Here is an 808786-nt window from a genome sequence, read left to right as displayed (position 1 = left end):
CATATTACGGCGGTACAACATCCAGTCATCGCGGCAGATTTACGAGGGCAAACATCAGGAGGAACGAGTGGACCGCAAATGCAAACGCCTCCTCATAATCGATTACACCGCTCGGCCGTCATCTCGCTGGTGTAACGTGATCGGTGATAAATTCATATTTCCGATCAGTCCGCGTCACGATCAACAAATCGTAAAGCGAAGGACAGTCCTCCGTTCAGCTCCTGGTCGGCCGTGTGCGCGGGACAATGTCTGCCAATTATCGGACGATTGTCGGTAGCCGCCAACTGTCGGTGGTGGCCGGTCAAGTTGCCAATCGATCGGGGGAGTGACTGACCACTGCTTTGGCCGACACGTCGTTAACTTTTGTCCAGCAAAAATCAGCCCATCCGGCCTATCTCGTTTCCGCGAGACGCAAGTTGCGGAAAAGTTCACTCACGTTAAGCATGTATTCTTTAAATCCTTTGGAGTGAGATTCGCTCTTTTGGAGATGATCTGATCTCTTCTGATATCAGATATACATGTTAGAAAAATAAATTTTTTTTAATTAAAAAATAATTAAGTTTTGAGTATGAATTACTTATTAAAATGCCTTTAAATTGAATTTAAAAAATTTTCACAAAAAATACTAAGAAATAAATCTTCTATTAATCAATACATATTTTAGAAGATGTATTTAAAAAATACGTTGCAAAATAATTGCAAGTTTTTATAGAAATCAGTAGAGTCAATTGCGGATTCTCCTGCGTCATTCTTTCTCCACAAATAATTGCAAGGGGAAAATACAAAAATGAAAGAGAGAGAGAGAGAGAGAGAGAGAGAGAGAGAGAGAGAGAGAGAAAGAGAAAGAACTTCGGGCGTTGTTGCGGAAATTCTAATATTGTTGCAATCGCGATCGACCGCGGCCGGGCAAATATTCGCGGCGGTCCATCCCATATCAATCGTGCCTCATGTTTTTCTAAGAATACACCCGCTCGCCCGCCGACTGGTACGGGAGAGTTACAAATACGTAATTTTATGCGTGTTTGCTTTACGCATGGGGACACCGCTCGTGTGCGTGCGTTTGGTATGACGTTGGGACGGAGGTGTCCTTCTTCCCTTCCGCGCGCGGCGTTGTTTGTCCAGAAGATGGACTGACCAGCGGCTAAATCCACTCAACATCAACGCGCGTATATATGCATGATTGAAACGAAATTATGAATAAATATTTGCCGATAGAAAGTACTGGGCTTTCGCCGGTCGAAGCCCACCAGACACCGATGTGGCGATCGCTTCAAAATCGCAAAGCACAAGAATTAATCACATATCATATGAATTTTATTTTTAATTTAATATGTGTAAATAACGTATATAAATCTGACGTTTTTTTTATGAATATTCACGAGTCCAGTGGACTTTTTTCAATTATGCTGTGAAAAATTCTTTATAACAAATGTTTTTCCCAACATTACATAAGTCACATAATTTTATTTCTCAGATTTTAATCTTTAAAATACAAAATTGTCCAATCATGTTAACTTTAGCGAAGGTATATTAAAGTTTACTTAAATAAAGTTCGAATAACATTGTAAGCTATATTACATTTAATGAAGCAATAATTATAATTGTAATAATAATTATTATTGTTACATTGGCCCCGAAAATATCAATTAAGGAAATTTCAGGTCAAATATCAATTAGGATTTTATTTATTTTATAACAATTAGGATTCCTTCTATCCGCGAAAAAAATCCCAAATATTTGTTCTCCCGTGTATGTTCTGCTCAAATCTGCGATCAGATAATTTTGCGTCCTATCTCGGCTAATGGCGTTATATTTCGTACGACACAAATAGCGATCTTATGCAACAAAAAAAAATACGGATACCGAAGAGTGTCGACAAGGCATGTCCGTTCCATCAAAGAGCAACGCGGGCACACGCATGTGCATTTCTTGGCACGTATGTGTGTACGTAAACACCTCGATTTACGCCACGTGCCTTCACGTGCATAAGTCGCGTGCGGACCGGAAGTATGAGGATACTTTGGCCTTATACTCACGGCCTGTAATACGGAACGATGTAAGTCATTGATATCGTAACCTGTGCGGTGCTTAATGGTGCCCGATGACTCACACACAGCGTCGGTTTTTTTTTTCAAGTCAGGCCTTTTTTAAATAGAGACGAACGCCTTAATGCTTCACATAGTATCGATTGGCCGCGATTTTTTATCAAACGTAACCAATTTGCCTAAGGCAATGCAGAAAACACCCACTGTACGAGTATGTCCTGTTTATAAAGTCAAATTGCATGAGATTTCGTGGAAGTGATATTAGATAGACGATAGATTCTTTAAATCGACTCTTGTGCTTGAGAATTCAAATATAATTCAAATTGCAAAAGTATACAAATCGCATCGATGAATGAAGCAATCGCAATTCGATATTTAACAAGCCACAGTTTCGAAGCATAGATAACTCTGATATATCCTAATATGTACGTCGGATCCATGAAAACTCAATTTGTCAAATATAATTTACTATTTTTAAGATAAATAACTATACCAATAAAAACTTTATATTGTTTATTACTAAAAAAAATATTAAGAATTCGAAATATATTTAATTTTATATTAGAAAAAACCTTTTTCAAACTTTTACATTTTTTTTTATATATATCCATAAGGATGAAAAAAACCTACGATTATTCTTAAGGGCGACTTATGAAAAATTTACAAATAATGTTTAGAAGTAAAACGTACAATGACACAACTTAATTTATAAAATGTGTTCACAAAATTTCATAAAGGGATAAGAATGGTTTAAAGAAATAGAAATATTATTTATTATTTCGTATTTAAAGGATTATCTGCGTAGGATCATATGCCTCTCTTAATTCATAGGCATCACAGTATTGCTCCAATTCCTGAAAATTATACGACACATAAATAAATAAGTATACAAACATATATTTTTTACAGTTAATGAATTTTAGTATCAAAAATGATCACGGGCGTATTCAGGATTTCTCTCGAGAGAGATCTAATTGATAAAAATGATTTAACAAATCCGTTATCTCATAAAGAGTATTGTTTTGCATTAATATTTGCTTTTTTTAATATTTTAAAGCTTAGAATGTCTCCTTCTTGTTTCCAATTCGAATACAAAAAATATTTGATTTTGGAAATTTCACACACACACACACACACACACACACACACACACAATTTTTTTCCTACAGAAAGTGTAAGCAAGATACAGTTCTTAAAAACAAAATGTATATAATATAGATTTAAGAGGATTACTTTGGAGTCAGCGCGATAAGAGGTGCGCAATCTACACTTATATAATCATTAATAGTATAAAAGATGTATTAAAAGATGTTAGTTTGAATGTTTCAGCTATCTTCAGTAATTATTATATAATAATTAATACATTAACAAAGAATATTTTTTATTCAGTCGGAAAGTGAGAAAAGCACAAAGTAGTATATACAAAGAAGTCTATCTTCTCGGTTAACAAGTGATTGCGTTATAATAAAATTATTAAGAGTCAGAATTATGTAATGTTAACATTGAAATTGTACAAAAAGTGCTTACCTCAATCTCATATAACACTGCAGTTAAATATATTATTGAGTAAATAAAAAAGATTTATATGAAACATGTTGTGAGGACACTTAAAAATCGTCAAGATGTATCGAATGTTCTTAACTGTTTCACGTCTAAGAATGTAATAAACAAGATGTTTTTAAGATAGATACTGAAAGGACATAGAACGATGTTGTTATTATGTAAGTTGAATCTAAATTTATTTATATTTATTATGAAAGTCGTTATATGTTCATTGTACGATGTTTGTGCTTTTCTTACTTTCCGACTGGATAGAAGATATTCTTTGTAATGTATGAATATATATATATATATATATATATATATATTCTTTATTCTAAACTGTATATAGTTATGAATAAAATATTCATTAATATTTTATATTAATATTCTGTTTCTTGTTCAAAAAAATCTCGCGAAAATTTTGTTTTTATCTAACCTTCTTCGTCAAAACTTATCGGAAGTTTCAAAAATTATTTACATAATTGTAAAGGTGGGAAAAAATTATTTTTTATAATTACAAAAAAATTTACTATAAGAGATTGAATAAAAAATAAAGTTTTGATTGTATATAATTAAAAATAAAAAATGAATAAAAAATTTTGGAGGAGTTTAAACTCTCGAGCCCTCCCTCGGAAGTGCCCATGCAACTGATTAGATATAGTAGAGCAGTGGCATAAGTTCAGATTCTATTAGTGGTCCTATCACTTCATACACAATATGATCACATTTTCTTAAGAAATTTCAATAAAAAGATACATTCTACTATGTAACAAAACAGGAATAAAAAAGGTATAGAAGAAACATAAATATAAAGAATTAAAATTCAATTGGATCAACATATCAAGTTCATCATAAATTATAATCTCTATCTTGAAAAAAAAATAATAGAAAAAAAAATAATATACAGCTACCGCTTTGTTATATTTTATCGCCATTTCCTTGATGTAGGACACGGTTGATGGTTTCATATGGATTTTTAAATACTTAATACATTCTTTCTCAAGATTTGTGACGCAGAATTTATCAGCTAATATCAAGAGCTCTGTATAATAAAAAATTCATTTTAATTACGAATTAACCCTTCGAGATCATACTTATTAAAAGTTCAGTAATGATCATACAAAATCAAAATGACTTCCAAGTGCATTTAAATGACTGCTGTATTCAGTTTTCGTTTCATAAAACAAAAAAAAATATTGGTGCACTCTAGAGTCATTTTGACCCCAGTATGACACTATGAAAGATTAAAGACAGTATCAATGTGTATTTAACACTCACCTATCATCTGGTTTATATAATCAGAGTAGACCCAGCCTGTGTAAAAAAACTTAAAAAACTTTCTATAGGTACTATATGGATAATCATCATATTCGATAACCCTGTTCCAAAAAAGATGTTAAAGTACAACACACGAATCAAACATAAAAAATTTTAATAAAAATTCTGTATAGTGTTTTCATAAATGATACCTTTTTCTGTTTTCTACCTCATTAAACGCGAACATGTTTTTGAAATATAAAGAACGCATTTTCAGAATGCTTTTATGAACGTAAATAAATTCCCCGTTGACTTCTATTGTAAGATCGCTCATGAACTCTGAAGAAAACTAAGAATTGTTAAAGATAAATATAGGTAACATTTTATAAAAAGAGAAAGTTTATTAGATACGTAAAAGAAAGGTTAAAGATTTATAAAGAGTATCAAAAGGAGAATTGAAATAAATACTGCTGATATGTGACGTTAGTACATCTTCAACAAACGATGTTCTTATGACTTCTAGCATGTTTCAAATCAACTGGAAATCCATTATAGTAGAAGTACGAATAGAACAGAAAATGAGACTTACATAACACGTATAGAACGCATTACTTAAATCATCCAATATATTCTTATCTTCCTCTGTATATATACGATTCTTTTCTACCGAATGGAACGATGAGTTGTATCTATCAAATATATTTGTATATTCACAGATAGCCAAACGTTTAATTTTTAGATTATGTAAACAACCCTGTATGTAGATACGTCCATCATAGCTAGATTTGAAAGCGCTTATATATTTCATGGCGGCGATATCTGATACATTATTTACATTAGGTATAAATATCTGTTAATCACAAGATTTTTTTTCTTTATTATACATTTTTCAGTTTTCATCATGAAAATTATAAATAACAAGAAACTCACTTTAGAGGGAGACTTTATCTGTGTTGTCTCTGGTAGGTTTTCTCTATTAAAATTCAGTTGTCCATGCGTGTTTACACCCCAGCCATAAACCTTTCCTTCAGTCGTGAGTACAAGAATATGATCAAATCCTGTGGCTACCTTAACTGAAGTATCACAAAATTGGACAAATATTATTATTTCAATTATAATATTATATCTTCGATATATAAATCCTCGATCCATCTATACATCTTTATTTCTTATAAATAAGTTAAGAAGAGAAATAAATTACCTGTTATTTTTGGTGAGAAAGGAATTAGATTCAATGTTATTGAGTACAGTTCACAAAAGTTGACACTACGATCAGTACCTTCGATCATTAAGCTATTATTAATAAATATAAAAGAAAATCTGCCGCAAGCACCGATTTTTATTTCGGGGAATAGATCTATAGTATCAATTCCTCTCGTTATGAGGTCAATGTGCAAGTCATGGCAATATAAGCCAAAGTGATATACCTAAAATTTTTAAATAATCGTGTTATATTTATATATGATTCATGAATATAAATTATTATTTTATACTTGTTAAACTTGATATGATATTTTATACATACATATATATATATATATATATATATATATATATATATATATATATATATATATATACATATATGTGTATATATATATGTGTATATATATATATATTATATAAACTAGCAACTTTACCATTCCAGTGTCAGTTAAAACAAGAATATTGTCATCGTTAACTGAGGATTGTACAATGCGGGTACTGGTCCAGTCAATCTTATCAGGCCATTGACTTATCTTGGTAAAACATCTTTTTCCATTCTTTGGGCTAGCCCAAAGATATTTCTTTTACATAAAGATAGTGTTATCACATATTTTCCATTATATTATAGATATGTATACAACTTAATATACTTAATTTATTTAGCTTAATTTACTTAATTTAAATTATAAAATATCAGAGAATAAAGTAATACAGCTAAATAAAAGCAAGCTAAAGATTAATAATTATTGAATTATTTGCACTGCTACATATTGTCCAATTTATTGAAGAAAATGTACACAAAACTTCTTTTAATTCTATAAATTTATTGAACTTATTGATAAAAAATTTAAATATACCAGATGTAAATGTTGTATATTTGTATTATGATATATTACGAAATGTAAAAAGATTACAACATGACGTCGTAAAAATATAAATGATGTATTATGTATGTTAATTCATTTCTTATATATTAATTAATGCAACTATAGAGAATATAAAAATGTCTTTGATATCAGCAATATTTTTCAATTTTTAAAGTTAAAAAACAAAATTTATCTTATTTCTTAAAGGATTTATATTTTCATTTCTTCATATTGTATATATTATGAGATAAAAATACTTTTTATACTCTCTGTTTAGGTCGATTTCTAAATGTAAGAAAATATTTAAAATGTATACAATAACCATTTATATTATTAAAGTTCATACAAATGTCAAATATATTTTTATAAATTTTTAATGTACCTCTCCATTTTCAAAAACCAAAAACGAAGAACCAAGATGATCTTTTTCAGTATCAAAACCATAGGTGTTAATAAAAAGTTTGATCTTTTTCCTGAACAGCGGATTTTTTTGATGCCTAGAAAAACAGTCAATAACATAATAGAACTATTCATGATTGTTTTGCACGGAAAGCAACAAATTAATATTATCCGAATATCTCTTTATCTGAAAAGTTAATAAATCTATTTAATATTATCACTTAAAAAATTATAACTTTTTATTCTTGGTCTAATTTCGTTTGTTCAAAATTTTCTTTATTTGAAATTTAGCAAACATCTGTATTACTGGAAACTATCTTACAGATTTCACTATGCAAACGATTGACAATTTTGTAAAATTATTTGTATGATTGTTTCAAATTTAAATGATTATCTTATAATACAATATTAATCTTAATAATAATTTTATAATTTATTATTATCCTGATGTTTTGTAGACATATATACTGGTTGTTCGATAAAGTTTGACAAAGCGCGCGTGTGTAAATAGAGCGGAGTAAACTACGTCGAATAATCCTGTACCATTTTACAATTTTCGCAATTAACAATTATTAATTACTAAAAATGGCCGTATATTTCTCTTCAATATTTTTTTATTAAAATATTACTACGGAAAGTAACTCAACTTACGGAAAGTAAACAAAAATTGTTTACTTTCCTCTTATAGAATTCTTTAAGATTTTTTTCAAAATTTTTATTAATTTTTCTGTACCGCATTTTCTTGTACATATGTATATATTGGCAGCTATTTTTACCGACATACGGAAATATGATATTAAAAAGATCTGAAAAAAATTCTCAGAAGTTCATGAGAAGAAAATAAACATTTGTCTCCTGCTGTTTTTTTGTAAATTTGGTAGTATTTGAATAAAAAATTATTGAAAACTAATATTTAGTAATTTTTAATAATTAATATCTTGTGATAACTATTACGAAAATTGCAAAATGATAAAAAACTTTTCGACTTAGTTTAGTCCGTTTTATCTATCTTACATACGAGCGATTTGTCAAAATTTATCGGACGTCCTATATAAATTTAGAACTAGGATATTTTTATTTAAAATTGCAATTTTACTGTTATTATTTAGGTTCATTTATCGATCAAAAATGTAAAATATATTAAGTATAAAAAGAAGAGCATAAGAAACCATAGCACAAGTTATAGTTTGTGATATTTAATTATTGTTACATTAATTAAAACATTAAACTTTTCAGCCACAGTCTGGCCATCTTCAGTAAATTCATAATATTCTTAAGACACAGATTTACATCTAGTTGACATTAAATTCAATCATCGTATGTTGTAATTATATAAACGTGTTCATTTCTATGAGAAGTTGCTTCGTACAATAATGTTACAACGCCAAAAGTCATATCACGAAAAGTGTAGAACGAGAATTTTGGCGTTGTAACATTATTGTACGAAGCATCTTCTCATATAAATGAACACGTTTATATAATTACAACATACGACGGTTGAATTTAATCTCAACTAGATGCAAATCTGCGTCTTAAGAATATTATGAATTTACTGAAGATGAATTTACTGGCCAGATTGTGGCCGAAACGTTTAATTAATGTAATAATAATTAAATATCACAAACTATAACTTGTGCTGTGGTTTCTTATGCTCTTCTTTTTATACTTTTTAAATTTATAACCACGTTTATTTTTACGATGTATTTTAAAAAAATATATAATTTTGCAGAAATATGATATTGCGTTTCAAATATGTATTTTTATTTCTAAAATATCTGTATAATAAAATTAATAAATCATGAACTTAAAACTATAAACAATAAACAAATTATGCTGGATTGATCCATCTTTTGATAAACTTCAGCTTACTCTTTGTTATTCTCTTAAGCTCTTTTATTATTTTGTTTATCCAGTAGATAAATTATTACATAGAAATAATTTATCCGAAGATGAAATAACCTTATTATTCGGATTATTTATGGTGACTGAAAAGAACCTTGCGCGTTCTGAACTTCTCGCGTCTGGTTATTGACGGAGCCCCTCTTTTCTTGAAGTCTCCTTATTAAAAATATTTTATAATGAAATGTTACATATATTTTTAATATTTCTAAAATGTTTAATCACAATTTTGATATTCCAAAAATATTTTTAAATTTAAGAAACTCCCACAGATTCTTATTGCTCTATTGTTAATAACGAGTTATGCAGCGTTATAGAAGTCATTGCGAGTCTATATAAAATATTGCTGTGTCTGCCGATAAGTATCTTTTCTGTTGGACAAAGTTTTTGATATTTGAAAGTTTACAACATAAAAACATAAATTTTGAAACATAAAGACATAGAAATTGTTGAAGAAACAGCGTTGAATAAACAGCGTTTACTAGAAATAGGAAGTGTAAATTATATAATTTATTATAAATGTTTATAATTTATTGTAAATATCTATATGTTATTTTTTGCTGACACAATTTTGAATAAAATATTTTATGAGTTAATAAAATATTTACGTAGTACTTTTTCAGTTTAATGTTAATGATAATTCAAACAGTCTATTTTTTTGATTGATCGTAAAAAAAATTTCGCTTGGAGCGCGCAAATTTAATAATAAGTAGTAAGCGTTGATCATTCTCCTGTTAAATAAATTGTACGCCAGAATAACAATTGCACGCCGAATCCAACAACTTTTTTCTTTCGATTAACCTTGCATCGAAATTCCAAAGACTAGAATTTGTGTATATTATCTTTATCTGTGTCTTAGATAAAAAAAGTATTATATTTTCTCAAATTATCTAGATAATTAATTCTTCATATTAAATAATTTATATAAGTCATTTATCTAATACACAGATAATTTGAGAAAAGATAACACTTTTTTAAAATATCGATAAAGATAACATATATTCTAGTAAAAAGAAGCTGACACCATTTCATCTAGAATAATCTAGATGCAGCAAACACTGTTCAATAATCTCCGCTTCAAAGAAATTACGCCCCAATTATTTGTTAGTTTTTTTAAACGGTCGGTAGTTAGTAATTCTAAACCAAAGCTGAGATATTTGTGACTCTATTGTATTTGTAATATATGTAGATATATATCCAAGTAGAATGCAATGAATTCTAGCTTTGATCGTCTTTAGCTTTATATAAAAAGTAAACGGGAGCAATTCGATTCTGAATTATTAATTTGCATTATTATTGTACAATTACTCAATAGCAATGTATAATATATTTCTTCAAAAATTACAACAAAAAGAAAAAAAGAATTTTTAACTTACCTACTTTCTTCTTCTTGTTTACTCGAACAGACATTCACAGACATTTTATTATGTAGGTGTATCTAAAAACTCGTATCGTAAATATTCAACGTCTGCAGAAAATGTGATGATGAATAATCAAAATCTATCAACATTAAACAGTACCGTGTATTATATAGGAACGCAATGCAGCACGTGCCTCGAAGCGGAAGAAAGAAATACAAAATGATTTTTTTTCTTTAAGGTGCCCTTTCATACTGACGTTAAAACAGGTTACATGAACAGGTTGCAAAATTAACGCTTGATATTCGTCAATTTTTATCACGTGACCTGTTTTGACGTTGAAAATGAGTGTCAATATGGAAAGGCACCTTTATAGCAAATGTTCCAAATTTAATACGCTGAAAATCTATAGTTTACGTTAGCTGCACTACAGAGTTTCAATATTAAAGGATTATTGGATACATTCAAGTCGACAAAACTAGCCTGCTCGCTGAGCAAAAGAATACGATTGGTTGTTGCTTATATTGTAGATCCAGTCAATCACATTCTATTATTCGGCAAACATGCTAGTAACTTTGTCCGAATTGGACACGTCCATTTATAAAAAAAGGCCGTTAATATATGCCATAATCCATAAGAATTGATTAATCATAGTCGATTACTTCTCTCCCATTTGACTGTGATTTGTCAATTTTTACAGATTACGGGTTGTATAAATAGAAACGAACGGTTTAATGCTTCATATAGTATCGATTAGTCGCGTTCTATCGAGCGTAACCAATTTGCCAATACAGAAAACACCCACCATACGAGTATGTCCTGTTTATAAAGTTAATGATAAATTGCATGAGATTTTGCGGAAGTGATATTAGATAGACGATAGATTCTTTAAATCGACTCTTGTACTTGAGAATTCAAATATAATTCAAATTGCAAAAGTATACAAATCGCATCGATGAATGGAGCAATCGCAATTCGACGATATTTAACAAGCCACAGTATCGAAGCATAAATAACTCTGATATATCCTAATATGTACGTCGGATCCATGAAAACTTAATTTGTCAAATATAATTTACTATTTTTAAGGTAAATAACTATACCAAAAACTTTATATTGTTTATTACTAAAAAAAATATTGAGAATTCGAAATATACTCATTTTTTATATTAGAAAAAATCTTTTTCAAACTTTTACATTTTTTTTATATATATCCATAAGGATGAAAAAAACCTACGATTATTCTTAAAGGCGACTTATGAAAAATTTATAAATAATGTTTAGAAGTAAAACGTACAATGACACAACTTAATTTATAAAATGTGTTCACAAAATTTCATAAAGGGATAAGAATGGTTTAAAGAAATAGAAATATTATTTATTATTTCGTATTTAAAGGATTATCTGCGTAGGATCATATGCCTCTCTTAATTCATAGGCATCACAGTATTGTTCCAATTCCTGAAAATTATACAACACATAAATAAATAAGTATACAGACATATTTTTTACAGTTAATGAATTTTAGTATCAAAAATGATCACGGGCGTATACAGGATTTCTCTCTCGAGAGATCTAATTGATAAAAATGATTTTACAAATCCGTTATCTCATAAAGAGCATTGTTTTGCGTTAATAATTGCTTTCTTTAATATTTTAAGGCTTAGAATGTCTCCTTCTTGTTTCCGATTCGAATACAAAAAATATTTGATTTTGGAAATTTCACACACACACACACACAATTTTTTTCCTAAAAAAAGTGTAAGCAAGATACAGTTCTTAAAAACAAAATGTATATAATATAGATTTAAGAGGGTTACTTTGGAGTCAGCGCGGTAAGAGGTGCGCAATCTACACTTACATTATATAATCATTAATAGTATAATGTGTATTGAAAGATGTTAGTTTGAATGTTTCAACTATCAGTTTTAGCTATCTTCAGTAATTATTATATAATAATTAATACATTAACAAAGAATATTTTTTATCCAGTCGAACAATGAAAAAAACACAAAATAGTACATCATACAAAGAAGTTATCTATCTTCTCGATTAACAAGTGATTGCGTTATAATAAAATTATTAAGAGTCAAAATTATGTAATGTTAACATTGAAATTGTACAAAAAAAGTTTTTATCTCAATCTCATATAACACTGCAGTTAAGTATATTATTGAGTAAATAAAAAAGATTTATGAAACATGTTGTGAGGACACTTAAAAATCGTCAAGATGTATCGAATGTTCTTAACTGTTTCACGTCTATGAATGTAATAAACAAGATGTTCTTAAGATAGTACTGAAAGGACATAGAACGATGTTGTTATTATGTAAGTTGAATCTAAATTTATTTATATTTATTATGAAAGTCATTATATGTTCATTGTACGATGTTTGTGCTTTTCTTACTTTCCGACTGAATAGAAGATATTCTTTGTAATGTATGAATAAATATATATATATATATATATATATTCTTTATTCTAAAATGTATACAGTATATTATGATGTATATTATGAATGAAATATTCATTAATATTTTATATTAATATTCTGTTTCTTGTTCAAAAAAATCTCGCGAAAATTTTGTTTTTATCTAACCTTCTTTGTCAAAACTTATCGGAAGTTTCAAAAATTATTTACATAATTGTAAAGGTGGGAAAAAATTATTTTTTATAATTACAAAAAAATTTACTATAAGAGATTGAATAAAAAATAAAGTTTTGATTGTATATAATTAAAAATAAAAAATGAATAAAAAATTTTGGAGGAGTTTAAACTCTCGAGCCCTCCCTCTGAAAGTGCCCATGAAACTGATTAGATATAGTAGAGCAGTTGGCATAAGTTGAGATTCTATTAGTGGTCCTATCACTTCATACACAATATGATTACATTTTCTTAAGAAATTTCAATAAAAAGATACATTCTACTATGTAACAAAACAGGAATAAAAAAGGTATAGAAGAAACATAAATATAAAGAATTAAAATTCAATTGGATCAATATATCAAGCTCATCATAAATTATAATCTTTATCCTGAAAAAGAAATAATAGAAAAAAAAGTAATATACAGCTACCGCTTTGTTATATTTTATCGCCAAATCCTTGATGCAGTCCACGATTGATGGTCTCATATCGATTTTTAAATACTTAATACATTCTTTCTTAAGATTTGTGACGCCGAATTTATCAGCTAATATCAAGAGCTCTGTATAATAAAAAATTCATTTTAATTACGAATTAACCCTTCGAGATTATACTTATTAAAAGTTCAGTAATGATCATACAAAATCAAAATGACTTCCAAGTGCATTTAAATGACTGCTGTATTCAGTTTTCGTTTCATAAAACAAAAAAAATATTGGTGCACTCTAGAGTCATTTTGACCCCAGCATGACACTATGAAAGATTAAAGACAGTATCAATGTGTATTTAACTAACACTCACCTACCAGCCCGCTTAAACATTCACAGGAGACAAAGCCTATGTACAAAAATGTAAAAAACTCTGTATAAGTATGATATGAATAATCATCATATTTGATAACCCTGTTCCAAAAAAGATGTTAAAGTACAACACACGAATCAAACATAAAAAATTTTTAATAAAAATTCTGCATAGTGTTTTCATAAATGATACCTTTTTCTGTTTTCTACCTCATTAAACTCGAATATGTATTTGAAATATAAACAACGCATTTTCAGAATGCTTTTATGAACGTAAATAAATTCCCCGTCGACTTCTATTGTAAGATCGCTCATGAACTCTGGAGAAAACTAAGAATTGTTAAAGATAAATATAGGTAACAATTTATAAAAAGAGAAAGATTATTAGATACGTAAAAGAAAGGTTAAAGATTTATAAAGAGTATCAAAAGGAGAATTGAAGTAAATACTGCTGACATGTGACGTTAGTACATCTTCAACAAACGATGTTCTTATGACTTCTAGCATGTTTCAAATCAACTGGAAATCCATTATAGTAGAAGTACGAATAGAACAGAAAATGAGACTTACATAACACGTATAAAACGCATTACTTAAATCTTCCAATATATTCTCATCTTCCTCTGTACAGATACGATTCTTTTCTACCGAATGGAACGATGAGTTGTATCTATCAAATATATTTGTATATTCACAGATAGCCAAACGTTTAATTTTTAGATTATGTAAACAACCCTGTATGTAGATACGTCCATCATAGCTAGATTTGAAAGCGCTTATATATTTCATGGCGGCGATATCTGATACATTATTTACATTAGGTATAAATATCTGTTAATCACAAGATTTTTTTTCTTTATTATACATTTTTCAGTTTTCATCATGAAAATTATAAATAACAAGAAACTCACTTTAGAGGGAGACTTTATCTGTGTTGTCTTTGGTAGGTTTTCTCTATTAAAATTCAGTTGTCCATGCGTGTTTAGACCCCAGCCATAAACCTCTCCTTCAGTTGTGAGTACAAGAATATGATCAAATCCTGTGGCTACCTTAACTGAAGTATCACAAAATTGGACAAATATTATTATTTCAATTATTATATATTCGATATATAAATCGTCGATCCACCTATACATCTTTATTTCTTATAAATAAGTTAAGAAGAAAAATAAATTACCTGTTATTTTTGGTGAGAAAGGAAATAGTTTCAATTTTATTGAGGGCAGTTTACAAAAGTTGACACTACGATCAGTACCCTCGATCATTATGCTATTATTAATAAATATAAAAGAAAATCTGCCGCAAGCACCGATTTTTATTTCGGAGAATTCATCTACATTAATTTCTCTCGTTATGAGGTCAATGTGCAAGTCATGGCAATATAAGCGAAAGTGATATACCTAAAATTTTTAAATAATTGTGTTATATTTATATATGATTCATGAATATAAATTATTATTTTATACTTGTAAACTTGATATGATATTTTATACATACATATATATATATATATACATATATGTGTGTGTGTGTGTATATATATATATATATATATATATATATATATATATATATAAACTAGCAACTTTACCATTCCAATATCAGTTAAAACAAGAATATTGTCATCGTTAACTGAGGATTGTACAATGCGGGTACTGGTCCAGTCAATATTATCAGGCCATTGACTTATCTTGGTAAAACATCTTTTTCCATTCTTTGGGCTAGCCCAAAGATATTTCTTTTACATAAAGATAGTGTTATCACATATTTTCCATTATATTATAGATATGTATACAACTTAATATACTTAATTTATTTAGCTTAATTTACTTAATTTAAATTATAAAATATCATAGAATAAAGTAATGCAGCTAAATAAAAGCAAGCTAAAGATTAATAATTATTGAATTATTTGCACTGCTACATATTGTCCAATTTATTGAAGAAAATGTACACAAAACTTCTTTTAATTCTATAAATTTATTGAACTTATTGATAAAAAATTTAAATATACCAGATGTAAATGTTGTATATTTGTATTATGATATATTACGAAATGTAAAAAGATTACAACATGACGTCGTAAAAATATAAATGATGTATTATGTATGTTAATTCATTTCTTATATATTAATTAATGCAACTATAGAGAATATAAAAATGTCTTTGATATCAGCAATATTTTTTCAATTTTTAAAGTTAAAAAACAAAATTTATCTTATTTCTTAAAGGATTTATATTTTCATTTCTTCATATTCTATATATTATGAGATAAAAATACAATTTTTTTATACTCTCTGTTTATGTCGATTTCTAAACACGTAAGAAATTATTTAAAATGTATTGAATAAACATTTATATTATTAAAGTTCATACAAATGTCAAATATTTTTTTATAAATTTTTAATGTACCTCTCCATTTTCAAAAACCAAAAACGAAGAACCAAGATGATCTTTTTCAGTATCAAAACCATAGGTGTTAATAAAAAGTTTGATCTTTTTCCTGAACAGCGGATTTTTTTGATGCCTAGAAAAACAGTCAATAACATAATAGAACTATTCATGATTGTTTTGCACGGAAAGCAACAAATTAATATTATCCGAATATCTCTTTATCTGAAAAGTTAATAAATCTATTTAATATTATCACTTAAAAAATTATAACTTTTTATTCTTGGTCTAATTTCGTTTGTTCAAAATTTTCTTTATTTGAAATTTGGCAAACATCTCACAAAGTATTACTGGAAACCTACTATCTTACAGATTTCACTATGCAAACGATTGACAATTTTGTAAAATTATTTGTATGATTGTTTCAAATTTAAATGATTATCTTATAATACAATATTAATCTTAATAATAATTTTATAATTTATTATTATCCTGATGTTTTGTAGACATATATACTGGTTGTTCGATAAAGTTTGACAAAGCGCGCGTGTGTAAATAGAGCGGAGTAAACTACGTCGAATAATCCTGTACCATTTTACAATTTTCGCAATTAACAATTATTAATTACTAAAAATGGCCGTATATTTCTCTTCAATATTTTTTTATTAAAATATTACTACGGAAAGTAACTCAACTTACGGAAAGTAAACAAAAATTGTTTACTTTCCTCTTATAGAATTCTTTAAGATTTTTTTCAAAATTTTTATTAATTTTTCTGTACCGCATTTTCTTGTACATATGTATATATTGGCAGCTATTTTTACCGACATACGGAAATATGATATTAAAAAGATCTGAAAAAAATTCTCAGAAGTTCATGAGAAGAAAATAAACATTTGTCTCCTGCTGTTTTTTTGTAAATTTGATAGTATTTGAATAAAAAATTATTGAAAACTAATATTTAGTAATTTTTAATAATTAATATCTTGTGTTAACTATTACGAAAATTGCAAAATGATAAAAAACTTTTCGACTTAGTTTAGTCCGTTTTATCTATCTTACATACGAGCGAAAAAGTCATATGACGAAAAGTGTAGAACGAGAATTTTGGCGTTGTAACATTATTGTACGAAGCATCTTCTCATATAAATGAACACGTTTATATAATTACAACATACGACGGTTGAATTTAATCTCAACTAGATGTAAATCTGCGTCTGAAGAATATTATGAATTTACTGAAGATGAATTTACTGGCCAGATTGTGGCCGAAACGTTTAATTAATGTAATAATAATTAAATATCACAAACTATAACTTGTGCTGTGGTTTCTTATGCTCTTCTTTTTATACTTTTTAAATTTATAACCACGTTTATTTTTACGATGTATTTTAAAAAAATATATAATTTTGCAGAAATATGATATTGCGTTTCAAATATGTATTTTTATTTCTAAAATACCTGTATAATAAAATTAATAAATCATGAACTTAAAACTATAAACAATAAACAAATTATGCTGGATTGATCCATCTTTTGATAAACTTCAGCTTACTCTTTGTTATTCTCTTAAGCTCTTTTATTATTTTGTTTATCCAGTAGATAAATTATTACATAGAAATAATTTATCCGAAGATGAAATAACCTTATTATTCGGATTATTTATGGTGACTGAAAAGAACCTTGCGCGTTCTGAACTTCTCGCGTCTGGTTATTGACGGAGCCCCTCATTTCTTGAAGTCTCCTTATTAAAAATATTTTATAATGAAATGTTACATATATTTTTAATATTTCTAAAATGTTTAATCACAATTTTGATATTCCAAAAATATTTTTAAATTTAAGAAATTCCCACAGATTCTTATTGCTCTATTGTTAATAACGAGTTATGCAGCGTTATAGAAGTCATTGCGAGTCTATATAAAATATTGCTGTGTCTGCCGATAAGTATCGTTTCTGTTGGACAAAGTTTTTGATATTTGAAAGTTTACAACATAAAAACATAAATTTTGAAACATAAAGACATAGAAATTGTTGAAGAAACAGCGTTGAATAAACAGCGTTTACTAGAAATAGGAAGTGTAAATTATATAATTTATTATAAATGTTTATAATTTATTGTAAATATCTATATGTTATTTTTTGCTGACACAATTTTGAATAAAATATTTTATGAGTTAATAAAATATTTACGTAGTACTTTTTCAGTTTAATGTTAATGATAATTCAAACAGTCTATTTTTTTGATTGATCGTAAAAAAAATTTCGCTTGGAGCGCGCAAATTTAATAATAAGTAGTAAGCGTTGATCACTCTCCTGTAAATAAATTGCACGCCAGAATAACAATTGCACACCGAATCCAACAACTTTTTTCTTTCGATTAACCTTGCATCGAAATTCCAAAGACTAGAATTTGTGTATATTATCTTTATCTGTGTCTTAGATAAAAAAAGTATTATATTTTCTCAAATTATCTAGATAATTAATTCTTCATATTAAATAATTTATATAAGTCATTTATCTAATACACAGATAATTTGAGAAAAGATAACACTTTTTTATTTAAAATATCGATAAAGATAACATATATTCTAGTAAAAAGAAGCTGACACCATTTCATCTAGAATAATCTAGATGCAGCAAACACTGTTCAATAATCTCCGCTTCAAAGAAATTACGCCCCAATTATTTGTTAGTTTTTTTAAACGGTCGGTAGTTAGTAATTCTAAACCAAAGCTGAGATATTTGTGACTCTATTGTATTTGTAATATATGTAGATATATATCCAAGTAGAATGCAATGAATTCTAGCTTTGATCGTCTTTAGCTTTATATAAAAAGTAAACGGGAGCAATTCGATTCTGAATTATTAATTTGCATTATTATTGTACAATTACTCAATAGCAATGTATAATATATTTCTTCAAAAATTACAACAAAAAGAAAAAAAGAATTTTTAACTTACCTACTTTCTTCTTCTTGTTTACTCGAACAGACATTCACAGACATTTTATTATGTAGGTGTATCTAAAAACTCGTATCGTAAATATTCAACGTCTGCAGAAAATGTGATGATGAATAATCAAAATCTATCAACATTAAACAGTACCGTGTATTATACAGGAACGCAATGCAGCACGTGCCTCGAAGCGGAAGAAAGAAATACAAAATGATTTTTTTTCTTTAAGGTGCCCTTTCATACTGACGTTAAAACAGGTTACATGAATAGGTTGCAAAATTAACGCTTGATATTCGTCAATTTTTATCACGTGATCCGTTTTGACGTTGAAAATGAATGTCAATATGGAAAGGCACCTTTATAGCAAATGTTCCAAATTTAATACGCTGAAAATCTATAGTTTACATTAGCTGCACTACAGAGTTTCAATATTAAAGGATCGTTGGATGCATTCAAGTCGACAAAACTAGCCTGCTCGTTGAGCAAAAGAATACGATTGGTTGTTGCTTATATTGTAGATCCAGTCAATCACATTCTATTATTCGGCAAACAGGCTAGCAACTTTGTCCGACTTGGAAACGTCCATTTATAAAAAAATGGCGTTAATTTATGCCATAATCCATAAGAATTGATTAATCATAGTCGATTACTCTCCCATTCGACTGTGATTAGTCAATTTTTACAGATTACGGCTTGTATAAATAATCCCTAAAGCGTTAAACATAATGAAATGTACAGGCAACAGAAAAAAGGGATAATAGATTTTAACTTATCGAAAATTGTGTATTGTGGTATACACGGTGTGTATTTATTCTTTGTTTCTATTGTTTATGCTTTTCCTCGTTCTTAAAGTCATTTGACAACGAATTCCAGAATATAGTCTGTTAGGGACTCCTCACAATAAAAGGTACAGAGAATAAGAATAGAGAATAAGAATTTCAACTTATTAGAAATTGTATTCCACAATACATGATTCCTGATAGGTTGAAATTCTTATTATCTGTTCTCTGTTGCCTGTTCCTTTTATTGTGCGGAACCCCTTAGGACTCTGCACGATCAAAGGAATAGGGAACAGGGAATAAAGAATGAGGGTGCATCCACAATAGAAGGAATAAGGAATAGGAATAAAAAATAAAGATTTCAACCTATCGCTTATAAAAACCGTATATTATGGTGTATCCGATATTTGATAGGTTGGAAAATTCCTTATTCCTAATGCCTTATTCCTTCTATTGTGGTTACACCTCAAAAATTTTAGTCTATCAGAAATCATGTACTGTGGAATACATATTTTCTAATAGTTTGTGTCTGTTCTCTATTTCTTTGATTGTGCATAGCCCCTAATCGACAGGAAAGTTTATGCAGAGACTTCCGTCAGACACGAATTTTTGTTCAATATATATTAGGTGTTGGAATTAATTCGTAGCGTTTTACAAGTGATGGGAAGTACTTTCATTAATGTATTTTTTAATGCTCATGTGAAATAAATAACATTCTTTCATTAAAAAACGCTACGAATTAATTCCAACACCTAATATTAAATTTCAATCAAATTTAATTTATTGATTTTTGAGTTACATTTTCTTGTTTAACTCTATTATTTTAGTTAAATTATGATATATTAAGCAATGGAATCAGTAACAATCTATCGAAATAATTAAAAATAACTCAAATTGAATATAATTTAACATTATGAATTTAACAATGTAAGCGTGTTATATAATTATTTTGATGATCCAACAAAATTACTTTCAAATCTGTATTTAATTAAATTTGAGATACTTCAATAAAATCATTATTTTCTTTTTTAATTAGAAATAAAGAAAGTAGTCTGAAAAAAATCTGCAAAAATTGATCTCTCGACAGAGTCGAGTTGCGGTTTGGATTTACATCATCCCTTTGTAAAATTTCTAACTAGGGAATTTCTAGCTGCGCGATCACGCGATACTCACGGGAACCCAGTGTTCTCTTGTATTTCTGTTCAGGAGGCACTAAAAAGCACGATGGGTCTGCGCAAGAAGATATTACATAATGCGAAATAAGGACTATCCGTAGGGTAGACTCACTGTCGTGAGTTCGGGGGTGACGAAGAATAGTCGATCGGTTGTGCGAGGTGCAAAAAAAAACAGGCACGCGATCCACTTTGTATTTCTCCCTTTCTCTCGCTCTCTGTTTCTTTCTCTTTCTTTCTTTTTACCTCTCTTACACCCTTGATCGCGTGATGACGTGTGCTGGACGTGTGCACGCGACACGGTGCACGTCTCGCGATACCCGCTGCGATCATCGTCGCATCGTTTTCATCACTCGGCATACAATCTCCAGGGAAGTAAATCGACCTTCTCGTGCAAACGTAGCACGATATTAATCTGCAACCAATCTCTGTTTACGATGTTCTGCAGTTTCTCGCGAAACTGATTCGCGTGTAACCAAAGAAATTATAGGTAGAAATTTACGGAACTTAAATTTTTTGCATCATATATAATTACAAGAATGAGAATGTTGCTACATGCAACATGCATTATGTGTATATCAATTGTAATATTTAAAATAGATTTACGATACATTATCTATTATAATTTAATTTAAAAAATATTCTGATGTAAACATTTTATACTTTTCCACGATTTTGAGACGTTTTTTCGATCATATTTATTTAAGTTTCTTCTTGTATATAAAAAAAAATGAGTATTTACAACATCAGCTAATAGTAGTCTAATTAAAAATAGTTATATTATTATAATTTAATTTAGTATTAATGAAACAAATTTTATTAAAACAAGAGCATGGCGTATTTGTTTCATTAATACTGTCATCAAGTGTCATTGAATTAATAAGAATGTTTTCGATTAGATTGTTGTTAATGCTGTTGAAACATATTTTTTTATTAATTTCTGTAGTTTAAGAAATATACTTATATTTTTTTTATCGATCGATATTTCTTAAATTCTTTAAGCATTTTTTAAATTGAAAGGAAGTCACTATATAACTGTCGGAAAGAGAGAGAGAGAGAGAGAGAGAGAGAGAGAGAGAGACTATATAAAATATTCTTAAATTTTTTAAAATTTCTTAGATATTTGTTAAATTAAAAAGAAACTACTAATTATTAGAGAAAGACTAAAATATTTCTTAAAAGGAAAATAAATTACTAATTATAAGTGACTAATATTGTGCGAATTCTGTTTCCTTTTCTAGCCCTTTTACAATACTGTGTCCGTGTCACGCACATCTCGGACCAACTTTTCCCAGAGTGGACTTTCAATTTACTTTCTGCATTTCACGTCGCGTAATCGGCCCGGTCGATCCCCGCTGAAAAGTTAACGATACGATTAGTCAGCTCCGTTCCCAGGCGCCGATAATCATGCGAGCGCGTGCCGCGTACGATTCCTGTGTGAACTTTATCGTGATCGCAGCCCCCTTCCTCCATCCCTCCACCCCCCCCCCCTCTCGCTTTCTCTCTCTCGCGAATGTTCCCCTCCGCACTCCCGACACGCGTGAACGTCTCCGCGACGTACGCACAAGCGTGCGAACGCAAACGGGGGTTGATCCACGCGAGGGTGGCACCGGAGTGATTTCATGGTATCGCGAGCCTATCTTTTTGAGAAATTGAAAGAAGGCTGATTGTCTTATGATTTTATTACTCGTTCTCTCTTTCTCTCTCTCGCATGCGAATAAAAACACAGTTCTCATCTCCATTTGTAGAGGTATTAGAAGAATGACGAAGTATTTCGATGTGAATGAAGTCATAGGATCGAAATTTCAATGAATAATCTTTTAATATTGAAAAGTGACTAATAACATTAAAGAAAGTTGTACTGAATCTTAATACACATTTCTTTAAATACTAAATAAACATTTACTTACATTAAATAAATATTATATTAAATATTATATAAAAATGATAGTTAAAGCAAATTAATAGTTTTTGTACCAAATATATATGTTTACATTTGTAAATATATATTCAAACAAATATTTAAAATTTAGTATTCTTTTTTCAGTGTATTTATTTTGAGTATTAAGAAATGCTGTTGTTCAGTGCTTTTAGTACTCAAAATAAGTTAATCATTATTTGTCAATATATATAATTCAATTGGATTTCTATAAAGGTGGATACTTGGAAATTTACAGTTTAACAAACTCATTTAAAAATGATCTGACATAATAAAGACTAACAGAATAACATTACATGAAGTTTCTCATTAACGATAAGAACGTCAAATTAAAGATATCGCGCAGCTTTCTAGAAGACATAAATGATAGGTCCTTAAGGTAAGAAAATTACAGCATCGGGAAACAATAATCCTCAAACGCGACAATTCCGACGGAAACGATGGGAATTCACACCAGCCTGGAAAAGGATCGTTTCCGGTCTCTTTCTTCTCTCACATCCGCTGACGGCCGGAGTGGAGAGAAGATCGCTTCCTCCTCGATCTCCTTGACCGAGTGCAGCGCAGGATCCAGCCGGTAGTCGCACAATCAAGGGTCCAACTCTCGCACACACGCACGCACTTTCGTGCGCGAGTCGCCGTGGACGTTCCCACGAAAATCGCCCCTCCCGATTTGCGTTCCCCCTTCGATGGCAACCCTCTCTCGCTCTCTCTCGTACGCCGTATACAGGGTGCTTTTCACCTCGCAGGGCCTCTCCGATGCCCCACTCTCTCCATCCCGAGGGTGCACACCTCCGATCATCCCCACCAGGATCGCCGATACACCACGCGGTCGTGTGTCGTCCCTGCGTCCTCCCGCACACGACATACGTCGGCCGCCACGCGACCAGTGCACACGCACATCCTGCAGCAGCAGTAGCAGCCTGCAGCAGCAGCGGTAGCAACGGCACCGGCCGAGAGTGCGTCCGATCGCCAGTCGCGCTTCTTCCTCCACGAGCACGCACGCGACCGCGAACGACGTCGCGGGTAGCCGCGGCACGTGGGCGCTGATAAACTCCCGCCACCCGCGTGAGACAAGTGCGCCGAAGGACCTGAGTGCTCCTTTCGCTGTCCGGAAACCGCATCCCACCGCGTGACCCTGACCTTCCACAAGATTCCGTCCGCGCGAGTGTCACCGGAGGAACTTGGAAGTCGCGCGATTCAATTCGACCTTCAATTACCCGTGAAGAAATTATCTCAACTACAGACTTCCGGATTTTTTTTTTTCGGGGATTTGAAAATCCTACCACGCGAGTTTTGCTATTCTTTTTTTTATGATTCGTGGTGCTATTATCGCACAATCTGCAACAAGAGGTATCGAGGATTTTGTGGGTCCTGCAAAGATCTCGAGCTTTGATTTTTAATTGTCTCTGACAAGTTCTACTGATCTAGATCTGAGTGATAGACAAGCATCAAGCGAATAGATGAGGATGTCTTCTCTCGAGAAAATTGTACGTCCATAAAAAGAAACACAAAGTGCTACATCAACAACGATAAAGATATCGGAAATTTTGTCAAGGATTTCGCGAGCCCTGCAAGATCGTGATCTTCATTTTTTAATCATAATTACTTGATGGAACCTGTAGATTAATCATAGATACTTGGTGAAGATAGAATGATTTTTAATCACTGAAGAAACTCTACAGATTTTTTATAAGGACAGTGATCAGACTTTAGACAGATACCAATTAAATAGATGAGGCTACTTCTCCCGAGAAAAACGTTCATGAAAAGAAACAAGAAGGACTATATATCATTTGATAACCGCAGTGTCGTCCGTGCGTTTCAGTTATTAGTTGATTGCTCGATCGCGATTTCCTTCGCCAGCTAAAAGCCGATTAGAGCACGGCCGATGCTTATCGAGGTCTGCTGACAATTGTTCTCCATCGACTGCATTGCGGCTACAATGACACCTCATTCGTGCATCGTTATGGCATCGACACATCGCATTAGACGGTAGCGCACGATCGAGCGAAGTCAATCGACTAAGCACACCTTCGTGTCCTTACACGAGGCTGTTCATCGATCACATCGATCCTCCTGTCTGACCTTCTCTCTAACTTTCTCTACCTCTCTCGGGCGCAACATGTGGCGGGTGGTGGTCGCGCGTTCCGACGACAACAGCACCCTGCTGTCCTCCGAGATCACTTCCAGCGCGGTCGCGCCAGGTCACCTGTCGACGCTGCCGACGCCACCGTCGGGTCACCATTGGGGTTACCCGCCACCGCCGCATCATCCCCCGTATCAGCCGACGCCGCAGCATCCAGACATGCGTCACCATCATGACATGCGTCCTCCCGCCACCCACGGCGATCTGCGACACACTATCGCGACTGGTCCAGGTGACCTCAGGAGTCAGGAATTGCGACACGAGATGCAGCGGCCGGACCTGCGACATTCGACGGAGATGCAGAGGCACCAGGAGCTGTCCAGGCACCAGGAGTTGTCCAGGCATCAGGACGTCCGGCATCAGGACATATCAAGCATGAGACCAGAGATGCCGGAGTTGCGCTCTAATCACGAGTTCTTAGAACTGAAGATTGATACGGAATTGAGAAGTCAAGATAACAGTCAGCAACAGCAACAACAGCAGCAGCAACAGCAGCAACAACAGCAGTCGCAGCAAAGTCAGGGACACCAGCAGAGGAATCTGAAAAGGACCATGAGCGATTCAGACTGCGACGACGTATTCTCGGAGGAGAGCGGCAAAGAGCCGTACGTATATCTATTTTTTTATCTCTCCTTTCTCCAAACAAATCGTATACGCAAGAATTAAAGCAGTCCAGTTTAATTCATATTATAATACAGTCTCTAAAGTTTAGATCCTCTTTCTCGAAAGAAGAAATATCTTGGCAGAATTGAATAGACATTTCTAGTTTCTCCCAAAATTGAATATACATTGAAAATATTCTTAATTAAAATAATTAAAACATTCTTTAATGTACTCGTTGAAATAATCGGATAGTCGGTCGCTCGCCGACGCGACATATTGCGCCTCTTTGTTTCGCAGTAAAATCGCAATCAGAACGGTATTGTTTTAGCATGGCTGAAATTAATGAGCGAGTTGTCGAGCGTTCCGCGAGGTAGATCAACAATATACAATTAAAACAACGTCCTCTCGCCCTCCCAGTCGCAAAAGTCCAGAACAAAAGAAGACCACAGACAGACAGACAGAACGTCTTGACGCTGTTTCTCAACCCTTCCCTCGAAATTCCCTTTGCAGATGCAACTCGCCCGGTGGAGACTCATGCCAGCACGCGTCGCGGAAACGCAGGAGGGGGATGATCGAGAAGAAGCGGCGCGACAGGATTAACGCGTCCCTCGGTGAGCTGAGGAGATTGGTCCCGGCAGCGGCGAGGGATCCTCACAGCGGAAAGCTGGAGAAGGCTGAGATTCTGCAGCTTACCGTCGAGCATCTGCGCACACTTCGCAGCAAGGGTAAGATCGTGCATCTTTTTCAACCCTCTCGTCTCCGTGCAACTCGAGTTTGTCGTTTAAATTAAGTTGTCGTTCCACCGCGAAGACTGCAAATCTCGTTCGTCTAATATTACTCTTGGCATCGCCAGGTGTTATTTTTATTTCTCACCCCGTTTCCATCATTGGAGGTTAACTTTCATTTCGGTTCAACTTATCTCTCTTCATCTTTTTTTAATTCTTACGTAGAAAGCACAATATTTTGCTGAAGTAATTAAAAATTTAGATAGATACAGGTTCGAATAATTTTGTTGGACTATCAAAGTAATTATGTAGAAAACTCAAATGTAATGAGTAATAACATCTTACCCTATTTTATCTTAACACAATTTTTTGATTTTATTTTACACATTTTATTTTAATTTGGTTTCATTTTATTTTACTTGAGCTTTGAATGTGTTTAATTAATTTGAAAAAATGATTGATTAAAGTTAATCTAATGGAAACGAACATTAATCTTTTAGAATGAAGGTTCTATAATTAAGGACAAAAAAGCTTTAGTAATTAGGAACAATTTAATTTGATGAACTTTATATCCATTCCTGTTAATGTAGAGTAATCGATCGGCTTAATATATTTTTTATCCTTTTCTAGAGATTTTCTAAGAATTAGAAAAAAATAAAAATTAATTAGACCGATATTCGTCGAACAATGGGAGAAAATCATTTTTGATTTAACACTAATCCATGTTAACGACGCTGAGCATTTGAAAAATCATTCAAGGTTTATCGCTTTCCGCAGGAAATTACGTAACGAAAGTGCATATCGAAAGATGTAACGGTGTCGAGTAATAAGATCCCCGAATCCGGAAGAAACGCTCTCTTTCCCGTTGCAACGCATAGCGGAACTCGAAGATGATCCTCCTGGATCAATAAGACACCTCTTTTCTCCGCTTGAGATTCCTCAAGCCTATCATTAGTGATCTCACGATTTCGACTGCTCACACACTCGCATCAATTTGATTCTTCCGCCATTATTACGTCTTTCTGTTAGTCGGCGTTTTCGGCCCTTTATTTTCCACCGGAAGACACCTGTTGGCTGTAAGAGCGAACAGCGCTAACTGTAACTGCGTAACCGAATGCCCATCTGTCGTCTCTGCATTTCCTTATTAAGTAGATTGATCAGGAGAGGGATTACCAGCGTAGATTCGTAAACGAGATTTCCAAGATCAGTATTTCGCAAGGTTTCTATAATTATATTTATTATAGTTATCCTTCTGTAATTTTTCAATACTTCTTTACGAGTGATATAAATCTACGTATCTCATTTTATCACCATAATGATTTTTTGTGAATTAAATATTAGTACTGTAATTATTTTTTATTACAAAAATAGCAGGGAAAAATAGATAATTTAATCAACTTGAAAATTAATTAAAAAATATTCTCAGGAAAATATTTATTACAAACTTTATGTACACTGTTTTAGTTATATTTAGCATTATTATTACCTATATTTATTTTCACTATAATATCAATTTGTTTTTATTTACAAATCTCTTTCTCTCTCTTCATTTTTTTCTTTCTTTTCGTTATTGAATGATAAATTCATGATAAATCTTTTTAAAAAATACGACGTCGTGGAGAAAATCGCAAGAAAACCGTAGTGGCATATGGTTTCCCGTGAAGGCCGCAAAAGAGCTCGAGCGTAAACGGGATCCACGCGAGCAGGTGCTGGACCGGGCGCGTAGATCCTGTGGGAAGCACAGGAAGTCAACGACTCTCTGGAAGTGGTGTTCCCACGATTGGTGGCGGCGGGCCCGGGGATGAGGTGTCCCGCGCGGCACCCCTCGCGAGGGAGGCGCTCGACGGATCGGGTCTGGGACAGATGTCGAACCCTGTGGGAAACCAGCTAGCTACACATAAGCGTGCACGGACACGCACCGCACCACTACGCGTGCGTTTGCATGCGTGCGAGTGTGTGTGAGCGAGCGCTCGCTTCGTTCGCTCGCGGTGGCCTCCTTATTTGTAAATGCGTGCGAGGGGCGCGACCCGTCCCCAAAAGTGAGCGATATTAAATTTAATATCGCCAAATAAAACCATCGCAGCATTCTGATTGGTGAGAACGATAGGAACACTTATATATACATTCGGGAATTACGTTTCGATAACGATAGTTCCGGTGTTTTACGTATAACCTTGTCAATTGCAGATTAAGTAATATCTTATCAAATAATGCAATTTTCTTTATCTGTTTTTAATATAGATTAACTTTAATTTTGGTTTATTTTATTCTATTAATCTATTTTATTCTTTCTTAACCCTCTATTTGCTATCATTTTTATTTCTTTTATTTTTCTGGATTTTTCGTTCGATTAAATTTTATTATTATTCTAGGCTTTTAAAAAATATGAAAAAATTCTTTTCAATATTTCTTTATATCACATTATCGAATAGAGTAACTGTCTCAATTACTGTGCCTGTCTTTATTAATGTGCTTTTGTATTTCGATAAGTTATAAAGAGAACTAGCACAAATAAATAAGAAAAAATTTTTTTTTTGTTAAATTAAATTATTAATGCATACGATACCGAAGATAATATTTTATTTTTTGAATATTAAAGTATTTTAAATATTTTTTGAAAGATATGAGGAATTTATGTGAATTCAATAATACGTATCGCAAGGTTTTAAACTTGTCCCTATTAATGTGCCCTGTATTGGAGCTGAGAACGTTGTGTTATGAGTGTACTTTGAAATTGAAACAATGATTTATATTAATATTATGATAATATTAACATAAACAATTAGCTTAAATTGAAAAACCGATATTGATTGCAAGCAGATAAAATTAAAACTACAATATTTAATAATTAATTCAGTAATAAGCAAATTGATTAAAAGGCATATTAATAGGGACAGTTACCTAATTTCCTAACTAAAATATAAAAACCTTTATTTATTAAAAATTGAAATTTGAATAAAAATAAGGAAATTTTATAGCGAAATTTTGCTTGTGCTAAAAAATCTCACACTGTAGACGAAAATTTAAGGATTGAAAAAAGAGAAAGAGTAAATTAAACCTAGGAGATTAAAGTACTACATTGATAGGAATGGGCATGATATTTTCCTATAGTAATAAAAATTTTATTTGATTTGACAAAATTTTATCCGGTTTAAAAAAGTTTGATCTGATTTGAAAAAGTTTTATCGAGTTTAATATTCCGAGTTTGACATTCTTTCACCATTATTTCTTCTTTAATATAAAGCAAGCTCCGAACATGTCCCGTTTATAGACATTTCCGAAATTTCGAGACCACTTGCTTATCCGAGGCTTTAGCAAAAATCGATCGCGCAATGATTTGACGAACGAGAGCTTCTTGTACGATACGCAGTAGCCTCTCTTTCGTATAAGTGATGTTTGCACAGGGCGGTCTGAGAACTTGCATAACAACGTAGGATACTCCACTTCATTCGTAGTATGCGTGCGTATCTCGCATGTGGTCCGCGAGGCCGACCTATGGGGGTCTAAACGATTCCCACGCTACCTGTCCCATTCCACATTATACACAATGAGCCGCCTGCTACTAAAGCCAAGGCGCCCATCTCGCCTCGGTGCACGTACGCCCCGGACTATTGTTGCGCCGCGAAAACCAAAAGTGCACAAAGGATCTCTCACCGTCCGCAGATGCACTTCCACGTTGTCAATCTGCGAGCCGGCCGGAGCATGATTCGAGGAAAGCGCCGGAAAAACCGGCGATATCATCTTTTGACACCTGCTTTCTTTCGGAACACGGCATCTTCGTCGGGGAATAACATTCCCAGGAAATGAACTGCAACATTGGCGTCTTAAATAATTGTATAGCGAAACAATGTGGAGAAATTCAAGTTTTCAATGCATTTCCGTATCTACGTTACATTATTAAAAATATCGTATAAAAATTCTTTAATTTCTATTTTGTCTTCATATTTACGCATCTCCGAAGTACTCGATAACGAGCTAAAATCTAATTTAACTTTAAGTCAACTTCCGTCTCGTTCAGAGTTTCTTCTAATTAATAGTTATCAGCATCGCTTCTCCTTATAAATAAATATAGAGATCATCATAAATTCGAGAAGACTTTCTTTCGTGCATTTTAAAATCTTCGAATATATGTATGAAATTAAGGACTACGATTTTATTTAATATCGTATTATACGATCTTAATCATAAGTATAAAGCACTTTCAAAAATTGACGCAAGCATTCTATATCTTATAACAAGAAATGCATAAAAAATTAAAAATATAGTTTCGTATTGAAAATAATACTTCTATAATAAAAAAAAAGCTTTAATATTTTATTAATTTTTCTTTGACTTTTATTATCGCCTTTTCCAAGAAAAGGCAATAAATGGAGGATACTCTATATTTATAGCTAAGGGGCTGTATTATTATTGGTTTATTAATATATTAACATTATATTATTATTATCATAATACTATTATATTATTAATTTATCGTGCTTAACGATAATCGAGATCGTCGTCATAATCACGATGCAAATTGCAATTACAGGACCAGAGGGCTACGATAGCACGAAGCTGGCTATGGATTACCACGCAGTAGGCTGGGGCGAATGCGCCGCCGAGGTCGGTCGCTATCTGGTGACTATGGAGGGCCTGGACGAGAGAGATCCCCTTCGACTGCGTCTGCTGTCGCACCTGCAGAGCTTCCATCGAGAGCATCCGCCGTCGGCCGTATCCTCGGCGGTGCCTTCCGCTCCCACGACATTGACGTCCACCTCCACTGCCAGCAGCTACGAACCACCGCCGAGCACGGTCTCCGCCGGAATGCCGCCTGGTCCGGGTGCCATGCCGCCGCTTTTGGGCGGCGGCACCCTCGGCTGGGGCCAGTATCCCGGACAATATCCCCAGCAGCAGCACGGAAAGCCTTACCGACCCTGGGGCGCGGAATTGGCGTACTGACCGTGAACCTTTGATTCGCAATCAATAAAGGTTTGGCGCAAGAGCGGTGTAATTCGAAAAAAATATCGTTTTAATGTGATTTCGCCATTTCGCTACTTTTCTTTTTCTCTTATAAAGTTTTATATATAAAATGCGATACGTAAGTGGTTTCCCAAGCAGGTAATATATTACGATAATATCAAAATGATATTAGAATGAATCGTGACTCATCGAAAAGTGACTTTTAATAATCATTTTGAAATCATTTGAATGCCATCATGACTTGTTTTGATATCATCATGACTTGTTGTCCTGCTTAGATCTGACAGGGTGGTTTTTAAATATTCTAAAAGATTTTCAGATCACGTGACCAAAGTGACTTGGTTTCAAAGATACACTTATTCTTGGATCCACCTCTGATTTGAATACAAATATAATATTAGTTACAAAAGATGAACTTCTATACATTCTTAATATACACAAAGTTTTATAACATTTTAATAATGCGAATGATTTTCGAATTTTTTTTTTAAAACGAGATTTTTCCTTCAATTTTAATACTGTGTATCTTTAAAAATAAGCCATTTTTCAGATATATAGTTTTCGTCTTAAATTAACGTAAGAAATTGCCTCTTAAAATTTTTTAGAATATTTAAGAACCACCCTATCGAGCACTACAGAGGAAGATGTAAATTATACCGCTCTTTTGTGTCAATTATTCATTTATAAGACTTAATTACAGGCGATGTATTCACGCTCATGTTAATAAGTCAATTGTTTATTTTTTCAAGGATTTATTAATAGTAAAGTACGATTTGCAATGTTTACAATTAGCGAATATTATGGCAGCATGAAACAAGACTAACGTGAGCGGCGAATTTTGCCGTTCTTTTTGTACATATAATATACATTTTGTACAATGTTTTCAAACATATCTCAGGAACTTCCACAACGATCAAATCTATATATCAATATATTTTCAATGAGTGAGATAATGATAGTCATGCGAGTACCTAACTGAAAAAAAGATATTTATTGATAAAGAAAAAATTGTATATATAAATTGTACATACGTTTTTGTAAATAATAAGAATTTGTAATTTTATCAGATATCTCGTAACCGGCTGCACCGGTTTATTTTTATGGTATCGCCGTTTGTCTCGTTCGCGCTCGTCATAAAGCGATAAATGATTGCGCGAACGTTTAAAGTTCAGCATCAGCAAAAAAGAAGAAAAAAGAAAAAGGAACGGTCGTCATACGCATTCGCAACGTGCCATTACGCATTTCAGTATATACGTGTGGGAGAAATCCAAGTATTTTTGCAATACAATTTTGTAATAAAGTGATAACACGAGGAATACAAATAGAATCTTGTCGCATGTAATTTCCCCCTTTGCACTTTCCTCCAACAGAGTCCAATCAATAATGCATTTCTGAGAACCGTTAATCAAAATATACGCGAATCGTAGGAAACTATGTGACCTCGAATCTAATGTTCTTGTTAGATAACCGAAATTGGGGTAGTTCCTGGAGAAGCAGAGTAAATTGAATCCGGCAGCTACGTCCTCATCAATCATCCGTAAAATCTGGTAAAACTCGATACCGTCCAAACATCGAAGATGTTTATACGTTCTATTACAAAATCTGTTTACGATTATTTCGATCTGAAATAATCATGGGTATCCAAATTGACTAAACTTAAAATGTGACGAAACGATCAGTAGCGGTCATCTTAAAAAAAACATCTGATTGCGATTATTTTATTTTATCAGAGAAATTTTCTCTCTTTTTTGTCACAGAAATTCTTTTAATAAATTATTATATAAACTTCTAGATTTTTTTTTCTATATGAACTTGTAAATTTTTTTCTCACAGAACTTCTATATAATTTTATAAAATTTCTAACTTTAGAAAATTTCTCAGATTTTTTTGTATGAGTTAAAACAGTTTTTAGAAATATATTATATGTTAAGAAAATCTACATTTTTCTCAAATTTTTCGTATACGTGAATTATGAAATATTTTAAGATATTTTAATTGAAAGTATGAAATATTCATATCAATACTTTTTATGGCTGCAGTGAAGATTTAATTATTCGTGTACACACACACACACACACACACACACATATATATATATATGTATATATATAAAACTATCATACAAACAGCAAGTAGAGTGACTAGGCCATGAGTACTAGGCCATATTCGGTGCAATTACTTCATTTTGCATCACCTTGTCATACGTGACAAACGAGCGGACTTTTGTGTATTCTACACAGCCGTGCCTCACGAAAACAGACAGAAAATTGTGAGCTAGAATTTACGCGTTCGGGGAAGAGGAAAAGAAAACGCCGCTCTACTCTTCTTTTCTCATGCAAAACTCTCTTTTACAGACGCAGGACATTCTCGGATAGAACAATATGGGGCTTACGACCCTTCCCGTTCGCATTATATTCGCAAACCAGTTTTGCGAGTCATTAGCTTCGCGTGCGCGCCCGCGCATCTTTTTTTTCTTCTTTTTTGCCATTTTTTTTAATAAACCGGCCTGATAATTAGCCACGGCTACTTTTTTGTTCTCGCGCGCTCTTCGCTCGAGACAGCGTGGACAAAACCTAATTTTCGGGAATTACTGATATTGCGCGGCCACGTGCGATCCATTGTGCGGAGCGTGCTCGTTACGCGCGATCCTCCTTCAGTCGCACGCGCGCATAATTGCGCGAAACGCGCCCACGTGGTCTCCTGTCAAAACTTGACGCCGCTCATCAGAATAACGTAGAACAGAAAGGTTGTTTACCGATTCAGTGATGCGAGCTGTTCGACCTACATTGAAATTACAGATACTGCGATTGATACTAGGAAAAAGCACGAAAAAAAAAGTGAGATAAATAATACTAGTAAAATATCTGAGCCGAATGAGGCTCAGCATTGAAAAAGGCCTACTAATAAAAGTTTTATTTTCATTGTTAGTGTATTTCAATATTTCTCCGTAAAAAGAATTTTTTTTAATAAAATAAATTAGATGTGCTTATTTGATTCAGGTATCTTTGTGTAGTTGATATGTAAAAGCTACATTCGAAATTATTAAAAAAATTAAATATTGGAATTCTTGCATTCCTTAATCCTTTGTTTACGAATTAAACGTTTTAAAAATGTGATGAAATATTTAGAAACCCTATAAAATCTAGAGAGAAAAGTGGATCTAATTACAAAAGAAATTAAATTCTCAAATCCCTATACTGTTGCGAATACAGTTAAAAGTCTATCAGTCATATTTAATAAAAATGGCAGATAATTTGTGCCAAAATCAACTAAGATCCTTTTTCCTGCAAATGTATTCTATTTTAATAAACAAATTATATTTCTCTTGTCATATTATACACATTTCGTTATCTAAAACAATGATTTCTTTCTTAATTTTTCACAAAAAGCTTTTATTGATAGCTTAAATGAAAAGCATATACAAGTTTTTTTCGCTGTCACCAAAAAACATTTCAAGTAGAAATGACAACTTTTGTCAATTGGCTACTTATATAAAGTAGTATATTTAGGAAAACCATATTGCGTCAAGTTCCTCTTGAGACTCGTCATATAATTGATTTTTAAATGAGTCTCTAGAAATCTTCTTAGAAAAATCTCAAGAGGATCTCTTTAAGAGGATCTTCTAAGATAGCTTTTCACTTTAAACGAAAGCTTACAATTTGAAAAGTTACGGAATATAAGGAAGGCTTCGTATTGCAGCCGTATTAAAGTAATCGATCGCAACCGATATCAAAAGAAAACTGTGTCTCTGAAAGCGATGCATAAATAGATATCGCAAAAATCGTTATCAAGCTCCATGCTATAAATATAGATTATATTGTTGTACTGCCATACAGCGCAGGTTGTTGCAGCAACATTGCAACGTTCCAATAATATTGCAAACGTTGCAGTAATGTTGCTACACGCTGTATAAGAAGGTTTACAAAAACGGAAAATTATAGAGGCAAAATTATAATTGGCTGCTCGCGAGGGACTATAACTCTTATTACATATTTCTCTAGAATCGTTACGCCGCGCCGTAGTGAGAAATCGCGTGATCGATATCATTACCAATTCAAACGAAGGACTCCTGTATACTTTGCAATACGTTTTGTAGCGCATGGCCGCATATGTATATCTCTTAAACACGTCGCCCGATCAATGAAACTCATATGATGAGAGGGGGTCATGGGAATACGTCCGGGTTCGTCAATAAAACCATTTTATTTACGACACTCACATCCTCTTTACAAAGTCACAGCCTTATCGAGACGATAAAGTATATCAACACGCATCATCCATATTATACATCCATATTTATATAATTCCTCTTTTATATATATATAAATTCTGCATCTATACATAGATATAAGTCATTAAAGCTCTTCTTCTTTTTCTTCTTCTTCTTCTTTTTTTTTGTCTTCTTACAATAAATCAACACCCGTAGGAAGAATAAAAATGTATCTTGCTACTTTTTAGTGAAGATTGATTTTACGCGCTTTGAGCAAAGGTGCCGGAAACAATCGGAAATAGAAAAACTCGGTTCGAGTGAGTCAGGCCGGTGCGACTTATTGTATATAAATACCCTCGAACTTGGCGAAAGGTGAATTCAAAATGAGTCTTACGAAGGAACCATTGTTTTACATAAATTGGTTTGCGAAATACAAAAATAACTTGAGATATGGTCCTCTTTTAGAACAAGAGCATACGATAGACAAAAAGCCTATTCTTTTTCCATACCTCAAGACTGAATTTACATAGTTCTTACTTTTGTCTTTTCACATTGGAAAGAAAAAGACAAAAGATGAACTGTGCAAGAAGTTCAGCCTTGGAGTATGGATAAAAACAGGCTTGAAGTTTTTTCTTCCTAAATTAAAATTGTTTAAAACATTTGGAAGAAATTAAAAATTGTAATGTAGTGATATATTTTGTCTTAATAAGCACTATCATTATACCTGGCTAACTGTCCTTTTTTTGTTACTTGTTTAATATTTAATTCTCCAAACCATTTAGAGCATTAATTAAAATTGTGTTATATGCATGTAATGTCCAGCTAACATGCAATGTCTAAGAGTTGTCTTTACGATGTTTTTTAGATATCTTTTAGAAATGTATGTTTTAAAAGATATCTTTATCTTTTACACATGCACATTGCATGGGCATTGTATGGCACATTGAGTGGTAATGTTACATACATTACCATGGACTTTTCATAAATGACACAACAGTCGGCCGATACTTCATCTATTATGTGCTCTTGTCCTGGGAATTAAAATCTAATTTGCCTGTACCGAATGTATCTAACTAATGAATGCACCTTGACCGCGCGAAATATTGAATACCTAGGACGATTATACAGCGTAAAAGTGACGACGACATCGAGTTTAGAAATTCGGAGAACTGCCCCTTAGAAATCTTTATATCCCTGATAAATAACGGGAGTACAATCAGAGCATTCTGACCAAGATTGATCGATAAATGTCTTACATTTTGATTCGTCGATACGTATAATACAACCGCGGGTGCCGCAGAAAGATATGCGTCAGTGTATAGTTTAAGTGAAGAAGTAAATAGTTTTAATTTTTCTCGTTATCCTAAATCTCATGTTACTCTAATCGCTATAGTCTAACATCCCCTGAAGTTTCTCTCCTTTGGGGTTTACAATTACTTAGAGAATTACAGATCATTTCTAAACAGAATCATGAGGCTCATAACATATTCTCGTAATAGACTTTCTATAATAAGCCATCAAGCCTAAGCTTCAAATCTTAAGAAATTAAGTATTCACACAGTTCGAACGTGCGAAAAATAATCAACTACGATTGATTAATTCTTTAAGACTTAAAACTTAAAGCTTAGATTTAATGGCTTATTGCAGAAAGTTTTTAAGATTTGTAGGCAAGAACTTACTTAAGTGCTTATAACTTTATGCAATATTACAGCAATATTACAGCTTCCTACTAATCATAAGATTTATGAGAAATCGTAAATATTTATGAATGATCGATTTTAGGATACATATGCATAAAATGACATCAATTATAAGTTTTTACGAGAACAAGTTTTGAATTTCACGATTCCATTTAGAATTGACCTATTAAATTACCTGGACAGTAAGGTCCCGTGGATTTATGTGTCTAGGACGCGTAGAGGACTCGCGAGAGAACCGCGAGAATAAATAATTAATTAATTGTCTAAAAAACAGTTCGTGACATCGAATATAGTATATTGCAAAATAGTGATCCACGAGTTAGACCCGATATGATAAAATCCGCGCGGATGGAAAAGTCCTAATTGTATCTCTATTTCGGACGTCATTCCCGCGCGCGAACGGTTGTCGATAACACGCTAGGCGATATATATTTTTTTGTACTACGTCATATATTGCTATTCTCTATGTCGAAAGAGACGATGACGCGCGGAGCGTCGCGCTGCTCCTTTCCTCACTTGCGCGATAGAAGTACTTATAAGATAAACATAGTGATGGCAACTATAAAGATGACAACTGTACAAATTTTACATGTGGAATTAACGTACATAATTAACACACGTAATTGAATAAATTATTTCATAGCGATAATTATGCGTGGATAGTTTGATAAGTCAATGACTTTTTAAAAGGAGACTACGTTAAAAATAATAAAAATAATTATTTTTGTACAAGGAATTACCATTCAGTTATATTATAGGTTTGTCTTCACCTTATATAAAACTTGTATAGTTGCCATCTTTATACTATCATCACTATTTTTTTCTGAGTGTGAGAAACGACAAAAGAAAAACGAAAAAAGATTCATCGTTGATGCCAGAATTGGATCAAGTGGACCAACTTAATTGTCAATGTATGACTGCGCTCGTAATCACGGCTATTTTATCAAGTAAATTTGTGGTAATAAATAAATATATAAGACACGTCTGTTTTATAAAATTATGGCGTTAAATGAGATCGTTGAAAAATACAAGTCGGCGCTAGAAAATAGATCTAGAACTGGAAGACTAATCGGAAATAAAACGTTGTCTCTCCATCGTGTTCCTATCTCTCGATGATACGCCGAGGGAATCGAGATATACAGCTATAATATAATCCGAGGTCCAGCCACAGAGCATTTTTCATCTTTTCGACGTGCGACATGTATCTATCGAAAAATAAAGGAGCGCGTAAAAGCGCCCGTATGTCTGTGTTTGCGTGTATATGCACTTGCACATGAACGAGTTTGCTAAAATATCTAAAAATTTAGGCAGATCTAAAAATAAATCTAAAAATTGAAAAATAATTTAGTTGGACCATTAAAATAATTATGGAAATTTTCATTAAAATAATTATGGAACTTCTCCATACAGAACGATGCTTTACTCAAACAGCATAGATCCCTAGGGAACGTCCTGAGGACGTTCGTATGTCCTTTAAACATTCTGAGAACATCCCCAGAATGTATCCCGGATAAAGTGTACTATTAGGAATGTTATAATATTACTGCAATATTGCTGGAAGGTGATGTTACTGAAATATTGCTGGTACGTTGCAAATGATGCAATATTGCTGAATAAATTTATGGGCAAGCATGATAATCAATGCTGCAAAAAGTTTTGACAATCTAGCAATCAGCCTGAGTGTTTTACGTAATTATTTTGATAGACCAACAAAATTATTTTCAGATTCGTGTGCAGTCTAGTTAAATTTTTACATACTTCAACAAAACCGTTCTTTTTATATGTGTGTATATGTATGTGGTACGGATTACGGAGGGATCGTGATTAATCCTTAACCAGTTTTGATGCCCTAACTTGAATATTTTACATAATTATTTTAATAAACCAACAAAATTATTTTCAGATTCGTGTCTAGCTAAATTTTTATATACTTCAACAAAATCGTTCTTTCTGTATGCTCGTGTATGGTGTGTATGTTGTGAGTGGCACGGATTACGGAGGGATCGTGATTAACCCTTAACCAGTTACAGGTTTTCGATAAATATTCTCTTTGGTGTAACTATTGCATTAACCATCACGAGGCTCTTTGAAAAAAAAAAGAAAAAAAAGTGCCGGACGAATGCTCGTACTCACCAGTTAAGGGTTAAATATTCGTATCGAGTGGCGCGAGTGCGATTCATTCCCACCCTCTCGGGGATGATCGCCGGCGAATTCGATCGCGAGGCAAACGAGCTGAGGGGGGGAGGGGATGGAAGCAGGGCGCCGGTTCGTGTTGCCTAGCGGCACGGACGTTAGATTATCATCTCGTTCTCCCTGTTCTCGTTCCTCTGGTTCTCTTCGTACTCGTCGCAGCAGCAACAGTTCGACGTGCAGTCCTCCTGGTTCTCGGCCACGTACGTCATGTACGTGTCGATACTTTTGGCGTCCAGGGACGGCAGGGACCACGAGAGCGAGGTCGTTTCGAGGTCCGGGATGGCCGTATGCCAGGAGCTGGGATTATGCGACCTTTTGGCTTTGCGGCTTTTGGTGGACAGCTTCTTGATTGCCTATAAAAGAGGAAGCGTAGACCGCTCTGATGAATAACGAACGAAAAGAAAAAGAAAGGGGAAAAAACGAGACAGAGAGAGAAAGAGAGAGAGAGAGAGAGAGAGAGAGAATGAGAAAAAGAAAGTGCACCCCGTCGCGAAAAAGGTCGTCATGAGTTACATGATTAATAAAGCTAATTTCACGATAGAGTTATCCATCAACACGTCACGACACTTAAGAACATCGATCCATAATAATTGACCGTCACGCGGGGAAATTTCACGCCTAGGCGGAATGACGTAAACAGCAACGTGTGATTTAATCTTTCACAACGTGTGTACCGTTAAAATCTCACATGGAACAACACGAGGGTAAATTAAATAAGACTCAGCGTTGAAGCTACTTGAAGCAAAGCAAACCGGAAGTGATTCCGGTCGAGCGAAGACCGGGACGATTTGGATTTGGATTTCACAATTGCCGCACTTACAAAAATTAGGTCGAGCAAAATAATAAAATACCGAAAAAATCAGTCGTCCGTCGAACGTCTCGTTAAAAAAACGGAGGACCATCACTTACCCGCAGAATCCTGCGGCCGGACTTGCCGAGGAATTTCTTCAGCATCGCGGCCGATCGTCGTCACCCTCGCCTCGTAAGGAAACAATCCTCTTCGCCGATCGTTCTTCGGCGCCGCGGGCGCGAGAACCTGACACGCGCCGGGATTGATTTTCGGCTCGTGTGCGCGCCTCTCTTATCCGCGCCCTTACGGTTTGCCTACGTTCGCGCCGTCGTTACGGATCGATGCGAACGCAACGGCGTCACGCGACGAAATACCGCTCCGGAACGCCGCGCCTCCCCATTTATGACCCCGACCGATGTCCCGTGCTCCGATCCCGCACGATCATCCCCGAGCCACCCGAGACTGCGGCATCTCTCACGCCGCAACCCCCTCGTCGTGATCACGAGGAAGATTTCCGGAGTGGCGTGCTCCAGGCACTTAACCCTCGCGGAGATGGATGAAGATGGACTAATGAGCAACCGGTAATTACGCCCAGCTTGACGCAACAGTAATTTCCATTCCGCGGTGGCATCACCCTTCCGATTTAGATTGATTTTAATTGACGGTCTTGAATGCGACGGATAAACTTCTGCTTATTTGACATTTCGTAAATTGTGTCTGATTCTATGTACTACATGAACTGCTTATTAACATGATAGAGAATTTCTCGCTTAGGAAAGAGAGATTAATTCTCATTTTGCATGCACTTTATCTTTATTTCCAAATCCTTTTTCATCGTAATTTTTTTTTCGTTTTTTTTTCACAGGAAATGTTAGAGTTCAGGTTTAAACTCATTTCTCCTAAAGCGACAGTATTACTCGTACATCCGTTATGGCATAAATTATAATAAATAAAGTTTGCCATAAATGTAAACGCGGATTTATCGTAGAAATGTAGGCCACTCGTAATAATATGATAATGTGATATACATTCACAAATTATAACGCAGTTTTTATCATTTTCTGATTAAACTAATATTTCTCTTGTTCTTTCAAACATTGGCTTGATTTCTTTCCTTCATCCCCTATTAACTAATTATATTAATATAAAACTAATCAATCAATCAAAAATTGAATATAATTTATAATATTACATTTCTCTAATATTTCTCATAACGTAACAAAAATATGTATAATAAACGATAAAATATGAATATTTATATTTTATAAATTATGATGGAGAAAGTATCGTATTTGCCGGTATTATATTCAAGAATATATTACACGTAGTTTTTAACAAAATTAAAAAATTACAGCTCTTTCTATATTGTATTTAAAAATAATACAAAAAAGATAGGCGCCGATTTAGAATTTAAATAAAAAGTTATTTTAATAATTAGACACGCTTTAAAAAAAAAATAAAGATAAAATGAGATATTTTTTATTTAAGCTATGAAATGATTTAACATTGACTTTATTGTTTCATATGTACTGTTTCATATGTATAATATTTAATATTCATTTTTATACAGAAAATTAAAATTTTTAATTCCAGTAATGGAGGAGAGATTACACCCTTGATACATCCTTAAAATATAAGTACATGTAACAAATAAGAAAACCAAAACGGTTCCATCTGTCTGTAACCAGAGAATGCGAGGTACCGATTAATCAATGCACAATTCGATAAGGAATACGCGTGCGTGCGAGTCCTCGCTGCAATGCACTGTGCGATGGAATAGAACGAGTGCTTAATGGCCCGTAGGGAATAGAGGCGAGAATAAGAACGAACTAGATTAATACACGAGTGATTGAATGAGAAAATCTATCGCGAGAGGCAATCGCTGATTGACGAAACGCTGATATAAGTGATATAAGTGATAATTTTATCAGACTGCGATTCTGATCGATTAATTCATCCTTAATTCGAGTAGATCATTATAGATGATGGTATCTCAATGGCTATATTGTATTATAATTTTTCTTACATGAGCACATGTATCACGTTCGTAGAAAAGTAACACAAATAAGAAATTAGTACTGAATGTAGCGTTTGAATTTTTAAGATTGACATGACAACAATAGTTTTAAAAAATACATTTTAAAACATTATTTGACAAAAAATCATTTTTTCGTCAAAATATCATGGTACATTTCCAGAAAATCTTTTTCGTGAAAAATATGATACCGTTGATAGAATTTTTTGCATAGCATGTCAGGAAAATGTCATTTTTAGTCAATTTTACCTCAATTTATTCAAAATCCTGATGTGCTATGCAAAAAATTCTGCTAAACGCCTGTTTAGCGCGAAAAAAATCTTCGAGACATGACTATTATATATGACATTTCGAAAAAAATGGGTTGAATAATGTAATTGAGTACATATAATTGAAAATATTATAACATGAAAAGTAAGCAAAGTTATACATATTCATCATTAAGGTTTCTATTCACTCATCATTACTATCTTAGAGTATGACGTCAGACGCGAGAAATGCACAACAAAAATTCTTGCAAATTATATTTGAATACAAATATTTTTCAATAAAGCAACATTTGCAGTCGATGAATAGACATAAAATATACCGAAAATTATTTTCTCGTTTCGGGGAGAATTAATGTTATATGTTAATTTCTATGTTAACTTGATAGTTTATCATAATCATAAACAAATTCACGTTCATGCATATTTATTTATTAATATTGAATTCGTTTCTTTGGAGCAAATTTAACACTTGAATGAGAGTTGCTCTTATTTGTGTATTCTTTTAGATCTAAGATCTGATAATTGGATGATCCAAAAAGATACATTAATAACAGAGAGAGCTTACTCAACTATTATAGGAGCGAAATAAAAAAAGAATTTTCGATATAATTTATAAAACAATAATATCAATTGTAAGTAGATATATTGTGTTAAACATATTTTTAAATTAACATATTTTGCAAGAATTTATTTACTATATTTTTTGCTTCTGACATCACACTCTGGATAGTAATATTATAATTCGACAAGAATCTTAATTAAATCGTTGTTTAAACTCAGAATTAAAAAAATACTTTGCTGAAAGTAATTAATTTTGAGTAAATTTTGAAATTTTCTGTCAACACAGCGATGTCGAAAAAAACATTTGCAAATTCAGTACGCCCGCGAAAAAAATGTTTTATATAAAATTATATACTACATATAATTATATATAACTGTATATAAATGGACATATTTTACATATATTATTATATATAATTTTATATAATTTGGTATATAATTTTAGATAATATATAAAACATTTTTTTCCCGGGCGATTACGTAAGATTAAATCTGAGAAAATGTGATTTGACGACATCAGAAATCTAAAGGTTCAAAGTTCAATATTATTCCAATTAAGCGCACAGAGTTCATTAATTTTCGTTTATCCGTAGATATTATTTATCATTGTTTATGAATTATCCAATATTTCCGATTTACGCACCTGTGCTGCGTAAACGCATGTATTGTAGTATGCGTAAAGAACAAAGCACGTATAAGGACAAAGCACGAGTCGGCATGCGCGCGTGCGTACGCATGCACGTGTACGCACGTGCACTACCACACGTACCCATGCAAATATGAAGAATGTTTCGCAAGATATCATCAGACGTAAAACGGGAGAAGCGGGGAGAAAAATTAAAAATGAAATATTAAAGGACGGCGATAAATTTCATTTTGCGGTCGGCATTTTATCATAACAATTTCGCGCTGTCGTTAAAAATTCAAGCATGAAACGCGAATCATATATGTATGCGATATAAAATATGTAGCGCGTACCGATTTATTTATTTACCAGACCTTACCTTTTGTTCAATTTTTAGTTAAATCGATATATCGCATTTATTATTTCAACGAATTGCTATGGATTTATTTTTCATGTATCTCTACATTTTTGACAATAATTTTATGCAGCTATTATTCTATTAATTAAAAAGAGTTAAAGAGTTTTATAATATAATTCTCATTTCTGTTTGTCCATTTTTCAGTATTTTTTTTTAATTTCGAAATGTCAAAAGGTTTACTCATTAACAATTCCTGCATCGAGAGAGGTTAAATAATTTAACATTTCGCCGAGACCTTTAAATGCAATCATTAATTCTTTCATGTTCATTCGCAACAATAGATGTGCTGTACAATACAATACATTCGAAAAATTGACATTAAAATAATTTCTTTATTACAAAATAATATCTTTCCTTCTTGTTTCATTAAAATGTAATCAATATTGTTGATATATTTAAACGTACTGTTTGCACGCCTTTTAGAATTAAATATTATATTATGTGAAATATCGTAACAATTGCAAAATCATTTTTTAACAAAAACGCCTCCATTTAAATAGTAAATTATTCTTTGACCACAATGATAACGTAAATGGCCGAGCGAGCGCATGTGAATGAAATTTAATCGATGCTTCACCGAGAAGTCGAGTACGAGAGCGCGAGTAAATCCCGGGAGCCCACGCGCTTTACTCATTCTCTCTTTCTCTCTCTCTCTCTCTCTCTCTCTCAACTGCGTGCACACACGTGCGCGTATGACGCGTGTGAGCGCGGCCGTTCTCACGCGGCGGCACGCGCCGTGCGTGTCTCTCCCTTTGCTTCGCCGATATGCACGTCGTCGGGCCACGTGCCACCCCCGAGTGGCCCTACGGAAAACTCATAATTGTCATAACATACGAGAGTACGTTGCCGCGAGCCGACCGTGAAAGGATCCTCCACCATCTCGATCCCTCCATCAAGGAATTGGAATCGCGAATGTACTCCGGTTAGTTAATCATTCAGAGGTTCCGATAAATCTCTCCCGAGATTGCGATATCTCGAGCTAACGATTATGTCTTATTGAACAGGCGTTTTTTTTATCATAAATAGACAGAACTTGACAGTTATTCGTGACATTGGTCAAACAATACAAAGTCCACAAAAATTAGGACATGAGTCTTATAAGATGTCTAAAAGATGTCTTAACCCGGGTGTAGTCATCTAATTTTTTTATGTAAATAATTACCTGACATGTTTTTACATCCGATTAAAGTTATTATTTTTAATAATATTGTATATTATTGATTATGTTCGAATATTTATTAATATTTGTGAACATTGTAAATATGAATTTAATCACATTTTTTTAAAAGTAAGTAGAAACAAATATTAAACGAAATAAGCTCGTTAAATAGCTTATATATTATGACAATATTTTTTAAAGAATAAAGATTTTAATTAATGTAACGCTTTTTATTAACGCGGGTTTTCAAATTTACGGAATTACGTATTTAAAAGTTCATAAAGAATAGAATTAAAAATAAAAAAGAAAGAAAATATGTTAAACAATGTTCTTACAAAGCAATATTTTATAATTCATATTTTAAAATAAAATAAAATAAAGTAGTAACTATATAATGGTTCTAAAACTGAATCAAACACAAATAAAATGCTTACGCGAATCTGTGGATATTAGTGCGTAAATTAAATATTTATAACATGATAATATACATATAATATACATACTTGGACTGAAAATGTTGTAATATAGCAATTTTTGAAAAAGAATCAATAGCAATATAAAGATATGAACCACTTAAATTTTATTTTTTCAAATCTAGAAAAATTCAGAATTACTTTTCAATATGTCATTTAACTCAAACGTTAAAATCTTTATTTAATAAAAATTAAAATTTGTGCTAAGAAATTTGAAAATAAAATATGGGTTAAAAAAGGCTCAGTGTGCCTATAATACGAAAAGTTAATATTGATCAATTTAGTACTAAAAGACAATAATTCATTATATATTATAAATATCAAGAGATTATACTCTTTCTATAATACTCTTTAATAAATCAGTTTAGTGGTAGATAAATTAGTTTGGTTTTCCTTTATAAAAGAAATTGTTTTCAAGTGAAGTAATACGTCGACCCAAGTCTTAGACACGTCTTGTGATCCGATTTTAAACTTTGTCTGAATAAAATTTACAATTGTGAAGAAAATGAATCGGACTTTCCAAGTCCCCAAGCGAAAATATGTGCGCGTACTTCGTCTCTTGTTTTTCATCAAATGAATTACGTAATAATTGTATCGCATCATGAATGCTGACGCAAAATGATTGAGCGAGATTCTGCGGAGGTAAATCCCTCATCTTCACTCGTGATTCACTTACTGCGTTGCAATTATTGCAACGCGTTCAGCTCGGTGACGCGGACTTAGAGCAATCATTTTTTCGCGCGGTTGAGGGGAAACAATCGTCATCGCCGATGGGGTATAACGAGCGGCGCGTGGCAGTGACGCGTGGCTACAAATGCGCGCTCAAACATCGTGGCTCGGCGAAAATAAGTCCTGCCTAATTGAGGCGGCCGTTCCATTATAGAGATTAGACTGGATTAAACTTCAAACGAGGTTTGCATTGTATATATATGCATATGTGTGTGCGTGTGTGTATGTGTGTGTGTGTTTCGCAATTAATTACCTTAAGAAATATTATCTTTTAAAATATAAACGTATAAAATAAGTTTTAGGGGAAGATTTAGAGAATAACAATATTTAGCTGCGGATTTTAGTTAATTATATACTAATAGAAGGACAGATAATGGATAGATATAATGTGAATTAAAAGAAATTAAATTAAAGTAAACCAAATCTCTTCTTAATATGTAAATTGAATTAAGTATTGAATTAGAACAAAAGTAACGTTACTTCAAAATTCAAGCAGTAGTAACTTCGTTAAAAATAAACATAATTTAAATTATAAAAAAGAGCTTTTAGAATAAAGAAGAGAATAGAATAACAAAGTTATACTATGTTATTTAGTTCCTAATTTGATAATTTTTAAATTTAGAAAATTATGAGTTGAACAAAATGGAAAATTTTCTTCTCATTTTGTGGATTTATCACGTATCCAAAAAAATTTACGAAAATTTTTGACTTTCTAATGTAAAAGCTTAAAATTTTCTCTAGAAAAAAAAACTCATTTTTTAAATATTCCCAAAATTTTTTGTTACTAAATTATTGCAAATTAAATAAAAGAAGCATTTTATTCGATTGCTTAAAATTTCATTGTTAAAAATCATCGTGTAGTGTATCACAATTTAAAAAACAAATTCTGAGACTTTATTCTATTGAATAGTATAATTGTTAAAAAAGTATTTCTTAAAAATCTGTAGAGATGGTATAAGTGAAGTAACACTACAAACTTTTGTTCCGACTTGATAATAAAATTTGTTTTCTATTATTAAAAAAAAAAATTAAAAATAAATATTAAAATGGAAATACGCGCTCAGATATTGCGGCTCAGTAAAAATAAATTTAATCGAGGTGATCAGTACGAAGATTCTATTATAGAGATTAAACTTCAAAACAAACAAACTTTGCATTTGTGTGTAAATATGTGTGTCTCGCAATTAATTAACTTTTTTAAAAAATTAATCTTTTATGTAAAAAATATTACCTTTTGGAAAAAAAATTTTTAATGGATATTAAAATGAAAATTTGAAATTTATTTAATAATTAGAAATGAAACATAATTCTGGTACTTGTTTTACTATCGAATTTCATTATCAAACGCGTCACGGATTGCATAAGCACCGTTACGTCAACGCGACGTTCGATTTGTCGCAAATATTTGCAAAAGTCGACGCGTCATGATCATTCGGCACGCAACGAATGTTGACACATTTGTTGTATAATTAGAATACTAGGACTGATGATTGCTAGTACTTAGTGCTAGCTCAACACTAGAACTATCGATTAATTGACGATTAACATATGTCAATTATTTTTATTTAAACAGATAAATAAAAAATTGATTCATTTGTTTTGAAAAAGAATTTTATTAAAATTATAAAGATAGTGAATTCTAAATATGTTAAAAACACCAAAGACATTTCTTTCTACAACGTGGAACATGAACTTTTTATTCCAATTCGTCACAATATTTTTGAAAAGCTACAATAATATAACTATAATCATTATTCTGTTAACATGTAATCTTTTCACAGAGTTTTTTTGCAATAAAGTAAATTAAATAAAATAATTCAAATTGTTCGAAAAATTTTTCTCTTAGCTCTAATTCAATTAAATTTATTAGAAAGAATTTGTAAATCTTAATTTATTAAATTAAATTACCCCTAAGAGAAAGACTTTAATAATCTTTGTAATTTTACACATTACAGATATTCGATCTTTGACAATATGTCTAATGTTATCCTATCCGCGTCATAAAGCAGCATAATTTTTGAACGTCATGGAAAAAAAGGTGTTTACGGGCAAAAAGATTATCGTACAGAGTAAATGAGATTAGGGGGATATTTATAATCGCAGAGATATCACAATAGGTCTATATGTAACACGGCTATATAAACAAACGTGCGTACGTAAACTGGAATAAGTAAATAAACATGCAATACTGATCACTTAAAGTGCAAATATCAAAGTATCAAGTATCAAAGGTGTGGGAATGATTTATGTTTCGAATATGCCAAACGAAGTATCAACAGAAAGATGATAGTGTAAATATCGACAAAGAAAAAATTATAACATAATGAAATCATGTAAATATTGTTTTAAAATTTCGAAGATATCTCATAAAATTATCAGAAAAGATTCGTATGACGTCTTTAAGATATTTAGTCTTCTGATTTATGACGTCTTTGAGATTTTATTTTGTCTTTAATGTTTTAGCTAGAATCGTTTTTTTAGGTATTATATTTCGATAATACCATTTAGATATGTAGTAACATATACGTATAAATGGAAAAAGAGTTAAGAATAGTTCAATAAATCGATATATCAATAATTTAACGTCCATATATTTTAATTATAACAATTTAATATCCATTAGTTGAAAATTTTATATAGTTGATCAGAACTACATAAAATTTTCAACTAATAAATATTAAATTGTCATTACAATTTATGCACGTTAAATTATTGACATATTAATTTAGCAAATAATTTTTAGCTCTTCTTTCTGTTTGTATATACATATTACTATATATTTAAATTATGCATACACGTATACATTATATACAATAAGAAATAAAATTGAATCAGTTGATGAGGTGATGCCTTTTAGAACCAAACACAGGATATTGTGAAAGAAAATTTATTTTTCACACCAATATCTATGTTCATATAGATTCATCTCTAATAGCCTTGATTCAACATTATTTAATTTATATTAATAAAATTGAAGTTTTTAAAAATGGCATAAAGTGTTACTCATCAAAAGAATTAATAGAAAGAAAAGAAGAAAGAAATAATATAACTTCATGCTATTTTTAAAAACGTTAATTCTATTTTTTTTTAATTTCATTTACAAAGGTAAGAGATTATAATTAAATTTAAGTTTAATTAGGATCAAGTTAAATTAACTAATGCAGTTGATTTTATTTTTTACAAATTCGCCAAAATAACAAAATATCAAAAACAACAAAGTATCAAAGAGAATATAGGCTGCAAAAATTTTTTTATTGAATAATATCAAAATATTGTTTAATGAAATCGTATATTCTAATTTACATGTCTTCTTAAAATATTATTCAATAAAATCGTATATTCTAATTTACATGAACTTTTTAGATTATATATAACATCAATACCTTTTATTTTTATTTACTTGTATTCATCAAAAATATATTATCAATTATATATATGTTAATTAACAAAACAATATTAATTTTTATCGAATACATGTATGTACATTCAAAGAATGAAATCGCCCACGCCATACACGCATAGCTTAAATAAACATAATTAATATATTCTATCGTATTGTAATTACATTTTCAACGATTATTCATTCGGTATCAAGTAAAGGAGTGTGCACATTTTTTGGATCGAAGGGAATATTACTTTCATTGCCGGGTAATGACATAGGTATGACTTTAGCACGAAACTCATATGGCAAAAAATCCTGACAGAAATGATAAAAGTCCATACGAGTATTGATGAGTTTCAAACGAGCCATTTCCTTCATCAAAGCCTTTAATTCGATCTTATAATTTTCGTAATTCTTACGACGCTCAATAATAGTTACTACCGTAGCTAATTCCTGCACGAATTTCTCGGACTTCACTCTTGTGGCCAGTTTGTACTTTGGCTCCAAGCGTTTCCACAAAAATTTGTAAAGCCGATCTGTAGCCCAATGTTTCGGACGAGGAAGTCTTGGTGGTCTATATACCTTTCCATGTACTAGAAATGCCTTATTCACTACTTTCGTAGAATTCATAAGCGGCTTCTTCTTCTTTGTATCTTGTTTAGGTATAACAAATTTTACTGTTTCCTTTTTTACTGCAGATGCTTTCTTATCGGCCGAGTTTCTTTTCATCGCGGCCATCTCGCGACTCTTTAGCTTCTCCAATTCCATTTTAATCTTCTTCATTTTCTCACTGTCGAAGACTTGCGACTTTTGCGCGCGTTCACTTAGTTGTTTCGTCGAAGTTTCTTTTATTTTGATGAAAAAACTATCTATTTTTTTCAATGTCTTAGATGAACTTTGCTTATTGGAAGAAATATCTTTACTTGACGATTTAATCGGCGTATTGCGATAGTTTTGAGACTTGCTCAAACTTTTTTGTCTATGTGTAATTTCTCTGTCCTTAATGCTGGTTCTATTTGAACTCTGCACGCTTTGCCGATTTACTGTTTTACTTGTTCCAGGTTTCATCAAAGAATTTCGTTGAATTGTTTGTGTCGCAGGTTCTGCATTTTCATCATCAATTATTTCTTTTTCAGTTGATAAAATAGTGCTTTTCTGTATTCTTATGTTTGTGTTATCTTTAGATTGTATATCTGTTCTGGATATACTATTATCACTTGTTTCTGAGTCTGCATTTATATTATTGTCTTCTTCAATATCGGCAATCAAGTTTGTAGATCGCTTAGAAATTTCCATATTTTTACTCGTAAGTTTCGGTATTTTAGATTGATTTATTATTTTACTGCTTGTTCCAGACTTTGTCAATGAAGAATTTCGTTGAATTGTTTGCGTCGCAGGCTCTGCATCTTCGTCATCAGTTATTTCTTTTTCAGTTGATAGACTAGTGCTTTTCTGTGTTCTTATATTTGTGTTATCTTCAGGATGTATATCTGCTCTCGTTATTAGATAGACTGTACTATCTGTACTTGTTTCTGAGTCAACATTTATATTATTGTCTTTATCATCATTGGAAATAAAGTTCATAAACTGCTTAGAGACTTCCGTATTTTTACTCACAGGTTTCAGTATTTTAGATTGATTTCTTGAACTGTTACGCGTCAAACGATCTTCCTTACTAGAATTTGATTTGGACAATTGTTTAAGCATATTTGAATCGTGTTCGCTATTTGCATCATTGCGCGAATTATTAATATCTTCATGTATATCTATATTTGCAGGTTTTGATGTTTCAGATCGATTTCTTAAACTATTACGCGTCAAACGAGCTTCCTTACTAGGGGTTAATTTAGACGATCGTTTGAGCGTACTTGAATCATGTTCTCTATTTGCATCATTGTGTAAATTATCATTAGCTTCATGTACTTCTATATTCACAGGTGTTTCGGACCGAATTCTTAAACTATTACGCGTCACACGAGCTTCCTTACTAGGAGTTAATTTAAACGATCGTTTGAGCGTACTTGAATCATGTTCTCTATTTGCATCATTGTGTAAATTATCATTAGCTTCATGTACTTCTATATTCACAGGTGTTTCAGATCGAATTCTTAAACTGTTTCGCGTCAAACCAACTTCTTTATCAGAACTTGATTCGGATGTACTTACATCGTGTTCTACATATATGTTAGTATGTGAATCGTCACTTGCATCTTGTATTACTATCTCATTAGTACTTAATCTATCGACGGGCGACATTGCATTTGTATGTGCGGATTCTTTCAAAGTTTTTTCCCTAATGGACTTGCGATTGGAAATCTTTTGTTCTGACGATTTAGCTATTACACTCTTTCGAGAAACTGATTTTGATGCATTATCGAGATCGTTATTTTCTAATAGTTTATTCTTGTCTTCCGATAATATATTAGATTCCTTAGATCGACTTTTCTCGACGTTTGGTGACATCTCAAGAGATATTTCATAAGAACCTTCTTCATTCGTAGTATTCTTTTCTGATTGTGGATTTTTCTGTGTTGCTAAAGATTCACGTTCCTGATTAATCCTTGTTGTAGTTTCTCGCTCAGAAGAAGCATAATTATCTTCAATTGAAACATTACTTCTTCTATCACTGATATTATCTTGCTTCAAAATTTCTTCGAACGGATTAGATGAGCGCTTACGGAAACGTTTTAGAATTCTTGATTTTGGCTTCAAAAATACGGATCTTTTCATTCCACGAGATTCATCGTTATCCAGGGATGAGCTGCTTAAACTTGATTCAATATTATCTTTATCTTGCACCGATATATCTGATTGCTGCTTTTTAGATATATTTAAAGATAATCTTGGACTTTTACGAATTGGTGAACTTTCAGGCATAATATTGCTGGCATTAGATTTTTTTAAAGATGATCGTGACATTAAAGAATGAATATTGTTTTCCTTATTTAGATTGGATGTAGACGAATTTGTGTTACTATCAACTACAGCATCTGCAAAGGCATTTTTTCCTATGCTTTTCCGTGCTTGCCGTATAAAGCGAGACTTAAATTTTAAATGTTGACGAAGTATAATGGTACTTTCATCGCTACTTTCAATCTCAGCATTATTCTCAGACACTGCATTCTCCACATTTGGAATTAAGGAATCAGTTTCAATATCCTCTAGCGCTCTTATTGATTTTCTTTGATCGTCAATATGATCTTTACTCGTATTAATATTTCGGTGCATCGAATGCTGCGAGGATTCCTTTTCAAACGCGACTGATTTTTCTGCAGTGCTGCCATTTAAAACATCATCTTCCACCAGTACATCCTGAAAGGCGGTCTGATCTTTCATACCTCCACTTCTTCTTGTTCTCAAAATACTTGGCATTGTTTGAGGCGATCTTATTGATTTCCTTTGATCGTCAATATGATCTTTACTCGTATTAATATTTCGGTGCATCGAACGCTGCGAGGATTCCTTTTCAAGCGCGACTGATGTTTTCGCAGTGCTGGCATTTAAAACATTATTTTCCGTTAGTACATCCTGAAAGGCATTCTCATCTTTCATATCTCCTCCACCTCTTCTTGTTCTAAAAATATTTGACTTTGATTTCAAAATCTTCGAAGTTGGGCTCGAATTACTATCCTCTTCATTTTCCTGTGACCTTCCTTGCAAAGATTCACTGTCTGAATCGATATGTACTTCAGAGTGGGCTTGTTTCATTCGCGATTTTAATGGCGTAGTTGCCTCGGTATCATTCAAAGCATTTGCGAAAGCATTGTTAATACTCTTCCTATTACTTGCTTTTAAACGAACCTTCCTTTTTCTTAAATTGAGCTCTTTCTCTGATAGATCAGATGTCTCAGTCGAAGTTTGTAATATACGACTTTTAACTATTGCTAAAATAATAATATATCTTATAAGTACTACAATATTTATAATGCAAAATATTTATAATGCAAAACTCCATCTGCAATTATATAATATGTTTACTTCCTCCATCCAGCCAAAATTCTGTTCTAGTTTTTCAAAAAATGTGAAAAAGTTCAAGATTATTTTTCAACATCTTTATTACATTACCAAACAGATTTTTAACAAGATATTTAAGAGGAAGTGCAGAACTCTATCCTGCTTTAATTTGGAGAAATCTGAGTAAAATTTCACTTGCATCAAAAAAGATTCAGATTGCAGACATAGAGTTGAAAGATTTATTCTTTTAGCTGGACTTTTTACACAGTTCACCTTTTCTTTTTTACTCTTCAACTTGAAAAGGAAAAAAGAAAAGCTAAATCATGAAAGAAGTTCAAGAAAACTAAAAAGAATAAATTAAATATTCTGCCTATTTATACCTGCACTACGCCTAGATCTTGATCTCGAAGCAATGGGTTCGGTATCAGAATCCAAATTTTCCCACCATCCCATAGGATCAGAACTCTGGCTAGAATCAATCCTCGAATCAGCATTCAGCATCTCAAGCGTTTCATTTTCACTGTGAATCATGGAATGCGGAGGGAATGTATTCTCTTCCAAGTTATTCCACCAAAATGTTCGTTCTGTAGAAAGAAAAATATATTAAAATTACATTAAAATCTCTTTTAATTTGTCTGTAACAAAGATAATGCCCTAAAACGAAGTTGTTTATTTGCTACAATAAATTAAGAAACAAAATTTTCAGAAAATCAGTTTCAATATTTTAAATTAAAATGTTAAAATACTAAATTTGAAATATAATTTAAATGTAACAATTTACAATAATAATATATAATAAACATAACAATTATAATAATTGTAGTGAAATAAAAGTGTGTTCTTTTAAAATATGTTGTTTATTTTCTTTATGTTTCTGTTGATCTTCTGCAAGCAATGAAAAAATGACAATTTTTTAGTTATGTCGTAGCAAATGAGCGAAATGATAAAGGAAAGATATTCCTACCTTCATCCACGACGAATGTATCAGGATCGAGATGTCCAGAACCGAAGGAGTCGACGGATTTACGTTTGGAGTATCGTCGGGATACACGATTTAAGGATTTTCTCTTGGCCATGTTTATGAAGAAACGTATTTTACACGATGAAAAATAACTAGGTTATCTTTACGTGGTTGTATATATACAACTCAAAACCACTCGAGAATACTTGGTTTTACAGCTCAAATAACTATTTTATCGTCACATTGTGAAAATCCGCGCAAATTCTATCACCAGCCATTCGAATGGCGTCGCATATTTTAAATCCGACTTCCACTTTTTAACGTTGAATGTTAAATAGTGATTAGACTATATATACATGAGGTTAGGTTCATGCCGGATCACGTGATCGTAGGCTGCCTTCAGAAAGTACAATAATTCAAAGAACGCAACAGTTGTCTGTGAGTGCGTGATATATCGTTCTAAATTTATCAATTATTTATTTGCTCAAAACTAATTTGTAGTTTACATCCACTTCGTCAGAAGGCAGTAGTGCGCGGCAGCATTTTGCGATTACAGGTTTTGGGACGTCATGTCCTCTCTCATGCCTAGTTCACACTGGACGCGATGGTCGATGAACGACGGCGATATCCAATAAGAGCTGTGCTTTTTCTCACGTGACCACACAAAGCAAAGCTTTTATTGGATATCGCTCGTCGTTCATCACTCATCGCGTCTAGTGTGAACTAGGCATGAGAGAGGACATGACGTCCCAAAACCTGTAATCGCAAAATGTTACTGCGCACTACTGTAGTTTACATCCACTTCGTCAGAAAGCAGTAGTGCGCGGCAGCATTTTGCGATTACAGGTTTTGGGACGTCATGTCCTCTCTCATGCTTAGTTCACACTGGACGCGATGGTCGATGAACGACGGCGATATCCAATAAGAGCTGTGCTTTTTCTCACGTGACCACACAAAGCAAAGCTTTTATTGGATATCGCTCGTCGTTCATCACTCATCGCGTCTAGTGTGAACTAGGCATGAGAGAGGACATGACGTCCCAAAACCTGTAATCGCAAAATGCTACTGCGCACTACTGTAGTCCCACTCAGAGGGCAGCAGTGCGCGGCAGCATTTTGCGATTACAGATTTTGGGACGTCATGTCCTCTCTTGGTTTTTTTTCTCTCTGGTTATATATATTTTTTTTTTTTTTAATTAATTATATATTATATAATTATATTCTTTATTTAAAAAGAAAAGATACATATAGCTAATAGTTTCCAAAAATTGAACAATTTTATGAATAGCTTTATTCAAATTTAATAATAGATTGTTATATTAGGTGGACCGGAAAGTAATGTTTTTTTTTAAATTATTTTGGCATGACTTTGAAGTAAACAATGAGCTGATAAATGACAAACGAATATCGTTATGCACAGAAACGACATTACTTTCCGGTCTACCTAATATGTATTATTTATTATAATAGATAATAATAGATATTTTTTTATAAATGAAATGTATACGCAATTATAGGAAATTAAATTTATTGAGGAAAGTAAATACAAATAAAATGCCGGATGTGCAATATAATTATATAATATATTCATAACAAAATTACATTTTTCTTCCTAATTTACTATATACATTGTACATAGATACATATATAATTACACATATATAATTACACATATATAATTACAATTATGCTAATATACAAGATACATATACGTCTAAGTTTTTTTAAGATTAGAAAAGTCTATGTTTTTTGTTTCTTATTACTCGGTCCGCTGTCTTGATGATCGTCGCTTTGAAAAATCGTTGTTGGCTGTGTCCTCTTGTAAGCAGGTGCAATCCAGTATGGTTCTTCCTCAGCTATTTTTGCATACTTCAGAATAGCTTCCCTGGGATCCTGATCGTCCTCTATCCGTTTGCTCAATCCAAGATTGCGTATGACATAAGAACTAAGAGTTCCTCCGGAAGATGCTACTCTACCACCCTGCCCGGAAGTGATAGGCAGATCTGGACGCCTCGATTTCACTGGATCGAGCCTGTCCTTCTCCATCTGCTTACGAACTGACTTAGGCCTATCCTGGCGAAACAGAGGAAGCGCATGAGGCGTTATGATTTGCTGAGTGGACATTATCTCGATGTGCTTCTGTTTCATGTGCGTCTTGACGACGCACAGCTTGGCGCCCCTTAAACTCTTCTTGGAATCGTAATACGCCTTGACTATGCCATTGCCGCAGCCGACAAATACCTGATTCAATTTCGGATGCCATAGAGTTTTTATTACGTGTGAATTTGTCACAGGGATTTCTCTGACTAGATCAAACGTCTTACTGTCGTAAAACAGCACTCTGCCGGTCGTCTTTCCTTTATTTAGAGATTCTCCCGTGACGATCATCGAGTCATCCGGACTGAACATGCAATCCGTGGTATCATAACGCGAGTATAGTTCCTTAGCTTCGAATACTGGTACTTTGAACGCTCTTAAATCCCACAATTTCAGAGTGTCGTCGCAAGCTCTGCTTGCCAGCATTTGTCCGAGGTACGCGAAACTCAAGCTCGATATCTCGCTGGATTGTACGTGCGCGCCTCGCAACACGAGGGACGGATTCACAAAATTCTTCCTGTGATCCCACATCTGAATTGAGCCATCTATGCAGCCGCACGCAACAGCCGCGCCTTCCCGACTGTAGGCGCACGTCGTGGGAATAGTCTTCACGCCATTTTGGGCTCTACACTTTATCAAGTTTTTGTGCGAGCGTGGCCTATATAAATTCCATATTCGGCAGGTGCTGTCCTGAGAACAGGTCAGATATTCTTCTTTGATGAACGGATGCCAACAGCCACTATTCAAACTAGCGGTGTGGCCTTTTGTACGCGCCATGTCCGTAATGTACTGATCACCCTTGACGGTCTCGCATTTCTCAAAGCCATCCCGATCCAAAACCTTCGCCTGCGCCGCTCCTGAGATCACCAATATCACGTCCCCGGTCATGGAATACTGCAAACACTTGATGGGATGATTCTCGCAGGGCTGCAAGGTCCTGAAACTCTTCATGGATGTGTCCATACCAGCGAAATCCCAGAAAGAGACGTCGTAGTCGACGGATCCAGATGCTAATCGAGCTCCGGACGGATCCGCAGCAATAGCAATTATCGCTTTAGTGCCATGAGTCATTGAGACTTCATGCGAACAAGGAATCTTATCTCTTAATGTTACTTCTTCTTCCTCTTCAGAGTCCGATGATTCTTTATCATCATCATCGTCGTCATCGTTGTCGTTTTCATTTTCCTAAGATAAACAAATTTCTTATGTTAGCTTATATTTTTAATATTCATTGTATTTTATGAAGATTTTTTTTAAATAACAAACTTTTTCAGATTTTTATAAGTTGTCTTCAGAAATTATACAATGAAAAATCTTAGAAATCATAAAATGTTTGAAAATTCACACATACAAAAAATTCTAAAAAAGATATAGATTCTTCTTTCTTAGCAAATCTAACAAGAGATATCTATCACAACTGTCTGGAACTGATTTAATCCTCCTTGAAATATATTGTTAAAACAATGTAGTACAAAAGAAAGGCAAAGAGCCAGTAATGTATAAAAGAACTTTAATTTAAATTAATTATTAAGAAAAAAATCCATATAAACAATTACAATTAACAACAAACGTTTCGACTCCGATCAAGTCATTTTCAATGTAGTCTTAATATATCAATATCGTTCTAAACCAAAAATATGTACATGGTATTACAATACTATTATAATTTTTAATATTGTGTTTTTCATTGTGTAGTAGGGAAGAGCGGGGACAAAAGTAACATCGTCAATATTTCTTAAACTATAACAGATATATGTATGTGGCCGCGTGGTAAAATTCTATAAACAGATAAGCATTGAATCATTCGTTACATGCTGATTTTCGCGGAACGTGCTCGAGTGCAGAAGCACAAATTACTTTTTTCATGCATCAAGTAACTTTTATTGGATAAAATTCAAAATATTTTTTTTTTCTTTATAACAAAGGTATAATATATTATCTTAATATGTTTTAATGATTATCTGTGTTGATGTTTTTCATATTTTTGTTGATTTTTATCTAGGCTTTTATTTTAAAAATTTACTATGAATTATAAAATACCATTAGGGGACAATAGTAACATCGATGCCTGGGGTCAGTTGTAACGTTACAATTATTAATTGTCAATTCTGCCTGTGATAATTGGATGAGAAGTAATCCGGGAAAAATAATGACCATATATAATATTCCAAAAATTGTAAAAACAGCTTTGCCTCTAGCGCTTACCCAAAGTAATATTCGTAGGATTTAATTGTACTGGGATTTTTCCATTTAATAGAAATATATTTAGTGAGTTAGATTTTGCGCCATCATATGTTACTGATAGAATGTCTGAATCAAATATTCTACATTCTTCTGTAAGTTCACAATCTACAAATAATGATACTGAACCTCAAATCATCATTCATCGGAAATGAAACTTCTCTTGAATATCAGATATCCATAAACACTGATAATGAAAGCCAAAGAGTGCCGATCACATCTAATTTTGTTGTTTCGCCTATTCTTGAAACAACCAAGACCAATACAGAATTCCAACAAGGATCAGACAACATTACTGTATTTTCTCCAGAAAATATATATAGACCATTTCCTAAAGCTCCTCCTAGAAAATCAACATGATAAAGGAAAAAAAGAAAATCAGATCATCTACACAGATACGCCAGAAAAAGAAAATATACGGATTGAGTATGACGAAAAACAAAAGAAGAGTAAAAAAATTTACAAAGTAAACCAAAGAAGTTTAATACTATTGAAAAACAAAAAAAATAAATTTTTATACATTGTTCCTTTATATTTTAATTTTATACTTGTTAAAAGGAATGTATTTTTTCATTTTGTCCTTTTCATAAATTTTATTATCATTAAGTATAATGCAATATCTACATATAGTAAATAGGTACATATGATAACAATAATATATAATAAATGTTCATAATTATATATACAAAGAGTTTTATTAATAAAATAACCATTATTTTATTTATAAATAGTGTGGTACAATTGTCCCTCTACTGTTACAATCGTCCCAGAGGGACGGTTGTAACAAAATTCCTCATAGTCTTTAAACAAACATAACTTTTTTTTATATTAAAAAATTGAATCAAAGAAAATTTTGTAACTAAATAAATTCTACATCTAATTCTACGATATATACTTTTTTAAATGTAAATATTATATTTTAACTGTTATAACACTTCAAAGTCAAAATGTTATTAGGTGTTGGAATTAATTCGTAGCGTTTTTAATGAAAGAATGTTATTTATTTCACATGAGCATTAAAAAATACATTAATGAAAGTACTTCCCATCACTTGTAAAACGCTACGAATTAATTCCAACACCTAATACTTTTGTCCCTGGTCTCCCTTATGCTGCAAGTCAGTTTTATCAAGAATCAAAGTAGTCATAAGAAAATTCTTGTCAGTGATATCAGTAAATGTGTAACAGATAACGAAAAAATTTTTTTTTGTTACCTGAGAAAGTTAGTTATGTTCGTTACTTTTGCAAATTTGCTTAAAATAATTTATATAATAAAAAAACTAATATATTGTATCACGAAATGAACTACCATCTACCTGCGGTTTTTTTTTTTATTAATGCACTCTAACTACACGGAATGAAAAATATGATATTAAAAATTATGATAGTATTGTAATACCATGTACATATTTTTGGTTTAGAATGATGTTAGTATATTAAGACTACATTGAAAATGACTCGATTGGAATCGAAACATTTGTTGTTAATTGTAATTGTTTATATGAATTTTTAATGCTAATTTAAATTAAAGTTCTTTTATATATTACTGACTCTTTGCCTTCTTTTTGTATTACATTGTTTTATACATACAGAACCTTATTAATATTTATTAATATTGTTAAAATATATTTTTCTTAGATTTTCATGTTCAACAATATACAGGGTTGGGCATATTCGACGGAAAGATGTTTTTTTTTCAATCATGGGAAACGTCGTTACTCGATCTAACATCTCTGTCAAAAGTTACAGTGTTGCCAGATCTTTCCGTCGAATATGGCCAACCCTGTATTTCAAAGAGAATTGAATTGGTTTCTTATAAGAAGTTCCAACTTATATTTAAAAAATCCAAATATTTTCTAAAAATTTATAAAATTATACAGAAATTCTGAAAAAGTCTAAAAAATTTATATAAAAATTCTGTGAAAAATAAAGATATTAAAAAAAAATCTTACTTTCTTTGCATCTTTGATTGCATCTGAAGTAACAGGTAACAAAGGTATTGGAGGTCCAATAAAATCGTCGTCATCATCGTTCATCTCATCCTTTTTGGATTCCGCAACTTCGTCGAATTTTTCTTGTTCGACCATGCTTGCTTTATTGCTGTTGATAGTCTTGGTGATATTCTCCATCATCTCCTGCACGTCGAAAGACTTGGCTTTCTTTCCGAAGCCCGTGATGCCCATCAACTTCTGCATACTTCGAGTTTCCTCTTCGTCCTCCGGTCTGATCTCGTCCATCTTCTTCACATAATTTTCTTCGCATTTCTTACCGAAAATGCCGAATCCGGAGTTAGAAGTTTCGATGAATGCCTCGGGTGTTAGTTTATCTAAATTGGCGCTTATCTTGCCGAAGGTTATGGTTTTCTTCGAATTCATATTGTTGAACGACAGCGACTGGATAATAAAATTAAATCCACGGTTTCTATTTGTATGACGTATAATGAAACTTGTATTCAACAAAAGATTTCGTCTCAATCAATAATCGTACTGAATCGTACACTCTCAATTTATCACAGTATAAATATATACGACTATACACGAGCTTGAGCTAGACGCGTCTAGAAAATTCGCTCAGACGCTATACGATTGTGACTCGCCGACGACGCCGACTAGCGTCGAATTGTAGAAATACTCAAGTGAACACCGTCATATTCAGAATTAATGCGCGCTAAATTCAAAAACGTCAATTCAGTATCCATGTAAAAATCTGTGTTATATGTACCTGTTATTAATTCGCAATCATCGATAATAGTGATACGACCGTATGATTTTTTATCAATATTAGGTTGATTAAATAAAAAAGTTGAACAAATGTGTGAATAATTTTTTTGAAAAGCAACAAGTATTTTTTTACATCAATTTTTACGTCATTTTATTATTGAGTGCCTAAAATATTTTGCTTGTATTTTAAGAAAATATATATAACAACTAATATATTATCTTGCAGATATTAAGAAGGACTTGGACTATATTGTGCAAAATATACACACTGTATCTATTCTGAAATTATGGGACAATACAGAGAAATGATCAAGTGAGTCAGTGGAGATTGGAAAGAAAATAAAATTCAAATATACTACAAGAATAATTTTTTTATCTGCAACACTTTGAGATGTGCAAGTAAATTATCAGAAAGCATAATTGATATTTGATAACGTGGACAATGTAATTGAAAGTGCGAGAATAACGTTATGAAGAATTGACATTAATAGAATATTAGAAGATAATAGTATTTCTGAGAAAGAGAAAAAAAAACATCGAAAGAAATACAAGTTTCGTGAAAGCAATTCGAATCTGTAAAATCGAAAATGAATCAGAGTCAAATGTAGGGAATGATACTTTTAGAACTATTAAATGCGAAAAAAAACAGCAATACCAACATACGTACCCAGCAAACGAGAATGGATTGAAATGAATTGAAATGGATTCACATTTTCAGAAATATTCACGAATGTTAAAATGAATGCTTTTTCCTGAATGCATTTTTATTCATTTATAGGAATTGTATGGAGCATATCTCTATGTCTTTCAATCTAAAAATAATATTAGTTTTTTTTTGTGCATACAACAAACATTATGAATACTCAATTCAAAATTTTGAATAGGAAATGCAGTTTTTCAATCCAATTGCATCCAATTGAATCTAATTGAATCCAATTGGATCCAATTAAATCCAAAAAAAGTATTCGTTATTTAAAATACGCATTACTGATGATTCTTTGAATAATTCGGAAGTCAATAATGTAGAAAACATAAAAAAGCAAGAAAATATCCAAATCGCTACTTAATAATGATATTATATAATTTTAGAATATACAGATTATGTAAAGCTGTGAAGAGAGAAAATTCCATTCTATTAGTATTATTAAAATAAAGTTAATAGAGACGAAAAAGAAGAAGAAACATGCGAAGAAATTTTTGAAAATCTATATTATTAAAAACAGAAGAAGGGAAGAGTTAATACAATACAGGAAATACCATTCTCTATATTAAATGTGAAGAAAAGCAATATACATATAAGAAGCATATTATCAAATGTCAATATTTCTTCAAATAATTTAGAAGAATAGCGTATCCAAAAATTATTTATAGATTGCAGTATTTGCAGTTATGAGGAATTTTCTTTATTAAACATCTAACAACGATTTTGTACTTAGGAGATATTAATATCTAGACGATTTTTTCTGAATATCGATAAATCGCATATCGGAATGCGATGTATCATACTTGATAATTTTCTCATACATTGATGTAAATAATAATAATAATCTCTTTCACGTTTTTGTATATAAAAAAATTTCTCGCCTGAGAGCTCATACACTAGCAATTAATGTAGAAAACATAAAATATTAAATTTTAAAATATACACTCTCTCAGAATTAATTTGAACTTAGCTCCTGAAATACGAATTTGTTATCATGTTTCAGTCTGTTTTATTTCGAATTATATTTCCCTTCGGAGATTTTTTAAATAGAAATTTTTTTTAATTGATGACTTAAAGTATTTTAACTTCAACGAATCTTTAAGAATACAACAGACTTCCTTCATTTCAAAATATCGTGTATTTTGAGACTGTATTAGAAAAGAAGTTCTCGCAGCAATTAGCTCAAATTCATACACAAGAGATTTATCATCATTTATTTATACCAAATGTAAAATATCTTGTGAATATTTGTTATTTTTTTTTTAATATCGAACAATAAATTACAGCAGTATGTCATGTTATTTACATTAGTTCTTACCTTACCACATTCTACTCATGTCTCTCTTCTTAAGAAATATTACTATGATATTTTTGCATAGATTTGAAATGGCGAAATGAAATATATATAGGAATGCAAGCGATCCGCTAAATTGCAACGGATCGTATAATTCAGTTACTGATATTCTAATAAATAATGCATTTGGAAATTTATATTTGCATACATAACGAATAAACTTTGCTTGTCCCGTATATTCATCGAGTTAAAAGATTTATTTTCTTTGCATATATATATATATATATATATATATATATATATATATATATATACAGATATTCTTACGATTTTATTTAATTAGGTACATTTAAATGGCATATCGCGCATGCAATGCAACGCATACCTACGTATTTACACGTATAACGTCAATTTAACATTACGTAGTTATTGAGACGACGAATAATTATATGCACTCGTTGCGTAATCGGTGGATTTCAGCTCTCGCCCTATGTATACCTCTTTAAGAGGCTGGTTTTTTGAGATTCATTTTCTGAAAGTCTTCATCCTTGAAGCCGTATTGAAGGAATGATGCCCTTAAAAAAAAAAAGAAAAAATTCACACGTTATTGTCCACACTATTGTCACACCACTGTAATCTCTGAGGGCGTTCATCAATCTTCACTTATTTCTCGCTGATGTAAACGCAAATTATTTCATCACACGAAAGTGCTTTTTTGAAAAATCAACGACAAGAGATAGAGGAAGTCCAGCTTCTTCTTAAAAATATTAACTAACAGTAACACATAACGTTATAATTATATTGTACTCAACAATGTAACTGTTATGTATAACAGTGTTATAATACATTTATATTGTTGACTATAAAATTATGACATTAATGTTACATTACTGTCAGTTGATATTTATTGGTAGAGATAGCATATAAACATATATATATATATATATACATAGGACTACGAATCCACGATATCAATGAAGAACGATAGTTAATTGATTGCGATGTAGAAGTTTTGTTTGGAAGCTATAGTTCGCTTAACTTAATGAAATCCTATCTTAAGAGCACCATTTCAGCACCAAGTCTCATTCATTCGTTCCAAGCGCGTTTTGTTCAACCAGGAGACATTTCTCCGCATTCTAAAATTGCAGACTAAAGTGCACATGCATTATGGCAACGGCCATGGCAATCCGGAAAAATCCACTGGACCGCCCAGACCTGCATCCGCTTCCAGCAGGCTCATGATGACAGCCATTGCTGCCTCGTCGTTGCCATCGGACGGGATCGGATTTGGTGATTCATTAATCGTGGTGCCGCCAATCATGTCCATCATGTCGTCATCTGGTGACGCTCCTGAAAGTAGGTGGATGTTACATTGTGCGTGATATCGCTAATATTGACACGCGATTAAACTATATCGGCAAACAGAATCAACGCTATACTCTGCATAGTATCAATTCGCCTTCAATAATCTCTCTCGCACGAAGGGAAATCTTATATAAGTCAAATTGTTCTCACACGCGCGCTAACGAAACTCTTTTCCTCGTGAGAGAGAGAGAGGTTTGCTCTCTACTTCTTTTTCTCTCTGAATAATTTTGGCGAACACACTACACACCAAGAAATGACTCCTTAGAGACAGTAATAGCTATGACCTTGGTCATTCGCGATGCTGTTGAGCTGCACGTTGTTCGCTACGTGGTTGAACGTCGACGTGGGATTACTGCTGCTATTGTCGCTGCCGATGCCACTTGGCTGGGAAATGTCAGGTATTCTCTCTGGCGATGCCGTCGTCGTGACCATTTGCGACTTTAATCAAAGACAAATAATTAAAAACCAATTAGTTAGTCCAAGTCAAATTCAGACAATTAGTAATCAGTTTTAAATTCATTATATTAGGTGTTGGAATTAATTCGTAGCGTTTTACAAGTGATGGGAAGTACTTTCATTAATGTATTTTTTAATGCTCATGTGAAATAAATAACATTCTTTCATTAAAAACGCTACGAATTAATTCCAACACCTAATACTTTAAACGAAGGAAGACCATATAAATGTGTGTGAGAGAGAGAGAGAGAGAGAGAGAGAGAGAGAGAGAGGGAGAGAGAGAGAGAGAGAGAGAGGGAGAGAGAGAGAGAGAGGGAGAGAGAGAGAGCAAAGGGAAAAGATAATTTATCAATATAAAACAGGTTTATATTAATAAATTACTCGTTTGCTTGTTTTTTTCCTTCGTTTTCTCGTTATCGAATTCAAATATATTTACCTCGGTGTTCAATAAACCAGTTTCTGTCGCTGGGCCAGGACTACTACCCGAGGAGGAGTCTTCTCCACGTCTTTGTAGATCCAGTACCTCTTCCGCTATTTGCCGGCCGATCTTACTTACTTCCACGTGACTCGAGATCAATCTTTCTAATCCACCGTTACCTGCTTACCACAAATTAAGCACGATCCTTAATTAATCGCTTTCACAAATCGCGATTGTCGTATAAACGCGCGCTTCAAATCGTACTTACTTTGTGTGAAATAATCATAGTTGCCTTGCACGCTCGAGTCCTCAGATCTGTTATTTCCACCTGGACGTGTATCGCAGCTGAAAAAAAAGATACACAATTCTTTCTATGGTAACATCGCGAACGACGCGTAGAATGTCGATCGTTGCTTACAAGATAGCGGAATTCTTAGCGATTAGATACTCGATGTCTTTAGTCCATGGATTCCTGAAGGATTTCCACTCGGACTGCAACCGTACAAAGTTCGCGTCCTTGCTTCTGAACCTGTAGATCTGTGAAAGCGATAACATATGAGATCAAAACGCGAAATCGTTATCGCGAGCAATAAAGATCTCTCTTTGCGTTAATCGCCAATCAAATCGATTTACGTTCTCGACAATGAGGGATTTTGCATATCGTACGGGTATTAACAATTCTAATACTTTACAATTTATTTTAATCCAATTATCACGAAGAACAATTGCGAAGTGATAACAGTGAACAACAGTTAATTACCTGCGTGGTAACGTGTTCGGAAGTTTGCAACACAGCTTTGTGAGATTCTGCCAGATGAGGAATGTCGTCGTGGTGATAGTATTCGTACATACTGGTGCCTAGCAGTTCCTGAGGTAGAAAGCCCAATACTGGAGTAGCTCTATATGAGGAAAAAGATAATTCTCTAATATATACAAGACGTCCATATATTATTTGTCGATATTCCAAAATTTATGCGTATCTTTTTTTATAAGGCATATTTTTTAATTATAAATTTTTTAATTTTAAATAAGGCTGAATAATAAATAATTAATAAATTGATCGCTTTTAATTATAATTTTAGCAACTATCTGCTTTTAGAGATAATAATATAAGCAAAAATAAATAACAATATATGTAAATAAATAAAAATGTGAAACATGTTTGTTACTGTATATTTTGAAGAAGAGAGCCAAGAATAGCAAATTTTCTCTTTTCAATTTATTATATTTAGATTACATATAATATATTTCTATTATAATATATATCGCAATTACTACAAATATTTCGCTAACGTCTTCTATCTATCTTTTGATAATGCTAATCGTTTTTAACGATCCAATAACAATCTCGATATACCTTTGGTCCACGAACAGAAATTTGCCATCCATTGCGTGTCGCGAGACGAATTGTATGGGTCTCGAATGGGGCTTCCTCGACGGCAACGCGGCCGTCGATATCGCCGTTTGGATTCGACCGACCGCTACCAAGCAAGATAAATTGCACGCTTCGCCGTCGGTCTCGCCTTCCTGTTCCTCGAGACCGATTTTTGCGGGAGCCCAGGACTTCAGATAGCCCGTGCACTGAATCACGCAATACTTCCAATCTAAAAAAGACGCGTCTCTGTGCAGACTCGCCGATTGAGATTGAATTCGCAAACTTTATAAATGATACAAATTACACCACCGTTTATACAAATTCAGGAACACTTGTGATTTTCTCGCATCACAAAAAGTTAAAAAAAGTTCTAAGATTAAAAAAAATTAATTTACAGCTATATATCTTCTTTTTAAAATATATTTTTGAAAATTTCTCTACAATTTTTTTTCACTGAAATACTTACATAATCTTTCGAAATGCGAGAAAAATGCAAGCAATCTCGAATTTATAAATCATGTATATGATTACATTTTATAGGTATATTGTTATATTTTACACGTATAGAAAATGAAGAGACGATGGAACGAATAAGACGAAATTGTAGAGAACGAATAAGGGGAAAGTATCGGGATCTTTACGATTGCCGGTGAGATATTTGATGAGGATATATCAGCGATCCTTTCACCGGCGTTTTGCTGCGATACTGTATACAGTTTCTACTTTTCACCTTTGACGAGCCATGCGACAAATTTTCGTGCCATGTCTCCGATCGTGCGTGTGACTCTCCAAAAGACGCGTTTGCATCCCCGATATAAACACCCTGAATCGTCACGGTCATATTTTTTCGCACTGCAAGGAGCTTTGCTTCTTGAAAGAAAATTGAATCCGTCATTGGACAAAAGGACACGACTTAGAATTATTTTTTTTTTTTAGAAAAAAGTATTGTATTCATTTTAAAAAAATACGTGATGATGACGATATTCGGATACATTTGTGTTATTATTTTTGTGAAAAGAAATAAAATGATTTTATTGAAAGATTTAAAATTTTGTTAGATACAGATCAGAAAAATAATTTTTATTGAATCATAAAATAATTATTAAGAGAAACAATTCTATTTTCGAGGTCAAAGCAGATCTTATAAAATTAATTCTTACTAATACTAACATACAAATTTTGGTAAATATATTTTCTCAGTTTTATAAACTGTGCAAAATAATTGTATTAACAAAATAATTATAATGCAAATTAAAAAACGATAAGTAATACAAAACATTTTAATTTTATTCTTACAACTAGTTTGAATTTCCATAAAATTATTTTGATGTGGTAACAAATTTACTTTCAGATCTGCATTCAATAAAATTTTAGATCTATTATAATAGTAAAATTGTTTTTTCTGTATATTCAATAATCAACAAGCTCTTCCTCTAGTTAAGAAAAAAACATTTGTGATGCCTCAATAAATTTATTTATACGTGCTCTTTTCACGTATGATGATCAATTCGAGTTACCGATTTTTCCGCATTGCCGAATGAATTATGATTTTTGGGTAATTAACCGCACTCACCTACGTTTTGTTGCTTCTTTCTCCTATGGCAGCCAGCGGTGGCATCGGCTTCCTCCTTCACTTGCATCTCACCACAACGGACCCCGTCGACTTTACGCTTCATCCGACAGAAGAAGGATCTCCGGGCTCCGGGGCAAAGTCGTGACACACCCTGGGGCACGTCGGTTTTCACCGGTAGCATGGCTGAAAAATTACGAAAATTAGCAACGGTCCATCAACGGACGATTAATAATTCTATTCATACCAGAAAGAATGGTTTTACTAAAGTATCTGAAAATTTAGCTAGATACAGACCCGAAAATAATTTTGTTAGATCATCAAAAATGTAGAATGCTTAAAAATTGATAATGCAGTCAAAAGTTTTACCTTTTAAACACAAAAGGTGTAGTAAGCTTTAAGACATTGATCAATCATAGTTGAATGTGAGAAGAATGATCGATTATGATTGGTCAATTTCTTAAGGTTTACTACTTCTATTGTGTTTGTGGGATTAATATTTTAGCAATCAATGAATGTTCTATATATAATTATTTTGATGGTCCAAACAAAATTATTTTCAAATCTATATCTACTAAACTTTTAAATAATTTAATAAAACTATTCTTTTCGTCTATATCCTTGCATTCTATCTCTTTCTTTCTTCCCTTTTTTATTTCTACCTGATTTCTCTCTTTTATATTTTTATTTCTCACGTCTCTCTCATATCTCTATCGCGAAAAGCATTCATTATATGATATTAATGTCACATTTACTAGCATCTTAAATATGTACTTTGACGATCCAAACGATTTACATGCAGATCGCATCGCGATGCAACATTCGAGGAATCCTGGCATTAGACTCGTTCGGCAACTCTTCATCTCCTTTCTTCATTCGGCGTGAATCTTTCGCAATATTCTTATCTGATAGGTACGCTAATTCTAAGATGTTTATCGACAAAGCTTACGCGAGCAAATGCTGCCGAGCGACTGACATTTATCGGGTAAAGGTGGTGGAAGAGATGCGCACGGCAACTAATTTGCGTTCGCAATGATCGACGCGTCGAACGTGAGGCAACGTCGAAAGGTGCTATAATTAATAGCTTTGAAGGCGGAAAGCCTTTTCTCATGACCGGAGAAATTAATGCCCCGCACGCGGCTGGGTCGATGCTCGCCAAGTCGAAATCTAGAGTGCATTTCGTTTCGTATAAATATAAATAATATAATGCGCATGATGTATCATTTTATCCTTCTTGTTCATATTAAAGAAGAATAAAATGATACATCATGTGCATCATACGTGAAACGGAACGCACTCTGGAAATGCAGCAGTACTGTGGAAAAGCAATACTTGCGTTTAATACTAGCATCAGCATAGCTCATAATACAGCAACAGCTGATACTTACTTTTTGCATCGATCAGTCGTTCCCTCGGACTGAGATCGGAAGATGAGAGCTGTTCCTTTACCTTCGCAACATCCTTAGGATGTAGGATATCGAACCAGCTTTGACCCAACAAGTCACCCTGTGATGACATTAAAATCCTTAAAGTTTGTAATTCAGTAAAAATTCAAAACGATACAAGTTGACTATAATTATAATGTGTATAGATAGTAATCATATATTATTAGCGGATTTATAAAACTGGGATATCCTAAACACTGAGAAGATAATGAAGAATTAGTAACATTAGAACTTTAAACGCTTGCTTTATGTTGTTTAATATCTATTTTTAATTCATAATATACTGATTTCTGAAGGGAGTGCTCTTTTTTGAGACAATTAAACGTCTCATTTTAAATGCTTGCATGGTTTCTATGGCCATTGTATTATTTCGAGACAGAATCTAATAGCAAATTCGGTTAGGACACATTAATGCATGCTGATATATATTAAAGTATCGTAAAAATCGATCGTAAAAAACGTCTGTTTAATATAAATATATAATAATAATAACTTTATTGAAGTTCAATTTAAATAAAAAGAAAATATAAGAAATATATAACGTATAATTTTAATATGCACCAGTAATGCATCAAATCAAATTCGCTATATAAGAAAAGTCTTCAAAATATTGCATCAAACTATATCTTATTAATATAAACTATCTTACATGAGCTTGTTGTTCATAATAGCATTATATTAATAAGCATCAGTGCGTATTAGTGCATCTAGTTGAATTGAATAATTTGTTAAATTATTATATCTAAATCGTGGCAGAAATGCTAAAATGACGAAAAATTGATAAATTCACAAATTATCAATCTTGACATGGTAATAATAGCGATAATAATGATCACTGCCAATCAAACATAAACTGCATAAATACGCATTTCAAAATATAATTTATAGCCAATGAGATGAATACGCAGCAGACGTTACTTAGACAGAGGCTAATGGTAGCACGGACATTACGATTAATTAGCCATTGAACGGAGATTCTTATGCGTGATGCTGTACACTCGCTTTCGCGATATTTCTCGTACTGATAGATCTCGGATTTGTATAATGCAAATTTGGAGAGTAGATATAGCGACATAGTTCGATACCTGAGAATAATTAAGAGTCTGCGAGACGGACTCGGATACGTAGAGAATTCTCCCGCGATCGCAGCCCACCACAAAGACGAAGCCCTCTGCAGCCTGGAACAAGGCAAGTTGCTTTTCATTACGTTGTGGAGAACAAATCGTTAATTACAATCAAAGAAGTCACACTTCTTTGAATCTTGATTTTTAAAGAATAAAGGGATAAGGAAGGAAAATAAATGGGGAATAGGAAAGGATAGAGACCCATCTATTATATAACAGGCTCTGATCACAAATAATTTTTATAAAACAAGAGTGAGAAAGAAGAATATATAGGTATACTGTCTCTTTTTATATATATGTTATTCTCATTCTTATTGTTAGTAAAGTTACAATAATTCTTAGTTAAGTTAGTCAAGTTAACCTGTTGTTAGAGTAATTAACAGTGTTATTGTGAATTAAAATTCTTTTCAATTAAAATAATGCTGTTGATATAACATCATTTTTTTAGTGCACATAAATGCTGTCAAATAATAAATTATAGAATCAGTAATACAATCAATAATATATGTATATATAATTAATAATAATAATTTTCAATAAAATATTAAACTCACTCTAAACAATTGTTTATAAAAAAATTGTCTATATACTAACTGAAGAAATTATTTCCGGATGAAGAAGCGCAGCAGCCTCGCTCGTTAAGCGAATGTAACGTCGACAAGAACGCATTTTGCATTAAAAATCTGGAGACATAGTAGTGTCTTAGCACTAAGACATGGCGTGAGACATTAAAGATTACATTACACGCAATCATTTTTTGCAAGCTATGATATTTGAGCGATTTACCGATCATATGGGAAATTTCGATGGAGTAAGCTGGATCAACTTCCCGTTTTTCGCACGTGTATTTAGTCACACGAAATCGCCCATGACATTTCACTCGCAATTTCGCTGAGTCGCAAACAATCGCTACAATATTCGCACGAGCGTATCATTTATCGTTGCACTAGTTAGACGCTAACGTCCGCGTTACGTAATTGTTTGCGAGGTTCGACGTATCGTCGATCGCATGTAACGTTCATTAATTAATCATGTCAATGCGATTCAACGCAATTCGCTCGACCCAACAAAGGCATGCCCGAGTTCCTTGTGCTTTGTTACCTACGTTTCTCTCGTAAAGTTCGGATAAGTCAAGATAGAAATATCGAAATTCCGAACGGCTTTTATCGTGCATGACGCGAAAATATGTACATATACACAAAGAATAGTTTTGAAGTATTTAAAAATTTAGCTAGATACAAATTGGAAATAATTTTATTAAACCATCAAAATAATTACGTAGAAAGCTTAAACAATGTTGCAAAAAGTTTTGACATTCTAACAATCAGTTTGAGTATCGTACACTAAATTCATGTCAAATTATTACCCAATTTGAATTAGTTCTAATCATTTCTATATTTAGTTTTTAACTAAAACAATAGAGTTAAATAATTTAACTCAAAGAAATGTATTAAATTTGTTTGAAATTTAATTTGTTATTTACTAAGTGCGTAAGTAAAAAGTAAAAACAAAGGAACAGTGTCTATATTAATGGACATTGTTTATTTTGAAACTAACTATAGAAATGGATGAATTTATATTTTGATATATATGAAAATTAAAAATCGGATTGTATTCTTTTGATATCTAATACAGTGTATAACATAATTACTTTCAAGATTCAAACAAAATTATCAAAATTTCAAATCTGTACCTAAAATTTTAAATACTTCAGCAAAATATTATAATTTTTCCCGTCGAATACTTTCGGTGTGAAACGGACGCTATAAACGTGTACATACATATGTTTTATCGCTGTATATGGCAAGTTTTACGCGGATTAAGTGCGCGCCGCGACATTTGTATCGATTTTTGCCTCGTTTAATCGGCAGGTGATTTAACGTTATTCCCAACTGTAACACGCTCAGCCGGATCTCGATGATAATAAACGTACCGATTCGCAATGGGGAGCTCTTTACGTTGCGATTAGAGCACGTTTAGAGCCGATCTGACTCGGTATGTGTCGGGCGTGGTCATTCACTCTCAGATATTTTCCTATACGGCGAACGAGCGTGAACGAGTGAGAAAGAAAAGAACTCCCCTCGATAGAAGATAAACGTGTATACGTACACATGACAATGAGAAATATCTGGATCAGGCACCAGCTCTGGGCTCCGCGCGTTTAAACGGAATCTAGGGTGAATAGGAGTTATCGGTCGTTGAAGTATTCCTTTTCCTTGTTTTCCGCGGACGTGGCAAAGTGTACGCTTCATAACCGATACGTTTCTATCGTCGAATAATTATACGCCGCTTTTCATGCACCTGAATAACCGTCACTACATTGGCACGCGGTGAATTTTAATCCTCAGAAAAATTGTTTTTGTAATAATAACATGTGTAACGTTTGCTATGTAGAATTAGAGCATTATAGATATGTACTATTATCGCAAAAGATTTTTTTTTTTAACGCGAGGAGAGATTCAGGGAAGTAATAATCCAATAATAATATGTATATGATGTTTGCTACAACGTAGGATTAGACCAGATATTATGTGGAAGGAACGATTTTGCTGAGATATCTAAAAGTTTAAGCAGATACAGTAATAGTAGATCTGAAAATAATTTTGTTGGATCATCAAAATAATTATGTAGAAAAACTTGAGCATAATAAGCAATGCTGCAAAAAGTTTCACATTCTAGTAACCAACCAGTTTAAGTTACATTATTATTTCGATAGCTCAACAAAATTTATTTTCAGATCTGTATCTAGATAAATTTTCAAATACTTCAGCACCATTCTATTCGTGTATTTAAATATGCGTTATCATAACAAGTTTTTTTTTAATGCAAAGAAAGATTCGGGCAAGTATAACAATACGTTTACACATCAAGTAAAGCCAAATAAACATAAATAAATGCGTACAAGCTGTAGAAGCGTTTACGAATTACAGAAGAAAATCTTTCTATTCTCTGCACTTAAATTAAATTCATAATATCAAATTAAACTCTTTAAAATTTTTAAAGTAAATTTTACTCTGAAGAGTGAAATCTCATTCTTAAAGACTGAAAATTGGACCACTCTTTTTTAAGACTGGTTCAATTTTCTTTAAAATAAGATACCACTCCAAAGAATTTAGAAAGAATCAAAGAAATGGATTGATTTACATTTTGTCATACATGAAAATTAAAAAAGGCAAAATATTAATTAATTCAAGAGATTGCATTACCATTACTCCTTTGATATCTAACAGTATTCTACCTGGAACCTCATTCCCACTAATTGGTCCGGAATTAAAGGCGTAGGTGATTTGAGAGCGCTTCGACCTAAGGTACTATTAGCGTGATACTATAAATCTACATGCTTTACTTTTCCTTTCGCCCCGCCGTGCCGCGCTGCGGCACGAGACCAAGCCGGATAAAAGTCTGTAGCATGCGGGAGAAAGGGAGTTATCCGCTGATTTCGCTTCGCTCGATCTCGTGCAAAAAGATTACAAAAGATACCAGCTCGGTCTCTTACAAGCCGCGGCAAAAATACGTATCATAAATGAATTTCACGTTAACGATACCAAGCATTGTGGTTTCAGTGAATTATTCGATCCCACGATCGTGTTTAACACGCGTAACCGTGGCGTTTATTCAGAAGTATCACTTCTAAAACTAAGCGAAACGCGAATGACGATGCAATGAAACAAGCAAACAATATATTAATTTGTTATAAAAAAAAAAAAACAAAATTCTTTTTATAGGATAATGCAAATAAAGTAAAAGTATCTGTAACCTTTCGTAATTATTCGTAGTACAGAATAGGAGAAAGATAAGGCTTGATTATTATCCGTAACCGAGAAATTAAATTTAGAATATAATCTTTTACAATCATTTGTATGTACACTGTTAAAATTATAATGTCAAATTATATCCAATTTGAGTTATTTTTAATAATTTCTACAGGTCGCTATTGCTCCTACTCAGTATGTCATTAAGTTTTAATCCAAAACAGTAAAATTAAATACTTTAACTCCAGTAAATGTATTAAATTTTATTCAAAAGTTTAGTTCATTATTTAATAAGTGCATACTTTAATATGGATTATTTTGGAACTAATTCCAGAAATGAATTGATTTACATTTTGACACACATGGAGGTTTAACAAAATGTTATTTAACTCAAGGGATTGGGTACTATTGCTCCTTTAATATCTAATGGTGTAGATATTACGCAACTACCGTTTGAGTTCGACTTACTTGAAGTATGAGCGTCTTGAGTTCCTGATCGCTGAGAAATGCAGGCTTATAATGACCTTCCGTGTATGAGGTAACCGCGCCGAAGATAGTCTTGAGGTGCTGCACTGCCATTCGCAGCACGGTCAGCTTGTCCAGCTTCCGTGACATCGCATGACACATCGGTACCATCGCCGATAGCTCAGTGATATATGTATTCATCTTGTCCCTTCTGCGCTTCTCGATTTCACTATGATTCTGCCTGAAAGTATAGAAACATTGATCCTGTCAGTTCGCCAAATTTTAATAACAAAGATAAAAATGTGATATTTTTACATTGAATAAAAACAAAAGGTCTTGCTGTATTAATTGAAATCCTAGTAGATTCAACTGAAAAAGTACAAATTAAGCACTTATAATGAAATTTATTCTAGTCGAGATAATAACAGAATTCTGATTGATATTATCGGAATCTTCTGGTTTGTTTATTTTCAACTAAAAATTTTTCTCAGTACAGTGTATTATATATATATATTATAGTTAGTGTATTATATATGTATATTATATATGTATTATTTGATACCAACAGGTATCCAAATAAAGACAACTTGTAAAATTAAAGTTCCGGAGATTTCATAAAATTACGATATAATATTTATGATCTAGTTCACATCTCTAGTTATGGTTGTGTATAAGAAACATGTAGCTGATATTGTATCTATATTTTATCGCAAATCAACGACCAGTGTTGAAATTAAAAATGATCTTAAAATAAATCGTCTATAACCATATGGTCCAACCTAACAATTTTAATTGCATAAAATAGAGAATTCAAATCAGACATTTCATTAATGCATTTTTCGATAACATAAACACAAATTATACAGGCTGTTATAAAAATTTTACATTTTTACATTTTTCTGAAAGACAGATCGAGTAACATATCCTGACATCTCAAATTATTATTTTTTCTCATATTTCACACATATTTTTTTTCTTTTTTAAGTAAGGAATTAAATGTCCACGTGGATGCTTGTTGCGTTAATCGCGTGAACGGAATCCCATTCCACCGTCCGTTTCATGTAAACAAGAAACGGAAACAAAGATTGGAATGTGCAGAGTTACAGAACGATGTAGTATGGCTGTTGTAAGGTACTCTACTGACCACAGCAGTTTTTCTACGAAGGTTTCATCCACGTGGACCGGGGCCACGCGCGTTGGTCTTTAACCTTCTGGAATTGACGGTGGATTTATTTAATTCACTCAATTATGATATATTCTTCAATTATATTCTTTCAATTATATTAGGTGTTGGAATTAATTCGTAGCGTTTTACAAGTGATAGGAAGTACTTTCATTAATGTATTTTTTAATGCTCATATGAAATAAATAACATTCTTTCATTAAAAAACGCTACGAATTAATTCCAACACCTAATATATTTTCAATTATATTCTTTATGTTACATTTGTAAATTTAAATTATTGTTATTAAAATAAACTTAGTATTTATTCTTATTTACATAAGTTGCGTCATTTTGGTTCCTTGATAACGATTAGTGCCTTTTAATCAACATAAATTACGTGGATCTCAATGGAGATCAGTAATTGTGTTGCAGATTTTAATGTCAACTCCGGAGAGTTAAAGCTGACTTCTCCAGAAAGCTCAACATATTCGTGCAGTCGCGTGAATTATCAACGAGATCGGCGACCGATGAGGCCGCGTGTCAATTACGCGATATAAGAGAAAAAGGGCGATTCGACTCATAAAACGATGTCTTTTCAGAATGCATGCTGATTTGTCTCTCAAGAATTTGCATTCATATCACGCTCGGGGGGAGATAAATTGCACGGCGGAAATCGTTGCGGCGGAGAAAACTGGTCTCGACTCTATGCCGGACTCGGACTATTATATCGCATAATTATGTCTCGATTCAAGTGGACATATCGTAATAGTTATCGTAATATCCGTTAGACTTTTATATCTGGCCTCAGTGAGTTTATAGAATGCATGTTAAACAAGTACCTTCATGAAAAAAACAATTTTATGAAGTAGCTACAACAATTTCTCTAGATACAGATCTGTGTGAAAATAATTTTATTAAATCATTAAAATAACATATTCTGAAAAAAAAGGTTCTGATGTACAAACAAGAATTACAGACAAAATGAATTCTGATCGCGTGAATCAAAATTCTGAATTATATCGTAATTGAATGTCTGGTAATCTCGACTAGACTATTTGATAGATTTAATTATAATTGTACTCTCTCTGATTGATCTACCTGAATTCCAATTAACAAGAGTTAAAATTTTTTAATAGGAATCAGTAGAATCAGTATAGGAATCTCAAATATGATGAACAATGCTATAAAAAGTTTTGACATTATAGCAATCATTTAAGCGTCTTGCCTAATTATTTTGATGATTCAACGAAATTATTTTCAGATTTATATTTAGATCTAAATTTTTAATATTTCAGCAAAACAGTTTTTTCCGTGTTGGAGTTTTCATCAGATGTCAATCTATATGTTATACATATACATATATATATATACTCATTTGCTATAACAACACAATTCAAAAGACCAAAGTCTTCCAAAAAATATATTTGAATGTTAAATTTTGAATTATTAGTATTTTGTAATATTAATTTTATTTCATAATAGTTTTATATCATAATATGTATATATATATATATATATATATATATATATATATTTGTATAATAAATATTACATTATTATGTTGCTTATTTGTTATAACAATAACGTAACTAAAATTGTCATTTTTTAATTGTTTGTAAAAAAAATACAAAGAAAAAAGAAAAAATTCTTTAAAAAAAACATGCTTTTATTTTTCTACCAAAATTAACCAGTTATTATTAAAATTATATTATAAAAGTGTGTTTTTTTAAAGAATGTTTTTTTTTCCTTTTTTTCTTTGTATTCTTTTTTACAAACAACTAAAGAATGACAATTTTTCAGTTACGTTATTGTTGTAACAAATAAACGATATAATGCAATACTTATTTTATATATATATATAAAATGATATAACTTGTATTATATAAATCATATGAACATTTTATTTCTAAAGATGAGAGACGTTTAGACAAGATATTCGAAGGTTCAGAGTATCCCTTAGGGCATTATGAGATTTTTTGGAATATTAATATTCTTTTGAATGTTTGCAAATTCTTCGATTTAGAAATTATTCAATTGTTAATGCGTATTAGACGAGCAATAAAAGCGTGACGCTTCGCGGTCGAACGACAGCTTCGCATCGGACAGTGGCTGATAATACATGATCGGATTTAGTGACGTCGCTGATGAAGCCGGAGTAAAGAATCAAGGTAGGTCAAGGTAGTACTCACCTTGGCAACATCTGACATAATACTACATAATCACCGTAATCGACGATTGCGTTACAAGTTCAAATGCATCACGTGCTCGGAAATCCCGATCTTTCCAAACAATACATTTTTTTTCTTATACTTTATAATGTACTTACTTCTTACTGTCGTCGTTTGTGCGAACTGATTTGGCGTCGTCTCCCAAGTCGTCCAAGAGATCGCTTCCAATGCTGAAATAGACAATAGTGGAGCATTTCTTCAAAGAGATGGTTAGCAAGTTTAGAGATGTTAAGCATGATAATAAAAAAATCAATACATAAATAGGTAATTAAATTAATATTACAAAAAAATTATTTTTTAATATTATTATTTTTTATATTAATCTTTCATTATTTACATGAGGGGCGAATCCAGGATTCCTCAGCCTTGTAAATTCGCTAAATATATGAATGATGTATTTATACACATTATTGTATTTAGCACAAATTTCCAGCAAAATAAGCTGACGTTATTTGTCGTCATGTTGACAACAAATAACGTCAGCTTGTTTACTGGATTGTTTCACAATAAAAAAAATTTTTTTCGCATTGATCTTTATTTAAAGGATGTCTAAAATATTATCAATCTTTATTTAATTAAAAATCAAAGAGACTAATAAAAATTGAAATACAATACAATATTAAAAGTGTCAGATACCTCATGCGAGTAATGATCGATTAACTGAAGAATTTTTAATGAAACCGTTCTCTCTTCTAAGATACAATTTTGCGCCGATTAAACGCGCAATGTGGTAATCTAAGTACGTAATTGATGAAGTCCTTTCGTGGCGACTAAATTCGGTCGAAACATCACAGGAAACAATTTCTTCAGCATATTACGACCTTCGTAAAGGGTGTTACCCCTTTGACGGTAAATTTCACCAAGTTTCGCCCGCGTAGAGCTTCCTCTCCCCCCGTCCTTTGTGTCTCGAGCTCGAAAAGTCGCACGTGGGTTTCCCTCGCGAGGAAATATTTATCGATACGATTCCTTCGTCGTGAAAGACTCACCTCGGAAACGAGACGAGCGTAAATATTTACCACAATAAAAATGCGCGTATGCATTTCAATTTTACTTAAGACCATCAACGATCAGGTTCTCAGATATGAGTATTATCATTGTATAATAATTCCATATATTCATAGATTTATATTGCAGAAATTGTTAACGTTACGAATCACATGTGTTACGTCAGGCTTAATTCCAAATGAGGCAAAAAATTAGTTCAGCGGATCTTGACACAAAGGAGATGCAAATTCATAATGTCAAATTCAAAATTAAGAAAGTTACTAAATAAGAAAGTAAATGACGACTCAAATTAGGTTAAATTTGACACTACAGATTTAACAATGCAAACGTATGCAATGTCCAATTTCTTATTTAAGGATATCCAGCATCAGCTGCGTGTATCTTTCGCAAACATCCCTTGCGAAGTAAGCGATAAAGGTAATTGTCGAGGGCAATTTCGGGATCTCTAGAGAGAGGTAGGCAAATCTTCCGTTTCGTCGATGATTAAGTTAACCCTTTGACCGCGTATCCGACACCTTGATTGGGTAATTACTTGGAACCGGGCGCGAAATATCTCGAAATATCGGCATCGATGAGTATCGAGAACTCGGATGAGGGGAATGGCGACAGGACCGGGGAAGTGAGTCGCTAGTTATCGCGAGTTGTTTGCCGCAGCTCGCGAGACTCCAGACTCTTGGCAGGGCACATTTGGCGGGCTTCGTTTCGCGCTTCATGCTAATGTGTAATATTCCGTGATACGACTTCCACCTACATGCCACACGAAGCTTTGTGCTCCGAGACGGTTGCTACCATGGCCGATTCTTAAGTGCCGTATTCGACTGCGAGCACTCGGCGACAGACAAAAGAACGTTGCTCCACGTAGTATGAGATCTCGTACAAAAATTTCCGAGAAGAGAATCTCATTTCTAGCGCTTCTCCTTATTCGTTCATTTAAGATGCGCTAAAACATTCACAGTCGATTTTTGCTTTCTTTCTAGTTCTATCTTCATGAACGTTAAATTGATGATACCTTCTAAGAGTTCTGGAGATACATATTTAAGTTAAATAAGTTATAAAAGAAAAATCTTTTTCTTTCACAAGCCAAGAAAGGGACTTGGTACACACTTTTTTCATAATTCATCTGTCCTGCTGGCTATTTTTAAATCTAATTCCTAACGTATCAATATCGATGTACATATAATATTTTCTCGGTACTTTCCTACCTAATCTCTCTCTATGTACAATAAATCTATACATTTTATACCTCTCCTTTTTTATTTTCACTCTACTTATTCCATTCTTATCCTTTAGTTACTTCCTTCCTGTTGTCGTTACTTGATTAAACTCTGACCTACTTCCTCCCCATTTCTTTTAGATTTTTTTTCCTAAGAAATCCGAATCCTCTTCCTTTTACTTCTATCAATTTCTAATTTTACATCTATACCTCACGAATAAAATTTTATAAGTAAAAATTAATAGAAGTTAATAGAAATAGAGGAAAGAGAATTCGGATTTCAAAAGAAAGAAAATATAAAAAAAATAGGGAGAAAATAATAAAGTTTAGCGAAATCGAGTTGACGACAATATAGAAGAAGCGTATACATATATAATTAGGTAGGGTAAGAATAGAATGTAGTACTTTTTAATGTAAATGCTGTATTGTTAATTTATATCAATAATATATCACATTGTTGGTTATCAGCGAACCTTGGTGGAGTGGTATTTAACGAATCATCGCAAGTTCAGTTAGCATTATCTGGTTTGAGAGGAACTGGTGAAATCAACCGTTAATCCCTTAGAGACATGAACCCTCGAGGTTCTTAGGCAAATTACGGGTTAAACTTACTGGCAAGAAAGCTTCCGTTTTCTGGAAACCGGTGCGAACTCGTCCGAGGTGTCGGTCGCCGGTCCATGGCTAGGCGTGATGGATGACGTACTACGATGATGTCGATGATGATGATGATGATGATGGTGATGGTGGTGATATTGATGGCCGGAGGCGGGTGCCTGCTGGTCGGGGACCATCGTCGGGGGTGTCTCCATGTGCCGGGGCGGTTCAGCCCCCGTTGCAATCTGCGGGATGGTGGCGGTACTGCTGGTAGAGGTGGTGGTGGTAATAGTTGTAGTGGTCGTGCTTGGGCTGCTGGGGGTGGTGGTGGTGGTACTGGCAGTGCTGCCGCTGCTGCTGCTGGCGGGGGTTGGAGTCGGGGCGAGACCTTCGCCACCACCCCCCGCCGAGGCGGTGGTTAGCTCTCCCACCCCGGTACCCGTGCCTATCTCGCCAAAATAAACCGTGGAGCACGAACTTCTGCAAGTGAATTTTAATTAAGCACCGAAGTCAAACGGCATTCTAATAATAAAAAAATAATCTTAGAAATCATGATTGCAAAAAATAGATTGTAATACACTTAAAAAATATAGCAATTGTAAAAAAGTGACTATCAAATTTTATATTATGATATTATATGAATTCACACATATATATTTTATATATAAATAGTTAAATAAATTATTTTATCATTATAGCAACTATGAAATAAGTATGAAATTTATGCACATATAAATACCTATTAATTCTATATATAAAACTTGTATAGTTATCATCTTTATAGTTGCTATGTTTTTCTCTGAGTAGGTGTAGTATGATTGTAGTATGATTAAATAAATCAAAATGAAGTTGCTACATGCATTAAATCATGTAATACATGACATTAATACGTAACACGTCGTGAAGTTTCTCCGCTGTTTCAAAAAGTCGTATATAAAGAAAATCGTAAATAAGGAAAGTTCTTTATATAAAAATATATATAAAAGTATTTAAAAATTATGCAGAATATATACGCAATTATTGTCAAAGGAATTATGCAGGGAAAAACATTAATTACTTCTACATCACTATTAAAAGTATCTAATCATTATCTTCGCAATAACAAGCCATTTAGGTATCAAGATTTATATATTTTCAAGACCCGAGGGAATAGGGAAAGTTGTGATCACATGAAAGTGCATAACATTTTTGTATGTAAGTACGCTAATCATATGCGGGGCGTGTAATAATGTATAGTTAGTTGGTTAGACACCAACGTCACATCCGGGAGCATTGAACTATCGTCATCGACCTTATGATCTATAAGTTCTTACGAGCAATATCGATCCAATCTTTCGATTTGTCTTACCTGTTTGAACGCATATAAAATTTTTTGCCTATCAATTAAATCTCGATCACGTTATCGGCGTTGTCAATCGCATTTATGCATATAAGGATATAACAATTCCAATGTATAATCACGCAATTAATCGCATAATATTTTGAACAAACAAGTATAATTTAAATTATTTTCAAAATTAATCTTCTAGAAAAAGTTGAGGATTATTTTTCATTTTTATAATACTAAAATAGCAAAAATGAAACAAAAAGGTATTTTAATATTTTATCTTTAAAATTCTCCCAGTATTCTTTAGAATCTTAATCCTTAAATATAATTAGGAAATAAAAAGAAACGAGTTGAGATGGGGTTAATAAAATTGTTCAAGATGAACATTTGTTTTTTGCGGAGGACCAAGATCTGCCGACTATCTCGTCATCGACAATGGCAAATAGTTCCGTGTACTATGATGTAATGCAAGTGATTAGTGTAATTCTATTTATTCGTAGATAGATACGACGACGTCGACGGCGACGTCGTGTCGCGTATGATGCGACAGGTGGGAGTTCGCGTGTAACTGACATATCTATTGCTGACTGCCACGAATCTGAGTTAATTCTTTTGTGCTTCAATTTCTAAAGTCTAAGGCTAATATTCATAGTCAGTTCTTATATTCAAGTCCGTCTTAATTTTTGTTTTGAGGTGTCACGCATCAACCAATCAGAAGGCCACATTAGTGTCTAAAAACATTATTTAAGATGGTCTTGAAATAAGAACTGGTTATGAATACATGCTTAAAACATAAAGTACAGCCGCGCGACTTTATTTACGAGATGATAATTTTAAATCTGTTTTTTATAGTTAAACTACTCTCTGAAACTTTTAGAGTGAAGTGTCACTCTGAAGAATGAAATCAAAGATTGAAAATTAAGCTACTCTTATTCAAAACTAGTTCAATTTTCACATTTTAGAGTGAGATTCTACTCCAAAAAATTTAGAGAGTAGCATGTACTGTTTATGGTTAAAATGAAATAGATTCATAGATAAAATGATTTTGTTGAAATATTTAAAAATTTAATTAAATATAAATTTGAAAATAATTTTGTCGAAACATCAAAATAATTACGTAAGAATTTCAAGCATGAGCAATGTTGCAAAAAATTTTAGCAAAGTACATCCTAATTATTTTGATAGTCCAATAAAATTATTTTCGGATAATTAAATTTGTAAATATTTCAATAAAGTTATTCTTTCCATGTTTGACCAAAGAGAGAAAGAAAATTCTAGTCCAGTTAAGTGCAGCAAAACAGATCTTTTTTTTTATTTCATTTTGATCTACTTTTCATTGGATGAATTTTCGAGGCAAATCAGATTATAATCATGATAATTATTAGCTAAGATTATCGAGATAAATCATGAGTTGCACATGGCGTTCGGACCGATAAAAAATTAATTTTAAAGGCGTGGAAGGCGAAAGAGAGAGCAAGAATGCGTCTGATCGAGTAGTCAACATAATGCATGGAAATCACATTCGTTGCGGTACTGCGAGACAATGATAAAGAGATGCATTACGCAATGCATCTCGCGACTCGTATAAAATATTGAGCGGGGTATGGGAACAGAAAATGGTGAAAAAAAAGTGATAGAATAGAAAGCGCGAAGCTTTCCATTGGTCGCACTAGACTATTGAAACATCGAAATGAAAATCGGGAGCAATACGAAGAGAAAAGGGAAAGATTATCAACCGATTATTATTATTTATTATAGTCCTTTTTTATCAATATAGATTAATTTCGGTTTAATTTATTTTTTATATTTTTCTAAAAATTCGACATTTCTTAGAATTAGGAAAAAATAAAAAATAAATTAAACCGCAAGGAAAGGACGGTTTTCCTGAAGTATCTAAAAATTTAGCCAAAAATAGATCTGAAAATAATTTGATTAGATCATCAAAATAATTATGTAAGACACTGGTTATTCGTGTACCCAGTATCTAAATGATATCTGGACTCGGATAAATTAATTAGCAAAAAGAAAAAAACACGGTTCATATTCATGTAATTATTCTAATAATAATAGGCAATACTAAATGGCATATCGCGTAATCGAATTGCGATGAAATTTGTTTTTTATATATAAATCTACAAACGTGTATGTAAAACAAAAGGCGAAGCGAAGGACAAAGCTCAGACTGAAAATTTGCTAGAAAATTTGCTTATGAAAATTTGTTGTGAAAACATTGCTCATCTTGTTTCTACATATTTATTTTTATAGTTCAACAAAATTATTTTCAAATCTGTATTTAATTAAATTTTTAGGTACTAAAAAAGGGAAAATTGTTCTTTTTGTACGAAATTGAAATTAATCCACATTGGTAAAAATAAACATCTGTAAACGACGATCGGTACGTTTTGCTCGCATTGTCGTTAATGGATCATTATAGATGTACGCTATTTAGATCCATTAGAGCGTGAATACTGAACTAGCGATGACTGACATTATCCTTTTGTTTTACACACACATTTGTAGATTTATACAAAAAACAATAAAAAACAAATTTCATCGCAGATTCGATTACGCGACATGCCATTTAGTATTGCTTATTATTATTAGAATAATTACATGAATGTAAATCGTGTTTTTTTTCTTTTTACTAATTAATTTATTTAGTTTACGGGTCCAGATATCATTTAGATACTGGGTACACGAATAACCAGTTTCCGTGAGTGATTTCCGAGGTATTACTGACTCGATAACTCGGTATTGACAATACCGGTCATAATTCCAAAGCCGATTCCACCAGATTATGTCGAGAGACTTATTGATTGTTGTTGCACACAATGTGATATAAATAACGTTGTATCGCAACAACGTAGCAGCGTAGTTCTGTTTTTAAGAATAAATAATAATATAATTCAATCATCTGAATGTTTATTTAATCCAACATCGCAGAGGCAACATCGCATGGAACAAGGTTTTTCAATTAATAAGTCATCCTCATTCGAAAATATAATACTAATCACATGCATAAAAAAATAAGTAATAAGAAAAGTAATAAATGAAAAAAATAAATTAAATCTCATAGAAACGAAAATCTAGACATCACTTCTTTTGGATTGATTCTTCAGGAAAGTCATTTTTTTTTATCTATTATACTTAATTTCATTAATAATATTTGTTATGCTTAACACCTAATGTAGTTTCTTGTTTAAATAAATAAGAAGTAGTAGTCTTCTTATTTATTTATTTCTACCTTATTTATTTCAACGTCTTATTTCTACAGTTAATTTATTATTTTGTCTTATTTTTCTTATTACTTATTTTTTTTGACGCGGTATTAATATCATATTTACGGCTGAGGATGACTTACAAGAGACTTGTCATTGTTCGATTCGATTCTCCTTGAATATTGTCGAACACAAAATCTAAAAGACATGTATTTTTTTTATATCGGCCCATTCTCAGATTTAAGGAGTGAAACAGCTTCTCAAAATTAATGGATATGGCATATTTTCAAATATTAAATTTTGAAACATCTAAATACAAAGTCAAAAAGTATATAAAAAAAATCCTTTGGAAGAATGCTCTTCTTGCAATATTATTTGATTTGTCAACAATGTTCTGTTAAGTTGAAAGTTTTTTTTCCCTTTTCAGAAAAATTTAATTTTTAATACAATATAATTTAAAAAATTTTCGCGTTCTTAATTCACACTTCATTCACTCTTTTATTTATTTCTAAATTTGTCTCTTCTTTTTACCTTCTTTAAAATTTTCGCAGTACATTTGGAGACACACCATTTGCGACACACAGGTTGATATAAAAACATATTTCATCGATATTGCATTAATTACGATCCTCTATCTTAATCATTTCGTGACGAAAAACACACAACTAGCGGGACAACCAAACTTACTCCTGCACGGATGAGAGATTATAATAATCTCGTTGGTGTTGCTGTTGCTGTCCACCGGTTCGCTGCTGCTGTTGATGCTGATGATGCTGATGATAGAGTTGCGGGGCGGACGTAGCCAGTTGCGTGCAGGTGTTGTGCACGGTGCGGTGATGCTCTTGGTGGTGAATACGCGGCTGTAGCTCCTGCAGCGAGATGTATTCCTGCGTCTCCTGTGCCGGCATCGCCGTCGCCGAATGCAGGAGCTGGGTGTAGCCCTGTGCCATTTCCTGCGCCACCATCTCCTCCTGTCCCTGTCCGGTCGTAGTTCCGCGGAATCGCAGAAGATCATCCAGTTCGGACTCCGCCGACGGGTGCTGCTGCTGTTGCTGCAGTTGATGATGATGACGTTGTTGCTGCTGCTGATGGGAATGTTGCTGATGCTGATGTTGATGATAGTGCAGCATGCGATCATTCACGCAGGCGCCATCGCCTGTAGCGACCACCGCGTCATCATTCTCGACGACGCCGTCGCTGCTGGTGTCCGGCAGTAAACCACCCTCGTCTGGAGAACGACAGAGCGATTCGCCACTGGAGGATTCCCATCAAAGGATGCGCGCGAGAACGCTCGTGACATGCGAAAGCTTCCTTTATTATCACAAAACTAATTCCGGAACTATTCTCGAATTGAGAGATGAGTTTCGCGATCAAAATAAATTTTTAGCAAGAGAATTTATTAATAAACTTTTGGGCGTTATTCTTCTTGCAAATCTTCAGCGCGCTTCAAGCAGAACAATAAATTAAGATGATGTTAAATAACATCAAAGTGACGTCAATGACGTCAAATGTCAAATGACATCATCGGAGAATAACGTTAGAATAAACCGTAACTGATTAAAAAGTAATTTTGAGTAATTATTTTGAAGTCATTTTGACACTATTTTGGTATCATGATAACTTAACTGTGTTCTGCTTAAGCCTGGAAAATTACGTTTGCGTGTATAAGTATGTTGACTCAACGTGTGATAATTTGCGATGACTTTGTGTAATGTAAAATACGGTAAGGCACTATTGACGAGCAATTATTCGGAAGCTAAGGCATAATTATCTACTTGTGTGAACTCACATAAAGTGTAACTTTTCACGCCGATAGTCCCTCATTTTAACGGCCGATTAATTTCTATTGGCTACGATTTGCACGCGAAAAGAACAATTTTGCTGCAATACTTAAATATTTAGCTACATACTGATCTCAAAATAATTTTGAACCATCTAAATAATTATGCAAGATAAACAACGCTACAAAAAAATGTGATATTCTAGCAATCAGCTTGAGTCCTACATAATTACAATATTTTGATTCAAGAAAATTATTTTCAGATTTGTATCTAGCTGAATTTTTAGATATTTCGGTAAAATCGTTCTTTCATGTGCAATTCCCTCAAAGACGAAGGGCATCGCAAAAAGCGTTGGGAACTAAAAATGCGGAGATCATTCAGACTGAGATTTTCTTTCCCTCACTAATGACACGCGATGATGATCAATTTTATAATTTAATTTCGTGAACTCGCAAAGAGCAACGTGCCGTGTCGTAATGTCGCATAGGGAAGTAGACGGAACAAATATGTCGCGTGTGCGTAACGCAATCTTCAACCTTGAGTGATGACAGCACGTCAATGTCACGACGCGATTGTGAGTGCGATTAAACACGTATCATTGGGCGTCGCGCGACTTTGGAATGCGCGTTAACTACCGCCGACGTAGAGTATTATATTAATAATTACACAATAACGAGGAAAAAAGAAAGAGAAAGGTATGTACCCTTTTCTAGAAGAGCAATTTGCGGGAAGAGCAATTTGCAATCTTCAAAAATTGCGGATTTTTAACGTCAAAAATCTAAGCTTAAATTAAATCAATATAACAAAATAAGAATGTTGGTATCTCTGGAATTACTATATATGGTGTTTCAAAATTCGTGTCCGCGAAGTACAAGACGTGATATTTTATGCTAAAACAACTTATTCCTTTTGCAAAATTGCGTCTGACAAGTAGTTTTTGCAGAAAAGCAGGTTGGAATTGTACGAGTAAACGCAAAAATTATTTATCGAATGTAATTTTATTACAGGAAAAAGTTGTTCGTTTTAGCACAAAAAACAACTTTTTCTTTTAGCGTCTGATAAGTAATTTTTGCAGGAGAACAGGTTGAAGTCAACAAATAAACGCAAAAATTATTTATCGGACGCAATTTCGTTAAAAGAAAAAGTTGTTTGTTTTAGCATAAAGTATCACGTCTTGTACTTCGCGAATTTTGAAATTCTCTGTGGAAAAAACGATTTTGTTGAAATATTTAATTCCACTAGTCTTAAAATTTACTATATGTTTCGGTCAACATGATTAAAAAGCTTTTAAAAATAAAAAATTTTCAGAGAAAAAGATCTGATGAAGTCAATTACCAAAAAAGTTCTTAAATAAAATATTAGTAAGAGAGAGAGAGAAAATAAATTACATTTTTTATTAAACCCAAACAGAGAGAGATCATCGGGATAAAAAATTTAGCTCTGAAAAATACAGATCTAAAAATAATTTTATATTAAAATAATTACATATAAGATGTTCAAGAAGTTGTTAGAATGTTAAAATATTTTTCATCGTTTATCATGCTTGAGTGTTTTGCGAAATTATTTTAACGGTCCAACAAAATTATTTTTAAATCTGTAGCTAAATTAGATTTATTCTGTCAAAATTGTTTTTCTCATTCAATATTGTTCGTCACGTTTTTTTTCCTACATAATTCTTTTGATGATTCATCAAAATTATTTTCAGATCTGTATTTGGATAAATTATTAAATACAGGGTCCGGCAAAATGATCTCCCACATTTTAATCTTTAATAAAAACGCCATATGGGAGATCATTTTGCCGGACTCTGTACTTCAGAAAAATCGTTCTTTGTATATTTTCTCCGTTCAAGAAATTTTGCACGTGTTAGTCTATACATCGCCCATCCAGCATTGCAGAAGATTCACAAAGGATGATTTACGCAAGATCGACTCTAGATCGGCGGCATATAAGAATATATGGGCGGACGACGAAATCAGCAATCAATCAAACACAAACCCATAGCGAATCATTCGCCTTCAACGCGCATTAATTGCTACCTCGTGCCGCTGCCTGCCAGGCAATTCTGCATTTTTATGACATTTCGCTTCACAGTGTAACACACGTTCGCGATATAGACAGCGACGACTTGCAAACAGAAGGAATGTTCTCCGGAGAAGGCCTCGTCTTGGACGTTTAAGTTTCAGAAACCAATTCTGGAGGGTCGAATGCATGAGCTATCCGTGGTAGAAAAAGATACTTTTCTATGGGATAATATTTCAAACAATATTTCAAACGTCCATATTTCTCTGTTCAGACAGTATCTCCGCGGTATTACTAAATGCAAATCCTTTCACGTAACTTTCCTATGTTGTTTTTATAAATACCGGCAAAATTGTGGTAATAAAATCATAATAACTGCGCGTATTTATTTTAAATATAATCATAGATAAACATGCATGTGACTTCTTCATCAAGTCTCGATAGACGTGCAATGTATTATCTTTCGTAATTTAATAATAATTTTCGCAGATAAGTGAACTCTTATGAATATCTTTTCCATAATTAAAATATTCTCGTCTTATGAAAATGTCAGTTGGAATTTTTTATTCTGTCACAAATGAGATACCTACGATAGTTGAATTACGGTAATGGAATTTCGTCTAAAGATTAAAGGTTATCCAAGAGATTTATCAATGAAATTTATGAATGAATTTCCTGTTAACCTTTAATTCTTAGTTAGGTAACCATATATTGTGAAATATATTGTGAAAATTGATCTAAGTGATAGTGTTACATAAAATTACGGAAAAGATGATTTTGCTAAAGTATCTAAAAATTTAATTAGATACAGATTGGAAAATAATTTTGTTAGACTATCAAAATAATTCTGTAAGACGGTTAAGTTTGTTGAATATCAAAACTTTTTGTAGTATTATCCTTGAGTTTCTTATAATTGTTTTGATAGTTCAACAAAATATTTTCAGATCTGTATCTATTCAAGTAGAACCACAAATCACGATAAGTTAAAATGATGTTAAAATGAATCGTTATTGATCCAAAAGTGACTTTTAATAACCATTTTCAAGCTATTTTGATGTCATGATAACTTGACTCTAGTTGGGTAATTAAATTTTTAGATACTTCCGCAAAAAATTATTCTTTCCGTATACGATAAAGATCTATACGTTTTATCACCGTGTAAACAACGAATGCTCTCCGGAGGAGATCTCGGTGCGTTCGATGACGTGTAAAAAAATTATTCAGAATCGCGTGACGCTGACGATTGAGATAATAGTGACAATGACATTACCTAGGAGCTGCAACAATGTCGCGCGCGCGCGACCTTCGATAACTATGCTTCGAGCCTTTATCAATGGAAATAGCAATAATGATGTCACTGGCATAATGATCGATATAATAATGAACATGACGATGACACCTGTTGCGATTTTCGATGTTGGAAAATATAATACTTTACCATCAGTAAAACAGTGTCATTATATCAAAGTTATCTGAATGGATAAGGAATCCATTATACCGATTAATTAAAGATTAGAAACAGAAGACAGAGCTTCAGAGAAAAATATCCTTTGTGATCCAAATAAAGGAATCGACACGATAAGACTACTATGAATACGAATTTCATTTCAATGTGACAATGGAAAAGAAAACAGTACCTGAACTGAGGAGAATATCCCAGTGATCGTTATTGAAATAATTGACGGAAAACATATCTGATGAACAGCACAATATGTCACTAACACAAGTTCTCAAAAACTAAACTAAAATAGTAAGAAAACACTTTTTCAATTAAAAAAAATCAATAAGAAAACACTTTAACCGACTCTATTTAAAAATCACTCTATTTAAATCCACAGTTTGTAATTTATTATTTTTGTAGATAAATTATAGCTTATTAAATTACCTACTGACTTTTGTAGATAAATTATAGCTTATTAAATTACCTACTGACAGTGATTTAAAAATACGAAAAGCAATACGTATACTGTCTAAAAAGACGTTGACGAAGAAGTTATGTTTGATTAATGTCCATTTATATCAATAAAGATTAATTTTAATATCGGTTTAATTTATTTTTTATTTTTCTATAATTCTAAAAATTAAAAAAAAATTAATTAAACCAATATTAAAGTTAATCCACATTGATAGAAATGGACATAAATCTCACATGTATAATTTAATATTATGAAACAAAATATAAAGTAATTATAAAAATTGCACGACGATATTCTGTATTAGATTGATTTCTTCTTTTGCAAAAATCACGGAGGTGAATAATCCTAAAAATATGCTGAGAAAAAATATATAACTATCAAATGTTGAGTGAAATAGTTCCAATCAAAAGTTGTTGATTAACGTACCATTTACTAAATATTTAGAAAATAAAAAAATTATGGTTTATATTAACCGAACATTTGATTGGAATTATTTCATTCAACATTTGACAGTTATTATCAACCTTTTAGTGTATATACTAAATCACGCGCAGATCAAAATAATTTTTCCGACGTCTCGATGAAAAGGATTGCGAAGCTATTTCGCACATCACGAGCATTCGTACGTCATCACGAGAATCCCCTTACCGAGAAGCGCGTACATCCACGTCGTCGCCGACGACGAGGAGGCGGCGACATCCTCGCGAAGAGGCCAGAAGGCCTGTCGCCTTCCCTCTTGGCGGGCGATGCCCTCGTGCTTCGAGGGTCGGGCCTCCTCGACGGCGACGACGAGGTCGTGCCGACCGTTCAGTACCACCGTCTACACGAGTCGCGTGTCGCGAACTCCCGCGAGACGGTGGCCGGCACGTGATGCCAAGCGGACTGCTAACTGACGAAGGAAGGAAAAAAAAAAGAGAAACTGTCGTCGTCCTAGCTTCCTCCGTTAGTCGGCATCGAGAGATCACGAGGATCACGATGATCTCAGGACGCGCGATGTCGATCGGTAGCGAGACTGTGATCACAGGAGAAGGTCTCTCCTCTCTCGAACTCGCGTGGTAGACAACGCACTCGTCGACAGACGCGTCGTCCGCTTGACACTGAGAACGCGGGTGGGTGATGATGACGGTGGTGCTGGCGACGGTGACGATGGTGGCGGTGGTAGTGGCGGTGGTGGTAGTGGAGGAGGCACCTCCGCGGACGACGGTGGTGACGGTGGTAGAGAGGACGTATACTCGTCGTCGATATAGCGATGCTGTTGAGTGCACTGGGGTGCCGTGGTGAATACCACGTGGTCCGTCACAGGTGGGAGTGACTAAAACCGCCCTGCGCTGCGGAATCGTCTCCGCGACGTCAAGTCGTATATCCGAGCCACCCCCACATCGCGACGAGGAGGATGCGTTCAGTCACGATTCCTTTCTTAATTGCTGGATGAATCGCGAAGTAAAAAAGTATCTAATTGAATGTTTAGACACTGCTTGTAAGAGAAAAGTGTTTGATGTTTGTGACTATAATTGTACGGTAAAGTAATTATAATTAGGAACTCCATTTTTATAATTATTACTACATTATTATTTAGTAATTAGTTAGTGATAATTATATTTATACACTAAAAGAAAAATATATTTTAATAATTGCTATTTTATTTTATTTCAACAAAAAATATACAATTTAGGCATCGAAAATGATTATTAATTTTTATATATATAAGAACTATATAAATATTAGGTGTTGGAATTAATTCGTAGCGTTTTTAATGAAAGAATGTTATTTATTTCACATGAGCATTAAAAAATACATTAATGAAAGTACTTCCCATCACTTGTAAAACGCTACGAATTAATTCCAACACCTAATATAATTATTACTAATATATTATTACTAATATAGCAGTAATAACTATAAAAAGTTATTTCAGCTCTTGACTATAATTATTTTACCATATAATTATAGTAAAAAGTACAAGTATAAACACTTTCTTTCTTTTCTTTCAGTGAAATAAAGTAAATTCATACGATGGAAATGTGTATGAAAACGATCTCTATTCGCGAAATTAAAGTTTCAGTTTGACTCTCAAAGTGAGCTTCACGCTCGGCTTTTGTTTTCTGAAGCTGACGTACGATAAATTGTCGCTAACGAACTTTAGATGATTATTTATAATATGCAAGAAGATTTATATGATTATTTATAATACGCAAACAAGATTCTTGGATTCGACATAAAGACGTGACGTCAAAAAGAAAAAGATCGATTGAGCCTTGCAAGGAAATCTATTAAAAGCATGTAACGATATTTGTCATTGTCAACGTAATAAATATAAATTAGATAGTCAACTTATGAAAAATTTAATTAACAGACTTATTAAAGTAATTAAATAATAAAAAAAGTAATAATCGATGATAGAAGAAACATATCATTACAGCCACTCGCTGCAAATTTACGCGTGCAAGTCTGAAAACTATATCTTGTAATCCTGCTATCTGTTTATGCCTGTGTTAAGAAATCATGGGTTTGATGGCTCAATCAACTGCTGCGCGACGTGACTTTCAACACGTAATTTAAAAATACATATGTTTTCCATTAAAAAAAATTTGTTTTTTAATTTTGAGTTTACTTTGCATTTCCATGAATTTGTAGTGTCTCAGAAAGACTCAAAGAAAAATCTCTTTTAAATAAAACGCAAATATATAATATAAATTTTATGTATAATAAAGGACATCTAAAAAATTTATCAGTTATTTAATTTTGCTCGATGAATCATTTGCTTCGTGCCATCGTAGAATTAATTAACGTACGTTTCATCGTATAATACGTAACATACAATATATACGCGCATTTAAAGCCAACTAATTAACGCTATCTTCATGCCTTACATAACTTTGTTAATATATAACGTAATCACATGGCGCCAGCATTTTAATATTACATTCTGGAAGAGACACAAAGCGAACGGCTGGTGAATTTCTTCTCGCTCGATTATTCTTTATAACGCATTTTCATGTTAATTCCTTACTTTATATAGATACTTGAACTGTTAGCCTTCGATTAACCGGTTTACCTTTGCGCGCAATTCGCTTAATATCACAATAATAATAGCTGTCACTGTACGGTGCAGGTGGCTGTAAGAAATTTTTAATATCGCATTCATTTTGTGAGCTATTAATTGTTTACGCTACGCGGCCGTCGATGATTACAGTTCTATCAATCGCAGTCGTCATTTTTTAATTGATGTTTTTTCTTTAAATTTAAAAAAAAGGATTTATATCACACACAATCAAGGGTATTTAATATCAGGAAATATAATAGGAAATATAAGAATAATTTTGCTGAAATGTCTAAAAATTTAGCTAGATAGATACCTAAAAATAATTTTGTTGATACCATCAAAATAATTATATAGAATGTTTAAGCGTTGATGACAATGTTGTAAAAAGTTTTGACATTCCGACGACCAACTTGAGCATCCTACGTGATGGAAAACAAAATTATTTTCAAATTTGTATCTAAATTTTTATATAATTATATAATTTCAACAAAATCGTTCTTTCTGTATATGATTAGTTCTTGTCCTTAATTTTTCATACTGGATCTAAATATAAAAATCATATTAAAGAATCTTACAATAATTGCAGAATTGCTTTTCCTCTAGAATGCGACTAAGTTGTAGAATTACGCGATTATTTATTCGTAACTCTTCAGACCATGATAACTATCGAACGATCGCGGGAAGATTGCCGAATTGATTTGATAGTCTGTGTGCGTTTTGCGAGTAGAGAAGTCAGTCGCGTTCAGTCAGTTTCAGATTGGCGATCAATGAAAAACGCAGACACGCACATTCGTGGACCCCAATGTGTTCTACTTAATCGCATTTTTCGTCCCTTAAATCCGTGTCGCCGAGATTCCGCGGCCGAGCCGATTGCACTGTATTAATTAGCGCTAATTACACGAGCTAAGCCTACCTCGACCGCGCGCATCTGTACATCCGAGGCCGTTTGTAACGGAGCGTTAATTATTATCGTCAATACGCTTTTGTGTGATACAGGCTCGGTTTACGATCGGCATTGACGTTTGAAGTGACCACAGCTCGCTCTCGGTCCTCCCTCTGCCAAATCTCCCTCGTCCACTCATTAGCGTGATTTTTCAGTACCTGAGGATCCGGATCCCCGTCGATTAATTTACAGTGATTTCATAGCACTCCTTCTCCGCGTTTATCCAATTATTCGCGTTTTTAATAACGATCTTTGATCTTTGTTAACGCTTGCCGCATGTTAACGGCGCCATCGACGGAATTTTTGGAAATAAAACACGCAATATTCTTCTTTTACCTTGCATGACGCATTTCGACATATGCGTCGTTCGATGAAACACCGATATAGATTGTAAATACGTCTGAAAATATGACATTCATATCAGTTATACATGCTGTATACAAAACTTTGAGTTGTTTTTTTAAACATTAACTACAATACATCTCAATATGTTTTCTTTTTCAAGGAAAAGAAATGAATCTCACGCAGAAAGAATTAACGGTTTTGCGGAAATATCTAAAAATACAGATTTGGAAATAATTGTAATAGATTATCAAAATGTATATAGGAATCTCAAGCATGAGCATTAAAAAATTTTGACATTTTAACAATCAACTTGAGTAATCAAAGAAGAAATCATAATCCCTTAAATTAAATAACATGTCGTTATTTTTAATTTTCATGTATTTAAAATGTAAATCATTCCATTTCTATAATTTCAAAATAAACAGCGTTCATATTAATATGAACATTATTTATTTTAAAACGGTATTTAATAAATAATAAGCTAATTTTAGTTAAATCAATATCATGTTGAACAGTGATATTAATAATAATGATTTATAAAAATAAATTGATATAATTCAACATTATGAATTTAACAGTGCATATCTAGCTAAATATTAAATACTTCAGCAAAATCATTCTTTCCGTGCACAATTTCTAGAATCGTGTTTATTATTAAACACATAATTGCTTCATTACATATTCATTAAACTATCGATGTCTCGAATAAAATTAACACGATTACAATAATATCCATATCGCAACTGAATCATCTTATTATATACTTCGCAACTATTAACCAAGCGACGATTAAGAAATCGTGGGGATGGGCGTAATTGATCGAACGTAACGTTATTAACATTTACCAGACACAACTGGGATCGGACTCAGGCATGTCTTCGCACTCCTCTCGAGTATATCGGGTATCAATTTACTCGTTGGTTATCGCCGCGGAGAATGTCGGTTATATCCTCAAATTCCGAACTGACCGCCGATTCTGGAATTCGTTTTTCAACATTGATTGGTAAGCTGACACTGATCCTCCTCCCGTAACATAATACTTTCGCAGAAACAACTATAATTATTGTGTCATCTTGCCGCTGTAACATCCAGCCGGCAGCGACGTCATCTTACTCTTATTATCTTTCCCTCGACAATCATTCTTCACCGCGCTGTCGATCAGCAAAAAGCATGTCAGTTTCCAAATAAGTCAATAACGCCAAAATGACGTTAAAATAAATTGAAAAGTGATTTTTAGTAATCATTTTGGAGCGATTTTAACGTCATTTTGATGTCATGATGACCTGTATTCTGCTTGGATTTGTTTGAAAATTAAGTCGTTAAAAACAATCAATGGAATGGCGATGATAACTTACCTTTAGATTCGTATCGAGCCCTTCCACGCGTCCATTCATTTGGCTGGAACGTACCAGTGCCTGGAAGCAAATCATCGTCAGAGAGCGTCGAATTATTACATCTTAATTGATTCGCCCGTCGCGCAAATTTTTATAATTGGACGCTTGTCTTCCGCGACGTTTGTGCATCAAGACGCGAAATGAGCAAGGTAAATCAACTTTACGCTCAAACGGACAGGATAGCGAATTAAGAAGTAAATTAATATTCAATAATAATAAAAAGAGGCGCTGGCGATATTTTATAAGATACACAGAAAGAATGATTTTGTTGAAATATCTAAAAATTTAGCTAAATAGAATTGTGTCGGACCATCTAAATAATTATGTAGGAAACTCAAGCATAATAAGCGATGCTATAAAAAGTTTTGACATTCTAGCAATCAGTTTGAGTATCCTACATCATTATTTTCATACACTGGAAAAAGAATATAATTGCATTAATTGCGATTCTTTTTGAAAATAGAATAAGAATTTTCTGATTGAATCTGTTATAATTCTAGTTGAAAAAAATCAGAATTTTTATTGAGCAGTATCTTCTAGTCATTTTCAACCAGAAACTTTTCTTAATACTATATATTGCAACAAAATTATTTTCAGATCTAGCTATAAATTTGTAAATACTTCGGATATTTTTAGATATTTCGAACGAAATCGTTTTTTCTGTGTAAAAAAAAAAAGAAAAGTACCGGTGGAACATTCGATTGTCCGTCGCGACGCATAATTTGCGCACAGATGACTTTGATAATCGAATCGAAAAAAATCGAATCAATTCAATCGACGTCTATAAGTATGCATAATTAAGTGGACAGCATTTATTCATGGATCTAGCATTATTTGCCCGTCGCGATATGGAAATTACGCCTTAAGAAATAAATATTGCGCTTCCTGGAATAATATCAACCCGCTGCACAATACCAGCGCAATAACGAGGTATAAGAGGTATAAGAGTTATGTCAGGTGCTCTAAGCGCTTGTTAGAATGTTATCCTCCATTGTCGCATCGTAACGAGCATCTGCGCCCTTGAGCACAAAATCGACGTTCCACTTATAATCATAAGAGAATTTCTCCAACTTTTTATGTATAAAATAGAAAATAATATACAATATATGCCTGACCATTAACTTTTAACCGATTGATTCAACGAAAAAATATTCTTTTTGTTTTTATATTTTTTATAATATATCTTTTTTATAAGACGTCAATTTATTAAAATAAAGTGAAGATTGAAAATATCAAGCATGATGGTCGTACCTTCGAATCTGCTTCGGGATGTCTCACGCATCCATTCGTGCGACCTCATAGTACCGGTATCTGCAAAAAAGAGAATAAACCCACATATTTCGATAAGTCAATTATAAAATTCTTGTGAAAAGATTAATGCGGTTTTGATCAACACGGAGCTTCTCTTAAGTTCCGGAAAACATAAAGCTTCCCTTTAAACGCGATGCGCGATGAACACTTTATAGTGGTAACACATTTGCCCGTTTCTTTGCCGTGAGAATACGATTGAATTCCAGTTACGTAATCATACGGACAACGCAGTGTGCAACAATTTAACCACGTGATTATATAAACATCATCAGCGCCTGTGCTTGACAGATTATACCTTGCCGATGACATCCCCTATCGTCGTCGCATCGACGAATCACAAAAACAACCCCGTCGTCCACCTGTGTGCTCATCCCGGGGATGATGGGGTTTTAAAGTATTATTAACGCCGGAAAAGACCATCGCAGAGAAATTAAACAAAAACATTTTCTTTTGAAAATATTATTATTTCGATTGCGAGCAATAATTATTATTTCGAATAATCTGAGGCTACAATTGTATAAAATCATGTTGCATATAGTAATCTAATATAATTGTTACATTATAGGTACGATCAACGCGATGCTGCAAATGCTTTAAGGCAATTTTTAATTGGTCAATTTGTAAAATTCTTTTTTCTAATTTTTTCTAAATTCTTTTTTTAAAATTCAACCAAGTACTTCAAAACATTTGTAGTGAGACTTTGACCGCAGCCTATATCACATTACAGTATGAGATATAGACTAGAGTCTATAGACTAGACTCTAGATAAATATGATAGAGCTGCGAAGAGAAAAGATTTAATATTGAACAACATATCGTTAATATCTTTCTCATAGAAAACATGAGATACACCTGTTTCAGGAGTCAATCGAATGAGATTTATGCTTCTCTGAATTTAAAAAGAAGAGAGAAATCACGGAAGGAGATTTTGATATATTCTACATTTTTTAAAATATGGGTGTGGATTTAACACTGTAAATGTTAAATATAATTCTCGCCGTGTTGATGTTGATATAAATACTCATGATGTTTAAAATCCATGATGTTAAATCCACATGTTTATATCAACACCAACGCAGTGAGAATTATATTTAACATTCACACTGAAAAAAGAGTTTGATAATAGCTATCAAATGTTGAGTAAAATAATTTTACATAATAGTGTTAAATCCACACTCATTTTTTAATGTATGTAGTGAAAAATATTTCAAATAAATACAAAGTTTAGATATAGATTAATAGTAATGTAAACAAAAGATGGATCTGTGAAGTAGTAAATTTATAAACTAAATCTCCTTCTTCGTTTATATATATTGAAATAAATAAATTCTATTCTATCTTTTCGCGTTAACATTCATCAATTAGAGCAACGTTGAAAGCGGAAAGTTATTGCATAAAAATTAACTAAAAATGCAAAGTTAAAAATGATAATTAATGCCGGGAAAAATGTTGTGGCTAACAACATTCGTTTGAGATAAACTGTCTGTTGAATTAAACGCATTTGCTAGCATGGGGGAGGGGATGGAGACAAAAACTGTCGGATCGCGCTTGCAAGTCGGCAATGTCAAGGCGACTTGCTTATTTTCTTATCAATGCGCAGTTATGTAATCCGGCCCCGAAGTGCGGTGCACCGATATCCGGAATCGCTGCCTTCGATGTTCACTATGCGTTTGACCTGTGACGCAAAACGTGCAAGCATGCATACACACACATACACGCAATCAAGGCCGTAACGTAACATTCGCAATGATTCCGTTATGTAAATTTAAATCGCGCGCTTTCTAGATTAACGCTACTGTCGTTAACCGGTCCGACGCGTTTCGTGTCTCGTTTGTAAAGATAGGAGAATGGAAAGAAAGGAAAGTTTGCGGGATTCGTGTATAAGATGACGCAGTTCCGTAAAAGATACTTGTCGACATTGATTGCGTTCAGCAGAAGATGCAATTTTGCAACTGTTGTAAAATTTTTTAATTGTAAAATCTTTTAACTCTCTGCGGGAGCTTTCTAACAAAGAAACTTAAAGATTTTATTTTTTTTTTTTAAGGGTTTTTAGGATCGCTGAATTCGGTTCTGGTCTCAGAGTTCTAAAATTCAAATTTAAAAAATGTGACTATCGTAAAACTCAGTCTTAGTAGTTTCTTGATGGCACAATGAGTTTAAATGTAGCTTGAAAATGTCGAATTTTTTAAAAAGTAGCAACCTTAAAAGAAAGCTGTAATGTCACATAATCTAAGATTGGAATTTAGTTTGAAAATCAATACTGTTTACTTTGCATTATATCACTGATGAACTTCAAATAAAGCGAAATGATGTTAAGGTATAAACTTATGAACACGACATTTGACGCACGCGTCATTTGGAAAATAACTAGATTATAGTGACTTTTAGCATTGTGTTTTGACGCGTTTACAGTTGAATTTATCCATCTGCAAAGGCGTCATCGCATTTGTTGCAAGTATTCAAAAATGTGCAAGTGACTGGGCATGTATGTACTTATATCCAACACTTACACGAATTTATGATTATTAATTTGAAATATTTTTTTTTATTATAACATTATAATTTAATTCTTCATTATAATTTAATTCTTCATTATAATTTAAAGATTATAATTAAATTATAATATTATATTATAAAAAAAGCATTTGAAAGATTAATAATAATATAAACAAGTATAGAGTTTTGTACGTGTGATCCGATTATTACTGGACATTTACCTTAATTGAAATGGAAAAAGAAGATAAGATTCAAGTAAAAAGATAATATAAAGTAAAATAAAAAATGTGATATATAGATATATATTGTAAAATAAAGTATGTACAAATAGTAATGCATGACTAAAGAAGTAGAAGTTATTTGTATTTTCAAGATCTTGAATATTTAACGCACTGCATATTTTAAGAATATTATTGTTATCACTTGAAATTTTTTGTAGGAAGTAAACTTATGTAAACAAACAGTGGACAGCTTGGAGATAGTTCATAACATTCCTATTTAGAACGATACTTGCTAATATTTTGCGACAAGAATCGATATTTTTATTCTCAATGCGTTATAAGTGATAACAATAATGTGATATATGAGAGCAAATTTGAATATAATATTGATCTTGCTCTTAATCTGCATCCTCACTTAAATCTAAAAATACACACATATATATATCAATCACATTAAAGAATCTTGCAACATTTGCAAAGCTTTTTTCCTATGCTAAACGCTGTTCATTAAATATATAAAGAATGTAATATTTCTTTGGCTATAAGCATAAAACATCCTCCATTTATTGTATTTTTTTGGAAAAGGCAATAATATAAAAGCCAAAGAATGCATAACAAATATTGTTATAAAAATTGTTATAAAAATAAATATTATTTTTCTGACAAACTCTTGTTTTATTTATCTTTCATTAGATTAGAACGTTGACGTCAATTATTTGATGAGAGTGCTTTATACTTATAACCAAGGTTGTATATTGCAGCGAATAAATAATTTCGGATCGTTCTTTCGTAATCAACTTGGAAAAGCGAATGAAACAAACGTGTGTTATGCTGACGTCGATAATTGCAACGTGCGGCTATCCGCGCGTCACCGCGGAAACCAAAATTGCATTTCACGTTCCATGCGCGTTTCTCGTCGCCACGTGAAAATAATTGTTACATTCGAGAGAACGTCAACGGACTTACCGGCCGGCCGGCCGGCTGGCTGGCTGCAAGAATCGCGTCCTGCATTTACTAGCCAGTATCCTTACAGGCCTAATGTGATTTGCATTTGAAATACTTTGACCTTTTCAGAGCTATGTGTAATTCGTGATTGGAGCTAGTACCCTTTCCCTACATTTTACCGGACATTTAAGCCGGTACTTAAAGTCAGATCTTATATTTATATAATAACCTTTATATTTAATTTTCTCTCTTAAGTACAGTTAGGATGTCATGAACCAATCAGATAACCATATTAACATTTTTCAAACGTTAATAAATAATGTAATAAAAATATATGTATATATTATACAGGGTGTTCTAAAACTGACGGTAAGCATTTTAAAGACAGATTCTTTATAACATGTTAAGATGAGAAGTCTAATACAAAAATACTAAGGCTATGATAGTTCTCAAATAAAGAAAGCTTAAAAATTACGAATGACAGAGTTAAAATTTCGTGCATTCAAGGATGACAAGATGATCAGTGTGAAGGTTAAATTTATTATCAGCATAACGTTTTGAGGATGATCTTCACAATGATCATTTCCAAAAAATGTAATTTATGTGTAAAATGTTTCAAAGAATTTGTTTAAAATATCATCAGTTTTTTGATACTCTGTGTATATATATAATTACATAAGTCTACGAATAAGTCTATGAATTTTAAATAAATTCTCATACTGAGAAAAAAAATGCACAGAAAGAATGATTTTGCTGAAATATTAAAAAATTTAACTAAATATAGATATAAAATTAATTTTATTAAAATATTTATTTTATTGAGCAAAACAGTTACGTAGGAACTTCAAGCATGAAGAGCAATGCTGCAAAAAGTTTTGACATTTTAGCAACTAATTTAAACGTATAATTATTTTAATGACCCAACGAAGTTATTTTCAGATATTTATCTGTAACTAAATTCTTAGGTATATTTCTCTCTCAAGAAAACCGTTCTTTTCAAATATTTGATATTTGATTATAATTGTATGGTAAAATACTTGTGATTAGGAATTCCATTTTTTATAATTCTTACTGACATAATATTAATAATAATTGTTATGTTTATAGTTTAATGTATCAAATAAATATACAGTAGTCACCGGAATTATAATTATAGTTTTTTTTTCAATTCTAACCAAGATTCTAATTATGATATATTTACATACATTTTAATAACTATAAAAATGGACTTCCTCAGACTATAATTATTTTACAATGTAATTATACGTAAGTCACAAATGTCAAACTTTTCTTTAGCATAGTTTTTCTAAAAACTGTGAATATTTGAATTCTTAATTTAAAGGGAGCACACTGCGAACGTTTCAAAAGACGATGCTGATCCAGCGTTTACAGTAATTGAGCGTCTTCGCGCCTCAATTTGCACCGCTGATGCAGAATCGCTGATTTATGTTGGTATTTTCTTTCAATCGCGAATCCTTGTCATATCATATTAAATCATGTCAAGTAGCGATCAAGCTAATTGCCTCTGTAAACTTCGTCACCGATCGGAATTCACTGTTACGGTCGTTTGGAAATCAGTGATCGAGCCGGTTGTTTCTTCATGACGGAAACCGCAGCTACGATCAGCTACGATCGCTCGTTAATAAATATACCAACGAGCCGCCGGTCGCTGCCACGTATACACACGTTTAAACATTACGTAATGCTTCTTGCGTGTTTTGCGGCGCGCATTACTTCATATCAAAGCAATTCTCGAGCACGGCGCGCCGGTCATTTTCCCACCGAAGCAGCCCCTCCTGCGACTCGTATGTGCGCTCGCTTGAGTAAAGTAACCCCGATCGCTCGCGGATTTAAGAACGATCGCATTCTGGCCCGACGATCGCGCGGTGCCGATCGATTTCCGCCGAAATCTGCTTCCGCGTTCGCGATCGATATGCAAAAGTCGACGCGAAATTCTCTAAATGGAAAGAACAATTTTGCCGAAATATCTAAATATTTAGTTAGGTACAAGTCTGAAAATAATTTTATAAAGAGCAGAATAAAGGGAATTGAGAACAGAGAATAAGAATTTCAACTTATCAGAAATCGTATACTGATGGAAACTAGCATTAGACCATCAGAATAATTATTTAATTCTTCGTCTGTAATCTGGGTCTTTTTTGTTCCGTCCACATTTTTTACTTCTAGTTCTAAGTTTTCAAAAAAATTCAGATTTACTTTTCATCATCTCTATTATATTAATAAATAGTTTTTTAACTTAAATGTTAAAATCTTTATTCAATAAAAATTAAAATTTGAATAAAAATGAGGGTGTTAAACAATAAAATTTTGTTTGTGCTAAAAAGACCTAGATTATAGTCGGAGGCTTAAGCTGATTGTTAAAACGTTCAAACCTTTTGCGGCATTGCTCATCATGCATGAGTTTTTTTACACTGGGAAAAATTTCTGGTTGAAAATGAACGAACCAGAAGAATCTTCGTTCATTTTGACAATTAAACTTCTGATTTTCTCAACTAGAATTATTAGGTGTTGGAATTAATTCGTAGCGTTTTTAATGAAAGAATGTTATTTATTTCACATGAGCATTAAAAAATACATTAATGAAAGTACTTCCCATCACTTGTAAAACGCTACGAATTAATTCCAACACCTAATATAATAAATTCAACCAAAAAGTTTTGAATTATTCATTTTCAACCAGAATTCCAAATTAATACAATCAGATTTTTTTTCCAGTGTACATAATTATTTTACATAATGCAACAAAATTATTTTCAAATCTATATCCGGCCATTATAAATTCTTAGATACTTCAGCAAAAGTTTCTTTCCCTGCAACAATGCGCCTCAAATGCATTTCTTTATTTCGTGAATTTACGGTCGTACGAAGCGCTGCGAGATCTGCACGATCACATTTTGTACGAGTGTCGGCAGATTAGGTTTATCATATTTCGCGTGAGCACTCGCGGCATATAATAACCGCGTCTTTGATAATACGATTTCTCTGTCAATCGGTCACGATTGAAGTGATCACCGTCCGCTCAGGTCGCGACTCGTAAATCTTTACGTAATGCTATCGGCTGAGAGAACGCGCGGAATCGCGCGAGCGAGCGGCAAGACGATCGGGAAAAACTGAATCATCGATTACACTTGCGAGGCTTTGCCAACGTGGGCGATGGCTTCCTCGACCAACCTTGAATAAGTAATCTGCTTCTCCAGGTAATGCGCCGGTCGCCCGGAAAAAAAAATCATCCGGATCCCTGTGCACGCGGATATACATCGGGACTATTGAGAAAGCTATCGGTCTTTCATGGTGAAAGTACAATTCGCGTTTTGCACACTGATAGTGTAAAGTATGCTTCGCCGTTGCGAAACCTGCGCGTAAACCTTCACACGCGGTCGTCATTAAGTTTGGAATAAACTTCATCCTTTCGGAAAGACAGAGAAAATGTCAGTAATTCCCGAATTGTACAAGATATTTAAAATTTATAAAAGGATTGTAAAAAAAAAGTGTAAATACTTAAATAAGAGGGCAAATTAAAGGATGAATAATATAAGAATGTAACGATCTTATAATTAATACGTAAAAATATTCTTTGAAAAATATATTTACTATCAGAGAATCGTATGTTTCGGCTTTTTTCGAATCATCATTAGCCTCGTCTTTAACGATATTATAATAATTTTTTCGCATTTATATATTCCTGGCAAATTAGATATTCTTTTAATATACGTAAAATATCTGTTTTATTTTTCTTTAAGAAGATAAAGATTCAGATATATGTATAATAATATGAATGGATTTTTCTCTGCCTCTCTCTATCTTATGTTTTGTTTAATTTACGTAAGCTTTTTGCTTATGTAAATTTTACTTTCATAATTTGATAACTTAAAACATATTTAAAAAAATTTTTTTATTAAAAATAATCTATTGTAATAAAAATATTTAATTAAAATTTGCGATGTTTAATAATCTATTAACAGAACGCTTAAGTGATGCAAAAAATTTTAACATTTTAGTTATATTTAAATTAACTATATTTAAGGATCCTATATAATTATTTTGATAATTCAACAAAATTATTTCCAATTCTATTTAGCTAAATTTTTAGATACTTCAACAAAGCCATTCTTTACATGTAGGCCAATCACGCGAGGTTTTGATTAAAGTTACATAATAGAGATAGATTAATTACGCGGAATTCGCTAAGGTTTGTCATTTAGCAGGATTACAGAAGATGAATGATGAGTGTGTAAAAGAATACAGAAATTTACCGGCGGTCAAGCACCCATATCATCGCTGTAATGAAAAGAATTCTCCAACCGTTCCTTGAATTATCCGTTATGTAATCGGTCGATGTAACAGATGCAGAATATAACGCTAATTATCTTTTTAAGAGACCGAGTCAAGTTAGTAAACAAACGGGAGATTGAGATGCGTCGCGCCAAAGAAAGAGTATCGATCAGTCCTTTGAAAAAAAAGATAAAGACAACATCATCAGGGAAAGTTCACCGAGGTTCCTCCAAGATAGGTATATTACTTGAATGCGATAGATCCACGAGATAACAACTTATTAAAAATAAAAACACCGCCCACGCGACAACTATAAAAGTTTCCGCACGTGAAAATTACATTTTCGCGAGCTCTCGACAACTGGTTTGTCTTCTTACATAATCGTATCGCCGCTCTCAGCTCTCTATATCTCATCGTTTTTAACCATTATGCAACGACCGACTGATACAGCATAATTTCCCACTTACTATATTCCTCGATGCCGGCTGAACACATCGGAATTAAACGATTTGATGTGGCCGATCGCGCATCTCGAGTTTATGATATACATCCCCGAAAATACATACAATAAAAACGATTCTAAAAATTTATCTGAAAACAATTTTGTTTAGCTATCAAATTATACAGAATGTTCGAACTGGTTGCTAAATTGTCAAAACTTTTTGCAGCACTGCTTATCACTTTGACGTAATCAAAAATTATTTTGATGATCCAGCGAGATTATTTTCAGATCTGTGTACCTAATTAATTTTTTTTAATATTTCAATAAAACTACCCTTTCTGTGTATATGTATAGATATTAGCTACACTGTTAGATATCAAAGAAGCAATGACAACCCAGTCTCTTGAGTTAAATATTTATTATTTTTAACTTCTATGCATTGAGAAAAACGATTTCGTTATAGAGATTGCAAAATTTAAGGCATCATCAAATTTGCTTGCTATCCGTAGTAAACAAATTTGCGTATTTGATAAATGTTCTGCATTCGTTGCAAACAATTTTTTGTAATGAGTATAGAAAAGATTAAATATTTTTGTTACACCTGCAAATAATTTGCGATATGGCATAGGATTAGCGTTCATAACAAATCTTTTCTCTTCATGTGTCAAAATGATTAGTTTTAAAGTAAATGTCCATAATAACGTATGCATTTATAAGTAAATAATAAACTAGTAAATTTAACAGTGGAGTGCCCAATTTAATTTTTTGGAAGAAAAAAATAAAATTTCGTTACAAGTTTGGTACGAAAAACAAAAGCAATTAAGCATATAAATCAAAATAATTAACATGATAAGATATGATATCGGATATAAAATTGTTTACAATAATACAATAATAGTATTATAAGCGGTATTCATAGTCCATTCTTATTTTAGGATCTTAAGTAATATTTTAAGATATTAATATGACTCTCTTATTGGTTCATGACATCTTAAGACGATACCTAAGACGGACTTAAATATAATAAGATCTGACTATGAATATCGGCCTAAGATCCATTTATTCCCCATAAACGAAAAATCCAGAGAAGAATCGCAGGAAATGCACGTTTTGTTTGGGAAAGACGCGGTGAAACGCGATTATAGATGCACGCGTAATCACACTAACCATGCGCTCGTGCCATGCGACTTGTGCGTGTGCGTTTGTATTACAAACGTTACGACGAGCTCTCTCGGGTGCATGCGTCGCGTGCACATGCATGCGTTAATGTACGCGCGGCGGTGATAAGAGCCGCGTCGCGACGCGGCGCGTTGTATCACTGTCTACTGTATGCGCGACGTGATATTGTGATACGTCGCCTCCGGTTCCTTCAGCCATTGAACCGTTCGCTCACTCGCTCGCTCGTTCGCCTCAATTACGCGGACTATCAACAGTACCAACAAGTTGGAACGAGCACCCATAGAGCTCTTGCGAGCAAATAGATTCGTGGAATTCGCTCGAATTTGAGAGCGAAATGAGGATCGTCTCGCGCGTCAAGTTCACCGAATCCTCTCGTGCGATCGTATATCGTCTCTCTCACGTCGCGGACACGCGCGCGATAACGTCGTGACGTGTAATCATCGTGAAAATCTCCCGCACTTAAAAAAATTCTCCAGTCTTTTCACATAATGTAAGAATTTATTAAAATAATGTAAGAATATCAAATCAAATGTTGAGAATAAATTTGTAATTAATGTGTAAGCATTTCTTTTATTTGAACTGCGCGCTAAATTTAAAATACAAGAATTTTGAAGAATTATATGGATATAAAAGAATAGAGTTTGAAGAACATTTTGGAGTTAAAAAAAATTAAGTTTCACCGTATGAATTTCATGTAAGAATACCTATGAAATGTTTATAAATTCTGTTTAAATATAACGTTACACTAGTGAAAACAGTCGCAACGTCGTTTTTATCAGAATTATGTAATTATCAGAATTATTAATTTAAATAATTATTATAAATTATCATTAAATTTAAATAATCATAATTTTTAATATTTTCCACATAAATATTTATTTTTATTAAATAGAAAATATTATTTAATGGCAAATTATAGTTTTGCTGCTTTTTTATTCATTATTTTTTAGAAGATGGTATTTTGCATTTTTCGTGCTCTTATGTTAAAATAAGAAAAGTCACATGACTCCCGTCCACTTTTTTAAGTTTAGAGAATCTCCTTAAGTCTATATCAGGCTGATAGATATTTCATGTATACAGCAAGTTTTTTAAGAATGTTTATATTGTAAGATGGAGAGATTCGAGAACTCTCCATTCTATAGTTAATACACTAAAAAAATTGGTTGTACGATAAATGAAATATTAGCTTCAGATTATGCTCCTAGCAATTCATTGGCGATGTATTGATTAAACGTATTAAGTAGATATTGAGCCAATATTGTGCCAATAATTGTGCATCGAAGATTGCGAATTGAGCATTAGAATTCGACTAATCAGATAATTTTTATTTTAATCTGTTAAAATATCCAAAAATTTAGCTAAATAGAAATAATTTTGTTGAACCATCAAAATAATTATGTAGGAAACTTAAGCATAATAAACAATGTTGCAAAAGGTTTGACGTCCTATATAATCATTTTGATATTCGAACAAAATTATTTCCAAATCTGTATTTAGGTAAATTTTTAATAAAAATATACTTTCTATGCAGTATATATAAAATAATACTTGTATAATACTGTAAAATAATTATGATTGTCTATTATATATGTGTTCAGAGATTCAGGCGATATCTGATAATAGTATTAATTAATTTGAAACTGTTAATTAATTATTATTAAACCATTCTTTCCGTGCAATTCTCAATTTTCAATGTGTAATCAGATGCTGCAAACTTTACTCGAGCTGTACATTCGTAGACATTTTAAGTAAATATATCCCATCCGAAATCAGTCTGTTCTGCAAAGATTACTGAAAACTGCGAATAAATTGCAAAAAGCTGTGCGTGAAGGAAAATGCAGACGTTGGACAGAGGAGACAAGAAAATGCAGTTCGAAGGATTGAAATGTTCCCTCTCTAATGATCGTGTAATACCTCGCAAAAATTTTTATTGTACGATAATTCAAGTAGAACACACAGAAATCATGGAAATATAATAAGAATATTATCATGACTTTATTTGTCATTTATAAGTTCACTTTTAAGTAACAAATGACGTCATGCTGTCCTACGATATTATTATGATTTAGTCTCTTATTTCATAACATATTCTACAATAAGCCATTAGTAATAAATCAGAAGTCAAAAGCTAGAAATTGACCAATCATAGTCAATTATTCTTGTTACATTAGACTGTGATTGACTGTGATTTTTAGCTTCTGACTTCTGATTTATTATTGATGTCTTATTGTGGAATGATCATAACTCTCAACACAGTAATGATATCATTACATTAGGGAGTTTTTGCAATAACGTGACTTCAGATACGGTGAACGCTAAAGTCACATTGTCCTTTTCTTAATTAGTTGTTAAGAAGAAGATAACCTGACCTAACGTTCACTGTATCTGGGTAAACGGTATTGCAAAAAGTCTGCTGTCGTTGCGCAAATTCCATAGTAAAAAAACTGCACAACGACAATGTAACGATATCAACACTGTCATTAATGGGATTTCTACAATAAGTTATTAGAGAGTTTTTGCAATAACGGTGGATGCAAATACGGTGAACGCTAAAGTTACGTTACCCTTTTCTTAATTAGTTATTAAAAAGAAGATAACCTGATCTTAGCGTTCACCGCATCCGAATAAACGGTATTGCAAAAACTCCCTATTATTTAAGCTTTTTAAGGTTAAACATAAGGAACTGATCAATTATAGTCAAATGTTAAGAGAATAATCGACTATGGGCATTTTCCAACAGAGACAGCGTAACCCAATGAATCATTACATCTTGCTTGCCAATATTGAACAAAGACGAAATGATTCATTGTGTTACAGTGTCCTTGCGGGAAAGCATCGTTTGTGTTCTACCTAGGACAGGTCTGATAATATCATACGCAAGGGATTAAATTAGAAAACGTGGCGCGCTCGCGAGATTTCTCGGATTCCTCCCGACCGTCTCGCACGCGACAAACCTGCAATCGATGCATTTACATGTCCTACTTAAGTTATTTATCGTCGGCCTCGCAAGTGTCATAATTGTCGGTACGAACCAACGTTCGAATCCCCGCAAGAAACCCTCCGCGCGCCGTCGCGTTCCAAAATTACCGATTCACACCGAACTTCACGCGACTTGAGTCGCGGACAAGGAAAGAAAGCAAAGACAAGAAAAGTAAAAAAAAAAGAGAAACAAATGCGGAGATATTTTCGCAGATATAACTGGAGGCGCATAGATTTGTCGCCATTCCGCGGAATTGCGAAAGTTTAAGCGCACTCACCTCCCTGTCGTCGTCGTCGTTGTCGTCGTCGTCGTCGTTCGGCGTTTCGATAAGTTCGGTACACGCGCGATCTCCCGCGCTGCGTGAATCCGCGCGACACTCCAGTAGCGGATCTCTGTTCCGTCAGACGACGAAAAACGCGTAGACACGCACGCATACACGCACGCACGAAAGTAGGAAGAAGACAGGCACGCGCACGGAACCCGAAATGCGCTCCGTCTTTCGAACGCGCGCGCGGACTCGACGAGCGCGACAGCGAAGCGCCGTCCCGCAGATTGCCGCTTACCCGGCGGAGCGCGCGTTCTTTGCAACCTCCCCTCGAGAGACCGTGACACTCAAGATGGCGCCACCGTCCCCGTCTCGCCAGTCCTCACTCCTCAGGACGATACACTGTAAAGCCCGATCACCCGATGTTCACGATGTTAGAAGGTGGTCCGAGATCTCGGACAGAGAGAATTTAACAAATCACATTTGCACAATTTGATCACGTGACCATTGCGATTGGTCAATTCTTTCTTCAGATTTTGGACCGATTTCTAGCATCGTGGACACAAGGTTTTAGAAATGCTTCCTGTAAAGGAAACTCGTAGTTATGAACGAAATTAAAAGTAATGAATGATTTAACTGAAAATTAAGTTACAGTAGTTACTTAAATGTAATAAACGTATACATTAAATATCATGTACACAAATATATATACTTTTCAATTATAAATACATTAAATTTAATGTACTGTGAAATTAAATTTTAATTGTGTACTTAAAAGTATAATTAAATTTCATGAAATTTTGAACAGTGTAGAACGTACAGAAGCAACTAGATCTTGTTGTGACTTTATTAAATAAAATTGAATGAGATTCGATTTCATCAATGTAAGATTAATTTTAATCTTGGTTCAATTTTCTCTTTCATCTTTTTTTAATTCAAAAAAATTTTGTAATTCATAAAAATTATAAATAGTAATTTCAGTGAAATTAAAGTTAATCTTACATTGATGGAATTAGACCTTAGTATTCACGATATTAGAAATCGCTCTGAGATCTCAGGCAGAGAAGAAATTAATAAATTGCGTTTGAACAATTGGGCCAATTTAATCAATGGGAGTTATATAATCATATAATCATATACATTACATATAACCAAATATTAGGTGTAGTAAAAAGAAATCCATTATTTTTCGCGTATGAGACACAGATTACTAAAGCCATCTATTGAAAAATAATGGATTTCTTTTTACTACACCTAATATATATTTACTAATTATATATTTACTAACCTAATACAAATTTACTAACCTAATACAAATATTTAAAGGACAGTGACAAGATAATTTAACGTAATTTAAGAATAAAAATAAAGCTATCTTTATGTACATGTTTGATATATTATAAATGAAGAATAATGAAAGATAAAATTCATCTTGCAATTAAAAAAAAAAAGATTTTAAGTTGAAGATATGCTTTTATTATATTTATACTGCTTTCTTTTTATTCTTTAAATTTTTTCGGTGCGCAAATCCCGAAATTTAATTCAGAATCTCTTTGTCCCTGAATATATTTTTATTCTTTTACAAACAAAATTTTGGTTTTTTACATATAAACGGATTTATAAACTAAATTTCTTTGTAAGCGGGTAAAATCATACACATACATATCAATGTTTTTAGCATTTATTTTTTTGGAACGTCAATATAGCGGTAAGGAAGTATACATAGAAAATATTATGTAAATGATAATATTTATATATCTTAATTAAATCTACAGTGAAATACAACAAAATATTTACAGCACTTGTATTTTCTTAATGAAATTAAAAACATTTATATACAATGGAGAAATACTCTTCACGCTTGTAACACCGGCCTTTCGTGTCTGCCTTCCAATGAATCATTAACAAATGCATAACCAGTGCCACCCTGTAAAATAATAAAATGGGTGTTACTTTTTGTATATGATAGTTACAAACAGTATTTTTCTAATATTGTTTGTAACTACCCTTTGTATACCCTTGTACTATCCGTTGTACTTACCCTTTGTAGGGGGATTATATCAGATGGTGTTAATTTGGAATTATCTAAAGGATTAATCCAGTCCTTTTTTATCAATTTTTCCACACATTCCATTGTAACTACGTCGCCGCTATAAATACAAAACAAATGTTTAAACACGACAAAATTGTTATTTGCGATTCATGCAAGTTAGAAGATTATTCAAGTAACTTACGTTGTTTTTATCACGGCGCAAGGAACACTGTTACCCAATATATCGTGCGTGATAGGACACATGTATCGCGCCTGTTTAACGATAAGCGATCTCTTATCATCTGGATCCTGGACCACTGTGAATTTTATCGGAATCAAATCCTTTACTTTCAATTGCTTTCCACTGATAGGACAATAAATGGTCTTGTCAGGTTTCTGTAAGGAGATTTCCTTTACTCCTGGTGTCTTCGAGGGTATCCAGAAACTCGGTAGCATCTTATCCTTGCCGTTCTTCATATTAGAAACCGAATTTCCATCCAATGTACTGAGACTGCTTGACACGATGGTTTTCTCACCTTTTAGAAAATTTTGCAACTTTTTCAGTTCCTCGTTGGCTGTCTGTTCTTGCGATTGTTCCTGTAATAAATACAGCGTAAATACATCAATTATTCAAACTGTCTGATAATTTCGATAACGTTTAATAAAAAATAATAAAAGAAATGTATCACACACTGTAGATATATTAGGTGTTGGAATTAATTCGTAGCGTTTTACAAGTGATGGGAAGTACTTTCATTAATGTATTTTTTAATGCTCATGTGAAATAAATAACATTCTTTCATTTAAAAACGCTACGAATTAATTCCAACACCTAATAATATATGGCTTTTGATAGGTTGAAATTTATCATTCATTATATAAAAAAAAAGGGATGTTTTCTATTTAATGATACAAGTTGATATGAACATTCTATCTTTCTTGCAGAGTTAGTAAAAAATATATATTTTAAAAAGTTTAAAACATGCTTAATTGATATTTTTTATAATACTCTTTAAAATATATTTAAGAAAAAATATATTTTATCTTTTTGTCTTAAAAAAGAATTAATCTTTGTCAAACCTGCTTTCTTGGCATTCAATGAGCAATAGAAACAGAACATTTGTGTCGATTTGTGTCACTAAATGAAAAGCACCCATGGAATACGCTACAATACTGGAAGAACGCTCCTGGAATGCAATCTGTGTATTAGACTTAAAGCTCATCTGTAAACTAACCTCTTCCTTTTGCTTCTGCTTCTCATATTCCTTTAGTTTCCTCGTGTATTCTTTTTTTTTAGTCAAGATATATTCCAATATCGCTTCTTTATCAAATAAATAGCCATCCTTCCTGTAACAATAGATTATTGATAGTGAACAAAATATGTAAATGTACAGATATGAGTCACATGTTCATTTTTACCAATGTAGATTAACTTTAATGTTTATAACTAGAAAAAAATAAGAAGTATGTTAAGATATTAGAGATTAAAATTAATAGATTAATTTTTTTATTATGATTTGTTCATGTCATAATAAAGACCTTATAGATCAATAATACTGTCAATCCCAACAAATACTGACTATATTACTCTACATAAAAAAATTTCAAAAATTTTCCTGAATCTCAATAATAAAATTTTATAGAATTCCTAATTTTTAGAGATAAAAAAAGGATCCCTGAAAATTCCAGGTTTTTCAAGTTTTTACAAATAATAAACACCCTGTGCAAGATTTGTGATATAAGATACTTACGTTATTACTGGATTTCTACAGGGTTGTAAAGTCAGGCAACAACAGTCAAAATCTTTGACGGAATCCTTTCCTACCCGTTGAGTATTGGTGCCATAACCTGACGCCGCAGCGTCTTTCTTCTTTTCATGATAAGTATACACTGCACCAGCAGTGCAATTCCTCGCATGCCGCGTCATCGCGATCAAAAGTGATACTTCTCTTTAGAGAAAATATTACTCGTTCTCTTCAATCTTCGAGTTAAGAGCTTCTTGGAGATTTCAAGATTTCCCTTTGCTGATGGAATTTACGTCTTCTCTCCTTGAGGTTATATGATGCCTACCTACAAGAGCTCGTGTTATAGATTCTTATAACGAATATAAAAGATGAATATAGATTTTCACAATATCTAGAAAAATCTATGGCTCGTACTATTTTTTTAGGTTAAGATTGTATCAAGATCATAAAACGCAAATCTGTTTAGTTCTCTATCGCTAATATCAAGTAGAAGCATTATTAAAATGAAAATGCAGAAACACACGAAAAAAAACGAGACTTTTTGACAAAAGGCAAAGAACAAAATTATGCTTACTTGCTTAAAACGAAGAACAGCAAACTCTTACTCATGAATAAAAGCCGTTACGTTCATCTACGATCGAAACGACACCAAGTGAAACTAACTTCAACTAATCTCTTGAGAAAAAAGAAAGAAAGATGAACTGGTGCAAAAGTTTAGCCAAAAAGAACAGACCTATTGTTGGACTTATCGATACTTACAAGTTTTCTTTTTCTCTTCAACGCCCGAATATATATTTATCTCCTTTTAAATGCATACAATTTTAGAGATTTCAACCAACGCGAACAGATCTAACGATTTTAATGAAATAGATTAGAAAACTATGTGGGCACCCCCACCTATACTTCCCATGCTTTTAGAAAGTTGCAAGTATTGTTTCCTTCTAGAATTTTCTAGAATTCCATAGAATGTGATGAAAAAACTGAGAAAAAAATCTGTAGATTGCATCATATCTATCGCAGCTGCTATTATATTATTTCTTGTTTCGAAATCATTATTTTCGAACAGATTAAAAATTATTTAATGCAGTATCGCTCCGATTTTAATATTTTTTATAAAAAATATTTTCTTTAGATTATTCATAAATCTGTGAAGTGTGACGGAAAATAATAGACAAACACCTTTATATTACAGATGCAATTGTGCTATTTCTTTATAAAGATGTGTGAACTGTTATTTTTAGCGTTACTTTTTATAATAATGCTTTAATGATGTTGCAATTTTGTATGACGGTAACGATAAGATTATTACTTATTAAGAATATTACTTTTGAAAAATAACTTGTAACCTTTATGTTTATATAACATTATGTAGAAAATTGATAATGTAGTCATTCCACTTTTAAAAATTTGCGTTTTCGATTCCAAAATTCTATAGAATATAATGAAAAATGTCAAGAGTCTTCTTGCATCATCTATTTTCTTGATATAATTCATTCTAATACTGTCATTTTTAAATAAGTATTATATGCTTTCTACAATAATAAGATATTACTTGAACTTCAAGTCTTAAACTATAAAAAATTTATTAATCATAACTAATCTTTTCATATTCGACTATAATTGCTTCATTTCTATCAAGATTATCAAGATGTTTCTTTCTCAAGATTAAGCTTAAGTAATGACTTATTGTAGAAAGTCCATTAAGAACTATCTTAATATGCATTATTTGCATATTTTTACTGCTTCTAAAAATATGCAAATAACGCTTCTTTTAAACAGCTATTTAAGGCTCCATGAAATGTGATGGAAAAAAACTGAATAAGCATTTTAATTTATATCATAAAAATAATTTTACAGATTATACTGTTTCTCGTTTTAATCCAGATTTTAGAAAATCATTTTAATACCATCATTTTCAAAAGAAACTGTTTATATTAGGTGTTGGAATTAATTCGTAGCGTTTTTTAATGAAAGAATGTTATTTATTTCACATGAGCATTAAAAAATACATTAATGAAAGTACTTCCCATCACTTGTAAAACGCTACGAATTAATTCCAACACCTAATAATATATTGACATCTTGTTCTTAGAAATTTATAAATAAAAAAACAACTACTATATTCTATAAAACGTGATAGAAAAAGACTAAACAAGCATCCTCAATTTACATTTATTGTGTCACAAATGAAATTAGATAAAATAAGATAAAATTAAGTAATACAGTAAAAAAAAAAACATGTGCAATTCCTTGTAAAACTTTAGCAGTTTTGTAAACTGCAATTCTTTATTACAAATGTCACTCTGTACAAATAGAAAAAAATACATGCTCCTATTTACAGTTCAAGTCAATTCAAGTCAACAGACAGTAAGGTGGCGATTCCTTCATGAACGAGAAAAACGAACGCGAATGTAACACGATTACAAAACGCCACCGTCACGCATTGTTCAATATTCAATGAATAGAAGGAACTGGAAACGGGAAATGAACGAATCGGGAATTTTCATGAACAATTCATTTTTTCCCCCTGTCACCTTTTGCCTCGCTTCCATCAGACGAATCGTCATCATCGTGCCGCTTGTGCTTCTTGCGTTTCTTGCTTTTGGAGCTCTTCTTCTTCCTCTTCTTTCCCTTCTTGTGCTTCTTGTCCTCTTCGCTGGACGACGACGACGAGGATGAGGACGATGACGACGAGGACTCGCTGTCGTTGCTCTCCGAGCTCTCGCGTTTCCTCTTACGCTTCTTCCTAGCCTTCTTTTCCCGCCGTTTTTTCCTCGCCACCCGCAGCTTCTTCCGCAATTCGCGCTCCCGCAGCTCCGTCAACGGGGTGACATAATTCTCGTCGCTGTCCGAGCTCGTGCTGCTCACGTCCAGCACGATCTCCTTGTTGGGATCGATCTTGATAAAGTTGCGACACTGATAGGTTAAGTGTCCGGCGTAGCCGCATTTCTTGCAGGCTGGTCTCACCTGCTCTTTACTCTGCGGAATTAGCCGCGAAAGGACGCCGGGATCCATAATTCCCAGAAGAAGATGAGCACAGATGAGTCACAGACAGATGATTTCGCGACGAATCTTAATCAGTCGGTCTTAACCTTAACCTTCTCTTCGATTGCGAGCATATCGAGAAAGTGACACCAACCACGTTGGAGTTGTATTATTGTGACGATTACTCTGAGTAATAAAAAGGAAATCTCTTCACCTGAAAAGGAAATTTCTAGAAACGAAATCGCGAAAGTGACGAATAACGATTCATTTCGAAAATATTCTTATTATTTTGGATGTTAATTATCGCTAAACGTTGCAATGTTGATGCAAGCAGCAAGTTGCTAGAATGATTTGTGCTTGAAGTTAACAGTCTTTTAATATCCGTGTTATCTACCAATGTAGATTAACTTATTTTTTTTTAATTCTGAGAACCGAGAAAGGATGAGTTATTGAAAATTTATAGATAAATATATCAGTGAGAATTATAAATTATAAAAATTATTTATATTAAACGATAAAAGTTATATTCTAGAAATTTCATTTTATGAAGTGCTTTTACGTTTAGCGTATAAAAAAATAATTATATCCTTCATTTTGCCCACGAATCATCTTTTTTTAATAAGTGTACGTATGTACTTTTTTCTTTTTATATCTTGTCTTTTTATCGCCCGAAATAAAAATTGACGAATTTCGAAAGAAACACATACAAAAAATACATACAGAAAAATGATGTATAAATAAATCAAGTAATTCCTAATAACCATATCTCATTGCTATAACAATCGAATTCGTAATGAATAAAAAGGCGTCATTCTGACATCAGACAATAATAATTAAATAACGTCAGTTTGCAGGAAAGAGATAAAAAGCAAGAATTCAAGAAATAGGAAGCAAAGAGCCTCACATTCATGAGCATCATTTGCCTTTGTTTAAACGTTTGACAAACGAGGACAAAACGATTTTCGAACATTGTAGATGTGAATCAGACCTCCATCAAGGCCACTTTAATCATCCACATTTAGGGAAAAAACAGTCCCAAGAAATCAGAGAAAACTTCGGCCGACGAACAAGCCAAAGACATTCCCTCACATTTTATGTGTAAACGCACCTAAAATCATCCTCGGCACATCGAGAATAAGGGCTGGACGCTCCAAAAAATGTGGTCGATAACGTGGCGTTATACATAAACGTTATACACCATATACATGTATATGTGTATACACACATATGCATGCACATGAATGCAGACGACGCGCGTCCGCCCCACCTCTTCGAAGAGCGCGGGAGCTATCGCGATGGTTCTAGATCTTTGGAAAATGCCGTCACTTCCGGCGAACCACGCGAGTTACGCGAGCGAGACGACCAGCCAAACCCAAGCGGACGTTTCTCGCTTGGAAAATCGTTCGCGTCTCGACGGGTCAATTTCTTCGATAATTTTTCCGACCCACGTAACTCGTGGTGGTAGACGAGATTTCCACTCGATCCCGCTCGCGGAACGCTCGCTTGATAGAAGGTTCTAGAAGCCGGGCGAACTTCCGTCGTCGGCGCCTTCTAGAATATTCGTATTCGACGTGCTCGTTTAAAAGCGACGTCGCGCGCTGCGAGCGAGTCATTCGTCACAGAGCTCTTGTGTTAGACGGGTGATAGCTATCGGTGATTTATTTTTTGCGCATTGTGTGCCCTAATTTCGGACTACGATCTCTAACGACTGCTTGCAATACTTACATTCGGCGTTTTCCCAGTTGAATTTGATTTTGTGGAAAAATGCCTGAAGATGTAAGCATGACGGACGCCGGCGAGGTGGAAACCTTCGCCTTCCAGGCCGAGATCGCTCAGTTGATGAGCTTGATCATCAACACCTTTTACTCGAACAAGGAGATTTTCATCCGAGAATTGATCTCGAACTCGTCCGATGTAAGTATCTTAGGTTATCGTTAATTAACCTCGTTAATTTTCGTATAGCCATGTTCGGAAGTTTCAAGCGTTCAAGCAAAAGAATAATTAAAAATTTATTTTTTTTTTTTTTACGTGGATATAAAATAATTAAAAATTGGAAAAACGGAATTTGAGCAACGATTTTCTTTTTCGGGATATATATTTTATATACGAAAATACACAAAGGTACAAAAATACAAGAAAATTAGAGGCGTTACACGAAATATTTACTTTATTTTATCCTTGAATTTGTTGCTTTTAACTAAATTTGTGTTTGACGATTTGTCTTTTTTATTTTTTTCCTTCAATATGGAGGAAAAATGGGAAGATGATCTGTGCTGAGAGAGAGAGAGAGAGAGAGAGAGATCAAATAAAAAAATCAAGCCTAAATAATAAAATGAAGAATATTTCGTATAATTCTTCTAATTTTTCTATATTTTAATATCAAAAAAATTTTTGTACATATTTGTTTTTGTCTAAAAGATACATAGAATATTATCAATTTTTATTTAATTGTAAATTATTAAAGAAAAAGAACAATGGAAATTGAGATATGTTAAAGTTAGGAATACTCTGTAATTACATTTAACAAATTCATGTGAGTAATGGAGGTTAAAAAAATTTAGATGTTTACTGCAAATTGTGTCGATCTCATTTGAGACCTCTAAATATTTATTAATTTTTTAAATATTTTTTCAGATTTAAAATTTTTTTAATATCATTTCTATGTGATATATATAACGTTTTCTAATTTTTCTTTTTGTTACGTTTGCAAATTTATAGAAATGAAATTAATAATTGCATGAATTTGGAAATAAATTAGAAATAATTGAGTCTTGTTGATGGTGCGATATTAAATCTTTTATGAATTTTTAGGCGTTGGACAAAATTCGATATGAATCTCTCACAGATCCATCCAAGCTGGACACTTGCAAGGAATTGTTTATTAAGATTGTACCGAACAAGAACGACCGTACCCTGACGATCCTTGATTCGTAAGTATTGATTTTTTATAGAAATAGGCTTGTTTCCAATTAAAACTTATGCCATTCATCTTTTTCTCTCTACATTAGAAAGAAAACAAGAAAAAAATGAATGATGCAAGAAATGCATTAATTTAATTTTTGTTTCTATCAATGTTAAATTTTCATCTCGGTTCAACTTACTCTTTATCTTTTTCTAATTCTTAGAAGTAGAGAAAGATGAAGAGTGAGTTAAACTGAGATTAAAGTTAATTTACATTGGTGAAAAGGGACAGATCTAATATATACATGTGATATATATATATACTATATAATAGTTGTCTTTAAATTGAATTTTCTTTACAGTGGTATTGGCATGACTAAAGCCGATCTTGTAAATAACCTGGGTACCATTGCCAAATCCGGTACAAAGGCATTCATGGAAGCTCTGCAAGCAGGTGCTGATATCTCCATGATTGGACAGTTTGGTGTAGGTTTCTATTCGGCGTATCTCGTGGCCGACAAAGTCATCGTGATCTCCAAACACAATGACGACGAACAATATCTGTGGGAATCTTCCGCTGGTGGTTCATTCACGGTTCGTCCCGACAATGGTGAACCGATCGGACGGGGCACCAAGATCATCCTTCATATTAAGGAGGATCAAACAGAATATCTGGAAGAGTCTAAGATCAAAGAAATCGTCAAAAAGCATTCGCAGTTCATCGGCTATCCTATCAAGCTCGTTGTCGAGAAGGAACGTGACAAGGAACTGAGCGAGGACGAGGAGGAAGAGGAAGAGAAAAAGGAAGAAGAAAAGACAGAGGATGATAAACCCAAGATCGAAGATGTCGGCGAGGATGAAGAGGAGGATAAGCCTAAGGAAGAGAAGAAAAAGAAAAAGAAGACCATCAAGGAAAAGTACACTGAAGATGAGGAGTTGAACAAGACAAAACCGATTTGGACGAGAAATCCGGACGACATCACGCAAGAAGAGTATGGCGAATTCTACAAGAGCTTGACTAACGATTGGGAAGACCACTTGGCTGTGAAACACTTCTCCGTGGAAGGACAGTTGGAATTCAGAGCGCTGCTATTCATTCCACGTCGTGCGCCCTTCGATCTGTTTGAGAATAAGAAGAGAAAGAACAATATTAAATTATATGTTCGTCGTGTTTTTATCATGGACAACTGCGAAGACCTGATTCCGGAATATCTAAACTTTATCAAGGGCGTCGTAGACAGCGAGGATCTGCCTCTTAACATTTCTCGTGAGATGCTGCAACAGAATAAGATTCTGAAGGTTATTAGGAAGAATCTTGTCAAGAAGTGCTTAGAGCTCTTCGAGGAATTGTCGGAAGACAAGGAAAATTACAAGAAGTGCTACGAGCAATTCAGCAAGAATCTGAAATTAGGTATTCATGAGGACAGTCAGAACAGAAAGAAACTCTCAGAGTTGCTCCGCTATCATACTTCTGCGTCCGGCGATGAGATGTGCTCACTTAAAGATTACGTTGGTAGAATGAAGGAGAACCAGAAGCACGTCTACTACATCACTGGCGAGAGCAGGGAACAGGTGGCCAACAGCTCGTTCGTAGAACGCGTGAAGAAGCGTGGCTTCGAGGTCGTGTACATGACTGAGCCCATTGACGAGTACGTTGTCCAACAACTGAAAGAATTCGACGGAAAGCAGCTAGTGTCCGTTACAAAGGAGGGCTTGGAACTTCCGGAAGATGAGGATGAGAAGAAGAAGCGTGAGGAAGACAAGGCCAAGTTCGAGAGCCTCTGTAAAGTTATGAAAGACATTTTAGATAAGAAGGTGGAGAAAGTTGTAGTATCCAATAGGTTGGTTGACTCTCCTTGCTGTATCGTCACATCGCAGTATGGTTGGACGGCGAACATGGAGAGAATCATGAAGGCGCAAGCACTTCGAGACACATCCACCATGGGATATATGGCCGCGAAAAAGCACCTCGAAATTAATCCCGATCATCCTATCATGGAGAACTTGAGACAAAAGGCTGAGGCGGACAAACACGATAAGTCGGTGAAAGATCTAGTCATGCTGCTCTTCGAGACTGCACTCTTGTCGTCCGGTTTTGCCCTCGAAGACCCGCAGGTGCATGCTTCCAGAATATATAGAATGATCAAGCTAGGTCTGGGTTTTGACGACGAGGACACGTCGAACGCAGAGGACGAGAAGATGGACATGGAAGTGCCCACGTTGGAGGGTGACTCAGAGGAAGCGTCGAGAATGGAAGAAGTAGATTAAACTGCGAATTAAATTTTCGATAAGATATAATAATTGTTGAGAAAAAAAAAACAGAATTAAAGGATTTCTGTAAAATCGATACAGCGAACACAACATCTAATTCTGTCGGCACTGAAATGAGAAAACCTTATAAGAGCTGCTCGAATATTAAAAAAAAAAAAAGAAAATAGTCTCTCGCTTTTTACGGATCTAAGAAAGTCTTTGGATTCGATATTATATTCACAACAAGTGAATATATTATTTTACTATGCATAATGTTTTTACTTTTATTCTACAATTAATTTAAGGTATCCAATGGAATGATGTAAGTGAAAAATGCAAAATATAAAAAAAATGTTAATACGAGATGAATGACAAAGCACGGTACGTAAAATGTAAAAGAATGAATATTTCGATGAAATTAAACGGTTTGTATGAGACACAACAAGTGAATATAATGTCGAAATCCAAATATCGAATCCAAAGACTTTCTTAGATCCATGAAAACGGAGATTGTTTTCTTTTTTCTTTTTTTTTTTAATATTCGTGCAACTTGTAAGGTTTTCTCATTTCAGTGCTAACAGAATTAATGTTGTGTTCACTGTACTGATCGCTGTATCGATTTTACAGAAATCCTTTAATTCTATTTTCTTTTTTTTTTAAGGTTTTCTCAACAAATGTTTAATTTAGCATACGTATCTCATACACAATTCTATCGACAAGCTTACCGTTTGATTTCATCGAAACGTTCATTCTTTTACATTTTATATATCATGTTTTCATCTTGCATTAACATTTTTTTTATACTTTGCGTTTTTTACTTACATCATTCCATCGGATACCTTAAATTAATTGTAGAATAAAGGTAAAAACATTATGCGCAGTAAAATAAAAGAAATCGCATTTAATCGAGCTCAAAGTATTTTCACCCATATGTTCCTATTAATCCTTGATCTCAAGAAATTATAATTTACTATTCTGTAATAATCTCGGAAAGAATAAACAATGTTTGATAAAAATAATTAAATTTGTAATCACTAATTCATTTTTGTAAAGTCATTCATCTAAGCTTTTCATACTAATACAATTTTAAAAAAGTATATATGCAAGTATTAGTCATTTTCTTCAATGTTATTTGTTGCATGGATTATTCTCGAAGGAAATATTAAATTTCGATACATAAATTTAATAAATTTAAGCCCAGTTGCACCAACGTTACTTTGACTTTAAACAGGGCTTAAAACTGTCTCTCTTTCGCTTTAAAACGAGACAGAGAGAGTTTAAGCCTCGCTTAAAGTCAAAGTAACGTTGGTGTAATCGGACCTTAGCGACGAATTTAGAATCTCTCCATTTTTTCAGCGAAAATATTAATCTTGTAATTTAAACGATTACTATTATCCTATAACTAAATTACTAATGTTAATTGAATTTAAGATAAAAATTAATGATAAAAAGAATACTTTAAATAATTGGTAAAAGCAAATATAAATTATATCTTTAGTTTATTTTTTTAAAACAGTTGATTAAACTAATACACACACACACACACAAATTAATGATATATAACATACATAGAAGAACACTTTAAATAATATTTGATAAAATTAAATAATTGAATTATGTTTTCAATTTATTTTTTAAAACTAAATTTTTTTATATTAATAGAATATTAAAAAATCGCAAATATCCAAATATTAATCATTTGTTAATATTGTTTAAATTCACATATATGAGATATTTCTGAATAAACATATTAAATTTTAATAAATCCATAGCAATAAATTAGAATCGATCATATTTTCTCAATGAAAACATCACACTGATTCAGCTATTCACATTAATTAAGTCTAAGTTAGAAATTCATGATATTAATTACATTAACATCCGAATGCTAACAAATATATCTGCTGTACTCACTTTGTAGATGAGTTGTGTGCGTAACGAATCTAAATTCTAAGAAATAAAGCAAAAACCGTGCAATAAAGTCTATTTCATCGGAGGATATTAAAAATTTAACAAATAAATTATTTTATCTATTTCATAGTATGTGTTAATATTTAGACGTGGTTGACGCGCGGCTTTGGAATTTTTAATGCCGAAAGGTGAGCGGGTGGCACGTCACAATTATTCATAGTCATCCCATAGTCATTCCATTCTCGAAGCTCGTACAGGCAGATATCCATGTCGCTCTTCTTCACATTTTTTTTTTAAACATCCCAGACACAAAATACTAAAAGATAACAAAGAGATTTTTTTTTAATTTGTCTTTTCGACAAAGCGAAAAGATGTTTAAAAGATGACGAAAAGACATCATTTTCAGATCGTCTTTTCAGTAAGACGAAAAGATGTCTATAGATGTCTATTGTTTGTTTTATCTTTCGAAAGCTGCTCGGGGTCGCTCTGAATGAACCCAGTGTACCTGAAATGTAGGATTTATACTATGTATGACATTCGTCATTCATCGTAATTAGGCCTTTTCTACAATAGAGTCGTAAACGGTAAGAAATTAACTAATCCTATCGATTATTCTTCTCACACTTAACTGTGATTGGCCAATTTTTTATGGCTTACGACCTGCGACTCTATTGTAGAATAGGTAGTAACAATTAATGTAAGATGTCGTATGACGGATGTCGTAGTGTAAATCTTATATTTCAAGTATAGTATATTTCGTCTATAGTACACATGTGATAGTGATAGTGAATTTTAGGACACAGTTGGTATATATTGGGTCATCTAAAAAGTATCCGCGGTTTTTTATCACTAGATGTGTTGACCATCAACACACATCTAGTGACAAAAAACCGTGGATACTTTTTAGATGACCCAATATTACATACAATACATTACATCATATGTATGTACATATTGATCCTTCGTCAAAGATATCTTCTTTCTCAATTTTTTAAGGAAATACATATACATCATTACTTCTGTGATTCTGCTATAAATTCCGAATACGATATATTGGGTCATCTAAAAAGTATCCGCGGTTTTTTATCACTAGATGTGTTGACCATCAACACCATCTAGTGACAAAAAACCGCGGATACTTTTTAGATGACCCAATATTTCAATTCTAATTTTCCTCCCGTTCGCGCTGAATGAGCAAAGTTCCGCATTGGTGCCGCCATTGTGAGGGTATAGTGTACCAATCACGCGGAATCCTCCAGTGTCCAGACTCTCTTCTTCTAAGGACTCTAGAATAGTACAAAATACGAAAGACGGAAATCGGGATATCAAGAGGTCTATTTTTTATTACTGCACTCGGAACCAATGCAATAAGTTAAAGTGAAACAAACGTATACTTGTTTCAACTTATTGCACTGTGTGTACCAGTTCAGAAAGTGCAGCAATAAAAAACAGACTTATGGTATCAATCATAAAACTTTTTTCCTAGGATGAAAAGTGAAAAATTTCTCCATTAACTTCAATGGTTAAAATTTTCACTTTTCCTAGGGATAAAGTTTCACGATTGGTACCCTGGTGTCATGGTGCCGATTGCCAAGTGGACCGCACCCCAAGACGGACCAAGAAACCACTCTCATGCGCGCCAATTCGAAGGCGGAGCATAGAGTGCGACACTGTGTCGCGCGGCGTGTTGTCGCGTGTTGCCACATCACCATCGCGCCTAAGCGCATTTCGTAGCGTGCCTCCTTCGGTGTGTAGATCGCGCTCGCGCCGATCGCAGGTCACTTCGTAAAGTCGTAATAGCCGCGATTATACGTGGAAAGGAAACGTGAGAGAGCCCTGGGTTGCTTGTCTCTGCCCCGCGTACGCCAGCCAACATGACAACTCGTCATTTCTGAGTTCGCAGTCCTCACTCAAGAGAGAGAAAGAGAGAGAGAGAGAGAGAGTGAAAAAGACTATTCTTTCTTTTTTTCCTCCCAAACGCACCACGAGGAACGATAAATTGCGGAGTCACGAATACAGCTGCTATCGAACCTGCGACCTAAGAGAGTGCACGTGCTGATCACTGGAACGAGCGCACCGATCTTCTCGTTCGAGGACCATCGCGCGGCATCATGAGTGCACCTCAGGCACCAGTAAAACTGCGCAACGGGGTGGTTAAGCAGGTGAGGAATCGGACGCCACCGGATCTTTCTCGTGGCTCTCGCTATTTGTGCCGTGCCGACTCAACTGTTGAGTGTTGATCCTCTGATCGCTCATCCAGTTGGCAAGAACGGCACCGTAGAACATATGGTTGCAATCTGGAGTATTATTGCAGCAGCCTGCCATGTGATGCTTCCTAAAATTTTTTAGATATGCATCACGTTATTGAGAACGTTTTCACTGCCCTCTTTCTTTTTATTTTATTCATTGTTGAACGACGAGAGTTTGTTGCTGGAAAGTTCTATGAAAGATATTAGCAATTGCGTAACTGGTACTCCAAAATATGATGCTGGATATTTTAGGATACTTAAAGTTTTCTCACGCTGCAAAATTTTATTCTAAGAATAACATTAAATATTTGTTGCATTTATGTTTTCACTTTGCATTTATATTTTTACTATCCCCTTACTTTTCAATTTATTTCTTGTTGAGTATTATGATTTAGGACGTTTTTGAAAAGATATTAACAACTGCGTAATTTTAATCTAAGATATAATATGGTGTTGGATATTGTGGGATATTTTAAGATTTTTCATACTGTAAAATTTTTATTCTAAAGATAATCGTCAGATATTCGTCATGTTAATGAAAATATTTTCATTCTCTTGCTTTTTGATTTATTTCTCTATTAAGAGTAAGATTGTGAATCTTATCAGGAAGTTCTATGAAAGATTAGCAGTTGAGCAATTAGTGTTTTAATTAATCTGAGATATATAGTGCTGGATATTTTAGGATTTTGCTTTCTCATGTTGCAACATGTTAATTCTAAAGGTGACAAATTCTTCATATTAATGAGAATGTCTTTACCGTCCTTGCTTTTTAATTTATTTCTCATTGAGAGTGTTAAGATTTAAAAAGTTCTATGAAAAGTATTAATAATTATTGTATTTGATATTCTAATCTGAAATATAATGTTGTACTGGATATTTTGGGATACTTTGAACTTTCTCTACAAAATTTTAAAGGTACAAATTCTAAAAGTAATAGATATTTTTTATGTTAATGAGAATATTTTTACTGTTTTTTTGCTTTTTAATTTTATTCCTTGTTGACAGGAGTTTGTTCAATTTAGAAAAGATATTAATATTTTTATGAAAATTACATAAGAAATTAGCAATTCTATGAAAGCTATTAGCAATTTTGTAATTTGTCAAGTATTTTGTGTAAAATCTAAGATATAATGTGATACTCTGAATATTTAGGAATACTTTAAGCTTTCTCACACTGCAAAATTTTAATTCTATAGGTGACATCGGGAGATACCGTTGTTATCCGCGGACAACCTATGGGTGGTCCTCCACCTGAAATGACAATTACTCTGTGCAACATTACAGCTCCAAAATTAGAACGTTGGAAAGGAAATGACAGGTACGTAAAATGCATATTCATATACTATACAAAATTATTACTTGTAAAGATTTTTCTTGATTATTTTTTAGTTTTTGGACTAAGCAGAGATTTATATAAGTTTATTGATAATAATTTAATTATATAAAATTAAAACAATTTACGTATTTATAGCACGGATGAAACCAAAGATGAGCCGTACGCTTGGGAAGCAAGAGAATTCCTACGTCGAAAGTTGATTGGCCAAGATGTTACTTTTGCAACTGAAAAGTCGATCAACACTGCCAGAACATATGGAACTGTCTGGTTAGGGAAAGGTATTTATTTGTGATACACCATACATTTACTAAAACTTGGAAAATCGGCTGCGTTCAACAGAAAAAGCAGATTTACAACTGTCATAAACTTTTGTATAATTATAGTATGAATAGTTTATACATTTAGATCCTGTGAAGAATTAAGAGCAAGATTCTTACAATAGTGCTTTTTCTGCCAAATGCAGCCAATGGCCGCGAAGTTTTCTTTGCTGAGATAGAATTGTTCCTCTAAATTTAAAAATATAATCCAGTCAGCAAAGAAAATTTTCAACAGTTACAAAATAAATACTTTCTGCTGAACATGGCAATGATTAAATTTTTGCATCTAATTACAATTGTTATGCAGACAGGAATGGTGAGAACGTAATTGATACTTTGGTGTCTGAGGGTTTGGTGACCGTTAAGAAGGACAACCGCAATCCTACGGCTGAACAACAACGATTGATCGAACTGGAGAATATAGCAAAAATTGCAAAGAAAGGAAAGTGGTCGGATTCGCCAACTTCCGAGCATATACGGGACATCAAGTGGACTGTTGACGATCCTCGAAAATTGGTCGAGAAATTCGCCAAAAAACCAATCAAGGCAGTAATTGAGTTCGTCTTTGACGGCTCTACTGTGAAGGCTTTTCTCTTGCCTGATTTTTACAATATAACGCTGATGATCTCGGGTGTTCGTTGTCCTGGCTGGCCGAATGGTCGTCGCGAAAATTCCGTGGGCGATCCTTATGCAGACGAAGCTAGATACTTTGTGGAATCGCGGCTCTTGCATAGAGACGTCGAAATAGTACTGGAGTCGGTCAACAATAACAACTTCATTGGCAGCGTCATTCATCCTAAGGGTAAAGTTTATTAAAATCTGACATTTTATCATTATAAATACCAAGAAGTCATTATTGACTGTTTCTATTTTTTAGATAAATAATATATTTTTATGTAAAAGATAAGATTCTGAAATTTTTTTACTTTTAATAAATATTATGTCCTTTATGCCGATGAAATATTAATTAATTTTTATATTTTTTTAAATTTTATGATTTATTTGTTTTATCTCTTTTTAATGAGTAAGAAGTTGATATTTCTAATGTCAAACATATCTAGCAGCGAGCGTATGTTAAATTATGTATAATAAATATTCCAAATAATTGAATTTAATTATAATCATTGATTTTTTTTATTTGTATTAGGAAACATCGCTGAAATTCTACTAAGCGAGGGTTTCGCGAAATGCCAAGATTGGTCGATCAGTAACAGTAGATCCGGCGCGGAAAAGTTGTATCTCGCTGAGAAAGCTGCAAAGGAGGCACGTTTGCGATTGTGGAAAGATTACAAACCATCCGGGCCACAGATCGAGTTTACTGGCACTGTTGTGGAAATTGTTAATGCAGATGCACTTATTGTCCGAACTCAGAACGGGGAAAACAAGAAAGTATTTTTGGGTAGTATTCGACCACCTACCCGTGAAAAGAAAAATGAGGACAGCAATAATACTACTCGATCGAAAGATTTCAGACCTCTTTATGATATACCGTGGATGTTGGAAGCGCGAGAATTTTTACGCGAAAAATTCATCAGGAAAAATGTAAAAGTGGTAGTTGATTATACGCATTATTATCCGGCTAGGGATAATTTTCCAGAGAAGTTATGTTGCACCGTAACTTGCGGCAAAACGTAAGTATAAATCAATTTCTGAAATAGCGAATTCGATCACCTGCAGTACACTAAATTAGTATACTAAAACTGTATAAATATTTTTAATATTATTAATATTATTAATATTATTAACTACTCTCATATATTTGCCTTGTTCTTTTAAACTTAATTTCTTCTTTTGTTCTCCAACATGAAGAAGCTTAGTTGCAAGAGGCTTATAATCATTATTTAACAGAATATACATGTATTATTCCATTATCGAGTTTATTATATTATATAAATATATATTGATTATGTTATATAATAAAGTATTTCAATTCCATTACATTTAGATGTTTTATATAAATCAGCCTTTGCAGGAGTGTAATGATTATGTTCACCATAAAATTTCACCTTCTAATGATTTACAAACAAAAATTATTATTTAATAATTATTTACAATTTTTTAATAGTTGATAATTCTATCTTATTTTGCCATGCTAATAGGAACATTGCAGAAGCACTAGTCGGTCGAGGTCTTGCGCGAGTGATTAAGTACAGACAGAATGACGATCAGCGTTCCTCTCAGTACAATCTTCTGCAAGTAGCTGAAAGCAAGGCAGAAAAATCGCAACACGGACTGCACGCAAAGAAAGACATTCCAGTTCACAGAATAGTGGATCTCTCGAACGATCCCTCGAAAGCAAAAGCATTCTTAACTTCGCTCAAACGAGCGCAGGGAATTAGAGCGGTCGTCGAGTTTGTGACGAGTGGCTCGCGGCTGAAACTCTACCTTCCCAAAGAAGACTACATTATTACATTTGTGCTGGCTGGAATAAGAACTCCACGTTGTCAGAGAACATTGCCCGGCGGTGGTGTAATAAAAGCCGACGAGTACGGTGAGAAAGCTCTCGCCTTCACTAAAGAACACTGTTTCCAACGAGACGTGGAGATCAAGATTGAGAATACGGAAACAAAGTTGAGCGGTTTCATTGGTTGGTTAACAGTGAACGATGTCAATATATCTGTTGCTTTGGTTGAAGAAGGTTTGGCTGAAGTTGTAAATTTCCCGGACTCTGGAGAACTCACCAAAACTCTCAAAGCCGCGGAGGAACGTGCAAAAGCAAAAAAGCTTAATGTAAGTAAAGGTGCTTAATTATTGGATAATGTACTTCATTAAAAAAACTGAAATATAATTTGCGTTCTATAGATCTGGAAAAATCGCGTGGAAGCGCCAGTAGAAACCGACAAGATTGTGGACGAAAAGGAGGGGCAAGAGCGGAAGATCGATTATCAAAAGGTTGTGATTTCCGAAGTTACTGATGATCTTCATTTCTACGCTCAGTTCGTCGATCAGGGCACTTTGTTGGAGAGTATGCTTCTACAATTACGTCAGGAATTAGCCGCCAACCCTCCACTTCCTGGCGCCTATAAACCGACCAGGGGAGATCTAGCGGTTGCGAAATTCAGCGGTGACGATCAATGGTACCGTGTGAAAACGGAAAAGGTTTCCGGTACCAATGTCAGTGTATTCTATATCGATTACGGCAACAGGGAGACCCTTAACGTCACACGAGTTGCCGATTTACCTGCGCGTTTCGCGACTGATAAACCATACGCTCACGAATATGCACTTGCGTGTGTGACTCTTCCGAGTGACGTAAGTAATGAATTTTAATACAATTCCTTTTCAGAAAATAAATGTATTAACGAAAAGACGCCTGTTGATAATATTTTTACAGACGGATGACAAGAGAGCAGCGGTGGATGCGTTTAAGGAAGATGTTTTGGATAAAATTCTTCTCCTAAATATCGAATACAAGCTAAGTAACAACGTAATTGCTGTGTCGCTGATGCATCCCAGTACAAATGAAGATATCGGGAAGGGTCTTATTTCTGACGGATTCTTGCACGTTCAAAAACATCGAGATAGGAGACTTACTAAATTGGTTAGTCAATTTTTGTTATATTAGTATCCATTTATTGCGACAAAATTTCTTATTGAAATATGAATTCCCGAACCCATTTTTATAACATTTTCATAACACTTCATTCTCTTTTATTCTCTCTCACAATCTTTAATTTTCCAATTAACTTAAAAAGGCACGTGGAATGAAAATCGAACTCATTATTTATCGATTATGAATCGAGTACTTTTATGTAAAGTCACGCGTAATCTCTATTGTGATAAAATAAATTTATTAACTAAAAGAAAGAAAGAGGATTAAAACAATTAAAAGATAATAAATAAAGATAAATTTTATTTTAAAATGTAATAAAATAATTCCTTTTCTTTCTTTTACTGTACTGCTTTGTAAAAATCGAGTCTTTGTGTCTACATTCATTGAAAATTTATTACATTTATATGTATGTGTTAATTTTATTTGCAGATCGAAGAATACAAGAAAGCCGAGGAGGATGCAAAGCACAACCATCGTAATATCTGGATGTACGGAGACGTAAGACCAGAAGACGATGACAAAGAATTCGGGTTGTAATTCATAACGAATGCTCAATTTAATTTGGGATAAGCATTATCAATATGAGGGAAAAGAAAAGACAAGATCGTGTTATAAAAAAAAAACAATATAATAAATAACAGAATACACGAGTCTATGTATCGCCACATAGATAAAAAAATAACAATGATGAATGTCGATATGAGAGTAACATGTCGTGTTAGTCTCAATGCAATTATATATCTCAGTATATAAAAAGACAATTGTACATAACAATTTTAATAATAATAATTTCTGTAATACAATGAACAAGGAGCGCATTCAGTCCTTGAACGAGACTATGCAGCTTTTGGCATTACATGAATTCTCATCGACATGAACATTCGTTATTAATTTGGTGCCACAAATACAAATTGTTTGAGGACCTGATATTTTTAATCCGATATGAAATTTTCAATGTGCAATTCAACACTTTAGATACATCAATCATTAGATATTAATTGCTTTTCCTATGGATAAACAGCAATCATGTTAACTAATGTACGCGCTACTCTTTTCAAGTTTTTATATGCAAGGATGATCATGTAGCTGTAGAATTTGTAATTGCAGATTTAATCGGGCAGGTAGTTAAACCGAGATAAGGAAGATTCATATCAATAAAATATCAGAGTATTTTCAATTAAAATGACATTGGCTTCTTTGGATAATACATTTTTCAACTTTTTTAAAGTGGCACGTGTGTGCGCGAATTCAGCATAATACAAAAAGTGGGGGATATACAATAATAATAATGTGAAGGAAGATACTATAAAATCATGTTTTTCTTGTCATCTCTTTCCGGATAAATTCACGTTATTCATATACGTTATATACATAAACAGGTTTGATATATTAATGTACTTACAAGAAATTATTTATGCACAGTTGTTCTACAAATCAGTCCTACAAATTGCAGTACAACAAATATAAAATTTTAAATATTCAAAATATATTTACGATAAACAAATGAAATGTTACTGTATGTTCGGGGAGAAGTAACTCGCAATATTCTGCGATATAAAGAATATACGTATGTAGATTCTATGCATCACAGAATAAACTTGCATGTTTATTTTATCAGAATTACTATATATGTATATATACTACATTATATAGCGTATCTTTAATTTATATCATCTTTAACTAACATTGGAACTGATTTTCTAATTTTTTTTTAGACATTTTGTGATGATAAACTTTTATTTGTGATATTTTGTTTATGTTATCACGTTATCATTGACTACTTTGTAAATAAAATCTTACTGGATATTTGATATACCGTACACACTGTAGGATCAGAAAGGAAAAGAAAGACTTGTTTAAATTACATTAAGAGTAGTACGATTCTTTTAAAGATCCACAAGGTATACAGCAAATTCTATTACACTGATACACTTGATTCCTTTACATTACTGTTATACGTAGCGATAATATTTTATAATTGTCGAATATTTTTCTCTTTTCTGCAATAAAATAGAATATATCGAATAAACACAAAGAGTATCATAACTATGTTGTAGAAGTGTCTGACACACAATCATCAAGAAGTTCGAATAAATGCAAGAGGAATGTTTTCGAATGTATGAAATTCACTAAAATTCACACCTTGTCTCGCCGCTCATAAAAATATGTACTGAACATTGAATGCACATTTCTTGTGAATCTTTACCTTCAATTAACACCATTCAGTTCTCTTTGAGTTGCGATCAGTATTCCGTCGTTGATATGTAATGAATAGTTTGCAAGTTTTTGAGGTGAGGAAAATGTTCATTATATTGAGATGTTGTTTCGATCAATAAATCAAATATTTTATAAAGTAAAAAGATCATTTTAATATCACAAAATTTTAATATAAGTTCAAAAAATTGATTTATCATCCTTAGAAAGCTACACATTCAATCAATTTGTTTATTTATGTCCGAAAAACATGCATATAAATCATCTTTATACCATACAAATTTTCGTACAAAATCATAATTACTATTGTCTAACTTGAATTCGTCCTTGGGAAGCTATATATTCATTTACTATATGTTTGAACACATTTGCGTCCCAAGAACACGAATATAAATCGTCTTTACACCATGCGAGCCCTCGTACAAAATCGTGATGACTATTATCTTCGTATATTTGCATCAATTCTTTTTGAGTATCAAGTACTTTTATTGATGTGTTATCAAAACAGCACGCTAACTGTTCTTTCCTGGAAAATAGATAAGTTATCATAAATTTATTATCGAAAGAATATATTGTATAAGAAATATTCTGTATAAGAGCTATATTGTACAGACAAGTAAATTGATATTTCTGATAAATTCTCACCTCTCTGGAGTTGGATTAAATAACAGTTTGTGTACACCTCTATCACATTCATTCGATTCGCATAACGGAGTTTCTGTTTGCCTAATGTCAATTATTGCAATGCTGCCTTCGGCTGTACCTATTGCTATAATATTTTCCAAAGTAGTATTCCAAGATACTGCTGTTAAGGGACAATCATTTTTCTTGAAGATACCTTTGAAAAATAAAGAAAATTTTTTTTAAAAAACGTAATAAATTTTAAGATATTAGAAAAAAAAACTATAAATAATACGTACAACTCGCCGGTTTGGCTCGTCTAATATCCCATAGTAATGATTCGCTATCTAAAGAGACAGATACAAATACAGAACTGCACATAGGCTTCACGTCTGTACCAGTGATTATGTCTAGATGTGCAAAGCTATACGAATATGTCGCGATTAAATCCTCTACGTCCCACATTTTTAAGCTGAAACAAGCATAAGATTATAAATCCTCTCTAGCTGATATAAGTCTATTGAACTCGTTCAATTATATCCTTCTACAGCTAACAGTGGGCTTACTAGACTCCATTATATAGTGGGCTCCACTATATCTTGATTGTTTGAATAAAAATTATTCTTATTCCAGTAAAATAATTCCGTTTCCTCTGTGAAGCATTATTAAGATAAAAAATATATTATTATATTTTGATTTACTATTAATTCTTAATTCTTGTATTTATTATTGTAGCAATGTGCCATTTTATACAAAATTCAAACAATTTAATTTTCTTTATGTTACATCTAGAAGTTGTAATTGTCCTTTGAAATAAATAACTTTTTTTAAAAAAATCAAATGAATGTAACCAAATAACAGATGTTGATTAAAAGGCAATAATTAATTTCAAGAAATCAAAATGACATAACTCGTATAAAAAAGAATAAATACGAGTTTATTTCAATAAGAATATTATCAAGATAATGCCTATCTTACTATTTTTTCCTTTATTCTTGGCTTTTAGTTAGATTCAGTTTTTTTAGTGTCAGCTCCATAGGATTAATATCTTTCTCTAATAATCTCTTCCTTAGCTCGTAATATCATATATATTTTAGAAACTTTTTACCAACAATCCATTCCTCCTGTGACAATGTTTCTCTGATTGGAAAATGCAGACACCGATAGGATGCTGTCATCATGCTGACATACGTATCCGAGAAGCTGTAACTCATAACGCTCGTCTATTTCAACTGCTTGATAAACCCGCACAGCACCACTGTCTTCCACAATGACAAATGTATTCTCGTTCAGGTAAGCGGAATCACAAACGCCACTGTCCATCCGTTGTTTTATAGCGGCTTCCTTTCGAGAAAAGTCCGAGATATCCTTGTAGTACCAGAGAGTACCATTCCAGTAAAGATCGACCATGTTAGTGCCTCCGAGAATAGCATTGTTTTCTACAACAGAAAACTTCAGCTATAATTGTTAACTGTAAAGGAGTTGTACTATTTAAAATAAAATTTACCATTTAATAACATAACTGTAATATACTATATATATTATAATATAACTATATAAATAAGTTGCGATATAATACATGTGATATAACAGTTATATTATTGAGTACGAAATTATGACGTAATTGATGTAATGTTAGCGTTCGTGGGTTTTTTAATTGTATAATTTCATAACTTTTTCATAATATAGATAATAATTGTATAATTGTATAATTAAATTCTATAATTTTATATCTATATAATTAATTCCATAACTTTATAACTATATAATCAAACTCCATAACTTTATAACAGTATAATTAAATTCCATAATTATAAATGTATAATTGACTCCATAATTATAACTATATAATTAAATCCCACAACTTTATAACTGTATAAACTCTATAACTACATAACTAGACACTCCGGACACATTCTTTACCATCATAAATTGAAAAAAGCTGTAGATGCTTGGTGTCGACAGACGATCGGTTTTCTAGAAATGCCAAGTTTCTGAAAAGATCCCCGTTCGAGATTGAAGCACTGTACGTGTTCATCGCGAACCGGACTGTCTATTGAACTATAAGAACTAACTATGAGACAAAAGGATCAAATTTTGTGACGATTCACAATCCCTATAGAGAAATTTCTTTTCCTCTACCGTGTCGGAGCATCGATTCTCTGAGATTCTTTTTCGGAGCAATTCTCACTGATTGGTGGGATTTATACTTCTTGAATCTCTCCTTGAAATTTCACGACGCCTAGATATCAATTCTTTTGCTTTTCAAATGATTTTGCCCAAATTTTCATGACAAAACTGAACAATTCTCCAAGAATTGTCGTTAAGGTTAAACATGCGTCCACATACAAAACGCGCGCAACAGTCTGGGTTTGCACAGATCTGCGCGTGCTCGTTGGAGTACAATGGTCTGGTTTTTTCAGCCGAATTTTTTACACTGTTCATCTTTCTCTTTTTCCTTTTAACGTAAAAAGAAAATAAGAAAAGAGATGAATGGTGCAAAAGTCCTGCCTAAAAGGAACTAGAACGGGTAAAAGGTCGAAGCGAGACAGAGCAAGAAGAGGACGATGGGAAAATTAACCCGAAAGATAGCGGGACGTAAAAAAAAAAGAACGATAAGCTCGGACGAAATAAATAAATGCAGGGCATTAATAAAGAATTACAAGTAAGTCAGTAAAAGTCGAAAGAAATCGGAATAGTCAGAGACGCGATAATTCATGACTTTTGGAGAGAAAAAGAGATCGTAAAAAAGATAAACATAGATAAATAGAAAAATACTTTTTTTTCTTCGAATGTCTCTAATTAAATATATTCGTCTCATTTTCCTGAGGGAAAAAATTCGCATTAATATATTATCGAAATTTTGGAAAAAATTCTGAAATTTACATAAAAGTTCTAAAAAAATATATAAATTTAAGACTTAAAAGAAAAAGTTCTGTTCTTTCTATTAATTAGAGTTGAAACAAGTGCAGGAAGTACAGTGCAGGTGCAGCCAGCAAGAGGAGCAGGGGGGAGAGGGGGCCGAAAGAAAAATGAACGGACCGGTTTACTGGTCGTGGCGTGGCGGTGGCGGCGGCGACGTGCGTGACGTAACGCGGCCTCTACACGGCTCGCACTTCGCAGACGCAGTTCACGCAGTCACAGTTCACAGTTTCCCCGCCGTGGGCGCATGCGCATCGTTGACCAGCCGCGAATCGGAATCAGTCCAACGGAATCTCGGTAAAGACACGGCCACGGGAAACGGGACAACACCGAAACGCGACGTTGTAGACGGCTGACGCGGAAGAATCGCGACGAGGTAGAGCACCAGGCAACTTGTCAATACGCGGGGCCCAACGCGTCGTCGACTACCCGTTGGCGCTTCAGCAGACGGCGGCGGCGGCGGCGGAGGAGGAGCGGAGGAGGAGGAGAAGAAGAAGACGAAGAGACGGAGGTGGTGGCGGCGGAGGAGGAGGAGGTGGTGGAAGACAGCAACAAAGCCGTGACTCGTCCGTCGGGAAGTTCGTCTTGGTCCTCCAGTCAGGATGTCGTCGAGGTCCGACAAGCCCGAGCAGGTTTTACTTATCGAGCCGCAGAACGAGCTCCGATTCAGGGGTACGCTGTGAAACCAAAAATTTCAGATCAAAAGATCCGCTCATTCTTCACCCGCACATCGTGTTTGTGTTTCTCTTTCTCTCATTAGTTTTTTTATATTCCTTCCTTGCCGTGTTCCTTGTCGCCAACTTATAAACGTGAACGTCGTGAGCGAGTACAACGAAATGCGTCGCTCGCGACATTCACGGATATTCGCGATGAGAAGCTCGGCACGTCGGAGCTACGTCGTCAAGATGACGTAAGGCCATTTCGGCCGCCCGCGCGGCCGCTCACGTTCTTCGTCTCCTCTTAGACGACACGCTTAGCTCGCTCGACGATTGTGTCGCGTCGTGTCGCATGTAACCGATGTAACCGATGTAACCGATGTAGCGAGGCGCACCGAGGTCGCGGCCGTGCCTCGGCGAGCGTGCGATATCGCCAAGTCCGTACCTAACCCCATCTGTCCCCCGTCCGTGTGTCAATCCACTGTCATCCATTGTGACTCGCCGTCGCGGTGCCGCGACGATGACGATCCTGATCCGTCCGTCCGTCTCGATTCTCTCGCATCCTGACGGGGGCGATTTTCCCTCCCCCCGAGACGAGGAAACGAAACGAACGGGCAGGTGACGGGTCTCGAATAGTTTCGATGGCTCTCGCGCCCTCTTTGGCCGCTTCCGTGTTTCCGTAGCTGCTTTTTTTTTTCTCCCCGTTGTTGGTGAGAAATGGAAAAGGGACGGCGAGATCGGTCGATTTCCCGGTCTTTCGCAACGAAACGCGATGTGCGGCCGCCCATCGATCGGCTCTTCGCCGTTGTACTCTCAATGCCCGATCGCTAATCGCCGATACGAGGAAAAGCCATTTATTGAATTTATATCCGCTGCTCCACTTATGTTAGCCGCTATACGCCAGTAATCTATAAGAGCCTCGTTTATTTATGCCTCGCGATGCCTCACGACAGGAGGCCGGCGGTAGAATCGCCTAGTTTCCGAATAATGCCGTTCGAATTTTTATCATTTTCATCTTGTTCTCTCTCCCCCCCCCTCTCTCTCTCTCTCTTCCCGAATCGAAGGTCCGCTCGGATTTCCTTGCGAGAACGTTGAACTCGGGTTCTCTCCCTTACGTTTCGTCCATCTACGCGCGCACGCGAGGTTCTTTTCCGAATTTTAGAGGAATATTTTAGAGAATTACGGAACGTAACACGGAATATATATATATATATGTATGTAGTTCATGTATGTAGATTGTTCATTTGTAACTCACGCCCACGCAGTGTGGGGCTCCATTTAACACCTCAGACGCAATATCGCCAAGCGGCTGCGGTTGTTTACGTTGTTGTTTTCGTTCGGCGCTTCGCTGAACGATGGCTACGAAAATGAAGCTCATTAATTATGTTTAAATCGAGTGACGTATACACTTCGACTATGATCGGTGTGTCATGTGCGTGTCGTACGTATTGTATTCGCTGAGACAACCACTCGAGATGTTCACGGTGTATATCACCGTTTCGACGAGAACGATGATCTCGTTATCGGAAGCGAGATGCACTCGAAAACAATCCCGCAATCCGTCAGCTGATTATTCCTGTACACTACTCTCTGCCATATATTTATTATGTTTTTTTTTCTATACCAAATATGATTCATTATTTTGATTATTCCATCTACTCCTTTCTGTCATATATATATATATGTGTGTACACACACACACACACACACACACACACACACACACACACACACACACACACACACACACACACACACACACACACACACACACACACACACACACACACACACACATATCTGCTACACATGTTTCTTTTTCTACACAGAATGATTCATTTTGATCTTAACAGACAAATATTTCGAAATATACAATTTTATCAAAGAATGTTCCAAATAAAAGTTCCAAATAAAAATAAAAATCATTCCAAATACAACTTTGCATATTTTTAACTTTACTAAAATTGTATATTTTTGCCTGTTAAAATTAAAATGATGATCACCCTATATATCGCTCATTTACTACACAATGATATAATTAAAAAATTGTCATCGTTTTAATTGTTTATAAAAAAACGGTAATATAAGAAAGAAAAAATGGAAAAAACTATTCACTTTAAAATTATACATTTTTATTCTTCTATAATCAATTATTGCATCAAAATTGCATTTTGAAATTAATATTACAAGATTTTAATGATTTAAAATATTCAAATTTATTTTCTGGAGAACTTGTTTTTTAATTTTGTTATAGCAAATAGCGATATACCTATATGTAAGAAGTTTATTTATATTTGTATTTATATTTTTTTTGTATGTCTGGATAATAATTCATGGATAATTTATTTGAAATATATAATTAGTATATTATATATAGTTATAATTAATAACAGCTAACTTTTATATAGTCCACGCGATAGTGATTAATTTACAATTCTTTTGCTTTACGTCACTTTTACAAAAGGAATTTGAACGTTATCTAATGAAAACGATGACTAATGACTGAATGACTTGCAACTAATGAAGATGGATCTTGATTCGATCTAATGCTTTGGAGAAACGTAAATCTAGTAGTTTTCTTTATCGTTTATTCTCTTCTTATCGTAATAACATATGAGAAAAATTTTATTAATGTAGTGACTGACTGGATATATATTGGTAGTTCATAAAAAAAGTAGAACTGGGTTAAATAATTATATATTCATTAAGTGTTAATATTTATATTGACGTTTAGTGACGTTTAGGGAAAAAATAATTTTGCTATTGTGTTATTAGATTTTTTTAATGTATTCAGTTCTGCCATTAGTTCTTTCTGGATTTACATATATTAGGCTCTCTATGCTGCATTCTTGGAATTAAACACGATTGCAAGCGCAAATGTTAAAATTAATATTTGAACATCACTGATGATGACTCGAACAGAGCCGAAACGTTCGATTTTGTATAAACACATGTAAAGTCTAAGAAATATATACAAGAAATCTATGTATAACGCTCGAATAACTGCCTCACTTTTATGCTCTCAATCACCTGAATTATAATAATTTTTAATTATATTTATTTAAATATATTATTCAATTACATTAAAAAATTTTACAGTGAAAAAATCTGGTTGCATTATTTAGAAATTTGATTAAAAATGGATAAAGCAGAATTTTATGGTTAAATCAATTATAATTCTAAAATCAATTATAGCTAGGATAATCAGAATTCTGATTGATATGATTAGAACTTTCTGGCTTGCGCATCTTCAACTACAAATTTTTATCATTATTATATAACAACAGAATTGCCTTTTTTGCTGAAATTAACCTTTGTACTTTGTACCTATTTCTTCAAAAGCAATTTTCTTTTTTTACTTCTTTGCGATCTCTACTTTATTAATTATAACAAAAAATAAATACCTGTTCGAAATAGAAATTTGCAATACAAATTTAGCTTATCAATGATATTATCATTGTAAATGAATGTAAATTTATTTTATTATTTATCTTGTTGCAGGTCCTTTTACAGGAGGCCCAGTCACATCATATATAAAATTAATTAATCCAACGAATAAAAAGATATATTTTAAAATAAAGACTACTGCCCCAAAGAGATACTGTGTACGTCCAAATTCTGGTGCTCTCAAGCCAAAGGATGTTACTGAAATAGCAGGTTAGTCTACAGCATCGAAATTAAAATTATAAATTTTATTTTGTATACTTAAAGTTCCATAATTTTTGTATATATTTCTTAAATAATATTATTTAAATTTAGAAAAGGTTCTTTTATGCTTGAATATCATGTTTTATTACAGTATGCTTACAACCATATGATTTTGATCCATCGGAGAAAAATAAACACAAATTTATGGTGCAAACTGTGGTAGCACCAGATGATGATGATGATGAATATCCAATTGATGTGGTAAGAGAGTATAACTCTATATTAAATATTGATAATTAATATAATAATATTAATTAATATTAATATTGAGATAGTGAGATTGATAGTGTAACAAGAGTATAATGCTGTATATTGAAACTAATAATGTATGAAGTAAATGTTACTAAACAAAGTAAACATATTTCTTACTATTTTAATAATTCTCTTATTTTAAAATTAAATAATGATTTCTAATAATTATGTACATCGTTTTTTTTTTTTTTAGTGGAAGGATATAAATCCAGATCAGTTAATGGACTCTAAATTGAAATGCGTTTTTGAAAATCCCGTAATTAACACCACTAGTAGCACGGTTAAAATGACTGCAACTTCCACAACAACTAAGGCGGATTCTAATGCGACTAATGGAAAGAACAAAACAGTTGGCGATTCGGTCAAATCGTCGCCTAAGGTAAGATATTAAGTGTATTGTATCGACAACAATAATCATTTGTTGTGGCGGCTTTAAACAATGATTCTCTCGTCAGCTTCTTGGTGAAGCAGAAGAGAAACTTATAAAAGCTGCGCAAGAGGTTAATCAGCTTAGGGTAGAGGAAAGCACGCTTAGGCAGGAAAATCTTCAACTTAGGGCAAGTATTTACGAAAAATCAATTATTACCTAGACCTATATTTTTTACAATAGTTTCATCGATTTGTATAAATCAAACTTGCGTTTTGAATTTGTATTAGCTGAATATTTATCTTAACACATTTTTTATTAAATTACCCAAATATTAAATATTAATTATATTACATTGACAATCCTGCAGTTTCTACATATTCTGGGAATGACTATAATAAATTGTTAATATAAATTTTAATTTAAAAAATGTTGCAAATTAAAAAATCGCGAGAAATCTGTCAATATAATATATGGTCTGTTTTGTCTGCAGGAAGATTTAATGAAGTGGCGAAACGCGGCGCTGGGCAATGATGGTAATCTTGCAGCAGCCAGAGGACTAACCTCGCAGAGCAATAGCCAGTTATCTCCGACATCAACTAGTATCCTCATCGCCTTCGCCATGGTTATAGTCGGCTACTTGCTGGGAAAACTAATCTGAACAGCCTTTATCTTATTGTATACCTCAGTGTATCCCCACCGCCCCCAAGTTTTTTTAGCCTGTCTTCTGCCGTCATATACCATCGTTCGATCGCAGGCACAGACTCCAAACGTTGCGTTACTCGAATGTTCATAATAAATGCTATAAACACGGACGGTAGTGGTCTACATTAATAGAATTGCTCGTTACGGATGTGCGCTTAATCTGATAAGATGCTTGGTTTAAAATTTATTCTATATTTTATTTATTTTTTTCGTCTTCTTTTTAAAACCATGATTAGAAGACGCTAAGTAATGCTCAGTTTATGTTTATCACATAATGTGGTTACATTCTTTTATGCTTGTAAAGGGATTTTCGCTCTGTAACTTGCTCCTTAAAATAGCGTTGAGCAAAATGTACTCGCGAATAACGAATCATGATTTCGTATTTATAAATACATATTCAAAATATTCGTCAGTCGCATTGCTCAACGCCTCTGAAATCTTATTCGCTATTGGGAATATAAGTTACCACAATTACTGATTGTTATTGCACTCTTTCTCAAATTTGTACACCACTTATTCGCAATAGGCCGAACCGTGTTGGTGCAAAACATCACACACGAACGAGTGAAGATGCTATTACTGTCATGTAGCATCTTTCTCTACGTAATATAACTTTTACGTCACAAAAAAATCATGTTGTACAATCGGAAGAGCAGAAATAGTCCAGTTGCTGGTATACGCTGCGTGAGAACGGTTGTTATCCAAGTTCACTCGATTTGCACTGCTTCGGTGCATGCCTCCGCGCCGGGCACCGTTCTCGTTCCTCGTTGTACATATTGTGTCCATTTGAAAATATATATAATACACATAGTCGGGGGAGGGGGGTCGGAGGGGGAAAGAGGAGGATAGAGGCGGGGCTGGCTGATGAAGAGTAGTGGTTTATGACCCAATAATTGGTTGTGCTGGTAGTTGTATTCCGCCAGCGTTGATATTTTAAATGAGAAAGATAAAAAGAGAGAAAGGGAGAGAGCGAGCGAGCGAGAGAGAGAGAGAGAGAGAGAGAGAGAGAGAGAGAAAGAGAGAAAGGAACGTTATAAAATGCATTGAATTTACTTGACGCTTCAGTGTACTTTTTATTTCTTTATGTTTGTCTTACGAAAATAACGAATAAAGATATGTCTCGGATATCACAAACGCTGAAGGGTTTTGAATTATGCACCTCTGCTCGATCGTCGTCCAGATGAGCGTTGATACGCGATAATTATGGACATATTATTTGTCGAGGAGTCCGAAGCGAACGCGAGTCGCTCAATTCAAGTTTCAACGAGCTGACCGCAGGTTGTCATATTAAAGTTAAACTGTTGTTGAGCACACGTAATACTTATCTCACACAGACATAGAGATATTTATATAACTGCCTTAGAATTAGAAGGCAATGTAGCATAAACACGATTTCAACTTTACTGGCTTCCTCCGTCGCTCCGAGTTTTTTTACATCACCCCACTTGGTCCTCGCAAATCTTTTTAGCAAACTATGAATTTTTCATGTGTCTCGCGGCTCTATAATATATGACATAAAGGATATAAAGAATACGTTCTTTATGCCGCCGTTAAATTATAGACACGTATACTGAATAAATGCGTTTTTCGTCGCGCTCGACGACGCGTGTATTTTACATATCAGTGTGAAATTTTCATCGCTGTACGAGTTTCTGATTCGGAGGCGGTTTATTCGGACTTCTCTTCAATACAGCGTTATTTTTCCGAGACATTCCTGTAAACGTTTGATTTCGGCGGAGGAGAACTCAGCGACTCTTACAGAGAGAACGATTTTAGATCTTGAATCGTGTAAAATCGAGAGCTCTATTTCTCCTTACGTATATATTTTACATGTATATCACGTGTATTAATTATGAAGTTTGTTAATTCGAACCTAATCTATGTCGCGTCTTTGTAAAACAACATATGTATATACATATATATATATATATATATATATATATATATATATATATATATATGTATGTATGTTATATATATTCGTGACTAAGAGAGGGCAAATGCACGTTTCTTATCTCGTGCGTTTTAACTGCACCAGATGATACTCTCCATTATTCCGTAGAAAAGAAAAAAGAAAGCGATGCAATTAGTATACACAACGCATAAACATCCCTTAGATACTACTACGTTAGTGAGATTTTATTACAGATATACCAAGAATTTGTTGTATATGATCTATATACGATTGTTATACGTATAATTATATATATCATTACCGAGTTTTTGCGGTTTTGCTTCATGCGTGACCACGTCGTCACGTGCGATTAATCTATTAACAGCGATTTCGTTAACACTCGTGTTTGAATAAAAGTATTCTATTAAAGAATGTACCATGCAAGACTTCTGATGTATTCGATACCACAGCGAGTAATTATACACTTTTGTGTAATCCCGTCGATTTCGTGTCGGAATTGGTGAATCTCCAAGGCTTATCTGAAACTTAAATCTAAATTCATAAATTATTATCGTCGTTAATATTTTATTTCACATGTTTTCATTTATCAAGAATTCAAATATAAGAAATAATCCAGTCTTACAGAAATTCAATTTAATATACTGAAAATTATTAGGTGTTGGAATTAATTCGTAGCGTTTTACAAGTGATGGGAAGTACTTTCATTAATGTATTTTTTAATGCTCATGTGAAATAAATAACATTCTTTCATTAAAAACGCTACGAATTAATTCCAACACCTAATACTTATTTTAAATAAGAAAAGAAGAAGGCTTTGCTGAAGCTTATAAAAAATTTAGCTAGCTGTAGATTTGTTGAATTATCAAAACACAATGGCTGCGTTCAGTAGAGAAAGTAACTTTGCAACTATTGTAACATTCTTCAATATGATTGGTTCCTGGTTTTGATTCCTTGGGTCTAAATGTATAAACCAGTCATATTGCAAAATTTTATAACAGTTGCAAAGCTGCTTTCTCTGCTGAATACAACCATTTATATAAGATTCTCAAGTTGATCGCTAAATTTTTTACAGCATGTCACCTAATCATGTTTGAGTTTGTTACATAAGCTGGTAGTTATAGTTGAGAGATTCTTATATTTGAGAATATTAAGTACAGTTTTATGATAATCTAATAATCTCATAAGCTAATTAGAGAGCTGCATTAGCATCTTAAAATAGAAACAGATTATAAATACTGCCCATAGTTTTTGAGTTTTTCAAATACTTGATTAAAATCAGATCAGATATTAGATTAATCAGACCAGAAATATTGAGATTCCTGGATATATATCAAATTTTAATTGGATATTAAAGTTTTAATATCATTAATAGTTTTAATAATTTTTTCGGGTGGGGATTAAACGAATTGGAGTGAACATAGAAAAAACGTTTTGTAAATAATATAAGATAAAACGTCGGGAGATCGTGAGCACTTCGAGCAAGCATCCTCGTGACGCCAGACAGTTTCCAAAAGGGGTAGCATCCCTGGAAAGGGAGCGCGTAGGTAGAACCAAAGTAGAGTAGGTCAACTCATAACCAGACCGCAATCCACATACGTCTCCCTACGCGTCTATATTTTCGGTCATATCGGAAGGTCGCGTCCACCCATTGCGGTAAGAACGTCAAAGTATAAGACCTATAAATGCTGGAGAGAGACGCGGGGGGTGAGTTTGACTTTTTTCATGCCCGTTTCTTGTACGGTATTTACGGTTTAAGATTATCATCGGTTTAAGATCAAATCTGTTTCGCTTCATACGAAAAACTTTGTTCTCATCTTCCTTATATCGATAAACCGTAGCTGCTGCCCGCGTTCCATCAAAGATTTTTGACAATAGCATGCTCCGAGATACGTCACGTTACTAAATATAGCTGGCCAATAACATAGAAGGAAAGGACAAAGCGAAGGTTTAGATAAAGATCGCCATGGCAACTCGTGATTTAGTGCTGAATGTGGGGTTTTTATACCACCCTCTTAGTTATCAAAGGACTAATGGCAATTCAATTTCTTGAGTTAAATAACGTTTTGTTACTTTTAACTTTCATGTCAAAATATAAATCTATTTCTGCAATTATTTTTAAAGTAAACAATATCTATATTAACGTATGCACTTAGTAAATAATGAACTAAATGATCTGAGTCAAATTTAATATTTTTCTTCAATTAAACTGTTTAATTTCATTGTTTTAATTAAATTGATGACATATTATAGATAGGAGCAGATCTATAGAAATAATTCAAAATAATTCAAATTGGATATAATTTGACATAATAAATTTAATAGTAAATGCATATACAAGAAGATGGATTAGAGATTTTTTGCTCACAGAAGGAAAGAGTTTGCTGGAAGTATCTAAAAATTTAGCTAGGCTTAATACAGATCTGAAAATATACTATACTAGCTAAAAATTTTTAGATATTTTTATAATAGATACTTCAGCAAAAATATTTCTTTTCTGTAACATTTCTTGGATACGGCAAATGTTAATGTCGAGTTTCGTACAGCAAGAGCCAGGAGAAACCTTTTCAATCAATTAGCTTCACTAATATTTGGCTAGCATCATGGAAAAGTGTCTCAATTTTAATCGCATAGCAATATTTCCGCAAAAGCAACCCTTTAAGTAATTCTATACGTAAAGGACTTTCGTGACTACATCGCTCGCATTCGTAATTGAAGCGTTCACCGTACAAATCGAAGGACACAAGCCTTTAATGCCTCGAAGATAAACTCCCTAATCTTCTTCTTTTATTGGCAATCCCTGGAACAAATCGATTCGGCCAGACAGGCTCCCTAATAACAATAACGAAGAGAATTGGTGGTCATCGGAATTCCATCGGAATGCGTCGCGACGCGTTTCCACGATAGCCCTGTGGACACCCCTACCGCCTTCCGTGATCGGGTCACTCGGTGACCGATGACGCTCGGTACCGAGAGACGTTCGGCTGTGAACTAAAGTCGGGCACGGCGCGAGACGAGACTTCCTCGGTCACGCCGTGCGGATAAATCGGGATACGGGAAGAGGGAAGAGGAGGAGGAAACGACAGCGGCGGCGGCGGTGATGGTGGCGGCGACGATGACGGTGGTGGCGGTGGTGGCGGTGGTGGTGGCGGTGGCGGAGCAATGGATACAGCGCAGAGCAGCCTGATCAGGGTGGCGGCGGCAGTAGCGGCTGGCTATTGATTTCAAGGGCTTCCTTAGCCCCCCGCCTTGCCGCTGAGTGCCCGACGGCTCCAGGTCACCCCGAAGGGCCCGTGGTGCCCGCGACTAAAACTACCCTCGCCTTTCCTCGCGCGGAACAGTTTAGGGAAAAGTCTCTGAATACGAACGGGAAATCACCGGTTGAACCAACGCGCGAACGTGGCGGAAATTCGCGCGACGATCCGCGAGATCACTCGCCTTTAGTTCGATTCAACGCGAAATCAATAATCTTCAGTCGCGGATTTGCTATTCGGAATTTCGCGATGGAGGAAGAAAGAGAAAAGGAAAGGAAAGACCGGATGAAGAAAGATCGATAGTCATCAAAGAACCGCGTGGGATTTAGAACGTTTTTTTTTTTTTTTTTTTTTCAAGGGTTGCACAGGACGATATCGCGCGGGTGCGGCACGCCGGAGGAAGGGTTAAGAGATAAGGTCGCGAGAGGGGAAGGGGGTGCGCGCCCAACCACCCCCGAGCGGGTACCGCGGCGGGTGATCCCACACTCTCGTCTCGCAGTTACGGCACTGCGCGAGTCGGGCCGAGCAGAGACGCGGATCGCGGGGTGAGCCGTCGCTCGCCATACGTCGAACTGGGTGCCCCGCGTTGGGGCGTCTCCTGGCATCAGCGGGCATCGGTGTCGTGCAGTCGATCGGGGGACGAGCACCGTCTTCTCGGGTCCTCGTGCGTGTAATCGCCGCGAGACGGAGGGAGAGAGAGGGAGAGAGAGAGAGAGAGAAAGGGAGAAAGAGAGAGAGAGAAAGAGAGAGAGAGAGAGAGAGAAGAGAGAGAGAGCAAGAGCAAGAGAGAACGAGAGCGAGGGAAAGAAAGAGGGAGAAAGAGAGAGAGGAAGAGAGCGACGAAAGAGTGCGTGCGTCCTGTGCGTTCGTTCGACCCTTTTTTCCTTTTTTTTTTCCTTTCGCGTCCACCCCCGTCGCGCACGCACACGGTGGGTGCGATCGAGCGCCAGCCAGCAGTATCGGCCAGCAACACGCGAAAAACGGGGCGCACGCCGAGGGGCGCGACGACGATGACACTGCGACGATGTTACTCGGTGTGGTAGCGCGACCACGGTGGTGTCATAGCGTGGTGGTCGTCGTCGCACAGACCAGCAGCAGCAGCAGCAGCAGCAGCAGCAGCAGCAGCAGCAGCAGCAACAGCAGTAGCAGCAGTAGTGCAGACGTCGGCGTCGTCGTCGCCGTCGTCGGGTGTGCACGCGATCGCACAGGCGAGGAGGAGATGGTGCCCTCCCCGGATTGTACGGAGGTGGGAAGTGACTACTCGTCGTCATCATCATCATCGTCATCATTATCGTTATCATCGTTGTCGTCGTCGCCGTCATCGCTAGTTCGCGCTAACGCTAACGTCGTCGTCGCTCGTGGTGCGGTCGCCGCCACCGCCGCCACCGCCGCCACCGTCGTCGCGTTCTCCGCGTTCTTCAGCATCGTCGACATCGTCGTAACTGCCACCGTCACCGCCACCGCCGCCGCCGCTGCCGCCGTCGTCGTCGTCGCCGCCGTCATCGTGGGTGCCACCGCCAGTCCCGCCACTGCCACTACTGCCGTTTCCGACGCGAGCATGTTCGTCGTCCGTGCTGCCAACGAGGCTTCCATCGCGCGGGTCTAACCCCGTGAGGGTGAGTGCGATCATCCCCCTCGTCATCATCATCTATCTCTCCGCGTGTCTTTTGCTTTTCTCGGCTCTTTTCTGTGATATCAAATCCCTCCGGGAGGGATTCTACATCGAGGGGTGCGTTTGTTCCTCTCGTTTGTTCCTTTCGTTCTCGACGATGATCTAAAACGGGATACAATGGGGATCGCAAGGGAGGGAAAAAAAGCAGCGCATAGAGAACAGCGTGTATTAGAGCGAAGAGGAAAGGAAGAGAGTAACGAGAGGGCGAGGGTTGAATTTCTTCGCTCGCTCGCTCGCTTCTCCGATTTTTCTTCCTTTTCTTTTTTTTTTCTTTTCTCTTCGCGCTCCAGCTCGCTCGCTCACGTCACGATCGTCGTGCCCCGGCGGCGAGTCCCTCCACGTAACTTTCGTCAATCGATAATACAAGACGTCCGCAACGTCGTGCGGCGCTCGCAAAGATCGGCCTAGGAGAACGGCGAGATTTGTGCCTTCGTGCACTCGTGCTCGGGGTAACGTGAGCGCTGGACGGAGTTTGCCAGTCTTTGAAGGGAAAATGCGCGAGGGGAATTGCTGGCTCGATTCTATCCTCGTTCGAGCGCGTTCGAGTCGACTCGAGCGAGCGAGCCATCGAGGGTTGCGTTCGACTCGCGGACGGGCGGACGAACGAACGAACGGTGAACGCGAACGCACCCTCGCTACCCTTCCCGCACGTCTTGCATTTTCCTTTCTTTTTCCGGTTTTTTTACCCCCGAATTTGTCGATGGTATCCTCTCGTTTCGATCCTCCTAAGCGCGAGTTCACAACGGCGATCTTTCCGTGCAATGCAGATTTTTCCGTTCATTCCGTGCGATTGCAAAGTTCCAGCAAGAGTAAAAATAGATTGATCGCGTTTGTTACGTAAAATTTATTCTTTGTCTGCACAAAGTAAATGTAAAGTGTACCTCGTGTAAATCATTTCGAAATGAGGAGGTTTTCTATCGCGATGGCACAAATAAGTAATCGTATGTCCATCGTCGATTCAATTACAGAGAAAAAGACATAATGGTAGCAACTATAATAGGTATTATAAGCGACAACTATGTGTGACGTTTTATACGTTTTATATGTAGAATTAATGTACATAATTGAATAAGCAATTTTATAGTTGCAATAACTATAAGATTTATTCTATGTATACATTATTCTGGGTAAAGTGTAGTTGTAGTTATATACAGAGTGACGTACAAAATATCATTGCTCTGTATGTAACATTTATTTTCAACAAAATTGATACAGGACTGTTATAAAATTAATTACCAAAGAGGAAAATTGGATAATTAAACATTTCACGAGTTATCTTTAATTGCTATCCGAATGTCATATCATTTGATTTATATATAACACATTTTATTTTTAACAAAATTTATTATATATGTATACAACATTTATTCTCAACGAAATTGGTACAGGACTGGTATAAAATTAATTACCAAAGCCTGAAAATTGGATAATTAAACACTTCACGTGTCAGCTTTAATAGCTGCTATCATTTCTGTTTTACTTTCAATCCAGACATGAATTTTATCTAACAAAATATTACTTAGGATTATCTTATAATACTTTTATCTTACATATTATTCTGTAAAGATAACTTCGCCAAGGAAAACGATTCTAAATTTATCGAAGGAGCTGTCCCTGAAATATCCGATGTATTATCGAGGCGCACTATATCGCGTACGAGAAAATGACTTGAAGGTTTCCTCGTGCGTGGGGAGGCACTTCCTGTGGAATAAACGCCGACGATCGCGTTACCCGGATACATTGCGTTCCATCGCCAACATTGCAGTGCCGAGGAACTCCACCCGGCGCGGCACGTCGCGACTTCGAGGCCTCTACACCGCGTTCGAATTCTCGTTCGAAGCCCCGAATCACGTTCTCCTCGCTCGCGTGACTCCCTCCGATGTTGCTTAATGAGATTCGGGAATGTACGAAGAAATCTCGGAATTTCGCAGCGGCTCGCCGTAGGATGCCCCAGGTGCGAGGATTCATTTTTAACCCGCGACTCGGGCAACCCGTTAGTTCCCGGCTAATGATCGTATCAGAGCGTTCTTATTTCATGGGCGGATCTATAGAACGTTCTAGAATTGGCAGACAATCGATATATAACGCAGCTCCTGGCCGGAGTTAATTTTTCCTCAGCGAAAATGTCGAGGGAGGTCATCGCTTTCAATGTTTTAAATTTTGACATTCGATATCGCGAAACGCGCTGCAAATCGGGACTTTTGCTGAAACAAACAAAAATTCATCATAACTTGAACGACGAATCTTAAATTAATCGATAAATAAAGTTTCACAAGAAAGAATTTGTTTTTAGGGAAAATGTCGAGGGAAATTATTACTTTCAACGTTCGAAATTTTGATATTCGATATCACGGAATACGCATCAAATTAGGATCCTGCTAAAATAAAAATCCATCATAACTTGAACGACGAATCTTAAATTAAACGACGAATAAATTTCATTTCACGAGGTATAACGCTATGCTGTATTCGCTTTTCGCTGATTTTAGAACGTCTGTCGTGTGAAAATTAATATTTTTCAAAGCTATATCTGTTAAAAAAGCTATTAGGTGTTGGAATTAATTCGTAGCGTTTTACAAGTGATGGGAAGTACTTTCATTAATGTATTTTTTAATGCTCATGTGAAATAAATAACATTCTTTCATTAAAAAACGCTACGAATTAATTCCAACACCTAATAGTTTATTTCAGAAACGTCTACCAATTTGTCTTTAGCGAAAATGTCGAGAGAAATTATCACTTCAAACGTTCAAAGTTTTGACATTCGATATCACGAAACCCAAATTAGGATCCTGCTAAAATAAAAATCCATTTTAATTTGAACGACGAATCTTAAATTAAACGATGAATAAATTTCATTTCAGAGATAACGCTATGCTGTATTCGCTTTCCGCTGATTTTAGAATACGTCTGTCATGTGAAAATTAATACTTTTCAAAGTTATATCTGTTAAAAAAACTAGTTTATTTCAGAAACGTTTGCCAATTTGTCTTTAACGAAAATGTCGAGAGAGGTCATTGCTTTCAACGTTCTAAATTTCGACATTCGATATCACGAAACGCGCCACAGATCAGGATTCCACTAAAATAAAAAAAATCGATCATAACTTAAAGGACGAATAATTAAACGATAAATAAAATTTCATAAAGAGTAAAATGCTATGCATTCGCTGATTTTAGACCGTCTATAAAAATTAATGCTATGAAAATAATTTCATCTGAAGCTCATCATATCTGTTTAAAAAGTCTCGTAAAATATTTGATCTCACAATTAGCAATTTGTCAATTTTTTTTTTAGCAAAGTCGAGAGAGGTCATCGCTTTCAACGTTCTTTTTATCATTTGAAATCGCAAATCGCGCGCTGCAAATCAGGATTCCATTAAAATGAAGAAAGAATTTGAATAAACGAAAATTTGACGAAACGATATTATATAAACTAATAAATGTCACTGAGAATGACGCTTGCATTCACTTTCCGCTAATTTTAGGCTAATTTTCCGTCATACGAAAATTAATATTTGAGCTTCAAAACTATTATTTGTTAAAAGAATCCTTGTAGAATATATCTCAGAAATATTCATCCATTTTTAAAGGTACTCATGAAAATATTTCGCCTGCTCCAAACGGGGCGTATTCACTCCGCAAGTATCTCCGAAGATATGTAGCCGCTCTAAAAAATGCATAACAACTACGCTTTAAAAAATGCATAACAACTTCTTGCTCGGTTTACTCTTCCCCGCCGGGACTTTCTGGAAAATTATTAATTTAGCTCCCCGTAAAGAGTTTTCATTCCTTATTTTATTTGCGGTACGTGCGGTATCATTCATAAGAACCTTCCTATTGATAAGTTTAGCAAAAGGATCCCGTATCTGTGACTCGCTTTTCCGGGCGTATCCTCGTAATGGAGGAAAACGAAATGATGATATCTAAGGGGCATTCCGAATAAGCTAATGACGTACGGAACGTTAATCTCGTTAGTCATGTTAGCGGCTCTGTCGCGCGACTCGAGATGGGTCACTGGAATACCGTATAACACACTGGCTTTCGTTCGTCGATACGAGATTACACGGCGCGTCTATAGATGCACATGCATCTTCACAAACGTATTAATGCATTACGTATGCATCAACGTAACGTATCCCTTAATGCACTGTGAACAGAGACTAGGGCAAATCTTGAATCAAACACAAGCAGAACTCAAGCAGAACACTAGTCATCATGACATCAAAACGGTTCTAAAATGATTACTAATGCACTGAGAATTCCATTTGGTTGAATCAATTAATCTTTTGTTTAGATGTGAGCAAACAAATCCTTGGTTGATGAAATAAAATAATTTAGTTAGCAAAAAGTTTAGTTATTGTAACATTTTATTTGCTTTTTATAATATAATTGGCGTTAAACAATTCAGACTCAAGAAAATATATTAAATTTGACTCAAATTGTTATTTATTAAATGCATATGTTAATCTGGACGATGTTTAGTTTGGAAACTAATTACAGAAATGGAATTTGATTTATATTTTGACACGTATGGAAGATAAAAATTACAAAATATTATTTAAAAAGTTCAAAGGATTGGGTTATCATTGCTCCTTTGATATCTAATAGATAAAAACTTTAATCTCAATTTAATTTACTCTATCTTTTTCTAATTCCTATAACTAGGAAAAGATAAAAAGTAAATTAAATCAAAATTAAAGTTAAATGAACATAAAAATTTTTCTCCAATCAATTACGATTTATTTTAACGTCATTTTGACGTTATCGTTTCACATGATTTGATATTTTGCTTGAAAAAATTAGCCCCAAGCAGAACAAATCACAGTAAATTGATATTAAAATGAATCATACACGATTGAAAAGTGACTTTTAATGATCATTTTGGAATCATTTTGACATCATTTTGATGACTTTTACTGTTTGAATACTTTTTTCGGTTTGGGGTGCGACCGTTTTCGAGATTACGATGCAATTCGTAGTGCGCTGTATTTTCCTACGAAATTATTACAGCAGGATCAATTAGCACTTATCGCGTGTGGTATGTTCATTAGGGAGCGGCGACAGAAAACGGTACTAGCGGAAGAACCATTTCGTAAAAATTGCTTCGAGGGAGATTAATCCCTTGCCCGACTTTCTTGCCTAAATAAAAATTACCCTCGACATTCTGTTCACATCGCGTGTATAATAAAAATTATATATTCACACGAAAGAGGGACTCTCTATTCCTCTTTCAAAATTCTATTCTTTTTAATGTTAATATTTCGTGTGAGCGTTATAAAAGAGAGAAAGAAGAGATAACATTTCATTATTAAATTAGTGAATAAATTTTATTAATTCAAATTATAATTTAAAAAAAGATGTAGGATTACGTTATGCTCAGGGCGAGGTGAACATCAAGGATCGAGTAGCGAAGGGAAAAAGCGCATGAATAGAACGAAGACGCGAAATTTACATCGTCGTGTATGCGGAGTGTCGCGGGAATGAAAAGTTCGGGCTTTAGGGATGATCCAGGGGGTAAACCGCGAGGGGCAAGTAGGTCGTACGTTCGTCAAAAGCAGAAGATGTCCTCGCGCCGCGAACTTCGCGAATCCACGGCTAAACTTGTCGGCCGATGTCGTGGCCGAAGATACATTGCGAGAATCTCCGCAGCGATACGCCAACGTTTCGCTAGGAGCTTTTTCCTTATGCAATAAAACACATTTTGTGTTTGTGTTAAAATCAGCTCTTGCTAAAACTTTTGTATTAGTCTTATAACACATCCGAGTTTTCTTGACTTAACATAATATGATTGTGTTATTTGAATCTTTTGTGTTGATTTGATATTGAACGTCTGTTAATGAAATCACATAATTTATGAATAAATGAACAAATGAAATTTATGTATTTTATTCATAAAACTCGTGTATTTTGTAACGCAAATTTTAAGATAAATAAACTTAAATGTGTTAATTTAATTAACATATTAAATGTTAAAATTGAAACATGTTAACACATCTTGTGTTAAATTAACTTAAAAAGACTCGCACTAATTGGAAAGATGAGCACAAGTTTCACATTTTTGATACACCATATGATTGAAAAAACTATCCATTAATGAGCTATTTTTTATTCACCACATTATAAGCTATATTATATGATGTGAAAACTAATTCACTTTACCAGGACTCAATTTTCTATGTAATTAGTGCGGGGTCCTTTGGGTGGACAGTTTGGGACACGTGAAATGTGTTCGATTTAACGCAAATTTTCCAACTGCGTACACGTTCGCATACAAACGTAAATTCTATCCCTTATAACATCGCATTCTCTTCCAAGATGATCGTAGACGGTTCTTGCCGTCTTCGGTAACGAGAAGAAGTAACATTCTTTTTTTTTTTTATGAGATACGCTGCATCCAATGCGGATGAATTAATACTCGTGACATTTACGAGGCAAGCTCGGAATGAGGTTCGTTAAGGTCATTACAGTATAAGTACCGATCTGGACTGTATATAGACAGTTAAAGCGTGAGCAAAGGACTTTATTTTAAACCGCTGTGTCGGAAGGCCTTTTTTCTATACAAGATGTCTAAAATGAATGTAGATCTTTTTACGATTTTACATAATAAGGAATAGTTTATTTTAATCAATTTAAAGTATCGCAATATCGCAAATCAATTTAAAGTATGGTATATTTAATAGATTAATCCTTAACAGATAAAAATTATAGTCACATTAATATAAAGAGTCTTTCACGAATTAAATTCAAGATTCTTAAATAAATTAGAAGATTTTATTCCCAGTCCAATTTCAAGCAGATTTTAATGTAATTTAATTTCAGGTTTATTCACTAAGATATTTAATAATAAAATTTTAATGAAGTTTGCATAAAGTTTTAACAGCTCAAAAATGATCCTCCTTAAAAAATTCATTCCAATTTGTCGGAGTATTTCTTCTTAAGAAATATTGATTTTGAAACTACTTCATTGTGTCTAACGAATAGAGAAATATCTTTATCTAATTGATATTAAATGTGCTAATTTTTATCTACTTTTTTGTTAATGAAAACAAAATTCCTCTCTTATATAATTTTAACAGAGAGACAATAATGTAGTCAGTAAAATTTTGTATCAATGCGTCTAAATTTCCGCATGAAATCCATAAAAACGAAGCTAATTTATGCAGTAATACCGTCTATAGAACTGATGACTATAGAGATAGAGCACATGAAAAATCAACATTACGACGCGTTACATAATGATGCACATTATACAGGCTATACACAACATACGCAGTGAAATTCCCACTTCGTATTCAGACAATCGAGAAAACGAAAATTCTTGTTGAAAAAGAGAAAAATTTAAATGAATTCCAGTTCAGTACAGTTGCATCGCATCAACGAGCGACAATGAGCTTTTCATGCGACAACTCGCAAAAAATGCTTAATTAAATGAGCGCAGGAGTTACAGTGAAAACTAATTTGCGAAAAATGTTCCTGATTAAAAAGTGCTTGATTAAAAAATGCTTGATTAAATAAACTCAGGAATCACATGAAGACTGATTCACGCTCATTTGCAACATGTAAGAAATATCTTGGAAGGAAATCTATTTAATTCATTAAAACAGAAGGTTATGTTCTAAAAAAACAAAAAAAATTTCAAAGTTGTATTACGTGTACTTTTTTAACTCTTTGCATTTTAAAATTTACAATGTCAAATTATACTCATTTAAGTTAATTTTATCTATAGATCTCAACATTGTTTCTACCCAATATATCGTTAATTTGATTAAAACAATAGAGTTAATTAACTCAAGAAAGTTGTATTAAATTAGACTCCAATTTAGTTTATCATTTACTAAATGCATATACATTAGTATGGACGCTGCTTATTTTAAAAGACCATAGAAATAAATTGCTTTACATTTTGACACAGATGAACGTTAAAAATAATATATGTAAATTATTTTATTAAAATAATTTTAAATTATTGAGTTCTTTAATTCAACGGATTATGTTATTGTTGTTTCTAACAGCGTGCGTTTCAGGAAACGAATCAGTACAATATTATATGTTATCAGCATCAGATATAATAATTAAGCTTCTGCTTGGAGAATCTCTGTTGAAGATTAGATAGTCCTTCTATCACTGTATGGATACACGGAAAGAAAGATTTTGTTGAAGTATTTAAAAATTTTGCTAGACGTACATCTAAAAATAATTTGTTGAATTATGAAACTATTTACACAGAAGTATGCTCTCAAGCATGATGAGTAATGCTGCAAGAAGTTTTGCCATTCTAGCAATTTGAGCATCTTTCGTATCATTATTTTAATGGTTAAGCAAAATTATTTTTAGATCTAGCTATATTTTTAAATACTTTTTTTTTAAAAAAACCTTTTTGTGTACTATTATAATATCTTATCTTAAACAAATGTTTACATTTTTATATTTTTGTACAAATTACGTTATGATGTGTCAAAAACCCTACTCTTCAAGCAGCAAAGAGTTGTTTTAACTTTATCTCGTTGTTACTTTTTGCATTTTATATTTAGCAGAAATTTTATAAAACACGAGGTTGAAAAGGTACAAAAATTATTTATCGACAAATTAAAAAAAATACATGTAATTAGTATAATCATTAACTGGTTCAACAATTATCACACATTATACAAAATTATTAAATTAAATTGATAATAAAAATCAATATATTATAGAAAATCGACTGCACAGTTTTTTTACGAACACCCGGTATCTCTGCCCGGTATCTCTTTTATTCCCATCTATTTGTATTTGTGCGTTACATGCTTGATCTTCAAGTGTAACTGCGCGAAATACCGCGGAAAACCGCGAAAGAGAGAGATCCGGCTTAGCGCGCGCAAACCTTGACGGTAAAACGATGGTGGGAGACGACAGACATGAACGGCTGTACGCGATTACTAGTCGAACGGAGATAAAAGCAAAGTGACTGCACGTGACCTGATGGTAGGAGAAACCGAGATAGGAACCGAGGGAACGAGAGAAAGAGAGAAATTCAAAGTGAAGTTTAGTATACTGTCCGGACTGTCGGAGTTACGTTGTGTCAACGCAACAGTGAACTTTTCGTGCGACAACTCGTGCCCAGTGCACTTGCAGATCAGTTACACGCGTGCAACGTAAAGTGCATCTTATTATTCCGTAAACACACCTTCAGTCCGTTGGTATCGCAGATATTTTCTGTATTCTCGTTGGAATGCAAACGAGTTCAGTAGGAAGGTGAGAATGTTTCTAGATTATAACAGAAATTCACTTTGTGATCTGTGTTCAGTGTGTGTAAACCGGTTTTCTCGTTGAATAGGAAATTTTCGTGATCAATTTTTATCGAAACAAAATTTTCATGAACTTTGATTACATATGGCCGGATATTGTGTGCATATGTTATATACTGTGTTGGAACAAAAGTTCGTAGTGATATTTATTTTTTAATAATATTTTTAACGATTTTTTTAAAAATTGGAATTATACTATATATTTGCGAGAGTTTCAGTTTTAAGAATTTGTTTTTTAAATTGCGATATGATGATTTTTAATGAAGTTGTGAAAAATCAAAATATTATATCTCGAAATGTTACTTTTATTCCACGATAACACAAAGGAAATTTCAGAAGGATCCATCGAGTTTTAATGTCAATTTTTTGATGATTTTTGATGCAAAACAAAAATACGTGTCGCGGCGTTTATTAACATGCGGCTTTGATTTTAAGTTATAAATTTTTGGAAATCGAAAAATTCAACAATTGCTGCGGTTGTTACTTTTCTCGAACATTAAAATATCGACATCATAATATAGTATTTCCTACAAAAACAATATTAAGGCGTTTAAAATAATTAAAAAATTAGTATCGCACACAGAAATTATTAATGACATGTGTCTCGATATAACGACAACGGAATCTTAAACGTTCCATTTATTGTAAAAAACGTTTTCTAAATGTTTCTTTAATAAGCTTTTCTTGAAGAACAAGCGGATTCTGAACTTTTCAAAAATTTTAACTCAGAAAAAAATAAGTGGCATGTTGCTAAACGCCGCGATATGAAAAAAAATGTCATCCAAAAATTTGATGAGCACTTTTAAGGTTCCCCTCGTCAGTAACAAAAAATTTAACAATATTTTAAAAAACAATTGTGTAAGAAAAATTTTAAGCTTTCACGTTAGATTTTTTGTATATTATATATGTATATGTGACAGGCTTACAAAGTGAGAAGAAAATTTCTCATTTTGTCCAGTTTATTGTTTTATAAGTAAAAATAACTAAACTCACAAAAACTCAAAAGCCATTGTAATCTTTCGGAAGTAGAGATTTTAAGCTTTAAAACTTTTTTTAATTTAACTTTGTCCAGTTTTAACATAATTATAATTTTTAACGTAAATACTGGAATTTTTAACTTCGTAGCACTGTGCATTTTTATTCTTATAATTATTTGCATCACATACGCAATAGTATTACGTGGCAATGGTATATATCGAAAATGAACGTTATTATGTGTCATTAAATTTTATCAGAAAAGAAGTCCAATGTTTTTGAAGTTTTAGAACCATTATTTTATATAGTATATATATATATATATATATATATATATATATGTACAAAAAATATAATATCTTAAATAAAATATATTTGTTGCATTCTTACGCTTTTTAAGCATTAAGGGACATTGTTTTAAAAAATAAATATTATTAATTAATATTAATCATCGATTTTTTTATCTTAATTTAAACATGCTAATATACTGCCAATAGCAATGTGATATGCATATCATAAAGCATTCACATTTTTTAGACTATTAAATTCATAATGTCAAATTATATCCAATTTGAGCTATTTTCATTTCTGTAGATCGCCATTTCTATAGGTTGTTAAATCTATACATAGTCGCATTAAAACAAATGAAGTTAAACAATTTAATTCAAAAAAATATATTAAATTTGGCTGAAGTTTGAGTTAACTTAGTTATTATTTACTAAGCGTTAAAATAGATGTTAATATAGACATCAATATGTTTACTTTGAAATTAATCACAGGAATTAATTGATTTATATTTTGACACACATAGAAGTTAAAAATAACAAAGTATTATTTAATTTAAAGGATTAGATTGCTATTGCTCCTCTGACATCTCTAATAATGTATGATTATTTTTGATAATTAGTTGTACAATTATTTTTATAATAATACATAGAAAATGGACCGATAATGGAACGATAAATGAATAACACAATTAAGAGAAAGAATCCAATATTTAAAGTGCTTCTCCTGCTGTTTAATAATATTCGTATGTAAATTTTTAAAATATATTAGGTGTTGGAATTAATTCGTAGCGTTTTTAATGAAAGAATGTTATTTATTTCACATGAGCATTAAAAAATACATTAATGAAAGTACTTCCCATCACTTGTAAAACGCTACGAATTAATTCCAACACCTAATATTTTTTATAAACTGCGTTAATTCGGTTTGTTGGAAACATAATCATAAACTGAAATTGTAAATAAAATGTTACAAATTGATTAATTAAATAATGCTAATAAGCACCTTAAATCATTGCAAAGAATTTGTTGCGAAAAATATTACCTCAGTGAGGATATTTTTACAATGTTTTTTCCTTTCGGGATATTGCGTAGTTAATTTATGTCAAAAATAACTAATTGCGGAAACACTGAGAAAGAGATATAAAAATCTCTGTATTATTTCGTACCGCTAATTGAAACGTGTTTATCGTTTTCTCTGATTGTTCTCCGTAAAATCGTTTGATTACGCTCGAAAGCTTTATACGGTTAAATGAACTTTGATCAGTAAGTAAATTGTACGCGAGTTTTTATCGTGGGAAAATTTTCACACAACGGATTGTCTTTTTTAACAACGTATTTTGTTATTCATTCACGTTAGACATTGCTAAACGGAATTAAAAAAAAATACTTTAACGGAGGATATCGCTGTGCATGAATTTTACATTCTTCAAAAATTTCATTGACCCACTTAACCCGATTCGGTTATTCATGGCTTTGTTAAAGCTTAAAGTGACACGACGATACAATATTCAGTTCTCAGCGACAACGAGAGGATTGGATCGTACAGATCCAATCAAGTCAAACGTTGATACATTCCAAAGCCTTGACACCGAGAGATGGACAATAAGACGTTTCGAATATCATATTCCTGACCTGCATCATAGGTTAACAATAACTTCTGGAATAATTATTTTCAATTACTTCCAAAATTTTTAGACCTCATAACGATCTCTAATCCGAATCTTTTGGGATTTAAAATTTACGATACGCAGATAAAATGTATTAATTATAAAAGAAGGTTCTACACTCTAAAAAATATCGATATAAAAATTTAATCGATTGTGACGGTGTTTTATATAATTCTCACTGTGTTGCGCAGTATAAAAAAATATTTTATATTTTTATTGAAAACAAAGATCGATCTATTTATCTTTAAAATTTTGTATTGAATTTTTAACATATTCGAGTGTTAACATATTGTGATTATATTATTTAAAGATTTTTATTAAATTGATATTTAATATTTTTTAGAATCAAAATGACACACTTTATGAATACACTGAAAAAAGAAGTGTTTAATTTTGAGATATTAAAATGTTTTAATCTTATCTCCATTTTTTAAACATTTAAAGATATTTTAGTTTTAAACTTTTTCAATGGACAAAATATTGTATTTAAATTTAAAACATTTTGCGTTTTGTCTAAAAGTTTAAAATTAAAACCTCTTTAAAACATGAGGACAAGAATAAAACACATTTTTATAGTATATTAGTGAATAAATAATATAAAAACACGTGTTAATTTAATATAAATGTTAATTATATTGAAAAAATATGCTTCCATAGTTTGTTTATAAATTGTGCGCCAATATTATCTTTTTTGTGATAATTTTTTTGCGTAACATTTATGTTACTTTCTAACATATTCATCTTGTGTGAAATTAACACAAAAATTTACGTGGGCTGTTTGTGAACACCCTTCTCTAAATAAAAACTTCGTCATTCGGAATCAACGTTAAACTGTAGGTTTAAATATGATCCCCATGAACTGTGTACGAAATTACGAATTCGTCAGTGAAATGGACAGTAACTTTCTATCTGGAAATATAAGTTTGTGCAACTTTCAGCAAAGAACAAAATCGTGTTCTTTCTCCTTTGTTTCATGTAATATGTATAACTACAAAACTCACACAAATATTTCTGAATGAAATTATTATTATATATTACCAAGACAATGCTACGAGCCTGAAGAGCTGTTATTTTTATAAATGTTACTCGAATTTAACCGATTTTATGTCATTTCTGAAGTATATTTTTAGAATGAGCTATAGAATGCGTTAAGCGCAGTTAAGCGTGGTTTCAGTTAACTGAAAATTCTTCATTGCTGTAGATAATGATTTCTATCTCATTCCAATGTCTTTTAATTCCGATGTATCATAGAAGCGGCGCTATCGTTTTTTTTTTATCGCGTTATCAAGAATAGATCAATTTTTTCTTTTCCATTTCGAAACCTATAAGTTAATTAAATTGAATTCTATTTTTAAATGTCGCCTTCTCGCGTATAAATAATTATCGGATATAACATCTATATCATGTGATATTCGACTTATATAAATTTTCGTTCCTTTATATGCATATTCTTCGTGGATTTATTACATTATTATCATTAGTGACTTATACACATTAATTTTTTTTTGTGAAAAAGATATGTCGATTCATTTACTAATCTTGACGGAATTCCTACATTTGATGGTATGAGAAATTCGAATTTTTTGTTAACAATTTCAAAGCTACTCTATTTCTCTGAGGATATATGTAATATGTGACGAATTAAATAAACAAGCTGTATGTATACTGAAGATGACTCAGAATTATGGATTGAAATGTTTATCGAAATTATAATTTATATATTAGGTGTTGGAATTAATTCGTAGCGTTTTTAATGAAAGAATGTTATTTATTTCACATGAGCATTAAAAAATACATTAATGAAAGTACTTCCCATCACTTGTAAAACGCTACGAATTAATTCCAACACCTAATATAATAAAGATAAAAATTATTTCAGCACTAAGAAATGTTGAACATTAATTTAACACGAAATATTCAAATAACACAATCATATTATGTTAAATTAGCATTCGGATATATTACAAATTCAACACAAAAATGTTTACAAAAAAATTTTTAACAAATACAAAATATTCTATACTAATAATTGTGTTACATCGACGCGCTAATAAACGTATATCGGATTTCGTTATCGTATTTTAATTGATCGATTTAATTGATCGAATTTAATCGATGAGGTACTCTAGGGGATCAATCTTGACACGATGAGGCTAACAATTTGCTCGTTTGTTGCAGGTCCCTAGAACTCGCCGCCTTGTACTGAATACCAGTCCAATCGATTGGAGGAAAACGAGAACTTTCCTCTGAAGACGTTGGTGCTCCGTATCCACGGTGGAAATCCCTATTTTCACCGTAACTCGCCGTTTCACATTCGCGTGTCTACATCCCCCTTTTTCCTTACCCTTATTTCACTGTTCCCTTCCGTCATCACGAAACGATCTCTCGATAACTGATAGATCGAATCCACGAGTTCTTTCTTCGCGGGGCGAGAAGCAGGTGCGAAACGAAACGAGTCGTATCGTGATATATCATCGCCAGGCACAATGGCTTGTGAATTCTTTAAGGTGAGTCTGTATTTCTTCATTTATGATAGATGGCCTGTTTCGGAAAGAGAGAAAGCTCCGTGTTGCGAATACAATATCGGTCATTACGAATAAAACGGTTCTACACGTGGAAATTTATGAGATCTTATATTTCGTACGTAACACGTTATGTGTTCGTACATATAGAGCTCATTTTCGTAATGTCATGAAAAAGATTGACGGTTGAATCATTATATGAAAGTTTTAGAATTGGAGACACTAAGTTCGTAATTTGTCCTCTTTAAATATGAAGCTCTGTCTGCGTCTGAGAGTCTCTGTAAGTGGACCTCATAATATATGGACTTCAATCTCCGCGATCCTTGCACGAAAAGAATGATTTTGCTAAAGTATTATATCTGAAAGTTTAGTTAGATGGAGATTTGAAGATATAATTATGTTGAACCATCGAAATAATTATACTGAACACTCAAATTTACTAGAATTTTACTAACAATGTAATTAGGATGTCCAAATTTAACTGTTACTAGAATGTCAAAATTTTTTGCAGTATTAGGATGGGAGAAAGTTATGAAACACTGTGTTATGTTATAAATACGAAATAACTTATAGATATTCAGGACGTAACTACTTTTGATACAAGTTTGTTAACCATAGAATGATATATATTATATAGATAGAAGTTCTTGGAATATATAGAACGAACATAATTCACAAAAAACTGAAGAGAGAAAAAAGTTGTGGAGAAGAGATATGATGGAATCCCATCTATAATATATAGTATATAACTTTACACGTCGGATACATTAATACATTTTATTACCAAGATAAGTTGAATTATATTTGAAAGCTACATTCAAAGAGCTCCTAGCTAATTTGAAATTACAAAATTAATAACATACTTCTCGAAATTATATAAAAAGTGTGTACACTGCATTTGTAAATCTGTTTGCTATATGGAAAGAACGGTTTTGCTGAAGTATCTAAAAATTTAGTTAGACACAAATCTGAAAATAATTTTGTTGGTCTATCAAAATATTTATGTAATTTAAACTAATTGTTAGAATATGAAAATCTTTTGCAGCATTACTTGAGTTTCCTACATAATTATTTTGATATGGTTCAACAAAATTGTTTTCAGATCTATATATAGCTAAATTTTTAGATACTTTAGGAAAACCGTCCTTTCCTGCAAAACTGAAATGCAGCTTTTACGGTAATGCAATAATTATTTACGACTAGTGGCTATGTTATCTAAGCAGATTATGGAGAAGTAATTTTGATAGTCGGGTTTCAAGAATGTACCACAAACTATACAAAATATCATGATATTTTATAATTCCCCATCTATTCCATAATCTTCTTTTTCATTATCATGCTTTAGCGTCCCACAAATTATTTTGATGATTCAACATAACTTACTTTTAGACCAGTATTTAGCCTAACTTTTATATATTTCAGCAAAACCGTTCTTTCGCAAATGTTTCTGTTTATCTTTGAATCCAAATCACCTACGAAATATAATGCGGAAAATCTTTATTTACTCGCAATGACTGTTTATACTATTATTCGTATACGAAACAAAAGGTTTTGCTTTAAATTCTTTCTAAAAATTTAGCTAAATATGGATTTGAAAATAATTATGTTAAATTATGAAAATAATTATTTTATTTGGATCATCAAAATAATATATAGAGCGTTCAAATTAGTTGCTAGAATGTTGAATCTTTTTGCAACATTATCATCGACATTTATTCTTCATCATTATTTTGATGGTCCAATAAAATTATTTTTAGATCTGTATCTAATTAAATTTTCAGATTCCTCAGCAAAACCATTCTTTCCATGTAAAAATCTCGCCTTTTTCCTCTCAAAACACTCGAAGGTACTATTCGATATTGCGCAGCAATTCGATATTGTGCAATCGGACGCGTCTAGAAAATCGAAACGTTTATATACATTCAAGTTAATTGCCGAGGTGCATTCTTAGGACGGTGGTCGCCTCGTTTGTGATTCTCCTATAGGCGACAACCGTTCGTGGCTCCCGTTTCCTCGTCACTGCAAGTCATTTAGCGGCCGTCCGAATGTGATGAGTTTAGTTTTGTTTGCGTCTACATCCCTAAAGTCTACATCCCTACGGACGGGGGACAACTTCCGCTCCGTCGGGATCGTACTTTGGAAGGCAAACGGGGTATCATTTCAGTTATCCTTTACTTCACTCGACGTCTCATATTATTAGTAACACGAGCGAAAGTTGCTCGCAGGCAACAGCAACAGCAATAGCAGCAGCAGCAGCAACAGCAGCAGCAGCAGCAGCAGCAGCAGCTATAGCAACGCGTGCTGCTGCATATTTTGTATATGCGCATTGCCGCGTAAATTCTCCGTGAATTATTTCTTGGCGTCGTCTGATGTCGCAGACGACCGTTGCCACCGGGTTGCACGTATCTCCTGAAATATCTTTTATTAATTAATACGCGGGTGCCCACCGGATGCGTTACAGATGTGCTCTGCGAGATTTAATTTTGAGGAGAGCAGCAACGCCGCCTGAACTCGACATTTTGCCAATTAGCGAGGTATCGCTATCATCGAGATATTTCGTATCACATTGCTCTTTACAGCGCGCTACGAATACGTGCAGATCAATGCTATCGCGGATACACGATACTGTTTTTTTTGCTGTATCGCGCGTTTTGTTGGCTCTGTAAAAGTCTGTATTATAATTTTGAATAATCGCAGACAAGCGACCGTTCCGAGTCACAAAAAAAGAGTCGCCACCGGCACTGTATATAAAGTCGTTAATTATCGCACCGGGCGTACGAAAACGAAAACGAGAACGGTAAAGAGAGGAAAGAGAGCGTGCTCGAGAGAGCCACTCTGTCATCGGGTTCCATCTCTTTGGTTCCATCGCAGCTTGAACGATGGCCGATTCACGCGGCTTCAAGCCAATAAACCAGTTGTGGCAGAGCGCGACAGTGTCGACGGATCAGGATTCGGAGTGTCTCTACGAGGAGATCCCGGGCCGGTCCCAGGATACGGACCGGCCGGCTGGTGCCGCCGTTGGGCAGCAGGGGGTGGAGGAAGAGGAACAGCTGGAGGAGGAGGAGAATATCGGCGGCAGCAGGAGGAGCCTCGATTTCGGGGTACAGGTTGGAGATAGCGACTTCTGGATTGATTCGGGCCGGGAGGAGATCATCGCCAGGAGCGGTACCATCCCCCGTAGCAGGACCGACGGCGGCGCGAGGTCGCGCAGTGGATCGGCCGATCGGCGACCAACGGATCGAGCGCCGCGTCAGCGGGACGTTGTCGTCGTCAGGGTGGAGGAGGAGGCGCGCTATGCCGCGCGCAGGAGTCACGTGGAGCCCGGTACAGGCGCCATACTGCCGCCTCCTGCGGCTGCCGGCCACAAGCTGACCAGGGGGCGACCCAGCGCAACCAACACCGTCGCCCGGTACTTGCATTCAGCCAGCACGAACGCCTCGGCGGCGCATTACCATCATCATCATCACGGGCTGCACGGCCAGTATCCCCCCGGCGGCAGGACGACCGGCAGGCAGCACCGCCATCATCACCCTAGCCGCGGCTCGTACAGTAATGAGACGCAGGAAGAGGTACAGGAGGACGATGAAGCCACTCTACGGGAGTTGCTCGTAAGGTACGTTCCACGCGGTAGACGACCATCGAGTATCCTCTCACTCTCTCTCCCTCCAGTTGTCGGTGTACATCGTTCTGAATCATCAGTTATCGCGTTATCGAGACAACTTCCGTAACTACACTACGCCAGCAGGAAGAAGAATCGTTGTTCTAAGTTTTGTTGATCTTTTGATAAGAGAGATACCAGCCATTGAACGGAACGATAATTGTGGTTATATTCTCTTCTCTCTTTTTTTTTGTGAGAAGCGAGATAATTTATAAATTTATATGACACAATTCAGTTGTATTATAATATATATATTTCCTGTTACAATTATAAAGAAAAAGTCTTATGTTATCAAAGAATAATTATTTGTAAAATAATTTATTACCGTTGAATTATGTAATTATTCCGAGCTCATGTAAATCATTATCAAGAAATCAACGAGGCTGTTGTAACAATTGTTAAAACACGAATTATATTATCCAAGGACAATTGGCGTCGCCACCGATGTCTCTAAGAATTATCTGGATTGTTGGACGTTGGGCAGCGCCGACAGAAGTTTGCGAAGAACCTGTGCCATCGCAAACTTCGTCAACTTCTGTCAGCGACCACAACGTTGCAAACTATTCGCGACTTTTGCAAAAATATCCCTTCACGATTATTAAAAATCATATTCGAGTGGTTTAAAGCTTATCAGTATTCGCATTGTTCGTGCCAGTTGAAACGTTAAGCTTCTACGACCGGACACGGCGATCCAGAAATAACGCGCAATATTAAGGGAATTGAACTTTCAGTGTTTGCATGAAAATCTCTTTTCTTCGGAAAAGCGCGGTCGTGGAGGATTAACGCCGCGAATGTTGCGAGCGAATGTTCAAGAATTTCTATTTAAAATATTGTTCTAACATAGTCTAGCCTTTAGAATTCTGTATTGACTTTTACATTAGTAGTGACCTCTTTTTAGGGTCTTGTATAGAAATCATACTTTACTCTTTTCATGACGAGTGAAGCGTAGAAAGTTTTCTTTTTCTAGTCTCTATACCTATCGCCTAAATCTCACGTGGCATGATAGAGTCACCATTATTCGAACGTTCAGCTCCCAGGTGATTTATTCTCGATCTGCTCTATTTCTAATATTGTTCTCTTAATCTCAGTTACAGCTCCATATTTTTAAATTTCCATCGGATAATTGCATTTCTTGTCAAATAAAATTATAAACAAGAATTATACGCGTTATAATAACACTAGTTTACAAATTTTGAATAATTTTTAATGCAAAAAGAGGAAACAATTTTTTTAAACGTATTTTTGGGCGCTGAGTCGAATTTATCGCCAAAAAAATTCACGGTTGAAGATATAGCATGTAAATTCTAAGATATAGCATGTCATTTTTAAGATATAGCATGTCAATTTTTAAGAAACAGCATTTCTTTCCGAATAATTTGAATACAAGCAATAAGCAAGGCGAACTGATTTCCAGGATTTGATGATGATGAAGAAACATGATGATATTAGGACAAAAACACACTTGGCGATTACTGCTGAACTCCAATTGTAAGGATTACGACACTCACAGAAAAATTTAAGCAGTAAGATGTGATCCGAGGTCTACAATAAAAGTCGTAGCGGTAAAGTCTTAAGTCGTAGAAAATTAACCAATCACAGTCGAATTTGAGAAGAATAATCGACTATGATTGGTCAATTTTCTATGACTTAAGACTTTACGATCCCGCATAAACAGTAAGGAAATTAACATGCTGGATTTGTCATTGTTTACGTTATGGTCTTTACTTATGAATTGATCAGTTCGCTTATTATTTACATTTTATTGCTTAATTTTTTTGTGTGCTACGACCTTAATATGTGAAACTAATTTGGATCACGACTTTAGAGTTATATTAAAAACAAAATTACACGCTTAACATTTTTTTTCAATAAAATTTCACTGTACATTGGAAAAAATATCTCTTCTTATATTTCAAAAACTGGACCAAACGGAAGTATTTCAATTTGGATTCAGCGTCAAAAATTACTTTAGAAACGGTCTTTAATCTCTCTTGTATAAAATTTTGTAAATTAGTGTAATCAGAAAAAAAACGCTACAGCAATTGTGCGCAATGTAGAAAGAAAGTAAAGAAAGTAAATTAATTATATTGTTCCTTTACTCAATACTTCAGATTCCTCTCTTGTTATCGTGTAGAATTCGGTTATTTGAACACGCTCGTCCGTTGGTTCGCATAATGGGAGCTCCATCGTGCTAATGTTAACAGTCACGAGAGACTTGGCCCTTTGAATCTCTCACGAGTAACTTAGCCTAGTACCTCCGGTAGAACGGCGTGTATGAGCTCTCGAGACTCGCATACCAATCAAGGGGACACTCCTTGCTCTCTTTTGTCCGCTGTGTTAAAGTGCGCCCCCCGCCACCCCCGAATCGATAATACTTATTTTATCGATCTCATATAAGCTTTGCTACTGACGAAAAACGACCTTACGACCGTTCTATTTCATAAACATCGTTCTCTCGAGAACCTAACTGTGTTGCAAATGCATCCAGGTAATTCCGGCCTAAGTGGCGGTGCCTTACCTTACGACAAACACGTGACCGGCATAAAAAAAGAAAGAGAAGGTAAAAAAAAAAAGGAAAAAGAAGAGAAAAACGGACGTCTTTCCCGCTTATTATTTTATATAGACTCTCTATGTATCCGAGAATGCAATGCAAGGCTTTGTGCCAAGCCATTCATCATTTATACATAAATCACACTCGCTCTTAAACTTATTCTTGTACATACTACACACTTTTCGGTCTCATAACAAGTCGATGATCAGACACTACCGATATATACCGTTGTTACTTGAATTTTTTTGGCTGCGGCGCTCGCAGGCTTACCACTGATTGCTCATTCCATTCGAAAATCATGTCTCCCTTTCGACGTCAGGTGCACAAATAAGCCCGCAATAGCACTCGCTAGAGCTCGAAACGAGGAGTAAAGACCGGAGCACCGGTAATGGCATATCCGGTTTATATATATATATACGGCATACATACCAGGACACAGGCAATTAGTTCTCAACGAAGCGACTCGCGATAAAATTCCGTTGTGCCATTGATAAAAGAATCGCGATTGCAACGAAATTGTCTACGTAATCGTAAAAAAATGTTCTAAATGAGAAGGAAAAAAAAAGAAATATCCTATCCTAGTTGATACATAATAGATGCGATTTGCAAAGTTCACTGGAAAAATCTATGTGCTTTCCAAGTACCTCAGACCAAAAAAGACACACTCACTTTTGTGTTAACGCAAATTGTTAGTCACGAGCACGAATCCTTTTCCAGCCCCTCGAGGGTTGCGCGTGTCGTAGATCCTCGTAAGACTATACGCTAAGTACTACTTTGTCGCTCGATGTGCCGTCGCTGTGACTTATTTGTGTGCGTGTCTCGATCTCTTTATCACACTCATGAGGTCATGCTGATTTTTGTAAATTATTTTGCCGACTGTTCGTTCCGCATAAAGTGATGGGCCATTCGAATTGTGCAAGCTCGCTTGTGGACGCGGGCGGCTAGGCAGGGGTGAGTAAGCTGGCGGTGCGTCGCATGGTGATGTGTGAAAAGTCTCTCCATTCACACGTGACGGCTCCGTCTCCTTTTTTTTCTTTTTTTTTAAATATATATATATATATATATACTTATTTATATATATACATATAGAAGCGAATTGGACGTCACGATTACTAAATGCGAGCGAATATATCATTATGACATGATTTTATGACTGAACCACGACTGTGTTTCCAAACTAGGTAAAGTTTTACAGAGTGAGATAAGAGAGGAGGCAGGGGCGGGCGTCGTCGGGCCTTATACCCCCTCCCGCCGTGTACGTTACCGTGGACAACCACTTGACAACAAGCAGTTCAGAGTCAATTGATTGGATTTGGTGGATAATCCAACGTACGTACATATGTCGTGTGAACAAAGCAAAGAACAAATAGATCTCTGTGAGAATAAGACGAAATACTGAATCAAGAGGAGTGAGTGGGGAGGCATAGAGGCTACTGTAGTTTCGGAACACAGCCATGGTCTCCCTACCTCCCAGGTACATGACAACATCATCACTGCTCTCTCTCTCTCTCTTTCTCTCTCTCTCTCTCTCTCTCTCTCTCTCTTTTTCTTTTTGCCCCATTCTTTTTCTCCTTTCCTTTATGGAAAAATACTATTGGACTCGCGAAAAAATTATTGGAAATTATTGGAAAACCATTCAAATCGTACACCATTGTATACTATTTGTTCCAATAGGTTTTTCACTAATCCAATAGTATTTTTCCACGAGGGTTGTCTCTGTCTTTATGTACACATATCAAAAATAGAATTGTACTACTTTTGTTATGCGTCTTCTTAATAATAACAATTAATTCCAATCAAGTGTCATATCACGATATTACTTAATCTCCCAATCTTTGGATGCATAGATCACTAGCTGCACTTACTCCTGAATGCGTTCCTCGAATGGACTCTTGGATGCTTGAATTCTCGATCTCCCACCTTTCTTAAACCTGTCTTTGTTCCCTGTTTATTCAACTAGGGAGGTGGTGCAATCCTTTGCTTGATAAGTGTACATATTTCCGTCTCTCTATGTCTATCTGCCCGAAACCCCTTTGTCTTCTTCCTACATCTTTTACTTTCCGTATCATCTATCCACGCCTTCGAATCATGTGCTCATTCATTTCTGCTATTCACCTGTCACTCATCATATATCTTAGAAAAAAAAGAAACTTTCGGTCTCTCTTTCTCTCGCTCTATTCTATTACATTCTCATCTTAAGACACCCTTTCTGCTTGGCTGTGCACATCGATCGATGAGTTTGCCAATTCACCGAGTCGTTCGAAAGTCGTCTTATGATTCTTCACGTATTCTACGCACAGAGCGGGTGTAAGATATCAGCCATTTTTCATTCATTCGCACATTCATGCATCATGGCCATAGAAATAATTATACATAAAGTGATATAAAGGCGATACGGTTAGGTTCGCGAGATCCTATAGACTTTTCACTGACGAGGAGAGTATCGTTCCGACGTTTCAGCAAATATTGAGGCACTAGTATCTACTTATGTCTATCTACACACACGCGAATTCACAAACTTCCATCTAATATGTGCACAGCTGCGAATATATTTGTATTCATATATATATATATATTATGTATATTACCACTGTAGTGTCTATCACCCTTCACACTCATCACACACACCCTAGACGTGCTTTTAGTGGCGTTTGTGTTTTGTCTGCTATTGTTTTCTGCAACTTGACATATATTTACTACATAAATATATATTATATAGAGAGAGAGCCGATTGTATATTTATAAAAAAATATTTATATATATGTATGTATATATTTTTTATATACACTCATATATATATGTATATATCTCGTTCACGTATTATTATATTACAACATCTACCCAACATTCCCCATGATGGCTGCCGAGCTAACGCCGGCTCGCCGCGCTTTCGAGCTCTCGGGGGTTGAAGGTGTTTCGCACTTTGCACTTGTCGAAACGTATTTCCTTTTTCATTCTACACAACGTCGCAAAACTCTGTATCCTCATATTTCAAGTATATGCGGTAACAGATAAACCATATGCACATAAAACGCGCCGCGCTAAACGGTCTCGCAGGCGGAGAGGCTCGGCAGTTAAGCGCGGAGGTAGTTGGAACTTATCTTAGGGACTTAGGCAATAGCTCTAGCCTTGAACGTCTAGTATCAGTGTGCTCGACACATGTCGATTCGCTCTCCCGTACGAATCAGCGAGATTCACGCGGGGATTATGTGTGTGGGGACAGTCTGCAGAAACAGGTCAGCGTTATGAGTATGAACCTGAGTGCCAAGCTGGACGAGCTGCAGCGGGGTGACCGCCAGCTGGAGACCACCGTCGCTCTCTGCGAGATCCGCACGCAGCTGCAGGAGCTCACGAAGAGCGTAGAGTCTTGTCAGAGCGAGGTCAGCGAGGTGAAACGGGATATGGTCACGATTAAGGTACACTCTAGCTGACGTGCCTACATCTATTTTTTTTTATTTATTTATCTAAACTAACAATTTAAATATCGATATCGAGACAAAAAAGAAAACATAAAAGAGAATCTTATTCTAGAAGAGATTAAATTAAGGATAGTTTTATTCAAAGTAAAATACATTTGTTCGTCGTTTCTTTTAAATTAGATGTTTAATTATTAATATTAACATTAATATAAAAAATATAAACACGTTTTGCTACGTGTAGATTAAAAATTATTACAAGGTGACTCCATCATTCTTTTTGATAATAAAAAATTTGGAGGACCGTTTGGTTTTATATTTAAAAGTGAGGATTATAGGAAAATAATATAATATTAATATTTAAAATTACGAAATATGTAGGAGTAGATAAATTGTCGCAAATCAATGTGCGTACGTGGCGTGATAGAAGAGAAAGAATACAGTTAGATTAATAGAAAGTTTGATGTCCAAGAATATAAATTTTTCACGTTATTGAAAGAGCGTTTTACCGCTCTTTCAATAATGTAAAAATTGCATTTAGTATGTACAGAAGTACTTGAGGTGTTCTTTTTCTTGACACGCAGCAAGAACTAGATACGGTACAGCAGGTCAAGGAAGAGATAGAGGAATTACGAGAGTACGTGAATCGACTGGAAGAACACTCCCATCGGCGGAAACTTAGGCTGTTGGAGCAGGTGACTTCCTGGCGTTAGACAATGTTGCTTCTCTTCGTTTTATCTGTTTTTGTTATGTTTTAAGAATTTGAGTTGCTATACCGTGTATGTATGCGTGATTTTTTAAATTATTTTTTTTTTTAAATTATTTATAATTTTTTATTTCTTCAGCGATGTATGATTTTCATGTTGCTGTTAATAAAAATTATGTGGAATAATTTTATATGTTTTTGTACTTTTATTTTATCTTACATTTACGCTACACCTCATTAGCATTTCCTTTCCTATTATTTATATCGCATATGCTGTGCTAAATGTTATTTACGTGACGCATATGTATTATTGTTAATTATATTTTATACGGAATGCATCCACGTATTTTCCAGGGACTGACGCTTTTCCTGTCATACGCGATATTAGCTGCCGTATTGGGAATGTTACAGTTTGGATACAACACTGGAGTGATTAATGCGCCTGAAGTGGTACGTCATCAACATAAAGTCTCTATGTATACGTCTCAAATAATTTTATAAGCGAACACTCGTATAATGTATTCAAACTGTTTGCAGAACATAGAGAATTTTATGAAAGATGTATACAAGGATAGGTACGGGGAGGACATTTCGGATGATTCTGTTAAGACTTTATATTCTGTGGCCGTGAGCATATTCGCGATCGGTGGTATGGTGGGTGGTTTCAGCGGAGGGACAATTGCCAACAGATTTGGCAGGTCAGTGTCTGGTTTAGCGATATCATATTAATTTCCCAAAAGAAGATCCCGCACTAGTTATATAGAAAATTTTTAATATAACTAGTATGGGGTCATTTAAACAAGAGGCCAGTGCTTTCCAGATTATAATTTATACAATACATAACATGCATAATTATGAAAGAAAAAGACGATACAAGTTATAATTATAACTTGTATCCTTTTTTTTCATAAAATTGAAATATTCCTATTGAGTTTCCTTCTTTCTTCAATTTAATCTTTCCAATCGAAATTTTTAGTAAATACATTTAAGTGTAGCTTCGATATCATTAAATAGATTGTGATGTGATATCGAAGCTACACTTAAATGTTTTTACTAAAAATTTCGATTGGAAAGATAAAATCTTTGGAAGAGTAACGGATGTGGAATAATCATAAAACGGAAAAAAACAGAAATTAATATTGGCCTTCTGCTTTGAATGCAGAAAGGGAGGCTTACTGCTAAACAACGTGCTGGGCATCGTGGGGGCGTGCCTGATGGGTTTCACGAAACTTGCTGAGTCATACGAGATGCTGTTTTTTGGACGGTTTATCATCGGTGTCAATTGTGGCTTGAACACCTCGTTGGTTCCCATGTACATATCGGAAATAGCGCCATTGAACCTGAGAGGCGGCCTAGGCACGGTGAACCAGCTCGCTGTTACGGTGGGCCTCCTGGTCTCCCAGGTGCTGGGCATCGAGCAAATCCTTGGAACAAACGAGGGTTGGCCCGTTCTCTTAGGACTAGCTATCTGTCCTGCCATTCTACAGCTACTGCTGCTTCCAGTATGCCCGGAATCTCCAAGGTGTGTGTCGAAAAAATAATATAAAATTATTTATAATTGAAAGAAATGAGTTTCTCCGATATTTTTAAGTATATTCTTCAAAGAGCTTGATTGAATGATTGTACGATATTAAAGTACCGTTCACGATTTTTTACGTTCTTATTAATTGATACACAAGCGATGCCGCAGTCTATTAATCGAAAAAAAAAATTATTTCAGATATTTGCTCATTACTAAACAGTGGGAGGAAGAAGCTCGAAAAGCTTTGAGAAGGTTGAGAGCCAGTAACCAAGTAGAAGAAGACATTGAGGAGATGAGAGCGGAGGAACGAGCTCAACAAGCTGAGTCCACGATATCGATGACAGAGCTTATATGCAGTCCAACTCTAAGAGCACCTCTCGTTATTGGTGTGGTTATGCAACTTTCGCAGCAGCTTTCGGGTATCAATGCCGTAAGTAACTATTTTTGTTCAATTGCTCCTGTTATTGAGTCGCTCTGGATTAATTAATTGAAGCAATCTGACGTGAAATTATTGTTCTAGGTATTTTATTATTCCACGAATCTGTTCACTAGTTCTGGTTTAACGGACGAGAGTGCCAAGTTTGCAACCATTGGCATAGGTGCCATCATGGTTTGTATGACGCTAGTGTCTATCCCACTCATGGATAGGACAGGAAGGCGTACGTTGCACTTGTATGGTCTTGGTGGCATGTTTATCTTTTCAATATTCATCACAATTTCGTTTCTCATAAAGGTGAGTTGAAATTTTATCGCGTTTTTATGACTTGTTTATCATTATTGTTATTTTAATGATAGATTATAATAAGCAATTTATCGAATTTTCTTATTGCTTACGTACGCGACAATTAACATTGGTTTAAAAATAGATACTAAAATTCAATATTACGGATACTGGAATATCAAGAGGAATTCATCACAGGAATCTAAAAAATTTTTAAATCGTATTTTTTTGGCATCGAATTCTTTGATTAGGCTTTTCAAGTTAACGATTGAAGAAGCAAGATTTTTTTTTACTTAAATTTTGATAATAAAATAATATATATGTCTTTATATATTGAATAATTACATAGAATAATTTATCTTGCTTGGAAAAATGTGATAGAAGATGGAGATTTCATTGACAATGGCGGATTTATTTATTAATACTTTTCCGTACTGTTAAGAACTGCTTTACTCAGGAAAATGGCATCACAAAATCGTGAATTGTAGCTACGTATCTGTGCTTTGGCACTTTATGCACCTTGGCGAAAGGTGTACTTAACACTTTGTTCACAGCTGGAGTGCGGCACTGCACCGACAGTGAGAATCACCATTATATCTATACGAATTTGCATCAAAGAATCGACTCATTTTAATTTCTCCCCGCCATTCACATGTAGCCAATAAGTCACGTCCTTTGCCCGCATGACATTTCATTTATTTGCGATATAGAAATTTTTATATCTCGATACATGGACACGTACGTGCTTTACGTGTATAAATTTTTTGTCGAAATAATTTTTAAATTTAATACAAAACGAAATAATTCTTAATACAGATATTTTAAATAGATATTTTTAGCAATTGTTTTTATTATAAGATTGAACGATTCTGCAAATGAAATGAAATCAAGGCCTATAAACAAAGATAAGAGATAAAGTTTGTAAAGAAATGAAAATATTTAATTTATTGTATCATTATTGTTTTCGAATGAATTTGATATCGTCATTTTTTAACTAAATTTATCCCTTATGTTTGTTTATTAGTCTTGGTTTTGTTTAAATTTTATTTTGTTGAAATAATTCTATTAGCTGAACTGTAATTAAGTAATCGATAGAGGCGCGAGAAAAAATGTGAATGCAGCAGTGTCGCATGTATCGTATATCGCACGCCGTATTTCGTTACTCTGGCTTACTAGTAGTTCTGCTTTTTGATGAAACCCGCTTCCCTCCTCCCCTTCACTACTGACGACCTCTTTCGTGACTGTCTGGAGGAGATTTACTTCCCGTTTATTAATCAGCCTATGTTCTCTACTTGGCTCAAACCTGTCACTCTCTATATATCACATTACATCAACAATTAACATGTTATTCGCGAAGTCCCTAATATCAATTATTATCCTTTGTGTACAAAATTAACGGTTCTTTAGCTGCTGAATGTCTAGCACCGACGCTTTCACATTACGGGATTCAAAAAAGAATAATTCGCTTTTTAGTAACAACTACTTGTACCACTAATTGCAAGAACCGTCGTGCAAATTCGCATCTCACGTTCCTATTATTATGAGGATATTGTAAGGATACTATGATATATTATAATTTTTTATATTATGAGAATATTATAAATTTTATAATATTCTTATGAGAATTGTGAGGACACGGTTCAACTTTCTCGTACGTAAAATTGTAGAAAAGATATACAGTTATATACGTATACAATAATATAGTTTTTTTTTTCTGAAAAATTTAAGAAAAAATTAAGAAAAAATTCAATTCGAGACCATCTGCACATAGATGTTTCGCGCGTACGACTGATCGCATTACCACTCTAATTGAGGTCAAAGCAAATCCTGGCACTCATCATGGAAAGCAGCGTACCGTGCTTCACCGCTTAACGAGAGATTGTACTGTACATAACAAGGCACTCTGTCGTTATACAAAATACTTTGCCGCAATCACTTTGTCAATGCCAATGCCTTTCATTACACAGGGTTGAGCTGCGCACCGCATGCGGCATTACAAATTATTACGCATACGTTCGACATGTGTTATCCGAAAGTTTTTCGATTGAGTTCCTAGCCTGCCGTACTTTTTTATTTTTATTTTTTCCTGAGGCTCCTCCAGCTGCTCAGGAAAGAAGAACACAATTCTACTGCCTGATAGGAGTTCTTTGGCTATGTGCAGGAAATGATCGACTGGATGTCCTACATCTCGGTAGTGTCGACTTTGTGCTTCGTCGTATTCTTCGCCGTAGGGCCCGGATCTATACCCTGGATGATCACGGCAGAATTGTTCTCGCAAGGCCCTAGACCCGCCGCCATGTCCATCGCGGTTCTCGTCAATTGGATGGCTAATTTTTTGGTTGGCATCGGTTTTCCAAGCATGAAGGTAAGACAACAATCAATTCTTTTTAAATAAACTTCCTTTATTCGCGAGGTAAATGACTGAATGATTATACGAGTCATTGAATAATTGCAAATAATTAAACTCGATGGAAGAAAACGCTAATGGATATTACAGTTGTAATAGTTGTTTTAGTAACGTTGTTATTAATTAATATGATGGAATGTAACAATTATATAATTATATAATCCTATTTTATATATTAGGTGTTGGAATTAATTCGTAGCGTTTTACAAGTGATGGGAAGTACTTTCATTAATGTATTTTTTAATGCTCATGTGAAATAAATAACATTCTTTCATTAAAAACGCTACGAATTAATTCCAACACCTAATATATATATAAACGTGCGTATGCGTTGCGTGTTACAGAGTAGCCTTGAAAACTACACGTTCCTACCGTTCAGTGCATTTCTAGCCATCTTCTGGATCTTCACCTACAAGAAGGTTCCTGAGACCAAGAATAAAACATTCGAAGAGATTCTAGCTTTATTCAGGCATGGTAACGACAGGTATGCAGCACATAAGCAAATTATTACCTTCCCCAGTACGTACCATAATAGCAAAATGTTATATACATAGTTGGATATATATTCTGCATCCGCCTTTCTTTAATTTCTTTCAAAAGGAGATCTCTGGTGTATACCTATATATACATGTATATACGTATGTATAGTTTAAATCCGCAATAGCTCCCCCTTCCCCTCAATCTGTGTATCCCGTTTATTTTTGACTCGACTCATATTGGGTACGTTTTAAAGTTAAGTAAGAGAAAATCGAAATTTACAATTTTCGAACTAATAACCGCACAATTTATTTATTAACCATTAATTGCACGAGGAAAGGAGAGTTAAAGAGATTTTCAGATAAACTTATTCTATGTACTGTACTTGGTGTACAATGTACTGTTATTACGTCCGTCCGAACGTTCATCCGTCCGTCTATATATTCGATAACGAATACGTTTGTTACTTATAATAAGAACTTCTCGAATCTTTAAGAAGGAATTTTATAATTTATTAATACGATCTCGTAATATTCTCTCTATTGTATTATAACTCTACTCCCGGGATAGTATATTAATTATTATTATTAACGCTACGCATTTTTGCATGCATCGCTGCTTGTTCGAAGCAATAACAGAAGTTGAACTGTGATAAAGTTTCGTTCTTTTAGGGGGAGGAAATTAAGTTTCACTTATATATATATACGGGAACATTATTTGTACATATTTATAAGTACAAGCTAAAGTAGTTTGTAAATTTCGCCTTAAAGTTTCATCACTTGCTTGGTTTCCCTTTATTGCAAATCCCGATATTTCGAACTTCTTTCTTTCGTTAAGCTGTTGCAAGGAAAAGTACGTACATTTTTACATATACTTGCGAGTAAGACGCAACACTAATCGAATAGCAAGTAGAAGTGATAATGTGCACGACATTGCGAATCATGTAACGAGATTATTGTATGAGAAAAGTGTAAAAAAATGAAGCAAGTAACCGTAGGTTATTAGTTTCTGAAAAGTGTACACCACAGAACGTAATTTTATCATCTCATTTGCGGAATATTGCGAACGACGTACAAATCAGCTATCTCGCTGTTGATTTTCTTATCAGTTCAGACATTCTATTAGATTTTCCGGGAGAGGATCGTGAAAACGTGTCAGCTCTGTATTACATAGGAAATACTAATCATCGGTCATGTAAAATGCCGATTTATTTGATTTCTTAATGGCATTGCGATTCCTTTCGAGTTATGTATACGTTATTGATTCGAGTCGCGAGTTGGCGATTTTGCTGTCTTATTGTTATATTTTCAAGGCCAAATGGATACATTCTGTTTGTTTAACGTATTGTATATGTATCATTTCAATAAATCGATTATTTCATGGTTCTCTGGATAACTGGATAATTTTCGTTGATTTCCGTATTTCGTTACTACGACGACTACAATTGTGTTCGATATATCGTAACTGTGCTTTCTGTGTTATTCGGAGCAGGAGCAGCTTGCGGGACAGCAGACTTTATGGGTGAGTCCTGCTACTACACATTTCCTGTTACTGTGGTGGCTTTGTTACGAGATATATTATACCGAACATACCGATTATTATTTAACTGCATGAAGATAAATGACCAAAGACACCACTAGTTACATCGAAAAGAGGGATTATTTTTTATGCGTTGAACATAAAACACCCGTAATCCTTCAAGTAAAATGCCTTTCTCTGCAAAAAGCTAGTTTAAAAAACCGTTTCTTACGGGATATTGGAAAGCATTAAAATACAGAAGAGAGGCGGAAGAAAAATCGAAATATTTTCTCCTATTTCTTCTTTCGCTTATTATCGTTTTCGACGCAATCGTCGAGATACGATTACGAACAACTGTGCTGAACTGTTTAAAAAATAATCCTGATCCGGCCGACGCGATTATCATGACTTCAATCCAAAAGGCCTGGCATGCCGAAACATCTTTACTATCAGCTAATGCGAATCTCCGTCTTATTGCGTAATCAGTCAGGCTGACTAAAGAGAATCAGATATACATACATATAGCTGCATGAACATAAGTTGTTACCATATAAATTATTCGTTTTTCTTTTGTGGAGATACATTTCACAGTTTCTAAAAGTTCGTCAGGGCTATTATGTAATCGATACATGTAATGCGCATACGTTTGTACCCGCGGCTAATCCCGATGGTGTCCGCATAATTCCACACTTTGTCACTGCTGTTCGAGAACCTTATTTCTTTTTTACCTCGGAATAAATTGCCATGTTTACAATCTCTTCGATGGTATCCGCGCTTCTGAATACTTCATGCTCGTATATTTAGAAAACAGGGGGAAACTTTTGCCTTCGCGGACGCCTGTGGTTAAAATCACATACATAACAGCCCCGATCACTTGAATTCCTCCTGGAGCCTTGTATTCTACAGCATGCTCCTTTTAGCGTACATACAATGCCCAGTTAAATGTTTCGGCGACAGGCAGAGTCTTGGAACAGTTTTTATGTCGATAGTTGGCACGAGTTTATGGCGCTGTACTGTGCGACTGCATGTTAGTGCTTACGTTACTTGTTTGGCGTACCAAAGTGATTCCTGAGTTGTGTTTAAGAGATACGATGCCACAAACGTGTTTGTGATCAGCGAGTAGGACGCTTCTGTAAACTTAATGACCCGCTTTCGGAATTTCGATGCAGCTGTGGCTCTTCCTCAAAGAGATCTGGCAATTGAAAAATGAGAGCGTTCGAAAAACATGGAGTACTTAATATTTTTTATTATACAAAAAATAATCATCATTTTTTTTACTTATATTAAAATCAATTTAAATGTCAATACCAAAATTCTTGAAAAGATATTTTTAGGATTTTATAAAAATGCTCGTTTGAAAAACTCCAGAGATATTTGAGGAAGAACCAGAGTACCATTAATTACGTCGAAATCTTGAAGGTGGAAAGTTAATTTTACAGAGCGAATGCGGCATAGACCACCGTTTTGCATCGTTTTATATTCGTCGTGTTAACATCGCAAGTGATAATTTATACGTGATCTGGATTTAATTAATTTCTGCGGTGAGAGAATCAAGCTTTCCTTTATTTAATCAGTGCAGCTCTCGATAAACTCGTATACAAGACATATTTTTTTTGTTCCTTTCCGGTTTCTCTCCTTTTACTTTTATTTTGATTAAGGTTTTGCCGAAACATTCATCAACGATTCAGACAGAAATCTTATCAAGATAGCTAAGTCGACAGCTGGTTACGCAGCTTATGATTTAGCGGAAATTTCTTCGATCTGTTTTTTTTTTGAGATGAGTTAATTAAAACGCGTCAGCGTAATGTTTCTAGTTGAATGGTAACTAATATTGGATTGAAGGTAATGTGCATTTGTGAGCTTTTTTTCTCGCGTTTAAACACGTTTGTATTTACACTAAGAAAAATATTTGACACGATTCGCTATTTATTTTGTTGATATGTGACTTATACAAATTTTCTTATTTTTTAATTTAAAAATTTTATTGTTCTAATTAAATTTAGCTAACTAAATTTTAATTAGAACAACATAATTTTTTAATTAAAAATTAAGAAGTTAGCATAATTTCTTACCTTTTAATTAAAAAAATTGTTTAGTTATTCCAACTAAATTTTGGTTTTAGAATTTTTAAATTAAAAAGTAAGAAAGTTTTTGAAAGTTACAGCCCAACAAAGTAAATGGCTATTCATATCAAACATTTCTCGCAGTGTGTCACGGAGAATAGCTTTTGGAAGTGGAGACGCGGTGTTGGAGAATTTAAGATACAAATATTAAGTGTGTGGTACGAATTTACTCACTCGCCTGTAAATTTGTTTGCTTAATGAGTAACAAACTAACAATATGATCGCTCTGCAGCTTGTAACAATGTTAAAGCAAATGTTTATGCTGAGTTGTATCTCTACAATCTCTGATTCTTAACTTTTGTGTTAGTCATTCGATTTTCCTTTTATTTCTACAGTTCTGTCTCTAGGCGAGGAAGGGAGATGTAATTAATTGCAGTTAGCATTTGATATCAGTACAATTGATTTGTATAGAATAATCGCGATAAAGGAAAAGTTTCGGGACGGTAAATGTTTGAGAAATCATTTAGTCTACGAAAAATCATTATAAAATATATTTTCATACAACGGTTCATTGATATTTAAATTTACATTAAATTTAAAATAAGTAGCTTATAACGCTATGCTCTCAGTTAAGATCTTTGTCGTAGATATAGATTACACACCATTTATCTTGCGTGTCGTTTTATCGTCACAATTACTGATTCTGATTGCTATTCTATCGGATAGTACAATACGTTTTAGAGATATCGATCAGTAGAGAGTTCGGTTGTGATAGTTCGAGATATGACAAAGATACGATAGAGAGGTAAAAGAGTTTTCTTTTTACTCGTCCGTGTAGAGGATGCATCTAACACACGTCTTAGCAAAACAGATTTGCGAAACACGTGCAGATTCACGCGAAAATAAATAGGATTTCTCTGACAAAACTGAAACGATTCGAGGCTCGATTGCCATGTAACGTTGTTGTCTTACAGGGAAGAGGAGCTCGCCACTAACTCTAGCAAGGAGACCGTCCTATCTGACGCCACCACTGCCAACCATACCCACGCTACCGATAAACTATAAATCTAAACGCTCTAATCAGCAATCGAATTGGCTGTTGATTCGAAAAATAAAAATAATAAAAATAAAAAATTATCGTAGACCGGCGCTTCAGCCGCAAGACTGTTATTGATTTAATATACATTGTTATATATCGGATGACACGAGAACTGTAGTACTCACTATAATATGAAACTGTTAATCGATACGCACTGTATAATTCACGTTAAAAAACTTCGAGACTGCTAGTAAATATTATATTAACGAATATTATTATATATTAACGAATATTTCGGCATCACCGAATTAAGATAAAAGTTATGGTTTTATGCTGTAAAATAAATCTCTTTCTTTATTTAATTATTCGGATTGAGTTTCCTCCTTCCATTCGTGTTACATCTTACGCGACGTATCGGGATCGATTTTGATTTCTCGAGTAGCAACGCAAAGCGAAGTCGATGTGCGATGAGACTCCACGAGAAAAATCGTATCTGCTACATAGAAAGATGTGTAAATATGTATGTATCATTTCGCTTGTCGAAATTACGGATGGATTCCCTTTGATCCTTTTGGTAGGAGATTGTTCCTGATGAATTTCCGCCAAGTGTTACTTGCCACACAGGCTGCCGAATATATTGTTTGATTCTTAGTAAGTATATACGTAAATTTCTACTACACAGGCCAGTGAAACGCTGTATAATAGTACAAGATTAGAAACTGTGAAATGAATCGTTACGTATACATATGCATTATCGAGTGTAATCGCGTGAGTAACTCGATTCAAGATCCGTGAATCCCTAATAGATCCACGGATCTTCGAATCCATGCCTCCGTTGCATGGAGAGAACGATTTTGCTGAAAGATCTAAAATTGTGCCGGTTACGGATCTGAAAATAATTTTGTTGGACCAAAATAATTTTATCGAACTATCAAAATAATTTTGTTAGAAACTCAAACTGATTGCTGGAAATATACAAATCTTTTGCAGCATGCATCATCATTTTTTCCAACATAATTATTTTGGTGCTCCAACAAAATTACTTTCAGATGTATATTAAGCAAAATTTTAGATCTTTCAGGAAAATTCTTCTTTTCGTGTGGATTTACGAGTAACCGTTATCAAAGCGGTCATAGCGGAGAGAAAAAGCGAATTTAGCTTACTCTACGTGACTGGAACGTCGAACAATTTAGGATCGACTCTGAATAAACGCCTAAAGTATTGTCTGGAATGCCAGTGGGGCTGGGAGCGCCGAAGAGCGCAGAGCGATATCTTCGTTTCTTTTGCATTTATTATCTCAGCGTGTAACGATCTCAGATTGCGCGATCTACATAAAGACGAATCTACATTTTCCCATCGTAAATCTCGCATCTCTTAAGTTTCTCTTTGCATTTATGTAGCCATTTTATCTTTCTTACTTTTGATCATCAATCATTGCTCAAAATATCATGTATCATCATATTTAATAATTCAGCTGATCATTGCAGTATATAATAACATTTTGTAAATTCATAGTGAAATCGTGAATAACGGTGTAGCTGACTCCACGAAATTTGATGATTCATTGGATCCGAATGAAAGCGATTAAATTAAGAACGCAAATGATAAGATTAAGCTGCAAGTTCATTGTATATTTTGTACGTTGCGTTTACACGGTGCATATCAATCGGTGCTCCAAAAAAGAATTTTGTATAATGAGGAGAGGAAAGGAAAAAAAAGATTGTAAGAATCAACAGAAATGTGATTTGAAGAAGTGGAAATCTGGACAAGTCGCGTGATGTTTTACAGGAGCATGCTAAACTGTGTGAATGCATTAGAGGGACACATACCGCCAGCTGAGAGCGCAGCCCTGATGGTGGCAGAGGAGAAGCCACATCCTGATTCATGTAAGGCTTTAAAGAAAAAAACCTGACCAGCATCAATCACGATACATTGTAACACGATAATTTGTAATCCCTGTCATTTCTGTCCAAAGACAAACAATTCTCTAAACGCGGATGCGAAATCGCGATCGAGACTAGCTGCGTTTAACAGAGAAAACTGATCAGTATGAGCTCAATGATCGTTAATAGGATTGTTTCTTGCTTTTATTTCTTCGCTATATCTAAATGTAGGAACCGATCATATTAAAGAATCACTGAGCACTCAGTAATAAATTTTCTCTGCTGAAAGCAGCCACTGTCATTTTCTCTCTAACCGTTGCGATGATTGGGGGTGATCAGGTGCTCTCGATTCAGTAAACGAGCACGATTCCTCGTAACTTCGTCCCGTCGATACATGGATCATCTCTTTTTCATCGATAAGAGAGATTCTATGCGAATGCGTCGAATTCGTCGAATGGGAACTGACGTACACGCGCTGATCGATCTCTGTGAAACTCGAAGTCAAACTTTTCAGAGTAGCTTTTTCATCGCATTAGATTTTTACATTTTTGCTCCCTTACTTTAAAAGTGACACAACTAAAAAAATTAGGCTTCCCTAAAAAAGGGAAGAACTGTTTTTCAATTTGTCAGAAAATTATTGAAATTATTATCAATCAAATAATATTGACGAAAAGTACATATTCTTAATCAAATGTTAATTGTAACGATTCTTTTGAAATTATTTTTTCTGAGTAATGATTTTTTCAAACCATCTGTTTTTTTAGTAACAATTTTTTTTAAATCTGCACTCTTTTGAATTGTAACGATTTTATAAAAATAATTCATTTTAATGACTTTTTATGAAGTTAAATTAGTTTAGTTTTACAATTGAGGATAATATTTATTTAACTCATTCATGATTTATAATAACTCAATCACGATTTTTTGATTGTCACTTTTGAAGTAAAAAAGTGTTTTTCATAATTTATATTATTTATTTCTTATATACACCACACATTATGTTTATTTTTTAATCATTTTGTTTCACGCCTGATCACCTCATCAATCATCCATTAAGTCTCCGCTACGTCTTTGCGTGTTAAAGCATTAAAAAATTACATTATGTCACGTAAATGTAAAAAGAGGTAATGCTAATCGTGCGAATCAATGCGATCATCAAGTATACAGGAATTGTTTGCCACATGTCATCATCTTGCATGCCATAATGCCGTATATGTATGTTCGTAAGTTTTCCTGATTTGTAGTCTCATTGTGGAACATCTGTTTTGAATTTATTTGCGAACGTTTCTTTTCTGCTTTCAGTATAATTCAGAAAGTGCAGAGGCGTCAAAGTGCTGGTTATACGACAGTCAAACTATACATTGTGCCGCTTCACGCTACAAGACACACGCGAGCGGTCATAGCGGGAACACTATTAAATTTTATTCACCTTTTCGCGTTAACAACAGCTAATCAGGAAAGAAAATATAACGAAGTAGATCGACACCAATGTAACGTGTGCCATACCGAGAGATCAGAAACCTTTAACCTGCTTATAACATCATTCACTCATTAGAATTGCACAAACACATGAAAAAAAAAATTTACTGAATAAGGTATTTAAAAATTTAGTTAGATACAAATTAAAAATAATTTTATAGGACTATCAAAATAATTGTAGGAAACTCAAACTGATTGTTAAACTAGAAAAAAAATTTATTTAATAGAGTTTTGATATAGATTTTTTTCAATAATAAATCTTTAATAATATTAAGTTTTAGTAAAAATTTACTTAATCTTAATACATACTTTTTTCAATAGTACTAACTTGTAGCATTTATTTACAGTAAATAAATGTTTATCTAATATTATTCAAACAAATATTTATTAAAATTTAATATATTTTAAGTCAATTGAGGAAAAATATTAAAATTATTATTGTTTAATACATTTTTCTCTCATTGTAGAAAGTCGAAACTTTTTGCAGCATTGCTCATTATGCTTAAATTTTCTACTTAATTTTAATGGCCCAACAAAATGAATTTCAGATTTGTATTTGTCTAAATTTTAGATATTTCAACAAAATCATTTGTTTCATGCAGATATCTATTTCATTTAAGCTGTCATCTGCTTACGAGAAAAATTAAATTTCAAAAAATCTAAACCGAATCTATTTCTATCAATCATCGACATTCGAAATCTTCCTCTCGCTCGTATTTGTGAATTCTCGTCTTCACTTTGCATAATAATTTACGTTGATATATTCTACATATTCTACGTTAGCTTACTTTTTGTTTTACACTGCTTGGGTTAGGCACTCTCGTGACATGAACTCGTTGGAGTTTCAGTTTCGAAGAGCTTATTTTTCTGACAATATATTCACGCACATCATATAGAAAATATGTAGCTGTGCAGCAAATTTACGTTACACATGAATCGAACGATCGAATATCTCAGACTGCCTTTTATCACTATTATCGAGTTCTTGACGATATCTTTTTCGTGATAGTTTGTAATGTAATTATAAACATTGTGTGTGTATGTGTGTGTGTGTGTGTATGTGAGATCTCAGAATAATAAGCTCTCTCTCTCTCTCTCTCTCTCCACACATATACACACACACACACGCACATATATATATATATATATATATATATATATATATATATTTCACACACATCTATTTATCGTCGTCTCTGTGCAACACAACAGTTCTCCATCCTGTATCTACACTTTGGACTTAATTAACGCTACGTAATTACACGAAACGAGAAAGTGATAGACACTCACGTATTGCTTCGTTTCTACGAATATTATATTATCGTACATCATGCGCTATCGACACTGGCCTTTGTAGTAGTTTAAAGGAAGGCAGGCCAATGTGAATATATGTATATTCCTCACTGACACATATTATACTGATGTGTAGCATCTCTGAATCCCGGAGCGAGGATTCGTTTCGTTATATAATAACTTCTTAGGCCAATGTACATACATATATTTGACGTTGTTGTTAATTTTAGTACGGTGCTGTACAATCAATTTTCGCAGCATGAATGGTGTAAGGGGCATGCGCGCATGAATGTAATCTCTAGTGCGTAGGAGCAAAAGGTAATTTCATCTCTCGTGACAATTCCGGACGTTTGGCTTTGAAAACCTCAAGTCACTTAAGTCAAATCGCGCGTGAATGAACAATTATAACTAAAATAGTCCGAGGGACACGAATATATTCTTATTAATGTAACGAGTATTTTCTCAAATTAAAATATAAATAATTAACAATCTCAAATTAACACTATTCTCAAATCGCGTGGATTTCTAAGCACATAATAGACAGCGATAATATTATTTTACATACGGAATGGTTTTTCTGAAATATCTAAAAATTTATATTTAGATACAGATCTGAAAATAATTTTGTTGGACTATCAAAATAATTATGTAGGACACTCAAATTAATTGCTAGAATGTCAAAACGATTTGCAGTTTTACTTGAGTTTTCTGAATAATTATTTTTATGATCCTACAAAATTATTTTCAAATCTATATTTACCGAAATTTAGATATTTTAGCAAAATCGTTTTTCTGTGTGACAATCCTATCATTTTTTTTTTTATCACTTGAGAATTCCATTAAAAAATATTCGTAATCAATGAGCAAAAATATTTTATAAGCAATATGGAAGACGCTATTTATCTCGTAAATATTGATCGTATTTTGGAAACAAAATAATTTTTAACGCTACTAACCTTCTTTTTGGCCAGTTTTTAAGTGCGCTTATAAATTGCATGGGATTAGCTCTGAGACTAAGAGTAGCGGCTATAAAGAAGGAGCTCTCTACATAAGATCGCGTTGTTTTCGAGAATAACTACTAAAACACGAAGGTGAAATAAATTTCCTCGCTGACGACCTGTCCACATTAATCGAGAGAATAAAGAAAGATTCTTGTATCGCAATCTGTCACGGTGAAAATTAATTCGAGGAAAGACCGAGGAAAGACCGAGCGTAGCCGCCGAGAGCAATAGAGAAGCTTGCTTGCTCGTCTCCTATGAGATACATACACATATCTATCATACCTTTTAGCGATGTGTCCGGAAAAGTAGTTGGCAAGATAAACGTACATGTACGCGACGCGGCAGTATCGCGCGCGTCGAGATGAGGAAGTCGCGTATCGTGAGACTAACGTGCACCCCACAGTTGTGTTTGCAGCTGGATCCGAGCGCTCTTCCGTCGCTCCCGCTCAGCCGGAGAGACCACCGCCCCCGCTTCCCCCGCCACGCTTTCCGAACAGCGGTGTCTGACAACGGGAAACAGCTCCTCTTAATATCGGTAACCTAGTGATCATGAACGCGCCGATACCGCTACCGTTGCTGCTCACCACCAGCAGCCTCAGCTTGGAGACGCAGCTCTACGAGATCATCACCGAGAGCAGCAAGGCGTGCGCGGCGTTCCTGCGGCATAGTCTGCGCCGCGCAACCAGCCTCGGCTGGACCGCGACTGAGAGCTTCGAGACGTCGGCAAGCGGCGTAATGTACAACGAGCAGTGAGAAGCAGTGAGAAGAGAAACGAGATGGGGAAAGGAGCCGTTGGAAAGACGCCGTTTCGTACGACGACGACGCGGTCAAGTGCGATTCACGCGGCGCAGCATCCGCTGGACCGTCAATACGATTGCTCGCGAGCGATGCGAGAGGAATGTTGAGGGAACGAGTGTTCCCCTCCGTTGGTCGATCACGTCTCTTTATCTGTCTGTCTGTCTGCCTGTCTGCCTGTCTGTCTGCCTGTCTGTCTGTCTGTCTCTTTGAGAGCTGAATTAGTTCAACGAAGAGCATGGGGTCGATCGGGGTAATTACCGTTGGGAAATATTACCATCATACAGCACAGACCTTCAAGGAACGTCTTAAAGATGTCCAGAAAACGTTTTTACGTTCTAAGGATGTTCATAGGATGTTCATAGGATATCGGGTGCTGTCTGGGAGAACGAATATTATGAAAATATATACCTCAGCATTATATAGGATAAATGAGGCATCGCGATATTTTCTCCAATGATATTAGCTGGGCGTAACTTCTTAATCGGTTCCGTAATAACTATTAAACGACATAATTATTCAAATGATTTCGCGCACAGAAACGATTTTGCTGAAGTATTTAAAAATTTAATTAGAGACACACAAATTTGTGTGAAAATAATTTTGTTAAATCATCAAAATAATTATGAACGGTACTGCAAAAACTTTGACGTTTTAAAAATCAACTCTTATATAATTATTTTGAGATAGACTAAATAATTTTCTGATCTACGTCTAAATTTTTAGATACTTTTCTTACAAAAACCTAATACTAGCCAATTTGTTACTGAAAGACAACAATTAATTGCTTCTTTTACTAAATCACTAAAAGTACTGAACTTACAGTGCTTTTAATACTTAAAATATAAGTGATTAATCACCGTCTTTCAGCAGTCTGTTTTTTTTTCTATAACTGAATTAGTGTAAACTTTTAGAACTTAAAGTGAAATACGTATATATTATGTTTAATATTTGACGAAAACAAGAAAGAAAATTCGAGTGCAGGAATAAAGAACAGACCTAACATTAAATTGGCCAGTATTAGATTTCTACGTGAGAATTCAGCAAAACTGTTGTTTCCAATATACAGAAGATGATTATCAGGATCGTCGTAAAAAAAATATTCCGGTGTTGCGCTTATTCCTCGAGTCGAGATTACCCCCCGATCGAGCCTTCGTCTCGACGGTGCTTAGCGACGATAAGATAATTCGGCATGGGAATGAATAATTATTCGGTTTCGAATAAAAAATAAATATGCTACGAGGGATGCTGAGATCGACGCTCAGCCGCTTGGCGGGATGAATCTCAAAGACGACGAACGCGAGATGATCCTCTTGGTGAAAGCGGAAGATTCTTATCGAGTCTTCCTCTTGAAGTCGGAAGAAGACACCGCGCGTAACGTTAACGAGGACGATGGAACGAGCGCGCGATCGTGATAGAATAACCGACGTGTTGCGAAAGTGATTTGTGCCTAGACGAGTATACGTTTGGGAAAAGGGAACGTGATGATTATGAGAATTGACGCGTCGCGATCTCACGCACTGCGAAAGTGCACTCGGGACTTCGTGCGACATCGAAGGATATATCGAAACCGTGAATGGGCGCCCGCCGAAAAGGGCGTCTCGAGCGACGGCGGAAGGGAGGAAGGACGGTCCTTCGTCCCAATTCATCCCCCGTCGTTGCAAAACTCCTTCATCCATTCGGAGCAAAGGCGAAAACGTGTATCTATATATATCTTCACTTTTATATCATTAATTTTCTAGGACTCATGTTCGGGACTACGTGTCGTTTTTGTATCACACTGTCCTCTGTACGATTCATCGCACCGTGTTGTGTAATTATTAGAAACATGCGCTGTTACTTCCGCGACGACGACGACGACGACGACGACGATGACGAATGGCGTACGATAATAGTGTACTATTGCGACTGCCATAATATCCGCGACGACTTTAAAAAGATTACGAGAGCTGCCCTCGAGACACTGTGATATTTTCTTTTCGTCATTTCCGGCGCTCGATCCCGGAATTATCGAGAGCGAATGTATACGCTAATTGCCGGAGAGACGAAAGTGTTCCCTGAATTCGTTCGTTTCGCGAAAGGAATGGTCTCAATTAATTGACGAGCCTGATGATTCGAACGTTTGAAGAAGAATCGTTAAACCGATAAGAAAATTTGTCGTTCAAGGGTGCTTCGTGAAAGTGGGGAATTAAAAGGGATCAAAACGAATTTCTGCCGATTCCTCTTAATCTGCCTATTTTGTTGAGAAGTTCGCTTTGAGAGAAGGCCAGCGATTTTTTCGTTGAAATCATTGGAATTGAAAGAACGGGAAAAGGAATAATTTGCCTTTACAAGTCGCGGAACGTAACAGCGCGTTTAAGCGATCGAAGTATAGCGATCTCTCGTATCGAAGATCTCAAATTGGGCATCGACCAACTGCATTAAATTAATGTCAAAAAAAAAAGTAAAGAAAATTACATCGGAATTAGCTGTCGATTAGCCGTAATCTCGACGACGTTCGCGATCACGTTGAACTCATACGGTGCCTCTCGATCGCCAATATATTCACGAATCAATCAATCATATTTTATCTCATAAAACGCAGGGTACAGCACACTTTCCTGCTTCGGCCTGGTGGACATGTCGATTCCTTAACTACTTGTTCAATATTTCTGCAATGCATTCGACAATGAGCCGAGTCCTTCAAATCAACGAACGAAGAAAATCGGCGTTAACTCTCCGTCCGGCCAAGTTGGATTTTGGAAATACATTTTTATTGTAAATTTTGATAATTAGAGGCACTAATTAATAGAAAATTGTGTCCCGGTGAATTTGTGTTTACATATACTGTAGCATATACTTCGTACAGCACTGATTGTTCGAATAAAATTATAACAATGTTCTAGTAATATTAGAGTAATATTGCAAACATTACAACAATGTTGCTGCAAATTCTGTACTGTATAGATAGTGTGAACAAAAGATGTCATAGACATAAGACTAAGGCTGCCTTCGCTTAGGCGCTTACAGTGCTTGTGAGCATCAATTGTTCTTGTTTAATATTTAATTAATAACAAGGGCGAAACGACGCTTAAAGCGTTGTGGGCGCCAAAGCGAATCATCCTTAATAATAACAATTTTTGAGTTACGGGGGGCTTTCCAACAAGCGACACTGTGCAACACGGTGATCACCCCATCTCTGTCTAACATTGGCGAACACGTTACAATGTTGCTACAATATTGCTGAAATGTTCCAAAATGTTTCTTGCTTACTGAGCCATTATTGATCCTTGTGCCTATGACATCTTTTGTCCATATAAGCTACACTATATGTATAGTGATATATAGAAATTAATTTCTTTTACTGAAACTCAATTTTCTATAATCTTCTATATTAGTGCGGCGGCCCTTAAATTTGTAAAAAAATAAGTAAAATACAATTCGACTTTTCTATGATAGTAAAAATACGTTGTTAAAGCTTTCAAGTACGGAAGAATGTTTTCAGATTTTTATACAGTCCAGAGTACAATATAAAAATCTGCACTGAAGCTCAAAGTCATATATGAATTAAGGTGCAAAATTCCACATGGTTCGACGAAAGGTTAAGAAAATTCTAAATGCGGAAATATTATTCCTCGAAAAATACACGAGCGGAAAGTAGCTCCGTCGGAAGTTCGCTTCCCTTTTTTTAAGGTCTTTCAATTTATTGTTAATTAATTAATTAATCTTCAAAATTGGTCTAGAATTTTAATTTCAACTTCTGTGTGAATCTGCGATATGCAATCGACACCGCGATCACCGATGCGTTTTATCGTGACAGGAATCGGACACCTCGGCCGAATCGGGAAAATCAATAACAGCAGCCAGTCTGCGCAGAGGCATGCCTTTTCTTATTCCGTCATTGATCTTTCTTCCTCTCCTTCCATCCCCGTTATCAATCTTTTTAATGGAAGAGTGCAGGCGATTCGATATTTCGGAATACTCCGAGGGAGACGACGATCCCTCCCTACGTGCTGTACATACGTGTGTATATACTTGTATACTTCTACCGTACTTGAGAGACGTCGCTGAACCACACAGCAAGTGTATGATAATCCCGTATAACTGGAAATATATAGCGTACTTCGTTTACTACCCGTTAAAGTAGCATTATCGACGAGTGACACAAAACGAGGACAGACATATATCTCCACCAGACTCATTGCCGTTCTAGATCTCAAAAAAGAAAATACCGCGATGGAGATACCGACATCGATCGAGCATCGTGACTCTTTCGGGAAGCCCTCTCTCTTTCGCAATAGCATGAATCAATGAAATCGACGACGATCATATCCCGCATGTGGCTTCTTTTGTCATTTTTACGTTGCATTGATAGTATATGTTTAAACAAAGTAGTTTTGCAACTGTTGTAAGATTCTTTAATGTGATTCAGTTATCCATTTAGATGAACTAAGAGGAAGACTAATACTCTCTAAATTCTTTGGAGTGAAATCTACAACGAGTGAAAATTGAAGCAGTCTTGAGAAAGAGTAGCTCAATTTTCAGAATCTTTTCTTTAAGAATGAGATTCATTGTAAAAATGTTAGAGAATATTGAAAAATTTTATATCAATTGCAAAACTGCTTTTTTTTGCTGAATGCAGCCTTTCACGCCGCATATGAGAATTCAATGCGAACTCAAGTAGATTACAGAAGTTACAATATCATAAAGACATCATCGGGAGCTTTTCAACAAGCGACACTGTCCGATACGGTGATCATCCCATCTCTGTTTAACATTGATGAACAAGGACGATCACCATGCCACACCGTCTTATCTATGTCTTTTGTTGAAAAGCTCCCATTATGACCTTATTTGTCACTTACAAGTTCATTTTTAAGTAATAAATGACGTCATGATGGTATATCATTATATCATTATGACTTAATTATGACTTTTATGACTATGTTCTACTTGGAAAACATAAACATTTTGTCTGTAGACCTTCGGATGTAGATCCGCAGTGAAAGATGACTTATTCTCGCTTCACAACTACCGATAGTGACAAATGGATCCAATTATTCGAACACTAATAATGATGATAAATAGATTCCTCGCGTTAGCTCGATGTATCCATGCAAGGATTATTCTGCAAAAAGAAACGCGCTATTTTTATCTTGTCATCAATCATCGAAATTGGAGATTGATCTAAAAATCTCTTCGAATCTTTCTTATTTCATTCTATTCGTCTTAATTTCACTCACATAGTTAAACAAATTCTTCGAACAAAATTATCAGGATTCGAAATAAAGATTTCTCCTTATTTCGTATCGGTCGCTAAGTTTTAGTTCACGAAAGAAAAGATTACTATCTAATTGCAAATGTAAATAAATAATATGAATGTTAAAAAGAATAAAGAAGTCAAAGAGTTTGATTTTTTATTTCGATGATCAGAATTTCAATTCTACGGAATAAATCTCCGGTGATTCCTTTCAAAGCAGTTTCAACGGTTTCGAATGTTGCGACGTAAATGCGCGATATAATATAATATTTAGGATAGAGATCGAATGGGAAAAAACAAGATCTAGAATCTATGCAAAACGTCATTATATGATATCAATCGAACGAACAAACCGAAGAAGTTTTTTAATTATAAGCTGTCCAAAACATACAGAATCAGTGAGAAAGGCAATAAAGCTATATTGAACTGGAAAAAAAAAGATACGATAAAGTAGATCTTCTTGCATTACGAGTATTGTCAGAGAATTCAGAATACTATATTAATTATTGATAAAGCTAGGATAGAGGCGTATATATACACACACATATATATATATATATATATATATATATATAGAAACTATTTATAGCTACTAGGCGATAGTAGCACGGCGTAAACACTCAATCTAATTAATATAATTGGAAACTTCACCGAGATACACAGACGAATATAAACTCTCTCTCTCCCTCTCTCACCTCTGCGATGGCTGATAATTATGTCGTGGACCGTGAATTTATTATATACTGTCATTATTATCACCATTTCGAAATCATCGCAAGCTGATACTCAAGCAGAACAAGTCATCATGACGTCAAAATGTCTTCAAAATAATTATTAACAGTCACTTTTCAACCAGTCACGATTTAACGTCATTTTAACATTATTGTGACATATTATTCTGTTTGAGTATCAAACATGTATCTAGAAGACAATTAATTCGAATCGGTCGAATCGAGTCTCGAAGATCCTCGAACCCGACGCGAATATATCTTTGCGTTATCTAGCTGCTAGATGATAAACAAAATTTCGAGAACGCGTTCGGTATTCTTGTAGCCATAAAACTATTCAATCCATTTGTGTTTTGCGACAACCTCTTCTTTCAATTACCACCTCACCCGGAGAAAAGGCATGCTGCGATATGTGTTCACAAAAAACAGATCACATTGGCACCAAAAACAATATATCATTTACACGCGCGGCAATTTTTACCCTCGAAATGCAGTATGCCGTATATACATAATATATATAAATCAACGCGAGATGTGCGAGTTGAGAAAGGCGCTTTCCGTCTGCTGGTGTACGTAGCACTGTATTACTTTCGTCTCGAGAGAACGTCAGCGGAAAGGCCCTTCTTAGCCCTTCTTACCAGCGAAAAGAATTGAATGAATTCACTTGTCTGTAATTGACCCACGTATAATACTATAAACAAATAATTCGTTTCTAAAAAGATTGTAATAACGTATACATATATACATATATGCATATACTATAAAGACGACTACTTTTTAAACGCGAAGACCTATAATAATGTATTTCGCACTCATCACAACTTTGATAAGAAGATAAGCAATGATCGCATCAGTGGTTTCGAGTCAATGATACATTATTAAAACTCATTGAGCATTACAACATTAGTCTTCAACAAAACGAAACAAAAGAGAGAAAAAAAGTAAGGTAAAATTTCGAACAGTCCAACAAAATAAGTGATTACAATAACGATTTGTAAAATAAGTTCACTGCCACTCAAACGACTTGCGCCCCTTAGGAGAGCGCCAATATTCCAAGATGTGAATGTGTACAGTTATGTGAAAAGTATATTATAATACAACGTAATTATATTTACATATGATACTAATTAGCATTATGTAAAACTAAATAGCATGTAACGACACTAAGAGTGTATACATACGTAGATATAGGTAACAAGGAATAACAAGGAATAAAAAAAAATACACATTGATCGCAGAGCTATTCCAAGGAAAAAAAAAACGTTTACGCGCTCGCTCATTTGTATATTACGATATTAAAAGTTAGCACTAAACATCAATTCTCTCCGCTGAACGATAATCAAGTTCGATTATACTTTCCTTTCGTCATCTCGCTTCTACAATGGGAAAAAAAGGGGGCGTCTATTTTTACTGTGTAATATTATAAGTTCGTTGGAATTCAAAACGTCACTATTAACAGGTCTAACGAGAAATGTAATCGTACATTTAATCAGCTTTCTATCTTGAGCGCGATCGGCAGTGCCGCGTGATACGACGTATGTTGTTTCGAATTAATATACCGTCTGATACTTTACAATTTTTCTCTCATAGAACGCGCGATGTTTTGTGCGATTTGCATTTATTAAGTGTTATGTAATTGAATTCTTTTTATAAAAGCCCTTACATTCTCTGTGAAAATGTTTTACTTGCCTCGTCACCATCCCCTAACAAAAAAACATGAAAAAAACAGAAATATTATTATAGTATCGCGAGATTAATTAACATGCGACGTACTGAAATAGATAAAAGTATTTTATTCACAATTCTATCATTCATTTTAATATATATATATATATATATATATATATACAATACAATATTCCAACTAATAAATGCATTCACGAAAAATATAAGTATCAAACGTCATTACGTTTTATTACTGTACATTATCGATGGAGTACCTGCGAAGGTTGATTACTTATTTAAAACACAAGTTTCGAGAAACTTGTATCTTATGGTTTGCACTCCTGATGATAAGGCTCCAAAGTTCGGAAATCTCTCCAAGTCGGCGGAAGCGCACTATGCAAATACAAGCCGCAGCGTTTGCACGGTTCGCTGAATAAATTGATTAAACTATGAAACCATGTCTGAAAACAAAAGAAAACGTAATAACAATCGTATATACCACGCATTGGGAGTCCTTAGCTAACGGATGATAAGATCATATCTAATTAGATTTAGTATATGGATAAAAATAATGTTGTATTAGTAGGCATTAGCTGACAGCAGTCTAATTAAAAATAATCTTGTTAATTTTCAATAACAGTATTAATAAAACAAATACGCCATGCTCTTATTATAAAATGTTATTCGTTTCATTAATATTATTATTGGCTGCTTATTACCTATTCCCTTAAAGCTTAAGAATTCTTCTTTGTTTATTAAATGTTAAACGAGGACAAAATTAATGCTCATAATTTGTGAGCGCGAATTGGATCTCAGTCAGTAAATAAACAAAATTATTTTCGATTAGACTGTTGATTATGCTGATGATGATTATATTATTTCGTATATTTACTTTACAATGTACAAGTATATACAATTATTAACAAATTATTAATTACCATAAATGATCGCACTGCTAACTCGGGTAACGTAGGCGAATAGAAGTGCAACATCGCGGCATGCGCGTTTTCCGTTACTTTACGGAAGACTTTATGTCTAGATTCCGTCCACAAGTCCATCGTTTCACCATAACCCTTTACCACCACCCTCTCGATCATCAACCCCTTAAACGCTATTACTGCTTTTAAGACATGTCCCAGTGTAACATGTAACACTGCATTCGATGCAAACGGACGAGACACGGATACTGTCATATCGTTGAATAGTCGATCAAACGTTGATATCATAGAGTCAACTTGCCTGTACATTTTAAAACCGATTAAAGTTATTTTTACCTAAAAACTTTATAATAGAATCTAATCACGAACAATTTTGTCAAAACAAGAGAGAGAGAATATATACGAGAAAGATATATACATAACGACCAATCAAAAGTCTATTGTCTCGTGACCAGATTCCCTCGTTATAAAGTCTCTACTTTTATGGTTATCATTAATTATGCAGTGAGAATTAATCACAATAGCTTACGCCTGAGGTACATTATGATTGCTGGTTTGGTATCTTCCTCTTTTCGTTCTACTTGAACTTGTGTAAGATCTCTTTAGCGAGTTTTGGCTGAGTAAGGATTGAGCGACGTTACTATATTCGTGAATCTTATCTGTCCATTTGTAACTGTTAACAAGTGTGCTATACAACGCCTGTCTTTCTTGCGTAGTCTCCTGACTAAGGTAAGTCGTGCTAGCTAAATTAAATGGACCTGGTGGAGGATTTAAACTACTTATCGCCTGTTCTACGTCCCTGTAATGTTTTAAAACGGCAAAAATTAATTTGTTCCTTATGCTATCCTGTATAAAACTAAAACCTGATCTCAAACGCTATCAAATTACCTCAAGTTAACATTCACAGTGGTCAACAGTTCCTGTAATTCAAACAAATACTTGGATTCTTTATTCTCCTCTCCGTGTTCTGCCCGTAAGCCATTTCCAAGGGAATCAAACACTTGCCCGACGTTGGAACGGAGCACCTTGATAGCAGTCAATGCTGTCTGCAGCTGCTCCATGCTCAAGCCTTCAGAAATATTATGTTCTTATTTCTTTTTGCAATATATAATATATTCATAAACACATAAAAAATCTACAGTATAATACTTTTAAGTTTTCCATTCAGATAGCTAAAGTCTTGTCAAGAGCATATATTATAAACTGTGCATTGTATATTATGCTAATACACCTTTAGTAATAGTCTGCTGTTTTTCTAATACTGAAAATCACATAAAACGAATAAGTCTTACATTACGATATCATAGATCTGTTTTTTTTTATTCTGCATTAGAATTTTCTTTCTCACATTACGGCAAAGTATACTCCAATCCTGTTGCATTTTTGTTGTTATACTAAGATTCTATCAATGTAAAATTAACTTTATTTTTGGTTCAATTTACTCTTTTTTTTTAAACATAAAAATTAGAAATAAATTAAGTCAAGGTTAATTTTACACTGGTGGAACTAAATCTTAGAATAAAAAAAAGGAGTAAATTAAACTGAGGTTAATCTTACATTAATGGAACCACACTTATGATTGACAAGTTATAATGACAGAAACAAAGTTTAAAAAGAAGATACAGTGAATGGGAATTTGCTCTAAAATCATAATCCTAGCTGAAAAATATTGATAATCGCTAGCTGACAATGTTAATAATGTTGTTAGCCTTTAGCTATCTTGACAATGATATGATCTAATTATATTTCATGAGTGATAATCTAAGAATTGTCAAGAGAATCAAACAATAAAATATTACATCCATAATTTTGATGGACAATGGCTTTTAAATCTTTAATATCTTACTCTGTATCAAATATTAAGAGAATAATTTGTAGTCTAATGTACTGTTTAGGTGCAATATGACGTTTTATAACCTACAAAGTCTAAATACACGTTTAACATACTTTACCCAGCGGTTGAAAATCACCGAGCGTTTAAATCCTGAGGACAAATACAGCGTTCTACCTTCGGTTAATTTCCAATTGGCGTGCTTTTTCGATATAAAATTAAAGTTCAAATCAGTTGCACCAGCAAGTATTAAAATCTACTCTATCGCTAGATGGCAGTTTGGTTATCATTCAAGACAGCCGGCTACTTTCCCTCGCTGCCGCGTACAGCGCCAAGAATCGTCACCTGACTGCGTGTTTTTTTTTTCCTTCGTTGTGCATGGTTGTGCAATACGAGAGGTTCGCGTGTTACATGAGGGAAATTCAAAACAAAGACAAGTACTTCCACGTGAGAGAGTCGAATAGTTGCCAATAGTCGCATTCGCGTGTGTGTCGTCTTACTGGTGGGGATTGAACGATCGATCAACTGCTGATTCATCTAATTTTCATCGGCTACTCACGATTAACTGGCCCAACGTTTAATCACAACCTCTGCGACAAACAGATGGAATACGGCGTAGATAGATTAATGGATAGGTAAACAAATACGACGTGAGAATAAACGACATTAACCCGGCCATGGATCTACCAGAGACTGACAATGCCGAAGATGACTCTGACGAATTGTTCTCAGGTAATGATCGCGTGTTCCTCGAATTACGGCAGTAATGGCATTCTTTCTTCCTTTCTTTTTACACGATGAATTTTTAGATGACGAACAAAAGAAGGAGATTAGACATAGATCCAACGTCTGCCAGGATACCTCAGTTTTAAGTCTGTCTGAGACACCTTTGTCGTTACTTGATTACAGTCCCAGTACGATGTAAGATACATTTTTATTTTGTTGGTTTAAAGTTTTGTTATGACGGAGATTAGTGTTTAACATAGTAATGATAAAGTAAAAATAAATCCGTTGCGAATAAGTAATGTCACTGAATCATATTGTCTATTGATAATACTTCTATCAAACAAGATGTTTGCAAGAAAAAATTTGTTGCAATAAGTAAAGTCATCGAAGTAGTGTGTATTGATAGATACATACATGTGATGTATGTATCTATCAATAATACTTCTGATTTGACAGTTCCAATATGACATTTTTATTTTACTTTGAAGTTTTACGACAGAGATTAACATCTAATATAGTAATGATAATGCAAGAACAAATCTATTGCGAACAAGTAAAGTGATTGAATTATGTTGTTTGTCAATAATACTTTTTGATAAACAAATTGTTCACGGAAACAAATTTATTGCAATAAATAAAGCCATTGAATAATGTTGTCTATCAATAATACTTTCGATTATATAATCTCAATATGACACATTTTTTATTTTGTTATTTTGAAGTTTTATTACGACAGAGATTAGCATACAATATAATAGTAATGAAAATGTAAGAACAAATCTATTGTAAATAAGTAGAGTTATTGAATTATATTGTCTGTCAATAATATTTCTGATAAACAAATTATTTTAATATCTATTATTGGTCATTTGTGAAATTGTTGATGACAGAATGCCAACTGATGCCGTAATTCCATCTACACCGTTGAGTCTGTTGCCATTTCTAAATAAAATAAATGAACAATGGAGTAGTGACTTAGAAACCCCACAAGCTCAGCCTCATATGATATCAACTATTAACACAGTTAGTAAAACATTTTTTTAAATAAACTTTGTTACTCTTACGTATTGCACTTACAGAGATTTACTTTAATACTGGAAGATAGTAATCAACTATTTATTTTGAATATTAAAAGTATTATTCATTATTTTTAATATTCAAAATAAGTAATTAATGATTACGGCATTCAGCAGAAAAAGCTGTTTCGCAACTATCATAAAGTTCTATGATCATTCTTGCCCTTAATTCTACTTATCCTTAGTTATACATTTAGAGTCTCATTAAATCTAAGTGTATAAATCTATCATTTTAAAGAATCTTATAACAGCTGTATTTTCTGTTGAACACCACAATTTTTACACTACTTTTTATTATTAAATTGGCCAAAATTAAATTTCTGTATGATTACTGTCGAGATGACGGTTGTAAAACGTCCCGTTTATCATTAATATTTCAGACAGAAGAAACACCTAAAGGTGAACAGCGTACACCCGACGTTTCAAGTGTTAAAAGCGTAGAAAAAATTATTTCTGATTCTCCTGTTATTGCCTCTAGAGCGTCACGGAGACGTTCGAAGCGTCGTATATTTAAATCTTCTATATCTATAGATCCATTGGCTGTAACTGACAATGAAAATATTACTGCAAATGTACAAGTAGAAACACCTGTTATTTCTGACGATGCTAATTCTGTAGCACAAGATGACACTACAAATGCTGCAATATCCACTTCGTCTCTTGAGACTACTCTTAAAGATGACAAGCCAAAGGTTCTCGATAAAAGTCAAGACACATGTAATGATGAGGAATTAAAAAATGTTACGAACGATGTACCTGATAGTTTAAATACATCCACGCAAGAGTTCTTTAACAATGTCTCATTTAGTAAGATAGATGAGTTATGTTTGGACACTTTTAACAATCAAAAAACAATTGAGACTACTGTCACACAATGTAACTACGAACAGAACGTCGACAAAGAAAGGAATATTGAGGAGAATGAAAATATAGGTTTTGTTACTGCTCGTGGTACTTCAATTAATGTATCAAAACAAGCGTTATTTAAAGCGAAGAGACTGTTTGCAGATATGGATGAATCCACCTTTGATATGGATGAAATGCAGACAAAGAATTATGAATCACTTGTTAAAAGAAATAAATCTAATGAAGAGAAAGATAGGTATTTACCATCCTCTTCATTCGTTTCCGTTAACATTGCGAAAGAAGCATTACCCAAACCGAAACCGTTTATAGAACAGTTAAAAAATTATGATAATGTGTACACTGCAGATTGTAAAAAACCACTTGAAAGTAAAAGTTCTAGTGAAGAAGTCAATAAAGCTCCTATTTTATTATCAACTGCCAGCGGCAATCCTATTAACATCTCAAAAAAAGCGTTGTTAAAAGCAAAAGCGTTATTAGCGGATGAATCACACAATATTAATGATGATGAATTAATAAAATATTATGAGAGATCTACCGATAAAAAATCTACAACAATAAAAATTAAGACCCTACCATCATTTTCTGCAACCAGTAGTAAATCTATCTCAGGAGAATCACCGATCAAGGCAAGAACATTGTTCGCGGAACATTTGGATGATACAGTAGAAGTAGTCGTTGCAGAGGAAACCAATGCTCATAATAAAGAAACGAAAGGATTAGAGATAAAAATGTCAAATATTAAATTTAAATCTCCTGGTAGCGCCGTTGGTATTTCTGAACAGATATCGAAAGCAAAAATATTCGATAAACGATTGGATGATCAAGTGGAACCAGTAATTGCAAATAAAGTTAATAAAATCAACGAAATAGAAAACATGCAAGAGGTAAAAATTCCAAGTATTGGATTTCAAACCGCTGGTGGAACATACATCAATATCTCAGAACGAGCGTTATCCAAAGCAAAAGCGTTATTTGCAGATGAATTAGATTGCCCTTTAGAAATGGATATTGTTAAAAATAGTGATCGCGATGAAGAAAAGATTAAAAAACGCGACTTGGCAATTCCATATGGTGGATTGCAAACTGCAAGCGATCAAGAGGTACCGGTTTCGAACAATGCTGCATTAACAGCACGAGAATTATTCTCCAACGATTGCCTGGATGAAAGTAATCCTGACTTGGGGCGCGCATCGTTGCAAAAGCGCAAACTAAGCGAGACTAATGTAGACGGGAGCACACCGCAGGGTAGGAATTACACGTCCGAAACGAAAAGGGCTCGTCTCAGCAGCGAATTTCAAGCAAGAAAATTATTTTTCGATAATACGAGTACTAGGACGGATAACGATGAAAATCGAGATCCTGATAAAAAAAGGCAAACCTCTTCCGTTGTAGAGTCCACCTCGGGATCGCCTAAAACGGACTCGATAGAATCAACAGAATCAGAAGTAGCGGGTAGTCCTATTATAGGAAGGCAGTCCAGCTTGCGAAAGCGAAAGAGTTTAGGATATCAAAGGGATGAATCTAATACATCGCGAGCAGATAACAAGATGCTAGATAACGAGAATGCAGCGTTGCAAGAGAACGTTGTGCAAGGAAGCGCGACTTGCGGAAAGATTGAGGACGATAAATTAAATACGGAGGAATCAACGCAAGCCACGCAGGAAAAAGCAAAAGGCAATAGCATGGGATTGAGCGAGTATGGTGACACTCAAATGATGATGGATTTTATTGATCAATCGACGAAGGTTTTACAGGATCGCTTAGCAGCCGCGTTAGAACAGGAGGCGATAATCACCGCGAAAAGGAGACGAGCACAATCGGAAGGATCGAAGCAATCGATGGGTCACCTGTACCGTTACAAGCAGATTAATTCTAACGCTCGTTTGTCGATGAGGCAGATCGGCGATGGCGCGCCGCCCATACCGTGTTCCTATCAGGAGCTTATCGATCGACGGATATCACCGAGAATCTTGGAGATCACCGCTGCGACCGCCGCGACGTACAAATTCCGTTGCTCCGACTTTTATGGGGACGACGTGGCGCATAGAAACGTTCGCGGGATAGAGATGGAGGACGGTGTACGTTTAATCCTGGATGAGAATGGATACGCGGGAATCTGGGAGTTCCTCCGCGCATTTCTTGCCAGTTCGGGTGTAGATCCGAATCTCATTCCCGCACGCTGGGTCGAGAATCATTATCGATGGATCGTGTGGAAATTAGCGTCGATGGACCGAATGAAGTTCGGTTCGGTCAAGTTACCCAGGTATAATATAGGGTGGACCACTTGATAATTTTTAAAATGAAATAACATGAAATATCAAATATAAGTAAATTACTCATATGAATTAGTAAATAATATTTATAAGGCGATAAGGTATAATTTGCAAACAATTGGAATACTTATCAACCAAGTTAATTGTAAACTTTTCGACTCTGAGTTCTCTTCAGTGTGGAAGTCAAGTACAAACTATAATGAATATTTTTATTTTAATTATGAAATATAACTTAAATATTAATTTCTTGTTATATAACAATAGAAAATAGAATGCCATTTGAGTATATTTGAATAATGAATGTATTTAGCAGTTAAAAAGTAGTTTATTGAGCTTTTACTGACTCTTTAATGTGATTAGTTTTTGCTTTTAACTTTTTCTTCGCTGGATCTAACAATAAGTGTATAATTGTAATAAAGAATCACTGTAGCTCACTGAACTGTTTTGTGTGAAGTCATAACATTCTGTTTCCTATTATTGTATAACAAGAAATTAATATTTAAGTTCTATTTCATATTGTTATTTCATTCTGAAAATCGTTCTAGTTACCCACCCTGTATAACGAAATCAGCACGCATTTCTAAGCTAAACTAAGCCACTTGGAACCGGCATAATATAACGAAACTGGTTTAGTAAAACAGTTTCTAAGCCGGGCAGAGACGTCTAAGTTGCGAAAGGGATTACACAATTATTTTATACGATTTTTATACGCTTCAGGACATTAACACCTTCATACGTTATGGCACAATTAAAGTATCGATACGATCGAGAGATCGACCGGTCTCAGCGACCGGCAATAAGACGCATTTTGGAAAAGGATGATGTTCCGTCTAAGAGAATGACTTTATGCGTGTCATCTATAATAGAAGTAATATATATTAATCATATTGAATTTCATTGGCAAATTTTGGCATGTATTTCACATATTTTAATTTACAGAATAATAACGTAAGTATGGAAATAGGGAAGAGTCCGCGTGTAGGAGTGCCAAAATGGAGAATAGAATTAACCGATGGCTGGTACAGTACAAATGCCTGTATCGATATAGGCATGGTGAAGAACATATCAACTGGTAAAATAAGAGAGGGCACGAAATTGCTGTTGTCCGGTGCGGAATTACTCAACTGCGACCAAGGTTTCTATCCACTCGAGGTAGGTATCGATTTTTATCGGAATTGGAAGCGAAAATCAACCAGTTAGTTGTTTGATTTCTCATCGTCTAGGCACCGGCTGACGTGTGCTTAAAATTGCACACGAATTCAACCAGGCGCGCACGATGGGACACGAAATTAGGATACGCGCCGCGTTCGGGGCCGATACCCATCAAGTTACGTAACGTGTGTCCGAGCGGCGGTTTAATCGGCAAAATGACGATTGTCGTCGCTAGAGTGTATCCGATGTTATATTACGAGAAAACCGCATCCGGAGATTCGAGTAAGACACGTTTAAATCTAACTCGTCCTAGAGGGAGAGTTAGCGATCTAATTTTCTTATGTCTTACTTCCCGTGACAGTTGTCAGAAACGCTAAAAGCGAAGAGAAAGCGCAAAATAAATACGAGCAGCAATGTTGGTCCAAGATAGAGTCGTTCTACGCTCAAGCGGAGGACTTTCAAGGAAAAGAACTTTCTGGCGAAACTGATGATATGGCGATTCAACTGAGCGAAGATTACGAAAACCTGTCTACGGAGGTATATGCGATTCGATTAATCTTATTTGTAAATTCCCTTCGAAACCGTCAATGTATTCGTTATAAATAGGAATCCGTTTCTAAGAAACGACATGATGAATTGCTACAAGAATTACGTCAGAAGGAGGAACGATTCAAACAGAGGATGCAGTCAAAATTGCGCGAGAGCTTGCCGGGGCCGCGACAGGTTTCTCAGTTGCTCAAAGTTCGCGTGTGTGATGAAAATGCGAATGCCATTCTCTCAGTTTGGTCGCCTAGCGAGGAGATTGTCGACGTTCTCAAAGAAGGCGCGTGTGTTTCGCTCTGCAACATCGTGGCTTCCGGAAAGAGGTAGTATTCTCGTAAAAAGGAGTAACTGTATCGCTGCGCGGATGTAATAGCGCATAATGCTGGATTTTACGAGCGTAATTGTTCAACAGGGGTACCGAATTGCAACTCACCGCGCGTCGGTCTGCAATCTTTAAACCGGGAAGGATGCGCGATGCGTCTTATCCCGCTAGAGTGTGCACATCGCTAGACGAAATAGCAAATTCCGAGTTTGTTCCACCTTATGGAGAGTTTGATACGGTTGGTCTTGTCTGTTCAGTCGGTCCTGCTCCTTATGTAAGTGTTATCATATTTTTTATTAAGATTCTAAAGTGTAAACTCTCGAAATTGTAAAAAAAAATATGAGAACGATGACTAATTAAAGTTTGAGCGCGCTAATGAATTTATGTAAAAATGTTCTTTATTCAAATTACTTGATTGGATGTTTCGATTCCGCTTTGAGTCATCTTCAGTAACAAATTAAAAGGTCAAACGTTCCTAGAGAACAAGGAATAAGTATTTTTCTAATTATGTTCTTGATATGTATAATGTTTATACTTTTATCTTTTAATTTATTACTGAAAATAACTCAACGCTGAAACGTCTAATTGATTAAAGAACAATTTTATATAAATTAATTAAAGCTCCAATTATCTCGCTAAAATGCTCATTGATCCCCGTTGTTACGTTTTAATATTTTCTAAAATTTCTACCGTAATTAAAGAAATAACGGTTTGCAAAATATAAGAATGTTATAATAAAATAGATAATATATAGTTTGGAAAGAGATATTAAGCAATTAAATAATAGAGATGTTTCGAAATCTTATTGATTTGATTCATCATTTTGTATCTACAATTCTTAACATAATATTCTATATGGAAACATTGTAGGGTATGAGAGACTTTGATGCTGTACATTTGGCATATTGTAAAACGGGTTCGAGCGAATCTTCGTATCTTTCAATATTATTTTGGCAAGGAATAGCCAGTTACGGTTATACAGAGATTCTTACTGTCGGATCTATCGTAGCTTGCAGCAATTTAGAATGGCGGAGGGCAACTTCATGGAATGTTCCAGCGGCGTATTGCACGGATAGAAGTACTTTTACGCGCAATCCTCGCCGAAATCATTTATACGAATCCTTCGAAAATCTGCGAAACCTAATCATGGTACGCTATATTATCTTTGCTTTTCATCATGTATTTTGTACAATTTATAATTTTGATATAATAATTTTCTATACTTTTAATTATAGTTTTTTTAAATAGACCCTAATTTTTTTTTTTATAAAATGTGCTCCGTTAAATTCTTCGTCAATTCCTATTTTATTTTATTTTTATAAAAATTTCTCAATTTATAAACGTGTTAAATTTGACTTTCAAGGATCCAGTTAAGTACGCTGAAAGCTGCACTTTCGAGCTTAACGTGGAATTGCAAAAGAAGTCGACGCCTACTCGCTATTCGGCGAGTAAAAATACTCCGATTAAAATGTACAGTTCGACGTCAAACGCCGACAAAAAATTGGTCGACTATATGTCGCCGCTGGCGACGCCGAAATTGGGAGTGGACAACCGCTCGAGTGTTATCCTATCTAATCCCTCGATTAAGAAACGACTCGAGAAACTCCAACAATACGGCGAGGCGCCCCAACTATCTCCTATTATACTAAGAAACTCAAAGAGGATATGTTTGGATTTTCGATCACCTATTCTTCCCATTTCAGACGTAAACTCGACAAAGGAGACAACGAATGCTAACCAACCCGAGGAATTAAAGTCTAGTACCTCGGAAAAGCATTCATAGTTACATTGTGTTTATTCGTTATTAATTCTAATGATAAATGTCATAAAAGGTGTATATTTGTTAATAATTATCAAATGTTCATTAATAACAATAACTATTTTATAATTATAATAAAGTAGTTTTATTACTTCTGCATTTTCCTATATTTTCAATCCGGTTCTAATTCAATTAATCTCCTTTGATTTTATTACGAATATAATTAAGGACGTGATTTTAAAATTTATCGGAAATATCGAATTATATAATATAATTATTATTGTGTTAAAAATCAGTAGAAGACACATGAAATATTACCGGAGACAAATTTCTGTTCAACCAAATTACGGTTAAAAAATACTAAGAAGGTTGCAATGTAATTGCGATATTCGTAATTAGGAGAATCATCTGCAATTCGCGAGCACTTTTTTGGGAAAAGAAGGCAAACATTTTATTCTGATATCTATATTATAGTAATCGAGATGCAGATAATATTTATTATGTTTTAAAGATTAAATTACAAAATCCGATTTTTCAGTAGGTTTCATAGCTTTGTAAAATATAAATAAAAAAAGTCTTATGACAAAATATTGTTAGCTTCTATGAGATAAATATTGAATTCGATTATATTTGCATCGCAAGGCAAGCAAATTTTATTTATAATATGTATTTTTTAAAATTGTAAAATCCAAGTCTTTAACAACTTTTTGTAGTTTTATAAGAAGTAAACTAAAAAAATTACACGACGTTTCTTCTACAAGAAAAAATATATTTAATTTTTACTAAATTTTTGCTTAATTTCTATTTAATTTTCACTGAATTCACGATTATGATTTATAAATTCTAAACTATTCTTCCAGAGAGAAAGCCGTTCGTAAATCCGCAGATATATCCAGGTGTTAGCCCAGCTGTTACTCCTTTGCAGCTGGTCATTTTCACTACATCTATATTCGCCTAAACATTACTGATTTATAAATTTTGAAAACTTCCTGGCGCAATTTATGAAAGTTGCATTTGACATAATTGTCATAAATAATTAACATAATTATTATATCTATAAAATATTGGGGAAGAAACGAAAGAAAGAACTTAACGATTTTAAACTATACGACAAAAATTCCGTCTTGGCTTTTTCACACATACAATTTTCAATGCTTTACACTTTTAATACTCTCGCTTATTTTTCAAATCAAGTGTGTCTCATACCAATAAATGCTGTGAGAGAAGACAACAGTTTTTCTCCTCTTCTTGTGAATAATACCCGGTATACACCAAGCGCGGGGACCCTCTCGGACCGTCATGCGATTGGATCGCAATGATCGCATGCGCTCGCAGCAGACAGAGCCGACAGAGGCAGGAGAAACTAGAAAAGGACTGCGCGTGGAATTGGCGCTCAGTTTAACACGCGCCGGCGTACCGTGCGTTTCGTTTATAATTTTTCCTCCAATTGTTCAATCACCCGGTGGATGGATGGCGATTTAAAAGGTTACGTGCGACGCGTCGGGTACTAGGGAGACAATTCATCGTCGTGTTGTGTTTTGTTTTCTCTCCTCGACGCCAACGGCCGAGGGATCCGTGCGCGGCGATGATCCACGTCGCGAATGTCCGCGTCATCCGCGTGTAGAGTGGTGTTCCGCGGCTCGCAGCATCTGTCAGTGTTCCCGCGGTACGTTTGATCGTAGGGTTTCGTTTCCTCCTTTACATCATCGGTGCAGCGCGAGATGACGAGCGAGACCCCGAAGGTGGAGTTCGCTCTCGGCAGCGAAGTCTCGCCGGGTCGCTTCTTCAAGAGCGCGTTCGCGCGAAATTTCATCAGTAGCGGCCGCGATTGCAAGTCCCTGGATTACGAGTTGCTCGACAACGTCGAGAGGAACGAGGATGACCGTAACAACAACGGACGGAACAACAATTTTTTCTCGCTCGTGAATTTCGCGGACGGCAGACCGGCGAACGGCGACGACGCGGCGCGAACCACCACTTTCTGGGAGCAACCGAAGCCGAAGGAGGTGAATGCCTTTTGTACTGTTTTGCAGTCTTTTCTTTCACAACGCGATTCTCTCTTAATATCTCTTAATAACGGTAACTACGCACGTGAAATATCATCTACTCCCTGGAGATGATGTTGTGGTATCCTGTTGTATATATATATATATATATATGAGAGTTATAAGAAATGATACTAAAGATACTATCGATACTAAAGATTCTGGAGCGTGTAAAAATAATTTCCCAAAGGAATGCGCTAGTCTGCACCACATTGTACAGGTGAATGCACAAAGATTATACGCATTTCCTTTCATCTAAGAATTCATCTTTTTATCTCTCTCTCTCTCTCTTGCTTTCTCTGTTTCTTTCTTTTTGTTTGGTTTAAAACTAATTCTTTTTAGGAATATATATTCAATTAAACCTGAATTATAAAATTAAAAAGCATTGCTTAGTTTGTTGTTCTTTTTACAAATTTCTAACTCTAATTAGTATTTTAATGGGATTCAGTGAGTATTTTTTCAATTATTAGGTGTTGGAATTAATTCGTAGCGTTTTTTAATGAAAGAATGTTATTTATTTCACATGAGCATTAAAAAATACATTAATGAAAGTACTTCCCATCTCTTGTAAAACGCTACGAATTAATTCCAACACCTAATACATTGTGAAACATTGTTTATAAGGAATATTTTCATAGTTTTAAATAATTTTAAGTTATTTATTTTATTTCTTAGATTTTGACTTTCAGAAATGAAAAAATTGTTGAATTATAATGACAAGCAAAGATACATTAATTTAAATATACTAAATTCGTGAATATTATTTACATTGTAAAAAAGTATATAAAATTACATAAATAATAAGTGTCAAAATTACATAATTTATAATGGAATATAAAATTGTAAAATTTGTACAAAAATTAATATTTTTAATTGTGTAAATATATGTTAGACGAAAAATTATATATAAAGTCAATAATATATTTTATAGTTTTTATTTATATATGTACAAATTTTTATTGTAATTTTCCATCTAATATAAATATATTCACACAATTGAAAGTAAAAGTATTAATTTTTATAAAAAGGCACAATTTTATTAGCGAATTAATACATGAATACATAAATATTTTTAAATTTAACTTTAAACGTAAATTTATTTCTATAAATTGTTTAATTACTATGTAATTTTATTTGTAAGATATAACTTTACGTGTGTGTACATCTTTAATGATGAGTTCCAAAATTACTCGCTATGATTGTTATAACTTTACATTTAATTTTTTTTATAGTAGGGAAATTTTAAAACGAATTCCAATTAGAGTTAATTTTAAATACAATACTATTTTAAACGCAATTTTTAATTTAACGATTAATTTAATAGTCTCACATCCACAATTTAATTAAATTGAAAAATTTTATGTACTTTGGATAAATTCAAACTGATTTTGCTTACGCTGCAATTTCGAGATACATTGAAAAAATACTTAATGATTATTTGTTTAAAAAGTTTTAAACAAATATTTGTTAATATTTACTGAACATATTTACAACCATATAATACAAACATATTTATTTGATGCAAGTACTATTAATTTGATTCAACTGTCATTTTTTTAATTGAGTAAATATTTATTTACTGTAAATAAATATTCATTTACAATTAGTATTATTAAAAAAAATACGTATTAAAATTAAAATTAAAATTTAAAATTAAAATTTTTTCTTCAATGTATCTCATCCATTTCTCATATGGATCAATCTTTCATAAAGATGTGAAACTGCTTCTACATGTTCCGGAATCGTTAGACTTAATAACGCGCTTGAATTACGACGGGAGTAACGATAGCAGCGGCAAGTGCGTGCGTTCCTACTTTACGACTAATTACGAAATTCATATAGCAAAGCGCAATGAAATCCTTCGAGCGTTAGACCGCGCTCACGCGTCTGAATTTTGCAATTCTCGATTTAAATACAATAAATAGGATTTCTGCCGGATAACGCCGGCCGCATATCTCCTATTGTGCTGGATCGATTAAATGTCGAAAGATACAACGCGTGGTATCCAGTCGAAGGGAGAGGGTTCGCGGTTACTCTCGTTGAAAATACTCATTTAATGCGTTACATATAAAGCGGTGGCCGTCAAATAATTCGATACTTTCTATTCTTGACAGGCGGCACAGCCGGCTGCAGATGCGAATGAATTGGAGAAACTTCGAAAGGTGAGTTTATTTATGCCTCGTCGGCTGTATTATTGCACATTCATCCCCGGAGAGCATCTCCCCGCTCAAACATTCTCAGCTCGGACATACCCCTTTATCTCGTTCAAAATGCGTTGTCAACGTAACACGGCTTATTTAGAATCCTGAAAGGGTACCATTTTACTTGTTTCGAAATGATTCAAGATCGTGGTGCGATAACTGGAATGCCATAGAGATACGGTTAGCACAAAGGAATTAGAGCGCATTTTCTGTTTCGTAACTGAATCGATCGTTTCGAAGAATTTTATCTCAATCCATAATCTTTGGAATCCGACAAAGAAGGTTGAATTTAATTTTTATTGAAAAAAAATCTAGTAATACCTATATTTCATTTAGCGCAATATTTAGCAAATATAATACAACCTTAGCTAAAACTATAAAGCATCCTCACACAAATTGACGTAAATGTTCTATTTTGTACTTAACGAATAATAAATGAAAAAATAGATTTATTGAAAAATATTATTTATTTTAGTTATTGTTAGTTTTTGTTAATATTTTATTAGTTTTCTCTTAGATTTTACTGCCAAGAATATGCAATAACTTGAAGAGGTTTTTATTTATGGCCAAGGTTGTATGCAATCGTCTAGTAATAATTAAAAAAGTGTAAGATAATATTTAGAAAAGTGAAATTAGCGTTTAGTTGGTTTATATTAATTGAACATTTGATTGAAATTATTTCATCAAACTTTTAACTGTCATCTATGAATTTTGCTGAAAGATCTAAAATTTTGTTGGACACAGATTTGAAAATAATTTTGCTAGATCATCAAATTAATTTCGTTGGAACCTTAGAATTTTTAGAATATCAAAATTTTTTGTATAATATTTTTTCGTAGTATTTTTTCAATATAATTATTTTGATGACTCAACAAAATTATTTTCAAATCTGCGTATTCAGTAAAATTTTAGATCTTTCACTTTCAGAACAAAATCATTCTTTCCCTATAGATTTGATCTATTATTAGATTTTTTTTTCCCAGTATTTTAAATTAGATTTAAAGATTGAGAAAGAATGTTTTTACTATCTTTAATATTTAAAGGATTAAAAATTCAAGACTTCGAAGAATGAGTTTCTGTTGCATTTTGACGACTCTGATATATATTTGCGTTCTCAGAATCTCCATTCTTCGATTCTTTTTTTTCAACGACGCGATCAGAAAAGGATCAGGTGTTCTTTAACCATGGCGCATTTTACAGCTTGAAACGACAGAGCGTTCTTTCATGTTATGTACGAGCAACGCGATTATTTATTCTGAAAGTAGCAGACCACGTTTCCGCTTGTCTTTATTTCGTTGTTAAGCGTTCCCTGATTTGCCATCAGGCGGATGGTGACTAATCGTTCGAAACAACGTAAAGTTACATCCCATAATATACTGGGATTCCATAATATACTTTTTCATGCCTATTTCCTCTACTATTTCCTACCATCGCACGTTATTATATCGGGGCGATGAATCTCATTGGAAATGTTGGAAATAATTACAACGACTCGAGTACCATTCGGTCACCGAATATTCACACAGTGAGTGGACCATCTATTCCGAGCCTACTGTGAAACTCTAGATGTTCTAGAGTTAACTATGTAACGTGGTATGAAATTCCGACCAATGAAATACAAGTAAATAAATCGCTCCTTTGTTTTAAAAATGACACAACTAAAAAAAGAGAGATTTTTGAGTTATTACTGTGAATGAATTAGATAAATATTATTTTATCAATTATCAAAAGTGAATTTGGTTAATTTAATTTTATAAAAAATCGTCGCAATTCAAAAAGGATGGTTTAAAAAATGTCGTCACAAAGTTTTTTAAGGATTATAAAATGAAAATGACAAAAATGACATTTGATCATGTTAAAGTACGTATTCTTTTTATTAGTATTATTAATGATTTTTTATTAATTTTTAATTTAGTTAATTAAATTTTGTGTTAGATTGAAAAGTAGTTTTTCTCTTTTCTGGGAAATTTAAATTTTTGAATTGTGTGTTTTTTTGAAAAAAAAAAAGGAGCGATATTATAATTATAATAAACACTATATCTTTTCCTTTAAACAGTATAACTTAATTTCTGATAGTCGGAGCCATTCGCTTAGACTACTAAGATCCTCAAATTAATTCGTGAAGTATTTGTTCCTTAAATATTTATAATTATTAACACATAAGCAGCACACAATATAATAATAAAAATATAATAATAAAAATAATAACAAGAAATGACAGACATCTCTGTCTGTCAAGTGAATGATCAAGTGTCACAGGTCGAGAAAAATTCACGCTTACGCGTTTCTATCGTCTTATTTAAACAACACAATTGTTTGGCTCCGTGCCAATGAATATCAGAAATTTTGGGTTAAGCACGTGTTGATTTAGTCACTCGATTTTCTCGCAAAAGTCCGCGCTATAAATGTGGCGGAAAGCATCGAAGTCGCGTCCGTTCCTGAAATATCCGTAGGTGGTTTGTCGCTCCCGACAACCGTTCGCCATAGATCGAGTATATGTCGAGCGGAAGTCCGCTTCAGCCCCTCCCGTAATTATTATCAGTCGGAGGGACCCGCGTGGTAGGCCTTTGTGGAACCCATCCGAATGCACGTGCGTGTGTTTGTGCACCGTGGCACGTTTGTCCGACCACGCCAGTGACCGGAGCCGGGTTCGCGCGTGATGTCACCATCCTGCTTTTTCGATCTCACACCATGACACCGTGGTCGTTACGAGAAAATTATCATCCCCCTTCTCTGCGCCATCGCGATGACCTGCCGCGTGTGAAACGAAAAGAGTCGCGTTAAACGACAATCCCTTCATTCGCATTGAGCCTCCTTTGTTTGCGTAAGATAATCGTAGTCCTATCAGACGGTATGCACCGTCAAAGAGCGAGATAAGTTTGTTTCTTGGAAACGTTAGTGCGAAAATTCACTGTGGAATGTAAAATCGCAATTAAGCTTTATACAATGAAATATATATATACAACGAAAAGTACATATGGAAAGAATGATTTTGCTGAAGCATCTGAAAAATTGAACTACACGTGAAAAGAAGTAGTTTTATTAAAGTATCTAAGAATTTAATTTTAAAGATAGATTTGAAAATAATTTTGTTAGATCATCAAAATAATTATGTAGGACGCCCAAATTAGAATGTCAAAACTTTTCGCTGTGTTACTCATTATTCTTGAGCGTTGCACATAATTATTTTGATGGTTCAACGAAATTGTTTTCAGATCTGTATCTAGTCAAATTTTTAAACACCTCAGCAAAGTCATTCTTTCCGTAATAGGGAATAATACAGGCAATAAAATTTCAATCTATATATTCTCTAAATTCTTTGAAGTGGAATCTCACTTTGAAAAACGAAAATTGAGCTAATCTTCAAAAGTGACTCAATTTTTAATTTTAAAAGATTTCACTCTTTAAAGTGAGGTTCCACTCTAAAAGTTTTAGACCCAATTTTACAACTCATGGTTAACCGAGATTCAACATATTTCTCATCTCTTTCCAATTCTAGAATTGGAAAGAGATAATGAATAAATTGAATCTCGGTTAAGAGTTAACCATGAAGAGTTAACTTAGAAACTGGGCCTTAGAGAATAGGAAACATGTATCAGTTTGATTGGGTTTCCCACAGGTTGAAATTTTATTGCCTTTGTTGTTCTCCCTATTCCTGTTGTCTGTGCTTTCCATTTTCCATCGTAAGGCTTAAAGTGGCGCGCGTCTTCACAAACAGACGACTGGATTCCACCCCTGCACCGCACATCTTTGAAACTTTTATGACTGCAGACAACGCAATTAAACGGTCGCATGTCTAAGAACAAGTTATATTTGCCTACACTCGAGAAGTACGTTCGAGGATACTTCATTGCTGCTTCCACACCTTCGCACACCTGCGTATTGCATACATCATGGCGCGACACGCACCCGTGATTCCCTTCCTGATCCCTACCAACGGTTTCGCACGTTTTACGAGTCACGCGGATAAGATACGATCGGCCAAGAAAGGTTCGTAAGGGCCGGAAGAGCCCTTCCTGTCGATTGCGAAATCGCGCGTCGCGGTAACCGGTTTGCAACAAAGGATAACAATGCAACTCTTTTGTAAAAAGAAAAAAAAGCTTCTCCCTCAAGATGCTTCTTTTTCCCAAATTCACTCTTACCTTCACGGAAAGAACGATTTGAACTGAAGTGTCTAAAAAAGGTAGATACATATCTGAAAATAATTTTACTGGATCAAAGAATCAGTATAATTTTGATGGATGGACTATCAAAATAATATTATAGAGAAGGTATATGAAAAGCAATGCTGCAACAAATTTCGATATTCCAGTAATTAATTTAAATGTTCTACGTAATTAATTTGAGAGTCCAATAAAATATTTTCAGATCTATATCTACATTTTTTGGTACTTCAGCAAAACCGTGAAAAAAAATTCAAAATTTATTGCGTTATTTTCTTCTCTTACAACTCTACCTTGACACTTGAGACGCAAATTATATTCTTTCTCCAGCTCGTCTGTCACTCGAGTGAGAAAGGACTCGGAATTTTTGCAGGTTGACGATAATTCACAAACGCGAGGCCGATTAATTATCCGACTAAATTGGAGCTGCGGCAGAAATGAATTCCGTTGCTCGCGTGAGAATTAATCGTGACTTCTCGTCTTGTAACCCGAAACGTTGTTGTCTACCCAATACATTTACATAGTCGCTAATAACAAGTAAATAGCACGCTCGTTCTCTCGCCTCGTTGGCAATTTCAAGGCAACCGTTAATCTGCGATTTCTTTGATCAATTTTTTTTTTCAATATATCCGTCTCGATGGTTCTAACTACATCGTCGCGATTATAAAAGAGAGCACTTCTTTTTATAGCCTTCTGCTCTTCCGTATTCACGTGTTATGCCATCCATCTTTGCAACGTTGTGTAATATCGTTAAATCGAGCTTAGCGTTTAACTTTCCCTATATTTTGTTTTCTTGAAAAATATAAAAATTCTGCCTCATTTGATGTATTCTCTAGCTTCTGTAATATTCATGTAACCCTCACAAAAATCCAATACTGAAAAACATTAATTATAAATATTATAAATATTAAGAGTACTGTTGTTCAGTTTTAGTATTCCAAGTAATTATTTGCTGTTTTTTAGTAATTTTGCCAATAGATTTCTGAAATGGAATATGAGTTACAAAAAAAGGATCTTGATCCTTTTGTAAAATATTTGATCTTTTTATAGAATACTAGTTTCAATGTTTTTAGAAAAATGAACGTACAAAATAATTATAGGTTTAATATTTAATTAACATGATAAAGAGTAAAAATACATATAATGAATTGATTATATTTTTTAAAGGTATTGACTAGATTTCTCAAATTGCATCTCAAGTTGAAATCTAGTAAATAACTTGGGGATATAAATACTTTTGCGTTGTGTTAAAATAAAAGCTGATAAAATACGTTAAGTAAAGCAAGTTAAGTACAGCATGACAATCTTGACAGGAAAATAGCACAATTAGTTTCTTTTTTCTCGCGTTCGAATGGTGCCGCTATTTTTACGTAGCTCTGCTTCGAGAAGGAAACGAGGAGAACGAAGCTACACGATTTCGAAGAAACTTCTAAACGATATCCGTTTAGCTCGTGTTCTCTGGAGATATACGATGTTTACAACGTGAAGTGGATCGTGCGAGCAGGACGAAGTTCGTAAGAAAGGAAGAGATTAATCTGTCGGACAGACCGAGGTGTTATTTCATTTACAGTATTCAAGCTGGCTTCTTGCACGACGTTCTAGGAACGGCGAAGAGGAATCTAATGGAACGCGATGATCACGTGTTGAAATATTGACATCGCATAATATAAGCGTTCGAGCACGAGTGTACAGATATGAAATATAATGGAGTTAGAAATGTGGATTTAGAAATTAAAATACATCAAAAGTCTACACCGAAAGAATGATTTTGTTGAAATATTAAAAATTTTTCTAGATACAGATCTGAAAATAATTTTGGGCCATAATAATAATTATCCGACATATAATTATATAGGAAATAGTTACGTAGGAAACTCAAGCATGATGAGTATGCTACAAAAAAATTTTGACATGCTAATAACTCGCTTGAGCGTCCTATAATTATTTTGATAATTTAACAAAATTATTTTTTTAGATCCGTATCTGTCTAAATTTTTACTTCAGTAAATTTCTATTTTTTTCTATGTATCTTTAAAATATAAAGGTGATAATATTAGATGCACCAACGCATCCTGCTTAATTTATAATCCCGAAAAATTTCTTTTTAATTAAAAAAAATCTTTAAAAGATTCATTTTGATCAAAAAATGTAACTTGCTTCATCGCAACTATCCCTCGTTTATTTCATAATAGAAATTCTATTTTACATTACATCGACTCTAAGTCATAATATCTCTAACACATAATACTCTATGCATGACGCTTTACAAATTTAATCACTGTTACCTGGCGGCCTTAAATTCCGCATGTCATCGGCATCGCGTTGAAAATATCACGTTCCATTCATGTCGCATCGCGATATTCGCTTTACTGGCGGATTTCGCGACTGAAAGGAGTACGAGAATGCCGAGGAGAATAATATCGTGCGGAGGAGTTACATTTTCCGCGATCGCACCGCGAAGCACCGTTATTCGATATTACGGAGACGGCAAACGGGCGTTTAACCCGATGCACGTTGTTCATCGGATCGTGGCTATTTACATAACCCAGTCCATGCATTAGTGCACTCTCGGGAATGCAGCATCCAGCGGCGGAGTTGGGCGCGGGCTTGCCTCCACCTTCTCTTCTTCCTTCTCCTCCCTTTGCCTGTGCACGCTCTTCCGTTCGTCGTAACCGCCTATGATTGCATGCTGCAATAATAATAAAGGTGATCCATGTGAAATCCGCACATCTGGCGGTACGACAGACACAGAAAGACGCAGGTCAACGCGATGTTGCAAACGCTTTGAAGAGTTTTTTAATTGGTCAGTTTGTAAAATTCTTTCTTCCATCAAACGCTTCAAAGCGAGACTCACAGCCATAGTGATAAGTAGCCATTGTTCGCAATGCGTTTTGAATCGTGAGAACGAGTCGTCGGCTAAAGGAAATGTTTATATTGAACGATCGAGAAAGATACATGTAAAAGTAACAGTTTGAAAATTCGAGACGACTATCTATCGCATCTTTAGGGAAAGATTGATTTCAATAATTTTTACATTTTTTTGGTCACATGCTTGAGAATTGGAAGAGATGAATTGCGATGTGAAAAATAGCGTTAATATAGATATTTTTAACGATTAAACGATCGGATAAATTTTTTTTAAGGAAAATTTGCACGGAAAAATTTAACTAAGATACAGATCTGAAAATAATATTATTGAATCATCAAAGTAACTAGTAGGTATACAAATTGATTGCTAAAATGTCAAAACCTTTTTTGGAGCATTGTTTATTATACTTGAGTGTCCTACACAATTATTTTGATAGTCCAACAGAATTATTTTCAGATTTATAACTAGTTAAATTTTTTCTGGTCCAACAAGATAATTTTAGATCTCTATCTAGCTAAATATTTAATGATCCAAGAAAATCATCTTCGGATTTGTATCTAATTACATTTTTAAATACCTTATCAAACCGTTCTTTCCGTGTAGAATATCTTAACTCTCGTAAACCTGTAAAACTCGTAAAACCGTTAAACGATAACTGATAATACACGCCAGGGGCGAATTAGAGCAACGATATTATTAGAAGAATGATCAATATCATATATTTAATACATAGGAGATGTTTTCAAACGCATGTCTGATAAATAACTGTACAAGAACTTTTTATCAAGCAGTAGAAAATTCATTTTTCTCTAGAGAAAATCTTCACGCGCAATATCGATCGCGGAAGGAAGGAAAATTATACTCGGCGCAAATTAAGACTGTTATACTTTTTCGATATTATACGATACTCTGTTTAATGTGTACGCAACATGTGTTACGATGTGTACGCGATAAGCAACGACTAATGAGAAAGATCAAACAGATTTATCAGCGTGTAAAATGTATTTACAAGTGAGAACATTCTTTAGAGACCGTTTCGAGTTCTTCATTGTTAGCATATTCGTCGATCTAGATAAGGACCCTGAAAGACCGAGATTTGCCGTAACGAGGGCACTTAATGAATATTCATTTTATATATGCCTGGAAGAAGCTACATCCATGTCTATTAATGCAAAATAGATTAATGAGAGTTCATTTTCGTAGAATATATCTGCCGAAGCATATCTGTCGCAGCAAAAAAATCACATCCACGACGCGTGTTTCCTTGTTACGTGAATTATCTGGTCTAAATATGCAAATTAAATTCCTAGAATAATCACACACATATAGTATTAATCCTTCCTGCGTTCGCGCGTGATGCTGGGCATCTTTGGCATCGAGATGTTACGTGAACACGATTGGATACACCGATCCATTCTCAGAATTCGCGAGGTTATTCGCGATTAGTTATATGGACAAAGCGATTTGACGTTACGTCACTTTCGTTCAGATTGTACATTACGTGGTCATAAAGTACAGTTCAATGATCCGCGCAATCTAGTCCGTAGATCAGCAAGCGTTTCTCTAGTTCTCTCTCTTTATCCATTTAAAAAAAATGAACTGCCGTTAATTCAATGGACAGTCGATGTCCGACTAATCCGTTGTTCCAGTCAAGTTAGCATAAATTACTGTCTTTTAATTGATGGACTCGGGATAGGAGTGAAATGAGTAATTCTTATTTTGAATCAATTTAAACCTGAATTTAATGAGAGGCTCGTAAAATTATAAATATGTATTAAATTAATTATTATTAATTATTAATTTATATACATGTATGTTTTATGAATATGTAACTAAAATTCGAAATATAATGCTACATTAGCCAATTTATTAACTACGTTCCTGCTTAGGAAGACCCTTATTTTGACGATTACTTACACCACAGTGTCATTACTCCTCTCTGCACCGTCGGGCCGCGTTCCACTCGGGTGCCCTCAGCCTCTTCCGGTTGCCTCTATCCACGAAATACGCACCTTCCCGAGCACGTACAACATGCATTAACCACGTACATTCCTGCGTGCGCACATTCCGACATCCCTATCTCTTTGTCTCTTTTGTTGGTAACGTTTTACGAGCACCGCTCGACGTATATGTATAAAGATCACACAGATCACATAGGATTTATCGCGCGGTGTAATGTTAATTTATAGTACATATGCATTTATAACAGAGAAAAATACGAGTACATGAAATAGATGCGAATCTGAGACGTCGCATGGTTCTGATTTTTTTTTAAAGTCAATCTGAATCTGTATTTATGCAGTTGATAAATTAAAAATATATATAAAGTTAATATGTAATTGTAATTTATATAAATACAATATATAATATAAAATTATATATATATCTTTACCATTATATATTTCTTTACTTTTATTATTTTGTTTAGTTTGTTGTATTTTTTTACATTTTTCATTTTATTTTTCATGTTTCTGTTTTAATATTAATCTATGATATAAAAATCAAATAAACTAATATTAATTTATATCTTAAAATAAAAAAAAATACAAAAACATTAAAACAGAAACTTTGTATCCTACATTTAGGGGTCAAAAAGTCAACTAGCTGGTTCTTGATTATGGGGTGAAATATCGTGTGCCTTTAAGGGAGGGTGACTGATTCATTTCACTTTTCTATCTCGAAGATCGAAATGCAGCTCTCCTTCACGGCTCGTACTACTTTCTTTATTTTCGCAACGAGCGGTCGGTGTGATAATGAGGGGAAGAATCTTTAAATACCAATGACTGTCAAAGGAGTCATGATATATAACGTTATGTTGACATTTAATTTGCATCACCATAATTATGTGTCCCATGACACTTCTGCAATGACTTTGCCGCCTTCGTGCTTTTTTCTTTTTTCTGTACCCTCTGAACCTCGCAAGGAAATAATTAAAAAATCGTGAAACACACAATTGTGTCATAATACAGAAATAACAAAAATAGACCTTTTTCGAGATCCGAATAAACAAAGTGCTTTCCGACGTACTTTTGACCTGTCACGTCAAAAAAGTGTTGGACCGTGTAATCGTAAAACATAAATACAAATTCATAAACAATTAAAACAATGCAAGAAATAATTTGATCAATCTGGCTTTTGAGAATTTTTATTTCTCACGCCCCTTTCCGTGCAGAAATTATTCTCTCATTATTCCAGTACAAAAACATAAATAAAATATAATATACAATCGGACATGAAAAATTCATACAACTCTTTTCTTGAGAATTGCTGCTGACCTATCATTCGGCTATCGGAATATAGAACAGAACACGTTAAAATTATAACCGCTTTACGGCCAATAAAGAAGCGACTGCTACGAATCGATCGATCAAGAGCGGACGATTGAATCGAATCATTCTCCACGTTCGCCAAATAAGTCAGCTCTCTCGCGCGAGAGACGGCAGTTCAGGTACCCCGGTATAAGAAATAAAGGTAAAAACTGCGTGAGTCACTATATTCCTTAATTTTTACGAGCGCTCGCAGATTCTTCATGGCCATCAAGATCAATTGCCATAACCGATGGTCAGTGTGCCTAATTGCCGCATGACCTCGCGCGTTCAGATAAACATATAAATATATAAGTAACTTTCCGATGCAGCGAGGAGATGGCGAAAGCTGACAACCGTGAACTCATCATAATTAATATTCTGAGACTAATGAGTGTGCCACTGCTGAAGAAGTTTTTCGAGCGAATAGGAAGGCGGGGAGAGACGCTCATCGTGTTGTTGAACTCTAACAGTCGTCGAAATAGACGCAAACCGTAAAATTACCTATTCGGTAGTTAATCCAGACATCCTGATGGACTATAAATCATCAGAGACTCCGAACTCCCACATTTCTCTCAAATAAATCAAAATTACATCATTCTGTCTCTCGAAATTCGGGTTTTCGTCTATTTATCAAATGTTTGCAAAAGTTCATGGAGTCACCGTTAGATGTTACTGGAATTTACTGTGAAATTTTTTAGTTATGCGTGTTACTATAATGTTGTCTTGCGTAACACCAACCGTTCTTTGTTTAATTATGAAATCTAAAGTACATATATATATTCGTCACTGTTCGTTACTTAATTAGAAGAAAAGTGATGCTGAAGCCATGAATTATATGTGAAACTTGTGATGAATTTGCTGTTTCTGAAAGACTACAAGTGATACTATCTACAAGTGATTTCAATGGTGTAAGTCCTGATTTATGTTGATGATTCTAGTGAGCTTTTAATAAAAATCAGAAGCGTCTGTTCAATATTAAATTTAATAGCCAAGGAATACAGTTAATATAATGCGAGGCAACATTATAATAATATATAACTAAAAAATTATATAATAAATTTTAATAATATTTAACGAAGACTGCACGAACTTTTGCAAACAACACCTATTTCGAATTATTTCACATTGCTTCTTTAAACTCGATATTGCGAGACTTCATCAAGAATATATTGCGACAAAAGAGGGTATCGCAACGAATGATAAGAATAATTCAGAGACTCCGGTCAGGGGCACCACACGAGAATTTTCCCAGCAACTATGTTCAAATGTGTCCGAGTGAAAGCCGATGTGTGCGAGCGCAATGCAGCAGAGAGTTGCGCGCGAACTCACCTATAATTCTGCATATACGCATGTAACGGCACGTTTTGTAATAAGCCGACTGGTGGAGCCGTATTCTCATCGTCGTCGTGCATATAATAATTCGTCCGCCGTCGTGCGTCCTCACGGGAGACAATCATTATTCCAGAGTGCTGGGCAAGTAGGCGACCTCTCCTGTCCGTCGTCACTGGGCGCTTATCTCATAATCCGGTCGATAATGAGTAAACTGCTAATCAAACGTTTCCTTCCGGCATTCGTTGCGAATTCCAATGGAAATTCCGTTTTCAACGGAAAGTCTCTTGCACGACTCGGGTGAAACTGAGAGTAATTGTGAATGACTGCCATTTGTTCACATTCAATTATACTACTTAATCTTTTACTTAAAGGAAGATTTTTTTTACTATAGAATATGTAGAATATATTTTATATTTTAATATATAATATTAAGGCTTTCTTGTTCTCTCGCCACTACACATCTCAGATTGTGACGTGAGAAAATAAAAATTCTTGCAAGAAATTATATTTGAATGGAAATATTTTTTTTTAATAAAACACACTTTTGCAATTTATAGAATATACTTAAGAAATATAACGAAAATTATGTTCTTGTTTCGGGGAGAAATTAAATCATATTTATTTTTATATGTCATTAATTTTTTAAAGGAGAATTTTCAATATTCTAAATTCTTTAGAAAGGAATTTTACTCTAAAAGTTTTAGAAAGTATATTTTAAGTCAGTTGTATCGATTTTTTGTAAGCATCATTTTATTAATAAAAAATATTTTCTATTCAAATATAATTTGCAAAAATTTTTGTCATGTATTTTTTCGCTTCTGACGTTACAATCTTAGTAATAAGAAATGAACAGAAGTCTTAGTAAAATATATTCTATATTTAGAATACATTTAAATAAATATTCTATAATATTAAAATATAGAATATTCTACATATTTTACAATTCGCGTAGCACGATTTAACAGGAAGTTAATTATAAAAAATTGCGTACTAAAATATTTATTAAAAACAGAAACCCTATAATAGAAGGGATATTTTTCTATTCAATTACAGTGCTATTAGCACTGATAGGCCCATAAAGACGTCTGAAAACTGGTAATTGCGAGTCTCACTATAACAATGGCAATAATCTTTTACTTTCATGCGCGACCGGCAATTAAAGGCAATCCAAGTGGGAGAGACAGTCGATATAATAAAATTATAATTCAGACCGTATTGAGAATTATCTTCAAAGATTGCAATAATTGCAGTATAAATGCACATAAATATAATAAGAACGTCAGTAAAAGTAGCGACGATTTTTAATCCGAGTCGTCGTACTGGATTGCACTCCGGTTTTTCCCATCAGCATCCCGCGATCCCATTTACTCGGCGAGCAATATACACACAAAGAGAAGATACGCATCGCAAAAAAGTTATAAAAGAGTAATCTATTTCCGTCTCTAGCACGGCCTTGAACACGGTCTTCTACGTCTCCTTCCCCTACGTTCTTCATCGTCGAAAGTCTCGCCGCGGCGAGATTCGACCTCCCTTTTGCTCCCTTTATCTTCAGTTAGCGCATTCGGCATACCATAGGAATAATTCGCGCTACTCTTTTCCATTGCACTGCGTCTACACATTCTACACCATCGATTCTGCAGATTTCAAGGCGCTTTATGAAAACTCTAAATCACATCCGCCATACCAGGGTTTAACCATCGCCGCGTCGGGGAATTCTATCGTGCTCGCTCTCGTTTCGAAACACGCACGGTAATACATGAGCTTCGTACTTCTTTTTGTACATGGATTCCACGATCAGTTCGAAGTAGATTTGTCCTCGACAAACATATTAAATTCACTGTCTTTGAATCATACATGTTTGAAGATCTGGATGACTTTCCGAAATGATTTCTTAAAAACGACAAATTCATTTCGTTTTAAATTATTTTTTTAAGATGATTTTAATTTCAAAATTAATTGCGTAAATTTTAGTAAGTATAATAATATAAACATAATAGATGTAATATATTATGTTTATATTATTAAAATAAATGAAATCGTATTAATGCACAAATATCATTTAATTTATTTTAATTTATTATTTGTTATTATATTATTTATTATTTTATTTATAATATTTTAATTTATTTAATTTATTTATTTTGGAGTCATGGCTCCAAGAATAAATTCAGTACAAGTCAAATGTCAGTGCGAGCGTTTGTTAGAGGGCGTAAATTATATTCATAAGGCGATAAGATATATTTCACAAACAATTGGAATATATCAAATAAAGTTAACTGTAAAACTTCATTTGATAAATACATTCAATTGTTTATGAATTATATATATATATATCTTATCGCTTTATAAATAATTTACGAACTAACAGTCGTGGAAGTTTACACAGATATTTTACTTAATTTATATTTCTACTATCTATTATATTTAGATGTATCAATTATACAGGGTTGTACTTCGCGAGCGTGAATTTTGAAACATCTTGTATATTTATTATAGATATACGCTGATAGAAATTTCTGGTCGAAAAGGAATAAAAATTACCCTTATGAAGTTGGCCCCCAACTTTTGAAAAAATTAACTTTCTATATTCTTATTCGATTGCTCGTTTCTACATGTATGACATTTCGAATTTTCGTTTGCACATTTCTGATAAAAAAAGTTACTGGCTGCGTTCAGCGAACTCAACTGTTAAGTCCACTAAACGCAGCCATTGTGTTTCAAGTTTGTACTTTCGCGTTTGTACTTCAAAGTTCGCGCGTAGAGGCATCCGTAAGCCCGGATCCTCATAGAGACAATAGCGCTCTGATAAAGAGTGCTGATTGATGAAAAACGGGCGATGGAGGTAAATTTTATCCCCACAACCGTCTTTTCACTAATCTGCGTTCGGTGAAGCCGCAGAGCTCTGTTGTCTGTATGAGGATGACTAAACGTATATATAAAGAAAATTATTCAATCACATTTTACATACGACTTTATAAGAGAAATGCGACTTATTTATTTTCTCTGAAATTTTATTAATGGGTCAATTTCATTTGTTTTTATAGGCATTGCAACGTCATCAACATAACGCACATAGAACGTACAAGAAGTTAGTGATACCCTTAGTTTTTGCAAGGAGCTCTGCTCCAAATCCTGTATAATTAGGTCTAATACAATGAGGGAGAGGGGTGATCCCATTGGTACCCCAAATGTTTGTTTCCATTTAATTCCATTTGAAAAAGTGGAGGTAACCTTAAGATCTCAAAAAAATATGATCTTGAGAAAAATTGTTTGTTTATCATAATATGTTTTGAATCGAACAAAATCTCCTGCGATATTTTCTCGTATCATCGAAAACAACAGAGGTATATTTTAAATGATCAAGTTGGTGGAAACACTCTGTATGTTTTCAATCGCTCGTTTTTTAACTTTATAATTTACTTTATACGTATCTTTACAATCATTATTTACAATTACATTGAGGACGATATTCATAGTCCGCTCTTATTTTAAGTACCATCTTAAGTAATATCTTAAAATATTAATGCGGCTCTTTGATTGGTTCATGATATCTTAAAATTATACTTAAGACGTTATACTTCTGTATGCTATGCGAAATTATTAATTTTTAATTCTAAACAAAACCAAATCATTTCTCTCTACTTTTGTTGGTTGCAATTTGCTTTAACTAGCATGCATTGCATCGGAGAGAATAAAGGTCGCATTCGGTCGAGCATCCTAATTGTACATCGGTTCGATCTCCGGACGGGATGTCGTTAATCTAATAATTGTTTTCATTAATTTATCGAATGCACGCCATCCCTTGAACCACGAGACGGCGGCTCGATATTGACACAGTTTGTCGCAATTATCATCGCGTGCCGCATATCCCTTAATTAAGTGCACGCCGTGCGTCAATTAAGGTCTATTTAACACACGCCCTCTTCCTCAGCGATTCAATATGCGAGACCATGCACACGAATCTGCTCTCTCCGTCTTTCTGTTGTCTGATTTTCTACCTAAGTTGAGTCATGCGAACCATCGTAAAATACAATCTGACGTATCTCGCAATGTAAGAACTATTGAATTGCGTAATCCATAATTAAACAAGTAACCAGGATGAACCGAGTGAACTGCGTGATTTCTTTACGGGTTACTCTGATATGTATAATATAATTTTAATCTATCTGAAATGGTAGAATTCTAAATAAATAAATAACTTCGATAAACGTTTATACGTAAACTGTATAAACGTAAATTACTTCATATACGTCAATAGGTGCTTCAAATGATTGTTTGTAAATTTTGTTATTGAAACTAAAAAACGTAGAACTGAACACTAACCTTACAGCTTTAATGAATCCAGACTTAGGTAATTTTATGTTATCCTGTATATTCAACCATCAGTTTTCAATACTTTCAATAAATCCACCGGGATGTATTATCTATATTAGTGAATAAAGAGAATAAACGTCAAACGAAATAAGGACCGAGTCATCCGGTAAATGTAATTGTAATAAGTCTTTGGCTAATTGAAAAGTATTTTTAACGTATACCATTGGTTTCTCAAAACATGAACCCAAAATTTTGTTAAAAAAATTGTTAAATTATGTAAGAGACTTCCTATGGATGAAACAATGATGGTAACGGAAAACCGTAACTTTTCTAACTTCTTTAAAATAAAGAGAAAAAAATCAAGTCATATTTAATTCAATATTATTAGGTGTTGGAATTAATTCGTAGCGTTTTACAAGTGATGGGAAGTACTTTCATTAATGTATTTTTTAATGCTCATGTGAAATAAATAACATTCTTTCATTAAAAACGCTACGAATTAATTCCAACACCTAATAAATATGATTTAATTTCTTCCCGAATCAAGGAAATAATTTTCTTAGACATTCTGTAAGTCTATTCTGTCTGTAAATATTTTATTGAAAAATATTTCTATTCAAATATATCATAACTTACAAGAACTTTTATTGTATATACGTTTTCTCAATTCTGACGTGACAAGTAATGGTGAACAATGTAAGCTTCATTAATCGATCGTTTTTTTATTGAATTTTATCTCCTTTGAATATCCACGTAATCCACGTAGCAGTAAATGGAAATAAATGTCCATTTATTTCCAATAAACAGCCTTAGTTACGAGCGAGTCGTCACGTGAAAGTAAGAGCGCATGCAAATACGAACGTAGAAGGTCTTGTACGGGATGTTGTTGGGAATCGGATCAAGGAGAGTGCCTCCGATTATTTGGACAGATTTCTCGGGGCAGTCTTGTCTTGTCGTAAACAGCTTGACGCTTTCGTGGACACCGAATTTAGTGATTATGGATGCACATACACACACGCACACGTATATACATGAACAATTGCCTTCCGACCTTTGCGCGCTTTCTGCTCTCACGAACTAAACGATGCAATAGAGAAAAGCAACGGCAAAGAAGATCTGTATATCGTTGCTCGATTTTATCGAAAAAGCTTTATTTGAAAATCATATGTGATTGGAAATGAATTTTTTTCAAAAGAAATGTCTTGTATGTAGAACATATCCTTAATATATGCATGATACATGCATTGTAAAATTCAGAATGCCAAATTATAATCAATTTAACTAAAACAATAAAGAGGATACGATAAATGTATATGATACTTTCTTTAAACAAATCTATCCATATAAAATCGAATCGAGTCTATATCTATATAAAAAGGTGTTTATAACATTCTATTTTTATTAAAAGCTTATTTTTATAGTTTATTTAATTTATTTGTTACTATTTTTACTGTTATAAAATTTAAAATATAATATATCTCTAAATGTTTTTACATAAGTTTTTAAGTATTTAAAATATTAAAAATATTTTGTTTATTTATAGGATAATTAATTTCTGCATTACAATGTAACTTTACACGAATCATATTTGAATGCTTAAAATATTTAAGCAAAAAAATTAACTATTGCTATTATTTTGTATTTCCATATATTTCTGTTAGAGCACAGCACTAAACAAAATATTACTTTTTAATATTGAAATAACTTTTGATCTAGATGATAAATCGTTGTTAAATATTTTGCATTACTTTTAAATGCGATGTACAATAATCTTTAATTTTTTTATAATTGTTTTATTTTGAAATATTGATCTTCTTTAATTCAAGAAAGTTGAACTTGAATCAAATTTAGTTTACTATTTATTAAGAATACATGTTAATTACCTCGACATTGTTTACTTTGAAACTAATGGATTGAAACAAAAATGGATTGATTTATTGGGTCATCTAAAAAGTATCCGCGGTTTTTTGTCACTAGATGGTGTTGACCATCAATACCATCTAGTGACAAAAAACCGCGGATACTTTTTAGATGACCCAATACATTTTGACACACATGGAAGTTAAAAATAACCAAAAGGTTATTTAACTCAAATGATTGGGTTACCTGCTTCTTTGATATTTAACAGTGATACGTACGCGAGATTATCATCCCATGTATCGGAGAGCTGGATTGCGAGGGCAACACGGGCATGCATGTAATGTCCTGGTATGTAATGTCACACGTCCACGGTCCAGCAGTCGTGATACTAAATATTAGAGCTAAGAATCCGATCCCGCGATACACGGCAATCTGGCGCTGAATCTCGATGATGCGAAACGCAGAGATGTTATGTGAGATGGTCTCTCGTCTTCTGATGAAGTGTTTGCAGTGTCCGTCGCGTTACAGGTGCGAACGAAACACGAGCACGTAGTGTGCATACATATAGTATGACTACGTGTGAACGGAATTTTCATATGTCGCAAAGTATGAGATTAAGGCGCACCGTTCTTTCTGTTGGGATCGATTTCATAAGCCTCTCCTGTTTTTAATGCGAAATAAATGTCCAAAGAATATTTTTCATTCTACTCCAGTTCCGTCTATGTGATCAGCGTCACGGTCATAAAATGCGAATCAACTGGGATTTAACTGGAGTTTTACTGGGATAAAAAAAAACTTCCGTTTTTTTTCTTTCAGAAAGACAGAATTAGAAGAGAGATTTTGAAACGATTGCGCCAGAATTTACGACATCGTACATCAACAATTTTTTTTTAGACACAGAATTATATTTTAGAGAGAGAAAGAAGGATATTATTAATTTAAAATTAATAATAATGATTCATACACACATAAATCATTCCAGCAATATTGCAGCAACGTTATAAACATCGTAATAATTGCCTGAATGATCTGTGCTGTATAAAATCAAATTAACTGCAACACGTTTAATCGAATCGGTACATGGAGAGAAGTTTGTTTATTGGTGAAAATCTTCACGGTTTGTAATACCGCGTTTATGTCCAAAGAAGATTACGTCACAACGAGTTACACGTGAGATTTTATCCCGCCAATAACGACAAAAGAAGCCGTTGAACGCATCTAGATGGATGACACGAGCGTGAGGAAGTTCTTCGACTTCCTGACCCAGATAGATACGGGTTAGGTTCTAAATGTATTAATGTATTCTGAGACACTCTTTTTGGTGGTCCGGAGAATTTAATGCGGGTACCAGTGTGCTTATTTGATAACCGGAAGTTTACTCAAGCAGCTCCATTATAAGTAATTTCGAATGAATGTGATCGAGCAATTTTAATTGACTACGTTCAGAATTGGTTAACGTCATTTAACCATTTAATCAATTTTGAACATAGTAAATTAAGATTGCTGTAATAATTTACAATAACTATTGTATGTCTGTTTGTAATAACTAAAATACGGTCTTATAACATATTATATTGTTTATTTATGTCCCCTAAAGAAACGTTGTTCCTTCATATATCAATTATTGCGAAGAATATTACTAAAGCCTCGGTAATCTAAAGGCTTAGGACGTTCGCATGGAATGCAAGAAATTCGAGTTCGATTCCTGGCCGAGGTAATATTTTTCGCAATAAGAATTAATTATTTACAGATTTTAATTTTTATGTCATTCAACTTTATTAAGATCATTTCGAAGATGCGAATAAGCAAAAAATTAAATTGCTAGTCAATTTAATTCATGATATTAATGCGGTAGTTTAATAGAGTTAGCGTTTCAAGACCGAAAAATCATTTCGGCGCGCATTTCAAAGGACTACATACGTAGTATAAATTCACACAAAAATCATACAAGCTTTAAGATTCAGCTAGACTATTTAAGACTTTGATTTCTATAGTTTATAAAATAATTTCTATAGTTTACTCAATATCTGTTACGTTTTCTTATAAATGAGAAATAGACATTTTACACTGCTACATAAAAAGAATGAGTTTGCTGAAGTATCTAAAGCTATTTTCTTTATAGCTACAAAATTCAGCTAGATACTGAAAATAATCTTATTGAACCATTAACATAATTATGTACAGGATATTCATATTGGTTGGTAGAATAATAAAAGTTTTTGTAGCATTATTCACCATATTTGAACGTTTTACATAATTATTTCGACATTTCTCTCTCAGTGCGTTTGAACGTATCGGCATCTTGAATTTCATGCTGCAGAATCGGTTTGTACGTCTGCTGAAGAAGTTAATTTTTGTAGTTAATTTTTTTATTTTTAATAAAACCTGTAAAAGAAGCGTTGCGCGACTGCAACGCGCTACAACATAAGAATAATTCGACCGGTGTGCGGCCAGGAGAGTTCCGGTAGCGAAACGCACGCTTTGAGATCTGGCCCGAAAGAAAGAAGACCGTGGCGAGCGCAACACAACACTGCAATTGTGTAGAGTGCAGTCTCTCTAATCGCACGCTCTGATTAGCGTGTGTACATCCGCGCAATGATCCCGCGGCGACGCGACGATCGAGATGAGTCAGCTGGATATCATTCAGGTGAAAGATCAATCAATCGTTCCGGTGACGTAAACCGAATCAAGGATTCGCGATTTGTGAACCGATACGAGGATTTTTTTCCCCTGAAATTGCCAAAAGGACGACGCGACTCGTCGACTACTCCGTACTAAAATTTAAAAATAATGACAAAAATCTCTATTTTTTTATGTAAGTACTTTGAGTACTCAAAATAATTTATTTTGCAAAGATTAATTGTTTTGTAAATAAATAAGATTTATTTATTTATTTACAGAGCAACTAATTTTCTGCAATGTATGAAATTTTGCGTAAATCATTTTGTATGTTTAAAGTACTTATGCAAAAAGATTGAGATTTTTGCCATTATTTTATAATACATATATTTTCATACATCTCTATTAGAACGCGGCTAAAAAAATTATTACCTATTGAAATAATTTTTGATCTGGATTCTGAACCGTTGGTAAATTTTTTGTTACTTTAAACACTAAACTATCTAAAATGATGCGTAATTTTTTCATTATTTTGAAAATACGTACAATACATCCTTAATCCTCCTCCCCCCAAGAATATATAACGACGGCGATTTGTCTCTCTTGTTTCACGCTCCAGATATCACGGCGCTATTTGCATTTGCTTTTTAATTCGCCCGAAGAACGAAGAACCACGGCCGTGCGCCACGTTCTTTTCAATTCGTTTTGTCGCTTCCCTTATCCGAATCCTGAAAGTCGTCGCGTTTTTATTTCTCTGTCTCTTTCCTGTCTTTTGCGGCAGATGCCATCCGCGAGGCGTGACCAACGGCGTCTCCATTCCTCCTCCGTGAACTCACTTAATGCCATCGGCACTTTTTGGTGTTCTTTTCGCGATGCTCTGTCGTGCGTACAAGTCGCCGCCGGCGGACTCATGAATGGCGATGGTATAGACTACATATTCGTAAAGCCGGCGGTTTATTTTCAGATCCGCGTTATGACACGCGCGTGTGTGCCTTGAATGCACGCGAGATAATGTGTTATATATTACCTTCATTAAGCGACAATGAGATTTTTAAGTGTAAAACTTAAAAGTTGTAAAATTTATTTTAAGATGTAAAACTCAAGCCTTAAGGAAAAAAAAATGACCAATCGCAATCGAATGTGAGAAGAATTTCTTACGACTTAAGGCTTCAATTTTACGCCTTAAATTCTCTATTGTACATTTACATTTTATTGGAAAGAGCAATTTCGCTGAAATATTAAAAAATGTAGCTAGATAGTTAGATAGTTGGATACAGATCTGAAAATAATTTTGTTTACCATAAAAATATTAATGTAAAATTCAGGCATGATGAGCAATGCTGCAAACAATTTTGATATTCTCTAAGCATCCAGTTAGAGCGTCCTATTATTATTTTGATAGTCCAAAAATTTTTAAATACTTTAGTAAAAAAATTCTTTATATCTTGTATGCCTGGGAATTTATATTAATACCTTTGTCGTATCTCATGTCAAAGTATGTAAAAAAAAAATGTTTTGCTCTCGTTAAAATGAGCACAAAAAATGTTAATCGGAACGTACGCAGAGATTGTATTACCTCGCGAAAGGATTCGAATTCCTCCCCTCTCGCGGATATAATAATTATTAACCCCGAATTGAAAAATACACAGCAGGAAAAAATGTTTCTCACTACACGGGAAATAAATTCCTATTATAATTGATTCTAATTTACCTATTTTTTTACGGAGTCGTTACAGTGTGTAGAAGTGAAAATTGCATTTAGAAAATATGCGGCACTAATCGCACTGTCACGCTTCATATGCAGCTGCTACTCTGTGCAGAGAGGTAGAAGGGATAATAACTTCGGTGCAGGCGACGTCGTTAGTCGCTTCGGAGGAGATTCACGGAGACGCCGTGAGTCACTAAAACGGCGATTTGTATGCAACGTGTAGCGCCGGCGCTACAACGCATTGTGCGAGGGAATCGCATTGTACGCGGATTGTATGTGATTCTCGGACTCGTATAGGGCCGCCGCATAAATTTCAGGATTCGGTGTTCTGCGTTACCAACACCTACGACATGATGCGAATACACCGTATTGTCGGATTTCTGATTACCATATATAAGAATCTCGAGGTTCTATGTAATCGCGACGATGAGCACGTGGGACACCGTAACTGTACAGGGTCGCGGTATTTAATACGCGGGGTTTCCGCGTTTAATGCGCAGGCTTAATCCAAAGTTGATAAACTTGCCAGAGGAGTTCATTTCTCGCGGTCCGGGAAGAGTCGAAGGGTGAAAACGCCGGCAAAACTGTCGGCTGCAAAATGGCGCCCAGACCCGATCTATTTTTGGTGCATTCCAGCTGAGCGGATGGAGAAGCCTAACACGCAGACGATGTTTCGCTTCTCATCTTGTTGGAATGCCAACAGCCTCCCTCTCCTCCCTTTTTTCTCGCTCCCCTTCTTCCATTTTCTCTCGCGTTTTGTTTTCACGGCTCTATCATCGTTCCGTCGCTCTATGATTCTAATATGCTCGTTCGATCTCAGTGACGACAAAAATACAGATCTTAAATTCAGATTGCGGTTGCCTGATTCATTAGTTAAACGGATAAAAAAAGTTTCCTCTATCTGATACACATTGCTTCAATACAAGGTGATGAATGTAAAAATTTAGTAAATGTACAAGCAAGATTGCCGCAAAGAAATTGGGTAAGAAAATTTTCTTTTTTATTTTCCAAAATTGCACTCTGTTCTCCAAAACTTCAGCATCTTTCCAATGTAATCGTCTAATTTAAATATCATTTGTAGTTCTGAAGAGCAAAGAGAGAAAAACAGATATCTTTCTCTATAATATCTTTTAAGCTATTAGAGGTTCTGCTAGAAGACTATAATATTGCATTGTAAGTGCTACACTATTCAAGCACGTACTTCAATCAATAAAGATAGAATCTATATTAAAGATAAATGATAGGCCGACTTTATAAAATAAGTAGATGGTATACTTCTCAAGTCTTCACATTATTTTTACTATCTTTTGTATGTATATTTTCAACGTCTATTTTTCTTGTTAAAATAAAAATTCATTCTTTTGTACTTCACTTTTCACTTCGAAAATAGAGAATATAAAAAAGCAACCCGAAAGTCAACGTCGCTTCAATATTCAAATACCTGCTATCAACAGGTACTTTTTAGAAATTATTCGAACTTTTGTTTTGATAAAAGAAATGAACTGAAAGGCAAGATCACCGATTCTCAAATAGTTCACATGTCGTGACAAATGATCAAAGGTAACTGTTGATGAAGGATCTAGTTTATAAAGCGATCTAGTTTATCAGGCTCGTTTTTCAAAAATGTGCATTTTCTTGAAAAATATTCCAGATAAAAGCATTGTAGCATTTTAAGTGACTCATTAGACAAAAATATTAGTTTGGAGAGCATTGTTGAAATAATGTAAAAATAACTTTAAAATTTAAAAATAGGGATTTCCATTAAAAAATTTTAAATATAGAGGAGGTTTCCTTCTAAAAATATATTAAATGTAAATTTTCAAAACGTATTAGTTTGATTTTAAAATATTATTTCTTAACATGTATACAGAAGTTTTATTTAATTTTATTCATTTCAGTAATTAATTTTTGTTTACAAAATATAAACGTTATAAATACATTATAAATATACCATTCAAAAACTTATCGCAATATATCACAAAATTAATCATCAAATCTTAATAGAGACTTATACGTTTTTATGTAGTAATATTTTATTATGACATATTTATAACACTTACTTTTCGCTATCTATTGCTTCATCTGATTTGTGTAAATATATATGTAATATGTCGGATAAGAATTCATTTTTATTTGATGAAACTTCCCTGTTTCGATAGAAATCGATTTCTTCTTCGACACAGAGGTCACATCCATCGATTCTTCTTCGTTCAATCTAGTTTACATAGTTTCTTGAACGGAAATTATTATAAAGTAAAATAGATGTATTAATTATATACCGCTTCGCCTCTTGACAATACCCCTTTTTGAGAGATAATCCAGGTCATAATTACGTGGTGGATGCCAATCTTCCAAGTGAAAATAATCATTAATGTAGACAATAGAAAAACGATTTGTAACCAGGAGTTCTCACGGCGAAAGCTAAACGTGCGAGAAAAAAAGCAGGGAATGTTTGTTAGTGTTTGTGACATAGATCCACTTTTTAAGAACATAATTTCATTTAATGTTGCAATTTATTTTCTTGTTATATTCTTAAAATATATAATGAGAGTGTAAAAAGTATTAGATAAAGTATTAGATAAAGAAAATATTTAAAAAATCTTATTTTTTTTCTCAGAAAAAATAAACATTAATTAGCAATTTATTAATAACGATTAGAATAGATTGTATATTTCTCAAAATTATTTTACTTAAAAAGATGTAATAAATAAATATAATTAAAATATTTTATTATTTAAATAAAAAAATATACGAATATTTTTTGTGCAATAAATTAATATAAATATTCATATTAGAATAATATATTTGAATTATAGATTTATTTATACAATAATAACTTTCGAAAATATATAACTATCATATTTATTTAAATTTCTAATTAATATTTATTTTCTACAAATAAAGTATATTTTACAAAAATCTTCTTTGCACAAATATTTTTTCACTGTATTTTCTTGAAGCTGAGGTAAAACAATTTAGAATTTTCAGTGCTTTAAAAGTATCAACTTAAATCACGAAATTGTACAAGTTTTGTCTGTAAACATAGAACAATAATTTTATTGTCTCAACAGCAGATATTTATTCGATCAAGTGTTCTAAGATTTATATGCTTTATTTGTCGGATTTCATGCTGATTCACGCTCCATCGTGCTATGTACATATTATTATTCGAACATGAACGTTATATATATTTATTTATAGCATTCCTCAGATCATAGTCGCGTGGAACATTTCTGTTCGTGGAACATTCACACTCAAATGCACATATTCCGGCTTTTAATCGCACGGTTGTCTCTGAACAACCTTCTCACTCACGATCTATATAATAATCTATGATTATTCGTAAATTCTCATTCATACTTTCCTACCACGAGGTCATCACGGGTTAACGACTGCCGACTCGTCATCGCAAACTCGTTCTCAAGTTGGTTAGAAACCGTTTCGTACGGTACCGAAGCTTTTTCTCATTAGTCTCGTTTCATTTTCTCCCATTGTCTTTTCTCTCTATTTGGAAGGGGGAAGAGAGGGATGTACGTGCATGTCAATTCGTATACAGTTTTGCAGTTTCATTGTTTTTCGAAATTATTGTCCACGAAAAAAAGTCCCGTTTTAATAAAAATTACAGGCCAAGTAATATCTCTCTATTACGAAAGATAAGTCTCTTTATTTTGTTGATTGCAACTGGACTCTAGTTCGACAACTCTATCACAGTACGATATCTCTCAATCGTAACAATGGCACGTAACGTCACGTGTTTAATTAAGTTACCAATAAATTCTGCTGGTTTAATTATAAATAACGCATGTTTGGTTTAATCCCGCCTTCAGCAAGAATCAACAACGTTATTAAATGCAAGAGTAATGCTCTCTCGCGAGTGTACACGGTTTTCTTCCTGGCGGCGAAGTATACGGTGTCTATAAGCTTCTTCATCGAAGGAGCTCCACAGCAAAATGAATGGATTAAGTGGATCGAGATAGATCGTTAAAGGCAAATCGTGAATTTCGCCTTGTGCACGGCTGTAGTCTTGCACGTATCGGCCGCGTTGCCAAGAACAGGTCGTAGCCGGAATATTTACTATCGCATGAACAAGTCCACATGCGTACAAGTTAATCTCGAAGGATGCAACGATCAGCTTTTCTTTCGTTTTCTTTTTTCTTGCTCCTGCCATGGTATAAGAATATAAGATATTCCATTCTCAAGGATGCACAGTCGTTTTGAGCATAGCAACTGCTCCTTGATAATCAGAACGTTGCTCCAGATTATAAGAAAGAACCTAATTGTTAACATTAGCATTCCACTAACTTTGGGGTAAGTATTTGATTGGTTCTGATTTTTTGTGTTCTGCCGCCATTATGTGCACACACATAATGGAATATCTTATATTCTTATACTACATATAACTCCTGCTAGGATTCGCCATTGCTTCTCTCGAGAGATGCTGGGGCAGAGTTTTCTCACAAGTCGACACAAAGAATTAAGCTCCTTTCAGAGCGTAACGCTCGATAGTGAACAGAACGATGTATTCTATATCTATCTCCCGCAGAAAGAAAGGAACACGCGCATTTATGAAACGCCTGATGCAATTTCACTCTGATTCCAATAATGGCCGAACGAAATGAAGAATTAATCCGCGAAGGCACCAACATCGTGCTGGCGCGCCCAGAGGATCTTCCCCTTTACGTGATCTAATACGTGTAACAAGTACATCAGTTGCGGAACTTCATCAACTTCTTCCCACGCGCAAATGTCAGGCATTCAAAGCATTCAAGGATACAGGCAGACTATAAGAAAAGCGAAAAAATCGCTGGTCGCTTGTCTATGTATATGTAGAGAGATGTAAGAATATATCAGGTATAACATTGCGCATAATATTGCAGATTGCTTTATATTGCGGTTTTGAAACTACAGGCAAATTTCTAATCGGTCCAAGATTTTGAACGGCCATTGTTTTGACAGGGTTGCCACAGACCTGGAAAATCAGGAAAACCGGGAAAAATTAGGGGAAAGTACAGAAGAGACTAGAATTTTGTTTTTTTGAACTTTGCTCATAATTCCCTCAAATTGCTCCTTTTCTGAATAATTTTTATAATTTTTTAAATATTATATCTAAGAGATTTATAGTCAAATAGGTTCAGAACTCGTGCACTTTGAATAATTTTTTAAAAATAATTAAGATTTATATTTTATTCATTAATTCTATTTGATCTCTCTTTTTCGTCATAACTCTCTTTTTTCCAATACTAATTTATTTTTTGTTAGCTTAAATTTGCTCCCCAAAATTTTATTGTGCTACTAATTTTTATTGAGTTTTTAATAGTATAGCTTTAATAGTAAACTAGCTTTCTTATACTTCTTAATTCTAAAGGTTAAAATTGTTTATTTACTTTATAATATTAAAATTTTTACATATTTTATTTTTGTCGTGGAAATTTCCCATTTTTATCTGGAAAATCTGGAAAAGTCAAGGAATTTTAAAATTTATTTTCTGTGACAACTCTGACAGGGTCCACAAGGCCATGTTAAGGAAAAAACGAGCACTATATATAGCGCAACAGGCACAAGCCTCATCATATTGGGTCATCTAAAAAGTATCCGCGGTTTTTTGTCACTAGATGGTGGTGATGGTCAACACATCTAGTGACAAAAAACCGCGGATACTTTTTAGATGACCCAATATATCGAATTCGGCAGACTGCATTAGTGCGCGCTAGAGACCCTCTAATCAGAGTCCCCACCTGAAGTGACCGCCATTTTTCGAAATTGTGCGAGAGAAAAATCATTCTATCTCACTTCATCTCACGCTACAATAGCGCCGTAAGTTGCAGCTCTATAGAGACGCTCTACAGTTCATAGTTTTTAACGTTCATTCTGCACGTTCAGGCGACTAAAATTTAAAGAAACGTAAAAATTCAGTAGTTTCTAATCATAAATATTACGACAGCAAGTTCATAGCTATGCATCATGCATTTAAAGTAAAAGCATAATGTATGTTCATAATGCATTTAAATGGAATAGATGAAAAATGTCGGACCAATCACAAAAACAAGCAAGAAAGTTCAGACTCTGATTAGAGGGTTTTTAGTGTGCGCTGAGTGCGAACTTTTTTAGTGCCACGTATTTAGCTTGTGCGCATTGTATTAGTGCGTTAAGATTGTCGTATTGGACAAATGAAAAACTGACTCAATGTAGTGCTGAATTTATATTCGGACCAACCGAATGAATTGAACGGGTTCAAAAAATATTGCACTGACGTTTCTAACAGTGCAAGGCATTTGCCAGCATCAAAGTGATTCTGTACTCGCAGTATGTCAGAGCAGCACTAGAGCAGAGTTAGTGACTACATTCAGCAGAGAAAGCAGCTTTGCAATTGTTGTAAAATTCTTAAATATGATTGGTTTGTACATTTAGAGCCAGCGAAGAACGAAGGACAAGACCAATCATATTAAAGAATTTTACAACAGTTGCAAAGCTGCTTTCTCTGCTGAACGCAGCCAATGCATGTGTGCCGAATTCGCCAATAATTTCCTTCGAAGTACAAAGATCCGAATCAGCGATGATACCTTCCGAACGGAAGGTATAATCCGAGAATCATTGGGTGGATTCAGTACTATGACCGCTCACTGAACGCTCAATGAGCGGTGTAGTACTGAATGCACCCATTCATACACCGCCTTTGACTAGCGTGTTTGTCAGTCACTATTAAGGGAATCCTAAAACCGTATTATTGACTAAATCATATAATTTTTCACAGATTCGAAAATCCTTTTCCAGAACTAAAATATACGTATAATATTAATACGTGTTTGTGAAGTTGTTTAGAATTTTATGCCGAGAACGATTAAAAATTTTGAAATTGATATATTTTTTACATTATAGACTCTCTCTTTTGTCAAAGTGTCTTGGCTGTGCGATGCGAATGCGTACGAACATGGCTAGTTTCACAGGATTTTTCTTTCTATATATATACATATATATATATATATATATATAAAATAAATGTTGCAAGAAATACGGTAGGCAGTCGCTTCCTCGTGTACACGCAGTATAAATTAAAGATTAATCTTTGTGCAATCAGAAACGAATATCTACGCCAACGCGCGCAATAAATATTCCGCGTCGCTTTCTGTGTATATATATATATATATATATACATATATACACAGAGAGAGGATATATATATATATATATATATCCTCTCTCGTGTGAAAATCTCCCACGTGAGGTGAAACTTGACGTTAAATCTTAACGACGAACGGATCGTGCTCGCGTTGCAAGCGTCGGTTCTCACGTACCGGACAAGTTAGATTAATTTTTCGAACGAAAGAAAACTCGACGGCGATTTCGATTTGCGTGAGGCGAACGTCGTTCTTGCTTTGCGCGTGGGTCGCAAAGACGTTTCGCGAGAGTAAGTGAAAGGAGCAATTCGAGCATCGTTTCATCTGAGCGCGAGGGCAGGACCCGATCGAGGAATGCGCGCGATCGCATCCATCTTAATTAAAATCTAATTATTGATTCTAATAAACGAAGTTGAAGAAGGCAATGAAGAAATAGTAATTAAATATTTTTTTCAAACGTGAAAAAGCCAATATAAATTCTTTTCCACGGAAGAATCGATCAAAAATATATTTTCTAAGAAAATTCTTGTTTCTCCTCTGCAATAAAGAATATTCTTATAAAAGTCTTTAATTACAAATGCATTTTTTTCTATGTATGTCCGATTTTATAGTACAACTTGTATTTAAAACAATCGAAAAAGATCACATTCGGTAAAAATGAGTCTTAATAATAGCGATTTTACAACTTTTAGTTCAAATAATCACGCACAGCAAATCAGCACGCAGTTTATTCAAACTGCAAATTGTAAAATTTCACGCAAAAATATTATTAGGCAATAAAATTTCTCAATTGTGTGTGCAATTTTTAAACAATTTATTAACTTCTGTCTAATAATTGAAAAATAAAATACTTGGAATTCCAATAAAGATGTAATGATTTGTACAGTTATTACGCACAATTTACTGAAGACAAACAGGACAATAAATGGACTACGCAGTGTTTATCTAATAACAATTAATATTAGATAATAATTGGGTAGATTGTCTATGTAAATTGTATTTATTAGGTGTTGGAATTAATTCGTAGCGTTTTACAAGTGATGGGAAGTACTTTCATTAATGTATTTTTTAATGCTCATGTAAAATAAATAACATTCTTTCATTAAAAACGCTACGAATTAATTCCAACACTTAATATTTTTATCAAAAAATTGCTTCACCCACTGAATAAAACTCTATCAAGTTCTCATCTATTTCCTACGCAGTATTGTTACAACTAATGAGAATACAGTAATAGTAATTGAATGGGTGTCTAGCAAAATTACATATATTTCTACCAGGGACTGCTTGACCGAATATAACCTTCTTCACTTATTCTCGTATTGAACATTTCTTGGTCAATTTTTGCTTACTATTATCTGTATATTCAATTGAGACGATGTTAAATGTATTTCACGAATTTTCATCAAACGACTAAAGACAGGAATAAAAGAGAACGGATGTGCAGTATAGATAGGATCTTGAATGGCAATGCTTTCAATCGAGCACGACAAACTGCTGACATTGACGTTGAACCATTTAGAGAACGGTGCGAATATCGAAACAATGGCTGATTCCATATCCTAATGATAGTCTTATTTCGATTTCTATTCCGTTCATCCTTTGTAACTGCGAACAGATTGGCTCCGCGAGGGACACGGCGAGAAAGACCTCTTCCTAGCATTTCCATACAATAGCGGGAAAAAGACGGTACGTATTGCAAGATATCCGGTGATGGCCTCTAGATGATAACGAGGCCAGGATGAAAAATGTCGAAAGATAGCCGTACGTCCACAAGAATCGCGTCTGCATCAGGATTTTCACGGCGAGGAATCGAGGATACGTCACGAAATATATATCACAAGGGGCCGAATGTTGCAACTGTTATTGTAAGGCACGCATTACGGCACAAGTGTAACGGACACGCAGATAGATACTCGGTGCAAAAAAAAATCGTTCATCGAGGCGTAATTTGATTTGCGGAAATTATCGGCTGAGGTGCGTGACGTCGGACAAATTCTCACGAATTCGTGACGCAATCGTGAGTCAGAGTAAATTTTTTTTTTTTTCATCGATATTTCCTCCTTATTTTTTCGTCGATTGTGTGAGGGTATATTTACGGAAAGTTGAAATTTTCATCGGCGACTGCGGCGGCCGAGCGGATGGGGTTACGCATGGTCGCTCAGCCTGAACAGTCCACCGGCTGAATACTATCGTGACGTCACTCGCTACGGTCACTGCCTGAATTATTCAGTATTCCTTCGTTTCTAGTTGTTCGACGATGCCGCGTGCAATCTCGTACGAAAGTTTGTTTTTACGTGCACGTGGCGTAGTAGTAACTGCGCCGTTCTATCGTTCCATCTTCTCGCGACAGGAACTTTGACGATGAAAGCGAGAGCCGCATTGAAATCCATTCATTGCGGCCTCTTGCTGTAGAATTTTCGAAATTAATACCTCCGGAGCTGAGGAATGGATTCACCGATGAACCCACTTGATTATAAATTTCTTTGTCAAAAATGTCAAACGATTCAACTTTCTTTAAGTTACGTCCTGCAAATTTGGATTATTCTTTATTCTAAAAAATATAGATATGAATTCCCACACAGGATACTTTATTCGAGATCCTGGAAATGTTTCTAGGACGTCTTCCGGATATTTTTGAAGATGTCCTTTAGAAATTTGTGCTGTTATGGGTTTAACATCACTATGTGATGTTCATTTCCGACACCAACTAAAAAGTAACATAATCTAATTTCGCACTTAACAATGTAACTTATGTAACACCCTATGTTATATTACATTTATATTTATATTTTATGTTGAGTGCAAAATTACAACATAAATGTTATGTTATTTTTAGTTGATTTGTTACTTTTAATTGATGTCGATATAAACTAAAATGTGTTTAAAATTTAATACTATAGATTAAAATCTATGGTGTTAAATCCATCCGTAGTTTTTAAAAATATTATTAAAATAAACTTAGTATTTTATTATTTATTCCTTTTTGGTTGTATTATGGGATTCAGACGATGGTTATTAATATGTAACTAGTGCCAATGATTTACTCAACGTATGCAAATATTAAAGTCTTTTATTACTGAGCGCGTTAACAGACTTCACGCGATAAGAGCCAGAGGATAAGTAAGTGTCGCTCTTCTCTCTTGATTGTTCATTCGACCCGGAGAAAACGATTTGTTTACTCGAATATTCTAGAAGGTTTCAAATATACAATTTAAAATATACGCAATCTAGTGATCTAATTTTCTTAGCGCGATGCAGCGGTTGCATCTCATTTCCTTAACAAGTTACATAGTATTGCGCGCTCGACTTATTGTCGGATTATTTAATACTATTCCGATAAATAGATGTGATTTATATCGTCTCTAATTATTACCTACTTTTCGTTGCCACTATTTACGCTCGTCAATATACTGTCTCGTGACTGTCTGTGTTGTCCTTTTTCTTTCTTTCGCTCAAACAGCTGAGAAGCCTTCACACGAACTAATACGTAGTATCTCTTTGCGAATTCCGTATATATAATACTATTCTTTTACTTGAGATAAGAAACTGTCATTTATATTTGACTTGCAGCTAGAATAGTGGTGATAAATTCGCCACACTTTTTTATACGAGTTATGATGTTATTTTAGTTTCTCGCAATTAATTAATTAGTGCCTTTTAATTAATATAAATGAATAGATCTTAAGCTCATTCTACAAATCGTCGAATATTACACAGAATATTCTTTTCGACTATGATTGATCCATTCTAACTACAATCACGTACAATTACGCAATTGTAAAATAGGCTTTGCAAATCCAGTCAGTAATTGTACAGATTTTGGTGTTAGTTCTGGAAAATTAAAGATGCGGGGTTTCTCGTTAATTGGAAGCGCTCCGACAATTCTACAAAAACTAACGGTATTGTGAATTGCAAAAGCGAGTACACATTCTACTTCGGGATGTAATCGAAGGTCGATCCTTGTAACGAGCTATTCTCAAAGGACGATGGTCATCCGTTAATAACTACAACGATTCTACTCCGGTCACGCTGCGGCGATGGCTATCGAAATTAGATAGAAAATTGCCTTCGTCTTATTCGAGTCTTGGTCGAAGGTTTCATTAAATTCTTTGAGAGATGCGGAATCGATAGATTCGCTGGATGCTATCGGACGGTACATCGATATTGCCAGCAGCTGCTGATCGATTAAGCGTGGAAGGAAAAACAGGTACGCGCGAAAATAAAACGACAGGATCTGAAAATTAATACCGAACTTTTCTTTCGCGGCGTTGCGAGACCAAATGTAATTTCGTCGGTCGTTTAAACGCTCCCGCGGAAAACACGGAAAGTGAAGTGTACCTCATTAAATCCGTGCCGATTCTCTCCAGCTTCCTTCATGACCTTTTCTCGCCGGGGCTCTGATTTATGGTCCACCTCCTCACCCGTTCGCCGTCGCTCCGCGCTCTCCTGGAAAGCCGACAACATTATTCGCAACGTTATTCAGTTACAATTTCTCATGTCAAGATAAAGAATATCTAGTTGGCTAAGGTAGTATAATAATTAATGTGTGCCGCAGATAATGAAACACCCGTTCGATTAATAATCGTCACGCGGTTTTTCATTTCGTCATCATTATTTTTTTTTTTTGCTAATAACACGTCGTAATTATTTTAAACTTTTTAAGGGAAATTTTAATAGACAAACATTTTAAAGTAAACTTTCTGAAATTAAAAATTCTTTTCAAAAAAAATTACTACGATGGTTCTTTTTTTCAAAGATATTATATTTTTTATTGTGTAAAAACGTTGATTGGTGAATTCGATTCTTCAATTTCTATACCTGATTTGCTTATTCCTGACATTTAATTTCTATGTGCTTCTGAGTAGATTACTTGATATCTTTTCTATTTTATATATTTGAAAAAACTAGATTTGAAATTTAAAAAGATGAAAAAAATTAAAAAAGCGCCATATAGTTGAATCGGCCGAAGTTGAATCTTGATGTTCGATACATATAATAGAAATAAAAACAACTATTATTATTGCAATTTATATGCCAAGAGAAATCTTTGTAGTTTTACTTTATCATACTCATTCATTCCATATCTTAATATTTATTGACTGGAATCCACTCTCAATATATTACTTTCATTTCTAAACTTATCTACTTACTTTTATTTATTACTTACTTTTATCTAAACCTATTTTTATTTAAAGTTGCAAATATTTCTTATCCCATATATCATAATCTTTTTAACTGTACTTCTCACACTATGTATATATACTTCTCACTTTATAGTTGATATCACAAATATCTTGGCACAATTTTCACGCAAAAATACTAGTTTTTTTCTTCGTATGTGATTAATAATATTGTATTTGTATGTAAACAAATCATTTAAATACATCTTTAGTGTTATATATGCGCCGATTATCGGACTCGAAATGCTCGAAGCACAAACTGAAATATTAATATTATTAATAATGCTAATAAATATATTAAAACACTGCCAAGAACTTATTGTGAACAATGTTATCAGCCAGGATTCGAACTCTCGATTAATCGGGCGTCTTTTCCGATTCAATCATCGTATGATGATATTTATCATAATAATCAATATGTACAAAGAGAGAAAGTATTGAAAGGCGGACGATATACTGAAAAAAAATGTACTAAATTTTTGCTTGAACAATTTAATTTTTATTATTTAAATAAATACTTTCTCAATAAAAAAAATGATAATTAAATCAAATTAATAATTCTTGTACAAAAAAATAAATATATGTTTACATTCAGTAAATATTCAGTTAATACAATTCGGTTCAAACAAATAGATAATAATTAAAATTTAATACATTTCTTCAGTGTGTAAACAATAATCAGGTAAAAAAAAATATATATATCATATTGCACGGAATTTTAGAGGAAAGGAAGGAAAAGAAAATCTCACGACCTTATTGAAAATATTGATAAAAACAGGAAAGTATGCGTGCATTGTCAGTAGAAGGAGGTTTGTAGGCCTGCGTCGATTACGATTGCATTTAATTAATTAACCGATGCACGCGGATTACTTCAAAGTCCCCATTACATAGCTCGTTGAACGGAAAGTATTTTTTAAAAACGGCGCTATTATATTGTCGGACGTGTTATTAATCGACGTAAGTACCCCTCGTAATTAGCTGAATAGCGTAAAATTCGTAATAATACGCTCACGCCAGGTAGCGTCCTGTGATTAATTACGGAAAGCTATCGACGCTTTACGTTTTCTGCGTCTTATATTTCTTTTATTCACCTATCTCGTATCTCGCGACACACGTGGATCGCTATTTCGCGCACGCGAGATCTCATACTGAAGTATACCCTCGTTAGAATCGTGATTTCGTAGAAGTACCGACTATTAGACCCGCAACTCGTCCGCATCTCCCGTCTCTTTTCTTCCTCCCTTTCTTCTTTTCTCACAAATATACTCGCGTTACGTTTCGTCTCTTTCGTTTCTCTACCTTATACTCTCCAAGCAGATCGTTACTAGGGTAGAAACATGAGTTTTTGCTAGTAAAACGAGGTGGAATGCATGGCGAGGCAGCGTCAATGGATCCATAAAATCGCTCCGCGAGTTTGGATCCAGTTATGACTGCACGCGGTGTAAGATGAAAAAGAAGACGTCGGAAAGGTATTGTCGGAAGAAAGTCCACGGTGGAAAATCATAGCGAATTCGCGGCTGCCAGGCGACGCGTGTATTTATTCTAATGAGAATAATATGCCGTCTGGAGAAATTTCTAGCTCCAGAAAAATATTTCTCGTTCGAAGAAAAACATCCTGTAAATTTTACCAAGATAGCTAAAAAGTCTCTCCTATCTTTTAATTAATGATAGAAGTCCCATGATTTCTCTCCTTAAAACTAGTCGTGATGGCAACATTGCGTCAAATCGTAATCTAAAATCTAAAAGTACCCGAGAGAGATCCACGGATGTATAAGTAGTCTTGTTTTCTCGTTGCAGCAATGCCAGTCGTTGAAGAAGGAAAACCGAAGGTTGCAGAGCGCCTTCCTGCAAAACGTCTTTCTTCAAGCGCGAGTCGACACGCTCCAATGGCAGGTCAAACAGGTTCGTAATCGCACGATAGCTGAAGATCAGTAGAAGAAGCGATCGATAACGTGGCCAACCGGTTTACCTCGCTCCGGTTACTCGATATCGCGACACGTAACAACTGATCGGCATACGATTAGCTATTTTTCCTCTTTGATGATCCATGCGATTTTCATCCCGCCGAATTTTTTGTGTTCGTCCATTATCATTTTATGAATGAACTTACATATACACACGTGCTATACAGTGCATCTTTCGATCAAATGCTGTCAATTTCAAATACACTTTGATAGCATCTTAAGTGGTAGAAAAAGAGTATTATGACTTTATAACCTATTCCCTTAATTGAAATAGTTTTATTTATTTTTATATAATAAAAAGAGTTGTAATTTGTCTGTGATATTTGGGGATTTTTGTATTTTCTCGCTAGAATTTTTTATAGAATGTGTCAGAAAATGTAATACTCTGAAAAAATCTAAATTTATTGATATTGTGCGAGATTCTGAAAATAGACTATTAATTTCGTAATTGTTAATTTCCTCAAGTTGTAAAAGAAAAGTATTATTAAGACATTTTAATCTACCTTCTTGATTGAAATAGTTATTATTAATATTTTTATGTATTTTTTTATATAATAAAAACAAGTTGTAATTTGTCTGAGATATCTTGGGATACTTCTATTTTACGTTTTCTCGTCGGAATTCTTCATGGAACGTCAGGAAGTTTAATATCCTTTGAAAAAAAAAAAACAGAACTAAAACTCCATCGATTATATCATGCACGCAAGAGATTCTAGAAATAAATTAACTTCAAAAAACTATCCACATTACTGTCTTTACTCTTTTTTCTTTTTTGTGGATGTTATCTTTTAATTATAATTTGCAAATCAGATTATTTTTTAAACAATATTATTAATAAAGGAGAATGTATTGTGGTCCCCCCCCCCCTTTCCTCTATTACGTGACAATAATTTTGTTATCGATCAATTTTGCAGGTCGAATCGAACAGGCAAATGTATCGTTCTACGATGGAACAGGTGGCTCATTTCTTGGGCCGGGCTCACAGGAGCCTGGAGATCCTGCATGCCAAGGAAAATTCCAAGGACAAGAGACGTGTGCCACGTAGCCGCAGCGTGCACACGGTGATGCACGCGGATCCATCGCCAAGTCGCGGAAACGCAACGCCATCGTCCTCGTCGACATCCTCGCCGTTCACACGCGCCAAATCGGTCACACAGATCAGTTCGCCAAGCCCTACCTGCTTCCGCGAGTTCACCTGGTCGGTTCTGCGAAGAAACGACCCGGTGCACTGTACAACGCCACGTGTTAAGCCACCGCTGGATCTCAGTAAGACGAACGACGTTCCCGATAACGTCGTTTATCGCGAACCCAAGCAGACAGAACTGAACCCGGATGAGATACCACCGGAGAAGTTGTCTCAGGAGGCGTTTAGGTGCGTGAGAAAGATTTCATGATCCCAAGTCCGTAAATCGAATTATTGACTTGCTACTATTAACATTAATTACCCAGTCAGTCAAGTCTGTTAAAAGAAATATTGTCAAATGTTTGCAAATTATCGATAAAAAGACACAGAATTTAATACACCTATATACTTCCATTATATTCCTTAGTTAACAAATTGGTAGGCAAAATCCACTGATGTAACATAAGAATAAATTATTAGAAAAATCGTGCAAAGCTTGCTGACAACCTGATAGCAAATTGATAGAATCGATTAAAACCAAGATAGACCAAAGTTTCACTCGGTTTTTACTGACATTTTGCTGTATGGTTATGTGTGCACGCTTTGTTAGAACACTACCAGAATTGTCACCAACTCTGAGCGAATTTGATATCAATTTAGCGACAATCAATTGCTATCAATTTGCTTACTGGGTATCTTTGTCTTAATTAAGTTAATAATTATGTATATTATTATTTTCGCATTATTAAGAAAAATTAATGTGTTAAATTTGTGAAATATTTCTACAGGTTATTGAGGACCGTCGAGTCCTTGCTGTCGATGCGAGAGCCCGATTTAGCGAGAATGACGCCGGTCGAGGAAAATGGATCTCCTTCTCCTACGGTGGATCACCATCGTCATCATGACACGTCTTTCTCCCTATCGAGCAGTAACTTCGCCAATTCGACAACCTTACAAGAAGCCACAGTCTCTTCTGGATGCTCCAATAGTAGTCGCGGAAACGAATCGAGCAGCGGTCATCAGGACGACAGTAGATCGTCAAGCCTCGTCAAAACGTCTGTCATCGAGTTTACCCGAAATTTGCAGAGCTTCGTACCGAATGTGAGAAGGTCACCTGACACTGCCTCCTGGAACTCGAGTAGCAGTAAAACGACAGAAGAGGAGGACATTCTCGCGCTTGCCGCGTCATCAAATGGAGTCACGTCCAACGGTACACCAATTTCGACGCTCAGCAGGGCTACGAAGCGATTAGAGAAGAAAGAATCAACAGGTCTAGCTGGTAAACCTAAAGTAAAACCGGCCAGCAGTCCGGTGAGCAGCGCCGAGGGCGAAAGTGGATTCTTCTCGATCAGCTCCTTCCAGGAGGTAGGCCTACCTGCTTCGGCAACCCTATCGATCACGCCGATGAAAGGCTGCCACACCGAGGTAGGTCTTCCGGAAGTGCCTCTAGACAAGACTAGGCATCGACGGTGGTCCTCCACACCGGCGGAGATTCAGGCGCTCTTCAAACAGCATCGAGCAAGCATCGGCGGCATGCCGCAAACCACCACTGAGTCCGTCAGCGTTTGTTGGGTTTGAGTGTCGCGGGTGCCGCGCCGATTATCCCACCGCAAACAATCGTCATGGTTTTAGTCGGATCTCGCAGACTAGACTAACTCGGACCACGAGCATGATTTTCAGGAATAATACTTAGATAAATCGATAGAAAATATTCATACGGAAAGGACGGTTCTGTTGAAATGTTTAAAAATTTAGCTCCATATAGATCTGAAAATAATTTTATTAAACCAAAATCAAAATAATTATGTAGGACGTTTAAGATGGTTGCTGAAATGCTAACATTTTTTTTTGCAGCATTATTTAACATACTTGAGATTTCTACGTGATTATTTTGATGATTTAAGAAAATTATTTTCAAATCTGTGTCTAGCTAAGTTTTTAGATATTCCAGTAAATAATTCTTTCCGTGCAGTAACTTTGTAAATAATTTCTTACGCAGTCGCTTCTTTCGTTACGTTGATAAAATATGTAGAACAATAGTGATGAAGCGATCGATAATAATTGCGATTCGTTCGATCGCTCCGATAAGATGACTTAAGGTACATGAAACGTTGTTTCGTTGCTACACGGTACGATACCGATGCATGCAATTTGTTAAACTTTCTTATAAGAAAATTATTTATCGGAATGTATTAACGAAAATAAAAAGCCGTATAAAGAAAATAAGAATTGATATACGCGTGCGTAACTGAGCAAGTTTCGTAGATGCGGCCATTCTAAGTATAGAAAAGAAGGGATAATCCCGACATTTTGCAATCAGCCATATTTCTTGTAGTTTCATTGTATGGAAAGAATGCTTTTGCTAAATTATTTAAAATTTAGCTAAATGCCGATCAGAAAATAATTTTGTGGACCATCAAAATAATTGCATAGAAAGTGGATTGCTAAATCATCAAAACATTGTTTATTACGCTTGAAAGTCCAATATAGTTATTTTAATGGTCCAACAAAATTATTTTCACACCTCTATCTGGCTAAATTTTCAGACAGCAAAACTATTTTTTTCACTGATATTCCGTATTTATTAATAACGATGAAACTTCTACCCATCCCTGCAAATGTACATATCGCGCGATTATCGATGATTTCGTGCATGACAATGATTTTGTTCACCAGAACGGGCAAGTTTAAGAAATCTTTGAGTACATTTTGCAATTGACAATTGATCATTCTCATTTGACCATTATTGATTAATTAGGCATTATTAACAAATTAATTATTTTTCGATTCGAGTTAATTTGATTCAGTTCGAATATAAAACTATAAAGCGAGTTTTATATTAGGTGTTGGAATTAATTCGTAGCGTTTTTTAATGAAAGAATGTTATTTATTTCACATGAGCATTAAAAAATACATTAATGAAAGTACTTCCCATCACTTGTAAAACGCTACGAATTAATTCCAACACCTAATAATTTATACTAATATATGGCAATGTAGTTCAAGTTAGTGTAATTCGATCTATTAGATGCGTAACAATTTAGATTCGGAAGAATGCAGAAGAGAAATTCTTTATCTTAATCGATCAATCGGAATCTGCTGCAAATGTTTTTCTTTTGTTAAAATTGTTTCTTACTATATTTTTGTTATTCTTATGTATGTTAACAGCAGTGCAAAATATTTTCAATCCAGCTCCTGTTTGTATCTAATTAAAACTAATTATTCGCATGATTATTTCATTTGATATCGTTAAATTTATGACGTAACACTCAATTTTTAGAATTTTTTAACACTAATGGACGCAATTATAATTTTTACGTTTGATTATATGATTATATAATCTAATTCGCGAGGACATATCTTTTAATGTAATAAAATAACACGATCTGAGACTATCATACATAGTTCTAGACTTTACAATATTGCGTTCTCTACATATTCTTCATGATGTGCGTAATTTGTCATTTTCATTCGTAATTATATACAACTGAATATCATGTCAAAACGTCTTATTTCATTTCCTATCTTATCCTATCGCTTTCTCACAATCTGCATTTATTATTATACTTTAATATAACTATGTATTATATGAAAAATATATATTTAAGATTTCTGCATGTGGAATAATTCTTACAAAAGTTGTAGCATATATTTTAAAAAAATTAATACAAAAAAAGTGTATAAGACCATGAATAATTATAAAATTGCAGTTTTTACTTCTTTTTCCCGTATATTTAATTTTAAAGAAATGATTTTTTTATGTCCTATAAATATATACAAATTATATAATTTTCTATTCTAGAGTAAAATCTCAAATTTGCAAACATGTCTTGTTACAAATTTTCTAATTTTTTATGTCTTTTTAACGAAAAAATGCGTTGGAGTTTATACTATTTGATACAATTTAAGTGAAATAGTTACTGCTTATATTCCTTTTTTTTAAATATTAGATAATCTAATAATATTAGATTATCTAATAAGTTTTTATATTCTTTATTTAATTAGGATGCACTATCGCTCACAAGAATACATGCCTATTTCGCGATTTATCTACGTTGAAAGGATAATAAAGAGAAATACAAAAAGGCGTAAAGAAGAATAAACTATCAATTGGACAATATATCAATCTCATTATAAATTAAGTAATACATTATCTTGAAAAAGAAGTCACAGTGTAAAAAAAAAGATGATACGCATACCTACATATTACACACATACATAACTGTTAATTATCTTAAAATCATATTTAACCGCAATCTCTTTGCAAAGATATTTCTCAATTTTTTAGGAAATACACGTACATTGATCATTACTTTTGTGATACTACTATAAATTCCGAGTACGATGTATTTCAATTCTAATTTTCCTCCCGCTGAGTGAGCAAGGTTCCATATTGGTGCTACCATTGTGAGGGCATAAGTCACGTGCACCAATCATGCGGAATCCCGAATGTCCAGATTCTCTTCTCTAGGGACTCTTTAATGAACTTAGTGATAGTGCCATCATGCTCCTTATTCAAGAACTAAAATATCAATCATGTCACGTAATCAATTCAAAGAATCAATAATCGAAGTTTCTGTCATTCATATGCAAAATATTAATTTTATAAAATTAAAAATTAAAAGATATATAAAATGGGTTATTGTTATGAAAATTATATGAAAATTATATGAAAAAAATATTAATATAATAACGTTTATTATAATATTAATTTAACATTTAAAATTTTACGTTTACGTTTGTTATACGCACTTATGTTTTTTTTTTATAACAAATTATAAAATCTGTGTTGTAATAAAAGTAACTTTTATTTTTAACTTTGTTGAACTATCGAAATAATTGTGTAGAACGCTTAAATTATGCTAGTTACTTAATAGAATATCAAAATTCTTTGCAGCATTGCTTATTATGCTTGAGATTCCTACATAATTATTTTGATTGTACAATAAAATTATTTTCTGATCTGTATAGGGAATTTTTTAATATATCAGGAAAATCATTTTCTCATTATTTTTAAAGGTTGGTATAATGTTAAATAATATTGTTTATTATAACATCTATTTAATATTTATAACATTATGTTTACATTTATATTACATTTTAATGTTATATGTACATGTTTTTTATATTTCTAATTTTTCCTTATCTGTGTTTCATTTTTAAATTTGATAAAATTATTTTCTTGTACTATATTTATCTCTTAAATTCTTATTATATATATATATATATATATATATATATATATAAAATATAATTATTATTATATATATATATATATATATATATATGTATATATATATATATGTAATATTAAATTTATGAAATAATAGCGCAATTATTACAGCGCCAATTCCCATTAACCGATTGTGTTATTTATTTGCATTTATGAATATAAATAAATATACACAATAAAGATAAAGACGTGTATCTTTTATAGTTAATGAATTCCAGCATTAAAACTGATCATAAGCGTATTTAGGATTGTTTTTTTGGAAAGAATTTTTATCAAATCTGTTATCACATAAAAATAATTTCGGTAAAAGGATCCTTCCGATTAGGGGACTCAACCCCAATGATCTTGACATATGTCGTTGACCCTGATAGGTCATCGCCTCCAACAGGTTTTAGCTCTCGCTCGTTATTCGATAAAAAGTTATTAACAGTCAAAGTTAGTAATTTTTTCCCTGTTTTACATGAAGAGTTAGATAACTTTAGACAGAAAGAAAGGTATGAGGTGGACGAATTCAAAAGAATACAACTTTTCACACAAAACGACTTTCATCCCATCTCCCACCCAGCCGAAGGGCGCGCTACATATATAGTATGCTGAGTTTGGATTTGTAGGATCGCTAATTATAGCCCAAATGAAATTTTGCAAGTCAGTTGTCTCTGCGGATTATAATATATTATATCATTTTACTTTCTGGCACAAGAATATTTGAAACGTTTCGAATTTCATACAAACAAAATATTATTTTCTTTACGCGATAAAACAGACGCTATAGCCATCTAGTAGGAGGACAGAAAGTTGCTGACAGCAGCCAGATGTACATTGCCGTATCTGACGGCATTTATCATACGATAGGAGCTCCAATTATCTTATCTATAAATTTCTAGATTAAATGAGTTAATGTGCTAAGTATCTTCCACTTGTGCACTGATAACTTTTACATTAAAATAAGTCACATTTAGAAAAAGTTTTTCTTCCAAATAACCAAGATTCTAGGGATCGATATCTTATAGATATAAATATAGCTAGACATAAAAGAATTAAGTTCATCCAAATGACAATTTGAGTCATCAATTAGATCAATTTGAGAGTTTTTAATATTTATCTATTTATTTAGATTGGTATGATGTTAATTTAAGTTGAAAGCTGATTATCAAACATTTGCCAAATAGGAGCACTGTAGCGTTGGAAATAAGAAATTACTCAATCGACATCAAAAAGATCAAAAACCAATTGACATAACATTTATATAATGTATAATTTCGCATTTAACAATTTGACTATTATGGACCATATGTTGTATACATTACATGCATACTTATTATTGAAATCATGACATAAATGTTATTACTTTTAGTATCGACTTTCGGATATTATTGTTAAAACTCCATTTAATATTTATATTCATATTATATTCATCAACAGAAATTTATGGCAGAAGCACATTATGCGCATGACAATATGTCCGATTACTAGACGAGCCAAGGCTATCGAATTTCATGCGCTGTTTTAAAGAATCGTTTCTGGTTGAAATCCGGATCAGATGATCCTAACATTCCGGATGACTCTAACATCCGTGAAGACTTTCGATTCTTTTATCGGAACTCATCGTAAAAGTCAGCTCAACAGCGGCACGTATCTCGTAGATGCATCTACACGTATATCATCTACACATGTTACACATATAACATACAATGCCTCCGCTCTTCCGATGTTACGGCGCTACCATTCGTTCCTATCGAGTCTTTTCGCCAGGATCTGATAACACCGCCTAATCGTTCCGATAGCGTCGACTTACTTAACAAATTATTGCGTGAAAAGTCGTCGAGCGATCGAACAGCAGAACTCGGTAGCGATCGTTGTCGGGCGTTCTGGCGCGATGCGGCTCGACGCGGCGCCGCGCTGCGGATCGCGCTAATGCGGGATCGCGCGGTGAGAAAGCGGGTGCGCGATTGCGCGCGCAAGTATTTGATAACGCTGAGGTAGGCAAGGCATGAGAGCTTGGGTGCTCGTTATCAGTGCGGCAGGCGTCGGCAGGCTTGAAACGGCACTCGGTCCACCAGTCGGCCAGGAGATCGCGCCACGAGGCGAGCCACTTTTAGATTGATTTTCAAGAGCACCGCCAGCACGGGGCCAGCGCTCCGCGTTTATTTTAACGCGCTTAGAGACAGAGAGAGAGAGAGAGAGAGAGAGAGAGAGAGAGAGAGAGAGAGAGAAAGAGAGCGAGAGAGAGAAAGAGAAAGAGAGCGGGTATAGGGAGAACGGGTCCGCGCGCTCCGGCCTTACAGGCGTTTCAGGCTGATTGAGATAGTGCGAGGGAGCGACGTGACGACGTGGTGAGAGGTTCGGCAAGCGGTGAACGGGCGAAGCGCCTCTCCTCCGCGGCACGCAAGACCGGTCTCTCCGACGATACCGTCGTAATTTTCGATCCGTGGACCTCCGTCCCGTCGCACGACGAAGCGCGCACAATAACCGTACGTAACATACGTACGAAACACGCGACGACTGCAATTGCAAGCTGCGGGCGCGTGTGCCGTCGCCGTCGCCGTCGCCGTCGCCGTCGCCGTCGCCGTCGCCAAGGAAATATATACCCGAGAAGAGAGCACCGCGCCGCGCGCGTACATATATCCTTCTGGAGTACGAATTCTTCCTCTCTCTCTAGTTCTCTCTAGTTCTCTCATTATACAGTATAATATAGTCGTCGGATTCGTTCTCTCGCGTGTAACGTCTGCCTTTCCGCTTCGCTCCGCTCCGCACCGCTCCGTGTCGCGCCGCGCCGCGCCGCGCCGCGCCGCGCCGCGCCGATCCGCCCCGCAGTCCGCTCCGTTCCGTTCCGTGCCGTGCCTTCTCTCCAATCCTATCTACACTACTCGTGCGCGGTGTGTGCCATCGAGTGTGTCTCCGCGTGTGCGCTGCGGCAGGCCCGAGGTGTGCACTTGTAGGCTTCGTGGCGCAGTGCGTGAAATGAGTGACAAGGACCGCTCCTCTCCCACCCTCGTCGAAAACAGTCTCAAGTCGCTGCTCGACCAGCCCAGCATATTCCCGCTGATCGGTAAGTGTTGCTCACCGGTGTTCGCGCCGATTGTGCGCGAGGAATTCTGAGAGTTCGCATTTACACGCGCGATCGTACGACGTTGATCTGACGAGCATGCGAAACGCGCCGCGCGGCTCTCCACGGTCGCGCTCCGATCCTACGTGCGTTCTTCGAAGCGGACTCCGCGCCGCTTCCTCTCCTCGCTCTTTCCACCCCCCCCTCCCCCCCCCCGTCCTCGAGCGTTCCGCGAGGTTCGTCACTTGACGGAATCTGTCCCGCGGCTTTTCATCCCGAGGAAGCGCGCGTGACGTTTCCCCGAAAGATTCTCGTAGTCGTTCGCCGATTGCGCAGCGGGGGATTATTCCGTGATTCGTGCTCGCACCCGGTACTTATAATACACGTCTCGATTATTTAAAAATAAAAAAAATAAAAAATTATAGAATAATATGAATGAAAGGGGGAGGAATAATTCCTGCTTCGAAATTCGCGCAAATACGCCGGCTACTACAGCGCGGACTAGCGGCGATCACGCGAGCGCACGGTATGCGCAGCACGTCCGTCGTGAATTTGAATACATTTCGATGCGATCGCATTTGAATTTCGAGTTCGACAGCGCGCTCGCATATCTCCGCGCGCAGCGTGTTATAGGAGACTCACGCTTTTTCCTATTATCGGGCCGCGCGACTGCCAAGGCGAGCCAAAGTGCAAAGGGCGAGAACGCGAAACGGGTGGAGAGGGAAAAAGAGAGATAGAGAGAGAGAAAGAAAAAGGGAGAGAGTGAGGGACGGAAAGAGGGACGGAGAAAGAGTAAAGTCATGGAGGACAACGAGCGTGTGTTCGTGCGATCGTCGTCATTGCGCCGACGCTGTCGGTCTGCCGATTAACCTCGTTTAAGACCCCGTGGCGCACCACGTGATACTGTCAGCCTTACCTCGCCCCGAAGCAGACCCAACCTACACGCTCGATTCCGCTCCGCTCGGTGGAGCGAGCGTGAAGCGACTAATCTTGCACGACGTGTGGCTGAGAAGGCCGAGGAAGCCATATGATAGCGGTTCTTATAGCCTGTTCCACAAGAGTAAGCGCGAAAGAAATCGAGATTACTGAATTAAAAGTGATCGATGGGAATTCGTTTTGCAAAGTTACGAATCCTTCATCTTTGGAATGAGGAACTGGACCGAAAAGTTTTGAATTTTTTCCCTTCCATTCCTTCGTTTTCATTTCGTGAAAAGAAATAGTCAAGTTTTTGAGTTGGAGCGAATTTGAGAATAAATTTTCTTTCTTGTTAAACACACTCCTGCGTTGTGATATTGTTTTACGCTGTAAAAGTAATTAAAGAGAGTTATTAAAAAGATTGTTTTTTAATTCAATCACTTGAGGAACAAAATGATGTAATATAGGATGTAATATAATCAATTAGCAAAAAAGGGGAAAAATAAATCAAACATTTTTTATTTTTGATTTCAGAAATGAGAAATTCAGTTATGTGTAATATATTTTTCTATAATTATTTTTAAACAGTTTTTTTAAACAGTTCCGCGGCTACACTATTTTCAATTTTGATTATTTAGTATAAAAAAATTCGAAATTCTTTTTTATTTTTGTAAAGAACTGTAGAACTATGAAAAATGCTATTAAAACTGTCATTATTTTACTAATATGAAAGAATGGCAGTTCCAGCAATATTTTCCATAGTTCTCCAGTTCCTTATAAAAATAAAAAAGAATTTAAAAAAGAAGTATTTTTTGTATTAAAAAACGAAAATTGAAAAAATTGCAATCAGAACTCTGTTAAAAAATATTGTAGAATATAGATCTCTACTAATACTAACGAAAAATGTCGCTAGAATTACGATACACAATATTATCAGCACTACACTTTATCTCTAAGTGTTGTCTTTTATATAGAGCGTTAAAATAATTCATTCAGCATTTACATACGTACCATACTGAATAAAAAAAGTGAACATAGGTCGAAAAAAATTTATCTCATTCTTTCTGAGATAAACACAATTTTGTATCATAACTGATAATATCATAACTGATTCTTATTATCTCTTCTACTTGTTGCATATAACGTAAGAAGAAAGAAATTGAGATAAGTAGCCTATTTGGGAAGATTACGAGTTCAATATAAGGTGATTTTCCATAATATCCATCCAATCATAATCGCCAATATCACGGCTTACTATTGAAGTTTTTCATTATAAAATGTGTATGGAACATGAATGAGAATATTCAAGACGCAGTTTTTAAATAGTTTACTAACGAAAGTTTTTTTATTTAATATAATATGTACTGTCTATCAAACAATGTTGAATGCTTTTTTATGAACACCCGGTATATATCTTATATCTTATTTGTAAATGTTGCATTAATCTCTAATTTCTTATTTCTAATGTTTAATCTCTCTAGTTCTAATATTTTTCCATTGTATGCAGGGCAACAAATCTAAAAATAGGCTAAAACACTACTCTAAAAAAAAGTTATTCAATGATACGAAATCAATTTACATTTACTCATTACATCACGATTAACATTGCACTTTTTATTAATTTTCTCATTCAATAATTAGCTGTAGTAAGTATCTCCTTCTCTGTTTCTTTTACATAGAAAAAAAGCATCAACAACAAGTTGTATGTCAATAAACTGAAGCGCAGAAAATTCACGGTTTATGAAAAAATAAGTGAATTATGAAACTCTGGTACAAGGATTCATTTTGTGAAGTTATACCGCAAAGCGAAATCAATTACTCTTAATCCGTCTATTTTTTTCCGGCTAATTATAGATCGCGTTTTCCAGGAAACGATGCACCGTTTTGATGTAAGTTACAATCGGATGATGTAATTTTTGCATTGCGCAATTTGTTTCGTTATGAACGATGCTGGTTACATAGTCGAATGGGAAGTAACTCGTTATGTTGACTCAGGAAACTGTCCCCAATTTACTACCTCACTGAATCGGATTATTAATGCAATGCAGATTAAGTAATTAGTACGAAAACGTGAATGCGTGCGTGCGAGAGAGATACGTCAATCACTTGAATTTTTTTGCTCCGGCTAATTATACATACATACATTGCACCTTTCCACCAGTTAGATAACAAAATCAAATCGCTTTCTCGATTACGCAAAATACGTTTACTTGAAGTGGATTCGAATCTCATTCCAGAGATCAATACGAATAAACAAAATAATACCGTTTTTATAAGGCTCCTGTTTGCTCACCACTATTAGACTGTGACGTCAAAAGCGAGAAAATGTACAATAAAAATTCTTGCATACTAATTAATATGAAAATATATTTCAATAAAACGACACTTAAAATCGATAAGAACCGTAATAAGAATAGACTGCGCATTCCTCGAGTTGTCACTATTTGTTTAGGAAGAATAAAATAGCTTGAATTATCCCTCTCTTTTTCTTTCTTTATCTCTCTTAAAGCAATGAATTGAAGAGAGATACTCAATTCTTTCTGACAGATGCTAAAAACAAGGAACGTGCAGTCTATACTTATTATGTTTACGAATAGAAGCGGCTCGTAAAATATACCGAGGACTTTCCTTTTGTTTCGTTAATAAATAACTATACATATTTCTCTGGAAATGAATTATGCATAATCAAACGAAATAAGCTATGTTCACAGCTACGGCAAACTGTTAGATGTATAGAAATTTATGATTCAATTTTTCTCCGAAACAAGGAGATAGTTTTCGATATATTTTATAAATCCGATTTTTGTCGATTGGCAAATATTGGTTTTTTTTTATTGAAAAATATTTCTATATTCAAATATAATACAATTTTTATTGCATGTTTTCTCTCGCTTCTGAAGTTATACAATTTGAGATAGTATAATGATGAGTGAACAGGAGAATCTAATTACTTTTTTTTTTTTATAAGCAGCGTTTGTTAGACAGTTCGATGATTGATTTATGTTATCTTATCTTTTATGTATTCTCGTTCACATTATTCTTCACGACACGCAAAACTTTCGGCGCAAAAATAAACTGCCTCTAGAATAATTCGGCCTCGAATTCAATTGGCACTCTGTTCGCGCTGCCATGCATTCAAGTTTGGGGGGAAAAATGTCGTCGCGATATCTTCTCGCGATAAAAGATACTATGTTGCTGCAAACACGTATGATATATCACGACAGTAAAGCAACGCTTCGCGTTACTTTTTGATACTGCAACGTCGTAAGAATAAATCCTTTCATCCACACACGCGGTTGTAGCCACGGCGGCGCGATTCTATTTATTTTCGGTATTACGACATCGCAACGTTAAGCTCTTACGACTTGTATTGTGACAGCGATTGTCGTACGTGTCACATGAAAATGCAATGATTTTTTTTAGTATCTTTAGTACACTACATTATTATTTCTTTTTTACATTATATGAGAGACTCCAGTCCACGTATCGTTTTTTTACTTTCACACATGCCTGTGATGATGTATGTGTAAACTATACAAAAATAATAAAAAATCATATATCTACATTCCAAATCAAAAGTTTAGAAACTTTTTTAAAAATTGACACTTTTGAAATTATTTATTCAAATATCCATAATATTATTTATTTTTTAGATCTAATATTACTAGATCTATTATTGGATTTGAAAAATTAAAAGTTTAAAATACATTATAAATTAAGTTAAAAATACATTCTTGTGAATGGATGTTTGAATAAGTAATCTTCAAAATATTAATTTTTAAAAAGCCCAGGAAAAAAATAACATTGTTTGTCGCCATTTTGACGTCATTTCTACGTAAAAGCTGGGGTGTTTTCAAACCTTTGCCATTGAAAAAAGAGTCGGGTAATAACTCGGTTCGGTTAATGTAACCAAAAATAATATTAATTCTAAATATCAAGTAATTTAGAGAATAAAGGTCTAATTACAAAATCTTGATATTAATAAAAATTAAAAAATTATAATTAATAAAAATAACTTGCTACTTTTTTATTATACACAAATGAGTACAATATCAAATGAATTTATGTAAACTCTTTAAGAAGTTACATGTTACGATACTTCTCTTATTAATATTATATAATACATAAAAAAGCTAATCGCCGGAAAAAGAGCCTAAGTAGAATTGTGCCTTTATTCCGCCCATCCCCTCAATTATTACCAAATGATTGGTTATATTATGTTTAATAATTCTTATACATTTATAGAAAAGTGAAATTACTCTTTATATTAACTGAATATTTGATTCAAATTATTTTCCTCAATGTTTATTACCAGAATTTTTTTAGAGAGGAGGATATATTTAATAAGCCACGAAAACAAAATGACAAAATTAATAATTATACAAATTAATATCCTGGATTGTATATCCCAAGTAGCAAGGCGATATTTAATGACACAATAAACGTCTTATTGACGTAATAGCGTCATTTGATGTCACTTTGCGCCTTGGGATGATCATACGCAGAAAGTTGGGCTTCTAAACGCGGTCAACAGTCAGAAAAATTTGAATTGATATAAACGAGTGTGAATTCAGTGGGGTGTAACAGAACCCAATGCTCGTAGTTTAGGATTAAGCTACTGGTCTACTGGGCGATATTACATTATACGGAGACGTGCACAAGACGCGCCGAGACCTCCCGAAGGGACGCGGCAAACTACACCTCGTATTTATGCCGATCAATATGAGGGATATAAACGAGAGTAATAGTAGAAGGGCAAAGAGCCGGGGAAGGCACCAGACTTTCCAATTCGGCCAATTACGCTGTATAATGGCATACCTCCGTTTCTCTATCTTTTGATTGTTCCCACAGGTTCTGCCGTATATTCACCTCGTTGTTTGCTTTTTCTACTGATAATTTTATATAAGCCTGGCTCTTTTCTCTCTGCAAAATGTAAACTCACTGTATAATGTAAAACGTTTCTCAAACACATTCAATTAAGAATCACCGTAGTTAATTAAAATTAATTGGGGTCGAATTCATCATTTATTTCAAGATCCTGCTTCTAAACCTCGTACGTTAGTAATGTTTGTTTAATTAATTACACTGAATGTAAATAATAGTTATTTTTGATGTATTTTTGCACGAACACGGATCTGTTGGAAAGTTGATAAAAAAAATAGTGTCAGAGGTAAAAAAAAAGGGGTGACCTCTTTCAACCATTTTTCTTAAAATTTTGATGTGAGTCATTTTTTTGTCAACAAATTCATATTCAATACGTAAAAGTATATCGATTATTCACATTCATGATAAAAAAGGTCAAATTTTGTTGAATAATATATGAAAAAATTCTTTTCAAATTGCTATATTTCGGAAACAAAAAATATCGAAACGAATCAAAATGCATTTTAAAGCTACAAATTGATACTTTCATGTGGCATTTATGAAATTAAGTCAAAAGATTAGTTATTGGTGCTACAATGTCTTGAAAACCTTTAAAATTATTGTTCTTTGTCTTTTTAATGTCATTTTGCTCAAAATTGTTACGAGATAATCAACTTTTACCAAAAGATTCGTGTTCAGTACGCAAAAATACGTCGGAAATGATTACTCGTATGGCAAAAACAGTTAAATCTTGTCCCATAATGTTATTAATCTATATATACTAAAAATAATGATTAGAATATTTTTATTTTTATATTTATAAAAAGAATATTTTTATTTTAAGATACATGCGCAATTGTTTATAAGATGTAATCGAAAGGATAAAAGAATGGTCATTTTTATCTTATGCTTTTTGGCTCGAATAAAAGATCGACATACTGTTTGCTTCGACCCTATATACACTTGTGAGTGATCGATGTCACTTATGATCACTGTCGTAAACGTCATCGTTAGTGACCCGACTCGGTGACGAGAAATATAAGCCGGCAAGTAGACGCCGATAAGTCGCGTGCGAAGCGCCGTTTCATTTTTCATTCACTTTCCTACGATCGATATACTTATGTCGCTCCTCGTACTCTGTCGTTTCGTCGTAAGACGGACTACAGAATCAAGCATGCATCAATAAAACATACATAAAGCAAATGAATATAGCTTGCTATTATTGTGTTGCTTAAAGTCATTCTTGAGCTATTATTACGTTAATGCTATTTATAATTTTTGTTTCGTGCCAGAAGATAAAGTAATTATAAAAAAGCCTCTCTCAATAAATATATACCTATATATACCTATATATAGAAAAAAAAGGATACAGCTTTTAATATCGCGACTTCTTTTATCTTAGATTATATTTATAGCGTGTTTCTCTGTGATGTGATCAGAAAAATCATATTCAATATGTTACCAATGTATGTATAATAAAATGAGAAACCTCATCATATTTCATTTTTGAGGCTATCAATCATTAGCAATTAGAAAGAATAGCTTTTGCGTCTTTATTTTTCATCCACTTTGCAACGTCACTTTCTTGAACCCTCATCATTAATCTAAAAGATAAAAAATGTTTAATATCTTTTTCATTTTTATTAAAGTCAGAATTAAGAGATTTTAATATATAATATTTAGGTCCCAGTAAGTATCAAATAACACAACATCAATGTTATAATTTCATACTCAGAAACGTAACTATCACAATATGTTATATTACATTTATATTACATTTATATTGTTGAGTGTGAAATTATAACTTATGTTATATTATGTTATGAGAAAAAAGTAATATAAAGTCTAAAATCGAGGCATATATAAGACGCCTTAATTAAGACATCTTTAGACGATTTTTTTGCAAAAATGATTTTAAAATATCCTTAGATATTTATTAGAAGATGTCTTAAGTCGATTTTAAGACTTCGCGTTGTTTGGTTAGTGTTGTTCGTCAGTTAGTATTTAAAACTGAACAGAATTGTATAATGATTTGATAGGTATGGTCAAAGTCATTGAATCGTTATCACAACGCGATAATAACATGTTTTAGGTAGGACGTACAAATGTTCTGCGCGAATGTATGAAATCGTTTTACAATATACAATGAAACTAAAATTATGGTTTATTCGATAATGGTTCGATAATGATATATATCGAGTGCCAAAGACTTTGTATATTTGAGTGTATCTCTCGCTTTTGGTATAAATTATCGGCAGATGAACAGCGTCGACGGTTTAGCACCGGTATTACGACCCGTTCCTCTACGACGGTTCGTGCTCTTTCACAATATGTTGAACGATTATTTTTGGTGTGCCAGGACCGTACACACGTCAATCCATTTGATGGATAGACTGGAAGACCAGAAAAGAGTACCGGCAACTTGAACATGCCTCGCCATGGTCGAGTCATATTTTTCATGCGATTCTAAGCTGAGGAAATAATCTCCGCGCGATCTATTATAATATTTAATTTATTTTTTATCACAATTACGTCAATTAATTTTCGCTTCGATTCCTTATAGTTATTATTATTCCTACATATGATAAAATTTTTGTTTATATTTTCCACAAATTTTTTTTTAATAATCTATTAAAAATATCGTTATCTGATAACGATTTTGGTAATTTTGACGAGAGATATCTATTTTTTTAGGTATATCCTGCTTTGGCGAAACTGGTCGGCGTGTCGCGCGAGATCATTTTCGGTTTTATTAATATGATAGAACAAGAAATAATTGGCTCGCGACGCATGTACTTCCGCAATCGTTTTTCGAGTAATGCATAATAGTTATAATAGTGCCAACTTTATGGTGCACCAGATGCTGCCTAGTTTCAAGTTGGCTCTAACATCTGCCATTTGCCGACAGTCGGTTTTCGATGCCGTTTAAATCGTTCGAACGGAGATCAAGGTAAAGGTTAATTACTTCGTTTCCTGTTAACAATTTCTAGGACCGCGTCTCGTAAAAATTGAATCTGCTGAATTAAAACAAGTAAATAGAAATTTATTTTATCGAGATACTAATCTCCAGTGTCTCTTCGCAATTATAATTAGCTGGAGGAATTCTTATCACTTTTCGTTATATTCTATTTATTTAATTATAATAAAATTAATTTAACCCTTTAGACTTAAAGCACATTGCGTGTACTGATGAATTGGTTTGTTTTATTATACATTAGATAAAACAATCACTCGCTATCGCTACTCTTTGCCGTTCAAACAATTGAATTCTTTGCAGAATAATTTCCATTCTTCTAAATCCATTAACTTTTTGCCAAGATAGAGCAGCAATGATGTCGCATAACAGTCAAACAATTATTCCTAAAGTTATTTTTTATGTTTCACTATTATTACCCGTAGACCAATTGGAGAGATTATTTGTCGAGCCTTATGCATCTCTAACTTCAAGGTCCCTCGCGATATTTGCGAGACTTGACAAACGTTTAGCACTGTGCGATTTCGCTCGTTAGCACGTGTCGCTCGATTCTCGTCGATCGAGGTACTCATCCGAAAATTTTTCTGACAGATATAGAAGACTATGGAAAAGTTATTTTCTGACAGATTGATTAATTGTAAAATGTGTCATAATTGTAAGTTAAAATTTTCAACAAGAATTTCCCAATTATAGCAAATAACAAGCTTATGCTTTTCTTTTCAATTCTTTCATGAACTTACGATTTAGCTTTTGTCGCTAGGAAGTTGTAGATACATGGAATAATAAACTTATCAACGACGGAACATAAAGTGTTCCAGTTTCAACGAGAGTATTAATTTAGATAAGTCTTAATGTTCCTACGTCTCAGATAAATATGCGCGTTGCGCGCGTTAAAGGTGTGAATTTTAAGTAAGTGATAAGAGATTATAGCGAGATATTTGTTGCATTAAATCATCTATTTTAATTGTAAAGATAAAACATTAGTAAAATTAATTAGTATCCTTATTAGTATCCCGGAAAAAATGATTTTGTTGAAAAATCTAAATTTTGCTGAATCCAAATCTGAAAAATAATTTTATTGTACAATTAAGATAATTTTGTTGGAAACTCAAATTGGTTGTTAAAATTTGTCAAAATTTGTTATTGCTCATCATTTTTCAATTATCGCGTTATCACTTTTTTAGTCTCAGCATAATTATTTTCATGGTCCGATAAAATTATTTTCAGATATTCAGCAAAAATTTAGATTGTTCAGCAAAATTGTTCTCTTCGTGTATTCGAGCGACCTACGATTTTTTCCAAAACGATCCTCTTCTACCTTTGGTTCAGAAATTCAGGCTGTCGAGACCGATCGCTCGTGGCCTGGCGTGGTCTCCAAGCGAGTACCGTTTTTCTGGCAACCTGCCAGAACTTATGCCAGGTTTCAACATACCGGCCGACATGAGTATTTTCGGTTTCGCGGCGAAACGACGACGGCTTGTCTCTCTTTCTGTCTTTTGCCGCGCCTCTCTATCCATCCCTCTTTCGATACGTTTCTTTGAGGGAAAACGAAGGGACTGCTATTAGATCGACAAGTAAACGAATGGTTCCGTCGACAAACAACTTCACCAGTGATCCGAATTAGTTAGGTCAATTTTCGATGCTGCAATTCAGAAGTTTTGTTTACTATTCTTCGCTTTATACAGAGTGTCTCAGGAGTAAAGGTCAATATTCTAAGAGGTAATGATATCTATTATTTTAAGTAAAATGTGTCCTATTCTGAACAATTTATGAGATAATTTGAAAACAATGGAATTTTCGAAAATTTATTATAAGCTTCAAAAATATGTCACTTGATTAATAAATTATAAAAAGGTCTTTTTCTTAACATTAATTTTGCATATTGAATTTCGAAAACCGGAATAGAATATATGTTTATATAAATACTTTTGCTTAAAATGATCGATACTATCACTTTTTAAAATATTAATCTTTCCTTCTGAGATGCCACGTATAACATCAAAGTTTGAAAAATTATTATTGGTTTTCGAACTTCCCTCCTCTATACGCTGGTTAGACACTTGTCGAAGCACAAGTGTAAATGTTTAATTAGCGTTCGACATGATGGCGACGTTTTATTAGTTTCGTGATAAACCACTTTCATAGCTAGTATATATTACTTAATTATCATTGTATCGACGGGATATATATTCGGCCTTTGGTAGGCCTATTTTTAAGAGAGTGTAAATGAATGATAAATATTAATGATAAATATCAAATATAAAAAGACAAGTGATAATGGTTTAACAACTGAAAGGATCACGATAAATTAGTCAAAATTAAGAAAGTGATAAAAAATCAAATATTTTATTAGTAAAAAAAATATTTAAATTATTGAAAAGTCAAAATTCAGAATCCTTCTCTTTTACAAGAGAAATGTAATATTGATCTAAAAAATTGAAACATTCAATAATAACCTTGGTAATTCCAGTGTTAATAACTGTGTTCATCAAAAAGAATAGCTTTACAATTGTTGTAAAATTTTTTAACATGTTTTATCATTAGTTTCTCATTGGATCTAAATAAATTAATCATATTAAATAATCTTACAACACAGTTGCAAAGCTGCTTTTTTTGCTAAACACGCAGTCTTTGTTGCTATTCATTATAAGCAATAGCTGAGCTAATCCGAATGCAAAATCATTTATTAATGGTCCTGTCGGCCGGGAATAATAAAAATTATCCTCACTATTAATTATTATCGTCTGTTAACTAATCTGTCAATAATATATAAAGAAAAAGATATTTATACAAATGTACGTACGTATTGAAATGCGAAGCATTAGTATCAAAATAAAGTTTCCGTGTTGAAAGTGATGTAAGTATACAGCAGACTATTTAGAGATAAAAATTGCCTTATCTTAATTAATCTTGCATAATTATAGAGAAAAAGACGGTGTTTGATATTGCATATAAACAAAATGTACTGAGAAAAAAATGTATTAAATAAATAGATATTTATTTGAATAGAGACAGCACTAATATTTTTACTTATGGTAAATAAATACTAGTAAATTTAGTAAATAAATATTTATTAATAATTTAATAAACAAAAATTAATAATTTAATAAATAAATATTTACTTAAAAAGTTAAATTAATATTTTTGTGTAAAAAATAAATGTATGTATATATTTAGGAAATATTTAGTTAGTAATATTCAAATAAATACTAAACTTTAGTACATTTTTTTCTTGGTACAAAGAATGTTTTTCGGTCGCTTCTTATCATTTGAACGAAAGTTCCTATGTCACTGAACGTATGTTTCTTTGAACGAGGTATGCATAATGAATCGATATGATAATGTTGAATAATCCCTCAATCGATAAGATCTTCATGTGAATGGCGATAAATAACAATTTGAGTTAAATTTGGTGAATGCACAAGCATAAATATATAGATGCAATATTCAATTAGTAGAATATATAGAGAGAGAACGACATCGTTATAGGGATGTAGGAGATTGCATTCGAAATTATTGGCCAAAATTATAGGAAGACGATCATCTACGGAATAATTTTATCGAATCTCAATCAGTTATCTACATCTGAAAATTATTGTATATTTAAGAAAGCAGAAATCGATTTAGAAATTGTCGAAAGAACCCATCTAAAATAACGTCGGAAACGTAATTTGCATACGCATCGCATACGCATGCACTTATCATTCACAGCTGGCGGCGCGGTGGGGCAAAACACACCGTCGCGACGCGTCTTGCGTCTAGTCCTAGAGTTGCTAGGCGAAATAGTCACGCGGTACGCGCATACATGCGTGTGCAGACTCGTCATTAGCACGACTATCATTAGCCGGCAAGGCCGCGTTCAGGGCTGTCGACGGATAGCCACGAATCCCTGCGCTTAGTACGTCTGTTTCTCAGGAGGCTCGGGTTTCACGCTGTGTGATGGACACCGTAATTTCGATTAATCTCACGATCCTGTTTCTTTCGCTCGCGCTGTTACGGTACAAACGGACAAGGAATTAAGAAAGCTTGTGTAGAAAGATAATTGTAATAATTAATACAGCGTATACAAAGAGCAGTAAAGAGTACAATATAAATACATGAAATCTCGAAATTTGTGTAGAGATGTAATTATATATATATATATATGTATATATATATATATATATAAATTTATATATTATCTGTAAATTAAATTTTAATGTCTAGAGATATTTTGTATCGAAAAAACTAACGAGTAATTTCCTCACTTGTGATCTATGCACACATTGGCCGCGTTCAGTAGAATGCTTAACATTTTACAACTGTTGGAAGTTTCCTTCGTGCTGATCGGATTATAATTTTAGAGATAGAGGAATAATTATACATTAAAAAATGCTAAATTTTAATAAATATTCGTTTAAATAGCTAATTAAATATTTACTAAATGCAAACATTATATTTCTTTTCGAATTATTAATTCGTGAGTTAGTTATCATTTTTTTATTGAGTAAATATTTATTCACTGCAAGTAAATATTTAATTAGTCCTATTAAATAAAATAAATATTAAGACTTAGTACATTTTTTCCCAGTTAAGAAAACAGTTGCAAAATAAGTGTTCTGCTGAATGCGGTTATTATTTCCATTTCTTGAAAAAAAAAAAAATCATTTTTTATTGATTTCTAAATATCGGACGTATTTAACGTCTGAGAATTTTGAGAAGAGTTTTGTGAGTGTTGTTCGATTGAATGCACGGATGCAGAAGATTCGCTTTTGTGAGGATCCTCTTTTCTGGTGTCGTTTCTTGGCGACTCCGGAAACGTCGCCTCCATTTGCATCTCGCTAGGATTGGCGCATCTTCTAGCTCTTACTCCTCTTCTACTTCTGCTTCGTGTTCTCCTCGCTCGACGTCTTCGAGAGGCACGTCTTTTGGCCCTCCTCAATTTGGCGCATGTTCTGATTAATTTGCGGCGACGACTTCTACTTCTTTTTCGCTTAATGCTGTTTTTCCTTTTTTCTCGTATAATGCTGTTTCTTCTTCTTCTTCGCCTAATGCTATTTTTTCTTTTTTGTCGTATAATGCTGTTTTTTCTTTTTCTTCGCCTAATGCTGTTTCTCTTTCTCCTCTTTCTCTCGCTTCTCTCCCTCTCTATCCTCTGCCTCTCCCTCCTCTCTCTGTAATATCTCCTTCTCCTCGCCTTCTCTTTTTTCCTTTTTCTCACGCCGAATCGCCATGGTTGTTCTGGACAAGGTTCCATCACTCCGTCACCAGTGCCATTCTCTGACGAGAGCTGTCCGAGGTAGTCGTTATTACACGAATAGTATCCTCTAAGAAGAACGTCATCATGTTTTAGTACCATAGTAATCACTATTTAGTAAATTATCATAAATTATTACAGTCGCCTTCGCATTTGACATCCTAAAACTTTTACCATAAAAGACAAATAGGTATACATATAGATATATACATATCGAGCACGTCAAAACGCGCACCGAATAGCCTATAAGCAGCAGAATTCTTTTCTTAAATAGATATGCTTAATTACTCATAGTATTCAGAGGTCAGACTTAAAGTATTCTTAATGACTTTAAGTGAATGAAATTAAGTGTCTTCATCAACGTTACATCAACCACGTAGGGTGTGATAGCGCACGGTTACTTAACTCGAGTGAATATTGTGTACATAACACAATGAAAATATTTTTTTTTATTAAGTGAGTCACGTATCGCCCTCGTAATCGTGACATAATCTATTGCACTTTATTTTTGACCCAGCAGCTTTATCATTGGCATTGATAAGCGAGTTTTTGTACTGCAGAAAATATAACATCGTAAATATGTCCAATGTATTACGCGACACTTGATGCCTGTCTCGTAATTTCTCATAATTCTCGAGAAGTCAGAACGTAGCACTTAATTTCTAAGATAACTTCCGTGAATAAAAAGTTTAGTGTTAAACTTGTCTAACTGAATATTAAAAGTAATGTCAATGCAAATTTTGTAATCTGGTTGTAATAACGAGCTTTAAATTAAGATTACCGAGATAAAAGAAATAAAATTGTTGGAAAATCACTTAATTATAGATAATTAATGGGAATTTGGAGTCAAATTCGTACCCCTTTGAACGCTTAAGAATCCTATAGGATAATCCGCGTCGTAAAGCGAATTGGACCTGCCGCTTGATCTCCTCGCTAGGAACATTGTACTCCTGGGAAATATAGTTACTAATTTCCCGTGATGTCGAACCTTGCACATCTTGCAGCCTACGTATAGCATTTACAACCAGGGCCTCGACCTTTGGAGTTCGCCTGACGGGCATATCTATTAATTTTAACAAATATATTTTAACATATTTTGTGTATATAATTGCGTCATCTCGATCATCTTTATTATTGATACTTATTACGCATGCAAAATCGATGTGAAAGGAGGTTTTATTATTTGCATAAATATTAATTTTGTTAAAAGAATATTTATAGGGGACTCAATGAGGTCTAAGAATCTGCCTACAGATGTAGGAATATTTACCTGCGTTGCGTAGAACGTGATAGGAATATATTTAATTATATTTTCTTTTAGGGAATACGTATCGTAATCCATTAGATAAACGGCACTATAAAATATATATTTAACAATTTTAAATTATTTTAAATTTCCTGCATTTTTTTTACTGATAATTCTAATTCGGCACGTTAAATTTTCAACAAAACGGTATCCAAGGGGAATGATCGTCATTCTTATGATCGCAGTGTTATTGTTTTTTCGATTTTTTTTAAATCGATATATCACTATTTATAGCTAGATATAAAACATTTATCACTATTTATAGCTAGATATAGCATAATAAATGATTCGTTACTTTATTATACGTTATATTAATTATGTAAAATATCCTGAAATTATTATGGACTTCATAACAAAGATTTCCTCGCAGGAAAGAAATTATGAATTTAGAATAATTTCGCATTTGCTATATGCTCTTTACCGATTTCCCTTGAACTTCGTTCCTACCTATCTGATGTAGACCCGTAATCGGACTTATAATCAAAGTACGGCGATAAAACTATTCGCGAATATAAATTACGGGCGAATCGAGTATTTGTTTAATGACTAAAATATTTCAAGTTCATTAACAATCGGCATACTTAAATCAATATTTACGTTGTCTGCTAAGCTAACATCAGCGAGAAAAACATTGAAATAAATTATATATTGTGCATTTGAATAGTAAATAAATTACCTCTACAAATAAAATTATTTTTATGTGATTCTCTAAATAATTATTATATTCTCTCCTGAGTCTGAATTTTTAGATTCTTAAAGTTTCCAGATAAAACAGATATTGTATTATAACGATTTAATCTGTCACTTAATCATATTTAGAATGAATATCAGTAGCATAAAATCATTATTATCACAGGAAGGAAAATATATTGTAGGCTAAAATGTTTATTTGTAGCAAGCATTCGTGTTTCTTCATTTTCTTCGTTCCTCTCTCTTTTTTTATCGCGAACAGAAATAAAACAGCGTAAAATGGCACCAGAGTAGCATGTCAGATGTTTGGTGCCGTGACAGCTCAGAATTCTTTTCTTATACCTTTGTAAATATAGTCCTCTTCCGGCTATTTGAATCTTCTGATCAAGGCGATATCGAATTATTGGCTGCGATATTATCTTTTAATATAAAGCATCGATATTGGTTATCAATATAATTATTTTTTCGCGTGATATATAATTGATATGATAAACACGATATCTTATTTTTAGAAATATATAATATTTTGCATTTTAAGCGGCATCAAAATTTATTTTTTATCATAAAGAATTTTATAGGCATATTCTACATACAGTTGGAAGCGCACATGTTTGAGTTACTAGCCGATTTTCCTGTTACACGATATAGTATTACAGTACAATAATGAAAGGTAAGTATGCCTTATCACGCGATCGGTGCAACTTATCATCTTATCGATAATGTTGCAATTATGAGGGCTGTCAGATATAACATGCTTTATTAGATATTATATTGCAAATACAATCAAAGCCATTATACTATTTGACTAAAAAGAAAGATATATACATCATTTCAAGCACGTGTTTATTGATACGTATATGTGGTTTTATTTATATATAGTGTTTTAAAATTACCATGCATTCTTTTTATTTTTAGTAAAGTATAAAATTTAAAAACGATTTTCTTTCTTAGCTTTATGAAAACGATATGTTTTTTAATCATTTCTTTTTCTTCAATGTAATTTAGTATTTAAAAATCTCTAATTTAATAATCTTGGAACATATTAGTCTATTAGAAAAAAATATATTTCTATTTAAAAAATATATTCAGGAAAAAATATTTTATATACAACTATATAAAATTATATAAAAATATATATAATTTTATATATATAATTATACATATACAAATATATAAAATATTTTTTTCCGAGTATATTTTATGTAATTCTAAAATGCTAACTAATTTTGTTATATATATTTCATAATTTTTTAATTGTCTACCTCAAGATTTTTTTTAAATTATGAAAGCTTACTACAAATTGTTTCAAGAATTTCTATATGAAAAAAAGCGTGAGGAAAATAGTTTTTTTGCATATGTATAAATCCTATATATATTTTTTTCAATAGTCTCGTGAGCTGATGTATAAAAATTAAATTCATTTAAAAATAAGAGACGAAAGATCTTTCGGTAAATTACGTTAGAATAAGTTCCTGCAGAGTGCAGCACGGATCGCATATAGACTCTGCTGGCATCTGGTACCGCTTTGAGGGAATTGGTTTCACCAAAAGTCCGTCATTGATATGCTCGCAATGATAACATAGAAATCGTTAATGCCCGATCCTGATAGCTACTCTTTTCTTTAAATCTATTACTCTTTTTTTTATTCTACTCTTGTCCCGATAATAATATTCAAATGCTATTGACAGTAATTAAAAACTTACATAAAATTAAATGAAATTCGAAATTAAATAAAACTGAAAAAAGGAACAAATGTATACGAACGATAGATCATGACAATGGTCTTCTTTAACATACGTCAAAGTGCATAAGAAAAATGACAGGAAATTATTTATAAATTGCCAGAGAGACGATATATATGCGTTCTCCAAGCATTCACCTGCGCGTGCAAGGGCACCGGACATACGGATCGCACACATAAACAGGTCCATCTGTGTGCTGTGTACTGCGCGTTTGTCACACGCGACACACACGCACATTCCCGTGCAAATGATGATTACTGCCGGTGTATCAATGTTATGTGCTCAATAGCACATAATGGAAACTAGCTCCAGCAAAATATTTCTGCTATTTATAATTGCGCTCTTATTATTTATTTAACTATATATGTTGAATTGTTTGACTTTATTTGACTCAAAATGTAATCCATTTTCTTAATATTTTATTAATATTTTACTTAAAAACTTTTCTCTGATATTTGATGACTTCGTCTGTTAATGTAAAACTTTTTTTCTAAAAATTCTTTTTATTTTTTTAGAGCTTTTAATTATGTTGAACCAAACGATATGAGTGCTTCCCATTTAGCAACATAAATTGACACATCATTCTATCATCATTATGTTTTTTTTATATTCAGTAAATAACAAAAACTTGTGTCGACTTGTGTTTCTAAATGGACTCGTAATAAATTCGAACAGACCAGCAGGATTAAATTCGTTTAGAATTTTAAGCGATAAAAGCGTCAAATGCAATACGTGTGTGTATATATATATATATATATATGATTGATACAATGATTAGAAAATAAATTCTATGTGCTTCAAGTACGTTTCAGAGATAATAATCATCACACGCTCGTAAACTGTGCTATCCGCGCAAAATACATATAGATTCTCCAAACTGACAAGAGTGACAGAGAATTAATTTACCAAGTAGGAAATATTTTTATTATTTCACGACGCACGTGTATAAGTGCACGCCGTTAACGTGTGCCCATTGTTAGCATTTTCGACCTTGTAGCACGCGAGAATGTGCACGGAGAACAATCGGGACGGTCAAGGAGAACTTACTGAATAATCAGCTTCGCGAGGGAAAATGATTGCGCTGCCTATGAATGAAAAGAAGGAAGCCATGAATTTCTGATTGCCGTGTACTTCGTAAACACCATTTCGGAGCGGAGATCACGAATGACGATGTGTCGTTCGTGGACAGGCAAAAATCTTTACCATAATCGTACCGTCACTTCCTGACGGAATTTTGTGATGATATCATAATCATAGACTAAAGTCTCCAAAAGTAAAAAAAAAAAAGATTATATCCTTAGAGTAATTAGATGTCTTTTTAATCACTTGCTTGATGTTTCTCTATTGCACGAACTTTGTGAAAATTAATGAACATTAGAAGCATCAGGAGCAATATTAATTCTACATTATTTGCATGGTTTTTTTTAACGCAATTACTTGTGTATTTCTAATATCTCAACGTCATATCTCAATTTTTATATTGTTTTTTTCAATAATTTATAATTAATTCTAATTAGTACACGTGATGCTATTCTTTACTATACACAATGAATCGTTTGTGTCCCAAATTAATTTTCATTACTTTTACAAGTATACAAAGATTATTAAATGATTCTTACATACATTTTTAGGAAGTATTTATAGAATAGAATTGATTCACACAGAATTCATTCAGCATACATAAACTAAGAAGAGGACATAGTTTACAAAATTTTACTACTTCACACATTCATCCAGCCTTTTGTCTACACATACTGCACTAAGCTATACCTAAACTTTCTTTGTATTTATTCCTTCCACGCATTTGGTATTCAAACTATCACAGCCTTATGTACAATACTTTTCTCTATTGCACTTCCATTTACCTATTCTTACCGCTACACACACGTCCGTCTTCTCAATTCTTTTACATTCCTACCTCTTTCCTTTCCTGTTCTTTATGCTAAATACTTTCTTCCCGCTCGTCTTTTTTTTCCCTCTTCTCTTTCCTCTTTCTTAATTCATTATCTGTATTCTTTCATAATTTCCCTAATATTTTGCCTTTTGTTCTACCTAAATCTTTCTCCCACATCCTCTTTATTATATATAATTCTTTCTTTATATATCCTCTCTTAATTCTAAAATTGATCCCTTACTTCCTAACATTCCCTTACATAATGCTCTATACACGCAATCCCTTCTCAGAATAATACACTTCCAATGGCTCTCCACCAACCAGTGTTTATTTGCTTCTTCCACACCTTAATTTCATCGTTGCTCTAACTTTATCCTCTCTCCTCACTTCATCTAAATTTTCCTTCCTCGGATATCTAAATCTTTTGTCATCTTTGTCTCTCTTTATATTTCTTATTGTAACATACCTAATTAAAATTTGAATATAATAATGTGTATAAATAGCATTTATACATTTATGTGAATGACAAGGCTGGGATGTTTTGCAAAAGAGTAATGTAAAGTTATAAGTAAAAGTGGCAATATCGATAAAAGTATTATTTGCGAATATCGTAACGGATAAATTGCTCGACGGATACTTTCTCTCTTTTCAGAAATTCATAAAATCTTGAATAAATCTTGGATAAATCCCTCCCTCCCGCGAACTTAAAAAAATCAAGAAGGCGAGTGCGGAGGATTCAGAGCGTAATCATCGCGCGCCTCTTACGAAGTTATTATTGTTGTAAGGATGAATTCATAATATCGAGGCGAGCCAGCTCGACGCGGCCGAGCGAAAGTGCCTCGGCCGCATAAATGTCGGGCCGGCTCGGCCGGGGACCGAGAAGGTGGCTTAACGAATGTGGAGAGATCGGTGAACCGGAAGCGAAAGGCGCGCGCAGCTTCACGATTCGTTTGGTACGACGTATACATAAGATCTCGTCAGTCTCCCAGCCTTTAACGCTTCGCGGAACTAGAAATCTGTTTTTCACGCTCGAATCGCGGCGAGCTTTGTTCACGCATCTCTATATTGTCCTGCGTGCGAACGAGAATTTCCTTTTTTTTTTTTTTTTTTTAATCGCGTGTCAGATAGAGATTAACCGTGAAGTGTGAACTGAGTGGATACGAGTAGACAATTCGACATAAAAAAAATTCAATAAACTTAAAACGTAACGCAAATCATGCCAACGCGAGTAAAATATCTAATCTTGATAATTAATCTCTAGTAGTTAAATCTAATTTTGATAATTATTTTTCACATAATTAATATGTAGTAATTAAACTTAATTTTGATAATTATTTTTCACATAATTTTTTCTTTTTTATTATTACAGCAAGAAAAATTTCTGTTTGGAAATTAACGAACCAGAAAATTATGATCGTATCAATCGGAATTTCTGGTTACCTCAACTAAAATAATTATGATAATTATATTAAATTCAACCAGAAAATTCTTTGTCCATTTTCAATCGGAATTTCAATTAATGCAACCTCCTTTTTCCAATAAACGATATCTCTATTTTTCCGTGAGATTGTCCGATAAATTAAAATGGACCGATCCTGTCTTGATGTAATATTTTTGCCGTATTCGCATTAATCGTGAGAAATAGCTTCCACGTGTCGATTAAAAAGGTAATTACTACGTTACGCTTGCGATGCAACGCGACCTTCGGCACTGTCGAGCCGGACGCGGATGTTTCTAGGCGCGTCCACATCGAGATTACCGCTCAGACTTTTGCACTCGTAATTTCGCGACGAGATCCTCTCGGGACGCGGATCCTTGTTTCTTCTATTTCTTCTTCGGAGCACGAGGACAATCCTGGCTTTTGAAAATTGGAAACGCGATATAAATGGAACGTGACCTCTAATAACTCTGGGAGATACTCGGGATGCACGGTGGATCGACATCGGAAATGGGTGCCCACGTGCGCTTTTATTAGATGCAGCGCGATTCACGTGGCGCAACACGTGAGCAGGTAGCTATCGCGACGAGAATTTCCGCCGAGGGTGGCTTCGCGGGTGGCACAGCTGGAATGGGGATCGTTAAATGGGAATCGCGAAGCAAACGCGTGAAAGGGGTAAGAGAAGTGGTTTGCTTTCTTTAGTTCCTGGTCGCAATTTAGAAACGGTTGCGTAATTATTACGGATGCGAAACAAAGCGTGACAATCTTATAATAGATATTAGGCAAAAAGCTTTTTGCACGATTCCTTACTGCTGTTAATATCGATCTTTGTCATCAGCCGAGTGCGAGAATCATTCTCTATGCGAATCATATATCTTTACATTAAAAAAAAACCGTGTTTGGTATTTCTGACTATAATAACAAAATAATTACAGTACAATTAAAAGGGTTATTTTTACAACTATTATATTGCTTAATTTTAGTAATGACAATGGCATCTATATTTATAGTTCTAAATACTAAAAAAAATAATTTTATAGTCGTTTTCGAGGACAATCATATAAGCTTTCTAATATATGAAACTATAAATATAATTATATAAATTATTGTTAATATTACAGTAATAATAATTATAAAAATGGTGACTATAATTATTTTATGCAATTATAATCACAAATACCAAATACTTTTTTCTCAGTCTAGAGAACTAATTTGACGGTGAGCTTTTTGATCGTCTTTCTTTTCGAAAAATTTCTTTTCGCGAACACAACCATGTACTCTAATAATTTATCTGTGTAAGATTTAAGAATCAAATAATCCCTCTCTAATTAATCTTCTAATTCCAATACGCGACAAGATGCGATGCAACTTGTCGCAAAGGCGAATTGTTCTGCGAGTCGCGATACAGCGACAACGATAGAAGCATCGAAAGAACTATCTCATGCGCGACGGAGATGGACGGGCCATATAGGGAATCGCCAGATCAATTTACATTTTAATCGTCCCGTTCGGGAGGAGCGAGGGAGACTTTTATCTGTCGCATGGCAGACGATGGCCCATCCAACCCATCTGCCTCAATCATCGATCGGAGAAGAAACAAATGCGGCACCACGCACGATAGAGTCAGAGTTGGCCTATACTGATTTCCGGGTCTAAGCATCGAGCATCTACTGGGATACAATCGTCATTCGACCGGAAAATACAAAGGGATGTGCGCGCGACGTTCATAGGTACTATAGGTAGCCCAGCATTGCTGCAGTTGATGGATCGAGTCGGTTATGGGCGATGAGAAGAATGCTCGTTAACCTAACGGTTCAGACAGCTCGTGATAAACACCCGTATTTCTATTTAAACGCTAAATTCGATGGGGCTAAAGCGTTCTGTACACTCATACAGAATCTTCGAGCAAGTTGAACGGAGATCATCCAACTGTATTTATTGAAAAAATAATTTAATAAATTATGAATCTAGAATAAATGATGGATTTCCGATTTGATCGATTTTGTTGTCATGGAAATTTTATGTGATCCTTTTCTCCATTTTTGAGATTAAATATTTTTGATAATTAATCTTCAAATTATAATTTTATATATGCAGGAGTAAATTAATTGAGAAAAATACTGCATATTAATTGTTTCATAACTCATAATATATCTGTGTTAAAGATTTCGAATTAATGAAAAATCTCATTGGAAATCAATGCGTACGAATTTACGAGCACTGTATTCTACTCGATGTTTATCACTGACTACTGAATGCACGATGCTTATCTATGAACGGTCGACGCTGGCGCGATGCAAATGCAGTGTCAGGTGAAAAGAATAAGGCGACGTTACGGAAGCGGGAGAAATTCCGAAGACGACGTATGCACGAACGAATGTATGAGTACGTTGACCTGAAATGACCTGACCTGCGACAACTCAACGTGTTCGGCGATAAACTGTCAGCATCGAAGTAATCTCATGCGCGGATTATCGATACACCGACATGTACTTACGTTACGCAACAACTACGTTGTACCGATTTTACATAAATGGAAGTATGCGAATAGTTTTCCGTATACGTACGAAGCGATTCAATGACGTCTATTTCCGTCACATCGGTTATCAATGACCGTGGCAGGATGATCATCTTTCGCGGATTTTCCCGCAAATTTTAGAAATTCCAAATCTAATCTCACTACATACAGCCTTGGCCACAATTATAAAGCACCTCCACAAATTTACGTAAACGTTCTGTATTTAAAAAAAAAATTAATTAAGAAGTTTTATTAAAAAATAATATTTATTTTTAATAATTTTTAAAATGTTTTGTTAATCTTTCTCTGGCTTTTATTACCATCTTTTTCATTAAATTAAGAGTGCTTTTATATCCGTAAAAAAGATTTTTTAATTCAATGCTATTATTATTCGATCATAAAATTTACCAAATAAATAGAATCGATATAGGAATAATTATATTTATTGTTAACGGAGGAATATTTTATTCTTAAATAAAAGATCTTATATCTGAAATAAAATGATCTCGGACACCGGTTTTGTGCCAAACCTTCGGCATTACAACATTGAATAAAGATTTATTTTAATGTAAGAATTTATATAGACTTAAATTTATATATTATATATGTTACTTTTTTGTCTCAAGACAATAAGTTAATCTTTAATTCTGGGAAGGAAAATAAGAATTATTAATCTAATTTTAATATCATTTCATTTTTATGCTGCATAAGATTTCAATAAGATTAAATACGTCAAAAATATTTTCTGCTTTTTATTAGAAATCCTTTCTGAGAAGATATTTATGATCCAAGCTATCTTTAAAATATCTGAAAAATGTATTTGTAAGTTTATATGAATATTTTTAAGTACTAAAATCTGCTTCGACTAAAAATAGGACTTTTTTCTCTTATTTGATTCATTTTTGTCGGCCTAATTTCCACTTATAAATATTGAAAATATCGTTTCTAAAGAAATAAGAAGATATTTAACAATTAGAAAGATATCATCAATCGATAATCGCGTCAGCGCGATTATGATCTCGCTGGATGATTATGATCAGTGTTATTTGTATTAAAAGGGGAAACGAACCTTTATTCCTGATACACTTAACCGTTTGGTTCACCTGTATCATTTGTCGGCTCGGAATTAACACTGGAGTGCTCTTTCCAGAAATACTCGAATGGGGTTGTGGGCGAACACGTGACTGGAAAACGTGCCCGCCGATGCACGTGGACCCGGGCACATCCCCCGACATCGGCCACCGACGCGCCTCGTGCCTTCAACCCTCTTTCGTTTTGAGGTGGAAGAGAAGCTTTCGTTCGTCTCAGTCATCGCCGAGTCTCTTTGGATTGCGTGCGTACGAAATTGCATCGACGATCCTCGCGACGACGCGCCCGCGAGTCTCTCCTCATAGACGAAACGGATGCACTCGCGCATGTAAAATTTGTTGATCTTAGAGATGCACCTGTGGACATTATGGTGCATCTATTTGTAATTCATCAAAGTCGCGATCGCGATCTCGCCGATCGATTTCAAGCCTCGACACGAAAGACAATCGATAGATTTAAATACTTCGAAGAAGCTGGCCGGATTCGTGCAGCAATACGACGAGTTTAATTCGCGGTTGTGCGGATCACTGAGATAAATCGCAGCGGAAGTTTCTTTTTTCGCAGAGACAATCAACAGTCACGGCGGAACGTAACACTTGTTCCCTCGCCATCATGATTTTTCGTGTTACTCACTTTACGCTGCACTCACCCGTAATACATCCGATTCTCCGTCTCAATCGTGCAATAGCATAAAAATTTTGAAGCAAATAAGATTTTTTTCATCTTGAGGAAATACTTAGAGTATGTCTTTTTTTTTACATGCTGTGAAATGTATGCGAAATTCCGATGCAAAACTCGTGTAATTTCTCGTGATACAGTGTCCTTGATAGCTAATACTCAATTTCTTATTTTCGTAAAAAAATTTAAAAAGAGAAAAAAATAATATCAAAAATAGTCGTATCACAATTAATAGGAAAATATTATATCTTTGCTTTTTTATATGTTGTAAATTATATGTTGTGTATCCACATATTTATATTACATAAATAATATAACAATGCCAAATTAAAAAAATTAATTACCCAATTTAAAATATAAAAAGCAAAAGTGTGAACGTATTTTATGGCATAATTAATTTATGTTTCCTGAAATATCATGTGATAGTAGTCAAAAGTAAACTTCATTGACGTAAAAAAAATCAAAGATATGTATATCTATATTTTATTGATATGTATATCTATATTTTATCTCGCTTTATTTTCATCACTATGTGACCTTTTGACTACTATCACATGATATTTCAGGAAACATAAATTAACATGCCATAAAATACGTTCACACTTTTGCTTTTTATATTTTAAATAGGGTAATTAATTTTTTTAATTTGGCATTGTTATATTATTTATATAATATAAATATGTGGATACACAACATATAATTTACAACATATAAAAAAGCAAAGATATAATATTTTCCTATTAATTATGATACGATTATTTTTGATATTATTTTTTTCTCTTTTTAAATTTTTTTAAAAAGTAATAAAAAGATACTAATGTTATGGATTCCAAATAGGTCACAAATAAGAAAAACTATGCAAATATAAAATTTTGCTCTCCTATTTTGTTTCCTGATGTTGCTTTTTTATGTATTTCATTAAATCAACAAAAAATTTAGAAAAAGAAATATATTTAATCTATTAAATATTTATAAACTCTGCTATTGTTCGCGAGGTTGGATGAAATATTACGGAGAGTATGTTTATTTATGTGACTATATCAAAGAGTTTTTTCAGTTCGTTAATTTTTATGTACATCTGCAGAATTCGTAGATAATTCAGTGGCAACATGCGAGTGTGAAAACTGGACGTATGATTTGCGACCGATGAAACTTAGAAGATTATAAATGCGTGACAAAAATTGCAGTCGAAACGACAAAAGCAAATCGTTGTTAAATCATTAACGAATTATTTCGCAATGCAAACTCACTGAAAATTGATGTTAATTCTTGCAACATCAATGCAAAACTACCAAATGAACCAAATGAATATTGGACAAATAAATAATAATTAAAGGTAAAGGTGTATTTTACTTAAGTAATAAAAAAAAGTATTCCATTATATCGGAAAGTGAATAACATCGAAATTGACGGATATCAGTTTGGTGGAATTTGACGAAATAGCAAATTACTAAACGCAAGTCGAATTCAGATATGACGTCGATTTTGCTTTGTGAATAGAGAGTGATTGTGAGAACTATTCAGACTCAATATACCATACGGCACCTCCAAGAAGAAAAAAGTTACTATCGAATCCAAAATGGATTCCTGCGGCTGGACGCGAATAGGGAACGAGGATGGCGAGGGGATGGCGGGTGCGGACCCAACTGCTTCTTGGCAGCAGTCGTGTTACACCTGGTGCACGCCGTACTCGCATTCTCACCCTCACCATCCGCATCATCCTCGTCAGTATCAGGGCAGTCAGTATCAGCAACTACCAGGAAGCGCCTCCGCCGCGACAAATGCTTCTACCCACTATCTGTCTTCCCAGCAGCATCATCTGCAGCTGCAAAATACCCAGCCGCCATCTCTGGATCAGCAACAGCATTTTCACCCTATTAGAGGACAGGGCGGACTCCGGAGAGCCGTTCCTTATGACGAATCAGGTATTCAATTCGCGTGCAGCGCATCAATTGTTACAATATCGATCCATTTCTTAATAAAAAGAAACAAGGCAATTTCGCGCGGATTAATGCAAGCTTAACAACTTATTAATTATATGTAAAATAATAGAAATAAATGCTAATAAAAGCACCTACTCTTATTAGCCTATATTTTTATTATTACATTATTATTACATTATTATTTTAATATTGAGAATTCTTTATAATCAACTTATTGTTTGATTAATTATACTTAATCATTTGATGCCACTATACGTTTGTCATAGAAATAAAACACTAGTATTGTGTAAAAATATCGCAAAATTAAATAAAAAATTAATATATTATAAAAAATTTTTTTGAAACGTTAAACATCACCTGTAGTGGTAACAAGCAAATGTATGTGTTTTTATTAATAAAAAATTATAGCATATAAAGTTATACCCTAGTATAGCATAATTTACTGGCACAATGTTGACTCAATATCGATTAAATATATCTTCAATGTATCTAATATATCAACAATTAATAAACTGCTACTAGAGTAGCCAGATATATCATAGTTAGAGTAGTACCGAAGGGTTAAGACAACATATGTCTTCTGTTAATGATTATAACGCATCGAATTCATCATGCACCGCGAAAATTAATTACATTTCTCCGGAAATTTTCTCCGTTCTTTTGTTCTTCTCCTGGGTATTCTAAATCGTTCCTCTTCAGGGACAATTTCCCGGACGCGAAATTATATAAGCACTCCAGTTAATCATCACGCAATGTCCATCACCAAATGGATCGATCTTATGGAAAATATTAATATATCTTACCGGTTTCGGTTAATCTTTCACGTACATCCTAAATATTATCTCAATCATAATATCATTCTCTTATAGACTTTGGCTATACCCAAGAGGTTCGCGTTTCTTGCAACTTTTATGATAGATCTCTTATTGATAATATGAAAAATGACAAAGGCGATAAAAAAGATGTAAGATAGTCCTACAGAAAGAAACTTAACCGAAAATAATAGGGGAAATTCGGGTAAAGCAGATATGTTAAAGTTTGGAAAGAAAAATGACACACTTAAAATTAAGATCAAAAATCTTTTTTATTCTCATAATTCTATTAATGGAATCAATAAGAAAGAAAGTTAGATAAAGGTTAAAGAAATAGTGCAAATATTCTTCTCTCTCACAAGATTTTAACAAAAATGCCTTATGATGTGACCCTTATTATATATAAGTAACTTACATGTAAATATAAAATTAAATTTATCTAATAATCTATATTTGTAAGTGTTATTTAAAATAATCTCATTTTAAGAAAAATTGGGACATTCTGATCTCAAGAATAAATTTTTTCAAAATTAACTTTTTTTTAAACTTAAGTTAATTCAATCCTAACTTAACTTTTATTAAGTTAATTCTTTATTCCTTCAACTTTTAACTTAATTTTATTAATTTTATAAGTCATTAACTTTAACTTAATTTAATTTAAAAAACATTAACTTACCCAACCATGTTGAATACACATTTAAAGACAGAGAATTCTTGTAAAAAATTATTCACACTGATTAAGAAACAATTACTGCTAATAATTAAGCTACGTACCTTAGCGAAAATCGCAAGAAAACATATAATTTCTATTATTTCTATGTGTTGTTTCACACTTTTATGGCGTGTCGCCGGTCAGTCATTCCTTCAACAGACTTAGAGACTCATAGCATTATCTCAGATAGATAAGCACAAATAAAAAATATTCGCTTTGCTCAGGGCGTTCGCTTTGCCTGAATTTCCCCTACATATTTACTCGTTACTACTACTAACACTTCATGCACTGCATCCTTACACTGACTTCCTATCGATGCGGTATTACTCAAGATGATCCAATTTTCTAAAGACGCGATAACGAACGATTATAATAATGAAAGCCTTATAGCTGCAAACGGAGAAAACATATCACGCGACATAAGACGTGCACGTGTGAATTCTATCAATTAACTTTTATATGATAAACGCGTAACAAAAAAAACGAACAATATTTACGCAACAATTTTTCGCAGCAGTTGTACAAATTTTCGTCCCAACGGTAAAATCGTTGTTTGGACAACGAAGTTTCGCTGCTTTTAAAATCGTAGAAAGATATTAAAATGGAAAGAGGTTCAATTCCGTGTCAAGACGCTTTCGTAAATCTTTTAAATAAATCTTCTCTGTTAATAAATCGTAAATGATATAATAGATTCGCGAATTAGATGTTTTCATCGTCACACGACACCGGCGTCGGAATGGCGAACACGTCGAACACAATTTTTCCGGACACACGTTTGCGTAACGCGTCTCACGACGAAAGGGATTTGCCACTTCATACGAAAGCTCTTGCAAAAAGGCAAGAAGGAAGAGAGGTTGCCCACGCAACCATCGGTAAACAGTCCGATGAATTATTCATGGGAATCTGTTGCTTTCATCCAAACGGCTGTACCGTTTCGCGATGCGGATTTGTTTAACCAAAAGATATATTATAGAAATAAATTGGCTTATTGAGACATAGATTCAGTAAAGTAAATATTTTCGAAGCCTACATAGAAAGAATGCTTTTGCTGAAGTATCTAAAAATTTAGCTTGATACAGATCTGAAAATAATTTTGTATCATCTAAATAATTATGTAGGACGTTCAAGCTGGTTACTATAATGTCCAAACTTTTTGCAGCTTAAGAGCCATCATACACCAAATGACACAAGCTGCATAAGCGTAACATAGCTGGACGTTACAACGTTGTTGCTGAAATGTTCTAAAATGTTTCTTGCTTACTAAACGTAATTATTTTGATTTAACAAAGTTATTTGCAGATCTATAGCTTTTAAATTTTTAGATACTTTAACGAAATCGTTCTTTTTATATATAATTGCGATTTCTGATGAAATTAATTTTTTATGAAATTAATTGGCAGTACAGATATATTTAATTGCTTTAATTAAATTCTTAGCTTCAAAATTTTCAACGTTCATAACATAAGTTGTAAGAAATAAGAAATTAATAAATTATTATCGCAAAATATGATATGGTTAACAGGACAAAATCTTAACTATGAATAACAGCGTTATAATGCGATTCTTTGTAGAGATGACGCATTCCAATGACATCATTAAAATTGCACGTACGCACCATAATTATACTCCTTTGTTAGTGTTTTCCGTCATGCGGCGCTCACACTTTTCGTACTTAGGTGAGCGTATTATTTATTCATGACGCTCTCATATAAATATTTATTAATCCATTTACCGCCTACTAATGAAACAAACTTCTTTTGCGTCTTTTACGATCTGTTTAATCTCTTTGATTCAGGAGCGGATAATTACTTATCATGGTCTGAAGCTAATAATTTATATTTATCTCCAATGCGGAAATGTTCTAAAAATATGTGTGGAATTCCAAAAGAGATTGTAAAATGTTAACAAAATTATTCTCTGAAATTTTTAATCTTTTAAGATAATTGAAACAATCGAGTTTTATGAATTTAAAAGTTGTATTTTATTCTGTAAATGTACAACTTCTACGGTCTTTCGAATTTATTTGCTTTGAAATCCAATTATATAAGGATTATTTGTCCGAGTTTATCGTCGGAGAAAATTTTCCAGAATGCATGAATGTACCGAGACGACTACTATGTTTATCCGAGAAAAGCGACTGCAAATGGAAATAGCCGTTACAGGGACAATAACATTGTGGCGTTATTTTCTCTCTCATGGAAATTCGAGGTAATCCCGATATCGAAATAAACAGCAACGTCCATCACGTGGAGCGACGTAACACGGAAACTGTATCTAATCGCGTGCGATTTCCATGGACAGGGATTCTTTTCACCATATCGTTCTTTCGTACATACTTTTATGTTACTCCGTTATTCAAATTACGTCTGGTCCGATCGGTTTTGAGACGCATGAGAGAATAAATTTTATCTTTAACAAACTTTCTCCTAGTCCATGTATCACATTTTTTGCACTTTCACGCAAACTCAAAAAATGATAATGAAACTAAAACAAAATTATTAACTTAACTGCCTATATATGTTGATTGTATAATATATAATTATTGTAATTTATTAAATGACGCAAAAATCGTTAGACCGCGTATTATATTTTTATGGAATTAAACACACTGAGAGAAAAGAATTTGATATTTGTGATATCGATTTGTGATAATATAGTTGTACGGTAAAGTAAATAATTATGATCAAAAGCTCTATATATATATAGTTATATAACTGTCAGTAATAATAACTGTCTTTATAGTTTCATCAAAAAATTATTTAATTGGCGAAAATGACACGAAATTATAGTTAAATTATGGTCATTTCAATCATTTTTTCACTCTGCAATGTAAATAATAATGATAGAATAAAGAAAGAGTGATTTGTGCTTAAAATAATACGTTCCATAATCTTAAAATTATATTTTTATTGTAATTATATTTTATAAATTATATTTATATTCTTAATTATTTTTTTTCCAGTAATTTTAGATCTCTAAATTCTCACTTTCATATAATTATATATAAAAAAGAATCAAACGCGTTTAAAAGTAAATGATTAATCAAATAAATTATAGTTATCGTCAAGAATGGTAAACGGAGTGAAAATGCATTCGCCAATGCATGATGAACTATATGGTGATCGCTTGATTAGCGAGCTGACATTGGAAGAGACGCATATCTTCAAACGATAACGTAAATCTATCTGCTGACAGAAGGCAATTACGGTACCTTCTCGCATACCTTACGCGGCTTCGCGTAAACCACAAGTATGACTTATTATTGTTTCTCCGCTGTCATGCACTATGTACTCGTACGTAGACAACGAATACATAGTACAGGGATTGGGCGGACACATACGCGACAAGTACCAAGGAGAGGATTCGTTCATGAAAGCGCGATATTCTGGTTTACACAATTAATTATCTTACGGCGTGTTGGACATCCATGTTTTCATAAACCACGAATTTTTCAAAGTTAGGAGAATTGATAAATCAATGAGATATCTAGCGTTGAAGTAGCTTTAATTGCAAAGTGCGTCTATTTTTTTTAATATTGACTATGCATGTTAAAATGTATTTGTACGTAATTATAATTTACAGATTTATATAAATAGAAATTATGTAACAGTAATAAACTTAAAAAGTTCAAAATAATTTTGTTCAAAAATAATTTTCAAATATTTAATATATAATACGTGGTTGAATCAATAAGCAATCTTAATTTTTACCTGTCTTGATTGTCAAGGGCAAAGTTAAGGTTACTTATTGACTGAGCTACCGTATATTACGTGAAAGAAACGTTTTTCTTAACTTTGTTTAATTATATTTTTGTGAGTGATTTTATTAGCATCAGGCTTCAAAAAGTTGTATATATCCATTTTTAATTGTACAAATAATATAGCATATATTCTAACATTTCAAGTATGATTACATGCATACAAAAATCACATATAATTTCAGTGCATGATTGAAACAATTTTATCAGCAAGCAGGAAAATTTGATATACGCACCTAATCAAAGTTTGAATACATTTTTTTTAAATCACATTGTTTAGATTACTTATTTAAATATTCATAATGTGTTTTTTAAATAATAATTCTTTAGATCCAATAACTGTTATTAAATCTAAAGAATATTGTTAAAAAACATATTATTAAGGATATTTAAATAAGTAATCTTAAAAAAAAAAATGTCGATTTAAGAAAAACGTTTCCAAACTTTTGACATGGAGTATAAGTAACTCATCTAAGAGCTATTCTCGATTTATTGTATTTATTAAAATTAATAAAGATTTAACACATTTTTTGCTTTCTAATTCCTTATCATAAAAGAGATGAAGCATCTCAATTTGAAAAATCTTTCTTTATCCAACGACAAACAGAAACGTATTCGTGAGAATATATCTGAATTATTTTTAAATCGGTAAAAAAAAGAAACAATAAAAAAAGATTGTTATCGTCGTAATTAATTTCCTTCCTGTGGACACTAATCAGGAATGGAATTACTTGCTTGTTAGATTCTCAACGAGCGCGTTTTCGTCATTTTTTTCCCCGTGTGCGATGAAGAATCGCGAGATTTTCTGTCGCGGTCATTGTGGCCGTTTCTATCTTATACAGAAAAAGATCGGATCGAAGGTTCGCGGAAAAGAGGCGGACGAGACGATGAGGGGCGTAACGACGTCGCGAGAAATGGTAGAAGCGGCGGAGGTAGAAGAGTCAGGAAGGCTAAAACGAAGGAGGAGAAGGAAAGCGATTACTACGACGGCTTGTATCCTGCGCCGGCTAGCTCGGTTAGAAATAAACAGCGGCCGCTGGTTATCCTGAAACGTTGCATTATCCGTTGCAGCGAGATGGAACGCCTTGGACAACGTCCTTGAATACGGAAACGCACTTCGGATATCGCGGTGATATACCGTAGGCGAGCGGAAAAATCAACTAGCTAAACGATCACGCTCGTGCTATCATTTAATTTTGTTCAATCTTGTTTAGCGCGAATTTCTCTCGGTTTACGACTTTGCGGAAATCCACTCTTTAACTGAATCTTAAATCTTAATCTCTCCAAAGAACGAAATTTCACGTTTAAAGATTAAAAATTGTGTCACTCTTTTTTAAGACTGGATCAGTTTTCATTCTTAAGATTACACTCCGAAGAATTTAGAGAGTAACATTGCGTGTCTAGTATCATTCTTCAAAATTTAATGTATGATTTTAATTTAATGGTTCTTTAAAAGAGAAGGCAATATTTTTTTCTTACTTGTATTTATACATCGCACAAGATTTCAATAGCATGTTCTGAAGATCAATTAAAGTGAAAATTTTTATGCGGACGAAAGCATGTAGGCTACTGTAACACTGTGCTTATAAATCAAGTTATAATTTAGAAGCATTTAATTTAAATAAATATAAATATGCTTAAATAAAAGAGATTTATAAGATAAAATATCGGCGCGTTATAAGATTATATACAATCAGCAATCATTAGCACATGTTTATAGGTATTTATTATTAAATAATTTACTTAGCTATGCTATATAATTGTAAAATATTTTCAATTATATTCATGACATGTGCAATCAAATTAAAACAATCCTCAAGTATATATTTCTTTTTTGCACCTGTTTATATAAAATTTAATTCTTCTGGGTAGAGATAAACGCAGACCTCATTAAAAAAATATTGAGAAAGAACAAAGAGAGGGAAATGAAACATATTTAATTATTTGAACAATTTTGTCCACCATTCTTCACTATTTTAATTTATTGTACATAAATACATATTATACTTAAATATAATGCTACTTTTTGTTCGATCATGCAATCTGTGAAAATATGTCATGAAGAAATAAAAATTTTTTTAAAAATATCAGTATTTACCTAATTTTATTTTATTTTTCTTTCCCTATATTAAAAAAATTTAATTATTAGGTGTACAACTTTGCTTCCGCCGTTTTCCTATAGATGGCTTTAGCGGTAAGTGGTGGTCGAAATAAATAGATCATAGACGTCATATAATAAACTTGGGCATCTGTCAACCCCATAGAAATATTAGTCGATTTGTGTCTGCATCATAAAATTATCCTCGATTGAAAATCTCAGTTTATGAGCCGTCATTTGCGGAAGATTTTAATTTTCTGCTTCAATATGAAGAAATCTGCGGCTGAGGCTCATCGAATGCTCTCAAATACTTATGGCGAGGGGGGTATTAGTGAAAGAACGTGTCGTGAGTGGTTTCAACGCTTCAAGAACGGTGATTTTGAAGCCGGTCGAAGACCGGCATAGCGGTGGAAGAGAAAAGGTTTTCGAAGATGCAGAATTGGAGGCATTACTTGATCAAGACTCGTGTCAAAATCAAGAAGAATTGGCACGACCATTGGGACTGAACAAGCCATTTCAAAACGCCTCAAAGTCATGGGAATGATTCAGAAGCAAAGAAATTGGGTGCCGTACGAGTTGAAGAAGTCGAGAGATGTTGAACGGCGTTTGTTTGCTTGTGAATAGTTGCTTGAAAGGCAAAGACGGAAGGGATTTCTGCATCGCATTGTGACTAAGGACGAAAAATGGGTTCATTACGATAACCCCAAGCGCAGAAAATCAGGAGGAGTTCCCGGCCAAACCGAATATTCACGGCTCCAAGATCATGCTCTGTATTGGTGGGATCAGCTCGGCGTAGTGTATTATGAGCTGTTAAAATCGACTGAAACAACCGACTGCGGCCGTTTGTTTTTCAATGCTCGGCTTAAACGTAATTGATTTTGAGCCGAGCATTGAAAGACAAACGGTCGCAATACAACGAGAGACACGATAAAGTGATTTTGCAGCATGACAATGCTCGACCCATGTTGCGAAAGTGGTCAAGACATGGAAACGTTGAAATGGGAAGTCCTACTCCACCCGCCATATTGTCCAGACGTTGCTCCCTCTGACTATCACTTGTTTCGATCAATGGCACACGGCCTGGCTGACCAGCACTTCCGGTCTTATGAAGAAGTAAAAAATTGGATCGATTCGTAGATCGCCTCAAAAGATGACCAGTTTTTTCGACGCGGGATTCGTACGCTGCCCGAAATATGGGAGAAAGTAGTGCCCATCGATGGACAATACTTTGAATCATAAATGTATAATCAGTTTTTTACAATAAAGCCTCGAATTTCAGAAAAAAAAGGGCAGAAGCAAAGTTGTACACCTAATAACTACAAGGAAGTTAATTAAATAAAGTATACTAAAATTTCTCATAATATATTATTTTCATAGTGCTCTTAATTAATCGAAGATAATATTCTCGCATAATAAATTTGCTGGATGGTTATACATTATTTATCCAGAATTTTTTTAAACATTATCACTAATCTATTTTTTTAGCCCATTTATTTTAGGCAACAAATTCAGAGTGATGTTATATTTGTAATTTTTTTACACTTTTGATATATGTATATATACACCTACTTACATATCTTTATACTACTTTCAAAGATGCATCTCCTGAAATTAAGATAAAAAGTAATTTATCACTCACCGAAGCGATACACAGCAGAGAAATTTCGAAGCGGAACACTACGTTAGGCTATAAAATAAAAATACTTTCAAATTAGAACTACGCTGAAAGTAATTATTATTATAAACAATTAATGCTATTTTGCATGATCTATTTCCTTTACTCCTTCAAGTAAATATTTACATCTAATAAAATAATTATACATTTCTGCGATACGATCAATGTCGTAAGTAAAAATAAGAAAGTAAGTGAAAGTAAGGAATAAATACTCACCCTATGGTTGCTCCGCCATCGCTCCGCTCGATGCCTCCCAGACTTCCTCCATCTCTCCGTTCCTTGGTTGCACAACATTTGCGAAACACGGTTAATGAACACGCACTAATTAATTATATCAGAATACGACGTGGCGCGCGCGAACGCGTATTAACTTTAAACTCCCGATGTTAATCACACGCGACATTTGCCTTGTCCTAACCTGAATAGCTCGAATACCTCGTTAAATTCCGTACTTCGCGTTTTATATGAGCCATTAACGGAATTTACATTTACACCGTCCAAAATGTAATTAATAAAATCGAATTAAGAGACAATTAAAATACGATAAATCAGAAAACACAATAAGATACATAAAAATTTAAGCAGTAAAACGTAATAAGTAAGTGAATTGACCAATCACAGTAGAGACTATAAATTAGTAGCAAGTTCGACATGTTGAGTTCCTTACTACTTAAATTTTTCTGTAAGCTCTAAGTTCGAAAATCTAAAATTGAAACTTGATTTCATGCAATAAATAGATCTTTAGATGATAATTTACACTGGTGAAAAACTCAAAGCTCGTAACGTGATGCATAGCTCAATCTAAGAATCATTAGATCAATAATAATTATCTGATCGTACAAATAACGTGACGAACAATAATTGCCATCTTCTATCGCGTCGATTCTTTTAACGAATAAACCGCGAAGTATATTCTCTCTGATAAATAACTAGTGCTTTGATATATTTCGTTAATTATTATAGTAATTAATTAATTGCAGAATAATTGTAAAGTACAATTCGTAAAGTACAATTTCGTTTCGAGAAATAATAAAGACACGACTCGGGCCAGTACTTGGCAGCTTACTCGAGTGTCAGTGTAGTTATATAGTATAATTAGAGTGTCAGTATAGTTTAATTTCTAATGATAGTGCTATGTCCCTGCGTATACACATTGCCATTCGATAAAAAACAAACACCGAGATCACGAGCCAAGCGTTAACTTTCCAAAATAATTATTCTTTTAAAATATACCTTATGAAATGTTCGGTTTCTCGCATATAAATTAATAATTGATTAAATTTGACATTTTAAAAGAATTTTAGGAAACTTACTCTCTTGGAATAATTATTTATTTCAATTCAATAAAACTCGACGCAATTGTGCTATTTTGATCGATTATATTGATCCAAAACTATTTTGATATGATATACTATGTGTATTATTATTATTATTATTATTATTATTATTATTATTATTATTATTATATAGATTTCATCTTTCTTTTTAATTTTTTTTAATACATTATTAAATCGTATCATAATAATCATAAAATATTCTACTTAAAAAAATATATACTTATATAAAAGATATTAATTATATAAACATATATATATATTTATATATAAATATTTTATTATATGCACATTTAATATATAATTACTATGTGCAAATTATACATATGTATACATATAATTATATAATTTTTTTTTAATAAGATATTTCATTGTTATAACGAAGATATATTTTTTATTGTTAAATTTATTGATATATTTTTCTTTAATTAAGAATTTATTACTTCCGACTTAATAAATAATCAGAGTTGACCTTTTAAACGAGAAAACCTAGTTATTCCAATTTACTTTAGATTATCAATATACACACACATAAATAATCGCTTCTTTTTCTGTTATTTTTCTTATATAATCGTAACTATATATCTGCACTTAATAAAAGTATACGAAACGATATTTCTAGATAACAGCTCAATTACTTATCTTTGACAAATATTATTAGAGCAAAATATACACAATTAGGTTAATGAAGAATCTCGATTATTATAGAGGACTTATTATAATGAAATTCAATGGAAGTGAAAATAAATTGAATATATTTTCAATTATAATTATCATAGCAAAATTATTATCGATTACTAGAACTTTATAACAATATTTTATCACAGGTGCAATTATAATAAATGCGATATGAGAGAAACAACTGAGTCTAACAAATTTATCTCTTAGAAGAATATCTAACAGTTTCAACAAGTATAAGAACGCTTTAGATAAATAATTACTCATATGTTGCGCGGTTGTAACCAAACGTTTTCATCCTTCATGCTGTATAATTACCTTTGATGCTCATACCGTAAGACTGTTGGCACAAACCGCCGGTGCATTAATGAATAATTAATAATTGCGAATGGATATAATCGCGGCACGTGCAGCGCGGCGCGACACGACGTGGCTGTCACCGTGTCGATATATCTGCATTTTCTATTCCCTGTTTTAAATAACGTACGAAGAGGAATAGCAGGGTGTTGCGAGCACCACCGAGACCGAGAAGATCGGCGGAATCCGCCGTGCGATCCGCGGTGCGATGCGATGCGATGCGGAGAATCCGAGAGCAGGAAAGTGGCCGCGGACGCGTGGGCCCGGGTGGGCAGGGCCTCGGGGTCAGAGATCACCGGGCGGCAGAAAAGAACCGGGAAAATGTTCCTGCCGCGAGAGATACTCTATCTCTCGAGTCATAATGCGCAAGTGGGAGGCTGCACGCATACGCACGCATAGGGAAGAAAGAAAGGAAAGGAGAGATGCACGCTATGCGCTCGTCCTCGTATGCATCGCGATGCGGACGTGCAATCTCCGTGAAAGAAAGGGACCCTTTTGTCCGCTCTTCTTCCCTCCTCGCTTTATTGGGCTTTGTTTTACTTCGCCTCCACCTCCGGAGAATGCGATTCGTTGCGCCGCGAACGCCATGTGATCTTCGACACACGCGCGAGTATATAATATGTCGTATATAATGCACGTAGAATGAGAGAGAGGAAGAGAGAAGGAGAGAGAGAGAGAGAGAGGGGGGGGAAGAAGAGAAAATCTCTTGGAGATTTTTTTCTCTTTTATTATCTCTTTTATTTTCAAATCATGACGTTCAATAGCAATATTATAATTGTATCGTTTTCAGGTGACCCCATGATAACATCCTCTCTGAAGGGTAAGTGACCATCGACGATCATTTTTTTTCTTATTTTGCAAATTCCCGAAGGATCCACGAAAGGATTCCTGACGCGAAGAGTTTGTCTCTCCTCAAATCAGAAACGACAATACGACGAGTCGCTCCCTTTTGCATGCGTTGTATCAGTTACGTTCTACGTCCACGCTTTTTATGTTTTACAATATTTTCGTAGATTAGAGAAAATAGAGACTTTAATTATAAAGCAACGAATATAGCCGAATTACTTCTAATGATTATTTTTGAATCATTCTAGAAAAGATGTAATCATTATAGGAAAATAGTACAATAAAAATGATGTGCTTAGATATTTTAGCTAACAAAACTACTATTGTATATAATTGAAAAATTTGTATTAAATTAAATTTAAGACATTTCACATGTTTCAAACGGTCCATTCAAATTTTTGTGTTAATTCAACAATAAATATATTAGAAAGTAATATAAATATTATATAAAGAAATCTATAAAAAGTATAATACTGATATGTAATACATAATTTGCGAACAAATATGGAAATGTTTTTTTGATATTTATGATATATTATTAGGTGTTGGAATTAATTCGTAGCGTTTTACAAGTGATGGGAAGTACTTTCATTAATGTATTTTTTAATGCTCATGTGAAATAAATAACATTCTTTCATTAAGAAACGCTACGAATTAATTCCAACACCTAATAAGTTAATATATTTTATTCATTTCGAAGAATTTACATTTTAAACTACATTATTTTTATGTTATTGTTCACCTATTCATAAATTGTGTTTTGACACATTAAGAAACATTGAATGAAGTTTAAAATTAAATTTTAACAAGAATTTGAGTAGAACAATTTTAACACAAATATAAAATGTTTTTTATTGTGTGATACTCGGTTATTATTTCTCAAGAATAATTTTGTAAAGATTTGTAAAGTCAGTTTATCGAGATAATTAAAAAAAATCAGAACTCTTATATTAATTATATCGAAATTTTTGAAATGCTAATTTTACAGAGGTCACAAGAAACGAGTTTAGTAAAAAATAAAAAATACAATCGACGTGATAAATAAAAAATTCATTGATTGGACAAATATCTTGAGCAGATAGAACAAGCGGATGCACAAATCATCATGCAGGTACGAAGTTGCATTCAATCGACGTGATATTTCGCGAGAAACACGAATACTGTAAGGGTGGGAGAGAAGCGGCAGATACGTGAAGAGTTGCCCGGCCTTGTGACGTCATATCCTGTCATGTCTTCATACCTACTCATGTTACGATAGTCACGGAGAATAAGAAAAAAAACCTCATGCGTACCTCTAAAATGTTATTCAGCCTCATTTATCATTTTCAAATCGCGTTCTAAGAAACGAATAATATACTGCGACGTTGACGTTTTGCAAAACTTCAAAATTATTCGAAATGTCTTTAATATTTAACCAATGAGGCTCGAATAAATAAAAATAGAAATTAATTTTTTCTCATTGTTTTGTCATAAAAACAAAGTTCATATGTTAAGGATGCATCAAGTGTAGGTATGTAGTCTTTGCAAAAAGTGTGACTGGAATTAAAAATTTGTGTTTTCTATGTACAAATGAGTGTTACATATAAAACGGTTTAATAGGATTAATATTTATATTTTACAATACAATTTTATAGTTTCAATGAAGATTTTCTCATTTTATCTTAATTATTAAAAAAAAATGTTTACGTCTTATTGCAATTTTTTATCCAGGTTCTAAATCGCCACCATACTTTTTGTATTACTTTCAAACACAATAGAAAAATTTGTAATTTTTTCATAATTTTTTCATTTTGTTAAAAAATATTGTAATATTGTACATCCTTAATGTGTGTATGCTGATTTTAGAACTCTGATACATTAATTATTATCATTTAATAGATATATAATATAATTTATTGTGAATATATAATCATTCTTCGGAACAATCCACGCTTTAACCAGATGATTTAATCGTTTTATTATTCTATTATTGTAGTTGTTATTGCCATGATTTTAACCATTTTTAATAGTCTGCCTACACATGTTCGCGTTATGGCAATTCGAGTTGAGATATAATCAATCGTAATTATGATATATGGAGGTGTCTTCGTTATTCATCTATTTTATACGATAGAAATACCTGACTTTTGATAGTAATCTCTTTTTTGTTGGTTGATTGATTAATTATTGATCGAGTAGTGTGTTTGCGTTGCTTTTTGAGGTACTAACTAAAAGAACGTTTCGACTAAATTTTTTAAATAAAAAATATATAATTTCTAATAAATTTTTTAAATTTCTTATTAGGATATATATATATATACTACATTAATCTTTATTTTTTAATTGTAATCGCAGTTCGATTCATTAATCATAATTGACTATTATAATTACAGTTTCATATTTTATTCCTTAGAATATAACATTCTGGAATTAGCGATCGAATTAAGTTAATGGAATTAAGTTTCGCGCATCACAGATCCACTGAAGACGAGGAATGTTTCTATTTTTTATTTTATTTCTATGTTTTACGATAAAGAAATGCAGAATCATCTTATACTAATTAAAATACGACATTAATTTTACAATTTGTACCCAAGTATTTGATTCTTTTGAATTCGAAAAGCTTTCAAAGGAGCGTTTAAAAATTCAATTTAAAATTTTAGAACGGCCGCAAAATGATCTCTTTCTTATATTTTTGATTAATAAACTATCTCTTGTATATGAAGCGGTTCCTTGATGCTAAAAACATTTACGAGCGTGTACGATTGTATAATTTTAAGACAGTTCATTCTACGTATCTATGAAAGATTAATATCACGTGTCGACATTGCATGATGTTCGTGTCTTTCCCATCGACGTATAGAATAGATTACCGATGGTGATGGTGGGAATAGAAACATGAGTAGAATGAGAGGCAGATAAATGGATGAACGTTCTTTCTCTATTTATTAAGTCTGATTGGTTGTTGTTAATCCAGCAGTATTGCTCCAACCAATCAGGCTTAGTAAATAGAGAAAGAACGTTCATCCATTTATCTGCCTCTCATTCTGCTCGTATTTCCATCCATTCTATATATCGATAGTCTTTCCTCACGGAATTTGTCTCGCGGTGATTAAGGTCGAATTCTGGCGCGGATACATTTAATAATGGGTTTCAATGAAACCCATGTCGGTGACAGGTAAACAACAAGACATACTCATTTTCTCAACTCAATGGAGAAAAAATAATGCACAACTGTTTCACTGATCGTACGTGGATGATCGTATTGCACCCAGAATTATCGCGGTATTTTTCCCTTCATGCGTCAATTATTTCAACTGACAATCCGCAATTGTTGAGCATCGTTTACGGCCGATAACTATATTAAATAATTAAGTAATGTTGTATAGGGAGAGGAATGAGTTAAATATATCTTTCAACAAAAATGAATTAAATGCAGACTATAATATTTCAAATGACGTTTGCCTTCGATGTATATTTTTTTAAGAAAAAAAATTATATGCTTTTAAAAATTCATTTTAAATGATTAATCGATTTTTTTTGTAAGACATTCTTGCACTTACAAACTCGCAAGTTCCTTCGTCGATCTTTCTAGTACTACTAAGTATGATCAATTTCAAAATCGTCATCAATATAATTATTGAAACATATAATTAATCAAGACGGCCTTAACTCAGCTACTTTACGCACATACACAGTCTGTTGTTTTTTTCTCCAACATTTACTCTGATTGCATAAAATACTTTACGTATTTGTCCGTGATTAAAATACCTTTGTGATGAATATTCATATAGATGTAGAAGAAAATCGTCTTGATATTTATGAATTCTTACTTAACACTAGTATAATTATTCATGCGTTATTAATTAACAAAAGCTTGCCATTCCAATAGATTATTAGCGTTTGTCCCCTCTTGTCAATCGCAATAGTTTCCAATAAATTATTATATTAAATACGCGACTTCTGCAATTGCGCGATCTATTTTTGCGTCATATAGAATCTTACGAGTGTGTTTGAACCTTCTTTTGATCTAACGGCTTCGAGCTCGACTCAATTAACAGCTGACAAGCAGATGTTAGCGGCATCGCGCAGAATATTTATGTCAAAAAGATTATAAAAGCTACACGTGTAATTTCAACGCGCCCGCTGCGCTTCCTAAAGATGTTCTCGATGAAAGATGATTTCGATGATGTTCTGAGAGCACGTGCCCGTCTATTAGTAAATACAACGATAAAAAACTGAGCAGTTTAAATAATCAGTTGTTGCTTAAACGCGCCACGTGCGTAAATCGTTGACGAAATTGATAACGGTAATTGAATTAATTTTATTTCGGATAGACAGATTGCAGCGAATTAATTACAAGAAAACGATACGATATCTTTTCTCTTTCGTATGATAGGAGATAGAAATTTGAGAATATGCGTTCTTAATTGCGCTTCAAAAGTTTAACAAATTAAATTAATTAAACAAGAATTTCTACATGTATTCCAAATACAGATGTCTTTCTACATTCTTGTACCACATGCGGGAAAGAATGATTTTGCTGAAAGATTTCAAATTCTGTTACACTGTTAAAAATTCCATGACATTTAATATACTTTGAAGTTACACAATTTGAATTTAATTTCATGACATTACATTAAATTTAATGTATTTATAACTGAAAAGTAATATTTGTGTACATGTACATGAAATTTAATGTTTTTTTCATGAAAATTTATAAAATTTAGTACACATTCATTACATTTGAGTAACTATTGTAACTTAATTTTCAGTTAAATCATTCATTACTTTTAATTTTTGTTCATAACCATGAGTTTCATTTAAATATAAAGGAAGCTCGTGGTTACATTTCTAACAATGTGAATACAGTGCTAAAAAGTATGTAAAGTGTGCAATATATATGTGTATGTGTGTGATTGATTTTCTGCATAAAAATGACCGTACTACACATTTAAATGTATTAATCCATTTTTTGATCCAATATAATGTGTTATTTTTACGTGGAAATATATCTAATCATATACACATATATCGTAGTCACTTTTTTTATACACTTGAATTTGCAGTGAAATTAGAAAATAATTTTATTAGATCAAATAAAAAAATAATTATGTTAGAAACTGAGAAGTGATACACAACGCTGTAAAAAAATTTTGATACAATATTTTAGCAATCGGATGAGTTTCTAACGAAATTATTTTCAGATTCGTACATAAAATTTTAAATCTTTCAGCAAAATCGTTCTTTCCGCGTATATTATTTCTGTAACAATAATAAGAGAGTCAAACTTCTCGATATTTCAATTTTGTTTTATACACTGAGAACATGGGAAAATGGTTTAAATGAACTCATCGGCAAACGATTGCGGAAATTTCCGTGAGATGCACAAATATACTATCGGATGCTACGTCGGATGCATCGGCCACACTTCGCGTACCGGCAATCAATTCGAGCGATAATAAGTACGTGCTGCATATTACGTATGTACATGCGGTCAGCAGTTGAGAGTTTGTGTCGGACGGATGCGAAATTATTGCCAGGATCCATTCGGGTCCCTGTCATATACGTTGCATCCGCGTATACGAAAGGTTGCGAACGAAAGTCTTGCGAACGGTATTTACCGAAAGGTAATAATTAATAAACGCGCTGCCGCTTCCAGGTTCATGATTTGTACCGCAAAAGCATCCATACGCAAACTTCTCATTCTTGTTCTTCGCGGATCTGTGAGGATCGATTCCGTTGCATCGTTAGACGCAACACTCTTAGAAGGATTATCTAATCCAGACTCTGTTTTACATGCGATACGCAAATTGAACGGTACATATCGAGGCGACAGAAAACGACGAAGGAAAAAAAAATAAATTCTTGAATGATTATTAATGTAAATATATAGCGTGCGATGGAGATGCTATCTATATGATTAATTACGTTGATATTATTCTTTATCTGAATTTCTTTCTGAATAATACATATGGTGTTTGTAGATCGAGAATTTTTCAAGTATCTTAAAATGAAAGTAAGAATGTTGCCTAGTTAGTAAAGTATATATACTTCCAGTTACAGCAATAATACGGCATGGCGCGGCGTAGCTGTGTAATTATTTATTATTAAAAGAAAAAATAAATTGATAAGTGTTGCTTGAATGATTAGATACTATTATTATTAAGTGACAAGTGTCTTTTATCTTCTCTGTAAGAGGGAGATGTGATAACGAAAGATCATTCATATTTTAATTTAGAATAAGATTTCTTAAAAGATTTGCAACTTGAATATTATTTTTTATTTGTATTGTAAGTAAAAACTCTTTCTTAAAAATATTCTTTTTTTTTATATTTATAGAAAAATTTATTCTTGAAAACCATCAAAAGAAGATTAAATTTAATTTAAGTTATTTAGAAATTTAAAAAGATTTTTTTACATTATTCTTTACGTGATATATGTATAATAATTAATAACAATCTTTAAATATTTATGTATAAATATATGTATAATCTTTTTATCATTTTTAACTAGGAAGATCATGAAATGCATAGTTTGCGTAATAATAAAAATAGCGATTAAAACAAGATAAGTTTCATCTAATGATCAAATCCTTTTTCAATTAGTAAAAAAATAGAGCACGCGCTTGCTTCGAAAAAAACTTAAGGCAATGATGTTTAAAAAATTGTTGACTCGTGTACATTCCAGGTAAGAGAAGGTAAAAAAGTAAAAATTTATGTGTTTTTTTTAATTTTTTTTAACTTTATAGAATTGCAGAAATACTCACAAGGCTAAGCGAATTAAATTATTCGAATAGAGAAAGCAAAAACGTGAATATGGGGAAACATACTTATTGATACGGTGCAGTTGTGGCTTTAACGCAATGGCAAATTTATATAAGGCTGATATAATTTATATGCATTTATTGATCCATGCCTATAGAGAGTTTTTTTGTATGGCAAAAACTTAAAAATGTTTTGATCGGAAATTTTTAATTTATTAAATGCAAGAATATCGAGCGCTTCCGTCGCATTTTGTGATCGTCATCAGTTTAAATAGTAGTTATATTAAATTACTATTAAAAAAAAACGTAGCGTTTTTCCACTTTTTTCAATTCGCGACACATTAAATAACGAGTCAAATTTGTAGAAGTACATCATTAAATACACGCTTCATTGCTCAGTGTAGTTTTTATCAGATATCGCTAACACGACATTCAATAATAACATTCACAAATAAATAGTAAAGTTTTTAAGTTTTATTTTGTTGCTTTAAATGTGATTTTATTACAATGATAAGATATCATTTTAGTTAAAATGAGAATAAACACAATAAAACTTAAATAATTTTTTAATTATTTTTTATTCCATGGCTTATTCGCTTTTTTTTATTTATTTCTAAATTTGTTCGCTTCTTTTTGTCTTCTTTAAAATTTTCGCGATACACTTGGAGACCCTTTGCAGTAAATAGAAAAATTCTGCACGCGAACAATTTTGATTTTGATTTTATAGAAAAATCTAAAATTTTGTTGGATACAGATCTGAAAATAATTTTGTTAGACCATCAAAATAATTGTTTTATATTACATATAATTAAAAACTAATAAGCAATGCTGCAAAAAATTTGATTCTAGCGACCAATTTAAATTTCAAACATTATTAATTATTTTGATGGTTACATGGAAACAAAATTATTTTTAGATCCAGCAAACATTTTAGATCTTGCAGCAAAATCATCTGTGTATATTCTGTCATCCTGTTAAAAAATTCATTGATTTCGCATTACAACGGCAATGAATAAAGTAAATCAGTTAACGAAACTCGAAGAAAGAACGTGCGCTTTTTCACGCGTTCCGCTTTTAGCAACTGAATTATTAGTCGTATTCACATGGAAAAAAATGACCTTCCTCTGGAAAGCAATCCATATCCGATTCTGCAATAACGAGGCGGAGAGAATGCACGCCTAGGAGAAAGTAAGTCGCCGAAAGTTTCGTTTTCACGTTTGGCCCGGTCCTAAAGCGACCGGTTCCAACATTCTGATCTGATCCGCGAAACGTTGCTTCAACCAGATTGTGAAACCGGCGGCTATTCGGGCTATCGAGATTCGAAAATTACTGAAATCGATTGACTTCCGCGATTTCTTATTGAAGATCCTATTATTGAGTATCAATGACTAAAAATTTCACTGTGACTGATTCAAGAAAATTGAAAAGATAATTTTAACTATAAAATAATATACAGATTATGAAATATCAGATTATATTGCGATAAATCAATGGCTTCATCTGCCTCCTCTTAGTACGAATCAAAGATGGGAGTGAAAGGGTCCAGAATCAACAGGTTGCTCGATACTCGTTTCAGTTCCCGACCGACCTTTAGCCGGAAAGCTGCGGCGTCTTTGCTCGCATTAAGATCTCCCAAGCTGATAGAATGTATGAATATAATCTATACAAATAAAATATTTTTTAGATTAAATAAGAGAAAGTAAAAGAATAAATTATCGAATTTAGTAATTTATTAATTATTGATAAACCTATTTTAATTCCAATTTTGTTCAATAATTGTTGTAAAATGAATAAAAATTTAAAATTTAATTAAGTTGCGATAAAGTTTGGTTTGCTTAATAAAATTGCAGTTGATTTGTAATTTTATATACAACAATGTTGATACATAAATATACAAATTTTCTTTTTTTTTCAGTCTCTTTTTTGTCAAATAAAATTCAAAACAATTAGTATCAAAAATTATACTAATATGTAATTAAATAAAAAATATTTGGTCACACAGAAAATACCAGACAAGTGTCTGACGAATCTCTAAAATAAAATAAAGATAAAAAAAGAATAAAAGGAGAGGAAAGAGAGAATGAGGGAACTAAAAATGAAGCAAGAGATATAAAAAGAAGTACGGTGAGCGAAGAGGAGAAAGGAATCCTTCCGTGACTCGCGAGAGTCCGCAGGTCTCTCGTGGTTTCCGCGTTCGCACAACAGGCATCGTGTCTACCGGACCGGTTCTGGTGATTCAGAACCTTATGCCTTCACTACGTAACTTATGTCGGGCCCTCCCGCACTCTCTTTTTTCTCTCCTCGTATGATCATCACAGTGAAAGAAGAACTGCAATCTGTGATGATTGAATGATAAACAAAACTTTATTTTTAAATAGATATAAGAACCGGAAAATAATTATATTTTGACATTTTAAATTACAGTTCTTATGTTTCCTATAAGAAACTTACAAAATAGTATTAAAAGAATTGTCTCAAAAAAATTGTTAAAAAAAACTGGAAAGTATTTCTGCGTGAAACTGTTTTCTGTGATTTCTTAACAGAGTTTCTTAAAGGAAATTTTACGAATTTTTTACATAGATAAATAAATATGTGTTGTAATTATTTATGAGAACACTTTCAATTTTGCGGTGTTCTCTTTTTCATTTTTCAATCTTCTTTCTTTTGTTAAAATTATCTTCCTTTATTGAGAGTTGTCTTTTACTAAATTACACTCAGCTACGATTAACTGCCGATGCTTCCGCGTTGATCGGAGGTAGAATAAAGATAGCGGGATTCTTTTTGGATCCTGCCCATGGATGCCCGATCCTGATGGCCCTGACCCAAAGCGAGACACGCTTTCGCGAATTATAATGGCCGCCACGAAACATTTTTGTCTACGTTCGCAACATTAAATTTGGATATTAACGCGATTACTATTATTAGAACTAAAAAAAATTTTTTCGTAGTTTGATCATGAAATAAATCTTCAAGATATTTCAAATTCAAATATAGAATTTACTTTGTTGTATCATTTGAAATAAGATAATTAATTTAACAATCTATCATTAATAATCTAAATAATAATAAAAATAATAATTAAAAAATCGGTGTTCATATGATATTTCGAACAATAGCGAAATGTTCTAATGATACACGGAAAAAATTGTTAATGATTTTCATCAAACTATGGAGATAAGCATTGATGACAATGCGGTGAAAAAATTTTTAATATTATAGTTTGTGCATTTTACATATTTATTTTTAGAGTCCAAAAAAATTATTTCCATAATCTTTTTTATATATTTCAGCAAAAAAACATGTTCTTTTTCGTGTGTGAAACGATTTGGATTTAATTTAATCCGAAATTAGGATTTCTATTTTTATAAGCATTAAAATGCATGAAAAGTAAAACGGGTGGTAGCGAAAATCAAAAAGTGAGTCGGCCGACCTCGTTATGTACCTATGGAATGACATACTTTTTGTAGCATTTAATTGACCGATTTGTGAAATTAATCAAATGCTCCTGCGCTCCTTCGCTAAGTAAAATCGAAAGTGGGAAAATACCACAGTCGAGGCGAGACGAGGAGATAGCGTTTCAGTCTGGTAGAGAGAGGTACATTTACTTGAAAGGGACACAGCTTCCTCTTCTACCATACGCGATACAGACGAAGATAACGCTAAAACTTTAAGAGTAAGATCGATATTTGTTTGCTGATGAATAATCATGCGTTTAAAAATACGAATACGTCTCGTCTTTCTAAGTGATGTCTCACAGCTCGAGAATCTCAGGACGAAGATCGAAGGAATAAGATTGGAAAAAGAAGTCGATCTATATATTTAAAAACGACCGGAGCATGAAAATTAAATTCGTCAGAGTGTTCGAAGCGTAGCAGCTAAAATCGTGAATAAAAGCTCCTATGTTGTTCTTCAGCGTCCGAGAGTCTGGAGAGCCAGGTATCGAGAGAGGTGATAAAGTAAGTAGAGACGGAAGGCAAACCACAGACAGGACAAGTGAAAAAGTGCGACGCGATCAGCCGGAGCGCACAGGCAAGCGGCCAGGCAGATAGACCAGAGGACCACTACGGTGGCGTTCACCAAGCGGGAGGAAGAGGCCTGAATCTGGATCCTAGAAACTAGACAGGGACGTCGATAAAGCTGGTGCTCGCTGGCTCGTATAGGAAGGAGAGACGTCGTCGGCGAAGCGAAGAAGGAAGAAACCGGCGGGTGTGCGCGCTCGCGCTTTTGCGCGATGAGTGGGGTCAGGTTTCAGATGTATAGTGGGAGGTGGGGGCGGGAAAAAGCGGATGTTGGGGCGGAGGAGAGTGAGACAGAATATCGGTGAGCAGGATAAAGAGGGAAAGAGCCTCTCGAACGGCGTGGCGCTTGCGACTCAGTGTCTTTCCGGACGCCACACGTTTGAGACACGCACGCGAGAGTTTCTTTTTCCTTCTCTCTCTCTCTCTCTCTCTCTCTCTCTTTTTCTTTCCCTCCAACCTCTTCCTCTCTCTTTCTCCCTCTCCCTTTCTGTACCCACTCTCTGTCTATCTTTCTCCCTCCTGTCTGTGCTTGCCTGGACGCCCGCGTTCCTCCGTCTTCCTCACTCCATCCTTCCTCGTGCTGTCTCTCTACGCTCACCTCCAGGACGACGTTGAGGCACATCGTCCGTGCCCTGCCCCCTCTCACCGACTATGGAGTGGGACCAATAGGAGCGCCGCTTCCGGCAACGATGGTGCTCCAATCGGCATACGACGCCGACGGATAGACGCTGACGAGAGGCGATTTTGACAGTCGACACTGTGCTACTCTCAGAGCTCGCGGTTTAATCGTGCACTGGACTTACTTCGAGTCTGGGATCCTTGTGATTCGTGAATCGGAGCAGTGCCCTTCGCAACGTGGACCTTGTTGCGTGGTCACCTCGCGAGCTTCCGAACGCATTAGTCTGACTGCTCGCGAAAGTGCTTTCTTTTTATTCATTGGATTTTCTCAGTGAATCATGATCGTATCAGGCCTATTGTGAGTGGACTAATTGAAGATTTAATCAAGCTTACTAACGGATGAAGCGTGAGGATTAATAGCCATCACGTGGTCGAAGAGACAGCGATCCGCTTCGAGAACTCGCCGGGATAATTTGATCGAGGCGAAACGCTAAACGATCGATTACGGAAAATTCCGCAGCTGATTCATAGGATAGACTTTACGAGCATTCCCACGGAGATTCCCGCCTTCAGCATTCAGAAATAATCGTATGTTCGCCACGACGCGCATCGCTTCTGGAGCCGAATCTATTCAATAGCGGGCGGACAGCCTCGGTGATCAATAGCCCGCGATAAATTTAAATAATTCCCTCGCCAATACATACAGACATCGCGGTTGCGATCGTCGCGTCGCGAACATCCCCGCTATTACGGATGCGAGCGCGTCGTCCGGACCGTTGCAAGTGAAAGGAAACCTCGGGGGACTTGTCGTTTAACCACGTTGGACATTGCGGGGGGGCGGGGGGGACCGCGTGAGATACCGCGAGAATAATTAAATGCGCGCGTGAGATAATCGGATGAGCTGCGCTATGGAGTATCAGCAATTGGCGCCACCGCCGGTACCAACTGGGGTGCTGCACACCCAGGCGCACCATCCTCAACCCCAGCATCAGCAGCCGGTGCAGCCACCGCAGCATCCGCACATCGTAGTCGCGCCGGCTCATCAGCAGCCGCAATCCCAGCAACCACCGCCACCACCCCTGCCGCCGACCTCCCATGGCCATCAAGTACACCCGCCGCTACCGCCCATCCACGAAGACAGCACAAGTTCCAGGTGGTCCCAGTACCAGCACTTGTGGAGGCAGCATCATGTTTATATGAACGGTAGGCACGCATATCACAAGTTGGAACTAGACAGATAGACGATGATCTCTTCAAAATGAAAACTTAGATCGATAAAAATTCATCGATGTATATTTCACGCACAGCGAGAGATTTTTATTTCGCTAACTGTGTGAGTGGAAATTAAAGATTTAAAGGTTTTTCATATAGCATAATGATTATGAATCAAGCTGTGTAATGTCACGGTATATCACTTGGAAAAATCGGCTACAGAAGTAGCGGCATAGGAGAGGGAGAAGTCGTCGTTCAGTAGAAACGCCCACCTGTTGCTTACGTTAGCCAGCCTACATTCAATCTGTGACTACTGCACGATGATCAACGTATTAACGCTCGACGCGGAATTGACGTGTGTTTGTTCATCTACAATATATAAATAGAAAATTTCATGCCAAAAGACACGCGTATGAATAACAATAACATTTAAAAAAAGATCGATTTCCAAGTTTTAAATCCTTATTTTAATAAAAGATTTTACGACAAACGGAAGAGATGTGTAGAAAAACAATTTACGATTTAAGAAAACGTTTAATGATAAAATTGAAATAAAAGTAGTAGAAATATACTCGTATTCTTAAGTACTTTTAACTTTTTAAAATAATATATGACGCGCAACATATAAAAGATTTACGATTGAAAAAATTATTGCTCAATAATGAAATTGAAATAAAAATGTATATTCGAGTGTGCTTAACTACTTTTAATTTCTAGCTAAAATAATGCATGATGCAACAAAGTATAGTCATTGTAATGACTGTCACTGCGAATGTCGTTGAGAGAAGCGTCTTTTACCTGCATCATTTATCGCGAAACATATCTGTTAACTAGGCGAGTCGGATTAATCGAACATGGAGCGTGAATGAATCATCCGTCTCCATGTATGTAAACGTGTGAATTCATCTATGCACCTATCCTAGTTACAGCGGATTCGACTCAAGGCTCTTCGTATTTGCATCCTCCCACGTCCTCAGTTCACTCCTGCTCGCGTTCGCGTTTTTTCCTTCTCTCTTTTTCTCATCTATTCATCTCCTTTTATCATACAAGTAGAAAATTTCCATGGAGAAACTATTATTGTTTATTTGCATATACTCTCAAGTCGTACCAACGAGTCGAATTAGAACGAACTGTGTTCTATTCCTATTCTATTTTATATATTCAGTTCTCATATCCATTATTATTTTAAAAGGCAAGCATAACAAATTTACTTGCACAAACGAATCAGATACTTATACTCGGTAAAAAAAGATAAAATAGCAAAATGTTTGCCGTCTATTTTAAAATAGCAAAATGTTTGCTATGTGTATTTTAACGAACATTTGAAAAAAATATTTGTTAAAAATTAATTTTTTGATCTAATATTTATTATATCTCAATAATCAGCAATTTAGATACTAAAATATATCTATAAAATAATTGTCCATTTTTTCCATAAATATAATAAAAATTAATTATATTGTTATTTGATAATAAAAGTTCCTTAATCTTGTTAAATAAATGAAGATTATATTTCATATGTCATTAAAATGTGAGTTTCCATATTTTAATTCAAAATTTTTCATTATAATTTACTATTGAACATAAACATACGTGAGAAACATCATATTCAGCCTAGCACATGCTAAATTTTAATGACAGATAATTTTACTTTTTTACTACACTTTTCTAACACATCACTTTTTCTATATAAATACACGTAATTTGTTTAATGTAAATCAATATTCATAATATTATATATGAATATATAAATATTCATATAAAGTTGATTTATTGCAGATTATTTTTTCAAAGTTGCAATTTTTCCACAAGTTTTAGTTTAAAACTTTGTCTATTTATGTTCACAAATTAATGACCGATATTGTCTTTGACTGTACGCTTGTTGAAATAACGATACTCGTCCGCGATATTGTTATCGAGCACAATAGATTAGAATCGCGTTTGCGAATGCACAATGCGAAGGATGGGTTAGACTAGCCTCACCTAGTCCTAAAGCATTATATTATTAGCGTCGCGTCATCGTTAATAATGACAAATTCGTATCTCAAAATTATCCTTTTTATGAAATTTGCTAATCACGTTGATATCTAAATTCTATAATGCAAAAATGTCTCATCAAGACATTCTCAGGAACAATTCTCAGAAAGACATTTGAGGGATATTTTCAAAAATTCAGAGACCATTTGTAATATAAACCTGCACACAATTTTGCACTTTGTGCAAATTAGCAACGTGTAGAAAGAGATCCTTCGTAAACTAAAATTGTTCAGAATTATTATATCAAATATACAATTTATAATTTATAAAAAAAGACGATTTTAGATTTTCATTCACACGCAAAATTATTTTGCGATTACTTAACGCGGAGAAACAATTTTTCTAAAATAAGAATCTTCGCAGCTGTTATTTCACAGATGATTTATGTAAAATCTGTTAGCTTTTCTGAATGATAAATTTCCTTTATGAATTATTATCGATTTATTTAGTTCACGTACACTATGAATATTAATATGCCTCTTAGAATTTTAGATGCTCGAATGATTACATAGAAATTATCAGATATAAAAAACCGACCAAGCCATGACGTAAAGCCAACAATCTTGTCGATATTGTACTGCATCTCCGATTATACGAGCGAAGTTTCCAAGTTAACTCGCGCGCCGACCTATGATCTCAAGATATCTTGTTCTCGACCTTGATAATGCTTTGATTGGAATTCCGCTTTGAAAATCTTTTGCAATTTAAAAAAAAAATAAAAAGATATTTGTTATACTAAAGATATTTGTAGAAGATTACGCAGCAAGCTGAGAAAATCTCTTACGTATATGAGTATATACTATTTATAAAACATTTATAAATTGTCTAACGTTTCTATCAACATAGATTAATTTTAATTTCGGTTTAACTGACTCTTTATTTTTATTCCATTCTTAAAATTAGAAACAAATAAAAAGTATAAGTTAAATCGAGATTAAAGTTAATCTACATTGGTAGAAACGGGCATAAGTCACATTCGCGAGAAAGTACTTGCATTTTTCCTTAACAGGCACATTGTATAAGATCCTATGCACGAAGTCTGCTGTACTGTTGTATCCCGATAAAACAGGTGAAACTACAAAGTGTAACGTGTGTGCATGTACGTAAATATGCGTGCACATGTGAGACATTTTTTTTCATCGCGCTGATATATATACCGTTTGACAATAATACATGCATGTTGCGGACTGCATTCGGAGCACGAGTGCAGTCCACGTGCTCTGCCTTTTAAAGAAGTCGATACGCGAAATCCGATTTCGCCGGACGATATTGCAATCGCTAAAGACAAGTATTTGAGGATTATCCCATTATTTACTTATCCTGATCTTTCAAAATATCCGATGTGTATCTCCTAGAGTTGGTCTTGCAACAAAAATTATTTATTAATTAGATCCTTGAATTATTTGGAGATGTTTACATATGGAAATGCACATTTATTTATTGAATTATTTATATTATTTTCTACACACATACACACATACACATACACATGTATACACACACACATATGGAAGCTTTGTTTCCTGTTATATTACGTAATCGAATCGAAACAAATCATCGACATAGCGAAAGCCAGACGCCTACTCGTTTTAACGTTAACTGACTAATAGCTAACGACGAATCGTTCTTACCTTCTTCCAGGTAAGTTTCACTTACAAAGTTGTAAGTCAAGCTGCATGTGAAATCAATCGTATTGCGTCAAAAGAGAGAGAGAGAGAGAAGAGAAGAAGTACTATACATATTATTTACAATACTAAATAAAATAAAGTTTGGATAATTTTTTTTCGGAATTCATTGATTATTAATTATTGATCCAATTAAACGGACGAAAATGGTCTTCATTGGACTCGTGATTAGTGAAGTGTTAATTATATGATATGTAATAATTACACTGACACCACATGTCAGAGTCGAGATAAATAATTTTTCAGCGGAGCAGAGAAAGTGCTGTGCAAACTTCTTTCTTAGCCGGTCGTGCAACAAAATTACGACAGCTGCAAGAAATTTAAGTCGAAAGACTTCGGAGTTCATTATTGTATCGACATTTACAGATGAAATCTTGAAATTGTAGTTATTCGGTTATTCAAATTTCCGGGAATTCGTGTAATTAGCTGATAATTACCACTTCATCGCTATCTTATACATTGAGAAAAATATTTTGATTAAATCAATGAAAAATAGGAATTTGATTAGATCAAACAGAATTCCTGATTATCAAAAATTATCTGATTAACAGAAATTTTCTTTGATATCCTATTCTTGATATATTGATTTAATCAAAACATTTTTCTCAGTGCAAAAATTAGCTGACAAAATGTAATATCGAATTGCATATTTTTTTCAGATTAATAAATCAGAAAATTTCAGTAATATTAATTCAATAATACTGTTTAAGATTCTTATAAATATAATTATGCCAAGAATGATTAATATTTCCTGCATAATTTATATAAAGAGAAAAAGATTATTACTCTCCTTGAGTCATCAAAAAAATATCGAAAAGCATTCGTGTGTTCATTTTCTGAGCATAAATGGAGAATGTGTTTGGTATGCGATATTTTTGATATCGCACGTATGCATTCATATAATCAAACATTAATGATAAAGACAGTGCGTAAATCGATTTTTTTTTTGTAGATAACGATACTAACGTGATTAGCCTTATTCAAAACCTCACTGATAATCTTCTCTCTTATTCTTTTCTCTTTTTTGCACAGTCGACTTCAGCAGATATAATGTTAATGTATCGATTAACATTACATTACAGCGTGCAAATTCGAAAACTTATTGAATCTTAATTATAATCTGAATATTTAAGCTCGTCCATACAAAATACGTGAAATCCCGTTATTATTCAATCATTCAAGGTTGTATTGTCGGTTAGGTCAGCAAGGCCACGGTTAAAGATTGCCTTTCGATTACAATTATTCGATCGCTGATATCATTTGAAATGTAATGCGCAATCAAATTATCGAACCGTGTACGTATATGTAAAAAGTGTTAATTTTTTCATACACGTGGGAAACTCGTACTAAAAAATAAATCGATGTAAAAAATGCGCGTGCCGCGTTAAAAATATTGAATTCCGTTCTAATGAAAATATTCAGCGCTCTTGCATAGAATTTTCTGGTTTTATTTCCGGCGTTATTTAATTAAATTATTTACTGAAATAAATACACAGATTTCAAATCTGTTGTGAGTTTTATTTAATCGAGTCTGTCGGTCAAAAATCTCACCGGGAAGTTGTAATTTCGCGATTGCAATTTTCACGTATGCCGTCACGCGTAGGAAAAGTTCCCTCGATCTCACTCGCCGACATCGCGAGACTGTTTCCATCGTGCAAACCTACACCGTGGAAACCTGGCTATTCAGTCTTAAACCCGGAAGACAGCTGGCGTTGCGCACGATTCTCGACTACGTCGTCATCGTACTCATCGCTGCGTCGTCGTCGTCATCGTCGCCGGCGTTGTCGACGAATGTCCAGCCGTCCAGGCTGTCGGAGAAAGTAATCACGTGCCATTCTTAGGAATAGACACCTTCGCGCTTTCCGCTAGCGACTCTCATTATTGCCCGTGGAACTTTGTCCTGAAATATATAATTGTTGATGTCTTGTGTTTTACAAAATAAATAAGTAAGGAATCTTGAAATTGAAATCATAAAGTTAATTAAAACAGCGCTACTAAGAGTCTGTATAGTGCGGTTATACTTTATAAAATAATAAATTGATATATGGATAAATCAAAATGATGTTATATCAACACTATTTTAATTGAATTTTATTAATAACATTATTAATGAACCAAATACGTTATATTCTTATTTTAATAAAATTTTGTTTCATCGATAGTGTTATTGAATTAAAATTATTTTCAATTAAGATAATGTTGTTGATATAATATTTTGTCGATGTTTTTCGAAAATAAGTATTTCGGCTCAAATTGAACCATGTTCAGCTAAACTGAGCTTATTATAAATACAAGATTGAAATTACGAAAATATAAGATTAAGATCGTAGAAATTTCTTCTTAAGTTTCGCAAAAAATTTTATCTAATAAATTAATCTTTATTATTCTACAAAATACAAATGTATAATGTCGACCGCCCTAGATTAGATCACCCTAGATCTTATTAATTCTATTTTAATTTAATTTCGTATTTTATCAGTTCACCATCATAAATTTAAAAATAAGAACATGAAGTCTGAGGAGGAACTCATAGCTTCGTGTTTTGAATAATCCTAATAAAGAAGCGCTTATTATTCCTATTTTTTTAATCATTTCTAATTTGCGGTTGGAGACGTGTCGTATATCTGATAAATAAGAATAAATAGGAGTCTTAAAAAAGGCATGCTTCTTCATGTCCCTAATTACAATGTAAATAGCAAAGTAAATTACGAAAGCAAAATTGTCGAAAAAACTTTTAAAACTTCTTAGATAATGTAAGAACACAAGTAGACAACCGGTTCTATGCTCCTGTGGTCGATTTAAAGATATATTATCTTCTGTATATAACAGGGAGAAAAAAATGGCTTGATGATGATCGGCCTCTTGGAATCGGAGAACAACCTACGATAACGATCGAGAGATCTTCCCATTTGACAATGAAAAAATATCACGATTAAAAAAAAGACGATCTTGTTGTACGCAAATATTATCAACAGTTAATATTGTATAACTACCATGAGTTACGATCTTGGTTTTTAAACTTTAAACGTTTGAGAATGTCAAGTCTTTTCATAAATAAATAAATAAATTTGTTTGTGTACATAATTTTTTAATTAGATAAATTACAAAAACAGATGAGATTTATATTATAGAAAGAGATTTATTAATTATATCCACAAATAAGAAATGTCAGTTTTAACTTCGTAAATTGCAAATTGAACTTGTTATAAGATTGTTACAAAAATTTTATAATTATTTGATATTTTTGATCACAATAAAATTATTAAAAAATCTTCTCTATTGTCGATGCTGTTGTTTATGTAGAAAATTATATTTGATTAAATATCTTTATACATTTCAAATAAAATACGATTGATACATAAAATACTATAAATATAATTTAATGTAGCATGATATTAATAAGCATAATTAAGTTACCTTCGTTGATATATAAATAATATTTTTTTGGAATTCGAAAAAATAATTTCTTAATGCAGTGAATGTAACAATAAAAATAATTTTACGTTAAACATTAAATCTGTCCTCATGTGTGCGCACGTAAAATACTAATAAAGTGCCACAAAATAGTAACACAAAATAGTAATACAGAAACACATGCGACATGAATGAATATTAAGTTAGAATTAAATTGTGCTGCTTTTTAATGAACATGGAAATAGTTAATGGGGGATTTGATCTCATTAGCGGGCTAATATTATCATAATCGTTGAACGACGTTGTAGCGTTGGTCGATATAGAAACAATGTTCAATCTGCTCGAGCTGAAACTAGTTCTGGCGCACTTCATAAATCAATGATAAATTCTCGACCATGCGGTATCCCAAGGTTTCACGGCGGCATATTCCGCGTGTCAATCTCAACAAATGTTAATGCCGCTAATATTCCTACATATTGCAACAAATACATGTTACGTGTAAAAAAGCAGTGGAAATTACTGATGAAAAAGCATTAATATTAAAAAACGATGATAAAAAAATTGACGATAAAAAATTAATTTATATTTTTTTAAAGTTACACAAATTACATGTTGATGTTACGATGTATGAATTTTACGATGAATGATAAAATCGTTCCTAAATTTGAAAAATTTAGATTTTAAATCCCATTATCTGTAAAAATAAAATATACTATATGATTCCAATAAAATGTAATAAAAGTTATATGCGACGAACATATTTACACAAGATTGCGAATATGTACATAGTTGCATCGTCATTAGTTTGATATTTTTTTCGCATGACGTTAATCGGCAAGAGAGGAAATCTGCTGCTAATCTCCTGTCTATTAATCGTTATTACAGGCTATGCGCGTTCTTTCTATACGAGAACCGGAAGATACCACGACCCGATACGTCAGAACTGGACAAACGAGCTAGGGAAAAACGAATTCGTTAAATTCACTTGCAAGAGTATATGTACGCGTACAGGTGCCTAATGTATGTACGCTTGCACGTGTCATTAGTTGCTATTATCTAAACGTTCTTTAAATAGACCTTTGTCGAAACGAGATAAAAACGTTAAAACACAAAAGACCGTCCATCGAAAATGGTACCATGTTTTATACTAATTGAAATACGTCAGTTGTTCAGTAAGTTCAATTTTATTATGTATAAGCATAAGAATATATAATTGCATAAGTATAAGAATGTAATTTCGCACGTCCATTTTTATCAATATAGATTAATTTTAATTTCAGTTTTTTAACTCATTACTTTTTCTAATACTCAGAACTAGAATTAAGTTGGAACAAAAATTCGTGGCGCTGTTATATTTGTGTGTATATATTTTTATTTTTAAACAAATTTGGTAATTATACCATTCAATAAAGTAAGTTGTCAGCTTTCAGAATTTGTTTTTTTTTTATTGCGATACAATGATTTTTACAGAGTTATGAACCAAAATCAAAATGTTCCTTTTATTTGCGCGATAAGTTTAGTAACAAAAAATCTTGAGAATATTTAAAAAAATTAATTTTGTAGGAAAAATTTTAAGCTTTTACATTAGAAAATTTTCGAAAGTTTTTTTTTTAACAGGACAGACCTACAAAGTGAAAAGAAAATTTTCCATTTTAACTAGCTCGTAATTTTCTATATTTTTAGATTTCTGTATTTTTCTATATTTGATAAAAATCATCAAATTTACAAAAACATAGTTACCTTTAAAAAGAGATTTTAAGATTTAAAGCCTTCTTTTAAATTTAAATGTTATTCAGTTTTAACAAAATTATACAACTGTCTGAATTCTAAAGTTCGTAATGGTATTACCTTTTGTTCTGATTCAATATTATTAGTCAAAATATCTTGAAGAAATAGCGATTTTCTCTCTCTTTCTCTCTCTCTCAATATATAAAATTCAACAAAAAAAAGCACTTTACAGATCTTTATATTTAAAAGATTAAAATTTTTCATGCCTATCTTTGTCAATACAAATTGACTTTAATCTCAATTTAATTTACTCTTTGCCTTTTTTTACTGCTCAGAATTAAAAAAAGCTGAAAAGTAAATAAAACCAAGACTAAAATTAATCCATATTGATAGAAATGGACATCAGGCGATTTAAACCTGCAATGAGCGAAAGGGCTTGGCACGTCTCGAACCCTTCCTTCCTTCCTTCCTTCAATATCATGCGTTCGAAAAGTAATTTAAAGACGAGTTTCTCTTTTCGCACCGGAAAAAGGAACAAATAAAGAACGGGAGAAAGAAAGGGTCGCGCTGTTTACGAGAGAAAGGCGAACCGTCAGAGAAGCATACGTACGTGCGTGTTCGTATGAGACATATGCCCGCGGATATACGCAATCGTTCCTGCGTCCCCGTTATTTCGGTGAAAGTGAAAGTCACGCGGCACGCGACTTCCTACTCCGATCAAGCTTTGCTAGACAGATAATTTGTAATGCGACAGAGCCTTTTAGAGAAACTGCGAAATATTTCAGGGAATTATCGTCGGAAAATTATTTTTTTTTTTTTTTTTGTAAATCGATATCTTTGACAAGTAAGAAATTATATTTTCTATTTAATTTTAAATGAATTTTTCATTTTATATATATATATATATATGTTTAATGCTTTATTGTATTTTATATTTTTAACGTACGTCTATTTTGATCGAATCTTTTAAATCGTTTTAGAAATTATTTGACATGTTACGTTTTTCTTATTATCGGATTTAATTTGTTAAAGGAATGTACGATAAAATAATAATTAATCTTAATGAATTTTGATTCTATCGAACGTGACGCCAAACGATTAATGACAATCGAAAGTCGTTTGAATTAATGAAAAGCGAAACTATCATTTACATTTCTCGGCGAATCCAGAAATGTAAATGACGGTCATGGTCTCCGCATTTGGGAACAGTCGAAATCGAGGATACAGTGTGCTCGCCGAAAGCATGGGTATGGCCAAAACTTTCCACTTTCCGGATATCACGATTTGTTACTTAAATCGTTATGAAAAAGTGCAATATGAAACTTTTTAAAGAGAGATACGGTCCTATGTAATTGTATTATCGCTATGTAAGCGCTATACAATTAATCGTTTTGTTTATGGAAAAAGTATCAAATACAAATACATACCGAGGGGATCTCTTTTATTTATTTATTTTACTAAATAAAGCGCGGAAGCTCGCAATGATGATTTTCCGCGTTCCAGACCTCTATTATCTTTTCTTCTGTTAATCGTCTTTCGCATTTACGCGTGTCTAGTAATTAATGAAGGAAATGCGCACAACTGCTTACACCGCTTTCCAGCGATATGGAGCGGCAGGAAAGAGCTGGAAGTAATCTTTCTTTACCGGGTAGGAAGTATCGGGTGGAACAAGTTTCATTTTTTTTCTCCTACTTTATAATTCGTACATTTTACTGCCAGGCAGATTGATACAGATCATAATTGTTTCATTCGCGCGCTTGCTAGAATACATATTCGATTCCGGCTTGGTTTCGCCTAGAAGACTCGTTTTTATCGGTGTGAAATTCAGTAGTTTGATTACATTGAAATGAGTTATCGTCAAAATTTTTAACCTATACGCAGGATATATTCGAGGCACCGCCTCGCAGGGCTGACATTTGGATGGCCTCCTTTCTCCAAGTGGCACGTGGGCTCGTACTTTTCGGCACAGCAATGAGAAAGTTGTTGCCATTAGATATGCCGACCTGTCGTTAACGAATACGGGTCCAGTCTTGTGAAATCCCTTTTTTCTGCTTCCGGAATCCGGAACTGTACATCTTAACTATCTACCGAGCCTTTTTTGGTGAATATTTTAATGACATTGCCCGGACAATTCCTACACAGAAAGAATGATTTTACTGAGGTATCTAAAATTTAGATACAGAAAATAATGTTGTTGGAGTATAAAATAACTTTGTAGGAACCGCAAGCATGATGAATGAAGTAAAAAGTTTTAACAGCCTAGCAATCAGTTTGTGAACGTCCTATATAATTATTTTAATGGCCAACATAAATATTTTCAGCTTCAATTATTTTTAGATACTTCACTAAAATCGTTCTTTTCGTGTATACGCGATAAAAAAATTGTTTCTAAATATAATAGCGATTTGTGAAGGAAATCTTGATGTATTTAATGTGAAAATTATTAAATAAATATAAGTACAGTTTAAACAAGTTATTGGAAATAAATTTTCCACGGCTTCGTGTATATCAGAAACTTCAATTATTCTGAAGTGTTCACTAATTTCTTCATTCTATGAATATAAATATGAACCTTGTAGCGGGGGTATATTGTAACGAAGAAGGGAAAACTTCCATCGAGAGGAAGGAAATAATTGGCATATCTTAATTATCCACCTCGTACGAAGTTTCCAATTAAAGGTGTCTCGTGACGGGCGAATCGAATCAATTAAAATTGACCTTATAAAGCGTCGATATCGCTTCGATCTAGTCCATGTACTAAGGAAAGGAAGCGATAATTGTCAATTATTGTCGCAGTAAATTGCATATCCTAGTGGAGCGTCAGGCAAGATAAGAGGTCGATTATCGGGCCAAAGGTAATTATTGCAAGCGACACAATGCATCTCGAGAACGATCAGCAACGGCTGGATGAGAAAATATTCGCAAGAACGACGAATTTCCGTTCGTTTATATCAAAAAATAAGAAAATGTCAATTTGAAATAAATCAGCACAACAAATGTTACGCAAATCAATTTTTATTACTTTACGCAATATAATTTTTTTTAATGGATCTTTCGTGATATATTTCAAGTGTAATTATAAGATGTAAATGGTATAATTCGAAATGAAAATAGAAATTTTACGTAGGCATGAAGTGGAAATTCTTCGTCGGAGACTAGATGAAAATATTACGTTTTTCTAGTAAACGAAATTAATCATTACTTATCGCGATCGTGGCAATAAGACTCGTATAATTAACACGCGTGCGCGCGTTCAGTACTTCCTCCTTTCTCTTCTTCCGGTTTACGCACTTTTTCGTTCGCCTCGCCACCGAGAAGCCGAAGGAGAGAAACGGAATGCGGCCTTGACATGGCATGAAAATAATAAAAGCTGACAGAATAAGCATGGATGTGCGATATACGCGCATTAGTCGGCAGCAGCTGTTAGGAATTAATTTTAGATTAGACGACCAGCGGGTGCCTCTGACTAGGTCAACTTCGTTCGAGTCAACGAGCCTCGTAAATGCATCGTCTTTACCAACATGTTAAAATAAACCGTTCTTAGCATCTTTCCGCGCGTGGCAACTGTGATCATTTAAAAAATAACCGAATTGTGTGTGTGTGTGTGTGTGTGTGTGTGTGTGTGTAAATTAAAATTGCAATTGGATAAGTTTCCTAGAATTTCTATTAATTCCAATATGAATAAATTTTTGCATTCATTTGCAATTGTGAGAGATAGAAAGAAAAATATCAATATAATTCATATATTTTCACATCATTTTTAATTTTTAAATTTAATTTGAAAACTTGATAATATCTACTATTTGAACAAACAACATATATTAAATACGTATCATTCATTTGCTACAATAATGACATAAGTAAAAAATTATTATGTTCTTAATTGATTGCAGAAAAAAAATAAAGAAATAAAGAAAATAAGAACATGAAAATCTATTAAAAAAAACTAACTAAAATTGTATTTCAAAATTAATGCTTTAAAATTCTAATGATTCAAAACGTTTAAACTGATTTTCTGTTAAATTTTTTCTTCTTAATTGATTGCAGAAAAAAATAAAAACATGAAAATCTATTTAAAAAAACTAAAATTATATTTCAAAATTAATGCTTTAAAATTCTAATGATTCAAAACGTTTAAACTAATTTTCTATTAAATTTTGTTTTCTTATATTTTGTTATAGCAAACGAGTGATATCATATCAAATATGGGTATATCAAACAATATATTCAAACATGTATCGAACCATTTTTATTAAACAAAATCTTTAGAGGACTTAGAGTAGAAAAATCGTATATTATTCACTCTGACATATATCTTATTAGACAGCGCGTCATTTTGCTTCCTGGATTCACGTTGCACGCCATATTTACGCGTTGTACACGGTATGCATGCGCTACAACACGCATCGAGCAGACTCGTTTCCGCGAGTTTTACACGCGTGAGAAAGGAGAAAAAAAAAGAAATGCTCTACCGCAAGTAGGGAGCAGAAGCAGAAGAAGGAAAGATACGGTTATTCTTCCTGACTTGCCCCCTCCTACTTGTATCCGTTCCTTTCGACTTCTCTTTCTCTTTTCCTCGTTCTTTAATAAACCGTGTCCTCCTCCTGTTCCGCTATGAGCGCGGATTTCTCTTTCATCCTGGTACAATCTGATTTCTCTGGACGTACGCAGGTACACGCCGATGGATTTGACAAATAATTAAAAAATTCTGTCAATGTGTTTTCAAATATTTTTGTACGCTGAAAAAAAATATCTTAGTTTCAAAGAATTATCTCTTTGATCGTATTAAAAAAAATTATTTCTTTGAATTAATGGAAATTTCAAAGATATTGTACTTTTAAAAAAATAATATTTTTTAATACGAGCAAAGAGATATTTCTTTGAAATTAAGATTTTTTTTTCAGTATACAGAAAGTTTATAAATAAAGTACTTCATGTAATTTCGACGAATTTGCTCGAGATAAATTTTCATCAAGCGATAACATATAAAAGTATTGTTCTATTTAAAATATGTAAATATGTGCAGACTATCTGTTCGATCTTAATCCGATAAACTGCAAGAGGCATAAAACATTTATGACGGGATAAAATTTTACGAGCTCGCGATAACTCGCTCGATGCAATCGCGGTCTAATACACAAATTGACATTTAGCGTCCATGTTCATTACGATCTTTATATGGTGAATTAAGATAAACATATGAATTTTTTTATTTTAATTAATTTTTCAGAAGATGCAATCTCTTAGAAATGATGAAAGTAAAATTTACATATAATGAATGCTTTTCCTTTAAACCACCGCCTAAGGAATTCGTGCACACCTAATCTTTTATTCTCATCACTTGTTAGTCTATATGAAATGGATTTACAATCTAAACGTTCTCATGTAATTTTCTAAACATGTTATTTACAATTGCGTGTACCTTTAAAGAGTGTGATTGTCAAAGATAATAATTTATACATCTACAAAAAAAATTAAGAAATGATATTTCAACACTGAAAACGCTTAATATTATATATCATTACATATAGATATGTTCATATATTTGGCCAAGAGAGATATAAATCTGTCATTGCGTGTCACATTTAATCGCGCAAAAATATTGCGTCGCGACGGGCCCGTTTCTGCCCGCGTACAATGCTCAGGATTCTTGTTGTGGCGTTATTCACGAAGCAGTCTGGCTTACCAGCAAGTGAAAGTTGTTCGGGCCACTTTCCCTCGAAGGAACCGAGCGATCGCTCAGCTGGCTTCCGGGCTGCGAAGTCGCGATAAATGCCAGAGATCCACCGCCCCGAATCGGTCAAACTTCATCTCTCATTTATTCATGAATTAATCGACAAAATTTATTTTTTTTTCTTCCTCGAGGAAGTATGACATTTTAACGGACCTTAATTCCTTCCGTATAAATTATATTCATTTTAAATTCTACAAGAACGTACGTAACATATTTACGAATTGATAAACGATCGACAATTAGAATAAATTATTAAGTGCGATTTTCTTATGTGACCTTTAAAAGAAGAATGTCCGTTATTGACATTTATGCCACGTGTCTTAACGTGGCTCTCATGAGTCTCAATTAATAATAATCGTCAGAAAGCAACTCTTATCAGCTGGTGGCTTCCACATGCATTCTTCGCGACATTCGTAGGAGTTTGAAGGAAAAGCGTCCATTTTATTGATACTTATGCCACGTGTCTTAACATTTCAATTAATAACAATCATCAGAAAGTAACTCTCATCAGCCAGTGGCTTCCGCGTGCATCCTTCACGACGTTCGTAGGAACGTCGTGTTGTCGTGTATACCGGAAACCGCGCGTGTCACGAGGACGCGTGTGCGCGCACGTGCGCGAGAAAAGAGGCCGAGGTGTACAATACGGCGCTGCCTGCCCCCTCCGTAGCCTTGTAATTTTCAGGAGAATTGCGTGTTTGCGGGAAATGATCTGTAAAATTACAGTCGCGGCTTCCTGAGCGCGTGCAAGTGCAATGCATATGCGGACGAGCATATCCATATGTATGTACGTATGCTGCTCGTGCCGTACGCGAGTAAAGGCGTCGCTTCGTGGACTTCGTACTACATCGCAAATTGTTTCCTTTAACGCTTGTGCCCCGTTCTCTCTCCGCGGACTTTCTCCCCGGATCGATTTGTATAATTTAATTGGTTCGACGAGCGTGACTGCGTGTTGTGCGAATCCAGCTGATAGCTGCGTCGTTAATGCGGAACTGATGTTCCCTCTAATTTTATTGTACCTACTTGCGTGCGGAAGCGCAATTTTTCGCGAAGTTTTGGTAAATAAAGATTATGGTAAATAAATGTTAAAAATGGCATTTTGTAAACACGTATTAATTCTTTTTAATTCTTAGTACATACAAGTGTCGTTTGTGTTCTGCTCATTTCTTTTTTTTTAAAATATTATACTGATAAAAAATATATATTGAATTTTAATAAATATTTGTTTGAACAGTACTAATTGAATTATTAAATGTAAACATATTTTGTTTAATACAAGAACCATTAATTTGATTTAACTTTTTAAGTAAATATTATATTCATGAATATTTATTAAAATTTAATATATCTTTTTTTTTAAATACACAACCTTTTAATACACTGAGAAAAAATTATTCATTTGACTAAATTAATTTAGCTTGTCTTTATTTCTTTCGATTATATTTAAGTCAAACATATTATATTTGACATACATACATACATTTTTCAACGAATGAAATAAAGACAATTAAATTAATCTAAGTCAAATAAACAGTTCTTTTAGTGTAAATATTTTCTAAAGATATGTAAGAATCCCTTACCAATTTTTATATATTTTTAAAAATGACAAAAATTAACTTAGACACGAATGACGCGTGTAGTAAAAAATCGAAAAATTATACTACTGAATTAAATAATCGCCTTTAATTAATTTCCAAGAGTTAGGTTTAACGTTTTTAAATTTTATAAAAGAAAATGTCGACTCACATGGCATACATCTTATTTTGCGTGACAGCATCTTATATTAATCTTATATTAACTGCCAACATGTACCGGTAACCGGTTGCAACAGGTATTTATTCTTGCTTGTATAATTTATCAACGTATACTATGTCGATTTATCTTCGGATGAAAATATCATCGAAGATCCTATTTAACAAAATGCGGTCAAACGCATCGCACCGGGTCAGTTTCCGCGTAACTTTCGCCCATGATGTCTGTGCGCTTCTGCTTACCCAACAATTACCTAATGTTGTACACACAACGTTAATCGATAAGTCGAGATGCAGCCGTTTGCTATCTCAAGAAAAAAAATGCGGACCGCTTCACGTCCCATCGTGTCGATTCGATGTCGATTCGATGTCGATTCCATTATCATTTCTGACTGGGATGTTACACTGTCAAGGACATATATCAATCTTTTCCAACTAATTACCAGGAAACGAAATAATACGCTCGTCATCAAAGAAAAAAAAATATATTACATTTAATCGACTGTGTACGTCGAAGATTGTGAGAAATTGAATATCACACGTATAATAAGAATCCCGCACATTTATTAACAGAGCTTAGAAATATTTCCACAGTTAACTCGACCATATTACTATATCATGACGACATTAATTATACTTGTTTCCTTTAATTATCATTCGTGGAAGATGCAAATTTAGATCGACAACGATCATAAATATTATCTGTACGGAAATCAATCCACCATATATTCCTGTATAATAGTTACATTAGTTAATAATAAAGACGGAAAAGGGCGGAAGAAATTCATATTATATTATTACTGATCCATCAGGTTAAAAAATAAAATGAGAAATAGCACGATTTTATTTAAAAACAACTTTTAAAACCGCATTCGAAGATTGTAAAACTATGTTCCGATATAAAAACATTGTCTTTCACTTTCATTCTAGAAGAGATATTCAGCCAGCGATGCATCAATTATTATTCCATTGACGTTTTAAAGATATTCGATCTAAGACTAATCGAACGGTATTGATACTTTTTTTTTAGCAAATGGATTCCAACGGTTAACAAATAAGCAAGAATTACATTGAGAAAAAAATAAGCCTAAATTTAAATAAATATTTATTTGAATACTTCCAACTAAACATTTATAAATAAATATTTGCTTAATAATAAGAAGTGATTGTTAAATCAAATTAATGTTTTTTGTACCAAATAAATATATTTTTATAAATATTTTAATAAATATTTAGTTGATACTATTCGAATAAATATTTATTGAAATTTAAGATATTTTTTCTCAGTATGATTTGCAATTAAAAATTTAAACTATTATTTATAATTAGGATTTGGTACTAATCTTTTATTCTCTTTAATCAAATTTTTTGGTGAAATGATATCAAAAGGAAAAAAGTTAATTTGCAGACAAATTATGAAAACTGAGAAACACGCGATGATCGAATGTGTTACATAGATTATGTGGAACGTAACGGTTAAGAATTACCTAAAAGAATTACCACACACGAGCGTATTACGTGGACGGCCATGTTCCATGGCCAAGGACGAGCCACGATTCCGCGTCCCTGAAGGACATATATGCCTTTCAAAACCAGTTACTGAACGTGAGATCGCTGAGAGTACAACCGGATGCGGATTTAGCTGTTCGATATCGATTTTTTATATAAATGCACAGTAAAAAATATTTATAGTAATTGTGTTGAAAATGGTCCGTTCTTATTAAAATTTTGGGTTGAATTTTTAAGATATTCGAATGTTAATTTAACATAATGTAATTGTTATTTAAGTAGTACATTTGTGTTGAATTGATGTTCACAAAATTTTTTACTATCATTATAAAACAACGAAATTTATGAGTAAGTGAATGAATAAATGACAATATAATGTGCTTTAAAACGTAAATTTTAAGATAAAATACGTTAAATAAAATACGTTAATTTTACTGAAAAAAATGTGCTTTCACAATTTGCTTACAAACTGTGTCAGTTTTTTTGTGTTTATCTTCTTAGATAATACTTGTGTTACCTTCTAACATATTTATTTTGTGTTATATTATATTAATACAAAAATTTAAGTGAATCATTTGGGATATATAAAATATGTTTTTAACACAAATTTTTCAATTATATACACTCGATGAGTGAGTGAATGAGAGAGAGAGAGAGAGAGAGAGAGAGAGAGAGAGAGAGAGATTGCAAGATTTGCATGTCTCATAAAAAACTTTCTAGCTTCAATTGCTTTAATTTCTAGCATGAAGTTAATGTCTATCTTTAATTATCTATTACCTTATAATTAGCGCAACGAATTGTGCGATGCGTATTAACTTGTTTCAAAGGAACGTCCGAGAAATATGTGTAATCCTATCGAGGTATATAAACGCATTGGCATCAATTGGCATGTTTCATGCGGAAGACATTCTGGTGAACATTTATTGCTCATATAATACATATCTGCGGCTGTTGGCATACAGTTATAAATCGTCCAGATCCTTTTTAAATGTTAACGTCGAACATGGTGTGGCAGACACAGGCGGAAAACTTTCTATAGCAAAATTATCGAACCGGTTATCGTAGTAAAATACACCCACGTACTTTCTAATCAAACTACTATTTAAAACATGTTCCGCATAGAGGGAAACGAAAGGACGAGCGATTAGAAAATAAAAAAGATAATGAAAGATCGACCAATAATTATATTAGACACGCCAACAAAGGAAAAGAATAAAAAATCGATTAATTAATTTTAACGAAGGAAATTTTATTTTTAGAATATTATTTTAGAATACTTTTTAAAATAATTTAAAATTCAAATATTGAATAAATATTTGAACACGAAATATTGTAATAAATATTGTAATTTAATGCATCAACGAAACTATTTAAAAAACTTTATTAGTTTTAATAAATATTTATTATACTTTTAAAAATAGCTAATATTTGACTTTCATTAACATTTTCTGTTCTCCGTAAAATCCATGTTAATTCAACATATTTACTTCCCGAGTATCCGACTGCCTTCCGAAAGATTAAGAAGCCACAGGTTGTCGCGATAGCGACAGTAAGTATAGACAGGAAGTATTGCTGCGAGTGTGAAGGAAAGGGTGAAAGCTAGACTAGGAGGGGAGAAAACGCAAACAGCCGGCTGTATTTCCGCGGTCTTAACCGATTCAAGGCGTTTCCTCCCGCATGACCGATCTTTCTACCTATATCTAATTGTAGAGCGAATCATCTTTGCAAATTCGTTTAGTTAGACTCTTATGTCATCGTCTGGTTTGAATATTGTATCAACATAACCGAAGATTTTCTTCGATCATTTTCTTTTAGATTTTCTCTCGGGTTTTCTATTTGTTTTGTAAGGCTTCATATATATTACAGTTTTTGGCTTTACAGATTCCTTTTATAATAATAGAATTAAATGCAGAGCACTATGTTAAATGATAATTCAGAATTCGTAACTAGAATAGAGTGCATCCGTTCGTAATCCGGCACAGCTCACCATTTCCGGTTCAGATCGTTACGAGCGTCTGCTCTCACAGTGCATAATGACGTACTGTAATCTAGATCAGTATATGATATCATTCGCTGTTTCGCTTGACAGAATCACACAGGTAAAACTTGTTCCTAGCTGAGCTACAACGAGAACGTTCCCAAGATCACGATTTTTACGCTTCTAACGAATAAGCTTGCACATTTGCGCTTTTGAACAACTCGATGATTCAAATAATCGTCTTGATTATTTGAAAATATCATTAAAATTTATATTATACTTGGTAAACTCGGTAATGTTTCTAAAATATTTTTTTGTGGTTCTACTTAATTACATAAATGTCATTACGCTTTTTTCACGTATGTATATTAGATAGATATATTAGATAGATTTCGTCGCCTACTGTCATCTATGAGTAGAGTGGGTCACCAGGTAAAGAGGAAACAAGGGAAAGACCACTGCTGCGTTCTGCGTCGTGCTTGAGGAAGCGGGAAGGCCTCTCCAACGAAAGCGAAAACCTCTTTCACTCTCTTTCGCGTTACGCGGATACTATCGAGCCTAGTTTCACTCTTTATGAAGCAAGCTTGTCTCGTCTCTTGAGGCATAACTAAGCAGGTTAAGATACGGTCAATTCTTACTCGCAGCATTAATCAGCGAATAATAATTCAAGGAATGAATGTTACTAAATATTACGATATTCGTGTACATTATTGAATTATTTGAGATACTCTTTCCAATTTTTTAATAATAATTTGGATGAATGCTTCTTGTAATTAAATAAAGATCCCCGTAAAGGCAAACATTAATAAAATTCCGTACAATTTTTTAGCATTTTTTGTATGTATATTTTTTAAATATTAGGTGTTGGAATTAATTCGTAGCGTTTTTTAATGAAAGAATGTTATTTATTTCACATGAGCATTAAAAAATACATTAATGAAAGTACTTCCCATCACTTGTAAAACGCTACGAATTAATTCCAACACCTAATAGATTTCAAAACACAAATCAAAAGACAAACATATTTAAGACGTTAATGGAATGTTTTATTTTTAGCTAAGGATTTCATAAAGTCTGTATAATAAATTATTTTTTTGCATGTGATGAATCACGATCGCAATATCAATAAAACAAATACCGACATGAAATAAGTTTTACAATCGTGTATTATATCATTTTTCATTTCATGTTTTCATTCAATTCGAATCTTCTAAGCTATATGCATGTGCATCTATGCACATTTGCGCTCGACGAGAGGATCCGCACGTAAGAGAGAATCGGTTTTAATCTGAATATGCATCAAAGGATATGGTGTTCGCACAAGTGTGCAATCACACCAGCTAAATGCACGCAAACACCTCCGTAAAACTTCTACTGTTTCTGGCATCTATTTACAATGTTAGCTCGCGTAAACAATACTCTTCTAACATGTCATGAAGAAGCTATTAATTGGAATTCTGAAATTATTAATTCTGCACGTCATGCAAATATGTTAAATCATCACAAGCTTTGTGCGTAAAATAATTTGATTTATCACGATTTGATTCAAGAATCAGTTAAAAATCTATGATTATAAATATGACAGATATATATTTTTAAATGTATTTATTTAAATAAATGTAATATATGTATATATATTAATATTCACAAAAAATATTGTGAAATAATATAAATAAATAAGTACATAATATTATATAATATATTTTATTGTAATATATTTATTTAAATAAGTATAATATATTTATATTATATATATTTATTTATATTGTTGCATTATATTTTTTAAATACAATTTAAACAAATTAAGTATCTTATAGACGATGCGAACGTATACAAATGCAATGAAGATAATAAAAAATCTCAATTCGCTGAAGGAATTGGAGAGCAAGAGATTTAAAGGCTTGTTGGTTCCAAAATTCAAGATCTGAGGACCTCGCGTGCGCTTTGCTCATTATGCGAACTTTATTCATACAACAAGCGATAGGAAACTATTTCTAAGAGGTCTAGCCGCACTCGGAGGAGCGGCCAAGGACGACTTCGTGGTTCACTGCGTGTTAGTTCATTACATGCAATCATAAATGGCAGACAATAATACTCGCTGCACATCCACACAAACCGCGATTCTTATTTCCTCTTTCACATTCGGTTATATTCAGCAAACTGAATCGTAGAACGCGTAAATATCTCGAGGTGTTGACGGCGAGTAATTGAGAAAAAGAGAAAGCAGCAATATAAAATACCCATTATAATTTTCATCAACACAAGTAATCCTCCAAGTAATCTATTCCGTAAAAATTAATGTCTACAGATAAGAAAATTTATACGCATTCCAACGACGTGAGTGCACACTATATAAATTATTGTATACGCACACACAGAATATTTTCTTGAAAAAATTATTTTGGGAAATATCGCAATTATAATACATACATATATCATAATTGCCTTCTCAGACAACATGCATGCCCAAAGATTAAATAAAATAAGACGCCTAAAGACGTCTTGAAGACATTTTTTATAGGACGTCCTAAAAATGTCTAAAAGACATTTAAGACATCTTTAAGACAACTTGTGTCTCGATTTTGAATTTTTTGTTGTCTGAGTTAAAGTTTCCATTTTATATTATCTTGCCTATAAGTTACAGAAACTAACGAGAGAGATATCGATGAAAATGACATTAGCTTAGAGGTTATTCGCCAATTAACTCGATAAGTTCGCGCGTATCGCTTTCACTGTCGATAATATATGTCCTTGTAGCGCACCTGTTCACACCTCATAACCAGCAGACAATTTCACGTCCATCGAGAATTCGATTCGGTACTGAAAAACTAAGGGAATCTTAAAGTGGTCTATTTTACTGATAAAAAGCATTAATTATCGTAAAGGATTTTTATATGTATTACTTTTACAAATTTGAACATCCTTTTCTAGAATTAAAGTATACATCGTTGGAAAAATTGTGTTAAATTTAATACATTTCATGTGTTCCAAATATGGAGTACTAAAATTTTTGTTAATTTAACACAAGTTGAATAAGTATGTTAGAAAGTAATGTATCTATAAATATTAGCTGAAAAAATTATCACAAAAAAGATAATATTGACACAATTTGTAAACAAACTGCGAAGCAATTTTTTTCAAGATAATCAACATTTATGTTAAATTAACACTCAAATACGTTAAAAATTTAACAAAATTTTAATAAGAATGTATTATAAGTGGAAACAAATACAAATTGATTTTTTTACCGTTATGCATTAACGTAACATTACTAGTCTGGTGGCTGAAGTTTATATCGAAAACAAAAAATGTTTTAAATTTAGACCTTTTTTTATTATTTCTTAATCCAATAGAAACGTGACAACATAACAAGATCAAGATGACAAAAAGTTGAAGAAATTCATTTTAAGAAAAATTACAATATTTTTATTTTAACGAGGATTTCATGATGAATTCCTGACACGATAATGATTTTTAAATTAAAAATCGAATGATATTGTGATTTTTCTTAGAGTAACTTCAACTTGATGTCATTTCGATCTTATTACGATTTTGAGTTATATCTAGGTAAAAGTTTATTACACGATGCGGAACATAATGATTAGTTTATCGCTTGAACCTCGTTAATGCACTCTTTCTCGGTGCCAAAGGCAATTATGAGCGAGCTGATTTGACACATTATTGATCACTATAATCGGTTTAGTCGTTTAGCCGTTGCACAACATACACATTTGCACAATACACGTGATCTTTCGCACGAAACGTGAATTCAAAGGATTCCTTAATATCTTTAATGGTTTTGCACATAATCGCCTATTGGCGATATCAAATATATAAGCGACTCCGAGTGTTACTAAATAAGTATTATTGTTCACGTAACATTAGATTATTATTTTTTATTTTAGTCTCATTTATTCCGAGAATTAATCGACCAGGGAATTAACCGACCAGGGTCGCAGAAGTCTTGTCAATACAATTACTCGTTTCGGTGAAAATTTGAAGAGGAAACTATGAGTCACTAGACTTCGGTTGAGCCTAAAAAACCGATTGGAATAATGAGGTCGTATTGGAACTGAAGATAACGAAGCGTGTGCACACACGCACGTGGCGAAAATCTAAGAAAACATATGTGACTCCTACACTATAATTCTTGCTTGCATTTTCATAAGGCGCTTCTCGAAGCAGCGGTCTTAGAGAGATAAGACCGATAAACATACGCGCCATTGTACATAGCGTAAAGCCGACAGTAAGGCGGGAGGTTAACTTTCTAGGAAACGTGTTTCGACCGCTTAGACGATGGTATGTTTTATACGAGTAAAAAGAACGAGGAAATATACCTTTTCTTAATGTTATTACATAGGAAACCCGTATGGGAAACGTCGTTCGCAGTGTAATAATAATACAATATGTTGATAGATTATATATGGCTCAGGAGCATTTTGGGATGATAATATTAATTACATTACAATATAATTATATCGTTCTATTGCGAAGGTGTTGTGACGCCTCTCGCCACGTGTGATTCTTTTCTCATTTCGCGTGCAGTCATCATGAGCGCCAGCGAGCGCTTATAATTAAAGAAGAGTGAAGCTAATTAGAGCGTGCCAGTAAAGAGAAAGTGTTTTGGGAAAATAGAAGCGATTGCCGTATTTCCGGCACTCCGAGAGAACTTATTACATACTAATGCGTGTATGACGTCGCGGATTAATGTCTCGAGGAGTCACCTAAATTTAATAAAGCTTAGATTATACGTTGTATTCTTCGGTGATGCATGAAAGGTGAAAGAAGAGCTAGGCGGAAGAACGACGTGTGAGTTATGCAATAACGAGGTACCACGACTCGAGTTTTCATCCGTGCAATTTTCATCGTGCGATCGTAACGCCGCTACGTACCGGGTGTACTCGGTAATTGCGAGGTACTTTTGCGTCTCTAATAGAATCTAAGTTAATGCCGGTTACAAGCCGTACGTCAGAAGAGACGATGGTGGCTTACCGCACGCACAAATCATCGGAGAACTGACAACGGCACGAGATTTACAGATCGTAAGTCAAGTTCTTCCCATCTATCGCGTTCCGCGTTATATTGCCTCTTGATTTTCCCTTCCAGGTACAGCCAACCACAAGAAAGTGCTGTTTCAGAACTTGACATCCTGCTCGTTGAATGTCTATCGTGATTATTTCACTCCGACTTTGCTCCGATTGAATTTAAAATCTCTCTAATGTTTCCTTTTATGGAACCGTGAAGTAATAAAAATCGGGTAAAGCGTATAATTTATGTTAAAATTTTTGTTCTTGTATAATTTTTGTATTAAAACTTCCTTCGATTATGAATTACTTCTTCGAAGATAGATTTTACTAAAAATCCAATATTCTTTTTCTCTACCTTATTATTGAAAAAAAAGTCAGCTAATAGCTGCCAAATGTATATTGTTTAACGTAATTGCAATATTCACGGAAAGAACAATATTGATGAGATATCTAAAGTTAGATACATCTGAATATAATTTTGTTGAACTATCAAAATAATTAGGACACTCAAATTGATTGCTGAAATATTAAAACTCTTTGTAGCATTGCTCATCACACATGCCTAAGTTTTTTTATACAATTATTTTAAAACTCCAAAGTTATTTTCAGATCTGAATTTTTAAGTAGTTCAATAAAATCCGTTTTTTCCATGTAATAAATATTACTAAATATATAATATTAATATGCAACTGTTTGGTGACAAAAAAATATTTAAAAAATTAAAATTAGTTTTCCTACAAACTCTAATTGGTTATATTATCCAAACATTTTTTTTAATTGAAATTATCACCGAAGTAATTTAGTAATTCTCATCTGATCCTGATTATTACTACCAGACTTTTTTCAGAACAATACGTAGAACGAATTTATATTTTAAAAACTTAATAATAATGTTTCTAATTGTAAGTAAAATTATGTCGGAGCTTAACATCTAAGTTTGAATAGTTTTACCGAAATACATTATAACTTTACAATGTTATAAACGAATATTATGGTGATCTCGCGATCTCAATTACGGAAATAGATCGCAACGATGGAGTAGCAGTAGCAACTAAACAATCGCATGTGTTTGGAGAAGGTTTCCTGCGGCCTTGGTCGATGGTTATTTCGGACGGGTGGCCTATCCCACGAGCATTGTGTATCGTAAATTCGATTGATCGAGGAAGGTTTATCGACGGCACACTGTGCGCCCATTGTGATTGAGAAAAATTGCACTTGCAGAATAAGCGACATTTCTAGTTTCGTATACAACTACACGTTTTAACTGAAAGTTTACAACTCTAAAGTGACAGTTCAAAGAATGTCCACAATAACGTAGCTTGACTTTCTGAAGCGTTTGAGAACAGCTATTGTTTATGGAGCAGGTGAAATGAATTGGTTCTTCGGAGACGTGCATTTAGATGTCGGTTACAGTTATTATCGAGAGTTTCGAGAAGAAACGGCGGGAATTGTGCCAAAAACGCATTCACGGGGCATCCTCGCGTGTTCACCTGCCTAGATGTTCGCGTGTCGCCGATTATATAAATGACTAGCGGTATTTTGGAGCGGTGACTTTGGGGAGAAAGAATATAAAGGCGAATTTCAGAGTTCAATTAAATATACCTTTGGCACGCGTTTCTACAAGTATTTTGTTAATTTTTTGAAAAGTGGGAAATTGTTTAAAAAAATATAGAAACTTTAAAAAAAATGTCGAGAGATGAAATTAAGATTTCCAGTTGCGAACGATGACGTAACACATATTTGCGATCGCGAAGATCCATAAATTCGCGTCGACAGGTATGAACGTGCGGTACATCGTAGCGATGATGTCTGTGGTTTTGTCACCTAAGTGTAATCTTAAGAGTACGCTGCCAAGGCAACTATCTAAACAACGAAGTGCTGTAACGTAGGTTCTGTGTTCGTTGTAGCGGGTTTATTGTTTTCAGCATTTAAACAGCGTTTAAGTCTCAACGATTTATTAGCCGATCTATCATTTTTGTAAATTACTAAGAGATCCACCGCGAGAAATGTGGCGAGAATTTATTTTTGATGTTGTCTTCGACATTGAAAAGCCACATTCCTTAAAGAATTGTGTACCTTTTATATCATTAAAACAGTTTCTATGATTTTATTTTATTTTATTTATATTATATATTAAAATATATATTAAAATATCGATAAATGCACTAAGAAAAATTTCTAGTTGAAAATGAATAAATCAGAAGATCATCAATCAGAATTTTCATTATCTTAACTGAAATTATAATAGATTCAACTAGAAAATTCAGTTTTGTCCATTTTCAACCAGAATTCCAATTAACACAACCAGACTCGTTTCTTAAGGTAGATATTTCGTGCCTGATAATGTGTTAAAAATATTTTGCAGTTACTCTTTGACATAAATAATAGTTCAGCCATAGTTCCGTTAAAAAGTGGAACACATTTCTGCGATACGTACGTATTTATGTCCACTGTAATTAACTTCGTTATCTTCATGACTTTTATCTACTGGTGCAATTAACAAAATGCACCTGAAAACTAGTCCATATTGCATATTTGTGCATTTCGTTAGTGACGTTAGTAAACGTTAACAAAACTTTTACAGGCTGCTTACAGATTTTTGGATTTTTGGTCATAATTATATTTGGTCATTTACATTTAGAATAATTAGCCAACAATTTATCGTATTTATTATATATGTCAGATTTACTATTATACATTTAATAAATACATAAATGCGATTCTTTTTTAAATTACCTTATTTATCTTATAATTTATATAACAATAATAATTTTGTATACAATCAAAATTATCTGGAATTAAATAATGTTGATTTTAACATTTATTTAACATTTTTTAATTAACGTTTTATTTAATATTTTTAAATATTTTTTATTGTTATCCTGACAATGTAGAGCGCTAATATATAAATCGCTATTAATTCTTGCCTAGACAAATACGGTCTCTCAAATCCAGAAACCACACTCATTGAATTTAATTAATACGGAATTACACACAAAAAGAAAGATAATATTAGGTGTTGGAATTAATTCGTAGCGTTTTACAAGTGATGGGAAGTACTTTCATTAATGTATTTTTTAATGCTCATGTGAAATAAATAACATTCTTTCATTAAAAAACGCTACGAATTAATTCCAATACCTAATAATAAATCAAGTTTAAATAATTAAATAAGTCTCATTGAAAAGGTCATCAATTAATTATTAATTACTACGGATCTTATTTGTCCAGAAAAAAATTGCTCATACATAAGAATTAAAAAATAAATTAAAAAATAAAAATACGAATTCTATTTGTGTCGAGTTCGCGTCGGAATCACATGTTTCCGGTACCACGAGTATAGTAGTGGCTATCTCCAAAGGCCGGCTATTGTAAATAAACGGGGGACAAACGAGGACGCGACGAATGCAAGAGAGATAGAGACGCGGGGGTACGGAAATGCAGTCCTCGGTGAATGAATGGATAAAATCAGGAAGATCCCCCGTGTCCCCTGGCCCGATTACATCGTACCCAAACGAGACACGCTGCTCCCCGCTCGTTCTCTCGTCGCTATACCGATGCGGTAATATCGCTTCGCAACACGAGATTAGTTCCGCAGAGTTAGCCGGCCGGCCGACGAGCAGCCTTGAACCAAATTATGGGCTGCCGTTGTTTAGTTGTTTAGCCATCGTATGCCATAGAGAAATCCCGGGGAGCGCCTAAGGCGACGCTGCAGGCGCGGTTCGATCGCGATCTCACTTTCCGCTTCTTTAATCGACGCTACTTAGACGCCGATTATTTTTAGCTAACCGGTAATCGATGAATATCTTCTGCATTCATTTTATTGTACTAAACGTGCATGTCATTAACATTTTTTAGTCCGTGATATTCACGCGCGTTATGTCTCTACCAAAAAATCTTGTTAGCGATGCTTCTTGAGAGAGAGAGAGAGAGAGAGAGAGAGAGAGAGAGAGAGAGAGAATATAATATTTTATAATTCCGCGATTATGCGTAAATGTATATTCAATACACTTGTCGAGACAGGACGCGGTATTGTGAGTACAGCCTTGAATTTACAGGCACGACTGCAACAATAGTTGAATAGAACGCGTTGGCACATCAGAAACCGCAAACCTCGACAAACCGTTTGCACGAGAGCGGACTGCCAAGTCGATATTCTGTAAACCAAAGTGAAAAAAGTAGAGAAGTGACGAAATTAACATATTGTCGAATAGATATGTTGCCCTTAGTGTAACATTTTACACGCTATAAGACTTGAAAAATATGCCAAATGCATTTCTTAAAAGGAGCTATCCGAGACAATTTAGTAATTGCAATCCAAAGTCTAAATTTTATTGCTTTACATATACCTCGCTTACTTTTGCAATTGTTTAATACATTTGCTATCAAACATTGTTGCTAATCATTATGATCCTATGTCATTCGTCGTCGTTGCGATCATGTGATCATTACTATTATAGTCACCATCATAAATATAATTTTTATTATTGTCATTATCGTCATCATCATCATCAATCATTATAATTATCATAATCATCTTTATTTCTATTTGATATCTTAATAACCAACAACGAGTAACCAACATCATAGTATGACAAGGCATGTTCTCACAGCCTTGACAGTCGACCCGACACTCCCCAGACTCGACGACTATTGAAGTAGAAACACGAACCTAAATAGCTGAACAATTTTGTCAAATTTGATAATGCAAAAGCATGAATGGAGAAAGGATGCACATGCTTACGCGATAATCTATTCAATCAAAAATATGCATATTTTTATATGCAAATACGCGATCAATTTTGTGGCTGCATATTAATTGATGCCATTTACAATTAATAATTGATGAGTGTTTATAATATATTTAAAAAATAATATTGTATAAACATGGAGAAAGAGATAAAAAAGGCGGGATAGAAAAAATGTTCTTATGTGATTCGCTTACTATTTTTGAATGAGTATTTTTAAACTACACTGAAAAAAATTTACTAAATCTTAATACAATATATACTTTTTTAGTATTAAGTAAACATTACAACTTACAATAAATAAATATTTATTCAATAAAAAATGAGATTTAAATCACATCAACGGCTCTTGTAATAAATATATTTACATTTAATATTTAAATATTAACTTAGAACAATTCAAACAAATATTTATTAAAATGTGATAATAATTTTTTGTGTACTTCATATTCTTTTTCTTCGTATTCTTTTTTTCCACGTGAAAATTATAAACGATGATAATAAAAAATTTTACGTATTAGTTGAATAATACGTTATTAGCTGAATAATGTATAACACCACATATAGAAATAAAATATAAAAAGCTTGTAAAAATTCTCGTTACATTTTAAATCCTTTTATATGTTTAAATATATACTCGTGTATTTTTTACGTCAATAATATTTTAGCATAAATTTATGAAGTCTAAGGAGGTTTTGTATGAAAAAATGCTAGAGACACAGAAAAGCGTGTAAAAAGATGTGTAAAATTGTAAATTGTCACACATTATACAATGACTCTGCCATGATAACAGAATGTGTTATATACCAGAAGTTTTGGGAAAGAAAAGTGCATTGTACAAAAGCGAATGAGTGTATAGATTGCATGACAATAGCACTTGTAGTATTCCTGTCTGAGATTATTGTTAAGAAAGATTATTTTTAACGGCCGTAAATTTGCGTCATTTCAATATATGAACAATTCGCAAAAAGGAATTTCTCGCAATGTAATAGCAGATCTTGTACACTGATATTATTGATACAAAAATTATTGTATTATCGATTTAAAAAATAATTAAAAATGAATATCGTTATCTAAGTAAATAAAATTAAATTTTCAGGGAAACAAGGTAAAGATGGGCCAGAGGAAAAGAAGGATGCCGACGGTGAACTTTGGGGCAACGTGGAAGCGCAGGCCGCCTTTCTCGGGCCCAATCTCTGGGACAAAACTTTGCCTTACGATGCCGACCTGAAGGTATTAAACCATGTATGTATAAAGGCGCGATACGGTAAGCCTATAATTTGGCTCTGAATTTAATCCCAAAATTCTACAAAATAAAATCGGAAGCTAAAACTAATCGTGTGTCATACGTTTTGTCTTTATTTTCGAATTACCTTTATTCATTGACGCTATCTTTATATGATTTTCTGTCTATTACTTATCGTGATAATGCGGCACATTATTGTTTCTTACATTTTCTTTAAAATCATTTTCACATGCATCTTCTCTTAAAATAACGTTAATTTTGAAGAAATGTATTCCGTAAAATCTATATATTGTACATCCCGGAAATTGCTATATACGCACGCTATGATATATAATTGAATGAAAAATCAATGTAGTAGACCATTGTAACACTTGCTCTATTATAATTCGCCTTCCTGACTCGAGAAACCGGGAAGCCGAATATTAAGCCGCTATGCAATCGCGACGATAGCGGTCGCTTTCTCCGTTCTGCCTCGGCGGAATCGAGGAAGTTTCGGCTATTCTTTTCTATCTCCATTATTATTTTTAACCAAACTATCTGAATAATTTATTAAAAAAGTATATCTTTTTAGATAATCTTTTATAGAAACTTGTCCACGAAACTTGTCTATTTTCTAAAGAAAGCAATACTCAATCGCGTTTAATATTACGTAAATAATTCATCTTAATTTATACAGTTGCTACATGTGAATACGTGTATGATAATTAGTAATTAAAATATTTCTGTGAAGTATGAATAAATTGTATAAATAATATGTAATTTTTGGATAAACATATAAAACTCTTCGTAAACCTTTCGCCAACTTTCACCACTTGCGTTCCTTCCATCGCGATATGCCGTTTGAATCTCGATAAAAAAGCAGAGCAAAATTATAAAGTGCGAAATGAAATAGAAGTACGATAGAAAAATTTTTCTACGAAAGCGTATTCCTTCGTTGCATTTAAAAGTTCCGTTTCGAAGTAGTTTTGTATGCCTTTTCGAAATTAACGGCATGTAGAGTGTGGATAGCTTTCACATTTTATGCTAATACCACGATGGCTTCATAGGGCTTATCTTTGGAGAATTTGTACAAATTGACAAAATATTAACCGATTAGTTACCTTAATAGATAGCAATTCAATTCTAGATTAAATGTAGGTATCTATATATTCCGACTTATTATTAATTATATTGATACAAAAAAGCGTTTATGTGTTATCATTATTTATATATAATAATTATATTATTATTATTATTACGCGTAAAGAATAATTTTGCTGAAAAGTCTATAATGCAGATTTGAAAATAATTTTGTTCGACCATTAAAATAATTATTCTAGAAACTAAATAATGGTAAGTAATGTTGTAAAAAAATGTTGATATTCTAGAAACCAGTTTGAAATTCCAATCAAATTATTTTGATAGTTTAAAATTATTTTCAGATCTGTATTCAAAACTTTAGATTTGTTCTTTTCGTATATTCATTAGACACATTAAAAATAAGGATTCTAGACATCCGCCTAGTTTACCTAAGCATAAGATAGACCCTGCTCCAACTTGACAAAGTTCCGAGAAACCATCTCGGAAATAACACCTTAGATCTCTGTTGATAGTATGTCGATCTCGATGAGTTTCTTTCCGAAAACGGCATCCCCGTCGACGGTGTGGCTGGTGGTGGACAAGGTGCCATGCAAGGTAGCCAGCTTCATAAAATCAACAACACCGAAGCCGCCGGACATCAGGGACCAGCGGGTCTCCACTTGGAACCAGTTACCAAGCGTGAGAGATCACCATCGCCGAGCGAATGCTGCTCGCCGGACACCCTGAACCCACCCTCTCCCGCGGATTCCAGTGAGTAACATACAACCTTTTCGCTCTTTCACTTTTATTCCTCGTCGTAGCCGTCGTTCGTGATATCGAGATCCTGAGAAGTGTTTCACACGACTTCATACAAAAGGATCTGAAAGATTTCAGATCTTTAATAGTGTCTACAAATATCAGTACCGAATATTTTGCAGAAAACGAAGAATACTCGATAAAGTATTACATAACACAAAGATGGAATATTGAGAAATTATGAAAAATAAAGTACAGGAGCATGAAGGACGAGAGAGAAATCCAATAGAAAGTCATAAATGGAAAGTTTTACTGAAAGTAAAACGCTAAAAACGTGACGAAAGAAAGGTATAAAGAAGCAGTATTCTGATGTAAATAGTAGTAGCCGCATTTGGACCACAAGAAAGAGAGAAGATAAAAAATATACGCTATCTCAGAATCTGTATTGCGATAACGTCGAGCTTGTCGAGTATATGATAGTAAACTAGACTAACGTCGACATTGTCAATTGTTCCCCTTCCGCGTGACAGATTCCGAGGACTCGTCACGAATACAATATGGCTTGTCTCTTGTAGCGCTCTCGATGGCCTCATCGGGGCGAGATTTCGATCCACGTACCCGGGCCTTTTCTGACGAGGAACTCAAACCCCAACCTATGATCAAGAAATCGCGGAAGCAGGTGAGTCTTAATTCATTTGTGTAATTACATTGTTGTTTGGACTTCCAAATTTCTCAACTATCGTAGTGAATTGAATTCTCATCGAGCTACGTGTTTTTCGCGTAAGTTAATATAAGCGTTCTAATGTTCTTATGCTCTTTCTTTCTCTTCCGTTTGCGGCCGCAGTTCGTTCCGGATGACTTGAAGGATGACAAATACTGGGCGCGTCGTAGGAAGAACAACATGGCAGCGAAACGATCGCGAGACGCGCGTCGCATGAAGGAGAACCAGATAGCACTCAGGGCCGGTTTCCTCGAGAAAGAGGTAAATTTTCTCACAGCTGGAAATTTGAAACCGTTACATAGACTGCACTTACCAATGCAGTTGCATAATTCATAATTTAAAGACATTACCGAAGACATTTGTATATTTGAAGATATACAGAATGATCCAGACCGTGACAACTGTTAATGATAGATTCATGAGATCATTTCGAGATAAAAAATTTAATACCAAAATGTCAAGACCACAGTAGTTTTTTAAGGATTTAAAGTTTAAAGTAACTAATTGAACTGTTCGAAATTCGTGCGGTCAAGCACAGTACAGTCATGGAGTTCAGAAAAATAGAAGAGAATAAAATTAATGTTTGAAAACATCACTGCAATGTGCCACGCCTGAGCCCGCGAATGTCAGACAGATTTATTTAAACAAAATAAAAGGGAAGAACCGAATCTTTACTTTTTCACTTCATTTGCAGAATATGGGTCTACGACAGGAGCTGGATCGGTTAAAAAATGAGAACATGTTGCTACGCGACAAACTGAGCAAGTACACGGACGTCTAACACCCCGTCGTCGGCCATGCACCAATTCGAGCGACACGCAAAGAGAGAGAGAAGAGATGCGAACATGAGGGTGGACATCACATCCCTCAGCTACTACTCCCTCGCTTATAGTCGCAGCACATAGCAGCCTTCGTCTCTGCGGAGGAAGCGAAGGGGATGCGGAGCATGTTGACGAGTACCAACTCCCGAACCGACTGCCGCCGCCCTAAAGCCGACAACCAACCAACTTCCTCAGAAATCTCCGAAGATCCTCTATTCTCTATCATTCTCTTTCTCTCCTTCTCTTGCTCTCGGATAAAATTCTTATTGAGTCCTCGCTCCTTGTCCTGCTCTAGAAAAAACTCCACTTGTAAATAGTTATATGTATAGTTAGATTATATACACACATACACACATACGCGCGTGCGCGTTATGTATATATATATGAATATATATACATAAAACATACATATATGTATATTCGTATATACATATATATATATATATGTATATGTATGTATATATATATGTATATATGTATATTTGAAGTAAAAGAAAAAAGAATATATTATATATATATATATATATATATATATATATATATATATAAATACACACACAGTACACATTGATTATGCGTTTGAGGAAGGAGATGCGTTCGTTACACGTAATAAATCTGCGCATGCAGCGCACGACGAGACACGATGATTTTCCCAGGAATCTTCTAGATTTACACAGCGAGCCATATACAATGGGATTGAATTGTTACCAGAATAAGCTATAAAATGTAAAAGTAAATGAAACCATACTTCTTCGGCAAAGAAAAGACGAATCTCGTCGGCGCTGAGCACTGCCACATGTAAAGAGCTATATTGTTAAGTCGACATGGAGCGGAGGCGAGGTTGGGAGAACACGACGCTTTTCTGCGCACGGATTAATTAATCCTGGTTCTCCGAGAATGCGTTAATTACTGTAGCGTATCCCACGTGGTGATGGTACACAAGTGATTCTAGTTGTTTTAATCGTAAGATAGATGATATACGTGTTTCGTTTTCATCGTTTCTTTTCTCTCTCTTTCTCTCTTCTATCTACCAATCTATCTCTATCTCTCTTTTAGCGAATAGTGAATCAATCCGGCCACGCGAGGAGTGCACTTGGAGTGCGCGAAAGGCATCGCGACGCGACTCTATCCCTTTTCCTCTTTCGTAATATCGCCCGCTGGCCAAAACGTCGGCGGTTCGGGGCATAAACGATGGACGAGATCCATCCCGAGATATCATTTGTTGCGTAGCGAACAAACTTTTGTACAGGACATCCTCTTGTAAAATATATTTTAAGACGCATTGTGTCATTCTAACGAGCGACGGTTACAAACGCTGTGTCTTTGACGGGGTTTATCAACGCGGAACTTGAGACAAACGAAACGATACGAAACGAACCGTGTCCGAAGATCGGATCGCGTAGCCTCCCAGTACAGATGGGCGCGTGCATTGGCGGGGTTAATCGTAGGCGTTGTCGTAAAAGTAAAAAAAATATTACATTGTACACGACACGAAGAGACGACCATCGTGCTTAAATGTTAAGCTAGCTGCACAGGCTCGCGTGCACTGGCCCTTATCCTCCCCTCTTCTTTTTAAGTTTTTAGATGTTTATTTTTCCATCACCGTGAGAATCGGTGATGGCGAACGAGAGAGCAAAAGTGGAACCGATGAGAAGATATGCGCTTTTTACGAAATAGCTATAAAATTTATAGCTGCAGAAAGAGAATCTATATTGTACAGATCAATGCGAGATTGAACGACACCTGAATGAGAGCGATTTCTGCTCGTTGCAAAATTTAGTGACAATAATAGTGATCGATGTATCGTGCGTTTTCAGTAACGTGAACAAGCAAATCAGAACGACGAGCGAGATTTGTAATTCAATCGCCATGATTGATGATTTTTAAAATAATTATAAACGCCAGAGAGGGTGAAGCTCTTATTTTCATTCAAAATTTATGTATCAACGATACGTAATAGTCTGGTTTTTCTTTCAATCGTACGAGAGAGACACTCGATGCGCAAACGCGAAACATCGACGTTCTGTACATACGATATCATTTTATCGGCTGAGAGGATAAGAGAATCGATGTAACGGAATTCAACTTTTTGCGTTTAATTAACAACAAATCCGTTTTAATATCGCAGGACAACTTCGTCGACCGCGCGCGAAAATATAATTTTAGCCTCACGACATTCTTCAAATTTTTCGAGGATGTTATTTACTGTATTAATTATTTTTCATACGCATTTTTTATATAATATCAATAAAATTAAATACGTAATTATAATTTTGTCGGAATCGTAGAATTTTTATTGCCAACAGATCACTATATGTTCATACGCAGTGATCCAATTATTCGATGCTTTATAATTGTTCAAGTGATTTGCCTAAAGTTGTGCGAAATCGATTACAATTCTTCACGATTACACTCTAACAAAAAAATGCCACGTAAATGACGAAGAGTTCCGCGCGATGAATTATTAAACCAATATCTTGCGTTGGTAGATTTAGCGAACGTCTTCGCCCGATAGCATCGCAATATAATTTTAATAATGGCATACAATTTTCTTTTTCGACAATAAATCACATCGTACATTATCTGATGAAATAGCTACTGCATGGCTTATTGTTATTCCAACGCAATGAATTAAACGGAAGAGAAGTAGCGTGGTAATTTGCGTGCGAAAAAGCATAAGTAGCGGAAAACAGAATTTCGCGTTTGATTGTATACGAAGTTTCTCACGTTATTCTTTAAAGCGTATAACGTAGACTGCAAGGAAGTTTTTCAGTTATCTACGATATCTATTTCAAGTTTAACACGAGCCAATATCAGATCGTATGTGTTCTGCTTGTCACGCACACTCGTCGTCGTTAAGGGCAAAATTTTGTGAATTTTAGACAAGAAAAACCATCTTTTATCAGACCGTTTATTCACAACACGAATTTTAAATTTTGAAAATGACTTCGAGTCGTCGAGAATGTTTTCAACCATCGAAAGTCGCTTGAAAGTCGCTTGTGAAACTGAATTAATTAATCTTTTTCTCGATTATTTTTTCAGTGCTATTAATGATGCGAGGTGTGCGATATGACGTGGATCTCGGCACAAGTTATTGACCTATAAGAAGCGCGTTAGCATGATTGACACACATCGTAATTCGATAAATAAAAATAGTAATAAATAAAATAGTAGAGAGTTATATAGCAGCGCGAGAGACAGACGCGGCTGCCGGCTTTGCTCCAAATAGAACGGTAAGAAAATGAGATAGAGGACACCGCCGCGTCTTAAATAATCGTCCGATCCACTTAAATAAAAAACATGAAAAATATGAGAAAAATTAGATATGACCACAAACACAAGAAAACCTCTATTGTATCACATTTCGAGAAATATATGTATTTGTTATTGTTTTAATTGAATCCTACGGTTGTACCATACCCAATTTTTCCATGCGTATCTCCCACTTTTCTTAAATATATTTAATAACCGAGAATTATTCTCTTATTCTATTGGTTCTTATTCTATATCTATTGATTTTGCAGATTCAAGGTCTAAATTAATCAAAGCATTTGTAAATTATAATTTATAAAAATTAACATCTTTGTAATATATTTTATAAATTGTGTTTATATGTAAGTTTTATTTAAGAAACAAAAATTAATCATTTTTGTCATGTTTATTGTTTCAAAATACAAAAAAACCGACAAACAAGGCTAATAAGAGCCAGCGCTAACAAGCGCAAGATTTGTAGATTAAAAAGATTACTTTTTAGATTTACGTCTTTTTTATTTAGATTGAACATTTCAATTCTATTTTGAATCCTCCTCAGCAAGGCAGATAAATATAAAAATATTTGTATCTGCATTGCTGAGGAGACTTCAAAGAGAGTTGAAACATTCAATTTAAATATAAAAGACGTCAATCATAAAATAAATCATAAAAGTTTATAATCATTTTTAATTTACGAAATTTGTGCTTATTAATCGCGCTAACTCTCATTATTCTTGTTATTTGTTGATTTTTTTAGAGTCTTTCTGTTTTGGTTATTATTGTTTATTTTTACTTCTATTGTTTCATTTGAATTATATATCAATATTTTTATGTATAATTTGAACAAAAGATGTATCATTAATGGCTGCATTCAGCAGAGAAAGCAGCTTTGTTTTAAACTGTTGTTTAAAATTCTTCAATATCTTGCTTTTGATTCCTTACAGATCTAAATGTATAAACCAATCATTGAAAAATTTTACAACAGTTGCAAAGCTGCTTTTTCTAGTATCGTTTGTTAAATATTTTCGCAACAACATAATGTTAATACAAAATTGTCTTTGAGAATATTAAATTGTACATAAATATATAAATTATTCTAGTAAGAGGAGTAGTAAGAGGAATTTATTATAGCTAGTAAAAACTTAAAAAAAATACTTGTTTAAAATTTTAAAAATCGTCATTTTATCATTCATACATTTGTCTTATTCAATTGAATCTACAGTTGTTTATTAGCGAGTCAATAATATTAAACAAAAAAATCCTGAATGATTTATATGAAAAAAAAAGTTTTCAATTAATCTGTTTCAATTTATAATATGTCTTTAATAAAAAAATGTCGATAAACAAAATATCTCTATGGCTAGTTTCCGAATCAAAGAAATCATTTAAAAGTTTTTTTGTGACATCCTTTTGTGCGAAAATGTTTGATATATATATATATATATATATATATAGAGTTTGATATAAAATTCATTTCTTATTAAATTCCAACAGAGGTCTCCATAGTCTTTTCTATCAGTTTTCCTATAATAAGAGTTACGACAATGTGGTTGCAACTTTTGATTGGTTGCTAAAATCCGCCATATGTAGTCAACCGCGAGTTTCAAATGAGTTGCAATAGTCAACACATCGCGAGTTACAAGCAAATTGCAAAAAATCATGTAATTTGATGTTATCTTCCATGTTTTCCTCATTATCTAGCTTGGCAGTATAACATTTACACGAGGTTTGTTAAAGAATGTTACTTCTAATATCATACCATGTTCATTTAATTGAACTCAGTTACATGTATTTGATGAGTCATATTTCTGTATATCATCTATAGTCTTTGTAGTGGCAGCCAACTTACAGATGACAAAATCAATGCTACCAACGTAAATTTGGCTATTAATGGCAGCGGTTTGTCCTAATTTTTATTGTAGGAACACTGTTATTCTGTCCATGTCTTCTCGACCCATGGCTGTGATCTAAAATTCATTGTCAATGCTGGAAATCTAGAGTGCATGTAACGTAAACTAGATTCTCAGGGTTAGCAGTACGTAAAGCACAGATTTTTGCATAACACATAACACATAGTTTAGAGTTTTATGTTTTAATATTGATTGTTACACAATTGATATTGATTATTAAATAATATGACTTTTTTAATCTTTTACTTTAACATTACAAAAAACGAATCATTACTTTTTAAGTAATAGTAACAGTAACGCGTTAATGATGTTCAAGAGGAAAATAATAAAAGTATTTAAAAAATATCATCTATTTTATGTAATTTAAGAACAAAATATTACAGCAATAATCTTAAAACTCTAGTTTCAAGTTGTTTCCTTTCCTTTTTAAAATGCATTTTTTATAAATTATTTACGATTTTTTTCTTATTGAGATGCTTACATTTTTGTGATACAGATCTTTTTTTTCCAAAACATTTTTTTCCAAATTTAACATGTCGTATACAAATATTTAATTTATACTGAAAAATAAATTTAAAATAAACTTAAAATAAATTTAAATATAATGTAAAGTGTAGAATGATATATAAATAAATTTTAAAAAATAATTTGAGCATGTAATATAACTACGAGTATAAATTATATTAAACAAATTAATTACTGCAAATTTTAAAATCTTCTTAAATCTTTTGCTTTCAAAAAATATATCATTTTCATATAAGATAAATGTTTCAATAGCCGGACATTTAAACGTAGGTTGTCATAAATAATATAATTTATAATATTAGAAGGTTTTTAAAATAAATATTTGTATTTTGAAAACTCAAGACTATCTTAAGCAAGGAAAAATTATTTGAACCCATTATAACAATTATTAATTAAAATATTTAAATAAGTAATAGAATGCGTCAATGTACCAGTGATCGGACAGTCGGACACTGAGACGTAATAGGGTCCAATTTTGGAAAATAAAGTATGCTTTGAAAATTATTTTTATATACTACATAACTGAATTAAAAGAATTTATAATATGAACACAAGATTTTAATTATAAATAATATTGTTAAAAATTAATAAAGATGCCTGTAAAAGAAGTGGGAAGGAAACGCCCTGTAATTGGCTAAGACCATACATGATGTCTGAATTCGGTACTTCCAAATATTTTATGAGATAACCGGTTGATTTTCTTTAAATAATTACAATTATTATTTATATTTGCAATATCGGTAATTATGTCTCGAAAAAATCAAATCAAATTCAACAAGTCAACCAACAGATAACCTACCTAAAATAATTGTATTAATGGTTTCCGATTATTTTTTCCAAAGCGAAGTATTCAACATTGCAGAAATCTGCGGTGTAAAATTTAAAAAGTAAGTATATGTAACATGTGTGTATTTATGAAATAGATATGCATAGGTTATATAATGAAACGATATTGATTTAAGATAAAAAACATTTGAGACTAATATTAATTTAAATAAATAAAGTTTTATGTAACTGTCCGGACATTTACACAACACTTCATGTATTTAAGTTAATATTAATCTCAAATACGCACGTGAATCTTTGTTACGATATTAATAAATATTTCTAATTAAATTTTTTCTTCGAACGTTTCTCCACGGTGTACATGTTATGTCGGTTATTTAGTTTCCCATAGTTAAATAAGCTAACGAAAATTAGATGAAAAAGCGATTGGGCCAACGGTTTTTGAAATATGGGGACATTTGAACTCTATCATTGAAAATTTTCTAAGTCCGATGTCGAAAAATTTTTTAAGAGTTCCAGTAGTTCTGATTAGAGTTCTGTGTAGTTCTCGACGAGTTCTATCGAAAAGTATTAGGAGAAAAAGCGATTGGATCACTAAATAAGGAAATACGTACTTTGCAACCGATTTTTCAAATTTCGTTTTAAGTATATATTTTTTTTATTTTTGAATCTGTGTTGGTTTTAATCGCTGAGAACTCTTCGAAATTGTTAGAATGACAATTAACGTATCACAGAACTATTTTATAAAAACATTTCGTTATCTGACATCGTGAAAGGTGTCGTTAGATGTTCGTTACTTTTGCAAATTTGCTTAAAATAATTTATATAATAAAAAAACTAATATATTGTACTATGAAATGGATTACCATTTATCTGCGTTTTTTTCTTTCTTTTTATTGATACTCTTATTTGGACTCTTAATACATTTACTGATATCACTGACAAGAATTTTCTTATGACTACTTTGATTCTTAATAAAAATGACTCGCAGCTTACACGGAATGAAAAATACGATATTAAAAATTATAATAGTATTGTAATACCATGTACATATTTTTGATTTAGAACGATGTTGATATATTAAGACTACATTGAAAATGATTAGAGTCGAAACGTTTTTTGTTGTTAATTATAATTATTTATATGAATTTTTAATGCTAATTTAAATTAAAGTTCTTTTATACATTACTGGCTCTTTGCCCTTCTTTTATACTACATTGTTTTATACATACAGAGCTTTATTACTATTTATTAATTCAATATAAAATTTTTATAAAGAATATATAAAGTTTTTATTATATTTTTCATAATAAAATTCTTTACAGATTTAAGGTAGTAGTAGCATCAAATCGACGATCAATTTAATTTGTGAGATTATAATATATTATTTTAGTCGATTGTGTTACAAGTCCAAAAGTAGTCGGTGCAATCATAAAGGTATCTGATACAAAAATATTTAAAATATACGTAGAAATATTATTATCCTCTATTAATATAATGATATTGTAATAAATTAATCTAATTTATATTCTCTATTTATATTCTCCGTGCCCTATTGTTCGTACGTTTTGTAAGTGAATCACACGCTACGTTTGCTTAATAGATTGTAATATTGATATGTATGCAAACTGTTAATTGTTAATAGGAACAGTCAAACGTGCAAGACAATAATTTATTGTCATGTCATGAATATTCATGTGAAATTTATATGCGCAACATAGCACACTTTTCAAATATTTTTCGGATAATTTTTATTCATGAAGTAGATTTCATTGTCCCCGTCATTTTTCTTATAGATAAGACTGAATATTCATATAATATAGATAAATATAAATTATCTAAAGAATTTTTAGCAAATTTAATAAAGTCACTTGTTTTGGAGCAAATGCTCTTTAAACACTTATATATTATATTAGGTGTTGGAATTAATTCGTAGCGTTTTTAATGAAAGAATGTTATTTATTTCACATGAGCATTAAAAAATACATTAATGAAAGTACTTCCCATCACTTGTAAAACGCTACGAATTAATTCCAACACCTAATAATATATAAATATATAACAATGCAAATAATTTTTTGTTAATATATAATTAAAAATATATTTGTGTACATAAAAAACTTTGTTTTATTTATTATTACTACTGCATATTATTTTATATCATATTATTTTGTATTATTATTAATAAAGAGTTTTTAATATTGTAATGGAAGTAAAATTTATTTGTCATAGATATTATATCATCATAAATAATGCTTAAAAAACATCTTTGATAAATAACATACTTTTATTAAAAACATGTATATTGTGAATATTCTCCATAATATCTACTAATATTACTTTCTTTCTATTTGTGAGTGCAATATTTTTTATTTAAATACAATTTGGAACTAGATAATTATACATAAAAGATCAATAAGTATTCCATATAAATAAAAATTAAATTTTATGTAGAATAAGTAGAATAATTATATTTTTCAATCATATATATTTTTATTATTATCATTTTTATAATTTCTTATATAAATAAATTCTTATGTAAATACGATATTTTAATAGTAAATTGTGTAACAAACATTCTTTAAAATTTTTGTATAAACTGTATCGAGAATTGTTCTTAAATTGTAAGAATAAGTGAAAAAGTCAAACGAAAATTAATTGTAATAAATAATATAAGAAAAAGATATGTAAAATAAAAATATTTGTATATATAAATTTTAAGCAACAAAGTTATCTATTAATGTTAGAGATATACTTGAATTAAAAAATTATGTAGGGAAGGGAGAGTAAAACATAAATACAACAAAATAGACGATCGTTTCCCTTTAGGGATAGATGATAGCGTATCGATACGTTAAAAATCGTTTGGAAATTGCCATTTAGATAAAAAAGAAATGACTTTTTTTACAAAATCGGTTTGAAATAGTCTCAAAGATGATATTTTGCAAAGTTAGATATTAATTTGAAATTATTTCAAATTAATCTTTTTGTAAAAAAAACGTTCCTTTTTTATTTAAAGAGCAATTTCCAAACGATTTTTAGTATATGCGTATCTCTCATCCATATTTCCCCTACTACCTCTATCGACAATGATTGAACGTTACTGAACTATCGTTAGTTGTACGTTTCACATCACAAGAGACGGATGCATCATGTGGAAGACCACGACCGTGATCTTCGTTCTTGCCATTGGCATAGCTCTTTTATTCCGGTAAGTTATAGTTACGAATTACTCATCTCTTACATCAAAATATTTTTATAGAGTAAAATGTCTTTGACTGATGAAATTTTCTTTTTTTCTTTTTTTCATATTGGACTTATAAATAATTAATTGATGTTCTATGTAATTCCATTACAAGGATTTAATCGTCAATTCATTCATAGAACCAGTCCTGTAATTGTACCGGATTTGCCCGAGACATTCTGGGGGTCAGAAAGAAATAAAGAAGCTTCGAAAGAAGTACGATCTTTTACTATTGCAGTATCGAAATCGGTAAGTTGAAAAAGAACGATGTAATTTATCTATCAAGGAAAATGATATGCTTTCAAGGTTGCATTCTCTACGCCTTTATATAACGATGTAAGATATTATTACATTGTAACAAACAAAAAGTATTTTAACTATTAATAAATATCAATTTCACAGTATTACTTGCATAACAGGTACGTATTTACGACCAATGCGCACTTTGTAGTTGCTATATCTCGTTTAATATCGCATAATATGCTATATATAGATACGATGCTATCAGTATTATTATGTTACTATATGCACTATAGTTGATATTATTATCTTATTGATATCATCTTACTGAATTTTTTATTAACGACACTGTAATTTCTATTAACGAAAATTAATTATTATAAGTTACACTTGCAAGAATTATTACATAATCAAATACGAGAAGTCCGTTTTCATATTCGTTGTAAACATCAGTTTATTCTTATCGTCTGTCAAATATTAAATAAAGATAAATGATGTTTACAAGTGTTATCAACGCAATACGAAACGTACTCATGATAAATTATCAATATTTGCACTTTGCAATTAATTAAATAGTGAACACTTTTAAAATTGTACGAAAGATTATTGCAAACAAAAAAATAAAAGATATTTTAAAGTTCGAAACTTATACTTTAGCATACTTTCGATTGTTTTTGAAAACATCGTTATCTTTACAGTTTTATTTTATATAAATGCCTATTAAATATCAAAATTTAATTATAATATCTATTATTTCAGTAGTTTAATTCTTTGCATTTTTAAGTTTCTCAATAAAATTTTGGCGCGCAGTTCCAAACAACTACAAATACAAAATACATGCATTATACACGTATATAATATATACAAATTCACATTGAATTATTTAAACATTAAAGATCCAGCTTTAACTTTTAATTCCTATTTCCTAAAGATCATATTAAAAGAGAAACGCGTAATTATTTTCGACTAAAATAAAATTTCTTGAGTAAGGTAATTGATGACCTAAATGAACGGCTCAAAAACAGAAGAGAATTGGTAGAACCATTGGAGGATACTGCGTGGACTTACGGCATGAATACGACTTATTTGAAAGATATTCTTGAATATTGGAGCACAAATTATAACTGGACTGAACGGCAAGCGTTGCTCAATAAGTATCCTCAATACATAACCAATATACAAGGTAATAACAGTTTTTTATTCGACTGCAGTCTTTTAAATGAGTCTCGTGATTGTTTTGCGATAGTTGAAAGACTTGCTCCAAAACAAGTATTTAATGAGCGGCATTATTAAGTATCTCTTTACTTTTCTTTTTTCTCAGCATTCCTTATTTCCCTTTTGTTCATTATTAGCAGGAAATAATAATAATGTCGGCCTAGATAATCTAACTCATCGTAAAAGCTTCGTTAGAGTACTTTACCGAAAGGATAAGCGGTTTTATAATTTGTAGCACATTGAGAATATTTTATTGAATAGATATAAAGAAAATATTTTCATTTTTATGCCAGAATAAAAAATATAAATATACCACATGATTAGTTGATCTTTGACTCCGTAAAAGAAACAATTGCTATTTAGCATGTATATGAGCTAATGAAATTTCATTCAAAGTATTAAGCTAATTGAATAAATTGATGTCTACAGGTCTGGATATACATTTCTATCGCGTGAAACCTAATGTTTCGCGACCCAAATTAAAGATTTTGCCACTGTTAATTGTTCACGGTTGGCCAGGATCGGTGGTGGAATTCCAAAAAATTATTCCTCTGTTAACGACACCGCGTCCCGACAAAGACTTTGTGTTTGAAGTGATCGTACCTTCGCTTCCGGGATATGGATTCTCACAAGCGGCCGTACGACAAGGATTGGCTCCTGCGCAGGTAAAGTTTACGGAAAAAAATGTCTAATAATCTTATTAAATGGCGTAATATTCACGCCCCCTATTAGCAAGACAAACTCTTCATTCGAGTACGGAACGCGATAGTTTTAATAATGAGCAGAGTGATATAAATAAAAGTAATTCGGACTCAATTTCTGCCAAGATTTTAAACGAAAAAACTTGTTAGTTTCAAAGAGCAACTAACGGTCTTTCATATATTCCATATATAATCGATACTCGTTCTCTAAATGAGTCTTGATATTCTTTATAGTAAACAGTTTTTCATTAAACAGTATTACAAGAAATGTACAATGTATTTAATAAGAATTGTTAAACATTCCGATAATCGAAATTTCAAATCCTGTAGATACATTACGTGTTTCCACACGTTATCTAAGATACACACAACATTTCCAAGCATGATGTTTCACAATTTTAAACTAACATTAAATATCATTAAAAGAATTGAAGAGATTCTTGATTGTAACAATTCTTGTTGAATATACTGTAATTTTATTATAATACTGTTTAATAAAAAACTGTTTATTAAAGAATACAATCACGGAATATATGAGATCGTTAGTTGCTTCTTCTAAGATCGACAAAAACTAATAATACGTAATATAATCACTGTCAATCGTTTGTCATTTTCAGATAGCTGTTATATTCAAAAATCTTATGTTGCGTCTTGGTCATGATAAATTTTACACGCAGGGCGGAGACTGGGGCGCCGCTATTGTTACGCATTTATCTACTCTTTTCCCGAATAAGTATGTCTTTTTTACTATCATCACTTACATACTCTTTTTTATCTATCATTACTTGCATACTATCATTGATGATGACTTGCTAAATAATTCAATACATAGGAATACAAAGTATGAAAAAGATAATCTTTTTCAGTGTTCTTGGCACTCATTCGAACATGTGTATGGGTAAGGTAAAGTCCAGTATGCTGTGGAGACTCATCGGTGCCCTTGTTCCATCGCTCGTTGTCGAGAGCGAATATGCCGATAGAATGTATCCTTTTGGATATCACATGGGTCGACTTCTTGAAGAAACTGGATACATGCATATACAAGCTAGTAAACCAGATACTATAGGTACTTTATATATATATATATATATATTTATATATATATATTTATATACATATATTTATATTATAATATAAATATTGTAAATATTTTTATATTTACAATATTTCAATTAAATTATTAAAAAATAAAGACAAAATCTTAGATTAGATTATGTAAATATGTATCAATGTAAATATGTCAATACTTCTTTATTTAAAAATATATGATTTGCGAGATTTGAGAGTTTGCCAGTTTAAAGAACTATCAAAAGTAATTGGAAAATATTTTTAAAGGTGCTGCCGTGGGAGCCTCGCCAGTCGCATTGGCAGCATATATTTTGGAAAAGTTTAGTACATGGACGAATCCAGAGTACAGATTTCGAGCGGATGGTGGTCTCCTCGAAAAATACACTTTAGATGAGCTTTTAGATAATATCATGCTTTATTGGGTTACCAACTCTTTCACTACGAGTGTACGACTTTATGCCGAACAGTTTACGAAAACTGTTATGGCGAGTGGTATCGATGAGTACGTTTTTCTTCTAATTGCAATTCTACTAAAAATGTTCTATATTTGAAAGAAAATAACAGCTTTTGCTTTATTTCTATTGATGAGTATGTTCAATTTCTAGCTTGCCTGTTGATGTGCCGGCAGCGTGTGCGGTATTTCCTTATGAGCTAGTTTATCAACCGAAAAGCATTCTTGGCAATAAATTTACTAATCTGATACAATTTAATCATTTGCCACGAGGGGGCCATTTCCCAGCATTTGAAGAACCGACTCTTTTAGCGGATGATATCTTCAATTTTGTGTTCACGGTTGAAGATATCAGGAAGAAAAACAATGCTAAAAACATGCCAAACGCAGAGAAGAAAATAAAGGAGCCTACGAAAATTTGAAAAAAATATTTAGCTGTGTTATTTTTTTAATTTATGAGAGGATAATAACAAGCGAAGCAACAAACACTGGATTTTATCACTTGTAGAAAACAATGTTGTTACATTTTTTTAAAGTTTGTATAATATAGACATGTACTTTGAATAAAATGCTTATTTTTCTAATGATTTATTTTCTTCAATAAAATGCCTATTTTTCTAATTCTTTATTCGATACTATTTTCGTATAATTATATGTTTAAATTTTTATTTAAAAAGTTATCGTTAAAAAAAATATTTCCTAACATAAAAAATTTCTTTATTTTATTGTTTATTATTAATAATAAAAAATTTGAAAAATTTGAAAAATTATTCTAATATGTTATGATATTAAAAAAGAAATTTAGATTATAGTACTAAGAATAGTATTATAATCTAAATTTCTTTTTTAGTATCATAACATACACATATTAGAATATTTTTTCAAATTTTTTCAAATTTTTAAAAGAAGATATAATTTCTCTTTTTTTAAGCAAACACTTGACACATGGAACACGCCATATATACGTATATATTTTATCACTGTGTCATAATTGTTATTTTGCTTTATGATAAACAGATGTTGACAAGCTCAATATGTTAATATAAATGACTATGCAAATGTAAGATTAAACACTTCACTGATATCTGTCTTATTGTTGGAATAATATTCATTTTTATCTAATGTTTTTACATTCGCAAATAGCAAACAAATATACATAGAAATTTATACTTTTTATTTAATCTCATCTATCGTATAATCGTACTAAATATATATTATATATTAAGTACGATTATACGATATATATATTAGCGAAATTGTAGAAAATATTGAACCTTTTCCAGGAATGTCTTTCTAAAGGATATGATTCTCTGTCCGCTCTTTCGTATCGTGACTCTTGGAAATTGAGGCTATCCAACCTATTCACAGATGACCGGACAGCTCTCGGTAGGCGGCAAGCAACAAAGGACCCTATAAGAAGTCTGTAGAAGGGGCAGCGACAGACCCTCTCCGATTCCCAAACGTGACGCATGATGCGTGTAAGTGCGACGAAAACAAATTGTTTGTGTTAGATAATTGACATTGGCAGACTTAAAAGTCTCGATCTCGGTTTACTTTCCAGTGCTACTGCAGATAGTGATAAATATATGTATAATTATCTTGTGCTGATTAAGAATTGTTCAAGTGAAATCAAATTGAAATCATACATTTAATTTTGTGTTGCCTTTCGCAAATAAATATTAAGAATATTTTCATGTATGTATATCTATAATTTTGTATATAAAATTAATTGAAGTATAACCGATTCTCGATCTTTTCCTAGATTGCATTATATTTAGAAGAAAGTAATCAATTGATTAATATAGGAACGATCTTTCAACGTGAAATTACGATTCCTGTTGAAAATACGTGCCTGTTGAAATAATTAGGATGTGTTTCACTGACGATTTCAGAAAAATCTTTTAACTCAGTAAAGAGTAACAAACGTACAGAACGAAGAAAGGAGTCAACGCACAAGAAAAGGGTATTATTTCTAGATATATCTAGTTTTCGAAGGATCCCCTGTGGTCGTAGAATGGTCACAAAGGGCGAGGCCCTGGTCACAAATAAACGAGAGTTATCAATTGTTTGCAGATTGTCAATACGTATAGTTACAGTCAGAGTTCAGTAATGTCGCGCGTATTACAAGCCTGTTTCTCCACTCATGCAGCAATTTATCGTCGATTAGTATTATTACGTAATTGCAATGCAGTTTCAAAGCATCAACATCACCATTGTGAAGATTTGATCATATTTCTTTCCCCGAGATCTCGAAATTTCCGCACAATGACAATCACCTTGGCGAAGTAAGATGACGTTACGTATCGTCTGCGGTTACATGTGATTTCTTTCTTTGTCAGCGAGGAACATTGGGCTTACCGCGTGTGGGCCGTGTGGCGACAAATTCCAACCGACAGCGTGGGACGATCAGCTTGAAACAAGAGGGAACCGCGTCGACCACGTGACGGCATAAAGTGCAAGACGCCGGCGCGGTGTAATCATTTCGTTCCGGCGATATGACAGGCGGGAGGATGGGAGCAGAAGGAGACCCGACGACAATAATCGTCTACGCGGATGTTTACACGCAGGAAACGCCGAGCACGTCCGAGCATGAGCTCAGGTGAGTGTGTGACGTACGTGCGTGTGTGCGTGCGTGCGGGCGTCTGCGGACAGACAGATGCGTGCGTACGCGACAAACGTGCGTGATGTTATGCGTTCGTTACGTCGAGGTTACGTCGAACTTCCCGAATATATACTACATATTGCTCATCGTTAGCCTGTGCTGTCATTTGCCAAGGAAAAACGGTCACTGACCGGCGAAAGACTTAAGACCATGAGTAAAAATAAGAATGGACCGCCGAATTAATTAAGGTACATCAAAAAAATTATAATTGTTTAACGTTCCTTCTTTTATTTCGTATATTATATCTTAAAGTGAAAGGATGAGATGATTGAAACGTATCACTGATTAAACCTTGCTCTTCTCTCGTTTCTTCTTAGATAAATACTTGCTGATTGAAATAATTAAAGAAAAGAAAACAGTGTAAGAACTGCGTGCAAAATGATCGAAATGAAAATTGAGATAAATAAAAGTGAGATAAAAATGTGATGATTTTCATTGACTAGATTGTTCCTTTTTATAAATATGAGCGGAAGAGAATTTGTAATTTTTTAGCAAGCGTCTGCGAAACTTTACCTTGGTTTCAAAGGTCTAACGAACACAATGCACATACAAAAGTTTTCTGTTACGGTCTGTTTGACATTCGTGGTACATACAATTCGCACATGAGCCGGCACCGTGCAACGTGATGTGCAACGTCGCGCGGTACACACCTTAACATTAAATATCCCGTCCTTCCTTTTGTACGGCGATATCTCGTCCTCGGTGGGTAGCTTCAAGTGCCGGGGTAGTGTTATGTATCTCCTGGACACTTTGCGTAACTCGACACGTGCTAACTCGGCGACTACTTAAATGCGCGAATTTTCCGAGAAACTAATGCTTGCACAGCGCAAATGAATCCTCTCACACGCGTGCCAAAATGACGCAAGAAATTAGTTTAGCGCACTAAATGTAGCAGAAATAGCGGACTAAATGTAGTTGTCAGAATCGCGTATCTAAATGTGACAATGATGATTCGCCACGCTGAAAGCTGAGAATTTCTGCACGCGAACGTGAACGCTAACAAATAGCGGCTATTATAATTTGTACGGAATATATTCTTTGGGAGACGTTGGCACGGGAGTTCCAATTTTTTTATCCTCGCACGCTTCTCTCGCTTGCTTGAGAACCGGTTTCATATCGACCACGTTTACATGCGCGTCTCAAAAAGGAGGCGCGACGTGAGCCAAGAAAGGAGCGTAAGGTACCTTTCGACGAAGCGCAAACACTTTATTTGATATTCGGCAGCGTGAGGAAAGAAAACGGAGAAATCCCGGCGCGAAACGTGCCAGAGAATCGGATATAGTCGAAGAATCTGGCTAATAAAAATTGCAACGGTTTGTAAATAAATATATTGCAGTGTACTTTGATATGTTACGTGAATCTGCCATTCTCGATCATCTGCTCGATTATCTGATAGTGATTTCCACGCAATTCCCACGCTATTTTCAAGCGCAATTTTCAATTAATTAAGCTCACGAAAGGTTTTGTATCATGACGGTGTTAAATGTTTGTTATATATCAATAAAGCGCGTATTTAAAGAGACGATTATCTGTTGCAAACATAGTTGCAAACGAAACTTCAGTGCGTCGCGTTACATTAATTAACATTAATTGATTGCTTTAGCCGTTAAAAAAATACAATATGTTTTCGGATAAGTATCAGAAGTCGTATGATTATCGTAAGCAAAAAATAATGGAAATGAAAAAGGAGAAATCTAATTGGAAAGTTGAGAAAAAAAGCCTCTTTGAGTAAGTTTGCTTTTAAGTACGCATATTTTTATCCGGCCTACTCGAATTCACTTTCAATCGCGTGCTTTTAATTGCGTAACTCGTAATCGCAATTTATCACGTTTAACGCAATCAGCGCCGAATATTTGACAATTCGTTGTGTGCATCGAGAGATGTTTACGCGAGAAGATTGAATTTTAGCAGGAGCAAGACATTGTTGTAAAACAGATCAATAGTTCTAGAGCGACCAATTCGCCTTGGCCGTGACTATAATTATATACATGCTCATTTTTTTACTAAACTGCAAAGGCACAAGAAACTAATCAGAATGTTATATTTTTACAAATATACTTGTTTGAAAATGCATTTGTTCTACGTGAAGTATATGGCGAGGTTTATTCCAGTCTTCGTATATTATTCAAAGAACAGAAATTCTCACCGAGTGCCCTTTGCTCAATTTATGTTAAAATATGCTCTGTCGAACCGACAATCTACATCGTGGTACTCTGTAATCTACATAGCGGATAATCCACGTTGGTGAGCCAAGTATTGAAAAATACTTCATTTAATTTCCTTTCGAAACGTTTCATAAAATATATATACGCACGGAAAGAATGATTTTGCTCAAGTATTAAAAGTTTAACTTAGATCTGAAAAGAGTTTTATTGGACCGTCAAAATAATTATGTATAGGACGTTCAAACATAATGAGAGGTACCGCAAAAAGTTTTGATATTCGAGCATACATGATTTTGGTGATCTAATAAAATTATTTTCAAATCTATAATAAATTTTAAATACTTTCGTAAAATCGTTCTCTTTCCATATTGTTCACGTTTCACGTTTCACGTTTATCATTAATAAAATTATTCTGATTCGGAAACAAACAATTAAATGAAACATAACAAAATTGATTGAATGTTTTCTCGTCATGCACCAGATTGAGATACACGGTAGTGCAAATACAAGCAATTAGATGTACACTAACTCATCATTAACGGTTTGAACGGCTATCAGAGATGCAGTGTAATAACTGTGTATAATAATAGGCAATTGTATTTCTCCATTCTACGCATCGTCAACAAGAAGTCAATTAAAGACCAGTGATGTGAGATACATTTCTTCGAAATTACCTTAATTTATTTACCATACCGTTAGCATGCGATCTCTTTCGTTAGACTTTCGCGAAGTTAATTAACACACAAGCAGTACAGTCACCGTGTTAAATCCACGCAAACATCATCGCTCAATCCTCTCCCGTATCCTTCACCGTCTACGTCATACGGCATTACGATACGCACATTCACATATTCATTGCATGCCTGTACAGTTACTCGTATCATGACACACAAAGCTGAATCTTTCTCTGTTTTTAGTTGGTAGTTGCTTATTGTCGGTATCGCACGAATTTTTCCGCAGTTTTCACCTGGATTTTTCGCCGATGGTGAGATCGCGGAAGATTAAGTATGCATCGTGCGACGGCGGGGCTAAATACTCGACGTGTGTTAAGAATGCGTGAAATTAAAGATACGCGTGTTTGTTAAACGCCCAGCGTGATACGACTACGGTGCACAACGATATTTTTATTTATATCCTTATCCATCGAAATATGTTCGGCCACGGTAAATCGCGCAAACATAAAAAAGAGACTAGCAAGAAACATCACATTCGCAACTGGATACACTTGAAGAAAAAGAAAAACAATGAGGCTAACCTCTTTGCGTAAGTTCCGATTTTTTTTTTATTTAACTCTATTCATTACGACGATCGTTCTCGCGTTTCGCAATCCGCAGTTCTTTCCGTCGAGCTCCAGAAAACTGAGAGCTGCAAGAAATAACAGGACCCGGTTATTTCTTATTATTTCGATGACTTCGATCTTCCGCGATGTGGAAAATTTGGAGCAGAATTTACCTAACGTCATTCGTCGCGTTTCCATTGTCACGAATCGACGATGTTTACGCGAGAACCGTATTTTCGTGTGGTTCTCCACACCGATGTCTCCAGTCTCGATGATTTTCAATTCACGCGGCAGCTCCACTGAGTTCCACGCTCCACGAATCCCTTGTCCTGCATAGCGTGCGCGCGCGTATTATACGTGCGTGCACACGCATCTCCTGCGTGAGCACGACGACGAAATCGTTCGAGATGCCTTTGTGGCTGTGCAGTTACGATCGTATCCGTCATCGATCGCGGCGATCGCGACCGTACCAACGGCAAGAGTGAAACTCCGTAACAATACTCGTGTTACCGCCAACGGTGCCGGCGGAACGATGCGCTTTAAAAATCCGTTGTGGCAGCATGGCAGTTACGAGTAAGTAAGGGAAAAGGTTTTTTTCGGTGTGAATGGGTTGTAGTTGTAGGTTAAGCTTGCCCTTTGCTCATCCTATAATCCTATCACGTGTTCTCTCCCGGTTGGACATGGTTGAATTCTTTCGGTAGCTCGCAGGAACGACCGGCTCGCACTGGCGCCGGCGAGTAAAAGTAAAAACTTGGTATCATCATCTACAAAGCCTACTCGCCTAATCGTGTCGTCTATTCAATTTATTCGATTAAACATCCGATTCTGGGAAATCCTACGTTTATTCTCTGTTTTATTGATGATTTGTAATATTTTTTATTTACAGTTACAAAATTTGGAACTAAATGTTTTGAAATTAATTGATTTAATTAACTAATTAGTGTAATTAAATTTAGTTAATTCAAATGTTTAATTATTGGAAATAAATTAACATAGATATGAAAAGGCTACATGGATAAGACGTCTAGTTAATTGAACTTAATTAATTAAATATCTTGGTCCACACTCAATCTTTTTACATTTTTATGTTTTTGTTAATTATTTGCAATAATTAAAAATTTAAATATATTGTATTATTTGCGATTGCACACGTTAAATAAATGATCAAAAATAAAGATTGAAAATGTTCATTATTATTTATTATGTAAAAAATTTAAATAATTTATCAAATAAATAGACGATAAGATTAATGACTTTGAACAAGGATTAATTAGGCCGACAGAATACTGTGACAATTTTCTTTGAATTCCGTGCTTCGATCAATACCGTACAAAGGTTGGTATTTGTAAATACTCCATGAGAGGAATCGTAAATGTGATCTGATGATCGGATTCAGTGATTTCAAAACTCTGTTAGAAGAAACCTACTTCGGGATCGCCTACTTTCTCTCCAATGACCATTTTTTCGTGCATGCACACATATTCACCGAATAAAACTTCACAAAATGTTAAGTAACAATCACGTAATAAATATAAAAATAAATTGATAAGAGTCACTTTTCTAAGCTTATTAGAATTTATTAGAATTCCCTTTTCTAATTATATTTTCTACTATAAGTGTACTCTTAATTAAAATAGCAAGAATTTCTAATCTTTAAATGTGTAACGAATGACTTACCATTTTTTTATACTTTATCCTATTTTTTCTTTTCTCTATAAAATCATAATTTTAATTTTTTTTGTTGGATTTAGCATTTAATTACTTGCTCCTCTTTTTATAAGTATAAAAGTTACTGCCCGAATACTGCTTGTAAATAAATGCAAAATGTGTTACTTTTTTAATTAATGCCAGATGCAAAATGCAAAATAATTAGAAATATTTTTTAATTAATCTTTAATTTTGTTATTAGTTGGTAACTAAATTTCGTAAAACGTTAATTAATTTTTTTCTGAAATTTCATTCATTTTTGGTATGGTTTTATGTCGTATGTGTGCAACCTCTATATACGGCACTGTCGTATAACACGTGTAAAGCTCAGCCAAGGGTGGGATAAGGTTCTCAGGGTTCAGGTCGAACAGTTTCACGACGACCGTTGACGGTGCATGGTTGCAGCACTCGTTTTGCAGTACCGGTATGCGTTTCGCACAGTCAGCGTTTTGATTCAAATTTTCGGTTACGTGCAATCTAATGTTCGGTTTCGATCGTTTCTATCTAGACAAGTGATCTAATAATTATTAAAAATATTTTACATGCATATTAAACAGAAAAAATGGTCATCTGGACATTTTACATTTGGAGCACGTATGGACCGTCATTAATTCATCATCATTTATTTCATATTAATTTAATTAATTATCTTACAAGTTGACTAACTTATCATTAATATTCTAATCATTAGAAAATAAATTGCAAGCTAGAAAATAAGTATGATGCAATTATACACGCACTGAAAAAAAATTGTTCATTTGATTAGATTAATTTAATTTGTCTTTATGTCTTCCGATGAAGAATTATATTTGATCAGACATATTGTAAATTTATATACATTCTCCACAACGAAAGAAATAAAGACAACAATTAAATTAATTTAATCAAATAAACAATTTTTTTTCAAAATAATGTTCTTAGCGCAAGAAATTCTCGGAAACTTTGAAAGAAAAAATAGTTTTTATTTTCGATTCTTTTAATTGCCATATTTTTCCGATTTTTTTTCTTTTAACAATTTCAACGTTATTTATCAATGATTTTAAAACATAAATTTCTTTCACATATAAGTGTTCGAATAAGCAAGTAGTTCAACAATAAAGTTTGTGAGCATTTATAAAAATTCTGTTAATTTATGAATTAATTTCTTTCTGTTAAACATTGAATGTTAATAAAAAAAAAAACAAGTCAATTAAGTGACGAGTAATGCTAGACATATTGAACAAAATAAGAAATACAAAATTGAACATAAGAAATTAACATTATTTGACATAAAATCAGAGGATTTTTCCTACTCTGACTCTTTCTTAATCTCTTATCAATATTCCACTTCCCTTATTCTGTTCATTGTCTAAGTTTTTACTTTGTTAAACGAAAAATGCTTGTTTTATGCATGTATTCTCATAGATGTGTTAACAAGTTGCCTATGTTAAAGAAAAACTTATAAGTAACAAAATTATTAGTTCAAGCGTAATATACTTTATTTAAAAAAATACTCTTTTGCAATAGAAAAAATATGTTCTGTACGTTATCACGGAAGTTTTGTATCTCACACATTATCGCAAAAGTTTTTTGGACAGAACTTATACTTGTAGTATGAATGATAGTAAAAATATATTACTGACTATTTTCAATTTTTATTATTAGTCTCGGAATAATGTTTTTTTTAAATTTTTCTATATTTTTCGGAAAAAAATCAGGTTCGTTTCTTTGATTTTATTTTTTCAAAAAGAACAATTTTGCTAAATCTAAAAAATTCGCTAGATTTGGATTTGAAAATAATTTTATTAGCTTATCAAAATAATTATATATACGGAATCTCAAGTATAATAATAATGAACGATGCTGCAAAAAGTTTTGACATTTTAGCAACCGGTTTGAACGTATATAATTATATTCGATGATCCAATAAAATTGTTTAGCTCTAGTTAAATTTTTAGATACTATTCAACAAAAAAGTGTAAGCGAAATTAGTCTGAGTCAATCGAAGTCTGATAAACTTGAAACCCATTGTTAAAAATAATAGAAAATTGGACTTGTGTAATATTATGTTACGGAATTGATTACCGTTATAGTTGTTTGTATTTCATCATGAACATGTTGCACGCATAGTATAATGTATTCATTTGATGATACATGTATACCAAAAGCATTGTAGTTACTACATTTTCGCATTTTATTCATCAAAAATTCCATTCTACGTTGACACTTCATTACCGGTTTTTTAATTTAATTCACGCGATTTTTGTCAGCGGAGCTGTAATTGTATGCACGTCACACACTACTGCGTCTCACCTTGACTTTGTACTCGCAGACTTTTTCTAAGAGCAAATTCATGTATTAATAAAATGAAGAACGTAATAAAAGAACGCGAGAAATGGTATTAGAAATTTTTATGAAATTATATTATCATTGTTCACTATTAATTATATTATCGTTATTTATATAGACACTAGACTTCGATTTTTCAAATAATTATATAAAAATAGCAATAATCCAAAAGTCTACAGCGTGAAAACGTTTTATTTATCACTTTAACATATCTTAATACACTGAGACATTAAAATAATCGTGCTATATTTATTCGAGCATTTTAAAAACGCTGAATAATGTTATGAATTATTGCTACATAATTTTCATCATTATTTTTTTTTCTTTTTATGTAATGTTTAATTATTTTATGAATATAACTGCAATTCAAAAAAATTATATACGATAAAATCTTACGCTCCATCGATCAGTGTAAAAAAATCTGGCGCGTGATCGTAATTCTATTGTCATCTACGTACGAAGAAACGAAGGTTACACATTGACTGCGAAATAGCTTTTGTATTGATACGAAATATTTCAGCTGCTTTGTAGCACAGCTGTAGTTTTCTCTCCAAGACCTAAACGAATACAATTGACGGGGAGGGTAGGCCTAGGATCCCTAATATTATATAGCTAAAACTTATCGTTTGACAACGCTATATGGGGATTTTCTTGTCCTTTCTTAAATCAAAGGACGATTTCCTGTCCAGTCATATGTATACATTTTAAAGAAAATCATAAATTTTCTGACAATACTTTCTAGTATATACTTTCTAGTAATTGATTTTAATAAATAGTTAAAAATTGTGTATTTTTATAGAAAAGGTGATTAAAATGAGTTGTAAATTCTGAATATATAAGATATCTTTTATATAAAATTAATGATAAAAGAAATATAAGAAAGAGAACGCATGCGTATATTGTTCTGAGAACGGAGTCTGTAATAATTATTTCAAAACAAGGCTAAAATATTTTTAAAGTGACTTTAAGCTCTATTTTATAATTTTTTTTTTCGGAAAAAAGAAAAAAAATGGACTGGAGATAAATGTTCTTCGAGAGCTAAGTAATTAATTATGTTCAGTCATTAATTAAATTTTGATCGACAATATGATATGCATAGATCTAGTTAACGTTCATTAGCTTTTATTAGCTGACAGAATGTCGACGGTATTCAGTCCGCTAACGCACTCCACGTGCTCGAGATTTGATCAATTGGGACGTAATCGGCGCGAGCGATGTACCAGATGCGACACAGATTATATACGTAATCGTAATAAATCTTTTACGACAGAAGATTTGTATGATTGTTTACACAAAATCGCGCCTATCAACGAGCATGTATATTTAGAACGTCGACTCATGAGCATACATTTAACAGCCCAGGATGTTTTACAAGGAGAAGCCGATTGCTCCTACAGTTGCTTTGTATGTTTAGAAAACCAGTGAGAATGCGAAAGATGATTAGATTAGACAGTCTTGATAAAAGTTACATCACGCCGACTGCGACTGCGTAGGAGTGTGACAGGAATATAGTGTTTCAAATATAAAGTGCTGCGGTAAAATTACAGACATTTCACGTGACGAAAGTTGGACTTGCGAAATATGAAGCAAGTGTCATTTTATTCCACCCTAACCGCGGAGGAAAGGACTCGAACGCACCCTTGCAAGAAGACTAGGTGGTAGGTTCCCTCTTCCCGAGGATTCCGAAAGTCTTATCTTTGCTCGAATTCCCGTAATATTTCGAAGAGACATTCTTCTTGATCTAACATTTATTCATCTGTAGTCTAGCGAATGTACATAAGCTTATTCAAATGAAACGTATTCTTTAAAAATCTAACATATTAAATTATATTTTATATATATATATATATATGTATAAATTCTTAATAATCGAATGTATATGCATATATACAGATATATTCCTAATAATTGAAAAGCTTCAGTATATTGAAAAAAGTCTGGTAATAATAATCAAGTCTAAGTGATAGCTACTACAACTTTGAAATAATTTCATTCAAATGTTCGGTTAATGTAACTAAAACCAATTTTTATATTATTATGGTTGAATACTGTTACTATGTTTGGTATTTATCAAATGGGATACTAATGTGCTGAAAATATATTTGATAGTTTTTTACCAGTCTTTCTTTAATGTATAAATAGTGATCTGACTCGCTTTTGTAGAACTTCAGAATTAATCTTTAATTAATGTTCTCAATTTGAGCAGTTTTTTCTAATCCTTAAAATGAATTAGACTATACTGAAAATAAATCTCGTTTGTTTCAGTGTAATAATGTCCTCTGATGATCAGTCATCTCCAGCGCAGACATCGATATCCACAACGAGTTTCGATGTGCTGGACAACGCAAGATTGGAGAAGATTAATATAACTCCCATAATATCACAACCAACAAAACCCATGGTTTCACCGACCACGAACACCGATGCCGATGCGATAGAGGAAGCAGTATCAATCGTGCAGACGACATTACCTATGCCGGAATTGCAACCGAAACTTGAGAAGAATGGTATCGAGACGAAGACAAAGAAATCTTCTGACGAACCAAACGATGACTGTCTGATCAATTGCATTTATTATACACAACAGTGTTGCGACTGCACAATAGTTTGAGATCATTCAACGTTTCTAGCTAGATAATGCCGAAGAAACAGCGCCTCGCGAGTACTCTGAATTTTGGGGTTTCAAGATGCCGCTCTTCGAAGCAAAATTTAGGATCTGACAATGCAATAAGTATGGCGCGCCATTAGAATACTTTGTGATACACATGGGAAGTATATAATAGAAACAAAATTCTATGGGGTATGACGTGTAGAAAATTTTGTGAATGTGCATAAATGAATGTGTGATGTTCATAATTATATACATATAATTTTTGATACTGTCGTTATTTCAATAATCAAGCAATGACAGTACGATTAAAGACGATTAATAAGAAACGCATGGGTAACTAATTAATTTATATTTTTAGAATACTTCTCTGCAGAGAAAGTTATATTTGTAATTTATGCAAATATTCACTGCCATTACGTGGTTAAAAATTGCATCGAAAGACAATCGCAAGTCAATTATTAGTCTGTAAGCATTTCCTTGAAATGTTATAAGCAAGTTATTTGCTATACCATTACATACATGTCTTCCTAACATTCTGACATTAATAATGTTAATGTCAATGATGCGCATAGTATATTAATTGTGACAGTCGTTTAGACATTTATATTTGTTTGCAATTTTGTAAATTTACGAGCTAAGAAAACGGATCTGTAGTGATGTGGGAAAGGTAGATCTATTTGGAAATGAAAGTAACATAAATAATATCAAATTTCTGACATTGATATAAGGATGCATTTATTACAAACGAAGAGTAACCCGAGAAGTTCTTGTTTTCTTTTAATGTGTCAGAGCAGCTAAAAATAGTAGATAGTATTGCCATAATGCAGCTGATGATTAAATCGAATTTTATTTTACAATCCCTCTCCGTCTTTGTATATTTATTTAATCTCTAACTATATTACCTGATAATATATAACAGTATGTTAAGTTTTCTCAAAAGATTATTATACACGGATAAAATTATTTAAAACATAGTTTGCAGATGATTAAATATTTTAGCTTAGTGTTTTTTTATGTTCTACAATATCATGATTATATGAATCGATTTAATCACTATCGCGCCGTTCTAATGATACAGGAATTGCACAGACATTCCCAAACATTTCATATAAATATTTATATAAATATAAATATTATATAAGTATTTATATTTTGATATAATAATCGGAGACTGCAAGTATAAGTGTGTAATTTATTCAAATTTATTCATAGAGGACTAGATTAGTTTTGTAATGTTACAACGTATGAATTTAATGTGAAAGTAATACTAAATAATGAATAATAATATTCATATTTTGAATATGTATGGATACGTATCTCCTAAAAATGACGTTCTAGACAATTAAAGTTCTCAAAAGTTAAATTTTGAAAAATAGGTAAGTACAATAAGTGCTAAACATTTTTTTATACTAAAAAATCAAGTTACATATTCTCATAAATATGGTAATTGAAAATTTAAAATATTAATAATATCTATTCAACATTATTATAGGCAGGTTCGATACTTTGGTAGGCGCAGCTAATGTTGCATATTTGTTTATTATTTGAAATCGTATTTTGTCAATGATAAAGCAAGTTAATCTGCAATTATTTATAATCTTCAGAATCGAAAACGATGGAAAAATAATTTCCATCGTTTTATTTTTCTTCTAAACTAACTTTTTTCACTCTAATTTTACTATTCACAATTGTCACAGAATTACAATCTATAAAGTGAGGAAACGAATAAAAAACATTTCCATATGCGCGAATATATCAGATAAATAGAATAAAAACTAAGGAAGAATTTTACGTGACCTTAGAATAGCAGAATTGACTGTACTGTTTTATTCTATGAGTGATTTTTTTCTAGAAAAAAGTCCCACAATTAATGGAGGAAATGCAAGTGTTCGGAAAGTTTCATTAAAGAAACATTATGATGGATAAATGGATAAATGGACATTCAAAAAATAATTTCATAAAATAAGTGCGAAAAATTGAGAACTCGCTAATTTAGTTTTGCTTCTATTGCGTTACGATTCATATAAAGGTAACGGATGACCCTCAGAATTAAATACCCACCTATCCAAATCTATCAATTGCCTAGTATCATCAAATAACAAATACAAATATTTTAAAGTTTCGGCGAACCAGAAACTTTCCGTCATATCCTGCTGACGAGTGTGTTGAATATTCCGAACGTTACCAATACTCGTGTAGCCACCTTCGACTTTGGTATAATTTTCGAAAGCCTGTCGAGACACGTTTTACATTACATAAATATAATAAAATCTCAAGAGGTGAATACGCACTCACCTGAAATATCTGCCAGCCCCAATCTTGATAAGTTTTATTCCCCGTAAAATACCACATGTAAAATAGACTCTCGACAAATTCGGGCCTCAATAAATTATGAGCGTCATTCGTTTTTACGTACATATCCATTTGATTTTCACCTTCCATTTTCTACAGAACGATGATTATGAATTCTTTTTTCTCTTTTGTTACTGCAGAATCAATTTTTTGTCCTATCTTTTATTGACAATTAGTTTTTCGAACTTACTTGTATATTAAAATACGTAATCTCAGGTGCGAGAAACGTTGGCTGGATTGCATACGTATGATAACAAGTTTTAACAAGTTCTTCCGCAAGAGTATTATGCTCTGACGGCAATCCATGATGCACACCTAATGCTAAAGTACCTCCTAAGTAGCATGTGAGATGATCCTACAATATAGTTGCACATTTGCAAATTTGCACAATATTCTAATTTTAAGCGACCCTTAGACAATCAATATTATTTGTTATACGATATTATTAATAATTTGGATTTTACATATTGAACTTCTAAACTGTTTATTTTGAATTGTTTTTAAAGGGATATCAAAAATATTGTGCAAAATGAAATGCAGAATAATACTGAATGTCTAGGGTCTGCTTTCGATTACTTTGTATTTAAGCTATTTACCATTTTCGGTTTAATTTCTTTATTCGCGCCAACTAATTCAGCGATGAATAGATATTTATTGATCGCAGTATGTTTAACGAGATGTTTTTGCGTCCCGGCAATGCCGTACAAGTAATCGTCGCGAAGGCTAAAAATATCAATACAGACCTTAAATAAGTCAAGAACTTATTTTATACGATTATAACTTCAGTAATGAAATATACTGACTAGTCTATGGTTTTTCCAGTCTGTAACCATTGTTTCAATAAGTATTCATAGTAACTATCACCGCGAGCACCTAACGTAATCGTAGCGTATTCCCGAAATTGTCCGGTATTAGCGTTAATAAAAATTGGGACTAAACCATCATACTTTTCTAATTTATGTACATGTTCAGAAACTCTTGCCGCTGCAGCCTGGAAAGATCAAATGATAAATATCCGTCGCAAATTGCTTCAAAAGTCTCGCTTCTAAAATTACCTCAAACTTAAGTTGACCTGTACTACGACTAAGATCACGAAACTCTAATTGAATGGAAGTAACTTCACTCGTGCTACTGTCGGGACCCCATTTAGGACTGTGCGCACTTCTAGTACCAAGATTCACATCAGAATGTGGAACACCTGATCTGGTAGAAAATGCTGGCATCATGCGATCACCTAAATCCGCCTTGGGCATCATGGATAAATTAATATTTATATTTATATTTGAATTCTATAACTTTAATCGAAACTGAAGTTATTGGCCCATACTTACAGCCTTATTTAAAAAGAGTATATCACCAGAAAGATGATATGCTGATAGTAAACCACCTAATACCCTAATAGTAACTTCAAATAAATTAACATCTCTATTCATTGTAAACACTAAATTCTCTTCCACCCATTTCCTTGCTCTTGAATATTCTAAAACATTTAAATGCTGAAGTGTAACAAATTCTATTCTACTCTAAAACATGTAAAAAAATTCTTTCATGTTTCTTTTTCACTAATAATGAATATCAATAGTTTTAACGTTTAATTTATATACACACCATCATATAATCCCATTATATATATAGTATCCAATGAATCAACTATAGTAAGGCCTAAACCAAACCATTCGTGATATCTTTTTGATATCGGTTTGACATTATCATGACCCCATGCATATTTTTTATATCCATTCCAAGAATGTTTAAATGCAGCTACGACAGCTTCTTGCTTGTAATTTTGAGGACCTAAAAGTCCAAACATTATCTATGCCTATTTTGCAATCTAATCTAATTATGTCATATCATTTCATGAATGATGATCTACCATTAAATTTCAGGATGTTTGGTCTTGGCTGTGGTGGTTCACCAATTTGATCATCATCAACTTGATTAATTTCTGGTTGAAACTCGGGTTCTTCAATTACTTCACCAGGTCCAGCAGCCTGTTCTTCATTATCTACAACGACTTCATCTACTGCCTGTGAAATAAAAGGGAATTTGATATTTTTGTATACGGATTCAAGAGCTCTCTTCGAGACACTGCGTACCTTCTCGTACTTGGCAGTTTCTTGTACAACTTCTACATTACTATAATCTACTTCATTGTTAGAGGTACCAGCTTTGGTTTCGCTAGGCAGGAGATAAAATATTACAAGTAGAACTGTGATTATTGCAAAGTACAGAATATTTCTTTGGAACCTGGACAATTGGTTCCATTGCTGAAAGAGAGACAAATAGTTGAATAAAAAAGATAACTGTATGGCAATCCCAGTCGTGCAGACTCAAAATAACAATACGTTCGCGTTATTTTTCATCAAATATATACGTACCCTCCATAAACTGCGAGAAGTGCCCCGTGCAAATGACCCGCTTTCGTGAATATTCAAACTAATGTAATCTGATTTACCCGAGTCTCTTGGCGAGAACATATTTCTATGCAGGTTAACTTGTTCCGGCACGTATGGGAATTGATTGTGTTGCCAGAACACTTAAAATATAACACTGTGATAAATTAGCCCAACATGCGGAGGTCCTCATTTATGCGAGTATACAACACGTTTTTACATTTTCATTAAATTCATATTATTATTGCTTTGTTAACGTGTACTCTGCACATGAAATAGATGGCGTTCACGTGTTCTCTGTCTCTCTCTCTCATGTTATGTTTGTGTATGTATTGTGTATCATTCAGGGCTGTGTAAAAAGTGAGAATGCACATAGCCTCCAATGCTAAGAGATTCTTTGGAGTTTTACTTAAATATATCTATTTTACGTAAAAATAGATAGCAATGAATGGAATAAAAATATCTTAAGGAGTTTAAAAAATGTAACAAATAGAGAGTATAATTAAAATTATATAAAAAGTATAAAAAGTATTAAAAAATCATGGCGAATCACGAGCTGTCAATTATGTATATTTGTCACAAATAATTAAATATATAAAAATTATTTAGTTAGATAAAAGACTGCATTACTGATATATATAATTTTAATTATATTATTACATTATAAATTTTACGTAAAGAATAATCTTAATCAAATAGTTTTCATATATTTCACTTTCTGTGACAAAATATATAATTGACAGCTCGTGATTCGCTATAATTTTAGTTATACTATTTATTATATTTTCTAAAAACTCCTTAAGGTTTTTTTAAATATAAAATTTATGAAAACAGATAGAGTTCCAGCTTTGCATTCGGGTCCCAAAAACTCTCTATACGACCATGGTACTATCTGTGTATGCAAAATTCTTAGGTTGTGTCGATACGTTGAAGCGATTGCCGGTTCGAACGAAAGATTTTAATGAAATAAACAAAGAAGTAAACGCAACAATCGCCAAGTAATTCGTTGTTTAATTAGTTTCAATAAAAGGACCGAAAATACAGACTACAATGTGCCTCGCAAACATATCCGGCGTGCCGGATAAACATTGGCAGCCACCTTTCGTTGTTTTCGAGACCACGTAAGTGCATCGTGTGTTTCCTAACTTAAAAGTCAGTTCCCTATGCACCACTAATCGATTCTAATCCTTAGGATGGGTGAAGTAACCTTCGAGCTATACTGGAAACATGCTCCTATCACGTGTAGAAATTTCGCCGAGCTCACGCGACGTGGGTATTACAATGGCACCAAGTTTCACAGGGTCATCCGCGACTTTATGATTCAAGGTAACGCATTAGAAGCATTAGAATAAATTCATTCAAATTATTGTTAAATTCATAAATTAAATTATAACCAATTTGAGTTATTTTTAATTATTTCTACAGGTTGCCTCTCCTCCTACTCAATATGTCATTAATTGTAACGATAACACACAAGTTTTGCAGAATACTTTATTCTTAATGGTTTCAGGTGGAGATCCCACTGGAACAGGGAAAGGTGGAATGTCCATATATGGTGAATGTTTTGATGATGAGATACATGATGATTTGAAACACACAGGTAATTTTATGATGAACGATTACGATAAATATATAATAAACTGATATTGATAAAAGATTAATAATATGTTGGCTGTGTTCAGCAGAAGAACAGCTTTGCAACTATTGTAAAGTTCTTTAATATGATTGGTTTAATTCATTGGGTATTAACTCTGAAATACTATTCATATTTTTCTTATCACTAATACTATTCTGGATGATAATGCACTGATATATAATTTAGAATTTTTTTACATATTTTCTACTTTATAAGTTACAAAATGTTAGAATAACAACATTGTGTTGTTATGGAATTAAACAATTTAACTCAAGAAAGTAAATTTAATTTTATTAAATATTATTTGAAGCTATCAAAATGTTATAATAACAAAAACTATCTCTATATTGATCTCAAAAAGTACATGAAAAGTTTATCCATAGTAGTATTCCAAAGTTAAGGGCAAGTATCATTTTAAAGAATCAGTTGCAAAATTGCTTTTTCTGTTGAATAATATTCTTTTAACGCAAATACTTAAATTATGTAATGTTAAAATTTGTACGTGTAGGTGCTGGAATATTATCAATGGCAAATTCTGGGCCAGATACAAATGGGTCACAGTTCTTTGTAACGCTTGCACCTACTCAATGGCTTGATGGAAAACATAGTATATTTGGTAAGTTATAATTTATTACTGACTATACCTAGTGATGTATAACTATTCCTTGTGATATAATTGATGTAAAATGATTTTATTCTTTTCTTTACTTAACAGGTAGAGTTCATTCTGGCATGACAATAGTGAAAAGAATTGGACTAGTTGAAACGGATAAGAACGATCGACCAGTAGATGATGTTAAAATCGTGAAAGGTTCAGTGAAGAATGCATGAGTTTTTGAAGGAAAACTTTTATATAAGATACAAATCATAATTTTTAGAATTATGAAAAAAAAGACATTAAATAAACTCATATTTATACCTCTACTATTTTTTTATTATATAATCTATATGTTATGCGATAATAAGAGAATAATAAAGATACAATAATTAATATGATAATGGAGTTGTAAAAATAGACATTTTTATTTCTTGTAACTTGCAGTCTCCAAATTTATTATTATCATCATTGATAATTTATATTTATATAGTGTGAATAATATATATTATATATAATATATTTTATATAATATATTCTATTTGTTTATTCACACATATATTTATATTCATATAATTATTAAAAATTAATAATTATTAAAAATTAATAATTCGCTAAGAAGAAAAATTTAATATTGCAACTATATTTCCTACATTTCGTGCAACTGTTAACTTATAATCGATCCAATGTACTTTTAATATGTTCTAAAAACACGACTAAAATAACATCCGAATAAAAAATTAGTGAAAAATGAATCAATTTCCAAATTTCCATGCAAAAGATTATGTTGGCGCTATCTGTATTGATTTAGTAGCACAGTTTATCAACTGCTTCGTCGATAATGCAGTAAATAGCACTTACCCGCGGGGATGATCCTGCACCTCCTGCATTGCATCGATGTATCCAACGGATCCAGCGTCGCTATAATCGTTTACCTCCATCACTTATTCCACCGTTCGACGAAACACTTCAACGGAAACTGAAGGAAACAGCGGCGATGCGACCTGGGTACTTTCATGGAACAAGTTGGAATGAATTCCGATCGGAATTCATTCTGATTTGTTCCACGATTAGGTATCCTGATAACTGATAATGCACGACACTAACAACACTTGACACCATAATAATGAATGCATTATACACTAGATATTACATCAGGCTTTATTATATACCTGATATATCACATTTTCACTATGCACTTGTATGTTGCTTCGCACACTTCACTTGGCATTCGCGGCAATTTTCGCGGCAATTTTCGCGGAAATTCATTCTCGAAGAAATACGGAATAATAGCGTCTGATCTAATTTAGCTGCTAAACTGTGCAAGAAATGCGATTAAAAAGAGCAAACATCGACAACATGGAGTTGGATCAACATGGAGTCAGCAAATCGAAGATGCTATACATTGCTATAAATTTGATTTGATCCGATCGTTTAAACCGAAGTTACGGTCGCCCGATGAAATATATCGCATATAATGAGGGTCGTGATACACAGGATCTCACAATCGCGATATTTAATACGCGATCACACACTTCGAAACGATACTTCCGACCAGTCGCGTGAAATTCATTCGTTAACCGTTAACAATTTGAAAACGCCACTGACCTGAAGGTGGCCTAATTAGGAATTAGATCTTTCGATAAATGCATTACAGTTGAGAACCGTTGCAAGAAACCATGCAGGGCGCACATTATGAAATTGTTCGATTGGAATTATTCAATTATTATTCCCTATAGACTTCTATTATACGTTTTTGAAAAAATAGAACACTTTAAACGATACTTTCGATCAATCGCGTGAAATCCATTCGTTAACCTCTCGTGATTTGAAAATGCCATTGGCATGAAGGTGGTTCAATTAATAATTAGAGGGAGCACAAACTTTTGCATAATGTATAACACATAAGATACAAGAAATTCAATCATTCAAAGCTCTTTATTTCAAAAAAAGGAAAGGACTTTCATTGGTAAGCAATTTTTCATGCATGAATATGTATAAATATGTATAAATATACATAAATATTCATGAACATGTATAATCATATATGAAATATGTTCATACATCCCTCTTTCTTTTGTAAAATTACTTTTTAGTGTAATAGAAATAATAAGAGCAATATGAAAACATAAAAAATAATTAAAGGGATAATATTCGTATTATTCGTTTTAGAAAACAAGTTTGCAAAAATGTAAAAAAAATTGCTCATTCACACAATTATGTATAATTTTATATAATTATACATAAATAATTTTTTTACATTTTTTTAAACTTGATTTTTTTTAAACAAATAGTGTGAAAATTACCCTTTTAATTATTTTTTACGTTTTTACATTATTATTATTTCTATTATACTAAAAAATAATTTAAAAAAAAAGAGATGTTTGAACATAATTATAGGTACAAAATGAATTATATCTAAGGAATAAATGTACCATCAATCTCTTCAGGTTTTGTCGGAGTCTGAGATGTTGACCCATTTTTCGCTCTAGATTGCAAATTTATCTGAATGATCCTATTTTGATGTCAGATTCATACAGCGACTCAAAATATATATAAAAATATATAAGAATGGGTCTCCACCCCAGCACTTTTTTGTGGGCCTGTTATTATTAAATGATTTTTATATATATTTTGAAAGTATTTGTAAAGTTGTATATTTATAATAAATTGTATATAAAATGTTACAATTAAATATAGTTAACAAAATCAGAAAAATGCACTGTTTCATATAAAAATTTAAAACTCTAAAACAAAAATGTTTAAAGGAGAAAAAATATGGTTCAATATTTTAAAATTGATATTCCAAACTAATCCTCGCAGTGAACACAATATTTTTAATAAGATATTGAGATCTTGCTGTTTTTTTTTGTTATTTTTGAATTACTAAATTTTGTCATTTACGTCTTAATCTAAAAGTAAAAGAGTTATTATTTTATTATTTTAAATAACTACATTTCTGATTTATTTCTTATTTAATATTTTAAATAAGTTTCCGGAAGCTATTTTATATTTTTTATTTTAAACAAATTGTATCTGTTTTTTTACAGATTCCTACGATTTTATATTTTAAATAACTTTCTGGAACTTATTTTATATTTTTTATTTTAAATATGTCGTAACAGTTATTTTACACGTAAGTTTAAAAAATTTTTGAAACACGGAATAATTTGCAGTGATAGTAGTATCTTAAATTAATTTATTAACTGAAAAATTAAATAATGATTAACAAGATTATGTTATTTTTATTTCTTTTAGCTAAAGTTATATTTAACACAAATTGTTTCACGATATTAAGAAAATTTGCGTGTATCTTTACATAAAAAGAGAACATATATATATATATATATATATATATATATATATATATAGAATATTTTATCGAACTTTATTTAAATATATGAATTATTAAAAAGAATATATAAATGAAAATGGAGACATAATGGAATTGGAATATCCTTAGTTTTAGCCAACCTTATGTAATTCGCGTTCGTAGATATCTAATTTTTATTAATTAATGCGACACCCAGAGCGACTCGAAAAACACATCCGTCTTCTTCCAAAATCGCCAAGCGAATGCCAAAGTGATGACGTAGTCAACCACCGCGTCGTGCGACGCGCTCCCCCACCCTGTTCGCCGCATGACTTTTCCCCCTCGCTATTCGCCGGGCATCGTTCGAATACCCAATTATTGTGTATGAAAAATATTCACAGTTTATTCATTTATTCGTATTTTATGTTTTGACAAACGGATATCGCCGTACTTTTCATGTTTTGCTTTGTGGAATTTCTGGTATAATCCTGTATTACTTGCATGGTTCTTTTAATTATTAATACAAATAAAAAATAGAATAAAAACGAGCAATTAAGAGCATTAATACGCGGTAATTGGTGCGAATATCATAAATACACATATTTCGATCGAATCTATTACATAAAATACCAAACTGAACATTTCGGCTATGCCGATCGAGTGCATTTTTATAAAAAATACCCCACGCGAATAATTAATAATTAAAAGGGAATCTGTTGAGACTTACTTGCTGCACTCGATTTCTACTATGTTACGAACATTAGATTTGTGAACAATTATTATTATAATTGAGAACTGCTGAAGATGGCTTGAATATAGCCGAAACGTTCAGTTTGGTATTTTATGTAATAGATATGATCGAAATATATATATATTTATAATATTCGCACCAATTACCGCGTATTAATGCTCTTAATTGCTCGTTTTTATTCTATTTTTTATTTGTATTAATAATTAAAAGAACCATGCAAGTAATACAGGATTGTGCCAGAAATGCCACAAAGCAAAACGTGAAAAGTATGGCGATATCCGTTTGTCAAAATGTAAAATATGATAAATGAATAAACCGTGAATATTTTTCATACACTATATTTGGATATTCGAACGGTGAGCAGCCCGACGAACAGGGGAAAGGTCATGCGGCGAACAGAGTGGGGGAACGTGTCGCGCGTCGCGCGGCGCGGTGGTTGACTACGTCATCACTTTGGTATTCGCTCGACGATCTTGGAGGGAGACGGACGTGTTTTACGAGTCGCTCCGGGTGTCGCATTAATTAATAAAAATTAGATATCTACGAACGCGAATTACATAAAGTTGGCTAAAACTAAGGAGTGTACTAAGGATTAACAGGTTTTGTTGCACGATTTTTGCTTTATTTCTTATTGTTACATTCATTACGTACATACACAGTTCATAAATATTTTAAATATTTCATTCTCACATGTACGGTGTAAAAATGAGATTCTTATTGTTAGATATTTCAAATTGTGACTTTTTATCACTTTGAATCGTATAATTCTCATCATTTTCGTGTTATTCCGCATTCTTAATACGGGAAAAGTAACAGATAAATTATACAATTAAATTACATATCTCTAAATGTACATGCTTATATATATATACATATACATATACAGCTTATATACATATTATTTTATTTAGTCGAAATTGTTTCATAATTTAAAATAAATTTTTGCATTTATCTTCATTTAAAGGATCTATGACATATTAATCTTTATTTAATTGTAAATCACACAAAACAGTAAAGAAAAACCACGCTAGTAAAAACCTCTTTTTACTTCGTGCCTTTTATCAGCACATTGTAATTGATACAAAATATTTAAAATTGTAAAATGAACGTTAAATATGTTCCTTCGTGTATCACAATATAATTACGATATCACATTAAACGACTCGCGCTAAAGCTAAATATAAGAAATTGTTTTATTAATCAAAGAACATTAAAAATGTAAAGAATGTATTATTTTACTTATTCGTAATATTCGTTATTATTTCGACAGTTAGACGGTTGACGCGCGCGACCTTGGGGTGGGGATGGCACGGGATGGCACGGGATGGTACGGGGTGGCAAGATGTGGCACGGAGCGGCGCGTCATGTTTACGTTTATACGTAGTTACCGCGTAGTCATTCTCCGAAATTCGTATAAGCAGATAGTTATGTCGTGTGCGGCTCTTTTTCACATTACTTTTCGAAAATATAATACGAAACCAAATATCGCCAAATATAATACGAAGTTGTATTTAATAAATAATTAATCATACTAGTAATCGTATTATGTTGTATTTTATGAATATTCATAAAATACAACAATTTCTCTTATTATAGCATTTTTTTGCGATTATTATATGTTTCAAAAAGAAATGTGAAGAAGAGCGGCACGGTTACTTGTCTGTACGAATAGTATCACACGAGTCATAATAAAGCAATGTTAATATGAATACTTTCATGCAAATAACGCAATTCCTTCTTTCACAATTAATACAGTTTAATAATTTAATTAATTTTTTGTTTTTGTGCACCTTTCGTTATACAATTCGTTTAAAAATTAAAATTACTTTAGAACTATTTATCGGTAATAAAAGAAATATTTCTCTTTTTTATTAATCTCTAACCTATTTTATTGACTCTAATCATATCGTACAGACATCTACATATGTATAAATAAAAGATTCAGCTCTTTTATCTGCTCTGAATTTATTTCACAATGATAATAGACTGCAGACAGAATTGCAGATGTGTGTTCGATATTCTGTGTGTGTTCATTTCTAAAAGTTAACCGATTGCATAGTAATTGTATAATAATATAGATAATAGCTATCTATTACATTTTTCAGATTATCTTCTCTCTCACGGGTACGATCTTGACATAGTGGCAGGGTTCAGTACCTAGAGGATATTTACATGAAAAGAACGATTTTTCTCGTATCTAAAAATTTTCAGATTTATCTGAATGATACATCTAGATAAATTTTTAGATATTGAGTAAAATCATTCTCTTCGTGTAAAAATCCAACGGGGAAGCTAACGTACCTTCGTCGCCGATTTATTTGAAAATGATCGAACCGCAGCCGGTTCGTCGCGTCGCGTGTTTGCCGGGAGTGCCGTTTAAGTTATCGGACTCAAATTATAGTCCGCGCGCGATTATATTATTCGCGAGTGTTTTACGCGAGTGTCCTGTGCAAGAGGATGTCAACCCTATTCTGAGAGGAGGAGGAGATCTGGGAGAGACATGGGCACCAATGGAACAATCTTGCGGTAAATATTCTTTATTTGTGTAAAATTAATCTTTTTTTGCTTGTTTTTAAATTATTTTATTTGACAATAATTAAAAAATAATTTTTAAATCTTTGTTAAATAAAATGATTTAAATAATTATATATTATATAAAATAATTCTATATATATAAAATAATAATATATTCTCTCTAAAGTAATTATATATTTTCTCTAAAATAATTATACATATATATTCTCTAAAGAAGATTTTAACAAAAATAAATTAGTTTATCTAAATTTTAAGTAATTCTCCTTTTATTTAATTTAAATAAAAGATTTAGATAATTTTATGTATTCTTGAACGAAAAAAATTTTATTTCGCATCTCCTACATATGTAAATAAAAGTAATTGTATTAATAAATTTGTATAAAATTTTTAAGTATTACTTAATTAGTTAAAAATTTTGTGCAAATTTATTTTTGCTAAGATCTTCTTTAGAAAATATATATAATTATTTTTGAGAATATATTGTATAATTAGTTTATCTAAATTTTAAGTAACTCTCCTTTTATCTAATTTAAATAAAAGGAGAATTATTTAAAATTTAGATAAATTAAAAAAATTTTATTTCGCATCTCCTACATATGTAAATAAAAGTAGTTGTATTAATAAATTGTATTAATAAATTTTGAAATATTACTTAAATTACTTAAAAATTTTGAAGTATTACTTAAATTACTTAAAAATTTTATGCAAATTTATTTTTGCTAAGATCTTCTTTAGAGAATATAAATAATTATTTTTGAGAATATATTGTATAATTAGTTTATCTAAATTTTAAGTAACTCTCCTTTTATCTAATTTAAATAAAAGGAGAGTTATTTAAAATTTAGATAAACTAAAAAAATTTTATTTCGCATCTCCTACATATGTAAATAAAAGTAGTTGTATTAATAAATTTGTATAAAATTTTTAAGTATTACTTAAATTACTTAAAAATTTTATGCAAATTTATTTTTGCTAAGATCTTCTTTAGAGAATATATATTAGGTGTTGGAATTAATTCGTAGCGTTTTTAATGAAAGAATGTTATTTATTTCACATGAGCATTAAAAAATACATTAATGAAAGTACTTCCCATCACTTGTAAAACGCTACGAATTAATTCCAACACCTAATATATTTTTGAGAATATATTGTATAATTAGTTTATTTAAATTTTAGTTTATCTAAATAAAATTTTAGTTTATTTAAATTAGATAAATTTAGATAAACTAATTATACAATATATTCTCAAAAATAATTATATATATTTTTTAAAGATCTTAGCAAAAATAAATTTGCATAAAATTTTTAAGTAATTTAAATAATACTTAAAAATTTTATACAAATTTATTAATACAACTACTTTTATTTACATATGTAGGAGATGCGAAATAAAATTTTTTTCGTTCAAGGATACATAAAATTATTTTTCCTATAGCACGCTTCTATCCTGAGGATTTGGTATAAAGACAAATCACATCTGTTTTCGATAATACGATTTTATTAATAGTGTCAGAAAATGTATGTAGTCACGTAGTTTTCAAACTATAAATGGATATATTGACGGTAGTATACGATTTTGACGATAACAAGAAAAAGGCATGGCTTCTCTCAGGTTTCTCTCTAGTACGAGTGACATCGCCATTTGAATTTGCCCGCGAGATGTCGAATGATCACGTATCCGACCGGTGCCGCTATCTGGCGTGAAGTTGGCGCGCGTTCTGGCAGTGTCGTGGGTCTGGCATGCGTGGAAGTTTCGAAAAAGCATTCGAACGCGCGGCGAGCCGACGAGGTAAGTCAGGTGTAAGCGGCCGCCTCGTCGTCGCGTCGCGCCGCGCTGTGCCGTGCGGATTTGACAACTCGTGCGGGAGTTAACCTGAAAATGGCCGAAACGCGCGACTCGACATTGGTGTCAGACGCGGTGGCCGGCGCCGCGTCCGGTCAACAACCGATCCCATCGGAATCGGGGGCCCAGGGGGACGAGGACCTATCCGGTCGTGCTGGTACGTAGAACCCTTCGAAACGGCGTTCCACGGTGCGCTCCAGTTTTCGCGAGCTGTTTTATTTAAATGCAAGTGCGTCGAGCGTGGCCATGCAACAAGTGGCACAGAGCTCTTGCATGCTGGACAGGTGTGTAGCGAGACGCCGCGACTCCCCAACGCATTTTCCCTTAATACTCGAAAAGTTTCGGTCGATACTAAAAAATGATGAAGCGACGTTTTGTTCAAGTTGAATTCAAGGAGAGTTTGACATTTAGACAGAGATATTTATGATAAATAACAATGTACAGCTTTGCCTAGCTAATCAATAGCCACGAGCAGCTCGCTTATCGACATATCGCTTATATAAATAGTTATGCAAACACAGGTAGATATATCATTATGTAAATAAATTTCTTATGATTTTTCAATATACACTTATTCCCAATATACAGTGAATTTGTTAAATTCTTTAAAAAATTGTTCAACTTTGTTATAAATGTAATGTAAATCTAAATGTAAATCGTTAATTATAATCATTATAAGTTTGAATTTATTAAATACTGGCACTAATTACACGTAGAAACAAGTAATATTTCATGCCGTAATACTGACACAAATTATAAGTGAGCAGAGAAATAATATCATTACATAAATAAATGTAACTGATTTTTGTTCCTAGTATGCTGAATTTATTATTATTTTTTAAAGAGAATTATTTTTTAAAGAGAAAGACGTTTTCGTTTGTAATGTAATTTTCAATGTAAGTCATTAATTACAAGTCACAATTAATGTGTCAATTTTTTTTGTAGTATTTTTTTTACAGTTTATATTAAAGAATGATGAAAATTGTTATGTATTCTTGAGAATGTAAACGTCTGATTTTTTTTTATAATGACACAATGACTTAATTCGCTATTTAACACATTAAAAAATGTTAATCTTAATTTAATCTTTTTAATTTTGTATTTCCTAGAAAAAGTGGATGTTGGCATTGAGTCTCCCAAATGAGTGCAAATGAATAGCGCGTTTAGAAGGCATGAACAACTTTCGTCTGAATTTTCGACTTACAATTTTTACTCAATTTTTATTTAACATATGTTAGACGTGACACAATTGATAACGATATTTTTATTGTGTAACGTTTATTTGCAACTTATATGGATATTATTGGGGAACAATAATTTTACACCAGTTTTAATGCACTTTCGATTTTAGAAAAGCTAAAAATTGCTAAAAAAGTATCTAATAGTATATCTTCTTGATAGAAGAAGATATATCATTTGTAAACATATGGTTAGCAGGTTGTCTGTTTGAATCAGCCTATGACGCTATGAGTGAATGTAATGCATTTGAACGTAAAAATGCTTCAAAAAAGTTATCAAAAGCTATTAGTGCATTTTTTCTCAGAAAATTGAAATATCTGTATGCAATCAAATTCCACTTTTATCCATAATTCTTAATTCTTTGTAGCACGATTGACATTTTATATTTTTAACCGAAAAAATTAGGTTTTTCATTTATTCTATTTATTTTTATTTTTTCATTTATTCTATTTATTTTATACAATGTATTTTTAAATTTTTTGTTCTATTCGAGAATATTGATTTTTGTCATATTTCTTTCTTTACCGAGATATTTTTTTTATGTAGCTTGCGAATTAATCTAAATAGTCTGATCTATCGCAAGCAAATCGAACAGCTAATGAAAGGCATATATGTTATAAAACTCTAAATTCTTTGGAATGGAATCTCACTCTAAAGAGTGAAGATTGAACCAGATGACTCAATTTTCAATGAATTTGAATAGTGAGATTTCACTCTTCAGAGTGATTCATTCTAAAAAAATTTTAGAGAAAGATAAAATGCAACGAATTTTTCTTAGCGCACATGTTGCAGTATCTCTTTCCTTTATTCTGCCATTAATATTTTTGCGATTTTTTTAAGGTGCAAATTGTGATTTATATACGATCCATGTAAATTCTTATATTTTAAAAATTTTTACTGTTAACCGTATTACAAATCAAAATTCTCATTGGCAATTAAAATAAAGATTTGTTCCCACATATGAATTTCAAATAGTAAATTGAATTTGACACCGTTGAATACAATTTGAAAAAAAATTTAGTTTGAATGTTTTATCTCGACACATGTAAATATGTTATATGTAATAAAATTTTAATTATTATTGCTCTATGAAATCTACGTTTAAAGATGTATACATATGTGACAGTTGGTATTATCGCGATTGCAGTTGCCTGCTGATATGATGGTAACACACGTTGCATTAAATATTTTATGGAACATTCTTGCTTTTTTTTTAAATCTTGACTATATTAAAAAACGGAATTATATTTATAAATATGAATAAAGTAAAAAGATATACATTTGTAAAGTAAGTCATATTAACAACCTTTCGCTTATGTAATACGTACGATTCTTCATAGAGGACACTATATGAAGTTAATTCTCCAGAGAAACTGCACTGATTAGGACTATTCTATAAATTTGAATAATAACAAACTTGCATAATTTTTGCATTATATTTGAAATGTTCCGTGAATATTTACATACAATTTCACCGATGAGAGTTACAAGTAAAATTTGCATGTAAATTTTTATATCTTTGATAACTGTATTAATTTAGATAGATCTTAAAAAAAGAAAATAGATCTTAAGAAAAGAAAATATCAGTAATTACATTTTTATTTGTAAAAGTTTTTTTTTTGCTTATTTTGAATATTTAATATATATACTTTTATATGATTAAATTTGTTCAAGAAATATTAATTTTGGTGTATGATGTCTTGTAAGACTTTTTTTGCCTTTAGTTATTATAATAGTACTAATGCAGAATCTGTATATATTTGTAGTGGAGGAGAGTACAAAGACTGTTGCGAATGAAGCTGCAAACACGGAACAAACCAAGACGCAAATTAACGGCGATATCGGTGAGTGATGGTTTCATATTAGTACTATTCTATAAAAAAACAGATATGAAGGGCACTATTCTATAAATTTGAATAATAACAAACAACCTGCATAATTTTTGTATTATATTTGAAAATAACATTATTATTCCCCTTTTTTAATAATACATGAAAATATTTTCGGTCAAGCATAATTTCGCATTTTTTATTAAATTAATAGACAGTTTGCGATAAAAATATCGGTATAAAAATAGAAAAATACCTGTGAAATCAAATTGGAAATATTCCTAATTAAATCCTTAATTTTGTGTCTATTATTCGTGTCTCTATTAACTTATTGAACGAATAAACGAATTAACGATAAAATTATATTTGTAGAACTCTCTTTAAGTATATAATTAAATCTTGATTTTGCATTCGTAACTAACAGCTCATGAGATTACGAGAAGAATATTTAAAAGCGACTTATTTTAAACTTTTCACTTCAGATTTTTTACTTCGCGCTCGCTAAAGAACATTTTTTTGACGAAATCTGTAATGGAATTTTTTATTTTGCCTTTTTACAATCCAATGAGTGATTATGAAAAAATATTTGAAAGACATATTCGAATAGTCTTTTCACGATTGAGTTCAGTAAAGAAAGAAAAGGATTTTATCAAAGATTTCTTCAAATATCTTCGAATTTATCGGAAATTTTAGAATTTAAAGAACAGCTCGCTGCTAATGACAAATACCTTTTGATGAATTTTACTAGTGGAAAGAACGGAGTTTTGCTGAAAGATCTAAATTTTGCTTGATATAGATTTGAAATAATTTTTATTGGATCCATCAAAATAATTATGTTGGGAACTCAAAAATAATGAGTAATGCTGCAAAACATTTGATTGTCCAATAACCAGTTAGAGTTTTTAACAAAATTATTTCGATGGATCAAATTATTTTCGGATTTAGTAAAATTTTAAATCCTTCAATAAAATTGTTCTTTCTGTACGGAGATGATTTGTAATTTAGCTTTTGTCGTAACATGTAAAAATTATAAAAACCGTACTCTCTAAAAAACATCGGCGTGTGTGAATTTAACATATGGCGTGGATTTAACATATATCTATGTATATAATTTTTATTGTGTTGGTGTTTACATGATGTGGATTAATACCACATGGATTAATACCACGTGAATTTTAAATTTACATCATGATGTTGATATAAATATCAGGGTTAAAATCTACATGTATTAAATTATTATATCCTGGCAAAATTCAGCTGTCGCCCACTTCCTTCCCTCCTTCTCTGTATTTGCAGATCTTATCATAAATTCAAGATGCTTCCGCATTTTCCATCTCTCGTTTCAAATGGGATGGGTGAACGATGTGATTCTGATTTTAGTAACTTTGAAGCTGTGGCAGTCGATAAGTAATGTCGAGGGTGAAACGCGGGGGCGTCGAAACGGTCGTAAATTACATCGCCGCCCACCGATTACTGCACCGTTTCTGAAAGGACGACCTTGACCTTGATCCGTCTCTCGCAGGTATCCGAAAAGTCCGCTCTGAAGCGTAGCGTGTAGGAGATGGCGCGTTTCAACCCGTAATCGACGCATCGCGGTAGAGTAGATTCGCGTGTCGCACGCGATTCTGCACGACTGAGCAGGAAGTATTGGGCTTGTTATACGACACTGATAAGAGGTTTGTGCGATATTCCATATGAGAGGACTCTGTCGTGGCGGAGAGATGAATCTGCATAGTCGATTGAATCCCTCGACACTTTAAGTTCCGCACCGCGAATGTAATATGAATGTCTTAATCTTAGAATAATCTATGTTAGTCTGTTTATATCTATTACTAATATCTTACTCTACCGTAAATTAACATAATCGAGGTAGAGTTAGGGACGGTTAATTTTGTTTCTTTGAAATTTCTATGACAGAAATATCATTATAAGAAATATAATACATGTTGTGACAGGAAAAATTAAAAGAAATTTAAATCATGGCATCGAGAATGTTTCCTTCTTTTTATAGGATGACTTTTTTTATTGCGAATTTTTGTTAGATAAAATTTGATCAGAATATCAAAGATTTAATTCCGAAGTTGACAATGAGTCTATTAGATTCACTCAATTATAAATTTTTGTCAAAGTTATGTCAATTCACAGAAAGAATAATTTAGATAGGGGGGTACAGATCTGAAAATAATTTTGTTGGACCAAAATTATGTGATAACTCATGAACAATGCTGCAAAAAATTTTGATATTGTAGCAATCAGTTTGTAGTAACGTAATACATAATTATTTTGATAGTCCAACAAAATTTATTTTCAGATCTATATCTAGATATATATATATATATATTTGAAATATTTAGATACTTCAGCAAAACTGTTTTTTTCATATTCAATCTTCTCTATGTTATATCTATACAAATTTAAATTATTCTTATTACAATATATTTAATATTTATATAGGTAATATTCATTTTTTTTATATGAATTATAATAACTTTATTGAAGAAAAGAGAAATACAGATCATGTCCAGAAGAGTCTAGTCAAATTCCTCAAAAAAGAACATCAATACTAGCAGTATCATATAACACTTTGGATCCTTGAAATTAATTAGTGCCTTTTAATTAACATAAATGAGTCTTACACATCCAGCATCAGTAACAGTATTACAGATTTTATCGTCAGTTCTAGAGGGTTAAGTTCAGCTCGTATCAGAGCGCAAAGCACATGAATTTCAAGCGTAATTATCTGCGCATACGATAGAGTTTCTATGTTTTCGATAAAATTACAATTTTAATACGCTGTTTAGAATGCATTCGTGATTAACGGTTAACGATTGCGTACATAGTGTACATGAGCTGGCGGGCGGACGGCTGATATGCGTATTTCGAAGCCCGGTAGCCGAGCTTAAGCTTGCGCCGTTTGGCCGCCCTCGCTCTCCTTTTCTCCACTTGGTGAGTCGATGTACTATCTCTTTCCGACCTTCTCTCTCGCTCTTGCCCAACGGCAAAACCTCCCTCTCTCTTCCGCCGGGTTGCTCCCTAGGTTCTCTCATCCCCAGTGCGCGCATCGAACCCGTCCTGGACGAAAGTCCTTCCCGCTCCGTCGCACATAGGACGCACGTTTCCTCATCCCGACGTTCGACGTTCCTAACGTTTGCTCCATCGGATTCGTGATTGTTCTCGCGATCGGTCGTCGCGTTTCCGGTTCCTGCGAATGTCGCGCAGTAGAACGTCGGTCACGATCATGCGAGCGATCGCACGATGTGGGTGGATTTAGGGAGATTAGTTTTGGTGCATATTTAATGGTGGTGTCCGCGAAGGAAGGAAAACGTTCGTGATCGATAAGGTCGATTGAAGGAAACGAGGGAATAGGATTCTCGTGGATGCTGCGGCGGAGAGTAACGCGATGGTAACGATGATAGAGCAAGGATAATCGCGCTCGGCTATCATCTAAGGATGTGGAAGTGGTTGGTAAATATGTGATTGTGCATCTTAATCAAACCGCCACGAATTTGTGATCGATCGCGTAAGTCGCGAATCTTGAAAATCGAAGCGTCGATAATATTCGTAAGAAGTTATATAAAAATTCTTTTCCTCTCCATCACCGTGCGCGGTAGGATTGAGCATTATGAATTTCAATGAACAGCAATGAAGTACCTGAGTGGGCTTTGATTGATGAACTTTCGAAGGAATAAATGAAATTATAATTATGTTTGATCCTATAATTATTGCAGATATGAAAAGACTCATTAAAATCGTATTAAAATCGAAGCTCGTATCGACTGTGTTCGCGATGTGCGCACATTGAGACGCTTTTTTGGAGATTTTCTATAAATTGTTATATAAAAATTTTACAATTGTGACGTGTACCGTTATGCCAGATAATGATCTTTTTTATCATTTATCTCATCTTCGCGCATGCTATCCATTAATTTATCTAATGGTTTTCTCTTTAAAATTCAAAAATTAAAAATATTGAGTGGCAAATAAAATTCAGTATACCGTAACTGTGAATTTCTTTCGGTACGAACAAAGTCGTGAAAAATAGATGGAAAGTAATCGGTGCAGCGGCTGATAAATTGAAATAGTCAGTGATAGATATCGAGAAAGGACAGGACGAAGCCGCGAATTGAAATTAAACGTAGGGAACAATTGGAGATCGCTATTAGCATTGGATTTTCGATTTGTCTGAAGGAGGTTGGCCTCCCTCCGCCAACAAAGGTGCGGTTCAATTTCTCGTTGGACCCTTCCAGCTCGCGAACTATCGATCAACCTGGCGCGCTTTGACGTATAAATAGCGTCGCGTTAATTTTACTCATATACAGAAACGAGCGACCGTCGACCGCGCTGTAGACAGAGTTGGTTTTTATTTGATAAATCGGAATAACGAACGCGATATTTTGACGCTGGCGCATCTTCCTTCTTCAACCTCCGTCGTATCTTAGAACTTCTACATCGATTTGTTAAAAGTTTCGTCGCTATGCGAAAAGCGGAAAGTAAACATGTTTACGGAAGATTAACGGTTTCTATATAGAGATATAATTTTATATATTTTTATATTGAGGCATCAAACTGTCATAAGACGAAATAATAAAATTTCTTTTAAAAATAGTGAAGAAGAGAATATAAAATTTAATTTTTGTTTTTAATAATAATATGTACAAAAATAATAAATAATTGATTATTCCGGATTATATTAGGTGTTGGAATTAATTCGTAGCGTTTTACAAGTGATGGGAAGTACTTTCATTAATGTATTTTTTAATGCTCATGTGAAATAAATAACATTCTTTCATTAAAAAACGCTACGAATTAATTCCAACACCTAATATTATTGCTGATTTTTATTAAATAATGATAATCTTTATTAAGATTTTTTATTGAATAAAAACGGTAATAAATATTGCTCAAAAGAGCAAAAAATAATTTGCATTTTATTTTAATTTGAGCAAAGAAATTGTCCGTTATTGATATTTTTTGCACAGACGTATAAAAGAATTTTAACAATGAATAAATTGTTAAATAATAATTTTCATCTCATTATTTTCTGTTTCAATGTCATTTGCACAGCCGGATTTACAGCTACGCTTTATTTCATAAATATTCATCGATATCATTTCAAACAATAATTTGAAATCGAAATTTCACGCTAATTATATGCATTGGAATTGATTTGTTATCTAAGTAGCAATAATAGCCAGTGACAGCCATCAAAACCGTCGGGCTTTCAATCGCCATATAATACATGCCCGTTCGGTTAGGTAATTGTATCGAGGTCAAACGTCGCCATATCGAGTACCAGTCGCTTGTTACGAGAGCTGTATTCAATTCATATTGCCAAATTTTTCAGAGGTAGGCTATTTAGTTTGCAATTTTCCAGTCAAGTATCTCATTGTGTAAAGAAAAGAAAATATAAGGGCGGAGAAAAACAGAGAAAAAGATAGATAGAAGCCCGGAAAATCGAGAAGTTGCCGATCTTGTTAAAGTAAATTACAGTTTTATTTCTGTTTAAAGTGAAGAAATTTATTGACGCTTCGACATTTCTTTGGTATATGAAAAGTGATTTTTTTCTTTTCAATTTTCCAAGGTGCTACCGATCCATCGTCGTCTCATCATTGTCGGCCGTTTCACGTAAAACGATGACATTGAAAAGAACGGTATTTACATCACTATAGCTTGATCAAACGAGGCTCGAGCAATGAAAGAATCTTACAAGAAATGTACAAACCAACGATTCTAACGTTTGAGAAGATCCGAAAGATGAAAGTGTTGAACTGCGTCATTCATTGTGGGTCGGATAAGTCAGTGCCATTTAAAAATCCTGCGTGTTTAGACTGCGGGATTTAAACAAGTTGTTATTTAAACAAGTTGTTATTTTTCTTCGCGGCATTATTTTGTGTGTGTACCGCGCGACGTGATTCTTATTCGATTTCTTAACGACAGAGTGGAAAGGTCAGGTCGAGATAAGCGTTAGGTGTCGTCTACGCTCTTTAATTCATCTTTCGCTTTTGTGTGTGTGTCTCACTTCGGTGAGCGGTCACCTGCATCAACCTGTCGCTCTCGGAAGTGGTTAGTTTGCTGGGCCTCGCCGACGACGACGAGGTCCTCGCAGGCACGTCAGAGGAGAGCAGAAAACGCGCCTTGTGGCAATTTTATTCCACGGGCATGCTCACCCACAGTCACAGTGATGGAGAGTTCCCGATCTACTCGCAGGGTGAGTGCAAAGATAACTGGATTTGATACGCGAAGATATAAATGACAAAATAAGATATACAAACGTATGATAGAGAGACGTTTTCGCGCACGCAATTATATATTGAGAGAAAAGTATTTGTATGTGTGATATAATTGCATGGTAAAATAATTATTAAGAGCTCCATTTTTACATTACTTTATATATGTATATATATATATACATATAAAATAACGTTAGTAATAATTGATATTATAATTATAGTCACAAATACTTAAACTTTTTTTCTTATTATTGGGTGGTAAATTGATCGATAGACATCTTATATCGCGTGTTGGAAGTTAAATAAACTTTACTTGATTTAAAAAAATAAGACGATCTTTTAATATGAAACATCGGATGAATACTGGTATAAATAGCAGCGAAATCGATAGTTATAATCGTGCTTGCGATCGTTGCGCTTCGACGACTCGCTGCGTCAACGAGCGAAAATCTATATTGTTTAAAAAACTATTCTCTTGCGCAAGTAAATCGTATGTACGTCATACTTGCATTTATAGGGCCTATATATTTTTATATGTAGCGGGTGTAGAACGGATGCGCGCGCCATGTATACTGTATTTGTGTAACGATATAATAAGGAGATTGATCCGCATACAGTACACTAATCATGCTTTTCGCCGGACGCAAAATTGCCATCGTCGTTCATGTAATAATTTTATCGGGAATGATACTAGCTGTGGTTATGTAGCGTATAATTGATATTAATATAATATTAAAATGATAAATTAATGAAGCAACAATTTATAATTAAAAATACGGTGCTCATGAATAATAATTCGGAGATAATTGTGCGCGTAAAATTGTAAATATCTATAATTATTATATGGGAGAGATAACAAGTAAATCGATCATGTCGTATACATGTAACACTTTATGTTACGGGTGCCATATAAAGGATTTTAATGAATAATCGAATTTCGTTACTTTGTGAAAAGGAAAAAGAAATTATTGACTAATAATAGAATCATTCGTCACGTATTAATTATGCTGATTTATTAACACATGTGGATTAAAAGTGATAAAATAATTAATTAATCAAAACGTTGGAAAGTGTAAAAATTATGAATTTATAATGAGTATTTTGAACGTTTGAAAATATTGATGATGTTTACTCACTCAATTTCGAAAATAATTTCTTCTTTAGGATCGCTATTTCTATGTTATACAGAAATTTGAATGCTTCGGTATTGTTCTCGCAACAAATATTAGATTTATTAGCAATATTCTGTAATTGATTATTGATACATTGTACGTATCGTTCCTTTACTTTAGAAATAACATAGTTCAAAGAGATTTTTCTGAAAAGAGGAAATATTATTTTTTAATTTTAAAAAAATTATTGACTAATTAAATAACATCGGCAAAAAGAATAAATTCTTAATCTGATGAAATGTCACGATGATTTTGATGGTTTTTAAAAATAATTTATTTTTAATTGTGTGACGATTTTGATAATTTTTTATAAAATTAAATTAGTTTACTTTTGATGACTGAGAGAGAATAATGTTTACTATTCAATAATAAGAATAATAACAATAATAATAAATTAATAACTTGAAAATCAGGTTTTTTAAGTTGTGTCACTTGAAGTGATATTTATAGAAAGTCAATACATTTATATACTTTCAAACGTTTTCAATTGACCGTATAACATACCACAAAATACAGAATGTAATATCGACATATGACGTAAAAAATAGAAGTTATTAAAAAGTTGCGAGAAAGTTGAGAAAAAAGTTTGTAAAACGCAAAATATCAAACTTATCAGCGACTTCTTCGCACGATGTTCTACGCCAGTCTCAAATCGTCACTCAACAGGACGAACTCCGACAGGACGAACTCCGACAGGACGAATTTCTCGGAAAACGGTGACGTATCTTTGTGTCGTTCACGATGTGCGAAAAGTATGTATGAGAAAAGTTGCAAATGCCATCGTGTATAGTTGCATACCGAATCCTCGATAAATCGCGCGCCACATTGTACATCCCGGTCAAACCGAAAAGAAAAGCAATTTGCATTTTGTTTTCCGTGTCATTTCATCTGCTTCGAGACACAAGTTCTGATCTGGACAGCGAATGGGATCACGTTTCATTGTTTTTGATGGAATGTCAATCTCTTTATTGACAAATTGTAGTGCGGAAGAGCGAGAAGTCATGTCAGTACGCATCGTGTATGCTGTAAAATGTTATTTTAGCTTTTACATAAAAGAGAATATGTTGTACCTTTTAATTCCGCTGGTTTGGTCAAATTTACTATATGATCATATCGTTTGAGTCAATATGATTAACTTTTCATCAGCAATATGAAATTTTTATCCTCTGTTTGCAACCTGAGTCTTCGAAATTGATTACAAATTTTTATATTGTTCTGGACTGTATAAAAATCTAAAAAAAAGTTCTCACATAGATACTTGTAAAAGCTTCAACAAATTTTTACTTTTATAAAAGTTGGATTGTATTTTATTTATTTTCTACATATTTAAACTTATCTACTAGAATTTACAATAAAAAAAATCGACAGTGCCTCTAAAACCTAACATTGCCAATGGAAGATTAAAAAGCTAACAAATATAAAATATAAAATTGCCATAGAAAAAGATCTTATATTAACAGACGAAATAATCAAATACCACAGAAAAAAATTTTTAAATAAAGTATCAGAGTGAATAATTACATTTCTCAAGTTAAATAGACTTGAACTGACCATCAGGATTAAATGAAACGATTGCGTCTACCTGCAGCGTTTCATCTCTCTTGTTTCTTTTCAGGATTGCTAAAACGATTTTAAGACAGAAAACGTACGTTTTCTGGTACACAAAGATATCCATTCATTCTGCTGCTTTTTTATTATCTCTTAGTCGGTACTTACTGTTAGATGCAGATGGAAATGAAAGACGGAGTAAGAAATCGGTTAAACACAGTCAGAGCATCACCGCCAGAAGTCATTATTACACTCCACCATATTCTTGCCCGCGAAGTTTCGGCTGTCAACAAATCACGAGGTTCGAAAGAGGCCACTTTGGTCCACGCTGAATTGACCGTTCTGATTTGCCGGCTAAAGAACTGCATGAAGGTTGAGAGATTTGCAGACATTCATGACGAACATGGGAGAGAATGCAGAGATGCAAGAAATCGTACGAATGGACTTTCTTTTTTTTTGCCATAAATCTTCCTCTATTCTACTGGCGACTTCACTACGGAACTATCTTTGACTGTGAGGGATCGAAGGGTAACGGGAACACACGTTTATCATGTCCACGTATTGTATGCGATTCTTCCTTCGCTCGGCAAAGAAATGAGAGTCATTCTGTTTAAGAACGCGATCACGGAAACAAGCTCTAATAAAACGAGGGTGTGATAATGAGTAATTCTGCGAGTAAACATCATGATTCAGCTTAAAACTTCTTCTACATATCTACTTTTTTACGCGTAAATTGTTTTTATTAACCCTTCTAAGGTTATTTTTTTCACTGTTTAAAATTTATATTTCAGAATATTTTAATTTTATAATTTTGGATTTTGACGTTTATATTCGGTCACAGGTCTTAGTGTCTGATAATATTTTCCTGAATTTTTACGAATTTTTATAAACTTACAAAAAAATATTATTAGACACTTTGAACATAGCCGTTTTCACTGATTTGTGTTGGGTAAATTATCCAATTATATAATATTTCGTGTGCGATTTTTTATATAAGTTAAAAATACGTATAAATAATTTAATATGCGATTTTTTATCTTTAAAGTACATTTTCATCGTAACGGATCATCCTAACTGATCTATCTTAAATTTATTTTTTTCTATTTTCTTCTATGCAAATTTAAATATTTTGTCAGATGCCAAATTTTATTCGTGGACATCAGTCAATCTTAGCGACGTCTTCGTGCAATAACCGGCGTTTTCGAATGAACTGAAGAATATAATTCATCGTCTACGTTGACTTAATTGAAATCTATCTCGTCTCTCTCGCGCGGCGTAAATGTATCAGCGAGCATTACGGGTTTGCTCGCGTCGAGGAACGGTATTAAATCTTACGGAATTAAATTTTACAGTCTCTCTTACGATGGGCGCACGTCCGCGGAGATGTCGGAAATTCGTCTTTGTTATTTTCGCGTCGACGGGAAATTAAGTCAGAACTGTAGCCTGAGGAATGCGAGACGTCACATTAGCAAGTAGAATAAAACGAGTTTGCTACACATTGGCACGCATTAAAAAGGCAACTGTAATACTAAATATATTGGGTTGCAACAAAAAGTTTGTAGTGTTATTTCATTTATGTTTACATGTTATTACAAAAATTTAGCAATTGCATCATTCGTGATAGAACAAAGTTTCAGCTTTAAGAATCTATTTTCTGAATTACTATACAATGATTGTTAATGAATTGTGAACAATCAAAATCAAAATGTTCCTTTTATTAATCCGCCATAATTCGACAATAAAAAATCTTATAAGAACATTTAAAAAAAAAATGATTCTCTAGAGAAAACTTTTTAAATTTTTATGATAGAAGTTGAAAATTTTTTCAAGTTTTTTGGGCATGTTACTGCTTCACAAAGTGAGAAAAAATTTCCTAGCTCGTAGTTTTCTATATGTAAAAATTATCAAACTCACAGAAACTCAAAAAATATAGTGACTTCGATAAAAGACTTTAAGATAGAGACTTTAAACTTTAAAACCCTTCTGTAAATTTAAATTTCATTCATTTTTAAGGAAATTGTTTGAGTAACGAACTTACGAACTTCTGTTTCCATTTAATATTTTGAGTATTTCAATATTCACGTGATCACTATTGTTAAAAATGGCCATGTTCAGTAGAATGTTTATTTTGCTGTTGGAAGTTTTCTTCGCTTTTCTAAGATAGAAGACTATTCTTTTAGATCTAAAACTGTAATTTAATCAGCGCGAAGATAACTTCCAACAGTTGCAAAGTAAACATTCTGTTAAAAGCAATGTTTTAACTATACAATATTAGCTAAAAGTATCAAAAAAATCAATATTAGTTGAAAAAAATTTCGTTGTAAATACGCCTTGAAACTGCAAAAAACAAAGCAAATATTTGTCTTCTAATGTCTTATGTAGCACGATTATCAATTTTGCTGCAGTTTTAAATAGCTTTCAAACGAGTAAGTGAATTCAAATGAACTTTTGCAAGAATTTTATTAGAATTTTATTAATATAAATGTATATAAAAAATTTGATTTAATTTGTAATGCTATTTCCTTATCAAAGAAGAATGTTAAAAAGAGGCCGATAAAGATATTTGCCCATAAAGATATAAGTAAAAGGAATATCGTTTTTTATAGATTTTAACTTCCTGAATACGATAATATTAATAAAAAGTTCGAGATCGATAGCGAACATCTTAAAAATTGAGCATGAATATGATATTCGTGTATTTGAACAAATTTCAATATTCTTACTTACTTTTCAAGGTGTTCCCCAATGCCACGAACTTTTTAATAATTTTATCATATTTAGGAGATCAAAATCTATGAAAAACACTATTTCTTTTACTTACATCTTTTTAGGCAAAAATTTATCTTTTTTGGAGGATATTAAAAAAGGTCCGATTTTTGTCTAAAAGAATGTAAATAAAAGAAATAATGTTTTTCATAAATTTTGATCTCCTGAATATGATAAAATTATTAAAAAGTTCGTGGCACTTGGGAAACACCTTGAAAAGTAAATAAGAATTGAAATTTGTTCAAATATATCATATTCTTGCTCAATTTTCAAAGTGTTCGATCCCGAGCTCAAAATCTATAAAAAACTTTATTCCTTTTACTTACATCTTTATGGGCAAAAATCAGCTCCTCTTTAACATCCTCTTTTGCAAATAAGTACAAAATTTGCGATTTTATATAAGAATTAAGAGAAATTAAGAAATTAAGTAATTTTAAATCAATAATAGAATTATGCTTAAATTTTATGCAGATACTCATACGTAATAATAGAATAATCTCTGAATTTTTATATTTTTTATAATGCTTTGAATTATGATACATACATTCTCAACATAAAGCTGACATCTTTTTCCAAAATTAATGATCCATTAAAAGCAAACAGATTTTATCGCATTATTATCGTATGAAATGAAAACTCATTTACTTCACTATAAAATTGGTGTCTTTTTCCAAAATTAATGGTTCATTTAAAGCGAATAGATTTTATCACATTATTATCGTATGAAATGAGAATTCATTTACTTGATTAATAGAAAACAAAACCGCCGTAGAAAACGAATTTTAAATCTTTGCTAATTTTTAGTCTCGAATTCACAACTCTCTAGAAAATCACACGGAACATTGATTAAATTAATCTACATTTTTCTCGTGTTTTCGATAATTATTAATGAATAAATAAAGCGGGAATGACGAAGACATTACTTTACTCGCAGTGAAGTAAATGGTGATAATCTCATGAATCTCTGGAGAAGGAGAGTGCTTAAACTTAGGAGGCACTCTCGAGCCGCGCCCAAATTAGCGAATACCCCGCGAACCATCTGGTCAACCGAAAAGGAGATTAATTTAATTTGCATTTAATCAGTGTGCAATCTTCTGTATGAATATTCAAGGCATCTTTCGCTCTGCAATGTTTCATCCACTCTTCCAAGAACAAAACATAGGATTGCGCGCTTTATCGGCGCGCTGTACTTTGCTATACTTTCGTGTTCCTTGTCGTTTATTTACCTTTCCTTTCGCTTTTGATTTTTTATTCTTGTGATCGTAGCCGTAGGGTGCACTATAAATTTGTATTTCATGACGAGGAATTGCAATTTAGAACTAGTCAAAGGTGTGCCATTGCGCGTTATTTTTGCATGAAATTTCTCTTTTATCGCAGGTACACAGTACAATTTTATGCAGTCTTTGTGCGAACCGCTAAAGTTATTGTTGTCGCTTGGAACGTTATAATGATGAAAACGATAAAATAATGAATACGTACAATAATGAAACGTGAAGGTAGATGTTTTAACTGAATATAATTTTTACTCAAATTACAATTGCAATATTAATTATCGAAATTATTTTGCATAATATCATAAAAATATTTATTAAACTTTGCGAGTAATAAGCCGTAAAGATAAAAATTGCTACCGTCACGCGAATTGTTCACACTTGACACAAAAGAAAAAAAGTAGGACTGCTCTCTTTTTGTAGTAGACTACAACTTGCTTTGCGGAGCAAGTTGATACTGAGGATAAAAGAAGGCAAGCAACTTCGCTTCTGTACCGGCTGACTGAGCCTTCGGGAAAGCTCATCCTCTTAGTGCTGTGTTAAATATTCACGAGAATCTCCGTTTAAGCGTTACGTTACCGAGAGTCTCTGTATCGTGAAGATCCCCGGTGGATTGGTACCCTTTCTGACTTCATCTGGCAACGTCGTCGTCCCTGGAGAAACGTGCTGTCGTCGTTGCCTACACAGCGACCTTAAAGACAAAGGGCTCGTTAAGATTGCTGCGTTCAAAATCAGTACACCGCCCACGGTTAAAGAAGCCCTCCGACTTCATTAATTTACCGTCGTGAACACAATCATTGAATTTATGGTCTTTTAAATCTTAAGAAACGAGATGTCATGCTTCTTTGGCATTGCTTTCTGAAATATGAAAACGCAACTTTCAGAGAACGTTCGTGAAATATGTAATCTTGAGTTTCTTACATTTTCAGATAGAACTATTTTATTTTGATCATGTTAGTGAAGTACAAGAATTAGTTGTAAAATAAATTTGTACGGTTGATAATAGATGTAATGTTGTTCCATAAATTTTCTTAATTAATAATAATTAAATTTCTAATATACAGCCAAAGTATTTGTGCAAAGTATTCACGATTTGCTTGCGCGCCTTGTTATTTTGTTAGCTAATGGACATCTGCATATATTCCTATTACAACGATATTCGTTACATCGACGAGATCATGTAAAACAAACGTAAACTGTCGAAATTTATCATAAAAACAATTTTAAACTTTTAACAACATTCACCAACAAAATTAATATTGAAATTCAGAGTTGGGAAAATTATTTTATAAAAGTAAGTCGTTATATTTTCGTCTTTTTTTTCTGAAAAAAATAATATGTTACCGTTACTCGTTACTGATTCAAAAACATTTAATTTGAAAACGTTACTGATTTAAAACATTAAAAATTTGGTGGATGCAAATATGAAAATAATTTATTGGATCATCGAAATAATTATGTTGGAAACTCAAATTGCTAAAATATCAAAATTTTTCGTTATTAGAATTATTTATCATTTTTTAGTTTCCAACATATTTATTTTGATAGTCCAACAACATTAGTTTTTCTATTCAACAAAATTTTAGATCTTTCAGCAAAATACTTTCTGTGCTGATTTAAAAAAAATGATTTGTTATCGTTATCATTAATCTAAACTAACGAATCGTTACAATTTCCATTATTTTCTATATGATAATGATTAATCGCAACATGGTCGGCATAACATTTTTTTTTTTTAAACTTACGCATCTTCCATGTGTATATATTGTACGTACAAAATAACGATAAAAGTAACTACTCATTATCCCAAAAATTGTAACCGCGTTACTATTAACGTTATAAATAAGAAAATGTAACCATTTTCTTTATCCACCATTTTCATTATTCATTCATTACTAAAAAAATTTTTAATGGTGACGCGTTACTTCTTAATTCTGCTGAAATTTATTCAACACTGAAAAAATTTAAATTAATACCGAAATTTATTTTAACTCTTTACGAATTTAATGTCATATACGTGGATAACAATCACATATGCGAAATCTATCGTTTCATTTCGTTTCTCCATTTAATTTTACAAAAATTTTGTTATCTCATCGCAAAATCATTGAATTCTTTCGTATTTGTGACTTCATGAGAAGTCAATATCCTCCCAATGCTGTTCTTCAAAACTATTAACTGTATTTTGGTCGATCCAATCAGTAGGGCGTATTCCGGTACGGAAATCAGCAAGACCTACAGAGCTGAGTAACGTGTTCAGTTTCGACGACGGACCGCTATCGTAAACCGAAGGCGAACGCGTCAATATATCCGTTAGCTATCGACACGTCGTCGACACAACTTCGGCGAATTAGGCCGGAACTGTTCGAGATGAACATCATAATCGTTGTAATCGATACATGTAGTTCCCGTTTCGTTTTACCGTGATATCCCACGGTCCGTAGAAACTGTGCCTTCCGACGTTTTTCCAAACAGTTCTTTAAAACCATTTATTTAAAAATATCTTTATTCTTGATATTGTAAACAAGAGTCTCTCTATTGATTATTATTTTTGAAAATTTTTATGAGATTGACATCTTATTTTTAGAATTTTGGATAGTATAAATTGAGAGAATTCTAGCTCTTTTCCATGGAGATCTGCAATTCTTTAAGGTACCATTTCAGACAGTTAACTAGAAAGAAAGTTTACTTACTTGATTCAAAATCGTTTGCAGATGCTGACATGACTTCGATCGTCACTATTAAAGCAAAAACGAAACAAAAAAGACTGCGATGTTTCATTGATATAATTGACACTCTGTTACTTCTCAATTTACAGCTGACGCTGGCCTTTAATATTTTGCACAATCGCTAACATATATTGCTGCAATGTAGGCAAATGTTTGCCGTGTGTTTAGCAGGTGATGAAGTTCTTGCAGCAGTTGTAGCCTTTCGCAGGAATTAATTTAATTAATTATTCTTTATCTGCTCATTGAGATAATCCTCTTAAATCTACTCGGATGATGAAAATCATCAAGACCATTATAATTTAATATTTATGAAATATATGTATTAGAGATGTCAAATATAATTAATACTGTTTTATTGTATTTATTTATATAGTAATGAAATTTATTTACAATACAAAGAGAGTCATTTTATAATGGTTTGTTTTTATTGTGACTTGTAAAAAAAAAATATTGCCTATTTAAAATAATAAGAAAATAATAAAAAATAATACATAATAAAAAGTTTATATATATATAATATAAGTAATGGATATTGTAAAAGTTAAATGCAGCTTGTTAGCTCGAGTTAGTTAAAGTTGTCTGGACAGTCACGCCTGGATGTCCTAACTATTTCCTCTTAGCGACCTCTTTTAACCTCAGCCAACACTATTAAAAGAAATAATTTTTCTTTACGTTAGTTGTTTAACTTAAATGCTCACTTTTTGTGCTCTCGTTACTTGAATTTACTAGCTCTGATGTCTCTTTAATTAAATGCTTTGCGTTACTTGTTTTGCATGCAACGCTTATTACAAAAACTAAAACGAAATGAAGCAGAAGTTTATGAGTTTCATAAAAATAAAAACCACTTTGCATTTAATATGTCTTTTAAGTTTACAAATACGCGTGTATATTACTGAATAGAATAAATTAATGATAAGTTTTATGATGAATGATTATGTTCAAGTAACGGAATTGTATGTAGGATAACCAAAATTAATTAATATACAAAATTAATTCTGTTTCTTATCCGACGTTAATGTAAGACATAGTAGAGGATCTCCTCCTTCCATCTAAAACTTGACCTCCGATAATGTTATCGTCACTGTCGTCGTAGATAGGTCTCCTATACCAGAACAATGGAAATTTGTAGTCTCTAGCAACTAATCTCTCTTGATCATCTGTAAGATGAAGATTATAATAATTATGCAGTCATTAAATACTGAGTAAAATTTTTTTATTTCATTTTTATATACTTTAACATCAATATATTTAAGTTATAATTACACCTCTGCGAAGTTGGCACCTCATTTTTTAAAAAATGAAAGGATGATTTTGGTCACAGTTACGAATGCACCCCGAAGAGTTCTGGAGTTCCTGCCCAAAATTAAAAATAGTTCCGACGAATTAACACAAAAAATTGAAAATTAAAAATTGGGGGTGCCAATTTCACAAAACACAAAACGAAAAATCATAATATTTTTTAAACTTAGTCCTAGCGCTTTAAATAATAATAACTTTCGATAGAATTCTTGGGATGCTATCCAGAACTGTCGTAACGTTCAAAAATTTTTTGTCCTAAGATGTGAGAGAATCAGACATACAAAAAATCGCGATATCTCTTAAATCGTTGGTGCAGTTCATTGAATCGAAAATTTCTAACACCCGAGGAGTGAAAATTATTTAAAAGTTCTGATAATTCTGTCGACAATTCTGGTAGCACGAGTTCTAATGAAAGTTATTAATGTTTGAAGCGTTAGCAGATATCGCGATTTTTCGTTTTGCGTTTTGTGATGTTGACACCGCAAATTTTTAATTTTTAATTTTTAATATAAAGATTTTGTGTTAATTCGCCGGAACTATTTTTAATTTTGGGCAGGAACTTTAGAACTCTTGGGGGTGCATTCGGAACTCTGACCAAAAATTTCATTTTTTGAAAAATGAGGTGCCAACTTTACAGAGGTCATAATTACATATAAATATTTATAATAATTAAAATATATTAATAAAATGACATATTTAATATATATTAATATAATGTTAAATGTTTATTAATTATAGTTATTAATAGATTGATATTGTTTCTGTAATTATTAATATATTCAAAATTTTTAATTTTTTTTTGTGTTAATTAAATATCTCTTTAATTTTATCTGAGTATGGAAATATAAATTTTTTTGTATATAAAGTTCTATTAATTCCCATAATTATAAGATTTTTTTAAAAAGTTTTTCTAAAAAAAAATTTTACATTAGTCTTCAAATTATAAATTTTGCAAATCTGATTTGAAATTGAGACCTAGCTCTGATTAAAGTAAGCTTGTATATAATTGCTAATCGGATGGCAAGAAAGTTATTGCAGACTTACCATTGTCAAATTGAGGAAATAGTAGGGCGTTAACGAAGTTAAGCACCGCGAAAACAATTGTGAGGTACGTCGCGAATCTCATTGCGCCGACGATTCAACGAACATAAATCGTACTTAATAGGTGTTGAAGTTCGGTCTGAATTATTGCGCGATATTCTACGTTCTTATACACACATACACATACAAGCCATCTAGAGTTTTTTTATTAAATAATAAATAGAACGTTAATTCGAATATGTGACTTGAATAACTAATCTTGCTAACGAAGTTGGCAAATAAATAGCATTCTATGGTCGACGGATTCACTGTTTGTTACGCATAAGCTTGAATACTTCGAGTAGAATTTCACACATCTTTATTGGCAAACGACACTGTCAGCAATGACTTCACTCATATTTTTTTACGTTTAAATAAATCATAATATATGCGATAGCAAACCAATGCATAATTTTTCAGAGCTTTTATTTATTCGCGATGTGGGATACACATTTGAAATACGATACTCTTTCAATGGGTTGGTAGCTGAAATATACAATTGGGATCTATGTAAATTATATGAATGTCTTTTTTTATCGAAGCTTACGTAATTTCCCAGGAGAGTCAATGCCACACGAATCGCGCGAATAGAAATGTCTCGCCTGTTTGTGCTAGCCTTCCTCGCGTATTTGCGCGATCGGATGTGAAACTCTTTATCGATCGCTACAATTTGAAACACCTCGCTGGACGCAAGACGGAACCTTAGGGGTCTCGAGTAACAATCGTTCGATCGGATTTACCAAGACTTAACAAGAGTACTGTCCGCGGCAGAAGAAGCGTCTCTCGTCGAGTTTCCGCAAACGCAGCATCGCTCTTTGTGCGTTTAATTGATACGAAACTTTACTGGCCTTGTCGTATGTCTGTAGACGAATCATTACGAGCTCGTCTAATTTACGTTCGTCGCCAAGTCGTAAAGTGACTTGGTCTCGTTTGCTTCTAAAGCTTGACGTTTATTCCTCACGGACTAGAAATATAGGATAAAAGTCTGATCTCAACAACTTGATGAAAGTCTCGAGGGAAGATGATCTAACACTCCGTTAAAAAGTGGGAAATATCGTCAGATTTTCTATGTATTATTGATACGATAATAATATTTTGTATGACAATTATTAAATGCCAATTTATGATTTATAAGTATATTAATTATAAATTAAAGTTGAAAAAGCAAATGTTTTCGTACAATTGATACCATTCATGTTATTTATTAGCCCTCTGTTGGCAATGTTAGACTTTAAAGGCACTGTCAATTTTTTTATTGTAAATCTTGATAGATAAATTTAAATATATAAAAAATAAGTAAAATATAATCTAACTTCTACAACAATAAAAACTTTGTTAAGTAATAAAAGCATGTATGCAAGAATTTTTTCAGATTTTTATACAACGATATAAAAAAATCTGCATTCAAGTTCGAAAATCCAAGGACGACGGATAAAAATTTTATTATTGACGTATTGATTTCTGTTTGCTGAAGATTTAGAATATTAATATTATATATTATATTATAAAGAATATTTATTAACTATTATTTTTGTTAACTTATTAAACGTAATTAGTGGAAATAATTAGCAGATGTATAAGCAAATTAAAAAGAGTCTGCGTAATTTAATGATACTAATTCGATACAAATGAAAAAGTAATTATCTAATGCAGCACTTTATCACTATTTACTATCTAGATAGGAGTCTCGTTTCAGTTACTTCTTTGATTTCACTTTCTTAATTTCTTTTGGTAATTTGCATTGTACGTATTACAATAATTATACACGGAGAGAATTTTGTTTTAAAATTTACCCCGAAAATATGATACTTGTGGTACAATACAATATTTTGAAGATTTTTACCATACACTTCAATAAAATTAATCAAACTTATTTTATATTTTATTGTAGTTTTAATGAATGAAACAGATTAAAATTCTAAGTACAATGTTGTCTCACGACTATCATATTTTCTAAGTGAATTCTAAGAAAAAATTCTCTCTGTAACAGAATGCTAAATTAAAAATTTTTTGAACTAATTATTTTTTACTTTTTTTTATTGTGTGTTTACAAGGAAAATTTCTTTAAATATATTTGTTGCATTTATTGAAATTTAATTAGTATGACATCGAAAACCGAAATAATTTAATTTGCGTCAACTAAATACGAGAAGCGCCAATTACGGTCAAAGGTAGATGCTAGACTAATACACATATATGTCTTTTAAGTGAATTTATCTTACAATCAGAAATATAACAGCACTCCGCGATTACTTTCAGACTTTCGACACACAATTTAATTTACTTTTTGAAATGGTCTTGAATGATATACAGTTGGAAAATTTATTTAAAAAATTTTATATATCTCATAAACAATCATCCACTCAAATTTTTGTGTTAATTTAACACAAGATGAACATGTTAGAAAAAATATGTTAATACAAAAAATGGTAACGCTGATACAGTTTATAAGCAAATTGTAAAAGCATATTTTTCAGTAAAATTAACATGTATTTTATTCATTTATCGTAGAATTTACGTTTTAAAATACTTTAATTTTATATTATTTGTTCACTTTTAAATTATATTATTTTGACACTGAAAAATGAATTATGAATATCAGTTTAACATAAAATAGAATGTAACGTAATGTGATTATACATTATTAAATTAATACTCAGACATGTTAAAAATTCAATAGAAAATTTTAACAAAGTGTGAGTAAATTATTTTTTTAACATAAATACGAAATGTTTTACACTATGTATGTTATTACATATCCATACTTTATATCTACATGTTCTTTAAAATTACTGATCTATTTTAGTGATGGATTGAAAATTTTTTCAAGGCTGTTTTCTTCGCCACTGAACTTGGAGAATGACGCTTGGCATCTCAGTACTTCGAAAATTTTTTCCAGTTCGTGGATACAAAAAGAGAGATCTCCTTCCTCAGTGTCCGTTAAAAAAAAATACTCGCGTCACATACACACACACGCGCACAAACATACACACACGCACAAACATACACAAATGCACAAACACACGTGTACATGAGATTCTCGATGGCGACCAAGGCGGTTGACGCTTCGTCGATCGATTATCGTTATTAGGTTACCGCTAACTAGCGCTTTGAAGTAAACCGTGCGGCCGTGCGTCTTTACTTCTCACAAAGAATGTCAGGTAATACTTCTATGAATTTTTTTTCCAATCATCGCGTCGCAAACAATATCCGATGTGACGGTATCAAGAGCTCTGTTGCATTGATAAACGTTTGTTGAGTGAAGTGCGCAGAGATGGATAATGCATCGTCACGTAGCGTGAATGAACAAACGTTTATTGAATAGTTAAGATCTTGTGAAGCGCGCGTTTCCGGTTACAGAATACACTGCGTTTCGTGTTGTTTTTGTTTGCTCGTGTTATTTCATCGAGTTACCATGATTGCTCATTTCTTTTTTCGTTTCGAGTGTTGCCAATGTTTAAAGGTATTTTTATTATATATTTAATATTAAAACAAGGAACTCTTGTCGACAATTGTATTGCTTAATTAAAAAATTTTTTCTCAATGTATTGAACAATATAAATTTTACAAATATTTAAGATAATATTATTGTTTAAAAAAGAAAACACGAATGATAGAAGCTCTAGCGATAAGCTCTGCATAAAGTCACGGATCATTGAGCCCGTAGAAAGGTGATTCTTTATATCTCATGGATACTCGACAAGATATCGCTGTTATCCAATAATTCCTCTGTCGACGAGCATGAATCACATTTCCTCTCTCAATCTTCCGTTTCTCATAGGGTCCGAGACTTTCTTCCGTTTTTCGAGATTTGGCATAGTCCGATCACGTAGCGTGTTTCCTGGGTTCTTCTCTGTCGAAGAAGCACTTCGGGGATTCGTTCGAGGTCTCGGGTGGTACAACCAGTAATACTCTATACTATGATGTCTTTGTACTGAAGGCGATTTATCAATGAATTATTTGGTTGACAATGATCTTCCATAATAGAGAATAGTGAATCAGCGTGTGCTTCGATATAATGGAAACACCAATTTTAATTGTTTAACTGCAGAAAAATATTAGAAATTAGCCATTTTTTATTGGTCCGACATTTTTCGTCAATTCGTATTAGATAGCATATTTTTTTCATTTGCAGGATTTTGTCACAATATGGATGACACGCTCTTATGACCAGATTTTTTTATTACAGGGTCTTTAAAGAATATAGTAGCCGAAAGAATAAAATATAATGTTAATAATCGGTATTAAATGAACATGAATTATATTAATGCATGGTTTGATTTTATTGATGGTTAAGTTGCTTGGTTAATCGTAAGATTATACTCCGATAAGTGTTCCTTTGCATCAATCTTGGTGAATATATTTACCTTACCCCATCCACAAGGATGACCATCAAGCAGATATCCCATGACCTTCTTCCTTGGCTCTGCTCTCTCTAATGGCGGATGCCACCACGCGACTACGCTATTTGCGTCATGCAATGCGGCTGTAGACGATCGCGAACTATTCTTAGGGTCGATCGCGATAATCGGACGACATTCGTTCGGGGAGGCATCGAGGCACGTCGCCGTTGGCCGTCGGCGCACAATCCGATCACTCGTCGGTCGGCTGATCACAGAAAGAGAGAGAGCAGCTTTCCCTCTCTCGTGGAAGGGAATAGTTCACTGCGTTTAATCGTCGATAAGCGAGTGTTGCACGTTGCGCGTTAGTGTTAGTGGGCACCACCTGAGAAACGACAGAAGCCTAGCAAGGTGTGGTGCCGTCAGCACGTTTCAGTCTGATGTAAACATGAAGCCCCCAGGTCGGGCTCCAGTGCACTCGACACCGTCGACGGGAACGGCCACGCGCAATTTTCAGAGTGACCCTTTCGTCACGCGACACGACTCGTCGAGCTCGTCGAGCATTAACGGTTGTACAAAAGGATTCGAAATAGAATCCGCTAAAATGATTATTTTGGACTAAGGTACGAATTTCGGGCGATTAAAAGCCGGATCGTGTTGAGATTCTTATCGTCGTTTGTGTAGCAGTATGGTGATACTTATTTAGGATCTCAGAATTTTGCGAGTTAATATATCTCCTCGGAGTTAACAGACTTTAATAATTAACTGAGTGATGGATACATGGAATTCACAAGATTGATAACATTGACTTTGTAAATATATTTTACTAAAAATATTTTAAAAAATGAATTTCTAATTATTATGAGTGAACTTTGCAAACGAAGCCTTTAACAATTTACGAGAGACTTTGTAAATAGATTTTCACAATTTTTAAATTGATGATATATAATTCTTTTTTCAGTTCATATCGCTCTAATATTAATATTATTTTTATAATTGGCGAATTACGAATCTGAGTATATAAAACTTTTGAGTATTTTAAGTGTACGTTGAACTTATTCGAGCGAATCGTTTGTCAACGTGAATGTGACGTACTGATTAGATAAGATTATCATTCCTGTTGCGAATGATCTTGTGCGATATATATACAAGTTATCGAAGTGACAAATGTTAGTGCTGAAAAATCAATGGATCAATGCGTTACTTTTATATTACGTGCTGTACTAAAGTGTTTGCGACTACATGAAAATATTTGATCGTGATAAGATAAGTTATTCCATGTGTTGATGTTCAACAAACAATATGATGATGCAGTGATATTAATTGAAATAATTAATTGTCAAGCTGGTGACTTTGATTTTCACAGCTCTTCATGTTCACGGCATGAATTTTGTAGCAATTACTCAGGAGCCTGTATCAGCAGATTGCTTAACAGGAAATGTAATTTAGCTTACGACACAGAAGAAGAGTTGTTGCGCATTCGTCTGATTTAATCTGTGTATATAACGTCGTTGGACTTCAACTAAATTCGTGGCGAATACGTCGTACAAATTCATGAAATCGCTGAAACTTAAAATGTTATTACGCCAATACGTAATTTCGAAGCGAACAAACTTACGGATTGATAAAACGTGAGTTGCTCTTAATTAAACAAACATTCTACTGAAGAGTTGCTCGTGTAAATACCCCTGCGGCCCGCGCCCAGGATCCGCCGGTCTACAGAGGGTGTGTCTTTCATGTGCAGGCTAGTCATTAACCACGACTGAGGGGACACATTCCGAGCTGTCCTAGAGGGATAAAGTTAACTTCGGGGTGCGTTTTGCTAGCAAAGTAATGGCAACCGTGCACGACACATACGAACGCGCTTGCCTTGTCTTCTGATGATAAAACCGTTCAAAGGTTTTTCTCCGTCCCTTAAAAACTGCGAATTCATGTAAATGTACGAGAAATAAAATGTAAATGTAACGGATGTAATATTGGTTTAAAATTAATTAATTCAATTAATAAAAAAATAGATATATACATAATAGATTTATATTTTCAATTAATAATAAGTTTAAAGATTACTTCAGAATTGAAGATACATTTATTTTATATAAAATAAATTTTATTTATTATTAATATCGTAGTATAATAATAATAATATACAGGATTTTTCCTGTATATCGGGAACATTTTTTAATAATTTTAAATTATTTATTTCTTATTGTTAGATAAAATAGCAAGAAAGCTTTCATGTTATACGCGATCGAAAATAAACAAGATGAAACAAGATTGAATAAAGTCAAAGCTGCAAGCTTTGTGTTTGAAATGCAAACTCGCCTTCTCGAAGTTAGAATAGTATAGGAAGACTTTATACGCGGGAAAGCTCTTACTATTGCATACGTTGCGAATCGATCACGCGAGAAGGTTGATAAGTCAAAAATCTTAGTGACATTTGTGAAGGTTTGTGAGTGCAGTGGTATATCTGTGGAATTTTCTCTGCGAGATGATGTAAAAGGTGCACATTGCGTGATCTACTCGGCTGGTTGCAGTTACGTGTCTCGTTCTCCTACACATTACGCAATGAGTCTGTGGCGGTTTGGACCTTTTAAAGATGGTATGTTCAGTCTGTATATATATATATACATATATATATGTATATAATATATATATGTGTGTGTGTGTGTATATATATATATAATATATCGTTCATTTGTATAAGAGTAAGTTGATTACTCGTCTGAAGTATATGATTAAATTCATGAAGATAACTAAAGCAGAGAACTTCTATCTTCATCTCTCATTTTAAGCGGATATTTTTTTATTTTCTTTTTATCTTTTTATTTGACTTTATTTTATTCAGGATTTATGCGTTTATATTCTAATGGTATATTTGCTCGTTTTTACGTAATTTATTTTATAGTGATGCTTTCGCGCGCGCGCGTAATATATTCATGAGCAAAATCCACGATTACTGTGAATTAAAGATAAGCGCATCAAGGGGAAGAATATTCGATGTGATGTGGTAACCAAGAATGGAGAAAGCAAAATTTATTGCACTCTTATCTAAACGCGTTCGAGTGTCACGCATACACTCCGATGAGCCGAAAAAATCAATTGTTGACGTGACTACCAGAGTAAAAGCTTTTCTATATACTGAGTGACGAATTCTATAATATGTGCGAGAGAATTTATTGCTTGCATAAATGCGTAACATTTACATTGCCACATGTATTTTCTAATCCTTTGTGAAAATTTTGATCGCGATGCGCGACTGCGATTAGAAGATCAGTGACTTTCATGGAACCACATGATATTTGCATTTGCATATACTATAAAGCTGAAGAACTTAAATGGTTGTGCTGGCACATCTCATTGTTGCTATAAATGATAAAATCTTTAATGGCAGGAAATAGTTAAATTATTTTCCACTTGAAAAATTCTGTAAGCTTGTGATCTTTTTCAATTTTGATGATAAGAATTTTTTTATATCGATTTTTATCTACTATGGAACAGCAAAACTTCTTGATGAAAATAAATGAAAATAATATTTACAATGTATTTTTTAATATAAACTATTTTAACATTAAAAATTTTTTTATATACACTAAAGTTTTATAAATATTAAAGTTACATTTTCTTATAATTTATTATCGATTTATATTCATTGTGGAATAGGATAACAAAACTTCGTAAAAAATGAGTGAAAATAATATTTATAATGTTTTTATTTTTTTAAATATAATCTATTTTAATATTTGACATTTTTTTTATAATGAGGTTTTACATTTATCAACATTAAAGTTGTATTTTTTCATTATATTCGAACATTGATTAAATTAGGGTATAATATAACGTTATATACTTAAATTTATAAATTGTTCTTGTACCCGGAAGTAATAAGTTTACTTTTAAGAGGTAAATTGCACGTATAGCCTATTTAGCATCGTTTCCAAAACATTTCCGACCGGAGCACTTCATCTAAATAAAGAGCATATCTTCTACGTCGACTTGGCAACGAACGACAATGGACATTTAGGTCATCGATTGCTCTCGAGGGATGCAGTGTCCCTTTTCAGAGTCTTTCGGAGCTTGTAGATGAATCTTGAATTTTCAGTGTCAATGTTTGATACGTAAACCATAAACGATCGTTATTGTTATTAAATGTATAATAATTTTGTACATTTAGAGAGCATATTTGTAACATCATATAATTTTCTATTTGTGTTTTTATGAAATTTTCAGTGAAGTTTCTTCACTCTAGCAAAGATTATCTTAGCACACAGGCAATTCGACATAAAATTTTAACTCCAACTTGATTTAAATCTCGGACAACCGAGTTTGATATGATAATATTTTACCGTGTCAATAAAAAGATATTTCAATCTACCACACACACGCACACACACGCACTTGCACTTCCGTTTGAAACTAAAAAATTCACATTGATCAGTATTATTTTATATACATTTCATGTTCATATTTTATTATCTTATTTTATTGTTACATTTATTATAATATTTTATATATAATTATTTTACAAACGTAGATAATATTTAGAATATACACGTAAATATCTTTTAAAATTTAATTTTGGACAAATGCAACGAATAGCAGTTTAATTTTTATTAAAATTTAATATTAACAATTTGATATTCTCTAATTATAATATACATGTGCGTAATAATTTCGATTATGAACTTATTTCGTAGTGAATTCACTTTCCGAGCGTTGCTATAAATATTTTCCCCATTGCACTTTTCTGGTTGCAGCGAGAACGTATTTTCGACGAGGTGTTTTATTTCTTTGAAAGATCTCCAAGGTTGCCTTCGATACGCCGCAAAGACGTACCGGTGTTGAAAGAGACTGCGTCCAGGGAAGGGTTGTGCCACGTTCGAGAATGTGAGCTCCCCGGAGAGTCACTGACGTTGGGATGTCTTATTGTTATGTAACCGTTATTGTACCTCGCGGAAAATCACTTCTCCTCTACTTTTGTATCTGACATTTCGTATCTTCTCTCGCTTTATCAATCTTGAACCCGACTCTTCGATTTGATCGTGGGGCATTTCCCGTCTCTTCGGATTTTAAACTCAGCTTCGCGAGCGAAATGTATTTGCGATGAAAAAATTCGCGCATAGATAGTCAGATACGGGCAACGGAATGGAGCACTCGGCGAAAACCGAGACGATGTTTGTCGTTTAAAGTGCCACTCTCAAGAACTCGCGGGCTTAGATATAAGATACAATGTGACACTCACACAACCGCCAAAGGGAGGATCCATGCCTTCCCAGCTTCTCGCTATGCGGCAATTTATGCTTTTCTATTTATATGTGATATTTGATTTAATGGGAATTTAGGAAATACAGTACCGCTTTTTCCAAACACAGCTCTTTGTTTTCTACATTGCGTTTCTAATCAGAGGAAAGGGAAACAGTGTTATATATAGAGATAAAAAAAAAATTTTTGTTTTACTTTGTGTGAAATAAAAAAATCAGATTTTTACGGTAAAAAAACTTTTTATTGAACTTTCTTGAAAAGAAATATAAAATTAAATTTATTGATATTTATTGTTAAAACATTTAATATCTACATTGTTTTAATATGTCCAATGCATGGACAGCAATTTTTATAAATTTCACGAACGTCACTCGAAAGTATCAACTTTAGCTTTAAAATGTATTTTTGTCTCTATTCATTTCTGTGATCAGTTTTCCATAAACATTTTTATTTTTACTAGCAAATATTGACGATTGCCGAGGAAATGGGTATTATTGTTCATTTTGTATAAAACGTATATTTAATATCTTTTTATCTTTTTATTTTTATAACTTTAAATATCGAAGCGGAACCGTATGTTCCTGCGTTGTTGCGATGCCTAATAAGTCAATAATGTTCTTTTCGAAACTGAATTTAAGAAACACTATTCAATAAGTACACATTAATTTTCATAAAATTTATTATTGAAAGTACTTGCAAAATGATGAATAACTATATTCTTTTTATTGGCAGTCATCATGATTTTGCAACACGTTAACTGTCATATTTCCGCTATATTTTTGTTTGTTGAACACAAATCCATTCAAATTTGTCTGTTACGTCACTTTTGAGAAAAAGAAAAAACATCAAAAAGAAAAAACGACAATTTCGAGGATTTTTATTATATTTTATCCTGTTGTAGCATGGACAGCAATTTTTTTCTAAATTTCACAAACGTCACTCGAAAGTATTAACTTTAGCTTTAAAATGTATTTTTGTCTCTATTCATTTCTGTGATCAGTTTTCATAAACATTTTTATTTTTACTAGTAAATATTGACGATTGCCGAGAAAATGGTATTGTTGTTCATTTTGTATAAAGTATTTTTAGTAATTAAAATTTTAACAAAATCGACGTGTATATATTGAGTTGTGTTCTTTGTAAGTATATCTATAACCATTAGTCATTGTATTTATTTTGATTATTTATAGTTATTTTTACACAAAAATTTTTTAGATAAATGTAAAAATTAAGTTCTAAAACAATAATGTGGCGTTAAATGTTCAAAGAAAAAAATATATCCGAATAAAAATTTCTAGTTTTTTGATAATTTATGCCACATTTATAGAAAAATAAAATAGTATAAATGATACATTTAAATGGGAAAATTAATTACAAACATTAATTAAACTACATTGTATGATTAAATATACATTGTATGATACAATTTTATGATTATTCTAAATTTAAAAAATATTTTCTCATTTCATTTTTATGAATAATAGTTCGCACATTTTTAATTTGAAAATGATAAAGTTTTCTTATCAAATTATTCAGTTGAATAGCTAAAGCCCTTAAGTGAAACCTAGAGAAGGGTCAGTCTATTTTTTTAATCTCTTTGGACAATTTAACGAGCAGCGTTAACCTCACGAACATAAATTTCTCATAACCCCGATTTCACATAGATATCTACTTTTATCGGGTCGTCGTCGCCATTTATCAGAATTTTCAGCGACGTCGTTTTGTTCTGGGTGTTCCAGCGTGCTCCATAAAAGCGTCTTCGAAGGAGACATCTCGCTATCACTTGCGTTCACTATCTCATTTTCACTTCGGCCATGTAACGTAAAGATACCGTACTTTCGTATTTTTCCATTGCGTTCGTTCTATCAGTAAATTGAGGTTTGTGAAACTGAGAGCTAGATAGTTCTCAGAAAAATAAGTGCCAATCTACTTACACCGTTTTCCGTTATCCCTTCCTCCTCTCTCTTGCCATGACTTTTATATTTCTTCATTTTCTGCTGATCATGAAAGTTTCGTTGACATGAGCGGATAGAGACGCGATCACGGATGAAAGCCATCGCGAGAATGGTACGATAGGAGCATATCGCGATAAAGTGCACGGTTATTGAATAAGGCAAGAAATATTGCAGAAACGCGACGTTGAAAAAAACTCGATGAGCCATCATCATCGTTGGGGGACGATCGGCTCTATCTCGCTTTTTCTCGCAAGACAGTTCGCTATCCCACTCGACGTCCATCGATTTTACTGCTTCGAACACTCTCGATATAGTGATGATAATATGTCACTAACTTGTGCAAAGTGCGCACGGAAATTGGTAAACAGACTTTGAAGAAACTGATCGGTCATTCGCAAAAACAGCAATTGAAAAAATATAATTTAGTGCGTGAAAAAAAAAAGAAAAATTTTATTCAAGAAAAGCGAAGATGCCTTTCTTGAATAGAAATTACCATAAAATCTAACGATTATCGAAAAAAATAGTAATAATGATAATTTTTTTATACTCATATTGAAAAGAGTAACAATAAGATAATAATTACTAAAGCTTCGGTGAAATGATATTTTAGTCAAATATTTCGTTAATACATAACTACAACTAATTATGTAAATGCTAAATTCTAATTTTACTTTTTTAATATTAGATATCTCTTTTAATTATTATCAAATGGTTTGTTTATTACATGACAAGAACGGTTTTAATGAAGTATTTAAAAATTTAATTAGATACAGATCTGAAAATAATTTTGGATTATTAAAATAATTATGTAGGATTCTTAATGATGGACAATGCTGCAAAAAGTTTTTGTATTCTGTATAGGAATCAGATCATTGAATCATTAAATAACTATATTTTTCAAATGACTTACAAAAAAAAGATGAAATGTAATATACGCTGTACAATATTTAATATATTTAAATTGTATCATGTAACTAAGCATTTGTTTACACACGGCATCACACTATCATTAATCATTAAATAGCCGTTATATTTACCAATGTCATCTTTTATTTTTTCTGTTTTTGAACTAGTTTGTTGAGAATTAATGTACTTATTGAATTAATGATCTATTCACGGTTTCCATATTTATGTCTTGTGTAGGCAAATATTCAGTTACATGATATATTGAATATATTAAATATTGCAGAACATGTGTTATATTTTATCTTATTTTTTTGCAAATCATTTGAAAAATACGATGACAGTAATCGTTTATCATATTTCTGAAACTGTTCTATTAGTGTAAAATGCTTGTATATTAAATGTACATTAATTATTCGACTCTCATATAAACTAAAAAAAATTATTTAATTCAATTACTTATCAAAATTGAAAAGGCCACGTTTATTTCTTCATTTTATATTCGTCTTTTATTGAATCACTTATTGAAGTAACAATGTTATTTTTTATTATATTTAGCACTATTGCATCTATCTTATGCATGGATAAGTGCTGTATTATATCGCGTAACTCAAACATGAAGGCTTCTTCAAATGCCATGCGCTATTTCAGCGCGTGTAGGCGCCTCTCATATCTTAAATACAAAAAATAAGATACAATATAAAACATGCACTAAAAACATTAATATGTAACGTCGACATTGACGACAGTTTTGTGATACATTTGGAACATATTAATGTTTTTAGTGCATATTTTACATTGTATCTTATTTTTTTGTATACTGTGCATACAAAACTATGCCTATGATGCATACGCTGGTTGTATACAGTTATAAGGAACCTACAGTTAAACGCCGATTTCAAACGGCGATTTTTGGGAGGTTTCTTGGCAAATATACTACTCGGTGGTTTGCCAATGTCTTCCGAGAGAAGCCAATCTCCAAACTACCCAATATTCGTTGGAAGAATTCGCTTTAGCTCATAAAATAATGGCAAAATTCTCCCATGAAAGTACGAGTATAAATGTCTACGTAATTTCGAATTTATTACAAATTGCGAACTGCGCGGCAGTTTGTACATTAAAGCTCCCCTCAACAAAGTAGTTCCATGAACAAAGTTTCACCATAACGTTTATTACGATATGTCCCGAAAATCTTCTTTACTTTTCGAGAACGATATTTTCCATTGACAACGAAAGAGGGAATTATCCTGGTGTGAGCTGCAATATTGTTCGTGAAACTATTTCAATAACAGCTTCGTACGTTGCTAAGCTTGTCGTACCTTCTGTGTACTTGTAAAGTTTAATATTAGCCACAAAATATTTCATAATTTATGAGAAGTGATAGTAGGAACTATTAAATTTGTAGCAAATGAAAACTTATTAATCAAAAAACAATAGATATTACTTTTTGCCTCTTATAATTAATTTAAGTTTGGATTAGTCTAATACAATAAATAATAATGAAAATGTAAGTGAAAGAGTGAAAGAGTGAAAGTGACAGCTTAATAATTATGGTTTACTTATTACAATTGCAGTAACTATTGCTATATAGAGTGAAAAATGAAACAATAACAATCATTATGTAATCAGTATTATCAGTGCATTAAGATATGCTTGAGTAAATGGATTTGAAAGATAAGTTTGAAGAAAGATATCTTCTATCCCGAAATTACTGAAGGAAGTTGACATCAAATTGGATTTGGACTTCAGGACTATCCTAGATACAACTTTCGTATCTACATAGTGTACTCCATTACATGTTTGCAGCGAAGTGTGCAAGTTCGCTTTGCTCGGTAAATGAAAATACTTCTCCTGTGATATCTACGCCTTTATCATACTTTTGCAAGCGAATGAGAAATAACGTTAGTTCCGCTTAGTTTGACTTTTCGAATGAATTTCCACGCTACTCTCAATCGAGGGTATCCGTTGAGCACAATTATGATCTCTAATTGGGATTTTATCGCCAAATGAGATAACTCGTTTCCTTGGTAATTGGTGGAGAGTGCTCTGTAAAAGTATAATTACGTTAAGAGACTTAGCGCGACTTATTTCGACGACTTAAAATCTTTCTTTGAATTTAGATGGTCATTATAATGAGCTGTAGATACGAAATCGTAATGCTCTGATATCAATCGCGCGCACTTTGTCTTTTTGTATGCTTTTGCATTGATTGACTTAGGAATGGTTGTTGTTCCATCTTCAGATAAACGATGTGATAATTTACCTACTTGGTAAACAAAAGAATAAAAAAGTAAGAACATAAGAGAGTAAGACAGTGAGCTGAAGTTCACCGAAAAGTGGAACGAACAATCTAGCTTTATTTCGACGACAATTCAATTTATCGCAATTTTGCAATCGAGATAATACTACAAAAATTGTAGGGTATATTAAAATTGTTGTTTTTTTTATTCTAGATTTTTAATTAAAAATACATGGAATGGAGAATATATGTGCATTTGATGATCGACGTGTGTTTATATTTTTTCGTGACATTTTAATCTATAAGTTTCACCTTTCACTGCTCGGCATCTAATAGAACATCTGATTCGTGGGACATGCAAAGTGAATTCCTTTCTGTTGTTCTTTATTTTCTACTAAGCGAGATGTCCTAGAATATTGCAGGTTACTTGAAACCGGTTACAACATAATACGCTTTCGCACTTCTTGTGCCGCATTCCACTTTCATTATATATGGTGGCGAGAAATGTAAACAAATTTTTCGAAATATATTTCAATATGAAAAAGTTCATATTAAATCAAGTAGTTGCACACGGAAAGATCGATTTTAATGAAAGATTTAAAACTTGGGATATAGATCTGAAATTAATTTTGTTGAAAACAAAAAAATGATAAACAATGCTATGAAAAATTTTAATATTCTAGCAATTTGGGTTTTCAACAAAATTATTTTGATGGCCCAACAAAATTATTTTCAGATTTAATTTAGGAAAATTTTAGATTTTCAGCAAAAATTGTTCTTTTCGGGCAAAGTAGATGATAACAATATATTAGAAAATATAAAATATTCTCCATTAAAAAATTTTTTTTATCTGGAAGAAATAAATGATAGTTTTCTAAATATTTGTAATTAATTATGTTTATATATTTTTAATAATTGTGACTACTTAAGTCTTAATATATGATTATACTTCTTGAATAAGTAGGAGTAAATTTATAAGAGAGAGAGAGAGAGAGAGAAGATTAAAATTTTTTTCTTATTCTCTCTGTAGGTTTGTAGTCTGTATGCAGTTATTTATGCCAGTATCTCGCTTACGCAATCAAACGTGACAAAGACAAAACGATGCAGAACTAGGCGTGTTCGATAATTATAGTATGTAATGCAAAATGTAGCTCAAATGTTGATGTCCTTGTGGTACTCTATTATCACGCAATGATCGATTTTAATGAAGATCAGTTTCGCGTGCAAATTAAATATTTCACGATTTTAATCGCTTTTAATGAGATGTTGTCACAGAAATTTGTTATGGTTGTACTGGTCTCGAGGTAGAGAGACGCTCGATACCAAAGCAGGTGCGCAGTGATAGTACAATATTCTCTAAGTCCCGTTGAAGTTACAAGGAAATTATTGAATGTTACTAATAATTTCATTAAAATTTTTTCTTTCGCAGCTATTTTTAATTTTACATGGAAACGATTTTGCTGAAGTGTCTGAAAATTTAGATACAGTTCTGAAAATAATTTTATTAAATTATTAAAATAATTGTGTAGAACGTTTGAGCATAATGAGCAATGCTGCAAATAGTTTTGAGTGAAATGCATGGTCGAAAACTTCTCTACGATTTTTTTTCGCTGAGATATTTAACTTTTCGTGAAATTCAATAAAAATATATTAGCACAGAAATACTTATAAACGTGACTGTATGTTTATATATTTTTTACATTTAAAATAAATCTTACTCGATGTTACAACACGATGTTGACACCATAATATTTGGCGTAAAACCGATGTGCTCGACTATTTTATTGTAGATTTTGTTAAATCTACAATAAAATACTCGAGCGCATCGGTTTCACGCCAAATATTATGGCATCAGTTGTTACCTGTTATATAAGAGTAAAATATTCTTCTTTCAGTAATAAATATGATTGTCCCTACATTAATCCTATTTTATGATAGATAAAAAAATAATATTATTGAATCTAAAAATCTTCTATAGAGATGCAAACATTCTATTTATTTTTATTAATATCACTTTAACCGTACATATTCAATCATTTCTTTTTCTCTATAATAAGTGATAATAATAATTCTCTATAATTATATTATATAATAATTTCTCTAATAGTGATAATAATAATTAGATACTTTTTTTGGATATTGTTATTTCATGCACACTAACTAAACTGATATAACATTGAAATATTCTGGCTACATATCAAAATATTTGATTGTAATAACCAGAAATTTTGTTTATTTCTTTCAAGCTGAATCAATTTTGTTAATTCAATTATATATGATTGTTTTTACCATGTAATATCTAGTTTAAAGAAGAAAATTCATGATTTTTGAAATATTCTTCATAATATAATCGCAGAACGCGTCAGTTGGCATCAACCAGGAAGAATGCATCTGTCGCGAGAACAATACATGTCACTCTCACATATTTTACTCGTGTCGGTTTCACGTTTATCGCAAAAATTTATTCGTGAAAAAACGGAAAAAATGTCGGACTGCTTGCACACGCGTGCGAAGCGCAGTGCGCTTTATTCTTCTAAAAGCGCATTTTCGCAAGCGAATGATGTTCTACTCGCGTTATTCGTCTTTCGGATTCAAATACAGCTTCACTTGCAGCTTTGAAGCGAGATGTGCTTCGCCGCATGCAGACCATTGATTTCGCGAAATGAATATTCGCAATAGTTTCCGTGCAAGTGGACACGTCGTTCTCTTCGTATTACAGAGACCCATCTCTTGACTTCTAATCTGCGGCATCAATAACATCGCGATCCTCATTAATATTCGACGGAGAGCAGATACCACTCCATTCTTTAACTATCAATCCTAACAGAAGCTGCTGTAGTTGCGATCGATGACCAGAAACGAAGCTCTACGATGCCACGGCTACGATAGCATCTAATATCGAAACACGATATCGAGGAGTTCGATCGTTCTATTATATATCCTCCGTCATAGAAAATATTACGCTTGAATTTGGAGCATTCGGTCTTATCTAGGTCTTTGCATTTAAATCACGATATTACGTGTACGTATAAATTGATGTATTTATTAAATATATCTCGTTTTATTGCGATTCATTTATATTTCTGGACATGTCCATACTAAAAATACAAATAGATATCATTTATAGAATTGAGATATGAAGAGCGGAATATTTTTAATTAGGAATTCGAGTCAAATCTGATATTTTTTTATTAAAAAAATCTGAAATAAATGGATTTTTGTGTTACGGTAACGTCTATATTATAATTGATTTTCATTCATAGAAAGATTAATTTTAGTGAAGCATCTAAAAATGTAACTACAGATTTTTAAATATTTTGTTGAATTATATCAGAATAATTAAAAATTATAAATTATGCAGGACGCTAGAAAATTTTTCAAAATTTGTAGCGTTAGTTATTATGCTTGAGTTTTTCTATTACATAATTATTTTAATGAGCCAACAAAATTATTTTTACGTAATAAGTTATTAAAAACAAGATTATATGAATAATAATAAAAATGGCAAATGAAATTCAGGCAAATGTAATTGGCAATTTCACATATATTTAATACTTAAATTAAAATCTTGTATTTTTTAGCTACAGTTCGTGCTATTCTCAGCGAATAATATGATTAATTTCCAATCATTATATAAATAAATCAAATAAATTGAAAAACTCCAAATACAGTTGGAGATATTGACGTCTAACAACATTTCTATATAAATTTTAAATACATTTTTCAGATATATAAGCTGCACGATCCGATTTACTATCGGATTTGCAACGATAAATGTTGGTATAATAATCGAATTGGAAAAGATACTCGACTGGATATTCCAAGTTCGAATTGTGGCTGATGTAATATTTTTCACAATAAATTCTTTACTTTTTTAATAATTGCTTTAAGATGCTAATAGCATTGTTATCAAATTGATGATCAATTTAAATTGTGAGATTATTATTCCAATTTATTATTGTGTTACAAATCCGATAGTATAATCCATGCGTAGTTTATGTAACTAAAAAATGTATTTATATAAAAATATATAATATTTAATAAAAATGTTATTAAGCACCAATATATCTAGCTTCGATATATGATTTTGCTATTTGATTTTTTATTACTTATTTGATTTATTTTTAGATTTATTTTTATCTAAATTTTTAGATACTTTAGCAACAATTTGTTTTTTTTTTTTCGTATGGCAAACGTTGTATAGAAAAATCTGAACATGTATTTGGTACATCGTTTTGAACTTTTATTAATTTTTGAAAAAGTAAATCGCTGCTGTACATGATTGTAAGATTTTATGGATTTACGAAAAGTTTGCATTATGCCATTACTTCTCAACTTTCCGGTCCGCATTAGACTCATCAGAAAGTTTGGTCGACGCAGAAAAGCAAACACGCAGACGACGACTTACTCTTAAAAGCTTGGGAACGAGCTAAGCAAAAGGGAGGGGAATTCCATCAACGTGCGAAAAACCAATATCGCGCACGTGCCATGTTCTTGAACGTAGATCCATCCGTTCTTTACGCGCATTCTGCGGGAAAATCTCGTTGCACTCGCCACGGTTATTTGTAGAATTCAATGTGCAATGATGCGAAGTGCTCTCAGAAGAGACCGCAGCGACTTTTTCAAAATTCTATCATGTACTTATTTTTACCGGGAAAACCTGTTGGTGCTAGCCTTTTTTATAATTCTATTCTATATTAACTTATGTCCACAGTCGTGTTGTTTTAGAGATATATAGAGAACTTTTTCTTATTTATTTCAGAAAATATAATTAATATTAGAAGGAAAAAACATCATTTCAACTATAGAAGTGATACAATTTCGAACATGATGCAATTCTGAACGAAATAAGATTCGAATTCAATTTTCGAAGATCAAATTTGATTTTTTCCTGTTTAGTATTCTTCAATTCTATCCATACAATGAGAGGATCAAACTTGAACTTCGAAAATTGAATTCAAATTTTATTTTCAGAATTGTATCGTTCGAAATTGTATTATCTTATATTAGATTAAAAAATGTCATAATGTAAATTTATTGATTTATTATTTTATATTTTTATAAAACCAAATTGAACTATATTTTACACGCAAAGAACGATTTTACTGTGTAATATCTAAAATTTAATTAGATATAAATCTGAAAATAATTATTTATTGGCTTTAAAATATTGCCTTAATTTATTGGCTTTTTAAAATAATTGTGAAGAATATTTAAATGTTGATGACAATACTGCAAAAAATTTTATCTTAGCTACCAGTTTGAGCATCTTACAAAATTATTTTGATGGTCAAAACAACATTTTTGAATGCAGTGTATTTAGCTAAGTTTTTCAGCAAAAACGTTGTTCCTGTGTAATTAATGTTGTTAGTCAAACTTGAAGCAAAATCAATGGGAGTAGACAGAAAAAGTAATGGCGCTCTAAAAGATAGACAATTTGGAATTAAACAAGATGAAACGAAAACAACAATTTAGACACAGTATCTTTGTTTAGATTTATACAGTAAGAGCAAAAAATATTTGTACAAGGAAATTTGTTATAAAAAAGTCTTATTTGTAGAAAATAAATATTAATTAGTAATTTTACACAATGAATATATCCTGTTCTAACATAAATAAACGAGCTTCGCATGTATTCCTGATTTTAGAAGCTCGTTTAGAAATTTCTCGTCTGTATGAATACTTTTAGAGCATTCAAACAATACAATTTTTAATTTTTATTTATTTTTCAGATGATATATATTCGTATAATTAATACACATATTTTTGTTATATATAATTTTAAGAAACATACTGTTTATTTTACTTTATAAATAAATTGTTAATTATTCAACAAGAAATGATCGTCAATTAAACATCGAATCGGCGTCATCAAATTGCTGTTGAAATCATCATATTTATATTGATTCGACATCAATTCGATGACTCATTTCTCGCTGGATAATATTTACTTTTTAAAAATAAAATTTTTTAAAAAGTATTTTTTCTATACGAATACTTTTTGCATTCACTGTATATATAATACTTCTATGATATATATATATATATATTGAACTTTAGAGGGTAGATCGAGGCTCAAATTCTATTTATTAAAAGATAAAAAAGTGATTAGAATTTTGATATTAAGTTTTATATAAATTTTTAATTTTTACAACTTTAGCTTAGGTTTTATATAATAAAGTAATACATAAATTCTTCGATATTTCTTATTATATAACGGAAAAAAATCAAGAAGAGGGAATTATATAATTCACACCTCGAAATTGAGGAGTGAAGAAAATCACTAGTTTACTAGCAAATTGTATATTGTAAAAATCATTATTGCATAAGTTTCAACGTACCTTTTTGTTATAACATTGTAAAATTTGTGATTTTTTTTTTTAGAATAGTGATTTTATGGGAGAGAAAAAAGTTTCTCGTACACTCTCAATCTCTGCGCTTATATCGATTGATATTGGATCACACGCAATAGGAAACTGTTGTGTATTGTTTTTCGATGCAGTGGAAATTTGTGGAAGTAACTAGCATGATAAAACAGTTTGTTTGAAACACAAAAATAACAAAATTAACGACAAAATTGATTCGATTCGCTCCGTGATCCAATTCGCCTCGGTTTACCGGCTTTATCCTATATGATGGCGTTGTAATTATTTTTTCTTTTAGTTTGATATATAATGACGACCCGATAATAACTTAGCAATCTGTCCGGGAACGTTGGCGAAACAAAGAAAATGACCAAGAGGAATAGATTGATAAAACAAGTTTGCGGCTTGCTCGCAATTTTCCATTTGTAAATCGATCGACTCATACAAATTGGAACGCCGTATACCTTTGTCTCGCTTTGCACGGAGAAAATAGCGATGGAACTTAAAGAGAGAGAGAGAGAGAGAGAGGGGGAGAGAGAGAGAGAGAGAGAGAGAGAGAGAGAGAAAGAAATTAATCAATTTAATCTTTGCGTTGATCTCCGATACGCGGAATCCTCGGCGGAACCGGATTAATAAATCTGTGACTGCATTCTCGCGTTATAAAAGATGATGAAAAATTGCTTTATCATATGCAGTGTATGCTTAACATATTTTTTTCTATACATTTATATATTTATATATTATTATATTAATACGTTCCGTGCCGCGAAATAATTTTAACTTGACCCCGCATGAGTCACCGGTGATTCACGAAATTTTTGTTTGCGTTTATTATATTTGTTAAACATATATATTTCATAATGATTTAAAAAATAACAAAAATTATTATAAAAGAAAGCCTAATGTATACTAATATTGCATCACATATCATAATTATGTATCCACGTATGATATAAAATTATGATAAAAAATTATTTTATAGTTACATTTCTTTTTATAATTAAAATGTTAAACGGTTTGGCCAGCGTGATCATCGGTAATCCACGAAACGTGTTAATTGCACGCGTAATAATTGATTTACTAAAATTAGAATGAATTATTTAAAAACTCACATTTCGTACAATTAATGCAAACGAAAATATACACATATTTAAAAAATAGAAACAATAATGAAAGAAGTATTTTTTTACGACTATCCAATACTCTGGTGATCTTATTCAATTTGGGAATCTCTGCTGTAGATAATCGCGAACCGTTCTGGCCCGGTTTCATCGCGTTGTAAACCGCGTCGTAAGCTACCTCGCAACGATGAAACTTGTGGAATTCTTGAATGACATGAACGTTATCCGAAGAATTTCCCTTGCGGTTGTTCTCCGACGTAGTTCTACAATATGGAGAACGGAAAAGCGAATTAAAGCCAGTACTCTGGTCTTTAGTGTGCGTGAGGAAATTTAATCGCCTGGACCACAGGACAGTGACGAAAATGAACAACCTAAGCCGGATCTCCTGTCATACTGTCATTTGGTCCGCATTGTAATTAAAAGTACAAATATGAAGTTAATCGATTTTCTGAACAAAACGATAGAAAATTTAACAAGTGGAAATTCTTCACTCTATTCTATTTTACATTGTTATTTATCGAAAAATTTTATAATGAATTGTTTATCTTATTATACATGGTACCAAGTTAAATGCAAAGAATTGAATATCGTCTTTAATTTCGTGCAATTTTTTCTGCAAAAAATTTTTATACAAAACCAATTGCGCCGCGTTGATTCGCATCGCAAATAGATTGCGAAGGAAAAAGAACCAAAATGAAATTTTTGGCATGCAGTGAATCTCCGTTCGACTTTAAAAATATATATTGAAAATATATGCGTTGTTTGTCTATTGGAATCATATGCAATGGATCCACTTATTTTCGAGCGTAATCGTTCTGAAGCTCAGTATTTACGAGTTAAAAAACGGATCCGTCTTTGTAGCACGCTGATAAAATGCGTGCAAGATAAATCAAGCGTGTTATTATGAAGGGCGCTATTAAATTTACTGCATTGACGTATTTCCACATGCGAGACATAAATGTGAGGGACGCTTTGCAGATAACCACAACTCGAGCGACATACGTTGTCTCGTTTGTCGATAAAATAAAATCGAACAATAAAAAAAATATTTTTTCCTGTAAAAGAATATTGCCAATCAATTTCAACAGCCTAAACTGTAAACAAAGTGTATAAAGTTATGTAAATATATATAAAAATTACATAATATATAGTGAAAATTGTGCGTTTTTCACAAAAGTTGATTTTTTTTTATTTCGAATACAAATATATTTTTATATTGGAAGAAAAATTACAATAAGAACAGTATCTTTAATAGTGAGTCCCAAAATTATATAAATTTTTTGTTAACAAATTTTATATATGATCAAATGCTGTTTCCGTCAGATTTTAAAGTGGGAGGAATATATTTATGTTTTCACATATAAATATTAAATGATAAAGGATATAGTTTTCAGAAAATAATGATTTATCGATGTGAAATAATAAATTACAAATATATCGATAAATTCTAAGAAATTGATGATGTTTCTAATCAAAAGAAATGAAAAATTGCCAAGATATCGCGTAATCAATCGTTGGACTGATTCGGTTGTGTTGCTGATTAAGATTGATATCGATATCAAATGATAAAACCATGTTCAGAAAAAGAAATAAATTGTCGATTTGCTGAAAAAATGAAAAAAATTAATAGGCTAGCATGATTTTAAAAATTATCTTTAATTTTTTAATTATCTTGTTTAATTTAAGTATTTAACAATTTAAGTATTTAACAATTATTTGCGATAATCGGTATAGACATGCCACTGCTTGCGAATAAAATATATTATTATACAACTAGATAAATGCAATGTACTGCAGTATCAATTAGTGTCATGTGCAAACATGTCGGCTATAAAAATATATAACGTCACTCAACTGACCGCATAATGTAGCGACGAATATTCTATGAATCCCGCGTTCACCTCACCGTAACTCCCGTCACGCGACTCTTGTCTGTCAAAATAAATAAAACCTTTTTTTTTGTCCGAAAAGTCTGTATCACATTAAAAAGAAATCAAATTTAAACTGTTTGAAGGTGGCTTAAAAATACAAAATATAAATAAAAAGGAGCATACAGTTACGACGTTAGATATTTTAAACGAAAGTCAATATATTTAAAATTATCATATAACAACATAGTTTGATCATCATCAGTACATAGAAATATAATCAAGATGTCACGAAAAGAAATACATACAATTAAAACAATAATCGATAATCAAAAAGATGCTAAGACAACTTTTCGCTTATGGTAGTAGAGTTAACAGAGTAAATTAAGGTTCAAGAAAATGACATTGCGATTGGACTGATAGTTCATAAATGATTGGAAAGTTGTATTACTATCTTTTTGACTAGCGATTATTGTTTTAATTCTACGTATTTCTTTTTGTGACATCTTAATATTTATTTTTATAATTCTTTTTTTGACATCTTGATATTTCTATGTACTGATGATGGTCAAATTTTGATCGAAACGTCGTACGTTATTATATGATAATTTTAAATATATTGATTTTCGTTTAAAATATTTAGCGTTATGACTGTATGCTCCTTTTTATAAAAAGAAATCAGTTAAATAAAACCAGATGTTTATGTGTAAATACGATCGTCGCTGAATAATACAATTTAAGAAGCTATTCTGCACATTCTTTATTAAAAATGCAAAGAATTGCAAGTTATCATACATAACAAGAAACAAAGGGAACATATTTTGATAGTTTAAGCGATTTAATAATTTTACTTTGCCATGGCTCTAATTTCCATCGAAATTGCAACTATTAACGAAGGAAGATAAGTTGAATCTACTACAGTAATAAGGAAAGCAATCTCTTCATTATTCCGCCCATCGTTCCCACCTCCTCAACTGCTATTAATTTCCTGCCATTATCGCCGCGAACAACATCTTATCTGGACGGTTAGCCAACAATCTGATGTTGTGCGACAAAGTTGATTATCCTAAACATCTTACGCAAGACTTTTTGTATCTAAATTTAACTTTAAATTTGCAGTCTGTATTATATTGTTCCACATGTACTTGTCTTATCGCTATATTTAAGGATATATTATTTACCAAAATAAAATTATGAAAAAATTACAGATTTTATATTTGAAAATAATACAAAAAGCTTGGCGGCAATTTAGAACTTGGATCAATAATTATTTCACTAAGAAATAGAAGACATTATACAATGGTAAAATAATTATGATTAGGAATTTTATTTTTATTGTTACTATAATATATAATGTCAGTAATAATGATTGTATTATAGTTCCATATATTTAAAAAATATATTGTATATATTGTATATAGTTGACGCTAGGAATTAGTCATTTTTTGGTACCAACTATATACAGATGTTTTATTTCAAACTTAATATAATATAAAAAATACGCACATAAATTTTATAAGCAACTATTTGTTTTCTTTAGCAATTGCTCATCTCATTATTTCGTTCGTTTCATAATAAAATTATTATGGTACGATTATCAAAAAATTAATAGTTTACGAGATATTTAATATTTTATGTTAATATGCATTAGTATAAAATATTTCGTGAATTATTGATTTTTTCGATTGTTTTACTTTAATTCTTTATATTAAGATTAATCAGAGAAATCATATTATGTAAAAGAAATGTAATTTTATTTAAAAAATGGCTGTATCCTCCATATGACCTTGAAAAATTAATGTTTTTCGATAATTAATTTTACTGATATTTGCGTTCTTTCAAACTGTACTTTCATCTGAAATATTTTTCCAAGATATTCGATTAATTACATTAAAAATAAAATATTCTGTATATTTTTTTAGTATATAGAATTACAAATATAATTATTATTACTAATATTAAAACAGTAATAACTATAAAAATGGAGTTTTTAATCACAATTATTTTACCATGCAATTACAGTTACAAATATTAAATACTTCCCTCAATGTACATTATGATTTATATTAACTGTATTAAATTATATTTCTTGACAAAAGTATAGGGATATTTGTGACAATATAAAGCAGCAATTTTTTTTTAATTTTAATTATCAATTTGTCCATTAATTATATTAAACTAGCCGATAAGGAGGTACTTTCTTTGGATGCGACGTAGCACATTCTGTTGCTGTATACACTGCACGCTATTCATGGTTAAAGCATGCTTCGCCAGGGCTCCCAACCGGATGGGTGACTTGCCTTGTGCACCATTTGTTCATCGTCTCTTTCTATCTTCGTAACGCATGTTTCTCTGATGTTTATGTTCTTCTATCTCCGTCGCCTTTTTTCCTTACTTATTTCCTTTGAGGATTATCTCGTGCACCTTCTGCCTTTTATAAGAAGGGTGCAGTTCATCCTCGAAGGTAGAGAAAAGTGGCATCTCCACCCTGATGCAGGCTCATCTTGCAAAAGGACTAAATGTGCCAAACATTTTTTATTAGTAGTAACGTAACTTTACATTTTTCAACAATAACATAATAATATATATATGTATATAATTATATATATATATATATAATTAAATATATATATAATTTTATTTTCTGACGTACATAATAAAACATTAAAAACATTTTTTTATTAATGATATCAGAAACTTATAATCTGAGAGATTATAATTTTTAATCCACATTTAATTTACATTTATATCAATTTTTACGGAAGCAATATTAACTATTCGCGCTTTGTACGTTAAAGTTAAGTGATAGATGTCTATTTTCTAACAATGTAGATTAATTTTAATCTCGGTTCAACTTACTTTTTATTTTCTAGTTTTAAGAATTAGGTCAAAATAAAGAGGAAATTAACCTACACTGAAAAAAATATATAGTCAATTTTAATAAATATTTATTTAGTTGAATACTATCAACTAAATATTTATTAAATATAAAGATATATTTATTTGATACAAGAAATATTAATTTGATTTAACAATCATTTTTTTTATTGAACAAATATTTATTTACTGTAAGCAAATGTTTAGTTGACAGTATTGAACTAAATATTTATTAAAATTAACTATATTTTTTTCTCAGTGTAAAATTAAAATTAATTTATATCACTGTGGCAGAAATGGGCTATAGTGATTTCTTTAACAATTTTGTACATTTTCGCAAAGTATATAAATATAGCGTGAACAATTTAATATATGTTTCGTTATAATATACTGTTTTAATAATCGAGAGGATCCATATTGTAACATATTCTATATTAATTATTATAATTGGAACTCAAGTTTCGCGTGTTTTGCAAGTAGTAAATTGCTTCGCTCGAAGTGGCTATTCTCTGGATGTGATTTCGGGAAAGGATCTCTTTCTCTCTCTCTCTCTCTCTCTCTCTCTCTCTCTCTCTCTCTCTCCTACAGATGATATTTTCGTCTAGTGTGTAACTCGCGCGATTGCTCTTGTCTCGTAAGTAACTGCATTTAGTATAGAAGCACTCGAAAACACTGGACCGCGTAAATGCAATACCAGCTGCACCGAGGCGCCTGTGGTTGTCGTTGATGCAGTGTCACTTTGCTTTAATTATACGTCTCTGCTTTAATGGTAAATTATCCTGTAATTCGGATCAGTTGACATTCTTTTCTTATTGCAACTAATAATAAACTTAAATGAGTGGCATTTGTTCAAGAAGGAAAATCGTATTAAATCAAGAGTTGCATTGATTTTACACAGATACAACTTACAAATAAAATTATTTTTTTATAGTAATTAAATAATAAGCAAAAATGAATTTAAAATTGAAGTTAAGTTTATAGAAATATTTAGGTAATTCTTTATCGGTGAATTACGAATAATTTTTCTTAAGTTATGTAATTATTAAATGTTGAATTTTCTCTTTCAAGTGTAATTTTTTTAAGTTATGTTACGAACATAGATTTTTATATAAGATCTGTATAGTATGCATAAACAAAAATGGGAAATACAATATGTGCGATATTATTATTTACATAAAAATAATAAGTAAAAATATAAAAATACATTTTTATAGTTAGAAATAAAATTACTAATTTTTGTAAAAACACATAATTTTAAATACTACCACTAATAGTTGTATAATTTTTACACATTATTTGTATAATTTTACATATTTTTTTATGTAATAATAAAAACAGGATTTATAAAAGATTTTTTAGATTTGTAAATAGAGTTTAATAAAAGCTAGTTTAAATTAAAATTTTAAAGAATATGTGTACATAATTCTTAAAACGAAGCATTGTAAATAATCACTTATCGCATAAACAATATTTTTATTATATCATAGATTCGTTCATATTGAAGTAACACTAATAACTGTGATGTAAATATAACGATGAATGAACGTTATTAAAAATAACATTTGCATCTGGATTTTTGTGTATCGAAAATTCTGGATTGTTAAGCAAAAATTTCTACAAAGAGCTTTCCGTGCATCTGATAGAGAACTTTCTCGATAATAGTAAAGTCAGACGTAATAAAGTCGTTCATCGAGAGATTCCTATTTTTTCAGGAATATGTAGATTGCCCTTAATTTATTGCGATCGATAAGACGGGTCAGGGAACAGCTTATAGCTTAGCTTTGCAAACAGACCTTTGCCATCGCGCTGGCAAAAGATCGAGGGTTCTTTGACCGCTGAACTGAGATACAGTGCAATATTTTACAATGCTGTATTGATTTATTGATATACATAATGAAACAATGAATTTTTCATTGAAATTATTTCCATGACGAAATATATTTACTGTTAAAGATTCGACTCTAATTTATCGTTGTATTTATGACATTAAGTCTTCTAGTTGTGGCATGTTTATTCCATTATAAATGATAATGCGACGATAAAATTTAGAGAGAAGCACAGCGCATTAAGTTGCACAATATGACGAGAAAAAAAGTTGTCTGCATAATGCTTTAGTAGAACGTCTACGGTGCATACATAATGTTCCTTCTGTAATCTTTCTGACATGTATAATTACTAATTTCTAAATAAGCAGGTCTTACATACCGTTAGTGACATACGTAGATTAAACTTGTATTAGGCTTACATTCGCGAGCTACCCTCGCAGCTATGTGAGACGCGTTACGGATATGGGATGAGACCAGGAACTAATCTGATATCATATTTATATGCAAATCCGCGAATTTTTACTTCCCTCGAGGTTTAATTATTTATAGGAATGTGCGTAATTTGTTACTCGCGTTGCACATTGATTAAAAGCTGCTATATTCTATTAAGAAATAATTGGATTAATAATTTACGCTAAATTTAGTTCATGTGTGTTCCAAACAGTCTATCCAAATTTTTGTGTTAACTTAACGCAAGATGAATATGTTGGGAAGTAATACAAATATGTAAAAAATTAACATAAAAAAATGTAACAATGTCATAATTTGTAAGCAAATTATGGTAGCATATTTCTTCGATAAATTAACATTTATATTATGTTAAATTAATACGTTTTAATAAAATTAACATTTATAATTTGTTGAATTAACATTTTATTTTTTAGAATTTATATTTTGAAATATATGAATTTTATATTATTTATCCGCTCATAAATTATATTATTTTAACCTTAAGAAATTGAATGTCAATTTAACATAAAATATTCAAATGATACAATCATATTAAAATAACACTTGGATATGTCAAGAATTTAACATAAAAGTTTTAACAACGACCGATTGCAACAAAAATAAATATTGATTGTTTTTTACTGTTTAACAGAAACACGGTGATTTCCTGAACAGGACGTTTCAATGTTGCATATATCGGTGCAGCGTAATGCTTCGTGCAATTGAAATGCCAAGATAATAATCTGATAATTCACGATATAGTAAAGTAAAGATATAGATTCATAGGTCGAGTTATGTTTGCAAGTTATGCAAAGATTACATTTCCAACCATTGATTATTGGCGTGCGTGTCATGCAACGCGGATACTTTCTAACGGGTGACCTTCAAGAACGATACACTCGGTACGTTCCTAAATAGCGAAATGTTTCTCATATTTTAGGTCTTAGCTGTGACAGCGACCAGACTCAGCCGAAAAACGTACGATAAGAGATTCGCGAGTAGGTTTAAATTAGCGAGTCTAGACGCCTCGGAAATACCACGTGGTGGCAAACGTCATGCTGTATCCGCTGTCTTTGGATGTCGGATGTTCACACCTTGGCACGTCCGCCCACTGTCTCCGAACATTCGTCTAGACCTATGATAGTTTTCGAAAATAAAGTTTAGTTTGCAAAGTGAACGATCTCTGGCCACACACGAGATAATAAAGCTGCTTAATCTGTCGGCACTCGTGCTATCATAAAAAATTCAACGCATGCTGTTAATCTTGATTTACTTCTAACTATAACGTTTTTGTTTATTTCTTTATACATTTAAACAATTTATAAATAAGTTGTGAGTTCAAATGTATAATAAGCAAATTTTTTTTCTGATTATTTTGGTTTATTATTATCTCTAATTGATGATGCGTTAATTAAAAATGTTGAGAAATGTATTTATTTTACACAGAAATTATCTTTATTTTTCAATCGCTAATTATATTAATATTGAAAAGTATGCAAATTATGTAATAAAATTTTATTTCTGTTTCAGGTATGTACCTCAAAATTAGAAAAATCTCTAGTTGATCATTAATCCTCAGCACTGTAAGTTACATAATATTTAAATATATCATTTCGTAAAATAATAGCTGTATCTTCATCTTTTGAATTATGATGGACACACTATATTTACGTCATCGTTTCACGTTTCTCCATTGCACTACTGTCTCGTATATTCGCCACACCCACGATTGTTACTTTCACATATGCTATGTATATATGATCTCCGGATTTATGTGACTTCATGCGTACGCATTTAAGAAAACGTGTGAAACTAACTGTCACCTGATAACGTTAGCTTGTCATTCATCATAGTTTATAACTGCAAACATAATTCAATGGCTACGTTTACACCATGCGCTTAGTCCGCGACCTATAGGTGTCTTTGTTTAACTTACAGAATAAACAAGGATAAACATCTATTGTATAGCGGTCTAAATGAATGGTGTAAACGTAAATCGTCGTAATAATTGAATACAGCAGACAAGAGAATTAGAATTGGAAATTTAAAAATTAAACCAGCTATATATATAATGATAATAAGCTGTAAAAAAAGTTATAATCATGTATCGATTTATATATAGAAACGAGAAGTCGCTTCTAATTTTTAAATCCATGTAGAATTTAAGAAACGATAGCGAATTACAAAAAACGAAACACGAAATTTTAAAGCGATACATGTTTATAGACATGTTTAATGTCATGACAAACTTTGGCATTGTAATTCGGGGATTTTACCATCTATAGTATGATAGTCCCCATTGTATCTAATGGAAAATCCGCCACTGATTTATGTATTAGCGCATCAGTAGGTAGCTACAGCTCCCTACGGCTGCACCGACATTCCACCGAAGATAGATGATCGTACAGTTATAGTGTCTCAGGTAGCCAAGCGAAACTATCAATACATAGGTAGAAAATCCAGGACTAGAATACAATAGATACAGAAAGCGTCATATTAGGAGGATTATGGGAAATTAAAAGGGGTTAGAGTTAACCAAATATTTAAAATAATACGTATATATATATATATATATATATATATATATATATATATATATGTATAGATATATAGATATATAGATATATAGATATATTTATTTTATTTATCATGTTATATAATTTAGAAAAAAATTTACAATTATCTGCGCGCACACATTACAGCCTTTGCCATAAATATAAAGCATTGTCACTTGGAAAAGGCAATAAAAGTCAAAGCCTTCAAAAGAAAATTAACAAAATATTGATATAAATATTATTTTTCAATGAGTGTTTTTAATTTATTTTTCGTTAAATATACATAGAATACTTAACGTAAATTTTTGGGAGTGCTTTATACTTATCAAAGTTGTAGAATTTTTATCTTAAGTATTTAAATGACGATTATACTCTTAGTGAAAAAAATTCTCATTTATCTTATAATATTTTTAAGCATCTTGTCATACTTTAAGTTTATGAAGATTTCTGAAAAAGTTTAAACTTTAACTTTAAATTTCTTCAGATTTTACAAGTTTAAAAAAACAAAGAAATTATAGAATAAGAAATCTTAAAATAATTCAGAATTTATATATATATATAATTCTATATAGAAAAGATGTAATTCACAGAATTGTTAGCGATCAAGGAAATCAGGAAAAACTGGGAAAAGTTAGAGGAGTTAAAAAATGATCAGAGAGAACCGGAAAAACTGGAAAGTCAAGAATTCAAGGAATTTATCAACCTAAGATAAAAAATTAAATTCTAATACCAATTCTAAGTTTAAACTTTATTTCTTTAAAAATGATTAAATAGAATTTTATCAATTTTTTAAAGTAGCATTGTAAATATTTTTTACGATTTTTAATTTTACAGTGAGCAATTTATGGAAAATTATTAGCACATAATTGTTAAAAAGAAAAAAACTTTAGAAAATTTAGGATACGTATAATAACATCTCGTAAATCATTTAAATAATTAAAATTAATAATTGGAACGTGTTTTAGTGAGATGATTAAATCTTAATAAGCAATGCGCAAACAAAGATAAAATAAGTTATTTTACGTAATTTATTTGTTTTTTAATTCATTGCAAACCAGTATTGTTATTTATGTTTGCAACTTGTTTTCTGTGGTAAAGAATTCTTTGAATTCTTACTTATTGTATGTATATAGTCACAAGTATATATATATATATATATATATATATATAATATATATATATATACATATATATATATATATTTAACATTAACAAAGTGAACTTATAATATATTTAAAGATTATAAATATTACGAAAAGTTTTATATTATGTTTATGGTCGGTTTTTAACACAAGAAATATTTTTAATTAATTTGTAATTATAATGTTGCTTTAATTCGTGTTTGTAGATATATAAAAAAATTTTTTTTATACTAAAATTTCACATGATATTTTATATTCTCTTAATAATATTCATAATTTTCGAAAATGTTGAAAATGAAAAAATCCATTAGTTATTTTCGAATTATTTAATTCCTAGACCGGTATTCATAGTCGATTCTTATCTTTAGGATCGTCTTAAGTAATCTTAAAATGATCATAAACTAACATAAATCAATCAGAGAGTCTTAGCATTTCCTAACATTACTTAAGATGGTCTCGAAATAAGAACCGACTATGAATATTTGCCCTAAATCTTGAGATAAATAGATAAAAAGAATATGGATCCGATATCTTTTGATCTATAGCAAAAGCCCATTAAAATCAGTGCTAGATAATTTCAACGGTATTATCTACAGAAATTTTAAAATTCACCTATGTATACTTACATATAAAAAATTTTAGAAAAAATATAACAAATTTTCTCAAAATTCTTTTCTGAAAATGTTCCTAATTGCTATAAAAAAAAATAAATCTCTTTAAAAAGAAAAATTTTCTTAAAAAGTATACTCGTACAGAAATTGTAGAAAATTGTGAAATTTATGTAAAAATTCTGAAAAACCGTATGAAGAATTCCGAGAGAAATTTTCATTAGAGACAGCTTAAAATACGATAAGGACCGTACCGTCCGAGTTTTTCACATAGTCGCGATCGTTAGCGTCCCGGGTGTGATACGAGATGTAACGCACGACAAGCCTGGACAAGCCGGCGTGCGAGCGGTGCGAGCAACACGTTAATTGGGCGAGAGTTACGGCAAACGTACTATAAACCTTCTCCGTACCCCTCATTGCGTCTCATCGTCAACCCAGATCTTCGGCCGGACTCGGTTCGGCGCGGCAGAGCCGGCTGCTGCCGTCAGTGCCGTCGCCGTCTCGTGCTCGCTGGCGGTTGTTCCGGACACGAGAAGGCGCTTCGGTCGCATGGCCGCCCTCAGTACTCGCGAGCCTCGCTCGGTGTGTGTTTCGTGGTGTGCTTGTCGTCGCTGTGACTGTCGTTCCCAGTTCTCCTCGGCCGTCTGTCCCGCATGTCGGCCGTTCTCAGCGACGCTCGTAATTAATTCCGTTCGCGAAATCCGTCCCGCCTGAATGCAACGGCTGTCTCATCGCGATCCCTCCGCCGTCGCGGACAATAATCTCTCGTTCTCTCTCTCTCTCTCTCACTTCTCTTTCTCTTTCACTCTCGCGTGGACAGGAGGAGGAAGAGGCGGCGGTAGCGGCGGTAGCGACGGCGGCGGCGGCGGCGGCGGCGTCGTCCGTTGAGTTCGTGTCGCTCGGGCGGCGCGTATCCGTGTGTCAGTGTGCGTGAACAGTGCGTGGTGTATACAGCAGCAGCATCATCGGTGCCGTCGACGACGAGGAAGATCGCTAGGGATCGCCATCACTCCGGTTTCCACAGACGTTTCCTTCCCATCCGCGTGGACTCCTCGCGGCGGCGGCGACGGTGGTGGGGAATTTTTCACATTTGGAGTTCGGAGTACTACGCGCGCCGCTCCCCCGTGTGTTTACGATCGTTGCGTCCTCTCTATCGCTGTCTCGCTCTCCTCTCACCTGCGCTCCTCGCTCGCCTGGCGCGCGGACAGGTGTCGCGTGGAAGCCGAACGTAGGAGAGAGCCGACGCCTGGTTCCGATCTCTGTGATATTAAACGTCGGGTGGCCCTTCGCCGGTGGTCACGACGGCTCTTCCTCGAAATCCTGCCGAGATAAAACGAGCCCTCCACTGCCCGTGTCGTCGTCGTCGTCTTTCATCGTCGACGACTGCCAAAGAGTACGTATTTTCCACGGTAAACGAAATCATCTCGCGCAGCAGTTCCGCGTCCTTCCTCGTCGCCGTATCCATTCTTTCGTTACGTTCGTCCGTGTGTCTGCCGCGTGTATATATATATATATATATATGTGTGTACGTGTGTGTGTGTGTGTGTGTGTGTACGTGTGTGTGTGTGTGTGTGTGTGTGTGTGTGTGTGTGTGTGTGTGAGAGCACGAGGCGAGGAAAATTGTTTACGCCTACGACAGTTACAACATGCCCTCGTATCGCGGATGACGGTTGTCCTTGGAGGTTAGTCAGTCGGTCGTGCGAGCAGTGAATGGACGCTTCTTTACGACGTGAGACGCTCTCCGAACGACGACGTTTCCTTGCGTTCGGTGGGAAAATTGTTCCGTGAATAAAAAAAGTCGCGATTGTAACGGTCGTGTTAAACGCACACGAGCGTCCAATAAACGTTGCTGTCGGTGGAAATTTCCGATCGCACTCGTTAGAATCGTTCTGCGACGGAGTTAGATTCTTTGACGGAGTGCAGTTAATGATCTGTTGAATGTCGTAGGAAAAGACGGACAGATCTTGCGAAAGAGAGAAAATTTGTTTTTCTTCGTATCGAAGTGACTTATTTCTGTGCGAGCGATCTTCCGACGCCGGGGCGTGGTTAATTAGTTAAACTTGATAATCGAAACGGTTTGTTAGTTTCAAGTGTGTTAATATAATTGTAAAGAAGGATGCAACTTTTTTCACTTTGTTTTATTTCGATATTTTTCATGGAAACCGAAATTATCATAATAATGACGCTCGAGGAAAAATTGGGATGTTGAAATAAAATTAAAATCCTCATTCGCATCTTTACATTAATTGTAAGAGAAAAATGTGCTAAACTTTGATAAATAATTATTTGAATTAATATAACATTGATTTACAGAAAATAAATATTTGCTAAATGAAAAATGTAATAGTTAAAAAATATAATCCAATTAATACTTCTTGGACCAAATAAATATATATATAAATATATATTTGATAAGTATTCAACTAGCACTATTTAATCAAATATTTATTAAAATTTAGTACATTCTTTTCTCAGTGTATAAAATCGCTGTCAGTTATACTTCAGTCCTTTACAAAAACTAATTTAGAGTTGTAGATCCAACTATGAATTAATTTTTAAATTGAACTAACTGACAGCGTCTAACTGACAGCGATTTCGTAACTACGTGAATAGGATTTTATTCTTTATTTCAACATTTCTTTGAGAGTAGCGTCATTATTATAATAATTTTCAGTTTTATAAAGAAAGATAAGAAATATAAAATCTAAACATAATGGGATCTCTGAATGAAACGGTCGCAAAGAAGTGAAAGTTGTATCCTCCTTTACATGAACATTTTGTTTGATTCTAGTTCCTTTTTTTATTCCTTTTGAATTTTAGGTTCAGACTAATTATAATTATGCTTTTAAACGTAATAATATGATATATTTTACGTAAACAGATTTTTATATTTATGAAATAACATTATATAAATTAGGACTTTATTTCAATGCAGTTTATTTAAAAATAATACAATGGAGTGGAACTAATAATCTGTTGAATATCGTAGAAAAAGTAACAGGATGTACTGAGAGAAAAATGTACTAAATTTTAATAAATATTTATTTGAATAGTTCTAGTTTGAATATTTACTAAATATTAATATATGTTTATTTGATACGAGAATCATTAATTTAATTTATTGTTTTTTTTTTATTTAGCAAATTGTCTGTTGTAAATAAATATTATATTAGTACTATTTAAATAATTATTTTATTACTTATTGAACCAATTATTTATTAAATTTTAATAGATTTTTTCTCTCTTACTGAATATATATAAATTTGTGCTTTATTTTAATATAATTTAATTAAAGATGACAGGAGCACGTATATACGTATATTTATTTATATTAACGTTAAACAATAAGTGACTAAAAGACGAATCGATTTCTATTTTCACACTTCCATGCGCTAAATAAAATTATTTATCCCATTTCACGTTTTTCGCGTTTCATTAAAATGTCCAGCCGACTGGTCCTTCGAAATAATTTTATCGTTCATAAATCTGTCCGTAAATCAAGCTGAAGTAATTAAATATCGATGACCGGCATTTCATATCATGTCGGAAAGCAGGCGTTTCGATATTCTCCGCAAAATACGGAACAGTACGATCCAATCTATCGCCGGATGCGCCGCGAGCCTCAGAAAATTCTTTTCATTTCCGTCGAGCTGCGCATAGAAAATTTTCTCCAGCCTTGATCCGCATCTCATAAAATTCTCGGGCGAGATAAGGACTCGGTCGATGGAGAATTAGGGAAGAAAGGATAGAACGAAGGAAACAAATTCTTTTTGCGGTTCGTCATGAAACGTATCGATCTTCTGATTTACTAGTTTGTTAATTTTTCCATTTACTTTAGTCGCTTCTAAAGTAATATAAATTATCACAGGCTCTCACACACACACACCATTAACCCTTCATTACTTGTTTATTTGGGTATCCAGAATATACTCCAGCTTATAAAATTGTTTCACAATTAAAAAGAAATTTTACACTTATCTTTATCTGAAGGATAGAATATTATCTGCATGGAAAAGACAAGTTTATTTATTTACAAAAATGGATACAGATCCGAAAATAATTTTGCTGGACCATTCAAATAATTATATAAGATTATATACACTTAAACAGGTTATTAGAACGTCAAAACTTTTTGCAATATTATCATCAAGTTTAAGCGTCTTATATATAATTATTTTGGTCCAGTTATTAAAATTATTTTTATAGATCTAAATTTTTAAATACATCAGTAAAATTATTCTTTCCATGTGAAGAATAGAATGTATTATTAGATACAGAATAAATTTTTATTTAATTATAAATTGTCAAAGAGAATAATAAAAATTAAGATGTAATTAATTACAAGGTCAAAAAACCTAACGCGAGTAATGTAGAGTTAATAATTATGGCATTTTCGTCATTTATTTTAACAGAATCAAAATTTAATCTGCATAAAAAGTTGATCTTTGAACGTTATAATCAGCATGTTTTTAAAAAAGATCTAACTTGTTGTATAATCATCGGTTGCCTGCGAGCGGATACAATGCGTGCTATTCATGACGACCGGGGCAGTGGCTTAACTTTTCCTCATTCGTTAATGCGCAGGGACGCGATTCTCCTCCAGTCATCAACGTCGTCAGTCACTCTCACGGTTCTCCGTACGAGTTATTTTCCATGGTATACGTGCCAATCGTGTGTGGAATTCCTTTGTAAATAGCCAACGATTCTCCATGAAGCCAGTTTCGATTTAAATGACTTTTCGTACGTCCGTCTACTCTGAATCCTGTGCCATAATCTCGATAAGAATAAAGTCGCCTTTCGCATCAAGAAAAGAAATCTCTCTGTCTGGAAGAAGACGGTGCAAGATAATTGACTCGACGTCTGTAATCAAGGCTGGCGATAACGAGTGCGTCATTCGTTCGATATATAATAATAACAACAACCACGCGGTTAAACGAAGCTCGAGAGATCACGCTCCAACTCAACGTACAAGTTTACAAGTGGAGGCTGAAACATCTCTCGGAATAAATATTGTCTCTTTGTCGCTCCGCGATGTTCAGATGAACGCACGCCCGGGAATAATCGATAATTCTCGATAGTTGATCGAGAACGACGATTGGGTGATCCCGAGGTATCTCGAGGATCATTATCGTCGTCACGGGATCGCGTGAGGAGAAGAGCTTGAGCACGTGGGAGCCGCGCGAATCTCATCGTCGGAGCCGTGGAGCCGCGAACGAGAAGTGGTGAACGACGACGACGCGAGCCGCCGATCCCACGAGCAGGTGCACACCGGGATGCGCGCCGCGTTGACAGGGACCACCCGGTAGCTCCGTTGCCGGCATTCGTAGCGATCCTCAGCCCGTGGCGCCGAAAGAGACGGGGTCGCTGCAAGGATCGGGCCCCGAGCGCGATGTCCATACGCGTGAGTGGCGTCTACCTGGTGCCTACCAGCCCGGGCAATGACAACGGCGGCAATGACAAGACCGGCGTGGACGGCAGTTTGCATCATCAACAGCAGCACCATCATCATCACCACCATCATTCGACGACGAAAACGGTGACGATCGTGACGGCGCCGCAGCGCAGTAATAGTTTGGATTACCTCAACTTCGAGGAGAAGAGACAGATCATCGCGTCGTCTTTGTCTCTGAGTGACTTTTTGGCGCATGGACCGGCGGCAGCTGCGGCTGCCGCCAAGGAGGTGGCGGCGAACACGGTGATCGGTGAGTCTTTCTTCGCAATTAGTGAACGTATCGACTTTTGAGGGCGTTCGCGTAACGAAAAGTCGCGTAATCATTCATGCTGTGCGTGCGGCTATATTAATCTTTAAAATTTAAATAGATAGATAGTTTACAGGGTGATAACAAAATTTGATCACAAAGAGTTTTGTCTCTATTAAATTAATAACTGTTATTTAACGATTTAAAAGTTGATTTATAGCATTTGCTGTGATTTTTTTTAATCCTTTATTTTAACGACAAATAATGTTCAGCTTATTACCTGGGTAATGATTTGATAAACATTCAAATCTTTGTCGAAGATGTGATTTTTGGTCACGTAAAAATACGCAAAAAGATGTATTGTAAGTTTAACTACATATAACGTATAATATGCTTGTAAAAAATATAATTATAAAATAAATTTTTTTTTAGATGAAACATCTCGAAAAATCTTTAGTTTTATAATTATATGTTTATAGTGTACAATATCTTATAGTTAAATTTACATTATATTTTTTTGGTGACGGAGGAGTGTAAAAATTCTTCTGGACATTTGGGTGCTTTTTATTTTCCTTTTCTAAAACAAGATTTTAAAGAAAACTATATCTGAGTGCTGCAATCTCATCTATCTACTTAGAGATTAATAATGTAGAAGGATGAACTATGAAATAATTGACGTGATCATTTTCTTTGCAGATAATTAGGTACTCGCTCTTGTCAATAACGCTTCGAGAAGAAATTAATAATCTTAGAGAATTATTACTAGAATATAATTTCTAGCAACTATCATTAGCAATTAATGATGATTTCCATGTATAAAATTAAAGAATAGCGTTATGTAAAGAGATGTTAGTGTAATTATATTGAAGAGCATTCCTGTCATTGGTTGCTTCATGTGTTAGTTAGATGGATTGAACAATCAGATAAGGTATTCTTTTCGATCCAGTTTTGTGATATTCCATTATAATATGAACATTTGCATTTCTCTATGGTCATGTTAAATCTGCCACGTTTTGTTTCTATCCTATGATAATGATATTGGAGATAATTATCGTGTTAAGGCTTTGCACTGCGCATCGAATTTATATTTTAACGAACGCAAACTTGGAATATTTAAATATTATTGCGTTATAAATGTGTATATTCCAATAATAGATTATTCTAAAATAATGCTCATATTTTACTGCGTTTAATTACAATTAAAGCATATATAAATATCTATAATTTAACATAATAACAGTTTAACGTAATTTTCTTTCTGGAAAATTAAAAAATTTCTAAAATAAAATTTTTAAAAGGGGAGGGGATTTAATCTTTTCCCGATATCTTATACATCATATACTGACTCATTGTCAGTTTTATCAATGGGAGCGCAAACATGAAGTTCGCAAAAACCACGCAGTGAGCGTTTTCAATGAACTTCAAAGCGAACTTTATCGCTCCATGCCACTCGATCGATTCTTACGCAAGTCTGCACTTTATCGCTTCGATCCATAGCACCAATTGTGTCCAAATAAACTAACGAGTATTATGGCATAAATAGAGTCTCCTATACTGAGAGAATAGTTGGTTGGTTGTTATTTGTTATCATAATTATATGATAATTAGAAACTTCATTTTTATAATTATGTTACTATAATAATTCTAGCAATGAATATATATAATTATATTTATAGTTTTATATTAAAAAATATGTAATTGGTATCGAAAACGACTACAAATTGTAATCATACTTTGTATATACATATGTATTTTTTTTGTATATAGAACCATGAATATAATTATATTATCACTAACTCTACAGCAGTAACTACTACAAAAATGGAATTCTTACATACAAAAAAATAAATTCTTGTTTTGTGTACATAATAATGAATCTTTCTAAAATTTGTAATAAATATTTTAAAGTTATTATCAAGAAGATATTCTTTGTTAAAGATAATTTTTACTTATAAGAAAGAAAGTAAATGGAGTAATTACTTTTCTTAGCAATAGAATGATATTTTTATGTACATACATATACGTGATAAATTTCGATAGGGAAGTTTCGATAAAGGGTCGTCAGCATTCATGGCGAGAGGGTTAACAGGTGATGACGAGGCGCATCCGCCGCCACCGCGTTTCGATTACCTAGACGATAATTGCCGGCGATTCGTTTCCACTGTCGACGATTGCGTGATTTACGAGTGACGCGAGAGGCTGAGAATCGGTATAGGCGCCGACGCCATCATCAGTCGTGTGCGATCCCGGCTTCATCTTCAGGCCGGTGCGGCCAGAATGTTGAAGCAGCAGTGAATTGAGGTAATCGACACGGGCGAAGGGTAAAGCACATCGAGAGAAAAGAGTGTAAGCGGGGGCGATAGTCCAGCAAGGAGGACGAAGGGAACAGACGGAGGTAGAAACGTGAGGCGCGCGTTGTACGCAAGGTGGAAAGCTACCTTGCCGTCTCACTTCAATTCCGAGTCAAGGAACTCCGGTAGCGAGAGGCACCGCCTTGTAAACAAACCTCGCGTGCGTAGCGTGCGTGGCATGCGTGCGTACGGTGCATCGACCACCTACACGGTGTCCCAGGCGAAATGGTCAATATCGTTAGGGAGGCGATAGCGAACTTAAACACTGAGATATTCTTCTCCTTAAACATCCTATATATCCGAGAATTTTCCTATATATCCTCCTTTCTCTCTGGGATTCTCGTCTATCTCGCGAGGTCGTCGGTCGTTGTGGGTAAAAAGGGACAAAGGGAGGCGTTACAGCATGGCGCCACCGGTAGTCTGCTTTTCCTTTCTCTTCTCTTTCCCGTGTGTGTGTACGCGAATGCACTGCCCTTATTATCTCATAGAGATAATGTTTTATCCGTAACCCTTTGGAAACAATGCGGGAAATCGCGAAGAGGGAATGGAGGATAGAGAAGGAAGTACTGTATAATTTTACTATATAATACTGTATAAAATTAATACTTGACATACATTTATTGAAGAAGATTAAAATATTATTAAAATATTATCATAAATATGGAAAATTACGTATGCATAATAGAAAATATCATTATAGACAATGCTTTGGCTAATGATTCCATTATCCTATAATTATTATTAATCCAAGTTTGTACAATATAATACGCTTCACGTTTATACATTTGTATCATGCAGGAAGCTAATAGCAATAAATCTCTGCATCGGCTCTCCCAATATCTCAATCCTTAATACGATCCTATTACGATGTTACTGCAGCCGATAAGAAACGCGTGTGATTTTTTTCAGGCCAGAGCTGTCAGATCAAATATTATCATACGGTTTCGAGATCAATATTTGCTTCCTCCATTAGGCGAGATAATTAATCGATAATAGTAAAGTTTAATGAACTTGTAAAAGTATCAGTCATTCGCTGATGTTACGCAAAATGGAGTATAAATAATTACATTTCGAGAATAGAAGCTAAAAATATAATTGTATTTTGTTATAATTCTTTCTACAACTTGATATAAAAGATTATTATACAAAATAGACTAATGAGATGATCAAACATCATCATTAATATATTAATCTAATTAATATGTTAATTCAAATAGAAATTATTTAAATTATAAAAATCAAGAGAAATTTAAAAGCTTAAATTTATTGAAAGCTTCAATAAAAGATTTTTTATTCTCTATTTAAAAAATTATTAGGTGTTGGAATTAATTCGTAGCGTTTTACAAGTGATGGGAAGTACTTTCATTAATGTATTTTTTAATGCTCATGTGAAATAAATAACATTCTTTCATTAAAAAACGCTACGAATTAATTCCAACACCTAATATTTTTACAGTTACAATTATACCGTGAAAATTAGGCAAAATATACCAAGCAAGTTAAAACATTTGTTTTTCTATTTAGAAGAATTTATAACTACATATTCTATAATAATTCCATTCATGTGTAGCTGAATTTTCTTTTTTGTTGTAACTTATTGTTAAGATTTTTTCCAAACTCTTACAAATTCAGTTTCCTCGACTGGATTTTAATTGGTCTTTCGAGCATGACAGACACGCGTCTAAGCCCTTTCACCTTTTTTTTTTGCTTCTCCACTGAGAATTTCCTCGAGGCGCATCGCTGCGTGCTTCGCGACTGAGTATCAACGGCGACCGCGCCTATACTGCATTGTAGCTGAATCACGTGCTCATTCCACAGCGTGATGATCAATCATTCCCGTACATTTGATACACGACACGATTTGATAACTACGGAGAAAAGAAACTCGATAATCGAGACGTTGGTTTTTGTCTACAGCTCTTTCATAGCTGAATGTACTGTAAAGCAAATTCAACGTAAATGTTGCACGTAGAGAGAGCGTGATTCTGCTCTTTAATAACTGATTAAAGTTGTTCCTATATCCATTATTAAAATCCATTATTAAACCAACGTTTCATGAACCTTGCAGTTTATTTCATTAAGGTGAGAAGCAGTAGCCTGATATTGAGTTGCTTCTCCGAAAGATTTCCTTTATATAATATTGTGTATGGTGTCCTGTTTTAAACAGATTGCTTCCCTTTATATACTCTCTAAATTCTTTGAAGTGCAATTTCACAAGAGTGAAAATTGAACCAATTTTGGAAGAGTAGCTCAATTTTCAATCTTCAAGAGTGAAATTTCACTCTTTAAAGTGACAATTCACTTTAAAAGTTTTAGAGAGTACATTGTTTAAAATGGCATATATAAAGAAGATCCTTCGGAGGAGTAGCTCAGTATCAAATTGCTCTTCACCCTGTTGAAGTGATGTAACCCTATAATGTTTACGAAATGTTTATGTTAAAGTAATGGATCTGAACACGAAGATAATCAGCGAAATGCATAGCTTCTGTATGGAAAATACTCGTGGAAGTCTCAAAAATGTTGAATGATTAAATTTTCCTTTTTATACCATAGTCAGTATCAGAATCTAGAAAGAGACTGGGAACGAATTAAATTGCAAACGTAATTAGTCGGCGTTGGTAAAACCGGTCCTTGATTCGCTGTATCATTAAATCATTTAATTAGCACGCCACGAAATAATAACTGCAATAGATATATTACGCAATGCTTGTAATCGTCCATACTCGAGCGAATGGGAGAAAAAGGCGCGGGATAGCATTGCCGATGCTGTAATGGGTGCAGAATGCAGACGTAATGTGGCAACGTTGCGCGGAAATCATTCATTGAGTAGAGAGTCACACTTGGTCGGTCGACGACTGGTTGATCGGCTTGGATAAGAATGGCGGAACTTTGGCGAAGGGTTCTCCAACGATAACAAGAGACCCGAGTTCGGGCAATCCCAATGTCTGCGATGTGTCTTGGAGGGCTCAAAGAAAACCCTAAATCCCCATAAAACTTTGTTCAAACAACTGGAGTGCCATTTCTCTCTCATGGAATTTACGTTAGAATTGTTTACTAAAGCATATTTCCATTGTAATAAAAATAAATATAATTTAATACAGTTCTACAGCTGTATTAAATTATATTTATTTTTATTATATTGTTTTAAATACTACAAATTAATAATAGAATCGACATATTTATAAAAAAATTTTAGTAAGTTTATATAATTTATAAATTAAATATGCAGGATGCTTTATGTGACAAATCATATAAGAATAATGTTTTTATTTATGTTTTTTTTGCATCGTGACCTACTTGATCTTATCGCTTATTCTATAATTAGATATTTCATTTTATATCTCTCCGTTATAGATTATTTATTATACTAACTTAAGAAGAAATTGTTACTTATAGAAAATTCATCGTTCAATTTTGCCTATACAGTATATAGACTTCTCCACGGCGATAAGCTTGTTTAAGCAAAATTTATCTTTTATAAGTTGCGGTCTCTTTTAATCCAGTATTGATGATTAATGAGCACATTTAAGTTGTTGTTGTCTGACGAATGGCTTTGATTTGATTGTATACTCTCTTTATATTGATATTGTATACTCTCTAAAACTTTTAGAATGAGATTCCATTCCATAGAATTTAAACGAAGTAATCAATAATCAGTTTGAAAATGCACTCGAGGCTAATGCGATTTTATATCAGTTGATGTTTATTTATTCAAGTAATGTTCCTTATGTAACTCTTATATAATTCATTTTCTACAATCTACGCGAGATTAATTGGTGATACGTAAATGTAAACTTCGTATGTCATATAAAAATGAGTGTAGTTAAGCTTTCAGTGTGTAATTTTTTTCGAGTAAAGACGAGAGAAGAATTTTCTCTATGGACTACGTATGATTGGTGAAATGTTCAGTTAATTATTCTACAAATATGAGAGTTATTTTTCCTTAGTCCCATCTATTCATGGAATATCATTAATTTTATTGAATTTTTACCATTTCTCTTGCAAATATCTCTCTCATGAATAAGGAACTTTTATTCAATTAATCGATTCTTTTAATAAAGTGCTATGTCATTAATAACTTGCACCTTTATTAACGGGTATAGATTGAAGAGAGTTGACAAGACTGCGAATTTCGTGGAAATAAAAATTTTAGAGAAAATATTTAAAAAAATTTTTGTAGTCTAATAATTTTGCTCTTATATAAGTTTCATGGTGAAGAGCTAATTACTGGTTAAAATTCGTTTTCAAATTGCCTACGGTTTTCTTTTCAATCTATAAGAAATTATCCTTTGATAATATTTATATTGAAGAAAAAATTCCGATACTAGTGCTAGATTGAAGCGTCTAAACGCAAATTATTTTTGTTAGGCAGAAATATGCGGTGCATGTTATCGTTAGTTCAAGGTTTGAGCTGTAGACATATTTATCTGTTAGTTAATTATTTAACCGCGCACATTTTTTCTTCTTCAAGTTGTAAGAATAGCGTTTCTTTGCGTAACGTTGGCGCTCGCGTGATTGCTGCGCTGCAGAAGAAATTGTGACTCATAGAAGATTCATCGTCTAATTTTGCCCGTATACAGAGGCAGACAAGCTTCTCTACGATGAAAAGCTTGTTCGAGCAAAATTCATCTTTTTTAAGTTGCCCGCACTCTCTTTTAATCTATCAGTATTTAATCGATGATCGAACAGAAGCAATTAACTCTGACTGAGGTAATATTTTTCGTAAGTTTTTTACACTTTTTCTAAATTAATTTAGGGGGAGGGGATTGGTAGCGTTTCAGATTGATTGTGTTGAAAGTCCGAAAGTTATCGGCGTTCAATCTTATTTAAAATAAAATAAAAAAATGAATATATATATTGTATTATTCGAAACATCTATAAACTTTGATAGGCTGGCGTTCTTCGTATTTGATGTATTCGTATGTACGGTCGTTTTAAAGTCTTATTAGAAGCAATTAAGTTGATATTCTGATATATAGCTTTGATTTAATTATTATGTATAAGTAATTAATAATCAGCAAAAACTATATGTGCAAGATTATAAATGCGATTTTATGTTGCATTATTGATTATCAAAAATGATATAACAAGTAAATATCGTCGAAACAATTTTTGGAGTTGTCCTATATATTACTATGTTCGGGTCTGTATTTTAACGTCAGTCTCAGTCCCGCATACCAAGAAAGTCGCCGCGGGCGTATAACTGTACGGCACAAATAACATCTTATCCAGAAAAGCGTACCAAGTAAGCTAAGGGAAAAGTTTGTGGCCGAGATTGAAAGTCGTCTGGCGTTGGACATGTTGAGAAAAGTAACTATGAAGTATGTTATGTGATATATGTTTCATTGGTATGTTTCGTTGGTAGACACCGAGGTAGACATTCAGTTCGATTTACGTATCGAAACAAGAACGAAAAATTTTCCTTACAAATTTAAAATAAATTATCAGATAGATTCTATTAATATATTAATTGAAAAGACAAAATTGTAAATGTCTTCTATGTCTTCTGTCTATGTCCATCATGTAATGAAGATTATAAAATTATAAAAAGAATAATATTTTAAATTAACACAAGAATAATATTTTAAATTAACATTCGTATGCGAAAAAATATTAAAGAAGTTTGATATTAATTATTTATTAATTATTAATGAATTTTGATTTCTGTATGATTTAATGTATATGATAGGCTTGGCTATAAGTATAAAATATCTTTAATTTAAATCAATTGAAAAAAATAATCTTACTTTTTGTCTAAAATGTTTAGTATTTTTTACTATAAGCGAATGATAAATAATTATGAAGCTCCACTTTTATAGTTATTATAGTTACTATAATTCACAGTTAATTTCGGCGTCAGCTATATATTTTGTTAGTATAGTACTATAAATATATTTATTAATATTACAAACTAATAACAATAAAAATGAAGTTCCCAATTATAATGATTTTACCGTGTAATTATAATCACAAATATTTTTCTCTTATTGTAATAATTTTAAATTTAAATTTGAAATAAGTAGGTTGATTTATTTCTAGTCTAATTAGAGTTAATTTAGAAAAATCATGTAACAAATACAAGTTCATTATATGTATGTGTATTGAATAAGGAAAAGATTTCTATTTTCATTCAAGTTTCTTGATATTTAATAATATTCATAAGCAAATTTCTGCAATATATTTTTTTAGTTTTATAAATTGCGCGCCGATTTTATTCTTATTTATTATTATTCAGATTAAAACGCAATTGCAAAATTGAAGTGGAAAAATTAATATCTCAAATTAGATTGATTCTCAATTTAATAACGATGCTAATAATCTATCTTAAAGATCTGCAAAGAACTCTCAATTTATTGAATTTTCTTGAAAATAACCGGATTAATAAAATTAAAGGAAAACTAATAAAATATGAAAATTGTTACAAAAGTAAATATTATTTTTTAATAAAACTGTTTTCAATTTATTTTTTGTTAGATATAGAACGTTTACGTCAATTTGTGGAGATGTTTTATACTTTTGGCTTAAAACCGTAGGAATTGCTATGAAATGTTGATCGTAATAACCGTAGCAACTGCAGATCTCTCTATCCTAATTTCGCTCGAGGTCAAACTCGTTACATCTCGTGATTTAACAAGCAATCACCCTCGTATGATCTGCTCATCGAAAGAAGACCCTCTCAAGCTACGTCTCTCTCACGGAATGTCAAGGCTGCTGCTGGTCAGAAGGAACGTAAACTTCTGCGTAGAACGGCGAACACACGTCTATGAAAGTAGTGGGTATCAATGGGAGATATTCCGTCAGCTTCTCTGCGCAGATGAACTCATCGATATCGCATCGTACGCGAAGAAGAGCGAAAGCGACGTGACGTGACACGAAGCGAGGAGAGGAGAGGAGACGAAGCGAAGCGACCTGACGGCGACACTCGTCTTTCGATTTATCTTTCGCCTTTCTTCATAAGCTTTTCTCTCGTCTCTCTACCAACCTTCTGCCATTCTTTTTTCCTTCTCTTCTTATCTCTCTTTCTCTTTCTCTCCGCACTTAACTCGCCGTGTAATTAGCTCCTCTTTGCTCTCGTGTTGGACAGGCGCGCAGTTCTCACGTGCCGTCGTCGTCATCGTCGTCGTCGTCGTCATCGTCGTCGGCGAGTGTGTATGACATTACGAAAGCCTGTCACCTCACCTTTTCGCGATGCGCTAACGCAGTGCGCGATAAATGAGCTATTGCGTTTGTGTTATGAAATTTACAACGACATGGGCGATTCACGACATCAAATCCGGAAAATTACAGCGATATAAATTATCAGCAATGGTATAGCTTGTGATTAAATTTCTAGCTTTGTATACCTGATAAAAGAGGTACATAATTTTTTGTTTGTATTGTATCGTCATTGTGCGAATTAAAAATATTATTTATTCGTAGGCATTCTCGAAAAGAAATTATATATTTGTTAAAATATTTTTATTTCTCTTGTTGGCTGTTGCAGCACCTATATATGCTACAACGCAATAACATAATTAAAAAAAGTCTTTCATTTTTAAATTGCTTGCAGCAAAAAAATAAAATAAAAAAAAAGCAAATACTTTAAAAATACATACTTCTATTTGTCTACAATCAGTTATATTACATCAAAATTACATTTTAAATTTAAAATTACATAATTTTTATAATTCAAAATATTTAAATTTGTTTCTAGAAGGCTTTGTTTTTTGAGTTTTGTCATTATGGCAAATAAGTGACACAAAACTTTATGATATATGTCTGTACGTAACATAGCACAATCAACTATATGTTGTGGTAAACATTTTTTTCATTGTAAATTAAACGCGTTTTACTTTGTTTAAATATTTGCAATGGCGTTTAGCAATCACAAAAAGTGAGCAATTTTTGGGGTTACGTTCGAAAACGTTTGGCGTCGATTATCTTGTCTGCAATATGAATGTTACGCTCGTATTTTTCCATTCACTCTTCATATCGAATTACTTGGATCGGAGGAATCGATATATATTCATAGGTATTTCTATAGCGCGAGCAGGTGTTTTTCCTCCCCAACCATACCTTGCTCCTTATTTCTTTGATAACATTCTCTTGTCGCGATAGATAAAGTTTTCCCAACAATCCTTTTCCATTTCTATGCAAACAAACAAATATATAAGTAAAAGGTTAAAAGGCAATTTATTTTTATATACTTCATTGTCAAGCTATTATAAATTCATACAAGATATTAGAAGAATGAAAACTATTGATATAATTAAGAATTTGACTTGATTAAGAACTTTTTTCTCTTTTCCTGTATCTTCCCTTTCTCTCTCTCTCTCTCTCTCTCTCTCTCTTTCTCTCTTTCTCTCTCTCTCTTTCTCTCGGTTTCGTATTTTTTAGAAATAAATTCTTTGGTAATCATAAAATTTATAAAAAATATAAAAACCGAGAGAGAAAGAGAGAGAGGGAAGGGAGGAGGGGAGGGAAGAGAAAAATGAGAAGAGTGCATGCATTTTAAATATTTTTATAAATGCTTTCATGAATATTGTCAATTTTAGTCTTTTTTATCATGTTACTATCTTTAATATTGATGGGCGTTTGTAATGAAAAATAATTTCTTGGAAATACTTGAACATACGATATATTTGTAACATCTTTTGTATTAAACACATACATCTAAATATTTACAATTTAAACGTTTTAATATAAATTAAATATTAGTTCTTTGTAAAGTTAATGCCTTTTGAAGCCAAACACAGGATGTCGATGCGTTTCGATCCAGCTTCGTATGTATTAGATTATTTCTTGTCAACACTTCATTTTTTATAATTATGTTATCAATGAGATATCGATTATATTTGTACAGTGCGTCGGGAAACTCAATGAGTTCGTTCAATTTGTATTGAAAAGGATTCGAAGCTGGATCGAAATGTATGTATATGACATGGAACTAATAAATCTTATTACACATCCTTATTCGACATCCTGTGTTTGGCTCCAAAAGGTATCAATTTATGAACTAAACATTTTACAGTCTCGTAGATTAGCAGCGTATTAGCAGCGGCTAGATTTATCCAGTTATTTACTCGGAAGATCGCTTTCGACGCGAAGCAGATCGGCGAAGCATTTTCCCATAATAACAATGACTACAATTCGGGACGTGTGAGCGTGTGATCAAAGCGAATACGTAATACGGAGTGAAATCGAAATGCGTAGAGCGGTGCGGGGTTAATGGGGCAAACTTTACTTGGCGCCATTACACCCCTTTCTAATCTGTAGTTCTCTGTAGTCAAGTTAAGACGAGTTTCTACCAATTCCTTTGTGGCGTCTTAACGGCGGCGAGCATGCGTGCGTGCATGCGTGCGTGCATGCGTGTGCCGCTTTTACGACGAGCGGCGTCTCGACGCGGGTCAGGTGAGCGTTAGGCCATTTGCAGGAGCGAAAGGGTTAATTTTAACGCGCCCGCGGCTATTGAAGGAGTCTTTTAGGTGCAGTGAGAAATTCGAGTATTAAGTTTCTTTCATATTAAATTATAGTAGATTAATACTGATAGCTTTAGGTCTAACAAATTATTTGTTATTTGTGAAGTTTAAATATGAACTTATTTATTTGTAGCTATTTGTGATGCTATTCGTAATGAATAATGCAAGCAATTTGTAGCTACTTAGGTTGATTATTTTGTTTAAGGTTGAAATTATTAATAAAATAAAAAAATCAAAGAAATAATTGAGAGAGAGAGAGAGAGAGAGAGAGAGAGATTAAATTAAATTATTTTTGTAATTTGCGAAATTTTAAACTTACCTTACAATTAGTTTATTCTATGCAATAATAAAGAAAAATTTCGTGGTTTATTTTATTCTAAATTGAAATCCTTTTATATTTCTCTCAACTTATGCAAATACAAAAATCTTATAAAAATACTTTTTGATTAGAAGAATATGAAAATTAATGATATATCCGGTTAATTAGAAAATTATTTTATTTGTGATGTGGTATTAATCGACGTTTTAATGTTTTCTTGGTACAACTCATTGGCTAATTAGCAGTGTTGATTCATCGGTTACGTCAGACACAAACTCGTCAGAAATGTGTTTCTTGATAACTATCTATAATAGTGAGCAATGAATATCTAATCTATAATAGGTAAGCTAGTAAATAAGTTGAAAAGAAGAAGTTGAGGGGCTAACTTTACACGGGTAATATTTGCATAAGTCGAAGAGACTTCGTAAAATGATTTAGATTTCAGATTTAAATTGTATCGTCTGCAGTTTCTACTCGGTAAATTGCTACGGACTGGTCGTCTTTAGAATTACTTGGATGTAATGACAGTAGATACGTTGTCGTTAGTCATACTGCCACGACGATGTCGACAGAGCGTAGTTTTTCACACGGAAAGGGATCAGCGTTTGCGTCATTCGCAAGAAACTGTTGTGCGATTAACGGAGATCATATAACTATTACCAAGGGACTGAGTGCGAACGAAATGAAAGATACAAAATATCCTGGTAGGACGGGTTCTTTCGCGGGCAACGGACGAGTTGCAAACGTTATTGCGATGTTTGTTTTATTCATGATTCAAATAAATACGACAGAACTCAGTATTTTTATGTTTTCATAGATTGCGATGAGTTTTATTGTTAGTTTGATATCAATTTTAATTTAGAACGATAAATATTGTCACGCGAAACTGTGACATATATACATTGAATGCAAAAAGTATTTGTGTAGGAGAGATACTTTTAAAAAACTTTATTTTCAGAAAGTAAACATTAATTAGCAGAAAAATGTAACAAAATAGCTCGTATTAAGAAATAATAAGTAGAAGATTTAATAGACTGAAACATAAACGAGCAAATGAAAGGTATTCATAATTATATGCGTGAATTTTATGTGATTGGTGAGCGGAACATTTTAACTTTACGAAGTACTCTTCAGCTGCTTTAAGAAGCACAAACCGTATATAAGTTTAATGTGAAATTCGTTCTAGATTTATAGCATACATTCACGCAATGTCATAATAAATTATAATAAACCATAACAACCATCAACAACGATCAATGCTAAGTATCCTATAAAGTATCCTATAAAATATCTTATAAAGTACTAAATCATATAGTCTGGTTATATTATCTTAATAATAAGCTAAATAAAAAATTATATTATTTGGATGCACAAAAAGTATTTATTATATATCGAGAAATTTAACTTCTAAGATTATGAACATATTGCAGTTATTTTCGCGAAAGACGCGAAATTCTTGTTTATGACAAAACGTACTCATTATTAATACATTACTAATTAATTTTTTCTTGTTATGCACTATTAATTAATGTTACTTTCTAGAAATAAAGTTTTTTTTTTTTTAAATAAAAATCTTTTCTTTATGAATATCTTTATTTTCTAGATTCACTGTACAGTACATTAAAAGTAGCAATCTGAGAATTTGCAAAATTAATTTAATAAAATAAACATGTTTTCAGTAAACAGAAGAATTTTTTATTTAAAAGCATTTTAAATTAGAAATCTATTTTTGCCAGCAATAATATTGATTTTTTTTTTAGTTTCTCGTGGTCAGTTGGGAAGATGATTAAACAAATTGAATAAATGCGATCTCTGCAACGTGGAAATAAATGGCTGACTGCTTTCTTTCTCTCTTTCAATTATTCTTCGTTTTCTTCTTTACCCTCTTTCTATCTCGCGCTTTAATTGCAATCATTTAACATGAGTTAGAGCAGAACTCCTCGTAGCTTTGCCGAAACAAATTGCCGTTTTCCTGATTACCGTAAATTTCGTCTCTTTTCTTTGTTGCTATTTTTTTTAACGAGTATGCTGTTAATAATCGGCAGTAAAATTTTTCCATTCTTCAAAACTATAATCTATTTAATTTAAGAAAAATGCTACAGAGGAAGTATTAAATGACTTCGGGAAATGTCTAGACTTTCCCTCCACACGCGCGATGCATTCCTAAGTTTCTTAAAGAACGTGACGGCTTTTCTAACAAAGTAGCCCTTCAGATTGAATTATCATCTCTATGAAACGCATAGCGTGAAATATAATTGAAGTTCTGCATATTCGTTGATTACTGATTTGTTCAAAGTTTGATAATATTTTTCAATTCGCGTGTTATGAGTTCTTCGTGTGTATTGAGGTGAAGAAGCATATACATTTCTTATTTTTTGGGATATTAAATTTCCTATCGAATTGCCATTCGACATCCTGCGGAATTGCACCGGATACATACGTCGAGATAGTGTGATTTTGATTTTTGAAAGTGCATAACACTACTCACAGTTTCGCATATTAAAAACACGTTATATTTTTCCAATTGTATGAAGTATTTTTTTAGAGTTTTAATAGATTCTTTTTTAGAGGATTCTTTCTGGCGCTACAAAGGTTCTATCAAAAAATATTAGAATTTTATCCTCTTGCTTGAAATAAAATTAAGATTAATTTTTGTTAAAATAAGTTGCACTGAACTCATTTTCGAAAATGTGAATTTGGTACTTTACATTTTCAAAGCTTTATTCTTATAAGCATTTAATCGTCATAACTCTTTTCGAAATGTATCAGGAACTTTAGAACTCTTTGAGGAAGAATTGAAATTCTATTTATCATATCGAAATTTGAAAATAGGATACTGATTTCACAGAGTTAAATATCGATCGTTAATGTTTGTTAAAAGTTGGTAAATTCTCTTTGGAAGATCTTTCGAGGAAAGCATCGCATCGGGAATTGCATCATTCTAAAGAATGCATGTACTGCCTACGCAATAATTCTACTAATAAAACTCTCTTAATTAAGAGCCTACGGGTTCAACGCGCTCCGAAGCTGTCTTATTTGCGCCTAAACGTTCTTAAAATTTAGAACTACTTGAAATTTCAGTAATATAAATTGCTAAATGTTTAAATATAAGCGAAACGTTTTAAAAACATGAGGAATTTTATATGAGTAATGGGTTACATTTTATGGCAGTGGAAACGAAATGTATAGACTTATTCAGGCTTCGATTGTCAATAAAGGATCGAACGAGTTTCTGCTCCATTTTGCAAGGGCGCAATTGCCCGAGAAATATATTCGCGACGCTTTCGCAAGATCGGCAACTTGAACGGAATAGGAGAAAGCATTTAATAACACGCTACACGAATTAATGTTATTATTGTTGCAATTCTCAATTGCCATTATAACAGTTTTCTTCCGTAGATGGTGCGCTTTCATTTTATGCTGACCGGATACAAGCACGATGATTTAAGCAATAAAGACTATGACTGCGTGAACATATTATTTAATTAAAAATTAAAGATAAATTGCATTTAATAGCGTTTGATGTTACTTGAATAAATGAAATATACTTAGTTAAATTGATGATAAAATAAATCATCTGTATATGCAAATTATTTTATAATTGATACAACAAAATTAATTTTATATGTAAACAATTTCTGTCGTAATTTTATTGCTTATTATGTTTTCATAACTATTAATGTACATATCGATGTTTTTAATATTTATTAAAATTAAATTAAGAAGAGAAGGAAGAGAAGAGAGATATTTTTTGTACAAAAATTCGCAATATTTCTAATTCACGGCTTTACGATATTATAAATTTAAGAATCATTCGCAAAAAGTTCCGGAAAGTAGTGGAAAGTCTTTGCGACAAAGTAGCCCGGCGAATGGTGCCGTAAACAGCCAGTGGTAGCAGCCGATAAAAGTTTCATGACTGAAGATAGACGCAGCAATTGGCTAGACGAACATAGATGCCGGACACGAGCGTCGATCTTTCTCTTCCAGAATTTTAAGATGCTCATAAATAATTCTGGCGAATCTCAGAGCCGAAAGTGATAAAGTGCAATTCACGGGGATAAATATTTACATGCACGACATTATCAGAACGCAGTGCAGGTGTGCAATTATATCGTATATATCCACTCTCTCTCTCTCTCTCTCTCTCTCTCTCTCTCTCTCTCTCTCTCTCTCTCTCTCTCTCTCTCTCTCTCTCTCTCTATCTCGCAATTCTGCTGTGGCATCTCGTTTGTGGGCGAAACGGAACATACCGCGTTAATTACTCATTACGACACACAGAGGCGAGCCTAGAATATTTCCGAGCAGCGACACCGACGGAATTAACCCTAACGGCGTCATGTTCCGATCTGTAACATGGCCAAATTATAGATGGATCGATTATTATTCATTTATGATAAATACGTATCTTCATTTAGAGAGAATCAATATAATAGCGTGAACTTAATTTATTGTACAATCCCGAAATGATATTAATTGTCTTTAACAATAATTCTAATTTTTTTTTTAGAAGTTATCCAAAAGCGTGAAATTTTAGTGCATTGTATGCGACGCGAATTATGTATTTCAAGCTAAATATAAGCAAACAAACGTGAATAAATAATTTGCTTTAATGAGTTTGTTGAGAGTGCTAATGTTGAAGCAAATTAATCATTTATTCGTGTTTATTTATGCTCATTGCCTGGTTTGGATCTAATTTGAGACAAGCTGTATTTTTCATACAACACATAGTTTAATAAATGAAAAGCACTCGGTCTTATTTGCATGTACTATTCGCAAAATCGGAATATTCAGCTGTTTGCGTTGTTTCATCGATTCTGCACTCTAGATTGAAAAATAATTAACACTTTTATTGTACAGTTGGAATTTGGATTAAATTTAACAATATTTCCCAAACGGTCGATCCAAATTTTCTGTTAATTTATAAAATGAATATATCAGGAAGTAACAGAGATATTATGTAATAAATTAACACGAATATAACAAATAATGTAAACATATTTTTTTAGTAAAATTTACGTTTATAATAAGTTAAATTAATACGTTTTAGTAAAATTAATATAAGTATATAAATTAATATATTTTATTTATTTATTTTAGAATTACGTTTTAAAATATATTATTTTTATATTGTTGATTTACTTATAATTGTGTTATTTTAACACAAAGAAATTATATTGATATCAATTTATCAAACAAAATATAATACAAATGGTACATTTTCTTAAATTAATACTTGTATGTTAAAAATACGACACAAAATTTTATTAAGAACCAATTTTAATATAAATACAAAAGCTTTTAATGTGTATGTTTCTCATATTCTTATGAAGCGTAAATCGATTTTTTTTTATCAAAACTATGAGGCGACAAGTAGGTGTTTTCCCTGTCAATGGTTGCGTCGCGACGGCCTCCTACATTTTTCTGCAATACGTGGAAAGCGTTTATTGTGATCCCCGACTAGCGAAGGAACAACGACGAGCGTTGTCCATTAATACAAATGAAAAGCGACGACGCGTCATGATATCTCATCGAACTTTCGCGTCGTATCGATAAAATTGTTGTGTCGTCGCCACACACACTGCTTTCGCAGAAACATATCGATGTTAATATTGTTGTAAGAATTTTTCTGTGATTGCACATGAAATGTATAGTGAATGATATTGTCTCTGTTACACTTAAAAAATTTTAATTTATTTGTTATCGAATTTCTCAATATCTTGTAAAAAGGTTGCCGTGTTTGTGTTTCAATTCGTCTAATCATAAATCAGTTACGTACTTTGTTTCACGAGATTCTCTATTGAGATATCTTATTTATATTCGAGAAATAGTGACAGTAGTATTTCTTTGTAAACAACGCACGATTATCGATCAACTAAAAAAATAATAACAATTGAAAAATAGTGTTAAATTTAACACATTTTACATGTCCCACATTTTTATATTAATTTAACACAAGATGGATGTTCCAGAAAGTAGTACAAATATTATAAAACAATTAACACAAAAAATGTAAGTACATTGATACAATTTGTAAGTTGCTAGCTAGTTGGAAGTTTTATTTATTTTCAGTAAATTTAAAATTTGTAATATGTTAAATTCACGTGTATTTTACTCATTTATCTTAAAATTTAAAATATATAATTTTTATGTTATTTGTTTACTTGCTCATAAATTGTATTATTTCGACACTAAGAATCGTTGAATATTAATTTAATACAAATTATTCAAATAACATAATCACAGTACGTTAAATTAACATTCAGATATGTTAAAAATTCAACATAAAATTTTAACAAGGACTTCAATAGATCGGTTTTAACATAAATAGAAAATATTTTTTACTGTCTATAGATGGATATTTCTTGATATGCACTCAGTTGCTTTATTTATTCATTCACTTTCTTGTAGATCTCACTGGAACAAGTTACATATTTTGACAAGAAATGCATGTTTGCGCAATGACGTTTTTTTAATAGAAAATTACATCAGAACTTGTTGAATAACTTTTGCTAGCGATAAATCGCTATATTTTAACGCAACAGATATTTCTTACGTAAACGAAAAGATTTTTATATATATAATATTTACTAATTTTTATTCAAATAATTTTTTGATAGCGTCTTATCTTAGAAATTTTAAAATTTATTGTTTTTAAAATAAGATTTTCTAATAAATGAAAAATAACGTCTAATTCGAGCGTAATTTGTGAATATTATATATTTAGGATTGCTGGACATAATGCATGAATTGCAAGTTCATAACACTGTTATTTTCAGTGATATCTTTCGCTTGTGTTAAAATTGTGACTCAATAGATTCGACGAGACACGATGTCCGTAAAAGTAACGGATCTACGCGTTATTTGTTCAACCGTGACGCCGTTACCTCTAGGCATTACTGTTCTCATTTCTCGATTACGATCACCAGGGAAAAGGAATCAGTCTAGGTACGTCCCTGTCATGTTGTCATGTCGATCGTACGTGCTTTTTATGACGTCAGAAAGGCCAGTTCATGCTGTCATTAATTCGCAACATCGCGTCAAGACAAACGGTTTTGCTATCGCAACCTATATTCCACATCACTTGTTACACTTGCGACAAGTAACGAACAAACTGAAAGAAAATTTTTTATTTGGTACATAGATCTTTTAACTTTATTTATTTTAATCTTATTGTGTAATTTAATTGAGGAAAATCACTGGATACATTGAAATATATTATATAATATATAATTATCACAACAGTTTGTATTACAGGAAGATAATTTTTTAAAATAATTTTTGTTGTTGTCAAAAAAAATATTTTAACTGCGTATTTTAGAAATGTCATGGCCTTATAACATTTCAGACAATTCTTTATATATCTTTACATAAATTGCAATTCAAATATCAAGAGTTTAACATAAAATTGCGTTGAATTTCATATATTGTAACAAAAAGAGTAAAGATTTTCTCAATTTTATTAGAATAATTCTTAATTCTTCGAACTAAATTATTTAGTTCGTTTTATGCACCAATAAATCATCTCAAGATGAAACGTTTTTGAATATTTGAATATATATCACCTATAAAAGTTTAATTTAGTGTATATTGTTTATTTATCGAATACTGTCAGTTATGTGGTTATATAATTGCGAAGTCATAAATTATTTTATGAAATGTTTCTAAAATAAGCTTACTGATATGCCATATCAAGTTATTCATTTCTTTGACCAAGTATTTATTCCCTAGACATAAAAAGTACCGAGCATTGAGGAATGCATTTTTCAGTTCGCCTTTCTTTTTTCGCAGGAGTAAGATCGGTGTTTTCAAGATAATCGGTCGATTGCACATTTTTATAGTTCCTAAGAATTGAAAATTGGAATTACGAATGGAAATCGCGAAGAGATGTGATGAAAAATAGATTAGAATTATTATGAATTTATTATAATTGTATTAGATCGTAAGATTATTACACAAATTTAGTTGTTTTTTTTTAATTTTATTACATACAATTATATTTAAAGTTATGGCACAAAAAAGACGTAAGACAGTAAGATGTATTGTTAAATTCATGTCAAATTACACACAATTTGAATTATTTTTAATGATTTTTATTGATCGCCACTGCTACTTAATTTAATTTTTAATTACTTTTAATTTAACTAAAAATATAACGAAGGTGTTAAACAATTTAATTGAAGAAAATGTATTAAATTTCATTCAAATTTGATTCATTGTTTGCTAAATGCACATACATACATTAATGATAAGGACATTGTTTACTTTGAAACTTAACTACCGAATAGATTAATTTACTTTTGACACATATGAAAGTTAAAAACAACAAAATATTATTTAACTTAGAGATTGAGTTGCCATTGTCTCTTTAATTGATGTTTAATAATTCAGTAAAGTGAATCGATCAATCACAATAGAGAAGGCAATAATTTAAGCAGTAGCAAAAATGTTGATTTGCTTATTATATACGTTTTGCTGCTTCTTATTGTGTGTCATATTTATTATGCAACATGATTTTAAAGTAATAAAAGTGTAATGCATAAGAACACAGCTGGGCTATATCAGAAATAGAAATAGAAAAATAGGAATACACTGTTAAAAAACAGAAATTTGCTTCCGTTACATGTAACGGAAGCAACATTTACTTACATTAAATTCCATACAAATCTACGAGTACATAAAATTTAATAAAAAAATGTACTAAATTTTATACAATTTTTTGAAAAATACATTAAATTTCATGTACATATATACAAATATACTTTTTAGTTGCAGATACATTAAATTTAATTTAGCATCATAAAATTGAATTTAATTTATGTAACTTAAAAATACATTAAATTTCATGACATTTTTAACAGTGTAGATTAAATTTGCAAACAGTATTTATTAAATACTTAATATTTAAAAGAGTAAATATAATATAAGAATAAATTTAGAAGAATTAATGTATGTACGATGTTATTTGTAGAAATTGTAATTTTGTTTCTGTATTATTTTCACGTTGCATACATAATTGTCTGTAGTCGGAAAGCGCGTTCAGTGGCGCATTCCAAATTGTTCAAACTTAACGCGGATAACTTAAACTTAAAGCGCCAGTTGTTACTGTTCTCATCTATTTGCCTCCGCTACTCGGTCATCTTCCTCGATAATAGCTCTCCGCGCCTACATTGCTCTCCGTAGTCGTCTTTATTGTTAAGAACTTAATGACTATACGCGGGCAATTCTTCCGTTATCTTCTTCAAGACTTCGGATAATTGGAACGAGTAGTGCCGCATTTCTTTTTAGAATTGGAATTGAGAGATTCCTTCCGATTCTCTTGGAGTAATCTGGCGTAGATTGAAACCGAATACGTTTTTGTGTTGCTGCAATATCGTTGTCCTTTCTCCTCTTGATCGTATCCGGATATAATAAAAGATTACCGTAACAGCGACTGACTTTTGAGATTTTGTTGTTCGAGAGATACAGTTTTTACACATTTAAAATAAAAACTAGAATCTTTATATTTGACTGACAAGTTTTGAAAAGAGATATGTCTCTTATATATTTAAACAGTCCCTACATCAAACTTAAAAATCATCCTTTACCATGATTTTAGTGAAAATTTAAATAATTCACGGAGATTAAATAATTCAATATTAACTTTGGATTCCGTCAAATAAAATTTCTTTCGAAATTAGATGTCAATGCTACTTGCATTTGTCATCCTATCAAAGTCAGTGCATCTTCGGATAAACTGTTGAACAGTGCATCTCGTACTGTACGTCGACACCAATTTATGTATATTTACTCATTGTTGGTTGCTTTCTCGGCAACAAGACTCTCGATGAGTCGAGAGACCAACCTGATTCTATTCTAGTGCTCTGGCTGACAGGATAAACACTCGTGATACCAACGACCCTGTCATAATATGGCGCGGTCAAGGTTTGCCAAGGTATTCCAAGGCTTCTAATTGATTTCGAATAACTAAATTCATAATAATACACGGAACGAATATTTTTGCATCTAAATTCTAGACACAAATCTAAAAATAATTTCATTGGACTATCAAAATAATTATGTAGGTCATTTAAATTGTTTATTAGAAGTTTTTTGCAATATTGTTATTATACTTAAGCGTCGTATATAATTATTTTGATAGACCAATTTTCAGATCTGTGGTCAGAATTTTTTGCATTATTATTATGCTTAAGCAGTCCAATAAAATTATTTTTAGATTTGTGTCTAGAATTATTTTCTGATCTGTATCTATAATTAAATTTTGAGGTATTTCAGCAAAACCATTCTTTTCTTGTATTATGACATAAAGCATTTGCTCATATGTGATCGTGATCTTTATATTGTTAAATATTATTTAATAATTATTATTAATAATATTACAATATTAGTTTTGATTGTATTTTTTCTCCTACGTATATTATTCTGAAGTATCGATGCAAATAACCATTGCAAATAACCATTGTTCTGTAAATTATAATACTATGAATACCAAGCTGTGAAGTTTGTTTTTACGTTTTATCTAATCTTACAGTTTGATACGTGTAAAGACGAAAGTGTTAAATAAAATTTAATTGTTGACTTCTTTGACTGATGTCAACGTTTGTCAAAAGAAAATTTATTTACCCCAATTTTTAGCATTAAATATTTTAATACATTTTTTTCGTTAAAAAGTTCAATGGATTGATTAATATCAAATCTTATCACTAGTTATGTAACTTTAGAAAGTTCGAATAAATACTGTACAAATGTAATTTAGTCATCTTCAAGGAAGGAACAGGTTTTGCTGCGTTATAAAGACTAGTTCACACATTATCCGTGTACATGATGTACGAGGATCATCTTGCGATTGCACACTGGCGGAATGCGGAATATATATTCCACTTTAACTTATGTAAGAGCGGCCGATTTTATCTTACTACATCTTCTTAAGTATCTTCGTAATATCGTATTTACGGATGACGAATATTAACTGAAAATGATGAATATTATTAACTGAAAACATCGAAATAAATTATTTGAAACATTATCTTACATATATTTTTATTAGATTATTAATTTGTCTTTAATTTGTAAAAAAATTAATTTTTACTGTTGTTAATAATAGTAATTATTCTGGATTAGAGAATTATAAAAAAAAATATATATATATTAGGTGTTGGAATTAATTCGTAGCGTTTTACAAGTGATGGGAAGTACTTTCATTAATGTATTTTTTAATGCTCATGTGAAATAAATAACATTCTTTCATTAAAAAACGCTACGAATTAATTCCAACACCTAATATATATATCGTTCTACACAAAAACCTTAGTTTAATTCATCAAATTTTGCCGCAGCTATTATTATCGAGCTTACAAACTTGAATATAACCAAAGATGTTTCTGATGTAATTTGCAATGTTATAGCGGAAACGAAACCTGGCATTCCGAATGGCAGAAAGCAAGATTGCGCGGTTATTGCGGTATCTTGTTCTTTTTGAATAGAATCTCTTTCTCTTTTTCACCTGTCCTTCGTGTCTTCGCAGAGCTGTTTTTCAGTCCAGCATTTGACTAAGAAAGTATCTGTTTCTGTGATCTCGAACAGTTAAATTACCTCTTTAAAAAGTGAAACATGTGTTGGTGATATTTACTGTTATCTAAATCTATTTTCATAGTCTACCGAATATCGCAGAGATAGAAATAATATTTACTATTGTACTTTCGTAATCTTCTTTTTTATGCTATTATTTTTTGCTATACTTTTCATGCATTTCTAGCGATAATTGAAGCAACTAATATATCAAATGCTGAATAAAAGAATAAGAGAAACAATATATTTTGATCAAATTACATATCATGCCATTTAAATGTAAAAAGATATTAATCGATTAATTTTACTAATTAAATTATTAGTTGTTTATTTAGCAAATTTTTATATTAGTAACGAAATTTATATCAATTAAACGAAATAACAATTTTATTCAAACGTATGAAATGCATTTGCTCTATGCCGTTATAATGTTACGAGATTAGTCATTTGTACGAGATTAATCATCAATATAATTCATCAACTTGTTTGCACGCAAGAAATTGATTTTCTAAATGTCGATTATCGATTAGATGCACCATCGTCTTTCTTGAAAAGTAGCATTAAAATCTTTATGCTGTACTGGATTCAGTCGTTGTAAAAGGTTATATGGGCGCGTCGAGACCGTTTTATAGGCCGGTGCTTTGATATGTGGTCAGGGTCGGCATATCGACGATGCATCTACAGGAGATACTTACATAGAAGGCTGTCGTATATTTTAATTTTCAGTAATTTCAGTATCTTATAGAAATATTTTTTAAATGTATGAATTTCTATATTGCTATGATCTAATACAGTGAATAAAAAATGAATGAAAGAAAAATCAACTAGAAGGGCATGAAGAAAATTCTTGATTTTTTTTATTTATAAGTAATATATAATAGAATATATATAGTAAATATATTTTAAATACGATATAGTAAAAATTAAAAATTAAACGTTGTCGATTATCCGCAATCACGTAGTTGCATCAACGATAAACGAGTGGGACGCGTAATTTCCTGTTTCATCGTTACTACCATAAAAGTTGCGACTATGGATTGCAATATCAGACGGTTACAGAAAAATCGGAAATATATGTAGGAAGAATTTGTTGAAGTATCTAAAAATTTAGCTAAGTACAAATCTGAAAATAATTTTGTAGGATCAAGTCATATAGGACACTCAAATTGATTGTTAGAATGTAAAAATTTTTTACAGTATTGTGAATTTCGTATTGTAAATTATTTTAATGGTCCAAAAAATTATTGTTAGATTTGTCAAGTTAATTTGTAGATACTTTAGCAAAATTTTTTGTGTGTTTAACTGTACTGGACCATTGAGAATTAAGAAAAATTTTTTTTAAATAAAATAATTTATAAGTTCAAGTATCAAGTATCAGTATACAATAATACAACGTTGATCTTTCAAGATTCCGACTTTGCTCGTATAGAAAATGTGTGATATATATATTTTAAAAGCTAATATATTCGCTCTTTAATCGGAGATAGCCAATTTTTATAGATCTGACATGCTTGTACAGAGTGCATTGTAACAAGTGTCAAACTACTTTTACAAAAACAACAGTTTTGATGTTTATGTTTTCCGTCTACAAAATAAACTTTTAAGATGGATGGTGAACTTTTGACATTGTTTGAGACGAGTTTTATTTTTTTGAAACTTTCTCTTGGTTTTACAAGCAAATATAATAATACTTTAATTTCATAATTAAAAAGAATTTTATTTAGTTAAATGGTACATAATAATTAGAAAATCCTTACAATACAAAATTTTGTAATTTTGTGTTTTTTTTCCTTATCTTATTTACAATTATAAATTAAATTACAATTATAAATTAAATATGATAATATCAATTTGAATATTATATACAAATTATTTGTATATAATATACTACTACACATAAAAACAAATTTTTCCTAACGAAAAGAATGATTTTGAAGTATTGGAAAAAATCTGGTTGCATTAATTCGAATTTTTGTTTAAAATGATCAGAATTTTTTGGTTGAATCTATTCTATATAATTCTAGTGACCAGAATTTGGATTGGTATAATCAGAATTTTCTAATTAGTCCATTTTTAACCAGGAAATTTTTCTCAGTGTAGAGACAGATCTGAAAATAATTTTGGGGTCATCAGAATAATTACGTAGGATATTTAAGCTGATTACTAAAATGCTATAAAACTTTTTGTAGCATTGCTCATCTTTGGGTGACGTAAATAATTATTTTGAGGGTCTAATAAAATTATTTTCAAATTTGTATATTTAGCTAAATTTTTAGATATTCCGCAGCAAAACCGATCTTCTTGTGTAATGAACACTTTTGAAATTAATGTCAAAAGGTTATATCAATTTATACACGATATATCTGGCGAAAAAATGAAATTTTACAGTTAATAGAATCTCCAACGATATTTTGACAGTCGATGACCCGTTGATTTGATATTGCCACTCAAGCGTGTATCGATTAGGCGTGGCTACTGTCGATTTTGCGGGAATTCCCGACCTTTTCCGAATCTGTGACTCTCTTTTCGAAGAGACTACAGTCGAAGTGACTAGACTAACGCTGTTGAACTATAGGTAATTGCATGAATGTTTTGTTTCTAAATTTCAAATTATTTCGTTATATTATATAATGAATATATAATAATGCTTTGATCCATTTATTTTATTTACATTAAGTCATCATGCTAAGTTAATTTTATTTATTAAACTAGTTTTACTTTCATAAATATTTATCTTGCAGTTATATATAATTATATATAATTATGTATAATTATGTAAATTTCCAATGTTTTTCTATCATATTAAATAGATGAATATTTATTGTTTTCCTTGAGACTATAATTTACATCCGTTTTTTCTATATCATGTAATATTTCAATAGTTACGTAAAATATTTAATTAAGAAAGTACACATCATCATTTTACGCTATTTTTGCGCAGCTCAATATTTTTCTCTTTTTATGAAATATATCGAAGAAAACGCACGTTTCTATTGAACGAATATATATTTGATTCCCCAATCGCACAAATTTTTATAGTATTTCCGCGTGATGAGATTTTGCATTATAATATACATATTGTAATGTGTGAATTTTGTAGTGACCTCGATATCCGATCGAGTTTCAAATGATGTGATCGATGGATGTTTAGGTCATATATTTACGACGCGATGTTTGTCATTTTCGTTGTCGGTGCACGAGGATGACACAGTCATAATCGATTATTCGCTCATTTATCACTGCGAATTCTGCCTCCGTTGTTTCAAATAGTATAGTTATAGCTCTTTAGTTGCCAAGGTTGCCTGCTCTTTGAGACAACCTTGCGTGGATGTCTGCTAAGTAAGATTCGGCAGGGATGACTGGTTCACATAATCTATTTAGGCGTAGCGAACTCACAAGCTCATCATATTGTGCCGTTCACATACACTTGTATATTATTTTGGCAGTCTCTTGTGTGATTAACTATTGGAAGCAGTCATCTCCGCTAATTTTGGGAAGATATGTGATGGAATGCTAGAGTTGTTTACTGTCGTATACGATCTTTTTTGGCATCCGTCATTTCATGGAAATGAACCAGCGTGCCATCGCGATGATTAACGAGATGAGAATGTGATTTCTTCGATTTACGGTATGAATAAAATTCCTAGAAAGAATTGCGCCACATATTTTTACACTTTGAATTTTTGGGAGTGAAATTTCAAGAAAAGTGATAGTTGCCAATCCGGTAAGGAATGAACTTTACTTCACTCCTTTAGGAATTGAATTTCTTAATCTAACTTAAAAAATCAATTTTAATGATTAATATCTCATTTCGCGAGACAGAGCGACGCTTTCTTCTGTCATATTCGTTCATTTTGTACAAAAATACGTTGAATGAGTCTAATAATTTTTAAATTAGATGTAGGGAGGCAAAACTAAATATTTATCAGAGTGAAGTTTTAGTTTCTCCCTTTGGAAATGTATTCACTCTGCACATAGATTGAAAATTGACTCCCATTTGGAGTGATTTTTCATTCTTTAAGAGTGAAAATTTCACTCTTGTCGGACTGGCGCAACTATCATTCTTTGTAATAGTTTGGAAGTGAAATTTTACTCCCAAAAATTTAGAGTGTACAAATAAAGTGGTAAATAGTATTATAATCTTTATTTTTACAACTTTAAAGTGATTTAACTCATGAAATATATCATTTTAAAATCAGTAGATAGTCTCGGGAAATTTTTGTATATTAAATAATAAAAAAATGTGATTGCGGCGAAGTAAATACAATGATGGAATAGATATGCCGTTCTCTTTCATTGAATATGCAGGAGATTCGTTGGCTACAGCCTTTGAAAAGGCTTGCATCTCACGCATCTTCAATGGGTGCAGATCAAAGCTTTCCCCTCGATCATTCAATCTACCCTTTGGATTCAGCTTCTCTTCATTCAATATGTTCGCAAATCGACTAGAACTGAATACAGAACAATTTCATCCATTTCTGGATTAAACGATTTTCTGGGAAAACTTGTGTATGTTGAAACGTTCAATATTCTATTTTTTATTGCTATCTCGTTCACAATATTTTTTAGGTTGAATTTTGAAATATATATATTTAATTTAACTAAAACGATATATATTATATATTCATGCTGAAATCAATTCACTGTAATTCATTCAGTCCAATTAATCTATTCACGCTCAAAAATAAGCTACTTATGTCATAAATTAAATGGTAACTCGTTTGCTTGATAAAGCTTTTCGTTGGCACAAGTGTCACGAAAGAAATAAAGATAAAAATGATGTCCGTACAAAAATTTGTTCCATTTATTCATGAAATATGTCTGCAATGTGATTGCATATATTAATTATGACAGATATCAGGCGAGTGTGAGCGATGATCTCAGTGCGGCGTTCACTTCTCTTCGTCGTTGATTCATCCATTCGCGGATCGGCGAAGTGTGTCGAGTCACTTTTGGCGTACTTCCACGAGGAAAATAATTCGTGGGCGCCTTCGTAGCACTGCACCAGTAGCCTCTGAAAGCAATTGAATTGTAATTTCGGGAGATAAACGGAGGAATGCGACTATGATTAAAAACGTGTCTCTACTTGTACTATGATTCGCGGCCAATCCGGAAAAACCCGCATTTTTTAATTAGAGACAGTTAAGAATTTTTGGAATGGTGTCAAAATGTAATATGAAGAATTTCCTATGCTTAATCGTTCCTCACATCGGTTTTAGATAAAGTCTGCAGGTAGACAAGAGCTGAATAGTAACATGTTCATTTCACATTTCAACAAGGTGATAGAAGAATTAAGCCAATTTAATATTATTTAACTTTTGAGGACGAGAACTTTCTAATAAGAAATTTAAAAAGACTTTGTTTCGTTAAGGGCTTTTCGGATTTTCACTGAATTCGATTCTAATTTCGAAATTGTAAAATTCAAATTAAAAAATAAAAAAATAATCTTATCGTAAAACTTAGTTTTAGAAGGTTTTTGATTGTTGAGTTTTGAATGTAACGAACGAAATTACAAAATAAAAAGGAGTGATCCTAAGGTTGCCTGTACACAAAAGGTTAATATGATTTTAATTATTTAATGTTTTCATTCATCATTTAATATATTCCTATATTGATTTTATAAATTTGCTACTCTTAAGCTGTAAACTTATCGGTATAGTAAAACTGGCTGTCAAATCATCAGGAATTGATTCGATGAGTAAGAATATTTTCTGAAGCTGAGTCATATGGCGCCTCGAAAACGCCATGTGAATATTATATGTACGTTCATTTTTGGCACGAGTATATTCAACGGTTAACATGCGAGCGAAGTACCGCTGCCAGATATAGCTCTTCTTTTCGAAACATATATTGTTGTTCTACTGGTGAACTCACAGTTTTGTCCGTTCCTATAAAGATATGTAAAGAGATATCGTAATGTGTGCCAGACGATGTTAGCTGCAAAACCCCGAGCAGCGCGCCGATAAAATGCATCCTGCGCATTTTGTAGTAGAGTTCGCCTACTTTTCGAACTATTTGTCAGACACGGCGAAAATTTCATGCTTCGAATTGGCGAAGAGAATTTCTTGGAATTGGGCCATCTCTATAACGAATTCCGTGTACGGTGGTTAAAAGCGAACCGTGTGTTTCGCAGAGAAATAATTCTCTGCTATACGACAAATATTTTCGCTCCTTTTTTGTCGATGTATCAATATTTAATTTTATAATCTTTCTTTCTCTCTTTTAGTATGCAAATTTATGATAAAAATATGTTTATTGTTTATTATATTGCACTATTAACCCAACTATTAACCCAGTGATGGCCCAGTACTAATTGACAGAACCTTTGCCGTCAATTGACAGTCATAGCGTTGGCTAAGCATTGTAGCTAGCGTTGTAACTGCGAACTCTACATGGGACAGAAGTTGGATTGTGCTTGTTTTTTGCAGTTTTAAATTTATTTATCAGAATTTATAATAAAAAAAGGAAGTGCTTTTGAAGTTCCACGTTGCCGGCGGAGGATTAGTATTGTCGTAGTTATATATCTTCGCAAAGCGATTAACGCATCAGCATCGTGTGGAAGCAAGCTACGAAAACTAAGAAAGGAATAAAGGAGAAAAAGAAAGAAAAAGGAAAACATCCGTCGTGCGATTCATTCTATCCTATGTATGTATCCTTGTGTGTCTCCGTCTCGAGACTACGGATGCATGTCCATGCGCATCCTGAAAACGCCATATCTTCATTCTCGCGGTACGTGCCTGTGTCGCGATATCGTCCCACCCTTTTGTTGTATACTTGCGGATGAAGTACCTGTCCATCTGCCATGTCGATCGCTTTGAGGAACATAACGGTCTCTTGCGGAAAGAGAGAGAGAGAGAGAGAAAGAGGCGGGAGGAGGAGAGAGAGAGAAAGGAGGAAGAGAGATGGGGAGAAAGACGATATAGGAAACGGAAGAGCATACTCTCTTTGAGTCTTAATGCTCTTGGCCTTCTTGAGCGATGAATATAATGTCGTACTTGATGTCTGGTAATAACACGCGGTGGAAAATTGTTGACCGCAAAAACGCTATGCTACTTTGACTTTGGATTAACATTACTTTAATAATCCGTGTTTGTAGAACATAAAGTATCAAAGGAGTAAATTTCTAAAGGGCATACCGTTTCTCGTTGTTGGAAAAGAATGTCGAGTATTCGGGGATAAGTGAAAGAGAGTTGAGACCATTCAAAACACGTGTAGAAACCACGTAGTTGCGACGAGGGATTTTTCGGAATTGATCGAGGCGATCCGTTCAGAAACTAATATTTTTAGCGCGCCATTTATTATCGTCGATCGTTTCCTTCTACTGTGCAAATAAAATGCAGCCGCCCACGTTTAAATTGTCGTGGACAAGGCTATTCGTCCGTCCGCTTTATTTATAACGCTCAGCAATTTCGCATCTGCAAAGTCGTAGGAATGCCTGGACTGATTTGCTGCTTGTGTAGATCAGATTTTTCTCCAGCATGTTGTTTAACATACCAATGTGAAACTTTTTGCCGACTTCCGTTTGTCTTCTCGCAAAACAAAAGTTAAATTTCCCTATGATCTGACGTACATTTAATATTTTTCGGCTCCATGTAACTGAAACTGTATTATGCAAATTGCACATTTCTGTGTGTGTGTGTGTGTGTGTATGTGTGTACATGTAAAAAATAAATTTTTTCCATAAATTATACATAATTATCAATTTAATTCTAATATAAATCGAAATTTTTAAATTGACATTAAAGAGTCAAGTTTCTATAAATTTGTAGAATGGTTTTTTCAGATTATGTGATATTCTTGGAGATAATCAATTCCATTTTTAAAGAAATAATTCGATGCTTTATAATTATTTCATTTAATAGTCAGTAAATAGTCAGCACATTAGTTTCTTATAATTGTCGCGATTTATAGTTTGATTGTTTCTACATACATCACGCACGTTGCTTCCGACGAAGTGTACTTACTTAATGATGTCTCAGGAGAGAGAGTGAAGTGAATCGATTGGAGGATTTAACAGAATAAAACAAACGCAATGGATTATAGGATGAGAGCTTTGAGTTCAACTTTGTTGATCTAGCTAGAATCTCGATCTTGCACGAGCACTTCGTTGTTGTCTCTGAAGGTCGCAGTTTTATCGCTTAACAAAGAGCAAAATGATTAGTTGGTATAATTAATTTTTCACAATTGAGAAACTTCTTTTTATTATAATACACGCATGAAAGGAAAGGTTACTGAAATATCTAAAAATTTAGGTAGATATAGGTTGGAAAATTTTGTTGGATCATTATCAAAATAATTATGTAGCTCAAGCTAGAATGTCAAAACATTTTGCAGCATCTTTATCATATTTGAATTTCCTATAGATATTATTATTTTGATGGTCTAATAAAATTATTTAAATCTGTATCCGGCTAAATTTTTATGTACTTTTCATATATGTATTTTATTTATTTATCTTAGAATTTATATTTTAAAATATTTTTATGTTGCTTGTTTTATTTACTCATAAATTGTGTTATTATTTTGACACTAAGTGTTCAATTTAAGGGGATGCTGGAGCGACGGCCGAATTTGATTGATATCAATAAAACAGATTTTTATGGACTTGAGTGGACTGCTTCCAACGCAAATGTAAAATATGTTTTATGTACTTTTCTGTATGTATATATAAAATAGAAACCTAAAATTGGGTGAAATGTAGTAATAAAAAGCAAATGTGCTTAAAATAAAAATGGAAAAAGATTCAAAAAATGTAGAGCAGAAAAATCAGGATAGACGAAGAACATTAAAGAAATATGCGAAAGTGCACGGATATTATTCAGGGTTGCTCTTTTATACAAGCTATGCAAATACGAAGTGGCTATTGTTATAGCTACAAGCCAAGAATACTAAAAGTACTTCAATTAAGGCTGTGCGCATAACAATATACAAGGCTGTTCGGAATAAAATTACAATCGAAGCAACTATACATAATGGAGTATCGGAAAATCGATCTCGGAGTATCCGCCGAACTTGTACCCGTAACTTTGTCTGATGTCACGCGTAGAAAATTAACGACTTTATCACATACTACTGGAAAATTAACGACTAGTTTTCACATACTACTATAAATTACTATAAATACAGAAGCTTTTATTTCCAAAATGTAGCAACATTATTTATTATGGAAAAAAATTTAATTTTCTCTTCACGAACGCTTCAAACTTCAATTACATAAAAAAAATTAGTATACGGAAAGAACGTTTTTGCTAAACACCTAAAAATTTAGCTATACATAGATACACATTTGAAAATAATTTCGTTGGATTAGCTAAATAATGTAGAACATTCAAACTGATTTCTTGAATGTCAAAACTTTTACAGCGCTGCTAATCATACATGAATTTTCTATATAATTATTTCAATGATCAACAGATTATTTTCAAATTTACATCCTATCTAAATTTTTATACTTTGGCAAAATTATTTTTTCCATGTATTATTTTTTTCGAATACTCATTTATAGATAACAAAACTTTTATAACGCAATTATTCTGTTTTATATATATATATATATATATATATATATATATATATATACTTAAAAAATATAAATTTGAATTAAAATTTGATAAAATATTAATTTGAATTTCTTAAACATGTGGAAACATATCTTCTACTGTATAGTATCATAACTTTTCGGTTGCATAATCTACACATAATATGTAGATAAATATCAAGATACGATAAATTATCAAGAAATCATGCTTATATTAAATTCTTGCGCAAGTTTCATGGGCAATTTTCAACGTATGGTGTATGTGACCTTACTTTTGCATATAGCTGTAATAAATTTTCCTTCCGAAACATTCTACTCAAAGCTTCCTTCGTGCGTGTAAAATATGTAAGTAGGAGAATTGTTGCGCGCACAAAAGTAGATGATGACATGGTTCTACAAACTGTTCGAGTATGCAAGAAATTTTAGTATATAAGAATTATTGATCAATTTTGAAGAAAAAAAATTCTTGTTTTTACATAATTCTCTTTCCATTTCGTGATTACTTCGATTTCGTCGTTTACTCAATATATAATTGCCGGAATTCCGATAAATTGAAAAAAGAAATTTGGAAGGAGTGCCGCTTCAGCATCTTAATATGAAAGAAAAGATTCTTGATGACGATCAATGGCTTGTCCGACGAGAAGTGATTCTTCCCACGGAGTGTAATATAACTTTTAATGTTTATACTTCTCTTATTCCTTGCATAATCGTGCTGTTTTATCGAGCGCGAGCAACTCTTATTCGCGCATTCTCTTTATTTTCATTGAATTTCAGTTCTCTTCGACGATTCAGCGACGTTGCTATCTTACATTATTACGGTACGCGTAGTAGTTACGCGACATGGAAACAGATATTTTCGCAAGAACGTTGTCGCCGGAGACGACTATAGTCGAATTTTAATTCTTGCTTCGCGCTGTTTCTTACGTTCCTATTCGTGTAACGGTCCGAATAACATTGATTTATGATGGTACGTGACGATGAGACTTTTAGTGTTATTGTTTTACGTTTCACACGTTCTTTTATTCAATCATATTTATTTCATTCCATTTTTTTTAATTTTCCTATTTCTTAATTACTTTTGAAAAATTTAATCACTGCATTCCAAATTTTCAAAATATCTTATATAGTAAAAAACATTTTGTTACATTTATTTTATAGAAATAATAATGAGGAAAAATTAAAAATAATTGGAGAAATCTTAATTCTTAGAAGAATATATTTTTATGAGTATAGAAAATTGACGTGTATTGAACGTTTTGCTTCGTTAGAACGTGATGTGCACCAGATCGATGCGACTGGAGAATGCATCTAGAAATATCTTCCGGAAAGGTTTCCTCGTCGCTTTTCTCATACACGCAATTGAGTTTACACGGCGTGTGGTTTATAACGCAGGCCGAGAAAGTATATTGTATCGATCCGAGAAGTATATTGTATCGCATCTGAAGCACATCACATTGCTTTTTGTTTATTTCACGACAGGTGTGTCGCAGGCAATATTATTTTTCTATAATCGTTGTTCTCTAAAATCGTTCTCTAAATTCGCCCTATAAGATTCGTATCTTGATAGAGATATTTCAGTGAAAGTCGGTTTACCTAACATCTACACGGACTATCTTTCTTGTTTCCCAAAGTCGACTGATCGCGGAGCGGTCGGCTAAGATGTCATTATGCAATCCGAACGGCACCAATCACTCCATTCTATTTCCGTCAAATTTTGCACGCACTCGTGGAAGCATTGTTGCTGTGGCGTTACGTAAAACCAGAGCAAGGCATTTCTATTATTTTAGCGATGTTGTCATGGTTAAAATTAATTCTTGATTTGTTCCAACAAAACACTTTTTTTACGATAAAACTAATAATAACTAATGATATAATCGAGAATATATATATACGCTGAAAGAAAAGCATTTAGTATTTGTGAGTATATAATTGATAAAATAATATTACATAATAATAATAATAATAATAATAACAACTGTAAAAATGAAGCTTTTAATTATTATTTTATCAATTATAATCATATCAACGACTTTTTTTTCAGTGTACGCTTATCACTTTATTATTAGTTATCTTTGACCATGAGATAAAGTGGGAACGTATACATATTTTTATACGAGAATTTATTATGATTTTCACTGCATAAATCTTGTTGATTATCATGACAAATGACAATAATTTCACTTATGCGAATGTCCTATATGAATTATGGCGATGCACGTATTTCGCCGGATACTGGCGAATTCACGCTGGCAATCTGTCGCGATTCCGTATTGATAAGTCATCTTGCTGACAACAACGCATATTTGCGCACACGTGGCGCCAGAATGACGTTTAACACTCCGACATTTTTCCAGCGACCTTACTTTAATCGTGTTCGCCATTCATCGTCACTTGCACATTGCCAAGGTCTTTGAGCTCGCGTCTCGTCTTTTTTTTCCTTTAACACCTCCTCCGCATATTCCTCTCCCACTCTTGTCGTTTCTTTCTGTCTCTTTTTCTCTGCCTTGGCACGTTTTCAGAGTTAAAAAAGTAACTTAACGAAGGACGGCAGAAAGGAAAAGACAAGAGACAGAGAAATCAATTTATTATTCTGGTCCAAACTTCATCAGAATAGATAAACGAAAGTACTACACATTAAATATTCCTATGATAACAGTGATAATAACGTGACACGATAAATGGTAACAATAGAGAAAAGATGTACTGTTTAGGTACCTAAATACAGCTTTAATGTAAATATATAATATAAACGTATAATATAAAATTTATATTTATAAATATATATTTGTTTATTATTATTATTATTTAAAAAGTATAAAAGTGTATATATGTACGAACATGTATATATATATATATATATATATATAATATCCATTCATGTCGATTATGATACGTAATATTAATTTGAACAGCTGAAATGTTTTACTTTTTGTCTAATCAAGTTTATTAATTAGTATTTCAATTAATTTTTTATATACAATATTTTAATTAATTTTTAGATTGATTCAATTTTATCAACAAGGTAAGAAGCAAGCTAAGATTTTAAGAAAATTATGAAAAGGAAACAAGAAATCTCTTTCTCTCTCGTGAGAGAGATTAAATGAAATTATTTTATAGGAAAGGAATAAATACATGTGAAGTAGAAAGGAGACGATAACATAGAATAACGAGAGGGAATCTTCCTTCCCCAGCGCCGGAAGTAGTCGAAAGTCAATCCTCTTCCTCCTTTCTCTCTACCGCTTTTGGCGATCCGCCAAACTCTTATGATCACGCGTGTGCACGAATCAAAATCACCAATGAAATATCCGATCATCATTGCCGTTAGGGTGGAAGATGATCGAAACTTGTACGGGAAGTTGCTCCGGGCGAGAAAGCGGAATCGAGGTCGCCGCAATTATTTTTTATCGTAGTGTGTTAATTGCAGAGCGCGTTGGGATTAATTCGTCCGTTGAGGAAGGGATTAACTCTTTCGAATCACGGATTATAAAAAGTATCCTAGTCTAATTTTTTAATTCTTTCCTAATTCATTTGTCCTGAATTAAAATTATGTTAATATGTCAGGAAAAAGTTTGATTGTGGAATGAAAGACGTTATTGTTTCGGTTGATCAGATTGTATTCAAATAATGCCGAGTTAAATAATAGTCTGAAGCTTTTTTAAATTTTTATGTAAAAGTAAAATATGTGAAATGTGAGAAACCAAGATGAAAAAATATGTACTTAAAATACTATTTGAAACTTTATTTTAGTGTGTGCGATAATTATGTATCTTTCATGCTTCATAGAAAATTTTATATCAGTAACGTTAAAATGTTACAAATTATATGCTATTATAAAATAAGTTTGACATGAATGAAATATGTTCCATTATGTAACACATTTTAAAATGTATGTTATCTTTTCTGTTACAGGTATGTATCATCAGATCTTTCTTATCTTCCTTCCGCCAGCGACTCGTATCGTGAGTAAATCATTTTGCGTTGATAGTGTTTTGAACATTCTTTTACATAATCCGATTGAACTTACGCGTTGCAAACATTCATATTACTATAATGATTTGAGCAGGTAATTGCATATCGAGATATCTAATATTGAAAACACGGTTTTTTATCTTTCTTTCTAACAGACAGTATTGTACTAAATTTGTGATGTGATAGACACACATTGTTTCATTTGTCTGTTTCCAACAGTGTAGATTAACTTTAATCTCGGTTTAACTTATCTATTTTTTGTCTTTTTCTAGAATGAGACTAGAAAAAGATAAAGACTATGTTGAACCAAAATTAAAGTTAATTTTCATTGATAGAAATAAACGTCAGTGATTCACATTAATAGATAATTACACAGTATGCTCATATCAGATAAATAAAACGAGAATGCACGACTATTCTTGCTATGTGACTTCAGAGCAAATTGATGATATTTGACATACGATAGCTTCAAAGTCGATTTGTCTCATCGATGAATATCATTTCATTTTATCTTTGCTCAGGAGATATAGAAAAAAGCTTTTAATTTATATTTTTATCATTACCAAATTAAGAAAAATATTATGCTACCTTAATTTTGTTTGCACTAATACTTGCGGGACGAATTTAAGTTATGCGCGCAATCTTTGCGAGGTTGTATAGTATAACACGAAAAATTTTACCTCTCTCGCATAGTTTGTTGAATAATGAAAAAACGAGAAAAACCTCCAACATTTTCGCTGACGAAACGAAAATGCAACTGAGACAGTGAACTAGGCGATAAAAACACGAAGGAGATTGCCCACGCGAAAAATTTTATTCTTCGCATGGCCCGTTATTTCTATCGGCTTTACAGATGTCGACAGCAAGTTTTTGAGGTTTTATGCTGTTGTCGGTTCAATTCTGTGCAAGCCTGTTTTCTGAAAAATAGTTATTCTGCAATTTATTCTATGCAATATATATTTTAATTTATACAAAGCTCAGTTGTCCATTTCTTTAAAGCTGAAAGTTTCTTCTGAAAATATCTACATTACAAACAACCAGAAATTCTATTTAACCTCATCAAAATTCTTGTTGGTTTAATTAGAAAATTGAATTTTGTTTATAAGTTGAAAAATAATTTTTTTTTAGTATAAATTTTTTTTTAAATTATCAAGCTTGAACTGAATAGTATACGTTAAGATTTTACGATTTTAGTTTTTAAACTGAGAAAGAGAGAGAACTTTTTATTTTAATATACAATTAATATTCTTTTTTAGATTTTTAAAATTTGTTTAAATTATATAAATGCTTTTCGTGTAATTTATATTTAATGATTAAATAGGATGCTACAACGTTTATTGAAAAACATTTTTAAAATTGTATTGGAATTATATATAGCTGCTAACATGTTTCGTAAGCGATCTTACATGAACTGCTCTATCATGAGCTTAAATGCTCATTTTGGTTGCAAAATTCATTGACCTCGTTTAATGATAGAGTTGCTTCTTCCTAGTCACGAAGTTCCGAAATGTTCTTTTGCCTCAAGCACTTCTCCAAGAACGCGTTCTTCAAATACGCTTTCGCAGTCACGCTTTCGAAACTGCAGTTAATGTTGGTGGCCAGAACATGTAATTTGCTTAAAAGCTCGGACCATTCTGCGTAAATGTTAATTTTATACAGATATGTTAGTTAGAAAGATAACTTGTATCGTAAAAGCATCTCTAAGCATTCTATTCTGTATATCGAAGTAGTTTTGATTTTTTTTTAAAATGAATTAATATATTAAATTAAAATTAACGTAAAATTAATATATTATCAGTTAATTACTAAAAATTGATTATAATATTAATGATGTAAAAGTTAAATATGATTATTGATGTATCATATTTTTGTTTTGACTTGAATAAATACTTATGCATATTTTGCACAAATAGACAAACAAGAAATTTGAATATTATGTGTTAAGCATAAATTGAGATAAAAGCAAATAATAGAATATTGTTTATATACATTCTAATTATTGATATTGGCGACATAATGTTTGTAAAAAACATGATTGATCTATAAAAAGCTATAATCCAATATTGATCCTATCAAGGCATTTTATAAATTGAATTAGATTTATATTGTACGTGTGTAGTGCACGCGTATTCGAAATGTGAATTACTTAGGTCCGATTTTTCATTATCTGTTAATTTGTGGTTAAGCTTAATCTGATACTTCATCGAATGGGCTTCCAAGACATCATCATAAATAAAGCCCATTACATAAAACATCAGGTTAAATCTAAATCACAAGTTAATCAGATAATGAAAAACTGGACCTAATAAGAAAAATTATAGTTAATAAATAATAAGCGATGAATCGTAATTAACATTTAAAAGTAGTTGATCGCCACGCTTACATTGTTTGCTAGAAAAGTTATCGTGCTGCCCGCCAAAATTTTATTTCTCGGCGATCAAAGTAATTAAATTCATGGGTCGTTGCATTAACCGCTAAATTTAATTAATTAATCTACTGCACACTTGGAGGCGCGCGGTTGAAACTCGAATTTACTACCCAAAACAGGAAGCATAGTTATAATGGTGCTCTGTAACTTTCGAATAGTCATTAATCAGAATATTCAATCATCAACTACATGGAATTTGTGGCGTCACGCTAAATGCGATTGCAATTTTTTTTTTTAATGACGCATATTGCAAACTACTATTCACATTTATTCGCGATGCAAGATCGAATAAAGCTTTATTTTGTAAAATTCGTTTTTATTTATAGCACTCGGTATCTTTTAAGTTAATTCATTCTTTAGATAATGATTATAGTATTATTTACACTCTAAAAATTTACTACATTGCGCATATATTTATATTAATTGACTACGCGGTTTGGGGAAAACATTGCATATTTTGATCTACAAGATTTAAACAAACGTTGAATGCCAATTTCAATTGCCAACACGTTGTGCGGCTCAGTAGAAAGTTTATTACTGAACGTTCTTCTCAAGTTATTGCCTCGGGCATATCAGAAAATCGAATCTCATTTCTTTGAGAATCGTTGGTTCAATTTTGGTAACGAGTTTTTACGTCACAGAAATATATCAGGAAAGAAAGGGAAAGTAATTCGTTTGAGTGCGCAATAACTACAAACGAGTTGTAATTTTTAGAGTTGTCCAATATGAATATAACAACTATGATATTAACAATTACAAGTGGAAATTATATAAAAATAAATCAAATAAAAGAAAAAATTCCTATTTTTAACTGATATTTTTGTTTTTGATTCTCCACAACATGTAAATACCATTATACATATAGTGATACTTTTGTGTATAGTCTTGCAAACTTTGCGCCTTGTTCGAAATAATGAAATAAATTGATTCAAAATTAATTAGTCTTAATCATCGATTGATATCTACGTGTATATCTTTGAGACATAATAAATGAATTCATTTTCATGAAATTTATTTTATTATTTCTCATGAAATGGGAGCTTCAGAAATTATAAAGAAGTATGAAAAAAGTTAACATTCTAAGATTAATGAATGTTCCATCAGACGTCTTTTCTCACGATTGTGGGTTTGTATAGTCAGATTTAAACTTTTAGAATCTACGTATGTATTATATTTCTGATAAGCAGGAGGGAAGAATAAAAGTGAAAATCATTGGCAACATTGACATTAAAATACGAAAAGAAATATCCAAATATTTATAACTGCAGTTTATAAAACGTTTTTATAAAACATTTAATTCATTCATGTTTATTTGTATCAATGTAGCTTTAAAATCTCAGTTTAACTATTATTTTTTATCTTTTTCTGATTATGAGAATCAAAATAAGATAAAAAATAAATTTAATTGAGCTAAAGTTAATTTACATTAGAAATGGACATCAAAGCTATGAAAACTATGCCTGAGTTTTAAGGCATCCTTGCTTGAAGTATGCAAGTGAACTTCTGCTTTATGGCGATTGATGAGAGGAAGGTTTAACATTTTTTTATTTACAATTTAGAATCTTATAATCAATCTCCTATACATTGTACAATTATTCAAAAATTTTTGTTTAAAATCCAAATGACTCGTCGCTGTAGTCGAAATTTAAATGTATCATACTATACGGGATATGTTCCAAGAAAAATTAAATTAAACAAAGAGAGTAGACCATTATTTTTATTTATGATGTAGTAACATGATATAATACTGATATTGATATTTACTACAACATTATTGCACGTATGCAATTTTCAAGCATCTTCTTTTATACTAAACCTCCTAGTTCATTAAAAGCACACACAGTATTGTTTTTTTATGGAATGAAGCTTATTTTATTCATAAAGTATAAAACTTTTTTATGAAGCATATGATTATGAATTGACGCTAAAAGACAGATAAAACTGTAATTTTCCAATTTTTTTATTTTTCATATGAAATCATATAATCCGCATTGCATTATTGTTTCTTTATGCGAAAAAAAATTTATAATTCTGTGCAATCCATATATATAAAAATTCTTATTGAAAAAAGGCAGCAAAATGATCAAAATGCAATTGCATATATATGCGATTTATATTCACGAATATTGAAATATCTATCGCGAATAAAGAAATATGATCGCAAATATGTTGACCCCGAATAGCGATTCCGCGAATAATAAATTCACGAATAAGTCGACTGTATACAAATTACAATTTGTAAATGCTCTTTGGTATACATACACGAATAAATAATTAGGTTAAAATATTAATCTGCTATCAAAAGTATATGGGATATTCCGATAGAATTTGTATCGTAGCATCTACAAAGTTAGAAGAAAGGAAGATTAATATTAAATCTATCTTTTTATTTCCACGTGCTATAATTCCGGACGTTATAAAAAGAGCTTTTCACGAACGCTTCGTTTAACTTTTCACGAGCATGTTAAACCGGAAGCTCGCGCTTATTTATGGTATAGGCGATCCTATTAATATATGTACATATACACCGCAACAGAAGTTGCGCTCACGCGAAGTGCGCTGCAGAAGTGGCAATAGTTCATCTTTTGTATTTTGGAGAATTCGCTGCTACTTGCATTGAATTTTTTTAATTCCTAATTTCTAATTAGTATATCTGTGTTTTATTATATAAAACATAAATTCCATATAATTTATGTAATTCAAACAATTTATTTATCATCACACTTTATTTTACATTATACGAAACAACATTTAAATTTATTTGAAAATCACATTGATTTTATATATAATATTTTTTGATCTTGCATCTAAAATAGTTTAAAATCTTATTTAATTTGATGTTTTAAAATTAAATTTCTAAATTTTAAATTGAAATATCGCTGACAATACTCGTCTTTTTATATTATTGTAATTCATTTTAACTACAAAAATCTGCGATTTGGTACGTTCAACGAATGACTGATTCAGTTTCAATTTTTTGTTTTCTTTTCAAAACATCGGCTGCTACCATTCTTTTTCCTGTCGATCTAATCACATTTTTATGTTCGCTACATTTCGATTTTGCGTAAATCGCCTCGATTACATATGTGCTCTGTTACCGTGAAATAATTAGCGCGCTATAACTACGTGATAGCTCGCGTGGCCTACGTAGGTATATTATTACACGCATTGTTTACGGACAACATAAACGCATTACTGGCGTGGTAATGTACTGTACAACAGCGTACACACGTGAACATAATCCTATGAGGGACGACGAGTAACGGTGCTAGTCGTAAACTACGAGCGAGAGAGAGATAGCTAGAGAGATAGAGAGAGGTTTTATTAAGTGGTCAAACGAGTAGAGAGTCATACGGCCATAGAGTAGAATTCAGTTATTTCTGCGATATCGTCAGACTCAAACGAAGAAGAGTTGGCTGATAAGACGAACAATGTTCACGCAATTTACTTAAAGGACTGCTTGATTTATCAGTGTAATATTCCTGAGCAACTTTTAAACCTGCACACAACGGTACTGAAAATTATTAATACGTCAATAATGTTTCAATGAAGCAATATTTTTTTATACACTGTAATAAATATATTAGAGAAATTGCGTTTTTATTTATTGATTTATAATAACTATATCTGACGCAAATATTTTTTTTTTATTAATGCTTGAAGAGTGAGTCAATGTCTATTTATTTCTTTCTGCGATATGTACCTATACAAGAGACATTCGATTTGCCGTGATTTCTCAGATTCTGGAGCAAACGGTGTCCATTTTCTAGAAAAGAAGCGTTATCGTTAAATAGCTTTTTTAAATAATGGAGATGCTTATATATTTTCGCTCCACGCGTTATTGGGTTTTACTTGGGAAAGTAGATAAACATGCGTAGGTATAATCGATATCATTGAATTTATAGCTCAGTCAGTGTCGAAATACCTTATTTGAGAACGACCAATTTTATTCCGCATATTAAATCTTGTATAATGATCATGATTCACGCTCATATAGATTCATAAGACTGGCTTGTTTGACACAAGTGGGCCGAAAATAACATCGCCTCATTCTTTTGCGCGTGAAAGATCGAGAACTGATTCACCGTCGAATTATTTACATATTTATTGAATCGAATAATGACTTTGGGAAAATGTCATTATTCTTGATGCGTATCGCTGTGACACTTTAATTATTGTCGTATAATATTGTATAACACAATTAACACACTAAAGATCAATTGTCTCAAAGTTGCTGTGAAAATTAGCATTAAATGGTCGTCTAAAAATAGAATTTATATATTCAAGTACACAAATATTATATATCTTTGAATTATCTTGAATCCATATCCGAAAAGAGAGAATGGTTTTGTTGAAGTATATCTGAAAAAAGCTAGATGCAGATCTATATATATATATATGTATAAATACTTTTGTCGGACCATTAAAATAATTATGTAGAACACTTAAACGTTGATAACAATGTTGCAGTTTTCTAGTAATCTGTTTGCGTCCTACATAATTACTTTGTTGGTTTAAACAAAATTATTTTCAGATTTGTATCCAGCTACATTTTTAGATGTTTCAGCAAAATCGTTTCTTTTTCATTTAATTATCGATTTTATAAACGAATGTCTCTGTTTCCGTAACTTTAAATGTCGATTAATTGCAAGCTGTAAAGCGTGTCGGCCAATACTGTGTTATATTCCGCTGATAACTTCTATCATCGTTTAATAATTTGATACGAAAAATATTTTGAACGAAATATTTCAATTATTTGGTCGGAAGATGTAGAGCATTCTCAATAATTAACATGCATTTTTGGCAACGTTACATTTGGCATGTATCAAGAGAATATAGTAGAAATATGATAGAACTTGAACTACTTCTGCCAAATTTCACTAATTCGAATATCACGAGCATTAACACATTGCAATCATATTATTACTATCATCCTTTTGCTTAGCTTTATGCAGGCTTATGCAACTTTATTTTTGCAGTTTATAATTGATGTGAGATAAGCATCATCATGAATTGTATAATTAATTTTTACTATTTGAAAGAGAACAGAATTTTGTAGAAAATTTTTGATTTGTGGCCAAAATATTATATATTTGTGTTTTCAAATTATTTGCAGAATTGTACGAATAAATATTCAATGACACTACATTTTGAACATTTCTAACAGAACTATCTCGTCATTGATAGGGATAATTTGTAATGATGACAACTTAAGCACGGTGTTAGAAAACAAAAATAATAGAGAAATATTTTTATTTAGTTTTTAAAAAGATTTGAAAACTACACACAAAAGGACGGTTTTGTTATAATATCTAAAAATTTATTATAGATATGGATACAGATATGCAAATAATTTTATTTGATTATCAAAATAATTATTATATATAAGACGCTCACATTGATTGTTAGAACGTCAAGATTTTTGCAAGTTCATCATTTTTGAGATTTCTATGTAATTATTTTGATAATCCATCTGAAAGTCCATAAAAATTATTTTCAGCTTTGTGTTTCTAGCTAAATTTTTCGTGTCTAGCTACTAAATTTTGCTTAAGCAAAATCTTTCTTTTCGTATAGCGTATATTCCACCCACGTGCTTGTGATTTGTTGTGATATTATGTGACAGTAATACTCAATTTATGGTACATTTTTCTTGGTAATACTTCTAATAATATTATAGCACACATTTATCAAATAACTGACGAGAATAGAATTGATATGGAAAAATATAAATTATAAACGATACTATAAACAACTAGATTGTCACTGTTTCATTAATATTTTATTACGCAACAAGAAAAAAATGATAAATACGATTATATCAAATACGAATTACGATACATTGAAAGAATAAGATTTTTATTAGTTGTCGTCACGATGCGTTCGAAGCTGCAATTTAATCGTTTATCGAGATATAAGCTTTTACTGCAAGCACAGAACGCAGTATAAACAGCTTGTAGGGCTTTACGTGCGCTCGACACAGAAAACGAGCGAACGACGGACAGCGTGGATGGGTGTTGGCGCCGTGCTTTTAAGGCTTTTTAGTCGTGCATCCGTCGTGTATCCATCGTTCTGTGAAAACTGTTTTTCCATTTGCATTTCATTGAATTTAAAATGAACAGCAAAACTATTTGAAAGATATCTAGAATACTTTTAATCTTCACGATAATACTGTTCCTTAATATCATTGTGTTTCTTATATTATATTATTGCAATATTATTATAATTTAGTTATTATAATTTTTCGTGTATTTATTAAAATTGTTTTTGCCTTATTTTAATCATTGATGAACTGTCTTAATATATAATATATCTAGAAAATATATTCAAGTTTTTTGCGCATTAAATTTGAATATCAGTATCGTAATTTAAACAAAGAATCGATAAATAATCAGTAATAGTATGAAGTAAAATAGTATCTCCCATAATAGTTCTTGTTTTTGCAATTTACATTATTTTACAATTATAAATAATATAATAAAAGACTAATAATTTTTTATTAATTTTTTTTTCCTTAATCTTTCGTATAATAAATAAATATATTAAATAAATTATTATTTCTGTATATGATAAATAAATTATTATTTCTGTTTCTTCTAACAATAAGCTCGGAATACTGATTGAAAAAATAACAAAAATAACAAGCATACACGTTGCTTATGTATTCGTACATATCGAGATAATGTACTGAGAGTGCATTCGCCTGCGGGAAACTTACGGACTCAAATAGAGTGGACTTTGACACGCTTTAAACGCAGACGGTTGACGGTTGTTGCTCGTATTTCTTTCATTTTGTTTGAGAAAATATAAGTATATCTCTGGAATAAGTGAGAGATCTCGTTGAATCTTGTAATCAATTTTAGATCCGACCAACGACGCGTAATTAGATTTCAGTAATTACAAGAAGCACTTTTCTGGTGTCCGTCCGCTTAACCAACGCTGTTTTTAGATTAGTTTAAATTATTATCCGCATCTTAATTAAATTATTTGCTTGCAACTATCTATAAAATATGTATACATACACAATTGTCTATACATTTTGTTTGGATATCAAAAGAGCAATGACAATTCAATCTCTTAGAGTTAAATAATATTTTGTTACTTTCAATTTTTATGTCAAAATGTAATGTCAAAATCAATCCATTTTTGTAATTAGTTTTGAAGTAGACAATGTCCATATTAACGTGTGCATTTAGCAAACAATAAAATAAATTCGAGTCAAATTTAATACATTTTCACGGGTTAAATTATTTAATGTCATTGTTTTAGTTTTTAAATTAATGACACATTTAATAGGAGCACTGGCGATCTATAAGAAATGATTAAAAATAACTTCAATTGAATATAATGTGACATGAATTTAACGATTTATAATCACCTCATTTTATTTTGTAAACTACTCGTTCTTATATATATTTCTATTCGTTTGTTGATTACGATTTTTGCGATCTATTATAATTGATTAAACGTAACTATATTGATCGAACAGCTGAATACGCACGGCAATTACTGCATCCGAAATTGCTACAATTTCAGAACGGTATGTGTTCTATTCTCGATTTCATTTCCCCTAAAGGAATTTCAGTAATTACATTTCAATCCACGACGGCTCCATCTTCGATCTCATACCGAATCTCGAGGTGGTCTTTCCATTAAAGGGAAAGAATCACCCGCCTTTACTTTTTGTCTTTTAACCCACACTGAATCGTAGATTGAACGACTTGTCTTATTACTTTAAATTGACTTTGATATGTAATTAAAGTTTTCGAACATTTATCGATTTATTAATGCAAGGTTCAATCAGAAATAAAACAATTAGTTGAAGATTAAATGAAATAACAGAATTGAAATCGCAAAAAATAAGAATACGTCTCTATATAATATTTATTTATCTTTTTCTTTAAAAAGAAAAAATATTTTTAACTGAAGAATGACGGTTTATTAAGTTTAAAGTTTGGGGTGTACATGTAAACTATTTTTTTTAATAATTTATAATCTAAAATCTATATATTGAAATATCTCTTTCCTTCTCTCTGATTGCGTTTTTATTTAATAATAATTAAAGTAGACAGCAAAATATCTATTTACGATATACGTAATTACCTTTTGAGGAAAGATTTCTGATAACAAGATGAAAATATTCTTGATGTAATCTTATATAATCTTTTTTATACAGTATAAAAATAAAATAATATTAAAATCATATCAATAATTCTCTTCCCTTAAATAAGACTGATTATTGTTTTTAAGACTTATTGTTTTGAGACAAGAGTAACTTATAAAATTTAAGTTTATGTATTCTTATATTTATAATAAATCTTCATCTGATATATGTTATAACTATAAGCCATAATGCTGGCGCCATAATTTTGGGGCGAAACAGATGTGTTGAATTATTTTATTTTAAATTTCAGAATTTAAAGAAGAGTATAAAATGTAAATGTTGCACTTTTAATACACATACACACACAATAAATATATGATAGTCTCCACATTAATTTTATTTTGTGATAAATTAAAAATTAGTAGATTGAATCCGGAAATCTTTTCTATTAATTAATAATCACAATTGCAAATTTTATAAAAGTAATCGTGAAAGGATGTAGATGAAGAAAGATGACAATGCTGCTAAGAATTAATGAGCATTTAGCTCTTGTTGAAAAGCGAATAATAGAGATCTGAAGCATCGCATCCCTCCGCGTAATCCTTTCCCAACCTCAGAGGGGGCGAGAGTATTCTGATAGGGTAAGCTGATAGCGATCGAGGGACGGAGGGGGCTTACCTTTATGGTTTCCGATGCTTTGTGGCACGAAATTCTGTCTGTTATCGAGCATGGTTTCGAACTTAGCGGTCCTGTCGTTCGAACCGTCTGCATACAATTGGCTTTTATGCATCCGAATCGTGAAGCACGAAACTTGTGTCAATTTACCAACAATTAAATATGACTCTGTGCGATAACTCACGAATTCTATTGTTTTCGAACAAATGCGTTGGCTGAATATTTTGTTCGAGAAAAGGTGCGTTAATATTTTGGTAATTATTTTAATATTTTATTGCAAAATATGTATCGGCATTACATTAATGTAAATGAATCAATATGCAATCGTGTTTTTGATGTTAATATTGCTGCCTTTCAAATAATAAAGACAGTCAAATAATTACAATTCGAATAACATAAAAATGTATAACATGGAAAGAATGATTTTACTGAAATATTTAAAAGTTTAGCTACGTATAGAGAGAGACCTGAATTTTGTTGGACCATTAAAATAATTATGTAGGAAATTCAAGCATAATGAGAAGTACTACAAAAAATTTTGATACCAGCTTGAACATATTACATAATTATTTTAATAGTCCAATATTATTTTCAGATCTGTATTTAGCTAAATTTTTAGATACTTCAATAAAACCATTCTTTTTGTATATTTTTTAAAGGAAATTACATATTTTTTAACAATAAAATCTGATTTCGAAATAAATTATCAGATAATTCTTCATAAAGAAATCTATAAAATACATGTAATAATAAAAAACAGCAGACAAAAATAGGAATTAACTACTTCTGAATGACCACATGCTGTTTAATGATGTGTATTGTGAGTCGGCATAAAAATGATTACGTTTGAATGTTTTTACGAGATGCCGGAAAGTCAATGCAGCAGGGGAAATATCAGAGGTTTCAAGTTGACAACCAGTGGCCAGGTAATCAGAGAACAGAAGTGATATCTCCATAGCAACACCCCAGCATCCCTTGATGGCGAGAGACGCCACTGCGCCGCTGTCGTTACCGTGTTCAATGCAACATGCTGTAACTGTTGCAACCCTTATTCTATCTATGCCTTTTTCCACCCGCTATGACTTTTATGTCGCTTCCTGTGCTGCAAGCTCGGTAAAGAAGGTGTACGGGCGGTTCTTTATTATTCCGTTACTGATGATTTATGGCGCGATGCAATCCGCTACGTCACCGTGACAGCGAATCACGATATCGTAATATGCGCCGCAGCCGAATACAAATCGTCTTTCACATTGTTGTTAGGAATGACACGATACGTATCTATGCGAGCATCCATGCTCTCAGTACGAATATTTCATTGGGACACAATGAAACTAATGTAATTGTGATAGTTCTTCAGTTATGCGTTGGACGTATGTATAATAAATTACATTATTATTAATAATTGAAATTGCACATTTTTATGTTAAATGTAATTCGTATTATTTCTCGTTTGCTACTGATACAAGAATAGGATAGGATTTTAACATCATTGGTATTAAGCATTAATAAATTAGAAATTAGTAAATGTAATTTATTCATGAGAAAATATGAGAAATAAGTACGAGCGAATATTTCATACTCACTGACAAGGTAAGTTCGGCAAGTGTAGAATTTAAAAAATCTGCGTAAGTTTAGAATAGATGAACCTAATCACGAGAAAAAAGTTTTTTAGCTACTATAATTCAATTTTAGAGATGCAGCATTCTCTTGAATAAAATTAGTTTTTACGTTTTTAAGCGAATATCTCGGGATAGGAAAAAATGTTTCCGACAAAAATTTCATGGTTTCGAAAGCATTTTATAACAGCGTGATTAGATTTTTGAAAAATGTTAGATTTTTAAAATCTATTCACTCCGTTATAAAATGCTTTCGAAACCATAAATAATTAATAAAAAGATCAATACAGAAGATAGATGTTTCCTTTTAAGTCATAATAATAATTAAAGACAGGATGTGGTCCATTTTTGTAAGAGGTTACATAATTAACATATTATCGATATAATATTTTACTTGCTCCGATTAATCTTTATTATTAATACTTTGCATTTAACGAGCTAGATTTTTATGTGTAACAATATTAAAAATTTTATGGCGCAAATAGTGATCCAAGTTACTGTATGTACTGTATTCTCTTCTTATTATATTCATTATGATAAAATAGAGCTTACTTCACATATTTATTGTCTAGAATTTTACGAATACTATAACGATTTTACAAGTAAGATGGGAACTATAAATAGCATGGATGTTTGAAGCTCGATTCAAAAGATTTCGTATCGCCCTGTTTAGCCTGTCTATTCATTGCCAGTCGATTGCGGGATTGTTCAACACGGTTCAAGACCCGTTGACAATGACGCGAGTCTATTGTTACATCAGATGCGCCTGTTGCATCGAAGCAATAGCGGCAATATCCAGTTCTAGCTTCTGGTCGAGTAACGATGCGTCGCTGCGGCATTCGAGTCCATTTATTCGATTGCCGTGTTGATGCCGCAACTCGATTAGGCGACATATTACGCTCACCCTTCCTCTTGGACTGCTTTAATGGTAATAATTAATTCCTTCCTCCGCGAGAGCGATTCGCCAACGTGTCAAATTCGAGTTTCACTCGCCCGGACTCGCTATTAGTGCCTGCCGAATGAGTAAACTCGTGTATCTTTTATCGGCTTTACTTTGTTATGGTGAAAGGTAACAATTAGGTACTATTTGGCTGAATACTCATATTTTTTTAGATATAGTCGATTTTATGCTATTAACTTGTGCTCAATCCGTGAAATACATTGTTCGATATAGGCGTGATATGCTGTGTGAATTTGCACGATCATTGAACAGATATAAATGCAACTTAAAATAACAATATCAATATTTGTAAATAATAACTATAGGTTATAAATTTACAGTCGTGATTCTTGATCGTTAGAAGGATTTGTATATTTTTTAATGCAGGGATTTATATGAAATTATCTTTCTAGATCTATAAAATTTAATTGGATCTAGTACATAGATTTAAACATAATTTTATTGGATTATTAAAATTATGTAGAACGCTTGACATTGCAAAAATTTCAACAATTTAGCAACCAATTACTCCTATATAATTATTTTGATAATTCAAATAAAATTATTTTCATATCTATCTAAATTTTCAAATATTTTAAAACTATCTTTTTCGAATTTGTAATAGCAAATGTATATCGATTAATCTTTTTTTAATTTGTTTTAATTCTATTCCATTTAAATTATTACATATTATTTCAATGTAATACATTCTCAGCAAAAATGCAACGAATATTTCTGTATAATTATTCTGTATAATTATTTTAATAGTTCAAACAAAATTATTTTCTCTCTCATGTATTTTCACTTAATTTTCAAATATTTCAACAATATACCGTATAGATCTTTGTTTTTTCCTCTCTCTTTCTAACATTGATTACGTCTAATATACACAATCTGTTGTACGGCTTTTGTGATAACAATGACTAACGACTAACGACTAATGACTAACGACTAACGATTATGGTTTCCGAAATCCAGGCTGGATATCCGTTTACGTGGCTTTCGTTAAACCCCTTTTACACGACCATCGAATCTCGATTAAATAACCGCAAGCATCCGTGCACACACTAGCGCGCGGCGTCTCATTTGCACATTAATCGGTCTAACTAGCAATTACAAAATACACTGCAACATGATACATATTCGCAGACAATGCCTCGTCGATAGTTCATTATTGATTGGCACGCTTCGGATTGATCGAACGCATTTGTCATAAGGGATTAATTAGATTAAATTGTAACTTGTAAATTGTATCATATAAGAGAGAATTAGTAACTTAAATGAAAAAATTACTCTTGAAGAACTTATCCGATTATCCACTCTCATTGTAAGTTATTAAAAACTTTGTTTCCGAATGATTTTAATTTCCATGATTTTAATTTCCAATTTTTGCAGATTGTGATAATGAAATGTAATGATCTTAATCTGAATTTTTTAAGATTCTATCAGTACGGTGAAATAAGTTTATGGTAAAGTATAAATTCTTTACTGTCGTGAAAAATTCATTTTTCTGATTTTATTACACTATTCATTTTGCAATATTTTCAAGCACTGCCACCACACGGAATAAACGATTTTGCTGAGGTATTTAAAATTTAACTAGATACATACAGATCTGAAAAGAATTTTATTGGATCATCAAAATAATTATGTAAGGACGCTCAAACGATTGATTTTTAGAATATCAAAATTCATCATTTTGCTGTATTCTCACGTTTCTTTTACATAATTATTTTAATAGTCCAACATAATTATTGTCTTCTTCTCTCTGATCTGTATCTAGCTAAACTTTTAGATATTTTAGCGAAACCGTTTTTGCCACATTATATATTTGCACTGATCAGAAACTCTTGTCACAGGCTTTTTTAAATCCTTTCTTCGTCTTCTTTTGTAGTAAGCGGAAGATGAAGAACTAAGACATTTTGAACAATGACGAATACGGTCTATTGCGTTAATATTGCCATTGTCTGCAGACGATGGATGTGATGCAAAAGCCCTTGACGATCTTCGACGTGTGTGAATAGGTCTCCCAGAACAGCGGAAGTGCTTTGTGGCGTCAATTATTCCACTTTGGCATTAGGACCATGCGTATACTCTCCCTTCCTTTTGTGAGAAAAAAAGAAAATTCTACAGGAAACAAAGCAGATCTTAACGTACATGTTTTGCTTAGAGAACAAAACTTCATCTCTCTCTCTGATTATTTAGAAATACTCATTGCATTGTTGTATAATTGTATTTAAAACATATAATAGAATTAAATAGAAACACATAATAGATAAAAGTAATTTATTCTTGATTCTAAATAAGCAATATAAAGGAAAGCAATATAAAGGAAATTGAGAATCAAAAACAAGCAATGTAAATGTGATTTATTTACTTATATAAAAGAAAAGAGAAATGATGTAGTACGTTTTGATTATATTAAATCTTCATTATTCAAAGAATAAAGAGTAAAAATGTTGTGAAAGAAAAATATAATTTATTAGTTATTTAATTGAACAGGACATATAGAAAGAGAATGAAAGTATATAAATCTTATATTATATAATACTTAATAATTCAAATAGAATTCCAATATAAAACAGATTAGTCGATATATTTACGTTTATAAATATGAAAACATGTTGTGAAAAATTCTAGAGAGTTGATAAGTAAATTTTATTCTCGTATCTCTCCCTTATCTCTCTCGTATACATATATCTATTGTGAATGTCGCAATCATTATCTAATGTTATTAAATTATGTCAACTGATTTTTTTATATATCATATAAACAAGTTCAATGTTTTTACTCCTCAAAATTATCACGTATACCGTTTTGGTCAAAAGGCCATTCTATTTTTGATGCTTTGCCATAACTATCCTACTTGATTATTACGAAGTTTAACAGTCTGGCGATTAATTACGCGATCGTCTTTTAAGCAACTTTGTTGTCGTTCGTCGCGATTTGAAACCGCTCTGTTCAAGAAGTATACCCTCCAAGACGTTGTGGCAGTCACTAGTGTCCCTAAGGGGTGCTTAATGCCGTTGTAATCGGCCGCTTCTACCTTACGCCTGCAAAACTGCCCTACCGCACGTTATCGGCCATTATTCCCCACGGGGTTCCTTGGAATCGTCGCTTGACAGCATTCAGCCGCACACGACGCACTTTCTTTCCGCCACATTTCACCCTCGCCACCGTTGCCGCTTTGTAGCTTCCCGAGATATACGAGAGTCTTACATTATGCACCATAGGGTGGGCGTTGACGCGAGTACGGCGACATGGGTTGTTTATGACTGTGCGTATGGGAGATTTTCTTTCCCTTGGTGTTTTAAATCGTTTTTTTCCTGAAGTAGATTTTGAAGCTATTTCGAAGCTAACTTCGTTACATCAGTAACACAAATATTTAAGCACGAGTAACGTGTTATTCAAATCTTTAAATGTTATTCAAATCATGAAAAATAATTTTTCAAAGTCGTTTTAAATTTTTTTTCTGATATGCGAAGAACTAAATTAATTATTGCAAACAATTTTCTTTAGAATTGTCATAATATTTTATTAGTATTTATTAAATGTAATGTAAATATATTAATTTTTGACTGTATAAAAATTTTTTAAATAAAATATTTTATTTTCAACGTAAATTATAACTAGAATTTTCTTACGATATCTGCGATTTTCGTATTTAGTTTATCTAATGACTTGTGTAGTTCTTACGTTTGTAGCGATTGTTCTTGTGCAGAAAAGTATTTCTTGACTTAAGAGAATAGTGGCTGTATTATGTACGAAGGGCGTTACAAATAAGAAAGTAGTAGATGGTCGATAAGTGCAGGTTGAAAGGGCACATTCAGAGAACGGTCTTTTAAAAGAACTCCTTCTTCCTCTTAAAACTTTAACAACGCGATAAAGATAAGAGTTAAGAACAAGACGAACATATCATTCCCAAATCACGGGTCTAGATTACGTTTTGTTCAGTTATAATTTCGTTATTTGTAAAATTACATATATTTAATTATAAGTGAAAATTAGACCGATAAAAATAAATCAAATAAGAAAAAGAATCCTATTTTTGGTAAGCGGATCTTGATGCTTAATAATATTCAGATTCAATATAACTTTCTAGATTTAAATTCTGGATGAAGTGAAATTTTTTACAATTAATTCTTTGCAGTATTTTAATGTGCTTATTAACATCATTATTTAATTGACGATCAATATAATTTGTAATGTTATTTTTAGTTTCAGTTTAGGATTGCGTTTCAAGTCTAACAAATCGAATCAGCGCGCAATTTATAAAACCGAAAAATATATTTCCAAATTTGTATATGAATATTATTAAACAGCATGATCTTCTTTATTTGAAAATAGGATTCTTTCTTTTATTAAATTATTTGTTTTTATTTTCAAGATAATTTTTTCCAGTAGTATAATAAATGATTACTTATCATTGAAGATAAATTTATTTTATTTGTACGAATAAAAATAAATAATTAAAGAAATTGTAAAAACTAAGAATTTTAATCCTTAATTTACATAAAGTTTCATCATTCTATTAAAGTCTGTTAAATACTGATTTATTTTTCTTACAGATTTTACTATATTGTATGGAACGTCGATATATTTATCTGTTATATCTGTTATATCGTGTTTATTTTTTCGTCAATATTTTATAATTATAGTTATTGCAATATTGATTTCGTAACCATGTCTGGTATGAGTAATCAGTTTAGATAAATGTTAACATCAATAAATCTTGTTTTCATTTTTTACCGATCGCATTTGTTGTAGCGTTTCCTGCTTCGCGGTAATTGAATTTCAAAATATTGCGATGGAATATCTGCTAAATTATGTAGGGGAGGTTATTCGAGTCGAATATTGACTTTTATGATGGCATGAGTTATATTGTTGTTTATGTCAACGAAAAAGTTAACTAGAAAATTGAGAGGAGCAAATTAAAACTAAGAGAAGAAAGACATTTAGTACATGGAAAGAACGTGGTTTTTCTGAAGTATCTAAATTTAGCTAGACATAGATATGTAAATAAATTTTGTTTAAATTAGTATCTATCGAAATAATTTTGTAAAATATTTGACTGGTTTGCTGAAGAATGTTAAAACATTTGGCAGCTTTGTCATTAACGTTGAAGCGTTCTACATAAATTACTTTAATCAAACAAAATTATTTTCTGATCTGTACCTAATAATTAAATTTTAAGATATTTGAGAGAAACCAAAAATTGTATACAAAAATTTTATTTTAGAATTGCTCTTGTTATAGAATTCATAATCGTGAAATATGTAGTAAATTTTAATAAAACAAAATTGTGATTCTCGTTGAATCGTGTATATCGTGTAATGGATCGATGGTCTCGGTTCCACCCTTTCGCCGATAAGAGGGTTGCTGGGAAACCTCGCATTCCTGGTCGGTATAAACGCGGATAACATAGGAAACTTCATACGTTTTACTGGAAAAGCGGAAAATTGGGATAACGTATCTAGGGTTGATAATGCGTTATGCAAACGTGGTAACATTGATTTGTATCATATGCAAGTAATTCGCAGATTTATATGTCCATTTTTTCCAATGTAAATTACTTCAATCTCGATATTTAATGTACTTTTTCCAATTCTTGTAACTAGAAAAAGATGAGAAGTAAGTTAAATTGAGATTAAAGTTAATTTACATAGGTAAAACCGAATATAATTAACGTTTTTTGACAATCGCAATATATACTCTTTTTATATCTTCTTGATTATAAGTATAAAGCAATTTCAATTTATTGTATTTTTTTGGAAAAAAAAATTAACAAAATATTACAATGAATATTATCTTTCTTTATAAATTATATTTAATTTTTTTTAGATATAGACGTTTACATTTGTGAGGATATTTTATATTCGTAGACAAGACTATATTATAAATTTTGATATCATAATTTTATACAAATAATATTAAAGATTTTATATGCTTCGTATTTTTGCCGTATAACTTCACAAACTTTATCCTATCAAGAATTTAACTTATTTTGTGTAGGCACATGAAAAAGCGTTGTAGCGTAAATAATATATAAGATCATTTTTTTTCTTTTTACAGCGAAAAAGCAAAATGGTGCTGCTCTACGAACAAACAGTTTGGGTTCGGGTGCGAGAACGCCGCCCTTGGAAAGAAAAAGTAAATTTTCTGCCCTCGGTAGACTCTTCAAACCTTGGAAATGGAAGCGGAAAAAGAAATCGGATAAATTTGAGGCCGCTTCTCTGTGTAAGTAAATGATGCGATGTAAAAATAGTTCAATTTAAACGCGACATGTATTTTTATTTTTAATAATAGAAGAAACTTAATGGATTTTATGCTATATGTTATTTTTGTAATTGTCGTTGCTTTGTCACGAAAAATCTTTGCATTTTAAAATGATGAATGTTATTAAATTTAATATACGTTCAATTAAAATGTTTGCATTTTGCACGAACAAATGATATTTAATTTCTACTTTTTAAATTATTATGCCCGAAGTCGTTTTAAACATTTATCAACAATTTGCAACAACATTGTAATGCGAAAGTATTTAAATAGCGTTGCAGATAACAGAGCGAACAGCGTAATGACATTCGTGTACGTTTTTTTTGCCTTTGTTAATAGCGCTCGAGAGAAAAATCTCAGTACGTGCCAGCAGAGATGAATTGGTGCAGAAAGGGATATTGCTGCCCGTGATACGGTCAACATCGTTTCCGGAAAACGGTCAGTATGCATTTTCTTATTCTTTTAACTTTTTTTCTATTTTTATTCTATTTTTTGCTTGTTCTTCGATACCACGATTTTTTATTAATAATTATTTCGTTGTTTGTTTGGTCGTTTTGCATTTTATGTAACAACTTTATCTTTCAAATCTACTATGAGTTCAATTATATTGTCAGTTTTCAATTATTGTCTTTCTCGGTGCTCCTCGTTATGTATGTTGAAATTTGCACGCCAGACAGATATTTCCGAGTCCGTTTACCTGTCGCGCCGAAAGTGGTGTCCACCCCTTTGGCAGATTGCACAGGAAACGAGAACCAGAGTTGCTAGGGTGTCGACAACTTGCCATCCAATGACGAAGGTCGTAATTGCGTTTTACAGTTCGTGTGGCAGACGCGAACTCAATTTCCTCAGTAACTAGAAGTACCTAGAAGTACCTCGCCAAAATGACGCTATTTATTGTCCAAGCTGATTTATGTTCAATGTTTCTTGAAGTATCTTTTATCATTTGCCATATCTGTAAAACAGACAGCAACGTATATTCTCTGATATTATCACGATGTGATATCACTGTAATCCTTCTTACCGACGAACTACAAAGCTCTCAGAATGGTTTCACATTTTGTTCGAACGTGGAGTTAGTTGGTCTTTCCGTTCATTCGATATAGATACTAATAAACAATTTTTTTTTTCAACTTATAACACAATTAACATAAAGTTCCAAGAAATGTTCTCGATATTGATACAAAATTAGCAATAAAATCGTAAGTGTATTGAGAAAGAAATGTTCAGTATTTGTGATTATAATTTTGGTAAAATAGAAGATACATAGTTAGAATCGAAAACGACTATAAATTATAATAATCATTTTTAATGTCAACTGTATATATATTTTTTAATACTTATAATTATAAATATGTACATAATTATAATACTTGGTTCAACAATCAAATTTTTTTCAGTATCATATTTCATATTTTATTCCGAAGATTTTTTTACGTTGAATACGATGTCATTGGTAGAATTTGTATAGTACGTCCGAATTTTGCAATGGGTAACTTGGTGTGAAATGAATAAGAAATAACGTTTTTGATTATTTTTAAAACTTTTTTTTAAAACAAAATGAAAACTTGTTTTTAAATAAAATCTATAGTATCTAAAACTGTAATTTTTCAAATAAATTTTAGTTAATGATAATGACTTATTTTTAAAAGTATAGTTGTTTGAATTTTAGACATTCAATATAATAATTATGCAGTTAAATAAAAAATCACTTTTTCTCTTTAAAGTGCCACAGTATATACCTCAAAGATTTTTTTGCACTGAATGCAATACTGTCATCAAAATTTGTGTAACGTCAGGACTTTTAGTAAATAGAATAGTAAATTTTTGGTACATTTTACTCCAAATCTCTTTAATTGATGCACATCAATAAGGTTATTATTATTAATTTACTAAAAATTTGTTGTGCTGCACAAATTCTGATGATGGAATCGTATTTAGCACGAAAAAATCTTTGAGGGGCACTCTGAAAAGGCACTTTGGAGAGGAAAAAAGTGACTCTTTGTCGAATAGTGTGATTATTGTTACTAACATTATAATATCATTATACCATAATAATTATAAAAATGAAACCTCTAACCATAATTATTTTACCATGTTATTATAGTCACGAATACCAAACACTTTTATCTCAATATAGCTTCGCTGAAAAAACATAAACTTTATGTTTATCAAGAAATCTATAACCGAGAGAATACTTGCATTTCCAAGATATGTGCAGGACAAATGCGTTGAGCTAATTAACGGTGAGATAGTAGATTTCAAAATACCTATTTAGTTTCTCTTGTCGCAAGGACTTTTCAGGTTAGGTTAGGTTATTATTAGATTATTATAATAATTATTAGGTGTTGGAATTAATTCGTAGCGTTTTACAAGTGATGGGAAGTACTTTCATTAATGTATTTTTTAATGCTCATGTGAAATAAATAACATTCTTTCATTAAAAAACGCTACGAATTAATTCCAACACCTAATATCTTTTCTCAATACTTAAAATAACAATAATTAGCCTGTATCTCTCGTCAAGAAAATTCTGGGACTCTCATGATTTCCAAAACTATTTCGTGAGCTCCGTCATCAGTCATAGTCTCGTCCAAACAGTCAGAACTTTTCGAGACAAGTTTTGAGAAAGCGTGGCTCTTCTACATCCCACCTTTTGTAATTAAAGTATTCCGCTCACAGTTTCGTCAGATTATCGCAGGAAGTTGTGGAACAAACTTGGTTGGGGATAGTCGACGACAATGACATAAGGCTATTTATCAACGTACGTCATCCCGTCGGTTACCACGTGAGAGAGAGAGAGAGAGAGAGAGAGAGAGAGAGAGAGAGAGAGATATGTTTATTTAAATTAATTGCAAAATCGATGGAGATCCGGGAAATACGAGGTGACATGAATAGCAGAAAATATGGAGAAATATCGCGGAGAGTGATTATCGAAAGAAAAATACCGATAGCAATATCCGATATAATATAATATTAGATATAATATTAGATTAAAAAAAGCTTAATGTCATTATCCAGTTTACGTCTAAGTTGAATATCAATGCTTTAAAAAGTTGCTACCGAAAAGATCTCTTTTTGCAACCATGTTTTGTATGCAGTATAAAAAAATATTTGCTATGATTAATATATTTTTGCGTTACGAAACTCGTAAAAAATATACAGTTTTTTTATTCATAGTGCTACTCCATTGTTTTTATATTTTTTTATGATATTTTTAATATTTTTGTGATATTTTTAAATAGTTTTAAAACAATTTTATTTTAATGTAAATAATTTTTAAGATTTTTAAATATTTGTCATATTTAAATATTTATAAATTCATTATATATCTTTATATGTATATTTTTTATATACGAGCACTAAACTACTATATACATATTATTCTTTGTTAAAATTTAGATCAATGAAGCGCTAATTTTAAGGTTTTAATGATAGATTACCGCATTTATTACTACATTTCCAAAATTTATTTACACGTCGCATTCATTTTCGCGGTGCATCAAATTAACGTGACGCTACTGATGCCCATAATGCATTGCCGACTGTGCAGAGTCATTGTTGCGCTCTGTGATTCTTTGTTCTGAGTTCTAATATGATTGAGAGAAACTCCAACTATAATGTATTGAAAATACTCGACCTTTGAAATTCCACTCGAGTCGATGTCCAGATCCTTCTTACGTAAAATTGAACTTAATCCATAAATCATAATCTATAAATTCGATCCATTTATCTTTCATGATACTAGGATACTACCGTCTCTCTTTTTTAATCTACTTTAATTTTAATTAACGTTCAGTAGTGCAAAGTTTTTGTCGAAGTGACATACATCATGTGTGTGTGTGTGTGTGTGTGTGTGTTACATTGTATTTGAATTAACAAAAAGGCCTAATACCTGTCTCAGACTTAAGATTAAAATTGAGATTGGATTGGAATTTGATTAATTAAAACAAGAGTGACTGAATCAATTAAATATGAAGAAGCGTTACTTTCGGTCAAAGATATTAGACTAATACGTACATATATGTATATGTATTTTAAATAAATTTATCTCAGAAATTACTGCTGATTTTATTTTTGGTCTTTCAATACAATCAGTCTGAAATATTAATAATTCCCAAATTTAATTATAGATATATCGTTGATTTGATATTGTTAGCATCTTAAAAAAATGTAAAGAATTTATTGTAAAAAAATATAATAAGAATTTTATTCTTTATCATAAAAATTTTTTATTGAACTATTACTTCATCCGTACAATACACATTCTGTAGTCCCTATTTGGTTAAATTCTCTCATATAGAAAAATTCGGAGCAGCCTGTTACAACAGATGTTACAACAAATAACTCATATTACGTAGCATTGCATAAATTTAGACATAAATTTAGTGCTTTTTTGTTACTAATATATACTTTGTTTACCTATGTACCTGCAGAAATCAAATGCTTTGCATTAAAATAGCTGTCGTAAAAATTTCAAAATAAAATAAGTCCTATAATACATACAAAATATTATTTTTATTTATATTTCAAAATTGCAATCTTAATTTTAAGTTTTCGATTTTAAATTAAAAATGTATAGGTATGTATAAATGCAATTTTTGATTATATAAATAATAAATACCAAATTATTTGATATTATAAAATATTTTATTTTTTAAAGATATTATTTATTAAAACGATTTTTCAATTAAATGCTCTCAAAAGATTTTATTTTCAAACTTATTTATTATTATTTAATATACGAATATTTAATATATATAGAGAAATAAATTTAAAATATAATTTAAAGCATATATGATACAGCTACGAGAATAAATTATATTAAACAAATTAATTATTGTGCAAATTTTAAAAGCTTTTGAATCTACTGCTTTTAAAATATAACATTTTTGTATTTATAAATCACTGTTTATAGATCGGAATAATAAAAGTGCGACGGTAGCGTTGCACACAAAAGGAAAAAAATCTTTTTGGATTTGTAAAATATCTATTTTTTGGATTTATAAAATATATGTTAGTAGATTCAACACTTATGTATGTAGAATTACAAATGTATCGATGCTATTAGGCAAGAATTCAAATTTTGTATCAATATTTTTCAATATTATAATGACATCTCAATTTCCGACCTTTCTCGAACATTTTTTCACGGTGTACATATTATGTCAGATTTAGTCTTACACGCTCTAAAATATTGATAATACTGTGCGAACATAATAATAAATCAGACTCTCAAGTATTTTGGATATGGAAATATTGTAGTAGAACAAATTATAAGATAAAAGTAATGAGTGTGGTTATTATGTGTTTCTAATATTCTAAGAGCAAAAATACATTTATTTCATATCCACATTAACGAAGACTAAATTGACGAAGTTGACCGAAACAGCTTAATGCGATAATATTTTATAGAAAAGACAAGATACTCTCTGGAAATAAATTTTGTAAATTTTGTGGTTTGATAATTTTCAGTGGATATAACGAACCTAATTTCGAACGTCTAATTTAATACGAGAGCATCTACTAGTAGTAAATCATTTAGAAAATACAATAAACATATAGCTGTACATACATATATATGAAATTAGATACTTCAATTCATAAGATGAAATGCAGGTTTTACTCTAAAATGTTTAACATATTTAGATCACATAACGGATCATTTGCATCGACATAGCATAAATGCAAAAACCGTAAATATTATACAAAATAATATAATTAGAACATTAAATCGATCATTGATTGAAGGAAATAACATGCCTTCAACTTCTCATCAGACTGGCACATATTTGTAAGCGGAAAAATTCGAAAATGACAATAGTAAATGTTAAGACTATTTATATGTTTTACTTTTTTTCAATTATTAATGTAAAGAAATTAGATATTTAATATTTGTTTATCATAAGAAAAAGTTTTGTCCGATATTTCAAACGTGTTTTATGAATCTTATTAAATAAGTGAGTTAAATAACCAAATTTATAGGTCATTTCTAAGCAGAATCGTAAGACTCGTGACTTATTCTCGTAAAACTCGTAAGAACTTAAAACCAGTATTCTAATTTTATGCGTATGTATCGTAAGATTATTCGTAAATATTTACGATTTCTTGTAAATTTTGTGGCTAATAAAAAGCTGTCTGTAAAAATATCGTATAAAGCATAAACACTTCAAAATTCTTATAAATCTTACGAGAATATATTACGAACCTTACAATTTTGTTTAGAATTTAGGCATTAGTTTATATTAAGATCGGAAAATTTGCATTTATTCGTATATTTTAATATTGATAATTAATGCAAATTTTCATATTCGAGTAACAAGTTCATTATTTTGAACTATAAGTAGTATTCGAATCTAAGCATTCCATTCTTAAGGCATTTATAGAATAAGAATCTCTTTAGTTTAGTATTACACTGTTTATATGTATACTGATCTGAAAATAATTTCATTGCATTATTAAAATAATTAAATAAGATGCTCAAATTGGTTGTTAGAATGTCAAAACTTTTCATAGTATTGCTCATCGTACTTCATATTCCTACGTAATTATTTTGATGATTTAACAAAGTTATTTTGAAATTTGTATCTAGTTAAATTTTTAGATACTTTCAGCAAATTTCTTTCCGTGCAGTTGATACTGATACACAAAACTTACAGAATTTTTAAAAGTTTATGTCCGCTTATCCTAGCTTATACTATTGCAGATTGGATTTCCTAATGATCACTGAAATGACCTTCCTTACTTGTATGTAAAATTTACATATCAATAATGTTTTAGGATTAATCTTTAATCTAATGCGGACATAATATCTTCTTGGTTTTTTTAATCACGCGCATGCAATGCTATGCAAATTTTTCATAACTACCTTGGAAATTGGCTCACCGCGGGTGTGTTTCCGAATTAATCCTGGTGCTAGTATCCTTAAAAACAACGTGCACTCTAAGGACGCCGCGAGATTTAGGCGAATTAATATTCAAGACCGGATCGCGCTTCTCATTGCAGAAACGATAAGCGAGTCGGCGACGGACGCACAAAAACCACCGTCACCGCAGCAAGCGCCTCAGCAACAGCAGCAACAACCGTCGCAGCAACAACCTCCTGGCGGTACCGTGATTGGTGGTACTGGGGGTGGTGACGGCACCCCCGCGGCAACACCCACGTCCGCTGGTAACGTGCAGCAATCCCAGCAAGCGATACCCTCGGCCACACCGACCCCGACGACTGCCAACCCCCATTCTACTGCAGGAGTCCCTAGCAGCAATCAACCATCGCCCCATCCCTCGCCTCTCTACCCCGTATTACCGCAGCAGGCCGGCCAGCCCAATGGCAGCACGCAAGGTAAGTCAGGGTTGCAAGTTTCCTTCTTGTGTTTAGTCGTCTTTTGTGTTGCACGACTGAACACGAGTTTGTATGATTCTGTACCGGCGATTGTTATGGCAGGATGAGAATTTACGCACGGCTGCTTAAAAAATTTGAACAAGAATAATATGAAGCCAGCTGATTACTTTCTATCGAATTTTGAGTCTCGTATTTTTATTGTGAGAACTAGAATCGTATTTGCTTTTCGTAAGAGATATAAATCGATAAGTGACAAGAATATCGTTCCAATATAAGCTTTTGTTTTTCTCTCTTCCCGATGGACGGGAATACATAATTTGCTTGATAAAAATGAGAAATGCTAAGAATAAGACGTCGTTCTGAGGATATATACAAGGAGACTATATACGAGATGACGTAAACGGTATTCGATTGTGTGCTATTTGAGAAGGTAGATTCTATCGCGCGGTAGACAAGCCAATTTGAGTAGATACACGTGGGAATTGCTGTGCATCGATATTGCATTCGCACTCAGGAGGGCAAATAAATCATTCTATTTCCGTTTCATCTCGTTTTTGTTATGTAAGAGGGATGAAATATTTTGATCCCTGTGGTTTACATACATATTTTCGTAATAGTAGTTATAAAATGTAATCTAATTTATGTCTATAACTTATATCGGCAGATGTCAATCTCAACTTGCATCAATTGTTCTGTGAACAATTAATGGTATATGGAAATATTTGTTAGATAAATTCTGTTCTTTCTTTTTGTAAGTTTTTTCGGATATTTTATTTTATTTTGGACTTTTAACATAATTTCCTTGCGTTATCGATTACTTATTTTGTAATGTGCATTTTTCTAATATATAAAGTTTTTTCTTTATTGTGCATCTTTAATACTTTTAGTTAATTATAGATAATATATTATAGATGGCGAGAAAGAAATATTACCCTCCTTTTAAAAAGCTTCATAGATTGTCGCATAATGAGTACTTATCGCACTGAGCGCCTAAAATGTGCTCACACAATGATGTATGCATAAGCGACCTAATTATGGAACGTCATGTACTGAGGTAACATTAATGAACTATCAAGTATAATCGTGGTGCATTGAATATGTGGTATGTCGAATAAATTTCTTTCCTTAGTCTTTTAGGTATTGATTAGAATAAATTCAAAATATTAATATTAAGAAAATAATAATATGCTTATAAGAATTTTTTGTTTATTTTTTTACATAATAATTGAACGTAAAAATCTTAAAAGAGAACCATTTAAAACAAAACTGTAAACTCATAAATTACGATTTATTTTACTTTGAAAATTAAGCAACATATATAGCTTTTTAAAAAAAAGTTACACGATGGATGCATTAACGATTTTTTTACTGTTTAATTGTGTTTTAGAATTTAGTTATTTTTACAAATTTGGGAATTATTATTAAATTTTACACAATAAGAAGTATAGATCGTGCCCTGCATTTTACACATTTTCACGTATCGATGTATTTTTAAAATAAATTAGGTGACACGCTGTGGTATAAATCATGATGTACGACCGTGCTAAAATAGACAAAATCAATTTCAATCGGTAACACGATAATTCTCGTATCTCTTAATCTGTTATTATTGTAATTCTTAATCTATTATTGACTTTGGCTTGCAATACAAAACTGCTCATTGCTTCGAATCTTTTTAAAAATTCAATAAATGACATTTGGAATAGTGACATTTGGAATTTAACATCTAACATTACTCTCTAAATCTGAATCAGTGGATAGTCATCAATTACCCAGTGGCATACTTGGCACTGGATAATCAAAGAAATTCAATTAAAAAAGGAAAAATGTTGAGCATTATATAATTAAAATACTAATTATATAATATAAATTTAGAGAGTATCGAATATTGAGAATTTTTCTTAAATTAGTGATATTTGTGTTTAAAATTTTGAATTATATATTACAGTTTTATACGCGTATTATACATAAGTTAATAAAAATATAGAAAATTATTAAACAATACTTACCATGATTATTTTTACTTATAATAACTTCTATATGTGTAATAAGAATAACATTTGTTAGATAAATGTTACATATACATTCTTTTTGTGCATGTATTCTATATTTTAATATAAAAAATATGTAAATATATAAACAAGAGGATGAAAAATCAGTTGTTGCAAGCAATTCAATTTCGTGTAACGTCATGTATAAGTAGCTGATATATTATTTAAACAAGATTATCAGATTTCTTCGTTGATTTAAACTGAAACCATAAAAGGTACTTTATTATCCGCATTAGTAATGATATTACAAAGTTCCTTCAGTTATTTTTAATCGTAGACCTTGCAGAAGACTAAACTTTCAATGTTTCTTAGGCTCTGACACAGCCAATGCAACAAAATTGGGAAAATAAGCAGAAATTTAATGTTTTTCTGTTGCTAATTTATTGCTTTATTTGCAATTGCATTGCTCAAGCCGATTTGACAAAAATAATGGCTGTGCCAATTTAAATTTATAGATAGCGTACCTGGAAAAAATTAAAACGTAAAAACAAAATATACTTCTTTTGTATTATTTTATTGCTAATTAATAATTGCTTTATTGTAAAATTGATTGCACTATTTTTTATTCAGGAAAATCATCTCTTAACTATCATACTAACACAACATCGTAAAATATCGATTTTAAAATTTAACAACATCTTATTTTTAAATTTATTATTTAATATACGACGAACATTTAATATATATTGAGAAATCAATTTAAAAAGTAATTTAAAGCATATAAATAAAGCATGATACAATTACGGGAATAAATTATACAAAAAAAAAACAAATTAATTGTTATGAAAATTTTAAAAGTGCTTTTTGATTAATTTAAGATTTGTGAACGAAAAATTTACGGTACATATGGAAGTCTTTGCTACTGATTGTTTGACATGTTTGAACCACATAAGATGGTGATGTATTTGGCTGAACATGGCATAAATGATAAAATTTTTTTAATACTGAAAATAATACAATTATAAGAATAAATCAATCAATAACGGAAGAAAATAAATGGGGCTTCAACTTCCTAGACTGATACATATTTGGAGACGGAAAAACAATAGTAAATATACTAAATAAAATTATTTTTATTTTATCTCCCTTCAATTGTTCATACACTTATGAAAAAATTAAATGTTTATTGCTTGTTTATCATAAAAATTGTAAATGTTTAGTTTGATATTTGCAATGTATGCTTTATATATGTTATAAATTATTGAGTTAAATAATTCCTTTTGGTCTGTACGGTTGAATAATTAATACTTTTTCATGTATTTAAATATTGCTGATGATTAATAGACATTTTAATATTCGAATAATTAGCCATTTTCAGCTTTAAATTTTGTTTGAACCTAAATATCGAATTTTTAAATATTTGAATATAAGTATCCTTAGTTTGGAACAATTATAAAATTCATTATCAAATTAAATTTAAAATTTTGACTTCTAAGCAGACTCGTAAGACTCGTAACTTGTTCACGTAAAACTTGTAAAAACTTATAACTGTTATTGTAATTTTATGCGCATATATCGTTAAATGTACGATCCTTCTTATAAGTATCTACGATTTCTCATAAATCTTACGGCTAACAAGAAGTTATCTGTAAAGATATTGCATAAAATTATAAGAACTTGTAAGTTCTTACAGATCTTATGAGAACATATATGTTACGAGAATATATATTACGAGCTTTATAATTATGCTTAGGAACCACCCGTTAGTCATACAAATTTAATCATTGTACACGAAGTAATATAAAGATACGGTGCACTGGCGGTGTAACTTTATTGTTCTCCGAATGTGTAATGTAATGCTCACTAGAGGAGTATGATAATAATTTTATGCTTCTTTTCGCGCGACGATGTTTTTATTCGACGCAGGAGAACCGTAGGAAAATACATTTTTGTACCTCTTATATCCAAGTTTTCTATCTTTTTCTCTATGAGTACCGCTCCGGCGTGATACAGGGCACTATCTGCCGTGACTTACTTCAAAGGCAAGTGCGAAACCATGCTTTCAAAGATATTTTGCTGCAGCGGGTGTAATATTTCAGTGATACCGGTGCGGATGTATCGGTCGCATTTTTCTCGTGAGCGAAAAATCAGCTACGTCGGGCCGTAGCCAAGGCAACATATTTGCAAACGCGTTAAGAGCGATGCAATAAACCTTTAACACCTGTTACCAATGGCAGGTTGTTCCATGATCAAAATTAAGAGCCAAGTGTCTCGACGGATCGTTAATTTGAGGGCGACAACGAGAAGAGAGTGTGAAATGTCACGAAACGGCGTGAAAGCAATGTCAGCTTGTTACTTCATTCCAGTTCAGATCTTAATCAATTTTAATTTTAGCAATTCACTCCCTTTTTTTAGAAATCGACTTTTTTCTTGATAAGATATTTGAACTTATCATATATACATACATTATACACCTTAAATTAATTATCTGCGTAATTATATCAATACTAATAAAAAGTATTTTATTACAAAATTGCTTTTCTGTTTTCGTATATATTTGTAATTTTTTATATATTAATTATATAATAGTCAATGAATTAAACGTATGTAGAGAATTACTAAAATTAGAACTAATTATTAATAGCGAGACCAGTCTTTGATAATCCGTTATGTCTAAACTTTTCCATTAAATTCTTCACTTGGTAACTTATTAAATTGTCAAAGCCTATATTCTCAAAGGACCAGGATTAGAGGCCATAATATATTCGTGTATCAAGTGCGCAGAATAATGTATCGAGAAATTTATTGAAGAACCTGAATAATGACAGATCTCCGTAGAATTAATGTCTGACGCGTTCGGTCCCACGTCTCATGTCAAATTAGCGTTGTCCAAGCAGTTTTCTTGGATTAGTCCCGCGCGTGTTAGTTCGTGTAAATATTATCGATCGAAGGTTATCCTCGTAGTGCGAATTGTGAGAAAGGTAAATCCGCAATAATTCTCACGAAATTGACCTCGTTCCACATAATGTTTTATTCACGGCAATCTACGTGCCACGACAGCAGTATGAAAAAAATACTTTTTAAATCTTCTATTTATGTTTTGTGATTTTCAGTATGTATGACACTTGTTTTTAACAAACTTTTATTTAGACAAATATAACAGAACAATTTTTGATCAATTTTTTGTTTCTCAAAGTAAAATAAGTGTTCCTTATAAGGCTTTTAATATTGAAAAAGAAAATACTTTTTAAAAAGCTCCATTACTTTTCAAATTGCTCGGAAACTCTGCTTTGAATTTTTTTATGTAATACTACTGTACATTTATAACATATGTAATGTAAAGCAATAAGAAATTTAAATATTTTTTTGCAATATGTGTGTGTGTGTATGTGTGTGTCTGTGAGAGATAAATATGATTATAAAGATTATTTTATTGTTTATAAGTATAATAAGTGATATTATATAAATTAATAAAATTAATTGATAATATTTAATATTAAAAATTAAACTGACTTTGTAAGATTTGCGATCTTTATGCATTTTTTTCGTAAAGCAGAAGAAAAAAGTTTAAAGTGTTCAAATTTATAGAGTTTTTAAAAATAATTGATTTCTCAAAATCTGTGGATAATGGAATTTTTTCAATCTTATTTTCTTTTTCAGCATTAAGAATCACCATTTTCAAATGTTGAGAAATAAAAACTTTATAACATGATATAATTGACATTATTCTCTCGTTTCGAGAATCATGTATTTTATACAGAATTTATACAGAATAATTTATACAAAATTTATTTTGCAGATAATTTTTATTTTCTTTATTTTGTTAATCGAGTTTGCTATTTTCAAATCTTATGATTTTTGTGAGTAAGATGGAAGCAAAAAATCATGATGTAATGTCAGAAAGCTTCTGCAAACACAACGGTGACGATGTCATGCTGGATTTTTTAAGATTTTCTTCGTCGCTAAACAGCGGAAGACGGTAAGAGGGTGCACGAGGGTGCGAATTACGTTTTTGTGATAAGGGCGACGAACGAAAGGCAGGCAAACAAAGAGCGAAGCGTGTACACGAACGGCCATTCGGTATTACGCTGTTCCTCGTTTGTCACGCGGATAAGAAATATAAACGCAAACGGCGATCGATATGTCTCTGCGAGCATCGCGACGAGAGCCTATGAACCCGTCGTTTCCCGTTTCATCTTCCCCCTTGAAACTGCTTGTAGGTTTACCTCATCGAAAGGATTGAAATTAGTCGCTAATCGCCATGCTCGTGTCCTCATAATTTTATCCGTCTAGACAAGACTTAATTTGTTATTTCAAGACACAATTATATTCACAGATAGAACGGTTTCGATGAAGTATCTAAAGTTTAGCTAGACAGGTCTAAAAATAATTTTGTTGGACTATCAAAATAAATATGTATACTGAGAAAAATGGTGGAAAATAGACGAATCAGAAGATTCTGATGGTAGCAATTAGAATTCCAATTATCTCAACTAAAATTTTAATAGATTTAACCTTCTTCTATTCGCCTATTTTTAACCAGAATCCCAATTAATCTAACCAGACATTTTTTCTGTGTGGGACGCTCAAACTGATTGCTGAATGTCAAAATTTGCAGCTTTGCTCATCATGCTTGAGTTTTCTACAATTATTTCTATAATTATTTTTATAGTTTAACAAAATTATTTTTTGACTTGTATTTAAGTGAATTTCTAATTACTTTAACAAAATCTTTCTTTCTATATTTGTTTTAAATTCTTACTTCTTAGCAGAAAAATCTGAATGTTTTATTAACTGCTTTCCAATGATATAAACAAATTATTCAAGGATATATCTACATCGGATAACGGAAAATGCATAGCCTTGCTTCTCTGAAGAGTTTGATGTCAATATTTTATAAATACTTCAAGAATACTTTGAAGTTTGCATTATCACAACAAAATTAGATTTGTCGAATCAAAATCGTCTTGCGCAGGAAAATTGAAATCAGAAAAATATGTAAAGAGCTCGCGTAAATTGTTTTTTATTCTGGGCGACGAGGGATGGTAAAAAAAAGAGAAAAATAGGGCGCTTCGTTCAGCCGGATGTTTCTGCTCCACGGCGGGCAATATATTTTTTCATTTTCGAGCCGAGCCGAGCCGACAACTCAACCGTGGCTAATATCGCCCTACGGTCGATAGTCGCAGCAAGAATCGCGTCTGGATTCAATCTGTCTGATCGTTCGTTATTTAACACGACTGCAGATCATTCGTCTGTTTGCGAACGGATGTATCTTATTTTCAGTTTCTGTCACATTGCTTCTAGTTTCATTTCAAAGATGATACAATGAATTTTTGAATCTCTTTTTTATTTATATATAAATTAAAAATAAATTAATACAGACATTTCTTCTTTTTTTATATTCTGCTTGTTAATGTAACGATTTTCTTTTGATTAATAATTTTCGAATTTTAATAGTTTGTTCAAAAGCATGATAATGAAGTTGATGCTTTAAATTAAGATATCAAGCCTTCCCCGTCAAAGTGTTAAGTGATTTTAAAATGGATATCTCTCATGTCGGATGTCATAAAAATGATAGAGACATAAGCGCAGCATTTAATAATTCAAACATTGAAAAACAGGAGATGTACTAATGTGCATATTTCACTAGGGGAAAGGCTCGTATTTTCTCTACTCTAGTCGCTGTATAGTTTCCGTAACATATAGGCGTGCAAAGAGACGACGAGACAGAGGGAAAGAAAGAGAATGACGCGGAAACGGAGAGAAAGAGAGCGAATACTTACGGATCGATATTGACGCAGGGCCGTCGTTGAAACCTTACGCCAACGTTGACGACGAAATTCATCCCTTCTGACGTGTTTGGGCACGTTGGCGTTTCTCGCAACTCTTGCCTTTAGTAAATTCAACTCTTAATCTCGTCGCAGAGTTTAATCTTGTATACCTGCATCGTGATTTTGCACTAATCTTATTACACCATCAAAACATTATCGTAAATACAAATAAGAAGAAAGCCATTTTTAATCAAAGTGGATACCTTGATGTTTAATAATATTTATATGTGAATGGACAAATATAAATATCAGTTCTATAGCCAGTACACCGTTATGGATTTGAAACACTGCAAATTTATTTACAAGACGTTTAATTACAGAATCAGTTAATTTTTCTAATATTTTTTTAAAATCTTTAATTAGATATAACATAAATAGCAAACTTTTACGAACATAAATTTTGGAGTCTCACGAGTGTGAAGCGTGTTTATCGCGGAATTATCGGCAGCCATTCGTAAAAGCGATTTTGTAGAAGAATTATGGGAAATTGGTATCGGTCAGATATATCGACTTTATATATAGACTTTACAATTCATGTTTCGTACATGACCATTCTTTTCCGATTTCAAAGATCAGTTTCGATTTGTTTTCTGCACAGAGAAATGTCAATATATTATTATGTCGCGACGTTGATTTTACCGAAGCGACATATTGCCATAAATTATTTTTCATATCATGTAATATTACACGTATGTTAATCAACTCTTTGTCGCTGAAATCATATTTTTACTCTATCTGCAATTACTCTCTATTTGTTTTTTTTACTGTTCTAGATTTTTAAAAAGTTTAGGTATTACTTTTCACCATACTTACATTACTAAATTTTCTAATAAAATATTATAGGAAGGAAACGGGATTCCGCTCTCTTTAAAAACATATTGCAGACGGAAGGTTAAATAAATTAATTTGGTTTAAAAAAATTTTTTATTTCAAGTATTGTATACGATAAATTTTACTTTCTCCTGTTTGGGAGAAAAAAATATCAGGAAAAGGAAACGAAAGATGCAAATTTCGCGTGATGAAAGTTGCGGTCAGAAAATGGAGTTTGGCTCGCGAGACTTCCTTTTCAGGTTCCATTATAATAATATAACGTAGAGGTGGTTTTAAGGATAAAGTGGAAAATTGAATCGCATTGATCGCAGGAAGATTCACTTAACGTCAACAGCGATTTAACCCTTTTAACGCACTCGCAGCGCGACGACAGATTTCCTATAGAAGATATCTAACAAGAGCGTTTTAATTTTCACTCGGGCGACGTATATTCTTTCCTCTTCTATTTCTTAGCGCCTTCGTGCAACGATGACTCTCGAACGATGAAAAATTGCGTGATAAAGTTTGGCAGAGTTTGAAATATACGAGTAATATTTGAAGCGTGACAAAGGACCGATAAATTTTTTTTAAATAAGAGCGGATATTTTTTTGCGTGGGACGCAATGGATGGACGTCATGCGTTTGTGCTACGCTTTGCAGAGATATATGCTTCAGAGATATGCCGCGCGTCGTTAAAAACGCGGTAATTTGCACTGCAGCCACGTACTAGTTTCGTCAACTCCTATATATCTCTCGTACCGTCTATTCTCGCGGAGGAAATGGATCTCGAGGTGTCCGAGAAGAGTTTGGCGATACTACGTCACATCCCAATGCGAAGTTTCGACGCGGCCTACTAGATGGGTGGAAAAAGTTTTCGCGTTTTCAGCCTTCAGTATGACGTTCCCAGGAGTTCTGCGGTAGGCAGGCAGCCAGACTATGCATATTCAAAGTTGTACTAGTTCTCTATATATCTCAAACCCGAGAAATCCTGCGTTCGGCGCGCGTCTATTTTATAGCATCAACTTCCTTAGAAATTGATCCAGAAATGTATTTTTCGCGTTTCGCGATAAGACCCCAGCTATTCTTGTTTCATCGTTTCCCGATTTGTTTCCCATCGTTATTGTTATTCGTTTTCGTGAATTTTATCGATAGGAAATAGTACAAGCTACCACAAAATGTTCAATGTTTGCTTTTTTGACCGTATAAATTTTATCGATATTGCACTTTTAAAATCCGATGAAGGACCAACTTTGAAATTTAATCTTTTTTTTTTATACAGGAAACTCGAGCAAACAGTGATGTTCAGTATAACCCAACAAGTATTCGATTTAAAAAGAAGTGACCGACGATGTATTCGTAAAAATATAGATTGATGGATCGCTCGATTTCGGAAAAACGTCGCCGCTGGCGATGATTCGGGAGAAAAAAAAAGGAAAAATGGTACGCGGAGTTAGTTCCAACGTGGATCTCTTCATAGTATACGCGATGTAGGAAATGCGTCAACTCGATGGAAATATCGATCGCGGCTCTGCGGGGAAATATTTCGTGCGTGCGACCGAATGAAATTTCGCGATGCGTGTGACAAGCGAGTTTGTCATCCTGACAGAATCGGAATGGATTGATGTCGATGGGATTGATCAAAATCATCCCGGCAATACAACAACAGGGTAGAACAAAGTGCATCTCGGAATAATAATCAATGGCGTTCTTCGAAAACGTTCTTCGCGTGCGCGAAGGGGTTGAATACGAAATTCGGCACGATATACGCGTAACGTGGTGAAGTATCTACAACAGTTCGCGGAATGCAGGCGAGAAAATTGCAGAGCGTCTTCGACAAAGCGTTTGGGACTCATGAAATTCCTCGTGAATTTTCTATCGTCTGTGCAACTGTCGAGAGGTCGACGAACTCTCGAGGTTGCGAATGCTTTGATGTAATTCTAGAAGGTTACTAACTTTGTACGCTTGATCGTTCAAGTAGTCGCAGTGTATACTTCGAAAATGTACACATGTAGTAAGTCTCTGAAAATGTCTGTGACGTTCAACAACTCTTTCTTTTCTCCCTCTCCCTTTTTCTTCTCCGTCTGCTCTATCTCTCTTCTCTCTTTTTCTCTTTCTTTTTATTTATTTTTCATTATTATTTTGTTTGATTGTTTCTGAATATAATAATTAAATTGTAAACTACATTTACAACTCAGTGTTTAAGAGAATGTTGTTGTCATATAATTTTACCCGGACCTCCTTACATCTTCTGAGCGTCTCTTGAAGGTGTGTGCTGTATGGACCTAAAACGCTCAATAAATAATAATAATATATTTATTATATCTTTCTCCTTTCTCTCTCTCTCTCTCTCTCTCTCTCTCTCTCTCTCTTTCTCTGTGTATACGTGTCAAGTACTATTCACATAAGTCACACATGAAGCGACATAAAATTTCAAAGCTTTTTCTTTCTAAAAGTCTTTGATAAAACGACACTGACAGATATCGCAAAATATGATACAGTAAAATGAAACTACAGTTGCAGAGATAGAGAAGAGATCGAAAAATTGTTTTAGAACTGCTTTATACGGTTGTTCGAGAAAGAAATTTTCTTGTCAAAACATAAAATTGTAATATTGGAAATTTTTTCAAACGCGAGATATACTTCTTGTGGTGAACAACATTCGTTGCGACAACGACATTCTTCAAGGTTTCTCTCTGAGGTCGTCGGTGCGCTTTTTGTATAAATATTTTTTTGTAAGAGGACTCGGATAAATGATGGCGGGCGGCGATGTGAAATAGGTAGTGCGGAATGAGAGATGGTAGCGAATGTATCATTCATCCCATCCGTCTGGGCGAAAGTCTGCCTCGCTCGGAACACAATGTCGAGCCACGGCCGGAATTCTTCAGGCAGACCAAAATGTTCTCGACCTATTGTAATCCTTCACGTGCAGGCGGAAGAGTTTCTCTCACGCTAGATCGGTAATGTCTCTCGTTATCTCGAATCTGTAATAACTGTCGATTGCACTCGCTCTTTCTCAGATACTTTTGAGAACGTCTCGTATATTTCAACCGCGATGAATGGCGAACTTTGGCACCGTTGCGTGAGATCTTTCGAGGAAGACGAAACTTTCCGATTCAAGCGAGCGACTAACCCGATTGACTTTTGTCAACTGCTCGAGAAGTTTTACTACTTTAGAAGACTGATGTCGTGACACCGAGAATTCTGGTCGTTTCTTCTCGTATTCCCATAGATGACTGAGTTTATCTGGAACTCGTATCGCGCGTTGCCAGAGACGAATATTTTACTAAGTTTATTTGGCAAAGTTTTAGAAACTTGCATGCATTCGAAATGCATTAAACAAATTGATTGAATGTAATGAATTATAACTTAAGGAACGAATGCGAGTCAGGCGCGATATACAGTGCGCAAGTAAATAATAAATTGATGCAATAAGATTGGAGCGAAGTCAATATATCAAAATTAGAACATTCAAAAATAAGGTTTCGGCGTATATTTGGGCCATCTTTAACGTATAAGGTCTTCACAAAGTCACAAAGTCACACTGTTAGAAATTACACTGTTATACATGTATAGCCATCACATTATCAAAGGAATATTCCCTTAACTTAAATAACATTTTGTTATTCTTAACTTTCATATGTTTCAAAATTGTGAATCAATTCATTTCTGGTAGAATTGCTTAGTTTCAAAGTAAACAACGTCCATATTATTAATATACCTACAAGGAGAGGACATAGTAGACTTTTCACGAATTTTAATCTACTTCAGTATGATGAATCTATATTTAAAATAAATTATGCCATATCCGAGTTTCCATTTGTTAAATGGGTTTTGTAAAGAATACTATTCTCTTCTTGTTAGTAAATAATAAATTTAATATTTAATATATTTAATGTGTCAAATTTAATATATATTTTTTAAGTTAAACTTTTAAACTCCATTGTTTTAGTTAAATTAAAAACATATTGAGCAGCAGCAGCAATGGTCTATAGAAATGATGAAAAATAAATTAAATTAGGTAGAATTTGACATTATGAATTTAATAGTAACATAAGTCAGAAAACAGAAAACATACATTGATTTGAGGAGAAATGGAAGGACGCTTCAAATCTGAGAACGTTAACAATTGATTGAAACAAAATTTATTAAACATATTAGGTGTTGGAATTAATTCGTAGCGTTTTACAAGTGATGGGAAGTACTTTCATTAATGTATTTTTTAATGCTCATGTGAAATAAATAACATTCTTTCATTAAAAACGCTACGAATTAATTCCAACACCTAATACAATATAAGATAAATATATAATTTATTAAGTATATATGGCTTGATATTTGAAGATTTTATAAATCATGACCTCTTTCTTGTACTGAATTAATAATTGAGTTTATAGTTGGAATAAATTATATAAACAAGTTTATATAACCTTAACTTATATAGTTCTATTAAATTTTAACAGAATTATTATAACTTTCAAATATATATGTACAACTGAATTATACGTATAATGTAATTAGACCATAATTTCTACATTATTATACTTTAACTGAATTTTGATAGGATTATTCTCAAACAAGATTTATTAATTCCGATATTAAGATGCCAACTAAAATCAAAACAATCTTAGTCCAGTACTAAAGCAATCGAGGAAGCTTAAAGCAAAACAAATTATTATTCCATTTCGGTTAAATAGTTGCATATCTCGAGTATTACGTTTCTGGCAAGTTTAATTTGAATAAAGCCCGGACTGGACGACGTCAAATAATTTACGTTTGTGTGGATCGTTACGGCAGATTTACACCCAGTAGCACGGGGGTTAAGAACCCCTGGATTACATCGTTTCTTCGACGTGCGCCATCGCAATAAACTTAGCGGTTTTGCGCGTGTTGGTACATAGATGGAAAATTGGAAATCGATATGTCGACCAAGTCTGTATGTACAGTATAGCATCGCGTTTCGCATCGTATCTTGCGTATGGATCAGCCATAAGCATGTTTGCACGCGCGCGTCGTCCAGGCGAGGTGCGATCGCTTTGAACGACCACCGTCGTGGGGATACGAGTCGACACTTATCGTTTAAATATAAATGTTGGTGATCGCGATGATAGCATTATTCCTTAATTGATGCGTGCGTATCATATTTGCGTGTGACACGACGTCACCGATGCAATGACGAAATTGTTCGGATAACGATCGTCGCGTTAAATTATCGACGTGTTTTCCTTCCGAAATGCGCCACTATAACTCTTTCAAGAACTTTTCTTATTTTAGCGATACTGAAACACTTTTGGTTCTGATTTATGGATCACGAGTTTTGTCGTGAGTAGAATTTGTAAAGAAGACTTTAAACGGTATATATGGTATTAGATTTGTGAATACACAACTAATTAGAAAAAGGCCTCATTTCAGCAGATTTTAGCTAGATTTTAGTGCTTAATAATTTCAGTGTAAATTTATGTACATATAGGTACCAAGTTCTATAAACTATGCGCCAATTTAATTTTCGATTTTGAAATGTAATCTTAAACTGAAACTAGGATAGTATAATAATGTTACAAATTAAATTAACAAACAATTTAATGATATTGATGCTACTAATAAGAATTGTAAAAAGCTGTAGAGAATTTATTGCGAAAAATTGAAGATTAAATATAAGTAATTAATGCAATTTTTTAAATCACTTGCTATATTTTTTTGTTCCAGGTATGTATTACAACCAATTACAAGAGTGTCCTATAAATCTTCGTTGATCAAAGATTCAGAGAAGCATTGTGAGTAATTTTAATATAGAAAATATATAATCTTTTGACAATTATTTGTCTCAATGCCGAACATTGAACGCATTTTTTAAATTTTTTTATATGAATTTAGCAAGTTTTTTTCTTTAAGTACTCGTATTACTATTCGAATTTATTTTTTTACTTTTGCAATGGTAATCATTAAATTTAATAAAATCATAATTCGATAAAAAAATATGGTCGAAAATTCAACGAAAAGCAGTATAATAATTAATCTTTAACTTAAACTGTTGAATATTTTTATATTTTTGATTTTCTAAGCGTCTAAGCGTGTTAGCAATTTGCAGATTCGTTCTTTGTCATACAAGAAACTATTACATTAGACATCCGAACTCGCGCGAAAGTGCTTTCAATTCTCCGACCTTTCTCTACAAGTAGCATTTGTCGCCCTCAATTGTGACTTTCCTAATTGAGAGTTTAGTCTCTAAGAAGGTGCATTTATGCCATGATAGTCTTTGATCTTGGATTTGTATACACTCGATTTTGTCCCTATCTACGGTGCTTTTGTCGTCATTAAATACCGTGACGACTTCGTGTGCTTGCGTGCTCTTTCAAGCAGGAACAATACTCCTGCTGTTTGCGGAAACAGTTTTATATCGCTCCTCGTAATTTTTAGAAAACTTTTCTCGCGATTGTCTGCATTCTCCGCGCTTTCTAGATATTTTTCCTGGTTTGATATTTCTAACATGGAGTTTCATTTCAATATTGCTATTTCTTTGATACACTCAAAGAAAAAGTGGACTATAAAGTGACATCTATACGAGTTTTATATGTAGATTTTTAAAAAATGTTGAATAAATTATTTTATAGTTATTGCAGTTATGAAATTCTACATTTAAAGTTTGTACAGTTGTTATCTTTATAGTTGAGGCTTATGTTTTTCTCTGAATGTGTATAATAATTTCTATCTCGATGAGCTATAGTGATATGAGATTAATTGCTATGTTTTATTTTTTAATTCTTTCATAAAAAGTTTATAAGTTTATTATCCGGAAACCTATAAAATATGAAAACTGAGACATCTGTCCGATGTGTCGCGTAGAAGTATAAAATAATTTCTGAAATAATGCAGTTTTTGACAACTGAAAAATGTACCATTATCTCAGGATATCTTATTTTATATTTTTATATGACAAATCGGACAGATATCTTAGTTTGTGCATATTTTACAGATTTCAGGCTAATGAAGTTATTATGTTTTTAAGAGAAAATTAAAAAATAAAGCTGTACGTGTAATGTTACTTCCAACTTCAGTTTATGATTACGTTTCAAGTTTGACAAACCAAACTATTATAAAACTAAAAAATATATTTGCAAATTTGCATATGAATGTTATCAAGCACCGAGATTCGCTTCAATCGAAAACGGAATTCTTTCTTTGATGTATATAATGTCTAAAATCTAGCACACAGAGTGGAATAAAAATAACTAGATTTTCTATCCACAAGCTATAATTTATGAAAGATATAATCATAGATCGAACTGTCGCGGAATGAAACATAATATTGTCTCAGGTGGGCATCCATGCCGATGTTAACGAGAGATAAGGGAATATCGAGCGATTCGCGCATACATGTTAATCTATTCAAGTCGTGAAATCAATCTTATCTATCTGTCATCGTATCTTCTAATATATTTTGAGCAGTGATTATAAATTCATGAGGTTAACGAGATAACTTGCAATTAATTTCTTAGTTTGAAAATCTGTGTCGCGAATATCTGCAAAGCTCTTTAAATATCCATTTGCATAAGTAGGTCATTTGAATGAGACCTCTCCGATAAAGAGGAAGTATTTAAAATGGAAAGATCAAACCAATCATCTTTACGAGAGTAACCTTTTCATGTAGATAAAAATCTTATACTTTAAATTCATACAAGTTTAATCAATATCGTAGAAATTCTAGAAAAAGTTGATCCCCTCCGAAAGTAATTCTCGCTCTCTTTTTATGGTACTTATTAAAAGGTTTAATGTAATCAAACACGATAAAACGTAATATTAAAAAGAAAGTTGCTCGAATGAAAAAACTAATGTTTGATAAGCAAAGCTTCATTTAAATCCTTTCGAAAGTGCGCATTTACGATTCGGGCTCTTCCGACGGGCTTTTTCTGCAAAAACACATTTCTCTCTCTCTCTCTCTCTCTCTCTCTCTCTCTCTCTCTCTCTCTCTCTATCTCTCTCGATTGGCAAATTTTTTAAATTCAGGAATAAGACGAATTATAATATAATAATGGGGTTACGTTAAGAGAAAAATGTTTGGTATTTGTGATTATAATTGCAGGTAAAATAATTATGATTAAAAGCTTCATTTTTATAGTTATTGCTGCTTAATATTAATTACAATTTTAATTAGTATTACTTACAATTAATAACGTTGAATTATAGTTATTTTCGAATCTAACTGAATATTTTTTGTAATATATAGAACCATAAATATAATTACGCTATCATTAACATTATAGCAACAACTATAAAAATAGATCTCTACACGAAAAGAACAATTTTGCTGAATCATATAAAAATTAGGTCAAACAGAGATTTGAAAATATGATATTTTATCAGACCATCGAGATAATTATGTAGAATGTTCCAACATAGAGCAAAAAGTTTTGACATTTTAGCAATTAACTTTAGCGTTCTGTATAATTATTTTGCATTTAACATAAAAATTATTTTCAGATCTGTATTTGATTAAATTTTTAGATAATTCAGTAAAACCGTTCTTTCCATGTAATTATTTTACTATGTATTATAATTAAAGTTACAAATATAAAATATTTTTCTCTTAGCAAAAATTAATTAATGCACTTGTGGTACAATATTTGAAGGAGTCTCGAACCCTCGTCGGTCAGACACCTTCGAGGGTTCGCGCGCCAGATGCATGGTCGCGGATAGGTGTACGGACTCGGTGGTGGTAGGTCGGTATAATCGGCGGTGCTTGCAGCTGCAAGCGGAGAGGTCTAGCACGGGGATGGAAAGCCGCCAGCCGCCGGCCTGTCGAGGGGGTCGAGCTCACCCGTTGGGGGGAAACCAGCGCGCAAAGGTGGCGTCGGCGTCGCGACGCCCGGAGAGAGTCAGTCACCAGCCGACCTCAACGCGCCACGTAACTTTACTCCGACCTGGTGAAGCACATCGCGGTAGTGTGCTCTCTTATCGGTTGTCGCGGAGTTAAAAACCCGAGTCCGCGTGTGTTCGCGTTCGCGCGCAGGTCTTTGCTATCGCTGTCGTGCGAAACGAATCTCTCTATTGTATTGAGATGTGCATCGAAAGATAGAATACGTATCGCGCCATGCTGGATCGTGCACTCGTGGTACACTCTGAGAAGTGATACGTCCGACGTAACTCTCTTCCTTTTCACTCGAACTCGCTCCTTTCGGGAGAAGTGAGCTTCCGTTTTACGATAGTGCTAAAACTGACAACGAGTGAGTCCCAAAAATGGATTCAAAGTCGAATCTCTGACATCTCACGCGTAATTACCGCGTGTCGGGTCACGTACGTGCAACGTAAATTTCCTACGGGACTCTTTGACCTTTTTCTTCAATCGCGTGAGCGAATGCGACTCTTGAAAATTCACGCGTGGGGATTTTATTCCTCTTTCTGCGGTACGCGATAAAAAGATGCAAAGGGCACGCGGTGTCATCTAACCGGAAGCCCGAAGTGGGTCATGTAACTTTTCCCTCGACAGTCGTAAGTGGCGATGACGCCACTGACGATTGCTGGTTTCACGAATGCGATTGGTTTTCTCAATATCTTGAACTCGGACTAAGGTATCGCAGAAGAGTGTCTTGACCGAACATCATGCGACGACCCGGGTATCCGCGTGACCCGGCGACCTAACCGTAGCAGTGTAGCTGAGGTCACTGGGTACCCCGCCCGGATATCATCATCGGGGAATTCCTCACGATTTTTTACTCGCTTTTTCTCGCGATTAGTAATGTTGTACAGGAAATGATTGGAATAAGATGTTTTATCAAAATCCATTAAATAATAGGGAAAAAATTCTCGTAGAGAAATAATTATTATTCTTCCAGAAGTTATTTGTTGTTGGTAACCACTTTACATACATAATTGGAATAATGTGCACAGAAAGGATGGTTTTGCTAAAGTATTTAATAAAGTATAGCTACTGAGAAAAATGTTCTGGTTAAACCAACAAAAGTTCCAACTAGAATGGCATAATGATGAAATTTTGTTTGGCCTCACCAAAGTATCATTCTAGTTAAATCCTAGGTACAAATAAAATAATTTTGTTAAACTAAAATAATTACACAGGATGTTCAAACTAGTTGCTAAAATGTCAAAACTTTTTGCAGCATTGCACATCATGCTTGAAATTTCTACATAATTATTTTGATAATCCAACAAAATTATTTTTAGTTCCGTACTTAAATAAATGTTTAGTTACTTCAGCAAAATCTTTTTTTCCGCGTGCAATTTAAATTTTATACAAAGTATTAGAGAAATATCAAAGAGAGATGTTTATAGAATGAACTTATAAATTTATATCCGCTTGGAAATCTTTCCTGCGACATTTGTTTGAGAGGTAAACGTTTTCGTAGCATCAAGTTACACATACGAGTTACAATACGTTGTTTCACTACGTTATAACCCTTGTTTATTATCGGGCTTGTGATATTTCATCCCTGTACAAGACATGTTCAGACAGATTCGCGTTTCTTATCGCAGTTTGGCCACTATCGCTGCATCCCGTTGATAAACCACTATTTACGTTGCACGGACGTTCTCCGAGCACATGTTGAAATATTGAGCACACAAAACGGCGGAGCGCGTTTCCGTGATCATCATTCATGAATTTTTCTCTATAAAAGTATCATTAATATGGCTTAATCATTGTAGAATATAATACCATTTAGACAATCCTACAGTAACAGCAAATACTGAGTAAAACACACACAATTCTTGTCTTCATAATTGCATAAAATAACAACATATTATATATTATATAATAACGTAATGGATTAATATTAATACGAATGAAAACTACTATACATTATTAATTTTTGAAAAAACTTTATTGAGCATAAACATTTAAAAAAATCATTCATCATCCGATGCAAATAATATTATTACACGAATAATAATCTAAATTCCCTGATATAAAAAAAAGTTATAATAATTTCGGCAAATAAGGAATTCCAATATTATTGAAATTGATTGTGGATATTAAAAATAAGGAAAATCATGCATGCGAGTACCGTAGCTTAATTTCATACATCACAATGCTTACGTTTTCACATGGAATTATCTGTATTTATCGAGAATGGTTAAAAAGTTAGCCGAAATGTATACTACAAATCAATAATTAAATTAGGGTACATACAATTCAATAATATTGAAATTGTTTGCGCACGTATTATAGCTCTAACTCCCTATTTGTCGAATTTATTATATTATTATAGTTGTTGCAATGTTCATCCGAGACAATATAATTTTCTGCTGCAATGGTAGATCAATAGGATCGATAGATTGATATCCTTTTCGCGTGCGAACACATTCGCGATTGCTCATACGATTACGTCGCCGTACGTGCCTGACGAACACATTCGCGAAATTTAATCTCCGAGTTATATCCTGCGAGTGCACCAATCGGACCCTTATCGTTGATCCTTGATCGAGCGAGGATGCGCCGACGTGCAGCGTGGACGAGAACGCATGCTGCCGGAAAGCGTGCTACCACAACGACTACAACGAACAAGCAGTAATCCGTGCCTCCGAGTCGGTGACCTCTCGACCAATCACAGTCCGGTGGAGTGTGATGTTTGATGCTGCAGTGGTGTTTTATGCGGCGACGACGAAAAGGTGTGCATCCCATCACTCGCCGTAGTACGGTTTAATACGAGACACTAGTACGCTCTGTTAATCTAATTTCATTGGCGCTGGTCTGGACTGCAGATGCGGTTGCAGCATTATCGGCCACCCTCCTCGTTCTTCCTATTCCCGTCTGCGGTACCTTCTTCTATTCATTCGCAGCGGGAATCTCTCGCTATTTCCGATCGCAATTTTTGCTTTATATAATACTTAGATATGCATGAATGCAAATGTTAGAGAGAATCTGACGAAAATGCGCGAGACAAATGCGCTTTCTCGTGACGATTATTAGTGCGATTTGTTTTTGTTTCGATTTTTTTTTTTAAAGGTTAAACGCTTATTTATAAACGGAAAGAATGGTTTTGCTGAAGTAAAAATTTAGATAGGAGAAACTGGGGATATTTGATCCTCCGAGAGACATGATCATTATCCATTATTTAAACGATGGAAAGATTAATTTTTTGTCATATTTCTAGCGATGTTTATTCTTAACGGTAAGTATTTCCAAATGTTATTGTTTTGACAGTTGAGTGCTAGTAACAACGAAGTGTTAACTTGTTTTACTTTTTGAAATGCAGGTGTCCAGATCTGAAAATAATTTTATTAGACTATTAAAATAGTTATGGATTATTGTAATAATATTAGGAAACTTAAGGATGATGAGCAATACTCCAAAAAGTTTGGATATTCTAAGAACCAGATTTACATAATATATTGTATTACGTATACAATTATTTTCAAATCTCTGTTTATCTAACTAAATTTTTATATTTTCAACAAAACCGTTCTTTCTTATATTGATCTGTTTACAATTGTTTCTCTATAATATCTTCTTTTATTACTTTAAAGTGTCTGCTTCATTAATATATAATAGGGAGATTTATGATAAATTTATATGGATAAGGTTAAACAATGGATTTCACATCGTTCAACAATTTGCGTGCATTGACGATGTAGACAATGAGCTATATTAATTAGCACCGTGCGGACTGAATAAACCGTGAAAAGCATTTAATCGTCGATTTAGGCTTGGCAGAGATATTGCCGCGTAAGGCTCGATCGATTTTCAAGTGGAGAGCTTTCTGGACGACCGAAAGGAGGAGCACGGCAACGAGCCGACTTGCTGGAGCCCGAGGTACTTCATCTCGTGGGTGAAGTGTCGACGTGAGAGAATGACTGGGTTATCCCATCAATGGCTCTAAACGGGACTACATTTAGTCTAACTGGCAGTCCATGAAATGATGATCGAGAGTCGATTCGATTCATTAATAGATCGATCTTCATTAATCCCGCGTGACGCTTCGTCTTGTCACTAGATTGCAAACACAGTATACTGGTTTACCGATGCATCTTTTAAACTCTTCAAGTCGCTTGCTGATTCCATGAGGATCTTTAATTTCAAACGCAAAGTTGTCGTGCGACGTAACACGACACGCGGTTCGTCAACGCGTTTACACGCTTGGATTAGCGTGCGATGCAATATGGCATTCCCGCGATTATCGATCTTAATATTCTAATTTGAATTACGTTCTTGTGTGACACGCTCGCTTGTGCATATAGAGCTTGAGTTCTAATATTGGACAATTATAAAGCACAATATCAATAGACTTATAACTCGATGATAGATTATCCTTGATTTTAGTCTTAATTATCTTTCACGTATCTTTGAAACGAATAAATTAATGGCATTTTTAACTCGAGCGGGTTTGTACTAACCTGGGTTAGTACAAACCCGCTCGAACTAAATTAATGATGTTTCTACCTATTGATAGAGCGTAACATCAACTAATAGCAAAGCATTTTTCAAAACCAGTGCAAGCCCGGTTGGGTTGAAAACGCTATAAATTATTACAAAGAAATTGAATGATATAACAAATATCAATTTATTATAAATTAATCACACGATATAGACGACCTTTTTCTAAAAAAAAGTAATAAATTAAAAGTGTAGTCTTGAGTTTTCAACATTGTATCAATTAATATTTAAATGTGTGACTCAGACAGTATGCGTGACCAACGTCATAAATAAGAAATGCAAGCACTTGCGCACAAGAAGTTAATAAAACTACTGTGTACTGGCACGAAACTTTATTGTCTTGGCATCATAAGCAATAGTTCTTATTTTGCTAACGAAGTAGGCAGGATCTCTCTCTCTCTCTCTCTCTCTCTCTCTCTCTCTCTCTCTCATTTTTTCTTTATTTAGATTTCTTTTTTCTTCATTTTTATTTTTTGCATCTTATGTTACAATTCTAATAATTGCATTACTTTTTTTATGTTTGTATGTTTTAAAGGACAGTCCCAGATTCTTTAATTAATAACGAATCTTTCTCTCTCTTTCTCTCTCTCTGTCATATTTTTGCTTAAAATTTTCAATTTGCCACAATACTGATGCTACATCATTAGTACTTTTTTTTATTCTGTATATAATTACATTGAAAAATATTCACTTTGATTTTATCGAATGCAAAAAACATTAAGAATATTGAATTGTCAAATTTTGATTATGTCGTTATTTTAATTTACGTCTTTATTAATTTCATTTATTAATTTTGACTATAATAATTTATTCACGTTGTCAATTTTCTCTCCTTCAACGTCGCTACATTTTCATGTACATTGTACACCAGGGGTTACACGCGATTCAGTGGCGTGACCTAATTTTGCAATCAATGCTTTCAAGATCTAAGGATTTCTAAATGAAGTTTTCGCGCATCCCTTTCTGCCAGTGTCGCTGCAATAATCGTGCTCTGGACTTCTTTATTAAAATTTTGTAATAGGATTATTATATTTTCTGTACACGTATCTAAATATATACATTATATATATTTAAATACGTATAGAAAATGAAAAATCTTTTTTAAATACGTATAGAAAATAAAAAATCTTTGACAAGAACATTGTGTTCATCGCTCAATGTTTCTCATAATTTATTGAATTTTTTAATCCATATAAATGTAATTCAATTGTTACAGAAAGATTAATCATGGAATATTTGCATTTTTTAAATTGTAGTAACACATATCAAATTTATAACACGTGTCAAGATCCATTGTTTTATTGAATATCGATACCGGTAATAAATTTAAGGGAATTGATGACATATTTATAATTTTTATTTTTATTCTGAATTACAATTTTACAAATTACTGTATAAATTAGCGATTATTTTTATTACGAAGTTTTTTTGCGCGTTTCTACGCTACGATTGCTAGGATTTATTTTATTGCTTATCCAATTTGTCTCAATTTTTTTGTGTTTTCAATTTTGTGTTCTAGCAATAGATTAAAGTATAACCATTTCGAAAATAATCGGTAGTGATAAATGCGGTATAATTTCACATGGAACCGAAGAGATCTTTATTTCGTGCATCTCTCTGGAATCGACACTTTATGCGGTACTTGAGGAAGATTTTCGAGATCATTGGAGTTCTCACAAAGATGTTTTCGAAACTACGCATTGTTCTTAAGTACGAAGTACTTTGCCGAGGAGATAATTGCACAAAAGTAGACAGATGTCGGAATAGAGATGCATTATTGAAATATAATGAAATCATTCAAGTTTCTATAAATTGTGAGTACAAAATATTGTTATAACTTCATCAAATAAATATTAGAAGTAGTAAAATAGTATTTCACGTACAGTATTAATTTGAAATATTGAATATGAAACAAAAAAAATTTAATTTATTTACACACACACACACACACAAAATATTTGAATATTAATAATTTTTTAATAACCGTTGATCAGAAACATTTTTATTGAATTAAATTGTAAATGAAAAATAAATTAGTTACTGACTTAAGGTGATAATATATTATTTTTTAAACAGAAAAGTTTTATTTAAATTTTATTTTTTTTTGTTTTAATAAGAGTAGCGATATTATTTCTACCATTTTTTTACGCTGCAAGATATCAAATAAAAGCAGTTGTTATTTTGTATAGTGACATATGGAATCGCAATTTTAAAATATAGAATTAAAAATACAAATAGAGAAACGATATTGATTAGCCTGAATTATTGCCAGATTATCGGTAATAAAATTGATTTTGATTTATGTTTGTCTTTTACAGTTTATTGAAGAATTATTACCTGTAGTTTTGTCTAATTAGATAATAATATTCATACTTACCCATACGCGAAAGGAGAAACTACTGGCATAGTTCAAAAATGGTACAACCAAGCATTGAACGGATTATGCATGAAGCTCATACCCTTCGTAATAAACAGTCACAGGGATGCCATTTGCGGAATGTATGATATGTCAGGAATTTTAGTTGGCGAAACATTCTCTTTCTCTCGTCCCCCGTTCCCACGAAATGTTTCCCGAGTTGTATCGTGTTGTTTCGTTGCGGGTTGCACAATAATTGCTATATCGCGCGTACATATGTCGATAATCAATCTTGGAATAGCGTTAACTAACATTGGATTGGCTATTTGCTATCTGTCGTTGGATTCTATTCCCGTTTCAACGAAGAAAGGAAATTGAGTTAGACAAAATTAGATAGCTAACACGAATCGATTAGATTGTATCAGAGAAGAATAATGGGATAATCTCAAGCCTGCTAATCGATTTTTGTGTTTCTCGAAGAAAGCTTTTCATAAATCAAATCAATAAATTAATTAAGTTATTAGGTGTTGGAATTAATTCGTAGCGTTTTACAAGTGATGGGAAGTACTTTCATTAATGTATTTTTTAATGCTCATGTGAAATAAATAACATTCTTTCATTAAAAACGCTACGAATTAATTCCAACACCTAATAGTTAGTTTCTTACATTATGAAGTGTCAAGCAGATTAAGGCTAAATCTTGGTATCTATGTATTTCTGTATAAATTTTTGAAATATTTTCCAGTAGAAACTACGCCGTTTGGTTTATCTCTTGAATCTGAACTTGTTCGTGAACATTTCCTGATGAAGTAAACTACAATGTTCACGAAACGTTGGTATTTAACGGCGTATTAAGACATGGAGATAAACTGTAAAGTGCTACTACGTAGCTTTTTGAAGAAAATATTCATGAAAAGCTTAAAAATATATTTTTGAGTATTTCAAGCGGCGTTCTGAACATATTCGGTCATAAACTTAAGCTGGAATAATAACATCACAGATAAAATTGATTGTCAATAATAATAATATTAATAATATTAATCATTAATATTAAATATTATATTAATTATATAGAAAATTGGACGAAATGGTTATACTAAATGATAACCAAGGTGGAAGCTGTCATAAACATAAGGTTCAGTAATGGTTTTTTAATCCATGGTAAAACTTTTGCTAACATAACTCTTTGATGTATCAAAAAAAATTATCCATTATTGAACCATTGTGTCTATGACATCTTTTGTTCACTACATTATAAGATATATTGTGTATATATGAAAACTAAATTTTTATTACTCAATTTTTCATGTATAATTAGTGCAGGATTTTTTTAGATATATTTTCTAGTACTTCTAAATTTTTCATTTAATCTTCTTTATATAATCAAAGTGCATTTCGAGTTTCGATTTTCACGCGAGAACATGCTCTGAGTGAAATCGTTGAGAAATTCGACAGAGAATCGTTAGAATTGGGAAGCGTGCTGCTCGAGAGGTCGACGATGGTCGTTTTTCAGGCAGAAAAGCGACTTCCTCTCTTTCGTTTCCCTTCTTGTTGATGGTGTGCCGTATGCATGTGCTTCGTCGACCTGTTGTCGAAGGCCAAGCACAAAGCGGTCGCGCCGTCGCCATTTCCGGGTCAAAGTTCAACGAACGTACTCCGCGTCCCGTACCGCGACGTTTGTAGCGCGCGGGGGTGGTTGGCACCTAGATACGTGTACACAAATACATATGTGGCGGCGAAGGAACACACGCATGTTTCGCCGGCCCGTCCGTATGCAAATCTCAGAATAGATCAAAAGGATTGTCTCTAATGTGCATCGACTTGTGGTATAAATCCATGCATTTTTCAATTATATGTTTCGTTTAATTCTTTCGCGTGAAGATTCGATATTCTATTGAATTTTTTTGTGTTAATTTTTTGAATTTTTTTGAATTAATAAACGTGTTCGATTTTTCTCTTTTGCATAATTAGAGGATTAATTAAAATATCGCGCATATACGTGGTTTTAAGAATGTATCAGATATATAGGTCTTTACAAGAAATAATTGAGATTGGAAATTTAAACTTTTTTACATAAAAATGAATGTTATATACATATAAAACAATTTAAAAAGGTTAACAGTTCAATTATAATTTATTTGTAATTTTATAGTTTAATGAACATTTTCTGATTTTATGTTAATTATTTTTTTAAAACGTATCAACTTCTTATTACTTTTTTTATCCAGGTTTTAAATTGCTGCGAAAATTTTTATATTGTATTATTTTCAGATACAATATAAGAAAATCTGTAAACCTTTTTATATAAATTTTTCATTTTGTTAAAAATACTTGTAATATATTCTTAAACATTTTATGAAAATAATACATGTAGTTTGTCGATCCACCTATACCCTGGCCGATCATATGAGATTCATGACGCACGCCGAGCATCCTCGAGTAAAACTAATTGACCATTAATCTTTATTATATGTTAAAACATATATATCACATATACACAAGAAAATATTTTTAGATCGAGAAGGAAGTTAAAAGTTCATGTTAATTTCTGATTATTTTTGCAAAATATTTATTTTAACATATAATAAAGGTTAATGGCCTATTAATTTTGCATCCTCGAGGATGCTCGATGTGCGTCATGAGTCTTACGTCATCGGCCAGAGTGTAGGTAGGTCGGCGAACTGCGACCTGGATTCGATGGATGAATTCCACGCATTATCTAACGACCGCGAAGCAATTCGGTATTCATCGATCTGGAACGTGTATCGACCTATCAACTTGATTCCTTGCGCAAGCTTTATAACGCGTAATGGAACTCGGTATAAAATTTACGCGGCTTGTGACATTTCATCTTTCTTCCTCTTTTAGTGAACTTTCCCATAAAATCCGTGAAAGGACGGAAAAGCGCGGATTCCACCGATAGTATCTCTACATCTGCCCAATTTCAATTTATTTTTATTATTCTATTCCGGAACTGACTTTTGACTTTCGCTTTTTTACAGCTTTATTTCTTGCGGAACAATTTACAAAATCGTGAAATTTAGAAGAGTTCAGAGGTACTAAAACATAAAATAATAGAATCGTTAATTTAACCAGAGAGAAAAAAATTGAATCCATATTTGAAAATCAATGTAATTTGATGAAGTATGAAAGATCATGAAAAAAAGAGTGAACACATACAGCGTTTGCAAAATTACGTGAAATATTACCGGTGAAATAAAAAACGAAGATACACTTTGATTCTGTCATTCAATTTAATATGAGTATATTTTTATTAAATAAGATAAAAATTGAGCATTGCGCCTGAGAATCAATTACTACTTGCACTTTACACGAAAGCAATAGCTTCTATTTTATCATCAAAGGTTGGAAAGAGTGAAGAATCGAACGGCACCTCACTGACCGGCTTTATGAGGCGAATGAAAGGAAGGCGTATCTCTTCACACTATCCGTTATTTCCACGCTTTCCTCGCTATTCAATGTCAGTGGTTCAACCGGTTATTTCCGAGCGAGGCAACAATGAATAGCGGCAGGCATCATTCGCAGATCATGCGATCAAATGTGGTTTGTAACTACGCTAGAAATGAGCGGATATTATGCAGATTCAATTATAGTTTAATTTATAAAATACCATCTGAAATGATCGTATTCTTGATGCCGACTTTCATCCATTGAATAGTCCCTTTTGAAGTTTTCTTTGACTAGAACTCTTGAATTAGAACGAAAGTCAAAATTTAGTTTAGATCATCACGTAATTATGATTCCGTAAAGCAGTATTATTTTAAAGATTTCTCTTCAATGATAATTTCTTTTCGAATGATGTACATGATAATTTTTATAAAGTCTTAAATTGAAAAGAAACGTATATGGAAAAAGGATGTTTTCACTAAAGTATTTAAAAATTTAGCTAGATCAGAAAATAATTTTGCTGGACTATTAAAATAATTATAGAACGCTTAAACTGAAATTGCTAGAATGTCAAAACTTTTTGCTGAATTATTTAATTAGAAATATCATGCTTGGATATTTCTAAATAATTACGTACTCTCTAAATCTGAATCAGTGGATAATCACTGATATCAGTGCTAAGTATGCCACTGGTAATCAGTGAATGAAATGTGAGATCTTTAACTTAACTAATCTTTATTATGTGATTTAACTAACTTTGTTTTAATCTATAAATTTAATAAATGGTATTGGAAGATTGAAATTAACGAACATATATCAGTATTTTAGTTATATAATGTTCAAATATTCTTCCTCTTTTAGTTGAACTTTATTGATTATCTAGTACCAAATAGGTATGCCACCGGGTAATTAGTGACTATTCACTGATTCAGATTTAAAGAGTAATTATTTTAATATTTTAACAGAATTATTCTCAAATCTGTAGTTAGCAGAATTTTAGATCTTTCAGCAAAATCGTTCTTTGCATATATAATCCTTAGAGAAATATATTAAACAGTTAATTTTGTATATGGAAGTAGAATCATTTATCCAATTTAGAATGTGCAAACACGATTAATATTAAATACATCCTGAGTGATGAGTTTATGAAATTATAAGAAAAGAAATACAGAGAGAAAGGAACACAGAGAGAGTTAATTTCATAATGCTAAACTTAATTTGAGTTATTTTTAATCATTTCTATAGCTCGCTATTCTTACTCATCACGTCATTAATTTAATTAAAACAATGAAATTAAACAATTTAATTCAAGAAAATGTATTAAATTTGACTTACATTTAGTTTATTATTTACTAAATGCATACATTAATATGAACATTGTTTACTTTAAAATTAATCATAGAAATTGATTGATTTACATATTTCGATACATATAGAAGTTAAAAATATAATAAAATGTTATTAATTGAAGGAATTGAGTTATTGCTCTTTTGATATCTAACAGTAAATGTTATAGATTTATATAATCGAGAATATTTACTTTCACTTTTGTTATATATACTAACACATTATAAATGCCTCAAATACTCCAACATATGTTCGAAAATGCGTATTGATCGATTCAATCGTCTACTTTATCTGTTTCATCATCCAATACGATTTACAAATGTTATCCTCCTTCGCTTCGAGTTTAAGCCGATCGATGGGATGATTGGTTTTTCCATTTTAACTTGTAGAAAAGTCAAAGTACTCAGTCCGAAGGACGTTTTCGACATTACGCTGTTAAATTCAGTAAGTCATAGTCATAGTGAGCCGTAGCGGCGCGTTCTCACGATGTAAATCACCGTTTCCACCCTTGATTTACCCCGTTCTCTCGAAGGATAAACCCGCGCATTTTCTCTCGCATTACATACCGAGTAGGATTCAGCATACTGAATAGGACTCGAACTGCGGTAATTTATATTCTTTTCTTTACATTCCTTTCCTACTCACGTGATACTCTTTACATCACGAAAGTTTTTCATCGCAATATTTTTAGCGATTTAACACTAGAAGTATCGAGCGGTCGTTATTACCGTTTCTATTTTTTTAGATTTAGACATAGTTTTTTTTTTAAATAGTATTCTGAAATTTTTTGACTCTTTAATAATTATACTCTATATAGGTATTGACGAATATTTGATTTTTCCATTTTTTTATTTTCATAGTAATTTATTCGCTTCATCATTTTAGTAAATAAAAAACGTTGATACTTCTAATGTTAATAATGTTTATCTTATTTGTCTAATTTTTCTACTTAACGTAATTTTTTCTCTACAGACTTTGACTATATAAATAATAATTGAAAGAGAAAATGAAAAACAGAGAGAAAGAGACTGAATAACTGATTATCTTGATTAAATACGAAGCTTATTATTTATGTTTTTCCTTTGCGAAGTATAAAGATTTGTATCATAACTTATCTTTGTTATACTTGTCTTTGTTATTGTACTGTCACACAATTATCGTTAAATAGTTAACTATTTTTTATTTCTTTATCATTCTTTTTTTTTCAACGAAGAACGAGCAGTTCAAAAATGACCGAATGCTGGTATTTATCTGATTCTTTTCTGCATGAATGGAACTTAATTGTTTTTCCACATTCTAACCACAATGTTCATGGGTTCGTACAGCATCATTCTTTCCTAAAGCCGTAATCACACTAGCGATTGCTGATTGGATTGCGATTGTAACTCACGATTAGCGATTACTTTTCAACTAATCAGCGAAGCAAAGATGATTGTTCTGATTGATTAAAAAATAATCGCCATCATCAGTTATAATCACAATTCAGTCGGAAATCGCTAGTGTGATTATGGCTTAACGCAAAGAAGTTACAGTGAATATCCCGGTCGTTTATCCATACGATTGATTCGCTTATATGAGTCTACATTTGTACTTTCTCGCGCATGAACTCTATCGATTGACGAGTGATGGCAATCATTTTCTATAATATTCTATTTCATATAACTTTATGAGAGAAATACACTATCTTATTTATCGCTGCACTTTACTAAATTATTTTCAGATATTTCAAGCTTTTTCTACATATTATTTTGTAATGTTCCTTCTTAACGTTTTTCCAAAGAAAAAAAATTAATAGTTGTGAAAGATTTATAAATGATTTGTTAGATTTTGGAGATCTAATTTAATTATTTTATTATAATTATATATATATATATATATATGTATTATATATATATAGAGTTTATTTGTAGTACTTTCTTTTTGCAAATTTAACAATCCATTGTTTTCGCTCTGCAATTTGTTATATATTATAAAAATATAAAATTCATCTCGCATAATATTTTGCAGTAAAAAAAATTAGCGTGAATAAATTCTGCGGTAGTATTATTATGATTACGCATATGCGAAATTTTAATGCGCCAACGTGAATAAAATAAAAGTCGCCAATGTGCTAGAAATGTCAAAGAGATAAAAAAACTTATTCCACTAGCATCACGCAAGAAAGTGTCACGACTAGTTTCATATCGTGACACGTTAAAGCAAAAGCATAATACACAAGATTTATTTGAAATGCTTTATTTCATAAAGCGAGAACGAAGTTTATGAATTATGGAATTTCTTCAGAATCTCTTATATATCTTTACATTGATCTTGCACCTATTCTTTCATTACTCATTGTTTCGTATGTCTTATATCTTATCGTCGACTTTATTCTCTGTCGTGAACTTTATGTTGCAAATTGAAAATCTGATACAATAACAAAGCGACGGACATTCCTTTAATTGCGAGTTGCACAAACTGTCGCATTTGCAACAAGCGTAATTGCAGGACTGGAACTGCATCTGGCTGGCAGTCGTAATGTACTTATGTAAATTTTGTTGACTCAGTTTATGGTGCGAGAGCTCGAAGAAAAACAGAAAATCATACTAAAATTAACGCGCGGCTCGCACTTCGTTAACAAGTACACAACTGAATTGCTCTGAAAAAGTGTATTAAATTAAATTCGAAATAAATCATGAATGATTTCATGCTAAATCAGTATCATTTCTGTAACTATGGGCAGTTGCATCAAAAACTTTGGAACTTTGAAAGTGATAACGTGAAAGCTTATTACGTGACGCGTTGTTTATGTAATGTACTCGTTACCAATTAATTCTGTATCGATACGTTCCGAATAATCGGAAATAGTTCACTTTCGAATATATAATTACGATGCTTATATAATCGGAGTATTAAAAATCAAACTATTATATACAATCGATTTTACAAGATTTTAAACATATTGGAATTTTGATATCTTTAAAATGTGTACTAAAACAGGAACATATTTATTTTTAACTCGAATGTTTCGATCAAAAGGAAGATGTCAGTTGTAACAAGAAAAAATGAAATAATTAATCCTCTGTTTGTAATTATATTTTTACTTCCTCCGTAAAGTCGAAGTTTTTTTTACTGTTCTTAGCTTCCAAAAAATGTGAAAAAATTCAGGATTATTTTTCAACATCTCTATTAATACATTACTAAATAATTTTTTAGAAGAGAACATCGTTTTTTTTTTATTTTGGAGAAATTTGAAAATAAAATTTTGCTTTTACCAAAAAAAAACTCAGATTGCAGACAGAGTATTAATTACTGTGTTTATTTCAGAAATGAATTGACAAAATTTCATTCATGTTTTTCTCAATCTTCGAATTTAATTTCGAAAATTTTATCTTGTGAAAAAATGCTGATTAATTTTACAATTAACACATTTCGTAAAATGATTATACGTGTGTGTAGGTACGAGTGTGAACTAATTACATGATGAAATTGCGTGTTTGTAGCATTGTATCTAGACAATTATGTTATTAAGCAAATTACATTAATTGGATTTTGCATCAAAAATTACCAAAATGTATACCTTATAATTAATACTGTTTCTATTCATTACTTCTCTGTAATATGTCGTTAATATTATTATCCGATATTTTGACGCGATTGTTCTCTTTTTATTTCAATACATGACAGTATTAGTCAGTTTAATTATGTACAAAATTAAATCCGTTTTGTATTGCTATGAAATCTATAATCATATTTAAATGATTGTAGGTTTCTCTGCAAAGTATCTTCAAGGAGACACCACTTATGAAAAAAACATTTTTTTATTACAATGTAAAATTACTGCAATTTGTAGGTATCGAGTAAATTCATATTATGAAAAATCTGCCAACAGCGGATATCGCTTTTTCGTTGGTTGTATTTGTCCTCGATTATCGATTTCCTCTGCAAATGTTCGTAACTGGAGAAATACTTCTTAAATTCTACGTTCTTGTACTTAAAATTTAATAATGTTCCTAATTGGGTCGCAATAACGTAATATATTTTACCATCTCGTCGTTTTCGACAAGATTGTGATCTGGAATCACAAATAGAAGATATAGATATATTTTCCGCGTTACGATTACGATTTTAGAGAGTACATATTCATCAAAAATAAAATATTATAGAAGTAGATATAATATGTGTATGTGTACAATTATATTTATTATCTGCTCGTTTATTTTTATTAGATATATTTCCAGTATCCTCTTCTAACTGTAAATCCGTTTTTTAGTAAATTGATACACAAAGTATTGCAAATTTATTCATTTTATTTTTACTGAAACAAGAAATTACAATTTAAAAATTAATAGATATTAAATTTAACATATTTTACGTGTCCATTCAAATTATTCTCTTATTAATTGAGCACATGATTGAATTGAGCATAAAAATAATTTTAAAGTAGGCATCACGCATGCAACTCTTTCAGGATCAACTTTACTTAACTTTCTAGTGGCAACAAAACATGTCTGAGGGGCGCACAGTAGTAAGGGTCCGCGTCTAGTCAGACCTGACGATCGTCGATGTTAGTACCAGTGTAGACTTCGCGTGCAACGTCGCATTGCAATCTTCCCGTCTGCTAAGGAAATGGTTTTCTGCTTTTCGCATGTGTGCGTTCAAATTACATTTATTTCACGATCCAACCGATTCATTAAGCAGCCAGCCGTTGGTCTATAGACAAAACATAGAGAAACTTTCAGTTGAATAAACGATAATATCGAATATTTTCCCCTTTCCAATTTATCGCCAATTTCTTTTATCCAAATATGACATTAGTTGACTGTATATTCATTTACTATATGCATATTTTTGTCACTATTACCACGTGAAAATTAGCGATGCAAAAAGCAAATGATTGGATGAAATTCGATCTCATGCAATTTGTCGTCGTGCTTATGAAACAATATTCACTAATTTGGCGAACGTACTGACATGTCGAATTTCCATATGGTTCGTAAATTGTTATCGGTCACGCTTGGAAAATCACGGAACCGAAATGCGTGTATAAACTACACAGGATTAATTAACGCCATGTAAACGAGGATCGGCCAATGGTCACGTATTTGCCAAGCTCGTATCCGCGGTACAACCCGATCCCGTTTCCCCATCCGGCACGTATCGCATCGATTCGCTATCCGCGTCCCTCCCCCCCCCCCTTTCGTGGACAGGTTCCGTTAATGTATCGTGACGAACAATTGCAAGCAAGAATGGCAGGTGATAGCAAAGATAATCAGTATAGCCGAGTGATCCGCGGCAGAACGCGAAACTCACGTTTCCACGCTTAATCCCGATTTCCACGCTGCATTTGCGCGGCTTTTCTCGTAATAAAATGTGAATGCGCTGCCGTGGTACAGAAAATTTATTTGCATTTTCCATTCCACTCCTATAGTTTCTTTTTAATCCAGGAATAGTCATCATATTTTTGCAATTCAGCTGCAAAAAAGTGTAAATTGTTATTAAATAGATATTGCCTAACACACATATATATATATATATTTTTTTAATAACTTTTCATGTTCTTTTTTAATAACTACTTTTTCTACAGACCTTTAAATGTATAATTTCATCGAAAACCCGCAAGAAAAAAGCGTTTTATTAATCATGGTCTGCCAAATTTATTACGTGTACCATATTGTTTAAATCAATGATTTAAAAAACTCTAAAAAAAATAAAGAATAAAAAATTTTTGTAGAAAAAGCATCTTACATTAACAGACGACGTTATCAAATACAAAAAAAAAGTTTTAAAATAAAGTAAAACATAATTTAATTTAATCAAGAGAATTTTAAACAGTAAAATAAATGAAATCGATTAGCAGTATTAATTAATATCTTTATTTTTAAAAAATACTCATATTAAGTTACTTATATTACTCTTTTTGTAATATTTGTTTAATTCTACTTACATTTTCAGAAAATTGTTAATAAATTCATTTTCATATTCTCTAATATATACTAATAAATTTGAAAATAAATAATAATCTCTAATAAATACCAATAAATCGGAAAATGATCGATGATATACAATACTTTGTTAATAATACTGACTTTTAATTGAGATGTAAAAACACTCTAGATAGCCATTTAGCGGAATGTATAAAAGAATACTTTCTTCAATAGTCGTTCGTATCTTTTTGTATGTAATTATATATAATGAATTGAATGAATTACTACAAATCTTCTACTCGCATTTAATTCGGCTGTTTCTTATGAACTTTGCGCTTTCTATTAGGCGAGTTTTACTGTACGTTTACTGACGTGAAGAATTATGCAGAGACGACGAAGAGATCAATGAAAATATAATAGAGAGTAACGCGGAAATTCGAGCCTTGTATTTATACTCGGAATTGTGACGTTTATGCATGCAAAATAATCGTAATTTATGTCCAACTTCATAATGTGTGATTTAATCGGCTATATTTTTCAATACGAAAGCTGGCAGAAACCGTCGCTACCATGGCGGAGTGCATATTGCGCGCGAGAATATTTATCAATTAATAAAAGCGTACTGTGTGTTTTACTTCGTTTGCCGTCATTCGATTCTGTGGATTAATAATATTAATAAGCGATTCCGTATTTTTTATTCGTGAAAGCTTATGGTAAAATTAATGCGCGTATTAATCATGCATTGCACTGAAGGAACCTGATAGCTAATCCTGAAAGTCAGTGTACGGATGTTGACACGTGCAAGAGACATATGTGTGTGTGTGTGTGTCAGGTTTTGTATAAGCTCTAATAAAGCTGCGAGAAATAAATAAAAAATGTTTCACTTGTTTTATCAAACGCTCGTTGTGGTACTTCAATGAATACTAAGTTGTGTATAATTACGGATAATGGAGCTTTTAAAAATGCATTCGTTGATTTTAGTAAGACTTATAACCGATTAAATATTTCATTATTAAAATTGTTATTTGATTCTTTTCGTAAAAAAGCAATTGATGTTTAAAATTTGAGAATTTAGAAAAATGAAGGTAGTGCATTGAAACTTTAACCTTTAAAAGGAGCGAAAGTTTATTTTTTAAATCTTAAAGCTTTTTCTTGGAACAAGATTTGTTATAATTTATTATTTTAATGTATTTCTTATTTCAAAATGTGACAGTGTGTGCCACTATAGGTGGCTTTTCCATCCTGTAAAGGTTATCTTTGAGAACCAGAGCTTTCTAACAAAGTAACTTACGAAAGATCTTGCTTTCTAAAAGCAAGAGATTGAATTTTTGAATTTGATTCTGATCTTCAATTTGATTTGACTCAGAATTTTAAAATTCAGATTTTAAAAAAGTAATCTGATTATTATAAATAGTTTTGAGAGGTTCTTGGTATCTCTAAGTTTGAATACCTAAAAATATTCAATTTCTAAAGGATAATAACTTAAAATCTCCATAAAAAAGGATCTAATATTACAGGGTTTATAAATCAGAATTGGAAAATCACTTTGGAAATTAGTACTAACCATTTACGTATTATTGATGAATTTCAACTAAAGCGAAACTGGAAACTTGATGTTACTTTGCAAGTAAAAACTCTTTAAAACCGAGTATTATAATAATTAAATTATTTTCTTTAAATTCTGTTTGTCATATTAAATCTATCATTTTGAATTTATTAATTTTGGTTTCAGATTCGAATAAAAAAAGCATTATTAAATTACCCCTTATATTAAGTTTTATTGAAATTAAACGAGCAGTTTAAAAAAAAAATAAAAGAGGATGAGATCCCAAAGGTCATCGGTCCACAAAGGGTTAAATTAGAATGAGCTAGTTCCAGTTGTTGGAATTGACCCAGCAAAGTAATATTAAACTAGACAGGCGTACTTATGCGCATATATTATAGGTCTGTTTTTCATAGCTGAACTAGTCTCTTTGTACTTAAAGCGAAATAGGTATATGAGTTTGATATTTGACAAAAGCGAGAAGGAAAGTTCTAGCAGTTCAGTGCGGTAATAAAAAACATTATATTGGACAGAAGCTTGTATTTCACGTTGGAATAAACCTGCATTGCGCGCATACATGTGGCGGTCGTTTATGGCAAAGCACAGTTTTTTCCATTAGGATGAAATCCGTGGAGAATTATACGTGAAGAAATCGCAATCTGGGATGGCCTAGTTTTTAAAATTATTATCGTTACGTGCTGTTATCTGTTTTTCTCTTTTCGACTTGCACTACAGAATGGGTGGCGATAAGCCAATATATCGTGAAATTATATTAGAAAACGACAGGCAATAATTTATCCGCGATATAACGATAGATAATCTTATCGTAATTTTGCACGCAACTGGCGAAACCATGAAGGTATCTCATTTGAATCATCGAGCGATGCCTTGACTGATTTCCGGCCACGATTGCCTAGTTCTGACAGTCGAGGTGACAGAAATACAATTATCGAGAGAAGGCCGGAAGAGGATTTTAAATACAAACCTTGATGACATGGTATGAAAACTGTTGTCATTTATTTTGATTCATTTTTAATTAAATGATTATGTTAATCTTAAAATATATCTAATTATTATTTAAAACATTACCAAATTATTATATCTTATTATTTCTTGATTTATTATTTTATTTTTATTTTAATCTTTGCTTTGCGGCTTAAGATGGCTTTCAGTATATATAATAATTTACATTTATATATTTATACATGTTGACATTTTCTTCTTATATTTTCCATTTGTTATTTAAAATAACACAAAATTATTTTTATGGCGCAATAAAATCATGATGGAAATTCTAATCTTGTTACATATATCAATTTATTAATAATTAATTATATAATTGTTAATTATTAATTTTCTGCTTAGGCAATTATTAATTAATTGATTTAATTAATTAACACATCATGTTTTAATTGAATTAATTAATGTCTAAAATTTGCTAATGGATAGTGATATATCATGCAATATGTAGAATAACTTTCTTGTTTCTACCACCAATTTGTAGAACGACATTAAATGTTATAATAGTAAAATAATGAAAGCGTGTTGTTTATCACGACAACTGCCCGTTTAATTTAATCCAACTAGAGAAGAGATTGGATCATTAATTTGGCTACATGAGCAAATCAGAGCACCACAGATAGAATCTAACATTCCTACAAGAATCAACCAACTGCAATTAGTCGAAAATAGAAATTCTTTCCAAAGGATAGTTTTTGATTAATTGGTTATTGATTCTTACAAAAGTGCCGCGACTTATCAAAGTAGTTTATCAATTTATTCACTCTCTCCTCTGTCATCACGCTACAAAAAGGACTAATGCCTGTTTCCACCAATGAAGTTTAATTTTAATCTTGGTTTAATTAACTCTATCTTTTTCTAATTCTAAAAATTAAAAAAAAAATGAAAAGTAGATTCAACCGAAGTTAAAGTTAATCTATTGTACGTTTACAGAACCAAACATAAATAATCCTTCATCGCTTAACTCCCATCTCTTTCAGCATATAGTTGTTCATCTAATACTGCCACGATGTTAACTGCAGTAACAAACGATTCGGGACTTCATATCCGTCCTTCGTCATACCACTTGAATCGCATTTAAGTCAATCTACAGCAACGATCAACGACTTCCCGCGATCCCTGATTCATCAAGCATCACGTGGTGTTTATACGTGCGATCGGCGAATCATTGGCTCTCTCCGATCGTTATCCATTGTTCCATGGTAATGCGCGTCGCGGCGTCCTCGTCGAGCCGCGCCTGAAAAAGCGAGCGGGAGCGCGTTGTCGTTAGTGCGCGATGTGCCGCCGGTTAGACATTTCCGGTTTCGCGATCTTGATCGTTCGCTGCGTCCGCGAGGCTCGTCGATCGTGGGGAGTACCACCGGCGAGCTTCTCGCCGCCGCTGTCACCACCGTCATCGTCGCCGTCACCGTCGCCGTCACCGTCGCCGTCACCGTCGCCGTCACCGTCGCCGTCGCCGTCGTCGTCGCCGTCGTCGTCATCGACGTCGTGGACGTCGTGGATCAGGGCCCCGATTCTCAGGCCCCTCGGATCGGTCGCGCTGCGCTCCTCTTCGCGCCGCTTCGCGAGCTGAGGGCAGGCCGGAGGATCCTGGGCGACAGCCGCACCGATGATGGGATTTATTATGGGCTGCACGTGTTTCAAAGGTACCAGCCTGTCGCATCTGTTTCAAGGTCGGTACCGTTTGAGGTTGAACACGAAAATGCACCTAAGCCGAAATCCTCCCTCTAATTGCACGATATATGTTTGTATGTGTGTTTATGCGTATGTATACGCACGATTTTGAAAGAACGATTTTGCTGAAGTATCTAAAAAATTAGCTTGATATAGATTTGAAAATAATTTTTTTAATCTAGCAAAGAGTGATTATGTACGATGCTCAAACTGATTACTGGGATGTCAAAACTTGTTACAGCACGTTGATCATGCTTGAGTTTCCTACATAATTATTTTAATAGTTTGGCAAAGTTATTTTCAGATCTGTATCTAAATTAGATATTTTAATGAAATTGTTTTTTCCGTATGTATATGTTTGCACAATTCGAAAATTTGTGTTTTCGATACATTTCATGTTCATTCAAACGGTCCACTCAAATTTTTGTGTCAATTTTTAGCACAAGATAAATATGTTAGAAAATAACATAAATACTAAATAAGAACTTAATAAACATAACACTGACACAATTTGTAAGCTAATTATGGAAACATATTTCTTCAGTAAAATCCACATTAATAATGTCTTAAATTAATATGTTTCAGTAAAATTTACGCTTATAATATGTTATATTAATATATTTTATTTATTTATTCTAAAATTTATGTTTTAAATTGTGTTATTTTTATGTTAATTGTTTACTTATTTATAAATTGCACAAGAATGTTGAATATCAGTTTAATATAAAATATTTAACTAACACAATCATGTTATATCAAATAAAAATTTGGAAATGTGTTAAAAATTGTAACCAGGACCGATTTTATCATAAATATAAAATATTTTTTACTGTATAAGCACGCGGTTTTAAAGATCGATAAAGTATTTGGAAATAGAAACAAGTGTGGAGATAACATTTTGCAGTACATTTTTGAAGAAGTATGTTATTAATTAATTTCAAATATTAAAGGAACGTACTTCGCACTTTTTATCTACTCTTTTAATTTTATGTAAAAATAAACTTAAAAGCTGTTCCGTTTTTAAATTAAATTATATGAGTTTTCAAAAAGTCTGAATGTTTTGCTTATATATTTTAGCTGCTAGTTATTCTAGAGTAAGCATTTATATTTTATTTACAGATAAAATAAATATTTTTATTATTTCCACTTTTTATAGTTTATATCTCGAGAAATATATAGTACTAAAATATAAAAATAATTTTATATTGAAAGTTCTATTCAACACATAAGTAATTTATCCATATTATTTATACGTATTATCTCAGTACTATACATTTATGCTATATCTATATGTATAAAATAAAATAGTATCTCTGTATTTCTTTTTACACATTTCACAATTTTTTATATCTAAATTCAACATTCTTACATATTCACTTATTAATATATTTTTAATATATAATCGTTTATATATCATTGAGTCATCTTTTTTGAGAGATCTTTTGCGAAACGGAGTAATAAGATTAACCTCTATCTGATATAAAAAGATAAAAATATATATCCATTATCTTACAGGTTGTAAAGTGTTTATCATCAAGCAAATACGCGAAATACGAACTTATCGTTAAATTCTACTTACGTACACCTACACATATGAAACTTTCAGCAACCTGTAATGTATGTAGAAATTTCTCCGTATATTACCTACCTAACTTGTCGCTAATGACGAAGCTCGTTAAGCTGCAATTACAGTCGGGTAGTGTCTTTTGCATAAGTTATTCCTTGTCTCGGTAAAAATTTGCATATTACTTATCGATATCGATAATCGATATCATATTCCGATAAAATACATCATATACATATGTACAAGTTCGTCGACTACATGCTGTCACTCGAGCGGATGAATAGGTGTGAGGAATGGGTTGAAAATGAAATAGCATTATTTCTCGCACCCTTTCAGCACAGGTATATTCGCACATATTTCACACACACCCATACAGGTACACTCGAGTGCACGTGCATACGTATGATGCTCGACATTGCGGAATTGCGAGCCGAAACTGTCGAGCCTCGTAATAATGGTCGCGCGTTTCGCGACGCGTAACTGTCACTGCCACAAGGCGCTCAGTTCGCATTCACTTGCATATACATAAACTCGTACACGTGTACGCCTACGTATGAACTCATCCTACGGTCCCGTTTTACTGTTATACGCTGTCCCGTATTTACCGGCACGATATCGTTGTTGCCGTTTCGTAGACACAGCGAATCACGTCAGAGGCATACGTCGTACGAAACGAGTAAGGTCGTACGCGCAAATTGTTTTCGTATACGCATTACGTCCTCTCCCTGCACTTAACCCTTTAGCAGGAAGTGCGCGGGTGGAGCTTTACACGTGCCATGTATTTGTAATTCAACGTAGACGTTGCTATTGTAACGGCGCGTGTTTGCCCGTAATAGAAAGACAGGAAGACTAGTATATATGTATGCTTTTGTCTTGTTTCATAAAAATATCGCTAAATTATTGCGATAATAAGAAGCAAGCACATTTGTAGAATTGTAGATTAAGTTTTTTTAAGTTTATCTTTGTTTATTCAGGATCTATACACTGTTAAGTTCAAATATTAATGTGTAACATTAAATTATACTCAATTTGAATTATTTTTAGCCATTGTTGTCGTTGCTACTTCTGTTCAATATATCGTTAAGTTAAATAAAACGATGGAGTTAAATAATTTAATTCGAAAACTATATTAAATTTTACTTTTTAATTTATTATCTATTAATTGTAAGCAGCACGTTAATATGGATGTTGTTTACTTTGAAACTAATCACAGAAATGGATTGATTTACATTTTAACACACAGAAGTTAAAAATAATATGACGTTATTTTTAACTAAAAAATATGCTTCCATACAATTTGCTTTCGAATTTATGTCAGTGTTACAGTGTTATGTCAGTGTTTCTTGTGTTAATCCTTTTATGTAATATTTATGTTACTTTCTAATATATTCATTTTGTGTTAAATTAACACAATTTGAATGGATCGTTCGGGACACGTGAAATGTGTTAAATTTAACAAAAATTTCTGAGTATGTAGTTTAAATCGCTCAAGAAAAAATAAAAATTACTAAAATAATAAATAAAAGCAACAATTTATTTTGATTAGATTATAAAAACAAACAAAATAGTTTATTTGGGACTGCACTCTCTTTAATTCGAAATCCCTCCGATATATCGAATATATGATGAAAATTTCTCTCGATTTTTGGACGCGTACAATACATGCAACGTTACCAGATGACATTTTGAAGGGTCAAGCGGTGATATCTTTATATTTTTCCGTCTAGTACAACGATGCCATTGATCACGCTGCTGTCACGCAGGTGAATGTATTTCGAAGGCGTACGAGTGCGCTTCGCGTGGAAAACAATGCCGTCGTGCAAAGGTATCTCGTATCCCTCACGCGTGTGACGTGTCCTGCGTAGTCACCGTGCTCTCGTGCGTTTCCCTCATGCGACGCGCATAATAAACAGCGAATCGTGCTGTCCACGACGGTTTCCTTTGTAATCAAATTAGGCACGTCGGTGTCGTCGTACTAAGCGCCCAATAAAACGACGCTCCTCGTTGAGCATAAATTTTCAGAGGAAATTTACTCGGAGAGATGCACATTCGCTTGTAAAAATATAGATACATGCGAAAAAAAGAAAATATTTCTTCGATGAAAAAAAAAACGCGGATGAATTAATTAAAGAAGTGCAATGGACAAAAATTTACTCTGAAACTGACTTTAAGAAATTATTGGCTGAAACTTTGAAAGTTGAAAGTTATTACAAACCCAATGTTTTCATTAATTTTTTAGCAAAATAAAATTTATCTGATCTATCATGAAGTTTACTGCTCAAAGAAAATTCAGCGATGATAATTGGTTTCTGTTACATCTTTGGAAACACTTTAAATCATCTCTGCATTACTTTGAAGTCGATTTTTGTTCTTCCTGGTGTCATGTCGACAACTCGAAAGTCCTTTTCGCTCATTATTCTATGTGTATTTGTATGAGTGCACAACGTAGGTAATTAGAATTTTGCTAATTTTGTTACTTTAATAGTGCTAGATTAAACATATTGTACCGACATGAATTTCAAGTTTTCATGCTCCCATTCTTTCGAGTACTGTCCACTTGAAGTGCGATTCGGTTGAGAGTAAAATTACGTACCAGAATAAACAGAAACTCATGCTTGAAATGCATGAAAGCTTATTATCGCGCTTCAGTGCGCATAATTTAAAGGAGCGTAAAAGATGAAGTATCTTTAAGAGAAAGAAAGAGAAAGAGAAAGGAAAAAGTAAATTTGACGGTGTTTCGTGTTAGCTTGTAATTATCTTCCACGTGGAAGGATTGCACGAACCAATTTTTCGCGAATTAATTTGTAATTAATTTTGGAGTTATTTGTAGTTTCCGTTTAAAACGACGCATACACGTTTTTGTCTATTTAAAGATGTATCAGGTATATAATTTCTCTCTCCGAAGAAAGAGAATGGAATTAGAAAGTATGTTTCTATATAAAAATAATTATATACAAATCGTGAAACAATTAAATAAGATCAATATTTATATTTAATAATATAATGTTAGAGTTTTAAATGAAAACATTATCTTATTCATTTTTAAAAACATGTATATTTTTTTGAAATAATTTTTGATTCAGATTCTAAGTCGCTCTCATATTTTTGTGTTACTTTCGAATACTTACAGTATAAAAAAATATGTAATTTTTTTATATTGCCTTATTTTATCTAAAAATACATGTAATATATCCTTAAAGTTTTAAATTAAACCGAGTTTAAAGTTTTATATGTTGAGTGTAAAAGAATTACTATCTTTGTGTCAGGTCTGAAAATATGTAATCTTAGAAATGGCTATTTTCTCAATTATTTATTAATTTATCTACCGTAATTATAAGTAAATAAATTGAAGTTTGTTTTATTTTTGAATATAGAAAATATATATTTTCAAAATTATTTACCATTAAAATAATTACAGAAATATACGTGGCAACAACTTCTTTCTTCTTGATCAAATTCATGTTTTATATTTTATTTTGTAGAACATATTTAATCTGTGTTCTATATCTCTATTGTAAAAGACTTATCTTAGCTATTTTAATTAATATTGTTTTTTCGATTTAAAGATTTATTTTTTATTTTATTTCTTCGGAATGAATACATCAAAGAATCAAAATAGACAAAGTTCTAACAGTATAGTTATTAATAATTTGTACATCCAAACATTATTAAAATTTAAACGTCTTGCAACTCTATATTACAAATTAGTATGACGAGTTGAATACATTTAAGCCATGTATTGCCTAAGAAAAATTGTGACTTTGCGTTGCATTGCGGCCAGATCTGTATTGATGTGTAGAGTGCTTCGATAAAATCATAATTAATTCAAGGCGCGTGCTGCAACAGGATAAATCATAAATTTAAGTGAAATTACAGTACTTTGATAAATTTGTATGTAATCACTGTTGCTTTTCAAGTCACCTTTTTTAAGGCTAATGAACTATGCAATTTTTACAGCGACACGAATTTGTTATGTAATTATATTTTTCTCTTTTTGTTTCAGGTATGTGTAATCACCTCATTTACGCATTAATGCTGATTAAACTGCATTTTGATTCTGCGCCGGAATTGTAAGTTGATAATAAAATTAAGATATATGTATTGTATAAGAAATGAAAACAATAATGAATGAGAAATCAATCTGTTAAATATTTATATGTACATGCTGTACGTGTCAAGTTAAGAGAGGAAGTGCAACAATTATTAATTTTATTAAAAAGGCTTTATTAAAAATTTGTTGTTTTCGTACTTTAGAACTGTCAAAATTAAATTTTTTGAAAAAGGCATATTCGGCAAGAGTTATTTATAATCTCTAATAATATATTTTTCTTTTATTAATTTTTGAAAATGGAACACGATAAATATTTATTTGATTTAAATAAATTTAAATTAAAATTTTTCTTTTTGGAGACAGATCTTTCCTCCAAATCTTTTATTTTGGCTTAATTCGATGATATTTAATTTACATGAATCTATTTCGGTGCTAGTTATTTTCAGTCGTTTTAAGGCCAGCATATAATATCGATTTAATATTACAAGGATAACATTCTGTCTGTCTTTCTCTTAGCGAACTTTACATCGATTTTGCTTTAAATGAGCAGACTTTTCACAGTCATTGCTTCTTTTATCTATTTTTTCATTTTTTACATTAGCACATAATCAGAAATACTTATTAAACATAAACGTACAAAAAATTGTAAAAAAAAAAGATTAAATTTTGTATCATAATTGAATCATTTTCAAGTCTTTTTAGCGTTCTTTTAAACGAAACCTGCCGCCATCTCTCACCAAGATTCAGAGGTGCGCTTGTCAGTGATCAATAAAACCATGTAGGTTTACCATGGTGAAAATTAATGAAAAATTAATAAGCAACTTTAGGAAAATAAATACTTATTAATATAACATATTTAAGACTAAAGAAATAAATGAAAATCGGAATTAAAATTATTTTTCCGAAATTACAAGAAATGGATCACAGATTCTTCTTTCTTTCCACCGACGGCCGGTAAAGCTTTCTCTGCAATCGATTGTAGAGCAACTAGTATACCGCCTGCGGATGCTATCCACGGGATGTGGCGCCTCCATTCCTGTCGTAAATCTTGCGTTATCAAACTAGAACAGTAAATGATGTGCTTCATGTTATCGCTTACGCATTGACTGAAAACGTTATATATATATATATATTTGTTGTTATAACAATGTATAGATTATTTGAAATTAGCTTTTTTAATAATATTTTTTAATAATAATTAACAATATTTATTGTGTTTTCTAAATATTTAAATCAGATCTTTACGATTACATTCAGAATTAAAATTTAAAAAAAAACACTTGAGAGAAAGAAGGAAATAAACAGAAGGAGTTAATTGCTTCTCGATGCACTTATTTTTTGAAATGTTATTGTGTTTCAAATTGTTGCTCAGATTTTTGGATAACTTTTTATGTAGACTTTGTAGCTTAGACAATACAATAATTCTTCTTCTAATTAACTGTTTTAAACACTAAGCCAACTCCATGATTGTGTGACATATCGTTTAATTAATTCTTCATTACTTGCATGGGATGTAGATCTAAGATAATCCGCTTTATAAATTTGCTAAATGTATGAAAACGCTATTATACGCAGTATTATATTTACTGTAAATTATTTTACAATTAAAAAAAATTTTGCATTTATTTTTGTCTAAAGAATGTATAGAATCTTACTTAATTATAAATCAAAAAGAATGAAACAATGAAAATTAAGACGTAATATTGGCGTGTCAAAAACATCTTACGCGTGTAATGTAGAGTAAAAGTTTAGCAATCTATGTTATCACCGATCACACACTTTAGGAATGCAAATCTCGTTAAGAACTCAAATTATCTCCCAATCAGAAAAAGGATTTCGAAAGTTCGTGCTGATAGCTGATTCTGCATTAATAAATTATTCCGTGGTGATTTTAATCGCTTTTCACGGCAATCGATTCTACTGACATGATAAAATTTTTAATTGGAATTTGGTTGCCACTAATAGCAATCTTATATCTTCTTTTTTTTCTCTTTTTTGTTTGACGCAGGTCGTCTATGATTTTATAACGATTTATTTTTCTTTCTTTTATACAATTAATTAATTATAATTATCGTGATACTTAATGACACTGTAACGTTGAAGAAAAGCTGTCGCAATGACTTGCGTTTCCGTAGGCCATGATCAATATTTGATATCCAAAAAAATTTGAGATGAAAGGAAAAACAAGAAAAAAAGCACTGCTTTTCTTCTCTCTCTATCTGACACCGCGATCTGTGATCGCGCAGCGCAATTAAGGCCGAGCCGGAATTCTTTCGTAAGAAAACTGGGAAGATCCGACAGTTCGAATGCTCCAGTTCCAAAACTTTTTTTCGTTCTTGTCAAACTTGACGTTTAATTAAAGCGCGCGTTAACGGTACGGCGACTTTTTGTGTGCGAGATCACTTGCACTTGCACTTGTTTTCGAGCAATGAGCATCTTTGTTATTATTTCATGTAATAGTATCTGCGTATGATGCTATTTAATGGCCTTCATGTTGAAATTTTCTTAATTACATGAAAGTCTTGAAATTTACTTGAAGTTTCTCCGTGAACCGTTTCCGGGATGAATTAATCCCTCGGGAATCATGTGAGGAATAATTAATTTTTAATCCTCTGTAGCTGCAGAATTATATACAACTCTTCGTAGAAGACAAATGAATTATCCGTCTATCGATGTAATTGAAACGCAAGTTTAGAAATTCAATAAAAAAGTCTCTTATCTTTTATTGTCAATAAATTCATGTTCTATTTTATATTAATAAACGTATTTTCTTCTTCTGTCGCTTAAGAAATAACAATTGAATTAACAATCGATTTCAATTATTTGAAAATCGATTCTCATTATTTTCCGTTTTGCGTAAAATTGTTCATTTATTATTTAAAATAATCTTTAGTCAAATTTCCGCTTTCTTCCACTAAATATCACTGCATTGAGAAAAAACTATTTATTTGACTAAATTAATTTAGTTCATCTTTATTTCTTTCAATGAAGAATTTATTATGTATTTAATTATAAGTCAAACATATATATTATATTTTACTTATAAATCCATATATTTTTCGATGAAATAAAGATAAGCAAAATTAATTAGACAAATGAATAATTTCTATCTTAGTGTGCTATGCGCAGTATCTCATTATATTAATGTGAAGGATACTAGGACGCGAAATGAAGCTTTCACAGTTTCATGGGCAGCATTTGAACAACTGACTTCCATATTACTTCTCACTTGCTGACCTAATTCGCCTCCATGGTTCTCAGCACGATTCGTGGAATTATTTATCGGTCCGGTCTGTACAATCGGTTTAGTATATCGGCTTTCAGTTAACATCCTCCAGTCGATCCTTAGGTCGGCCATCAGGTACATTAGAAATAAATTATTCCTTCGGGAATTACAACGATTGACCGATCGATCGAGAGCCAGTTGCTATTGCCGACGGAGATATTGAAGCCTATATCTATTGTGCGTGCTTCTCTTTCAAGATATAATATTTCTCTTTTTCTTTCTTTTTACCTTTCTCCTCTTTCCTCGATCTCCAGAGACTTGCTCTGTTTTCGACGGCAATTCACGTCGCGATTACTTAAAGTCACTTTTATTTCTCCGTTGAAATTTTCAAGATTATATTTCGCCAGATTTTGAAATGCTCCACGAATACAGAAGGTTTGTGCACACTCGCCGTCCTTAACCCACATCACGCGCTTTAGCCAGCACGTGGCGCCCTTCGAGTGTCGCATTTCCTTCGGAATCGATGGCCACCATCCTCGCCTCTCTGTAACTTCATCCGAAGCCCTATTTTCCAAATCTGTTCTCCAATTTCGACTGATTCCACAATGCAATTAACAATCATTTTCCATTGATTTTACGTATCTTTAAAATCGCGTTCTCCGAAATAATAGACTGGATGATAACGTGATGTTCCATTGAACAATTATTTTTAGGGTGCACAGTATTTATATCTATAATGGTGGTCGAATCAAATTTACGCATTTTATATACAATCGTTTTTACATCTACCTAAAATTAAAACTTGCGCAACGGTCGACATTTAAAACGAGAGCAAAACGCGGTAGTGTTTCATTTTTCGAACCACGGCAAATCTGTGTATCAGAGAATGGCAAAGGTAACCGCGACGACGAACCGCGAATCAGTTTTTCAAATTGTTGTATCACGATGAAAACTGTTTGTTACCGATCAAAGTCGGCTATTGACGAACAGGCAAAGTCTCCCCCCCCTCCCTCCCTCATCTTTCTCTCTCTCTCTCTCTCTCTCTCTCTCTCTCTCTCTCTCTCTCTCTCTCTCTGTTAGAGCAAAAACCCGCAGCGCTTGTCATGATGAGGTCGAATCTTCATCCTTCTCATCATGGTCTAAAGCTTCCGCAGCAAGAAAAGCAGCATACCTCTTCGTCGCAGAGCCGTTCTTTAGCGGTTTCCAACGAGCTTTACCCGACATTCCCCAGTCCGGAGCGAGTCCACGGCCCGAATAAGGGATGTACCCCCAAGAGCGAATGGGGAACGAACTATGCGACCGACCGCGAGCATCCGTGACCTCGATGCATTCAGTCTTCCCGATCTCATTCGAGGTTGCGCTTTAGCGCTGTGCACAGAGCAAGATGAGTCACCGGGAGTGCTTTAAAGAGTGGGAAAATCGCACTGAACGAGCTACTTATTATCCGGTCAAAAACTTGTCAGTCGGTTTTTTTTTCTTTCGCGAACACCCGCAAGCACATTCATTCTTCCCTCGTTTTTAGTAAATCTGCATTGAAAGAATTGGAAATTTTCTGAAGACACTTATTCTCACATTTTAAGCAGGCCGCATTAAAAATAAAGAAGACAATCTTTTTAGCAAGGAGCAATAAACAGAATGCACAATGCTATTCTTATTGTCATAATATATTAATTCAACGTTAATTAACATGAATCTTATATTTTATTTTAAATTTAATTTTTTAATGATATATATTGTCATAAAAAGATTGTATTTTATATGCATCTCATATGAGTTACACATATAAATTATAACTAATATGAGACGCAAATTCAAAGATCATCGATCCTCTGAATAATTCAGTCATTGTAATTGCAAAATTACAACACATGAGTTTAGATTAAAGTATATATTTTAGAAATAAAAAAATGAAGTTTTTTTTCTTCTTGCATATACGCTAATATCGTTGCACTATTAATCGGTTTTATTAAATTAAATAACTATTTATGAATTCGAAAATGGCTATATTTTGAGAACAATAGAAAGCTCCAAAAGCTTTTAAAAATCTACATAGCAATTCATTTGTTTAATACAATTTATTTTTGTATCATTATATCCATTAAATCATTTTTTTAAATTTCACGATATATACATATATGTATGTATATTAAATATACATGTATTAAATGAATTTGAAAATATAATGTACTGAGTATTTGATTACAATAACATTTTAATATTGTATTAAAAAGGTAAATTATTTTTCATTAATTTAAAAGTAAAGGTAAAAATTGCATTTGCATTTTTAATTTGATTTATAATAAAGATTAAATAATTCATTAAAAAGAGTGCATATCGAACAAAAAGCGTTCAATTTAATATTGTATACTTCAATACTTTTATAGCAATAATAACGCCGCCGAAATCATTAAAATTATTTGTAAAACTTATAATGCTTTTATTATGAATCAATCTAATATATTTGCTTGAGATATATAATCATCTTAGAAAAAGAATTAATTCGTGAAAAAAAAAGAGAAAAAATTAATTCAATTTTTATTTCCTTTGTGAAATTTTATATAATAAATAATTTGAAGTATATAATGATATAATTTTGAGAATAAATCATATTAAATAAATTAATTACTCCAGATTTTAAAAACTTTTTGAATCTATTACTTTCAAATTATATCATTTCCATATTAATCGCTGTTTATTTAATAAAACGGATTAATAATGCGACGGCACCAGCTTTGCATGCAAGAGGCAAACATCTTCATCTTTTGGATTTGTAAAATACATTTTAATTTGAACACTTGTGTACGTAGAACTATAACGACTAAATTATTACAAGTGGATTAGTGCTATTAATTGTTACAAAATATTGTAACAATATTTATCAATATTTTAACAAAGATTAGAGATATCATGCGTACAAAAAATATCAGATTCGATGTCATCTTGTCAACTATTGTAGAAGAACACGTAATGATAAAATAAAGTGTGATATATAATTTTTCAAACTTATGATGAGAAGCGTTTTTACATTTCCCATTGTCGTTCAACATAGGTGAGAAATACATCAAAATGGTCTGAAACAAAAATGGAGGGTATTAAATGATCTTTCCATCGCGCATCGGCACTTTCGATTTTACGATCAGATTTTATTTACGCTTTATAGAGAGCAAAAACTACAAATAGATCCGATTTACCTCACTCTCCCCTAAATGTGCCGGAGAGGTCAAAGAGTGTGAATCTTTTTGTTAAAATATTTATAAATATTAATAGATATATAGTTTAAATTTGCCTAACAGCCTAGCACTGACCCGCTTGTAATAATTCAGTCTCTCATACACATTTCCTCCCATACACACACACACAAAAGGATTTGTCACGTACACGTTTGGTAGATTTGGCACGTGCTTGTGTGAACATGTATGTGCAGCTTCTTACTGGCTCCGTTTGATCATTTAATTCTTCGCACATGAAATTTGACGATATCTATTGAGAAGGAACAAGAGAGATTCTAAAAATAATCATTATTCAATATAAGTTATACTGACATAAAAATTAAATTTCTTGCTTTGAGAATATTGCTGATATTTCCAGTATCCATTATCTCGTTGTCTTATTAACTAATTGAATCATTTTCAAGACGAAGAAACACAGTCTTGGAAAAAGATTGGCAATATTCAATGTTTTAATAACAAATCAATAGGTCATTGCAGCGACCTATTGCAGTCTTTACTGTTCATTACCTCTATTGGATTTAAAAATATTGCAAAGGCGCTACTTCTTCATGAGCGCTTCGAGATTCATTTGCTTTTCCGCTTTTGCTTCGGTCAAAAGTGGACGATAGAAAAAAAGGAAGAAAAAGAAGGAAAAACGGAGGAGAGCATGGCTCGGCAATGACGTTCAGAATCCTCGAAGGAAGATCGCCGTTGATCGGAAACCACTTCACGAAGCGTTCCCTTGGAAAAGTAAATGAGAGAATCGCGTCGTAACGACGTGGAGGGAATCTCGTGGCTTCTCGTTATACTAGCGTGTAATTGATGCCTGCAGTGTAATGTAATCGATACGGATGCTGGCCATTACGCGATGGCATGTGCAGACCATTCCGCAATCACCGTATAATTTTTTAGTAGCGTATTCTGGAGATTACTTATATAAAGCAAAGGAAATTTTATAGTATCAAAGTTACAATGATTTTTTTAATTATAGATAGATTAAAATTGACCAATTATAGTATTGTATAAAATTGTATTTAAATTTGTGACTATTTTTACGCGATCAATCGCGAAAAATGTATAATAATGATTTGATGATCGATACTACTACTAAAGATAAGAATATTGAAAAAATTCCTGAATATTAAAATATAAAATCTTTCTCGTGAATCGCGACAAGACAAAATAGACATGTGGTTTCGATATTTTGTCGCATGCGATTAGGGTTGCCATCAGTTCTCTTTTTTTTTTAGGTGTCCAAGGATGTTCGAGGGATTTCTTGAAGGTCCAGAGTTTCAGAAAATTTTCTAAATATTTTACTTTAACTTCTTTTACACTATTTTAATTTCTTTCTCTTGTATTAGGTGTTGGAATTAATTCGTAGCGTTTTACAAGTGATGGGAAGTACTTTCATTAATGTATTTTTTAATGCTCATGTGAAATAAATAACATTCTTTCATTAAAAACGCTACGAATTAATTCCAACACCTAATATTAATTCTGATTTATAATAGCTATGTGTTTGAATTAATATTAAAATGTAATGTTTTTTACTAAGTTATATAATATTCAATTGCACAGCAAAAATCAGTAATATAAACTATTTTTTATTATTAATTTGAATTCTTTAAATTTCTTTCCGTATACTAATTTTTTTTATGTAATTGAAGTTTGAATTTAAATTCTTTATGTTTTATATTTATGTATTTATTTATTTTATTGAAGTTTTTGAAAGATAATGAGAATACGTAAATACATTAAACCTGTAAAACTTGTTATTTTAAATAAAAACATAACAGCATTTATTTTCCAATCGCTTTTTGCATTAATTGTAAGTGCTAACAATTATATGTGAAATAATTATTTGTTGATTCTCAACTGTACTAATTTATACATATTTTTTGTATTCGTCCGAATTGCAAGTGAAATGTCCGGGGTTTTTGATGTGTAATTAAGTTCTAATTTTAAAAATTTTAATGTGGCAACTCTACATGCGGTATATTTACGTCGTTATTGCGCCGAATCTTAAATCGAGAACAATACGAGATGCTTTGTATTTTATTTTCGAAACGAGATTATTTATAATTAACATTTATCAGCTGTCGCAACTGATTTATACTCGCGATTAACTACGTGTCAAGATAATAGCTATTTATCGAAGAAGTTTTTCATATAACTCATTTGTTTAAAGCTGAATCGAAGTGATAAAGAACAAGAATTATAAATTATGTTATATTATGACATTTAGCTAGTATTAAAAAACGAAGCACACAAAGATTAACTGCGGAACGCGTTGTACTGTATTTTATTACTTTCTTCGTATTATTCTTTTATCGCGAAGTAATAAAGTTCATGTTGCATGCAATAATATTGAGAGTTTCGTATAAAGAATTGCGTGTTCAACCATGTTCTCGCGAATCTCGATCGCAATCAATAATGTTGTCTAAAATGAATGAAATGGCTGCAATGAATTCTGATAATTTAAGGAAAGACTTATAAGGTTGACGTCGGGGAAGAGGAGCAATGATCAAATGGGCGATAAATTATTCTTCATCTTATTTTGAAATACTGAATCTCAGATATATGAAAATTGTATTAGATATATGCGATGGATGTATATAGATATATCATAAAATAGATCTATTACTCTAAAATGAATGAACTATAACAAATTAACATACGAAACGAACGATTTTATTAAAATATCTAAAAATTTTATTTAAAGTACAAATCTACAAATAATTTTGTCGATTTAAAATAATTGCATAAGAATCTCAAGTATAATAAGCAATGCTACAAAAAGTTTTGACATTTTAGCAACTAGTTTGACGTACATAATTACTTTGATGCTAAAAAAATTATTTTTAGATTTATCTAAATTGTAGATACTTAAGCAAATCCATGTCTGTGCAGTAACATTTAATCCTGTATAAGTAATGTGTGTAATTAGCCGTTAACAGTATTATTATATGATATAATACTAATTACGATAAACCAGTTATGGACAATTGATAGTATAATTTATTATTCTATTTAATTTCTAGAGAATACGATATTAAAGTATTATACAGCGATTATAGAATATTTCCCATAAATCCGATTTTATTATAAATTCTCTTCGATTTCATAAATATCTCATGATAAATTTCATTGTTTTCCCAATCTTTTGTAATGTGAACTAATTGAAAGAACTGCGATTTATTACAATGATATCAACTGATTATCTTATACCATTTCTTTGTAACTTTTTCCTTTTGAGACTACGTGTTGATATGTTAAAAATCTAATCTTAAATGTTTATATCAATATTTCCAGGACACAGAATTTAAAAAATTGTAATACCTTCTTTTACTTAATTTTTTTTTATTTATATCCGAGTAACTCTTTGTGCTTGTTTAATATCTTAGAAATATCGTGAAAATTACTAAAAGTTTAATTAAAAGCCTAACTTTGAAATATTCACAGGCGGTTATACAAAGAGTAATTAAATTTGCGATGAAATTACAAATTTAAAAGTTAAACCGTAACATGTTGCGTAATTACGATGTATCGAAATTTATAAAGTACCTAAACCGATTAATGCAAAATATTGCTTCTGCGAAACATATTTAAAATTAAATAACAGATTTTCTTTAATTAAATGCAATAAACGCATTACAGAAAATTCCTGTGAAAACGTCATATATTTTGAAATTTAGTATTTAATGTCGAATAACAAATATCTCTCATTATTACTTGAAATCGATATATTGCTAAAGAATCATATCAAGTATCTTTTATTGTAAGCATGCTAAAACATTAATATCTGCAATAGCTGTTGTAATTACAAGCTAAAATTTTCATATTAATTGTCTATGGCATCTAGTACTAATGTTTGCATAAAATGTTATTAAGCGTAAATGCGCTAAACATTTCTGTGGTCATGATTAAATTTATGATAGCAGAGTCAATTCTCGCGAAAACTGGCTGCGGGACTCTCACAGAACAATTTCCGCACTCCGCAACAAATGAGTTCTCCATTAAAAGCCTGTGCATTAGCTATTGCATCATAAAACATAATTTTAATGCAGATGGAACAACTTTTCCCCAGTTTTTTTACACTTGGACATATATGTTCAAGAGCATGTAAATATATATTTATTTAAAACTTAATTTAAATACATAAGGATATAAATTGGTTTTCTATTTATATCACTTAATCACAAGTAGAATTCATACTCTTAATTATTCTTTGAGAGTTATTAATGTCCTTCAATAAAAGAAGTTAAAATTTTACTTTATATTTCACTTTTTAAAAGAAAATCTAAATAATAAAATCGAGTGTAGATAAGTTGAAAATAATATCACTCGAAAATTTGAATTATTATTTAATAATTGTAACAAAAGATAATTTTATCTTAACTTAATTTTAGTTTTGTTGTAATAAATTTTACATATTTGAAAATCTTTGTCAGTAAAGTAGAATATTTGTCAGAGAAATTTTATAAAGATTATTGAATAGTAATTACCTGCCAATTCATGAATAATTCGTTTTATGTTGAAGCCAATTTTTTACGGTTCACGCCAGTGCAAGTACAGTTTTCGTTAAATTATTTACGCTTATTTTTTACGCTGCATGCAGATGAGCGTGAATCAGCCTTTAACCACATGCTCGTGCGGCGAAATATCGATATTCCATGCACGCTGACACTGTGCCATTGGTTAGGAATCTAACCAGTAGGAAATAATTATCTCGTGGACTACTAGTTATACTATGAGCTTTGGTACGAATCGTATATTCTAAATGGTAATTTCGACACGCCATAATTTATCACGTCTATTAGGAATTTAATAAGTTGTGTATGCATCATTCTCACTTTCTCACGAAATAACTCGCAAATTAATTAGTCTTTTCTTTTTAATTAGACTTACGTTAAAATCTGAGTCGTTAAATAATCTTAAATACCTACATACTCTTGAGAGAAAAACTTTTTATATCTATGTGACAATAAATTACATGTGGCATAAATATTATATATATGTGTGTGTATATATATATATATATTTTAGTTATAAATTTTTGTAGTTATTAATAATATTATATCAGTAATAATTATAATCACAAAATTTTTGCCTTAAAGTAATTATTTTGATCTAACAAAGTTATTTTCAGATATGTAGCTAAATTTTTTAATCAGTAAAAATTGTTCTTTCCATATATATACGCGTTAGTAATATACGCATAAAGTTTCATGTTTAGTTAAATATTCTACTAAATTTTTTATAAATATTTTTTAGCTTAAAAAAGAGAAATAATTTGTAAAATATCATTAGGGAAACAAATGAAAGAGAGAGAGAGAGAGAGAGAGAGAGAGAGAGAGAGAGAAAGAGAATACGAGAGATATTTTATATTGTCATAATGAAAGTTAAAATTATTAACGCAGATGAATTATTTTCCATTGTATGTGTCGTATATGTCATATATAATCAATTTATCAAATGACGCGGCAGGTGGTAGTGAAGTTAACTCATGGATAAATGTTACGTGTCAAGATTCGAACACGTCGATGTTCATTAATCATCTACAGAAGTTATCAATTAAATTTAAACATTGATAATCTACAGGATTTGCATATAGTCATTTAAATACTTTAATTGTGCTCTTAATAAGAATCATGTAAATAAAATGACATGATTGACAAATGTGAGTGCATTGCTTTTTAGATAACATCATTAAATTTGAAACTTGTATAAGCGATATGATTTAATTAAAAATAACGTATTTTGTCACTGCGTTCTTATATGGTTATATTTCTTATAGTTCAGCATTGATGTAATGGAAAAATATTTTTTTGTTAAGATAATGACATTTTTTTATCAGTGTAATAATAATGCGATTAACGTTTTACAAGTAAAGCAGTTAATTAATGCTTTGACGAAGCCTTTGTCTCAATGATTTATTCTACCTTGTGACGCAAACGTGTGGGTGAATAACTATTCAATATTTACAGGATTTAAAAATATATTGAAAAATGAAAAGGTACTCGTTATTTATATGTACCTATAGGCGTTAATTATTTATAAAGAGAAACGTGAAAATGATGACGTTAACGTTTCGATATGACGCGTTGATAGAAAAATGATACAAATAAAAAATTAGCATTTTTTAAATAATAAAAAGAAATTTATCTTAAAGACTAATATATTTTTTGAAAGATTACTTATTTGTAGTTTGCTTATATAGAAAAGTATCATAACTCTAATAAGGGGTGGAATTTACATTTATATTAGGATTGTAACATGAAAACTCATTGTTTTAAGAATAACAAATTTTAAAAGTCACGACTGGTTTAAAAGAAATTATAACTGAAAGCGTAACAAGGAAGGAAAATAAAGTTGTAGGAATTGCATATTCACTATTCTTTAAAACATGGTCAATTTAGAATTTTATACATTTTATAAAAAATGTTATACTGAAACGTTGTTAATTTGATTGAAACGTATCATTTTTCTATCAACGCAGAAATATATTGAATAATATACATGATGCTGATTTGGACTTATTTATATTCTCTTTAATTACATATTATATATATTAATTGCACAGGAGAAGCAGAGTGTCATCTCTGAAATAGGATATAAATCCTTTACAGTGAAACATAAGAAGGGAGAAGTAAGAACTATGGATTTAAGTGTTCCTCATTGCAGGAATCAATATTACAGCGGCGCGATAAAGCCTTCGTAACGAAGATAGAATCTATGCAGGTATTACAGATGAAGAAGATTCAATTAAGATTGTCGCGAGGTAGGACGATTTTAATGAAGGCACGACAACGAATCGATAAACTCGAGAAATCTCACAGCGCAACGCGACTGCGAGAAATGTATTGTTTATGAGAAAACGTAGAATATCACGTAGAAACGTAGAATATATTTTATACCCTTAGTACACATTAAACTAAGAGACCGAAAGTTTTCATTAACAAAAGACGTATCCTCCTTAAAATATTCGAATCCTAAAGAAAGTATTTCTTATAGTTCTCGAAGATTTCCTTTGGAGGATTTTCCAATGGAATATAGAACTGTTCGAATACAATACTTGAATTTTAAGATGCTTTTATTTTAAAAAATCTTTATAGATACATTTCAATTTCAAATTCCTTGAAAAACGAAGTTTAAATATCAAGGATTTTTGTATTATTGTATGTTATAAAAAAAAGTAGTGTGTTATAAACAAAAAAAGAACTATATTAATTAATTGTGTAAGTAAAAGAAGCGTCAACTACGATCAAAATTAGGTGTTGTGGAATAATATTTCTACATGCATTTTTAATACTTTTATATCAGATTCCTATATGACTGCATGACCGATTACTTTTGAACTTGTAATACAATCGACTAAAATAATATAATCTCACAAATTAAATTGATTGTCGATTTGATGCTGCTAATAACTAATTGCCGATATAAATCAAATTTAATTATTTAACTCTATTATTTACAAGATTTATAAAACACATGCTTCGAATAAAACTTCTTATAATTCTTATGATAGACTGAGGATGAGCGTGGCAAAGCAGACAGCTTATTGGTCTGCTAGAAGATCCTGGGTTCGATCCCAGGTAGATTCAAAGAATTTTTCACGCGCTCATAGCTCCTCTTTGATGGTCTGGCAAACCACCAAGAGTATTTATTGCCAAGAAAACCTCTCAAAAAACTGCCGGAACCGGCAGTTAAAATTGTAAGTCCTGTATGCGACCTGCGTGCGCATCACATACGTGTATGAGAGGTACAACGGCGAAAGACGTTACAAAACCGAAAAAAAAAATATATATATATATATATACATTTATAAAAAAATTATTTAATATTTGTTTATTTATAAAAATTATTGAAAGTTTTGTCCTAAGTTGACCGAAGCAATTTGATGTGGCAATATTTTACAGAAGAGGAAAAATATTCTCCGAAATGTAAAGATTATAATAAAACAATCTGTGGATATAAAAACATTTTTAAAAGAGCATCTTATATCGAATAGTAAAACAATGACAAAATATAGTAAATACACAGCTATCGCGATATTTCGAATTGAACATATGAAATGCAAATCTTGTTGTAACATGATTAACATATTTAAACTTCATGACATTGTCAATCCTTTGGTTAAATATTAATAGTTCTCCAAAATTTAATCAGAAGCATCTTAAAATCTGTAAAAATTGAATTTATTGCAATTTGATGCTACTAGTATCTTAAATCTTTAAAGAACTTATTAACGAAAAATATAATACCTAAGAACTTTATTCTTTATTATAAAAATTTTATATTGAATTGTAACTTCCGTACAATATTCGTTCGGTTTGTAGTACCTAACTTGGTTAAATTCTCTCGCACGGAGAAATTCGGAACAGCTTGTTACAACAGATGTTACAACAAATAACTCATATCACGTAGCATTGCAAGCATTCAATCGTCGTTTGCAACAATTCTCTCAAAATTGTTCTGGGAACGCACGTTTTAATAAAATTTATATGAAAAATCAGCATTATAAAAAGTATTAGAAAAAGATCTGTGATTGAAAGTATGATTTTACATTCTAGCATTATTCTTAGTTGTATCTAATCTTTTGTCAAACTTCTTGGATGTGCTCTACGGAAAAAAAACGGTGTTATTATCTAAAAATTAAACTACAAATCTGAAAATAATTTTATCGAATTATTAGAATACATATAGAACACTTAAACATTATTGACAATACTGCAAATATTAGGAACCCCAATTCGAACATTTTACATAATTGTTTTAATAGTCCAAACAAAATTATTTTTAGATCTGGCTGAATTTTTAGATATTTCAACAAAATCGTTTTTTTTTTTATGTAATTCTTTTGGTCTTCTATTTTTATCGCGAATAAAAGAAATATCTGTTACACAAATTACAAGAATCATAGTTGAGAGGTGACGCCATTATAAAAGTACATATGTAAGAATATTAATCATTATACGTTTTACGAATTTATCACTTCTTCTTTTCAAAATATAATTATAAATTGTAGTGAAATTGACGCCCATTACAATAGACCGTGGGGATTAATCCCGCGGTCGGACGTGCCGACAATGCATCACGCGGCGTGCGGAAACGACGACACGTTGTCGGAACAAAGTCGCGGAATCGTTACATCGGGGACTTGCCGCGTCGGTACGTTCCGCACGCCCCCGTCGGCGAGGCCGCGGTGCTGGCAGCAACGGTGGCGGTGGAGGCATCCAGGGCCACGAAATTCCCGGGACATGAGTCGCGGGGGATGCAGCACACCCATGCCGCACTGCCTAGGCGTTGCAACTGCAGCTGCAACCCCCGGCGCGGAACCGCAGAACCTCACCGTATACTCCTTAACGTCTAACTCTGGTGCTGTCAACGTTTAAAGGACAAAAGATTTAAAAGCCACTTCCACTGTGACTAAACGATGAGAGAGGAGGGAGGAAGAGAGAGAGAGACAGAAATTTGAACGCACGCTGAAGTATTTAGCACTGGCTGAAGTTAGAGATTAATTTTTTAAATATTTTTTTAACAATCACAGTGTTTATTTAAGATAATATTGAATTAGATATCTGAATATCAATTCTGTCAATTTTTTTAGAATATTATATTTATAAATTATTTTTTTTCTTTTTTCCTCTATTTTTTTTATCTTTCTTTTTCTCTATTTTTTTTCCACTTGTAACGTGGAAATTATTATTGTTTATTAATGAATATATGAATGCTTAATGTACTCGTAGTTTATTCGGAAAAGATTATTTTTATGTGGTACAGTTTGTTTGTCATTTATATACATATATTGATGTTTCTTGTTTTGTTGATAACGATGTGAAAATAACATGCATTTGATTGCATATTGAAACAACTGAAATAGCTGAAATTTATTTTGTTAAACTTCAATTTTAACATGCATTTTGAACGGATATCATATTAGATTCTCTCTTTTATTTTCATTTCAAAAAAATACGGTTTTATTCTCGAAAATGGAACGTAATCGTAGTGGGAATATAATAATGACATGGTTGGTACTTAAAGCTGCGAGACAAGGCTAATGTCAAGGTTGCGCTTGGTAAGCTTCTCTAGATTTTCCAGAACTCGGATAACTTCAACCATATCTTTACCGCATATCCTTGGGTATTAGAGACGTAGATCGTAATTCAGAGGCGGTTTTGTAAATCCGCAAATCGCTCTTTGGATATAGTCGTTCTGTAATAATAAAGGGATTTGAGGACTTCCTTTGCAGATAATAAATGCAGATTATAAGTACATATTTACCAGTACATTAATTTCTAATACAATATTATTAACGCATACAATTTAAAAACAGCTATAATTAGTAATATTAGTATAACATGTTGTATGTGTAGTATAACATTAGTATACATGATAAACTGAAAAAAAGTCTGCACCGGAAAAAACAATTTTGCCGAAATATTAAAAAATTTAGCTATATAAAATATCTTAGCTATAATATATTTAGTTATATTAAATAATTTTGTTGGACCATTAAAATAATTACATAGAAAACTCAACTATATAATGAACAGCCTACTTGAGCGTTCTACACTATTACTTTTATAGTTCAACAAAATTATTTTTAGATCCGTATGTAGTTAAATTTTTAGGTATTGCAGTAAAATCTTTCTATCCATGTGATAATAACTACTAAATGTATTTTATATTGGTATATTATTTAGTAAATTTATTAAACATGATAGTAATCAATCGTTTGGTAATAATAAGAAAATAATTTATAGTTGATTTTGAATTATATTAATCATTTAATTGAAATTATCTCACTAAAGTAACTATCATTGAGGCTCGATTAATATTACTAGATTTTTTTCAAAATGAGAGTAAAAATGTTTTTCGAAAGCGTATATAAAAATATTTTGCTAAATATTTATGTGATGATTTGAACAAAATCGAAAACTATGTTAAACTTTAAAAAAATATATAGTATACGAGTATATGCGTAATTTTATCATTTAGTTATTTGTTATACTGTTATATTTACGTGAAAAATATTTCGATTTTTCGAAAATGCTTGTTATATTGACTTTATTCAAGGAAAATACTTAAATCTGGGAATTTTTTACGAGATTTTCACACTTGATCCCATCGCGTACTTTTGCGTGATCTTAAATCATCATATACAGGGCACTTTGTAAGAATTCTCGCATGTTATTTTACCTCAACCTGACACATTTTCCATTGCGAAGAAACTTGTAACTTTGAGCTTCCATGGGATTGCCATGTGAACGAAGTTTTCCCTACTCTGCTTTCGTTAGATAACGATGTTCCCGATCGCGAGTAGAGATGTATAAAAGGAACTTCGTTCCTTCCATCATCACGAATATAGTCCCTTCTATCCTTTCCAATCCTCCCTGTTACATCGATGTTGCTTCTTTTTTCATGAACGAAGAAGTATCTTGTTTCCCATCTTAGCTTCGCAATACGTAAGAAGTGCGACGATTTTTCTTCGATTCCAGTTCTCGGTTTTAGCGGGAGTGGCTTTCGCGATTGTACTTTCATGTACCGCGACTAATGATCTTTGTGATTGATATTGCATCTGTACGTTTGCGTCGTATCTTACTCGAGCGAGAGAAACACATCTCTCGTAATTTTTTATCCATTTTTTTATCCATTTGAGGAAAAAGTATTTCATTTATCTGAGAAATACATTTTTCCATCCGATCATCATATGATAGACAGTTAGTTTTTTGGATGGAATTTTTTTATCGAACGTATAAGCTTGAGAAAAGAAATAAAGATTGCACGGAAAAAAATCTAGTTAATTAGAAATCTTTCTGTGTTCCGTCATTCTGAATTACGCACTAGAAAAAGAATCTATAATATTTGCATTAATGGAAAATAAATAAGTAAAATATTTATAGTTAAGTAGGTATAAATTTCGTCGAGAGGTAATCATTCACGATGACCGGAATTCTGATTGTTACTATGATCAGGATCTAATTTATTCATTTTTAACCAGAAATTTTTTCCAGTGCGAAAAATAGAATTTTGCCACGTTCATCTCGCGGCAGTGTCGCGTACGCTCTCATGGAATCTAAATAATTAATTAATCTGAATAATTAGAAGTTTTATAGATTCAACAGGAAAATACTAATCAAATCCATATAGTTAAGTCTATTAAACGTTCTAGTTATAAAATCTCGGATAATAACTAGAAATTCTGCTTTGTTTCACACCTAGAGAAAGGTTTTTTCAATTCAAAGAAATGTTTCTTTGCTACACAGTTAAAGAAAAAATTTCTTTGATTTGAACATCGTTTCTTTGATTTAAACATTATTTTTTGAAATTAAATAAAAGAATTTATTTGATTAAAAAGAATTATATTCAACTCAAAAAAATGACGTTCAAATCAAAGAAATTTTTCCTTTAACTGTATAGCAAAGAAACATCTTTAAATCGTAGAAACCTTTCTCTGGGTGGATCAAAATATATTTGTGTCTTATGTTAATATAATGGAACCGTTTTTCTTGCCAGTGTAACCAGAGAACCACGATTAATCAATTGATTTTTTGCGAAAACGGCAGTCTTGAGATCAATAAAGAATAATCCGTTGTCCAATTTTCGCAGCGATAGATCACTCGATATTTATATACGCGCGTACATCGCAGCGCAGTCGAGTGTCACAATGAGTCGGATTATCATCGAGATTTATCGACAGCATTGAAATCCGGTCGCTGGAATGCGGCGCGCAAGCTTGGCGCATCGGAATCGTAATTCTTGCGGAAAGACCCGGACGTGCAGCCGTTTCGAGAGCGCATTCGAGAGCTGCATCGGAAATTCGCGTCGTTTCCAAGTGTCAATCGATTTCTATCGGGTACGCAGATAGCAACGGCAATCGCCAGGAATGTAAATATGTACTCCTGTCAAACGTAAGAGTAGATGTGAGAGCGTTACCAGGCAACATATAAGCTGTTGTCGGTATCGCGTATAGACGTTACTTTATTTATGCTCGGAAATGAGAAGTTTATGCTTATAACGTATTTATAATAAGAAATATCGAAATATATTCGCTAAATCGTATGTTTTAAACTGAATTTGAAGATTCTCCTGATTTTGTTTTAATGGATAAACGGAAGCCAGAGCTGCACGTCGCTGGCTTATTTCGTGTTCGCCAACGGCATCATATTAAAACGGTAGAGAGAGACTACGTCAAGTGGCGATGAGTTTTAGTCCGATAATGCACTCAACTAGCGAATTAAGTACGCCACTCCTACACGAAGCGAATAGATTCGATTTTAGATTACTGTCCCACGTGCATCATTAATTACGTGTAATTATGCATTTGTGTAGGTTTTCGCATATGCATTGCAGCTCGCGTTTTACCATGCACGATTCCATAAACCATTCGAACATCCTATATTAACTTATGGATAATTAGCGATACTACATGCACTAATATTTGCTTGACCTTCTCGAGGAACAATGGTTCTATTGTAATTTATATACATATACGCGCACAATACTAGGATTCGATGAATAACTTGATGCAATGCAGGCTGATCTGGATTTTGCGCGCGAGGTCGCAAGAAATATTTGGCAAATATATCTTTGCCAATATACTGCATTTAAAAGGATTTCGTTGACACGTGCGCACTATTGCACGCACATTTACCCGACGGCAAGTTCGTTAAAGTAGATCTCATTAGAATAAGTACGTCACGTAATAAGCAGCTTAAATTTACTAAACAACGTCGTCCCTCCCTCTCTTTCCCTGGAAATTCAAGTATATCGAAGTAAAATAAACAGTATTAAAATAGAAGATATTTTTGAAACAATATAGTTATATAGTGAAAATATTTATTTTAAATTCTTTACGGTGTTTTAAAGACGCTCCATAGCATCATTATTATTATTAAATTACTTGTCGATTTAATTTGTAGTATTAATTTGCAATCGATCTTCAGTTTAGAGATATTTCGAAACCATAATTGTAAAATTCACACAAAAGTATTATTAAGTAAAATCTTTTCCAGATATGGCCGTTTTCGTTTAATTATATTAAAATATTACATATTCTCTCTCTCTATTACATATTCTTCTCATTTGTTGAAAACAAATAATACCTATTATTTCAAAAACGTCTGATTTCTTTTGTGAGGAATTAATTTGAAACTATATATCAAGTAAATATCTCTGATATTCCTCTTGTGTTGGAATATTAAGAGTAGCATATCATTTTGCATAATATCGCCATTTTTGCAGAGAGTCAGTATAAGCGATGATCGATCGCTCCAATGCAACATTAAAATTGTCGTCGAGCGTAACACGTTATTATATCCCGTACGTGGAAAACACGTTGAACGCCAGTATTTCTTTATTTTCTTGAGCGTCTGTATGCGCAGGAGCATCGCCGGCAAGTCGCAGTTCCAAATAGTCCAAGTTCGACTATATCCTGTGATAGTGAATGATGAGCTTTTTTCTGAGGTCATAAACTCTTTCGTGTTTACGGACACGTGCGATCGACTTGGCGATCTCTTCGGATTCATTACCGTGATTAGGTCTCCGCCATTTGTCGATAAAACACGAGCGAAAAGAAGCGTTCACCGCAATGTCTTTACTACTAATAAATAATTCTCCTTTCCGCTAAATGCAATCGTAAAAATGAGGATTTGCCGTTCCTGAATTCTTCCCGCAACTAATTATTTTGCCGAACGTAATGACGTAAAACGATAATCGTATTACGTAAGCGCCGGTGATTAAAGCTGACTCAAAATACAAGCAATTAAAAATTCGCGAAACTAAAGAGCTTTTTATTTACGCTCGTGCAGTCTAATTATAAAATTAAAGAAATCTTTTTATGCATTTGCTAATTTCTCTTTATTATGCATTCTTTGTAAATGATAAAATGGTTTCTGCGTATTTCATTGATTTTATTACTTTGCACAACAAGAATTATGTTGCTAGGTTTTTTCCCGTACATTACGATTACGTAAAAAATATTTCAGCACGTCAAGGTTTTGAGAAAAAACGGGTTAAAAAGTAAAAAAAGCGTATTGTTTAAAATTGTTTAAAAAAAATTGACATCCAATTTTTTTTAACAACTTCAAAAATGGGTAAAAACATGGGCAAATCTACGGAAAGAAACCTATCAGAATCACCTGCTATATGTCATGAAATATGAAAAAAGTTTAAAAATATATAGTGTTATTTGTGTGTTCTATACAAAATACTATGAGGACTTTTTCGCGAAATAAATGATCTCCGAATGAAGAAAGTCGAAGAAATAAATATGAAAAGGAACAAATTACGGATCTCGTTCGTGTGAAAATATATCTTTACAAATAGCACAATTTGTACCAGCAATGTACGGTATTTCGTAAAACCGTTGTAAAAGTAGCCATTAAGTGAGAAAGCCGCCAGGAAGTGTACGTCACTCGTTTCTTAGGTCGTTTATTCTTTTTCCAAGGCATCGACGTAACACGCATTTCTTCTTCAGGCTGGTACATAAACCGCCGAGAGGATTTCGTAGCGATGAGCAAACGTGCGCGTAAAATTTATGGGCTCTTCTAGGCTCATTCACTAAGCAATTTTGTTCTCTCTGTTCTCTCTGTTCTACGTAGTTTCCACTGTGATGAAGAATTTCATAAAGCACGGAGGATTCGCGTAACACTTGTGTTTTCTCACAATATCTTACGATACATACGTACCTGAGAGAAATTCATACTATTAAATAATATTGTATGCCACTCATTTGCTGTCACAACTAAAAAAACAAACTTCCAAGAAGTTGAATTTGAATGTTTTAAATCATTAAAATTTTGTAATACGAATTTTAATACAATAATTAATTGTAGAGGAATAAAAGTATTTTTAAAATAGAGGAATAAATGTATTTTTTAAATATATTTTCTTCTTTTTTACCAAGGTACTTATGATTTGTACTTTAATAATAAAAACACATTATGCAATTGTTCAAGATTAAAAATACATCACTCATTTTTTCTACAATAATGACAGAACGACTAAAAGATTTTTATTTTGTGTTGTTTATTAAAAAAATATGTAAAGTAACGAAATATAAATATATTATTATTAATTTATTATTATTAATTTTAAAGTAACAAAAATATTAAAAAAAGAAAAAATATCGTCATTTATAATTACATACATTTTCATTAATTTTGATTGACCAAAAATCAATGTTGATTGATTAATTGTAGAAATTTCATGCATATATCTACTCATAGTCTATTTTCACGAGGAACATTTTTAGGTGTGAACATCTTTGTGAAAGTGTGCGAGGAATTTTCTTCAATGCGCAGATAAAAATAAAAGAAACTGGAAAAAGAGAGAGAAAAGATGAACTCCCAGCACACATACAGACACATACATACGCATAAGTAGAACTTCACAGCAAACTATGCAGGCGACGAGTCTGTTGAATTGTATGAGACCGCGGAATGTCTCGTAATCTCATTTTCATTGCCCAGAGGACAGCGACAGCATTAAAGATTAAACTCTCTGGGATATTCAAACGAGGTGCCAATCGTCTTATAGCATCTGCCGGGGCAACGAGAAATTTGCTAACATCCTAACATCTTCGTCTGATGCGAATTGGACGCTAAATTATTCTTTTACATCTCGCTGACTGAATTCCCTGAAATGTTGATGATAGGACATTCGTGTCACTTGAAATTAGATTTGGGTGAACGAAAACATTTTACAGGATGTTATTGTAAAATTAACGTCTTTCAACAAGCGCATATTAAATGTCGGATTTAAGCAACAACTATCTTAATACAGAATTGTCTTATCTGCGCGAACAGAAAGAGAGAGAAATATTTTTTATTTTTGTATTTATTGCTTATAATATTATTATAATTATTATATATAATTATTATATATCATTATATACATATCTAAATATAATATAATTATACACCGAAAAAAATTTTAATAAATATTTGTTTGAATAATTATAAGTAAATATTTATATTATATTTAATATAAACATATATTTATTTGATACAGAAACAATTAATTTAACTATAATTTTTTTAATAAGTAAATATACGTAAATATTTATTACTTACAATTAGTATTATTCAAAGAAATATTTAATAAGATTTAGTAAATTTTTTTTAGTGCAATTTATGTAACAAATCTGACACAGTTAAGAAATTTAGATAAATATTAGTGACATAATTTAAATTCTTCAAAATCTTCTTCAAGATCTTTTCTTCACAATTGTTTGAAAAACATCGATGGAAAACCAATGTTCTATGTAATAATTAAATGCGAATCGAGTAATTCTTCAATAAATATTTGTCGTTCAATTTTGCAACTTACTAAAATATTTCAAATATTTTTTTAATGTAAATATAGTACATTATGGAAGCGCAGAATGAAACATGCAAAATATACATTCTTGCAAGATTTATTGATGTGAAACGTAAAAGCTCGTCATTAACTTGCGTAAGTAATATATACAATGGACCGACATGAATAAAACACATAAATAGCTTAGAGATGTAATATAAAAATACATAAAAAAAAATTTCTCTCCATACGAACCATCAACGATCTTGTCATGCAATATTTTTGCCTCGATACATGTCGACATAGCGTGACTTCGGACGGACCGGGCTAACATTAATAGCGACCGTGACCTTAACCCGAGTATCGGCAAGATAGTAAGAAGGTTTCTACAGCGACCTCGTTCGCCGCATATTTCTTCCACAACCAATGGAATGGAAAAGTGAGTGGAAATCTACGCGGATAGACTTCTTCAACGCGACAGTAAGTCCGACGATGAAAGCGCAGCTTGCGACTGACGGTAGTTCACGTTGCACGGTATTCGTCCTTTTCGCCGGAGCTTTCACGGAAGATTATCGTTGATGTCACGCTTTCACATACCGGCTTTAATCCATTCCTAGACAGAGATCCTCGTGCGGAACTGAATTCCAGATCAGAATACGAATGTTCTTCTCAAATTTAATTCCTTTGATGATAAAAATATATTTTTTCGAGAAAAATAATGAAACCGTGAAAGAACATATTTACATATTTTTGATAGCCATTTAATTAAACTTCTTGTTACAGTAGTGAGACACATCGATATTTCATCAGATATCGAAAACAAAATTTTATATATGGAAAGAACGATTTTATCGAAGTATCAAAAACTTTAATTAGATGTATATTTAAAAATAATTTTGTTTGGACTTTCAAAATAATTTTGTAGGACACTTAAACTTGCTAGAATGTTAAAATTTTGTTCAGCAAACGTAAGGATCCTATTTTATCTAAAACGTTGACTGAACGCGATTATTTTTATTCAAGGTTTTTTTTTTAATTATTTTTATCAGATTTAATCATCCATCTTTTTTACAATTAAAATATAGATAATTACGTATCCAGGTCTTTTTAATTTCATATGAAAATTGAAAGAATTGGAAAATTACAATTTTGTTCCGGCTTCTTTCTTCAGCTCGTAACTACATTTGCTTTATGTAAAAGTTTTATGCTTTGTACGCCATATAAAATAAACTTAGTCCAAGATAGGAATTATGTAAAAGAACAATACTGTGCTTTTATAAATGGACTAGAAGCTTTAATATAAGAAAAAAATTTGAATGAAAATTTCATATGTATGTATACGTGCAATATTGATACAGTAATACGTAGTGATGTGTCTATGTTTGGTATATAAATTGTCTGATATGTATTGAATTTGAATATGTATAAGTCAGCAAAACAGCTTTTCCATCAGAGTTCAGTCTTCAGTTTAGGATTCCCTTAAGCGTTTTATAAAATTATTTTGATTGTTCAACAAAATTATGTTTAGACTCACATTTAAAATTAAAATGAGATATTTCCGCAAATTTATCTTTTCATGTATATATTTTATTTCTTTATATTATATTTTTTTTTTATGTTAGATATTGGTACAAGAGTTCAATTTTATAATTCGTACTTTGTGGGAACATACGTGTTACTCGCAATAGAAAGAAATTCTGGGATATTGCCTTTTCTTATATTATGGAATATATCATTTCGATAGGATTTTTCAAATATCTTTTCAGACACGTGTATCCCAAGGATCGCGACGACGTAATAACTCAGTCCTTCGTTTTGGCAAAGGGAATAAAAATGAATATCACGGATTTGACCCGAAGTGGATCCGAAACTGCGAAAGATTGCGGAAAGGGGAACAAGGGGAGGAGGCAAGGAATGGGAGACTGTAACGAGATGTTACGCGGGGGCGGCATAAATCCATAATGCTGTAACGCAGGCAGGAGTGCTGGTTAGATTAGCCTGGCTGACAAGAACAAACGACCCGTAGCAGGGCTTACTGTTGATACAAGTGTATAACGACCACACCCGCTTCCTCCTCCTCCTCTTCGTTGCCATCCTGGTCTCCGCGCTGGCGCGAGACATCCGCCATTGATTTATCGCGCGATGTTTTAACCGCGACGTCCACGGTAGCGGATGAGGAACATGCCGGACTAAATCGGAGTAGTACGTCTATATCGGAACACAATAGGTAGATGATCGTCGCTTTGTTTTAGGTAGAGAAACTCCGTGATTAACAGGAGCTTCCAATTAATCGATGAGCTCGGTTACGTGTCTTGTTAGATTAACATTTTAACGAGGTTTTTTTCGGTACGCCGTATTGGGAAAATGTTTCGGTTGAAAATAAATGAATCGAAAGATTTCGATCATGTTAATCAGAATTCTAGTTGTCTCAAACTAGAATTATAATTAATTCAACCAGAAAATTCTGATTTGTCCATTTTCAATCAGAATTTCAATTCGTTTAACTGGGCTGTTTTTTTTTAGTGCATACACTTTAAAAAATACGAGTATGGGTGTGGATTTAACACCATGCGGTTATGTTGCGTGTTATATAATTCTCCGTATACGAATTCACATATTTTTTAATGCATGATAAAAAGTGGATAAAAAGATCTGCTTGGGCGGACAGTTGATCAAAATATGTGTTAATGTACGATACAATAATTTACTTACGCACTGATAATTGTGATTATTGAATCAACGAAATATAACAAATTAAATAATTATGATATTAATTATTTTATTTGCTCGACTGACTTGATGTGTTTGTTTATTCGCCCATCACTTTTGTTTGTTTGAGTAATGTTTTTAATTTGTATTACACAATGTAATCCATGATTACTCGAGAATCCAGAAATATATTTATTCCATTTCTATTCCTTAATTTTTGAAAACAATCGCAATTCTATTCGGACTTGGAAACATTTATTTACAAAAATATATAGTTGATTTGTTGAATACGTCGTTCAATTTTTAATTTCTCTGAATTTTAATCATATTTCTTGTATTTAGTTCTTAGCCGATTTCACGATTAAAATTAATAGTTATAATGATGTCATAGGTTGGTCTAATAGCGGTGGACTTTGGCTATCGATATCGGTCAAACTTTGATGAAGCCAGTGTACCCTGAGTATGAAGATATCTCAGTAACAGTCGATCGATAAAGCCCATTGGATCTCGTATTCAAAACAGGCGCGCGAACTAATATCATTAGTACTGCTACCATCTCGATATACGAGAGACCGATCACTGAATTTCATTATAGTGTAAAATTATGCTTTGAGCGGTGTCCCGACTCGGACAGAACTTTTCGGGAGTGAAAATCGGTGGTTCGTGTAAATTGCATAACGATTATCATTGTCTGTCGTTGCATCTTTATTTAGAAACAACCATTGGACGAATGACAATCGAAACGGAAGTTACTAACTAACGCGAGGGCGGAAGAGAGAATTCTAGTCGGTGGTATTAATTGCAGCGGCCACTTTCACAGAATGAAGCTCGTCGTAACAGCCTTCTGCTCCATTGCGCCCGGCTTTACATTTCAGTTGTGCCATTGTATCATCCCCCACGGAGACCAGATGTTATCGAAGCGATTACAAACGCATTCGTTTCTAACATGAATGCTTGCGCATTCCGAGATGGAAAAGCAATGGGACTGATGGAAGTTATACAAGACTGCAGTCAGGGTCTGTCGATATTAATTCCGACTACTGAGATTTAACACTAACTTCGATGTACTGCATCCATCGAGTGTACTACCGCCGCGAGCGTCAGCAACGCAAGTTTCTATGGCTTTGTAATAATCATTTTGAACGTCTACTATCAACCAAGTTCGTAACAACAAATAGGTGGTTACGTGTGATGAAGTATAATACAATATGTCTTAAACCGAAAGTTTCTTCTACGAAGAAATTCCGCGCGAACAGTGTTAGAAACTTCTTTTGACATGTCTGAATAAATGATGACAAGATGTCGAAGAAGATATCGTATAATACAAATTATATAAAAAGAATATTTCTTTTTATAATTTATCGCAAAGGAATGACGATATTATATTGTAGTATTTATAAAAATAGACTATTAAATTTTTCACATTAGTAAAAATTACACGAAAAAAGAATGACGCTGAAATAAAACTAAACTTTACTAAATACAGATCTGAGAATAATTTTGATGAACTATTAAAATAATTATGTAGGATGCTCAAATTGGTTGCTAAAATATCACACCTTTTTGCGACATTGCTCATCGTACTTCAGATCCCTACGTAATTATTTTCATAATCTGTTAACTTTATTTTTATATTTAGTTAATCAAATTTGTACATCTAGCTGATCTAGCTAAATTTTTAAATACTTCAGCAAAATCTTCGATCTTTCTGTGTGTAAACAAATATGTGCGAATAATTACAATAATCTTGTCACAGAATGTAAAGCGTACATAACATCTTTAAAAAAAATATCGTAATTTTTAATATATATATATATATATATATATTTCAATATATATATATATATATATATATATATATATATATTAAAAATTAAATTTCAATATATATCTATATATATATTTCAAAATAACAAAAACTTCAATAAATTTTTACTATACAATCCTTTCTTCGTGTACGATTGCCTAGCAGCGCCTTAACAAATTTGAGAGATAAATTTGAAGTCGGATAAAGATAAGATAAATATCTTGTCGCGAGCCGCGAGTGACGTGACACGGGTTCGGCAATTTTGCATATGATATAGTACTTAACTTAGGTTAGATTACGCCCATTCATCTGTTCAGCTAAAGCGCAATCATTAATGCAACGCTTCCTCGTATGCGCACATGTCTGGCAAAGACCTAATGGCACACACGAGACTCTCTATCCTCCGAATCGAGAATGTTTAATGACGGCACATGGTAAACGCCTTATGTCTCGACGGAATTATGCGGAAACGATGATTATAATTGCATTACCTTCTGTCATACTCTTCTGTCGTACACATGGCACAGATTTTCAATTAGGCTCTGTACATCCTTTTATATTTACAGGTACGTAAGCCGAGTTTACGGTAAAAACTAACCGGGAAATTTTCCATTTTATTCGTTTTACGGCAAGACATTTTCCATGTCTGCTTCATCTCGTAAACGCATCGTAATTTTCTCCGAGATAATTCAGTTGCAACGATGAACTTGCGTCGCTATTATCACGGAAATCGAAGTCACATAAAAATGACATTAAAAAGAAGAAAAATGGGAAGTTTGTCTTTATGTTCTTAACATTTCTTTTAACTCTTCAACGATTAAGTTGAACTTTGAAGGCATAGTCAGTATTTGGATTATGAATTCTGGTAGATAAATTTAAATCTGTAAAATACAATTTGACTTCTATGTTATAATAAAACATTATTAAAGCTTTCACAAGCATGCAAGATTTTTAAAATTGTTATACAGTCTGGAACAATATATAGAATAGTATAGAGTTTGTTATTTTAACTTCCACTACGTGGCCACAAAGAAATTTACAATAACTTCTTAGCCATTCGTACTTTATAAATTAATGGTTAACTAAAAACTAGCAATATATCTTACTGCACACACCATCTTTCTTTATTCCATAGTTTATTACAGCCTTTAACTCCTATCATTTTATCATCGTTTACATCAATATCACATTATTTTTATATTACAAAATTCTTACACAAAGCTTAGTCCGAAACAATATAAAAATCTGCACTGAAAGATCCAATTACTGATAAAAGGTACAAAATTCCACATAGCTGACGGAAGGTTTAATCTCTAAAATCTATAAATATATATACTTTCGGTTATTTACTGTCTTAAAATAAACGCGTTTATGTTGACATATTGAGCTTCTTAATTTAATCTGAGAAAAATAGATCTACGTACACGACTGGATCGAAATCCTTTTTCGTTTCGTCACGGGTAGGGGGATGTAATTTGGTTCAGGGATTTTGGGGATTCGTGATAGGCCCATAAAGAAACTGCATGCATCCGTCCAATGACGGAAACGCCGAGTGTAACTTCGCTGAGAGTGCTTCCACCGAGGTAGTTTCAGATCCAACCCGAGGAAAGAGAGGCCACGAAGTGGACTGTGGAGACGCCATTACCCTCGACACGTCGAGGTTATCTTCCTCGACACCCGGGTTTCTCTCCGGAGATTCCTGATCGTGCGCGTGAACTGGGTTAGCTTCGAATAACTTTGAATGCTTTCGTACTAAGGCATTACGCTTATGTGTAGGTGCGATACCGTTGAAAACGATGGAACACACACGATGAGTCCGCGATAATATTTGAGGCGAGGTACACCAAAGATGCGATAACGGGCAAATATTGAATCCAATGAGATCTTAATGCTTTCTTCTCGTTAGTTGCGATTTTAATCACCGCCCATGCTAACCAAGAAAGAGAGAGAATGAGAAAATATCGTAATAACTTCGATATTTACTTTTTAAACTGATAGCTGACTGTGAAATTTTTTATTTTTTCAAAATAATTGTTTTAAAATAAAAGTTCCAAGAATTGAGCGCCCAATGACTGAAAAATTAACAATGTATTTATAATTATTAAGATATTTATTAATAACAGCAAGAAAATGGCAAACTATAAAGAAAAGAATTTAAACATTTTGTATCAAAATAAAAACAAAATAATATAAATATATAATTTGATTCAAAATTATTATACGAAAAAATAGTTTATTTCAAGTATCGCAGAATTATATTTTTACTCATCTTCTTACAATTTTGAATAATATAAATTATAATAAAATAATGTTGAACCAAAGCTCATTATTGACTAATTTTGAATAAAATATGCAGTGTGTTTTAATAATTATCAGAAACCGAAAATTAAATTTTAAAAATTTTAATTAAATTATTGATACAATCGGTATGGTATACATTAAATGTTCTTTTTTAAATTTACATAGATTTAGTATTTTTTGATCATCGAACAAAGTTTTTTACGGATACTAATTCCTTCTGTATCATTAATTATTAATTAATGACACAATTAATGATGTAAAACTAATTTTATCCTCTTATTAGTTTAGTCATTTGCCTTACACGCTTATATTAATTGCACGTAACTACATGTTGAGAGCTTTGATAAAGAGCGTGTAGCTCTAATGAACGATAGAGATCTTTTGAATGGAGGAAAAAAAGCAAAATTATAGCTTAATTAAACTCTAATTGGTATTATAAATATTACACGAAGCTCCCTTCAGTTTTCGTCTTGTCATATCTTACATCTATCCGTCACATATTATTTAAGAAAATTTTAGGTCTCATTTACATTTTAACAGTCTAGTCACAGAGAGAATTATAAGTAATAAAGTTTTAGCATTTAGATGTAAATCTATAAGTAATTGAGTTTTAGCATTTAAATTGAGTATGCTGTCGGTAATGGTCAGATTTAAAAAAAAAACAGAAGAGTTTTTTTGCACATCTATGTGTGTACTTAATTATATATAGTTAAACATGAAAAGATACATGTATATCTTATAACTTATTCAATAATTTAATTTAATGGAATATAATAATGTAACCCTGCTTGTATGTTCAGATCTCTTTGATCCAAAATGTAATTTATTTTATTTAAGAACTTGTCTGACATTTCGATGACATCGTTTGTTGGTATAAAATTTTTTCTGGGAAAATTTTTTATTTTTTATATTTAAAAGTTTTTTTTAATCATATTGACTCAAACTATATAATTATTTACTATAATATCGTAAATTTCAACAGACTAACAGAATTAAATAGACACAGCAATCCATCTTAAAACACACACACACACACACACAATTCGGATAAAACTACACTTTACTGCACTCGTTGTAACCGCGAAAATAAAAATCGCAATCGAGTAGCCCCATGTAGTCGTTCGTAATTTTACTTGTTCTCACCAGCAGCGGAGAGAGACGCTTCATTTCGCTCGTAAAAGCTAATTCCCTAATTTCCACGTTAATTTATGCAAAGAACGCTCCGCGCGTTATGGCGCGCTTATCCTAAACCCACATTTTAACGTTCCTCCAACGCTCTGAATAATCCAATACATCCGTCGGGGCCATCCACGCCAAACACCACCGCCCGAGGTTCTTATGCAAACGAGGACAATACATTTTTAATTTCATGCAAAACCACGCCACCTGCTGCAACCGCACAGTCGTGATGAATGCAGCCGCGGACGATTCGACATCTCGCCCGGCTATACCTTCTCGTTTCTGGGTCTGTCATCTTGCAATTGGTTTGCATTTTTTGGTCGAATTAATCGCGCGACGAGAGAGCTTCTCCGATGGATGAGAGATGCTGCGTACGTCATTCCAGATTTGCTAATGACCAATGAGAAAGCTGACGTGCGTTAGATTATCGATTTTCTCGAGAATCTCTCGGTGCATTTTAACACCGTGGCTGTATGCGTTATGAGCTTAAATTAAAAATGTATCAGATATACAGTCTCTGCAAAAAAAGTGACTTGGAATTGGAAATTTATACTTTCCGTATAAAAATGAATGTTATGTACATATGAAGGAGCAGTCCCGTTTGCCTACAAAATGATTACCTACAGCTTCGTTTGCAATATATAAACGTATTGCTCGCACGATCTCATCACAATGCATTGCACATACAATCATACGCGAGAAAATCCACTTAATCCAGTATGCAACGAATAAATAAATTAATTAATAGCGTTTACTTTCTGGTATTTCTTTTTAACTACTTAAAAATTTGTCGAACTTATGATTCATTGATATGGCTATGCGACACGCACGACTATTCAGAATTAGGTCAGAACTGCTCAGCTAATTACAAGGTAATAGATAATTAATGGATAACCGACGACACGGTGAACCTGACAGTTTATTTTTGCAGGAACAATGCTTATAGATGTTAAAACAAGATAATAGTATTATATGGGTTCATATAACTAGGATGTTTTATGTATCTTTTTTTTAGAACGTTCTTTGTTTAAAAGAATAATCAAGGACTAAGAGATAACGCTGTATGAGTAAAACAAGCTAGAGACAGGGCTGGAGAATCAAAACGCAGTTAGTGGTATATAAATTATTTATGACGAATATCTGCAAGTTTGTTTTTTTATTCTTGTATTATTACTTTTTTCTCGCTTTCGACAAATATCAAACATATTTATTATTTCATTTTAAATTCTAAATAAGCCATCATCGTAGAAATACAAAATATTTTCCTCTACTCTAAAGCAAGTCATAACTTTTCTCCAGTTGAAACTCGTCAAAGTTTATCAAAGAAGACAACCTAATAATTCAAATTGAAATGATAACTAAGTATTATGTTTAGCATTAAACATTATATCAAGTAAAAGGAAGGTTAACTCATTAAAAGTTCAAGAGTGTGAGAAATAAATAACGTTGATGGACCACGTGTGTTCTTTGTTTAATTAGCAATTCAATAATGACTAATTTGGATGATACAACATTATGATGTTGTAAATTATGTGGCATACGAGATAATTTACGTTGCGTGTACTCGATCGAATGTAACTTAATAGTTACAATTAACAGATATAATTAAGATAATTTAGTGCATCCACAATTTAATCCCTAGTTCGCTGTTTACATGGATGAGTACTGTCGCACGTTGCGACTTTCCCGAAACGAAATAGTATATGCTTTGACTGAAGAATCGAAAGCTTTAGGATTTATCAGTTCATGCTCTAATAATCCAATGTGTACCAATACTTCATCCTACGCTTTCGTTTGTTTCCTTCATTTGTCGTCGGTATGCGAAAGCACTGACCTCCGTTAAATCAATGCCATTCCTGTGTGCGTCATAGTCGCCGCGATTCTAATTACAAGTGCACGTAGCGATGAAAACATTTTACACTGATGTTTAATGAAAGATTGTTCACCGTTTGCACATTTCAATTTACCTACACATACCCGACCATGTTGATTGCAGAGTAATTAAAATTACCATATGGACAAAGTGCCCGCTCGCGTAATGAAAAAAAAAATCGCGCGAGTCATAAGCCATTCTACGAAAAGCGGATTTCAATGCATATCGTGAATAATTGAGTGAACATTTAGTCTTATCAGTTTGCGAGACGAGCTTTTCGCGGAGGCGTGTTTAAATCCGAATAAACTCAGAATAATCGGTGCAAATCCGGCGTTGCGAATATATCGTGATTCTTCACGGCTGATCGAATAAAATAAAGTGGGTGGAAAGTCGTAAAAGGTTTGAAATATTGGAGATTTGTGAGAGAAAGTTCGAAAAAAAAGGCAGATATCTCTGTGGCAGATGTGATTATATTTGTTACGTCTGACAGTTGCCTCCAGAAAAATATTTTTTATTCTATGCACATTAGAGAATACCGACGACGAATGCGAAGGACGGGGTGCATCGGCGTGTCGGACAGACGGATATGCACGTGGACATCGTATAACGTTGATAATAAATCGTGTCAAGGTGCAAAGGCAATAACAACTTGGCCTCGCGCATTGTCCAGGGAGTCACGAGCTTTTCCGTTCGCCGGCGTTGCCTCCCGGAAAAGTAGTTTGAAAGGCGAATTGAAATTGAATTTTGCCGTAACTGAAATGTCGTTTAAAGAACGATTACAGCGGGCCGTATTGATCCGAGAAAGCTAAGCGGTGGACAACGAGCTGAAAGGATATAGAGAAAGGGAAAGGCGAAAAAAGAAAAGTAAAGAAATAAGCAGTTAAAATGATCGTCTTGTTAAGAAATTCTTCAACATTTCTTTCTTACGTTGATTATACGAGATCTTGATAAAATCCTTGCGCCCCATTAATTCCCTTAGCGTTTAACAAAAGAATTTTATATAAAGGAAATCTGTAGATTTCGCAATATCTCGAGTCTTTTTAATTTTTATTATAAAGGATTATTTTATGACAATTGTTATGTCTCACAATTGCACGAGAGCTTTGTATTAAAGTAAAATCCATATCAATACACAGAAAGAATGATTCTGTTAAAGTATTTAAAGTTTTAGTTAGGACGTTTATTGATAATGCTGCATCAAATTTTAACAATCTAACCAGTTAATAATCAGTTTAGCCATCGTACAAAATTATTTTGATGGTTTAAAATTATTTTCAGATCTGCACCTAGCTATTATGTGTCATAATTTCATAAGCTCTTCTATATTTTAAGTAAAATCAATATCGGTGCTCAGAAAGAATGGTTTTGCTAGAATATATAAATTTTTAAATAGAGCATTTAAACATTGATGATAATACTGCAAGAGGTTTTAACATTTAGCAACCAGTTTAAGCGTCATACAAAATTATTTTCAGATCTGTATCTAGTTAAATTTTTAAATATCTCAGCAAAGCCATTCTTTCCGTGTGGCATTTCTAAATGCCGTTTACACGGGAACATCTGAACAGATATTTAGTTACTGGCACGAAAAATTTCGTATTACTCGTCGAAAATATGACTGGTTTTTTTATTATAATAAAATATCGAAATATTGATTTTCGGAGCAGGTATTTTGCGTGGCTTATCTCGAATAAGAGTGATGTAATAGGAGATGGGAATCGTAAATTAGCTTCTCATTATTACGATATTTACACAAATATTTCTCATTAATTATATTTTAATTAGATATATCACGTATCTCATGCTTCGAATTTTTTATCGAATTAAATATAATTTTTATCGAGTAATTTCACAACTAGATTGAGAATGCAAAGTGATATGTAAATTTTCAAATACACGAGGCTATATAAAATACAACAAAATACGTAATACGACTGTAAGAGCTCAATTATCGAAATTGATAAATAAATGAAAAATAAAGAAATTGTGAGAATATACCTGAATATTACAAAATACGAAATATTTTTCGGAATGCTAACGAGCCGTTAGGCGCGACCTTAGTTTGTTTGTTTTTGTTCCGTTATATAAGTTATAACGCTGCCAATCTTCATTCGTACGCGGAGACTTGATCCGATAAGTAGCAATGTTCCGTATTCTTATTCTTTGATTCATAAAATACAGCGTGAAATAACGTACGTAAAGCTCGATGATTGTAAAAAATTAATATTAAAAAGTAAAATAATGAAAGATTCGTACTGTTCGAATAATCATTCGTTCTAATTAACATGATTGTTTGGTAGATCTCGTAATTTACTAATTCTTGCGATTAATATTTATTAAGTAGCTATATATTAAGGTAATTAATTACCAGGCGTGTCGTTCAAAGCACAGTCGCAATTAACCATGTTTTCGTGAGTGTCGTGTGCGTGTAAAGAATTGATCCGAGGTCTGATGTGACGAGCAGGTCTAAAAGAGACATCCAACAACAACGAAGCAGCCATGTGATATGTAATTTATTATTTGTATGTGTGTGATTGCGCTGTAATAGATTAAACAATAATGTTAAATTTTGAACAGCTATAATTAGGCATTGGCAGAATCATTATATGATAGAATATTAATTATGACATAAATCAGTTACCTACATTTGAGAAATTAAATTCGGAAGCATAATAAAATAGAACATATTTTACGTGTGAACTTAATAAAAATGATGAACTATAATTTTATTTTTGCAAAGAGGAATTTTTAAATCTAGTAAAAATATTACTTTATATTTTTTTTTATCAAGCACTCTATACATGTATAAATAAGAAGTTTTTCAGAAATCGCAATGTGAACACCATAAAAATGAAGTATAATTAATATTTTAAAATATATTATTTAATTAATTTTTAAATTTATTATTTAGATAAATAGTGAAAAATTGTTAATATTTAGATATGTTGCTTTTTCCCTCTTTTCCTTTTTTAAACTTTTTTGAAATAAAATTTGAGGTCTGTATTAAGCCTGATCCTTGAATGAATCAATATTCAAATATTTTTTAACGTGAATTTTTCACAAGGATGCATAAATATAAAGACAGAAAATATTTTACCATGGTATTTCGAGTAATTTATTCAATGAAAGAGCATTAATATTTAATATTAGAAGTTTTATTTATAGTGTACCATTTTTATTTTATTTTTTTATAGTTCATTTATATTTATGTTTAATGATTTGACTAAATTCATAAATGTTGTTACATGCTCGAATGCATAACTTCATGCGTTTTTATTTTCGTTTGCTCGCTTGAAAACTTTTAACTTTTAATTCGGAATTTTCATATCTAAAATTATTTTACTTAATCTTTAAAATTTGATATTAAAATACTACACGATAATTATAAAATATTTCGTATATTCAGAGGCAGTCGAGTTTAAACATATTTCGCTGTCAATTTTGAAAACATGTAGCTGATTAAACTTATTTAATTAGTCAGATATTAATTAGTTTTTGTTAGCTTTATCAAGCTGTCTCTCTTCCTAAATAATAAATAGCAATTAATTAATATTTCTCTTTTTGAAGAAAAATGGAGAAGAGAATTGTTGTTTCTAATCTTGCGTACAAAATGCAATTTCTAAAGTAGAGTTGCGGACACAACGAGGCACGAATTCCCCAACCTTCGTTCTTTTCGTCGACTGAATATAAATGCAAAATTTTCACGCCTCGGAAAGGATAGAAAGGACACTAGGAAGAGGGACACCGGACAGAGAGCAGAGTCATAGCTCAATTTGAATTCCTTTGTGCGCGTTAGCGTGTATCTAGCCCCCCCGTCGTCTCCACTTTTCTTTCGTCGGCTGCTATAATGACGTTTGATATGGTAAATTCAGAGCATACTATAAATACTGAACATGTTCCATCACGAAGCTAATTTCGAGTTCAAATTGAATGCATTCGAGACCGTTGATTCTCGAATTTCAGGATTTCGTAATTCTGATCGTTGATTCTCGAATTTCGGGATTTAACTTTGTATTAATTCGAAGAATTTTTAATTAATGAACATTATGTTGATAATTACTACATCGATATACTAAATCGATATGTGCAACGTTAATATTTTGTATTAATATTATATATTATATCATATACATATATATATATATATATATATATATATATATTGAGATTAAATAATTTAGATACATGCATTTGGGACCAATCTTCTATTTCGTTGCCATATTTATTATAGTAACTTGAGATTAAAAAATTATTTAAATTATTGTTTTAAAATTAGATATATCTATTATTAGGTTTAACATATAAGTTAATTTCGAAGTTTTATTCCACGAACAGAAAAATATAATATTTTATTATAAAATTTTAATATCATAAGAGAGAGAGAGAGAGAGAGAGAGAGAGAAAATTAAGTAAAAATAAATATATAGACATAGTATTATTGTTTTATTAATAGATAAGATATGTGATTAGAAATGATTATTCAAATAGCTATCTCTCATACACGCTGCACCTGATATTGCGTAGGAAGAGCCATCATTATTCTCTCGTTGATTGACGTCAAGTATCAAACAATGCTCCGTGAATATTAGCTAAATCCTCGTTCGGATATACTATATACATAGGAAATACTATGTGTTAAATGTCCGACTACAATAATAAATCACAGTCACGATTAATTGAATATTGCGCGGTATGAAATCGATACCGGAAGACGCATTTTCCATTAAAAGCGAGCAACCCTTTTGCGTAGAAATCTACGGGATATTCACGTAAACGTGCTAATTAGAAGAGACCGAAATAATTGGAGAAAGTCGAGACAACAAACGAGCTACTGGAATAAAAGAATCTGCATCAACAACAGAAAGGAACATTGTATTTCCGGCAAATAACTAGTTCATGTTAAACACGCGAGTAAAGTCGCATATAATTTTTTTTTCATTTTTTCTCACGGTACTCTTATATTACATCTGCAGAAATTATGTCATATTTAAAAAAGAAGACAATACTGCATGTGAAAAATCACAAGGGACTAAAAGATGTTCATTCCTCTTTGAGGACAAGGCACATAGCAAGCAGACGTACGATTAAATATACGATTGTTTGTTATATATAATTGTGATATATAATTAAATAGCCGTGGGATTAATAATGTGACCATTTTTTTTCAAACGTATTAGGAAACCGGATATGTAACGAAGAGATTAAAATATATCGTTACACGAATGTCCGCGTGAGAGATTTATTCCGTAATTGTGGATTCGAATCGCCGCGTGCGACATCACATTTTTTAATAAAATATTTTATCGCTGAAATTGGGAAAAATTGCAGTGACGACGGGAATGTGTATTAATAGGTTCTCGAGCGCGCCATATGTGCTGTCGACTAAATGGGTTACGAGAGCCTGCCAGACCACAATCCGCAAGAGCTTAACATCAATTACTAATTATTCTTGTCATTAATCTCCCTATTGCTTCTGGAAATATAGTCTCCCGTTTCTATATCTATATAACATAATTATTGCAATATTTGCAGTAGACATATGCTTAACCTATATAATTTTGTTCATTTTTTATTGCACGAAACGTTTGTTTAACTGAAGAGTATCTAAAAATTTAGCTAGATATAGATCTGAAAATAATTTTAACCATTAAAATAGTTACGTAGAATGGAATAGTTACTCAAACTGGAAGCTAAAATGTCGAAACTTTTTGCAGCATTGCTCATCTTGCTTGAAATTCTAATGTAATTATATTGATGGTTTAATAAAATTATTTTCGCACAGACCTGTATCTGGCTAAAATCGTTCTTTGTGATCATTTTTTCATGTATCGAAAGATTACGCCATATTCACATCTCACTTTTATCAATAAATGCGCATATTTAACATATAATTTATATTATACATATATTTAGAATCTGTCCGAAAATTCTTTGATTTCGGTTATGGCCAGTTTCGGTTAAAAATTGAAATTTTGAAAGTTCTTAATATTTTATTATGCAATATAGTCACAAAAACTTTTCTCTCAGTGTTCAAATATTTATTTGAACTTGTGATGCATGCGAACAGGGACATTGTTTTGTTAGCAGACGTTGTAAAAATATGGTAAAAATGACTGTCAGGAACAATCTATATCTATGAAAATAGCCATACTTCTTTAAACACTCCACAATTCTCCATAATTTACCATTTAAGAACGGTCGTAATTTATCGTCAAGCGAGAACAGTTTCTTTTTTCTTTTCCTTCTATCTGATAATTAATAAGTCGTCTAACTACTTCTGACAATTTCCCGTATAGCTATAGAATGAGCCAAATCGACCGATGTGGCGCATTGCGCTCTCATAATTCGCGAAATCTCGCGGGCAGGACCGTATTTTCTCTCTCGGCGCGATACTCGCAAACTCGCCGAGCATAATACATCATTCCGGCGTTTATCTCATCCCGACATAGCGTGTGCACTCCTCTCTGTCGACTTTCGTGAGTTCATGCACGGGGAGGTAGTTGATCGGACAGCACAAGCCAGGCAAAGGGAGGAAGGTTGCCTTTTCACGGATGGCGAAATGCTTTCCGATTATCGCATCCATGCAACGCGTGCAATTGCGACTGCAACGAACCGTACATTATCCGTGGCTATGTGTATCTCAGTACGTGTATGTGTATGTATGTGCACATTCGTATGAATATGCCCTGTACCGTAATAGGTCTGCAGTCACACACATAGTCATAGTTGCACGGTTGCACTGCGCCCACAAAACGAGGGTGATAGTTAAACAGACGTGCGCACGCCTCCGCAGACAGTATAACTCCGCGCAATCTAATACTCGATCCTCGTGCCCCATCGTCCATGAGAGATGCTGAAGGCAGTGCCCAACCCTCAGCATTAATCTCTCGAGCAACGTTTTCGTAATGTTTACATTTAGTAAAAGTTACGAAGGTTATTGAGTTGGCTGTTTCAGTCGCCTAGTTTGTTAACAGTCCATGGAAATAGTTCAGCTTTGCGGTGGAATTCGAGCGGCAAAATATTTAGAGATCGGTTTTCGTGGTATTTCCATTGCGGTCTTTTTTTTTTTTATTTTTATCTCTCAATCGCGTATGTGAAACTGCGTACAACAGGGCTCACGTGCATGTTGCATCGTGCTATTCCATAGCACAAATTGTTACAGCATTTAGCATATGGAATCTCCCCAGACATTGAGTGTGAACTTCCAACTTGCTTGGAGCTAGATGAAATATATATATATATATATATATATATATATATATATATATAAAATATTGGTTCTGATAGCGCTTAAACACGAACTAGGTCTTCTGCCAATTCTGATGAAACACGTGTAATCCTACATGCCTCGTACAAGCGCGAATGCGCTTTGAACAATCACGAATTCTAGGAAGGAAAGAAAAGAGCGTAACGATGTCCGTAATAAAGGTAATAGCATAAACCATTACTGCGATTAAGAGCGAACCATATGTATTCTCTGTTAAAGAAATGGAAGTGCGCGAAATTGGAAATCTACTTTCTGCCAATGACTAATTTTGCAATCGTTGCACCAGTTAATCTTGAATATATGGAATATTCGCGTGTCGTGAGCCAACCGATCCGTTTGTTTATCTCTTCCATCATTTAAATTCTTTACTTAAGCTACGAAGAAACCTACATTCGTTCTCCGAAAATCTCCGTAAAATTGGCTTAAGGTGAATTTCGCGTGATCTCATATGCTAGTAGTCTTAACTGAAAGGCAATCTAGCTTCCAAGGTGAAATGATTTTATGGTAGACATCTACCAGATAGTTTAAAATTAAGATTAGGATTATGAAAGAAAAAAAAAGTGTAAAGAAGAAGGAAAGAGGAATTAGCGCGCTGCAAGATTAAAAAAAAAACATCGGAGGTTGTCATTTTTAAAAATATAGTTTTATAATTATAATTTATTGGATCGAAGTATTACACCGTTAAATATCACAGCAATGGTAATCCAATCTCTTTAGTTAAATAACATTCTGTTATTTTTATCTTCTGCGTGTATCAAAATATAAATCAATACATTATTGTGGTTTTAAAATAATCGTCTATTAACGTATACATTTAGTAAATGATAAACTAAATTTGAGTTAAATGTAATATATATTTTTTTAAATTGAATTGTTTAACTTCATTGTTTTAGTTAGATTAATGATATACTGAGTAAGAGCAGGAGCAACTTACAGGAATAGATAACGAAATGCAGAAATAAGACTTCGAACACATTGCAAAATGTAAACATGAGTAATAACGACATGACCCAGTTGCGCGACCGGTATGGAGAACCCGATCGCAGAAACTTAATTATAATCACGAGAATGCTGACGATGCGGCAAGGACATTTTACGTAAGATCGAGAGGAAAGATGCAAGGGCTAATCATTCGATTATCCTTACATCACCCTTGATAACAGTCGTTAGTGGTTTGATAATAAAAGTATTAAATTTAGTTTGTAAGATAATTTATGCAAGTTAAAAAATTGAAGTTTATTCAAAAAATTAAAATTAAGGTTTATTTAAAATATGTAAAAATTAATTCCTAAGTCCAATATCAATCAACATATATTTCAATATTCAATGTTACACATATTTTCAGTTCAGTTTAACTAATCTGCACGGATCCCGAATTTAATTTTAAAATGTACGTTGTAGATATACAACACATTCGCCCTTAGAGAATTGAAAAAATATTATTGATCTTCGAGCTTGATAATAAAAGAAAATATCAATTTGAGATGTAAAATAATCTTGTTTTCGTTTATCTTATAAAATGTATGTTACGCGATACAGAGTAGTCTCGGATGCACCATGGCATTTTCCAGGAGATGTCGTAAACGTTGATTTAAGATTTTCCTTCTGGCGAACGTGCCAGGAGCGCAATTTTTGCACTGAACGCGATGAATACCTACAATACATCTCGCGATGCATGCACACGCGGGTGGAAAAGTAGAGTAAGTAAGGAACATATCTCAACGTGACGAGCCGCGGAATCGCAACTAAGAACTTCGCGAGTGGAAGCTCGCGAGTGCTTTCGGCACTCTCGAGCACCATCGTACCAAGCTTGAGCCAAAGAAAGCGAGAAGAAGAAAGAAAGTGCACGTGCAGGAATCACAAAACAAGCGATCTCGTCACTTTTGTATTAAATTAACCTTGGAAGAACGTGGCATCCATCGGAGAGGAGGGGAGGAGAAAAGAAAGAAGGAAAGAGCTTTCGGGCTTCCTAGTGATCGCAACCCCATTTAAGAAGAAAGCGTTTCTCGCGAGATGGAACTACACTTCCGCCACAGACATAACCCTCCTTCTCGCTCACCAGCGATTCCAGAGGAATAAAACACTAGAGAGAACTTTCACGACTGGGTGCTTTCAGAACACGCGAAACGTGACGATGAGACACGCGGAAGAACGATCGGATTCGCGCCTCAGGAAGCGAGAAAATCGGCATCCCCGCGGCGAAGAGAGAAAATGTCGTGACAACAGTGCGCTTCCACTTGCTCGTGTCACCATTTTGCGTTTTAGAACATTAATAATGGGCACCAATTCTTTCTCGATCGTACATTTCAGTTTTCCTATTCATTCGCACATCCGCAAAAATTCTCTGTGATTAATTAGATATAATTAATCACAGGGAATTATCTTTGAAGAAATTTGAGAATTTCTCGTGAAAAATGAGAAAAATTATTTACTTGGAGAACCATTTATTCGGTGTTTAATATTAATTCATAGGGTGGACTAAAAGTCTGGATATAATCGAATATCTCAAAAATATGCATATATTAAATATCTATATAATTAAATATATTCACATAAATAAAACTAGAATAAATTTTAATTATACTTATAATAAGAATATACATTTATATAAATAAATAATTTATTTAATATTATTTTATATCGATCTTGTATACTCAGTTAAAAAAGACGATATTTGGATTTACTAAAATGAATTATTTTCTTGTATATACTGATACTGTAATTCGTGTTACTTGTAATGGTTTCGATTGCTATCTACTTGAATTGTAATTAATTGGCCTCGAATCGAGCACCACTTCTAGCAGCAGCGCTTAGTTAGATACCGTTTAGCTAGAAGGATACACAGCGGAAACAAACAATCGCTAGCAATTTAACAGCCAAGCAATAGACGCGATCGAATGACCGCAGACAATAATTATTCCTTCCTTTGCAGCTCTATAATTGGAACAATTACCTCGCGCGTCTCAAGATTATCGAGCTGTAGTATATGCACATTGACTTGTATTCTTTAATTTTGAACATTTCACACTACTTTAAAATTAGACAAACAAAAATTATATAAAAAATTTATTAACAAGAAAAATTTGTTAAAACTCTTGCCACACATTTTGCACGAAAAAGAAGTGTTCGATTAACTGCGTTTTTGTGCATTTAAGTGCTTCAGAGAAGAAATATTACGCGATCGCGTATTAATACATATTGCACAAAAGATCTTCTGAGAATTCTTTTCACGATAGAGACGAAATTCCTTTCAAGTTGGTAGATATTTAATCGCTGAAATTCGACGAGTGCTCAATTGAAACGGATATGCATCAGCTGTCTTCTAGCAAATGAAAGAGAAAGAAGGTAGGATATCAGAGGATAGTTATTTTTCGAGCTCAGAAACTCTTGGTATGCATCGCCGCATAACTGGCACTGACATTACGAAATTCCGTGGAAAGAACGTCCCTTTTGCCTTGTGATTTAGCCTTGCACTCTCGGCCTTTCGTTTTTCGAGCTACCTTCATTTATTACATAGTTGAAAAAAATTCTTTTTTATTTAATCTATCCATGCTTCATTTCACTTAATATAAGAAATATATTAAGTGTCAATCAAAAGTGTCATCTTTTAATTGTTATATGATTATAATCAAAATGTATACAAATTTAGATATTTGAATGTGAATAACTTTATTTAATTTCACATTACAATTTTAACATTTTCTCTTAACGTTTTACATTCTATCGTTGATCTAGATTTTCCACTGTCTCTCGTCTGAGAAAAAAATTAGGGAAGTTATTAGAAGGTTCCACAAATTTAAAATGAAAAATGGTTAATTTATTGGAAGAATAATAAATCAAATTCTATTTTACGTATCTTAGTCTATGAAGAAAAATGTTTTTATATAAATGATAAATTAGACCATTTAAATGTTGATAAGACAACGAAAAATCTAGATTGATGGCAGAATGTAAAACATTAATAGAAAATGTTAAAATTTCAATGTGAAATTGAATAAAGTTTATTCAATTTTACATTATAATTTTATGTATTATGATTATTGAATGTGAAATTGAATAAATATCTTTTATTCAATTTTACATTCAAATACTTAAACTTCTGCATATTTTAACTACACAACCAACTTATGTATATGAATTCCTCGAAATTATTAGAATTCATAAAATATAACGGTTACAAATGAAACGTTGCGCAGTAGACGAGATTTTTAATTGTACGAGATGCAATATTATTTTCTCTTCTATATATCGGAAATAAAATACGATATGAAATTGAAACTTCATGTTGTATCTTCTTGCATCATGAAGCTTCGTTGCATTATGTAATAGTCATACACATTCTGCAAACACATTTTCCGCTAGAGAATCTAGAGAAGCGAAAAATTGAAAATACATTTGAAAATTGATTCTGTATTTCCACATAATTCCACATTAACCCTTGTTAAATAACCTTGTTATGCAACGGTATGCCACAATTTGGATTGATTATTGTCATTGTATAACGGTAGTTATGAACATTGTATATTGATGTTCCATTTATTTTTCTGTTTCAGGTAAGTGCATTAAGTGAGGCATTTTTGAAATATGCATGTTTACGAGAAAAATCGCGGCAACACAGATCCCACGCTAAAAAATGTAAGTGACGTAAATCTAATGTTATCCGCGTTTAACAAAAACAATAAATCATTCCTATGACGTACGATGAAGAGATTACCAGCAATCTCATCTATCTTGCGATCATTTCGTGTCAAATTTTTTTAGAAACATATTGCGCTCTGCGAGAAGCATTTGCCATGTTTTTTTGCATGCTGTTTATTAATGTACATAAGCAAAACATGTCTGATGCACTTTCCTCGATAAACCCGCGGCGTTTATCACGCTACACTCTGAGGACGATTTTAGGTTGCAATTTTAGGGACGCTTTCCGATTGCCATATCCATTAATGTATATCGAACATAATGCATGGAACAGGCTATTCGGAAACTATGTCGGATTCGGGCGTGGCTTAGCGCCAACTAAATGAAAAATATATAGTAGTCAACGAAACATATATATATAGTGGTAGCATAGCTTTATCTTCATATTGATGTGCACGTTAAAATAGAAAATCATTCGGACTGTTGTACATTGTGGTTAGTGCGACTGAATAGGCATTATTTTTCTGCGAACCATTATTTACGTGATATCTGCAATACTTGAACACTTTATGCTAGGGAAACTAACATCCATTACGATATTTGCCATTTTAAAGAAAAAGGGAATGAGAGAAAAAAATCGGTTCGTATTTCCAAAGATATAAAAATAGTAAGAGGTAAAAAAAAACGAGAATTGTAATTTTTGTGTTTGATATAATTTGTACGAAAAGAACAATTTTATTAAAAGATTTAAAATTTTGCTACAGTTCTAAAAGTAATTTTGTTGGACTATCAAAATAATTATGTAGGATGCTCAAGCTGATTGCTAGAATATTTGAATTTTTTTGCAGCATTGCTCATCATGCTTGAGATTCATACGTAATTGATTTGATGAGCTAATAAATATTATTTTTAAATCTGTATTGAAATTTTTAGATACTTCAGCAAAATCGTCGCGTTAAAATTAACAACGCAATCTGACGATTGTGTTGGCGCACTTGAAGGGAATAGAAAGATGTTATAAAAAATAGAGAGACAAGCAATCTATCGATTGGTGGTTTCGAGCTTGAGCTTATACAATTCACACGTATCTATTCGAGGAGGGGTCGGTCATGAATCAAACTAGGTCCACGTGGAAAAATCCGCACTGGCGCTCGTAAATGTCCGCCCATCGGCACTGCATTGGCCGCAGTATCGCTGCCTATATCTGAAATTTATTCCTTGATACCGTGTCATTCCCGTGAGACGAAAGTCGCGTAAAATAGGTTACAGTTATGTTCAACCTTCGAGACGAGGCCAGTCCTCTTGCTCTTCTTCTTCCTATAATCCTGATCCGTCGTCCTAAAATCGCCTTGTTCCGGCAAGAAGGTCCTTGGCTGCGGATAATCGTTTATTTTAGTTTAGCCATTGTCTCCGGACATTGCGGGACATCCCGGCACACGGGCACTTTGTTCCTAAAAGGGTGAGCTGTTTGAAAACGCGAAGTGCAAACGCATTACGTTGAAAGAGGGGAAAGTGAGGGTGAGATCGAGGATTTAAAATAATAGCATGAGAATACCTACAAATATTTTCACTTATCGTTATACTATAGAAATTCTTTGAAATTAAAAACTTGATTATTTTCTATTATCATTATCTACATTTATAACGAATCACAATGGGACAATAAACGTTAGTATTAATTGAGTTGTTCTAGAAAAAAAATGTAAAAGGAATTTTAATTAAGTTATTCTAGAGAAAATTTTTTTTTATTTTTTTTTATTTTATTTTATTTTTTTTCAGAAAGAAAGATGAAGGGAAACGTTATATATTAAAATACAGAATCTTTTTGTTCGTTTCTAAGTTGCGAAACATGGTTCGACTGATTCCAGAGCTCAATGAGATTGATACATCCTGCGAATACAGAATAGACCGTTTTTCTTTAGCATATAAACCAATTTAATTCGCGCTGACATAATTGCATTACTTTGCCGCGTAGAAAGAATTGTATCGTAATGCTCAGTTCGTTCGCCGTCTGTTGCCAGGTTATAGTTGAATTAATAATTCGAACGAGAACAGACGTGGAGCCGTGGCGTACCGGCGTGTTTGCGAGAGGGCAATCGTATACATAAATCTAATATTATTTTTTATTCCTCGGCCACTGCTAGAGAAAACGCTTCCGCGCGCAACCGTTTATTTTGCTTAATGTTCGTGCGAAATTAATGGCTCGTGACATTCGGATTTTCGCGTACGAAATCGCGACCATCTTTTCAAGCGGATCCTTCCTCGCTTATATAAATGGGCCGCCTCGACCGGCACAATCCGTACCTAATCGAGATTTAATTTAGACGGATTATTTACACTCGAATTAACACGTGCGACACGTATATCCGACGCGAGGCGCTTTAATCCCTCGAGAATACTATTTGCGGATCTAACAGGAATCGAATGTCTGCATGAAAAGAACGATTTTACTGAAGTATCGAAAAATTTAATTATACTACAGAAAGAATTAATACAGATTTTGTTGAAGTATCTAAACATTTAGCTAGATACAGATTTGAAGATAATTTTGTTGGACCATCAAAGTAATTATATATAGATCGCCCAAGTTGGCTGCTAGAACATCAAAAAGTCCTGCAGCATTGCTTATTATGTTTAAGTTTTCTACGTAATTATTTTGATGATCCAACAAAATTATTTTCAAATTTGTATCTACTTAAATTTTGAATACTTCAGCAAAAATGTTCCTTTCATGTAGATACAGATTTGAAAATTTTGTTTGGACTGTAAAATAATTATGTACGACGCTTAAACTAGTTGCCGCTAGAATATTAAAACTTCTGCAGCATTGTCATCAACACTTAACTATATTAAATAATAATTTTGATAGACCGACAAAGTTATTTTTAAATCTGTATAATTAGCTAAATTTGTAAATAAGTACTTTTCAGTAAAAGCATTTTTCCATAGCATTTATTCGAGTGTTAGTTTTCCCTTATTTTCCTAGTTAACATTGGTATACGATCGCGGAAGATATTTTTACACGATAACCATTTGCAAACCGTCAAATACGATAATCGTGAAAAGCGCGGAAATTCAGTTTCGCATTCCTCGTCATTTTCTGTCGCAGAGCCGTTTTTCCGTATACTACCGAAAATTCTCTTTTCGCGAGAAAGAGAACAATAGCACGCTATTATCATCGGCTTTTATCCACTACCGTTCGCCGTTTTGATAAACGCTCCGCGATTTTTGAGGCAACTTCGCTGGAAATTCTTGCATCGACGGAAGACCGGTTGCGTGTCTGGTAAAGATAGTGAACTTTCGTAATAACTCTGTGCAGCCGTAGATATGGAAGACGATAACTTACTCGACAACAAAACACTTAGTAGCGCGTCTCGTTTAATCATTTAAGGAGCGTTTAAGAACCTCAGAATGCTATAATGAAAACTGTTGAATTATATGCGCATTGTGGAAAATTTCCACGCTAATCTGCAGTGAATATAACTGTCAGAACTAGTTAAACTATCTCTTTTTGCAGTATTGAATTTATTACACTGTACCCAAGCTTGGAGAAATTCCAAGTTTCACGGTTTTAATAAACGATTTTATTAAATGAAAGGAATTTTATCAGGAAATTGCTGCGCTTGATATTTTTTTTTTATAAATTCTCGATATTTACTGGAACTAATTTATAGGTCAAGATTGGATAATTTATGATTTTCCGTCTCATAAGAATACGGATGACAAATCATTAATTATCTAATAGAGTTAAGCTTTTCGCTTTATTGAGCAGGATTTTTATTTTTGTATTGCCAGATAAAAAGATATATACGATATTTATAATTTTCAAAAACAATGATTCGAACTGAGTGAATAAAAGTTTATTGGAGCCGACGAAGTTCTCAGTATCTAGTTAAATTTTCAGATATTTCTGTAAAACTATTCTTTCTGTGTAACTAAATTTATTTTTTACTGTCGAAAAAGTATTAGATTATTACGGTTCTGGCCGATATCAAACAAGGATATGTTTGAATTGGCGATCAGTTGAGCCATGTTCCTATTACACGGTGGAAAAGCAGTCTGATCGATTCCGAATTTCGATGACTATCACGTATTTCCCGTGGCATGTGCAGAGTGTTCCAGAATCGACTGAAAATAGGTACAGAAAATTGCGCTGTTTTAGTTCACAAAATTGCTTAGCGTTCGACTGATAAATGTAAAATTAAAAATCTCAAGGCTAATAACTTGTAGCCTACAAATCATTGAAAGTAAAAGTGCTTTCTTCGGGCTTGTGCCTTTTTCATAGATTTCGACACACCCGATGGGCACCTCAGCTGCTTCTCTATCTGCGTACACGTGCCACCATCGTACGTGTAGTGTTAGACGACTGCGACTAGAGGGATAAGGAAAATGAGGTGTAACTAGAGAACGCAGTCTCAAGAGGACTGCGTGGGATAAGGCTCGGAATAAATCGATGGCAGCATGCAAATTACATTCCTATCCGAGAGCTGCTTACACACGTACCTAAGTAAGACCGGGAATGTACGTCAGACCGTCTATTGCTGCTTTACTTCATAAATTGGTCGTAAATTTGATTTATTCTATAATAATCAGCAATAAAACTAAGCCAATTATAGCGATAACATCGAGTATTTTTCGAGGAAAAAAATTTTGCGAATAAAATTTTAGAACAATAATATGTATTGGTTTTATTTTTATTTTATTCATATTTGTCTGTTGTGCGTCTGCTTTTTATTCAAAATAATTATCAGAAAATATAAATTTTTTAAATATTGTATATGATATTAGAACTTGTTAAAAAAAAATACAAGAATCGATAACTGAAATGTTAAAAATTAAACATTCTATTAAAAATTGAAGAATTAGTTAGTCGTATTCTATTGCGATTGCTTGATCTCATGAACTATACTAACTTGCGTACATTATAATAGTTTGTAATCGCTAATTGCTTCGGGTATTCGTGTCAGTGAGATACGCCACAGATAGCGACGGTTTCTCCATCGTCTGTGGGAATAACTCTCGACGGTGAAGAACGGGCCGATATATTTTATTAACCGAATTTCGACCGCAAAATTGCCGGCCGTATCCACACTGGCTGTACGACCGATTTCAATCTACGATTCAATAGGCCAGCGCGAGACGAAGCACAGGCAGTTATGAATTGGGGCATGAATTCTAAACGAAATTCTCGATGTTGCTATCGATACTTCCGCCGCAATATCCCTGACAATCCTTGTAGTAATGGGATTGATGTATTCATGTTTGATATTAACTAAAGTTTAAGCATTAACGACTAAAGTTTAAGCATTATGTACAATACAATGCTATAATATTACAAAAGTAAAATTGGACCAATTAAAATTGATCTTAAAATAATAATATTAAAATAATTAAAAAATTACCGTAATTTATTGAAATTCAAAAATATGTATCTCTTTATATTTACACTACTAATAGAAAAAAATTGTTACAATTACTAGGTATAAGTAATTTAACTATTTATTTTCTGTATATCAGTCGTATACCTGTGTGTGTGTGTGTGTGTGTGTGTTTGAATTATAAATATAATTTTATTACTAAATTATAGCAGTAATAATTATAAAAATGAAGTTTCTATAATTATTTTATCGTGCAATTATAGTTATAAATACCAAACATTTTTCTTTCAATTTCAAGAAAAAAAATATCTCTTCAGAATGTTCCTTTTTATCTTTGAATATAATTAATTATTCTGATTCCAAGATTAATATCATAAGAACATTGTAATTTGAGAACAGAAATTATTGGATCGAAAATTGCAAGAAATTTGATTGAGGCTATCACCAGTTAGTCCTCCCCCTCTTGTCAATTTATTTCTCGCGAGCGCTGGAGAGACTGGGTGGAGTTTCATCTACCGAAATCGATGCAAGAATCCCCGCGAAACGCTCCAACGACCGATGTTGGAATGGAGGTCGAGGTCTTGACCTTCAGGAACCGGAAAACTCGCCGTCCAGCCATCAGTTTGCACCCTTCTTCCCTTCCACGTTTTTGTCAGGTACCGATGGTTTGTGGTATAATATTCGTTTTCTAATTACTCGGTCACGTTGTACATGCTATAATATATTTTTTTTGAAAGCATCGCTCATTAACAATTAATTCAGGATTATAATTAATCTCAAAGATATTTATAGTATGTTTATAGTATGAGTTTCCTTGTCGAATATTTTATCGAATATTTCGAAAGCGTAAATTCATAGTTAATTAATGTACGTTGATTAAAGTTGGAAAATTTGGATTTGGCAAATATATGTTCGAGATTTACAAAGTGACATATTTAGGTCAAAGCAGACGAAACCAGCGTGAGAGAGAGAGAGAGAGAGAGAGAGGAGAGAGAGAGAGAGAGAGAGAGAGAGAGAGGAAGAGAATAATAGATAAGAACTTAAAATACATTGAGTTGATGTCTTCCCAAACAGGGACTAAAGATGATTACTCATTTTACTCATTTTGTGATAAATTTTTAGGACAATCCTCTTTCTTTCTTTTTTATCGCTTCACACGATACGCAGAGTTTCAGTTTCAGTTTTAATGAACTACCCCATATTTATAACAGATAATTAATTTCTATATACCAGAGATAGAGATAAAAAACAAAAACAAAAATTAATCGCCACTTTTTTCTTCTTTGTATTTTCACAATTAATCAATGAATATTTCGTAAAATAATTGTAATAGTATTGTATTTTGTCTTAACAAGTGTTATTCTTTTAGGATTATATTTAACTCCATAAATTAAAAATGTAATATAAAAAGTACAAAATATTTAATTCTTGTTACATTTTTTATTAGATAAAAATTTAAATAGCTGACAAGATGAAAATGGAAAACAAGATGGAAATTTCTTTTGAGACAAGATAAAATTGTCCAAAAGAAAGTAAGATATCGTTAAGTCGAATAATGCTTACCGTTGACGGAATTTTCATATTCCCATCTCCCTCATTCATACTTTTTCGCGTTCATAAAGCATAATGATGGTTTCTTATCTTTGTTCCTTCCACGAGTTGCTGATAGCCCTGTAACTTTTCTTGCTATCAATTTATTTCCATAAGTTGAGAGCTCCTACAATGAAAGTGAAGGAGAAAGACGGCTGGTCCCTCTAAATCTTGTGGTCTTTACAGTTCTTGAAACTTTTCTCTCTCTTTTGAATGTCGGGATTATTCGATGACAACAAAATTAAAATGCATGCAAATTGAAATTGCTTTACGTCTCGATTTATTTACAATGCAAAAATTATTTTTATTGTTATTAAGTTATTAAAAAGGAATTGTGATTGAATATTTTTGCGTCACTGGCCACGTTAATTTTTAAATTTCTGAGCGTTTAAACTTTTACGTTTCTGAATATTTTAGCTTTTAGATTTTGAATGTCAATATTTTCGAACTAACAGCAGCATTTGCTTTCTCGATCTATTTAGAAATTAATTCGCGACAGCATCGCATGCTTTTCGATGTTATTGATGACGATCTGTCTCTTGTACTTCCTAAGACGTCACGTTAGTTTTAGTTTTGCACAGTGTAATCGATCATAAGTCAAGTATAGTAGAAAAAGTCGGTATATGTTTCTTGTATAACTTTTCGCATTGTATTTCTTACCTCTCACAAGATGTTTACGTTAACGAGACATTCACAAACTTTCTCTCCTTGGCATAACTGTAAGAAGCATAAATATTTGCTATGGAAAAATTCCTCACGCTTTTTTCTCGGATTGTTGAGTGTAAGTACACTTGCAACATACCTTTTCACCACATTTTTTCAAATGTACCACATCCTTCCTTTTAAAAAATTTTAGAATTCCATTTTTACAAAGGAAAGAGAACAAGAAAGAGAGAGAAAATTGTTATTATTTAAGTATTATTAATATACCTATATTTTTATTTATTTTTATTCAGTTTTATAATTCCATGGAATTCTATGAAGACATTTTATTATGTAATGTTAGCTAAAGACAGAGATTATACCAACATAATTGTCATCTTTGGAAACATTTTGTTTTTTTTAAATTAATTATCACATCCATAACATTATTATAAGTATGTTTTTCTCGAGTGGATATCACGAGAAAAACTCTTCTTTGCGTGGGCGGAATAATTGTGAGTAGAGTCGATGGAATAATTATATTATTCAAGTGCGTTTTCCCGCGAGCAAAAATCTCCGTATTTTCCACTCTTTTCTAGATTGCGAAACAACTGCCTCGTTTCATCCGATGCCGATTTGATATCTCTCGTGTTCGCCTACACTTTAATAAAACTTTCTATTGAGACATTGTATATAATACTTCCGGCATTAGCTCATGTATTGTAGAGAGGATAACTGTGCATGACACGATTGGAACTCCTCCACTGAATTTTTATATGTCCCGTGCAGCTGAGACCAGCGAAGCACTCTCGCAAGAAAGTCCGTGGAGGCGGTTCCTATAAAGGATCGATGAGGAATTAAAAGAATGTCAAGGTTTCGCAAACAATTTCTTTGCAATATTTCCTGCCTCATCGAGGAAAGTAAAGCGGCTATAAGCGAGATCCGTAATAGCGAAAGATGAACGTTTTCACATTTTACGTTCATCGTTTTATGTCCATCGCAACGCTACATATCTGTAATTTTTTTTATAACGTTGAACGTTAAAATGATAATATTAACTTTGGCAGAAGTAAAACAATAAAAAATGTGCAATAAAAATTTTTATAACACAGTTTTTACTTTTTATTATAGAAAAATTTATAAACACTAGAAATAGATAAGATTAACTTTACAAGATAAATACTATGAACACATCTCTAAATATTGTGAGATTAACATTATAAACACTATAAGATTTTATCTAAACGAATAAATAATTATTGTTTATTTATTTTGCAGTTTATAATATTTTATTTGTTCATGTAATTTATGTATTATATGTTGTATTTATTTTATGTATGGATTTATTACATATATTTATTTTATCGCTTTATAAAATCATAACGTTAACACGTGAGTGGCATTACTTTTCTATTAAGTGACTTGTACGGAGCGAAAAATTTAATCGTTAAGTAGAATAACTGTTGGTTATTTCACCTTGGATCACTTTCAAGGAGAGACTAGTGAGGCAGTAGTGATCAATCAAAGCAAACCAATCTCCGCAGGTACGTTCATACATGGCTCTGTAGGGGACCTGGCGATGATGAATATATACTGGAATACCGAAGAAAGATGGAAGATATGTTAGTGTCGATTGATCAATTGAGGACGTGAACAGAGAACGAGCTCGTCGCGAAAGGTCGAATAGGATAGCCGACGAATAGGAATTGCAAAGATTAGAGGAGTGACGCGATATAGATGTTTCGTGATGCCGCATTATCGATTGGCGAAGTCAATCGCAGCCCCAATATTTTTTCCCCTCCCATTATAGATATAAAATCGGATAAAACGATATTCGGTTTTTTGCACATATTTGAATAGTATTATAATTTGATCCGATGATCTCTGTTTCATTTAATTATATTTAAATTTTAAAATACATACATTCATTTTCAAACATTTTCAAATTGTTTATAATCTGATGTTGGTACAAAGATTATGTTTCATGTTAATTTTAAAAAATGCTTTTGGATTATTTTTAAAAATATAAAAATAGAATACATGTAAAAGGGTGTTTTTCAACTTTCTGTTTTTAACTATCCATCTGTAATTTGAATCTTTTTTCGTCACATAAATGAAATTTGACTCTTAAAGTTCTCCAAAATAAAGATTAGGGTGGAGTCCAGTTTCCTCTTTAAAATATCTTATAATATCTACTTGGCTATGTAATAGAGATGTTGAAAAGTTGCCCTCAATTTTTTCATTTTTTGAAAGCCTAGAACAATAAAGAAATTGGAGCTTATAAAAAAGACTAAGATTACAGATGAAAGGAGTAAAAATATAATTGCAGATAGAGGGTTTTAGTTATGTATCAATTATAGCAAACGTGATTTTTAGAAGATTAACTTAGAATTATTGAACAATATTTATCATTGCCATGATGCCTCATTATCTGCGAGCGATGATCATTGTAATTAAAATTCTCGAAACTGATTGTAATTAAAATTCAAATCCCCGAAACTGATTGCATGTGCAGGACAGATATTATTAACAGTCAGCCTTACCGTTAACATATCTTTCAAACAATTCTTTCTGGAGAAAGATACGATCTGTACTGATTATCAAGTTTTAATATAGTGACTGTGTATTACGTATTATTTATCTGACTGATATATTATCTCTTATATTTTACACGATTTTATGATGAATTTGACAAAATATTTCTTCTTAAGAAATGATAACTGCGATCACGTTGATGAGTTTTATTGAGATGATGTTTTTGCAGAATTTTAAAAGTAGATAACATTTTAACAGATTTTTATTTTATTTAGATTTTTATTTTATTTTTTATTTTATTTTTTATTTTTATTTATTGGTTAACAAATATGTTTCTTTAATTAAAAGAATATCATGAAAATTCCAAACAAGTGGTCAGTAAATCGCTTGCAAGTAATTCATGATCTCCGTAAGGTATTTATCAATATCGCTATATAATTGAATTATAACTTTCATCATGATTTTTCCATGATGATGGAAATGAATTTTAAGGTTGTGAATTTTATTTTATCTGAGGATGGCTCAATCCAAGAGCCGAAACATGTAATATAATGTTTTTTATAATATGTTATTTATGGAATTTTTTAAATACATTTTATATATTATAGTTCTTACATTTATAATTAATTACGTTGACTTTTATATGCCTTATACTTCTTTGTATCGTCTTTTAAAAAACTAAGAGTGTACTATACTCTTGTACTATTTGTTATTTGAGATATTATTAAATCGATAACAATGTGTTTACATTGTTAGACATCAAAAGTGTAATGGTAACATAATCTCTTGAGTTGAATAACATTTTATTATTTTTAATTTCCATACATGTCAAAATATAAATCAATTTTTGTAATTAGTTTCAAAGTAAATAACGATCATATTGACGTATTTAATAAATAAACTAAATTTGAGTGAAATTTGGTACATTTTCTTGAATTAAATTATTTAATTCCATTGTTAGATTAACGACATGTAAGTAGTGGTGACCTATATAAATAATTTAAAAAATTCAAATTGGGTATAATTTGATATTATGAATTTAACAGTGTATGTTTTACGCGCGCGCAAAGAACTCATGTTGAAGGCAAAGACGAAGAAAAAGTCGATTTGTTTGGGAATAAAATAAGCGCTCACAATTGGAGATTCATTTAGGGCAACATAGTATTTGGATAACCTCAATCGAGCGCCACTTGTGTTATTCAAATAAAATCGTCTGAACGACACGCGTGTGTCATTCTGTACTAATAAATCACACGCGTTTAATTACGCCACCTCCATTTAACAGGTCATTGCGTACATCTACCTTGCCAGGCAAAATATAATCAATGACACCCCTCCGCAATTATACGATTCGGTTACACAATTCATGATACATTCGTCATTTTGTTGTGTTCTGTTTCTAACTTTTACCGCGTCGACATCGCTAAACGCATTTATGTCAGTATTTACACGTGAGAGACGGAATTATTTAATTATTTTCACTTAAACCATTTGACGTTTATCGTGGATCTAATTGCAATTTATTAGACAGAAACGTAACTACACAACTCTTGCTGTTTCAACGAAGCTTTCAGCTTCATTGCAATAATTATACAATAAATATAACAAAATTAGCTATATTTTTCAAAAAAAGTTAGTACGCTCTTAGAAAAACAAGATTATCTTATCTTATATTTCAAAAAACCTATATATTTCAAGATTATAATGAATTTTCTTTTTGAACTGTGAAGAAATGTTATTGAATATTTCATCAAATATTTCAATATTTTGGACATGATTGTCCGCAAAAGAAATGCATTTTTGCTATTTGTTTAAAGAAATAAAAAATATCGACGAAATATCATTGACCACAGCACATTTCACAAAGGCTTGCAAATGCGAAGTTCAGCTGATGTCAACCCTGACCGAGTTCCGAGAGGAAGACAGCCATGAGAGAGAGGACTGGTCGTGGAATAGACAGCGTTCACTGGACATCAAAGCTTAAAAGGGTGGAATCATATAATAGTTGAGCACAATGGTAGTAGTGTTTGACCTTGTTCGCATTTCGCAAGAGGATTGTACGTCTTCCCAAATTTTTTCGTCTGAGTGATTTCAGATCTGTCAGCACACGAATTCTTTCATCAATTGTAAGGATTTTCCAGACTTCATTGTATATAGCAAGAAAACGTATTTGAAATTGATAGAATAGGTTTTTGTGAGCAAGAAAGTAGTTTAAATCAATTTTATTATCAATTTTCAAAGATAATTAATTCTAGCCTTCACAATTAGTTATTAATACAATAAAGTATTTATTGATGCTATCATTAATAAAGAGAAATAGAAATAATTGGTACATTAGAACAAATTTGCAGCGAAGTAATGTTTCATTTATAAAAATAAATTACATATTTATATATTGTATAATATCACAGAGTTTTTTAATCAGTGTTCCAGAAAGGATCTTCAAATGTGTCACGAAAATTTTAAAGAAACAACGAAAGAATCTAAAAATTGAGCTAGATACTGATCTGAAAATAACAAAATTATTTTCTTACCTAGCTAAATATTATAATACTTCAGCAAAATCGTTCTTTCTTCTCTCCGTGAAATAAATAGAAGCAAAAAAAAATAAAAAAGTAGGAATAAGTACAAAAGTGCGTAATGCGCGAAATAAACATATTTTAAAAACTATGAAAATTACCTAAATTATATTGTATTTATTCTCATTTTAACTAAATCGATATCGTTATCGCAATAATATCATTTTTTTAAATAATTAAATAAAAAATATAAATTTTAGACTTTTACTGTGTTTATTTCTGAATGTTGTGATGTTTGATAAAAGATCTAAGTGTGAACGCTGAAGCACTTAGTGATGTTCGATAAAGACTTATTTAACGAATTGAAAAAGTTTGAAAAACGCTGCAATATCATATAATTAGCTATTGTTTCAAATTCTTCAGACTTCTTCCTTTCGAAAAAAATTTATTAGAAATTATAATGCTGTCATATTCATGTTCTTAAAGTAATCTATATGCTACCTAGGTTTTTTATTTAATGTACAAATTTGATTACAATTTCTTGTAATCAAGTTTACTGCATAATTTGTCTTTCCTGCATATGTTCAGTTCGAGAAATTATGTATATTTGTATGTTATATTTAAAAAAATTTGTTAACCAAGGACGACATGAATCTTAAACGATGTCTTAAAAGGCTTCGTGCAAACATCCTGATGTTATAGGACGATTCCATTCATCCTCGAATAACCATTCACGTGTGACTGTCGGCGTGGGAGCAATAAACACGCGTCGTCTGTCGTTTTATCATGTGTCATGTGGCGTCGTGACGCTATTTTCGTACAATTCTTGGCGGCATCTATTGGGCGTCGACTCGTACAAGAATACGAAACACATTCACTGTGATTCTATACAGTCACACATAGCTGTGGGCGACTAAATCCCTATACAAAGTGTCCAACCGGATGTTCTTTCAAGCATGGACTCATAGACGACTTCAGTATCGAATTTCCTTAGCGATAGTTCGAGGGAAAATTCAGCAGCAAAGTTATCTAAATGTTGAAAATTGAAAAATCTTGTATTTTTGCTGCGAAGATGTAAATTAAGTACGAAACATCTAGCTTGTCAGTTAAGCTTAAGTTTAGTTTGCTAACGAGAATTTGACGAAGCTCTGGCCTGGTTATCAAAGTATTCGAATATTTAGAAATTCGTATGCCATATTCATCGTGAATATTTACATACTAAAAGAATAATATTTGGTATCCATAATTTTAATAACGTGATAAAATAATTATTGTTAAAATAATTATAGAGGTTCTATTTTTATAATTATTACTGCTATATAATGTTAGTAATAATAATTACGTTTATCATTTTATACATAAAAAAAATATAAGGTTGGCTTCATATAAATTATAGTCGTTTCCGAGACCAAACATATATTTTCTGGATATATGGAACTATAAATGTAATTATTAATATTGCAGCAGTATTAAAATGAAGCTCCTATAACCGTAATTATTTTACCATGTAATTATAATCATAAATACCAAACACTTTTGTCTCAGTGCACGTTATCTCTTTTCATCATTGCGACCACACTATCGAATTTTCTGTGAAAATTTATTCACAAAACGCGATTTACGTCAATGCGTGAACTTCAAAGTAGAAAGACGTCGCGGATACGAAGCACGTGCACTTCTGACGTCACGTGCCTCGCGTAGAGAAACGAAGAAAAAGCAGTTCTCTGAAATTTTAACAGACTCCATCGTGCTTAACTTTACATTAGGTCTAAAGCAGTATTTATTTAATATACATATCTCCATTCATCAAGTATTAAAGGAACGAACTTTTAACCTCCTAAAACATTAATCGCACATCGTGCGTGTGTTTAAAATTCTTATGAAACTCAAAATATTTTATTATAATTCGCTTATATATAATATACATATATATATATATATACTTTACATTTAGCCGGATTAACTATATAATTATCATTTTTGATTTAAAAAAACAATACAATTTGTTTTTTATCACACACGTTTCTTAACTGAAGCATGTTTCATAACCATTATAATAGCAATTACATTGTACATTTTCCAACATTTATTTCATATCCTACATTTTCTGAGAAAATATAATATAGAATAGTCCGTGACAGGCTTAATAAAACATTTGGTAATCGCAGCACGAGACCATGAAACGAAATTCCGGTATTAAAGGAAAATACGCTCTCGCCCAAGGAGGAATTCTGGTTGGTCGTTTCAGGATTATCAAAAATTTCTCCTTCCGAGTTCGTGAGCTTTTCGTGTGAAATTTCGTATCGTAGGAAGATCAAAGGGACCGATAAGTACATATATAAATACATCTCTGCGCCCGCAGCTTATCCGCATGGCGTGGGAAATTCTACAGCCATTTCGTCCTTGGAAAAGTAATCTGAGCATGAAATTCATGTTGATATTCTTTAATGCAATATTAAAAAAAGAAATATTTTCATGGCGTCACTCGATCAATGCAATTGTAAAATATTTGCTACATAACTTATTTTATGAACATTGTGCTTTAATATTTGCGTACATTCTTTAGATATTAATAGATGATATCTATTTTTTAATAGATTTGGATAAATTTTACAACAAGAATTTAATGAGTAATTAAAATTATTTGTATTAAAAATTAATGAAAATTAAAGAAATGATTCGCATAATATTACGATACAATTAAATAAATACGTTAATAAAAATTTAATAAAAATTGAAGAAATGATTTGCATAATATTACAATATAATTAAATAAATTTAGTAATAAAAGATATATATTGGAGTACTTTGATAGCAGAAAAGTTAAGATATAATAATGTGTTTCTGTGAGAAATTCCTTTAGCGCGTGCTTTTCCTCCAGTCGCTATTTTTATTTCTTTCTGGAAATTAGTCTCTGACAGAATTTATTTTCGTAGATATTGTTTCCTCGTAAGTTTTATTCTTGCAAAATAGCAATGAAACAGATCCTTATTTAAGGTTTATTTATTCTGAAATAACTTTCATTTCTTTCTCTTTCTTTCTTTCTTTCTTTCAAATTTACATCTGTGAAATGCGGATTGTTGCTATTTTATGAACTATATACACGTGTCACGTACGACATGAGTATTTGCGTATGAGATTACAGAAACTGTAACAAACATTAGCATACGTGATGTTTGTGGAGGAAGTTTACAAAGAAAATTGCACTTACGGTATTCGTAAGACACGAGAAAAATGCTGAACAAACAAATTTGTCACGCGAAATAAAAAACAAAGCGTTCGTCGCTCTTAGGATTGCGGTCGGCTTTATATTATTTATTGTTCGTACATTTTGAATCCGCATGTATAACAGAAGAGCTCGGAATTTTGCCGAGCGAGAAACGTCCGATAATATCGTAAGAAGAGTTGCATCGGTAAGCCCGACGCGAAATAAAGTAATTAATTACGCGAAGAGCGGCGAATATCGATAGCAGCCGGATAATTGTTTTTCTACGGGCGACTGTGTAGAGTATCGGAATTTTTTCACCCACGACGGAAAATTTATTTCGTTAGAAACATTCCGCCGCTTGTCTCGAGAATTGTTCCGGTGATAGTCGGAACTCTCTCGATTCTTTGTCTGAAAAATATAATGCTCTATCAGAGATATCAAAACTTAGTATCTCATATCGATTTGTCTTCTATTTAAAAAAAGATATATAGCAATTATCTGCATTGAGAGAAAGGTGTTTGATATTTATGAATAATAATTGCATGATAAAATAATATTATGATTAGGGTTCCACTTTTGTAGTTATTATATAATTATAATTATATTAATAACAATAAAAATGAAACTCAATCATAATTTATTTTACCGTGAAATTATATAGTCACAAATACTTTTCTCTCGCTGTAATAATTTTAAATTTAAGAAACAAGTCGATCTGTTAATCAATTTATTCCAAATCTAATTAGATTTAATTCGGAAAAATTATACAACAAATGCAGATTCAACGTATATTGAATAAGAGAGAAAAATCTTGTTTTTGACCGATGCTTAATAATATTCATATGTGCAAATTTTTTGCATATACATTTTCCCAGTTCTATAAATTGCGCGTCGATTCTATTTGTCGCACTTGAAACGCAATCACAAACTGAAGCTAAAATATTACTATTTATAATTCTATCTCTCTCAAATTAGATTGATTGTCAATTTAATAATGATGCTAATAAGTACCTTAAAAGTCTACAAAGAACTCATTGTATTGAGGAAATAAAATTACACGCATAATTGATTGAATTATAAGCTGGATTGTTATCAACACCTTTTTATTGTACGCTGCAATTGATATCGCGCGCACAAACTTAATGCTATCTCTATGTATATAGATGTGAGGTGATGATGGGATGGCACTTTAATTAACGAGCCATCCAGTCGCAGCATCTCTCGTTATAAATCTAGGAATTCGTTGGCGAAAGCATTCACTCAAAGACGGTTTCAAGCACGCTTGATTCATATCAAGCCGAGGGAGTTGGCGTTTCGCAGCCGCATTCATTTATTTTCCTTCCATTTATTCCCTTCTTTTTTTAGAAGGTTAGAATAAATTTGTCTTTTTTATATATGTTCATTTTATGTACGAGGGTTTTCTCCAGAAATTGCTTATACGCGAAAACGTCAGATATATTCCCTTGGCTACCTTGGAGATAGACAAAGTAAGGCTACTAATTGACTGCAAAATTGAAACGGTTACCGTTCAGATGATTTGTGAGTAAGTCAACCCAATAAACTGCCGTTTAACCTTATTGCATGTACCGGCGCTGCTGCAAGTTACTTTAATAGTATGACTATATGCTCTTTAAAACGTAACACTGTGTGTCTTTTCGCGCAATATTTTGAAACACTTGGCGGTATTAATTGACGGTAAAAAAAATAGTACTACGAGATAGACAGCGTAATTGAAAACTAGTTTTTTTTATACATTTTTTGTATTTGATAAAACAACTTTTAAGTGGACCATTCATGCGTCATTCACATGACGATTTCGTGAATCAAATTTCCGTTCGTTCGCGTTTGACGCTCGTAAAAACAGCGAGCCACATAAACTGATCTGCTTTTCACTTTCATTCTCAAGAGATTTCTCGTTAGTATGAACAGTACAATTCTTTTGCACTACAATAGCAACGTTTGAAAGCAAATCTTTCAAATTATCATAAGATTAACCTTTGCATGGTACCTATATCGTTTTTTAATAGTTTAAAAAAATTTTATATTTTTATACAAATTTTGTTATGACGCTTTGAAAGAAAAAACCCTATATTATTAAATATTAAAAGAGTAATAGTGACTCAATTCCTAGAATTAAAAATAACATTTTGTAATTCTTAATTTCCATGTGTGTCAAAATATAAATAAAATTCATTTCTGTGGTTAGTTTCAAAATAAACAACATCCGTATTAATATAGACTAAATAAATAATAAACTAAATTTGAGTTAAATTTAATACATTTTCTTGAATTAACTTATTTAACTTCACGGTTTTAGTTAAATTAATTATATTAGATATAAACAGTACAGCGACCTGTAGAAATAATTAAAAATAACTCAAATTAGATGTAATTTGACATTATGGGTGCATTCGGGGCGACACTATTAGCGCTAGTTGTACCATTTTCTTTTCATCTATTAGACATCTATAAACTTCATTTATTAGACATAAAACAAAGATAGAATGATACAAATAACATTAATAACGTCTCTCCGAATGCACTTTATAAATTTAATGATGTATCCTTTGCACAACAAAGAATGCTTTTGCACAGACTTTATCTCGTTTTCACTTTTACATTTTTAACGGAAACCTTGTGAACACAGTAGTGAAAAAGTGTAAAATATGTATTAACAGAAGGATTAATTGGGAAACATTGTTGTAGATGGGATTTATAAATGACACGGTTTAACACTAAATTATTTTCGCCTCGATTTACTAAAAATCCTGACGTGATACACAAGTTTTGACGACGGCATCATCTTTAACATAAAAAAATTTCCTACGTACATAGTATGCAGTTGTAAAGAAAAAAAATTTTTTGTTGAACTGTGTAATTATACAGGAAATCTTTTTAAATACTTCGCGATATTAATTGACGGTAAAACCACCATAATAAAAAGTATTACGAAATAGACAGCGTTTATTAAAAAGCAATTTTTACAATTTTTTTACACTAATGGGGATCTTTGATTGGTTTATGATATCTTAAGACTATATTTAAGACAGTCTTAAATAAGAATCGACTATGAATCTTAGGGCCGTTTAGAAACAAGAGACATAAGTTAATTTTCGTCACACACACGATACGTCATTACACCATTATAACTAGGTTTCGTCTAATGGATATTCTGTATTATATTATCCTTTGAAATATTATAGCTTGTAGCATTTGAAAGCTGAAGGATGAAGGATGAAGGATGCGTCCCTTATTAGCACATTATAAAACAGGTATCATATTATCATCGCTTTGCGGGAATAGCAGTGAAAATATATAATGTGTGAGTGTCAGGTGTTACACATGCTCTTATTTTTCCATTATTATTTGCGTCTTGGCACCGGTCTCATCTTCCGGTTATCCGGAGTCCAAGGTCGACCGGCCTTGATGTCGGCCGACATGATCTATACACGTTGATGGACCGAGGATAGACAGCATGTGTAGCTATATTTTAGAGGCAACTAATGATAGAGAAGTGAAAGGAGGGATACAATGATCAATATTTTCCGCAGAGAAAACAGATCCGCAGTCATTTAGGGTTTAGCAAACTCACGCGAAAACGAGCTTAATACAGATACTCTCATATATTTACCTTTCATAAACACACTGATATTTTTTAGTGCAATAAACATGAAAAATCAAAGCAAGCTACAAGAAATCTACAGGGTGACAAAAAAAATTTGACCGCAAAATTTTGTATGTTTATTAAATCATATTACTCAGATAGCAAGCTGATGTTATTTGTCATTATCTTGATTTCAAAATGACGTTTTTATTGTTATTTTGACATTAAGGTTCTCTGTATTTAAAAAAAAATTGAATATTAAAAAAAAACAAACTCTAGAATATTAGTTACATCTTATTAAATACCAAAAAGACTATATCGAAAATATTTTTCATCATCTAGTGAACTGAATACCGCTCTTATTAACTGTCTAGAAGAATTTATCTGGGAAAAGTACGCTACCATCATTGACTGTATTCCCAAAGCATCTTAAAACTTGTATTAAAAACTTGTATTATACTAATTATTTTTGATATTAATTTTATTTTTTATTTAATATGATGTAACTGACATTCCATATTTTATATTTTCTTTTTGTAAATATACTAATGATTTTATACACACACATACACACACACACACACACAAAAGATTTTGTAGGCAAACTTTTGTCAGTTTCTATAATTCAAGAATATTAAGAAAAATAAGGACGACCCATATTTGTGTTCGACGGAGGATAGCAAAAAATTTGGAAGCTTATTTTTTATATTCTTAATAAAAAAGAATGTTGATATTTTTTTTGTAGTATGGATCCCGATCGTGCAGAAAAAGAAAGAATTAGCTCTCTCCTCTTTCTCTCCTCGTGTGACTCAATCCGGACAGAACGGCGAATTTTCCCTCCACCTCCGTTCTTCTATTCGCTTCCACGGCTTCCTCCCTCCAGATAGCAGCCGGCGGCGGCACCCTCACGGAAAATGAAAAGACCCCTCCACCGCCACCCGAGTTTTCCCCAGTAACGATCGGTTCCCTTGCCCGGGGTACGAATAGCGGATTGCACGACGCCGGTCCCTTCCTACCCCCGCTGCCCTACGGCAATCCCTCGGTCTTCCTCGATCCCTCGTGCAATCTCCCTTCTCCTCCCTTTTCTCCTACTCCTCTTTCTGGTTACAGGCATGGATTGCAGTCGCGTGGTGCCCCATTCATTTGATCTTTTCCTTTCGCAGCGTCGACTCGAGAATTACACGTGCATTTAATCCCGGTTTTCTAATATGTTAAATTTTGTAATATATTATATTTTTTTCTTTATACATATTTCCATGTATATGTTTTTTAATACATTTTTCGGAGAGAGAGAGAGAGAGAGAGAGAGAGAGAGAGAGAGAGAGAGAGAGAGAGAGAGAGAGAGAGAGAATTTCTGCAGAAAAAGAGAGAATTTCTTACAGCTCCACGAGTTCTCTCAACACTTTGAATTTTTTCGAGTTAAGAATGAAATACGTGTGCGATAAATAATGAAGTAGATGCGATATGTACATGTATACACGTGACTGGCAAGCTGAAGTATATGGATAGACAATAGCCAATAAATGTACGATCGAACGTGTGAGCTTTATCAGAAACACGTGGATTATGTAATGTAAATATTACGATTGTGTGGAGTTGCCCGCGGAAATGTGGTTAGAGAATTAATCAGCGGTTTGGTTGCTTACGTTGCTTACGTTCATCTACGATTATGTTTTTGTGTGACAAATATCAAATAATGCAGATAATTGTAGCTAGATTACTATTGCACTATGACAACCGTGAGATACTTTTCATGGAAATAACTAATTAATTATTAAAATAGTTATTAAAATAGTTATTATCATTTTCACGTATCAACTGTAGCAAATATAATTATTTTCCATTTTTATTCGCATTAATAACCGCTTTTGTTTTATTTTATATTTTTTGTTGAATAAAATATTCACGGTATTTCTGGTTTAAATAAAATATACAGTATTAATTCTTTATAAAATGATCTCTAATTATTTTCTGCTTCATTAAGGAAAGAAAAATATTATATATTCATGAAATGTGCGGTATAATGTGAAAATTATCGAGATATATTAGAAACGGACTCGTACTTTTTCTGAAATTTTATTTCATGTTTATGTGAAAATAATTGAACATATTTGATTGAAGTTATAAAAAAATATCCTGACATTTCTTCTTTTGCTCGTTTATTTATTCTCTAAGCTTAGATTTCCTTTCCCGGATATTGATTATCGTGTTACATTAATTGTTGTAACTGCAATTTATTGATAAATGTTATTAATAAAAATGATATGCATTAATCTTATATGTGTAGATATTATCTGTAAAATATTATAATTTTACAATGCATATGCAAATGGAAATGATCATTAAAGTAGAATCGCGACATTGAACTATCGAGTATATGAGAAATAAGTTTAAACTCTTCCTCATAAATCGTTTATCGCAATGTTATTTTTATTTATAATTAAAATTGAACATGAAAGATAATTTAAAAAAGAATAAAATAAATAAAATAAATTTAAACAAGAATTCACAACATTTATTATGGAAACAATAAAATGACGCAAGGTTACATCGGAGAGGATCTCGCTTCTACTTAATGCGAAAATTATAATTTATCAGCTGATGAGAATTAAATGAAAGCCTTGAGTGCTGTTTGATCTTCAGTAGTTGTGATTGCTGTAAAGTCAGAAATGGATCCAAGCTGAGAATCAATATCATGTTTATTGTAAGACTCGTTGAAGTACAGGTATTATAACTTCCTATTAGATATTGTCGCATAAAATTTATGTCGAAGAACATTATCTTTTATATGTTCTTAAAACATTAATAAGATACTAGAGTAGAGTATTAATAAACAAAATTTTATGTTTTTCCTTGTTTCGCAACTTATCTATATAATAAGAAGATATCGTTCATAATACAGCAAGATAATTGACTCCACTAATAAAATAAAATGTTATATGCAATTCTGGAATTTTTCGAGAAAGGAGGTTCTTACAGATAAAAGATTTTTATATCCAGGAGGGTGACGGCAGATTCTCGTATTTGAAACTTATCTGATACTTATCTTTACTAAAATTTTATTTCATATTTATATGAAAATAATAAAACATCTGATTGAAGTTAAAAATGTTTTAATATTTTAGTTCTTCTTTTAATCACTTATTTATTCTCTAAGCTTACAATTAGATTTTCTTTCGCGGTTATTGATTATCACATTATATTACATACAAAATGCATACACGATTAAAAACGGTTTTATCGAAGTGTTTAAAAATTAGAAACAGATTTGAAAGTAATTTTGTTTAGATTATCAAAATAATTCTGTGGGCAGCTCAAATTGATTGCCAGACCGTTAAAACTTAACAGCATTATCATTAACTTAAGCGTTCTACATAATTATTTTAATCGAACAAAATTATTTTCTGATCTCTAATTAAATTTTTATTTATTTCAGCAAAATCGTTTTTTCCATGTAATACGATAAAATAATTGACTAATAAAATGGAGGATTATGTACAATTCTGAAAATATTTTAAAAAATTAAAAGAAGATTCTTATATCAAATTGAAAAAAATATAATAATAATTTTTCTTTTTATGGGCGGGATAAATTCTCGCATTATTTGAAACATATTTGACATTTACATATTTGACATATACAGTACACAAGCTCTATTCGTCATTTACAGTTTGTTATATTACAATTGGTTATTATTCTTCCTAGATAAAGCCCGCTTTAGTGCGCGTTGCAAGGATAAATCTTAGTTTCTTTCAAGCTCCGGCACACGATGCGTCTCTGGTCGGATTCGGTTGGCTCGATTCGTCCAAAGTTATCGGTGCAATTTGTCCACTATATCTCTCGAACGGTCCAGCCCTGTCTCCATCCTTTGGCAGTCCCCCACCCGCGGGTGGTTTTGCAACCACCAGCCGAACGCCCACACATCTTTCCGCCGAACGAGCCGCGCCGCGCTGCGCCGCGCCGCGCGCCGGAGCGGTCGCGGTAATCTTCCGTTTCTACCACTTGTACGCGCAGCCGCGATCGCAACCACTTGGGATGCGCGCGCTTAAGCCGGCTTCGACTACTGGGACTCGCGCGGCGCGCAAGTAGTAACGGAGCCGTCAGTACGGGGCACGCTCTCGCGAGGAGCGGCACCTCGTTCTCGGGGAAGAATTACGCTCACTTTCATCGTTTCCAGCCTACGCGCGCAACTGGTGATCGATTCACACTTCCGGCGCGGGTCGACCCCCTCCGATACACGGCGATTCCTCAAGGTCACTCGATCGAGAGCCTAAAGTAGATCGCGCAATTAGCAAAATCACAGAATGGGCTTCGCTTATTTTTATTTTTTTTCCCGCGATACATCAATGGACTTTTTTGCCTTTTGTGTGCTAAGCGAATGTTGATAAGATATGTCGTATTTTATTAAATCGTGCAGTCTTGCCTTTAAAGTTTGGTTGCGTCGACTTTCGCTTTCACGTAACGCGTTGCTAAAATCATCGGGGGAAAGAATCACAAGTTCATTTCGCGCGAAATCTGCTTTTTTATGTGAGTTTTATTTTATTATTCGCTGCGCTTTTGAAACAAGGTTTGATTTATTAACATCTGCCATGTTTCGTTTATTAAAACCATCGGAGTTGTCTGTTGGAGATCATCGCTGCGCAATGTAATTAGCATGAGATGAATTAACATCAGAGGGAATGCTGCGTATCACCATCTTCGATCACCTTCAACCGCATCTAATCGATTTGTCGCAGACAGACGCACATGCGAAACTTCCGCCAGCAATCTCCAGTGAGCTTTCGTACATAATACATGAAGAGGGAGACGTATTTTTCGTAGACAGAACGCGACTACGTGATGAGGATGCAGGCGAAGACATTAAAATTTCATAAATGAAAAGTGGCTGACATCGACAATTTAATATAAACGCACTGGCTCGTAAACAATTTAAACGCGACGATATATATTCTACGAACGATGTCAAAATCCATCAACTCGCAGATCGGAAGATATATAAAATATTTTCGTTTTTAATATATTCTTGAGAATATTGAAAGAGCGATTTAATATTTCGTTTCTTAAACACGCAATATATGAATAAACTTTTAAAAGCAATATCGTGATGTTTGATTTTTTTTTTAGACTTGTTTGTGCAGGATGTAAAAACGTGAACGCGGCGATTACGTATTTTGCGTATTATTTCCAGCACGTATTTTCCCGTGCATGCTTTGAACAAATCCTAAATGTTGCAACATAAATTGCAAGCGTTCAAAACTCGTGAAAAATTTCGATAGCCGAATTCTTTATGCGTGAAACGTCCGTTTCTACTTGTGAGCAAGCTTTCGCAGAGAATGCGATGCAAATTCCAGTAGCTCGTCTATGCTAGCGCGTTCCATGGAAGAGTTTGAAATTGCGCGCAACCCTGCAAACAATCTCGATCGATCGAGAACTCTTAATCCTGAATATATTTAGAGCAAGATAAAGTGCTAAATAGCTACAGGAAAATTATTTTTAAAATATAAGTTAGAAAATTCTAAATTTTAGAAAATAAGTTAGAGAAACCATTGTTACATAAACGTTGATTAACTTTATTTTATCTTTGCGAATATTGTGTGTCTTAAGAATTCTCAGATAAATTATTTTTATATAGAGCACTAAATAACAGTCGAAAAAATATTTTTAGAATTAAAATTAGAGGAGCTTTGGTTAACGTCAATTAACTCTATTTTATCTTAACGAGTGCCTTAAGAATGAGTAGATCAAGTAAATTATTTTTATATAAAGCATTGAATAATGGAGAGATTATATTATTTTTGAAAATAAATTAAAGAAGGTCTAGTTTTATAAACATCGATTAACTTCATTTTATTGAATCCAGTTTATAAACGTTGATTAACTTTATTTTATCTTTGTTAGTGAGAGTTGTGTTAAGAATTATCAAATAAATTATTTTTATTCTTCTCATTGTTGACACAATGACTACATTGTCATTCGCAATAGGACTTTTATTGTTTTGATGATTAATAACGATTTATACGAGTACAGAAAATCACTTCTGATGTTTTAATTACAACGATCGAGTCGTAATAATAGATCGAGTCACATACAATTAGAGGCGTCTTCAGATTCGACAAAAAGTTCAATCTCATTTCTAGAAAGGTTTCAGCGCTTTAATCTCGTACAAAAACGAGAAGAGGGAGAGGAAACTTTTAATCTCGGGCTAGATTCTTCTTTTTCGTGGGAGAAACACGCTTAATGAAATCCTATTTTACATTTGTACGCGATTTTTTTCACGATTATCGTATTATTATATAGTATATTCAATTGTATAGTATATTCAAATTTGAATCAAGATCGTCGCGGGAAATAGAGTAAGTACTTTGCTCGTGTCGAGTTTAAAGAAGCTTATTCGCCAGAACAGTGGAATTAGCCAAGCACGATTAAAAGTTTTTTTGCTGAATACAGTTTGCAGTACAGACGGTTTATGCTTTTTATCTCTAATGTGTACGAACTGATTTAATACGACACTCGTTATTAGGCGCGCAACTAGTGATCGTTTTAAACTACCATTGCAAAGCTACTTTGATTTCAACTATTGTTTTCATCACAACACTATACTGTTTCCCTATCTCTTTGATAACGGATCAATTGCACGGGATGTGTATTGCGTCAAGATATGAATCAATAAAAAACCATTTGCCCATCGGCAAATAGCGCGATATCGTCACAATGCAAACAAACCATTAAATAAACTACGAATAAAACTGAAATATTTATGAAAAGGTATTTTGTTAAAAAAATATTGTTTCCTCATTCATATCGTGTTTGTAAAGTAATATTGTTGTAATCGTAAAGTAAATATTGTTAGTGTAATTTTTGTAACATTGCCACAATTTTATGTCACGCCTACATTCTCGAATCTCAACTCTATATAGCGCTGCTGTGTCGCCACAATTTTCTGTCGTTCGCATTTCATCGCACTCTCGCATTCTCAAATCCGCGTCACATCGTGTCGTTCGTGCTGTCGCAATATTATCTCGCATTAGTAGCCTGAAATTTAATTATGCATTGAAAAAAAAGTCTGGTTACATTAATTGGAATTTTGGAAAATGGACAAATCAGACATTTTCTGATTGAATCTATTATCTATTATCTATTACAATTGTACAAAGAAGAAAAAAAGGCTTTAGAAAAGATAAACCAAAAATGTAAATATATAGATCAATAGAGCCAACACTAATTGTTCGTTTATTATTGCACAGAGAAAAATTAGTCTTAAATCGATAATAATATTCTCATACGTAAACAAAAATATTGTAATCTTGCTTTAAAACTTTTAGTCTTGATTTGATTGAATTTGTATTGATACAAGATTTTTAGTCTTAAATTTGAATCCAAGGTAACTCTATCAACACAAATTCAATTAAATCAAGACTAAAATCTTTGAAGATTACAATTTGGAAGATTACACTTTTGGTTATATAGGATGCAAAATAAACAATTTAGCATTTATACGGTAGATAGTACACGCCGTACTAAGTAAAGAAAGCCTTAGTGACACAAGTTTCAACAATGACAAAAGTTCAACTGTTTCTGAGATATAAATAATTTTTTATGTCCATATTATAATTGACTTATTGTCTCTTCTACGGTATGATGTGTAAATGTTGATTTTTTTAACACTCTATGAACATATTATTATCGATTTAAGAATAGTTTTTTCTGTATATAATTCTAGTTGAGATAATCAGAATTTTGATTGATCTGATGAGAATCTTCTGGTTCGTTCATTTTTAATCAGAAATTTTTCTCATTGTGGAAAATTGTGTTCTTTCCGAAGCTCTTATCATGATTTCTACGTGGATTATCGTGAATCGATCGATTGATTAACCGATAATTCATCAGTCGCTTTCCATCCGCCAGTCGATTTTTATCCAGTGTACCAAATCGGGACGCAAATCGTCCAGTTTAGCTCCCGGGCACTAGTAGTCACGAATAGAGTCGTGACTACTCGGTCGGGCACAAGTAGGGAGAGAAAACGAAGTCTCGGCGGGAAGACATGAGCGGGGTCGGCTTTTTGGCGACCGTGAAGACGTTCGCGCCAGGCGGACGCCGACGGCGACGCTGCGAGAAGCAGCAGAAGGTCCTGGAGCTTCCGCCGGGTTATGGGATGCAGCCGGATGTCGTACCCTCCTGGGACACGGCACCACCCATCACACCACCCGCCGCATTTTTGCCGCCGGGCTACAAAAAGGGCTTTCCAGGTGAGCTCTCTCTCTCTCTCTGTGTGCATCCCGAACAAAAGCGTTTTCGCTGCGACCAGTTTCTTCCTCGAACTGAGATAAGAAGATTTCTCCGTAGAGATATATCTTATATGAAAATGATCGTTTACAAAAGGGTACTATAAACTTGAATTTTTGTGATAAATATTGCATGTATCTTTGTCTGCTGATCGTCTATATATCATGTACGTAACCAGCGATATGATCTTCTCAAAGGATAATACAATTTTTATTTCAATATGCAATCGTATCCATATATCAAATTTTCTTATTTTAAAAATAACACCACTCAAAGAATAAAGTTTTTCAAAAAAGAAAAAAATTATTTTTTAACTTGACAGAAAATTATTGGTCAAATATCGACAAAAAAAATATACTTTTAGAAACATGATTATATGTCATTTTTGTTTCACAACCCTTAAAAAACAACTCTTTTTAAAATCCGATATAATTTATCAAAAGTGATAAAATGATATGACTCGAAATCACTAGTTGATATTTACCTTGGTCAGCTAAAATGATTAAATTCAAAATAAAACAATTTCTTCCTCAAACTTCAATCATCAAATTACTGTCTCAACTCTAAGTATTGTTTACAAAAACAACACTTGAAACGTGTCGTTCTTGTTATTAGAAGGTATTATGATCTCTTGAAAGTCTTAAGAACAACACAAGTTTTTTTTGACAGATTGTAAAGTTAAGTTAGTTACTTTTGAGTAATTTTTATTTTTTATTTTTAGTATATGCAAAACCATTTTCAATAATTAAAAAAATTTTTTTTAATGTTCATATTTTGCAGGCGATTTAATGAATGCAGTAACTTTTTCTTTAGTAACTTTAACGAATTACATATCGAAAAAGAAACTAACCGCAAGTGTCCACACTAGCTAACATTTCTAGCTAACATACGAGGCGTTAACACTAACCGAGCATTATATTCATTAAACATTATGCGTTGTTCGATTATAATTACAGTGCATTAATTACATTATATTGCACGTTGAACTTTGATTATTATTTACGAGCGCGCTGCTGTAAACACATCCTTTTTTTATCGTATTATAAATTTGATATCGATATTAATAATTTAAATTAAATTAATTATTTGACCATGTAACTTCTTTATCAATATTTTTTTATCAATTTAATCAAATTTTACTCTATAAAATTCTATAATCAAATTTACTGATATTTCAAACTTAATTGAAACTTTCCAATAGTTTACAATCTATGTCACATACAAGTCAAATTTAATTTATTAACGAATAAGAAGAAATCATTTGTAATATTTTTTATCACCGTCTGTAATTTGATGTGTAAATTATTATCGATGATTTAAACATAGAAGAAAAATTCAATTTATTATTCGCAATAAATTATTTGCAGTTTTCAAAATTGGTATCAATATTATTAAATTACTTGTCAATTTAATATGTGATATTACTCTGGCTCTGTTCACGATTGCAAGACTGAAAAAGCTTTCGGCACGCAGTTTGCAGAATTGGATATGTATATAAATTTACCGATATATTTAAATTTACACCGATATATTTAAGCACTAATTGCAAGCTTTAAAAAATATTTTTCTTATTGATTTAATTTATCAAGCTTGATACAAATCGATTTGGGTTCACGATGGAATCTCCTTTCTTCAGCTTCCGAATGAAGCACCTTGCTAATATCCGGCTGCCTGTTATCGTTCATTATATCGATTAAACTCGACACAAGGAAATAGAACCGGTTGACGCGATTGATGAGCACGATAGATTTTCTTCTTATTTAGGAAAAGGAAGGTGAAATTCCAGAGAGGATAGATAACGCGTAATTGGAGAAAATCGTTTAAACAAGACACCTCCGGCGGAATTAATCGGAATGTGTGTACGAACTGCCCTCATTTCCCACGATGTTTCTGGGTTTGCGTTATCGTAAATCCCCTCGAAGCAACTTCACTGTCGCGCTCTTTGCTTAATCTTTATTGCACCTCGCATCGTGGCGCATATGTTGCGTGGTTCAGTCTCTTATTTTCTCCTCCGTTTTGCTCTCGGGCACATCCTTTCGTAACATGATTGTCGTAGCAGTGCAGCAGAGGAAGAATGATGGTAGCACTTTTTTTGCAAACCTTTTTATCTCGACGAGTCTGCTCACATTATCAAAAGTAGCAGCACCATTATATATTATTACCGTTTATATTTTCTAGGTACTTTCTTTTCTTTTACTTAATATTACTGAAAGGGTTCAACTGTATATGTATATCTCACCTTCTATATTCATCTTTTTGACCCTTTGTAGACGGACAACCTCATTTGGAGTTGCCCCTTTTATTTTATAATTTGCTCGTTCGACTTTTATAAAATTTGATCTATGATGTAATTTGATAATGCTTTATTTTAATCTAAGATCAAAAAGGAAAAAATTTATAATGCGAAATCCAATAAGGCGAACAGTATTTCAAAAGATTAATCTGATTATTGTAAAACTTAATTTTAAGGAGTTTTTAATTGTAAAGTAACATGAAGTTTCCAATTTTGCTTTATTTTAAGCACATAAACAGGGTACATAAACTGTGCTACATAAACAGGGTACTGATTTCTAAATTGACTATCAAATTCTAATTATGAGCTCTCTAACATTAGATCCTCCTTCATTGAAGGTAACTGCTCGTTTGACATTTTAAGCTACATTGAAACTCAGTAATACCGAGAATTTCCTAAAGAATTTTCTAATTTCACGATAATTAGATTTTTCTTTTTAATTTTAATTCAGATTTCTGAAACTAGAATTAAATTTAATATTTCCGCAAATCTTTAGAAAACAAGATCTTCTTTAAGTTTTTTTATTAAAAAGATCTCAAAGGGTTAATTACTTCGAGGGCACTCATCGCACGGGCCCTAAACGATTTTGAGTCGATTAACTGCTGATTTCACAATTTTATTCCGTTTAATCCCGCAACTTATGGCATCGCAGGGAGATAACGAATTTTTTCCGCCTGAATCTGGCGCATGAAAATGGGAAAAGATTCGCAATCCGATTTCTAGCTTGGTGAAAATTTGATTAGAAATTTTCCGATTGGCCACGCAATCGACTCGCAACGTGGCGACGTGTTGAAAGGATGATAGACATGCTATTGACTTTAGGGCAATGGCAAAAGACGACATTCGTAAGTTGAAAGGTTCAAGTTCATGGCGAAGGAAATGTTCTTGTTGCGATTTTTCCACGAATCGTTACGAATTATAATGCTATCTTGAGTCAGCAGCCAATTCGCCGATAATCGCGCAGTTATCAATAAAAATAACAGAATTGATGTAAATAATTCACAAAAATTTTACATGTTGCTATAAAATTGTATTATGTATATATTTGTATTATGTATATATATATATATATATATATATATATATATACATTGTATTGTTTAACAATTTTTTTAATAATATTGCGCTGACATTTATGATTCTCCATGCAAATAAGATATTCTATCAATTATATTTGCATCACAAATGTTGCCTTTAAAGAAAATAAACACATAAGATCAATTAAAATAAATATTTTAAATATACAATATATATAATATTTTGTTTAACAATTTTTTAAATAATATTATGTTAACTTTTATGATCCGACGCAAATAAGATATTTTATACTAGTTATATTAATTCTGTTATAAATACGATATATATATATAATTTTTGACGTTGATGTTTATATTTTCTCGACGTAATACGATAACGCACCCGAGCTTCCGAATAATTCATAGCATGTGCGAGATCTCTACCGTCTTAGGTCGAGGTCAGTTTTCTCTCTGTGGTCGGCACCCTCGTCCTCGTCGGATCTGCCTCGAATTTACCGAGATTATTAACGTCGGATGCGGGTCGAATTTTTCATTGATGAATTATGAGGCGCCGTTCGCACATTCCTCGAATTTCGAAACTTGTGTGCGTCCTAGTTTCCTGTCGTTGCCTCTCTGTGTCTTTCTTTTTCTCCCGCTCGATCCTCTCCAATTTCTGTTTCTCTGTCCTTCTCCATTATTTTGTCCGCGGCTCTAAAATACGATATCTGCAACGTCGACGATAAATCCGTACGACATTCTCTTTTTCCATGCATCTTCGTTTATTTACAACGCCTGTAGAGTAGTTGTGTGTGAACATGTTGTGTTGTCTGTCACGAGTAATATTGGTATCATTCGTGAAAATGACGATTCCGCACAGATCGGATGATTAAACTATGCGAAAGTCATACGCAAGTAGGTGTTGCACTTAAAGGACCAAGCTGTCAGAACGTGGGAGTACTGAATGAGATTGCATTTTTAACTTTTACTGCTGAAATGAAGTACATTAATATTATTTAAATTAAAATTGGAAGAATTATACTTGCTAGTATTTATCCTTATTTCCCTTATCTCCGCTTATTTATAATATGTAATATATGTAATAATTTTAGAAAATTATCACATTCATGAAATTTATCATCTTCATTATTTTAACAAAGACAAAGAGAAGTCATAAATAAATTGAAAGCAAGCAAATATCTGTATTTTTATATTGGTGTGGAAAGAATGATTTTGTTGAAGTATCTAAAAATTTAACTGAATATAGATCTGAATTTTATTAAACTATCAAAATAATTATGTACGCTCAAGCTGATTTGTAGAATGTCAAAACTTTTTGCAGCATTTCTTATCATGCTTAAATTTCCTACATAATTATTTTGATCAACGGCAAACTTATTTTCAGATCCGCATCTTTAAATTTTTAAATACTTTAGCAAAATTGTTATTTCCGTGTAATGTTTCGAGAAAAGTTTCCGTTGATTGATAGCTATGAGAGATACGTGCGTTTTATTTAATATCCCTGGAAGCAAGTAATAACGTGAAGTCTGCGAGTAGGCGGCGCAAAAAAGTGGCTTCACTATAGCTCTTTGTGCGCGAACTGCATCGCAGACTATCGGGATGGATTATAATATTCCGTGCTTTCTTACTTTGTTGAAACAGGAATCAATATCACATGTAGATTTCAGGCACTTTGGCTTTTTATCCGATCATTATGATGATGATGACTATGTTATCCGTAAAGACTCGATCAGAATATCCATTTATAAATGCTATCGATACTGCTCATGATTCACAAATACTTGATATATGATAAATGAGCTTTTTATGCTTGTACGTGGATTACAGTCGCCGCGATGTGAACCACATTTCGATGTTGCTTGCTTTCTTTCAGAGCTTTTTAATCCCACGTCTGGAATCCATAATAAATAGCAGTGATACATTTATGGACTCTCTATGAAGAAGCGAGGAATTAATGTTTGAAAAATTTATGCTTCCACTTAACTTCTACTACAAACTTCCACTAAACTTATGTACTTCTACAGCTTAATATAGCAACAATTTTCAAGTTGAATTTTAAAATTAAATTAAATCGATAAAACATTTCTCAAAAATCTTCATATGCATATTTCACAGTTAAGTACATTACCGATTGTAATTATGGATTTCAAAAGCATTTTATTAAAGCTATTATTAATAAGAAAGAGCTCGAGCTTATTTTAAATTATGTACATTTAAAAGCCATATCCTACATTTTTTAATTAAATCGAGGCCGCAGACAAATGTGTAATTCACAAATGAGCTAACCATGAATTTTTATTTAACTTGTGTCCTTTTACCTAATTACTTGACAAATATTCATATTTATAGCTTTTCATCGTAATATAAGTGTACCCGTATTTAAATAGACCGACAACCATTTCGCTTGTACTTGAATCAGTGAAATATCGACACCACTCGCATTTTTTTGTTACCCACAAATTCCACCGCAAAGAATAGCCGGTAATTCTATCTGCGCTACGTGTTAAATTGTTCACTCAAAATTATCGATAAATAAGATGGAAGTAATTGGAGCAGCGAAGAAGCAAGAATGCCGCAATTACTGTCTAAAAATACCATCTAACGTAACAATGTTATATAAATTGACAGTTTTTATTATAGATTCGTGTTACTTTATTTATAATATTATTAATAGATACATCTCACTTTCTTCTTGCTATCTGACAATAATTTATGTACATATACAACTTTGGCCATAAATATAAAGCATTTTAAATTTATTGCACTTTAAAAAAGTCGTTAACAAAAGATGCTGAAGAGTAATTAACAAAATGTGTTAAAGTTATAAGAATTAATATTATATATTTTTCAATAAAAAAGTTTTTAAATTTATTTGTTAGAATATTTATATTAATTTGTGAGGATGTTTTATACTCTTATGGCTAAGCTTGTATTAATATAAATTTTAAATATACGTAATTTTAAATATACTCGTATTATTCGTGCAAAAATTTGAAAATAGGAGGATTTTCTCTCTCATCTCAGTGCTGCGAATTAAAGATGGCAAGATCGCGCCGTCTGTAATTAGCGCTGTAATTACTCGGATAGTCGAATGGCGCGCATAATTATTGCTCCGCATAATTATTGATAAAATTCCGCCATTCACTGGTCGGACTAATCCGGTGCGGATATGAGCACTTGCGACCCTAAGATCTACGGAAATTATTTCTGGCTTGAATTAATTCAACGCCCGCACAATTTCTACCCGTTGGCGCTTTTGCAACATGTTGCAGTTTGTTGTTGTTGTTGTTGTTGTTGTTACTTGGAAAAGCAAGGAATACTTAGAAACCAACGTTTCCCATGTCCTTCGATCTGATATTACATTGCCCTTGCTATAATTGTCTGTAATTTAATTGTGAACCAAAGCGCGTAAATATTAATTTGATCTATTTCGAGCAGATTTGTGTAAAATAATTTTGTTCGACTATCAAAATAATTATCAAGATTGCAAAATTATTTTCATATTTATATCTAACTAAATTTTAAATACTTTAGCAAAAAAAACTTTCGTTTTTAAATACTTTCGTTCTTTTTGTGAAGTCTCGCTGTAATTGCGGAGAAACAGCAAAGTTGTAATTTCAGACAGAATTCTATTGCAAACACAATTTTCACATATGCAATGATTGCGCGTGAACATTGGACAATTCGAATATCCAAATACACTTGTGTAAATATTCACCTATTCGACGGCACCATGAATGTAGATTTAAGGTAGATTAACAATCCGTGCAACCGACTCGGGCTCACGTTAAATGGAAGTGCAAACAGAATCGGATTATTTCCACGACACGATGTAACGATTACACGTAGAAGTTCCGTTGGTAAAAGTGACGGACAGTGTGTACTCATCCGCTTGAAATCCGTCCGGGGAAAAAAAATTGCTTTAAAATTGCGCGCAAACCCTTACACTAATTAACATTCTACAAAACTTTAAGGAAAGATTGGCCAACTATATTACATCTAGCGGGTAGTTGTTATCTACTTTGTGGAACTTTCAAGCGCTGCGGTTGATCGATCGTAGCAGTTACCTTCGCCAAAACGGCGTGCAACAAATGCAGTCTCTAAGAGGTAATACGTAACTGACAAACAATACCCGTATAACGCGCGCTTATGAGCACAGCACCATCGCATGTCATAGACTACAATTCCTGCGGAGCTAATGCCTTCAACCCTTTCATCCGGCTGTGTGATTTACGCGCGCTTAACGCGCGCCAGTTAATTCGACCAAATCCGTATGTGTGTTGTATGTGTATCCGTCACGCACGTGTAATCAATATTAGCACTATAATATATCCACTGAGTAATTATTTCACGGCTATAATCGAGCATTCGCTGCGATCAATATATCGCTTGGGAATAATTTGCGAAGCCGGCGCCGCGCGGGAAGATTACGATGTAATATTACGATGATCCTCGTAACCCGATCGAGATCGGTTAACCGGTGAAATATCGGTTAATCCATCGCCACAATCTCGTTCGCGACGGTCGCATTTATTAATCGTCCGAAAAATTATCTCGCGTGAAAAGGAAACGAGATTTAATCCAACGTACGTACGTACGTACGTCCGACCAAAGCCGCGCTCGCACCACTTGCAATTAATTTGATGAATTCGGTTTGGTTATTCCGCGCCCTAAATTCGCGAATTCGCATTTTGCAGATGGCCAACCCCTTTCCTCTTCCCGGCCCCTTGTGTTCCCTCCTCTCAGCTGACCTTATTTAACGCGAAATGAATTTAAATTAATTCGTTTGATTCGCATTTAAATGAATGGTAATTTATTTTAATTAAATGTGTCGCACGATTATTATGACCCGCGTGTATCGGCCGATAAGTTATTTTCTGGTGAAAACGCGATAAAAATCTGCCACGGACTGATAGGCGGTTGCGATCGCAAGGAAAAGGAGATGTCGCATTGTCAGCAAGTTAATTAAACGCGTTAATGAACGCTTTATTAGATCGATCTTGACAAACCACTGTTGTATTGCTACATAATACATCTTGCAACTGCGTGAACGAATGAACTTTACGCTTTAGCTCGTCGGTTTTCGATATTTGGTATTTTAACTTTAACCGAGCGTTACGTGATCGGGTGATATGTCGGGGAATTCGCAAAGAAAATGTATGATTTTATCGACATAAAAGAGTGATGATAGATATTACGAGAAGAAAATCTATTTCCGCAAAATGTCAAGAAAACAGAAAGCCATAAAAAGTTAGTTTTTTAACATTCAATAATTCTATGAGTTTTTGAGTTTTCATATTATCGCTATTATATAACGTACAATAATGGAAAACTCTAATCACATATATTTAATTTTAAATGATACAACGAAACCTCATTTACTGTAATAGTATCGAATAATGTACGTAGTTCGGAAATTCAGTAGAGGATTTCTGATTAATATCAGAAGTAGCAAATAGTTATTATATTATTGATTAATAGTTATTATATTATAACCGTTTCTATTTTTTGATTAATATTATATTTCTAGTGTGAAAAAATGGAATTCTGAAATATTTTATTCTCGTTTTAATAATTGTATTGATGAAATATTTGATTTTTTAATTATATTTTTTTTTACTTTTTATAGTAATTTATTCGCTTGGTACGTTTTAGTGAATGCACAGTTTGCATATTTACGTTAAATTTAATGTATTTCACGTATTCCAAACGTTCGAAATTTTTGTGTTAATTTAATACTATAACATGAATATTAATAAATAACACAAATATTATGTTAAAATTTAGACAAAAAAATGTAACATTAACACAATTTATAAGCAAATTGTGGAAACATACTTCTTCAATTTTTCAGTAAAATTTATAACATTTATAAATATTAAATATTAACACTCGGATATGTTAAAAAATAAACATAAAAATCAACAAGGATCAGTTTTATCACAAATACAAAATATTATTTTACTGCGTAGAAAACGTAGTACTTAAGGAACTAGTACAGATGAAACTCTAGGATCTGTTTTCATTCCATTATATTGTTTCCGTTATTCATTCATGCTCATTCGTTTCATCCTGAGATTTCACTTCGTACCCAAGAGTGTTTCACTGCGCTTGAGGTAGTATACATGCATATGTTCTATTGTTCCGTAATTGTGTGGGCGCTTTCAACCTCGATTACTCCCGCGACAACGCACATATTTTATTGAAACGCAATAACATCGGTAGCACCTGCGGTTAACCATACACGTGCCAACGGTGGCTAAAAAGCCGTTTATACCTGAATGGAAATAACAATCGCTAAGCCTCCAGGTGCTGCAATATCGGTTTGTTAAGCGCATGATTCAATGAAACCAGAATATCATAAAGAACACGAATTATTGGTATTACTGTCTATGTTACACAATTATCTGTATGCAGAAATTGATATTTGTTTGACCTTTACTAGACGGAAAAGCTACCTATAATGACGTTGAAACAGTTATATTTTGAAGCACATTTTAAATACAATGAAAAATAATGAATTATAATAAATTTTACTCAAAAGAAAGAGAAAGAGAGAAAAGCTGTAAGATTTTTTAAAATAGACTCCCGCCTTCTAAAGTTTAAAGAAGAAATTATTTCATACGCAGAGATGATCGCTTTAAAATTATTTAGTATTAATATGGGATTGTATTTATACGGAACTTTAATTGGCGGATTAATGTCGATTTACATTTCATAGCATTGATTGCATCAGCTTCAATTCCTCGCGGTAACTTATTTCACAAAAGGTGAATGATATTTCAATTAATTCGAATTGTAGCTTTCTCCGTTATTTCACAAATATGCGTTATTTGCGGATACCTATATATAAAAAGTATAAAAAGCAACGTTTTTTTTGCAGAATGCCCGCGGCGATTATAAAGGTCGACGTCTGTCTCTTCCGTCATTTATCCGCGGAATTCGTGCATACTTCTCCCATGCAATTTCATCGGTCGGTCTCCCTCCATTCGCCTTGTAAATGTTACAACTGTTATATTTGCCGTCGCCATCGCGGCCAACGCTTCGTGCGATGCCAAATGGCATCCTGCGGTTTACGAGCATCCCGTAAACGCGCACAACGCAAAACGCGGATCGTCAACGAGATTCTAGTGACGCCATTTCCACCGGGATTAATATGATCAAATTATAACAGCCGCGGTCTTGCTTTACTCTGCGTCTGCCTTTTATGCATCTATTAAAGTTTAATTCTATACTATAGAGTATAGACGATATTTTGCATGATTCTGGAAAATTATTAATAATAGATTATTGATAGATATTAAATGCATCGAGAATGTTTTATAGGTAAAATTGCAAGGTTGAGAAAAATTCTAATATGAAAAGACATAAATGAATCGATGAGTGCAGAAAGAGTCTAATTTTATTTAAAAATAAAATTTTTCTTTTCATCGATCTTAAAATGCGGTACATTCTGCAGTGCAAATGAAGGATTTGTTTCTAAGATAGGCTTCTAAGGGCCTAAATTAGATGTTGAAATTGATCAATGTAGAAAACATATTAATTCAGAATTCTCTTTTCAATATTTGAAAGAAGCGCTACATTGAGATAAAAATTTCTAGTAGAAAATAAATGGACCAGTAAATTCTAATCATATCAGAATTTCTTTTTGTCATGATTTTTTAACATCTAGTTTCTCGATGAGAATTATACTGCCTTTAATTATAAAATTTTGATTTGTTCATTTTCTATTAGAATTCTAATCACTAGAATTCCAATCAAATTCTTTTTCCAGCGTATAGTTCATTAAAATATAGAAGCTTTTTTTATGAGATTTTAAAATGGCTAACAATTCAGTGTGAAAGACAATCGAAAGAGATATTTTAATAGTCAATACTTTAACTCCAAGAATCAGGAATATTTCAAAAATATATTATTGAATGTCATGTTTAAATTCCTAAAAAGAATTTTGTTCTTTTTATTGGTACTAAAATTAAACAAGTTTTCGCGTTTTGATAAATATAGCTCCTCTCTTTTCTTTCTCAACAATTCAAAATGATCTGAATACATTAAATTAAAACATACTTCAGTAAGATTTGCTATAAAATTGCAGTTTACATTACATAATGATATTACTGCGGAAATGCGACAAGCAATACGACGAAATGACTCTTCTCCTCATCAACAGGTGACTCATAGATTCGCAAGCCAACCTTTTGACGAAATTGGAACTGCGGACGATTATCGGTCTCGTTGGTGGACAGAGAGTAATGACGATGTCGACAGCTAAATTAGTCCTGCAGCCGTCAGTAGTCGATCTTCGTAAATTCGCGCTATTGAAATTTCAACATCGTTTTCACGTATATAAAGTATACATTCGGGGTGTGTGTGTGCAAACGAGCGTCCACGTCGAGGGCGGAGATTGTACGCGACCTAGCTGTCGTGAGGCTAATTGCATCCACGATAACCGTAGTCGACATCATCCTTATCTCGTTCCCATAATGTCGGAGACCAGTAGAGTTTTAATTGGAAAAAAGTAACTAACGAATGCTCGCTTCTCTTTTGCTCTTTCTCGACGACGCTGCCGCCAGAATTTTCGAGGAGAATCTAAAACCACCGGAAAACTCCGGTGAGAAAGCAAACAAGACGCGAAAGTGTCTCTGAGAATTAGTTTCGTCTTTCAGTTTAGTTCATTTAGTTTTTATAAGTCGCACATACTTTTTATAAGATACGTTGCATTTATATGCTACATAAACGCAATTCGTAGATGTACTGAGAAAAATTTTCGATATGAATAATCGATATTTTGTTCATATGTGAATTTTTTAATTAAAAGAATTATGTTATCCTAATCAAAATTTAGTTAAAATAACTAAATTTTGATTGGAACAATTGTTAAATTAAAAATTGTGTTATTCTAATTAAATTTTTATCGAAACACAATTGTTAAAATTAAAAAATAAGATAGTTTTTGTAGATATTTCACAAAATAATGGTTATTTATTAGGTGTTGGAATTAATTCGTAGCGTTTTACAAGTTGATGGGAAGTACTTTCATTAATGTATTTTTTAATGCTCATGTGAAATAAATAACATTCTTTCATTAAAAACGCTACGAATTAATTCCAACACCTAATATATCAAACATTTCTCTTAAAAATCGAAATTCGTATAATCTAAGTGAATTCACAAATCATAATCATCAATCGCATCGAAAAACGTATTCTCCCACGTATAATGTATATTTACTCAAATTTCTTTTTTTTTATCCGATACGCCATAAATCGCATTAAACGTTTTTCTAAAAAAAAAAAAAAAAAAAAAAAGTATTCGCTCGACTCTGCGCTCGCTTTTCGCAGCTGTTTCCAGCTGAAACGCGATAAAAAGGAGCCTGCCACCCACCACCAGCATTAACCCGCACTTTGTTGAATACCACATCGGAGGTTGCCTAGCAGGATGCCGGGGAGCTGCCATTGTAATCCAGAGGGCCTCCGATGCGAAATGCGCAAAAAGTTCGCGCGCCTGACGAACGGCGAAATCTCGGTGCGATAGAAAAATAGACACCGAAAATAGTATCGCCTCGGATTTACATCTTCGATGTCCCGAGACAATGTCGATAACGTGACGACTTTTTTCTTTTTTGTCCTCTGCGGTCTGCGGTTTTTTCACCTCTTTTTTTTCCTCTTATCTCTCGTGAGCGCTGATAGTTCGCATGCTGCTGCATCGCGTACTCGTTACTCTGTTGGCAGAATAAATATACTCAAAGCCGGATCGACGTTCTTTGGCGTTGAAAAGCGAAAATGCTCCAACGATACATCGCATAGTCTACTGTTTTATACGTTTGCGTTTTTCAAAAGTGCTTAAAGTCAAAGTGCCGGCATAAAATCGATCTGTGAAAATTCTCTTTTTTCAATTTAATACGCGAACGGACAATGACTTTTAATGAAGCAGAAATTGAACGAGAGTGGCATAAAATTGGAAACCGCTGATATTCACACACACACACACACACAACATACACACACACACATATGTGCACGACAGCTGTCATTTACATTTTACATTTTCTACCGAAAATGTCGTAATAGGACCTTCTTGCCGTAAAGTATTTTTGTTAATAATATTATGTTTTTTTATGTATGTGTATATATATATATACACATATATGTTCCCATGAGTCATAATCTTCTTTCAAAACTTGTAATTATCATAACTTAACTATAACTTATAGTTATTTTTGTTGCCAACTACATAATTTTACAACTTTTTTAGTAGAACTATAAATATAATTACTTAGATACATTTGGATATACTTTTAATACGGATCGAAAAATTATTATAATTACCGTAATGCAACTATAATTTATAATCATTTTCATGAAAACTGTATATATTTTTTTATAGAAGTACGAATTTAATTATGATTATTAACATTGTAGCAGTAATTATAAAAACGGAATTCTAAATATAATATTATATAGTCAAATATAATTATTTTACTATATAATTATAGTCACACAAATACCAAACACTTTCTTTCTCCGTACATTCCTTTTGTGAGATGTGTTATTCATCATCCGAGTATCAGCTGCAAAACAAACAGCGTCTTACGACAAACAAAGCACTTAATTCGCTAATTGTTATTGCCAAGAATAGCTCTATCGGAGCATGTACGATACCTGCCAGCCAGTTGAATTTGAGCGATGGTTCCTGGATTAGAGTCCAAGTCCCTATCGACCACTTCGGAATCATACAGAAAGTGCAAGTAGAACGTAATACTCGAATAGTGGCGCTTTACCTTAATAAATCATCTCTCAGTTTGCCTCGCTTGAATTACTTCAGATTTCGGAACTGTCTTAGAGTTACTTAATACGGATTAATTACAGGTTAATTCAACTCGATGTAATTGCAAAATTATTAGGAATGATTTATTGCACTTTGTTCAAACTAGCTGTGGCACACTTCGGAGTTGCACAGAAAGAACGATTTTGCTGAAGTGTTAAAAAATTTAGTAAGATACAGATCTCTGAAAATAATATTGTTGCACTTCAAAATATTTATGTAAGACGTTCAAGCTAGTGGCTAGAATTATCCTAGTTTGCAGTATTTTTGTCATGCATTGAGAAAAATTTCTGGTTGAAAATAAACGAACCAGAAGATTCTGATCGTAGGAATCAGAATTTTAATTATCTCAACTAGAATTATAATAGATTTAAAGAAGAATTAAGAAAATCTGATTATCCATTTTTAATCAGAATTTTAATTAATGCAATCAGATTCTTTTTCCAACGCGAGTTTCCTACAATATTATTAATGATCCGACAAAATTATTTTCAAATCTGTATCTATCTTACAATTTATAAATTAAATATTTCAGCATTGTTTTTGTGTGCCTAATGGAATTGTAGCCGGATCGCCGTTGATTTATATGTTACTTAACAAATCGATCCGCACAATAGATACGAGAAATCCGATAATGCTCGTGTTTTCTCCACGATAATACATTTGTTCGATTTACTAACATTGCATCTTCCGTTGTCCTTCACTTTGTCGCATGAAGAAAAATGTCTGGTTGGATTAATTAGAATTCTGATTAAAAATGGACGAATCAGAATTTTCTAATTAAATCTACTAGAATTCTAGTTGTGATAATCGGAATTCTGATTGATATAATCAGAATTTTCTGGTTCGTCCATTTTCAGCCAGATATTTTTTTCGCGTATCTTTTTCCAGATAGACCGGTATCCAATCTTGCGCGTGCTTCAACATATCTACAACAATCGCAACAATAGTTTAGCCGCGGGGTTTAGGTTTTCGGTTATTATTATTCGTACAACAATAGTGAACAGTACGAAATTTATAATTACTCGTCATGTTCTGACGATGTACGCGCGAGTTGCAAAACGCGAAACTCAATTAGCTCTTTGAATCGACCTAATTCGCCAATAGGATTTTTCTCTCCGCCTTCTGGAGGTCTCTCCGTAAAAATAATTTCCATTCGATTTATCGCTACATCGGCAAACAATGGTCTTGTCCGTATAACGCGGTTTATCGTAATATCGTAGTCCTCATCGCGATGCGGAGAAACGCGACGACGACATGGCACGTACGCGCGCTGCGCAACATGCGATACATGCATTCGCGTGTTATGTTCCACGAATGACGCACCAATTGCGGTAATTGCGGTGGATATATAAACGCTACGTCGACGAACCATTGGTCAGTCGAGCTGTCCATAATAAATGGCGTATTCTTTTACAATCGAGGTATACTATTGTACTCCGGTAATTTACAACCAGGTCAGTTTCCGGAAGAGGAAAAACGAGATTGCGCGGGCGCGCAATTAAAATCGATCTTTTTTTTACTCTATCGAAAATATATACCTTACCGATTACATTCGTTGGCAGCTGCATAAAACGAGAAGAGAGAACTATTTTTATTTCGAATGACGTCGCGTGTACCGTATGCCTTTCTCTCCATTGCTCTTTCCGCAATGGCGTTTAGCGTTAAAGCGATTGAAAATCTTTGTAAAAAATTTATTACATTTAATATTCACACAGAGCCATCGAGATCGTTACTACATTGGGATTTAGCACGGATTTTCAGCATCAGTAAAATATTAAAGCGACGTGCCTATAAATACCGTACGTTTTAATCAGTCTGCAGCCGATATTCGCGTATAACGAGAGATATGAGATAATTATTTAAATAGAGACCGAAATAGAGGGAAGTCTCGGGACACCGTCCAAAATATTGAAATTGCCAGGGTACATTCCGTGATGTTGCTACGGCGCAGAGCTGATTTATTTTCATACTCCCTCTCTCGTATTTGTCAGCCATTATTCACCGAAGGGATTATTTTGATTATTACATGAGTAAGGCTGCCTGGACATGTGAGGAATGTTGTTGCCGTCGCATATTTTTCCGATGTTATAAGACGTTCCCAGATAGGAGGAAAATGTGGTCGACAACCTCGTCATGACGCACGCAAATAATCCCGAAATACGTGTCTTTGGCTCGTCCGTTTTATACATGGGCGTTGGGAGTTGACATGAGGACACAAAGCAGTATTTAATTTCCTTGTCTCCTTCGGGGTAGATTGTATTGACATACTAACGTTACGAAAGAGGAGAATAGAGAAAATAAATCTGAGGCTACGAAATAATTTCTCCCGTCGTTAAATAAAGGAAGAGTTTTATTTATTCTATTCAATAACATGAAACAAAAGAATAATTTTATTGAAGTATGGAAAAATTTAGCTAGATATATAATAATTTTGTTTGGACTATTAAAATAATTATGGATATTTCTCAAACTAGTTGATAGAATAGTAAAACTTTTTGCAGCATTGTCATCAATACGTAAGCGTTCTATATAATTATTTTGATGATCCAGCAAAATTATTTTCAGATCTGTATCTAAATTTTTAAATACTTCAGCAAAACCGTTCTTTTCGTGTATTTACTCTTATCGACTGAATCACTTTAACTCTCTAGGGGTGAGTGACACATATTTACAACGATCAGATTTTAAATTAAATTCAGGATAAATTTGATATACAGAAAATAATTTTTTAATAACAAGACACTTCTAGAGTGCTAATGTAGAATTGTATGATTTTGTAATAAAATTGTGTAACAAAAATTGTGTAATAATTTTGTAAAAAAATAATTGAAACGTTAAAAGTTCGAACACAAACATTTATGTGTATTTAATTGCATTAAATGCATGCAAGATTATGAATGAAATTACGTCAACAATATCTCGTGATTTTAGTAAAATATATACATGAAGATCAGTTTGAAAAATTAAATTAAAAACTCTCGTTATAATACTTTCGGCATTTGAACATTTAAGCGATTGCGAGCTCTTCAGTTAAGTCTCTGAAAATTTGTCGGGAATCTCTCGTGATTATGAAACAAGCGTTTACAAGCTTGTCTGACTACAAGCGTTTCCACTTGGCGACGTTGGGAGATAATTCTAGCTTTGTTAAGCAGTGTTCTAACGAACTTGATGTTTCGAGTACGTTACTAACGACCGAAACTGTATAATAATCACGCGAAGTGGCGCATTGAGGACTTTATGTATTTTAAAGTTTCTCAGCTTGCTACGTGGCAAGGCAAATAATTCCTACCACAATTAAATAAAGTACGATAAGTATTATTATCCTCTGTCTGCAATCTGAGTCTTTTTTTGTCCAACTTAAGTTCTTCTTCTAGACTTTAAAAAAAAATTCAGGATTAATTTGCAACAATTCAACGTCTCTATTACATTATCAAATAATCTTATTTAAATCTCAAATATGAAAATCTTTATTTAGTAAAAATTGAAATTTGAGCAAAAATATGAAAGTAAAATTTGAGAGTGAAATTTTGCTTATGTCAAAAAGGACCCAGAGTTGCAAACGAAAATTTATTCGATGTATAAATTGAGAATTCTCGTTGAGCATCTAATAAGAAGAAACAATCTAATCAAACTTTCACTAAGAAAGAGATATCTTCAAATTGACTAACAAAGTTCAGCGACTAATTTTGAATTGTTCTTCATATTCCTTCTACGTAAGTTTTGTTGTAATAATTACATGAGATGAATCGGATGAATCAAAAAATACAGATAACTCACTGAAAGAATTTTGTCGCATAATTTCATTAGTCTTGTCGCGCAATTTCATCTCATGCAAAAAAAAAAGAGATAGTCGACCGACATCATCAGCGAAACTGAGCGGACAAAAATGATAGTCTGCGGATTCTCTCATGGGAACGCCGTGAGCGTTTTTAACACTTGGTCATGATGAAAGGCGTTATCATGTCAGTCCCGTACTGATTATCCACTGAGTCTGAAAACTCCTAGTATCTATTCTTCCCATACACGCTCCCTTGAGCAAGGGATGAAGGGCTCCTTTTGCACGCTCATCCTTTGTGTGTAAACTCGCGGTTAGAAAACCATCCGGTTAGAGAAAATTCTTTTCACCAGTAGTTTAGCGTAATCATGGAATATTCACACGTGTGTTAAAGAATTTTATTTTTCTTTACGGAAAAAACAGTTTTACTGAGTTTCTAAAAATTTAATTATATACAGAGTTGAAAATAATTTTGTTTGGACCATCAAAATTATTAGGTAGAATTAAATTGAATGTTAGACAAGTTTAAAACTTTTTTGTCAGCATTATTGTCAACGTTTAACCAGGACGTCATAATTCTATTTTCGCACCACTAATCATTTCAAATTTTTTCTTTTTTTGTATTAGATAATAATAACAATAATAAGCTTAATGTTTCGAACGAGTGTATTAAAAAATTCGGAATAAAAATGTCACCACCAGTGAAACATCATACGAAGTAATATTCGAAACGTTCGATACGTAACGCACGGATTGAAAAGCGTATTTTTTCGCGGCCATTTATCCAAAATCCCACGTAAACTGCTGCAGCCAGTTTTGCGTCGAAGCTCACGGCAAGACACGTGTTTGATTACGCTATCTCGTCGAGTCGGCGATATTCATTTCCACCGAGCGCACGCATGACAGCGGCGAGTATGCAGCTGGGAGAAAAAAATAGGCTGCATCTCGCGTGTTCATTTTTCATACTTGAATCCGACCTTCGGTGTGACACGGTCAAAAATAAAGCTTTCTCACCGAGAATTATCGGGCAGTGCAGTTTTTGCAACTGAAAAAAGAAGTAGCGACGTGCATTAGATATTCTCGACAGATTATGTGACATAGAGTATACTTTACACTGCACTGAAAGAGAAGAGTTTTTAGTATATGTGACTGTAATTACATGTTATCATAATTATAGTTATTACTATAGTGTCAGTAATAATTGTATGAGTCTTTCAATAAATATAGTTAAATTGAAATAATTTCAATCATTTTTATGATAAAACTAACTATAGTTTATGGTTATTTTTGATATCGACTATATATTTTTTTGATAAAACTATATACAGTTGCTATTAATAATATTATTTCAATAATGATCATAATTATGGTAATATATGTTTATAGTCACAAATACCTAAAACTTTTCTCTTACAAGAGAACTATCCTTCATCGATTTTGAGGCTTTGGTAGATTGTATAGATTGTGTAGATTGTGTAGAATATAAAAAAATATTTTTTTATTTGCCTATATCAAGAATTAAAGGATTAATCCTAAGGTGGGTGTATATTAAAAAATGTATGTACAAGTATATTAAAGAATATGTAAAAATATGTAAAAATGTATATAAAAAATATGTATATTAAAAAATTTAACATTTTTATAAAACTTTTATATAAAACATTTTTTTATGTACCTAATAGTTTTGAAGATATTTGCTGAAAATGAAAAAATCCATTATTTTCGAAGGTTTGTTTCGACCCCTCTTGAGATGAATAAATAAGAAAAACGTAATACTTTCTGTTCTACGACATATCCAAATCAATGAGATACAGTTTCGACAGTTCTCTTGTAGGGGTGGAAATAAAGAATTCTTTTGCGAATACGATTGAAATCGTAGCCGCGTTTGAAACAGTTTATCCCGCGGATAAACTGCCGCGATCAATTATTAGCCGCGATCGAACTCGATCATCGTGTATCTGATGACAATCTGGATAAACCAACCGACCGGCGCGATGGATCCTTCCATGTGACGTGATATACCTCGAATTACGTGAAATTGCAGCCGCAGCGTAATCTACATCAACCACGATTAGGTCGCCCACGAGCTTCTCGCATATACACGTGGGCGACATTTGAACATGCCTGACAGGCGCTCGGGAGATCGCGATTTTTTGTCGACGAAAAATTACTAGCGTTACATTTTCGCATGTCGTTACATTTAACAAATATCCCGCCGGGTATCCACGTGTACATTGTACGTATTACGGAAATTTCACTGTGTTTTTCGACAAAATTTCTATTTCTATTTACGAATTAATTGCGAGTGACATCATTGTACTTTTATTTTTAGGAATTTTTTACTGTAACATTGAAAAATTATAGCGCAACTAAAATTATGCCTTGCAATGTAATTATATTCCAGTAAAACTGAGCAACAATCGACAATGGTGTTATTTTATTTACAATTAATTCAATAATTAACTGAAATTACATCAACATTACACTGTAAAAATTCATATTGTCAAATTATATTCAATATGAGTTATTTTTAATCAAGTTTGTAGATTACTACTGCTCCTATCTAACGTGTTGTTAATTTAATTAAAACAATGGAGTTAAACAATTTAATTTAAGAAAATATATTAAAATTAAATTTTGATACAAACTCAAATTTAATTTATTACTAAGTACATACGTTAATATGGAGGATGTTTACTTTGAAATTAACCACAGAAATGGATTTATAGTTAGATACACGTGGAAGTTAAAAATAACAAACTGCTATTTAACTCAAGGGATTAAGTTAACTATTGCTCTTTTGAGATCTAATAGTGTAGTTTGTGTTATTTAAGTGTAATGCAATATATATATATATAATATATAAACTCTTTGAAACAAGAGAAGTAAGTGGAAAGTAAATTGATCAATTTAATTATTTATTATCCCTTCGTTTGCAATCTGGATTTTCTTTATTCAGCTCCAATCTTTTTATTATATTATAAACTTTAAAAAAAATTCAGAATTACTTTTTAATCTCTCTATTACATTAGCAAATAATCTTTTAATCTAAAAATGTTAAATCTTTATTTATAAAAATTGAAATTTTAGCAAAAACGAGGATAAAATTTGAGAGTGAAATTTTACCCTCGTTTTTGCTAAAATTTCAATTTTTGTGTAATAAATGTGCCAAAAAAGATTTAGATTGCAGATGGAAGAATATTACGATAAAAGCCACGAAAATCTTAAAAAATGTATCGTTAAATATAAATTTGAGTAATTAAAAAAAAATTAGGACAGTTGCAATCTTTAACAGTCATTAACTAGAATAATTATTAACTATCAAAGTATTTAATTATTTTGACTACTTTGATTAATTCTAATGTTAATATTTGCAAAGTTTTGCTTCTTAAAATATGTTGAAATATGTCTATGCAATATTTTTAAGAATGCCGATTTGTTTTACGTTGCAACAATTCCAAGAAAATGTACAGTTAGTCTGGATTAATACTAATTGGTTTAGTATGCGTCCGTGGTAAATGAAGGATTAGGTGCACGAAACCGCACGACTGCGGGTAATAGAACATAGACTGAGAACAGTTTCGAGCAGCTGGTCGAAAGCGATTAGAGAAAGTTCTTTTCTCCACAAAGCCGCTGTAACTGGAATTCCAGACCATCGTGTCTGTACTTGGGGGATGTTAGGGTTGCACGAGTGGGCGGATGAGATCGGATGGAAACGTTGAAGTGTTCTCGAAACTCGAGCGGTCCACGTAAACAGTACGTCCTTCCGCCTAGATAACGTCAACCTTTATAACATACATCATCGATGTGAATCTGCAGTTTAGTATTATAGTCTGGATAAAACTAGCGACGAATAACGATTGTGCTCCCTCGTGCGCAACATTGCCTTCTGATAGAAGACACAAGACTCCTCCTAAGAGTTCGCCCACTACATGTTCAATTATGCAGAACTGCAAAGAACAAAGGAAGCAAACGAACGGCAAACAAAAGTTATTCTTATCTCTGAGTTAAACGACTTGGATCTGAGAAAGCGAGAGATCCGAGTATTCTTAGTGAATATTTGATATTGTTTTGTGAACAGATATTATTCAATCACATTTAAAAGTAGGAACATATAATATATTTAAAATAAAGATACACAGCTTTTTATTTTGAGCTTTATTTATTACAACGATATCACTTACAAAGCAAAGTTTTTTAGAAAGTGAGTTTCAACGTTTTGAATTATTAAAATATTGTAATTTAATTGAAAAATACAATTTTATAATAGTATAACTGATCATAAAGGAATAAAAAAAAATATATTCTTTTCTAAAGTATATTCCTTCTTAATTTCTATATCTTTACGTTCTTTTTCTATAAACGGCACAATAATTTTTTAGTTATGTTGTCTAGTTTAGTTGTCGTTGTTGTAACAAATACGCGATGTATATGAATTTTTTTATAGATTTTTTAAGAATATATTTCTCCATATTATGTGATATTATTTGCGAACAGAAATTATTCAATCACATTTATTGTGAGAATATATATAACACATACATATAACTACATTACATATATCTAAAATACATACGTGTGAACTTTTCATTTTATGGCTGCGTTCTACTTGATGTTCATCACGCTTTTGGAATCATTTCATTGTTTATCAAATGTTAAACGAGAAAATAATACTTGCGAACATTGTGAGTACTAAATGGAATGTACTCTACAGTACCTACGCGAATTTCTCCGCAACGATATTTTACGTTTCGCTTTTCGTTGGCACACATATATATCTTTTATCAAGTTCTGACTCTTCTATTTCTGCCGCATCATTTATTTCTGGCGCGTAGACAGGAAGCAAAACATTTCCGCAGAACAGAATTGGCCGGTATCCGCATAGCAGATTCCGAGTAAAAGCACATTAAGCTCCCCGGAATGCGCACGTACGGAATGTTCTGCGACCAATTGCTCATCCATCTGTCAAAGCATGCACATGGGCAACCGATCTCTTCGAAAGTTTGCGTTATAAGCGTTGCACTAGGAAAAGAAAAATGATTTTCTTGCACGACGTTCCTTATAAATAACCCCGTCAGTCTCCCGAGCGTGAAGCTTGCGGGTTCTTAAAGTTTCTACGTTGTAACACACATGACGTCACACGACTCTCTACGATGTCAGTTACGCAAATACCTCCGGACGCGGCGCGGCGTCTTTATTGTCATACCTTTCGTGGCGAGTCACGAAAATATCAACATACGTGTCCGTCGTTGACGTCGCCGAGGGACGTCACATTGATATTCAGTCGTTGCAACAACTCTCGTACTTTCACGCGTTCTCGAACCGTCATTTCTCCTCGAGCAATTTTCCACGAGCGGACAGCGTATTCATTCTCACTGTAACAATCTAAGTACCGCAAATGTCCTTCGTTCGTTTGAACATGGGTAACGAGATCTCTATCGCGACTGGAGCCGAATCAAAAGAGAATGCGAGATGTCGAGAGTCAGGTCGCAATACCGAAAAGTTACCGAACAAGAACATCTCTCCTGAGGTTTCTGCTGGTGGAGAACTTATCTTCGCTCTCCTACCCGTTAGTATTGCGAAACTTAGGCAATTAACATTAAGCCCTCATCTATCGTCTGGCACTTTACTACGTGCGATATATGCATTGCATGTGAGGAAACACTGCTCAATTTATAATATCGAATTTTACTCAGTTTGAATTTTATTTTTAAATATTTCTATAAGTCACCACTGCTCCTACTTACAATTATATACAAGTATATCATTAATTTAACTGAAATAATGAAATTAAACAATTTAATTCCAGAAATATATTGATACTCAAATTTAGTTTATTATATAATGCATACGGCGTTAGTATGAACCTTGTAATTAAATAATTCAATTATCAAAATGAATTAATATATATTTTGACATACATGGAAGTTAAAAATAATAAAATATTATATAAATATTATATTATTTAACTCAAAGGATTGAATCATTATTACTCCTTTGATATTTAACAGTATGAAGAGCATAATTATGCCCAATTTGAATTATTTTTAATCATTTCTATAGATTGCCACTACTCCTAATCAACATCAGTTTAATTAAAACGATGGAATTAAACAATTTACCAAAATGTCAACTCAAGAGTGAATTTAAAATCAAAGGATTGGATGGATTACCATTGCTTCTTCAATATCTAACAATGTGGAGAACATAGACCATTAAATTCATGTTATATCCAATTTGACTTATGTTTAATCATCTCCATAGATTTACCACTGCTCCTACTCAATATATCATTTAGTTTAACTAAAGCAATGAAATCAAACGAAAGTTCAATTCAAAATTAAATTTGACTTATAAATTTAGTTTATTATTTATTACATGCATATGTTAATATGAGTATTATTTACTGACTTGAAACTGACTCATAGAAATTGATTCATTCAAAATTTTGACACACATGGAAGTTAAAAATAACAAAATGATTAGGTTACTAATCCCTTGTTGACGTTTAACAATATGGAAAACATATCTTCTTCCTTCATCTCGTTAGTATCGTGAAACTTAAGCAATTAACATTGAGGTCTCGTCTATCATCTGGCACTTTACATGCGATATATACGCGTGTGACTCCAACGCGAACCAGACAAATGAAACCGTACGTCTCTTTTGTTTCTCGCTCACGCTCTCAGGACGCGTAGAGACGGATCCTTCTTCATTATGCAGCCCGTCGCTGGTCTACGATGTAATTTATTTCTCTCGTTTGTTAGCCAAATGGCCTCAACTGCACCCCGCCATACCGCGACGAAGAAGACGCCGTGAAGAAGCTTTCGTGATGCGCAACGACCGCGACAAAGTTTATGCGTTCTAAGTGCGCGTCGCTGTGCAACGTGTTAGTGCCAAGGACGTGATATAGGACATTTCGAATGGCGCTTAACCCTTTGAAATATTGCAATTGCATTTTGCCGCGCAGGTCACTTGTCGAGGGCGCGACTATGTGCGCAACTTATCGCAGAATATAACTCTTTGGAGTACGTTTGGGAATATTTCGATTGTATTGGAGGCAGGGTTGAGAAAGATATGGTCGGAGAAATCGCACGAAATCATTTGTCTTAGTGACGTTGGTGAAAAAGAAATTGGAACTGATTTTGATATAAGACTTTGATTTATTTAGTCACACGGTACGAATAGATTTTTGCTGAAAAATTTAGCTTATTACTTTATACTCACAAATACAAATTCAATCAAATCAAGATAAGAATCTTTGAAGCAATATTTAGATATTTACAATATTTTTGCTTAGATATATATAAAAATGTTCTTGTTCATTTGAGACTAATTATTTTTGTGATAGGAATCTCATTATGTTGCAAAAAGTTTTGACATTCTAATTTGACCGTCCTTCACAATTATTTTTGATGGTTCAACAAAATTATTTTCAGATCGAAGATACTTCAGCGAAATCGTTCTTCCCATGTGTATAAGAGCAAAATAATATTCTCAAACTCCTTTAAGAGTCATACTAATGAAACTGAAAATACTTATGTTGATTGCAACGCAGAAAGGATACATACAAACATCAAGGATTCGTGAAAAAGAAAGAACTGACTCTCTAGTGAAATCAAGAGATCGGCAAAAGCGGGAAATTAAATTTTCAACAATTTCAATAATTCTTTCGACCGTGACAAGATTTCGCTATTTATCTCGATCGCGCTATATACATATATATGTCACGGTCGAATCCCACTGGCTCTAAAAATCTAGCACATGTGGCATTTCACGCTCTATAAACAATGCCATTGCTTTAAGCGGTTGGCTAACCGTGATAGATTCATGTAAATATATATTCCGCTCGAAACAAAAACAATGACAATTGCGCATTTCTCAAACATTAATTAAATGTTAATTAAACCTTCAATTAGATTTCTCCAAATAAAATTGTTTTTTTGAATATTTTTTAATTTTTCTCCGAAAAGGACTAAAAGTATTTTACGTGCTTTTCATTCGGGAAAAATATCCAATATTTGTTATTTAATTAGCAAATATAAATTCTCAGTTAAATTTCTAATGTTAATTTGTATTTATTTTTAATTATTTCTTATCGTTATTGCTTCTACTCATTATAATATAATAATTTAACTAAAACAATGGAACAATTTAATTCAAGAAATAATTAAATTTTATTTAAATATGGTTTATTATGTTTTAAATATATATATGTTAATATGAACACTATTTTAGAATTAAGCAATTCGACAATAGAAATTAATTAGAAGATTGTTTTTTATTTAATATTTGATATTAAAATAGTAATACATTTTGACACACTTGGAAGTTAAATAAAATAACAAAATGTTATTAACTTAAGGAATTGATTTAAATTTGACCTTTAATAGTGACCTCTGAAAAGATATTCGCGGTCAATCCTCATTTCCTCGTACGCTGGCAGGAATCGCGTGACGTTGAAATCGTGTTGGTCTCATGTACCATGTTCCAGTTTTTTCACGCTCGCGCGGCCATGACACGAGCTTTCGCCGTTCGAAATTCCTCCAACGTAACGCCACATAACAGAAATGTTGCCAAGAGCATGTGGCATCGTTCTATTCATAGAGTCACCCGAAGATGTATTCGTTGTTACCAAATCTCCAGATGCATCGGCCGATTGAAATTAATTCTTCCAAGTGAGAGCAATAATACGTTTGGCAGGATCACCGAGACGCAGTCAATGTGTATACATATATCGATACACACGGTTAAACTTCGATGCACATTCGTGTGCGTGCACTTGGCAGAATTCTCTCACGCGGAAATTCGCTCGTTATTTCGTGTTGGCAACCTCGAGGCAAGGGTAACCGATCGGGTTACACCCCTGCAGGGAGAGAAGCACCGCACAACCTTTTGGACTCAGTGAACTTACGTATTCCGAGCTCTCTACACTGCGGACAGCAAGCAATACATTACGAGCACAAGAACAATAATAATTACAAGCACACAAACACACAATTACACATCACACTTTGCACGCTTTCACTACTATTAAGCATCACTATTTCGACTCTTTCACACATTCACCATCCAAGATCCTAGTCGTATTGGATACATTTACACCGTGCATTTAGGTCACAGGTTATACCTCAAATTTGACCTTTAATTAATTATTTAAGCCACTTGCTGTAAACATTTCATAGTTGATTTAATAATCTGGCCTTTAGGTCAGGTTTTAATTGTGGTGATCTAACCTAAAGGCTTGCTAATTTTCTCCTAAGGCATAATCCCTAAAGACGTAATCGATTAACAGCGCTGAGACTGCAAAATACTTTAGGCCGCTTATGGTGTATAATATAATAATTAGTGATTAAACTTTTCTTGGTTTACTTTGTATAGGTCAAGCAACGCATAGGTCTTTAGGTGTAAACGCAGCCAAATGGTCCTCATTCAGGAACAGGTGTCTATAAGAAAAAAGATTTAAAAAATTGAGACTATACATTATCGTCTCGAAATCATGACGATTTTTGTACTTTCTTCGCATATTGTTTACCTAACATCTCTGGGAAAGAGCTAATGTCTGGATTTTGGTCTAACAAGCAGCATGGTATTGTCATCAATGACTCTTTAGTTGGATTGAGTATCAAGGATGAAGAAGAAGAAGAAGAAGAATTTACTCGACGTTCGCCAGAGTATTTTCTTACAGACCAAAACTCGTAGAAAATTCGTGGAACTTCAATTACACGAATTTCAATTCAGAGACGATAGTAACGCGCGGAATGTAGATCGTTCGAAAATATACGTGGTTGTATATCAAGCGCAGAATAGCCTGCGGTGACAGTAGATGGAAGGTCGTGGCGTTGCGTGCCATTCTGCGGCAAAGTTATTCATCTATTTTCGTCCGTATGCGTGGGCCCAGCAGCTTCCAACTCGCGATCAGTCTCTCGTGAGCTTCGCGACGCATCGAAAGGAAGAAGGCGCTCGAACTTGAGCTTGATTAAATCGCGTCGAGTCGAGAACATTAGTCACCGATGCGTAGCGTTATTCATGATCTCAAGTAACGTGGTAGCGACGTATGACATCGCGGGACACTCGACAGACTAATTGAGAAATTCGTTGTGGCGATTAGTCGACGCGGTCCCCGACATTACGCGAATCTGAAAGCACGAGTCGCAGTGACATTAATCACTCATGGGTCGTATCGTCCATCTCAACTGGCGAAGTAAGTGAATAGGCACGCGCGGATTAATTGCACGGAATTCGTTGCGCCGCTTAATCAGCCTCGCGATCTAAATTGCGCAAACGTGAGCTGCGATATTGCATTCGCTGTTAAATGAAAATCTGGTATCTCTGTCGCGTTATTTCGAAAACCCTATGGAACGTGATCCAAATTAATGATTTCTTTATCCTGAAAGCTTTCAAAAATTCAACAGATATAATTTTTAAAATGCTAAAAGATGAAAAATTAAGTCAATGGTGAAAGAGCCAAATTTTTGGACAATTATATGATTACGTATACTTTATCTTATATTGCATGTCACATCTCAGAGAAAAAGAATAATGTTAACTATATATAAGTAACAACTGTACATATTTTATATTATGTCGAATTAATGTTAAAACGTAATTGAATTATTTTATAATTGAAATAACTATAAAATATTTCATTTAACTATATTATATATGCATTAACTATGCCGAACATACATAATTGTCATCTATATAATTGCCACTATTCTCTTATAATTATTGCAACTACATAAAATAGTTTATTCAACATGTGTGTGTGTGTGTGTGTGTGTGTACGCGTACCTTCATTAATTCGATGCTATCATTATGTTTTTTTCTCTGAATGCGCAATACAAGATAAAGTATATACATAATTATTATAATCAATAAATCTAAAACGTCGAATTTTTTTCAACATTTAAGGTCTATTATTTTATAGGAACTCTTATTTCCAGATTGAATAAAAACAGGGATTAAATGTTAAAAGCTCCATAGTAGACGAACTGCAGAATTGCTCGCTTCTGTAGTGTGCTATACATTGTTGATGTTATTAGTAACATGTCGAAAGATCCGATGCCTGTTCGTGCCTTCGAGATTCTTTTGGCGACCTCCCAAAATACGTCAGTGGAGCTTCCGGTACGTGTAAAACTCGGCAAAATCGAATCAATCTTTATCGCGCGAACGAACGGGTACGAGGCGTATTCTTTCAGGAATTGAGACCAGGCAATTTCTCATCTCTAAGTAGTTGTACAACAATTATTTTTCGAAGAGCGCGTGTTTTTGGCGGTTTTTCTTTTATCTTTTCTCCCAAAACGCGACGTCGATGGAACTTCCGGAACAGATGAAACCAGGCAAAATCGGATCGAGTTTTATTATGAGCAAAGGGCACAAGGCATATTCTTTTAGGAACTGAAACAGGACAATTTCTCATCTTTATTCTCCCGCAATTATCTTCTTCCTCCTTTTATGCAATATGCACGATATCCTTAATATTTATCGATCCGTAGTAACTCACTTTTGCTGTCTGATATCCAGTTATTTAGCCTTTGTGATGTAAAAGAGTCGCTAAATATGAAGAGGAATTGCGCATATTTTTATAGGAATATTGAGCGTATCGCTTTAATTTTGTTTGAAGCAAGAACGAACGGAAAATGTTGTCAATTTTAATTGTAGATATTAACGTTTGATCTTAAATTCAGCATTAGTGTACACATTCATAATTCAATTTATGTGAATTGCTCATATTTTTGCGTCTCTCTCTCTCTCTCTCTCTCTCTCTCTCTCTCTCTTTCGCTATATTTGAAATAGCATTTCATTTTCAAACAGTATTGTCGCCGTCCTCATCCTTTGAGTATGATACTCCCAATTTACGAATTTATTTCATCCCTTTGATACCAGCATTTATGCCCATTCCTACCAGTATAGATTAACTTTAATTTCGGTTCAACTTACTCTTCATTTTTTTTTCATTTTTAGAATTAGGAAAAAATGAAGAGTTAATTGAACGGAGATAAAAATTAAACTATGTTGATAAAAACAAGCATCTATGATGCATATTGACGCGATACTTCATTTATTTCGATATTTTCTATCCCGATGATGTTTGTTTGTATTAAATTTTACGTAACTGCAATTTAAATATTACGTTTTCTTGTGCAAATTAAGCTGTGTCTACATAAAGTAAAGATACATTTTATGGAGAAAAGATTTGAGAAAAGATTATGAAAGATTTAAGTACAATGGATTAATATATATATTCTTCAGTAGAGTTTATTTTATATTGGAAATTCTCGATAATAAGTTTTATCTAGTACAGAATTTAATGGAAAAAAAAAACAAGCTATAATATATTTAACTACTATAACTACTTCATGCTATAACTACTTCATCATCTTGTTAACATTTTCATTCGCGATTTTTCATAATTGTTGAAATTTAGTTATTTCAAACTCGTTCGTTTTGAATTCGAGCCGAAAATGTACTTTATGTGAAGTTAGCCTCCTCAACATTTATTTGTCAATAATCTTTTAACTTTTTTAATTTAAAGCGAACGAAAAATCGACTTGTTTCGAAACGTGCAAACGAAAATCTATCGATTAAATCCTTTTCAATCTAATTTACTCAAAGTTGGGGGGTAGTATGATGTTAGTTTTTTGAATAACTTTAATTTAAAATTGTTTTTTGAATAACTTTTTTACTGGAAGTGTGCAAACGATGAGCAATTGAATGCGCTATATAAACTTAAAATTTGTTAATGCTGGAGGTTAAGTTCATAATAGTAAATAAGAGAAGTACTCAAATTTTATACTCAGGCATAATAATATAACAATCTATGAAATTTTTATGTTTAATATTGTTTCTAAATGTGACATGTACATCCTTAATTCATAATTCACGATGTAACAAGAGATATAATGGATCTAGCCACAGGAAAAAATGTATGTATATCATTAACGCCAGAAAATGCTCTGTCTACAACTCTCAAAAATTGCCGATTGATTTATTGATACGTATATAACGCCGATACACAAAGAGAATTTTTAAGGACTATGCGCTGCGTTTAATCGTCGCCGAATCGAGAATGTGTCAACTTCTCTAAATCCACAACGGATTTCTGAAACCGACAGTCAGCAGTCAATAAACGTGCACGAGAGAAATTTTTTGTTCCACTTCGTATACGATGTGTTCGTCCTAGAAATCGACATATCTTTTTTCGTAGTGAATGCCATCGCGATGCCATCGCAGCGCGTATGTCCAATTCGCGCAATACAGGACAAATTTTCGTCGACAACCAGTCAACGGAGTGTCCGTTATCGCAGACGAAGACAAACGTAATTTGAGAGCCATCTGTGTCCGACTGAAAAACGGCATCGGCAAGTTTTTGTTGTGACCCAGTTTTTTTTTCTCATAGTCATGCAAATACTACACACTGAAAGAAAAACGATTGCAATTACGGTAATAATTTAACTATAATTTATAATCATTTTTGATGCTAACTATATTATATTTTTTGTAGAACTATAAACAATTATTATTCAATCGAGTAAGTGAAAATCAAGAAATGCTCAATAAAATGTCAACTTTTTTAACCGGCTTTTGCCATTAAATTTCTAATAAATTTTTACAAATTTATTTTTTTACGTAAAATATAATAAGATAATATTATTCGAATATTACTATACGTTACGTAAACAAGCGTACTCGCTTTTGCAAGCGGTTTAAATATACTCGCAACGTCGCCTTCGATCAAGAAGTGACTTAACGGATTACGTTGTCCAATCTATGCAACCGCGGTGCGCAGTGAGAGTAAGCCGATAAAGTCATCTCGGCGAATATATATTGATCGAAAACTATCACTAAAGTAACCGCAACGTTTCGCAGTGAAGTAATTGGACAACAAGTGATATCCGTAATTTTATTTGCGGACAATTCGATGGGACTTTTCTCTGAGCGAGCGCGTCGTCTGACTTGTGAAAATTTCGCGAGAGGGTGAGAAAAATCGGCGAGCCAGACAGTCAGCCTCTAATCTGCCACTCTGACGACGTACATATCCCGTCACGGTTCTGACCGGTGTCAAACTTTTTTTTCTGTTGCAGAGCCGAAGAAGGAAAAGACTGAACAGAATGCAAATGGCGCGATATCGCCGAGCGGCGGCGGCGGCGGCGGCGAGCCGCAAGCCGCCAATTTGGGCTCGGCTACGACCGGGTTGGCGATGCCGGTCCCGGGCCCGGCTCCGGATGCCGGGGACCAGCAAAAGCCAAACAGGCCGAACACCCTCGACGCCAGGGTGGTAGCCAGGAGGCTGATCTTGTTCGACAGTGAGTACACTCGTGAGCCGGCATGAGTTCTGCTACTTGCCTCCGCGTGTCGTCATCGCTCAGAGAAAAGTTCGACGAAATCGATTGAAGTGTACATCAATCGGAACAAACGATTTTGGGACGAAGAGTGGGATAATAGAGAATATTTTGGTGAATAAAGAGAGGGAGAGGAAGTTAACTAAAAAGATCCTTACTAAAAATATTGTACTAAAATGTGTCTTATTTCCTAAGAAATCTCCTAATAGGAGAAATAATACTAACGCTAATAATTAATAATAATAATAATACGCTTGAAAGATTTGTGTTAAATTTAACACAAATGGTCCCAAACAGCCCACTCAAATTTTTGTGTTAATTTAACACAAAAACTATAATACAACAATTTATAAGCAGTTTTTTTCCTTCATATATTTATAATTCTGATTTATATGTCTATAAATATTTTGAACATTTCTCGCATTTTCTCAAGGATTACATATAAAAGATCTATAAATGTATAAACTTGAATTTCTTTATGCGACTATCATTATGCAGCTCATAGAAACTTTCAAATAAGAATTATCTCTCTTGAAGATCATCAATTTATAGCATTCTTTTACGTGCTGACTCGTATTCGACGAAAAACGATGGATTGCCGCGAATTCGTGCATATAAATATAATTATATTGGAACGAACACGGGTATAGGAAGTTTCTTTATTAAATTTAGTTGCCGCTTTGACGATGCAATGTTATTTACATATTTTTAATACGTTTTGGAAACTGGGAAACTAAAAGAGAACAGATGAATTTAAATGTGTACGAGAGTCATATCTATCTCTTATTATAAAATTATTACAATCTCGGATTAATTGCCTTTACATTCCATCGTGCGTGGTCATTCATATTAAAATTTTTATTAACGACTATTTAATTAAACTCCTAGATCATATACTTTAGAGAATGCAACATCAAGTAAAACCTGACTTTAATATTTTAATTGTTTAAGCAATTTCGTATTCATTCTTTTTCACATTCACGTTTTTTTTCAAATAGGAGATAATTGAATTCTTTTTCAGAAAAATAAAATTCCGAGGAAAATTTCTAAGGAGAGATCAGAATAACGCTGCTATTAGCATCACGTATCCAATAAAAACTGATAATAGCGTACGTGCCCAGAAAATATATTCAAATAAGTTTGAGATTAATCGCACTCCCACGCATGGCAAACTCACGTGATAACGCGGTCCGTACGTTGCCAAAAATTTTCGCGATAAATTTCAACCGGGCTGGAATCAAATATGTGTTGGTGATCAAACGCGACCGGACGATCCTCGGGGAATGCTTGGTAGCCGAAGTATCTCGCTCGGTAACCGCCTGGAACTTCGTCCTTTTGTGTCAGAATTTAGGTGCGCGACATTATCAAATGGCCAACAGCCGAGTGCGCGCATCCACCGACTTGTTTAACATTCCAGCCGATACTGGCCGTGGGTATAACGACGGGTCGTTATTCATGAAAAATACGTGAATCTTTATGAAATGAAATTTCTAAAAAAAAAAAAGGATCCACCGTAAAGTGATAGCGCCAAATTAAAAATTCCGCCCGGTGTTCCGTACACGACGGTAACGGGATTTAATAATAAACAAATTCGGCGAAACCCGCAAACACTGTGTTTCGCAAGTCTCTCATCTAGCAGCTGCAACGAGCATAAGCGTGTGGCATTCGTTCGCGTTTGCCAAGATATTGTTGCCCCCGCGATGAATCACGGTGTATGAAACGGTGGATCACGTTTCTTGCAACAACTGACTTCGAACTTTATTAAATCGGACGCGTGTTCCTTTCGATCGCGATTTGATGCGACAGTTTTTATATAGTTTAATGAAAATAATCTATCATTGTATCTCCTCCATTTTAATGCTACGCGGAAATAATATTTTTGATAGAATATCTATAAAAAATTTAGCTAGATATAAATCTAAAAATAATTTTGTTGATTAATGTTGTAAAAAATTTTTGACATTCTAGTAATTTTCAGCGTTATAATTAATTAATTTGATGCTCCAACAAAAAATTATTTTCAAATGTACGTCTAACTAAATTTTTATATATTATATACTTCAGCAGAATTGTTTTTTCCGTGTATAGACAATAAAAACGTCTTAACTTTGATTGAATTTAGAAACATCGACGTTGTGTGTGAGAAAAAAAAGGAAGAAAGATTAAACGGTAGAACGGAATAATAAAAATTAATTAGCAGAATAGTGTGAATCTTGATGTACAATTATCCCGATGTAATATTACAAGCCGCGTTTTTTTTTTCTGTTTTCAGTGGACAAGGGGGTGCTGGATCAGAGCGCCGACAATCAGCAGGTAATCGAGAGGTGTTACCCGTTACCACCTCAGAATACCCTGATGCTGTCGGAGCTCCCAGAGCCGCCGATACCGTTGAGCGAAATTGGCCCTATACCACCCCCGCCCATGTTCAGCTCCCCGAGTCCTACTTTGCTAGCGAGACAACGGCAAATACCGCTCTCGGACTGCGAGGACGAGGGTAAGTGTCCGTAATGAAACATTAATGCCGCGGAAGAGGAGAGTATTAGAGCAATTAATTGGAGCAATTAATCACATGATAGAACCTCTTCATCGCTTATTGGAGCCCCCTGTCGTTGACACGATTCTAAGATGACCGATAAATCAGTAGTGTTCTGTATAAGCAACAACGCGTGCTCTTGTCATTTCTGTTAGTTTGATTTTTAATATAGTTATATATATAGTTATAAAATTACGATCATAATAACGACGCATATCATTATGGAATTATTTAATACTGTTTATCTCATTACTGAGAATTTAATTCCATTGTTAATTATCGAGTTGTGCTAATTGATAATCGCAATTTTCTGTTGTGTCAATGCACTTGCCCCCGCAACCACGACGTCTGCTTATTGTTAGTTATTAACTATCGAACGTTACAATTATATCATTGAATATCCATAAATGAATCCCAACACGTAGTGTAATTATATGAATCCGAAAGAGCAATCGACGCATTTGCATGTTATATTATTTATATTTATATTATTATTTGTTAATTTTATTTATACAATGCATTTATTTCTTACACAAATCGCTAAATTTATTTTAGATATATATATATTGTTGAAAATTGCTATTGCAACATCAAGAAAGAAACATCAAAATTTAACTCTATTTTAGGAACAAAATCCATAAACATATTAGGAGAAACAGTGTGAACGAATGATTATGGTTTCAAAAGATTTATTGCACAGTTGAAAAATATTCAGTTTTAAAAAAATATTTTGTAATTTAATGTTAGGTATAATTACCATTTAAATATATGCTTGAATATATTCTAATTTTTGCGAACATTTTAACTTCAGTGTGTTAATTAAAAATGACATATTCAAATTGAGTATAATCTGACATAAATAATGACATAAATAATGATATAGAATTTCATTCTAATCAAATGTCTATTTTTGGTATTGCAATTTCAACGTTCCGACAGTGTATTTACTTGAATTTTTCAAGCTTTGATAAATGACATCACAGCCGTTTGAGCTTTTTGATTGTGTACAAACACTTAAAACTATTTGATTTCCATGTATAAATCAAACATGAAGTAATTGCGTTTCATCGATTCGGATCCTCTTGGTTATATAAGTTTTCTTGCTGTTTGCCCCGATAGATGAGGAGGATGGCGATGTGGAAGAAGAGGACGACAATATGTACCTCTTCAGGATGTCGCAGCCTGATCCGGCGATTGATACGTCTCGTGTCGAGGAGATACCGGCGAAGGAGCCGAAATTCCATGCCGTGCCGCTGAAGAGTGTCCTGAAGAAACGAGGCTCCGGAAGCGGGCCTGGTACGCCTCAAAACACTCCGACGCAGGAAAACAGGCCGCTGACGCTTCGCCAGGAGCTCCATGCCTCGTTCAAGTTAGTGCTCTCCTGCGACTTCGCAGAATACTTCGCTTTACATATGCTCGAGTATATCCATTACTGCAGAAGTGTTCGAGAAGGGAAATCAAAAACTCGAGCTGTCAAACTTCCATTGCATGTTGGTTCAAAGCGTCAGGAAAACAGGGAAATTACGCAGAAGTACAGTTCATGTATAATTTTTAATGAATAATGTAATTCAATTATACTGTTTTACTAAAACGTTTTTTTTTTTATTAAAAGAATATCATTTAGAAAAAAATCAAAATGACAGAGAAATGAGGAAAATTCATAATTTGTAAGGTTTATTTTAAAGTATAAGATATTCTGAAAGGAAAATTAGAGACTGGAGTTGTCAAAATTACTTCTATTGAACATTAGTTTAAATCGTCGGAAAAGAGGAAAATTGTGTGAAAGTATAGCTCATATAATTTTTTTGTGATAAATAGTTAGTAATAAAAAATGGAACGCGATTACACATTTTTACTAACTTTTTTTTTTATTAAAAGAATACTCGTGAAAAAATGTAAGAATGAGAAAAATTCATAATTTATGAGATCCATTTTAGATACTTCATGCTTGAAGAATTATGAAGTTACTTACCTTTGCATTCAAGCATCTGATAGGAAAATGCATCATCTCCTTTGTAACGCATTACATAATCGCGTTGAAATCGTAAAAAAAGTTCGTAGGACGTAGATCGTATCACTTTGAACCAGCACTTTGCAACGGTCGCGTCAACATTTAGGAGACAAAAAAACGTGAAATGAATGTGAAGCGCAGATATTTGTGGATTTTTCTCTCGAACGCTTTGCACCGAAACTCGAAACTCGCCGTAAGAATCGGGCGCTCTTCGAGAGTCATCCGGCGTAAATTCGCCGGGATAATCCGCTTTCTACGACTTTTCTTTAATTAAAAATCGTTGTCAGAAGCCCGCTTTCTCGCGGGTCTCTTGTTGTTTGATATCGAAAACCTCAGAAAGCATCGAATCTACAAGCAGGCTTCAAGTGCCCTGCTCCACCGTGGTATCATTACGCGCGGTCTTATAATGAAAGCAGTAAGAAGCAGATGTCGAAGAGCCCTAATTTTTTCCGAACGTAATCCTTTAATTTCCTGTCTCGCTGCTCGAAGTTTTCTTGATAACTCGCGTCGACTGCCCGGTTGAATAAATCTCTTGAATTATTTAATTCAAAGGAGGATGTTAGGAAAAAGCCGATTTTTTCTCAAAAAGATGTAAGTAGAAAAAAGTGTTTTTTAAATAGATTTTAATTTCCTGGATGTAATAAAGTTATTAGAAAGCTGTCGTGGCGTTTGGGAAATACATCGAAAATTGGATAAGAATATTAAAATTTGAATAAATACATCATATTCGTGCTCAACTTTTTAGATATTCCCGAAGCACTACGAACTTTTAATAATTACTTTTTAATAATTTTATTAGATCCAGAAATTTACAAAAAATACTATTTCTTTTATATCTTTTTGATAAAAAATCGACCTCTCTTTCAACATATTTCTTTTTACAATGATAAGCTTTATTTAAAATAGAATTGGCATTAAAATAATTCTAAGAATATATTAAGTGTTTGAATATTATCTAAGTTTCTAAAATATTAACATGTTGATTGCTATCAAAAATTTTAAAAATATCAAAAAATAAATATTATTCAATAACCATAAAGTTTTGAATGACACAAATAGCTAGCGTAAAATAAAAAGTGCACAATTTACACGGAGAGAACAGTTTTACTGAAGTATTTAAAAAGTTAGCTAAATACTGATCTAAAATAATTTTGTTGAATTTTCAAAACAATTATAAGACTTAAGCTAGCCCCTAGAATGTCAAATTTTTTTAACATTGCTTATCATACTTGAATTTGTTACGTAATTATTTGGATGGTCCAACAAAATTATTTTATTTGTATCTAGTTAAATTTTTGGAATGTTTCAGTAAAATCGTTCTTTTCGTGTGTTTATTTGATCCATATTACACATAATTTAAAATTTTGAGCTGGATAATAACTCAAAATAAAAAAAAATTTGCATAATTCACGTACCCATGAGAATAAAATTTCATTTAATTATACTACACAATAGTTTATCATTATTTATGATAATAAAAATTCTACTGTTGCATACACGATAAATTATACAAAAACTACTGGGCAGACAAAACGTGTTAAGTATACACGGTATTACAGTGTTATGATGTAATCCGAAATGCGAGATGGGATTATTAAACGTACGCTCTCTCAGGCGAGTATTCATAGAATGTACTTCGTGCACCCGTCATTAACATATCAGTCATTAGTAAAGCATCGTATTTTTCTTATGCTTAACCAGAAGGCCACCGTTGAGGCCTAGGATGAGAATATGGTAATTGGTCATTGGTCTAACTAAGCATGTTTGCAAACCGATGGTATATATACATATATGTACATATACGTATCATGTATATTGTTTTTTACGTCTTTGTCTTACGGCGCTGTTGATCGCGAGAGAACCAAAATGTTCTAGTCTCTCCTCCACTTTTATCTCTCTTAGTGACTCCCTTCGCGAGTCATGTGAGCGCCGTGAGCATGGCAATGTCCAACATTTTAAGCATGAGAAAACCTTAGGGAAACCCATGAAAAATCTCGTCTTACGCTTGTCACGCAGCCACCATTCGATCACGCTCGACACATCACGTGAGTCGAATATCGCATTAGAGGCGGGACAAGTTTGTTAGTTTCCTTTACACGTGATCGATCGATCTCGTGATCCGTCGACGGTTCGCAAAGTAACTTGCGCAATTTGTGTAAGTCGGATAATTACGACGAGGAAGTGTCGCGATTAACTATTCCGTTCCTGTAAGTATATAACTTCCTCCCTTCTCCTCTCCCCTGATTTTCCCGATGCATTTATATCTTTGGTATTAAAATTATCCGATTATTTTGATTGTTAATTATTTTGTGTGTTAATCCTGTTATAAGAAAAAGCATGTAGTCCTTTTCATATTGATAATAGTGAACAATAAACTCTAATCAACATTGTTTCTCATTAAATAATAAGTGTTTCTCGTTGGATTGTTTACATTGAAAGAATATATATACTTTCTCAAAAATTCCGTCATCCTTTAATATTTAAAAGCTGTTTGAATTTTTTTGTATACTAATAACGCAAATTCCCAATATGTGTAATATATAGCTATTCTTTTTATATGTAAAACATTTTATATGTAAACCTTAATGTGATGATATGAAGCTTCTTTTATTGTTCATGTATAATTTTAAGATATATTAAAATAATAAGATTAGCAATATTTAATGTCAAAAGTTATACTGATTTAAAAGATTTCTGTTTCTCAACACCTGAATGATAATTTGTATTTTACCCCGTAAAGTAAAAGGAAAAAATTATAAATATTGTTTAAATTTCTAGAGATTTTTGAAAAACAAAGTCTTTTATTTTTCAAAATCTATGAATGGTGGAACTTTCCTGACTTTCTTATATTCTTTTTCAGTAGCTAAAAATACATAGAATTACTATGCAAGTATTGAGAAAGAGTAATCTATAAATCAGTGTAATTATTTTTGGGGTATTTGATCCTTAAATATCAGTTAGTAATATAGATAGATAAAGTATATTAATTATATATTTATAATTTCATATGGTGATATTATCATAAATATTACGTCCTTATCTGTAACTTCTTTACCATGCCGTGATTTTTGCAAAAAATGATGGAAAACTTACGAACGAGATATTATGTATTGTATTTTTAATTAATATCGTATTAACTTGTCGATTATTTTCCAAAATTACACGTGTCTGTTGAAGTTAACTATTAAAAAATTAATACCTTTTATTGATGTTGAATTAAAATAGGTATCGCGAATCTTAAGCACACGCAACAAAAAACGTTAGTACTGCCGGAGCTTTAGTTCATATTACATTATTGCAGCTTTGATGCTTTAAGCGCGCCGGCTTTTTACTTTTGAAAACGCTTTGAAAATATTTAACCTGAGGCACCTCACTTCTGACGTCACGCATATCGCTCGAGAAAAAAGATAAATTAAAAATTTAGATATTAAAAGATACAAGTGCATAAGCTGTGATGTGCCTCACGTTTGGACTTTTACGAAATTTTTGATAATTTTGCAATATTAATTATCCTTAAAAGCACAACACAAAAAGAGGCTGAAGTATCCCGACTTTTGGAAGTTACTGTAATGTTAAATGCAAATATTATGACAGTTCTTGCGATAAACTGCTGCGAGAAGGGAAAAAAACTTTTTCTCAAGAACACTGCGTACACAGTCAGGAGAAGCGCTTGCGCTAAATATTCGTGAAACATTTCTTAGTGCCTCCTATTCTTGGAAGAAAATCTTCCGCGATAACTTCCAAAGTTTAAGTACAAAAATTCCCAATATGCTGCAGCAAGGTAGTGCGCTTACGGATCGATCCAAGAATAGCTACTTCGGCACGTTGAATGTGTGCCAGATCTCTTAATTTCCATAATTATTGTAATTACTATCCATAATTTTCCCATGTTCGTCACATGGCCCGAAATTTTTGCAATAAATTTTCCTCATCACGCGAATATGTCGCCTTTAGATCGTGTGTGGCGTATGAAATATAAGAAGAATAATTTTGCTGAAGTATCTAAAAATTTAGTTAAATGCAAATTTGGAAATAATTTTGTTTGGACCATCAAAATAATTATGTAGGACGCTCAAATTAGTTGCTAGAACGTTAAAACTTTTTGCAGCATTGTCATCAACATCCTCGCTTAAGCGATTCTATATAATTATTTTAATAGTCCAACAAAATTATTTTAAAATTAGTATTAAAAAAAAGAAAGAAGTTTTTGCTGGAGAATCTAAAATTTTAATTTCAAATACAGATCTGAAAATAATTTTATTTGGACTATCAAAATAATTATGTATGCTCAAACTGTTTGTTAGAATGTTAAAATTTTTAGCAGCATTGTCATCAAAGCTTAAGTTTTACATAATTATTTATAGTCTAACAAAATTATTTTCCCCAATCTGAACACACAAAAAGAATGGTTAAGCTAAAGGATCTAAAATTTTAACTAGATACAAAGTTGAAAATAATTCTGTTTGGACCGTCGAAATAATTTGCGAATTAGTTGCTAGAATGTTAAAACTTTTTGTAGCTTTGTTATCAATGCTTAAGCATTGTATTTTACATTATTATTTTAATAACTAAACAAAATATTATTTTCAAAAATCTGCATACAGAAAGAACGATTTTACTAAAAAAAAAAAAGAGTCAAAAATTTTAATTAAATACAGATCTAAAAATAATTTTGTTTGTACAATCAAAATAATTATGTATGCTCAAACTGATGTTAAAATGTTAAAATTTTTAGCAGCATTGTCATTAAAGCTTAAACATTCTACATAATTATTTTAATGTATCAACAAAAGTATTTTCAAATGTATACACAAAGAATTATTTTGCAGAAAAATCTAAAATTTTAATTAGATACAGATCTAAAAATAATTCTGTTTGAATGATCAAAATAATTATGTAGGATGTTTAAACTGATTGTTAGAAATGTTAAAACTTTTAGCAACGTTGTCATCAAAACTTAAGCGTTCTGTAATTATTTTGATGATCCAAATAAAATCATTTTCAGATCTGTGTCTAGTTAAATTTAGTTAACTTTAACAAAACTGTTCTTTTTCCGTGTACTTAACTAAATTGTTTGATGCTTCAGCAAAACTGTTTTTTCTGTGTACGAAGAATAAAGTTTGCATATGCGGCATTCAACGTGTCGAATGATAACAGCCGGACTTGAGTGGCCGAGCGAAATATGCGCGAGAAACTCTGTCATTTCACATGGCGTTCGCCCCCGTTCTCGACGTGTCACCCGCCACTATGCATTTCTCCATCCCTTTTTTTTTCTCCATCCCGGCATATACCCCATATTCGCATCTCGTTCTCTTGTAGCACCGTAGAGTAGAACATTGGTTCACGTAGCATCAACCAGCGATTGCGTATTGCCGAAGACTCGGACTAACGATCTTGCATGTGCTTCTTTCAGCAGTCGCCCGGTCAGATTTGGCCTCGCTCTACCCTGTACTTTAGAGAACAAGGAGAACGCGAGGCCTTACGTCATCCGAGAAGATGCGGACGGCGACTCCGGCGACGGACAAGTCCTCTACAGGGATGATTATGACGATGAGAAAAGTGAGTTACTCCGTTATCGATTTTATGAAACGTTTGCAAATCATCTGTCATGGAAAGAAGAATTTTGCTAAAAATCTAAAAATTTAATTAGATACAAATCTGAAAATATAACTTTGTCGAACTATTAAGATAATAATTTACTGAAAAGTCTGGTAATAATAATAAAGCCTAGATGATAGTTACTAAAGCGTAAAGTAATTTCAATCAAATATATTTGATTAATATATAATTAAAACCATCTAAATGCTATTTTTACTTTTTTTTAAATATTACTTTATTTTTTTATAAACTATTATCAAACGATTGATTATTAATTATTATGACTGGTAAAATTTACTAAATATTTATCTGTGATAACTAAATATTTTCTCAATAAAAAAAATGATAGTTAAATCAAATTAAATAAATATATGTTTACATTAAATAAATATTTACCTAACTATTTACTAGAACTATTCGACAAACATTTATTAAAATTTCGTATTTTTTATCAATGTAGCTATTGCCAGATTATTTTTTAGTATGTAGAAATTTTTTAGTATGCTGAAACTGATTGTCAGAATATCAAAACTTTTTGCTCATCATGCTTGATACATTCTGTATAATTATTTTGATAGTTCAACAAAATTATTTTTAGATCTGTAACTAACTAATTTTTTAAATACTTTAGCAAAATTGTTTTTTCTATGTAGCAATCATTCCATATAAAAGTTCATTGAGATCGTCACTATCATATCTTGTTTGTATATTTCGTCATATTGCACATCGGAAAGCAGTCGCGTATAGTAAATACATATATAGATAGTAAAGAAATTATTAATTATAACTAAAATATTAAAAATTAGAATGAAATAATTGTTTATTATACAACTTGCTTAATTGATAATTAATCATTAATGAGAGATAAATATTTATTATTATTACTCGATATTAATTAGTTTGTACAAACTACATAAAATGTATACCAAACAGAGAACATAATAGATGAGCAATATTGCAGCATACTTTACATCGTGATAATCAATGTGAATTCATAGAATGAATTTTGCAACTCGATTTTTCCTCGATGTTTTGGAACACGTGCTTGCCTTTGGGCAATCAATTAGGCAGATAGTAACTTTATGTTGCTTCACCAGTTGCAAATTTGAAATTTTGATGGACGTTCTACGTTGCATCATAAAAAAAAAGTACGGCGGCGGATCATGTCGATCGATGAGACCCGCGGCTGAGAGTCAATCGTATTTTTCGTGAAAAATAAATATGCTCTCTACTATAAAGATTTATATCAAAATTCCGCGGCAACGAGAGGCTTAAATCGTGTCGCGTCTGTGTGCATAGCGATAAAAATGCGCGGTCACGAATGCAGTTACGCGAAAGCGAGGGCCATGTTTATTTCACGCCTCCGCTTATGCAATTTTCCATCGAGATATGAGGTTTCAAACTCACCGACGTGATTCGGTTGAATGGACTTCCGAACGAATTCATAAATAGTCTCACGTTGTATTCGCGATAACGTTCTCTCTTTTTCCGCATGGGAAAAGATAGATGCGGCAGACCGTTTCTAAATCTCGAGGATATTGCTAGGAAAAAAGCTCTCTAAGTCAGTCGCAGGTGGCAGAAAAACTTTGCGGAATGTGGAAATAAAAAGAAGTTGGGTGAAACTTAGCGAATGGTCACCTTCAAATATTTACGAAAGTTGAGAAAATTCAAAAGAAAGGGGAAACTTCGATGTGCCGTCAAATAATCAATGTAAGCTCTCCTAAAAAAAAAATCTAAGATTCATGTTTTCGCATTTTATATAGCACTCTACTCTCTACTGAATAAATTTATTTGTAATTCAGTATTTAGTGCAACACTATATGCTATAGATAATTCGACATCTCATAAGTTAGCGGAAGAAAATGAGCAGAACCAATTCCAACTGCTCTTTTTATTTGTTGCTTATTTGTTATTAAAAAGTTACCTAAAAAAAAATTTGTCTATATATAAATCGGTGAAAAGAATTATCTCTCTCTGCCAAGACCGGTGCTTCTAGCACGACCATTTGGATTAAATGTCCACAGGAACATCACGTTGATTTTTCTCACGATACATTCGCGCGATTACTCAACACTTTAAATCAGTCTTCAGTGACCAGACTAATTATACTCGTGCCAGGTGGCATGTATATGTTTGTAAGCGAATACTTAGGAGGTGGTTTATATTAATCCCCGAAAATAGCTGGCAAATAGCTCAGTCTGTAGTCGTTCTTCTATCTGGATTTATCGCTACGCGATTTTCGCTCGTTAAATTTTTATTAAATCGCGTAGGTGTGAAATTGCTTCCTCAAATCAATTATCGAACCCTAAATTCGTATATCCGTTCGTAGTTTCAGACTTGTTCTCGGAATGTGTGATCGAGAGCGTAGTAATTCCCGAAATACGCGACGCAGAATGGCCATTGCGAAGGCTGACGGTAATTAATACTGTCGAAGCGACGATTTCGGTCCCTTCGAACACGCTTTTCACCCTGAAATCGCATTCGTAGGAGAGTGAGAGCGATGACACGATGCTGTCGATATGGACCGCGTCGACGGTGTCGATCGTCTGCGCCTCAATCGAGCCGGCCGAACACGCCCCGCTGCTGTTGCATCGCAGCTTCAGCTGCTCGTCGATCGTGGAGGGTAATTAATCAGCAATTGCGACGTGCGATCGGACATGAAATTAATTAACATCGACGCGCACTTCGGTCAACGTCTATGCGAAATTCATTCTAGACTTTACATGCTAATTTAAATCCATGTAAGAAAGAAAAAAAAAAGGAGGAATCATTTAATACGTTAAATCAGAACTTTTAACTTCCTTCAATCCACAGCACATTAATAACAAGCTAAATTTCTCGACATCGATAGGTGCACATACTTCAGTGCTAAGCATAGATCTTTTATCAGATACCGTTAACTCGATGTTCAGAAATAAAAAGTGATGTTTTGAAATTTTTAATTTTCCATTTCATCGTTTTCAAAGTAATTATATTGCAATGACGAGAGATCGCTTTGGTTAAAATGAGAGTAAATATAATATAATTCAGATAATTTTCAGAAATTAAAATTTGAATAAAAAAACTTATCTAGATTTTTATAAGATTATTATCTTAAGATAATACATCTCTACTAGATTTATTATAAATTACTCCATTTTACGATATCGATATGCAATAATTCGAATAGCGAATTAATGAATTAAACGCAAATTCGATACCTTCTGTCTCAACAGGCCGTTTGGCAGCCAAGATCGCGCGCAAGGAATCACTTTCGCTGAAACTCGCCCTTAGGCCAGACAGACAGGAGCTCATCAACAGGAACATCCTTCAGCTGCAGACAGATAATGAGAGGCAGGAGACGAAAGAGGCCATCGGCGCCAAGCTTATCAGGTAAGAGACTTGTTCGGTCGTCTATTAGATAGCGTTCGCGTGATTGCATCAGGGATAAGAGGATTTCGAATACGTATTTGCCTATATTTTCGTTGAAGGCGAGAATTGCAAATTGGCACGTCGTAATGAATCTTCTACGTCTAATTTAAAATTACGTTTAACTAACAATCTACTTTAAGGAATCTCGAGGGATCCTCTGGTGAGTTAGGAAATCGTATAAATTTCAATTGAACAGCACACTGACAGTCACACTGTCAGTTGATAATGAAAACATAATTACTATAAAGTCTTCGCGTGTAATTTAATGAAAGCTCTGTAAAATCAACAGAAGATATAATATCGATAAAGCTTCATAATCTTTTTACCGTTTAATATTCGAAATTCGGATTTCTCTGTTATTCCTCCCTTGTTAAAGAATTCATTATTAAAATGATTTTTCGATATTATAATTCGAAATTATGTATATATAATAATTTCTGGAATATTCGTTTCTTCTTTCCCTTCTCTTTTTATCGATGTCAGTCTGTCGTTGACTGATATCCAGCTCATGTAAAAACGAGCTTGAAATAACAGCTGTCTCTCGTAAAGATTACGCGCGAATAATAGGACGAGTCGTCTCGGCCACAGTGAATCACATTGTTTGCACAAAGCGGATGCCTCGCTTTCTCCCTCGAATATCTCTCTCACTCGCAAAGGAAGATTAAAGCGGCCGATGAACTTGCATTGACTCTCGTGCCATTTTCATTTCAGGCGGTTGAGCATGCGGCCGACCCAGGAGGAACTTGAAGAGAGGAACATTTTGAAAAGTAAGTCACTCTATTCGTTTTCTTTAATGACGAACGACGATCGAGAAAAAATTCCGACATTATTTTTTTAATATTATTTTAAAGCTAAATTTAAAAGAAAATTTCTTAAAAGTAAGAAATTATTTACGTTTTAATTCGAAATACATAACACTGTAATTGAACATATTTTTTGCTTTGCCAAATCTAATTGCGAATTAAAATCTAATCCTAATTTTTCTTCGATTCTTTTTAGAGCAAAGCCCCGCCGAGGAAAAGAAGCAAAAGGAGGAGAAAAAACGTTATCTGCTGCGAAAGCTGAGTTTCCGACCGACCGTTGAAGAGCTCAAGGAGAAAAAGGTAAAAAGATCCTTTTAGGTAAAGCCTCGCGGATTTTTGTTGCGTTACCTATTTTTTAAAGATAGAGATTGGCTGTACCAAAAAAGATATATCGTCGAGTTTAAGTTCAGCCAATATTTTATCGTATCTCATTTTACGGAGAAGCTATTTTCTTTCTGATAAGAGCCTCGCGAGCTATACGATAAAGCTATAAAAGCAAAAACCGATATACTTATCTTCTCCCCTTCATTCTGTAGATTATTAGGTTCAACGACTATATTGAGGTAACGCAGGCTCACGATTACGACAGAAGAGCCGACAAGCCTTGGACGCGGTTAACTCCGAAGGACAAGGCTGCTATTAGGAAGGAGTTAAACGAGTTCAAGAGTTCGGAGATGGCCGTTCACGAGGACAGCCGACACCTCACCAGGTACTTGATGCTCTACGAATTTATAGCGGCACCACTTTAAAAGCACATTTAGCATCATCTCAGTATTTCGCTAAAATGCCCTACGAAATATATGCAGTCTTGTAAAAATAGATAATGAACGTATAATGAAATCGTCTTGAATTACCAAAACGAAATTATGCTCGATATAATTTAATTATCTGATGGAAGCTCTCTCGAATATTAAGTCTATCGATGTTAATGAAAACTTTTATAACTATTGCATATATTCACAATCATAATTAAAATATTGTTTCAATTTAGAATTTTTTTGAAAGTTCTTCAGGAAAGTTGCTAATTTTGAGATGTGTCACTTTTCTACTCAACGCTACATATCGATTTACAATGTTTTCATAACTAATGCTCTTGGTTTTCAATTGCAGGTTCCATAGGCCATGACAATTGCAATGTGTTGAGGTGCTACAGTGTGGTGCGGGTATACGTGAAGGTGCAGTGTGGTGGCTTCGTGTTGAGGCTGGGTGAAGAAGAAAGAAAGAGAAAATCGGCTATCGTTATTTCCGGATCTAAAGCCGGAACGATACTCGTCCGATCGTGACGGTGATTTCTTTGACGTTGCTGCGTCGTGTCGTTCGTCGTTGTCGCCAAGCATCATCTACTGGCACTTCTTCCATCATCGTCATTTATACACGTCAACGACAAACGCCACTATGACGTCGACGAAGATTGTGATAGGGTGACTCGCCGCCCCATCGAAGAGGACTTGGCGGGTCGCTCGCCGATTTCTTTTCATAAGGGTCGTTCACACCCGTGCTTAGCCGAGCAATTGTTTACGCTCTTTCCGACATCTACTCAACTATTCTTCATATTTGTATCTTCGACGCTGATCTCGTTATAGTACACGCGTCAAGGCGTTTGTATTCTCAAGATATCTTGAAATATTCTTAAAACTTTGCGCGAAAAATTCTCAAGTAGGTACGCTACGCGCAAGTATCTTCTTCTGCATTAAACGACATCATTGAAGCTTACAAAACTACCTTCGGGTTCAGCTCTTGAAAGCTTTGCCGTTGTGAAAATCAAAACGTTGTATAGTAAATAAGACTTTTTTATCGAGACGCTCATGTGTGTCCGGCATGTTTAAGCTGAACAAGATCGAAAGTCATTTTTAATTATATATCCTGTCTAATTCATAACTTTCTTGTTATGAATTTTTTAAATTATTTTTCTTCGTTGTACAATATATTTAAGAATCGAGGGACACACGTCTATTACGAATGGTATTTTAGCGATAAAGAGATTACGGTGGAAGCGCGTGTCACATGCATACCGATGCATGAGAATGTACAGATTCGCGTGAAAATTAATCGTGCTTAAAATTAAGCGTGAGCGTAATTCTAAGGACATTACGAGCGCGCGTGTGAACATACCCTTAACATGTAAACACCATTTTGCAATCAAGCTAGCTCATCAGTGTCACCTGGCATCGTTGTATATGTAAATGTTTCTCAAGTTTCGAACTATTGTAATACAGAGATATGTAATATATCTCGTTGATATCACGAAAAAAAAAAGAATACTCGAACCCTGTAACGATTATTCGAGGATCAAACAGGAGGTACATCACAAGCGATATATCTCGTAAATAACGTCGAGTAAAGTGAGTTCGGTTTAGTTAAAAAAAATGTTTTAGTATTAATATTTTTATACGTTGACGAATGAACAGCAGAGAGTTTCCGCAAAATCATTTTTCGATATACCCCTCATTTTTAATGACTAAGATTCGGCTGACGTCCGAAATTGTGATTTATGATAATTCCATGTTCTTACGATTTTCGCGCGATCCGCGTAGAGAGTATATTCATTGCTTGGGACTTCACTAATACTATTACGTGCATAGTTCGTTAAGCTCTTCGTATACACCGCGCGAGGAATGAAAACAGTGATTTAGTATCTACGACAATCGGTCAACTGTTCGATCGACAAAACTGTTTTCCTTTACTGCCAGGTATCACTCTCTCGTAGAGCTGCCTTGAGGAGCAAGCGCTTACGATTATTATCTAAAAAAAAAAATTAATATAATTGGACGTACACTTCGCGTTCGTGGGAAATCAGAAATGCATTGTGCAATTAAACTTTGTACAGGAGTAGGTAGCGTGTACATTAGTGACTATTATTATCATCATTGTTATATCGATAATATCGCTATAGGGACGCTCTATGGTCCTCGTTAATTTCGATCGCGTGCGCACTTTTTGCGGCAATATTAACAAATTCATTAAGAGCAGATGCGAAGATCGGTTGTTGTTCCGTATTCGTTAAGTGCGAATAAATTCACAATGAAATCTCATTAAAAAAAAGAATACAATTAAACGCATTTACAATAAATACGTATGTTTACTGCGTATTTTGAAAGATACATTTATACAATGGCCAGATAATAAAAGAAATACATCGTTAAAACCCAGGATTCACGGCCATTTATTATCAAATTAATTTATGCTCGCATTAACCGCATCGGAGCATCAACAATAATTACTCTGCTCATGTAAAAGCAATCTGATGGGTCAACAGTGGATTGTAGTTCTAAGTTATAGTCCTGTCTAATAATACTGATGGAAAAAAAAACATTGAATTAGGCAGAATTAGACGCTAACTGACGCTCGGTAACGATCGGGCTTTTAGTATCAAGAAACGTTCAAGTTCGTTCTCAACAGAGAATAGAAAGAAGGAAAAAAAAAAGTAGACGCGTTACAAATCGCCATGTTGCGCGCAAATTTGTATCTAGATTCTTTAGCTGATCGAAAGAACGAAGTCCAACGACGAAGGAGGAAAAAAAGAGTAGGTAAAAAACGAGAAGACACGTGCCTCGATGTGCGATGTCTTGCACGCTTATCTCTGGAAGCTTCTTGCATCCCCGCCCCGCTTTATCCTACCTACCCCAGTTATGCGAAACCGACCCTCCTGCTTCACATCGCAGTTGACGCGATGAAGGTTCGTCACATCTCCTTGTTTTGGAGAACCTGCGAGCGAAGCCAAAAGAAAAAAAAAAGAAAGAGATATCGCGAGCTATGATCTTACGCGACAGATGAATCTACGGCAGCGGTGAGTAAAACGAAGTCGCGGTCAACACAACAACTACTTTCCTCTCCTCGTTTAGAAATCCTAGTTTTTAACGATCGTCCAATGGGGTGAGAGGATCGGTGTGTAATGTGTCGATCTTTCTCTTAACCCGTCGGTGAACTCAGCTGTTCGATATTAATTCGTCAACTTCGAGGTCGTCGAAGGTATAAAGGATGAGACGCCTCTACCTTCGGGAAATACCACGAAGAAACACGTCATAAGGAACGTCATAAAATAATAAGCAGGGAGATTAAAGTGTCTCTCTCGTTCCATTGGTCGAGCGCTGTGGCTACCATGTAGTCGACAAATATATCCATTTCCGGATTGCCTGGGTCGGTATGAATGCATGCCCGCGCGAGTATGAATAATGTGCATGGAGAGAAAGATAGGAGTGAGTGAGAGAGAAAGTGTGTGTACGACAGATTACGATTACGAATAAATATTTTAGGAAGAGAGTGGTCGAAATATTTGAATGGAGCGTCTCTGCGACAGTCTTTTTCCCTGAGCTACGTTCGAAAATGTATCTTTCCGTTGTCCTGCATACATTTTCATAAGAGAACACCACAAAGAGTCTCCGCGTATCCGCACTAGAAGTAAAATCTAGAAAACTGCAACTTTTCACATTAGAATATTCAGCGTTGAAGTTACTACTAATGAGAAGAGTTGAGCGCTCGTGTTAAATTAAAAATATGAATAAATAACGAAATATATGTTCCTCAGTCAATTTCTTTTTCATTGAGATTTTAATAGGAACGTTAACTCGAAATTAAAATTTAATATTAAAATATTGCTCGAAACTAAAATTTAACATTAAAAAGGCATAATTGCGATGGCTTTTCATAAAATTTTTAGAGAAAGATAGGTTTCAACTTTTTTAAAGAAATTATAATAAGAGTAGCGTTACATCATGGTGAATTCTTCACCAAATATATCGAACGTGAAGAAAAGGAGAGATGCAATTTTCATCGTAAAAATGAAAAAAAATAAAATAATTCAGCATTATTGTCGATGGATCACTTTTAAATCATTTGTATAAAAAATAAATAAATAACTATTTTCAAATGAGAAAAGCTGCATTGACCATAGAATGACGTACGTTCTCGAACGTAGTTTCACATCCCTATCTGTTCGAAGCGTCCACTCTCTGAGCGTGGAGCAAAGGCAAAAGAAATATAAAATGCGAAACATATGTCTAATAATGAATGGTTTTGTGTATGTACATATTAATATATAAAAATATATATATATACATATATTCGCATATTGTAAAACACCGTGATAGGAGAGAGCCCTACTGCTACACGCTACACGATATTACGCAATGTGTAAACGATGAATACTTATAAATACTAATTTTTAGATAACGACGCGCTCTAAATGCAAAAAACAATACACCATATACATATATAAATATACATATAAATATAAATATATATATATATATATATATACATAGATATATATATATATGACGCGTACAAGCAGTATGTGCATTTTCCAGCACAGATAGTTGGTATTTTGTGTACAAAACTGAAAAAACAATTGTTGGACATTCTCTGGACGCGTTCGGGGCCGCGCATCGTGACGGAGGCGAGAGGATGAAAATTAACGTCCGTTTATTAATCTCCGTTGCAATCGCATTGCCGAACGATTGAACAACGAGACGATCGGCCGATCAACGGCGCGGAACGGCACGAACGCGCGTCGCGAACCATCGATCCCGTAGTTACTTCATCATATATCGTCATCCCATCTAAATGTAATGATATTATCGTCCAAGTTTTAGCGCATTTCTCTCTCTTTCTCTCTCTCTCTCTCTCTCTCTCTCTCTCTCTCTCTCTCTCTCTCTCTCTCGGTCGCATCCTATTCGACGACGACGCGCGTCCGAACCGTTCCTCTCACGTGTTTCACACAAGTGTATATAAGTGACATACCATTTATTCTGCAAAACCGAATTTGAAAGCGTGTTGAGATTAATTTTCCATATCCTTCAAATGATTCTTTAAAATTCCGGGAATGACACTTCTCCTTTAACTGTTCAAAACTGACACCAAAATCTCTATAATATAGTTACTGACAATGAGCTTGTAAAATATAATATTTAATGTATGTTGATTAAAAGACACTAATTAATTCCGGAAAATCAAAATAACATAATTCGTTAAAAAAAGAATAAATAATAAGTTTATTTTAATAAAAATAATCCAAATTTGCAGCTGTAACGTAAAGAAAATTGAATTGTTTAACATTTTTGTGTAAAATGGCAATTGTTATAATATAATTATGAAATAATAGTAAATTCAAATATAATAATGTATTTTTTATCATAAACATTATTCACAGAAAAAGCTGAATTATTTCTACTGTTTCAGAATCTTTGTTATACAAACAATCACTTCATAGAGAGTCCAATGAACCCATTGTCAGCTCCGGAGAGATATAATTGAGTAAGTCCACGTCAGCTCTAGCGGGTAACGAAAAGAATGAAATATTCCATCTAAGAAAACCTAAATCTCATGACGTTTTCTCGTAAGAAGTCATCTCGCGGTTTGCAGAATAGCGGATGTCCACAGCAGTAACCGTAGTGGAGTCGCTGTAAAAAGAAGCAGAAAGAAAAGCGATGGAAGTCAACTTGTCATAATTATAACTGAGCCGTGAAAACAGACGAACGGGGTCTACTTGTATCATAGCATTTTACGATAGTGAAGCATTGTAACGACAGTAATAATAATAAGGAAATAATTCATAGTTAACTTAAGAGTGAGCGCGAGAGGAGAGAAACGCGTGAGGGAGAGTGTAGGCGGTGCGAACCGGGGGTTCTCCAGTTCTCCAATCCTTTCCGCGATGTTGAAGAGCCTTCGGTTTCACAACCGCGAAAATAAGCTCATGGCATACTTTCACGTGGGATACTCGTCGCACGAATCCTCTGCTCGAACTTGCACCTGCCAAAGGAAAAACGCGTAAATGTCGAGGGTGCGGAATGTCTGCGCGAGGGGAACAAATCAATCGTTTCGAGTATCCGGCGTAGGAAGAATTAGCCTAGAGATTTTTACCAAAATGACTCCACGCCACGAGAGGTGAAGGCAGTTACAGTTAGATGTAATTCATATTTCGTTCCGTTTCAGCGAATGGAAACTTCGCGGTCTTTGAGGAGCAGCATTCGGGGAGTCCGCTGGCGCGATCACTCGGAACGCAATTTTGCATTTTGTCGTACGATTCTGGCGTACTGAAAAAAAAGTCTAGTAATAATAATTAAGTCTAAATGACAAGTTACTACACTGTTAAATGTCAAAGGAGCAATGGTACCCCGATCCTTGAGTAAATAACATTTTGTTATTTGTAACTTCCATATCTGTCAAAATGTAAATCAATCCATTTCTGTGATTAGTTTTAAAATAAACAATGTCTGCACTTAACAAGTAATAAATTAAATTTCAATCAAATTTAATACATTTTCTTGAGTTAAATTATTTACTATAACTTTCTCTCATTGTTTTATATTCAGTTAAATTAATAATATATTCAGTAGAAACGATAATGATTTATTGAAAAATAACTTAAATTAGATATAATTGATATTATGAATTTAACAGTAAATTTTAATAAAATAATTTCTATCAAAGGTTAATAAAATCAACTGAGTGTTAATCCTATTTTCCCAAATATTATCTTATTTTTCTAATTAGATTTGGTTACCATTATGTTTGGTTACATATTAGTGCAATATGTAATATACTGAACAAAGTACATTTAATACGGTAGCTATTATTAGACTTTTTTCAGTGTAGATTTTTATCCAGATTTTTGTTGTGATTGTACGTACATGGTGTAATCAACTTTCCGAAATGTGCGACGGGCAAGATGTTGCGACTCCGCCTCCGTGGAGGATGAAATGATCTCCCTAAATCTTTTTTATTATCGCGCCGTTTCGTCCGGATGCGAGGAATTAATTATTGATAAGATAAAGGTCGTGACGTTAGATCTAGGACGTTTTCTTTTTTAAAAGCAATGCGCACAGAGGCGCTTGAATAATTATGTTGCGCTAGCGATACGACTAGCGATGTAACTATTCGCGCCTCGCGTCGCCGCCGCATAATTTAACTTACGTTCGCATTGTTTTTAAGAAACATTTACTGCACGCGCGAAGCGTATGCTTTTCTTTCCGCTCAGTTCGTCCGCCGATATTAGCGTCGCTCGGTTCAGAACATTCGGCCAGTGATCGACCGCTGACGCGTTGCACGGGACGTAATTTGGAAAAAAAATTGTATTATATATCGAAACCGAAAGATCCTCTACATGTAAGAATAATGATGTATATATATATATTGATTATTACACACGGTAAATTTGAATTAATTGCACTCTCGAGAGAGAAGCTGCCCTTCTGATCCAATGAAAGAATCAAGATGGACTGAGAACTTAGGAGGGCGAAAGAGATGAAATGATGAAATTCATGAATTTATATATATATATATATATATAAATTTATATATAAATGTATATATTTATATATATGTATAGAAAAAAGAGAAAGACAGCACGTTGTTCTCACATTCATTTCGAAAGACGCTGTGTTTCTGATCCAGATCCATTTTTGTTTCGTTGTTAGTTTGTACGCATTACGATTATCGCAATTTATTGTATTATCGACGAGATACTGTAACAAACAAAAATACTGTTAACTATTCTTAAAAAATTAAAACTTTTGTAAACTGAGACCAAACGATTGCCGAAGACTTTACTTATTTGTCGATTCCTTTTTCAGATACTTGAGTGACTTTCGAAATAAGCTATATCGAATTTTTACATACAACATACATATGGAAAAATATGATAAATCAAAGAAAATTACTGATTGGTTAATTTAAATAATTTTATTTGAATTAGACAAGTATTTAATCTAATAATGAGGGATTATTCGGGGAAATAGGTTGATTTTAAAATCTTTGGGATTCAAAGAAATTGTCAAAATTTAATGAAAAATAAGATATTTTTATTCCATATATTATTTAATTCAGTCATATGTGAGAAATGTATTAAATTTAATTTAATTTAATTCTGTCTGAAAAATTCCTATCCTATATTCTGTTTTATAATAAAATTAATTAAATGGATTATAAAATTTGAATATATTTTCAGTATTCAATCACATTTTGTGCAAGAAATTATTTATGAATATCAAAAATAATTCTGCTAGCTTTTCATCTTAAAGTATGTGCGTGTATATAATTAAAGAATGATATATATTTTATATTATATATATATATATATATATATATATATATATATATATATATATTTGAGATCATTAATGACTCATTTACGTGGTAATATCATCAGGAAAAGATTCAAAATTTGAAAACTTTTTATTGAAACAATCCATTCTTTGTTGCTGCATTTCTTGTCGATTTTTGACTGCTAAAATCCGGAATGGCGATTCCTATACATAACAAAAAATGACAACACAAATTCATTATTGTCTCTTTAAAAGAACTTATTATCTCTTTAACAAAATATGATCTAACACATTGTCGAAATATTATAAAATATTCAATTTCTAAGATATTTTTTTCCAAATAATTTTAATATTTTAATTATCCTGCACTATGATAAATTTTCAGTGTTTTACACTTAAAAAAAAATACAAATTAGAAATACAAATTTCGCGTAATTAAAAAAATAGAAGATCTAATTTTTCCACGATATTCAAATAAATTTTTCGATTTGAATCATTAGGAAAGATAAAATTATAATCTGTAGCATATTAAAAAATTACCTTTTTCAGCATGTAATTTTGAATATTATAGCCCATATAAAAAGCGATCCTCTGAAGGCTGAGAAGAGTTCGGAGTCTCAAACGAGGATCTGGCTGTAAGAGCCGTTTCAGGAGATCCCTCGCCGCTGGCGAAATATCCGCATTCGTAGGTAAGATTCCTGGTACATTCGCATGATCCAGCTCATCGCGGGCGATCCTATCAGCTGGTAGAAGTTCTGACGACAAGGTGGATGGATACTGTAACAAAATTGTAGCACCTGCGATCAGTTCTTCCAATCTTGACTTTCTGTAGAATAATAATTCTCTAATTGTGGTCTTATCAATGATAATTTTATGATGTTTTTATGTAGACTTTTAATGTAGGCACTTTTATATAGGCTTTTAATTGCGCAAAGCAACTTAATTGATGTTCAATCTCTATTCGATTGTTCAATTAAAGGGCTTACTGCAACAGTGAGCTAATCGACATTTTGTAAAAACGGAGTAAATGAACTCTATAAAGTTAAAGCAATGGGGAAAATATCAATATCAGTCAGTTTACCAGAACATATAAAATTGGTACTTTTCCTATTACTTTCCTTTCTGAAAATTTTTCTCAGAATTTTTCGTATAATTTTTCAAAGTTTATATGTAATTTCTATTTACAGTCATTTAAAAAATCCATATAAAATGACCTTATAAATTTTAAATTATCTGATGATATCGTAAAAATTTTCGAAATTTACATACCAGATTTAACACATTTCTATATGAAACTGTTATATGTGAGGATTAAGTTAATTGAATATTAATAAGTAATTATTGATTCTAAGTAATAATTATCAACTTTATATGTAGATTTTAAAATTTCTCAAAATTTTTGAATAATTTTATAACTTCGTAGATATTTTCTCAGATTTTTTATGTAGATTGAAACATTTTTCAGAAATCTACATATTTTTTAGAATTTTGTATATATGTGAATTTTGAAATATTCGAAAATTTCTTATTTCGATGAAATCTTATGAAAAAATTTAACATTTTCTTAAAAATTATATAATTAAAAATTTTAGAGCATTATAGAAGTCGTATACATGAAAAATATACAACAAATTTTAAGAAAAAATATAAACTTGCTCAGTATTTCTGAAGTGTTCCAATCTAAATTATAATAAAAATTACGACAAAAATTTTTTAACTTTATAAAATTCATTTACTCTATTTTTTTAAATAAAACTAACTCACTGTTGCAACAAGCTGTTCAATTCAGTAATAAAGTTGTTCAAAAGAAGAATTGATGTCGACGCTGAAATTCTGCTAAACTCGAAGCAAAATTTAGTTATTAATTAGCCGTGCACCTTGCGCACCCACGCTCGAGATCAAAGTTTGTGGAAAAACCTTTTCATCACGGCTGCAAATGCAAGAAGGATTATATAAATTTCAATTATTATTATTTTACGACACTATGCAGACCGGTTTAATTGCTAAAAGCAATCTAATTAACAATGTTTAACCTTTATTCGATTATTTATAACAATTCAATATACTGCACTGAGAGAAACGTTTGGTACGTATAATCATTTATTTTGTTGATATGTGACTAACAAAACCTTTTTTACTTTTTCATTTAAAAAATTGCGTTGTCAAAATAAATTTCAATTAAAACAGCATAATTTTTTAATGAAAAAGAAAAAAAAGGCTTTCGTTAGTCACATCGACAAAATAAATGATTATACATACCAAAACATTTCTCTCAGTATAACTTAAATTGTTCGAAAGAAGGATTGATCCGGCACTTGAAAATCCAAAATTTCCTGAAGACAAAATTTAGTCCTTAATTAACAGCCGTGCACTTTGCGTACTCGGGACCACAGAGTTTGCGGAAGGACGTTTTGGTCACAGCCGCAGAGGCTGGGAGGGCCATAAATATCTTCTTTTACGAGAGATAGACCGGTAAACTAGAGAAGCTATTATCAATGTGCGGATTCCGGCCTGTCCAGGCGCGCTCGGACGCTCTCGCCGACTACGGCATACTACACAGGTACATACACAGGCAGGGTCAACGGCCACTCACGACCCTCAACCTATTCGCTCGTTCATATCCCTCCACTGTGTGGTACGACCTCATACGACCTCACACTTGCCGCTGCTTGCCGCCTCCGCGAATGCGTCCCCGCGGCAAGTGTGTGGATTTCTTCGCGCAGCTTTGTAACACGCGCGTTGAGACTCGCGCAGAGTTCGCGCGTGTCAAACGTGCAAAACGGGACACCCACCGGACATTTCCTTTGTTGCAGCCGAGATTGTTACGCGACGCGGTGGCGAAACATTACCGCACGTGCTCGCGTTGGCGCGGAGAAATGGCTTTCAAACGGTGCATTTACAGTACGCGCGTTTATAGTATCGGAGGTATCTCGATTTTACGTAATCTCCTCGCTGGACGAGCGTAAAAAAGCAGCGGCCGCCTTTCAAAGTCATCGGGATTGTTAATAAAATAGCGACATAAATATTCTGATGGTACGAGTAGATTTCCCTCGCTCACACGAGGCAGGCGACTCTTCGAAATCTAAAGCCAACGACTTGGATGTTGAAATCGAATAGAAAAAATACACTCGTGACGATCCGAAAAAACTAATTGAATATTAACTCCCAAATAAATCTCCAACTTGAGGATTACCACTCAATTTGAGTGTCATTTCGGACCGCCAAGAGTGTATTTCTTCCATAACGTCAAAATGACATCAAAATGAATCATGACTGATAAAAAAAAATGACTTTTAATAAATACTTTAGAGCCACTTTGATTTCATCGTGACTTTTTGTTCTGCTTAAGAAGAAGGTGCTAGAAGAAACACGTTTCCCTCGTTTTTACGCGATATATATCTTCGAGAATTAATAAGTCTTCTCGAGGAGAATTATTCCCATGAGGCCCAGCTCGAACCTCCTGCTGTGTAAATTTTATTAACTTCCATAGGATCCGTCTCTGTGATTCCTGGCTGAAAATATGCGCACACTAATCGCTAATTAATCTCGATATAATATATCCACATTATCATGTATGTTGTTTACAAGCGAAAGAGAACAGAGGAGAAGCTTGCCAGGTCGTTGGCGCGTCTCAGATCCTGATCGCGCTCAACGCAAACTTGATGAACGGGATATTTCAATTCGATCTCGGCGCGAGAACCTTGACCGAGAATAACGGTACGGGAATGATCGTTACGAGATCGTAGACAGTAAAGTATGGCTTTTAACGCCGCCACCGCCGCCACCTCTTCTGCATAGATCGACCGAGCTGTCCGCCTTATCGGCACCATCATTCACGACGCTCCATCGATGATGCTGACAAGAGACCATCTCGGTTTTGTACAACAAGTTAGTGAAAATCCTTGATATTAATAAAAGTTGACCAACTTGTCCAAACCGAAATAGTCTCTTGTGAGATCGAAAAAGCAAATCAACGAAACACAGCGAGTAACGAATTCGATAGCGAGTAACGAATGGAAAATTTAAGCTGACTGTGTTACACGCATCTCAGTTTTCTTCGTATTTAACCCTCCGGAGTTGACGTGGTCTATTGGACTTACTCAATTATATCCCTTTAGAGCTGACGTGATTTATTAGAGTCCCTATGCAGTGATTGTTTGGATAAGATTCTGAAGAGTAAAAATAATTCAGTTTTTTCTGCGAAGTACTGTTTATGATAACATCAGGATAATAAATACATTATATTTAAATTTATTAGTTCTTAATTTTTGCATCTATTATTGTAGCAATTGTCATTTTACGCAAAAGTGTCAAATAATTTAATTTTCTTTATATTGTATTTGCAAATTTAAATTATTTTTATTAAAACTTATCATTCAATCTTTTTCATACAAATTCATTTTGGTTCCTCGAAATTAATTAATGATCTTTTGATCAGCATATATTAAACGGGTCTCACAGAATCATTATTAGTAACCTATAGATTTTGGCGTCAATTCTGGAGGATCAACTAGAGCTTCTCGAAATGTATGATGTATTTGAAATATTGAGATTAGCATGTCATTTAAATCTTGTCTTGCTCAAATACACACACAAATAAATGTTAGAGAATTTAGGTAAAAACGATAAGCGTTCTTCAAGACTTTGTACAGCTATCATGCAAACCGAATTACAACATCCGTGCTGGCTCACCGAAACGCAATTTCGCAAAATTGCACTTCCTGCCATGTGCTACCGACGTCCGGCACATTCTACGCGCAAAAATCCCGACGTCGTTCTTCTAAATACATATATCACTGGAGTGACGTGCGAGCAGCAAAAATAAAAGCAGAACACCTTTTTTCCGATCATTAGAAGGAGGATAAAATTAAGAAATTCTTTTGTTTCATTTTTCTTTATTAATCTTATGGAGCTGACACCAAAATCTGTAACGCAGTTACTGACTAGGACTGTCAGACAATTCGTAATTATCTATTTGTGTGTAAAATAAATCAATAAGATAATTTAATTTGATACGAATGTGGACAAATAAGAGTAAATCTAATTAAAAAAGAGAATGCCTATTTTTCGTAATAAAATTATTTGCAGATCTAAGATTTTCATTAAAATCTAATTATTAATATTCTTATAAAGATGCTTAATATCAAAAATTATTTTTCAAAAATTATTAATAATTGCTTATCAATTTAATAAGTAATATTACTACTTTGGTTCTACTCTTAATGATACGTTTCAATATTTAAAAAAATGTCGATGCGCAGTTTGCAAATTAGATATGTGTATAAATTCAAACAGAAATGCAACCACAAAGATCCGCTTTGAATATAGGCATATCTCTTATTTAATTAAATTTAATTTGTGTTAATTAAAAAGATACTAATAAAATAAATTTCAAGGAACTAAAAACGACATAACTTGTATAAAAAAAGACAAATACTATAATTATAAGTATATTTAATAATCCAAATTTACAAATGTAACATAAAGAAAATTAAATTGATATTTTTTACACAAAAATTAATAATTGAATAGATCCAACAGATTTATCGTCAGCTTTGGAAAGTTAAAATAAAGTTTAATCAAGGATCATATTGTTACGATAAAGTGACCGAATCCGCGAAAAGTTCAGAGTCAACAAACTCGTTTGTGTGCGGCCGCAACTTCGACCTTTCTCTCCGGCCGCGGCGGAAGAAAAAAAGGCGCGGAACGACGTAGACACGGATCTGTATGTACATTATGCTAAATGTAAACGTACCGCGTTCACTCGTGGATTCCACTCGGCGCGCCTCGAGCAGCTAATTGTTGAGCAAACTCGAGCTTCTGCTTCGATTCAAGCGCGCCGTTCATTAACACTGCATACCTTTCACGGCCTTCGCCCGCAAATAATATATGTATCGAAGAAATTTAGAGAACATCAACTCTGCGTTTATATTTCTCGAGTGTTCGAATTATTCAAGACACACAACTCTTTCCTGCAAGTTTCAAAAGACTTTCGAAACTTTGTGGCGAAAATGAGACAAATGAAAGAAACGCGTATCCACGAAGAGCTTCTCGTGAGAACTTTTGCGTCCCACGGAAAGTGACCGTCGCGATCATTACGGCATTGTAATTAAAACGTTGAAGAAATAAGGTGCAGAGAATTTTCTGATCGTGCAGATTCCGTTTTCTTGCTATGGGAAAACACTGGCCATAGTGTAATTTAGAAGAAAATCTCGAAGAAATAAATATCTTTTTTATGTAATTTTTGGCAAGTATATAAATCCGTAACAGGAACATATTTTTATACGGGACCTATTAAATTTGTTTGTGATTAATCTTAGAAGTTACAAAATTTTCAGTTACATAAAAAAATTATAACATTTGAATTTAGCATAAATATATAATAGTACAATAATTACATGAATGGAACAAAACTGTGAGAAGATTATGAAACATAAAATTATTTCAAATCATTGCACTATTTAAAAAAATAAGAAAAATGTCCCCAGGATTGAACGTTGTTTACTTTGAAACTAAGAAATTAATTGTTTTACATTTTAACGTACATATTGAAAAGTTAAAACGTTACCATTGCTCTTTTAATCTAACAGTGTAAGTCCACGAAATCATCGAGCTCCAAAATATCGGAATAATTAAAGATACTGGAGAATCACCTTGATTCACATCACGCATCGATATCTAATAAGAGATCTAATAAGAGAATTACAAAAAGGAAGATCGATGAAGAGAAGGATGTACAAAAATCAAGAGCTGATAATGCGAGGGATCGGTAGAACAAAGAGTGCCGCTTTTGCGCGAAGATGGACGGAACAAAGGATCTTCGCTGTCACGGGATTGTACATCCAGGAATCTCGCGAGACCGCAGCATAGTCGTACGGAGTTCGTTCGAGTGAACAAAGGAGGAGCCGTCTAATCGGATCGAGAGATTACGTCGATCAAACCCTCAACGGAAGACTTGGAAACACAATGCGAGCGTCATAGAAGAGGCGTCGGTATTGCGGTGCACAGGACTCGTTTCTTGCCGGGGTGCATCGACCAGGGGGCCGGTTCTATTCCCGGCACGACGATGACGATGTTCTCACACGGCGACGTCCATGCGCCGCTGCCGTCTCGCGCGAGAAGGTAAAATCTGCAGATGAGTCTCACAAATTAATGCGACTGGAAGATCAGGTTGCCCGAAATTTTTGACAATTTTTTATGACGAATTGAATGAATCTACGAAAGTGAAGTTTTGAGCGATATTTTTACATATAAAGAGTAAAAAATATTATTTATTGATAAATACTTATACTCCATAAATATACTTATCCAAGTATATGATACATTTATATAATTAAAAATATATAATCCCTTTATATATATAAATCCTTTGGAATGAATCTCTGAATTTTAAAAGAGTGAATCTCACTTTAAAAAGAATGAAAATCTGTCACTCTTGAACAAAAGTGACTATATTTTCATTCTTTTTTTCAAAATAAGTTAAATTTTCAGTCTCTTCGAGTGAGACTTCACTCCACGAGATTTAGAGAGTGTACCATACACATTATCTACAGTGTGTTACACTCGTGACAAAACGGTATAATGTGGCATTGAAGGGTTAAGCCATCACCAGTACTGAGGATGAGGACGTGAGAATATCCCTGACGCGAAGCTTGAGGCTTTCCGAGTACCTTATAGTTTCAGTCTCACGCCGCGATATACGTCGCTGTCAGATGGATTATGCAAATCCTCTAAGCTCTAAACCTGACAGAGACAGAGACGAGGAGTGAATCTTAGATTCATAAAATGCATATAGTTCTAAATCTTAAAAGAAAAAAAATTGATAAGTAAGTTGAAACAATACAAGAATATATATATATATATAACGATCGATTAAAAATTCAGGCAACGTTCTCGAGAACGATACCTATCGAAATTAGAAAATATCTGTCGAAGTACCTATGACCGTACGGTTATAAATAAACTTTATACCCGTGCCGTCATCAGGATCGAGTCATCTTCTAACAGTACACGCAATTAGAGCTGCTCAATTACACGTTACACTCATCACGCGGCAATCGACGTACGCGGAGAGAAAGATCGCAAGGTGCTCGTGAAATCGGAAGAGGAGATAGAGGAAAACGACAAAGGGAGGAGGGGGGAGGGGGGGGAAAAAAGAAGATTCAATGGAATGAGGAGAAAAGAAAAAGCGGAATAGCAGCCGTGGGATGCAAGGAAAAGAGGAGGCTCGTGGAAAGAGGAAGAAAGACCGGTCTTGTAGTTAGCACACGGCGGACATTAACTTCCCATTAACCATCTGCCATTAGACGGGGATGAGAGGGCCTCGAAAGAAGCCTGGAGGAGGCCCACTGTGCGCTGGCGCCAGGAATAATCGCCAGGGCGCGTATATTAGGTGCCTCATGCAAAACCTGCGTGCAAAAGCTTCTATTTATAAGCTGCCTTGCAGCAACCGCGATAAAATCCCTTTTGACGATAATTACGATAAGGATGAGGAGGAAAACGTCCATCGATACGACGCATGCAATGGGACAGCATCATCGCACGGAAGTAACCATCTATTTAATTATTTTATTATTTTATTGTTTAGCTGTTTGATTGTTGGCATCATTCACTTTGTCTCAATATAATTTCTCTCATAAAAGTTATAACGCTGTGTTGCAATCTAAACATTAATCTGTAACTGGAATGTACATATCTGGGGATTCTGGTAATCCTGACATTTTCTTAATTTTTAAATAATGTAATAATTTAGAATAATTTTATGTTTCAATCTTATTTTTTATAGTTTTGTTCTATTCATGTAGGGTAATCGTATATATATTTATGATAAATTTAAATGTTGAAATTTTGAAAGAAAATAAAATTAATAAAAAATTTTAATTACCAAGAATTCGTACGTTCTTTTAGCGTCACAAAAAAGTATTCCTCTTACGAGTTAATTAGCAACCTTGAAAAGATTCTGTTAGGTCAGATTGCTAATTTTGTAAAACTTATATGTAGATAGGATGCAAACAAATTTTAAAGTAATTTATCATTCGTTCGCTTATCTGTCTATATGAACGACTTGATGAACTACTCTCATATATATATATATATATATATATATATCTCTATATTCTACGTTCCATATTCAGTTAACCGTAATAAATCAGGCATGATATTTATCTTCGATATTATCCGAATAACGGGCTGATACACGGATAATCGCTCTCCTTGTCGCTTGTTCTCTCTTCCTCTCTTTCCATCCCTATATCATTATTATTCCATCGGTTGTGAAAGACATTGCGATCGGTTGACGTTTATAAGCGAAAATGTCGAAAAAGAGAGAAGCAAAATATGAAGACTCGAGCGTAATAATAATTGGCCAGTCTAGCCGCGTAATAATTATGACCATCTGTGGAACGGATATTTCGTTTATATGTGATAGCAAAAGCCACGTATATACTGCAGATAATAATCTATGATCTATAAATAGTCTTGCGGCGGTGGCGGTAGAGGCGGCAGAGAGGCATTGCGCCGCTTCTCTCGGTACCAAAAGAAGAGCTAAAGGAACAAGCCATGTAATTACACTCCGGATGGAAGGAAGATAGCGGGTATAACCGCGGCCTCGCCTGCCTTAGAGTGCCATTCCTAAGAAATAGAACGATATACCCGTTCATTCGTTTGCCAATATCCATTCGTTCCACCTCCCTCTCTCTTTCTCTCTCTCTCTCTTACTCTTTTTTTTTCTCTTCAAATGATATTTAGAATCTATAAATAGTAAGAGGAAGAAAGACGGAGAAAATGTTCCGCATAGATTAGAAAAAGCTCGACAGAAGACCGACCATCAGTCGTTCATTACACTCATAGAAAAAGACATAACATTACAACTATAAAAGTGACAACTACATGTTTTGTACGTAAAATTAATGTATAGTTGAATAAATTATTTTGCAATAATTATAAAATAGTTTTATTTAACATATATAAATATATATATTAATTTTATATATAAAAATAGTATTATATATATAGTTGCTATTATTATGTTTTTTCTTTAAATGCATAACAAGAGAGAGAGAGAGAGAGAGAGAGAGAATATGTTGGATAAATAATTTTATAATTGTAACTATAAACTGGTTTGTTCTACATTATATTGTATATAGACAATTTAGACAGTAAATATAACTACGTGTAATTTTATTCCTAATACAATTAATTGAATATACTATTGTATAGTTATTTGTATAGTTATTACAATTATGTAAGTGACAGTCTTATGTATAAAATTTGTATAGTTTTAATTATCATTATGTCCTTTTTTCTAATTATAAGTACAAAAAACAGTCATGCAATTAAATCGGACTGTCTTCTACAGAGGTGCCAATTTTTTACGAATGTCTCTACATTGTTAACGTTTACGAGGGTGTCAGTGCTAAAATGCATTGCCGATAAATCTTTTCTCCTTCAGATCTCACGTGACGACATTCCGATCGAATCATCGTACAATGCCCTGGGTGATTCTCTCGAAGATCGGTTTCGACTAATGACTTATTAGCACCGCGGAAATTAATGTTTTCGACAGCCATGCGTTAGCCAAGAGTAGAAACCAAGAGAAACCATTTCGCAACGGATGAATCCGATTCGCAGGCGCATAAATACCTACGTCGAGCCGCTACAAAGTAGCAATCGTCGAAACGATTCGCGATATATCACGCCAGGTATATCCCCCTGCGCTCGAGGAAGCCGAGTCAAGCCGGACAGTCGGCGGTATCCTCTGGCGACCGCACGCACGCATGCACGCATGCACGCATGCACGCACGCAACACAACGCACACGTATTCGCTCACGCGATCGCAAACATACAGCTCGCAGGTAATACCGCGGAATCTATAAATAGACGTCGACCAGGGGCGGCAAAGCCGCACCGGTTGCACGCCAAGTGTCTATCGTTCCTGCGAGATAGAGGGAAAAGAGGACCAGCCGGTTCAGCCTGGGATACCTCCGAGCATAGGCGCCAACGAGCGTAGAAGCGGAATCAGCAGGACGACGCGATATGAAACGGTGGATTAGAAACGGAATCGAAGAAGCGGGTACAGAATGCCGAGTGGAACGACATCCTGCTTGTGTAACGCCGACAATTTCGATGAAAATCCCTGTGAGCCACTGTTCGTGACCTTACTGACGTTGACTCGGGTTCTCTTAAAAAAATGGAAAAACTTGGAAAAAGAAGCGATAATAGTCGTGAAATACCTGTTTTGGGAGATTAGATAACTATTTAGTTATTAGTTCAGAATTACTGCGACACTCGAGCTTTTATTTTATTTTAAAGAAGCATTTGACTTATCTTGAGAAACATTAGGAATTTCTATTACACGGTGTGTATTAATGGGACGTGTCAATTTTGGGATTATTTTATTAACGTGATTTACACAAAAATATTTGAAAAAAATATTTTGATTAAATCAACAAAAGATATCAACAAAAATGACATCTTGATGAGACCAAACAGAATTTCTAGTTGTCATAAATTCTACTTAATTTTGATTAAATCAACAAAAGATGCTAAGAAGAATAACATTTTGGTGAGATCAAACAGAATTTTTGGTTATCATCAAAAGTTCTGTTTGATCTCATCAAACTGTTATTCTTGCTGGTATCTTTTGTTGGTTTAAAAATTCAAAATTTTTCTTAGCGCGTACGGATGACATCACGAGATTTACATGAAAAAAAAAACCAACAGCTCTTCGTCCATTTTAATGAACGGATAGGCTGGAATAATTGTCAAAAAATAGGTACATCAATGGGGGAAAGAAAGGCTTCCTCACCCTGCACGCTTATCAATAGGTAACACCCAGTTCGCCGTGAGAGCACACGCTGCTGGCGTTGTGCCGTATAACACGCACCTGCGGCACGTCGCACCGTTCGAGCGTATCCGTTGCGTGCTTTCATACCTGCGTCCTTCGCGGTTGTGCTTTTCGAGACGATCGCCACCGATCTCGCGAACGTCTGCGATTCTGCCAGCGGGATGCGTCTGGCTTGTCGGCTTTTTATCCCGTTGCAGCTTCTTCTACACCGTTCGCCTCCCCGCCCGTCGCCTCGAAAGGAAGTAGCCACGATGGGATGCGTCCTGGCCGCAAAGGACGCGATGACGATATCACTGCGTGCACTTGGGAGACGCTATCGTCGACTCGGCGCGCCGATTTTTTCATCCGCAGAACTCGCCCGGCGCCGCGAGAGGCAGGTTAAGAGAGAAAGAAACCAAAGGTCTACGATTAAGGCTGCGAGGCTGGTTTGCCTTGCGAAGGCTTTCTTGCGTCCTGCCATCGATCCTATGGCGCGCATAGGAACACCGTACCCACGGGAGTGTTCCTCCTCCTGCTGTCGATGCTTCTATTACAAAAAAATGCTTTTTTGCGTATCGCTTCGTGGTCGACCGAGTCAAGGATTGCAGAGAGAAGATCGCTCTCACGAAGCGGCGAGTGACCGAGATTTATTAAGCATAAGAATATTACGCGCATCTGCGATATACGATATATTTATGAAAAATTAACAGCATTCAGCATTCACGATATGAATGTACCAACCATATCGTGGTACCGTAAACTAAAAGCAATTGTAACGTTAGGTAATAATGATATCGGATCGTGAATAGAAAAGGCAGAGGAGACACGAAGAGAAGACTTGTCCGTTCATCATTCACTGAGATCCGGTCTACATCCGCATATTACTGGAGGCAATATGCTGGAGGTGACATGGTCCAACTGGCAATTACTTTTAGCATTTTTCCAAGACTCCTTTTTCGCGCAAATTGACAGGACGATTAAAATGAGGCGGAGCCGATTCGCCTCGCTTCCTCGCATCTCGAGAAACTCGGCATGCATTTAACTTCCTGTCGATACCGGCAAAGGAATTGACATAAGCGATGGCTTTTTGCGTACCTACTATTCGAGAACGAATGATGATCATGTATAAATACATATACATGGATCCCTATTCTGCACTGAGAGAAAAGATTGGTTGCTGCAGCAAATTAAATGATTAAATATGGCATAGCATTATTAATTGGTTGCTGCAGCCAATTAAAAATGCTATGCCATATTTAACCATCTAATTTACTGCAGCAATCAATCTTTTCTTTCAGTGTGTAACACTTAACGACGATGTAAGAGTTACAGAATAGAGATGAATCATTAACATCCCCCACTTGTTCCCATCTATACTTTTAATTGAAATGAAGATGTAATCACTGTTATCCAAAATGTATAATAAAAGATACAGTCTACTTGGTATTACAAATGTCTCGAAACAAGTAAGATCAAGTAGATCGTAGCCAAAGACATTGAAATAAGGATAGAACTGCATTTGACAATTAAGCCGTATAAACTCAAATCATCTTTAATAAAATGATGGATGTATGTACGTATTTAATGAGAGATGTAGATACTTTTAAATACTTTTTTGTGTATATTAATGATTTATGCATTTAGGATGCAACATCAGCATATGAAGTTGGCATTAGCAAACTATGTGTATACGATTGAAGAGGTTACAGTAATTCTTGCCGAGATAAATGCGAAAAACGGCGGAGGCATTTCAAAAACGGCCTGGCTGTTCATTAACGTTATATCGCGCCAACGACGGGACATACAATCAAGTTCCGATTATCTTTTTGTCTTCGCGCTTTCTTTCGTAATCGAATGGCTATCTAAGATGGACGACAATGAGGGCTGCGCCGAGCAAGGTACAGTCTTAACGATAACGAGAACCTCGACGACACATATGAGTCGTAAGACATGGATGGCAGCGGTAATAAAAAGCTCGTCCTTGTCGTGCGTATCCTCTTAAAGACACCCTTACGTTTAATGGCACGCACAAAGAAGGGTAACGACTGTTGCGATCGACGTCTCTAATGGTCGCACGGTCGAGCTAGACGCGAGCATGAAATAATATTGCACTCCGCTGCTGTAATTCAACGATCGCGACAACAACAACGACGTTGTAAACGCAGGAAACAACCGTCGTTTTTAACGACGACATTAAGATATCGTGATAAATGATTGCCGAGGTGGATTGGAAGAATCATGGCTGACAACAAACTTCGTCAGCGGTACATTCCTCCTTCGGAAATTACCTTCTTCGTGGCATCTTTCAACTGTTACGATCCATATAATGTATTTTCGAAGTAAGTATAATGTGTAAAGTATAATTCTTTTAGATGAAATTTAATCTTTAACTTTTCAATATTACAAATACATGTGAGTTCTTCGATTTTTAATTCTAGTCTCAATATTAACGTAACTATAATTTTTAGATTAAAAGTTTCGTATTTACATTAAATACTATGGAAGAAATAAAAAAAAAACAAATCTTACTTACAAGCCCGTATCAGCTTCTAAAGAGATTGAGATTGGATTTAAATTTGACTAATTAAATATCTAATAAGGAGAGGCTACACTCTGCTCTTCACCGATTTTGATCAAACTTGCAGCGATGTTAAAGAAATCTATCAAATGAACTCCTGTAAAAGCATTCCCGCTAATGGGCCTTAGAAGCCGCGTAATAGGCATTTAAAAATATATCAAAAATCTGGAAACAGTCTAATATCTCGGAAAGTATGCATTTTTGAAAGAGATATTTTATACAAAAATGGTAAGGTTTAATAAGGGTATTTACTGATTTTATTGGTTTAACCTTGAGTGGCATCGCCAAGGTCAAGTCAAGGTTGCCGATGCCTCCTAAGATTAAACAACCAATAAAGTTAATAAATAATCAAATATCTTATTAACCCTACCATTTTTGTCTAGACATTTTTCCAAAAAATATATGCATACTTTCCGAGATATTAGACTGTTTTCAGATTTTTTAGTATACTGCTTTATAAGTGTTTATTTGGTAGACTCCTCTAACATTACTGCAAGTTTGATCAAAATCGATGAAAAGCAGAGCGTAGTCTCTCCTTGTAAGTTGAATTTCTTCTGATTAGTTAAATTCCAATCTCAATCTCAATCTCAATCTCAAGTCTGATACGGGCTACCAAACTAGTTACGAAAAGATATAAGGAAAATTTCTTCTAAAAAATAGCGATTGTCTTCCATTTAATTGCACCGAACGTTACGGAATCTCGGACAACCACATTTCGAGAAACATCCAGACTCCACCGTGTCATTCGCGGTACTGCGATAAATAATAGCCGCAATGCGGTTCTCTCCAAAGTCCTCCTGCTGGAGAAACGACACGCAAGTCACGAGCCGGAACGAAACGTTAACGAGACACACACGGGGTACGATAGAACGTTCGCAGAGTGGCGACGAAGCGGCGGTCCCCCTTGTCAGATACGTCGTCTCCCTCTGTCCTCCGTAAAGACGTTCCCTTTTCTTTCTGCTTAATGGCACGGACAAAGAAGGGTTGCGCGATAGTCACGCTCTCGGCGCTCACAGCTCGCTCGAACAGAGTGCTGCAGGTCCCCTACAATCTGCACCGCGCGCGCATTACGCATGTTTCTGCGGATGCACGCACATTCAAGGTGCGTTCCTTCTCTCTCTCTCTCTCTTCGTGCGCGCGTTCCACCGAGGCATCATTACGCGAGGTGGTCTTCTTCTTGTTCTTGTACCAGCATCGCCGCTACCGCCTCCCCTTCCTTCCTTTGCTCATCCTCTTCGTCCTCAACCGCCATCATCCACCGCGATCGGTGTGCGTCGATCTATTTATATCGCAACACACGCCGGCCTGCGTGTCGGCGGGCCCTCCGGGAAACTTGGAAAGAAGCGGGTAATAGAGAATGGCGAAAGAAACGTAACCTTGTACTTGTTACTGCTCCTCCTCATATTGTCGTTGTCGGCCTCCTCGTCTGGGTCCGTTTGCAACTTCGAAGAAACATCATACTGAGGTGCGTTATTGATGTGCCGCCTACGCGTTTCGGGGAAATATGGAAACTAATGGAAGCGGACGAAGAATTGTGTAGATTAACGAGATTCCAGAGAGATGCGAGAGAAAGATAAGATAGACTCCAACGCTTAAGATAGAGTGAAATAGATAACCATGCATCTCATTCTTATGCATCTATAATCTAGTTTCAACCAAAATCCTTAAATCAGTTGCATTTCAAATTTAAAATCAGTACAGATCAAATTTAGGGCGTTTTCTAACAAGGCCATGAAGTTCTAATAAGAAAAACATGATCAAGCAATTTTAATTCTCGACGTTACATTTAAGGTTGGGACCTAATAAGGGTACGTGATGAATCTCTGGTCTGGCGTCAAGACATACCTATTAGACCCCTATCAGAGCTTAAAATTTCTGCTCGGGTCTCAATCTATCTTAAGCATGACACTCTTCTGAACATAGTAGATCAATCAAAAGTTCAAGATCAATTTAAACCGTGTCCAACCTCTTACTTGAGAATCTACTTAGCTCTATCCATGTTGGAACCGCAGATTATCAGTTTCTGCTCTTCATTCTTACTTTTTGATTTCGTTTGCAGTTTCTCAAAGACATACCGTGGTTTCTTTCCAAACCAACTCTGCCAAATTAAAAAACGATTCCTTCCCGGCAGAAATTTGATCGATGTCCTTTCTCGATCTTCGTTATCGCGCGAATATACAGGTCCTAGGACGATGGAGCGGACTGCAGGGATTTAATCTACATAGAAGAATCCCGCGAGCCTTTTTTTCACAGTATCGTATTTTTTCGAGGGAAGACAAGAACCTGGGGTACCGGCCACTATATCACATGGGCCATCGGACGGCCAAAGTTATTGCTGGTTTAGGAGTTCGTTGGTTGGCTCTTGTTGGGGCCCCAAGGGCCCGAAAACTCGTTAACAACGGGCCTTACTTGTAGTCGACGAGAGTCGTCGAGCACAGAAAAGAAAAAGGAGAAGATGGGGTGGGCGAGAAGCCGAAACGAAGTACATGAAAAGGGGCGAGCGCGAAAAATATGGTGTAGGACCCACGAGAGCTCCTAGCAGACCAATGAGAAAGGATATTTCGGGTTATCCGAGACGAAGGTCAAAGTTTGTGAAGCATGGCGAACGCGCAAACAAAGCAGAACGCGCGTCAGTGTGGCGACAAACTGCATGCAGAGAGAAGGATGACTTGCGGGCCCCGCGACTTCGGTAGCAAGCACTACCGTCGCGAATCTTTTGTCGAACGATTCGCGGAGCACGACCGATGATTGCTGATCATCGCTCGCATAGTTGCTTTTTACGTAAATTCGTAGAGACACCGTAGTTCCTTTTACCGCGAGAGGGAGAGAAAGAGAAAGAGAGTGTAATGTCTATCTTACCGAACACTACGACCGGAAGTTTCCATGTTTTATTAGTATCGTTTTAAATTAGTAAAATTTAAAATAACAATGTTTCGTTATCTTTAATACGAGGAGTATCATTATTAACTTTGTTTCTATTTTTTTATTAATATTAGATATATTTTCTATATAAAAGATAAGATTTTAAAATTGTTTTACTTATCAAGTATTATAATTACATCCTCTAAATATATTGATGAAATATTCGGTTTTTCAGCACTTTTTTATTTCCACAGTTTCATTTATTTTCTTGGTCCTTTCAGTCAGTAGGAAAGTACATCTTTAAATGCACATCGATTAAAAATATGAAGAATGAGAGAAAAAATATTCTATAAAATATCGAAATATTTATTATCACACACACAAATTAAAAGGAACTGTAAATCCAGACTTCGTCTGCAGATTGCGTCAAATCGGTAGAGAAAATCGATAGACCGAGTTATCATTGAGACACACGTGAGGCTACGATTACATCGTCGGATTTGTCGATTATCGTCGTGCAGAGACGTCGAATCGTTTAACGACGACCGGTAGAAGCGACGGGCCGCAGCAGGTCGGCGAACTTGGAGAACGTAGCAAAACCTCGAAGGTCGCGAAGTCTCCGCCGCTGTCGATCCGACGTCCCTTGGCGACCGGTCGTCGCTTGCCCATCGCCTTCAGGCGCCATGGAGGGTGACTCTTTTTCTTCTCGTTCATCCACCTCTTCGTCTGCCCATCGCCACCCTCCTTTCCTCCCAGCCCACTGCGCGCTGCGGTCCGACCCATCTTCATCTTCTTCTTCTTCTTCTTCTACTTCTTCCTCCTCCTCCTTCTTCTCCTCCTGTTTCTCTTCTTCTTTCTCCTTCTTGCTCTTCCTCCTTTTGCACATCGCAACCGTATACGGGGATTCGCACCGATACGGCTGCCGATCGCCGTATGGCAAAAAGCTAAACCTGCTCCCCATCTCGTGCGCCGCGGATCTCTTACTCTCTTTTCCGTCCTTCCTCACCGTTCTATCCACCCATATCTCTCCTTCCACCCCCTTCGGTTCTTTCTCTCTTCCTTTATCGTCTTCCTAAGCCTTGAGTTAACGTCGAATTCTTCTTTAGAACGAATTGGAGCCAAATGTGTTTCGTCACGATCGCATACGGTCGAATTAACATTTGAATAACACTTTTTTTTTTCATCTTAGTGAGACGAGCACATCTGAGATGGATTATATGTATTAAAGGATTCTTTGCGTTTTTTTCTATGTGGATCAACCGAGACGCATAAATCGTAGCTGAATCCTCAGATAAATGTGAGCGTGAGGAAGATGCTGGTTCCTATATTATGTTAGTGTGTTATATTATATTTTATAGTACATTGTTATAAATTTACATTAGTTACCATTAAATAGAGCAATGTAAAAATAATGTACTTAAGACTTTTGGACATCTGAGTATAATACTTTTTAATACTTTGTTTAAAAGACTTCATTTTCTTCTAGAGCAAAGTTTTTAAGAAAATATATCTAGGATGCTTTGACCGACTACATGCACTTAAAAAATTAATAAAATTCTTGCAAGTAAGCAATCATGCTCGATACTAAAGAATTCCTACATATTTCGCACTAGGTAAATATAAATTACGATCGCGTGGCGAGAAAAGCGATCGTGCAAAAGAGTGGAAAATAAAGGGTAAAACGTGCAGAAAAGAGAAGGAAAAGGCGGAGAAACAAGATGTGGCATGTCGTCGCGATCTAATTTTATGACTGGCGCCATGTTTCCCGTGCTGGTTAACACCACCCGTTAATCCCGAGATGTGTGCTTCGTTACTTCCATTCCTGTTTCTCTTGTCCTTTTTTGCATTAGATCTGCGTATTTAGTTCGCAACAGATTTCATCACGATAAACACGTCAGACTCGTTTCGCGTCTTCCCTCTCTTTTTTTCTTACGGCAATCAACGTTCTTCGTCACTTTTGCGACATTTCCGATAAACAGCTCTTAAAATTCCGATGACGCTGATAAGCGCGTTCTTCTGCAAGCGTGTATACCTCTATGCTAAAATTATCTCACTCTAATTCCTTTCCAGTGCAATCAATGACGCAAATGTCACCCAGAATGAATTAGGTAAGTATGCCTTCTCTTTTCGCACTACGCAAATTGATATTCGACAGTCCTCGGGAAGGACAGTAACTGTGTTCGCTCCATCGTGGGCTCTCCGTGTGATGATCGATAGGTAGCGATGTCGCGTGGCTTACGTTGATGGATGAGACCTTTCTCTTTCATCACAGTCCCACGTGCGCGCTAATAACTCCGACGTTTCACGACGCTCGTTAAATGGCTTACGTATTGATCACGCGTCACACGAGTACAGGGATAAACTCTACCTGCACTCATACGTCCATGTATTATCACGCAAATGCTAATTCATTCGCAAAAGTCTCCCAACATTATACCAAAGGTAACGTCGTCGATTAGTACCTATACGTGAGAAACGTCAACTCGTGACATCTCTTTCTCTCTCTTTACTTTTCTTTATCCGACGCACGATTAGATCTAGCTATCGCTATTCTACACTGATTGTGAGAAAAATGTTCTGGCTGTATCAACAAGAGATACGAACAAAATATGTTCTGATCACACCAATCAGAATTCTGATAATCATAATTGAATTTTGATTATCGTAATTGAATTATCTCGATTAGGATATTTGACAGATTAAGTCTTTGTAACGCTTAGGCTCATCAGACTATCATATCGTTATTCACAGCTGCCAGATAATTAGATTATGTTTTCAGTCTTATAGTTGGCCATACTGAAATTTAATCAACCGATTAGCTTAATCGGAGTTGGTGAGACCGGGCCTTAATAATTCATCGAAGCTGGCACCACAATGAACGATTTCTTTAGTGAACAGGGCTGATGAGGTTGATGTACCTCTGCTCGCAAATATTGATCCCATCACATTTGACGTCTACGTATCGCTACATCGGAATCGAACGATAATTTCGCGCGGACATTCGTCGTCCCGCGACAAATCTACCGTTACAGATCGCCACGCTCCATTAATCTACGACTTGGCCGATCGCCGCCGATTCCTCGTGAACTCGCCGGCGGGCTCTCTCTCGCATGGATCGCGCGTTCCCGCACGCGCTCAACCCGCATATGTTATACGTGGCTGCGTCCGAGTGGAGCCGATCCACTCAGCTCGTTTTCCGGGGTGGTTTCTTGGCTGTTGTTTTGATCGCGCGATCTAAGTATAGACGCGTAAGTCGTGACATCGATGGCCTGGATTCGATCGGAAGAGAATGCCCGCGATCAATCGTGACCGCCTAGTCACGCGATACTCCGATTTTTTTCATGTCATTCTCGACATAAATTAATATCGCAGCGTACACAGATAAATATATACCTTGTTTTTAGAAAAATCAACAGAGAAAAGGCACACCGTCTTACAAGTATATCTCCTTAAAAGCGCATTAAAAGAATAAAATGGTTGTAATTTATTATAATTATTAGTAATATATATATTTTACTAACATTATAATAATAATAATAATTATAAAAATGAAATAATTGGGCAATTATAGTTACAAATACCAACGCCAAAAAATAACGCCTTTTTCTTTCAGCCAATGAAATTAGGCCAAAATTTTAAGTATGCCTTTCTCTTGTTTCAATTTTAAATATATATGTTACCGTAATACATTAATATTAATGCATTAAACTGTATAACCTTTCTCGCTAATAAATTCTATCTCGAACTGTTTTACAACGCCGATACACGGATGAATAATGACGCGATTTAGGCGGACAACCGATGGCCATTTCTCGTCCATCGAACGAGTCAAGTGCAATCGTTCACCTGGAAGAGACACAAATACAAGAAAAAGATAGGAGAAATAGCCTGGCGCAAGCATCCGCGAACGTTAATCTCGAAACTTCTTTCTCGCTTGTGTTACTCTCTCGACACTCTCGGCCGACGACGCGTTGAGTAACGCGGTGATAAAGGCGAGAATGCCGCGGGAATATCACGATAATCGACCGAATGATGGATAATGATTGGGGCGGCTGCCTTTCGCGCCCCACCGGTCGGCCGACCATTATTCAATTGAATTCAATGCTACGCCGACTATTACGGAATTGACTTCGAGAACTTTCTTTCGGGCATCCGTCTCGCCGCACAGACGCTTACTTCCGTTGGCTAGCCCTACGAGAAACAGCCTGTAAGTCATCCTGATGGTCAATAAAAAAAAAACGCAGGATTGCTTCGAGGAATGCTAAATAAATTAATTTATGCCCATTTCTACCAATATAATTTAATTTTAATCTCGGTTCAACTAACTCTTCATCTTTTTCTAGTTATAAGAATCAGAAAAAGATGAAGAGTTAGTTGAACCGAGATTAAAGTTAATCTACATTGATAGAAATGAACATTATCTTAATAAATTCTTATTAGAGATCCTTTAATCAGGACATAAGATCTATGATTGCTCCGACATTTTTCGTCAATTCGTGTCAATTTCCTAAAATTTATTTTCGTTAAATATAATGAATTAATTAACACAAAGAATTTATTAAAATTTCATTTTTATTCTTATTTAATTTATGTTAATATTTTATCAAATAATAAAATATAGTTTCTCTATAATAACGCTATGTTTTCGACACTTATAATATCATAATATCACTTCAGAGCGAAATAGCACATCTTTTTCTCTCTCGCACGATTTTGACAAAAAATATCAAATCTTCCGTTACTTTTAACTGATTAGAGGGTCTCTAATTCTTAAAGATTGTCAGCATCGACATGTTCTCACGAAGATATTGTAATTCTTTGAAGTTGCGACAAATTATCTCTGTTTTTGTTATTAATCAAGAGACATCTGTTTATCGGACCCTTCATTTTAAAACGTCGCTTATCTAGTCATTCATATTTTGTCCATATTTTACACAACTCTACGTTAATGGACTCGGTCTCGTTCTCATTTGAAAGTCAACCGAGAGTGAATTTCCGCTGATAGCAAGCTCCTCGTAAACTACGCATTTTCTTCTTAGCAGAAGAAACTTTGTCGTCACTCGAGTGACTTCGAACATCTTGCGTTCGTTCGGATTCGCCACAGTAGGCTGGCTTCGAGAACAGTAAAGGGGCACCCAGACGGAAACTTGCGCCGATGAATTTATCGTCAGGCAAAGGTGTCGTCTAATTCCTAGTAGCAGAGTCGCATCACGTACGTAGACATCGAGTACACGAAGTGGAAGGCGCCGCGGTATGGCGAACCTCCTGCCGATTCCATACCATCGGATTTTTTCCCCCTTTCCTCTTCCGATCCGCAGCGCGCTAAGCATGACCACTGACATTGAGATCGTCGAGAGACTATCCATTGTATTTCGCACTTCGCACCTAGACTGCTAATATGGGCATCGTACGCCGGGACTTCCTACATCGTAGAAGCAGTGATGCCGTTTGGCCAGAAGTTTCATAATATTGCATTAAAGTGAAAAGTTCATCTAAAGATGATAAGTTGAAAAAGCAATCGAGAGAACAGGCATATAAATCTAAATTGTACAATGTTAAAAATAAAATGTTGATTTTAACTTATAGTGGACTTTCTGAGATAAAAATGTTAATTTTTGCATGTCTCAGAAAATCCATTATATGTCTATAAGTTAAAATTAACATTTTATTTTTTACAATGTAAACACAAAGAATACACAGAAACGACTTTGCCAAAGTATTTAAAAATTTAACTAGACACAAATCTGAAAATAATTTTGTTGAATCATCAAAGTAATTAGAAGACTTAAACATTAATGCTACAAAGAGTTTTAACATCCTAGCAACCAGTTTAAGCCCAATTCCATCAATGAAGATTAACTTTAATCTCAGTTTAAATTACTGTCTATCTTTTTCTATTTCTAAGAATTAATTAAGAATAAACTGAACAGAGATTAAAATTAATTTTATATACAATATATACATTGATGGGAAACCAGGTCTAAGCGTTTTACATAACTTTGATGATTCTTTGTAAAAATAAATTAAAATACACTTTTGCAGATTTCAATCTATCAGTTTGTTTTATGATGTCAAGGTTATAATTAAAATGTTCCATCCAAGAATCCTGTAATGTTCACATTCTGTAATGCATTGCTATTTCTAAAAAGATTTTTCAGAAGATTCGAAACCGGCTCTCTGACTTAGCGTTGACTACATAGATTAAAATATTATACATGTCAAATGTTCCGCGCTTGATAATAACACGATGATTTTACGTTATGGACAATCGGTTATTCTCCGATATATCCATTCATCGGTTTATTGGGGGCGGGCAACGCAACTCGTAATATTAATGACACGTCTTAATTGGTGCAGTAATAAAACGCAATTTCAGTGACAAGTCGTCATTGCCCAAGCCTTGATTTTTTTTCAAATAAACGCATCACGAAAGGAAAAAAAAATAGAAAAATTCCACCGTAATGTATATTTATGATGATCACATTTTCTATCATCACTTTCCTGTCCTTGTCTCGATCGAGCAATGGTCTTTCAACTTGCATCACTCGCATTTAAACATGGAGCCACATAACTCTTGCTATAATACATGAAAATACCACGGAAAATGTCGTGAAAATTAAATCGCTGACGAAGCGAAATTAATCAATGTTGACCTCAGCTTTAATAAAGTTGCTTTATTAAATGCTTAATTAAATGTTTACGTCAGCTCGAATATTAAAATTTCCAAATAAAATTAATATCAAATAATAATTTCATTTACTACTAACCATTTATTATAAAATCGAATTGGTAAAAAATTTATTTTATCTTTTTTCACATCAAAAAAACAATATAGAAAATTACTGAAAATTATTTAAATTCATATCAATATCAATATATTAGATTAAACAATCTCGTGGATGAATATTAGGTGTTGGAATTAATTCGTAGCGTTTTACAAGTGATGGGAAGTACTTTCATTAATGTATTTTTTAATGCTCATGTGAAATAAATAATTCTTTCATTAAAAAACGCTACGAATTAATTCCAACACCTAATATATAAAAATTAAAAATATAACTTTAAACACAAAAATAAAATTTTAATGGTTTAAAAATTATATATAAGCATAATATTTTCAATCATAATTTTTATAAGATTAATTAGAAAATATAATAGACTGTAAAGACTTTGTCATATTTATTAAAATTTTTCAAAGCACAGAGATATAATACCAATATAAATTATTCAATTGAAATAAACATATGTTAAAAAATGTACATATGTAAAAATATGCTCCTTTTTAATAAAAAATAAAATGTACATATGTAAAAATATGCTTCTTTTTAATTTCTTATATTTCGATCAGATAAAAGTCAAAAATAAAACTGACAAGTTGTTTTGAAGCTATCATTAAGATCAGATCGCGTGATGTATCATGCTGCGTGATTCTGTAATAATTCAACACACATCGCTCTGCAATATTTCACCCGAAATATTCACAATTGGATAAACGGTAGTCCGAGATCGGATAACAAAAAATGATTAAAAAAAAAAAATTATCGCCGATCATTCTTGAATCTAAAATCGAATGTACAGTTATCATGAGAAATAACGGAAAGAAAGAAATAAAAATCTTTTCTTCTCCATAGTCATTCTATGATGATAGCAGAAGTTCATCACATTATCGACATCGGGTATATCGGGTGTCCCTGACATTGGTGCACTTTCTTAGACTCGAATTAGCGTCGATTTCGTTCGAAACATACGTTTCATATATCTTAATTAACCGTGCTAATCGCACTTTTTACGTAGTGTAAACGTAATTAGTGCGCTTCTTCTAATTGACGGCGTCGAAGGTTGAATTTAGACCCATAGTTCTTATATGCTTAGAACGTCTATTACGACTAATGTAATGCCCATTTCTAACAATGCACCGAGAAAAAATTTTGGTTGAAAATGAACAAACCAGGAGATTCCATCAGAATTCTAGTTATCCTAACTACAATTATAATAAATTCAACCTGAAAATTCTGATTTATTTATTTTCAATCTGAAAATTCTGATTTCTTTATTTTACTTCCAACAGCGTCAATTTAGATCGAGTTAATGACTGTGATACGCGACGATTGAATCTTACGAAAAGACAGCACAGCCGCTGCATGAAAGTACGTAGTATGCAAAAATAGAAGTCGATTAGCACTTATTCTATTAATGTGATTGATTTTTTCTTTATATCTTCCTAGCGATGTTAAATAATAATGGCGTCGAATGCTTATTTTGTAATTATCATATTACTGCGTCTTTAGATCCTTTTTTTTATGCACACGATGATACATAATGCAGTCTAATGACTAAGTTTTCCAAGATATACGTCAGCATATATATTTATGTATGAGATTGATTTCAGAATTTATAGATATAAAAGCCACGCGAATGGACTTTTTATCATTGTAATCTCCCTCATCGGATATTGCATCTTCTTCCAAGTATAAGCGAATTAATTTTTATTAGCATATTGTAAAATATCCTCTTTGATGGAATAATCGATTCTTTTTATCCCATCTCGTTCTCGAAACATGATGCATTATCAGTATTATTATCGGGTTTGTTCCGTTCAGAATTGACAGAGAGTTTCCTATAAATAGTGACAAACGTGATGCTTCTCTTGTTACGCTACCAGGAAAATACGAATTTAGTTTACTAACCTGTACACGAGTATATTCCACGGAGACTATTTCTAGGATCTATAAATCCAAAAAGAATGCAACGGATTCCCTTCACGATCAGGATTCCTCTTATCGTCTGCGGCGCGCGTCCATTGACAAAGTCACGAAGCGACATCGCGTGCGGAATATCGCATCGAATTCGATGAATATCGCGGAAACTCAAGCTAACCAGGAAGAATACTAGCGTCTTGTTTACGTGATATTACAGCGTGCGACTTCGACTCGATTAATTTATAAAAAGATTTATTTTCTGCAAAAATGACAAAAAGGACTGCTTTGGTGAAATATATATAAATTTAGCAACATAAGAATCTGAAAATAATTTTCGATTATCAAAATAATTATGTATAACGTCAAATACGATGAGTTGTAAAAAGTTTTGATGTTTTGATACTTGAGCGTCCTACGTAATTATTTTGATTTGATCTAATAAAATTATTTTTAAATCTGTATATCCGAAAATCAACAACTATATTTTTAATACATAATAAACGATATTTTCAACTAAATATGAGAACTGTCCCAATAGGATTTAGTTTCCTCTCTTAAAACAAATTGATATTTACGGCTCAACAATTTTTTACACATTCTTATTGAAATTATCGAAATTATTGAAATTATTTAGAATTTCGGGGAGGAGGACAGCCTCACAGCCTCCCCCTCCCCCTTGGCTACGCCACTGTGCATATCTAAATTTTTACATTCCGTGTAGTATTGTTTTAATTTTTCTAATACCAATTTAGCCAAAAATACAAGGATTAAATAGAAATTAATAAACGAGAAATAATCACGTTTATTTGTAAATTTCATTGAAATATTTTCTCTCACTCTTGAAAATATCAATTATCTACGCTTTTAATATACATATGTCTATATGAGCAATATTCGAAGAAAGCGTGGAATACAACATTAAGTAAGGATGAGTCACTTTAACTAAGTCGTTCTCGAAAGATAAATATGAATTAAACATATCTATTCAAATACACATTCGCTAATCGACGATGCTTATGCGCTGGAGAGCGTGGACCTTCGTCGAAATAGCCGAAAGAGATATGCGCATTCATGTTCGAAGTGATATAAAGGACCTTGAATCATTATTGTCGAGGTCGCAAATTAATATAGAATTTGATTCGCCTAATGTGACATTGACATTTAGTATTTGTGCTTGCATAGATGAGTATATATTTGTACAGAGAAAACAAAAGAAAAGCAAACAAATCACGAAATGTATTCGTGGAACAATACTTCTTATCTTTATAAATTTCATTTAGTTATAAATGATTATATTATATATGTAATTTAGAACCACGTAGATTAATGATGAAATATCTGAGCAAATAATATAAATACAAATAAGAATTTGAGATAAGAATTTCAAGCATGTTGGCTAATGCAAAACGTTTTGATATTCCAGTAACTAATTAGAAAGTCCTACGCAATTATTTTGATTGCCCAAAAAATTATTTTCAGATTCGTATCTAGCTAAATTTTTGAATACTTCGGCAAAATCATTCTTTCTGCGTAAAAATTTAGCTAGATACAAATCTGAAAATAATGTTGTTTAAACTATCAAAATAATTACATAGGACATTCAAGCTGGAATGTAAAAATTTTTTACAATATTGCTTCTCATGCTTGAATGTCTTACATAATTATTTGGATAGCCCAACGAAACAGTGTTATATCTATATAACTAAATTTTTAGATACTTTAAAATCGTTCTTTCTATGTACATTTTATCCAAGAAGACTTCTTATTGGAGAAATTCGTGGCTATGCGAAAATCATCCGACGAATCATTACATGAATCGCGTGTTGCAAATTATTCTAACAAACACAGTTCTGCAGTAATTTAACCACGGACAATCTCTGCACCGTGTACCCTATCATGCGCGCTGTTGCCTTCGATCCAAGTGGACTCCAAGGCCTGTTATTCGATCTGACCTTAATAGATACTCTTCGTCGTCCCTCGAAAGATAAAACCTTTTGTCAGTACCCGTTGCGGGTTAAAAGACCCTTTTAAAGAAGTCGGACTTCGGGATGATTGTAAAACGACACTTCCGTTTAAAGAGTCTGTGACCGTTAAGCAACGGAATATTACCAGTCGTCACATACAGTGGGATTGTTCCATATGCGCGGATAAGGACCTCTTGAAAGCGGAATAGTAAACAGATAAGAGTCGGAACACAAATCTTTGCATAACGCATAAAGCATAAAAAAATCAAGAGTCTTTTATTTGATGGAAAGGAAGAAAATAAAGAACTTTGATTGGTTCATTTCCTTATGCATTATGCGTTATGCATTATGCAAAATTCTGTGCTTCTGTCTTTTGATGAAACTAATCTAGAATTTCAGAAAGCACAGTGTATCTTCTTAGCTTAATCCTTAGTACACATGATAGTTCATTCATATACAGCTCATTTCTTTTCTTTGAAATACTATATAGAAAGAACGGTTTTGTTAAAGTCTCTAAAAATTTAGCTAGAAAATAATTTTGTTGGGCTATTGAAATAATTATGTAGGATGCTCGAACTGGTTGCTAAAATGTCGAGACTTTCTGCAGCATTGTTCATCATGCTTAAGTTTTTTATATAATAATATCATATGATCTAACAAATTAAATATTTTTAGATCTGTATCTATCTGAATTTTTAAATAGGTATTTCAATAAAATTATTCTTTTCGTATAGAAACATTTGGTTAAATAATAATATCTATTTTTCCTCTTTTTTTTTTAAATATAAAACTATATAAATATTTTCTAAAGAATTATTTAATAATTTTTGTACACTTGTAAAAGTGATGAAAATTAATACTAAAGGAACATCCTTTCTCTTTTATACATTTCTTTTTCTCTAAATATTTTCTCAAGATTTTCATCGAAAGTTATTCGTCCAAACTTAACGCATTTTCATCTTCCGTCTGATATTGTCAGTCAAAACAATTTTAATATTTTTTTTTATCTTTTGACTGTCATCGCTTCCTTTATTTTCTTCTTCAGGAAAGCGACATACGGCACGATGGATCGATTGGTCTCACTCATTACCAACGTCATTGAGACGTGACCCTGAATGCAAACACGCTAGCCAAGTTCGCGGTCATTTCACATTTCGTGATCGCGCAAAGGAATGACATGGATTATGACATCGCTGGCACTCGTCAAATGCAAATCAGGTGTCCTCATCGGGCGATGAAGCGAACGAGTTTGTTGAGGTGGACCAGATGGATCAAGTAAAGCGTTCGGTTAAGAAAAGAAAGAGAGAAAGAGAGATTGAAAAACTGATTTGTGCACAGCGAGATGCAGGCACATTGTAATTCACTGATGATCAGAAATGCCAGTTGACATAAAGTATGAATGAGAATATCGAGGACTCATCGTCGCGCACTCGTAATTCGTCTCGTGTGTGACGCGTGCCAAGATTATCTCATGCTTCTCTTATTTCATCTGCCATCTCTACTAATTTTTTTCACATCGTTTTCTCTCAAAAGAAATTTGTGTTTTATTTCAATAACTTGTAACATTCTCCATGGTTATAATTTCAAATACATAAAATAATGTTCAACTATGAATTTTAGATTATTATGGGTTTACTTCAAAAAAATTTTATCTCTTTCTCTCATTTTTATTTTTATATTTGATTTGTATTATCTATACTTTCGTATTATTTCATATTTTTTATTTGCTTTTAGTGTTTGTTTTTTTTATTTTTTTATGTTCTTAGAGGGCTTGAATAGTAATAAACGCTATTACCCAGACAAAATACTATTATAAAAGATAACTTAAAAAAAAAAGACATATTTTCGTCATCTTTCTATGGAAGATATTTTTCCGTTATTTTGGTACTTTTTATCACTTATTCGCTAGTAGTACGCGGGATTGCCAGACGGACATGGAGTTCAATTTCTCGTGTTTGAAAATCAAGATAGAATAAAAGGTGCATTATGCGAAATTTTACGCGTGTTCTAATAGAATCACCTTCAGGAAAAACAATTAAAAAATTGACTCAGTTTAAAAATCATGTTAATATGATGTTAAAATATTTAATATCATCTCAATTTTAGGACTAATAAGAAATGTTTTTTCTGAAGGTGATTCTGTAAATTATGTAAATTGTAACCACTTTTTCTAACACTTTCTCACAAATCTTACATTTTAACGTATATTTTTTCTCCTCCGTAAAATAATGCCGGATCAAGTTCTATTTATCAGATTCAATCATTATATCTTCATTTATACCGTGTTCACGGTACAAGTGCACTTTCGTTTTTGTAATATTATATAAAATTTCGTTACAGTTACCTTAACAGTTACCTTTACAGTCGCTACCTTAATTTAATTTGCACACGATTTTGTTTTTTGACAAATTTCCATATCCAATTTGTAACAATTTTTTACCTGTCATTTCGATACATTGCGTTCTCTAACACATACTGTGCGTGATAGACTATAAAACAATATCAACATAACACGTACACTATAGTTATTAATACAGAAGTTGCGTTATTTCGCGAATGAAATAGCTATACTTTTTTATCACATATTTCTATATACTTTTATACTTTCTAAAATCTTTTAAACTTTTATATTGTTCTTTCATTAGATATTTCTGCCATATTTCTCTCTCTATTTCTACAATATTATTCTCTTCTACTTTTTTTACATTTGTCCAAGGCTATATATGGACTTTTATTTTGGTTTTTATTTTATGTATTTACGTACTTTTTATGGTTTTTATTTTAAGACTGTTTTGGTATAATGCAACATTGCATGCAGCAATATTGCTGCAAATTCTGTGCTGTATGGGCTGTGATTGCATGATGATGATCTTAAATATCTACCGATCTATTTTATATCACAGGTAAAATTAGAAAATTACATATTCAATCAGACAATTACATATTCAATCGAAAATTTAATATATACCAATAGGGCAATTAGAATATAATCTATTTCTTGTTCTGAGCTCTTACGTCTAGTTCTACCAATATAAAATCTTAATTTTAGACCAATATTCAGAATCGATTTTTATATTTAAGACTGTCTTAAAGATATAGTCTTAAGATGTCACAAGTAAATCACAGAACAGTAATTAACATTTTAAGTCATTACTTAAGACGATCTTAAAATAAGGACAGATTATGAATATCTTAATCTTGATTTAATTCATCCATTATTTTTTTCTAATTCTTAGATCTAGAAAAGTAAGTTAAACCGAGATTAATGTTAATTTAAATTGGTAGAAATTAGTCTCCTTTGCGATTCAGAAAGAAATACCGTGTAAAAATGATTTTTACTCTCGTACTTGAATTTTTTTTATTCATCCTGCGTGATGTAATTCACGGTAAAACTAATAATGCGTATAAACCAATTCTCATCGACCGGTTTCGCTAAGTCGTGCACTATATAACGAGAGCATTCCCTTGTCGATAGCAGGCCGCCGTGCCGGGCACGGGTTTGCATCGAGATGCATAATAGACGTCTTCCCCCGCGTTCAACACACGAAACCTGTCTTCCTCTCCCATCGCGACTGAAGGTGAATTCGCATGGTTCGTTCCTGATGATCGTCCTGAACGAATCATCATAAATGAAACTTCAAAATTATGATTAAACTCTTCATAAAGTGAACAATTGTATAAAAATGCTTATAACGCCGATTTATAATATAGTTCAAGTCATTATTTGACACAAACGAAACCTGTGAAATTTCTCTCTAGGTTTATGCTTAACGGATTTGTTCTTATCTCGATTCAACATTCTACACGCAAATGAATACCATCCGCAGTAAAACCTGTTATTAATGTATTTATTCCAAGAGTGCCAGTAAATACGTTCAAAACTCGATTGGAGTTCATTAAGGTGAACGTGCTGTCTCGCGAGAATGGACATCGTGATCTAGTGTATATAAGACCTTACAGTACCACGGATTGTATGCAACGTATGCACCTGTGTCTCAGCATGCGAATGCACTACTCATGAGGGACCGGTTCGTAAAGGTCGAGCATTATACCGAGGTCGTTTTCTCCGCGGCTGAAGATCGATGATAACTTGTTTAATTCGCATGGCCTATAACGCGCGATGATGCTCAATGGATTATTACATTAGGCATTTTATTAAAAGATTATATCTTCACACAAATATTGGCATTGTTGAAAATTATATTTGTATAATTTCCATCGCGTTAATGATCATGAAAATGTGAAGCATCCCTGTTATCGGTCAAGCAAAAATTTGTCAAGTAAAAAAATGTAATTTATATCAGAGATTTTAAATAAATGTATTGTTTACTGACTTATTGCAGAAGAGCAGAACAATATATGAGTTTATTAAAAGCAAAATTTATTATAATAAAAATTAATAGAGCAATTAACTTTAATAAGAAACATTAATTTAAGGAAATTAGATCGTTAGGATAGTATATACGAAATAATTATGTAAAATTTTATTCATGCAATTTTTTATTGCTAGAGGAAATAAGAAACAAACACATAAAGATTAATGTGATGTAATAGATGATGTATTCATACAATATTCATTATTTTTATTGCAGAAATCAGAATTTACTACGTACTCGAATATTATCGGAATCACACAAGTTCTACGAAATATAAATTATGCATGATCAATAGCAAATCGCTGTAATTATTAAAATGTACAGAGAATTTAAAAATTATTACGCTTTTAATCTCAATTACAGAATGTAGTAATATATCATTTTGCAAATTATTGGAAATAAATTATTTCTATCGTTTGTGAGCGAGCTGGATAAAAAAATATTGCTACAAAAAGAATCTTCTCGATTTTTGAAAGAGCAATTTAAGGTAGAGGAAGAACGTCGCGATAAAGATAACAATGGGAAGTTTCGTGAATCTTGGAGGTCGATCATACAGACGGGAGATGCATTGTTGGGCGCAAACGTCGCAAAGCGTGCAGGAGTGCAACCTCAGAGGGACGAGAGGTGATCGAAGCCCAGAAGGAGAATAAGGAGGAGAAGACAGGGGGCAGGAGAGAGAAAGGGGCAGGAACGAAGGAAGGCGAGAAAAAGTCGCGGACGTTAAACCGCCCGCTCGCTCTCGGCCTTAGGATAAAAAGATACGACAGAAGAGGCAGGAGAGGAGAATAGAAGAGAGAGAAGAGAGGTGAAGCGAGTATAGGATGAGGTCGTGGAATGGAAGAGGGCGGTCGGAAAAGGAGGATGAGATGAGATGAGGATGTATCGGGGGTGGGGTGACGAGAGAGCCGAGGGAAACACGGCGAGACGAGGAGCGCGAAGAGGGAATCGGAGAAAGAAGAAGCTGTCGTGCTGGGCCTGTTCTACCGAGGTCGCACGTACGTCCGTATAATACTCGTAATACATGTAATACGGATAATACCTGTAATACCTGTGTAACGCATTATACACCAGCGCGCCCAGCGAGACCGGCTGGCTCTCTCGTGGTGGCAGGCGACGACGACCGGTCGTATTTTCGCGTCCTTGCGACTTTCCAAGGGATTCCTGAGTGCCAGCAGGTGATTAGGATTGAACGGGAATGAAACGCTATTGATGAAAATCGCGTATCGTACGTGTATTTTTGTTTGTGCGCCGGCAAGGAATTATATGCATGCGAATATGTATTTGAGGGAAGCAGGAATAAAAAGCAGAATAAAAGAAAAGACTAATCTAAAAATGAACAAGGAATTTTTACATTGTTTTACTTTCTTGCGATGATAATGACTTTAAAATAAGTCGAAACGGATTTTGAATATTGTATTTTGACGTGATAAATTGTTACATTGTAAAAAATGTACTAATTACTGTGTTAACTCTCATTATGTCTATTTTTTTTATTTTGAACACTGAGGATCTTCATTTATTAATTATTAATCTGAATCTAATATCTATTTTTATTTTTGGAGAAAATAAACAATTTTCAAAATAGCTTTGAATTGACGAGTTTGTTTTTTTAAATCTTAACATTACACAGAAAGATAACAGTTTTATTGAAGCATCTGAAAAATTTAGCTTACAGCTCAGATCTGAAAATTTTATTTATCAAATAATTATTTGATAAATAACTTTTTTTCAGATCCGAGCTATAAGCTAAATTTTTAATGTGCTTCAATAAAACTGTGTAATGTTTAAAAGATTTAAAAAAGCGAACTCAAAGATTGGAACTGTGACATCGGACGTATATCTCAATCGAATTACTTGAATTATCCTTGGCGTGAATTTTTCAAAACGATAATCAATGCCATAGAGATGAAATCACGCGATGGTCATGAAGAGATAAGAGAAAAAGCATCGAAGGATGACAATGATGCTACTGAGAAGTCGTTTCGTACGCACCGTACGTGTCGTCGATGCGTGCAAGTACCTGCCTGAAAATAATTATCAACGATCGATGGAGGCGAAGGTAATTTTTATTACCAATGAAAGTCTCCGAGACAGTCGTCCTTCCGAAACATAGAAAATTGCAACGCCACGTTGCACACTGCATAGAGATTATCGTAAAATAATTTTTTTTTAACATAAATAAGCGAAGAAGCGAAGGCCAAAACGAATTATTCGGTCAAAACGAATAAAAAAAGTAGATTTCATGCTTTGCGAAGGTTTGCTAATTTTAGAGCGCTTCTTTAAATCACGATCGGATCGTGAATCGGATAGCATAGCTTATGTCTACACGTAGCTACATCGAGAAGAGCCGCATAGCGATGTGAATGGAGGTGCACAGGAGTAGATAAAGAAAAACGAAGAAAGAGAGAAGAAAATGCGGGGGAGAAGGGAAGCCGATAAGAGATGGGAAGGGAGTCGAAGGGCAGAGGGATGGGGACGAGTCGACGAGCGAGACATGGATATATCGTACAGCTAAGGCTAAGTTAGGATGAGGATAGCGGCGATTATCTTAACGATCCCCTGCAGCAAAACCTGAACGGCAACCCGTTCCGGCCCCGTCCGTCGTCCCGGCTCTAGTATAGTATGTACCAGCTAATGCTGTGTTGCTGTTGCTGCCGCTTGGCTCCTGCCAACGATGTTGTTGCTGCTGCAAAAGGAGCACGACGGAGTTATCCAACGTTAAGAGGGGAAAGGATAGAAGAGCCAGCTGAAAATAGCTTCAGCAGCCGCCAGCAAGAGCTTCGCGAGACCAGGCGAGTTCAGAAATCCTTCTTCGCTCACCGCCGTTCCCGCGATCTTCCTCTTTCCCTTCTTTCCTTCCATCGTGAGCGACTTTAGGCGAGATTATCACTTGCGAACGCGAGTCTATTTATGCAAACGCTTCCGCTCTTTGATGCCCAACGCGAAACTGAAACTCTACGTTTGAAACTGAAATTCGTTATATTATCGAGGCTAATGATTCCTTCTTTATATATATTTTTCAAACACTTTCGAACGTCCAGGTCTGCGGATGGTTCGCCAAAACTTGTCCACACAGATGCTTGTCCTCAGATTTTCATAGTTCTTATAATTAATCTAAAATCCAGTCTTAAAATATCATAAATAACAACAAAGCTGTATTAGCATCTTAAGACAATGGGCGCGTTCAGCGAATACAATGAGGGTGCACTCGTTTCTTGTGGTATAGTCTTCTAAATTTATCATGGATCTAATCACAGGCAATAATTACTGAGCGCTCACTCAACCGTTGGGTTCACTGAACACAATCATTACTTAACTATCCGGAATTAACGATGAGTTTATTGAACCCATTCAATTATAAATCTTTTTATTAAAAATGCCAAACAATTCAATTTTTTTGTTACATCGCCGCAAATTTGAATTATTCTTATTGAAATACTTCTTTTTTGTATGAGATATTATTTTGATTCCTCTCGAATTAATTAAGAGTGCCTATTAATTAATATAAATTAAACGAGTCTTATAGATTCAGCGTCAGTAATTGTGTTACCATCATCATCTCCAGATAGTTAAGATAATTTTGAAATATAAACAGACTATGAATACCAGCCATAATCTCGACTTTATGTTTTCACCGTGACTTCTGTCATTATTCTTTGGACATTTAAATGATAGATAATAATCTAAAATTTCTAGTCTTTTTAATACGTTGCACATTTAATATGTTGCAATATATATTTGAAAATAATAGAAATATTCCTTCATTATATTTGAGCCTTTATTAGGTTTCCGAATTTCATCGATCACGGTAGCAGAAAGGGATCCTTAAGATATAGGCTGATATGCCATTTTCATCGCGAAGTGAGATACATGAGGGTCAAATGGAAAAAAAGAAGGACAATCGCACGATGTACGCGTCAAATGAAAGAACAATTACACCGTGCCTGGTGTACAGAGAGGATGAGAAGAGACGGACCTTGGGCTCCTTGCGAGATAATCATAACGTTACACGACGATCCGCGCCATAATGCCGTATAATGTCTCCGGCACGATGTACATTGCGAGATTATTTACCGAGAGTCTGTCGCTAAAAGTGGGATCACCACCGAGGATTGACTCTCATATCGCTTCCTCTCGCCTCGGTCGATTCACAAAATTAGAAACTCGTGGCTATTCCTGGATAATAGGATCGCGTGTGCGTCCATCGCACGAAAAAAAAGGAGCTTCGACCGTCGCTCGCTCGATTTGTGGGTCAGGGAGGCACGAGAGGAGGCGAGAAGGAAGAAGAGAAGGCGGCAAAAGGAAGAACCGAGCCGCCATCGACAGGACGCTGTCACCTGGTTTGCCACGTGTCGTCATTATTTCATAACCAACGGAAAATCTACGGTACATTAGCAGGTTGTCTGTCGCAAAAATACTTTAAATTGTTTGATAAGAATAGACTTTTAAAAATTATTAAGTGGAAAACTTTTTTTAAATTTAGGTCTGTATTGTGCATTGACAAGAAAAGATCCAGATAAAATATCTTGTTGATTTTGGAGAATTTGATATCAATATGGAGAGGTCGCCGTCGTAAAATGTAATACGTAAGGATCAATGGGCCAAAAGATCAAAGAAAAATTTTAAAATTTGAAATGGCTGCAGGCGTGACGGATAAACGACTGATTATCTCGTGTTCGAAACTGACTAGGTAATATCATTTTTTGCTATTTTTCCTTCACATTTATTTCTTTTTGCGTTTATAACTTATTCTATGATTTTGTAAAAATATTTCAAGAAAATTTATTTTTGTAAGAACTATAAACCTTCGTTATAAAAAATAGAAATAAAATTTAAAAAATCTTTTAAAAAGATTAAAATATATATTAGCTTTTTATAATGAAATATGTACTGTAATTAAAACTGTGAATTTTAATAATAATAAAATAACAAATAATTTCAAATACAAAATAAAAAATTTAATAAAAATTTATAATATTATACAATACATGCTACAATTAAAGTTAAGAAGTATCTAACGAATTATTTTTGTATCACAATAAATTATTATATACATTGCAGTTTGAAGGATGATAGTTATTGTAAAAACACATCGTATACAAAACTGTTACATCTCACGTTACATTAACAGAAATGTAAATAACGAACAAATGTTAGCATTTATTAAATGTTCATGGTACTATAAAAAAAATTAATGTACATTTTGATCTTTTTAAATGACTTTTTTTCTTATTTTATTTTTATTTTTTATAACGAAAGTTCATAGTTCTTACAAAAATAAATTTTCTTGAAATATTTTTGCAGAATCATAGGATAAATTAAGAACACAAAAAAGAAATAAATATGAGGGAAAAAATAGCAAATAATTACCTACTCCGTTTCAAATACGCGATAACCAACCGTTTACTATTCTTTACATGTGTAGCCATTTCAAATTTTAAAATTTTTCTTTGATACTTTGGCCCATTGGCCTTTAAATGTTATGTATTACATTTTATGACGTCAAACTCTATTTTAATAACAAATTTTTCAAAATCTGCAAGATTCATACCTGAATCTACTTGTGAGCGAAAAGTATAGGTATTTGTACCCATAATTGCACGGTAAAATTAATATTATTAACATTAATACATAACTATAAAAATGGAGCTCCTAATTATTTTATCATGTAATTATTGTCACTTATACTAAATATTGTTTTCCCAGGGTATATAATTTTTGTTCTCTTGACTACGTCGCTATTTAGCGATACTCACATCTTCAAAATTAATTACATAAATTGCAACTAATTACTGTACCGATACCAAAGAGATCGCTTCTTTTTATAAAGCAAAAAAGCAAAGATAAACCCACGCGTTTAATTACGATAATCGATTATACGATTACGAAACTCGTGTGTATGAGAGAAACGAAGAACAAAATTAAATTCCAACATTGCGGTCAGCAGTCTGGATTGGATGGGAGGAACCGCTAATTATATCATTAATTAGCGAAAAAGCAGACGGTAACGACAAGCATTCAACGAGCCAGCTGCAGTCACGATATTGTAGTCTGCAGCTGCAGTCACGATGTTGTAGTCTACCTCGATGTGACTACCACCATGAAAATCGGATTCAGTTTGGGATAAAATTAGGAGTCAAGTAGTCAAGGTCGACCGGACCTGCCTAAACGTTGACTTGCCTTAGCTTCTTCTTTTTCTTCTTCTTCTCCATCCATTTCTTCATCTTTCTCCACATTCTTTTTAAAATCTGAAACCCCTGTTGCTATAGCAACAACTTACTCGCGTTGTGTCATTTTATGGAATTCCATACTAATATTACGTAGAATAGAATAGGTGTTTACACTTTACACAATACACAACAAATGTGTGTGTGTGTATACACAAAATATGTATATACAAAAATAATAGCTTTTAACGTCTTTTATTTAGTATCATTTAAGCCCAATTTCACAATATATGACTACCTAAAAATTAAAAGTCACCAAGAAATTCATGAATAAATTTCATTGGTGAAATCTGTTAATAATCCTTATTCTTTAGGTAACAATGTATTGTGAAAATGAATCTTAAGTAAAGAATGACCTAAGTGACGAGCAAATAGGAATATAAAAAAGTAGTAAACGCAATTATTCATACATTAATCAATACAAGATATAAATCTCATACACGGAAAGAATAATTTTATTGAATTATTTAAAAATTTAAATAGATAAAAATATGAAAATATGAAAATAATATTATTGGACCATTAAAATAATTATGTAGAAAACTCAAACTCATGATGAGCAATGATAGAAAAAATTTTGACATTCTAATGATCAGTTCGAGCATCTTATATACCTAATTATTGTAATAGTTCATCAACAAAATTATTTTTATATCTGTATCCAGCTAAATGTTTAATTGTACGTTTTTTCTGTGCGTGTCTCATATTTATTAATATATGAATAAATTATATATATATATATATATATATATATATATATCTACTTTTTTATATCTTTACTTATTCATTTCTCTGATCATTTTTTACTATTAATGCTTTGCATATAATGAGCTAAACAAGCTTTTATATGTCTTTTATTTAATCTCCACATCATACCCTCGAGCGAAGAAAACCGATACCTATCGAAGTAAGGTTTACTTCGCGTAAACAATGCAGCACGTCGAAGGACCGTTCGTCAGGACCACTCTTGCAGTTGCATAAGAAAATCCTTGGAGCTAGGATACGAGAGCTACCAAGATATGAGAACCTTTTTAGAATTTTTCATTTCCCTAGCAAAGGAAGCTATAGGCTTGCAGAAGTATACATTATATGCTGTCCGAGCAAACAGAAGACGCAATAGAAGTTATCCTCCTCACAATCGTATCCTTCAGTGCTTCGACATCTTCGCATTTTCATATTTTGCATTTTCATACTTCGCATTTTCATACTTCGTATATGTTCTCACGAAGAGGAAGAAATCCGTCTTCGCAACGGTACAGCGTGATTTGCTTCGTAAATAAACAAAGGGATCAAGTCGCATGCCAGACCACGAGATCGTCAGTCATCGAAGTGCATAGCGATTTAACGAAAGCCATGCACAAATCAAGGGTCGTACAGGGGAAACGCTCTTCGCGGGGCGTTGCACGTACGAAGGACGCGTGGATTCAGCGATGCCTCACTGTTAACGATCGGTGTATCCAGTATCGGTTGATCAACAGTGATTCATCGTGATTAAACAAGAATCACCGGTCGTTAATCGAACACGCATGATTGCCAAAGGTGAATGGAGACGCATACACGGTTTTCACTGCACGTGGCTTACAATGAGAGTTGACGTAAACGAGACGTTGCACAGTCTAAAGTAAGTTAAATTATCCAACTGTACATGTTGAATGTCAATCAACGGTGATTGTAAAATGGAATTTTCCAATTAGTTATCTATCGCAAATTATTCCCACGCAAAAGAATTATTCTCGTAACAAAGTATTGTAATATATGTAGATAAAAAAAATAAATAAAAACTAATAGACGCTCAACAATAAACAATAGATAAAAATAATGTAATCTTATAATTATAATTACTTTAAAATTGTATCTTTAGCGCCTTATGACCTATGTTCATACTCTCATATTTTTGTCTATTATAAAAAAAATAATTTTGCTGAAATAAAAATTTAGCTATATACACAGATCTAAAAAATTTTTATTTTTTGACTATCAAAATATAATAGTTATTATAAATTCACAACTCAGTAACACAGATCGCCTAGATCGATAGTATAACGGTGTCCTTTGAGTATTTCGCGCCAAGATATTGCTAAAAAAATCTTATTGGCAGTTCATGATTCATCACCGACGAAACGATTATTTAACAAGTTAATTATCAACGTCGCACACTTGACTGGAAAATTTACAAACGATATCTTAATTGATTCAGTTCAGGAAAGTTTTTTTGTGATCGCGAAACAATGATAAAAAGATATCGTTTGTAAATTTTCCAGTCAAGAAAAAACATTGGGATAATATAAAACAATCATTGTGCGTAATGAAAATCAGACGGCAAGCAGAATTATTCACGAAATCCTTGCTTCTATGGAATATCGCAGACCGCTGTTCTCCTATAATATAAGGTAATAAAATTCCGACTTTATGCGCACCAGCGCTGTCCTCGATGTGTGTTCTGGACTGTGAAAAATCGTGTCTGTACTAATCGGCATTGTTCACCGGGGATGAATGAGACGAAAGGACAAAGTGGTGTGACGAATCAATTTAACGGGAATTTCGCATACTCCGAGTTTCAGTTTTCGTGCAATATGACATTGCATAGAGAAGGTCGCAAAAGAAAGGAACATGCAAAATTTTATCGTTCTGTTAAAAGAAATTCAAGAAATTTTTATTATTTTAAATATGAAAAAAATGTAGTAGCGTTATACACTGCCCTATTAGATTTATAATTGCATTTCTGCGTATCTTCTCAATGTTTTTATTTTATATGTGTTGCCGAAAACTATAACTATACTGGTGGTATATATCCTTTTTCTCTGTATGTGTTGTGTGTGTTGAAAAAAATTAATGTACGATATTTAACAAGCAAAGTAATCGATCCTTTATTATACACAATGTATTAATATTTTTATATTTCTAATTCATAAATTAAAATTGTTAGGATAGGGTTTTATATTGTTATAATCGCTGAATGAAAAATGACTCGAAATCTTTGAAGTTTTGGAATTGATTGTAACTGATAATAGATTTAAGTACGCCCTAGTGATTGTGTCTGATTCTCACATTTGTCGAACATATCTATTTGTTGAATTTTTTAATTCAAGAGTCCCGAGATTAATATTAGTTATGCGGAATTTATTATGAACGAAGGCTTCAATCATTCGCGGGAATCTTCAATAATCTCATAGAATTCTATAACTATATATTAGTCTTCCTCGTATATACCTGATATCCTTGTCCCAATTCAATAATTTAAATAGAATATCGTTTTTAACCTCGTGTCTGGTGCGAATCATCTTTACCGTCGTCGTCGTCGTCCTTCAGATGCTTGCGTAAAGACACTTTCCGGAATTAATACACAAAATTTACCAGCCACTACGTGACACGCGGAGCCGGACGTCATTCGCAATTAGCGCCGTTAAAGAGACAAGCCGAAGGAATGGCGCCTAGAACGCCATAAAAACCAATGTAAAAACATATACGTGTGTATTTTTTCTCAGAGAATTGCGATTACACTGTAATCATCAGCATTGCAATAATTATACCAGAAATAAATTATACCGGGACTCCCGGCAGCATATCTACTGTCATGATCAATCTTCTTTACAATCTCGTAAACGAACAAGATTAGTATTCAAAGAAGTGTATCTCATTTCTTTTTGTGTCATTTTATGTCATAAAATTATATTTTTAAAAAATGAGCAAAAAATTTTATAACATATATTTTATAATAATTTATATTAATAAAATATAAAGTATCCCGTATAAAATAGTCTTATAAACTTATATATAGAACTGATTTTTTTTCTCAGTAAATATATAAAGTAATTCATTACAAGTTTTGGAGCTAAAAAAATTAAGCTAAAATCTTAAATTAAGATTAAATCTTAATCTTGTTAATTTTTTGTTTTAAACATATTGTGGCTATACACAGAAGTACTTACATATAAACGTATAAAGAATCTGTTTTGTTTGCAAACAAAAACTGAATAAATGCATATTAATCTAACGGTATATAACGGTTGCAAATAGCTAGTTGTAAAGCAACCGACGTCTAACAACTGTGAGAATCCAGGAAGAGAGCACGGTACTACAAAACGATATATCAAGAAGAGCGCTAATAATAATAAAGAATGCATTTTACATTCTAATTTTAATCTGCGAGCTAAATTATACTTTTGGCTGACAGTGACTGAAAATAGATACACATAGTTTATTTTCTAAAGAAATAAATTGATAATTAAAAATATTAATTTTATAAATAAAAAAAATATTTATAATTTATATTCTCAAGGAACTTAAGTCGCGCCATTAATCAATGAGAAGCAAAATACTTCATGCTTTTTGTGCAAAAGAACACAAAATTCCTTTCTTTGCACCTTATATGTTCCTGTTTCTACAAAGCATTAGAAATAATTTGAAGTTTGCCAAAGTTTTATGATACAACAGAAGTGAATAAATGAGGTAAGGTCATCGATCTCGATTGTGGATAAGATATAATACACATTCAAAATTAATTTATGATTTAAATCACATATTAATTATTCACGAACATAAAAAAAAACCGTATCGACTATGAAAAAAATCAGTGAATGAATAACGGGTCTTTTAGTTTAGGTACTCGATAAAGATAGAGGAAAATTACTGACAACATTATCGTGATCAGAATCGAATATTAAGCAAGTCCTATTTATCACGAGCCATAAATAGGAAATACCAGCATTATTTTATCGTAAATTTCGGACAAGAAGTAAGAGTCATAAATATGCGAAAATTTAAATGGCCACGACAATCAAATAAATCACATTTAAATCCCAACCACAACCTCGAGTAAATTTAGCAAGATCGAGTGAGATGGACCGAAAACAATGCTGTTTAAAAAATAGTGTAAAAAATGATAATTATACTAAATAGAAGTTATATAGATCGTAAAAAATCTTGATAAACCATCTTCGAGGACTTGAAAAGATTTAAATGAAAAGATAAATTAAACATTGAATAAATATTCGATATAATTATATAATAATTATTTTCAAATATAGGTAATAATTATAAACATTTAATATATTTTTTTCGGTTTATAAATTTCTTTCGAATAAAAAATCTTTGTATAATAAAAGGTCAATTGTAGCTTAGTTTACATAATTGTTTCATAGCAGCTACCCAGAAAGAACGGTTTTGAGATGATATCTAAAAATTTAGCTAAACACAGATCTGTGATCTGATTAGACAGAAAATAATTTTGTTTGGACCATTAAAATAATTATATAGGACGCTAAAACTAATTGCTAAAATGTTAAAACTTTTTAGAGCATAGTCATTAACAATTAAGTATTCTCAACTATCAAAATAATTATGCAAAACACTTATATAGAATACTACTTGTGTAGAGCATGTTGATGACAATACAAAAAGTTGTAACAATTTAGCAATCAATTTGACTGTCATATATATATATATACATATATATATATATATATGAGACAGTAAAATTGATTGCTAAATTGTTACAACTTTTTGTATTGTCATCAACATGCTCTCGTATTGTCATGTTCTACACAAGTAGTATTCTATATAAGTGCATAATTATTTCGATATAATTCAAAATTATATAAAATACTAAGTTTGAGCGTCTTTTATAAGTGATAACAATACTATATATATATATATATATATATATATATATATATATATATATATATATATATATATATATTAGGTGTTGGAATTAATTCGTAACGTTTTACAAGTGATGGGAAGTACTTTCATTAATGTATTTTTTAATACTCATGTGAAATAAATAACATTCTTTCATTAAAAAACGCTACGAATTAATTCCAACACCTAATATATATATAGTATTGTCATCACATGTAAAAGACACTCAAATTTAATATTTTATATAATTATTTCTTATATAATTATTATATTATTATTTTAATGGCCCAAACAAAATTATTTAAAATTATTAGATCTATATCTAGCTAAATTTGTACATATTTCAAGAAAACCAATATTTCGTGCAGAATTTTTATTTTGACAATTTTTATTTTGATTCCGTAAGATCTATTTTTTTAAATTTAATTTATATAAATATAAACAGTTATTTGTTATCACGAAATTTACTCAATTTTTAGAATGTAAATAATTTAGTATAGATAGTGATAATCTCTGATCAGAAACTGAGTTCGAATAATTCGAGTCTAATTCGTGAATTATCGATTGAATCGATATTTTGACAAAACACATTTCAACAAATTAATTTTCAATGAGGAACTGTTGCGTCGAAAGCATACGAGAAGGAACTACATGTAAAACAACAGTTTATATAATAGTGCACATACATACATACGCACTGGCACGTGTGTCACACGCGTATACACGACTCATCGAGCGTTCCTCGATGAATCACAGCGACAAAGATAAAACAATTTACCTGGTAGCGCATGGTTTATCGAGTTCGCAACATATTCGCAACGCGTAAAATGATGCACGAGCCTTCCGGCATGACACAAATCATAATAAATCCACGATGCAAATCAATAAAAATTTGCACTTATAAATGAGAAAAAGTCATGTTTATTTATTTCTTTAGTCGATAATATTTGATCAAACAAATTAATTTTTAAATAAAAAAATTCTAAACGCAAAAAATTTTTATTTCCTTCTTTTTCTTTCTATATATTCCTAAAAAGATTTAGTTTGTGTATTAATTATATATCGAGAAATATTTTGTTTAAAATTTGTAATTCTTATGTTTCAATAATTCCGGTATGAAATTAAAAGATTTTTTTCCCTTTTTAAGAATTAAAAATAAAATGACATTGATCGTGCGCTTTCAGTTATTTAACTATGTCGAGCACGTGCGAGATTCATTTACTTTCATTGAGAGAGCTTCGCTGCAAATGAGAGAAAAATACGTACGTTAAAATCGGCATTTTGCTCGAAAAAGATCTATCGAATCAAATTAAGAAGAAGAGGCATAAAAACCTATATCGCCGATAACTCTACATTTAATAGTCGGAAAAACTATTAAACGCAACAGATTGGATTATTTAATAAAATTCTCCTTTTATCGAAAAATGAAACCTAATACACTGACGGAAAAGTAGTAGCATTTTTAAGAAGAGTATATCATGTTTACAAAAGATGTTTAGCTGTGCAATTCTTCTTGATAATTTTTTCGATTAAAAATCTATTATAAAAATCTTTTATTTGCGGTTTTTTAAATCTTCTTTAATCGAATTGAAAGATAAATGTTGACTAAACCTTTTAAATGCATTCAAGGTTGCTCCATACAGCCTATGTAGCTTTGACATTACTTCCGCTCCGATATTGAATGATTCCAAATGAATGCTTTTAAAACACAAACGCAACACGTCATGCCAGATGTACAGGTGCGTCCACAGCAATCAATAGCAATAAGTAAGGACAATTGTATATATATAGAAAATTGAATATTTTTAAATTGTTATTCATAAGAAATTGAAAAGAAAACCCTGTGTCAGCAAATTTCAAGGTCCTCGTCAATAATGATATAAGATATGATAATTGCTGTTCTAATTATTGTTAAGAATTCTATAACTACACTGTTAGAAATGTAACCATGAGCTTCCTTTGCATGTAAAGCTCGTGGTTATAAACGAAATTATAAAAGTAATGAATGATTTAACTAAAAATTAAGTTACAGTAGTTACTTAAATGTAATGAACGTGTACATTAAATTTGTGAGATTTGATATACTTTTAATAAAATTTTATGGAAAGTACATTGAATTTCATAAATTTTTATGAAAAATACATTAAATTTTATGTACATGTACACAAATATATTTTTTATACATACGTCATAAATACATTAAATTCAATGTAATGTCATGTATTTTTAATTTTTTTATACTATTATTTTCACCATTCGATATAATAAATAATTTAACATTTAACTACGTTTAAGATAATCGTTTTAGTTAATCAAGCACATCACGCGAATTAATTAACTATATAAATTGATTAACTATATAAATTGGTATACCGTACAAATGACTGCGAAGTAATAATAGGAAGTCTTAGTCGGCCATCTATTACGAAATTCCCGCTTCTAGCTGAACGTACAGTACAACGTTGACAGGGTTAAGCTCGCTCAAGGCGTGATCCTATTGGGTCAGCACAACACGAACCACGTTATGAATCCATTGGCGAAGATCATCTCGATGAACCGGGCATGAAGTGCCGGGCATAGTCGTGGTCCGGAACAGAAAGGAGCGAAGAAATCGGCGAGCAAGTCAAGAACAGGCAGAAGCGAGTGAGAGCGAGAGGGAAAGAGAGAGAAAGAGAGAAGCAGAAATGCGAGAAGCGGTGTAGGAGGAAGAAAAAGAGAGAAGGTGCAGGACAAGGAGGGAGATAAGGTAGGTAGAGTCCAAGAAGGGCGAAGAGAAGACTAAAAGAGGGGCCCCTCCCGGTAGCTCGATCGGCGAGGAGGATCGGGGCCCCCTTGCACGATCCTGGCCGTCAGCATGGGTGGGTAAATGGGTATATAAGCGGGGCCCCGGCGATTCCATCTCGACACACGACCCAACCTTCATCCCGATCGCCAACGGTCCTTTGCAAACGAGCGTAATCGCACGCGCGTGAGAAAAAAAAAGAGAGGGAAGACAAGAGAAGGAGAGACAGGGACAAGAACCTCCCCCGCGTTCTTCTTTCTTTCGTTCTCCGATCGATCGCGAAGTTCGCGCGAACCGGTGAGAGCCGATCCGCGAGACAAGGAGCAAGACAAGCCGAGAAGAGATCGCTCTGCTGTGCCTAACGCCGACTCGACTGGCAAGAGTTCTTCCACGTTCCACGGAGAGAAAAATACGTGAGTACACAGTTCCATTTCTCTTTCGCAGAATTCTACTACACTTCGATCGAAGAAACTCGCGCGTCTCCGCGACGAAGAGACGATCTTTCGATCAGGAACCCCAATGAACCTGTTGATCATCACGGATTACATGACTCGATATTTTAATCGATCGATCAAAGCACGGGTTCCTTCATCGAACGATCTTTGGATACTAACATCGCGCGAATTCGCAAGTAACCTCCTCCGATATAATCGATCACGTAAACGTTAAGTGAAACTCTTTTTCACTCCTGACACGTCATCGATTTATTATTTTTTAAATCCTACATGAAGTCGTCCCTCTGCACGGTTTAGCTCCAAAACGAGTTATAGATTAGACCGGTGAGCACCGATAATCGAGACCGTTCGATAAAATCTCAAGTCGCAGTGACATGTGCGGTCGACAGACGCGGTTGGTTGGACTTGGCATGATTATTAGCCTCATGTTTGTGCACGGGAGATTTTTCTCGCAGCTATAAGTATTTCTTTCGCAACACGCGTAGGACTCGGTGCCGGAGTCGTGGCTTCGCCGCGACGACAGGGATAGTTTTGAAAGTGGAGCGCGCGCGATAATGCTATTGTTCGCCGTCCGTGCTTGTATCCGTTCGTTCAATTAGTCGGGGCGCGGCGAATGCGGATTTTCGAAATAGCGAATGATGCTTCGACAAATGCCCTTCTCTTCCCTATAAAAATGTATTGCAATCCATTCCAAAATTAAACCGTCTTGAACTATACACTAAAAACCGTGGATGTGATTTTGACATAGATTTGACATGAATTTAATCATTTGATGTAAAAAAAAAATCTTACATCATAAATTTAACATTATCGGTATCAATACTGATCTGTTCAAATTTATTACACTTACGATCACGTCGTTTAGCTCCAGTTGATTAAAAAATTCTAAAAAATAAAAAGTTTTCACAGAAAAAAAATCTTACATTAACGAACAAAGTCATCAAATACTAGAAAAAAAAAGTTTTTAAATAAAACTCAAGAAAATAATTACATATTGGATCAAATAAACCTGAACAGAATAGCAGAATTAAATCCATATCATTAGTCATCAAAATTTATATTATGTTTCTTACGGTACCTACTAATTTCCAATACATTCAAACATATCTAACGTATAACATGAAATATCTTACCTAGTTTATATCAATTCTCTCTTGCGACATTCATACACATTGCACGTAGAATATCTTTATATTTCAAATTACCGGCAAACAAGATAGAAAGGCATTGCAATTGCACAGTAACGACTAAATTTAATTTTTATCAAAAATTCGACATTTTATTACAAGTATTCCAATTCTCTGAATGTGCGTCGAGGCTAAAAGGTTAATAAAGAAAAATTAAGAGGTCAAAGCGAGGAAACGCACGTCGCTCGCGTGCCACGCTCCGTCGTCGTTATACGCATAATTTGTAGATTTCTCAAGGAGCACGTTTGCGTAATTTCACGTTCCCCTGCACGCTCTTTCCCGCCTCGTAATTAGCCGGCTTAATCTGTCAATCTGCGAATTACCTGCGCCGCGACGACGTTGACTCGAGGTCGCCAACCGGCAACCATCTTCCCTGGCAAATCTCGCAATCGATGGAACGTCAAACGTGCATTGAATCTCTGTTTAGAATCAACCCCGCGAATCCCCTCGAAAATCTTCCTCACATCACGACGAAGCAGATTCACGTGAGCTTGAATCTAAGAAGAACAAAATTCGTGACTTTTGCGCTTATATGAGTAAGGATCTTACAACTAAACGGGAGTTTCGCGGCTTCAAATTAGACGAGCGGACGCCGCTCTTTCAACACGTCGCAATCAGAAAAGGCTGCGAGAGCTGAAAAGCTAAGAGAAAGAGAGAAAGAGAGAAAGAGAGAGAGAGAGAGAGAGAGAGAGAGAGAGAGAGAGAGAAAGAGAGAGAGAAGAGTAGAAGGCTACAATCATTGACGTTGGAGTGCGCGACACTTCTTTGTAAGTACCATTACTACACCTCTGATGATCTTGATGAGGTAATCGGCGTCCATCATCTTTCACAGGCATTTCCTGCGTCTATCGACCTGGCCGCCGAGCACTTATCTGTATTCGCGGTGCGATCAACGCGCGTCATCCTCATCGTGATTTCCTTATACTTTTTCTTTCTCTTCTCCATTTCCTCCCTTCGAAGATTGCATGGAGAGTGGAAGATTCATAGAATAGAAAGAATAGAGAGAAGGAGAATAAAGAAAAGAAATAATGTAGGCAATACAGGCATAGAATAGAAAGGAGGCAATGCCTCCGACTATCTATATTATGTCTATGAGAAGATTACATCGATAGACATGATAAACACGCGTCTGTCGTTCGTCCTCGTGTAACCCGCAGTGTAGGAAATAATTAACAGACACGTCTGTGTGATGCGCGAACAATAAGTCAACGGCAATGGCACTTGAATTGGCTCACAATTAAGTTTATTGCGACTACGTGCCGCCGTTGTACATCCGGTGTAATTACATCCGCAGTGAGCTTAGTTAATTCCACGCAAATATTTGGAGACTTAAGAACTGCGCTAATGAAAGAAGGAATTAGAAACGGGAATAAGTATTAAGACTTCTTCAAATCAGAGAAACCTATCAGAAATTATTTAAATACACGGTTTCTGGTTGAAATCTTAATATTTATTTCTATTCCTAATATTCCTCTATTGTGTGCAGGATCTTATACTTCAGCTGCGTCGAGAATTTCATAAATTACAATCTAGACTTATATTTTTTTAGCTTTTTGTAGAATTTGTCTTTCCTCTTTTTCTCTCCATGTGGAGAGAAAAAAAGAAAAAAATAAACTGTCAGCAAGAATTTTAACTAATGCTCATTTTTATTAATGTAGATTGATTTTAACTTATCTTTTATGTTTTTCTAATTTTAAGAATTAGAAAAAGATGAAAAGTAAAGAGTAAGTAAGAAAAAAATTGAGATTAAAGTTAATTCACATTGACAGAAGTAAATATAAAATGAACAAACCTATCTATTTTATCTATCGAAACAAGCGAGCAACTACAGTTACGGTAATTAGTATAATTACCATGGAGATCAAAATCAGTTTATGCAATTGTAGATAAAAAGAAGTCCCAGTTTGCAATATGGACAGTTCCCACTTTCACGCGAAAGCGCATTGCGATTCTTGAGCAAAAGCGAGAGGGCAGTTTCGATTTCTGTCGCTTTCTGTCGCGACGCCAAAGCGATTTCGGCGATACCGTCGATATGATATTACAGTGAAAAGACGGTCGGCTTCAGCAAGAACGCAATAACTGCACTGGCCGCAATTGCATTGCCAAACATGAAAACCCCCCCCTCTCGATCTTATCGTCAAAACTGGATCCTTTTGCCACCTCCCGCCCCGTTCGCTGTTCGCCGCAACTACGCCTCGTTGTTCCCGCCTTTGTCGCCACTTCTCACCATCCCTCTCAACTCTCAGTGTATTCCGGTTTGCCACAACCGGACGGTTTCCACCATACGACGAGCGCAGCCCCCGCTCTCGAGCAATTTGAAATCGCTATACCTTGCGCGACTCGAGAATAATATATGCCTCGCAACTTTTCCAGTTCTAGTTAATTAATGCAGAATTATTATACTTCTATGTGACTTATGAATTTTTAATTCGCATATCATCAAAAAGTTGTTCTAGGAATACACAGAAAGAACGATTTTGCTGAAGTATCTAAAAATTTAGCTAGATATAGATACTAAACCGAAAATAATTTTGATGAACCATCAAAATAATTATATAGAACGCTTAAACATTGATGGCAATGCTGCAAAAAGATTCAACATTCTTCAACCAGTTTAAACATTCTTATATACATAATTACCTTGATGATCTAAACAAAATTATATAATATTTTCAGATTTGTATCTAGCTAAATTTTTAGATGCTTCAGCAAAACCATTTTTTCCGCATTATTTCACGATTTTTAATTAGCACTAGGACTCATAATTGGATACAAAATTAAAAATTAAGTGTGATCTTCTACAATATAATAATATTTTGATCGTCGAATTCATTGATGAATTGATTAATCGATGATAGCTACGCAAAAAGACAGATTGGAAAAGCGATTGCTTCTGTCAGAGTGACTACGCTTAACTCGAGCTTAATGCATGCCGATCTAGCCGCACCAACTTGATGATGCGTAAATACCACGTCGTTTGTCTCCTATTTCACGTACACCTACTCGCGAACGCAGTCTAATGTTTCGCTATCGCGCGATGTATTTTGCGACGTAAATATACAAAGTAGAGTTTGCGATGTAAATTTATTATCTATACGCTTCGTAGAAAACACAAAGTGAATATTATCAACCTAATGTCCGTTTTCATTAATATAAATTAACTTAATTTCGGTTCAATTCTTGCTTATTTTTTTCTAGCTTTAAAAATTAGAAAAAAATACAGAGGAAGGTAAACTGAAATTATTTTATATTGGAAACGGACATAAATCTGTCAATAGAAACAATATATTGTATACTTTACAAAAAGCTATACTTTCTACATTTTTTTAAATGTCTTAAACAATAGTGGCTCAATTTTCAATCTTTAAGAGTGAGATTTTACTCTTCGGAATAATAATTCACCCTACAAATTTTAGATAACAGTATTCGTTAAAGTAAGATATGCTAAAAATTATAAAGGTTAATAATAAGACTTATTAATTTGAAATGTTCGCGCGCGTAACTCAAAAATTCGCGATTTCCGAACTACATTTTATCAAAAAAAATCTTCCTTTGAGGTGTGATAAATCCGTGTCCTTAACGTCTTATTCACCTCGTGTACAAAAAGTCCGTGCAAGACGTTACAACTATTCTTTCTTATTTTTTTTCTGCATTTTACGGAGGAAAAAATTGAACGTGCGGAGAAGCCGTAAACGCAAGCACATAACAAGCGTGAGGGACACGCATCCTGTCATTAGTTCCATAATGTTCGCCTTATTCGATGCATTCGGTTCAATGTCACCCGTCCCTCTCCTTCCTGCCGATTCTCTCTCGCGACAGTCCCGATAGTAGTGTTCACCCGCATCCAGCGCGACGTTATCGTCCCTCCCCTCGAGGCCCTCTACAGCTTTCCTCCTCTCATTAACAATCATAGCTGTTGTCCTTTCGTCTCGCGATCTACAACCGGGCCCATTCATACATTCGTCTCGGCCATTCAGACCGAGCTGTCACGCTGACAGCTTGTCCTCACGTCCGTTTGCCTAACTAGAAGATTGAGCGTCTCAATGTTTTCTCTGTGTGGATCCAAACGAATTTTTTTAGATATAGAAAGATAAAAAATAATTGTAACACTCATCATAATTTTTAATCTTAATTGTAACACACATATTATATATGTAAGTCGCCTATAATCAACAATAATTTTTATAAATTTTATTACTATTATATTTATTTCACGGTATCATTGTCATAATGATCGTTTTTCATCATTTGCGGATAATATAATGAATATTAACATGAAAATACGCGCAACTAGTTATAAAATTAATTAAAAAAATAAAACCTTAAGATGATTTCTGCAATCACAAAAGACTTATCCCGCGATATTTATATTCAGATATATTTGAGGCCATCAATTAAATACTTTTTCTGCAAATTCTTAATAATTTAATTCAAATTAACAGAATTAAATTAAGATTTTATCAATGCTACGATGTAATGTTTTAGCAACAAAAAAGTCTAATATCGAACATCCTTTTGCAGATATCACAATGATAAAATTCACTGTGGTAACGATGGTATGCCTTTTGGGGCTGAAAATGATGACTGCCATGCCAGTGGCCGATCATCAAGAGGGCCATCCTCCGCAGCCAGTGGCCGATCATCACGAGGGCCACATTCCGCAGCCAATTGATGAAAAGACCGCGGTGAAATCTCTGAAGACGGCGGAGGCGGCCGTGCAGAGCAGCGTACCCGCGGAACCGATTGCAGCTAGCCAACCAGCACAAGCAACGGCTGAGCAACCAGCTGCGGTTAACGAACCTGCCGTGAGGAGCAGCGAATCTGCTAGCGACGAAGCCCAGCCGGCCGAGGCAAAGCAGGACGAGCCGTTGCAACCGACAGCAACGGTGTCCGAGCAAGCTCAGGCGCAGCCCAAGTTCTCCGAGGAACAACTCGAGGAGAAGGAAGAGCCGAAAGTGTTGGCCACCGAGAAGAAACAAGAGCCAGAGGCTCTGAAAGAAGCAGCATCCGAGACGAAAGAGTCTGTGCAGCTCGCACCGCAGGAACAATCAGCTGAAATCCCAACCGAAACGAAAGTAGGTTTCTTGTTCCCCCGATTAAATAATTTTCTTTGGTCTTTTTCACTTTATTTTTCTTTTATACCATTCTTAAATTAAGCTTCATCTTCTAATCTTACATTGATATGCTTTTCAGGAGGAAAACGTAGCTATCGAAGGTAAAAGCGCAGAGGCGGTCGAACCTGCGGCCGAGAAGCCTGTAGCCATCGAGAAGCGCGCTGATGGTGCTGCCGAGAAGAAGATTGCTGTTAACGAAGAGCCGAAAGAGGAGAAGAAGCTGGAGGAGCCAGTGCAGCCAGCTGCGAAAAAGGAAGAGGAAATTCCTGCGGTCGCCGCCACCGAGGAAAAAAAGGTTGAATCGAAAGCCGAATTACCGAAGGAATCTGAAGGTCACTCGCTCGCCCACGCCAAGATTGATGACAAGTCCGATCGTGTGACCCGCGATGCTGAGGAATCCGCTGCGCCCGCCGCCGCCGCTGCAGCAGCTCCCGCCGCAGCTTCAGCTCCTGTCGCTCAGGAACCTGTTCAGCTGCAGGAGAAATCCGCGCCTGTCGCCGAGGCCGAGCAAAACGCAGCGCAAGCAGCTGCGCCAGTAGAGGAGCCGAAACCAGCTGAGAAGAGCGAGAAGATTGAAAAGAGCGAGCAGCTGGAGACAGCACCCGCCGAGCAGCCAGCTGTCAAAGTCGAGGAACCGGCCAAAAGTGAGGAGAAGGTAGCTGAGGTAGCTGCTGAGAAGGAGGCCGAGAAGGAACCGAAGAGCGCCGATTCTCCTGTGCAGCAAGTGGAAGCGGCAAAGGAACAACAGCCCGCACAGCCTCAAGAGTCCAGCCAGATCAAACGAGATGCGGCGGAAGCGCCGGAGCAGCCTCAGGCCAAGTCGGACCTTCCGGCCGCTGAGGAGCAGCAACAGCTAGCCCAACAACAGCAACCACAACAGCAACAGCAGGAAATTGCTAAAGAGGTGAAGGAACGCTCCGATGATTCCTCCGAAGAGAAGTCCTCCGAAGACAGCAAGGAGGACAAGAGCAGCGAGGAGGAAAAGTCTTCCGAGGAGCAGAAGAACGCCAAACCGAAACTGGGAGAATTGCTCCCGAAACCCGAGCAGTAAATCTCGGCACGGGGAGGGTTTGATTGATGAGTAATCTCAGCAGCGCGGCAGCAACAGCAGCAGCAGCATCATCTCGAGGAGAAGAAGAAGGAAGTAAACTGCTCCTCGGGACGAGCTCAGGCATCGACGTCTCTAACCACCGGGACGTGGGCACGAGTTCGTCGCGAGAAAACTGGAGCAGAAGTGAGAAAGAAAGATGTATGTGTGTGTGTATGTGTGTATGTGTGTGTGTGTGAGTGTGGGTGTGTGTTGTGAAAGAGCGAGAATGCGAATGCCAGAGTAAGAAGCACTCTCAGCGATAAATTCAGAAAATGTGAAAATACTGCACAGTGTGAATGTCGGAGAAAGAGAAAAATAAAGAGAGAGGGCGAGAGAGAGAGAGAGAGAGAGAGAGAGAGAAAGAGAGAGAGAAAAAGAAAGAGTGCGAAAGAGCGATCCCATCGACCCCATCAATCTTTCTATAGGGTAGGGTTATCCGATCTTCGACGGCGCACTACGATCTCGCTAGCGCATTTCCGGGAGCGCAGGATGATCGCGTGTTACCGAATGTTGCGACACCGTGTATCGATCGTATCTTCGATACGTGGTGATCGACGCCCGCAATCCGGTAGCGTCCCGGTGAACATCGTGAGACGGCAGACGGAGAACACGCGGCAGTCCATCACAGAATGTCAGCTCGGCCTGGCTCCGAGCTGGCATTCCCGTTCGTCCCGGTGGACATCGCGATCTGTCCGCGGGGACGAACTCTGCTCCCCTGACTCCCCCCCCCCGATCAATATCTTTCATTCCCTTTATGGAACCCCCATCCCTTGTGTCCCATTCGAGAATGACACACCACTACAACATTCGATAAACTCATCCCGATAAACTATAATAGTAAGTAGTTCGACTCTCTCTGTCTTCTTTTTAGAGATACATGTGTCATTATTATTATTGATTATTATTACGATTTAGAACCAATACCACTATTATTATTAATATTATTATTTGTATTATTGCTATCATCATCGTTAATAATAATTATTATTATTACTGTGAATCCCCCGATGGCCTCGTGTTACTATCAACCGCCCATTTATGGATCGTTCATGCTCGTTCACGAGCAAATCCAAGTTTCAGATTTTAATAATAATATAGAAGTGCAAAAGTATAGAATTTTATGGATCATAATTATGAGACTCTACTGAGTTTATACATAAACAGAGATATTTTTCAAGCGGAAATTTATACTGAAACGAAAATAGACTTCCGAGATCGATATTGTACACAATCATACATAATTCTCCTCCATAATTCGTAATATCTTAATATTATTAATACACTGTTAAATTCAAATCAAATTATTTAATTTAAATTATTTTTAATCATTTTTCTATAGATCGTCACTGCTCCTTCTCAATATGTCGTTTAATTTAAACAATGAACCTAAACAATTTCGAACTTGAGAAAATGTATATAATTTTATTCAAATTTGATTTATTATTCACTAAGTGCATATGTTAACATATTTACTTTGAAATTAATTAAGAAACTAATCAAGAAACTGATTTACATTTTAACACACATGAAAGTTAAAAATGTTATTTAACTAAAGAGATTGGATTACTGTTACTCTTTTGATATATATAACAGTATATCTCTACATAACAATATGACTTAGATATACTGATTTAAGTACACTGAAATATAACAGTATACCTAAACTTCTACAATTACTCATCTTTTCAAAGTTCTAGACTACAGTCATTATAAGTCGCTTCCGAATTACAGCGTAAAGTACAATTTCACTCGGCGAGCGTTACGATCGCACGAAGCAGTTGCAGGTATTTGCAAGATATGCAAATACCTACAACTATTCTAGAAAACAAATGATACATCTGTGAATGATAACATCTGTAGAAAGATGACAGAATGGAAGAGGAATGGATGCAAATGGCACATCACTGCGTAAATCGCTCGCTGATAAACCATGCGATTTGCAGAGGTCCGTGTGATAACATTAGATCGTGATAAGCAGCGATTTGTCAATCACATCGCGCTTCAGCATCGCAAAAACGACAAGGATCAACGCCGCGATTGTAATAAGTTAACGAGTGATTCACGAAGTAGCACTTAGCCGTTCTCGACAGCGTGCACAGAGTACGTACACAGTGTACATACATACGTGCCGTGTCAGATACGATAATCGAGGGCTTCCGCCAGCCGATAAACATCTTCGCACTTCTCTAACACGAAATAACAAGGCACAACGAGCGCGCACCGGCAGCGAATTGAGTAAATGATAATAACCCCTTAATTTACGACCCTTAACCCTTTACCGTGCCCATTTTACCCACAAATCGTTTACGTTACGCAATAAGATCAAATAAAACGTGTCTTTCATTGCATTTCATAAATGTTTCGTCGAAAATTTCATTAAGATAATAGGATTTTGCGTATTGAGTAACATACTCGATATCATTATTAAATACGTTTAAGAATAAAATTATTAATTATAGAAACTTATTAATCTTAGGTAAATTTTGATTGATAATATAAAAACTTTCTTTCAGATAAATAAAGAAATAATTATATATACACTGCAAATGAAAACGCAATTAAAAAGAAAAAAAAATATATATATATATATATTATATATACATAGTTTCAGAGATAAATTTATCATTCATCTTCAACAATTTAAGTATCTAACAATTTAAGTATCTAACTTCGAGTTCAAGAACTGTCCAGAGTCTTGTTTTCTAAATTACATTTACGCATAGAATTATTAATTACGGAAAGTTGATATCAATCTTTTTAGACAAATTTTGATCTATCCGTAAAAAACGGGCTTTCTTTCAAATAAAAAAAGAAATACGTAATTATATACATATCGCAAACAAAAATGTCTTTAGAAAGGAAGATACGTATGGTATTTTTTATAATATATTCAAAGACGGATTATATATAATTATCACTTATCCTAGACAATTTAAATGTCTGGCTTCGAGTTCAAGAATCGTCCAGAGTCTTATTATTATTATAACGGAAGACATATGTTGTATTTTATATCTTCAGAGATAGATTATAATTATCATTCATCAGACAACTTAAGTATCCGAGCTAAAAGATTGTCCAGAGTCTCATTATTGATTACATTTACGCACAGAATTATCAATTACGGAGAGCTTATTAATTTTTAAGGCAAATGTTTATCGATAGTATGGAACCGTCTAACCTTCTTTCAGATAAATAAATAAATAAAGATAATTATATGCACAATGTACACACAGCATAAATGAAAATGTCATTAGAAGGGAAGATATGTATGTAGTATGTACCGTATTTTATATTTTCATAGATAAGTTATAATTCATCACAAATAATTAAAGTATCTAGCACTTAGCAGAAGAATCATTCAGATTGTCATAATGTGTAGAAAACGCAATAAATCCCACTAATTGTAAGTATCATTCTACCAAGGGTGCAATAAACTGCTACTAAGAGAGGCGATCCATGGATTTACGGCGTCATAGCCGATACCTTTCTATTCTCGCAAATGCAATTCCATAACGAATTGACTACTCAAGGAGAATGCACTTGCATAAGAGTACCAGTCGCGGATAAGAGTAACTGCTCGCGAATGTCGCATCGCCGACATTTTCCCTTGGTGCATCGATTTATCAAAGGGCGAGCGAGCATCTCGATCGCACGGCGAGTGCACTGAGTAGGTAAGCATAAACAAGGTTGCAGTGCATAAGGTGAGTGCACCTAGCGAAATGTCAAGGCGTGAAAGAAAGAAAAAGAAAAACGAAAAGAATTTTGCAACTCGTCGCGCGGAGATTGTTCCATTATCATTGTTTTCTACATTTCATCATATCGTCCTGCATTCTCGCCGTTTAATACTAAATGCCCTCGAATTGAAGGGCTCCCTGAAAAAAACTGCAAACATCATTTTTATGATATTTTAATAGAAAAACGTTGTTTAATCGTGCAAATATGGACTACATATTTTTTATATTTCTTGAAAGATTTTAAAAAAATTGCAACATTTTATCAGGGAGCCGTTCAATTAATCTTTAACTGAACAGGAGCCCTACTATATAGCGCTGTTCTATTTTTCATATTATAATATATTGTATTTGTCCATTTTTATTTTTAATAATTTAGGAATTATCAGAGCAGTTGGAAAGTCATTATAGTAGCTTTGAAACAGTATTATGTTTTGAGATAAAGAATATAATTAAATATAATAAATCTTACCTAAAGAAAAACTATAAAATTTAAAAAACACCCGCATTCTAAAGGTTAAATTGAAATAAGCACACCTGATACTATTTAATGCTATCTTTGAAGCATTCGCCTTCTTTCCTTTGCTATTAAATCAGATGCAAAAATTTTCATTTTTCAATAATAGATTATTGCAGAGTAACAAATAATTGTTTCTTTTGTAAAAAAAATTTATTAAAGCGAAATGTCTATGTAAATGCAAAATTATCTTTTGCGATTTGTATTTCGCATTTTTTTTCTTAAGAGTTAAAATTTAATTCATTTAATTTTCTAATTAATGTTCGGAAAAATAATTTTGCGAGAAATAGATGATATGTGGTAAGTGCACTCTTAAGAGACATATAGTCAAATGCCTCCGTGGCGCAATCGGCTAGCGCGTTCGGCTGTTAACCGAAAGGTTGGTGGTTCGAGCCCACCCGGGGGCGATATTTTTTTTACAATTATTGTACGATTGTTTTTAATATCATATTAAATATCAGTTCGTCCTAACTGTAGATATACAAAAGCACAAGTTTTACGTTATAATATTACAATATACATTGAGGTAAAATGCATAGTCAACTATTTACAAAACGAATAATATAAAAAGATAATTAACGATAAATTAATTAATTTTTGTTATATTTCTTAATTCCGTTTAGCTAAAGAAAATAATGAAAAAACGAAAAAAAAAATTATCTTGACCCCGACGTGATTTGAACACGCAACCTTCTGATCTGGAGTCAGACGCGCTACCGTTGCGCCACGGAGTCTTGTGATGTTCCTTTCTTCTAATGCAATGATATGGAACGGTACACTTAAAATGATAGACTCGCAATATAACGTTGAGTGATAATTGTAGTAAAATATGTACTTAAAATCTATCACATACCTTATTTGTAAGTAAAACGCAGGCTAACACACCCAGAGACCACCAATCGACTTCCTGTCCATAATGTTCCTTCTTTAGGATTTCAGGCGCTGAAAAATCATGATGAAAAATTCGCTTAAGTATGACAATATAAAAGCGCATTTTATATTTTATATAAAAAAAAATTAAAATATAAAGAAAAAAAGAAAGAACACTTTTATTCCTTTACAATCAGCTATTACGCTTGCATTTTAAGGTCAATATTCCAAATTAATGTATAAAAATGTTTAACTCATTTTCTGGAAACTTTGTTTTCTGAGTCATGTCAATGTTGTAGCAAATAAACGATATAAGTGTATGTGTACGCTTTATAATTTTATATTATTATATAACATTTTCTTACCCATATACTGAGGTGTTCCGCAGAATGTGTTTGTTCGTTCTGTGCGATGCAACCATTTGGCCAGACCAAAATCGATAATCACAGCATGGCCATCTTCATCAAGTAGAATATTGGTTGTTTTCAGATCTCTATGTACTACACCAGCATTGTGTAGAAAATCTATATAACAAACGTTTTTGTATAAAGTAAATGATTTCAGATCCTGTATGTCACTGATAATTGAAATTATTCTTACTCTTGTACATACATTATTGATTGTTGAAATTATTCTTACCTATAGCTAAGGCAATTTCAGCTACATATATCCTAACTACTTTTTCAGGCAAACAGCCATACTCGTTGACTAGTGAAAATAATTCTCCTCCAGAAATATAATGCATCACTGCAATATTATTTACATCTGTCAGTTTATATAGAATCAAATTAAAATTTAAATATTGTAATAATAGAAACATACATATATACAATGTCTTCCTGCCTTGCCATCTGTGGACGGAATTCACTATGAAAGGATGATGCCCAACCATTCTCAGTATTGCTGCCTAAATATGAAACATAAAATCTGTTATATATTATATCTATATATTTATCAAAGCTGTATCATCTTAGATATGAACGTACCTCCTCCTTAGCTTGTCTGACACAATTTTCTGCCACAATCATGGCTTTACTAATCACCTTTAGTGCAAAGGCCTGACTAGTTTCTTGCTTTTTCACCTTATATACTTTGCCATAAGCACCCTTAGCTATTACATCTAAGAAGACATATCCTGTTTTCAGAGGTATCTCCTTGACTGGAAATTCTGGCAGAAACATTGACTGAGAACGTGAAATGGGCCATACTGTTTTGGAAGATCCATGAATATCTTGTGTAGTGCAATATCCTTTGGTCCAACTGAAGAGTGAACGAGTATAAATTTAGTTCTTGTAGTTATGATATTTAATATGTATAGAAATCTGTTACCAAAGACTAATTACAATGCTAACTCATGTTACCTTCTGTGAGAAGCACGGGACAATGATCTCCCTTCCTCGTTAGAAGCCTGCGCTGTTGCATTGTTGACACAGCTTCCACCAAGCAAATCACTAAGACTGTACTGTAAATCAATAACATTGCCTTTAATGCAAAATGCAAACATACAACAATATCAGGATATAAAAATTTTTTTAGCAAACTCAACTAACAATAACATTACATTAATATCACAATTTTTTAATGTAATTGTTATGTAAAACATATTATATTAATTTTGTTAAATGGAAAATTATTACTAATGTAATGTTATTGTTGATCAAACATCAAATGGGAGGACAAATTTCTTTATTATAGGTTAGGATCTGAGTTTAAACAATACTCACCTGACTATCATACCTCTGCTGATTATGAGAGTTCCTTTTGGCGTTGGAGTTGCCCATTCAAGTGACAGCTTGCTCCGATCGATCGTCGATCCTCTCAAACCGAACAATTATTCAAAAGCCGCGTTTTTCGATACGTCATTCTGCTGTCGAATTATCCTAAGTTAAAATACTAGTGGCGTGCCGCCAATTCGTTTGCACGTATTCATATCGTTGACTTATAAAGCATGCACGGCGCGGTACGACGCGTATAAATCGTGTTCTCACACGGCTTGATGACTGTAAATGAAATTATTAATTATTATGACAAATTGAGCGACGCTGTGCACAGAATTATTAAATCGGACACAGCAACGTAGCATGCGGTGCAAATTACGCTAGTAGCAACTAGTTAACAAATTACCCAGTGAATCGTTAAAGATGCAGAATTTTATTTACAACGAAAGATCGTGCGGCGAACATGCGCAGTACAAGTTCCTCCCAAAGTCGGCGAATCACGTGAAGGTAGAAACGCTTTCAAATTTAAACCTTACGCATATATAGAGACACTCGTAATGTCTTTAAGACATTCTATAAATAGCTATATTTCACAGCTAAATGAATGCAATTTGAATTTACGTGAATGTCAGAATTCAAATATATTTCTACGGACGAAGAAGTTGAATTAAACGTCGATGAATTTGAAACACAGAATCGTAAAAGCGCGAAAACACCGTCCGCGGACCTGCGCAATGAACGTTAATTATAGAATCCGAAATTGCAGAATAAAATTACAGAGCAGTAAAACAATTTGACTTATATTTAAATAGTAACATTTTTATATTGCACTGCAAGTTTATCTGTAAGCTTTTTTTATCTTAAAAATTTTTGTTAATATAATTCGTAACATTTCTTTAAAGAGGAAATTTAATTTAAATGTGTTTAAATTTTTTTACAATTGTACTAAATTTTTTTTTTAAGTTAATACAATTTAGTACATTTTTTAGTCCGATATATTCAGCTATAAAATTGTAGCAATATTTGATTAGATGCTTTCCATTTGATGATACAAATCGACAAGTGTCATTCTATCTTTGTTACTCTCTGAATATCAAGAAGGAAAGAACAACGCTAATGTCGATTCTCTTGTGTCATCAAATAAAAAACATCCATAGTCTCTCCTGTTAGTGTCCCTCTAATCAAAGATTCAGGTCACCTGAAGTAACGTAAACTGTAGCATTTTCCAATGCTGGCGATAATTTTAGAACACAGCCTCTATCAGATTTGTTAGAATGACTACTAAGGTGACAACAGTAGCCGCAGATGACAACGCCAGTATTGTCATCTTACGGAAAAGATTCAAACCCCTTAGTCGAGAGCGATTCTATCGGTAACAAGGTTACGTTGATATTACCGATCTCGTCGGTTATAGGAATTCTCGTTAAAAAAAAATTATCGACGCGTGACAAAGAAGAATTGTCATTCACATGGAGTATAGAGAATAGGAGGTCGAACTTACATGAACGAGGCCGTCAAAAAGCGTGAATCGTTCAGAGTGGTCATCTGAATTAGTTCGATCGAGATGTCGCTTTCGTTCCGCGATACCGTTTTCGCAATTTACATGGTAGGTCATACCAATTTTACATGAAGAATGCTCTATTCTTTATACAGTAATTTAATGACAATTTACTGTCTTCTTATTACTGTCAGAGCATGATGTCAAAGAATAATGTCTATTTTTAGGTTATGTGTGTTCGGTTGTGTGTGCGTAAGCGTATATGAGAGGAGTTTTGCGATTCGAACGCCGCCTATCGAGCACCACCAATACCAATTCAGAAACCTGATTTTGACCATACTTTCAAAGCCTAGTTCGGCCTCCTATTCTCTATATTCCATAGTCATCCATAACGCCGTGGTATCAGCGCGCCCATGACCGTCTGTTCACGTGACATTAGCCGCTGCGCCGCCTGTAGTGCGTGGTTGCGTGCGAGTGTAGTTGGGGACCAACCGTGCGATTGATCCTGTGGTGTCAAAAAGATCATCGGTTCTCTAGGGTTTGATTTTTGTATGCCGTCCGCGTGACCGCGGCCTGTGCCCGAGTCACTTGCATGTCAGCCCGCGTCGGCGTCGAGCGCGCGATCTAACTATGATCAAATTATTCTCGTTGAAACAAGCGAAAAAAGATGGCGAGTCACCCAAAGCTGGTACCCAGAAGAAGGCGTCCGCGGCACAGCTGAGGATTACGAAAGGTTCGAAGCAATGCCATTGAGCCACGTTGTACGCTTTCTGCACGTTCATTTTCTCTCTTACCTATAGTGCTTCTTTTTTTCTAGATATAAACGAACTGAATCTCCCGAAAACGTGCGGCACGGAATTCCCAGATCCCGACGATTTGCTGAGCTTTAAATTAATCATCTGTCCAGATGAAGTAAGTAAACGTTTATTCCAGAGCACCTTATAGTTCTTACAGTCAATCAGATCAATATCACTTTCGCCGTCTTGCCAGAAATCGAGATTATTTTTGGTGTTTAGTTTAGATGATTGACACAGTGACTCCTTTTAACATTAACATTATTTTCTTATATCTTAATAATCTGAAATTTTTTTTAATTGTTTCAGGGATTTTACAAAGGTGGTAGGTTCATATTTAGTTTCAAAGTCGGGCCCAATTATCCGCACGAGCCACCCAAGGTGAAGTGCGAGACTCAAGTTTATCATCCTAATATTGATTTAGATGGTAATGTGTGCCTCAATATTTTGCGAGAGGACTGGAAACCCGTACTCACAATCAATTCCATCGTTTATGGTCTCCAATATCTCTTTCTAGTATGTTTACTTGTTATCATTTCTGATATCATTTTCAGTTTGTGTTTAGCAAATAAAAACTGTATTATTATAATATATAGCTTAGACAAGAAATATTAGGCACCTTATTAACTATTATTTAAAGTTTAGCTCAAAAATGGATTTATAAAATTTGCTATGAATTATCCTTTGTTTTAAAAACCCTTTAAACTTATGTATGGTGCCAGTAACCAATAAGTAACAATGTAGATAAATTCCAGATGAAAAAAATGTATCTAATATTTTTTAACTGTATTATAATATTACGTCGCATGAAATTCTAATAACAGTATTTATAGTTAGTTCTTACATTTAAGACCAACTTAAATGCAGTCTTAAGATATCATTAACCAATTACAACATATTAATGTCTTAAGATATTAAGAGATGGTTGAGATAAGAACATGTTAAGATAAGAACGAGCTATGAATACCTGTACTTGTAAATATACACATCTACAGTGGCTGCCAAAAATTCTGACCAATAATAATTTTATTGTATTATATTACTCAGAAGTCTTTACAAATAAATATCTAGTACATAAATACCTAATATATTTTAGTATTTAAAATATTTAAAATATTGTACGCTTATAAATTGATTGATTATAACAAGAATTTTAATTGCTTGAACTAAAATTATAAAATTCACACAGAAATATTATTAGGCACCTGCTTTGACAAATAACCTTCTTTGCTTGTTTGTGTTCAGAAGAATTTTTATTTATAATATAAACTACAAACAGGACCCGAAAATTATTGTAAAGTTAATGTTAATTGGAAACTTAGCAGTTACTATATATATGTATATACAAAAACTTCTCTCAAAGAATCTGAGAAAATTCTTATTATTACCAACATTTAGTATATAGAATTCAATTTGTTTTTTATTTGAACTAAGAGGAATAAATGTTTTGGCAGGAACCAAATCCTGAAGATCCGTTAAATAAGGATGCAGCTGAAGTTCTACAAAACAACAGAAGGGCTTTCGAACAAAATGTAACGAAAGCGATGAGAGGTGGTTATGTAGGATCCTATTATTTTGATCGGTGTCTCAAGTGATACAGTGCCTCACCGTCAATACTGTACACGCTTCTCCAAGGACTCACTGTAGGTGAAGAGATCCTAAACTACGGAATTAATGTAGGACCGCATGGTGTCCTCATTATCACTTGCGTGATAACATTAACATATTTACTTTCTTTGTGTCTTGCCAGGCCTATATACATTTAATTGGAGACGTATTTTTTTCTTAGCATAAAAAACTCGGGCGATTTGAATGCATCGTTCATTGTTTTCGATGAATTACCAAGAATGTTTATTGGCCATGGCATTATTTTAGTGAATTTGAAGTGCAGTGTTGAGGGGCTCGTAGAATTATAGTTTGACATTTGGCAGAGAGATAATAGATGTTACGATGTGATTTAATTGTGTTCCATACATTTACGATTCTGGACCCGAAATTGGAAAATTTTTGGATCCTGAATTTTTAAACTTGTTTTGCGATTTTTATAGATACCTTAATTTATAAAATATTTATTTTCTAAGGGGCGCAACCCATTTTCATAATAATTCACCGTAGCATCTATCAAAATCTGCTTTTCATTTAAATATATGTACAAGTAACTTATGTATTTTGACTGAGAATGGAATATAAGGCTGTTACAAAACTGCAAATGTTTCGTTTAGATTTTCGCAAACAGCAAATTTTTACACCCGACAGAACAGCTCTCTTTCTGATATATGTAAAAATAACGATTCGATGTCTTCTTTTTTGTGAGAAAAGTTAAAATTTATTTTACACTAAGCGAAGAAATTGGTTTGCTTTATGTACAAGTACAAACCTTACAGCAGTCATTAATAATTACGAGATTACAATACAATCGTGAGATTTGTTATGCTACTAAAATTTAATTTATTATATACTTCACAATTACTAGAAATATTGGAAAGTATATTTTCAACGTCACGCTTGTACAGAGTCTATACAAAATAATTGAGCATATCTCAATGTAGTTTAGAAAAATTGATACATGCAAAAATCACAGAAATACTTATATAACGAAGTGTGTTAAAATGTGCCACCGATACTTTCTGCTATTTGCTCTTATATTGATATATAAATCGGAATATTTAGATAATACCATATATATCTCTTCAATCTGTAGGCATTTTGGAATTCATAATAGTAAATTTGTATAATCACTAGTGAAAATAGAAATGAAAAATAATGATAGTGTATCTATACAAGTGTGAAAAAAAATTTTTTGTCCTTTACATTTTAATTATACACGTTGAAATTATGTAATAAAATTTAATATTACTATTTTTCTGAATTCTGATCTTATTTAAAAAATAATCTACGATTGTGTGTGTGAATTCCAAACTACTATATGATTGCGTATATTTTGTTGTTTATTAAATATATTTAATTAGACAGATGTAAGAAAGAGTTAAATGCTAATCTATAAACATACTGTAAACTCCAGAAATAAAGGTCTTGGATAAATAAATAAATGACAGATACAATAGAGACTACATTTTCAGTTTAATAATGAAGTTTCTATAAACTTCATTCGTATATTAAAGCACCAGTTATAGTTATCTTACCTCTTATTAGTTTATACAATATCAAGACTTAAGCGTATATGTGTGATGTTTTATCGTAAGACTCGCCGCCACTACCATTATTTATAATTTATTTTATTCATTATATAAAAACTACGGAGAGAATATGCGTGTAGTAAATATTCATTACAAAGAAATTACGACTCGTATCCTATAAAGAGCAAAGGAACAGCTTTTTCGTCTCTTCTCTCTATCAGTTACTTTAATTTATTATTCTTTAATACAATACTTCTAGAACTTATGAACTAGAGAAGTGTCCTGGCCTCATTCCGACCTACAGCTTATTCTGCTGTATTCTTTAATTTAGGTCCCGTCTGCACGTTAATGTCTCAAGGCACTTTTTTTAAATGTTTTTGTTTGAAAAACTGACAATCAATATTAACTTTCTCTTTCATTACATGCAAAGATTTTAACTGTACTAAATGAGTCGCGAGTTCGAATCACAATACGAAGATAGTATCTTTATTTGATTGCATCGTACTGTTTATGAATACGATATTAAAAATCGCTTTTTATGCTACACATATATCTCCGATAAACACTGCAAGAAATCAATAGTCATAATTTCAAATGAGCCAATATAAAAGCAGGGTACTGCAAAATAAAATTGGCGAATATAAGAAATACATAATTTATTTATGTTACTATGTTAGAAAAAGATTATCATGTATACCAAAAACTTTTCTTCCATAATGTCTCATTTTATCAAATTGGAGTATTGTAATGTACTGATTACAACTATGTTAACTTTCAAATATCTGAAACTATTTTAATTGTCTTATTACATGTAAAGTCCCTGGCTTTTTGAATTTCGAGACATATACATTATATATAACAGATACATTAAAAATGTTGAGTAATAATACACACACATTTCTACAGCCTTGACTTATGTTATTGATATTGTTTTAATATTGTATAATTATTTATTTTTATCATGTCACAGCAGAATGTTTATTTTGCAACTGAGTTTCCTTCGCTGCGATAGGACTATTCTTTCAGAAGTATAATCAGCACAAAGAAAATTTCAAAAAAACGTTATGTGGTTATCTTAACCGAAAATAATATTTTTTGTCCATCAATACAATTTGCAAACTATAAGCTGTTAATGTAATTCTTCTAATCAAATTGTATTCATGGACAAAAATATCATTATTTTCGATTGTGGCAACCATACGGCTTTTTCTGTGTTTCTTAATATATACTTCAGATATTAAAAAGTCATGAATCTTATTTTTTCGCATTTCTAATAATGATGGTGATTTTCATGAAATATTATATATCGAATTCTTTATAAAATTGAAGTTGAAGTTCTAAGTTTTTAAATATAGACAATTCCATATGTTTTTGATTTACAAATAAATTAATAGTTAACAAAATCTATTATGTATATCATTTCTTCTGCGCTATCCGCTATATTTTTGCATGCACCCTGTATAGAAAATCTTTATTAGAAAAATTGAATTTAGAGTAAATATCAATGATTAAAATTATTGCACAGCAATTTCTTGCAGCTTTATATGAAAAATAGATAAGTCTCATATTTGATAAACAGAATAAAAAGTTTGGTCGAGTATATATCATAAAGAAGCACATGTACTTATCAACAAAATGTTGACAACCTAGTTTCACTATCAAATAACATTTTAGTACAAACTTGGACTTAAATACAAGATCACAATTTATACTTTGAAGCGACACGTAATTGACACATACGTCCTTTTGCATTTCGATATAAAAAGCTCTCTTGTGCAGTAATATCATTTCACTAACCACAGCACAGAACACCTCTTCTTTGTACGCCTTTATCATTTTGGGCTCTGATATTTATAATTTATTTCTGCTTCAAGTTCATCCTATGTAATTGCAATACCTCATGAAAGAAAGAGCTTTGCTCAGATTTGTTGTTTTTGTTAATGTCTTTTATAATACAATATAGATATTAATCCATATTATATTACAAAAAGCATTCATCTTTTATAATACAATATTAATTCATATTATATTATAAAAAAATCAAAACATAAGATTGTAGACTTCGTTACAGAAGCTATTCAAAGTGCTTTCTTAAATCATTCGTGCTCTATCCTTCAGGATACAGTTTGGACAGCATAAAATATGGTAGAACTTATCTTTTTCAAAATAAAGCAAGCTGTGCTGGGATTTATGTAAAGTGATTGGTAACTGCAGAAAAATGTTTGGCCATATGTAATATAATATATATTTAAACGAAAACTTGAAAAAAAACAATGTTTATTTAAAAATCTAAATTACTCTTATATAAAGATTTTTGTGATAAGCAAGTTTTGCAAGTTATGTCTAGTAGCTTTGATAAGTTTTTTCCTTTTCAATAGAACAGCTATTAGCAAATAGATCTGGAGAATGTACAGCATATTTTACTGAATTAATTGTTAATATCAAATAACATAGTTTATACACATACTCGAATTTCTTTTGATATATTTGTACCAACAATTTAACACAATTTGTGTAACATATATTTTATAAACTAAGCGATTTTTTTATTAAAATCACAATTTCATATTTAGGCAAATAATTGAGAGTAAATATACATTTTATGTGTATGTGTATGTGTGTGTGTTGCGTGTGTGTGTGTGCGTGTGTTGCGTGTGTGTGTGCGTGTGTGTTTGCGTGTGTATGTGTATGTGCGTGTGTATGTGTATGTGGGATGAGATACATATCCAGCAAGCTATGTTAGAATTTTCTTAATCAAAAGTACTTTAGAGTTAAAATATTTCAGTAGTATAATTTAAAATAATTTTAAATTGTCAAGAAAACATGTTATAACTTGCTAGATGAGGAGTAACATTTTATTTGAATAAAAAAATATCGAATTGTTATTTATAATAAAGTAATGAGTAAAAGAGATGTGTAATATACATTTTCACATGATAACTAAGTAGCAAATCTGCTGTCTCATAAAACAGTATGCACAAAACTGATGATCTCACGAAGATAAAATTTTAGTCTTATCTTTGTTAGATTGCCTTAGTAATGTACAATTAATTTACACAAAAATAGTAAATAGGAAATGCGTAATATTTTCGAAATAGTTATATAATGTTCATGTGCTACAAATGTCCAATTCAGATTCAGTATAATTTGTTTACTTACTTAGTTAACCTAAAATTGAAATGATTATAAGTCTTTATCGACTTAAAGGTGTTCCACCGAAGTTAAACGAAGTGGGCACAGTCTGTAAGTGAAAGACGTATCCTAAAAAATTTTAAATTATAGATTAATGAATTAATATACAGAATAAAAGAATACGCACATTAACTCATATATCAATGCAAATTTTCTATTAAAGGCAGTACAAATTTACCTCCGCTCTGCTCGATCCTTTTACTTTCTAAAGCTGCTTTGCGTTGATCCGCCAAAAGAATAATTTCTTGTAAAGCTTTCTCTTGTTCAGGACTAAGAAGACTTGTTAAGGCTCTATACCAGGCCATGTCGGTTCTTTCAATATCTAGTTAAAAATAATAAATACACAATATGTATTTTAATATATTTTAATACGTATCTTAAAATCAGTTATTTATATTATATATATATATATATATATATCAAATATTATTTTTTAAGTATTTACTTTGTATAACTTCCTTGAAAACGATATATTCATCTTGATTGGAATCCTCTGAATCTAAAGGAGTAGTATAGCTTTCAAGAGCAGTCTCTTCGTTACCGTCATACTCTGAATCGTCATCATCGTCGTCTGATCTGTGATCACCGTGACCATCTTGTATAGTCGCGTTAACGTTAAAGCCATGTTGAGCAGACGTTCGTGTTATCTTATCCTGTAATTTCTCGAGATATTCTTGATTAGCATTATCTATATCGTCTTCGTCTGATGATAAAACATCTAAAAATCAAATTTAATTAGCTTATATATTTTATCATGTATTCTATATTTCTTATTTTTGCTATAACTTTTAAATAAAACATTTTGAATCTTCATATAACATTTTTCTCTTATTTCTACTCATAGAACATATTACTAAAATTTGTAATAAAGAATCTGGGACACTCTCTATACAAAATATTCACCTTCGTCAATATCACTTTCTTCCTCATTCTCGTCATCATCGTCTCCGTCTGTGACTTTAGCGGCATATGCTCTTTTCAAACCTTCGAATAGCAAGATTAAGGATGGAATAATTTGCGTTGCACATTCGTTAACGGCAGGTGGTCTCGCAGGACCCATGCTGATTAACGTACACAGTCCAAGAACGCACAATTTACGGTCATGCAAGCTATAGAGAAGATCAATCATTGTAATTCGTTATTACAAAAAAAATTAATATCTTAAATATTTGTATTTTATTAATTTCATATTAGAATATTTTTATATGATAAAAAAACCCATACCCTAAAAAACAATCAGTATCATTGATCCACTGTTTTATAAAACGCGAAGCGAGCGGCTCTGTCGATTGATCAAAATTTCCTTGTAATCTGTCCATCGTTTCCAGACAAAGCGCGGGATTGTAATATAAAGCAGCAATGACTACTTGAAGACACATCGTTCGCAACTCCGAAGTTTTAACTTCGCGCATTAGGCGTTCGAGGACTAATTGTACAAGCGACGGTATACACTAAAATTGAATCGTTTTATTCGTATTGCACTTCGTAGATGATAATACATTTGCATATAATTCTTATGGATATTACGTTACCTGATCTATACGTCCTTTACATTGCAAAATTATAACTTCTAATAACTTAGCAGCATGACACTCTGGATCTTCACCACCATCACCAGTCAAAACCTTTAATATAGAACATTTAGAAACTAATAATATTAAATTGTATATAAAGAGAATATTCTGTTACTTACAGTTTTACACATGTTGAACATAGCAAGAACATGATTTTCATTCGATAAAAACGCCTGAGTATCGACAGTGATGTAATTATGTAACGCAGGCATCATATCAGTGAAATAATCAAAACCATCTTTTTGGAAGAGTTGATACATGAGTTCTAAAACTTTCCACATATCTTCAGATATACCTTTACCCGTTAGATCGAAAACTAACGATAAGGCTTCTTCATAAAATTCTGATTAAGAAAAGAAAGCAATTTTTTTAGAATGCTTAATATCATGATAAAATAATATCAGAGGTATATGTTATAAGAAAATATATAAGTACATATATGCAAGTAAACGTTGTAAATAAAGTTTGTGCTAAATGATTTAATGGTAAAATACAAATAACATTAATTTAATTTAAAAAAAAATCTCGGATTCAATTTCCAACTTTATTATCTCATGTATATGTATATATATATATATATATATATATATATATATATATATATATATGACTAGAAAATATTCTTCCGATAAAAATAATTTATTTCAAAAACAAAACTCCAAAATTACTTGATGTAAATTTGTAATTGAAAAAGATAAAATATCTAAATAAATAGAAGACAGAATATTCTTGAGCTTATTGGGATTTCACTAATAGCTATCTACAAAAAAAATAATTAAGAACATTGTAGAAATGCGTAATGTTAAGCGACAGAAAAACATAATTACTGAAATATAAATCCATACGGAATCTATTAAATCCAACTAATCAAGAATTCTTCTTCCAAAATGGAGAATAAAAATTTGAATGTGAGAAGAACATACCCATTACGTTATGTCCGAAAATGTAAACGACTACTTGGAGGACGATCGGTTCGAGTTGCAACAAGATTTGGGGATGTTCCTCCATTACCGTTAACAGCGTTTCTATTGTGTTCAACAGGCCCATTGCTGTTATCGCCTTCTCATCGCTACCTTCATCTGTTTCAAGCACTTGGCTAAATGTAGCAGCCTGAACAAAGAATATATACCATATGTTCTATCATATAAAAAAAATGTAATTATACGTATTCTTAAATTTTAACACAAAGAAAATCAAGGCTAATAATAACGCGATTAGAGGCGCAAATTATGACGTAAAAACTTTTAGTATAATTTTCTTCGTTTCTATTAGGTGTTGGAATTAATTCGTAGCGTTTTACAAGTGATGGGAAGTACCTTCATTAATGTATTTTTTAATGCTCATGTGAAATAAATAACATTCTTTCATTAAAAACGCTACGAATTAATTCCAACACCTAATATTATATAATTACGTTAATCATACAATTTTTCTTGCAAAATGCTATCAAATTTCTTACCAAATGCTGGCACACTTCTACAGCAATTGGAATTAATTGTACAGTATATGTGCAGACGATCTTCTGCATAACACTCGTCAGATCATCATTTTCAGTTTGCCTTATAATAGTCAACAATTCAAGTGTTATTTGTTTAATTAATGGTTCGATGTATTTTTTAGCTTTTTGTTGTGACGAAAGCATCATCTGAAGTGCTATGGCTGCTTCGACTTTAACAGGCAAATCTTGATCTCTCAAGAGGGCATTTGTAATTAACCCGACTGCATCAACTAAAATTTGTTCCGTTTTAAACTTAATTTCTGAAAAATAATGCATCACCCAGCAGGCCTAAAAGCAGAATTAACAATTGTCACTATATTGAATATTTTTTTCATTTTATCATTATTATATAATATATTTTTTATGTATATATATGTAATAATGTTTCTAATTATTGTCTTATTTACTCTCGCACGCATATGTCCATGAGGACTGTTGAATTCGGGAAATACGTATTGCAGTAGCATTTTGTCCATTTGTTCCTTGTAAACTTTCTTCTTCAATAAGACATCAGCTAAACTTCCAATCTAAATAAAACATAATTTTACATGTTACGTTAACAATACTACTAAACAAAAATGTGCAAAAATAATAAAAAATAATGTAATATAGCCACGTGAAAAAAATTAAAATATCGAACACATTTCTGACTGATAAACGCACCATATGTAATGCACCATCTTTTTGTCTTGGGTCTGCATTTGGACTAGTTAACACCTCCAAACAGAACTGCATCGTTTTTTGTAGCATATCTTTTCGTTTTCTACACGCCGAATGCAATAAGGTTTGTGCTGCCGTAACCGGTGATACAAAATCTTCAAAAATATCTGAAAATACATTGATATTTCAAGCTCTCTCTCTATATATTCCAGATTAATGCGTTTTAATTAATTCAACTTTACCGAATTTTACTCTAATGTATTCGTATGGATCAGTATTCCACAATTCCTCATCTGCGGCAGAATATGAGAGAATGGGGAATAAAACATCACGTATAATCTCGAACATGTGAGGTTTCAAAAATTTCCAAGAAAATGCATGGCTCACACTAGAATTTCGAAAAGATTATCACATTTATTAAACTTTGCTAACTTCAATAAAAAAAAACCTTCATTTGTTAAATAAATCCTTACCCCTGATTGATATAATTGATTGATTGCTGGATTACTCTAGGAGAGATATAAATTTTCCTACGATATTGATCCAAGATTTTTAAAAGAACTTCGAGAATACCGGCACTGAAAGTTTGCAAGTACCATTCGGAGAATTCTTTATACTCTTTGGTTACATTTCCTGGGCTACCGTATCTATAATTAAGTGCAATATCAAAGAATGTAAATATCTTTTCACTTTCGTTATTTTCAACTTCGTTATTTTTGTCATCTTTCGATCATCATTAATGATTTTAATTACCTTTCGAACACTCTATGTAAAATATGTAACGCCCACTTTTTACATTTCCACCAAGGTAGTTCCACACGTTCGTCATCATCAAGATCTGGATTATTAGTCTCTGGCGGTACAGGCCTATCAGCTATTTGTCTTATCACATCCATCCATTGTGAAAATACTTCTCTCGAAATAAGATCAAGGGGAAGTGTGTACTGCAGGAATAATCATTAGGTTTCAAGATACTTTTCTCACTTACTCTTTCAAGATCTATTGGTGAATTCGATCATTCACACTGAATCAATACACATTAAAGACTGTTTTGTATAAAATATCTAAATGCAGTGACAATATAATCAACTTTGACAATTAAATAATATATGTATATTCCATTAAATAATGTGACAATTATCATTATTGGACATTGAATCAATCAAAATATTCAATTTAATTTTGCTAATTTTATGTATAGCAACTTTTAGTAACATTAATCTAATGCAAATGACCGAATTTGCTACAATATACCTCTAAATCTTTGCATACCTGTGTAAGTGCAAAGAAAATTTTTAATATCTGTTTCTGAAGTAGAACGGACTGTTCAGATGAATCTGGCAATAAGCGTAATATCAATTGATAGATCATAGGGAGTAACAAATTCATTGCTTCATTTAATGGTCCCCTATCTTCTGCTTTCTTATACCTAGTTTCAGGATAAAAATATCGAAGTATTATAAAACTGTTTCCTACATAATGGAATATCAAAGGCGTACAATAAAACATACTCGAAATTTTTAACAAGCTGTTGCAGCGCGAGAAGAACACCAGGCCAGCATGCAGCATCGGGATTTTGAAGGTATATCGTAATTTTGTCCACTATTTGTGTCCATCTTCCAGGGAAGTCGTATTTAACTATATTACTGATGCAAACTGCTAATTGAATTCTAAACATACAATACAGATATGTTATGACAATTTTAATGTGTACATTTATATCATTCCTTTACTTCAAAAGTGACACAATTCAAAAACGTAATTTTTTTTTTAATATTTACTATGAATTAAATAAACATTACTTTGTCAAAAGCACAATTTAACTTCATTTTAAAAATCATCAAAATTGTCACAAAAAGATTTATTGTTTAAACAAACATCACCACTCAAAAAGAATTATTTTTTTTTAAGGACTGTAAAACAAAAATGATATTTGATCATGTTAAGAAAAATATTCTTTTTGCGGATATATTATTTGATAAGAGAATTTTCTATAAGTAAAAAATAATTTTTTCTTTTTTCTTTTTTTAAATAATTTCATGTTGTTGCTTTTAAAGTAAGAATTCGTTTTTTTTAAATAATTAATAATATAAATCGCATTAACTTGCCTAATTAAGTCCGGGGCGTGTACCACGGCATCTACTATGGCATCGCGTATCATTGCACGATCTTGCTCGTGAATACTAAATTCTATGGGCCCACTTTCAACTTCCTTATCAGCCCAATGTGAAGTAATTAAATTTTTTAGATAAATTACACCTACAAAAATAATGGAATATTAAGCCTCGTAATTTATTATTTATTTTCAGTATTACATAATATAAGGGGATCACAAAGAAATATTTACCAGCTTGTCTGACAGGCATATCGACTTCATTTGACATTACTAACTGCAATAGCGTCGGTGCAAAACCAATAATTTTGTGAATCTGAAAAATTTAAATACACACACACAAATTTATTGCTTATAGTAACATTGTCGCATTATTGCTTTGATGCTACAATTCTAGAAGCTCATGATAACTTGTATACAAAATGCGTAAATAAGAGATAGCATAAACTAACACATAATTCTCTGCAGCTGAACTACTGCACATTTGTTATACTTAAAATAAAATAGATATATATTTAAAGTTTGGCGAAAACTAGAAAGTTTTAAAGTAGTCCAGTACAGAACAGATTTGTTTTTTTATAACTGGATTAGTATATTCTATATACTTAATAAAAACCTGTTCTTTTTAATTAAACTTTATGCATGGTTTGTCTTTTCTTTTTTATTTTCTAACATAAGAGAAAAGGAAGCAAGATAAATGGTACAGCAAGAAACAAAAAATCCGTTTTCTGTTCCTGCTAGACTGTATTGGAACTATCTTTCTTTCTTTTGCCAAATATCAAATATATACCTGTCTCACTTTAAGTTCCAAAAATGTACTTTAGTCCAGTCACGAAAAAAAAACAAACCTAATTATTTAGCTAGATTTAGTACAATTCATGCCCATTTCCACCAATGTAGATTAACTGTAATCTCAGTTCAACTTACTCTTTGTCTTTTTTTAATCTTTAGGTCCAGTTCCACACCTCATGATTAACTCTCAACTGAAGTTCAACTTGTTTCTTATCTCTTTCCAATTTAAGAATTGGAAAGAGACAATGAATAAATTGAACCTCGGTTAAAACTTAACTATAAGTTGTGGAACTGGGCTTTAGAACTAGAAAAAGACAAAGAGTAAGTTGAACCAAGATTAATCTAGATTGGTGGAAATAAGCATCAGTGCAGCAACAAAGAACAGAGGTTTAATTTTTATAATTGAATTAGTGTATCCTCTTTGTATTTGATATTTGGCAAAAATGAGATGGAAAGTTCTAACATACTGCAGTGCAATAATAAAAAAAAACTTATAGTGAGATAAATACATTTTAATATTTGCCAAAAGAGTGAAAAGAAAAGTTCTAGTATAGTTCAGTGCAGCAAAAAAATCTAATGTATCAACTTAAGCCTGCAGCATACTAATGCTTGTTTTCTTGTTGGATTGCTAGCTGGATTAGAATCTAGCCATCGTATTGGCTATAGTATTGACAATACCAGCATTGCAGCCAATACGATGACAAGATTCTAATCCAGCTAGTAATCCAGCAAGAAAACAAGCATCGCGTGCCGCAAGCTTTATTGCTCATAGGAACATCATCATTATCATTATCATTACTATGATGTTACCGTAATTCTACAAGCTCATAATTTATAGAGCATTTAGAAGCATTTAGAATACATGAACAATAGATAGCATATACATAACATATATATTTAAAGTATATAAAAATAAAACACATTAGCAATATATAATACAGATTGCAAAATTACAGGTCATGTTGGGATAATTTCGTTGAACAATACGGCGCGTTAACACGCAACGTGAAAGACATAGCTGATTGAGAATAGCTATGATCTCAAGAATTATGTATCACCTCGAGGGTCAAAGAATGCAGATGCTCCGAAAATATCTCCTCGCACGCGCAAGGAGAGGTTAACGAGCGCGAGCGTGGATCCAAAAGTCCAGCTAACATTCATCTCAAAACTCGGACAAAAGGTATCCCTTTTGCGGTCTCGCCGACCTCTTTCTCGTTGGACCGAGTTTGCTGCGATTGCTTCATCGCCGAGAAGAAACGAAGTCTGTCAAAAAAAAAAAAGATCCCCTTCCCCCCCTTTCCCCCGTGGCGGCGGGAACAGTGATGAGCACGCCGGCATTATTCTCTCGGCAAGGCCACGTTTCCCGATTTCACGGTTCACATATGCAAAATCGGGAGACGAGGATCGACACGAGACGAGGCCACATGTGCTAAAGATGCTCGGAAGCTCGTCCTCTCCTTCTGTCTTTCTCTCTCTCCAACCCCTCGCACACGCACATTCTTTCTCGCTCACTCCTTTAACCTTCAGCCGGGTAGAATCGCACAAGCACGTTTTCTCATCTAAATTCGCTCGCGAATTTCCATACCTGGTTAAGCTGCCCCTCTGCCTCCTTTTGCTGCGCGGGATCGATCGTCGCCCGCAACAGCTCGGTGAGCTTACGCGCGTCCATCGCTCCGGGCCGCTTCAGCTCGTCTTGTATTAATTAGACGCCTGAATTTTTGCAGATCGAATATCCCAGCGCCAGACTTGACCCGGCGCATTCACCTCGCACTGCTTGCTCTTGCCTGGCCTGGCCCAGTACAGTCACGTGACACAACAACATGGCGGCGTGGATCAGCTTTTGAATCATCGCATCCGGTCGTGAACCATGCATCTCGCGTTAGATGCGATCCCCGTATAGTGTGTTTGATGTCGTCGATGCAATGAATATCGCCTTAAGGCTCGATTCCACCAATGGCTGCATAAATGCATTTAGCAGAGAATGATTAGTTTATATATTTATAGAGTATTCGATTTGCTGATTCTCGACTCCATAGTCTGCTATTTTTTAGCTACAAAAGAAAAGATAAACTATACAAGAAAATTGTACAGCCAAATGGCTGCATTCAACAAGGGCTGTGTTCATAATCACATTACATATTGTCGGTTACGGTTGCTGGTTGTTGGTTCTATTTTAGCTAATTTAGTTTTGTTGAAAAGACAACTTAAAAAAAAAGATATCTTTTTATTTTCATTCATCTTCCTATTTTCGTTGTCGTTTTCACAAAGCAAAAAATCGACTAGGGGCTTCCCATCTGGCCAAAATCGCCATTCTAAGATCAATATTATATGCGTTTTTTGTCGTACGATGAATATTTCAAGCATGTTAATTGGCTGCAAGACAAAAAGGATCTCGGACCTCTTTGTCCTACAGCCAATCAAACAGGCTTGAAAAATGTGTCATAACAAAAAAACGAACGCATGTAATATTGGCCTAATAGCGAGTGCCACATCAAATTAGAAGTTTCACCTGCGCCCAATATATGCGATTTTTCGCGTTTGCAGATTATACTCAATACAAATAATCTCATACAAATAAGTTCATTTGTAGTTATGTAATCACGTGGCGGATAAAAATGCATATCCTTACACAAATTTACTACGTAATCCACTAAATCTTTTTTGTTAATAAATCTAAAAAGACCTCAAATTACTTGTTTCATACACTTAAATTTTGACAGCTTTGAGATGGTTTAAGCTAGTGCATGAACCAATCAGAGAGCCATGTTAGATGCTAGTGCATGAGCCAATCAGAGAGCATCTTGACATTGCTTGAGATTAAGAACGGACTGAATTGCGCTTAATTTCAGCGATGCAAAACTATACATGATATGTATATTTAATTAATCATTATGATGTATACTGTACTAATTTGGTACATTATACATATTATTGGCTGCGTTTAACGGACTCAACAGTTGAGCGCTCGCTGTTATTGATGTATTCTTTTAGATCATCCAATCAGCATTTTAGATCTGGAAGAATATATCAATAGCAGCGAGCACTCACTCAACTGTTGAGTCCGCTAAATGCAGCCATTCTTTAAATACAATACATTGCTAAAATTAAAATAATTTAATAGAAAGTTACTAGTTAGTACGTGTATTGAGGTGTACACGATATAAACTAGCCTCTGTGTCGCTGGCTGAATAGTCAGGAGCTTTAAAGTGAAATATATATATATATATATATATATATATATATATATATATAATTAGAAAGAAAAAAAGTTTGTTCGCGTTGCATGTTTTAACAAGCTCCAACATGTTCCAACATGTTCTATTCGAGCGCGCTTCAATAGGACATTGAAACATATTGGTGGAAACGCGAATCTATCTAAAGAAAAAAGGTCCATTAATTTACATCTAATCAAAAAAGAAAGAAACATACAAAATTGACTACGAAAAACAGATCCTTTAAATTGAGCTCGCAGCCTTATGATCGATTTTCATATCCTTTTGCAATCCTCCGTCTAAATCCTGAAGACTCATTCTCTTTTCCAGTCATTTCCAGTTGCATCGCGTTAAATCTTTCGCACTAAAAATAAGATAAATATGTAAATCAAGCATCGAAGAGAAAAAAAAGAAGAGAGATCGTCCAATCGGGAAAAAAAGAAAAACTAAACCAATAATAAATTCGATTATGAATAAAGCGATTATTGGCAGTTCGCGACAGCTCGATATCTATACACGTGGACGACAACAGGCTTGGAATTAGGAGCGTGCGAACGAGGGCACCGTGGAGGGCACCGTGGAGGGCATCGCATGAGAACCCGCCCAGCGTCGTGCTGCCGCACAGCAATGCATCGACAAACTAAATAATCGACGTCAAAAGCTGTCAAATATGGCGAGGGGCAGCGAGAGAGAGCGGTAATTGACATGTAAAAATGTGAATGGCCCCGCCGCGGCCCGCACTGTGATCTGCGCTTCGATCGGGTGGGTGGGTCGCGCGCTCGTGGCCGACGATCGCGGTGTCCTCGCGTGCGTGGATCCGGGCTCACGCGGACGACGACGGCGACGACGACGACAATCGACGACGATGTCGGGCCCGTCGCCGGCGCCTGTCGAATGCCGGAAGTGAAGTGTTTCCCGGCGCGACCGCGAGGGCAGTCCGAACCAGGAGCCAGACAGGGCTCTACACACAGACCCGGGAAGGAGGGGCATGGTATGGTAATCATCGGACAAACGCTATGGGCGCTCAACAGACCAAGGACAGGGTGATCCCCGCCGGGTCCACCGTGCGGCAGACACGCAAGCAGCCCAGAAATCTCAAAGATACGCGCGTCATAGGCTCTAACATATTCACCGAGCACAGCGGTGAGAACACACATCACTATCGTTCTCTGTCTTGTTCCTAGACCTGAGCTCCTAAAGTAGCCTCCTCGAACACATTCCACTGGATGTCCATGTTGAGGCATGATGCTTTTGCAACTCATGCTAGAACTGGCATGTTTCTCCTGTGGCATGTTTTAACACTGTTGTGCTTTCATGACTTGACACAATGTGATATGGTATATTTATAAATTAATAGCAACGATAAGAAAGTAGTACTTAGAAATAGTCTAAAGATCTGTCTTCTATAGCTAATATATTATTCATTTTGGAGCTTAAAGTGGTATATGTTTAAGATTTGAGTAAAGCAAGAAGAAAAGTCTTAGTGCAAGAATAAAAAACAAACCTCGAGATTTATTTTTTTTTGCTGCACTAGACTGTAGTGAAACTTTCCTTCTTGCTTTCACCAAATTTCAAACATGTACCTGTTTTGTTTTAAGTACAGGAAATGTACATTAGTTCAGTTATAAAGAAATATCTCTGATTTTATGATGTTTTCTAACATATAAATTAATGTTTATATTGGCATGAAATAATAGAAATATTATTGGCTAAATAAAGGTTTTGCAATATATAAACATGTATATCTGTGTATGGAAAAAGGATGTCTATATGAAGATTCATACAGATATGGCTGATAATCATCCTTATTGTATTATGTTACTTTGAATGTAATTATGAGATTTTTCAACATCTTGCATTATTATATAAGCAATGAGCTGCTTTGAGATTATCAGTACAGAAGTTTTCTTTTGGATACATTGAAGGTTACATAGAAGATTGTTTTCTATCTTTTACAGAGGCACTTTTGCAAAGTAGACCTCTACCTCACATTCCAGCATTGCCAGAAGGTGATCCTCCGAGTGGTTCTAGTGTTCAATCAATTTCACAGCAAGCTAACATTCAACAGCACGCCAGTGTGTCCACTAGTGGACTTCTTGAAGCAGCAAATAGGTCAGTTTCATTGTTTAAAGTCTGAAGGACATATGTCACAGATTATATAATAGCTATTTTATCTACTTTTGTATAAGGTCAGACTATAAAAGACTCTTATATAAATTATTTTTAATACATAATAAGAAGATAGGGAGATCCTTATTACATAGGTTTGCTTTTTTTATATACTTCTTTATTTCTATTTATAAGATATAGAATCTTGAATATAAAGGATATTATCTTTATATGATGTTATATCTGGATGTTATATTTACCAATATATTTTACCAATTATTTAATTCTAGAAATAATATTTTCTATTTTTATACAGATGGACTAGCAAGGAAAACCTCTTAGCACAAGAGGAGGATGATCCTCAATTATTTGTCGCCTTGTATGATTTTCAAGCTGGTGGGGAGAATCAACTTAGTTTGAAAAAGGGTATTAAATTTATGTTTCATTAAACATTACATAAAGATTGCATTTCATCAAGTTTTAGAACGTAAATGTTAATTTTTTATAAGTGTAACATAGCTTAAATGTTATTCTTTAATTTTTCCAAACAGGTGAACAAGTACGTATCCTAAGTTATAATAAAAGCGGAGAATGGTGTGAGGCTCATTCGAGCTCTGGGCAAGTGGGATGGGTACCATCGAATTACGTTACACCCGTGAACTCCTTGGAAAAACACTCTTGGTATCATGGAAGGATATCTAGGAATGCTGCAGAGTATCTGCTGAGTTCAGGGATAAACGGTAGTTTTCTTGTACGGGAATCGGAGAGCAGTCCCGGACAACGTAGTATCTCTTTGAGATACGAGGGTCGAGTGTATCACTATAGGATTAACGAAGATAGCGAAGGAAAGATGTTTGTCACAACAGAAAGCAAATTCAACACGTTAGCTGAGTTAGTGCATCATCATTCAATGCTTGCTGATGGCCTTATAACGCAACTGCTTTATCCTGCACCAAAGCATAATAAGCCTACCGTCTTTCCTTTGAGTCCGGAGCCGGACGAATGGGAGATTAACAGGACGGACATAGTAATGAGACATAAGTTAGGAGGCGGCCAATACGGCGATGTGTATGAAGCAGTCTGGAAGAGATACAACATGACCGTAGCGGTTAAAACTCTGAAGGAGGATACGATGGCATTGAAGGATTTTCTGGAGGAAGCGGCTATCATGAAGGAAATGAAACACCGAAATCTAGTACAATTACTGGGAGTTTGTACACGTGAACCACCGTTTTACATTATCACGGAATTCATGAGTAAAGGGAATCTCCTCGATTATCTGCGGAATGAGAGTAAGCATCAGATTAACGCTGTAGTTCTGATGCACATGGCTACACAGATTGCGAGCGGCATGAGTTATTTAGAGAGTAGAAACTTCATTCATCGCGATCTGGCGGCCAGAAATTGTCTGGTCGGCGAAAACCATCTTGTTAAGGTTGCAGATTTCGGTCTAGCTCGTCTTATGAGAGACGATACGTACACAGCCCATGCAGGGGCGAAATTTCCTATAAAATGGACTGCACCAGAAGGTTTAGCATATAATAAATTCTCCACAAAGGTACAAAGATCGTTAAGAAATATAATTATTACGTTATTGAATTACGAATAATGATAATTGATTTTTACAGTCTGATGTATGGGCATTCGGTATCTTATTATGGGAGATTGCCACTTATGGAATGTCCCCTTATCCTGGTGTCGATCTAACAGACGTTTATCACATGTTGGAAAAAGGCTATCGAATGGAATGTCCTCCCGGTTGTCCAACAAAAGTTTATGATCTGATGCGTCAGTGCTGGCAGTGGTCAGCAGCAGAACGGCCAACTTTTAAGGAAATACACCTTTCATTAGAAAATATGTTTCAAGAATCTAGTATTACCGAAGGTAAATGGATTATTCTAGATTAGAGTATTAACTAATATTTTTTATAAAAAAAATTATGTTCTTATTGTAATATGTTCCTGCAATATTGCAGAGGTAGAGAAGCAACTTCAAGGTGGGGGGGAAATTCCATTGCTAGCATACAAAAAATCGCAGACTGGAAGTACAGGAAATATACATGGACTTGTTCTTGTATCCGAGCAATTATCTTCTTCCGGCATAACGCAAGGTAATATTTAATGTTATAGTGTTGATAATGACTCAACCATGTGACGCATTTTAACATTGAAATATTAGGTGTTGGAATTAATTCGTAGCGTTTTACAAGTGATGGGAAGTACTTTCATTAATGTATTTTTTAATGCTCATGTGAAATAAATAACATTCTTTCATTAAAAAACGCTACGAATTAATTCCAACACCTAATAAAAAGGTGTGAACTGTAATTATAGTTTTAGTAGTATAATTAAAAAAGATAGTTCAAATTTGATCTTTCTAAATTTTAACATATATTCCAAAGGGTATTGAATAATTTTATTGCTTCTGATATTCTTTTCTTTAAATATTTGAATATAATTTTTGTTTTTATATTATATAGAAAATTATCTAATATAGCATATGATTTATCTAAAATAGTAGTATTTATTCGACAATATATATTTTATATAGAAGGAGCCAGCTCGGTCACCAAATTAAGTACTTTTATGGGAGGTTTGTCAAGTAGGAGTAATAGTAATATGGTTCAAATGCGAAGATCTACCAATAAAAAAGGAAAACAGGCGCCAGCACCTCCTAAGCGAACAAGGTACTTACTCCCCCCCTCCCCCCTCCCGCCTATAAAACATACAATCATAATTCGGTATATAAAGTTATTTATCTTCTGTGACAGCTTACTATCATCGTGCAGTTCTTTTCGAGATTCTGCCTATCAAGAACAAGATCAGCAAAATGTTGAAGTGAGCACTATGACGCTTGACGATGGCACAGATCTAAATGGTATTGATAAAATTTTTGAAGGTATTCCACTATATCAAATTAAGTGTAATGATGAATGCACGAATGCTGCTTCCATTTGATTTCTTTTGTTAACTTTCAGTTGACTTTAAGTTTAATTTTGATATGCATCTTCGCCTACAGTGATTTACGGCTTCATGAATGTGGGTCATTCTCCTCGAGCCAGTATGTATACTTGAATGTTGAATACACGCCGAATACTAATTTCCGGTATAATAGTACTTGGATATATTTTATTAATGCATACTCTCGAGCGTCTGCATCTCGTACTGTTAATCGTAGCTACAGTTCTTCGTTCCCACTTATACGAATAGGGAACGATACTTTACATATGTTATCTATCATACTGACAATGAGTTACAAACCCAACAGGTTCCATATTAGGTACTCATGCATGATATTTGTTTTTGCAGAGGTACAAGTAGAACGTCGTTTTTCCTCTTTGGTTTTAGATTTCTAGATATGTATCATTTTGATTTCTTGTTTAATTATTCTCATTCTAAAGAGATTGAGATTCGACTGCGCAAGGGGCATTATTATTTCATCGATTTTATCATCGTATAAAATTCAACTGTGTTCAAGCAGTGTTACGTGAGTTTACTGAGCTTCTTATTCATACATATATTACAAAAAAATCATTCAGAAAACTAACACACGTCATATATCATTTCTCATTTTCACTGATTGTTTATTGTCAACGACGTCACTCTTATCTAACTCATAGAATTACAATGTACACAATTTAAGGATCTGCTGTTAACTGAATGTCGATTAAAGGAGAATGACCCTAGGATGAATGAAGTGTGACTAGAAGAAAAAGCAGAGAATAACATTGATAGGCGCCGCAAATATTCTTTTCTTAGCTTTCCTCCAGAAATGTCTATAACGCGTTGTGCTTACATGCTGGAGAGATACCTTAGCTATAGATTATATACAGTACACCTTATTAAATGGCGACTCAGGTATCACACGTGATCTCGTGACAATGGCTACACAGTCAATTACTACAGGAGGTTGCGATATGGACGACGACGGAGATGGGTCGCAAGGGACAGCAGAACATAACTTTGTTCCTCAACCGTCAACCTCGCCGGAACCAGTATCCAACTTACCATGCAATCAGAAACAAATTAAATCTCGACCTTACACGTCTAAGGAAGTACTGCCTCAGAAGGTACAATGATCTTACGTTGAACGGCCACAATTTCAAAGCTATATAAATACTAGACACAGAAACAATACCTTCTTTACCCGCGTACGATATTAAATATTACCAGATACTATAACGATAATATTTCTATATGTTTGTGTTATTAAGAATCTCAAAGTAAAATCCGTTTCGATGGTAAATGCATTTAGCACTGCTTGAATAACTTGCGTTGTTTGATTCAAAGAAGCGATTTTGCGATTTAGAATAAAAATCTATTTCAGCTGGTCCACGTGGGTGCGCTGGAGGTGCAAAATGTTAAGAGGGCGATCAACCGTTACGGCACTTTGCCAAAAGGAGCCAGAATCGGAGCGTATTTGGAGTCCCTACGACAAAGCGGTATGCCGCCGAATCAAGAGAACATCGCCACGTCCTCTTTATCCAATGCAGTCATAGAACAGCAGCAGCAGGACATTATCACCGCGAGCGTTGTCGACGTGATCCCGCAGCATCGTTCCCTTTCACCTCGTCAGAATAATTTACGCAATCAACCACAGATGACGCGTAGCAACTCTTCGAGCGGAGTGGTAAATACCTATCAGCCGCCGAACTCACCTCGCAGCCGTGCCGTAGGTATCAGGAAAACCAATACAGAGGGGATCGGCTTGCGAACTTTTCGAGTGCCGAACAATTCCAGCTTCCGTACTGCCAGCCCGTCGAGATCGGTTCAGCCAACTCTGGCTGATCTGGAGTTTCCACCACCACCAGTGGATCTACCACCTCCTCCAGACGAAGCCTTCGATCACTGTGATTTGCCACCACCTATCACAACGGCGTCACCATGCGAGACATCCTCTTCTCACACGAAGATAGCAAGCTCGCCAGTCGGCCTTAGGAAAGTGAAAGCAGAATGGCGGAGCAAAGACGAGATCAGCGATTACGATCAGGACGATAGAAATAATGATGTGAGAAACGCGGAGCCATCAGTGAAGGAGGCTAGTTCGCGATTCGGCGTGAATCTGCGACGCCGGGAAACGACTGCCGGCGATGCGCATTGCGGTAGCGGCGGCGGCGTTGGTAAGTCCGCGGACGAGAAGAAATTAATTTTTAGACCAAAGGAAACGACAAGCAGTGGCACGATCAAAACGGAATCGTTGGACGCGACGATCGTGGCACCCGAGGAAGCGCCACCGCCGCCTCCACCACCGCCGCCGCCTATCGACGGTGCCGTAATCGGAACCAGTACCACCGACCCCTTCGAGTCCAAACCCGGCATGAAGGAGATGCTGGAGCTCAAGCTGATCAACGAGATCAAACAGAGTGCAGACATGAAACACGGTGGTACCGGCTTCGCGAAGAAGACTGGTAGTGTCGCTAGTAGCAACGCGCCTTTGTCGGCGGCACCACTCGACCCGGCGTCGCAGCTTCTATCCGAGTTGTGCGCCAGCTTCAGCATGGATTCCGCCAATAAGCAGCATATCGTCCCGAGCGAGTACGCAATCTCGATGTTGAAAAGCAATGACGTGTCTAACGTTCAGGAACACGTTCACATGAACATGCCGAGCGCGCACACTGACAGAAGCAGCAGCCACAAGGAGATCCCGATGACTTCGCCGATTACGGAAGGCCATGTATTGAGTGCTGCTAGTGTAGGTTTCAAATTGAAGAAGGTAGACAAGAGAAGTAATCCACAGAAGGAAGAGAATCCGGATGGTCAAATAATCGACTTCAAGGCTCGGTTGCGAAAGGTGGATAATACTGACAAAGAGAAGGCCGTGGCGGACGAAAGAAACAAGTCATCGCGCTTTGACGACTGCACGCAGGGAAGTAACGTCGCGGATTCGGCGGATTCGTCGTCTGGTGTGGATGATGCGAATGATGACAAGCGCCGCAGCACCGGCAGTATTAGTAGCCTAAAAAAATTGTGGGAGAACAAAGAGGCTTCTTGTGATAACCAACCACTTAGTCCTAAATTAAATGTGAGAGGGGCGAGTAGCAAACAGGATGTCGGTGACATTGCGAGCGAGGACTCTCCAGAGGATCATAGCGGTGCCTCGACCAGAAGCTCGACCAGCAAAGGCGATCCGCGAATATGGCCTCCAACCTCGTCATCCTCAGTAACCTTGGAAATGGAAAAGCCGATCGTACCGGCCAAACCATTGAAACCACTCGGACCCTCCAGCAAACATTTTGGTTCCTCGATATACGCCACGCCGAATTGCAACAAGTCGTCACAGAGCGACGACGACAGTAGCAAGCAGACTAGCGGCGAAATGACAAAAGGGGCGAAGCATAGCGTGATGGAAATCTCGAACGTTATAGAAAACAGCATTTTGAATCTGAAGGGTAGTCCCACCATAGTTATGGCCAGCTGGCTGCAGCTTTCCGACAAGGTCGGCTTGCTTCACGGCATGTGCGTCAACCTGACGGATACGGCGATCGCGCCGCATGCGAGATTCCAATTCCGCGACCTGCTCACTCGGCTCGAGCTGCAGGCGAGGCAGCTGCGAGCTGCCGGCACACGCAACATCACCGAGAACACGAGACTCTTATGTGATGTGCAGAATACGATAAAGGACGTGATAAACACGGTGCAGAGGTAAAGCCGCACCGGGCCGGTTAAAAAATCAAAACGAGCATCTCGCCCTGCGAGTTTTCCCTGCACTCCACCGCCCTACCCCTGTGATGTACCCCGATCGCAGAAGTCATCACTCTCGTCCCTCCTATCTCTTTCTCTCTCTATCTCGCATTCGCATGTGGACGTATAGTATACATATAAATTTATATAAATATATATCTAAGTCACTAAATAAGGTTTTATCAAGGAATGAAATCTTTTTTGAAAGCATAGCAATTAATCTACGCGAGCGAATAAGAGCGAACTTAATGTGAATAAGTCCTTAATCGATAATACGACTGCATGATCCTTAGAGGAATTAATCCAAAGTTGCATGAGTCGTCGGTGACACTTCTTGACAGTCACATAAGGACACAACATGTACGATATAAAACACAACTCGTACAAGATCCTATATATATGCAGTAAATTCTATAAGTTCGTATATATTTACATCTCTCTGCCTGCATACCATCCATGCGCTTTTTTTGGAAGATCTTTAAGAAACCGCTATGATCAGCGTGTACAATGTCATAGGCCTGGCAGAAATACGGCCTTAAAACGAGAAAGAAACGTATACACCATTGCATGATTGAATTTTTATGTCGAGACGTAACGACGGTTTTCATATACGGTAGTAAATGTGATGATTATAATTACTGTATGGAATAACTGATCAAGCAAATTCTCAGTAGTATATAATCGGCGTATTGGCATGATTGAATGGGGGCATATTAAACGTGAAAAAATGAGAGTCGCGTCGCGGACGCGAAAATATCGAACACGCTAAACTCTATATCCTCGAATCGCTTACGTATCGCGTATATATAAATCGTTTCGTTTTACATGTAATTTTATACACACATCGTGCTTAGTATATATATATATATATATATATATATATATATATATATTATACGCGAGATTTTTAGATTAGACTATATATATATAAATACGGACAACACACCTAACATAAGCCGTTTCATGTGTACTGTGGGACAATATAAACGATTTTGTATTTGTATAGAGTAAGTTGGATATAACAGCTATACACAACGCGATAATTGATTACGCCTACACGTAAAATTATATTCAAAACAAACCACAAAATCGAATGTAATTAATCAAACAATTTTTGAGTGTCGTGTGCTTCGTTTTTATCCATGATGGTATAGTTCTTCCAAAAGCACAATAGCGGAAATATTCGCCTGAAGACATCCATGTGTGAACGATTCAGTAACAGTTATTTTATAGAAAGTGTGTCTCCAATAGACACATTATAGATGAACTGAGAGAGCCAAAACAAAGTAAAGGAACACTGGCCGTAACCATATGCCGTAATCTATAAGAATCGACTAATCAAATATTCCTCTCTTACAGCCGAATGAGAGGAGAATACTCGACTGTGATTGGTCAATTCTTATTAATTACGGCATATGATTATGGCCAGTATAAATCCTCCTAAATGGACAAATAATAATATACGATATGTATTATCTGTGTCTGTACAGTATTTTCTCTACATGCTGTCATATGCAATGAAGTTTTTAAACATCATGCATTTGTTACTCGCACTTATTCTTCTCTATTGTCACTCATATATCGCATATACGTTTTGCATCTTTTAGATAAAGAAACAAAAGGAAAAGAGTAAGCTTTAGTAAGTATTATATATGCAGTTAAATTTCTGTTATTTATGATGATGTAATGTTACATAGTTCTACGCAGATGCTTGTTAACGTCGACTGTATGCATCCCCGCGAAAGGAACAAATATAAGTTAAGTTTTGTAGTTTGTATAATAATACATCGATTGTAAAGCTATTATCCCTACGATAGTATACCGGATTGATTTTATGGAGGTTTTCAGGCTTATACTTCGTCCGGCTTCATTGTGCTCTCGATACTAAAGGAGAATGCAATAGAGGAAATAAGTCACCGATGAACTGTTTCTTATGACACACTGCCTATATTATATGTTACAGCTAGTAGTATACATATTGAATTCACTAGTACTCTTAATCATGTAAATGTATTTCTTCTTTTGATCCAATCTCTCTCTCTCAAATTTCTTTATATTTTGTACCTGTGATAAAATAATCAAGCTCTTTCTCTTCTTTTCATCAAAAGAATCATGCTCAACAGAAACGCTAATAGTTATACGAATAAATTTTAATCACCAGACATTTATTCGTATATGAAATTGTATTATTGAAAGAGATACTAAAATTAATGTTTTATATAATGTGTATTATAGTAATTTTATGTCTATTTATACTCTCTCGTATTTATTTCTAATTTTTTGATGTAAAATTACAAGAATCGACCAACGTACTGATTTACTAATACAAAATTTTAATATTGCTTTATACATTGATATAAGATTGAAAAACCGAAAATAAAAATAATTACCAAATTATGTTGTTTTTTTTTTCAATTTGGATGACATGACTGTAATTTTATCCTGGATAATGTATACTGTCAAAATTGTATTTTATTTTGCTATATACATTACACTATCATATATGGACAAATAAACTAATATACACATTGCGTTGGTTTTATGATATATATTTATTATAAATATATATAAACATTTAAAAATTTTCTTTAGCAATTATCACAGTTTATACAAATTATCGCTGTTTATAAATTATTGTATATTATTAGTATAAGTCTAAATAACAGTCTTATCAGGTCCCTGATAGTCATTCTACTCATTATTCTAATAGTTGTAGTAATCGAAAACAGTCATTTATGATTTTCTATTTCTTATCCATGACTGTAATTAGAAAAGTTTGAACATTTTAGAGCTCATCTGCTTATATTTCATTTTACCTTGATTAGAAACGATTCATCATATAAGTTTCCGCAAGCAATCCGAGTTTCAACTGCATTTTTTTTTCAAATCAAAGTAGTGTAGAAGTATACGTCGGAAAAACAATTTATTGCGTTCTATTTTAATTCAGTTATACAAAAGCACATGCGTTCCATGAAATAAAGGATAGCGTTTGTTAATTGTATTTTAGCGGGAAATGTTTACACTTTTCAAAATGACATAAGTAACAGATGTCTCTGACAACAGCATACGCAGTTAGAGCCATCTAGACGTAAACAGCGGCTTTTAATGCAATCTAATATAATGCAAACTTTATCCTTATAACTCTTAGTATTTCATATCAGACACTTTATTACAAACGAGGAGATAAGTTTAACAAATTTGTTATGAGACAAATAGTGAAATAAAAATACAGATATCGTCTTAACACAAAGGTATTGAAATAAAAATTTATTTAGGCATGACAAGAAATTCAAATTAAAATTTAAGTCATAAAAATCGAGGTACAGATACAAGTGGATCTAATATTTTCAAATATTTCTACTTCTCTGATATTTTTATAGTCAAGAGTGCAAAAGTATGATGTGAATATTAGCATTTATCCTGTATTTGGCTGAGCGTTAAGAGTATATAAATGGTATATGTTCTGAAGATAGCAACTATTCAGAACTTTTATAGATTACATTTGTCGACAATGCCAACTACACCATTTTCCATGTTAGAACAGCGTTGTCCATATACATTCTTGAAATTATTTAAAATTATATACAGTTAATATATACCAGGGTGTTTAAAAAAAGTCGGGACCTTGGATTTACTCGGGAGGACGATTTTTATTAACGATTTAAATTAATTAATAACAATATTTTATATTTAAAAAATAAATGTTTAAATTAATTAATGTTATTTTATATTCATGATATTTTATATGTTCTAAAAATGTGTTTTGAAAAGCTTTAACATCTATTAGATTCTAGAATAAAAAATAGGGCGTCCCAGTAAAAAAAAATCGATTTGATCTTGATTTGATGTTGGCGATGCTAATCCAAGATCAAACTGATAAGATCTGTAAATAGATCTTTTTGTATCTTACAACTTTTGTCTGAAACATTTCTTTCAAAAACGTCATTCTCTTGAGTAAATTCAGGGTCCCGATCTTATTTGAACATTCTATATATATAATCAAAAGGAGATAAAAAGGAATATATTTGGTAATATTATTGTTGCTTATTTCTCTCTTTGCCCAGAAAATGTAATACAGTTTCATGAATACTTTTGCAGTGCAAGCCAGCACGACTTGATTAGCTTGTAAGATCTGCGAAAGTGAACAAGTAGATAATAAGGATAGTGTAATCAAATATATAATCAAACATTCGAAATGTGTGTGTGTAGTACATTAAATTAGTATTTATAATTGTCACACGTTCGCTTTCAGAAATTTTAACTTTATAAAAATATAATTGCTGGAAGGATAAATCGGCAATTTATTTATTTAGTCATATATTTTAATTAATATCATTAAAATATTAATATTATACATGGAGCTATAGGTGTAATTGATTAACAATTAAATTAGAGAGAATTATTCTATAAATCGTAGGATATTGTTCAATTTTGTTCATTTTTATTTTCAATTAATGCAAAAATCTTTTAGAAATATGTAATATAAAATTTGAATAATTAGTACGTAGTCACATGCATTAGATATATGCGATTTCAGAATACTCAACTAATCTTTTTTTCTTGAATCTGACTAAATCTTTTTATTAATAACATTTGAAAAATGTGCGCGCACGCACGCATGCGTGCCGCTTAAGCTAATTTTAAGCCGATGAGCCAATCAGGATTGCTTTAGATTTATGTAATCTAACGGAAATGGAAATAACAATAAACTTATTTATAATCTCACTTACAATAAAGTGAATTTCAACCGGTTGAAACTCGCCTTATGGATAAGTTTACTGCTATTTCTATTTCCGTTAAAGTAAATCTACAGCAGTATTTCTCGTTGGCTTAACAACTTAGGGTGCATTCCACTTGATACAAGTCGACACAAGCGTCTTTCTATTCTTGTTGACATTCAGAGAATGACAAAGATAGAATGACACTTATGTCGACGTGTCATCAAATGGAAAGCACCCTTAAGTTCACATCTTATGTCTGGCAAACCAGCGCGATGTTCGTCGCGCACGACGCGATCCAATGAGTGTACAGCTTTACCGATGTCCTCATTCTAAAGGTATACTGTCATTGGATACCACGTGTCGCGTGCGGTGTTCACCGTGCGGCAAAAGTTGGATTGAGTTCAACTTTTGCCGCGTAGTGGAAATTATATTGGGTCATCTAAAAAGTATCCGCGGTTTTTTGTGACTAGATGTATGTTGATGGTCATATATCTAGTGACAAAGTACCGCGGATACTTTTTAGATGACCCAATATATAATATCTATTACTTCCGAGCAAACGAGATATTGATTGGTTGTCGCGTCAACTTCCGCTGCGCGATAAGCATTGCTGCGTTCTGTGTGCAGGAGCTATTATATTCAAAACCTTAAGTCTTAAGAAATCATGAATTAATGATCTAGTTTCCACTGAGGGTTTAAACCGAATCAGAATATAAGAACCAATCAACTACAATCGAGCATTCTCCTGTTGTTCGACTGTAACAGGGGAATACTTAAGTTGTAGTTAATTGATTTTTACCCCCCGGTGGAAACTAGGCCCAGAGGGCTGCATTAGCGTCTTAAGACATTACTTAAGACGATCTTGAAATAAAAATCGACTATGAATATCGGTCTAAGACTGTCTTAAATATAAGACCCGATTATGGTTGTGGTCAAAATCTCGCTACAAACGCTTTAAAGCGTTTAATGGACCAATTGGAAGAAAGAATTTTGCAAACTGACCAATTAAAAAACGCTTCAAAGTGTTTGTAGCATCGCATTGATTCTTATACTCTATGAATATCTTTGTATCATGACTTCTGTGCTTGAGGGGACTTGTCCCAGAGCGCATAATAAATGCTGCTTCTCTCTCTCTCTCTCTCTCTCTCTCTCTCTCTCTCTCTCTCTCTAATTGGTTCGTGACATCTTAAGACTGAAGACGATCTTGAATATAAGAATCGACTATTATGAATATCGGCCTAAAGTCCATTATGCGCAATGGAATACTTGAGTTAAAAAGAATCGAGGGAGAGTAGAGCGGACTCATCCGAAAGCCGCTATTTATAGTGTACCGTTTAAGTGAATAAGAGCAGAGAGAAACCTGAGAGAGGACATGACGGTCCAAAACCTGTACCAGCAAAAAGGTGGATATTATTGTGTAGTTAACTTCTTCAGAGGATGATAGTGCGCGGCAGCATTTTGCGGTTACAGGTTTGGACCATTATGTCCTTTCTCAGGTTTCTTTCTGGTATGGGTTGTGTTCCAAAATCTACTGTATTACAAAAAGTACTGGAAATCTATAGTTTATGTCACGTGCACTATAGATTTTTAGTACTGGCAGTAAATTTCGGAAGCCATGATAGGAGCGTAATGGAACATACGGTGTTGCATACACTTGTACCGTACTAGTATTGTATGTATGTTTGTATACATACACACATATATATATATATATATTATATATATATGGGTCATCTAAAAAGTATCTGCAGTACTTTATCACTAGATATATGACCATCAACACACATCTAGTGACAAAAAACCGCGGATACTTTTTAGATGACCCAATATATATATAGATATTGTAAATGGCGGAACCAATCAGAGAAGAGAAACGCTATCCACTCCACTCTCCCTTGAGTCTCTCTAACTTGAGTGATCTGGGGAGTCGATTCTATATCTTCAAACACAAAGTGAAAATTACAAAAGCGAGCAAATTTATTAAGTGTTGACCAATGAAATAATCAGTATTCTAATAAATTCACTCACTTTTATAATTTTTACTTCATTTCAAGATACAGAATCGATCCCCTGTTTTGAAAGATTGTGCGTACATGCGCTAACAGATGGCGACAGGGCGCCATCAATTCGGCCGGCGATCTATATCGACTTTATAATCCTAGCACAGGCGAGATCGCGAGATCTCGCTGGCTCGGTCACGTGACATCGTACTTCCACAGTTATTTTTTCAGGCATGATGGCGCCAAACGCTAGTATTCACTTTTATGTAAATATATTATTGATTTGGTGCGTACCGCGATCGAGCACGAGCGTTCGCCGTACCGCGGCCGGCCGTCGTAAGTAACCCCGTCGCGGGGTAGCACGCGGACCCGCCGGCGGAGTGAGTAACGGACTGGCCTGTGCCGCCCGCCTGGAATCGCTAATGAGGACATGTTGGTTAGGCTGCCGTGACAGAAAGAGAGAGAGAGAGGACCGAGGTCGTTACGCACTTGCTGGGCAGGAGCCTGTCGGCGTGTTCCGCGGCGGCTCGGGAGCGCGCACGGCTCACGCCGGCGGCCCCGCGGCCGGTTTCACGCCTGCACGCGATCACGTGCCGTCTCGCGCGCGGAAATATATCCGGCTAATAGATCAATAATAAGGTATTTAATGGTCTTCCCGAGTGTATATGTGTGTGTGTGTGCGCGCGCGGGGGAGACCTGTGGTGGAGTGCGCGCGACACTGCTGCCATCTGTATTGTCAATGTTGTCGGGCAGCAGCAGCAGCAGCAGGAGCAAACCAGCACCAGCAGCAACGTAATGGAGCCGTGAGCATTCTCGTAAGCCGTACGCAATTGCATCAACCGTGCCGACCGTCATCCCCCGTGTGTGTACAATGAGATTTAACGCCGCCCGCGGCCCGCTCGATCGTCGACACGTGCAGTGAGTTGTGAATGTGTTGCTCCATTAAAAACGCCGCGGAGATCCGTACAAGCGCTTAAGTATACGCGAGAGAGCGCGATCCCCGCGGGGCGCCCCGTTCTCTCTCTTGCTCTCTTTCTCTCTCTCTCTCTTTCTTTATCTCTCTATCTCGATCTATCTCTCTCTCTCTTTCTCTCTCTTTTTCCTACTCTGTCCCAATGTTTACATGATCGCGCCCGTCGTGGACGATGGAATTGTGATTCCGTCGATGACTCTGCGCCATCCATCGTCCACCGCGTCCATCGTTCGCGCGGCCGCTTTCGCGACCCCGCGTCTCGCGGTGCGCCACGCGTAAAACGTCTCGGCCGTCGCGCCCCGCGGCCGCCGGGACTGTTCGTGGCGACACGCGCATCCAGTCCGCGGTCCTGCGTTTTTTATAACCTCTTTTCTCTCCCCCGTGCGATGGAAGATCCGCCAGCCATCGCGGGGGACGGACGCGCGCGTATCACCGATCTGACGGATGTCCCCTCCGCGTGTTTACAGCCGACGGCGACGACGCGCGCCGCCGTTTAGTGGTGTCGCGCGCATTGGAGTAATGCCGCGGGTGCCCGCCGAGGATGCCTGACGTCGCCCCGCGCTCTGGCTCGGCCCGACTCCAATTCTCTTCTCACACCCCCCTGATATCGTCGTCCTTATAACTCTTTTAGGCAAAATCATATATATCGTATGGAATGTTGCTCCTTTGCCGTTACTCAGTAAACTGACGTACCGTTTGTACACGTGAGATTTGGTGCACACGAGCGATTTGTATATATTTATCTCTAGACTCGATACTGTACTCGAGAAACTGTATCTGTTTTCTATTCTTTGCGGTAGACTATCGTAATGCGTATTGTAGTAATTTTAATGCTTTTCGTAAGTGTATAACATTTTTAAAATGTTTTTTTAAATTTATTTCTTCTATATAGCTTCTGTCATTTTTTCTTTTTAGTTTGAGGAATCTTCTATGTATATTTTATATATGTATATATATATATATATATATATATATATATATATATATATACATACACACACGTGTGTGTGTGTGTGTGTGTGTGTGTGTGTGTATATGTGTGTACATAATTGCTTATATTTTCTGAATATTTTCTTATTTTAATATTTTTACATCTGACTCCTGTCATGTTTTTTTTTCCATTTGAGATATATAAAAATTTATATTTTTTCACTTGTATTTGTGTTTTCTTTCTTCCTGATTAAAATATGTGTATTTAATATATTATGTAAAGTATTTTATATGGAATATTAAAAAAAAGTAATAATTTAAGTATTTCTATGATGTCGCTTAAGAATATAAATGAGAATGTAAAAACTTCAAACAAAATTAATGATCAATGGATAAAGCTGTAAATTATTATGCCAAATTTTGGATATTAATGAACAAACTGGTTTGCGATCTATTATTATTTTTCTAAAATTATCCTTCAAACAATTGTCATTTACTAAACTACACATTTTGTGTCATTAACTTGCAATAAAATTATCCATTTATATCATTATTGGTAATTTTTTTACCAATTTGTAAAATTTTTCGAAATCAAGCGATACATTCTTTATGTTTCAGTTCTGAAGATAATCTGCTTTCCAGATAATAAATATATGGATAACTATGTAGTAAGTTTATCTCTATACATAATATTTTTAAAAATATATATTGGAAAAAGAATAGGAAGCTCAAAAAGTATGCCATTGTTATTTCAGGGTGTACACAGTTCACCTGCATGTGCCACGTACCACTAGCTTATTTGGCATAGTAGAATGGCACAACGAGGCAAGAGGCATAGAAACGACAATGATCTGGCGTCTTGTCCGGGCGCTATTAAAAGGCGCAAATGTAGATTGGGCCCAGCTGCCACTGGTTCATCGGCACTGGCAGCAACCATGGGGCCCTCAGAAGAAGAGGAAACGATGGCGTCATCCAGCCAAGGGGGAGCACCCTGGTCCGCCCGATCAGTCAGTGATATCAAGATTCCCAGTATATACAATCGAACATCCGCGGAAGCACCAGCGGAATTATTTCGTAAAGACCTGATCAGTGCTATGAAATTGCCGGACAGTGAACCATTGAGTCCAAACGAGTATTGGGTTATAACTGATCAGTGGAAACAAGAGTGGGAAAGAGGTGTTCAAGTACCCGTTAGTCCGGATGCTCTTCCTCAACCGAGAGTTACTGTTACACAGACATCTCCTTTGAAGTTACAAGCTGAATTCAAATTGTGAGTGCATAATGTGTATTGTTGTAAATTGTGTGAAATACTTTGTTGATGATCATTAAAGTGCGGTATAATATCTTGTAATGAAATCATCCCATATTTTTCAGGCCTAAAAAGTTAATAAGAATATCTCGTGATGATTATTTTAACTCGGAGGATCATCATTTAAGTACTACTCCAGCAAGAGCGGAGAAAGCCTGTGCTTATGATCTCGATGATACTGACATTGCCTGGTTGGAAGTATTCAATGGAGAACGTGCACAGGTACAACCAATTGTTTATAGTTATACTAAATCAATTGACATTTTTTTGAAGTCTTTTAATTTTGTGCACAAAGAATTTGTGTTATCTTGATATCTTATAAAAGATATAATTAAAATATAAGATTTTTAAATATAAGTGTTATATTAAATCTGGAGACAAGTTTCTCGGCTCTAATTATATTTTACATAACGAAATATTTCCTGTTTTATATAAAAATATTTTACATAATAAATAAAAGACAAAGTAAAAAGTTTTAAATACATTTCTGTTGCAAGAAAAATATATTTATATAATAGAAAGAGAATGGAAATTTTTAATGATTTCTGATTCTTAAATGTATATGAGACATTCATCGATATTTTTAAAAGAGAATTTGATTCGGGAATAATCTGAGATATTTTTGCTCTAATTAAAACACTATTATTAACAACACATATTGTTTATAATTGTACTTCCGATTTATTAGTATTTGAGAACATTATGAATTTAATCATAATTTTCTGAAAACAAGTAAAAATCAAATATTAAATAGAATAAACATAATACAAGTAGTTTATTATGATTTCTAAAAAATAAAGATTTCAATATAACATTTTTTTATTGTGAATTTTTTGATGGAAATGCATATTTAAAGATTCATAAAGAATATTTTACAATTTATATTTTTTCATCGCTGAAGTATCAAAATATTTGTGTGATTATTCTCAAGTTTAGTTAATCAAATTATTTAATATTTTTATAATCGTTTCTATTATTTCTAATAACATAAATAATTTGATAACTTTTACGATTGTATTATTTATTATTAGTTCTTTATATACATACAATATTTATTAATTAACAACATAACACATGCAACAACATATTTTACATTAATATTTTATATTAAAATTATCCAGGCTGGACAACCGCCAGTTACAGAATCGCAGTTAGAACGTGTCATTGAAGAATTGGAAGTGCGTTGTTGGGAAAGGATTCAAACAATCGTGAAGAATGAGGAGGGACTTGGGATTGAATACGATGAAAATGTCATTTGTGATGTTTGCAGATCGGTGAGTGATTAATTTACTTTTATATAATGCGAATTTGGAATTTATATAATTTATTGTATATTTAGAATATATATAATTTATTGTATGTGCTTCACATGTGTATGATATATATTTCAATTTGTGTTGAATTGTTCATAACATAAATTTTTATGATAGCCGGACTCGGAAGAGGGTAACGAGATGGTGTTTTGTGATTGTTGCAACATATGTGTACATCAAGCTTGTTATGGCATTACTTCAATACCCGATGGCTCTTGGTTGTGTAGAACTTGTTCGTTAAGTCAAAGACCTGACTGTGTATTATGCCCTAATAAGGGAGGTGCAATGAAGTGTACACGAAGTGGTCAAAAATGGGCTCATGTTTCATGTGCGCTTTGGATTCCTGAAGTTAGCATTGGTTGCGTAGAGAGAATGGAACCAATTACAAAAATATCCAGTATTCCGGTAAATAATAGTAAAATCTTACAATTATGATCTATTGTCTGTAGCTACTATTTTTAGCATTATTCAAATTTAAATTAATGTTTAAAACATCTTTTTTGAAACATTTAATTATATATGCTACATCATATATGTCTTAGATATTTTAAATTAACTTGAGATTTTATTATTCTGGATACACAAATTGATTAAACGTAATAATAACGAATTGCAGCAAAGTCGATGGGCCTTAATTTGTGTTTTATGCCGCGAACGTGTGGGTGCTTGCATCCAGTGCAGTATAAAGACATGTAAAACAGCGTATCATGTTACGTGTGCTTTTAAATATGGGTTGGAAATGAAGGCTATTATCGAGGACGAAATGGCAGACGACGGTGTGAAATTAAGGGTAAGCTATTATACGCGATCCAAATTAATTGGAATTGTTTCGTAACTACAACTATATAGAGTCATTTGATAATTTCGTGTTTGTAGTCGTATTGTCAAAAGCACAGTAGAACAAATACAAAAGACAAAGTTGGCGTTGGCGGTAGCGTAGGAAGTGGAGAAAAGGGTGGGTCAGATTCCGAAGATGGTGAATCCAGACGACGGAAGCGGAAAGATATGACTTCTGAAGAAAAAAATCAAGCACGTGCAGCTAAGTATGTACATAATTTTTAACATGCTTTTCGAAATCTAAATAAAATTATAGATATATATCAGTTATATCTTATTAATCTTGTTAAAGCCCTATTGCACAGTTATTTTGACAACGTTCTTTTAATTTTAAGCAAAGCTTAAAAATCTCTTTCTTTTTTTTTTTAAGCTGATAGAGAGACAAAAAGATAGAGAGTTTTAAGCATATTTAAAATTAACGTTGGTGCAATCAGGCTTAATTTATTTAAATTTGTATAATACTAATTGATTATACTAATGTGATCATACGTTTATGTGTCAGTATGATTAAAAAACCTAAAAAGTAAAATTTTACAGAGAAAAGATCTTACATTAATAATTTAATATTAACAAACAAACTTATTGAATATCAGAAAAATTTTTAAATAAAATATTAAGAAAATAAATTAGATTTTGGGCCAAATAAATCTAAACAGACCAAGGTTAAAATGTTTTTAAAATTTATGAAATTTTAAAATAATACAATAATGATAAAATTCTTTATATAAATAATATAAAAAAAATATTTTTAATAAAATTAATATATTTTAATTTATATATTTTAATTCCTTGCGTTTTATGTATTTTATAAAGAATTAATTATTTTTAAAATTATGTTTTGAAAAATAAGTGTAATATTCAATTGTTGTTTTCAATTCATATTAGGCTGCAAGAAATTGAAGCGGAATTTGATAAGCATGTTAGTATAAAGGATATTACTTCCCAACAATTGGATATAGATCCTGATAGCATCATATACATATATAACTATTGGAAACTGAAGAGACGAGTAAGTCGTCGATACAAATTCTTAGATGCGAGAATATTATAGTGGATATAATTTGTAATTCATATATATTACTTTTTAGGCTGGTCATAATAAACCATTATTAGCTCCTCGTTGTGGTGAACTGTCGAGTGCAGGAGCTCGCGCTCAAGGTCAAGCGGCCGATGTAGAAAAAATGCGTACGTTTGTTCAATTGCGACAAGATTTGGAACGCGTACGAAATTTGTGCTACATGGTTGGCCGCCGCGAAAAGCTCTGTCGTACTTTCCTGAGACTGCGCGAACAAACCTTCCATAAACAGGCAATGGTGATGGCCGGACCGCCACTATCTCCGACGACGGCCGCAGCTATTGTCGAAGCCAATCATGGACCTTCAATATACGATCGTCTCTATTCCCATCCCGATGCCGAAGATCATACTCATGACTTCAACACAATACTCGCCCGAATCAAGGTTGAGTCGCCCACACCAGCATCTACCGATGAGAAAAAAGTACAGCCGGACTTCAACGGTGCATCTAATAAGAAACCTTATTTCAATGGTTCGGTTAGAGGGAAGAGTCTGTACGGTAGCGATTTGTCATCTATGAGTAGTAGCGAAACGGACGCAATGAAAATGGAGAGAAAAACAACCGGTAAATGCACAAACAAATCTAAGACTTTGAAAGTCGAGATTGAATCGAGTTCAGAAGATGATGGGAATGCATTGTCAAAGAACAAAACTCCCGCTAGACGAAAAACAAAGAAGAACGCACCAGACAGGCCACGAGTCAAACTGCGCGATAGTAGCGAAAGTGATAAATTGGACATGATGAACAGATCACGTACTCTGCAACATATAGAGCTCGGTAGTTCTGGTAGCGAGAGTGATGAACTGTTACCGTTGAGCACCAACGCCAGTTCTCGCCTCGGTCCATCAGCAGCTTCTGCTATATATTCGGATACTGATTCAGATTCACAAGAGCATCATTCCCATTCGGCCGTACTTATCACAAAAGCTGCGGTAAAGGAATTCTCAGCAGCAGATATATCAAAGAACACGCAGAAAAACTTTACATGTAAGGATGCCACAAGGTCAGATTATCAAGATGAATCTACGAAGAACAAAGAGAACGTGAAAAATTCGAAGAAGAAAGAATATATACCATCTGCTCTGATAGTTCCACAGCGGCAAGCGGCGAAGAAGGCATCTGAAATCATGCAGCGAACACAGAGTAAGAAAGAGAATACCACGAGTGAACCCGTAGAGTTTGTAAAATCGCCTGGAGAACCTCTAAAACCGACTAAAGAAAAGCCATCTGGCAAGAAACAGCGCGACAATAAGACATCAAAAGACACTAAGAATAACGATGTTTATGATTTCGACAAGGAATTCGGCGATGGCTCGGAGATCCTTGCTTACGTACCGCAACGGCAAGCTGCAAAGAAAGCCGCGGAGCACATCAAGAGCGGTATGGGCACGAAAACTGCTCAATCCGAGCTCGAAACCGCGGACGGGAAACCAAAGAAGGAATTGCCGGACGGTGGTAAGAGGAAAGAGGTCAAAAAGGAGGAATCGCCGAAGAAGGAGGAGCTGCCGACAAGAAAGGAAGAATCATTATTGAAGGAGAAGCGGGGAAAGAAACAGGTGCCTGAAAGCAGTAATAGCGAGAGCAGCAGCAGTGATAGTAGCAGTGGCAGTAGCTCTTCGGAGAGTAGCAGCGATTCCGATATAGCTAAAAGTCCGATACAGAAAATGTCGAGCACCACTAAGGAGCCAACTTCCTCTTCAACTACTACCAATACTACGTCCTCCGAAAGCGATAATGGTAATCAAGTAAAGAACAAAACTGCGAATAAACGGCAGTCGAATAAAATCGCAGACGAAGCGGTTGAATCTGAGAAGAGGACTGTCGCGGGACGGAAACTCAAGAAGCTGCCCGATAAGAAGCTTAAAACTTCCGACGGGCGGCATGGACCAGAGTTTCAGCCGCCGTTTACTGAGAGAGAAGAATCAGGTAGAACCGCCGTACCTAAGGAGCAGCAACAGGCTCAACAACACCAGCAACAACGACAACATCAACAGCAGCAACAACAAGAACAACAGCAGCAGCAATCCAGTAAAAGAGCCGACCAAAGAGACTCCAAAAGATCCCTGCAAACACAACAGCCAGCTGACCAAAGTGTGCTCGGTGGGTCTCGAAATAATGTTGGGCTACGAAGTGTATCTGGGGCCAAATCTACCAAAAAATCGAGTCAGTCGATTAAGCAGACACAACAGCAACAGTCTACTCTCAGAGGCAAAGAGGACAGCGGCGGAGCAGCGTCCAGAGCGAAATCGGAAACGCGCAAACGAAAATCAAGCGAGGTTACCGCAAAGGAGGACAAGGGTAACAAGGAAACGACATCGCTCAAGAAGGTGGAAAAGAAATTAATGGAGAAGATATCCAAGGAAATCGAGAAAGATAAACATGATACTACTAATATTAAAAATGTCCCAGAACTTATAGAACCTTCGAAAGCGACTGAGAATACTCCTAAAATAGATGACAAGAAGATCAAGAAAACAAGTAATAAGAATGCGATCAATACATTGGAGGAGGAGATGAAACAGCGACGAGCGGAACGAGACAGTCCGAAGAAATCATCGAGGGGACTGGACAAGTTGCTTGAAAAACGCGAGCATCTTGACAAACTTTCAAGGAGTAGAATTGCTATTCAGCAGGAGAGATGTAACGAGGAGAATAAAGATTTGAAAATTGTAGCGTCTATCGCCAAGGAGACTATCAAGAACGAGGATATTAAGAACCACATGAGCGAGGAAGTTGCTGTGTTAGACATAATGAAATTGGAAAAAGAAGATGTAAAGAAGAATATCGAGATTATTTCAGAGAAACCAACAGACAGAAGAAAGAAGACAGAGCGGAAGCTTGAGAGCGAGACGCAGGCTGCTGTCGAGATGATTACGGTCGAAGAGACCGTCACTAAGGAATCCCACGATAATATTTGTTTGAGGTCAATGCCCGATAAAGTCTCTACCGCATTAATAGAAAACGTGACGTCTGAGAAAGAGTGTCAGCAGAAAAGAAGAAAGTCCGTAAATCGTTCTATCTTTTCACCGCAACACGGCGGCAAGGATCCCAGCGTGTCGGAGCTGTTCGACTTCGATCAGGACATGTTGACCGATGACATGGTGAACGATGACGCGAATGATTTCAGCATACCACGCGATGAGGAACGAGGAGCAGCACCGCTTTCGTTCTCCTTCAATAATGAACTTTGGTTCAAGGAAGATTCGAAAGAGGATAGTGCGCGAGAAACGCTGCATTTAGTGGAGAAACTGCGCATGGAATTATCGAAGAAGTCGAATTCTAGTCAGTTCGAGTTAGAATCCGTTCCGGCGGAAGAGGAGGTTCTGAAAAAGGAAGAACCGCTTCTTCATCCTGTTGAGAAACCAACGGAGGAGCAGCCTCTGCTTCAAGAGAAGGTGGACGTGCAGGAACAGCAACCAGTGGGACAACAGCAGCAGCAATCAGTTGTACAATCAATCGAGATTAAGAGGAACAGCGGTTCAGAACCTGCACAGATGTCCGAGGATCTGACATGCAAGAACCATACTATGGAAGATAAGAGAAAGCCTTGTTATTCGAGCAATAGCAACGAGCACTATATGTATGGAAACGAAGAACGTGAGACGGCCAAAGTGACGGTGGTGGAGCGTGCAAAACTCGATAGAGCCGAAGCGGACGAGAGATGGGTACCGCCAAGCATAGACAACTTTAATCCGAGCGACGTGCAACATCTCAACACGCTGATAGACAACCAGAACCACCGTTACGTTGCCGCAGCTGCCGCCGCTCATCAATTCTCGAACGACATCGGCGCAGTAATGCCGGATCCTGTGGCGAATCCAGATGCAGCGTTGGTTGCGCACCTCCAACTCAATATGCAGGATCAGTATCTGCAGTTGCAGCAGACACACTCAATGGAGCGAGTACAGCAGCATCTCGAGGCACAGCATGTCGCGGCACAGGAGCAATCGCGCGTGCAATCATTGGCGATGATGGACCAACAAATGACAGCAGCCAGTGCAGGGATACCAACGCAAATTGTCGACGAGATCACGCCCATGGAGATGGTGAATCGTCACCTAATTGGCCTGCCCAACTCGGAAGACGATCAGGGCAGTGAGATGGACCGCGTGCTGGACAAGGAGGATGTCTCGTCGGACATTAGGCAAGATTATACGCAGAATGATTCGCCTTACAACGAGCTTAATGGCCGACCGGACACGCGATGGGCTGAAAGCCAAGTTTTACCTTCGCGACGATCCACATCGTCATCTATCACATCTGCGTCTTCCGCGGAGGAGCATACGGCTATTCCCCCTTACAAGAACGTACCTCCGATGTCTTATCCGCCAATGGACGCAGCACCTTATCACTATTCGGAAACCGGCTCTTATGGCGCCGGAGCGGTTTCGCTGTTCCCACCACAATCGTGTGCTGGTCCGTTGCCCTATCCCTCACCGTTCCCGCCACCGTTTGGCGCTCCTTTCCCGACGCCACAGTCTATGCTGCCGCACGTGCCGAAGCCGCTTGACGAGTCGCTCAATATCGGGGCGTCGCCGTGCACCGCTGCGTTTACCTCGTCGTCGCATAACATGGCTCTCACTGCAGCCATGGTATCGCCGACGAAGGTAACCACGCCACCGCCGGCGCCGCCACCACTACCAGTATCACAACAGTCGCTACCACAACAACAACAACAGCAGCAACCACCCACGACGCAGTCACCATCTTCGGAAGCGCTGCCACCGGGACACGTGCCGTCTTTGCTGTCACAGCCGGCTAATTCGCCTGCTGTACCAGCATCCTTCCTCAATACCATTACGGAGACGCAGGCCAGCAGCGAGACCGTCGTGGAGAATATAGCTGAGGTACTTAGCGCGGACAATAAGAGCACGCCATCCGGCAAGAAATCACCGTCAAAACCGACGAGAACATCTGCCAGGGTAACATCCTTGCAGGGCAAATCACCTGGTAAATCACCGCGCCAGGAGACTACGAAATCTGCTCCGAGTTCTCGTGGTCGCAGCAGGAACTCTAAGGGATCCCAGCATTCGAGTTATCGAAATCGCGGTCGTGGTCGAGGACGGGGACGCGGTAGAAACAACCAGAACCCGTCGATCGCGATGGTGCCGATGTCGAACGCGCTGCATAACGATGATTCCATCCAGAACAAGCTAGTCGGCACCGTGTACGATTTCGACTCAGACGAAGATTCGGCGAATGAAACCAACATCGCGGATCTAAGGACGATGCGCGAGCGCAAGAAGTCCACTGACGTGAACGAGAAGAACCGCGCGAGTGAGCCTCTCGGCGGAATGGCGAACGATGGTAGTATACAGTCCCATCTATCTAGTCCAACGCTGCACACCACGAAGAAGTACGCCGACGACAAGAAGCTTGCGTCACCGGCGGCACATCACGATCATCAAGCTGCCATAGCCAAGTCCGAGTCGAGCACTCAATTCGCCGACACGGTCATGCCACTGTTACCAGGTCCAGTGGATATGCGTACATACAACTCGACCGTAGACCAACCGAGCTCGTCGGTTCACGGTCAGTCGTACGGTAACCATTTGTTAGGCAGCTTCGCCGCGAGCGTAGGTGCGGACTCGAACCTGCCGGAACTTGACGATTTACTGCATGGAGACTGTTCTGTGTTGAAGAAGATTACCGGTAAACAGCAACAACTTGCGAGCGGCGGCTTCGAGGAGCCCGGTGCGAAACCAGGCTTTGGCGATCCCTCGGCGATTGACCCAGCGTCCGCAACCAGCTTTGACACAAACAAAGTTTCTCTGACCGATTCACGAAATCAATTGAAAGTGAAAATCAAAGGTCCGTTCCTCGATGCGAACTATACGCCATCGGTACCACCGTTGGTCCAGCAAGCACCAGTGGCACCAGTTGCAACCAGCGCGTCTGTCGCATCTGGCACATCAAATCTACGTCGCATGCGAAAGAAGGAGCTGTTGCGTCAATACTGCTCACAAGATATGAACATGGATGATCCTGCGTGCGGTAGCGTCGCCTCCACACCAACCATTCCAACTATCAATCCGAATCGCACTGTTATTACCATCCCCAAAGCTGTAGCTTCGATGACAAGTATACCAACTCGAGAGGACTACAAGGCAGTCGTTGATGCAAATATGGAGAAGAAACGACGAAAGGAACGTGGCGGCGGCGTTAGTGGCGGCAGCAGCTTCCTCGACGTAGTAGCGGGCGAAGAGGAGAGTAGTTCCGATAGGAAGCGTGGTCTTATGGTTAGCACAGTCAGCGATCGCAGAAGAGGTAGACAAACCAGGCCGACCGCCACCACGGTAACAAACAGCGCTGGGCCGCCAAAGCTGAAGATCAAGATCGGTAATAGTATAATCGGCGGACAGGAGATGGGTAACGCGCAGGATGATCGTAGCAGGATCAGGCCGCCGAAGAAACGGCTTAGCAGCATCCCGAGCACGCCTAGTATGGAGGAACTTCGTCGAGAGAGCATGAAATTCCGCAAGATGATCATGGCAGGATTCGACAACGACGAGAAGACGAAAAACAAACGCGACAAGAACGGCAAGCGGAAGAAGCGACAGTCCAGTAAAAAGGAGGCGCGGGTGCAAATTCTGGAGGGCGGTGCCGCGACGCCCAAACTTATCATACGGCTGGGCAAGGCGGCGGGCGCCAACTCTTCGGCAACGAGCGACGCGCCGAACAATGCGCCTGCCGCCGATAACGAGGATGACAATCAACAACAGGCGTCATCGGACAACAAGGACAACCGAGTTGGTCCACCGCCGCCCGAGCCTGCCAAGGAGGAGACCGGTGTCTATTCAATGGAAGGTGGCATTGACGAGAAGCAGCCGACCGATCCGAACGTGGGCGCCACCGCTCCAAGGAACATCCGCTCGGCAAAAGTGACGCCGATCCGGTTAAAATTGACTCGCTGTCAGGAGGGCTACGAACTAAAGGATCCTGTGGTAGCGAGTAGCGCGAGTGTGGACGACGGCGGTGGTAGTGGTAACAATACTAGTGCGACGACGACGGTGACGTTAATGAACTCGGCGGCGCCGTTGCCGATCGGCGGCGCCGAGCAGGAGATGGCGACGGCGGTGGTGGCAATGGAACGCTTGCCGGCCCCCGACGTCGCCATCCCCGTCATCGAAACGAGAGCCGAGCAAGAGGAGCAGCAACCGCCGTGCATGGATAAGCAATCTTCCAAAGACGATATTCCATTGCTGCCTCAGTCCGCGAATCACAACTCGCCGGGGTGTCCGCCCGCACCGCTCCCGCAAGGATGCCAAGTTAGGTGATAATTAATGATAATTGTATAATATGGTAATTTAGTGATTCTTTCTTAGACGATTTTCTGCGTGCGCGTGTGTATCATGTATCACGTGGCACGACACCGACACCACCTTGTCGTCCTCGTGTATACGTAAGGATATATTCGCTGAATACACACAGAACACATTTGCGACACTTACACACACGTGCATACAAAATAGAAAGTGTATATTGTTCAATACTGAGACAGAGACTCGGTAGAAATGTTGTAAGAGTGTAATATAAATTATTAATTATTGTAAATGATCTGAGGGTGAAGTGAAATTTCACAAAGTGCCCAAAATTTATCACAAATAGTAAAAAAAGGAAAAACCAACAACATGTGCATTTCGTCGGGTGTATCGACGGTCCACACTAAGGTGTCATCTCGTTGCGTAATCATTGTGTAAAACCGTCTTTTATTTATGCGTATTTTTTGTGCATCTACAATTTCGTTCATAATATAGATTGTTCGATTAATCAATAGGTGTTTTCCAGCTAGAGATACAGATGACATAGTATAACATTTTATCTTCGTTTAACATCGATAAACAACAAAAATGTAATTATTCTCTGTGTTACTGATGTCCATTTCCACCAATACAGATTAACTTCAATCTCGATTTAACTTACTCTTTATCCTTTTCTAATTCTTAGAATTAGAAAAAGATAAAAAGTTAAATCAAGATTAACGTTAATCTACATTCGTAGAATTAGACATGAGTCATCTATGTTTCTCTGGAAAACATCCAACCTCAATCTAAAACAAAGTATAATGATAACGATCGATATACCGTTGTATATCGATCAATTTTTTTTTACGGTTTTTTTATGTGCATCACATACAAGTTCTCTTCTAAAAATCTTTTAAAGATACGGAATCTCTTGTAAAGAGATCCTACGAAGGGTACGCTTGGTATATCAACCATAATCTATTATTTCCATTCACTGCGTAGCTAACTAATGTCTAACTCTATTTATTACTTAAGTCTGTAGAAACAGTCTATGTAGAAACAACTTCAGGCGGAATTCCATCTTAATGTTTGTCGACGTGCTACGCTCAAAGATTTCTCTTACGCTCGTCGATGCGACCTCAAAGCAATATGATGATCAGGTGTGAACTTTTGAAGGACATAAACCGTTGCAGTGTATTAGCGCATCATGTCCTGACGAGAAACGAGGCTCATATTCGTGCGCAACGATCGACACCTTAATGGGGTATCCGCGGCAGCGACGTAAAATTACCTTGTACAAGAAGCATATTTCTCAAATCACCACTTAGGTCGTGATTTTTAAATACTAGTTATTAACGAATTTTAATAAACCACAATACTATATACAATATTTCGAGCGATATACGATCGATGTCGACTTTAATGTGGCAAAAGGAGAGTGTGTAACAGCCGGACGTGAAGCACCAAATGAGAAAAGGGATATGCATTCTTTTTTCTTTTATTTTCAGAACAAATCGTTTTTTCTTTTTTTTTTATTTTTATTTTTTTTTTTGCATACAAGCATATCCGTTCGTGTGCTTGAAAAGGAAAGAAGGAACAGAGAAAAAAAAGGACGTGCTCTTTCATGATTTGACAATTGGAACTTGAATGCATCCTCTCTCACGTGACAATTAAACTCTGCAATATGCTATGACGGTATCGTTTTGCTCCAATCGCTCATTCTTCTATTTTGTGTTTCTTTCTGTCATTTTGTTTTCGCTTCACGCTGTGCAATCCGCACATACAAGATCGCGAAGTTAGACGCGAAATTTAAAGATATTTTTTTATTATATTTTTTTACACGTTAAATATATATTATATATATATACATATATATTATACGTACGCGCCTCGCGCGATTTGTTACATAGTTTTTTTTATAAGATCCTACGCGTCATTATTAATCGTCACGATTATCTATTTTATCCCTTTTCACGTTGTAGCCCTGCTGCGTGTATTTATTTATGACGATCAATGTAAGGCGCTATTTATTCACCTGTATTTTCCTTCGAAAGCTCCCTAAGAACAGTTTTTAGACGGTTTTTTATCTATCTTTTCTTCCCTATCTTTTTCTTTCTTTGTCTTTATCTTCTCTCTTTTTCCATCTGTCTGTCTTTCTCTCTTTCTCTTTTTCCATCTGTCTTTCTCTCTCTCTCTCTCTCTCTCTCTCTCTCTCTCTGTCTTTGCTTTTCTCTCTCTAAGTATCATCCTAATTATGTATCACACGCTATTATTACTGTTATATGTTTCTTCTCTTTTTGTATTAAGAAATGTATCATCTTAATCTCGCCACGTAGATAACAAGAGTTATGTGTATAAAATACTCATGGTTGATGAAGCGGCGTGCCATGTTTTGTACCGATATTTAAAAATGAAAGAGAAAGAATTACGACCGAATTGCAAAAGATGTGAAGAGAATATTTTTTTTTTTAACGCGTCACGTGCATACGTGATTCGATGACTCACACAAGATATACATAAGATAAAGATATTCCGTTAGATTTGTTTCGTACGAGGCCGAAGAGCGACGCATCTCGTCGTCATCATCACCATCTTCACTCTTCGGGAAAGAAGATTCCTGCAAGGATTGTCCGTGGTGAATCCTTTTTCTACTTGTCGCTGCATTTTAATACCAGCAACACTGAATAACTGTTAATTCTAAAAAAAAAAATACTATGTTAAACTACAAATATGTGTCTAAACAATAGATTATAAAATATGTTTAAGGATACAAAATATTGTTTGAGGAATCAAAAATCATCGTTTTTATGTGCGTTCTTTTTTTTCAAATAATTTATTACTCGGCTGTAAAATCTGAAAAGTAGTAACATATCGAGTTTCACATTTTAATATATTCTAAGGATGAGAAAAGAATGTACATGCAAAAGACATTGTAGAGATGTGTCTCTAAAACAAAATTATTCTTTTAGCTACTTTCTTTGTTATTGTATTTATTTATTTTTTTGTGTCTTTTTGTTATCGTATCTCAAGTTACTGGTATGAAGAGTAGTAAAGAAAGAAATTGGAATGACAAGCAATTAAGTGTGAGACCTGACGAGAAATATTAGCGGCGACTAAGAGTCGATTGCGTGCAATCGGGGGTATGTTAGTAGAATGCGCAATAAGCGAAACGAGGATTATTTACATTTTCATCATTTATGCGCAGATGGGAAATTTTACCGATTGCTGATCCTTTGCTAAACGTGCAATTGTTACGATGTCCGTAGGAAGATTCTTTGTCCCAGTCACCGCACATTATCGATTGTGGAGTGAAAAAGAAATCGTGGGGAAAGTCGCGATAGGTGGCGAATTTTTAAATAAACGAGGAAAATGTTTTCACGTTTCGATAAAGATGGAACAAAAATGAGGGAGGATGCAGATGTGTTTGGATAAAAATTCAGCGTAGGACAGAAATATCTGCGGATAATGAAATTTCCCAAGCGAGCTCAATGTTATTCCATTCAGAGAACGATTCTCCGCTCGACTTTTCACTCCACAATTGTAACGCGACGCGCAGGATAAGAAGAAATTGTATATACTCGTATATCAGATAAGACACAGGAATCTGTAATTGGTATGAAGCTTATATAACGGCTGTGTTACCGTACGGATCTTATCTTCCAGATGGTTCTTAGTTTTGCTCTCTTTCTTGAATGCGAACGTACTAAAAAAAAACAAAAAAAAATAAAAAAAAAGATAAAAACGATAAATGCATGATCGCGCCAAAAGACTTTTAATATCTCTTCCAATAAGAATCGTTAATTATTTTTAAAGAAAAAACACTGTAGCGCGGCTTATTGATCGACGAACTTTTGGAGGCTGTCCGAAGATTAAAATAAAGAGAAGCACAACAGAAAAGTTGTTACTTTACAAAAATAAAGTTATTTCGCGACATTTATCAGAATTTTCATTTCGACTGCCAGCAATTCTCTCAATCTTTTTCACATTCTAAAAAATATAAATATGACATCAAAGATGTTGATTTAACTGGCTTAGAATTCATGATATTAAATTCACATTATGTTGATGTTATATCAACATTATTGTATTTTCATTAACACGATGAGAATGTTATATTTAACATCTATAGTATTAAATCTATATTTTTAGAGTGTACTCGAGTAAAGATTACACGAATGTATCAAAAGAAAATCAGTCGATTGTAAGAAGCCAGCAATTCAGTAAGCACCGGTTAAAAGTAACATAACATCAATGTTATATAATTTTATACTCAATATTATAATAATATAACACATATTGCACGTAACAGTTACATTGTTGAGTAAGAAATTATATTGATGTTATGTTACTTTTGGGTTGGTATGTTTATTAGGAAATAAATCATTCTTGTAATCGGTCGTATCTTCCATGTACATTGTATAACTTATGTAACTGTATTGAATTAAAAGGGTAAAATAGTTTTTTGCCGCGATCTTGCGAGTCTATGAAAAAGATAAAAGTGAATGAGAGACAGAGAAAATGAAGGAATATAAGTTGTATACATGTAAGAATGAGAGAGAGAGGGAGCGAAGGAGGGAGGGAGGGGAGAGAGAGAGAGAGAGAATGTGCATGTGTGTGTGCGTGTGTGTGTTTGGCGATCCGTTTCGTCCCAATTCTTTATTGTCATAACTCTTCATTTTCTTGTTATACAGCGCAAAAGAAATCAAATCAAATGAAGTATTGTTTAGCGCGTCGGCGATCTTTGCGCGCTCGCCGTCGCCCTGAAATTCTTGTCGATCGCGGAAACGAATCCTTCTCTGCGGTTCCTCCGGCGCGTGTCGTGCACGATCATCGATCGACCGCGAACGAATTATCGATCAACGAGCCGACACGCACACCGTATCGATTTAAACGTTTCGCGAACGAGAGGATTTTTTCCAGACATACCTTCATACCGTATATATCGCATTGTACATTTTTTCAGTGATAAGCAGAGTTTTAAGAGCCTATATTGTACAGAATTATAAAGAATAAATATTTGGTTAATTTTTAATCGTTTCTTACATGCATATATATATATATATATATATATATATATATATATTGAAGTAACAATTACTCTAATAATAAATAACGATGAATTTAATATTATATATATAAATACGCGAGTATATATATATATAAATATATAAATATATAAATATGAACATATATATATATATACAAAAATATAAATAGATAATTTTATTATATAATGTAAAAGTAATATGATATTTAGTTATTGTATATAGTGTAAGAAAGCTGATCTTGTAAGATACAGATAAGGTGTTTTAATGTGCACATAGTCGCGTCATTGTCAATAATCATATTATTACAATTAATAATAATTACAGTTTTTTACATCCTGCGTTTCCTTATTCAATCTACACCCCCAATGTTATTCTTATCCATGAATTAACCCTGTCTTTATTATATACGTTAAATGCAAATCTTCAAATTTTTAAAGAGCATTTAATTTTTTTTTATGTCTGATAATTGACTTTTATGTAAAATGTACTATGTCCATTTAATAATTTTTTAAAATTTTTATTCTTTATGATTGAGTAGTTTTATCTTTGCAATGTAAAATTATAATGTATATTATGTAAATTAAATATTAATATCATTTCTTGAAACAGAAGTTCTCAAATTTTTATAAAGAGCATTTAATTCTCTGTTACATCTGATAATGGACTTTTATATAAAAATATACTACGTCCAGCTTTGAAATAGTTTTTTTATGAAGAAATTTTAATTTTTGTGATTATATAATTTAATCTTTACAATGTAAAATCATAGCGTACATTATAATATATTAACATCAATCTCTTGAAACAATTCTTCATATGGGAACATGATCGATAAAGATAACAGCAAGAAAGCATTCTTTATGATTTTTTTTACATATCTTTATTCTTATATAATGGAGATTTCAATAAAAACTTACATAGTTAATAAAGCTGTTCAAGAGCTTCGCGTATCTTAAGATTAGAAAAAATTCATAGAACCAAAGGCTTTGTTGATAGCGATTAAGTATCACGCGGTTGGAATGTGGGGCTCACATCAACCCCAGTATCCAAAGCCCCAACCACCATATCCTCGTCCACCCCAACCTCTGCCACCCCATCCTCCTCCCCAGCCTCGGCCGCCCCATCCTCCGTATCCTCCCCAACCCCCCCAACCTCTGCCATATCCCCAGCCTCCCCAGCCACCGTATCTGTATGGTCGTCCGTACCTGAAATTGTTCATAAATCATTTGATTAAAATAAGTAGCTTGAACGTTGAGGAATTTTCTTATCCAGTGCAAACTAACGATGTGTAATTTAAAGCGCAATTTTTTAAAAATTATATTTAAAATATTCGAAGATCGCCGCCCTTTTAACGATAGTCAATTTGAATTAACAAAATCTATTTTTAATTAACGACAATTTTTTTGACGAAGGTTTGATGTCGAATATCGGGATTTAATGCTGAAAAAAAAAAATTATTGATTCCTAGTCAACTTTGGAAGAAACAAATTGATTTTCTATCTTAAGCTATATCTTTTGTTTGCTATGAACTGAAACAGTTTATGGTTTATGAGTGAAAAAATAAAGGTTAAATATATGAAAGATATTATATTATAATTGATACGATTAATAGTAAGTTACAATCGTGATTTATGTGCACACGATCTTTGCAAACTAGCCACGAACGCCATTCTCTATGTCATTTTGTATTCTACTTCCGTGTTTGTCATTAAATTATTATTCAAAGTACTGGAAACGTGAAGAGAAACATTTTACAAATGCAAATGAATTAAAATCAAAGCACACTGTATGTGAAGTTAAAGATTTTTCCGTATTAGCAAGAATTTTCAGTATTTCGATATATATATATATATATAATTACTTAAAAATTACAAACTTACATTACTTAAGAATTATTGATTATTTATGTTACATGAATTAAAAATCATTCCGTAAAAATATAGACTTTTCATCATCTCAATAAGCTTTATCTATTTTGATATGCAATATTACTTTAGAGAAGCTATATATTGTATTATATAAATTTTTCTGTGATGATATACTGAGAAAAAAATTGTTCATTTGACTAAATTAATTTAATTAAAGTCAAATATAATATGTTTAATTTAAATACATATATTCTTCATCGAAAGAAATAAAGATCGATGAACTAAATTAATTTAGTGAAGTGAATAATTCTTTTCTCCGTGTAAGTTTTGACATTTCGAGACGTCATATCTGGAAGAAATGAACGAGATACAAATGGCCTGTTAAATTATTGCAAATTGATCATCGCAGTTCATTTTAGTGTTAATTGCGCATTGAAATGCGTCATTTATGTACGTGACTAATTAGAGTATGCATGCGGGATTATGAGGGACATATAGTATGTGATTCAATATGATTAATGCGTAGCTGGGAAAGGCAAGGCGGGATGCGGTTGCGAATGTGAACGAAGAAATATTGCACCACAAAAATGTAATATTTTTTCCGCATGTCTCTTGTTTATGCGACTGTCATCTTCATGAATGAATCGTGAGCGACCGTAAGCGAGCAAGGCGCATACAAAGTATGAACATGCGTGAAGTGTATAATCACGATTGAGTAAGCCCCGATTATGATGGGATACGTGATTGCTGTTCGATGTTTGTCGTTACAATTGGTTCCGACGACGCGTTCCAACTTTAAATAATGAAGATATTATAGGTAATATCCTTAGGTTGCATCGAAAGATTTTTATTGCGCGAATCCCAACTTGTCTTCAACCCGCACGTTTACCGCCTTTATCATACGATAATTTAATCTCCCCTGACAATTTTAAGATACTCACCACGCGAATCTAAAACTATCGATTTAGCATAAATGACGTGAAGTCCTCAGCTAATTATAACGAATGACGGAGTACAATTAAGAAATACACCGAAAGAATGATTTTGCTGAAAATAATTTTGAATTATTAAGACGCACAAATATAATGAGTAAGACTGTAAAAAATTTTGATATTCTACTAATCAGCTTGAATGTCGTATATAATTACTTTAATTTAATAATTCAAGAAAATTATTTTCAGATCTGTATCTAATTTTTGCTTCAGCAAAACCGTTCTTTCTATGTAGTTATATTCATTATAATTTATTTTTGTGGTTCCACGATTTTAGATTTATGGATTTTCCTGTGGATTGAGATAAATGAGGTAGAATTAATTGATTTTACGATTAGTAATTAATGATTCGTAACTCACCCCCAGTACGTAGCGTCCGCTTCTAAATCATTCGCATCCGGTTGTGGTTCGACTTCACTCTGTATGTTTACTGGAGCTTCATTTTCCGCAGCGGCGGCGAACATGAAGACGGCGAACGCCGCGAAGAGGAATACCTAGAATCAATGCGATTCCTTATTATCATCTTCCCCTAATTTGCGCGTTAAATCATATCTCTTAGATATTTCGATCTATGTCGATAGTAGTACTATCGTAAGAAGCGCTTCGGGCAGCAGTTGCTCTGTTTTATGCAATATTTCGTGATTTATCTTAGGAATGCACTTGAAAAATTTTGGAAAATCTTCAATTGATTGAATACTTATTGATCATATCTTTCTTTCTCTACTGAGTACGATTCACAATAAAATAAAGGTGATCCATATTATATTAGGTGTTGGAATTAATTCGTAGCGTTTTTAATGAAAGAATGTTATTTATTTCACATGAGCATTAAAAAATACATTAATGAAAGTACTTCCCATCACTTGTAAAACGCTACGAATTAATTCCAACACCTAATATGTTCGAATAAATTTTACCTATATCTTTTTCTGAAAACAATTTCGTAAAATTTCTAATATAATAAAATATAACAATGATTTTTACTAATATATTTTGATGACTGAAATTTTCTGTTTATTAACTTGTAAAGTTTTATGATAAAAATAAAGATTGAAATAAATATAAGGAGAGAATAACAAAAAGATGAAACTTTTGATATTTTTTCTTTATATTCGATTTTTATTAAAGCTAAAAATTTAGCTAGATATACATAGATTAAAAAATAATTTTTTTGGACTTTCAAAATAATTATATAGGATGCTCAAGCTGATTAATTGTTATAGAATGTCAAAACTTTTCACGGCATTGTTCATCCTTAATTATAATTATGATGACGGTCCAACAAAACTGTTTTCAAATCTACGTCTAGCTAAATTTTTAGATTCTTCGGTAAAATCGTTCATTCCGCGTATTTATAATCCTGACTACTCGAAGATAGTTTACTTCGAGCGATATGTGATCGATCCTAGGTACGCGAATTACGCTAATTTAATTAATCAGAGTTAATCGTGCTCATGATTGACGTTTCGAGAAGGAACGTATAATACACACGCGACGCGGAAGCAAAAAAAACCGAAAGAACAAAGAAGTGTCTTTAAGACAATAGGATCGACGTCGAAGATGCAAGGGAGTCATGCGGACCACTTACGAAATGCAATGGACGCAACATATCGGAGACTGATTTCATTTCGAGTGTAGCAGGCCTTATATACGCGGGACCAACCCGGCGCGTTTTCTTGACGTAGGGGTACACATGCACCAACACAAGGGTATCCGCACGCTTGTTGTTGGTTTGTGTCGGCTACCTGCGGTTTCACACACGTGCGAGAGAGCGAACGAACGAATGAGGAAGATAACACGATGCCGTGCTCTCGGAACGGGGAGTGTACCAGTTGCGGCACAAAGAGCCGCAAATAGGAATGCCAATGCCAAGTGTTTTCGTGAGATCCTGAGAATACGCGATGCGCGCTGCGCCGCGGAGGCGCCGAGGACGTGATCCTCGTAAAATCCGTGATTTCATCGAGCCGATAATTTTCGCAGGTATTCCCCTCGAATCAACCTGTCTCGTTGTGATGTTATACATCTTCATTTTTCCCTGACGAGAGATATGAAATATCGAAACATTCCTTATTAAGGACATTAAGGGGATGCTGGCGTTGTTTGTAACGTGCATTTTCTATTTTTTTATTTTTCTTATAAAAAAGCACCTTCTCCAGAATAAAGGAAAAAAGCGCAAAAAGCTGGGGAAAAGTGGGGAAATCACAAATCTGGATAAAAAGTAAAAAAATTTAAAATTAGTTCCTCTGTTATTATTATCACGTAGATTATTTTTTGAAATGATATACAAATGGTTCTAAGTATATATCTAAACAAAAAGTAGTTTCCTATGTTTGAATAATGTATAAGAATATAATG

At 33.4% G+C, this 808786-nt stretch overlaps 34 protein-coding genes, 8 long non-coding RNA genes, 2 other non-coding genes and 2 pseudogenes across 104 annotated transcripts; 22 read left to right on the top strand and 24 right to left on the bottom strand.

The window, feature by feature from the left end:
• Positions 1-2592: 2592 nt before the first annotated feature.
• LOC105149575 (RCC1 and BTB domain-containing protein 1) lies at positions 2593-10855 on the bottom strand. 3 transcript variants are annotated; one of them, XM_087411928.1, is made up of 11 exons: positions 10735-10839; positions 10591-10652; positions 7299-7413; positions 6485-6631; positions 6046-6271; positions 5775-5917; positions 5434-5694; positions 5057-5193; positions 4866-4966; positions 4499-4629; positions 2593-2899 (listed from the first exon to the last, which is right to left on the bottom strand). In XM_087411928.1, exons 2-11 carry the CDS (start codon positions 10632-10634, stop codon positions 2831-2833), a joined length of 1374 nt encoding a protein of 457 aa, XP_087268054.1. In that variant the 5' UTR covers positions 10635-10652; positions 10735-10839; the 3' UTR covers positions 2593-2830. The 3 variants fall into 3 exon arrangements, with proteins under 3 accessions (XP_087268054.1, XP_087268053.1, XP_087268055.1); XM_087411927.1 differs by having other exon boundaries at positions 10591-10854; XM_087411929.1 differs by lacking the exon at positions 4499-4629 and having other exon boundaries at positions 10591-10855.
• Positions 10856-11928: 1073 nt separating this feature from the next.
• LOC147907763 (RCC1 and BTB domain-containing protein 1-like) lies at positions 11929-20125 on the bottom strand. Of its 2 annotated transcripts, XM_087412071.1 has the most exons (11): positions 19518-20125; positions 19374-19435; positions 16431-16545; positions 15610-15756; positions 15196-15418; positions 14930-15072; positions 14589-14849; positions 14212-14348; positions 14020-14120; positions 13650-13780; positions 11929-12033 (listed from the first exon to the last, which is right to left on the bottom strand). In XM_087412071.1, exons 2-11 carry the CDS (start codon positions 19415-19417, stop codon positions 11965-11967), a joined length of 1371 nt encoding a protein of 456 aa, XP_087268197.1. In that variant the 5' UTR covers positions 19418-19435; positions 19518-20125; the 3' UTR covers positions 11929-11964. The 2 variants fall into 2 exon arrangements, with proteins under 2 accessions (XP_087268197.1, XP_087268196.1); XM_087412070.1 differs by having other exon boundaries at positions 19374-20125.
• Positions 20126-23194: 3069 nt separating this feature from the next.
• Hey (Hairy/E(spl)-related with YRPW motif) lies at positions 23195-33020 on the top strand. The gene is made up of 3 exons (XM_011062093.2): positions 23195-26008; positions 26517-26731; positions 31263-33020. The coding sequence occupies exons 1-3, from the start codon at positions 25380-25382 to the stop codon at positions 31670-31672; spliced, it is 1254 nt and encodes a 417-aa protein (XP_011060395.2). The 5' UTR covers positions 23195-25379; the 3' UTR covers positions 31673-33020.
• Positions 28170-31443, bottom strand: LOC105149576 (uncharacterized). The gene is made up of 3 exons (XR_846612.2): positions 31304-31443; positions 30386-30539; positions 28170-28604 (listed from the first exon to the last, which is right to left on the bottom strand). It is a non-coding gene; the product is annotated as an uncharacterized LOC105149576 (long non-coding RNA).
• A 2857-nt stretch (positions 33021-35877) lies between the features above and the next one.
• LOC105149578 (hypothetical protein) lies at positions 35878-40925 on the bottom strand. Its single transcript, XM_011062094.2, has 2 exons — positions 40706-40925; positions 35878-40149 (listed from the first exon to the last, which is right to left on the bottom strand). The coding sequence occupies exons 1-2, from the start codon at positions 40748-40750 to the stop codon at positions 39895-39897; spliced, it is 300 nt and encodes a 99-aa protein (XP_011060396.1). The 5' UTR covers positions 40751-40925; the 3' UTR covers positions 35878-39894.
• Positions 40926-49726: 8801 nt separating this feature from the next.
• On the bottom strand, positions 49727-55694 carry LOC105149579 (uncharacterized). The gene is made up of 3 exons (XM_087412238.1): positions 55156-55694; positions 54572-54775; positions 49727-54121 (listed from the first exon to the last, which is right to left on the bottom strand). The coding sequence occupies exons 1-3, from the start codon at positions 55265-55267 to the stop codon at positions 50436-50438; spliced, it is 4002 nt and encodes a 1333-aa protein (XP_087268364.1). The 5' UTR covers positions 55268-55694; the 3' UTR covers positions 49727-50435.
• A 1021-nt stretch (positions 55695-56715) lies between these two features.
• Positions 56716-62070, bottom strand: LOC105149580 (gastrulation defective protein 1 homolog). Its single transcript, XM_011062097.2, has 2 exons — positions 61441-62070; positions 56716-58433 (listed from the first exon to the last, which is right to left on the bottom strand). Exons 1-2 carry the CDS (start codon positions 61861-61863, stop codon positions 56892-56894), a joined length of 1965 nt encoding a protein of 654 aa, XP_011060399.1. The 5' UTR covers positions 61864-62070; the 3' UTR covers positions 56716-56891.
• Positions 62071-62299: 229 nt separating this feature from the next.
• On the bottom strand, positions 62300-94119 carry cyc (basic helix-loop-helix ARNT-like protein cyc). Of its 3 annotated transcripts, none has more exons than XM_087412239.1 (15): positions 93293-94117; positions 87613-88153; positions 82399-82860; positions 79667-79738; positions 76179-76416; positions 71920-72012; positions 70778-70895; positions 69393-69575; positions 67802-68048; positions 67205-67343; positions 66863-66981; positions 66713-66789; positions 66463-66626; positions 65855-66008; positions 62300-65555 (listed from the first exon to the last, which is right to left on the bottom strand). In XM_087412239.1, the coding sequence occupies exons 1-15, from the start codon at positions 93306-93308 to the stop codon at positions 65371-65373; spliced, it is 2808 nt and encodes a 935-aa protein (XP_087268365.1). In that variant the 5' UTR covers positions 93309-94117; the 3' UTR covers positions 62300-65370. The 3 variants fall into 3 exon arrangements, with proteins under 3 accessions (XP_087268365.1, XP_011060400.2, XP_087268366.1); XM_011062098.2 differs by having other exon boundaries at positions 66463-66623; positions 93293-94113; XM_087412240.1 differs by having other exon boundaries at positions 65467-65555; positions 65818-66008; positions 93293-94119.
• Positions 94120-94369: 250 nt separating this feature from the next.
• On the bottom strand, positions 94370-112870 carry LOC147907762 (uncharacterized). The gene is made up of 4 exons (XM_087412241.1): positions 112514-112870; positions 99621-99680; positions 98331-98390; positions 94370-97951 (listed from the first exon to the last, which is right to left on the bottom strand). The coding sequence occupies exons 1-4, from the start codon at positions 112668-112670 to the stop codon at positions 97881-97883; spliced, it is 348 nt and encodes a 115-aa protein (XP_087268367.1). The 5' UTR covers positions 112671-112870; the 3' UTR covers positions 94370-97880.
• A 1296-nt stretch (positions 112871-114166) lies between these two features.
• On the bottom strand, positions 114167-116460 carry LOC105149584 (nitric oxide synthase-interacting protein homolog). The gene is made up of 5 exons (XM_011062102.2): positions 116285-116460; positions 115769-115880; positions 114736-115130; positions 114543-114651; positions 114167-114428 (listed from the first exon to the last, which is right to left on the bottom strand). Exons 1-5 carry the CDS (start codon positions 116458-116460, stop codon positions 114357-114359), a joined length of 864 nt encoding a protein of 287 aa, XP_011060404.1. The 3' UTR covers positions 114167-114356.
• LOC105149583 (uncharacterized) lies at positions 116381-120212 on the bottom strand. 3 transcript variants are annotated; one of them, XR_015546942.1, is made up of 4 exons: positions 118813-120212; positions 117038-117127; positions 116853-116953; positions 116492-116603 (listed from the first exon to the last, which is right to left on the bottom strand). XR_015546942.1 is itself a non-coding variant. In XM_011062099.2 (2 exons), exons 1-2 carry the CDS (start codon positions 119291-119293, stop codon positions 116542-116544), a joined length of 543 nt encoding a protein of 180 aa, XP_011060401.1. In that variant the 5' UTR covers positions 119294-120010; the 3' UTR covers positions 116381-116541. The 3 variants fall into 3 exon arrangements, 2 of the variants coding, with proteins under 2 accessions (XP_011060401.1, XP_087268043.1); XM_011062099.2 differs by lacking the exons at positions 116853-116953; positions 117038-117127 and having other exon boundaries at positions 116381-116603; positions 118813-120010; XM_087411917.1 differs by lacking the exons at positions 116492-116603; positions 116853-116953; positions 117038-117127 and having other exon boundaries at positions 118525-120027.
• Positions 120213-120803: 591 nt separating this feature from the next.
• Hsp90 (heat shock protein 90) lies at positions 120804-125319 on the top strand. Its single transcript, XM_011062103.2, has 3 exons — positions 120804-121177; positions 122075-122193; positions 122527-125319. The coding sequence occupies exons 1-3, from the start codon at positions 121028-121030 to the stop codon at positions 124430-124432; spliced, it is 2175 nt and encodes a 724-aa protein (XP_011060405.1). The 5' UTR covers positions 120804-121027; the 3' UTR covers positions 124433-125319.
• Positions 125320-127969: 2650 nt separating this feature from the next.
• On the top strand, positions 127970-136140 carry Tudor-SN (staphylococcal nuclease domain-containing protein 1). Its single transcript, XM_011062104.2, has 9 exons — positions 127970-128487; positions 129771-129892; positions 130046-130188; positions 130535-131029; positions 131375-131858; positions 132327-132957; positions 133030-133479; positions 133562-133768; positions 134210-136140. The coding sequence occupies exons 1-9, from the start codon at positions 128437-128439 to the stop codon at positions 134315-134317; spliced, it is 2691 nt and encodes an 896-aa protein (XP_011060406.1). The 5' UTR covers positions 127970-128436; the 3' UTR covers positions 134318-136140.
• Positions 136125-139796, bottom strand: LOC105149588 (methylosome protein WDR77). 4 transcript variants are annotated; one of them, XM_011062109.2, is made up of 6 exons: positions 139658-139750; positions 138539-139073; positions 137724-138054; positions 136915-137087; positions 136640-136832; positions 136125-136520 (listed from the first exon to the last, which is right to left on the bottom strand). In XM_011062109.2, the coding sequence occupies exons 2-6, from the start codon at positions 138651-138653 to the stop codon at positions 136298-136300; spliced, it is 1035 nt and encodes a 344-aa protein (XP_011060411.1). In that variant the 5' UTR covers positions 138654-139073; positions 139658-139750; the 3' UTR covers positions 136125-136297. The 4 variants fall into 4 exon arrangements, with proteins under 4 accessions (XP_011060411.1, XP_011060413.1, XP_011060409.1 ...); XM_011062111.2 differs by lacking the exon at positions 138539-139073 and having other exon boundaries at positions 139658-139796; XM_011062107.2 differs by lacking the exon at positions 139658-139750 and having other exon boundaries at positions 138539-139585.
• A 273-nt stretch (positions 139797-140069) lies between these two features.
• Vap33 (VAMP-associated protein 33kDa) lies at positions 140070-147563 on the top strand. 3 transcript variants are annotated; one of them, XM_011062105.2, is made up of 6 exons: positions 140070-140209; positions 143695-143850; positions 143993-144102; positions 144347-144532; positions 144609-144710; positions 145014-147563. In XM_011062105.2, exons 1-6 carry the CDS (start codon positions 140140-140142, stop codon positions 145179-145181), a joined length of 792 nt encoding a protein of 263 aa, XP_011060407.1. In that variant the 5' UTR covers positions 140070-140139; the 3' UTR covers positions 145182-147563. The 3 variants fall into 3 exon arrangements, with proteins under 3 accessions (XP_011060407.1, XP_087268042.1, XP_011060408.1); XM_087411916.1 differs by having other exon boundaries at positions 144609-144714; positions 145018-147563; XM_011062106.2 differs by lacking the exon at positions 144609-144710.
• A 3308-nt stretch (positions 147564-150871) lies between these two features.
• Positions 150872-200965, top strand: Glut1 (Glucose transporter 1). 12 transcript variants are annotated; one of them, XM_087411910.1, is made up of 15 exons: positions 150872-152007; positions 166457-166785; positions 169672-170413; positions 176233-176425; positions 177010-177120; positions 177486-177581; positions 177669-177829; positions 178294-178653; positions 178852-179083; positions 179174-179386; positions 181515-181739; positions 182126-182265; positions 183750-183779; positions 188667-188764; positions 192938-200965. In XM_087411910.1, exons 3-15 carry the CDS (start codon positions 169680-169682, stop codon positions 193039-193041), a joined length of 2697 nt encoding a protein of 898 aa, XP_087268036.1. In that variant the 5' UTR covers positions 150872-152007; positions 166457-166785; positions 169672-169679; the 3' UTR covers positions 193042-200965. The 12 variants fall into 12 exon arrangements, with proteins under 12 accessions (XP_087268036.1, XP_087268032.1, XP_087268035.1 ...); XM_011062116.2 differs by lacking the exon at positions 192938-200965 and adding an exon at positions 190064-190244 and having other exon boundaries at positions 150873-152007; XM_087411906.1 differs by lacking the exon at positions 188667-188764.
• Positions 152757-157361, bottom strand: LOC147907761 (uncharacterized). Its single transcript, XR_015546943.1, has 2 exons — positions 154738-157361; positions 152757-154587 (listed from the first exon to the last, which is right to left on the bottom strand). It is a non-coding gene; the product is annotated as an uncharacterized LOC147907761 (long non-coding RNA).
• A 104-nt stretch (positions 200966-201069) lies between the features above and the next one.
• MED27 (mediator complex subunit 27) lies at positions 201070-221517 on the bottom strand. Of its 5 annotated transcripts, none has more exons than XM_087411913.1 (5): positions 221151-221517; positions 202788-202968; positions 202429-202698; positions 201900-202200; positions 201070-201422 (listed from the first exon to the last, which is right to left on the bottom strand). In XM_087411913.1, exons 2-5 carry the CDS (start codon positions 202958-202960, stop codon positions 201288-201290), a joined length of 879 nt encoding a protein of 292 aa, XP_087268039.1. In that variant the 5' UTR covers positions 202961-202968; positions 221151-221517; the 3' UTR covers positions 201070-201287. The 5 variants fall into 5 exon arrangements, with proteins under 5 accessions (XP_087268039.1, XP_011060430.1, XP_011060431.1 ...); XM_011062128.2 differs by lacking the exon at positions 221151-221517 and adding an exon at positions 203847-204015; XM_011062129.2 differs by lacking the exon at positions 221151-221517 and adding an exon at positions 203852-204015.
• LOC105149590 (uncharacterized) lies at positions 204085-212607 on the top strand. Of its 3 annotated transcripts, XM_011062125.2 has the most exons (12): positions 204086-204462; positions 204540-204651; positions 205347-205479; positions 205913-208662; positions 209390-209540; positions 209612-209824; positions 209896-210106; positions 210186-210361; positions 210431-210690; positions 210780-210963; positions 211560-211838; positions 212053-212607. In XM_011062125.2, exons 1-12 carry the CDS (start codon positions 204408-204410, stop codon positions 212470-212472), a joined length of 4944 nt encoding a protein of 1647 aa, XP_011060427.2. In that variant the 5' UTR covers positions 204086-204407; the 3' UTR covers positions 212473-212607. The 3 variants fall into 3 exon arrangements, with proteins under 3 accessions (XP_011060429.2, XP_011060427.2, XP_011060428.2); XM_011062127.2 differs by lacking the exon at positions 212053-212607 and having other exon boundaries at positions 204085-204462; positions 211699-211751; XM_011062126.2 differs by lacking the exons at positions 204540-204651; positions 205347-205479.
• On the top strand, positions 213728-257757 carry LOC105149593 (uncharacterized). The gene is made up of 5 exons (XM_011062130.2): positions 213728-214454; positions 216608-216655; positions 252963-253067; positions 254044-254501; positions 255041-257757. Exons 1-5 carry the CDS (start codon positions 214170-214172, stop codon positions 255828-255830), a joined length of 1686 nt encoding a protein of 561 aa, XP_011060432.1. The 5' UTR covers positions 213728-214169; the 3' UTR covers positions 255831-257757.
• Positions 257758-261512: 3755 nt separating this feature from the next.
• LOC105149594 (thyrotroph embryonic factor) lies at positions 261513-352292 on the top strand. Of its 7 annotated transcripts, none has more exons than XM_087412150.1 (7): positions 261513-262534; positions 302031-302060; positions 345388-345533; positions 347127-347364; positions 347880-348028; positions 348194-348331; positions 348765-352292. In XM_087412150.1, the coding sequence occupies exons 1-7, from the start codon at positions 262447-262449 to the stop codon at positions 348849-348851; spliced, it is 876 nt and encodes a 291-aa protein (XP_087268276.1). In that variant the 5' UTR covers positions 261513-262446; the 3' UTR covers positions 348852-352292. The 7 variants fall into 7 exon arrangements, with proteins under 7 accessions (XP_087268276.1, XP_087268277.1, XP_087268278.1 ...); XM_087412152.1 differs by lacking the exon at positions 261513-262534 and adding an exon at positions 289269-289799; XM_087412151.1 differs by lacking the exon at positions 302031-302060.
• Positions 267764-288101, bottom strand: LOC147907760 (uncharacterized). The gene is made up of 2 exons (XM_087412153.1): positions 277378-288101; positions 267764-276589 (listed from the first exon to the last, which is right to left on the bottom strand). The coding sequence occupies exons 1-2, from the start codon at positions 277578-277580 to the stop codon at positions 275944-275946; spliced, it is 849 nt and encodes a 282-aa protein (XP_087268279.1). The 5' UTR covers positions 277581-288101; the 3' UTR covers positions 267764-275943.
• Positions 352293-358448: 6156 nt separating the features above from the next.
• On the top strand, positions 358449-362870 carry LOC105149595 (juvenile hormone epoxide hydrolase 1). Its single transcript, XM_011062136.2, has 8 exons — positions 358449-358575; positions 358749-358857; positions 359839-360031; positions 360493-360728; positions 361382-361497; positions 361631-361830; positions 362100-362334; positions 362438-362870. The coding sequence occupies exons 1-8, from the start codon at positions 358517-358519 to the stop codon at positions 362703-362705; spliced, it is 1416 nt and encodes a 471-aa protein (XP_011060438.1). The 5' UTR covers positions 358449-358516; the 3' UTR covers positions 362706-362870.
• Positions 362871-362976: 106 nt separating this feature from the next.
• Positions 362977-367267, top strand: LOC105149599 (uncharacterized; annotated as a pseudogene). Its single transcript, XR_015546870.1, has 5 exons — positions 362977-364246; positions 364357-364882; positions 365039-365133; positions 365263-366679; positions 366757-367267. The product of XR_015546870.1 is annotated as an uncharacterized LOC105149599 (transcript).
• Positions 367268-367366: 99 nt separating this feature from the next.
• On the top strand, positions 367367-375892 carry LOC105149596 (hypothetical protein). 5 transcript variants are annotated; one of them, XM_087411705.1, is made up of 3 exons: positions 369969-370520; positions 373839-374082; positions 374690-375892. In XM_087411705.1, exons 2-3 carry the CDS (start codon positions 374006-374008, stop codon positions 375033-375035), a joined length of 423 nt encoding a protein of 140 aa, XP_087267831.1. In that variant the 5' UTR covers positions 369969-370520; positions 373839-374005; the 3' UTR covers positions 375036-375892. The 5 variants fall into 5 exon arrangements, with proteins under 5 accessions (XP_011060439.1, XP_011060445.1, XP_011060446.1 ...); XM_011062142.2 differs by having other exon boundaries at positions 369969-370690; XM_011062137.2 differs by lacking the exons at positions 369969-370520; positions 373839-374082 and adding an exon at positions 367367-368373.
• On the bottom strand, positions 368375-368701 carry LOC105149598 (uncharacterized). The gene is made up of 2 exons (XR_846613.2): positions 368563-368701; positions 368375-368475 (listed from the first exon to the last, which is right to left on the bottom strand). It is a non-coding gene; the product is annotated as an uncharacterized LOC105149598 (long non-coding RNA).
• A 325-nt stretch (positions 375893-376217) lies between the features above and the next one.
• On the bottom strand, positions 376218-380103 carry alpha-Man-Ib (alpha-Mannosidase class I b). Its single transcript, XM_011062146.2, has 11 exons — positions 379766-380103; positions 379484-379654; positions 379261-379414; positions 378996-379181; positions 378719-378867; positions 378443-378631; positions 378191-378378; positions 377984-378110; positions 377578-377742; positions 377331-377480; positions 376218-377266 (listed from the first exon to the last, which is right to left on the bottom strand). The coding sequence occupies exons 1-11, from the start codon at positions 379862-379864 to the stop codon at positions 377048-377050; spliced, it is 1797 nt and encodes a 598-aa protein (XP_011060448.1). The 5' UTR covers positions 379865-380103; the 3' UTR covers positions 376218-377047.
• Positions 380104-380631: 528 nt separating this feature from the next.
• On the top strand, positions 380632-382415 carry Cypl (peptidyl-prolyl cis-trans isomerase-like 1 Cypl). Its single transcript, XM_011062147.2, has 5 exons — positions 380632-380901; positions 380973-381106; positions 381291-381380; positions 381925-382032; positions 382132-382415. The coding sequence occupies exons 1-5, from the start codon at positions 380831-380833 to the stop codon at positions 382245-382247; spliced, it is 519 nt and encodes a 172-aa protein (XP_011060449.1). The 5' UTR covers positions 380632-380830; the 3' UTR covers positions 382248-382415.
• Positions 382416-386503: 4088 nt separating this feature from the next.
• LOC105149604 (uncharacterized) lies at positions 386504-443338 on the top strand. 5 transcript variants are annotated; one of them, XM_011062149.2, is made up of 4 exons: positions 386504-386674; positions 388181-388601; positions 393459-393536; positions 442350-443338. In XM_011062149.2, the coding sequence occupies exons 2-4, from the start codon at positions 388400-388402 to the stop codon at positions 442382-442384; spliced, it is 315 nt and encodes a 104-aa protein (XP_011060451.1). In that variant the 5' UTR covers positions 386504-386674; positions 388181-388399; the 3' UTR covers positions 442385-443338. The 5 variants fall into 5 exon arrangements, with proteins under 5 accessions (XP_011060451.1, XP_087268302.1, XP_087268301.1 ...); XM_087412176.1 differs by lacking the exon at positions 442350-443338 and adding an exon at positions 399103-399192; XM_087412175.1 differs by lacking the exon at positions 442350-443338 and adding an exon at positions 394902-398931.
• Positions 399601-688709, top strand: LOC105149603 (phosphatase and actin regulator 2). 8 transcript variants are annotated; one of them, XM_087412168.1, is made up of 14 exons: positions 399601-399729; positions 507856-508020; positions 508399-508497; positions 515062-515397; positions 665568-665789; positions 668098-668319; positions 669478-669727; positions 672071-672103; positions 675783-675928; positions 679183-679339; positions 680090-680145; positions 680378-680481; positions 680718-680890; positions 681292-688709. In XM_087412168.1, the coding sequence occupies exons 1-14, from the start codon at positions 399681-399683 to the stop codon at positions 681305-681307; spliced, it is 2028 nt and encodes a 675-aa protein (XP_087268294.1). In that variant the 5' UTR covers positions 399601-399680; the 3' UTR covers positions 681308-688709. The 8 variants fall into 8 exon arrangements, with proteins under 8 accessions (XP_087268294.1, XP_087268295.1, XP_087268290.1 ...); XM_087412169.1 differs by lacking the exon at positions 399601-399729 and adding an exon at positions 418170-418555; XM_087412164.1 differs by lacking the exon at positions 399601-399729 and adding an exon at positions 449856-450826 and having other exon boundaries at positions 675786-675928.
• Positions 406737-409294, bottom strand: LOC147907759 (uncharacterized; annotated as a pseudogene).
• On the bottom strand, positions 409759-411673 carry LOC147907758 (uncharacterized). The gene is made up of 3 exons (XM_087412179.1): positions 411581-411673; positions 410223-410394; positions 409759-409882 (listed from the first exon to the last, which is right to left on the bottom strand). The coding sequence occupies exons 1-2, from the start codon at positions 411660-411662 to the stop codon at positions 410240-410242; spliced, it is 237 nt and encodes a 78-aa protein (XP_087268305.1). The 5' UTR covers positions 411663-411673; the 3' UTR covers positions 409759-409882; positions 410223-410239.
• On the top strand, positions 417397-418155 carry LOC147907757 (uncharacterized). Its single transcript, XR_015547029.1, has 2 exons — positions 417397-417587; positions 417701-418155. It is a non-coding gene; the product is annotated as an uncharacterized LOC147907757 (long non-coding RNA).
• Positions 444549-449939, top strand: LOC147907756 (uncharacterized). Its single transcript, XR_015547028.1, has 2 exons — positions 444549-446517; positions 449709-449939. It is a non-coding gene; the product is annotated as an uncharacterized LOC147907756 (long non-coding RNA).
• Positions 479299-515055, bottom strand: LOC147907755 (uncharacterized). The gene is made up of 3 exons (XR_015547031.1): positions 514925-515055; positions 482481-482653; positions 479299-479530 (listed from the first exon to the last, which is right to left on the bottom strand). It is a non-coding gene; the product is annotated as an uncharacterized LOC147907755 (long non-coding RNA).
• Positions 554525-588180, top strand: LOC147907754 (uncharacterized). Its single transcript, XR_015547030.1, has 2 exons — positions 554525-554663; positions 560232-588180. It is a non-coding gene; the product is annotated as an uncharacterized LOC147907754 (long non-coding RNA).
• A 252-nt stretch (positions 688710-688961) lies between the features above and the next one.
• S6KL (ribosomal protein S6 kinase like) lies at positions 688962-751403 on the bottom strand. 4 transcript variants are annotated; one of them, XM_087412172.1, is made up of 11 exons: positions 751267-751403; positions 750867-751142; positions 750504-750604; positions 750129-750402; positions 749965-750049; positions 749782-749889; positions 749508-749666; positions 749126-749214; positions 738144-738317; positions 689763-689999; positions 688962-689426 (listed from the first exon to the last, which is right to left on the bottom strand). In XM_087412172.1, the coding sequence occupies exons 2-11, from the start codon at positions 750921-750923 to the stop codon at positions 689307-689309; spliced, it is 1404 nt and encodes a 467-aa protein (XP_087268298.1). In that variant the 5' UTR covers positions 750924-751142; positions 751267-751403; the 3' UTR covers positions 688962-689306. The 4 variants fall into 4 exon arrangements, with proteins under 4 accessions (XP_087268298.1, XP_087268299.1, XP_087268300.1 ...); XM_087412173.1 differs by having other exon boundaries at positions 750880-751142; XM_011062151.2 differs by lacking the exon at positions 738144-738317 and having other exon boundaries at positions 688966-689426; positions 751267-751401.
• Positions 711191-728448, bottom strand: LOC147907753 (uncharacterized). The gene is made up of 2 exons (XR_015546899.1): positions 719316-728448; positions 711191-719170 (listed from the first exon to the last, which is right to left on the bottom strand). It is a non-coding gene; the product is annotated as an uncharacterized LOC147907753 (long non-coding RNA).
• On the top strand, positions 736261-746381 carry bnb (bangles and beads). The gene is made up of 3 exons (XM_011062150.2): positions 736261-736591; positions 742342-742895; positions 743014-746381. The coding sequence occupies exons 2-3, from the start codon at positions 742350-742352 to the stop codon at positions 743983-743985; spliced, it is 1518 nt and encodes a 505-aa protein (XP_011060452.2). The 5' UTR covers positions 736261-736591; positions 742342-742349; the 3' UTR covers positions 743986-746381.
• On the top strand, positions 748606-748679 carry TRNAN-GUU (transfer RNA asparagine (anticodon GUU)). Its single transcript has one exon. It is a non-coding gene; the product is annotated as a tRNA-Asn (tRNA).
• Positions 748935-749006, bottom strand: TRNAW-CCA (transfer RNA tryptophan (anticodon CCA)). Its single transcript has one exon. It is a non-coding gene; the product is annotated as a tRNA-Trp (tRNA).
• A 954-nt stretch (positions 751404-752357) lies between the features above and the next one.
• UbcE2M (NEDD8-conjugating enzyme UbcE2M) lies at positions 752358-755362 on the top strand. Its single transcript, XM_011062152.2, has 5 exons — positions 752358-752466; positions 752586-753091; positions 753176-753270; positions 753462-753668; positions 754607-755362. The coding sequence occupies exons 2-5, from the start codon at positions 752989-752991 to the stop codon at positions 754745-754747; spliced, it is 546 nt and encodes a 181-aa protein (XP_011060454.1). The 5' UTR covers positions 752358-752466; positions 752586-752988; the 3' UTR covers positions 754748-755362.
• A 90-nt stretch (positions 755363-755452) lies between these two features.
• On the bottom strand, positions 755453-767944 carry msk (importin-7 msk). Of its 2 annotated transcripts, none has more exons than XM_011062154.2 (19): positions 767704-767944; positions 765561-765642; positions 765322-765472; positions 764725-764883; positions 764486-764642; positions 763967-764157; positions 763687-763860; positions 763456-763601; positions 763217-763368; positions 762961-763080; positions 762515-762841; positions 761979-762165; positions 761175-761398; positions 761014-761106; positions 760706-760932; positions 760385-760590; positions 759927-760199; positions 759660-759803; positions 755453-759550 (listed from the first exon to the last, which is right to left on the bottom strand). In XM_011062154.2, exons 1-19 carry the CDS (start codon positions 767785-767787, stop codon positions 759483-759485), a joined length of 3165 nt encoding a protein of 1054 aa, XP_011060456.1. In that variant the 5' UTR covers positions 767788-767944; the 3' UTR covers positions 755453-759482. The 2 variants fall into 2 exon arrangements, with proteins under 2 accessions (XP_011060456.1, XP_011060455.1); XM_011062153.2 differs by having other exon boundaries at positions 763217-763380; positions 767704-767943.
• A 1480-nt stretch (positions 767945-769424) lies between these two features.
• Abl (tyrosine-protein kinase Abl) lies at positions 769425-780513 on the top strand. 4 transcript variants are annotated; one of them, XM_011062156.2, is made up of 10 exons: positions 769425-770473; positions 771289-771442; positions 771756-771865; positions 771991-772997; positions 773068-773323; positions 773415-773549; positions 773990-774125; positions 774210-774337; positions 775297-775508; positions 775766-780513. In XM_011062156.2, exons 1-10 carry the CDS (start codon positions 770347-770349, stop codon positions 778082-778084), a joined length of 4584 nt encoding a protein of 1527 aa, XP_011060458.2. In that variant the 5' UTR covers positions 769425-770346; the 3' UTR covers positions 778085-780513. The 4 variants fall into 4 exon arrangements, with proteins under 4 accessions (XP_011060458.2, XP_011060462.2, XP_011060460.2 ...); XM_011062160.2 differs by having other exon boundaries at positions 769426-770473; positions 774210-774316; positions 775345-775508; XM_011062158.2 differs by having other exon boundaries at positions 769426-770473; positions 774210-774316.
• Positions 780514-785033: 4520 nt separating this feature from the next.
• rno (PHD finger protein rhinoceros) lies at positions 785034-803904 on the top strand. 3 transcript variants are annotated; one of them, XM_087411613.1, is made up of 10 exons: positions 785034-785479; positions 787362-787411; positions 787499-788013; positions 788118-788274; positions 789174-789326; positions 789483-789770; positions 789982-790155; positions 790242-790408; positions 791088-791211; positions 791291-803904. In XM_087411613.1, the coding sequence occupies exons 3-10, from the start codon at positions 787556-787558 to the stop codon at positions 798554-798556; spliced, it is 8787 nt and encodes a 2928-aa protein (XP_087267739.1). In that variant the 5' UTR covers positions 785034-785479; positions 787362-787411; positions 787499-787555; the 3' UTR covers positions 798557-803904. The 3 variants fall into 3 exon arrangements, with proteins under 3 accessions (XP_087267739.1, XP_087267738.1, XP_011060463.2); XM_087411612.1 differs by having other exon boundaries at positions 785034-785655; XM_011062161.2 differs by having other exon boundaries at positions 785034-785758.
• A 521-nt stretch (positions 803905-804425) lies between these two features.
• LOC105149612 (uncharacterized) lies at positions 804426-808126 on the bottom strand. Its single transcript, XM_011062162.2, has 3 exons — positions 808020-808126; positions 806792-806925; positions 804426-804776 (listed from the first exon to the last, which is right to left on the bottom strand). The coding sequence occupies exons 1-3, from the start codon at positions 808056-808058 to the stop codon at positions 804605-804607; spliced, it is 345 nt and encodes a 114-aa protein (XP_011060464.1). The 5' UTR covers positions 808059-808126; the 3' UTR covers positions 804426-804604.
• Between the last annotated feature and the right edge of the window lie 660 nt (positions 808127-808786).

This window comes from Acromyrmex echinatior, chromosome 12 (assembly GCF_024713525.1).
Source record: "Acromyrmex echinatior isolate Ae372 chromosome 12, ASM2471352v2, whole genome shotgun sequence".
NCBI classification, from domain to species: Eukaryota; Metazoa; Arthropoda; class Insecta; order Hymenoptera; family Formicidae; genus Acromyrmex; species Acromyrmex echinatior.
This window is presented reverse-complemented; position numbering and strand designations above follow the sequence as displayed.

What these genes read in the sequence shown, in the direction of transcription:
- LOC105149604 (XM_087412175.1), top strand. Translation starts at nt 388,400, where the DNA reads ATGATCGAACCGCAGCCGGTTCGTCGCGTCGCGTGTTTGCCGGGAGTG. An exon ending in ACCAATGGAACAATCTTGCG is followed by an intron (nt 388,602 to 393,458) that starts GTAAATATTCTT and finishes ATATATTTGTAG; the next exon opens with TGGAGGAGAGTACAAAGACT. An exon ending in GCAAATTAACGGCGATATCG is followed by an intron (nt 393,537 to 394,901) that starts GTGAGTGATGGT and finishes TTCTGATTTTAG; the next exon opens with TAACTTTGAAGCTGTGGCAG.
- Hey (XM_011062093.2), top strand. Translation starts at nt 25,380, where the DNA reads ATGTGGCGGGTGGTGGTCGCGCGTTCCGACGACAACAGCACCCTGCTG. An exon ending in GAGGAGAGCGGCAAAGAGCC is followed by an intron (nt 26,009 to 26,516) that starts GTACGTATATCT and finishes TTCCCTTTGCAG; the next exon opens with ATGCAACTCGCCCGGTGGAG. An exon ending in GCGCACACTTCGCAGCAAGG is followed by an intron (nt 26,732 to 31,262) that starts GTAAGATCGTGC and finishes TTGCAATTACAG; the next exon opens with GACCAGAGGGCTACGATAGC.
- LOC105149593 (XM_011062130.2), top strand. Translation starts at nt 214,170, where the DNA reads ATGACGAGCGAGACCCCGAAGGTGGAGTTCGCTCTCGGCAGCGAAGTC. An exon ending in AGCAACCGAAGCCGAAGGAG is followed by an intron (nt 214,455 to 216,607) that starts GTGAATGCCTTT and finishes TATTCTTGACAG; the next exon opens with GCGGCACAGCCGGCTGCAGA. An exon ending in TCCAATGGCAGGTCAAACAG is followed by an intron (nt 253,068 to 254,043) that starts GTTCGTAATCGC and finishes TCAATTTTGCAG; the next exon opens with GTCGAATCGAACAGGCAAAT.
- Cypl (XM_011062147.2), top strand. Translation starts at nt 380,831, where the DNA reads ATGTGCCTCGCAAACATATCCGGCGTGCCGGATAAACATTGGCAGCCA. An exon ending in CCGCGACTTTATGATTCAAG is followed by an intron (nt 381,107 to 381,290) that starts GTAACGCATTAG and finishes TAATGGTTTCAG; the next exon opens with GTGGAGATCCCACTGGAACA. An exon ending in TGATGATTTGAAACACACAG is followed by an intron (nt 381,381 to 381,924) that starts GTAATTTTATGA and finishes TTGTACGTGTAG; the next exon opens with GTGCTGGAATATTATCAATG.
- LOC105149584 (XM_011062102.2), bottom strand. Translation starts at nt 116,460, where the DNA reads ATGACGCGGCATGCGAGGAATTGCACTGCTGGTGCAGTGTATACTTAT. An exon ending in TGTAGAAATCCAGTAATAAC is followed by an intron (nt 115,881 to 116,284) that starts GTAAGTATCTTA and finishes CTATTGTTACAG; the next exon opens with GAAGGATGGCTATTTATTTG. An exon ending in TGCGCCGTGATAAAAACAAC is followed by an intron (nt 114,652 to 114,735) that starts GTAAGTTACTTG and finishes TTGTATTTATAG; the next exon opens with CGGCGACGTAGTTACAATGG.
- LOC105149595 (XM_011062136.2), top strand. Translation starts at nt 358,517, where the DNA reads ATGTGGAAGACCACGACCGTGATCTTCGTTCTTGCCATTGGCATAGCT. An exon ending in GGCATAGCTCTTTTATTCCG is followed by an intron (nt 358,576 to 358,748) that starts GTAAGTTATAGT and finishes ATTCATTCATAG; the next exon opens with AACCAGTCCTGTAATTGTAC. An exon ending in TAGTAAACCAGATACTATAG is followed by an intron (nt 361,831 to 362,099) that starts GTACTTTATATA and finishes ATATTTTTAAAG; the next exon opens with GTGCTGCCGTGGGAGCCTCG.
- Glut1 (XM_011062112.2), top strand. Translation starts at nt 169,680, where the DNA reads ATGGCCGATTCACGCGGCTTCAAGCCAATAAACCAGTTGTGGCAGAGC. An exon ending in GGGATATGGTCACGATTAAG is followed by an intron (nt 176,426 to 177,009) that starts GTACACTCTAGC and finishes CTTGACACGCAG; the next exon opens with CAAGAACTAGATACGGTACA. An exon ending in TCGGTTTTCCAAGCATGAAG is followed by an intron (nt 181,740 to 182,125) that starts GTAAGACAACAA and finishes TGCGTGTTACAG; the next exon opens with AGTAGCCTTGAAAACTACAC.
- LOC147907762 (XM_087412241.1), bottom strand. Translation starts at nt 112,670, where the DNA reads ATGCGTGCGTGTCTACGCGTTTTTCGTCGTCTGACGGAACAGAGATCC. An exon ending in ACGACGACGACGACAGGGAG is followed by an intron (nt 99,681 to 112,513) that starts GTGAGTGCGCTT and finishes TCTTTTTTGCAG; the next exon opens with ATACCGGTACTATGAGGTCG. An exon ending in GGCTCGATACGAATCTAAAG is followed by an intron (nt 97,952 to 98,330) that starts GTAAGTTATCAT and finishes AACGAATTCCAG; the next exon opens with AATCGGCGGTCAGTTCGGAA.
- Hsp90 (XM_011062103.2), top strand. Translation starts at nt 121,028, where the DNA reads ATGCCTGAAGATGTAAGCATGACGGACGCCGGCGAGGTGGAAACCTTC. An exon ending in TGATCTCGAACTCGTCCGAT is followed by an intron (nt 121,178 to 122,074) that starts GTAAGTATCTTA and finishes ATGAATTTTTAG; the next exon opens with GCGTTGGACAAAATTCGATA. An exon ending in ACCCTGACGATCCTTGATTC is followed by an intron (nt 122,194 to 122,526) that starts GTAAGTATTGAT and finishes TTTTCTTTACAG; the next exon opens with TGGTATTGGCATGACTAAAG.
- Tudor-SN (XM_011062104.2), top strand. Translation starts at nt 128,437, where the DNA reads ATGAGTGCACCTCAGGCACCAGTAAAACTGCGCAACGGGGTGGTTAAG. An exon ending in CGTTGGAAAGGAAATGACAG is followed by an intron (nt 129,893 to 130,045) that starts GTACGTAAAATG and finishes ACGTATTTATAG; the next exon opens with CACGGATGAAACCAAAGATG. An exon ending in CAAAAGCAAAAAAGCTTAAT is followed by an intron (nt 132,958 to 133,029) that starts GTAAGTAAAGGT and finishes TGCGTTCTATAG; the next exon opens with ATCTGGAAAAATCGCGTGGA.
- msk (XM_011062153.2), bottom strand. Translation starts at nt 767,787, where the DNA reads ATGGACGCGCGTAAGCTCACCGAGCTGTTGCGGGCGACGATCGATCCC. An exon ending in TATGCCTGTCAGACAAGCTG is followed by an intron (nt 765,473 to 765,560) that starts GTAAATATTTCT and finishes TTATTTTTGTAG; the next exon opens with GTGTAATTTATCTAAAAAAT. An exon ending in TTTCAAGGAAGTTATACAAA is followed by an intron (nt 759,804 to 759,926) that starts GTAAATACTTAA and finishes ATTTTTAACTAG; the next exon opens with ATATTGAAAGAACCGACATG.
- LOC105149580 (XM_011062097.2), bottom strand. Translation starts at nt 61,863, where the DNA reads ATGAATTCGAAGAAAACCATAACCTTCGGCAAGATAAGCGCCAATTTA. An exon ending in CAATCAAAGATGCAAAGAAA is followed by an intron (nt 58,434 to 61,440) that starts GTAAGATTTTTT and finishes TGTTTATCTTAG; the next exon opens with GAAAATGAAAACGACAACGA.
- Abl (XM_011062156.2), top strand. Translation starts at nt 770,347, where the DNA reads ATGGGCGCTCAACAGACCAAGGACAGGGTGATCCCCGCCGGGTCCACC. An exon ending in TCAACTTAGTTTGAAAAAGG is followed by an intron (nt 771,866 to 771,990) that starts GTATTAAATTTA and finishes TTTTCCAAACAG; the next exon opens with GTGAACAAGTACGTATCCTA. An exon ending in AGAATCTAGTATTACCGAAG is followed by an intron (nt 773,324 to 773,414) that starts GTAAATGGATTA and finishes GCAATATTGCAG; the next exon opens with AGGTAGAGAAGCAACTTCAA.
- LOC105149583 (XM_011062099.2), bottom strand. Translation starts at nt 119,293, where the DNA reads ATGGATCCCGGCGTCCTTTCGCGGCTAATTCCGCAGAGTAAAGAGCAG. An exon ending in TGATGGAAGCGAGGCAAAAG is followed by an intron (nt 116,604 to 118,812) that starts GTGACAGGGGGA and finishes GAGCTCTTGTAG; the next exon opens with GTAGGCATCATATAACCTCA.
- bnb (XM_011062150.2), top strand. Translation starts at nt 742,350, where the DNA reads ATGATAAAATTCACTGTGGTAACGATGGTATGCCTTTTGGGGCTGAAA. An exon ending in AAATCCCAACCGAAACGAAA is followed by an intron (nt 742,896 to 743,013) that starts GTAGGTTTCTTG and finishes TATGCTTTTCAG; the next exon opens with GAGGAAAACGTAGCTATCGA.
- Vap33 (XM_011062105.2), top strand. Translation starts at nt 140,140, where the DNA reads ATGTCGTCGAGGTCCGACAAGCCCGAGCAGGTTTTACTTATCGAGCCG. An exon ending in CGGTCAAATCGTCGCCTAAG is followed by an intron (nt 144,533 to 144,608) that starts GTAAGATATTAA and finishes TTCTCTCGTCAG; the next exon opens with CTTCTTGGTGAAGCAGAAGA. An exon ending in AGGAAAATCTTCAACTTAGG is followed by an intron (nt 144,711 to 145,013) that starts GCAAGTATTTAC and finishes TTTTGTCTGCAG; the next exon opens with GAAGATTTAATGAAGTGGCG.
- LOC105149578 (XM_011062094.2), bottom strand. Translation starts at nt 40,750, where the DNA reads ATGCTGAAGAAATTCCTCGGCAAGTCCGGCCGCAGGATTCTGCGG. An exon ending in CCGGCCGCAGGATTCTGCGG is followed by an intron (nt 40,150 to 40,705) that starts GTAAGTGATGGT and finishes CCTCTTTTATAG; the next exon opens with GCAATCAAGAAGCTGTCCAC.
- LOC105149588 (XM_011062109.2), bottom strand. Translation starts at nt 138,653, where the DNA reads ATGAACACGTACAGTGCTTCAATCTCGAACGGGGATCTTTTCAGAAAC. An exon ending in ACAGGAGGAATGGATTGTTG is followed by an intron (nt 137,088 to 137,723) that starts GTAAAAAGTTTC and finishes TGCTTGTTTCAG; the next exon opens with CTTAAAAATGTGGGACGTAG. An exon ending in TTTAATCCAACTCCAGAGAG is followed by an intron (nt 136,521 to 136,639) that starts GTGAGAATTTAT and finishes TCTATTTTCCAG; the next exon opens with GAAAGAACAGTTAGCGTGCT.
- LOC147907758 (XM_087412179.1), bottom strand. Translation starts at nt 411,662, where the DNA reads ATGAGATTCGCGACGTACCTCACAATTGTTTTCGCGGTGCTTAACTTC. An exon ending in ATTTCCTCAATTTGACAATG is followed by an intron (nt 410,395 to 411,580) that starts GTAAGTCTGCAA and finishes TTCATCTTACAG; the next exon opens with ATGATCAAGAGAGATTAGTT.
- S6KL (XM_087412172.1), bottom strand. Translation starts at nt 750,923, where the DNA reads ATGGGCAACTCCAACGCCAAAAGGAACTCTCATAATCAGCAGAGGTAT. An exon ending in TCAGACAAGCTAAGGAGGAG is followed by an intron (nt 750,050 to 750,128) that starts GTACGTTCATAT and finishes TTTCATATTTAG; the next exon opens with GCAGCAATACTGAGAATGGT. An exon ending in TGAAATTGCCTTAGCTATAG is followed by an intron (nt 749,667 to 749,781) that starts GTAAGAATAATT and finishes TTTGTTATATAG; the next exon opens with ATTTTCTACACAATGCTGGT.
- cyc (XM_087412239.1), bottom strand. An exon ending in AAACGGAAGCTTTCTTGCCA is followed by an intron (nt 79,739 to 82,398) that starts GTAAGTTTAACC and finishes TGTCTATTTCAG; the next exon opens with CATTGGAAGCGATCTCTTGG. An exon ending in CTGGTTTATTGAACACCGAG is followed by an intron (nt 66,009 to 66,462) that starts GTAAATATATTT and finishes CTTTGATTAAAG; the next exon opens with TCGCAAATGGTCACGACGAC.
- LOC105149596 (XM_011062137.2), top strand. Translation starts at nt 368,261, where the DNA reads ATGTTCGGCCACGGTAAATCGCGCAAACATAAAAAAGAGACTAGCAAG. An exon ending in AATGAGGCTAACCTCTTTGC is followed by an intron (nt 368,374 to 374,689) that starts GTAAGTTCCGAT and finishes CGTTTGTTTCAG; the next exon opens with TGTAATAATGTCCTCTGATG.
- MED27 (XM_087411913.1), bottom strand. Translation starts at nt 202,960, where the DNA reads ATGGAGCAGCTGCAGACAGCATTGACTGCTATCAAGGTGCTCCGTTCC. An exon ending in AATCATAATGTACCTCAGGC is followed by an intron (nt 202,201 to 202,428) that starts GTAAGCTATTGT and finishes TAAAATGTACAG; the next exon opens with GCAAGTTGACTCTATGATAT. An exon ending in TAGCAGTGCGATCATTTATG is followed by an intron (nt 201,423 to 201,899) that starts GTAATTAATAAT and finishes TTTTGTTTTCAG; the next exon opens with ACATGGTTTCATAGTTTAAT.
- LOC147907763 (XM_087412070.1), bottom strand. Translation starts at nt 19,417, where the DNA reads ATGTCTGTGAATGTCTGTTCGAGTAAACAAGAAGAAGAAAGTAG. An exon ending in TTTTAACTGATATTGGAATG is followed by an intron (nt 15,419 to 15,609) that starts GTAAAGTTGCTA and finishes TAAAAATTTTAG; the next exon opens with GTATATCACTTTCGCTTATA. An exon ending in CGATAAAATATAACAAAGCG is followed by an intron (nt 12,034 to 13,649) that starts GTAGCTGTATAT and finishes TATAATTTTCAG; the next exon opens with GAATTGGAACAATACTGTGA.
- UbcE2M (XM_011062152.2), top strand. Translation starts at nt 752,989, where the DNA reads ATGATCAAATTATTCTCGTTGAAACAAGCGAAAAAAGATGGCGAGTCA. An exon ending in TAATCATCTGTCCAGATGAA is followed by an intron (nt 753,271 to 753,461) that starts GTAAGTAAACGT and finishes TAATTGTTTCAG; the next exon opens with GGATTTTACAAAGGTGGTAG. An exon ending in GTCTCCAATATCTCTTTCTA is followed by an intron (nt 753,669 to 754,606) that starts GTATGTTTACTT and finishes ATGTTTTGGCAG; the next exon opens with GAACCAAATCCTGAAGATCC.
- LOC105149594 (XM_087412152.1), top strand. Translation starts at nt 289,454, where the DNA reads ATGGATTCCTGCGGCTGGACGCGAATAGGGAACGAGGATGGCGAGGGG. An exon ending in GATAACATCCTCTCTGAAGG is followed by an intron (nt 302,061 to 345,387) that starts GTAAGTGACCAT and finishes TTAAATTTTCAG; the next exon opens with GGAAACAAGGTAAAGATGGG. An exon ending in ACCCTCTCCCGCGGATTCCA is followed by an intron (nt 347,365 to 347,879) that starts GTGAGTAACATA and finishes TCCGCGTGACAG; the next exon opens with ATTCCGAGGACTCGTCACGA.
- LOC147907760 (XM_087412153.1), bottom strand. Translation starts at nt 277,580, where the DNA reads ATGCCCGTCAGGCGAACTCCAAAGGTCGAGGCCCTGGTTGTAAATGCT. An exon ending in ATTCTTAAGCGTTCAAAGGG is followed by an intron (nt 276,590 to 277,377) that starts GTACGAATTTGA and finishes CGTTCTTCTTAG; the next exon opens with AGGATACTATTCGTGTAATA.
- LOC105149603 (XM_011062148.2), top strand. Translation starts at nt 450,514, where the DNA reads ATGTCCATACGCGTGAGTGGCGTCTACCTGGTGCCTACCAGCCCGGGC. An exon ending in GAGCTCCATGCCTCGTTCAA is followed by an intron (nt 669,728 to 672,070) that starts GTTAGTGCTCTC and finishes ATGCTTAACCAG; the next exon opens with AAGGCCACCGTTGAGGCCTA. An exon ending in ATCGGCGCCAAGCTTATCAG is followed by an intron (nt 679,340 to 680,089) that starts GTAAGAGACTTG and finishes TTTTCATTTCAG; the next exon opens with GCGGTTGAGCATGCGGCCGA.
- LOC105149612 (XM_011062162.2), bottom strand. Translation starts at nt 808,058, where the DNA reads ATGAAATCAGTCTCCGATATGTTGCGTCCATTGCATTTC. An exon ending in TGTTGCGTCCATTGCATTTC is followed by an intron (nt 806,926 to 808,019) that starts GTAAGTGGTCCG and finishes CATTGATTCTAG; the next exon opens with GTATTCCTCTTCGCGGCGTT. An exon ending in GCGGACGCTACGTACTGGGG is followed by an intron (nt 804,777 to 806,791) that starts GTGAGTTACGAA and finishes GAACAATTTCAG; the next exon opens with GTACGGACGACCATACAGAT.
- alpha-Man-Ib (XM_011062146.2), bottom strand. Translation starts at nt 379,864, where the DNA reads ATGTTCTCGCCAAGAGACTCGGGTAAATCAGATTACATTAGTTTGAAT. An exon ending in TACTCTTTTTAAATAAGGCT is followed by an intron (nt 378,632 to 378,718) that starts GTAAGTATGGGC and finishes ATGATGCCCAAG; the next exon opens with GCGGATTTAGGTGATCGCAT. An exon ending in AAGAAATTAAACCGAAAATG is followed by an intron (nt 377,743 to 377,983) that starts GTAAATAGCTTA and finishes ACTATATTGTAG; the next exon opens with GATCATCTCACATGCTACTT.
- LOC105149590 (XM_011062125.2), top strand. Translation starts at nt 204,408, where the DNA reads ATGGATCTACCAGAGACTGACAATGCCGAAGATGACTCTGACGAATTG. An exon ending in GATTACAGTCCCAGTACGAT is followed by an intron (nt 204,652 to 205,346) that starts GTAAGATACATT and finishes TGTTGATGACAG; the next exon opens with AATGCCAACTGATGCCGTAA. An exon ending in AACCGCATCCGGAGATTCGA is followed by an intron (nt 210,107 to 210,185) that starts GTAAGACACGTT and finishes TTCCCGTGACAG; the next exon opens with TTGTCAGAAACGCTAAAAGC.
- LOC105149575 (XM_087411927.1), bottom strand. Translation starts at nt 10,634, where the DNA reads ATGTCTGTGAATGTCTGTTCGAGTAAACAAGAAGAAGAAAGTAG. An exon ending in AGATAAAGTCTCCCTCTAAA is followed by an intron (nt 5,695 to 5,774) that starts GTGAGTTTCTTG and finishes TGTGATTAACAG; the next exon opens with ATATTTATACCTAATGTAAA. An exon ending in ATGCGTTCTATACGTGTTAT is followed by an intron (nt 5,194 to 5,433) that starts GTAAGTCTCATT and finishes AACAATTCTTAG; the next exon opens with TTTTCTTCAGAGTTCATGAG.
- rno (XM_087411613.1), top strand. Translation starts at nt 787,556, where the DNA reads ATGGCACAACGAGGCAAGAGGCATAGAAACGACAATGATCTGGCGTCT. An exon ending in ACGACGGTGTGAAATTAAGG is followed by an intron (nt 790,156 to 790,241) that starts GTAAGCTATTAT and finishes TCGTGTTTGTAG; the next exon opens with TCGTATTGTCAAAAGCACAG. An exon ending in AATCAAGCACGTGCAGCTAA is followed by an intron (nt 790,409 to 791,087) that starts GTATGTACATAA and finishes AATTCATATTAG; the next exon opens with GCTGCAAGAAATTGAAGCGG.
- LOC105149579 (XM_087412238.1), bottom strand. Translation starts at nt 55,267, where the DNA reads ATGGCCAAGAGAAAATCCTTAAATCGTGTATCCCGACGATACTCCAAA. An exon ending in TACATTCGTCGTGGATGAAG is followed by an intron (nt 54,776 to 55,155) that starts GTAGGAATATCT and finishes TTCTTTCTACAG; the next exon opens with AACGAACATTTTGGTGGAAT. An exon ending in AAGATCTAGGCGTAGTGCAG is followed by an intron (nt 54,122 to 54,571) that starts GTATAAATAGGC and finishes TTATTATTTTAG; the next exon opens with CAATAGTTAAAAGTCGTATA.